Here is an 890,959-nt window from a genome sequence, read left to right as displayed (position 1 = left end):
CTCCCTGGTACATATCATTTTCTGGTGTGTAGTCTATCACCTGTATACACTATATACCTTATTTATCTTGTTTATATTCTGCCTTCCCAAGTAGCTGATGAAAATACCACTGCCTACAACACCCCTGGCATTCGGCAGGTGCTCAGGAAATATTGATGTTGAATGAATGAACCCTTGCTTGAAGTTTTAGATTGGAGGTCAGGGTCTACTTCTCTTTCGTCCTGTGACATGAATCAAGTTATTCAATCTCAGGGAACCTCATTTCCCTCAGTGGCTGAAAAAGAGCAATAATATTTGTGTTTCTCATGTCCCTGTTAGAGCCTAAGGAAAGGCAAGGCCATGCATGGGAAAGAGTCGCCTCCAAATACTCCAGAGACAGTGATTGGATGTCTGCTCTATGCCAGGCAGGATGCCAGGCCCTGGAGGGTGCAGCCCGCAGAAAGCCCCTGCCCTCCAGGAACCTGCAATCCACTGTGAGAGACAGACATGTCAACAAATACAACCTAAATGGGTCATAAATCCTTTTTTTTTTTTTTTTTTTTTGAGATGGAGTCTCGCTCTGCTGTCCAGACTGGAGTGCAGTGGCGAGATCTTGGCTCGCTGCAACCTCCGCCTCCCGAGTTCAAAAGATTCTGCTGCCTCAGCCTCCTAAGTAGCTGAGATTTTAGGCATGCGCCACCACACCTGACTAATTTTGTATTTTTAGTACAGACGGGGTTTCTCCATGTTAGTCAGGCTGGTCTCGAGCTCCCAACCTCAGGTGATCCGCCTGCCTCACCCTCCCAAAGTGCTGGGATTACAGGTGTGAGCCACCACGCCCAGCCTGAGTCACAGTTTGGATTTACAGCAACCGTTTAACAAGCTAAGCACTTTGCATTGCCTCATGTAACCCTATAAATTAGGTACCACCACCAGCTCTATTTTACAGACAAGGAAACTGCAGCAAGACCTTAAGAGACAAAGACTTGAGGTGCAGTGGCTCATGCCTGTAATCCCAGTACTTTGGGAGGCTGAGGCAGGTGGATCACGAGGTCAGGAGTTCGAGACCAGCCTGACCAACATGGAGAAACCCTGTCTCTACTAAAAATACAAAAATTAGTCAGGCGTGGTGGTGCATGCCTATAATCCCAGCTACTCGGGAGGCTGAGGCAGGAGAATCACTTGAACCCAGGAGGTGGAGGTTGCAGTGAGCTGAGATGGTGCCATTACATTTCAGCCTGGGCAACAGAGGTGGAGGTTGGAGTTAGCTAAGATCACACCATTGCACTCCAGCCTAGGTGACAGAGTGAGACTCCATCTCAAAAAAAAAGAAAAGAAATGAACAAAGACTTACTCCACACCCAGGTTTATACCCAAGAAATGAAAACGTATGTGCACACAGAAACTTGTACATGAATGTTTATAGCAACATCATTCATACTAGCCAAAACATAGAAACGACCCAAAAGTTCATCAATGGATGGATAAACAAAACATGCTATAGCTCTACAATGAAATATTAATCAGCCACGAAAAGGAATGAAATACTGATACATGCTACAACACGGATGAACCTGAAAACAATATGCTAAGTGAAGAAAGCCAAACACAAAAAGTCACATATTGTGTGTTTACTTCATATGATATATCTGTAATAGGCAATTCCAAAGAGATGGAAAGCAGATTCAAGGTGACCAAGGGTCGCAGGGAGGAGGATTGGAGAGTCCTAAATGGGTGCGGGGTGTTCTGTGGGTGATGAAAAGTTTGGAAACTGGAGAGAACTGGTGGTTATACAACATGGTGAATACACTAAACACCACCAAACTGTACATTTTATTTTTTAAATTATTATTATTATTTGAGACAGAGTCTTGCTCTGTCACCCAGGCTGGAGTGCAGTGGCATGATCTCGGCTCACTGCAACCTCTGCCTCCTGGGTTCAAGTGATCCTCCCACCTCAGCCTCCAGAGTAGCTGGGATTACAGGTATGCGCCACCACACCCGGCTAACTTTTGTATTTTTAGTAGAGACAGGGTTTCACCATGTTGGTCAGGTTGGTCTTGAACTCCTGGCCTCACGGGATCCGCCGCCTCAGCCCCGCAAAGTGCTAGAATTACAGGCATGAGCCACCGCACCCGGCCAAATTATACATTTCAAAATGATTCATTGTGTTATGTGAGTTTTACCTCAATTTTTAAAAAAAGAAAGAAACAGGCGTGGCATTGTACATAGCAGAGAGACTTCAACCTGGGCAGTGTGGCTCAGAGTCATTTTAGTAACTGCAAATGTTAACTTTAGGATCATATTGTTCAGTTCTGCAATTTCCATTTGATTCTTTTTTCTGGTTTCTAGTTTTCTGCTGACATTCTTGTCATGTAATTCCTTGAATGCATTAATCGTGGCTGTTAGAGTCCCACCTCAAAGCCTGAGGGCAACTTCAAATTTCAGCTCAGCTTTATGGGCCGTGTGCAAGTGTTCTCAGCGGGAAGGTTGACTTGGTGTGTCCACTATGGTGAGAAGCAGGAAACATCTCCCCCAGCCCTCTCACCTCTGCCCTGGCTCTTCTGCCTACGTGAGTAAAGACTTCAATGTTTCTGGCCCGGAGCAGTGGCTCACACCTGTAATCCCAGCACTTTGGGAGGCTGAGGTAAACGGATCACTTCACCTGAGGTCAGGAATTTGAGACCAGCCTGACCAACATGGTGAAACCCTGTCTCTACTAAAAAACATACAAAATTAGTCAGGCGTGGTGGCGCATGCAGAGGCTGAGGCAGAAGAATCGCTTGATCCCAGGAGGTGGAGGTTGTGGCAAGCCAAAATTGTACCACTGCACTCCAGCCTGGGCAACAAGAACGAAACTCGTCTTAAAAACAAAAAAAACAGGCCGGGCGCGGTGGCTCACGCCTGTAATCCCAGCACTTTGGGAGGCCGAGGCGGGTGGATCACGAGGTCAAGAGATCGAGACCATCCTGGTCAACACGGTGAAACCCCGTCTCTACTAAAAATACAAAAAATTAGCTGGGCATGGTGGTGCGTGCCTGTAATCCCAGCTACTCAGGAGACTGAGGCAGGAGAATTGCGTGAACCCAGGAGGCAGAGGTTGCGGTGAGCCGAGATCGCGGCATTGCACTCCAGCCTGGGTAATGAGAGCGAAACTCCGTCTCAAAAAACAAAAACAAAAAACAAACAAAAAAAACCCATATTCAATGTTTCAAAGCAAAACATGAGAATTTAGGTTGGTGAAAATGCAGTTTTTGAAGTTGTGTTATTTCATTATTTTGGGGACATTTCTCCCTATTTCATTTCAAGAGATACTACACAGTATAATTTCTTAAAGAAGTTAATTTTTCAGATAATAATAAAAGCTGCCATTTACTGAGTGCTTCGAAAGGGCCTATTTGGGACGCTAAGGCAAGAGAATCGCTTGAACTGGGAGGTGGAGGTTACAGTGAGCCGAGTTCGCACCACTGCCCTCCAGCTTGGGCGACAGAGTGAGACTTCATCTCAAGAAACAACAACATAAATATTTTACGTGTATTAATTCCCTTAGTCCTCAAAAAATGCTAAGATCAGGTTTTGCCATCTCCACGACCGCGGTTGAAAGAACCGAGGCCCAGAGAGAAGACGTTAGCCCAAGGACATTCAGCTTGACAGCATAAAGCAGAGACACGACCCCAGCTCCAGCCAACTCCCAGGCATTCTTCTCGGACCTTAGAACAAGTAGCGAGTAATTAGAAGAAATGAGAGTATCCAAATATGACAGGGCAAGAAAGCCAGGAAAACAAACGCCAGCACCAGATGGAAAACAGCTGAGGAGGAGGGAGCAAGGATAGAGCTGAGTTCTGTTTGGTGGGCCCTGGCTCTGAAGACAGGTCACTTCGGCTCTCTGGCCTCAGTGTCTTCATCTGTAAAACAGGACTAACAAGGGCCCGTATTTCCCAGGCTGTTGCTTTGGACTGTAGCAGTCAAAAGCCTCTTTTCCATCACTTCTTTCCAAGTGGAGCTGAGACCTCGCTGTTGGGGGAAGTTTGGGTCAGGGAGAAGAACACAGGGATTTGGCCTCCTGGGCCAGGTGCACAGAACCTCTGCCTTCTCTCGGAGGAACCTAGACTTCAACGCCAAGCCCTGCAAGGGGATAGCATGAAGACAGCACCTTCCCAAACCAAATGAGGAATCCCCACAAGTCCCTGTGGTCCCACGGGAAGGCGGGGCACTTACCAGGCTCAGGACGGTGCCAGAGCGCTGAATGTTCACTCAGTCACTCAATCAGTGCACGTTCACTGGGCCCCCATCTATCAGTCAGGACTCTCCTGGTTTCGAGTGGCAGGAATCCCGATAAAACTCCTAAAGCAAAAAGGGGTAGTGATTGGTTCCTGGAACCAGACAGTCCAAGGGGTGGTTCAGGCATGTCTGGATCTAGGGCCTTGGTGATATCGAGAGCTGCCCTGCTCCATCCTGGTCTCCGCCTTCCCTCCTGTTGGCTTCCTTCTCAGGCAGGCTGTCCCATGTGGTGACAAAAATGCCCCCCATCTTCTCCAGGCTGAGGTCCTCAAGAAGCCCCACAAGATCCCAGCAGGGAGAGAGCACCTCTTTCCCAGAACTTCCAGCCAGAGTCCCAGTCGATGTGAGTTGGTTCTGGTGAACATGGCTGATCTCCCAGTCCAGGAGACTTGGGCCTCCCGTTGGTCAGCCCTGGATCCCAGGCTCACTCCACCACAACAGGTGTGGCCAGCCACTAGCCGCTGACACGGGGAGGCATAAATGACAGATTTACTGAGCCCCTGTAAATTACTCTGTGCCAGACACTGTTCCAAGAGCCATATATAAACCTCACAAAATCCTGTTATCTCATCAGGCAGGTGAGGTGAGATCGAGTTACTTGGCCCAAATCACACAGCTGGGAGATAGCCAGGAGGGGCCTCAAGTCCACGCACTCGGGACACCTGTTGCTTAGTAATGCTGCCTGCCAGGCGTCAGCTCCACGAGGCCGGCCTCCTCATTGCTGTTGTCTGGAATCGCGCTGCACCTGACCAGGCTGTGGGGGTTGGCTCTGTGGTTGTGTTAGTTTGCTGTGGCTGCTTTAACAAATTACCACAAATTTTGTAACATGAAAGAACACAACTAGGCCAGCCGTGATGGCTCACACCTGTAATCCCAGCACTTTGGGAGGCCAAGGCAGGTGGATCACTTGAGGTCAGGAGTTTGAGACCAGCCTGGCCAACATGGTGAAACCCTGTCTTTACTTAAAAATAGAAAATTTTCCATCTTGGCTAACACAGTAAAACCCTGTCTCTATTAAAAAAAATACAAAAAAAAAAAAAAATTAGCCGGGCATGGTGGCACGCACCTGTAGTCCCTGCTACTCAGGAGGCTGAGGCAGGATAATCACTTGACCCCAGGAGGTGGAGGTTGCAGTGAGCCGAGATAGCACCATTGCACTCCAGCCTGGGTGACAGAATGAGACTCTGTCTCTAAAAAAAGAGAAAAAAGAAAAATTAGCTGGCATGGCGGTGCACACCTGTAGTCCCAGCTACTCAGGAGGCTGAGGCACAAGAATCACTTTAACAGGGGAGGCAGAGGTTGGAGTGAGCTGAGATTGCGCCATTGCACTTCAGCCTGGGTGACAGAGCAAGACTCTGTCTCAACAACAACAAAAACAAAACAAAACCAAAAAAGAAAACAAGTGGGTCAGGTATGGGGGTGATTTTATACCTGAATTCCCAGCACTTTGGGAGGTGAGGCAGAAGGATTCTTTGAGCTCAGGAGTTTGAGACCAACCCTGGCAACATAGTGAGACCTCATCTATTCAAAAAAAAAATAGCTGGGCGTGGTGGTGCGCACCTGTGATCCCAGCTATTGGAGAGGGTAAGGTGGGAGGATCACTTGAGCCTGAGAGGTGGAGGCTTCAGGGAGCTGAGATCGCCCCACTGCACACCAGCTTGGGTGACAGAGCAGGACTCTGTCTCCAAACAAACAAAAAAACTGTATTCTCTCTTTTTTTTTTTTTTTAGAGACAGGGTTTCACCATATTGGTCGGGCTGGTCTCGAACTCCTGACCTCAGGTGATCCACCCGCCTCGGCCTCCCAAAGTGCTGGGATTACAGGTGCGAGCCACCGCGCCCAGCCTAACAACCGTATTCTCTTACTGTTCTGGACGTCAGCAGTCAGAAATCAGTTTCACTAGGCTATAGTCAAGGCGTCAGCAGGGCTGGGGGCTGGCTCCTTCTGGAGGCCCTGGGGGCTATCCTCGTCTTACCTGCTTCCAAAAGCCACATACATCTCTTGGCTCATGGCCCTTTTCTTCCATCTCCAAAGCCAGCAGTGCAGCAGCTTCAAATCTCTTTCTCTCTGTTCTCTGCTTTGTTGTCCTATCTTCTTCTGTCTGAAAGACGGACGTGAGGAGGAGTTCCTTTTCCAGGGCCTGCTATGATTGCATGGGCCCATCTGGATAATCCAGGATACTGTCCCCATTTCAAGGGCTCTAACTGAATCACATCTGTGAAGTCTCTTTTGCCATGTAAGGTCACATTTACAGATTACAGGGATTAGGACTTGGACACCTTGAGGAGCCAATATTTTGCTTATCACAGTGGCAAAGTATGTGGGCTCTGAGTCTGGATATGGGGACTTGAATCAGGGTAGCTCAACCTCTAAATTGCTGTGTCACCAAGTGATTTAACCTCCCTGTGCCCCAGAGTGCAGAGATCAGGAGGTGAGGGAGCCCCGCATTTTGAGGAAGTGAAAGCAATTCAGGCTGATGGAGGACGGGAGGAGTGGAAGAGGCCCTTGGCCTCAAGCCCACGCTCTGAGTCAGTTTCTGCGTCTGTAAAATGGAAATGATAACGATGTCTACATCGTAGTGCTGGCTGTCACTGGATTAAATGAGTTAAGGCTTGTGAAGTGCTGAGCACGGTGCTTAGCACAGAGACAGTGCTCAATAAATGTTGGCAATTTGATATTGTCTTAGTTTGGGTTTCCACAAAAGCATTCTCAAGTCCAGGATTCAAATGGAAGTCATTTATTTGGGAAGTGATTCCAAGCAGTGCTGGCAAGGGAGGTGGGAGGTGAGGCTGGAAGGAGAGGAAACCCACAAAAGGTGCATTCATGAGTAGGCTGCTTCTGCGGGCAGCTGGAGCTCCACCCTGCAGGGAACCGTGAGGCCCAGGTAGAGTGTACCCTCCAAGGCACCTAAAGGGCTGGGCCCGCATCTACCGTTACTCATTGGTTGAGGGCTATTGAGGAGGGGCCTTTTACTCACAACCCTCTGGCGATCAGAGAAAGTCACAGCTGCATGGCCAGATGTGATGGATCAGGCCTGTAATCTCGGCATTTTGGGAGACTAAGGTGGGCAGACCTCATGAGGCCAGGAGTTCAAGACCGGCCTGGGCAACATGGCGAAACCCCTCCTCTACAAAAAATACAAAAATGAGCTGAGTGTGGTGGTGTGCTCCTATAGTCCCAGCTACTTGGGGGCTGAGGCAAGAGGATCGTTTGAACCTGGGAAGTCGAGGATACAGTGAATCGTGTTCCTGCCACTGCACTCCAGCCTGGGTAACAAAGTGAGACCCTGTTGGAAAAGGAAGGAAGGAAGGAAGGAAAGAAGGAAGGAAGGAAGGAGAGAAGAGAGGAGGGGGAGGGGGAGAGGAAGGGGAAGGAGAAGGGGAAGAGAAGGGAAGGGAAGGGAAGGGAAGGAAAGTCATGGCTGCTGGCAGCTAAAGTGAGTGGTGCAGGCTGAAGGGGCCTGGGTGGGCATCAAGTGTGCTGCAGACATCACACAGGGCCATCCCTGCCTGGGAGCCTTGATCATTGGGACCAGCATCTCATATGACTATACACAGAGGGACATCCAAAGAAGAGTCTGGCTCCTTCTGTCCTGGAAATGGGGCCTGAGCCATCTGGGCCTCTTGGAACAGTTGGGAGAGGTTTTAAACCAGTTTCATTTCCTTTCTCCAAGATATAGGTGTTGTCTAGGGCAGGCTGAGGTGGAGAGATTAACAGAGTCCCACCGGTCCAGGTGAGGTTTTCATGGCAGGTGCCTGGGAGGCCGGCTCTGGAGTCCAGCACCTCAGGGCCTGAGAGGGAAATGGTGTCTGTGGACAAGTGCTTGGTTGGGGCTAAGCAGCTGGGAACACCAGTCACATCTCTGCTTTGTGCAGGGAAGCAGAAGGGCCATCCATGAAGGGCCATGGAGGGCAAGTGGTGCAGGGCAGGAAGGAAATGACCTTTCAAAAGGACACAGGCTGGCTAGGCGCGGTGGCTCATGCCTGTAATCCCAGCACTTTGGGAGGCCGAGGTGGGCAGATCACCTGAGGTCAGGAGTTCAAGACCAGCCTGACCAACATGGAGAAACCCTGTTGTAGGGTTTTTAGTATTTTTAGTAGACTAAAAATACAAAATTAGCCAGGCGTGGTGGCACACGCCTGTAATCCCAGCTACTCGGGAGGCTGAGGCAGGAGAATTGCGTGAACCCAGGAGGCGGAGGTTGCAGTGAGCTTAGATCGCACAACTGCACTCCAGCCTGGGCAACGAGAGTGAAACTCCATCTCAGAAAAATATTAACAAATAAATAAAAGAACACAGTCCAGGAGACCGTAGTCCTGGGTGGAGGGCAGGGCTGTTGTGGTTTTCTGAGATATTTTGGGCATGAATAATGCTCAGCCTGTAGGGTGGACACAAAAAGGGAAGTGGAGAGAGATCCCCAGAGACAGGGAAAGGTCAGCTACCCTGCACAGCCAGAACTCAAGAGGCCTTACCCGCATCTTCCCGAGGCAGTGAGGGGCAAAGGTCGCTTCTGGTTCAGAAAACTTTCAGAAAACCCACGGCAACAGGGTTGGTTTGGACACGAGGATGGAACTCTGGGGTAGTGCTCCCCCAGTCACCCTGCTCCCCAGCACTTCCTCACTCTCCTCTACACCCTGGGGGAACCCTGCTGACAGAATGTGGCCAGCTGCTGAGAGCCTGAGATTTGGGACAGACTTTGACTTCATTTGAAGTTCCAAAAACAGGCCTTCTTTCCTTAAGGGCCTCCTTGAACCCTTCGACCTCCCTGCCCCCGTGATAGGTACACATGACCTCATTTGTCCTCTGTGAGGCAGAGGAAGAGAATTCTGTGTCGCCTTCCAGTCTCCCTGATCCAGGAGCCCCTACGGTCAAGAGCCTATCAGCCTGCATCCTAGTCCCAGCTCTGCTAGCTGTGTGATCTTTTGTTTTGTTTTGTTTGAGACAGAGTCTCACTGTGTCGCCCAGACTGGATTGCAGTGGCACAATCTCAGCTCACTGGAACCTTTGCGTTCGAGGTTCAAGTGATTCTCATGCCTTATCCACTGAAGTAGCTGGGATTATAGGCATGCAACATCATGACCAGCTAATTTTTTTTTTTTTTTTTGAGACATAGTTTTGCTCCTGTTGCCCAGGCTGGAGTGCAATGGTGCAATCTCGGCTCACTGCAATCTCTGCCTCCCGGGTTCAAGCGATTCTCCTGCCTCAGCCTCTAGAGTAGCTGGGATTACAGGCATGTGCCACCACACTCAGCTAATTTTATATTTTTAGTAGTTTCTCCATGTTGGTCAGGCTGATCTCAAACTCCCAACCTCAGGTGATCCGCCCACCTCAGCCTCCCAAAGTGCTGGGATTACAGGCGTGAGCAACCACACCTGGCCTAACTTTTGTACTTTTAGTGGAGATGGAGTTTCGCCATGTTGGCCAGGCTGGTCTGGAATTCCTTAACTCAGGTGATCCAACTGCTTCCGCCTCCCAAAATAGTAGGATTACAGGCATGAGCCACTGCATCCAGCCTAGCTGTGTGCCTTTGCAAGTTATCTGACCTCTCTGAGCCTCCACTGCCTTCCTCTCAGTAAATGGGCTGATCATAGAGACCCACCTGATGAAGTTGTAAGGCCCAAATAAGTTAGTTCCTGCAAAGCACTCACACAGTGCCTGGCACACAGGAAACCAGCAACTTCTCTGTCTGATATGTGTTGTACCATTCATCCTCATAACAGCCCTACTGCGCTCGCCTCGTACCCTGTATGGTCCCCATCAGAGCAAATCATCCTGCTGTGATGGATTACAACATTCTAGTAACTTCTCAGACGCTTCCCTTGAAACTTTGAGCCAGGCACTGCTCCGTTGTTGTTCCCAGCACAGAACATGGGTGCTCTAAAAATATTCACGTTGAAAGAATGCTTGTTTGCCAGGCGTGGTGGCTCACGCCTGTAATCCCAGCACTCTGGGAGGCTGAGGTGGGCAGATCACAAGGTCAGGCAATCAAGACCATCCTGGCCAACATGTTGAAACCCCATCTCTATTAAAAATACAAAAAATTAGCCAGGGGAGGTGGCATATGCCTGTAGTCCCAGCTACTCGGGAGGCTGAGGCAGGAGAATCGCTTGAACCCAGGAGGCAGAGGCTGCAGTGAGCCAAGATCGCACCACTGCACTCTACCCTGGGCAAAAGAGTGAGAATCCACCTTAAAAAAAGAAAGAAAGAAAGAACTCTTGTTTGACAGACCATGAAGCTGTGGATGGAGGGTTTCAGGGACATATACATGGTTTCCAGCGATGGGCAGGGGTATTCAATATACAATATGTAGAGTCTAGCCCATGCTACTATGTCTTATCTGCAATGTTTGAGTGGCTTCTGTATGTCAGGCCTTGGGCTGGGCTCTGGGGAGAGACAAAAAAGCAGGGGAACTCAGCCTTATTCTTGAGGTGCTCAATTTTGCAGGGAGGATAAATCCACAAATGTCTGGAATACACCAGGCATTCCATACATGAGCCTCAGCTCTTTGGATCCACCTTGTGGCCCTATGTCCTGGCACGCGGTGCTCAAGAAATATTCATTGATCAGGCTGGGCCCAGTGGCTCACACTTGTACCCAGTACTTTGGGAGGCCGAGGCGGGTGGATCACAAGGTCAGGAGTTCAAGAACAACCTGGCCAACATGGTGAAACCTCATCTCTACTAAAAATACAAAAATTAGCCAGGCGTGATGGTGAGTGCCTGTAATCCCAGCTACTTGGGAGGCTGAGGCAGAAGAATCACTTGAACCCAGGAGGCAGAGGTTGCAGTGAGCCGAGATCTTACCACTGCACTCTAGCCTGGGCAACAGAGTGAGACTACTGTCTCAAAAAAAAAAAAAGAGTCACAAATGAGATGATCTGAGGATGAAAAAAAAAGCTTCTATTGTCAGGCAGAACATCATGGAGATTAAAACCACAGACTGGCCAGATTTCCTTGTCCAAGTCCTGCCTTTGCTGTTTCTGGGCTGTGTTCCCCCAGCTTCTCTCCACTTCGGCATTCTGATCTTTTTTTTTTTTTTTTTTTTTAATTTTTTAACATAAAAATAGAGATGAGGTCTCACTCTGTTGCCCAGGCTGGTCATAACTCCTGGGCTCAAGTGATCCTCCCACCTCAGCCTCCCGAAGTGTTGAGATTATAGGCGTGAGCCGCCATATGTGGCCTGCATCCTCATGTTTAAAAAGGGCATGATAATTTTTATTTTGCTCCAAGGGCTACTGTGGAGATAAAATGAAATTGTGACTGCCAGGAGCCAGGCACACAGTGCAGCTGAGGAAAAGGCTTCGTGAATGAATGCTGGTACCGGTCTGTGAACCTTTTCTTGTCCCCTTCACCTGGAGTGTCCCCTTCTTTTCCCTAAGCCCCCCAAGCCTAGCTCACTCTCACTTAGCTTGGTTTTTGCCTCCTCGACAAAGCTGCCCTGCTCCCCAGGGTAAGTGCATGGAGATCGCAGGGCGTTGCTGGAGCACAGATGCACGCCCCACACCTGGTTAGTTGTGTACCAGACCTTCCACTCCATGCGGAGGATCTGTATCCATCTCAACCACAGCCATGTCCCTACACCTGGCACAGGGGGTCAAGCATACAATAAACGCTGAGTGAATAGAGGAAATAAACTAGTGGGTGGGTAGATGGATGGATGGATGGACAGGTTCCAGGCAGAGGGACAGCGTTCATCCCACAGGCTGTGAGTAGCACCAAGGCGTGGGGCATCCACAAGTGTGTGGGAGTCTGACGGTTCAGGCCTGAGGAATCTACATCCTGTCCCTGCCCTGGGTGGGGTGTTTGCTTTACTCTTATTTCCACAAAACAATGAACTGCAAACACCCTCAATCCAGGGAGACGATTCTAGAAAGTTAAACGGCCCTTCCCTCCCTGACCAGCAAAGGGTGACAGGGTCTTTGCCACCCATATGTGGTTGGCTTCATGATCCTAGAACCTGCACTCCCAAAAGCTCACAGTCCCATCTTTTAGTTTTTCTTTTATATGTAAGAAAACATTATACTCACACGCCTTCCACTTTATCTCAGCGATTTACAGTTTCCTGTGGCCTCTCCTGAAAGATAACTTGCACCTAATTGAAAGTATTATGTACTCTGCATTCGGTTTTATTGTCATTTGACATCTTACTTTTCATGGGATCAGAAGCTATTTATCCGTGTCACCACTCCTAGCTGTGGCCAGGTCCTTGTTGTACAGAATGTCATTTACTGACCCACCCCCTCGTAGTCAGACATCTGGAACTGGGCTGCTTACAGAGTCTCATAATCCAAGCAGCCCTGCGGTTGGGTGCAGAACAGCATGGCCAGGGTACCGCCCTTGTGTGAAAAAGGTGGAGGGAAGTACATATATTTGCCTGTCTGTGCATAAAATATCTCTGGAATGATTCATAAGAAAATGGTAACATTGCTACTTCTGGGGACAGAGATGGGAGGACTTATCACCATGTATGCCTTGGTATCTTTTGCATTTTTGCATTTTACCACTCGCATAGGTTTTCTTTTTTAAAGGTAATTAACATTTGAAAAATAAAGATTTCTGGCCTGGGGCAGTGGCTCATGCCTGTAATGCCAGCACTTTGGGAGGCCGAGGCGGCAGGATCACAAGGTCAGGAATTTGAGACCATCCTGGCCAACATAGTGAAATCCCGTCTCTACTAAAAATACAAAAATTAGCTAGGCGTGGTCGTGTGCGCCTGTAGTCCCAGCTACTCAGAAGGCTGAGACAGGAGAATCACTGGAACCCGGGAGGCAGAGGTTGCAGTGAGCCGAGATCGTGCCATTACACTCCAGCCTGGGCGACAAGAACAAAACTCCATCTCAAAAACAAAACAAAACAAAACAAATCAAATTTTTTATTTGAGACAGGGTCTCACTCTTTTGTCCAGGCTGGAATGCAGTGGGATGATCTAGCTCACTGCGGCCTCAAACTCCTGGGCTTGAGCAATCCTCCCACTTCAGCCTACTGAGTCGCTAGGATTACAGGTGCCCGCCATCACGCCCAGCAGTTTGGTTTGGTTTGGTTTGGTAGAGACGGGGTCTGGCTTTGTTGCCCAGGCAGGACTTCAATTCTTGATTTCAAGTGATTTTCTTGCCTTGGCCTCCCAAAGTGTTGGGACTCTGGGCATGAGCCACCACACCAGGCCTCTCCTTGTTTCATGACTCTGACAGTACTGAGGACAATGGAATGTCCTATAGAATGTTCCCTAAGGCCGGGCGCGGTGGCTCACGCCTGTAATCCCAGCACTTTGGGAGGCCGAGGCGGGTGGATCACGAGGTCAAAAGATCGAGACCATCCTGGTCAACACGGTGAAACCCCGTCTCTACTAAAAATACAAAAAATTAGCTGGGCATAGTGGCACGTGCCTGTAATCCCAGCTACTCAGGAGGCTGAGGCAGGAGAATTGCCTGAACCCAGGAGGCGTAGTTTGCAGTGAGCCGAGATCTCGCCATTGCACTCCAGCCTGGGTAACAAGAGCGAAACTCCGCCTCAAAAAAAAAAAAAAAAGAATGTTCCCTACATGAGTTCATCACTGGATCTAATTTTCTCATAAATAGACCTGGCTAATAGTTTTTTTCTGAGACAGAGTTTTGCTCTGCACCCAGGCTGATGTGCAGTGTCATGAACACAGCTCACTGCCGCCTTGACCTCCCACCTCAGCCTCCCAAGTAACTGGGACTACAGGCATGTTTTTATTTCTGTAGAGATGTTCTTGCCATTTTGCCCAGGCTAGTCTCAAACTCCTGTGCTCAAGGGATCCTTCCATCTCAATCTCTCAAAGTGCTGGGATTATAGGTATGAGCCACCACACCCGACCCAGCCTTACCTTTATGACCCATTTATGGTTTCTCTTAGAAACTACCCACATGTCCTCTAGGGATAAGGTGACACCAATATGTGTAGCAACCAGCAATGTACCTCCCTGCCTGATTTTTCTAACTTCCTTCCAGGCATGGGCCTATTTGCTGCTGGATTCATCTGCAAAGCCCCATTCCTCTTCCCCACCCTCACCCCCAATTTGGTTTTCTGGCTCCACTTACTTCCTGCTAAATCAGCATGACCATCTTTTATTGTATTTGTATTGTAACAGCCTTTTCTCACGTTGAAACAGCTCCACCCAACCCTAGACGAACACCAGACCCACATGAGACCTCTATCAGCAGAACTGCTGGTGAAAATGTGAGGAATGTCTCTGTGCTCCCTGACTCATCAGACCTCAGAATGACCTTCCTTCCTGTGAGTTCTCTGCACTGAGGTCTGCGTCATCTGAGCGTTCTCTTTGGATGATGTCTGGGTGCTTTCTGTGGTGGAAAGAGCTCCGGGCTGAGGACGTCTGGAGGCCAGAGTTGGTACCACCTATGCTACTAGCCAGCAAGGTGCCAGCTCAGGGAGGGAATTTTTTTGTTTGTTTATTATTATTATTATTATTATTTTTGAGCCAGTCTCGCTCTGTCGCCCAGGATGGAGTACCACCTATGCTACTAGCCAGCAAGGTGCAACCTCAGGGAGGGATTTTTTTTTTTTTTTTTTGAGCAGGAATCGCGTTCTGTTGCCCAGGCTGGAGCACAGTGGTGTGATCTCAGCTCACTGCAACCTCCACCTCCCAGGTTTAAGCAATTCTTCAGCCTCAGCCTCCTGAGTAGCTGGGATTACAGGCATGTGCCACCACACCCGGTTAGTTTTTTGTATTTTTGGTAGAGACAGGGTTTCTCCATGTTTATAGGGCTGGTCTCAAACTCCCAACCTCAGGTGATCTGCCCGCCTTGGCCTCTCAATGTGCTGGGATTATAAACATGAGCCACAGCACCTGGCCAGGAATTTCTTTTCTTTTCCTTTTTAAAACAGAGACAAGGTCTTTCTCTGTTGTCCAGGCTGGAGTGCAGTGGTGCAATCAAAGCTCACTGCAGCCTTGAATTCCTGGGCTCTAGTGATTTTCCTGCCTCTGCCTCCCAAAGCATTGGGATTACAGCATGAGCCACCGCACCTGGCCCAGGTGGGGAGTTTCTGAATCTCAGTTTGCCCAGCTGTAAAATGGGATAACTTCTCGCTCGTAAAGAACAGGTGAAAGTACTTTGCAGAAGGTACAATCAGTTCAAATAGGAGACCTCAAACCTACTGAGGGCTTAAGGGTAAGTAGCTGGGACCACCAGCAGCACCACCATGCCTGGCTAAGTTTTTTATTATTTGTAGAGATGAGGTCTCGCTCTGTCACCCAGGCTGATCTTGAACTGCTGGGCTCAAGCAATCCTCCAGTCTTGGCCTCCTAAAATGCTGGGATTACAGGTGTGAGTCACCATGCCCAGCTGATATTCTTGGTAATTTCTGAACAAGGGCCTCACATTTTCATTCTGCACCAGGCAAGTCCTACTAATGGTACTCAGTGTAAGAACGGGAGGGCGACAGGCCACAGGCTGGGATTCATCTGGAGAGGCAGAGAGGAGGCTGTGATTTGGGAGGATGGCTGAAGCTGGGGCCCCAGGGGAAAAAAAAATCGCTGGGATGGGAGGCGGGCTTTTCAGAAAGTCTTGCTAAACTGGGAAGGAACCTTGCCTTTTAAATTCCTAAGAAACCTTCAGTGAAACTTCCATTTCTGGGGTGGGGGTGAGGGTGGTGTTAGAGGGACAGTGAGTCTGTGTTGGGACTGCGTCCCACTCCATGCCTATAAGGAGAGGAAGGACAGAGCATGTACTGGGCATGCCTGCATGCCTGCCACAGGCTGGGCGTGTTTGCTGGGAGAAGAAAAAATACCAATAAAATAGGTTCAAGGCCTCCTCCGACTCCCCTTGTTGCCGGCTATAGGCTGAGTCTGCGCAGGGGGATCTGTTATTTCCTGGGCGTGGAGGTGTCCTGATGAGGGAAAGGGAGTCAGGCTGGTGGGACCGGGGAAAGCAAAAGGGGAAAGCAGATGAGCTACAAGTCTGCTTCCTTCGTGGTCCAGGACGCAGCCCTCCTGTGCAAATAAATAACTCACCATCCTCCTGCGCCCAGCTGTCACCAGACACCTGCAGGTGAGCTCACTGCAACCTTCGTGTCGTGGTGCTGCCACAGCCCTCTTCAGCACACCGCGTCAGCACCATCCTAGAAAATCTCCAGCCAGCCTTTGTCTCTTTGCAGCTGGCTTCTCTCAGGCAGGCTGCCCGCTGCCTCCTCGCAACGTATTTTCCTACTGTCTCCAATAAATCAGCCTGTCTTTACCTACAACTGTCCTGGTAAATTATTTTACCCCCATGCCACTGGCCCAGATAGCCATCACTCCCTTTCAACATTTGGGTCTCCAAACTCTGGGATTTTGAGGGGGCAGGGACAATAGCTTCCAGTTGAGAGCTCATTCTGTGGTTCCCTGAGGAAGGGAAATGAGGCTAACAGAAAAAGGAGGTGCTCGGCCCCTGGCCTGGGCCTCAGCCCTGATTTATGCCTGAATTCCACTTGGAAGCTGGCCAGCTGCCCTCGCAGCCCCTGACTTTATTCCAGACACTGCCTCTAAGTGGGGCCTCACCCAGGCCCTGCCCAACCCTACCTCCACACCTTTGTCCCCACCTGAAACCACACCCCTCCCAATGCACCAATCCAAGTCCCACCTCCTTTTCAAGGTCCAAGGCTAGACCACCTCCTCCCTGGGCTGTTCCAGCTTCACTCTCTCTGAACGTTTTCAGCAAAACTGACATGACCCAGTCAGGGTCTTGTGGGCCACTGCCTCAGGGTCTCATTACTTGTTTGTTTGTTAGTTTTGTTTTCTGAGACAGAGTCTCACTCTGTCGCCAGGCTGGAGTGCAGTGGCGCGATTTCAGCTCACTGCAAACTCCAACTCCCTGATTCAAGTGATTCTCCTGCCTCAGCCTCCCGAGTAGCTGGGATTACAGGCACGCACCACCATGCCCAGCTAATTTTTGTATTTTACTAGAAACGGAGTTTCTCCATGTTAGCCAGGATGGTCTCAATCTCCTGCCCTCATGATCTGCCTGCCTTGGCCTGCCAAAGTGCTGGGATTACAGACATGAGCCACCTCGCCCCACCGGGGTCTCACTGTTTTATGAGGGTCTATGTATTGAGCTCAGAGCAGCTGCTCCGTAGGTGCCATATATAATAGTAAACAGCTACAAGTGTGGGCTCTTGAGTCAGAGAGACCTGAGTTCAGCTCCTGGCTGGACCAGTGTGATCTTGAGCACCTCACCCAGCATTCCTGAACCTCAGTTTCTCCACCTATAGGGTGAGGATGGTGTCATGGGTTTGTTGAGATAATTTATTTTTTATTTTTATTTATTTTTGAGACAGTCTCACTCTGTTGCCCAGGCTAGAGTGCAGTGGCGCAATCTCGGCTCACTGTAGCCTCTACCTCCCAGGTTCAAGCGATTCTCCTGCCTCAGCCTCCTGAATAGCAGGGATTACAGTTGTGCGCTACCACATCTGGCTGATTTTTGTGTTTTTAGTAGAGACGAGATTTTGCCATGTTGGCCAAGCTGGTCTCGAACTGCTGTCCTCAAGTGATCCTCAGCCTCCCAAAGTGCTAGGATTACAGGTGTGAGCCACCATGCCTGTTGAGATAATTTATAAGGTGAGAGGATAACCAACAGTGGCTGCTGATATTATTGTTGCTGTTATTATTGTTATGACTGGGAATGGAGGAAGAGGACTCTGGATAGACACAAATAACACAGATGATTGGAGCCAATGCACATGTAGGACATACCATGTTTCAGGCAGTGCTCTGAGTTTTACACAGAAGTCATTTAATGTGGCCGGGCACGGTGGCTCATGCCTGTAATCCTAGCACTTTGGGAGGCCAAGGTGGGCAGATCACGCGATCAGGAGTTCAAGACCAGCCTGGCCAACATGGTGAAACCCCGTCTCTACTGAAAATACAAAAATTAGCTGGGCAGGGTGGTGCACGCCTGTAATCCCAGCTACTCAGGAGGCTGAGGCAGGAGAATCTCTTGAACCTGGGAGGCGGAGGTTGTAGTGAGCTTAGATCGTGCCACTGTACTCCAACCTGGGCAACAAAAGCAAAACTCTGTCTCAAAAAATAAATAAAAAGAAGCCATTTAATGTTCATGATATCCCTGTGAAGCTGCCATGATTATTTCCCCCATTGTGCAGAGAAGGAAACTGAGATACATGGAAAGTTATTAAGTGACTTGCCCAACATCCTGCAGTCTATAACAGAGCTGGTATCTCAAAGCCTGTACCTTGCCCACTAGCTACGTGAGCCCTCAGCCCCCACTACACTGCCCCTCCCTTGAGAGCCTCGGCTGTGGCACTACTAGTCTCGATGGAGCTGGTGATAGATGCCCCACTGCATAAGGAAAAATATCCTATTTATTCAGAGACTGAGTCTCGCTCTGTCACCCAGGCTGGAGTGCAGTGGCGCAGTCTCGGCTCACTGCAACCTCCACCTCCCAGGTTCAATCAATTCTTGTCCCTCAGCCTCAAGAGTAGCTGGGATTATGGGTGCACACCCACCACGCCTGTATAATTTTTTGTTTTTGAGACAGAGTCTCGCTCTGTCTCCTGGGCTGGAGTGCAATGGCGCTATCTCAGCTCACTGCAACCTCTGCCTCTCAGGTTCAAGCGATTCTCCTGCCTTAGCCTCCTGAGTAGCTGGGATTACAGGTGCCTGCCACCATACCTGGCTACTTTTTTCTTTGTATTTTTAGTATCGATGGGGTTTCACCATGTTGGCCAGGCTGGTTTCGAACTCCTGACCTCAAGTGATCCACTTGCCTCTCCCTCCCAAAGTGCTGGGGTTACAGGCCTGAGCCACCATGCCACCCCTCTTTGTCTTTAAATGCTTTTGCTTTCCAGGGAGCTAATATTTACTGAACAAAAACCACCACCTAGGAATTGTGCAAAGGATCAAAGTACCTCATTTAATCCTCAAAACAGCCCTGTGAGTTAGATGTCATCGTTATCCCCATTTCACAGGAAAGGACTGTGCTCAGCTTAAATAACTTGCTCAGGGTCACACAGTAGGAAATGGCAGTGCAGGGATTTGAACCTAGGTTTGCTCTATTTTCCTCCCCAAATGGAGGCAGACAGGTCCCTTTCTACAGTGTGTTCCTGGAGCCCATTCCATTCTTAAGGCTTCCCTGCCTGGAAGTTGGCCCACAAATCACAGCAGCAAGCTTCAGGAGGTTGGACCTGAGGGTGGCTTGCCATGCTCCTCTGCTCCCCCATCCAAGAATGTGATGAGGTCAGAGTGACCCACCCCTCATCCCACCCTGGGCAGGAAGAGGCAAGCTCTAGCCTCTGGACTTCCAGGAAGCCTGGCTTTCCTGGAAGGCAGGATGAGGAGGGAGCTGCCTAACTTTCCAGTGAGTAGCTGGGGGTGAGTCAGCCTCTGAACTGAATGGGGTGCAGTCCTGACCCAAGTCAGGGGGGTTGGACAAGATGACTTCACGGGCTCCTCCTATCCAGGCCTGATCACCTTAATGGCCTGAGACCAGAGAGACATTGGGGTAGCTTTAGCCAAGATGGTGGGGGCATCCTGTCAATTTTAGGGGGCCAATCCCTCTCCAACTTTAGGGACTTTTTAGATTTTGCATGACTATTCTGCTCAGTCCCACCCCTGCCCCTCATCACCCCAGGTAGATACAGACAACTTTGATTGGCTGTGTTGTTTGTTTGAGATGGAGTCTTGCTCTGTCGCCAGGCTGGACTGCAGTGGCCCGAACTCAGCTCACTGCCACCTCTACCTCCCAGGTCCAAGCGATTCTCCTGCCTCAGTCTCTCGAGTAGCTGGGATTACAGGCGAATGCTGTCAAGACTGGCTAATTTTTGTATTTTTAGTAGGCCAGGCTGGTCTCAAACTCCTGACCTCAGGTGATCCACCTGCCTTGGCCTCCCAAAGTGCTGGGATTACAGGTGTGAGCCACCATGCCCGGCCCTGATTGGCTGTATTGATTTAAAAAGACCAAAGAAAGTCCTGGAGATGGACAGTGGTTATGGTTGCACAATAATATGAATGCCACTGATTTGTACATTCAAAAAGGGTTACAATGATAAACTTTATATTATGGGTATTTTATCACAACAAAAAAATTTTAAAAATAAATTTATTATGAAAAAATTTAAATACACACAATAATAGAAAAAATGGTTCACTTAATTTGCATATACCCATCACTCAAATTCAACCATCAACAAGATTTGCTATATTTACTTCATTTATCCTTCTTTTCTCTCTTCTTTATCGTGTGTATGTGTGTGTGAAATATTTTAAAGCAAATCCTAGACATTATGTTATTTTACCCCTACATCAGCATGCAGCTCTTTAAAAATGTGCCTATCTTCATATGTCATGTTTTAGGGAAAATGTTTAAATTGTGTTTTTATCCTGCTCTCACACCAACACAACAATCAACACAGAAGACTTCTGTAATCCCAAAATAAGAGAATATTTCTTCCCACCAGTAAGCAAGCAAGCAATTCGGCAGTGGACACCAGCTGGGTGTCCTCAATTCTGACACCATCTACCTGGAGATAGCATCAGATTCCAAAGATTGACGGCTCGGTCCCCAAGACCGGCCCCGTTTCAGACGTCAGTCAAAAGTCCGGGCCCCCGGATCCTCTGACTGACCAGCTTCAAGTTGGGGTTCCCACAACCCCTTCTTTGGGTTCAATTAATTTGCTGGAGCTCACAGAACTCAGGGAAAAACTTTTACTGGTTTATTATAAAGGATATTACAAAGGGTCCAGATGAAGAGCATGTAGGGCCAGCTATAGGGGAAGGGGTATGGGGCTCCCATGCTCTCCCTGGGGCACCCCCCTCCAGGACCTTCCCAGTGTTCACTATCTAGAAGTTCTCCAAACCTAGTCCTCTTGGGCTTTTATGGAAGTTTAGCATTCCTACCCCCAGGGTGTAGGGCAGGATCCTCTCTGGAATGAGAGTCTTTTTTTTTTTTTTTGAGACAGAGTTTTACTCCTCTTGTCCAGGCTAGAGTGCAATGGCAATCTTGGCTCACCGCAACCTCTGCCTCCTGGGTTCAAGAGATTCTCCTGCCTCAGCCTCTCAAGTAGCTGGGATTACAGGCTTGCGCCACCAAACCCGGCTAATTTTATATTTTCTGTAGAGACGAGGTTTCTCCATGTTGGTCAGACTGCTCTCCAACTTCCGACCTCAGGTGATCCGCCCGCCTTGGCCTCCCAAAGTGCTGGGATTATAGGCGTGAGCCACCACGCCCGGCCAGGAATGAGGGTCTTAAGACCCAAGTGAGAAAGGTGGGGAAGACTGGAGTCTTTCGTTGGAGCAGATGAAAAGGGAGCAGGGGAAGGTCAAAAAGATTCTATTTCCTGAGGCCTGTCCCTGACACCCAGCACACCCAACATTCTAACAAAAGACATTCTGATAGGGGCTATGGGAGTTACAAGCTAGGAACCTTGGAGGCAAACTTATATATATATTAACACCAGAGTAACCTCATCCTATCATCCCACCCAATACAATGAACTGATTCAAAGAATGCCTCCTTTCCGTTAGAGAACTTTAAAATCACAGCTCCATCCCCTTGTAATCACAGTCATATCCTGCCTTTATGCTCTCCACCCAGGCTAAAGTGCAGTGGTGGGCAGTGGTGCAATCACAGCTCACTGCAGCCTGGAACTCCTGAGCTCTAGGGATCCACCCACCTCAGTCTCCCAAGTAGCTGGGACTACAGGCATGCCACCATTCCCAGATAATTTTTTTTTTTCAGTAAAGACCAGGTGTCGATATGTTGCCCAAGCTAGCCTCAAACTTCTGGGCTCAAGTGATCCTCCTGTCTCGGCCTCCCAAAGTGTTGAAATTACAGGCATGAGCTACTGTGCCATTTATTTTGACTTTCTAATGTGCCGTATACTTATTTATTCTTACTGCTTATCTTCTGATGGCCCTCATTAGACTATAAACTCTACAAGGGCAGGAACCTTTACTTTGTTCACTGATGTATCCCTAGGCCTAAAACAGTGTCTGGTATATACTGACGGCTCAGTAAATATGTCTGGGCACCATATTTATTGGGTAATCCCAGCACTTTGGGAGGTCAAAGTGGGTGGATCGCCTGAAGCTAGGAATTCGAGACCAGCTTGACCAACATGGTGAAACCCCGTCTCTACCAAAAATACAAAAGTTAGCCGATGTGGTAGTGCATGCCTGTAATCCCACCTACTTGGGAGGCTGAGGTAGGAGGATCACTTGAACCCGGGAGATGCTGAGATTGCACCACTACACTCCAATCTGGACATCAGAGCAAGACTCTGTCTCAAAATAAATTAATTAATTAAACTAAATTTTAAAAAAGGAAATGAAATGAAAACAAGAGTAAGAAGGGGCCAAGAGTGAGGCTGGAAATAGAACAGAACTATGAGACCCCTGTACTTACTCAAGACAGGTCACCACTTTGGCTCTGGGCTTCCTAGGAGGGAACTTTGTTTATTCATCTACCACACATTTATTGGGTGCTCCTTATGTGCCAGGCACTGCACTAGGGACTGGGAGCTATGGCAGACAGCAACATGAATATGATCCCTGCTGGGGTTTATCTTTTTAGTGAGGAATGAGGGAGATGAATAATAAACTTTTTTTTTTTTAGAGGGAGTTCTGCTCTGTCTCCCAGGCTGGAATGTAGTGGCATGATCTCGGCTCACTGCAACCTCTGCCTCCCGGGTTCAAGCGATTCTCCTGCCACAGCCTTCCAAGTAGTTGAGATTACAGGTGCCCACTACCACGCCCAGCTAATTTTTGTATTTTTTATTTATTTAGTTTTGAGACAGAGTCTCACTCTGTCACCCAGGCTGGAGTGCAATGGCGTGATCTCAGCTCACTGCAACCTCCACCCCCTGGGTTCAAGCAATTCTCCTGTCTCAGCCTCCTGAGTAGCTGGGATTACAGGCACCTGCCACCGCGCCCAGCTAATTTTTGTATTTTTAGTAGAGATGGGGTTTCACCATCTTGGCCAGGTTGATCTTGAACTTCTGACCTCGTGATTCACCTGTGTCAGCCTCTCAAAGTGCTGGGATTACAAGTGTGAGCCACTGCACCCAGCCAATTTTTGTATTTTTAGTAGGGACAGTGTTTCATCATGTTGCCCAGGCTGGTTTCGAACTCCTGACCTCAGGTGATCCACCTGTCTCAGCCTCCCAAAGTGCTGGGATTACAGGCACAAGCCACTGTGCCTGGCCTCAAATAATAAACTCTTAAATAAGTAAATACTGTAAATCCACGCAGTAATCAATGCTGGGAGGCTTATGAAACACTGGCAATAGACTTGGTGAAGGCTGGTTAACAGGGGTGATCAGGGAAGGCTTCTCTGAGTGTTAGAGTAGGTAGTCAGGCAGACGTGAGCTGGGCAGGAGAGGGCCCCCCACCAGGAATGTCAGGTAACCATCAGGTGATGGTCCGACACTTATTAAACTGCCTCTCTAAAATAGTAATTGGTTGCAGCTGGCGCCAGGGAAAGGCCTTCTCACAGTAGTTAGACAACACCTGAAACTGGTGATTAGCAGCTTCCTGATAAGATCTCAGGGAGTTGGGAGAGCAGGCTCCAGCATGAGCACTAACAGGCAAAATGGTGGCATTTAACTGGTATATAACCTTTCTCTAGGAATGCAGGACTGGTAAGGGAAAAATGCCTCAAGTGAGTAGGCGTACAACTTCAGTAAGCACACTGCGCATGCGGCCCCTCCCAAGTGCTGGCAGGCCAGTGCGCAAATGAACAGTCTACCCCACGGGACGAATCAAGGGAGAAGAGACGCAAGACTCCAGAAGCATGCCAGCCACATCAAAAGTGATTTTCCCAGGGCGAGGCTTATCCATTGCACTCTGGATGTGTTGACCCCAGCAATTTCCCCAAATATGGGAAACTCGACTGCATAATTTGTGGTCGTGGGGGACTGCGTTCGCGCTTTCCCCTGTTTAAAAAAAAAAGAAAAAAAAAACCACCAAATGTGTGGTAATTTGTTATGGCAGCCCTCAGAAGAGGGCTTAATGCAAGACCTGATCGATAAGAAGACGCTGGCTCTAGGAGGATCTGGTCATAGAGTCTTCCAGGTAGAGGGAACACATGCAAAGTCCCTGGGATTAATTACATCAGTGGTTCTCAGTCCTGGCTGTGCATTGGATCGCCAGGGATTTTTTTTTTTTGGAAGACAAGTTCTCATTCTGTTACTGAGGCTGAAGAGCAGAGCCACGATCACCGCTCATTGCAGCCTCAATCTTGAGCAGGGGGCTCAAGCAGTCCTCCTGCCTTAGCTCCCCAGTAGCTGGGACTACAAGTATGTGCACCATGTCCAGCTAAGTTCTGTATTTTTTGTAGAGACAGGGTTTCATCATGTTGCCCAGACTGGTCTCGAACTCACAGGCTCAAGCTATTCACCCACCTCAGTCTTCCAAAGTGCTGGGATTACAGGCATGAATCACTGCACCTGGCACACTAGAAATTTTTTTTTTTTTTTATACAGGGTCTCACTCCGTTGTTCAGGCTGCAGTGCAGTGGCAGGATGTTGGCTCACTGCAACATCCGCCTCCAGGGTTCAAGTGATTCTAATACCTCAACCTCCCAAGTAGCTGGGACTACAGGCACCTGCTACTACGCCTGGCTAATTTTTGTATTTTAAGTAGAAACGGGGTTTCTCCATGTTGGCCAGGCTGGTCTCAAACTCCTAACTTCAAGTGATCCACCTGCCTCAGCCTCCCAAAGTGCTGGGATTACAGGCATGAGCCACAGGGCCCAGCCCAGAAATTTTTTTAAATGCTCCTGATGAGGCCAGGCATGGTGGCTCACACCTGTAATCCAAGCACTTTGGAGGCCAAGGCAGGTGGATCACCTGAGGTCGGGAGTTCAAGACCAGCCTGACCAACATGGTGAAACCCCACCTCTACTAAAAATACAAAAAATTAGCTGGACACGGTGGCGCGTGCCTGTAATCCTAGCTACTCGGGAGGCTGAGGCAGGAGAATTGCCTGAACTCAGGAGGCGGAGGTTGCGGTGAGCCGAGATTGAGCCATTGCACTCCAGCCTGGGTAACAAGAGCGAAACTCCATCTCAAAAAAAAAAAACAACAAACAACAAAAAAAAAAAAAAAAAAAAAAAAAAACTCCTGATGTTCAGCTCTACCCCAAAACAATTGAATTGGAATCTCTGGAAGTGGAGCCTAGGGATCGGTATTTTTTTAAAGCTCTCCAGGTAAATCTAACATACAGCCAGGAGTCTACTGCTGAATTCCCTGATTCACAATCTCCTTCAGGCAAAATCAGTGCATTAAAAAACACTATTATGCCAGGTGGTGGCTCAATCCTGTAATGCCAGCACTTTGGAAGGCCAAGGTGGGCAAATCACCTGAGGTCACTAAAAATACAAAATTTAGCCGGGCATGGTGGCGCACACCTGTAATCCCAGCTACTCGGGAGGCTGAGGAAGGAGAATTGCTTGAACCCAGGAGGCAGAGGTGGCAGTGAGCTGAGATTGTACCACTGCACTCCAGCCTGGGTGACAGAGTGAGACTCAGTCTCAAAAAACAAACAAACAAAAAAACTATTAAATTAGTTTAAAAAGGGAGAGAGACAGAGTCTTGTTCTGTCACTGAGGCTGGAATGCTGTGGTGGACTCTCAGCTCACTGCCACCTTCGTCTCCAGCGCTCAAGTGATCCTCCTGTCTCATCCTCCTGAGTAGCTGGGACCACAGGCCCAACTAATTTTTGTAGATGGTGTTTCACCACGTTGCCCAGACGGTCTTGAACTCCTGAGCTCAAGTGATCCACCCCACTTTGTGGCCTCCCAAAATGCTACAATTACAGTCCCAAACCCACTTTCCATTGGCAGCACATGCTCACTGCATGTAGCAAGGGTCTGGGAAATACATTCTGGCAGGTGCCCAAGAAGAGGAGATTATGGATGTCGATGAATACCTTGGGTTTTGCCAGACTATTGCCATTAGAATTCTGTTTTTCAGATGAAGAAACTAAGGCTTGACTATGGTCCTGGGACTAACAAGTGGAGGAGTCAGGGATTGAACCCATGTCTCTTTGACCCAGAGCCACCCACTTACCTGTAGACCCAGAGCCTCATGAGGGGGTGGTGATTCTGGAGTACCTGGCATTGGCCCTTTGCCACCTGTGGCTATGTCACATTATTTATACCCTGTCCTTTTCTAGACAATAGTGTCTCTAGCTTATTTCCCCTCCAGAGGGTGAAAGGCACAGTCTTCGCTCTAATCAATATTTTTTTTTATTTTGAGACAGGGTCTTGCTTTGTTACCCAGGCTGGAGTGCAGTGGTGCAACCCTGGCTCACTGCAACCTCCACCTCCTGGGTTCAAGCGATTCTCCGGCCTCAGCCTCCCTAGTAGCTGGGACTACAGGCGTGTGCTACCATGCTAATTTTTGTATTTTTAGTAGAGACAGCATTTTACCATGTTGGCCAGCTGATCTCGAACTCCTAATGTTGGGTGATCAGCCTGCCTCAGCCTCCCAAACTGCTGGGATTACAGGCGTGAGCCACTGAGCCTGGCCTCTAATGAAGTCTTTAATGAGGACCAGCATCTGGTAGGAGTGAGAAGCAGCATCCTTCTATCACCCACCCCACCACCAGAATTTCACTCCTGTAGTCCTGGGTCTCATGGGAAGCCTGGAAACCCTCATGCTCTGTCTCCTAACAGGAGAGAGCAGAAGGCCCACCCCAGGACCTTATGCAGGGCCCTGGGCAGACCCAAAGATCACCTTGAATCAGCCAGAGGAGAGCAGATGGCTGTCAGCAGGATGGAGGCAGAAAACCCTGGGGGTGCCGGAGAGTGGAAGTCAGATGGACCCAGCAGGAGACCCAGGCCTGGGGTCACCTAAATTAGAAATATAAAAAGGGCCAATATGTAGTAGACATTGCCATGGGCAGGGCCCTTTATATGGGTTGTCTGGTTCAATACTCATGACAACCAAATCAGTGTCATGACATTATCACCCCTATTTCACAGATGGGGAAATGGAAGCACACAAGGAGGCTGTGTCACTTGCCCAAGGTCAGGTAGCTGGAAATAGGCAGCATTGGGACCTGAGCCCTGACCTGTCTCAGCTGAAACTCGAAGTTCTTATATATTCCATGGATTCTACCATCTCCCTGGGGCTGGGACTGGGCCCAGGCAGGGGAAGAGCCAGGAAGACACAAGCGTGCCCTAGACGGTCCTGCCTCTGCGAATAACGCAGACAACTGCAGGCTGAGGGCATGGACCTTGCCCACGTCCTACCTGGTTCTGTGGCCTGGAAAGTCACTCCCACTGTCGACCCTCTGGCACATGGAGCAACTTTATTTTTTTTGCCCTAGCACTCAAGAGAAAAATGATTAGGAGAGACCTTGGTGTGGGGCTCAGGAAACAGGGACCCACATTCTAAGCTTCCATACCCCCACCTCACCCCTATCCCAGCCTTCCCTCTTATGGCTCCTAGTTCTCTTTGGGGGCAGTTCTTGGTACCAGAGTATGTGCTCAATAAATGGATGTGTTAACAAAAGAAAGAGGCAGAGCACCGTGGCTCATGCCTGTGATCCCAGCACTTTGGGAGGCTGAGGCAGGAGGATCGCTTGAGGCCAGGAATTCAAGACCAGGCTTGGCAATGTAGCGAGATCCTGTCTCTACAAAAATTTTAAAAATTAGCCAGGCATGGTGGCATGCACCTATAGTCTCAGCTATTCAGGAAGGAGGCTGAGGCAGGAGGATGGCTTGAACCCAGGAGTTTGAGACTGCAGTGAGCTATAATTGCGCCACCTTACTCCATCCTGGGTGACAGAGTAGGACTCTGTCAAGAAAGAAAGAGGGAAAGAGAGAAAGGGAAGGAAGGGAAGGAAGAAAGGAAGGGAGGGAGGGAAGGGAAGAGATATGGTCTTTGAGCTCAACAGGTTTTTTTTTTGTTTTTTTTTTGAGACGGAGTGTCGCTCTGTAACCCAGGCTGGAGTGCAGTGGCACGGTTGCAGCTCACTTTAACCTCCAACTCCCAGGTTCAAGCAATTCTCCTGCCTCAGCCTCCTAAGTAGGTGAGATTACAGATACCTGCCACCACGCCTAGCTAATTTTTGTATTTTTAGTAGAGATGGGGTTTCACCATGTTGGCCAGGATGGTCTCAAACTCCTGCCTCAAGTGGTCTGCTGCCTCAGCCTCCCAAAGTGCTGGGATTACAGGCGTGAGCCACCGAGCCTGGCCCTAAAAAAATCTTGGTTTGGCTGGGTGCGGTGGCTCATGCCTGTAATCCCAGCACTTTGGGAGGCCAAGGCAGGCAGATCACCAGGTCAGGAGTTCGAGACTAGCCTGACCAACATGGTGAAACCCCATCTCTACTAAAAATACAAAAATTAGCTGGGCGTGGGTGGCATGCACCTGTAATCCCAGCTACTCAGGAGGCTGAGGCAGGAGAATTGCTTGAACCCAGGAGGCAGAGGTTGCAGTGAGCCGAGATCGTGCCACTGCACTCCAGCCTAGGAGACAGAGCGAGACTCTGTCTCAAAAAAAAAAAAAAAAAAAAAAAAAAACTTTGTTTGCTTATTTCACCACAGTTTTCTTCTTTTTTTTTATTATTTCTTCATAGTTTTATTCTTATGTACATGTAGATGATATGTTATATGATAAAAGAACTTTCTTAGTGAGAAGAAAAAAACATCATCCTAAGTGACAAGAGCTTTCTATCAGTCTTTTTCTTTTTTGGCGTCACATAAAATGGTGTGTTCTTGTGATCAGTAACACGTTAGAGTCAATCAAACATGGCATGTCATGAGTACCCAACTACCAAGAATGAGACGAGCTAGCAAGCACTGAGTTCTTCCAGACAAAGAGCTCTACGTTCTAACCTAGGAAATGACTACTCACATGTCATTACTATTTCCATTTTACCAGTGGGAAGACTAAGGCACAGAAAGGTCAAGAAACTTCCCCAAGGTCACCCAGACAGTGAAAAGTAGAGCCGAGACCAGACCAGCAGCCGTCGTTCCTGCCGTGGCATGAGTGCCAACCACCAGCCCACCTGCCTTCTACTCAATGAGTGAACAGAAATACTGGAGCTATCATTTCCATTTTCTAAACCTGGTGTGTGTGGGGGTGATTTTCTCAGCCTGTCAGTGTTTACTGAGCACTTACTGTGTCTGGTGAGGGCTGCTCTCTAATGCCTCGTTGCTATCCCCTCATCTGTGGAGGGCAGAAGGGCACAGGGTCTAGCTGGTTCCTTCCCACCCTTTTATACGCCCCGAATCCCTCCAGGAGGACAGAGTCCTCAAAGCCGAATTACCTCCCAAAGGCGTACCTCTCTATTGTTGAACTGAGGATTAAGTGGCAACATGAATTTTGGCAGGGACAGGAACATTTAAACCACAGCACCCCCTAAAGCATGTGTCAGGTATCGTCAGCCCTGTTTTATGCAGGAGAAATCCAAGCCTGGAGAGGTTAAGAAATCTGCCTGAGGTCACACAGCTTAGACATAGCAGGGTCAGGATTCTAACCCAGGCTCAGGGCTGGGGTGGTGAGAAAGATTATGCCAACCATGGCGACCTTGGAGGAATCCATCGGAAGGAGTCTGAGGGCATGGCAGGTCCTTGCATGGGTACACTGGCTGGAAAGGAAAAAACCAGAAAGAAGGAGCAGGAAACCACTGGGGGTTGTCGAATGTGCTCCCATCTGCCCCGGCCCTCCCAGTGCCCACTGCCCACATTTCAGCAGACAGTGTTGCAGCAGGCAGCTAGGCAGACATGAGCACGGCAGGAGAGGCCCCCACCATGAATGTCAGACGATCATCCCGCGATGGTCAGGCAGCTGTCTCTCTAAAATAATGACTGCTTGCAGGTGACGCCAGAGAAAGGCAGTCTCCCAATAGATACACCTGAACCTGGTGAGCAGCAGCTTCCAGATAGGATCTCAGAAGTTGAGAGAGTGGGCTCAAGCATGCGCACTAAGAGTCAAAATAGTGGCGTTTGAGTGGTGTATGACCGCCCTTCCTGTAGGAACCCTTGGCTGGTAAAGGAAAAAAACCTCAAGTGAGCATGCGTACAACCCCAGTAAACACACTGCATGCAGCCCCGCCCAAGCGCTGGCAGGCCACTGCGCATGCGGAATGCTAACGTATACTACCCCCAAGTCAAAGGTCAGAGTGTGCACTTGATCTCGCAAGTCGCCCACTTGGCCCTCTTCCAAGTGTACTTTACTTCCTTTCGTTCCTGCTCTAAAGCTATTTAATAAACTTTCACTCCTGTTCCAAAACTTGCCTTGGTCTCTCATTCTGCCTTATGCCCCTCAGTGGAATTCTTTCTTCTGAGGTGGCAAGAATTGAGGTTGCTGCAGACTCTTACGGATTCACCATCGCTAACATACTTTGGTGCCACGTGACTCGGATACGTTCCGCTGCTAACAGCACCTGCTTTATCTGAGTGGCCAGGGTCCTCTCTGTGCCACACTGCAGGCTTCGCATGCCCTGGAATTAACACCCCTCTACCCCAGCGGCTTCCGATGTGCCCCCTTGTCTGTCTGGGCAACACGGAGATGCATGTTCCATTCTTCCCCAGGGCTCCCCTGTGGGATCAAGCCCCAGCTGCCCACAGTGATAGCCTGCTCATGAGCACACCTTGCATCGGCTGCCTTCTCTCTGTGTCTCACTTCCACACTCCTCCTGAGATCCTCGTCTCAAAATTTGCTTCTGGGATCACCTAAACCCTTTTTTTTTTTTTTTTTTGAGACGGAGTCTCGCTCTGTCGCCCAGACTGGAGTGCAATGGGTGATCTCGGCTCACCACAACCTCCGCCTCCTGGGTTCAAGCGATTCTCCTGCCTCAGCCTCCCGAGTAGCTGGGATTACAGGCGCCTGCCACCACACCCGGCTAATTTTTGCTTTTTTCCAGTAGAGACGAGGTTTCACCATGTTGGTCGGGCTGGTCTCAAACTCCTGACCTCAGGTGACCCGCCTGCCTTGGCCTTCCAAAGAGCTGGGATTACAAGGGTGAGCCACCGTGCCCGGGCCTAAACTAATAGTTCTCAATCATGGGTGATTTTGTCCCGCAGGGACATATGGCAAGGTCTGGAGACATTTTTGATGGTCACAATGGAAAAGGGAGGAGTTGCTACTGGCTTTTAGTGGGTAGAGGCCAGGGATGCTGCTAAACACCCTACAGTGCAGAGGACAGCACCCCCCTCCCCAACAGCAAATAATGATCAGCCCAAATATCAATAGTGCCGAGGTTCAATATCCCCGACCTAAACTCAGTCCTTTCTGGTGATGAACCTCTAGCATTCTTGGCCTGACAGGAATGGCCTAGCAGAGCCTGGGTGTGGAAAGGCTGGCTGGGTGAGGAGCTAGCCCCTGGATGGTTGGGGTCTCATGGCTTTTGCCTGCCTCCACCTCTTTCCCTTCCATTTCCACCTAATCCAAGTGGGGCGGCTGGCTTCGCCCCACAGCAAGATCCACTGAGAGGATAGGTAGGCCGTGCTGGCTTGGCCAATAGCAAACTCCCTCTCCAGACCATGGTGATTGGTTCAGGGATGGCAGGTGACTCAAACCAATCAGGACTTCCTCTGAGACTTCGGCAGAGACTTTCCTCTAGGGCCAGAGGGGTGTGGGCCTGAGGAATCTAGTGGACACCTTGGTAGCCATGGAAGAAGCAGCATCCCAGCTGACTGATCAATGCTGAGGGGGTAGAGTGTTACCAATACATGGCTCAGCTACATGAGTCAGAAACTTCCCTTTTTTGGAATTGCTTTGCTGTCTTGACTAATAGGGTCTCTCCCACTGGGCTGGGAATTTCCTATTCTTTTCTCCCCGAGCACCACACCCTGCTGCCCAGTTAAGAGGCTGGAAGAGGAGCTCATTTATGAACCCGGGTTACTCTTTTTTTTTTTTTTTTTTGAGACGGAGTTTCGCTCTCGTTACCCAGGCTGGAGTGCGATGGCGCGATCTCGGCTCACCGCAACCTCCGTCTCTTGGGTTCAGGCAATTCTCCTGCCTCAGCCTCCTGAGTAGCTGGGATTACAGGCACGCGCCACCATGCCCAGCTAATTTTTTTTTTTGTATTAGTAGAGACGGGGTTTCACAATGTTGACCAGGATGGTCTCGATCTCTTGACCTCGTGATCCACCCGCCTCGGCCTCCCAAACGGCTGGGATTACAGGCTTGAGCCACCGCGCCCGGCCGGGTTACTCACTTTATATCCGGCCGTGGAGAACACCTGATCCAGCCTCTCGTCCCTTCCCGCAGGTGAGGAACCATTTCCATCTTGGTAGAATCTCTGGGGCAGTGGTTGGTTTGGGCTCCTTTGAACACCCTATGTAAGCTCTGCACAGCTCCCAGGGGACTCACAACCCTCCTGAAGCCACCCCTGCCGGGCCCTGTCCTCTCTCTTTTGGCTTTTCAAGGGAGTGAATTATGAATTTTGGACTGAATTTGAATCCTGATCTGTGGCTTCCTAGCTGAGTGAACCGGAGCGATTTACTTCCTCTCTCTGAGCCTCAGTTTCCTCTTCTGCAAAATGTGGACGGTGATAACACCCACGATGAGCCCTGAGGGTTGTCTTTACCGGGGTGAAGATGAAAGGAGATAGGCAAAGCACTCATTCTAGTGTCTGACACATTTGGGGAATAATAATATTCTGAAAGTGTTTTCTGTTTGAAAAGTAAAGAAAGAGGAGACGCCCTGGGGTGAGGAATCGGCTGTCAGGAGGCGGGTGTGGAGGCTGGATACACTCCCACGGCAGCCTCCCAGCGGCTGGCCTGTTGGTGATGGGTGGTGCAGGACCCAGTGTTTGTGGGCTCCCACAGGCACTCCCAGCCACCCACCCTAGTGAATCAACCACACTCCTTAAGCCACAGCAAAACCAAGTCACTTCCTGGCGGCCCCAAACAAAGGTCTAGAACCCACAGTCCAGGAACTGGCCCCTTATCGCTTCTCAGGCCTGATAAGAAGGGCAGGAGGGTCTGAGTCAGCCAGAAGTAGCTCTTGCAGGACTCTCCCCTGGCCTTCTGCACGCACCCCAGCCTGCCCTGGGGGTTCAGGACCTCCCCTTCTCACGGCGCCCCCGCAGGCATGCTGTCCTGTGTGCCATCTCCAGAAGAAACCAGTTAAAGGCTCTCTGCCAGGAGCAGCAGGCCATGAAGTGGGCACTCCCCAGAGCTTATCAGATGGGCAGGCTCTTGTGGGCCCCAGGAAATGGGCCAGGGGATAGAAACAGAATGAGGAAGGAGGGGCGGAGAAAAGGTGAAAGGAGGATTAGTGCCACGCCCTCCCCTGAAGGCCCCACAGGAAGGCGCTCTGGCTGCAGCCTCCTGGCTGGTCCCCTGTACTCCCACCCAGCACCATTGGGATCTGACCATCCTCCACCCCGCAACTAGAGCCACTCTTTTATTTTTTTCCTTTTTTTTGAGACTGAGTCTTGCTCTGTTGCCCAGGTTGGAGTACGGTGACCACCATGTCTAGCCAAGCCACCCTCTTTTAAGTCACATCTGCTTGTCCCACCCTTGTTCAGAACCCTACTGTGAGGCCAGGCATGGTGACTCAAGTGTGTAATCTCAGCACTTTGGAAGGCCGAGACAGGTAGATCACTTGAGTTCAGGAGTCTGAGACTGGCCTGGCCAACATGGTGAAACCCTGTCTCTACTAAAAATACAAAAAATTGTCAGGTGCGGTGTCTCACACCTGTAATCCCAGCACTTTGGGAGGCTGAGGCAGGCAGATCACCTGAGGTCGGGAGGTCAAGACCAGCCTGACCAACATGGAGAAACCCCATCCCAACTAAAAATACAAAATTAGCTGGGCATGTAATCACACATGCCTGTAATCCCAGCCACTCAGGAGACTGAGGCAGGAGAATCGCTTGAACCTGGGAGGCAGAGGCTGTGGTGAGCTGAGATCACGCCATTGCACTCCAGCCTGGGTGACAAGAGTGAGACCTCCGTCTCAAAAACAACAACAACAACAACAAAAAATTAGGCAGGCATGGTGTCAGGTTCCTGTAATCTCAGCTACTAGGGAGGCTGAGGCAGCAGAATCATTTGCACCTGGGAGGTGGAGGTTGCAGTGAGCTGAGATGGTCACTCACTGCAACCTGGGCGTCAGAGCAAAACTCCATCCTTACCACCTGGCCGAGTGTCTTAGTCTATTGGGGCTGCTATAACAATGAAACATAAACCAGGAGGCTTATAAACAGCAGACATTTATTTCTTACAGTTCTGGAGGCTAGAAATCCAAGACCAAGTTCCCAGCAGATTCTGTGTCTGGTGAGGCCCCTCCTCATAGGCAGTACTTGCTTGCTACGTCCTCACAGGCGGAAAAGGCTGTTAGCTCCCTGGACAGGCTAAGTGCACTAATCCCATCCATGAGGACTCTATCCTCATGACCTCATCACTTCCCAAAGGCCCCACCTTCTAATACCATCTCCTTGGGGCTTAGGATAGGAATTTTGGGGAGAGACAAATGTTCAGATTATAGCACCAGATTTTCTTCTTTTCTAATTTTTTTCAAGATGAGGTTTTACTATGTTGGCCAGGCTAGTCTCGAACTCCTGACCTCAGGTGATCCACCCACCTTGGCCTCCCAGTGTGCTTGGATTACAGGCATGAGCCACAACGCCCAACCTCTAATTTTTGTTCATTTTAAGATAGGGTCTTGCTCTCTTGCTCAGACTGGAGTACAGTGGCAGGATCACAGCTCACTACAGTCTCAACCTCCCAGGCTCAAGGGATCCTCCCACCTCAGCCTCCCAAGTAGCTGGAATCACAGGTGCACACCACTACACCTGGCTAACATATACATATATATATATATATATATATTTTTTTTTTTTTCCCACCTCCATCTCCTGGGTTCAGGTGATTTTCCTGCCTCAGCCTCCCAAATAGTTGGGATTACAGTCACATGCCACCACGCCTGTCTAATTTTTGTATTTTTAGTAGAGACAGGGTTTCACCATGTTGGCCAGGCTGATCTTGAACCCCTGACCTCCAGTGATCCACCACCTCGGCCTCCCAAGTGTCGGCTAATTAAAAAAAAATTTTGTAGAAAAGGGGGGGTGTCTCACTATGTTGCCTAAACTAATCTCAAATTCCCGGGCTCAAGTGATCTTACTGCCTCAGCCTCCAAAATGCTGGGACTGCAGGCATAAGCCACCACGCTAGGCCACCAAGTTTTCTTCTGACTCCCAAGGCCTCATTCCTTCCATGCTTCCAAATGGAGCTACTCACAGTCCCTGGGTCTCAGGCCTCTGGGTTTCTGCTGCTGGGACCCAGAGGAAGGTGGATCTCAGCACTTGCTGGGTGAAAGGGTGGAGGTTTGCAGAAGTATTCCTGAAGGAGTGGCATTTCAGCTGTCCTGGTGTTCTAACCCGATTGAGAGAGGCAGAAGGAAAGAAAGTCAGGTGACTCCCAAATAAGCCAATTTGCCCAGCTTCCACCTGAGCAAGGTGCCTGGCCTCTTCCCAGGCAGGGGGTTCTAGTGGAAAGAGCAGGAAGCTCGGTGCTTACCAGTTATGTTGCCTTGAACAAATGTCTCTGTGTGTGAGCCTCTGTTTCCTTCTCTGTAAAATGGGCTGAGGCTGCCTGTTAGGGCTGCATACATGTATGCAAAGTGTGTAAATGCCCAGCAGGTGCTCCATCCATTTCCATCCATGATGGGAGTTTTCTCCAGAGCAGTGTCTTGGCTGCTTTTCTGGTCTGGGTCAAAGGAAAGGGTCAGGATTGGAGAAAACGAGGCTAGGCCAATCCAGATTTTCCAACTGTTCCTGGCTGCCTGTTTGCTCCATGTGGCTGGAGGAAGGAAATTCTCTGCACAAAGACAGGAAGGCAGAGGTGCTCCTGTGGCAAAGACAAAGCTCACAGTGGCGCCTGCTATGACCGGAGGGTCCAAGGCACCTTTAGAGCCAGGCACAGAAACCACAGCAGAGGCTCCATCACCCTGGCATCCCTTATCTCCTCCGAGAGCATCCAGATATCACAGATGGGGAAACTGAGGCCCAAAGAGGCTATGAATCTACCCTAGGTCACATAAAGACCAAAGCTTCCAATTCAGCTCCACTTCCTCTTCTTTTTCAAATTCAGAATCACTGAGGATGTCCTATAAAGTATCTAAAAGATAGTAATCTCTCACTGATCGCGGTTTTAAGAGAATTCATTTTATATATGCAGTCATGCATCGCTTAATAACAGGGATAAGTTCTGAGAAATGTGTCATTTGGTGAGTTCCCCATTGTGTGAACATCATAGAGTGCACTTACACAAACCTAGATGGTCTTACCTACTACGCACCTAGGCTAAATGGTGTAGTCTATTGCTCCAGGGCTACAGATCTGTATCGAATGTTACTGTACTTGATACTGTAGAGAACTGTAAGACAGTGGCAAGTAATTGCGCATTTAAACATCTAAACATAGAAAAAGCAACATAAAAATACAGTATTATAATTTCATGGGACCATCCTGGCAGGTGAGGTATGTCATTGACTGAAACATTGTGGGTTTTTTTTGTTTTTTTGTTTTGAGATGGAGTCTTACTCCGTCACTCATCCTGGAGTGCAATGGCACGATCTTGGCTCACTGCAACCTCTGCCCGCTGGGTTCAAGCGATTCTCCTGCCTCAGCCTCCCGAGTAGCTGGGATTACAGGCATGTACCACCATGCCCGGCTGATTTTGTATTTTTCGTAGATATGCGTTTTCTCCAGATTGGTCAGGCTGGTCTCCAACTCCTGACCTCAGATGATCCACCTGCCTCGGCCTCCCAAAATGCTTGTATTATAGGCGTGAGCCACCATGCCCGGCCACCTGGCTAATTTTTGCATTTTTAGTACAGATGGGGTTTCACCATGTTGGCCAGGCTGGTCTGGAACTCCTGAGTTCAAATGATCTGCCCACCTTGGCCTCCCAAAGTGGTTGGATTACAGGTGGAAGCCACTGCACAATCACAACTAACTGTAGCTTCAAACTACTCTGCTCAAGCCATTCTCCTGCCTCAGCCCCACAAGTAGCTGGGACTACAGGCATTCACCACCATGCCCTGCCTTTTTTTTTTTTTGAGAAGGAGTCTCACTCTGTTACCAGGCTGGAGTGCAGTGGCACGATCTTGGCTCACTGCAACCTCCACCTCCCGGGTTCAAGCAATTCTTCTGTCTCAGCCTCTCCAGTAGCTGGGACTACAGGTGCACACCACCATACCAGGATAATTTTTGTATTTTTTTTTAGTAGAGACGGTGTTTCACCATGTTGGCCAGAAATGGTCTCAATCTCCTGACCTCGTGATCCACCTGCCTTCCAAAGTGCTGGGATTATAGGCATGAGCCACTGTACCTGGCTTTTTTTTTCTTTTTAGTCTTTTGTAGAGATGAGGTTTTACCATATTGCCCAGGCTTGTCTGGAACTCCTAGGCTCAAGTGATCCACGTGCCTCGGCCTCCCAAAGTGCTCGGATTACAGGTGTGAGCCACCACTCTCATCCTGGTCTGCTTTTTGTCTCCATAATTATGGCTTTCCTTTTTTTTTTTTTTTTTTTTTAATAAAGGAAAGGGGCGGGCAGGGCCTTGGGGCACTACCACGGGCAGCGCGGCAACAGCACTTCCAGCCAATTATGCCTTTCCTAGAAATCTCCACTCCCTTAAAGAAAAGCAAAAGTGGATGTGAGGGCGATCTGGCTGCGACATCTGTCACCCCATTGATTGCCAGGGTTGATTTGGCTGATCTGGCTGGCTAGGCGGGTGTCCCCTTCCTCCCTCACCGTTCCATGTGTGTCCCTCCCGAAGCTGTGTGCTCGGTAGAAGAGGACAACCATCCCCGACAGAGGAGGACTGGTCTTCGGTCAAGGGTATATGAGTAGCTGCGCTCCCCTGCTAGAACCTCCAAACAAGCTCTCAAGAAAAGCAAAAGCAAAAAACAAAAAAACGAACCAGAAAGATGGCCAGGTGCGGTGGCTCACCCCTGTAATCCTGGCACTTTGGGAGGCCAAGGTGGGCAGGTCACCTGAGGTTAGGAGTTTGAGACCAGCCTGGGCAACATGGCAAAACTGCTGTCTCTACAAAAACACAAAAAATAGCCAAGTTTGGTGTTGGGTGCCTGCAATCGCAGCTACTCAGGAGGCTGAGGTGGAAGAATCGCTTGAGCACTGGAGGTGGAGGTTGCAGTGAGCCAGTATTGTGCTGCTGCAGTCCAGCCTGGGCGGGACTGTCTCAAAAAAATAAAGATAAACAAAATAAGTAAAACATATATATAGTTACATGCCATATAACAATGCTTCAGGCTGGGCATGGTGGCTCACACTAGTAATCCCAGCACTTTGGGAGGCCAAGGCAGGTGGATCACTTGAGGCCAGGAGTTCAAGACCAGCCTGGCCAACATGGCGAAACCCCATTGAGACTTCATCTCAAACAAAACAAAACAAAACAAAAACCCAGAGTGAACTCTTGTTCTCTCCCAGACCTGAAAAGGGGAAGTCTCAAAAGCCAGGGAGGGTGTGTCTGTAAAGGGGCCTAGAGAGTCAGGGCCTGGCCCCTCCCAGTTCAATGCAGAGCACTCTCAGATGAACTTAGCATCAGGCTTGGAGGGAGTGGCTGCGGCGGTCCCACCAGCCTCCACCTTTATTCTACAATCATGTCAAAAGCAGCTGCAGCAGCAGAAACAGTTGCCACTCAGGGCCTGGCCTGGCCGTGTGTGGTCCACCTGAGAAGGGAGAAGCCCGGACACAGGTGACAGGAGCCCCTCACTTCCCAAAGATCAACTAAGTGCTGATAGTCTTGCTCCACCCATCTGGGATGTGGAAGGCCAGACCTGGTGTCTGCTTGGGCTCTAACCACCGTGCTGGGCTCAGGGAGGCCTTCCGTTTCTCACCAGGCCCACTCTAGTTCTAGCTGGGAAAGCTGTTGTCTCCAATGTTTGTTTCTGGGCCCCAAACTGCCCTACCAAGCTTACCACGGGTTGTAAGTGCTTATGAAGGAAACCGCCACCTGCATCAACTCAAAAGTGCCTGGAGAAATTACCTTCTAAACTAGACCCAGGATGAGCAGCCAGAAGAGAGCTCATTCACAAAAGCAGGGCAAGCTGGGAAGTGGGGACAGGAGGTGGGGCTGGCATCTGCCTGCAAGTCACCTGGGCATGTGACAATCAGAGAGGCTTCCTTTATCCTAATCAGGAACTGCCCTTGCCATGTTTTCTGGGGACTAGAAACTTTCCAGTGTGTCCAGCAGGGACAGCCTTTCTCACCAAAAAAGTAGCAAGGCTGAGTCTGCAGGTGAGAGTGATTAGGATAATCATCATCAGCAGCAACAAACATTTATTCAGAGCTTCCCATATGCGGCTCTAAGCACTCTCTTACAGGCTGTGTGTCGTTATCACTCCCATTTCACAGACGAGGTAACTGACGCTCAGAGAGGTGAAGAAATGTCAAGAGTCATACATAGTGGGGGACAGAGTTGGGAGCTGAATGTCTCTCTTTATACCCTACACGGTACTGACTTCTTTTTTTTTTTTTTTTGAGACGGAGTTTCACTCTTGTTACCCAGGCTGGAGTGCAATGGTGTGATCTCGGCTCACTGCAACCTCTGCCTCCTGGGTTCAAGCAATTCTCCTGCCTCAGCCTCCCGAGTAGCTGGGACTACAGGCGTGTGCCACCATGCCCAGCTAATTTTTGTATTTTTAGTAGAGACGGGGTTTCACCATGTTGACCAGGATGGTCTCGATCTCTTGACCTCGCGATCCACCCGCCTCAGCCTCCCAAAGTGCTGGGATTATAAGCGTGAGCCAACTCACCAGCAACAAGAAAACTTTTAAAAGGAACTTTTCTACTTCCCACAAGGAGTTTTGCTCTTGTTGCCCAGGATGGAATGTAGTAGCACGATCTTGGCTCACTGCAACCTCCGCTTCCCAGGTTCAAACGATTCTTCTCTGCCTCAGCCTCCCGAGTAGCTGGGATTGATTACAGGCATGTGCCACCACGCCCGTCTAGTTTTGTATTTTTAGTAGAGACAGGGTTTCACCATGTTGGCCAGGCTGGTCTCAAACTCCCGTGATCTGTTCTCAGGTGATCTTCCCACCCAGCCTCCCAAAGTGCTGGAATTACAGGTGTGAGCCACCACATCCAGCTGGTACTGACTTCTGACATGGAGATGCCCTGCCTTTCACTGAGCCTTAACCGGCTGACACTGAATCCCAGAACGCCAGGGTCAGATCAAAGCTGACGTCAAAGTTGTGTTCTTTGTGCTGTTATTTCCAGCACCCCAAATGCCCCTATCAAGCCAGAGATCTGTGATGCTGAGTAATCAGAAATGAGTTTGGTAACGTAGGTGTTAAAAGGTGAGTTGTGTCCCCCACAAAAAGGTATGTTTAAATCCTAATTCCCCAGTACCTGGGAATGTGACTTTATTTGGAAATAGAGACTTGGCAGATGTAATCAAGTTAAAATGAGGTCATGCTGGATTAGGATGACTCTAAATCCAATCACTGGTGTCCTTATAAGGAGAGAGAGTTGGACCCTACAGATACACAAGGAAGACAGCCATGTGACCACAGAGGCGGAGACTGGAGTGACGCAGCAGCAGGCCAGGAACGCCAAGGACAGCCCACAACCACCAGAAGCTGGGGGAGAGGCGTGGACAGATTCCCCGCAGTGTCTCCCAGAGGAGCCACCCTTTCTGACACCTTGATTTGGGACTTCTGTTTTCATGAACTGTGGAAGAATCGATTTCTGCTGTTCTAAGCCACTGAGTTGGTGATAATTTCTTACGGCAGCCCTAGCGAACTAAAAGAGCCACTCTCTCAAATCAGCTCTTAAACCAGCTTTGTCCTGTTGCCGGTTTCCTCATTAATGAATTAAATCAATCTTTGACAAGTGGTCACTTTAAATTTGTATGAGACCCCTTCTGAAAAGTATACTTTGCTGTAGCGCAGACCTGGAACTGCTATTTTAGCTTACTCTACCAATTTTCTGGCAAGCAACATCTTCCACCAGCCATGCCTCTGTCCCAGGCACTGGGAAAGTCCAGGCTGAGCCCCCAGCTCTCCCTGGATGGTTGGTCCAGCCAGAGCTTGGCAGGAGCAAACAGCTTTCACAGCTTTGGCCTTTTTTAGCAGCTGGAGGGGCAGAGGCAGCCTGGCAACAGAAAGCTGAGAGGTAGAGCAAGGGGAGGGGTGACCTTTTCAAACCTAACCACATTCGAGGAGTGGGGCAGAGAAAATACTCATAAATCCTATCAGACGTGCTGGGTGCTGGGGCTCAGTGACACGAAGCAGGCGGCCAAACAGCCCACTGAGGACAGTGAGGTCATCTTGAGGCTGAGTCACTCAGATTGGCAGAGCCGTGTGTGCACAGAGGAAGTCAGTTTCCCTTGCACCAGACAGAGTGGGGTTCGTTCGCAGGGTGGGCCTCAGAGCCAGCACCTCAGCCCTTCGCCCCGTGCTTCCCAAGGCTTCTGGTAGGAGGCTCACGTTCCAACCTGGCTGCTTTCTCAGGCCACCTTTAGAGCTGAGGCATGTGGTGAGATTGGGGGACGGGGCTCAGCAGCTGAATTTGAACCTCCTCTCCCTCACTTACTGAACTTCATGATCAGGAACACCAATCTGACCTTCAGTTGCCTTCCTTGTAAAATGACTCCTTTTCAATCAATCAGTGGTAATTTTATATGGGCCTATCATTCCCATAAGGCCTCCATGGGGCCAGGGATGAGAAAGAACAGGGCCTGGCATGAAACTGGCATGTAAACATTAAAAAAAAAAATTAACTCATCTTCAAATGCAATTCCCTCGGCTTTTTTGAGGAAATCATTCTGAGCGGGAGAGTGGAATGCAAAAACAATTTAAGTAATTTTTTTTTCCATAAATGGAAAATATCATTTTTTTTTTCCTCCATTTCACTCTGTTGCCCAGGCTGGAGTGCAGTGGCTCGATCTTGACTCGCTGAAACCTCCACCTCCTGGGTTCAAGTGATTCTCCTGCCTCAGCCTTCTGAGTAGCTGGGATTACAGGTACCCACTACCATGCCTGGCTAATTTCTGTATTTTCAGTAGAGACGAGTTTCACCACGTTGGCCAGGCTGGTCCCGAACTCCAGACCTCAGGTGATCCACCCACCTCAGCCTCCCAAAGTGCTGGGATTACAGGTGTGAGACACCACGCCCAGCCAAAAATGTCTTTTAATTTAAAAAGTTACTTCATTCTGTCAATTCTAAGATGAACTTTTTTTTTTTTTCACATTTCAACATCTTAAAAACTCGGAGGTGTCTTTTTTTTTTTTTTTTTTTTTTTAAAGAGACGAGGTCTCGCTATGTTGCCCAGGCTGGAGTGCAGTGGCTATTCACAGGCGCGATCCCACTACTGATCAGCACGGGAGTTTTGACCTGCTCCGTTTCCGAACTGGGCCAGTTCACCCCTCCTTAGGCAACCTGGTGGTCCCCTGCTCCTGGGAGGTCACCATATTGATGCTGAACTTAGTGCGGACACCCGATCGGCATAGCACACTACAGCCCAGAACTCCTGGGCTCAAGCGATCCTCCCACCTCAGCCTCTGGAGTAGCTGGGACTACAGGCACATGCCACCGCACCTGGCCGGATGTGTCTTTTTAATAGATGACACATTGTAGCAGTTTGCTTTCAGGGAAGTACAGAAAATAATTGCCTTTCAATCAATGGCATCTTAGACTTAGGAAATGTGGTCTAAAATGGATACATGTTCCTTGTGTAAAGTTTCTCTAATTACTTTTCTTTTCTTTTTTGAGGCAGGATCTCCCTCTGTCGCCCAGGCTAGAGTATAGTGGCATGATCACTGAAGTCTCAACTTCCCCAGCTCAGGGGATCCTCTCGCCTCAGCCTTCTGAGTAGCTGGGGCCACAGGTGCACACCATCATGTCCAGGTAATTAAATTTCTTTTTTCTTTTTTCTTTCTTTTTTTTTTTGATGGAGTCTCACTCTATTGCTCAGGCTGGAGTGCAATAGTGTGCTCTTGGCTCACCATCACCTCCGCCTCCCGGGTTCAAACAATTCTCCTGCCTCAGCCTCCTGAGTAGCTGGGACTACAGGCACCTGCCACCACACCCGGCTAAGTTTTGTATTTAGTAGAGACAAGGTTTCACCATATTGGTCTGGCTGGTCTTGAACTCCTGACCTCGTGATCTGCCTGCCTCAGCCTCCCAAAGTGCTGGGATTACAGGCTTGAGCCACCGCACCCGGCCTAAAAAAATTTTTTTTTTTTTGTAGAGACAAGGTCTATGTTGTCCAGGCAGCTCTTAGACTCCTGAGCTCAACTGATCTTCCCGCCTCAGCCTCCTAAAGTGGGGATTATAGGCATGAGCCATGGCACCCAGCCCTGTATAAAGTTTAGATACACAGAAGTATACATAATAAAGGGTCCCTTAGTTCAGTTCTCCAGAGAATATCACCACCCTTGAGAAAGTCCACTTTGCGTGCAAGAGCATGCTTCTGTTTTTGTTCGAGCTGTCCAGAAACTCTCCTCAGACCAGTCACCCACACCTTCTCCTGTTTCTGAGCCAAATTAATGCTCGACCAAGGACAGCAACACGTTATAAATTAGGATTTCATGATTAGGCACTTTCTCCACCCCCAGCCCACATGGCTGGCACCTTTCCTCACTGCCCAGGCCTGCCTGGAGCAGCAGTGTGGTGCCCTGTGCTGACCAGAAGGTGTGGGGCTGAGGAAGTCAATGATTCAAGCCTTTAAAAAGTGTACATGCAGTGCAGTTTGTAGTTTTATTATTTGCAAGTGACAAAAATCAAGGTGGTATGGGGCCTGAAGAGTTTGGAAAATTGGAAAGTAATGGGAAATTAGAAAAGTGTGTCTTGCTCAAGAGCTGGTTTTGTTTCTTGTTTTTGAGACAGGGGCTCGCTCTGTCACCCAGGCTGGAGTGCACTGGTTCGATCACTGCTTGCTGCAGCCTGGGACTCCCGGGCTTAAGTGAGCCTCTTACCACAGCCTCCAGAGAAGCTGGTACTATAGGCATGCACCACCATGCCCAGCTAAGTTTTTTATTTTTTGTAGGAGTTTCACTATCTTGCCCAGGCTGGTCTCAAACTCCTGGCCTCCCGCCTTGGCCTCACAAAACGTTGGGATTACAGGCGTGAGCCACCACACCCAGCCTCAAGGACAGTTTTTTTGTTTCTTTTTAAACCAGCATGTTTCTTTTTAAACAATTTAGTAGACCCACCAGCAGCACCATGCTCAGCTCTATGCCAACTTAACCAAACCAGGAAGAAGGTGTTCACTTGGCCCATGGGAGGTCAAGGGCTATGTGAGCTTGTGCTGACTCTGCTGAACAGGTAGTAGCTGTCAGGAGAAGGATTGTGAGAACCACATCTTTCCAAGAAGTAGGGGTCAATGACTCGTCCAGGGTCATTTGACTACCAATTGGTGGAACCAATGTGGAATGCAGTTGTCCATTGGCAAGCAAATCCAGGGCTCTTTCCACCATGCCATGTGGTGGCCTTCCAAGGGCCACCCTCTCCTCACCCCCGTCAGCAACATTAGAAAAATCTCCTTTGCCCTGAGTCTACCTCTGTGGCTTTACGTGGATTGCAACTTCAGCAGGAGACTGAGATGAGGGGAAGGGGAAGGGGGAGGAGGCGTGGAACCCCCAGCCTGAGGGACCTCTGGCTATGAATGAGGCTTCTGTCTGCCTGCGCTGTGCGTCTGGAATTTTGTATGAAAACAATGAACTGGAAGGAGGTGAAAGCATGTTCGAAAAAGCAAGGCCACCACAGGCCCCTCCCTCGCTTATAAAAGACTTGCTTTGTTTCAGGCAAAGCAAAGGAGAAGCTGGGGATGTGCTGAGGTTTGGGGGCACTCAGGTGTTTGAGGTTGACATGCCAATGACTAGGAGGAGGCGGCCATGAGAAAATCCAGGGGCCCAACCCGAACCTGAGGTTTCAGACTCCTAATCATCTTGACAGCCATGCTCATATTTGCGTAATGCTTTATAGTGTGCAAAGTGCTTTCTCGGACATTTTCTCAACAGAGGGAGACCTTAGGGAGGGACAGAGCGCCGATTCATGCAGCCTCCTATCTTGCTGTCTGGGTGACTGTGGTGTGCCAGGCACTGCGGGTGCCATGCTTTCTTCATCACTGTCCCCATCCTTAGGAATCTGATGGACTGGGCTAGAGGCCTGACTTCCCTGCCTGCTAGCTTCAGGACCTTGCACAAGTTAATCAATCGTTGTGCCAGCTGCAAAAGGGAGAATGACAGTGGCTGGCTGGCAGTGTGGCTGTGAGGATTAAAGGAGTCCTGGGGGTGAGGGGCCTGGCTTATGACAAGACCGTAATTGATGGTGGCTATTGGGTGTCATGGCCAGTGAGATGCAGACATAAGGCTGGGGACCGTACAGTGTAGCCTGGAAGCATCTGGGTGCACCTGGGTGCCATTCCCACCTAGAAAAACGGCGTGGTGGTGGGCAGTGGGGGGTTGGGGGAGCTGTTGCATCGTAACAGGCAGGCTATGGACTCCTGGTAGGAGGGGCCCACAGAGCTGAACAACGCTGGTTAATCAAGTCCAAGGAGCTGTGCAGCTTTCCACGTTGACCACAAAACACAAGTACTGAGATCGAATGAGGGTCAAATTGTTATCATTCCTCTCTTCTAACCCTCCCTAGGTCCCCATCTCACTCAGAGGAATAGCTACAATCCTCAGAATGACTGACAAGCTCCTACACAATTGGGTCCCTGCTACCTTCCTGACCTCTGCTCCTCTGCCTACTTTCTTCCTCTCTCTGCCCTGGCCACAAGGGCCTCCTTGATCATCCTGAAATATGCCAAGCACGCTGTGGTCTCTAGGTCCTTGGACATGCTGTTCCCACTGCCAGATATGTTCTTCCCCCAGATATTTATTATATAGCTCCCTCATTTCCCTCAGACTTCTGCTCAAATGCCACCTTTTCAAAGAGGCCTTCTTTGACTGCTTTATATAAAAAAGCAACCTGGTGATGGAGGTCCCTATCCACTACACATGCTGAATCTCTCCAGAGCACTCATCAGCCCACGACATATTTAATTTCTTTATTGATTTTGAGATGGAGTCCTGCTCTGTCACCCTGGCTGGAGTACAGTGGTGCACTCTTGGCTCACTACAACCTCTGCCTCCCTGGTTCAAGCAATTCTCCTGACTCAGCCTCCTGAGTAGCTGGAACTAACAGGGGCACACGTCTGGCTAATTTTTTTTTTTACTTTAAATTTTTTTTTGAGAAGGAGTCTTTTTCTGTCACCCAGGCTGGAGTGCAGTGGCGTGACTTTAATACACTGCAACCTCTGCCTCCTGGGTTTTAGCAGATAAGGAGTTTTGCCATGTTGTCCAGGCTGGTCTCAAACTCTTGACCTCAAGTGATCCACTCACCTTGGCCTCCCAAAATGCTGGGATTATACACGTGAGCCACTGTGCCTGGCCCCGTGACATATTTTATAACATATCCAAGTTTGTTATCTGTCTCTTTCTCCACTAGAAATGTAAGTTCAATGAGGGCAAGGATTTTGTTTAAGTGCTAGCACTTAGCACTATGTCTGGCATGCAATGGGAGCTCAAAAAATATTTATTCATTCAATGAATTATCCTGCCTCAGACTCCTGAGTAGCTGGGATTACAGGCATGGACCATGGCTGGCTAATTTTTGTATTTTTAGTAGAGACAGGGTTTCACCATGTTGGCCAGGCTGGTCTTGAACTCCTAACCTCAGATGATCCACCCACCTCAGCCTCCCAAACTGCTGGGATTACAGGTGTGAGCCACCATGCCCAGCTGCCCACTAATTTTTATATTTTTTGGTAAAGACAGAGTTTCACCATGTTGGCCAGGCTGGTCTCAAACTCCTAACCCCAAGTGATCCACCTGCCTTGGCCTCCCAGAGTGCTAGGATTATAGGTGTGAGCCACTGTGCCCAGCCTTATCTTGTTTTATTGAAGAGGAAACTGGATCTCCAAGAAGTTACTTCTCTTACTTCAGTTAGTAATGACACAGCCAGAACCGTGTCTAGTCCTGATGACCCGAGTGTGGGCTCTTAGCTATCACACAATGTTCATTCCTGATGGAATCTGAAGGGCTGGATACCAGAACTATAGTAAGCTTACAGATATGATCTGTATCCTTTCTTCTTATTTTTCTATACTTATGTTTTTTTACCAAGAAGCATGTATTAATTTTGTATTAGGAAAAACAGTTGTTTCACCTGTCCATCTGTCCACCAGGCATAACAAAAAAAGTGGAGACTTAATTGAGGGAGGTTGCCCACAGCTGTTTTGGGAGCCCCTGAATCCTAGAATCTCTGGGAACTTGGTTAAGAGCAGGAAGGTTTGGGGGCACCCCTGGCACAGATGATGATGGCAGGAAGATGATGTCCAGGTAGGATGCTAGGATTGCGACTTTTAGCACAGGTAGCAAGGGCTGAGATGGAAGACAGAGCTTTTGCCGCAAGTGCAATGGAGCAACATCTTTTCCTTCCGGATTCTGGTGTTAACAGACCGTAAAAATGCCTAAAGGTCTGAGGCTGGCTGGCTTAATTGATGCCACCTTTCCCAAAACGTGTTTGGCTTTGGACCTGTGAGGACGATTGCATTTCATCCAGAAACAACAGGCAGACTTTCCCAAGATGACCTAGCCTCACACTCCTCAGAGTGGGTTTCTGTCCCTGCAGGGTCTAGTTAGGAGGAAAGAGATGCTGTGACAACTTCTTGACTAATTCCTTCAGATCCATAAGATCCCTCTCCCCCAATCCTCCAGTTGCCAGTAAACACTATATTAGGGCAAGAAACCAGCACTCCTGGCACGAGGTAAAAACCCAAGAGAATATCCTTGTTCCATGGAAATACACACTAAAGTGTGTAGGGGCAAAGGGACACAAGGAATGAGCTGACATTCTCAAACAGTTCAGAAAAAAATACGCATGTGTGTGTATCCATACACACACACACACACACACGGAGAGAAAGCAAATAAGGCAGGATGTAAAGTGGTAAATCCGGGTGAAGGGTAAATGTGAGTTCCTTGTGCTATCTTGCAACTGTTTTGCAAATTTAAAATCACATCAAAATAAAAAGTTTCAAAAAAAAATAAATAAAAGAAGCATATGTATGCTGAATTAACTAAAGTTCTCAGAGGAGAAGCTGAGCAAAGGATCCAATTCCTTTTCTTGTGCTAAATCAAGCAGGAACTTGAGAAAATTACGATCACCCCATTCTTCTTCCCATGGTTCACTGTGGACTCTCTTAAGCTTCCTGGTATGGAAAATATCCTGCTCGGAAGAGAACTTTGATCAGAAAAATGCAATAAATGCTGGGAGTCAGAGATCTGAATCTTTGCAAGAGATTGTAGGAGATAACACAGAAAGGGAAACTTGAGTAGCTCCCCATGGGAAGGCCAAGGCAGGGTCAACATGGAGAAAATCTGAAAACCTGCAGGACACGCTTTCCAGGGCAGTTGGGGGGCTGGAGGATGGCAAGTAAGGCACAGCCCTGCCGTTAGGGGCTTATAGTTTCATAGGAGAGAAGAATGACACCAGGCAAATCCTGGGGTAGAAAATGATCAGGGTAAGAGGAAGATCACAGAAAAAATCCTCCAGGGGCTGAGAGCAGGGAGAGGAATTTCTGATGTAGACTGGGATGAAGACGGAGAGACAGATACAGAAATGCCCTGCACTGTAGCCTCATGATAAATTCTCTTTCTGCTTAAGCCAGCCAACTGGCTCATCACAACCAGAAGTGTGAAGCCTCCCCTGCAGTGGGGGCAGTTTTTGCGCCGTGTGGGTGCACACACAGCCAGTTCCGTCTTGCCTCAATCATTTCTTTCACCTGAACTGTCCTCTTTCTGATGTCCTTTCCAAATGCTGCCCTTCCTCCAGGCCTAGTTTCAGTCAGCATGAAACCACTCATTCCCACCTGACACGTTCCTACCTTCCTCTTGCAGTGCCTTCCTGTGATATCCCCAGTAAGCCCAAATCTTTCCTGTTCTTTGAGGCCTGTCTCTAATGTCTCATCCCCTTCTGGTTTCTCCAGCTGCTCTCTGGAGAAGTCATTTAATTCTGAGTCAGTGCAAACCATCGATATAACTTGGTTGTTCAAACTTTTTTTTTTTTAAGAAAGGGTCTCCTGTTGCCCAGGCTGGAATGCAGTAGTGCGATCATGGTTTACTGCAGCCTCGACTCCTCCCAGGCTCAAGTGATTCTCCTGCCTCAGCCTTCCAAGTAGCTGGGACTACAGGCATGTGCCACCACACCCAGGTCATTTAAAAATTTTTTGTACAGACAGGGTCTCCTTATGTTGCCTAGGCTGATCTAGAACTTCCGTGAGCAAATGGGGTGGAGGGTGCTCTCCTGAGCCACAGAAGGAATGGTTTGGTGGTTAAGATAAAACACAAGTTGGCCAGGTGCGATGGCTCATGCTTGTAATCCCAGCACTTTGGGAGGCTGAAGTGGACAGATAACCTGAGGTCAGGAGTTCAAAACCAGCCTGGAGAAACCCTGTCTCTACTAAAAATAGAAAAATTAGCTGGGCATGGTGGCGGGTGCCTGTAATCCCAGCTATTCAGGAGGCTGAGACAGGAGAATCACTTAAACTTGGGAGGCAGAGGTTCCAGTGAGTGAAGATTGTGCCACTGTACTCTAGCCTGGGCAACAAAGAGCTAAACTCCATTTCAAAAAAAATCCCCAAAAAGCAAACAAAAAAAAAACACAAGTCGAACTTTAATTAGAGTTGTCCACAGTCAGCAATGGTGGTCTTCTTGCTGGTCTTGCCATTCCTGAGCCCAAAGCGCTCCATGGCCTCCACAATATTGATGCCTTCTTTCACCTTGCCAAAGACCACATGCATGTTTGGTCTTGAACTCCTGATCTCAGGTTACTCCAACCACTCAGTCTTGGCAGTGCAGATAAAAAACTGGGAAGCATTTGTGTTGGGTCCAGCACTTGCCATCGACAAGATGCCAGGACCTGACCTGTATGCTTCAGGATGAAGTTCTTGTAATCAAATTTCTCCTCATAGGTGGACTTGCCACCAATGCCATTATGGCGTGTGAAGTCACCACTCTGACACATAACTCCTGGAATAATTCTGTGAAAGCAGGAGCCCTTATACCTAAATCCTCTCTTTTTCTGCTCTTTGGAAGCTTGTCTGCAAACAGCTCGAAGAAAACGTGGTCCAAGGGCTCACCGTTGACAGCAATGTCGAAGAACATGGTGGGGTTGACCATGGCTGGCAGGATGGGGCTCCCAGTGGCAGCAGCAACTGCAAAGCTGGTGTATCCTATTTTTTAAGTATTGTAATGGCCTTTCTTTAATGAAATGGTGAGTTAATAGTAGTGTCTGGTTTGTTTTTTTACATTAAAAAGTGTTATAGCTTGGTGATATGGTTTGAATATTGCTTGTCTGCCACACCAAAAGTCATGGTGAAACCTGATTCCCAATGTTGGGAGGTGGAGCCTAGTGGGAGGTGTTTGGGTCATGGCAGTGGATCCTTCACGAATGGCTTGGTGCCTTTCTTCCCATAGTGATTGAGTTCTTGCTCTGGGGAGACTGGATTAGTTCTCACAGGAATAAATTAGTTCCAGGGAGAGTGGGTTGTTATGAAGCCAGGGCATCTTGGGTTTTGCCTCTTTGCAGGTGTCTGCTTTCCCTTTGACCTTCTCTGTCATGTTGTGACCTAGCATATGGCCCTCATCTGAAGCAAGAAGATGCTGGCACCATGCTCCTTGGACTTCCCAGCCTGTAGAACCATGAGCTAAATAAACCCATTTTCTTTATAAATTACCTAGTCCCAGGTATTCTGTTAAAGCAACATAAAACGGCCTAAGACTTGGCAAAATAAAATGTTTGGCAACCCTGAGTCTAGCTCCAAGATTTCTGGAACATTTTAATGATCAGTGAAGTCCAACCCCAGCATAAGGCACCTCTGGTGCTTTATAATTCTAGGCTTAATGAGCCCAGAGGTTGCTAGTTGGTAGCCCCACTGACCAAAGTGGGCCTGCAGATATGTTTTGCTTGCCTCACACACGGCCTTCTTCTCCCTCTTTAATCTGGAAAGTGAACATAAAGTCCAGTTTCTAGTTTCTGGGTTTTTTTTTTTTTTTTTTTTGAGACAGAGTCTAGTTCTGTTACCCAGGCTGGAGTGTAGTGGTGTGATCTCAGCTCACTGTAAACTCTGCCTCCCAGGTTCAAGTGATTCTCCTGCCTCAGCCTCCTGAGCAACTGGGATCACAGACACGTGCCACCATGCCTGGCTAATTTTTTGTTTTGTTGTATTTTTAATGGAGATGGGGTTTCACCATGTTGGCCAGGCTGGTCTCCAACTCCCGACCTCAGGTGATCCGCCCACCTTAGCCTCCCAAAGTGCTGGGATTACAGGCATGAGCCACGGTGCCCAGCCTGGCTTCCAGTTTCTCTTGAAAATTCAGAAGATGTTGGCAACAGTCCTACATGGCATAAAATCAACTGGAGCCAAGAGGCAGGTGGCCCCCCTTGCTTTCCAGCTGACCCCTTTCGGCTGCTGGAACATCCAGTGTGCTTCACTGCCACTGAACATAGGGTTAGAAAAGACTGCTTTTCTTAGGTTAGGACTGCTGATCATCAGCTCTATATAGGAATGGTGCTCTAGCCAATAAACTCCACACAAAATTAGGAGGCTGCTGCTCTAGGGAAGGGCTGCCCAGAAACAGGCCTACAGCAGACACAGGGTACTAGGAGACCAGGAGGTCAAGAACAACTTCTTTGACTCAGTGGGCTCCTTAGCTGCTGACAAAAGAATTTGCTTGATTAGGAATTCCTGCTGGGTGCGGTAGGTCATGCCTGTGATCCCAACGCTTAAGGAGGCCAAGGCTGATTGCTTCAGCCCATGAGTTTGAGAGTGTCAATTTCCTTTGCATGTCATCTTGGAGCTTAAAAAGTTTTGGGCCAGGCATGTGCTTGTAATGCCAGTACTTTGGGAGGCAGAGGCAGGAGGATCACTTGAGCCCTGGAGTTCAAGACCAGCCTGGGCAGCATGGCAAAACCCCATTTCTACAACAACAATAACAATAACAAAAAAAGCCAGGTCTGGTGGCATGTGCCTATAGTCCCATCTATCTGGGAGGCTGAGGTGGGAGAATCACTTGAGCCTGGGAGGCTGAGGCTGCAGTGAGCTGTGATCATGCCACTGTACTCCAGCCTGGGCGACAGAGTGAGACCTTGTCTAGAAAAAAAAAGAAAAAGAAAAAAAAATTAACTAGTTCAATGCTGAGGAGTTGGAATGAGAATGGGTATGTATGTCCAGTTCTTGACTTCAATAAAAATGCTACCAAAGGCATCTCATTAAGTAAATATTGTATTACCCCTCAAAAAAAAAAAAAAAAGCATGATTGCTGTACATTAAAAAAAAAAACTTGTAGGAAATTTCAAACATATGCCAAAGTATAACAAATAATATAATAAACCCCCATTTGCCCTTCCCAGCTTTGACAAATGGTGTTAATTTTTTTCATCTACTTGGGATACTTGTGGTGTTCTTTTTTCTTGGTTTTTAGAGATAGAGTCTTGGTCTGTTACTCAAGCTGGAGTGCAGTGGCACCATCACAGCTAACTTGCAGTCTGGACATCCTGTGCTCAAGGGATCCCCCATCTCAGCCCCTGAGTGGCTGGGACAACAGGTGTGCACCACCATACTTGACTTATCTTTTAATTTTTAGTTTTGTAGACAGGGTCTCGCTGTGTTGCCTAGGCTGGTCTTGAACTCCTGGACTCAAGGGACCCTCCCACCTTGGCCTCTACTTAGGATACTTTTGAAAAGAAGATATTCATGACTCCCTATATCATGCTTTAAGCATGCTTATATAGCATGCTTTTCTTCTTCTTTTTTTTAAAAGAGTATTTTAGAGTAGTTTTAGGTTCAAAGCAACACTGTGTAGAGCCAGCATGCATTTAAAAAAGAACCCTGGCTGGGCATGGTGGCTCAGACCTGAAATCTCAGCACTTTGGGAGGCTAAAGTGAGAGCATTGCTTGGGCTCAGGAGTTTGGGACCAGCCCGGGCAAAACAGGGAGACCCAGTCTCTACAGAAAATAAAAAATAAAAAAATGAGCTGGGCATGGTGACACACACCTACAGTCACAGCTTCTCAGGAGGTTGAGACAAAGACTGCTTGAGCCTAGGAGTTCGAGGCTGCAGTGAGCTATGATCATGTCATTGCACTCCAGCCTAGGTGACAGAGATCATCTCCAAATAAATAGCCCTGACAGAAATTCCTAGTCTTCGTATATTTCAATAATTTATTATTAATCTTATGGACAATGACTTCAGTAACTGCCTAGGATTTTGATTTGGTTATTAGAAAGCTTAGAGCCAGTATATGCAAGGTGGTATGGGGTGATTTTTCCTTCTCTGTCTTGGCCCAATTTTATTTTACTTATTTGGTTCAATTTTTTCTTATTTCACTTTCTTCTTCTCCACTCCTACCCCCCTTTTAAACCATGCTATTCTATATTTTTTCTTTTTTTTGAGACAGGGTCTCCATTTCCCAGGCTGGAGTACAGTGGCATGATCTTGGCTCACTGCAACCTCAACCTCCTGGGCTCAAGTGATCCTCTTACCTCAGTCTCCAGAGTAGCTGGGACCGTGGGTGTGTACCACCACACCTGGCTAATTTTTAAATTTTTTGTAGAGATGGACTCTTGCTATGTTGCTCAGGTTGGTTTTGAACTCATGGGTTCAGTTATCCTCCTGTGATTACTGAACCATTGTGTCAAGCCTATTCCATATTTTATATATCTGTGTAGGCCACCTTAAAGCCTTACTGAAACAAGGCAGGCATAAATAAATGCTTATTCAGTACCTTTCTATCTAGTAATTGGTGAAAACTAGGTTCAGCCTGTCTCATTAAGTGTATGCTTTAGGTAAGTCTAAAATTTGGTAAGAAATAAGGTCCTTTTCTGCAGTCAAATTTACATTTGTGGTAATAGTGTTTACTGCCACTAAGTGATTTCATTCCAGACCAGAGGGCACACCATCATACTATCTATGAATGGCCACTGTTAGCAACCAGAAAATAGTGATTCAAGTCCAACTTCAGACTTGGGTTCTACTCCCTTTCTGCTACAAATATTTATTAAATATTTAAAATGTGCTAGGAGGCCGGGTGTGGTGGCTCACACCTATAATCCCAGCACTTTGGGAGGCTGAGGCAGGTGGATCACCTGAGGTCAGGAGTTCGAGACCAGCCTGGCCAACATGGTGAAACCTCATCTCTACTACAAATACAAAAACTTAGTGAAGTGTGGTGGCACACGCCTGTAATCGCAGCTACTCAGAAGGTTGAGGCGTGAGAATCGCTTGAACCTGGGAGGTGGAAGTTGCAGTGAACTAAGACCACACCATTGCACTCTGGCCTGGGCAACAAGAGCAAGACTCCGTCTCATTCATAAATAAATAAATAAATGTTCTAGGAACTGTACTAGGTTTCAGTTATACCAAAGTGAGTAGAGACCCAGTATTTAGTTGCCCTCTGGGAACTCTGGGAACCTACTGTCTCATAGAGAAGACAGAGAAGCAACCAACAATTACAGCCTAAGGAAGGACGGATAAGCTATGAGGAGAGGTACACCTAGTGTGATTACTGAACACACCTAGTGTGTACCTCTCCTCATAGCTTATCCTAGTGCCCAGTAAAAACTGTCTGTCCAGGCACTTTGTAAGGCTGAGGTAAAAGAATCACTTGAACCCAGGAATGTGAGAGCAGCCTGAGACCCTATCTCTACAAAAAATACAAAAATTAGCTGGGCACGATGGCACGTGCCTGTAGTTTCAGCAACTCGGGAGGCTGAGGTGAAAGCACTACTTGAACCTGGGAGGTCAAGGCTGCAGTGAGTCGTGATCATACCACTGCACTCTAGCCTGGGTGACAGAGTGAGACCCAGTCTCAAAAATCAAAATAAAACAAAAACAAAAAGCAAAGATGACAAAAAAAAAAAAAAAAAATCAAACAAACAAAAACTCTGTCTCTATAGCTTTTCTTTTTTGTTTTTGAGATGGAGTTTCATTCTGTCACCCAGGCTGGAGGGTAAGGGTGCAATCTTGGCTCACTGCAACCTCTGCCTCCCAGGTTCAAGCGATTCTCCTGCCTCAGACTCCTGAGTAGCTGGGATTACAGGTCTATAGCTTTTCAAATTGCAGTTGAAGACACACTTTTAAGAAAATTATCTATCTACATTGACCAATTCTGAAAATAATTTCTAAATTTAAACTGTATGACAGTATCGTAAGTGCTCTCGTTTTACACTTCTTATAATTTTAGAATCAGCATCAATGACTTACTGATATTGGGGAATCAACAGATTGGGGAAAGATGTAATTCTCATAAAAGTCATTCATTTGGTCTGTTTTGATACATTTCATTTATTAAAAGAAGGCTATCAACAATTCATTAAGTTTCCTAATGGGAAATTAGGTGATGAACCAGTCTCTAACCTGGCTCTCTTCTGCTGCCTGTTGGTATCCATGCTCTTGGTTATCACCTCCCTCACTGTATCAGTTAGTCTGTGTGACCAATAGAATTTTGCAGTGATGGTATGTCACTTCAGAGATTAGGTTATAAAGGATATGGTGGCTTCCATCCCTCTGCCTTTCTCTTGAATCACTTACTCTGAGGGAAGCCAGCTGCTTTATCTGAGCAGCCTTAAGGCGAGGCCCACTTGGTGAGAGACTGAAGATGCTGGTTAACAGCCCTCAATGAGCAAAGAAAATCCTCCAGGCCCAGTCAATAGCTTGACAGCAACTCCAGGAGAGATCTTGACCTAGAAACACTCAGCTAGGCTGCTGCTCCTAGATTCCTGACCCTTAGAAACTGTCTGAGATACTAAATATTTGCTTTTTTTTTTTCTTGGAGATGGAGTCTTGCTCTTGTCACCCAGGCTGGAGTGCAATGGCATGATCTCGGCTCACTGCAACCTCCACCTCCTGAGTTCAAGCGATTCTCCTGCCTCAGCCTTCCAAGTAGCTGGGATTACAGGCACCCACCACCACACCCGGCTAATTTTTGTATTTTTAGTAGAGACAGGGTTTCACCATGTTGAACTCCTGACCTCAGGTGATCTGCCCAGCTCAGCCTCCCAAAGTGCTGGGATTACAGGCATAAGCCACCGCCCCAGGACTATTTACTGTTTTAAACTGCTAAAGTTTTGGGGGTAATCTGTTACATAGCAATGGATAACTTTTTTTTTTTTTTTTTTTTTAAGGTGGGGTTTCACCATGTTGGCCAGGCTGGTCTTGAACTCCCGACCTCAGGTTATCCGCCCGCCTTGGCCTCCAAAGTGCTTGGATTACAAGCATGAGCCACCACGCCCGGCCTATTTTTTTTTTATTTAAAAAAATATTTTATATTTTAGTTAGAGACCCTGTGCAAGTATAGCTCACTGCAGTCAAACTCCTGGGCTCAAGCGACCCTCCTACCTTAACCCCCTGAGCAGCTGAGACCACAGGCATAAGCCACTAAACCTGGCTACTTTACTTTTAATTTTTTTAGAGATGGAGGTCGCACTATGTTGCCCAGGCTGGTCTCAAACTCCTGGGCTCAAGCGACCCTCCCACTTCAGCCTGCAGAGTTGCTGGGATTTTGAGGACTTTGCTATAAAATGAGTCCAGAAAAATAAATGTATTTTATTTTACTGTATTACTATCGTTATTATCTTTTTAAATCTTTTTTATTTTCATTCCCTGAATATCTTCTGCACAATTATTATTATTTTTTGACACGGAGTCTTGCTCTGCCACCCAGCCTAGAGTGCAGTGCTGAGATCTTGGCTGCAACCTCTGCCTTCCTGGTTCAAGGGATTCTTAGGCCTCAGCCTCCGAAGTAGCTGGAATTACAGGTGTGTGCCACCACATCCGACTAATTTTTTTGTACTTTTTTTAGGTATTCAAAGACAGAGGACTTAAGCAGCCAGAAGGTTCTATTTATTCCAGGTGACATCACAGTACTTACTCATCTTCACTGATAAAAAGGGCAATATGTTCACATAGCACATATTTATTTACCACCTAATTTTGGCAAAACTATTTAAAATTTAGAAAATTTAAAAGTATTTAAAATAAGAACTTTATTTGCCAAAGTTGCATGACTGAATAAACGCTTACAGATTTTAAAAAAATGTGATCTATTAGGTACATAGAGTGCTAAATTAGAATGCTCAACTTTAAAACCATACCAAATTTACTTTGTAGAAGAAAATGTAATCAGCTCTATAAACACTATTTAAAGAAAATAAGGCCCTGCATGGTGGTTCATGCCTATAATCCCAGTACTTTGGCAACCAGAGGCAAGAGAATCACTTGAGGCCAGGAGTTCAGGAGTAGCTTAATCAATAGAACAAGACTCATTCTCTAAAAATAAAAAAATAATAATAAATTTGGTTTAAGATATTTAAACGTTATCTTTTAATAGGGGTTGTGGGGGAGGCTAAATAAGTATGGGCTAATTATCTCAGAGCAAGTTTTCAACCCAAACCAAAATGACTATGTAAAGATTACACAGTGAAGTAATTTATGGCAGAAGCCTGAGATTCAAAGAGTTGAAATGATTGAGATTTTTTAGTCCCTTTGCAGCTCCTCCCTTGTTTGCTTGTAGAATCTGCTGTAAGGAAGAATCCTCAGTCTAGCAGGAAGGGATCCCGCCATTTAAGAGGGAAAAGAATGCCGTTCCAAGCAGGCAAGCCTGCTTCCAATTCAATGTGGAATAAGATGCTGATGGGATAGTAAGTACACAAAATTTAGGATAAAGAAAAATCCTGGCCGGGCGTGGTGGCTCACACCTGTAATCTCAGCACTTTGGGAGGCTGAGGTGGGCGGATCACCTGAGGTCAGGAGTTCAAGACCAGCCTGGCCAACATGGTGAAACCCTGTCTTTAAAAAAAAAAAAAAAAAAAAAAAAAGTCCTAGGATGAAATTTCATAGAGCAGAACTGGCTACCTAGATATTCTCTGGTCAGATCAAAAGGTGAAAATGAAAAGGTGAAGTGAACAGCCACTGTGAGCAGCAGGAGCACAACCAAGTTTCTCTGTTCCTTTTTCCCTCCTCTGGTCCCTTTGCCTTTCTTTTTCGTAATGCTCGTGTCTTTTTCATAGGCATTATAGGTTTTATCTCAGTGTCCTTGCATGACGGTAACAAATCACATATTTTAAGATTTGGGCTGAAAGGTGCTTAGTCTTTTTTTTTTTTTAGACGGAGTTTTGCTCTTGTTGCCCAGGCTGGAGTGCAATGGCACGATCCTGGGTTTAAGCGATCCTCCTGCCTCAGCCTCCCAAGTAGCTGGGATTACAGGCATGTACCACCACACCCACCTTATTTTGCATTTTCAGTAGAGATGGGGTTTCTCCATGTTGGTCAGGCTGGTCTCAAACTCCCGACCTCAGGTGATCTGCCCGCCTTGGCCTCCTAAGTGCTGGGATTATAGACATGAGCCAACGTGCCCGGCCGAGGTGCTTAATCTTTAGGAAAAAAAACCTGTGCTGCTCAATCTACTGAATGAGCAGCACAATAAACAAAACACAAACCATAAGACATGGTGGGCACTTGCCTCCATATGTAAGGGATTTGTTATTGGATCTATCCAATTCATGCCCCAGCTCATCAACAGGAGACTCCTTTCAAAGACCCTGTCTGGCTAAAACACTTTTTCTTAGCTTAAAAAAAATCCTTTACTAGTTACCTGTTAATCGCAAGGTACAGTTCAAACCATTTAACAGGGCAGAATTCCAGGAGAATACACACAAAGCCTTAAAAATGTTTCCAGGTCACAATGCCTTTTTAAAGAAAATCAAGACCAGACCTGTTTCTTAGACAATCTAGAAGGGAAACTTACCTTTGGCTCTGTAGCCAGATACCCCCAGGTTGGATGTTTGAGTGGTTGAAGGTGAGAAGAAATGCACCCAATGCTTCTATAGTTCCAAAGGCTTCAGTGTCTTCTTCCATTACACTGTATTTTAACTGCCAGCTTAAAAGCTCTATGAAGATAGGGACTGAATATTGTCAGGATCTGGCACAGTGCCTCATATCAGACAGATTTGTTAAATGAATGAATAAATGAAACCTGGAGACACAACACAGAATAGCAGAAAAAGAAATAGGCTAGGCATGGTGGCTCACACCTGTAATCCCAGCACTTTGGGAGGCCGAGGCAGGTAGATCACTTGAGGTCAGGAGTTCAAGACCAGCCTCAAAAAAAAAAATCATAATGGTGAAAGGAATTTACATTTACCCACAATCATACAGTTTCACTCTTGTTGCCCAGGCTGGAATGCAGTGGCGTGATCTGGGCTCACTGTAACCTCTGCCTCCCAGGTTCAAGCAATTCTCCTGCCTCAGCCTCCTCAGTAGCTGGAATTACAGGCACCTGCCACCACGCTCGGCTAATTTTTGTATTTTTAGTAGAGACGGGGTTTCGCCATGTTGGCCAGGCGGGTCTGGAACTCCTGACCTCAGGTGATCCACCTGCGTCAGCCTCCCAAAGTGCTGAGATCACAGGCATGAGCCACTGTGCTGGCCAAGGCTGAAATTTTAAATCAGTTGATTTATACGCAGTTTTTTCTCTTTGGTAGCAGACTCCCATCCTTTTGATAGTAAATAGTCAATGGAAGCAGCCAACAGTCACTGGGTTTTGGTCAAGTGTAGTGATTAAAGTGAGAGATCAAGTAGGCAATACTAGTTTTGGTTAAAAGCCTCTGCCTATAGGGCAATGTGAATGGTTTTCACATGTGACTCAAAGTGGCTCTGAAGGCAATAACAGGAATTCCAAAACTACTGTGGGCAACTGGTTCATCACTAAACCAAGCGTATTACTTCCAAAAGAGTGAACTATGAAGGCGACAAACAGAGCTAGGTGACAATACTTTCTCAGAATTCATGTTACATACATATCTTATTCACACACAGAAATTCTTAATGGGTGAGTCAATTAATTCATTTAATTAAAGTAGATGTACTGGTTTACCTAAAACTTTAATATTTGCTGTATTTTTCAGTATAACATTCTCATAAAAACTTATTCACCACTTGACTGGTACTTCACATACATTACCTTTTTAAAGTTCACACTACTACCACAAATATAAGTATTATTCTCCCCATGTTATGAGAAAACAGAGACTCAGACAAAATGTGATTTGTGCAAGACAACAACAGCTGATAAAAGGTAGAACCAAGATGCCAATACAGATGTTTTGCTTCAAATACCACGTTCTTTTTATTTTCTGATCCTGCCATGTAGCACCTTTGAATAATTCTTAAATGTATCACTATAGAGTTGTTCAATTTCTAGCTGCAATGTTTAACATTTCTTAATGATTCTATTATTACCAGTGAATAATCCTACTCTTTATTTAACCTGGAAGTGAACTGAACAAAACTGAAGATATTGCTTATAAATAGACGTATTTATATTCTTGACGAAAACTGGAAGTAACTACAAAAAGCCATTTATTCCACTTGAAGTAAATATTGATACTAGACCTTACATTTAAAGAGACTGGTCTGGCAAGTGACTTTCTTTTTAACAATAACCATATTAAAAGAGAAAAAAAAATGGAGCAGTAAGTTAAATAAAAGGCTAATAAAACTTGGAGGAAATAGCTGTTTTCTTTTAAACCCTGAAGAATACCAAATGTATGTTATGTTGCATAAAGAGTCATTTCAAGAGAAGACTATTAACAATCCAATAGTAGGGTCAGCATTAAGAACTTCAATGATATTCAACTCAAACATGCGTAGGGAGAGTAAAGTTATTTTATTAAATCATGCACATCACGTGTGTTAGTGCAAATAGTTTAATCTGTACTCCAGAAATTCTATTGTACTTTATATCTTTACAAAATAGATTTAAAACAATTATTTACTTTAAAAAATGTAATTCTGAAGTTAAGCATTTCAGAACAATATTTGCAATAACCTATATACAAGAGGTACTGGGTACCACTGGCATATTAGCATTCTGTGGTGGAGTGGCTTCCTGCAACAGAAAATGATGAAATGAACTATATGACAGTATTCTCTACAAGTCATTTGTGACTAATTCCTCCATAAATCTAGTGATCCTCCCAACAGTAAACCCAAATAGCTTAAAATATAACCTTTAAAGTATAAACAGTGACTGCCAAACATCACAAGGCAAATTATACCCTAAACTCCTATTTCAATATTTGGCTAGACTTGTGGATTGCCACAGAACATTCAAGCCAATTCACTGACATTCCCTCCCAGTCTTCATTGACTGAAAAATTTAACTATGTGATACTTTAGGATATTCTATGACCTAAATAAACTTTACTGACATAACTATGATGCCACACAAAACCATGGCTAAACTTTCACTTTTGTGTTTTAAATTTATAACATCAAGCAGTGTTTTTAGGTGCTTCATTGTGCATAGAACACTATTAATCTTGGGAATAGTGCTTTTCATTAACAGAAAGTCCCAATTAACAACAATAAAAAGAAAATAACCATTTGCATACCCAACCAGGAAATCTGTTGGTAGGTACAACAGCTCACCCTGAACATGAATTAGCTCTGACACATCATAAACCAAATTAGGTCAATACAAGCTTATCGAAAGAGATATTAATACTTTCTTCAATTAAACATGCTTGGAGGAATAGATGATAGAAAAAAAAATCATGCTTCCTAAAATGCTGTATATGAGAAAGTAACTTGGCTTTTAAAGAAAAATATCTCTTTAAATACATGAGGTTTAATAAATTACATTCCAATTGACTCAACAGTTTGGTTGACTGCACTGAAATTGTGTAATTACTATGTTTTTGCTCCCAGAAATACTTCAGTTTGCTCAAGAAAATACACACTCTCATGGAAAGTTTTTCAAAGTTGATGTCCTCCACATCTTCAAGTCTCATTAAGGCTGAACAAGCGTGCACATATTCCCCAAATTATCACCCTAACAGTTCATTTTCCAAATGTATTTTTCCTTAAAAAAAAAAATCCACGCAATTAGTTGTCTCTAAGTCTTGTTCCCAATAGCTCAGTGGTTTTATAACAAGTAAAAATGGCGTAAATATGTAAAAAATATATATATATATGTATATATATTTCAAACTGATAGGCACTGAGCACACAGGGCCTCTCTTCCCATGTATGTACTGGTTGTTTGGTTTGGGTAATTATCAAATCAGAAAAATGAATTATCTGGTCATCAGAATTCAGAGTAAAATATTCATAAATTTAATGCTATAAATAATCTGGTGTACCAAGAAGCCTACTTTAGGCCACCATAATATTCAGAATCTCAACATACTAATTTAAAAATTACATGAAAAATTGCAAGCAAATTATTGCTTACAGTAGAATAAAGTCACAATTTTATATCTTCTTTATAGACAGATACATTTTATATAATTTAAAGCAATGACCCTACAGCTGTATTCTTGTACTTCTGCTGTTTTAAAAGAGGTAAAAAGGAAGAAAATGGTTCTGTTTGTCCCCAGCATGAGTATGATGCCAGCTTCTAGAGGGAGGACGGTGTACGGACTCAAGGAACGCTCTCATGGAGAAGCTCTGGCCAGACCTGGCACATACAGCACGATGGCTGTTACTGCAACCAGGGCAGCCAACATGGGCATCCAGGGCCAGGGTTTCTGTGTGGAAAGAAACCGAGAGTCAATATCACATTCTCCCCTCTCTTTTCATACCTAAAACCCCTTGGTTCCAGAGAGTCCTGAATATTTAACAGAATACTGAAAAAATCTTATTTTTGCATCATAAAAATAAAGTTAAAAAAAAAAAGTGATGGAGTGCAGGTATAAGGAGAGCCATAATAGTAGGACCACCAATTTGGAAGTCTAATATATCCCAAGAAAGTCCTGGTAAGTTTTCAACTTTGTTACAGTTGAAACCTAATAGTGACTTCTAAGAAAACCTGTGGGCTCTGCCTGCTTTATTTACTCTGGTATCCATATATTCCAATATAACTGATGTATATAGACACCTGTAGTATGTTTCTGCCTAAAATGTTTATTTCTTGATTAGAATCAGACTCCATGTTGGGATATTTTATTCAAGGGGATGATAGTGGCTAAGGTGATAACGGTCTAGGCATTGGTCCTCTAACTTGAAACCACAGAAGACAAAATCAAATAGGGTTCAAGATGGAGAAGTAACATTAGGGATCCTGCCTGTCTGATAATTCTGGTAAAGACTCTGTTCAGTGTAATAAAGCCACATGATATCTCATATGCTCTACTAACATGCATGCCAGTTAGAGGCAAGCATGGATGGGCTGTTGCCTGCTAACTTTAAGAGAGCTTTATAAGATTAACTTGCTTTGGTTGACACTTTTATTTTTACTTGTATTCCAAGAGTGTTTTTGAGATGGTTTTTCTTCTTTTTCTTTTCTTTTCTTTTTTTAAGCTATGGCAGAGAAAAACTGTTTTTTAAAGAAATATTCTGATGTTGCAGGTCAGGGCTCAGAAAGAAATGGGATACATTTATATCCTTGCAAGTACATAATAGGGTTGAGATTGTAAGCCAAAGGTTTATTAGGCTAATCTCATTTTTTTTTTATCTCCATAGCCATAGTATAAACAGGGAAAGGGTTGAAACGAAGAAAATCTACACTATGAGGAGGAAGAGGATAAGGAGGAAGGGGAAGAAAGCTGGCTGAAAACTTGAAAGAGGCAAACTCTTCATTTCTCATTTAAATCTGATTAAACACATAATTGGAAAGAGGGTACTAATATTGCAGAAATTCATAGTGTACTCCAGTTTGCTACAGATAAAGACTCAGTTAAAGGAAGCATATTAACAACTGGTTAGGTTGGAATTAACTCATGGTTAGCATTACTACAAAGTAAACAAGACAAAAAGTTATGGGCTTAGTTGACTGTTGAATTCACTGGTATGACACAAATACACGGCATACTAAATGAAGGGTTTGCTTCAGGTAACAAAATACCTGTGTGTTCTTGCCATGCACTATATTACAAATACGGCACAAACAGGTGATGGGAACAAACAGACAAGGACTCAACAGTAGTGCTTGTACCTTTCTCTACCACAATGGACCGAAACACCAAAACAGGAAAGCCAGGAATAGGCCGATGAATACGGCTGGGACGGGTTGTAATATGGAAGGCTAAAGAAGGGAAGGCATATTAAAATCATTTTATGCTATGAAAATAATCAGATAAGAGGATTCAGACCGCCCGGGAAGAAAGACTGAAGTAATAGAAGTACACCACTCAAGTTTTGCACAGACTCAAACATTTTAAAGACATCTAACATAATCCTGAACGATGGACTGGGGTATGCAAGTTGGGAAACTATCAGTTTAAAAGGAACAGCTAGGCTGGGAGTGGTGGCTCATGCCTGTAATCCCAGCACCTTGGGAGGCTGAGGCAGATGGATTACCTGAGGTCAGGAGTTTGAGACTGGCCTGGCCAACATGGTGAAATGCTGTCTCTACTAAAAATACAAAAGTTAGCTGGTCATGGTGGTACACATCTGTAATCCCAGCTACTCAGGAGGCTAAGGTAGGAGAATCGCTTGAACCAGGAGGCTGAGGTTACAGTGAGCTGATATCACATCACTGTAATCCAGCTTGGGTGATAGAGCGAGACTCCATTTCAAAAAAAGAAAAAAAGAAACAGCTGAAGGCAATGATCAATGTGGTCACACCTAACATTCTAATGAAATGAAGCACATGAAGACAGAGCAAGCCAGGCACGGTGGCTCATGCCTGTAATCCCAGCACTTTGGGAAGCTGAGGTGGGCAGATTGCTTAAGGCCAGGAGTTTGAGACCAGCCTGCGCCACATGGCAAAACCCCGTCCCTAGAAAAAATAAATTAGTTGGGCATGGTGGCACACGTCTGTAATTCTAGCTACTTGGGAAGCTGAGGTGGGAGGATCGCTTGAGCTGGGGAGGTCAAGGCTACAGTGAGTTGAGATCACACCACTGCACTCCAGCCTGGGTGACAGAGCAAGACCTGGTCTCCAAAAAAAAAAACAAGTAATGACCAACACTTCACCGCTAGCTGATGCTCTCTGCTTGATAGTATACATTTTTGCTCGATACCTGAAACCCATTATTTGACAATGTACTCCCTTAGCAATGGTTAAGGGTTATTTTATCCCTCTAACGAAATCTTTTCTTTTTTTCAACCAAAGCTCTTTTGCTTATTAGATTATACTGCTTTCCAGCTTAAAAATAAATGCCCTGTGATAATGCGTGTTTCCTAAATCAGGCAAGAAATCTGACAATATGTGATAAAGGTTTGGTATATAAAGACACGCAGGGCTGGGTGTGGTGGCTCATGCCTGTAATTCCAGCACTTTGGGAGGCTGAGGTGGGAGGATCACCTGAGGTCAGGAGTTCGAGACCAGCCTGACTAACATGGAGAAACTCCATCTCTACTAAAAATACAAAATTAGCCGGGTGTGGTGGCACATGCCTGTAATTCCAGCTACCCAGGAGGCTGAGGCAGGAGAATCATTTGAACCCGGGAGGTGAAGGTTGCAGTGAGCCGAGATAATGCCATTTTACTCCAGCCTGGACAACAAGAGTGAACTCCGTCTGGTCTTGAACTCCTGACCTTAGGTGATCCTCCTGCCTTGGCCTCCCAAAGTGCTGGGATTACAGGCATGAGCCACTGTGCCTGGCTGCAAAGTTACTTTTGAAAAGGTTCTGAATAGTACAGGGTGATCCATTCTGATTATGCTAGATGTCTTCATAGGTTAATTTAGCAGTAGACTGAAATTCCATAATCCCAGGGATATGAATTAATACAAAAGAGAGAAGTAACCAAACCATTATGATCTGATTTTAGAAGAGTTTGTAATCTACATTTTGAAAAGTAAATGCAAACCATTTTTGCTTAGTATAAAGCCTCCACACCCAGTTCATCAACTTCTAAAAGGCTTCTACCTAAGCAGCAAGCCTTTATTGTCTACAAACTGCAAAGGACAATTGGACACAAGTCATGAGCATTCTGTGTGCAAATGAATAACAGGATGGCCATGCAACATCACTCTTTTGTACTTGTGCTGCAGGGTAAGCAGAGTGGCTTCCTCCACAGGAAGCATGTGGCTCATGCACACTGCAGTGTCCAAGCCATGACAGCAGTTTCAAATAAGTGAGAGCACAATCAACCACACTAAACATCTATCAGTTAGGGCCCACAAAGGTAATGATCACCAAAACGTACAACACAACATTAATTTAGTATAACATCTTTTTAAAGACCATCTTTCTAGCAAATGAAAAACAAAAAAAATTAAACTCAATCTATACCAAAATCTTCATCTGTCTCTTTCTCTCTCACAGCCCTACAGAAACTCACCAAATACTTTCTAATACTTACAGAATGCAAAAGAGACACTAAGCTTTTTAGAAATTGTGCCTCAGTGAGAACATTATCGGTATATAACCAAAACCATTAATAAGTCTTGATTTTTTTGATAGAGCCAAATGCTAATTATCAACATGTACTACCGTCTCTTAAATGGGTCATTTCCCAGCAGGGCAGAAACAAGAGCCAGACAGTGGCTTAGTGACAGAGCTTCAGACTCATCTGGGAAAAGCTGACAGTTCTTAGGCAAGCTGCTTTATTGCAAACAAGGCTCTTCCTCCAAGCAGTCCTGAGGCTCTTCTGGGGTATAGGTTAAAGGTACAAATTCTTTTTCAAAAATTTGACAGCATAATGATTCTGTCATGGAATTTCATAATTGAAGGCTTATTTCATTTGTACCATTTGCTTCACAAATCAGTGAGAGTCCTCTGAAAATCAATTTCAATCTCTCATCTGCCTCTCAATCAAAGCTAAGCCAAGTTTGCAAAGACTTACATTATTTCCTTTCTCTCGGAGCAGCTTCAGGTTGTTTTTACATTGTTTGAGCTCATCTGTGATTGACTGCTTTTCCTGCTCAGTCTTTTCAAACTTCAACTTCAGTTCTGAGAGTACAGTCTGTGTCTTTTCATACTAAAGGCAAAGAAAAAAAAAGTGTGCAGATTCAACTTAAAATGAGTATGAAGGTATGGTTCTAGTCAGGCTTATATGCCAGATCCTATTCAGTCACGTGGAACACTAAAGACAAGTCTTTTTGTTTAAGGAGGAATAACTTGCACTCATAAGAAGAAGTCTTTTGGCCAGGTGCAGTGGCTCACACCTATAATCCTAGCAGTTTGGGAGGCCAAGGTGGGTGGATCATGAGGCCAGGAGTTCGAGATCAGCCTGACCAACATGGTGAAACTCCATCTCTACTAAAAATACAAAAATTAGCCAAGCATGGTGGCGTGCACCGGTAATTTCAGCTACTCAGGAGGCTGAGGCAGGAGAATCACCTGAACCTGGGAGGTGGAGGTTGCAGCGAGCCGATATTGCGCCACTTAACACCCCAGCCTGGGTGACAGAGTGAGACTCCATCTCAAAAAAAAAGGTCTTTAATGTTGACTTGATTCTATGTAAGAATTTTCTGGCCCTGGAGTAAAAAAAATTAAGAGTAATCACCATTTTGTCATCTGTTTTTAATATGAAGGATCACTTTTTCCCCCAAGTGAGTATAGGAGAAAAGGAAAATTTCAAACTGAGCAAAAGAAAAGTAGGTGAAGAAAAATCCCATAGCCTAATTAAATGGCAATGTTAGGAAGCCTGAGTTTGTATCATGGTAAGCAGTGTCAGCCAAGCTATTTTACTCTTGAAGTAAAAATTACTCTTGAAGTAATTCCTCCACCTAGTATGGGAGCGAAAAGAAAAAAAAGTATTAATTCCCAATAGGTTTCCCTTTACCCAGCATTACTGGGTATTAAAGTGTTCTGGATAAGTGAATTTTCTAGGCAAATGAAGAAAATAAATGTATCTGAAGTACACACCACTATGACTGGGAAATATCTATTCTTCCACTTCAAACTTAGGCACCAGCCGGGCATGGTGGCTCACACCTGTAATCCCAGCAATTTGGGAGGCCAAGGTGGGCAGATCACCTGAGGTCAGGAGTTCGAGACCAGCCTGGTCAACATGGAGAAACCCCATCTCTACTAAAAATACAAAATTAGCCAGGCATGGTGGTGCATGACTATAATCGCAGCTACTTGGGAGGCTGAGGCAGGAGAATCGCTTGAACCTGGGAGATAGAGGTTACAGTGAGTTGAGATTGAGCCACTGTACTCTAGCCTGGGCAATAAGAGTGAAACTCCATCTCAAAAAACAAACCAAAACAAAAAACTTAGGTATCAACTAAAAGTCATTTTTAAAAAATCTGTTTCTGGTAGAAATTTTATTTTTATTTTATTTATTTATTTTTTGAGATGGAGTCTTGCTCTGTCATCCAGACTGGAGTACAGTGGTGCGATCTCAGCTCACTGAAACCTCCACCTCCCAGGTTCAAGCAATTCTCCTGCTTCAGCCTCCTGAGTAGCTGGGATTACAGGTGCCTGCTACCACGTCTTGCTATGTTTTGTACTTTTAGTAGAAATGGGGTTTCACCATGTTGGCCAGGCTGGTCTCAAACTACTGGCCTCGGGTGATCTGCCTGCCTTGGCTTGCCTCCCAAAGTGCTGGGATTACAGGCATGAGCCACCACGTCCCACCTGTTTCTGGCAGAAATTTTTAAATAGTAAAACATGTCATTTTCTGCTCTGAAAAACAATTCACTGTATATAATTTGACATTTAGGTAGATTCGAATCTTTTTAAAGACTACCTGCCTTTTAAAAGTTAGACCAATGTGAAACAGCATGGCTTACCCCTACTTTAAATGGTGCCAGGAGGCTGAAATTCTAGACTGGTTCCACTTCAAGATATTGCATCTTACATGCAAGCTGGGCTCACAGTCAGAGCAGAGACTGTTCTGCTGCTGGCTGTGCCTTTGTCTCCACTTTGCTGCCTCACTCTGCCATCTCTGTCTCTCTCTCTCTCTCTTTTTTTTTTTTTTTTGAGATGGAGTCTCACTCTGTCACCCAGGCTGGAGTGCAGTGGCATGATCTTGGCTCACTGCAACCTCCACCTCTCAGGTTCAAGGGATTCTCGTGCCTCAGACTCCCATGTAGCTGGGACTACAGGCATGCACCACGAGGCCTGGCTAATTTTTTTTGTATTTTTAGTAGAGATGGGGTTTCACCTTGTTGGCCAGGCTGGTCTCAAACTCCTGACCTCAACTGATCCACCCACCTTGGCCTCCCAAAGTGGTGGGATTACAGGCGTGAACCACTGCGCCCGGCCCCACTTTGCCATCTCTGAAGGTTTTAGAAGGAAGACAGACAAAGTTTGAATATAAAATAAATATACCATGGGTAAGGCATACCAGAAAGGTTCATCCTTATCCCTAAATATAGCCCAAGAGGGTAGAAAGTTTCCAGTTCCTTTCTACCTATATCCTATAAATTCTTCAATAAAGGAAACATTTATAACAGTTTTTCTGAAAAATACAAATACCTTAGAATGACTAGAAGCCCATCATTATGCTCAACAAAGATAAATATTAAAAAGGAATGTAAATGTATAAAAACATTAGACAGGAGAGATGAAGCTTAGGGTCAACACAGAGGTCACAAGAAAAAGAAGAAAGACATAGGTACAGAGAGGGAGGTAAAATATGAAAGATATTCCCTGTTACTTAACAATACTCCCACTATAAGCCTGGATAGTATGCCAGAGAATGAACTAAAGGAGTAAAATTCATGGGCTTTATGATAGCTTTTTTCAATTGATGTGAGGGTCTGTGGACTTCCTCCCAGAAGGCAGAAGATTACTGGCATACTGCCAAGGCAAAGTCAGTGTACATACACTAGTTTCTGCAAATTAGAACATAATAAATTCTCAACGACCCATGATCTGATTCTTAACAGTGACTAATAAAGAATAAGTAAAAAGTGCTTTATTGACAAGTTTTCCCTTACTTTCCTTTTCCACCATTCTTACATTCAGTCTGCCTTGTGCACCAAAGCAATTAATCATTTCTCCATTCCAGGAGTTGTGAACCAGAACCACAGGAAGGCAGCTCAACCAGGGGGATCCTGTTGCTTACCTACAGCATGTGAGAAAGTGGCAAGGACTCTGGCCCCATGGCAAGAAGATGAAGCCAAATAACTTTCTTGAGTCACTGTTTGCAGGGTGGACTGTGTGCTCAATGTTTTAATAAATTTTTTTTTTTGAGACGGAGTTTTGCTCTTATTGCCCAGGCTAGAGTGCAATAGCATGATCTTGGCTCATCACAACCTCCACCTCCCAGGTTCGAGTGATTCTCCTGCCTCAGCCCCCTGAGTAGCTTAGTACAGACAGGCTTTCTCCATGTTGGTCAGGCTGGTCTTAAACTCCCGACCTCAGGTGATTCACCTGCCTCGACCTCCCAAAGTGCTGAGATTACAGGTGTGAGCCACCGTACCCAGCCTATGAATTCTTAAATTACAGATATTCCTACTAAATTAAAATATATTGATGCTTTATTTTTATTTTTTCCTTTTCTTTGTTTTACTGCAAGATATATTGATGCCTTCTAAAGTCAAATATAAAGATGACATATCATTATTTTCTTTCAATACTAAGGATTAAGATTTACTTTTTTTTTTTTTTTTTTTTTTTGAGATGGAGTTTCACTCTGTCACCCAGGTTAGAATGCAATGGCGCAATCTTGGCTCACTGCAACCTCCACCTCCTTGGTTCAAGTGATTCTCCTGTCTCAGCCTCCTGAGTAGCTGGGATTACAGGCATATGCCATCACACCCGGCTACTTTTTGTATTTTTAGTAGAGACAGGGTTTCATCATATTGTCAGGCTGGTCTCGAACTCCTAACCTCAGGTGATCCTCCTGCCTTGGTCTCCCAAACTGCTGGGATTACAGGTGTCAGCCACTGCGCCCAGCCAAGATTTACTTTGTGCATGTACTTTTTATTTGTGAAATAGTCATATAAAAGCTGCCACATATATAAATTTTAATTTGTGGAAAAAAGGTCACCTATTGCAGCCTTTGGATATCATTTTTGCTCCATCTTGCTAATTCTCAGGTGACAAACGAGTTTGGTCCTGATTAAGAGGGAAATATCACACAATATTACCAACACCTTTGGTTGTTCTTCATAAAAAGAATCTTATCTGGGCTTGCTTAGCTTGTAATATCTTAGCCTGTTGCAACGCTGAAAATACATAATTAGATACTGTGCATATTAAGCATGATTCTGTGAAAGAAAGGAGAACAAAGGGGAAATGTTGAAGGGGAATATATGTGCATTAATAAAAGGCAATAATTCCTTTGCAGTGGATTACACAGAGATAGGAACCTCATTAAAGAACATTTTAGTTATAGTATATAGCTATAACTAAACTATAGTATATAGTATCCAACATGTTGACATCTGGACAAACAGAAAGAGCAATTTCACATTACAAAGGAGTGTGATGACTACACATCATTTCACAATGGAAAACAGTGAACAAGAAAATAGAAAAGAAACATACCAACAAGATCAGACATATTTTTAAATGTGCTGCATTTAATGCAATCGAAGACTATCAACAATTTAGATGCTGTGACAACATGCCACTGCCATTTGTGGAAACAGTTAAAGCATTTTGCACTGATTACTCGGTGACCACAAACAGGCAAACAATTAATGCAACAAAATGGCTAATGCGTTCATAGTAACATACAACAGAATCATCTTCCAACCACAGCATTCTTCCCAGAGTTTGAAAGAATTATGGCATATGGACTGGAAGGACACAAAGTGCTTACAGTATTAAATACTAAGATATTTACTTTGGCACAAAATTTGTGTTCCAACCAAATAAAATGAGATTTCTTCTAAAACACATATCTTTAGTAAGGTAAAAACAAACACACTACAAAATCACTTTGTCCACAAGAAATTAAAAAAATTTTACAGTATTTTTTCATTAGGAACAAACATGAAGACAGAAGAAAAACAATCATTGCCAAATTTAGGAAACTACAAGGAAAGAAAAGTGCAAAGAAAAACTGCATTGATTAAGCAGATCTTCCAGAAACAACTTTGGTAAAGTTCATTTAATATTAAAGACAAAGAGTTGTCTTCAACTTCCTTCTAATTCATAAATAATCCTTTTAAGAAAGTCTACAACTGGGGTGGTCCTTGATCTGTAGATCAAGCTGTATCAGCCTTCCTCATCTCCCCAGCTGGCCAGGAGTCAATGCAGGGAGTGGTATGAGGCCAGCAGGACTGAAGGCAGCTCTTACTGCCCTGCTGTCAACTTCAAGGCTTTGAGAAGTAAAATATACTTATCTTGCTCAGGAAGAAATTGGGTAGGGTTTCTGTTCCAAAGTCAACCTTTATGACTTCAACACAAATTTTTAAAAAGCACCACTCAAGTCAAGGTTTTAAGCAGAATGACATGAAAAGTGAGCATACACATTTATGAATAAGGTGAAAAGAGGGTAGGAGGAAGAAAGTAAAAGGCCACAGAACATGTGTCTGGTGGGCTGCCTGGCTATGAGGTGAATTTTAATAACTTGTCAGGCCATTATTTACCTGAGGGTTTCAGACAGCATTATATTTTGGCCTCAGTTTGCTTTCCAAAAGTATGCTAAGTTACATATGATATTCTCTTTGAAAGTTAAACAATAAATCAAGAGACCTGGTACAAAGGGTTTCTCATATAACTGAACTAACTGGTAGAGAAAAATTAAAATGTAGTTTTGTATATTCATATTTTTGAGACCAACCCTACTGAAGAATTCTCTCTATACGGACCATAATACGCAGCTAGAAATCACCAAGCAGAGATGGTCCAAGTATCAATTTTGTGACGGGTAATGTGACTTCTGCTTCCCTTTATTTCTAACTAGCGTGGATATCTGATTTGCTTTTGGCTTTAAGTCCAACCATAATTGGGCTTATAAGGTCTTTTCGTTTTACCTCTTTCTGTACATCCTTTGCTTGGTTTTCAGCCTTACTGAGAAGAGTTTTTAAATCAGCTGAATCCCGAAGATGCTGTTCTTTCAAGGATCCCACTTGATTCTCAAGCTCTTTCCTAGACATTTGAAGGATGCTGAGATCACTGGTAAGCTCTAAACTCTGCTTCTGAGAACTGCAATATAAACATTGACAGTTATTCACAGGTAGAAACTGGACACAGAAAGAAGTCCAATTTCTTATACATTTCACTAGAAGGGACAGAGTAGATTTCAGAGAAAAAAAGAAAAGTATAAAAAAGAATGAAATATTTTCATTCAATACGCAAAAGGCATCAAAACACTAAAAAAATGCAAGTTTAAAGGTGTGTCCCATCAAATATACACAAAGGTTGAAAATTTAAAAAAAAAGAAATAGAAGGTAATTAACTATATTTTGTTGTATCAAACTGTATTAATTTTATAATAAAAAGATTCAGTGTAGGTCTTCTACAGGAAAATAATACAAATATTTCAACAATTTCTTGTAAGTTTAAGTACTTGACAAATAGAATGGGGGTCAGAAACTTAAAGCTTAGGAGCCACTGCCAACTCAAGTAAAGATAAACCTATTCAAATGAGAAGACACACAAAATTAAGAAAAGAGCATAAGACAAAAAGTAGGAGGCTGAGTTCTAGACCCCCCAGCTCTGCTACTGTTTAGCTGGGGGATGTTAAGCAAGTCACTTAACTGGTACATTTCATTTACAGAGTAAACATTTTCTGAGCTCTTAGACCTATATCTGGTACCATGTTATACAGACATAACTAACACAAGGACAGTCTCAGTGTCCTTCACTGCCAAATAACAGGATTGAACTCATTAACTTCTGAGGCTGTTTCCAAGGTTAAATTCTATGATCACTTCTATAATTTGATGTTTAAAAAATCTGACTTAAAATATATGAGAACAGCTTGATGTGTGAATAGAAATTCCTTGTTCAATTCCTTCTTCCATAGCCCAGACAACAGAGAATAAAAGGTCTGTATAGTATAGCTGTGTAAGGGAATTTGGCTCCCCTACACAGCTATAGGAGTATAAGGTTTTCAAGGTGACAGTTTTATATCTTTCAAAATGGATCAATCAAGAATTACACTCACTACTGGAACTGAACTACTACAGAGTCTGAATCCTGTTCTGATTGTATGCTTCACAGATTCTTTGGAGTGGGTTTGATGTTGTCAAGCCAATACAGCTAGGAATTAAATGGCACAAAAGACCCTGTAAAGGAAAACTAGCTTCTAAATACTACTTAAATGCTGGGAAGTCTTATCAAGTAAATATGGGGCATCAGAAAAGTTTAAGAAAAAGAATTAATCTGTCTTAAATACTTTAGGTGAGTTTAGGCAGATGATTTGACCAATGATCTAATATATTCTACCTTTCTGGGGCCTGATATTTTTAAGCCATATGCTTCTACTCACAAGGAGTTTGTAGGCTTGCTTTTCAACACTTAAAACTTGAAATAATTGAAAACAGTATTTAATAATCTGTCAGATTCCAATTAATCACATCTTAAAAATAAGGGATCTAGCCTGAATCTTTAATAAAATATCAATAATTTCAAAACAATAATAACTAAGATAAGCAACACTGGCAAAAAAATGGGTATTTCTTGCTTGACAGATTACTAAACTAAACAGTATTAAGATCCTAATGTAGACTAAATGTAAAGAACTTGGGTATCTGCATCATAATCTTATGCACACTTCATACCAATTTATCCAAATGTGCTGTCACACAGATAATCAATTCATTCCTTATTTTATTTATTTATTCTTTTAAAGACAGAGTCTTGCTCTGTTGCCCAGTTTAGAGTGCTGTGGTGTGATCACAGCTCACTACCTTTGATCTCCTGGGCTTAAGTGATACTTTTGCTTCAGCCTCCTAAGTAGCTGGGATCATAGGAACATGCCACTCCATCCAGCCTCCTTAATTTTTATATATAGGCCAGGTGCGGTGGCTTACACCTGTAATCCCAGCACTTTGGGAGGCCAAGGCGGGTGGATCACTTGAGGTAAGGAGCTGGAGACCAGCCTGGCAAACAGGATGAAACCCCATCTCTACTAAAAACACACAAAAAGGCCGGGCGCGGTGGCTCAAGCCTGTAATCCCAGCACTTTGGGAGGCCGAGGCGGGTGGATCACGAGGTCAAGAGATCGAGACCATCTTGGTCAACATGGTGAAACCCCGTCTCTACTAATACAAAAAATTAGCTGGGCACGGTGGCGCGTGCCTGTAATCCCAGCTACTCAGGAGGCTGAGGCAGGAGAATTGCCTGAACCCAGGAGGCGGAGATTGCGGTGAGCCGAGATCGCGCCATTGCGCTCCAGCCTGGGTATCAAGAGCGAAACTCCGTCTCAAAAAAAAAAAAAAAAAAAAAAAAAAAGAAAAACACACAAAAAAATTAGCCAGGCGTAGTGGTGCATGCTTGTAATCCCAGCTACTCAGGAGGCAGAGGTGGAGGTTGCAGTGAGCCGAGATCATGCCACTGTACTCCAGCCTGGGCAACTGAGCATGACTCTGCCTCAAAAAAAATAAAATTATATATAGATATATATGAGATATGTATATATCTCATGTATATTTCATATATGATATATATCATATATATATATTTATAGTCTTGACCTTTATTTTGTCCCATTCATATTTTGGAACTGCTTTTATAAAGTTTTACATGTTATAAACAAAGTAAAACATTTGTTTTTATTTTTATTTATGTTTTCTTAAGACAGGGACTGGCTCTGTTACCCAAGCTGGAGTAAAGTGGTGTGATCATGGCTTATTGCAGTCCCCACCTCCTGGGCTCAAGGAATCCTCCCACTTCAGCCTCCTGAGTAGCTGGGACTACAGGCACATGCCACCAGGCCAAGCTAATTTGTTGTATTTTTTGTAGAGATGGAGTTTCATGTTGTCCATGCCTGGCTAGAATAACGAATTTTAAACCTAAATATGGCAAATTCCACTAAATTTGCTGGAATAAATCTAATGCATTCACTGATTTGCTTGTAAGTATTAGATTCTAGAAAGATTTAACAGGTTTCGGAGAATTCTTGGTCTTATGTATTATTATTCTTCATATAATCCTATTTGAAATTCAGAAAATTAATTTCTTTCAATAGCACAAATTCCTCTTTTGTTCTGTTGGCTTGTTTGATACAGGATTTGGCTCTGTCAGCCAGGTTGGAGTACAGTGGCATGACTATGGGTCACTGTAGTCTTGACCTCCTGGGCCCAAGAAATCCTCCCACATCAGCCTTCCCAGTAGCTGGGACTACAAGCATGCGCCACTACACCCAGTTAATTTTTGTATTTTTTTGTAGATACAGGGTTTTGCCACGTTGACCAGGCTGATCTTGAACTCTCAGGCTCAAGCGATCCTCCCACCTTGGCCTCCCAAAGTGTTGGCATTACAGGTGTGAGCCACTGTACCCAGCCTTACAAATTCTTCATCACAGTCACTTCCTGATCACCCTTACTAAAAGAAGAGATCACTGGTGTGAAAGAAAAGCAATTGATATTTAAAATTTATTAATTTATAGGGCAAGTTCAACTATGAATTACAGACTTCTGTTGTTTGTTCAGGGTTTCCTTGGGACATTTAATGAATCTGTATTCCATGAATACAAGGAAAGGACATGCAGGATAATGGTGGTGGCCAAGAAAAAAAAAAAAAAAAGCTTAAGTATTTATTCAGTATGGTTAACCTGCCAAATGGCCAAACAGAGACTGGCTGAACATTTGCTCCTGTAAAGTATTTAAATACTAAAATTAAATTTAATTTAGATGAAAATTTAAGTTAAAGAAATATTTATATCTGAAAAACAGAGTTCTTTCATACTTGTGCAATTCTTTTTCTTGCCGTTGCAGTTCTGATGATAGTGAAACATTTTCCCTTTTTAGAGAATGGCATTCAGTTTCCAATGCATTCCATTCCTTTCTCAACTTCTCCAGTTCACCTAAAATAGTCCCAAAACATATTTGTTAATATAGAAACATAACTTCCATAATATTTCAAAGGATAAAGAAAAATATTTCAGAGAAGAACATCATTTTTCCCCTTAAAAGCACGTACATTTTACGTGGTTAATTATTTGATTCCTGTTACTTTGCATGTATACCTCAAGGAGTGATATCAGCTTGAATTTGAATAGTATTTTTTTGACTTCACTTTTATAAGGCAAGCAATTTTTAACAATTTTAAAATAAAATATAAAACTGTAAAAATATATAAATTTAAGTAGAACTTGCAGACCTGAAAATACATTTTTAGCTCTGATATAGAAACACTGGATTATACAACTGATTTCTATCAAAGAAAAAAAAGTCTGCAAAACCTGCATTTTTTTTTTTAAAACAAGTTATGAAGTTATCAATGTCAAAAGTTAAGAGTTTTATGTAAAATACATTTATTCACCTTGCAACCTTGTTGCTTCCTCTCTCTGCTGGTCCTCACACTGTTGACATCTAAGCTGAAAACTGTTTTGCAGACTCGTGATTTCTTTCTCGTATTCAGATGCTGCTTTCCGCCACCGCTCAAGCTCAGCTCTCACCTTCTTAAGCTCTTCTTGTAAAGAAGCAATGTCAGTGTCCCGCTCAGAGGCAGCCTTTTCTGCAGCTTGATGAAGGAGCAAAATTTCATCTTGGGCACTAAGCAATTCATCTCTAGTACTTGTGATTTCTCTGTCCTTCTCCTCCCGGAGATTCTCAATATTGATGTGTAACCTCTGCAATTGGGCTGCAAAAGTATATCTATCATTTTCTTGGCCCATTGGAATTAGAAATAAAAGAACAGTCCATACAGGTTTGTAGTTAATGCATAGCCTGGGTTGTCAGAGCTGTTGCTTTTGATTAAAGTATATAAAAAATCCACATTTGATGCAGAAAGTGTCAAAATACAGATATCAAAGAGGAAAAAAACCAGTGATCTTCATCTCCCCAACACACAGAAAATTACTTCTAACATTTTGGTATTTATCCTTCTAGATTTTTTTCTATACATTTATACACATATAAAAACAAACATTAAATGGGGAGTGATCATAATATATACAGTGTTCCCTATCCGTCAGTTGATGAAACTTTTTATTTTTAATATTCAGGAGACAGCTGGAGTATGATGAAACTCTCTCAACAAAAAATAGTTATGGTATATATAACTTATTTGCCCAACCCTTTATTTTTGATATTTTAGGCTGTTCAGTGTTTAAACACTATATACCATACTATTTTCTTTTTTTTTTAGGGTGAATCCTATGTATAGAATTGCTTGGTCAAATGGTAAGCATTAAACAGTTGATGCTCTTGATTAATTTTTCTGTTCAAATGTCAGTTCTTTAAAGATGCCTTTTCTGATGACTTCTATAAAAAAACAGCCCACTGTTGTTCTCTGGCTCTTTACTCTGCTTTATTTTCTTTTGAAGTCCTTACTGGACATCATATTATCTATTAATTTGCTTATTGTTTATCTGTTCTTTTTTTTTTTTTTTTTTGAGACGGAGTTTCGCTCTTGTTACCCAGGCTGGAGTGCAATGGCGCGATCTCGGCTCACCGCAACCTCTGCCTCCTGGGTTCAGGTAATTCTCCTGCCTCAGCCTCCTGAGTAGCTGGGATTACAGGCATGCGCCACCGTGCCCAGCTAATTTTTTTGCATTTTTAGTAGAGACCGGGTTTCACCATGTTGACCAGGATGGTCTCGATCTCTTGACCTCATGATTCACCCGCCTCGGCCTCCCAAACGGTTGGGATTACAGGCGTGAGCCACCACGCCCGGCCTTGTTTATCTTTTCTACTAGACTGTACACCTCATGTATGTAGGACATTTGTTTTGCTCACGGCTGTCAAGTACTGGAGATATCCCAATATCTGACATAGAAAACAATCAAGAATTATTGGTTGAATTAATAAGTTAATAAAATTAATGAATACCACCTCACTGAAGTGGTGTGTATATATATATATATATATTTAAAATATCTGGTTTTGTGCTCATGACCAAAACCAGAAAAAACTTGTATAAAATCAAACTTGGTGGGCTGGGTGTGGTGGCTCACACCTGTAATCCTAGCACTTTGGGAGGCCAAAGTGGGTGGATCACCTGAGGTCAGGAGTTGAGAGACCACCCTGGCCAACATGGTGAAACTCCATCTCTAAAAAAAAACAAAAAACAAAAAACAACTTGGTGCAGAATAAGAAAATTAATCTTGGTTACCATATTATAAGGAAATTGGAGATTTTAGTTTCAAAGGAAAATAATTAGAAGAGGATTTAGTGGTGGGAGAAAGGGAAGTTGCTATGTAAGTAAACATTAAGAAGATATTAGTCTTTCTAAGTTTGTAGGAAGGACTGAGAGGTAATAAGTTTGGAATCTGAAAGGGCACAATGGCCAGAAATGATCATGATTTGTTGATACAGTTGTGAAATACACATGCTGGCACTAGAGGGCACTCAATGATGCCTGGGCAAGACAGGTTTAAAACAAAAGGCAGCACTATGTCACAGAATCTTTAGGAAAAATTGCCCCTACACAGTCTAGGATGAAAATAGAGATTCAAATCAGATTTATATAAACTAATGGGTAATGGTATTAAACTAAAATAGGAGTTTTAAGAGCTTTCAATTTAAAAACACATATGACAGGCTGGGCACGGTGGCTCACGCCTATAATCCCAGCACTTTGGGAGGCAGAGAAGGGCGGATCATGAGGTCAGGAGTTCGAGACCAGGCTGACCAATATGGAGAAACTCCATCTCTACTAACTAAAAATACAAAAAATTAACTGGGCGTGGTGGTGCATGCCTGTAATCCCAGCTACTCAGGAGGCTGAGGCAGGAGAATCGCTTGAACCCGGGAGGTGGAGTTTGTGGTGAGCCAAGATACAGCCATTGCCCTCCAGCCTGGGCAACAAGGGCGAAACTCTGTCTCAAAAAATAAAACAAAACAAAAAACAAAACAAAAAAAATTACCACATATGACATACCTTAGAAATTCTAATTTTAAATAATTCAAATGTCTCACTCAAAAAACAAAACGAAGAAGACTAGTTTTTCTCTGGGATATTTTTGGGCAAGTATCTTGGGTTTCATACGATGACTCTTCCTTCTCTTCTGAATAGTGATTACTTGTCTATTTAATTTCTTCCCCACCTATTTCTCAAGCTAAAATTTTAAGACATTAGCTCCTTCTTTGACAAGAAGGCAAAAAAAATTTAGGAATTTTACAACAGCATGGGAAAGGAAGACTTCTCCTAAGTTATCATACAATCTCCTCATAATACACCAGGAGCTCCAGCTTGAAGTAAACAATTGACAGGCAGAGGTCTTTCTGGAAATTTCTGTAATGACCCTGTGATAGCCCAGACAAAGAAATAGCAAAAATGTGATAAGAAGAATAGCCATTATCAATGAAGTCAGTGCAGAGACCATTATCCTATTCCATGTGATATATAATTTTTCTTGAAATACAAGTGTGTTGTGAGCATTAGAGGTCAATATATCTACACGAGCAATCAATATATACACATACCAGCAAGCTCAAAGTGCTGATGCACAGAGTAGCTCGAATAGATTTCCTATCCAAAGGCCCTCTGTAGGAACTCATGACATAACCCAGAAAGTGACAGTCTTACCAACTCCAAATCTCCACCTCTGCTTTTTCCACTCTGTCTAAATACTGGAGTACTGGACCATCTTCCCTGGAATTTTCTTTAAAAAATAAATAAATAAAGCTCCACCAAGAGTTATGTTAAAATGTGAGGTTCTAGAGAATCAAAGCCATGATTAATGGGGACTCTCTGCTTTCTTACTTTCCATTCCTTTTTTTTTGAGATGGAGTCTTGCTCTGTCTCCTAGGCTGGAGTGCAGTGGTATAATCTCAGCTCACTGCAACCTCTGCCTCCTGGGTTCAAGTGATCCTCCTGCCTCAGAGGAGCTGAAATTACAGGCATGTGCCATCATGCCCAGCTAATTTTTCTATTTTTAGTAGAGACAGGGGTTTGCCACGTGGGCCACGCTGGTCTCGAATTCCTGACCTCAGGTGATGCATCCAAATGCTGGGATTACAGGCGTGAGCCACTGTACCGGGCCTCCATTCCTTTTGAATCACTAAAAACAAACAGATAATAACCATCTCAAATAGCCTTGGGGCCTTCCATACCTTGAAGAACCTGTATTTGTTTAGTGGATTCCTCAACTTGATTTCGATATGCTTTTCTTTCTTCTTCCAAAAGAGCTAAAAGTAAAAACACAGTATCTATTAATAGTTTTGTGAATTAATGAAAGTAGTCAGAGTTGAGCAGCTAGAAATTTCTTTTAAAATTCTCTCCTAAAAGCTAACTGAAAGAAACAAAAGTTAGGGAGCAAGTATTATCAGTATTAGCAGTTAAAGATTTTAGGAGCACAAAACTGTAGTAAGTAATAAATCTATTCAACTGAGTAGTAGACTTTTCTGGACCTGGTATCACCAAGATAATATGTTCTTTCCTTAACATGACAAGCAGTTTTCATAATTGTTAATCAGCATTTTGAACTTAAATTTTTAAAAAGACTTAAAATTTTCATATTTACTGCCAAGCACATAGTAAACACTAAACTAAAAAATTGCTGTTTACTAAATATTTTTTCATTGCAATTTACTATATTGGCCCGGATCCTCCAAAAGGTTCAAGTTAAGTGAATACCAATTCTAATTTCTTTGAGAAGTAGGAAAGAAGTAGTAACAAGAAGTTCCCAGTTCCCTCCTGGGATTTAAATCTTCCTACTAGGCAGGAAGGCCATCTTAGAGAACATGAGGACTCCATAGGTCATTCACTTTCTCATTTTAAGACTCTTTGAGTTACTAATTGTCTGCAACTAGGTAGTTACTGTGAATGATACAGAAATGTAAGCTCTAGGGAACTGTACAGATGCCACCGCCTTATGACACTACAGATAAGTGAGCTACTAGAAAAGAAAGTGGCCAGGACATTAGCTAACATTAGTTGTAACTAAAATTTAGAAATTTGAGTTTTCCTTTTGTTTTACTTAATATGCAATTAACTTTTAAGATCTCTCAATTAGTAAAGATATTACTTGATTTTCACAACAATAGTGTGAAAGTAGAGCAACTGTTAACTCTCCTCATTTTACTGACCTGAAACACAAGTTTAGAGAGGTCAAGTAAACATAACAAGATCACATATCTCATAAAGTTGTGAATCTGAAACGTGCCTCCAGACTCCAAGTTTGGGACCATCCAATTACATTGTGCTGCCTCCACACATCCCTAAAGAGCCAAAGTAATCTTGATCTCACCTTGAAGCTCAAAGCATTTTTGTTTACTTGTTCTAGCTAGCTCCTGGGCTTCGATCAATTCCTTTCGAAGATGCTGTATTTCTTGTTTTGCCTCAATTTCTGACTGTGCACCCTGCAAGTCATCTGACAAAAACATGTTTATTTTAAAAGCAAGAGTTAGTATCACACTATAATCTCTACAATAAAAGACTGGTAATCTCTTTCATGTTTACACATACATAGTTAAACAACAGAACCACTGAGTTAAATAAAACTTAGAAGCAAACTCTAGTAAGCATTTTAGTAGTTGGGAGAAAACACAAATATGGTTATATATATTAGTAATCATGGTGATGACACTATAAAATATATGTTAGCAAATTATATATTCACAATTTTAGCATCAAAATAAATAATTACAATGATAGATTATAATTCATCGCTTATTAAGATTTGAAATTCAGTGAGATGAGCAAAATGCTATTCTTCTTCATCATTTTGAAATTTCTTGATAACCAGTCGGAAAAATTTTACTTGGAACTTAACTGGCTATGGATAACAAAAAGAAACTCTTTGTCAAGAAGCAGCTAAATATAAGTACAATTATCCTAATTATGAAACGCAAAATAAAAACTAGGCTGAAAGCTCTACTGAGCCTACTTTGTCATCATCTTTTCCCCAACACACACATATAACAAATATCTGGGCCAGGCCCGGTGGTTCACGCCTGTAATCCCAGCATTTTGGGAGGCCGAGGAGGGTGGATCACAAAGGCGGTCAGGAGATTAAGACCATCCTGGCTAACATGGTGAATCCCTGTCTCTGCTAAAAATACAAAAAATTAGCCAGGCGTGGTGGCACGTGCCTGTAGTCCCAGCTACATGGGAGGCTGAGGCAGGAGAATTGCTTGAACCCAGGAGGCAGAGGCTGCAGTGAGCTAAGATCACGCCACTATACTCCAGCCTGGGCCACAAAGCAAGACTTTGTTTCAAAAAACAAACAAAAACAAACAAACAAAAAAAACCAAAACAACAAAATATCTGCTGAATATATTAAATGATGTAACCTAAGTGATTTCACTGAAATAAATTAAATCCAGCATTCTATTTCAAATATGCCCCTTCCCCTAAACTCCTTCCTCTCCAGTCACTCTGCTCTTTTTTCATTGTATTAAAACTTTCTGCTACTGAACACTGCCTGTAATAAACATATCATCAGGTAAGCCATATTTTTCTAGTGTATTCTATTTGAGTATCACTTTGGCTTATAAGTACCTCAGCATAATAACTTCAATCCATCAAAAAAGAGCTAAGAATAAATTTCACAATACAATTAACAAAAGGGTTTTGGAAATTACATATATATACTTTCATATTCATAGATTATATTCTATTTTTCTCTCTAGAAAAATTGTATTCTAGACCAGGCACGGTGATGTTCATGCCTGTAATCCTAGCACTCTGGGAGGCTGAGGCAGGCAGATCACCTGAGGTCAGAAGTTTGAGAACAGTCTGGGCAATATGGCGAAACCTCGTCCCTACTAAAAATTAGCTGGGTGTGGTGATGAGCGCCTCTAATCCCAGCTACTCGGGAGGCTAAGGCACAAGAATCCCTTGAACCCAGAAGGTGGAGATTGCAGTGAGCCAAGATCACACCACTGCACTCCAGCTTGGGCGACAGAGCAAGACTCTGTCTCCAAAAAAAGAAAAAGAAAAAAAAATTGATTCTGGATTCATCTACTCTAGTCAACCTGTTAATTCTTCCTTCAAAAGGTCTTTTGGCCAGGGAGGGGGCATAAAGACAGAGAAAGAGAGACTTTCCAGAGACACTATTGCATTAGTTACAAAACTCTCACAGCTCTTTCAACACCATCCACTGGAGTCTGCAAAAGTCCTGGCCCCCATTTCTGGATTTGTCATTATGTAGAACAATGCTCCTTTTTTAAAGGAATATTTAGGAGAGAAGCATCATAATGCCTACATCTTACATTCCAGTGGTTTGACAAAAACATTGACATTAATTCTTCAAGTAGATATTTTCCTTGCTCTGTGATAGAGTTTTCCAACCTTAGCACTATTGACATTTTGGGCTGAATAAAATCTTTGCTGTGGGACTACCCTATGAATTGTAGGATGTGTAGTAGTTTTCCTGGTCCCTATCCACTAGATTCAGTAGCCCCTCAGCTTGCCCCAACCCCCAGGTCACAACAACTAAAAATGTCTTCAGATATTGCCAAACATCCTCTGGGAGGTAAAATGTCCCATGTTGAGGACTATTGCTCTATGTTAATAATTTGATAACCAAGAAAAAAAATTTATACACGTTTCTTTTTTATAAAAGCACTGGCTATTAATTTTGAAACAACCTTCTGGGTATTCTAAAAATGCTCAAATAAATATATTGCAGATAAAGGAAGTCACTTTTCTCACTGTTGAAGAAGAGAATTACAGATACGAAAATAGGTAAGATAGAATTAATCCTCTGGGCCGTGCACAGTGGCTTACACCTATAATCCCAGTACCTTGGGAGGCCAATGCAGGCGAATCACTTAAGGTAAGGAGTTCGCAACCACATTGTCTCTACTAAAAATACGAAAATTAACTGGATTTGGTGACACACACCTGTAGTACCAACTATTCGGGAAGCTGAGGCAGGAGAATCGCTTGAATTTGGGAGGCGGAGGCTGCAGTGAGGCGAGATCATGCCACTGCACTCCAGCCTGGGCAACAGAGTAAGACTCTGTTTCAAAAACCAAAAAAAAAAAAAAAAAAAGGAAAAAAGAAAAGAAAAAAAGGATTAATCCTCTGGTGTAGGGTACGAACTTGAATAAATCTGAAGTTATACATATAGAAATACAGATATGTGTGCAACTGTACACACACACACATGCACACACTCACACTTCTTAAGTCTGTCCACTGAGTGGGGTTAGAAGCAATTATACACCAGTAGCAATGAGGACACCAAACATTTAGATCTTGGTTTCTCTTTTTTTGAGACAGGGTCTTGCTCTGTTGCACAATCTAGAGTATAGTGTTGCCATCACACTTCACTGCAGCCTCAACTTGACCTCCTGGGCTCAAGCTATCCCCCTTCCTCAGCCTCCTGAGTAGCTGGGACCACAGGCATGTGCTACCATGCCCAGCAAAATTTTTAATTTTGTTGTAGAGATGGGGTCTTGCTATGTTGCAACAGGCTGATCTCGAACCCATGGGCTTAAGTGATCCTTGGCCTCATAAAGTGCTGGGATTACAGGCATGAGCTACCATGCTGGGCCATGTCATAAAGAACATTACTGAGAAAACTGTCAAAATGTGAACAAGGTATTTGGATTTGAGAATAGTAATGTACCCATGTTAATTTCTTAATTTTGAGAATTGTATGGTGGTTACATAAGAGAAGTAAGAAATGCACACTGAGGTATTTAAGCATAAAGGCCATCATGTCTGCAACTGATTCTTTGTTTTGTTTTCTTTCGATTCAAGACAGGGTCTGCCATTGGCCAGGCTAGAGCACCATGTCACAATGTTTGCTCACTGTAGGCTCTACCTCCTGGGCTCAAGCAATTCTCATACCTCAGCCTCAAGAATAGCTGGGACTTAGCCAGACATGCACCACCGTGCCTGGCTAAGTTTTGTTGGTTTTTGGTAGAGACAGGGTCTCACTATGTTGCCCCTGGTCTTGAATGCTATATAGTGTTTGATCACAGAAGTGGAGATGCCAAAAATCTTTACAAATTAAGCTTAATAAACACAGACAGGCTGGGCGTGGTGGCTCACGCCTATAATCCAAGCACTTTGGAGGCCAAGGCGGGCGGATCACCTGAGGTTGGGAGTTCAAGACCAGCCTGACCAACATGGTGAAACCTCGTCTTAAAAACAATAATAATAATAATAATAATAAACACAGACATAATAATCTAACTATATTCAAACTAATTGAGTACTTAGTGTGCAGATCCTTTTTCTAGAAAACCAAGTACCTTATTATTATTTTTTAAATCAAAGACTAATGAGCAATTCTTTCTGTGTAAAGGTTGATCAAGGTCTCATTGTAATCGTATGGTTGTGTGGGAAAATGCATTATTAGCTTATTGTGGCTTGGGTCCAAAGTCATTTTATTTAGACATGTAAGTCACATGGAAATAAATGTTATTTAAGAGTAACTAACATAAGTCATAAAGATGAACAGAATCTGTTTTTTCCTTAACACGAATTGTGTGTCTTTAGGACTGCCTGGTGTACAGTCTGGGCCAGGGTCCAGTTTTTCTCAGACCAAAGCTAAATCCTATAAATTCGTACTATAAATGAACTGACTCAATTAACCAGCCCAGGCCCACAGAATACTTACCTACATAATAGCCTAAAATTAAATTTAGTGTTACAAAATATTTTTAAAAGAGTGACTGGAGATTCAACTTAAACTCTGACCTTTGCTTTAAATATATTTAAGACACACTGAACCACTTGGTAAAGGGCCATATCGAAGAATTTTTTTCCCAAATTCTATTTTGCAGGTGCATGCTTGTGAAACGCTGATCCAGCCATTACATAGGTCATGTCATCAATTGATAAAAGTGACCTGGCAAGTGGATGTGTCCTCTTTCCATTATTATCACTCTTCCCTTTAGTTGCAGGCTTGGTTGATGAGAATAACCTTTACAATGCAGGAAAATCATCTTTCCATTGTGGATATGTGTGGCCATGTGAAACAGTCTCAGGTGGCAGCCTCTTATTGTCAATTCTTACCCCTTTGCCACTCTTTCTGAACTGCCAGGTTCCTTCTCAACAGCTGGATCTTTTACTTTCCCCATTGTTCTTTTCTTCCACTAGAAATTCCCTCTGCTACCACTGATCACCCCTGTGCAGAGAATTTCCAAACCTGGTTCCTGTTTTCTGTCTATAGCTTCCTTGTGTATCTTATCTCTGTATCTCTCAGGTCAATAAAACAGCAGAGAAATAAAAGAAAACGACTTGTTGGTTCTAGTTTCTGTTCTGCACATCCAGCTTCATCTCCAGTTTCTAGGGTGACCATATAATAAAACTGGGACATCTTTGAATATGAAAGAGAGCACTTTTGATGATAATTATGCTGGGACAATAGGCATAAATGGTTCCAGGCAAACTCATGGTCACTCTTCCTGTTTAGCATGTGCCAAATTAAAACCATTACAGCGGCCACCAGGACACTTTTTCTTCCAGAAACAAATGTTTGTTAATTTTCAGTCACTCAGGGTCAAATCCCAGAGTTATAGCTGACTTTCATCTCTCTCCCATATATAGTGTCTCAGCCAATGGATTCTAGGTAAGATTACCAAGGGAGAGATAAAAGATAAGAATAACAGGGCAGCAAGTGGGTTTTGCTCTCTTAAATTTCCACAGTAATTACCCTAGTTCAGACTCTCAAATGATTAAGCCTCCTGATGGCTCTACTTGTAGCCTCTATCTACTCCAGTTCATTCAATAAACCTCCCCCAAATACAGATCTGATCATATCATTGCTGTGCTCAGAAGCCACTGAATTGTTATAATGATCACTCCACCTTACAAAACACTCAAAGGATTATGTGAACAAACTTTAATTATACTTATCAATCCTCAAACCCAACCCGTATGATCTAGCTTGTGATTTTTAATATTTCCTTTTTCTAAGAAGGAAATATTCTTGTATCTACTCTTCTTGTAATCCTACCCATTTAAAAATATTTTACAGATGTAAATTTAAAAAAATCTATAACATCTTTAAGACAAGACTAAAAAGAAATAATACCTATAATACTATAATCACACTGGAAAAAAATGAGCAATTTCTTAATTGCTTGATAGCCAGTCAGTATTAACATTTTCCATTGTCCCAAATTTATTTTACAGTTGAATTGTTTGAATGAAGATTCATACAAGGTTCACACATTGTAGTTAGTTGACATATCTCTTAAATCTCTCTTAATTTATAGGATTTCCCCCATCCCCTTTCCTTTTTTTCCCCTTCTAATTTAATTGCTAAAGAAGCTAGGTTGTGTGTCCTGTAGAATCTTCCACATTCTGGATTTTGCTGGTTGTCCTACAAATTGGCAGTTGAAGCTACAGTCTTGATCTGATTCAGGTTTAGTTTAGTTTTTTTTTTAATCACTGAATATATCACATATGGTAAGACACATTATTTATAGAGTCATTTCAATGACTTTTGTCCCATGAAACTCAAAATGCCTTTCTTCCCCATCCTCCAAAACAAACAAACAAAAAACCCTGGACATTCTATGCAACAATCACCAATAATCAGCTTATCATCTATACCTGTCTGTGTGGAAAACAGGGGAAGGAGTAAGTCCCCTTGTGGGGTCCTTAAGGATCACTCCAACACAGCTGTGGGAATTATACTTGGAGAGGCATATAAAACTAAATGATTTATTATACTCAAAGGTCCCAGAGAGTGAGGCAAGGTACACCATGCGGGGAACCATATGGTAGCCCAAGGAATGGGCTCAACCAAACAGGTATAACTGATAGAGTGAGGGCCTGTAGGCAAATGCTTGTATTGAGGGTCAGGATACACAAAAAACAAAAGGCATGAGGTGATTTCATTAAATTTCATTAGGGCCGGGCGCCGTGGCTCACGCCTGTAATCCTAGCACTTTGGGAGGCCGAGGCGGGTGGATCACGAGGTCAAGAGATCGAGACCATCCTGGTCAACATGGTGAAAACCCCATCTCTACTAAAAATACAAAAAATTAGCTGGGCATAGTGGCGTGTGCCTGGAATCCCAGCTACTCAGGAGGCTGAGGCAGGAGAATTGCCTGAACCCAGGAGGCGGAGGTTGCGGTGAGCTGAGATCGCCCCATTACTCCAGGCTGGGTAACAAGAGTGAAACTCCATCTCAGAAAAAAAAAAAAAAAAATTTTTCATTAGGCCACTGTCAGGGAAGGGGAACTTATGGCAGGGACCAGCCTTATCACACTGGTGCATCTAGTTGCCGGGGCACAGTGTTCACAGCCTGTTTGTGGAGATGTTGAGGCATAAGGAAAATACAAAGTTTTAAAAAATTTACTATTAATAGTTTGTCTAGAAATCCCTTAAATCCCAAGGATAGTTTTTTGTTTGTTTGTTTGTTTGTTTTAGACAGCGTTTCACCATGTTGGTCTGGTCAGGATGGTCTTGAACTCCCAACCTCAGGTGATCCACCCGCCTTGGCCTCCAAAGTGCTTGGATTACAGGCGTGAGCTACCACGCCCGGCCTTGTTTTTGTTTTGAGACAGAATCTTGCTCTGTCACCCAGGCTACAGTGTAGTGGCATGATCTGGGCTCACTGCAACCTCTGCCTTCTGGGCTCAAGTGATCCTCCCACCTCAGCCTCCTGAGTGGCTAAGACTACAGACACACACCACCATGCCTGGCTAATTTTTGTAGAGATGGGGTTTTGCTATGCTGCCCAGGCTGGTCTCAAACTCCTGGGCTCAAGTGATCAGGCCGCCTCTGCCTCCCGAAGTGTTGGGATTACAGGCATGAGCCACCATGCCCAGCCCGACTGTCTTATTAAACTTTAAAATCACTGCAGTCCTTGGCAAGGTTCCCCAAATAGAGCAAATTTGTAATAGACATGATTTGAAGTGAATTCAATTTTAAAAAAATGTTTTATGGGAGATGGTTTCAAGCATATAGAAAACATAGTTTGATTAACTTATTTCTCATTTAAAAGTAGCATAAATAGATCAAAATGATTACTATATCAGGGAAAAAGTACTATTGCTATCATCATTTTAATTATATCTCATAATAAATATTTATTATTATTTTCCTTGTCCTAGCCGACTAATAGACAAGTAGTACACAATAATTCTAAATAAAGATTGGCTATTTTTTAAAAAGGTGAGAAAAAAACTTGAAAATAATGGTTCAGGAAGTCAGGCACAGAGTTTGAATAAGGAAAATAAATGTAGCTTCCTTATATAGCTCTAAAGGTCAACACACTGGTCTAGTAATTTATACTTTTAAGAGAAAATTATGTCAGTCTACTGAACCTAATTACACAAAGCATAACCACACATAATCAAGGATAACTAAAAAGTAAAGATAATACACCATTTTTAAGAGAAATGCCAGATATAGTATGCACCTAAAGTAAAATAAATAAATTTTAAAAAATAAAATTAGGCCGGGCGCGGTGGCTCAAGCCTGTAATCCCAGCACTTTGGGAGGCCGAGGCGGGTGGATCACGAGGTCAAGAGATCAAGACCATCCTGGTCAACATGGTGAAACCCCGTCTCTACTAAAAATACAAAAATTAGCTGGGCACAGTGGCGCGTGCCTGTAATCCCAGCTACTCAAGAGGCTGAGGCAGGAGAATTGCCTGAACCCAGGAGGCGGAGGTTGCGGTGAGCCGAGATCGCGCCATTGCACTCCAGCCTGGGTAACAAGAGCGAAACTCTGTCTAAAAAAAAATAATAATAATAAAATAAAATTAAAAAAATCAAAAGAATTTGTAAAACTCTTATAAGAGAAATTTTACAAAATAAAAACTATAATGACCATAGAGGGCTATAATAATTATCTCCTGGAGACTCTTCTAAAATATGCCTCCTTCTACTTGGATGATTTTTCTTTTTTCTTTTTTTTGGAGACTGAGTCTTGTTCTATTGCCCAGGCTAGACTACAGTGGCATGATCTCAGCTCACTGCAACATCCACCTCCCAGGTTTAAGCGATTCTCCTGCCTCAGCCTTTGGAGTAGCTGGGATTAGAGGTGCCCATCATCGCTACTGGCTAATTTTTGTATTTTTGCAGTAGAGATGGGGTTTCACCATCTTGGCTAGTCTGGTCTCCAACTCCTGACCTCATGACCCACACGCCTCGGGCTCCCAAAGTGCTGGGATTACAGGTGTGAGCCATGACGTCCGGCCTGGTTGATTTTTCTTTACATCCAATCACTCACTGACTTAATGGTCTATTCTTAAAATCAAGCTGCAAAAAGAAAAAGGCAGCACGGGGGGAGGGACACAAACAAACAAGCTGGGTAGGGTGGCTGTAGTCCCAGCTACTTGGGAGGCTGAAGTGAGAGGAATGCTTGAGCTCAGAAGTTCAAGACCAACCTGAGCAACTTAGCAAGACCTCATCTCTAAAAACAAAATGAAACAAAATAAGTAAAAAAAAATTAATAAAAATTTAAAAATCAAGCCACAAATTCTTTCAGCAGGAATTTATAAAGATACAAATACTACTTCATTAACCAAAGTTGGCAATCATACAGAAATGTAAGGAAAGTCTTAGAAGTTCTTTCACCTTAACTTTAATCAAGGTTAGGGAAACTCTGACCCATCTTCATCAATGGCCCCTGAAGCAATTACTAACAGCATCTGCACACAGCAACCCCCACTCCATGCATCTTATATTTTCCAGTCTTTTTCCTACATCTTCCCCTTTCATTACCTCTTCCTTGAGTCTGACTTCCTAGGCTATATTGTGAATGCTTTTATAGATACTGTTTAGTGGTACTCATGGATTAAAAGTATTTGTTCCTGGTATCTGCCAAAGTAACAAACAAATAAATGCATTACTAATTAGAAAAAAATCCATCACCAACAACTCCTTGTTCCTAAATAATGTAGGAAATAATTTTAAAACCCTACAATCTTATTTAATTAATAAGGAGTTACTCAGAGTCCTTCAACACATAGGCCTGCTTTTATCAGTCACCATCATTATCATGATCACTGTCTTCATTATGGTGGTTAACACTTTAGTTCCCAGCACCATGGTAAATGGTCCATGCACACTCTCTCATTCAATCTTCACAATAATCCTATAGATTCCCCCAATCTAATACATGAAAAAGCCCTGAATCACACAGGGGTTAAGCAATTTGCCAAGGACAGATTACAAATAAATGGCAAAGCCATGACTGAACCCAGAGTTCTTCGACTCTCAGCTTTGTGGCTAGTGTTACTTTCCTAATGCTCTTGTGGTTTTATAATTTTAATGTAAGAAGACTATTATTCATTCGTTCATTGAATATCTGAGTTTTACTAAATACCTGCATTGTGGCAGGCAATGGGATAAAAATCAAATCTAAAACAGACTTACAAAAATCAGAAAAGCACTAATAATAGTTGAATACAATTAACACAATCATAAACACTATAAATCAATCTTAAGTTGGCAGTTAAAAAGATTTCTGGGAACACTGCATGCCTATACCAAAACATTTCATGTACCCCATAAATGTATATACCTACTATGTACCTACAAAAAGAAAAAACAAAATACAACAACAACAACAACAGAAAATGATTTCTGGGAGAGTTCTGCAGTACGAAAGACCATAAAGAGGGCTACTTTTGTACGGGTATGTTCATGACTCATTTACCTCCCTTCTTTTGTTTCCACGCTCCCATAAAGACCCACAGGGTCTGACACTGATTCTTTCAGTACCAGTAACTACACTTTATATCATAATGGTATTGTATTTCTGAGATGAGATTTCTGGACCATACTAACATTAACTTATATTTTATTATGACATTAGAAAAAAATCATGCCTTATCAACACCAAAGATCACCTAAGAAGAGTACAAATCAGGGCCAGGCATGGTGGCTCATGCCTGTAATCCCAGCACTTTGGGAGGCCGAAGAGGGAGGATCATGAGGTCAGGAGTTCAAGAACAGCCTGGCCAACATGGTGAAACCCCATCTCTACTAAAAATACAAGAAATTAGCTGGGCGTAGTGGCATGCGCCTGTAATCCCAGCTATTCAGGAGGCTGAGGCAGGAGAATCACTTGAACCCGGGAGGCAGAGGTTGGAGTGAGCAGAGACTGGGCCACTATACTCCACCGTGGGGAACAGAGTGAGACTCCGTCTCAAAAAAAAAAAAAAAAGTATAAATCAGTAAGAGGGCTCCTTCTTATATAATCCCAAAGCTTGGGGCCTGGACAAGGAGATTCACTATTAGTCCAGCCATAACAACAGGCACTTCCACAAAGAGAAATTTCCATAGGCTGCTACTGATCCCAGAGAGTTGTCTGGTGTTAGTACACCACTACCACCATTTTTAATTAATCCATTGGGCTGAACTTACAATATATGTCAACTTTTCTTGTGTACAATAAGGCATCAAAAAAGAGACTGAATGTTGGCAACTTTCCAGTAAACCATCTCCAAGAAACTTTATTTTAAAAACACTTTTATAAATGCTGATTATTTTCTACCTACTTTATTCTAAACAAGTAAATATCAAGAAATACATGTACTTCCTATTTAGAGGTGAGACAAAGAGTTCATTACATGCACTGCTTATCACCATCTAAAATTTCTTAGTCCAAAATTTCTAGAAGAGTGTCATAAGAATCTGGGGATATTTACTAGAAGATGAAGACGACAGGAAATAAGGAAATTTACAACTGCTACCATATAATAGAGCAAACCGGTGAATCTTTCAAGAAAGAATTCCACCTTATCCTAATTATGTTGAAAGTGCTAATAAATTCCTATTAGAGACACAAGGGTAAACAACAGCTGCATTTCACATTCTACCACTTAACACTTTGTCCCTCATAATCTTGACGGATTCAAATTATTCTATAATTGTTTGAAATATAGGGCATGAGCACCAAAATTTTAAATTTTGGTTCCTGCTACTTTACAGAACCTATCTTAATCTCTTAACTAAAAATTAAAACTTTACATAATATATAGAACAGATTTTATGGCAAAGGGTGATTTGATACCCTGGTTTACAATGTCATAAAAACATGTTAACGTACCTTTTAAAAGGGACACTTTGGCAAGAGGTTCATTTAGGTCTTGCTCATCCATTTGCGCGTCTAGAGAGAGGAAAAAAACATATATATATAATTACAGGCAGTATTCAGATCTATCAGCAAGCTATCGTTATCAAAATAAACAATTGGAATTGATACTTCTATTATAATTGGATAGTTGAAAGTAGTTTTAACAAAATATCCAAGATTCAAAGGGGACGACCTGAAGAAGCATTTTTTTTCCCCAAACACAAACTTCGAAATCTCCACTCATGTTAACCTATATACCTAAACTGCCATTAACAGCTGCAGGTCTATAAACATTAGGTTAAAACTCACCTGTAGTGTCGTCACTGCTTTTTTCCTTGCTTGGACTCAGAGTGTCTGATAAATCAGATTCCTTTGCTCTTGTCTGATTTTCTACCAAGAAAAAAATAAAAGTAAAATCTTCTTACAGTTAAATATCTTCTATCAATAAAACTGCTTCAGGCTATGAATGCTCAAAATCTACAGGTACGTAAAGTACTTTTAAAATAGGTCAGGTCACTGAATCTCTTACTTCTTCATCACCCTTGTCCAAAATGGAATGCTGGTTATTACACATAGCTCATATTAAATTATAATGTGGATCATGTCTGCTTTGCTGAGGGCTGGGGCTTTTGTTCAAGGCTGTCCACTTGCCAACTAGAAATACAAACTAAGCAAGCTTTGCTAAAGTATTCAGAGAACTGCAACAAATATAGTAAAATTCCCAGGACAATGTGGACACTGTATAAAGATGATTAAAGGAAAAGGCTCTGTTACATAAAAACACTAGTAAGAAGGCTGCCTTAGTAAGATGTGTACTCAAATAATAAAATTCTTTAAAAAAAATCACGTTAGTTCTTATAAAGAAAGTAAATTAACAGCCTTTTATTTCTAAAGATAACTGTCCCTGAATCACAGTAAGAAAAAACTTTTTTTTTTTTTTTTTTTTTTTTTGAGACAGGGTCTTGCTCTGTTGCCCAGGCTGGAATGCAATGGCATGAATACAGCTCACTATAACCTCGACCTCCTGGGCTCAAGGGATCCTCCTGCCTCAGCCTCCAGAGCAAGCTGGGACTTAAAGCTCATGCCTTGAAGCTGGGTATGGTGATACCCAGGCATCTCTTTTTAATTTTTTGTAGAGATGAGGTCTTGCTACGTTGCCTAGGCTTGTCTCAAACTCCTGGCTCAAGTGATTCTCCAGCCTCAGCCTCCCAAGCACTAGAATTACAGGCACGAGCCATTGCACCTGGCCAAGAAAAACACTTTTAAAAAAGTTTTGAAATTATTTACAAGAGGTCTTCTGTCTGGTCCAATGAAGACATCTTAGGCCTAATTTTCAAAGAATTGCCCTCAGAAATCCTAACTATAGGCCCAACAGTTTATTAAAGATAACTGGCAATTAATTAGGCCCCAGATCATCTGTAATGGCAGATTTGTATATACAATGGGATTCCTTTTTTTCTTTTTTCGTTTTGAGAGGGGGATGTCACTACGTTGCCCAGGCTAGTCTTGAACTCTTGGGCTCAAGCAATCCTCTCGCCTCAGCCTCCCAAGTGCTGGGATTACAGGTGTGAGCCATCACACCTAGCCTATGGCATTCTTTAGGGTAGCATTTGCAGAGAATGTCATTTCTCTGAATAAAATTCTATAGCATCTTCCCATTCTCCACAAGGTCTCAGTCAAGCTTTATATGGCAGAATTCAGCCGTAATCTGGTCCCTGCATTAATTCCCACAGGAGTTCTGCTTTGGTCATGTGAGCTTCCTTATAGGGCTGATACATGCCTCCTTATTATGTCCTGCAATTATTTATTTCATTTGATATTTCTCTAACCTCAAAACAGTTATTCTCTCTACTTGGCCTATTCATTCTGTAATACACAGTTTAAGTTCCATCAACTCTAAGGAAGTCTTCATTTCTCCATCATGGTGCTCTTTTTAATTGTATCTTCTCTGTGTCTTTTGTTTCCCTAGTTAATCATATTCTATTTTATATTATTCTGTGTATGTGTATATAGCTTCTTTCCTTAATAAGATTATACATTTATAAAGCATACAATTATTTTTATAATGCTATGCACCTGATTTCATTGTTTGTATGTGCATGTCCACTTCTAGTAGTTTTCCTAAAGGAAATAACACAGCACATATGGGATACATAATGCTCATTGAAGTATTGTTCATTATGGGAAAATGAAATACATCTATTATGGAATGAAAACTATTCAAGATATATTTACTACTAAGTAAAAATTAAGCCTAATAAAGAGCAGTATGTATAATATAACCCCATGTAGATTAAAAATAGTTATACATTTATAGCTATGAATTTTTAATTGCATATATTTATTCAAGGTCTGGAAGGATCTACAATAGAGATATCATTAGTTATTTTTGGAGGTGGGGACATGGTGGACATTTACTTTTTAACTTCACATAGTCATACATTGTTTGAAAAATTTGTAGAAATATATATATTGTTTTATAATCAAGGAAATTAAAATGTTTTCCATTTTGAAATAAATTAGAAACACATCTAAAACCATTACTGTCACAGTATTAAATATAACATTAAAATATACCTTGCTATGGATATTCCATATAAGAATATCCCCAAAATTTGTGGCTTAACTTGTGAAATGGTAATGAATTGCAAGAAGGCTTTGCTTCTTTTCTCAATGCCATTTGTAGTCAAAGGTCAACTGCTGAGAGGGAACTTAGATTAGAATTGAAGTCACTGGTCATTGAGGCTCATGGGAATCTAATCTGTGACTGCTGCTGCATTCATAGTATGCTAACTGCAGACATTTCTGAATGTTCTAGTTTTGATCACAAAGTTACATTCTCAAGCAAAAGAGGCTACTACATCTAATCTCTATCTATGGTTAGAAAAGGAACCACTCTGGAAGAACAAAAAGGAAACAGGAAAATGACTCTCCCTGAGTTTAATATTTTTGGCAATTTTAGGATCAAAATATTAGGTAAAGCAAGGAGTATGTTTTTGAAAATATTCTTCTAGCTTAGAAGGAACTCTTCCTCTAGATTTAGAGTATTAGCTGGGAAGGTAAAGTAGCCTTAAAGATAGGGCCAAATTTTTCATTAAGATCTTACTGGAACGTAACTCCCTGATAGCAGAGATTTTTGCCTGCTTATTCTATTTTTTTTTTTTTTTTTTTTTGGAGACAGGGTCTTGATCTGTTGCCCAGCCTGGAGTGCAGTGGCACAATCATAGCTCACTGCAGCCTTAGCTTCCCAGGCTCAAGCCATCCTCCCACCTGAGCCTGCTGAGTAGCTAGGATCACAGGTGTACACCACTATATCTGGCTAATTTTTAATTTAATTTAATTTAATTTTGTAGAGATAGGGTCTCCCTATGTTGCCCAGCCTGGAATGTCTGTTTCATTAACTGCTATATTCCCAGTGCATATAACGGTATTTTAAATACCTAGTATATAGTAGGTATTAAAAACTCACGCCTATAATCCCAACACTTTGGGAGCCAAGATGGACACATCACCTGAGGTCAGAAGTTCAAGACCAGCCTGACCAACATGGAGAAACCCCGTCTCTACTAAAAATACAAAATTAGCCGGGCATGGTGGCACATGCCTGTAATCCCAGCTACTGTGGAGTCTGAGGCAGGAGAATCCCTTGAACCCAGGAGGCGGAGGTTGCAGTGAGCCGAGACTGTGACATTGCATTCTAGCCTGGGCAACAAGAGCGAAACTCCAACTCAAAAAAAAAAAAAAAAAAAAAAAAAAAGATGATTGAAAGCATATATCTACTCTGAATAAGAAAAAAGGTTTTTTTTGTGTGTGTATGTGCGCATGTGTTTTCTAAAAGACAGTGTCTCACTATGTTGCCCAGGCTGGTCAAGAAAACAAGAGAGAGACAGAAAGAGAGTGAGAGAGAGAGAGAGAGAGTGTGTGTGTGTGTGTGTGTGTGTCTGTGTGTGTGTGCGAGCGTGTGCATTTTCTAAGAGACAGTGTGTCGCCATGTTGCCAGGGTTGGTCTTGAACTGCTGGGCTCAAGTGATCCTCTTATCTTGGCCTCCCAAAGTGCTGGGGTTACAGGTATGAGCCACTGAGGCTGGCCAGAAAGCAAGTTTTTAGCAAGTCAAGTCATAGTCCCTCAATGTTGTATCCTGCTACTATAGTTATACAGAGGCAAATCAAATCGATTTAAGAATGAAACACAACGCCATGAGTGGTGGCTCACATTTTGTCAATCTCACTTTATAAATGAGGAAACTGAGGTTTAAAGAGCAGAAATTGCCTGAGAGCGTACAGCTAGTTAGTGGCAGAATTATCTACACATATTCTTTCTACTTTCACCTCCAAAGCTATATATAGACATGTAATGACTGCAAGTTGAGTTAGAAATTAAACAGAAAGCACATTTTGCATTAGGTGATACCTCTTCTAGAGGTAACAGAAGAGGTAAGACTGGTAACAGTTGGTAATTGTTTATTTATAGCAACTGATATTTTCAACCCAAAAAAGAAAATTCCACCAAAGCATCACCAATTAAAGAATATTTAGCCAAATCAAAAAAATTTATATGTTTTAGCTCGATTTAAAATGTAACTTATTTCAGACATCTAGTTTGTTACAAGGATTAGCGTATCTTTGCATATTAACTGTGAAAGGTGCTAGTAAAGTGTTCACTCACTACTGATAGAAAAATCCGGCCGAGTATGGTGGCTCATGCCAGTGGTTCTGGCACTTTGGGAGGCTGAGGCGGATGCACCTGAGGTGGGGAGTTCAAGACCAGCCTGACCAACATGGAGAGACCCTGTCTCTACTAAAAAATATAAAATGAGCCGGGTGTGTTGGTGCATGCCTGTAATCCCAGCTGCTTGGGAGGCTGAGGCAAGAGAATCGCCTGAACCTAGGAGGTGGAGTTGTGGTGAGCCGAGATCGTGCCATTGCACTTCAGCCTGGGCAACAAGAGTGAAACTCCATTGAAAAGAAGAAAAGAAAAAAGAAGAGGAAAGAAGGAAAGAAAGAGAATCCCCAAGTATATAAAACTTATATTTGTATTATGATTCTTTTTCTTTCTGTTTTTCTTTGCCATATCTTTTTTTGTATTATCATTGTTTTTTTTTTAATGAATGAGAAGTTCTCATATTGCCCAGATTGGCCTTGAACGCATAGCCTCGCCTCCTCAAGTGCCAGGACAACTGGCCCGAGCCACCGCGGCTCCCTGTATTATCATTCTTAAAGAATATATTCTATTCATTTACATGGACTTATCTGCCATAATTTATTTAATAAATACCCTTATTAATGGACACAAACGCTTTCTTCTTGTTGCTTTTAAACAACACCGAAACAAACATTCTTGCTCATTTATCCAATTTGTTCCTTAAGATTAAAAACCCAGGCCAGGTATGGTGGCTCAGGCCTATAATCCCAGCACTCTGGGAGACTGAGGCAGTCAGATCACCTGAGGTCAGGAGTTTGAGACCAGCCTGCCAACATGGTGAAACCCCGGTCTCTACTAAAAATACAAAATTAGCTGGGCATGGTGGCATGTGCCTGTAACCCCAGCTACTCAGGAGGCTGAGGCAGGAGAATCACTTGAATTCGGAAAGTGGAAGTTGCAGTGAGCTGAGATCATGCCACTGCACACCAGCCTGGGCAACAAGAGTGACACTCAGAAAAGAAAAAAGAAAGAAAGAAAGAAAAACAGAAAGATTAAAAATATAGAAGTGGAATTGCTGGATCAAAAAGTATGTTCTTTAAGACTTCCAAAAAACAGTTCATAGCCAGGTTTAAAAGGAAATCAGACAAAGATAAATATTTAAAGTGATGATATTCTAATTACCCTGATTTGCTCTTTACACATTAAATGAATGTAATGAATTATAAAACATATCCTGAAAATATGTGCATCTATTGTTATCAATAAGATAAAAATAATAAACTATTAAAAAGGGAAATCAGTAATGCACAAAACTTCCAATAATGACAACACAATTTCAAGCAAATATATTCTAATTTAGAATGCATTAAATATAAGGGCTAAGACAGCAAGATACTTTAATTAAAGAAGCATTGATTTTTTTCCTAAGGCTCTACTTCAAAGTGCTGGCTATTCAACCAACTAATCTGTATAGGTATTTGGACGGTGAGGTAAAAGCTATTTTAAGGTCTGTTCTCATCTCACTTTAATAAGGTGAAATAAAGTGCCATATGTACTAAAAATAGTTCACTGTTCTGAAACTCAGTGCCTGTTTGCCAGAACAATATTAATGATGCATATTCTATGCATTTTTTCCCCAAATATGGTATCTGCCGTGTACAAAATTCAGAATAGAAACCACCAGATATCTGAAATAACACCATTCCCTTAAATAGTTAAAAAAGCTAAATGAATCCAGTTACTTTAATAAAATAGAATGTACTAAAATTAAGTATCTCAAACTTTTATAACTCATTGTTTTAATTGACCAAAAGCACTGTGAATCTAGTTTTAAATTTTATACTGGTACAGTCTAATGAAAGTTCTACTATGATAAACACATGCCACCAAATGTATTTGCCTAATTTCCCTATGTATAAAAGTGACTTGACAATATAGTACTTTAAAACTCACTTTTCTTCTCTGACAACTGTAACAGAATTAACACAATAAACTACTTCGGGCAATTACTGGACTATTCATTATAAAACATAAGAAGGTTCTATATTCACAAAGTCATTAATTTGATTAAATCAAACTGAGATGCCAAAAGTTAAGAAAATATTAAATATCATAAGAGATTTTAAACGTACAGTAACCCCCCAAATGGAACTACAAGCAGGTTTCACTTAAGTTGTATCGCAAAAGATTTACATTGTGTTTGATTAAAATTTGAGCTCAAAGCTGAAATTAATGCTGGAAGTGAGATTGCAACAAATCTTCAATACCTAAAGAAACCTATACCAACTACTAACATTCAAAAAACCACAAATATACATCCACTTAGAAAGAAACATTCCAGTTAAGATAACCTTCTTAAAACAGAAGTCTAATTATTTTAGACATTATCTAATACTGTTATTGGCTTGCCATTGTGAGTTGTAAGAAGTAAACTGATGGTTAAAATACTATAACCTTGAAACTATATACTAACCTTCATTATCCAAAAGAACTGTCAAAAAACAGAAAAAACAGAAAACAAACCTTTTGAAAGCTTTGTTTCTTCTACCACTTTGGTTAGATGCCCTTCGACGATCAGCTTCTCTGCCAAGGAAAATAAACGTTACCATCCAAGCCCAAACTGAGCAGCATTTCCCTGAGCTAGGCAGTGTACCACATTCCATGACCAAATTTAAAGATGATAACATTACTCCTATGACCAAGCTTGAATAAAAACTTGAATCTGGAAGGGGAACTAGGAGAACTGGAACTATGACAGAGCAATCAGGTTAATGCAGAAAACTAGCGGCAGGCAGACAATTTGCCTTTTATTTTCACCTTTTTTTAAAAGTCTAGATCTTTTTATAAACAGAACTCAGAAGAAATAATCAAAGCAATTCTCTTTAGATCAAGAATATTTGAATTCCAGGATACTACAAAAACAAACAAACAAACAAAAAAGAATATTAAGTTGAAATAAAATATTTATGAAAAGGTATTTATTCAAGTGAATAAAAATTAAGTTATATGGATAGCTTATTGTTTTCTGCTGGCATAACTCAGCAGAGACAGCTAAATAACACATTTCAGTAAAATGAATTATTTTAGAAGAGCTAACAAAGAAATAAAAAAAATTTTGTTTTGTTTTATGGGGGATTCTCTGTAAATGTATAATGTTACTTCCTTATAACTTACTTACAGTCATATTTTCATATTCTACATTTCATTGAGGAGGATATATCTATTGGGTCCTTTACTTACTGCTGTATGTCAGTTGGGTCTCCTTCAATTTATTCATTAGCAGTATGTGCGAATAAAATTTTCTATTCTCTTACTCTACAACCTATTGCAACTTGGTCTACACCCACCACTCAACCACTGAAACTGCTCCAATATCATTATGGCCTCTTGTCTGCCAATGCCCATAGCTCTTTTTCTTAATTTTCATTCCTCAAAGGCTCTTTGCAGTATGTGGCACTGTCTCTGCCTTTTTAAAAACAGAAAGAGAAAGTAACAGATTTTGATTAAGATGTATAATGTAAGCTGTCCTACCTGTCTTCTGTCCTACTTCACTCCATTCCTAAAATTCACTTCCTACAACTTTTAGCCATTTCTACTTTTTTTTTTTTTTAATTTATTTTTTTGAGATGGAGTCTCTGTCACCCAGGCTAGAGTGCAGTGGAGCAATCTCAGCTCACTGCAATCTCTGCCTCCCAGGTTCAAGTGATTCTCCTGCCTCAGAGTCCCAAGTAGCTGGGATTACAGGTGCCCGCCATCATGCCCAGCTACTTCTGGTATTTTTAGTAGAGACAAGGTTTCACCATGTTGGCCAGGCTGGTCTCGAACTCCTGACCTCATGATCCACCTGCCTCAGCCTCCCAAAGTGCTGGGATTACAGGCGTGAGCAACCGCGCCTGGCCTAGCCATTTCTTCTGATTCTTAACATTTATAATTCTAAATATATATTGATTTTTAATTTTTCCATTTTAGATATTTATTGACAATGTATTTTACATGATTAAGCTCTGTCATTTTCTACTATCATCCTCAAGAATTGCATTTTGTCAATCTATAATCGGTATTTATATTGACAAATTATTTTATATAGTCATATAGTAGGCGACAATTGTATTTCCTTTCTTGTATGGTATTCAATATACTCAGAATTCATAATGCTTCATTTTTTTGTTTTATTAATTTTTTATCTATCTCAAAAATACCCCAAGTTCTCACAGAACCATACAACTTTCAATACTGTCAAACACACCAAGTAATTTATCACATTATATATCCCCATCTTCCTCTTCCTGTTTTATTCCTTTATTATAATTTCCTGAAAAGGGGTGGACAGAAGGTAAATACTTTGTGATTCTGCTTCTCTGAAAAGGTTAGCATTCTACCTTCACATTTGATTGATGGTTTGACTAGATACACAAATCTACAGAAAATACTTTTGCATCAGAATTCGGAAAGCACTGTTCCATTGTCTTTTAGTTTCCAACTAGAAGATGAGTCTAATACAGCCTGAATCCTGTCCCTCAGTACACATAGTAGAGATTTCTTATGGTCAGCAATACCTAGTTTGCCGGTCCTGTTTGAGCATCAGGGAGGACTGCACATCCCAACTCCCTAGCACTGAAGAAGGTTCATAGGACTGATGCTCACCAGGGCTAAAGCATTTAAAAGAAAGTATAAGTTTTTTACACCTTATGCCACTACAGGAACTCTAGAGTTTCTAGAGTTTGTGTGCTCAGGAAAGGGATGCCTTTGAGTCCCTCTTCCAGAGCTCCGAGACCTGGTATCGGGGAGATGCTCTTTCTTACTTGGATACCTTGGAAACTAGTAAGAGGAAATCCCTATAGTTACTGACTAAAGATTCAGATAAAGTGAAGGAATTTTTTGAAAAGTTACAACACACGTTGGATCAAAAGAAGAATGAAATTCTGTCTGACTTTGAGACCATGAAACTTGCTGTTATGCAAGCATATGACCCAGAAATCAACAAACTCAACACCATCTTGCAGGAGCAACAGATGGCCTTTAACATTGCTGAGGCTTTCAAAGATGTGTCAGAACACATTGTATTTCTGCAACAGATGCAGGAGTTCAGGGAGAAAATCAAAGTAATCAAGGAAACTCCTTTACCTCCCTCTAATTTGCCTGCAAGCCCTTTAACGAAGAACTTTGATACCAGTCAGTGTAAAGACATAAAGCTAGTCGATGTGGATAAACTTTCTTTGCCTTTGCCTCAAGACACTGGCACATTCATTGGCAAGATTCCCTGGAGCTTTACTATCTTATGATGATAGTTAAGACTCCATCTGCCTAGATCCCTGAGTGACAATGTGGAGCAGAGTGGTCTTCCTCACCATGGATATGTAGGATGAATGAGAAATGTTTGTTGAGTTGAGCCATCAAAGATTTCATGGCTTGGCCAGGCGCAGTGGCTCACGCCTGTAATTCCAACACTTTGGGAGGCCAAGGTGGGCCAATCACCTAAGGTCGGGAGTTTGAGACCAGCCTGACCAACAGGGGGAAACCCATCACTACTAAAAATACAAAATTAGCCAGGCATGGTGGTACATGCCTATAATCCCAGCTACTCGGGAGGCTGAGGCAGGAGAATCACTTGAACCAAGGAGGCAGAGGTTGCTGTGATTGCACCATTACACTCCAGCCTGGGCAACAAGAGCCAACCTCCAAAAAAAAAAAAAAAAAGATTTCATGGCTTATTTATTACTATATTATAAATTTAGCTTATTATGACTATATGATACCCTTTGTTTCTCTCTGGGTTTCAGAATCTTCTCTTTATCCCTGGTGTTATTAAATTTCATATTCCTCAGTGTGTAGTCTCTTTTTTCTTAAATGAGGTGAAATTCACATAACATAAAATAACCATTTTAAAGTGAACAAGGCCGCAGAATTTAGTATATTCACTATGTTGTGCCTAGTTCCAAAACATTTCATTACCCAAACAAAAACCCTATACCCACTAAGCATTTACTCCCCACCTCCACTTCACCAGTCCCTGGCGATCACACATCTGCTTGCTATCTCTATGCATTTACCTGTTCTGGGTATAAATAAAACAATATAACGTATGACACTCTGTGTCTGGCTTAGTGTGTGGTCCTTTCAATATATTGTGCTAAGTACTCAGTAATTTTTTCAGTTTACAAGCTCATATCTTTCATTTCTGTGGAATTATCTTATATTCTATCTATTTAATCGATAAATTATTCCATTCTCTCTCTCCCCTTTTCCCCCTCTGGAATTCACTATTAAGATGTTAGCTCTCTAGGATTAGCCCCCAAATTTTCTTTAATTTTCCCTCTTAAAAAAACTCTTGCCTTTTTGTTATATTTTCTGGGATATTTCCTCTACTTTCTCCTCAAGCCTCCTATAGTTCTTAAAAATCTGGTATCGTTATTTTTAGTTTTCAAAAATTCTATTTGTACTCTGCTCCTTTAAAAAAATATCATCTTTATCTTGTTTCATCCATGAAACTTTAAAAATTATACTTTTAAGCAGCACACAGTGGCTCACACCTATAATCCTAGCACTCTGGGAGGCCGAAGTGGGTGGATCACCAGAGGTCAGGAGTTCGAGACCAGCCTGGCCAACATGGTGAAACACCATCTCTACAAAAAATACAAAAATTAGCTAGGTGGCGTGGCAGGTGACCGTAATAACAGCTACCGAGGCGGCTGAGGCAGGAGAATTGCTTGAACTCAGAAGATGGAGGTTGCAGTGAGCCGAGATCCCACCACTGCACTCCAGTCTGGGTGACAGAGCAAGACGCTGTCTCAAAAAAAAAAAATTATACTTTTAAAAAAGTTTCTGCTTTTTATCTTTTTTCTATTTCTTCCCTAGTCACATTTTTGTTTGTGTTTTAATTTGTTTTGATCTCTATCTTTGTTAAGAAAGAATTTCCTCAAAAGTCTCATCTTGGCTTTCCCTTTATATTCAAGGATGAGGCAACAAGAAGCTGACAAAGTCCTATATGCATGTGCAGGGCTTATTACACCCACTGGGCCACAAAGTGGCAGTTTGTTTGGAGACTTCTATTTTTTTATTTTCATTTTTTTTGAGACAAGGTCCGTCTCTATCACCCAAGCTGGAGTGCAGTGACGTGATCTCCGCCCACTGCAATCTCCACCTCCCAGACTCAAGCCATCCTCCCACCTCAGCCTCCTAAGTAGTGGTGTCCACAGGTACACACCACCATGCCTGGCTGATTTTTGTATTTTCTGTAGAGACAGGGTATCGCCATGTTGTCCAGGCTGGTCTTGAACTCCTGAGCTCAAGCAATCTGCCCACCTTGGCCTCGCAAAGTGCTTTAAATAGCACCTTGGGACAGTTTAAATATCAGTATCAATAGGTATTTCTTTTTATGTGATCAGTTTCTCTGGAGTAGAACCCTGTAACTGCCTTTTTGGAAGTATAAGCATGTTGACCAGCATTCTGATTCAGTATACAGACTTTCATTTAACTCTCCCACTTTTCCCCCCAGTGAGATGCTCATACCTACCCTGAGACATATCTGAAATACCCCTCTACAGACTCTCCATTTCAGCCTCCAGAGAGCAAACCTTCAGTCTTTCTGAACAAGGAAAGAGATACTTGTCTGTCTGCGTGGACAAGAATATGAAAAATAAGCCTGGTGTGGTGGATCACACCTGTAATCCCAGCACTTTGGGAAGCCGAGGCAGGTAGATTGCTTAAACCCAGGAGCTCGAGACCAGCCTGGGCAGCATGGCAAAACCCTGTCTCTACTAAAAATACAAAAATTAACTGGGTGTGATGGTGCATGCCCTTAGTACCAACTACTTGGGAGACTGAGGTGGGAGGATCGGTAACTGTGAGGTTGTGGCTGCAGTGAGCCAAGATCATGCCACTGTACTACAGTCCAGATAATAGAGTCTCTGTTGAAGAAGAAGAAAGAAGAAAGAAGGAAGAAGGAAAAAGGAAGAAGGAAGAAGGGGAGAAGGAGAAACAGGAGGAGGAGGAGGAGGAAGAAGAAAGTTCAAACTATTCCTTATATAAACTTTCAATCTTGTTTTTAGTAACCATGCATTCCTGCCCTACCTGACAGGTATTAAGTGCCTCTTAGCCACAGTTTTAACCCGGTTTTCTGAGGTTTCCTTTACCCCATAGCAGGCCTTTAGAAAAGAAAAAGTGGAGACCCAAATCTCTTACCACTCAATTGTATGTTACACATCCTCTAAAATTTTGTTGACATTTATTACCTGCTGTAGTCGTCTCTTCCGTTCTCTTGTCCTTGTGACTTATGCTTTATTATTTATTTATTTATTTTGACATGGAGTTTCACTCTTGTTGCCCAGGCTGGAGTGCAATGGCGCGATCTCAGTTCACCGCAACCTCCGCCTCCTGGGTTCAAGCGATTCTGCTGCCTCAGTCTCCCGAGTAGCTGGGATTACAAGCATGTGCCACCACACCCAGTTAATTTTTGTATTTTTAGTAGAGACGGAGTTTCTCCATGTTGGTCAGGCTGGTCTTGAACTTCTGACCTCAGGTGATCCGCCTGCTTCGGCCTCCCAAAGTGCTGGGATTAAAGGCATGAGCCACTGCGCCCGACCAACTTAGGCTTTTTACAATATTTTACTATGAATGGGTCCATTCACCATATTTAATCAAGTTTACTGCCTCCCTTTGGAAACTCTACTCCTTTAACTTCTAGCATATCACTCACTCCGACTTTTATGTGCTTGCTCATTCCTTCCTTCTTAGGCTTTTATTGCCTTCCCCTTTCTCTGATTATAATCTAAATATATGTGTGTTAGTCTTCAAGATTTCTGTCAACAACAACAACAACAACATTTTTTAGTGGCTTTAACTACTTTGAGTAATTTCTAAATGTTGATGTCAAGTCTAGCATTCTTTGGCCCCAGAACCCTACTGTCCATTGTCCAACTATTTTCCAAACATCTTCAACCAGAAATTCCACAGGGACTTTCTGGGTAAAGAAATCTCGCCATGTCTAAAATTTTAATCTTACCATGTCTAAAACTGAAATTATCTTCTCTTCCTTCCTCCTAAATGTGCTTGTTATCTCTCCTCTCTAAGCTTCCATTCCCTCATTCACATCTCTCATAAGGTATATTGTGACTACTCATTATGTCTACCTTGCCCAACTTACTATGAATTCCTTGAGGGAATATATTCATTCTTTCAAATATTTACTATGCACCAGGCACTCACAATGGATTACCAAGATAAATGAGAGAAATATAGGAATTTAGAATCCGGTGAAAGTAGAGAAATATTTTATTAATAATTTAATTCCTAACACACTTTCGAAACATACGTAATTGTTGTTTGCAAATGCCTGTTACGTGAACATAGCAGATAATAAAATAGTATAAACACAGACTTCGAAAGCTATTCCAGTCTTTCTTTAGTATGTTGAAGATCTACATACCTACCTGTTTAAAAATTATAAACACATATCAGAAGATTGTAATTTATTGCTCAAAACTCACTCTTAGAACAAAATCTGAAGTTCCTACCATGACCTACAAGGTTCCTTGTGATCTACCCCAGGGGTCAGCCAACTATACCACCATGGGGTCAAATCCAACCTGCTGTCTGTTTAGTAAATAAAGTTTTATGGGAACACAGCCAGGTCCATTCATTTGCATATTTTCCATGGCTACTTTCTCCTACAATGGCAGGACTGAGTAGTTGCAAGAGACCTTACAGCCTGCAAAGCCTAAAATATTCACTACCTGGCCTTTTATTTTAAAAAGGTGTTTGAGTTCTTTTAAAACTCCAATCTCAGTCTTGGGGTTTCATACGGTTTTTATTTCACACACTTTTTCCAGACACACATACTACTCAGCTTAGTTCCATCTCTGTTCAGCCACGTACTCCCTTTGTCGTTCCCTATCCCCTTACAGTCTTTGTTTTCTTCAGTGGACTCATCACTTCCTAACATATCATTTTTTTAGTTTATTAGTATTTGTCTCCTCAAGAGAATGTAAAGACCATGAAGGTAAAGCTTTCTTTGTCTTACGTCTAATAACCCAACAGTTAAAATAATGTCTGGTACATACATATTTAATTAATTTAATTAAGTTATATTTTCAAATTTTGTGAATCACCAGAGGTCTGTAAATAAAGAAAAAATATATTTTAAAAAAGTCTATAACCATTCAGTCTCAAACTTGGTATAGAGACCTCAATGCTTTGGGAGTCACTAGTGTAATACATACAATCAAGGTGAGATCAGAGATCTCTGCCTCTCACTTTACCCCTTGAGAGACTTAAGAGAGAACTTTCCTGTCATTATAACTACAGGTCTTGAAAGAGCTATCTAACTTGGTATAACTGAAAGAGAGAGTAGAAGTCTTTCTTTCTTTTTTAAAACTCTGTTTTTTCTTTTTGAGATAAGGTCTCACTCTGTCACCCAGACTGGAGTGCAGTGTTGCAATCATGGCTTACTGCAGCCTCCCGCTCCAGGGCTCAAGTGATCCTCCCACCTCAGCCTTCAGGCAGCTACAACTATAGGCATGTGTCACCATGCCCAGATAATTTATTTTTATTTTTGTAGAGACATGGTCTCACTATGTTGCTCAGGCTGGTCTCAAACTCCTGGACTCAAGTGATCCTCCCACCTTGGCCTCTCAAAAGTTCTAGGATTACAGGCATAAGCCACTGCATGCGGCCTTGTAACTCTCTTTATTGAGGGATACTCTAGAGAAGTGATTATTCATTTTCTACTACTTTTAAACGATATTTATTATTTTCAAAAATGATATATAAAAAGGAATATAAAACACAAAAAGAGGTCAGGCACGATGGCTCATACCTGTAATCCCAGAACTTTGGGAGGTCAAGTGGGGGCTGATCACCTGAGGTCAGGAGTTCAAGAGCAGCCTGACTAACACAGAAAAACCCCCGTCTCTACTAAAAATACAAAATTAGCTGGGCATGGTGGCGCATGCCTGTAAACTCAGGAGGCCGAGGCAGAAGAATTGCTTGAACCCGGGAGGCAGTGGTTTCAGTAAGCTTAGACAGATTCACTGCATTCCAGTCTGGGCAACAAGAATAAACCTCCGTCTCAGAAAAACAAAAACAAAAACAAAAAAACAAAAAACCCCACAAAGGTAGAGTTAATACATTTTCATAAAGCAAATGTCTATGTGACCACAGCCCAAGTCAGGAATAGAACCATCCCACCAATCCCTATAGCCCTCCACTTTCTCACCTCCAATAAAAACCCCTTCATCTCCCATAAAGGTAACTAACTATCCTTTTATGGTATTTAATTTCTTATATTTCTTTATAGTCATACTACCCAATATACTTGACCAAATAACATAATTTTAGTGGTTTTGAACTTTATATAAATGGAACACTATATAGTATATATTCTTTTGTGTCAGACTTTTTTTCCACCCAATATGCCCCAGTGTATTTAGCCATTTAACTACTGAGGGTCTTTTTGGCTGTTTCTAGTTTGGATCTAATGTGAATAATGCTGCTATGAACGTTCTTGAATTTGTACCTGATATATATGTTCAGGCATTTCTGCAGGGAACCTACCAAGGAGTAGAACTGGTGGTATAATATGTTTGACAGTTAAGTACCATCATCTAAGAATTTAGTCAGAAGACTGTCAAATCTTGTCAAAGACTGAACAGAGAGAACCAAATTTACTTCTTGGTTGACAGAAATAAATTATGTACTAACCATATTACCATGTGGCATAAAATAAAAAATGAGAAACAATGCAAACAATACTTTCAAAAGAAGTTCAAAGGAGGCTGAGCATGGTGGCTCACGCCTGTAATCCCAATGCTTTGAAAGGCCAAATGAGGAGGATCACTTGAGCCCAGAAGTTTGAGACAGCTGTGCCAAGATTGGATTGAGTCCTTAAAGCCAAAGAGTCATTTTCCGTACTTGACAGCTACAACTAATTGAAACACTAAAGCAGAAGATAAACTCAAATGGCACAGACTATCTGATACTGATGTCAGTGGCCTATGGATATGAGACAAATTGACTGGAAGAGAGGAAGGAGTGAATATAAAAGAATGAGACAATCTGCTGCTGTAACTGCCAACCTGGAAAATATTTCTAAGTCTCAAAATCGGGTTTCATTAAGAAAATGTTATGACTAGGACATCAAAATAATGTGCTTGACACCAAATTTTTAAAATGGCAATGCATACTGGTAATTATGTACAGCTTCTACACCTCCCCAACATGTTTTCTGCCTGCTAACTAATGTACCTTTCAGTGTGCCATGTATTACTTACAGCACTTAATAAATGCTATCTCAATTAATTTTCATAATTCTATAGGATAGATACTACCATCTCACCTTATAAATAAGGAAATCAAGGTTTAAAGGGTCAATTTGCCCAGTATCATACTGCCAGTGAGAGTGAACCAGAATTGATATCAAGATCCCTCTGATTGAATTCTAAACATTATAAATAGAAATGAGCTAATGTTACCTGAAAGATCACCAAGGGCAAATATGACGAAAAAACTGAGATTAGAATTAATATCAAGACACAAATTGTTACAATTGGCATTCAAACCAGAAAATTATTTCCCTTCTAAAATAATTAATGAAGCAGAAATAGAGACACAGAACCTCACAGGAGAGGCTCTGATGAGGTTCCCAATTTTAGTAATACAGACTTTCATAAGGTTACTCATTACTGCAGCAAAATTAAAGCAGTTAAAGTAACTCTTGCTATAAAAGATGTGTGCCTTTTCATACAAACAGTTCCAGAAGCTATTTGTCCTAAAACTTATGAAGGAGGAGACCGGGTACAGTGACTCACGCCTGTAATCCCAGCATTTTGGGAGGCCAAGGTGGGTGGATCACCTGAGTTTGAGACCAGCCTGGCCAACATGGCGAAACCCTGTCTCTATTAAAAAAACAAAAACAAACAACAACAAAAAAATTAGCCGGGTATGGTGGCGGGCACCTGTAATCCCAGCTACTTGGGAGGCTGAGGCAGGAGAATTGCTTGAACCCGGGAGGCAGAGGTTGCAGTGAGCCGAGATTGCGCCATTGCACTCCAGCCAGGGCGACCATGCACAACTCTGTTTAAAAAAAAAAAAAAAAAAAAAAAAAGAAAAAATGGGGAAAAAGGATTTAGAATTCAAGGATAGACTGAAAATAAAATGAAAGGGACCAATTTCAAGAATATGGAAACAGATGTTTTTTAAGAAGCAACAGTATACATACAAAAACACTGCTGGCACGCATTTAGGACTGTCAACTGGGAAGTTATACTAGGAGAAAATCTGGTAGATATGTTAGAAAATGGACTGACTAGGGAAATGATGAGTACAAACAAACAACTCTCCAATACAGCCTAGACTGGACAAACCACTCTGAGAATAAAAAAATAAAATTAGCATCTAGCTTACTCTCAGAGTTTTCCTGTTACAGGGACATAGCCTATTATGAGCAGGGAAACACGCCAAATGTTTTCTATTATTTGCCATAAACTGCTTTGGCTTAGAGAAATAAAAGTTTACAAAACGAAAATATAAAAATCTGTTTCAAGTAGAATATGCAATCAGAATATTGAGATTGTTCAGAGAGGCTGACCTCACAGAGTGATGAAAAATAAATATGCAGTCACATGAGCAACATCGATTCAATGCATTACTCCAAATAAGGCAATTTCTATGTGAGAGCAAAGCCCTAAGAGAAAAGAGGGAATGAGAAAAGCATATACAGATAGTGACCAAAATTCTTCCTAGTTATGGGGGTGGGAGGCAGAGAGAGAGATTTTTTTTGGAAATCAGGAAAAAAACAGTAAGACATGAAATATTAAGAAAATTAAACTAATAATAACAAAAAGTTAAGTCTCATAATCATAATAAACATGGATTAAGAATACATTCTCAGATCTCAGGTGTTCAAGGAAAGAACACAAGGCACTGACTAACTCTATCATCAAAAGAGAAATGCCCTTGGGGAGTGGGCAGTTTGTCTCTACAAAGCAGACCTCAGAGAAAAATTTCTCTGGCATTCAGCAGTGATGCCTCTTTTCTCATGAGGACAGACAGTAGCAAAAGAAATCAGAGGGGTAGGCAGCAGTCCAGAGAACGCTGTCTCTTGCTCTATGACCAAGTGATGGCAGTTCTCCATGTCCTTTCACCCTTCATCTTTCCACTAAGCATACAAGTTAATCAAGTGACAGAGTTCACGGATATGTATGAAACAGATTTGCCGATACATGATTTGTACTCAGAAAGCATCTTTAGCAGAACACAAAAAGTCTCAATGTATCCATTAAGTTTATATGGTAAACTTTAAGAAATTAAAATTTGCAGAGAACACTGAATGTGGAGTTTTGCCTAAACCAAGCTCATGTCTGAATTCCTGAAGAGGAAAATATTGCTGAAGCTTTTTTAGCAAGTTTTACCAGAGTGACTTGCTAATTCCAGATTGCATGCAGTAAAGATCTTTTAATAGAGAATATTTACTTTACAGTTCTGAAATTATGCACAACACTATTTAAATCTGTGTTCAAAGTCCAATTTTTTCTGTCTGGAATTTAAAGGTTTTCTCCAAAAAGAGAATTTTTTCTTTAAAAAGTCTGTTTTACCATAAAAGGAAAACAAATTGAAATATGTTCCAATTCACTTATTTTCTACAACTTGTAAATGGAGAGAGCCAACAACCAAATTGTTCTCTTATAGATTCATACACACAAACTAAAAAATCTGCCATTATATTAAAGACAGACTTGAAAAACCCTATTGAAATAAACTATCTGCTTTCTAATTTTTTTTTTTTTTTTTTTTTTTTTGAGATAGAGTCTTGCACTTTCACCTAGGCTGTAGTGCAGTGGTGCAATCTCAGCTCACTGCAATCTCTGCCTCCTGGGTTCAAGTAATTTTCCTGCCTCAGCCTCCCGAGTAGCTGGGACTACAGGCATGTGCCACTAGGTCCAGCAAATTTTTTTTAATTTTTAGTAGAGACATGGTTTCACCATGCTGGCCCAGCTGGTCTTGATCTCCTGACCTTGTGATCGGCCTGCCTCGGTCTCCCAAAGTGCTGGGATTACAGGTGTGAGCCACCACACCTGGCCCTGCTTTCTAATTTTTAAAACACATGGTGAATTACACTATAAAAGCACTAATAAATAATGGAAGCTAGGTATTTAACATTTGCTTTTTAAAAGACATGAAACATGAAGTGGCACTGTACACAAATATATACTTTATATTCAAAATTATAAATCAGTTCAAGGTACCTATCGATGAAAATAATGGCAAAAAACCTTGTGTGCTTGTTAATATGTAATCCAAAATTGCTTTAAAAGTGCTTGAGTGTAAGTTTACTTAAGATATTTGCTGAATTTGTCTTGCTTATAATATTAAGAATAAAAACACAACAATTTTTACGACAGCATATCATAAAATGACAAAATGTCCCTTCTGACAACAAGTCAAACCAGAGGCAACCTTCACTTTTTCCCAATTCTGGTTACCCAAATTTAAGGAAACAAACAGATTTGGAAAATTCTGAAATACCTCTGGAATCACCAATAACCAAATGCTTACTACTTGCTACCTGAAACTCAGAACCAAACAGATTCCAATAGCAGGCCTCTCCTTAGCTACTAGAACTTAAAAGTCTAAACTTTCCCTGTTTGCATTCAAGGACCCAAAGGATTCAGATGTCTGGGAATACTTATTTTCCATTGTTGTTGTTGTTATTGTTTTGAGACAGGTTCTTGGTCTGTAGCCCAGGCTGAGGTGCGATGGTATGATCATGGTTTATTGCTGCCTTGACCTCATGAATTCAAGCAATCCTCCTGCTTCAGACTCCCGAGCAGCTGGGACACAGGCGTGTCATCACCATGGACAACAAATTTTTTTGTAGAGATGGAGTGTCACTATGTTGCCCAGGCTGGTTGCAAACTCCTGGGCTCAAGCAATCCTCCCACCTTGGCCTCCCAAAGTGCTGAGATTACAGGCATGAGCCACTACACCTGGCTTTTTCGCTGTTCTTTGGTCCACCAAAGGGTGGACAAAAATGGAATTTTATATTTTGATTTTTTTCTTTTATGTATGTACTACCTGTTTAGTATTTTCCCATGCTATTACATAGTCCTCATAAACATCATTTTATTAGCTGTCTAACATTCCCATTGAAGGGATTTGGTGTAATTTGTATAAATTCTATGCTATTTCTGCATGTTTATTTGGTCCATTTTCCTCCATAACTATGATGCAACAAAAATCTTAAAACAGCTTTTACATATTTAAAGCAAACTTTATTCTGCGTTATAAACACAGCTAAGTATTTTATACTATTTTAAGTGAAATGTTCAATAATAAAATAGACATTAAAAAGTAAAAAAGTTTTCTTTCTTTTTTTTTGTTTTGTTTTGAATTGAGACAGAGTTTCACTCTTGTTGCCCAGGCTGGAGTGCAATGGCATGATCTTGGCTCACTGCAACTTCTATCTTCTAGGTTTAAGTGATTCTCCTGCCTCAGCCTCCCGAGTAGCTGGGACTACAGGCGCCTACCACCATGCCCAGCTAATTTTTTTTTTTAAGATAGTGTCTCTCTCTGTTGCCCAGGCTGGTCTTGAACTCAAGCAATCTCCCTGCCTTGGCCTCCCAAAGTGCTGGGATTACAGGCATGAGTGACCATGCCTGGCCTCTCTCACCTTCATCTTAATCTGTCTAAATAGTATCACACCTTTTTTTTTGTTTTTGAGACAGAGTCTCACTCTGTTGCCCAGGCTGGAGTGCAGTGGTGCCATCTCAGCTCGCTGCCACCTCTGCCTCCCAGGTTCAAGCAATTCTCCTGCCTCAGCCTCCCAAGTAGCTGGGATTACAGGTGCCTGCCACCATGCCCGGATAATTTTTTGTATTTTTAGTAGAGGCAGGGTTTTACCATCTTGGCCAGGATGGTCTTGAACTCCTGACCTCGTGATCCACCCGCCTCAGCCTCCCAAAGTGCTGGGATTACAAGCGTAAGCCATCACGCCCAGCCTAATTTTGTTTTTTTGTTTTGTTTTGTTTTTTTGAGACAGAGTCTTGTTCTGTAGCCCAGCTGGAATGCAGTGGCATGATCTTGGCTCACCACAACCTCCGCCACCCGGGTTCAAGCTATTTCCCTGCCTCAGCCTCCCAAACAGCTGGGACTACAGGCACGCACCACCATGCCCGGCTAATTTTTTGTATTTTAGTAAGAATGGTGTTTCATCATTTTGGCCAGGATGGTCTCCATCTCCTTACCTTGTGATCCACCTGCCTGGGCTTTCCAAAGTGCTGGGATGTTGTATTTTGTATTTTTAGTAGAGATGGGGTTTCACCATGTTGGCTAGGCTCACCTTGAACTCCTGTCCTCAAGTGATCCACCTGACTTGGCCTCCCAAACTGCTGGGATTATAGAGGTGAGCCACCTCGCCCAGCTCTTTTTTTTTTTTTTTTTTTAACAAAGAGATAGAGTCTCACTATGCCTTAGGCTTGAGTAATCTTCCCACCTCAGCCTCCTGAGTAGCTGGGACTACTGGCAAAAAGTTTTAAGTTAGCCAGTAATAATAACAAAATAAAACAAGGATTTTTGCAAATTATAACCAAGTAAACATTCTTTTGATAATTATGTGCTCTCATTTCTTAGGATTCAAAATATAAATCTTAGACATTCAAAATTAAAATCTTCCTTCTAAAGATGTGTATTTTTTTTTTCTTTTTTGAGATGGAGACTTGCTCTGTCACCAGGCTGAAGTGCAGTGGCACAATCTTGGCTCACTGCAACTTCCACCTCCTGGGTTCAAGCGATTCTCCTGCCTCAGCCTACCAAGTAGCTGGGTTACAGACACGTGCCACCACCCCCAGCTAATTTTTGTATTTTTAGTAGAGACAAGCTTTCACCATGTTGGCCGGGATGGTCTTGATCTCTTGACCTTGTGATCCACCCACCTTAGCCTCCCAAAGTGCTGGGATTACAGGCACGCGCCACAGCTCCTGGCCAAGATTTGTATTTTACTTTTTTAGAGACAGGGACTTGCTCTTCGCCTAGGCTAGAGTGCAGTAGCATGACCATAGCTCACTGCAGCAGTGAGCTCCTGGGCTCAAGGGGTACTCCCACCTCAGCTGTTTGAGTAGCTAGGGCTACATACATGTGCCATCACTCCTAGATAATTTTGTTGTTGTTGTTGAGACGGAGTCTCACTGTGTCGCCCAGGCTGGAGTGCAGTGGTGCAATCTTGGCTCACTGCAACCTCCATCTCCCGGGTTCAAGTGATTCTCCTGCCTCAGCCTCCTGAGTAGCTGGGAGGACAGACGTGCATCACCACGCCTAGCTAATTTTCTGTATTTTTAGTAGAGACGGGGTTTCTCCATGTTGGTCTTAAACTCCTGACTCAAGTGATCAGCCCGCCTCAGCCTCCTCAAGTGCTGGGATTACAGGCATAAGCCACAGCACTCGGCCCCTCCTGGATAATTTTTTAAAGTTTTTTTTGTAGGGACGGGGTCTCACTATTTTGCCCAAGCTCGTCTCAATCTCCTGGCTTCAAGGGATCCTCCTGCCTGGGCCCATCAAAGTGTTGGATTACAGTGTGAGCCACAGCACCTGGCCTAAAGATTTGCATTTTAGATTATATATTCTTTTAGTTGATTATCAGTGGACACCAATTATTTTGCCCCAGATCCCTGTGCCAATTTCCCATAACAATGAGATTTAGTAATTAGAAAGTAACAAAAAGATGTATTAATCTTTGCTTTATAAATATTGTTTTAAAAGGACAAAGGAATATGACACATTAAATAAACTGTCTCAAAATATTAAACTTATACTTAATACTGTAGTATCAAAAACTGCAAAAACAGAAGCTCAGCAAAAACCATGAAATGAAATTCTCAGTTTCCTTGAAGGATCTCTAAGGAATATAACATTTGATGTGTTGAATTTGAGTCTGTTGTAATTAGGAGGTATGACCCTTACAATCCCCAAGTGATCCTGAGGTAGTGGGGCACGGTAGCAGGGAGCACATATGCATGAATATCTACAAAATGAAATTATAAGCATAAAAACTTGGGACCCACATTTCAAATAAAGGGAGAGCAGAATGAGAAGAATGCCTGGGAAAGTGTTTGCTTGATAGGAAAAAGCACAGACATTATTAACAAATCTTTACTACAAAAGACGACCTTTACTTAACAAAACCAAGAGAATATGATAACCTCACAATTGTTATAGATTTAAGCAGCTTTTGTGACTTTCAAGTAAAAAGGAATTCATTATATCTTTCTTCAGAATTCAGCAGAGGTCTAAATCACTTCAAAAGCCAATCTATCATTTTTTTTTTTTTTTTGAGATGGAGTTTCACTCTTGTTGCCCAGTCTGGAGTGCAATGGCGCAATCTTGGCTCACTGCAACCTCTGCCTCCCGAGTTCAAGTGATTCTCCTGCGTCAGCCTCCTGAGTAGCTGGGATTACGGGTACCCACCACCATGCCCAGCTAATTGTTTGTATTTTCAGTAGAGATGGGGTTTCATCATGTTGGTCAGGCTGGTCTTGAACTCCTGACCTGACCTCAGGTGATCCACCCACCTCAGGTTCCCAAAGTGCTGGGATTACAGGCATGAGCAACCGCCACCACAGCCGGCCTTTTTTTTTTTTTTTGACACATAGTCTTGCTGTTGTCACCCCAGGCTGGAGTGCAGTGATGCGATCTCAGCTTGCTGCAACCTCTGCCTCCTGAGTTCAAGCAATTCTCCTACCTCAGCCTCCCAAGTAGCTGGGATTACAGCCGCCTGCCACCATGCCCGGCGAATTTTTATATTTTTGGTAGAGATGGGGTTTGACCATGTTGGCCAGGCTGGTCTCAAACTCCTGACCTCAGGTGATCCACCTGCCTTGGCCTCCCAAAGTGCTAGGATTACAGGCGTGAACCACTGTGCCCAGCCAAGCCACTCTATCTTTAAAATATTTTAGTTAGTTAGTTAGTTATTTTGAGACAGAGTCTTGCTCTGTTGCCCAGACTGGAGTGCAGTGTGTGATCTCAGCTCACTGCAATCTCTGCCTACTAGGTTCAAGTGATTCTCCCACCTCAGCCTCCCATGCAGCTGGGATTATAGGCATGCGCCACCATGCCTGGCTAATTTTTGTATTTTTAGTAAAAACGGGTTTCACCATGTTGGCCAGGCTGGTCTCAAACTCCTGACCTCCAGTTATCCACCTGGCTTGGCCTCCCAAACTGCTGGGATTACAGGCTTGAGCCACCACACGTGGCCTCTTCAAAATATTCTTAATGATAGCCTTGTAAAACTTCCCAAGAGTTTGTAGTTGAGGTTAGATTGTAGGACAATCTAATGCTACTACCTCTCGAGAAAGCTCCTGCTACTCGGAGGGCCATCTTCAGAATGGAACGCCCAAACTAAATAATTATTTTTGTGGCTTCATTTACTCTTAAGAAATTTATTAAGGAATCTGAAAATTAACAAGCTTGAAAGTTTCTCCCTTTTTTATGGTGGCTAATATGAAATGCTCAGCTCTGTGAAGGCAAATCCAACAGAAATATTTTTCTCAAAAGAGAGAAACAGAAACAGTATGAAAAGGTTTGCTGCTGTCTGAAGATGGTCTTTTAAGTACTTCTGCTATAACAAACACATTGAAATCCTCATTTTACCTCTCACTTTTCAGTTTCAGCCCCTAACTTCATCAAAATCAATGTGAAAAATACTCTGTACTCACTCTGGCATTCTATGAATTGATGAATAAAAGTGCAGTCCCCGCCACTCTTTGAAAGCAAGTGCTCTAATAAAGAAAGAAACACCTTTAAGGATATCGTTTGTTGCTGTCTTTGAAAACCAACAGCAAAGGTAGGAAAACTGATATGTATAAACATGGGTACTACTAGACTAATAAAGGCTCAATATATTTTGTTACTAAAAGCAGACATATTTTGGAGTCAAATGACTTAAAATTATTAATTTGTACACTGAATGGTTAGCTTTTAAAGGTGCAGTTTTTAATCAAAGAGCTCAAGAAAATCACACATATATACTGCTTTAAAATGGTTCCACTTTAATGGTTCTTCCACCTTTTGTCCATTAGAGTTCAAAAAATACCCTTAAATAATTTAATTTTATTTGTCATTATTAAATTAATTTTCAAGTGACTGTTCTATAACACTCCCTCTTCAAAGCTATTCACGGTTAAGAGGCAAAAGGTAAATACTTTAAGAATATCATGGGGAGAGAGATCCAAGACGGCTGATCACTAGCAGCTTGGGCTCCTAGCTCCCAGTGAAAGCGCAGAGAACGAGAGGACGCCACACTTTCAGACGAATATTAGTTGCTCACGGACCAGGAGATTCCCAGCAGAGGAGCCCCACATGTCGCCAGGGCGACTCTTGTGGCCGGCGCGGCGGTTTTGCTGGTGCCTTAGCGCGCCAGTTTTTGGTGCAGAGTCCGGAGATTCCCGGGCAGAAAAGCACCATCAATCTTAACACCGCTATTTTGGCCGGCGCAGTGGACTGCTCAGATTTCCGCGCAGGGAATCAACAAGTTGGACGTCTGCTCAGAGACCTAGTTAGAAAGTCGGTAATTACAAAGACAACAGACAGATAAATATATAATGAAGGGAAGAAATCAGCGTAAAAAGGCAGAGAATACTCAAAATCAGAATGCCTCTCCCTCTACAGGGGATCGCAATTCCTCATCAGTAACGGAACAACGGTTAATAGATTACGAGTGTGTTCCAATAACAGAAGCAGGCTTCAAAACGTGGGTGATAAGAAACTTCTGTGAATTAAAAGAACTTGCTCTAAACCAATGCAAAAAAACTAAGAACCTCGAAAAAAGGTTTGACGAAATGTTAACGAGAATGGACAATTTAGAGAGGAATATAAGTGAATTGATGGAGCTGAAAAACACAACACGAGAACTTCGCGAAGCATGCACAAGTTTAAACGGTCGAATTGATCAAGCAGAAGAAAGGACATCAGAAGTCGAGAACCAGCTCAGTGAAATGAAACGAGAAGACAAGATTGGAGAAAAAAGGATGAAAAGGAATGAGCAAAGTCTCCAGGAAATATGGGGCTATGTGAAAAGACCTAATTTACGTTTGACAGGTGTACCTGAATGTGATGAAGAGAATGAATCCAAGTTGGAAAATACTCTTCAGGATATCATTCAGGAAAATTTTCCCAACCTGGCAAGGCAGGGTAATATTCAACTCCAGGTAATACAGAGAACACCACAAAGATATTCTTCAAGAAGACCAACCCCAAGGCACATAATCACCAGATTTATTAGGGTTGAAATGAAGGAGAAAATACTAAGGGCAGCCAGAGAGAAAGGTCAGGTTACCCATAAAGGGAAACCTATCAGACTTACAGCAGATCTCTCAGCAGAAACCCTACAAGCCAGAAAAGAGTGGGGACCAATATTTAACATCCTTAAAGAAAAGAACTTTCAACCCAGAATTTCCTATCCAGCCAAACTAAGCTTTATGAGTGAAGGAACAATTAAATCTTTTGGGAACAAACAAGTACTTAGAGAGTTCACCACCACCAGGCCTGCTCTACAAGAGCTTCTGAAAGAAGCACTATACATATAAAGGAACAACCAATATCAGCCTTTCCAAAAATATATCAAAAAGAAAAGAACATTAACACAACGAAAAATTTACACTAACTATTGGGCAAAACAGCCAGCTAGCATCAAATGCCAGTATTAAAGTTATATACATTCTAATTGGATAAAAAGCCAAAACCCATTGCTATGCTGCATCCAGACCCATCTCACATGCAACGATACACAAAGACTCAAAACAAAGAGAAGGAGGAAGATTTATCAACCAATCAGAGAGTAAAAATAAACAAATAAAAAGCAGGAGATACAATTCTCGCCTCTGATAAAGTAGACTTTAAAGTAACAAAGAGCAAAAGAGGCAAAGAAGGACATTACATAATGGCAAAAGGATCAATGTAACAAGAAGAGCTAACGATTTTATAGATCAACGAGACAGAAAATTAACAAGGACATCCAGGACTTGAACTCAGACCCGGAACAAGTAAACTTAATAAACATTTATAGAACTCTCCACTTCAAATACATAAAACATACATTACCACCTCACACCTATTCCATAAGTGACTACATAATTGGAAGTAAATCACTCCTCAGTAATTGCATAGCATTTCATAGGTTTAAATGAAATATGGGTTGGCTGCTCGTTTGTTATTTTCCTCCCTTATTCCTTCCTGTTTACATCAAGTATAATTATTGGTATAAAAGAGGTTTTCAATACCCATTACTAAACTGCATTCTAGCCTGGGCAAGAAAGCAATACTCCCATTCTCTCTCTCTCTTTCTCTTCCTTTTTCCTCCTCTTCTTTATTCTTTTTCTTTCTTTCTTTAAAAAAAAAAATATCATAATACCATAAAAATTTTAAGAAACTGATGTAATATTTTAAGTTTTACATAGTCATTTCACAGTCTTCCCTTATGAGTCACCTTAATCTGTACCTCATACAGTATTAAAAAATTAAGTTGTTTATCTCTGCCCAAATAATCAAAATCAGTGTCTATCCATTTCAAAATAAGAGCTTGGTAAACAGTCTTGCTCAAGTCAAACAGAATTTATTTTTCATTTAAAAAAATGGATGGAGACAATAAAAATCTAACACAGTAGTTAAATAAAAGTTTCAGCCATTTTCTTATAATAATCTTTATTTGTTGTGATTTAAAGAGTTACTTCTGAATCTGGATAATGTCCTTCGACATGTATTTATACTTGATCTTAGCCAAAAGGTCAAGAAGCGATCAACATGTATTTATATCTTTCAAAACTACCAAATCGATTTTGGAAGTTAAAGTGTTAAAAACATATTCTGACATGATGACTACCTGGAAAGTGTGAAAGCACCAGAATCTGTCAAAGGGTACACGAGTTGGCACCACTCTCCCTATAAAAGCCTCCTTCCCCTCTCCTCCATCTCAAGCCATGTTACTCCTCAATCGTCCCAACTTTGCATGAGAGGCAGACACCACCTACTCTGATCACACCTCACCTCTCTTTACATCCTTCCTTTTAGTTATCTTCTTTAATTCTATACTAAAATCTATCATTATGCTTTATGTAGTTACATGGTGAGCAGAGCCTCCTGTCTATCATCACATCACCATCAGTATAAGACAAAAACATGAGGGAAAAGGGTTGATAAAACTTGTGTTTTGGAGAGACCAATGCATTACATACCTAGAATACTATACAGAGATACAATATAGTCTCAAAAAGAAAAAAAATACTAAGTGCAACAGAAATTTGAAATAAAAAAGAAATCTAATAAATAAGAATTTGATAACTGGAACTAGGAAAAGCAACAGGAGCCCTCAGTAGAATAGTAACTACTCAATAAAAAGTTGTTTTTCATCATCCTATTTTAGCTATGGTAACACTTTCAAAACTCAAACTATATCATCATATTAGATGAATAAACTCATTTGGAACCAAATTTTAACTGAAGGACCTTAAAAAACATATTTGAAACATATTTCAGACCAACATCAAAGGACTTAAGATGATATTTATTAAAGAGGGACAGCCCACCATTACTTACAAAGCTAACAATCACATTTTCATCTGAACTCTATATTAAAATATTTACTAAACTGGTTTAAATGAAACCCAAGATTAATACAAAAAGATAGAGAACCACTCTACTTAAAATACATTTTATTTATACATATGAGTTTCCTATGGATTTTTATTTATATACCTGTGCTGTCCAATACTATAGCCATTAGCCACTGTAGTTACTGAACCCTTCAAATGTGGCTAGTTCTAACTGAGATGTCCTAAATATAAAATAAATGTACAATGATTTAAATGACTTAGTAAGCAAAAAGTAGTATAAAATATTTCATTAATAATCTATTAATAATTTTTAATATTTATTAATATTTATATATTTTGGATATTGTAGACAAAATATATCATTAGAATTTGTTTTATTTGTTTATATATACATTATAGAGATGGGATCTTGCTATGTTGTCTAGGATCAAATGCCGTAGTTATTCACAGGTGTGACCATGGTGCACTATAGCCTCAAACTCCTTGCCTCACGGGATCCTCCCACCTTAGCCTCTCAAGTAACTCGGACAACAGGCATGTACCACTGCACCCGGCTTTGTATATTTTTAATGTATGTGATGGTTAATACTGAGTGTCAACTTGAATGAACTGAAGGATACAAAGCATTAATCCTGGGTGTGTCTGTGAGGGTGTGTCAAAGGAGATTAACATTTGAGTCAGTGAGCTGGGAAAGGCAGACCCACCCTTAATCTGGGTAAGCACAATCTAATCAGCTGCCAGTATCGATAGAATATAAGCAGGCAGAAAAATGTTAAAAGAGAGACTGGCCTACCTCCCAGCCTACATCTTTCTCCTATGCTGGATGCTTCCTGTCCTCTAACACTGGACTCCAAGTTCTTCAGTTTTGGAACCTGGACTGGCTTTCCTTGCTCTTCAGCCTGCAGATGGCCTATGTGGGAACTTGTGATTATGTAAATTAATACTTAATGCACTCCCCTGTAATGAGTTAATACTTAATGAACTCCCCTTTATGTGTGTGTGTGTGTGTGTATACACACACATATATATACACATACACACACACACACACACACACACATATACATGTATTAAAAATTGAATTCCTGGGCTCAAGGGATCCTCCCTCCTCAGCCTCCCAAGTATCTAGGACTACAGATGTGTACCACCACGCTTGGCTAATTTTTAAATTGTGTGTAGAGACACAGGTCTCACTATGTTGCCAAGGCTGGTCTCAAACTCATGGCCTCAAGCAGTCTTCCCTTCTTAGCCTCCCAAAGTGCTAGGATTATAGGCACATGCCACAACACCTCACTAATTTTTTTTTATTATTTTTTTCTTTTTACAGATGGTGTCTCACCATGTTGCCCAGGTTGGTTTCGAGCTTCTGGGCACAAAAATCCTCCCTCACTGGGATTACAGGCACAAGCTACTTTGCCCAGAAGAAAATTTTAAATTATGTATGTAGATCACATTATATTTATTTTTTATTTTTTTGAGACAGGGTCTCACTCTGTCACCCAGGCTGAGTGCAGTGGTGTGACCATGACTCATTGCAGCCTTGACCTCCTCGGCTCAAGTGATTCTCCCAACTAGCCTCCTGAGGAGCTGGGACTACAGGCGCACACTACTATGCCTGGCTAATTTTTTTTTTTTTTAATACAGATGAGGTCTCACTATGTTGCTCAGGCTGGTGTCGAACTCCTAGACAAAAGCAATCCTTCTACCTTGGTCTCCCAAAGGGCTGGGATTATAGGTGTGAGCCACCACACCCAGCCTTATGTTTATTTCAGACAGCACTGACCTTTACTCTCTAAGATATATTCAAATTATGCTTATTAGATTAAGACACACAAAAAATTTACAGTACAAAACTTGGGCTTTTAGTAGCTACATTATATTTAAGTAATTTTAAAAATGTGATTTACTGAAATTATTATTAATTTTAACATCTTCAGATATTTAAAAATATTCTCACAACTATAGTTGGCCCTCTCTCTACTATTTAAATAGTAATTTAGTTAAAATTATATAATATGGGTATGGACATTGGTAATATTGGGATACTTGCTAATTTGTTCATCATTATATTACAAGTGATTCAGAATGGAATTACGTGAACTATCTTATTTCAAAGTCCATTTTTAACTAAGTTTTGGTGTATGTCCAGAAATTTATTACTTAGTTTCTTTTAAAATATTCTATCAGTCACTATCATACTACTCAATATATCACCACCAAAAAGCAAGCACATAAATAAGGGAAAAATAATTATATCAAGGAGTTACCTTTAAATATCTAAAATATTTATTCTTAAAATCAAGGAGACTTTTAATAATTATATTAATGCAACATGAAAACAGTCTACTATTATTCTCATCTAAATCAACTGGAACTGGAAAAAAATTGAAGCTATAATTTCACAACTCTAAATAGTATAAAGATGGTTCCATGTACATAAAAGGATTCTCTTAACTAAAGGAATGAATAGAAGGTTCTCAGCCTGGGTTAATACTAACATTATTAATAAATATAACATCAAGAGGGTGATAACCAATTGATTTTTTTTTTTTTTTTTTGAGACAGAGTTTCACTCTGTTGCTCAAGTTGGAGTACAGTGGCACGATCTCGGCCCACTGATTGCAACCTCTGCCTCCCAGGTTCTAGCGATTCTCCTACCTCAGCCTCCTGAGTAGCTGGGATTTCAGGTGTGCGCCACCACGCCTGGCTAATTTTTGTATTTTTTATAGAGACAGGGTTTCACCAAGTTGTCCAGACCTTGGTGGTCTCAAACTCCTGACCTCAAGTAATCCACCCACCTCAGCCTCACAAAGTGCTGGGATTATAGGCATGAGCCACTGCACCTGGCATGAATTTTTTTTTTTGAGACAAAGTCTTACTCCCATCGCTCAGGCAGGGGTGCAGTGGCATGATCTCAGCTCACGGCAGCCCCATCCTCCTGGGCTCAAGTGATCCTCCCATCTCAGCTTCCTGAGTAGCTGGGATTACAGGCATGTGCCACCATGCATGGCTATTTTTGTATTTCTTGTAGAGACAATGTTTTGCCATGATGCCCAGGCTGTTCTGGAACTCCTGAGGTCACGTTATCTGCTTGATCCCAATGAATATAAACTACACCTTTAAAAATTCTCAAACTGAAATTCCATCAAATTGGAATTTTAAAAAGTCAATGCATTTTACACAACATACATAGAATAGTCAAACACCAATGATTAATGAACATTTTTCTTGAGAGTTTCAAAATTCATTATATATGCAGCATGAGGTTTTGACCTTGCAGCTAACATATACACAATCACCTGAGTCTATACTGCCAGTTCTTGATTAAAAACCAACCAAACAGAACCAAAAAACCCACCTCCTAACTTTAACAGTTTGATTGCTGTCCAAAAACTTATGATATCCCCTAATACATGGAAAAAATATTTCTCTCTCTGTCTCTTTCTCTTTCTTTCAGACAGGGTCTCACTCTGTCACCCAGGCTGGAGTGCAGTGGCACAATTATAGCTCACTGCAGCCTCAACCTCCTGGGCTCAGTTAACCCTCCCACTTCAGCCTTCCAGGTAGTTGAGACTACAAGCACATGCCACAACGCCTGGCTAAGGAAAAAATATTCAAGTTCTGAGTATCAGCTCTGATATCTACCATTAATTTCTGTAGGAAACTGAGATGATAGGCATGCAGATTGGTAAACACAGAAAAGACTTATTTCTACTGTACTCCAACCACCTAGTGCAGGGTCTGGCACACAGTGCTCAATTAATGTTGGATGGAAGGGGAGAGGAGGAGGATGACTAGGGATCTTCAAGACTGAAGCATAACAGAGGTCAATAGGTGAAAAGTACCCCATGTAGTGACAGGAAAACCAATGGCTATATGTTTTTGGCAAGAGAGAACCCATGTTGTCCTGAACGAAGGGTCACAGAACCAACAACTAATAAAAGATTTTTCTGGTGGCAGAAAAAACTGACCCTGTTCTCTTTGATCAGTGAAACAGATGGATAAAGCAGTTTCTTTCAAAGTGAGATTTGGGTAGGGAAAATAAAAATAAAAAATAAAAAAAAAGTGAAAAATACAAAGAAAGCAGTTTCTATGACACGTCCAAGGGCTCAATAAGCTGTTAAATAAACTTGAATGTTTTAAATGGGGGTCAAGTATCACTGGAAGCAGAACTTGATGAAACAAAATAGTAGCACAGCTCTTTGAAAAACAGAGTGAGGGAAAAGAGCTATATTATATATTGCTAAAGTTGAACTTTATCATTTTCTTATTATTTGAGTAATTGAAATTTGCATAGAACAAGAGATATCTAAGAATAGATCATAGCATCAACTCTTGCAAAATAAAGGAAAGCTTGATTTTTAAATGATGGGGTTCAATGATCTGTGAAAGCATGCTTTTCATTCCAAACACTTTAAACCCTGAACAATTTATCCTGCTTAACTACTAAAATGATATCATAAAAAAAATTTAAGTTTTTTACACTACCTTTTTCTGTGCTCCCATTTATTTTAGGTAAGAAGTCATCAACTTGTATCCCTAGGATTAAGACAGTATATCATTGCCTGATCAAAGAAAGTATTACTTTAAATGTGGTCTCAAGTGTAACCATGGCATTCTGTATTTCTAAGATTAAGACTGTAGAGAACATTTTATGTTTATTTTTACTAGAAGGATTCAATTTGCCATTTTCTATTAATTCTGGGGAAAGGCTATAACTGCTTAGTGGCCTTCCAAAGAACCTTAAAAGAAAAAGGATCCTGCTGTTCATATATTTTTCTTATTTAAATATCTCTAGGTAGAAATCTCAGATGCAGAAAGTTCACTCATCTCAAGGAAAACGATGATGCCCACTGGTGGCAATCAAGCATATTTTTAAAGAAAATTTTCTAAAAAGAGTACAGATACTGCATACCTAATATGTAAAACACGCCTTAAAATATTCAGTGTGAGACAGTAAACAAGGTCAAAAGTTTAAGGATAAAATTCAGGTTTAAGAAAGAAATTTGGATAACACCTACCTAAGCTGCTGCATTCTTTAAGAGTTTTCTCCTGAAGATGTTCTAACCGTACTGTAAATAAAAGTCCAAAAAAAAAAGATATTTCATAGATAAAAAGAAAAAATAAAATAAAATCAATTTCTGGATTAGCTAACTTACCCTGTAAAGCTGTTAGCCTTTCATTGGTGAAATCATTATCAGCTTGCAAAGCTTCTATTTTTGCCTGGAGCTCCTGTTCTTTTTCTTCCATTTCATCTATTTTATGTTGTAATTCTTTTTTCTCAGCCTGTCCTTTCTGTTGGATTTCCTCTTGTTTTCCCTCTGCTACCTAGAGAAATAAGAAAATTCAGTTATTTAATAAACCTAACGTTGTTTTAAGAGCCCTAAGCCAAGAATGCCTTTATTCACTTAAACTTCTAAGAAAAGTGTTCAATATTACAGAACATTATCTGTAAACCTGACATTTCTAAACCAGTAAAGATTATAAAGACAAAGGCTTGATGTCAGAAATTACCTGCATTGGGTTATTCCTCTATAACACCCAGGAGAGAGAAACTTGGGAGGAAGCAAGCAGGCTCAGTACACACAGAGGTGAAGGGACAATGTGGAAAAAAAAATCATACTTTTGAAGAAGGAAGTGAGATTTTTCCCTAAAATTACTATTATTTCCATTTTTAAGTTCTAAAATATTAACATTCTGAAATTTTAAACAAAATTGTTTAGCCAAAGAGATGACAGTACAATCATTATTCAAAAAGACCTCTGTCTATAGTTTGGATGTTTGTCCCCCAAGGCTTATGTTGAAATCTGATCCTCAATGTTGGAGGTGGCGTTTATGAAAGGTGTTTGGGTTATTGGGATCAGATGCCTCTTGGCTTGGAGCTGTCCTCATGGTAATGAGTGAATTTTCACTCTATTAGTCCCATGAGAGCTGGTTGTTCAAAAGAGCCTGGCACTTCTCCCAGACACTCTCTCTTGCTTCCTCTCTCACCATGGACACATGCCAGCTCCACTTTGCCTTCTGCCATGAGTAGAAGCAGCCTGAAGCTTCACCCAGCAGAAGTGTGAGCCAAATAAACCTCTTATCTTTATAAATTACCCTGCCTCAGCTATTCCTTTATAGCAACACAAATGGACTATGACAATCTCCTTTTAATAAGACCAACCTTTAAAACTATCATAGGCTGACCAACGGAGGTATGCTCTGGTCTTCTCAACAAACACATATCTTCTAGGCACTCAATCCATGGTTTGAATTAAATCAAGAAGGATCTTCAGAAAAAGTCATATTTTTTTTTCATTTTTTTTTTCTCAGTTGTAAGATTTCAAAGGACCAACCAGACATTACCCTATCACTACCCTATGATCTGATCTATCCTTATCCTAAATGTCTCATAGATGGAGGGAATGGCAGTAAAGCAGAGTTAACAGCATCCCTGAAAGCTAAAAGGGAGCAGATCATTCCCAGATTCTCTCTGGGCTTGTTCCAGTACAGCACTAAATAGGGGGCCCTGCCTTTTTGATGGCCTAAAGATAAGTAGTTTTAGGTTTTAAAACATCTGAATATCATAGGTTTTGCCAATTCTCATCTACTTCCTCTTAAATATTAAAAGATATCTATTGTAAAGCACTGGCTACATATGCATCCAGAGGAACTATGTCAGCATTTACAGGCTTTCATTTATCTATAATAATGGAGGTTGGGCTAAATGGAATATAGACACCTTATTTCCGCTACAAATTTTAACTGTTATCAAATTTTCACATCAATAACTACTCAGCAATATCTCAAATCTTAAGCTATCCAGTGTGTTAGGGATTATTAGCTTAACATGCTTTCAGGCAGAGTAAATACATACCTTTAATTTATCAGATAAATCTTTAATCTCATTAACTGCTCCATTATACTTATTGGCTAATTCTCTTAATTCTTCCTGAGTCCTTTCATTCATCTCTTTCAGATGGGTACATTCATCTTCAGTATTACTCAGACTTCGCTGCGATTCAAGTTTACAGGTGATTTAATTAGAATAAATGTACATTTGTTATTTAGAATTCCTTCTAAATTCAATTTTTAAAAAGTATAATTCTATGGACTATTCTAAACCAACATCTGCACTGGACTTTATATAAAACTGAGTTAAATAACCTAAGAATGTCAATTTACTTCAGGTATACACTAAAACAGAAAACATAACTAAGAATTAACAACAAATAAAAAGAAAAGTGGAGAGAGCAGGGGCAGGAAAAGGATGCTTGCTGCCTTTATATAATCACTTTTTTTTTTTTTGAGATGGAGTTTTGCTCTTGCTGTCCAGGTTGGAGTGCAATGGCACGATCTCAGCTCACCACAACCCCCACCTCCTGGGTTCAAACGATTCTCCTGCCTCAGCCTCCCGAGTAGCTGGGATTGATTACAGGCATGCACTACCACGCCTGGCTAATTTTGTATTTTTAGTAGAGTCCGTGTTTCTCCATGTTGATCAGGCTGCTGTCGAAGTCCCAACCTCAGGTGATCCTCCTACCTCAGCCTCCCAAAGTGCTGGGATTACAGGCGTGAGCCGTCGCGCCCAGCCTATAATTACGTTTTTGAAAGGTCAATGGATATAGCTTTTAGCAGTGAAACTATTTTAAGCCTATCAATCCTTGAAAGCAAGTTTAATAATATGCAGCAACTAATTTAATAAAAAATTAAAAGACAACTAGCAACTTTCTTTCTTGATATATCAAATTAATCACACGACAGTTGACAGTGAATCAGGCACTGTGGGATGGGGTAGCAATACAAATTATACCTGTAGTATGGAAAAGTATGTTTACCATTTAATTTCTGATGAGTATTTTAACTAATTCCAGTAGTACATTATTTCTGTGGTAATTCTACAGTGGTTCAAAGAAGTGATCTGTATTATGAATTAGAGTTTTTTTTCCCCAAAGCAATGGAAATTACATTTTGATTGTTCCTTAAAGACCTAGAAAGGACCTTGGAGATCATTTCCCCTTTGAACTTCCTAAATATAAGACAAAACTTTCCTCTCTGGAGGGTGAATTGAAAAAGAACAAGTAGTGTAGGCGCTTGGCCTTACAGTGACCACCCTCAAATAGAAGCAAAGCAAAACCAAGTAACAGAAAATCAATTTCCTGGCATATATCATGGTCTGCTGTATGGAGAGTGAATCCTAAGCAGAATGCAAACAATAAGATTTCCTGGTTACGCTTTTATTTCCTCAGCCATTGACTAGGGCATAGGTACCAAAACTTACATGGTTATGTGGAGAATTCCTGTTAATGAAAGCAGCATAACTGTTCCTTCCCATTTGACAGACAGAAAATATTTCCTAACTATCTAATAATACCCAAGTTTAAAGTGTCCTGGAACACTTGAGACTTTTTTAAACACTCACAATACTATTTAGTATTTTTTTAAAATTGAAATACCTCAACTTCTGAAAGTTTTCTAACCACTTCAATTTTCTCCTGAAGAACCCGCCTCAGGGACTCTTTGGCTGTTGTCTCATAGTTATGTTTATCCTCTTGTAATGCTATAAGTTCCTTTCGTAAACTATCTTCTGTTTGATTCTAGAATAAAAAATATTTATAATTATAGACAAGTTATTTTTTTAAAAGCATTTAGTGTTTGAAAAAAATTAACACATTATGATACACTTTAAATTGTATATTAAAGTACCTCCAAACACAAATGATGCTGGCCCTGTATTAACTAAAGATGTATTTAAAAGTTTTATAAGTAAATTATGCCTTCACAAACATATTAATTTCCACTTCCTATAGAAAAAAAGTTAAAGGCAATTGAGAATTTCTCTAAAATATACAAAAATAATTACTCTTACATTTGTCCTATTTTCTGCAAGCCACCATATTTATATTTGTGGGCAAAAATAATCAATTACCTTCAAAGGCACCAAGCATTTTAAAACAATTGTTAAAACAAAAGGAATAAGAGTACCATGGCGGAAAAGCAGACTTCATGTCTGGGACAGGAAATGCACAAAATTAGACTGAAACATCTTTTCTGAAATGACAGCAGGAAGCTATCAAAGTCAGCTAAGGTTCTGTCTATCAAAAGGACTCAGGAGCCAATCTGAAGGCATTTACATAGACCAAAGATGAGATAATTTGAACATCAATTAGAAAAATAGGCTGGCCGCAGTGGCTCACATCTGTAATCCCAGCACTTTGGGAAGCCAAGATGGGAGGACTACATGAGCCCAGGAGTTCAAGACCAGCCTGGAAAACATAGCAAGACCCTATCTCTAAAACAAGAAAAACAACTGCATCAGATTTAAATACATCAAATATGTTTAAATCTAAGTGGAGGGAGAAAACATTTTATGGCCAGTCTTTGGTAGATGAAAAAGAACCAATTCATTATTTTAAATCTAGTAAAAAAGGGAGAAAATCACTTATCTTGCTTTCCCCATAGAAAACGTACCTCAGGGTCACCACATGGTTGATATGGGGAAACTTCTCATTTTATTTAAATTTTTTTATTTCAGTAGCTTTAGGGATAAAAGTGGTTTTTGGTTACATGGATGAATTATATAGCGGTGATGTCCGGGATTTTAGTATTGAATATACCTATATTCAATAGGTAGTTTTTCATCCCTTACTCCCCTCTCACTTTCCCAACTTCTGAGTCTCCAATGTCCATTATACTACTCTGTATGTCTTTGCATACCTATAGCTTAGCTTCCACTTATAAATGATAACATGTGGTATTTAGCTTTTGATGCCAGAGTTACTCAGAATAATGGCCATTGTTTTCCTTTTTTCTTTAGAGACAGGGTCTCTCTTTGTCACCAAGGCTGGAGTGCAGTTCTGCAATCACAACTCACTGTAATCACAAACTCCTGGGCTCAAGTGATCCCCGTAAGCCTCCCCAGTAGCTAGGATTATAGGGGTGCAGCACCCTCCTAAGCATCTTTAATTTTTGGTAGAGACTGGGTTTTGCCATGTTGCCCATACTGGTCTCAAACTGCCCCCCATAGTTTTTTCTTTGAAACAGAGTCTCAAAAGACTGTTGCCCAGGCTGGAGTGCAGTGGTGCAATCTTGGCTCACTGCAACCTCCATCCCCAGGGTTTAAGCAATTCTCCTGTCTCAGCCTCCTGAGTAGCTGGGATTACAGGCACATGCCATCACATCTGGCTAATTTTTGTATTTTTAGTAGAGACAGGGTTTCACCAAGTTGGCCAGGCTGGTTTTGAACTCTTGACCTCAAGTGATCCACCCGCCTTGGCCTCCCAAAGTGCTGGGATTACAGACATGAGCCACTGTGTCTGGAAGGAAACTTCTCTTTATAGAATTAATCCAGCTAAATAAGTGAAGGAATAATAGAATTATATCACTATTTTTGTAACCTTGATGAAATAATGAATCTAGGCAGGGGCTGTCAATGATCGATAAAATCTCAAAAAGAAAGACAACTAGACATTATGTTTTCTCTTGGTGGAAGAACACAATACCATCCATAAAGTGTTGTTGACAAAAAAAAAAAAATTGAACCTAAATCAGATCAAATCACTAGATCAAACTACTAATTTATGGAGTGGTGGGGGGAGCTAAAAGAATGTTTAAATAACAATGCAGACTTAGGGAAATTCTAGAGGATAAATCAGGTAGTTTTTTCAAGAAATATTAACTGCAATAGAAAAAAGACTTGTACATGACTTGTACATGGGTATTCATTACATAATTATTTCTATTTACATGGATGTCTGCCATTTCTCATGATAAAAGATTTGAAGGAATTGTGGAAATGTATAAAATTTTTACCATATATTCAAAATGATAGTTAAAGAAATGATGTTACATAAAAAACTATGCATTTCATTTTATATATTTGAGATTAATACCTACTTTGGAGCATGCCTGTAATTGGTTTCCCATAACTTCTAACCGTGATAAGAGTCTATCTTCATCTATTAAAGCCTATTGAAGAAAAATGAAATGTAAGTAAAACCCAAGTAATCACAAAGTAACACGTATAGAAAAAAAGGATGCTACTGACAACAAAAGATAGAAAAGCATAAAACTGACCAGCATCCACTGTAAAATGCTAAATTTTCAACACTTGTTCATTAGTTAGGAATTAACTTTGCTTTTGTTTGCTACAACGTTTTAGTTTATTTAACATGTATGAAATATTAAACTATGTTTAAATGTTTCTTAAATATAAAACAACTGGAATACCTGCCAACTAGTATCTGAAGCCTCTTGGGTGATGGCTAGTAGCCGCTGAAGCGTGGCTAACTTCTGTTCCAACATTTGTTCCCGATGTAAGGCCTCCTAATGTTATAAATCACAAAAAAGATTCTGATAAACTCATCATGATTCTTTTGAGAAGTAATCAATTTTCAACACATTCTAAAATATTTTCATATTACATCCCACTTGATGTATTTTGAAGTATGTGAAACTTGATAGTATTTTGTAAAATATACAACAGTCCCTGCTTATCTCTGGTTTCCCTTTCCACAGCTTCAGTTATAGTGCAGTACAAGATATTTTGAGAAAGACAGACAGAACGCTGACATTCACATAACTTTTATTTACACAACAGTATACTGATATAATTGTTCTATTTTATTATTGGTAATTTCTTACTATGCTTAATTTATAAGCTAAACCTATAGGTATGTGTAAATATAGGAAAAAATATAGTAGATATAGGGTTTGGTACTATCTGTGATTTCAGGCATCTATTGGGGGACATATCCCCTGCAGATAGCAAATGACTACTGTATGTATATGGGCCACACCATTTTAGTTTCATTTGCTGGGCTGAAAGTACTGCTATTAGAAGTTCTCTAACTGCAACTTCCCCCATAACAGAAGACAAGTCATCTGTTATTGTTTTCTTTTTATTCATAATTTGGAAGAGCAAGTTTCAAAAAAACCTACAATGGAAAAAGCTAACAAAATTCAGGCTTGCATTTTACACACACACACACACACACACACACACAGTGTGTGTATACAGACATATACCTATACATACACAGTCATGTACCACAAAACAACATTTCAGTCAACTATAGACTGCATATACACAGTGGTCCCATAAAATTACAATGAAGCTGAAAAATTCCTATCACTAAGTGACATCATAGCCATCCTAACATTGTAACACAAAGTGGCGTTACTCAGGTGTTTGAGGAGATGCTGGTGTAAACAAACCTACTGTGCTGCCAGTTATATAAAAGTATAGCACATATAATTATATATAGTATATAATACTTGATAATAGTAATATATGACTGTTATTAGTTTATGCATGTACTATACTTTTTATTGTTAATTATAGAGTATATTCCTTCTGCATATTAAAAAGAAAAAAAGGTTAACTGTAAAATACCTTCAGAGAGGTCCTTCAGGAGGTATCCAGAAGAAGATACTATTATCATAGGAGATGACAGCTCCATGTGTCTTATTGCCCCTGAAGACCTTTTAGTGGGATAGGATGTGGAGGTGGAAGACAGTGATACTGATGGATCTTGATACTGTGTTTGCCTAGGCTAATGTGTGTATTTATGTCTTCATTTGTAACAAAGTTTAAAAAGTAAAAACAAGTTAAAAAATTTTTAATAATAAAAAGCTTATAAATTAAAAATAGAAACAAAATACTTCAGAACAGCTGTACCATGTGTTTATTTTAAGCTAAGTGTGAATATAAAAGTCAAAGAGATTTTAAAACTTAAAAGTATATGGAGTAAAAAGTTTATAGTAAGCTAAGTTTAGCTTATCATTGAAGAAAGAAAAACTTTTTTTTTCTTTTTTTGAGACAAGAGTTTAGCTCTGTCACCCAGGCTGGAGTGCAGCTGCATGCCAATGGCTCACTGTAATCTCAGACTCCTGAGCTTGTGATCCCTCCTGCCTCAGTCCCCCGAATAGCTAGGACTGTAGGTACACACCACCATGCCCAGGTAATTTTATTTTTTTCTGAGACGGAGTCTCGCTCTGTCACCCAGGCTGGAGTGCAACGGCGCAATCTTGGCTCACTGCAATCTCCACCTCCCAGGTTCAAGCAATTCTCTCATCTCTGCCTCCTGAGTAGCTGGGACTACTGGCAGTGCCACCACCTCCAGCTGATTTTTGTATTTTTAGTAGAGACGGGGTTTCACCATGTTGGCCAGGCTTGTCTCGAACTCCTGACCTCAAGTGATCCGCCCACCTTGGCCTCCCAAAGTGCTGGTATTACAGGTGTGAGCCACCACGCCCAGCCCTCAGCTAATACTTTTATTATTATTATCTTATTTATTTATTTATTTTCTTACAGATGGGGCCTTCTTATGTTGCCCAGTATGATCTTGAACTCCTAGTCTCTAGTGATCATCCCACCTCAGCCTTCCAAAGTGCTGGAATTTTGAGCATGAACCACCACCGCACCTGCCTGAAAAACTTTTTAAATATATATTTAAAGTACCCTAAATGTACAGTGTTTATAAAGTCTACAGTAGTGTATAGTAATGTCTTAGGCCTTCACATTCACTTACCACGCACTCACTGACTCATCCAGAGCAGTTTCCAGTCCTGCAAGCTCTATTCACGGTAAGCCTTGTACAGGTATATCATTTTCTATCTTTTTCTTTTCTTTGCTTTTGAGACAGAGTCTCGCTGTCATCCAGGCTGGAGTGCAGTGGTGCGATCTTGGTTCGTTGTAACCTCTGCCTCCCGAGTAGCTGGGACTACAGCCGTGTGCCACCATGCCCAGTTAATTTTTGTATTTTTAGTAAAGACAGGGTTTTGTCATGTTGGCCAGGCTGGTCTTGAACTCCTAGCCTCAAGTGTTTCTCCTGCCTCAGCTGCCCAAAGTGCTGGAATTACACTGCACCTGGCCTTTTTCTATCTTTTATACTGTATTTTTATTGTACCTTTTCTATGTTTAGATATGTTTCTATACATGAATACTATTGTGTTACAACTGCCTTCAGTATGCAGTACAGTAACATGCTATATGGGTTTGTAGCCTAGAAGCAACAGGCTACAGTATATAGTCTAGGTGAGTAATAACCTATACCATCTAGGTTATGTAAGTACAATCTGTAATGTTCACACAATAACAAAATCACCTAATGAGATCATATGCTTGTTTTTAAGTGATGCATAATTGTACATATATGTATACGTGTGTATATATACACACATACACATATATGTGAAATATATACAACTCAGAACAAACTCATTCCAGTGAAGCCAAGACAATTTGGTCACCAGCAAAGATACTTTATGATGGCTTAATTGCACAAATATGATATCTAAAACAGCAATAGCTTTTAATTTTTCCTTTAAAAAATGTTATTTATATAAATGTATACAGTTTTGTTTTATTTCTGAGACAGAGTCTCACTCTGCAGCCCAGGTTGGAGTGCAGTGGCGTGATCTTGGCTCACTGCAACCTCCACCTCCCAGGGTCAAGCAATTCTCATGCCTCAGCCTCCTGAGTAATTGGGACTACAGGTACGCACCACCATGCCCAGCTAATTTTTGTATTTTTTGTGGAGATGAGCTTTTATCATGTTGGCCAGGCTGGTCTTGAACTCCTGGTCTCGTGATCTACCTGCCCCAGCCTCCCAAAGTGTTGGGATTACAGGCAAAAGCCACTTTGCCCAGCCAATGTATACATTTAAAAAGAGAGACTGCTTCACTTGCACACACAGCCTATTGCATTTTCAGATGTTCTAACAGCCCATAATTTAGCAGCAATTAATATGCCAAAAATAGGTAAGAGTCCACTGAATACTGGTTCAATGTAACTAAGGGATTTATAATGGGAGACTTAAATAACTATTTGGCACCTCCAATGATATATTTTACAGAAAAAGACACTGACGTAGAAAGTCTAAACTTTAGGTGGCTTGTTAACAGTTGATAGCTGTTAAGAGGCTCTCCTTCACTGGGAATCAAGGTGAAATGCTCACAGCACTTAGCTGTGGTTTTGGCATACCTTCTTCACCTTGTTCTATTTCTGTCATTATCCAGAGGAACACTTATGACCCTAATGCCTATGAGACATCTCAACAGAAAAGTATATGCTTCAAACATAGTACTTGAGGTTTAAAGAATGAACTTATTGCTCCCCACATCCTTGATAAATAATGTCTATGGAAAATCTTGTCTATCTAGAGTTAGATATACATTTTAATGTAACTCTGAGGTTAAATGTTAAAGAATCCAGTAAAAAGCCACACCATCTTAGAATCCATATTAAAACACAGCTTGACTTAAAATAGACTATTTGCCAAGTTTAAGTTCCTAAAACATTCCTAATATCCAGGAAATTACTCAGATGCTGCAAAAAGTTTTACTGTAAAACAAAACCATCAACCCACCATATCTCTAGAATCTACTTCCACTAGATGGTGTAATTTCACCTTTTTAATTCAATTCCATTTAGAGTTTAACTCCATGAACTACATCCTAATGGAAATCTAACAAGTCCAGGAATGGTCTTTTAGTTAGTTCTAGGGTATGAAATGCATCTATTCCAGTTTTTATTCAAAATGTTTACAATTTACATCAAACTTTGGCAGTTCAATAAGGATGTATGCAGAAAAGACTGTGGTATAATTTTCTCTCAAAGAGCTAGAAAAGGAACAGTAGAGGATTAGGACATTAGGCATATTCACAGAACTAACAAGAAGGTTGGAAAGAGTGGAGAGTGAGAGAGTGGGATTTGCTATCCACGATGACTAGTAACAGTAGTATACAACCTTGGGCAAATCATTTAACCTATATGAGCCCCACAGTTCTCATTTTAAAAAATGAGGTTTAAACTACATTAATCTCAAAGTTTTCTTCCACCTCTTAAAATAAGCAGCTTAATTAATGTGACTTTCTATTGAATGGTAAACAACTACTATCATTTATGGTATATATTCTATGTGCCAGGAACTGTTCTGAGTGCTTTATATATACTAATTTTTTTAATTCTTCACAATTCTGTGAGGTTAAGGGCTATTACTATATTCATTTCATAGATGAGGAAAACGAGGCACAAAAGAGTTAAACAACTTTCCCAACAGGTCAGAAATTAAAGCCAAGGATTAAATCAAGGGAATTTTGGCTTAGAATACTCTTTAATACTCTATTAAAATCCAAATGTGTAATGTTTTTCTATCTATACATTATACATGGTGGAATGTAAGATCTGATTAATACATTGATAACTTTCTGTTCATTTTCATAGATGTGTACATTCTTAACAAAAATGAAACTATTCTCATTGATTGATTCCTATAAAAGAATGTAGGGACCCAGAAGCATGGGTTTGATTCTATTATTTGAAACAAAAGACAACTGAAGGCCTAGCCACATAAAATGACTCACTCAAGGACACAAAAGTAGATTAAGTAGCAGAACTAAGATAAAGACCTCAATCTTGCCCAGTGCGGTGGCTCACCTCTGTAAATCCCAGCACTCTGGGAGGCGGATCACTTCAGGTCAGGAGTTTGAGACCAGCCTGGCCAACATGGTGAAACCTAAAAATCTACTCCACTCTACTAAAAATACAAAAAATTAGCTAGGTGTGGTGATTCATGCCTTTAATCACAGCTACTTGGGAGGCTGGGGCAGGAGAATCGCTTGAACCCAGAAGATGGAGGTTGCAATGAGCCCAGATTCCACCACCGCATTCCAGTGTGGGTGATAGACTCCATTTCAAAAAAAAAAAAAAAAAGACCTCAATTTCTAATCTCTTGATCCAGGGTTTGTCTTAATCATGCTCCCCCACCAGAATAAGAAACATAATCTAGCCCAAACCTACAAAAAGCAAACAAAAACAACAACAAAACCCCAAAAACACTTGTTTGCTTCTTAGAGATTATACGGCTCTTTAAATACAGTATTTACTTGAAGAAGTATGTGCTCTACACCAAGAAATTTTTCTGTGAATCCAGTAGCACAGCACAGTGGTTAAGAGCAGGAAATCTGGCAGAGCACAGTGGTTCGTGCCTGTAATCCCAGCACTTGGGAAGGCCAAGGTGGGCGGATCACCTGAGATCAGGAGTTCAAGACCAGCCTGACCAACATGGAGAAACCCCATCTCTACTAAAAATACAAAAAATTAGCTGGGTGTGGTGGCACATGCCTATGATCCCAGCTACTTGGGAGGCTGAGGTAGGAGAATCACTTGGACCTGGGAGGCGGATGTTGCAGCAAGCCGAGATCACGCCATTGCATTCCAGTCTGGGCAACAAGAGAGAAACTCCGTCTCAAAAGAAAAAAAGGCTGAAAAATCTGAGTTTTGGCTGTCCAGGTTCAAATCCAAGCTCTACCATATACTTGATGTGTGATATTATATACATTATTAAATCTTCCTGCCTCTCAGTTACTCTATTGGTAAAAACAGGGATAAAATATGTACCTTGTAAGATTGTTGTGAGAATTAAATAAATTAATATAGGCAAAGTGTTAGAACGAAGCTTGACATATAATACGTGGTATATAATTACTTGCTATTAATATTATTAAGCAATCAAAATCTCTCCCAGTTTTAATTTTATTTAAAAGTCATCTATGGGCCAGGTGTGGCTCATGCTATAATCCCAACACTTTGGGAGGCCAAGGCGGGCAGATCACCTGAGCTCAGGAGTTCAAGACAACCCTGGGCAACACAGTAAAATCCCGTCTCTACTCAAATACAAAAAATTAGCTGGGCATGGTAGTGGACGCCTGTAGTCCCAGCTACTCGGGAGGCTGAGTGGGGAGAATCGCTTGAGCCCAGGAGGCAGAGGTTGCAGTAAGCTGAGATCGTGCCACTGTACTCCAGCTTGGGCTACATAGTGAGACTCTGTCTCAAAAAAATAAAATAAAATAAACGTCATCTATGGATAAATAATTGTTTTGGGGCTCGGCATGGCAGCTCACACCTATAATCCCAGTGCTTTGGGAGGAGGCTGAGGCAGGAGAAAGACTTGGGCCCAGGAGTTCGAGGCTGTAGTGAGTTCTGATCATGCCACTTCAGCCTGGGAGACAGAATAAGACTCTGTCCCCAAAACAATTTAAAAATAAATTAAAAAAAAAAAAAAACTGTTTTGGAATCCCCTCATATTTGAAGAAAAAAATTCCTCTCGTACAAAGGCTTATCTTTTCTAGATTTAACCCTTTTACCTTTTTTCATACAATCTATTTTTAATCCTTTATTCTTTTTTGAAAAGATAGTATTTCTTTTGTATTTGTATCCAGTTCATTTTTTAAAATCCTATATTTGTGAATTGGCAAAATAAAATCTCAGTTGTGTAATTCTGCCCTTCTTTTCTTGAGACAGGGTCTTGCTCTGTTGCTTAGGATGGAGTGCTGTGGTGCCAATACAGTTCACTGCAGCCTTGACCCTCAGGGTTCAAGTGATCTTACCTCAGCCTCCCGAGTAGCTGGGACTACAGATGCACACCATCACACCTGGTTAATTAAAAAATTTTTTTGTAGAGACAAGGTCTCACTTATTGCCCAGGTTGGTCTCAAACTCCTAGCCTCAAACAATCCTTCTGCCTTGGCCTCTCAAAGTGCTAGGATTACAGGCATTAGCCACCATGCCTGGCACTAACTCTGCGTTCAAGAACTTTTAAAAATTTAAAAGAAATTCTGTTTTTAAGAATTCTCAAGATTTAGTTTTACCTGTAGATACTGAGAAAGCTGGAATAGTTCCTGAGAGTACATACTTGGAGTGTTAGCAGCAACCTAGAAACAAATGACACAGTATCAACAGAAAACACTTCATAAAAAACATTAAGACAAACTAATTCCTTGAAATGTCTACTTACTTACATATGCAAAATAACTATTCTTTTGAAAATTAACCAGTTTCCCTGGTTCTTAAAATATTTCTGCCTGACGTCCAGAATTTGTAAATGGTATTACACTACGCTGATCAGCTTGAAATTTATAAGCAGAGTGGTGGAACAAGAGCTACACATGAAAACATTTGATAAACCAAATCACAAATTTATAGTGCAAAGGCAATATAGCCTTTTACTTTTTTTTTCCTTTTCTGATGGAAATACAGCCTTTTCCTAATCTGGAAATAAAACCTCCTAAATCAATAGATCCACATATTTTCCCTTTAAAATTCATCAAATAGTTATTTGATATTTTAACAAGCCTCATTCATTTAGAAGTAGCCATCTTCAAAATTATTTGTATGTGGTGTAGGAAGGGCAAGGACATGAAATATAACAATTTGTCCAATAGCCTGAAGTAATGTTTCTTTAAATCCATAGGTAGGTTTTAAGAAAAAAGATGGGAAGAAATGGTGTTTAAACACTATACATCATAGTCAAACTATTCAGAACTCAAGAGTATTATGAGGAATACCTTCTGATAAGGTTTTTTCAAGGCTATGGAATATAGAACCATGGCATTATTCAAAAACAAAAAAAGAAGGGCTGGGTGTGGCGGCTCACACCTATAATCCCAGCACTTTGGGAGGCCGACGTTGGGGGGGATCACCTCAGGTCAGGAGTTCGAGACCAGCCTGACTAACATGAAGAAACCCCGCCTCTACTAAAAATAGAAAATTAGTCTGGCGTGGTGGCACATGCATGTAATCCCAGCTACTTGGGAGGCTGAGGCAGGAGAATCACTTGAAACTGGGAGGCAGAGACTGCGGTAAACTGAGATTGTACCATTGCACTCCAGCCTGGGCAACAAGAGTAAAACTCCATCTCAAAAAAAAAAAAAGGAGGAGGAGGAAGAAGAGGGAAGAGGAAGAGGAAGGAGGAGGAGGAGGAAGGAAGAAGGAAAGAAGAAAGGAAGAAGAAAGAAGGAAGAAGTAGGAGGAGGAGGGAAGAAGAAAAAAGGAAGAAGAAAGGAAGAAGTAGGAGGAGGAGGGAGGAAGAAAAAAGGAAGAAGAAGAAAGAAGGAAGGAAAAAGAAGGAGAAGGAAAAGGGAGGAAGAAAAAAGGAAGAAGGAAGAAGAAGTAGAAGGAGGAGGGAGGAAGAAAAAAAGGAGGAAGAAGAAAGAAGGATGAAGAAGGAAGAAAGAAGGAAAGAGAGAAGGAAGAAGGAAAGAGGGAGAAGAAAGAAGGAAAGAAGAGGAGGAGGAGAAGAGGGAGAAGAAGCAGGAAGAAGAGGAGAAGAAGGAGGAGGAGAAAAGAACAAGACAGAGGAAAAGGAAGAGGCCGGGCGCGGTGGCTCATGCCTATAATCCCAGCACTTTGGGAGGCCGAGGTGGGTGGATCACGAGGTCAAGAGATCGAGACCATCCTGGTCAACATGGTGAAACCCCGTCTCTACTAAAAAACAAAAATTAGCTGGGCATGGTGGTGCGCGCCTGTAATCCCAGCTACTCAGGAGTCTGAGGCAAGAGAATTGCTTGAACCCAGGAGGCGGAGGTTGCAGTGAGCCGAGATCGCACCATTGCACTCCAGTCTGGGTAACAACAGCGAAACTCCGTCTCAAAAAAAAAAAAAAAAAGAAAAGAAAAAGAAAAGGAAAAAAGAGAGGAGGGGGAGAAGGGGAGGAGGAGGAAGGGAAGAGGAGGAAGAGAAAAGAACAAGATGGAGGAAAAGGAGGAAAGGAGGAGGAGAAGGGGGGAAGGAGGAGAAGGAGGGAGAGAAGTGAGAGGAAGGGGAGGAGGAGGAGAAGAAGGAGGAAGGAGTACTGGGTTGCTGTAATATTTACCCTTATGTGTTAGCTTATTAACGATGTAATAGCACCAGTCCTTATTAAGCTCGGTAGGTATACTTTGATTAGTATGCTAAGTAGAAGGCAGAGGGTTGGCATTATTTTTTAAAGTTAGTTCTAAATCAGCAGGATCATTATTTACTTCTGAATAATACTTTGGTATTGCAGAAGCTGATGATTAACCACTTGTACTTCTGAAAAAGGAATCTAACAGCGAACTTTAGTTTCAAGCAGGCTTTCATTATTCATTCACATGGAAGAAAAATGTAAAATAATTTTTTTTTTTTTGAGACGGAGTTTCACTCTTGTTACCCAGGCTGGAGTGCAGTGGCACGATCTCAGCTCACCACAACCTCTGTCTCCTGGGTTCAAGCAATTCTCCTGCCTCAGCCTCCTGAGTAGCTGGGACTACAGGCGTACGCCACCATGCCCAGCTAATTTTTAATTTTTGTATTTTTAGTAGAGACGGGGTTTCACCATGTTGACCAGGATGATCTCGATCTCTTGACCTCGTGATCCACCCGCCTCGGCCTCCCAAAGTGCTGGGATTATAGGCGTGAGCCACCGCGCCCAGTCTAAAATAATATTTTTTCCATTAGTTTAGTTACTGTACTAAGAAAACTAAACTCCCACATTAATGTCAAAAGACGTATTTTGGAGGGCTAATTAGCAATGATATCTATAATTGAACACATCATTATTTCTGAACAAAAGAAAAATGTTTTCTAACAAACAATTATTGCAAAGTTTCTGATCAGATCAGGTAAAAAGTAACCTTCAAATATAATAAAAGAAGAATTTTTGTAAGCCTGTGTTTCTGTACTACTTCTCTGTATTGGTAAATGTTAAGTGAACTCTTTAAGTAGAAAGCTTTAACAAATTTCTAGACGCAATTGTATCTCAGAATAAAAAGTTACAGTGAATACTCCTTACCCCTGGCTAGATACAAAACAGGTATTCCTAGTTTACATAGTGAACAATTTAATTGAGATAACAAAGGTTTTTTCCTGAAGAAACATCCATCCTAGATTCTCCAGATATTGAAGATCAGATTATAATAACTATATAGCTATATGCATTCTACATATTTGTTACACAAGAGAAATAAATTTCTAGGTAAAGGATACTAAAACATTTTCAAAGCAACATAGCTGAGACAGTTTGGAAAAAATAATCATTAACAACTTACTTTGTCAACAGGACTTGGTAATGGTGCATGGATGACACTGAAAAGTAAAATTTAGAAGTTTTATCTAATATCCGGACAATAGAGGAAACAGAGTATGAGAGTCACAGAATATCTTACACCACAAAGTTTATACATTTGCCTTCATACAATTAAAAGAATGTGAACTATTTTTCAATCCTTCATAAATGTATACATTTCTTAGAAAACAAAAATAAATATATAAACTTATCTTCTACACATCAATATATTTCTAAAAACAAATTCCAATTCCAAAATGTATTAAATGCTCTTTGAAGACCCACTACTTTTTGAGGGCTGTGATGAATTACCTGATTATAAGAATTTCTATACAGAAAAGGAGTACTCTTTATCCATTTTCAGATAGGTGCAGTGGCTCATGCCTGTAATACCAGCACTTTGGGAGGCTGAGGCAGGAGGATCACCTGCACCTGAGGTCAGCAGTTTGAGATGAGCCTGACCAACACAATGAAACCCTGTTTCTACTAAAAACACAAAAAAATTAGGTGGGTATGGTGGCACACGCCTTTAGTCCCAGTTCCTTGGGAGGCTGAAGCACGAGAATCACTTGAACCTGGGAGGTGGAGGTTGCAGTGAGCCAAGATTGTGCCACTGCACTCCAGCCTAGGCAACCAAGTGAGAGACTCTGTTTCAAAAAAAAAAATTATCCATTTTCAATTTTGAAATATGTAAACTACATTCTTTTAAAATTAAACATTCCTATATAGAAAGTCTTAAAAAGCAAAGTTCTGAAAGCAAGGTTATAATTTGGAAACTTGTACCAGTGAAGAAAACTTTAATCAAAACACTACTCCTCCTCTTCTCCACCCAGCCACCTCAGAAACTAACTGAAAACTTAGACGTATGTATGAAACTGAACTCAGTATAACACTTTAAAACAAAACATTAAATAGATATCTTTAATTGGTACTAGTTGTCTTGTTGGCCTGATTAACTACTGCGGACAAAAAGGTAGTATAGCAGCTCAGAAACTATACTGGGTCCAAATTCTAGCTCTACTCACCAGCTGAAAGGCAAATTGCTAATCAATATAGGTCTCAGCTTCCTCATGCATAAAATGGGAGGTAATCATACAACAAATTCCATGTAGTTATTGGGAGTATTAAACGTGTTGATATGAATAAAGAGCTTAAAATAGTGCTTTGGACATAGGACTTTATCACTACTATTACTCTCATGAGAATATAGCAGGTAAGGAAGCCAGAGTCCCTGTTTTACAAGGCCCTGTAAGATACCATTATGCGTGTTGGGGGTGAGTATAGGGGACTCAAAGCAAGGCTACCACGCATGACCTCACTAGCTGCTAATCACTCCACATCCTAGAGGCCACTCTTGCAATGGCTAGCTTGAAGGTTGACTGGGTAAAGTTCTTAAATTGAATGGATTAATCATGTGTAAACTGCTGAAAAAGTGGTCAGATGTGAGTTAAAAATAGGAATAATTTTGATTCCACCCTAATAACTGCAAACACTGTAAGAACTGGTCTAATTCAAATAGTCACAAATACACTAAAATGCTGAATAAAATGGAATATGAAGTACCAACACCCACCTCCCTTCTGGGCACCCATGATACAGACTTCATTGAGTCTATATAGACTTTACTGTTCTTTTTGATTATACATCTGTGTTCTCAGGAACTATGACCTATTCACCTCTACATCCCCAAATCCCATCACAAGGCCCTAACAAAGTTGGTGGCTAGTAAAGATTTTTTTTTAAATTACATACAACTTTAGTTTTCCTTTTCTACTCCAGAAAATTGAAATAGGCATTTTAAACAAGAATTTATTTTTTACTATAGTAATTATTGATTATGGAAAATGTGTGAAGTAAATCATGAGGAAATAAAAATTACTCAATGCCAGCACTCAGAAATAACCATCATAGAGTTACAATGATATATTCTTTTCTCTGCAGATATACACATACAGTGAAATGAACTTAAGAATGTCTACGTGCGGGAGGTTAGGAGTTCGAGACCAGCCTGGCCAACATGGTGAAACCTATTTCTACTAAAAATACAAAAATTAGCCAGGTGTGGTGGCGGGCACCTGTAATCCCAGCAACTCGGGAGGCTGACGCAGGACAACTGCTTGAACCTGGGAGGCAGAGGTTGCAGTGAGCCAAGATCGCACCACTGCACTCCAGCCTGGGCATCACAGCAAGACTCCATCTCCAAAAAAAAAAAAATGTCTAAATAGAAACAAATGGTATAACAGAGTTTTTTTTTTGGTAAAAATTCACCTTTCTTAGTGACCCAAGTATAAAATCTTCTGTTCTCCTAACAATCTCATTAATAAACAAAGGGCTAAAAATCCAGCAACACATTCCATAAGTGATACACATTTGTATTTCATAAAAAGTATCCTGGATATAGGTATATTTTGGTATGAAAAAAGTTCATGTGCATATAAAAACCATAACAAAGAAATGTAAAAAATGAAAATAGTTATTTAGTGTTACAGTAGTGGGATTATATGCAATTTCTCTGTTTCTTTTCATAAAATTTTTTTATTTTGGAGACAGTCTCACTCTGTCACCCAGGCTGGAGTGAAGTGGTCTGATCTCGGCTCACTGCAACCTCCGACTCCCAGGTTCAAGATGTTCTTGTGCCTCAGCCTCCCGAGTAGGTGGGACTACAGGCTCTCACCACCATGTCTGGCTAATTTTTTGTATTTTTAGTAGAGACGGGTTTTAGCCCTGTTGCCCAGGCTGGTCTCAAACTCCTGAACTCAGGTAATCTGTCTGCCTCGCAGTCCCAAAGTGCTGGGATTACAGGCACAAGCCACCTGCGCCAAGCTTCTCTGTTTCTAATCATTAGAAAATTATTAGGCCAGGCACAGCGGCTCACGCCTGTAATCTCAGCACTTTGGGAGGCTGAGGAGGATCACCTAAGGTGAGGAGGATCACCTGAGGTCAGGAGTTCAAGACCAGCCTGGCCAACATGGAAAAACCCCATTTCTACTAAAAATACAAAATTAGTAGAGCGTGGTGGTGCATGCCTGCAATCCCAGCTACTTGGGAGGCTTAGGTAGGAGAATCGCTTGAACCTGGGAGGCAGAGGTGGCAGTGAGCGAAGATCGTGCATTGCACTCCAGCCTGGGCAACGAAAGTAAAACTCTGTCTCAAAAAAAAAAAAAAAATTAGCTGGGCGTGTTGGTGCCTCCCTGTAATCCCAAATACTTGGGAGGTTGAGCTAGAAGAATCACTAAAACCTGGGAGGTGGAGGCTACAGTGAGCTGAAATCATGCCACTGCACTCCAGCCTGGGTGATGAAAGCAGGACTGTCAAAAAGAAAAGAAAGAGAAAAGAAAAAAGAAAAGAAAAGAGTTATTTGCCGCCCCCCCCACCCTTTCTGTCTTTCTTTCTTTCTTTTTTTGAGATGGAGTCTTGCTCTGTCGCCAGGCTGAAGTGCAGTGGTGCAATCTCAGTTCACTGCAACCTCTGCCTCCTGGGTTTAAGCGATTCTCCTGCCTCAGCCCCCTGAGAAGCTGGGATTACAGGCACACAGCACCACACTCAGCTAATTTTTGTACTTTTAGTAGAGATGGGTTTCACCATGTTGGCCAGGATGGTCTTGCTCTCCTGACCTGGTGATCCACCTGCCTCAGTCTCCCAAAGTGCTGGGATCATGCGAGTGAGCCACTGTGTCTGTTTCTAATCATTAAAAAATTATTGGCCAGGTACAGTGACTCAGGCCTGTAATCCTAGCACTTTGGGATGCTAATGTGGGCGGACTGCCTGAGCTCAGAAGTTTGAGATCAGCACGGGCAACATGGTGAAACCCCATATCTACTAAAAGTACAAAAAATTAGCCAGGCTTGGTGGTGTGCACCTGTAGTCCCAGCTGCTCAGGAGGCTGAGGCACGAGAATTGCTTGAACCTGGGAGGTGGGAGTTGCAGTGAGCCAAGATTGCAGCACTGCACTCCAACCTGGGCAACAGAACTAGACTGTCTTCAAAAAGAAAAAGAAAATTTTTTGTGTAATGTAATAAAAATCAAGGAAGAGTGCCGGCCGCAGTGGTTCAAGCCTGTAATCCCAGCACTTTGGGAGGCCAAGATGGGTGGATCACCTCAGGTCAGGAATTCGAGACCAGTCTGACCAACATAGAGAAACTCCGTCTCTACTAAAAGTACAAAATTAGCCAGGTGTTTCAGCACGTGCCTATAATCCCAACTACTCAGGAGGCTGAGGCAGGAGAATCACTTGAACCGGGAGGCAGAGGTTATGGTGAGCTGAGATAGTGCCATTGCACTCTGGCCTGGGCAACAAGAGTGAAACTTTGTCTAAAAAGAAAAAAAAAAGCTCTTCCTTCCTGCCACCCAAGATGCCGAAAGGAAAGAAGGCCAAGGGGAAGAATGTGGCTCCAGCCCCTGTTGTCGTGAAGAAGCAGGAGGCTAAGAAAGGAGTGAATCCCCTATTTGAGAAAAGGCCTAAGAATTTTGGCATTGGACAGGATATCCAGCCCAAAAGAGACCTCATCCGCTTTGTGAAATGGCCCCGCTATATCAGGTTGCAGCAGCAGAGAGCCATCCTCTCTATAAGCGGCTGAAAGTGCCTCCTGCAATTAACCAGTTCACCCAGGCCCTGGACTGCCAAACAGCTACTCAGCTGCTTAAGCTGGCCCACAAGTACAGACCAGAGACAAAACAAGAGAAGAAGCAGAGGCTGTTGGTCCCGGCCGAGAAGAAAGCGGCTGGCAAAGAGGACATCCCCACTAAGAGACCATCTGTCCTTTGAGCAGGAGTTAACACCATCACCACCTTGGTGGAGAACAAGAAAGTTCAGCTGGTGGTGATTGCACACGATGTGGATCCCATTGAGCTGGTTGTCTTCTGCCCTGTGTCGTAAAATGGGAGTCCCTTACTGCATTATGTCACCTTCACACAGGTTAACTAAGAAGACAAAGGTGCTTTGGCTAAGCTGGTGGATGCTAACCGCACCAATTACAATGACAGATGTGATGAGATCCGCCGTCACTGGGGAGGCAATGTCCTAGGTCTCAAGTCTGTGGCTCACATCGCCAAGCTCAAAAAGGCAAAGGCTAAAGAACTTGCCACAAAACTGGGTTAAATGTACACTGCTGAGTTTTCTGTACATAAAAATAATTAAAACAATACAAATTTTCCTTCAAAAAAAAAATCAAGGAAGAAAAAAATCAATTTGTTGAGTACCAACTTCTAAAGTTCTTAAAAGCACTAAATGCTATATACATAATGGACCTTAAACTCTAGGCTTTCTGGCACACCCAAAAGCATCTTAATTGCTTTTAAAAATTAGTTTACAGTGATAAACAGCTGATGTTTATCGTCTGCTTATTATATGTCAAGTACTATGCTAACTTCTTTAAGTACTAAATCTTGTTTAATTCTCATAAAATTACTGCTCAATAAGTACTATCATTTTCATATTTCAAATAAGAAAAATGTGGCCTGATCAAGTCACAGAACAAGTGGAGTCAGGCTTTAAACTGGACTACCCACTTGCAAAGGCCATTCTGATCTTCTTCTATCACTGGAGAATTGCTTGTTCAAAATTCATTTTCTCCAGAAAGTTAGATTATGTACAACTAAATTGGCAGCAAAAATTTAAGTGATACTAATATTTATATAAGAAAAGTCAAACAATGAGAAGGAAATGGGCAAAGATGAAAAGAATTAGAGAAACAAGAAGGATAGAGACATGATACATTGCAACCAACTTTGAAAAAATTCACAAGTTCTACTAGATGGACCCTGAGAACACAGATGATTCCTTATGTAACTGTTCAAAGTTTTCAACTTCATGGAAGAAAAATCTCGTTATCAAATACAAACATGAAAGTCTTTAGGAAGCAATATATCATTAGTTGATTAAGTTACTCACTTATAAAACCTTAACTCTTGATCTTAAAAGCTAAGTTATATTAAACGTCCTAAGGTTTATTTTAATAATTAAGCTGTAGTTGAAAATAGAAAATAGATTAAAGTTTTAAATTTAAAATATTACTTCATATGCCAAGTACCAAAAAAAAAAAAGGAAAAAGAAAAATGAATTAAAATGTTTTAAAATCTCTGCTATTTTGCTTCAGGTACCCTTAAAGGTAAACAAACAAACAAAAGTAAGGGGCTTCTAACAAGCATAAAATAAATGATTCTAATGAAGGCACAGACTAATACAGTAATGAGAGGGCCTGCCTCCGCTTAATCTTTCCTTCTCGATTTCCTATTCAATGCTCTACTTTTCCTTCAATTTATTACTTCTCTTAACCTCCTACCCTCTGATCATTGCCTGTTTTTAAAAGACAGGAAAATACTATGTTGGGTATAAAAACAAGCTTCTACCATATTCAAGGCTTCCCCCCAAATAAAAAATGTTGAAGTTTAAAGATTGCTCAACTCCCTTCAACACTTCATAATAATAATCTCTAAAAAGCCCAAGATCGAAATGTACTTATGTATGCTTTTAAAATTTATATTTTATGGTTAATTTTTCCCTTTCAAGTATCTGCCTCTAAATGATTTTTACACTGCTTCATACAAAAACTAAACATGACATTGGAAAAAATCTTCAAAAAACTCCCACCAAAATAAGCTGCTAACTATATTTATATCTTCAAGGTCTTGTAAGATTGTGAGATTGTGACACTGGCATTAATACCAGACGTGATCACAGTTTAAGAAGTCCTATAGTAAACGAAAATAAAAAGGAATGAAGCTACCACTTACCAATAACTTATAGACTTGAAACATTGTAAAAAAAAAAATCCATCAAAATATAAATTAAATTTGGAAACAAAATAATCCTTTGCCTCTGATTCATTATTATTTACTAGAATTGCAACTAAAACAATTTAAACTTAAGTGTATTATATTCCAAAAAGTACTAATCAATTTTCTAACATTACTTAAATAATCCTGAAGCATGTATTAGCAGTATGCCGTCATCTAGAATATTATTAACCAAGGGAATTAATCCAAAAACTTCACAGTACTGAATTATACTCACTCTGAGCGGAGCCGGGCTTCCATACCATCCGGTAGAAAAAGTTTTATTGTGGAAACAATACACCCATGGGTAACTGGTTGAAACAAACAAATAACATGGATATAATAATTGTTTAAAAATATAAAACTTCATACCTCTCATTTTCCAGGATTCAAATAATTATTTATTTCACTAATACATTATTAGTGAAATATTACATTTTCCAGAAATCAAAGAATTTTTTATTTCACTAAGCTCTAATTAAAGACTAATACAGACTGATGAAAATACACTACATAATGATTAGAGGAGTGGTGGTTATGAGACTATATATGCGTCAAAACTCACTGAACTGTACATGTAAAACTGGTATTATAAGTAAATTACACTTGAACAAAACTGAATTTTAATAATAGAGCTAATGATGACCAGGCATGGTGGCTCACGCCTGTAATTTCAGTACTATAGGAGGCTGGGGTGGGTGGATCACCTGAGGTCAGGAGTTCGAGACCACCCTGGCCAACAAAACTAAAACCCCTCTACTAAAAATAAAAAACTTAGGCCGGGCATGATTGCTAACGCCTGTAATCCCAGCGTTTTGGTAGGCCGAGGCAGGCAGATCACCTGAGGTCAGGAGTTGGAGACCACCCTTGACAACATGGCAGAACCTCTCTACTTAAAATGCAAAAATTAAGCAAGGCACGGTGGCTCACACCTCTAATTCTAGCACTTGGGAAGGCTGAGGCGGGCAGATCACCTGAGGTCAGGAGTTTGAAACCAGCCTGACCAACATGGTGAAACCCTGTCTCTATTAAAAATACAAAAATTGGCCGGGCGCGGTGGCTCAAGCCTGTAATCCCAGCACTTTGGGAGGCCGAGGCGGGTGGATCACGAGGTCAAGAGATCGAGACCATCCTGGTCAACATGGTGAAACCCCGTCTCTACTAATACAAAAAATTAGCTGGGCATGGTGGCGCGTGCCTGTAATCCCAGCTACTCAGGAGGCTGAGGCAGGAGAATTGCCTGAACCCAGGAGGCGGAGGTTGCGGTGAGCCGAGATCACGCCATTGCACTCCAGCCTGGGTATCAAGAGCGAAACTCCGTCTCAAAAAAAAAAAAAAAAAAAACAAAAACAAAAATTAGCCGGGCATGGTGGTGGGTGCCTGTAATCCCAGCTACTTGGAAGGCTGAGGTGGGAGATTAAGCCGCAGAGGCGGAGGTTGCCATGAGATAAGATCATGCCACTGTACTCCAGCCCACTCCAGCTTGGGCAACAGAGCGAGAGTCTGTCCCAGAAAAAAACAAAAAAATTAGCCAGGTGTGGTGGCGGGTGCCTGTAATCCCAGCTACTCAGGAGGCTGAGGCAGGCAGAATTGCTTGAACCTGGGATGTAGAAGTTGCAGTAAGCTGAGATCATGCCACTGTACTCCAGTCTGGGTGACAGAGCGAGATTCCATCCCAAGAAAAAAAAAAGAACAGGGCTAATGCATTTGGGGGTAACTTATTAACTGATCACACTCACGAATCATCAAGATATTATAAACATGAATACGAATGTCATCTGGAAATGCACGTTAAAATTAAGGAATTTAAGACCATGTATTCAATATTGATTTTCTTTACTAATTGATTATATAAAAAGTGCTAACACAGATCAAGAAGCATCAATTTGGCAGGGCACAGTGGCTCACACCTGTAATCCCCGTACTTTGGGAGACTGAGGTGGGAGGATCACTTGAACGCAGCTTGGGCAACACAGCAAGACCCTGTGTCTACAAAAAAATTTTTTTTAATTAGTTGGGTGGGGGTGGTGCACACCTGTACCCAGCTACTTGGGGGCTAAGGTCAGGGGATGGCTTGAGCCCAGGAGTTCAAGGTTGCAGTGACTCATGATCACGCTACAGCACTCCAGCCTGGGCAAGACCCTGTCTCAAAAAGAAAAACAAACAACAATAAAAAAACAGAACCATCTATTGGCAATCTTCTAAACTCTGCCTAGCACAATAACCATGGCCTCCTTCATTCTTGTCTGACCTCATTCTCTATCCTGTTACCACAGATATCCTAAGCCAAGCTACCTGCAATCTCCAAGCACTTTACCTTTCACAGCCCCATGCTTTTTACACAGTCTGTCCCTTCTGTAAGCAATGTTTTTATCCTCTTGCCTGCATGACCATGTGCTACTTAAGTCTCCAGGCTCAGATTTTCTAATTCCTTCACCAAAGCTCAATCTGAGTAAGATATCCCCAGAGCCTCCTGTATCTATTTCTTAAACCATTAAACACATTGCATTATGAATATTTATCATTTACAGAAACTGCTGTCTCACCAATTAGATTCAACTCTTTGAGGGCAGTAAGGATTATCTGCTTCTCAATTTAAAAACCTGTATACTCAGCAGAGTCATCTGGTACAGAAAGCATTTTACTGAAGATGTTGAGGAACAAGTCTGCTTAGTATTTTGTAGCTCCCATTACTCCTGTGCAAAGATGTTTCTTACTTTAAGACATTAGGGTTCATCTCTATTTGTAGGAACCACCTAACTTTCCAGGCAAAAGACAGAAGAGACAGATTTATCTCTCTTATGATAAATGAATTTCTAGGGGATGGCTCCCCAAGAGATTCACTATGAATAGCCTATAATAAATACAGGAGCACAACACAACATGAAGATCCAGCAATACCTACACTTTAATTTGGTAATAAAGTTGTTTTTTAAAAAGAAATATAGGTAGAACAAGTTATAGAATAAAACTATTGCCAGAGGTGACAACCTGTGATATACTATATCAGTAATTCTGTAGTATATATTACTAATATATACTACATCAGTAATTCTGTTGTTCAGACATGTTACACTGAAGTTCAGCAAATGAGCTGATGCACAAATCTAAGAGATAACAGGGCTACTACTGACTGGGCAGTACAGAGTTGCTGCACAGTTGAAGGCAGTTTAGAAAACAAAAACAACCCATGTCTGACAAAGCTGACTAGGTTGACAACCTAGTCCAGTCAACCACGTCTTTGAAGTGATTCTTATGACAACTAGATATACACATGCATAGACATGTTATCTTTTTGATTTGCAACAGGCAAGTAATTAAAGCAACCTGATGAAACTGTTTTGTTCTAACACTCATATTAATCAACTATATGTAGCAGCATTTCCCAAAATGCTAGCAAGTGTTACAGAAAAGGATCTGAGGGTCTGATGACTTTGGGAAATCTTTAATTTTAAAGAGATTTAAAGAGTTGTTTGTTTTTTAAACCATGGGCTTTCTAGGAGCCTAAAGAGTTTTTGTCTTTCATGAAGCTCTGAAAGCAAGATGCATTTTCCAAACTTACAAGCCTCCCACTTCCACCTTTATAGAAACACTTATGTAGGAATTAATATTATAAAGAAAATACTTTGGAAAATTCTGCCCTAAAGAATTCTATGAAACACTTTTAAGACATATTTTGCAAAAAAATCATCCAGGAAGATTATTTATTATCATATTCCAAGATTCGAAGATGATTGTAAAACACACAATTTAAACAGCTTCTCAGGGATGACAGGGGACCCTGGGAACATTGCCCCATTAAATGCATACATGTATTACAAGCCACATGTAAATTTCAGAAATGTTAAAACATGAAAATCAGGTGTGTCTGAATCAAGTAAGCAAGGTAGAAGAACAATCCACAATTACCTGCTCTAAGTATGAGACTATTAAAAATCAGAGTTAAGACTACACAAGCTGACTGCCATTTGTCTGTTTTATTTTTCCTCTATAATCTTTTTGTTTGTTTGTTTTTGAGATCGAGTCTTGCTCTGTCACCCAGGTTGGAGTGCAGTAGTTGTGCGATCTCGGTTTACTGCAACTTCCACCTCCTGAGTAGCTGGGACTACAGGAGCTTGCCACGACGCTGGACTAATTTTTTGTATTTCTGTAGAGACATGGTTTCACCATGTTGGCCAGGTTGGTCTTGAACTCCTGATCTCAAGTGATCCACCTGCCTCAGCCTCCCAAAGTGCTGCAATTACACACATGAGCCACATGAGCCTATATTCCTCTATAATTCACACAAACACCACTTAAAGGACCCAGGTTCATTCTGGTAAGTTTAAAACCTGTTTGAGGCTCTGGACTGGGAGACTGAAAGTTTTAAGGTATGGTATAGTTTGGTTCTATCTCCATTCTTACAATGAGTAGGAAGGTCAGTACTACTGTACACTTAAGAGTAGTTTGAAAGATCTCTTGAAATGATTGGCAGCAACAGGAAGAACAACAAATAAAACCATAAAAAACCCAAGAAATATCATAACCAAAGCCTAAAGAAGAGGTGTTAACATTTCTACATTTGGAGATTATTTGCTTTAATTGCTTTTTGGTTGCCATCTAAGGTATAAGTTGAGTGTCCCTCATCCAAAAATCCAAAATCTGAAATGTGCCCAAATTTGAAATTTTATGAGCGCCAACAAGTAGAAAATTCCACACCAGATATGTTACAGGTAGTAGCCAAAACTTTGTTTCATGCACAAAATTATTTCAAAATGTATAAAATTACCTTCAGGCTATGTGTATAACATTAATGATTTGTTTAGACATGCGTCACCCAGCCCCCATTAGGTATATACAAATATTCTAAAATCCAAAAAAAATTCGAAACATTTCTTGTCCAAGCATTTCAGATAAGGGACACCACTGCAAAACAGTTGCAAGAACTTTTTTTTTTAGAAAGAGAAAAAAGAAAGAAAGAAAGAAAAAGAAAGAGAAGAAAGAAAGAAAGAGAAAGAAAGAAAAAAAGAAAGAGGAAGAGAAAGAGGGAGAGAACGGGAATCTTGCTCTATTGTCCAGGCTAGAATGCAGTCTAAAAATGGGTATTAAAAACCTCTTTTATGCCAATAATTGTGCTTAACAATGGAGACAGGAAGGAATAAGGGAGGAAAATAACAAGCAGCCAACCAATATTTCATTTAAACCTATGAAATGCTATGCAACTGCTGAGGAGTGATTTACTTCCAATTATGTGGTCACTTTTAGAATAAGTGTGATGTGATACTGAGAAGAATGTATGTTTTGTGGGTTTGGGGTAGAGAGTTCTGTAAATGTTTATTAAGTTTACTTGTTCCAGGTCTGAGTTCAAGTCCTGGATATCCTTGTTAATTTTCTTTTTCTTTTTTTTTTTGAGACGGAGTTTTGCTCTTGTTACCCAGGCTGGAGTGCAATGGTACGATCTCGGCTCACCACAACCTCCGCCTCCTGGGTTCAGGCAATTCTCCTGCCTCAGCCTCCTGAGTAGCTGGGATTACAGGCACGCGCCACCATGCCCAGCTAATTTTTTGTATTTTTAGTAGAGACGGGGTTTCACCATGTTGACTAGGATGGTCTCAATCTCTTGACCTCGTGATCCACCCGCCTCGGCCTCCCAAAGTGCTGGAATTACAGGCGTGGTGCTGGAATTACAGGCGTGAGGTTAATTTTCTATCTTGTTGATCTGTCTAATATTGACAATGTGGTGTTTAAGTCTCCCACTATTATTGTGTGGGAGTCTAAGTCTCTTTGTAAGTCACTAAGAACTTGCCTTATGTATCTGGGTGCTCCTGTATTGGGTGCATATATATTTAGGATCGTTAGCTCTTCTTGTTGCATTGATCCTTTTACCATTATGTAATGTCCTTCTTTGTCGCTTTAAAGTCTATTTTATCAGAGACGAGAATTGCAACTCCTGCTTTCTTTTTTTTTTTTTTTTTTTTGCTCTCCATTTGGTTGGTAAATCTTCCTCCATCCCTTTGTTTTGAGTCTTTGTGTATCCTTGCATGTGAGATGGGTCTGGATGCAGCATACCGATGGGTTTTGGCTTTTTATCCAATTTGCATGTCTGTGTCTTTTGATTGGGGCATTTAGTCCATTTAAATTTAGGATTAATATTGATATATGTGAGTTTAATACTGCCATTTAATGCTAGCTGGCTGTTTTGCCCATTAATTGATGTAGGTTCTTCATTATGGTGATGCTCTTTACCTTTTGGAATAGCTGATACTGGTTGTTCCTTTCTATGTGTAGCGCTTCTTTCAGAAGCTCTTGTAAAGCAGGCCTGGTGGTGATGAAATCTCTGAGTACTTGCTTGTTCACAAAGAATTTTATTTTTCCTTCACTTATGAAACTTAGTTTGGCTGGATACGAAATTCTGGGTTGAAAATTCTTTTCTTTAAGGATGTTGAATATCGGCCCCCACTCTCTTCTGGCTTGTAGGGTTTCTGCTGAGAGATCTGCTGTGAATCTGATAGGCTTCCCTTTGTGGGTAACCTGACCTTTCTCTCTGGCTGCCTTTAGTATTTTCTCCTTCATTTCAACCTTGGTAAATCTAACGATTATGTGCCTTGGGGTTGCTCTTCTTGAGGAATATCTTTGTGATGTTCTCTGTATTACCTGGAGTTGAGTATTGTCCTGTCTTGCTAGGTTGGGAAAGTTTTCCTGGATAATATCCTGAAGAATATTTTCCAGCTTGGATTCATTCTCTTCGTCACATTCAGGTACACCTATCAAACGTAAATTAGGTCTTTTCACATAGTCCCATATTTCTTGGAGACTTTGCTCATTCCTTTTTATCCTTTTTTCTCTAATCTTGTCTTCTCATTTTATTTCATTGAGTTGGTCTTCGACCTCTGATATCCTTTCTTCTGCTTGATCAATTCGACTGTTAAAACTTGTGCATACTTCGTGAAGTTCTCGTATTGTGTTTCTCAGCTCCGTTAATTCACTTATATTCCTCTTTAAATTGTCTATTTTCGTTAGCATTTCATCAAACCTTTTTTCAAGGTTCTTAGTTTCTTTGCATTGGGTTAGAACATGTTATTTTAGCTCACAGAAGTTTCTTATTATCCACCTTCCGAAGCCTGATTCTGTCAATTCATCACATTCATTCTCCATCAGGCCTTGTTCCCTTGCTGATGAGGAGCTGTGATCCCCTGTAGGAGGAGAGGCATTCTGATTTCGGGTGTTTTCAGCCTTTTTGCACTGGTTTCTGCCCATCTTTGTGGATTTATCCACCTGTCATCTTTGTAATTGCTGACTTTCAGGTTGGGTCTCTGAGTGGACGTCCAGCTTGTCAGTGATGAAGTTTTTTCTGTTTCTTAGTTTTCCTTCAGTGGACATCCCTCCCCCACAGAACTGGACCTTTCCGGGTTCAGCTGTGCTTGCTGTGAAACTCTCAATCCTCAGCATTTCCAATTGCTGTATTTTTGTGGGGGTGGGACCCGCTGAGCCTAATCACCTGGCTCCCTGTCTCAGAGCCTTTTTTTTTTTAGTTGAACGGTCGATTCTCTCCCAGGTGTTCCAGTCACCTGTTAAAAGGGCACCAGAATCTGTGTAATTTCCCTTGCTGTGACCCACTGCGCTGGCTGAAACAGTGGCGTTGAGATTCGTGGCGTTTTTTTGCCCGGGAATCTCCTGGTCTGGCTCCCTGTTCCAATCCCCTTTTCAATCAGCTGAATGGGCGACTCTGCCTTCCCAGAGCTCCACACGCCAACTAAAAGGGCACCCAGTCCCGTATACTCCACATCGAGAACCACCTCGCCGGAGCACCAGCAAAACAGCTGCGCCGGCCAAAAGAGTCACGCTGGCGACTCGTGGGGCTCCTCCGCTGGGAATCTCCTGGTCCGTGGGCAACGAAAATTCGTCTGGGAGTGTGGCGTCCACTCACTTTCTGTGCTTGCACTGGGAGCTGCAATCCTGAGCTGCTGCTAATCGACCATCTTGGATCTCTCTCCTGCAAGAACTTTCAATCCCTAATTTTTTGCTTCATAAAGCTTTTAATTCTTATGGGTTTTTTTTAAGTCAGAAAAGAGGCAGGAAAGTTAGCTGAATATACAAGTATTCTTAATTCTAATCTTTTAAAAATTGATATTCTATATCATTCTGTCTTCATTTGTGAGTTGTAGTTCAGTTATCAAAAAACTTTCCCTCTTCAACTATTTATTCACCTCAGGTATAATTATAACAGGAAAGGCAGGATACTTTTTTTTCTTTATTTACCTGTTTTCAGAATGACAAACTGGTTTCCTAAATTTTTCCAAATGGAATCAAATCTTTTTTAAAAAAACTTTTATTTTTTAATATAAGCACATAGATTTGAGTATTTCATATATTTTAATCCACTGCTGTCATTATTATTATTTGATGTTCAAGTTGTTCATCTTTGACCCATGAGGACTCATTCACATTAACTCCCAGGAGTTCTTTTGACAGAATGCCAGCCTGAGTTAGCTTCATTGCTTTTAGGCATGACAAAATCTTCTAAGCCCAGTTTTTACATTTATTGCCCTACACTCAGAGTCAGCTATTTCTCCAAGGGGTCTATCTACTTATTTGGTGAGAGAAATCCTTTCTCTGGTTACGGAGATTCACTGACTACTTTACTTCTCTAGCATACTATGCAATAATATTGCTCACTGCCTTATTTTTTGTCTCTCCCATGAGAAGTAGTGGTATTCTGCTTCTACCTGTTTGTTCAATAATTACTGACTGAGAACCTGCTGGGTACAAAGCAGTATGCTGAGAATTCTGGGGAAAACCAAGATGATTATGACAAGGTCCTTATTTTTGAAGAGATTTCAATGTAGGGAAAACAAACCAAAAATACCTAACATAACAACAAAGGGCAAAAAAAAAAAAAAGCCACAAATGCTACAAGAGGTACAAAACACTACTATGGGAACTTGGAATAGGCAAGGGCAGGAGAAGACTTTATGAAAAAAGTTTCAAATTTTTTTAAAAAAAGAATAGGATTCTAAAGCTGGAAATGGAAGGGCAAGCAGAGAGAATGGTATGAACAAAAAAACAGAAAAAGAAAAGGAAGCAAGAGAATGCATAGGTAAGGAAGACAACTGGAGCAAATAGAATGTAAAGATCCTACATTGCAAGGTCCTTTGGGTGCCAGGCCCCCATGCTAATAAAACTACATACGTTAACTACTTACGATAAACCATATAAATAGTCATTACTATGTTCTATTTTACAGATGAGGCAACTAAGGTCAAAGAAGTTAAAGTAACTTGCTTGATAGCCCATATCTGGTAAGTAGTAGAGCAAGGATTCAAAGGAATATTTTCTGTATACTATCTTACCTCTAAATAATCCAGTTTAACATATATTAAGATGAGTAGTGGGAAATAAAATCAAAAGGTTAAACTGAGACTACATTTTTGAGGGCCTCAATGTATAAGCATTAAGGTTTCTAAAAGCAGGAAAATGAAATAAAGTTGTAATAGAAGAACATTCTGGCCAGGCACGGTGGTTCATGCTGGTAATCCCAGCACTTTGGGAGGCCGAGGCAGGATGATCACTTGAAAGGGGTTTGAGATCAGCCTGGCCAACATGGTGAAACCCCAACTCTACTAAAAATACAAAAATTAGCTGGGCATGGTGACGCATGCCTGCAATCCCAGTTACTTGGGAGGCTGAGGCAGGAGAATGACTTCAACCTGGGAAGCAGAGGTTGTAGTGAGCCAAGATCACCCCACTACACTTTAGCCTGAGAGACAGAGCGAGACTGTCGAAAAAAAAAAAAGAATAATATTCTGGAGGCAGTGGGTTGGCAGAGTATGATGGCCAGTATGATGTATTTTACTGGAGTAGACAGAACTACTGTAGAGTAGCAACAGGAAAAAACAGGAAATAACAAGAAAAGGAGATAAATGGTCTACATATAAGACTATTAGAGGTAAAGAAGACATAGGATTCAGAAAATACACCAAGATTCTGAGCTAGAGGGTTTGGGAAAATGATGGAGCAATAAAAGAAGTTGGGAAGTCAGCAAAACAGTTTGAAGGAGAATTAAGCTTTGTACAGAGTATTTATAAGGCAACAGCAGAACATTCAAGAGGGAATAACCAGAAGTAGCTGAAAATACAGGTATAGAATTAGTAGGAATGGATTAACAGCAGATAAAGCTAGAAGGGAAACTTGGGATTTAGGGACCAGGGAAGGCATATAAAACAGTTGCTGCTAGGAGCATAACTGAGCAGGGTTCTTAAATCTGAATCACAGGCCCCATACCTAGCTAGCAATTTTCCTTCTTAGGACTAAAGGGTAGAACCCAAGCATCTGCAGTTTTATAAAGCTCTGCAGATAATTCCGATGCGTAGCCTGGGTTGAGAATCCATTTTGAAAATGAACAAAAGAAGACTGCCATGCCATCAGGAAGATTCCCTTAGTTAACCCGATGAATTTGGCACAGTCTGTGCTGAATCAACTTTGTGATTTTCCCCAGCAGCTGGAAAAGTGAAGTTGGTGAGAGTACCTTTGAAATGGCCAATGATGAGCTCCAAAGGAGAGATAAAGGAGCCTAGGGCTAAAGCTACTGAGAAAAAGGGACAAATTTAATGCAAACAAAGACTATACAAATGGTTAGCAAGAGCTTAGTAATAGTAATAGTATCTGGTCTTGAACCGAGCTCCATATATAAGCTTTCAATGTTGACATTGAACATTGTGACACATTGTAAACATTCAACATTGTACCATAATCCTTTGAAGTAGTTAGTAGGATTATGATTCCCATTTTACAGAATGAAAAAATTAAAGACAGGTTAAGGAGGGGTAGTAGGTAACAAACAAGATGATTGCTGATTCCCAATTCTCATGTTGAGCCTCTGGAAATTAGGAGGAAGTTTGTAAATATCTTGAGATAAGGTGGTAGAAACACTTTGGTAAAATGATGGATGGTCCAGGCGTGGCGGCTCATGCTTGTAATTCCAGCACTTTGGGAGGTTGAGGCGGGCGGGTCACCTGTGGTCAGGAGTTCAAGACCAGCCTGGCCAACATGGTGAAACCCTGTCTCTCCTAAAAATACAAAAATTAGCCAGGTGTAGTGGTGTGCACCTGTAATCCCAGCTACTCAGAAGGCTGAGGCAGGAGAATCGCTTGAACCCGGGAGGTGGAGGTTGCAGTGAGCGGAGATCACACCATTGCACTCCCAGCTTGGGCAACAAGAGCAAAACTCTGTATCAAAACAAAAAAAAATGATGGATGAAGATTCATGGGACATTTTAAAATTTATTCAACCAATATGTTCCAGGTTGTGTGTGGAGATTCTACAATGAAGACAGACACACTTCCTACTCTTTCACAGCTTACAATTTAGTGAGGGAGGTAAACACATAAAAGGGATGAATGCAGGGTACAACAGGGGCATGGAGTGGGCACCTCGTCCAGCCCTGAGGATCAAGAAAGGTTTCTAGGCATAGGAAACAGCATGTGCAAGGGCCTGAAGGCCAGGTCTATTATGGGGAGTAAAACTAATTCAGTGCAGTTGGAGCACAAAGCCAAAGGAAGATATACCATTGACTTTTTCTTAATAGGCCCTTTGTTCATAGGGGCTTAACTAAGGAAAAGATATTGGTGACGAAGACCTGAAGTTATAGGCTGACTGAAGTTACATATGTTCATAGAACTAACTGGCCCCAAGCTTTCCAACAGAGGATTACCATAATAATGTGTGACCCAGAAAACTCATTGTTCGAGCAGTTTGTGGATCCAGAAAAAGAGGAGTGGCCAGTGGTTAGGTTGCTAAACCTTGGCTTTCTCACTTCCTTCCTTCCTTTCGTTCAAAAAATCTATTAGAATGTCAGCTCTTTGTTTACAATAGTATTTTATAAATATAGAGCAGCTTATGTGTATATGCTGACCATTGAGTTTTCTCTTTAAAGCCATATACAAGGAAAGTCAAACATCAAAATTAGATTGTTGGTAGGGTCCAATGGCTCAAGCCTTTAATCCCACTACTTTGGGAGGCTGAGGCAGAAGGATTGCTTGAGGCCAGGAGTTCAAGACCAGCCTGGGTAACACAGTGAGGCCCACCTTTGTAAGTTAAAAAAAATTTTTAAAACATTGTTTTAAATTGCTAAGAATATAAGTGACACTAATATGAACTATGTTCAGTGGCATTAGGCTCATGTTACCTTTTTAACAAAATCCTGATACATAAACCCAGTATCTTACATATTATTTTTTTCTGAAATTTTTTACATATATATAAATTAGTTTATATAAATACATAAACTAATAAAAAATCCTACATACTAGGTGATTTTTTAATTACATTTCTAGTAACCTCTCCCTTTTAATTTGGCTCCCTTTTCTCCTCTATTCCTTCCTCCCTCCCACCCACATTCCTAGATGACTCACATTAAAGACCTAGATATAATATATTTCTAATATATATATATTTATAGAGATTGGTGAGTATTTTAAATAATGAAATTATTTAAAACAATTGATTCTATTTTTACTCAACAATATATCCTATAGAAATCCCTGCAATTCACATAATTCTAATTTATTCTTTTTAATACCTATAAAATGGGGAGTTTTAAAATTATGCTTCCATTGTTTTTAGTATGATACACACTGATGCCAAAAAACATCCTTTCATAAATCCTCACAAACTATTTATCATTCACATGTATACGAATGTACTTTATTATAAATATATTCAAAAGCACCATATAGGCTGGGTGTAGTGGCTCATGCCTGTAATCCCAGCACTTTGGGAAGCCAAGGTGGGTGGGTCACCAGAGGTCAGGAGTTTGAGACCAGCCTGACCAATATGGTGAAATCCCGTCTCTACTAATAATACAAAAATTAGCCAGGTATGGTGGCGGGCACCTGTAGTCCCAGCTACTAGGGAGGCTGAGACAGGAGAATTGCTTGAACCTGGGAGGCGGAGGTTGCCGTGAGCCAAGATCATGCCACTGTACTCCAGCCTGGGAGACAAAGCAAGACTCCATCTCAAAAAAAAAAAAAAAAAAAAAAAAACGCATACAAATCCTTCCATAATTTGCTTGAGATAAGGTTTAAAATTTACCTTCATTTATATATGTAAATCTAGTCCATATATTTTCAAAGCTGTATAGTATTTTGTTATTTTTATTCTATTTTACTTAACATTTTTATTTTACTTAGTTTTCTTTTCATCCTGTTTATTTAGAGTTTTTACTAGGGGTAACTCCTAAATTTGAACAAATGCCTTTTCAACATCTCTGGTTATTCAGTGACACAACTATGGTTTCCTACTTTACATGGTCTTCCTACTTTAGTTTGTGGATTATGTTGATAGATTGCCTGATGATATTGAATCATCTTGGCATTTCTGGAATAAACCCTACTTTGTTGTTTATACTAGTTTTATTTCTGAATTTAATTTACTAATATTTTTGTTGGTTTTTTTGAGACAATGGCACAATCAGGGCTCACTGCAGCCTCAACTTCCTGGGTTCAAGTGAAGTGATCCTCCCACCTCAGCCTCTGGAGTAGATGAGACAAGTGCATGCCACCATGCCCACAGCTAATTTAAAAAAATTAGGGGGCAAGTTGGGGGTAGAGACAGGGTCTCCCTATGTTGCCCAGGCTGGTTTGAACTCCTGGGCTCAAGGGATCCTTCCACTTCAGCCTCCCAAAGTGCTGGAATTACAGGTGTGAGCCACTATGTCTGACCTAATAGCTTTTTTTTTTTTTTTAAAGACAAGGTCTGGTTCTGTTGCTCAGGCTAGGATGCAGTGGTGTGGTCATGGCTCACTACAACCTCTGCCTCCCAGGCTCAAGCCATCCTCCAACCCCAGTCTCCCGAGTAGCTGGGACTATAGGAGTGTGCCACCATACCCAGCTGATTCTTGCATTTTTGGTAGAGATGGGGTTTCACCATGTTGCCCAGGCTGGATTCAACCTACTGGGCTCAAGCAATCTGTCTACCTCAGATTCCCAAAGTGCTAGGATTATAGGCATAAGCCACTGTGTCAAGTCCTGGCCTAGTATCTTAATTGAAACTTTTCATTTATTGTTATAAATAAAATTAATTATAGTTTTCTTTTTTGTATCTATATCTTTATCAGATTTTCACATTAATGATATCATAGGTTCTTTAAAGGATTCTGAGAGCTTTCCAGCTTTATGTTTGGAATTACTTAAATAACATAAGGTTTATCTGTTTTTTAAAATAAGATCAAATTTATCTGTAAATCCCTCTGTTTCTGGTTTCTTTTCAATGGTGAATCTTTAATAACTTTTTAGTCTCTTTTTTTAAAAAATCGATTATTCAAATTTTTCCACTTCTTGGGATAATTATGCTAGGAAAACATCAGTTTACTCTATTTTTTTCTTTTCTCTTTGCCATAGGTAGCTATATAAGATTCTCTTAGAATTATTTTAGTATATCCTATATTTGTGTTTTATTTCTCCTTTCTCATTTCTCACCTTGTATATTTTTGCTAGTATTTTCAACTTAATGCAACATGATTTATTAATTACCTTGTTCACAGTTTGTTTTCTTTTTATTAATAAAAAAGCCAGCATCTGGGTTTTCTTTATCCCTTGTAAAATTTTTTGTTACTGTTTCATTAATTTCTGCTTTTTATTTTTCCTCTTCAGCTTCTCTTATTTGTTCTTTTTCTAATTTCTTCTGATTAGTGTCAGATTTCTTAATTGTCTTTCTTCTCTAACACAAATGTAATTTAAGATTACTTTTATCTACTTACTGTATTTTGGCATAAAAGTCTCCTCTCTTTATAATATAGTGTGAAATTTCCCTTTTGATATTTCTTCTTTGATCCAACGGTTTTCTAGTAGTGTTGCATAATTTCAGGAGAATTCTCCAAGTAATACAAAAGCTTATCAAAGCACTGTTTAGCATAGAACAAAAATCTGTATTTTTTTTCTGGTATATCCTTAAATAGGTAGTACTCAACTGGTCACACAGCTGTATCCCAAGAGCCCATGCTTAACAGAAATCAACTTTTTTAAGCCAGTAAGTATCAAAAGAAACAACATTTTAAATGATGAAAGTCTTTTTAAATCTAATCTCCTTAATGTTGGCATAAAAGATAGGTAAAATTTCACAGAAGACTGTAAAAATCTAATGTTACTAAAATAAGATTATACTAAGAACCTTGAATCTCAGGGTCATCTTATTAGGTTTCTATATATAGCATTTTCTAAAGAGTATTCCTCATAGATAGATGGGAAAGAAGAGTGGAAAGGAGTTTGGAAAGAGTTGCATTCAATAATGGCCACCTCCTTGGAAATCTTCATATTTGTTAGCATATTAAAGGCTCTAAGAAGTCCTACTTATCTTAACTAAGTATTCTTTAAATGTATTTTTCATTACTTCTTCCTTTTTATCAATCAACACCTAATAATTCTCTTTGGGAAATGCAAGCCAAAAGACAAACATTCCTTGGAGATAAAGATAATGTAATCAAATTCTCTTCTTCTCTATGGGTTAATGAGCTCAGTTTGCTAAATGACTTGGAGGTGTGATATGGCAATAACAGATTTAGGAGTGTCTATTGTAGCTGTTCCCAGTATAGTCCTATATAAGTTGAATTCTCTTAGTAAGGAGTGTCAATATTTTGCACTAAAATACAAACCTTTCTTTTTTGCTTTACAATTGTAAATGGAAATTCCTAAGATGTTGGCCCTACCCAAATTCAAATATCAAAACCTAACTTTCTGGCCAGGGTGGCTCATGCCTGTAATCCCAGCACTTTGGGAGGCCAAGGCAGACAGGCAGATCACGAAGTCAGGGGATCAAGACCATCCTGGCTAAGACGGTGAAACCTCATTTCTACTAAAAATACAAAAAATTAGCTGGGCATGGTGGTGCATACCTGTAGTCCCAACTACTAGGGAGGCTGAGGCAGGAGAATCACTTGAACCCGGGAGGCGGAGGTTGCCGTGAGCCAAGTTTGCACCACTACACTCCAGCCTGGGCGACAGATCGAGACTCCATCTCAGAAAACAAAAACAAAAAAAAAAAACCTAACTTTCTGAGGAGGCCAGAAAAAAAAAAAAAATTAAAAATCATACTGCTGTTGCAATACCACTGAAAGTATATGCATAAATATGCACGTGAACACACACACACACCAGCATCATCAGCATTATCATCATCATCACCACCATCACCACTTCTACTATGCAAAATGTGAGTCTGGTGACTCTAGCCAGTATCACCAGATCAGAGTATGTTCAGACAAATGAAAGGGAAACTTACCAAATGGTTGCATTGTCCAAATTAAACTAATAAAATGGAACTAAACACTTATGGTTTCTATCCATTTAGTTTTATGATTTAGCTATACAATTTAGTGGGCATAAAGTAGACAGTGAACTAGGCAGAGGCAGGAAGCTTCTGAATTGTAAAAACAAAGATCAATCAACATTTATTTAGCTAAAGAACATTCAGTTTCAAAAATTGTGAGACATTAAATTTTATTTTATACTTGTGATAGCTGCTATTAGCTGCCTACCTCTACTGCCTTTCCATCTTCTTTCTTGCTAAGAGAACTCTAATTTTTGTTTGGGGTAACAATACACACACAACCTGAAGGAATAAATAAAAATTGATTTATGTCAATCACAGATCTTCTTGCTCCCCTTCACTATATTAAGTAACTTTACCAAACTTCTTTGTAGCTGCAGTTAACTATGTATGTAACCTACCCATGTGGCCAGTGAGACCTAAAGAGAAATTTGCTGGCTGGATTCTGCAAAAGATTGTTCTTTCAACATAAAAGACTGCCACACAAGAAGGTCTTTTTGTCCCTGCCTCATCCTCCTTGCTTAGGATACTGGTGTAAGGAAAATGATGCCTGGGGCTTGCAGCCATCATCTTATGACCATGAAGCAACAAGTAAAAGCATGAGAAACTGAGACAGTAAGACCCTGGGTCCCTGATGATATCACTGAGTCAGCTAAACAAATGAACCTATCTGCCTCCAGATCTCTCATTAAGTCTCATTATCAATAACAAATATCCTGTGGTTTAAGCTTGTCCAGATTGGGTATGTTGTCATTGCAGTCAATTGCTTCCTAACTGTGATGAAGAATATAAATTACTAATTAACACCTCAGAATTTAAAATTTTAGAAGAGCAATAGGGAAAGTATAAGACTTTTAACTTTTCACTGCATATAGTGCTGTATTTAAATTGCTTTCATAAGCATGTAAAGTTTTGTAATGTCAAGTAACAGAATAAAAAATTAAATAACCTCTAAAAGATAAGTAATAAAAAAAGTGATCCATACCCGTACCTTTCCGTGTATTCTCTGTCACGTCTACCCCAAACTGGATAATGTCACCGGAAAGAATTTCACATGGTGGACTTTCTTCAGAGCCTCGACTCAATCTCTGGCTATTTATAAAAGTACCATTACTACTTTTAGTGTCTTGAAGATAAAACTGCAACAACAAAAAAAAAGGCCAAATATTAATAATTCGAAATATATTTTTTTAAAAAGTGCTTCCACCTTTGCCAACTACTGCAGGTGAATTTTTCCCTTATTAATTCAAACCACTCATTTCAGCTAAGGTACGCCTTTAACATGTATGAAAGTAGAATCCTAAAACTAGGTGATTTAAAATTCAGCTATGCAAAGTGGTATAACCTCTTTGGAAAAGTGTTTCTCAGGTCCTCAAAATGTTAAACATAAAGTTAGTATACGACTCAGCAATTGCACTCCTAAGTATATATCCAAGAGAACTAAAAACGTATGTCCCCACAAAAACTTCTACACAAATATTAGCATTATTCGTAACAGCCAAAAAGGGAAAATAATCCAACTATCCATCAACTGATGGACAAATAAACAAATGTGGAAGACATTCATATAACTGAATATTATTTGGCAATAAAGGGGTGAAATATTGATAACATGCTACATACAACATGAATGAACGTTTAAAACATTATGTGAAGTAAAAGAAGTCAGTTACAAAAGATCGATGTATTATAATGATACAATTTATATGAAACATCCAGAATAGGCAAAGCTATACAGACAAAAAGCACGAGTGCTTACAAAAGGCTGAGGTGACAGGTAGGAATGGGGAATGAGTACTAATGGGTACAAGGTTTCTTCTTGAGATAATGAAAACATTCTAAAATTAGTGGTGATGGCTGCATAACTCTGTGAATATACTATACTCAAATCACTGAATTGTACACTTTAGAAGGTAAATTTTATAGTATATTAATTATATGTGAATATAGCTATTATTTTTTAAAGGGAGAGAAAGGCCAGCTAGACAAAATTCTATCTTTCCATCTCACTGTTACTAGGATGTCTGGGTTAAATCAAATAAAGCATTTTTTATTGCATAGGCAAAGGCAAATGGTTTAGGTAATGCCTATAATTAATAGCTATCAATTACCTAAAACAACTTGATATCAGGACTAATATATCTCACTAAATTCTTTGTGACAAAGCAGATTTGAGACACTAGAAAAATACTGGAATCAACTCTAAAGGTGCCAACTTTCTGGCCTACCAAATTTGCTTTTCATCACTTGGGTAACCCTCCCTCTTTAAAAACGGAAAGGATAGCAGGAGGCACTGGAAGCCTACCTATTTATCACTTAAAAATCCTTAAAAAAATGTCAGCCTAAGGAAGAAAAGTAAGACACCTAATACATTATATATCAAAATACTTTTGCCATTAGGCCCTCACTTAATATTAAAGCTATGATAAAGCTATCAGTACTTTAGGCCAAGTGCAGTGGCATCACTTGAGGTCAGGGGTTCGAGACCAGACTGGCCAACATGGTGGCACGCGCCTGTAATCCCAGCTACCCAGGAGGCTGAGGCAGAAGAATCGCTTGAACCCAGGAGGCGGAGGTTGCAGTGAGCCGAGATCGTGCCCCTGCACTCCAGCTGGACTATAGATTGAGACTCTGTCTCAAAAGCAAACAAAAAAAGATATTACTACTTTCATTTATAAATGAGAAAAGTGAGATGCAGGCAGATTAAGTATCTTTCTAAAAGTCAAAGAACTGGGGAACAGAGAGGCAAGGGTTCAAATAAGAAAATTAAAAGGGCCATTTTTTTCCTCATTACTTCACACCAACCTTTATGTTTAATTTATCCTTCAACCCTCCTACAGCTCTCTTCCAAAATAAAAGACAACTAAAGACTAAGATGCAATTTGCAGAAAAATGTTCAAATGACATTTCATTTCAAATTCTTAGCTGACAATTTAAAGGCCACCAGGCTGTCTATAAATTACTTATTCTCTGCTTATAATTCAAAATAGACCAACTGTTACTTTGATTAGCAGTTTGTATATTTAATTACAGACCATTAAGAAAATTATGTTGATATTTTAAATACATTTGAAACTTACAAGACTTAACATTACACCCAGGGATATAAGGACGAACAATACTTTCAAGTAGGAATATTTACCCTCAAAACTTTTTCTACATTGGAATTTTTTTTTTTTTTTAATAAAGACAGGGTTTCACCATGTTGGTCAGGCTGGTCTTGAACTCCCAACCTTAGGTGATCCGCCTGCCTTGGCCTCCAAATTGCTTGGATTACAGGTGTGAGCCACCACGCCCGGCCTCTACATTGGAATTTAATGTGACATTGTATAAGAGTTGTTTTTTTTCCCAATAAATATATTCTTGGGAAATGTGGTAATATCTGGATTCTGGTCTGGCTATTTTCAGTAATATATGTCTGGACAAGTTAAATAAGGAGATTACATAATATTTACAGTAGTTTTCAATACATTTGCGGGTTATTAAGTCAATTTAGTGAGTTGCAACTAGCATTTTTAAAAAAACATAAAATGGAACAGAATAAAAATAAAGAATACATGAAATAAGGTTCAGTACTGTTTAGCAACACTTTGTTAAAAAGCAAAAAGAAATATATTATGTATGTATACACACAATATATATGTATGTATCAATAACTCATGTTTGTAGCTCTTATGTAACTCTAAAATGACAACATATTTTCAAATTTAAAAGATTTTACATCAGGGCCTAGACACAGTGGCTCATGCCTGTCATCTCAGCACTTCAGGAGGCCAAGGCAGGAGAATCACTTGAGCCCAGGAGTTCAAGACCAGCCTGGGCAGCAAAGTGACACCCCCATCCCTACAAAAGTTACAAAGAATCAGCTGGGCATGGTGATACAGGCCTGTAGTCCCAGCTACTCGAGAGGCTGAGCTGGGAGAATAGCTTGAGCCCTGGGAGGTCGAGGTTGCAGTGAGCCATAATCACACTACTATACTCCAGCCTGGGCAACAGCATGAACCCCTGTCTCAAAAAAAATTTTTTTTTCTTACATCAATATTAACCCAGGTTCTTTTCATTTTGACATGTCTATATTACTGTCCAAAGCATACCATAGTACCTTCGGCCTCCATTTAGCTTGAACATATAATTTACATTAGTTGCTTATTCTGCTTTCAACCTCTTAATGGCTTTCAAACACCTTAAAATAAAATCCAAAGTCCTTACTATTGTAGCCCTACAGGATCTCATCCTGGTTCCCTCACAATTTAATCACTCCCACTCTTCCTTCTGCATCCTTTTCAGTCACACTAACTTTTCCATTCATGCCCCCAACCCTCTGTACTTGTATACAGCTAGAGCATGTTAGTTTAGTTCTCTATGAAAATATTTTCAGTTATATAATTTAACCTTTTGCCCTTGGCTGTTTTTAAAGATTGATATAAAAAATAATGATTCTGTACCTGCTATAAAACAATTTACCATTATTTAGTCTACATTATGTATAGAAGCTATAGCTATTCTATTTACCATCAGGTTAGGTTTCTAAAGGTATAAAAACATTAAACTGGGCCAGGCACGGTGGTTCACACCTGTAATCCCAGAACTTTGGGAGGTCAAAGTGGGTGGATGACCTGAGGTCAGGAGTTCGAGACTAGCCTGGCCAACATGGTGCAACCCCATCTCTACTAAAAATACAAAAAATTAGCTGGGCATGGTGATGTGTGCTTGTTATCCCAGCTACTTGGAGTGGGAGGCTGAGACAGGAGAATCGTTTGAACCGGAGAGGCAGAGGTTGCAGTGAGCTGAGATGGTGCCGTTGCAGTGAGCTGAGATGGTGCCACTGCACTCCAGCCTGGGCGACAGAGACTCTGTCTCTAAATAAATAAATAAATAAATAAATAAATAAATGTTAAACTGTTTGCAAGAGCCTAGAAAGGGACTATACTTATAGTCCCTGGGTACATTTCTAGCAAATAGATATATTACTTGATCCTTTGTCAAATTCAAACCAGATACATCCTCTCCTCTACGCTGATAAACCTTCTTCTATCAGGCTTTTATTCTCGCCCCTTAAAAGAAGTAAGTTTTGACCACATTAAAAAAAAATAAAGAATCTGTTGAAGCCTTAACTACCTTTCTTTCCCAGTAGCCTAAGGAATGTCCTAGAAGCTCTAGTGTTTGCATTAGCCACCAGACATTCACTTTGATGTTGAACAGTTGAGTAAGGAGCTCTGCATTAAAAAACCCTGTGTGGCCTGTGGGAAAAGTTCAAAAGAAGCACTTTCATTGTTTTAAGGTTTTAATTCTTTGATCAACTCCTTGCTTTCCCTGAATAAATTTTAAGTTCCCAACAATCAGGCATTGATGGTTACCCCGCCTCATCAGTCACTTTTCCTTGTCTCTTGCTGATTATCTTCAATGACACAAGAACAGCACTTTACAGGTTGCACAATTTGCTCTTTGGTCTTCAGAAAGTTCCTGCTGTAGATTAATACTTTCCACAAATACACGCATTTTGCATCACTTTCAACTTTGCTACAATCTGTAAATATTTTCATTTCCACTATAATGATACAGTGATTTTTTAAAACTATTTCTACATCGATAGGTTTTGCAATATCTAAACACAAACAGATTAATAGCACATTTGAACTAAAGTTTCAGAACAAAGCACAAATATAGTAGACAAACCACAGGCCAGGGGTCACAAACTGTAAGTCCACACAGGAGAGTTTTTAAGATATGAATGTAGAATGGATTCAAGGTAGATGACAGATACTGCAACAAAGATTTTTAATCTCCCTGAATCACCACCTAAAATCAGAGTGACTAAGATAACAAAACCAAAATCCCATGGGTAACATTTGCAACAAAAGTAGGTTACACAGTAGCCATACAAACCCCAAAATAAGACTGGGGAAGACTACCAAGAGCCACAAGACCTGCATGGAATCAGCATCTGTGCAGAAGGATACATCAGGAAACAAAGGGGGCATTCGGGGGACTTGAGACAATACCAAAAGAGCTATTAGGTATTCACTGGACAGTAGAGAGGTCAATTGAAGAAGAGAAGCTGGAAAAGGGAATGGTTTGACTCAGTCCAATAACAAGTGCGTGCAAGGTAAGCTCCTAAAAAGGCTGGAACAGTCTGAGCCATATATATATTTTTAAAACCAACCTATCAATCAAAGCTACCTTCCAGCATAGGGCTCCAAACTGAGGGAAAGCTGCTGGGAGTGGAACCAAAATTGAGCAGAACAGGGACAATAGAGACAAGGAAAGAAAGGTTCAGATATAAGCGGCAAAGGGGAAAGGAAGCCACCATATTTTTAAACATTTTACAAAAACAACAGAAGAGGGAGCTCTCTGAATTAGAAAAGTTATCCTGAACCATGATCCCTTTTTAAAGTTGGGAAAACTAATTTCATATAAAAATGAGCAACAGAAACGTATCAAGGTCACATCCCATACAGTTATTTTAAGAAAAAAGAGAATAAGGAGCAGAATAATATCTTCACAGATAATGAAAAACAGACCTCTGGAACATATCAAAACTGTAAACTTCTATTTCAAAACAAGCTAAAAGACATAAAAATTCAAGACATGAAAGAGCAAAATAAATCACAATTATGCAACTCAAGAAAAGATAAAATAACTCAAAAAAATTCATTTTAGAAATGAATACAAATTAGAAGGATCACAAGAGTGACTAAATATAACAAATAATGCCTTAAAGTAAATCAAAGGTAAAAAGGGTAAATATTTTTTTAACTGTAAAGTATGAAGAAAGTAGCATCAGCAAAATGCCAGAGTAGGCAGCTCCAAGCTTCTGTCTCCCCACAGAAACACTGAAAACAAGCAGAAACTATCAGAACCAAGCTTGTTAAAACTCTGGAAAACAGTCAAAGCTTTACAGCAACCAAGTAAACACTGAATCAAGTAAAAGGCAACTAAAATATAGTAGGAAAGCTTTGTGGCATTACTTACCCTAGTCCCATCCCCCTCTCCAAAACAAAATAAGCAATCAGCCTGAATTCCCAGCGTGGGACACCCTGGTATCTGGTTCCAGAGGGAGCAGAGCAGACCTTAATCACAAATTATTTTGTCTAATTTTCAACTGCTGGGGGCTATATGAAGGATGGTGCAAAGCTTTCAACTTTGTTTTGCCTAACTCAGAACCCATCCAAGCTGGAAAAGTGACTGGCATTGCTTCATAAGTGAGATTTACCCCAAGTGGTTCAACTTTAAAAATATATTTTATATCATAAAAGTATTTAAATGGCCCACATTTGTAGAAAAGGGAAAAAAAAACACAATCATCTCAATGCAGAAAAGGCATTTGATGAAATATAACATCTTTTCATGATAAAAGCACTCAGAAAGCTAAGATTAGAAGGGAACTTCCTCAACATGATAAAGGGCATTTATAAAAAACCCACAGCTAACATGATACTCAATAGTAAAAGACTGAAAGCATTCCCTTCAGATCAAGAACAAGACAAGGATGCCGACTTTCACCACTGCTATTGAACAGTGTACTAGAAGTTTCTTGTCTAGAGACAAGAAAAAGAAAAAAAAAAGCATCAAAATGAGAAATAAAGAAGTAAACTATGTTTATTCACAGGTGACATGATCCTATATATAGAAAATCCCATAGAATCCACAAGAAAACTATGAGTTTGTAAACAAATCCAGCAAATTCAGTTTACAAGATTAACACACAAAAAACAATGTTTCTACATACCAGCAATGAATAATCCAAAAAGGAAATTAAGAAGGCAATTCCATTTCCATCTAGAAGAATAAAATACCTATGAAAAAATTTAACTGAGGATGCAAAAGACTTTTACATTTAAAAACTGTAAAATATTGCTGAAAGATATTAAAGACAGTCTAAATAAATATAAAGATGTCCCCATGTTCAGGGATTGGAAGACTTAATATGTGAAGGTATCAATATTATCTAAAACAATCCACAGATCCAGCAAAATCCCTATCAAAATTCCAATGACTACCTTTTCTGCGGAAATGGAAAAGTCAACCCTAAAATTCATACGGAAATTTTAAGGGACTTTGAGTAGGCAAAATAATCTTGAGAAAGAAGAACAAAGTTGGAAGATGCATATTTCCTGAATTCAAAACTTACTACAGAGCTACAGTAATCAAAACACTGTGGTACTGGCAAATGGACAGATATAAAGACCAAGGGAATAGAATCTAGAGTCCAGAAATAAATCCAAACATCTACAGCCTAGTGAATTTCAAAGCCCATTCAATGAGAAAAGAATCGTCTTTTCAATAAATGATGCTGGGACAACTGGACAGACACAAGCAAAAGAATAAAATTGGACCCCTGCCTCAAACCATACACAAAAATGAACTCAAAATAAATCAAAGAGTTAAATATAAAATCTAAAACCATAAAATTCTTTTCAGTAATTATTTCTTTGACTGTTTTTTCTGTCTCTTTCTCTCTCTCCTTCTAGGATTACCACAATGTATATGTTGGTAAGCTTGATGTCTTCTCATAAGTCTAGGGTATGTTCATTTCTCTTCAAATTTTCTCTCTGCTCCTCAGACATGGTAATTTCAATTGCCTTGTCTTCAAGTTTATTGATTCTTTCTTCTGCCTGTTCAAATCTTCCATTGAACTTTCTACTGAACTATATTTTTAATAATTTTCATCTCTCTACATGTTTCCCATTCATACATTGTTCTCCTGATTTCCTTTAGTTCTTTGACCATGATTTCCTTCAGCTCTTTGGGTATATTTAAGATAAAGTTTTTGTCTGGTAAGTCCAATGTCTGCACTTTCCCAAGGATGCTTTCTGTCCATTTTTCCCCCCAGTAACGGGCCATACTTTCTTCTTTCTTTGTATGCTTTTTAATTTTTTGGATATTTTGAATATTGTAATGTGGTAACTGGAAATCAGGCTCCCTTTTCTCCCCAGGATTGCTATTGTTACTTGATGAGGGTGGCACTCAGCCATTTGTTTATTTTCCAGCGTATTCTTGGCAAGGATTATACTCCTTGCCATATGCAGTAACTGAAGTCTCTGTTATCTCTGCAGTCATCCAGTGACCTAACACAGATTTCCTTAAATGCCTGGATCCAATAAGAAAAGGAGTTCAAGGGAATGTTCTGTCTCTTTAAATCTTAAATAGCTAATGCCAAGTAAGTCACTTCAGCTTGTGGGGGTTGAAACAGCTGGCACCTTAGCAATTAAAAATAGCAATCATAATACACAATCCCAATTTTTAAAGGTCCCAAATGCCCACCCAGGGACCACAAGTCACACCAGGAACACAGGCAACCATCATTTGGCTGCTACAGGATTAAGAGATGGGAGACGGTAGCTACTATGCCAAACACCAAAACAATGAAATTCTTTGAAACTTACCAGCCTCTTTCCTCATCAAGTACTCCCTTGAATGCTGCAAGTGTTCTACTAGACTCCAGAGTTCCAAAACAGTTGCTTCAGACAGTTGACGCCAGCTCAATAGTTCTTTAGGTGAAGGAATCAATTTAGAGATTCCTACTCTACTTTTTTCCGTGGCATCAGATTAAGAAACTGAGTGCCATGGCCTCGCAACTATCACAGATTTAACACTGTTATTCCTACAAAATTTCCACACTGCTTTTCTTCCCTACTTAGACTAAACACTCTCTGGTCTTTGATTCCAAACTTATGAAATTCCATTTCATTTATGAAGACTTCCCGAAGCAATTAGAATACATAGAGCCAATTTCAATTCTACCTCCATCATTAGGCAATCACTTAGTCTGTAACATTTAGTTGGCACCCATCTTGGAGAGACTGCACATCCATAAAATCATATGGAGAGCAACCCTAAACTGAGAATAAATTAAGAGAGTGTGAATTAAGTACCAAAATCCTGAGAGGCTGGTGGGAAATACAGTTAGGCATAATCAGTTGCTAAGGAAGCATTTATGAGTGAGGGTGGTAATCAGAATGAAAAGGCAAGGAGAAAGAGGAGGAGGAGGAGGAGGAAAAGGTATTGCAGCAAATTTATATATAGCTAAGGCCCCCAGAGGGTAACAAAAACTAAATAAAGGAACAAGTGGGAAATGCAAGATACAGCTGTAAAGAGAGGGCCTTTGGCACTGGACTAAGAAGTTGTGATTTCTTAAGACAGAAGGCACACTGACAGAGTTGATGAAAACAATGTTATAGGGAGATTAATCCAACAGCTCTGATGATCTAGCAGCTGTGTGTAGGATGAACAGCAGTGGGAGTCACTAGAAATAAGGAGATACACGATTTGTTCACTTTTGCCACCAACAATTTAGTTGCTGCTTAGAGTATACAAACTTAGTTTTTATATGCATGTTCAACATTAATTAATTTATTTATATAAGCTTTCTGGCTTCCTGACTAACAAAGCATCACACATTTCAGAGGCTGGATTTTTTACTTGTACCACTGAAGGAGGAAATAAGAAGCTTTATTCATATTCTATAGGAAAATATATAGAGAAGTGGTTAAATGTTTTCACCAAAACGAAATCTCACGTGTAAACTAGAATGAAACTTGTCAACATATTATCCGAAGGTCTTAAATTATGTTAATTTGCTAAGATTTTTTTCCTCCTAGTGATAGTCTAGATATGTTCATTGCATAATAAATCTTTCTTTTGGGGCCAGCTCACAAGGAAAAGTGGAGAAAGAAAAACTTTCTATGTGGGAACTGAGATAGGTCTCTATATGGGAACTTAGATAAGATTATGAAAGAAGTAGGGAAGGTGGGAAAGATAAATTTTTAAAAGTGTAATCAAAACAGTATAAAGCATATAAAACACAGCTAGAATTATATCTTTCTTCAAACAATCCTTCACTGAGAATTCAGGACAAAGTAAATTAGATTTCTGAATCTCAGAAAGACACAAACAGATCATCAGTATATTACAGTTCTGAGAGATGGGGGGGTTACTGAAAGCCTACACTAAATTCTAATTTGGCAGTGATTAACCTATTTCCCAAACCCCCAAAACTGATGGGCTGACAAGAAAATTCTGATTATTTTTTTCCACTTGAGGTGTGTTAATCACAGCAAAAAAAAAGCAGCTGAGTTGAGGCTCCTATTTAACTGATAGTAAAGAACAGATAGTGATCTCAAACTCAATCGTTTAGAGATCAAAATGTCTCTAATTATCTCAAAGTATATCAAAATTATTAATACCAATATTTAAAATACATATTTTATCCAAATGTCATGTATTTTAACATATTAGGAATAGAACAAGGGGATATTGTGATATTTTAAATATGCAACACTCTCACTACACTTTGTAGGTCATGATTTTCCTCACAAAATGTTAAACCATCCTGAGGTCAGCAGAAACAACAACAACAAAATAATTGCACCACTACTCTTTTATTTCTGTTAAAAACCCTCACACAGACTAGACACACTGACTCACACCTGTAATCCCAGTGCTTTGAGAGGTGGAGGGGAAGCATCGCTTGAGCCAGGGAGTTAAAGACCAGCCTGAGCAACATGGTGAGACCTTGTCTTCACAAAAAATCCAAAAACTGCCTGGGTGTGGTGGTGTGTACCTGTGGTCCCATCTACCTGGGGGTCTGAGGCAGGAGGATCACTTGAGTCTAGGAGTTTGAAGCTGCAGTGAGCTATGATGCACCACTGCACTCCAAACTTGTGACAGAGTGAGACCCTGTCTCAAAACAAAGACAACAACAAAAACAACACCTTCCTTATAGAATAACAGCCTTGTTTGCCACAAAAGGAAATAATTGTGATCACATTTTCGGGAAATAAAGAACAAGGTCACTATGTTTAAAACCTTATAAACTGTTTAATAATGTATACAATGGGCTCCATCTAAGGAGAGTTGATATTGATCTATATAGTCATTAAGAGGAAGGAGAGAAACTAAAAGAAAAAAATTTCCATTAAAGACAGGTAAAATTGGAAAATCACAGGAATATGGAATCTTATTGGGGGGGAACCTGCCCACACATAAAGAATTGATTTATTTGGAAAACAAATTCAGTGGAAAATGTTAAAAGACACAAATAGTACACCTGCCCAAAAAAGAACATTCATAGATTTTTAAAATGCTTTAAATTTATAAGGTAATGAAAATAATAATGATGGTCTTTTCATTCTTTAGGCACAATCATTCAAGTTGGCATAAAACTTTGTTTAAAACATCTTAGTCTTTACTCATATTTCTTCATTTTTAGCGATAGTTAATTCTTTGAGAGATTTATCTCCTCAAGGCTTTGACAATTTAGACATCCACAGGTAAGTTCTTTAAAAATTAAAATAATTCTACTTTGAAAGACAAAGCAAAGTTTCTGGGGACCATAAGTGAATTAATGAAAATAGTAACAATGCAATTTATGAAACAGTCATTTTGTCTGAGATGGGAAATGATTATCTGGAAGAAGGAAAATAAACCTCTTACATGAGTTTAGTACAGAATTTCCCATTTATCTGCTGCCACATGATTCAGATGTTCAAACAATAGTCTACTTCCAATACCTCTCATGATATCCAGCACTTTTCAGAATGAATAATGCTCCCAATTAAGAATCACTAATTCTTTTAAAATTTTGAACTGAAATATAGTAATAGAAAGTATCACATTCAAATTCTACCTCTTTTATGACTTAAACATAAGGCCTTAGACATTTTTCCCTAGAAAGTTTTCGGAGCCAAAGTCTATGAAGTTTATTTTAAAAGCATTGTTGATTTATTTCACTACTATCAAAGGTAACATCACTTACATCCAGAATTCAGGCATACAGAAGTTTTTTTTTTTTTTTTTTTTTTTTTTCGAGATGGAGTTTCACTCTTGTTATCCAGGCTGGAGTGCAATGGCGCGATCTCGGCTCACCGCAACCTCTGCCTCCTGGGTTCAGGCAATTCTCCTGCCTCAGCCTCCTGAGTAGCTGGGATTACAGGCACGCGCCACTATGCCCAGCTAATTTTTTGTATTTTTAGTAGAGATGGGGTTTCACCATGTTGACCAGGATGGTCTCGATCTCTTGACCTCGTGATCCACCCGCCTCGGCCTCCCAAAGTGCTGGGATTATAGGCTTGAGCCACTGCGCCCGGCCTATACAGAAGTTTTAACAACAGAAAGTAAGGCCAAAGAATTACTCTACAGAGACAAAAGGGTACCACATAATTTATAATAATCACTGCCAGTTTTTCAGTGCTTACCATGGGTTTGGATAAACTACTCTGCATGCATTTCTTCACTTAATTTATTTAACAACCTTATGAGGCAGATGCTGTATTATCCCTATACTTCAGGTAAAAAAAATCAGGACTATGGCCAGGTGCAGTGGCTCATGCCTGTAATCCCAACACTTTGGAAGGCAGAGGCAGGCAATCACCTCAGGTCGGGAGTTTGAGACCGGCCTGATCAACATGAAAAAACCCTGACTTTACTGAAAATACAAAATAAGCCAGGCGTGGTGGCACATGCCTGTAATCCCAGCTACTCGGGAGGCTGAGGCAAGATAATCACTTGAACCCAGGAGGTGGAGGTTGCAGTAAGCCAAGACCGGGCCACTGCACTCCAGCCTGGGCAATAACAGCGAAACTCTGTCTCAAAAAAAAAAAAAAAAAAGAAATCAGAACTAAAAGAGTAACTTGCCAAAGGGTCTCCTAAGCTAGTAAACTTTTGATCTCAACCATTCTACTATACTACTTAATGTTTATCTGGCAATTTTATATCCACTATCTCTACTATTTCTCCAGACCTCCTATAAAACAGGAATAATTTTGTTCATTTTATAAAAATCAGTAAATTTAGGCTGACAAACCAAGTGACCCATCTATAGTCACAATGATAAAAATAGTAAAACAGCAATCAGACCTTCAGACACCAAATTATCAGGAAAGGTAAGCTTTTTAAAATTTCTTTCAGAAATTCATTCACTACCTGCTACCACCTATTTGAAACAAAATCATAATAAATTGGGTTTTCCAGTTTCTGTGTACCATGACAGAGTAGAAGGGAACTAGCTTTTGCTTATGATAGGGACTATGCTAGGTACTTTACATATACTACCTCATCTAAACTTCAGAACACTATGAAATAAGCAGCATCCCACATGAGCAGAGTGAGGAGTTAAAATATAAGTCCAAAGATTATACAGAAAGAACAGCAAACAAGGCCTGTTAGACTCCTCATGAATATGGCAAATTCTTTGAAGATTGGGATATCCCCAGCCCTAAACAAAATGCCTTCTGAGCAGAAACCAAATAAATATTTTAAATAAATATTACGTGATTGTAACATCTACAACCTAGACTCATCTCATCATTTATCCATCATTTCCTGAGTATCTCTTAACAGAAATTAGGTTAGCAGCCACTAATAATATAATGGACTTGTGACCATGAGAAATAACTTACAGTAAGTTCCCAATAATGGTAATAATACTATCAGTGATAATAAATAATATCAGTAACACCTCAGGACATCTAATGTGTCACCAATTCCTATGATTTCTAATTCAGTAAAATCTCTCAATTCCATAATGCCTTTCCCTTCCAATTACAGTTCCTCTTACTCAGGACCCTAACGATTGCCAAGATAATTACACACTATACACCCTCCATACTGATGCTAGACTTATTTCCTAAAACACAAACCTGATCACATTGTTTCACTTTAGGACTGCTGACCCTTTGTTGCCTTCAAAATCAAGTCTAAGAGCTGTGACTTTCAAAGTCTTTTAAAATGACCCTAATCACCCTATCTAACCTAATCTTCCTCTTTTCCTCAAAGTACTATCCATTCCCCCTTGCTTAACTACTAGCAGTCCCCTGTACAAGCCTCAGACCTCTGTGTCTTTCCTTATGCTTTAGAAAAAGCATAAGTCTCCTTTTCTTTCTAAAGTTCAGTTTAAACATCTTAACAAATAAGATTTCTTTCAGATAACATTTCTCACTAAATAAACACTTGCCCCTAACTAAATCAGAGACTCGGGCTTTATTCCAAGTTAAGCAACTAACTCTCAAACCTCTATTTCCAAACCACATTTTGAGTAGCACTATATAATCTGATCTTTTCCATATAACATTCATTTCCTGTCAGTAAATTCCAAAAGGCACAAGTCACAAATGACTTTTCAAAATGTAGAAGCAATAAATGATATAATTCATACTCCAAAATGGAAGCTATTAAGTTTTAATTTAACATAAAATAGGCCTAACTGTATTACATGCAAATAACAGATGCTATATGGAGCAGAGCATATATTAAAGGTTTAAATTTGGCTGGGTGCAGTGGCTCATGCCTGTAATCCCAGGATTTTGGGAGGCCAAGGTGCGTGGATCACTTGAGGCCAAGAGTTCGAGATCAACCCGGCCAAAATGAAGAAACCCCATCTCTACTAAAACTACAAAAATTAGCCAGTCATGGGAGCATGCACCTGTAGTCCCAGATGCTTGGGAGGCTGAGGCAGGAGAATAGCTTGAACCTGGGAGGCGGAGGTTGCAGTTAGCTAAGATGGCATCACTGCACTCCAGACTGGGTGACAAAGCAAGATTCAAAAAAAAAAAAAAAATGTTTAAACTCAAGCTCTATCACCTTCTAACTTACTGTGTGACCATGAGCAACCTACTCAACCTCTTTGAGCCTACCTTTATCTAAATCAAGGATAGCATCGGTACCTACCTTAGAATTTTTGTTGTAAAGGTTAAAGGATATAAAGCATTTAGCACGGTATTTGTACTAGTAACTACTAAACATTATTAAGCTCATAGAATATGTGTAAATACATAATCACTTAGATTTTCTTCAGCTAGGGAACTGATCAGGACTTTCCTTTATTGGTTAAGGTTCTTAAAAATAAGGCTCTTTGACAATTAATTACTTAAACAGCTGATAGAGATACAAAAAGGCTGTTGCAAGTGGCTCACACCTGTAACCCCAGCACTTTGGGATGCTGAGTTGGGAGGATTATCTGAGCCCAGGAGTTCAAGATCAGCCTGGGCAAGATGGTAAGATCCTGTCTCTAATTTTTAAAAAAGGCAGATACAAATAGATCAGTAACAGCTGAACTCATATATACAGGTGTTAAACATATAATATTTTATGGTTATTATCAGAATATGGTGATAATAAATGGTTATCATAAATAACCATATTTATAATACTCACGATAATATTCATGTGTGATGTGGGCAATGGTGTACTACTGCACAGAAGGAAGTTGCTAAGCCTTTGCCTCACAGCATGGACTGAAAACCAATTATAACAAATACAAAACACTGTGATATGGATTAGGGCAGTGGTCCTTAATCCATAGTTAGTATTGGTATTAGTCTGTGACCTGTTAGGAAATGGGCCACACAACAGGAAGTGAGCAGAGGGTGATTGAACATTACCACATGAGCTCCACCTCCTGTTAGATCAGTGGCGGCATTAGATTCTCATAGAAGCACAAACCCTACTGTGAACGATGCATGTGAGGGATCTAACTCTGCACATCTAATGCCTGATGACCTGAGGTGTAACAGATTCATCCTGAAACCATCCCCTGCCTACCATCTACGGAAAAAATGTTTTCCATGAAACCAGTCCCTGGTGCCAAAAAGGTTGGAGATCGCTGAATTAGGGGATCCTGAAGTTTTGGGGGTTTTTTGAGACAGAGTTGCTCTGTCACCCACGTTGGAGTACAGTGGGTGATCACAGCTCACTGCAGCCTTAACCCCTAAGCTCAAGAGATCCTCCCACCACAGCCTCCAGAGTAGCTGGGACTACAGGCATGAGCCACTACACCCAGCTAATTGTTTTGTTTTGTTTTTGTAGAGACAAGGCCTCACTTTGTTGCCCAGGCTGATCTGGCCTCAAGTGATTCTCCTGCTCCGGCCTCCCAAAGTCTTGGGATTACAGGTGTGAGTCATTGCACCCAGCCCTAAGTAAAGTTATATCAAGAGGAAATTTCTAGTCAGCTCTCATGTATATGTAAGTATGCTTAGAATATATTATACAGACTAGGTTAACAATCTATAACTATTCAATTAACAGTGTGAACCAGTTTATTAATAAATTAAGCTAAATAGTATTTAGCAGATGTCATAATTCCATTTCTAAATCAGGGTCCTACTGTACTTCTGGCCCTAAGTAACAGGGCTGGAAACCCAGTCAAGCCACAGAGTAATGCTCAGAGGGCTGGGCGCAGTGGTTCACACCTGTAATCTCAGGAATTTGGGAGGTTGAGTGGGCTCACTGCTTGAGTTCAGGAGTTTAAGACCAGCCTGGGCAACAAAGTGAGACCTTATCTCTACAAAAAAAATCAAAAAATGAGGCAGGAGGACCACTTGAGCCCAGGTGATTGAAGCTGCAAGGATCCATGATCGTGTCACTGAACTCCTGCCTAGGCGACAGAGATGGACGGATGAAAGGAAGGCAGGCAGGCAACTGAAGGGCATTCTGGGATGGGTTCAACCCTAGAAAGAGGGGCTCATGACTTGGAAAGTATGGCAGGGGGAAAAAAATAAGATAAAATAGGAAAAGAAAAAAATAATGCTTATAGACGGTCATACATAACCCATTCTGTTCAAAACTCAAAATGCTACTTGGGACACCCTTTAAGGAAAAAGGTCTTTCCATTACACCTTCCTATAGTATTTGAAACTTCCATTTAAAAAAAAAAAAAAAAAGACATATATGGGTAGGTACAAATAGGCACCTGACTCCAAAACTCTCAAGAGACTTAAAAGTTCAGGAAGATTGGCAACTAAAAAGCAGTTCAATATAAGCTTGACAAAGACTAAGACTAGTGATAATTAGCTCTGGCAAGAATGTAGAGCAAACAACATTTTCACATACATCATCTCTCAGTATCCATGGAGAGGACTGACACCAAATCCAAGGATATTCAAGACCCTTTTATCAAATTATATAGTAGTTGCATAACACCTACACACATCCGTCTATATACTTTAAATCATCTCTAGACTACTTAGAATATCTAATGCAAATACTACATAAATAGTTGTTATAATGTATTGTTTAGAGAATGACAAAAAGAAAATTCTGTACATTTTCAGTATAAATGCAACCATCCTTTCTTTCTCCAAATATTTTCTATCCAAAATTGGCTGAATCCAGGGACGTGTAACCCATGGATACAGAAGGCCCACTGTCCTGGACATTAGAGTATAAACTGATACACTTTTTTGGAAAATGGTTCAGCAATATCTATTAAAATTTTGAAAGCTTATATCCGCCTGGGTATGGTGGCTTGTAATCCCAGCACTTTGGGAGGATCTCTTGAGTCTAGGAGTTCAAGACCAGCCTAGTCAACATGGTAAAACCCCACTCTACTAAAAATACAAAAATTAGCCAGGCATGGTGGCAGATGCCTGTAATCCCAGCTGCTCAGGAGGCTGAGGCAAGAGAATCACTTAAACCTGGGAGGCATAGGTTGCAGTGAGCCAAGATCACACCACTGCACTTCAGCCTGGGCAACAGAGCATGACTCTGTCTCAAAAAAAAAAAAAAAAAAAAAAAACCCTCCAAATTAGAAAGGAAGAAATAAAATTACCAGTTCGTACATGATACAGTCTTGTATGTAGAACACCCTAAATGGTTCAGAAAAAAACTGTTAGAATAAATGAATTCAGCAAAGTAGTAAGATACAAAGACAATACAGGAAAATCAGTTGCATTTCTATACACAAAACAATGAACAATCCAAAAAGGAAATTATGAAAATAATCCCATTTTCAGTAGCATCAAAAAGAATTAACTTAGAAGGTTGGGAAAGGGGTTAACAAAAAAAAGAAAGAAGTTAAAATTTAAAAAAAATTAATGAACCAAAGAGGTAAAATATTTGTACAATGAAAACTATTAAACACTACTGAAAGAAACTAAAGACATAAATAAATAGAAACACATCTCATAATCATAGAAGTCTTAATACTGTAAAGATGCCAATACTACCCAAAGCAATCAATAGATTCAATGCAATCCCTATCAAACCTCTAATGATTTTTTTTGGCAAAATTAGAAATGCTCATCCTAAAACTTTTTATATAGAATTTCAATGGCCAAAACAATCTTGAAAAAGAAAACAAAACTGGAGGGTTGATGCTTCCTGATTCCTATTACAGAGCTACATTAATCAAAACAGTATGGTACTGGCATATAGTTAGACATATGTCTAATATTCAAAAGAATATGAATAGAGAGCCCAGAAATAAACTTTCATATATACAGTTAAATGATTCTACAGAAGGGTGCCAAGATCATTTAATGGGAAAGAACAGTCTTTTCATCAAATAGTGCTAGGAAAACTGGATATCTACATACAAAACAATAAAGTTGGAGCCTAATGTAACACCATATACAAAAACGAACTCAAAATGGATCAATGACCTAAATGTAAGACCTGAAAGTGCAAAATTCCTAAAAGAAAACATCGGGCAAAAGCTTCACAACATTGGATTTGGCAGTGATTTCTTGGATGTGACACCAAAGGCAAAAGCAACAACAGAAAAGACAAAGTAGATTTCACAAAAATTAAAAACTTTTGTATGTCAAAAGGCACTATCAACAGACAGAATGGGAGAAAATATTTGCAAATCATATATCTGATAAAGGATTGATATCCAGAATATATAGAGAATGCCTAAAACTCAACCACTAAAAAACAGAGAACCCAATTCAAAAATGTGCGAAGGACTTGAATAGACATTTGTCCAAAGAAGATACACCATGGCCAAATAAGCACATGAAAAGATGCTCAACATCACTAATCATTAGAGAAATCCAAACAAGGAGACACCACTTCACACCCATTAGGATAGCTATTATCAAAAAAAGTAGAAAATAAGTGTTGTCAAGGATGTGGAGAATTGGAACCCTTATGTACTGTTGGTAGAATGTAAAATGGTACAGCCACTATGGGAAACAATATGGCAGTTACTCAAAAATTTTAAAACAGAATTACCATATGATCCAGCAATTCCTTTCTGAGTATATACCCAAAAGTAGGGTCTCAAAGAGATACTGGTACATCTATGATCATAGCAGCATTATTCACAATAGCTAAAACGTGAAAGCAACCCAAGTGTCCATTAATAGATGAATGGATAAGCAAAATATGACATAAAAATATATATTCAATAAAATATTATTCAGCCTTAGAAAGGAAGGAAATTCTGACATATGCTACAACATGGATTAACCTTGAGGACATTATACTGAATGAATTAAGCCAGTCACAAAAAGACAAAATACTATATAATTCCACTTATGTAACATAGTTACATGGGTCCAAAATCATGGAGACAGAAAGTAGAATGGTGTATGGTAGGGATTGGAGGGAGAAGAAAATGAAGAGTTACTGTCTAATATGTATAAACTTTCAGTTTTACAAGATGAAAAGACTTATGGAGATAAATGGTGATAATGGTTACAGAATATTATGAATGTATATAATACCCTGAACTATATATTTAAAAATGGCTATAATGATAAAATTTATGTTACATGTATTTTATCACAATAAAAATTTTTAAGGCAGCTGGATATATGAGCCTAGAGTTCAGAGGAAGAAGTCTCAGCTTGAGATATAAATTTAGTTGTCATCAGCATATAAACAGAATTTAAAGCCAAGAGACAGGATGAGACCACCAAGGGGACAAGTACAGATAGCTAAGAGGTCCAAGGACACGGAGCAGTTCAAAGTTTCAAGGTCATGGAAATGAGGACCAACCAAAGGAAATTGTAAAGAACGGCCAGTAAAGTATGAAGAGAACCAAGAGAAAGTGATATGTCCTGGAAGCTTTGTGAATAATGTTTTCCAAGAATGTGGGAGAGATTAACTGTCAAATAATGCTGATAGATCAAGTAAGGTAAGGGACAAATGCTGACCATTGGAAATAATCTGAAAGCCACTGTCGACCCCAGCAAGAATAGTGTAGACGTAGTGGAGGATAAATGCCTTACCAGCATGATTCCAAAGAAAATGGACACAGAGGAATGAGAGGCCATACATATAGCCTAAGATAAATCTTTTAGGAAGTTTTGCTCTAAACAGAAGCAAATAAATCAGCAATGCTAATAGAGAAAGTGAAGTCAACAGAATTTTATTTTTTACTTTTTGAGACGGAGTTTCACTCATTGCCCAGGCTGGAATGCAATGGTGCGATCTCAGCTCACTGCAACCTGTCTCCTGGGTTCGAGCGATTCTCCTGCCTCAGCCTCCCAAGTGCTCAGATTACAGGCATATGCCACCACACCCGATTAATTTTGTATTTTTAGTAGAGACAGGGTTTCTCCATGTTGGTTAGGCTGGTCTTGAACTCCTGACCTCAGGTGATCCACCCACCTTGGCCTCCCAAAGTGCTGGGATTTACAGGCATGAGCCACTGTGCTCAACCAACAGAATGTTTTTAATGACAGAAAAATTGTTGCAGGATCCTTGGGGTGTTGCTTTTCTGGCCAGAAACCTCTGTGGCTGGTGGCATCCTTGCCTGAGTTTTGCTCAGGCCTGTTGGGCTCATTCTGCCTACTTGGCCTGGCAGGCTACACTCGGTTTATGCTACTAGCCTGGATCCCATGCCTGCCAAGGACAACCCAGGTGTGGAATGTCAAAGGGTGTGTGAGCAAGCGAGCATGGGGTCCAGCCACTGAGCACAGGCATGCCACCTGCTGCAGCGGGGCAGGGAGCTCCAGGTACCAGCACAGGTGCCAGCTCTCTGTGAGGCTCAATCAGGCATACCGCAAGCAGCTTCCACAGCTGCCACTGGGTAACGTGGTGGCACCTGGAAGCTTGGCACCTCCAGGAACTTCAGGGTCCCAAAGAGGGAGTCAGCCCTGGCTTGGGGAGCTCCAGGTCTGGGCTACTTGAAGGGCTGCAGCTCTTCTCTTCACCTGCAGTGTGGCAAGCAAGGGGCATGTTTCAGCCCTGTTTGTTTTACAGCTCTTTCACCCTTGCCATTCAGCAGGTCCCAAGTTCTTGTCCTGTGTCCAGGAAGAATGAAGTAGGCAAACAAGTTGAGAGTGAGCAAGGCAAAGAGGAGCTTTATTGAGTGACAGAATACCTCAGAGGAGGCCCTGAAGTGGGTATCTCCTCTCTACAGGCAGGTCATTTCAACATCTGCTCAGCTCTGGCTGAGCCCAAGGCTTCTATGGGCCTCAAGAGGGGAGAGAGCCAGCTGGTCCATGAGCAGCCATGGGCAGGATTGGAAAAGGCACCACGAGTTCCCACTTCTATCTGTAGGGCTGAAGGTGGGGCCTCACCAGGGACCCAACCCCTTTCACCCAGAAACCTATCTGCCTCCTGCTGCTGTTCATGGTGCCTAGGCTGTAGGTGCCAAGGGGTGCCTGCAGACCAGTGCTGAGCTACCTGCCCTCAGCCCCCCATTGGCTTCTTTCCTATGTTCATCGGCACCCAAAGTCCAGAGAGGGCCAAGGTGGCAGGAGGCTGGTGTGTCAACAGCTTGGAACTGGGAGCAGGCACTTCCAAGCCTGCAAGGGCAGGGGGGCCTTCTTGGGACCCCAAGAGTACAGGGATGCCTGGGTCCACAGCCATGGTTTGGGTGGCTGCAGCTGCACCTGGGGGCGTGGGGGCTGGATTCCTGCCTGCTCCATGGAGCAGGAGGCCTGGGAGTGCAGCTGAGACTTTGGTGGCTGCAGCTATGCCCGGGAGAGCGGGGCTCCTGCCTGCTGCTCAATCCCACCAATACCACAGGGAGGCCTGGGTCCACAGTCATGAGAAAGAACGGCATTACATAATGGTAGAGGGATCAATTCAACAAGAAAAACTAACTATCCTAAATATATATGCACCCAACACAGGAGCACCCAGATTCATAAAACAAGTTCTTAGAGACCTACAAAGAGACTTAGACTGCCACACAGTAATAGTGGAAGATTTTAACATCCCACTGTCGATATGAGACAGATCAACGAGATAGAAAATTAACAAGAATATTCAGGACTTGAACTCAGTTATGGATCAAGTGGACCTAATAGACATCTACAAAACTCTCTATCCCAAACCAACAGAATATACATTATTCTCAGTGCCACATGCCACTTGTTCTAAAATCCACGGCACAATTGGAGGTAAAACACTCTTCAGTAAATGCAAAAGAAGAGAAATCACAATAAACAGTCTCAGATCACAGTGCAATCAAATTAGAACTCAAGATTAAGAAACTCACTTAAAACCACACAACTACATGGCAATTGAACAACCTGCTCCTGAATGACTCCTGGGTAAATAATGAAAGTAAGGCAGAAATCAAGAAGTTCTCTAAAACCAATGAGAATAAAGAGACAACATGCTAGAATCTCTGGGACACAGCTAAAGCAGTGCTAAGAGGGTAATTTAAAGCACCAAATGCCCAAATCAGAAAGCTAGAAAGATCTCAAATCGACACCCTAACATCACAATTAAAAGAGCTAGAGAAACAAGAGAAAACAAATCCAAAAGCTAGCAGAAAGCAAGAAATAACTAAGATCAGAGCAGAACTGACAGAGATAGAAACACAAAAAAACCTTCAAAAAAAAATATCAACAAATCTAGGAGCTGATTTTTTGAAAAAAATAACAAAATAGGCTGCTTACTAGACCAATAAAGAAGAAAAGACAGAAGAATTAAAGAGACACAATAAAAAATGATAAAAAGGATATCACCACTGACCCCACAGAAATACAAACTACCAACAGAGAATAACTAACTATATACACATCAACTAGAAACTCTACAAGAAATGGATAGTCTTGGACACATACAGCCTCCCAAGACTAAACCAGGAAGAAGCTGAATCTCTGAATAGACCAATAAAAAGTTCTGAAATTGAGGTAGTAATTAATAGCCTACCAAACAAAAAAAGCCCAGGCCCAGATAGATTCACAGCCAAATTCTACCAGAGGTACAAAGAGGAACTGGTACCATTTCTTCTGAAACTATTCCAAACAATTGAAAAGGAGACTCTTCCCTAACTCATTTTATGAAGCCAGCAACATACTGATATCAAAACCTGGCAGAGACATAACAAAAAAAGAAAACTTCAGGCCATCGATGCAAAAACCCTAAATAAAATACTGGCAAACCTCAGTAAAACACTGGCAAATCAAATCCAGCAGCACATCAAAAAAACTTATCCACCAAGATCAAGTTGGCTTCATCCCTGGGATGCAAGGCTGGTTCAACATACGCAAATCAATAAACGTCATCCATCTCATAATAGAACCAATGACAAAAACCATATGAGTATCTCAACAGATGCTGAAAAGGCCTTTGATAAAATTCAGCATCTCTTCATGTTAAAAACTCTCAATAAACTAGTTGTTGATGAAACATATCTCAAAATAATAAGAGCTATTTATGACAGACTCACAGCCAATATCATACTGAATGGGCAAAAGCTGGAAGTATTCCCTTTGAAAACAAGAATGCCATCTCTCATGACTCCTTTCAACATAGTACTGGAAGTTCTGGACAGGGCAATCAGTCAAGAGAAGGAAATAAAGGGTATTCAAATAGGAAGAGAGAAAGTAAAATTGTCTCTGTTTGCAGACAACATGATTCTATATTTATAAAACCCCATCATCTCGGCCCCAAAACTCCTTAAGCTGATAAGCCACTTCAGCAAAGTCTCAGGATACAAAATCAATGTGCAAATATCACCAGGATTCCTATACACCAACAACAGACAAACAGAGAGCCAAGTAATGAACTCCCATTCACAATTGCTACAAAGAGAATAAAATACCTAGGAATACAGCTAACAAGAGATGTGAAGGGCCTCTTCAAGAAGAGCTACAAACCACTGTTCAAAGAAATAAGAAAAGACACAAATAAATGAAAAAAATTCCATCCTCACGGATAGGAAGAATCAATAGCATAAAAATGGTCATACTGCCCAAAGTAATTTATAGATTCAGTGCTATTCCCATCAAACTACCACAGACATTCTTCACAGAATTAGAAAAAACTACTTTAAATTTCATATGGAATCAAAAAAAGCCTGTATAGCCAAGACAATCCTAAGCAAAAAGAACAAAGCTGGAGGTATCACACTACCTGACTTCAAACTATGCTACAAGGCTACAGTAATCAAAACAGCATGGTACTGATACCAAAACAGACATACAGACCGATGGAACAGAACAGAGACCTCAGAAATAACACCACACGTCTACAACCACCTGATCTTGACAAACCTGGGAAAAAAAAAAAAAAGTAAGCAGTGGGGAAAGGATTTCGTATTTAATAAATGGTGCTAAAAAAAAAAAACTGGCTAACCATATGCAGAAAACTGAAACGGATTCCTTCCTTACATTTTATACAAAAATTAACTCAAGATGGATTAAAGACTTAAATGTAAAACCCAAAACCATAAAAACCCTATAAGAAAACCTAGGCAATACCATTCAGGACACAGGCATGAGCAAAAGACTTCATAACAAAAATGCCAAAAGCAACTGCAACAAAAGCCAAAGTTGACAAATGGAATCTAATTAAACTAAAGAGCTTCTGCATAACAAAAGAAACTATCATCAGAGTGAACACGCAACCTACAGAATGGAGAAAAATTTTGCAACCTCTCATCTGACAAAGGTCTAATATCCAGACTCGACTAGAAACTTATACAGATTTACAAGAACAAAACAAACAACACGATCAAAAAGTGGGCAAAGATGAACAGATGCTTCCCAAAAGAAGACATTTATGTAGCCAACAAACTCATGAAAAATAGCTCATCACTGATCACTAGAGAAATGCAAATCAAAATCACAATGAGATACCATCTCATACCAGTCAGAATGGCAATTATTAAAAAGCTGGTGAGGCTGTGGAGAAATAGAAACGCTTTTACACTGTTGGTGACAATATAAATTAGTTCAACCATTGGAAGACAACAGTGTGGTGATTCCTCAAGGATCTAGAACCAGAAATACCATTAAACCCAGCAATCCCATTACTGGGTATACACCCAAAGGAATAGAAATCATTCTACTATAAAGACACATGCACACATATGTTTACTGCAGCATTATTTACAATAGCAAAGACCTAGAACCAACCCAAATGCCTATCAATGAAAGACTAGATAAAGAAAATGTGATACAGGTGTGGTGGCTCACTCCTGTGGTCGCTTGAGGTCAGGAGAGCAAGACCAGCCTGGCCAACATGGTGAAACGCTGTCTCTTCTAAAAATACAAAAAAATTAGCCAGGCATGGTGGTGCATGCCTATAATCCCAACCACTTGGGAGGCTAAGGCAGAATCACTTGAACCCGGGAGGCAGAGGTAGCAGTGAGCCAAGATTGTGCCACTGCACTCCAGTCTGGGCAACAGAGCGAGACTTCATCTCAAAAAAAAAAAGAAAGAAAGAAAAGGAAAGGAAAATAATGTGGTACATGAACACATAAACACCATGGAATACTATGCAGCCATAAAAAGGAATGAGATCATGTCCTTTGCAGGGAGGGACATGGATGAAGCTGGAAGGCATCATCCTCAGCAAACACAGGAACAGAAAACCAAACACCACATGTTCTCACTCATAAGTGGCAGTTTAACAATGAGAACACAGGGAGGGGAACAACACACATGGGGGCCAGTCGAGGGGGTAGAGGGGCAAGTGGAGGGAGAGCATTAGGACAAACAGTTTAAAACCTAGATGACAGGTTGACAGATGCAGCAAACCACCATGGCACACATATACCTATGTAACAAACCTACACATTTTGCTTGTATCCTTGTATCCCAGAACTTAAAGTAAAATTTAAAAGAAAAATTACCCTGTTTTATATACTAACAAGAACAGAGGAAAGGAGCACTTGGCCCAACCTTGAGGATTAAGTGGATTCGGAAGGAGCTGTCCCATGCTGAATCATAAAGGCTGAGTAAGAGTTAGTCAGGGGAAGTAGAGAGGGTACTGAAACATCATGAAAAACAAAGGTAAGAAACAACATAGTGTGGGGTTGGTGGGGGGACTCAAGAGGACTAGTATGTGATGTATGAGACTGAGAATGACAGGAGATCAGGCTACAGAGATAAGCAGTCACCAAGCCTTTTAAGACATATCATGCAGTACAACCTTTATCATACAGAGAACTTCCAATATAGGGTATAGGCAGGGAAGTACTGAGATCAAACTGATATTTCATTGAATGAAGAAGTACCTGGAGGAGTACTAGACTAAAGGGTTGAAGACCAGTTAAGAGGCTACTGAAATAAATAATAAGGCACTGAATTTGGATAATGTTAGAAGTAATAAAAGGCACTCAGTGACAGAAATTTTGTGTTCAGTGATAAAGGCAGCAGTTGGTAGCCTGGGCTACTGGACAGATAATGCTAGTTTCTGTGTTTGTAAATACTACAGCAAGGGTGGATAGTGAATAAATCACTTCAGTTTTGGGTATGTTGCTTTGAGATTCACTACAGGACGTCTAGTGAGTAAAGGTAAGCTGACAGGCAGAAAATTCAGACTTCAGGGCACAATATATCTAAAAAGCATCCACATTTGAATGGTCACCAAAATTATTCTAATATATAAAATGATCCAAAAATAACACAGGGAAACGATGACTGAACATTTAGGAACACACATTTGAGGAAAAATCAGTGGAAAAAATGCTTGAAGGAATTTCATATAGTCAAAAAGGTACAAGGAAAATCAGGAAAAGTACCATCCAAGAGGCCAGGGAAACAGCTAAGGGCTAATACCTCTCTCTACCAGTATACAAAGAGAAACCATAAAGACTTGAAAAAGCCAACAGAGATCACAAGAGATCAAAAAAAGTCACATCAAATAACAATCTAGACTCTCTAACTCTGTTGTATTAACTTTTCAAAAATTAGCAGAACCTAATGGGACATCTCTTTCTGAGGTCTTAAAGTAGTGAAGTCAATCTGAGTACAAAACAGTAAAAGGGCCAAAGATGTACCCCTACATATAGGAGATCATTTACAGTGAAAGATTATTTACACTGAAGAAAACTATTGATATTATTGTAGTAAATTGACACTACATGTTTTTTTAATTTTTATTTATTTATTTTTTGAGTCAGGGTTTCACTCTGTTGCCCAGGCTAAAGTGCAGTGGTCTGATCATAGCTCACTGCAGCCTCAACCTCCCAGGCACAGGGGATCCTCCTACCTCAGCCTCCCAGGTAGCTTAAACTACAGGTGCACATGACCACACTCAGCTAATCTTTGGTATTTTTTGTAGAGATAGGGTTTCACCATGTTGCCCAGGCTGGTCTCAAACTCCTAGACTCAAGTGACCTCCTGCCTCAACCTCCCAAAGTGCTAGGATTACAGGCGTAAGCCACCACACCTGGCTAATGTACTTTTAATAAGTCAAAACTTGGCCAGGCCCAGTGGCTCATGCCTGTAATCCCAGCACTTTGGGAGGCTGAGGCAGGTGGATCATGAGGTCAGAAGTTCAAGGCCAGCCTGGCCAAGATGGTGAAACCCCATCTCTACTAAAAATACAAACGTTAGTCAGGCAGGTGCCTATAATCCCAGCTACTCGGGAGGCTGATGCAGGAGAACTGCTTGAACCCAGGCAGCAGAGGCTGCAGTGAACCAATATCGAACCACTGCACTCCAGCCTGGGTGATAGAGTGAGACTTTGTCTCAAAAAAAAAGTCAAAACTTATTGTCAAGCATGATAAAATGAATAAAACATTTTTAAATTGTATCATTCCTGACTTCTTAAGTGTCACACATTATCTCCTCATTTATGACTTCAAGTAAACTCAACTATTGACAATATAAATGTCTTACAGCCCTATGTAACAAGGAAAAGTATTTAAGCATGGATGATGTAAAAATCTATGCTAGTAATTAGACAAAAATAATACAAATACAATAAAAATGTATCAGAAATGGAAAGACTCTTTGATGTTAGATGAAAAAAAGATGAGAAAAGGTGAAAATAAATAGAGCAAGGGTCAATTTCTGTTTCTTGCTTTTGGCTCTACTTTACCACTTTTTAGCAGACAACTTGTCAAATTAAAAAATCACTTAGCCGGGCACGGTGGCTCACACCTGTAATCCCAGCACTTTGGAGGCCGAGGCGGGCAGATCATGAGGTCAAGAGATCGAGACCATCCTGGCCAACATGGTGAAACCCCATCTCTACTAAAAGTACAAAAATTAGTGGGCCAGGCATGGTGGCTCACGCCTGTAATCTAAGCACTTTGGACGCCAAGGCGGGTGGATCATCTGAGGTCGGGAGTTCAAGACCAGCCTGACCAACATGGTGAAACCCCGTCTTAAAAAAAAAAAAAAAGAAAAATTTGCTGGGCGTGGTGGCGCACACCTGCAATCCCAGCTACTCGGGAGGCTGAGGCAAAAGAATCACTTGAACCCGGGAGGCAGAGGTTGCAGTGAGCTGAGATTGCACCACTGCATTCCAGCCTGGCGACAGAGCCAAACTCCATCAAAAAAAAAAAAAAAAGAAAGAAAGAAACAAAAAAACACTTACTCTTAGATGACTGTACTATGCTATACTAACTAGGAGTGACTCACAAATATTTGGTCCCACCCATAAAGAAGAACTCTATAAGGAACTTTCAAAAAGACAACAGTAAGCATATTTCAGATGAGCACCTAAAACAAAATGAGTAAAGAATAGAAAGGACATGACCAAATTATTTACTTAAAATGGAAAAGTTAATTCCATTTTCTTGGAGTGAGGTGGGGGAAACTCCCAAGGTGTGAGTCATTGGATTAAAGAACAACTGCATCCAGGATTTAGCTGAGCTAGAAGAGCAGGATTCAGAACACAGCAGAGCAAGCATGCAGCTCTCTGCCCCAGAAAGAAAAAAAAGCCATGTTGGATTTGTGCCTCCAGAGTTTGAGTCAGAGAGAGAGAAAGAGAGTGGAAAGGAAGGCATGACCAGATTTGACTTCAGCACATAAGAGAATCTAAAGCTGTTTTATCTTTTGGTTTATTTCTTCCTTTATTTATACACTACTAAAACATTTAAATTACATTCAAGGAAACAAAAATGAAAGTTATTTCAAAATCTTACACCTACAAGGATCTAGATGGCTTTGCCACAATGCTTGGCACATGGACTAGACCAACAAACTTAGTATCATCACAACCTCTCTAGCATTAGCACTAATTTGATTTTGTTAATTTAGTATAACCAACAAATTTATAAAATATTTATTGCTGTAGTTACTAGCAAGAATGAATGAATGTTTATTCACTAGAGTATATGCATTCAACTTGAATAAATTGACTATTTAATTCCTTGGCCTATTTATCTTTAATAATCTTGATGGCCTTTGTTAATACTAGAAAAGGAATTTTATATATCTTGCATATTCATTTTTCTGTCCTAATATATGCAAGCATGTCCAATTTCTATTTTTGTCATTTTTCATGGAATCAAAGTTTTCAATGTTTATTTAGATGTTCACTGTTTTTACTTGCCTTCATTTGGTTCTAGACTGTAGTAGTTGCTCATCTACCAACAAATTCTGAAGTACTTTTCATTATTACAGTCATACTGCATGCCTTAGAACTTTTGATTTACCTACTCCGTTCACTGCACTTTAACTCTCTTATACCATTTAATTATGTAATTCTTCTCAAGTATAGTGCTATCATTCATTTTTTAAAGAAACTTTTTTTGTGGCTAAGTAATTACATAAAATTAAATGGACTCCAGACAATTCTATTCCTAGGTATCTACCCAAGAGAAATGAAAAACACAAAGAATTGTACACAAATATTCCTGCCAGCACTGTTCATAATAATCAAAAATTGGAAGCAATCTGAATGTCCATTAAACACTGTATAAACAAAATATAGTATAGCCGCAATAAAAATGAATTAACTATTGATAGATTCTACAACACGTATGAACCTCGAAAACATAATGCTAAGTGAAAGAAACCAGCCAGATACAAAAACTACATCTTATATGACATGATTTGTTGGAAATTTCTAAAATATGCAAATCTATTACAGACAAAGAGCAGGCTGGCTGTGGTGGCTCAAGCCTGCAATCCTAGCACTTTGGGAGGCCAAGGCGGGTGGATCACTTGAGGTCAGGACTGCTAGACCAGCCTGGCCAACATGGTGAAACCCTGTCTCTATTAAAAATATTTTTTAAAAAATAGCTGGGCTTGGTGGTGCATACCTGTAATCCCAGCTACTTGGGAGGCTGAGGCAAGAGAATCACTTGAACCCAGGAGGCAGAGGTAGTAGTGAGCCAAGATCTCACCATTGCACTCCAGCTTGGTCAGAAAAAGCAAAACTCCATCTCAAAGAAAAAACACAAAGCAGATTAGTAGTTGCCTAAGACTGGGGTTGGGATATGGAATTAACTGTAAATGGCATAGGGAAATGTTTTTTGAACTGATGCAACTCGTTTACAATTGAATTATAGTGATGGTTGCATAACTGTATAGAATTACAAAAAAAATCATTGACTTCAATCAAGTGACTTACAGTTATAATAGGTGAATTTTATGAAATGTAAATTTTATCTCAAGCTGTTTTTAAGAAGCCAATAAACAGAGGAACGATAAAAACAACAAAATATAAATACACACACATATTTTAAATAACCTTTAAATTTTAGGGATTAGATTTGTCACTGTTAAATGTAGCAAAAAGAATTTTAAATAATAAATATTGAGTGCTTCCAAAAGTACCATAAAAGAAACTTTTCACAAGCTGATCATCATGAGAATACAAATTGGCACAACCTGTCTGGAAAGTGGTTTGGCAAGGGAACATTAAAAATGTGCCCTTTCATCTACTTCTGAGAATCTACCCTAAAGAAATAATTTTATAAATGAATAAAGATCAGGTTATTAAGATACTGAGCAAAGCATGACTTATTTGAAAAAAAAAAAGGAAAAACAGTAAATACTCAACAATGGAAGAATGGGTAAGATTACAGCTCATCCATGAATATAATGTTCCCTTAAAAACTGTCAGTGGGCCTGCAGCATGGTGCAGAGTATGATAACATCCTGGTCACTACTGCCTGCATTGGAGAGGAAGACACCCACCTCCCTTTCACCCTGTGTGGTGGGCTCACCCAGAAGTCAGCTAGCAGAATGCTGATAGCTTTCTGTAATTTTGCAAATGATGCAAACTTGAAATTAGGAAATGTGACCTCATTGGTTAGAAGAGGGCTCTCCTATCACAACAGTGCTCCAGGGAAGATGGACTCAAATATTGCAGCATGATGCAGACTGCTCACCAAATGTAATTAAAAATGGATCTTTCTGTTTATACAGCAAATCAGCTGTATAAAGAGAAAATTATCCACATTTCTGTCATTTTTCTGATGTCAGGAAGATTGTTCGGATAAGGAGGAGGGGAAGGACTTGAAACCAGGATAAATCCCACAGATCATCTCATCATGGCCTATTAGGCTCATGGCTTTAGCTTTACTCATGAACTTTCTGTCCCAGAATTTCTTGTAGAGCTTACAGGACAAAGAGGAGGCTGTGCTAAAGGAAAAGTAGGATCAATGCATATGTATGCCAAGAACTTCTACAGGAGCCATGGCACTGTCAGAGCTCAGGTCTCCTGGGAGCTGGTATTGGCTTGGCCTGTGAGTATAACAGAAAAGATGAGGTCTGAATGACTTTATATTTAAAGCCTACAATATAGAGGCTTTGTGGAAATTATCTTATATTTTCATCTGTGAGAATAAAATTGCTATGGAATGAGAGCATCTGCTGAGATAGCAGCACTTAGCACTAATTACTATAAGACAGGCAATTTTGTACCTGGACTAAGGAAGGGTAGGATGGATACTCTATGTGTCCATGAGACACTGAAGTTTGCCTATTGTATATGTGGAAAGGGGATCATACTGATGAAGCTGCAGACTGATGAAGCTGCCATTATCAAGGCATAGTGTAAGTGATCCTGGAGTCAGTTGTACACAAGAAGAAATTCAAGAAGCAAGAGGACTGACTCTATTATACTTCTCAAAGATAAAATGATATATAGCAATCTTGCCAGTGTTAAAGAATGAAAGGACAGCCAGGCATGGTGGCTCACACCTGTAATCCCAGCACTTTGGGAGGCCCAGGCAGGCAGATCATATGAGGCCAGGAGTTTGAGACCAACGTGGCCAACGTGGTGAAACCATCTCTACTGAAAATACAAAAATTAACCCGGTGTGGTGGTGCATGCCTGTAACTCCAGCTACTCAGGAAGCCAAGGCAGGAAAATCACTTGAGCCGAGAGACAGAGGTTGCAGTGAGATGACTACATGATGCCACTGCACTCCAGCCTGGGTGACAGAGCAAGACTCCATCTCAAAAAAAAAAAGAAATGAAAAGAATGAAAGGAAACTGATGTTGACACAACTGATCCCAAACTAACTTTGGAAGAATTAGGCCATGCATTACATTTATTGCATTTTGAAGTTTATAATGTAAATCAGTGGATCTAGTTTAAGTTTATTTTTGTTTTTTTTTAAGACAAGGTCTTGCTCTGTTGCCCAGGCTGGACTGCAGTGGCACAAGAATAGTTCACTGTAATTTCAAATCTCTGGGCTCATGCAATCCTCCTGCTTTAGCCTCCAGAGTAGAATCCGATTTAGTTTAGCTCTGTTGTCAGGCTGGAGTGCAATGGCGCAATCTCAGCTCACTGCAACCTCCAACTCCCTGGTTCAAGCAATTCTCCTGCCTCAGCCACCCGAGTAGCTTGGATTACAGGCACGCACCACCATACCCAGCTGATTAATTTTTGGTGTTTTTAGTAGAGACGAGGCTTCACCATGTTGGCCAGGATGGTTTCAATCTCCTGACCTCGTGATCCACCTGCCTCAGCCTCCCAAAGTGCTGGGATTACAGGCCTGAACACACTACGCCTGGCAGAATCAGATAATTTTAAGGGACACTGTAAATTTATTATTATGCCCCAATGGAACATCCACGGTCAACTTTAAGAAACTCTGTATTATTAACTTTGTTAAGAGAAATAAAACCCATAAAACAAACGAGCAAACCAAAAAGCTCATAAATATATTTGTACTAGGGCATAAAATTAAGTTTTATAAGTTAGGGGAAAAATGTATTGGGTTCCAAAGGTCCAGTGGTACAATAAAAATACGTCATCCTGATGTTCCAGAGCTTCCCAATTTTCCTTCACAGAAGCAAACATGTTATCAGCCTCTTATATAATCAAAAAATGAAAGTTTTAACTGAAAAAACCCAGCAAACACAAAAAGCTCAAAATGTTTAAAGGAAAAGCTCATAATTCTTACATTCAGAAAGAAAAATATGTGGAGAGAAATAAAAATACTAAGTAATTAACAGGACCCAAGTTAGCAGAAGATACAAAAAGTACACATGAGGAATTTGGAGGCATTGAGTTAAATCTCTGCAACATGTAGGGTAGGAATTCTTTGACATCTATACTTATGCAAACAACATCCTAAGATAAAATCCAGTTCCTAAGGCAAGAGCCTTTTCTCCATCAGTAGGTCACAAAGCTGTCTTGGGCTGGCTTTACCTAACTGTCAAGCCAGAAGACACACTACCTCTCTCCTGTAATGAATTAGTAAGGTATATTTAATGAAGAAAAGTTATTACAATGAGCAGAGAATATCCTTTAACATCTGTTGTAAGTATCCCTTAACATCTGTTATTGTATCCCTTAACTGTGACAAACTCCAACCTTTTGATTCCTGGCAATGTTACTCTAACTTACACTCTAACACAGAATGCTTCTACAGCTACAGCATGCAGAGATGGGGAGAGTTTCTAAAGATCTAAGAATAAATATATTAAAATACAATTTCCATTCTTACCCCATAAGGAAATAATATAGTCATTTTTATTATGACTGCAACTATAAACTGAGCGAGGTACTCTAGAGTGAGTGACTTGCTCACCAACATTTCCAAAGCAATACAAAAACTGAGTCACTATTCACTGAAGACTTAATTATCTCATATAGTCAGTGAAATAAAATAATATTATAAAAGTAACATTTCTACAGTCTTTGTTCAGAGTTCCAAAAGTGAATTTCAATATGGCTGCTGACTCTGAAAGTGATTTTCAGATTTATCTCTTTTTTTTTTTTTTTTGGAACTTTTCCTCTTAGCTCTGCCTAAAGTTCAGATTCAAGAGCTAAATGACTATTGTTTTAAAGTAAGTAAATAGAATAAAACTCAAGATTATACCATTTTTTAGTAAATAGCTAATTAAGTAACTGAAATTGGGAACTGAATATTTGAAGAAAAAAATCCTTGACATTAATCAACCCCAAAGCCTGTCTTTTAGTCCTAAATAAGTCCCCTAAAATTTCATATTTATACAACCAATAATTTATTCTTGCTGCTTGAAAAGAACAATATTTAAAGTTGGTACTAAAAATAAACCACAGAAAGTCAGTTCCTGATACTCTTTGGTAGGTAAAACATAGCTTTTTGCACTAAGCTTTTAGTTTACTATAGTGGTATTTCAAAATGAAGGCTTGGTGATTACAACAAACATACATGGATAAATGACATTTAGCAATAAATATACTTTCATACAATGTCAACTTTATTTTTTTAGAAGCAGGGTTTCACTATGTTTCACAGGCTGGTCTCAAACTCCTGGCCTCAAGTGATCCTCCTGCCTTAGCCTCTCAAAGTGCTGGGACTATGGAATGATCCACCATGCCTGGTCCAATGTCAACTTTTTTTTTTTTTGGAGACAGCGTCTCCCTCTGTTGCCCAGGCTGGAGTGCAGTAGCACTATCCAGCTGACTGCAAGCTCTGCCTCTCAGGTTCAAGCGATTTTTTTTTTGAAAGAAAGAAAAAAAATGAAGAAGAGGAAGAAAAAGGAAGAGAAAGAGAGAGAGAGAATGGGAGTATTGCTTTCTTGCCCAGGCTAGAATGCAGTTTAGTAATGGGTATTGAAAACCTCTTTTATACCAATAATTATATTTGATGTAGACAGGAAGGAATAAGGGAAGAAAATAACAAACAAGCAGCCAACCAATATTTCATTTAAACCTATGAAATGCTATGCGATTACTGAGGAGTGATTTACTTCCAATTATGTAGTCACTTTTGGAATAGGTGTGAGGTGGTAATGTATGTTTTGTGTATTTGAAGTGGAGAGTTCTGTAAATGTTTATTGAGTTTACTTGTTCCGGGTCTGAGTTCAAGTCCTGCATGTCCTTCTTAATTTTCTGTCTCGTTGATCTATAAAATCATTAGCTCTTCTTGTTACATTGATCCTTCTGCCATTATATAATGTCCTTCTTTGCCTCTTTTGCTCTTTGTTGCTTTAAAGTCTACTTTATCAGAGGCAAGAATTGCATCTCCTGCTTTTTGTTTATTTGTTTATTTTTACTCTCTGATTGGTTGATAAATCTTCCTCCTTCTCTTTGTTTTGAGTCTTTGTGTATCGTTGCATGTGAGATGGGTCTGGATGCAGCATAGCAATGGGTTTTGGCTTTTTATCCAATTAGAATGTATATAACTTTAATACTGGCATTTGATGCTAGCTGGCTGTTTTGCCCATTAGTTAGTGTAAATTTTTCATTGTGTTAATGTTCTTTGCTTTTTGATATATTTTTGGAAAGGCTGATATTGGTTGTTCCTTTATATGTATAGTGCTTCTTTCAGAAGCTCTTGTAAAGCAGGCCTGGTGGTGGTGAACTCCCTAAGTAGTTGCTTGTTCGCAAAAGATTTAATTTTTCCTTCGATTATAAAGCTTAGTTTGGCTGGATAGGAAATTCTGGGTTGAAAGTTCTTTTCTTTAAGGATGTTAAATATTGGTCCCCACTCTTTTCTGGCTTGTAGGGTTTCTGCTGAGAGATCTGCTGTAAGTCTGATAGGTTTCCCTTTATGGGTAACCTGACCTTTCTCTCTGGCTGCCCTTAGTATTTTCTCCTTCATTTCAACCCTAATAAATCTGGCAATTATGTGCCTTGGGGTTGGTCTTCTTGAAGAATATCTTTGTGGTGTTCTCTGTATTACCTGGAGTTGAATATTACCCTGCCTTGCCAGGTTGGGAAAATTTTCCTGAATGATATCCTGAAGAGTATTTTCCAACTTGGATTCATTCTCTTCATCACATTCAGGTACACCTATCAAACGTAAATTAGGTCTTTTCACATAGTCCCATATTTCCTGGAGACTTTGCTCATTCCTTTTCATCCTTTTTTCTCCATTCTTGTCTTCTCGTTTCATTTCACTGAACTGGTCCTCGACTTCTGATATCTTTTCTTCTGCTTGATCAATTCGACCGTTTAAACTTGTGCATGCTTCGCGAAGTTCTCGTGTTGTGTTTTTCAGCTCCATCAATTCACTTATATTCTTCTCTAAATTGTCCATTCTCGTTAACATTTCGTCAAACCTTTTTTCAAGGTTCTTAGTTTCTTTGCATTGGGTTAGAACAAGTTCTTTTAATTCACAGAAGTTTCTTATCACCCACGTTTTATCAGCCTGCTTCTGTTATTGGACACACTCGTAATCTATTAAGCCTTGTTCCGTTACTGGTGAGGAATTGCGATCCCCTGTAGAGGGAGAGGCATTCTGATTTTGAGTATTCTCTGCCTTTTTACGCTGATTTCTTCCCTTCATTATATATTTATCCGTCTGTCGTCTTTGTAATTACCGACTTTCTAACTAGGTCTCTGAGCTGACGTCCAACTTGTTGATTCCCAGCGCCGAAATCTGAGCAATCCACTGCGCCGGCCAAAATAGCGGTGTTAAGATTGATGGTGCTTTTCTGCCCGGGAATCTCCGGACTCTGTACCAAGAACTGGCACGCTAAGGCGCCAGCAAAACCGCCACGCCGGCCACAAGAGTCGCCCTGGCGACCCGTGGGGCTCCTCTGCTGGGAATCTCCTGGTCCATGAGCAACAAATATTCGTCTGAAAGTGTGGCGTCCTCTCGTTCTCTGCGCTTTCACTGGGAATTATGAGCCCGAGCTGCTAGTGATCAGCCATCTTGGATCTCTCCCAGATTTATCTCTTAATAGCATTTGGCTACATTTCTTTTTCTGGGATTAAGTTAAATAACATCTCTGCATCAATTGAGTTAACTAGAGGTCATGCTTTACCAACTTTTTGCTTAGTTTATGCTATAATGTTAGCTTTTCCTAGAATGGGCTAGTCAACTGAGCTATAACATATATTCTCTTGGGGTTTATGCCATTTCCTAATTTTAAGATTAAAACATCAGTTGAAGAAAAATAGCTACAACCTAGCAGTCCCTGCAACTTAGATTAAGCTGCATACAACATTAGCTTCAAAACAGAGTCAGAAAACACTCTAGAAAATCAAGTATGGAACTTTTAGTGCTAAAAAGGTCTACAAAATACCCTCATCAATGAGGTAACTTAGGGCCTCAAAGAAGCTGCCTTTATAAGAACAAGACAAGTAAACAAAGCCAAGTCCAAAGTCCAAAATATTTTACTTCACAAATAGCCTCAGCAATCCTGAAAATATCTAAATAAAAAATTAGTTAAACTTTCAAATGACAGACAAATTTAAGAAACCACCCACTTGACTAAAAATATTCTTGGTAATAAATGACTGCTTAGAAAGGATCTGACATATAGGCCAGGCACAGTGGCTCACACCTGTAATCCTGGCACTTTGGGAGGCAGAGGTAAGAGGATCACGAGGTCAAGAGATTGAGACCATCCTGGCCAACATGGTGAAACTGTCTCTACCAAAAATACAAAAACTAGCTGGACGTGGTGGTGCATGCCTGTAGTTCAATCTACTTGGGAGGCTGAGACAGGAGAATCACTTGAACCTGGGAAGCAGATGTTGCAGTGAGCCAAGATTACACCACTGCACTCCAGCCTGGTGAGACTCCATCTCAAAAAAAAAAAAAAAAAAAGTATCTTAGTATCTTGTATACCAATAAAACATTTATGTAGTCCTCACTGTGTGCCATGCCACGTATGAAGGCCTTTACATATATTAACTCATTTAATTCTCACAGCTGCATGAGGTATTATTATTATTATCTGCACTTTATAAACAAACAAACAAAAAAACCCTAAGGCACTAAGAAGCTAAATTTCTTGCCAGAAGTCACCAGGGTAATAAGAGGTGAAATCAGGATATGAACCCATGCAGTGACCTCCACAGCAGTCATCCCTAATTCCTTACTCCTGCCTTCCCCGATCTTTACCACTCTCCCATACTGTGTTTTTTATTTTAGTCCAACTCATCATTTTGCAGATAAGCAAAACTGTGCTCCTCAAGGAAGAGATAAAATTCATTCAAGGTTTATAACTATTTAATAACATAACTGGTACTAAACTCAGGTTTCCTATTCACATTATGAGGCTTTTCACCACATTTAATCTTTTTCAAAATAATTTATTTTGTTTTTCTAACGTTCCACTCTCCTGCTGTGTATTTTTTTTTTTTTTTTTTGAGACGGAGTTTCACTCTTACTGCCCAGGCTGGAGTGCAATGGTGCGATCTCAGCTCACTAAGACCTCTGCCTCCTGGGTTCAAGCAATTCTGCTGCCTCAGTCTCCTGAGTAGCTAGGATTACAGGTGTGTACCACCGCATCTAGCTAATTTCGTATTTTTAGCAGAAACAGGGTTTGTCCATGTTGGTCAGGCTGGTCTCAAATTCTTGACCTCAGGTGATCCGCCCGCCTTGGGCTCCCAAAGTGTTGGTATTACAGGCCTGAGCCACTGTGTCTGGCTTTTTATTTTATTTTATTTTTTAAAGATACAGGATCTCGCTCCAACACCCAGGCTGGAGGACAGTGGCACAATCATAGCTCACTGTAACCTCCAACCCCTGGGCTCAGGTGATCCTTCTGCCTCAGCCTCCCAAGTAGCTGGGACTATAGGTACATGCCACCATGTTTGGCTAATTAAAAAAAAAAAACTACAGAGATGGGGTCCTACTACGTTGCCCAAGCTGGTCTCAAACTCCTGGCCTCAAGTGACCTTCTCACCTCAGTGTTCCAAAGTGTTGAGATTACAGGTATGAATCACTGCATCCAGCTCTTGCCTTGAATTTTTTAAAAATTTTAGAGACATATTCTACATATAGTTGTATTTTTGACATTTTCAGTAATATTAACTCATAGCACTTACAATAGTTCATTTATATTTTCCCATGGCATTAAGTATTTTTGACAATGTGACTTAATGATTATATGACATTTTATAAATTTCATTAATTTACTTAAGCATGTGTCTACTGACTATATGTGGTTAATTTTTTTACAATTAGCCTCTGTGATGAAACTGTTATACACACATCTTTATGTAACATCTCTGATAACGTTCTTAGATTAGGTCTCTAGAAATGGCATTACTGTGACTTAAAGGGTATAATAATAGCTACTACATATATGGTGATTACTATTGCCAAACCGTTCTAAGAGCTTTGCAGATATTCTAAGTTATACATATCCACAGATATTCTAAGTGCTTTACAGCTATATCCTAGCTAATCTTTGCAACAATCCTATGATGGAGGAAATGAAGGTCCAGAGAGAACAAGTGACTTGTCCAAAATCAGCCAGGAAGTGGTACAGCCACAATTCACACCCAGGTAGCAACAATAAAAAGATAACTCAATTTTTCAAATGGATATAAATCAATATTTCTCCAAAAAATATACATACATATCCAATAAGGAGACGAAATGATGCTCAATTATTAGTCACTAGATTATCAGATTATTAGTCGTTAAGGAAATACAAATCAAAATCACTAGATACCATTTCATACGCATTTGATGGCTACAAAAAAGACTGACATTAAGAAGTACTGACCAGGAAGTGGAGAAATTCCTGGTGGGAATGGTATAGGCACTTTGGAAAACATTTTGGCAGTTCCTCAAAATGTTAAAAATGGAGTTACCAGATGACCTAACAATTCCATTCTCAGGTATATACCCAAGAGAACTGAACATAAATTCACACAAAAGCTTGTACACAAACTTTCATAGTGACATTATTCGTAACAGCCGAAAGTAGAAAATAGAAACTCAAATGTCCATTAGCTGATTAATGGATAAATAAAATGTGGTGGCTATTTCTACAATGGAATTTTATCCAGCAATGCAGTACCTATATAAACTGCAACTTATAGCCAGGTGTGGTGGTACACGCCTGTAGTCCCAGCTATTAGAGAGGCTGAGGCAGGAGAATCACTTGAACCCAGGAGGCAGAGGTTGTACTGAGCTGAGACTGGGCCATAGCACTCCAGCCTGGGTGACAGAGCGAGACTCTGTTTCAAAAACAATATAAAACAAAAACTGCAACTTAGAGGAACCTTGAAAATGCTAAATGAAAAAAGCCAGAAAAAAAAGACCACATGTTGTACCATTCCATCTATACAAAATGTCCAGATAGGCAAATCTACAGAGGCAGATTAGTGGTTGCCAGTGTCTGGAGGGAAGAGGAAATAGGGAGTCACTGCTAATGAATACAAGGTTTCTTTTGGGGTGATGAAAATGTTCTGGAATTAGGCAGTAGTAACAGACACACAATTTTTGAATATACTAAAGACCACTACAGTGTATAGTTAAAAAGTAAAAATGGGCCCGGGCGCGGTGGCTCAAGCCTGTCATCCCAGCACTTTGGGAGGCAGAGGCGGGTGGATCACGAGGTCGAGAGATCGAGACCATCCTGGTCAACATTGTGAAACCCTGTCTCTACTAATACAAAAAAATTAGCTGGACACGGTGGCGCGTGCCTGTAATCCCAGCTACTCAGGAGGCTGAGGCAGGAGAATTGCCTGAACCCAGGAGGCGGAGGTTGCGGTGAGCCGAGATTGCGCCATTGCACTCCAGCCTGGGTAACAAGAGCGAGACTCCGTCTCAAAAAAAAAAAAAAAAAGTAAAAATGAACTAAAATGGTTGAGAAATTCATAAAGAAAACATAAATTTTGAAATAAAGTGCTTCTAAGTGGTAACTTAAGATTTTAAATATACAAATTTTGAGAGAGAATCAGGACAATAAAAGCCAAAGGAGAAAGACAAAGTCTTTCTGGTAACTACAGACAATGGAGACAAAGATGGAAATGTCAAAACTGTCAGAAACTTAAGAACCAGGAGAGTTACAGAATTTTGAAAAGTTCTATTGAAACGCATACTAAGAAGTCAGAAAAGTGAGTTTCATAATAGGGAGAAAATAAAAAGAATAGTTACCAAAACTAAATCACCAAATGACTCATCTAAAAAGTTTCCTGATGACTTTAAAAAACAATTTGTTGTTTTTCAGGAAGGGTCTCTCTCTCTGTGTCACCCAGGCTGGCGTACAGTACATCCAACACATCTCACGACAGCCTCAACCTCTTGGGTTCAAGTGATCCTCCCATTTCAGAGTCCTCAGTAGCTGGGACTACAGGAACACACCATCACGTGAGCCCAGCTAATTTTTATTTATTTATTATTTTTTTGCCAGAAAGACAGGATCTCACTTTCTTGCCCAGGCTGATCTTGAACTTCTGGGCTCAAATGATCCTCCCACCTCAGCCTCCCAAACTATTGGTATTACAGGCATGAGCCACCACACCAGCTTTAAAAACTAATTAAGCAAAGGTTTACCCGTCAGAAAGGAACAAGGTTAAAAAGGTAAGTATATGATCTAAATTTATAAAACTGAAGGAGATGGGCATATTTCACCAAATGCTAGTAATTGAGGATAAAACTAAAACTTAACCAGAATACTTTGGAATTGTATGAAACTATTGCTTTTGCACAGTAAATTTATAAGACAAATTAATTATGCTGGATTTGCTGTCAGTATTTCAGAAGCACTCTCATTTGTTCTAAATAGGCTGAGGTAATGATGAAAGATGGATGATGGCATATTGAACACTAGAATGTCAGCTCCATGGGGACAGAAACTTTTGTTTATCAATTATATAATTGACCTCAGCACACAGGAAGTACTCAGTAACACTAGCTAACTGAATCAACAGCACTTTGAAATCTATAAAATATTGTACATGTTTTAGAAATTCATATCTAGAAACGAAATGTTAATGAATAAAAAAAGTCAGTGATATCTTAGACTAAAAACTAGAGTTTAAGGGAAGAAAAGAATTAACATCAAAATACTGCACTGATTGGAAGAACATAAGAAGCCTACAGGATGTAGTGGTGTTTGCCTGTAGTCTTAACTACTTGGAGGTTGATGTGGAAGGATCACTTGAGCCTAAGAGGTTTTTTTTTTTCTTGAGACAGGGTCTCATTTATCACCCAGGCCAGAGTGCAGTAGCCTGATCTTGGCTCACTGCAACCTCTGCCTCCTGGATTTAAGTGATCCTCCCACCTCAGCCTCCCAAGTTGCTGGGACCACAGGTGTACGCCACAACACTCGGCTAATTTTTGTAATTTTTTTGGTAGAGATGACGTTTTGCCATGTTGCCGAGGCTGATCTCAAACTCCTGAGCTCAAGCAATCCATCCCTCTTGGCCTTCCAAAGAGCTGGAATTACAGGCGTGAGCCACTGCACCTGGCCAAATCCAAGAGCTTGAGTTGAGCCTGGGCAATGTAATGTAGCCCAGACTTTTAAAATCTCTTTTAAAAAATTTAAAAACCTACATAACTTGCTTGTGTTGACAAATGTTTAAACATATTAATAAATTTCCCATGTTTTACACTGTCAATATTATAAAAAAATATAAATGAGTCTATACATTTCTAAAGAGTTAACTATTTAAATGGTACAAATACCTATACACTTAGAATTCATCATGGTCAATTTAAAGGAACACATAATGTAAAATATAAAATCCCCTATAGATGAAGATATAATTTAAGTGAAACAGAAGAGACAACCAATACCAAGGAGATCTAAGGAGAAAATATAAAACCTAACTGTTAAAGCTATTCAATATTAATTAAACTAACAACAATAAACACAGAAGGAAATAAGACAGTCCGCCGACTTAAAAGAATTCAGGCAAATGTGACAACACATTAATTATATGCTGTCACATTTGTCACTATTGTAGTTTTTTAACTATGTTTTTCCTTTTTAGGTAAGGACAATTTCTAACAATGACTGTTTCAGCTAATATAAGTTTACATGGAGAAGAAGATAGACCATTGCTCTTATTTTAATAAATATATATATATATAAAGTATAAATAGTAAAATCAATACCATCAAAATAAAGTTGTTTTATATAAAAATATCACTAAGAAGACTGCAACTAAATATCTACTCAACACAATTACAAAATTTTGTTCTTCCAATCAAAGTGCTCTACTGTTAAAGATAAATGTCACTAGTTAGCTCATTTCACTTCTTTTTAAGTAAGATACTCGCGAATAACTGACATGCAATTAAAGCTGTAACTCAAGTTTAAACAATTCCCTTTGAACACGATAAAAAGACCAATAAAATGTCCTGGTATACTTCTTAGATTTTAATATTGTTTTTGATTTAGCTGTTAAGGACTTTAAAATAGCAAGCAAAATTTGAGATCATTAATAGGTCATTAATAGAGATCTATTGAAATTAATGAATCAGTTTCAACTCTGAAGTTTAGTAAAAGATGTAAATTGGCTCAAATGTAAGAGATCTCTACTATTCATTAAAATTACAATTTTTAAATACTTAATCTGAGACAATTTAGATGCCATGCAAAAAAACTTCAGCAAGTTTTGAGTTTTCTGATAAAATAGAAATTCATTTGATAGTTTATTGAAATGAACTTTAAAAGAACAGTCATAACTCAGAAAATTATTCATACCTTAACCTTTTTTTCCCCCTTCTCAAACTGTTTTTTAAGACCCTGAGAAATGTACACTGTTTCAGGGATGTTATCTTAGTAGCAGAGCCGGATTTACAATAAGGAAGTGACAGTGCAGATTCTGGGTTTTGACATACATGCTTTACAATAGAAAACATTGTGCAAGTAAAGAACACTAAGGCTCAGAGATACTACATATACTAAATAAAATGATAGTTTTTTTTCTTCCTGAGACGGAGTCTCATGTTGTTGCCCAGGCTGGAGTGCAGTGGTGCAGTCTTGACTCACTGCAACCTCTGCCTCCTGGGTTCAAGTGATTCTCCTGCTTCAGCCTCCCAAGTAGCTGGGATTACAGGCATGCACTACAATGCCCAGCTAATTATATTTGTATTTTTAGTAGAGATGGGGTTGTGCCATGTTGGCCAGGCTGGTCTCAAACTCCTTATCTCAAGTGAGATATCTGCCTGCCTCAGCCTCCTAAAGTGCTGGGATTACAAGTGTGAGCCAACGTGTCCGGCCAATTTTTTAAAAGTAAGACTGCTGCTGCTATATTTATACTGGGCTGAAACTCATAAAAACCCATTCCTCTTCCCCCATCCCCCTGTCCAAAATAAGCTTTTCCATCCTAGAACTCAGGAAATGTATCTAAAATATATATATTTCAGGGCCAGCTGTGGTGGCTCACACCTGTAATCCCAGCACTTTGGAAGGCCAAGGTGGGAGGATCACAAGGTCAGGAGTTCAAGACTAGCCAGACCAACATAATGAAACCCCATATCTACTAGAAATACAAAAATTAGCTGGGCGTGGTGGCATGCACCTGTAATTCCCTCTACTTGGGAGGCTGAGGCAGGAGAATCGCTTGAACCCAGGAGGCAGAGGTTGCAGTGAGCCGAGATCGCGCCATTGCACTCCAGCCTGGGCAACAGAGAGAGACTCTGCACCCCCCTGCAAAAAAAAAAAAAAATATATATATATATATATATATATATATATATATATATATATATATATATTTCAGTATATCCTTATTATCTTTATATTCATGGAAATTGTTTCCTAAAATTGAAAATAGTTAAATATTTTATGTGATCCCTTTGCTCCAAAGCAATTTATTATGTTTTTCTTTAAAACTTACAGGGAATATTTAATACTTCTCTTCTACTTAAAATTAATGACTTAATTTCTAGCTACCTAGTTTATAAAATATTTCCACATACATGACCTCATTTTATATGGTATAAATTCAAGAGGATTAGTCTTACATGTTTAATAATTGCTTGATGGTTTCATTTTTACTTAATGTTGAAAGTACATTTTGACAAACTCACATATTTAGCTCCTACTATAAAAAACAAGAATGCAAAAGTAGAAAACTATTATAAAATTATACAAATAGAAAGTGATTAAAATAACAAATTAGGTAGAAGAATTTAATAATTCACAAAATATATATCTACTACAAAAAGATTAATATTTTCTCACAGTGTTCCACCTTTTTACCTTCTTAACCTTGGTTTACAAGCTCTTATAACCCTTCTTTAAAATTCAGGTGTTTGGACCAGGTGCGGTGGCTCACACCTATAATCCCAGGACTTTGGGAGGCTGAAGTGGGCAGATCACGAGGTCAGGAGTTCAAAACCAGCCTGACCAACCCACTGGTGAAACTCTGTCTCTACTAAAAATATAAAAATTAACCGGGCGTGGTGGCATGTGCCTGTAATCCCAGATACTCAAGAGGCTAAAGCAGGAGAATTGCCTGAACCCAGAAGGCAGAGGTTAGAGTGAGCCGAGATCGTGCCATTGCATTCCAGCCTGGATGACAGAGCCAAGACTACGTCTCAAAAAAAAAAGAAAGAAAAGAAAAAGAAAGTCAGATGTTCATCAGGATCAATATTAAAACATTTAATCCTCTTGTTATAAGATCTATGATCTTGGCCAAATGTAAAGTTAACAAACATTCATCCCCATATTAAGCAGTCCTTAGCCTCTCATATGCTTTGGGCATAGTAAGAGCTGAATGTATACTTAGTTATCCATATACACGTTTACAAACATACACACACAAACTTTTCATAGAATTAATTTTTGCTGTCAACAGAAATGCAAAGATAAGTTTCTGGCTTTAAGAACTCAGAATATGAAATTTTGGGTTTGATGATAAAGAAAAAAAGAACTCAGAATATCAAAAATTCTATGGGATACAATCTATAGCTACTAAATTTCTAATTTGTGCTGAGTTATAGAGTTTTAACATTTCCATATATTTCAAACAATGTGACTCATGTTAACAAAGATTCCTTGCTTGGTCAAACTTTACTCAGGTTTATGAACTTTCTTCTAGGCTCATCTGTGTACTTCCTTGTAAAATCCAGTTTTAGCAAAAGAACCTTGCTAAGTCATTTTAGCCAGAACCCCCTCAACCTTGACATCTGATCATCCTGGATGTATGATCAGGTTCCTCATCATCTACCATCCCTCAAGTTATGTCTGAACTGTCTGAACACCCTAACCTGACTCCACCAAGAATCCCATTAAGTCGGTTTAGCCAGAATCCCCCTTACCCCTTATGCTTCCTCTTAGTAATTTTCCACCCAAAGACCCTCACACTGGTCTTTGGCTATAGATTCCTACTTGCCCATGCTGTATTCAGAGTGAGCCCAGTCTTTCTCCACTCTCACCTCACAACTCCTTCCCCTCACTCTCTGACTCCCCACTGCAGTGGTTTCTATACCTATCTCAATGGTCCTGAATAAATCTTCCTTACCATGCTTTAACAAGTGTCACTGAATAATTTTTTCCTTACCAATGTCCCATTTGCACAAATTTATTCAACTCAATAAGATTTCAATTTACACACAAGTCTACTGAGAAATTAATCTGGACAGAGAGTGCCTGACCTGTATTGCTTTTCTCATGCCACATTTCCCCCCATATACAAGGGCAGAACCACCACAGGCTCCTTGGGAATACCAACAATTAAAACTGGGGGAAAAACAAATGATCATCATTGAAGTCTACAAACACCTACCTTAACTTAATTACCCTCTGTATCCACTTATAGTAATGCACGCACAGAGGTGTTACACTCCTTAACTTACTGCCTTCTTAACTCACTGCCAATGAGCTTCCACATCCATCACTCTACTGAATAGCCAGCCCTGAAGCCACCAATGAAACAGACCTCTACCTGACAAGTCCAAGGACTACTTTCAACCCTTATAATGTGGCATTTGAGGGCTATTCACAACTCTCTTCTCAAAAACTCTCCCCTGCTTTGTACTTCACAAATCTAATCTCTCTTGGTCCTCCTACTTCTATGGATGGTCTTTTAAGTTTGCCTTCTTTTTTCCCTGCCAGCTGTTCAAATGTTGGTCATCCCCACGGTTCTTCCCCAGCTTCTACTTTTCCAGCGATATACAAACTTCCCTAGGAGTATATTTCCTGTAGCATTCACTACATGGGCTGATAACACCCAAGTCTATCTCTAGGCAGATGATGTGGCTACATGCAAAGAATTTACCTCTAACAGTCCTTTTTATTATATCACTCTACCAAGTCCCCTTGCCTCCAGGCACAAAGCCAATGTCTTCCACATTATCACCATGACTGCTATTCTAAAAACAAAGATTTAACCATGTGATTCTATTACTTAAAATATTATCAAACTCCTCAATACCTGATCCTAAAGGAAAAGCAGCATGACACTGAAGTCCTTCAGGACTTGGTCCTAATCTACCTTTTCTGCCTCATCTCCCATCTTCTGTCTTGTATGATTCACAAAATAACTCAGTTTCTATAAAACATCACTATTTTAACTCCCATGTTATCACTCATGATATATATTAGTGCTGCCTAGAATGTACTTCCCCTCATTTGGATACAAAGTCTTGCTCTTCTTTCAAGGCTTGTTTCAGCTGTCACCTCTGGAGAAACCATTCTAATCCTTCTTTCTTCACTGTCTTATCATTGGTCATTTCATCCTAAACACTGCAACTGCAGTTCATTTGACTAGTACCTACTTTGGCAATTATTTTACAGTACTGAACTTATCCAGAGATATGTCCACTTAAGTAGAATCCCTAAAAGCAAGGATCCTATCTTTCACTCCTGTATCCCAGTTAACTGGCAAATATGCCACATAGGAGATGCTCAATAGAGATGCCTAGCCAGGTGCGGTGGTTCACGCCTATAATCTCAGCACTCTGGGAGGCTGAGGTGTGCAGATCACCTGAGGTCAGAAGTTCAAGACCCACCTGGCCAACATGGTGAAACCCCGTCTCTACTAAAAATACAAAAATTAGCTGGGCATGACGGCACACACATGTGATCCCAGCTACTCAGGAGGTTGAGGTAGGAGAATTGCTTGAACCCAGGAGGCAGAGGTTGCAGTGAGCCAAGACTGCACCACTGCACTCCAGCCTGGGCGACAGAGAGAGATTCTGTCTCAAAAAAAAAGAAACATACCTCAAATTCTCTAAAACCAAGTAATTGTTTACGTTTGCTAAATCTTGAAAACATTTTATTCTATAGCTGAAGTGCCTGTTTGTTTTATATTGCTCTAACAGATTACCACAGACAGAATACTTTACAAATATATTACATATAATTTCTTACAGTTCTGAGGGCTGAGAAGACCAACATCAAGATGCCAGCATCTGGTGAGAACCTTCTTGCTGCATCACACCATGGCAGAAGGCAGAAGGGTAAGAGAGCACAAGAGAGGGAGAGAGCAAGACATGACAGAACTCACGTCTATAACAAACCCACTCCCAAGATAACAACATTGATCCATGACCTTATAATAATCACCTCTTATTAGGCCCCACCTCCCAACACTGTTGCATTGGGGATGAAGTTTCCAACCCATGAACTATGGCAGACACATGCAAACCTTAACATTCTATCCTAACATCCAAAATTCATGTCGTTCTCACAATGCAAAACACATTGATTCCATCCCAATAATCTTAAAAGTCTTAACTCATTCCAACGTCAACTCAAAAATCCAAAGTCTCATTTAAATCAGATACAGGTGAGACTCAAGGTATGATTCATCCTGAAGTAAATTCCCTCCAAGTGTGAACCTGTTAAAACTAGTTATCAACTTCCAAAACACAGGGCACAGGCATAGGACAGACACTCTCATTCCAATTGAGAGAAATAGGTAAGAAAACCGGAGTAACTGGTCCCAACTAAGTCCAAAATCCAACAGGTAAAACAACAGTAAGTCTTAAAGCTGGACAGGAATCTCCTTTGATGCCACGTCCAAAATCCTGGGCACACTGGGACAGAGCTGGGCCCACTGGGGAAAGGTTTGGGCTCACAAAGGCCTCGGGCAGCCCTACCTCTATAGCATTCTCAGGCTCAGTCCGCCCAGCAGCTCTCACAAGTTGCAGTTGTGTGCCTGCAGCTTTCCAAGGCTGCAGTTATATGCTGGTGGCCCTATAGTTTTGTGGTCTTGGGGCTGCCTCACTCCCACAGCTTCACTAGGCACTGCTCTAGTGGGAACTTTCAGTAGTGGCTCTGCCTCTGCCATACATCTCTGTCTGGGCCCCCAGGCTGTCCATGACATCCTTTGAAATCTAGGTGGAGGCTGCCATGGCCCCACAGTTCTTGAATATGGTGACAGAATTATCACCAAGTATACATCATCGAAGTTTATAGCTTGTACCTTTCAGAGCAGTAGGTTCAGCAATACCTGGGCCCACTTGAGCCACAGCTGGGGCAGTGCTGCAACAGAATGCAGGGAACAGAGATGGGGCAGCCCTAGGCATCAAGCCCATGAAAGGTGCCAGAGGGCACTCTGACTCGAAATTGTTCTGTCTTCCTAGAGGTCTGGGCCTGTGATGATAGGGATAACCTTGAAGATCTCTGAAATGGCTTCAGAGTCACTCTCCCATTTTCTTGATCATAGTACTTGGCTCCCTCCTATCCATACTAATCTCCTTAGCAAACAGTTACTTGGTCACATCCTTGGCTAGCTCTCTTAAACATGCCTTTTCACTCCTTACATAGCTAGACTGCAAATTTTCCAAATCTTTCCCTTCTGCTTGTTTTTTAATTATAAATCTACCCTTAAGTCATCTTTTTCCTCTTGCATCTTATTGTTTGCAGTTACAAACAGCCATGCAGCTCCTTCAATATGTTGCTTAAAAATCTGTTCCACCAGATTCCTAGCTCATCTCTCTTAAATTCTGCCTTCCATAAAGACCTAGGGCAAGGACACAATTCAGTCATGTTCTCTCCTACTTCTTAACAAAGACAACCTTGCCAGGCGCGGTGGCTCACGCTTGTAATCCCAGCACTTTTGGAGGCCGAGGCGGGTGGATCATGAGGTCAAGAGATCGAGACCATCCTGGTCAACATGGTGAAACCCCGTCTCTACTAAAAATACAAAAAATTAGCTGGGCATGGTGGCGCGTGCCTGTAATCCCAGCTACTCAGGAGGCTGAGGCAGGAGAATTGCCTGAACCCAGGAGGCGGAGGTTGTGGTGAGCCGAGATTGTACCATTGCACTCCAGCCTGGGTAACAAGAGCGAAACTCCTTCTCATAAAAAAACAAAAAACAAAGACAACCTTTACTCCTGTTTCCAATAAGACATTCCTCTCTTCCATCTGAGAGCCCACCAAAATGGCCTTTACTATCCCTATTTCTATGAATATTTTGATCACGAACACTTAGGTAATCTCTAAGGTGTTTCAGATTTTTTTATACAGGTCTCCCCTTCTTCAGAGCTCTCACCAGAATCACCCTTAATGCTCCATTTACTGCAACAGGCTTTTTCTAGCCTGCTTCTCCAAATTCTCCTCTACCCATTACCAAGTTCCAAAGCTGCTTCAACATTTTCAGGTGTTTGTTACAGCAACACCCCCGGCTTCTTGGTAGCAATTTTCTGTCTTAGTCCATTTTGTGTTGCTATACCAGAATACCACAGGTTGAGTAATTTATAAAGAAAATAAATTTATTTCTCACACTTCTGGGAGCTAAGAAGTTCCATATCAAGGTGCCATCATTTAGTGAAGGCCTTCTTGTTACAGCACCCCATGGCAGAACATGGAAAGGCAGGAGAGCATGAGACAGGGAGAGAGCAAGACGGGGTCAATCTCACTTTTATAACAAGCCCACTCACACAATACTAACCAACTCCTATGACAATGACAAAAATCCATTCATGGCTGGACATGGTGGCTCATCCCTGTAATCCCAGCAATTTGGAAGGTCAAGGTAGACAGACTGCTTGAGCCCAGGAGTTTGAGACCAGCCTGGACAACATGGTGAAACCTATCTTTACAAAAAAAACTCAAAAAATTAGCTAGGCATGGTGGTGCATACCTGTAGTCCCAGCTACTTGGGAGTTGAGGTGTGAGGATCGCTTTAGCCCAGGAGGTAAATTCTCACAAGCATTTAAGATGAATACTTTATGAACAGAGATGCAAAAATCCTTAAAATATAAGCAAATCAAATCCAGCAATATGTAAAAGGGATAATACATCACAACCAAGTGTAGTTTATCTCAGGAATGCAAACTTGGCTTAATATTCAAAAATCAATGAAATTCATATCTACAACAAAATATGAGGGGAGAGGAGAGGGGACGGGGAAGGGGAAGGGAGGAGGGGGATGAGAAATGGGAGGGGATGGGGGAGGGGAGAGGGGAGGGGAGGGGAGGGGAGAGAGCAGAGGAGGCAGAGGGGAAGGGAGGGGAGAGGGGAGGGGAGGGGGAGAAGGGAGGGAAGGGGGAGGGAGAGGAGGGGAGAGGGGGAGAGGGGAGGGGAGAGGAGAGAGGGGAGGGGAGAGGAGAGGGGAGGGGAGAGGAGAGAGGGGAGGGGAGAGGAAAGGGGAGAGGAGAGGAGAGGAGAGGGGAGGAAAGGGAGGAGGGGGAGGGGAGAGCGGAGGGGAGAGGGGAGGAGGAGGACAGGAGAGGAAAGCAGGGAAGGGAGGGGAGAGCGGAGAGGAGAGGGGAGAGGGAAGGGGAGGGGATGGGGAAAGGGAGGAAGGGAGGGGAGAGGAGAGGGGAGGAGAGAGGGGAGGAAGAGGGGAGGAAAAGGGGGAGAGGAGGCAGAGAGGAGGAACAGCAGCATACAGGAGAGGGGTTTGTACAAGTAATACAGGTTGAGCAACCTAAATCTGGAAATTTGAAATTTGAAATCTGAAATGTTCCAATGAGCATTTCCATTGAGTACTATATCAGTACTCAAAAATTTCTGGATTTTGAAGCAAATTGATTTTGGATTTTTGAATTAGGGATGTTCAACTGGTAAGTGTAAGTCTAATGCAAATATTCCAAAATCCCAAAAAATCTGGAATCCAAAAAACTTCTGATCTCAGATTCGGATCCAAGATGGCTGACCACTAGCAGCTCAGGCACGTAGCTCCCAGTGAAAGCGCAGAGAACGAGAGGACGCCACACTTTCAGACGAATATCTGTAGCTCACGGACCAGGAGATTCCCAGCAGAGGAGCTCCACGGGTCGCCAGAGCGACTCCTGTGGCCGGCGCGGCGGTTTTGCTGGCGCCTTAAAGCGGCAGTTCTTGGTGCAGAGTCCAGAGATTCCTGGGCAGAAAGGCACCATCAATCTTAACACCGCTGTCTTGGCCGGCGCAGTGGATTGCTCAGATTTCGGCGCTGGGAATCAAAAAGTTGGACGTCCGCTCAGAGACCTAGTTAGAAAGTCGGTAATTACAAAGACGACAGACGGATACATATATAACGAAGGGAAGAAACCAGCCTAAAAAGGCAGAGAATACTCAAAATCAGAATGCCTCTCCCTCTACAGGGGATCGCAATTCCTCATCAGTAACGGAACAAGGCTTAATGGAGAACGAGTGTGTTCCAATAACAGAAGCAGGTTTCAAAATGTGGGTGATGAGAAACTTCTGTGAATTAAAAGAACTTGTTCTAACCCAATGCAAAGAAACTAAGAACCTTAAAAAAAGATTTGACGAAATGCTAACGAGAATGGACAATTTAGAGACGAATATAAGTGAATTGATGGAGCTGAAAAGCACAACACGAGAACTTCGCGAAGCATGCACATGCTTAAACGGTCGAATTGATCAAGCAGAAGAAAGGATATCAGAAGTCGAGGACCAGCTCAGTGAAATGAAACGAGAAGACAAGATGGGAGAAAAAAGGATGAAAAGGAATGAGCAAAGTCTCCAGGAAATATGGGACTATGTGAAAAGACCTAATCTACGTTTGATAGGTGTACCTGAATGTGATGAAGAGAATGAATCCAAGTTGGAAAATACTCTTCAGGATATCATTCAGGAAAACTTTCCCAGCTTAGCAAGGCAAGGTAATATTCAACTCCAGGTAATACAGAGAACACCACAAAGATATTCTTCAAGAAGACCAACCCCAAGGCACATAATTGCCAGATTTATTAGGGTTGAAATGAAGGAGAAAATACTAAGGGCAGCCAGAGAGAAAGGTCAGGTTACCCATAAAGGGAAATCTATCAGACTCACAGCAGATCTTTCAGCAGAAACCCTACAAGCCAGAAAAGAGTGGGGACCAATATTTAACATCCTTAAAGAAAAGAACTTTCAACCCAGAATTTCCTATCCAGCCAAACTAAGCTTTATGAGCGAAGGAACAATTAAATCTTTTGGGAACAAACAAGTACTTAGAGACTTCACCACCACCAGGCCTGCTTTACAAGAGCTTCTGAAAGAAGCACTATACATATAAAGGAACAACCAATATCAGCCTTTCCAAAAATATATCAAAAAGCAAAGAACATTAACACAATGAAAAATTTACATCAACTAATGGGCAAAACAGCCAGCTAGCATCAAACGCCAGTATTAAACTTATATATATTTCAATTGGATAAAAAGCCAAAACCCATCGGTATGCTGCATCCAGACCCATCTTACGTGCAACGATACACAAAGACTCAAAGAGAAGGAGGAAGATTTACCAACCAGAGAGTAAAAATAAACAAATAAACAAAAAGCAGGAGATGCAATTCTCGCCTCTGATAAAGTAGACTTTAAAGCAACAAAGATCAAAAGAGGCAAAGAAGGACATTACATAATGGTAAAAGGATCAATGTAACAAGAATAGCTAACGATTCTATAGATCAACGAGATAGAAAATTAACAAGGATATTCAGGACTTGAACTCAGACCCGGAACAAGTAAACTTAATAAACATCTATAGAACTCTCCACTTCAAATACACAAAACATGTATTACCACCTCACACCTATTCCAAAAGTGACTATATAATTGGAAGTAAATCACTCCTCAGTAATCGCATAGCATTTCATAGGTTTAAATGAAATATTGGTTGGCTGTTTGTTTGTTATCTTCTTCCCTTATTCCTTCCTGACTACATCATTAAGTATAATTATCAGTATACAAGAGGTTTTCAATACCCATTAGTAAATTGCATTCTAGCCTGGGCAAGAAAGCAATACTCTCATTCTCTCTCCCTCTTTCTTTTCCTTTTTCCTCCTCCCCATTCTCTCTCTCTCTTTCTCTTCCTTTTTCCTCCTCCCCATTCTCTCTCTCTCTTTCTCAAAAAAAAAAAAAAAAAAAAAAAAAACTTCTGATCTCAAGCATTTTCGATAAGGGTTATTCAACTGGTATTACTATACAAACACACCACCAAAAAAGAAAGAAAAATTATAATAGCCACAAGCTATTGACTGCCTATCCCATGCCAGGTATTCTGTTAAGTGCTTTACATGAATTCTCATTAAATGTTTACAAAAGTCCCATGAAGTAAATACCATTATTAGCCTCCTTTTACATATGAGGAAAACTGAAAACACAGGGACTCCCTAAGGTCACACATCTGGCAAGCAGTGGAGTCAGGATTCCAACACCAGTAGTCCAACTCGAAAATCTTTAACTACACTGCCTCCCTTAAGGCCTCTGCCTACAGTGGTTGACTACCCCTGAAGAACTAATAGCAGCTCTATTTTCTTCTCCCCAATTTTGTCAACTTCTGGGTTTGCATTCCCAGAATAAATCATTCTCTTTCAGGCTTTTCTGCCTTAAACATATGCTTCCAGCTAGAATGCGCTGCTCTTTTTTATCCAGCTAGCAAAGCCCTACTCACTCTTCAAACAGTGGCTTAAAAACAACTTTCTCTGTGAAACCCTCTTCATTCCTCCCACATTTTCTGCCCCCAATCCTGGGGGAAGGAATACATCATCTCTTAGCTCCCTGGAAACAATGATTCACAGATGCTACTATTGTTTGACTTATTTGTACTGTAATTATCTTTTTCCAAGATTATGTACTGGGCACCACATTGCACTGCAAGAATAGACACTCAGATATTAAAGACTAAGAATGCATAATGGCCCCAGTTTAAGTTCTACTAATCAAAATAATACTGTTCATTCTAACAATACTTCACTACTTCTATGTATGTGTCTGCATACGTCAAAGATTCCTTGGTAAGTAAAATTAATCTTATCCTTCCCAGGTTCAGATTGAGACTTTTAAACTGTATCTTATCAACCACTTCTCTCAATTCTCACATTAATACTCTGGCACTACAACTTCTCAATAATACCAAAATTGTGCCTAGAAAAAAAATTTCAAAATTGGAAACATATTATCTATATTCTACATTTGTTAAAACAAAGGTCCAACCAAGAGTAAGACATTCACATTAAGGAAGTACAGAGAAAAATCAAACTACACAGTACTTCAAAAGCTGCTCTGTTAATCCTATCTACCTTGAATATTCACTCACTCTCTTCTACTTCCTATACCCCAAGTTGCTTTCACTAAGCTATTACTTCATCTAACATTTCTTTTTGGGGCCAGGTGTGGTATCATGCCTGTAATCCTAACACTTTGGGAGGCTGAGGTGGGAGAGTTGCTTGAGCCCAGAAGTTTGAGACCAGCTGGGCAACATGGCAAGACCCTGTGTCTTAACCAAAAAAAAAAAAAAAAATCCTTTTTTAAGATATAATTCAAATACCATACAATTGCCAATTTAAGTATACAATTCAGAGTTGTGCAACCATAGCCACAATTTTACATTTTCATCATCCCCAAAAGAAATTCATATCCGTTTAGCAGTTGTATCCTATACTAGTCAAGAAAAGAAAGAACCAATAGCATGTATATTTATTTTTTTTATTATTATTTTTTTTTGAGACAGAGTCTTGCTGTGTCACCCAGGCTAGAGAGTGCAATGGCACAATATTAGCTCACTGCAACCTCCGCCTCCTGGGTTCAAGCGATTTTCCTGCCTCAGCCTCCCAAGTAGCTGAGACTACAGGTGCCTGCCACCACGCCCAGCTAATTTTTGTATTTTTAGTAGAGATGGGTTTTCACCATATTTTTCAGGCTGGTCTTGAACTCCTGACCTCGTGATCTGTCGACCTTGGCCTCCCAAAGTGCTAGGATTACAGGCATGAGCCACCATGCCCGGCCAGCATGTATATTTACATAGAGATATTTATTTAATGGAAGTGGCTCACGTAACTGGGGTGGGGGGTGCTGGCAAGTATGAAATCTGCGGGGCAGGTCATTAGACAGGGACTTAGGGAAGAGCTGTTATATAGTCTTGAGTCCAACAGCTTTGTGAGGGCAAAATTCCTACTTTAGGGGGACCTCAGTCTTTTTTCTTAAGGCCTTCAACTGATTAGAGAGGCCCACTCACATTATAGAGGGTAATATGCTTTACTCAAAGTCTACTTTACTCAAAGTCTACTGGTTAGTTACATCTAAGAAATTCCTTCACAGCAATATCAGGCTGGTGATATTCAAAAACTGGTCAAGTGAAAAACTGATACCACAGCCTAGCCTCACTGACATAAAATTAACCATCACATTCCTAATTACCCTTAGCCCGTAGCAACCATCATTTCTGTCTCTATGAATTTACCTATTCTACATATTTCATATAAACAGAATAATACAATATGTGGCCTTTTGAGTCTGGCTTCTGTCACTTTAGTGTTCTCAAGGTACATCCATGCTGCACCATGTATCAGTACTTCATTCTTTTTATATTGCAAATATGCCATTATATGATACACATTTTATTTACCCATTCATCAACTGATATACATTTGGGTTGTCTCTACCTTTGGCTGTTTATGAATAATGCTGCTATAAACATTCGTGTACAAGTTTTTCTGTTACATATTTTCATTTCTCTTGAATACACACCTAGAAGTGGAATTGTTGTGTAATATGGTGACTATAATGTTCCTTTTTATCATGTGAACTTTTTTATAAGATTCAAAACTACAAAGTTTGTTTATTCTACAAATAATTACCATAGCTATACTGGGAAAATACAGCATGATCTTATTTTCCTTCCCTGAGTTTTAGAAATGAAAGAAATGGGCCAAGTGCAGTGGCTTACACCTATAATTCCAACACTATGGGAGGCCAAGGTGGGCAGATCACCTGAGGTAAGGAGTTTGAGACCAGCCTGGTCAACATGGCAAAACACTGTCTCTCGAAAAAAAAAAAAGAAATAGAAGAAACCTTATAACTAGCATCGATTACTATACTTACTATTTCTACAGTTAAAGAGTTAAAGAATCAAATACAATATAACTATTTCTGTTTTTTGTTTTTTGTTTTTTTTGAGATGGAGTCTCGCTCTGTCACCCAGGCTGGAGTGCAGTGGTGAGATCTTGGCTCACTGCAACCTCCGCCTCCTGTGTTCAAGCAATTCTCCTGCCTCAGCCTCCCTAGTAGCTGGGACTATAGGCGCCTACCACCACACCCAGCTACTTTTTGTATTTTTAGTAGAGACGGAATTTCACCATATTGGCCAGGCTGGTCTCAAACTCCTAACCTTGTGATCCGCCCACCTCGGCCTCCCAAAGTGCTGGGATTACAGGTGTGAGCCACCATGCCCAACCCAATATAACTATTTCTATAGTTAAAGAGTTGAAGAATCAAATGCAACATAGTAAATCAGATTTACTTATAAGGGGTGTGGATTTTATACAAATATAAATATAATCAAATGCAATATAGTAAATTAGATTTACTTATGAGGGGTGTGGATTTTACACACACACACACACACACACACACACACACGTATATTCCATTTAAAACACAACTTCCTTTATATCCTTTATATCCAAGGATGTGGAGAAAAGGGAACCCTCATACACTGCTGGTAGGAATATAAATTAGTACAACTATTGAGAACAGTTTGGAGGTTCCTCAAAAAAGCTAGAAATAGAGCTACCACACAATCCAGCAATCCCATTACTGGTTATATACCCCCAAAGAAAGCAAATCAGTGTGTCAAAGAGGTATCTGTACTCCCATGTTTGTTGCAGAACTGTTCACAATAGCCAAGATTTGGAAGCAACCTAAGTGTCCATCAACAGGTGAAAGGATAAAGAAAATTTGCTACTTATATACAATGCAGTACAATTCAGCTGTTAAAAAAAGAATGAGATTCTGTCATTTGCAACAACATGGCTGAAAATTATGTTAAGCAAATAAGCCAGGAACTGAAAGAAAAAAAAAATCACACTTTCTCACTTATTTGTGGGATTTAAAACTCAAAACAATTGAACTCTGGATATAGAGAGCAGAGGGATGATTATCAGAGGCTGAGAAGGGTAGTTGGAGGTCTGGGGGTGAAGTGGGCATCGTTAATGGGTACAAAAAAACAATGAATAAGACATACTATTTGATCACAAAACAGGGTGACTACAGTCAATAATAACAATTATACATTTTAAAATAACTAAAAGAGTTTAATTGGATTGTTTGTAACACAAAGGATAAATGCTTGAGGGGATGGATACCTCATTCTCTATGATGTGATTATTTCACATTGCATGCCTGCATCAAAACATCTCATGGGCTGGGCGAGGTGGCTCATGCCTGTAATCTCAGCTCTTCGGGAGGCTGAGGCGGGCAGATCGCTTGAGGCCAGGAGTTCAAGACCAGCATGGCCAATATGGCAAAACCCCATCTCTAGTAAAAATACAAAAGTTGGCCAGGTGTGGTGGTGCATACCTGTGATCCTAGCTACTTGGGAGGCTGAGGCATGAGAACCCAGGAGGCGGAGGTTGCAGTGAGCCGAGATTGTGCCACTGCACTCCGGCCTGGGCAACATAGTGAGACCATTTCAAAAACAAAACAAAAACAAAAAAATCTCCTGTATCCCACAAATAGAATAATCATAGTTAAACTATTTACAAACTGATTTACAAACAAAATATCTTAAGCATTAATAGATAACAGGTTTTATTTTGTTTTTTAAATTTAAATTTAAATTTAAATTTAAATTAAAAAAAAATAGATAGGGTCTCCCTATGTTGCCCACACTGGCAATGGTCTCAAATTCCTGGTCTCGAGGGATTCTCCTGCCTCAGTCTCCCAAAGTGCTAGCATTACAGAAGTGAGCCATCACACCTAGCCAGGTTTTGATGTCAATTTTTAAAAATTTGGTCTATTATTCACTAACAGGTTGGTGATGAGATTGATAAAGACTACGAGTGCTGAGGTAGTAAGCAATCAAATAACAACGAACATTCTACAGTCAGATGACTGGAATGTGAATCCTAACTCCATCATTATCATTGTTACCCTAAACAAATCCTTTCACCTCTCTGAGCCTCTGCTTTCTTATCCATAAGGTAAAGATATTTCAAAAGTTTGTTTTGAGAATTAAATGAAATAATGCACATAAAACTCTCAGCACAGCACACAGTAAGTGCTCAATAAATGATAGCAACTAGTTTTACAAGTCTGGACTATGGTCAGAATTTAGAGCACATAAACACATTTCACTTGAAATAAGCTTAACACCGTTAACCTGAAATGATCTAACAGCTTTGAAAATTTTTTAACTATGATCTAATCACTTATGGAAATAAAAAGACAACAAAAACTGTGCTTTTTTTTTTTTTTTTTTCAGACGGAGTCTCACTCTGTCGCCCAGGCTGAAGTGCAGTGGTGTGATCTCAGCTCACTGCAACCTCCACCTCCAGGGTTCAAGCAATTCTCCTGCCTCAGCCTCCTGAGTAGCTGGGCTTACAGGCGCGCACCACCATGCCCAGCTAATTTCTGTATTTTTAGTAGATACAGGGTTTCAACAAGTTGCCCAGGATGGTCTCAATCTCCTGACCTTATGATCCTCACCCCTCAGCCTCCCAAAGTGTTGGGATTACAGGCGTGAGCCACCATGCCCAGCAAAACTGTGCTTAATCTACATGTACTCTAAGCAGGCAAATACACAGGATAAGTTCTGAACATTACATATCGAACTAATAAAAACAGTTAATAAGATGATAGGAGGTGCCTATGTGAAGGGGAACTTTCATCTTTTACTCTAAATACTTCCCTATTGCTTGACTTTTATTTTTTGAGACGGTCTCACTCTGTCACCCAGGCTGGAATGCAGTGGTGCAATCATAGCTTAGTGCGACCTTGACCACATGGGTTCAAGTGATCCTCCCAACTCGGCCTCCTGAGTAGCTAGGACTACAAGCACATGCCACCACACCCAGCTAATTTTCTTTTTCAAGTTCAGCCTGGGCAACATGATGTGATCCCATGACGGGGATCCTGGCCTCAAGTGATTGATTCTCCTGCCTTAGCCTCCCAAACTGCTAGGATTACAGGTGTGAGCCACCACACCTGGCCTGCTTGACTTATTATGAGAATGTATTCCTATTATTTGTATAACTAAAAAATAAGAAAAGCTTGAAAGTCTATATTGGAAAATCACTTCTGCTTGGCTCAACTAGAACAAGTCAGTAGTTATATATATCAATAAAACTGTAAGCCTGAAAGTATTGAGAAAATCTTAACACACAGTTTTGATGTGCTTAAATTTAAAATCCAACCCAAATTGTATATTTGACAAAAGATACAGTACTAATGACCAAACACTTCCATATTTTCAAGTGCCTATATAAGCTTTCATTTTTTTTTCTTTACATCTGTCAGCTACTCTCTTATAAAGTATGAAAAATGTACATGGCCAAATGAGTTTTTCCAAGGCTGTTTCATTCATTTGCATATATACCCAAAGCCAAATCAGTTTGCCTGAATGCAGGCCCAAGAAAAAATATTTTATTGCTAGGAGTAGTAGAGGTAAGTTTTAAAAAATGTTAGCTGACTCAGAGAAATAATTAACTTGAGTTATTTCAGTCTTTGAAAGTCTGTAATATGACAAGCAGTTTGGTTATACATCAAAAAGCAATAGCTTAGATTACCTTTCAAGAGAGCAAAAGACAGATTTTCATAATAATTGTTCAGTCTCTAAGAAGATAGATCAGAATAAATGTCTAACAGTTGGCTTTTATTTGTTGGGGTGGGGGGACTCCTATAGTTCTATTAGACAATCTTGTACAAATAACCTCTAAACATCAAACTCTTTTTGGACAAAAGGGAGCCAGACTGCAGCTGTTTTATTTACCTTCTAAGAGTGTTATATAGACAAAATGAAATAAGAAAGCACTCTGATTATTCTAATGCCTTCTAAAAAGTATTATTTTGTGTGAAAATTTAATAGCTCATATATATAATTTAATATCACCAATCACAAGATTATCTACAATCCCAAAACACTTAGCAAAATGTTTTGCATACTGTAAGGTCTCAATAAACAATGACTTATACAAAGACTACATATTGGTAATTGAGTCCATGATCTCAAATTGAGAACTAACTTGAATGACTTTCTGCCCTTTAATACTGCACAGGTTTGCAGAAACACAGACTGCTCCATTGTTCACATTTCCCTCATTCAAACATCTATACAGTGCCTATCCTCTTGTTCTCAAGAGTTCACATCTGATGGGGCAATAGTACATTTGCATCATAGTTGTTTTGTTGTTTATGTCCCATAATGAAATTATATACAGGCCAGGTGCAGTGGCTCACACCTGTAACCCCAGCACTTTGGGAGGCCAAGGCAGGTAGATTGCTTGAGGCCAGGAGTTCAAGACCAGCCTGGGCAATATGGCAAAACCCTGCCTCTACAAAAAATACAAAAATTAGCTTGGCATAGTGGCACATGCCTGTAGTCCCAGCTACTTGGGAGGTTGAAACAGGAGGATCACTCGAGCTCAGGACGAGAAGGTTGCAGTGAGCTGAGATCATGCCACTGCACTCCAGCCTGGATGACAGAGCAAGACTCTATCTCAAAAATAAAATTTTAAAAAATTTTTAAAAATTAAAAAATTACACACAAAGTTAAATGGGAGTATAGAGAAAGAAGCAATTAATTCTTCAGTTAAAGGGAGTCAGGAAACATTTCACATTGGAACTGAGCCTTAAGGGATGAAGGGAAGAGGTCATTCTGGAAGACAAAACAGCAAAAAAAAAAAAAAAAAGGCACTTGTTCTACAAACAGTGAACACTGTCATACAGCTAAGTACACAAAGTTTGGGGTGAAGAAAAAAACAGTAATAGAAGAGACAGATGAAAAAAAGAAAATGAGATATAGATTTTAATGCTAAAAATTAATGAGACAACGACAAAGATTTTTAAGCAAAGGTGTAAACTATTTATCTACCTATAGTGGCAGTAAGAAAAGAATGTACCCGAGAAGAGGAAAGAGTGTGGACTGTAAACTTAGAATGTTTCAGCCACTAATAAATACCACCATTTTTCTTGATTCAAGTAACTATCAAGTAACTGACATATATTAAAAATTAACCTCACAATCTTTTCACTTAAAACTCTAAATGACATTCTCTTCCCTATTTACCAAAAAGAATAAATACTAAGCTCTAACAGAAATATCACTTAAGAAAACCAGATAGGAGCCTGAAAGGGTAAAGAGTGAATTTAACCTAAGGAGTAATGTCAAAGAACTAAGTGGGAAAAAAATGTTTTAAGTATATACACCATCAATATTTTTAACAACTTGAAATCACAGATAAAATATTTTATCAGTTTCCCACTATTGGGAAAAGTAATATAGAAGGAAATGAACATGTGCTGTGAATATATAATCTGGCTTTCTATACATGTTCACATTAATGTGTCTTAAATACAATTTGTCAAATAAAAGACTTTCTCACAAACACCAGCACCCTTTAGTGACCTTTATACTTCTGTCAACAAAAAAACTTAGGTACCTGCTAAAACGAACATAGAAACAAAAAGTAAAGGAATGTATGACCTGCCATTCTCCCAAAAGCTGAGGCTAGGATCTTTGTGATCATGTTTAGATGTGTGGAGGAATAAAGAAGAAACAATCTTGGTTGTCGAATTCAAATGACTTCCTTGCAATGTCCTTGGAAAATGCAATATCATTCCTGCTTCTTCCTGCCACCCAAAACTCCTTTCCCTGACTGACGCTAACTATAGTCTATCCCCTAACCCCACTTTCTTTTTTTTTTTTAAGATAGGTCTCACTACGTCACCCAGGCTAGAGCAATCATTGTGCACTATAGCCTTGAACCCTTGGCCTAAGTAATCCTGCCTCATCCTCCCAAGGTGTAGGTGGGGCTAAGACATGATGCACCCCTGGCAAATATAAGTTTTTGAACTTTGTTTTTAGAGACAAATCCTTGCTATGATGCCCAGGCTGGAGTGTAGTGGCCTTTCACAGGTGCAATTTTAGCATACTACAGCCTCAAACTCCTGGCCTCAAGCAATCTGCCAACCTCAGCCTCCCAAGTAGCTGAGATTAATGGCATTTGCCTCTGTTTCTGGCCATTCTTCCTCTATTTAAAAGTCCTAAGGTCTAGCTTAAATTGCATTTCATCCAATAAACTGTTCCATCCATGAAACATGCCCTAAAATCTTCAGTTCACATAGGACCTTGCTCTTTGCTGAGTCCTAATGGGCAAGTTAATTCAATATTCTTACCTTTTCTCATTTTCTGGCATTTAATCATTTGCATTCCTACTGCTAACCCAGTCTAGGTCCTCACAAAATCACATCACATCTAAAGTGTTACAAAGCCTTAGAATAGCATAGTGGTTATGAGCTTGAGTTTAAATTTTAACTCTACTATTTAATAGCTATATGAACTCTCTGTGCCTCAATTTCCTCACAGGTTAATGTGGGAAAAAAAAGCGCCTCAAAGAATTATTTGAGGATTAAATAAGTATAAAGCACTTAGAACAGGGCAAGTGTTAGTTTGGAAGTGTTAGTTAAGCTGTTACCCACTTTTCCTCGCTCCATCCAATCCACTCTACATACTGCTATTGTATCACTCTTTTTTTTTTTGGAGATAGAGTCTAGCTGTCACCCAGGCTGGAGTACAACGATGCAATCTCCATTCACTGCAACCTCTGCCTCCTGGGTTCAAGCAATTTTCCTGCCTCAGCCTCTCAAGTAGCTGAGATTACAGGTTCGTGCCACCACGCTTGGCTAATTTTTGTAGTTTTAGTATAGATGGGTTTTCACCATGTTGGCCAGGCTGGTCTCAAACTCCTGACCTCAAGCAATTCATACTCCTCGGCCTTCCAAAGTGCTGGGATTACAGACGTGAACACCATGCCTGGCCCACTCTTTCTTAAATAGGGGTTTGGTATGTCAGTGGTCTGTTCAAAACTATCTTAGGCCTTCCATAACCCAAGGGTCCACATCCTTAGCTTGGTAAGCTAGGCACTTCACAACCTGGCACCACACTATCTATTCAGCTTCATTTATTCAACAACTACTTTATATAAGATAGTAGGAAAAACGTTCCTGTCTTCTAGAGTGTGAAAATTAATTACAAAGACAAGATACAAACAAGAATAGATGTTCACCCTTGGCTACTCTTCAAAGAATTCTCTAATCCAACAAAGTCAGTTTCCTCAGCATTTGAAAAATGCAAAGTTCTTTCAAAATTATCTGCTTTTGTTTTATTCTAGCCTCATCCCCCCAAAACAAATAAAAACAACCAAAAATACACCTTCTTTTTTTTAAACTTCCTATTGATTTACAAAGCTTTTCTTATCTATCCACCCCAATTTTAAAGTCAAATGTCATCATTCTTTTGAAATTGAAACTTATATAATGTCATCTATCTCAACTATTTTCAAAGTGTACAGTCACCCTCTCTATCCAATGTAAAAGCTCCTAGAAAGAAGGAATAACAAATTCTTACCAGTTTTTGTCATTTTCTCCCCCTTTACCACCATGCCCTTCACGAAAACAAATCATGATAGAACAGGTGCTCAAAAATATGCACTAGGCCAGGTGCAGTGGCTCACGCCTGTAATCCTAACACTTTGGGAGGCCGAGGCGAGTGGATTGCCTGAGCTCAGGAGTTCAGCCTGTGCAACATGGTAAAACCCCGTCTCTACTAAAATACAAAAAAGTAGCCAGGCATGGTAGCATGTGCCTATAATCCCAGCTACTTGGGAGGCTGAGACAGGAAAATCGCTTGAACCCAGGAGGCGGAGGTTGCAGTGAGCTAAGATGATGCCATTGCACTCTAGCCTGGGTGACAGAGCGAGACTCCATCTGAAAAAAAAAAATAGATGCACTAAGTTTAAATTAAAAGTGAAACTAGAAATAGACAACTACTACCACTAGTAAGTAAACTTCAGTGAGACTGGAAATAGACTGTGTCAACCACTAGCATGTTACTAGTACCCCAAGGTCTCCAATCAAATAGGGCCAGCCAAATCACAAGAGAACAGTCCACTCACTATCCCTTCTATGTAACCACTATATGGGTAGATCTGCTTGCTCAGTGGTACCTTGAGTCAACAGAGGGATTAATAACCATTCTAGGCTGAGCATGGTGGCTCACACTTGTAATCCTAGCAATTTAGGAGGCCAAGGATGGTGGATCACCTGAGGTCAAGAGTTCGAGACTAGTCTGGCCAACATGGTGAAACCTCCATCTCTACTAAAAATACAAAGAATTAGCCGGATATGGTGGCTAATGCCTGCTATTTGGGACGTTGAGGCAGGAGAATTGCTTGAACCTGGAGGGAGACGTTTCGGTGAGCTGAGACTACGCCACTGCACTCCAGCCTGGGCAACAGAGCAAGAGTCCATCTCAAAAAGAAAAGAAAACAAAACAAAACATTCTAATTTGAAGTGCTTGACTTCCAAAAAGGATGAAGGATAATACATAGGGCCAGCATCCAAGCAAGGCAATATCTAACTGCTACATCACTGAGAAGATGATTTGGGAAAGATTATGAAACTCTGCTTTGTACCAAACCTGTCACCCTTCAACATGCAGATTTAAGTATTACACAATAAGATATTCCATGAGCTTAGCATTAAAAAGTGTCACTTAGATTTCCACCTGCCTACATTTCACAGATATTCTAAAATGAACACGTATTATTTGTTTGTCGCCCAGGCTGGAGTGCAGTGGTACGATCTTGGCTTACTGCAACCTCTGCCTCCTGGGTTCAAGTGATTCTCCTGCCTCAGTCTCCTAAGTAGTGAGACTAGAAGTAGACAACTACTACCACTAGTAAGTAAACTTCAGTGAGACTGGAAATAGACTGTCAACCACTAGCATGTCACCAGCACCCCAAGTCCTCAAATCAAATAGGGCCATCCAAATCACAAGAGAACAGACCACTCACTATCCCTTCTATGTAACCACTATATGGGTAGATCTGCTTGCTCAGTGGTACCTTGAGTCAACAGAGGATTAATAACCATTCTAGGGATCACAGGCATGTGCCACCATGCCCACCTAATTTTTTTATTTTTAGTAGAGACAGGGTTTTACCATGTTAGGCAGGATGGTCTCGATCTTCTGACCTCATGATCTGCCTGCCTCGGCCTCCCAAAGTGCGGGGATTACAGACATGAGCCACCACGTCTGGCCTACTTCTTCCAACTTTTAATGAGCTTCCCATAATGGACAATGTATTATGCAACAGTGACCACAAAGTGAAAGTCATCCAAAGAACATATTACCCCAGTTTTCCACCTCCCAGGTAAACTGCCAATTTGGACAAAGTTATCAACTACATTAGTTTCAACTTTAAACATTTCTTCTGGCCGAATGCAGTGGCTCATGCCTGTAATCCTAGCACTTTGGGAGGCTGAGGCAGGTGGATCACCTGAGGCCAGGAGTTCAAGACCAGCCTGGCAAAACCCTGTCTCCACCAAAAATACAAAAATTAGGCGGGCATGGTGACGCATGCCTATAATCCCAGCTACTTGGGAAGCTGAGGCAGGAGAATGGCTTGAATCCAGAAGGCGGAGGTTACAGTGAGCTGAGACTGCACCAGTGCACTCCAGCCTTGGCAACAAAGCCAGACTCCGTCCCAAAAAAATAAAAATAAAAATAAAATTTCTTCTATATATGCCATCACATTAAAGAAAATAATTTCTCATTACCTTCCTAAGACTCCATAGCACTAGAGCAAATTGCAAAGTGTTGTCTAAATAATTTACTCTTCCCCACTAAACACCCTCTCTGCTAAGTACTGTGTGTTTAGTAAGAGCCAGGGACAGGGTGCTAGGTGATTTATATAATTACCTCCATTCTCAAAACAATAATTGGTACCATTATCATCTGCAGATGTTAAAAAAAAAAAAAAAACTTGCCTGAAGGGATTTTTTTTTTTCTTTAAGAGACAGGGTCTTGCTTTGTTGCCCAGGCTGGAGTTGAGTGCAGTGGCATAATCACAGCACTGCAACCTCAAACTCCTGGGCTCAAGCAACCCTCCTGCCTCAGCATCCCGAGTAACTAGGACTACAGACAATGCAAATTTCATACTAACAAGAACTATTTGGTCACATTGTAAGTTTTCTTTGGAACTGTGTCCCTCACAGTGTCTGGCATCTAACAGATGCTCAGTTAAAACCTTCTATCTGTCCAAACCAAAATTTTAAATAGTTAATTCCTAAAACAATTTGATGACATGGTAAGATCTGACAGAGTATATGCTCTAACTAGATTAAGTGGTATAATAACAAATAATTGGCCAGGTGAGATGGCTCATGCCTGTAATACCAGCACTTTGGGAGGCCAAGGAGGGCAGATCCTGAGGTCAGGAGTTTGAGACCAGCCTGGCTAACATGGTGAAACCCCGTCTCTACTAAAAATACAAAAATTTTCCAGGTGTGATGGCGTGCGCCTGTAATCCCAGCTACTTGGGAGGCTGAGGCAGGAGAATCACTTGAAACAGGAAGGCAGAGGTTGCAGTGAGCCAAGATTGCGCTATTGCACTCCAGCCTGGGTGAAAGAGTGAAACTCCGTCTCAAAAAAAAATAAAAATAATAAACAATTACATCTATACCTAAAGTAGTGGCCTCATAGCCTGCGTGTTATTTTAGCTAATAAAGCAGAAGGGGGAAAAAGTGAAAATGGCAGAAATAAACCATATCTACCCGTCAAAGATAAGGTTTTCTAAAGAACAAATCTCATAGCCGGGCGTGGTGACTTACACCTTTAATCCCAGCCCTTTGGGAGGCCATGGCAGACGGATCACTTGAGGTCAGGAGTTTGAGATCAGCCTGGCCAACATGGTGAAACCCAGTATCTACTAAAAATACAAAAATTAGCTGGGCATAGTGGCACATGCCTATAATCCCAGCTATTCAGGAGGCTAAGACAGGAGAATCACTTGAACCCAGGAGCCAGAGGCTGCAGTGAGCCAAGATCATGCCATTGCACTCCAGCCTGGGCAACAGAGTGAGATTTCATCTCAAAAAAAAAAAAAAAAAAAATTAACATATCATCTCAAATCATGAAACAGTCACTACTGATCTATTCTTAGCTATCTCAAAATAACCTATTGTGAGAGTTTTAGTACAGCCATGGAAAGCACTGTGCATGAAATCACTATTTGTCAAATAAGTACAAGAAAAAATCTGAGTCCCCTTTGAGTGTTTAATCAAAGAAAGTGCATTTGCAGGAGGGGGTGTGGAAAAAAAAAAGAAACTGTATTTGCAGAGTACGTACTGTGAGCAAACCTGCTGTCTGATTAGTGTAGACCTGTTGCCCAAGGGACATAAAATGGCAAAAATGTAAAAGCTGGTTGAATTAAGGCACTACCTAGTATGAAACTGATGTTTGAATTCAACTGCTGGAAAAATGATGTCTATGAATATTCATTTTAAAGAATTATGAGAGCCAGGTGTCGTGGCACACACCTGTAATCCCAGCACTTTGGGAGGCTGAGGTGGGGGGATCAACTGAGGTCAGGAGTTCAAGACCAGCCTGGCCAACATGGTGAAACCCTGTCTCTACTAAAAATACAAAATTAGCTGTGCATGGTGGCATACGCCTGTAATCCCAGCTACTTGGGAAGCTGAGGCAGGAGAATCACTTGAACCTGGAAGGCAGAGGTTGCAGTGAGCTGAGATAGTGCCACTGCACTCCAGCCTGGGTGACAACAGCAAAAACTCTGTCTCAAAAAAAAAAAGATTACAAGTAAAAATCTGTCAAAAAAAAAAAAAAAATATATATATATATATATATATATATCAAGTAATCTATGAAGTATTTTAGGCACCCTAACTTCAGCTTGAGGGAAGGAGGCAAGGGTCTGTTCCACAGGTAAATGAGGAACTGGTGTTATACAGAAAAGTTAACATACTCTTCAGTTCTCATGCTACACACACAATATAGATATTATGCAGCACACAGCACTTAGACAATCTTTTCCTCCTTTCTTTAAAAAATAATAAAATATTTCCTTAAATCAGTAGCTGCTGAAGTATAATTTTTTTCTCTTCCTTTTGAGGCTCAGGTTTCTTTCATTTCAAAACATATTCCTGAAGACTTAAGTTCTTCCTTTAAGAAAGATTTAATTATTTAACTCAGAAAGAAGGGGCAAAAAGTCAGGAGGTGAAACCTGAGACAGTCCTATTAGTCTTACATAACTTAAAGTTGGAACTGATTCAGTAGCTCAGCTAAAAACCTGAGGTTTAGGCACAAAGATGAGCTCTTTAGTATACTCTCCACAAACATAAATAGTTTTTAAAAATGGAAATGATCTTAATTTTTTTCTTCATTTCTCAAAATAAAAGCACATACAGGCCGGGCGCGGTGGCTCAAGCCTGTAATCCTAGCACTTTGGGAGGCCGAGGCGGGTGGATCACGAGGTCAAGAGATCGAGACCATCCTGGTCAACATGGTGAAACCCCGTCTCTACTAAAAATACAAAAAATTAGCTGGGCATGGTGGCGCGTGCCTGTAATCCCAGCTACTTAGGAGGCTGAGGCAGGAGAATTGCCTGAACCCAGGAGGCGGAGGTTGCGGTGAGCCGAGATCACGCCATTGCACTCCAGCCTGGGTAACGAGCGAAACTCCGTCTCAAAAAAAAAAAAAAAGCACATACATGTATAGTAAATTACGATACTAACATAAAAATGCTAAAATGGTTATGCTTAAAATGAAAAGCAGTGAATTCATCCTATCACATTTAAGTAACACTATAATTGACAGACTAGGGTGTAATTTCAGAAAATAAGTTCACTTCCTAACACTAACTTTTGAATAGCACCTCTGTAGGTATGCAATATGTACTTAATAAGTGCCGCAGGGAACATCAAAAAGTGATTTTCAAACGCAATATACGTATGTTCATACAACTTGTAAAAAAAAATTCTCAAAATACAACAGTTCTCATGCTTGATTAAATTAGCTTTGATTATTGCAAATGATTCCTTCAAGAGCAAGAACGTAGCAAACCTTTCAAAAATCTTAGGTTTACACCAGCAATTGTCCTTACTTAGAAAGGTCCTGGTTCAACCTGGAAACCATCATTCTCAGCAAACTGACACAAGAACACAAAACCAAACACCACATGTTCTCACTCATAGGAGGGTGTTGAACAAGGAGAACACATGGACACAGGGAGGGGAGCACTATACACGGGGGTCTGTTGCGGGGGAGTGGGGGGGACAGCGGGGGGGGGGGAGTTGGGGAGGGATAGCATGGGGAGAAATGCCAGATATGGGTGAGGGGGAGGGAGGCAGCAAATCACACTGCCATGAATGCACCTATGCAACAACTTTGCATGTTTTTCACATGTACCCCAAAACCTAAAATGCAATAAAAAAATAAATAAATAAATAAATAAAAACGAAGGTGAAAAAAAAACAAAAAACAAAAAACAAAAAAAAAAAGAAAGGTCCTGATCTGAACTCAACTAAAGCTATGTGTTAACTACATTTCACCACAAAGACACTTGAGCCCCGGGGTAATAATGGCCACGGATTCCCCGAATTGCTTTGAGAACTGCTGCTTTCTTAATAAGGGGCTGAACTGTGAATTCACCTTTCTCAACAGACTGAAAGCAAGACGCCAAGTTTCACAATCTAGTTTGGGATTTCTCTGGGAATGACCACGTTATCAAGATGCCACAGCCCTCCTGAGGCTTTTAATTACAATACCTTCTCTGTTTTCCATTCAACTACCTCAATCAAATTTCCACTAGAATCAGGCACACAAACAGTTGATTCCTGGCTTTGCGCAAAGCCTCCTGTGGATGCAAAGCTTGGGATCCTGCATGCGTCAGGCCTCTCAGAGAGGGCAAAGTAGGAGGAAAAAAGTTCGTTAAACAATGCCGTTGGACAATGTGGTGGTGACATTACCTTGCCCGTCTTGTGATCAAACCAGACGAGAGCGTGGTTCCTTGACAGCACTTTGCAATCAAAAGTGGCATTATTCTGCGCTGGTCGACAGCGGGCCACTGAGCGGCCGATTTTGATGGGCTCGTCCAGGTAGACATGACGCTCCTGAAACGGGTGCGAGTTCGGGCGGCAAGTGAAGATGGCCAAGGCTGACGGCATCGAGGATAGGCTGGGGGTGTCTCTCCTACCAGGGACAAAGAGGAGTTCCTCCGGATCCGGACTGCCCTTCACAAGCCTATACCCCTATCCCACCCAAAATTTTAAATTAAAACAAACTGCACATTGTCTACGCATAACCAGTGAACATCAACAACTCTTCACTTGGGTGGGAAGACAAGCCAGCGCAAGCCCCATCGCCTCCTTCAAAATCCAGCAGTGCCCTGACCACAAAAAGTCCCCAAATGGCAGCTTTCAGTCCATCTTCCTCTCTGGGAAGAAACGGCTCAAACATCGGGCAGCTTCGGCCAAGAAAACTCCTGGAACACAGTTTGGGGACTGGAGGTAACCAAGCAGATGAGTCACACGCCAGTTCTTGTGTTTGGTTTGAGATCGCGGCCGCTTTTCCCCCTCGGTGGCGGAAACGCTGCAGCACTGCAGCATGAAGGAAGGGTCGGTTCGGCGCGGCCAGGAAAGTCCTTTCGGGCCGAAGGAAGGTGTGGCCGGGCACCTCCGAGCAGCCACCGCCCGTCCTCGCCCGGAGTGGAGGGCGAGAGGTGACGGAGGCGGAGGGGCTCTAGACGGCCGGCGGGACAGTCTGCATCGCCCCTGCTGCGCGGAGGCCGCCCCGGGAAGGGGGACGCGGTCCCCGGCGTGGCGAAGCAGCAGTGCCTGGGGTCCTCAGCGCGAGGCGTGGGGGCCGGCGGGGCGCGAGCAGTGGCCAAGTCGGGACTCCCGGGCACCTGGCGGGCGTCCCCGCGACCAGGGCGGGGACCCGGCTCCGCAGGCCGGTGCGGACCGAGCAAGGCGCGACACCGGGAGGCTCGGGTTCTCAGGCGGCAGGAAGTTGGTCCCCGGACGCCTGGGCTCCTGGTCACCGCTCAGCACATAGGCCGCCTCCCCTTAGGGTCGCCCCCACGAGGGTCGCATCTCAGGGACAGCAGCCGCAGCTCCCGGAGGACGAGAAGGTGGGGGAGGGAGACTGGCCCGGAGATTGGGGAGAGGCCTGGAGGCCCCGGGCTGGGTCCGCCGCAGCCTCCACCGATCACTGCCGATGGAGCAAGCTCAAGCTGAGCCCGACGAGGCAGGAAACTTTCCGACCTGGTGGGGAAAATATTAAAACAAACAGCCGTCAGGCGCCTCAGCCCGCCCGCCTCAGCCCTCGCCCCCTCCAGCCAGACCCCCGCCAGCTCCCACCGCTAGGCGCGACCTCCGCCGACCTCTCCACAAGCGGGCTGCGAGGATTTGGAGCCAGGACGCCATGACGGGTCCTACCTCCCTAGCCGCCACCGCCGCCTCAGCTTACCTTGCCAGCGCCGGCCGCCATAGTGACTCTGACTGAAACCTACCGGGTACACCGCCACGGGAACGCGCACCCTTCAAGGGCCCTCCTACCCCCTCTCCCGCGCCGTAGTCCAGGAATGTCACGTGAACGACGCCACGGAAGCCGTGTTGGTCGAGGGCAGAAAAACGGGCAAGCTAATTTCTAACGAGCCTCCAGGAGCCATCTTATTTAAGGGCTGGAAGCTTCAAACCTCGGGACAGCCACAACGACCATTTTGGTTAAGGGCAAGAACAATTTGCGCGGTAGAAGGTTTTCGAAACAAACCGTGCCACCTTCTTATTTTATCTGCTTGGCAAGGAGATGCCAACTTTTGCTAAATTTTATTCGCTTTAATCCTCGATGAAAATACTAGTGAGCAAAAAACAGAGCCAGCCAAAGGAGATGTTCATAAGCAGCCATCTTAGCTGTGGGCAACAGAGTCGCCAGCAGCCACCTTAAGTGTGAGCAGCCAAATTCCCGCAAGTCTTAGGATGTGCACCTAACAGAAGGACCATCCTCCCCTCTGCTAAATTCTTCAGTGTGTTTTCTTCCCGGAAAAAAAACTCTTAGTTCCCGCATTACGCTTCGAATGACAGCCCTTCTCACTGGACCTAGTATGTGCCCCAGGACTCCTACGCGGATTCTTCCACAGAAGGAGCATTCAGAAAGTTTGAAATCATGCTGCTTCCAAAGAGAGATTGAACAATTTCCAAAATGAAGAAAGCAGGTATTGCCCCCACTTACAATATCAAGATGAGGAGTCATTGGTCTAAAGAAAAAAGACTGCAAAAGCTAAATGAAACGTCAAGAAAAGATAGTGAGGAGTCTTACTCATTTAGAGTCAAAGGTGACTTCATTCTTCAGATTCCTGCAACAACAGGCTCCACCACTGTGTGACCGTAAGCAAGTTTCTAAACTTCTTCAAGCCTCTTTTTTCTCATCGATGACATGGAGATAATAGCTAATTCACTTGTGGTGGTGAGACTTAAAAGTGTTAACCCATGTTGTTCAATAAAGAGTAGCAATTATTCATTTAAATACTTATATATAGACAGTTTGGCCCCCTAGGTTTTTGATGGGCCCTGGGGACCCACAGGTGAACCAAACTTTAATTCCAGCCTTCTGAGAGCATAACAGTATGGTGGGTTAGAGATGGGGTTAGGGAGTGACAAACATAAAATCGATATAATCAGGGCTAAGATAGAGGCAGGCACTAGCTGCTAAAGGGGTCAGGGATGGTCTGGGCGACGTAACTGAATTGAATGAAGGAAGATAGGAAAACCACAATACATATGGTATTCGCTGAATGGTTTCATAAATTTCCACGAACACGGACAGCAAAGAAAGAAAGGAGGCTACTTGAAGCAGTACACCAATGTGCAGGCACATAATGAGGTTAAATAAGTATTTGGTCCATGAATGAAAATTACAGACTGTTATTATTAGAGAATAAAGTAGGAAGGGCACAAAGTGAGTCTGGAAAGAATAGGCATTATATTTTAAAGACGTCATATTCGTTTTTCAGGCTCTTCATCAATTCAACAAATACGTGTCAAGCTACTACTGTGTTCCAGATATGCTGTTGTGGAGAAAAACAAGGGTATGTTGGAAAGCTTTCTTATGAGAGGATGAAAAGTTTTCACTTCTGGTAATTTTTAGGCTGTTATGAAATAAGGTAAGATAGGACCCTCCACAGATCCCTAGTGAGTTTTTTGCATGAATAGCAAGTCATTTATGCATTCTTTCATGCATTCATTCTATAAATATTTAATTGAATGCCCACTTCGAAATAGATATTTTGAAAGGTCCTGGAAATACAATAATGAAGAAACAAAAAGACTCCCTCGAGTTGCTTAATTTAGGTGATGACACAGTAAGATACTTGCTGTAATGGAGTATGGTCAAGAGTAATGGAATCGTGGCAGAGTAGTTTAAACTGAAACTTGAAAGGAGTAGGCTAGCTAGTCTGATGCTACTGGGATAAAGAAATTTTAAGCCAAGAAACAATCACCAACAAAGGTCTAGAGACTTGAGAGAACAGGACTTTAAGGGAATTCTAAGTAGGTTTGTAACACCAGCACATAAGGGATAAGGGAAAGCAGGAGGAGGAAGAGTGACAGAAGTGTGGTTTGAGTTGCTGAAGGATTGTAGGCAATGCATCAGACTTCAGAACATTTCCATCTTCCCCTTAGAAAGTCAAAGAGAAGTAATGAAAGTCAAAGTGTTGGAATCAGACATGGCATACTTTTACCAGCACCATAAATGGTAAATTATTTAGCTTCTCTAAATGTTAGCTTCCTCATTTGAAAAAAAGTAGGTATCTACTGCACTTGACTAGTCTTTTTTTAAAAAAAGGAAAAGGAAAAAAGTAAACAATACAGAGTCTTCTTAGGATTAAATAAAATAATAGAATACAAAATTCCAACCATGATGCCTGAGAAATAGTAGATACTCAGAGAATGTTAATATTTATCATTATTGCTACAGAAAAAATTCCCCCAGCCTTCCACATATAGTAAGGAGCAAGTTGTTTTATCTCTAATTTATATACAGAGAAACTTAATCGTATATATGGAAACAAAAAAGTCTGCTGATACTCAGTTCTACTATAATAGCTCTTAAAATTAATGTTAAGCAGAATGGACTTTCTTCTGCAAGAAAAGCTGGGACTGTTATACCATGTCAGGATAAAGAATCCTACCAAGCTACACAGGGTGCTAGAAATGCCAAAATGGCATTGAAGGCGTTCTTCACCCACTGGTATTCAGCAGGCACAGAAAAGGCTTAAATTAAGAAATCTCATACATGAGATACTTTGAATTCTAAGTCATGTGGGTGTTCCTCTCTACGATTCTGTATCCACGCAAAATTTGTATTAAATAAAAAGCATATCATGTTTTGAGAAATTGGGAATGGAAATGTTTCCTGATTTTGTAGCTCTCTCCCTTTTTAAGTTTTTGCCTTTTTATAGTCTGATGAGTATTGCCACTGCTATGATCCAAGCCACTTTTCAATCTTAGAAAAGTAAAGAGAGAATTGTAAAATTATCATCCTAGTACAATCAAAGATGAGCAATTATTAGCATTTCTGATGTGTAGGAGACAACTCTGTAAACTCAACTAATATGCAACCCTCTCTAATTGATAATGATCTATTTGGACTTTAACCAATGACATACACATGGGATGTAATAAATTATAGAACACTTGCGTAACTGTTTCAGCAGAGTATCTGTATTGCAAATATAGGGAAGCAAACCAATTAAGAGAAAGCTGGGAGTACCCAAAGTCCAAAATTGAGAGTATATAGTATTTTTAATAGCACACACTGGCTTATTACAACTGAAGTTAGATCCTCTTCCCACTAAGGAAAGCTCTCTTCATCAGGGAGATTCTGATGAGTGGAAATACCCTGTCATTTCCCAGGTGCCCAGGATGGAGTGGCCCAGACATTCCAGAGGCACTGCTCATCTGTTTTTGGCTTCCTGGTTATTCAGGAAATAAAAGAAAAATAACTACCTGAAGACAAATGAAGACATTTAAATTCATTTAGCAATATTTTTCTGTGAATGTAAAAAGAGATAACCAGAATATTGTAACTCCAGAAAGGATCATAGACAATAAATCCAGCTTCCTCCTTTTACAGGCAAGGAAATTGAGGCTCAGAGAAGGAACTTTATTGATTGTATATTTACCATGTGATTAGCATTTTCCTCATAACATCTCTGTGTGTTAAGTTTTTTATTTTGTTTTGTTTTGTTTTGTTTTGAGACAGAGTCTCGCTCTATCACCCAGGCTGGAATGCAATGGTGCGATCTCAGCTCACTGCAACCTCCACGTCTCTGGGTTCAAGCGATTCTCCTGCCTCAGCCTCCCAAGCAGCTGGGACTACAGGCACCTGCCACCACGCCCAGCTAATTTTTGTGTTTTTAGTAGAGACAAGGTTTCACCATATTGGCCAGGCTGGTCTCGAACTCCTGACTTTGTGATCCACCCACCTCAGCCTCCCAAAGTGCTGGGATTACAGGCGTGAGCCACCATGCCTGGCCGTGTGTTAAGTATTAAGCTTATTTTACAGTCAAAGAAACTAAGGACCAGGCACAAACATTAAGAAAAAGATTAAGAATCTTAATCTTTGAGTGACTGAACATAAGTCACTATGCTAGATCCAAAGTACATGCTGGGTTTTTTCTTTCTAAAAATTATCTTTATTTATTTATTTATTTATTTATTTTTGACAGGATCTTGCTCTGTCACCCAGGCTGGAGTGCAATAATACAATCATAGCTTACTGTAGCTTCATCCTCCCGGGCCCGAGCAATCCTTCCCATCTCAGCCTCCTGAGTAGCTGGGTCCACAGGCATGTGCCACTGCCATACCCAGCTAATTTATTTATTTTTAAATTATTGTTATTATTATTTGGTATATCTTGGATCTCCTGTGTTTCTTAGGCTGGTCTCGAACTCCTGGGCTCAAGTGATCCTCCTGCCCAGTCTCCCATAGTGCTGGGATTACAGGCATGAGCCACCATGCCAGCCCCAAATGATTTTTTTTGATTGATAAAAGAAATACATGCTCATTGCATATATTCAGGTAAGAGGAAATAAGGAAAGTAAAAGTCCTTTCTAGCCACATCACAAATACCTAGTCTAGTGCTACTGTTAACAATTGGTTAGCTGTATTCTTCCAGATGCCACTCTAAGCCACATGAGGCATGCCCTTTTAAAAATACCACATTTATTAAAAATGGGAAAGTCAACACTAAGGGTCTTATTCTTAAAAGTGATAAATAATTTATATCAATTGCAAAAGGCCTGTATTGGGGCAGGGGGAAGAAGAAGGGAAGAAATTATGCTTATTTTTTGTCACTCTTGTGTAAGTCCCCTTTTGATTACTGGAACTATCCCCTTGTTTTTTTATAACTAAATTAAGAATGTTACTTGGAATGTAGCAAATGCTTAAGAGTAAAAGGGCTGGGTCAGAAAGCCCCATGAGGTATTTTCTTTTTGAATTTTTATTGGTATATCTGAATTTGTTTCCACATAACTTAGTTACCAAGTAAAATGGCAAGTAAAATAAAAGTTACCAAGTAAAATATCAAGACTCTATATATGATGGCCTTGCTCATCGAATATATTTTATAATTCCCTACAAGTGTTGCACATAAAAATATTTTTAAAATACATACTTTATTGTAAAACAACTATGATATTTTGGCCTGGCATGGTGGCTCACATCTGATTCCAGCGCTTTGGAAGGCCAAAGCAGGAGGATCACCTGAGGTCAGGAGTTCAAGACTAATCTGGCCAACATAATGAAACCCTGTCTCTACTAAAAATACAAAAATCAGCTGGGTGTGGTGGTGCACACCTGTAATTCCAGCTATTCAGGAGGCTGAGGAGGAGAATTGATTGAACCTGGGAGGTGGGGGTTGCAGTGAGCTGAGATTTCACCATTATACTCCAGCCTGGGTGACACAGCAGGACTCTGTCTCAAAAAGAAAAAGAAAAAAAAAAAGATAGAAAGAAAATTATGATATTTTGAATAATTATCTTTGAATGTAGTTGTTTGTGTTTCCTTTTAATAAACTCCATTTGAGCTTTTGTTTCAGAAAAATGCCTTGTTGTTACAGTAGGATATTGTCACATATCAGCATCTCACTAAATGCCTATGTTTTAGAAAACTAATACATTTCTTAAGGTTCTTTGGTCTTAAGGATTCCTCAGAAGACAGGTTGAAATGGGATGAAGAGACCTATACAGGGAAGTGTCTCTGGAGTGCCTGCTCCTCCTGCACCCCCACTCCCCCAAGCATGTCAAGTATACAAGTATACAAGGCTAGGAGGAGGAGGTCTCAATGTGGATTTGTTTTTTTTGTTTTTTTGTTTTTTGTTTTTTTTTTTTAAAGAAAGAAAGAGAAAGAGAAAGGGGGAGAGAGAACAGGAGTCTTGCTCTATTGCCCAGGCTGGAATGCAATCTAAAAATAGGTATTAAAAACCTCTTTTATGCCGATAATTGTGATTAACAGCGGAGACAGGAAGGAATAAGGGAAGAAAATAACAAACAAACAGCCAACCAATATTTCATTTAAGTCTGTGAAATGCTATGCAAATGCTGAAGAGTGATTTACTTCCAATTATGTGGTCACTTTCAAAATAGGTGTAATGTGATACTGAGAAAAATGTATGTTCTGTGGACCTGGGGTGAGTAATTCTATAAATATTCACTGAGTTGACTTGTTCCAGGTCTGAGTTCTAATCATAGATGTCCCTGTTAATTTTCTATCTCATTGATCCGTCGAATATTATCAATGTGGTGTCAAAGTCTCCCGCTATTATTGTGCGGGAGTCCAAGTCTCTTTATAAGTCATTAAGAACTTGTCTTATGTATCTGGGTGCTCCAATATTGGGTGCATATATATTTATGATCATTGACTCCTGTTGTTGCATTGATCCTTTTATCATTATGTAATGTCCTTCTTTGTTTCTTTTAGTCTTTGTTACTATTAAAGTCTATTTTGTCAGAGACAAAAGTTACAACTCCTGATTTTTTTTTTTTTCTCTCCGTTTGATTGGTGAGTCTTCCTCCAATCCTTTGTTTTGAGTTTTTGTGTGTCCTTGCTTATGAGATGGATCTGGATACAGCGTACCAATGGGTTTTGACTTTTTATTCAATTTCCCTGTCTGTGTCTTTGATTGGGGCATTTAATCCATTTAAATTTAGGATTAATATTGAGATTTGTGAGTTTAATATTGTCATTTAATGCTATCTGGCTATTTTGCCCATTAGTTGATATAGATTCTTCATTATGGAGATACTCTTTACCTTTTGGTAAGTTTTTGGGATGACTGATACTGGTTGTTCCTTTCTGTGTGTAATGCTTCTTTCAGAAGCTCTTGTAAAGCAGGCCTGGTGGTGATGAAATCTCTGAGTGCTTGCTTGTTCATGAAAAATTTTATTTTTCCTTCATTTATGAAGCTTAGTTTCGCTGGATATGAGATTCTGAGTTGAAAATTCTTTTCTTTGAGGATATTGAATATTGACCCCCCACTCTGTTCTGGCTGTAGGGTTTCTGCTGAGAGATCTGCTGTGAGTCTGATAGGCTTCCCTTTATGGGTAACCTGACCTTTCTCTCTAGCTGCCCTTAGAATTTTCTCCTTTATTTCAACCCTGGTGAATCTAACGATTATGTGTCTTGGGGTTGCTCTACTTGAGGAATATCTTTGTGGTGTTCTCTGTATTACCTGGAGTTGAGTATTGTCCTGCCTTACTAAGTTAGGAAAGTTTTCCTGAAAGTTTTCCTGAAGAATATTTTCCAGCTTGGATTCATTCTCTTCATGACATTCAGGTACACCTATCAAACGTAAATTAGGTCTTTTCACATAGTCCCATATTTCTTGGAGGCTTTGCTCATTCCTTTTTACTCTTTCTTCTCTAATCTTGTCTTCTAATTTCATTTCATTTCATTAAGTTGGTCTTCGACCTCTGATATCCTTTCTTCCGCTTGATCAATTCGACTGTTAAAACCTGTGCATACTTCGCAGAGTTCTCATATTGTATTCTTCAGTTCCATTAATTCACTTATATTCCTCTCTAAATTGTCTATTCTTGTTAGGATTTCATCAAACCTTTTCTCAAGGTTCTTAGTTTCTTTACGTTGGGCTAGAACATGTTCTTTTAACTCACAGAAGTTTCTTATTATCCACCTTCTGAAGCCTAATTCTGTTAATGGAACACACTCGTTCTCCATCAGGCCTTGTTCCTGTTGATGAGGAACTGTGATCCCCTGTAGAGGGAGAGGCATTCTGATTTTGGGTATTCTCAGCCTTTTTAAGCTGGTTTCTTCCCATCATTGTAAATTTATCCACCTGTCATCTTTGTAATTGCTGACTTTCAAATTAGGTCTCTGAGTGGACGTCCAACTTGTTGATTCTCAGCGCCGGAATCTGAGCAACCCACTGCGCCAGCTAAAACAGTGGCATTAAGATTCTTGGTGCTTTTCTGCCCGGGAATCTCCGGTCTGGCTTCCCTCTTGAGTCCCTTTTTCAATCAGCTGAATGGGCGACTCTGTCTTCCTGGAGCTCCAAACATTGACCAGAAGGGGACCCAGTCCTGTTTACTCTGCACTGAGAACCGCCGTGCCAAGGCACTGGCAAAACCGCCACACCGGCCACAAGAGTCGCGCTGGCAACCCATGGGGTTCCTCTGCTGGGAGTTTCCTGGTCCATGAGCAACAAAAATTCGTCTGAAAGTGTGCCATCCTCTCGTTCTCTGCGCTTTCACTGGGAGCTACAATCCTAAGCTGCTAGTAATCGGCCATCTTGGATCTCTCTCCCCGATTTGTTTTTTGTTTTTTGGTTTTTTTTTTTAGACAAAGACTCGCTCTGTCACCCAGGCTGGAGTGCAGTGGCACAATCTCAGCTCACTGCAACCTCTGCCTGTCAGGTTCAAGCGATTCTCCTGCCTCAGCCTTCCGACCAAGTAGCTGGGATTACAGGCATGCACCACCACGCCCAGCTAATTTTTTTTTTGTATTTTAGTAGAGAAGGGATTTCACCATGTTGGCCAGGCTGGTCTGTTCTCCTGACCTAAAGTGATCCGCCCACCTCTGCCTTCCAAAGTGCTGGGATTACAGGCGTGAGCCACCTAACCTGGCCAATCATCTGTGGATTCTTCACTGGGCTTTATAGAGAGCTGGTTTCATAAGTGTATGACCTTTACATAGGGCCCCACTTGGAAGGACTATACCTGGATATACTCTACTGTCTTGAAATTCTCGATAAATTTTGAACAGATTTCTGATTTTCATTTGCACTGGACCCCTCAAATTATATAGCTGTTGCCAGGTGTGGTGGCTCATGCCTGCAATCCCAACATTCTGATGGTGTGAGCCACCATGCCAACACCTCAGAGTCTGAGGAGGGCAGATCACCTGGGGTCAGGAGTTCAAGACCAGCCTGGCCAACATGGTGAAATCCTGTCTCTACTAAAAATGCAAAATTAGCTGGGCATGGTTGCTCACACCTGTAATCCCAGCTACTCAGGAGGCTGGGACAGGAGAATCACTTGAACCCAGGATGCAGAGGTTGCAGTGAGCCAAGATCTCGCCATTGCACTCCAGCCCAGGGGACAAAAGCAAAACTTCGTCTAAAAAAAAAAAATATATATATATATATATATATACAGCTGTTTCTGCCTTGAACATATGGCTAGGGAACCCAGTCTCTTCTGTACAATATAGCATGTTAACAACCATGACACGTGAAATGCTGTAGGAGAAATTCATGGGCTGTTGACACTGAAAACACATCTGTAGAGAAACGAGATGCTTTAAGTTCAATCAGAGGTCCATCTCCCCATTTCCTGGTATTGAATTCTATTATAACTTGGGATCAGAGGCAAAGATGGTGGCAGAAGAAAACTTGACTTTTTGTAACTTCTCACTCTAGCTTAGACTCTGAAGTTAGTTTCAAAGACGATAATGAGGATAATATTGAATCGGCCAGGCGTGGTGGCTCACGCCTGTAATCCCAGCACTTTGGGAGGGCAAGGTGGGTGGATCACCTGAGGTCAGGAGTGAGACCAGCCTGGCCAACGTGGTGAAACCCTGTCTTAAAAAAAAAAAAAAAAAAAAAGAATATTGAATCAATGTAGAATCTGTGTCCACCAAAATTGTTCATTTCTTATATTTTCTCAAACTTTTTATTATTAAAAAACTTCAAATGTACAGAAATATTGAAATAAAATTACAGTGAACATACACACAGAGCTCCTTGATTCTAACTCGTAAACCATTTGTCGTATTTGACTTATCTATGTGTTTTCTGAACTTTTTGACAGTAAATTGCAGAAATAAATCAGCGTGCCTTTACTACTAGAAACATTTTCCTAAGTAACCAAAATATGTAGAGTAGTGGTGACTTTTTTTGAGACAGAGTCTTGCTCTATCACCCAGGCTGGAGTGCAGTGACAAGATCATGGCTAACTGGATCCTTGACCCCCTGGGCTCAAGGGACTCTCCCATCTCAGCCTCCTGAGTAGCTGGGATTACACTACCACACCCGGATGCACTACCACACTCAGCTAATTAAAAAAAAAAAATTTGTATGTAGAAACAGGGTCTTGCCATATTGCCCAGGCTGGTCTCAAACTTGTGGACTCAAGTGATCCTCTGGCCTTGGCCTCCCAAAGTGCTGGGAGTACAGGTGTGAGTTACTGTGCCCCGCCTGATTATGCATTTATGGAGATATTTTTCCTGGGAATAGATTCATACTACACTCTCTGAATGTCTGTTGGAGGCATCAAAGTGTTCTTGCGTATGTGTGAGTTCCTAGAAGTCAGGAACAGATTGTCAGGAAAGACAATAAGTGGTATCTTCACTTCCTGCTGGCAGCAGGCCCTAGAGTCAATCAGGCAGGGAGCCCCCTGTGATGCTGTGTTCAAGTCAGATTGTATTTCATCACTCTACCAACCAGATGGATCAGTTTAGGGGCAATAGAATTAAATTAACCACTGACTAAAGCAGTGCCCCTTTGCTGGAGACATTTCTAAAAGCTACAACTAACAGAAGAGCTGCTCTGCTTTTCCAGGAATGGTCACTTCTGGGAGTGTGAAACAGGGTGTCTTAGTTAGACTGAGCAGCGGAGCCATAAGTCTACAAGGCATTGCCACACTAAGCATTAGGGAAGGCTATACCCAGGGCCAACTTTTTTCTATGCAGTTCAAGTCACAGTTCCATTTGAGCAAGTGTTGCTGACAGCAAAATTTTTTCAAGTCAGCTGTTATTGATTAGGGTCCTGTGTTTGCAAGCAACAGAAACTGGCCAACCTAAGCCTATGGGAATTACTGGAAAGACATAGGGTGGCTCCAAGAATGAAAAGAAATGCTAAAGAAGCAAGTCACAGAGAAGCAGAGCTAATGAGTAGCAAGAGCCATTAAACAACCTCTTCAGGGCACCACCTTTAGGAGTCAACTCACCCTTTCTCAATCTTTAAGTCCCTTTCAAGATTCAAACACCCCAGCTGATTGACCTAGGTTGCCTTACATGCCCATTCCATGGCCAGAAAGGGGTTAGGGGTGGGGGATGGGAACTTTGAAGGACAGTTCCACTAACTCTGTATCCAATGGAAAAGAGATGATTTCCTAAAGCTGTTGCCAAAAGGAAGGGGAAGGATAGCTGGGCGGGCAAAAACAGTAGATATCTATGCATCAGCTTTTTTTTTTTTTTTTTTGACAAAGTCTCGCTCTGTCACCCAGGCTGGAGTGCAGTGGTGTGATCTTAGCTCAGTGCAACCTCCGCCTCCTGGGTTCAAGCAATTCTGCCTCAGCCTCCTCAGTAGCTGGGACTACAGGCGCGCCAGCACGCCTGGCTAATTTTTGTAGAGACAGGGTTTCCTCATGTTGGCCAGGCTGATCTCAAACTCCTGACCTCAGGTGATCTACCCGCCTCAGCCTCCCATAGTGTTGGGATTACAGGCATGAGCCACCGTACCCAACCCACACTGAAGTATTAAGCAATACAGAGTATTAATGATACTTGCATACAATATAATGTATGCAAGTTATTCTCAAATAATACAGAAAAAATATATAGTGGGGAGGAATGTGGCAAAATGTTTGAAAATAGTGAGTTTGGATAAAGGATGTGTGGGAGTTCTTTGTGCTATTCTTGAAACTTTTAAGTTTGTAATTATTTCAAAATGAAGTTCAGAAACAAAACTCAGTGGGAATGGCAAAAGGAAATGTGCTCCTATGCTTGCATGTACAAAAGCCTTTTGATGAATTATGTGTGACGAATGAATACCTATATGTCCTCACTGCTAGATCCAAACTCTCTAGGGGAAGTTCTGAGTGCCAAGGCATGGACTCTACAATGAGTTCTCGCTGTTAGTGTGACAAAGCTCTACTGTGGACTGCTAAGACCCTGGGTAAGGTCTATATATTTACTTCTCCTGAGGAGTCTAAGTGGTTGGAGATATCCTCTTGGCTTTTGCGCTTTTCTTTTGTTTTAACAGTTATTTGGGAAAACATATTTCAGACATAGTGTATATATTTAATGCTTTGTACTTTTTTATTTTTAATTAGCAAATAATAACTGTATATGTTCATGGGGTAAAATGTGATGTTTTCATACATGTATACATTGTGTGATGATTAAATCAAGCTAGTTAACATATCTATTATCTCACATACTTATCATTTTTTTTGCGATGGAAACATTTAAAATCCTCTCTTAGTAATTTTGAAATATACAGTGCATTATTATTTATTATAATCACCATTCTGTGCAATACATTACTAAAGTGTATTCCTCCCCTCTAACTGAAATTTTATACCCTTTGATCAAACATCTTTCCCTATCACCCCCTGTCCCTAATGCTTTATATATATATATATATTTTTTTTGAGACAGGGTTTCACTCTGTCACCCAGCCTGGAGTGCAGTGGCATGATTATGGCTCATTGCAGCCTCAACCTCCTGCCTCAGCCTCCTGAGTAGCTGGGACTAAAGGTGCATGCCATTATGCCCAACTTATTTTTTATTTTTTGTAGAGACAGGGTCTCACTGTGTTGCCCAGGCTGGTCTCAAACTCCTGGGCTCAAGTTATCCTCCTGCCTCAGCCTCCCAAAGTGTTAGGATTATAAGCATGAGCTACCATACCTAGCCTTTAATTTTTAATATTCATCTATAGTCCAACAATTTTCTCTCTCAAGTAGCTTACTAACTTTATTTGAAGCCAAACATTACTAACATCACATAGTCATTTCTTATTACAAAAAGATTTTAGTATCTAGAAAGATAGTCATTGCAGCATTCTATTAGCAAAAAATTGGGGCCAACTGACAATAGGGTCCTGGTTAATTACATTCATGCAATGAAATATTGTGTAGATGACATGAAAGAATGAGGTCGATTCATAAGACTGGATATAGAATGATCTCCAAGTAAAAGGTAAATTAAGCAGCTCTGTATGAATAGATATGGAACTATCTCCAATGTATATTTTTAAAATTCATGTGCAAAATTGTGTATAATACTACTGTGTAAAAAAATTGCTTGAATGAGTAAGTGATGAGTGGACAGTTAGCATATGCCTGCTCAGCATATGCCTGGATACATAGATACATAGTATTTTCTGGGAAGATACACAGGAAACTGGTAATAGTGGTAGCTTCTGGGAAGATATGCAGGAAATCGGTAATAGGGGACCTATGTGTGGAGATAGTGATCTGGGGCACAAGAATAGAAAGGAAACTCTTTTCACTTCTATCTTTTCTTTTCTTTTTTTTTTTTTTTTTAGACAGGGTCTCACTCTGTTACCTTAGTAGCAAGGACTACAAGCATGAGCCACTGCACCTGGCTAATTTTTTGTATTGTAGAGATGTAGTCTCGCTATGTTGCTCAAGCTAGTCTTGGACTCCTGGACTCAAGCAATCTGCCTGCCTCGGCCTCTTAAAATGCTGGGATTACAGGCGTGTGCCACCACACCCTGCCTATCTTTTGAGTTTTATATAAAAAATAATGTAGAAGTCAGTGCTCCTTTAGGAGCAGTCCCTTGGGGTCCTTTCTTGTCATGTAGGCTTCAGTGAGAACAAAACTCTATAGCCAGGAAAATTGTCCTATTAGACTGTGAGTATTTTGAGCTTGATTGGGCCATGGCTTCTCACCTAGTCCCATCTTTGAATATAGTAGGTGTTTAATAATTGTTTATTGAACTGAGTTCAACTGAATTTATTTGCAGTGCTTATGGGTACCTTTACATACATTGTTGCTTGATGGTTTAAATATAGGCTTTTTTTTTTTTTTTTGAGATGGAGTCTCACTCTGTCACCAGGCTGGAGTGCAGTGGCCCAATCTCGGCTCACTGCAACTTCTGCCTCCCAGTTCAAGCGATTCTCCTGCCTCAGCCTCCCGAGTAGCTGTGTTACAGACGCACACCACCACGCCCAGTTAATTTTTGTATTTTTAGTACAGGCAGAGTTTCACCATGCTGGCCAGGATGATCTCCATCTCTTGACCTGGTGATCTACCTGCCTCGGCCTTGCAGAGTGCTGGGATTACAGGCGTGAGCCACCGCGCCCTGACCTAAATATAGGCTTTTTAGCCTCTCATGTGTCTCCATCTTTTCTATCCTTAAGGAAAAAGATAAAACAAATATTTTCTTTCTTATCTAAAGAATTTAGAACTTAGCCAGTCAGTGGATGTAAGTTGTTGCCTCTTTTTTTGGAAGGCGTTTTAGTATAATAAGCCAGCATGTACAACATGTTCATGTTGTAACTGAATAGTCCCACCCTTGGCAATTTACCCTAAGGAAATAATTATACAGCTCAGAAAACGCTGCGTGTACAAGGATGTTTATTACAGTATTGTTGATAATACTGAAATTTTAGAAACAATCTAAATGATCATTGGTATGTAACTGGTTAATTTTTTTTTTAAGACAAAGTTTCACTCTTGTAGTTCTGGCTGGAGTGCAGTCGTGGGATCTCCACTCACTGCAACCTTCATCTCCCAGGTTCAAGAGATTCTCCTGCCTCAGCCTCTGGAGTAGCTGGCAATACAGGCTTGTACCACCATGCCCAGCTAATTTTTATATTTTTAGTAGAGACAGTTTTCACCATGTTGGCCACACTGTTCTTAAACTCCTGGCCGCAGGTGATCCACCCACCTCAGCCTCCCAAAGTTCTGGGATTACAGGCATGAGCCACGGTCCCCTGCCAGTAACTGGTTAATTAAATAATTATATGTCCTTCTAATGTGCCATTAGAAATGATGATTTCTATTTCTAACTTTTATTTATGATGAGGAAAAATATCTACAGGATATTGTTAAGTGATAAAAACAGGTTACACAGTAGCATGTGTATGATCCCATTGATATCAGGTTTTATACAGAGATCACTATATGTATGTATACCTAGACACTGGGAAGAAATTTCATCAAAATATTTTATTTTTTTTATTATTTTATGTTATTTTTGTATTTTAGTAGAGACGAGGTTTCACTATGCTGGCCAGGCTGGTCTCGAACTCCTGACCTCAAGTGATCTGCCCGCCTAGGCCTCTAAAAGTGCTAGGATTACAGGTGTGAGCCACGGCACCCAGCTATTTTATTTATTTATATATATATATTTGAGATAGGGTCTCACTCTGTTGCCCAGGCTAGAATGCAGTAGAGCAATCACGACTCCCAGCAGCCTCAAACTCCTGGGCTCAAGTGATCCTCCTGCCTCAGCCTCCCCAGTAGCTGGGACTACAGGAGCATGCCACCAAGTCTGGCAAATTTTTTAATTTTTATTTTGTAAAAAATTTTGTAGAAATGAGGTCTATGATACCCAAGCTGATTTCAAACCTCTGGCCTCAAGCTATCCTCCCATTTCAGCATCCCAAAGTGTTGGAATTATAGGCATCAACCACCACACCCAGCCCAAATTTTTTTTAAGTGTTCATCTCTTCATGTGAAGTGATTTTTAATTTCCTCTCTCTCTATTTTTTCATGTTATTTACACTTTTTCTGGAGTGTTCATTGTAGCATTTTTACCCAAAATGAAACTATTGAAAAAGCATTCAAGTGACTTCTTTAGTTACTCCGTGTCTCAATAAATATTTGCTGTTGATTGCACCAGAGTATCCTAGAATTACCTCTCCTATTTTTTTAGCTCCCCACGACCCCCGCCTCCAAATTACCTCTCCTATTTCTATGCATAGAAAATCCTGCAGCTTTTAAAATAGGAGAAAGCAGCCGAGCGCCGTGGCTCATGCCTGTAATCACTTTGGGAGGCCGAGGCAGGCGGATCACGAGGTCAAGAGATCAAGACCATCCTGGCCAACATGATGAAACCCTGTCTCTACTAAAATACAAAAGTTAGCTGGGCGTGGTGGCGAATGCCTGTAGTTCCAGCTACTTGGGAGGCTGAGGCAGGAGAATTGCTTGAACCTGGGAGGCGGAGGTTGCAGTGAGCCGAGATTGTGCCACTGCACTCCAGCCTGGCACCTGGCAACAGAGCAAGACTCTGTCTCTAAAAATAATAATAATAATAATAATAATAATAATAATAATAATAAAATAGGAGAAAGCACTGAAGCTAAGTACTTATACTCATCAAAGCTCCTTTTGAAAAATTTAAGCACCAGAAAAAAAAAAATCGGAACAGTAGTTGTCTCTGGAAAGGGTAGGAGTGGTAACTGACAGGGAAGGAGTATGAAGGAACGTTTTAGGATGATGGTAATGTTTTGTATCTTTATGAGGTTTGGGTTACAGAGGACAATGTATTTGTCAGAACTCGGCAAATTTACTCTTGTTTTTTGGGATTTGGTTGTTGTTTTTTGTTTTTGTTACTTTTTTGAGACAGGGTCTCACTCTGTTGCCCAGGCTGGAGTGCAGTGGTAGGATCTCAGCTCACTGCAATCTCTGCCTCCCAGGTTCAAGCGATTCTCCTGCCTCAACCTCCTGAGTAGCTGGGAGTACAGGTATGCGCCACCATGCCCGGCTAATTTTTGTATTTTTAGGAGAGACAGGGTTTCACTAGTTTCACTATGTTGGCCAGGCTGGTCTCGAGCTCCTGGCCTCAAGTGATTCACTTGCCTGAGCCTCCCAGAATACTGGGATAACAGGCATGAAATACCTCACCCAGCCAGCAAATTTACTCTTAAGCTTTGTGCATTCCTCTGTATATCAATTTACATCAAAAGGAGAAAGAATCGAACAAATTTGGCTTTAGTTAGTGATATTGATATCTGGAATTTACTTCAAAATGCACCAAAAATAAGATAGATTAATAAATGGATAAAGGAATGGACAGAGATAAAATAATGCAGGCGGTTGTGAGGGCTCATGTCTGTAATCGCAGCACTTTGGGAGGCCAAGGTGGGTAGACTGCTTGAGCCCAGGAGTTCAAGACCAGCCTGGGCAACAGAGTGAGACCCCCATCTCTTGAAAAAATATATATATATATATATATAATAAAGCAAATATAATAAAATATTAATAATAGAATCTAGGTGGTTTGCATACATGTGCTCGCTAAGAAATTCTTAGAATTTTTGTTTAAAAATTTTCATAACATGTTGAGAAAAATATGTCTCAACCATCTATTGAAATATTGCATGTATACATATTTTATCCTTACACATTAAATTCCACATATTTAATTCTGAAAGTTGCGCCCAAGAAAGATTCAGCCTTTTTGTACAGGTAAGCTATACAAAAGCATAGATGTATATATGGCATAACTAGTGAAAGGGCTGTCTGTGTGAGCATGTAAACTATGCAGTTACACAAGGCCCCTTGGTTTAATGCTTTACTCTTTTGAAATTTTTTTTTTTTTTTTTTTGAGATGAAGTCTTGCTCTGTTGCTCAGGTTGGAGTGCAGTGGCTCGATCTCGGCTCACTGCAACCTCTGCCTCCTGGGTTTAAGCAATTCTCCTGCCTCAGCCTCCCGAGTAGCTGAGACTACAGGCATGCACCACCACGTCCAGCTAATTTTTGTGTTTTAAGTAGAGATGGAGTTTCACCATGTTGGCCAGGATCGTCTTGACCTCGTGATCTGCCTGCCTTGGCCTCCCAAAGTGCTGGGATTACCGGCTTGAGCCACTGCGCTCGGCCTGTTTTGAAATTCTTCTTTTCTTTTTCTTTAAAGACTAAGTCTTGCTCTTGTCCACCAGGCTGGAGTGCAGTGGTGTGATCTTGGCTCAGTGCAACCTCCGTCTCCTGGGTTCAAGCAATTCTCCTGCCTCAGTCTTCCAAGTAGCTGCCACCATGCCCAGCTAATTTTTATATTTCAGTAGAGATGGGATTTCGTCCTATTAGCCAGGCTGGTCTCGAACTCCTGACCTCAGGTGATCTGCCCACCTCAGCCTCCCAAAGTGCTGAGATTACAGGCATGAGCCACCATGTCCAACCTTGAAATTCTTAATAATCTTTTAACAAGAAGCCCTGCATTTTAATTTTACTCTGGGCCCTGTAAATTATATGGCCAGTCCTGATTAGTGAACAATGAAAATATTACTAGCATATATTATGTTCTCCCTATGCCAGGCACTATGTTAAACATTTTGCATTCATTATCTCATTGAATCTTCAAAGAAAGACTAAAGGGGTAGGTAATATTAATATTCCCATTTTACAGCTAAACATATTGAGGCTCAAAGAAGTTAAGCTACTTTTCATTTCTTATACCCTCAGTATGCATAGTAGCACAGTATACATAGTATGCACTCAATAAATGTTTACTGAATAAATAATAATAATAATGGCAGCTCCCGTTTATTGAGCACCTTCCACAAGCCTAGAATGCCTCAACTGAAAGATGACATGTTCTCCCCTAACCCAGGCTCCTCAGCTTTTGCATCACTTCCTCAAAGCCACATTCCTTGACACCCTAAATGAGGTCAGATCTTTTATGGTACCCTAGGCTTCGTGATAGCATTCATCACAATTGTAGTTAGGTCATCGTTTGTTTAATTCCTGCTCTCCCTTCTAGATTGAAATCTCAGTGAAGACAGTGACTCATTTTCATCCCTTCACCCCTTTAATCCCAGCACCCAGTGCTATACCTGAAGTGGTATACCTGAAGCATAGCCTGCCTCCTGCCAGTGCTTGATTATATATTTTCTCATTTAATCCTCAACCCTATGAAGTAAAATTATTACCATCATTTTACATCTGAAGAAACTAAGGTTTAGAGAAGTGAAGACCCAGTCACTCCATCTTGGGGGGAAGAGTCCCCTCATCGTGTGGACCTACATCTGTTTGACTCCAAAACCTCTCATCATTTCACTACTGCCCACTGTTATCATGTGACAAACAATCTGCTTGACGTTATTTTCTATCCCTAGCCACACTTATTCCTTTAATATCTCTTCCAGTTTCTATTTTTGCTATCTGACCTCCAGGCTCTCTAATGAAGCAGAGACATGCTTTCCAACAAGTAAGCATGGCAAGTGATATTATAAACAAGCTGGCTGAAGCCAGGATTTTATTTTTTAACCTTGATGAGTGAACCAGCTGGAAACACTACCTTTAAAAGCAAAGGCTCTAATTTCCTTTTAGTACTGATTCCTCCCTTGTCCTGGGAGATACTCTGAAGCTGCCTTTTGGGTTTTGTAATTGCAAAGCTATCAATGTCCAGTTCCAGGTGAAGGCCTGAAATAATTGAGGTAAAACAAATGAAGGCCGAACACAGTGGCTCATGCCTGTAATCCCAGCACTTTGGGCAGCTGAGGCAGGTGGATCAGTTGAGCCCAGAAGTTTGAGACCAGCCTCACCAACATGGCAAAACCACCCATCTCTAATTAAAAACACCCCCAAAAAATTAGCCAGGCATAGTGGTGCGTGCCTGTAGTCCCAGCTATTTGGGAGGCTGAAGCAATGGGATTGCTTGAAACTGGGAGGTAGAGATTGCAGTGCACCAAGATTGAGCCACTGCACACCAGCCTGGGTGACAGAGCAAGACTCTGTCTCAAAACAAACAAAGAAAAAAGAAGTAAAGATGCTTCAGTCTGCTAATAAAGTATCTTTTAGTAGTTGTCTGCCTCTATATATTGATTTTTCTTTTCTTTTTTTTTTTTTTGTTTTTTGAGACAGAGTCTTGCTCTGTCACCCAGGCTGGAGTGCAGTGATGCAATCTTAGCTCACTGCAACCTCCTGGGTTCAAGCAATTCTCCTGCCTCAGCTTCCCAAGTAGCTGGGATTACAGGCACACGCCACCACACCCGGCTAATTTTTGTGTTTTTATTAGAGACAGAGTTTCACCATGTTGGCCAGGCTGGTCTTGAACTCCTGACCTCAGGTAATCAGTCTGCCTTGGCCTCCAAAAGTGCTGGGATTACAGGTGTGAGCCACCATACCTGGCTCATTACTGAATATCTTTACAGAGCTGAGAGGCCTATATTTTGGACACTTGTCTGTGAGGGTCGTGGAAGTGGGGTGGAGAGGAATGCTGAGACAGTGTGCAGGCTTGTTTTCTTCAGCCAATGCAGGAGGAGAAGCTGTGAACAAGAAATGGAGGGCACTTAGCCCAGCACTCTATGGCATGGATTATTGAGTTTCACCTGTGGTGAAAATCCCAGACCTCAGGAACTGGACTGATAACAGACTGTGTTGTATTATGTCTTTGGTAGGGCATAGGACAAGAGGACAGCCTCTGATGATGGTAGAGTTTCCAGAAGCTCTGTGTTTCTGCATTCTGATAGTGAGTTTAGACTATGGACCTTTCATAGCAGCCACTGTTAATAGCAGTATAGCTTACCCTATTATATTTTCTGTAAACAAAAGTCAAAACCTGTTAACAGTCACAGCATGGCCTCAGTTTTGTGCTCTTGGGTTTATTTTACTTTCTTAGAAGAATATCAAATACTTCCCAAATTCAGTGGTGGAAGCAATGGTGACAGTGAAGGGGAGTGGTGCCCACTGGAGCTACACTCTTACTAGGGTGAGAGAGAGCAGAACTCTGGCAGATCCAGAAGGTTGTGGCAGAACAGGAGGAACTGTTCCTGAAAACATGAGAATTATATCAGAAATACAGGAGGAGGAAGAGGTTGTTATCTCTAGGAAATGTGCCCTGAGGGCTTAAGTCATTATAATTTGAACATTGAAAGTATGATTTTAATATCCAAAATACATAAGGAACTCAAACAACTCAATAGCAAGAAAACAACCCAATTAAAACATGGCAAGGGACCTAAACAGATACTTCTCAGAAGAAGACATGCAAATGGTCAATAGGTATATGAAAAAATGTTCAACATCACTAATCATCAGAAGAATGCCAATTAAAACCACAGGGAAATATTGCCTCCACCTGTTAGAATGGCTGTCATCAAAAAGATGAACGGTTACAAGTGTTAGAGAGGATGTGGAGAAAAGGGCACCCCTGTATATTGTTAGTGGGAATGCAAATTAGCATAGCCATTATGGAAAACAGTAAGAAGTTTCCTCGAAGAACTAAAAATATAACTACCATGTGATCAAGCAATCCTACTTCTGGGAATATATCCAGAGGAATTGAAAGCAGTTCATGAAAGAGATATCTGCATTCCCATGCTCATTATTCACATTATTCACAATAATTGTACTGAATTATTCAGTATTACTCACAATAACCAAGATACAGAATCAATCTTGTCCATCAATAGATGAATGGATAAAGAAAATGTGCTTGTATACACAACAGCCTTTGAAAAGAAAGAAATACTGCCATTTGCAACATGAATGAACCTAGAGGACTTTTATTTATTTATTTATTTATTTATTTATTTTATTTGAGACGGATTCTCACTCTGTTGCCAGGCTGGAGTGCAGTAGTGCAATCTCGGCTCACTGCAGCCTCTGCCTCCCCGGTTCAAGTGATTCTCCTGCCTCAGCCTCCCAGGTAGCCAGGACTACAGGTGCCTGCCACCATGCCTGGCTAATTTTTGTATTTTTAGTAGAGATGGGGTTTCACCATGTTGACCAGGATGGTCTTGATCTCTTTACGTTGTGATCTACCCACCTCGGCCTCCCAAAGTGCTGGGATTACAGGTGTGAGCCACCTGACTTAGCCAATGATATTATTTTTTATTTATTTATTTTTTTAAGATGGAGTTTCACTCTTGTTACCCAGGCTGGAGTGCAATGGCGCGATCTCGGCTCACCACAACCTCCGCCTCCTGGGTTCAGGCAATTCTCCTGCCTCAGCCTCCTGAGTAGCTGGGATTACAGGCACGCGCCACCATGCCCCGCTAATTTTTTGTATTTTTAGTAGAGACGGGGTTTCACCATGTTGACCAGGATGGTCTCGATCTCTTGACCTCGTGATCCACCCGCCTCGGCCTCCCAAAGTGCTGGAATTACAGGCGTGAGACACCATGCCTGGCCCCACCAAGGACATTATTTTAAGTGAAATAAGCCAGGCACAGAAAGGCAAATATTGTACGATCTCACTTTTATGTGGAATCACATAGCAGTAGACAGTAGAGTGGTGATTAACTCACAGTAGTAGACAGACAGTAGGATGGTGGGTTGGTTGTGGGGAGAGGGAAAAGGGAGATATTGGTCAAAGGGTAGAACGTTTTGGTTAGACAGGAGGAATAAGTTTTTAGGATCTATTGTACAACGTGGTGACTGTAATTAATAATAATGTAATGTATATTTCAAAATTGCTAGGAAAATAAATTTTAAATATTCACACCACAAATAATGATGAATATGTGAGGTGATAGATGTGTAAATTAGCTTGATTTAATCATTTGATAATGTATACATCACACTGTACCTCACAAATGTAGGTAATTATTATTTGTCAACTAAAAATTTTAAAAAATTAAGGCCGGATGCAGTGGCTGACACCTGTTATCCCAGCACTTTGGGAAGCAGAGGCAGGTGGATCACTTGAGCCCAGGAGTTTGAGACCACCTCATGTCTATGAAAAATAAAACAATTAGCCAGGCCTGGTGGCACACACCTGTAGTTTTTCAGCTACTCAGGAGGCTGAGCTGGGAGGATCACTTGAGCCCAGGAAACTGAGGCTGCAGTGCGGTGTTTGTGCCACTGCACCACAGCCTCGGTGACAGAGTGAGACCATGTCTCAAAAAAAAGGAGGGTCTGATCTTATTTTGTGGTCACTGGCTAGTGAGATATGATGTATAATTGAATCACTGTATATGAGAGCCAGTCATGACTCTCAGTGATTCTCACTTTCTGGTATTAATGTCCTTATGTTGTCTTCTTCCACAATGAATTAGGGCTAGTCTATGTGAACAAGAGTATGGCTGAGGTTACAAGAGGTGACTTCTAAGGGTAGACTGTAAAGGACTTGCTACTTCCGCCTTAGTCTCTTGGATTGCTTGTTCTGGGGGAGGCCAGCAATCATCTCATGAGGACTCCCCAACAACTTTGTAGAGGGACCCTCTAGAGGAAGAACTGCAGCCTCCATGAGTATCCAGCACAGACAGCAGCTGTGTGAACAAGCCATTGGAAGTGGATCTTCCGGCCCCATTCAACCCTTCAAATGACTGCAGTGTTGGCTGACATCTGACTGAACCCCATGAAAAACCCCTAATTAGAACTGCCCAGTCAAGTGGCTCCCAAATTCCTGACCTGTAGAAACTGTGAGAGATAAATTGTTTACATTTAAGTTAAGCCACTAAGTTTGAGGATAATGTAAAATGCAGCAATAGATAATTAAAACGCTATAGATTCTACAGAATAAATGTCTATATAAAACTGCCTTTGGGAGGCCAAGGGGAGCAGATCACCTGAGGTCAGGAGTTCAAGACCAGCCTGGCCAACGTGGTGAAACCCTGTCTCTACTAAAAACAGAAAAATTAGCCAGTTATGGTGGCGCACGCTCATAATCCCAGCTCCTCAGAAGGCTGAGGCAGGGGAATCACTTGAACCTGGGAGGCAGAGGTGTCATCGAGCTGAGACATGCAATTGCACTCCAACCTGGGCAACGAGAATGAAACACTGTCTCAAAAAAAAATAATAATAACACACCAAAAAAACCCGCCTAAACAGGTCAGGAAGGTCTTCAGTAAAAAAAGGGGACATGAGTTGAGTCTTCAGAAATGACTAGGAGTTTGCAGGTTTGGATTTAGGGTGGAGAAAAGGGAGTCATTTCAGGCTGAAGGAACAGCTTGACCACAGTAGAAGGGCATGGCCTATTTGAAAAACAGCAACTAGTTTAGCATGACTCGGATGCAGTGTATTTACAGAATGAGGCAGAGATTAGAACATCAGACAGGAGTCAGCTGACGAAGGACGTTATATGCCATGCCCATGTGTTTTTCTTTTTCTTTTTCTTTTTTTTGTTTTGAGACGGAGCCTTGGTCTGTCACCCAGGCTGGAATGCTGTGACACAATCTTGGCTCACTGCAACCTCCACCTCCCAGGTTCAAGCAATTTTCCTGCCTCAGCCTCCCAAGTAGCTGGAACTACAGGTGCACACCACCATGCCCAGCTACTTTTTGTATTTTTAGTAGAGACAGGGTTTCACCATATTGGCCAGGCTGGTCTTGAACTCCTGACCTTGTTATCCATCCACCTCAGCCTCCCAAAGCGCTGGGATTACAGGCGTGAGCCACCATGCCTAGCCGTGTTTGTTGTTTTATCCTGAAGGCAATAGGGAGCCACTGAAGTATTTTATTTTATTTCATATATATTTTTTTGAACATCCTCTTTTTTTTTTTTTTTATTGCATTTTAGGCTTTGGGGTACATCTGAAAAACATGCAAGATTGTTGCATAGGTGCATACGTGGCAGTGTGATTTGTTGCCTTCCTCCCCTTCACCTATATGTGGCATTTCTCCCCATGCTATCTCTCCCCAACTCCCCACCCCCTGCTGTCCGCCCCCTCCCCGCCAACAGACCCTAGTGTATAGTACTCCCCTCCCTGTGTCCATGTGTTCCCATTGTTCAACACCCATCTATGAGTGAGAACATGCGATGTTTGATTTTGTGTTCTTGTGTCAGTTTGCTGAGAATGATGGTTTCCAGGTTCATCCATGTCTCTATAAAGGACGCGAACTCGTCGTTTTTGATGGCTGCATAATATTCCATGGTGTATATGTGCCACATTTTTCCTGTCCAGTCTATCATCGATGGGCATTTGGGTTGGTTCCAGGTCTTTGCTATTGTAAACTGTGCTGCAATGAACATTCGTGTGCATGTGTCCTTATAGTAGAATGATTTATAATCCTTTGGATATATACCCAGTAATGGGATTGCTGGGTCAAATGGAATTTCTATTTCTAGGTCCTTGAGGAATCGCCACACTGTCTTCCACAATGGTTGAACTAATTTACACTCCCACCAACAGTGTAAAAGTGTTCCTATTTCTCCACATCCTCTTCAGCATCTGTTGTCTCCAGATTTTTTAATGATCGCTGTTCTAACTGGCGTGAGATGGTATCTCAATGTAGTTTTGATTTGCATTTCTCTAATGACCAGTGATGATGAGCATTTTTTCATATGCTTGTTGGCCTCATGTATGTCTTCTTTTGTAAAGTTATCTGTTCATATCCTTCGCCCATTTTTGAATGGGCTTGTTTGTTTTTTTCTTGTAAATCTGTTTTAGTTCGTTGTAAATTCTGGATATCAGCCCTTTGTCAGATGGGTAGGCTGCAAAAATTTTTTCCCATTCTGTTGGTTGCCGATTCACTGTAATGACTGTTTCTTTTGCTGTGCAGAAGCTGTGGAGTTTGATTAGGTCCCATTTGTCTATTTTGGTTTTTGTTGCCAATGCTTTTGGTGTTTTGGTCATGAAGTCCTTGCCTATGCCTATGTCCTGAATGGTTTTGCCTAGGTTTTCTTCTAGAGTTTTTATGGTGTCAGGTCTTATGTTTAAGTCTTTAATCCATCTGGAGTCAGTTTTAGTGTAAGGTGTCAGGAAGGGGTCCAGTTTCTGCTTTCTGCATATGGCTAGCCAGTTTTCCCAACACCACTTATTAAACAGGGAATCCTTTCCCCATTGCTTGTTTTTATCAGGTTTGTCAAAGATTGGATGGTTGTAGATGTGTTGTGTTGCCTCCGAGGCCTCTGTTCTGTTCCATTGGTCTATATCTCTGTTTTGGTACCAGTACCATGCTGTTTTGATTACTGTAGCCTTGTAGTATAGTTTCATGTCTAGTAGTGTGATGCCTCCCGCTTTGTTCTTTTTGCTTAGGATTGACTTGGCTATGCGGGCTCTCTTTTGATTCCATATGAAGTTTAAGGTGGTTTTTTCCAGTTCTGTGAAAAAGATCATTGGTAGCTTGATGGGGATAGCTTTGAATCTGTAGATTACTTTGGGCAGTATGGTCATTTTCACGATATTGATTCTTCCTAACCATGAACATGGAATGTTTCTCCATCTGTTTGTGTCCTCTCTTATTTTGTTGAGCAGTGGTTTGTAGTTCTCCTTGAAGAGGTCCTTTACATTCCTTGTTAGTTGTATTCCTAGGTATTTTATTCTCTTTGTAGCAATTGTGAATGGCAGTTCGTTCTTGATTTGGCTCTCTTTAAGTCTGTTATTGGTGTATAGGAGTGCTTGTGATTTTTGCACATTGATTTTGTATCCTGAGACTTTGCTGAAGTTGCTTATCAGTTTCAAGAGATTTTGGGCTGAGATGATGGGGTCTTCTAGATATACAATCATGTCGTCTGCAAATAGAGACAATTTGACTTCCTGCTTTCCTAATTGACTACCCTTTATTTCTTTTTCTTGCCTGATTGCTCTGGCTAGAACTTCCAGTACTATATTGAATAGGAGTGGTGAGAGAGGGCATCCTTGTCTAGTGCCAGATTTCAAAGGGAATGCTTCCAGTTTTTGCCCATTCAGTATGATACTGGCTGTTGGTTTGTCGTAAATAGCTTTTATTATTTTGAGATACGTTCCGTCGATACTTAGTTTATTGAGGGTTTTTAGCATAAAGGGCTGTTGAATTTTGTCGAAGGCCTTCTCTGCATCAATTGAGATAATCATGTGGTTTTTGTCTTTGGTTCTGTTTATGTGGTGAATTACATTTGTAGACTTGCGTATATTGAACCAGCCTTGCATCCCCGGGATGAATCCTACTTGATCATGGTGGATAAGCTTTTTGATGTGCTGTTGTAATCGGCTTGCCAGTATTTTATTGAAGATTTTTGCATCTATGTTCATCATGGATATTGGCCTGTAGTTTTCTTTTCTTGTTGAGTCTCTGCCGGGTTTTGGTATCAGGATGATGTTGGTCTCATAAAATGATTTGGGAAGGATTCCCTCTTTTTGGATTATTTGGAATAGTTTCAGAAGGAATGGTACCAGTTCCTCTTTGTATGTCTGGTAGAATTCGGCTGTGAACCCATCTGGACCTGGGCTTTTTTTGGGTTGTAGGCTCTTAATTGCTGCCTCGACTTCAGACCTTGTTATTGGTCTATTCAGGGTTTTGACTTCTTCCTGGTTTAGGCTTGGGAGGAGGCAACTGTCCAGGAATTTATCCATTTCTTCCAGGTTTTCTAGTTTATGTGCATAGAGTTGTTTGTAATAATCTCTGATGATGGTTTGAATTTCTGTGAAATCTGTGGTGATATCCCCTTTATCATTTTTTATTGCATCTATTTGGTTATTCTCTCTTTTCTTTTTTATTAATCTGGTTAGTGGTCTGTCTATTTTGTTGATCTTTTCAAAAAACCAGTTCCTGGATTTGTTGATTTTTTGAAGGGTTTTTCGTGTCTCTATCTCCTTCAATTCTGTTTGATCTTAGTTATTTCTTGTCTTCTGCTAGGTTTTGAGTTTTTTTAATCTTGCTCCTCTAGCTCTTTCAATTTTGACAATAGGGTGTCAATTTTAGATCCCTCCTTTCTTCTCATGTGGGCACTTATTGCTATATATTTTCCTCTAGAGACTGCTTTAAATGTGTCCCAGAGATTCTGGTATGTGGTGTCTTCGTTCTCGTTGGTTTCGAACAACATCTTTATTTCTGCCTTAATTTCATTGTTTATACAGTCAACATTCAAAAGAAAGTTGTTCAGTTTCCATGAGGTTGTGCGGTTCTGGGTTGGTTTCTGAATTCTGAGTTCTAACTTGATTGCACTGTGGTCTGAGAGACTGTTTGTTATGGTTTCCGTTCTTTTGCATTTGCTGAGGAGTGATTTACTTCCAATTATGTGGTCAATTTTAGAGTAGCTGTGATGTGGTGCTGAGAAGAATGTATATTCTGTGGATTTGGGGTGGAGAGTTCTGTAAATGTCTATTAGGTTTGCTTGGTCCAGGTCTGAGTTCAAGTCCTGGATATCCTTGTTAATTTTCTGTCTCGTTGATCTAATATTGACAATGGTGTGTTGAAGTCTCCCACTATTATTGTGTGGGAGTCTAAGTCTCTTTGTAAGTCATTAAGAACTTGCCTTATGTATCTGGGTGCTCCTGTATTAGGTGCATATATATTTAGGATTGTTAGCTCTTCTTGTTGCATTGATCCTTTTACCATTATGTAATGTCCTTCTTTGTCTCTTTTGATCTTTGTTGCTTTAAAGTCTATTTTATCAGAGATGAGAATTGCAACTCCTGCTTTTTTTTGCTCTCCGTTTGCTTGGTAAATCTTCCTCCATCCCTTTATTTTGAGCCTTTGTGTATCCTTGCATGTGAGATGGGTTTCCTGGATACAGCACACTGATGGGTTTTGGCTTTTTATCCAATTTGCCAGTCTGTGTCTTTTGATTGGGGCATTAGGCCATTTACGTTTAGGGTTAATATTGTTATGTGTGAATTTGATCCTGCCATTTTGATGCTAGCCAGCTGTTTTGCCCCTTGGTTGATGCAGATTCTTCATTGTGTTGATGCTCATTACCATTTCGTGTGTTTTTGGAGTGGGTGGTACTGGTTGTTCTTTTCTATGTGTAGTGCCTCTTTCAGGAGCTCCTGTAGAGCAGGTCTGGTGGTGATGAAATCTCTGAGTACTTGCTTGTTCACAAAGGATTTTATTTTTCCTTCACTTATGAAGCTTAGTTTGGCGGGATATGAAATTCTGGGTTGAAAGTTCTTTTCTTTAAGGATGTTGAATATCGGCCCCCACCCTCTTCTGGCTTGTAGGGTTTCTGCTGAGAGATCTGCTGTGAGTCTGATGGGCTTCCCTTTGTGGGTAACCCAACCTTTCTCTCTGGCTGCCCTTAGCATTTTCTCCTTCATTTCAACCCTGGTGAATCTGACGATTATGTGCCTTGGGGTTGCTTTTCTTGAGGAATATCTTTGTGGTGTTCTCTGTATTTCCTGGACTTGAATATTGGCCTGCCTTGCTAGGTTGGGGAAGTTTTCCTGGATAATATCCTGAAGAGTATTTTCCAGCTTGGATTCATTCTCTTCGTCACATTCAGGTACACCTATCAAACGTAGATTAGGTCTTTTCACATAGTCCCATATTTCTTGTTGACTTTGTTCATTCCTTTTTACCCTGTTTTCTATAATCTTGCCTTCTCATTTAATTTCATTGAGTTGATCTTCGACCTCTGATATCCTTTCTTCTGCTTGGTCAATTCGGCTGTTGAAACTTGTGCATGCTTCGCGAAGTTCTCGTGTTGTGTTTTTCAGCTCCATCAATTCACTTATATTCCTCTCTAAGTTGTCCATTCTCATTAGCATTTCGTCAAATCTTTTTTCAAGGTTCTTAGTTTCTTTGCATTGGGTTAGAACATGTTCTTTTAGCTCATGGAAGTATCTTATTACCCACTTTCTGAAGGCTGATTCTGTCATTTCATCACACTCATTCTCCATCCAGTCTTGTTCCCTTGCTGGTGAGGAGTTGCGATCCCTTGTAGGAGGAGAGGTGTTCTGGTTTCGGGTGTTTTCATCCTTTTTGCACTGGTTTCTTCCCATCTTTGTGGATTTATCCACCTGTCGGCTTTGTAGTTGTTGACTTTCTGATTGGGTCTCTGAGTGGACGTTCTGTTTGATGTTGATGAAGTTATTTCTGTTTCTTAGTTTTCCTTTTAACTGTCTGGGCTCTCTGCTGTAGTACTGCTGAGGTCCACTCCAGACCCTGCTTGCCTGGGGATCACTTGCAGCAGCTGCCAAACAGTAAAGGTTGCTACCAGTTTCTTCTTCTGCTTTGTCCCAGAAGGATACCTGCCAAATGTCAGTCTGAGCTCTCCTTTATGAGGTGACTCTTCGGATATACGGGGGTCGGGAGCTGCTTGAGGAAACAGTCTGTCCTTTATATTAGCTCAGGTGATGAACTGTGAGCCCCATTGTTCATTCAGAGCTGCTGGGCTGGTAAATCTAAGTCTGCAGCAGCAGAACTCATAAACCCCCCCTTTTTTTTTCCCCAGGTGTTCTGTCCCAGGGAGTTAGGGCTTTATGAGTTTCCGCTGTACTGCTGCCTTTTTTTTTTCTTCAGGGCTGCCCTGCCCACAAGGAGGCAGCCTAGTCACTCTCAGCCTGCAGAGGCTTCGCTCAGCTGCTGTGGGCTCTGCCCAGCTGCCGTGTGAACTTACCTGCAGTCCTGTTTATATGGGTGTAGTTAGAGCTGCCTCCGCAATGTTGGCCCACCTCTGTAATCACGGACTCTCTCTGTAATGGCGGGTTGCTGCAGCAACGGCAGGCTACCTCAGTAATGGCAGACGCCCCTCCCCCACAGAGCTGGACCATCCCGGGTTCAGCTGTGCTTGCTGTGAAACTCTCAACCGAGAGCATTTCCAATTGCTGTTTTTTTGTTTCTGTTTTTGTTTTTGTTTTTGTGGGGGTGGGACCAGCCGGGCCTGATCTCCTGGCTCCCTGCCTCAGAGCCTTTTATTTTTTCATTGAAGGTCGGCTCTCTACCAGGTGACCTGGTCGCCTGTTGAATAGGCGCTGGGATCTGTGTGATTTCCCCTGTGGTGACCCACTGCGCTGCTGAAACCATGGCTCTGAGATTCATGGTGCTTTTTTTGCCCAGGAATCTCTTGGCCTGGCTCCCTGTTTCAGCTCCTCTTGCTGGCTAAGTGGGAACACAGTCCCGTTTACTCTGCACTGGGAGCCGCTGCGCTGGGGCGCAGGCAAACAGCCGTGCCGGCCAAAACAGCCACGCTGGCAACCCGTGGGGCTCCTCCACCTGCAAATCTCCTGGCCTGTGGGCAATAAAAATCCGTCTGGAAATGCGGCATCCACTCACCCTCTGCACTTTCACTCGGTGCTGCAATCCTGAGCTGGATCTAACCAGCCATCTTGGAACTCCTCTCTATTTCGTATTTTTTTGAGGCAGAGTCTCACTCTGTTGCCTAGGCTGGAGTGCAATGGCTTGATCTAAGCTCACTGCAACTCCCATCTCCCAGGTTCAAGTGATTCTTCTGCCTCACGCTCCCCAGTAGCTGGAATTACAGGTGCCTGCCACCACACCCAGATAATTTTTGTATTTTTAGTAGAGACAGGGTTTCATTATGCTGGCCAGGCTGGTCCTGAACTCCTGACCTCAACTGATCCATCCACCTTGGCCTCCCAAAACACTGGGATTACAGGCATGAACCACTGCGCCCAGCTCATTGAAGAATTTTAAAGGAGACAACTGACATAATCAATTGTACATTTTAGAATGATGGCTAAATGGAAGATGGATTAGAGGAAAGAGGTTACAACCAAGTAAAAGCAGTGAGAGTAAGTTGAAGACTGCCTTTTCTTTTTTTTTGAAACCGAGTTTTGCTCTTGTTGCCCAGACTGGAGTGCAATGGTGCTATCTCAGCTCACTGCAACCTCTGCCTCCCGGGTTCAAATGATTTTCCTGCCTCAGCCTCCCAAATAGCTGGGATGACAGGCATGTGCTACCACGCCCAGCTAATTTTGTATTTTTAGCAGAAACGGGGTTTCTCCATGATGGTCAGGCTGGTCTCAAACTCCTGAGCTCAGGTGATCCGGCTGCCTCGGCCTCCCAAAGTGCTGGGATTACAGGTGTGAGCCACCGGCGCCTGGCCTTGAAGACTACCTTTTAAGATCTTCCACTTATGCTGAGGATTCAACCTGCACCAGAAGCTGGTGACTAATTAAATGTTGAGATTGAAGAAAAGACACAAGTCTAAAAGAGGACTTCCCTCTTCCCCAAAAGTTTTTCTCTAATTTTTTTTTTTTTATGAGGCAGAGTCTTGCTCTGTCCCCAGGCTGGAGTGCAGTGGCATGATCTCAGCTCACTGCAACCTCCACCTCCCAGGTTCAAGCAATTCTCCTGCCTCAGCTTCCCAAATAGCTGTGACTACAGGTGCACAGCACCACACCCAGCTAATTTTTGTATTTTTAGTAGAGATGGGGTTTCACCATGTTGGCCAAGATGGTTTTGATCTCCTGACCTCATCTGCCCGCCTCGGCCTCCCAAAGTGCTGGGATTACAAGCGTGAGCCACCACACCCAGCCTTTCCTCTAATTTCTTAAGGTGTAACTCTCATTTCTGTATCAGCAATTAAATGTTTTTCAAATTAAATTTTGCTTTTGTTTATTTACCTATTTTCCAGTAAATTTGTATCCATTCATTATCTGATAATTCTATCTTGGTTTTCCTATTTCCTCCTCCTGTTCCTCTTGTGAACAAAACCTTTCCTTTTATTGAATATATAACAGATGGGGCAAGAGTTCTTAATTTCCTTTATTTAGTATTGTACAAGCATGGCACAGTTCTTGATTTCATTGTCAATAGCCATCTACTTCTTTGAAATTGTTTTTCAGCTAATAGAGTGATTTTTATCCATAATGCCCAATTATGACCTAGTACCCAACACTCTAAGAGTTCGAACTCAGCCAATTCACTTGATTTGAGCTGATTTACTTACCCAGGAACTACGTATTTAGATATATCACGTAGATGAGTGCAGTATCCATAGCATTAGTATTTCAAGAATTAAAGAAAAAGTAACAACATGCAAGTAATATAATTTTGTAATCACATTAGGAAGAAGAATCATTGCAGTAAATGTACTAAAATGCCAGATTTTGAACAGCACTTTTTTCCTGTGGTTGTTTTAAAACTATTTCTACCTCAGTAAAAAATTAATATGAGTGAAATTAATGTCATCTTATTTGTGGCAGTAACTGTGATTTCTAAAAAGTAACCACTTAATTTTTGTCAGCACAAAAGCCCAAGAAAAGTAATGTTAAAAATAAGTAAATGGAGCCAAGTATTTTTACCAGAGTGCTTAGTGGGAAGAACTCAAGCATAAAGAAACACTGCTTAATGTACTTAACTTTTTCAGCATTTAATTGATGAAAATAGAGGCTTAATAAAAAGTTTCTAGGGTGTAAAATGTCTAATGAATATTTTAAATTATCTTTGGGCCGGGCCAGTGGCTCATGCCTGTAATCCCAGCACTTTGGGAAGCCAAGGCAGGCAGATTACCTGAGTTTTGGAGTTCAAGACCAGCCTGACCAACATGGAGAAACCCCGTCCCTAAAAAATAAAATAAAATAAATAAATGTATAATTGTATCTTTGTATAAAACAGTTTTATAGCATAATTAAAGGTAAAATTGTAAAATCCAAGGTAGCAGATTTTTTTTCTAAAAAGAAAACTTTTTTCTGATTTCATAATTGAGAAATGCCTATTTTTAAAAATTCAGTTAATATATAAAAGCAGAAAATAAATTACATAAACCTCACTAGCCACAGATAAGTGTTGTTAGTACTTTATGAACTTGCTCCCAGCTGTCTCTTCATCCATACATTTTTGTAGGCATATGTATGCACAGGATTTGACTTACACAGATTCATATTCTACATACTGTTCTGTAAACTGATCCTTTAATTTTGCAACACATTGTGAACATCTTTCCACATCTATAAATATAAATCTATTCTAGCTTTCTAAACGGATGCATAGTATCACACTCTATATAAATAGAAATGGTGAACATCACTGTTATATTTCTTTTCTTCTTTTAATTTATTTATTCAAATAAAATGTGGCTTAGAGCCCACACTCTGAAGATGGATAAGAATTATTTCTGGGATTTCTTTCTGTACTGCAGTGAAGTATACAAGATCTCTAGGGTTTGGGTGGTTGAATGGTTCTGGGTCACTGAAATGGGGTGGCTGTTGATTCACCTTTGTCTGATCAGACACAGCTGTCACCAGCACTCTTTGCTGTTTCCAGGGTCTCAGTGCTTAGTGACCTGTCTCCCAGGCATCCTGCAGCCATCCCTGCTTGAGTCCTGTCCTCTGTTGCAAGCTTCAGGAGAGGAAGGCACTTGGAAATCGTAAAAATCCCTGGCCAGAAGTGGCGGCTCACACCTGTAATCCCAGCACTTTGGGAGGCCAAGGCAAGCAGATCACCTGAAGTCAGGAGTTCAAGACCAGCCTGGCCAACATGGCAAAACCCTGTCTCTACTAAAAATACAAAAAGTTAGGCAGGTATGGTGGCACATTCCTGTAATCCCAACTACTTCGGAGGCTGAGGCACAAGAATTGCTTGAACCTGGTGGGGCAGAGGTTGCAGTGAGCGGAGATCATGCCACTGCACTCCAGCTTGGGTGACAGGGTGAGACCCTAACTAAAAAAAAAAAAAAAAATCCCACAACCCTTCCTAGACTCAGTGCGATTCATCCTTGCCTTTATGTTAGCAAAGGGTTCTTGGAAAACAAAGGCCTATTAATTCTGTAGGTCAAGGGAAAGGTAAAACTCTAGCCCAGGCTAGTTTCTTAGGAGATGGGAAGAAGGGGAACTGCTGCTCAATCTTTCCAGATAAACCTGTATCAGAGAACTAAACAGTTGACTTTGGGGGTGTTACATAACCTCCTTAAACCTCAAATTCCTTAGCTGTAAGATAGCAACAAATAACAACTCTATCCTACCAGCTGTAGAAGCCAAAAAACTCAGTTACTTGGCCTAAGTAAAGAATGTCTTTCATTCTGTCACCTGCAAGCCATCACATTCTGCCTGTTGAACCTTCAAAGAGATCCAGAATCTGACCTCGTCTCCCCACCTCCACTGCTTGCACCTTGGTCCATCATGTCTTACCTGGACCTTTGCAATAGCCTCCTAACCGGTCTCCTTGTGGTCACTTTTCAAGGCAATAGTGCATGACTTTTTAAAATGCATGATGGCTTTACATTTAACTTGGAGAAAAAAGCAAAATTCTTAGAGTAGCCTAGAAAACCCTTCTGTATGAATTAGCCCGACTTCTCCGACCTCAGGCCCAACCATTCTCTTATTCAGTCATCTACCCTTGCCAAACATGTCAAGCTCCTCACACTTGCTGTTTTCTTGGCCACCAGCTGTTTTCAAGACTAATGATTGTCTCCTTTCAGGTATCTGCTCAAACCATTAACTTTATCAGTGTCTCCATACCCTGCTTCATTTTTCTCCCCAGCACTTTTCACTGACACATTGTATGTTTACTTATTTTTTAATTATTTGTCTCTTTTTTTTGAGAGAGAGAGTCTTGCTCTGTTGCCTAGGATGGAGTACAGTGGTACAATCTCAGCTTGTTGCAACCTCCACCTCTCAGGTTCAAGTTATTCTCGTGCCTCAGCCTCCTGAGTATCTGGGATTACAGGTGTGTACCACCAGACCTGGCTAATTTTTGTATTTTTAGTAGAGACAGGGTTTCACCATGTTGGCCAGGGCTGGTCTTGAACTCCTGACCTCAAGTGATCCACCCACATTGGCCTTTCAAAGTGCTGGCATTACAGGCGTGAGCACAGTACCTGGGCTTATTATTTGTCTCTTAAAGCTGGAATGTAAGCCTGTTGAAGGAAAAGACTTATGCCATAAGTAGTGCATGGCACACATTAGGGGGCTCAATAAATATTTGCCAAATGAATGAATGGAAAATAATAACCCCATCTTTCACAGTTGGGGTGAGGATTCATTGAGATAATGTAGTGCCTAGCAAATAGTAAGGACTATGTAAATATTGATTACTATTGCATATGATTATTATTAGGTTTAAGTTAGGCTTTGAAGAATATATTCTTTAAAAGGGCATTCCAGCAAAGAGACTGATTGAAGCAGAAGCCTAGAAGTAGGAAGTATCTTGTGGGTAGGTGTGAACTGCATTAAGAAGAGTGTGTGAGAAAACTAGTTATTGGCAAGAGATAGCTGGAAATAGAGTGACAGAGAGGAAGGTGGAGGAAATTGAATTTAAAGCTCAGAAATCTAGGTTTTTAACCCTAACAGTAGGGAACCATTTGGGATTTTCAGCAGAGGAAGATATGATAAGATATTGTTTCTTGGGGTTTTTTATTTGTTTGTTTTGATATGGTGTCTTGCTCTGTCACCCAGGCTGAAATGCAATGGTGCCATCTGGGCTCACTGCAACCTCTGCCTCTTGGATTCAAGCAATTCTCCTGCCTTAACCTCCTGAGTAGCTGGGATTACAGGTGCCGGCCATCACACCCAACTAATTTTTGTATTTTTAGTGGAGACGAGGTTTCACCATGTTGACTAGGTTGGTCTCGAACTCCCGACCTCAAGTGATCCACCTGCTTTGCCTCCCAAGGTGCTGGAATTACAGGCGTGAGCCACCGTGCCCGGACAGATCTTGGTTTTTGAACTTCTGTGGTGATAGTTGGTTATCCTGTGTTGCAAAGTTGCATTTTCTAGCTTGTAGGGAATAGATTTGTTAATCAGAGAAAATAATTAGTTAAAGAAATGTTAGTTTTTGTTTTTGTTTTTGTTTTTGTTTTTTGAGACAAGGTCTCACTCTGTCACCCAGGCTGGAGTACAGTGGCGCCATCATGGCACACTGCAGCCTTGACCTCCTGGCCACAAGTGATTCTTCCAACTCAGCCTCCTGGGTAGCTGGGACTAAAGGCATGTGCCACCACACTCAGCTGCTTTAAGAAACGTTGATGGACTTTTTTGAATAGAAGCTGATAGGCCCTTGCCTATAACCTTATCTATAACCTTTTTTTTGTGTGTGTAAGCATCAAACATGCTCTGTGGGGACGGGTGGGGCCTGGGAAAACCTGAGAGTCAGAGCCTTGTGATTCACTTTTAGGTAATCTGCACTACCTGGGGTTCTACTTCAGTTATTTCCTCTTTCAAGATTTGCGTTTGCTTAACTTTTGGATTAAGTCTATTTCAGAACTTGATGGTGTTTTATGCTTTGGTTTTCCATTTCACATACAATATCTCAATATATATACCCCATTTTCAGTATAAAGTCTTGCTATTTAAAGTGTGCTCCTGGGACCAGCTACATTATCTTTTTTTTTTTTTTTTTGAGACAGAGTCTTGCTCTGTCATTCAGGCTGGAATGCAGTAGCGTGATCTCAACTCACTGCAGACTCCGCCTTCCATGTTCAAGCAATTCTCCTGTCTCAGCCTCCCGAGAGCTGGGATTACAGGCATACACCACAACGCCCGGCTAATTTTTGTATTTTTAGTAGAGATGGGATTTCACCATATTGGTCTGGCTGGTCTCGAACTCCAGACTTCAGGTGATCCACACCTGCCTTGGCCTCCCAAAGTTCTGGGATTGCAGGTGTGAGCCACCATGCACAGCTGGGACCAGCTGCATTATCATCACTTGGGAGCTTGTTAGAAATACAGAATTCTCAGGACCCATTCAGTCCCACTCAATTAGCAAGTGCATTTACAAAGATCCCCGGTGATGTGTGTGCACTTAAGGATTAAGAAGCACTCCTCTTAAGCATCTCTTAAACAATGGCTCCTTCAGTCTCCCTCAAGAGCCCCTTAGCAACCTCTAATACTCTAAATAAACTTTCTGAACAAGTTCTTTAGCCACCCTCTCCAACTAGAAAGTTTTCTACACTCTACTTTCTGTGTAGAAAATTTGGGCCGGGCATGGTGGCTCATGTCTGTAATCCTAGCACTTTGGGAGGCCGAAGTGGGTGGATCACCTGAGATCAGGAGTTTGAGAGCAGCCTGACCAACATAGTGAAACCCCATCTCTACTAAAAATACAAAATTAGCCAGATGTGGTGGTGCATACCTGTAATCCTAGCTCCTCTGAGAGTCAAGGCTTCAAAAGCAGGAAGCTAAAAGCAGGAGAATTGCTTAAACCCAGGAGGTGGAGGTTGCAGTGAGCCAAGATCGTGCCATTGCACTCCAGCCCAGGCAGCAAGAGGGAAACACCATCTTAAACCAAATAAATAAATAAATAAATGTATAGGAATTTTGAAGCCCCAATAGCTCTGGATGTTTTTCAAGGTACAGTCTTCAGATCACCTGCATTTGAACAACTTAGAGGGTATATTAAAAGGGTGCAGGTTCCTATATCCACCTTGCATCTGCTGAATATGACTCTTTTGAAGGGGCCTGAAAACCACTTTTTAAACTAACATCTGATACATGTCAATGGTCAAAGAATCATTAGAAAACTTCTGGCTGCAGAAACAAATGCATCCCTGACCTTATTACCTACCCCTCCTCAGTAGTGAATTTTCCTTCCAGCGCTAACCCCACTCTCTCATCCTGTCCTGCAGATAGTTGTTTGAAATACAGTAATTTAACTATGACCATATTGTTAGTGCTTTTTGTGAGAGATCCCACAAATATGCTGTTCTGGTATCTCTTTTTCAAATGGATGCAAATAGAATTCTAGAATTTTATTTTTAATTAGTTATCAGTCACTAATATAAGCACTCCTATCTAACAATAAAATGTTTATTTCTCTGCTTTTTAGTATTTTCTTATAAAATGAAAGATAATGTTTTTCTTATGTGTAATGCTTTTTTTATGCCATCGTGTTCTCTTTCACCCATATCTGTTTCCCCCTGCCCCCCGAGACAGAGTCTCGCTCTGTCACCCAGGCTGGAGTGCAGTGACATGATCTCAGCTCACTACAACCTCTGCCTCATGGGCTCAAGCAATTCTCCTGCCTCCGCCTCCTGAGTAGCTGGGATTATAGGCGTGTACCATCATGCTCGGCTAATTTTTTTGTATTTTTAGTAGAGACGGGCTTTCACCATATTGGCCAGACTGGTCTCGAACTCCTGACCTTGTGATCTGCTTGCCTCAGCCTCCCAAAGTGCTGGGACCCCAGGCTTGAGCCACCGCGCCTGGCCTGCCTGTATCTTATATCAGGCCAGCCAGTTTTGTGGTCAATCCTATCGGAAAGGTACCTGAGAAGCAGGAGGGGGAATGGAAGATGTATTATTCATTAGTTTGTGATATCATATAGCTAAATTTGACATTATTATATCATTTTTCTGGGCCTAGGAGGTGAGGGTGGGGCAGTGACAGGTGCCTGCAGCTTACTGGTCAGCCTTTTCTTTTTTTGAGATAGAGTTTCCCTCTTGTTGCTTAAGCTGGAGTGCAATGTGCAATCTTGGCTCACTGTGACCTCAGCCTCCCGGGTTCAAGTGATTCTCCTGCTTCATCCTCCCAAGTAGCTGGAACTACAGGTGCCTGCCACCATGCCTGGCTAAAAGTCAATTTTTTTTTTTTTTTTTGAGATGGAGTTTCACTTGTGCTGCCCAGTCTTGAGTGCAATGGCGCGATCTTGGCTTACTGCAACCTCTGCCTCCCAGGTTCAAGTGATTCTCCTGCCTCAATCTCCCAAGTAGCTGGGATTACGGGCATGCACCACCACACCCAGCTAATTCTTTGTATTTTTAGTAGAGATGGATTTCACCATGTTGGCCAGGCTGGTCTTGAAATCTTGATCTCAAGTGATTCGCCAGCCTTGGCCTTCCAAAGTGCCGGGATTACAGGCGTGAGCTTCCGTGGCTGGCCCAGCCTTTTTATAATCGTGAGTAATTACATCAAGGACTCCTACTGCTGACATGAAAGTCAAGAAGAATGGCTAAAAGCTTGCCATATAGCTATTAGTTAAGAAATTAAATTACACAGTTTGAATCCACATTAATAGATATTAAATGTTCAAGTAATGAAATGACATTCTTGCAAATTAAATTTAAATGAAGTTCTAATCTTAATGAAGAGGAATCAAAAGGGAGAGAGAATAGAATGCATCCAGATTTCTTAATTCACCCCCAAGAGTGTTATTTTAAACTAAAAAATACTTCTCTCAAAAAATTAGAAAGTTAAAAAACAAGTCTTTTCTCTCTCAAAGAGGTTCAAGGTTTCAAAAGCATTCTTTATATTTTGTTTGTCAGCCAAGGTTAAAAAAAAAAAGAAAGAAAGAAAGAAAAAGAAAAAAGCATTATTTAATGTGTCCTTCTTCATTTATCCTTCCTGAACCCCCAGCAAGATATAATCTTGTCTTTTTAGATGCTCTATAATGCTTCCTTCCTTTTAAATTCTCATTTTAGTTATCTTACAATTCCTTAATTTATGGTCATATCTGGGCCTCCCCTTCTTAGTTATGTTTCCTTGGCCAGTTGTAAATTCCCTTAGGCAGAAACTGTGCATTTTCTTTTTTATGCCTATCAACAAGTATTTATTGGATTCTCCATGTTCAGCATGGTGAGGCATACAAAGCATAAGTTATAAAACAATTTAAATGGAAAGAAAAACCTTACCCATGTAAAAGAAGTTACTGAGAGAGATCCAAGATGGCCGACCACTAGCAGCTCGGGATTGTAGCTCCCAGTGAAAGTGCAGAGAACGAGAGGACGCCACACTTTCAGACGAATTTTTGTTGCTCACAGACCAGGAGATTCCCAGCAGAGGAGCCCCACAGGTCACCAGCGTGACTCTTGTGGCCGGCGCAGCGGTTTTGCTGGCACCTCAGCGCGGCAGTTCTTGGTGCAGAGTGAGTGGGACTGGGTCCCCTTTTGGCCGATTCCCAGGCAGAAAAGCACCATCAATCTTAACACCGCTGTTTTGGCTGGTGCAGTGGATTGCTCAGATTTCGGCGCTGGGAATCAAAAAGTTGGACGTCCACTCAGAAACCTAATTTGAAAGTGGGAAATCACAAAGACGACAGGTGGATAAATTTACAATGATGGGAGGAAACCAGCATAAAAAGGCTGAGAATACCCAAAATCAGAATGCCTCTCCCTCTACAGGGGATCACAGTTCCTCATCAGCAACGGAACAAGGCCTGATGGAGAACGAGTGTGTTCCATTAACAGAAGTAGGCTTCAGAAGGCGGATAGTAAGAAACTTCTGTGAATTAAAAGAACTTGTTCTAACCCAATGCAAAGAAACTAAGAACTTTGAAAAAAGGTTTGACGAAATGCTAACAAGAATAGACAATTTGGAGAGGAATATAGGTGAATTAATGGAGCTGAAAAACACAACATGAGAACTTCGCGAAGTATGCACAAGTTTTAACGTCAAATTGATCAAGCAGAAGAAGGGATATCAGAGTTCGAAGACCAACTTAATGAAATAAAACGAGAAGTCAAGATTAGAGAAAAAAGGATAAAAAAGAATGAGCAAAGTCTCCAAGAAATATGGGACTATGTGAAAAGACCTAATCTACGTTTGATAGGTGTACCTGAATGTGATGAAGAGAATGAATCCAAGTTGGAAAATACTCTTCAGAAGATTATTCAGGAAAATTTTCCCAACCTAGTAAGACAGGACAATATTCAACTCCAGGTAATACAAAGAACACCACAAAGATATTCCTCAAGAAGACCAACCCCAAGGCACATAATCGTCAGATTCATTAGGGTTGAAATGAAGGAGAAAATACTAAGAGCAGCCAGAGAGAAAGGTCAGGTTACCCATAAATGGAAGCCTATCAGACTCACAGCAGATCTCTCAGCAGAGACCCTACAAGCCAGAAAAGAGTGGGGGCCAATATTCAACATCCTTAAAGAAAAGAACTTTCAACCCAGAATTTCATATCCAGACAAACTGAGCTTCAAAAGCGAAGGAAAAATAAAATATTTTGCAAACAAGCAAGTACTTAGAGACTTCACCATCACCAGGCCTGCTTTGCAGAAGCTTCTGAAAGAAGCACTATACATATAAAGGAGCAACCAGTATCAGCCTTTCCAAAAATATATCCAGCTAGCATCAAACGGCAGTATTAAACTCATACATATTATTAACTGGATAAAAAGCCAAAACCCATCGGTACGCTGTATCCAGACCCCTCTCACATGCAACAATACAGAAAGACTCAAAACAAAGGGACAGAGGAAGATTTACCAACCAAACAGAGAGCAAACATAAATAAACAAATAAAAAGCAGGAGTTGCGATTCTCACCTCTGATAAAATAGACTTTAAAGCAACAAAGATCAAAAGAGGCAAAGAAGGACATTACATAATGGTAAAAGGATCAATGCAACAAGAAGAGCTAACGATTCTATATATACATGTACCCAATAGGAGCACCCAGATACGTAAGACAAGTTCTTAATGACTTATAAAGAGACTTAGCCTCCCACACAATAATAGTGGGAGACTGTAACATCACATTGTCAATATTAGACTGATCAACGAGATAGAAAATTAACAAGGATATCCAGGACTTGAACTCAGACAAGGAACAAGTAAACTTAATAAACATTTATAGAACTCTCCACTTCAAATACACAAAACATACATTCTTATCAGTACCATATCACACCTATTCCAAAAGTGACTACATAATTGGAAGTAAATCACTCCTCAGTAATTGCATAGCATTTCCTAGGTTTAAATGAAATATTGGTTGGCTGCTTGTTTATTTTCTTCCCTTATTCCTTCCTGTCTCCATTGTTAAGCACAATTATTGGCATAAAAGAGGTTTTCAATTCCCAATTTTAGACTGCATTCTAGCCTGGGCAATAAAGCAATACTCCGGTTCTCTCTCCCTCTTTCTCTTCCTTTTTCTTCCTCTTCTTCATAAAAAAAAAAAAAAAAGTTACTATGAAGTTATGTAAGTGTATGATTAATGGAGATATTAGTCCTGATCCAATACAGTTCTATCCTGGGGGGTTCAAAACCACTGAAGATGTGCATAGGTGCCTGGGCCCTCAACTCTAAGAAATGTAGCCATGGAATGTGCAGTAAAAGTCCCATTGATCTGAAGAAAGTAGATGCTCCCCGCAGAGCTGCGTATATTCAAACAGAAAATGAGGTCAGTGAATATCTCCAAGCCATAATGATAAACCAAAGGCCAAGCTTCTTCATCAGAGTCCATAATTTCCAGGATTTATATATGCTTCAAGGAGGGAGGGACATGAGAATATTGGTCATTACATGAGACAGGCAGATGAAGCCAATGCCAAATTTAATTTGATTTAGGAAATTAAAATTAAAATAAAGATGGAGGCTGGGCATGGGGTCTTGTGCCTGTAATCCCAGCACTTTGGGAGACCGAAGCAGAAGGATTGCTCGAGCCCAGGAATTTGAGACCAGCCTGGGCAACATAGGGAGACCCCCATTGCTACAAAAAATAATTTTTTTTTAATTTAGTTGAGTGTGATGGCACATGGCTATAGTTTCAGCTACTTGGGAGACTGAGGCAGGAGGATCACTTGAGCCCTGGAGGTTGAGGCTGCAGTAAGTCATGATTGCACTCCAACCTGGGTGATGGAGTGAGATCTAACACAAAAAGAAAAATAAAAAAGAAAGAAAGAAAAGAAAGGCTTTATGAATAAAATGGGGCTTGAATGAATCAAAGAGATAAGGAGAGAAAAAAGAATAAGAAATAAATAAGGCCAGGTGTGATTACAGATCACACCTGTAATCCCAGCAGTTTGAGAGGCTGAGGCAAGAGGATCACTTGAGCCCAGGAGTTTGAGACCAGCCTGGGCAACAAAGTGAGATCCCATCTCTACTAAAAAATAAAAATAAAAGTGAATGACTAAAGCCTTGAGATAGGAAGGATCACACATGGTCAGTGGAGCCCTGAGGAGAGGAGGAAAAGCATCAGGGAGGACTAGGATGGGAAGTTAAGTCAGATAGAATGGAACTAGGTTATGGTGAGCCTTGAAACTGGGGAAAAGGAATTTAATTTGATGGCAATGAGAATGGATTGGTAATTAAGGAAAATTAGAACATGTTTAATGTGGCTAAGGATGTGAGAACCTGATATTAGGAAGATTGACTTTATGAATTGATGCATTAATTTGGACCTCAAGAGATACAATGGTGGGACCAGCAATGGAGAAGAGAGAGAAGAAATAGAAATGAGAGCTGTTAAACGGAAAAACTTAGATTTTGGTGGATATGGAAAGTAGAAAAGTTCTTCAGAATTTCCCTTCTTGCTAAAGAATAAATCATAAGTGTTAAAAATAATAGTTTGTACCAGCCCAAGATCTGATAATAAAAAAATTTTTTAAATTATGGTTTGTATTAAAGACTTTCTTTAAAGCCTTCTTGCTTTTGCTAATAACTCTTTGTTAAGCCCTATCCTATGTAGCTATTAGACATGCTTACAAGCACGTAGTACATTCTATGTCCTTGTACTTTAACCAAGGTATCTGTGCTGGACATGCTTACAGGCATGTCCCATCTTGCAGCCTATGCTCCTTCCTTATTTAGACTTCCTTTTTGTTCTCCATTGCTTTTACCTGTTTAGAAAAATTTTAAGTTGTTTGCCAATCGAGTTTAGTTTTAGATTGTGAAGTCTGGCTGCAGCTAATGGAGATCAGACACAGCAGTAAGGATGACCCCAAAAGCATGAAATATAAATATGTCTGCTTTTCCTTTGTTCATTGTACTCTCATGGAAAGATGCCTGGCAAGAGTACCCTTCCTGCAGGAAGTAAAGATTGCCTTGCTGCAAGATCCTTTGTCTCAGTGCTAATTTTTCGTTGTGGCATCAAGCATCTGTTTCCAACAGTGAAGGATATGAGCTACATGTGAATAGTTTCATCCTTTGAACATTATAGGCAGGCATGTAAATACTGAATCAAAGTTAAAATCCAAAAAGGAGTGGGAATTGGAGAGAAAGAACCAAAATTTCCTATCACTATATCAGCTGAGGATTTCCTTTCTATGCCTGTATTTCTGCAATAATGATAATATTTTGAAAATCTTTATGTTTATCTCCATCTTGATTGTCACCATTCCGGTCCAAGCCATCATTGTCTCTCACCTGAAATATTGTAATTGCCTCTTGAATAGTCTTCCCACTTCATTGTTATTTGCTCCTCCTCAGGGGTCCCCAAGACCACCCCCAGTTTCAATGATTTACTTAAGAGATTCACAGGACTCAGAATATAGTCATACTCACAGCTGTGATATATTATGGCAAAAAATTCAAAGCAAAATCAGCAAAGGAGAAAGTTGCATCGGGTAAAGTTCAGAGGAAATGAGCCCCAAGCTTCCAAGAGTTCTCTTCCACTGGTATCAAACAGGACATGATTAATTCTCCCAGCAGCCAGGCGTTCTATAATCCCAGCACTTTGGGAGTCCAAGGAGGGCAGATCAACTGAGATCAGGAGTTTGAGACCAGCCCGGCCAACATGGCGAAACCATCTCTACTAAAAATACAAAAATTAGTTGGGCATGGTGTTGGGCCCCTGTAGTCCTAGCTACTCAGGAAGCTGAGGCAGGAAAGTCACTGGGACATGGGAGGCAGAGGTTGCAGTGAGCCAAGATCATGACATTGCATTCTAGCCTAGGTGACAAGAGCGAGACTCTGTCTCAAAAAAAAAAAAAAATTATCCCAGCAATGGGTTGTGACAATTCAAGTGAAATGTTCCCAACCAGGTAAGTTTGTTAAAGACCTAGGACCCCAGGATCTTATGGGAACTAGTTACATAGGCACCCTCTGCCTCACATGTACCAAAATTCCCAATGCCTCAGTGGAAAGCAGGTGTTCAGTATTGCTGTGGTCTGAATGTTTACATTCTTCCAAAATTCATATGTTGAAAACCTCACACACAAGGTGATGTTATTAGGAGGCAGAATCTTTGGGATGTGATTAGGTCATGGGAGCAGAGTTGGATAGGCCTGAGAAAGACTCCTCATCTTTCTAGTTCTGAGGACTCAGTGAGAAGGCACCATCTCACCAGACCCTCACCAGACACTGAATCTGCCAGTGCCTTGATCTTGGATATCCCAGCCTCCAGAGCTGTGAGAAATAAATTTTTGTTGTTTATAAACCACCTTGTTTGTGCTATTTTATTATATCAGTTGCATATGGAGTAACATAAGCATAGCATTCATACAATTTAGACACAATGAATCATTCTTGTCAATTGGATGGTGGAAACCTTCCCAAAATCCAAGTTCCAGCCAAGGACCACCCTTGTAAGCTGGACCTTCTTTTTGTTTTTGTTTTTTTGTTTTGAGATAAGGTCTCACTCTGTTGCCTAGGCTGGAATGCAGTGGCACGATCATAGCTCACGGCAGCCTCAAGCTCCTGGGCTCAAGCAATCCTCCTGCCTCAGCCTCCTGAGTAGCTGGGACTACAAGCATGCACCTCCACTCCTATCTATTTTTTTTTTTTTTTGGGGATGGAGTCTCACTCTGTTGCCTAGGCTAGAATGCAGTGGGACAATCTCGGCTCACTACAACCTCCACCTCCAAGTTTCAAATGATCATCCTGCCTCAGCCTCCTGATCAGCTGGGATTACAAGTGTGTGCCACCACACCCAGCTAATTTTTGTATTTTTAATAGAGACAGGGTTTCACCATGTTGGCCAAGCTGGTCTCAGACTCCTGACTTCAAGTGATCCACCAGCCTCAGCCTCTCAAGTGCCGGGATTACAGGCGTGAGCCACTGTGCATAGCCTGGCTAATTTTTTTGTAGAAATGTAGCTTCATCATGTTGCCTAGGCTGGTCTTGAACTTCTGGACTCAAGAGATCTTCCTGACTCAGCCTCCCAAAGTGCTGGGATTACAGGTGTGAGCCACTGCGCCCAGCTAAGCTGGATTTTCTTTTTCTTTCTTTCTTTTTTTTTTTTTGATATGGAGTCTCGCTCTGTTGCCCAGGCTGGAGTGCAGTGGCACAGTCTTGACTCACTGCAGCCTCTGCCTCCTGGGTTCAAGCAATTCTCCTGCCTCAGCCTCCCAAGCAGCTGAGATTATAGGCACATGCCACCGCATCCGGCTAATTTTTATATTTTTAGTAAAGATGGGGTTTCACCATGTTAGCCAGGCTGGTCTTGAACTCCTGACCTCAAGTGATCTACCCGCCTTGGCCTCCCAAAGTGCTGGGATTACAGACATGAGCCACCATGCCCGGCCTAAGCTGGATTTTCAAAGGCTTGCTATTGGACCTACTATTAACTCTTTGCTGCACACCTTCCAACCTGTTCTTTAGCCAAAAACTAGAGGGAATCTTCTTAAAATAAAAACCAGATTATATATGTTAGACTAAAATTCAAACTCTTACCATACTGCACAATTCCCTGCAAGACATTGACATTGCATTCCTCTCCAAACCCATCTCTTGCTAACTGTCCTCAGCATCCCCTCTAGCCACACTGACCTCCAAGCTTCTAGAACATTAATGTCCAGTAGAACTTTATGTGATGATAGGAATGTTCTTCTGCACTGTTTAGTTGTCTGTTGGTGTTCACCAACCATATGTAAATATTGACCATCTGAAATGTGGCTAATGCACCTAAGCAAATAAATTTTTAATTTTATTTAATTTTAGTAAACTTAAACAGCCAAATGTGGCTAGTGGCTATTCTATTGCAGTCCTAGAACATATTATTGAGCTTTTCCTATTTTAAGGCCTTTTGTTGTGTGAGAAATTACTTTGATGCAATGGTAAACTTCAATTACACTATCAGGCAGGCTATCCCAAAGATCAAAGAACACAAGGGCTTATAGACCAAATTAAAATGTTTGAATCACATACAGTTTATTAAATCAACTAAGGCCAGGCATGGTGGCTCACGCCTGTAATCCCAGCACTTTGGAAGGCCAAGGTGGGTGGATCACTTGAGGTCAAGAGTTCAAGACCAGCCTGGCCAACATGGCAAAACCCCATTTCTACTAAAAATATAAAAATTAGCCAGGCATGGTAGCACACACCTGTAATCCCAACTACTCAGGAGGCTGAGGCAGGAGAATCACTTGAACCCAAGAGGCGGAAGTTGCAGTGACCTGAGATGGTGGCACTGCCCTTCAGCCTAGGTGACACAGCGAGACTCCATCTCAAGAAAAAAAAAATCAACTTAAAACATACAGTAAAAAGCAAAAGGAAAGAAATGGGGTAAGTTAACACACTATTAGGAGGGGTGCAAACAAGATGGAAGGTTCATACTACATAAATACTGGGTTATGCAATGTTGGTATGTCTCTTTGCGTCAACCTTCTCTGTTGATGGACCAAAGCTGACATTTAAGCAAGGGTGCCTGAAGACAGAAGGTGCCCTGAGTCAGTAGCATACACTTGTTCTACCAGAAGGACTCAGGAGGAACAAGTACACCTGGCCTACGGCTATAGATTGCCAATTAACTTGCTGAACAACTATGGGTTTTACTTAGGTTGTGAGTTTGTGTTTTTTGGGCAAAGGACACATGCCCCAGAGTAGTTATCACCAATGAGTAGTTGAATTAAGACCTCATAAATATTAAGTGTTCATGTATATTTAGTGTATCCTGCATGTTAAATGTCTCGTATATATTTAACTTGTCATGAATATTTAGTGCCTGGGTTCCTCATGCATATTTATGTCTCATGAATATTATTTTTGGTTCTTTCATTTATTTTTATCTACATTTAAAACACACATGCTCTATCGACTAGTTTCTTATCTATACTTAACTCATCTTAGGAGTTTCCTCTATCCTATTTGTTTTTCATTTTCTCCTGCAGGATTAACTCAGAATTCTCAAACAGTATAACAAATATACACTTCTGCACACATTTCTACTCTGGAGTGACCTTCCTCTGTCTCATACCATAACAAGTTCCTATAGTTGTTTTCAGTCTCACTGGAAATGTCACCTCCTCTGAGAGGCCTTCCCCCATTAACTGTCTGTTATGGATTGAATTAGGTCCCTCATCCCAAATTCTCATGTTGAAACTCTAACTTCCAATGTGACTGTATTTGGAGATAGGGCCTTCAGTTAAGTAATTAAGGTTAAATGAGGTCATACGGGTGGAGCCCTAATCCAATAGTATTTTTGTCCTTATGAGAAGAGGAAGAGACAGGCTGGGGGCGGTAGCTCATGACTGTAATCCCAGCACTTTGGGAGGCCGAGGCGGGTGGATCACCTGAGGTTAGGAGTTCAAGACAAGCCTGGCCAACATGGTGAAACCCTGTCTCTGCTAAAAAATACAAAGAAAATTAGCTGGGCGTGGTGGCAGACGCCTGTAATCCTAGCTACTTGGGAGGCTGAGGCAGGAGAATCACTTGAACCTGGGAGGCGGAGGTTGCAGTGAGTCGAGACCGCACCATTGCACTCCAGCCTGAGTTACAAGAACGAAACTCCATCTCAAAAGGAAAAAAAAAAAGAAGAGGAAGAGACAACAGAGGCCAAGTAAAGTGGCTCATGCCTATACTCCCAACATTTTGGGAGGCTAAGGTGGGAGGATTGCTTGAGCCTGGAAGTTTGAGACCAATCTGGGCAATATAGTAATACTCTGTCTCTACAACAACAACAAAAAAATAGATGAGTGTGTAGAATATGTCCGTAGTCGGTGCTACTCAGGAGGCTGAGGTGGGAGGATTACTTGAGCCCTGGAGGTGGAGGCTGCCACAAACTGAGATTGTGCCACTGCACTCCAGCCTGGGCAACAGATTAAGACTCTGTCTCAAATTTTAAACATTAAAAATAAATAAATAAAATTTAATTTAAAAAAGAGAGACAACAGAGAATCGTGTGTGTGTGTGTGTGTGTGTGTGTGTGTGTGTGTGTTTGTGTAGAAGAAAAGCCACATAAGGACACAGCAAGAAGACAGCTATCTATAAGCCAGGAAAAAAAGGCCTCACCGGAAATCCAGAAATCTAACTCTGAATAGCACCTTGATCTTGGACTTCTAACCTCTAGAACTGTGAGAAAATAAATTTTAGTTGTTTAAGCCACCCAGTTTGTGGTATGTTGTTATGGCAGCCTCTGAACTATTTTCACTAACAATATCTCTGATGCCAAATGTGTGGGTTTTTTTCTCATGCCAACCAATTCTCCAGCTCTCCAGGTACCAACTGAGTGTCCAACAATTCAATTCAACTCTGACACTGTCTACCTGGAATGAGCATGAGATCCCACAAGTTATAGACTCAGTCCCACAAGACTGCTCCCCCTTCAGATGCCAGTTGTAAGTCCCAGCTTGCCTCCTATGTTTCTGACCAACCAGCAGCTATAAACTGGGGACGCTCACTACTCCCTCTTGATGTTTCATGATTTGCTAGAATGGCTCACAGAACTCAGGGAAAGGCTTTTTTTTTTTTTTTTTTTACTATTAATGGTTTATTTTATTTATTTTATTTTATTTTTTGAGATGGAGCCTTGCTCTGTTGCCCAGCCAGAGTACAGCAGGACAATCGGCTCACTGCAACCTCCACCTCCTGGGTTCAAAAGATTCTCCTGCTTCAGCCTCCTGAGTGGCTGGGATTACAGTCGCCTGCCACCACACCCAGCTAATTTTTTGTATTTTTAGTAGAGATGGAATTTTGCCATGTTGGTTAGGCTGGTTTCGAACTCCTGACCTCAGGTGATCCACCCACCTTGACCTCCCAAAGTGCTGGGATTACAGGTGTAAGCCACTGCACTCAGCCCCTTAATGGTTTTTTATAAAGGATATAACTCAGGAACAGTCAAATGGAAGAGATGAATAAGGCAAGATATGGGTTGGGGGAAGGGCTTCCATGCCTTCCCTGGGAGTGCCACCCTCCAAGCATCTTGATGTGTTCACCAACCCTGGAATCTCTCTGAACCCCGTTCTTTAGGGTTTTTATGGATGTTTCATTGTGTAGGCATGAATGATTAAATCACTGGCATTGGTGATTAAGTGGATCTCAGGTTCCTCTTCCCTCCCCACAGGTCAGGCAGTGGGGCTGAAACTTCCAAGCCTCTAATCATGCCTGTCTTTCTGGAAACTAGCCTCAATCCTGAAGCTATCTAGGGACACCCACTGCCAGTCGTCTTTTAGCGTACGAAATACGTTCTTATCACTCCAGAGATTCTAAGGGTTTTAGGAGCTGTATGTCAGTAACCAAATATTTATTTTTATTATATCACTCAGCTGTAATACACAATAAAGCAACTATCAGATCCATCTAAAGTAGGTCTTCCCCACCCCCATTAATCTGTATCTTAGCACAATGTTTACTTCTTCATATTTATAATTCATTATTTTATATGTTCGTTTAAGTTCTTTTTTTTTTTTTTGAAACATTGTCTCATTCTGTTGCCTAGGCTGGAGTGCAGTGGCATGATCTCAGCTCACTGCAACCTCTGTCTCCCAGGTTCATGCAATTCTCTTGCCTCAGCCTCCCAAGTAGCTGGGACTAATTTTTTGTCTTTTTAGTAGAGATGGGGTTTTGCCATGTTGGCCAGGCTGGTCTGAAACTCCTGGCCTCATGTGATCTTCCCACCTCGGCCTCCCAAAGTGCTGGGATTATAGGCATGAGCCACCACACCCAATCTATTTATTTAACTTATTTTTGCGTATTTCCCCCAATAAACAGTAAGCTCTGTGGTGGCTGCAACAATGTCTGTTTTGCTCACTGTTGCAACTTCAGCAAGTTGTCGATGAACATTTGTAATTGGATCTTCAAAGCACACATTCAGCAATGAATGAATGAAATCTCAAAGTACATATTAACCTTGAGGGGGAAAAGTCCTACAGATAAACAGGTCTTGTTCTTGAAAATTATTCTCAATAATTATGTGCCTAAGACAAAATTATTTTTCGAGGCAGGGTTGCACTCTGTTGCTCAGGCTGGAGTGCAGTGGTGTGATCATGGCTCGCTGTAGCCTCGAATTCCTGGGCTCAAGCAATCCTCCCACCTCAGCCTCCAGATTAGCTGGGACTACAGGTGTACCCCACCACAACAACTGGCTGTTTTGTTGTTTTGTAGTGACAAGGTCCTACTATTTGCCCAGACTGATCTCGAATTCTGGGCTCAAGTGATCTTCCTGCCCATCTTCCCAAACTGCTGGGATTACAGGTATGAGCCACTGTGCCTGGTAAAACTTTTTTTAAATTTTGGAAATATGTATATAACATTTGCCATTTTAAAGTGTACAGGTTGGTGGTATTAGGTACATTCCCGTTATTGGGTAGCTATCACCACTATTCACCTCCAAAACCTTTTTTCCATCATCCCTAACTGAAATGCTATATCCATTAGATAATAATGTCCCATTCCTTCCTCCCTCTAGCCCCTGGCAGACACCATTTTACTTTGTCTTGTGAGTTTGATTGCTCTAGGTACCCCATATAAGTGGAACGCAATATTTGTCCTTTCCAGTTGTTATAGTTGGCAGTTAGACATGAGCAGGGCAGGAGAGAACTCCCTCACCACAACCCCATCAGCAGGAATGTCAGGTGACGGCCAGGCGGTTGTTAAACTGCCTCTTTGAAATAATAATTAGTTGACCAGGTATGGTGGCTCAGGCCTGTAATCCCAGCACTTTAGGAGGCTGAAGTGGGCAGATCACCTAAGGTCAGGAGTTCAAGACCAGCCTGTCCAACATGGCGAAACCCTGTCTCTACTAAAAATACAAAAATTAGCCAGGTGTGGTGGCACATGCCTGTAATCCCAGCTACTTGGGAGGCTGAGGCATGAGAATCGCTTGAACCTGGGAGGCAGAGGTTGCAGTGAGCCGAGATTGCGCCATTGCACTCCAGCCTGAGTGACAGAGCAAGACTCCATCTCAAAATAAATAGATAAAATAACATAACATAAAATAAAATAATAATTAGTCTTAGCTGGCGACAGGGAATGGTAGTCTCCTAATAGATAGAAACATCTGAAACTGGTGATCAGCAATTTCCCAGTAGAGTCTCAGGAGTTGGCTGGGTGCGGTGGCTCACATCTGTAATCCCAGCACTTTGGGAGGCCAAGGCAGGTGTATCACCTGAGGTCAGCAGTTCAAGACCGGCCTGGCCAACATGGTAAAACCCGGTCTCTACTAAAAATACAAAAATTAGTGGGCATGGTGGCAGTTGCTTGTAATCCCAGCTACTCAGGAGGCTGAGGCAGAAGAATCTCTTAAGCCCAGGACTTGGAGGTTGCAGTGAGCTGAGATGGCGCCATTGCACTACAGCTGGGCAAGAGCCAAATTCAGTCTCAAAAAAAAAATGATCTCAGGAGTTGGGTGAGTGGGCTCAAGCATGTGCACTAAGAGGCAAAATGACAGTTTAACTGGTATGTGACCTTCCTTTAGGAATATTTAACTGGCAAGGAAAAAAATGCCTCAAGTCACTAAGAGGCAAAATGGCAGAGTATAAACACACAACTGGTAAGGGAAAAATGCCTCAATTGAGCATGCATACAACTTCAGTAAACACACTGCGCATGTGGCGCCTCTCAAGTGCTGGCAGGCCACTTTGCATGCCGACAGCTTACCCCAAAGGGGAGGAATCTGGGGAGAAGGAACACGACCCCCCAGAAGCTTGCCAATGTATAAAACTACAAGTCAGGCCTGGTGCGGTGGCTCATGCCTATAATCCTAGCAATTTGAGAGACCGAGGTGAGAGCATTGCTTGAGCCCAGGAGTTCAAAACCAGCCTGGGCAACAAAGCAAGATCCCATCTCAAAAAAAAATATCAAAACTCCAGGTCAAAAGCCAAATTGTGAACTTGATCTCTCAGATTGCACAATTGAACCCTCTTCCATGTATACTTTACTTCCTTTTGTCCCTGCTCTAAAGCTTTTTAATAAACTTTCACTCCTGCTTTAAAACTTGAGGCCAGGAGTTTGACACCAGCCTGGTAAATAGGTAGACTCCCATCTCTACAACAACGAAAAGTCTATTCATTTTCAGGTGGACATTTGGGTTGTTTTCACTTTTCGGCAATTGTAAATAAACTGCTCTGAACACTGGTATGCAAATATCTGAGTTCCTGCTTTCACTTCTTTTGAGTATATACTTAGAAGTAGGATTGCTGGATCATATGGTAATTTTATGTTTAAACTTTTAAAAACTATTTCCAAACATTAAATTTATTATAACTAAAATGAATGTAATTGTTCTCAGATTTGGCCACTTTGTAGCTCTGTTTAAGGAGGGGATTTTTTTAAAAGAGAAAAATGCATCATAACTTGGTCAAGGCCGGGCTCGGTGGCCCACACCTGTAATCCCAGCACTTTGGGAGGCTGAGGCAGGCGGTTCACCTGAGGTCAGGAGTTCAAGACCAGCCTGGCCAACATGGCAAAACCTCATCTCTACTAAAAATACAAAAATTAGCTAGGTGTAGTGGTGGGCGACTGTAGTCCCAGCCACTAGGGAGGCTGAGGGAGGAGAATCTCCTGAACCCAGGAGGCAGAGGTTGCAGTAAGCTGAGATCATGCCACTACACTCCAGCCTGGGCAACAGAGTGAGAGTCCATCTCAAAAAAAAAAAAAAAGAAAGAAAGAAAAAAACCCTGTCAAATTATTTTCACATTAAGAAAAAATCTTCTTAATGATGGGTGTGGTGTCTCACACCTGTAATCTCAGCATTTTGGGAGGCCAAGATGGACAGATCGCTTGAGCTCAGGAGTTCAAGATCAGCCTAGGCAACATGGCAAAAGCCCATCTCTACAAAAAATACAAAAATTAGCTGGGTGTGGTCCCAGCACTTTGGGAAGCTGAGGCAGGTGGATCACTTGAGGTCAGGAGTTCGAAACCAGCCTGACCAACATGGTGAAACCCTGTCTCTATTAAAAATACAAAAACTAGCCAGGCATGGTGTTGGGGGCCTGTAATCCCAGCTACTTGGGAGGCTGAGGCAGAAGAATCACTTGAACCTGGGAAGGGGAGGTTGCAGTGAGCTGAGATTGTGCCACTGCACTCTAGCCTAGGTGACAAAGTTAGACTCTGTCTAAAAAAAAAAAAGAAAGAAAAGAAATGAATTTTGTTTTTGAAGAAACTACATAGTATTTTCTACAGTGGCTTTACAGTCGCCTGACAACACAAAAGTGTTTCAGTTTCTCCACATCCTTGCCAAAATTTGATATTGCTTCCCTCCCTACTTTCCTTCCCTTCCCTTTCTCTTCCCTCCCCTCCCCTCCCCTCCCCTTTCCTTTCCCTCTTTCTTTTGCTATCCTAATAGGTGTGAAGTGGTACCTCACTGTGGCTTTGGTTTGCATTTTCCTAATGGTTAATTATGTTGAACATCTTTTCATGTGTTTATTGGCCATCTGTACGTCTTTTTTGGAGAAATGTCTGTTCAAGTCCTTTGCCCACTTTTGAATTGGGTTGTTGGTTTTTATGTTGTTGAGTTGAAGGAGTTCTTTATATATTCTGAATATTAATTCCTTATCAGATAAAGGATTTGAAAATATTTTCTCCCATTCTGTGGGTTGCCTTTGTACTCTGTTGGTGGTATCCTTTGATATATAGAAGTGTTTAATTTTGATGAAGTCCAATTTATCTCGTTTCTTTTGTTGCCTGTGCTTTTGGTGCCATGTCAAATCATTGCCAAATCCAATATCATGAAGATTTTCTCTTACATTTTCTTCTAAGAGCTTTATAGTTTTAGCTCTTATGTTTATGTCTTTGATCTATTTTGAGGATTTGGGGCAGTGGGGAGTAATGCTGTCACTCTGTCACCAAGACTGGCATGCAATGGCATGATCATAGCTTACTGCAGCCTTGAACTCCTGAACTCCAGCGATCCTCCTGCCTAAGCCTCCCAGTAGCTGAGACTACAGCTGTGGGTCACCACACTTGGCTTTGAATTGTTTTTTCTATATGGTATAAGGTAAGGGTGCAACTTCATCCTTTTGCATGTGGGTATACAGTTTTCCAGTACCCTTTGCTCTTGAAAAGACTGTCCTTTCCCCATTAAATGGTCTCAGCATTGTAGTCAAACATCATTTGACTATGCAATGATCTGTTTCCAGGCTCTCTATGGTACTCTATTGGTCTGTCTTTATGCCAGTACCACACTATTTTGATTACTGTAACTTTGTAGTAAGTTTTGAAAACAGGGAGTGTGAGACCTCTACTTTCTTCTTTAAAACCAAGTTTTTAATCCACTCTCTCAAATTATTTGTAGGCAGTTGCCATCTCAGTGACACTGTAAAAATTTGTCCTTCACAATAATTATTTCTAATGAGAATGAGTTGTCCTTGTAAGTTCTTGACAAAAAGGTATCTAGGAATAATAGTTCTAGGTTTGAATAGTTGTATTTTCTTTATTTTCCCTAGACAAAACTGACTCACAAGAGAATTAGAATTTGCAACATCTTAGTCTTTTGTTCAGACTGGCACTGCCAAACTGGGAAATCAGCCACGGAAGACTTCCTGGATTAAGTTTAAATTAGGTAACTAAAGTTTGCACTCCCAGACTCCATTAACTTGCCCAGAAGAGAGAAGAGAACAAACATGTTCAAAACAAGCTGTTTGGGATTTTGCTCAGGCAAAGTTGTTGCACATTCAAGGTTAGACTAAAAAAAACAAAGTCAATGGAAGAAAAACCATAACAGAAAGTTGAAGCCAAACTCTGAGGACTGAGGGAGAGTGTTTCCTGTTTTACCTCTATAAATGAGAGAGAGAGAGAGAGAGAGAGACAATCAAGCTTATTTTAGTGTGGTCTTGGAGATTCTCTCTCCATTTCAGGTTGTGCTGAAGAAAAATTATAGTTCAAGAAACTTCTTGGTATTTGGCTTCTCTCCTAACAGAGGTAGGGTGGGGTAATAAGAAAGAGTGTTGGATTGTGTCTAAGAGGTCGTGTTTCTAGTGGGATTTTGCCTCTGACTTGCTATGGGAACTAAGTCACTAGCTCTCTCAACTGCAATTTCCTCCACCATGTATTGAGAGAATTGTCACATCTCCAAGAACTCTTACAGCTTTAATAATATTACAGGATTTTTTTAACCACTTCTAGATAGTATTTATTTTTATTCTCTAATTCTCAGAGAACATTGAATAACTTACTTGAATACATGTTTTATCTTTCCTGCTAAATTATAAAGTCTAAAAAATATCTTACTCAGTTTGCTATCCCTCAGAGTTTAGTACTGCATTTTTCTTAAGTATTTTCTGAAACAAATATTTGAAGGAAGGAAGGGAGAATGAATTGAGCTATCTTTTTTTGCTTTTTGTTTCTGTTTTTTTTTTTTTTTTTTTGAGACGGAGTCTCTCTCTGTCACCCAGGTTGGAGTGCAGTGGAGCTATCTCAGCTTACTGCAACCTCAAACTTCTGGGTTCAAGTGATTCTCCTGCTTCAGCCTCCTGAGTAGCTGGGATTACAGGCATGCACCACCACATCCAGCTAATTTTTGTATTTTTAGTAGAGACTGGGTTTCACCATGTTGGCCAGACTGGTCTCAAACTCCTGACCTCAGGTGATCTGCCTGCCTTGGCCTCCCAAAGAGCTGGGATTACAGGCATGAGCCACCGCTCCTGACCACTATCTCTTTTTGTTTTGAAGATATTTTTCATGAGAATTGTTTATTTTTTGGTGAGATAAATATAATTTACTAGACAATAAGAATTATATTACAGTAATGATATTTCTCCAATTTTATCCTATTAAAAATAATTTGTTAATTGATTGTTCACAGTCAGTTACAGATCGAACTCCTTGTTCTACTCTTTTCCCCCTTCTCACTACTGCACTTGACTAGTCAAAAAAAAAAAAAAGAAAAAAATAATAATTTGTTGGCTGGGCACAGTAGCTCATGACTGTAATCTCAGCACTTTGGGAGGTTGAGGCAGGTGGATCACTTGAGGTCAGGAGTTCGAGACCAGCCTTGCCAACATGGTGAAACCCCAACTCTACTAAAAATATAAAAAATTAGCCAGACTTGTTGATACCCACCTGTAGTCCCACCTACTCGAGACACTGAGGCAGGATGATCGCATGAACCTGGGAGGCAGAGGTTGCAGTGAGCCGAGATGGCACCATGGCACTCCAGCCTGGGTGACAGAGTGAGACTCTATGTCAAAAAAAAAATTGTAGACTATTTTATCTTAAAAGTTTTGTAGGTACATAGTAAGTGTATATACTTACAGGGTACATGAGATACTTTGATATAGGCATACAATGCATAATAATCACATCATGATAAATGGGGGTATCCATCCCCATCTACTTTCTGTACCCATTAGCCATCCCCACTTCCCCTTGTGCCTCCACTACCTTCCCCAGCCTCTGGTAACCATCCTTCTACTCTCTGTCTCCATGAGTTCAGTTGCTTTAATTTTTAGCTCCCACAAGTAAACTGAGAGCAAGTGAAGTTTGTCTTTTGGTGTCTGGCTCATTTCACTTAACGTAATGACCTCCAGTTCCATCCATATTGTTGCAAATGACAGGATCTCATTCCTTTTTACGGCCGAATAGTACTCCATTGTATCTGTACCATGTTTTCTTTATCCATTCATCTGCTGATGGACACTTAGGCTGCTTTTGTAGATTATTTTAGGATATAAAAATCCAGAAACAATTCATTAGGTAAGTATTCTATCATATGGCTTTTGTGGAGGGGAAATAAACTCTAAGGGAAGATTTCATATAAGCGCTTGGCATGGTAAAAGGCTACTGTAATGAATCAGTACTGTTAACTATGTGTAATTATATTAGTCAAGACTCTTACAGTTGCACATTTCAGAAGATCCAGCTTAGACTGGCTTCAATCTAAAAGAAAAATTTATTGACTCATGCATGTGCAAAGTTCAGCCTTGGCTGAATCCAGGGCTGCATAATGCCATTTGGACTTGATCTTACTCTTTCTATTTCTTAGCATTTTCTTTGTTGGGTAAGCTCTTCCTATCCAGTGATAAGGCTCCAAGCTTATGTTCTATCTTTTCAGCAATCCCAGTGCTAGGACAGTGCCTCTTTTGGGACAGTTCTAATGACTCCCAGAGTTGAGTTGCATTGTTTGATTGGGTCATGCATGGGGATATTCCTGCACCCATCTTTGTTCTAGGTATCTAGAATACACTGATTGTCTAGGCCTGGGTTACGTGCATATGCTGGAATCCAGGAGTAGGGCTTACCTCCTCTTGAACCTCATGGACTGAGAACACTGGGGAGGTGGCTCCCCATTGGAAAATTGGAGACTTTCTTTTTTGAGATGGATTCTCCCTCTGTCTCCCAGGCTGGAGTGCAGTGGCGTGATCTGGGCTCACTGCAACCTCCACTTCCTGGGTTCAAGTGATTCTCCTGCCTCAGCTTCCCAAGTAGCTGGGATTACAGGCGCGTGCCACCACTCCTGGCTAATTTTGGTATTTTTAATACATACAGGTTTTCACCATGTTGGCCAGGCTGGTCTCAAACTCCTGACCTCAAGTGATCCTCCCTCCTTGGCTTCCCAAAGTGTTGGGATTACAGGAGTGAGCCACCATACCTGGCCGTAAACTGGGGACTCTTTTTTTTTTTTTTTGAGACGGAGTTTCGCTCTTGTTACCCAGGCTGGAGTGCAATGGTGCGATCTCAGCTCACCGCAACCTCCGCCTCCTGGGTTCAAGCAATTCTCCTGCCTCAGCCTCCTGAGTAGCTGGGACTACAGGCCTGCGCCACCATGCCCAGCTAATTTTTGTATTTTTTAGTAGAGACGGGGTTTCACCTTGTTGACCAGGATGGTCTTGATCTCTTGACCTCGTGATCCACCCGCCTCGGCCTCCCAAAGTGCTGGGATTATAGGCATGAGCCACCGCGCCCGGCCAACTAGGTATTCTTAAGCAGAATAAGTTACAATGGATGATGGGCAAGTAAAGGCAGTGAGACTCCATAACTAAACTAACAACAAAAATAATCCTAGTTTTGCAAAACAGAACTTTGTGTTGTTGTTTGAGACAGGGTCTCACTCCCATTGCCCAGGCTGGAGTACAGTGGCATGATCTTGGCTCACTGCAACCTCGACCTCCCAGGCTCAAGCAATCCTCCCACCTCAGCCTCCTGAGTAGCTAAGACTACAGGCATGTGCCACTGTACCTGGTTAATTTTTTGTATTTTTAATGGAGACAGGGTTTCACCACGTTGCCCAGGCTGGTCTTGAACACCTGGCCTCAAGCGATCTGCCCACCTCAGCTTCCCAAAGTGCTGAGATTACAGGCATGAGCCATTGCTCCTGACCAAAACAAAAGTATTTAAAACAAAATAGTCATTTTTCTTTAATTCATAAATACACTAGTTTAATTTGCTAATTAGGCAAATTTTTGGTTTTCAGAAAAACTAGACATGAAAAAATTTTGTTATATGGATTATCAGTACTTCTATTAGAAATTAAAAGGGTTATGATCTCTTTAATAAAGGAGCTCTAGGTTCTTATGTGCTTGTGCATTCCATTAATTCCATTGTGTACCTGTCATGTAATTATTTGGAAACTCCACTATTTACTTGACAATTGTGAAAAAGGCCAAATAATGTCTTTTTTTTTTTTTTTTTTTGACATGGAGTCTTGCTCTGTTACCCAAGCTGGAGTGCAGTGATGTGATCTCATCTCACTGCAACCTCTGTCTCCCAGGTTCAAGAGATCCTCTGCCTCAGCCTCCCAAGTAACAGGGATTACAGGTGCACGCCACCACACCTGGTTACTTTTTGTACCAAATAGTATCTTAATGTTGTTATGACAGTTTTTCTTTTTTCTTTAAAGATGGGGTCTCACTATGGCTAATCTCAAACTCCTGTCCTCAAGCAATTCTCCTGCTTAGGCCTCCCAAAGTGCTAGGATTACGACATGAGGTATGAGCTACTGTGCCTGGCCATTATGACAAATTTTGACCCCATGGGCACTCCCAGGTCAAAGGATCATACTGTCTTAATAGACCTGTCCATATTCAGTGTCTTCTGTAATTTCTTATAAATTTCAGCAGGGGCCAGGCACCATGGCTCACACCTGTAAGTAATCTCACTACTTTAGGATGCCAAGGCAGGAGAATCAGTTGAGGTCAGGAGTTCAAGACCAGCCTGGGCAACATAGTGAGACACCCATCTCTACAAAAAAAATTGTTTTTAAATCAGTTGGGTGGCTGGATGAGGTGGCTCATGCTTGTAATCCCAGCACCTTCGGAGGCCGAGGCAGGTGGATCACCTGAGGTCTGGAGTTTGAGACCAGCCTGACCAACATGGAGAAACCCCATCTCTATTAAAAATATAAAATTAGCCTGGTGTGGTGGTGCATGCCTGTAATCCCAGCTACTCGGGAGACTGAGGCAGGAGAATCGCTTGAATCTGGGAGGCGGAGGTTGGCAACAAAAGCGAAACTCTGTCTCAAAAAAAAAAAAAAAAAAAGGCCAGCTGCTGAGATGTTGATGCCTAAGAAGAACTGGATTGCCATTTGTGAATTCCTTTTTAAGGAGGGAGTCATGGTGGCCAAGAAGGATGTCCAAATGTCTAAGCACCCAGAGCTGGCAGACAAGAATGTGCCCAACCTTCAGATCATGAAGGCCATGCAGTCTCTCAAGTCTTGAGGCTACATGAGTGAACAGTTTACCTGGAGACTTTTCTACTGGTACCTTACCAATGAGGTTATCCAGTATCTCTGTGATTACCTTCAAATGTCCCTGGAGATTGTGCCTGCCCCCCAGCCATCCAGAGACTGGCAGTCTTTGGCCTAAAGGTCTGGAGGGTGAGTGACCTGTGACTCACAAGAGGGAAAGCCGACAGAGACATCTACACACGGAGTGCTGTGCCCCTTGGTGCCGACAAGAAAGCCGAGGCCGGGGCTGCATCAGCCACCCAATTCCAGTTTAGATGTGGATTTGGTCATGGATGCGGTCAACCACCTCAGTAAAATTGGAGAGGATTATTTTGCACTGAATGAACTTACGGCCAAAAAAACTTAAAAAAAAAAATTAGCTGGGTGTAGTGGCATGTGCCTGTAGTCCCAGCTACTTGGGAGGATGAGGTGAGAGGACTGCTTGAGCCAGGATGTTGAGGCTGTGGTAAGCTGTGATCACAGCACTGTGCTACAGTCTGGGTGACAGAGCATGACTCTGTCTCTCAAAAAAAAAAAAAAAATGTGATGGGTACGTGGTCAACTGAGCAGTCGCTTTCTTTTACTGTTTCTTAAATTGTGGCTCTGGGATGACACATGAGAATTTGCATTTTAACCATTTCCCAGATAATTCAAAAGCCTTTAATTCAGTACCAGACTTTTCTGTTTCCCTCTGATTTACTCCAAAGAGCAATTTTTAAATTTTATTTTATTTTTTATTTCAGTAAATGAAAAGTGAAAAGAGACCAAAGAGTAATTTTAAAATGAAGTCCGAAGTGCCCAAGCTTAAGATTTTCAAGCCCTTCATACTTATCTTCCAAAAATAGTATATCATTCAATTCCCCAACTCTCCCTGCTAAATAAAAAATCTGAAATTACATATTAAGTGTCAATCACCCAAAAGTCAAGTGAGGTTCTTCTCTTCCCACATCAAAGTGGGAATACTGAGCAAATCTGAACAAAGTGAATGCTGAGTACTACTAGTCTTTCCTCAAAAGAACAAGCCTATTTTAAAGTCTGTTTTTATATAAAAGTAATTAAGAAGTCAACTCTAAACACACATTTCTTCCTAACTTCTACATACTATTTGAACTTTCTTTTTATTTTATTTTATTTTATTTTATTTTATTTTATTTTATTTATTTATTTTTTTATTTGAACTTTCTAATGTAGTTTTGCACAGGGTAAAAGTTCTAATGAAAAAGCTGACTCATGTCAGTTATAAATTACATTTGGCTGCCAGTAACAGATCTAAGTAACAGTACCTTACACAGATAACAGTTAGTTTTTCTCACGTAAGAAGAGGTTCAGAGGCAAACTGTTGCTGGCATTGGTTTATCACCTTATGGATATGACTCTCCTGATATTTTCTTTATAGACCTAAAATGGCTGCTGAAATTTTGGCCTTCATGTCCAGGATGACAGTAGGAGGAAGCGAAGGGGTTTATAAAAGGGGAACAAGGACGGGCGAGGTGGCTCACGCCTCTAATCCCAGCACTTTGGCAGGCCAAGGTGGGCGGACCCCTTGAGCCCAGGGATTCAAGATCAACATGGGCAACATGGGAAAACCCCATCTCTACAAAAAATACAAAAATTTGCTGGGCACCGTGGTGCATACCCATAGTCCCAGCTACTCTGGAGGCTGAGGTGGGAGGATCAATTACCCCGGGGGGTAAACTGGGGGCAGAAACTGCAGTGAGCTGAGAGAGAGCACCATTGCACTCCAGCCTGGGCAGCAAGTGAGACTCTGCCTCAAAAAAAAAAAAAAAAGAAAAAAGAAAAAGAAAAAGAAAAACAGAAAACTCCAAAAGGGCAACAAGTACTTGCTTTATTTATTTTTTCTGCTTGCTTCTTAAAGAACATAACCAGGTATTCCAATCAGCACTTATTTTTCATATGGCCACATATATCTTCAATGGAGACTGAGAATATAGTATTTCACTTGGGATCAGTGCCACCCCAGAATTTAACCAGCCTACATTATGAGTGTGTGTGTGTGTGTGTGTGTAATGTATGTCTGTGTGTGTGTGTGTGTGTGTGTATGTATATATATATATATATATATATTTTTTTTTTTTTTTAAGAGAGACAGGGTCTCACTATGCTGTGCAGGCTGGTCTCGAACTCCTGGACTCAAGTGATCCTCCCACTTTGGCCTCCCAAAGTGCTGGGATTACAGGCATGAGCCACTGTGCCCGGCCAGCCTGCATTACTAAGGAGAAAGGGAATAATGGATAATGGCTTTCTTGGTCAGCTCTCCTGCTCTAACAAAATACCACAAACTAGGTTGCTTGAAAAACATATATTGGCCAGGCCCAGTGGCTCACACCACTTTGGGAGGCCAAGGTGGGCAGATCACAAGTTCAGGAGTTCGAGACCAGCCTGGCCAACATAGTGAAACTCCATCTCTACTAAAAATACAAAAAATTAGCCGGGCATGGTGGCTGGTGCCTGTAATTCCAGCTACTTGGGAGGCTGAGGCAGGAGAATCGCTTGAACCTGGGAGGTGGAGGTTGCAGTGAGCCGAGATCACGCCATTGCATTCCAAACTGGGTGACTGTGCGAGACTCCATCTCAAAAACAAACAAACAAAAACATATCTTTATTTCTCATAGTTCTGGAGGCTGGGAAGTTCAAGATAAAGTGCCAGGCAATTCGATTCTTGGTGAGGCCTGTTTTCCTGGCTTGAAAATGGTAGCCTCTTCACTGTGTCCTCACATGGTGGAGAGAAAGCAAGTTCTAGTCTCTATTCCTCTTCTAGTAAGTACATGAATCTCATCATGGGGGGACCTCACCATCATAAACTTATCTAAACATAATGACCTCCAAGAGATCTCGCCTCCAAATACCATCACATTGGGGGTTAGAGCTTCAATGTAGGAATTCAGGGGGGAACACAAATATTCAGTTCATAACATTTTACTCCTGCCCCCCACCAAATTCATGTCCTCTCATGCAAAAATACATCCATTCTATCCCAGTAACTTCAATAGTCTTATCTTGTTCCACCATCAACTCTACCTAAAGTTGAAACCCTTATCTAAATGTCATCTAAATCAGATATGAGTGACACTTGAGGCAGATTCAACCTAAGGCAAAATTCCTCTCCATCTACGAACTTCTGAATCATATAATTATGTGCTTCCAAAATACAATGGGCACACAAGCATAGAATAGATACAGTAGTTCCCCCTTTTCCATAGGGAATATGTTCCAAGACCCCCAGTAGATGTTTGAAGCTGCAGATAGTACCAAACCATATATACACTAAGTTTTTCCCTACATATAATATATAATAATGATAAAGGTTAATTTATAAATTAGGCACAGTGATAGATTAACAACTGATAAAATGTAACAGTGATGACAATACTGTTCACAATTTCATGGATAGATTTGTTCTTATTGTAGATCTTAGCAACTTCAGCATATGAATTTTTTCTTTCCTTATTTTAGTATTTTTTTGTTTTTAGACAGTGTTTCGCTCGTTGCCCAGGCTTGAGTGCAATGGCTTGATCTCGACTCACTGCAACCTCCACCTCCCAGGTTCAAGCTATTCTCCTGCCTCAGCCTCCCGAGTAGCTGGGCTTACAGGCATGTGCTACCACACTTGGCTAATTTTTGTATTTGTAGTAGAGACGGGGTTTCACCATGTTGATCAGGCTGGTCTCAAACTCCCGACCTCAGGTGATCCGCCCGCCTCAGCCTCCCAAAGTGCTGGGATTACAGGTCTGAGCCACTGCGCCTGGCCAAGATTTTTCTTTCCTTATTAAGTCGAGAACTTTTGGCCAGGCACCATGGCTTACACTTGTAATCCCACCACTTTGAAGGCCAAGGCAGAAGATCACTTGAGGCCAGGAGTTTGAGATCAGTCAGGACAACATGGGGAGACCTCATCTCTACAAAAAATACAAGCATTAGCTGGGTGTGGTGACCTGTGCTTGTAGTCCCAGATACTTGGTAGGCTGAGCTGGGAGGATCATTTGAACCTGGGAGGCTGCAGTGAGCCATGATAGCACCACTGCACTCCAGCCTGGGTGACAGAGCAAGATCCTGTCTCAAAAAAACAAACAAACAAACCAAAAAACTTTAACCTTTTCATTTAAAAGAAGCACTTTATGGCTTCTCTTTGGTATATCCAAATTGCTAGCATCACTGCTCTTGCACTTTATGGCCATTCATAATTAAGTAAAATAAGGGTCACTTGAACACAAGCATTGCGATACTGTAACAGTCAATCTGATAATGCAGACAACTACTAAGTGACTAACAGTAGAGCAGCATATGCCAGAGGTCCCCAAACCCCCAGGCAAGGGACTGGTACTGGTCTCCATGGCCGCTTAGAAACTGGGCCACAGAGCAGGAGGTGAGCAGCAGGCAAATGAGTGAAGCTTCATCTGTATTTACAGCCGCTTCCTATCACTGGCATTACCGTGTGAGCTCTGCCTCCTGTCAGATCAGCAGCGGCATAGGAATGTGAACTCTATCATTCACTGCGCATGCAAGGGATCTAGGCTCCCTGCTTTTTAAGAGAATCTAATGCCTGATGTGTCACTGTCTTCCATCACCCCTAGATGGGACCATCTAGTTGCTGGAAAATAAGCCCAGGGCTCCCGCTAATTCTATATTATGGTGAGTTGTATAATTATTTCATTATATGTTACAATGTAATAATAATAGAAATAAAGTGCACAATAAATGTAATGTACTTGAATCATACCAAAACCATCCCCTCCATTCTGGTCTGAAAAATGTTAAGGACTGTTGGCATATATAACATGGATACCATGGACAAAGGGATAAGATGGACCACCCTGAGATTTCATTATGCTACTCAGAATGGTACACAAATTGAAACTTACGAATTTAAAACATTTTTATTTTTATTTTTTACCTTGCAGCTCCAGTTCAAAGGGATTAATGTATTATTTTTTAAAACAGGGTCTCACTCTGTTGCCCAGGATGAAGTGCAGTGGCATGATCACGGGTCACTGCAGCCTCAACCTCCTAAGCTCAAGCGATCCTCCCACCTCAGCCTCCCGACTAGCTGGAACTACAGATGCACACCACCATATCCAGCTAATTTTTTTGTATTTTTGTAGAGAAATGTTGTCTACGCTGAACTCCTGGGCTCAAGCAATCCACCTACCTCACCCTCCCAAAAGGCTGATATTACAGGTATGAGCCACTGTGCCCAGTCTGCAATATATAATTTTTAAAATTCATTTCTCTATTGGTGGACATTTAGGTGGCTTCTAATTTTTTACTACTGTAAGCAACGCTATTTTATTCTGTTAATATTTTACTTACAAAAGCAATGTATGTTATTTCTAAATAATTCCCAAAATATAGTATTGTGTAAAATAAAAAGAAAAATTCTCTATTTTATTCACCAGTACTTCTATTTCCTGGCACTTCTATGCCCCATAAGGAAACACTATTAATTTACTGTGCATCATCTAAAGTTTTGTTTTCTGACTCACTTTTTTCTTTTCCTTCTATTCTATTAACCTATGGTGTTTTTTTGTTTGTTTGTTTGTTTTCTGCTCTTGTAATGCTCTGCCTCAAGCAACCTCTTTGCTCTTGTTATTTGCTTCTTAGTCTAGGAAACCAAACAAATAAATCTATTAAAATGATGTATAAATTTATTATTATTTTAAAGCAGTGGGTGTAGAAAAGGAACAAAGAAATCTCTAATTGGTCACACCACTGTACTCCAGCCTGGGTAACGGAGCAAGACCCAGTCTCAAAAAAACAAAAACAAAAGAAGAAGAAGAAATCTCTAACTGATGTGTTCAATTAGTTGTAAACAGCACTGAACTTGGACCAGCCAGAATTATGTGTAAACCTAGACAAAATAAGTTATGACTGAAGGCCTCACATCTCTTTGATTGAATTTAACTATCTTCTCCTTTTGCATTTTGGCTTATATTGAGCCTATTAAACCCACTTCCTAGTACTAACTGCATCAGACAGTTGGAGAAGTAATCTTTATTTTTATTTATTTTTTTCTAGAGACAAGATACTGCTCTGTTGCCCAGGCTGTAGTACAGTGGTATGATCATAGGTCACTGCAGCCTTGAACTCCTGGGCTCAAGAGATCTTCCTGCTTCAGCCTCCCAAGTAGCTGGATCTACAGGAATGGGCCACCATGACCAGCTAATGTTTTAAATATTTTTGTAGAGATGGAGTCTCCCTATGTTGCCCAGGCTGGTCTCTAACTTCTCCCGCAGTTTGGCCTCCCAAAGTTTTGGGATTACAGGTGTGAGCCACTGCATCTAGCCAAAAAGTAACCTTTAAATAAGGTTACTCTCCCCCTGTGTTATCTTTACTTTTCTTAAGCTAAGCGTACATTATACTTAAGAAACATTTTAATGTTAACTTTTAATATGTTCATACAAATGACCCTGGAAGGAAAATTCTGTAAAATAAGGAAAGAGCAGTTCAAGATACTTTTTTAAAGTGCATTCATTCATTAATTAAATATGTACCGAGTGCCTGCCACATATCAGGCCCTGTATAAATATTAAGAATGTAAAAACAAAACAAAAAAAGCTCTTTATTATTATTATTATTATTATTATTATTATTATTATTTTGAGACAGAATCTCATTCTGTTGCCTAGGCTGTGCAGTGGTGCAATTACATCTCCCTGTTGCCTTGATCTCCTGGGCTCATGTGATCCTCTAGCATCAGCCTCCTGAATAGCTAGGACTACAGGTATGTGCTGCATAGTCCTGGCTTTAAGGAATCCTCTTGCCTTGGCCTCCCAAAGTGTTGGGAATAGAGGTCTGAGCCACCACCACACCCAGCCACCATTTTTTTAGGAAACACTGTTTAGGAAAACCTGATAGTGCATTTTTATTTTATTTTATTTTATTTTATTTTATTTTATTTAGATGGAGTCTTTCTCTGTTGCCCAGACTGGAGTGCAGTGGTACAATTTTGGCTTACTGCAACCTCCGCCTTCCAGGTTCAAGTGATTCTCCTGCCTCAGCCTCCCAAGCTGGCATTACAGGCGGACACCACCATGCCTGGCTAATTTTTATATTTTTAGTAGAGATGGGGTTTCACCATGTTGGCCAAGCTGGTCTTGAACTCCTGACCTCAAGTGATCTGCCTGTCTCGGCCTCCCAAAGTGCTGGGATTACAGGCATGAGCCACCGCATCTGGCCCTGATTGTGCATTTTATAGTTTTCTTTGGCTGGATCCTCCCTCTAAAATCTGTATTTGAGCACTTTTGTCTTTCAGAGAAGTACAGCAGTAAACTCAGTTCTCTATTGATAACACATTGGCATTGGACCTCTGTGTATTTCTCTATGTGTTTTTTCACCACCACAAGTATAGTTATGTCCCAGCACCCCTGACGGCATTTACCTTAAGCGCAAGCGGGAAGTCCCCTGGCTGCCCATCTAGGTAAATATCTAGGGCATTTGGACTCCCTGTGGGTCTTTTTGGTAAAACTAAGCCCAGAGACCTGACACTGCATTTCACACTTCACACCATTGTCTAATGCTCACCCTTTCATTTTTTTTCTTCTGTGAAAACTGTTGAAATGCCAGAAGTTTCTCTAGGGGTGAGTAGGGAAGATTGGAATGTTTTTAATCCTGTGTTCAGTGTTCTTGGTAATATTAGAAGAGCAGCAGAGCCATGAATCTAGTCATGCTCTTGGCTAATGCAGACTACCCTGACTTAAGTGCTCCTCACATGAAAAAAGATCCAGGGCTTTAGTTGACAGTAAATGCAACCTGAGCCAGTGATGTGACCTGGCTGCCAAAACAAGTAAATGTGATATGAACTGGCATTAAAAGAAGCCTGGTGGCTAGGACAAGGAAAGTAACAGTCCCAGAGTACATTCTGCAATGGTCAGATCACACCTGGAGGATGGATGGTGTTTCCTTCCACACTTTAAGAGTGATGTTGACAAGTTGGAGTACGCCCAAATTGGGCAACAGGATGATGAATGGCCTAGAAACTACATCTTTTGAGGAACGGTTGGAGGATGTGGGGTATTACCCTGAAAACTAGAAGGCATGGGGGTGTGGGATAACTATTTTCAAATGTTTGCAGGGTTATCATGTAGAAGAGTTGGACTCTTTTGTGTAATCTCAGCAAGCACAGCTTAGACCAATGGGTGTATATTACAAAGTGGCTGATTTTGTCTCTGTAAAGGGAAGAACTTTCTAGCCCTTATGAACACCTAGAAAATAGCAGCTCTGAAAGATAGTGACTTTATTTATTTATTTATTGTATTTTATTTTTGAGACAGAGTCTCGCTCTTGTGGCCCAGGCTAAAGGGCAGTGGTGCTATCTTGGCTCACTGCAACCTCCGCCTCCCAGGTTCAAGTGATTCTCCCACCTCAGCCTCCCGAGAAGCTAGGATTACAGGCATTCACCACCACATCCAGTTAATTTTTTGTATTTTTAGTAGAGACAGGCTCTCACCATGTTGACCAGGTTGGTCTCCAACTCCTTACCTCAAGTGATCCCCCCACCTCTGCCTCCCAAAGTGCAGGGATTACAGGAGTGAGCCACCGCACCTGGCCTATTTATTTAATTAATTTATTTATTTTTTGAGACAGAGTCTCCCTCTGTCGCCCAAGCTGGAGTGCAGTGTTGTGGTCTCAGCTCACTGTCACCTCTACCTCCCTGGTTCAAGGGATCCTCCCACCTCAGCCTTCCTAGTAGCTGGGATTACAGGTGTGCGCCACCACACGTGGCTAATTTTTGTATTTTTATTAGAGATAGGATTTCACCATGTTGGCTAGGCTGGTCTGGAACTCCTAGACCTCAGGTGGGTGATCCACCTGCCTCCACCTCCCAAAGTGCTGGGATTACAGGCTAATGACTTAACTTTAATACAGAGTGTTAGAAAAGAGGCTGGCTGACTGAATGTCAGAAGATTCATGAATAGCATAGGAAGTTGGAAGAGATGATCCTATCCAAGATCCTTTCAGAGTCAAAGGTCCTGATGATGAACCATCAGATGGTGTCAGTATCTTGTTCCTTAGCTCCCATTAACAACAGAAATGGTGTGAAAATACTGTAAGGCAGAATGTCAAAGTTATGAAGGTAGAGGGAAATAAAGCCATAGCTACTTTGTTTTCCCTGTTGGTTATTCGGTGTATAAAGATTTAAGTAGTAGTGTGTTGTTTTCTGTTTTTCTCCCCATACAGGTTTTTTACTTTTAAAATTCTCTAGAGCTTTGGTGTGCTTTCTCTGAAAACTCTGGTCCTCCTAGTACGTTGTTTTCAGGGTACTGTATTTTGACAAGATTATCCTTAATCTACTATTATAAAGCAGCATTTCAGAGAATTGTAGTTTGTGTCTATGTATCAAAGAACCAGCCCTGTGGAACAAGTAGTGGTCTTTCTTTTTGGTTTTTGTTTTTGAGACAGGGTTTTGCTGTGTTGCCCAGGCTAGAGTATGATGGCACAATCATGGCTCACTGCAGCCTTGACCTGGGCTCCAGTGATCCTCCCACCTCAGCCTGGAACTACAGGTGTGCGCCACCATGCCTGGCTAATTTTTAATTTTTTGTTTTAAGAGATGGGGTCTCCCTATGTTGCCCAGGCTGGTCTCAAACTCCTGGGCTCAAGTGATCCTACCACCTCGGCCTCCGAATGTGCTGGGATTATAGGTGTGAGCCACTGTGCCTGGCCACAACTGGTGTTTTGAGATCATTAATCATTAAAAATGAAGTAGCATCTGGTAAAATGTGTGCATTAGGATAGCGTAGCTTTTCCCAACAGTCAGGGAGGTGAGTTAGTAGTCACCATTCCCATTTAACCAGAAATTGGGTTTTGGAGTGGCTTGCCTACCATAATTGTAGGTGGAGCTGGCACTAGAATCCAGAACTTCTGACTTTCAGGCCAGTGTTCCTTCTAATACAAAAAATGCTACCGTTCTTTCCTAATACTGAGTTTAGAGCCTCACTTGATCGCAAAATACAGTTTTTCCTCTTTTAAGCACAGCAGGTCTCTGGAGTAGGATGGCAGGCTACATTGGCTAAAGATTTGGCCTCTAACTTAAGTGCTGTCCCTAAGTTCCTTTTTGTCTAAAGGAAGTCTCTAGCAAACATCACTACTGATGTCTGTGCATACTTGACCACCTCCTTGAAAACAGGGATGCTAACACTTGTTCCAAAAAAATTCTAAGAATGTGAAGAGGGCAGTTATTTGTCAAATGTAATGGATTTGACTTGGCAGTACAGCAAAATGCTTAAGTGCTGCTGTGTTTTTTGTTTTGCGTTGTTTTTTTAGAGACGCAGTCGTGCTACGTTGCCCAGGCTGGAGTGCAATGGCTGTTCGCAGGTGTGATCATACTGCACTGCAGCCTGGAACTCCTGCTCAAGTGATCATCCCTGGCCTTAGCCGACCTCAGCTTCCGAAGTAGCTGGGATCATAGGTGTGACACCTCGCTGGTTTACTCATTTTTCTATTGAGGTATTATCGTGTTTCCTACTTTTACTATGCTATTTACACTCAACATAGTAGGTGGTAAATAAATACTAGTTAGTATTCTGGCTGGTCCAATAATCAGTAACAATTGATCTCAGAATACGAAGCTGCTTGAGACCAGGCCCTTGCCCCAGTGCTCAGAGAGATACACAGGTTGCTGCGGAGGCTAATCTGCCCAACTTGGGATCCCAGAAAGGTCTGGGGATGTGTGTTGAGTGAGTCACAGACAGCCCGGCCAAGAAAGGTGGAGGTGGCAGGGTGGGGAGGCCTTGCTGGAGAAGGAACAGCTGAGTGAACGCACAGATCTCTGAATCAGCAAACTGAATGAGTGAACTGCAAGCCAACATCGGAGCTGTCATACTTGTTAAGCTGGTCATGTAACCTCCAGAACCTTAATTTCCTTATCTGTAAAAAGAAATAGTCTACTTATTTGCGATTATGTGAAGATTCAATAAGGTAATATTTGTAAATATTCGCACTTGTACTTGGAACATCAACTGGCACAAAGTAAGAGTTCAATGTTACCCACTGTTACCATTACACTTTCATAATTGAATAATACCTGATTATAATAATTATGAACGGTGTCATTCCACGAATAATTTGAATAAATCCTGGTCGTTGACTGCGAACGAGGTTGATAGGGATTCATAAACCAAAGAGCTTTCAGAGAAGGAGGCCAGGGCCGGCTTCACAATCCGAGACAAGCGGTAGCGTGACGTCCCCACGTCCGGTCCTGACCCAGGAGGATCTGCGCAGAGCCGCGCTCCCAGGGTCACGTGATCCGCAGCCCCGCCCGGACCGAATGGATCTCCGGCGGCTGCGGCAGCGGGGCCTGCGCCTGCGCCGAGCCAAGCGCGCTCTACGGCGCGGTCCGCGGTCGAGGCGGCGCGAACAGTCAGGGGGCGGCGAATGGCTCTGAGGGGCCCCGCGGGCTTGGGGCCCGGCTCTCGAAGGCCGTTGGACGAGGCAGTGGCGGCTGCCGAGGGGCGCGAGGCGCCGGCCCTTGTGGCGGCGGGAGGCGCGCCAGAGGACGGCGAAGAGGACGATGGCCGCGGCCGGGGCCTGCTGCGCTGGGACGGTTTCTCCGCCTGGCTGCATTGCGTGTGTGTGGTGGGCTTCGACCTGGAGCTGGGCCAGGCCGTGGAGGTGAGGCCCGGCCCAGCCCTGTCTCCGTGCTCCGCCCCTGCGCCGGGGCGGCTCCAGCAAAGCCCTTGGCTCCTGGCTGGCGGGTCTGGACCCCATCATCCGCGCATCCGGGCGTGGCCAGTCTCCCCTCTGGCTCTCGGCGGGGCTGCGGTCCTAGGGCACTTCCCGTGGGAGGATCTTGGGCTGCGGCTAGGGGTGAAAAGTTCTCTCTAGGCCCCTCCTAAATACTTGTTGATGCTCATCTTTTTCTTTCTTTTCAATCCAGAGTGACAGGAATATCTAAAAGGGTTAGTAGCATCCACCCGGAGAAGCCTGCAGGCAGGATGTTTGGTACTTTCAAGAAGGGAACAATGCCTATAAAAGATGAGGAACTCTAATGGCCAGACTTGCACAACCAACTTTAAAGGCTCACATTGTTTTGGTCATTTGCAGTAACTCTTAGAGCATTCCCCTCAGCCTGAGCCAAAATCCCTATCTAAGCATGCATTTTCTCCCTTCCTCCTTTTGTACCTTATTTCTGTTATTTTTTTATGTTGCCTCTGGAACAGTGGCGTGAAACTAATATCGAGATGAATACAGGGAAAATCGTCTGCTTGTGAATCAGTTAACTTTTCCATCCTTGTGTATGGCCCCTTATCGAAAGGCTGTGGAAACATCCATTCTTGAGGTTGTTTTAAGATCCTTTTAGCATAAGGAATTGCTTGTCTTCATGTGTCCTAGGAAAAGGTTATCAGAGGGGCGTTTGTTTAGACTTTTTTTTTTTTTGGTATTGGTGACAGATTTTGATCTCATTCTGACTGTAGTGGCCTGGTTGACTAAGAAAATTGGCTAGGGCGGGTTTCTTAATGCGAAACTACTGCTTTTGTATTCGGCCTGCCGACAATAAGTTTCCATTAAGATCCAGGCATTATGTTAGTTGCAGGGCATACAAATAGGATGTGCTCTAACCTATATTTGTAGATTGAGGCAACAATTTAGAGGAGAACCAAGAATTAATCATAGTAGCTGATAGGGCCAAATGCAGTGCCTGGCACCTAGTGGCATTCTGTACATACTTTTGATAGAATGGGTGACTATGTGAGCAATTGTTTATCTTATTAATGTAAGGAAAACAGTTCCCAAAGATTTTGAATAAGAGATTTATAAGCCATTTATTATTCATCTTGCCATGTTAACCTGAAGTTGTATGTACAACAAGATACAATTTAACCAGAAAGCATAAGAATGGGTGGTTGTAGTTTATTGTGTTTTTAAATTGCTAAAGGAGATCTTTTTGGATTCTCATCATTTGGGACATTCTTTATAACATGAGTGTATGTCTTTTGACCAAATAAGCAGAATACTTAATATAGTTGAGGTACTGCAAAAATGTGAATTATTAAAGGACTTACTTTGAATTTCATTTTTCCAAGGTGTATGCCACTGTATAGAGTTTTTTTTTTTAGGTCAGAAGTTCTTAACTTTTTTGCTTTCTGGATTTTTTTTTTTTTTTTTTTTTTAAAGACGGAGTTTTGCTCTTGTTACCCAGGCTGGAGTGGAATGGCACGATCTCGGCTCACCGCAACCTCCGCCTCCTGGGTTCAGGCAATTCTTCCTGCCTCAGTCTCCTGAGTAGCTGGGATTACAGGCACGCGCCACCATGCCCAGCTAATTTTTTGTATTTTTAGTAGAGACGGGGTTTCACCATGTTGACCAGGATGGTCTCGATTTCTTGACCTCGTGATCCACCCGCCTTGGCCTCTCAAAGTGCTGGGATTACAGGCGTGAGCCACCGCACCGGGCCTAGATCTTTTAAAAATATGAACATTGTGAACTTTCCACTAGGAAAAGGCTTCATGATACAAAATCATGTATGTGTTTCCATAGACTGTCTGAGTTTATCCATGGACCTTCTGTTCCATTGTCCCCACATTAAGAATCACTGATTTTAGAATGTGTAGGATGCAGGTAGGGGAAAGTCCCTAAAAAAGGAAGGTTCAGGCTGCTGTGAGCCATATTCGTGCCACCGCACTCCAGCCTGGGTGACAAAGTGAGACATTGTCCCCCATAAATCTCAAACAAAACCCAGACTCTAAAGCTGGGCTGCCTAGGTTTGAATCCACGTGACTTTGGGCAAGTTACTTAGCTTGTTTGAGCCTCACATTCTTCCTCTTTATAACAGGTTAACAGTACGTATATCATGACATTGTTGTGAGGATTAGGTAATTTAATGTTTATAAAGAATTTGGAACAGTTCCTAGGACACAGTAAGATGTATTTAAGTCTGCATTTGAGAAGCATTGATTTTCTAGAAATTTCCTTTTTCTTTCCTTTTTTCTTTTTCGATTTTTTTTTTTTCCTGAAAACAGATCACATCATATCTTTTCTTTTTTTTGAGATGGAGTGTCACCCTGTTGCCCACGCTGGAGGGCAATGGCATGATCTTGGCTCACTGCAACCTCTGCCTCCCAGGTTCAAGCAACTCTTGCGCCTCAGCCTCCTGAGTAGCTGGGATTACAGCAACCTGCCGTTGTGCCTGGCTAATTTTTATATTTTTGTAGAGACGGAGTTTCACCATGTTGGCCAGGCTGGTCTTGAACTCCTGACCTCAGGTGGTCCACCTGCCTCAGCCTCCCAAGATGCTGGGATTACAGGCATGAGCCACCATGCCTGGCTTTCCTTTTTCAGTGAAGAGAACCCCTGACTTTTGCTTTATGAATTTCACCCTCAGTTTTCTCAATTGTAAAATGAATTGAGGTACTAGAATCAATACCTTTTTTTAGTAGGGGAACTTTCTTCACTGTGTAAATATAAATCTAATCTGGAACCTTAATGACTAATCTTGTTGAAATGGGGCTTATGTGTGGGTCTTTGTTTGTCTACAACAGAAATTAATTTAAGCTACCTCAGACCTGTTTCCAGCTGTTTAAGACATAAACCTAGTCGGGCTTCAGAAAATGGCTAGAGTTCAGAACCAGGGAAACCTCTTGTTTTTGCTTTTGTGTGTGTGTGTGTGTGTGTGTGTGTGTGTGTGTGTGTATGTGTGTGTGTGGAGGGGTCTTGTTTATATTTCATGCTCTCTGCAAACTGGCTTCTTCCCCTTCTCTGATTTTTTTTTTCCTTAGAGACATGGCCTGGCTTAGACTGGAGTGCAGTAGCATGATCATAGCTCACTATAGCCTTGAACTGCTAAGCTGGAGGGATCCTCCTGAATATCTAGGACTACAGACATGCACCACCACACCCAGCTATTTTTTAATGTTTTGATGAAGATGGAGTCTTGCTATCTTGCCCAGGTTGGTCTCAAACTTCTGGCCTCAAACTAACCTGCTGCCTCTGCCTCCCAAAGTGCTGGGATTATAGGCGTGAGCCACCATGCCCAGCCCTTCTTCTCTGATCTTTAAGATGGAAGTTAATGTTTTTAGCCACTTTAGTGAAAAAGAGTGAATCTTTAACTCTCTTCCAAATGCCAGAGGAATATAGTCTGGCCTGGTTTGGGGCAGCTTCCCAGTGTGTGATACAATTGGCTAAAGACCTGAGTAGAAGGGGGAGTGGTTCACCTTGCATAAAATGTCTTTTATGGCCCTGTCCTAAGTGAAGGGGATGTTAAGGAGGTCTTTGAGCTAAGAAGAAACTGAACAAGGTGTTGACTACAGCGGATACGTGCTGAGCTGCTTTTCCCCTGAAGTGGCTCTGGAGGCATTACCACAGAATCAAAGTGTCCTCTGGAACAAGGTTTGAAACCTCCTGGGTTTTATATACTCTATCTCACTTTTAGCTTTGAAATTACCCATTATTTAATAAAGCCTTATCTAAATATAGAATTACCTTATTTATTCAAAATTTCTTTTCTGAGTGAATAAATAACATACAACGTTGCAAACTTGGCAAGTAAAGAAATTATAAACACTAGAAAATATCACTCTTAATTCTACTAAGAGGCAACTGCTATTAATATTTGGTATTTTTGTTGATGCTTTTTTTCTTTATATAATTTTGTATCTGTCAAGGATTAATTTGATAGGAACAGAAATCTCAAATAAACTTAAGTAAAGGGATATAGATTGTAGGGATTCCAGGCAGTCTTTTGGAATCCAAGTGTGTGGGAAGCGGGGATGAACCTGTGGGATTTGGAAAGCCCCAGGCTTTTGCTTTTGCCCTTGTCTCTGGAGCTGTTTTTTTGTTTTTTGTCTTTGCTCATTGCATGTCTGTTCCATTCTGCATGCTGAGACTGGTTTGTGCTGCAGTGGCTTCAGTTTCTGATCCCTCATTACTCTATTACTCTGCTTGACTTTAGGTTTCCATGGTACTGATTTTAGCCAAACTCTTTTTCTGAAATTAGGCTGAAGCTTAATACTGGAGTATCTGATTGGCTCAGCATGGGACATGTGTCCCATTTTGTTCACCTGTGGTCAGGAGACAAGGTTTCAATAGCAGTAGCAGTCACTTAGGCTCACCCTGCAATAAGAGGGACACTACCAAAGCATGGTATGGGCAGCAGTCTCCTAAACGTGTCTACCATGAGTCTGCTTTTATTCATAAATATTCTCATAAACAGTTTGTGAGATCATTAGACTTTTCATAAGCTGAGTGTTGTGGCTCACATCTGTAATCCCAGCACTTTGGGAGGCTGAGGCGGGTAGATCACTTGAGGTCAGGAGTTTGAGACCACTGTGGCCAACATGATAAAACCCTGTCTCTACTAAAAAAAATACAAAAATTAGCCTGTGTGGTGGCACATTCCTGTAATCCCAGCTACTCAGGAGGCTGAAGCAGGAGGATCACTTGAACCTGGGAGGTGGAGGCTGCAGTGAACTGAGATCATACCACTGTACTCCAGCCTGGGCAACAGAGCAAGACTTTGTCACAAAAAACAAAAGCAAAAAAGAACCAATTCTTCATAAATATAATTTTACAAACCATAAGTTGTTTTCTGTTTGTTTGTTTTTTTGAGATGGTCTCACTCTGTTGCCCAGGCTGGAGTATAGTGATGCAATGGCTCACTGAAGCCTTGAACTCCTGGCTCAGGTGATCCTTCTGTCTCAGCTTCCCTGGTAGCTGATACTGCAGGCATGTGCTTCTGTACCAGGCTGATTTTTGAATTTTTTTGTAGAGATGGGGCCTTGCTTTGTTGTCCAGGATGGTCTCAAATTCCTGGCTTCAAGGGATCCTCCTACCTCCGCCTCCTAAACTGCTGGGATTATAGGTGTGAGCCACTGCACCTGGCTGTCAGCCTGTTCTTTGAAACTTTGAAGCCAGGTATTGACTTTTCTCTGGCTATGAAAGTCTTGGAGGTCATAGTCTTCCAATAGAAGGCCGTTCCACCCACGTTGAAAATCTTATTTAGTGTAGTCACTTTAATCATTTCTCTTAGATTTTCTGAATAACTTGCTGTACTATCAGTCCTTGCTGCTTCACCTTGGACTTTTATGTTATGGAGACAGCTTCTTTCCTTAAATCTCATAAATCTTCTGTTAGCTTCCAACTTTTCTTCTGCAGATTCCTCACCCCTCTCAGCCATAACAGAATTGAAAAGAGCTCTTGCTCTGAATTAGGCTTTGGCTTAGGGAATGTTGTAGCTGGTTTGCTCTTCTATCCAGACCACTGAGACTTTCTCCACATCAGCAATAAGGCTGTTTCAGTTTCATATCATTCATGTGTTCACTGGAGTAGCACTTTTAATTTCCTTCAAGAACTTTTCCTTTGGCTGGGTGTGGTGGTTCAGGCCTGTAATCCCACCACTTTGGGAGGCTGAGGCAGGAGAATTCCTTGAGCCCTGGAGTTTGAGACCAGACTGGGCAACATGGTGAGACCCTGTTGCATAAAAAAAGAAAGACAGAACTTTTCCTTTGCATTCACAAGTTGGCTGTTTGGTCCAAGAGGCCTAGCTTTTGGCCTGTTTCAGCTTTTGACATGCTTTCCTCATAAACTTAATCATTTCTAGCTTTTGATTTAAAGTGAGAGATGTATGATTCTTCCTTTTATTTGAACACTTAGAGGCCATTATTCATTGGCCCAACTGCAATATTCTCATGTCTTAGGGAATGGGGGTGCCTAAGGAGAGGGAGAGAGATGGGGTAATGGGTGGTCAGTGGAGCTGTCGGAACACATGTATTTATTTAAGAAATCTGCCATCTTATATGGGCATGGTTTGTGGTGCTCCAAAACAATTGCAGTACTAACATCAAAGATAACTTATCACAGGCCACTGTAACAGATACAATAGTAACAAAAAAGTTTGAAGTATTTTGAGAATTACCAAAATGTAACACAGAGACACAAAATGAACAGGTTGGAAAAATGATACTGATAGACTTGCTTGACGCAGACTTGCCACAAACCTGTAACTTGCAGAAACTAGTAACTGCAAAGCACCATGAAATGATGCACAATAAAACAAGGTATGCCTATATTAATAAAAGGAGAAGGAAGAATGGTATTGGAAGGCAACAAGCATTCACTGCCTTACCTGAGAGCAGATATAATTTTTTTTTTTTTTTGAGGTGGAGTTTTGCTCTTGTTACCCAGGCTGGAGTGCAATGGCATGATCTTGGCACGCTGCGACCTCCACCTCCTGGGTTCAAGCGATTCTCCTGCCTTAGCCACCTGAGAAACTGGGATTATAGGTGTGCACCACCACACCTGGCTAATTTTGTGTTTTTAGTAGAGATGGGGCTTCTCCATGTTGGTCAAGCTTGTCTTGAACTCCCAACCTCAGGTGATCCGCTTGTCTTGGCTTCCCAAAGTGCTGGAATTACAGGCGCTTGCCACTGCACCCAGCTGAGCAATTATAATCTTATGTGATCAAAGGTTTATTTTGAAAGATTTCTAAGCTGGGGTTTTATGCTATAGACTTTACTAACTTTGAGCTCTTTGAGAGCCAAGGGTATATATGCCTGAAAATTCTACACCATTTTATAACTTTGAAATAAAGGAACATGTCCTGTTTTACCTGGGATATGGAAATACCTGTTAATGCTAATTGAAAATGAGGCTAAACATTTATATCTTGGTAAATTTAAGCTTTTTTTTGAAATGGAATCTCGCTCTGTTGCCCAAGCTGGAGTGCAGTGGTGCGACCTCCATTCACTGCAGCCTCCGCCTCCCAGGTTCAAGTGATTCTCTTGCCTCATGATCCTGAGTAGCTCGAACTACCCATGCCTGGCTAATTTTTTTTGTTGTTGTATTTTTAGCAGAGGTAGAATTTCACCATGTTGGTCAGGCAGGAATTTAAGCTATTTTTGTATCATTGGGATTCTGAGTTATTTTGTTCTTCTTATCATAAGAATCATCTGGGGGCATTTGTTACATATAATGATTCTGGGGCTCACCCTAGATCTGCTTAATCAGAATCAATTCCAAATGATCATTATGGGCAGGCATGTTTGGAGTATGTTCTTGAATTTTCTCTTTATATATACTTTCCTGTTTTTCTTATAAACCAGCTGTTGTCAAAATGTGGTCTGAGGATTTCTGGGCATCTCTGAGACCATTTTAGGAGACTTATAGAATCTTTTCAAACTATGTGTGGCTTTTCTTCATGTTCTGCAACCAAAACAACATACTGCAATAGAATGAACATAGAATGATTCTGCCAAGAGCAAACATCAAAGAAAAGCAAATGAAAGAAAAAAAGCAGATATGAGAATCTAGTTATTTCTGTTAAATCAGACATTAAAAATACAAAGATGTCAACAGTGCCATCTTCTCAGTAAAATTTTTGTTTTATTTAGGAATACAGGTTGTGTGTTCTTAATCTAAGCATTCAAAATCCAATACGCTCCAAAATCTGAAACTTTCTGAGTACTGACATGATGCTTAAAGGAAATTTGCATTGGAGCATTTTAGATTTCAAGTTTTTGGATTTGGGATACCCAGCTGGGTAAGTATAATTCAGATATTCTGGAATCTGAAAAGATCTGAAACCCAAAACATTCTGATCCCACCAAGCATTTTGGATAAGGAATACTCAACCTGGATACAGTAACTTTTCATAAAAGAATATGTTGGCCGGGCACAGTGCCTTATGTCTGTAATCCCAGCACTTTGGGAGGCTGAAGTGGGCAGATCACAAGGTCAGGAGATCGAGACTATCCTGGCCAACATGGTGAAACCCTGTCTCTACTAAAATACAAAAAATTAGCCAGGCGTGGTCGTGCACACCTGTAGTCTCAGCTACTTGGGAGGCTGAGGCAGGGGAATTGCTTGAACCTGGGAGGCAGAGGTTGCAGTGAGCTAAGATCGTACCACTGCACTCACACCTGGTGACAGACCAAGACTCCTTCTCAAAACAAACAAACAAACTATATATATATGAGTAATAGGTTATCATTATTTTAGAATAAATTAACAATATTTTTAAAAATGATCACGTTTAGTTTCTCCAGTGGTGAATGTTGATAGACATAATCATATGAACAAGAGTTCTTTGGGAGCCTCAATACATTTTGAAAGGATAAAGGGATCTTGGAAACAAAAAGTTTGAGAGTTGCAGTTTTACGTTGTCTGGCTTGAGATACTTTGATTAGTTGACTTGTGGGAGGCAGGCTAAAGTAGTAGTTAAGTGGATTGTAAAGTGAAACCAGGACTGGCATCCTGGTTCCAGTACTTACTAGATGTATTACTTTGATGAAGTCACTCAGCCTCTATGCTTCATCACCTCTGGTATATCACCTCTGATATAAACAGGAACCAACTTCACAGAGTCATAGAGAGTTAAATCAAGTGTGCAAGGCACTAAGCACAGTGCCTTGCAGACATCAGGGGCTCAGCAACTTGTGACTATGTTGTGGTCAACAGCTTTAGAGGATGTGGATGTTGTTTCTTTGATTGTTCTATGACTTTAAACAGAAAATTTAAAGAGAAACATTACTTGTGTATGTATCTCATTTCTTTCTCTTTTTTTTTTTTCGAGATAGCATCTCACTTTGTTGCCCAGGTTGGAGTGCAGTGGCATGCAATCATGGCTCATTGCAGCCTTGAACTCTTGGATTCAAGTGATCCTCTGACCTCAGTTTCACAAGTAGCTGGGACTACAGGTGTGTGACACTTTGCCCGGCTAAATTGTTTTATTTTTTGTGGAGTTAGGGTCTCACTATGTTGCCCAGTGTGGTCTTGAACTCCTGGGCTTAAGGGATCCTTCTGCCTCTGCCTCCGAAGTGTTGAGAACACAGGCGTGAGCCATTGCACCCAGCCTCATTTATTCCTTTCAGTCACTCTAATTATTAAGTAACATTACAGACTTTCTTTCTTTCCTTTCTTCTTTCTTTCTCTTTCTCTCTTTCTTTCTTCTCTTTCTTTCTTCTCTTTCTTTCTCTCTTTTTCTCTTTCTTTCCTTCTGTCTTTCTCTTTCTCTCTTTTTCTCTTTCTTTCCGTCTTTCTCTTTCTCTCCTTCCGTCTGTCCTTCCTTCCTCTTCCTTTCCTTTCTTCTTTCTTTCTCCTTCCTTCCTTCTTTCTTTTTCTTTCTCTTTCTTTCCTTCCTTCCTTCTCTCTCTCCTTCCATCTGTCTGTCCTTCCTTCCTCTTTCTTTCCTTTCTTCTTTCTTTCCTTCCTTCTCTTTTTCTTTCTTTCTCTCTCTCTTTCTCTGTCTCTTTCCCTCCCTTGCTTCCTTTTCTTTTCCATTCTTTTCTTTCCTTTCCCTTCCTTCCCTCCCTCCCTTCCTCCCTCTCTCTCTCTCTCTTTCTTTCTTTCTCTTTCTTCTTCAACCTCTACCTCCCAGGTTCATACAGTTCTCCAGTCCCAGCCTCCCAGTAGCTGGGACTACAGGCGCATGCCACCACGCCTGGCTAATTTTTTATATTTTTAGTAGAGATGGGGTTTCACCGTGTTAGCCAGGATGGTCTCGATCTCCTGACCTCGTGATCCGCCTGCCACGGCCTCCCAAAATGCCAGGATTACAGGTGTGAGCCACCCCTGCTGCCTATTTATTTATTTGAGACAGGGTCATGCTCTGTCAGCTAGAGTGCAGTAGCATGATGACAGTGCACTATGGCCTGGACCTCTCAGGCTCAAGCGATTCTCTCACCTCAGCCTGTCAAGTAGCTGGACTGCAGGTGTGTACCACCACACCTGGCTCCTTTTTTGTTTTTTGTTTTTTTGTAGAGACAGTGTTTTTCTGTGTTGCCCAGGCTGGTCTTGAACTCCTGGCCTCAAGCAATCTGCCTGCCTCGGCCTCCTCTAATACACCTGCCTTTGGCTCCCAAAGTGCTAGGATTATAGGCATGAGCCATCATGCCTGGCCATAAACTCTTTTTAAATAAGGGAACTGAAATTTAAAGAGTAACTTGCCCCATATCACTTGCTTTATAAGCCAGGATTTGAATCCAGGTCCTTTTGATTGTGAAGCCTAATTTCCCCCCACTATACTGTGTTATCCTGGGTAAAAAATTAAGCTACTTTTGTTTACTATTTAGGGAAACTGAAGCTAAGAAGACATGAAATGCTAGTGGTAGCTTGAACTAAAATTCCTAAGTTCTTGGCACTAATAGTTTACCTCATTTCTCAAAGTGTTCTTGCTTACATGCTAATACTAAATGTAATAATAGTACCTAGGGCTATTTTGTGAGTTGTGTATGAACTACTTTTAGCATTTTTGCGATCCTTTAGTTGGCAAAATGCTTTACTATCCTGTGAAATGCACAGTAGACAGTTTCTTCTCTTTGGACAAAAGAATAACTGAACCCAGACCAGTGTGACCTATGTCACTGACATAAGGTTAGATTTCCTGAATGTCGGTATTCTAACTGATAACAGTTTATAACCATGGGTAGATGAAGTGAGATGATAATATTAATAGTTCCCATTTCTAGTGTATTGTGAGGATTAATTGATACAACACAGTGCCTGGCACAAGGAAAACACTAGATAAAGTTAGCAATTCTAATTATTGAGTTTTTCTGAAATAATGAAATGGTTACTCTTTTGATCTAGTTTATTTGAATTCTATCAGTATTACTCATTTAGTGAATTCCTACTTAACCATAGAGTCCTTTATAAGTAATACAGAATCAGTATGAAGATAGCATCATTAAATTTTTGTTGATACCTATTATAATAGGAACACTAGGACTGTTTGGATAGGCCATCATAAGGACCTAACATGCACCAAGGACTCTCTATTCTATTCTATTCTATTCTATTCATCAGTAGATGAAGACATGAGAATCCTTGCTCTCCAGGATTTAACTGAAGAGACAAGTAAGAGCATAGAGTCAGCAGGGCAGGGTGGTTTACTCCTGTAATCCCAGCACTTTGAGAGGCCGAGGCAGGTGGATCACCTGAGGTCAGGAGTTTGAGACCAGCCTGGCCAACATGGTGAAACTCTGTCTCTACTAAAAATATAAAAAAATTAGCTGGACGTGGTGTTATATGCCTATAATCCCAGTACTTGGGTGGTTGAGGCAGGAGAATCGCTTGAACTTGGGAGTTGGAGGTTGCAGTGAGCCGAGGTGGTGTCACTGCACTCCAGCCTAGGCAACAAAACCAGGCTCCATCTCAAAAAAAAAAAAAAAAAATATATATATATATATATATATATATATAATATATATTTTATAATATATATTATATTATAAAAACCACCAAACTGTTTTCCACTAGTGTTACATGAGGGTTCCAATTTCTCTGCGTGTTTGCCAACCCTTGTTATTGTCTGTCCTTTTGATTACAGCAGTCCTAGTGGGTATGGATGTCTTACTGTGATTTTATTTGCATTTCCCTAATAACTAATGCTAAACCATGTTTTTTCATATGCTTCTTGGCCATTTTAATTTTAATTTTTTGGAGAAGTATCTATTCACATTTTTGCTAATTTTAAAATTGTGTTGTCTTTTTATCATCATTATATTGTAAGAGTTCTTTATGTATTCTGTATACTAGACCCTTACTGGATATATGAATTATGTCTTTTTTTTGTTTTTGAGACAGAGTCTTACTCCATCACCCAGGCTGGAGGGCAGTGGTGTGATCTCGGCTCACTGCAACCTCCGCCTCCTGGGTTCAAGCAATTCTCCTGCCTTAGCCTCCTGAGTAACTGGGATTACAGGCATGTGCCACCACTCCCGGCTAATTTTTTGTATTTTTAATAGAGATGAGGTTTCACCATGTTAGCCAGGACGGTCTTGAGCTCCTGACCTCGTGATCTGCCCACCTCAGCCTCCCAAAGTGCTGGTATTACAGGAGTGAGCCACGGTGCTTGCCCATGAATTGTGTGTTGGCCTGTTCAGGCTTCTCACAAAATATCATAAACTGGGCAGCTTATAAAAAATGTATGTTTATTTCTCATAGCTCTGGAGGCTGGGAAGTCCTGGCTGATGTGGGTTTTGGTGAGGGTACTCTTTCTGGTTCATAGTTGGCACCTTCTAGCAGTATCTTCACATGGTGGAGAGCTAGCTCTCTGGTCTGTTCTATAAGAACACTAATCCCAGGCAGAGCCCTCATGACCTGATCACCTCCCAAAGGCTACCTAATACACCTCCTAATACCACCATCACCTTGGGGTTTTTTGTTTTTGTTTTTTTTTTTTGAGGGGAGGGTTTGTTGTTATTAAAACAAGGTTTTAAATTTTGATGATGTCCAATTTATTTATGTTTCCTTTTGTTGTTTGTGCTTTTGGTGGCATGTTTAAGAAACCTAATTCAAGGTTATGAAGATTTTTTACTATGTTTTCTTCTAAGAGTTTTATAGATTTAGTTCTTACATTTAGGCCTTTGATCCACTTTGGGTTGACTATTGTATATGCTGTGAATTAGAGCTGTTATTTTTTTAAACTTTATTTTGAGATAATTTTAAACTTAGGTAAGAGTTATAAAAGTAACTTACTCAGCTTCACCTGGAGTTAACCTTTGTGCTTCAAAGAACATACAGTTCATTGTTGCCACTACTGCTATTCTGACAGTTCTAGTTTCTCACAAGTTTCTATTCATAATCATGCTCAGCACCTTATACCGTCTCTATACCTCACCTTTCCTTCCCAGTTGCTGTTAGGCTGTCTATTGCATTCATAATTCCTATAGCTCTCACCAGTAGTGGCTCAGCCCCTCCTTCCCAGCCTGTATTTTTGACTCATTCAAGGTTAAAAATTCTCTAGCAGCTTCTTTAACATAGCCCACAATCCCCTACATAGTTTTCTCTCTCCTTACTTCTTCAGGCTCACCTTGCCCCACTCCATCAGTGAGAAACAATGGACCATTGGTGTGGAAGGTACACCCTCATGTTATGGAAGCAGAAACTGAGTCATAGACTGGCTAAGGATTTCCCACAAGGACACATCTAATTAGGACCAAAACATGGTTTTGATCATAGTACTGTACTTTCCATCCTTCCCCATTGCCTCTAAGAGTTTGAAGATGCAGAGGTGTATTCTTTTATTTTTGCCCAAAGTCAAGGTGAGTAAATGTGAACTTTAAAGAAAATTTGGGCTTTAAAGAAAAAATTGAAGTGAAGAAGAGTTGATAGGAAGAAGCTGAAGATTTGGCTTAGGATGGTAGAATGAGAAGTAATAACAACAATGAAGAAGAAAGAAGGCAGAATGCTAATATTTTGTCTTTTGCCTTCTGTGAGGGCAGGTGGGACTATCTAGTTAACTGTGTTTCCTAGAAGCTAGTAAGATGAAAGAATAGGATCTGTGCATATGGCAACCATACCAGTGCCTCCTATTTTCAAATATTTGTCTTGTCTTCCCACAAACCATCTGTATTGGTCTGCTATGGCTACTATACCAAAATACCAGACTGGGTGTCTTGTTTTTGTTTTTGTCTCGAGACAGGGTCTTGCTCTGTCGCCCAGGGTGGAGTGCGGTGGTACCATCTGGGCTGACTGCAACCTCCACCTCCCTGGTTCAAGCGATACTCATGTCTCAGCTTCCTGAGTAGCTGTGATTGCAGGTGTGTGTTACCATGCCCAGCTAATTTTTGTTATTTTTAGTAGAGATGGGATTTCGTCATTTTGGCCAGGCTGGTCACTCTTGACCTCAAGTAATCTACCTGCCTTAGTCTCCCAGAGTTCTGGGATTATAGGCCTAAGCCATCGCACTGGATGTCTTAAATAACCAAAATCAGTTTCTCTTGGTTCTGGAGGCTGGCGGAAGTCTAAAATCAAGGTGCTGGCCAATTTTGTTCCTGGTGAGGATTCTCTTCCTGGCTTGCAGATGGCTATGTTCTTGCTATATCCTCACATTGTGGAGAGAAAGAGAGAGAGATCTTGCTTGTGTTTCCTCTTATAAGGGCACTAATGCCATCGTGTGAGCTCTACACTTATGACCTAATTACCTCCCAAAGGCCTCGTCTCTATATATGATGGGAGGTTAGAACTTTAACATGAATTTGTCGGGGACACACAATTCAGTCCATAGCACCATCTAACTGGACTAGATATCTCTGGATTTGAGCCCCAACTGTATTTCTTCTCCCCCGATTGCCTGAAAAAAAAAAATCTCATCTTAAACTATTTTCATTCTCTGTGTAGAAACCAACCACCATTTTATGCCCTCTCTGAGGGGAAGGCCGTGTGTGAGTTTCTCTTTATGGGTCTTGAAGAATGTGTTTCTCAGAAAAAAAATAGCTGTTTATCAAGGCATTTCTGTGCTGGGAGAACCTCCTATTGATTTCTGATAAGCTGTAGAGATCTGTGTTAAAATTTAAACATCAAGAATATACTCTATAAATTTGTATTTATCCTGGAAAAAGTATTAGAAGAAATTATCCTATGACTGCCAAAAGAACTTGGTATTTAGTCTAAGTGGATTATGACAGAAAGTCCTTTTTTTTTTTTTTAATAAAAGGAGTCATTTCCTTTAGGAATAGCTAAATGAGATGTGTTAGACTGGTTTAATGAGATATTGTGATGAGTTAGTGATATTGTGATGAGTTAGTGATTTTGACAAAAATGGCTGAATAGTTCAGCATTTAGATGGTTGGTTATTTAAGATGATATAACAGCTTACAAAGAATAGGATATAATTAACCTCTACCAAGTGCTTCTATTTAGGAACTGAGAAGGATTATATTAATCCCAGCTGGTAAGGGGAAGAGTCAATGCAATCTGATACAAAGCCAGGAAGAATGTTGAGATCTAGGGAATTAAGATATAGTAGTGCTTTGCGCCATCAAAATAAAAAGGGATTCATGATTCTTTCTGTTAAAAGTGACAGGAAGGCTGGACGTGGTGGCCTGTAATCCCAACACTTTGGGAGGTGGAGGCAGGAGGATCATTTGAGGCCAGGAGTACAAAACATCCTGGGCAACATGGCAAGACTCAATCTCTACAGAAAGTTTAAAAATTAGCCAAGTGTGGTTGTGCATGCCTGTAGTCCTAGCTACTGAGAAGGCTAAGGTGGGAGGATCCCTTGAGCCCGGTGGTCAAGGCTGCGGTGAGCCGCAATTGTGCCACTGCACTTTAGCCTTGGTGACAGAGTGAGGCCCTGTCCCCTATCCCCCCAAAAAGACAACAAAGCCCAAACTGGCATAAGAAAACAAAGTTTATTGATTCATGTTATTGCAAAGTTCACAGGTAAGCCTGATTCAAGGCACAACTGAATTTATAGTTGAGATAATGTAAGGACTTGGTTTTTCTCCATCTTTCTGCTGTCTTTCACTGTAGAGAATTGATTAAAATGATAGGACATAGGAATAGCAGGTGGAACTTATTAAAAGATACCATTAGAGCCTTACATATCAATGGGAAATAGTTTTTTGTTTGTTTGGAGCAAATAGTGTTGGGAATGTTGACAATTTTAAAAATAACAGTTTGAGGCTGGGCATGGTGGCTCATGTCTATAATCCCAGCACTTTGGGAGGCCAAGGTGGGTGGATCACTTCAGGTTAGGCATTTGAGACCAGCCTGGCTAACATGGTGAAACCCTGTCTCTACTAAAAATACAAAAATTAACTGGGTGTGGTGGTGCACACCTGTAATCCAGCTACTTGGGTGGCTGAGGCACAAGAATCTCTTGAACCCAGGAGGCAGAGGTTGCATTGAGCAGAGATCACGCCATTGCACTCCAGCCTGGGTAACAGAGCGAGACTGTCTCAAAAAAAAAAATAAATAAATAAAAATAAAAAATAGCAGTTTGAGCTATAGCTCAGAATTAAAGAAATAGCGCATAAAATGTTAGAAGAAAATATGCAAAAACTTAATTCGTTGTTTTCCAAGTTTCAGTCATTTCTTGTCATTTGTATGATTAATATCTTCTTTAACTGGGTTCTTCACATGCTTCTGCCTCCTTTTTTACTTAGCTATATCTTAAGCATTTTTATCTATGCTATATTGATTTTGAGTGTTACTGTTTTTTTTCTAGTACACATTAAAATAAGTACAGCACATATAACTACTAACATTTTAAAAGGGCTGTGCACCATATAATAGCTCCACTGGCATGTGTGCCATGCCTTAGGAAACAAGGATTTAACTGTTAAAAGATGAGAGAAGGACTTTTTCTAAGATATCTTGGAACAGCAAGAGAAGGACTATTTCTTTTTCCTTTTTTTTGTTTTTCAGATACCTTAAAGAATTGTTTTAACCAGTGGACTTTTTCTTTTTTTAAGACAGAATCTTATTCTGTCGCCCAGGCTAGACTGCAGTGGCAAAATTTTGGCTCACTGCAACCTCCACCTCCCAGGTTCAAGCGATTCTTGTGCCCCAGCTTCCCAAGTAGCTGGGATTACAAGCGTCTACCACCACGCCTGGCTAAGTTTTTTTGTATTTTTACTAGAGACATGGTTTCACAATGTTGGCCAGGCTAGTCTCCAACTCCTGGCCCCAAGTGATCACCTACCTCGGCCTCCCAGAGTGCTAGGATTATAGGCATGAGCCACGGTGCCTGGCCAAGAAGGACTTTTTTTTTTTTTTTTTTTTTTTTTTTGAGAGAGGGTGTCACTCTGTCGCTCAGTCTGGAGTGCAGTGGCATGATCTTGGTTCACTGCAGCCTCTACCTCCTGGGATCAAGCAGTCCTCCACCTATCCTCCCAAGTTGCTGGGACCACAGGTGTGTGCCACCATGTTACAAAATGGTGTGCCCCATGTTACAAAATACACAACATGGTGTATATTTTGTAACATGGGGTTTCACCATATTACCCAGGCTGGTCTTGAACTTCTGGGCTCAAGGGATCCTCCCACCTCAAACTCTCAAAGTGCTGGGATTACAGGCATGAGCCACTGTGCCTGGCCAAGAGGACTTTCTAAGAGTAAGAGCAGGAAGAGAAATTACAAAGTGAAAAATGTAGATTTAACTACATATAGACTTAAAGTTTCTTTTCATTAAAAAAAAATGTAGGCAGGGTGGGCGGTGGCTCACAGTTGTAATCGTAGCACTTTAGGAGGCCGAGGTAGGCAGATCACGAGGTTAGGAATTTGAGAGCAGCCTGTCCAATATGCTGAAACCCCGTCTCTGCTAAATAATACAAAAACTAGTCGGGCGTGGTGGCACACGCCTGTAGTCCCAGCTACTCAAGAGACTGAGGCAGGAGAATCGCTTGAACCCAGGAGGCAGAGGGTGCAGTGAACCGAGATCACGCCACTGTGCTCCAGCCTGGGTGACAGTAAGACTCTGACTCAAATAAAAAAAAAAAAAAGCCGGGCGCGGTGTCTCACGCCTGTAATCCCAGCACTTTGGGAGGCCGAGGCGGGTGGATCACGAGGTCAAGAAATCGAGACCATCCTGGTCAACATGGTGAAACCCCATCTCTACTAAAAATACAAAAAATTAGCTGGGCATGGTGGCGCGTGCCTGTAATCCCAGCTACTCAGGAGGCTGAGGCAGGAGAATTGCCTGAACTTAGGAGGCGGAGGTTGCGGTGAGCCGAGATCGCGCCATTGCACTCCAGCCTGGGTAACAAGAGCGAAACTCCATCTCAAAAAAAAAAAAAAAAATTAAACTGCAAACTACTGGGAATTTGAAAAGTTTGCAGAGTTCTGAGTCCTTGTGTCTGGTACACAGGGAAGACTAGTGTATGTGTGTGCTGTAGGGGCCTGACTCTCCTAAGTCAGCCATTAGTATCACCAGGTGACCTTTAAGGCACCTCTGCCATTTTGAAAATCACTCGTCTTTAATAATTGGTGGCATGAGAGAGGCATTACTGCCAATGCACACAGGATGCCTTCTGTAACTCATGTGTAGTGCCAGTTGACTAGTCAAGTATTGAGTGCGTACTTTTTGTCACTTTGATAAATGTAATGCTCATCTCCTAAGGAGGTCAGGTTGGTTATAACATAGAGCCTGGTTGGCTTGTAGAGTGTGTGCCTTGGGTGTGTTGTTTACTAGTGTTTGTTCTGATGGTAATTGATTTGGCCTAGCCCTGCTTCTTTGCAGGGGCTGTGGGGAGGGAGTTTCTTCAGAAGGTGGCTGTGGTCATTGTAAACACTAAAATAACCTGTTTAAGAAAATGCATAATGATTCTTTAAAGGGACCAAAGAGAATTAGAATAGCCTTTATTGTGGAGATGGTCCTTGAGGTTTCTTAAACTGCAGATAATTATTTTTCTTTTTCATTTTCAGTAACTAAATAGGGTGTGTATTACTTGTTGGAGTCAGTTGAAAATTATTGTTTCTTGAAGTAGATGCCAGCCGAAAGATTAAGTTCTCTTTATATTATAGGCTCCCGAAGAAAAGACTTAGTAAGCTTTGAGTTATTAGTAATTCAGTTGGTAAATGATTCTTGATAACTTATGAGTTTACCAATCTTTTGGAGATAACTTTAAACCAAAAACTTTTCTTACCTAATGTAAATATTACTCAGTACTCCCAGCTTTCCCCCTTGTTTTATTATTAAAGTTTATAAACTGTTTCTTTTTGTTTTTTTTTTTGTGTCTTTTTAACTTTTATTTTAGATTTTGGGGTACATGTGAAAGTTTGTTACATAGGTAAACTCATGTCATAGGGGTTTGTTGTGCAGATTATTTCATCACCCAGTTGTTAACCCCAGTACCCAGTAGTTATCTTTTCTACTCTTCTCCCTCCTCCCACCCTCCACCATCAAGTGGACCCCAGTGTCTATTGTTTCCTTCTTTGTGTTCGTAAGGTCTCATCATTTAGCTCCTCCCACTTATAAAAGGCCCACTGTGCCTGGCCAGAACTATGTATTTTTTAAAAAAATACTCTTGGCTGGGCATGGTAGCTCAGGCCTATAATCCCAGCCATTTGGAAAGCCGAGGTGGGTGGATCGCCTGAGGTCAAGAGTTTGAGACCAACCTGACCAAAATGGTGAAACCCTCTCTCTACTAAAAATAGAAAGTTAGCCGAGCATGGTGGTGCCTGCCTTGAATCCCAGCTACTTGGGAGGCTGAGGCAGGAGAATCTCTTGAACCTGGGAGGCGGAGGTTGCAGTGAGCTGAGATGGTGCCATTGCACTCCAGCCTGGGCAACAGGAGTGAAACTCCTTCTCAAACAAAACGAAAAATATTCTTAATTATTGTGGATGTATAATAGTTGCACTTATATATGGGGTACATGTGATATTTTGATGCAGACATGCAACGTATAATGATCAAATCAGGATTATTGGGACATCTATCACCTCAAGCATTTATCATTTCTTTGTGTTAGGAACTTTGCAGTTCTACTTTTCAGTGATTTTGAAATACACAATAAATTATTGTTAACTATAGTTGTCCTATTGTGCTACCAAACACTAGATCTTATTCCTTCTATCTAACTGTATTTTAGTACCCTTCCGTTCTTTCTTTTTTTTTTTTTTTTTTTTTTATTGCATTTTAGGTTTTGGGGTACATGTGAAAAACATGCAAGGTTGTTGCATAGGTACATATGTGGCAGTGTGATTTGCTGCCTTCCTCCCCTTCACCTATATCTGGCATTTCTCCCCATGCTATCCCTCCCCAACTCCCCACCCCCCTCTATCCCCCCCTCTCCCCGCCAACAGACCCCAGTGTATAGTGCTCCCCTCCCTGTGTCCATGTGTTCTCATTGTTCAACACCCACCTATGAGTGAGAACATGTGGTGTTTGATTTTCTGTTCTTGTGTCAGTTTGCTGAGAATGATGGTTTCCAGGTTCATCCATGTCCCTACAAAGGACGCGAACTCATCGTTTTTGATGGCTGCATAATATTCCATGGTGTATATGTGCCACATTTTTCCTGTCCAGTCTATCATCGATGGGCATTTGGGTTGGTTCCAGGTCTTTGCTATTGTAAACTGTGCTGCAATGAACATTCGTGTGCATGTGTCCTTATAGTAGAACGATTTATAATCCTTTGGATAAATACCCAGTAATGGGATTGCTGGGTCAAATGGAATTTCTATTTCTAGGTCCTTGAGGAATCGCCACACTGTTTTCCACAATGGTTGAACTAGTTTACACTCCCACCAACAGTGTATAAGTGTTCCTATTTCTCCACATCCTCTCCAGCTTTATTCTGCCCTCCCAAACTCTTACTAACCTTCCCAGCCTCTGGTAACTCACCATCATTATTCTACTTTCTATCTCTACGAGTTCCTCTTTTTAGCCCTCACATATGAGTGAGAACATGTGATATTTGTCTTTTTGTGCCTGGCTTATTTCACTTAACATAATGTTCTCCAGTTCCACCCGTGCTGATGCAAATGACATGATTTCATTTTTTGTTTTTTTTAATGTTTTTGAGACAGACTGTCACTCTGTCGCCCAGGCTGGAGTACACTGGTATAATCTCAGCTCACTGTAACCTCCGCCTCCTGGGTTCAAGTGATTCTCATGTCGCAGGCTCCCAAATAGCTAGGATTACAGGCATGAGCCACCACACCCAGCTAATTTTTGTGTTTTTATTAGAGATGGGGTTTCACCATGTTGACCAGGCTGGTATTGAACTCTGCCCATCTCGGCCTCCCAAAGTGCTGGGATTACAGGTGTGAGCCACCATGCCGGCCTGGATTTAATTTTTTTCTTTTTTTTTTTTTTGAGACAGAGTCTCACTGTGTTGCCCAGGCTGGATTGCAGTGGCACGATTTCAGCTCACTGCAACCTCCACCTCCTAGGTTCAAGCAGTTCTCCTGCCTCAGCCTCCTAAGTAGCTGGGATTACAGGCGCGTGCCCCCATGCCCAGCTAATTTTTGTACTTTTAGTAGAGATGGAATTTCACTATGTTGGTCAGGCTGGTCTTGAACTCCTGACCTCGTGATCTACCTGCCTTGGTCTCCCAAAGTGCTGGGATTACAGGCATGAGCCACCGAGCCTGTCCTGGATTTCATTTTTTTAATGGCTGAATAATATCCCATTATGTATATTTACTGCATTTTCTTTATCCATGCTTCTGTGAACTCTTTCTGAAAGTGATTTGACCATATCCAACTACTATTTAGATTAATGTTTATTATATATGTATGTATATATATACACACACTTTTTTTGAGACAGAGTCTTATCTATCACCCAAACTGGAGTGCAGTGGTGCAATCTTGGCTTACTACAACCTCCATCTCCTGGGTTCAAGTGATCCTCCCACCTCAGCCTCCTAAGTAGCTGGGACTACAGGCATGGGCTACCATGCCTGGCTAATTTTTGTATTTTTAGTAGAGACAGGATTTCGCCATGTTGGCCAGTCCAGTCTTCAACACCTGACCTCAAGTAATCCGCCTGCCTCAGCCTCCCACAGTGCTGAGATTACAAGCGCAAGCTATTGCACGTAGCCTATAATATGTTTATAACTAATGTTTATTATAATATGTTTAATAAAATTTAACTCTTTTCTTCCAGGTAATTTATCCTCAGCATTCCAAACTTACTGACAAAGAAGTAAGTAAAAGTACTGCTCTGTATAGTTTACTGTTATATTTGTTTGTTTTCATTGGTTACGTGTGTGTCAGCATACATAGCTTTTGTTTTCTTTTTCAGAAAACCAATATTTGCTATTTGTCTTTTCCAGATTCAAATTCAGGTAACTATTTTTCACATAGTGTTTCTGTTTAATTTTATACTAAGAATACTAGTAATACTGTTAAAGTTTTGATTAAAATAGCATATTAGAATGCAAACACAGATTCAGCCAAATAAATCAATGATTTTGATTCCTCCTTTTTTTTTTTGAGACGGAGTTTCGCTCTTGTTACCCAGGCTGGAGTGCAATGGCGCAATCTCGGCTCACCGCAACCTCTGCCTCCTGGGTTCAGGCAATTCTCCTGCCTCAGCCTCCTGAGTAGCTGGGATTACAGGCACACGCCACCATGCCCAGCTAATTTTTTGTATTTTTAGTAGAAACGGGGTTTCACCATGTTGACCAGGATGGTCTCGATCTGTTGATCTCATGATCCACCCACCTCGGCCTCCCAAAGTGCTGGGATTACAGGCGGATTCCTCCTATTTTAATGATACCTAGTCATGTCATCGTTGATTGTAGTTGCTTCAACTCTTAAAATAACTGTTATGGTGTGATGAGGTAAACCATCAAGAAACAATAAACTCTTGAATTAGTGAAGAGGTTGAAAATCAGCGACATTGATATGTTTGGGATTCATGGAGTATGTATTAAATAGTTTATAAAGTATATAGTTTACTTTCAGTTCAGAATCTTGGAGCTTACCAGGAACTCTGTAAAAGCAGTGCATTTTTAAGAAGCCAGGATAAGTTTGGTTAGGAAGCAAGGCCATAAGTTATTTGCAATAGTTTATATGGGTTAATATATATAAAGCCTTGGCATAGTGCTTGGTATATAGAAAAAAGCATATAAGGGCCTGCTTATTGTTGAGCTTGGTTTTGCTGGTCTCTTTCAAGCTCTTCATTTTGTGTGGTCCTAATCATTGACATCCTTCAGGTTACCTCTTGTGTTTCACTTTCAAACTAGTTTTTTTTGGCTTACAGTGACCAAAACATTCAGTTTCTCAGGCCACACACAGTTATAAAGCAGAGACAATCTAATTTTCATTCCTTTTGTGGTTACTTCTAATATTCTGTTAATTCATTCATTTAATCTGATTTGAGAGATTTGACATTTAAGTTTTGGGTTTTTTTTTTTTAGCATTTTCTCCTTTCTGTATAAATGCTGCCAGAATTTTTTTTCTAGACATTTGTAACTCAGCTTTGGTGAACTATATGAAAGAAAAGTGATATCTTGGTAAATTAGATATTGCCTTTTAGAGATCTCACTAAGGCATTTTTTCTGACCTGGAATTATTTTAGTGTTTTTGCCCTTTAATGAAATAGTGATACAGAGGGCTTGTAGGAATGTATCTTCTTCATTTCAGTTAATATTCTTCTTATAAAATCTGTACATACGCTTTTTTTTTTTCTTTTTTCTTTTTAAGACGGTGTTTTGCTCTTGTTGCCCAGGCTGGAGGGCAATGGTGCAATCTCGGTGTTTTGCTCTTGTTGCCCAGGCTGGAGGGCAATGGTGCAATCTCGGCTCACCGCAACCTCCTCCTCCAGGGTTCAAGCGATTCTTCTGCCTCAGCTTCCTGAGTAGATGGGATTACAGGCATGCGCCACCATGCTTGGCTAATTTTATATTTTCAGTAGAAATGGGGTTTCTCCATGTTCATCAGGCTGGTCTCGAACTCCCAACATCAGGAGATCCTCCCTCCTCGGCCTCCCAAAGTGCTGGGATTACAGGCGTGAGCCACTGCGCCTGGCCTTACACTGTGATGGGTTAGATTTCCAGGACTCAGAGTAAGCTGAGTTGTATAGATGGCAGGATGGACTGACTTTCTGCATGGAATCCCAGTGAATTACACTGGATGTTCCTTTCTTTCAGATCATAGCTGGTTGTCATGGCTCCTCTCTCTTTTTCCCTTCTCTACATGAGCATGAAGGGGATCAGAATATGCTATCCCCAAATATATCACTTATGCTTAAGGATTATTTTGAGCTGAAGGCAATTGAGAAACAGCAGATGCAAAATGAGCTCTTTACCCTGCGCCCATATGCCTAAAAGCAGGGCATACATTTTCCTTTGTGAAGGTCACCCCTCCCCTTTCCCATACCAGGAAGAGGAGAAAGATTTTGAATCACCAGAGAAAACTTACTACTGGAGATGCTACCAGCTTGATTCTGCATAAATAAGCCTTGCTAAAATAACCCTTATCTTTCATTCATTTTACCCATGTGTTTACCTTCCCACAATTTACCATCCTTAGAAGTCCAAATCTTTTTTCCTTTATGTAGTCACTGTATTTTAGTTTCCTTTGTTAAAATGGTTTCTAAGCTCCCAAGTTTAACCACCTCTTTGGGTTTTTATGTTTTTCTCTGAAGTCTTTGTATGCATTCAAACTAAATCTTTTCTTGTTAATCTGTTGTCTGTTTCACAGGCCCCAGTTACTGAACCTAAGATGGTAGACGAAAAGTGCCCTACACTTATCCATTAAGGCTAAGAAGTTAATTCTGTAGTGTTTAAATAGTCTATATCTAGTTTTATAGTCTCTGCGTATGTCGTTTTCTTTTTGGAAGTTAAGTTCAAATGGAAATCTTTGTAAATCAAAAAAATTTAAAAGTATTTTTGGCTTATGAATGACCTATGGAGTCTTGCTCTGTTCAGTCACCCAGGTTGGAGTGCAGTGGCATGATCTCAGCTCACTGTAACCAACACCTCCCAGTTCAAGTGATTCTCCTGCCTCAGCCTCCCAAGTAGCTGGGACCACAGGTGCCCACTACCATGCCCAGCTAATTTTTTTTTTTTTTTTGAGACAGAGGCTCACTCTGTCACCCAGGCTGTAGTGCAGTGGCATGATCTAGGCTCACTGCAACCTCCGCCTCCCGGGTTCAAGTGATTCTCCTGCCTCAGCCTCCTGAGTAGCTGGGACTGCAGGTGTGTGCCACCGTGCCTGGCTAATTAAGGCCAATTTTTGTATGTTTGGTAGAGATGGGGTTTTTACCATATTGGCCAAGTTGGTCGCAAACTCCCAACCTCAAGTGATCCACCCACCTCTGCCTCCCAAAGTGATGGGATTATAGGCATAAACCACCATGCTCAGGCGATTTTTTTTCTCATAGTTATTTTTAAATGCTTTTTTTATGTGCCACACATTAAATGAAGTGTGGTTCATATGACTTGAAGTATGGTTGGTACTTACACGTAAAATTACAAAAGACCTGAAAGCAGGCACTTTGCTCTCTTAACAGATCATCATTAATCTAGGTAGCAAGTGACTATATGTTTTGTAAATATTTGAAGTTAACTATTCTCAGTTGTGGTTATCCAGGCAGTTTGTTTCTGTTATGTGTTTATTAAATGAAGGTTGGAGGCCAGGTTCGGTGGCTCACACCTGTAACCTCAGCACTTTGGAAGGCTGAGGCAGATTATAACTTGAGGTCATGAGTTCGAGACTGGCCTGGCCAACATGGTGAAACCCTGTCTCTACTAAAAATACAAAATTAGCCGAGCATGGTGGTGTGTGCCTGTAGTCGCAGCTACTCAGGAGACTGAGACAGGAGAATCGCTTGAACCAGGGATGCGAAGGTTGCAGTGAGCCGAGATCGTGCCACTGCACTCCAGCCTGGGTGACAGAGCAAGACTCCTTCTCAAGAAAATAAAGGAAGTTGGGATTACTGTACCAACTTTGAAATGGATTTAATTTTTCCCAGGATACCTTTTATTGCTATAGAAGGAAATCCAGACACAGTACAGCAGTCTTTAGGGAAAGAGGCATAAATCAAGCCTTGTATACACTTAAAATAGCATTTTAGATGGCATGAAAAAATGACACAGATAAAAATGCTTTTGAGGCCAGGCGTGGTGGCTCACTCCTGTAATTCCAGTACTTTTGGAGGCCGAGGTGGGTGGATCATGAGGTCAGGATTTCAAGACCAGCCTGGCCAAGGTGGTGAAACCCTGTCTCTACTAAATCTACAAAAATTAACTGGTGTGGTGGCAGGTGCCTGTGATCCCAGCTACTCAGGAGGCCGACGCAGGAGAATTGCTTCAACCCAGGTGGCAGAGGCTGCAGTGAGCCGAGATTACGCCACTGCATTCCAGCCTGGACGACAGATTGAGACTCCGTCTCAAAAAAAAAATCCTTTTGAGATTGGAATGGTTTGCCCTTCCCAACCCCTCCCCCACCTTAGAAAAAGCTTTGTTTGGTTGTTTTTTTAGGTTTAATTTTTTTGTTTCATTTGAATGACTTTTATCTTTAGGAGCCTAAGTTTAATGTGTCCAGTGTTTTTCTCCTTATCATTTACCATTAATATCATCTGGATGTAGGTGTTGCTGAGGCTTAAGCTGTGATGAGTGCCCAAGGACAGTAGTCAGTATATTTTAAACATGTCCAGAGAGAAAAACTCAGCATTAGTAGAGAGAGTTTGAAGCAATAATGAATCTGAGGGAAAGATTAATCCTACTTGTTATGGATGGACTTGACATGCAGACAGTATTTGTCTCAACACATTTCTTCTCTGTAAATAGCAGGGACATCATCATGTGCTTTACACTTCCCAGTAGCTAAAGCAGCACTTCTCATACTGTGTTGAAGGACCAGTTGGGGTTTTTAATATTTCTAGTCTGTTTGGACCCATATTTTTGTAAAATAATTTAATTGAATTATTAGAAAAATAAAATGAAAGGAAAAAACAAAGAAATATAAAAGTCTAATTTTTTTTTTTTTTTTTGAGACAGGGTCTTGCTCTGTTGCCCAGGCTGGAGTGCAGTGCTGTGATCTTGGCTCACTGCAACCTCTGCCTCCTGGGTTCAAGCAATTCTTCTGCCTCAGCCTCCTGAGTAGCTGGGATTACAGGCACCTGCCACCACACCTTACTAATTTTTGTATTTTTAGTAGAGACGGCCATGTTTAGTAGAGAGGGTTCACCATGTTGGCCGGGCTGGTCTGAAACTCCTGACCTCAAGTGATCCACCCACCTTGGCCTCCCAAAGTGCTGGGATTACAGGTGTGAGCCACTGTGCCTGGCCTAAAAGTCCAAATTTATTACTGCAATATCAAGTTGCTGTGAAAGTTTCTAAATATATATTCTCAACTTGCATATTTATTTGGTTATGGAACAGTAACAAGAGTTTATGGACTGGTATTAGTCCATGGAATAAACTGTGAAAAACTCTGGTCTAAACTACTGTTTCTCAGCAATCCAGCTTAACCACCCTAATCACAGAGAGAGGGACTATATAAGCTGAGGGGAGAAGGGAGGGGGCTGGCTCTTGAAGCTTCATGTTTTGTCTTAATCTTATACATTTTGATCCACTCTGTAGCTGTGTTTGTACAAATATAGAAATAACATTCTAAAGCCTGGTATGGTGGCTCTCGCCTATAATACCAGCACTTCGGGAGACTGAGGTGGGAGAATCACTTGAGCCCAGGAGTTCAAACCAGCCTGGCCAACATGGCAAAATCCGGTATCTACTAAAAATATGAAAAATTAGCTTGGTGTGGTGGCGTGCACCTGTAATCCCAGCTACTCGGGAGGCTAAGGCAGGAGTATCTCTTGAACCCAGGAGGTGGAGATTGCAGTGAGCCTAGATCCCGCCACTGTACTCTAGCCTGGGCGATAGAGGGAGACTGTGTCTCAAAAAAACAAAAATACTCAACTTTGCATTATAGTTTCCTGTTCTCAGACAGTTTGAGGCCACAGAGCTTTGGGTATACTTCTCTTTTTCATAATTAATTGAAGTCAGGCTCTGATATATTCCACAAATAAAATCATGTGTAATTGTTTCCAAAAAAAAAAATCACATGTTAATTTTTATAACTGTTTATAAAAGAAAAAGTCAGTTTTCATAAAAAAATTTTTATCTTTAAGTGAATCGTCAGCTATGGTGCTCACAGCATAACTTGTATATCTTTTTGCATCATGTAGATCTTTATTTTTCTTAGCATATTGGGTAAGATGCTTGGAATTCAGTACAGTCATAGGTCAAGTTTTGGAATTTTATTTTAGAATCTTCAAATGTTGCTGCTGGAAGTGACTTTAGAGATTATCTAATAATACTCCTTGGTTTTGTTGACAAGGAAATTGAGGTGAATCTTTCCTCCAAATGTAACCACTATCCTTTCTTACAGTAATACTTTTCTTCATATTTTTATCATTCAGCCATGCATCCCTAAGCGCTACTTTGAAAACATTTTATAAAAGTGGATTTGAACAATATGTGTTCTTTTGTGTTTGGCATCTTTTGCTCATTATTATGTTTGCAAGTCAACATTATGTGCAGCCATATTCCAAAAACTTTTAATTACATGAGGGATATGGAATAGGAAAAATAGTAAAGAGACTTAGGAGTTAAGATGCATGTTTTACTTCTGACTCTGCCTCTAACCATCAAGTCACTTGAACTCTTAGGATTTCCTTTTTTTCCCTCCAAAACATGACAGAATAGGTTAAAATGATTGATTGGATTTTTTTCAGCTCTAAAATGGATGAAACTAGATAAATGTTATACTAAGCTATTGTTAATTTCTTTCATTTTTGTTTTCATTAGGTTGTCTTGGAGATACCCAGTTTTGTTTTAGATTTCGACAGTCTTCTGGGAGGAGGGTGTCACTACATTGTCTCCTGGATCAATTTGACAAAGATTTACCAGTTTACTTGAAGGTTGGAAAACTAGTCATAGAAAAATGTCCATGTGAGAGGAAACTTGAGAACTCATTTATTCAGTTACCTCTGATACCATTTAGAAATATTTTGCTTTTGTTTTACTACTATATTATGTAACTAAATTTCCTGAGTGAGTCTTATTTATAAGGATTCAGCATGTGAATGAAAGAGACTTTATACAGTTACTATGCTTGAAACATAACGTCATTGTGAATTATTAAAATGGTGGTGGGCACCTGTAATCCCAGCTACTTGGGAGGCTGAGGCAGGAGAATTACTTGTACCTGGTAGGCGGAGGTTGCAGTGAGCGGAGATCACGATGCCACTGCTCTCCATCCTGGGTGACAGAGCAAGACTCTGTCTCAAAAAGAAAAAAAGGATTAGAATGTTAAGGTAATTTTCTTTCATTTGTTAATAAATTCTTGAATTAGATGTGGGGGTGGAGTTGTACTGTACAGTAAATATCATCTAGAGTTGAGGGTAGTCATTCTTGATGATAACATATAGTCTCTTTTTGATTTTTGAATGGGTTTTATTTTATAGTTATTATTTATTTAAAACATTTTAATAATTCAGATAATCTTAGAGTCTAGATTTTTCTTCTTGGTACTGCATGTTTACATCTTTAACTACATGAGGAACGTTTTCATTTGGATGCCCTATCAGCACATCCAGTGTGACTTTGACATAATTTGCCTGATAACAATTTCTACAGTTTACTTCCCTGGGTTCCACTAATTTGCCTGATAACAGTTTTTATGGTTTACTTCTCTGGTTCCTCTAATAGTAGAGATACTAACTGTGAAATGTTTCTTAGAGCCATCTCCTCCTTGCTATCATTACTAATATATTCTTCCAACCAATAATAATAATAGCTGTTATTTGTTAGGGCTTTTTGTGTTCTAGATGCTATATTAATAAGCATATATCATCTAGTTAATCCTCCCTACAGTGCTCCAAGAGAGTTCCTTTTGCAAATGAGGGAATTGAGGGCTATTGAGGATAAGAAATTTATCCAAGGACATCCATCTCTTGTTTTATTCCAGCACAATGTGTCTTATATAGTATTGCCAGCTAAAGTGTACATATATAATATAAAAATAAAATCTAAAATGACTATGAATTATTTAAGTAGTAAAGGGGTATAGTACTACTTCCTTGTCCTCACTATTTGGACCTTCCAAAATAAGACCTTTATTCTATCGAAATTTCACCTTCATCTCCTTTCTACGTGTGCCATATATGTGTCATATTTTAGTCAAACTGAACTATGTATTTTTTCTGGATAGAACATGTATTTTTCTGTCTTTTTGTGTTTTTACTGAAACTCCTAGCCCTTTCAACTTGGAATGCCTTTGTCTTTAACTTATATCCATCCTTCAATGCCCAATTCAGAAACAGCTGCCTCCCTGTAATCTTTGTTCTTTCCCCTTGGCTTTCCTGTTTTACTTTGTGCTTTCTCATGGTACCCACCCTCTTGTTACAATAATACTCATTTTTGTACTTTTCTTACTCCTCCTAAATCATGATATCCTTGAGGAAGAACTGTGTCTTATGCCTCTTTTTATCTTCTCTAACACAATACCCTGTTCAAAGTCGGTTGTCAATATATATTTGTTTAAGGAATAATAATCAAATAAGGTACTGAGCCAAAGTTTATTCCATTAAGATGTAAATGCTTCTTAAATTTTTGGAATGCAATTTTCTTTCAGATTGTATGTTGATAAACATTGCGATGCTTCAATATTATTGGGTTAACGTATAACTGACCATAGAAGATCCAGATTGTCATTTAACTCCTTTTATTTTCTCTCTCAAAATTGTATGTTAGAGTACCTCATTTTGTTTAAAGATTGATTCCTTATCCTTGACAATCTCAAAATTGTAGGTAGAATTTTTTAGAAACTAAATATAACATTGGGGAAAACAGAGTTTGACTGTTCTTTAACTTTCACCTAGTATAGATACGAATAAAGAATGTAAGCTGAGTAAGTTATAGGGGGAAAATCTGACTTTAGTACTTAGTTTGTGATTAGTACTTTGCCATCTTTGGGCAAGTTAGGAGGGTTTTTCTGTTTTAATTTTAAGTTTTTATACACATCATATGGACCATGTCAAGAGTAGGAAGGTTCTGATCTGGCTGTTGCTGTCATGATTATTGTTTGTTGGTGGAAAAGCATAACTAGCTCTTTGTGTATATCTCATGTCTTGATTTGGGTTTATAAAGGAACCTGATGTTAATATTAAAAGATATAGATATGGATATAGATACAGATAACACATACATATGTACTCCCACACACATTTACTTGTCACTTTCTTCATAGAAGGATCCTGCTTATTTTTATGGATATGTGTATTTCCGACAAGTTCGAGATAAAACTCTAAAAAGAGGCTACTTTCAGAAGGTAATTGTCATATACACTAATAAAAAAGTATTTTTTTATTTTGTGATTAGAAAAATAAAAACTTAGATTTAAGAGTCTTTAAAGTCAGATTTAAGAGTCTTTAAAGTCTTTGGTATTTTATCTTTAAACATACTTGGGTTTATATATATGAGTGTATATATAATGTGTGTATGTATGTATATATATTGTGTATATATATGTGTATATATATTGTGTGTGTATTTATGTATATATATCTATTTTTTTTTTTGAGATGAAGTCTTACTCTGTCACCCAGGCTGCAGTGCAGTGGCGTGATCTCGGCTCACTGCAACCTCTGACTCCTGAGTTCAAGCAATTCTCTACCTCAGCCTCTGGAGTAACTGTGATTACAGGCTCCTGCCACTACACCTGGCTAATTTTTTGTATTTTTAGTAGAAACGGTTTCACCATCTTGGCCAGGCTGGTCTGGAACTCCTGACCTCATGATCTACCCACCTCGGCCTCCCAAAGTGCTGGGATTTGGGATTACAGGCATGAGCCACTGTGCCCAGCATATATATATATAAAAATATATATATGATGGAGTTTTGTCCTTGCCTCTCAGGCTGGAGTGCAGTGGCATGACCTTGGCTCACTGCTACCTCTGCCTCCCAGGTTCAAGTAGCTGGGATTACAGGCTCCGTCACCATGCCCAGCTATTTTTTGTACTTTTAGTAGAGACAGAGTTTCACCATGTTGGCCAGGCTGGTCTCGAAATCTTGACTTCAGGTGATCCACCCACCTTGACCTCCCAAAGTGCTGGGATTACAGGTGTGAGGCACTGCACCCAGCCTTGGGTTTATATTTTATCTTCTTTTTTAAAGTTATAGACATCTGTCTCTGTATGTTTAATTCCTATTGAATTTTTGTTCTCTGTGCCAGATTCCTGACTGCAAGTTACAGTTACTGGATGAGATTCTGTCAAAAGCCAGAGGAGTCTGCTTAATTTTGATATTTTAGAATAAGGGAAGGAATAAACAGATTGTAACATTGTTACAACTAATAAAAGCCTAAACTACTATATCCTTTTTTGAAGAGCCAATAAATAGACTTTAGCAACATCTTAGCCATTATTATTTCTATTTTAAATGTACAATTCCTTTTGTTTCTTAAAAAGAATCAGGTAGGTCACAGTGGCCCACACTTGTAATTACGGCACTTTGGGAGGCCAAGGTGGGCAGGTTGCTTGAGCCCAGGAGTTTGAGACCAGCCTGGGCAACATGGCAAAACCCTATCTCTACCAAAAATCCACCTTTGCCCCGCTCCCCACGAAAAAATAGACTTGGTGGAGTACACTTGTAGTCCCAGCTACTCAGGAGGCTGAGATGGGAGGATCACCTGAGCCCAAGAGTTTGAGGCAGCAGTGAGCCATTATCACACCATTACACTACAGCCTGAGACTCACTACAGAGTGAGACCTTGTCTCAAAAAAATAAAAAAAGAAAGAGAAAATAATCTGTTCTATTTAATCCCAGCTAGCAAGACACACCTTTCCTTTTTGTACTCAGAATTTGCCCTGACCACTAATTGGTGTTAGAAAGATAAAGAGTGGTTTTTAAGAAAAAAAAAGTATAAAAATTAGCATAATTTATATCTGAAATGATCAGACTATAAAGTTACAATTTGCAGCTATGTGACTATGACAGTTGAACTATAAAATACAGCTCATAAGTCTTTTGGAAGAGTATCAAAATTTGCTCTTTTTTTTTTTTTGAGACGGAGTTTTGCTATCGTTGCCCAGGCTGGAGAGGCGCGATCTTGGTTCACTGCAGCTTCTGACTCCTGGGTTCAAGCAGTTCTCCTACCTCAGCCTCCCAAGTAGCTGGGATTACAGGCATGTACCAGCACACCAGGATAATTTTATGTTTAGTAGAGACAGGGTTTCTCTATGTTGGTCAGGCTGGTCTTGAACTCTTGACCTAGGTGATCTGCCCACCTTGGCCTCCCAAAGTGCTGGGATTACAGTGTGAGCCACCACGCCCAGCCTGCTCTTTCTTTAATGGAAAAAGTTCATATGGCTAATTCTGTGTGTGTGTGTGTGTGTGTGTGTGTGTTTGTGTGTGTGTGTGTGTGTGTGTGTGTGTAGAATAACAAAAAATATTTTACTAAAGCATAAGATTTACAGAAGTTTCCAGACAAGCCATACAAAATGGCCACAAGCTTTTTTTTGAAGCGGGGAATCTACACTTGACAGCAAAGTCACAATGTTATTAGTGAGGGCTGTGATGTTTGTTTAATGTTCCCATTTTGGTTCAATCAAGCTTGTCCATCTACAGCATCTAAATAAAGTTAGACTTGACTAGAGAGCATATTCTGAATAACTGGTTAGCTGCTTTTAACCAATGCAGTTAGATCACCATAAAAGGGGGAAAGGAGCCCATAAAATTAAAATAAAACTACCTCCCCCCTCAAAAAAATAAAGAAAAACACCCACACCCCTGTAGCTAACCTGACAACTACCTTCATTCACAGTGCACTTAAACCAGGATGGGGGAAATGAGTAAAAGCAGTAAGGGGCCATTGCTTTTAAACCTTTCACAATAATCCAGATGATACTTCTAGCCTCTGCTCATGCTTTAGGACAGTGAATCAGGACAAGACATAGATTTGCTAATGTGCATTTAATCACCAAAGGACTGAAGATGTCTGGGCTTTTTTATTCTATAATGTTTCTAAGACTGTGTCCATTAAATGCAAACAAAAAGGAAGAAGTCTTGGCAGAACAGGAGAAGTGATGCACACTTGATGATCGGATCAATTTAAATATTATTCTTAGCATATAGCCTAGTCCATGCTCCAGCTGTTTCTATGGCTTGGGCTTCATTGGTCTTCCACTGCTTCGCTACATCATTTGCTACATCATTGGATCATCTAGATTAGGAGCAGTTAACAAGGCCTGGATCGATAGCAGAACTGTGCGGATCTGCAGTGCTGGGGACCACTTATCTTTCAAAATATCTAAACATATTCTTCCCAACTTGTCTACATTAGGATGATGAATTTTGGTCATGAAATGTACTTTAGGGCTGCCATTGGGTATTATTCTGGAAGGAATAGTTCAAGTTTAAAAGTCACTCCCTCAAAGGGGGAATCCTGAGGGCCAGCAATGACCACATGAAAATAATGGGTGTTGCTCTCATCTGGTTCTGCTTTGATGCCAGGAACTGGTTCTGCCAGCAAACGCTGGGTTTCCTTGATGATCCTGTGGGGCAGCCCAGCCATCTTGTCAGAACCCAAGTTCGGCCTCTGGTCTCCTCTCCCGGCTAATTCTTGATATTGCTATTGTAAGGATAACAGCAGCTAGGCTTTCGAAGTTACTCATGGCATTAGTTGTTTTTTGTTGTTGTTTTTTTCTTTTTTTCTTTTTCTTCCTTGGAAACTGGGAAGACATTAGTTTGTTTATAGAAAATTTTTTTTGAAGAGCAAGAACATCTGTTAACATGCCTTTATGCTCTTAAAGTGTAGTAGTAAAGTTAAACTTTTTATATTTTGCAGCTATGGTTTTATCCTTTTAACTATCCACTGTAAAACCTTTTTTATTTTAAAATCCACACTTTTTGCTGAATTTAGCTTGTTAGTAATTGCTTGTGTAAGAAGCGAATGGCAAAGCAACTTTTAAAACATTGTTTCTTTTTTTTTTCCTCAGTCCTTGGTTTTGATCAGCAAACTACCTTATATTCATTTTTTTCACACTGTGCTCAGACAGATAGCACCAGAGTATTTTGAAAAGAGTGAACCTTATTTGGAAGCAGGTAAGTTTAACATTGTGTGAGTTGAGTACCTTTATGAAGGAGTTTTAAAATTTTTACTGAAATTGAGTGATAAAAATGAAGTTGATTTATAAAAATTTATAAAAGTTGAGGTAGGAATTTAAGGAATATATGATAGGAGAAAGATATAAAACGATTTGTCTGGCATCTGTACCAAAACTGTCTTTTATTATCTCCTCTAACTGCTTTGATGGTGCCTATTATTATTAAGATAATAATAAATGAATACCGAGTTGACAGTTTTAATATTCAGAGTACTATTGAACAAAAATCCTTATGTCACTTGCAACAGATGGAAGGCCTTTGCCTGTTGATGTGCTTTTGTAGCTAATTAGTAGTAATAAATGAATACGAAAACTCCCTATAATAATTAGTTTAGGGCCCGGCGCTGTGGCTCACGCCTGTAATCCCAGCACTTTGGGAGGCTGAGGTGGATAGATACCTGAGGTCAGGAGTTTGAGACCAGCCTGGCCAATGTGGTGAAACCCTGTCTCTACTGAAAATACGAAAATTAGCTGGGTGTGGTGGTGGACGCCTGTGATCCCAGCTACTCAGGAGGCTGAGGCAGGAGAATTGCTTGGACCCAGGACGTGGAGGTTGCAGTGAGCCGAGATCCCACCATTGCACTCCAGCCTGGGTGACAGAGCAAGATTCTGTCTCAACAACAACAACGATAACTTAGTTTAGGCCGGGTGTGGTGGCTCATGCATGTAATCCCAGCAGTTTGGGCGGATCACAAGGTCAGGAGATCAAGACCATCCTGGCCAACATGGTGAAACCCCATCTCAAAAAAAAAATACAAAAAACTAGCTAGGCATGGTGGTGCGTGCCTGTAGTCCCACCTACTTGGGAGCCTGAGGCAAGGGAATAGCTTGAACCTGGGAGGCAGAGGTTGCAGTGAGCTGAGATTGTGCCACTGCACTCCAGCCTGGCAACAGAGCAAGACTTCATCTTAAAAAAAAGTACTTAGTTTATTGCTTTCAAAAACTGTATTAACCAGTTTATATCCTAGAACATATGAGTATTTCTGAGTGAAATGTAAAATGTTTTCATCACTTTAACTTTTCTTTTGTCTTTTATCTTTAATTCTTCCCAGTATATTTTTTCTGCTATATGGAAAGTAGTGTTCTAATTTCTAATCTCTCATTTTTAATACTTGATATTTTCACTTATTCTAAGGAAATATTTTGTTATATTTTTCAGCTTGTAATGATGTTGATCAATGGCCTGCTCCAGTGCCAGGGAAAACATTACACCTGCCTATCATGGGGGTGGTAATGAAGGTAATATCTCCTATCTTAATTGTCTCCTTTTTATTTTATTTTTATTTTTTTTGAGACAGGATCTTGTGCTGTCACCCAGGCTGTAGTACAGTGGCATGATCACAGCTCACTACAGCCTCAACTTTCCGGGATCAAGCGATCTTCCCACTTCAGCCCCGCAAGTAGCCAGGACTATAGACATGCACCACCACGCCTGGCTAATTTTTAAATTTTTTGTAGACAGGATCTCACTATGTTTCCCAGGCTAATTGTGATCTTTTAAAATAACTTTTGGACAGGCGTGGTGGCTCATACCTGTGATCCCAGCACTTTGGGAGGCCGAAAGTGGGTGGATTACTTGAGCCCAGGAGTTCAAGACCAGCCTGGGCAACATGGTAAAACCTTGTCTCTACAAAAAATACAAAAGTTAGCGGGATATGGTGGTACACACCTGTAGTCCTAGACACTCGGGATATTGCTTGAGGCTGGGAAGTTGAGGCTGCAGTGAGCCATGTTTGCATCACTGCACTCCATCCCGCATGACAAAATTGAGACCCTGTCTCAAAAAAAAAAAAAAAAAAAGAACTCTCTAGGAAGCTCCCACATGGGCTTTGCTTTTTAACCTTCTCTTAATGTTAATCATGTTATTGCTTTCACTTGTTTGTCATTGATGTGTGGCATTACAGAGATACTGCAATTCATTTTGCTTCCTAGAACCACTAGTCACACAGCTTCAGGCACCTCTGATCCCATGGCATCCTGTAGAGTTTGCAGAAGAGTGTCATTTGAATGTAATACATGTACATGTAAGTGCTACCTTCTAGAGTTCTGCAGCTCTATGGCCCTACCAGTGCCTCCAGAGATGAGTGATATGCAGAAACAGATCACTTAGTAGAATTGATTATGAATTAATAAAAATTAAGAGAAATTGGGAAAGCTATTGGTTCCTAGTTCTAAATGATGTTCTTAACATGAGATGTCAGGACCAGACATGTTCATCCCAGCGTATTGTTCTCTGTTAGATATTTCTTTTAAATGAATTAGCATTTTCCTCTGAGACTTTGTATGAGTGTACCTTAAGTGCTTTGCATTTCACTATCGAGTAGGACTTAAGACTATGTTCTCTCTGTACGTGTGCTCATTTTTATAGGATCTGTATTGTGTTTTTCCCTGGGAAATCATCAAAAGTAATACTGATAGCTCTTTGTTGAGTGTTCTCATTGTTTCCTGTGAGATTTATCCAAAAGTTTGGCAAGCTTGAGAGGGTGTGTTTGGGTGTGTGTATATTAATGAAGCAAAGATTGGAACAATAAACAGGAAGCAGTATGAAGCTGATGTCCTTTTTCTGTTTTTCAACATACTTGCTTCTCAGGAAGTAGGTGATTTCTGTGTATATGTGGGTATGGAGACCTTGATTTACTTACTTTTTGCTGTGACTAAAATAAGTATGACCTTAGTTTTTAACTCTGACATAAATATTTTGTTTTTGTAGCTTTTTTGGCATTACTGACCATACCTTTTTAGCAGTACTTCTCATCCCCAATTCTTTTGTAGCCAAAAATAATTTCTTCTCTTTCTTTAAGGTACGGATTCCCACATGTCATGACAAGCCTGGGACAACTCAAATAGTGCAGTTTACTCAGCAGGTAGTGTGGTACTGTGGTAGAATGATCCAGCACATATAGTCTCTTTAACAGACTTTTTAAACTAGCAAATGCAGTTTCTTGAGTTTATTACATATTTCTGAATATTACTGAAATATCACATTAAATAATTTTTAATGAATTGCAAATATATTCTCTAATGTTTCTTAGGGTGTTTTTTCTTGTTATTTCTCCAGTAGACACCGGAGAAGTCAGAAGTTATATTTTAATTGTGAGGAAAAGGGGAAAGTGAATTTTTTCTCAACAAGCTTTGATTCTGGAAAAACTTCTTATCTTAGGAGAGTGACCAGCAGACTTCCGATTTTAGGAGACTCTGTTAAAAGGATTCTGTAGTTACAATTGACCTATTTTTCCAAAAGCACCATCTGTTCATGGGTGGGGTTGAAGTTTTCATTTGAAATATTTTAACTGGTGTTTTTAACTGGTATAAATTTTTTTGTTGTACTTTGTTCTTTGAATTGAATAAAAAACAGCCGTAGGAAAACTAATATTTCTGTCACATATCAACCAGTATTAATAGTAGTATTTCATACAGTTGCGAATTAATCTAATGTTGACTATTAGATTAATTTTTTTTTAAAACAAGTACGAGGTCTCCCTCTGTCACCTAGGCTGGAGTACAGTGGCATGATCATAGGTCACTGCAGCCTCTAATTCCTGGGCTGAAGTGATTCTCCCACCTCAGCCTCCTAAGTAGCTAGGACTATAGGTGCATGCCACCATACCTGGCTAATTTTTAATATTTTTTTGTAGAGATGGCATTTTGCTCTGTTGCCTAGGCTGATCTCGAACTCTTGGCGTCAAGCCATCTTCCCTCTTGGCTTTCCAAAGTGCTGGGATTACAGGCATGAGCCTGGGATTAATTTTTTATCCAAAGTATCTGTGTATTCTTGATCTACTGCTATATTAGGGAAGATTGATAAGACCCATTCCCTCTCTGGCTGCTTCTAAAGGAAGAGAATCTTAAAAGTTAGATAGAGTAACATGGCTTATTGATCATGAGATAGATATACTTTGAATTTCCTGAATTTTGGTGATATCTTCTCTATTATTTTTCCTTTTTATCTCTCAGGCTGACACAAATATATCTATTATTTTACCTACTGTTCATGAGGTGGATCTTTTCAGGTAAAGAATAAAAAATTTTGTTAACTGACTTTTCTTCCTTTTGCTTTGTGATGGTGGTGGTAATATATTAAAAAAAGAATGTTCTTATATAGGATGTAGAAAAAAATGGGAAGAAAATAGTTACTATTTTTTACATGTTATAAATCAATGGTTCATCCCTGGCTACATGTTATAAGCTTTGACAATTAGGGAAATTTGGATATAGAGTATGTAAAAATATTTTTTGTTTGGTTTGGTGTGAGAATTATATTGTAATGATGTTAGAAAACATGCTTTTTTAAAAAAAAATGTATTTTATTTGGGAGTGAAATGTCATGAGGTTTGTTTTTTATTTTAAAATACTTCAGTAAGAAAAAATAGATGACATAAAATGGCAAATATTATGAATCATTAAATCTAAGTGATATGTATCTTGATGTCTCTTACACTATTGTTTTTATTTTTTTGTATGTTTGAAAAATGTCAACATGAAAAATGAAAAAATAAAAAAGTGATACTGTTAGCATTTAAAAAAGAAATAGAGGAAAAAGAAAAAGTAATGTTTGTGCCTTTACCCAGAGCAGCTTAATCTTTGGATTGGTGCCAAGTTCTAGCTCCCCAGGTGGTTCTGATGTATAGGCCAGCTTGAAAAACCACTGCAATTACCAAATGCTCAAAAAGTCGTGAAAGACATAAAATGGATTTTTTTGATGGGATCTTTTTTTCTTTTTTTTTTTTTTGAGACAGAAAAAAACTCTGTTGCCCAGGCTAGAGTGCAGCACTGCAGTCTCAGCTCACTGAAACCTTCGCTTCCCAGGTTCAAGCAATTCTTCTGCCTCAGCCACCCAAGTAGCTGGGCCTACAGGTGCACACCACCACGTCTGGCCAATTTTTGTATTTTCACTAGAGACGCTGTTTGACCATGTTGGCCAGGCTGGTCTCAAACTCCTGACCTCAAGTGATCCACCTGCCTTGGCCTCCCAAAGTGCTGGGATTACAGGTGTGAGCCACCGCATCTGCCCAATCTTTGTTTTTTTTGATGACTTGTAAACTACATGGAATACTACTTCAAAGATTGGTTAGTTTTTAAAAAAACAAAAAGATTAGTTAGCTTTGTATGTTGCTCCTAGCACACTACTGTCATTGTAGTTCTAGATATTTACTCAATAAAAATGAAAACATGTCAAAATAAAAATGAAAGCATGTCTATGTGAAAACCTGTACGCAAATGTTTATATAGCAGCTTTATTCATAGTGGTATAAAACTGTATACAACCAAAGTGTCCATCAACTGATAAACGGACAGACAAAACGTAATACATGAATGCACATGGAATACTACTCAGCAGTAAAAAAAAAAAAAAAAAAAAGGAACAGTTAATATATGCAACAATATGGAAGACTTCCAAAAGCATTATGCTAAGTGAAAGACTCCAGATATTTGAAAATACTTGCTGAATGATTTCATTTATATGATATTCTGAAAAAGACAAAACTAGAGGGACAGAAATCAGATCAGTGGTTACCTGGGGCTAAAGGAAGAAATCTACTACATAAGGGCTGCAGGGATTTTGTGAGGTGATGGAACTATTCTAGATCTTTGGTAAGGGTAAATTTTGCTGTACGTAAATTATAAATGTGATTTTTTTATTTTACTTTTCTTACCCATAACTCCTGAGAATATACTAAATAATAAATGTGACTTTTAAAACAAATTAATTTTCTTAAAAAATTATATGTTATAGCATTGTTAGGATGAAAAGAGGGAGTGTCCCCAAAATAAATGAATAAATATTATAGAAAAAATGCACTGAGAGGAATGTATACTATTTCTCCTTTTAATACTTGATTCATTAAGGAATAATTTGCTGAAGTGGCATAAATTAATACAGAGTTTAATTATCAGACATTTTTAATTTTGAACTTCTGGGTATGAGACTTACGCTTCTTTGTTTGTTACTGATTATCTTAGCTTTTGTGGTACAGGTTGCATATGCCATATGTGAAATGCTTAGGATCAGAAGTATTTTGTATTTTGGACTTTTTTAAATTTGGGGATTTTTGCGTATACATAATGAGATATCTTGGGGATGGGCTCAAGTCTAAACACGAGTCACTTACGCTTCATATACACCTTATATACATAGCCTGAACATACTTTTTAAAAATATTTTTAATGATTTTGTGCATGAAACAAAATTTTGATTGCATTTTGACTTTGACTCATCATGAGGTCATGTGTGGAATTTTCCACTTGTGGCATCATGTCAATGCTCAAGACCTTTTGGATTTGGGATCATTTTGGATTGCAGATTCTCACATTAGAGATGCCCAACCTGTAGTTAATTCCCCCATCACTAACACCTTTGATTAGCATGTGTCTCTTCTCCTGGATGTGAATTACATAATATTGTTTTAAGAGTGGGACAAGTTGTTTCCCAAGAGATAAGAAAACCAAATTTTGACAAATAATCTCACACGGTGATAGTATTATGTCAAGTGTTTGATAGCTAATGATTAGATTAATACTTTATTTGGGACAGTGTGCTTTGTTTTGTGTCGATAGAACTTATATTTCACATTTATTAGTGTGAATGAAAGTTTAACAGTTATATTGAAGGTGATATATTTATACCAAGACTGAGCTTGAGAGCAGAGAGACCTAGAAAGGCATTTGAATTTGAGTGGCAGAGATACAGTTGAGTATAGGGGCTCCTTTCACTAGGTCAAGGTCTATTCCATGGACCATGCTTTTGATTTCAGCTTTCTTGATAGAGAGAAATAGTTTTCTCATTCTGTTTTTGAGGTGACATTAGAATTGAAGGGCAGTTTTCTGTTGAAAGAAATGGACATTTTCTTGCCTTACAGTCAGAGACATTTTACCTGATGATATTTGCTATTGATTCCTAGTACAATGAGAGACACATCAGTTATCACCTCTCACCATCTGCTTCTCTCCCCTGCTCCCTGTTGTGACTTGAGAAACAAGTTATTTTGGCTTTCTATCACATTGGCTGAATAGACAACAGTTATGGCTGTTTCTGTGTTTCAGAGATTGAGAAAGCCTATCACCCCATAAAATATATCTCATGCTATTTGACACATGTTAGTTTCCTTTGGGTTTAGGTTTCAGATTATAATAACATACTATATTTTTCTCAAAAGGTTGAAACCATTATTTATTTCTTAAAAGTTGATTCCTAATTATTTTCCCAAGGCATGGCTGTTTTAATGGTGAGAGCATAATATAAAGGCATGGTACTCCAGAATGGGAATATAAATGTGGTACTAAAAAAAAAAAAAAAAAAGATCCAGCGATTTCCTTACAGACCTTCATTTCAGTAATCCTGTACTGTAGTTAATTTGGTGCACACTACTAATGTTTTTTAGTTAGAGCTGGAGATAAGTTTCCTGAATATTAAAAACTTGCCTCCCCCCCAAAAAAAACTACTTTGATAACATATTATCAGTATAATACAAAGCTTTCAAAGAATGATTTATCTTGTAACTATACTTCCTATCTTCTATTTGTGCCCTTTGCTAATAATATATTAATATATTTGAAAGACAATAATTTGCAACTTGGTGCGTTAAAGGAATCCCACTATTAAAGTCAGTTGATCAGATGTTTTCATGTAGGCCTTTTTCATTTTTCCTTTGATTATTTTTTACAAACCAACAGAAAAGTGGCAAGTACAATACAGAAGACTTTTTTCCTGAACCATTTGGTAGTAAAATGGAGACCTGGTGCCCTATCATCCCTTAATACTTTAGAGTCTATTTCCTACAAACAGGTATACAATGTAACCATCAAAATTGGTAAAATCAACATTGATCAGTTAATATCATCTAATACTAAGACCCGTTCAAATGTTACCAGTTATTATAATAATGTCTAGTTTGGAATCTAGAATAGTTCTTTAGTCTGTCACTTTCATGACCCTGATATTCTTGTAGATTACAGGACAGTTATTTTGCAGAAACTCCTCAGTTTAGGATTATCTGGTATTTACTTCTGATTAGATTGAGGCTCTGCATCTGTCAGGAGGTGGCACACAAGTTGAGCTTGCCTCATTATTGATGATGTTCATTTTGATCACTTGATTAACATGGTGTCCTCCAAGTTTCTCCACTGATAAGTTGTTTTTCCTTTTGTAATTAGGTATTCTTGGGGAAGACATTTGGAACTATGTATGTTAGTTATTTATTGATGTGTAACAAATTACCTCCAATACTTAGAGGCTTAGAAGAGCAAACATTATTTCACACAATTTCTGAGGGTTGGAAATCTGGGAGCTGCTTCGGTGGGTGGTTCTGGCTTGGAGTTTTTTATGTAGTTGCAGTCAATCAGACATGAGTCTGGAGAGTCTACTTCCCCACAAGGCTTACTTGCACAGCTGTTGGCTGGAGATTACAGTTCCTTGTGGCTGTTAGGAGGTCTCAGCCCTAGCCTTATGGACTTCTCCATAGGGCTGCCTGAATGTTCTCACAACATGGCAGCTAACTTTTCCCAGAGCAAGCACTGAGAGAAGGCTGAAGCCACAGTGTCCTGTAAGACCTAGCCTTCAAAGTTGTACATTGTAATTTCTACCATATTCTGTTGCTTACAATCAAACCACTAATCCAGTCCACACTAAAGAACAAGAGAATTAGGCTCCATGTTTTGAAAGGAGTGTCAAAGAATTTGTGGACAGATTTTATTTGTTTATTTTTATTTTTATTATTTTTGTAGAGAGGGTGTCTTGCTATGTTACCCAGGCTGGTCTTAAACTCCTGGCCTCAAGTGATCCTTGCACCTTCACCACCTAAGGTGTTGAAGTTAGAAGGAGTTAGAAGCATGAGCCACCATGGGCAGCCTGGACATATTTTAAATCAGCATACTATTTTTATATATTTGCTTGGACTCTGATTTCTTGCTTTATTCAGTGGATTCTAGTTCATTATTATCTGTTTTGATATTCAAAGTGTCCCCAGTTTAGCCAGTGAGAACTTACTATAGGCTGGCTTCTATGTTTTTGCCATATCTCTGTCATTCTTTTTTTTTTTTTTGAGACGGAGTCTCACTCTGTCACCAGGTTGGAGTGCAGTGACGTGATCTTGGCTCACTGCAGCCTCAGCCTCCTGAGTAGCTGGGACTACAGACATATACCACCACACCCAGCTAACTTTTTTATTTTTAGTAGAGACAGGGTTTCACTATGTTGGCCAGGATGGTCTTGATTTTTTGACCTTGTGATCCACCTGCCTCAGCCTTCCAAAGTGCTGGGATTACAGGCGTGAGCCACGGGGCCCGGCTTCTGTCCTTCTTTGAATACTTCCTTGCTTTCTGGTGCAAGATATTCCAGGTTTAACTTTTTTTGGGGGGAGGATAATTAAATAAACTAAGTTGTAATTCTCATACCATACAATATTCAACCTTTTAAAGTACAATTCACTAGTTTGTTAATGTATTCACAAAGTTGTGCAACCATCACTGCTAATTCCAGAACATTTTTATCACTTTAAAATGTAGCCCTGTACCCATTAGCAGTTCCCATTCCCTCTTCTTCCCAGCCCCTTGCCACTACTAACTTACTTTCTGTCTCTATGGACCTCTATGTACTTGTTGTTTTAGACATTTAATTAGAATCATACCAAATGTGACCTTTTGTGTCTGTCTTCCTTCACCCAGCGTACTGCTTTTAAGGTTCATCTGTGCAGTATTATGAATCAGTACAGATGCTCCATGACTTACAAGGGGGTTATGTCCTGTTAAACCCATTGTAACTTTGAAAATACCGTAAGTTGAAAGTGTGTTTTTGATATTTTCAGTTTACAATGGGCATATCTGGAGGTAAGTCTGTCATAAGTTGAGGAGCATACTGAATGCGTACTGCTTTTGCAGCATCATAAAGTTGAAAATTGTAAGTTGAACCATTGTAACATGGGGACTGTCTGTTAATGTATGCACATGGAATAAATAAATATATTTATTTATTCCATGTGCATACACCACATTTTGCCTATCCATTCACCATTTGATGGAGATTTCATTGGTTTACACTTTTGGTTATTATGAATAATGCTGTTATCAACATTTGTGTATAAGTCTTTGTGTGGACATGTTTTCTGTTCTCTTGGGTTCCAGATCATCTTGTATTTTCTCTTCCCCAGCCCTAGAATCAGACATTTATATAAAAAGCCTTGGTTCTTTTTAGCAGAAAATAGGATTTTGCAGATAACATCTGGGCATCTGGTGTGCTTATTGATATTGGGATATCATTGCTTTTAGACCCTCTCAAGTGGACAAAGCTAGGATATGTGTGTGTATGTTTGTGCGTGTGTGTGTGTATATATACATAAATGCATGTATATGTACACATTCATATATAATATGTTAAATTACTCTTTATTTGCTGATTGGGTCAGTACCCCTGTTAGTAATCAATGTTCCATCTCTGCTGCAACTTTTTTTTTTAAGTTTTTTGTTTATTTCAAAAGGATTTTGGGGAACAGATGGTGTTTTGATTACATGAGTAAGTTCTTTAGTGATGATTTCTGAGATTTTGGTGTACCCATCACATAAGGAATGTATACTGTACCTTATGTGTAGTCTTTTTATCCCTCACCCCCTCCCTCCCTTTCCCCCCAAGTTCCCAAAGTTCATTGTATCATTCTTCTCCCTTTGCATTCTCATAGTTTAGCTCCCACTTACGAGTGAGAACATAATGATGTTTGGTTTTCCATTCCTAAGTTACTTCACTTAGAATAATAGTCTCCAATTCCATCCAGGTTGCTGTGAAATGCCATTATTTCATTCCTTTTTATGGCTGAGTAGTATTTCATGGTATATATCTATATGTATTTACAACATTTTCTTCATCCACTCATTGATGGGCATTTGGGCTGGTTCCATATTTTTACAATTGTGAATTGTGCTGCTGTAAACGTGCATGTACAAGTATTTTTTTTAAATGACTCCTTTTCCTCTGGGTTGATACCCAGGAGTGGGATTGCTGGATCAAATGGTAGATGTACTTTTAGTTCCTTAAGGAATCTCCGTACTGTTTTTCCATAGTGGTTGTACTAGTTTACATTCCCACCAACAGTGTGAAAGTATTCCCTTTTCATCACATCCACTCCAACATTTATTATTTTTTGATTTTTTGATTATGGCCATTCTTGCAGGAGTGAGGTGATAGTGCACTGTGGGTTTGATTTAAATTTTCCTGATAATTAGTGATGTTAAGCATTTTTTCATGTTTGTTGGCACTTTGTATACCTTCTTTTAAGAATTGTCTGTTTATGTCCTTGGCTCACTTTTTGATGGGATTGTTTTGTTCTTGCTAATTTGACTTCCTTATAGATTCTGGATATTAGTCCTTCGTTGGATGTATAGATTGTGAAGATTTTCTCCTACTCTATGAGTTGTCTATTTACTCTGCTGATTATTTCTTTTGCTGTACAGAAGCAAAAGAAGTCATCTATTTATCTTTGTTTTTGTTGCATTTCCTTTTGGGTTCTTAGTCATGAAGTCTTTGCCTAAGCTAATGCCTGGACAGGTTTTTCCAGTGTTATCTTGTAGAATTTTTATGTTTTCAGGCCTTAGACTTAAGTATTTGATCCATCTTGAGTTGATTTTTGTATAGGATGAGAGATGAGGATCCAGTTTCATTCTTGTACATATGGCTTGCCAGTTATCCCAGCACCACTTGTTAAATAGGGTATCCTTTCCCCACTTTATGTTTTTGTTTGCTTTGTCAAATATCAGTTGACTGTAAGTATTTGGCTTTATATCTGGGTTCTCTGTTCTATTCCATTGGTCTATATACCTATTTTTATTCCAGTACCATGCTGTTTTGGTGACTATGGCTTTACAGTATAGTTTGAAGGCAGGTAATATAATGCCTCCAGATTTGTTCTTTTTGCTTAGTCTTACTTCGGCTATGCAGGTTCTTTTTTGGTTCCATATGAATTTTAGGATTGTTTTTTTCAGTTCTGTGAAGAATGATGGTGGTATTTTCATGGGAATTGCTTTGAATTTGTAGATTGCTTTTGGCAATATGGTCATTTTCACAATATTGACTCTACCCATCCATGAATGTAGGAGGATGTGTTTTTCCATTTGTTTGTGTCGTCTATGATTTTTTTTTCAGCAGTGTTTTGTCATTTTCTTTGTAGAGGTCTTTGACCTCCTTGGGTAAGTATATTCCTAAGTATTTAATTTTATTTATTGCAGCTATTGTAAAAGGGGTTGATGTGATTTTCAGCTGGGTTGCTATTGTGTATAGGAGAGCTACTGATTTGTGTACATTAATTTTGTATCCTGAAATTTTGCTGAATTCATTTACCAGTTCTAGAAGCTTTTTGGATGAGTTTTTAGGGTTTTCTAGGTATATGATCATGTCATCAGCAGTGACAGTTTAACTTCCTCGTTAACAATTTGCATGCTCTTTATTTCTTTCTCTTGTCTGATTGCTCTGGCTAGGACTCTGCTGCAACTTTATCCTCCATGCTAATACTTTTCTCATCCCTCCTGGGCCCTGACATTCCACACCTGGCTTCCCTTCTGCATGGATACCCTCCTTACCCTGCTTACTCTCTGATTCTCCTTGTTGGATTGACTCCCCCTATGGATACCCTCCTGTCTCATTCAGGTAACTTTATCCCACAAGACCATGTCTACAAGTGGGTGCCATCTCCCCTCTTTTGGGCTCTGACTCGACACCAGGTCAAGCCTGACATCAATGCCCTCCTTACCCTGCTTGTGTGCTTACACACCCCATTCCGGGGTACTTCTCCATGAAGATACCCTCATTCCTCTGCTCTGACACGTTGTGCCAAGTGGTCCCACACTGTGACAGCCTCCTTAACTCATTCTGTCTTTGATGCTACACATCGGGCTACCTCTCTGTGCTTCCTGGGCTCTGTGAAAGCAAACCAAATAATCCCCACACATGTATACCTTCCTCACCACATTTGGGCTCCAGCAGCTCCACAGCAGGCCACCACCTGGATGTAGATGCCCACCTTACCTTACATAAGCTCTGACATGCCTCGCTGGCCAGTGTGGCTCTGTTTCCCTTGTGGCAGAGATACCTACCATGTTCTGCTTTAGGACTGAGTTGTTTAGGAAGGGAAGAGGAATAACTCCTTTGCCTTACCCATGAGCTGTTTTTTTTGTTTTTGTTTTATTCTTTTGTGGCACTTGTCTTGTTTTTGAATAGTTAAAATTAACTCCCCTAATTTCCATCTCATAATTTGTTGCATATTTTGCACTTAATTATGTTTTTTTTTCTTTTTCTTTGCATGTGTGTCTTTTCAACTGAGTAGATTGGTTATGTTTTTCATAAATAGATAAGATTTTTCCCCTTAATTTACTAGAAAAAATTCTTACCAACCCAGGAGGAAATTCCTAAATAAGTGAAAGTTACCAAGTGTCTTAGGCTTAGTAGCATACTAGCAGAGTTGTGTCCCAACAGGCCTCCATGCAATTCCAGGGCTGCTGTAAAAATATGTGGCATTTCTGTAGAGGGAGGATCTGCCCAGGAGGTTTGCTCTTGTTCAGCATTAGCACTCCCCCTTGTGATTTGTCATCATTCTTTAATATCAAAAGAATTGGCTTTTAATTTAAGTATATCCAATAAGTGCCTCTTGAAGAAAATTAATTTTTCTTGTTTCCTTAAAAATATTTAGAATTGAAATTTAAATGTATGAAAGCAATATTGATAAAATAGATCTATCTATCATATGGTACAACAATTTTTTTTTTTTTTGAGATGGAGTTTCGCTCTTCTTACCCAGGCTGGAGTGCAGTGGCGCCATCTCGGCTCACCACAACCTCCACTTCCTGGGTTCAAGCAATTCTCTTGCCTCAGCCTCCTGAGAAGCTGGGACTACAGGCACAAGCCACCATGCCCAGCTAATCTTTGTATTTTTAGCAGAGACGAGGTTTCACCATGTTGACCAGGATGGTCTCGATCTCTTGACCTTGTGATCCATCCACCTTGGCCTCCCAAAGTGCTGGGATTATAGGCATGAGCCACCGCGCCCGGCCTGGTACAACAATTTAAGAATTATATGCTTTTATTGTTTGTCAGTTATTCCTTGTGTCAGTATATTACATTTAATTTAGTAAAAATTAGAATGAGTCATTGATAGATATTTTTATGTGAATAAAAGGGACTTAATGTCTCTATGTATCACCATCTTCTAAATGAATTTGTGTATCAGATCAAGATACAAATAGCAGGAAGAATTTATGTCAGTGTGGAGTTTTTAGAAATATTATGTAGGAATTTTAAAAATAAGATTGGCTATTTGTTCAGTAAAAAAAATCTGGAGCCATTTGTTCAATTAAAAAAAACAGGATTGGCTATATTAAAAAATATTTCTGCTGTGCATCACCTTTCAGGTGTTTCTGCCCAGTTTTCCTTCATAGTCAGATGCTCTGGGAGCTGGTGCTGTTAGGGGAGCCCCTTGTGGTTATGGCACCATCACCATCGGAATCATCAGAGACCGTATTGGCACTTGTTAAGTGAGTATATTTGGTTAATATTTTTGACTTTGTTTTTTTTTTTAAGGCTGCAGTACTGAACCTGTTGGTGATATTTGCAGCACTTCCCATCTGTCGTATGTTTCCCCACCCATTATTGCATTGATCCACGCAATAGCCCTATCAGAAGCTAATGCTTATTATAGCACCATTTTATGGATGAGAAAATTGTTTCAGGCTCCATGAGGGCTGGAACCATGCTTCTGTTGTTCTGAGTGACAGGCACATTGATTCATTACATGAAGTTGTCCCTTGATAAATATAAATTGTGTGAATGATCAGTGTAGAGTCAAAGGCACGTAGCTAGTGAATGGTAGAGCCAGAATTTCACCCCGTCTTCTGCCCCAGACCCAGTGTGTTCTTTCAGTATACCATTTCACAATATATATATATATAAATATATATTATATAACATATTATATATATTTTGGTTATAAAGGTAATAGCTTTATATATTTATATTATTATATATATAATATATATTATATATTATATATTTATATATCTATAAATTATATATTTATATAATATAAATTATATATATTATAAAGGTAATAGCTTTATATATATAATATATATAATTTATATATATAAATATATATTTCTTTATATATATTTAAAAATTTATATATATAAATTATATATTATAAATATATATTTTATATATAATTTATATATAATATATAATATATATTACCTTACCTTATTTATATATAATATATAATTATATAATATATAATATATATTATAAATTATATATATATTTATATATTATAATATATAATATATATTATAAATAATAATATATATTATATATAATATATAAATATATAAAGCTATTACCTTTATAATATATATAATTTATATTATAATATATATTTATATATAATATATAATATATATTATATATAATATATTTAAATGTATATAATATATTAAATATATATTATATATATAATTATATATATATATTTCTAATTCTGTGAAATGAGTTTACCATTTATTGAAATAAACAAAGTATTCCTTTGTGTGTATACTATTTGTGTAGATGTTATCTAGTTATGGATTAGGACCTTTAATTTTTTTGTGTCCTTTGTTTTACATGTTCTTCCTGTTCCACAGCTGTATTTCTCCATTAAAGTACTTCAGTGATTTCCGACCTTATTTCACTATTCATGATAGTGAGTTCAAAGAATATACTACCCGCACTCAAGCTCCGTAAGTAAACAGAATAACTTCTATTGACCAGCTATTACCTTTATAACCAAAAGTTTGTAGAATTATTTTTGGCAGTAAAAGTTTAACCTAAAATTTTGAACTTACAGGCAGAATGATCTTATAAAAGGAAAGTTTCAGGAGCTGCTGGAAGTAATTTTAGATTTTAAGAGTTAGTTACCTTATTTGAGTAAGTTATTTATTTATTTATTTAGAGATGGAGTCTCGCGCTCTGCTGTCCAGGCTGGAGTGCAGTGGTGTGATCTCGGCTCACTGCAACCTCCGCCACTTGGGTTCAAGTGATTCTCCTGCCTCAGCCTCCTGAGTAGCTGGGATTACAGGCACACACCACTATACCTGGTTAATTTTTGTATTTTTAGTAGAGATGGGGTTTCAACATGTTGGTTAGGCTGGTCTAGTACTCTTGACCTCGTGATCTCTCTACCTTGGCCTCCCAAAATGCTGAGATTACAGGTGTGATCCACCTCACCTAGCCCAAGTGATTTTATTTATTAATGGAAGCTATATTGTCATTAATAGCCACTATATTGTACTTTCAATTCTATTTTTTTCATGAAAAATCCTTTCAGTCTGTAAAAAGAAAAGAAAAAATAATCTTACCCTTTCCCTTTTATCTCCTGTTCCAGTGCTCACGTTTTTATAGCTAGATTTCTAAAGCAACAACAAAAATCTCCATGTACTATCTCCACTTCTTGATTTTCTGGTTGCTTCTAGTCAACTGTGGATGGACTTCTTCATATTTACTGAATCTGTTCTTGCCAAATCATCACGACCCTTCTTACTTTTTGACCCAGTGGGCGTATCATTGCCCTGTTTTTCCCTTTCTTCCTTTATTTTCATTCTTTCTCTCTCTCTCTTCCCTCCCTCCCTGTATCCATCCCTTCCTCTCCCTCTCCTCATAAGGTATCTTTCAAATTTCTTCCAGAGATATCTTTCTAATAAGCACTTTTTCTTTCATGCAGCATTCCTCCACTTGGTTATCTAGTACTTTCCCTTTGCCTGTAAGATAACATCTATCAGGCAGTCCAAGTCTTGAAAAAAAAAAAAAAAAGATAACATCTAAACTTCTTAGCATACTAACTTGATGCTAATGATCTGGGCAACAATATTCTCATTTCTGACTATTCATCCTTTCTGCTTTTTGCTCCAGGAATGCTAAACTCTATAGTTCTACAGACAGGCCATGATGTCACTTCATTGCTTTGCACATAGTTTGTTCTGGATCACTCTTCCCTCTCTCATCCACTTGGCAAAAAACTCCTACTCATCTTTCATGTCTTCCTGTAAATATTATCTCTTTGGTGAGGCTGTCCTTTAATCCCCTGGTAGACATAGGTTCTCCTTTGTGATTAGTGTGCATTTTAAACCACCTTCACTGTCTTCTAATTTTGGCATCATAACTGGGTGTGTACACCCTTCTTCCTGTGTGCTGTTGGAAGGACCGTGTCCTTTCATCTTTATATACCTAGTACAAAACACATTGCGTGAAATATAGTTGATATGTAATATGTTGAGTAAAGGAAAGAATAATCTGTGTTTTGTTCATTGAAAAGAAAATGTAAGATATTCTTCACTGATTTAATATTCATCTTTTTCTCACCTTTTTTGTTTTGTTTTGTTTTGTTTTATATAGGCCCTCAGTTATATTAGGAGTAACCAACCCTTTTTTTGCTAAGACACTGCAGCACTGGCCACATATTATTCGAATAGGAGACCTTAAACCTACAGGTAAAGTATAAACTTGGTGTTCTGTTTTTAGTGTGCAGTGTTGCTAAACAGGTTCCTTTCTTCCTTTCTTTTCATCCTTGATTACTTTTTATGTTGATGGCAGCTTTCTTTGAGGCCTTTGGAGAAGAGTATAACTTCCCACTAAAATATGCAGGTTCTTATAATATGTATAATCTGTATAATCTGTTTTTGGTAGGAGGCTACCAAAAAATGTGCTTATAGTGTTACAGACATTGAATGAATTATAGTAAAATGAAGTCTCAAAAATGTTAGCTTTATATATATATGCCCAATAAAACAGAAATTTCCAGTACTGCTTGAGTAAAACCTTGTAAAAAAACTAGAATTACTCCAGACTTGTCACAGAATTCTCAGCTAGGTCTCAAAACAAGTATATGTTACTGTAGCACAGGTTATTGATTTACTGAGTGGTTAAAAGTGCCTTTCCCATGTGGAAAAGACAGCACAGTACCTTGTTCATCATAGGAGTTTAACAAATGTTTAAGTAATTATATGAATTCTGAGGTTGGAAGTTTTGTTAACCTAGATGACAACTAAATGGTATGTTTATTAAGGACATGAGTCTTGGGTATGAGAAGATATGAAAAAATTTTTTAAATCTTAATTTAATCTTGATATTTATTTTCATGGTTTGAGCCTAGACTATTTTATTAATTGTGATGTAGTAGACTACGGACTATTTTCTCCTTCCATTGGAAGAAGTTTCTCTTACATAACAATGGACATTCATGAATTTTCCACTGAAATAGTTGGGATTATGAAGTTATTTTCTAATAACTTTATAATGTATTTATTTATTTGTTTGTTTATTTATTTATTTATGAGACAGAGTTTCACTCTGTTGCCCAGGCTGGAGTGCAGTGGCGTGATCTCTGCTCTCCCAGGTTTGAGTGTTTCTTCTACCTCAGCCTCCCAAGTAACTGGGATTGCTGGCACCCGACGCCATGCCTGGTTAATTTTTGTATTTTTGGTAGAGATGGGATTTTGCCATGTTGGCCGGGCTGGTCTCAAACTCCTGACCTCAGGTGATCGGCCCACCTTGGCTTCCCAAAATGCTGGGATCTACAGGTGTGAGCCACACTCCCAGCCACTACCTTTTTTTAAATTTTTTGAGACAAAGTCTGGCTCTGTCACTCAGTTTGGAGTGCAGTGGCGTGATCTCGGCTCACTGCAACCTTCGCTTCCTGGGTTCAAGAGTATCCCGCCTCAGCCTCCCGAGTAGCTGGGGTTACAGGCAAGTGCCACCACACCTGGCTAATTTTTGTAGTTTTCGTAGATACAAGGTTTCACCATGTTGGCCTGGCTGGTCTCAAACTCCAGACCTCAAGTGAGCCGCCCACTTCATCTTCCCAAAGGGCTGGGATTACAGGCTGAGCCACTGCCCCTGGCCAGTAGCCACTACTTTTAAAACTTGTTCCTTTTGCTATACATAGGTATATTTAAAACATGAGTTAATAATCTGATTTCATAAGATACTCCTTTTGGTATATACATGTATTTAAATGGAAGTATTAGAATGAAGGATAGGCCGGGCGCGGTGGCTCAAGCCTGTAATCCCAGCACTTTGGGAGGCCGAGGCGGGTGGATCACGAGGTCAAGAGATCGAGACCATCCTGGTCAACATGGTGAAACCCCGTCTCTACTAATACAAAAAATTAGCTGGGCATGGTGGCGCGCGCCTGTAATCCCAGCTACTCAGGAGGCTGAGGAAGGAGAATTGCCTGAACCCAGGAGGCGGAGGTTGCGGTGAGCTGAGATCGCGCCATTGCACTCCAGCCTGGGTATCAAGAGCGAAACTCCGTCTCAAAAAAAAAAAAAAAAAAAAAAAAAAAAGAATGAAGGATAACAATTTGTTTTTTTTTTTTTTTGAGATAAAGTCTCTCTCTGTTGCCAGGCTGGAGTGCCGTGGCGTGATCTTGGCTTACTGCAACCTCCATGACTCGGGTTCAAGTGATTCTCCTGTCTCAGCCTCCTGAGTAGCTGGGACTACAGGCGCCCGCCACCACACCCAGCTAATTTTTGTATTTTTAGTAGAGACGGAGTTTTCAGCATGTTGGCCAGGATGGTCTCGATCTCTTGACCTCATGATCCACCCACCTCGGCCTCCCAAAGTGCTGGGATTACAGATGTGAGCCACCATGCCTGGCAAGGATAACATTTTAAATAATACTATTTACAAATTGTGGACTCAGTATTACACTGAAGTCTTTAGAAGCCTTATGAAATAGAGGAAACAGCAAAGGGCTTCACCTTGGCAATCAGAACTGTGTGCTAATACGTTGAATAGCATCTTTAAGCCTCAAATTTTTGATGTGCTAGGAAGACTAAACACAGTGCCTGATACATGGTACTCTGTAAATGTCATGGTCCCCTACCATTCTATCACTGTTCTGTCTAGAGTATTATTGATAGTTCAGAGAACAACAGTTTCAAGAGTCTTGGGTATGAGAAGATATGATAATTTTTTTTTGAATCTTAGTTTAATCTTGACATTTTCATGGTTTGAGCCTAATAATTTAGACTATTCATTGTAATGTAGTAGACTACTGATTATTTTCTCTTTCCAGTGGAAGAAGTCTCTCTGCTAGATGTAGGTAGAGAACTTTTGCACAAAATCATTGGTAGAGCAGCATGAATTGATAAATCTGTTAAAGAAATCACCAAACTGTTTTCGAAAGTGGCCCATCAGTTTATATCCTTACCAGCAGTGTATGAGAGTTCCCATTTCTTCACATCATTGCCAACATTTGGTGTTGTCATTTTCATTATGGCCATTCTAGAATGTTTGAAATGGTGATTTTAATTTGCTTTTCTCTAATGACTAATGATGGTGAGCACATTTTCATCTATTTCCTATCATTCATATTTATTCTTTGGTGAAATATCTGTTTAAATATTTTGCCTTAAAAAAGTTTTTTTTTTTATAGCAATAGGATCTTTCTCCGTTCCTCAGGCTGGAGTGCACTGGCATAATCACAGCTCACTGTAATCTTGAATTCCTGGGCTCAAGTGGTCCTTCTGCCTGAGCCTCACAAGTAGCTAGGAATACAGGTGCATGCCACTGTGCCTAATTTTTTATTTTTTTCTGTAGAGACAGGATCTTGTACTATTGCTGGTCCTGAACTCCTGTGCTCAAGCAGTCGTCCTGCCTTGCCCTCCCAAAGTGTTGGGATTTCAGGAGTGAGCTACCACACCAGCCTGTTATTTTCCATTTTTTTGATAGTAGCCATCCTAATGGGCATGAGTATTTTATTGTGGGTTTCGTTTTCGTTTTCATTTCCCTCATGATTAGTGATATTGAGTATCTTTCTGTTGTTTATTGGCCATTTATATATCTTCTTTGGAGAAATGTCTATTCAAGTCTTTTGCCCACTTTTAATAGGGTTGTTTAAATGGGTTTTTTTTTTAGTTATAGGAATTCCTTATGTATTCTGATTACTCGTCCTTATCAGATACATGCTCTGTGAATATTTTCTTATATTTTGTATTGTCTTTTGCTCTCTTGATGGTGTCTTTTGGTGGACAGTTTATTTTATTTATTATTATTATTATTTTTAGATGGAGTCTTGCTCTGTCTCCCAGGCTGGTGTGCAGTGGTACAATCTTGGCTCACTGCAACCTTTGCCTCCTGGGTTCAAGCAATTCTCCTGCCTTAGTCTTCACAGTAGCTGGGATTATAGCTGTGCAGCATCACAGTCAACTACTTTTTGTATTTTTAGTAGAGACGGGGTTTTACCGTGTTGGCCAGGCTGGTCTTGAACTCCTGATCCACCCACCTCAGCCTCCCAAAGTGCTGGGGTTACAGGCTGAGCCACTGTGCCCAGCCTGTGCACAGAAGTTTATAATTTAATGGTTTTATTTATCTTTTTTTGTTTTCTTCTGTTTTTTTTTCTCTTTTGTTTGAAGTCTTATTTATTTTTTCCTTGTATTGCTTGTGTATTTGGTGTCATAGTCATGAAATCTCATGTATCTTTTAATTTATGGGTGGTATACATCTTGGAGCATTTTTCTGCTTGTTGAGTTAAAAACCAGCCAGGCCAATGCAAATGCTGCACAAGTTATGCAACAAAGAGCCTTGCTCAGGATTCTAGCTTTGAAACTCAAAAGAATCTGAGATAGACTGTGAGCAAAGGAAAAAAATAAATCTGGCAGGGTCAGTAAAATTACAGAAAAAAGCATTTTCTGTAGAACAAAGGGGGAAGAATTAACATTTTGCTTTCCTGTGTCCTGAAACTTTACCAGAAACATACATTTAGTGTTAACCTTGCAGGAGTATCATTCTTCCTGATATAAAGGGATTGCCTTTTCTGTATTGTACCTAGTTTTAGTGCACCCACATTCTTGGACAGGATGTTCCTCTGTGTCTAATTATGACTGAGATAACAACCTGTCTTAATAGGGCACTTGATCAGAATGCATGATGCAGTAGCCAGCTTGTTCTGGTACATACCAGGTGAATATCAGTTTTGCCCATGCTTTAGTTTCTTCATCTGTGAAATGGGCATCTTAAACAAAACTTTAATTGTGAAGATTAAATGTGATAATTTGTGCAGTGTTCTTGGACCAGAGACGGTTACAGAGAACATCTTCAGTAAATTGTAGCTATTACTGTTCTTACCATTATCTGCAACTCTTTAAGCAACATGTTTTTCATGCTTCTGTATTTAACTTTTTACTTAAAGATCTTTTCTTCTTTCCATAGATAACTTTTTTTTTTTGAGACGGAGTTTTGCTCTTGTTGCCCAGGCTGGAGTACAATGGCACGATCTCGGCTCACCGCAACCTCTGCCTCCCAGGTTGAAGCGATTCTCCTGCCTCAGCCTCCTGAATAGCTGGAATTAGAGGCATGTGCCGCCAGACCTGGCTAATTTTGTATTTTTAGTGGAGATGGGGTTTATCCATGTTGGTCAGGCTGGTCGCGAACTTCCAAACTCGGGTGATCTGCCCCACTTGGCCTCCCAAAGTGCTGAGATTACAGGCGTAAGCCACCACACCATCTATAACTTTTTTTTTTTAAAGACGGGGTTTCACCGTGTTGGTCAGGCTGGTCTTGAACTCCCAACCTCAGGTGATCCGCCCGCCTTGGCCTCCAAAGTGCTTGAATTAACAGGCGTGAGCTACCACACCCAGTCAAGATGAAAGAAGACTTGACTTTTTATTTATCTTATAAGTTGGCTTAAATATTACCTCCTTTAGGAATCCTCAATACTTTTCTTACTCCTCTTTGGCCAGAACATTCGTCTGTGTCTCCAAAGTATCCTGTTCATATTCTATCCTAGCACCTAGTCCTCTGTATTGTCATTTATCTGTCATATTTTGTTGTTAGACTGTGTCTCATTGATGTGAGGAATTAGCTGTTTTGTTCCTGTATTGCCAGTATATTGCCAGTATATTGCATTTACTTATTATTTACGGAATTGATGAAAAAATAAGACTGTGTATCCATGATATTGCTTCTTTAATGAGTATCTTTTTAAAATTATTATTGGGCCATTGACAAATTCGGAGTATAGACTATTTTTTAAAATCTCTTTCATTCTTTCCTTTATAGACTGTATTATTTGGCAGCTTCTCTGCAAGATTGAAATTACAATTAACCCTTGAACAACACAGGGATTAGCAATGCCAGCCTTCCATGTAGTAGAAAATCTATATATACCTTTGACTCCTCTAAAACTTAACTTCTAACAGCCTACTGTTGACCAGAAGCCTTAGCAATAACATGAACAATTGATAACACACATTTTGTATGTTCTTTGTATTGTATACTGTATCCTTATAACAAAGTAAGCTAGGAGAAATAAAATGATACTAAGAAAATAATGAGGAAGATAAAATGCATATTGACTATTCATTAACTGGAAGTGGATCATCATAAAAGTCTTCATCCTCATAGCCTTCACATTGAGTAGGTTGAAGAGGAAGAGGAGGGAATGGTTTTGCCATCTCAGGGGTGGCAGAGGTAGGAAAAAAAATCACAGTTTAAACCCATGTTATTCAATGGTCAACTGTATTTCAAAGTAAAAAGTTTATAGAAATAACTGTTTTATCATAGTACATGCTCTTAAAATTTTTTAGCAATATAAGATTGCAAAGGAAAATGTTCTTTGTTCTTATAATCCCACCCCCAGATATACCACAACTAACAGTTTGATCTGTGGAACTATTTAAACAAAGGTATTTCATGAATTTAGAGGCTTGAATTATATTATAATCTCCATAACAATATAATCTCTAGATTGTCTTTCAGTTCTTAAGTTCTTTTAACCCTTATGGAGAGAAGAGGGAGGGTGGAGAAAGTCTGTGAAATTAGGTGTACTCATGACACTTTTAAATTCATTCGTGAGGCATTTTTCTGCCTGTTATAAAGTTTGTTTAGGTGTTAACTTTCTTTGAGCCTAAGACCAGGGCCTGTATATACTACACAAGCTGTTCAACACAGCACCCTGCTCAGGAGTCCTGTCCATCTGTGGCTCAGACCTGTGGTTGCTGCACACACCATCGCCACTTGCTGGCAGTGTAAATTTCTATAATGGAAAAGCCAAATTCGAAGAAGCATCAAAAACAAAACAAAACAAAACAAAACCACAAATCCTTGAAGACTACATGTCATAGTCATTTAAAAATTGCTCTCTATTCCATTTATACTTAAAGGGTATTTTATTCCTATTCAGCACATAAATTTTCAGTTTTATGTATTTGGCATATAGATTTTAAATTACAGGTTGAGTGACAAAAAGGGAAAAATTTAATGATAAATATTAATGAAAGATCAAATATCCATTTTATATAATTGACATGAATTGTTTCTGTACTGTTGTAATAATCCAGTATTCATTTTATCCAGTTTTAAAATATCAAGACTGAACCCTTAACATATTAATTGATGTTAAGAATACTTTAATTGGCCGGGTGCGGTGGCTCACGCCTGTAATCCCAGCACTTTGGGAGGCCGAGGCGGGTAGATCACAAGGTCAAGAGATCGAGACCGTACTGGTCAACATGGTGAAACCCCGTCTCTACTAAAAATAGAAAAAATTAGCTGGGCATGGTGGCGCGTGCCTGTAATCCCAGCTATTCAGGAGGCTGAGGCAGGAGGAATTGCCTGAACCCAGGAGGCGGAGGTTGCGGTGAGCCGAGATCGTGCCATTGCACTCCAGCCTGGGTAACGAGAGCGAAACTCCATCTCCAAAAAAAACAACAAAGAAATAATACTTTAATTGTAACATCCTTAAGTAATAAACAGATTATAAATCTGATAAAGTTCCAATTTTGCAATATGTATGATTAGAATAATTATAAAAATCTTTATGCTGCTTCCTTCAGGTGAAATTCCTAAGCAGGTTAAAGTGAAGAAATTGAAGAATCTAAAGACCCTGGATTCTAAACCTGGTATTGACTTTTATTAATTTTTAAATATATATTTATATGGTACTTGGATTTTTCTATTTACCTTCTTTTCTTTGCTCTTAGGAGTTTATACTTCATATAAGCCATATTTAAGTAGAGATGAAGAGATCATAAAACAGTTACAGAAGGTAATTAGTTGCTCATATTATTAATTTAAATTTCCTTATTCAGGTATGTAATATCTCGTTAAGCAATATGTGAAATAGGATCTCTCCTTTTTTGTTTTGTTTTGTTTTGTTTTGTTTTTTGGGAGACAGAGTCTTACTCTGTCTCCTAGGCTGGAGTGCAGTGGCATGATCTCAGCTCACTGCAACCTCTGCCTCCTGGGTTCAAGTGATTCTTGTGCGTCAGCCTCCCAAGCAGCTGGAATTACAGGTGTGCACTACCACGCCTGGATAAGTTTTATATTTTTAGTAGAGATAGAGTTTCGCCATGTTGGCCAGGCTGGTCTCAAACTCCTGGCCTGAAGTGATAGGCCCACCTTGGTCTCCCAAATTTCTGGGATTATTAGCATCAGCCACTATGCCCAGCTGGGGTCTCTTTTTTGACTCAAAGTTTTATGAAAATCAGAAGACTAAGCTAGCAACAGTATGGGCATGAATTTGGGGCTGTAGCTAAACATGAATGTCAATCTTTCTAGAAACTTGAGAATTACAGTGAAAAAGCCATAGATTCTACCATGAGGTAACTTAGCATCTAACAATAGGGGATTGTTAATCATTTTTAAAAAAATACAAATAGTTTAATATAGCAGATATAAAATAAAGATAGTCTTTATTGTGAACTCACTTTTTTTTTTTTTTTGGAGACAGAGTCTCACTCCGTCACCAGGCACCAGGCTGGAGTGCAGTGGTGTGACCTCGGCTCACTGCAACCTCTGCCTCCTGGGTTCAAGCAATTCTCCTGACTCAGCCTCCCAAGTAGCTGGGACTACAGGCGTGTGCCACCACGCCCAGCTAATTTTTTGTATTTTTAGTAGAGACGGGGTTTCGCCGTGTTGGCCAGGATGGTCTCGATCTCTTGACCTCGTGATCCGCCCGCCTCGGCCTCCCAAAGTGCTGGGATTACAGGCGTGAGCCACTGCGCCCGGCCTTACTTTTTCTTTTTGAGACAGAGTTTCACTATTGTCACCCAGGCTGGAGTGCAGTGGCACAATCTCAGCTCACTACAATCTCCGCCTAACCGGGTTCAAGCAATTCTCCTGTTTCAGCCTCCTGAGTAGCTGGGATTTACAGGCACCTGCCACCATGCCTGGCTAATTTTTGTATTTTTTTAGAAGAAACAGGGTTTCCCCATGTTGGCCAGGCTGGTCCTGAACTTCTGACCTCAGGTAACCCACTCACTTCAGCCTCTCAAAGTGCTGGGATTACAGGTGTGAGCCACGGCGCCCAGCTGTGAACTCACATTGTTACAGTATGGGATGAACAGTATTCCCTAAGCTAAGGACTCATGTTTTACTCCAGTAAAGATTATTTTCACAGGATATTGCACGATGAACTTCACATTAAGTTACTTCAAGGTGAAGTTCTAGTTTTTTGAATATCAAACATAAATTATATTTATATAGCAGTTGAATTTGATAATTATCCATTGTTTTATATTCCAACACTAGAATATGGATTCTCATTATTTCCTCTTTTAAGGGTGTACAACAGAAACGTCCTTCTGAGGCTCAAAGTGTTATTCTTCGACGCTATTTTTTGGAACTGACACAAAGTTTCATCATTCCATTAGTAAGTTAACTAATACATTTTTGCCTAATTTAATGATTTGGTGAAGGGTGTATAAATGGTTTTCCCACCCTCCAAAACCATATCTTAAGTTGTGTGTTTTGCCAGCTTGGTATATTTAGTGATTAAAAATAAAGCCCTTTGCAAGAGAGCTGGATTATTTGTTTTAGTGTTAACTGTTCAACTTTGGTAAGCCACTCCCTCTCTCTGACCCTCAATTTTCTTACCTCTGAAATGTCGCTGATTCTACTTTCCTAAGTACCTTTCAGGACTGTTGTGAATTTTAAATGATATATTTTATATGAAATATTATTTAGTTACTGCATTTTTCACCTTAAAAAAAGATTATCGTAGAGCTTCTTTCTCTGATAGTTATCTTGAATACAATTTGATATAATGTCTATGAGGCTGTAGCTCCATAATAACAGGGACCATATCTATCTTGCTTATTATTAATTCACCAGCCTGGCATATGGTAGCTCTCAACTATTTATGGAATAAATGACTAGATGAAGAAGAAATTCAGAAGGGTATCATATTAAAGTATACGCAGTACCATGATATGACCCTAGTCTGGAGACTGCATCATAGAGAAACTTTGTGTAGTTATTAATATAAAGTAATGTATCTATGAACATTATATAGGGCATCCTGGAGATCTTTTCTGTTATATTTTAGAAAGAAATATTCTTTCTTGGTCTATGGGTGTCAACTTATTTATTTCATTAAGTCTATTTGTTTGAATAAATAAACTAAACTGTGGTGCTTACAAAGCATGGACTAGGCTTGGCACAGTGGTTCACTGGGCTCAGACCTGCCACTTTGGGATGCCAAGGTGAGAGGATTGCTTAAGGCCAGGAGTTTGAGACTACAGTAAGCTGTGATTGCACCACTGCATTCTATCCTGGGCAACAGCAAGACTCTCTTAAAAAAAAAAAAAAAGAGCCTGAGGCTGGGCGTGGTGGCTCACGCTTGTAATCCCAGCACTTTGGGAGGCCAAGGCAGGCGGATCACCTGAGGTCAGGAGTTGGAGACCAGCCTGACCAATGTGGTGAAACCCTGTCTCTACTAAAAATACAAAATTAGCCAGGTGTGGTGGCACACGCCTGTAATCCCAGCTATTTGGGAGGCTGAGGCAGGAGAATCACTTGAACCCAAGAAGCAAAGGTTGCAGTGAGCCAAGATTACGCCATTGCACTCCAGCCTGGGCGACAAGAGTGAAACTCCATCTCAAAAAAAAAAAAGTAATCCCTTGGGCTGGACACAGTGGTTCGTGCTTGTAACGTCAGCACTTTGGGAGACCTAGGCAGGAGGATGACTTGAGCCCAGGAGTTCAAGACCGATCTGGACAACATAGTGAGACTATGTCTCTACAAAAATTTTTTTTAAGTAAGAATAAATTTTTTAAAATTTATTTATATTTATATTTATTTATTTATTTATTTTGAGGCGGAGTCTCGCTCTGTCGCCCAGGCTGGAGTGCAGTGGTGCGATCTTGGCTCACTGCAACCTCCGCCTCCCGGATTCAAGTGATTCTCCTGCCTCAGCCTTCTGAGTAGCTGGGATTAGAGGCGTGTACCACCACACCTGGTTAGTTTTTGTATTTTTAGTAGACATGGGATTTTACCATGTTGGTCAGGCTGGTCTTGAACTCCTGACCTCATGACTTGCCCACCTTGGCCTCCCAAAGTGCTGGGATTACAGGCGTGAGCCACAGCACCTGGCCTAAAAATTTTTTTAATTAGCTGTGCGTGGTGGCTTGTGCCTGTAGTCCTAGCTACATGCTGAGGTGGGAGGACTGCTTGAGCCTAGGAGGCAGTGAGTCATGATCGCACCACTGCATCCAGCCTGGGTAGCAGAGCAAGACCATGTCTCAAAAAAGAAAGAAAAAAGTAGTCCCTTGGATTATACAAGATTTAGTTGAATTTTTATTTAAAATCTTACTTTCCAAATCAGTCTGAATTTAGCTATATCTGTTGTGGGGAGTTATGGAGTTGTTATTGTCCATTGAAAGGACATATAAAGAAAAACTTAAAAGACCCATTCCTTTTAAGTAGATCTGTTTAAATGCTTGAGGACACTCCTTTTATTAACTTTTTTTCTTGGTTTTAGGAAAGATACGTGGCAAGCTTGATGCCTTTGCAGAAAAGCATTTCTCCGTGGAAGGTATGAATATATTCAAATGCATTCCTATTTGGGTTCTCTAACTGTAATTAACTTCTGTGAATATATCTACTTCTAATTTCTTTTTTCTTTCTTTTTTTTTTTGAGACAGAGTCTGTCTCTGTCACCTAGGCTGGAGTGCAATGGCGTGATCTCGGCTCCCTACAGCCTCCGCCTCCCGGGTTCAAGTGATTCTCCTGCCTCAGCCTTCTGAGTAGCTGGGTCTACAGGCGCATGCCACCACGCCCAGCTAATTTTTGTATTTTTAGTAGAGACGGGGTTTCACCATGTTGACCAGGATGATCTCGATCTCTTGACCTTGTGATCTGTCCACCTTGACATCTCAAAGTGCTGGGATTACAGGCGTGAGCCACTGCACCTGGCCTCCACTTCTAATTTCTAAATATTATATGTCCTGTTTCCTAGAGTCCACCTCAATTAAGACAGTTTCTTCCAGAAGAATTTATGAAAACACTAGAGAAAACAGGACCTCAGCTAACCTCTAGAATAAAAGGCGATTGGATTGGACTTTACCGGTTAGTCCTTTTTCTCTTTTTATACCCATGTGTCATGCTTTATTTAAAAACAAAACAAAAAGCTAGACTTTAAACTTATTTTTTAAAAAATTCTAAAGTTTGACATGGTTCTCTGAATAGGAAAGGTATTGAGGAAAGGAAATAAGTTATAATCAAACTTTGCTCTTTTAAAATGTATTTTTATAGGCATTTCCTAAAGTCTCCAAATTTTGATGGCTGGTTTAAGACCCGGCGGAAGGAAATGACCCAAAAATTGGAGGCACTCCATCTAGAAGCTCTCTGTGAAGAGGTTCGACAACTGTGTGTTTATATAATGATTAACAACTGTTGAAAATAAAGATAGTTATTCTTAGAGGTTTAAGATTGTACCCTTTATCCACTCTTTATAAATAGTAATGATGACTAACTTTTCTAGATCATGCGCTATGTGCCAAGGACATTATAGGGGCTTTATATTGATAATCTGTTTTAATCTTTACCATGATTCTTTGAGGTAGGTGTGTTAGGAACTGCATTATGGGAAACCTTTGGCTTAGAAGTTAAATGACTTGCCTCAGAGCACATCCCTGCTAAGCAGTGGAGCCAACAGTGTGCTGGAGTCCACTTGCATTGGCTCACAAGAGCTGATTGTTTACATCTCTTCTCAGCTCTGCATTCAGTGACCTCAGGTTGGTAGCTTGAAATAGCCTACAGTGAGAATACTGCACCACAGAAATTGGCAAATGCTACAAACCAGAGACCTGTTTTGGAGAACCACTTGTTAAATATTTACCAGCACATTACTGGCTAAAGTAAGGATTCTAATCCAAGAAGCCTAACTCCAGATCTTTTTCTGTATGACATATTTACCTTTTTTAAGTTAGTATTAACACTTTGAAAAATGTGGACTGATTTTTTTATGTTCTGTATTACCAGGCTATTTTTTTTTTTTGAGACGGAGTTTCGCTCTTGATACCCAGGCTGGAGTGCAATGGCGCCATCTCGGCTCACCGCAACCTCCGCCTCCTGGGTTCAGGCAATTCTCCTGCCTCAGCCTCCTGAGTAGCTGGGATTACAGGCACGCGCCACCATGCCCAGCTAATTTTTTGTATTAGTAGAGATGGGGTTTCACCATGTTGACCAGGATGGTCTCGATCTCTTGACCTCGTGATCCACCCGCCTCGGCCTCCCAAAGTGCTGGGATTACAGGCTTGAGCCACCGCGCCCGGCCTCCAGGCTATTTTTAATTAAACTACTTGTGAAAATAAAAGGGATAGTCTTTTCATTTATATTTAGCTTTAAATGTGAGGTGTGCTAGCCTCAGTGTTAACTTTCTACACAGAAACTCCCAGTGACTGTGGCTTTGAGAAAAGGAATATGATGAATGCACCTGCAACATAAGCCCAGGAAGAGGTTATTTGAAAACAAAGTTTACATCCAGTAGTAAACTCATGTTCAGTTATCTTGATTTGTTAGCTAATGTTCTTCATAAGTTAGTTACTACTTAGTGGCAGTGGGGGTTAGTATTACAGTTTGAGCTGCAATTTTGTTTTTCTTGCTTGATCTGAAAAAGCCACCTCAGAAAGGAATTTTCTTACATTTTGTTTTACTTCCAAACATGAGACAATTATTCTGGCTAATGCAGAAAAATATCTGACAGTTATTAGAATATTAATGAGAATTATTCTTGCACTATAGTGCTATATCTGGGTTAAATACTTTGTTCTTCTTTTCCTTCTTGTCCTTCCTTCACAGTAGCCTTACCTATTGAAATAGAGAGGTTTGAATATTATTTTGAGAACTTACTAATTTGGGATTTTATTATTGTTCTAGGACTTACTTCTCTGGATCCAGAAACACACAGAAGTAGAAACAGTAGACCTTGTTTTGAAGCTGAAAAATAAGCTGGTATGTAGCCGAAACAGTCAAAGATTAAATTGATTTGTCTGTGAAGATATCTTCCTCTCATGTGAGCTGACAACCTGTGATAGTTCACAGAAGCAACTTTTTAAATGAGAGGGCTTGAAATTGGTCAATTGATGGTATATATTGCTGAAAATACTTGGTCACCGAAACAGACTGTTATGATGCCATATTATTCTAACTTTATTTACATGGAATCTAATGAGCTCTATAAAAACATTCTTGTTTATATTTCTGGGTTTTATTATGAATTTACATAGAAGCCTGTTATTGAGCTCAATAACGAATTAAATGAAATGCTCTTTGCTTTTTTAGTTTCTATAAATTCTGTAACAAGTATCCAATTGTAGGCCTTTAAAATGGTTTACTTAGAGAATATAATGTATTAATACAGATTCTGAGGATAATTTAAATGCTATGAAATATTCCTTATGTAGTTGCAGGCTGATCGAGAGCACTTACCTGTGAAACCTGATACTATGGAAAAGTTACGGACACACATAGATGCCATTATCTTAGCATTGCCAGAGGACCTGCATGGCATACTGCTCAAAACGGGCATGACGTGATATTTGCCAAGATTTTCTAGCCAAAAAGGATTATGCACCATAAGGCATACTGACATGTCAACCAGACGCACAGTGGAGATCGCTCAGTGGCAGCAGAGTGGAAAATCGGCCATGAATGCTAGTTACAGGGTAGAAAGACTGTATTACATAAACAGACCTTTTTAGTGCATTATTTTTAAAAGTGGACATCTGTGGTGGTTCCACTTTAATACTGAAACACCGAAAGGCATTTCTATATTTTTAATCATGTTCTAAAGTGCTCTTATGAGAGACTTGTGAGGTCATCAGTATTAGTGAATTCATACTGCAGTGCTGGCATTGCAGATATTTTTTTAAACTGGTGCTGTTTTGCTCAATCATGTTATAACTCAGGGGGATATAAAAATAACATTCACATTGGCTATCTTCTTAAGAACAGAAAGACTGAACTGTCCAACTATGGTTAGGAGGAATTGATGTGTGCCTTCTGTTGTCCTACATGTTTCACAGTTCAGCTGCTAGTCTTGAAGCTTTTCCTTAGCTTGGTGGTGACACATAATTTTATAAGGTATTGTGTTGAGTGATCATTGTTTAAAAAAAAATGTTTCTTGTTGCCCATTGTGTTTATTAATAGACATGGTGGGGTTTTTTCAGTTGTCATACAGATTTTCTGTTTTCTCTACCATTTTCAAAATTTAATCTTACCAGTTTCTCCAAAGACAAGAAGGCATCTAGTATTAATTATGGAAGAGTTTATTTTCTCTTACCTTTTGCTAATTTAAACATTAGGCCAGGCATGGTGGCTCACGACTATAATCCTAGCACTTTGGGAGGCCAAGGCGGACGAATCACCTTAGATCAGGAGTTGGAGACCAGCCTGGTCAACATGACAAAACCCCGTCTCTACTAAAAATAGAAAAATTAGCCAGGCGTGGTGGTATGTGCCTGTCAGCCCAGCTGCTTGGGAGGCTGAGATGTGAGAATCACTTAATTCTGGGAGGCGGAGGTTGCAGTGAGCCAAGATTGTGCCACTGGACTCCAGTTTGGGTGACAGAGTGAGACTCCATTTAAAATAAAAATAAAAATTAAATAATAAATATGAATTTAAATATTATTAAATGTTTAATGAACTTGGATGCTTTTCAAAGACATTCTAATTATAAATCTCATAATCAGCTATTTTTTAAAATGGAACTATTCTTATTTCAAAATCATTCATAAGTTTTTTATGTGATAGTTATTTGAGTAATGATAAGATTGATTTCCAGCATTATTTGTTTGGTAGTGTTTTTTTTCTCAATATTAATGTTTCTTAGAACACTTTTCTTACTGTTATTTGACATGGTAAGTTTTGCCTGAATCACTGTTATGGTAAGCTTTTGTTGTTGTTTTTGTTTAAACAATACTACCTTGCCAAAAATAGAAGAATGTGATTTGGTGTAGAGTAAGATTGTTTGGTTTGTGTTTGAATAAGAGTATCCTGCAGAAGCCACTATTTTTTTTTTTTTTTGAGACAGACTTTTGCTTTTGTTGCCCAGGCTGGAGTGCGATGGCACAATCTCGGCTCACTGCAACCTCTGCCTCCCAGGATGAAGCGATTCTCCTGCCTCAGCCTCCCAATTAGCTGGGATTACAGGCATGCACCATCACACCTGGCTAATTTTGTGTTTTTTAGTAGAGACGGGGTTTCTCCATGATGGTCAGGCTGGTCTTGAACTCTAGACCTCAGGTGATCCACCCGCCTAGGCCTCCCAAAGTGCTGGGATTACAGGCGTGAGCCACTGCACACGACCAGAAGCCACTATTTAAAATAGAAACACATGACACAGCATGTGGTTGATAGCCGTATCTTGAACTATCTTCTAAATAACCAAATTTAGTTGTATGTATTTGTAAAAGATATGGCTCCAGAAGCTATCTTTTGTTCTCTGTTATATAACTCTTAAGAGCATTCCTGACCCAAGAAAGACTCATTGCGTTTGTTAACTGGTCTAATACTCAAATGTGCCCTGTTTTATGGATACAGTCTCTTGAAGCATACCTCAAAGTCATAGAAAGAAATCGTTTGCCTTGGATCATGTGAGTTATTTTGTAAACAACAGCTGACTTTTCAGAAAATGGGCAACTACTTTTATATGCTAAAGTATTTCATAACTTTCTGGGAAACCTTATTTAGGTATAAATGGTCATCGTATTATTTTTCAAAAAGGTATTTTTTAATAATCTTACAATTTATATACAGTTTGTGACCAGAATTTGCAAGTTGTTACTGTCATATCAAGTATCTTTTCAATTATACCACTACAGGATATATCATTTCAAGTTTATTTTGCACAGCTAAAGAGTAGCAAAGGATGCCAATTAGCATGATGATGGTGTCTTCATATTTACTGTATTTAACTGAAACCTAACACATGTTGAAAACTATATTATACCTAGTTTATCTCTTAATTTCGAACTATGTACTTGTAAAAATGATGTAAAGTTGCATTGGGAACCTGAGAAAGACTGACTGATAACTTAATTTTTGGTGTGTGATTTTCAGATTTGTCTTTTTTTTTTTTTAAGAAGACTTTGTTACTATATAAACCCTGACATGAAATGTTTTATCTCTACCAGCATCAGGAGGAATCACTGCTTTAAGGGTATTATGTAATGCCTAGTGCCTTCTATTTACAGTGAAAAAGAGGTTTTGTGAAGGCATTTGTGGTCATTACCAAAAACTAAATTAAAGGCCTTGGATTTTAAAGCACTTGGATATTTTGTGTTATTTCTGAGTGGGGTTGGACTGCTTGGGGAAAATGCGTAATGAAACTAACTTGTGCATTAGGAGATTCCTTGTGTTTCCTGCCAGGTTGTTTTTTTAAGGACTTCAAATGAAAACCCTCTGTGTACTTCACTATGAGCAGGTGAACAGTTCTGTTTAAACAGATCAGTTAAGTGACTTCATATTCTTCCTAGTAGTGCACTTATTTTATGAAATATTCTGGTAAAAATACTGGCCGTGTGTGGTGGCTTACACCTATATTCTCAGCAATTTAGGAAGCTGAGGCAGGAGGATCATTTAAGCCCAGGAGTTCAAGATCCACGTAGGCAACAAAGTGAGACCCCATCTCTATAAAAAATCAAAAAATGAGCAGAGCATGACGGCACATGCCAGTAGTCCCAGCTACTCAGGAGGCTGAGGCGGATGAGTGGATGGCCTGACCCTAGGAGGTCGAGGGGTATGATCACACCATTGCAATCCAGCCTGGGTGACAGAGCAAGACCTGTCTCAAAAAAGTGATTTTTTTTAGCTGAATAATCTCAGTTATTGCTAGATTCTCCTTCATTTGCTACCTTTTTTTTTTTTTTTGGGAGACGGAGTTTCGCTCTTGTTACCCAGGCTGGAGTGCAATGGCGCCATCTCGGCTCACCGCAACCTCCGCCTCCTGGGTTCAGGCAATTCTCCTGCCTCAGCCTCCCACTAGCTGGGATTACAGGCACGCGCCACCATGACCAGCTAATTTTTTGTATTTTTAGTAGAGACAGGGTTTCACCATGTTGACCAGGATGGTCTCGATCTCTTGACCTCGTGATCCACCCGCCTCGGCCTCCCAAAGTGCTGGGATTACAGGCGTGAGCCACCGTGCCTGGCCCATTTACTACCTTTTTTAAAACCCAAATCTCCCATTATTTTTATTTCTTTCTCTTCTTTTTTAAAAGTAGCAACTACCTTATATTATTATTATTTTCTTGTCTTGAAATGGAGTCTTGCACTGTAACCCAGGCTGGAGTGCAGTGGCATAATCTCTGCTCACTGCAGCTTCTACCTCCTGGGTTCAAGCGATCCTCCTGTCTTGGCCTCTCAAGTAGCTGGGATTACAGGTATGCACCACCACGCCTGGCTAATTTTTACATTTTTAGTAGGGAATACAAAAATTAGGAACAATCCATGTTTCACCATGTTGACTAGGCTGGTCTCGAACTCCTGACCTCAAGTGATCGGTCTTGGCCTCCCAAAGTCCTAGGATTACAGGCATGAGCCACTGCACCTGAGATCCCATCTCTAAAAAAAGGTTTTTAAAAGTAGTCAGACATAGTGGTGCATGCCTGTGGTCCCAGCTACTTGGGAGGCTAAGGTGAGAGGATACTGCTTGCCCAGGAATTCGAGCTGCAGTGAGCTGTAATCATGCCACTTCTGCTACTCAGCCTGAGTAGCAGAGTGAGACCCTGTCTATAAAAGAAAAAATATTTTTAAAAAATTTTAAAAGATTTTGTTGTTTGATAATCATGCTTCATTCCATTTTACTAGTTTCACCATTAGACTTAGGTTCTTCTGCTTATTTTTGCCTCCCCATTCTTGTTGTCATCATTATACTATTTCTGTCTTAACCATTAGAAAGCCAGACTTCACTGATCCTACATGATTTAGCCTGTCACTCACATTTTTCCATGACAGCCAGTCAGAATACATTATGGTTTAAATTGCTTCTACATTGACTGAAAGAGTTTTGGAAAACAGTAACTTTACATTCCAGAGTTATACTTCTTATTAAGTGAATTTTTTTTTTTTTTTTGAGAGGGAGTCTTGCTCTGTCTCCCAGGCTGGAGTGCAGTGGCGCCATCTCAGCTCACTGCAACCTCTGCCTCCCAGGTTCAAGCGATTCTCCTGCCTCAGTCTCCCAAGTAGCTAGGGTTTCACCGTGTTAGCCAGGATGGTCTCAATCTCCTGACCTCGTGATCCTCCCGCCTCGGCCTCCCAAAGTGCTGGGATTACAGGCTTGAGGTAATATGCCCGGCCAATTTTTATATTTTTAGTAGAGATGGGGTTTCACCATGTTGGTCAGGCTGGTCTTGAACTCCTGACAGGTGATCCACCTGCTTCGGCCTCCCAAAGTGCTGGAATTACAGGCATGAGCCACCATGCCTAGCCTTAAGTGAATGAATTTTTTTTTTTTTTTTTTTTTTTTGAGACGGAGTTTCGCTCTTGATACCCAGGCTGGAGTGCAATGGCGCGATCTTGGCTCACCGCAACCTCCGCCTCCTGGGTTCAGGCAATTTTCCTGCCTCAGCCTCCTGAGTAGCTGGGATTACAGGCACGCGCCACCACGCCCAGCTAATTTTTTGTATTAGTAGAGACAGGGTTTCACCATGTTGACCAGGATGGTCTCGATCTCTTGACCTCGTGATCCACCCGCCTCGGCCTCCCAAAGTGCTGGGATTACAGGCTTGAGCCGCCATGCCCGGCCTAAGTGAATGAATTTTTATACTTCAGTAGGAAACTTGAAATGATTGCTTTTATTTAATGAAATGAGTAAATATTTTTACTTTTTTTTTTTAAACTGTCTTGATTGAGTTATATGATATGGGTAAATAATTTTATAAGCAGAGGCTCTGGTGGTAGAAATCAACAAATCAGTTTTTTGTTTCTTTGTTTGTTGTCATTGTTTTGTAGAGATGAGTTCTTGCTATGTTGCCCAGGTTGGTCTGAAACTCCTTGGGCTCAATCAGTCCTCCTGTCTCCACCTGCCAAAGTGCTGGGATTGTAGGCGTGAGCCACCTTACCCAGCCATAAAGCATACTTTTTAAAAACAGCTTTATTGAGGTACAATAGACATACAATAAGCTGAACATATTTAAAGTGTATAATTTGATGAGTTTTCACATTTAAATGCACCCATAAAATTGTCATCACAACCAAGATAGTAAACATATTCATCACCCCCCCAACATTTCCTTATGCCCATTTGCACTCCTTTCTGTCTCCCCCAAACAACAATTATAGGTGTTTTCTGTCACTGTAGTTTGTATTTTCTAGAGTTTTATATAAATGTAATCATACAGTATGTACTCTTTCTGTTTTTTGTGGGGAGAGGGGTCTGACTTCTTTCACTTAGCGTAATCATTTTGAGATTCATTCATGTCATTGCCTGTATCAGCAGGTCATTTATTTTTATTGCTGAGTAGTAGTCTTAGTAGAGAATTTTTATGAAATTCTGTACCTGGGACAGAAAAATGGATGAGTGGATGGACTGGAGGACAGATAGGTAGGGGAGAGAAGAATGGAATAGGAGGTAGAGAGATGGGCTGACGGACCTGTGGAAGGATAGGTAGGCAGGGAGTGGATAGTTGGACGGGGAGTATGAAGCTGACGTCAGGTAGGTGAATGAAGAGATTAACAAAGGGTGACAGGTGAGAGGATGGAAGGATGAGTGGAAGCGTGGGTGGGTAAATGGGTAGATCAAAGAGTGGGTGAATAAGTGGGTGGACGGATGAATGGATGGATGGATGGATGGGTGGATGGATGGGTAGATGTGAATCATACACAGATGTGTGGATGAACAAGTAGGTGGGTGGATGAATAGGTGGAAGGGCAGATCAGTGGAAGGACGGATGGGTGGAAGATAAATGGGTGGGAGAGAGGAGATAACCACAGTACTTACCTGTGGCTTCTTCCTCTTCTGCCTGTATAGGGTATGACTTCCACTCAGACTATACCACCAGCTTGAGAATGTTGCGGGCAGCTGTCAGCCAGAAGTCTTCTGCTCCCAGGGCATGGGATACCCTGCTCAGCCTCTAGGCTTGAGGCCTGTTCTGGTTCTGGAACCTGATCATGACTTGCCCCATTTTGGATCCAGAACCTGACTCTACCTTTTCTGACTCTAGAGCCTGAGTTTAGAACTTGCTCCTGTTTCAGTTGTGGAACCAAACCCCAAATCTTACCTGACTTGGCTCATATTCTACCTTCAGAATCTGGCCTGGACCTGCTGTCTGATTTATTTTATCTGTTCATGATCTATTTTTAATACTTATTCTATCCCGAGAACCAGACTGTGTCCTATTTCAGATTTCGAATGTAATTTTAACCTGGCATAGAATCTGGATCCAAATTCTAACCTGAATTCAGAACATATTGTGGAGTTGGAACCTAGTCTGCCTTAGAAACCCAAAGCCTGCTGCCTTTTTTGGAACCCAATTCAACTAGTGGAACTTGACATAAGCCTGGAATCTGTTCTAGATTCCAAACTCAAGGGACTGAGCAACTTTTAGAACCTGTTCTACAATATAAACCATGCTACCTGAGCTTTTCTGGAGGTCAGAGTTGACCAGGCTAAGGGGCTCATTAAGGGAGGGCGTATTAGGGAAGGATAAAGATTGAGGGTAGGGAAGGAAGTCTGCTGGGGCAGATGAGGCCATGAAGAGAGTCCTGTTGCTCTCCAATATGAGCCAGGTCTTCAGCCCTGCTTCTTCAGCCTCAGGTCCAGGCATGGGGCTGGGGGTCTCCTTACTTATGAAGGCTTTTTTGTCATCCTCAGCCCCCAGGCAGTAGCAACATGGGAAGAAGGAATCGGCATCAGCCTCATCAAACCATGGCAAATTCCGGAGATTGAGACATAGATCCACCTATGGAGTTAGCCGCTGAGGGGGCAGGACAGGACTGCCCACACTCAGCACACACCTAGACAGCTCAGAAAGCATCCCACCCAGATGCTCTCAGAGCCTTGGCCCCACTTGCTTGGTCTGACTTGCTCACATCTATCACCATATGTTTGCCTGGATGGTATCCTTTGACAAGAATGTCTGACGTCCCTCCTGTCCACCCTTTCACATTCTTAAAGAGCTGCCAAGGCCAGGTGTGGTAGCTCACACTTGTAATCCCAGCACTCTGGGAGGCTGAGGTGGGAGGATTGCCTGAGGCCAGAGGCCAGGAGTTCAAGACCAGCCTGGGCAACATAGCAAGACCCCATCTCTTAAAAATAAAACAAAAAAGCTGCTTCCTCTAGAATCCTTCCTAACCCACATCAATAATATAATGGCAGGTCATTATTATAAAGCCCTTTGTCCTTGCCACAACCCCAGAAGATAGGCCTTACTGGTATTCTCATTGAAAGGTGAGGAAACTGAGACTCAGAGAGGCAAAGTTACTTGCTAAGAAACCCAGGTAAGGCTCGGCATGGTGGCTCATGCCTGTAATCCCACTTTGGGAAGCTGAGGGAGGTGGATCACCTGAGGTCATGAGTTTAAGACCAGCTTGGCCAACATGGTGAAATGCCGTCTCTACTAAAAAATACAAAAATCAGCCGGATGTGGTGACATGCACCTGTAGTCACAGCTACTCAGGAGGCTGAGGCAGGAGAATTGCTTGAACCCAGGAGACAGAGGTTGCAGTGGGCCGAGATTGCACCACTGCACTTTTCTCAAAAACAAAATAAAACAAAACAAAAACAAAGAAACCTAGGTAAGACAGAATGGGTCCATTAGCCAGATATCTTCAGCTCAGGAGGTAAGAGCCTGCTTGTTCACTATGACTGGATTTGGTGACTCTTCTACCTCCAGACCCATTTGAATGCTGGAGCCCATTTTAGTCACTATGTCTATACATGCCAGATACTGCGCAGGGGTTGGATTTGAACCAGTCAGATACTGGTCAGACTCCAAATCTGAATTATATACTTCCTCTTGTACTGAGAACTTCCTCTTACTGACAAGGAGAGTGGGGAGCAGGGCTGCCAGCCCAAGGGCAATGAGTTGGAAGCTGCCCTGCCTGCTCTGGGGAGCCTACCTTTGTGGTAAAGGAGCCAGCCCGGGCGTAGTGGTTTATCATCTGATCCTTAGAGAGGAAGCGATAGTCGAGCACGTCCCGCCGAGTGGTCCAGATGAAGTAGGCGGTCTCATTCCAAACCATGCGAGACTAGAGAGAAGGGGAGGAGATAGAAAGAGACCAGTGTGGGTAGCAGGGCCTAAGGCAGCTTCTCCCTGTCCTGCTGAGCAGGGTGAGTGAACAGGAAGGAGAGGATGCAGATGCTTCCAAGGTGGCCTCTAGCCCACAAATCATCTTTGTGTAAGGCAAGAAAAGACTTCTCTTCCACCAGGGCACAGGTGGGCAGAGAGCAGTCCAACCTTTCAACCTCCTTTTGGTCTTAGGGAGGCCAAAGGCTCCCTTCTGCCTCCCTTTGTCACTGTTTAAGGTGTCCTATGAGGCTTGTCATTCTCAGCCTCCAGGCAGTAGCAGTGTGAGAAGGAGTTAGCATCAGCCCCATCAAACCACAACAAATTCCGAAGACTGAGACATAGACCCACCTATGGAGTTAGCTGTTGAGGGGGCAGGGCCCCTAAGGGTGTCCCCAAGCAGTGACTAAGCTGCACAACTTGTTTGGCCCATGGTCATCAGTGACTTGCCCAGGAACAGGACAAAGTCACACCTTGTTTTGGCCCATAGTCATCAGTGACTTGCCCAGGGACAGGACGGTAACTCAAAGCTGATAGGCACGCAGCCTGCGACAAAGGCTATCTCATGGACCCCACCTCTCCATCCTTCCTACAACTCTGGGAGGTGGGATAATTATTAATAACCAGTGTCAGCATATGTCTTTCTAAGCACCTTTCATGTCAGTTCATTCAAGGCTCACCACAGTTCTGTGTGGTAGGGGCTACTGTTACCTCTGTTTCACAGATGAGGAAACCAAGGCACAGGGAGGCAAGTGACTTGCCCAAGGGCTCATGAGATTGATCCATATGAAGTTGCCAATATTCAACCATTCCTGACATAGAGAAACGGCTTTTTTTTTTTTTTGAGACGGAGTTTCGCTCTTGTTACCCAGGCTGGAGTGCAATGGCGTGATCTCGGCTCACCGCAACCTCCGCCTCCTGGGTTCAAGTGATTCTTCTGCCTCAGCCTCCCGTGTAGCTGGGATTACAGGCATGCACCACTATGCCCAGCTAATTTTTCTATTTTTTTAGTAGAGATGGGGTTTCACCATGTTGGCCAGGTTAGTCTTGAATTCCTGACCTCAGGAGTTTGACATGTTTCACCAGCCTTGGCCTCCCAATGTGCTAGGATTATAGGCATGAGCCACTGTACCCGGCCTTTATTTTTTATTTTTGTTTTTTGAGATGGAGTCTCCCTCTGTCACCCAGGCTGGGGTGCAATGGTGTGATCTCAGTTCACAGCAACCTCCACCTCCCAGGTTCAAGCAATTCTCCTGCCTCAGCCTCCTGAGTAGCTAGGATTACAGGTGCTTGCCACAGCACCTGGCTAATTTTTTTGTATTTTTTTTTTTTTTAGTAGAGATGAGGTTTCACCATGTTGGCCAGGCTGGTCTCAAACTCCTGATCTCAGGGATCAGCCCACCTTGGCCTCCTGAAGTACTGGGATTACAGGCATAAGCCACCCTGCTCAGCCTCTTCCAGAGCTTTTAAAGCCCTTCCTTCCTGCCTTCACTTACCAAGAGCAGAAGAAGGGGAACTATGCGGTTTTTATTTGAAGGGGGAACTACCATACATGGAGGCTGTGCTGGCATCTGATATGACCTAGCAGAGTTCTGAATCCAGGCCAGATGGTGTGTCCCTCCTCACTCTGCAGGCCTAGCCAGCCTTTATTCACTTATTCCTTTTTCAGAGATAGAGTCTTGCTCTGCTGCCCAGGTTGGAGTGCAGTAGCAGGCTCATAGCTCACTGCAGCCTGTAACTCCCGAGTAACCTCCCAAGTAGCTGGGACTACAGGAACACGCCACCACACCTGGATAATGTTTTCTACATTTTTTGTAGAGACTGGGTCTTACTAGGTTTCCCAGGCTGGTCTTGAACTCCTAGCCTCAAGTGATCCTCCCACCTCAGCCTCCTAATTAGCTGGGACCACAGGCATGAGCCACCATGCCTAGCTCTATCCAGCCTTTAAAGAGGCAGTTTTTACTACGGATAGGGAAACTGTGGCCCAGAAAAAAAAGGACTTGTCTGAGTTTACCCAGCTGGACACCAGTGCTCTCCCTCTAAGCAGGCAGCCCTTGCTTCATCTTGGCCCCCAGGGCCCTCACCATCAGAGAATGTGTGCCATCTAGGTGATCAAATTTCAGTAAATCATCAAAGTCGAGCAGCTGTGGTGGCTGGAACTCCTCATCCTCATCTTCATCCTCTGTGGATGCAGAGCCCAGAGCTGATGAGGCCCCTCTCCCTGCCCCATAGCCCATAAGGCCTCCACCCTGGGACAGTGTGAACCAAAGGAAAGGGACTCAGGAGGGACAGCTGCGGAAAGGGAGGGAACCACTCACCATCCTCAGTGGTGTCACTGTCATCCATCACTGAGCTATCCGGATCCTTCTGGAGTGGCAGCAGGGTGGAGCCTGAGCAATGGACCAGGTGCTACAAGGCAGAGGCCAAACCACAATCCCCAGCGGGTCTCGCGAAGCGGGGCGGGTAAGCGCACCTTCTTATTGGGTGGCGATGAGCAGCGTGCTCCCAGGCCCCTCCCCAGAAGGCAAGCCTCCTGCGCGCGGAGCACTGCGGGAGTAGAGTCGGCGGGACCAGCAGCTGTACTTCATCTCCCGGCGGGCTCAGCGCTGAAGGCGGCGCCTTTGTGGAAGCGGTGGCCCAGCGCGGAGGAAGTTCCGGTCTTCGCGGCGCTGGCTCGGTGGCGGAGGCTGAGGAGAAGGAGTAGTGGGCCGTGGAGGCTTCGCCGCCTAGGTAAGGGCCCGAGACTGGAGAGAGGGCGTGCCAGAGCCTGCGGGGTTAGAGCCAGCAGACAGGGCCGCTCTAGACGTCGCAGGGCCGCGCGGCCTGAAAGCTATGGCTTCGGTGTCGCGGGGCGGCTGCGGCCTCGCTCGGGAAGAAGAGAGCCAAGCGGCGGTGAGGTGAGGTAGGCGCCGCCCGCGGCAGGAACGCCCCGGAACCGTCGCGGGCCCGGGGCGGGGCCCGGCGCGGCGGTAGAATTACCGGTCCTGCCGCGGAGCGGCCAGCTGAGAGGTAGGAGCTGGCGCGTGGTTGCGGCTCTGTGCTCCTAATCTTCGGAGCTGTGAGCGGGCCCTTTTTTCTTGCAGTTTTCCTGTTTCTAATCCAATTGTGACCACTAGGAAGGGAGCTCTTGCGCCTAGCACGTAGTCTCGTTCTCAAAGTGGACAGACACTAGGGAGGCTCCGCCGGGCCGGAAGGCTGGGCGGTAGAACCTGGAGGCGGGAGAGTTCAGCTCACTGCAACCTCCGCCTCCCGGGTTCAAGTGATTCTCCTGCCTCAGCCTTCTAAGTAGCTGGGACTACACGTGTGTACCACCACGCCTGGCTAATTTTGTATTTTTAGTAGAGATGGGGTTTCACCGTGTTAGTCAGGATGGTCTTGATCTCCTGACCTCGAGATCCACCCTCCTCGACCTCCCAAAGTGCTGGGATTACAGGCGTGAGCCACCACTTCCGGCCATGTTGTCAAGCTGATCTTGAACTACTGACTGACCTCAGGTGATCCACCTGCCTCGGCCTCCCAAAGTGCTGGGATTACAGGTGTGAGTCACCACGCCCGGCCCTATTACAGTATTTTTAAAACAAATTGTGAGCTTCATCTCCCGGCGGACTGAGCACTGAAGGCTGCGGCACGGCGCGGAGGAAATTCCGGTCTCTGCTGCTCTGGGTCGGTGGCGGAGTATTTTTAAAACAAATTGTGAGCTTGGACAGCATGGCGAAACCTTATCTCTACAAAAAATACAACAAACAAACAAACAACTAGCCAGGCATGGTGTCATGCTCCTGTTAGTCCTAGCTACACGGGAGGTTGAGATGGGAAAATCACTTGAGCCGGGGAGGTAGAGATTGAAGTGAGGGGAAATCATGCCACTGTACTCCAATGTGGGCGACAGAACAAGACTCTTGTCTAAAAAATAAATAAATAAATAAATAAATAAATAAATAAATAAAACGTATTGTAGTAAACATATATTTTTATGTGTGTTTATGTATATTTTAACAAAATTTGTCCTTTAAACCATTTTTAAGTATACAATTTAGTGGTATTAATTACATGTGAATTAATTAATTCACAATGTAATACAAGCAACACCATTATTTCCGAAACTTTATTGTCTCAAACAGAAACTCTGTAACCAGACAGGGGTGGTGGCTCATGCCTGTAATCCCAGCACTTTGGGAGGCCGAGGCGGGCAGATCACTTGAGGTCAGGAGTTCGAGTACAGCCCGGCCAAAATAGCGAAACCCTGTCTCTACTAAAAATACAAAAATTAACCAGGCATAGTGGCGTGCACCCGTAACCCCAGCTACTCGGGAGGTGGAGGTTGCAGTGAGCTGAGATCATGCCACTGCACTCCAGCCTGGGCTACAGAGCCAGACTCTGTCTGAAAAAAAAAGAAGGCCAGGCATGGTGGTTCATGCCTGTAATTTCAGCAGTTTGGGAGTCTGAGGCGGGTGGATCACAAGGTCAGGAGATCTAACACGGTGAAATCCCGTCTCTACTAAAAATACAAAAAATTAGCCTGGCGTGGTGGTGTTCGCCTGTAGTCCCAGCTACTTGGGAGGCTGAGGCAGGAGAATTTCTTGAACCTGGGAGGCCGAGGTTGTAGTGAGCTGAAATCGTGCCACTGCACTCCAGCCTGGCGTCAGAGGGAGACTCAGTTTCAAAAAAAACCAAATAAACAAAAAACTGTAACCATTAAACAAATAACTTGCCATTTCCTCCTCCTCCTAGCCCCTTGTAATCTCTGATCTATTTTGTGTCTGTATGAATGTGCCTGTTCTAGGTACTGCAAATACTAAATGGAATCATATAATATTTGTCCTTTTTGTGTCTGGTTTATGTCACTTAGTGTAATGGTTTCAAGGTTAATCCATGTTGTAGCGTGTATCAGAACTTCATTCCTTTTTATGGCTTAATCCATTGTGTGTGTACACCACATTTTGTTTTATTAATTAATTTGTAGTAGACACTTGGGTTGTTTCTACCTTTTGACTATTGTAAATAATGCTTCTGTGAACATTGGTGTACAAATATCTCTTTCAGTTCCTGCTTCGAATTCTTTTGGGTATATACCCAGAAGTGAAATTGCTAGATGGTAATTATTATTATTAATTTTCTTTTAGAGACAGAGTCTTGCTCTGTTGCCCAGGCTGGAGTTGAGTGGCATAGTCATGGCTCACTGCAGCCTCGAACCTGTAGGCTCAAGCAGTCGTCCTGCCTCAGCCTCCTTAGTAGCTGGGACTACAGGTATGGGCTGCCACAACCAGCTAATTTTTTTTTGTTGTTTAATTTTTATTTTTTATTGTGATGAACTCTTCCCTTGTTGTCTAGGCTGGTCTCGAACTCCTGGGGTAAAGCGATTCTCTTGCCTTGGCCTGCCAGAGGGCTGAGATTACAGGCATGAGCCACCATGCCCAGCTGGACATGGCTAATTAAAAAAATTTTTTTGTAGGCTGGGTGGGGTGCTCACACTTGCAATCCCAGTACTCTGAGAGGCTGAGGCAGGCTGATTACCTGAATCAGGAGTTTGAGACCAGCCTGGGCAACATGACAAAAGCCCACGTATACCAGAAATACACAGAAAACTTAGTGGGGCATGGTAGTGCATGCTTGTGGTCCCAGCTACTCAGGAGGCTGAGGTGAGAGGATTGCTTGAGCCCGGGATGGGGTGGTTATAGTGAGCTGTGAGCTGAGAATGCACCACCGCACTCCAGCTTGGGTGACAGAGTGAGATACGGTCTCAGAATTTTTTTTTTTTTTTGTAGAGACAAGTTCTCCCTATTTTGCCCAGTATGGTGTCAACTTCTGGGCTCAAGTGATCCTCCTGCCTCAGCCTCCCAAAGTGTTGGGATTACAGATGTGAGCCACTGTGCCTGTCCTGTTTATAGGCTCTTAATTCTGTTTCCTTGGTCTGTATGTCAATCTTATGTCAGTGCCACCCTGTCTTGTTTTGTTTTTTTTTTTGAGACGGAGTCTCGCACTGTAGTGCCAGGAGCACGATCTTGGCTCACTTTAATCTCCACCTCCTGGGTTCAAGCAATTCTCCTGCCTCAGGCTCCCCAGTAGCTGGGACTACAGGTGTGCCCCAGCTAATTTTTTTGTATTTTTTTTTTTTTTTCAGTAGAGATGGGTTTTCACCATGTGGGCCAGAATGGTCTCCATCTCCTGACCTCGTGATCCATCTCCCGATCCATCTCCCTCGGCCTCCCAAAGTGTTCGGATTACAGACGTGAGCCATTGCGCCTGGCCTACACTGTCTTTCTTTCTTTTTTTTTTTTTGAGATGGAGTCTCACTCTGTTGCCCAGGCTGGAGTGCCAGGGGCATGATCTTGGCGCACTGCAACTTCTGCCTCCTCGGTTCAATCCATTCTCCTGCCTCAGCCTCCTGAGTAGCTGGGATTACAGGCGTGCGCCACCATGCCCTGCTAATTTTTGTATTTTAGTAGAGACGGGGTTTTACCATGTTGTTCAGGCTGGTCTCGAACTCCTGACCTCGTGATCTGCCCGCCTTGGCCTCCCAAAGTGCTGGGATTACAGGGTGAGCCACCATGCCTGGCCCACACTGTCTTGATTACTGTAGCTTTGTGGTGGGTTTTCGAATTGGGAAGTGTCAGTCCACTAACTTTGTTGTATATATATATATTTTTCTATTTTGCACAGATATTACCAGGTTACAAATAATATTTTGCACACGTTTTAAAAGCTTAATACATAATAGCTTATTCTGTATCAATTACCATAGCTACTTGATTTTTTTTTTAGAGTTACATAGTGTTTTTTTTTTTTTTTTTTTTTTTTTTGAGACTGAGTCTTGCTCTTACCTGGAGTGCAGCGGTGTGATTGGCTTAAGCAACCTCTGCCTCCTGGGATCAGGCCTCGGGATCCTCCTATCTCAACCTCCAGAGTATTTGGGACTACAGATACCTGCTGCCACACCCAGCTAATTTTTGTAGAGACAGGGTCTCACCATGTGTTAGGCTGGTCTAGAATTTCAAGGCTCAAACGATCTGCTTGCCTTGGCCTCCCAAAGTGCTGGGATTACATACTTGAGCTGCTGCGCCAGGCCTGAGTTGCATAGTGTTCTTTTTTTGAGACCAAGTTTTGCTCTTGTTGCCTAAGCTGGAGTACAGTGCCATGATCTCGGCTCACTGCAACCTCTGCCCCCAGGTTCAAGTGATTGTCCTGTGTCAGCCTCCCGAGTAGCTGGGTTACAGGCCTGAGCCACCAAACCTGGCTGATTTTTTTTTTTTTTTTGTATTTTTAGTAGAGACAGGATTTCACCAAGTTGTCCAGGTTTGTCTCGAACACCTGACCTCAGGTAATTCACCCACCTTGGCCTCCCAAAGTGCTGGGATTACAGGTGTGAGCTACCGTGCCCAGCCTATGATCTTTTGCTATTATAATCCATGCTCTATTGTGTACCTTTGTAAACTTGTCACCTTACACTATAAATTTGTCTAGAGAATGAGTTCCTGGAAATGGAACTGGAAAGTCAGAGATTATACACATTTAAAATTTATTGATTAAATTTCCAGCTTTTCTTATGTTACTGATTTCTGACTGTTTTGGTTGGAGAGCATACTTTTTTGTTTTTGGGAGACAAGGTCTCACTCTGTCACCCACGCTGGCGTGCAGTAGCATGATCATAGCTCATTGCAGACTTGACTCCTGGGCTCAAATAATCCTCTCACCTCAGCCTCCTGAGTAGCTGGGAATACAGGCACACACAATCATGTCCAGCCAATTTTAATTTAATTTTTATTTTTTTGAGATGGAGTCTCACTCTATCGCCCAGGCTGGGGTACAGTGGCACAATCTTGACTCACTGCAGCCTCCACCTCCTGGTTAAAGCAATTCTCCTGCCTTAGCCTCCCAGGTAGCTGGGATTACAAGGGCATGCCACCAAATTTTTGCTTTTATTTGAGGAGATGGTGTCTGGCTATATTGCCCAGGTGGGTCTTGGACTCCTGGCCTCAAGCAGTCCTTCCACCTCAGCCTCTCAGAAGTGTTGGGATTACAGGTGTGAGCCACTGTGCCTGGCCAAGAATATTTCATGTGCATTTGAGAAGAATGTAATTCCGCCATGGTTGGATGGAGTGTTCTGTGTATGTCTGTTAGTTAGGTCTAGTTGGTTTATTGTGTTATTCAAGTTCCCTCCCTATGTTCTGTCTGATCAGTCTCCTTGTTGAAAGTGGGATTTGAGGTTTTCAGCTGTTATTGCAGAACTATGTCTTCCTTCAAATCTTTTAATTTTTGCTTTCTACATTTTAAGGTCCTATTATTAGGTGCATAATTGTTATATTGTCTTGCTGTATTAGGCTTTTAAATTAATATATAGACCAGGCACACAGTGGCTCATGTCTATAATGAGCCAGCGCTTTGAGAGGCTGAGGTGGGTGGGTCACTTGAGCCCAGGAGTATGAGACCAGTCTGGTCAACATAGTGAGATCCTCTGTCTACAAAATAAAAACAAAAAAACCACAAGCATATGTATATATATTTCTTTATTGTAACCTTTTTGTATTTAAAGTCTGTTTTGTGTGATTTTTTTTTTTTTTTTTGAGACAGAGTTTCGCTCTTGTTACCCAGGCTGGAGTGCAATGGCACGATATCGGCTCACTGCAACCTCCGGCTCCTGGGTTCAGGCAATTCTCCTGCCTCAGCCTCCCGAGTAGCTGAGATTACAGGCACGCGCCACCACGCCCAGCTAATTTTTTGTATTTTTAGTAGAGACAGGGTTTCACCATGTTGACCAGTATGGTCTCGATCTCTTGACCTCGTGATCCACCCGCCTCGGCCTCCCAAAGTGCTGGGATTATAGGCGTGAGCCACCGTGTCCGGCTTGTGTGATATTAATAGAATCACCCCAACTCTTTTGATTATTATCTGCATGAAATGTCTTTTTACATCCTTTCACTTTCAAACCTATTTGTGTCTTTGGATCTAAAGTGAATTTCCTGAAGATAGCATATAGTTGGATCATGTTGGTGTTCTTTTTTTTTTTTTTTGAGTTAGAGTCTCATTCTGTCACTCAGGCTGGACTGCAATGGTATAATCTCAGCTCACTGCAACCTTCACCTCCCAAGTTCAAGCAATTCTCCTGCCTCAGCCTCCCAAGTAGCTGGGATTACAGACATGGCCTACCACACCTGGCTAATTTTGTGTTTTTAGTAGAGATCGGGTTTCTCCATGTTGGTCAGGCTGGTCTTAAACTCCTAGCCTCAGGTAATCTGCCTGCCTTGGCCTCCTAAAGTGTTGGGATTACAGGCATAAGCTACTGTGCTGGCCCAATTTTTTTTTTTTTTTTTTTAAGAGACAGGGTCTTGCTGTGCTTGTGTATGTTGCCGAGGTTGGAGTACAGTGGTGAGATCATAGCTCACTGCAGCCTCGGTCTCCTGGGCTCAAGCAATACTCCTGCTTTGTTGTTCCCAAGTACCTGGAACTACAGGCATGCGCCACCTGGCTTTTAAATTTTTTTAATTTTTCATGGAGATGGCGTCTTGCTATGTTGCCTAGGCTGGTCTCAAACTCCTGGCCTCAAGCACCTGGCTTTCCAAAGTGCTGGGATTACAGATTTTAGCCACTGGCCTGTAGTAGAGATAGGGTCTCACTATGTGGCCCATGGTGGTTTCAAGCTCCTCAGCTTAAGTGATCCTCCCACCTCGGCCTCCCAAAGTGTTAGGACTACAAGCCGGAGCCACTGTGCCTAGCCCCTTCTCATTTTCTTTGTTTTGTTTTTTCTTTTTAGTGCATAAGGAGGCAACCTCATTTTCTAATGTGTGTATTCTAAAGATGTTTTCTTTGCAGTTGCCATGGGAGTTAACATCTCACAGTTATAATCTAATTTGAATTTATAATAACTTAAGTTCCATAGTATACAGATCTCTGCTCCGGTGCAGCTCCTTTCTCTTCCCTTTCCTGTTATGTCATAGATTACGTCTTTGTAAATCGTATCTCGTTAGCCTAGATTAATAATTTTTTATGCATTTGTTTTTAGATCACATTGAAAATGAAAAGCAGAGTTACAAAGCAAAATTACAATAATGCTAGTTTTTACAATTGCACCTGTATTTGCCTTTACCAGAGATTGATTGATTGATTTCTTTCTTTCTTTCTTTCCTTTCTTTCCTTTTTTTTTGGGGGGGAGGTGGGGGAGAAGGAGTCTTTGTTCCCAGGCTAGAGTACAGTGGCTCGATCTCAGCTCATTGCAGCCTCCGCCTCCTGGGTTCAAGTGATGCTTCTGCCTCAGGCTTCCAAGTAGCTGGGACTGTAGTTGGTAATGTATAGTGGTATAAGAGCCTCTATCAGCTTTTGTTTATCTGAGAATGTCTTTATTTTTTTCCTTAATTTTTAAAGGACAGTTTTCTCAGATACAGAATTCTTCGTTGTCAGTTTATGTTTAGGTCTTTTTTTTTTTTTTTTTTTTTGAGATGAAGTCTTGCTCTGTTGTCTAGTCTGCAGTGCAGTGGCATGATCTCGGCTCACCCCAACCTTCACCTCCTAGGTTCTAGTGGTTCTCCTGCTTCAGCCTCCTAAGTTAGCTGGGCCCATAGGTGCCTGCCACCATGCCCAGCTAATTTTTTGTATCTTTAGTATGACCAGGCTGGTCTTGAGCTCCTGACCTCAAGTGATCCACCCACCTTGGCCTACCAAAGTGCAAGGATTACAGCCGTGAGCCACTGTGCCCAGCCTAGGTCTTGTATGATCATACATTTTGCCTTGGCATTTATGGCTTTCTAAATTTCTCAACATACGTGTTGCTTTGGAATGTCCTAATTTGCCAAAGAGTTTCACCTCAACTTCTCTGCTTTTTTTTTTTTTGAGACGGAGTTTCGCTCTTGTTACTCAGGCTGGAGTGCAATGGCGTGATCTCGGCTCACCGCAACCTCTGCCTCCTGGGTTCAGGCCATTCTCCTGCCTAAGCCTCCTGAGTAGCTGGGATTACAGGCACGCGCCACCATGCCCAGCTAACTTTTTTTTTGTATTTTTAGTGGAGACGGGGTTTCACCATGTTGACCAGGATGGTCTCGATCTCTTGGCCTCGTGATCCACCCGCCTCGGCCTCCCAAAGTGCTGGGATTACAGGTGTGAGTCACGGCGCCCGGGCTTTTTTTTTTTTTTTTTTAAGAGACAGGATTTCACCGTTTTGTTCAGGCTGGTCTCGAACTCCTGACCTCACATGATCCACCTGCCTTGGCCTCCCAAAGTGCTGGGATTACAGGTGTGAGCCACCGCGCCTGGTTCTTGGGCATCTATCTGTAATCTCTTGCCCCATAGGTCTGTTAGTGTCTGTTAGTCTGTAGTCTGCTTCACAGCTTTCATTAGCTATACCTGCTGCTTTTTCTGCCTAAGTTTTGTGTTAGGTTGAAATAGAAACAAGCACCTTATGCCTGTCCTTCAAATACCCCTAGACAGGGTAGAACAAATATCTATGATAATTTGCAAGTAACTTCTGTTTTGCTCTTTGAGGGAGGGAGCTGGAAATTGGGCTTATACTGCTTTAAGACCAAAACCACTGCCATGCTGAAGAAGGGGTGGGGCAAGGGTGAGTAAAAACACTACAGAACTTTGCTAGTGTTTTTAAGATGGCTTTTTCTTGATTGGATATTTGCTTGTAGACCTTGGCTGTTTTCTAAAACTCTGACAAAGTTGTTTCACACAGTTATTGCTTGTTTTCTGATGTTTCTATGAAGGAATGAGACCTTGAAACTTCTGGTCTGCCATTTTGATGACTGTGGGCTGTCTTTTTACTCTCTTGATAGTGTCGTTTGATACACAAGTTTTAAATTTTGAAGAAGTTCACTTTACTTTTTATTTTAAAGTTCCTTGTGCTTTAGGGGTCATATTTAAGAAATCATTGCCAAATCCAAGGTCATGAAGATTTGCCACTTTTTCAGTAGCTATAACAAAGGTCCAGGAGATAACTTTTCATCTTGACTTGAGTTCCATGTCTGTCTTCAAAGCAATGACTGTAGTGAGAGTAATAGATTATTCTGATTGGTCATGCCGGATGGTGTTAGAATAGGTCCGAGACAGTGGGGTTGATACTACAATGCTGTTTCCAAAACGAAAGGGCTAGTGAGCACTAGAAAAATCAGTAAATACTTATTTTATTTAGTAAATGTGAAGCATTCATAGCACATTAAAAAGTTTATGGTACCCAGAGTACACTTTTTCTTTTTTTTGAGACTTGAGTTTCGCTCTTTTTACCCAGGCTGGAGTGCAATGGCACGATCTCAGCTCACCGCAACCTCCGCCTCCTGGGTTCAAGCAATTCTCCTGCCTCAGCCTCCCAAGTAGCTGGGACTACAGGCGCGCACCATCACGCCCAGCTAATTTTTTTGTATTTTAGTAGAGATGAGGTTTCACCATGTTGACCAGTATGGTCTCGATCTCTTGACCTCGTGATCCACCCGCCTCGGCCTCCCAAAGTGCTGGGATTACAGGCGTGAGCCACCACGCCTGGCCACTTTTTTTCTTCCTTTGTTTTAAGACATTCTCACTCTTTCCTGAGCTGGAATGCAGTGGTGCAGTCTTGGCTTACTACAGCCTCAACCTCCCGAGCTCAAGCGATCCACCTTAGCCTTTCAATAAAGAAGTTGGGACTACAGGCATATGTCACCATGCCTGGCTAAGTTTTGTATTTTTTCTTTTTTTGAGATGGATTCTTGCTCTGTTGCCCAGGCTGGTGTGCAGTGGCATGATTGTGGCTCACTGCAGCCTCTGCCGCCTGGGTTCAAGCAATTCTCCTGCCTCAGCCTCCTGAGCTGGGATTACAGGCACCTGGCACCATGTCTGGCTAATTTTTGTATTTTTAGTAGAGATGAGGTTTCGCCATGTTGCCCAGGCTGGTCTCAAAGTCCTTGGCTCAAGTGATGTTCCTGCCTTGGCCTCCCAAAGTGTTGAGGTTACAGATGTGAGCCATCGCACCCCACCCCAGAGTACACATTTTAATTAAAAATGTATTTTTCTTATTATAAATATAATATGTAAATGTTTAAAAGTGAGCTCCAGAATTATTGCTGCTGATGTGGTGGTCCTTGATAAACTAAGAAGTGGGAAACTAGTTTAACTTTTAATTCACGTTCCAAAGTACTAATTTTTGTTGTTTATTTTGTACAGGTACTGCTATTACCAGAATTTGGTAGAAAAAGGATCTACTTGTTGGCAGCCTCTTGATAAAAAGAGATGTGGGGGGATTCTCGACCTGCGAACAGAACTGGACCTTTTCGGTAAGCTCTGAAATTTGAATATTGAAATTGCCAGTGTTTTAATTCTAAATATGTAACATTTTGGCCTACTATAAAGGAAGATAATTTCTCTGCTGAGAAGTAGTTTCTGATTTTTTTAAAAATAGAAACTCAATTTGGAAAATAATTTCAAAAATGATTGTGAGACTGAATACCCAGCATGCCAAATGTCTTGTCATATAACCTTTTTTTTTTTTTCTTTTGAGATGGAGTCTTGCTCTGTCGCCCAGGCTGGAATGCAGTGGTGTGATCTTGGCTCACTGCACCCTCCGCCTCCTGGGTTCAAGCAGTTCTCTGCCTCAGCCTCCCAAGTACCTAGAATTAGAGGTGCCCGCCACCACACCTGGCTAATTTTTGTAATTTTAGTAGAGACTGGGTTTCACCATCTTGGCCAGGCTTTCCTTCAACTCCTGACCGCGTGATCCACCCGCCTTGGCTTCCCAACATTTTGAAATTTATTTATTAATTTTTTGAGACAGAGTCTCGCTCTGTCTTCCAGGCTGGAGTGCAGTGGCACAGTCTTGACTCACTGCGACCTCTGTCTCCTGGATTCAAGCAATTCTCCTGCCTCAGCCTCCCGAGTAGCTGGTAGTACAGGTGTGTGCCACCATGCCCAGCTAATTTCATTTTTTTAAATATTAAGAAATCCCCAAATATTTATTTTTGTTTCTTTTCTTTTTCTTTTTTTGGGACAGAGTCTTGCTCTGTCGCCATGGTGGAGTGCAGTGGCGCAGTCTGAGCTCACTGCAACCACCTCCTCCTGGGTTGAAGCGATTCTTCTGCCTCAGCCTCCCGAGTAGCTGGGACCACAGGCGCACGCCACCACACCCAGCTAATTTTTGTATTTTTAGTAGAGACAAGGTTTTACCATGTTGGCCAGGATGGTCTCTATCTCTTGACCTCGTGATCCGCCCGCCTCGGCCTCCCAAAGTGCTGGGATTACAGGCGTGAGCCACCGCGCCCAGCCTTATTTTTGTTTTCTTAGCAAAGGAATACATACTCGACTAGTAAGGAAAGCTAGTGAAATGTCCATAAATGTTTATAAAAGTTGCATTGAGTGCACTATTTATGTCTAGAATTCAGAGCTATGCTTTGCCTGTGGCATGTTGATGCAGTTTGCTAAACCACCTCTCAATTTTAGGGGTTATTGGGTACCAAGAAGTGTGGAGATGGTGGTAGCATTGGTAGCATTTAGTTGTAAATGGATTGTATTTTAAATTTGTAGGGAGTTAATTTTTTTGTAGCTAATGTAATACACTGTATTTTAACTCGTATTTAAACATTTTTTGCATTGTGTTTACAATTAATGAAATGTTATACAAATGTGACTTTTTTGGTTTTACTTGGTACATAGCAAAGAAATCTGACCTTTAAATGTATGCATTCAAAGGTATTGATGCTCCAGTTGAAACTTCTATTACTAGTACATTTTCTTTTTTTTTTTTTTTTTTTTCCGTTTTTTGAGATGGAGCCTCACTCTGTCACCTAGGCTGGAGTGCAGGGGTGTGATCTCAGCTCACTGTATCCTCTGCCTCTTGGGTTCAAGTGATTCTCCTGCCTTAGCCTCTTGTGTAGCTGGGACTACAGGTGCATGCCAACACATCTGGCTAATTTTTATATTTTTAGTAGAGACAGGGTTTCACCATGTTGGCCAGACTGGTCTTGAACTCCTGATCTTGTGATCCGCCCTCCTCAGCCTCCCAAAGTGCTGGCATGAGCCACCATGCCTGGCCAGCATCCTTATTTTCTCTTCAGTGGTCTTTCAATTAAAACAACTATGTGATGTTGGGTATTTTTTTCTTTCAAAACACTAAGGATTAGATAAGTGCCAGTAACCTATTTTTGTAAATAAAGTTTTATTAGAAAACAGCCACGCTCATTTATTTGCAGATTGTGTATGGTTGGTTTTGTGGATTTATATGATTATCTTGCCGTTAGTGAGAAATTTGGGATTTAAATATGGCAGAACCCTGTTGCCCCTAAGAACCCTGTGACTTGTTGCTGGGAGGTTGGGGTGGGAATTCTACAGACAGCTTCCTTGCATGCACTGCCTAACACACGCTGTCTGTCTGTGGCTTATGACAAACCCCAAGTGTGTGACTCCTTCGCAGGAAATCTGGGCTTTTTTTTTTTCTTCTTTTTATATGCTTTATACCTTGCCTTCCACAGAAGGTGGAGGTTTGGGGTTCCTTCATGGCAATTTTCGATAGTGGATGCTGCTAGGAGAAGGGCATTTCCATACTGCCGAAGGACACAGTTTTTATCTGGTGGGGTGTAAGCATTAAGGTCTGATGCTAGGGCCTCACTGAAAATTGTGGGGGAGTTTTTGAACCTTTGGGGAAGCTTGGTCCAAGTATACTGGAGATTTTCCCATTGAAGGGCAAAGATGGATCGGCTGACTGGCATGGGGGCGAAGGCGGAAGAAAACATTCTTTTAGTTTAAAACAGTCAACAATACTGCATTGGAGGGAATTAGGGAGAGGAGAGTGTATGGGTTTGGAACTACTGGGTGAATAGTTACTGTTGCTTGGTTTACAGCTCGTAGGTTCCTCCCTGGCCTATAATTATCACAGGTATGGTACAATTTATTACTAGGCAGCCGTTTCTTTGACAAGGGTGGGATGTTCCAGGGTGACTGGCATGGCTCCAAAATGCCACGTTTATTAGCCACTCTGGATGCTTTGCTGTGCCTAAAACAGCCTCCTGTGGTATGGGATACTGGTGTAGCCGGACTGGGCTGACTCCCACTGTTAGTTCTCATGGCTAGCTCAGGTGGATTGTTTTCAGCCCGTACCTCTGGGAATTTACTAATTAATTCTGAATATAACTTCCTTCATTGGCCCCAAGTTTGCTTTATAGGTCCCTTCATATCCCTAGCAAATAATTGCCACTCAGCTTGTGGTACTGTGAAGGCTAATACCATAGCCTTTGGTTACTTAAAACCTAAAGTCATGTTATCTTTAGGCTTAAAAGAAATTTGTACTTGTAGTTTTTGGAGCAGATTCCTCCCCAACAAAGGAACAGGGCAGCTGGGAAGATATCAGAACTTGTGCTGCACCTCTTGCCTTCCAGTGACATATTTTGACTGGCAAAAGGGTTTGTTTTTGTTTGTTTTTACCTGATATTCCTATAGCCCCAATGGTAATAGTGTAAGACAGTGATCCACCAGTTTGGATAATATCCCACCACTAGGTATTGCATGGGGATAAACCCCATGATCTTTGTAGACCGTTCCTTTGGGGCATGCATACTTTCAATGCCCTTTCTTTTTCCACACTGCACATTGATCTCTCTCCAGTCTGGGCCGGGTTTTAGACTCTGGTTTAGCTATATTTTTTTCTTGCCCTCTTCCACGTCCTCCTCCACATCCTTTCATTATCCCAGCTTTTCTTTCAACTAAGGCAGCTGCTAGTAAATCTGCCTTTTCCTTTGCCTCACGCCGTGCCCTTCTCTTAGCCCGGGTCCCGTGCAGGGAGGGCGCAAAGCAGCAGAGTGTCTGCAACCCACCTGCCACCTTTCCAACGCTACTACAAGATTTGCAAGAAGGAAGAAATGGTCATCTATGAGGAACAGTCTTTATTAACAAAGATAAAATAGGGCAGCGGAGAAGTGCTGCAGGCTCCGACGTTGCTCCAACATGGGCGTCTCACCTGACTCCTCCCCACAGCCGTTGGCATCCACTGTCAGGTTTCAATGTTCCTGGACCTCAGGGCCTTCGTCCTCTCCAGTCTAAACGCAGAGACATTTGACATGGACCTGTTTTGCAAAATGCAATACGTTCTTATCGACTCTGGTTACCCTGCTGTGCACGAGAGCCAAAACCTCTTCCTCCTGTCTAGACTTTGGTCCTTTGACCGACACCCCCCATTCCCTCCCTCTGCCACTCTCTGGCCCCGGGTCACCATCCATCTACTGGCTACTTCAGTGGGGTCAACTGGTTCAGATCGACACTTCTGGGGCATCACGTGGAATTGGTCTCTCTGAGGTGGTGGAGATGCTGAGTAGTGGGATTTCCTCATTCCACGGTGCACACAGCTATCTAATCCTCACACTGCACCCCATGAATGTACAAGCAGCACGATTTGCCAATTAAAACAATACTAATAATGACAGAATAAATATAGTAAAATGCAAGAAGTGTGGCTTCACCGCCCCACCTACCTGATTTTATCAGCCGCCCAACTATGTTGAGCGGCTTCTTCTCTTGGGTGGGCACAGGCAGAAGCATCTCATTAGTCTTGAAATGCATCGCCTGGCAGCTCTGCGGCAGCCCCGGCTTCTTGTTGGCTGGGCCAACACAGCCTCGGGCTGCCTAGCTTGGAGGACGCTGGCTTCGTGTGATGATTGTTGAGCCAGGGTTCTCTGGGTGGTGCTCTGGGTGGAGGAGGCGGCCATGAGGTCGTGCTGGAGGGGTTGTTGAGCCAAAGTTTCTAAATCTTCACTGCCCTTGGAGCACTTGATGGAGGCTGCGGCCACGAGGTCACGCTGGAGGGCTTGCTGCGCCCAGGTTTGTAAATCTCCACCACTGCCAATGGAGCTCCCGATGGAGGAGGCCACGCGGTCACGCTGGAGGGCTTGCTGAGCCGAGGTTTCTGAATCCCCACCACTGCCGTTGGAGCTCGCAATGGAGGAGACCACGGGGTCACGCTGGAGGGCTTGCTGAGCCGAGGTTTCTGAATCCCCACCACTGCCGTTGGAGCTCGCAATGGAGGAGGCCACGGGGTCACGCCGGAGGGCTTGCTGAGCCGAGGTTTCTGAATCCCCACCACTGCCGTTGGAGCTCGCAATGGAGGAGGCCACGGGGTCACGCCGGAGGGCTTGCTGAGCCAAGGTTTCTGAATCCCCACCACTGCCGTTGGAGCTCGCAATGGAGGAGGCCACGGGGTCACGCTGGAGGGCTTGCTGAGCCGAGGTTTCTAAATCTCCACAATTGCTGATGGATCTCTTGATGGTCGGGGAGGCCATGGGGGCATGCTGGGGGTCTGGATTAAAACTCTCTGTCTTCCTCTTCAGGCCGGCAGGTGAACTGGAAACTTGCAGGCCGGCAGGTGAACTGGGAACTTGCGGGCCGGCAGGTGAACTGGAAACTTGCGGGCCGGCAGGTGAACTGGAAACTTGCGGGCCGGCAGGTGAACTGGAAACTTGCGGGCCGGCAGGTGAACTGGAAACTTGAGTGGATGGAGAACAGGTGGGATCCCCAGGAGCAAGGGACCGTAGTCTGTTATCGGCTCGCTTTCTTATTCTATCAGCAAAAAGGTAGGTGGCCATGGTATAATTATATAAGTTTTCTTTAATTGCCTTCGAGACTGTCTTAGCCCTGAATCCCATGGCCACCAAGACCTGGATCGTTTCAGCATTTGGGTGTTCCAGGATTTGCTTTTCATGAGTTGTCAGAGGCAACTGCTGGCCGTTGTTGACCCACGAGTCCCTGAGAACTTGCTGTACTGTGGGCCGCTCCCTGGGATCTGTCATTAACAGTTTTTTCATTAGACTTTCCAGGCCTTTTGAGAAGGAAGAGGGGCAGATGTACCTTCCAGATCGAATTTTTTCTTGGAGGACCATACGACTCTTTGAGAAGAAGGGTAGATCCCTCGACACCATCTCGTACAAAGTGACGCCTAGGCTCCAAACATCCATGGCGGGGCATTGGTAGCCCTGGCCCAGGATGACTTCTGGGGCCATGTAGAGGAAGGTGCCACAACGTGTTGTCAGCCACTGCCCCTCGTCGTAAGTTGTTGCCAATCCGAAATCGGCAATTTTTATATTTCCTTCACCATCCAACAGGATGTTTTCCGGCTTCAGGTCCCTGTGTGCTATTCTTCTCGCGTGGCAGTACTCCATGGCCGACAGCATCTGCTGGAACTTTGCCCGGGCCTCCTCCTCTGTCACGTGGTTGCGGTACAGCCACTGGTGCAGGTCTCCTCCTGAGGTATACTCCAATATTAAATGGCATGCATCTGTGGTGTCGATGATCTGAAATAGTTCTACGATATTGGCGTGGTGCACAGACTTTAAAATCGTCAGCTCTGTCTGGCTAATGGCGACACGGGCGCCAGTTTTGTGGGTGGTTTTCACGGCCACCTGGGTCCCAGACAGCAAGTGGCGGGCCAGCTTCACCTCGCTGAAGGCACCACGGCCAATGAGTTCCAGCGTTTGGTGACACTGTAGCCCCTGGTCAGGTGGGGCGTGGGCCAGTGTCTGCCCCATGGTGCCTGATGCCTCTCTACACTAACTACACGACTAACTACTAAGCAACAATACTAACTATACTAACTATGCTAAAATATTAAGCAACAATACTGACTATACCAAAGTACGCTAAAATACTAAGCAACGATAGTGACTATACTAACTACGCTAACAACGCTAACTAGAAAAACACCAACCCCCCTCCCACAGAAACCCTCCCCCACCCCAAACACCCCCACACCCAACCCCCCCCACACAGAAACACAGATAAAACACGCACACGCACACGCACACGCACACACACGCACACACACCACACCACTCGGCAATCGCTGGTCTGAATCCACAGGTCACCAAACAAGCTTCCAGGGATATCTCAGACCAAAAACCATGACCCAGCCAGGCCCTTATATAGGCCCTGTGATTCCATCACAAAGGCTTTTCATGACATCAGAGCAAAGCAGGGGCCAATCACGGCTGGGGGGTCATTCAGAGTTCCGAGCATGAGCCAGTCGTGGCTAGGGATCGTTCAGAGTTCCGAGCATGAGCCAGTCATGGCTAGGGATCGTTCACAGAGATTTTCTCACTTTTGGTCCCCAAAACATCTTCCTCTTTTAAAAAGAAAAGTGCTTTTGTCTAGATGGGTTATAGAGATTGATATTTAGTTTCCTAGCCATTTAAACTGGTACAACACTTCAACGGCATTTTCACTTGTAGTTTCTTTTTCTATAATTTTTTTATTATACTCTTTAAGTTCTGGGGTACATGTATAGCTTGTGCAGGTTTGTTACATAGGTTTACAGGTGCCATGGTGGTTTTCAATCATTTGTAATTTCAAAATCTGAAATAGCTTTTGGATTTTGAAGATCTCCTAATGTCCGCATGCAAAATATTCAATTCCTTTTCTTTCATCTCTGAACGGTTGGTCTCAACCATTGAGAAGGGAGAGAATATTTTCCTCTCCTTGTAGGGTTTTTCCTTCCTCATGTGGTTGAGATTTTGTAATGGACACAGAGGAAACAGACATAGCCTACCCTCCACGAGCCCATAGCCTCATCAGGAAGGCCCCCCAGCCATGAAGCTCCTTCAGCATGAGGAGCACCAGGTGAAGCGGGGGCCAGAGAAGAGTGGCCTGGGCCGCAGGTCAGCACTGGTGAGGGAGGAAGTGGGGCTTTCTGGAGGCCAGTGTGCTGAGCCCTGCAGTGTGAGGAGGGGTCGCCTAAGTGAGTAGAGACAAGGGCAGGAGGGTAGCCTCTGCAAAGGCCCAGGATGACCGAGGGTGGCTCTCTGGATGGATGCGCTAGTCTGAACGAGTGACTGGGGCCAGGTTGGGAGCGCTCGAGTCCCAGGACAGAGGCTGAGCCTGTATTCCAGGGTCGGGGCTGTGGAATAGTTCTGAGCCCCTCGCTGGGCCACAGCCCTGAGACCCTGACTCCGCTCCTGACCTGGGAGTGGGCTCAACTGAACTTTGCCTCCTCGCCAGCCTCACTGCCTCCAGCCTCCCCCACCCACGCCCCTCCTTTCAGGCTCCCAGAGGGATCCAAGGAAAAGCCACCTCTGGCCTACACCACCCACCGGCTGACCCTGAGACCTTCAAGGAGAAGCCCTCCTCCTTGTCCACCAGGGCTCGCCTGGGCAGCCTGTTCTCCCCACGACCCTGCCTTACAGACCACCCTGTGTGCCTGTGCCCTTGTGGGTCAGGCCATCATGTTTCCTACAAACAATCCCCACTGCCTGGAGTTCCTTGCTTACTCTCCTGCACTGGGTGCCCTCCTGTCCCTTCAGTCCCAGCTGAGATACCTGGCACTCTGGGGAGCGTCCCTGAGCCCCAGACACAGAGGAGCCTCTTCTGCCCTGGATCCCAGAACTGCTTCTGCTTTCCTTCTGCCATGGTGCAGAAACCTCTACCCCCCCCACACACACGCGCGTGCACGCACATACTCACACCTCGCACACACTTGCCACCATCTGGGGACATGGATTTCTGCCTGCTGGACTGCCTCTCTCCCACCCCAGCCTCTCGGGGACCCCAGGCAGAAGTGCTGCTATTAATAGTAGGGGCCCCGTAGGTGCACTGGAGGTGGGGAAGGGAAGGGCTCCCCAGGAATAGCCCTGCATGGATGACAGCCACCCCACAGAGGGCACGGCCACTAGGAAATGTAGGTCTTTCTACATTTAGGTGGAGGCAGCAGGCACAGGCGGGAAGGAGAAAGTGGGGCTGGATTCCCACGGTTGCTAAATGCCAGGAGGAGGTGCTTCTATTGCCTCCTGGGGAGCAAGCTTTGGGAGAGACTGAGGCCCACGAGGGCAGCACTGGGGAGGCTGGTCTGGAGGGAGATGGCCGCTGAAGGGGCACACCTGTGCCTGTCCCTCTTGGCTCAGCCCTCACTGGCACCAGGAATCCCTTGGTCGGGAATGGGGGGGCGTCATGGCCTTCTGCCTGAACACCCTGACATGTTCCCCCCAGGATTCTGCACTTTTTTCTCTTTTTTTTTTTTCGAGACAGAGTCTCACTCCGTCACCCAGGCTGGAGTTCAATGGCATGATCTCAGCTCACTGCAACCTCCACTGCCTTGGTTCAGGTGATTCTCCTAACTCAGCTTCCTGAGTATGTGGGATTACAGGTGTGCACCACCACGCCCAGCTCATTTTTTGTATTTTTAGCGGAGACGGGGTTTTTCCATGTTGGCCAGGCTGGTCTTGAACCCCTGGGCTCAAGTGATCGTCCCACGTTGGCTTGCCAAAGTGCTGGGATTCCAGGTGGGAGCCACCGCTCTTGGCCTGCTCCTGCTCTTCCATCCGTGCATTGGAGTCGCCTCTCCCTGTGGGCAGCTGCTGCACCCTGAGTGCCTGGCACAACTGCGGCCCCGAGGAGGTGCTCAAACATGGGACTCCCCGGGGGCCTCAGATCTGGGTGGCTCCCTTGTATGACATGAGGCAGGAAGCAGAGCTCTGTGGGTCATGTGCCGCCCTAGGGGATGAAGGCTGTCCTTGTTCTCTTGTGAGCCAGGCTTGGCCACTCTTCCAGGGGACCCATTCCCACTGCCTAGCCTGGTCAGCAGCTGCCTTCCTGTCCCTGCCCGGAGTCGTGTCTGCCACATGCTCTGAAGCTGGCCCTTTGCTGTGAGGTCTTGAAGGGCAGGGTGTGTGTGAGTCACCCACCACTGGGGCCTGGTAGGGTGGGGAGGCATCTAAGCGGGACTGCTGCCAACCCACTTCTGGTCTGGATTGGAGGAGCCGGCAACTCACTTCACCTTGGGGTGCTGATGGGAGGCCTCAAAGAGGCCTTGGCCATCCCACTGGGCTCAGGAGCACCAGGGGTTTATCAGAGCTTGTGGCTGGGAGCAAGGCCAGGCCCTGGGGCTTCTGGGCCTGCTCTTCTTGAAGGGTGGCCTGCAGGATGACCTGGTATTGACCTGCAGGTGTCCCATGGCCTCATGCATCTGATGTTCTTGCCCTTCAGCGTGACCTTCCAGTGCCTTCATCGGCCACCACAGAGCTCGTGCTGGTAGTGGACGTGAGGGTGAGCTTGGAAGAGGTGACCACCTACGACCATCTTGGCTTCCAGATACAGCCCTTGCCCTGCCGGCTGCCTGGGTAAGACCACCGGGGGACCCCCTCCCCGTCCAACACACAGCCCAGCTCTCCCTGAATCTGCCTCCTGCAGGTGGAGCTCCACCTCAGGAAAGACTCGGGTGACTTCTTCCTCAATACCAATGCTGCGGACGACATCAAGATGGCCTACCAGGAAACCAGGGCCATCACCATGGTAAGTTTGGGTCATTGGTCCCCAGGGTGATTTTCATTCTTCATCTCGGCCATTGTGATGTTCATAGATTGGCATTTTATTTTATTTATTTATTTATTTTTTGAGACGGAGTTTCGCTCTTGTTACCCAGGCTGGAGTGCAATGGTGCGATCTCGGCTCACCGCAACCTCCGCCTCCTGGGTTCAGGCAATTCTCCTGCCTCAGCCTCCTGAGTAGCTGGGATTACAGGCGCGCGCCACTATGCCCAGCTAATTTTTGTATTTTTAGTAGAGACGGGGTTTCACCATGTTGACGACGATGGTCTCGATCTCTTGACCTCGTGATCCACCCGCCTCGGCCTCCCAAAGTGCTGGGATTACAGACTTGAGCCACCGCGCCCGGCCAGATTGGTATTTTAAAAGCTGTCACTTAATCTCATCAGGTATAACTAGCAAAGCTGTTAGAGTCTCTGATTTATTCTGCAACTTTAGTCATTTTCATGCTACCTTTGTGATTTTTTTTATTTTTGAGACAGGGTCTCACTCTGTTGCCTGGGCTGGAGTGCAGTGGCAGGATCTTAGCTTACTGCAGCCTTGACCTCCTGCACTTAAGTGATCCTCCCATCTCAGTCTCTGGAGTAGCTGTGACTACCACCACCCAGCTGCGCACACCACCACACTCAGCTAATTTTTGTATTTTTTGTAGAGACGGGGTCTCGCCATATTGCCCAGGCTGGTCTCGAACTCCTGGGCTCAAGGGATCCACTGGCCCTGGCCTCTCAAAGTGCTGGCATTACCGGTGTGACCCTCCACACCCAGGCTACCTTTATGATTTTCATTCCATGTCCACAAACTACCCACACTGTTCCCTAATGGTTTTTTCTGTTCATCTTTTCATTAAAATTAAAATGTTATTACGTAAGCAGCACTCTAACAACAATAAGGAAAATTGCTTCTAAAGACGTTGCACCTTTCTGTGTTTCCCCAGGTTGATTTCTTGACCCTCTCTCTATTCTCGCAAGTGTTGACTTATCTGTGCTCTTGGCATGGAAGAATTTAGTGTTCTGTTTTCCACTATCTTACTCTATTCTCACTTTTTCTATTTCCCCATGTTGATAGGGAGGCTGGCTGATTATTTTTATGTCGTCATTTGTACTTTTGCCATTCTTTTCTAATCAGAGTATTTGGATGGTCAAAATGTTTTTGTTCTTTCAAAAATATAGGGAAGAATAGAATGAAAAGAGTAAAAAACAAACACTATCAGACACATCTGCATATCTGCACGATGGGTTACGATGCAATCACAAATACAGAACTTACTTTAGAAGGGTGTTCTTAATAATAAAAATGTAATAAACCCTCTCTAAGTCATCAACTCAAGGCAGCCCAAAGCTCATTGGTTTGATACAACAATGGCAGTGACACCCATCCCAGCATGTCATTAAACCACTGCTGTGCTGTAGCCTTTGAGCTGCTGTGAGCCCAGGACCTGCTTTCCTCTGTTAAAAGGGGTGGTTCCGCGTGATTGAGGAGTGTTGCAGTCAGGCCAGCTTCGGAGACTTTCCCCGGACCCAGCGACGCCTGGGTTGATTTGGTGCTTGGTGTGTGGTGGGGACTCAGATGGTGCAGCGCTGTGGGTGGGCTAGAGGTGCCCTGACCGTGGGTCTCCTGCCATCCTGATACTCGGGTTTGCTCTTGGCTTTGCCTGGTTCATGGAGGTAGCCCTCGCAGGCCCACAGCAGCGGGAAGCTTCCTGGCTTCAGGAAAGGCCAAAGTCGGAGTTCACCTTTGCAGTGACCATGTCCCAGAGTCTCGTTTCAGAAACACAGCCAGGGCACCTTTCTTTGGCTTTTTGCACCTACTGACTGTCTTCACATAGACTGTCACTAAATTAACTTCCTCTAGGGCAGGATAGGTGTAAAGTCGGTGAGGGGAAGCAGCAGGGTGTGAGGAACACAGCTGGAAATGCTGTGCTAAATGGACCTGGCCCCAAGATGCAGTGTCGAGGAGTAACGGGGAGGTGGAGACTGTGGCAAACGAGCACACTGGCCAAGTCTGAGGGCAGCCACCATGCACCTCTAGCTGATTTCTGTTGATTTTAATCACATCTGTGTCGAGGTCATTCACATACCATGCAATTCACACACCTAAAGCATACAGGTCAGGGTTTTTTAGTACATTTTAGAACATTCACAGAGTTGGGAACCATCACCAAACACATCCTCCCCTCCCCTCCCTTCCCCTCCCCTCCCCTCCCTTCCCTTCGCTTTTCTTTCTTTTCTTTTCTTTCCAGGGTGTCACTCTGTAACCCAGGCTGGAGTGCAGTACTGCCATCTCAGCTCACTGCAACCTCTGCCTCCCAGGCTGAAGCCATCCTCCCACCTCGGCCTCCGAGTATCTGGGATTACAGGTGGGTGCCACCACAGCCAGCTAATTTCTATATTTTAGCTGGCTATGGTGGCAACATGACGGGGGTTTGCCATGTTGCCAGGATAGTCTCAACCTCCTGAGCTCAAGCAATCCACCAGCCTCGACCTCCCAGAGTGCTGGGATTACAGGTCTGAGCCACTACTGTGCCTGGCCAGATCAGGCACTTTCTAGACCTTCCTAAAAGCTGTGTCTTGGATTTTGCTTTCCTCTACTGTTAGGTGAGGTCCATACAGCTAATATATGCAGAATTTCTAGAAGAGTTCTGGCACATGGTGGACATTCATTATGATACTGACTCTGAGCTCCCTGGGGGCTGCGGCAAAATGAGAACCACATTAAGCTACATAGTCTTAATTATAGACTATGTAGAACATAGAAACTATATTCATAATAGCCCAAAACTTTAAACAATGCAAAGTCCAGCAACTGGTGAATGGGTAAACAAACTATGGTATACAATCAAATAGTACTCAGCAATAAAAAAGAACAAACTTCTGATACACACAATAACATGGATGAATCTCAAAATCATTATGCTAGGAGAAAGAAGCCAGACATACTGAATGATTCTACATATATGAGCTTGTAGAAAGGAAAAAAACTATAGTGACAGCAGCTCAGTAATGGGCCAGGAGCTGGAGGTGAGAGGAGAAAGATGACAGCAAAGGAGCATGAGGGAACTTTTGCGGGTAATAGAATTGTTTGATATCATAATTATAGTGATAGCTATACTGCTGTATACATTTGTTAAAATTCATCAAATCGCCAGGCTTGGTGGCTCATGCCTGTAATCCCAGCATTTTGAGGCGGCCGAGACTGGTGGATAACCTGGTCAGGAGTTTCAGACCAGCCTGGCCAACATGGTGAAACCCCATGTCAACTAAAAATACAAAAATTAGCCATATTCAGGAGGCTGAGGCAGAAGAATGGCTTGAACCCAGGAGGTGGAGGTTGCAGTGAGTCTATTGATCTAGGAAAAAAAAAAACCTGTATACTTAAAATTGGATTTTACTGCAGTAAATTATATCTCAAGCAGACTGTGTGTGTGTGAGAGTCTTGCTCTGTTACCAGGCTGGAGTGCAGTGGCACGATCTTGGGTCACTGCAGCCTCCACCTCCTGGGTTCAAGCAATTCTCCTGCTTCAGCCTCACGAGTAGCTGGGACTACAAGCACGTGTCACCACGCCCAGCTAATTTTTGTATTTTTAGTAGAGATGCAGTTTCATCATGTTGGCCAGGATGGTTTTGATCTCTTGACCTCGTGATCCACCAGCCTCAGCCTCCCAAAGTGCTGGGATTACACGCATGAGCCACTATGCCCAGCCTCAAGCAGACAAAGTACAAATAAGCTCTCCTTAGATTACCAATCCAAAACCAGGTTCTCTCACTCCCTGTGATGGCCCCCTACTCCCTCCACACAAGTAAATTAGGTAACCACTAATTATAAGGTTGGTGCAAAAGTAACCCATATCACTATTGCAAGTGGATTCTAAAAGTTCTTGTTCTGCATTTACACACACACAAACACCTAGGGGAAATACATACTTTTCTGTTACCTTATAGCACTTAAACTATTTGGCATTTTCCCACTAAATGTACCTTGGAAAGCTTTTCATTAGACTATGTCTTTCTACATCATTCTTCTGACTCCTTAATCTTTTTGTGTGTGTATGTGAGGGAGTTTCACTCTTGTTGTCCAGGCTGGAATGTAATGGCATGATCTCGGCTCACCACAAGTTTTGCCTTTCGGGTTCAAGTGATTAGCTTCAACCTCCCAAGTAGCTTGGATTACAGGCATGCGCCACCACGCCCAGCTAATTTTGTATTTTTAGTAGAGACGAGGTTTCTCCATGTTGGTCAGGCTGGTCTGGAACTCCCAACCTCAGGTGATCTCCCCACCTCAGCCTCCTAAAGTGCTGAGATTACAGGTGTGAGCCACTACGCCTGGCTCTCCTTATTCTGTAGCATGGATACACCAGTTTGTTCAGCCATCCTATCACTCTATATTTATTGAGTATTGGCGGTGTGCCAAGTTCAGGAAACACAATGTACTATAAAAATGGACTAGTTTTCTGCCCTCCTGGTGTTTTCCGACAAGTGGAGAAGGGAGAGGGCCATCAATAGTAATATTAAATGTGAAATAATAACTACAAAGGGAGGTTATGATGCTTTGAGCTGAGTAATAGATTTATCTCTTCACGAAGTCGACAAAGTATATTCCTAGAGAAAACACCTTTAAACAGATCTGAAAGTGGGTGAACATGGCTTAACTGAGGTAAGAGCATTGGTTGGCTTGCAGCAACAATGTGATGGAAGAAGTATGTTGGAGGTGGAGAAAATTATGAGGAACTTGCTTTTTAATACTTTTTTTTCTACAAGATACATACCTTATTTTGTAATCAGAAAAACTGAGATTATAATTTTTTTTTTGAGACGGAGTCTGGCTCTTGTCGCCTAAGCTGGAGTGCAATGGCGAGATCTCGGGTCACTGCAACCTCCGCCTCCTCCGTTCAAGCGATTCTACTGCCTCAGCTTCCAGAGTAGCTGGGATTACAGGTGCCCGCAACCACGCCAGGCTAATTTTTTTCCCCCCCGGGACAGAGTTTTGCTTTGTTGCCCAGGCTAAAGTGCAGTGGCACAACCTTGGCTCACTGCAAGCTCCACCTCCCGGGTTCAAGCCATTCTTCTGCCTCAGCCTCCCGAGTAGCTGGGATTATAGGCGCCTGCTAACATGCACGGCTTTTTGTATTTTTAGTAGAGATGGGTTTCACCATGTTGGCCAGGCTGGTCTCAAACTACCGACCTCAGGTGATCCACCCACCTCGGCCTCCCAAAGTGGTGGGATTACAGGCACGGGCCCTAATTTTTATATTTTAAGTAAAGATAGGGTTTTACCATGTTGGCCAGGCTGGTTTCGAACTCCTGACCTCAGACCTCGGCCTCCCAAAGTGCTGGGATTACAGGTGTGAGCGCCACCGCTCCCGGCCTGATCACAAATACTTTTAAAGTGAAGAGGCTTTCCACTTCCTCAACATAAAGTGTTAATTTTTCATGCTTCTAGGAGAAAAAGTACAAGAAAAGCAAGACTTCCTCGTTGCTTTCTCTTGAAAAAGCAACAGCCGATGAATGTGTTGGAGCGCTCTCGCCATGACAGAATTAGGGATCTTCAGTATGACCTGGCGTAGTGGTTGAAGCATCTAGCCCTAGCTCCTTATTGGGGTGCCACAGCTTCTCTGTCCAAGCGTCGGCTTTTAACCACTTTTCTCCGCAAAAGTACTGTCCGGTCTTCACGCGTAAACTAAGGCAAGTGTCTGGTGCGGTGTGTGAGACGTGTAAGGTCAGGGCATCAGGGAATCCCCAACGCGCTCACTGTAATAGAAGAGGGCGCGGTTCCTCACCTAACCCACAATGCTCAGCTTGCCTTTCCGGAAACAAGGACTGTCACGCCGACAATGCCTTCATCCTGGCGGAAGCATCTCGCCCATACTCTGGAAGTGACGAAGCGAGGTATTGTGGGACTTTGTCCGTCTTCCAGTACGCATGTGTCAGCTGGCCTCTCGGCTTTTGGAGCCACGTCGGGGCGGTGGCGGCGACGAGAGAAGCACGTAAACGAAGCTAGCGAATCCCCTGCGCGCGCAAGCGCAGTGGCTCGGACAGCACCGGAAGCGCAGGGGGATGGGGCAGTGGTGACGCGATTCTGTCCGCGTTGGAGGGGCCGGGCCGCGGCTAAAGTCGCCGCGGCCGCCGCGTGACGTGGCACAGCCAAAGCCTAAAGGCTAGTGCCGGAGCTGCCGCGCCAGTCGCCTAGCAGATCCTCTGCCGGCTAATTCCTGTCCCGGAGCTTCATCGCCACAACGGCCCGCGAGACGTTCCAGCCTCCCTGTTTCTTGCTCCGCTTTCTCTTCCCTCTGGTTTAGTTTGCTGGGAGCGCGAAAGGAGAAAGCACGGGGCCGCCCCAAACCCCTTTTGCTTCTGCCCATCACAAGTGCCACTACCGCCATGGGTCTCACTATCTCCTCCCTTTTCTCCCGCCTCTTTGGCAAGAAGCAGATGCGCATTTTGATGGGTGAGTGAGGGTCTGCGAGTCTAGGCGGGACCCGGGAAAGGCAGGGTCTCTACAATTGGGGTGGCCTCTGGGCCTGTTTTTCCCTCCGCCAGCCGTGGTGGGGGAGGGGCGCTGGGTCGGGAGTCGGTAGAAATTCTTAAGGGGGAACAATGGAGTGGAGAGTGAGCGATCGCCCCAGATCTGTCGCCCGGCGAGGCAGGGGCAGGGCTTCGGTCAGGGCTTCTTTCTAGACTTGGCTTTTTCTCCTTGATCTTACTGAAAGCTGGGCAACATTGGGCAGAGATATGGGAAAGCCACTTCTAGGAATCAGACACTTGGCTAGGCCCTTCCTGGGGGTGCGATCTGCATACCTTCTTGGCCGGGTGTGGACAGCGGTCGGGAGCGAGGCAGAGCAACTCCAGCCTTTTCCTTCCCCTTCTGCGCTTCGTGTACAGGCCCTGCACACTCCGTTGGTGTGTGAGCCAGCGGCCACTCGGAGCCCAGAGCCGCCCGGGGCAGGAAGTGCGGTGGCCAGGGAGCACCTAAGGTTTCCGAAGCGTCCGGAGTCCTTAAGCGCTCACTTTGCTTAACTTTGCCGTGCGCTGGTTTCCGTTTCAAGTTTTTCCCTCCTTGTTCATCACATTCTCCGAAAACTGAGCTTATCTTTTGTCTATTTTTTGGCTGTTTAAAAAAACTTTAAATGTATTTGGTTTATTCTCCCAGGACTTATTTTTAGCTGGCCCAAGGTCTAATGCAAAAGAATTTTAGAAACTAATTTTTAAAAAATACCTGATAAATTTTCAGTAACTGAACGGAACATCATGACGCTGAATTTTAGGGTAGCTTTGTTAGATAGGAACTAGAGTTTTTTTTTTTATTATTTCTTTTTAGATAATTTACTTTTTAAAAACTACTTTTTAGGGGGCGGATTTTTGCTCAGCTGAGGGAGAAGGGCTGTCAGTTGGCTGATAACAAGCAACCGTTCCCGGTTAGTGTGAGCATTCCACATTACAGCTGAGCTCTATGGACTAGAATAACGCTGAAAGAAGCCCTTCTCACTTTGAACGTTGAAACTTGTTGGTTCATTAGCTTGTTTTCTACCGGAGGAGGTTTTATTTTCTTTCTTTTTTTTTTTTTTGGAGACGGAATTTGGCTCTTGTCGCCCAGGCTGGAGTGCAGAGGCGCAATCTCGGCTCACTGCAACCTCCACCTGCCGGGTTCAAGCGATTCTCCTGCCTCAGCCTCCCAAGTGGCTGGATTACAGGCATGCGCCAGCAGAACCGGCTAATATTTTGTATTATTAGTAGAGATGGGGTTTAGCCGGCTAATATTTTGTATTATTAATAGAGATGGGGTTTCACTTTGTTGGCCAGACTTGTCTCGAACTCCGATGACCTCAGGTGATCTGCCCGCCTCAACCTCCCAAAGTGCTGGGATTACAGGCATGAGCCACCACGCCCGGATGGAGGTTTTATTTTCGAGCTGTTCTACCACTGAAAGTTTTCAAACACAAGTTTCTGTAGTATTTCAAAATATAGGAAGAGTAAAAGTATTTACATTGGCTCATGTTTAATTTCCTCTTAATTCAGCTTATTTACAATTTGTAAAACAATTGTTTATGATTCATTCATAAAGATAAATAAAAGTATTTTCTCTTCCAAAGTTTCTTAGATTTCCTTTGTCAAGAGGACAGAATTATTTAATGAAAGCAAGCATATTTTAAGTTTTAAGTGGCTGAAAGTTGGCAGTCTGAAAAAGGATCTGAAGTTAATGGGTGGACTTTGGATTGTGATAAATGTATTTCCCAGCCTGTTCCTTAAAGAGATTTACCAATACGTGGTTGTGTTCCAGAATATGTAGTATATTGGTCTTTTTACTTAAGATTTATTGTAAATGAGGCCGGATGCGGTGGCTCACGCCTATAATCCCAGCACTTTGGGAGGCCGAGACGGGTGGATCACGACGTCAAGATATCGAGACCATCCTGGTCAACATGGTGAAACCCTGTCTCTACTAAAAATATAAAAATTAGTTGGGCATGGTGGCGCACGCCTGTAGTCCCAGCTACTCGGGAGGCTGAGGCAGGAGAATTGCTTGAACCCAGGAGGCAGAGGTTGCGGTGAGCCGAGATCACGCCATTGCACTCCAGCCTGGGTAACAAGAGCGAAACTCCGTCTCAAAAAAAAATAATAATAAAAAAAAGATTTATTGTAAATGAACTGCTGTTTTTCATTTCCTTAGTCTTTTGTGACTGATGAAAGTATCAGAGGGGCAAGGAAGATAGAAGTATGCTACCAGCATTTTCCTATATTTACTATATTGGGAGGCATTTCCCACCACCCCCAAAAATGATTGGAAGAAAATGGGAGAGAAAAAAATATTTAACTTTCTGCATTTGTGCGGAGGATTGAAGTAATGATTTAGGAGTTATTTGTTTTAAATATTTTATTACTCAGGCATGCTATTCTTTTGCACTTTAATTTTGGGATAATCAGTTTTCCTTGACTAAAAACAACTTTAGTCACAAGATCAACATTTATGGTAACTCATCAAAGGAAGTATCAACACAAGGGAGATAGGTGCATGAACAGGGAAAAAGGTGGTTTGGAAGTTTGATAATTTTTACATTTTTCTGTCTGGCTTTATGAGTGGCAGCAAAAAATAATAGATCACTTTTAAAGTGTCTACCCTATTCAACTGTTGGAATTTGTCAGTTAATGTTTTACCTTAGTGTGCTACTTTTTTCTTTATAAAGCTCAGATAAGATTCATGCCTTCCTGAGTCAGTGTTTTTTTCAGACTTTACCATTTTAAAGTATAAGGAGATAGCAGTTAGCTGATGTGTCAGTTTGCCAACCTACTATGGAGAAGTTTTAAATTTAATTCCTATACCTGCTGTTATCCCGAAAGTTCAAGTAACTTTAAATGATATTGGAAGTTAGCTTGTAGTTAACTGTAATTAAAAATAAAAAGCCAACACAGTGTATCACAGTTAACATCATCTGAACTATTGATTGACAGAAGTTATGTAGTAGTTATTTGTGAGGGGAAGTTACACGAGTAATGATGCTGCCTGAGTTAGAAAGCTATAGCTTCTGGCCAGATACAGTGGCTTACGCCTTATAATCCCTGCACTTTGGGAGGCCAAGATGGGAGGATTGCTTTGAGGCCAGGAGTTTGCGACCAGCCTAGTCAACATAGCAAGACACCATCTCTATTTGAAAAAAATAAAAATAAAGCAATAGCTTCTGTATTTTATTTATTTATTTAGAGATCGAGTTTTGCTCTTGTTGCCCAGGCTACAGTGCAGTGGCATGATCTAGGCTCACTGCAACCTCCGCCTCCCTAGTAGTTGGGATTACAAGCGCCAACCACCAAGCCTGGCTAATTTTTGTATTTTTAGTAGAGATGGGTTTTCACTATGTTGGCCAGGCTAGTCTCAAACTCCTGACCTCAGGTGATCCAACTACCTTGGCCTCCCAAAGTGCTGGGAATACAGGCAGAGCCATCACGTCTGGCCGGCTTCTGTATTTTGTGTATATATATATATTTTAAATATTTATATATACATTTATTTTTAAATAATGTTTTTATCCTCTTGAGTAGCTGAGATGACAAGGACATGCCACCATGCCTGGCTAATTTTTGAAATTTTTCGTAGTGACAAGGTCTCACTATCTTGCCTATTCTTAGGCTAAAGCGATCCTCCCACCTTGGCCTCGCAAAGTGCTGGGGTTACAGGAGTGGGCCACCGCGCCTGGCTGCATTGTCCTATTTTAAGTCTGGTTTCTGTATCTTGATCCATGATAAGATGTAATATTGTAATATTGCTAAATGAATCTTTAAATTATGTATGTATCCAAAAATACTAATGTATTCTGCAGAGGAATGATTAATTCTGATCTCTTTACTTTGAACTTCCCAGTTCTTGCCTGTTGAAAAGGTGAAAAACTTTAAGTTTGCTGATACCAGTGTAGTGTAGTATGCTGGTGTAGTTCTGTATTGTCTTGTGTGTGACTGTGGTTTTGAGGGCCTAGAGAGGTTCAGGAGAAAGATCCTGTGTTTGTCTCTTTAAAAAATATTACCAAGCTAAAGAATGGTGTTTTATATTTGTTTCTTAGCATATTTTGTAAATGTTTTATTTTTTTTTCCTGATTGTAAAAGTGATATATGTTCCATCTGTTACATTTAGAAAACGGGTAAAAGAATAAAGTGATAATTACTTATCTGTAATTCCACTGTTCTGTCATATTTACTCTCAGCCTTATTTTCGTTTTTATTTTTATTTTTTGAGACAGGGTTTTGCTCTGTCACCCAGCCTCTGGGGCACATACAGGTAGCGTGATGATAGCTCACTGTAGCCTTGAACTCCTGGGCTCAGGCGATCCCTCCTGCTTTAGGCACTGGAGTAACTAGGACTAGAGGCACCACTACATCCTGCTAATTTTAAAATTATTTTTTAGAGAACGGGGAGTCTTGCTCTGTTGCCCAGATAATCTCGAACTCCTGAGTTCAAGAGATTCTCCTTCCTCGACCTCCAAGTGCTGAGATTACAGGTGTAAACCACCACATCTGGTACACTTCCAGCCTTTTAAGAGGAAGTTTTTGTTCCTCTAAAATAGTTGTGATATTTAGTTTTGTGTCCTCTCTTTTTGATTTAGCTTATTGCAGGCATTTTCTCAGGTTATTGGTTGAACATATAAAAAAAAAATTAGCAAGGCATAGTGGCATCTCTAGTCCTAGCCTTTAAAAAAACAGGCTTTTCTGATTAGTTATGTGACTATAGGAAACAGAAAAGGCAAAAATTCTTAGTTTCACGCTACTAGTTGATAGGTACAACCATCCTTAGATGCACCCTTTTGCATTATTACAATAATGCAATAGGCTGTCAGAAACTTTGATAATTTTCTGCTAATTAACTAACTGATAAAAATGTAGATGTTTCTCATCCACGTGTAGAAGCAGAACCTAAGTTCACATTTTTCCATATACCTGGTGGCCTCAGTTTCAGTTTGGATAGTCACGCCTCTGATGAATTAGAGTAAACACACACACACACACACACATTTTTTTGAGATGGCATCTCAGTCTCATCCAGGCTGGAGTGCAGTGGCATGATCTCAGCTCACTGCAACCTCCACCTCCTAGGTTCAAGCAATCCTCCTGCCTCAGCCTCTTGAGTAGCTAGGATTACAGGTGTCCACCACCACCACTGGCTAATTTGCATAATTTTAGTACAGACAGGGTTTCACCATATTGCTCAGACTAGTCTTGAATTCCTGACCTCAGGTGATCCACTAGCCTTAGCCTCCCAAAGTCCTGGGGTTCCCGGCATAAGCCACTGTGCCAAGCCAAAATATTAAGATACAGTATGTCCACCAGAAAAATCTAAAGGCAGGATGGCAGTATGTAAATAGTATTTGAAATCTCTGGCATCAGAACTAGGGTTTTTTGGTTTTGGCTTTTTAGAAAACTTAAGTAAAAAAATCGAGATATAATTCATATACCATAAAATTTACCCTGTTACAGTGTATAATTCCCTGGGTTTTAGTATATATATTCACAAAGTTGTGTAACCATCACCATCCCCCAAGGAAACCTGATACGCATTAGTAGTTGTTCCCATTCCCCCTCTTCCCATCCTCTGGCAGCCACTAATCTGTTTTCTGTTTCTGTGGGTTCATTTATTCTGGACATTTCATTTAATGGAATCATATAATTTGTGGCCTCTTATGTCTGGCTTTTTTCACTTGGCATGATGTTTTGAAAGTTCATTCATATTCTTTGTGTAGTTTACAGGTACGAATCCAGAATCTTCCAAGAAAAAAGAAAAGAAAAAAATTTAAAAAAAGAAAGTTCATTCATATTATAGCATATATTAGTACTTCATTCTATTTATTTTTTTTCTTTACATTCATGTCACATAAGCACCTCATTTCATTTGATGGCCAAATAGTAATTCAATTGTATGGAAAAACCATATTTTATTTATCCATTTATCAGTTGATGAAAATTTGTTTGTTTCCACTTTCTGGCTCTTCAGCATTCGTGAACAAGTTTTTTGTGTGGGCATGTGTTTTAATTCTCTGATAAATACTTAGGAGTGGAATTGTGTCATGGTAACCATGTTTAATGTTTTGAGGACCTGATAAATGTTTCCATTTTACATCCCCATTTACATCCCCACTAGCTATATATGAGGGTTCTAATTTATCTGCAAGACTTAGATTTTAAAATAACTGTTCTTCTATTTCTGTGATTGTGGGGACATTTCTGAACATTAAATGTCTTATCTGAAAAATGGAAGGTTATTGTGAGGATTGAATTCCAAAAATGTATAGAATCACCTAGTACTATGCTTAGAATGCAGTTAAGTATTCAATTTTAAATTATTATATAAAATTATGTGGCTTGGGCAACACGGCAAAACCTCATCTCTACAAAAAATCACACCTGGCTAATTTTTGTACTTTTGTAGAGACAGAGTTTTGCCGCGTTGCCCAGGTTGGTCACAAACTCCAGAGCTCAGGCGATCGACCTGCCTCAGACTCTCAACGTGCTGGGATTACAGGTGTGAGCTATCACTCACAGCTTCCTAGCTCATTTAATTTTTCTTTTTTAAAGATGGATCTCACTATGTTGACCAGGGTGGTTTCCAACTCCTGGGCTCAAGCAGTCTTCCCGACTCAGCCTCTCCCAAAGTGCTAGGATTACAGGTGTGAGTGACTGTGTCTGGCTGGCAAAGATTTCTGAGGTAGTTTTGCTGCTATATTAACATTTTGGTCAAATTGCAAGTCTAGTTAAGGAGAACAAGTAATAATTCCAGTACATCTTTCAAGACCATTGCTTGTTTATGGACATGGAGGGGAGGGAGAACATTGCTGGGCTATACAGATTAGTCTTATCTTGGCCAGTTGAAAATCAGTTGTAGTTTTCATTTTGTGGAGAAATTTCATTGCCAAATATTGCAACGTTAAGGAAATACATAAGAAATTACTAAAGTGGCACAAAATTGTTGGATCGATATGTTTTTGAATAAAGAACTATAAGTTTTAAGTGATGATGTTATACGTTTAATTTGTGCCTTAAAGCTTAGTAGAAATACCTTTTTAAAAAATGTTGCATTTATACAGCATTATTATTTTTGATGCAACTTCATTCTACGTCGCTGTGAGCCATTAAACTGTTATCTTGTAATATATATTTAAAAAACAATTTGTGGATGCTTAAAAGTTATTATGGGTGTATTATTCCCCCCCCCGCCCCGAATTCTAGAGTAACCTAGAAATGGTTGGATTATTCTGTAAACACTTACCTTTTTAAAAAAGTAAACTGAGTGTATAAAATATTATATATTTAAAGCCCTCAAGCAATCATCTTCAAAAAGATACATCAGGAAATGTAAACAGCCCAACATTTTAATAAAAGAAATCTACTTGGACAATTTTTTTTCTCTTTTCATAAAAGTAATAGATAAAAAAAATTTTGTCAGTAGAGGATCAAGGAAACTAAACTATTAAACAATTCTGTAAGTAGAGGAGCAAGGCAGTTGTTCATACAAACACATATGAAAGCTATTAAAAGAAAACTTGGATTACCTGCATGCTTTTCTATAATTCAGAATAATATAATCATGATTTGTCTTGGATTTCTTCCATTCTTTGTCCATATTTTTGGATTTACTTTTTTTTTTTTTTTTTTTTTGAGATGGAGTTCCACTCTGGTTGCCCAGGCTGGACTGCAGTGGTGCGATCTCGGCTCACTGCAGCATCTGCCTCCTGGGTTCAAGCGATTCTCCTGCCTCAGCCTCCTGAGTAGCTAGGAGTACAGGCATGTGCAACCACGCCCCAGCTAATTTTTTAGGAGAGATGGGGTTTCACCATGTTGGCCAGGCTGGTCTCAAACTCCTAACCTCAGGTGATCGCCTGCTTCACCCTCTCACAGTGCTGGGATTACAGGTGTGAGCCACGATTCCCAGCCTTACATTGTTTTTAAATGGCAATCTGAGGTCCAGTTGGAGCTCCAGTGAGAACTGGCAGGTACCATAATTTGTTTGTGTGTGTGTGTGTGTGTGTGTTTCCTAATTAGCATCTCAGTTTCAATTCTGACTTGGCTTAATCATATTTGAACTTAGTTAAAAGTTAATTTTAGTTAACTTAAAAATTTGATCTGAATTACCCAAAGGGGTTTTATGTTTTCAAGAGACTTAGCTTTGTAGAATCATTTAAAGATCCAGGTTTGTTTGTTTGTTTTTTTTGCCATCCCCGCCTTTGTTTTATATCTTGTTACTAAAGATGCCAAACTTTAACTTAGCTCCTTTTTATGGTATTTTTTAGAATTATGTTCTCTGATCTTTTTGATACTGTTCCATGCTCAAAAAATAAAATACTTGTGTAACGGTTGGTTTTTATTATTATGCTCATGAATGAGGGTTTGGTGTGGGCTGATCACACTGACTAGTATTCGGGAAGGAATAAACCTGCATCCAGTACGGAGTGGCAAACAGTGTTTTACAGGACAAAGGAATAAAAGGCTTGAGTCTCCAAAAAGATCTTAAAGTTATTTTTGGTAGGGCACAGAGTAGAAAGGGTTTTTAAGAGGGTCCAAGGAATCCGAATTGCCTGTAGCCTTCAGTTCTGTTTTGGACTCACTCATAAAAGATAGACTTAGTTGCATTGGAATGTAAATTAGATAAGTGAGATAATTTCAGTTCTTTTTTAACTTACTAGCATTGCTTTTATGTGCTAAGTCATGCTTTGACTTAAATATTAAGAAAGTGTCCTTGCTTAAATCAATACTCAGTTGAATCGATATAAAAATCTGCACTAAGTTAAATAATCCAGGCAGCCAGATAGGATATCCTAAGAACAAACATATATTGAATTAGGCTATTAGATATTGATCTTTCATTTGTGAGGGCTTTAGCAAACACTACAGAATATACAGGTTTTAAGAGATTCATACTTATAAGCATTTAATTTGTTCTTTACTATCATTCTAATAAAGAGGTATAGCCTCTTGTTCTAGTGTGGATTTTTTTTTCACAAGCAAGCACATTTCTCCCTATATGAACTTCTGCCTCAAATGAATCATTTTAAGAATTTAGGCCTGGCACAGTGACTCACACCTGTAATCCCAGCACTTTGGGAGGCTGAGGCGGTTGGATCACTTGAGTTCAGGAGTTCAAGACCAGCCTGGCCAACATGGTGAAACCCCGTCTCTCCTAAAAAATTAGCTGGGGCATGGTGGTGCGTGCCTATAGTCCCAGCCACTTGGGAGGCTGAGGTAGGATAATTGCTTGAACCTGGGAGATGGAGATTGCAGTGAGCTGAGATCGCACCATTGCACTCCAGCCTGGGTGACAGTGTTACTCTGTCTTAAGAAAAATAATTTAGATATTACTTATATTGTCACAGAACCTATTTCCTTCTCTGAAGAATTTTAAAAAAAAGATATTACTTATATTGGTGATGAATATGAGAGGGCCATTTTTATAACAAAGGTTAATCAGACTTTGGTTTTCATTTTGGCACATTTAATGTTGAAATGGATTTAAGCAGGGGTAAAATTGGCTTCATCTTCCTTTATTATTATAAGGTGACTAGGACATAGGTATATCAGTGTATTTTTACCACTTAGCATCAAAATGTTGCCCACATTTTACTCTCTATATATGAGAATTTTTTTTTTTACAAATCTTAAGATAATTCTTTGTTCACTTATTATGTGTTCTCTGAATCAACTTTTCTAATTTGTGTGTTTTTTAAATTTTTTTTGATTTTAATTTTTTTTTTCACAATCTTTTTATGACTGACATAATTTGTGTTTTAAAAACTGGTGGTAGTACAGCTGGGCACAGTGGCTAACACCTGTAGTCCCAGCACTTTGGGAGGCCCAGGCAGGTAGATCATTTGACGCCAGGGCTTTGAGACCATCCTGACCAACATGGTAAAACCTCATTTCTACTAAAAATACAAAAATTAGCCGGGCGTGGTGGCGGGCGCCTGTAGTCCCAGCTACTCGTGAGGCTGAGGCAGGAGAATTGCTTGAACTCGGGAGGCAGAAATTGCAGTGAGCGAAGATCACGCCACTGCACTCCAGCCTGGGTGACAGAGCGAGAGTTCATCCCTCCTGCAACCCCCCAAAAATGGTGGTAGTTCATAGGATTAATAAGGACTTGAATTGGAAGAGATCTTAGATGATTTGATCCAGTCCCTTTATTTTATGGCTCAGTTCTTTGGCCTCAGTGTCCTAAAGTCACTCAACTAGTTTGTTGCAAAGCTAGAGATTAGAGCCTAAGTCAGTGATATACTCTTTTCCTTTTATTAGTACATGCTGTCTCTCTTGGTCTAGAAAGAAAAATGGAAAGGCTTGCTGTAGGAAGTGTTGCCTTTGGGAATCAGAAATAAGATTATTTCATTTCTAACTCATTTGTGTCTTGAACAGTTAACTTCTACTTTTGAACTATATATTTATTGTAAAATTATTTGTTGGGAGTATGCTTTTGGTCTGGATTTTAAATCTATAATGTCTTCTTCCAGTTGGATTGGATGCTGCTGGCAAGACAACCATTCTGTATAAACTGAAGTTAGGGGAGATAGTCACCACCATTCCTACCATTGGTAAGAAAGTTTACAGATGACTTTATATCATGATATGTTGTAAAGTGAAATATAATACAGTCTAGTTTTGACACTGTCTTTTTGTTAAGCTTGTTGATTATCTTCGAAATACTTTTAAAACAGGCCAGGCGGGCATATCCCCTGAGGTCGGGAGTTCAAGACCAGCCTGACCAACATGGAGAAGCCCCATTTCTACTTAAAAAACAACAAAAAAAAATTTAGCTGGGCATGGTGGTGCATGCCTGTAATCCCAGCTATTCGGGAGGCTGATGCAGGAGAATTGCTTGAATCTGGGAGGCTGAAGTTGCAGTGAGCCGAGATTGAGCCATTCCACTCCAGCCTGGGCAACAAGAGTGAAACTCTGTCTCAGAAAAATCAGGCCAGGTGTGGTGGTCATGCCTGTAATCCCAGCACTTTGGGAGGCCGAGGTGGGTGGATCACTTGAGCCAAGGAGTTCAAGACCAGCCTGCGTAACATAGCGAGAACTTGTCTCTGATGTTTAGGTTTAATATATGTGTGTGTGTATGTGTATGTATATATATATATATAAAGAAATAATTGCTTTTCAAACACTATTCTAAAAAAATTCCACAATAAAAGGTTTTATTTTCTTAATGACGCTGCACAGCGGTCATTTTTGTTTTTCTTTGTAGGTTTTAACGTGGAAACAGTAGAATATAAGAACATTTGTTTCACAGTATGGGATGTTGGTGGTCAAGATAGAATTAGGCCCCTCTGGAAGCATTACTTCCAGAATACCCAGGTAAGGGATACTATATGTTTTCATAACTTTTCTTTGTGGGGTTTCATGCTCTAAAGTTGATATCAGTGTCTAGTATTTACTTGGATGTTGGTGTTTACTATGAGTTGGCATTTGTCTTATCTCCACTTCCACATTCTTCAGTGGACTCTCACTTATGCCTTGGAAGGCTAACTTATGTAGAGTGGAAGAGTTGTATAGCAATTACAGTAAATGTTTGGAAGATGGGATGGGTGATGGTGTACTTCTCAAGTATGAATGGGTCTCTTATCCATAGTTCTTTGGTTTCCATCTTAGTTTAGAAAGTAAGGTCTGTATAAACTGTCATTGTAGTTTTTGATGAATATAAGACAATTGATAGTCCTTTGTTTAGCCCAGTTAGGTGTTTACTTTATTAAATACATTAAGGTCAGTTCGCTGCATTGATTTGTAAGATAATTTTTATATTGCCATGTAGTATGTATGTATAATACTGGCATGGAAGAGACCTTAGTGTTCCTATAGAACAGGAGTTCTCAAATTTGGTGGCACTTAAGAATCACATGGGGAGCTTTAAAAATCTCAAGACCTAGATCATCCGCTAGACCATTTGAATCAGAATCTCAGGGTATATAATCCAGGTATAGTATAGTAGTGTTTCTTAAACTTTAATATGCATATGAATCACCTGGGTATTTATTAAAAATACACATTGATTCCATAGGTCCTAGGTAAGGCCTGCAGTTCTGTATTTCTAGCACTTCTTGGGTCATGCTGATACTACTGGTCTGGTATCTTACAACACAGCACTATTTACATTTTGGGCTGGGTTATTCTTTGTTGTTGGGTATGGGGAGGGCTCTCTATGCATTGTAGGATGTGTAGTAGCATCCTTGTCCCCTACCCACTAGATGCCAATAGCAGCTCCCCCTATCTGGCAGCCAAAAATCTCTCCACACCTGCAAAATATCCCCTGGGAGCAAAATTGCTCCCTGCTGAGAACCACTGTTCTTAATCTAACTAACTCTGTTATATTTGAGGAAACTGAAACTTAGAATGACTTACCCAAGACAGGAGAGTTTGTTCTTACTCTACCTTTGTTTAACTTGTTTCCAACTCTGTTGTTTTTTCTGTCACCTAAGGAATTTCTTGTCAGTTTTTGTTTATTATTAAGTTGGTAAGGTTTTTTTAAATGTGATACCACTAGCACTTTTTATGTTTAAGACTTGCAATGTCATCTTGTTATCCAACTCTTAAAACATTGCATACAAGTGGGGTATATTGCCACCAGGTGGCAGTGAATACACTAGGTGAGTGGCTAGGACAACCAGGTTTACATAGTATGTCATGTTAAATAGTGGTATGCTTTTTAATTTAAAAATGAGAATGTTTATGGTCATCAATATAGCTGTGACTAGAAAAGATATTTGATACAGAGGCACATGCTTTAAAAAAAGCTTCATCATGGAAAATGTTAAATAAAAAATTCTTGGGACCGGAAACCACTGTTTCTTATCTCAGAGTTTCGGGGGTTTTGGAATATTTGCATTATACCAGTTGAGCATCCTAAATCCAGAAATCCAAAATCTGATATACTCCAATGAATTTTTATGCTGGTGTTCAGAAAGTTACAGATTTTGGGGTTTTGGATTAAGGAAACTCTGCATACATATATAGTCATCTCTAATGTGCTCTACCCTCTAGTCTTTGTTTTTTTTCTGAGATGGAGTCTTGCTCTGTTGCCCAGGCTGGAGTGCAGTGGCGTGATCTTGGCACACTGCAGCCTCTCTCTGCCTCCTGGGTTTAAGCAATTCTCCTGCCTCGGCCTCCCAAGTAGCTGGGACTACAGGCATGTGCCACCACACCTGGCTAATTTTGTATTTTTAGTAGAGACAGGGTTTCACCATATTGGCCAGGCTGGTCTCAATCTCCTGACCTCATGTGATCTGCCTAGGCCTCTCAAAAATGCTAGGATTACAGGTGTGAGCCACCGCACCTGGCCAATATATTTTGAAGTTAGATACGAAGTAAAACCTTGCTAATCGTTAATCCTAATAATTCTTGATCCAGGGTAACCCTGGCTTTATCCCCAGATTTGTTTAGAATGCTTTAATTTACTTTGCATTCTTATTTTGAGATTAGACCCAATTCTGGCCTCTTTGGACCACTTTAGAAATAAAAGTCCAAGTACTATTTCCTAGGGAGTTCATGCTAGCTGGGGAAAGCTCTGTGTGTTACTTGATACAATCAAAGCTAAGTTCTTAGCTTGCATTCCCAGAATTCCTGATCAGTTCTTCTAGCTATAAAATTTAAAAGAAACTATAACTTTAACCATGTTTCTAACTTATACTAACAAACCATGGCATAGTGTTTAATAAATTCCTATTAGATAATTCCAACTAATTTGCCATTCTAAATAATTAAACAAATATTTGGCTGTTAAAATAATCTTACAGCAGCTGGGCTTATCTGTAGAATCCTAACTTCTTTACTCTTGATTCTAGGCTGTTCCAAGAAGAAAATAATTAGGGATTAATTCCTAAAATAATTCTCCTTCTCAGTAATGTTACTTTGGGACTGATAGTATTATTTACATTTTATTTTTTTATTATTATTTATTTTTATTTTTTTTTGAGACAGAGTTTCACTCTTGTTACCCAAGCTGGAGTGCAATGGCGCCATCTCGGCTCACCGCAACCTCCGCCTCCTGGGTTCAGGCAATTCTCCTGCCTCAGCCTCCTGAGCAGCTGGGATTACAGGCAGGCGCCACTGTGCCCAGCTAATTTTTTGTATTTTTAGTAGAGACAGGGTTTCACGATGTTGACCAGGATGGTCTCGATATCTTGACCTAGTGATCCACCCGCCTCGGCCTCCCAAAGTGCTGGGATTACAGGCGTGAGCCACCGTGCCTGGCCCTATTTACATTTTAAAACAGAATAAAGGCTGGGTACAGTGGCTTATGCCTGTATTCTCAGCACTTTGGGAAGCCTAGGCGGGAGGATTGCTTGAGTTCAGGAGTTTGAGACCAGCCTGGGGACCCTGTCTTTACATTAAAAAAATAAATAAATAAATAAAAATGAAAGGTTAGTAATCAAGATAAAATTAGATCTAATCTTTTAGGGGCATTATCTCTTGTAAAGGGTAGGTTTCAGGACTGGGTGCTGTGGCTTATGCCTGAAACTGCAACATTTTGGGAGACCATGACAGGAAGATCACTTTAGGCCAGTGGTAGTTCAAGACCAGCCCAGGCAACAGAGTGAAACCCTGTCTCCATAAAAAAATTATAAAAAAAAAAAAACTGCTTGGGCATGGTGGCACACTCCTGTGTCCCAGCTACTTGAGAGGCTGAGGTGGGAGGACCACCTGAGCATAGGAGTTGGAGGCTGAAGTGAGCTATGGTTGTGCCACTGTACTCCAGCCTGGGGGACAAAAGGAGACCTTGCCTCTTTTTTGAAAAAAAGAAAGATGAAAAAGGTTTGGTTCTAAAAAGGAGTAGCTTTTGAATTAGGGAAAAGAGACAGATTTGCTAAGTAAATGCCTGTGATAAGCCAAGCACAATGATAGATCTTTTATACCTCTGTGATTCCATTTAATCTTTAACAAGTTTATGAAGTTGGTAGTATTTTTATTTAATAGAAGAGGCATATTCAAGGATTAGGTAATATATGTAATAAATGGTGTAAGATTTGAATTTGAGTCTGTTTTCCCACCATAGTATATTGGCTCCTAGAGCATCAAAAGTTGTTTTTGAGATGGGGTCTCACTCTGTTGCCCAGGCTATAGTGCAGTGGCACAATCATGGCTCACTGCAGCCTCAACTTCCTGGGCTCAAATGATCCTCCCTTCTCAGCTTCCTGAGTAGGTGGGACACCATGCCCTACTAAAATTTTTTTTTTTTTTTGTAGAGACAGGGTCTTACTCTGTTGCCCAGGCTGATCTTGAACTTCTGACCTCACGTGATCCTCCTACCTCAGCCTCACAAATTGGTGGGATTAGAGGTGCCATGCCAGCCAAAAGATTTTTCAAAGGATGAGATATTTAAAGTGATGGGTTTCCAAGTGGTGTAGATGCAGTGTAAAATAAAATTAAAAAGTTATGGTTTCCGCCTTTATCTGCGCTAAACTTAAGGTGTAAGCGTGTGCGGGGCGCATCCGAGGTTTTCCAGGGGACTCGTCCTTTACTGTCTGCCTAATGCAAGATGGCTAACTCCTTTCACTAGCAAATAGCAAGAAAAATGGTGCCAATCTTGTACTACAAAATAAACTTCAGACAAACAAGAACTCATTAGAAAAACCTTATCCCAGGGCCAAGGGTACCATTATCAATTCTGGAGATAAAGATCACTGCAATTTTCAGTTTATCTTTTAAGGAAAAGATTATTATCACAAATTTTACCTCACATGCCTTAATTTACATGACTGTACTATAAGGCATGTCTATTAGCTTTTGCTTTCTAATGTTAAGCTTTTTTGTTTGTTGGTTGGTTTTAAAGTCAGCATCTTGCTTTGTCACCCAGACTGCAGTGCAGTGGTGTGATTATTGAACTCCTGGGCTCAAGTGATCCTCCTCCCTCAACCTCCCCAGTAGCCAGGACTACAGATATGTGCCACTACGCCTGGATTTTTTTTTTTCTTTTGTATAAATAGGCCTTGCTGTGTTGTTCAGATCAGTCTCAAACTACGGGCCTCAAGCAATCCTCCAGCCTTAGCCCTCCATAGCACTGGGATTACAGGCGTGAACTACCCTGCCCAATCTGGAAAAAATACATTTTGATACTCTTGTTGCCAAATTGAGAGGTGATACTCAGTAATATTTGTGCATTTAAAACATAATTCAAAGCATAATTATGAGAAATCTACCTTGGTTTGTAGATTTCTAAAATTAGGGATCTCTCCCAATACTGTTCTGATTTGGTCTATCTTTATCTCCCACTTGGAGCATTAAAAAGTTATGGTTTCCAACAGAGATAAAGGAAATGAACTTGTAATTTGCTAAAACAAAGGAAATTGTCATTTAATGGATGTCAAATAAGCATTGGATGCCCCTGGAGAGCCCAGTACTGTGGCAATCCTGAGAGGTAAATAGAAAATGATTAGATCCCTTTTAGGGGCATTACCTCTTGTAAAGGGTAGGTTCCAGGACTGGGTGCTGTGGCTTATGCCTGAAACTGCAACATTTTGGGGCTGGACGCAGTGGCTCTTGGGCTCAATTGATCCTCCCACCTCAGCCTCCCAAGTAGCTGGGATTATAGGCATGCACCACCACACGCAGATAATTTTTGCATTTTGTTTTTGTAGAGACGGGCTTTCGCCATGTTGCCCAGATTGGTCTCGAACTCCTGAACTCAAGTGATCTCAGGCCTGATTGCTCGACTGCCTCGGCCTCCCAAAGTCTTGGGATTACAGGCAGGCATGAGCCACCATGCCTGGCCAAATTCACGATTCTTTAGGCTCCTTGATTTCTTATTTTTCTTTTTGTTCCTACTATGTGGCTATTTTGGTACCTGTACTTATATGTGAGAGTACAAAGGGGAGAGGGGAAGATGGATATGGTTTATTCCTAGGGTAGTTGAGAAAAGTAGTTAATTGGTGAAGAATAAGATTTTTTTAGATTTGAAATAGCACTGATAAATTAAAATTACAAATTGTTCTCAAATCAGCTTTCAGCATTACAGCCTTAATGAGACATTTTCTTCCTAATGTCTAACCATTGATAACATTTTTCTGCCTACACTTATGTTTCTTATAGAGAGTGTTGTTTAACTCTTAAAATTTACTGAAACAATCTTTCCTCAGGGTCTTATTTTTGTGGTAGATAGCAATGATCGTGAAAGAATTCAGGAAGTAGCAGATGAGCTGCAGAAAATGGTAAGAATATACTTTAAATTCATCATTTTCAAGGTGTGTTTTTCTGGGTGAAACTGGTGGTGTGTTAGTACAGTTTAGCTATGATGAGATTATACAAATGGTTTTTGAAGGGGCTAGAAATAAACTTAAGAAACTATATTATCCACAGGTTCTTAATAATGTACTTCAAAATCTCTTATAGAACTTTTTAAAAAACATACATGGAAGAGGAGCTACTTCAGTAAGTTGGGAGGAAGGCACAGCAGCTATTTTTAGAATGCCTCATGGGTAATCTTGATGCCTGTGTCATAAGCATTTTATTCCCATATGTGTTTCTTGCCCTTATCAATTCTGACAATGGGTAATCATGAAGGCTGAATGATGAGTGATTTGCTTTAATGGGGTTTAGGATGATTGACTTGAAAAACAATCTGTCTTACTTGAAGGCATATCATTGTTTGCTCTGGATTTAAAAACTGAGTGGTGTGAGTTATGAGTATCTGAACTTTATGTAGAGAAATTTGGTTAATGTTTAATAATGTATGTAATGCTGAGTAAAATATATATAGGAAGACGGTTTGTTTCAAAAATTGGATTCTGGTTGGTAGTTTTTAATGCCTTACCTTTTTATTTCCAGCTTCTGGTAGATGAGTTGAGAGATGCAGTGCTGCTGCTTTTTGCAAACAAACAGGATTTGCCAAATGCTATGGCCATCAGTGAAATGACAGATAAACTAGGTCTTCAGTCTCTTCGTAACAGAACAGTAAGTATATGGGGGTTAATATTAACCTCTTGACTATTAAGAGTTATTACGCCAGGCATGGTGGCTCACACCTGTAATCCCAACACTTTGGGAGGCTGAGACGGGCAGGTCACTTGAGGTCAGGAGTTCGAGACCAGCCTGACCAACATGGAGAAACCCCGTCTCTCCTAAAAATACAAAATTAGCTAGGTGTGGTGGCACATGCCTGTAATCCTAGCTACTCGGGAGGCTGAGGCAGGAGAATCACTTGAACCCAGGAGGTGGAGGTTGCAGTGAGCTGAGGTCATGCCATTGCATTCCAGCCTGGGCAACATGAGTGAGACTCCATCTCAAAGATAAAAAGGATAATTGTGTAAACTAGTATTCAGTTTAAACATTTATTTATTATCTCCTTTTGACAAGTAATGAACACATCATTTATTTAAAAATACAGTAATAAGCTTTAAATATCTTTTATTTTTGTAAAGATATAGAAGACTATTGTGGAATTGGTCTAAAGATTATTGATAGTCTTTTTTTAATCTTTTTTTTTTGAAGGGGGAGGTGGAAGGAATGGAAAGAAGATTATTGATAGGGTATCTTTTAACCCTACAGCAAACATTTTGTAATTTGGCTTTCTTATTAAGGGTCCAGTATTTTTAGCAACTGAAATTTAGCTAATATTGTTTAGTAGTGTTTGTTTGCTTGTTTTAAAAGTGGAGATGGGGGTCTCGCTTTGTTGCCAGGCTGGTCTTGAGGTCCTGGACTCAAGCAATCCTCCCACTATCTCAGCCTGCCAAAGTGCTGGGACTCCAGCTATGGTGCCCAGCCTTGTTTGCTTGTTATCAGCTTATGGAGGGGACCAGGTACCATGGCTCTCCTGTAATCCCAACACTTAGGAAGCCAAGGCAGGATGATTGCTTGATGCTAGGAGTTCGAAACCAGCCCGGGCAACAAAGTGAAACCCCATCTCTACAAAAATAAAAACTAGCTGGGTGTGGTGGCATGTGCCTTTAGTCCCAGCTACTTGGGAGGCGGAGGTGGGAGGACTGTTTGAACCCAGAAGTTGGAGGCTGCAGTGATCTGTGATGGTACCCATTGCCCTTTGGCCTGGGTGACAGAAAAAGACTGTTTCTTTAAAAAAAAAAAATTGTACTTCTCTAAAATCGCTTATCATTTGAGATCAGTGATTGACATAAATTATCATAAACTTAGTGTCATGTACTTTTTATAGGAGTTTTGCATTAACTTGTAAACAAGGCAAATACTATGGCTGTGGTAAAAAATGAAACAACAGAGAACCTATTGCCTATTTGAGACATCTCAGGCTGATTTAAACAACTTAAACTGGGCTGGGTGTGGTGGCTCACACCTGTAATCCCAGCACTTTGGGAGGCGAAGGCAGGCGGATCACTTGAGACCAGGAGTTCAAGGCTAGCTTGGCCAACATGGTGAAACCCTGTCTCTACTCAAAATACAGAAATTAGCTGGGTGTGGTGGTGCATGCCTATGTAATCCCCAGCTACTTGAGAGGCTGAAGACATGAGAATCTCTTGAGCCTGCCAGGCGGTGGTTGCAGTGAGCTGAAATCACACCACTCCAGCCTGGGCAACAGAGTGAGTTCTCTGTCTCAAAACAATAAATAAATAAACAACATTAACTGTAAATGATACAAGTTTTCCACGCTGTGAAGCTATGAATTTGAGCCTTGTCCCAGCCTCCTAGGTTACTGAGATTTGGTATTCAAATAATTGGCAATATGGTATACTTGCAGTGGCCTTGAAACATTAAACTGGTCAAAAAAATTTAAAAAACTAAACAATGCCTAAAATGTAAATTGCTTTCTAGGTTTTCTTTTCTTTTCTTGATACTTTTCACATAGTTACTAGAGATAAGATTCATTACCATCTAAAAAGCAAGAACCGGGCTGGGCATTGTGGCTCACGCCTGTAATCCCAGCACTTTCGGAGGCAGGCAGATCATGAGGTCAGGAGTTCAAGCCCAGCTTGGCCAACATAGTGAAACCCCATCTCTATTAAAAATACAAAAATTAGCCAGGCATGGTGGTGCATGCCTGTAGTCCCAGCTACTCAGGAGGCTGAGGCAGGAGAATCGCTTGAATCCAGGAGGCAGAGGTTGTGGTGACCCAAGATTGTGCCACTGCTCCAGCCTGGGCAACAGAGTGAGACTCAGTCTCAACAAAAAAAGGAAGAACGTTTTAGAATGCATGAGACTAAAGATAGTAGAATTATCTGAAAAGCTTGCCCCTAAAATATCAACAAACTCTACTCTTTCAAAAATTTACCTCTTCTACTTTGGGGTAGTTTATTAGTTACTAATTTCCCCATGATTTCTATTTTCAGATTAAGTGGTAGAACGTTTACTAAAAGGGAACTAAAAACCAGCACTGAAAAAAGGCTGAATGACTGAGGGGGCGGGTAATGTTGTTTAAATATAATGAATAGGTAGAAATAACTTCATTATTTATTTATTTTATTTTTTGAGATGGAGTCTCACTCTCTCACCCAGGCTGGAGTGCAGTGGCATGACCTTGGCTCACTGCAACCTCCAGAATAGGTAGAAGTAGCTTTATGTTTAAAAAATAATTTAATCTAAAAAAGTAGAGACAAAGTCTCACTGTGTTGCCCAGGCTAATCTCGAACTCAAGTGATCCTCCCATCTCCACCTCCCAAAGTGCTGAGATTTATAGGTGTGAGTCGCCATGCCCAGCCAGAAGTAGCTTTAAATATGGGAGAGAGTTGTGAGAAGCAAGAGGTTGAGAAGACTCCTAATTTTGATTAAGAAAGTTGAAACACTGGTTATATATTAACTGTGTTAATCAAGTTTTTTCTTGTCTTTTCTTTACAGTGGTATGTTCAAGCCACTTGTGCAACACAAGGAACTGGTCTGTATGAAGGACTTGACTGGCTGTCAAATGAGCTTTCAAAACGTTAAATGAAACTGGATAACCAAGGACATGTTTGATAAAATTGGTCTAGGCTTGTTACAACAAAATTAGTTTGTATCTTGGTTATTAAACAGTATCTGGGACTGGTTTGGGCAGAACTTATTTTGTTGCCAATTATTGTTTACCAGGTATAATGTTGCTATTTAGCAATGTTACTGGTTTTAAAAAAATTCTCCTTGGGGAAAAAGTATCCTCTTTTAATTTTACTTCCCATAAGCCTGAATGCCTGGACATAGCTATTGTGAAACCTTTAAATAAATCTGTTTTGAGTGTTTTTTGAGCCCCAGACAAATAATGTTTTGAAGTTATCCCCTTGCTACTTTACTGACACCTTTATCATTCCTGAGACAGTCTGCTAATTTAAAAATGTCGCATTCCATTTGTATTTATTTCTCTCCCTTGACAAAAAAGATTTTCTAATACTGCTTGTACCAGCCAGGGAAAGATCCAAAACACTATTTAGCTCTCTTGCACTGAGGAAATTTTTTCCCGCTGCATTGACTCCTGGCCTACATCAGCCAAACTTACCTTGGTGTGGTTTGGATTTGATAGCTAATTAGTTCCGTGCTGGTTGCAAAGAATTGATATTTAGATGGTTTTTAATATTTAGCAGATTGTCTTCCTTTATATCATGTCTTTTTTATGTTGCATGTTGCTTTTGTTATCAGCCTGATTTTTTGCTCAGTATATGATAGTTCTCCTGATGTTTTATTATTGGGCAGACATATCTTCATTAAGAGTTTTTGGAAAACTCGTCAAATTCAATGAATACATTTTCTTCATAACCCATTTGGAATTATTCCTAATAAAATGATAAAATACGTAATTGTGTGTTCTTCTTGAGTCTTGAAGGTATTTGAAATGTATTTTCTCATATAGCAAACTTTGCTTGCATATTTTGCGTACTGTGAACATTAATACTGATCCCACTGGTAGGTTACTAATTGTATAAAGTGGAGATCTGGGTTGTTCTCATGTGTAAAATAACATGGGAGCACTATTAAAAACTTAAGTTTTCTAAAGTCAGATCAAGAGTAAAAGGCAGGCCTGGCACAGTGGCTCACGCCTATTATTTTAGCGCTTTGGGAGGCCGAGGCAGAAGGATCACTTGAGACCAGGAGTTCGAGATCAGCCTTGGCAACGTAGTGAGACCCTGTCTCTACTTAAAAAGAAACAAACAAACAATGGGGGAGAGGCGTGGCGCGTGGAGTAGGGTGGGGAGAGTAAAAGGCTATAATAAAATGAACTGCCCAAAAAGCACGTATGCATGTGTTTTTTAGTTAAGGTTAATTAAGAAAAATTCAAGTGCTGTTTGTATGGCCAATATAGAGACAAAGTGATGTTACTCTTCTACAAAAAAGTTTCACAGGCACTTTTTTCTTTTTTTAAATGGAGTTTCGCTCTTTCGCTCAGGCTGGAGTGAAGTGGTGCGATTGTGGCTCACTGCAACCTCCACCCTGTGTTCAATCGCTTCTCCTGCCTCAGCCTCCCGAGTAGCTGGGATTACAGGCGTGTGCCACCATGCCCAGCTAATTTTTGTATTTTCAGTAGAGACAGGGTTTCACCATGTTAGCCAGGCTGGTCCCAAACTCTTGACCTCAGGTGATCATCTACCTTGGCTTCCCAAAGTGCTAGGATTACAGGAATGAGCCACCATGCCAGACCACACTTTTCTTTTTAACATGATAAATTTTAGAACTTCAACAGAAAGTTGCATTTAACTCATAAAGGTATACCTCATCAACTACATTATTAAGTTGTTAAGGGCTCAACTTGATAACTGAGAAACTTAGTTTCTGTCTGTATTCTAATGTTGCATTCTTAATGGCTTGTAAAGATTCAGCTAAATTTATGGATTGAAAATTACTTCCAAAATCAAATGCATTCTTGTAAAAAACTATTTTTGAATTGCCAAATAAATAATAATAAACAATGGCCAGGCACAGTGGCTCACACCTATAATCCTAGTACTTTGGGAGGCCAAGGTGGGCAGATTGCCTGAGCTCAGGAGTTCAAGACCAACCTGGGCAACATAGTGAAACCTCAAATCTACTAAAAATAAAAAATAAAAATTCAGCATGGTGCTGCATGCTTGTGGTCCTAGCTACTTGAGAGGCTGAGGGAAGAGAATCACTTGAACCTGAGGTTGTAGTGAGCTGAGATCGCGCCACTGCACTGAAGCCTGGGTAACAAACAGCAAGACTGTTTCCCAAAAAAAAAAAGAAATACTGGACTAACCAAAAGGAAATTAGAATTAGTTGATGATTAGGGCAAAGTGTTATGCTTGAACTAGTTTGTGTTACTTGTTGGAAATGCAGTTTCCCTAGCGAACTGGATGAATTCTCCCTTCTTCCTCCCAAAGAAGAGAGGTGTCATATCTCGTTAGATAAAACTGAGCTATAGTATAATATGTGTGTGTAGTCTTATAGGGTATCAACTAGGAAATATAAAACATAAATGAGGCCGGGTGCGGTGGCTCACGCCTGTAATCCCAGCACTTTGGGAGGCCAAGGCGGGCGGATCACGAGGTCAAGGCATCGAGACCATCTGGCCAACATGGTGAAACCCCGTCTCTATTAAAAAAAAAACAAAAATTAGCTGGGCGTGGTGGTGCACGCCCGTAGTCCCAGCTACTCTGGAGGCTGAGGCAGGAGATTTGCTTGAACCTGGGAGGTGGAGGTTGCAGTGAGATGAGATCATGCCACTACACTCCAGCCTGGCACCTGGCGACACAACAAAACTCTGTCTCAAAAAAAAAACAAACCATAAATGAATAAATTCAGTGTTAGGGTTATAGTTAAATCATTAAATTGCCAAGGTATTTAACCCAGTTATGCAAAGGTGTTTTCATGGACTGTAAAGAAGGACTAGAGAATCCATATTATCTTACTTGTGATGTAAGGCAGCTCTTTTTGAGATGATCTCACTCTGTCACCCAGGATAGAGTGTAGTGGCAGAATCTTGGCTTACTGGAACCTTCACCTCCTGGGCTCAAGTGATCTTCCCACCTCAGCCCTGAAAGTAGCTGGTACTACAGGCATGAGCCACCACACCTAGGTAATTTTTATATTTTTCTCTTTTTTTTTTTAGAGACGGGGTTTCACCATGGTGGTCAGGCTGGTCTTGAACTCCTAACCTTGTGATCCGCCCACCTCAGCCTCCCAAAGTGCTGGGATTACAGGCATGAGCCACCGTGCCCAGTCTTAATTTTTATTTATTTATTTTTGCCATGCTCCAAACCCCAATTTTTATATTTTTTAAAGAAAGTATTAGCAACTTGATACTTGTTTACCCTTAAAAATTATTTTGTCTTCAGTCTTTGTAGTATTTTTTTTACGTTCCCTTTTTTTTTTTTTTTTAATAGAAGTGGTTAAATGTTTTGGGGAAAAGTATTGAGAGGTAGCTCCTAGCCTTTCCCTGTTTTACGCAAATACAAAATCACTATCACTGTCCTTGCCTATTGAAGTACTCTTATAAAATAGTTTATGCTACCAAAATTGAATGCTTACTGTTAAATGTTAAACCTCGTGTTGGTCAATGAATAAGAGTTCTCTGTGACTGCCCCTATTGTACAGAACAGTTAATTATATCCCCAAATTAGAAAGTATTCTGTCAAATAATGTCAGAAGAGAAATTAAAGAGAAATTGTGATTCCCTTATAGGCTCACTTGGCAGCAGCAGAGTTGAGAATAGTATGATTATCTGTTCTCTGGTCTCCCTGTCCAATAAGCTTATTTTTTTGGTCCATAATATTTCCCATTGTCTTTTGTCTTACTTTAACATAAGATGCTTTTCTGTGATCTAATATCTTGATATTTTGTTAAGGGTTTCAATTTCTACGGAATTTTCCGCTTAACCTTATATACCCTCCATTGAAATAAAAAAGGCATGGTGGCTCATGCCTGCAATCCTGGCACTTTGGGAGGCTGAGGCAGGAGGATCCCTTGAGGCCAGGAGTTTGAGACCAACCTGGTAAATACAGTGAGACAACCGTCTCTACTAAAAAAAAAGTGAAATATGTCTTTTGTGGAGAGTATTGGTGTCTCATTCAGAAACTTGTTTACTTGAGCATACAGAATTATCTTTCATGTAGTAGTAATTACTTTCAGGTCACTTAGTGGGATCAAACTTTTCTTTTTTTTTGAGACAGGGTCTCGCTCTGTTGCCCAGGCTGGAGTGCAATGGCATGATCACAGCTCACTGAGCCTTAACCTCCCAAGCTCAAGCAATCCTCCTACCTCAGTCTCCTGTGTAGCTGGGATTATAGGCCCACGCCATCACGCCTGGCTAATTTTTGTTATTTTTTTTTTATAGAGATGGGGTTTTGCCATGTTGCTTAGGCTGGTCTTCAACTCGAGTTCAAGCAATTCACTCACCTAGGCATCCCAAAGTGCTGAGATTACAGGTAGGAGCCAATGTGCCTGGCCTGAACTTTCTCAAATGTGAAATACCTGGTTCTTTGTCATGGATGTTTTAAAGTGACTCCTTACTTGTCATTGAAGACAAGTGCTTTTATTTTCTTTTATCTTATTGAGATGGAGTCTCACTCTGTTGCCCAGGCTGGAGTGCAGTGGTGTGATCTTAGCTCACTGCAACCTCTGCCTCTGGGGTTCAAGCAATTCTCCTGCCTCAGCCTCCCGGGTAGCTGGGCTTACAGGCACACACCATGGTATTTTTAGTAGAGACAGGGTTTCACCATGTTGGCCAGGCTGGTCTTGAACTCCTGACCTCTGGTGATCCCCCCGCCTCGGCCTCCCAAAGTTTTGGGATTACAGGCTTGAGCCACTGCACCTGGCTAAGTGCTTTTCAATGGGGAGAAACTGGAGAGAAAACAAGTGCTTGTACCTTCTGGTAGCTTGTACTTCTAGGTGTTTCAATAATGTAAATATTGGTTACCAGCTTTGGTAGAATTAGTATGAAAACTAGATTTAATAATAATAATCTGTAAGTTAATTATCTGAGGATCTAATAGGGAAAATATATTTCTACTAGTATATACATTGTGACATTGCATTCATGGGCCACTACTGGAAGGTTACTTTTAGAGGACTATCCCTTTATCTTAAATAGTTAAATTCTAATAACATCGTGAGACATGAAGAGCAAAAGTGCTTATCTAGACACAGGCAAAGAATTAAGGTAGCTGTACTGATGGAGGCCTGCCACTATGGCTTCATGTGTTACAGGGCAGCGGAGTTAGGTTCCTTCCTGACCTTGTCAGTTATTTCTATATTATTCAAATGATATGTTTTCAATTTTTTTTTTTTTTGAGGCAGTCTCGCTCTGTCACACAGGCTGGAGTGCAGTGGCACAATCTCAGCTCACTGCAACCTCCACCTCCAGGGTTCAAGCGATTCTTCTGCCTCAGCCTCCCGAGTAGCTGGGACTACAGGCGCACATCACCACACCTGGCTAATTTTTGTATTTTTAGTAGAGATGGGGTTTCATCATATTGGCCAGGCTGGTCTCCCAACTCCTGACCCTGTGATCTACCCACCTCGGCCTCCCAAAATGCTGGGATTACAAGTGTTGAGCCACCTTGATTGGTCAATTTTGTTTTTGTTTTGTTTTGTTTTGTTTTGTTTTGTTTTTGAGATGGAGTCTTGCTCTGTCGCCAGGCTGGAGTGCAGAGGCGCAAATCCTGGCTCACTGCAACCTCTGCCTCCTGAGTTCAAGAGATTCTCCTGCCTCAGTCTCCGGAGTACCTGTGACTGCAGGAGTGTACCACCACGCCTGGCTAATAATTTTTTTGTGTATTTTTAGTAGAGACAAGGTTTCACCATGTTGGCTAGGCTGGTTTCAAACTCCTGACAAGTGACCAGGCCTGCTTTGGCCTCGCAAAGTGCTGGGATTACAGGCATGAGCCACCCTGCCCAGCCACATTTTCAGTTTTATTGGGCATGTTAAGTACTTGGTGTTGGACAGCTTATCCCTGCTTTCTGGGAACTCACCAGATTTTGGTTACAGTGTTTCTTTTTTTTAGGCTGGGAACTAAAGGGATGTATGAAGCACAGACTAAGAAAGGTTTGCCTCTTGGATGGCCCTGAAAAGGCAAGGAATGATGGATTATTATTATCATTATATATTTTTTTAAGGAGGGGTGGCTAAACAACAAATAACAGTTTTAAATGGGCAAGTATTTCAAAAGACATTTCTCCAGCGATATATAGATGGCCAATGAGCACATAAAAAGATGCTTAACATCATTAACATCATGGAAATGCAAATCAAAACCACAATGAAATACCACTTAACACTAGGATGCCTATAATCAAAAAAGGATAATAAACAGTCTAGCAGTTCCTCAAAAGGTTACCATATGACCCAACAATTCTACTCCTTGTATGTGCCCAAAAGAAACAAAAACACATATTCACTCAAAAACTTGTACACAAATGTTTATAGCAGTATTATTAATAAAGCCAGGAAGTGGAAGCAATCCAAATGTCATCTAATGAATGGACAGATGTGGTATGTTCATAAGATGGAACATTCATTATAAAAACAAACTCCTGATACATGCTACAACAGTAAGAACCTTAAAAACATCTTAAGTGAAAGAGGCCAGTCACAAAAGTCTACATAAACCATATGATTCCATTTATATGAAATGTCCAGAATAGGCAAATTCAGACAGGTAAGTTGTTGCCAGGAGCTAGGGGAAATAGGGAGTGACTGTCAAGTGAATATGCAGCTTCTTTTGGGGACCAGTCCTTGTCAACTGTGTTGATATGCAGTGATGAAAAGCTCTTATGGAGAATGGGATTATGTGATGTGAGCCACTGTGTGGGCCTGATTCCATTATTTAGAATAGAATTATTAAAAATTCTACAGCTTGGATAGAAATATCCTTTCTTGGTTTAAGATACCCAAAACACTACACTTAACCCAGCCTTTCTGAGGAAGGCCACTGTTTATTTCTGATTTTATCTCTGGATGTACCATTTCTCCAAACTATTCCACAGAGGATATAAGGATTATATGCAACAAATTCTTTTAAAAGTGTGTATATCACATTTTAGAATAACTGAGGGAGTACAATTAGAATGTTCATAACACAAATGATGAATGCTTGATGTGATGGATACTCAATTTATTGAAAAGTATGTACCACAAAAATATATATACCTACTATGTACCCATAAAACTGTTTTTAAAAATTGCTAAATATGTTCTTTCCTGGAGAAAAAACTTGTTTTAAATTTTTTTTTTTTTAAAGTTTGTGGTGGCTCACACCTATAATCCCAGTACTTTGGGAGGCTGAAGTGGGAGAGTCATTTGAGCTCAGGAGTTTAAGACCAGCCTGGGCAACATAGTGAGACATCATTTCTACAAAAAATTTTAAAAATTAGCCAGACTTGGTGGCATGCACCTGTAGTCGCACCTATTCAGGAGCCTGAGGTAGAAGGATTGCTTAAGCCCTGGAGTTTGAGACTGCAGTGAGCTGTGATCATGCCACTGCACACTCCAGCCTGGGCAACAGCAAGACCCTGTCTTGTTATTTAAATAAAAAAAATTTTTGTGCTGACTGGGTGGGGTAGCTTCATGTCTGTAATACCAGCACTTAGGGAGGCCAAGGTAGGTGGATTGCTTGAACTCAGAAGTTCAAGACCAGCCTGGGCAACATGGTGAAACAATTTTTTTTTTTTTTGTCTATAAAATATACAAAAATTAGCCAGGTGTGGTGGTGTGCACCTGTAGTCCCAGCTATTTGGGGAGACTGTGGTGGGAGGATTGCATAAGTCCAGGAGGTAGAGGTTGCAGTGAACTGTGATGGCACCACTGCCTTCCAGCCTGGGTGACAAAGCCAGACCCTGTCTCAAAAGAGAAGAAAAGTGTGTATGTTATCCAGTATAAGAAAGCCAACTAAGGCCAGGCATGGTGGCTTATGCCTGTAATCCCAGCACTTTGGGGGGCTGAGGTGGGCGAATCACCTGAGGTTGGGAGTTGGAGACCAGCCTGACCAACATGGAGAAACCACGTCTCTACTAAAAATAGAAAATTAGCTGGGTGTGGTGGTGCACGCCTGTAATCCCAGCTACTTGGGAGGCTGAGGCAGGAGAATTGCTTGAACCTGGGAGGCAGAGGTTGCAGTGAGCCAAGATCAACCCATTGTACTCCAGCCAGAGCAACAAGAGTGAAACTCTGTTTCAAAAAAAAAAAAAGAAAAAGAAAAAAAAGCCAACTAAATAAAACCTATCCAGTTCCCCTACTGAACCATCTTCAACATATAAGGAACACAAATGGTATGAAACTAGCAAAAATGCAACCTAGGAATACTTCAATACACCTAAAAAAAGGTACATCAAAAAAAAAAAAAAGAGAGAGAACCAAAAAAAGATACATCAACACTTCATGATAACATCATTAAAGTGAATTACTGGGCAAAATGGTATGTGTTATATAAATGCTTTGACATACAATCAATACATAAATTGGACAGAAGATAGAGATGAATAATTTAGTTTTCTATGAAATTTTGCAAGGAAATTTTAAATTAGAGTCTAACACTGGCAATATGATCATGGATTTTTGGCAACCCAGAGTTTGCGAGCATAGCAGATAGCTGAAGAGATTTAGTATGTTTAAGATTATTTTACCACATATATAAAATTAAAATTTAGGCCAGGTATGGTGGCTCATGCCTGTAATCCCAGCACTTTGAGAGGCTAAGGCGGGCAGATCACCTGAGGTTAGGAGTTCAAGACGAGCCTGGCCATATGGTGAAACCCCATTTCTACTAAAAATACAAAAATTAGCTGGGCGTGGTGGCACACATCCATAATCCCAGCCACTAAGGAGGCTGAGGCAGGAGAATCGCTTGAGCCAGCATGTTGGAGGTTGCAGTGAGCCGAGATCATGCCACTGCACTCCAGCTTGGGTGACAGAGAAAAAAAAATTAAAATTTAGCATGTCTTAAATATGATTCAGTACACTGTGAAGATGGCCAATTTGCAAAATAATGTCCCAATACTTTATAATTTTGAATGTCATATTAGCTCAATTTTAAAAAAAATTATTTTAAAATCTTATCTTGAATTTAGAGCTTTCTTTTTAAAATATATTTTTAATAAGTAGAGTTTGGTCTTTTTTTTTTTTTGATAGACGGGGTTTCACCACGTTGGTCAGGCTGGTCTTGAACTCCCGATCTCAGGTGATCTGCCCGCCTTGGCCTCCAAAGTGCTTGGATTACAGGCGTGAGCCACCACACCCAGCTGGTCTTTTTTTTTTAAGCAGCATAACTTGGTTATATTCAGCCACTGTCATTTCAGTTTCTCAGGAATTAGTATTTCTGATTCTTGCTATCTGCAAATGTGTACCTAAATCAAGATTTAAAAGCAGTAGGAACTAGATTGTTTCACAACATTGTGACCGTACTGAATGCAACTGGCTTATACACTTATGAATGTTAATCTCATGTGAATCATGTGAATTTTATCTCAAGAAAAAATGATTTGGTAATATATCAGCAAGCAGTACTGTATGGTTATTCTGAAGTTAGTGCTAAGAAAAAAAAATCAAGTTAATACAGCTCTAGTATTTTCAACATTTTAAAAGTACTTTCTCATAAAGCGGGAGCACAGAACTTATATATTACCCATGTCAGTTAAAGCTGGTAAAAACTGTCCTCTCTACCCCCAACAAAATGAAATCTAGAGTGGTTTTCTGGAGACAGGGTCTTGCTCTGTCACTCAGGCTGGAGTGCAGATCACACCTTGATCACAGCTCACTGCAGGCCTGACCTCTTTGGGCTCAAGCGATCCTCTCTGGATTCCACCTTCTGAGTAGCTGGGACTACAGGCATGCACTACCATGCCTGGCTAATTTTATTTTTTGCAGAGATGGGGTCTCACAATGTTGCCAAGCCTGGTCTTGAACTCCTCAGCTCAAGTGATCTTCCTGCCTTAGCCTCCCAAAATGTTGGGATTACAGTTGTGAGCCACTGTGCCTAGCCCTCTAGATAGAGTTGCCTTCCTGTACTATATTGAGCAATTATTTTTTTATTATTATTTTGAGAAAGAGTTTCACTCTTGTTGCCCAGGCTGGAGTGCAGTGGTGATTTTGGCTCACTAACCTCCCCCACTAGGTTTGTGATTCTCCTGCCTCAGCTTCCCAAGTAGATGAAATTACAGGCGCCTGCCACCACCCCCTGCTAATTTTTCTATGTTTAGTAGAGATGGGGTTTCACCTTGTTGACCAAGCTGGTCTTGAACTCCTGACCTCAGGTGATCCACCTACCTCGGCCTCTCAAAGTGCTGGGATTATAGGTGTGAGCCACCGTGCCGGCCAATTATTAAAATGCTCAAAACACAGAAATATGTGTTTAGAAAATTAGTTTTCAGGCCGGGTGTTGTGGCTCATGCCTATAATCCCAGCACTTTGGGAGGCCGAAGTGGGCAGATCACCTGAGGTCAAGAGATTGAGACCATCTTGGCCAACATGGAGAAACCCTGTCTCTACTAAAAATACAAAAAAATTAGCCAGGCGTGGCATGCACCTGTAGTCCCAGCTACTAGGGAGGCTGAGGCAGGAGAATTGTTTGCATCCAGGAGGCGGAGGTTGTAGTGAATCAAGATCATGCCACTGCACTCCAGCCTGGCAACAGAGCAAGACTCTGTCTCAAAAAAAAAATTTTAGAATATTACTTCCTATAGCAAGAACTTGTGACATTATAAAATGTGGTTTACCAAAGAAACTCACTAGATTTTCCATGTTTTCTTAAAATTAAATTTACTAAAAAATCCAAATGTAATAAAAAATGCAATCACACAGGTTGCTTTTTAAAAAGACATTTCTGGGTGCCTACGGGCAGTGGGAGGAGACTCAAAGTTCCAGCTCCTCAGGTGAGGTGACCCTATTACAAAATAATAAAATAAAAAATAAACAGACATTTCTGAATAACAATCCATTCTAACTCATGAGTACAAAGAAATGTGTATGCTATTTATGCATTCTTAGTGTTCGATACCTTTGGACTCCAGTCATTCTAAAATGTCCGTATACTGGAGATTTGATCAGATTATATGATACTTCACAATAACATTCCATGTCCTAATAATCTGAAATGCCTGTATACAATCTGAGTATACTGTTTAGTCAGAAAAGGATATAGAACATGAAATGTCTGTAAAGTGCTGAGTTTTTCTGACTAGAGTTTAATCTAGCTAGTTTTAATGTGGAACCTGTATTTTTTTTCATGGGCATGTTTGAATTTTTTCTTTCAAAATATTTCTCAACTTTTCAAAGTGACATTTTGTTTTCTCCCAATTCACTCTAAAGGTCCTGTCAACATCTTTGTTTGAAAGGAGACCAAAAACACATTTTAGAAATGAAAAAAAGTATTCACAAGAGAGTCAGGTTTTCGTTTTAATCTATTATTTACATATTTGTAAACTGCTGTTAAAATGCTCTCAAAAATAGTATTTAGGAAGGCACAATTTGGTAGCATCAATTTTTTATTTATACTTTTTTTCTAAACAAGATCCCAAGAAACTTCCACTTTAATTTTTCCCTTGGTCAAATGCAGATAAAACCCTTTCATTCTCAAACTTACTAAAAGTTAACAATACATTTGATAGTGAGCAGAATATGAAAGTACAGGCGTTATCAAAAGAGGAAAATTTTTATTATACTGGGTTCAGTGATTAAAGAATTTGAAACAAGGGCTTTCGTGACTGGGGAAAACCAAAGCTTTTCCTGAAGCGGGTAGGTTTTTAATACCCAAGCTATTAATTAAATGCAGAAATGAGATAACATAGTTATCCTGAACATCAAAAAAGCAACAGCTAAAGTATTATAAATAATGTATTTGACAACTTAATTAGTAAAGCTCCGTTACCACTCTAGGCTAGACACTAATCAGTGTAACCATTTGTAATTTCTAATTTTAAAAAGTTTGGCTTCACATTTAAATTTTCTTTTACCATATATATATTACATATATACATACTGTTGTCTGTAACTCAAACTATAATGCTAGTCTATAAAAAGAAGAGTATTTTTTTATTTCAGAGATGCTTAAAAGTCCCACTACTAACCCTTTTTCCTATTTATAAAAACCAACAATTTTGAAATTACTTCCAGCATAGAAATGCTCAATGATTCATCCAAAATTTCAAGCCCGCAGCAGTAGGTACTTTCTTATAATGTATTGTGCTGTATTCTCTAATATCATATGGTCAAATACCCTGTTCATTTGTGAACATTTTTCATGGGCAAGAGTAATTAAAGACAATGAGATCAAGTTGAATATGTTGCTACTCACTTTGAATACTAAATTGTGCTTGCATCCTAAAAATTAAAATGAGCTGCAGTAAGAATTAGAATATAAATTGTGTTCATTTGTACCATACACTAAAAACTAAAATCCTAAAAATAAGAATGAAAATACTTTACTTGTTCATTGAAAAATGAAAGATGAGAAGCAATAACAATTGGTGACGATTTCTTTTTATCTTGTTAAAGCTCTGAAATTGTAGTAAATCACTAACTAAATTGAGGTAGAGGTAGACCCTAATGTTACACCTTCCATGTTTCAGGTCTCTCATCTTAGGTCTCTAACGTCACCTATAACTTAAGTCTCTCACCTTCACTTATATATGTTTTCCCTCTTAGTACATAAACATGATTCAATTTGGAATGTGTTGTTATGAAAGAAAAATTAAGATCATTCAAATGGTACTTTAAAAATTCTGAAGTACTAGCTAAAAAAATTCACTTATAAAAACATGTACACAAGGGCCAGGCATGTGGCTCAGGCCTGTAACCCTAGCACTTTGGGAGGCTGAGGCGGGAGGATCATGAGAGGTCAGGAGTTCAAGAAGACCAGCCTGTCCAACGTGGTGAAACCCCGTTTCCACTAAAAATACAAAAATTACCTGGATATGTTGGTGAGTGCCTGTAATCCCAGCTACTCGGGAGGTTGAGGCAGGAGAATCACTTGAACCTGGGGTCGGGGGCGGAGGTTGCAGTGAGCTGAGATTGTGCCATTGAACATTGAACTCCAGCCTGGGCAACAAGAGCAAAACTCCATCTCAAAAACAAAAAAAATGTACACAATAATTGAATCTTCCTTTTTTTTCTGAGAGTCTCAAGTTGGAGAAAAATAATTCAATTTTCTATTTTGCTAGTCATAAATATATCTGTTTCTCCTCCAAATGTAGAGAAAAAAAGGAAAGAGAAGATTTGTGATGCAAACATTAACAGTTTCATAACAAAGACATCTGGAACATAACTAGGAGTATTGAACATTTACCATTCCTCTTCAAAGGTTACATATAAACTTTGATTCATATTAAATTTTTTTGCTAAAGTAACTACTTCCTTTTCAGACTTCAGTTCCATTAGACACACATCTATTTCCATTTTAAATCACATACAAGTGCTATGTGATCAGAGGGATGGGAAACACTAGGTAAGGCCTGGTGGGTGGTAACTTCTTCATGACTAGGTAATGGAATCACCTGTTCAACTTCTAAAGCATTTAAGTCAATGAAAATGTAATCTAGACATCCATGAAAGCCACCAACATAATTTGTGTAAGCAGGTTCACCACAAGCACTTTTCAGTTTGAAGAAATGCATAAGAGACATGTTGCATCTTTCCTCCTCCCCATTGGAAGCCCAGTCTTCATGATCCTCTGGAATGCTGCCATTGATGACATAATGATACATTCCTGTTGATGGTGTACTATTAAAGTCCCCACAAAATATAACTGGTATGCTAGGATACAGATCACATGAAACATGTCTAATGTGAGCCAAGGCTACTGCCATTTGAATGAGGCGAATATACCCACCTATGAACATAAAAAACATTAATGTAAGCATTTTTTAAAGTTAAGTTAAAAAAGAAAAAACTACACAAATTACAGTCTCTTGGTGACATTGAAGATATATATGTGTAAAACAGCTTTAAACAATCTTAAGCCACATTTAAGTCACTTGTGAAACTAAGTAAAACCTACCTTTAGGATGCCAGTAAAGATGGGTATTAGCAACACATATCCTTTTAGAAGAGTCCTTTGTAGACTGAAGAACTGAAACCTAAAATAAACAAAAGGTGCCAAGAGTTCGGCTGGCATCTGCAAATCTCCCAAACGGTTTTTTATCTAAGACTATATGATGAACTAACATTTTATTCCATCTCCTTCCCTTGATGAACTGGGACTGCAATCATGAAATCCGATGTTATTTTTCAGGATCTACATGAGTAGGAGTCCGTGTAACATGTTTTAATAACAGTCCAATATATAAAACTAGTATGTAAACAATACATTTTACATGACAACACTTTGAGTGGAGAAAAGTGTTTTCAAGCGTAAGTGCAGGCTCGAGTCAGGCAGACCTGGGTTTGAATACTCACTTTACCGTGTATAGCAATGTGACCTGCAGAAAGACACTTTTCTAGCCACTTTCCAACTGGTAATCACTGACGATACCATCCACATAGGCTGTTGTGTGGAGACAATTAAACCATCTTACACAGATGCATGAAGCCCCTTAGGTGCTCAAAAAAATGGTAGCTGCTCTTCTTACCATGAACAAAATTAATTACTTAAAAACTTTAACACACGAATGACATCTATAAAATGGGAACAGGGGAATTACTGTGAAGATTCAATAAGCCTATGATTTAAAAAAACAATTAGTTTATACTTATGGAGCACTTCAACACACACCAAGCTCTTAAATTTTAAGTACTTTGGGCCGGGAGCGGTGGCTCACGCCTGTAATCCCAGCACTTTGGGAGGCCGAGGCGGGTGAATCACGAGGTCAGGAGTTTGAGACCAGCCTGGCCAACATAGTGAAATCCCGTCTCTACTAAAAATACAAAAAATTAGCCGGGCGTGGTAGCGGGCGCCTGTATCCCAGCTACTTGGGAGGCTGACGCAGGAGAATCGCTTGAACCTGGGAGGCGAAGGCTGCGGTGAGTCGAGATCGCGCCACTGCACTCCTGCCCGGGCAACAGTGTGGCACTCCACCCCGGGCAACAGTATGAGACTCCGTCTCAAAAAAAAAAACAAAAACAAAAAAACCAAGTACTTTAAAATGTGCCAGAACAGTGCTTGGAAACAGTAAAAAACATTAGCTACTATAGTTCTTGCATTTAGCATGTGTCCCTCTCGCTAGATTGTAAGCACTGTAAAAGTCCCTGCTTGTCTTGTTCAAGGCAACCTGCAGTGTGGCAGGCACACCAGAGGTGTTCAATAAATATCTGCTGAACGAATGAAGAGTAAACTTTGCGTTGAAGATACAAGCGCAAACCCACCTTTCAACAATATCTGGATACTTTCATCGCAATTTTAACCCCCACCTCACCGCTTGCCTTTTAGGCCCCTAAAAGTGGGACAGTAATGTGAAGAGATGGGCTGAGTTACTTTACCTGAAGAACAGAAGATCTCTGGAGCACCTTCTCCTGCGCTGATGGGTACAAAACTAGTTTCTCCAGCAGTTCTTTGTGAAGTAGGTCGGACTCAAGGGCTTCGTGGAACGAAATGTCATGCTGGCTAAGAAGGCTGAACTTAGACTTTCGGTAGAAAGTGGCCAGGCCCTCGTGCTGCTTGATTCGAAACACCCCCTCTAGCCCGAAGGCCTCTAGGGCGGGTACCAAGCTGTCAGAAAACACTGCGCGGTCAACCTCCTGCAAACAGATGACATCGGCATTGTAGCCGGTGAGTTCCTTCTGGATAAGGTTCTGGCGGTAGTCGAGCTCCAGGGCGTAGGGGGCACAGTATGGGTACAGGACCGTTCGCGAGAAATCAGTCTGCGCGTACGTGTCTGCCAGGATGTTGTAAGAGACAGTGCGGATAAAAGCGTCCTCCGTCACCTTCTTCGTGTAGAGATGCCGGTGGTCAAAAGTGCAGGTGCCAGGCCCAGCCTCTACCCGACACACACTTTCCAACTCCCGGCTCGGCCCTAAGCGCTGCCCATCGCCTGGGGTGCAATGAAGCTTGAGCCTTAGCCCGATGTCGGCATTGGACGGGGTGTAGACGCGCTCCTCCACACCAGTCTCCGTCCAAGAAGGACAGGAGGGAGACAATGGTGAGGGGACACCGACCTCAGGCTCTGCCGCTCCGGGCTTGGCTTCCTTGTACCAGCGGAAGAGGGAGCCGGCGGGATCTCCAAATTCGAGGCCGAGTTTGGGGCACACAGGGAACCCGGCCATGATGTAGCGCGGCAACTGCAGTTCGGTGAAGGCGGGCGGGTTGCGCTCCACCTTGTACTTAACATCGCCGATCTGCAGCACCGCGCCGTCTTGCCAGGCGTCCACGTTCAGCACGTCCTCAGCCACTGCCTCCTCCCGGTAGTACAGCTTCACCACGGGCTCGCAGGCCACCGCCGGCTCGGACCCCGGCCCTGAACAGGACGCACCGCCGCTCGCATTCGGCCGGCTTTTCCTGCTCTTCTTGGCGGCGGCCGCCTTAGCGTGACCCTTTAGGGCATTCGTAGCGATGCGGCTGAGGACTCGACCCAGCGGCTCGCTCTGGTCGCGCTGCATGTTCTTGTGGCTGCCATCAGCCAAAGCGAATGACAGGCTCAGCTTAGGTTCCGAGGGTACACAGCGCACTACAGCTCGTTCCATCGCTCCCGCCGCCTTCTCGCTCTCCGCTTCAGCTCGGCTCAGCTGCTCCACCGCAGTCCGGATCCTCCGAAGCGCGGCGCGAACGCCTGGGAGCCTCCACATGAACCTGGTGGCCTAGCTGTCGACCAGACCGGCGGCCAATCAGCGGCCTACTGTCAGGTGGAGCAGAGGAGCCAAGACCGCCGGCTTTGACTCATTCAGTCCTCAGGACTTCCGGCTAGCGGAGAGAGGGAATGAAGTGCTTCCGCCTCGCACTTTCGCCAGGCGCTTGGGCACTCACGTCTCTAATTCTCTGAAGATTAATTTTTATCTACAAGATAGGTCAGAATTATAGGGAAGTGAAGAAAACATAAAGGTGTCAGAGGAAAATACTAAATTCCATGATTGTCGAAAGTGCACGGTGCGGACGGGAGGTAGCCTGCGCTCCAAGTCGGAAGTGGATGGGGCAGTGTCACGTGTTCCGCTTCGCTGGAGGACGTGGACACCTGTCTTGGACTCTTGGCTGGTGAATGAACTCTCCTGCCTGCGCTCCGGGCTGGACTGCGCTAGGACATGGAGACCTCCACCCAGATTGCGAGCGTTACTCGCGGTGTGGAAGGTGTTGCCCATTTCATCTCCACAACATTGCCCACCCTAATCGCTCTTTTCGGTGGCGTGGTACGTTCATCCCAGGCTGAGCCGGCGCCTACGCACGGAGCAGAGATTTTGTGGTAGATAATAACAAACAATATACAATAACTCCCATTTAGTAAGTACAGACTATGCGAGAAACACTACACATACTGTCTTATTTAAGCCTCATAGTTCTTCTCAGGTCCCTTTATCCTTCGCTTTACAGATGCGGAGTCCAGAGACATTAGCTGCTCAGGGTCACACAACTATTAATTGACAGAAAGAAATAGTACTGACAAACTACGGAAGGTTGTTTGTTATTTTTTATTAGAGACGGGTTGTCCCTTTGACACCCAGGCTGGAGTGCAGTGGCCTGATCATAGCTCACTTCCTCCTCGAACTCCAGGGCTCCCGCTGTCCTCCCGCCTCAGCCTCCCAGGTACAGGGATTAAGGGCAAGAGCCACCCAGCTATGCTCTGTTCATTGTTTGTTAGTAAAGAGATAGGAAGACTCTTTCTGTTTAGAGTTACTACATTTAACAAATAAAATTACAGGACTCTTGGTTAAATTCGAATTTCAGATAAGCAAGGAAAAAAAATGGGGCATACTTATCTTAAATAGTTGGCTGGGTGCTCACGCCTGTAATCCGTGGACAGATCACAAGACCTGGAGTTCGAGACCAGCCTGACCAACATGGTGAAACCCCATCTCTATTAAAAACACAAAAAATTAGCCCGGCGTAGTGGTGCTCCCATGTAATCCCAGCTATTCAGGAGCTGAGGGAGGACAATCGCTTGAACCCGGGAGGTGGAGGTTGCTGTGAGCCAAGATCACACCACTGCACTCCAGCCTGGGCAACAGAGCAAGACTCTGTCTCAAAAAAAAAAAAATCTGAATTTATTTATTTAATATAATTGTTATTTTTTAGGCAGGGTCTTTCTTTTATCCCAGGCTGGAGTGCAGCTGTGTGATCTTGGCTCACTGCAACTTCGGCTTCCAGAGTTCAATCAATTCTTGTGCCTCAGCCTCCCAAGTACCTGGGACTACAGGCACACACACCACCAACGCTCAACTAATTTTTGTATTTTTAGTAGAGACGGGGTTCACCGTGTTGCCCGGGCTGGTCTCAAACTCCTGGCCTCAAGCAAGCCACCTGCCTTGGCCTCCCAAAATCCTGAGATAAGTGAAAGCCACCTCCCCTGGCATAAGATGTTGGGTACCAGCCCCAACCCCGTCGTATGTGGGTGCCCTCAATCATGGCAGTGACAAGGGATTGAGAAAAGGAAATAAAGACAAGAGACACAAGAGTAGATGTTACAGCATGGGTCCAGGGGACCAACGAAAGCATGGGAATCCCCGAGCTCTGGGCTCCAAACACTTTTATTATGTGCATAATCTCATTGATCTTACGGGCGTGGAAGGGGAGGATTAAGAAGCGGGTAAGATGGGGAGGGGGGAACAGCACTTGAGATCCTTCTAAGACATGCTAAACTAGTGCTCTGAGTTTATCACCAATTGTTATCAGGGTGTGGCTGCATCAGAAGTATAGTGGATTGGTGGGGTGTCTGACCACACCCAATGCATCAAGGGGCTTTTTATCTCCCGAGCATTAAGGACATAGAGCAATTAAAATCACTCCATATTCCGAAAACCTAGGCAGAGTCTAAAGTGGTCCCTGATCTCTGCCCTGCAAGACTTTTCTCCTCCTAGCCAGCTCCCATCTGCAAAGACCCTCCCAGATCTTGTGAGCAGAGGGCGCTTCCCTTCTTAGAGATCTTTGCATAAGCCCTCTTTATGAGGCCCTCATACAGTCTCCATGTTGAGAAGGCATTCATGGGACCAGAGCAGTATTGCCTGCTCTGCAACCACCCTGAGGTGTTCCCGGTGTTACTGCACTCTCAGGTGGTCTTTACCTTAGGCCTCCTGTTCCCGCTTGATTTCCAATTAACTGTGCCAATAATATAGTTTAGTTTGGTGTATAAACTTGAGTGTACTCTGAGCCAAAGAAGCTTATAATTATTTAGCTAGAATTAGCATAGGTCTCCCCCTGGCCATCTTGACCCACATAAGACATCCTGTATTTTATTGCTATTTTTTAAAAGGTCTTGAAGAATGAATGGTTTTAACTGTAGACCAGAAAGAGATCCAATGTGATGAGTAAAGAGACCAGGAGAGAGTAATAGATAGGAAAGATATGCATCTACCAGATTGTGTAGTGCATTCTAAACCATACTATGAAGTTCTGGATTTCTTTTAAGAGGGCCATTAGAGTTGTTTTGCTTGCAATTATGGAAAAGTTTTAATTTTCATTTTCTTGAAAGGGGAAAAGCTAAAAATATTTGGTTTTAATTGCAGGAAAAAAAGTGTTTGATATCATAATTGTCACTGGCCTCCATACAATTTTTTTTTTTGAGATGGAACCTCACTCTCTCGCCCAGGTTGGAGTGCAGTGGTACGATCTCACCTCTCAGGTTCAAGCAATTCTCGTGCCTCACCCTCCCTAATAGCTGAGATTACAGGTGTGCACTGGCACGCCTGGCTAGTTTTTGTATTTTTAGTAGAGACGGCATTTCACCATCTACTAAATATGGTGAAACACTGTCTCTACTAAAAATACAAAAATTAGATGGGATTTCACCACCTCTACTCAACATGGTGAAACCCTCTTTCTACAAAAATCGCCAGGCGCAGTGATGGGTGCCTGTAATCCCAGCTACTCGGGAGGCTGAGACAGGAGAATCTCTTGAACCTTGGGGATGGAGTTTGCAGTGAGCCAAGATCATGTGCCCCTGCACTGCAGCCTGGGCAACAGAGAGACTCTGTCTGGAGGGGAGGGGAGGATAAATAGCTTAAGAATTTAATTTAGACATTACATTTTGCCTGCATCAATTGGTCAGACAGATTTATGCTTCCTCTGCTAGATGTTTTAAGGTCATAAAACTGTTGCTTCCATGATACTTTTAATACTTGCTTGATTTGTGTATAAGCTAAAACCATGAGGGCTGGCTGCTGGGCTCCCCTGAACGCTTACACACATTTTGATATGAGCTTTTGTCTTTGTTTTTCAGCCTCTGGATTCTGAGAGCTAGACAGGTGGCCATGATGAAACCTGGAAACATATGTGTGTCTGTGTCACCTGGCCCACCAGCTGAATGGTAGAGCCGAGACTAGTATGGCCCCATTCTCCCTGGCCCAACTCTTCATCCTTGTCATGTTGGGAGGTGTTGGAACCTCCACTATCATCTTCACAGCTTTATCCTCTGTACTGGACTCTATACCTGGTATGTAAATCCAGGACACAGATAGGCTCTCCCTTCATAGCTGTTCTCGATGCCACATGGATACTGAGGAACAGGATGACTGGGGTTAGGAGAAGGGCAAGGGATATTGGGAAAAGTACCTTTGTCCAATATCTTTTTTTTTTTTTTTAAGATGGAGTTTCGCTCTTGTTGCCCAGGCTGGAGTGCAATGGCGCGATCTCGGCTCACTGCAACCTCCACCTCCTGGGTTCAAGTCATTCTCCTGCTTCAGCCTCCCCAGTAGTTGGGATTACAGGTGCCTGTCACCATGCCCAGCTAAGTTTTTATATTTTTTGTAGAGACAGGGTTTCACTATGTTGGCAAGGCTGGTCTTGAACTCCTGACCTCAGGCTATTCACACGCCTTAGCCTCCAGAAGTGCTGTGATTACAGCATGAGCCACTGTGCCTGGCTGCTTTTTATTTTTATTTTAATATTATTATTTTTGAGATGGAGTTTCACTCTTGTTGCCCAGGCTGGAGTGCAATAACACAATCTTGGCTCACTGCATCCTCTGCCTCCCAGGTTCAAGTGATTCTCCTGCCTCACTCAACCTCCCAGATATCTGGGATTATGGTCATGTACCAGCATGCCTGGCTAATTTTGTATTTTTAGTAGAGACAGGTTTTCTCCATTGTTGGTCAGGCTGGTCTCGAACTCCTGACCTCAGGTGATCTGCCTGCCTTGGCCTCCCAAAGTACTGGGATTACAGGCATGAGCCATCATACCTGGCCACTTCTTATTTTTTTTAAGACAGAGTTTCACTCTGTTACCCAGGCTGGAGTGCTGTAGCACCATGATAGCTTGCTGCAGCCTTGAACTCCTTGGGCTCCTATTTTAGGTACGTGCCACCACACCCAACTAATTATTTTTTATTTGTTGTAGAGATGGGGGATCTCACTATATTGCCCAAGCTGGTCTCAAACTCCTGGGCTGAAGTGATCCTCCTGCCTCAGCCTCCCAAAGGGCTGAGATTGGCAGTGTGAGACACTATGCCTGGTGGCTTTGTTTTTTCAAAATAAATAACTTTCTCGAATGGACGGGGCTTAATGAAAATAAGTAAGTAATTTAAATGGCTAGTTTTGCTTTCCATAAGCAAATGAAATACAGTTGTTAAGAACAAGTAAATTAGGTAAGTGTGAATGGAATAAGCATCTACAAATAAACTTGTCATAGTTTCAAAAATCTTTTCAGTAATTTAAAATCATAAAGTCATGTTATATTAAATTAGGTAACAGATAATTATAAATTGTCTTGAGTTGGCTGAGCGCAGTGGCTCATGCCTCTAATCCCAGCACTTTGGGAGTCTGAGATGGGAGGATCATTTGAGCCCCAGGCAACATAGTGAGACCCCATCCCAAAAAAAAAAAAAAAAAGTAAAACGTTTGAGTTATTTCTAAGTTAGTGAGTGAAAATACTGAAACATTAATTATTAAACATAAGTTTAAGTTTACATATTTTGATGTCTTGGTTTTTTTTTTCACTTTTTTCCACTTATTCTCAAGTTCTGTTTTTATCTTTTTAATTTTTGATGTCTTGCTTCATATGATATAAACAGCTAAATATATTTGGATCCATTGATCAACAACAAATTGAGAAAACATATTTTTAGAAATTATTACATGGCTCTCGTCTGCAAACACTGATATAAAACAATTCAAAATCACTGACTTCCTGGGTTTTCACTAGAAACTAGTGTTACTAAGAGTTAAAATTCAAATTAATATATGTAATTAAAACTACTAAAAGTAAGAAATAATTTTGTATACAGAATACAGTAAAAGCAACATATGTTTTTAGTGAAGAAAAGTTAAGTCATGAGGATATATTCTTTTTTTTTTTTTTTTGAGCCCGAGTTTCTCTCTTGTTTCCCAGGCTGGAGTGCAATGGCGTGATCTCAGCTCACCACAACCTCCACCTTCTGGGTTTAAGCAATTCTCCTGCCTCAGCCTCCCGAGTAGCTGGGACTACAAGCATGCACCACCATGCCCAGCTAAATTTTGTATTTTTAGTAGAGACAGGGTTTCACTATGTTGACCAGGATGGTCTCGATCTCTTGACCTTGTGATCCACCTGCCTCGGCCTCCCAAAGTGCTGGGATTATAGGCATGAGCCACTGCGCCCAGACAAGGATATATTCTTTTGTTAAAAAATTTTTGTTTCTAACCACTGAAACAATAACAACAACAACAAAAAAAGAAAAACGTTTGGCTAACAGTTATGTAAAGGTTGTTTTAGAATAAATATGTGGCACTTGTTTATTCTAAATAAATAGGATAAATGGGAGGCCGAGGTGGGGGGATCACCTGAGCTCAGGAGTTCAAGACCAGCCTGACCAACATGGTGAAACCCTGTCTCTATTAAAAATACAAAACAAAATTAGCTGGGCTTGATGGTATGTGCCTGGAGTCCCAGCTACTCAAGAAGCTGAGGTAGGAGTATCACTTGAACCCGGGAGGCAAAGGTTGCAGTGAGCCAAGATTGCACCACTGTACTCCAGTCTGGGCCACAGAGTGAGACTCTGTCTCACACACACACACATACATACATACACACAAAAGCTGGGCATGGTGGCTCACACCTGTAATCCCAGCACTTTGGGAGGTAGGGCCGAGTGTATCAGGAGGTCAGGAGATTGAGACCATCCTGGCTAACATGGTGCACTCCATCTCTACTAAAAATACAAAAAATTAGTCGGGCTTGGTGGCACATGCCTGTAGTCCCAGCTACTTGGGAGGCTGAAGCAGGAGAATTGCTTGAACCCCAGAAGCAGAGGTTGCAGTGAACCAAGATTGAGCCATTGCACTTCAGCCTGGGTGATAGAGCAAGACTCCGTCTCAAAAAAAAAAAAAAAAAAAAAAAAAAAGAATAAATGTATGGAAAAATGTTATACACAAAAATAAATGTATATAAAAAGTTGGAGAAAAAAATTTAAAAACTAAGAGGTTATAAAAGGCTTATGGAATTTTTATGTAGTCAAAGCTGACTGAGACTGGATCTATTTGTTTATAAGGTTATTATTAATATTTATTTAGTCATTGTCTTTTTTTTTAAGAGACAGGGTCTTGATCTGTGACTCAGGTTGGAGTATTGTTGTGTAGTCATAGCTCATTTGTAATCTCAAATTTCTGGGCTTAAGCATTCCTCTTGTGTCAATCTCCCAAGTGGCTAGGACTACAGGTTGTGCCACCATGCCTGACTAATTACAAAAATTTTGTTTTGTGGAGATGGGGTCTCGCTCGATGTGTTGCCCAGGCTGGTCTTGCACTCTTGGCCTCAAATGATCTTCCCACCTTGGCCTCCCAGAGTGTTGGGATTATAGGTGTGAACCACCATGCTTGGCCATATGGTTTTATTGAAATTTGCTTTAGTATTAGTAATACACTGATACAAAAGTAAAATTTGATTCTCTCATTTGAACATGATTTTCTGGTAGTACTTTTTTTTTTTTTTGAGATGGAGTTTCACTTTGTTGTTGCCCAGGCTGGAGTGCAGTGGCACGGTCTTGGCTCACTGCAACTTTCACTGCCCAGGTTCAAGTGATTCTCCTCCTCAGCCTCCTGAGTAGCTGCGATTACAGGCACCCGCCACCACACTTGGCTAATTTTTGTATTTTTAGTAGAGACAGGGGTCTCACCATGTTGACCAGGCTGGTCTCGAACTCCTGACCTCATGATCCACCTGCCTCAGCCTCCCAAAGTGCTGGGATTACAGGTGTGAACCACCACACCTGGCCTTCTGGTAGTATTAATAAAAGATAGTAAGCCAGTCATGGTGGCTCATGCCTGTTATCCTAGCACTTTGGGAGGCCAATGCAGAAAAATTGCTTGAGCCCAGGAGTTCAAGAGCAGCCTAGGCAACACAGCAAAACCCTGTCTCTGCCAAAAATACAAAAATTAGCTGGGCATGGTGGTTCATACCTGTAGTCCTAGCAGGCACTACACTCTAGTCCTCAGTCTGGAGACTGAGGTGGGAGGATAGTTTAAGCCTGGGAGGCTGAAGTTGCAGAGAGCTGAGATTGCACCGAGCTGAGATTGCACCATTGCACTCCAGCCTGGGTGACAGAGCCAGAACTTGTCTCAAAAGATAAAAGAAAAGAAAATATGGTAAAAGATTTTGTTCACTTTTTGAGTAAATTGTAAAAGAAAGAGGAGAGAGAGAGAAACTGATTGTGTGCCTCATGCTGTCTAAAATATTAAAAAAAAATTTTTTTTTTAAGACAGGGTGTCACTCTGTTGCCCAGGCTGGAGTGCAGTGGTGTGATCTTGGCTCACTGCAACCTTCGCCTCCTGGGTTCAAGCGATTCTCCCACCTCAGCCTCCCGAGTAGCTGGAACTACAGGTGCCCACCACCATGCCCAGCTAATTTTCTTATGTTTTGGTAGAGACTGGATTTCACCATGCTGGCACGACTGGCCTGGAACTCCTGATCTCAAGTGATCTGCCTGCCTCAGCCTCCCAAAAGGCTGGGATTACAGGCGTGACCCATTGCACCTGGTCTGATTAAATTTTTTAATTAAAAAAGCCCAGGCTGGCTGAGCACAGTGGCTCACACCTGTAATCTCAGCACTTTGGGAGGCCAGGGCAGGCAGATCACAAGGTCAAGAGATCGAGACTATCCTGGCCAACATGGTGAAATCCTGTCTCTACTAAAAATACAAAAAATTAATCGGTCATAGTGGTGATAACCTATAGTCCCAGCTACTCGGGAGGCTGAGGCAGGAGAATTGCTTGAAATCGGAAAATGGAAGTTGCAGTGAGCCAGGATCGTGCCACTGCACTCCAGCCTGGTGATAGAGCAAGACTCTGTCTCAAAACAAACAAACAAACAAACAACAACAATAAAAAGCCCAGGCTCGAGTGCATTGGCTATTCACAGGTGCAACCATAATAGCCCACTGCAGCCTTGAACTCCTGAGCTCAAGTGATCCTCCCACCTCAGCCTCCTGAGTACCTGGGATTACAGGCACAGGCCACTGGATCTGGCTCTGCTCTCTTTGTTAGATCTTTTCATTATTTGGAAAACTGAGTCTTTTCTCTATCAAAAAGTGAAGGATTTTGCTTATAAAATCTTTAAAAAAAAACTATGGAATGCTTCACAAATTTGTGTGTCATTCTTGTGCAGGCACCATGCTAATCTTCTCTGCATAATTTCAGCTTTAGTATTTGTGCTGCTGAAGTGAGCACTGCTTTGTAAAATTTTTTAAATTATCACTTTGGCTAAATGAATGACTGATATTTTATAGTGACCTGTAATCTTATTTTGATAAAATGTTTTAAAACTTTCCTACTTTGTTTTCATTAAAAAAAATTTTTTTGAGACAGTGTCTCACTCTGTCACCCAGGCTGGAGTGCAGTGGTGCAGTCATAGCTCACTGCAGCCTCGACCTCCTGGGCTCAAGCAGTCCTCCCACCTCAGTGTCTCAAGTATCTGGGACTACAAGCACACACCAGCAACGCCTGGCTAAGTTTTTAAAAATATTCTGTAGAGACAGCATTTCGCTTTATTGCCCAGGCTGTTCTCAAACTCCAGGGCTCAAGAGATCTTTCACCTTGGCCTTCCAAAGTGCTGGGATTACAGGTTTGAGCCACTGAGCCTGGCCTTTTCTATTTTAATTGAGTGTTTTTATCCTTTGACATACTTGACAGGCTTCCCAAAATCAAATTTCAAATTCTAAATTAAGTCTTTTTGGCCTCAAACTAATCTTAGGTTATCCCAGAATGGCCCTGGAAGTCTAAGAAAGACATATTAGGCTTATTTGATACGTAAATTATATGGAAAACCTTCTTTGCATTACATTTATATGAACATATTATTAATATGTGTTTAAAAAGTACATGAGATTCCTAAAAATCTGATGTGTCTTTGTATATGTTATCAGTCATAATTTTGGCTACTATGTAAAACTGTTATAGATTACAGAAAAAAGCAAATTTCCTTGTCAATTGCATCATTATTGTAAACTTTTACCAGGTCTTTCACCACAGCCATTCTAAATCTTGTTGTTCATAGTAAATTGCTTTATTCTGATGTTTCTTCTGAATGATCTTTGCAAGCAAATATAATCCTAAAGCATTGTGTCTTCAAAGAGGTTTATGAAAAGGATAAAGAGGTTTATGAAAAGCATAAAAAAATCTCTGTTACATACTCTGGAATACAGGCCTCTGTTGATTATTCAGTTGGACTGGATAAGAACTTTAAAAACTGCAATGGTGAAAACTGGACTTAAAATGTCTCATTTATCAAGTAGAACAAAAATTAATTACATGGGACTGAACTGATGAGAACAGAAATGATTTTAATGACTTTTTTGCTTGAAAGGTTGCTGACATTTTAATTTTTTTTTTTCAGAGTTAAGAAAACTTTTTTCTCTGCATTATCTGTAGTTTTATAGCAATTTGGTAACTTTTTGGTATATTTTGTGAGTAAAATTGAAATATTTACCTTTTTCTCTACCTGATAACTCCAGAATTAGGAAACTATTCATGAGTATTCTTATGACAATATATTTATTTGTATAAGCTCAAGAGGAATCTGTTCCTGTAAAAGAACACACTTTTGGAAACATTGGCTATTAAAAAGATGTACATTGGCAAGGTGTGGTGGCTCACTCCTGTAATCCTAGCACATCTAGAGGCCAAGGCAGAAGGATTGCTTGAGGCCAGGAGTTCAAGACCAACCTGGCCAACAGTGAGACTTTGTTTTTAAAATAAAATTATTTTTAAAAGTGAAAAAAAAAAAGATGTACATTGTATCATTCAGGTTTCAAAGTGGGAAGCAGAAACAGTAAGAGATAATATATATCATCTATATCCATATATAGATATATGTGTGTGTATGTATGTGTGTGTGTGTGTATGTGTATATATATATATATATATGTATTTTTTTTTCCCCAAAGAATTGGCTTATGCAATGGAAGGGGCTGGTTAAGCAAGTCCAAGGTCTGTAGGGCAGGCGATCTGTCAGGAAGGGAAGAACTAGAAAATTGAGAGCAGTTGTAGATCCAGCTGCTCTTTGGAGTTTGACTCAGGGCATGCCTATCTTTTTATTATTTTTTAAATTTTTAATTTTTTAAAATAGAGATGGAGTTACACCATGTTGCCCAGGCTGGTCTCAAACTCCTGGGCTCAAGCAAGCTGCCTGGCTTGGCCTCCTAATGTGCTGGGATTACAGGTTTGATCCACTTTGCCAGGCCTAAATCTTTTTAAAAGGATTTCTACTGATTGAGTCAGGCTCACCCAGGATAATCTCCTTAGACCAATATCAGTTGACTACCAGGGACTTGAATTATAGCTGTAATCTCTTCACAGCAGCCCTAGATTAGTGTTTGATTGAATGACTGGGAGGAGGTGGGTATGTCATACATAAGATTGCTGCCTTCTCTTTAGTCCTAGTTTAGCCTAATCAAATTGATATTCAGGCCAGATATAGTGACTCAGCCCATAATCTCAACACTTTTAGGAAGCTGAAGCAGGAGGATTGCTTGAGCCTGGGAGTTTGAGACAAGCTTGGGCAACATAGTGAGACACTGTCCCAACAAAATATTTTTAAAAATTAGCCAATGTCTTGGTGTGCACCTGTAGTCCCAGCTACTCAGGAGGCTGAGGTGAGAGGATCCCTTGAGCCCAGGAGTTTGAGGATGCAGTGAGCTATTGCGGTAGTCTCAGCAATGCAAGATGTAACAGTTTCTCAGGCCTGGTGTGGTGGCTCGTGCCTGTAATCCCAGCACTTTGGGAGGCTGAGGCGAGTGGATCAAGAGGTCAGGAGTTTGAGACCAGCCTGACCAACATGGTGAAACCCCATCTCTACTAAAAATACAAAAATTAGCTGGACCTGGTGGCATGCGCCTGTAATCCCAGCTACTTGGGAGGCTGAGGCAGGAGAGTCGCTTGAACCCGGGAGGTGGAGGTTGCAGTGAGCTGACATCAGGCCACTGCACTCCAGCCTGGGTGACAGAGTGAGACTCCATCTCAAAGAAAAACAGACAAACGGTTTCTGGTTGTCTGAGATAACAACTGGGATTCTTTGTCCTACCTCCAAGACAAGTAAGTAGGGCAGACCCCAAGGTGAGTTTAGAGCGAAAGTTTAATAGTGAAAGAAGAAAACTCTCTGCCAGCAGAGAGGGGCGCCTGAATGGGGTCCTCCCTGTGAGGCTGGGGTCCAGGGTTTTTATGGACTGGGAAGGGGAAGAAATGTGCTTCATGCCCCCCACTCCCCTTCCCAGGGGCCTTAGCCCAGAACTAATCAGGAGGTGAAATGATGATTCATACATGCTACTTAGTTTGGCCCAGGACCTATCAAGAGCTAAAGTGAAAGCGTGGCCCTGGAGCTTGGCCCGGGACCAATCAGCAGCTGAAGCGATCATTCATAGAAGCCCAATTTACAATCCAAATAAAGGAAAGTAGAGCGCCCACCAGAAGCTACTGGACCATACTGTGCCCACGCCCACAAAAGGAGAAGAAACTTTTTTTTTTCCTGGGAGCCCATGGACTATACAAAGGACAAAGGCATTTCTGTGCCAGGCCTTGTTCCTTTATGTGAGTGAGAAGAAGGTCGGTGCAAGTTTTTGTCTAAATGGGCTGGAGGTTTTTCTATCTGTGCAGTCGCGGGCATGTCTCCAGGCACAACACCCTATGCTAGTTCCCTTATCAGTGCCTGCAGCTTGAATTTTTTTCCCCCAGGCTGCTTTTTATGTTATGTGGGGATGAAGCACTGACCCATGGGCTGGGGTTTCTCCGGTGACCCTTCCCTTGCTATCTACCTAAGGCATAAACTAGCTGACTCCTTTCACTATGATGGTGCCTCTGCACTCCAGCCTGGGTGACAGAGCGAGACCCTGCCTATAAAAAATAAATGCTAATTGACATTTTAAAAAACTGTCTAATCTATTATAGGATTAGAGTTTAAACAACAAAAGGTCACATATTTATGCAAGTATTTTATTTTCTACAGAAAGATAGTTTGCTTTTACAAACTACCCAGAAGTTTTAACTTGTTCATTTGCTCACCTAAATGACATTTTAGAGCACCTACTGTGAGACAGATACAAGTGTTGCCTGTACTTTCGTTAAAACAACAAAAAATTATGTAGTGACTGACACAGAAGGTGCTCAAATATTTGTTGAGTATGCTATTTTTTTAAAGTCTCATGAGATCTAAGAATGAATATGCTATTAACAGACCAGCAGGATTTATTCACTTCCCTAATTTAATTTTGACACAGTATTCTTGTAGGCTATTATCGTTTAGTTGTGCAGCTTCAAATAGCAAAATTTCACATCTTTCTCTCAGGGAACTCACTAAATTCACACACCTTAACCTGTTTGATTTTGCCAAAGAATTCCTGGAAGTGCTGTGTCAACAAATAGCAAATCTAGAAGCAAGATAAATTATATTGCTGATTAGTTACAATATTTACAGGCTGTCACTAGGGGACACTTGAAGACTTGATTCTCTTGCCGAGTGTTTCCATAAATCTATTTTCCAACAGATCTTTATTTCCAGCCTTGCAGTTTTCCACAATTTGAAGATCCTGATTTCCTGGTCCCCTTCCAAGGAAAGGCAGTTAAGTTAAAAGAAACAAAAAAACTCACACACTATTTGAGTAATGAATTATTGTTGTGACAGGTAATCCTAATCCTTCGCAGCTCAGCAACTGCCTCTCCAGGCAACCTTCACCCAGCCCCACCGGCGGGGACCTCCACAGTTTCCATAGCGACGACGTTGTTTCCACCCGCCCTTCTCCAGCTTCGCGTCTGAGAGCCGCTGGCTTTCCGGAGGTTTCGCCCTCGTTATCCCCTTCCTTTCACCTGAGGAGAGGCTCAGACTGTCTCTCTCCTCTGCGCAGCGGGAAAGTAGTGAGAAACAATCAGGTACTTGTTCTCTGCTTTTCTCTTCCTTTCCCTCTCAGGGCAGGTATCGCGATTTGGGTGCCAACTTAAACACTCTTTCAAGGCAGGAATCTCCAAATCCTGTAGGCATTCATGGCAAATATAGTTGTTATCACAGTAAAATTTTTGAGCATTTACATGACCTTTTAGATTTGCCATGCGTTAAGTATGCCTATTTTTTGCTTGATCATAGCACCACTTTCTTGGAGGGCAGCAAGACTAAGATATCCTACTGATGTTTAAAAACATTAATGATGTAAAAATCGGGTTTTACATGGAAGGGGATCATCCCTCAACAACTGGATTTGTTGTTGTGGTGGTGGTGGTGGTTTGCATCTAGGGAAAATTTTGAATCCAGAATGTTAGAGCTGTAGGGATATTACAAAGCATTTAATTCAATTCCTTAATTTCATCCATAAGGAAACAAGCCCTAAAGGGGTGACTGGCTCGTTGCTTCATGAGTGCGTCGTAGAGTTCTAACAGGAATCCCTGCCAGCTTACCTCAACTGCCATTCTTTAGACTAATGCCATACTTGGCAGGAAGATCCAAAACATGTCCAGAATTTTTTTTTGGTATTGGTATATTAGACCTGTTATGAATATATCGAGGCTTGCTTATACAATAATGGCTTTATGAACTTTTTCTCCTCAGAGTACAGAGCATTTTAATCTTTAGGGGATCAAGATGTCAGATCCAAACAAAGCTGCCATTGCAGCAGAAAAGGAAGCTCTGAACTTGAAGTTACCCCCCATTGTCCATTTCCCAGAAAACATAGGCGCTGATACGCCAACACAAAGTAAGCTGCTAAAATACAGAAGATCCAAGGAGCAGCAGAAGAAAATCAATCAGTTAGTGTAAGTAGCATATTAGTAGATAATTCTTGCTTGGAATTCAAGTGAAATGATTGGTGTTCATATTCTCATAAAAAGTTTTAACTGTGGAGGTTGTTCATGGGTAAAATACTATTTTCAAGTTAATTAGAAAAACAATTGAAAAATAATTGTAATGATAGCAAATATACACTGTGCACTGTCAGACATTGTTCTTACCACCTGTACTTCTTACAACAATCCTATCAGGTAGGTACTATTGTTAGCTCCATTTTTTAGATGAGTAAACTGAGGTATAGAGAAGTTAAGTAACTTGCCTAAGGTTGCACAGCTGGGATTTGGACTTGGTTGGTCTGGTTCTAAAGTTCATTAAGCACCACACTATTCCTCCTCTTAATATAACCATACTGATTCCCGAAAGTAAAATCAAATAACTAAACCTCTACAATTTGAACAAATACTTAATAAAATATCTTGAAACTACTTATATTTGAAATTTGTTGATATGAAAGGAAACATGGTTCAACATCCTACTCACCCCCCAGCTCCAATTTAGTGGAAATTAAAACTAATTTAGGTACCTGCTGCTTAAGGCTGTGATGAGGTTGGTTCAGTTCAATTAGACAGTTACTGAGAATTTCCTAAACACCTGATTCTTTTGAGTTCTCGGGATAAATAAAAAGAAAAATACATGGATTTCATTTACAAAATTCCAAGGCAACACTTAAAAATATAAAATGAGAAATTTCTCTTGGGTGGATTTGTTTCCCTTTCTACATTCTCTTTCCTTTCTTGGTTGGCCTCATTTAAAAACATTTTTTGCAGCTGACTAAGTATTGTTGCCAATTTAATAATTTTAATTTTTGCTAATTTTACTTTCCTTACAACTAAAAATTTTTTATATTAATGTTTAATATAAACATATATTAATCATATAACTTCTTTAGAGTTACTTTTTCTTTGAGACAGGGTTTCACTCTTGTTGCCCAGGCTGGAGTTCAATGGTGTGATCTCAGCTCATTGCAACCTCTGCCTCCCAGGTTCAAGCAATTCTCCTTCCTCAGCCTCCCAAGGAGCTGGGATTACAGGTACCTGCCACCACACCCAGCTAATTTTTGTATTTTTAGTAAAGACAGTGTTTCACTATGTTGATCGAGCTGGTCTTGAACTCTTGACTTCATGATCCGCCTGCCTTGGCCTCCCAAAGTGCTGGGATTACAGGTGTGAGCCACACCACGCCGGGCCCTAGATTTACATTTTTATTAGTCCATCTATCATTCACTCATTTAAATATATATTTATAGGGTATATAAACTAATGTCAGTACATGTATTATTAGAAATGCTTAAGTGTTAAAGACTTAGACAAAAAAAAAAAAAGGCTGGGCATGGTGGTTAATGCTTGTAATCTCAGAATTTTGGGAGGCCACAGTGGGAGGATTACTTGAGCCCAGGAATTTGAGACCAGTCTGGGCAAGGTAGTAAGGCCCTCATCTCTCAAAAAAAAAAAAAAACCAAAACACTAGCCAGGTGTGGTGGGACATGCCTGTGGTCCTAACTACTTGGGAGGCAGAGGCAGGAATATTGCTTGAGCCCAGAAAGTCAAAGCTATAGTGAGCTGTGATGGTATCATTGCACTCCCAGCAATGGGCAATGGAACAAGACCCTATCTCAAACAAGCAAATATAAATAGTTTTAAAAGTAAGAGAGGCCAGACTCAGTGGCTCACACCTGTAATCCTAGCACTTTGGGAGGCCCAGGTGGGTGGATCACCTGAGGTCAGGAGTTTGAGACCAGCCTGGCCAACATGGTGAAAGCTCGTCTCTACTATAAATACAAAAAATTAGGTGGGCGTGGTGGCAGGTGCCTGTAATCCCAGCTACTCAGGAGGTGGAGGTGGGAGAATTGCTTGAATCTGGGAGGGGAAGGTTGCAGTGAGCTGAGATCATGCCACTGTACTCCAGCCTGGGTGACAGAGAGAGACTCCCATCTCAAAAAAAAAAAAAAGAAAAATTCCATCTCAAAAAAAAGAAAAAGAAAAAGATGCCTTCCTCCTTAATTCCCAAGATTCTATTCAATGTTTCCGTAGATTTAGAGTAGAGAAGTGAGTTCTCTAGGAATTATAGATTGTTCTTTTTTTTTTTTTTCTCAGCACTTTGGGAGGCCGAGGCGGGCAGATCACGAGGTCAGGAGTTCGAGACCAGCCTGACTAACATGGTGAAACCCCTTCCCTACTAAAAATACAAAAATTAGCCAGGCGTGGTGGTGTGCCCCTGTAATCCCAGCTACTCAGGAGGTTGAGGCAGGAGAATTGCTTGAACCAGGGAGGCAGAGATTGCAGTGAGCAGAGATCATGCCACTGCACTCCAGCCTGGGTGACAAAGCAAGACTCCCTATCAAAAAAAAAAACTGGGGAGTCACCAGAATGTAGATGATTTTTTTTTTTTTTGCACATAGCTGATTTTTAAAGCTATAGGGAATCGTTGGAATTACACAGAGCGTGAGGGTGAGAGCTAGGTAAGAGAGAGCACAGGGGAGAGCGCGAGTGAACAAGTGAACTGAGAAAGGCAAAGGCCTAGGGCAAAGCGTTACAGGTATGGAGAAAAGTCACCCAGCAAGTAGAGTAAGTATGACTGGTAAGGCAGGAGGAAAAGCAGAAAAGCAGGATGTTCTAAGCACAGAGTATGTTACAATACAGTGTACTTTAATTTTCTTAGTTGTCTTTCTTTTCCACTTTGGCATGCTTAAGGAGAGGGATCTCAACACAAATCACAGGGTCTGGTATGTTATTGTTGACAAATGAATGAGGGGAGAATGAATTTTTAAGGAAGAAACTTGCGTTATTGTGCTTTATACAGATCTGTAAGTAGTACAACTTTTATTTTGGTGCTTAATTTAAAAATGCTGCCTCAAAATTACTTGAAGCATAGTGCTATATTAATGCTGAGATTAGAACTGCTATGGGTTTCTTTGGGAAAAATGCATTTGGAATTATTGGTTTTATTTTATTTTCCCTGGATATGTTCGCAATGTTAGGTTCATTTAAAAGAAAAAAAGAAAAGGGCCGGGCGCGGTGGCTCACACCTGTAATCCCAACACTTTGGGAGGCCAAGGTGGGAGGATCACAAGGTCAGGAGTTCGAGACCAGCCTGGCCAACACAGTGAAACCCTGTCTCTACTAAAAATAAAAAGAAGTAAAAACAAAAAAGAAAAAAAGAAAAAAAAGTTACTTCAGTGAGTCATCACTTTGCTAAACTTTACCTTATACTGGATTCCACTTCATTTTTTTTCCATCTCCTTATTAATAAGCATATTCTTTGAAAACTAAGTTTATCTTGTATGTGTTTCTTTTAAGTATATTTGGTGTATTCTCCTTGGATTTCAAACTCATTTTTAGCTGGCCCAAGGACTAATGCAAAAAACTTTCAGAAACCAATTTTTTTTTTTTTTTTAGATAGAGTTTCACTCTTGTTGCCCAGGCTGGAGTGCAATGACACGATATCGGCTCACTGCAACCTCTGCCTCCTAGGTTCAAGCAATTCTCCTGCCTCAGCCTCCTGAGTAGCTGAGATTACAGGAACCCACCACCATGCCTGGCTAATTTTTGTATTTTTAGTAGAGACAGGGTTTCACCATGTTGGGCAAACTGGTCTTGAACTCCAGACCTCAGGTGATCTGCCCACCTTGGCCTCCCAAAGTGCTGGGATTACAGGTGTGAGCTGCTGCGCCCAGTCTCAGAAACCAATTTTTTTTTAAACTGATAAAATTAAAGATTTTATTTATTTATTTATTTATTTATTTATTTTTTGAGATGGAGTTTTGCTCTTGTTACCCAGGCTGGAGTGCAATGGCGCGATCTCAGCTCACCGCAACCTCCGCCTCCTGGGTTCAGGCAATTCTCCTGCCTCAGCCTCCTGAGTAGCTGGGATTACAGGCACGCGCCACCATGCCCAGCTAATTTTTTGTATTTTTAGTAGAGACAGGGTTTCACCATGTTGACCAGGATGGTCTTGATCTCTTGACCTCATGATCCACCTGCCTCAGCCTCCCAAAGTGCTGGGATTACAGGCGTGAGCCACCGCGCCTGGCCTAAAGATTTTTTTTTTAAAAACTGGAAACATATCTTTCTGGATGGCTATGGACTTTGGGATTCTCGATCCCTTGCTATCTGCACCTGCTAGATGACAGGCATGCAGACTTCCCTTTTTGAAAGGTGGAGTGACGTCTGTGGATAGAGGGAGTTCCTGGGGTGAGGTAGAGTATAAAGAGTCATGGGTAGAAGTGGGCCCCCTACTAGGACCAGTCCCTGGAAACACTTGGCTGAGCCAGTATCGTTTTATAGCTTTCCCAAGTCTCAAGAATGAGGCTGCCTTCTTTTTTGGCTACTACCTCACCTCTTGATTCAAGCCAGTTTCTCTCCTTTACTGCATGTGGTTTCTCACACATTTGAAATTTTCAAGTTTTTATTTATTTATTTATTTGATTTTATTATAAAATTTTTTAGTTTAGCTATGATTATTCATTATTCATCCCCCTCACCGTGTTCTTTTTGAGACAGGGTCTCACTCTGTGGCCCAGGTTGGAGTGCAGTGGTGTGATCACTGCCCACTACAGCCTCTGACTTCCTGGCTCAAGCAATCCTCCCACCTCAGTCTCCTGTGTAGCTGGGACTCCAGGTGCAGTGCACACCACCGTGCCCAGCTAGTTTTTGTATTTTTTGTAGAGACAGAGTCTCTTCATGTTGCCCAAGCTGGTCTTGAACTCAGGTGATCTACTGTGTTGGCCTCCCAAGGTGCTGGGAGCCACTGTGCCCAGCCTGTTTTTAATTGTTAATATACAAATCAAAAACAGTCAGGGAGTGAAAAGGCTCACTCATATGTTCTTCCAGCTCTTTTTATTTATAGCCAATAGGAGAAAACACGCTCTAGAAATTGTTGCTGTGTAAAAGGGTGGCATTTATATATAAAGAACAGGAAATCAGGCATATTTATGTTGGGATAATTACAGTGTAAGCCTGACTATGACTAGTGCCAATTAGCATACCAAAGTATAAGGCAAATTCCTTGAAAGTAGCAATCACTTAGAGCTAGACTCTTTAGGGAGACATGATGGATGAAGGGAAGCCTGGCCAAGGTCTTGAAGATTGTCAAAGAAAAGAAGGAGGAGGATATCCAGGTACATTTTCTACTTCATGTGAGAAAGTCTTAGGAGTTTTAGTTTAGTGGTGATGCACCCTTGTAATCCCAGCTACTCAGGAGGCTGAGGCAGGAGAATTGCTTGAACCCGGGAGGCGGAATTTGCAGTGAGCCGAGATCGTGCCACTGCACTCCAGCCTGGCACCTGGCGATGGAACAAGACTCTGTCTCAAAAAAAAAAAAAAAAAAAAAAAAAAAAGTGAAAGATCTCTACAATGAAAACTATAAAGCATTGATTCAACAAATTGAAAAGCAGCCGAGTATGGTGGCTCATGTTTGTAATCCCAGCACTTTGGGAGGCTGAGGCAGGCAGATCACTTGAGGTCAGGAGTTCAAGACCAGCCTGGCCAACATGGTGAAACCTTGTCTCTACTAAAGATACAAAAATTAGCTGGGCATGGTGGTGGGCACCTGTAATCCCAGCTACTCGGGAGGTTGAGGCAGGATAATCACTTGAACCCAGGAGGCGGAGGTTGTGGTGAGTGGAGATTGCCCCATTGCACTCTAGGCTGGGCAACAAGAGTGAACCTCCATCCCAAACAAACAAAAAACAATCTTAAAGTTTATATGAAACCACAAAAGACCCAGAATAGCCAAAGTTATTGTAAGCAAAAACAAAATTATAGGAATTATATTACTTGCCTTTAAATTATACTAAAGTGCTATGGTTACCAAAATGGCATAATACTGGCATAAAAACAGATACCTAGACCAGTGGGACAGAATGAAGAACCCAGAAATAAATCCATACATCTTCAGTGAACTCATTTTCAACAAAGGTACCAAGAACATACAATGGAGAAAGGACAATCTCTTCAGTAAATGGTGCTGGGAAAACTGGATATCCATATGCAGAAGAATGAAACTAGACCTCTGTCTCTCACCATATACAAAAATCAAATCAAAATGGATTAAAGATGTAAATCTCAGACTATGAAACTACTACAAGAAAACACTGAGTGAAACTCTCCAGAATATTGGAGTGGGTGAAGATTTCTTGAGTGATACCCCATGAGCACAGGCAACCAAGGCAAAAATGGACAAAGGGGATTCATATCAAGTTAAACACTTCCTCACAGCAAAGGAAATAACAAAATGACGAGACAACCCATAGAATGGGAAAAAATATTTGCAAACTATCCATCTGACAAGGGAATAATAACCATAATATATAAGGAGCTCAAACAACTCTGATACAGTTTGGATGTGTGACCCCACTGAAATCTTATGTTGAATTGTATTCCTCAGTATTGGAGGTGGGGCCTGGTGGGAGGTGATTGGGTCATGGGGATATATTTCTCATAAATGGTTTAGCACCATCCTCTTGATGCTGTCCTCATGATAATGAGTTCTCATGAGATTGATTGCTTCAAAGTGTGCCTCCTGCCCCTGCTCTTGCTCCTGCTTTCATCATGTGACATGCTTCCTCCTCCTTCACCTTCCACCTCATGATTATAAGCTTCCTGAGGCCTCCTCAGCAGCAGATGCTAAGCAGTTTCCTGTGCAGCCTGCAGAACCAGGAGCCAATTAAACCTCTTTTCTTTATAAATTATCCAGTCTCAGGTATTTCTCTCTTTTAAAAAAATTTCTTAGAAACAAAGTCTTGCTGTGTTGCCCAGGCTGGTTTCAAATCCCTGGGCTCAAGCAATCTTCCTCCCATGGCCTTCCAAAGGGCTGGGATTACAGGCATGAGTTACCACACCTGGCCAGTCTTAGGTATTTCTTTACAGCAATGCAAGAATGGCCTAATACAAACTCTATAGGAAAAGAAAAATCTACTAGTCGGATTAAAAAATAGGCAAAAGATCTGAATAGACATTTCTCAAAAGAAGACACTAAAATAAAAAAGAGGTGGATTACCTGAGGTTAGGAATTCGAGACCAGCCTGGCCAACATGGTGAAACCCCATCCCTACTAAAAATACAAAAATTAGCTGGGCATGGTGGTGGGCGACTGTGATCCCAGCTACCTGGGAGGCTGAGGCAGGAGAATTGCTTGAACCTGGGAGGCAGAGGTTGCAGTGAGCCGAGATCATGCTACCCGCACCCCAGCCTGGGTGACAGAGTGAGACTCCATCTCAAAAAAAAAAAAAAAAAAAAAAGAATAAAGAAAAAATGGCAAACAGATATAGGAAAATGTGCTCAAGATCATTGATAATCAGAGAAATGAAAATCAAAACTACAATGAGATATCATCTCACCCTAGTTAAAATGGCTTTTATCCAAAAGATAGGCAGTAACAAATGCTGGCAAGGATGTGGAAAAAAGGGAACCCCCATACGCTGTTGGGAATAAATACAACCACTTAGATATTTCTTTATAGCAATGCAAGAATGGCCTGATACAAACTCTATAGGGAAAAAAAATCTAATAATCTGATTTTAAAAATAGGCAAAAGATCTGAATAGACATTTCTCAAAAGAAGAACTGAAAATGGCACACAGGGGCAGATCACCTGGGGTCAGGAGTTAGAGACCAGCCTGGCCAACATGGTGAAACCCTGTCCCTACTAAAAATACAAAAATTAGCTGGGCATAGTGATATCTCATTGTAGTTTTGATTTGCATTTCTCTGATGATGAATGTTGTTGAGCACCTTTTCATATACCTGTTTGCCATACGTGCCAAACAGTTTGGAGGTTCCTCAGAAAATGAAAAATAGAGCTACCATATGATTCAGCAATCCCACTCCCAGGTATATACCCAAAAGAAAGGAAATCAATATTCAGAGAGGTATCTGCCTCCCACGTTTACTGCAGTAATAGTCAAGATTTGGAAGCAACCTGAGTATCCATAAACAGATGAATGGGCTGCTGCTGAGACCAGCTTGGTCAGGGAGACCCCAACTCAGGTAGTACTGAAGGAAGGAAGAAACAGAAGACACAAAGATAGAGAGCAAAAGAGAATCAAAGTGGGACATCAGGGGGCTGACAGCATTCTCAGCTGAAAGGCCCAGAGCAGACTCTGACCCACGTATTTATTTTTTGTGAACAAGTGATTATTTTTAAAGAGCAGGTGTTCTATGTTTTTTCATAGAATAAAGATTAACTAGGCAGGCAGCTAGTGCCTGTTCACTACTAATTAAAAATAAACTAGAAAACATTCTTGGAGGGAACAATGGGGGCAGGGTCACGTATCCTATGTTTTAAGAACTGGTTTAACTAGTTCATGACTGGTACATATTGTTTACTATTCTATGACGCCCTGAGCAGTTTTCTGCCTGGGGACTACTTGGTGTTCCTTGCCATTGTTTCTCAGTAAACAATATATAATTCATCACACACATCAAGATTTGTTCTCATCAGGCTGTTTTGTCTATGGAGTAGCCATTCTTTTGTTTCTTTACTTCTCTAATAAACTTGCTTTAAAAAAAGAAAACAAAACAAAAACAAAAAACTCAGATGAATGGATAAAGAAAATGTGGTACATATACATAATGGAGTACCATTCAGCCATAAAAAAGAATGAGAACCTATCATTTGCAACAACATGGATTGTTGGGTACCAGTCCCAACCCCATACGTGGGTGCCCTTAGTCCCAGCGGTGACAAGGGATTGAGAAAAGGAAATAAAGACAGAGACACAAGAGTAGAAGTTACAGCATGGGTCCAGGGGACCAACACAAGCATGGGAACTGAGTTGGGCCTGAGCTCTGGGTTCCAAACACTTTTATTGTGTGCATAATCTCATCGATCTTATGGGCGTGGAAGAGGGGGTGGAGGAGCGGGTAAGTTGTGGGGAGGGGGAAGAGCACTTGAGATCCTTCTAAGACATGCTAAACTAGTACTCTGAGTTTATCACCAATTGTTATCAGGGTGCAGCTGCATCAGAAGTATAGGGGATGAGGAGCCACCTGGTTTGACCACACCCAGTGCGTCAGGGGGCTTTTAATTAAAATTACTCCATATTCCGAAAACCTAGGCAGAGCCTGAGGCGTTCCGTGATCTCTGCCCTTCAAGGCTTTTCTCCTTGCCAGCTCCCATCTGCAAAGACCCTCCCAGATCTTGTGAGCAGAGGTCACCTCCCTTCTCTGAGATCTTTGCATAAGCCCTCTTTTTTTTTTTTTTTTTTGCATAAGCCCTCTTTACAAGGCCCTCATGCAGTCTCCATGTTGAGAAGGCATTCATGGGACCAGAGCAGTATTGCCTGCTCTGCAGCCACCCCGAGGTGTTCCCCGTGTTACTGCACTCTCTGATGGTCTTTACCTTAGGCCTCCTGTTGCCGCTTGATTTCCAATTAACTGCGCCAATAATATAGTTTAGTTTGGTGTATAAACTTGAGTGTACTCTGAGCCAAGCAAGCTTATAATTATTTAGCTAGAATTAGCATAGGTCTCCCCCTGACCATCTTGACCCACAATGGATGGTCATTATGTTAAGTGAAATAAGCTAGGCACAGAAAGACAAACGTTGCATGCTTTCACTTATCTGTGGGCACTAAAAATTAAACTCATTCACTTATCTGTGGGTGCTAAAAATTAAACTCTTTGAATTCATGGAGATAGTAGAAGAATGGTTACCAGAGGCTGTGAAAGGGTAGTGGGGAAGATTGAGGGGGAGAAATTGGGGATGGTTAATGGGTACAAAGAAAGAAAGAATAAGTAGGACATAAGTAGTATTTGCTAGCACGACATGGTGACTATAATATAAATAATTTAATTGTACATTTAAAAATAACTAAAAGAGTATAATTGAATTGTTTGAAACACAAAGGATAAATGCTTGAGGTGATGGATACCCTATCTACTTTGATATGATCATTATACATAACATGCCTATATCAAAATATCTCATGTAACCCATAAATATATACACCTACTATGTACCTACAAAAATTTAAAAAATAAAGTGATGACTGCCACCTCTCTTCCAACACCCTCACCCATTTCACAGTACTCTCATTGGTACTCTCATGCTGTGCCCCTGGAGTACCATGGGTACAGCTTGATATTGCTGAGAAAATTCATCTATCAGGTAGAGTACTAAACTAGACATGCAAGATCATTTCCAAATATGCTATTCTGATCATTCATTCAACAGATTCTTATTGAGCTTCTATGCCTTGATGGATACTATTGTGGGGAGAGCAGTGAGCAAAATAGACATGGTCCTTGTCTGTATGCTGTTTATAAGTCTGGTTTTATGGCTCCAGTGGACACCCTTTTCTTCAGATTTTTTTTGGTTCTCCTCTTACCTATCTGATGGGTATCTCCTTTGCTCATCCAATTGTTATTTTTCCTCATTCCTGTCATACTTGACATGCTCCAAGCTTTTCTGAATTCTCTTTTCTTTCCCTTGTATGCTTTTTCCTTTGGTCATTTCTTCTAGTATATCTGGCCTTGTAGACCGTTAGATTTGTCTTCCTATATACGTTTCTATCCTCAAAGCCTCTCGATTACTTCCTATTGTCTATTGTATTAAAGAGTTTGTTTTTGAGACCTTTAGCTGGATGTTTCAACGCACTTCTCCAGACTTATCTCTACTTGACACTGTCACCTTTGGGTGGATTGAACGACCCCTGCTTCCTTGTTTCCCCTTTGATCCTTTCCTTGCCTTGCTGTTTCTTGAGGTCTTTGTTTTTTTAGATCCCAGGAAAACTATGTCTTCATCTGAAATCCTCTTCCATTTAAAGTTCATTGCTAATGCTAACATGTGTATGTGGCCTTCACAGATGGAAGTGAACTTGTCCCCCCTCTGAACCACAGGGTACCTATATGGCACTCTGTTTTTTTCTTCTCACCTAATCAGTTCATCGGTCCTTGAGATTTGTTGTTATATTTTAATAGGATCTAGTGTTGTGATTTGCATAATGTAGGCATTCAATAAATATTTGTTGACAGATTAATGGATTATACAACTTAATTTAAGGAGAAAAGTATATCTTATGGATGAAAAAGATCTATAAACAGTTTTGAAGGTAAACTATTTATTTATTTATTTTTGCTAGAGACAGAGTTTTGCTCTGTCACCCAGGCTGGAGTGCAGTGGCCCGATCTTGGCTTACTACAACCTCTGTCTCCTGGGTTCAAGCAATTCTCCTGCCTCAGCATCCCGAGTAGCTGGGACTACAGGTGCATGCCACCACGTGCGGCTAATTTCTTTTGTATTTTAGTAGAGACAGGGTTTCAACATGTTTCCCAGGCTTGTCTCTAACTCCTGAGCTCAGGCAATCTGCCCACCTTGGCCTCCCAAAGTGCTAGGATTACAGGCATGAGCCACCATGCCTGGCCAAAGGTAAACTCTTTCTTGAGCAGCTACTATGTGCCAGGTACTGTTCTGGGCACTGAAGATAGCCACAATGAATAAAACAGTCTACAAAATATACTATATCAAACGATGGTAAGTGCTTTGAAGCAAGATAAGTGAGGATAAAATGGATGGATGTGAAGGAGGTGCTACTTATTAATATAGGGGGTGGGGAGAGGCTTCTTTGATAGACTGACAGACATTTGAACAGAGATAATATATATAAAGGCCTACTATGCATTGGGATTCATTTTTAAATGATCAGTAAGTTATATTTGAAAAAATTTGATTTTTATTCTCACCCTGTTATACATGTATGAATTATTTAAAAATTAAAGTCTCATTGATAATGTCTATTGGGATTTGTTTCTTATAAAAAATTCAGTAAGATAACTCTTGATTATCTCTTAGTATAGTTGGAAGAATTCTCAAATTGTAATGTTTTAGTAACTTATGCTAATGTTATCAAGAGAGTCATATTTCTAACTATAAATTTCAGAACTGATGGAGCCAAAAGAAATTTAGACAGAACACTGGATAAAAGAACACCTCTATTACCACCCCCTGATTATCCTCAAACTGTAAGTCTTTGTTTTCTCTTTAAAATGTTTATCCTTCTATCCTTTTAATTTGTAGTTAAGACAATCTCAATATAACTAATGTTTTTAAAAGGAATCATAGATATATTTTAAACTATATTTAATTTTTAAACAATTTAAATTAATATTAAAATGTTCTCCTTGATTTAATTATATCTTGTTTGTTTGTTTTTGACAGATGAACAGTGAAATGAAAAAAAAAGGAGTGAGTTCAAGTTTTTATATTTCTTGTTTTGAAAATGTTCAAAGAAATTATTGCAAAGTAGTTTCTTCTAAGACCACCTGCTAAGTCCCATTCTAGAAAAGAGATAAATTTAGAAACTGAGATTTTTATCTTCTCTTCCCAAGGGAACAAACATGTCATGAACAACAGCATGGCAATATGGACTTTTTTGTTTTAGACAGGGTTTTGCTCTGTCACCCAGGCTGGAGGGCAGTGGTGTGATCTCAGCTCACTGCAGCCCCACCACTTGGGCTCAAGCAGTCCTCCCACCTCAGCCTCCTGAGTAGCTGAAACTACAGTCACATGCTACCATGCTCAGCTAATTTTTTTTTTTTTTAAGACGGAGTCTCGGTCTGTCACCCAGACTGGAGTACAGTGGCACCGTCTCAGCTCACTGCAACCTCCACCTCCCAGGTTCAAGCTATCCTCCTGCCTCAGCCTCTGGAGTAGCTAGGACTACAGGCGCCCGCCACCATGCCCAGCTAATTTTTGTGTTTTTAGTAGAGGCGGGGTTTCACCATATTGGCCAGACTGGTCTCCAACTCCTGACCTTGTGATCTTACAGGCGTGAGCCACCGTGCCTGGCCTGCTCAGCTAATTTTTAAAAATTATTTGTAGAAATGAGATTTCACTATGTTGCCCAGGCTGGTCTTGAACTCCTGAGCTCAAGTGATCCTCCCACCTTGGCCTCTCAAATTGCTAGAATTACAAGTGTGAGCCACTGTGCCCAGCCAATATGGGTTTTAAGAATTACATTTTTGTTGCCATTCATTATTTGCAGATTAATTATGTAAATATTTTTATTATTCCAAACAACTGAAAAAAATTCAGAGTGGCAGTTATAAAGGAAATGTATCTTCCTTTTTTATTAGGGTAATAATTGAGTATTTTAATATTGATATAATGATATAGTAGCCACTCAGCAAATATGTATTGAGAATCTATTATATGCTAGCCACATGCTAGGTACTAGAGAATTTAAAAAAACAAGAGAGAGAGAGAGACTGACTGCATGAGTGACAACAGGAGACTATGATGTGATTGGTGGAAAGATGAAACCATCTAAAATTTCTTTACTAGCAAAATAATCTGCTAGTAAACATATGGAGAAATGTATGGAGCTGGATACGTGAAAGAGGAAATCATGCAACATGTTTTCAGGTGGGGTATAAGCTTCTTAAGTCTCTTAAAATTCACTTTGGGGATAGAGGCTAAAGATGTGAATTCATTCAGCCTCTATGAATTCCAGATATTTGGAAGAAACTCTTTTTTAGCTTTTCCTGGTTTTGGTTTTGGCTTTTTTAAATGCTCTTCTTCCTCCTTACCTGGCTGCCCAACGTTTCTGGAGACTTCGGATGTGGATTTTCCTTTTTACTAGGTATAGTTACTGATACACAACAACCCCAACACATTAATAAATATTTAGTGTGTAAATTGCCAAATGTATTTAATATTTGTGTGTGTGTGTTTAGTATCCTCAGTGTTCCTAGCCAGGCATACAGTCATTCACTCCTGAGCCCACTGCTCTTGGCAATAAGGCTTCTAGGAATTCCATCACTTCATCATGAATGTCATCAGTAACCACTAACTGCCAAATTCAAAAGATATTTTTTCTTTTCTTTTTTTTTGAGACAGAGTCTTACTCTGTCACCCAGGCTTGAGTGCAGTGGCGCAATCTTGGCTCACTGCAATCTCTGTCTCCCGGGTTCCAGCAATTCTCCTGCCTCAGCCTCCCGTGTAGCTGGGATTACAGGCATGTGCCACCAAGCCCAGCTAATTTTTGTGTTTTTAGTAGACACAGGGTTTCACCATGTTCACCAGGCTGGCCTCGAACTCCTGACTTCAGGTGATCCACCTGCCTCAGCCTCCCAAAGTGCTGGGATTATAGGTGTGAGCCACCCAGCCCAGCCAAAGGATATTTTTTCTATACTTCTTTCTCTCTTAGACCTCCACCTGTCTTTTTTTTTTTTTTTTTTGAGACAGAATCTCCTGTCAGCCAGGCTGGAGTGCAGTGGTGTGATCTCTGCTCACCGCAACCTTCATTTCCCGGGTTCAAGCGATTCTCCTGCCTCAGTTTCCCGAGTAGCTGAGATTACAGGTGCCTGCTAATTTTTGGTATTTTTAGTAAAGACAGGGTTTCACCATGTTGGCCAGACTGGTCTTGAACTCCTGACCTCAGGTGATCTCGCCTGCCATGGCCTCTCAAAGTGCTGGGATTACAGGCGTGAGCCACTGCACTGGGGTTCCCTGTCCTCCACTTTTCTTTTTAAAAAACTCTAGGGCTGGGTGCAGTGGCTTACACCTGTAATCCCAACACTTTGGGAGGATGATGTGGGCGAATCACCTGAGGTCAGGAGTTCAAGACCAGCCTGGCCAACATGGTGAAACCCTATGTTTAGGGTGGGTTGGATGTAGTAGCGGGTACCTGTAATCCTATGTAGTAGCGGGCACCTGTAGTTCTAGCTACTCGGGAGGCTGAGGCAGGAGAATTGCTTGAACCTTTGAGGCAGAGGTTGCGGTGAGCTGAGATCGCGCCATTGCACTCCAGCCTGGGCAACAAGAGTGAAACTTCATCTCAAAACAAAACAAAACAAAACACTTTGGTCAGTGGAACAGAATAGGTGACACAGAAATAATAGACCCAACACTAGTATAGCCAACTGATTTTTATTATTACTATTATTATTTTAGAGATGGAGGTCTGTCTTTGCTGCTCAGGCTGATCTTGAGTTCCTGGGCTCAAGTGATCCTCCTGCCTCAGCCTCCCGAGTAGCTGGGATTACAAGAGCATGCCACCATGCCCCTGATTTTTGACTAAGTTGCAAAAATCATTCAGTGGAGGAAGAATAGTCTTTTCAAGGAATGGAAGAAAGCAATTGGATATCCATAAAATAAAATAAAAAAAACTCAGCCTAAACCTCCCACCTTGTACAAAAATTCACTAAAAATTGATCATAGGTGTAAATGTAAAATGTAAAACTATTTAAAAAATTAGAAAAAGACATAGGAGAAACAAACTATAAAACTTTTAGAAAAACCCAGCCTAGGCAAAGAATTCTTAGGTGTGATCTCAAAAGCACAATCCAGAGAAATTTTTAACACTGAATAAATTAGATTTCATCAAAATTAAAAGCGATTGCTCAGTGAAAGACCCTGTTAAGAGGATGAAAAAACAAGCTACACACTGGGAGAAAATATTCACAAATTGCCTATCCGACAAAGGAATTGTATCTAGAATATATAAAGAACTCTTAAAACTCAACAGTATAAAAACAAAAAAATCTGATTAGAAAATGGGTAAAAATGGCCAGGCGCAGTGGCTCATGCCTGTAATCCAGCATTCTGGGAGGCCAAGGCAGGCAGATCACCTGAGATCAGGAGTTTGCAACCAGCCTGGCCAACATGGTGAAACTTCGTCGCTACTAAAAATACAAAATTAGCTGGGTATAATCCCAGCTACTTGGGAGGCTAAGGCGGGAGAATCACTTAAACCGTGGAGGCAGAGGTTGCAATGAGCCGAGATGTGCCACTGCACTCCAGTCTGGGTGACAAGAGCGAAACTCCGTCTCAAAAAACAAAAGAAAAATAAAATGGGTAAAAGAAAGATGTGGCGGCGCTGCGGCCCGTCGGGCGGCCCCACAGAGCCGCCATAGCTGCCGGTCTTCCCCAACCCAAAGGCTCCGCGGCGCCACCATGGCCCACGTGGAAGAAGGTGAGGAACTCTGCGCCCTGTCCTTTCACTCCCGGAGCACAGGCTCCAGGTTGGGAGGCAGCAAGATGTTCTCTCTCAAGAAGTGGAACGCATTGGCCATGTGGAGCTGGGACGTGGAGTTCGATACGCACGCCATCTGCAGAGTCCAGGTGATGGATGCCTGTCTTAGATATCAAGCTGAAAACGAACAAGAAGACAGTGTTGTGGTCTGGGGAGAATGTAATCATTCCTTCCACATCTACTGCATGTCCCTGTGGGCGAAACAGAACAATCGCTGCCCTCTCTGCCATCAAGACTGGGTGGTCCAAAGAATCGGTAAATGAGAGTGGTTAGAAGGCTTCTTAGTGCAGGTGTTCAGAGCCCTGGTGGATCTTGTTGTCAAGTGCCCTACAAAGGCTAGAACACTCCAGGGAATTAATTCTTTAAATAGGAGTCGATGGATCTGTGGTCCTTTGGGACCCATCAAAGGCTTGGTTTAGCATTTTGTAGTTTTATTTTCAGAAATTCTCTGCAATTAATAAGGTAATTTATTAAAGATGGTCCTTTCTACCTCTGTGGTGTGTGCTATAAAAAAAGGAGAGAACTCTAAATTGAATCACTTTTTTAATTTACTCATTTCTGTACAACAGGTTGTGGAAGCAGTTTAATTCAGAGGAGAACTTTTTGCATGCTTATGGTTGAGCAGTTAAAAAATAATGTTAGCTCTCTCCACACTGCTGCATTAAAAAAAAAAAAAAGTTAGAGTAACAAATAAAGTGCAGTTTAACCTCCCCCCACCACCAAAAAAAGAATGATATGAACAGACATTTTACCATAGAGGATATGTGGATGGCGAATGATACTCAACATCATTAGCCATTATGGTAATACAAATGAAAACCATGATTCGTTTTCACTACATACCTATTAGAATGGCTGAAATAAAAAACAGTGACAATTTCAGCTGACTTTCGACACCACACACCATTTATTTCCTTTCTAACATTCCCTTACGTTTATTCATCTCATTCTTCATTATTTCTCTGTCATCTCCGTGGGTTCCTCTTCCTTGACTGGCTTGTAGCCACTCTTCTCTTTCCTTGAATCTCCCTGGATGATTCTCTCCTTTTCTGATTTCAACTACCTTCCATATGTAGAGGACTCCCAGAGACTTTTCTGCACAAATATCTCAGATTCAACATGTTAAAAAAAAATGACCCCACAAGCTTCCTTCATAAGACTCCTTTTCCTCATTTTCTATTGTAGTTGTTATTATCACCTTCTATCTGGTTACTCACGCTTAAAAATCTGAATCTGAACTTCTTTTTTCCCCCTCCATAACTACCTCCCTCCCATATACTTAGTCCCCAAGAGCCCTATATAGTTCTCAAATCAGTCATTTTCTTGTCCTAGCCTTTGATCAGAACTTCATCCCTTGTCTTGACCACAGCGGCCAACTGTGGCTCTTTTTTTCTTCTTCTTGTTTTGAGTCTTGTTCTGTCACCCAGGCTGGAATGCAGTGGGGCAATCTCAGCTCATTGCAACTTCTGCATCCTGGGTTCAAGCAATTTTCATGCCTCAGCCTTGCAAATAGCTGGGATTACAGGCACACGCCACCATGCCTGGCTAATTTATGTATTTTTTAGTAGAGACAGAGTTTCACCATGTTGGCCAGCCTGGTCTCAAACTCCTGACCTCAAGTGATCGGTCTGCTTCAGCCTCCCAAAGTGCTGGGATTGCAGGTGTGAGCCACCGCACCAGGGCAGAAGTTGCTTCTTAATCAACTACTATGCTGTCAAGCACCAAAAATAGTTACTTAATGAATGATTGATGAATGAATAAATATAAAAACACATGTTCAGTAAAATATAACAGCTGTTATGATAGAAGTATGAAGAGACTACAGTGAGGGCATAAAATAGAAAGGTTAAAAAAAAATTTTTTTTTTCTGTTTTTTGAGATAGTTTCTCACTCTGTCACCCAGGCTGGTGTGCAGGGGAGTGATATGGGCTTACTGTAACATCTGCTTCCCAGGCTCAAGTGATCTTCTAGCCTCAGCCTCCTGAGGAGCTGGAACTACAGGTGTGAGCCACCACACTTGGCTATTTATTTATTTATAGAAATGGGGTTTCTCCATGTTGCCCACACTTGTCTCTAACTCCTGAGCTGAAAGGGATCCACCTGCTTCCACCTCCCAAAGTGCTGAGATTACAGTCATGAGCCAACCGTGCTGGCCTAGGAAGCTTTCACGAAAGATTTTGAAAGTACATCATTTGATTTAGAAAAGACAGGCAGCGTTTTGCTAAGGAAGATTGTATACTTTAATTCTAAGGATTAAACATTTTTATTTTAGGAGATGAAATAGTTTTAAAGAGGCATAAGCTAAAGATACATAATTAGAATAATGAATTTAAATTTCCTTTTTTCTTTTTTTTTTCCCACAGAAAAACACATTCAATAAATTTCCTTTCATTATATGGTCATATAGTAATTTTATTCAAGCTTAATTTTCTATATAATATTTCAGAGCTTGACCATGACCTGCTTTCTAGAACTGCTATAGTTTGGGGTATTGAGAAAATATCATCTTTGTATAATTTATTTATTCATGAGATACTTAATAAATACCTATACTTGATCCTGTGCTGGAAGCTGAAGATTGTGGGACAAGATGGACATATAGCCCTTATGAAGCTTATACTTTAATGATGAAGACATATAATAAATAAAATTTTTCTATTTATTTCACTTAATAAATAAAATTGTGATAAGTACTGTGAAGGAAATACAGGGCAGTATGATAGATAGTGACTGGTGAGGGAGTGGGGCCTTATCAGGCAGGTGGTTAGAGAAGGCGTTCCTGAGTTGGTGACATTTATGAAACCTGAATGGTATAAAGGAGCCAGCCATGGAAGGACCTGGGGTTGAGAATTTCCCAACAGAGAGAACAGCTGAGTTTAAGTTACCTGAAGGAGAAAACAACTTGGTATGTTCCAGCTTGACCAGAGCATGCTGACTGAGCTCGTGGGAAGGTATAAAATAAACTTGAAAAGAGAGTCAGGAGCCAGATACGAGGGCCTTGTAGGCTGTGGTAAGGTGCTTGGATTTTACTCAAAGTGACAATTAGAACTCACTGAAGGATTCTGCCCATGGGGATAACATAAATTGATTTAATGTTGAAAAGTCACTTTGACAATTAAATAAAAAAGCCCACTAAGATTCTTTAGAAGATGGATTGTGGGTACGGCAGGAATATAAAGGAAGAACCAGTTGTACAAGATTAACAGTCTAGGTGAGAGAGAATGGTAGTTTAGACTAGAGTGATAGCAATAGAGCTAGAGAGAAATTGTTAGACTCATATTTTGGGTGTAGATGTGACAGGACTTGCAGATAGAGTGCATGTGGGGGGTGAGAAAAAGAGGAACCAAGGACAACTCTTAAGCTTTGGCCTGATTTTGTAGGGTAATTGGTGACACTAAGATCCTCTAGAGAGGAGGGATGAGCTGGAGTAGGAAGAGGACCAAGTTCAATGCTAGACAAAGGTCAGCCCATTGATACAGTGAGGGACTGGGGACAATCACGAGACTTTTAAGATTAAGCAGTACATTAATGGAGTGGGCATAGAAAATGTCTTTCTGTAAGAATTTTGAGTGAGCAACTAATTGAAAAAAAATAAAGGTAAGATACAAAAGAAAAAATGTCCATCTAGGCTATACATTAAAAACATCTTTTTATATCAGAATGATTTTAGACATACAGAAAAGTTGCAAAAAAGAGTACCAAGAAATCCCCTGTATGCTTTATCTGTTCCCATAATATTAACATCTTTGTCTGTAACAATGATTACTATGATAGTTGCCAAATAGTAATTTTTTTAATCACTTCTTTTACATTTTTTAGTTGGAATTCTATAGTAAGAAAGAACTTCTAATTTTTTTCTTCATCCATTTGTTTATTTATATCAGTGTGGACTATGGATTTTTATTTTAGCCATTAAGTTAGAATGTATTATTAATAATTACTATGATTAGTTTTTAGAGATGAGGTTTTGCTCTGTTGTCCAGGCTGGAGAACAGTGTTGTGATCATAGCTCACTGCAGCCTTGAAGCCCTGGGCTCAAGCCATGCTCCCACCCCAGCCTCTTGAGTAGCTGGGATTACAGGCATGAGCCACAGTGAGCTGGCTTTATTATTATTAGTTTTGAAGTTCAGTTGTTCCATATTTGGCCAGTGAGAGCCCTTCAAGTTGACTCTTTCATCTTTTTTTACATATCTCATCATTCTTTGAACACATCCTTACTTTTTGGCATAATAAGATGTTCCAGGATCGTGTTATATATACTTTTTCTATTCTAGCCCTGGAATCAGTCATTTCTCTGGGATTTTTGGCTCCTTTTGGTAGCGTATGGTAGTTAGAAACCATGGTATGTGTGTTAGATGTGCTCCTCGATACTGAGTGTCATTGCTTCCTGGCTTTCTCAGCAGAAAGATCTAGAAAATAATTCTTTCTCTCTCTCTCTGTCTCAAAAACCATGGATTCATACTGATACCTCCTATTCCAGTTCAACATCGCAGGGTTCATTCTAGCCTGTTGCCCTTTCTCTATGCATAGCTCCTGTCTCTGACAGTGGGGAATCTGGCTTTCATCCATTATCCACAAGGTTTACTTATTTTGTTAAATCCTAGAGTATATATAAATAATTTCAAAATTGCTAACTCATGCTACTGTGAAAAACAAACCTGTTCACCATAATTTAATATTCATCTATAGTTTTTTATTCTTAGCATAAAGATATATGGTTAAAATATTGTGTTCAATATTGGTTCTACACTCCTGTTCAGTAGGTAATTATTAATATGTTTTCAGCTAGGTAATTATTAATAACTTGAAATTCAAGTAGGTTCATTGATTTGTTAGTTTTCATTTGGAGCTTCTTTTCTCCCCCATTTGTGTTGATATTTTTTACTTATACTTTGAGCATGTGAAACAACAGCAAGGTTTAAAATCAGAACTATACCAAAAGTACACCTCAAAGAAGCATCTCTCATCCCTTCTCCCCTGTTCCTATGCCCCCATACTTTCTACCTGTTCCAAGCCACTCTTTCATATAACCAATCTCATTAATTTTTGATTTATCCTTCTGTGTGTGTGTTTTTTTCCCACAAATGAACAGGTATGTTTTCTTATTTCCTTTTATCTTACACAAAATACATCATACTATAGGTACTCTTGCTCTGTTTTTTTTTTTTCTTTTTTTGAGATGGAGTCTCACTCTGTCACCCAGGCTGGAGTGCAGTGGTGCGATTTCAACTCACTGCAACCTTCGCCTCCTAGGTTCAAGCAATTCTACCTCAGCCTCCCGAGTAGCTGGGACTACAGGTGCACACCACTACACTCAGCTATTTTTTTTTTTTTTGTATTTTGGTAGAGATGGGGTTTCACCATATTTGGCCAGGATGGTCTAAATCTCTTGACCTCGTGATCTGCCCACGTTGGCTCCCAAAGTGCTGGGAATACAGGTGTGAGCCACCACACCTGGCCACATTTTTTTGTTTGTTTGTTTGTTTTTTTTTTTGAGATGGAGTTTTGCTCTTGTTACCCAGGCTGGAGTGCAATGGCGCAATCTTGGCTCACCGCAACCTCCACCTCCTGGGTTCAGGCAATTCTCCTGCCTCAGCCTCCTCGCATTTTGTTTTTAACTCAATAATTTATCCTAGAAATCGCTCCATATCAATCTTCTTCATTTTTCAGTATTGCTGCACAGAACACCAATGTATGCATCTGCCACTCTTAAATGTTTCCAGTATTTTGCTGTAATGAATAACCTTGTATATGTGTGTTTTCATACTGTTGGAGGTATAGTTTTAATTTCTTTAAGTGGGACTTCTGGGTCAATATGTAGTCTTGTTAGATATTGCAAAATTTCTCTCCAAAATGTGCTAGCAATTTATGAGAGTGTTTGATTCCCCATAGTTTCACAAAAGAATGTGGGGGTCATATTTAAAAAAAAATTTGTCAATCTGATACGTGACAGATGCTATTTCAGGGTAGTTTAAATTTGCTTTCTGTAATTATGAATAAGATTATACATTTTAAAATATGGTTTAGGTGCCATTATTAGTATTATTATTTTGAGATGGAGTCTCACACTGTCGCCTGGGCTGGAGTGCAATGGAGCAATCTCAACTCACTACAACCTCTGCCTCATAGGCTCAAGCAATTCTCCTGCCTCAGCCTCCTGAGTAGCTGAGATTACAGGCACCCGCCACCACACCCAGCTACTTTTTTGTATTTTTAGCAGAGACAGGGTTTCACTTTGTTGGCCAGGCTGGATTCTTGGATTCTTTGGATTCTTGGCCTCAAGCGATCCACCCACCTTGGCCTCCCAAAGTGTTGGGATTACAGGCATGAGCCACTGCACCTAGCCTTTGATTATATTTTTATTGTGAAATGTTGGTTTATATCTTCTGCCCATTTTTCTGTTGTAGTTTTGGTGTTATTTTCCCCTAAATGTTTACAAATTGTGGAAAAATACACATAACATAAAACCATCTTAACCTTTTTTTAAAATTTTTAAATTTTTATTTGTTTGAGACGGGGTCTCACTATGTTGCCCAGGCTGGAGTGCAGTGGCTATTCACAGGCGTGATCCCACTACTGATCAGCACCGGAGTTTTGACCTGCTCCGTTTCCAACCTGGGCCGGTTCACCCCTCCTTAGGCAACCTGGTGGTCTCCCACTCCCTGGAGGTCACCATATTGATGCTGAACCTAGTGCGGACACCGGATCAGCATAGATTACAGCCCAGAACTCCTGGGCTCAAGCGATCCTCCCACCTCAGCCTCCTAAGTAGCTGGGACTAAGGCATGTGCCACCGCTCCCGGCCCATCTTAACCATTTTTAAGGGTACAGTTTAGTAGTATTTTCTTTAAAAAATTTTTTTAAAAAATTTGAGTTCTGGGATACATGTGCATAACATGCAGGTTTGTTACATAGGTATACGTGTGCCATGGTGGTTTGCTGCGCCTACTGGCCCATCCTCTAGGTTCCCTTCCCTTGCCCTCCACCTCACTACGGGGCCCTGGTTTGTGTTGTTCCCCTGTCTGTGTCCATGTGTTCTCATTGTTCACCTCCCATTTAGGAGTGGGAATTTGCGGTATTTGGTTTTCTGTTCCTGTGTTAGTTTGCTGAGGATGATGGCTTCCGGCTTCATCCATGTCCCTGCAAAGGACATGATCTCATTCCTTTTTATGGCTGTGTAGTATTCCATGGTGTATCTGTACCACATTTTCTTTATCCAGTCTATCATTGATGGGCATTTAGATTGGTTCCATGACTTTGCTATTATAAATAGTGCTGCAATAAACATGTGTGCATGTGTCTTTGTAGTAGAATGATTTATATTTCTTTGGGTATATACTCAGTAATGGGATTCCTGGATCAAATGCTGTTTCTGGTTCTAGATTCTTGAGGAATCACCATACTGTCTTCGACAATGGTTGAAATAATTTACATTCCCATGAACAGTGTAAAAGCATTCCTTTTTCTCCACAGCTTGCCAGTATTTATTGTTTCAAAAATATGGAATGTTTCATGAATTTGTGTGTCATCCTTGCACGGGGGCCATGCTAATCTTCTCTTATCGTTCCAATTTTAGTGTATGTGCTGCCAAAGCAAGCACAGTTTAGTAGTAGTTTCATATTGTTGTGCAGCGAATCTCCAGAACATTTTCGTCTTGCAGAACTGAAACTCTGTACTTATTAAATAACAACTTCCTCTTCCCCATACCCCTTGGTAGCTACCATTTTGTTTTCTGTTTCTATAAATTTAACTCCTCCATTTTTCATATAAGTGGAATAATGCAATACTTGTCTTATTGTGATTGGCTTATTTCACTTAGCATAATGTCCTTAAGGTTCACCCATCACCTAAATTTTAAAGCATTCTTTATACTTTGTCTGAGACCTATGTTGCAAATATTTTCTGCCAGATTGTCAATTTTCTTTTTAAATTGTTTTTGTTATGCAAACATTTATGTTTTTATGTAGTGAAAATTAATCTATCATTTGATTTTTTTTGTATCTCGTATTTGAATCGTAGATAGAAAGGTTTTTCCTATACTCAAGTTATAAAATACTTCATCTATGTTTTTCTTCTTGATCCTTGTATATAATTTCATTGTTTAAGTTAAATTCTGGAGTTTATTCATGTGTGTGGATTTTATCTTTTTCCAAATGGTTAACCAGTTGTTCCAGAAGTAGTTATTAAAACCTAGTGATTTGAGATGCCATGTTTATCATGTGCTAAATTTTCTGATATATTGGTCTATTTTTTGACTTTTTTTGTTTTCCACTGGTCTGTCTATTCATACACCTGTGCTACAACAGGCTTTCTGGTATGTTCTAATGTCTCCTAGGGCTAGCTTTCCATTGCAGATTTTCTTTCTCAGGGTTTTCTTGGTTATTCTTGCATGTTTATTTTTCCACATGAACTTTAGGATCAACTTACCTAATTCCATAAAAATGTATGTAGATATTTTTATTGACATTGTGTTAAATTAATTTTGGGAAAACTGAAATTTTCATGACATTAAAATGTCTTTACTAAGATCAAGTGTCTTTTCATTTATTCATGTCTATTTTTAGTCAGACCATTCTTATGAAAGAATTTATGAAATTATATTATACTACTATGGCACTGGAATATAATCTCCAAGAGAGCATAGGCTTTGTTTTGTTCAGCTACTATATACTCAGCATTTAGAACAATGTCTGAATATTTGTTGAATCAGTGGATATATTATAATAATAAGTTAGATAATAAGGAATAATAAGTTAGATAATCTTTGTTTTGCCTTGAGAAAATGAAGACTCTATTAAGAATATTAATTTGGCAAGAATTCATCGTAAAGAAAAAGATAAAATGGTTTATTTGTAGGGTGTACTTTTGGATTAAGTGGTTTTTATTCTGAAAATGTTATTTTTCAGATTATTTTTAATCTGAAAAAATGTTATCTTAGGAAGGAAAGCTCAGGAGTTACACTGAAATGCTACAACCATGCAGAACATTTAATTTTTTCTTATTATGTTCCCAGTTCAACTATATTTATATGAAGCAATGTGTAGAAAGTAGTCCTATAGTACCTATTCAGCAGGAATGGCTGGATCACATGTTAAGGCTGATACCTGAGTCTTTAAAGGAAGGGAAAGAAAGAGAAGAGCTCCTTGAAAGTCTCATAAATGAGGTGTCAAGTGACTTTGAAAACAGCATGAAGAGATACTTGGGTAAGTAGCATTTAACACACACCAAGCTTCTTTCACCTTTGCTTCTCCCCAACCCCATTGAATCAAAAATAGAAATAATTAAAATGAATAACTATATATTTAAATGATATCTATTGTTTTCTTCTTTTCTTATTCTTTGAGACAGAATCACTGTGTCCAGGCTGGAGTGCAGGGTTGCTATTTCAGCTCACTGCAGCCTCCGCCTGCTGAGTTGAAGTGATTCCCCTACCTCAGCCTTCCAAGTACCTGGACCTTCAGGCATGCACCCCATGCCCAGCTGATTTTTTAATTTTTTGGCAAAGATAGGGTTTCACCATGTTGGCCAACCTGGTCTCGAACTCCTGGGCTCAAGCCATGTGCCCACCTTGGCCTCCCAAAGTGCTGGGATTATAGGGAGCCACTCAGCCTGGCCTAAACTATATGTATTTCTCACATATGACTTTTATTTAAAGGTTTTATTTTGAGCCTATACTCAAGTCAACATCCTTACAATTTAAGGGTACTTTTTGTATTTTTTTATTAGCTAATATCTCTTTGATGTTTTACTTTGTCTTTATGATTTTAGCTACACTATTTATAGGTTTGCTAGAAAATACTAATGTGTTTTGAAAGATTTATTAAGGTATAATCTTTGCTATTTTTAGAAAAACTTTTTTCCTTTTTAAAAACTGACAAAAATTGTATATATTTATCATGTACAGTATATTTTGAAATATGTATACATTGTGGAGTAGCTAAATTGAGCTAATTAACAGATGCATTTTTCCCATATTTATCATTTTTTGTGTGTGGTAGGAACACAAAATCTACTCTTGGCAATTTTCAAAAATACAATAAATTGTTATTAACCAGTCACCATATTGTATAGTTTCTTTTCTTTTTTTTGAGATGAAGTTTCGCTGTTGTCGCCCAGGCTGGAGTACACTGGTGATCTCGGCTCACTGCAACCTTCCCCTCCCGGGTTCAAGCAATTCTCCTGCCTCCGCCTCCTGAATAGCTGGGATTACAGGCACACACCACCAAGTCTGGCTAATTTTTGTATTTTTAGTAGAGACGGGGTTTCACCATGTTGGCCAGGCTGGTCTCAAACTCCTTACCTCAGGTGATCTGCCCCCCTTGGCCTCCCAAAGTACTGTACAGGCATGAGTCACTGTGCCTGGCCTCCATCCTGTATAATCTCTTGAACTTGTTCCCTCCTATCTAACTGAAATTTGGTGGCCTGTGACCAACATCCTCCCAGCCCCTGGTAGCCACCATGAAATACATTTTTTTAAGTAGCCATGCTGGTGACTTTTGAGTAGATGGAATGCGAAAAACTGAGAGCTTATTAAAGCTTTTCTTTATCTGAACTTTCCTCTAAAGTAAGGCCAAAATAGTACCAAGAACTTGATTTTGTTTCAAATAAAGGAGTTTTTTCTTGCATTCCTTTTAATGCACAGTAAACTATGACATCCAAAATCAAAAGTTAGAAACATTGATATGAATAGGTTGTACAGAGATTTTCAAGAAGCAATAATATATTTATGTATTTTAGTGCAGAGCGTTCTTGTGAAACCACCAGTTAAATGGCTTGAAGATGAAAGAGGTCCTTTGCCTGAATCCCCTGTGTGAGTAAATTATTTTAAAAAGAGTACCTCAATTTTTCATACAAATCAAAAATAAACTGATCTTAGATTGAGGTCTACAATTGTGATGCTCAAAGGCATTTTGAACACATCTAAAAAAAAAAGGTACTCTTGTTTTTCCCCCAAAGGTGTCCTCTCCACTCTGCTTGTTTAGTTCTGCATACATAATTGGGGAGATCTTTGTGAATGCATAGCTTAACTTAGTCTTAAGTAAAATTTGGTGTATGCCAGAAAGATCTCTCCATCCCTTTTCTTCAGTCCTAAGGACTGTGTTCTTTCATCTTTACCTGGAGTGACTGAACTAAAGCACAGTGGAAGTTAGCAGAGTTCTCAGATCTGGCCCATCGGTCAGCCTTACTCACAAATTATTTCTGTTCTTTCTGAAGATAACGCACTTTTGAGTTCTTGATGTGTTTTTATTAAATGCATATATCCTAAGGCTCCCATTAGTGACCACAGTTCCCTCTTCTCAAGCCCCAGTTTTCTCACTGTAATATTAATTCATGTTATAAACATTATTTCCTAAAGTTTAGGGTATATTATTTTAATCATGTTTGACATGTGTTTTGCTTTTCCAGAGGCCTAGATTATTCTAATCCTTGGCATTCTAGCTATGTGCAGGCAAGAAATCAAATATCCTCTAATTTGTACATTGTTCATCCAACTATGAAAATGCTCCTGGACCTTGGTTATACAACATTTGGTGATACAGCTTTGTTGGACTTCACAGGAATTAGGTAAAATCCTGTACTTACTAATTAAATTTAAACTTTGAATGTCTCTTTGCTTGAGTCTATATTTTTGACTGTATAATTTTAAAAACTGATTCCTAATCTTCAACATTTTTCTCTAGATTTTAGAATATAAAAAATATATCTTGGCCAGGCATGGTGGCTCATGCCTGTAATCCCGGCACTTTGGGAGGCCGAGATCGGTGGATCATGAGGTCAGGAGATCGAGACCATCCTGGTTAACACGGTGAAACCGCATCTCTACTAAAAATGCAAAAAATTAGGCTGGGTGCAGTGGCTCATGCCTGTAATCCCAGCACTTTGGGTGGCGGAGGTAGGTGGATCACCTGAGGTTGAGAGTTTGAGATCAGCCTGACCAATATGGAGACACCCCGTTTCTACTAAAAATATAAAATTAGCCAGGCATGGTGGTACATGCTTGTAATCCTAGCTACTCAGAAGGCTGAGGCAGGAGAACTGCTTGAACCCAGGAGGTGGAGGTTGCAGTGAGCTGAGATTGCAACAAGAGTGAAACACTGTCTCAAAGAAAAAAAAAATTAGCCGGGTGTGGTGGCATGCGCCTGTAGTCCCAGCTACTTGGGAGGCTGAAGCAGGAGAATCGCTTGAACCTGGGAGGCAGAGGTTGTAGTGACCTGAGATGACACCACCGCACTTGAGCCTGGGGGACAGAGTGAGACTGCCTCAAAACAAACAAAGAAACAAAACGAAACAAAAAACCCCACCAATATAGCTTACTTGTTTCAACAATTGTGTGTTTTAGTTTTAGTTTTTGTTTTTTTCCCTGAGATGGAGTGTTGCTCTGTTACCCAGGCTGGAGTGTGGTGGTGCAATCTCGGCTCATTGAACCTACGCCTCCCAGGTTCCAGCAATTCTTATGCCTCAGCCTCCCAACTTGCTGGGATTGTAGGTGCACACCACTACGCCCAGCTAATTTTTGTTTTTTTTAGTAGAGACAGGGTTTCACCATGTTAGCCAGGCTGGTCTTGAACTCCTGACCTCATGATCCACCTGCCTCAGCCTCCCAAAGTGTTGGGATTACAGGTGTGAGCCACCTCGTCTGGCACAACAAATGTTTTTTAAGACCAATATGTATCATTTGCTTCAAATCATATTTCTTTTTCTCATAAATAGAGCTAAAGGTCCAATTGATTGTGAATCACTGAAAACTGATCTATCAATAGAAGCTAGAAAAGCAGAAGAGAAGATAATGAATACATGGTATCCAAAGGTTATAAACATCTTTACCAAGAAGGAGGCACTAGAAGGTATTACACCTGAAAAGTTGGATGCATTTTATAGCTGTGTTTCCACACTTATGTCAAATCAGGTAAATACACTTTATATATATTCAATGATAATGTTATTAAAATTAGTTGAGTATTTTAAATTAAAATTCTATGTAAACATAGTGCTAAGTAATTATTTTGAAATAAATTAGAATATTTCTACTGTAATTTTATTTAAATAATTTTAGCAGAAAAATACTGAGTTTCTGAAACTAAAATGAAAGAAGTCTAGAAGTATATGTCAGTATTATGAGTGATTACTTAGCTCATGCCTAAAGGATATGTAAGTTGATTATAGCTTTATTGGAGTATGTTAACAAAAAACTATTCTAGTAACGCATTTTTGAATTTATTGGATTCCAAGTTGATTGATTTTCATTTTGTTCTCAGTAAAATATTGGTTTAAAATGTTATTGATCATTGTGTAAGAGGAATCCAGTGGAAACAATTTTAAAAATCATTGATAATCTTTAAATGACAAATAGATAATTTTTAATTTTTTGAAATTATATTTATGGCCTCCTCAAATTTTTACTATTGTAGACATACAATTCTAGAAAATAGTTTTGAAGAAAAACTTTCCCTTTTGGTAAAGACTTCCAATAATTCCATGACTTTTGTCTTGCATGTTTAAAAGGAGAATATACATATTTAATATCTAGTATGTAACGCTGTAAGTAATATATATGGTTTCCTTTCTACCTTTAACCTCTTAAGAGGACTATGATTATTAATAAAAGTAAAGAGATGAAGAATGTCTTGAAGATCATTTAGATCCACGTTTGTCTGCTGGGCTAAATTCCCAACAGTTGGTTTTCTATAAGAAAGCATTATTCGTACTTTAGAAGCTCGTTGTGCACATTTCTAAGTTCCAGTGGCTTTACCTTCACCTAGTAGTGTGCTAGAGATATGGCTCTCCAGAAAAGAAAATCACCCTGAGGCTGGGCGCAGTGGCTCACACCTATAATACCAGCACTTTGGGAGGCCCAGGCGAGTGGATCATTTGAGCTCATGAGTTCAAGACTAGCCTGGCCAACATGGCAAACCTCCTCTCTACTGAAAATACAAAAATTAGCCAGGTGTGGTGGCATACACCTATAATCCCAGCCACTCAGGAGGCTGAGGCATGAGAATAGTTTGAGACCGGGAGGTGGAGGTTGTGCTGCATTCCAGCCTGGGCAACAGAATGAGACTCTGTCTCAACATAAAAACAAACAAGAGAAAAAGAAAATTACCCTGACTTGTAGTGTTTGCTGATTTCTGTGGTGTAAACATTCCCACTATGGTAAATTTCAAGCTTCTAAGAGTTTAGCAACTGGCTCACAAAATTCTTGAATATTTAACAATTTGCTCTTGAGACAATAGCATTCCACTGTACCTCACTCCATGTGCATGTTCCCCATTACACCCTTACCTCCAGCTGTCAGGCCTCCCCTCCCCTCAGCCTTTACCATGTTGTTTGATCTTCTGGAACATTTTCTGTACCAGGGACAGAATTAATAACGAATGTGAAAAATTCTACATGCCTATAATCCCAGCACTTTGGGAGGCCAAGGCGGGCAGATTACCTGAGGTCAGGAGTTCCAGATGAGTCTGACCAACATGGAGAAACCCTGTCTCTACTAAAAATACAAAATTAGCTGAGCGTGGTGGTGCACGCCTGTAATCCCAGCTACTCGGAAGGCTGAGGCAGGAGAATCGCTTGAACTTGGGAGGCGGAGGTTGCAGTGAGCCGAGATCTTGCCATTACACTCCAGCCTGGGCAACAAGAATGAAACTCTGTCTCAAAAAAAAAAAAAAAAAAAAAAAAAAGAATGTGAAAAATTCTGAGTTGCCATTTTAAGGTTGTTGATATTCTATTTAAAAATTAAGGTTTGGCTTGATATGGTGGCTCATGCCTGTTATCTTTGGGAGGCTGAGGTGGGAGGATCACTTGATCCTAGGAGCTCAAGACAAGCCTGGCTAACAAAGTGAGACACTGTCTCTAGAAAAAAAAGTGAAAAATGAGCCAGGCATGGTGGCTCATGCCTATGGTCCCAGCTACTCAGGAAGCTGAGGCGGAAGGATTGCTTGAGCCCAGGATCCCAGGAGCTCGAGGCTGCTGTGAACTATGATTGTGCCACTGCACTCTAGCCTTGTCTTAAAAAACAAAAACAAAATTAGGGTTTGCATATAATGTTCTATTTATTGTTTTGTTTGTTAATGTATGTTCTCACTTATTTGTGGGAGCTAAAAATTAAAACAGTTGAAATCATGGAGATAAGGAGTAGAAGGATGGTTACCAGAGGCTGCGGAAGGTGGTGGGAGAAGTGGGGGGTAAGTGGAGATATTTAATGGATACAATAAAAAATTAGAAAGAATGAATAAGCTGAGTGTGGTGGCACATGCCTGTAATCCCAGCACTGTGGGAGGTGGAATCAGGCGTATCACTTGAGCTCAGGAGTTTGAGACCAGCTATGAACAACATGGCAAAACCCTGTCTCTACAAAAAATACAAAAATTAGCCAGACGTGGTGGCATGTGCAGCTAGTTCCAGCTACTCGGGAGGCTGAGGTGGGAGGATGGCTTGAGCCCAAGAGGCAGAGGTTGCAGTGAGTCGAGGTCTTGCCACTGCATTCCAACCTGGGCAACCCTGCCTCAAAAAAAGAAAAAACAATGAATGAAAAAGACTTAGTGTTTGCTAGCACAACTCGGTAACTATAGCAAAACATAATTTAATCATCCCTTTAAAAATAACTAAAAGAGTATAATTAGATTGTTTGTAACACAAAGGATAAATACTTGAAGTGATGGATACCCCATTTACCCTGATATAACTAATAAACATTAGATTCCTGTGTCAGAATATCTCATGTAACCCATAAATATATACACCTACTGTGTACCCACAAATACTAAAAATTAAGAAGAACATATCATGCTGATTAGCTGGGTATGATGGCATGCACTGTAGTCCCAGCTACTCGGGAGGCTGAGGCAGAAAGATTGCCTGGGTCCAGGAGTTCAAGGTTACAGTGAGCTATGATGGTACCACTGCACTACAGTCTGGGCAACAGAGTGAGACACTGACTTAAAATAAAAACAAAAACGGCCGGGCATAGTGGCTCACGCCTGTAATCCAAGCACTTTGGAGGCTAAGGCGGGCGGATCACCTGAGGTCAGGAGTTCAAGACCAGCCTGACCAACATGGTGAAACCCTGTCTTTAAAAAATAAAGAAAAAAAAAATTAAAATAAAACAAAAACAAAAACATATATGTGTGTGTGTGTGTGTGTGTATACACGCATATATATAGTATGCTGAATGAAGATAATTTTCAAGACTAAATGGATTGAGAGGATGTTTTAATTATAGACAATTATAATTAGATATAGACAATTATAATCAGTTTACTGATTTCAGTTAAAGATTGAATTTGTACTCTCTAAAGTAATAGTAATTTGTGTCATGCAGCTAAAGGATCTCTTAAGGAGAACTGTAGAAGAATTTGTAAAACTCTTTGACCCAAAAGATCAACAAAGGCTGCCAATATTTAAGATGGAATTGACATTTGATGATGACAAAATGGAATTTTATCCTACCTTTCAAGATTTGGAAGATACTGTTTTGAGTTTGGTAGAACGAATAGCCGAAGCTCTGCAGGTATTACATCTCTACCCATTGGATTTCTTTATGTGGCTTTTTAAAAGAATTTTAAATTATTCGAGTTGAATCTCTATGAAGTATATATGTACATAAAACGTTATAACTCTTTTATTTTCCTCCCCCAATTATTTTAAATTAGAAATTGCTTTCTCTTTGAAAAAGTCTCTTGTCTGGAGATGACATTTTTCTTCTTAGAACTTTTCTTGTAGCCGTGAATTGATTTTTTTTTTTTTTTTTTTGGCATGTCTCATCTCCTCTACTGAGTTGTGAGCTTCTTAAGAACAAGATCCAATTAATATTTGTTGTTTCTAGAATTTTCTGGTATAATTACTTTGACATTAGTCAAATGTTTGTTGAATGATAGAAAACTAATGCAACTTGAGGTTTTCTTTGTTTTGTTTGAGACAGGGTCTCACTATGTTACCTAGGCTGACATGCAGTGGCTAGTCACAGACATGATCATAGCAAACTGCTGCCTCAAACTCCTGGGCTCAAGTGATCCTCTTGCCTCAGCCTCCCAAGTAGCTGGGACAATAGGCACGTGCTGCAGCACCTGGCCCAACTTGTTTTATGTTAGACTACAAACTATACAATTTTAAATCATTATTTTGTGTCAATTATTTTTTCTTGGGCTGTTGAAATCTGAAAAGAATGTTTTAAAATATTGTATAAGATCTACATATAGAGCCGGGCGCTGTGGCTCACGCCTGTAATGCCAGCACTTTGGGAGGCCGAGGCGGGTGGATCACGAGGTCAAGAGATCGAGACTATCCTGGTCAACATGGTGAAACCCCGTCTCCACTAAAAATACAAAAAATTAGCTGGGCATGGTGGCACGTGCCTGTAATCCCAGCTACTCAGGAGGCCGAGGCAGGAGAATTGCCTGAACCCAGGAGGCGGAGGTTGTGGTGAGACGAGATCGCGCCATTGCACTCCAGCCTGGGTAACAAGAGCGAAACTCCGTCTCAAAAAAAAAAAAGATCTACATATAGGCCAGGCGCAGTGGCTCACACCTGTAATCCTAGCACTTTGGGAGACAGAGGCAGGCGGATTCCCTGAGCTCAGGAGTTTGAGACCAGCCTGGGAAAAATGGTGAAACCCTGTCGCCACAAAAATACAAAAAATTGACTGAGTGTGTCAGCGTGCGCCTGTAGTCCCAGCTACTCAGGAGGCTGAAGCAGGAGAATTGCATGAATCTGGGAGGTGGAGGTTGCAGTGAGCTGAGATTGCACCACTGCACTCCAGCCTGGGTGACAGAGCAAGACTCCGTCTCAAAAACAAACAAACAAACAAAAAAACTCACTATATATAGATTAATTATACAGTTAGATATTTATTAAATTGTTACTTTTATTTGTGTTAGAATGTCCAAACAATCCCCTCTTGGCTATCAGGAACTTCAACACCAGTAAATCTTGACACAGCACTTCCTGAACACGTGTTACACTGGACTGTTAATACACTGAAGGCAGCAGTACATCGGAACTTAGAAGGTGCAAGAAAACATTATGAGACATACGGTACATATGACATATATAATATTATACCATTTTTCATCATTTTTTTGTGCTGGAGTTTAGTCAGGTATTTGTTTGTCTGGGGCCGCCATGAAAGAACAGGGAGAGCTAGAAGTGAGCAGAGGCGTGGCTTTTGGCAGAGTCAAGGATCAAATCCAACGTATTTTGTTGTCCAGTCCAAAGGGTGCATGTTAACTGGAGCAGGGTGATAAAGTCAAAGGCAGAAAGAAGAAATGTTGGAATAATTCAAGGGTGAAAGCAAGGAAATTTCTGAGAGTAGTTTTGAAGAGGCTGTAGCTCAATTTTATTGGTCTGTAGTCTTCTCAACTGTGTGTCAGGTCAGGATGTATAGTTGTTCTTTGACATTCTGTTAACCAGCATCTTCTATTAATTGGTGTATCTGTACCCCTAAGTTATTTTTAAGAGCCTCAAATACTCTATTACCTTTGTTTTAAAATGTCTGTGTTTAACTTGGTTTGCTTTCATTCTACCCATTTTCTTAAAATATAGTAAACCATGTATGTTAATACTCTATTAATAATAATATTTAGGCTGGGTGTGACGGCTCACACCTGTAATCCCAACACTTTGGGAGGCCGATGCAGGTGGATCACCTGAGGTCAGGAATTTGTGACCAGCCTGGCCAACATGGTGAAACCCTGTCTCTACTAAAAATATAAAAATTGGCCAGGCATGGTGGCACATGCCTGTAATTCCAGCTACTTCAGAGGCTGAGGCAGGAGAATCACTTGAACCCGGGAAGTGGAGGTTGCAGTGAGCAGAGATCAAACCACTGCACTCCAGCCTGGGCAACAAGAGTGAAACTCCATCTCAAAATAATAATAATAATAATAATAATAATAATAATGACAGTTAATTGAGTAGGTTCCCCATTCCATGATCATATAAAAAAGTGTTTTATTGTTTAAAAAGGGTATTGTTGAGATTTTAATTAGATTATTAATTTTCAGTTGAAAAATATAATTGGCTCCTTGATGGGACGGCAGTTGAGAATATAGAGACTTTTCAGACAGAAGATCATACTTTTGATGAATATACAGAGGTAAGTGGTAATTCTATTTTTATGAGTGTGTTTTGAATTTTTTTTTTTTTTTCAGGATGGGGTTTCACCATGTTGGTGAGGCTGGTCTTGAACGCCCGACCTCAGGTGATCCGCCCGCCTTGACCTCCAAAGTGCTTGGATTACAGGCATAAGCCACCATACCCGGCCGTGTTTTGAATTTTTTTTGTAATAGTGGGATCTTTTCATTCTAAAAACTAAATGCTTAAATAGAATTTCTTATTTAAAATATTTCAGTAAAACTCATTGGCTTACCTTGTAATTTCTTTAGTCATTCATTTACTCTTTTGTTAATTCAGCAAAAATTTCCTTATCCCATTCAGACACCTAGCAAGGTTTGGTGATGCAAAAATAAATGATAGGGTGGGTGTGGTGCCTAATGCCTGTAATCCCAGCATTTTGAGAGAACGAGGCAGAGGGATTGCTTGAGACCAGGAGTTTGAGATCAGCCTGGACAACATCGTGAGAACCTGTCTCTACAAAAGTTTTTTTTTTTTTTTAATTAGCCAGGTATGGTGGTCCCTTCTTACTCAGGAGGCTGAGGCAAGAAGAGGATCACTTAAGCCCAGGAGGTTTAGGCTGCAGTGAGCTATGATTGCACCACTGCACTGCAGCTGGGCAACAAAGTGAGACCTTGCCTCAAAAATATATATATATACACATAAACACTGTCTTCAGGAGCTTATATTTGGCCTGGAAGTCTGACATGGAAATAACAACTATAATGTATTGATAGAAGTACTGGAATAGAGATATGGACAAAGTGTTGTTTGTTTGCTTTGGAAAATTGGTGAAGGTATTATGCAAAAGTGAAATGTGAGTTAGGCTTTGAAGTAGATTTTATAGGTTGAGAAGGGAGGGAATGTAGCATGAACCAAAGTGTTCAGAGAACATACATGAATGGAAATAGTTAAAGAATAGGTATCAGGGACACAGTACATGAAAGATTTAGAATATGATGAAGTTGGAGATGCAAGTTGGAGCCACATAGGAAAATCCTGGGGTACCTTTGCTTAAGAGTTTGTGCTTTATTCTAAAGATTTTTAACCATGGAAGTAATCTATTCGGATCTGAGTTTTAGAAAGATAATTCTGGGCCAGGTGTGGTGTCTTACGCTGTAATCCCATCACTTTGGGAGACTGAAGTGGGTGGATCACCTGAGGTCAAGAGCTTGAGACCAGCCTGGCCAACAAGGTGAAGCCCCATCTCTGCTAAAGATACAAGCTAGCTGGGCATGGTGGCACATGCCTGTAATCCCAGGTACTCGGGGGCTGAGGCAGGAGGATCACTTGAACCTGGGAGGTGGAGGTTGCAGTGAGCGGAGATTGTCACTGGACTCCAGTCTAGGCAACAGAGTGAGACTCTGTCTAAAAAAAAAATTAAAAAAAAATAATAATTCTGGTAGCAATGGGGGAAAAGACAATTGAAAGAGAAAAGATTCCTACCTCCTCAAGGGACCTTGTTCTATTGGTTAAAACTAGCCTTATATTTCTTCATTTTCCTTCTTTCTATTGACTGTTTAGATTTTTTAATGTGTACTTTATGCATTTTAGTTTTTCTAACATCTTAAATTTTAAACATACAGAGTTTTTTGTTTGTTTGTTTGTTTTTTGAGACAGAGTCTCACTCTATTGCCCAGGCTGGAGTGCAGTGCCATGATCATGGCTCACTACAGCCTTAACCTCCCAGGTCCTTCACTTCAGCCTCCCGAGTAGCTGGGACTATCTCAGCTCACTGTAACCCCTGCCTCCCAGGGTCAAGCGATTGTCCTGCCTCAGCCTCCTGAGTAGCTGGGATTATAGGCGCCTGCCACCACGCACAGCTAATTTTTTGTATTTTCACTAGGGATGGGGTTTCACCATGTTGGCCAGGCTTGTCTCAAACTCCTGACCTCCAGTAATCCACCCGCCTTGGCCTCTCAAAGTGTTGGGATTACAGGTGTGAGCCACTGCAACTGGCCTCTATTTATTTATTTTTTTAGAGACAGGGTCTCTGTTGCCCAGGCTGGAGTGCCATGGGCACTGCATTGATCATAGCTCAATGCAGCCTCAAGTTCCTAAGCTCAAGAAATCCTCCCACCTCAGCCTCCTGAGTAGCAAGGGTTAGAGGTGTGTGCCACCATGCCTGTCTAATTTTTTTTTATTCGAGACAGAGTCACCCAGGCTGGAATGCAGTGGTGTGATCATGGCTTACTGCAGCCTCTGCCTCCTGGGCTCAAGTGATTCTCCCATTTCAGCCTCCTGAGAAGCTGGGACTACAGGCACATGCCATAACACTTTGCTAATTCTTGTATTTTTTTTGTAGAGATGCGGTTTCACCATGTTGCCGAAGCTGGCTGGCTAATTTAAAAAAAATAATTTTTTTTGTAGAGATGTGGGTTTCACTATGTTGCTCAGGCTGATCTCAAACTCCTGGCTTCAAGCAATTCTTCTGTCTCAGTTTCCCAAAGTGCTGGGGATTAACAGGCATGAGCCACCATGCCTGGCTTATACAGATGAATTTATAGGATACTTGTGATTTCTGTAAAAATAAAACAGGACAGGGGAGTGGTTAAGGGTATAGTTAAAAAAAGGTTGGTCATGAGTTGCTAATTGTCGAAACTGGATGATGGGTACCTTTTGCCTATTTTTGTATGTTTAAAATGTTCCATGAAAAAGTTTTTTTTTTTTTTGGAGACGGAGTTTCGCTCTTGTTACCCAGGCTGGAGTGCAATGGCGCGATCTCGGCTCACCGCAACCTCCGCCTCCTGGGTTCAGGCAATTCTCCTGCCTCAGCTTCCTGAGTAGCTGGGATTACAGGCACGCGCCACCATGCCCAGCTAATTTTTTGTATTTTTAGTAGAGACGGGGTTTCACCATGTTGACCAGGATAGTCTCGATCTTTTGACCTCGTGATCCACCCGCCTCGGCCTCCCAAAGTGCTGGGATTACAGGCGTGAGCCACCGCGCCCGGCCCGAAAAAGTTTAATATAATTGTGAAATATAACATACATACAGAAAACTATGTAAAGTACATATGTATAGATTGATAGGTAATTATAACCTAGGTGGTAATAACCATGCAGCTTAAGAATGAGAACTTTCTGAAATCACAGGGAGCTAAAAAAAAAAAAAAGCATGAGAACTTTCCAATACCCAGAAGCCACCATGTGCCTCTCCCCAATTATAACTTTCCTGTCTTTATTGGTAACTATTATCCTGACATTTCCTGCTTTCCTTTATGGTTTTACCTATGTATGTATACTTAAATGATATAGTTTAGTTTTGTCCATGGTATATAAAAGATATCATACTGTATATGTTCTTTTGTGTTTTTCTCCTTTTGTCATGGTAAAATTTATCCATATTCATCTTTTTTCAGTACCATAAGTTCTTTCTATCCTTTATTTGTTTATTTGGTGTATTTCTTTTCTTTTCTTTTCTTTTTTTTTTTTTTTTTTTTTTTGAGGTAGAGTCTCGCTCTGTCTCCCAGGCCGGAGTGCAGTGGCACAATCTCTGCTCAATGCAACCTCCACCCCCCAGGTTCAAGCGAGTATCAGCCTCTCGAGTAGCTGGGTTTATAGGCGTGATAGCAGGTGCCTATAATCCCAGCTACTCGAGGGGCTGAGACTCGCTGGAACCTGGGGGGCGGAGTGCCACCACATTTAGTTAATTTTTATATTTTTAGTAGAGACGGGGTTTCACGATGTTGGCCAGGCTGGTCTTGAACTCCTGACCTCAGGTGATCTACCCTCCTCAGCCTCCCAAAGTGCTAGGATTGCAGGTGTGAGCCACTATGCCCAGCCTATTTGGTGTATGTCCAACCAAGAACAAGGCAGGCGCTTAAGATAGTCTTTGAATTAATTAATTGCTATCTTCCCCCTTGAACATTAAAAAATTTAAACCCAATTCACCACATCCTAGATACTCTAGAAAAAAGGGATAGCATTGAGAGAGTGTAACATGAAGGAAAGTTCTCCTGAAGGAAGAATAAAAGGAATAGGACATTTTGGTAGAGAGTGGAGATTGAGTGAGAAGGAAGGCAGATAGAAACATTGAAGGTGGATTGTGAAATTAAGTCAAAGTTTGTCCTAAGTGGGTAAGTATGTTTCACTTTTACCAAGTACAACATAGTTTGTCAGATTTTCTTGATACTACTTGGTTTAATTTTAAAAAACTATCCCAGTGTTTAGGTACTAAGAAGTTGACATACATATCAAAATCTTGGATCTTGGTAATTGCAGAGCATAATATTTCTCTCTTCTTGGATTATTATCATTATTTTTTATTTATTTTTATTTTTTATCTTTTTTTTAATCATTATTTTTAACAGACAGGGTCTCACCTTGTCACCAATCCTGGAATGCAGGGTTCCATCATAGCTTACTGTAGCCCCAAGCTCCTGGGCTCAAGTGATCCTCCCACCTCAACCTCCTTTGAGTAACTGGAATTATAGGCTCAAACCATCATGCCTGGCTTGGAGTATTTTGACAAAAACCAATAGGTTCCTTATATATATATATTTTTTTCCCTGAAGATTGAATTAGAATCCTTGACCATGTGGACATAAAGTGTGAAAAAAACTAGAAATTTAATGAGCTATCAGTAATGGCAAAAGCAAATATTTATCTGCTATGCAAGTTGACTCTGGGGGTAGTTTTAAAAAATAATTATTGAGGGAAATTTTACCTTGCCATATGTTCAGATTTTGATACTGTGAAAGTCATCGTATTAGGTATTTACTGGTAAATTGGCAAATTACTTAAGGAAAGAACAGGTGAAAAAAATATGTATGCAACAAGAAAAAAATTTTAGTCACTTAGCAGAAAAGGAATAAAGTGTATTTATATTATATAATTAAGAATTTCATAACGATACAATATTATAAAATCAGTGAACGTTCTAGGCATTTTTTTTTAATTTGAACACTGTTTTTCAAGTTTATAGAAAAATTTTTCAGTCTTGCCTCAGAAATAATGCTTTTGCCTCAGTGGATTCATTACCCTATGGTGAGTTTGGATTGTGAAGATTTGAAGACAGGCCTGACAAATAAAGCAAAAGCCTTTGCAAACATATTATTAAATGATACAGCTTCAAAATATAGAAAAGAAAATGAATGGTAAGTAGAATTAATTCCCAAGCTCAGAATTATATGGCTAAAAGAAATATTTTGCTAAAGTAATTCTTGTTTAAAAGCAAAAACTTAAAATATGCAAGTACTTACAACGTTTTCTCCATAGCTGCCTCCTCTAGAGGTGCCTTTGTAGTCCCATTGGGCTGAGTTCTTTTTGTTTGATACTATTTTTAATGAAACCCAGGATTAAAAAAAAAGAAATGGAAATAAACCAGATTTAGGTACAGATTACATGATAATGATAAGATTATAGACTTTTGGTGATACTGGGCAGATCTGTGATCATCCCTGACCCCAATATTTACTTATCGTATCACCTAGCTTATTTTTCTCATCTGTAAAATGGGGACACTAATACCTACTTTGCAGGTGACTATAAAACTGGATTCATAAATTAGTGGGCTCTACCTGCATATGTCACGTAGATGTGTTTTGCTTGTTTCACACTGTGTTTTATTTTGTTTAAACACATTTTGGACTTGCTATTATTTTAAAATTAGGAGTACACACACACATGCATGTGCACACACACACACTTTGGATTTCTTACTTTTCTTGAAAAAGTGGGAAGACCATGCCACGTTGGGCCTGCTGTGATAAATGGAGCTAAGAAGCAACTTTCCTTGTTAGACAGGGAATATGTCCTGTGCTTTGTTCACCCAGTGCTCAACCAATCCATCATCCAATTTATTGAACTCATTTGTTATCTGCGGGTCCCCCAAAAAGCTTGTAACTTTTGTAAATATTAAAACTAATGTATGTATAGCACCTAGCACACTGCCTGGCACATGGGTTCTCCATAAATGTTAGCTATTATGTTTTTTTTCCTGGAAGCAAAGTGAAAAAATTGTATGCGTTGGAATCAGAAAGACCTGAATTTGAATCCTGACTGCCATTACTAGTTCCATAAATCCGGGCAAGCTACTTAATTTTCTTGAGCTTCAGTTTCCTACTGTGTCAACTATGAGAAATAGTACCTTCCTTGCAGGACTAATGTTAGGATCACAGATAACATTTGTTAAATATCTAGCACCTTGCTTGGCATAGAATAGGAGCCTAATAAATATCTTAAATTGAATAAGCAAATATATTACAGTCAGAAGTCAAATTTATCAGGCATACTCTCTATATAAAAGTAGACTACACAAGAAGATATCAAAGAGGGTAAAGTATTAAAACTTTTTCCTTTCTTGAGAGTTGTAACCATCCTGATGAGTAAGAACAATGGCAATGCCACAGTTAGTAAAAAAAAAAAAAAAAAAATGTTTAACAGAACTTTTTTGTATTTATTTTCATAGTATCTGTGATTTTTCTGGAAAATTCCATACTTCTCACAAAATAACTATCTTATTATAAACCTATGATATAAAAGCAACTGAAAATTTGTCCAGTTTCCTTCACCTAGTTTATTCTTTGATTCCATCCTGTTTAAATTCTATACTTTAGATAACATCAAAAGGAGGAAATGTGTGCCACTAGATTAAGTACAAGGTCATTGAGGAGCAATTTGCTTACTTCACAGTTTGGTTTAGCATCTGCTTGGGCCGTCTTGATTTCATAATTTTGTTTGTCTCCTTTTCCTTTGCTGAAGTATCTCTCCCCAAAGGACTCAGATTCTGCTCTAGCAAGATGATCCCCAGGAGGATTATCTGTCTTTTTGCATTATCCACAATAATGCATTCCTCCTATATTTTTTTCTCCCTCCCTGCCTCCCTCCCTTCCTTCCTTCCATCCTTCTTTTTTTTTTTTTTTTTTTAATTAGAGATGAGGTCTTGCCATGTTGCCTAGGCTGGTCTCAAACTCCTGGACTCAAGTGATCCTCCCTTCTTGCCCTCCCACAGTGCTGGGATTACAGGTGTGAGACACCGTGCCTGGCCACATTCCTCTTGTATTTCCGATAATCAAGAATTAACTATAAAGTCCTACTTGATCTGACTCCTGCTTACCACTCCAACTTTGTACTAGGTCCTCTTCCTGGTATTCATTCCTACTGGCCTGTTTGCCATTCCTGAAGTATGCCAAGCTTATTACCACTGTATGGCCTTTGTCCTGCTGTTTTTTTCTTCCTGGAATCTCTTTTCCTCTTATTTGAACGACTCATTTGTTTTTTTTTTCCCTACCTTGAATATCACCTTCCTAGAAAGGCCTTCCCTGGCCACTCTTTATAAAATAGTGGCTTCTTCCTGACACTCCATCGTTCTTTTTCCTTTTACCTTGCTTTATTTTTCTTCATAGCCTTTTTTTTTTTTTTTCCTTTAGAGACAGGGTCTCATTATGTTGCCCAGACTAAAGTGCAGTAGCACAATCATAGCTCACTGCAGCCTTGAACTCCTGGGCTTAAGGGATCCTCATCATTTTTTTGCTACCTAACGTAGTACATATTTGTGGGCTTTGTCTCTCTCCTCAGCTTGAATATAAGCTTTATGAGGACAGGGTCTCATTTGCTGCTATATTTACAATATTTAGACTTTTTCTTAGCATATTGTAGGTCCTCAGCTATTTATTAAATGAGTGAATGAGCAAGTATAATTTCCCACATATTCCTTAAATTCCCGCATGAACTAAGAGGTCACTTACCTCTTTTACACTTTGTTTTTGCATGTTTTTTTTCTTATATTTATGGTAATAGCACGACAATACAGATTTCTATTTCTTACTTAAAATAAAAAAATTTTTTTACTAGAGACATGGTTTTGCTATGTTGCCCAGGCTGATTTCAAACTCCTGGGCTCAAGAGATCCTCCTACCTCGGCCTCCCAAAGCACTGGGATTACAAGTGTGAACCACTGTACCTGGGCTAGATATTTTTTTTTCTTAAAGAAAAAATTATTGGCCAGATATGGTGGCTCACACCTGTAATCTCAGCACTTTGGGAGGCCAAGGTGGGCAGATCACCTGAGTTCAGCAGTTCAAGACCAGCCTGGCCAACATGATGAAACCCTGTCTTTAAAAAAAAAAAAAAGAAAAAATTGTTTTAATTTTTAAAATTTCAATAGTTTTGGGAGTTACAAATGGTTTGGTTACATGCAAGTTCTTTTTTTTGAGATAAAGTCTCACTGTAACCTCTACCTCCCAGGTTCCGGCTATTCTCTTGCGTTAGCTCCCCAAATAGCTGGGATTACACATAAGTGCCACCATGCCTGGCTAATTTTGTATTTTTGGTAGAGATGGGTTTCACCATGTTGGCCAGCCTGGTCTCAAACTCCTGACCTCAAATGATCTACCAGCCTGGGCCTCCCAAAGTGCTGGGATTACAGGTGCGAGTCACCGCGCCCAGCAGGTAAGTTCTTTAGTGGTGATTTCTGAGGTTTTAGTGTACCCGTCACCCAAGCAGTGTACACTGTACCAATATGTAGTCTTTTACCCCTCACCTGCCTCTCAGCTTTCCTCACACCAAGTCCCCAATGTCCATTATATCACTCACTCTTTTGCATCCTCATAGCTTAGCTGCCACTTTAGAGAATATACTATATTTGGTTTTCCATTCCTGAGTTACTTCACTTAGAATAATGACCTCCAGCTCCATTCAACTTACTGCAAAAGATATTATTTCATTCCTTTTTGTGGCCAAGTAGTATTCCATGTTTTCTTTGCCTTTTCATTGGTTGATGGGCACTAAAGGTTGGTTCCATAGCTTTGCAATTGAGAACTGTGCTGCTACAAACATGCTTGTTAGATGTCTTTTTCATATGACTTCTTTTCCTTTGGATAGATATCTAGTAGTGGGATTGCTTAAATGATAGTTCTATTTTCAGTTCTTAAGGAATCTCAATACTGTTTTCCATAGTGGTTGTACTAATTTGCATTCTCACAAGCAGTTTAAATGTTCCCTTTTCACCACATCCACACCAACATCTATTATTTTTTGACTTTTAAATTATGATCATTCTTGTAGAAATGAGGTGGTATCTCATTGTGGTTTTAATTTGCATTTCCCTCATGATTAGTTATGTTGAGCATTTTTTCATAGGTTTGTTGGCTGTTTGTCTATCTTCTTTTTTTTTTTTTTTTTGAGATGGGGTCTTGTTGCCCAGGCTGGAGTCAGTGGCACAATGTCAGCTGACTGCAACTTCCGCCTCCTGGGTTCAAGCAATTCTCCTGCCTCAGCCTCCTGAGTAGCTGGGAATACAGGTGTGTACCACCATGCCTGGCTAAGTTTTGTATTTTTATTAGAGATGGGGTTTTACTATATTGGTTAGCCTGGTCTCGGACTCCTGATCTGTTGTGATCTGCCCACCTCGGCCTCCCACGATTCTGGGCTTCCAGGCGTGAGCCACTAAGCCCAGCCTTGTCTATCTTCTTCTGAGAAATGCCTATTCATGTCTTTTGTCCACTTTTTGATGAGATTATTTGTTTTTTCCTTGCTGATTTGTTTGAGTTCATTGTGAATTCTGGATACTAGTCTTTTGTCAGAGGCATAGTTTGCAAATATTTTCTCCCATTCTGTGGGTTGTCTGTTTACCCTGCTGATTATTTCTTTTGCTGTGTAGAAGCTTTTTGGTTTAATCAGGTTCCATTTTTTTATTTTTGTTTTTGTTGTGTTTGCTTTTGAGGTCTTAGTCATGAATTCTTTGCCTAGGTCAATGTCCAGAAGCTTTTTTCCGATGTTTTTTTTTCTGGAATTTTTATGGTTTCAGGTCTTGGATTTAAGTCTTTGGTCCGTCTTGAGGTGATTTTTGTGTAAGGTGAGAGATGGGGATCCTGTGGCTATTCAGGTTTCCCAGCACTGTTTACTGAATAGGGTGTCCTTCTCCAATTTGTCTTTGTATGCTGGGATTACAGGTGTGAGCCACTGTGTCTGGCCAAGCTTAATATTCTAAGGTGCCTTAGCGAATCAACCAATTATTTTTAGGATAGCACAGTTCTTATTTTATAATAATTGTCAAAACACTTATTGAATATTGAATATTCAATAACATTTATTGAATATGATGTAATATTAATTAACATGTCTATTAAAGAGAAGTATTATGTCAGTATTTGCAGTGAATTTGAAGCAATTAAAGAACATGCATTAAAAGTCCCTGAAACAGCAGAAGAGATGATGGATCTGATAACTTATGTAGAAAAAGCCCGGACTGCAGGAATTGAAGAGTTGATTTCAAGGATCCAGGTAAGAAACTTTTAATTTACACATTCTGTGTTTTTTTCATTGTGAAATACAATATTCATAGTGAAGATGTGTAAAACAGATAGTTACACAAATAATTGTAAATTGAGCAGTTATATTGCCACCACCTAGGTCAAGAAATAGGGTACTGTTAGCACCCCAGGACTCTGCATATGACTTCCTGATCACAATGTCTCTCCTTCTTCCCTGTCCTCCTCTAGAGGTTTCCAGTTGATTTGTACAGTAATCATAGCTTTGAATTTCTTTGGTTTCACCAATTGTGTGTATGTCCTTAAACAATATAGATTTTTAGAAATATTTTTTCTTTTATAGTTTCTGAATTTATACCTTTTTCAGCACAAGATTATATACCTATTTACCTATATTTTACTCTTATTCTTTGTTTAAAAACTTTTTAAAATGTTAAACAATACATATACCCAAATTACATAAAACACAAATTGTACAATTTAGAATGTTCTAAAGTAAACAGCCAGTAATTGCCACCTAGGGAAATAAATATAACCTTGCTGACACCCTTGAAGCCCATCATCATCATTTGTCTTCTGGATGTTAGCACTATTCTGATTTTTTTTTTTTTTTTTTTTTTTTTGAGACGTAGTCTCGCTCTGTCACCCAGGCTGGAGTGCAGTGTCGCAATTTCAGCTCACTGCAACCTCCGCCTTCTGGCTTCAAGTGATTCTCCTGCCTCAGCCCTCTGAGTAGCTGACACTACAGGCATCCATCACCACGCCCAGCTAATTTTTGTATTTTTAGTAGAGTTGAGGTTTCACCATATTGGCCAGGCTGGTCTTGAATTCCTGACCTTATGATCCACCTGCCTCAGCCTCCCAAAGTGCTGGGATTACAGGTGTGAGCCACTGTGCCCAGCCTATTCTGATTTTTATAGTAATTATTTCCTTGTTCCTTTTTATAGTTGTACAATTTAGACATGCATTTGTAATCACTGTAATTTCTGATTTTGGTCTTTATATAAAGGGAGTCATATTGTTTATATTCTTTTGCCTCTCGGCAATGATATGTTAGTATAGTAATGTCATTGTTCCTTAACTTTAGTTGATTTTCATTGCTGTCTAGTATTCCCTTCCACATTGTATACAATAATTTATTTAAAAAATTTTACTATTCTAGATATTTGGTTGTTTCTGCTTTTGCTGTTACTGGCAATGCTTCTGGGAACATTTTTATACGTGTATCCTGGTGCATATATTCATTTCTTCCAGGTGTTATAGGATATGCTTTTCTTCACTTTACTAATTATGGCAAAATTCTTTTCCAAGTAGTTCCAGTTTTAGACTCCTATTGGCAGTGCACAAAGTTTCTGTTATTTTACATCCTTACTTGCAATTGTGAGATGCTTTCAATTTTGCCACTCTATTGGGTGAAAGTTTGGTATTTTCAATGTACATTTTCCTGAAAAAAATGAATTTTGAACACTTTTCATATGCTTATTGGCCATTTGGAGTGCCTCTTTTGTGAAATGATAGTATATATATTTTGCTCATTTATTTTTTGGATTTTATGTACCGTTTCCTTATTGATTTGCAGCAGTTAAAAAAGTGGTAAAATAAAATAACACAAAATTGACAATTTTAACCATTTTTAAGTTTACAGTCCAATGTAGTAATTTTTAATATATTATTGGGTATCTTTTTATTCACTGTGTAATTTAACTTTTTAATGGTGTTTTTGATGAACAGAAGTCCTTGATTTTAATGCAGTTAAATGGAACAATCTTATTTTATAGCTAGTGCTTTCTGTGTTTTGTTTAAGAAATCCTCTCCTACCTTGGTTCAAAGATATTTTTATTCTACCCTTTCTTTTCTAGAAGCTGTTTAGTTTTGCTTTTCAGATTTATGTTTCAATCCTGAAATTTTATTTCTGTGAATAATGTTGAGGTCGAATTTAAATATTTTCCCATATAGATGAGCAATTACATATTTATTGAAGAGACCATCCCCACTGTGTCCATACAGGTGTAGATATGTTTTGAGGCAGCTTGTTCGGTTCTGTTAGCCTTTTTCTTTTTTTCTTTTCTTTCTTTTTTCTTTTCTTTTTTTTTTTTTTGAGATGAGTCTTACTTAGTTGCTCAGGCTGGAGTGCAGTGGCACAATCTCGGCTGACTGCAACCTCCACCTCTCTGGTTCGAGCGATTCTTCTACCTCAGGCTCTCGGATAGCTGAGATTACTGGCATGCACCAACCACGACCATCTAATTTTTGTAGTTTTTGTAGATACGGGGTTTTGCCATGTTGGCCAAACTGGTCTCGAATTTCTGGCCTCAAGTGATGCACATGTTTCAGCCTCCCAAAGTGTTGGGATTACAGATGTGAGCCACTGTGCCCAGCCTCCATTGGCCTTTTTGTCTATCCTTGTCTTGATACCACATTCACTTAATTATAACAGGTTAATGACAATAACAATAATAAGTCCTGATACCTGGTAGAACGTGTCCTTTCACCTTGTTCTTATCATGTTTCTTGCTTGTTTTTAGCCCTTAACATTTGCATATAAAGTTCATAATCAGCTTTTCATATTCCACAAAAATCTGTTGGGATTTTGATTAGGAATGTATTAAGTAGACAATGGAGAGAATTGGTAAATTTACAATATGGAGTCTTCCGATTCATAATAGAATCTTTTATTTATTTACCTCTTATTTAACATCTCTCATTGTTTTATAATTTTCTCTGTAGAGGTGGTACATACCTTTTTTAGGTATAATTTTAGGTACTTAATATCTTTTTATATTATATAGTATTTTTAAATGGTTTAATCTTCTGTTTATTGCTTGAATACAGAAATATAATTAATTTATAAAATGATAACTATTTTTTAGAACAATTTTAGATATACAGAGAAATGGGGCAGATAGTAAGACAGTTCTTCAGTTCTTATGTTACCACCCCACCCCTGGTGCTCCCCTCCACACTTAATGTCCTGATTATTAATATCTTACATTCGTATGGTATATTTGTTGCAATTGATAAACTGTTATTGATACATTATTATTATTATTATTTTGAGACAAAGTCTCACTATATCGCCCAGGCTGGAGTGCAGTGGTATGATCTTGGCTCACTGCAACCTCCACCTCCCAGGTTCAAGCAATTCTTCTGCCTCAGCCTCCTGAGTAGCTGGGAATACAGGTGCACGCCACCACGCCCAGCTAATTTTTTTGTATTTTTAGTAGAGATGGGGTTTCACCATGCTGGTTAGGCTGGTCTCGAACTCCTGACCTCAAATGATCCCCCCACCTCAGCCTCCCAAAGTACTGGGATTACAGGTGTGAGCCACCACACGAATCTTGGAACAGAAAAGTGGCATTAAGTAAAAACTAAGGAAATCTTTAGTTAAAGCCCATAGTTTATTCAGATTTCCTTAGTTTTTACTTAATGCCATTTTTCTGTCCAAGATCCCATCTAAAATACCACATTATGTTTAGTCATATTTCCTTGGGCTCCCCTTGGCTATAACAGTTTCTCAGGCTTTGCTTGTTTTTGATGACTGTGACAGTTTTGAAAAGTCTTGATCAGGTATATGCTAGGAAGGCCTCCTATGGATATCGTCTATCCTTTCTTCTCAGGATTAGACTCAGGTATGGTTTCTTTGGGAGGAGGATCACAGAGGTTAAGTGCCACTTTATGACATCATATCAAGGGTGTATACAATCATCATGACTTATCACTGTTGTTGGCCTTGATCACCTGGCTGAAGTCCTGTTTGTCAGGTCTCTCCATCTTTTTCCTCCCCCTTCCATTTTGTACCCTCTGGAAGGAAGTCACTATTTGCAGGTCATACTTAAGAATCGGGAAGTTATGTTCTCTTTCTTTTAGGATGCAGAATATGCACAATTTATTTAGAACTTTTATGCATCAGAGATTTGTCTCTTTTCCCCCACTTTTTAAGTTATTCAATCATTTATTCATATCAATATGAATTTATGGATATTTATTTTATACTTTGGGCTATAATATAAAATTTATTTTTATATAGTAGTTTAATACCCATCGCTGACTTTTTCTTTTAAAATTTTTTATTTAAAAATTTTAACTTTAGGCCAAGCACAGTGGCTCATGCCTATAATCCCAGCACTTTGGGAGGCCAAAGCAGGTGGATCACCTGAGGTCAGGAGTTTGAGACAAGCCTGACCAACGTGGTGAAACTCCATCTCTACTAAATACAAAAAGTTAGCTGGGTGTGCATGCCTATAAATCCAGCTACTTGGGAGGCTGAGGCAGGAGAATCCCTTGAACCTGGGAGGTGAAGGTTGCAGTGAGCCAAGATTGTGCCATTGCACTCCAGCCTGCGCAACAAGAGTGAAGCTCCATCTCAAAAAAAAAATTCAACTTTAATATTTTCATATATTTTAAATTTCCTTTCTTAATTTTAATGGTTTATCTGAAGATTATTTTGGAATATCTGTATATTGCATTATATAACTTGCAAATAATGACAGTTTTGTTTTTCCTGGTCAAATATTACACATTTGCAAAACTTTATTTTCTTTGCAACAGTGGACTGTCTGGGACTCTAGCACAATGTTGAATAGCAGTGGATGGCAGGTTTCCCATCTTTATCCCAACCTTAAGGGGAAAGCTTTCAAGATTTCACTACTAAGCATGACATTTGTCGTGGGTTTTATATAGGTACTTTTGCCAGATTAATGAATTCCCTTCTATTGCTGATGTGCTACTAGGTTTTTTTTTAAAGAAAAATTATTATGAGTGGACTTTGAATTTCACTACATGCTCTTTTTTGCATCTACTGTGGTGGTCATATGCTTTTTCTCTTTAATTTATTAATTTAATCTATTAATCTATAATTATAAAATTATAATTTATTAAATCTATAATTTAATCCACAAATAGATTACATGGATCATTTTTTATTTTAAAGTTTTATTTCCACATGCATTGTATATATGTAATGTACAAAATACATATTTAATGTTTTTGCAATATATAATTATGTATAGCTATATAATATAAAATCAAAAACCTTAAATTTGCCTTTGAATCTGTATTTCAGTTCTTAAAAATTAGTACTACAGTACAGCTTATAGAGCATTGAAAGATACAGAAGGTAAAATTATTCAACCTCTCTACTCAGATAAATCTATTGTTTTAAGAGTTTTTTAATTTGCAACTCACCTCCAACTCTTTTTTTTTTTTTTTTTTTTTTTTTTTGAGACAGAATCTAACTCTGTCACTGAGGTTGGAGTGTGGACTGCAGTGGCGGATCTCGACTCACTGCACCCTCCGCCTCCGGGGTTCAAGCAATTCTCTTGCCTCAGCCTCCTGAGTAGCTGGGACTACAGGCGTGTGTCAGCATGCCCGGCTAATTTTTGTATTTTTTGTAGCTACAGAGTTTTGCCATGTTGGCCAGGCTGGTCTTGAACTCTTGACTTCAGGTGATCCACCCGCCTCATCCTCCCAAAGTGCTGGGATTATAGGTGTGAGCCACCGCACCCAGCCAACTCACCTACAACTCTTTCTGAATGATTACATACAGCAATATTCTAAACTATTGCATACAGCAATATATGAAGTAGGCAAAAAAGCAATATGGTGATGTCACTGAAGATACAAAACAAAACAAAACAAAAGATACTTTAGTGTCTGTCATTAGAGATTCAAAAATTAAAAAATTCATAAGAATAAAATAATTTAAAATACTTTAAAATCAAAGTAAAATAATTGCTGAACATTTAGTTATGTTTTTCAGTCATAAACATGGGAGGACCAAGAGTTCCTTTATGTTAGTCAACTGCAAGTGAAAACTTCTTAAAAGCCTTATTTCTAGCATAAAAATAAGCAACTATGTGACATGAAACAAGATAAATAATATTATAGCTATTGAAATGCCCATCTGGTTGGGGTGATATATAAAATAGCGGTTAATAATCTGAGTCCAGTTGAAATCTGAAAGGGTATTAAAAATTGTTGTTGTTAATTCTCTTTTTCATAATGACTTAGATTTTTCTATATGGCATATTACATCTGGAGTTTCTTTTGTAGGAATCTAAACGCCAAATGAATTACTTTTTAGATGTTTTTCTATTTCCTCAAGAAGACTTAGCTTTAAATGCAACTGTTCTCATGTGGCCTAAGAAAATTAATCCCATTTTTGATGAAAATGTTGAGGTAAATATATTTTTCAGTATGTATTTTTGTATTCTGACATTTCAAGCACATAATTCACATTTAATTTCATATCTACTGGCCATCTAGCTTTAAAAGTAATATTGTGTGTCAATATGAGTTTGAGACTGGCCACCCTTAATGGAGGCAAGCTGTTAGGCTTAACTCACAAGGTCTGGTAAGTAGTGGGGCTGACATTTAAAAAGTCAGAGCTATTACATAAATTAATAATAGAAGCACTTAACTGAGAAAGTGCTTTCCATTTATTCAGTTATTTCACTCTCGTAAAAATCTCATGTGCTCTCATTTCTTCCATTTTATAGATGAGAAATATGAGACTCAGAGAAATTGAATAGCTCAGTATTACAGATAAGATTTATGATTTTATATCAGACTGAATATATTTCAGATATTGAAAAAGTCCTAATGTAAACCAATTTATCCTAAATTGGGAGGTAAGATGGTATTGTAATAAAAAGCGTGGCCTTCAATCAGATAAGCCAAGATTCTCATCCAGATTTTGATTTTATTTGTGAACTTGAACATGATTTCCTAAGATTCCATTTCTTTTCTCTGAAATGAGAATAATAATACCAGTAATAATATAGGTAAGGTATTTAATAGTTCTTGGGCATATGCTCAATAAATGGTAATTTTATTATCCCGGAATCTGTTAAATAAAGTATTTAATGAATACAGTTGTTAAAGTCACTTTAGAGATCTAAGAACATTTTTCTGTGTGGTTTATTATTCTTTGCATTTTTGTATCAGTTATTATAAACATTGTTTTTATTTTTGTTCTCATTTTTGCTTCTCTGTTTTTTTTTTTTTTTTTTTTCTTTTTTTGAGACAGAGTCTCACTCTGTCGTCACCCAGGCTGGAGTGTAGTGGTGCAATCTCAGCTCATTGCAACCTCCGCCTCCCAGGTTCCAGTAATTCTCCTGCCTCAGCCTCCTGAGTAGCTGGGACTACAGGCATGTGCCACCATGCCCAGTTAATTTTTGTATTTTTAGTAGAGACGGGGTTTCACCATGTTGGCCAGGATAGTCTCGATCTCTTGACTGTGATCCACCCGCCTCGGCCTCACAAAGTGCTGGGATTACAGGCGTGAGCCACCGCCCCCAGCCCTCTGATTTGTTTTATTATTATACACAGTATTTAGATTTCTGACTTGGTAATTCTTTGTTACAGATTAACTAACGTGATTAAATTGTCTTTTAAAAAGCTAATTAAGAATGCTAAACATAAAAAAGAAAATGAACTAATGGCCAAGAGAGAGAAAGTTATTTTGGAAATAAAAAAGGAATCACACCGCATGGAAGAGTTTACAGAATTTGCAGAGCTGGAACGCATGCAACAGGTCTGATAAATATATAAGACAAAGCTATGGCCAGCCCATAGAGTCATACAGGACACGTTAACATAAATTAAAAAATATAGAAAAATTTATGTTTACTATATTTTTTATGTTAACTATTTTATATAGATATATATAATATATAGAAAAATATAATTACATTTATCTAATACTATAATATATAGTAAAATACATAAATATTTATATAAATATTTTATATGTAGTCCTAGCCTCCTGAGTAGCTGGGACTAACAGGCATGTGCCACCATGCATGGCTAATTTTTTATATTTTCTTTTTTTTTTTTTTTTTTTTTTTTTTTTGAGACGGAGTTTCGCTCTTGATACCCAGGCTGGAGCGCAATGGCGCGATCTCGGCTCACCGCAATCTCCGCCTCCTGGGTTCAGGCAATTCTCCTGCCTCAGCCTCCTGAGTAGCTGGGATTACAGACACGCGCCACCGTGCCCAGCTAATTTTTTGTATTAGTAGAGACGGGGTTTCACCATGTTGACCAGGATGGTCTCGATCTCTTGACCTCGTGATCCACCCGCCTCGGCCTCCCAAAGTGCTGGGATTACAGGCTTGAGCCACCGCGCCCGGCCTATATTTTCTTTAGAGATGGGGTTTTGCCATGTTGCCCAGGCTGGCAAACAAAGACCTGAATTTTAGGCCCAGAACTGGAACTATGTAATCTTTCTTGTGACTAAGTTCTCTATTTGTAGTATAGACATAATTATATCTTTTGCTCTCAATCATAATTATGTTGTGAAGCTAATATTTAAAGTTGCTGTATAGGCCGGGCGCGGTGGCTCATGCCTATAATCCCAGCACTTTGGGAGGCTGAGGCGGGTGATCACTTGAGGTCAGGAGTTTGAGATCAGCCTGGTCAATATGGTGAAACCCCATCTCTACTAAAAATACAAAAATTAGCCGGGTATGGTGATGTGCACCTGTAGTCCCAGCTATTCGGTGGGCTGAGGCGGGAGGATCGCTTGAACCAGGGTGCGAAGGTTGCAGTGAGCCCAGATAGCACCACTGCACTCCAGCCTAACAATAAAATAAGGTTGCTGTATAAATGCAAGAACATATCTTACACAGTACCATACTATTTTATAACATTACTTGAATATTTTTAAGAAAAAAATTATTTGTTTTTAGTATGTGACAGATGTAAGACAACTACAAAAACGTATTCAGGAATCTGAAGAAGCAGTACAGTTTATTAATAAAGAAGAGGAACTTTTCAAGTGGGAATTGACAAAATATCCTGAACTGGATAAATTAAAAGTTAACATTGAGCCCTATCAGAAGTTTTTTAATTTTGTTCTGAAGTGGCAACGATCAGAAAAACGGTAATTTCTGGTAATGTAATAAAAATCAAGCAAATGATAGAAAATAACTTGCAAAATATAAATTGATTTTTTTTTGGGTAAGTGTTTAAAAGTAGGAGTTATCTGTCCATTTGAAAGAGAACCAAGTACCATATAGGAGAAGCATCCAGTGCTGCTAAGGTACCACTAACCTTACTAATATAATATCTGAGATCCTTTTCTGGCTTATGGGCATAATGACTGGATTTTCATGCTCATGTGTGAGAAGTATGCCTCCCTCAAACATTGTTACAATGTCAGCACATTACCCTTCTGACATGAAAAATATATATATAATATATGAGTTGTCATTTCGGTTTCTGAGAGTCAATTTCATTTTTAATACAATAGATTAATTTCACTAATGTTTACCCCCAAAATTAGAAGTATGGAGTCAAATCTGCATTTTATTTTTATTTTTGTTTTATAATTTCAACTTTTATTTTAGATTCAGAAACATGTGCAGATTTGTTACATGGGTACATTGCATGACACCGAGGTTTGGGATACAAATGATCCTATCATCCAGGTAGTGAGCATAGCATCTACTAGGTAGTTTTTCAGCCCTTGTTCCCCTCTCTCTCACCTTTAGTAGTTCCCAGTGTCTGTTGCTCCCATCTCTATGTCCATGTGTACCCAGGGCTCACCTCCCACTTCAAAGTGAGACCATGAGGTATTTGCTTTTCTGTTTCTGCATTAATTTGCTTAGGATAATGGCCTTCAGCTGCATCCGTGTTGCTGCACAGGGCATGATTTCATTCTTTTTTACGGTTGTGCTGTATTCCATGGTGTATATGTATCAAATTTTCTTTTTTTTTCTTATTTGTACCCCCACTTTCAATCATGTTACTTTTCTACCATATTTTCTTTATTCAATCCACTGTTGATGGGCACCTAGGTTGACTCCATGTCTTTGCTACTATAAATAGTGCTGTGATGAACAGACAAGTACGTGTGTCTTTTTGGTAGAATGATTATTTTCCTTTGGGTATGTACCCAGTAATGGAATTGCTAGGTCAAATAGTAGTTCTGTCTTAAGTTCTTTGGGAAATCTCCAAACTACTCTCTACAGTGGCTGAACTAATTTACAGTCCCACCAACAGTGCAACAGTGAATAAGCATTCCCTTTTCTTCACAGCATCTGTTTTTTGTTTTTTTAAGCTTTTTAATAATAGCCATTCTGGTCAATGGGAGATGGTCTCTCATTGTGGTTTGATTTGCATTTCTCTGATGTGAATCTGCATTTTATTTGGGTACTCTAAGTCATCCATTTATACTCTGATACATACTTTAGCACATGCAGCATAGTCAAAATGATAATTTTAGTTCTGTCTTGCTACCTGTGTACCTGAGAAAAACTGTTAACAGCTCTTGTCCTCATTTTTCTCTCTTAAAAAAAAAATAAGGAGTCTAGTCTAAAGGATCTCTAAGGCCCCTTCAAACTCCAAAAGTCTGAGTTTAATAATTTTTTTCTTTCAATTCAGGTGGATGGATGGAGGGTTTTTGGACCTCAATGAGGAAAGCATGAAGGCCGATGTGGAAGAGTTTTCCCGAGAAATTTTTAAGACACTAAAATTTTTCCAAATGAAGCTAAAGAAAGAATTACAAGAAAAAAGAAAGGCAGCAGGAAAACGGCTTCTGGAAGAAGAGAAAATTGAAGAAGAATCCAAAGAGAATCCTACTATTACTATGTGCAGTACAGTCATGGAACAGATAAAAGCTTTTAAGGTATAAATGTATATAATAACATTTTAATATTTTAGTTATCTTCTCAACTTTTCTGTTGCATAATATATAAATTATAAAGCCTATCTTCTTGTTTTACATGTTTATTAATTATTATTATTAATAAGTTTTGAGACAGGGTCTTAGTATGTTTCCCAGGATGGAGTGTAGTGGTGACTCACTGCCACCTCCACCTCCTGGGCTCAAGCAATCCTCCCACCTCAACCTCCTGAGTAGCTGGTACTACAGGTGTATACCACCATGCCTGGATAATTTTTTGGAGAGAGGGGGTTTGGTCATGTTGCCCAGGCTGGTCTCGAACTCCTGCACTCAAGCAATCTGTCCACTTTGGCCTCCCACAGTGCAAGAATTACAGGCATGAGCCACCACACCTGGCCTATTATTATTACTTGTTAGATAGGGTCTTACCCTGTTGCCCAGGCTGGAGTGCAGTGGCACAATCGTAGCTTACTGTAGCCTCAGACTCCTAGGCTCAGGAAGAAGACGCTATTTCTTCCTCTTTGGCCAATGAATCGGGTCTCTGTCACTTGTAATCAAAGGAGTGTGGCCAAATGAAGGTACTGAGGAGAAACAATCAGAAAAAAATAAGATTTAAAATTCCTCTGCTATGCCTCAGCCTCTTGGTCAAGCTCTGACTCACTCCCAGCTCTGTTGTAGGCATGGGTATTGTGACAGAGCTGAGTGACTGGTTTTGGGAGGAAGTGGTAAGGGCGAGAGAGGGCACTTTATTCTTCTCATCTTTTGAATTACATCTGTTTGCATCTTTGATGTTTTGGTGTCTCATTCCCACAACTTTAGCTCCTTGTCATGAAGCACCATTATGGAGTGTAGGGAAGGCTAATGGGTGGTGAATGGCAGCCATATTTGAGGGGCAGATCAAAGAGAATATACATATAAAGCCAGATCTGACAAAACTGGGGCAAATAGTTCCTCTGGCCCAAGAAAGGCAGTAGAAGATTGCTTAGATCTGTTAGGGCAGATCGCATACTTCCTGAAAATGATACCAAATCATTTTCCTACGGAAAATATAGGAAGAGTACACCATTGTTCATAATTTTAATAAACTAAACAAATCTAATAAAATAGCCCACCATTAATTCAGTATAATCCAAACTCTGAAGTGAGGTTATAACTATTTTTTTCTAGATGAAAACATTAAAAGTTTTTAGCATTTGCAAAATGCTCAGGTGGAGAAGGCTTTTGAGCCCAGATAAATTATTGACCCATGGATTCTAAATTTTAAGAATTACTCAAGGCCAGGCATGGTGGCTCATGCCTGTAGTCTCAGCACTTTGGGAGGCCAAAGTGGGCAGCTCACTTGAGGTCAGGAGTTTGAGACCAGCCTGACCAACATGGTGAAACCCCATCTCTACTAAAAATACAAAAAATTAGCTGAGCATGGTGGTGCATACCTGTAATCCCAGCTACTTGGAAGACTGAGGCAGGAGAATCATTTGAACCTGGGAGGCGAAGGTTGCAGTTAACTGAGATCATGCCACTGCATGTCCAGCCTGGGCGACAGAGCCAGACTCCGTCTCAAAAAAAAAAAATTACTCAAGAAAGCCTTGATAGAGCTTTTCTCATTATCAAGTGCTAATGAAAAGAAATGGAAAGATTTGGAAGCAGGCTGGGTATAGTGGATGACACCTGTAATCTGTAATCCTAGGGCTTTGGGAGGCTAAGGCAGGAGGATCATTTGAGGCCAGAAGTTCAAGACCAGCCTGGGTAACATAGTGAGGCCCTACCTCTACAAAAAATAAAAAGTAGGGTATAAATAAAAAATAAAAAGGCAGGGTAACATAGTGAGACTCTACCTCTACAAAAAATTAAAAAATTAGCCAGGCATGATAAAAAAATTCAGCTGTTCATGAAGTCCCAGCTACTCCAGAGGCTGAGGTGGAAGCATCACTTAAGCCCAGGAATTTGAGATTACAGTGAGCTATGAGTGTATCACTGCACTCCTGGGCAACAGAGTGAGACCCTGTCTCAACAAAAACAAGGACGTAAGTTTACTAGGGCAGACCACATAGCCTATACTAAGTGCAGCAACACAGGGTAACAGTTTATTGGGAAGGATTTGGAGCCATACTGCTTAGTTATACTATTCTGCACCTGGCAGTTCCATACCTTGAGCAAGATATTTAGCTGCTTGTGCCTCAGTCCTCCCATTTATAAAGAGAGAAGAAAAATAGTTTTTGTGACAGTCGGTAATACATCCTCTTCCCAAGGCAGTAGTGGCACTGGTTTTATTGGCAAATTTCCACTGTCAGCATGCCCAGAGTGCAAACTCTGTGACTGGATTTAAGCATTGTTCCTGTCTATGTCTAGTCGTCTCAGAGATTCCATGGCTGCCTGATTTTTTTAACTTAAAAATTATTTTCAATGTTGAATACATTTGCATGGTCTAAAAAATATAAAAAGATATGTCTGAAAATTTTCCTTCTCATGTTTCTCACCTGTATCACTCAGGTGATCAGTGTTATTACCTTCTTGTTTATAGTTCCAGAGTTTTTTTACACATATAACAATGTGAATATATATTCTTATCCGTCTATCTTTTTACATAAAATGTAGCATATGATGTATATGATTTTCTTTTCTTTCTTCGTTTTGCTTAATTTATCTTAGAGACCTTTTCTTGTTATATATAGGGAGCTTCTTCATTCTTTTTCTTACCTATATAATATAATGTATGAATAATCTCTGTGTGTGTGTGTGTGTGTGTGTGTGTGTGTGAATTGCATGTTTGAAGGTGACTGCTTCCCACAGGTCCCCTGATGAGTTCTAGGGAATATGTGATAAGCAAAAACATGATGGTGATAACCAATAGGAGGTTAAAACAGAGTCCTTAACTAAGCAAAACAAAAAGTGTGCTAGTTTGTGGTCCTCCAATTAAAAAAATTTGTAATATTAAGTTATTACTTATACAAAGTTAAAACATGACTCATGAAAAAATAAAAGAGGGGGCCAGGCATGGTGGCTCATACTTGTAATCCCAGCACTTTGGGAGGCCAAGGCAGGTGTCACTCAGCAGAGATAAAACTTTGTTACATTTTGGGATTTTTGGCACAGATATTTTCCCCATTCATGCTATGTGTGTGTATTTATAAATATATGTTATATTATATTTTTCTGCAAGTAGTATATATAACAAAATTGAATTTCTAAAATAATACCACAGTTTTATCATATACTTTAATATCTTATAGAATAATTACCCCTCATTCTTCCTTTTTTTTTTTAAATAGAGAGAAGGCCTCACTCTGTCACCGAAGCTGGAGTACAGTTGCAATCATAGCTCACTGTAACCTCAAATTCCTGGGCTCAAGAGATCCTTTCACCCCAACCTCCCAAAGTGCTGGGATTACAGGCATGAACCATTGTGCCTGGCCCTTCATTCTTCTTTTCTGCTCTTATAATTTTCCTGGCTATTTTTACATGCTTATTTTTGCAGGTGAACTTTGGATTCATTTTGTTAGCATCTCTCTCATTCCAAATCTAATTGAGGTTTTGATTGTACTGATAGAAATATATTAAATAATTTGAAGAAATGTAATCCTTATACTATCAAGGCTTCATCTACGGAATCTATGTGTGTGTAAGTCAAGTGAGTGACTCATTATTGTTTATATTTTTGCCATTAGGAATATATTCCTACTGTCTCCATTCTGTGCAATCCAGGAATGAGACCTCGTCATTGGAAACAGATGTCAGATATTGTAGGCTATGACTTGACTCCAGACTCTGGTACTACACTGAGAAAAGTTTTAAAATTAAACCTTACCCCATACTTGGAACAATTCGAAGTGATAAGTGCAGGTGCAAGCAAGGTAAACATAAAGATCAACTGAAATACTTTACGTGATGAGTTTGTTAATCAAGTAATCATAGTTTTTGTTGTGGTTGAATGTGTATAGTACTGGATAGCAGTGGGAGGTGGTGGTGGAAGATCACTATCTGGCTAGGAGCGGTGGCTCACACCTGTAATCCCAGCACTGTGGAAGGCTGAGACAGGAGGATCACCTGAGGTCAGGAGTTTGAGACCAGCCTGGCCAACATGGTGAAACTCTGTCTCTACTAAAAATACAAAAATTAGCTGGGCATGGCAGTGGGCACCTGTAATCCCAGCTACCCACGAGGCTAAGGCAGAAGAATCGCTTGAACCTGGGAGGCAGAGGTTGTAGTGAGCCGAGATCGCACCACTGCATTCCAGCCTGGGTGACAAGAGTGAAACTCCATCTCAAAACAAAACAAAATAAAAAAACAAAGCAAAAAAACACTCTTCCCACCCCCACACAAAGTGTGTACTTACCTGTCCTGAATCCAAATGAGAAATGACTCCTTTGACATCCTCTTAATTCTGCCACATTCTGATGTAGTTGGATGATGTGCTAGTGTTGGCACATAATTTTTTCATTAAGGGTACTGATGTATGTGTGGCATGTGATATGTGTGTGTTCTAGCAGGGTAAGTATGGCCCTAAAGAATGGGCTCTTGAAGTACACAGAAAACATCTTCAGACTATGGGCTGCCTGTAGAAAGGCCACTTCAAAGAAAGTCCTACAGGCATTTTATTCTCTTGTCCATTTTTTTTTTTAGATGGAGTCTCACACTGTTGCTCAGACTGTAGTACAGTGGCACGATCTCGGCTCACTGCCATCTCTGCCTCCTGGGTTCAAGCAATTCTCCTGACAGCCTCCTGAGTAGCTGAGATTACAGGCGTGTGCTACCAGGCCCAGCTAATTTTTTTGTATTTCCCAACCTTGTGATCCGCCCACCTCGGCCTTCCAAAGTGCTGAGATTACAGGCGTCAGCCACCATGCCCAGCCTCTCTTGTCCATTTTTAGTAATGACAGCAGTAGTTTTCATAGCAAGTGAATCTTTAAAAACTACATAATTATTTTTCATAGTCATTTTGAAAATGTTGAAAAAAACCTTTCTAACTTAAAAAGTTATACTGAAGTGACATTGTCTTAAGGAAGTGATAATGTAATACATCAAATGCTTACTGAATTCACTAGGGAAAGTCAATATAGTAAATAAGAGCCTTTTGTCACCATCCCATTGTTTCTTCATTCCTACGTTTTAGGAATTTTCATTAGAGAAAGCCATGCATACAATGATGGGAACTTGGGATGATATTGCTTTTCATATAAGTCTTTATCGTGACACTGGAGTCTGTATTCTTTCTTCAGTGGATGAGATTCAGGCCATCCTTGATGATCAAATTGTAAAAACTCAGACAATGAGAGGCTCACCTTTCATCAAACCATTTGAAAATGAGATCAAGGTATGTTAAATATGACAATCAGCTCTTGGTCATTTATACAGATTGCAGTCTTACTACATCTATGCTGTCATGGTAATAAGTAGTTTATTGGATGGAGTTTTAAGTGTTTATTCAAATCATAGACCTATAACCTTGATATTTTATCTCATAAAATACAAAGTGATATTCAAAATTTAATATAGAAATATATACACCTGAGACATAAATGATTTTTAAAAGAAAACTGTCTTATTAAAATCTTCTCCAATGGCAGTGATAGACTCGAGGAAAACAGGTGGTATTATTTACTCTAACTTTAGAAAGCCTAGACCCTGTTTTATGCTGCATTGCTGCAACTCGTAGTAAAGTTCTATACACCATGCTTTAATTATAGTTGTAAACAGCTAGCCTGAGGATCTTTTAGAGTAATTAATGAATTATTGTTCACTTGAGAAAAATAAATGGTATTTGTGGCTCCAGGATTATTTCATACTTTTTGGTTGATGTGGTTAAATATAGAGTGCAAACAAATTATGATAACTAATAGCTCTATAGGTATTGTAAAAATTCTAATTGGGGACTATATAAATTGGGGAAAGACAGCTGGATTTTTTACCCTGATATCAATTGATTTCAAACTATGTTCCAGATGCTGCTCTAGGAACTTTACACTTATTAACCCACTTGATCCCTGCAGCTGACCTTCAAAGTAGGCACTGTTATTATCTGTATTCATAGACAAGGAAACCAAGGTATAGGAGGACAGGTCATTTTCCTGAGTTCACCTATCTAATAAATGACAGAGCTGGGGTTCAAACCAAGGCATTTTGGTTTTAATATGAGCATAAGTAGTGTTTTATAGAAAATTTTGACTGTCATTATTTGGAGAAAACAGAGTCATGTTCTTCCAAGAGGACATAAGGCTGGACATTATCCTAAGAAGCAGTCTAGCCTAGCCTTTCCTGATAAATATTACTTTTTTGTAGAAACTTACTTGTCTAACGAGGAATTTAGAAAACAAATTTAAAAGTGAGCTTATAGATTTTTTTAAAAATCAAAGATATGAGACTTAATCTCTTGACACATAGATTTAGGTACATATTTAAGAACCAAAGAGAGATATTATATTAATGGTCTTCAGCTAATGAAATATCTTGTCATTTCTAGGGGATCTATGAGAATAAGGAGGCTTATTTCATTTTATTTTTCATTTCAGCTCATTTTTCTCCAAATCGTGTTGAGGTAGAGCAGGATTTCTCAACCTGTCACTGTTGATATTTTGGGCTCTATACTTCTTTGTGTTGGGGGCTGTCTTGTACATTATAGGTTGTTTAACTGCATCTCTGGCCTCTACCCACTAGACATTAGTAGCGTCTTCCCCCATCAGTTGTGACAATCAAAAATGTTAACAGACATTGTCAAATGTTCCCTGGGGTGGGAGGCAAAATTGCCCATGGTTGATAACCACTGCTGTAGAGCAGGATATGTCTTGGGTGCTTTTGGGACTCCAGATGGCTCGCCTAGAGATCAGGAAACTGATCAAAATAGCTTTACAGTCATTTCCAATTGTGAGTTCCAGTGATTTAGGAAAACCTCAGACCTCTTAGAATTTTTCTAAGCCTTTGTGAGACATACATAAGTAAGCTTAAGCTGTAAGATGTTTTGCATTTCTTTAAAAATAATAGTAAATTTAAAATGCATTTTCCTTGCTATAATTTATAGCTTTTCTTTAATAACTAGAATTTAATACAGTATGCTTTTCATTAAGGCCTGGGAGGACCGTTTGATTCGAATACAAGAAACAATTGATGAGTGGTTAAAAGTACAAGCTCAATGGCTTTACTTAGAGCCTATCTTTTGTTCTGAGGATATCATGCAACAGATGCCAGAAGAAGGGCGTCAATTTCAGACAGTAGACAGATATTGGAGGGATATCATGAAGTTTTGTGCAAAGGATCCAAAGGTGAAGTGTTTGTTTTCTCTCTCACAGTAGGTGAACCTTTGTTTTTGGATATTAAAGAAAACATCTGACTTTTTTCTGATTACAAAAATTGACTTGCTCATTGTATACAAACTGGAAAGTTCAGAAAAATATAAGAAAGCATAAAAGTATTAAAATAAGTTTACTTTTCAATTCATGAGATACACTGCTTGTAACTCGTTAGTATACCTAGTGGAGCTGCTTCAAATTTACATCTGATTCACATGACTTCTACTATACACACTCACTGCTCTCCTCCTCACAAAATAAATAGATAAATCCACATGGACACAGGGAGGGGAGCACTATACACGGGGGTCTGTTGTGGGGGAGTGGGGGGGACAGCGGGGGGGGGGAGTTGGGGAGGGATAGCATGGGGAGAAATGCCAGATATGGGTGAGGGGGAGGGAGGCAGCAAATCACACTGCCATGAATGCACCTATGCAACAACTTTGCATGTTTTTCACATGTACCCCAAAACCTAAAATGCAATAAAAAAAATAAAAAAATAAAAAAATAAAAAAAAATAAAATAAAATAAAAAATAAAAATAAAAAAATAAAAAAATAAAAAAATAAATAAATAGATAAATCAAATTAAATTGAGAGAATGAGAACAAGAGAGAGGGAGAGAGAATGAATAGTGCAGGTGACTCACCTGACATTCTACTAGTGACTACACTCAGGGAGTGATGGGGAAAAATCTGCTGTTCTCTCACTTGGTCTCAATTCCAATATCTCTCCCAGTAAATGTTGAAAGGCATACTATATATTTTTCATACACACAGTGCACATATTCCATAGATATGCATCTACTTTTTCATCTGGTATTCAATTTAAGAAATAACAATTTATTCCCATGCTGAATGAACAGTAGCTGTGCTGCACTCACTCTGAGTCAGTAATGCACTGAAATTTATGTTTTAAGGATTTTGCTTTACCTGTGGACTTCAGAATCTTTGTGAAACATGATTTCTTATAGATCAAAGGTCAGCAATTTTTTTCTGCTAAAGGCAGAATAGTAAAATATATAGTAAAATATTTAGACTTTGTCTTGCAAATATATAAATATTTTAGATTTTGCAAGACAGGTCTTTTTTACAGCTACTCAATTCTTTTGTCACTGCAGTGAGAAAGCAGTCAAAGATAATATGTAAATGAATGTGTCTGTGCGACAGTAACACTTTATGGACACGGACATTTTCATATGTCACAAAATATTCTTCTTTTGATTTTTTTAACTTCTAAAAGTGTAAAAATAGTTTTCAACTTACAACCCATACAAAAACTGACAGCAGGCTGGATTTGGCCTGCAGGATGTAGTTGGCCAACTCCTTGCTATAGAATGCTGAATTTATGGTTGACAGTAGTAAAAGTAAAAATTAAATCGAGCACCAGCCGAACAGACTTTTCTCACAATATTCAAAATAATGTAGGAGAAATGACAATATGCATGACAATCATAACTTGTCATTTTAACTAGTGTCTTTGGGTAAGTATTTATAATTCATTGACTTTTAGTTTTTACATTTAAAAAAGATTTCATTGCAAATTTTATAAACCTGACATTTTTTCATAAACCTTTGAACATTAAAAAATGTTTAACATATAGTATAGATTGATATTTAAGTCTTGTATCTGGCACGTAAGTGCTGACTTGAATGAATGTGTCTCGTTTAGGTTCTTGCTGCCACTTCTTTAACAGGTTTGTTGGAAAAACTGCAGAACTGCAACGAACTTTTGGAGAAAATTATGAAAGGTCTTAATGCATATCTTGAAAAGAAACGTCTTTTCTTCCCTCGGTATGATAGATAATCAGTTGTGCTGTAATTAAAAGCATTTTTATATGTGTAATGAATTATAACTAAAGCCTTTGTATTTGTATGTTTTTCCCTAGTTTTTTCTTCTTATCTAATGATGAAATGTTAGAGATTTTATCAGAGACCAAAGATCCACTTAGAGTTCAGCCGCATTTAAAAAAATGCTTTGAGGGCATTGCTAAATTGGAGTTCCTTCCCAATTTGGACATTAAAGCCATGTATAGTTCTGAGGGCGAGCGAGTGGAGTTGATAGCACTCATTTCCACGTCTGCAGCTCGGGGTGCTGTGGAAAAGTGGCTCCTTCAAGTGGAAGATCTAATGCTCCGGAGTATTCACGATGTGATCGCTGCAGCCAGGCTGGTAAGTTTCCTAGGATTTGATGTATACTCTATTTTCTGCAAATGCTTTGTTTAAGAGGTTTTGAAAACCAGTAAATTAACATTTAAACTTGTTACTATTTTAAATCATTTATTTTCTTTACCTGTTTGTTTCTAACATTATTATTAACACAACAATATTACTATGAATTGATAATAGTATGTGATGGTTACAAAAGAGAAAAGATATTATGACAGAATAGTAAGAGGTATATAGTTTGGAATGGGGGAAGGTCCAGTGATAGGCTATTAGAGGAGGAGATGTTGAAACTGAGACGCAAAGGTTAGGTAGGAATTAGCCAGGTAAAGAGCAAGTGAGAGAGCATCTAGGTATCCTACGTAAAGGCCCTGGAATCAGAAAGAACTGGGGAGTTGTGAGATCCTGAAAGAAGACAAACGTGTCTGGAGTAGGGTAAGCAAAGTGGAGAGTGAAGTCACATGAGGTTGGAAAGGAAGGCAGTTAGGAGTTTGCATTTTATTTTAAATGCAATGGAACACTACCTAAATATTTTAATCATGGGAGGGACATAGTCTGATTTATATTTTTGTACCATTATGGTTGTGGTATAAAGAAAAGATTAGTGGAGGTGTGAAAACAGGAAGGCAAATTAGGAGACACAGATTAGTTTAGATGAAAGATGATGTGGGCTGGTTTGTCAGAGATTCAAATTCAAAAACCAAAAATAAGGGAAAAGAGATGTAGTCTGGTACTAGGCAAATGGCAGAAGATATGGAGCAAAGCAGAATATCAGAAATATATTTTGTAGTTAATTTCAACAGGTCTTGATGATGAATTGGTTGTAGAGTACAAGGGTAAGGAGGAGGAGGTCTCAAAAATCACTTTTAGGCTTCTAATTTGAGCATATGGGTGGCATTTGTTCTGGGCGACTCCTGGACGAGAAGCAGGTTTGTGAGGCTTAGGGGAAGATCAAGAGTTCGATTTTAGATGTATTAAAATAGAAATGCTATGAGCCAGCCTAGTAAATATGTTTCATAGGCAAACAATCCTGCACATTAGCACATGCGAATCTGTAGGACAGTTCTCTTCAGACATGAGTGGTAAATACAAGACCTAGTTCACTTACTGCTTTTTACACTTAAACAACTACTTAGAAACTCAAATGAGATGAACAAACATTAAAGAATATATAATAAATTTGAAAGATAACCCTTGGCACTATATGTATCTCACTTATGCTAATTCAATTAACCTAATCTTGAATGATAAACATGTATATTTCTGCCTTTAAGACCACAAAGGAGCAGTTGCATAGTAGAATAGTTTTAAAATGCTTTATATTCAGCAACTCACTGTACGTCAGGGAGTGTTCTTTTTCTTTCATCAAGAGCCCTATGAAGCTCATCTTCTCGTGGTGGCTATTCTGTTCAGCTTCAGTGTTACTACAGATAAATCTTGACTTTTTCTCCCCTTTTGCTATTTATGATTCAAAACAAACTAAAATACATAGGAAATAATCACCATTGTCCATCAAAGTATTTCCTTAATCAGTATAGAAATTTACCTTCTATGTACCTAGCAATGGCTCTTAGTCACCACTCACCCTTCTTTAAAGCTTAGGTTGGCTTATCATTTGCATTTATTTCTAAATATTACTAATAAGCATATTGTAATAATACTTATATCCTATTTTAACATTCTTATATCTAAGATGATGTTATTGTATTGAAAATATAGTTTGCATTAGCATCAGCTTCAAAATTCATTCTGTAGTTGTTTTCAATTTATAGTTTGGATATGCTAAAATCATTTACTGTTTAAACAAGCTCTTCTAAAAAAGATTGAACCTCTCCCTCCATAAATCCACTTAAATGCATTTTAAATATCAAAGTGTTAGAAAAAAAAGAAAATATACCTTGAATTCAAAACTACAGATTGTTCAATTATACATAATTGAACAAATATATGATTGTTAAATTATATACTCTGATCATATAGGTTTTTAGAAAAGCTATGGATAAATAATTCAAGGGTGCTGTTAGTGCAGTTTTAAACTATATTGTAGTTTAAACTCCTTTTCAATTAAATCTTGGAATCAATATACATAATCTATTTGACTAGTTTTTTGTTTTTTTGTTTTTGGTTTTTTGAGGCAGAGTCTCACTCTGTCGCCCAGGCTGGAGTGCAGAGGCATGATCTCCACTCACTGCAACCTCTGCCTCCTGGGTTCAAGCGATTCTCCTGCCTTGGCCTCCCTAGAAGCTGGGATGACAGGTGCCCGCATTATGCCTGGCTAATTTTATTTGTATTTTTAGTAGAGACGGAGGTTTCACTACGTTGGCCAGGCTGGTCTCAAACTCCTGACCTCAGGTGATCTGCCAGCCTCAGCCTCCTAAAGTGCTGGGATTACAGGTGTGAGCCACTGCACTTGGCCTTAACTAGTTTTTTGAAGTTTACTAAATTTTTTATACTTTATTATAATAGAAGTAATAGGTATTCTATATGGACAACTTGACAACTCCTCATAGCAAAGGAACATAAAAATCACATAGAAATCAACTTCCAGAAGAATCAACAGTTATATCTGTCCATTATTAACATGTTGGTGTTTATCTTTTTATTCTTTTATAAATAAGTATTTCAAAAATACAATAATAATTTATGAAATTTGGGAGGAATCTTTTAAATAGCCATTTAACATTTTTTATGATTATATGATATTCTAGCATATGTATGTAGCAAATATTGCACTTCTTTATTGCTAGACATTTAGCTATTTTTTCTCATTCAGTCTTTTAAAGTTAGAAATTTATTTTAATTATTCAGGCTTATCCAGAATCTGCAAGAAGAGACTGGGTTCGAGAGTGGCCTGGCCAAGTTGTACTTTGTGTTTCTCAAATGTTCTGGACATCTGAGACACAGGAAGCTATAAGTGATGGGACAGAGGTAAAGCATTGTTTGCTTTTAAGCAACATTCTTCATTTCAGCTTTTTGTTTAAATTTAATTTTATTATTTTTAGAAATGAGATCTTGCTGTGCTGCCCAGACTGGTCTCAAACTCCTGGCCTCAATAAATCTTCCCACCTCAACCTCCTAAAGTATTAGGATTAGAGGCATGAGCCACTGTGCCTGGCCCCGTTCCATGTTTCTTAGTTAGCTTATGTATTGTTTGCAAAGACAATATATCTGTCAGTTTCTATATGTGATCTTGAAATTATACTATTCATTGAGAACTTGTTCTTAATATTTTACTGGGCTTAGATGAAATCGCTCACAAAATTCATTTCTGTGTGTGTGTGTGTTTCTTTTCTTTTCTTTTTTTTTAAGAGACAGGGTCGGCCGGGCATGGTGGCTCATGCTTGTAATCCCAGCACTTTGGGAGGCCGAGGTGGGCAGATCAACTGAGGTCTGAAGTTCGAGACCAGCCTGACCAACATGGAGAAACCCCATCTCTTCTAAAAATACAAAAAATTAGCTGGGTGTGGTGGCGCATGCCTGTAATCCTAGCTACTCAGGAGGCTGAGGCAGGAGAATCACTTGAACTTGGGAGGCTGAGGTTGCAGTGAGCTGAGATGGCGCTATTGCACTCCACCCTGGACAACAAGAGCAAACCTCTGTCTCAAAAAAAAAGGAAAAAATAAAAAAAAAGAGAGAGACAGGGTCTTGCTCTGTTACCCAGGCTAGAGTGCAGTGACATAATCATAGCTCAGTATAACCTCAAACTCCTGGGCTCAAGCTATTTTCTTACCTCAGCCTCTGAATGGCTAGGACGACACGCACACACCACCACATCTGGCTAATTTTTATAGAGACAGGGGTCTCTCTGCTTTGTCAGGCTGGCCTTGAAATCCTGCCCTCAAACGATCCTCCCACCTTGGGCAGGGTGCCGTGACTCACACCTGTAATCCCAACACTTTGGGAGGTGGAGGCCGGTGGATCAATCACTTGAGGTCAGGAGTTGGAGACCAGCCTGGCCAACATGGTGAAACCCTGTCTCTGTTACAAATACAAAAAATTAGCCAGCTACTGGTGCACGCCTATAGTCCCACCTACTCAGGAGGCTGAGGCAGGAGAATTGCTTGAACCCGTAGATTATGAAGTCAGAATTGTTTTATAAAAGACTACATATATAAAATACATGTTTTAAGTATGATATGACATCAATTAGATTGCTTTTTTTGTTTTGTAGGGATTAAAGAAGTACTATAAGGATCTTCAGAACCAGCTGAATGATACTGTAGAGCTGGTAAGAGGAAAGCTGTCTAAGCAGACCAGGACCACTCTGGGGGCTTTGGTTACTATTGATGTCCATGCTAGAGATGTGGTTATGGACATGATTGAAATGGGTATGTGACTTTTTCTTTATTTTTAAAGATAAAATGTTGATAGCATCAGGAAACAAAGACTTGTACTATATGTATTTTTCTCTCAACAGAATTTGTTTAACACAATCTTTTTAATAAGTTGGCAAACATGAATTATTTTAATATTTGCTGTTATAAAAGATAAAACACTTATTTTTCAAATTATTTCCATTTAAGGATCATGCATCTTACTTTATTCTTTCTAGGTGTCTCACATGATACAGATTTCCAGTGGCTTGCTCAGCTCCGGTATTATTGGGAAAATGAGAACGCCCGAGTTCGTATCATTAATTGCAATGTAAAATATGCTTATGAATATCTTGGTAACTCACCTCGACTTGTCATTACTCCTCTAACTGACAGGTGTTACAGAACACTGGTATGCATTTAAATTATCTTAATTCACTCATTAATAATAACTTTATGCTGTAGCATCATCTTTTCTCACTTATTGTCTTACCTGCAATAGTTGAATACAATTATCTCTTTCTAATCCCAAATTCTCTTTATGCAAAATTATAATAATGAATATTTACTTCTGGGTGCTTTTGTAGCATACAAGAGTGTTGAAATTTTATTGTATGAAAGTTGTGAGTCACTCCCATTGGGAGTTTCATAATTAGAAACTCCCATAATTAGAAATATCGTTTCATAATTAGAAAAAGGACAGTATTGACAATATGACAAAACTGAAGCTTTGGAAAATGGTATCAATTTTTGCAGTGGAATCTTGGGAGAGATGACAGGAAGATGAGGAAAGTGCATTTGGGCCTTAGGACACCAAATTAGTGCTGTTGAATAGGATGGAGAGATGAGATGTAGGGGGGTGGTGCTGAGATCTGTGCTTGGTTGGGAGCTATGGAAGACAGAGCTGTAACTATAAAAACCCTGGGAATGTGGTTGCTGGATAAAATACAGGATTCTCAGGTAAATTTGAATTTCAGGAAAACAGCAAATAATTTTTTAGTATAAGTAAATATGTCCCAAATATTGCACGGGACATACTTACACTAGTAAATTATTTGTTGTCTATCTGAATGTTAGCAGTGGAAATTACCCAGGTCACACGGCACCAAAATATGTTACCAGTGGAATGTTTCTGTATCGGTACGAGTCTGCAGCAACCTCAATTCTTGTTTTTTTTTTGTTTTGTTTTTGTTTTTGTTTTTTTTTTGTGTGTGTGTGTGTTTTGAGACGATGTTTTGCTCTTGTTGCCCAGGGTGGAGTGCAATGCTATGATCTTGGCTTGCTGCAACCTCTGCCTCCCAGGTTCAAGCGATTCTCCTGCCTCAGCCTTCCAAGTAGCTGGGATTACAGGCATGCGCCACTACACCCAGCTAATTTTGTATTTTTAGTAGAGACGGGGTTTCTCCATGTTGATCAGGCTGGTCGCAAACTCCAGACCTCAGGTGCTCCCACCTCGGCCTCTCAACGTGCGGGATTACAGGTGTGAGCCATTACGCCCGGCCACAACCTCAATTCTTACCTCCTCAGAAGAAAGAATTCGACTGAGGGGCATGAGGCAGGAAAGACTGAGCAGGTTTTAGAGCAGGAGTGAAAGTTCATTAAGAAGCATTAGAGCAGGAAAGAAAAGAAGTAAAGATGAGGAGGCCCAAGTGGGTGACTTGAGAGATCAAGTACGCAGCTTGACCTTTTGACTTGGGGTTTTATACCTTGGCATACTTTCTGGGTCTTGCATTACTTCTCCTCACTCACCCAACTCCTGAGATCTTACAGGGAAGCTGCTGATCACCAGTTTCAGGTGTTTTCTATCTGTTAGGAGACCGCCTATCCCTGACACCAGCTGTGACCAATTATTACTTCAGCGCAACAGTTAAAAACCCCTGACCATCACCTGATGGTTGCCCGACATTCCTGGTGTGTGTGTGGCGTGGGGAGCCGTCTCCGGCCCTCCTGTTACCTGACTAGCCACCCACTGTAACATAATTTTTATTTTTTTTTCTGAGACAGTCTTACTGTGTTGCCCAGGCGGGGATGCAGTGGCACCATCATGGCTCACTGCAACCTCTGCCTCCTGGTCTCAAAGTGATCCTCCCACCTCAGCCTCCCAAGTAGCTGGGACTACAGATGCCACCATACCCGGCTAATTTTTGTATTTTTTAAGTAGACATGTTGCTTGCCCAGGCTGGTCTCAAACACCGGGGCTCAAGCCATCTGCCTGCCTCAGCCTTCTAAAGTGCGGGGATTGCAGATGTGAGCCAGTGCCCCTGGCCGTTTATCTGAAATTTAAATTTAGCTGGGCATTCTGTATTTTTATTTGCTAAATCTGGCCACCCTACCTATGGGAATTGAGAAGGAGCATCAAGAAGTATGACTCTACCTGTGCTGAGTAAGTGAAATTAACGTGTCATCGAATAAGTTTAAAGCAGAAATGAAGGGCGATTCTTGTGCAAATGATTTATTAGGGAATGTTCTTAGTAAAAACCTGTAGGGAAATAAATAGGGACCGCAGGATGGGACGGGAAAAAGCTAAGCAAAGATGTGGTTTCAACAGACCTACGGTTGTAGCCTGATCTCACAGGGCATTTTGAAGCATGAATGGCATGAGTTATTCCATTTCAAAGCAGTGGGGTCTGGCTTTTGTACCCGTTTATTGTCGTTGACTAAGGGTCATCTCTGGGGCAGGGACATGAGTAAGCTTTCAGGCATTTTCTTGCTGATAAGGAGAAAAGAGCAGCTGTGAACTGTTTGCAACTTACATGGAAAATGGCGGTTGAATGCAATGGCTGGGTAAAGGGGCTTTGGGTAGGGCAACAATGGGTCTAGGAGAAAAGATTTCACCAAATCCTTTATTTTCTCGGTAGCTGCCTGTGGGCAGGGACTATGTCTGTCTCGTACTTTACTCTAGTGCTGAACAAAAACACAGTTATCCCTAAATATTTTTTGAGCAGATGAATCTCAAGATAGGATGTCACATCTGTTACCTCAGTGAAGTCAGAAGCTGTGATACGCTCGTAAGGTGGAGGCTAACAACTTTGAGTTGTAAAAATCAGAATCATATTCAACACCCCTTTTTTTTTTTTAAATTGAGATAGTCTCACTCTGTTACCCAGGCTGGAGTGCGGTGGTGTGATCTTGGTTCACTGCAACCTCCGCCTCCCAGGTTCAAGCAATTCTCCTGCCTCAGCCTCCCAAGTAGCTGGGACTACAGGCATATGCCATCATACCTGGCTTATTTTTGTATTTTTAGTACAGACGGGGTTTTAACCATGTTGGTCAGGTTGGTCTTGATCTCCTGACCTCAAGTGATCCACCTGATTAGGCCTCCCAAAGTGCTGGGATTACAGGTGTAGGCCACTGCTCCCTGCAGGGATCATATTAAACACTTGAATAACTAGACACTGAGAAAAAAGTTTCCTAGTGTATTTATTATTCATAATAAAGGGAACATGTTTGTGAACATTTTCTTAACATTGAAAAGAAAGAAGAGCCCGAGGTTTTCAGCAATCAAGTTAATGGACGTTAACAATAGAGCATCCATTATAAATTTAAAATAGGTTGGTCAGGTGTGGTGGCTCACACCTGTAATCCCAGCACTTTGGGAGACTGAGTTAGGAGGCTTGCATTAGCTCAGGAGTTTGAGACCAGCTTGGGCAATATAGTGAGACCTCATCTCTACTAAAAATAAAAAAAAAATTAACTGATTATGGTGGCATACACCTGTAGTCCTAGCTACTCAGGAGGCTGAAGTGGGAGGATTGCTTGAGCCCAGGAGGCAGAGGTGCAGCTAGTTGAGATCACACCACTGTCCTCTGGCCTGGGCAACAGAGCGAGACCCTGTCTCAAAAAATAAAATGCGTGAAATATCACTGATACTGCATTTTTTTATACTAGCTGTCTCTCTTGGGTTTTTAAAATAAAGTAAAAATATTTTGTGGTTTATTTTTTTAAATAGACCTTTTTTTGAGCAACTTTAGGTTCATAGCAAAATTAAGAGCCAAGTACAGGGTTCTCTTAGTCCCCTTTCTCCCCTTATATGCACAGCCTTGGTCACTTAGCCCAACTTTTTCTAAAAGAAGTTAAATTTGAAACTCCCATGAAATGGACTCTGTAGTTAGAGAGAGCTGACTGTAATTTATGTTTCTAAAAATTTCCAGCCACTATTCCAGTCATTGTGGGGACCCAGGAATAATTCAAATACTGGTGATACTGCCCTTAAGCAGCTTCAAGACTAACTCATGAGAAAAAAGAATGTATGTAATTAAGTATAATACAAGGTAGAAAGTGATACTACTGGTAAGAGAAGCGTTAAACACGCACTCTGAATGAAGAGACGCCCTAAACCCAGGCTTTGTGTGAGCAATATGGCTGTTTATTCACTCGGGTGCAGGCGGGCTGAGTCCAAAAAGAGAGTCACCAGAGGGTGGTGGGATAGGAGTTGGTTTTATAGGTTTGAGGTAGGCAGTAGAAAGTTACAGAAGTTACAGTTCAGAGCGGTTTTTGCAAGCTGGGAGGGGGTCCTGAGTCTGGAGTCACGAGGTTGACCAAGGTCAGTTGCAAAGTCCAATTGCCCTTTCGGTTGAGGTGGGAATAAGAAGAAATAGAAGAATGTCTCAAGTTAATTAGGCACCACAGGGGTTGATCATTCTTCCCCTTTTCATGGTCTTCCAGTCACTTCAGACTTTCTAGTTCCAGGGACTTGCCTGGAGTGTACATCATGGCATAGTCCGTGGTGCAGTCAGTCAGCCTAAAGACCTTACATTCCTGTTTTTTATATTAGTAATATAAAGGAAAAAGAAATGTAGAATGGAGGGCAATGGAATATTAGGAAGGTCGGTACAAAAGGGTGATGGGGCGATGTTTCTCAGGGCTTCTTCGGGTGGGATTGGGGGTGGCGCAGAAACCTAAAAATGGGAAAGAAATTAGCCTGCTGGGAGATCTTGGGGCAAAGGGTGATATTGTGGGATTGTTAGAAGGAACATTTGTTGTATTGACTGATTTGTTATCACTTGTATATGATTTTGTAGGAATTGAGAGATTAATCGGGAAACACAGGGTCCAAATAAAAGAAGGAGAAAGATAGGTTCCAGAGGAGTGAGGATTGGAAGAAGCCATGACACCCAGTTAGAGAGTGTCCAGCCAGTCCAGCCAGGTCCAGAATAACCATTTGCCTGATTAGCAAGCTTTGGGCTCTGTGTTTTAATTTATTGATGGCATCATATGCAAGGTCAGACTGGTTTACATAAAAACAACATTCTTCATTTAGGAACAGGCAAAGACCTTTTTCAGCAGCCAGTAAATCAAGACCTCTGCGGTTTTGGAGGACAACTTCAGCTAGGGAATTTACTTGAGCTTGAAGAAGGAATAGTGATTGAGTTAATTCTGCAGTGCCAGCAGAGAAACCATTAAGAGAGGCTACAGAAGGTGATGATTGAAGTGGTAAGGCTCGCTGTGCCTGTGCCCAGTGCAGTAGTAATTCCTAACCCTACAAGTAAGGGGATCGATGGAATGACCTGCTTGTGTCATGTCAGGACCACAAGGGGAACAGGGAGGCAAACTGAATTTTGGGAGTAAGGAAAACTAGGGTACAAGTGCCTGTCCAGTTGGCAGGAAGGCAGATGTAAGAAGAAGAACTACAGAGGGGAAAAAAGGTCCTTGGCTTAGACAGAACTGGAAGTATAAACTGAAAAGGTCAGAAAGTGTTCTGAGGGGGCTGAGGCTTTGGACCCAAATGCCAAGGGAACCAGCAAGGACTGCGGTGGTTAAAGGTTGTGGTGGGGTTTGGTAGGGTAACTGTGTGGAGAGAGAGCTTTTGTTTTCATGGTGTATGAGGAGGTGTGTGGTATCTATAAGTAACCACTCACTTTCATTAACAAGATTGGGTATGAGAGACAGGAAGAGGGGTCTGGAGGAGAGTCTGAGGAGCAAGGGGAGGGTAGCCAAGGGTAGAGTCAGAGGCAGGGTAAATGCCCACCGAGGCAAAACCTGCTATTGACATTTTTTGAGGCTGCTGGTAATAAGGGAGGGCTTTTCTGTAATGCGCAGTTCGTATGCTCCTATTTTTTGGTTAACGTGGGTAGCAGGGCTCTTGAAGTGAAGTGTGAAGGAACACAAAGAGGGCGGGAGATTTCCTAGGGGGATTCCAGTGGGTAATTGTCAGGAAATACATAAAGGAGCAGCGATAGGAATAGTTGTTTTTGTAGTCAGCGGTCTGAGATCAGGGGTGTTGAGTTGACATAGGGGGAAAGATTACTTAGGTAGGTGCGTAGAAGAGCAGCAGCCTATTGGGATGAGATATCTGGGGTGTCTCTGTCAACTGTCTAGGAGGTAGAGGAGTTCTGGGGGTACAGGTGGGGGGTGTTGAAGGAAGTCTGGAGGTATAGAGAAATGGGAGAGTTTGTCCAGTTGGTCAGTAGGGTGGGAACAGCTGTGTAGTGGGATGAGGAGAGGCAAGAGCATAGCCAGCAATCTAAGGAAGGGTTCGAGTTGGCTAGGATAGAGTGGGTTAGGTCTATGGTATGTTGGAGGTAATCAGGGAGAGGTAGGGGGTAGCAGGAGAAAGGGAGAGAGATTAAGAGTGAGTGTAAAAGAAAAGGACTTCATCGGGGTGGAAGAACTGGAGAGTTCCTTGCCACTGATCATCTAACAACTCTAAAAGAGAGTTGAGGGTGGCAGCCTGGGGATAAAACCATGAAATATCGGCCATAATTGCCTGAAGGAAAAATGTAAACTGGCAGTGTAAACAAAAACAGGGCATTTAAGTTTCCTCGGAAATTCGAGTGAGCTTTAGAGAGGTTGGGTAGAGTACTTGCGACTTCCAAGAGGAGGTGGAAGAGTCAGGCTGGCTGTCTGATGGGCACAGCTTCACCCTGGAGTGGTGAACCCACTGGGGAGGGTCTTGCAGGTGGACAGTGGTTGGGGTGCTGTAGACAACCAGAAAGGGTCCTGTCCACTGAGATTGTAGAGACCGGGGGGCCAGGCTCTTTATCAGAACTGACTGTCCGGCTAGGATATCTTCACATGGCTGGATATCTGGAGTAGGTAAGAGAAGTTTAGCAGCCTGGAGAATTTCATGTCTGGCCTGCTGGAGGATTGGAAGGTAGTCACCGAGAGGGCTGACGTCTGGAATAAGGTTGGGCCCAAGCAGGAAGGTGCGGCCATATAGGAGTTCAAAAGGGCTGTACCCTGTGGGTTCTGGAGGAGTGGCCAGAATTCTGAGATGAATAAGGGATAGGAGAACTGTCCAGTCTTTCTTAAGTTGGTGGCTGAGTTTGGTGAGATGTGTTTTTATTAGGCCGTTAGTTCTTTTTGCTTTTCCTGAGGACTGAGGATGGTATGGGGCATGGAGATTCCACTGGATGCCCAGGGCCTGTGAGATGCTTGGATGATCTGGCTAATGAAGGCCAGTCCATTGTCTGACTGTATGGAAGTAGGGAGATTGAAGCAGGGAATTATGTCTGACAGAAGGGAAGAAATGACTGGTGGCCTTTTTGGACCCTGTGGGAAAGGCTTCCACCCATCCTGTGAAAGTGTCAACCCAGACCAGGAGGTATTTGAACTTTCTGACAGGGATATGAGTAATCTGCTAGTCCTGTGCAGGGGTGAACCCTCGAACCTGATGTGTAGGAAAAGGAGGGGACCTTAAGGAGTAGTAGATTGACAGATGGAACATTGAGAAGTGATTGCCTTGAGGATGGACTTCCACGATGGAAAGGAAATGAGAGGTTCTAAAAGACAAGCTAGTGGCTTGTACCCTACATGAAAGCGGTCATGAAAGGACCAGAGAATATGAGCTTTCGAGGCAGGGAGGAGGAATTTTCCATGATCTAAGAACCACTTGCCTTGAGTAGGAAGTGATTGATAGGTTAAGGTTTTGGTGGGAGAATAGGTAGGAGTGACAGATGAGAGGGAGAAATACTGACCATGAGGGCAGGCGTTGGAGTGTTAGCTGCTCTTTAGCTGTTTTATCAGCATAAGCATTTCCTTGAGTAATGGGATTTGATGGTTTTTGGTGTCCCTTGCAGTGAATGACTCCAGCCTTGGCTAGAAGTAAAGCAGCTTTAAGAAGGGTTTTTATCAGGGGGACATTGTTAATACTGGAGGACCCTTGTGTATTGAGAAATCCTTTTTCTGCCCATAAAACAGCATGGTTTTCTGCTCATAAAACAGAAGGATGTGGAAGGCATGTTTAGAATCGGCGTAGATATTGACATGCAATCCTTTTGCAAGTGTGAGAGCACAGATTAAAGCAATAAGCTCAGCTTGTTGAGACGTGGTAGAAGAGGGGGAGCATAGCAGCTTCAGTAACAGATGTGACAGACATGATTGCATAAACTGCTTTCGCTGGTGATGACCAGTTGGGCTTTGAGGAGCTGCCATGAATAAACCTTTGTGTGGTCTGAGTCCGGAATAGGAAAGAGAGGAATATGAGGAAATGGGGAGGATGCTATATGGATTAGGGAGACACGGTTCAGGGTTTGTGTCAGGTATTAAGTGAGGCCAGGTTGAAATCTGGACCAGAGGCAATGGTAATTGTGGGGGTTTCGATGAAAAATGAGTAGAGTTTTGGGGGGCAGAAAGTATGTGAGCCAAGTGTGAGGAGGAAATTAGATTTTGAAAGTTATGAGAACTGTAGAGGGTAAGCGGAGCATAGCCTGCAATTTTAAGGGATTCCAGGAGTAAAACAGCAGTGGCTGCCGTGGGATGCAGACACGTTGGCCGGCCTAGAACTGTAAGATCAAGTTGTTCAGACAGAAAGGCTATGGGTCGTGGGCCTGGTTCTTGTGTAAGAACTCCAGCTGCGCAGCCTTTCACTTCTGCTATGTGTAAAGAGAAGGCTTGGGAGGAGTTGGGAAGCACCAGTGTAGGAACTGTTGGTAGGGCTTTTTTTTCAGAGAATGAAAAGAAGAATGAGGGAAGGATTTAGGGTCTATGGGGTTAGCTAAGTCTCCTTTTGAAAGCTTATAGAGTGGTTTTGCCAGTAAGGCAAAGCCTGGCATCCAGAAGCGGAAGTATCCTACCACGCCTAGGAAGGAGAGAAGCTGCTGTTTAATAGAAGCAGTTGGGGTCTGGAAGATCAACCAGACACGGTCAGCAGGGAGCGTGTGTGTTCTGCTGGAGGATTATGCCAAGATAGGTGATGGATGGGAAAGAAATTTGGGCTTTGGAAGGGGATACGCGATACCCCTTTGAGTATAGTTGCTGAAGAAGCAGGAGAGTATCTTGGGAAGATTTGTAAGAAGGACTGCAAAGAAGAAGGTTGTCCACGTATTGAATAAGGCGAGAAGCAGATGGACAGAAGGAAAGGAGATTCTGAGAAAGGGTTTGAGTAAAGCAGTGAGGGCTATCTCTGAAGCCTAGGGCAGAATGGTCCAGGTGAGTTGCTGAGACTGGTCGGTGTCAGGGTCAGTCCAGGTGAAGGTGAAAAGAGGCTGAGAGGAGGGGTGTAAAGGGATGGTGAAAAAGGCATCTTTGAGATCAAGAACAGAATAACGAGTTGTAGAAGAGGGTATTGAGGATAAGAGGGTATAAGCGTTTGGTACAACAGGATGGATGGGAAGTACAATCTGATTGATGAGGCGAAGGTCTTGGACTAGCCTATAGGATTTGTCTGGTTTCTGGACAGGTAGAATAGGGGAGTTGTAAGGAGAATTTGTAGGCTTTAAGATGCCATGTTGTAATAGGTGGGTGATAACAGGCTTTAGTCCTTTTAAAGCCTGTTGTGGGATGGGGTCCTGGCATTGAGCAGGGTAAGGGCGATTAGGTTTTAATGAGATGGGAAGGGGCGAATGATCTGTTGCTAAGGAAGGAGTAGAGGTGTCCCATACATGTGGGTTGAGGTAGGGAGATGTGAGAGGAGGTTGTGAGGGAGGCTTTGAATCAGGCAAAAGGGCAGCTGTGAGATGTGGCTGTAGTCCAGGAATAGTCAGAGAGGCAGATAATTTAGTTAAAATGTTTTGGCCTAGTAGGGGAACTGGACAGGTAGGAATAACTAAGAAGGAGTGTATAAAAGAATGCTTTCCAATTTGGCACCAGAGTTGGGGAGTTTTAAGAGGTTTAGAGGCTTGGCTGTCAATACCCACAACAGTTATGGGGGCAAGGGAAACAGGCCCTTGAAAAGAAGGCAATGTGGAGTGGGTAGCCCTCGTATCGATCAAGAAGGGGATGGACTTACCCTCCACTGTAAGAGTTACTCGAAGCTCGGCGTGATGGTGCAGGGGACTTCCAAGACGATCAGGCAGCATCAGTTTTCTGCCACTAAGCTGAGGAGATCAGGGAAAGAGTTAACCTAAGGGATATGGGGCTGGGCTCCTGGAGCCTTAAGGACAGCAGTTTGAGTCTGGCAGTCCGACTTCCAGTGGGGTCCCGCACAGATGGGACACGACTTAGGAGGAATCCAGGGTTGCTGGCATTCCTTGGCTCAGTGGCCAGGTTCTCTGCATTTGAAGCAAGGCTTTGCGGGAGGAGGTCCTGAAGAGAAGCCTGAACACTGTGGGTTTGGTTGTCTGAAACTTCTGCCAGCTGAAGGAGTGGCTGGGGTCTGTCTTACAGCGAAGGCAAGCATTTTTAATTCTGAAATATGTTGCCACTTGGCAGCTTCTTCTTGGTTATTAAACACCTTAAATGTGAGGTTGATTAGTTCCTGTTGTGGTGTTTGAGAGCCAGATTCTAGTTTTTGAAGTTTTTTCCTAATATCGGGGAAGACTGGGTAATGAAATGCATATTAAGAATAAGACAGCATTCTGGGTCTAAAGCAGTAAATTGTCTAAGGGTGGCTGCTAAGTGGGCCATGAATGTAGCGGGGTTTTCATCTTTGCCTTGGGTGATTTAAGTTTGTTATAGTTGACAGCTTTACATGCTGATTATTTTTTAGCCCTTCTACTAAGCATGAAATCACGTAATCTTCACCTTCCTATACCAGGGAACCTGCCTGGTACTCCCAGTCAGGCTCTTCCTGGGGAACTGCCCTGGCATCTTCCTGGAGAGTAGGCTATAGATGCTGGCGATCAACAGTGTGAGACTGAGCCAGGGCGTAAACTCTTTCTCACTCTTCTGAGGTGAGAGTGGAAGTGAGGATGACATTCAAGTCATTCCAGGTTAAACTATAAGACTGGGTCAAGTATTGGAATTCCTGTATGTATTTTGTAGGGTCTAAGGAAAAGGAGCCTAATTGTTGGATAATCTGAAAGAGGTCAGACAGGGAGATGGGAACATGGACTCTGACTATAGCTTCAGCTCCAGCCACCTCTCGAAGGGGGAACTGTTGGGCAGGCGGGGAAGGGCTATTCCCAGGGTTGAATTGTAAACCAGATCTAGTATGAGGTGGACTGGTACCAGGAGGGAGTTAGGGAGGCAGAGTGCTGACTGGAGAGGGGTTAGGTTGTGGGAAGCATTAGGAATAGGAGGAGCGGGGAGAGGGTCAGGGTCTGGCTGAGGCAGACAGGGAGGAGAGAGAGCAGTGGGATCAATGGATAAGGAGGAAGATTCAGTGTCAGGGGAAAGGGTTGAAGGAACGGTGGGAAGAGAAGGAAGATTTGGGATGAGTTACATTGGGAACAGAGAGTTGGAAGGGATCTGAGCATGAAAAATGCCTGGACGTATGGCACTTGAGAGCATTTGCCCATTTGGTGACAAAAGTTGTCCAGGTCACACAGGATTGAGAAATCAAAAGTGCCCTTTTCTGGCCATTTGGAACCATTGACTAATATGTATTGGGCCAGGCAGTATTGCAAAAGAAAATGAGACGTTTGTGTTTCAGATTGGGCAACGGTTGAAGAGGTTTTAGGTTTTTTAGGATGCAGGCTAGAGGTGAGGATTGAGGAATGGAGGGCTGAGTATTGCCCACAGTGAAGGAGATAAGTTTAAGGAAAGGGATAGAGTAGAGACGAGGAGAAGGAGTGACCAGCTACCAGGGTTTTCAGTAGGCATCCCTGACTGAATCCTGGGCTGTAATGTGGGTGAGTGATCGAGGCACATGTCCCCATGATTGACCAGACACCAAGGGAAGACTGTCTTCCCGTCTGTGACCAACGTTGGAGTTTTTGAGTGAAAGGGAGAGACTTGTCTCCTCTGTCACTACATGAATAAAGAGTATCTTCTTTGTCTCTACTAGAGGGATAAAGATTTAAAGGAAAAGAGAGAGAGGGAGAGACTCGTCTGCTTTTCTCTACCTAGAAGGAGAAGGATTTAAAGGAAAAGAGAAAAAGAGAGACTTATCTTTTTCTCTCTTTTCCTTTAGAGATAGAGAGATTATCTCTAAAAGAAAAGAGAGAGAAAGGGAGAGACTTGTCTCCTTTTCTCTAAAAGAAAAGAGAGAAAGAGGGGTAGACTGCTTACCCAATCTGAGGGTGGCGAGAGAGCTGTTCGGCATGCTAAATGCGAACTGCTGGCCTGATCTGATGTGTTGAGGTCTCAGTGGGTCTCTTTCTAGAGGGGGAGTGGCGACAGGGGTCTGGTCTCCCCAAAGGAGTAGCCCTGTCCCAGGTTTCAACACCAGATGTTAAATGCACGTGCTGAATGAAGAAACCCCCTAAACAGGCTTTGTGTGAGCAACATGGCTGTTTAATTACCCAGGTGCGGGCGGCTGAATCTGAAGAGTCAGCAGAGGGCAGTGGGATAGAAGTTAGTTTTATAGGTTTGGGATAGGCAGTGGAAAGTTACAGAAGTTACAGTTCAGGATGGTTTTTGCAAGCTGGGAAGGGATCACAGGGTCTGGAGTCACAAGGTTGACCAAGGTCAGTTACAAAGTTTAATTGCCTTATCAGTTGAGGCGGAATGAGGAACAATAGAAGAATGTGTCCAGTTAATTAGGTGCTGCAGTGATTGATCATTCTTCCCTTTTTCATGGTCTTCCAGTTACTTCAAACTTTCTAATTCCAGGAACTCACCTGGAGTGTACATGCAGGTCACAGAGGTTACCATGGCATAGTCTGTGGTGCAGACCTTAAAGAAGCATAGAACAGTTTTATGGGACTGTAGAAAATGGAGAACATACCAAAAGTAAAAGGCGAATCATAGACAAAATTATATAATAGGTCATCTGTTTCTCTTCCCAATGATGGGTGCCATTTATAGCTCTCACTTTTCAGTGTTTTTTTTTTAACCCCCTTTGCAGCAAGCCATCCAGAATGTGTCATTGTTGTCCTCCACAACCATCTCCACAACTACTTCTAACAAAAACCTTCCTGAACTAATTTCACTCCCACAAGGATAGATTTTCTTTGTTTTTAAAGGTAAATGGGATACTTATGAAAGTGTCAGAAGACAAGAAATTTTTGATACATTTTTACTGTTCTGAACATTTTAAACTGCTTTTTCTTTGTACAGCTAGAAAAATTTGTGCTAAAAATTAACTGAACAATATATTTAATGGCTTCTCTGAAGCTACAGAAAATATTAAATCCATTTGGTAAACAAGGATCTGTTTTGTTTTTACATTTAAGCATGGATTTCTTTTCACACATATTTTTCATTTCAGATAGGTGCTTTCTATTTAAACCTTGGAGGTGCTCCAGAGGGGCCAGCAGGCACAGGAAAAACTGAAACCACCAAGGATTTGGCTAAAGCTCTTGCTGTGCAGTGTGTGGTGTTCAACTGTTCCGATGGGCTAGATTATCTAGCAATGGGAAAGGTAGTTAAATTATTGAATCAATAATATTAAATGTTACAAACTTACAGCTAAGTCTAATTGGATAAATGGAAGCAAACTCATGTTTAGACATATGAATGTGGTTTGAATATTACTTGAACTCTCATTTTAGGAGTAAATACATTGTTTTTATTCTTGAAACTTTTATTAAATTTAACTTTCAATTCTGACTTAAAATGTTAGATATTTGTTTTAAGAGATGATACTCTTTTCTAATAAAAAATCACTTTCATTTTTTCCTTGTCCTTAGTTTTTTAAAGGATTGGCTTCTTCTGGAGCTTGGGCTTGCTTTGATGAATTCAATCGAATTGAGTTGGAAGTGTTGTCAGTGGTAGCTCAACAGATCCTTTGCATTCAGAGAGCCATTCAACAGAAGCTGGAAGTGTTTGTTTTTGAAGGGACAGAACTTAAGCTCAATCCAAATTGTTTTGTAGCTATTACCATGAATCCTGGCTATGCAGGACGCTCTGAATTGCCGGACAATCTTAAGGTAATTTTTAAGTTTTATTTATTTTTTTTTGAGATGGAGTCTTGTTCTGTCACCCAGGCTGGAGTGCAGTGGCGCAATCTCAGCTCACTGCAACCTCCACCTCCCAGGTTCAAGTGATTCTCCTGCCTCAGCCACCAGAGTAGCTGGGACTACAGGCACCCACCACCACGCCCAGCTAATTTTTTGTATTTTTATTGGAGATGGGGTTTCACTCATGATCCACTCACCTCGGCCTCTCAAAGTGCTGGGATTACAGGCATGAACCACCGTGCCTGGACAATAGTTTTTTAAGAGTTTAAGTTTGTGAATAAAAAACCCCAGCATAATCGATTTCAAAATGATATTTTTTCCATATAATTATAATTTCGCTCCCAAAACTTTTTTAGACATCCAAAAAAAAAAAAAAAATACTAAACGCATACAGATGTTAAAAGTACTACTGAAAAAAGTTGAGTTTAGAAAAAGGTGCTGCATTTGGGGAATAAACTTGAAAATCAACACCACATCTTTGAATGCTTATGCTCACCTTAAAAACAGCTTCATTTATGTAAGTAATATATTTCATTTCTTTTATTCAGGTTCTTTTTAGAACAGTGGCTATGATGGTTCCAAACTATGCCCTTATAGCAGAAATCTCCCTCTACTCCTACGGATTTTTGAATGCGAAACCTCTGTCTGTGAAAATAGTAATGACCTATAGGCTTTGCTCAGAGCAGCTCTCATCGCAGTTTCATTATGACTATGGAATGCGAGCAGTAAAAGCAGTTTTAGTGGCTGCTGGCAATCTAAAACTAAAATATCCAAATGAAAATGAAGATATACTTGTAAGTATTAAATACATACATTGTGAAAGTTTCAGTAGAAAGATAATTTTCTTTAGTGAGGTTGCTCGGGAACTACAAATAGGCACTTACTTGAGAAGGTTGTGCTTTGTCTTTTCATATGAGGTCGAAATGATAGCTTTTTGGGTTATGTTATTGTTACACTTCATATGAATACAAAGACTTTTTGGCTTGATAAGCACAGTATTGGCTTTTTATTATGGGGATTCCATAGAGCAATGTAAAATAAACTTTGACTTTTGGCCAGGGCAGTGGGGTGGAGGGAAAAGTGGGATTGCAAATGCTGGCAACTAACTTACATTGCACTTTTGGGGTAATTTCAGCTTCTTCGATCAATTAAAGATGTAAACGAACCAAAGTTCTTATCACATGATATACCTTTATTTAATGGAATAACTAGTGACTTATTTCCTGGTATTAAACTTCCCGAAGCTGACTATCATGTAAGTAAACCCATGAGAATAATTTATTCGGAATAATAAATTCATCTGATGACTCAGTTGTTTACCAAGATTTATTAGAGTAAAATTCTGTTTGGAGTAAAATCCCTTACTTTGGCCACTTTAGTTAATAATGATAAGTAAATATGGATACCTCTTTTTTTTTTTTTTTAAATCAAGACAGAGTTTCACCATGTTGGCCAGGGTGGTCTTGATCCCCTGACCTTGTGATCCACCCATCTCGGTCTCCCAAAGTGCTGGGATTACAGGCATGAGCCACCACGCCCAGCCAAGGGTACCTCTTATATGATGCCAGGGTTACCTGTCAAGATACAGGTTAAACCAGCCAGGCACGGTGGTTCACACCTGTAATCCCAGCACTTTGGGAGGCTGAGACAGGCGGATCACCTGAGGTCAGGAGTTTGAGACCAACCTGGCTAATGTGGCAAAACCCAGTTTCAATTAAAAATGCAAAAAATTAGCCGGGCATGGTGGTGTCCCACCACTGTACTCCAGCCTGGGCCACAGAGCGAGACTGTCTCAAAAAAAAAAAAAAAAAAAAAAAGATTCAGTTAAAGGTAATGTTCTTTGTAAGAGAATAAATATTTTATTTTCTATCTTGTGATTTATTAGTATGTATACTATGATACTGTAATGCATACTAAATACTATTATGTATTTTACTAGGTAGAAATGAAAGTAGTATATTCTATAGGTAACATAATAAAGCTTTGTCTCTCAAATTTAGGTAGTACGCTCACTTTTTTAAAAAAGGAAATGGTCCTTAACACACACAAACACACACATACAAATGGCAACTATGGGTAGTGATAGATATGTTAATTAGATTGTGGTAATCGTTATACAATGTATGTTTATCGAATCATCATGCTGTACCTTAAATATATACAATTTTTGTCAATTAAAATTTTACAAAAATAAAAATAAGACACAAACCAGTTGCATTTCTAATTTCATTTAAATTTTATTATACACATTATAATGAAGCCTAAATATGTATATACTTGTCTGCTGCTTATAGCTGTTATATAAAACCAGAATACAATTTAAAATGAATTGCAGGCCAGGCGCAATGGCTCACGCCTGTAATCCCAGCACTTTGGGAAGCTGTGGCAGGTGAATTACCTGAGGTCAGAAGTTCGAGACCAGCCTGACCAACATGGTGAAACCTCATCTCTACTAAAAATACAAAAAAATCAGCCGGTCGTGGTAGCAGGTGCCTAGAATCCCAGGTACTTGGGAGGCTGAGCCAAGAGAATCACTTGAACCCAGGAGGCAGAGGTCTCAGTGAGCCTAGATTGCACCACTGCATTCCAGCCTGGGCAACAGTGAGACTCTGTCTCATAAATAAAATAGGCTAGGCATGGTGGCTCACACCTATAATCCCAGCACTTCGGGAGGCTGAGGTGAGTGTATCACCTGGGGTCAGGAGTTTGAGACCAGCCTGACCAACATAGTGAAACCCTGTCTCCACTAAAAATACAAAAATAAGCTGGGCATGGTGATACACACCTGTAGTCCCAGCTACTTAGAAGGCTGAGACAGGAGAATTGCTTGATCCCAGGAGGCAGAGGTTGCAGTGAGCCGAGATCGTGCCATTGCATTCCAGCCTGGGGTACAGACCGAGACTCCTAGATAAAAATAAAAATAAAAAAAATTAGAAACAAAACAATCTCAAATTCAATTTAACACAATTAATGAAATAGATGATATGTGGCTGAAACTAATTTGTCACTTTATGGGAATTTCTACTGTGAAATGTACAGTGAAGATTCTCTTTGAGTTCGCATGCACAAACCAGCTTTTGCCAAGTGATGGTTCAATTCTTTCACTTCTTCTCTTTACTGATATGACTGCAAAATCTTTTTGTTTGAGCTGTCATATCATCAAGACATCAGTTCACGTAAAGGCATTTTTATTTTTTTGTCTGTTTTTTAAATTCTCATGCTCAAATACTAATACCTGCATTTTATGGCAGGTTAAAGTGACTATCAAGATGAGTCAGGATATGCTAATATGATTTTTAAACACCAAAATGAAAATAGAAAATTTTAATATTTCTTGAACTCTTACATACTCTTATGAATACAGCAATAAATCCATAGATTCCAGTTTGAAAAATAGTACTAAATTGCCATCTTGCTTTTAAATCTGTTCTGTATTTGTTTTTCTTTTACCGACTTCTTTTGAATTTCAAAAAAAGTTTATCACTCCGCTTTATCTTCTCTATTGGCTTTTTACTTTTACCTTAGTGTCCACAGATTGCAGTATATATCCTTGGCTTATTACAGTTTTACGTTGTTAGCATTTTACCAGTTCACAAAAAAAATCTAAGCACCTTAAATTGTATAGTTTCGTTATTCACTCACTCCTGCCCATTGTGCTATTGTTTCATATATTTTACTTCTATATATTTTTAAACACCACAATACATTGTTATTATTTTCTGCTTTAACTATTAGATTTTTTTTTTTAAAGCCTTTTACACTACCCTTTCTAGTACTTTTATTCTTTCCGGCAGATATGTGTTTTCATCTGGGATCTTTTATCTTTAACCTAAATTACTTCCTTTAGTAATTCTTGTGTGTATATGTATCTTCTAGCAACAAATTCCCTCACCTGTTGTCTGTTTGAAAATGTCTTTATGTAATCTTTAATTTTGAAGAATATTTTCACGGGTATAGAATTCTAGATTGGCAGGTATCTCCTCCCCACCCCACCCTGCCCTCAGCATTTAAAGATGTTACTTCATTGACTCCTGCCTTTCAGTGTTGTGCTTAGAAGTCAGGCATTTTTCTTATTTATTTTGCTTTTGTTTTAAGCAGACTGACTATCTGCCTAGCTTTGTTTTGTACTTTATGGTCTGGGATTTGCTATGCTGTTTGAATCTGTGGGTTGATGTGTTTTGCCAGAACATTTTCTTTTCTTTTTTTTAGAGACAGGGTCTCACTGTCACCCAGGCTAGAGTATGATGGCATGATCATAGCTCACTGCAGTCTCAACCTCCTGGGCTCAAGAAATCCTACCACCTCAGCCTCCCAAGTAGCTGGGACTACAGGCACGTGCTACCACACCCAGATAACTATTTAATTTTTTGTAGAGACAAGGTCTCACTTTGTTGCCCAGGTTGGTCTCAAGCTCTAGGCTCAAACAATCTTCCTGGCTCAGCCTCTTAAAGTACTGTGATTACAGGCATGAGCCACTGTACTCAGCCAGAAAATTTTCAGTAATTATCTTTTTATATATTTTTCTGTCCTAATTTTTTCTCTCCTTTCCTTCTGGAACTTCAGTGACATGTTTATTAGACCATTTAATATAGTTTCATGTGGCTCTCATGCTGTTTTTTTTTCTTTTGTTTTTCATTCCTTTCTCTCTGTACTTTAGTTTGGATATTTTCTTATTGACCTATCTTCGAGGTTAATGGTCCTTTCTTTGGCTTTGTCCAGTTTGCTGATAAGCCCCTTCAATGAATTCTTAATTTCACATATTTTTCTTTTTTAAGTTCTAGTGTGTCCAACTGGTTCTTTTTAGAGATTCCTTTTCTCTGCTAAAATTCTCTTATTTTTTCTCTATTTTTTCTGTCTTATAATCTATTCTCTTTGATACTTTGTAAATGTATTATCAAGTTCTTATCTGTTAATTATGACATTTGGGTCATCTATGAGTTTGTTTACTGTTTTTTCTCTTGGTCATCAGCTGCTTCTCATGACTTTGTTTTATTTTTTAAAAATTATTTTGTTGTGAACTGACTAATTAGAGTCAGGGTCTTGCTCAGTCACCCAGGCTGGAGTACAGCAGTGCAGTCATGGCTCACTGCAGCCTCCAGCTCTTGGGCTCAAGCAATCCTCCTACATCAGCTTCCTGAGTAGCTGGGACTACAGGCATGTGCCACCACCCCTGGCTAATTTTTTGTATTTTTAGTAGAGAGGAAATCTTGTTATGTTACCCAGCCTGGTCTTAAACTCCAGGGTTCAAGCCATCCACTCACCTTGGCTTCCCAAAGTGCTGGGATTACAGGTGTGAGCCACTGCACCTGGCCTATTTATTTATTTTAAAAAGGAATTTCAACTTTTAGATTCAAGGGGTACATGTGTAGATTTGTTTCATGGGCATATGCATGATACTGAAGTTTGAGATATTATTGATCCCATCACCCAGGCACTATGCATATTACCCAATAGTTCATGAGTACCCAATGTTTGTCTACCACTTATGAGTAACAACATGCAGTGTTTGGTTTCCTGTTCTTGTGTTAATTTGCTTAGGACGGTGGCCTCCAGCTGCATTCACGTTGCTGCAAAGGACATGATTTTGTTCTTTTTTATGGCTGCATAGTATTCCATGGCATATATGTACATTTGCTTTATTCAGTCTACTGTTGGACACCTAGGGTGATTCCATGTCTTTGCTATTGTGAATAGTGCTGGGATAAACATAATGCATGCATGTATCTCTTTGGTAGAACAATTTATTTTCTTTTGGATAAATACACAGTAATGGGATTGCTGGGTCAAATGGTAGTTCTGTTTTAACTTCTTTGAGAAATCTCTAAACTGCTTTCCATGGTGGCTGAACTAAATTTTCATTCCTACCAACAGCATATGAGCATTCCCTTTTCTCTGCAGCCTTGCTAGCATCTTTTTTAAAAAAATTTTTTAGTAATAGCCATTCTGACTGGTATGAGATAGTATCTCATTGTATTTTTGATTTGCATTTCTCTGATGATTAGTGATGTTGAACATTTTTTCATGTATTTGTTGGCTGCTTGCACGTCTTTTGAGAAGTGTCTGTTCATGTCTTTTGCCCATTTTAAAATGTTTTTTTTTCTGTTCAATTGTCTAAATTCCTTATCAGTTCTTGATATTAGACCTTTGCTGGATGCATAGTTTGTGAATATTTTCTCCCATTCTGTAGGTTCTATGTTTTCTCTGTTGAGAGTTTCTTTCATCATGCAGAAGCTGTCTAGTTTAAATAGGTCCCACTTGTCAATTTTTTTTGTTGCAATTGCTTTTGAGGACTTAGTCATAAATTCCTTCCCAAGGCCAGTGTCGAGAATGGTGATTCCTAAGTTTTCTTCTAGGATTCTTATAGTTTGAGATCTTAACTCTTCAATTCATATTGAATTAATTCTTGTATATGGTGAAAGTTAGGGGTCCAACAATTTTTCTATATATGGCTCGCAAGGTATCTTAGCACTATCGATTGAAAAGGGAGTCCTTTTTTCATTGCTTTTGTCCACTTTGTTAAAGATCAGGTGGCTGTAGATATGCCGCTTTATTTTTGGGTTCTCTAGTCATTCCATTGGCCTGTGTCACTATTTTTGTACCAGCACCATACAGTTTTGGTTCCTGTAGTCTTATAGTTTGAAGTTAGGTAATGTGATTCCTCTGGCTTTGTTCTTTTTGCTTAGGATTTCTTTGGCTATTCAGCCTCTTTTTTGGTTCGATCTGAATTTTAGAATAAGTTTTCCTAATGCTGTCACAAATAATCTTGGTAGCTTGATAGGAATAGTGTTGAATCCATAGATTGCATTGGGTAGTATGGCCATTTTAACAGTATTGATTCTTCCAATCCATGAGCATAGAATGTTTTTCCATTTGTGTGTGTCATCTGTAATTTCTTTCAGCAGTGTTTTGTAGTTCTCCTTGTAGAGATCCTTACCTCTTTGATTAGATGTATTCTGTGTGTGTGTGTGTGTGTGTGTGTGTATTGTAAATGGAATTGCTTGCTTTCTTTTTTTGAGACAGGGTCTCACTCTGTTGGCCAGACAGGAGTGCAGTGGTGCAGTCTCTGCTCACTTCAGCCTCCTGAGTAGCTGGGATTATAGATGTGCGCCACTACCACCCAGCTAACTTTTGTGTTTTCAGTAGAGATGGGGTATCACCATGTTGGCCAGGCTGGTCTTGAACTTCTGATCTCAAATGATCCACCTGCCTTGGCCTCCCAAAGTGCTGGGATTACAGCTGTGAGCCATTGTGCCCGGCTAGATTGCATTCTTGATTTGACTTTCAGCTTGAATGTTATTGGTGTGTGCTACTGATTTTCGTACATTGATTTTGCTCCTGAAACTTTACCAAGTCATTTATCAGTTCCAGGAGCCTTTTGATAGTCTTTAGAGTTTTCTAGGCAGAGAGTCGTATTGTCAGAGAAGAGAGATAGTTTGACTTCTTTTTCAATTTGGATGCCTTTTATTATTTTCTCTTGCCTGCTTGCTCTGGCTAGGACTCCCAACTTTAAGTTTTGATTATATGTTATTGTGTATAAAATAATTGTACAGACTAAGATAGTATTATTTTCCTGCAGAAAAATCATGAATTTTTTTTTCCTATTTCAGATAGCTAATTGCTAATTGCTAATCAATTCAATCGAGAGTTGACCTAAGTCAGAGTTTTGTTTACTTCTGGTTTCAAATGTGTTCAGAGTAAGAATTGTGCTGCCATAGGATTGGCCCTTCCCTGTAGTAGGATTTTGGGATCTAAGTATTCTGAGACTAAAGAAATCTCACTGTGTGTCTTTCCAGCTGAGCCCTTGGTCTCTTGTGTCACTACATGCTGAGCAAAAGCATGGATAGTGGGGAGAACCAGCTTGGCATTTGGGCTCCTCCAAATTCAAATCTGTCACATAAGCTCACACAACCTTAAAATCACTATTGGTTTCTTCTTACTTTGGCTAAGTCCTTCTGTCTATAGCAGGCCCAATCCAATACCCACCATGTCCAGACTTAGAAAATGTCGCCAGGATAAAACAGCCGTTGCTTTGTACTTAGTTAGGAAAGGCTCATCATCCCTTTCTGAAATTGAGTTCCTTTATGTTTATTTGCATCTAAAGTATTTCTATGTGTCTAAGTGTTTTATAATTTTAAAAAACATGTTTATTTCTAGTTACTATGTATAAAGGATTGTTTGGCATATCTTCCTATATCCTAACCAAAAGTGAAATTCTGGGAAACACTATTGAAAGGAGTTGTTTTCATGCAGCATACACCCAATGCTATGATGCTGTGATCATTCATAACTTATGATAGGGAAGACTAATATATTAAAAGTATTTTAAGTCTATATGTTTCGTTTCTCCTCTTGATTTGAAAAAATAATAAAGGTTTAAGAAATAATTCAATGAAAGAAGATGCAGTTTTTTTAACTTGTAAATTTAAAATCTATACTTTTAAGACAGGTATGACATGATTGATAATGTATTGTAGAAATGCATTACTTTTGTTTTTCAGGAATTTTTAGAATGTGCTCATGAAGCCTGCAATGCACATAATCTTCAGCCTGTTAAATTTTTTCTTGAAAAAATAATTCAAACATATGAAATGATGATTGTTAGACATGGGTAAGATTATATATTGCTATAGTTAGATGTTATTTCTTAATTAAACTGTTAACTAAAATCCATGAACCAAAGACTTGGCAAACTGATTGGTGAGCTTGAGAGCGACCCCCACCTGCCCTCTTGGCCCCCCAGTGGCTTAAAAGGCAAAGGTTTATTTCTCTGTCATACTACATGTCCAACAAGGATTGGTAAGAAGTGCTCATTCAGTGACCTATCACTAATAACCACCATCATTTGCATAAAAGTACACTCTTCCCTTCCCAAGGAGACACCTAAAATTTCTAATCAATAAATGAACCAGACTCAAAGTTCAGGATCCCTAGGTGATGATGCATGGTAGCCTTTGTATTACATCTGGAAGTTGTTCCTCTTGATTTAGAGACCTACAACCTAGAAAGACAAGTTATCTTTTCTCCACAAACACAGTGCACAATTGTGGGCTTATCAGAACAGGATTACCAGAGCAAACACTCCCATTCAGAAATTGAAGAATAGAAGACATAGCCAACACTCTTCTGTGACAATTCTGAAATCCAGCTGGTCATGTGAGGGCCTCAGTTCTAGAGACGGATTGATTGTGAAACTAATAGAGTTTAAACTTCAGGACCTCACATTTGTAGGGCCTCATCCAAGGAGCCATAAGCATTTTGTATGTGTGATTTATTATACAGGGTGTCATTAAAGTGGTTATGGATATTTTGTATTTATAGTTATATAAGTAAGTAAAAGGTATAAATATCCAAGTAAAGTTATATATATTAGAGAGCCACCTTTCTTAAAACCTGAATCTACCTCTGCTTGATTTTCCTACCTGGGAGGGGCTTTCCAGTTTAATTCTTCTCCGTGGGCCTTGGTTTAACCTTCTGAGAAGTCTCTACATTTCCATTTTCTTCTCTGGGCACATATGAAGTGGGCAAGAGAGAAAATACTGTTCTTGGGAACTGAGAAATGTTTTCAACCTGATTCCTCTCTGTAGAAAGTTAGAATCTCAATTGTCACAATTTTTTTAAAGATAGGGTTACAAAAACATTATGTAAAATTTTAAACATATACAAAAGTAGAGGGAACAGTACAAACAACCCTTATGTATCCAATACCCAAAGATTATTTTAAACATTATTTATGACGTATTTTTGAGATGTAGTCTGTCGATATCGCCCGGGCTGGTCTCAAACTCCAGGGCTCAAGTGATGCTCCCTCCTGAGCCTCTCAAGCAGCTGGGACTACAGGTGCGCACCACCACACCTGGTTCCCAAGGATTATTTAAGTCTTGAGCATTCACATATGTTTTAGACTAGACTCATGGTTTTTTGGTCAGTAAACTCCTTCAAAAACAATCAGCTTTTTATCTGTTTGATTCCAGACAGCTCCGTGTTCCTATATCCATAACAATTGTCCTTATTAAGTCATGCCTTTTAAAATTTCCTTGTAGTATCCTTGACCCTATCAGGCTTTGTGGAGGGAGCCGCAATCTTAGTCTATTATTCATGAATCATTTTATCCTCTTGAAATGATTACTGGGAAAAATATATATATATATTTACAAGTGCATGCATGTATATATTATATATATATATATATATTTTGGAAATAGAGTCTTAGTCTATCACCCAGGCTGGAATGCAATGGCAAGATCTCGGCTTGATGCAACCTCCACCTTCTGGGTTCAAGCGATTCTTGTGCCTCAGCCTCCTGAGTAGCTGGGACTACAGGGGCATGCAATTATGCCCAGCTAATTTTGGTATTTTCAGTAGAGACAGGGTTTTACCATGTTGGCCAAGCTGGTCTTGAACTCCTGACCTCAAGTGATCCACCCGCCTTGGCCTCCCAAAGTGCTGGGATTACAGGCTGGAGCCACTTGGCCCATATTAATTCTTTGTACGTTTTAATAATGAGGTACAGTGACCCTATCCTTGATTTTTTTTCCTTGATGCCACGCTGAATTTTAATCGATTTTTGTTTGAAGTTTTTCTTAATTTTATATTTTACCAATTGTAAATGAGAATAACTTGATACATTCAATTCTAGAAGTCCATGAATTTCTGGACTCCCTTTCATTCCTGCTTACAAACTGGCCATGTTTTTTTCTGGACTCATTTCTTTCATTTGGTTCTTTTTTTAAATGAAACCAGTAGTTGCCATTGTATACTAGTAACATTCTGTTTACTATCCTTTTCACCTAAAACTCTCATTTCCTTAGGTAACTAGCTGTCTTCCCGGTTATCTCAAGGAATACAGTTACCAAATGTTTCATCATTCATTGCATAATAATAATTGTCCATATTTTAGCTTCTGATAACAGTTAATTTGTCACTCACAACTTGGCCTTTAAGCCAATACCACATTAGTTTTTATTAGGGCAAGAACACCCTCCCCACTTCAAGGTACCAATTTCTGTTATTAAGTATGGGCTAGGATATTCTGTAGGAACAGTCAACACTCAAATGTTAGTGACTTAAAAAAACAAAGATTTCTCATGTGTACTGTGTCCATAGTAGGTTAGCAGGGCGACCACTCAGGGCCCAGCCTATTAGAGTAAGCACCACCTTAACATTGTGGGTCATAGCTGTGCTAGAGGGAAAAGGGATCTCTGTAAGGTCATCTAGCTGGCAATTATCTACCCCTGCTTGAAAGTAATACCCATCATTTCCATTTATTACTAATTGGTTAGAACTAGTTACCTAGTCTTTCCACAAGAGGGCCAGAAATCCTATATGTACCAGGAGGGAGGAGATCCAGAAATAGTAAAGAGCATTAATAATTTTATAGCAAATGAAGACTTTGGGAATATAAATCTTTCCCATTTCTCTCCTTAGGAGGCTTTAGGTTGAGTTTAGTTCAGGTTAGAGTATACAGATATTAAGTTTTCATTGTCGTTTGGAGATTATTTTTTCTTGGAGAAAATAATTTTAGTGTGAAGAATTTGATTTAACCAGTTCAGAAGTTAAATATGTTTTCCTCATGTCTGAGAAAAATTCATATGATTTCAAAAATTATAAGTAATAATTATCACAAGGTGAAGTTTTATATGCTGATATAAATAATTTAACTTTTTAAAGACTCTTATTATTTCTTGTCCTTAATAGTTTTATGTTAGTAGGAGAGCCTTTTGCTGCTAAGACAAAAGTTCTGCACGTGCTGGCGGATACGCTAACTTTAATGAATGAACATGGCTATGGAGAGGAAGAAAAGGTCATTTATAGAACTGTAAACCCCAAATCTATTACCATGGGCCAACTTTTTGGACAGTTTGACCCAGTGTCTCATGAGGTAACCTAAATAAAAACATTCTCAACTCTTATGGAAAGTGTGTGTTAAAGCAAGAAATGTGAAATATTTTCATAGTTTCACTCCTAAATCGAATTTTATGAAGACAGCTTTTTAATTCTTTTTTTTTTCCTCCTCAGTGGACTGATGGTATTGTGGCTAACACTTTTAGAGAATTTGCCTTGTCAGAAACACCTGACCGGAAATGGGTTGTATTTGATGGTCCTATTGACACTTTGTGGATAGAGAGCATGAACACAGTATTGGATGATAATAAAAAGGTAAATCATGATCAAAAGAGCAGCAGATTCAGCCATGATTAAGCAATTTTATGTGTTCAACAACTAATCAACTAAGACCCTATTTAAAATAAAGGATGCAAAAATAAAATATAATAAAGGATGCAGCAAGTTGAGGTTTATAAATTCGCTTTTCAGTGAAAACTGTGCTATAGTAAGTAGTATAAATTAAGTCCTTGGCTTAATTTTTTTTATAGAATGAAAGTGTTGTATTAAAATTTCCGTGTTAGCCAGAAGGCGTAGTAATCCAGGTGAGAATAAGTTAAGTGGCTTTAGTCTTATGGTTTCTTATAGAACTTTAATATTTTAGGAGAAAATAACAAAAGCCTCATTCCTTTTGAAAACATGAAATGCTTCAGTGTTTATATATAGTATATCACCTTAGGGGCTATGAGATACACAAAAGAACTAGCAAGTGAAAGTATTCTAATATTTATTTTAATTGAGAGACAACATATATAAAGTATCAAATGTACACCAATTTCAAGTACAGATTCTGTGATTTTTAAAAGTGTATTTGTACATTCACATAATCGCCAACCCAAAAAATGACACATGAAATTTCCTATACCCTACAAGATTCACTTATGTTCCTTTCCAGTTTGTATATCTTCCTCTAGAGATAATCACTCTTCTGACTTCTATGAAGAATTAGTTTTGCCAGCCCTTGAACTTCATGTAAATGGACTCATACTCTTTAGTGTTTTTCTTTTTTTAAAATCAATATATGTGTGATGCTTATATTGTTGTAGTTGAGTTTCATTAACTTTTGCCTTTTATATCTATTAGTATCCTAGTGTGTGAATATATCGTAATTTATTTTCATATTTACATGAAATGACTATACTACTAAATAAGCAAACTCATTTAATTAGCATTTGAATATTTACTCAAGGCCAGGCGCAGTGGCTCACGCTTGTAATTCCAGCACTTTGGGAGGCGGAGGTGGGCAGATGATTTGAGGTCAGGAGTTCGAGACCAGCCTGAGCAACATGGTGAAACCCTGTCTCTACTAAAATAAAACTTTAAAAAATTAGCTGGGTGTGGTGGTGGGTGCCTGTAATCTCAGCTACTTGGGAGGCCGAGGCAGGAAAATCACTTGAACCCAGGAGGAGGAGGTTGCAGTGAACTGAGATCACACCACTGCACTCCAGCCTGGGCAACAAAGCAAGACTCTCTCTCAAAAATAAAAAAAGAAGCTATACTCAAGCACTTTATTATAGGTGGTTTGTCATCCACATTCCTTCATTCATTGTGTAGTAGTGGTTGAGCTGAGGGTAGAAAATAAATCGACAAGAAGTAGAAAAGTTATTCTAATTGGAGAGTGAAGTCTAAGAATTCAGAGCCAAGTGAATGGATTGTCTCTTGTTACATGAGAGGAAATTATGAAAAAAGAGTTAGAGGTGAGTGTATGTATTTGATTGTGGAAATTTGAAGGCAAATCCTTCTGATGATTTCTCTTTTCTTCGTGAAGTGATAGGCCTTGGTTCTTTGCAAAATTAGCCATTGTGGAAAATGGGAAAGAGAGCTACCTAGGAAAATGTAGAAACATTTCTGGGTAGCACTGAGAGCCTGATTGAGTGGAAGATCATACATTGGTAGTAGTAGTACCACCGTCTGCCTTTGTGAGATACTCTCTACCAGTCTAAGCAGCTTAAGCATGGGTGATATTTCAGGCCTGGAAATATAGTAAGACTTTAAAGATATTGACATAAGAATGGTAGAAGCATTAGACCGTAGGACAGAAGTTGCCTAATGAAAGAAGTAAAAACATCAGGGATGTGAAAATCTTGTGAAAATGAAGAGCAAGTGTAGCAGGAGACAATGAATGAAATAACTGGATGGATTGGAGGCTATGGGCAGAGACTGAGATACTTGAATTTAATATTTCAGAACTGTATAATATTTTAGGAGAGAAGGTTCCAGATATATAAAGTGGATGGCTGAAGTGGAGCAAGGTAGTCAAGGATCTGATGGGCTGCTGTGTTGAGATTCTCAGTCTTTTTAACACTGGAGCAGGCAAGAGTTATAGTGGAGAGAGAGATTGGGCCTTTAGCTATGGAGGAGGGAATCATTGGGTGCTGTTGAGTGGCAGCAAAAAAGCAGGAGTTGTCAAAGGAGCAAGGGTTGTCACTGGGGTGGAATAGAAGTAGTTGGGAAACGACATGGGACAGTGAGGAGAATGCTGACCCTACCTTTCAAATGTGTGGAGAGTAGGAGAGTGTTTGCTGAAATCATCTGGTCAAAGATGAGAAGGATTCAAGACCAGCATGTCCAGTAGAACTTTTTACAATAATGAAACTACCTGCGTTCTCTGATAAGGTAGCCACTAGTCATGTGTGGCTACTGAGCATTTGAAGTGTGGCTTAGTGCAGTTGAAGAACTGAATTTAAACTTTTAGTTTTAGTTAGTTAAAATTAAATATAAATAGCCACATATGGCTAGCGGCTACCATATTGGACAATCCAGCTCTACATCATTCATTTTGCAGCTAGGAAACGGAATCCACAAATGTTAAATTTCTCATTGTTGACTTGTGACTAGATGGGGCAAAACTGGAACTAGAGTGATGATTGTAAAAGCAGAGAGGAAACACTGAAAACTAAATGTAGAGGAAGCATTTCAAAGACTTTAGTAATAAAATCAATTTAGGTATCAAGTTAATAAAGGTAATGATGGCCAGGCGTGGTGGCTCACGTTGGTAATCCCAGCACTTTGGGAGGCTGAGGCAGACAGGTCACAAGGTCAGGAGTTCAAGACCAGCCTGGCCAATATGGTAAAACCCCGTCTCTACTAAAAATACAAAAAATTAGCCGGGCGTGGTGGCACATGCCTGTAATCCCAGCTACTCAGGAGGCTAAGGCAGAAGAATTATTGCTTGAACCTGGGAGGTGGAGGTTGCAGTGAGCCAAGATCATGCCACTGTACTCCAGCCTGGGTAACAAGAGTGAGACTCCGTCTTAAAAAAAAAAACAAAACCAAAAACAACAAAAAACCCAAAAAACAAAACAAAACAGTTAATGACAATTCCAAAGGTACGAGCCAAAGAGATTGAGGGGATAGGATGGCTTTAATAATAACAGAGAAGATAGAAATTTGAGGGAAAGGAAGCAGTTGATAAATTCAGTTTTTGACATATTTAATAAAAGAAGAAATGTTTTAGATTAAGAGAAACCAAGGAGACATAAAAAACTCAATACATGGTCTTTGAATTTTGCTCTGAATAAATCCATTGAAAAGACATTTCTGGTACAACTGAGGAAATTTGAGTATTAGATGATAAGGAATTACTAATTTTGTTGGGTGTGATAATGTTATTGGATTGCGTAGAAAATATATTTATTTTCGAGACATTTTCATTTGGGCGTGAAATGCCATGATGTCTATAATGCTCTTTAAAATGTTTTTTAAGGTTGGGCACGGTGGCTCACACCTAGAATCCCTGCACTTTGGGAGGCCGAGGCAGGCAGATCACGAGGTCAGGAGTTTGAGACCAGCCTGGCCAATATGGTAAAACCCAGTCTCTACTAAAAATTTAGTCTCTACTGAAAAACAAAACAAAAATTAGCTGGGCGTGATGGCACGCGCCTGTAGTCCTAGCTACTGGGGAGGCTGAGGCAGAAGAATCACTTGAACCCAGCAGGCAGAGGTTGCAGTGAGCTGAGATCACACCACTGGCACTCTAGCCTGGGTGACAGAGTGAGACTCCAACTCAAAAAATGAAAAGTTTTTTAAAAAGGCAGTGGTAATATGGCAAAATCTTAACATTGATTAAATCTAAGAGGTGGGTATATGAATACTCATTGTGCTAGTCTTTATTTTTTTAATTTAATAAAAAGGTCTATGGTAACTATAAATTCGGTAGTATTTTATTTAATTTTCTTTTTTTCTTTTCTTTTTTGCGACGGAGTCTTACTCTGTCACCAGGCTGGAGTGCAGTGGTATGATCTCGGCTCACTGTAACATCCGCCTACCAGGTTCAAGCGATTCTCCTGCCTCAGCCTCCCAGGTAGCTGGGACTAGAGGTGTGTAACACCACACCCAGCTAATTTTTGTATCTTTGGTAGAGACAGGGTTTCACCATGTTGGCCAGGATGGTCTCGATCTCCTGACCTCGTGATCTGCCCGCCTTGGCCTTGCAAAGTGCTGAGATCACGGACTCATTTAATTTTCTTAATAGCTGATATTTATATAGGATTTTATAGGTTTCGGACTTTGTCTAATAGTTTCCCTTCTCACAATTCTACAAGAGAGATATTACTCCTGTTTTATAGATGAAGAGACTGAGACTCAGTATTTGCTTAACAGTAGTAACATGGCTGGATCTAGAATTAAGATTTCTGGCTTCCATTCTAATTCTTATTTCATTATATCACAGGAGCTACTTTATCTTATATATAGTATAAATTTTTATCTGAGAAGCTTGAAAGTTTTAAAAGTAAATGTTTTAAAAATAATTGCCTTTAGCTTTGCCTTATGAGTGGAGAAATTATTCAGATGTCCCCCCAGATGAGCCTCATCTTTGAAACAATGGACCTTTCCCAGGCGTCTGTAAGTTCATAATTTAATACAATAGCAGTTTGTTTATTTCTTCATTAATTTAGCCAATAAGTATTTTTTATTATATGTCAGCAAATGGGTTAGGCACTGGGAATACAAAGATGAATAAGACACAGCGTATGCTTGTTGAGGGAGGGTGAGAAGCATCCTAATAAATAATCTCAATACACAGCTACATGTTAGTGCTTTAAGAGTGTGGAGAGGAGTGAGCATCTGTAAGGAGGAGGGTTAGAAGAGCACTGTGGAAGGTGACTGAGTGTTGGATGTGATTTTGAGAAAGATGTAAGACTTCTCCAGGGAGATTGGATTTGGAAATCCTAAGCATTTCCAAATCAAGATAATGTTAAAAGACATGGAGCCACGTGTCTGGGGAACTGAACTGCAAATAATTTTCTGTATGGGGAACATTTAGACTTACGTGAAGCTATGTGAGGCAGATGGGAGCTAGATTGTGAAGGGCCTCATAAGTCATCCCAAGAAGTAGTTGATAATTGCCAGCTGCCACTAGTATAAAAGCAACAGTAGAAAAAGAAAGAACTGTCTTTTTTCTCTAGCCTGCCACTGTAAGCCGTTGTGGTATGATTTATTTGGAGCCCTCACAGTTAGGATGGGAACCGCTTGTGTCTTCTTGGTTGAATTCACTGAAAGGACCTCTATCTGAACCAGAACATCAGGCTCTTCTGAGAGGACTTTTTGCCTGGTTAATACCACCCTCTTTAAAGCATCGTAAGAAAAAATGCAAGGTAATCCTATAATTCTCTGACCTATTCAAGTGTCTTTAGTTTCCATTCAACTTGATTAAGTGTAAAGTCACAGTGGTTGGTAGAATGAATAACGAAAAACAGTTTATCCTTACACATTTACTATTCCCTTGGTTTTATATTGATCAAGTTATGGCTGAATCACCCAGGGGTTGAATTTACTCCAGCTAAACTATTTGTATACAACCATAGTGTCTAAAGCTTTAAAAATTCCAATTACTTTTTGTATTTCAAATTATTTTAAATATGTGCTTCTAAAAACTCACATGTATATTTAGTGAGTTTGAGTTATTTAATACTTAGTATTTTATGAGAAAGCTTTACATATTGTATTAGCTTCCTGGGGCTGTCATAACAAATTACCACAAACTTGATGGCTAAAACTACAGACACGGTGGCTCATTTCTGTAATCCCAGCACACTTTGGGAAGCTGGGGTAGACGAATTACTTGAAGTCGGAAATTCAAGACTAGTCTGGACAATATGGTGAAATCCCATCTTTACTAAAGATATAAAAATTAGCTGGGCATGGTGATGTATGCTTGTAATCCGAGCTATCCGGGAGGCTGAGGCAGGAGAATTGCTGGAACCTGGAAGATGGAGGTTGCAGTGAGCTGAGATTGTACCACTGCACTCCAGCCTAGGCAACAGAGCAAGACTTCATCTCAAAAAAAACCCCCCAAAACCAAAAAACAGCCCAAAACTGGAAATGTATTCTCTCACAGTTCTGGAGGCCAGAAATCTGAAACTAGGATATTTATAGGGCCATACTGCTTTGGAAGCTCTAAGGGAGACTCTTTCTTTACCTTGTCCAGATTCTAGTATCCTCACGTGTTCCTTGGTTTGTGACTACATAACTCCAACCTCTCCTTCCATCTTCACATGGCCTTCTACTCCGTATGTCTCTCCTCCATGTGACACTTGCTAGAACTTGGATTTAGCATCCACCAGATAATCCAGAATGATGTCCTCCTCTTGAGATGTTTAACTTAATTACTTCTTCAGAGACATTTTCCATATAAGATCACATTTATAAGTTCCTCAGGTTAGAACATGGAAATATCTTTTTGGGAACCACTGTTCAACCATTAGCACCATAACCTACACACACACACACACAGACACACACACACACACACACAAAGTTTCTTACATATAAATAAATATATTGATATAGAGAGGGGAAAGAGATACTCAGATTTATCATCCTAAAATACTGTTTTAGGGTTAGAGAAAAGTGCCATTTAAAAGAAAAAATGAACAATTCCAGTTTATGAAGATTCTGTATAGTGTCTTCACAGAGAAAATAAAGTCCTTTTGGAGTTTTAAAGCTCTAATGCTGTATGTTATAAATAATACAAAATAGTCTTTATCTTCCCATGTAATGAGTAATGGATTTTTTTCTCATAGTTCATTCTCCAGTTTGTTTGTTTGTTTGTTTGTTTGTTTTGAGACAGTCTCTTTTTATCTCCCAGGCTGGAGTGCAGTGGTGCAATCTCACTGCAACCTCTACCTTTCAGGTTCCAGTGATTCTCATGCCTTAGCCTCCTAGGTAACTAGAATTACAGGCTTGCACCACCACGCTTGGCTATTTTTTTTTTTTTATTTTTTGGTAGAGATGCGGTTTTACCGTGTTGGCCAGGCTGTTCTCGAACTCCTGGCCTCAAGCAATCCTCCCACTTCAGCCTCCCAAAGTGCTGGGATTACAGGCATGAGCCATTGCACCCAGACCCCAGGATCTATTGATTTTTCCCTTCTTGATAGTGTTTATATCTGTATTCTTTCCATCCTTGTTTCTGAGCCACCTCCTCACCCCACTCTTGCTATTATAGTATCTCAGTTCTGACCTTCATCACCTCCTACCTGAATCCAATACAATAGAGCTGCTCTGGTCTAGTCTACATCCTGCTATAGAATGAAGTTTGCAAAACACAAATCCTTTCTGTTTATTTCTTTATTTAAAACCTTCCCTTGGAACTCTTTCTCTTGTAATTAAATCTTAATACAACATATAAAACTTTTCAGGATCTGACTGTTGTCTATTTCTCAAGCCTTATTTTTGGCCATTTGTCCTTCATACCCTATTTTCCTATCCTACAGAATCCCCTTAATCTGTGTCTGCTCACATCTCCATTTCTTTGTATACATAGTTTCCCCTGCCTTGAACATACTTCCCTTGTTCACCTGGCAAACTAACATTTTCCTTCCAAATTCAGCTCAGCTATTATTACTTCCTCCAGGAAGCCCTCCTTGATGTAACTCTCTCCCATTTTCCTCCTTGTCCACTCCTCCAGTTGTTTATCCCAAGCACTCTAGTAGCCTCCATCTTCCCTGAGACTTTCTCTGTCATATCATTATTATATCATATTATTTTTGCCTATTTAATTTATTATCACTCCTTTTTAGAGATTCTTTTATTTTCATATCTCCTAGCTTGCCACATAGGTATGTGTGTTTTTCATAAATGTTTGTTGAATAGATGAATGAATGGCTCCTAGAGACTTCATTTCTGCTATCCTTAGAACATTCTCTTACTGTAGCTAGTTTTGATTTGTCAGATAATTTAGAATGTTATGTGTGATTGTACAATTGTTATGTATAGTTGTGGAATATAATATGGCAAACTAAAATATTTCAGAAATGTTTTATCATGCCTACTTAAATATTCTAAGTTTAAATATTATAAAGACCTCCTGAGGCTAGGTGTGGTGGCTCATGCCTTCATTCCAGCATTTTGGGAGGCTGAGGCAGAAGGATTGCCTGAGTCCAGGAGGTTGAGGCTACACTGAGCTGTGATCACACCATTGTACTCTAGCCTGGGCAACAGAGTGAGACCCTAACTTAAAAAAAAAATTAGCCTGGTGGTGCACACCTATAGTCCTAACTACTTGGGAGGGTGAGGTAGGAGAATCCCTTAAGCCCAGGAGTTGGAGGCTGCAGTGAGCTATGATTGTGCAACTGGACTCCAACCTGGGTAAGAGTGAGACTCTATCTAAAAAAAAAAGAGAGACCTTATTTAAACCATGCTTACTTTTATCAGTTTTTAAAAATAAAGTGTTTATTTTCTACATATGATGAAAATTAAGAAAGTTACCTTGTTTTCACCTTGCAGGAACTGATTCCTACAAGCAACAGCAATGTGGTTGTATCTCTCACACGCCTCTTTGAAGTACTACTTTGTAATGTGGTAGAAGATGATCCTTCTAGCAAGCACATTCGTGTTTGGATTATGGTTTGTTTTATACTTCATGTAGTTTTAAATTACAGAATAAATTATGCTTCTGGTACATGATATGTATATTGAGAAAGACATGACAAGATTCAAAGCTATTTTTTGGTGAGCATTGAAAGAATAGCTGGAGACACTAAAGATGCCATGACACCTGGTATTCTGATATTAACAAGCACTAAAGAAATTAAAATGTCAGAAGGAACCAAAACTAGAGTCTCACTCTGTTGCCCAGGTTGGAGTGCAGTGGTATGATCTTGGCTCACTGCAACCTCTGCCCCATGGGTTCAAGCGATTCTCCTGCCTCAGCCTCCCGAGTACCTGGGATTACAGGTGCCTGCCACTGCACCTGGCTAATTTTTGTATTTTTAGTAGAGATGGGGTTTCACCATCATGGACAGGCTGGTTTTGAACTCATGACCTCATGATCCACCCACCTCGGCCTCTCAAAGTGCTGGGGTTATAGGCATGAGCCACTAGGCCTGGCAACTATCCTATTTTTTTTGAAAGAGTATAATTTGATAAACACTTGATAAGGTGATTTAATACTAAACAAATTTGGGCTGTGCACAGTGGCTCTCACCTGTAATCCCAGAACTTTGGGAGGCTGAGGCGGGTGGATCATGGGTTCAGGAGACCACCCTGGCCAACATGGTGAAACCCCATCTCTACTAAAATACAAAAAATTAGTCAGGCATGGTGGCGTGTGCCTGTAGTCCCAGCTACTCAGGAGGCTGAGGCAAGGGAGTCTCTTGCACCCAGGAGGCGGAGGTTGCAGTGAGCCAAGACTGTGCCACTGCACTCCAGCCTGGTGACAGAGCAAGTCTCCATCTCAAAAAACAAGAAACTGTGTGTGTGTGTGTGTGTGTGTGTGTGTGTGGTAGAGATGAGGGTCTTACTATGTTGCCCAGGCTGATCTCAAACTCCTGACTTCAAGCAATCCTTCTACCTCAGTCTTTCAAAGCTCTGGGATTACAGGTGTGAACAACCATACTCGGCCAGTATGGTGTTTAAAATTTTGATAGATACTGGGCCAGGCACAGTAGCTCATGCCTATAATCCTAGCACTCTGGGAGGCTGAGGCAGGTGGACTGCTGAGTCTGGGAGTTTAAGACCAGCCTGGGCAGCATAGCAAAACCCTATCTCTACTTAAAAAAAATAAAACATTATCAGATGAGTAAGTAGAAGACAAAACTGGAAAAAAGAAAAAAAAAATTAGGCTTTGTGGTGTATGCCTGTAGTCCCAGCTACTCAGGACAAAGGCAGAAGAATCACCTGAACTGGGGAGTTGAGGTTGTAGTGAGTTGAGATTGTGCCACTACACTCCAGCCTGGGCAACCAGAGCGAGATCCTGTCTCAAAAAACAAACAGAAAAAAAAAAAAAAAAAAGACATGCATATATTTTGATAGAAATTGCCAGAGAAATGACCCTACATGGCTGAGCAGTGCTCCATTCCACTTTATTTACATTTATGACCTTGTTCAAGTAGGTCGAGCAGGTCCTAACATGTTGAATTTTGGTTAAATTTCTCCTAAAATTTCTTTTAAAATAATTGCTATAAGTTAAATTTTTCTCCACCAACAGGCTTCCTTTATATTCTCTTTGATTTGGTCTATTGGAGGAAGTTGTGATACAGATGGCCGTCACGTTTTTGATGCTTTTATACGATTAATCATACTGGGAAAAGATGAAGAAAACCCAGTGCCAGACTCTGTCGGTAAATGGGAATGCCCATTTGATGAAAAAGGCCTGGTCTATGACTACGTGTATGAGGTATGACACGGAAAGCTTGGTATAGTCAAATAAAACACAAAGCCTTGGATCAGCAGACAAAGCTCCTGCATTTTCATCCTAGAGTCATTTTGACTCCTGTGGTGAGCTTTTTAGTCTCCCTTCTTTTTAGTTTCACCTCCCATAACTTACTGGCTGTATAAATAAATTTGCTTTAATAATATTTTTATAATTTTACATTTAAAATTTTCATTTTATTAAATCCCCAAAGCATTTTTTAAACAGCAAGTATTTGAATAATTATTTGATTCTTACAAATTTTATTTCATACCCTGTAAGATCTAGATAGAGCATTAGTTATCATTTGACCTAAATCTCAAGTTTTATGATAAGGAAGTAAACCTAGAAAGGTTAGTGACTAGCAGAGCCAGAACTTGACTCCAGTTCTCCTAATAGTTCAGGACCCTTTCCCCCAAACCATGCTGACACAGAATTTTCAGAATATGGCCAGAAAGAGGGTCTCATCCTCATTAGTCATAGCAGGAAGTCAATAAAGTAATCTCTAAAAGTGAAAAAGAGATAGTAACACAAGCATATTCTTTTAGAATTGAAAATAAATATCAAACAATCCAGCTTAGAGAGGTAAAGGTCTCTAGGAAGGGGAAAGTGAGAATAGGGAAATGCTGTTTTTCTTAATCTTATAAATCTTTCGACTGTAAAATATGTATATATTTAATGTTGATTAAAAAAAAGCTAAAACTTAAAAACATACAAATATGAATTACTAAAGAAACATTCACCCAAACTTGCAACATACCTCCATTGAAACATACAACATATATAGATGTATAATTTGCTGCAAGATAGGAAAAGATTCAGAGATTCCAGCCACAGCTCTGGAATAGGGTCCTAGAGTCCCACTACTTTGGCAGGTATTAAAACTTCTGTTACTTAATAGTGGAAGGGCCGGGCACCGTGGCTCATGCCTGTAATCCCAGCACTTTGGGAGGCCAAGGCGGGCGGATCACCAGGTCAGGAGATCGACACTATCCTCGCCAACATGGTGAAACCCTGTCTCTACTAAACACACACACACACACACACACACACACACACACACACACACACACACAATTAGCCAGGCATGGTGGCACCCACCTGTAGTCCCAGCTACTCGGGAGGCTGAGGCAGGGAAATTGCTTCAACCCGGGAGGCAAAGGTTGTAATGAGCCGAGATCGTGCCACCGTACTCCTGTCTGGTGACAGAGCAAGACTCCATTTCAAAAAAAATAAAAAATAAAAAAAACAGTGGAAGGGCTGGGGGTCTCCAGGGAGGGGTCATAACAACCTGGAGAAGAAGATGATTGGGGCTGGAGTGAAGATTGGGAGGCACTCAGGGGTGTCAGGATAGCAGCTATTTAGCTGGTGGTTCAGAAGAATTTCATATTGTAACCATCAATACAGCTATGCTGATATATTTCCTGGTTGTTTCAGCCTGGATCAAAATGCTAAAGAAAATAATGTTAGAGAAACAAATGTAGTGGTTTTACGGATATTTTATTTTTAGTTAGATTATTGCCCATTTATTTTAAAATAAAAAAATTAAAGCCAAAATCCAGGAAATTGTTACTTGAGGTACATTAGAGTAGCTTTCAAATAAATACTTGATGTATGCAAAAGAACATCTTGAAGGCATTTGGGGAATATTGAATGTTAAGAAGACATCAAGGCAAAAATATCTGAAATGTTAGATATTTTGAATATGTGATAACAAAAGTTTCACTGTGTTTTTCAGGTTATTAAAAAGGAAAATTTAAGAAGTATTTCTTAAATTGAGTGGTGTTTTCATGAATGCTTATTTTATTAATCCGCTTTATGACTTAAAATATGTTATATGTGTTCTTTAATATGGTTGTAATATTTCATTAAAAGTGGGAAGGCTAAAGTTTTTAAAAGCTAATATAATATAAATGTTGACAAGAGCCTTTCAGATGTAATAAGTACATGGTTTTAGTATTTTAAAACTTATCTTTTCTTGTAGTTGAAAAACAGAGGTCGCTGGCTCCACTGGAATGAATTAATTAAAAATACTAATTTAGGAGATAAACAAACCAAGATTCACGACATCATAGTCCCTACGATGGACACAATTAGATATACATTTCTAATGGATTTGAGTATTACCTACGCAAAGTAAGGAACTCTGCTATAAACAAGTATTTTGAAATGTAAAAGTACCATTTTAATAGGATTATGGCAATTTTTTGAAGTATTTAAGATCATTGTTTTTCAGATAACTGAGATCCTGGGGGACTAATTGACATGTTCATGGTGACATCTGTTGGTATTGGCAAACCTGGAATGCACATTTCCCATTGCCCACTCCAAAGCCCTTGCCATCATACTTTGCTGCCTCATAAGTCACCTAACATTTTTCTGATTTGTAACAGCACACTGAAAGTCTGCTGCAGTGTTACTGTTAAAAAGATATGCATTGGGCTGAGCGTGGTGGCTCATGCCTGTAATTCCAGCACTTTGGGAGGCCAAGGTGGGCAAATCACCTGAAGTCAAGAATTTGAGACCAGCCTGACCAATGTGGAGAAACCCCGCCTCTATTAAAAATACAAAATTGCCAGGCGTGGTGCCACATACCTGTAATCTCAGCTACTCAGGAGGCTGAGGGAGGAAAATGGCTTGAACCTGGGAGGCAAAGGTTGCAGTGAGCCGAGACTGCGCCATTGTACTCCAGCCAGGACAACAAAAGCTAAACACCCGCTCTCCCCCTCTCCCCCTTTGCCCCCCTCCCACCCCGTCTTCCGCCTGCCCCCTCCCACCCCCTCTCCCCTCTCCCCTCTCCCCTCTCCCCTCTCCCCTCTCCCCTCTCCCCTCTCCCCTCTCCCCTCTCCCCTCTCCCCTCTCCCCCTCTGTCCCTCTGCCCCTCTGTCCCCCTGTCCCCTTCGCCTCTGCCCCTCTCCCTCCACACACACACAGTATGCATTCCACTGAAAGATTAAGTGTACTCCTGAGATGTCATTCTCCTATTACATTTGGCATTTTCACATATGCCCTATGCCAGTTGTGGATTCCATAACTTAATATTAAAAACTCAGACTTAACTCAGAAGAGTCCATCAAAAAAAGACACATGAAACTAATAAAAAATATGTACTGTTTGCATATCCATACCAACTTTCTTAATAACATTTAATATTTATTTTTCTTTCAAAACACTAGGCATAATTTATCATTCATAGTATTTAAACTAGACAATATTATATTCATAAATGTCTTTTTTTGATAAAGAACCTGTTTCTGAATGCATTCTATGAATAATTTTATCTTGTTTAAAAGAAAAAACAGAAAAAATAGCTTATGAGGGAAAATTAGTTTACCCCTATTTTGTGTCTGTAGTTGCATTTTTGCATTTAAAAGCTAAGCAAGGAAGACAGTTGCCAATTCTGGGACATTCCTAGTGTAGCAGTTCTTTTTTTTTTGAGATAGGGTCTCACTCTGTCACCCAGTCTGGAGTATGGTGGCACAGTCATGACTCGCTGCAATCTTAATTTCCCAGGTTCCAGCGATCCTCCTGCATCAGCCTCCCATGTAGCTGGGACTACAGGCATGCACCACTATGCCATGTGGCGTGTTTTTTTTTTTTTTTTTTTTTTTTGTAGAGACAGGGTTGCCCAGACTGATCTCGAACTCCTGAGCTCAAGGAATCCACCTGCCTCAGCCTCCCAAAGTGCTGGAATTACATGTGTGAGCCACTGTGCCCGGCAATACAGTTCTTTTGTGTCAAGAACCATTTGCCAGAATAATACTTTTAAATAAATAAGTATAAATAGAATTATACAGTAAACTATATATATATATATATATATATGCAAACCATACATATATATGTAATTATATATATATTATTTTATTTTTTCTTGAGACAGAGTTGTTCTCTGTTTCCCAGGCTGGAGTGCAGTGGTATGATCTCAGCTTACTGCAACCTCTGCCCCCTGGGTTCAAGTGATTCTCCTGCCTCAGCCTCCTGGGTATCTGGGATTACAGGCTCCTGCCACTACGCTTGGCTAATTTTTTTGTATTTTTGGTAGAGACGGGGTTTCACCACTTGGGCCAGGCTGGTCTCAAATTCCTGGCCTCAAGTGATTCACTCACCTTGGCTTTCCAAAGTGTTGGGATTACAGACATGAGCCACTGTGCCCAGCCAATTTTTTTCTATGTTGAAATACATTTATTAAAATATTGAACATATTTGGGCTATAGTAGTAATATATATGTTTCTTTCTTAGCTCATTAAATAACAAGATCTGTCAGTGGGTCTGATGACTATAATACCTTTGAAGAAGGAATGGGCATGAGGGATATTTTTGAGACACTATAACAATTGTAATGTGTAGAATAATAGCTATGATTTCTACTGGTGACAAAGGCACAGGTACTATTCATACAATTGCTACACTGTAGTCATCCAAGCTACTCAGGAGGGTGAGGCAGAAGAATAGCTTGAACCTGGGAGGCGGAGGTTGTGGTGAGCCAAGATAGTGCCATTGCACTCCAACCTGGACAACAAGAGCAAAACTCCACCTCAAAAAAAAAAAAAAAAAAAATCTGAAATCTTGCTTGAAGCCTCACTGAATAGAGAATTCACTAGAGTTTGCTTTTAGACAAATATTTTCAGTTAGTAATTGAATTGATTTTAAAATGCTGTTAACAGTATATATAACTGTTAGCTTTTGAATTCACTGTCATTCCATCCCTCACAAAACCTTTGGCTATTGAGATCACTGTGAAACAGCCTACAGCTGTCTTATTGTCATCACCCTGTTATTCTGTTCCACATGGTGCCCCCAAGTCTGTACCCTAACTGAAAAGTACAAATACAGCTCTTTTCTGAGGAGATAGACTTTGACTTTCTGTTTTAAAAAGTTAAGCATATTATTACTTATTTTATAAGCATTTTGTATATAGCAACATTATATCTATTCAAATAATAGTTTATTACTGTGAAAGTATCTGCAAGGCCAGGCACAGTGGCTCCTGTCTGTAATCCCAGTGCTTTGGGAGGCTGGGATGAGAGAATCACTTGAGGCTGAGAGTTTGAGACCAGCATGGGCAAAATAGCCAGGTCTTGTCTCTTCAAAACATTGAAAGTAAAAAAATTAGCTGGGTGTGGTGACATGCCACCTGTAGTTCTAGCTACTTGGGAAGCTGAGACAGGAGGATCACTTGAGCCCAGGAGTTTGAGGCTGCAGTGAGCTATGATCGTGCCACTTCATTCCAGACTGGGTGGCAGAGTGAGACCTCATCTCAAAAAATAGAAATAGTTCGGGCATCGTGGCTCATGCCTGTAATCTCAGCACTTTGGGAGGCTGAGGCAGGTGGATCACCTGAGGTCAGGAGTTTGAGACCAGGCTGGCCAACATAGTGAAACCTGTCTCTACTAAAAATACAAAAAATAGCCAGGTATGGTGGTGCATGCCTGTAGTCCCAGCTACTTGGGAGGCTGAGGCAGGAGGATTGCTTGAACCTGGGAGGTGGAGGTTGCAGTGAGCCAAGATCATGCCACTGTACTCCAGCCTGGGCTGGACTCTGTCTCAAAAAAAGAATAAAAAATGATACAAAATAAAGTCCCTGCAACATTATGGAAAAATGTATGCCAATCATTACTTTTATACATATTTTATGAAATAATAATTATGGGTAAAATGAGTTTTTAATGAAGATGATTTGATTCTTATGTAAGCTTTTAACTACAGCCTCCTTTAGTAGAAATGTATACTGACTTTTTTCCATTTTGAATAATATATTCATTGTTTTCATTAAGGCCACTGCTTTTTGTGGGTCCAACGGGTACAGGAAAGTCTGTGTATGTGAAGGACAAGCTAATGAATCACTTGGAAAAGGACCGGTACTTTCCTTTTTATGTTAACTTTTCTGCACGGACCAGTGCCAATCAGGTTCAGGTTAGTTTAAAGATACAAACGTGGGTCTATCATTATTAATTCTTTTGCCTTATTTGATCAGTGTTTAAAATTGTACATTAAATAAGCAACTGTATACATCTATAAATTTAAAACTTTCAAATGTTTGGGGAGTTACAAGTTTTGAAATTAATGACAAAAGTTTCAGAGAACATTTTTACATTAATAGTGGGTTATTGAGCTTTATTACCTTTTTTTTAAGCTTGAAAAGCAACAATTGATTTCTTAACTGGTGAAGGGAGTATAAAAGACACACCACACACACATGCACACACGCACGTGCATGCGTGCACAGTGGGGCAGGGATTGGGAGACCCCGGGAGAAATGAGAGGACCTTGAATTGTTCTCTCAAGACTCCTGGATGGTCCTCAGGGGCATTTGCTGCTCGCTGGACGTTTCAAACCATGGGCTATTGTGTGACCTGTGACAGGAACCACGTGAGTGCATCCCACCCTTTGACCTCAAATGTGCCAAGGTGAAACTACTTCATGAAACCTTTTCTAATTGCCATTTTTATCATCCATTCCTAAATATATACCTATCCATTCTCTCCTGACCCCATTTCTATTGTTTTAAGACTATATACTTCCCTCAACTTCAGAATCTTACAAATTTAGAACTTCTTTACTCTGGAGCTTTATTTGAATGAAAACAATAATTTTGGTTTATTTTTTCAATAGACAAGTAAGTTCCAAAAGTATTAGAACTATAAGAAAGCATCCACATTTATTTTGGCTATAAAAAGCTGCCAAATGTAAAGATTAATGCATTAAGTAAGTTAGTTTACAGATATGTTGTTGAGTACAGATGAACACAAAGAAGGAAACAACAGAAATTGGGGCTACTGGAGAGTAGAAGTGGGGAAGAGGGTGAGGACTGAAAAACCGTGTATTGGGTACTATGCTTATTACCTCAGTGATGAAATAATCTATACACCAAACCCCCGTAACACACAATTACCCATATAACCTGCATGTGTACTCCCTGAACCTGAAATAGAAGTTGGAAAGAAAAATTTATTCAGTGAAGAAAAAAATAAAAATAGATACGTTGGTTATCCAATGAGGAAAATATTGTAAAAATTTTGGTGACATTTGTAGAAATATTGTAGAAACGTGCATATACTATACAAAGATACATAAATATGTGTGTAGCAATTGTGATTGCATAGAAGGATTTCAACAAATGTCTAAATGATGTTGATTGTGAAGTTTAGTATCACCCTAAATATGAATAAATAAAAATACACACATAATGCTGCTTTGTATGATTTCCCTCAGACTTAAACTTTGTTTTTCTGGTGTTAAATATGACATTTTATGTTAAGTTAATCATTGATAAATTCAGCAGATAGCAATTGTTACTGGTAAAAATTCCATGGATTCTGGCAAAATGGGTTGTTTTACTTGTTGATACTGATTTAACATAAGTATAATAATAAATTCGTGATTCAATTATAGGTAAATATACTACTCTTCCTTTATATTTTAGAACATTATCATGGCTAGATTGGATAAAAGACGCAAAGGAGTCTTTGGACCACCTATGGGAAAGAAGTGTATAATTTTTATAGATGATATGAATATGCCTGCATTGGAGAAATACGGAGCTCAACCTCCTATTGAATTATTACGACAATTTTTTGACTGTGGACATTGGTAACTATTTCAAGTCTCAAGTTATGTGGAAGTTATAGCTCAGTTTTTCTTTCAGGTTTTCAAAGTAAAATATATTTTTCAAGCTATTTAGGGAAAAGAATGGTTGGTCAGATTTTCCTATACAGGAAGGAAGGCTTTCTAATATCTTTCTAAAAGGCTATTTTAAATTAAGAGGAAGGTACAGAGATTTCCTGTATATTCCCTGCCCCAACACATGCATAACCTCCTCAGCCTCAACATCCCCACAAATTGACACATTTGTTACAACTGATGAGCCTACATTGATAAATCACAATCACCCAAAGTCCATAGTTTACTTTAGGGTTTGCTTTATGTGTTGTACATGCTATGGGTTTGGAGAAATGTATGTGACATGTATCCATCATTATAATATGCAGAGTATTTTCACTGCTGTAAAGATACTCTGTGTTCTGTCTCTTGATTCCTCCCCCAACTCCAGCCCCTTTGTAAGAGAGCCATTGATCTCTTACTCTCTGTATAATTTAGCCATTTTCAGAATGTCAGATCGTTGAAATAATACAGTATGTAGCATTTTCAGTCTAGCTTCTTTCATTTAGTGATATGCATTTGAGTTTCCTTCAAGTCTTCTCATGGCTTGTTAGCTCATTTCTTTTTAGCACTAAGTAACATTCCATTGTCTGGATATACCACAATTTACTAATTCATTAACCTACTGAAGGACATCTTGGTTGCTTCATGTTTTTGGCAATTATGAATAAAGTTGCACTAAACATTTGCGTACAGGTTTTATGTGAACATAAGTTGTCAGCTTCTTTGAATAAATACCAAGGAACACAATTGCTGAACAATATGGTAAGAATATGTTTAGTTTTGTAAGAAACCACCAAATTATCTTCCAAAATAACCATACCATTTTGTATTCCGATCAGGAATGAATGACAGTGTTGCTCCACATCTTCTCTGGCATTTGGCATTGTCAGTGTTCTAGATTTTGGCCATTCTAATTAGTATGTGGTGGTATTTCATTGTTTTAATTTGCATTCCCTGATGACATGTGATAAGAAGCATCCTTTAATATGTTTATTTGCCCTCTGTGTATCTTACTTGGTGAGGTGTCAGTTAAGGTCTTTGGCCATTTTTAAATTGAGTTTTTTACTTATGTACTGAGTTTTAAGAGTTCTTTGTATATTTTGGATGATAGTCCTTTATCAGATGTGTCACTTACAATTATTTCTCCAAGTCAGGCCTGTCTTCGCATTCTCTTGACATTGTCTTTCGCAGAGCAGAAGTTGTTAATTTTAATGAAGTCCAGTTTTTCAACTAATCCATTGGTGTTGTGTCTGGAAAAAGTCATTGCCATACCCAAGTTCAACTAGGTTTACTCATATGCTATCTTCTAGGAGTTTTATAGTATTGCATTTATTATTTAGGCCTGTGATCCATTTTTAGTTATTTGTTGTGAAGGGTGTAAATTGTGTATAGATAAATTTTTTGCATGTGGATGTCCAGTTGTTTAACAATATTTGTTTTCTGCTGAAAGACGGGAGTCTTGCTATGTTGTCCAGGCTGTTCTCAAATGTTGGCTTCAAGCAATCCTTCTGCCTCAGCCTCCTGGGTGGTTGGGATTACAGGTGTGAGGTACTGTGACCAGCAACATTTGTTGAAAAGACTATCTTTGCTCCATAATATTGCCTTTGCTCCTTTGTCAAAGATCAGTTGACTATATTTATTGGGTCTATTTCTGGGCTCTCTATTCTGTTCCATTGACCTATTTGTCTCTTCTGCCAGTACCACATTGTCTTGACTACTGTAGTTTTATAGTAAGCCTTAAAGTTGGGTAGTGTCAGTCCTCTGACTTTGTTTTTCTCTTTCAATAGTGTTGACTAATCTGGGCCTTTGGCCTCTCCATATGAACTTTAGAATCAGTTTCTCAATATCCAAAAATAACTTGCTGGGATTTAGATTGGGATTGCATTGAATCTACCAGTCAAGTTTGGAAGAACTCTCATCTTCATAATATTGTTTTCCTATCTGTGAACATGGAGTATCTCTCTTTATTTAGTACTTTGATTTAGTCATCAACGTTGTATAGTTTTCTTCATATAGATCTTCTATGTATTTTGTTAGATATATCCCTAAGTATTTCACTGGGAGTGGGTGCTAACGTAAATGGTATGGTACCTTTTTTTTTTTTTTTTTTTTTGAGATGGAGTCTTGCTCTGTCACACCAGCTGGAGTGCAGTGGCATGATCTTGGCTCACTACAACCTCTGCCTCCGGGTTCAAGCATTCTCCTGCCTCAGCCTCCCAATTTGCTGGGATTACAGGCATGTGCCACCATGCCCAACTAACTTTTGTATTTTTAGTAGAGATGGGTTTTCTCCCTGTTAGCTAGACCGGTCTTGAACTCCTGACCTCAAGTGATCCAACAGCCTCAGCCTCCCAAAGTGCTGGGATTACAGGTGTAAGCCACTGCGCCTGGCCCAGATATCGTACTTTTAATTTCAAATTCCACTTGCTTATCGCTGGTATATGAAAAAGCAATTAACTTTTACAGGCTGTTTATTCTGCAAGCTTGCTGTAATCACTTACCAGTTTCAGGAGTTTTTTGTAGTTCTTTCATATTTTTTTTTATAGATCATCATGTTATCTGCAAACAAAGACAGTTTCATTTTTCTCTTCCCAGTCTACCTTTTTTTCCTTCTTGTCTTATTGCTAGCCTTTAGTACGATGTTGAAAAGAAGTGGTGAGAGGGGACATTCTTATCTTCTTCCTGATCTTGGTGGAAAAGCTTGGAGAGTCTCATCATTTGATATTAGCTGTAAGGATATTAACATCTTACCAAGCTGAAGATGTTAACTTTATTTTCAGTTTACTGACAGGTTTTTGGTTTTTTAGCTTTTTTGAGACACAGTCTCACTCTGTTGTCCAGGCTGGAGTGTAGTGGTGTGATCTTGGCTTATTACAACTTCTGCCTCCCAGATTCAAGTGATTCTCGTGCCCCAGCCTCCCAAGTAGCTGGGATTACAGGTATGCACCACCACACACCCAGCTAATTTTTGTATTTTTAGTAGAGATGGTTTGGCCATGTTGGCCGGGCTGGTCTCAAACTCCTGACCTCAAGTGATCTGCCTGCCTCGATATCCCAAAGTGCTGGAATTACAGGTGTGAGCCCCCATGCCAAGCTTGGAGGATTATTAATTGGCCTAACTTCCATATTGTATCTCAAGGGATAGAAAGGTCTGAGAAGAGGGAGAGAGATGGGGAACAGCCAGTCAGTGGAACAGTCAGAACACACACATTTATCAGTTATGAGTTAAGTTTTTCTTCTTATATAGGTGCAATTCAAGGTGCTCCAAAACAATTACAGTAGTAACATCAAAGATCACTCATCACAGATTACTGTACCAGACATAACAATAATAAAAAAATTTCATATATTTCAAGAATAACCAAAATGTGACACAGAGACCAGAAGTAAGCAAATGTTGCTGGAAATACGGTGCCTGTAGACCTGTTCAACACAGGGTTTCTAAAAGCCTTTTTCAGGCTGGGCATGGTGGCTCACATCTGTAATCCCGGCTCTTTGGGAGGCCAAGGTGGGCAGATCACCTGAGGACAGGAGTTCGAAACCAGTCAGACAAACATGGAGAAACCCTGTCTCTACTAAAAATACAAAATTAGCTGGGAATGGTGGCACGTGCCTGTAATCCCAGCTACTCAGGAGGCTGAGGCAGGAGAATCACTTGAACCCAGGAGATGGAAATTGTGGGAGCTGAGATGGTGCCATTGCATTCTAGCCTGGACAACAGAGTGAAACTCTCTCTCTTAAAAAAAAAACAACAAACAACAACAACAACAAAAAAAAACTGGCAGGCTACGGTGGCTCACACCTGTAATCCCAGCACTTTGGGAGGCCAAGGTGGGCAGATCATGAGGTCAGGAGATCAAGACCATCTGGCTAACAACAGTGAAACCCCATCTCTACTAAAAGTACAAAAAATTAGGTGAGCTTGGTGGCCTGCACCTGTAGTCCTAGCTGCTTGGGAGGCTGAGGCAGGAGAATCATTTGAACCTGGGAGTTGGAGGTTGCAGTGAGCTCAGATCATGCCACTGCACTCCAACCTGGGTGACAGAGTGACACTCTGTCTCAAAAAAACAAACAAAACCTTTTTCAGTTTGTAAAAGATATAGTATCAGCTGGGCATGGTGGTTCACACCTGTAATCCCAGCACTTTGGGAGGCCAGGGCAGGTGGATCACAAGGCAAGAGATCGAGACCATCCTGGCCAACATGGTAAAACCCTGTCTCTACTAAAAATACAAAAATTAGCCGGGCATGGTGGCATGCCCTGTAGTCCCAGCTACTCGGGAGGCTGAGGCAGGAGAATTGCTTGAACCTGGGAGATGGAGGTTGCAGTAAGCCGAGATCGCGTTACTGTACTGCAGCCTGGCAACAGATCAAGACTCTCTCTCAAAAAAAAAAAAAAAAAAAAAGGCACAATATCTGCAAAGCTTAATGAAGTGAAGTGAAATAAAATGGGATATGCCTACACTTCAACTGTTAGTTTTAATTATTGAAAATAACTTACAGATTACATCCTTCAAAGTACCATTCCCCCAAGTCAAGAATTTGTGGGTAGTGTCCCACCTAAGTAACCATGATCGGCACCCAATTTTTCTACCATGTTTAACCCTATATTTTCTGTGGCTGCTTGGGACTACCAGCCATATCTTTGAGATGGCTTGGTTTTGACAGCAATTTCATGGATAACCCTTGCATTCTCCCCATACCAATTTATGGTGATATCATTAGTTTCTAACGTGCAAGATACAGCACCTTTTAGTTAGGATGAATAATTCATTTCCTTCTCTTAAATGTACTTTTCTATTCCTCAATATGCCATGATTTTTTTTTTTTCTTTTTGAAACAGAGTCTTGCTCTGTCGCCAGGCGGCAGGCTAGAGTACAGTGACGCAATCTCGGCTCACTGCAACCTCCACCTCCTGGGTTCAAGCAGTTCTCCTGCCTCAGCCTCTGGGTAGCTGGGACTACAGGTACATGCCATCACGCCCAGCTAAATTTTTTTGTACTTTTAATAGAGACGGGATTTCACCATGTTGGCCAGGATGGTCTCGATCTCTTGACCTCGTGATCCGCTTGCCTCAGAAGTCAAGGGCAGACTAATTTCAAAGCTAAGTCATATTTTACAGATGCACTTTTGTTATTATAGGCCCTAGGAATTCTGCTTTCAGGAGATAACCATTGTTGAGATAATCACTGTGATTATCTCAGGAGATAGTCACCCTCCTGAGTTAATTTTTTTCTATATATTTTTACGTTTGAAAATAGGCTCATATTACATGTGATGTTTTATACATTATTTTACACTTACATATTTATCTGGAATATCCATATCAGTGCATCTTTGTCTACTCATTCATTTTACTGGCTTTTAATATTAGTTATGTGGATGTCACCATAATTTACTTAGCTGTTCTTCCATTGATGATTATTAGGGTTGTTACCAAAAACCTCATTTTCATACTTTCTAGCATGCTCTTAGCCTAAGGACTGGCTAGATAGAATCCTCCCCCAGCCTTTGTATGTGTATGTCTGGGTGTCTGGGTATGCAGTAGCTTCAATACTAAAGACTTGATGGCTTATTGACAATAGCAACCTTTTACTCTGAGCGCTTCCAACTCAATTGTTTCATTCATTTTTCCCTAATGGGTCCCTTTCTATAACAAAATGTATAGGTCCTATTTAGACATCCTTATCTACTCTGAAGTTACGGTTTGAGATGAGAAAAAGAAAATCAGGACATTGCTATAACCAGTTAGACTATATAAATTAGTGTTCAAACTGTGACATTTCTGAGAGTAAAAGGGGAGTGTTATAAATAATTACTTCAATACAACAAGCACAAGCCAGATTTGTCCTAGGTAAAATGAGATACACAGTCACCTTATCTATAAACAGCTGCAAATAGGATTGATCACTCATCTATGCTTCTAGATCTTCAATAAGAAAGGAGAAATGGAGAGCCAAACTGCAAGGAAGACTACTAGGAAAGAGAGGGAAAAGTAAGAGGAAGGGTCATTCTAGATACCCAGAATCTGGGTAACAGAATCAGTCATGGAGGGGAGAAATGAAATTCCGCTTTTTAAAAAATTCTATCCTACTCAAAGTGTTATCTGAAGTTACTCCTTTTAGAGAAGCTAAAATCTGATTAAATTTCTTGGGAGATCTATATTTCATTCCATCTTTATAACAGATTATCTAAACAGATTATCTAACAAATTTTTATGTGCTTTCTAAGGTACGACCTTAAGGACACAAGTAAAATCACGCTGGTGGACATAGAGCTGATTGCTGCAATGGGCCCTCCAGGTGGTGGAAGAAATCCAGTTACTCCCCGTTTTATTCGACATTTCAACGTCTGCAGTATTAATTCTTTTAGTGATGAAACTATGGTCCGAATCTTCTCATCTATTGTAGCATTCTACCTTAGAACTCGTGAATTTCCTCCAAAGTACTTTGTAATTGGGAACCAGATAGTTAATGGGACTATGGAGGTCAGTCAATAAAGCAGTGTAAATGTTTTGGGATTACATATTGCCCTCATTTGGCCCTTATTTTATTTTTTAACATTGTTTCCCACTTAGCTATCTACTTTGATCTTTGGTGTCAGAGAAACTGTTCAGAAGACTAGAGAATGGGAAGATCACAGGATTTGAAATCAGGGAATCTAACTTGGGTTGGGCCTTGACTGCTATTTACTAGCTATTTGACTTAGAGCAAGTAATTTGACATTCCAGAGGCTTTGTTTTTTAATCACTAAAGTTATTCACCTTTAAATGGCACAACTGTAATAACTGGGAAATAAAAGTAGAGATGGGGTTTCTATTTGGACGGGCTTGGATGGAATCAGATAATACTAAGTTCCCTTAACTTCACGATGCCTGGCTGAGTGCTATAAGCCAAAATAAACATATATGCCATGCTAGGCTTAGTACTATGCAATTTTCTCAGCCAATATAATCTTTTTTGTTTTTTTTTTTTTTGAAACAGACTCCCTTTGTTGACTAGGGTGGAGTGCAATTGTGCAATCTTGGCTCACTGCAACCTCCACCTCCACCTCCCAGGTTCAAGCCATTCTTCTGCTTCAGCCTCCTGAGTAGCTGGGGTTACAGGTGTGTGCCATGACGCCCAGCTAATTTTTGTATTTTTAATAGAGATGGGGTTTTGCCATGTTGGCCAGGCTGTTCTCGAACTCCTGACCTCAGGTGATCTGCCCCCCTCAGCCTCCCAAAGTGCTGGGATTACAGGTGTAAGCCACCGCGTCCAGCCCAAGCCAATATAATCTGATAGAGCAAATATTTTGTATAGCATTCCATTGGTTATATGACTTTGCTGATTATAAGCATTTTATTTTTGCTTTGTTGCTTTTTTCATATTCAGATATATAAAAAATCCATGGAAAATCTTTTACCCACTCCCACTAAATCCCATTATACTTTCAACTTGCGTGATTTTTCACGTGTCATCCGCGGCTGTTTACTCATCGAAAGAGACTCTGTGCAGAGCAAACACACTATGATCCGTCTGTTTGTGCATGAGGTTCTCCGAGTGTTTTACGACCGCCTGATTAATGATGATGATCGAAGATGGCTGTTCCAGTTAACTAAAACTGTTATAAAGGACCATTTTAAAGAATCATTTGACAGTATCTTTTCACATTTGAGGAAACAAAATGCACCAGTGAGTACAGTGATTAAGAACATATCAAGTTAAAGCAGTACAATACATGAATTGTTATCTTTTTAAAAATCATTTTTTAATGAACATATTCTTTTAGCTTTCCTTGTAGATAGGTGTTTGTTTTGAGAGGATTTATCTTCATAGGAATGTATGCAACATAGAAGTTACTTAAAGAATAACACCTTATGTGATAGGGAATAAATAATATAATAGATATAAAGCACTTACCATGATGACCATCACTTAATAACTACTCAATAAATGGGAGTTGCCCAGAATGACTTCTCTAGCCTAACGACAACAAAACATATATGATTGATAGAAAATCTTACTTTTTATTTTCTAAGGATATAATTTCAGGTATTAATTTTATAAGTATATTATTTACTACCCTAATGTTTAAAATTAATCATTTTATAATACGGATGAAACACAAATTTTGTATGTTTTCTTAAACTTATTTTTAAAAGTTTTATGTTTTGTAATTTGTTGATTTCTTTTCTACAGGTAACTGAAGAAGACTTAAGAAATCTCATGTTTGGTGATTATATGAATCCTGACCTTGAAGGAGATGAGAGACTTTATATTGAAATTCCAAATACTCATCATTTTAATGATGTTGTGGACCAGTGCTTAGATGAGTATAATCAAACTCACAAAACAAGAATGAATCTTGTCATTTTTAGGTACGTATGTTTGGTGTTGATCTTTGTAATTGCTATCTGTAAAATATTACTAAGAAATGTTTAAAAAGGTGTAAAGAAAAATACAGTGAATAACTTTGTACCCATTATCCAGCATAATACATAAAATATTAGTAATGTATTTGAAGTTCCCTGTTGCAGCCATCCTCTCTCCTGCATCCTGTGTCATACGTGTAGTAGTGAAAAGAAACCTGTGTTTCTTAGAACTTTTACTATACACGTATATATTCCTAAATACATATGCAGTCTTATTTTCATATTTTAAAACTGCTTATAAATGGTATACTTTTATTTTAAAACTGCTTATAAATGCATATTTTAAAACTGCATATTTTAAAACTGCTTATAAATGGATACAATCTTCTGTTAGTTTCTTATTCCATATTGTGAGAGTCACAGAAAAATGAATATTTACTACTATATTGCATTCTATTATATAATTGTACCACAATATAGCCATTCTTCTGAGATAAATTTTAGGTGACTTCTAGTTTTTGCTATTATAAAAAAGGCTTTGAAAATTCACATGCATGTCTCTTTGGGTACATGTGTGAGAATTTCTCTAGGCTATTTTCTCGTAAGTGGGATAATCATGTCATATAAGCATCTTCAACTTACTAAACTTTGCCAAAAAGTCTTTAAAAATGATTATTTTTTTTTGAGAGCTTCCATTTTTCCTCACCTTTGCTGATGCTTAGGATTGACAGATATTGTAAGATTTTCTAGTCTAAGGAGAGTGAAATGGTATCTCATTATTGGATTAATTTTAATTAACCTAGTTATCAGTGAAGCTAAGTTCCTTTTCTGAATTTGTTATTTTATAGATAACTGATCTTTTATTTCTCACATAGAAATCTTAAGAGACTGAAGAAACGTATTTAATAAAAATGTTAATATACTGCTAGATAAGCAGTTAATATTTCGTTTTATTTGTATAACTTATATATTAAATTTCCTGAATTTGAACTTTTAATTAATTTTCCCCTACATCAAATGATCCATTTGTAACTACTTTTGAAAAATCACACACTTTTTGATAGTAAACTCTTTAAAATTGGAATAGTAACATATGGGACAGCAAAGTCACATTCTTCTAGAAAAGTAAAACAATAGTTACATGTAAATATACATTTACATTGGTATTGTAATGTATAATACAATTTTTATTTTGTGGTAGGTATGTTTTGGAACATTTATCAAGAATATGTCGAGTTCTAAAGCAGTCTGGTGGAAATGCTTTGCTGGTTGGACTTGGAGGAAGTGGTCGTCAATCTTTAACTCGTTTGGCTACATCCATGGCAAAAATGCATATTTTCCAACCAGAAATTTCCAAGAGCTATGGTATGAATGAATGGAGAGAGGATATGAAGGTAAAATTATGAAGAAGCCTAATATTTAAAATGAAAGCAGTCATTATTTTACTTGTAAGGTTAGAGCCAGCCTGCGTAGATGTATACTCAACTCCAGCGATGACGATGATAATGCTGTCCCTAGAGTATCTGCTGTGTGTGCTGAGTTCTGCCCTGGGTGCTTTACCTAGCTTTTACCTACATGATCTCATTTTATAGGTACAGCAATGCAATGAAGCAGGTGGGTTGTCTCTGTGTATTACCAAAGCTCAGTGGCATGTGACACGCAGCAGAGCAAGGTTTTCTAACTCGTCTTATCCACCACACTATCACCACTGCTGCTACTTAAAAAAAAAATTGATACGTAATATTTGTACATATTTATGAGGCACATGTGATATTTGATACATGTGTAGAATGAATAACTATGGAGTAAGCACATTTAGGATATCATGTAGAACATTGATCTTTTTCATGTTGGGAACATTGAAAATCTTCTCTCGAAATATACAATATATTGTTAAATATAGTCACGCTATTTTACTGTTGAACCCTGGAACTTGTTTCTTTGTAACTGTATGTTTGTACCCATTGACTTACTTCTCTCTATCCTCCCCTACCCCCCTTCTCCTTTCTGGCCTCTGATACCTGTCATGCTACTCTCTATCTCCACGAGGTCAACTTTTTTGGCTCCTACATATAAGTGAGAACATGTGATGTTTATCTTTCTGTTCCTGGCTTATACCACTGACTGTATATTTATTCCACTTCAGAGAGGACTTATTTCAGATAAAATATGGTTTCCAGCAGATATAAACATGAACCTGATTATGAGGATGGCATTAATGTTGTCTTAGTAGTAATCTTAATGGTTTCTTTTCTGCTTTTTTTTTTTTTTTTGAGATGGAGTCTCGCACTTGCCCGGGCTGGAGTGCAGTGGTGCAATCTCGGCTCACTGCAACCTCCACCTCCCCGGTTCAAATGATTCTCCTGCCTCAGCCTCCCAAATAGCTAGACTTACAGGCACCACCACCTCACCCAGCTAATTTTGTATTTTTAGTAGAGATGGGATTTCACTATGTTAGCCAGAGGTCTCAAACTCCTGACCTCATGATCTGCCTGCCTCAGCCTCCCAAAGTGCTGATATTACAGGCGTGAACCATCGCGCCCAGCCTTAATCTTAGTAGTTTCTTCAGAGCTTTGTTGTTGTCCCAGTAACCAACAGGATAGTGGAGTACATACTTGAGGCTTCATCCTTAGATGCCTAGTGGTCTGTAGACCCAACACAGAGAGAGATAATACAAGGTGAAAAAAAAAGAAGGGAGAAATTGCTGGACTTCTTTCATTTTCACTGACTAAATTTCTACAACTTAAAAGTTAGCATACAAAAATGGATTTTTCTTTGCCAATTCTAGGCGGAAATGGTAGAACTCAAGCTCATATCAAAGAAATCTATTTACATAGACATGAAAGGAAAAATTACACTTATATTGTTTCTTTTCCTGCTTACACTTTAGAGGAAAACTTTTGATGCATTTACTACCAAATTAACTACAGGTTTAGAAATCAGCATACTTCATGTACTACTTCATTGTAGCAAGAACATGGACTTTGAAATTAGACAGATACAGTATTAGTTCCTGCTTTGCGTGATTTCAGCATATCACTAAATCGATCTGTGCTTTAGTTTCTAGGGACTTATCTATTTCTTCTAGGTTATCCAATTTGTTGGCATACAGTTGTTCATATTCTCCTATAATTCTTTTTATTTCCATGCATTGGTTTTGCTACTTTTTTCATTTCTGATTTTCATTGAGTCTTCTCTTTTTTTCTTTTTGTATTGATCTTCTATTCTCTATTTCATTCATCTCCACTCTAATCTTTATTATTTCCTTCCTTCTGGGAGCTTTGGGTTTGGTTTATTCTTCTTTTTCTAGTTCCTTGAGGTTTCAAGTTAGATTGTTGATTTTAGATCTTTCTTCTTTTATTTTTATTTAGTTTTTATTTTTTGAGATGGAGTCTCGCTCCGTCGCCCAAGCTGGAGTGCAGTGGCATCATCTTGGCTCACTGCAACCTCTGTCTCCCAGGTTCAAGTGATTCTCCTGTCTCAGCCTCCTAAGTAGCTGGAATTACAGGCTCATGATGCCATGTCCGGCTAATTTTTTGTGTGAGTGTGTAGTTTAGTAGAGACTGGATTTCACGGTGTTGCCCAGGCTGGTCTTGAACTCCTGAGCTCAGGCAATCTACCCTCCTCAGCCTCTGAAAGTGCTAGGATTACAGGTGTGAGTCACCGTGCCCGGCCTCTTCTTTTTTAATACAAGTGTTTACGGCTACAAACTTCCCTCTTAACAGTCTGTTTGCTGCATCCTTCAAGTTTTGGTTTGTTTTTGTTTTCATTTCTCTCAAGATATTTTCTAATTTCCCTTGTGATTTATTCTTTAAATTACTGGTTAAGATTAATAATTAAATTAACAGTTTAATTTTCATATATTGTGAATTTTTAAATTTTTTTTGTATCGATTTCTAGTTTTGTTCTATTGTGATCAGGACAGAAACTTTCTATGATTTCTTTTAAGTGTTAAGACTTGTTTTGTGGCCTAATGTGGTTTATCCTAGAGAATGTTTCATGTGCACTTGAGAAGAGTATGTGTTTTGCTGATGTTGGATGGAGTGTTCTGTATAGATCTGTTAGATCCAGTTGGTCTACAGTGTTCAAGTCCTCTATTACTGATCTTCTGCAGGTGTTCTGTCCGTTATTGAGGGTGGGGTATTGAAGTTTCTTAATATTATGGTAGTCCCCACTTACCTGTGGCTTTTCTTTTTGCAATTTTAGTTACCCACAGTCAACTGTGGTCCAAAAATAGGTGAGTACAGTGCAATAAGATATTTTGAGAGTGGAAGGGACCACATTCACATAACTTTTATTACAGTATATTGTTATAATTGTTTTATTTATTATTGGTTGTTGTTAATGTCTTGCTGTTAATTTATGAATTAAACTTAGAGGCATGTATAGAAAAAACATAGCATATAAAGGATTCAGTACTATCTGTTGTTTCAGGCATCCACTGGGGGTCTTGGAATGTATCCCTGATAGATAAGGGGAGATCTACTATATTTGTTGCTGTACATTTCTTCTTTCAACTCTCTCAAAGTTTGCTTCATGTATTTAGGGTGTCTGTGGTTTGGTGCATAAATATTTATATGGTTGACCCTTAAACAACACCAGCCCCCAACACAGATGAAAATTCACATGTAACTTTTTTTTTTTTAAGATAGAATCTCCCTCTGCCCCAGGCTGGAGTATAGTGCCACGATACCAGCTCACTGCAACCTCCACCTCCCAAGATCAAGTGATTCTCATGCCTCAGCCTCCTGAGTAGCTGGGATTACAGGTGCATGCTACCACCCCCAGCTAATTTTTGTATTTTTTTATAGAGATGGGGTTTCACCATTTGGCCAGTCTGGTCTTGAACCTCTGAACTCAAGTGATCCTCTTTCCTTGGCTTCCCAGAGTGCTGAGAATACAGGCATGAGCCACCGTGCTTGGCCCACATATAACTTTTGACTTCCCCACAACATAACTAGTAATAGCCTACTGTTGACCAGAAGCCTTACTGACAACATAAATCATTGATTAATATGTATTTTGTGTGTATTCTTATAATAAAGTAAGTCAGATAAAAGAAAATGTTACTTAAAAATTCCTAAGGAATAAAAATATATTGACTATTCATTAAGCAGAAGTGGATCATCACAAAGGTCTTCATCCTCATGATCTTCATGTTGGGTAGGCTGAGGATGAAAAGAAAGAAGGGGAGTGAGTTGGTCTTGTTGTCTTGAGTGGCAGAGGTGGAGAAAATCTACATGTAAGTGGACCCACATAGTTCAAACCTGTATTGTTCAAGGGTCAACTGTAATTGTTATATCTTCCCAGTGAATTGACCCTTTTATCATTATATAATATTTTTCTTATCTTGTGGTTGTTTTTGACTTAATGTCTATTTTGTCTGATATTAGTATAGCTATTCCTGCTCTCTCTTTTTTGTTTTTTTATTGCATTTTAGGTTTTGGGGTACATGTGAAAAACATGCAGGGTTGTTGCATAGGTGCATACGTGGCAGTGTGATTTGCTGCCTTCCTCCTCTTCACCTATATCTGGCATTTCTCCCCATGCTATCTCTCCCCAACTCCCCCCCCCCACTCCCCTCCAACAGACCCCAGTGTATAGTGCTCCCCTCCCTGTGTCCATGTGTTTTTGATGGCTGCATAATATTCCATGGTGTATATGTGCCACATTTTCCCTGTCCAGTCTATCATTGATGGGCATTTGGGTTGGTTCCAGGTCTTTGCTATTGTAAACTGTGCTGCAATGAACATTCGTGTGCATGTGTCCTTATAGTAGAATGATTTATAATCCTTTGGATATATACCCAGTAATGGGATTGCTGGGTCAAATGGAATTTCTATTTCTAGGTCCTTGAGGAATCGCCACACTGTCTTCCACAATGGTTGAACTAATTTACACTCCCACCAACAGTGTAAAAGTGTTCCTATTTCTCCACAACCTCTCCAGCATCTGTTGTCTCCAGATTTTTTAACGATCGCCACTCTAACTGGCGTGAGATGGAATCTCAATGTAGTTTTGATTTGCATTTCTCTAATGACCAATGATGATGAGCATTTTTTCATATGCTTGTTGGCCTCATGTATGTCTTCTTTTGTAAAGTATCTGTTCATATCCTTCGCCCATTTTTGAATGGGCTTGTTTGTTTTTTTCTTGTAAATCTGTTTTAGTTTGTTGTAAATTCTGGATATCAGCCCTTTGTCAGACAGGTAGGCTGCAAAAATTTTTTCCCATTCTGTTGGTTGCCGATTCACTCTATTGACTGTTTCTTTCACCGTGCAGAAGCTGTGGAGTTTGATTAGGTCCCATTTGTCTATTTTGGCTTTTGTTGCCAATGCTTTTGGTGTTTTGGTCATAAAGTCCTTGCCTATGCCTATGTCCTGAATGGTTTTGCCTAGGTTTCCTTCTAGGGTTTTTATGGTGTTGGGTCTTATGTTTAAGTCTTTAATCCATCTGGAGTCAATTTTAGTGTAAGGTGTCAGGAAGGGATCCAGTTTCTGCTTTCTGCATGTGGCTAGCCAGTTTTCCCAACACCACTTATTGAACAGGGAATCCTTTCCCCATTGCTTGTTTTTATCAGGTTTGTCAAAGATCGGATGGTTGTAGTTATGTTGTGTCGCCTCCGGCGCCTCTGTTCTGTTCCATTGGTCTATATCTCTGTTTTGGTACCAGTACCATGCTGTTTTGATTACTGTAGCCTTGTAGTATAGTTTGATGTCCAGTAGTGTGATGTCTCCCGCTTTGTTCTTTTTGCTTAAAATTGACTTGGCTATGCGGGCTCTCTTTTGGTTCCATATGAAGTTTCAGGTGGTTTTTTCCAGTTCTGTGAAGAAGGTCATTGGTAACTTGATGGGGATAGCGTTGAATCTGTAAATTACTTTGGGCAGTATGGCCATTTTCACGATATTAATTCTTCCTAACTATGAACATGGAATGTTTCTCCATCTGTTTGTGTCCTCTCTTATTTCGTTGAGCAGTGGTTTGTAGTTCTCCTTGAAGAGGTCCTTTACGTTCCTTGTTAGTTGTATTCCTAGGTATTTTATTCTCTTTGTAGCAATTGTGAATGGCAGTTCGTTCTTGATTTGGCTCTCTTTAAGTCTGTTATTGGTGTATAGGAATGCTTGTGATTTTTGCACATTGATTTTGTATCCTGAGACTTTGCTGAAGTTGCTTATCAGTTTCAGGAGATTTTGGGCTGAGATGATGGGGTCTTCTAGATATACAATCATGTGGTCTGCAAATAGAGACAATTTGACTTCCTCCTTTCCTAATTGAATACCCTTTATTTCTTTTTCTTGCCTGATTGCTCTGGGTAGAACTTCCAGTACTATACTGAATAGGAGTGGTGAGAGAGGGCATCCTTGTCTAGTGCCAGATTTCAAAGGGAATGCTTCCAGTTTTTGCCCATTCAGTATGATATTGGCTGTCGGTTTGTCATAGATAGCTTTTATTATTTTGAGATACGTTCCGTCGATACCTAGTTTATTGAGAGTTTTTAGCATAAAGGGCTGTTGAATTTTGTCGAAGGCCTTCTCTGCATCAATTGAGATAATCATGTGGTTTTTGTCTTTGGTTCTGTTTATGTGGTGAATTACATTTATAGACTTGCGTATATTGAACCATTCTTGCATCCCCGGGATGAATCCTACTTGATCATGGTGGATAAGCTTTTTGATGTGCTGTTGTAATCGGCTTGCCAGTATTTTATTGAAGATTTTTGCATCTATGTTCATCATGGATATTAGCCTGTAGTTTTCTTTTCTTGTTGAGTCTCTGCCGGGTTTTGGTATTAGGATGATGTTGGTCTCATAAAATGATTTGGGAAGGATTCCCTCTTTTTGGATTATTTGGAATAGTTTCAGTAGGAATGGTACCAGTTCCTCTTTGTATGTCTGGTAGAATTCGGCTGTGAACCCATCTGGACCTGGGCTTTTTTTGGGTAGTAGGCTCTTAATTGCTGCCTCAACTTCAGACCTTGTTATTGGTCTATTCGGGGTTTCAACTTCTTCCTGGTTTAGGCTTGGGAGGAGGCAACTGTCCAGGAATTTATCCATTTCCTCCAGGTTTTCTAGTTTATGTGCATAGAGTTGTTTGTAATAATCTCTGATGATGGATTGAATTTCTGTGGCATCTGTGGTGATATCCCCTTTATAATTTTTTACTGCATCTATTTGGTTATACTCTCTTTTCTTTTTTATTAATCTGGCTAGTGGTCTATTTTGTTGATCTTTTCAAAAAACCAGCTCCTGGATTTATTGATTTTTTTTGGTAGGGTTTTTCGTGTCTCTATCTCCTTCAATTCTGCTTTGATCTTAGTTATTTCTTGTCTTCTGCTAGGTTTTGAGTTTTTTTGATCTTGCTCCTCTAGCTCTTTCAATTTTGACGATAGGGTGTCAATTTTAGATCTCTCCTTTCTTCTCATGTGGGCACTTATTGCTATATATTTTCCTCTAGAGACTGCTTTAAATGTGTCCCAGAGATTCTGGTATGTGTTGTCTTCGTTCTTGTTGGTTTCGAAGAACATCTTTATTTCTGCCTTCATTTCATTGTTTATCCAGTCAACATTCAGGAGAAAGTTGTTCATTTTCCATGAAGCTGTGCGGTTCTGGGTTGGTTTCTGAATTCTGAGTTCTAACTTGATTGCACTGTGGTCTGAGAGACTGTTTGTTATGGTTTCCATTCTTTTGCATTTGCTGAGGAGTGATTTACTTCCAATTATGTGGTCAATTTTAGAGTAGGTGTGATGTGGTGCTGAGAAGAATGTATATTCTGTGGATTTGGGGTGGAGAGTTCTGTAAATGTCTATTAGGTTTGCTTGTTCCAGGCCTGAGTTCAAGTCCTGGATATCCTTGTTAATTTTCTGTCTCGTTGATCTGTCTAATATTGACAATGGTGTGTTGAAGTCTCCCACTATTATTGTGTGGGAGTCTAAGTCTCTTTGTAAGTCTTTAAGAACTTGCCTTATGTATCTGGGTGCTCCTGTATTAGGTGCATATATATTTAGGATCATTAGCTCTTCTCGTTGCATTGATCCTTTTACCATTATGTAATGTCCTTCTTTGTCTCTTTTGATCTTTGTTGCTTTAAAGTCTATTTTATCAGAGATGAGAATTGCAACTCCTGCTTTTTTTTGCTCTCCATTTGCTTGGTAAATCTTCCTCCATCCCTTTATTTTGAGCCTTTGTGTATCCTTGCATGTGAGATGGGTTTCCTGGATACAGCACACCGATGGGTTTTGGGTTTTTATCCAATTTGCCAGTCTGTGTCTTTTGATTGGGGCATTTAGTCCATTTACATTTAGGGTTAATATTGTTATGTGTGAATTTGATCCTATCATTTTGATGCTAGCTGGCTGTTTTGCCCTTTGGTTGATGCAGATTCTTCATTGTGTTGATGCTCTTTACCATTTCGTGTGTTTTTGGAGTGGCTGGTGCTCGTTGTTTTTTTCTATGTGTAGTGCCTCCTTCAGGAGCTCTTGTAAAGCTGGTCTCGTGGTGATGAAATCTGTGAGTACTTGCTTGTTCACAAAGGATTTTATTTTTCCTTCACTTATGAAGCTTAGTTTGGCTGGATATGAAATTCTGGGTTGAAAGTTCTTTTCCTTAAGGATGTTGAATATCAGCTCCCACTCTCTTCTGGCCTGTAGGGTTTCTGCTGAGAGATCTGCTGTGAGTCTGATGGGCTTCCCTTTGTGGGTAACCCGACCTTTCTCTCTGGCTGCACTTAGTATTTTCTCCTTCATTTCAACCCTGGTGAATCTGATGATTATGTGCCTTGGGGTTGCTCTTCTAGAGGAATATCTTTGTGGTGTTCTCTGTATTTCCTGGACTTGAATATTGGCCTGCCTTGCTAGGTTGGGAAAGTTTTCCTGGATAATATCCTGAAGAGTATTTTCCAGCTTGGATGCATTCTCTTTGTCACATTCAGGTACACCTATCAAACGTAGATTAGGTCTTTTCACATAGTCCCATATTTCTTGTTGATTTTGTTCATTCCTTTTTACCCTGTTTTCTCTAATCTTGCCTTCTTGTTTTATTTCATTGAGTTGATCTTCGACCTCTGATATCCTTTCTTCTGCTTGGTCAATTCGGCTGTTGAAACTTGTGCATGCTTCATGAAGTTCTCGTGTTGTGTTTTTCAGCTCCATCAATTCGCTCATATTCCTCTCTAAGTTGTCCATTCTCGTTAGCATTTCGCCAAGTCTTTTTTCAAGGTTCTTAGTTTCTTTGCATTGGGTTAGAACATGTTCTTTTAGCTCACGGAAGTTTCTTATTATCCACTTTCTGAAAGCTGATTCTGTCATTTCATCACACTCATTCTCCATCCAGTCTTGTTCCCTTGCTGGTGAGGAGTTGTGATCCCTTGTAGGAGGAGAAGTGTTCTGGTTTCGGGTATTTTCATCCTTTTTGCGCTGGTTTCTTCCCATCTTTGTGAATTTATCCACCTGTCAACTTTGTAGTTGCTGTCTTTCTGATTTTGGTAATTTTAAGTCTGTAGCAGCAGAACTCATAAACCCCCTTTTCATCCCCCCAGGTGTTCTGTCCCAGGCAGTTAGGGCTTTATGATTTTCCGCTGTGCGGTTGCTGTTTTCCCTGCCCACAAGGTGGCAGCCTAGTCACACTCAGCCTGCAGAGGCTTCACTGAGCTGCTGTGGGCTCCACCCAGCTTCCGTGTGAACTTCCCTGCAGTCCTGTTTATATGCGTGTAGTTAGAACTGCTTCCGCTATGTTGGCCCGCCCCTGTAGTGACGGAGTCTCTGTAGTAGTGGGTTGCCTTGGTAGATTGCCCTGGGAACTGCATGGTGCCTCTGTAATGGAGGACGCCTATCCTCCACAGAGCTGGACCGTCCCGGGTTCAGTTGTGTTTGCAGTGGTGCTTTTTTTGCCTGGGAATCTCCTGGCTTGACTCCCTGTTTCAGCTCCCCTTGCTGGCTAAGAGGGGACACCGTCTCATCTGCTCTGCCTCCGGAGCTGCTGCGTCGGCTGAAGCCGTGGCTCTGAGATTCGTGGCGCTGGCCTGGCTCCCCGTTTCAGCTCCCCTTGCTGGCTTAGAGGGGACTCAGTCTCTCTCACTCTGTACAGGGAGCCGCTGCCCCAGGGTGCAGGCCAAGCGGCCGCGCTGTTCAAACCAGCGGCGCTGGCGACCCATGGGGCTCCTCCGCCTGTGAATCTCCTGGTCTGTGGGCAGTAAAAATCCATCTGGAAATGCAGCGTCCACTCACCCTCTGCGCTTTCTCTTGGAGCTGCAATCTCGAGTTCCTCCTAACCGGCCATCTTCGACAATTGCTCCTGCTCTCTTTTAGTTACCGTTTACTTGGAATATCTTTTTCCATTCTTTTGCCTATATATTTCCTTGGATTTAAAATGAGTCTCTTGTAGGCAGCATGTTAATGTATCTTTTTTAAAAAATTGTTTGGCCACTCTATGTCTTTTGATTAAGGAATTTAATCGATTTACGTTGAATGTAATTACAGGGAAGGATTTATTATTGCCATTTTGAGATTTGTTTGCTGTGTGTCTTGCAGCTTCTTTGTTCCTCATTTCTTCTTTTACTGCCGCCTTTTATGTTTTGATAATTTTTATTTGTAGGGGCGTTCTTTATTCCCTTCTCATTTCCTTTTGTTTATATTCTACATTTTCTTTGTGATTACCATTCCTATTACATAAAACAACCTGAAGTTACAGCAATTTATTTTAAACTGCTAACAACCTAACTTTAACTGCATACAAAAATGTTACTCCTTTATAGCTCCACCCCTTCCCCATTTTTCATTCTGGATTTCACAAATTGTATCTTTATATATTATGTACTAATTAATGTACATTTATAAGGCATGTTTTTGTCTTTCAGAATTAAAAGTAGATTTATGCACCAAAATTACAGTAATACAGGATTCTCTATCTGTCCACATGTTTACTTTTACTGGAGAACTTTATACTTTTGTATGGCTGCATGTTACATTATAGGTTCTTTTGTTTCAACTTGAAGGGCTCCCTTAGCATATCTTGTAGGGCAGATCTAGTGATGATGGCTCCCTCAGTGTTTGTTTATCTGGAAAGGTCTTAATTTTACCTTCATTTTTGTAGGGCAGTTCTACCAGATGCAGTGTCCTTGGTTGGCAGGTTTTTTTCTTTCTACACTTATCACCCCACTTCCTTCTGGTCTGTAAAATTTCTGCTGAGAAATTCACTGATAATCCTAAGGTAGTGCCCTTGGTAGATGACAAGTTGCTTTTCTCTGGCTGCTTTCAAGATTTTCTCTTTGTATTTGACTTTTGAAAGTTTGATTATAATGTTTCTCAATGTGGATCTCTTTGACATCATCCTAGTTGGAATTCGTTGATCTTCCATAAAATGGAATTTTTATGTCCACTTCTTTCCTCAGATTTGGGAAATTTTCAGCCATTATTTCTTGAAACAAGCTCTCTGTCCTCTCCTTCTCTCTCTTTTATCATTCTGGGATTTCCATAATGCATATATTGGTCTACTTGATGGTGTACCAACCATAAATCCCTTAGGCTTGCTTCACCTTTCTTTATTGTTTTTGTTTGGTTTGGTTTTGGTCCATTAACCCAGTGATTTCCAATGACTTGTTTTCAAGTTAGTTGACTTTTGATTCTACCTGATCAAGTCTAATGTTGAACCCCTCTAGAGAATGTTTTAGTTCAGTTGTATATTTCAGGTCCAGAATTTCTATTTCTATTTTATAGTTTCTGTATCTTTGCTAATTCTCATTTTGTTCATGCATCGTTTTCCTGATTTAGCTCTGTGTTCCTTTCAGCTCATTGAGCATCTTTAAGGTAGTTATTTTAAATTTTTTGTTAGTCAGTTCATAGATCTGCCTTTCCTTATGGTTGGTTTCTGGAGTTTATTTTGTTTCTTGCATTGGGCCACAGTTATTTCTTTGCATCCCTTGTGATCTTTGTTAAAAGTTGACGATTTGAAATACAGCTACCTCTCCCAATCATTATGACTTGCCTCATGCAGGAAAGACCTTCACCAATTAATGTAGAGGTTCTGGGACCTTTCAGACCTTTTATGGGACGTGTCTTCTTTGAGGTTGTATGTGTGCTTTTATTGTAGCATGTATGAGAGCTTTTGATTGTCTTAATTTCCTGTTTCTTCTCAGGAGGTTTCAGTTACTGACTCAGTTGTATTCCTCTGCCCTTGATCTCTTCCTCCCTCTGGTGCCTGCCTATAGAACTGCAGCCTCTGCTGCTCTAACCCACCAGGGAACTCACCTCTGTTTCAGTGGCCTCCAACCTGGTATCCAAAATAGGCTCCTGTCAGCACTCAAAGGCAGGTGAAACAGCCCTCACACAAGCCAGTATGCTGGGCTCAAGTTCAACTATATTCCTTCTGTCCCAAGCAAGGAGCCAGGACTTGGATGGTATTGTCTGGATCTCCTCACACTATGCCCTGTTGGGGGAGGGGCTAGAGTGAGAAAAATGTGAGGTATTGTCTTACCTTTCTGGGAACAGTCCCTTCTCTTGTTTGTGCTCTTTTCTGGGTGCTGCAGCAACTTAACTAGTTTCTAAAGTTCTCACAAAGGTAACTGTATATTGCTAATTCAGTGTCTTCAGGGGAGAGCAAGGGTCTAGAGCTTCCTAGACCATTATCTTGCTGATATCACTTTCTAGATTCTTCATTTGTAAAACTTGGATAATACCACTTATTTCCTAGGTCGTTATGGTTAAATTATGTAATGTATGTAAGGATTTTCATAATATTACTGACATATAATTAATATATATATTTTTTGAGACAGAGTCTCACTCTGTTGCCCAGGCTGGAGTGCAATGGCACAATCTTGGCTCAGTGCAAACTTCACCTGCTGAATTCAAGTGATTCTCCTGCCTCAACCTCCCTAGTAGCTGGAATTATAGGTGCCCACAACCATGGCTGGCTAATTTTTTTCTGTATTTTTAGTAAAGACGGGTTTCACCACATTGGCCAAATTGGTCTTGAACTCTACCTCAAGTGATCCACCCGCCTTGGCCTCCCAAAGTGCTGGGATTACAAGCATGAGCCATTGTACCTTGCCAATATTCTTAAATGTTAATTCTGTTTTCCTACTTGGAAACAGTTTTATACGTTGTATGTTACAACATAACAAATACAATGATGTGGCCATATACGGTGGCTCATGCCTCTAATAACAGAACATTGGGAAGGCTGAAGCAAGTGGATCACCTGAGGTGAGGAGTCCAAGACCAGCCTGGCCAACATGGCGAAACCCTGTCTCTACTAAAAATAGAAACATTAGCTGAGCATGGTGGAACGCACCTGTAATCCCAGCCACTCCAGAGGCTGAGGCAGGAGAATAGCTTGTAGTGGAATGCATCTGTAATCCCAGCTACTTGGAAGGCTGAGGCAGGAGAATCGCTAGAACCCAGGAGGCAGAGGTTGCAGTGAGCCGAGATCATGCCACTGCACTCCAGCCTGGTGACAGAGCAAGACTCTGTCTCAAAAAAAAAAAAAAAAAATTAAAATAAGACTCATGACAATAAGTTAAATATGTTTGTTTATATTGTATTGTAAAGTTTATTTTAAATTAAAATTAAAAAAAAATATTTTTTGGAGAGGTGTCTCACTTTGTCACCCTGTGATCATCATAGCTCACTGCAGCCTCAACCTCCCAGGCTCAAGCAGTCCTCCCACCTCAGCCTCCCTAGTAGCTGCCTGTGGGACTACAGGCCTGTACCACCATGCCTGGCTTTTTTTTTTTTTTTTTTTTTTCTTTTTTTTTTTTTCAGAGATAGGATCTCATTATGTTGCCCAGGCTGCTCTCAATCTCCTGGGCTCAATTAATCCTCCTGCCTCAGCCTTCCAAAGTGGCCAGATTACAGGGGTGAGCCACTGCATCCAACCTAATATTTGTTTTGATATAATATTAATAATTACAGGCCTGACATGTTTTGATACAATAGTGCTTTAAAAACTAGACTCCCTAGTTTTGATGACAGAAAATTATTTCTAAGAATAAAACAGTCTTGATATTGGAAGTTGGCTTTAATGGAAAAAGGACATAGTTGTGTACAATATAAAAATCCACCATTTATTTTAGGGAGTTAAAATATTAATATTTAATGATTTAAAATATATGGTTTTACAATTGAGAAGGTTGTTTTTAAAAATAACTTACAGAAGTTGTAATGCTATTTTCACTGTGAGCTATAGCCAGTCTGTATGCTGATGAATGTTTAAAAACCAGATTTCCAGGACTGGGGTGAGAGGGAGCCTCTGGTGGTAGATTTTCCAATTTCCATGATGTAAAAACTTCTACCATGGCTAATTTGAAGCTCCCAACATGATGTCACTGAGAACGGAATTGAAAAGAGATGTGTGTAGAACACGATTACATGGGATTTAACTGTATTGCTAAAATAGATTGAAAAACTTTCCAGAGCATAGATACTAATAATGTAGTAAAATAGGACATGATGAAATTTAAGCATATACCTCCCTTTTAAATATAACTACATTTTTATATAATTGTAAGTTTATATAATTCAATTTTTAAATACTGGCTATGTTTTACAAACTTCTGACAAGTTCCTGAAATTTTAACAGTCAGTTCTAACAAGCCTATACAAGTCAACTTCAGCACACTACTGAGCCCATATCTTATATTAGGAATTTGGGTGGCAGTTGACCCCTCCACAAAAAACCCTAGCCTGTCTACACTGAAGTGTCTAGAGGTAGATAGGCTTTTGACATAGCTGTATTTAGGATCTCAAATTACGTCCCTAGTAATTACTCTTTCTATCTCCTGACACAATTCTGCCCCTTTTGGCTTCCTTCTCCAGCAGGCTCATTCCATGAGGCAGTGAGCTCCAAGTAATTTAGATTACTGGCCTTTGTATATTCCATCTCAGAACAGCCAGGACTCTTTCTGTTTCAAGTCCATCTCAGTCCCTGAAGCAAGACTGTGACTGGGCCCTGCTTAAATCATATGCCTTCCTCTGAATCAGTGATTATGTCTAGGGGTTTGGGGAAACTGACCAGTTTGGATCTCCCACCTAGGGGATGGAAGCAATGGAGGCCCTGATTGACAGCCACACTAGAAGTGGGGAGAGGTACCACCCTAAAAACAAAGTGGTGTTATCAAAAGAAGGGGAAAGTGAAGGAAATCAAAACCAACAGGTGTCTACCGTATGCTGTTTATAAGTACATTTTTATTTTAAGGGTCTGTTAAGGAATGTGGGCATGAAGGGCCAGAAGACCGTCTTTCTCATCACAGACACTCAGATTAAAGAGGAAGCTTTTCTAGAGGATATTGACAGTGTGCTCAATACAGGAGAAGTGCCTAACATTTTTGCAGCAGATGAGAAACAAGAAGTGATGGAGGTAAGTGCTTTTGGGGAAGTGCTGCTCCTAGCACAGAAACTTTATTTCTTGAAACCTCTAATCTACTCTTGAGGATAAATATAGTTTGTACATATGATTTTGGTAATTAAAAATTTAAAGTATATTAGTTTAATACGTCATCATTTGGTGAATTTTAAATTGCTTCTACTATAGTTATAAGGCATAATTTTTATTTTATAACTCCTATCTTCATAATAATGGCAGTTTGTTTCATCTGTTTAATGTTATTTAGCATGTTTTATGAGTGATTAGAAATTTTTAAATCATCTCTTAAAGTTATGTTGAGGTAAGAAAACACGCTTTTAATACTACTTTATTAGTCTTTATGGTTTACCACTGGTTAGTACGTTTTTCAAAAGTTTTAATAAAACTATCTTATGGTTCTGATACATCTGAAAGTCTTGTTTGTGGTTTGACAAAAAATACCATTGTGAAGTGTCCACTACGGTCACATACTTGAACCTTCATTTGTAAGATGAAAGTAATGTCACGCTTTCTCATTACCATACCCACTTTTATATATCATTTTACCCACAAAATATATCACTCATACCTGGATATTTAATTCTCAACCTGCAGCCATAAAACCTGGAGTGAAATGGACTCACACTTTCAAGTACTCTGCTTTCTCTTCCATGAAATGGCAACACAGATAAGAGTTCTTCCTACATGGGGTTGTTGTGAGGTCTGAGAATCAAACAAAATAAAGCACTTACGTAGTATTAGGCACTTACACAGCTCTCAGTAAATGGTGCATTACCAGTTCATGGTCTGGAGTGTGGAAGGAGAAAAGAGGTGGGGGAAAAACTCATGTTCTTTGCTTTTATCTGGGGTATGTCAGAGATGTAACCAAGGCTGCAAATTAGTAGTAGTAGTATTCTGATTTATATGAGAAATACATCCTCCGTATGCCCATCCAAGGAATAGTCACCTTTGGGAAATGGAATTTCCTAAACTTTGCCAGATTTTCCTGCTGCTTTAGCTATTATCTATCTTTTCTTCCCATCACTTTACTGTTAAACTTTTCCATTGCTTCACTATTTCTGTTTTATATTTGCCACTTTATATACATCTATATTTTTTAAACGGGATCATATTCTACATACTGTTGCAAAACTGTTTTTTAGTTATTTTATCTTCCTGTAGCACAAAATACACTGTGTATGTGTTTTGTTTTTGTGTTTTTTTATTTTTGTTTTGTTTGTTTTTACTAGAGAAAGTCTCACTGCTCTGTCACCCAGGCTGGAGTGCAGTGATGCAATCATAGCTCACCGCAACTTTGAACTCCTGGGCTCAAGTGATCCTCTTACGTCAGCCTCCCAAGTAGCTGGGATTCCAGGCATGAGATACCACTTTATTATTTTTAACAGTTGCATAAAATGCTAATATGTGGATGTTTTACATTTATAACCAGTTCCTTACTGATTGATACTTCAGCTGTATACATTTTTTTCTCTTAAAAACAATGTTAATTTATATTTCCCTACATACACATCTTGGCAAACTTTTATGATTTTCTTTATAAGGTAAATTCTTGGCAGATACTTGTTTTTAAATTACAGAATTTTGGAGTTGCAAGAGGTTTTCTAACTACAAACTATGTCAAAGCCATTCTATTGATATAAAACCAAAATTTCACAGATATTTATAGGGAGCAATAAAACTTCATATTCTAATATCCACTAATCTCATTACCAGCTTATCTACTTTTATGTACAAGGTTTTTATTTTCTGATATTCCCTAGGGTGTTCGCCCAGTAGCTCAAGCTGGCAATAAACATGATGAACTCAGTCCCTTAGCCCTGTTTGCTTTCTTTGTGAATCGCTGCAAAGATAATCTTCATGTCGTGGTGGCCTTTAGCCCCATTGGAGATGCCTTTCGAAATCGGTTGAGACAGTTTCCATCCCTCATCAACTGCTGTACCATTGATTGGTTTCAGGTTTGTAATTTTTCTTGGTTGGAAGGGGAGGCAACTAACTCCTTTGGAATTTTACTGAAATGATTTATTCTTTATGAACAAGTGATTTTTTAAAAAAAGTATTTTACTGAAATAGTTGAAAAACTTTATTAATATACATTCAGCAAGTGTTTCTTGATCACTTACTGTAATGACAGGCATAATGTTTGGCACCAGAGACTGCTAAGACTGCATGGTCCTCACAAGGAGCTTACACTGTATACTGGAAGACAGAAAAAGCAGCCAGCAATCATGATCATATAAGAGAGCCATAATGTTGGTGTGCAAAGGATATACATATGAAGACAGTGAATTTCTGAATCATGAAGATGAATTAGTTACATAGAGGGAGAGTGTATTAGGAATCAATAGGAAATTTATATGTAAATAAATTTATTATGAGGAATTGGCTCATATGATTATGAAGCCTAAAAAGTCCCAAGATCTGCAGTTGGCAGCTGGAAACCCAGGAAAGCCAGTGGCGTAGTTTTAGTCTGAAGGCCAGTAGGCTCAGGAGCCAGGAAGAGCCAATTCAGTCCAAGTCTGAAGTGAGGGGAAAAAACAATGTCCCAGCTTGAAGGCAGTCATACAGTCGGAATTTGGGGAACGGTCAGCATTTTTGTTGCATTGGATTAAACAAAGTTGGACAGGCCCATTGGATGCAGCTCTCTGACATTAGGGCGGGCAGTCTGCTTTACCTAGTTTATTGATTTAAATGTTGAAGTTGTGTAAAAACACCCTCACTGAAACACCCAGAATCATGTTTGACCAAATATCTGGGAACCTCATGGCCCAGTCAAGTTGACACATAAAATGAACTGTTATTAGTGGATAGTATGTGGAAAAGGAGAAGGGTGGGGAAAGAATGGCTCGTCTACCCCACTGAAAATTGTTTGGTATAGCTGACTGGCATTAAAGGCAGCAGCAGTTGATGTCTCTGGTATAAAACCAAATTCCTAGGAAAACCTTGCAAGGTATTGGGATTGGCAAGGTATTCCTAGGAATTTGGTTTTATACCAGAGACATTACAGTGGCATTAACATATTTTTAAATAATCTGCATTTAGGGAAAAAAAAACAGCTGGAAGCTGTGTGGTGGGTGAATTGGAGTAGGGCAAAACAAGAGACAGGAAAACCAATTGGGGAGCAATTTCAGTCATGCTGGAAGCAAATGATGAAGGCCACTGCCTCACCTAAGACAGACTGTCACTGCTTGTGTAAAAGCATTTGGTATTCATGCTTTTCAGAACTGTAGTTCATGGTACCTTCTATTTAATTGTTTTATGCCCAATAGTGTGTAAACTATCCATTGACCCTGGATAATATTTTTAAAAAATTAGTTTCTGATACTAATTTATTTTATTCTCTTTCGCCTATTTATTATCAATTGCATTCTGGTTTTGTTTGGGAAATCACCCTCCATGGAGCTATGTATTAGAGGGATTGAATCATGTTTGGTCTCAGTCTCTCTCTCTCTCTCTCTCTCTCTCTATCAATCTCTCTCTCTCCCCCACCACTTGCCTCTCTCTCTCTCTCTCTGTCTCTATTTATTTATTGAGACAGGATCTCTGTGCACTGGTGCAATCATGGCTCATTGTAACCTCCACCTCCTGGGCTCAAGCAATCCTCCTACCTCAGCCTTCAGAGTAGCCGGGACTATAGGTATATGCCACCACACCCAGCTCATTTTTAATTTTATTTTTTATAGAGACAGGGTTTCTCTATGTTGCTCTGGCTTGTCTCCCACCGTGGCCTCCGAAAGTGCTGGGATTCAGGCATGAGCCATTGTGCCTGGCCCTAAGTCAATATTGGTGCTCTCATTTATCTTGCTAGTGATTGTTTGATACCTGGTCCCATGTATGACCCATTCCTTGCCAGTGGGTCCTGAGGTAAAATCTGCTCGAGAGCTTTGGGGGAAAAAAGTATTTTCACTATACAAGGTGTTACATGGTAGGAAAAGGACCTTTTTTGTGATGCCCATAGCTGCAGCAGTCATCATTTCACTATTATGGGACAAGCCCAAGGATGAAATCAAGTGTACTGAGAAAAGGAACAAAAAGACGGAAAGAACGTGAATATTTGATAATATGGTTGAGGTTCTAAATGAAGCAACCCTGGAAATTCCCTGCTTCTGGGTATTACTCTATAAAAATATGCATCCTCTTTTTTTTAAGATACAGTGAGACTGGGTTTCTGCCTTTTTAGTCATAAATATTCTAACTGCTACACATAGTATTAAATATGTATGATTATTAGCAAGATGATTAAAAATGAAGCACCCAGAACACAAAGATAAGTCTCTGTAATGTTTTTTAATGATATGTAAGTTATATGACATTTAACCTGGCATTTTATAAAATTTCACTAATCTTCTTTTTTCTTACTTGCCATTCAGTAACACGCTAATCTTAATAATCGATCTTTAAAAGCCTTTTAGATTTAAAATATATATTGGTACAATTGGATCACACAAGTATAATAATCTATTAATTTAAAAATGCCATACGCTGGCAGTATGTGCTTAAAACTTTTGACTAATGGAGTACTTGAACCAAAAACATTTGGATTTTACTAGGATGTAGGGCTAGACACCAAAATAAATTGGTCTTAAAATGTATATTGTCTGTTACAAAGGAAAAAAATTACAAGCATCTTATTGAAACTAAATGGAAGGAAACCTGGAAAATACTCTAGTGAGCAAATAAAGATTAATGATATGCCAGGTATTGGTAAGTGAAGAAAACTCAGTAGGAAAGACAGAGTAATGAGGGAAGGAATGCTGTTTTATAAAGACTGCTCTTGGAAGGCCTTCCTGGTAAGTCAGTATATGAGTTTGGATATGAAGGAAGTGAGAGCATGAACCATATGGAGGTCTGAGGGAAGAGGGTTCTAGTCAGAGGGAAGAGTACATCCAAAGGCCCAGAGGTAGGAGCATGCTTGGCATATTCCAGGAAAGCTAGGGAAGGAACCATTTCACTAAAATGTAGAGGACTGGATAGGAAGCAAATCTGTGGGGAAGAAAATTTAAAAATCAGCTTTGGACATTATAGCAGAAATTGTGATGGTCTGCCAATAACAGAAACCCAAACTAAACATACAGAGTTTTTGTTGTTGTTGTTGTTGTTGTTGTTGTTGTTGTTGTTTTTGAGATAGAATCTTGCTCTGTCACCAGGCTGGAGTGCAGTGGCGCTACCTCAGCTCACTGCGATCTCCACCTCCAGGGTTCAAGCAATTCTCCTGCCTCAGCCTCCCAAATAGCTGAGACTACTGGTATGCACCACCATACCCAGCTAATTTTTGTATTTTTAGTAGATACAGGGTTTCACCATGTTGGCCAGGTTAGTCTCGATCTCTTGACCTTGTGATCTGCCTGCCTGAGCCTCCCAGAGTGCTGGGATTACAGGCTTGAGCCACCGCGCCTGGCCATACATAGTGTTTTTTAACTGTCATATGAAAAAAAATCTAAAGGTAAGCAGAGTGGGGCTTTTGTGGCTTGACAAAGTCATGAGGATCCCAAGTTATTTCTGCTTTGCTATCCTTAGCATGCGATTTCCATTCTCAAAGTAACTTAGGGCTGAAGGTGGCTGCTGGAGTGCCATTGTTCACAACTGTGTTCCAAACAACAAGTAGAAGAACAAAAGTAGGCCACAAAAAGGACATCTAAGCTCTGTGTAACTCTCTAAAAAGTCTTCCCTGAGATCCTCACCCAACAACTGCTTATGTGTCATTGGCCATTCTGAATTCCAAGGGAGTCTAGGAAATCTAGTCTTTTAGCTGAGTATACTGCTATCTAGAATAAAATTGGAGTCCTGAAAAAGAAGGGGCTAGTAGATACTGGGTGGGCAACTGGCATGATAAATTTGGGTTGTCTGCTAGACATACAAGTGGAAGAGTTGGGAAGGCAGTGTAATATATCTTTGATACATAAAATTTCATCGATCCTTCCTTTATATTATCCTATTTTTATTTTATTTTTTTATTTTTATTTTTATTTTTTTTGAGATGGAGTTTCGCTCTTGTTACCCAGTCTGGAGTGCAATGGCGCGATCTCGGCTCACCGCAACATCCACCTCCTGGGTTCAGGCAATTCTCCTGCCTCAGCCTCCTGAGTAGCTGGGATAACAGGCACGTGCCACCGTGCCCAGCTAATTTTTCGTATTTTTAGTAGAGATGGGGTTTCACCATGTTGACCAGGATGGTCTCGATCTCTTGACCTCGTGATCCACCCACCTCGGCCTCCCAAAGTGCTGGGATTACAGGCGTGAGCCACCGCGCCCGACCTTATCCTATTTTTATTTTAATATATAAGAATATTAGGTCTTTCAGAGACCTTAGTCCCCCTAATTCTGCTTTCATTAAAGTTTTAATTTTCTTAACACGAAATTATTCTCCCATAGGAAGTCATGTAACTTATTATGCATTAACTTATGGAGTTGGAGTGGGACTACTATTCATCTTAAATTTCAAGAGTTTTTCTTTTCTTTATTTTTAGCCATGGCCTGAAGATGCTCTTGAACGTGTAGCTGTGAAATTCTTAGAAACACTGGAGCTTACTGAGGTTCAACGACAAGAGATAGTTCCAATCTGTAAACACTTTCACACCTCCATTATGGATCTTTCAGAAAGGTTAATATTAGTAAATTTTAAAATGACAATGAAGGGATTTGCGAAGCTCATTTCCAAATTAGTTCACGTGTATTTGCTATCTTATTTGCAGTCCCCTTTCCTACTATACTTACCTGGTTTACGTGATATCTTGGATCTCTTACCAAGTTGGATCCTCCCGGCTTATGAAACATGAAATAGCCAGATTCTTTCTTGCCGCAGTTCATCTTTTATAGATATATTTGTTGATTTGTATTTTTTTTAAATACAGGCTCTCACTTGATTTGTGCCTTTTAAATATGTCACCACTAGTTGATATTTTACAGACAAGAAATTAGAATGTGGTAATATATAGGATTCTAGAGTCTTACAATGTTCAAGTACTCAGTGTCTTCTGTATAAAATTTAATCTTTATTCTTAGATGTCCGTTAATGGTATGTTGAATTTACCTTTTTTGTGAAATCCATAACTTACAGTGAGCTATGTTATCTACCTCTCTTTTAGGTTCTTGCATGAGTTAGGACGACATAACTATGTTACTGCTACTTCTTATCTTGAACTCATTGGCTCATTTCGACAGCTTTTGACAAAGAAGCGACAAGCTGTCATGGAAGCAAAACAACGATACGTGAATGGGCTTGACAAATTAGCTTTTGCTGAGTCTCAGGTAAATGTGATGAGCTGCTCAAAATGGTAATATATATTGACAAGTGCAAGAAATAATCATACAAGCTATAATTTATTGAGAATATATGATATGCCAGGCTCTTTGTTATGCATTTCACATCTATTCCTTCGGTTATTCTTCATAACAACTCTGTAAGGTAGACACTTTTATGATCCTCATTTTACAAATGAGTACAGTAAGTTTTACAGAAGTTCAGTAAGTTGGCCAGACCACACAGACTCAAATATCTCATGTTTTATCTTTAATTAATTATTTACCATTTAAGAGAATATAACTATACGTCACTTTTTATTGTAAAACTGGTTAAATATGAGATTCGTGGTTTTTTGAATGAGTCAAATGCTAGCAATACTTATTAGTGTTAGTTCAATATAAGTAATGGAGGTTGGTTGATCTTTTATCATATGTCATGCATATAGTGTAACAGGTATAATCTGAGATGCTGCTTGTTTTCAGTCTACATTTCTTTCATGGCAACTGCATTCTCCTACTGAAGTCTTTTGTGAAGAAAACTGGCCCACACTTTCATAGTTTTGTTTATTATGCAAAGAACTAGAAGAAAAAGTTAAGATTTTCTGCTCCAATACTTTTATGGATATATTTAAATTTCTATTTTCTGCATTTGGTTTCAATAGCAATTATAGCAGTGGAAACTTAATCATATTATAAACTGTCTCTTTAGGTTGGTGAAATGCAAATAGAGCTTGTTGAATTACAGCCCAAATTGGAGGAAGCTAAAATTGAAAATGCAAATATGATGCAGGTAGAGTATCCTGAATGTTTTTGATGTCAAAGGACGATTGAAATATGTAAAATTGGCCTTGAAAATAAGGGTTAATTTTTGCCACTAGACTTCAGAGACTTTACTCTTTTCTATGGACTGGCTGTCTCACTGGGTCCAATGTGGGTTCTGCCTTTTTTAAAGGAATTTGTGAAGACCATTGCTAAATTAGTTGGCATGTATTTGTATTTCTCCTCATTTTATTATGGTGCCTTCTGTCGTTCACAATGGTGTTAGACTCCCTAATTTTCAAATATTCTTTAGTCTAGAATTGAGAAAACAATAGGGTGTTCGAGATGCATTTTTATTTATCTTTATCTTTCACTTCTTTAGATTATTGAGATAGAGTCTGTACAAGTGGAAGCGAAAAGACAATTTGTGAAACTGGATGAAGAGATAGCCAGTGGGAAAGCCGAAGAAGCCCAAGCTCTGAAAAGTGAGTGTGAAAGTGACCTAGCTGAGGCGATTCCAGCCTTGGAAGCAGCTCTGTCTGCACTGGATACACTTAAGGTAAGTATTTGAATTAGCTACTTTGTATTTCATCAACCAAGGGAAACTAAATATGGGTATTTGGCTTATTAGATACGGCTCTATTTCAGTGGGTGGTATTATCTTGTTTTTGTACAGTCAAATGAAACTTTCCACTTAACAGTTTGCCTTTGATATATTGTTGTTTTATATTTTTGCTTTTTTTTTTTTTTTTTTTTGAGGCAGAGTCTCACTTTGTTGACCCGCTGGAGTACAATAGTGCAATCATGGCTCACTGCAGCCTCCTCCATCTCCTGGGCTCAAATGATCCGCCTGCATTATCCTCCTACGCAGCTAGGACCACAGACACACATCACTATGCCTGGCTAATCTTTTTAAACTTTTTTTTTGTAGAGACAGGGTCACCCTCTGTTGCTCAGGTTGGTCTCAAACTCCTGGGCTCAAGGGATTCTCCCACCTTAGCCTCCCAAAGTGCTGGGTTTACGGGCATAAGCTGCCATGCCTGGCCTATTTTTGTTTTTTATATGTTATTTATAATTTTCATTCAGGATATTCTAGTGGGAATGAGATGAACAGACTCCAGGAGGCCAAAGTGGTTCTGTACATGGACCAGCAGGCATATGTTAAGTAGAGTGTGGAGCTAGTCTTCTGCAGCCTCCTGGACCTGCATACACAGAAAAAACTTAAAGGCCATTTCCAATACAGCTGTGAGTGGCACCTCCTATCTGTACCACATTATGTCGTACATAATTTTTTACAGGTCTTTAGGCAAGACCAGAACAAATGCACCAAGCACAGCAGGAGAGAGAGCATCTGTTGACTATGGGGTCAACAGTATATTCAGGTCCCATCTTTGCCTTTTTTCCTAATCAATATTCTAACTTTCTTGCATGTGACAGACCTGACAAGACTGTAAATTCAACCTGTGGATAATTCAGCATCTCACAGGATCAAATTCTATCTGATTTTCAATAACATCAGCCCTTCAGTTATAAGACAAGAGATTATTTTAGGGCATTTATAGAAATTTCCTAGTGCTCTCAATGCGCTATGAATCAGTAATTTAAAACTCTGAGCTTATTATTTTCTTTCTTTATGCTCTCAGGTACTTTTTTTTTTTTTTTTTTTTTTTTTTGAGACAGGGTCTCACTCTGTCATCCAGGTTGGAGTGCAGTAATGTGATCATAGCCCACCACAACCTGAAACTTTTGGGCTAAAGTGATCCTCCCCGCTCAGCTTCCTGAGTAGCTAGAACTACAGTCACATGCCACCATGGTTGGCTAATTTCTGGCACATTGAAGAGTCATTTATTACCCTGTGATCTTTCTACATTCTCTCCTTAGAGATTTATTACAGCAGCTACTTAATTGGACAAAGCCTTGTTTCAAGAGGCACTCTATTCTAGGTGACCGTGAGCATTAATTTAAGTGACTTCTATGTTCCATGAACTTTCAGCACTCCCTCCCCCGATACAGAATTCTGGATGCCTTCAAACTCTCACCGATTAGATCATTAATATCAGGTTCCCCTTTCATTGAGAGTCTGTTGCTTGTACCCTTCCTGGTATCAAATGCTATATTACCTGAGTTAGAGTTCAGTTGCAGAGAAGAGAGTTGACTGTAGTTAGCATAAGCAGACAAGGATTCTTCAGGGAATTTTATAAATGGATTACAGAATTGTTGGAAGAGGAAAAAGAATCAGATCCTAGGCTGAGCTTCCGGGAATAACTCACAAAGCCACAATGCAGAAATGGTCTACCAGAGCAACTGTCCCTCTGAGTAGGAAGCCTGCAAAGTCTTCCTATGGTGCCACGTAACTTCCACTATAATCTAAATATTGTCACAATGGATGCCTCACACCCTACCACTCTCCCCATTTATTGTCTGAATTCTAGTATCACTGAAGTGATCTGGAACCTAATTCTCACCGAGAACTCTAGTAGCATGAAAACCTAAGATACATAGTTGTTAGCTTTCTAACATTTACATCACTGCAAGAAATATCAGAAATATATTGGAATGGGTAAGTGAATCTTTCTATCTGTCATAACAATATATACCTTTTTAGAAAATAGGTTTGGAATTGGGACCTACCTCTTTCATCTTCTTCAATACAACTAATACATATAAGCAAACACAGAATTAAGTCTTTGTCTAAATTAGGATTCTATGCATGTGGTATGTGATTGTATATGTAAAAAATTATATTTTCTGGTGGGTTTATAGCTGCCATTATATTCTCATAAGCATCTTTGACCGACCCCTCCCAATATTTGAGAATGATTAATCTTAATCTGTGCTGAATTCTCTTTTGCTAATTCTTTCATAACCACATAAAGCCAAAAAAATCCTTAGATTTCAAATAGAAGAGGGTGCTTTTATTATTCCCCAACATTACTTTACAATTTTTCGTTATTTAAAAATAAACTGTTCTGAGGATGTCCTGTTTGTTTTTTGTTTGTTTGTTTTTAGCCAGCCGACATTACAATTGTGAAATCAATGAAGAATCCTCCATCTGGTGTTAAACTAGTTATGGCTGCTGTTTGTGTCATGAAAGATATAAAACCAGAAAAAATTTCAGATCCTTCAGGGACTGGAGGCAAGGTAATAACTTGACACAGATTTGAGTTATATTCATGAATGCACAGAACTTGTCAGCAGCAACTATTATCAAATATCAACAGTACCCAAATTAGGGAAGAAACATTGCTTTCCAGATATTGTCTATGTGTATTCTAGGGTAAAGCTAAGACAATGTAGTGTCAGAAAAACGTGGTTCCAGACCAGTCTGGCCAACATGGTGAAACCCCATCTCTACTAAAAATACAAAAATTAGCCAGGCACAGTGGTGGGCACCTGTCATCCCAGCTACTCAGGAGGCTGAGGCAAGAGAATTGCTTGAACCTAGGAGGCGGAGGTTGCAGTGAGCCAAGATTGCGCCACTGCACTCCAGACTAGGTGACAGAGTGAGACTCCACCTAAAAAAAAAAATGTGGTTCTAGTTGCTTCCACCTCCTTTGCTGTCTATGCAGAATTCTCCACTACCATGGGCTTGGAACTAAATGAACACCAAGGTACCTGTACTTTTCCAACTAAGATTCTTTCTGGGTATTCCAAAAAATCTGCGAGCTAAGCAATATAGTGAAGTTGCTAAAAGCATGTGCTCTGGAGTTAGAATGTCTGTATTCAGAAATCATGACCCCACTAGCAGTGTGACCTTGGTCGAGGAATTTAACCTGTGTGGGATTACTTTAAAAAGAGGGTACGCAAAATATCTACCTCATAAAGCTAATGTGAGGATTAGATTAGTTAATATATATGAAGTTCTTAGGTATAAAGCCTCACAAACAGTGCACAATAAATGTTAGCTATTATTATTACTATTATTATTCAATGATATATCCCTTAAGGAAGGCATAGTATCTATTCCGAACTGAATTTACAGACTTATTTCCTTTTCAGGTTTTTGTGATACCTGGGTTTAAATTCCTGAATTAAAGAATTGGAATTTTTGTTGGGGGGGGCATTAAGATAATAAAATAAATGGGCTCTTACTAAGTTATTCTCATTTACCCCCCCACCGCCACACACACACACACTCTCCCTCCCTGCCTCCCTCCCTTCCTCCCTCCCTCCTTATCAGGCTTCTGGAAGTAGAAAAAAGAACTTTTGTCTGGATATTTAAACTCTTTTGCCAGCATAAGTAGCATGCGATCTTACTCTATGGTTGGCAGAGTAATGCGTAATCTTTGGCCTTCTGATTTCTTCTTTAATTTCACTTGAAGAGCCTAGGTAAGTGAGGAGTTTGTCTTTAAGGAAAAGTTTGCTACTTTCTTACTTGAAAGAATCAAAGAATAAAGGAAAATAAATTTTGAAGTAATAAAAATTTACTTATATGAAATTGTGATGGTGTTTATGCAAGTTGCTTAAGTTTTCAAAAGAAATAATCACATTTTTCCTTTCAGTGTTTACTTTTTTAAAACAAATTCAATCTATAAATGCATTTCCATTATTTAAAAATATTTTATGTTTAGCATGTTCTTGGGGAAAGTAGTCTTAATTTCCAAGAAGATGTAAATTGATATTTTGAAATATGATTGAGCTAGGCATGGTGGCTCACACCTGTAATCCCAGCACTTTGGGAGGCTGAGGCAGGTAGATCGCTTGAGGTCAGGTGTTGGAGACCAGCCTGGCCAACATGGTGAAACCCCATCTCTACTAAAAATACGATAATTAGCCGGGTGTGGTGGCAGATGCCTGTAGTCCCAGCTCCTTGGCAGGCTGAAGTAGGAGAATCACTGGAACTCAGGAGGCAGTGAGCTGAGACTGTGCCACTGCACCCAGCCTGGGTGACAGAGCAAGACTGCATCTCAAAAAAAAAGAAAAAAGAAAGTATATGATTAGTTTATCTAGGTAATGTCTCTTAAACGTCAAGAAGAAAAATTTTACATCTGGCATCTTTAATTGCAAATTTAACAAATTTCCATAAATTTTATTTGTAGATATTAGATTACTGGGCACCAAGCAAAAAACTGCTGGGAGATATGAATTTTTTAAGAGATTTGAAAGAATATGACAAGGACAACATTCCAGTGAGTTGCATTGGGTTTTTTTCTATAAATGTGACTTGGCTAAGATATATAAGAGCTTTAATATTATGCAGTAGTTTACAACACATATAGAAATAGTTCATTTTAGGATTAAGATAATAAAGAGATACTACATTTATTAATGATACTATGAATTCCCATAATGTTTAAAACCATTCCTCTTTCAGATAATTAAAAAATTATTTAATGTTACTCTTTTAGTGTATTATTGACTTGAAAGAGTTCTCTAAGTATCTTCTTATAATAGCTTATTTCTTAAAATCTGATAAATTTATGTAAGATTTAAAAAGTATAGCACATTCTTTTCTATCCAAATTGTTATTTGTTAATGTTTAATTGTTCTTTTCCCTTGTTTCCATTTGTTCTTTCATCTTATATCATTTTTTTTTTTTTTTTTTTTTTGAGATGGAGTCTTGCTCTGTTGCCAGGCTGGAGTGCAGTGGCATGATCTCTGCTCAACACAGCCTTCCTCTTCCGGGTTCAAGCAATTCCCCTGCCTCAGCCTCCTGAGTAGCTGGAACTACAGGAGTCTGCCACCACCCCCAGCTAATTTTTTGTATTTTAGTAGAGACAGGGTTTCACCATGGTGGCCACGATGGTCTGGATCTCCTGACCTCATGATCCGTACACCTCAGCCTCCCAGAGTGCTGGGATTCCAGATGTGAGCCACCGTACCTGGCCTTTTTTTTTTTTTTTTGAGATGAAGTCTAGCTCTGTCGCCCAGGCTGGAGTGCAGTGTCCACCTCTCGGATTCAAGTGATTCTCCTGCCTCAGCGTCTTGAGTAGCTGGGATTACAGGCACCTGCCACTATGCCCAGCTAATTTTTATATTTTTAGTAGAGATGGAGTTTCACCATGTTGGCTAGGCTGGTCTCGAACTTTTGGTCTCAAATGATCCACCAGCATTGGCCTCCCAAAGTGTTGGGATTACAGGCGTGAGCCATGGCACCCGGCCTAAACTTAGAAGTCTTTTAATATTTTTGGAAGAAACATTTTGCCCCAGTATCTGTAATAAATTTGCATATTTTGCTCACAAATGTGATGTATTTCTGCTACAATTATACTTATTTTTAAGTTATCTCAAAATACTTATTTTGGCTTTTAAAGCCAACATCATTTTTATACAAATGTTTTTATTGTATATGAGTTTTTTCCATCTGATGATTATGTGATCTATATTGAAATTTTAAAATTTTAATCTTTGTTATATAGGTGACTGTTATGCAGAAGATTCGTAGTGAATACTTAACGAACCCTGAATTTGATCCCCCTAAGGTTGCTAAAGCTTCTTCTGCAGCTGAGGGTCTGTGTAAGTGGATCATGGCAATGGAAGTGTACGACAGAGTTGCAAAGGTATTTTGAAGATTAGCACATCGGTTTTCTACTAAGATATTCTCAGGAATTAAAATCTGTGCCTATATTTACTAGTTAAGAAGTTCTCAAACTGACCACAGAGAATTTGTCCTGCGGTAGCATATCATCATATATTGATTGCATACCTAGTAGACAAAAATATTATTTGTGCATCACATAACCTGTTTGGGGCTGCTGTGGGTGGTAGTGATGAAGGAGCAGGGATGATGAGTAGAATTAGTCAGACTTACTAGCTTCAGGATCCAGGACAAAGGGGAATTAAGGTTTGATGAGGCAGAAGCAAAGAAAAATCTAAAACATTAAAGGGAAAGTGCCAGATTAAAAAGTTGATTCAAAGGATCAGAAGTAGGGGATCCAGTAGAGTTAAGAGGAAGAGCATGGATAGATCCCTTGAAACAATAACATGCATTGATAGAGAACCTTTCATGGAATACCCACTGGGTCCAAATTTCTGGGAAAGCAGAGAATAGTTAGGAGCATTTTGTAAATTTGGCTAGCAAAGGACCAGGGCAACAAAGGCTTTGCCCTTGTAGCTTGCAGAATTCTGCCTAGGGAATAAAGAAATATAAATAACTAGGTAGATGAAAACATGTGGTAGCATGTGTTTAAAACAAGCTCAGAAGATAGAATAAATGATCAAGCTGTAATAATTGGGAAGGTCTTCCTAAATGTCCTAAATGATATATGTACATGTACCTATAGAGAGGTAGAGACTTCGTTAGTTTCAAGGGAGCAGACCTGAATAAACCTGTTAAAGAAATAAAATTAATTTTATATAGGATGTCCTTCCATTAAACATCCTGTCCCTTCACATAGTAGTCTGATGGTAGCTCAGATTATTGCCATGTGTTCCACAGGATGTGTAGAATCTTGTGGAACCTTTTTACAAAGCAGAGAAAACAAGGCACTCAGGCTTTTTCCTGCCTTCCCACTCTACACCTCCACACTGCCATTTTTATTCTGATACAAGCTGCCCCATGTTGATACAGAAGCATGGAAGGGAAATATGCCCAATGTTTTCTTTGAAGTCAGAAGTAGAAAAGGGAGCTTCCTGCTTTCTAGCTACTTATTTAACACATTTTCTTTTGTGATTTCAATACAGAGGAGAGAAAGCAGGGCATTTTGTGTCTAATACGCTGCTCTCCTTCTCATCCCTCCTTACCTTCAGCTTCATTCATGGCAATTTGCCAGAAGGGTTAGATCTGTCTGCTTTCTAACAGGCACAGACTCTCTCTGGTCATCTTCTACATTCTTTGTACCAAGAGCTTGGAGGATGCTCAGTGATCCAGATGGCTAAACTGCATTCTTGATAGGTTGATGAGCATAACAAAACAACTTGAGGAAATCCCTTTTTCTTGCAGTCAGGTGTGACTTTTCAATATTTGTTGAGGAAAATGCAGTTTTGGTTAGTGAAACTGAGCATCAGGGTTTTCTTCCTTCCTATTTCCACCATCACAGCTGTAATCCTGGTGAGGCAAATGTAAGCCTCAGTCTGGGAAGAAAATCACAAGCTTGGAAAGGAAAAAAAAAAAAAAACAACCCAAAACACATTCATGTATTTAAACAAACACTTATTTCATGTTACATCTTTTTCTCTGTTATTTGACAGCAGTTGAGTGACACCTACTCATTGAGACATCCTGTGACATTTTTGCTACATATTTTGACATTTTGTTAGCCCAGAATAAATTATCTGCTTTATAGGTGACAATTTGCTAGTCTAGATTTATATTTTATTTTGTATGTAAAAACAGAAGATTTAAGGCAAAATGTTTATGTAATTTATTATGCATTTCTAATCCGTAATATCTCTAAAGGAGGAATTATATAGATGCCAATTTTACATAATACACATCATGTCTGCATATATTGTTCCCAAAAAGGTAGTGGCTCCTAAGAAAGCTCGCTTATCAGAAGCTCAGAAGTCTTTAGCCGAGACAATGGAGCTCTTGAATCAGAAAAGAGCAGAATTGGCAGAAGTAGAACATCATTTGGAAAATTTACAAATGACATTTCTTGAGAAAACAGAGGAAAAGGCTGCTTTAGAAGACCAGGTGGAACTCTGTGCCAAGAAACTTGAAAGAGCCTCACAATTAATTGGAGGACTGGGTGGAGAAAAATCAAGGTCAGATTTCTATTTGTTTTAACAAGATTTAAGAATGTCAGCCTTGAATATGTGACCTTCTTTGGGTATTTATTGTGATTACTGATTTTACAATGGCTGGTTGAGAATGTGGGACATTCTGGAAGACACCTGGCCAGGCTTCTCCAAATAAGGATATATCAGTGTTGAGAATGGTGTTTGCAAATTGCTTTCAAAAATTTTTTTTTTTTTTTAAAACAAGGAAAATAAGGCAAATGGTAACAATTTTTTAAAGTGGTGAGTATGTAGTTTGTTGTTGTACAATTCTTTCTAATTTTATGTATGTTCAAAATTTTTTTAATAAAATGTTTGCGGGGAATAGTGAATGCATGGTTCAATGGTTAAATTTTATGTTAAAGAAGATAATAACTGGCTTGATCTAACAAAACCAGTAAGCTTTATTGTAATGTATTTACTTGGATTAAACAGCCAGCTATTTCATTTATTCTATTTGTTGAATGAATAGCATGATAAGGTAATAATATGTCTTTGACAAGACTTTGTAGTACAGATTAGATTTTGGGAATACACTTTTATTATTGTATGGGCTTTATTAAATGGAAAAAGTATCAGTCTTAGTAATAGCATGTCAACTTGTTTTTTTGTTTTTGTTTTTTTTTTTTTGAGACAGGAGTCTTGCTTTTGTCTCCCAGGCTGGGGTGCAATGGCATGTTCTCGGCTCACTGCAACCTCTGCCTCCCGGGTGCAAGAGATTCTCTTGCCTTAGTCTCCTGAGCAGCTGGAATTACAGGCGCCTGTGACCACACCTGGCTGATTTTTGTATTTTTGGTAGAGACGGAGTTTCACCATGTTGGCCAGCCTGGTCTTGAACTCCCGACCTCGTGATCCGCCTGCCTTGGTCTCCCAAAGTGCTGGGATTACAGGCATGAGCCACCATGCCTGGCCATATGTCAGCTTCTATACAGCTTAAATGTAATTTTTGGTAGTGAATTACAAGTGTTCCTATGTTTTACAGTCTGACAATAAATACTGAAACAAATAGCACAGCCACTAGATCAAATCATCTGAGAGAAAATTCTTAGGTAAAATGTTGGTGGGTTTTTTTTGTTTTTGTTTTTTGCCTTTTCTGAAGGGCCAAGTCCTGTAAGAAATGCTTAATATTCTAATAATGAAAGGAAGATTGTCATTCACATAATATAGATACATGTTATAGCATGTAAGAGCTAGAAGGGTTCCAGCCTCGTTTTACAGATAAGCAGGTGCCCAACATTTTATAGCTTTTTGTTACAGAATTGGACTGGAAGCCCTTGCCCTTTTGATTACTGTCTCTCATCATTCTCTGCTGTAAATCTGTTTTGCCTTTGGTTGATGGCACAGATGGGCTCAAGCTGCAGATGACCTTCAGATAACATATGAAAATTTAATTGGCGACGTCTTAGTATCAGCAGGAGTAATAGCCTACCTTGGTGCTTTCACTTCTGGCTTTCGACAAACATGTACAAAAGATTGGAGCATGTTGTGCAAGGTAGTGGTTTTATATTTTGTAAATCTTGTTTTAGAACATCCAGAGTACGTTTTGGGATATTTTTTGGAAAGGATGATAATGAGGACAGAAAAGAAATCACTGAAAACATGGGGTCTTTCTTTTTTTGCTTCTTGTTTCATCAGTAAAATACTTCCACAGTTCAACTTTTATTTTTTTATGTTCCTTACAGTTATTAAATAATACCTAGTGACAATTAAACTGATATTTTAATTTACAAATATTTTAGTTAACAAGATGAAAGATAACAGATTTTTGTTTATTTCTTACAGAAGAAAAAAATCCCATGTTCAGAGGAGTTCTTATTGAGTAAAACCCTGGGTGATCCCGTAAAAATTAGAGCTTGGAATATTGCTGGATTACCAACAGATACATTTTCCGTAGATAACGGAGTGATCGTTAACAACTCTAGGCGTTGGTAAGAAATAGAAAATATTTATTTTCTCCATTGTTTTATTTGAAAGTTTTCAAACATATGGAAAAGTTGAAAGAACTTTATCATAAGTACCAATATAACTACCACCTCTGAGAATCTGCAGTTAATATTTTAATATTCTTGCTGCTTTATCATGTACCTATCCTTCCCTCTATTGCTCCATCAACCCATCTTTTAAAATGCATTTCCATGTAAATTGCAGACATGGATATACTTCCTTCCAAATACTTCAGCACGGATATCATCAACTAAAGTTCAATACTTGCTTATGTTTTATTCTTTTGAGGTAAAATTTTACATACATGAAATACGTAAAACCCAAATATACCATTCAGTGAGTTCTAATAAAGATATACACCAGTGCAACCCAAATCTCTATCAAGATACAAAACATGACTACCATCAGGAAGTTTCCTTACGTTCCATTTCAATAAATCCCTACCCTCCTCCCACCCCAGGAAATCATTGTTCTGGTTATTTCCCACCATAGGTTATTTTCGTATGGATTAGTTCTAGAATTTCATATAAAGGAATTGTAATGTATATGTTCTTTTGTATAAGGCTTAGTTATACAAGTTAAGGATTAGTTCTAGAATTTCATATAAGGAGTCATAATGTATATGTTCTTCTTCCTTTTGGCATTTTTTTTTTCTGAGATTTATCCATGTTATTGCATGCATTGGTAATCTGTTCCTGTTTTTTGTTGCTGAGTTCCATTTTATGAATTCTCCTATTGATGGACATTGGGGCAATTTCTAGTTTCTAGCTATACAATGTACTTATTTTAGCTAGGTATTGCTACCCATCTTCAAGATACTGTAACTTGATAATTTATGCAATTTCATGGGTACCTTTTTTAGTTGCTATCATGGTTAGTCTGATAACTATAAAAACTTTTCAAATGTCCTTTATTGTTATCCTTTTATTTATATCACTTTGAAAAACCTGGAAAATTACTTTCCTTTGAGAAATAGTTTTCTATAACGGTTATATAGTGATGCTGTCATCTAATTTTAAAAGTCATTTCATGGGACTGTGTCTCAAATATACTGTGATGGATACTGTAAGGTTGGTTCTTGGGTTCTTGCCGAGTTTAAAAGGGAAGAAACTGAGGCCAGCACGAAAAAAATCCAATGCGAAGGAATTTATTCAGGCTTCCGGGTGCGGTTCTGCGGGTCCGACAGGAGGGGCCGGATAAGTCGCACGGACTCCTCTCAGACGTGGGGTTTTTATAGGGAGTGAAACAGCTCAATGGGTTGTGGGAGAGCAGGACTGCTATTGGGTAAGTTACAAGCCTTTACCTAGGACTTGGCTTGTTGTTGGTTGGAATGACTCGGCTGCTATTGGCTGTTAAGACTCGGCTGCTATTGATTGTTAAGAGGCTAAGGTTACAAGACCTCGTTTGCATACTGGGCTCTTTAAGGGAAGGCCAGGCTGTGTGAGCATGGGAGAAGGGAACATGCCTGAGCATGTCTGAGCTTGCCCGAGCTCGTCTGGGCTTGTCCGGGCTTTTGAAAAAGAAGGTGGGGGGGGGAGATCCAAGATGGCCGCTTAGGAGGAACTCGGGAATGCAGCTCCGAGAGAAAGCACAGAGGGTGAGTGGACGCCGTATTTCCAGACTGATTTTTACTGCCCACAGACCAGGAGATTCACACGCAGAGAAGCCACACGGGTCGCCAGCGCCGCTGGCGCCGCTGGCTTGAACGGCGCAGCCGCTGGGCCGGCACCCTGAGGCAACGGCTCACTGTACAAAGTGAGAGAGTCTGAGTCCCCTATAAGCCAGCAAGGGGAGCTGAAACGGAGAGCCAGGCCAGCACCACGAATCTCAGAGCCGCGGCTTTAGCCAACGCAGCGGCTCCGGAGGCAGATCAGATGAGACGGTGTCCCCTCTTACCCAGCAAGAAGACCTGAAACACAACTGAAACCGGGACGGTCCAGCTCTGTGGAGGAGGGGCGTTCTCCATAGGCACCCTGCTGTTCCCAGGGCAATATACCAAGGCAATCCGCCACTACAGAGACTCCGTCACTACAGAGGCGGGCCAACATAGCGGAAGCAGTTCTAACTACACCCAGAAGTTCACACGGAAGCTGGGTGGAGCCCACAGCAGCTTAGCGAAGCCTCTGCAACCTGAGTGTGACTAGGCTGCCACCTTGTGGGCAGGGAAAACAGCAACCGCACAGGGGAACATCATAAAACCGTAAATCCCTGGGACAGAACACCTGGGGGGAAGAGCAGGGGGTTTATGAGTTCTGCCACAGCAGACTTAAAATTACCAAAATCAGAAAGACAACAACTACAAAGTCAACAGGTGGATAAATCCACAAAGATGGGAAGAAACCAGCGCAAAAAGGATGAAAACACCCAAAACCAGAACACTTCTCCTCCTACAAGGGATCACAACTCCTCACCAGCAAGGGAACAAGACTGGATGGAGAATGAGTGTGATGAAATGACAGAATCAGCTTTCAGAAAGTGGATAATAAGAAACTTCCGTGAGCTAAAAGAACATGTTCTAACCCAATGCAAAGAAACTAAGAACCTTGAAAAAAGACTTGACGAAATGCTAACAAGAATGGACAACTTAGAGAGGAATATGAGCGAATTGATGGAGCTGAAAAACACAACACGAGAACTTCGTGAAGCATGCACAAGTTTCAATAGCCGAATTGACCAAGCAGAAGAAAGGATATCAGAGGTCGAAGATCAACTCAATGAAATAAAACGAGAAGGCAAGATTAGAGAAAACAGGGTAAAAAGGAATGAACAAAGTCAACAAGAAATATGGGACTATGTGAAAAGACCTAATCTACGTTTGATAGGTGTACCTGAATGTGATGAAGAGAATGCATCCAAGCTGGAAAATACTCTTCAGGATATTATCCAGGAAAACTTCCCCAACCTAACAAGACAGGCCAAGATTCAAGTCCAGGAAATACAGAGAACACCACAAAGATACTCCTCTAGAAGAGCAACCCCAAGACACATAATCATCAGATTCACCAGGGTTGAAATGAAGGAGAAAATACTAAGGGCAGCCAGAGAGAAAGGTCGGGTTACCCACAAAGGGAAGCCCATCAGACTCACAGCAGATCTCTCAGCAGAAACCCTACAGGCCAGAAGAGAGTGGGGGCCGATATTCAACATACTTAAGGAAAAGAACTTTCAACCCAGAATTTCGTATCCAGCCAAACTAAGCTTCATAAGTGAAGGAAAAATAAAATCCTTTGTGAACAAGCAAGAACTCAGAGAGTTCATCACCACCAGACCAGCTCTACAAGAGCTCTTGAAGGAGGCACTACACATAGAAAAGAACAACCAGTACCAGCCACTCCAAAAACACACGAAAAGGTAAAGAGCATCAACACAATGAAGAATCTGCATCAACCAAAGGGCAAAACAGCCACCTAGCACCAAAATGACAGGATCCAATTCACACATAACAATATTAACCCTAAATGTAAACGGACTAAATGCCCCAATCAAAAGACACAGACTGGCAAATTGGATAAAAAGCCAAAACCCATCAGTGTGCTGTATCCAGGAAACCCATCTCGCATGCAAGGATACACAAAGGCTCAAAATAAAGGGATGGAGGAAGATTTACCAAGCAAATGGAGAGCAAAAAAAAGCAGGAGTTGCAATTCTCATCTCTGATAAAATAGACTTTAAAGCAACAAAGATCAAAAGAGACAAAGAAGGACATTACATAATGGTAAAAGGATCAATGCAGCAAGAAGAGCTAACGATCCTAAATATATATGCACCTAATACAGGAGCACCCAGATACATAAGGCAAGTTCTTAAAGACTTACAAAGAGACTTAGACTCCCACACAATAATAGTGGGAGACTTCAACACACCATTGTCAATATTAGACAGATCAACGAGACAGAAAATTAACAAGGATATCCAGGACTTGAACTCAGACCTGGAACAAGCAAACCTAATAGACATTTACAGAACTCTCCACCCCAAATCCACAGAATATACATTCTTCTCAGCACCACATCACACCTACTCTAAAATTGACCACATAATTGGAAGTAAATCACTCCTCAGCAAATGCAAAAGAACGGAAACCATAACAAACAGTCTCTCAGACCACAGTGCAATCAAGTTAGAACTCAGAATTCAGAAACTAACCCAGAACCGCACAGCCTCATGGAAAATGAACAACTTTCTCCTGAATGTTGACTGGATAAACAATGAAATGAAGGCAGAAATAAAGACGTTCTTCGAAACCAACGAGAATGAAGACACCACATACCAGAATCTCTGGGACACATTTAAAGCAGTCTCTAGAGGAAAATATATAGCAATAAGTGCCCACATGAGAAGAAAGGAGAGATCTAAAATTGACACCCTATCGTCAAAATTGAAAGAGCTAGAGGAGCAAGATCAAAAAAACTCAAAACCTAGCAGAAGACAAGAAATAACTAAGATCAAAGCAGAATTGAAGGAGATAGAGACACGAAAAACCCTTCAAAAAATCAATAAATCCAGGAGCTGGTTTTTTGAAAAGATCAACAAAATAGACAGACCACTAGCCAGACTAATAAAAAAGAAAAGAGAGAATAATCAAATAGATGCAATAAAAAATGACAAAGGGGATATCACCACAGATTCCACAGAAATTCAAACCATCATCAGAGATTATTACAAACAACTCTATGCACATAAATTAGAAAACCTGGAGGAAATGGATAAATTCCTGGACAGTTGCCTCCTCCCAAGCCTAAACCAGGAAGAAGCTGAAACCCTGAATAGACCAATAACAAGGTCTGAAGTCGAGGCAGCAATTAAGAGCCTACCACCCAAAAAAAGCCCAGGCCCAGATGGGTTCACAGCCGAATTCTACCAGACATACAAAGAGGAACTGATACCATTCCTACTGAAACTATTCCAAATAATCCAAAAAGAGGGAATCCTTCCCAAATCATTTTATGAGACCAACATCATCCTAATACCAAAACCTGGCAGAGACTCAACAAGAAAAGAAAACTACAGGCCAATATCCATGATGAACATAGATGCAAAAATCTTCAATAAAATAATGGCAAGCCGATTACAACAGCACATCAAAAAGCTTATCCACCATGATCAAGTAGGATTCATCCCGGGGATGCAAGGCTGGTTCAATATACGCAAGTCTATAAATGTAATTCACCACATAAACAGAACCAAAGACAAAAACCACATGATTATCTCAATCGATGCAGAGAAGGCCTTCGACAAAATTCAACAGCCCTTTATGCTAAAAACCCTCAATAAACTAGGTATCGATGGAACGTATCTCAAAATAATAAAAGCTATTTACGACAAACCGGCAGCCAATATCATACTGAACGGGCAAAAACTGGAAGCATTCCCTTTGAAATCTGGCACTAGACAAGGATGCCCTCTCTCACCACTCCTATTCAATATAGTACTGGAAGTTCTAGCCAGAGCAATCAGGCAAGAAAAAGAAATAAAGGGTATTCAATTAGGAAAGGAGGAACTCAAATTGTCTCTATTTGCAGATGACATGATTGTATATCTAGAAGACCCCCTCATCTCAGCCCAAAAGCTCCTGAAACTGATAAGCAACTTCAGCAAAGTCTCAGGATACAAAATCAATGTGCAAAAATCACAAGCATTCCTATACACCAATAATAGACTTAAAGAGAGCCAAATCAAGAACGAACTGCCATTCACAATTGCTACAAAGAGAATAAAATACCTAGGAATACAACTAACAAGGAATGTAAAGGACCTCTTCAAGGAGAACTACAAATCACTGCTCAACGAAATAAGAGAGGACACAAACAGATGGAGAAACATTCCATGTTCATGGTTAGGAAGAATTAATATCGTGAAAATGGCCATACTGCCCAAAGTAATATACAGATTCAATGCTATCCCCATCAAGCTACCAATGACCTTCTTCACAGAACTGGAAAAAACCACCTTAAACTTCATATGGAACCAAAAGAGAGCCCGCATAGCCAAGTCAATTCTAAGCAAAAAGAACAAAGTGGGAGGCATCACACTACCAGACATCAAACTCTACTACAAGGCTACAGTAATCAAAACAGCATGGTACTGGTACCAAAACAGAGATATAGACCAATGGAACAGAACAGAGGCGTCGGAGGCAACACAACATATCTACAACCACCCGATCTTTGACAAACCTGATAAAAACAAGCAATGGGGAAAGGATTCCCTGTTCAATAAGTGGTGTTGGGAAAACTGGCTAGCCATATGCAGAAAGCAGAAACTGGACCCCTTCCTGACACCTTACACTAAAATTGACTCCAGATGGATTAAAGACTTAAACATAAGACCTAACACCATAAAATCACTAGAAGGAAACCTAGGCAAAACCATTCAGGACATAGGCGTAGGCAAGGACTTCATGACCAAAACGCCAAAAGCATTGGCAACAAAAGCCAAAATAGACAAATGGGACCTAATCAAACTCCACAGCTTCTGCACAGCAAAAGAAACAGTCAATAGAGTGAATCGGCAACCAACAGAATGGGAAAAAATTTTTGCAGCCTACCCATCTGACAAAGGGTTGATATCCAGAATTTACAATGAGCTAAAAAAGATTTACAAGAAAAAAACAAACAAGCCCATTCAAAAGTGGGCGAAGGAAATGAACAGATACTTTACAAAAGAAGACATACATGAGGCCAACAAACATATGAAAAAATGCTCATCATCACTGGCCATTAGAGAAATGCAAATCAAAACTACATTGAGATACCATCTCACACCAGTTAGAATGGCAATCATTAAAAAATCTGGAGACAACAGATGCTGGAGAGGATGTGGAGAAATAGGAACACTTTTACACTGTTGGTGGGAGTGTAAATTAGTTCAACCATTGTGGAAAACAGTGTGGCGATTCCTCAAGGACCTAGAAATAGAAATTCCATTTGACCCAGCAATCCCATTACTGGGCATATATCCAAAGGATTATAAATCGTTCTACTATAAGGACACATGCACACGAATGTTCATAGCAGCACAGTTTACAATAGCAAAGACCTGGAACCAACCCAAATGCCCATCGATGATAGACTGGACAGGAAAAATGTGGCACATATACACCATGGAATATTATGCAGCCATTAAAAACGAGGAGTTCGCGTCCTTTGTAGGGACATGGATGAACCTGGAAACCATCATTCTCAGCAAACTGACACAAGAACACAAAATCAAACACCACATGTTCTCACTCATAGGCGGGTGTTGAACAAGGAGAACACATGGACACAGGGAGGGGAGCACTATACATGGGGGTCTGTTGTGGGGGAGTGGGGGGGACAGCGGGGGGGTGGGGAGTTGGGGAGGGATAGCATGGGGAGAAATGCCAGATATGGGTGAAGGGGAGGAAGGCAGCAAATCACACTGCCACGTATGCACCTATGCAACAACCTTGCATGTTTTTCACATGTACCCCAAAACCTAAAATGCAATAAAAAAAATAAATAAATAAATAAATAAATAAAAAAAAAAAAAAAAAAAAAGAAAAAGAAGGTGGGTGGGGGGGTGTGCGTCTGAGCTCCCGACGAGGCAACCGGCCTTACAGATACTACAGAGATCTTAGATTCATCAGGTACTATTCTAAGTGCCCTACATCTTCACAACGTCCTATGAGTTAGGTATTATTATTCTCCCATTTTATAGATGAGGAAACTGAGGCCCAGAATATTTAGCGATTTTAAATTAGTAAAGATAACTTAGTGAATAAATGATAGAGTCAGAATTTGAATCCAGGCAATCTAACTTTCAAATTCCTGCTCTTAACTATTATGCTAGAGTGAATTGAGGAATAGGATATCACACTCATTGCCTTTAAAATCATAATGGAAATTTCAGTCTTTTTTTTTTTAGATGAGAGTAATTAAAGATACAAGGAAATCTAACATCCTCAAAGTTTGAGTTATTGTTTGTTTTATATTCTTTGCACATTCTTCTAAAAACTTCAAAACAACTCTAATTTATATTGATAGTATTGTTTTAATAAAATAAGAATGTATATAATCATACTTTGTGTTTGAACTCGAAACTTTACTAGAGAGAAAACAGGTTGAAACTTGTAAGCAATAAGCAAAATTTAATATAATCTGTAAAAGAATATATTTTAGTTGGTAAAAAATGTGCTCTGTGGTAGAGCAGGGATCGTCCTGTTTAACGGAATGTTGGACCCTTGACTCTGTTAATTCTGTTTTAGAACCCATTTCCATGTGTTGGGTGATTATTCAGATTTTTAAAATTGCAGTTTAGAAAATGTTATTTTGGGCCAGGCACAGTCACTCACACCTGTAATCCCAGCACTTTGGGAGGCTGAGGCAGGTGGATCACCTGAGGTCAGGAGTTCGAGACCTGCCTGGCCAGCATGGCGAAACCCTGTCTCTACTAAAAATACAAAAAAGTAGCTGGGCATGGTGACAGGCACCTATATTCTCAGCTACTTGGGAGGCTGAGACTGGAGAATCACTTGAACCTGGAAGGCAGAGGTTACAGTGAGCCGAGATCATGCCACTGTACTCTAGCCTGGGCAACAAGAGCAAAACTCCATCTCAAAAAAAAAAAGAAAGAAAGAAAGAAAGAAAACGAAAAGAAAGAAAATGCTGTTGTGTTATCTATAAGCCCTAACTGGTATTCAGGGAAACTAGAAGTTTTGGGGTAGTATATAATTTAAAGAAAACAACCTGTTTTCTTTAAATTAAAGAAAACTTTAAAATAAAGTCAGAAAGCTGACTTTTAATAAAGTGACATTCCAATGAAATAACCCTTTCTACTTATTATTTTTGGACTAGCTGGTCAACAGGGCATGCCCTGGGTAAATTTTGAAGGATGAGTCTCCATCCTTATAACCAAGACTTCATTTCTTGCCAGTTGGGCCCGGGATAATAATCTATGCTTTCATTATTTTGATTACTCACTTAAACTATATTAAGGGACTCTCAGAGAAAAGATGGGCCACCAGGCCGCTGGAAGGTGAAAATAAGAAACCATTAGTACTGATGGCAATTCTCATCCATATTTTCTCTCTCACGCACACATTCTCGCTCTATCTCAGTAGAACTTATCTTCTGTGTTATTCTCTGTACAGCTGCTTCATTAGTATATCCCTGAAGGTATGTTAGCTCTATTCATGTGTGCACATGGTCATTCGCTAAGGAAGCCTTGATTCCTGAGTTCAAAAAAACACATCAGTTGGCCATGTGCAGTGGCTTACGCCTGTAATCCCAGCACTTTGGGAGGCTGAGGTGGGTGGATCGCAGGGTCAGGAGTTTGAGACCAGCCTGTCCAATATGGTGAAACCCTGTCTTTACTAAAAATACAAAAAAATTAGCCAGACATGGTGACAAGTGCCTGTAGTTCCAGCTACTCTGGAGGCTGGGCAGGAGAATTGCTTGAACCTGGGAGGTGGAGGTTGCAGTGAGCCAAGATTGCACCACTGTCCTCCAGCCTAGGAGACAGAGTGAGACTCTGTCACAAACAAACAAGCAAAAAAACCCACATCAGTTGAGTAATATAGATTAACTATAACCATTGAGTCCAAATTTTAATTCCTGTGAAGAACATCTGATTGGTCTAACTTGGGACAAATATTCACCTTAGGTCTAGTAACTTATAGCTGGGAGGGCCAAGCCAGAGTAACACATATGAGCATTAAAGGCCAGGAATGTAGTTCTCAGAAAGAGTCATGACCTGGTAAAGCAGTGTACTTTTTACAATTAGGACTCTGGTGTTTGCTTCCTTCTTTTTGCATTTTTGGACATGATGAAAGATAATTTTATTTATTTGTATGATGATGACCATTTACTCCAGCACTATTTGTTGAGTTATCCATTATCTCCTCAATGATTTGTGATGCTTTGTCCATTTAGTCTTTCTTTTAGTGTGGACTTGTGAATTGATCTTAAAATGATTTCATTTTTCTTTCTACTTTTAATCATAGTCATTTGATCCTTTACATTTAATGGAATTATTGACACATTTAGATATAAATCTACCATCCTGTTCTTCTCTATTTGTCTCCTTTGTTCTTTGCTCCTTTTTTTTTTCTAGTTGGATTTGGATTAATTGAATTTTTTTTTATGATTCCATTTTATGCCCACTATTGGCTTATTGGTTAAACACTCCCTATTTTTAGTGTTTGTGCTAGTGTTTATAGTATCATCCATCTCTAGTTTATTACTGAATATCTTCAAATAATTTTATTATATATATAGTGTAAGAATCTTTCAAAAGTACAATTCTCTCTCTCTTTTGCGCTGTTATTTATTTCACTTCATATGCCATAAATCTATAATACATTGTTTTTGTTTTTACTTTAGATGATAATTTATATTTTAGAGTGATTAAATATAAGAAAAAAGTCTTTTATGTTTACTTTCATCTTTTTCCCATTTTGGGACCCCTTTGTTTCTTTATGTTTCTGTTTGGTTTGACATTTCTTTTGCCTGAAGAATGTCCCTTAACACTTCATGTGAACGGATCTACTGGCAGCAAATTCACTCAGCTTTTTTCTTTTTCTGGTCTGAAAAAAAAATCTTTTTTTAAAAAAATTGATATGTAGTAGTTGTAGATATTTCAGGGATATGTGTGATATTTTAATACATTCATTCCATGTACAGTGATCAAATCAGGATAATGGAGTATTCACTTTAAACATTTATATTTTCTTGTAATATTCCAATTCTTCTAGCAGTTTTTAACTATACAATAAACTATTTTTAATTATAGTTACCTACTGTGCTATCAAATGCTAGATCTTATGCCTTCTACTTAACTATATTTCTGTATCCATTAACCAACCCTGAAAAAATCTTCATTTCTTCTTTATTTTAAAAGATTTTTTTTTTCTTTGCTGAGTTTATAATTCTGGATTGACAGTTGTTTTTTGCTTTTGTTTTGGGGCTTTATTTATTTATTTATTTTTTGTCTTTCGAGATGTCACTTAATTGCTTCTGACCTACATAGTCTGATGAGAAATCTACTCTAAGTCTTACTTTAAAAGTTCTTCTTTATGTAATGTGTCTTTTTTCCCTCTGGAAATTTTCTAGTTATTCTGTCTTTAGTTTTCAGCAGTTTGATGTGTCCAGGTGTGTTTGCACATGTGTGTGTGTGTGTGTGTGTGTGTGTGTGTGTTTGAGATGGGGTCTCACTTTGTCACCTAGGCTGGAGTGTAGTAGTGCAATCATGGCCCGCTATAGCCTTCACCTCCTGGGCTCAAATGGTCCCCCTGCCTCAGCCTCCTGATGTAGCTGGAACTACAGGCATCCATAGTGTTCCCACCTCCCATCATTTGTAACAGCTTTGCTGATAAACAATTTATGTACCATAAAATTTACCCTTTTAAATTGTATAATTTGGTGATTTTTGCTATGAAATGCTATGCTTAAGAAATATAATTACATTTTAAAAGTCATTTACCATTAATAGCCTAAAATCAAAGAACAAGACATTTTGTAAAAAATGAATACTGTGAGTATATGTTAAAATGTTAAAAGAATACATTTCATTAAAATTTTTCTGGTCTGTGATATTTATATATGTTATACTTTCCAAGAATAAAAAAGACAACTTCAGTTAGGGAACCACTGGAGTGGCAGTAGGGGTAAACTTTCTAATGTACTTTCAGCTGCAATGTGTGTTTTGCCTTTACTTCTTCCAGGATTCTCGGGAGTATTACTGGCCACAAACATGTTAATTTTCCAGGCTGGAGTTTCCTCAGTCATGTAGATAGTATAAATTTATACCCTAAACCTGTGTGAGATATAGACCCACAGCTACACATTCACATTTTCAGGGGATACTTTTTTCTAGCCAGATATGAGATAGGAATCAAAACATTTTCTTATCTCTTTATGCATAGAGTTGAAATTTTTCTATCGGTGACTTCACTAGGCCTTTTGTGAGTTTCAGTTTTATGCAAAGGTCTCAGTTCTTCCCACATATGGACCCAGTGAGCCTCTAGGTTATCAGACTGACACTCTACCCAAGTCCAGCTGTCAGTTTAACTCACACACTTCCTGTTCTGGATTTTAGTTTTATCTGTTTTGGCACCTGTGTTTTTTCTGTATGTATGTATTAGATATGTGTGAATGTATGTATGTGTCTTTTAAATGCATGCTTCAATTAACCTGTGCATTTAAAATGATGTCATATTTTATCCATCAGTACTAGGAGGAAGAAGGATTTTTAGCGAGTCATGCTGTGTTGGGACCATAGTTTATAATTAATCATTGTGCTTGCTCTTTATAATTTCTAACAGTTTGCCTGTTTATAATATTGTGCAATGGTTGAGAGCAGGTCAGACTCTGGAGTTAGGGAATTTGGCTTCAAATTTTCCTCACTTTCTGTCCTGAGATTTTGGTAATGTATTTGACCTCTTAATACCTCAGTTTTCTCATCTGTAAATGAAAATAACTCTTAGCTCATAGAAATGTTGTGAGAAAACACTTAGCATATAAGTGTTCGATAAATGTTAGTTTTTTATAATTATATTTGAATATCTCATTTTAATCTACATCTTAAATTCTGATTTTGCTTTGTTTTAACCATGATGAAAATACTGTGTCTCCTCCGTGGAGGTAGGAGGCAAAAAATAAAATGCAAAATAGTGTGTTCTTTTTTAGTGTTTGTACATTGCTTTGGCTACTTAACAGCAAAGCTTATTTTCTTCAAAATTACTACTTCTGCCCGAAGCATAGATAATGCTGCTTTCTTCAGACTGCTCAAAAATCTTAAATCTGGGTCAGTATTATTTTCATATCTAGAGTAAGGCATACTTAGAATGCAAAGACCATGGCCTGGCCTTATTTCTATGATGGACACAACAATCCAATTTTCCAGTATTCACAGAAGGTTAAATTAAATAGGAGTCAAATTTGTTTTGGAGTAGACAAGAATCTCTAATTATCGGATAACCAAGAACATTTAGGTATTACCAAGAACATTTATTAACATTAGAATGTTAATTTATAGGTGTTGTTAAGATTTTGCGAGGGAATGAACATATACTGTATTTTTCCAATAATAAGGACATGAAAGGAAGAAAATAATGTCTCTTTAAATAGGGGCTTGAAAGGTACTAAAAGCATCTGCCAGTCTAATTACTAGGTAACTTGTATGAAAAAGTAACTTTCTTGTTTGCAGAATGCCCTTGCTTTCTTTGCTGTGGTAGGAAAAGTAGATTTTAAGTACTGTCTGGACCTTTTTGTACTTTAAGTAGGATTTCAGCACAATTAGAGCCAGGAAAGAAAACATCCAGTCAGCTAGTTTTGTCTTTGGGGAAAGAAAGAAACTAAAAGAACATAGTTATCTGGGAGTAAATTAAAGAGTTTATTCATAGGGAAAGGGGATTTTAGCCCTAGAAGCTGTTGGAATAAAAGAGAATGGGAAAGCTGAAGTGACACGGGACAAAAACTTCCTTTTCTGTGCTATATTTTTAAAAGAAAATTTAATGTACTGCACTGAATACAAGAGGAACCTAGGACAGTCAGATCATCCATGAGGAAGAGAAAGACACATCCTGTTTTACACATCTGATCCATGAATCATGTATTTTTGAACACAAAGTCTTTACTAACTCAGAAAAAACTCCTAAATAGATCTTAAATATACACCACCCCTAAACTTGGACACAGTTTGTAATTCTACTCATAATCTGAGAAAATCCCTTATATGCTAGTGGATCTCTCGTTTTAAATGATTAACAAATATTTTATAGTATTATTTTCATATTATGTTAACAGATGTCATGTGCTAAAGTTACCATGAAGACAGCATATTATATTGGAAAGAACAGAGCTCACAGATTCACAAGGTTCTACTACTTCTAACACTGAACTTGTTGAACCTTGGACAGAGTATTTCTGAGACTGAACTTCTTCATTTGAAAAATAAATAAGAAAAAAAAACTCCTTTTAACTTTTCTCTCATAGGACTTTTGTAAAGAGTAATCCTGATAATGTATGTGAAATACTTCATATTTGTACAGATTGATGGTGATGTTTATTATTTAAATTATATAATTTTAAATAAATCTCAATGTTTATGTCTTCCTCTCAGAATTTTTCTTATTATATTCTAGGCCTTTAATGATTGACCCCCAGGGTCAAGCCAATAAATGGATCAAAAACTCTGAGAAAGAAAATCAGCTTAGTGTTATTAAGCTATCAGATTCAGACTATATGAGAACATTGGAAAACTGTATTCAGTTTGGAAATCCACTTCTATTAGAAAATGTTGGTGAAGAACTGGATCCGTCTTTGGAGCCTTTACTGCTTAGACAAACTTTTAAACAAGGTATAAAGCAATTACTATTAATCTGAAAGATGATTGAATTATCCTTGAGGCATGAAAGAGGCCTTACTACATAAATTTAATAATAATGTTAATAACTCAGAACTTCTGGGTCATTGTTATGCATGAAAGGAAATTTGGAACAAGCTATCGGGAATGAACCTTAGCCAGGTATTCTAAGATAAATACCTTGCCCTCCCTTCACTGCCTTAACCGCTGTTATCTAGATTGTTGTTCTATAGAGAACATAAAGAAGTTGAAGCCAGCTTGAAATTCCTTTATCTTGTGACCTTTGACCACAAAAAATCTATTGTTATGAATAGTCATGGTGTCAAACTTCAGGCCTCAAGTGATCCTCCTCCCTCAGCCTCCCAAAGTGCTGGGATTACAGGAATGAGTCACCATGAATAGTGATGGTGCATGTGGGCCTGAGTTGTTTTTATCTTTCTGTTTATAAAAATTTGTCTCTGCCAAGTACTATTACCATTAAGAGCTTTAGTCATTTACATGTATTTTAGAATCATGATTGAAAATTGATGAAGAAAGCTCAAAAGAAATCTTCATTTACGAAGCTCTATGACAACTAGAGAAAATGTCCTTTATTAACCCAGAAAGAGTCCTGCTGTATAATTGCCTACTTGCTGTTGTGTCTGTGACTTTTGCCACTCCTGTTTTCTATATGTTATTATCATTTTGAGACAAAGTCTTGCTCTGTCTCCCAGGCTGAAGTGCAGTGGCACGATCTCAGCTCACTGCAATTTCTGCCTCCTGAGTTCAAGTGATTCTTGTTCCTCAGCCTCCAAAGTAGCTGGTATTACGGGCATGTGCCACTATGACACCCAGCTAATTTTTTTGGGTATTTTTAGTAGAAATGGGGTTTCACCATGTTGGCCTGGCTGGTGTCAAACTCCTCACCACAAGTGATGTGCCTGCCTTGGCCTCCCGAAGTGTTGGGATTATAGGCATGAACCACTAAGCCCTGCCCTGTTTTCTGTTTTAAATTACTTTAGGATCCTTTATTTGTAACCTAGGCAAGGCCATAGAAGTACATAGGGTGAGGGGCTATGTAACTGACTCACTTGTTAGGCATTTGTTTTCTGAAATCTAGGTGGCATTGAATGCATCAGACTTGGTGAGGTCATTATTGAGTATTCCTTTGATTTCAAATTTTATATCACCACAAAACTGAGAAATCCGCACTATATGCCAGAGCTGGCTACAAAAGTGTCTTTGCTGAATTTCATGATCACTCCAGAAGGACTTGAAGATCAATTACTAGGTATTGTTGTTGCAAAGGAGAGGTATGTATTTTCTTAGATGCTTCTAGATGATTTAAAGAGGAATATTTGTAGGCCATTAATATTTTTGTTTTGTGAATATTTTAAAACTTTGTCAAATTTATATTTTCTTACTATAATAATCACACAATCCTCTAAAATGGCAATCTGTAACAAGTAAATTATAAGCCAACCGTGATATATTGGGGTTTTAGTATGGGCAGTTGGGTTCAGGTTAACATGCCATTGTTACAGGAAAGAGATTCTGATCCAGAACCCAAGAAAGGGTTTTTGGATCTCGTGCAAGAAATAATTCAGCGTGAGTCCATGGAGTAAAGTGAAAACAAATTTATTAAGAAAGTAAAGGAATAAAAAAATGGCTACTCCATAGACAGAGCAGCCCCAAGGACTGCTGGTTGTCCATTTTGATGGTTATTTCTTGATTATATGCTGAACAAGGGGTGGATTACTTGTGCCTCCTCATTTTAGACCATATAGGGTAAATTTTTGACATTGTGATGGCATTTGTAAACTATCACGGCACTGGTGGGGTATAGCAGTGAGGACAACCAGAGGTCACTTCTGTGGCCATCTTGGTTTTGGTGGGATTTAGCCAGCTTCTTTACTGTAACCTGCTTTATCAGCAAGATCTTTATGACCTGTATCTTATATTGACATCCTATCTCATCCTGTGACTTAGAATGCCCAGCCATTTGAGAATGCAGTCCAGTAGGTTTTAATCTCATTTTTCCCAGCCCCTACTCAAGATGGAGTTGCTCTGGTTCGAATGCCTCTGACATCATGACTTATGACTTGTATCTGAATGAGCCAGAAATTTCACCTTTAGGAATCCAGGCTATGAACATAAACAGAAATATATTCATTTTTATGTATATACAGGATATTAATAATAAAATGTTTAGCAAAAGAAGGAAAAAGTAGCATATAAAACTATATGCAGAATAGGTAATATTTTGTTTTAAAAAAATGGATGTTTATTTACATAAAAAGAGTAAAAAAAAGATTGGGAAGGAATACACCCCAGTGTTAAAGTAATTATCTCTGTGGTGGTAAAATTATCGGTAATTTTTATTGTTTTCTTTATATATGTTCGATTTTTATTTTAAGTTCCAGGGTACATGTGCAGGAGGTGCAGGTTTGTTACACAGGTAAACGTGTGCTAAGGTGCAACAAACCACCAATCAACCCATCACCTAGGTATTAAGCCCAACATGCATTATTTGTCCTGATGCTCTCTTTCCCCTATCCCCCCCGACAAGTGTGTGTTGTTCCCTACCCTGTGTCTATGTGTTCACATTTTCAGCTCCCACTTACAAGTAAGAACATCCAGTGTTTGGTTTTCTGTTTTTGTGTTAGCTTGCTGACGGTAATGGCTTCCATTTCTCTGCAAAGGACATGATCTTGTTTTTGTTTTGTTTTGTTTTGTTTGTTTGTTTTTTGTTTTTGAGATGGAGTTTTGCTCTTGTTGCCCAGGCTGGAGTGCAATGTTGCCATCTCAGCTCACTGCAACCTCTGCCTCCCAGGTTCAAGTGATTCTCCTGCCTCAGCCTCCCGAGTAGCTGGGATTACAGGCATGTACCACCACGCCTGGCTAATTTTTTGTATTTTTAGTAGAGATGGGGTTTCTCCATGTTGGTCGGGCTGGTCTTGAACTCCCAACCTCAGGTGATCTGCCTACCTCAGCCTCCCAAAGTGCTGGGATTACAGGCGTGAGCCACCACACCCTGCCAATCTTGTTCCATTTTATGACTACAAAGTATTCCATGGTATATATGTGCCACATTTTCTTTATCCAGTCTATAATTGATGGGCACTTAGGTTGATTCCATGTCTTTGCTATTGTGAACAGTGCTACAGTGAACATACATGTGCATGTAGCTTTATAATAGAGTGATTTATATTCCTTTGGTATATACCTGGTAGTGAGATTGCTGTGTCATATGGTATGTCTGGTTCTAGGTCTTTGAGGAATCACCACACTGTCTTCCACAATGGTTGAAATAATTATTTCCATCCACCATGTAAAACCATTTCTATTTCTCTGCAGCCTCACCAGCGTCTGTTGTTTCTTGACTTTTCAATAATCGCCATTCTGACTGGCATAAGATGGTATCTCATTGTGGTTTTGAATTACATTTCTGTGATGATCAGTGATGTTGAGCTTGTTTTCATATGTTTGTTGGCTGCATAAATATCTTCTTTTGAGAAGTGTCCTTTGCCCACTTTTTAATGGGGTTGTTTCTTTCTTGTAAATTTAAGTTCTTTGTGTATTCTGGTTATAGACTTTTGTCAGATGGATAGATTGTAAACATTTTCTCCCATTCTGTAGGTTGTCTGTACATTCTGATAGTTTCTTTTGCTGTGTAGAAACTCATTAGTTTAATTAGATCCCATTTATCAATTTGCGCTTTTGTTGCAATTGCTTTTGATGTTTTTGTCATGAAATCTTTGCCTGTGCCTATAAGATGGATTAAAGACTTAAATGTAAAACCGGAAACTGTATGTATTCTTTTTTTAATGAGGAAAAACATTATGATACCTGGAAGGGCTACTAGTGAAGAGTTGCTTCTGGAAGGAAATCTGATTTCACTTGAAGCTCAATGTAACATTATCAAGTGGTCTAGTAAATGAAATCAAATTAAAAGTGAAAATATGTAACCATGAGGTGTTTCTTCCAGTATTCCAGTACAGAACCATGTCATAACATATGCTATTCCATGGTAGACTGTGTTATTTTAAAGTTTCATCCCATTTTTGTTTGATGTAAGTGTTTTGACGTAAGTGCCAATTTTGCCTTTCGCTTAAAGAGCCAGTCTTACGGCCAGTCATCCTCTCAGTGTTTGCTACTATAGAAAATATGATGAAAATGAGACTTCATGGTGACAAAATCAAGAAATAGATAAGAAGTCCATACTTGGAGTGTCTTCTCCAGTTCTTACGCTCACATAGCAGCTATGCCATATGGATCACTCTAATGTATTCTTAGACTTACTGTAGCAAATGTTATTGCCACATTTCACATGTATACAATTAATGCTTTTTTTTGGCTTGAACTTCTCAAATAGTTGTGTGTGTGAAAGTATTTTTCCTTTAAATTAAAGCAGTTAATCACCTTAGTGTGTATTAGATGTTTACAAATTTGTAATATGTAGTACTCAGATATAAATTTAGGTAAGACTATGAATTTGGACTAAGTGTTTCTATCCTTTTAGACCAGAATTAGAAGAGGAACGAAATGCCCTTATTCTTCAGTCTGCAGCGAACAAGAAACAGCTGAAAGAGATAGAGACAAAAATTTTAGAAACATTATCATCATCGGAAGGAAACATTTTAGAAGATGAAAGTGCAATTAAAGTCTTAGACTCTGCCAGAATGATGTCCAATGAGATAACGAAGAAACAACAGGTGAAAAAAGAATCCGAGAAATCCTTTGGTTCTTAAGATTCTGATTTGCTTCTGGTCCCCAAGGAAGGTGCTAGAGTAGGCTTGCTGGAAAGGAAAAAGAAAATGATAAAATACCCAAACATAAACTTAAACTCATAAGAGAATATCTTACCATTATTTAAAACCTGGTCTGATCTATATGGTATCTATATGCAAAAGAAATAAATTTAGAATGAATGCTTTAAAATATATTTATTATTATTGGATAAGTAAGGTATTATTAGGAGTATTGGATAGGTATTATTATTGGGTAGGTAAGGTAGGCTACTTGGGTTCATTCAAGTTTTAATTGACTCTTCTCTGAAAACTTGAATTTGAGAGCTTGTCTTATCTCTATTCCTGATTGGAGTTCTTGATGCAGTTAGTTGCTGGTAGATTGAACAATAAGGGGTTCTAGGAGTAAATAGAGATTCCTAGACATTAATTCCAACATTATCATGTCATTTGTCAGGAAGACAGGTGTGAGAGTTGAGGGTGGCAGGTGGAAGAAGAGAGGCAAGTAGTCTATAGCCAATAATGCATTTATTGCAAATTCACCTAACTCAGCTGAATGATGATGATGATGATGATGATTATTATTACTATTTTTGAGATGGAGTCTTGCTCTGTCTCCAGGCTGGAGTGCAGTGGTGTGCAATCTTGGCTCACTGCAACTTCTGCCTCCCAGTTCAAGTGATTCCCCTGCTTCAGCCTCCCCAGTAGCTGGGACTACAAGCATGCGCCACCATGCTTGGCTAATTTTTTTTTTTAGTAGAGACGGAGTTTTACCATGTTAGCCAGAATGGTCTTGATTTCCTGACCTCTGATCTGCCCACCTCGGCCTCCCAAAGTGCTGAGACAAAGTTTTGCTCTGTCACCCAGGCTGGAGTGCAGTGGTGTGATCTCAGCTCACCTCAACCTCTGCTTCCGGGGTTCAAGTGGTTCTCCTGCCTCAGGCCTCCCGAGTAGCTGGGATTACAGGCGCCCACCACCATGCCTGGCTAATTTTTTGTATTTTTAGTAGAGATGGGGTTTCATCTTGTTGGCCAGGTTGGTCTTGAACTCCTGACCTCAGGTGATCCACCTGCCTTGGCCTCCCAAAGTGCAGGGATTACAGGCATGAGTTACCATGCCCAGCCCCGAATTATATTCTTTTTATGGAATAACAAAATGTTTTAAGCAGAAAAGGCCTTAGCAAGCACTTATTTTCTGCACTTTATAGTTAAGAAAAATAGGTCCCAGAAAGGTTGGCTGAGGCTCAAGTTTACACAATTAAATGGTATTACAGAATGATTTCTGTAAGCTAACGTTACTGATCTTCAGACCTTTTGGTTTTCCTTGGCGCAACCAATGAGTTAAGTGCTCCTTCACTTTAGAGTAATTAAAAAATAAAAAGAAACCTGAATAGAGATTGCACTAATCACTCAGCATCTCTGCGCTGCTCCCACCCCACAATACACCCTTGCGCTGGGACAGAGGAATTTCTAAAGGTCTAGGCACCCTTCCCCTTTGGATAGATTTATTTTGCATGAATGCGATGGTCCTCACTCTTGTCACTTGTACTGTTTGGTGTTTTATGTTTTTCATCTTGGGAGAGCCAAAGGAGTAAGGTCTTAGGGTAATGTTCTTTGGCAGCCCCCAGTCTGGGACCATGGCTGAGATATTCTGTAGTGCCTCCTTTCCCTATACCTGTCCATCAGAGCAGAACAAGCTACTACTTGTTCCCTCACCAAACTAGTTTTCAAAGGGGAGAGAGGATAGGAAGCACTTATTGACTTATTTCCTATTAAGACTTGAAGAGAAAGGGAGATATAACGATGTATTGGTTCAAGTACTTTATCTTACAATGAGATAAATGTAATAAATCATAGTACCTTTCTGACCGAATCCCATTGATCATCACAAACAGTTTTAAACTCATTATATGGTTTGAGCTAAAACATACTCTCTATCTACCCTGGCTTCTATTCTACCATTATCCACCCACCTAATGTAAGAAAAAACATCTTCAGGGAAGGCTTTCCAACATAATCAAAATCTGTTTTTCCCTTTTCCCTAAATCCACAAGATTAAACAAACACAAAACTTTAAGAGTTTATTCTAGAGATTTCAGAGTTTACCCCTACTGCCACTCTAATGGTTTCCTGACTGAAGCTTAGTCTTTTTTATTTTTGGAAAGTATTATATATATAAGTATCACAGACCAGAAAAGTTTAACAAGTAACAAGTTGTCCTCTTTTAACATCTTAACATGTACTCAGTCTTTATTTCTTAGAAAATACCTTTTCTTTGACTTTAGGCCATTAATGGTAAATGATTTTTAAAATGTATTTATATTTCGTAAGCATTTCATGCTAAGGATTCAGAATTAGCAAACACTGTTTATAAGTATACATAGATCAAGCCATTAAATATGAATTAAGTTATTATTTATGTTTAAAAATTAGGCCCGGTGCTGTGGTTCACACCTGTAATCCCAGCACTTTGAGAGGCTGAAGCAGGTAGGTCACCTGAAGTCAAGAGTTTGAGACCAGCCTAACCAACGTGGTGAAACCCCGTCTCTACTAAAATACAAAAATTAGCCAGAAGAGGTGGCAGATGCCTGTGATGTCAGCTACTTAGGAGGTTGAGGCAGGAGAATCACTTGAACGCAGGAGATGGAGGTTGCAGTGAGCCGAGATCATGCCACTGCACTCCAGCCTGGGTGACAGAGCGAGACTCCCTCTCAAATAAATAAATAAATATTATAATATTTGTTGTTTGTTTCTGCTTGCTGTTGCAAAATGGCATTTGAATTGAAAATCAAAGTTTAAATAGTAAAAGGTTTAAATGAGAATACTAAAATAATGCTTTCTTAGGTAAAGTGTCATTAATTACCATCGTTGATAACTTTTTTTACTTATTTATAGTCAGGACTGAGATTCCAAACTTACCTTTGGTTCATCTGTGGTTATACAGTATAATTTGGGGGAAAGTTTGTTTGCAAGGAACGGGAACTCACTTGAATCAGCTAAAATGAAAAAGATACATGAAAATCATTTATTTTCCCAATAATAAGACATACATCCAGACCTCAAGGATAAATGGAAGGCATTAAGTTTCTGTGCTCTGTGTCTCTTCCCCTATCTCTGGGGCTGTGTGTCATTCTGTGCTTCTCTCTGCTCCATCTGAAGACCAGTTTCTTTTAAGACTTGTGTTATCTCTTTCTTCATATACTCACATAGCATTAAAACAAACATGTAGAAAAAGTCCCACTACCTTTTACTCCTAATGCCAATGCCATCTAACTTCAGTTTCTGAGGCCCCTGAAGTTTTAATTCTCCAGGGAAATTCTTGATTACCTTATTTTGGATCTGGCTCTATCCCTGCCTCTTGATTAAATTAGCAACAAGCAGGATTTGATATAAACATGACTACATAGGCATACCATTCATCAGAGTCTGTGGATACCATTACCAAAGAAGGAAGAGGGAGTTGGAATAGTGCTTGAAACATTTTTTCTATAGAATATCAACCTATCAGACTGAGTTGAAGAGCTATTATTTTGGAGAGCATTTTTATTTGGGAGTTGAGTGTCTACAGCCCTATTAAATTAGAAAGTTAAACATGTGAGAAGCTACTTGGAAAAAAAAACATCTTTGTATATAAAACCACTCATCAATAAATAGTTTTGAATACCTACTTTGCCAGACTGCTGGGTTCCAGAACATGAGTTAATACCTTAAATATACACACAAGTACACTTGCTTTCTAGTCCTCTCTCCCTCTTTAACTCTGACCTGTTAAAGTCAAAGAGGGTGAATGACTGCAATAGACACAGGTCAGGGTCAGGCAAAGAGTAAGCAAAGTTTTCTTATTTGGTATGTCTCAAATAAGAAAGAGATGGTCATTGGCGGATGATACTATTAATCTAAAGTTTACACTTGTTTCTTTCTCTTGTTCCTCCTCTCTCTCCTTTCTCTTTCCTCCATCCCTAGTTCTTTCCTTCATCCCCTTTTGTTTTCTTTATTTCTGACTTTTAGTATGATAAAGCCCTCTCTTGTAAACCATACTTAAATTCGTATGTTATCATTGCATTGAGCTTTTTAAAAAATATATAAACTTCATTATATGAAAAGCACATAATTAAAATACTCTTCGTATTTCTTAATCTTGGTTTTTCTGTTCTTCTCCTAGATTGCAGAAAAAACAGAACTCAAAATAGCAGAGTCTCGAGAAGGTTATAGGCCCATCGCCAAACACTCATCAGTACTGTTCTTCAGCATTGCAGACCTGGCTAATATTGATCCCATGTATCAGTACTCTCTCATCTGGTTTGTGAACCTTTATATCAACTCAATTCATGACAGGTAAACTTCTCTCACTTTATTCATCTTTCTGAGGTTGGATTTTCACAGTCCTTTCCATTTAAAAAGTGTGACTTTTTTTTTTTTTTTACTTACGTATATTCATTACAGAACATTAAAAATGTGGAAAAGTGACTGGGCATGGTGGCTCATGCCTGTAATCTCAGCACTTTGGAAGGCCAAGGTGGGCAGATCACTTGAGGTCAGGTGCTTGAGATCAGCCTGGCCAACATGATGAAACCCCATATCTCCTAAAAGTACAAGAATTAGCCGGGCATGGTGGTGGGCGCCTGTAATCCCAGCTACTCGGGAGACTGAGGCAGGAAAATCACTTGAATTCAGTAGGTGGAGGTTGAGCCGAGATGGCACCACTGCACTCCAGCCTGGGCAACAGAGCAAGATTGTCTCAAAAAAAAAAAAAAAGGAAAAGTGAAAGAAAAAAGATACTCAAAAAAGATACTCAAAAAGATACTCAAAAAAGATAATCAAAACCTCCTTTCTATTTTAAGTTGTTGTTTCATTCCTACTTAAGATTTAGGCATAGAGGGATTAACTTTAGTATTTTTTTTTTCTTCTCTCTTTTAAATGTTTCATTGAGGCAGGCACATGACTTAGTTTTGAGCAACTCTAGTGTATCTTTCTCCAGGCTTGAGGTCTCGAAAAGGTTTCAGTCCCAAGTTTCTTTTTTCTTTGTTTTATTTGATTGTTTTTTTGAAACAAGGTCTCACTCTGTCACCCAGGCTAGAATGCAGTGGCACAATCACAGCTCACTGCAGCCTCAACCTCCTGGGCTCAGGTGATCCACCCACCTCAGCCTTCAGAATAGCTGGGACTTCAGGTGTGCACCACTATGCTTGGCTAATTTTTGTATTATTTTTTGTAGAGATTGGGTTTCACCAAGTTGCCCAGGCTGGTCTTGAACTCCTGGACTCAAGAAATCTGCCCGACTTATCTTCCCTAAGTGCTGAGATTACAGGAATGAGCCACTACACCTGGCCCCACATTTTTTTTTTTCTTTCTTTTTTATTTTTTTTGAGATGGAGTTACTCTCTGTTGCCCAGGCTGGAGTGCAATGGTGCTATCTCAGCTCATTGCAACCTCCGCTCCCAGGTTCAAGCAATTTTCCTGCCTCAGCCTCCTGAGTATAGGCGTGCAGCACCACACCCAGCTAATTTTTGTATTTTTATTAGAGACAAGATTTCACCATGTTGGTCAGGCTGGTCTTGACTCCTGACCTCTTGATCCACCTGCCTTGGCCTCGTGAAGTGCTTGGATTACAGGCGTGAGTCCCTGAGCCTGGCCTCTGGCCCCACATTTCTAATGGTTTTCTAGATATTCTCACTTTAATCAATTAATGAATGTATGAAAATTTCGGAGTCAGACTGGAGTTGGGGATTACATCTCAGTTCTGCCACATACTAGCTACATGCCTATAGGCAAATCCATTAATGTGAGGTAATTGCCTCAATTTTTCTTATCTATAAAATTGGGATAATAGTACTGACCTTTTAGGGTTTTTATGACAATTAAATGAGATAATATTTGTAAAGTGTTTATAACAATGTCTGGTATTTAGTAACTGTTGTACCTGTTAAGAAAAATTAAAATATGACTTGAGCCAATCGTGTGTGCTATAAGAAATTTCGACATTGGCTATTGGTAGAATAATCTCTGCTGAGTGATTGAAATTCCAGATTCCTTCTCAGTTGGAATTTGGAATTTGAATTTATGCAACCCATATGATGAAGGAAATTCAAGTTAAAGAATTGACATAAAAATGTCAATCTCAAGTTTTGATGAGGATGTGAAATAATTGGAGCCCTCCTACACTGCTGGTGGGATTTTAAAATAATATGGCCACTTTGGAAGTTCTTCAAAATACTAAACCTAGATTGCCATATGACCCAGCATTTCCACTCCCGGGTATATGCCCAAGAGAATTGATTGCATACGTTCACACACAAACTTAGTTTAAAAAAAAAATTGGGCATAAAATGCTGCATTCAAAAGTTACTTGAGTTGCTTTTTCCCCCCTTCAACATGTGATGTTATTCACATGAAATACAGTTAGGCTCATTTGTTTACTTTTATGTTTCATTTTAGGGTTTTTCTTCATCCTTGTTGAGTTTAATTGTGTTATATGTTTGAGTACATAAACCATTAGTGACTCCAAAATTCAACCCTGTACAAAAAGATCTACTCAGAGAAGTGTCACTACCCCCAACCCTTCCATCCCATTCCCATGGTCCTATGTATTACTTTTTAAAAATCAAATTTTTAATTTTGAGTTAAGTGTAGATTCACATGTGATTATGAGAAATAATAAAGATCTTATATACCTTTTACCCAGTTGCCCCAATGGTGACATGTTGAAAACCTATAGAACAATTATCACAACCATGATAATGACATTAATACAGTCAAGATACAGAACATTTCCACCACCACAAGGATCCCTGTGTTGCCCTTTAATAGCTACACCCACTTCCTTCCCATCCTTACCCCTTCCGTAACCCTTGGCAACCCCTAACCTGTTCTCCATTTTTATACTTTTGTTAGTTTAAAAATTTTATATAAATGGAAGCATATGGCATGTAACTTTTTGAGATTGGCTTTTTTTACTCAGTATAATTCTCCAGGGAGTCATTCAAGTTGCTGTGTGTTTAAATATTTGGCTCTTTTTGAAGGCTGAGAAATATTTCATAGCATGAATTTACCACAGATTAAAATCTGTTTAATCATTTATCTGTTGAAGGACCTCTGAATTATTTCCAGTTTGGGGTTACAATGAATAAAACTGCTGTAAACATTCATGTACATGTATTTGTGAATATAAATTTTTATTTCTTTGAGATAAATACACAGGAATGCAATTGCTGGATTATGTAGTAGTTGTTTGTTCAGGGGTACATGTGCAGGTTTGTTATATAGGTAAATTACATGTCCCAGAGGATTAGTATACAGATGATTTTGTCACCCAGGTGATAAGCATAGTACCTGTAGGTAGTTGTTTTGTTTTGTTTTGTTTTGTTTTGAGACAGAGTCTTGGTCTGTCACCAGGCGCCAGGCTGGAGTGCAGTGGCGCAACTCAGCTCACTGCAACATCCGCCTCCGGTGTTCAAGCAATTCTCCTGCCTCAGCCTCCGGAGTAGCTGGGACTACAGGCGTGTGCCACCACACCCAGCTATTTTTTTTTTTTTTTTTTTTTTTGTACTTTAGTAGAGACGGGGTTTAACTATGTTGGCCAGGATGGTCTCGAATTCTTGACCTCATGATCCACCTGCCTCGGCCTCCCAAAGTACTGGGATTACAGGCATGAGCCACCGCACCCAGCCCTGTAGGTAGTTTTTTAAACCTCACCATCCTCCCACTCTCCACCTTTTGTTCCCTTCCTTGTGTCCATGTGTACTCAATGTTCTGAGAACGTAGGGTATTTGGTTTTCTGTTCCGCATTATTAGTTTGCTTAGGATAATGGTCTCCAGCTCCATCCATGCTGCTACAAAGGACATGAGTTCATTCTTTTTGGTGGCTGTCTTGTATTCCATGGCGCATCTGTACCACCTTAGCTGTATCTAGTCTATGATTGACAGGCATCTAGGTTGATTCCATGTCTTTGCTATTGTGAATAGTGCTGCGACGAACAGATGCATGCATGTTTTTATGGTGGAACAATTTATGTTCCTTTGGGTATATACCCAGTAATGGATTGCTGGGTAAAATGCTAGTTCTATTTTAAGTTCTTTGAGAAGTCTCCAAACTGCCTTCCACAGGGAACTAATTTACATTCCCACCAGCAGTGTATAAGTGTTGCCTTTGCTCCACAACTTTGCCAGCATCTGTTATTTTTTTGACTTTTTAACTGTAGCCATTCTGACTGATGTGAGATGGTAATTTACTATGGTTTTGATTTGCATTTCTCTAATGATTAATGATATTGAGCATTTTTTCATATGCTTGTTGGCCCCGTGTATGTCTTCTTTTGACGTGTCTATGGCCTTTGCCCACTTTTTAATGGGGTTGTTTTATGCTTGTTCAGTTCCTTACATATTTTGGAGATTAGATCCTTGTCAGATGCACAGTTTGAAAATATTTTCTCCCGTTGTGTAGGGTGTTTACTCTGTTGATAGTTTGTTTTTGCTGTACAGAAGCTCTTTAGTTTTTTTGTTTTGCTTTGTTTTTTTTTTTTAAGAAAGTGACAGCCTGGGCACCATGGTGAAACACCATCTCTACAAAAAATACAAAAACCTAGCTGGGCTTGTGCCATGCACCTGTAGTCCAAACTACTTGGGAGGCTGAGATGGGAAGATTCCTTGAGCTTAGGAGGTACAGGTTGCAGTGAGCTGTGATCATGCCACTGCACTCCAGCCTGGGTGACAGGGCAAGGCTCTGTCTCAAAAAAAAAAGAAAGTGCCAAACTGTTTCTTAGAATGGCTACATCATTTTATATTCCCATAGGTATTATATTTTAAAATTGAACTGGAAAAAATTGAAAGCAATATATGCTTATTGTAAACATTTTTTGGAATATGAGTGTAAACAATATTAGTTATAACTCCACCCAGTAAGTACAGTTGTCCACATGTTTTCTGACTTTTCATGCATTTTTTTTTTCTTTCTTTTTCTTTTTTTTTTTTTTTGAGATGGAGTCTCACTCCATTGCCCAGGCTGGAGTGCAATGGTGCCATCTTGGCTCACTGCAACCTCCACCTCCTGGGTTCAGGCGATTCTCCTGCCTCAGCCTCCCTCGTAGCTGGGATTACAGGCGTGTACTACCACGCCCAGCTAATTTTTGTATTTTGTAGAGATGGGGTTTCACCATGTTGGCCAGGCTGGTCTCAAACTTCTGACCTCAAATGATCCACCGTTCGGCGTCCCAAAGTTCTAGGATTACAGGTGGGAGGCACTGTGCCTGGCCTTTTCATGCATTTTTAAAATATGTAGATCTTTATCTAGAGTTTATGCTTCTTAGGGGCAGGCAAACATTTCATAATTGTCTCTTACATTTTCCTCCCTAGCATAGAGCCTTACACTAATAGAGACTTAATAGGCATGTTTTAAAAAATTGACTAATTGTTTACAGTCACTTTGGGGCAGAATAAGAAATTTAGGATTTGGAAAATAGAGGGATGGTATAAACCATATTTCACTTTCTCAGAGAATTATACCCTACATTTTGAAACTTTTTATTTTGAAATACTTATAGATTCACAAGAAGTTGCACACAGAAAAATATGTGCAGAGAGGTTTCATGTACCCTTTGTCCTCTTTCTCCTGTGGTAGCATCTTGCCTATAGTACAATATCACAACCAAGAAACTGACACTGCTAAACCCATACAGCTTATTCAGATTTCACCAGCCTTACAAGCCCTTGTGTGTATGTTTTTAATAGTGATACTTTGATAAAATAAAAAGTGTATATGTGAATTCACATTGCTTATATTTTCCTAGTTTTGACGATATGTTTTCTTTCTTTTTAACCTTTTAGTAACAAATCCAAAATTTTGGAAAAGCGCCTACGATATTTAAATGACCACTTCACATACAACTTATATTGTAATGTATGCCGATCACTATTTGAGAAGGACAAGCTGTTGTTTTCCTTTTTATTATGTGCCAATCTTCTCCTGTAAGTTGCTTGCTTTTATCATAATTTACTTATTTTTAAAACCTCCCTGGAAAATCAAATCTATAAATGTTTCTTCTCACAGAAGGTTATATTTTTCTTTGCTTAAGTCATGATTTTACTTGTGCATTTCACTGATAACAATGGCTCCTATGATAGTATTGATGTTTATTTAATTTTTAAAATTTACATAACACAGAAAAGTTCACAGAGTATTAATGTACAGTTCAACAAATTCTTACAAAGGAAAGATCTGATGATGAAATATATTTCCCCATCATCCTTGAAACCCTTGTACTCCTCTCAGTTACCAGCTCCTTACTCCCCAAAAAGGTAATGACTATACTCACTTATAACACTGCGGCTTAGTTTGACATATATATGACATACATATATATATATATATATATGAGTCATATATATATTAAAGGAAATATGTATTCTTTTTATTTATTTATTTATTTTTATTGCATTTTGGGTTTTGGGGTACATGTGAAAAACATGCAAGGTTGTTGCATAGGTGCATACGTGGCAGTGTGATTTGCTGCCTCCCTCCCCTTCACCTATATCTGGCATTTCTCCCCATGCTATCCCTCCCCAACTCCCCACCCCCCCGCTGTCCCTCCCAACAGACCCCCGTGTATAGTGCTCCCCTCCCTGTGTCCATGTGTTCTCCTTGTTCAACACCCACCTATGAGTGAGAACATGCGGTGTTTGATTTTGTGTTCTTGTGTCAGTTTGCTGAGAATGATGGTTTCCAGGTTCATCCATGTCCCTACAAAGGACGTGAACTCCTCGTTTTTAATGGCTGCATAATATTCCATGGTGTATATGTGCCACATTTTTCCTGTCCAGTCTATCATCGATGGGCATTTGGGTTGGTTCCAGGTCTTTGCTATTGTAAACTGTGCCGCAGTGAACATTCATGTGCATGTGTCCTTATAGTAGAACGATTTACAATCCTTTGTATATATACCCAGTAATGGGATTGCTGGGTCAAATGGAATTTCTATTTCTAGGTCCTTGAGGAATCGCCACACTGTTTTCCACAATGGTTGAACTAATTTACACTCCCACCAACAGTGTAAAAGTCTTCCTATTTTTCCACATCCTCTCCAGCATCTGTTTTCTCCAGATTTTTTAATGGTCGCCGTTCTAACTGGCGTGAGATGGTATCTCAATGTAGTTTTGATTTGCATTTCTCTAATGACCAGTGATGATGAGCATTTTTTCATATGTTTGTTGGCCTCATGTATGTCTTCTTTTGTAAAGTATCTGTTCATATCCTCGCCCATTTTTAAATGGGCTTGTTTGTTTTCTTCTTGTAAATCTTTTTTAGCTCATTGTAAATTCTGGATATCAGCCCTTTGTCAGACGGGTAGGCTGCAAAAATTTTTTCCCATTCTGTTGGTTGCCGATTCACTCTATTGACTGTTTCTTTTGCCGTGCAGAAGCTGTGGAGTTTGATTAGGTCCCATTTGTCTATTTTGGCTTTTGTTGCCAATGCTTTTGGTGTTTTGGTCATAAAGTCCTTGCCTACGCCTATGTCCTGAATGGTTTTGCCTAGGTTTCCTTCTAGTGTTTTTATGGTGTTAGGTCTTATGTTTAAGTCTTTAATCCATCTGGAGTCAATTTTAGTGTAAGGTGTCAGGAAGGGGTCCAGTTTCTGCTTTCTGCATATGGCTAGCCAGTTTTCCCAACACCACTTATTGAACAGGGAATCCTTTCCCCATTGCTTGTTTTTTTCAGGTTTGTCAAAGATCGGGTGGTTGTAGATATGTTGTGTCACCTCCGACACTTCTGTTCTGTTCCATTGGTCTACATCTCTGTTTTGGTACCAGTACCATGCTGTTTTGATTAGTGTAGCCTTGTAGTAGAGTTTGATGTCCGGTAGTGTGATGCCTCCCGCTTTGTTCTTTTTGCTTAGAATTGACTTGGCTATGCGGGCTCTCTTTTGGTTCCATACGAAGTTTAAGGTGGTTTTTTCCAGTTCTGTGAGGAAGGTCATTGGTAGCTTGATGTGGATAGCATTGAATCTGTAAATTACTTTGGGCAGTATGGCCATTCTCACGATATTAATTCTTCCTAACCATGAACATGGAATGTTTCTCCATCTGTTTGTGTCCTCTCTTATTTCGTTGAGCAGTGATTTGTAGTTCTCCTTGAAGAGGTCCTTTACGTTCCTTGTTAGTTGTATTCCTAAGTATTTTATTCTCTTTGTAGCAATTGTGAATGGCAGTTCGTTCTTGATTTGGCTCTCTTTAAGTCTGTTATTGGTGTATAGGAATGCTTGTGATTTTTGCACATTGATTTTGTATCCTGAGACTTTGCTGAAGTTGCTTATCAGTTTCAGGAGATTTTGGGCTGAGGTGATAGGGTCTTCTAGATATACAATCATGTCGTCTGCAAATAGAGACAATTTGACTTCCTCCTTTCCTAATTGAATACCCTTTATTTCTTTTTCTTGCCTGATTGCTCTGGCTAGAACTTCCAGTACTATATTGAATAGGAGTGGTGAGAGAGGGCATCCTTGTCTAGTGCCAGATTTCAAAGGGAATGCTTCCAGTTTTTGCCCATTCAGTATGATACTGGCTGTCAGTTTGTCATAAATAGCTTTTATTATTTTGAGATACGTTCCGTCGATACCTAGTTTATTGAGAGTTTTTAGCATAAAGGGCTGTTGAATTTCGTCGAAGGCCTTCTCTGCATCAATTGAGATAATCATGTGGTTTTTGTCTTTGGTTCTGTTTATGTGGTGAATTACATTTATAGACTTGCGTATATTGAACCAGCCTTGCATCCCCAGGATGAATCCTACTTGATCATGGTGGATAAGCAGAACTCATAAACCCCCTTTTCTTCCCCCCAGGTGTTCTGTCCCAGGGAGTTTGGGCTTTATGATTTTCAGCTGTGTTGATGTCGTTTACCCTGCCCACAAGGTGGCAGTCTAGTCACACTCAGCCTGCAGAGGCTTTGCTGAGCTGCTGTGCACTCCGCCCAGCTTCCGTGTGAGCTTCCCTGCAGTCCTGTTTATATGGGTGTAGTTAGAACTGCTTCCGCTGGGCTGGCCCGCCCCTGTAGTGACGGAGTCTCTGTAGTGGTGGGTTGTCTTGGTTACGGCAAATTGCCCCGGGAACTGCAGGGTGTTTCCCGATGGAGGACGCCCCTCCCCCACAGAGCTGGACTGTCCCTGGTTCAGCTGTGTTTCCAGTGGGGCCCTCTTTGCCCGAGAATCTCTTGGCTTGACTCCCTGCCTCAGCTCCCCTTGCTGGCCCAGAGGGGACACAGTCTCGTTCACTTTGCTCAAGCAGCTGCTGCTCCCTGCCCCTGGTGCAGGCCAAGCGGCTGCTCCGGTCCAACCAGCGGCTCTGGGAACCCCTGGAGCTTCTCCGCCTGTGAATCTCCTGGTCTGTGGGCAGTTAAAATCCGCTGCCCTGTGTGCCGCTGCGTCAGCTGAAGCAGCGGCACTGAGATTCGTGGCACGCCCTTGCCAGGGGGTCTCCTGGCTTGACTCCCTGCTTCAGCTCCCCTTGCTGGCTCAGAGGGAACTCTGTCTCTCTCACTCTGCATAAGAAGCCACTGCCCCCTACCCCAGGGCGTAGGCTGAGCGGCCACACCGCTCAAACCAGCGGCGCTGGCGACCCATGGGGCTTCGCCTCCTGTGAATCTCCTGGTCTGTGGGCAGTAAAAATCCGTCTGGAAATGCGGCGTCCACTCACCCTCTGCGCCTTCTCTCGGAGCTGCAATCCCGACTTCCTCCTAAGCGGCCATCTTGAAACTCCGGAAATATGTATTCTTTTTATCTGGCTTCTTTTCTTCAACATTACTTTTATGAGATTCATCCATGTCATAGCATGAGGCTGGTTCATTTGCTTTGACTGCTTTACAGTATTCCATTACAAGAACACATTGCAGTTTACCTGTTCAATTCGATGAACAGTTGGGTTGTTTCCAGTTTGGCACTATTATAAGTAATGGTGCTATGAACAATCTTGTGTAAAAATGTAGGGGCACATGTGCACACATTTCTGTTGGGAAGATGCCTAGAAAGAAAATTACAAATTGTTTTCCCGAATCATTATACCAGTTTACATCCCATTAACAGAGTTTGAGCGTTCCATTGCACCAGATTCCCAGCAACATTTTATACTGTTTTAAAGAAACGTATTTTGGTATGTGATACTTATTGCATCATGGTTTGAATTTATATTTTTCTGATGACTAATGAAGTTGAACATGTTTATAGTTACTCATGTTTATAGGCCATTTGGAAGTCTTCTAGTGTACTTGTTCATATCACTTGCCATTTCTCTATTGGGTTTTTCTTAGTGATTTGTATGAGTTCTTTATATATCCTAGACACAAATCCCTTGAAACTTAGATATGACAAATTGGCAGTCAGTTTCTAGTTTGCCTTTTCATTCTTTCTTTTTCTTTTCTTTTTTCTTTTTTTTTTTTTTTTGAGATGGAGTCTTGCTCTGTTGCCCAGGCTGGGATGCAGTGGCACGATCTTGGCTCACTGCAACCTCTGCCTCCTAGGTTCAAGCAATTCTCCTGCCTCGGCCTCCTGAGTAGCTGGGCTTACAGGTGCCCACCACCACACCCAGCTAATTTTTTGTATTTTTAGTAGAGACAGGGTTTGACCATGTTAGCCAGGCTGGTCTCAAACTCCTGACCTTGTGATCCACCCACCTCAGCCTCCCAAAGTGCTGGGATCACAGGTGTGAGCCACCGTGCCCCTCTACCTTCTCATTCTCTTAATGCTGCCTTTTGCTGATGAACACAAGTGCTTAATTTTAGTATAGTTTGATTTGTGGTTTTTGCTTTGTGAAAACTCTTTTCACAATCCAATATTATGAAGATATTCTCGTATATAACCATCTGGAAGCTTTATTACACCTTCTCGTATATAACCATCTGGAAGTTTTATTACACCTTTCACATTTAGATGTACAAGCCACATGCAACTGATATGTGCGTGTGGTCTAAGGAAATGTCAAATTTTACATTTTTTCCTTGCAGCTCTTCACTTGTTGAAAAGACTGGCCTTTTCCCTATTGCTCTGTAGTGCTACCCTTGCCATAAATAATACATTCGTTTATCTAAATCTGTTTCTGGGCTCTCTATTCAGTTCCATTAGTGTGTTTGTCTGTAATTAATCTTTATGTCTGATAGTGTTTCATTTTGTTCTTCTTTAATTTTTTTATTTTTTTATTTCAACTGGTTTTTGGGGGAACAAGTGGTGTTTGGTTACACAAATAAGTTCTTTAGTGTTGATTTCTGAGATTTTTGTGCACCCATCACCAGAGTAGTATACACTATACCTAATGTGTAGTCTTTTATCCCTCTCCATCCACACACTTTCCCCCAAGTCCCCAAAGTCCAATGTAATATTCTTATGCCTTTATGACCTCATAGCATAGCCCCCATATATGAGTGAGAACATAGGAAGTTTGTTTTTACATTACAGTAAGTGCAGTGAGTTACTTCACTTAGAATAATAGAATCCAGGCTAGGTGAGGTGGTCCATGCCTGTAATCCAAGCACTTTGGGAGGTCAAGGTGGGTGGATTGCCTGAGCTCAGGAGTTCAAGACCACCCAGGACAACATGGTGAAACCCCGTCTCTATTAAAAATACAAAAAAATTAGCTAGGTGTGGTGGTGCATGCCTGTAGTCCCAGCTACTTGGGAGGCTGAGGCAAGAATTGCTTGAGCTCTGGAGACGAAGGTTGCAGTGAGCTGAGATCACACCACTGCATGCATTTCAGCTTGGGTTACAGAGTGAGACTCTGTCTCTAAATAAATAAATAAATAAAGTAATAGTCTCCAATTCCATCTAGGTTGCTGCGAATGCCATAATTTTGTTCCTTTTTATGGCTGTGTATATACACCACATTTTCTTTATTCACTCCTTGATTGATCAGCATTTGTGCTGGTTCCATATTTTCGAAATTGCAAATTGTGCTGCTGTAAACATGTGTGCAAGTATCTTTTTCATATAATGACTTATTTTCCTATGGGTAGATACCGAGTAGTGGGATTGCTAGACCAAACGGTAGATTTACTTTTAGCTTCTTAATTTATCTCCACACTGTTTTCCATAGTGGTTGTACCAGTTTACATTCCCACCAACAGTGTAAAAGTGTTCCCTTTTCACCACATCCACACCAACATCTATTATTTTTTAAATTATGGCCATCCTTGCAGGAATGAGGGGGTATCACATTGTGGTTTTGATTTGCATTTCCCTAATAATTAGTGATGTTGAGCATTTTTCCATGTGCTTGCTGGCCATTTGTATATCTTCTTTTGGGAATTGTCTATTTATGTCCTTAGCCCACTTTTTTATGAGATTATCTGGTTTTCCTTGCTGATTTGAGTTCTTTGTAGATTCTGGATATTAATTATTTGTCAGATATATAGATTGTGATGATTTTCTTCCATTCTGTGGATTGTCTGTTAACTCTGCTGATTATTTCTTTTGCTCTGCAGAAGCTTTTTAGTTTAAGTCCCATCTATTCATCTTTGTTTTTGCTGCATTTGCTTGTTCTTCTATTATACAAGAGTGTCTTTCTTATTCTTGGATCTTTGCATTTCCATATAAATATTAGCATCATCTGGTCAAGTCCAAAGTGGAAAGATAACCAGTAATGTGCTGAAGTTTTGATTAGGAGTGCATTGGAACTGTAAATTAGTTTGTGGAAAATTAACAATTTCACAGTATTGAGTGTTTCAATCTAAGAACATAGTATATCACTCCATTTTCCTTAGTTCTTTTTCATTTCACTCTATAATGTTCCATAGTTTTATTTATCTTGCATATCCTTTTTTAAAAAGGCTTTATTTTGTAGAGCAATTTTAGATTCACAGCAAAACTGAGCAGGAGATGAGATTTCTTATATACAACTTCCTGCACTAACAAAACCCCTTACCAGAGTGATATATTTGTTAGAATCTATGAGCTTACATTGACATATCACTATCGCTCATAAGTAAGTTCATAGCTAACATCAGGCTTCACTCTTGGTATTATACTCCTATCAATTTTGATAAGTGTGTAATAACATGTATCTATCATTATAGTTTCACTGCCCTAAAAATAGTCTATGTTCTATTTATTAAGCCTTCCCTCCCCTCAACCCTGCCAAGTACTGATTCTTTTGGTATCTTTGTAGTTTAGTTTTTGTCATTTCCAGAGTGTTACATAGTTGGAATTATGCAGTACGTAAGCCTTTTCAGATTGGCTTTTTTCACTTAGTAATAAGGTTCCTGTATGTCTTTTCATGGCTTGATAGCTTACTTCTTTTTAGTGCTGAATTATGTTCCATTGTTTGGATGTACCACAGTTTATTCATTAACCTACTGATGGACATCTTAGTTGCTTCTAAGTTTTGGCAATTAGGAATAAATATGCTACAAACATTCATATGTAAGTTTTTATGTGAACATAAGTTTTCAACTTCTTTGGATAAGTCCCAGGAATGGGCCAGGAGCAGTGGCTCACGCCTGTAATCCCAGCACTTTGGGAGGCCAAGGCGGGCGGATCACGAGGTCAAGAGATTGAGACCATCCTGACCAACATGGTGAAACCCTGTCTCTACTAAAAATACAAAAATTAGGCCGGGCGCGGTGGCTCAAGCCTGTAATCCCAGCACTTTGGGAGGCCGAGGCGGGTGGATCACGAGGTCAAGAGATCGAGACCATCCTGGTCAACATGGTGAAACCCCGTCTCTACTAATACAAAAAATTAGCTGGGCACGGTGGCGCGTGCCTGTAATCCCAGCTACTCAGGAGGCTGAGGCAGGAGAATTGCCTGAACCCAGGAGGCGGAGGTTGCGGTGAGCCGAGATTGCGCCATTGCACTCCAGCCTGGGTATCAAGAGCGAAACTCCGCCTCAAAAAAAAAAAAAAAAAAAAAAAAAAAAAAAAATTAGCTGGGCGTGGTGGCGCACGCCTGTAGTCCCAGCTACTTGGGAGGCTGAGGCAGGAGAATTGCTTGAACCCAGGAGGCGGAGGTTGCAGTGAGCCGAGATTGCGCCACTGCACTCCAGCCTGGCACCTGGCGACGAAGCAAAACTCTGTCTGAAAAAAAAAAAAAAAAAAAAAAAAGTCCCAGGAATGCAACAGCTGGATTGTATGGTAACAGTATGTTTAGTTTTGTAAAAAACTGCTAAACTGTCTTCCTAAGTGGCCATACCATTTTTGCCTCTCCACCAGCAATGAGTAAGAGTTCATGGTGCGTATTTTGGAAGGTGGCATTTTAACAGTGTTTAGGGTATGTCATTTTAATTTGCAATTTCCTAATGAAGTGTGATATTGAACATCTTTTCCTATTCTTATCTGCCAACTATACATCATTGGTGACATATCTGTTTAGGTTTTTTTTTTTTTTTTTGAGACAGTCTCACTCTGTCACCCAGGCTGGAGGGCAGTGGCTTGATCTCGGCTCACTGCAACCTCCACCTCCCAGGTTCAAGTGATTCTCCTGCCTCAGCCTCCCAGGTGGCTGGGATTACAGGTGCCTGCCATCACGCCTAGCTAATTTTTGTATTTTTAGTAGAGACAGCATTTTACAATGTTGGCTAGGCTGGTCACAAACTCCTGACCTCAAGTGATCCACCTGCCTTGGCCTCCCAAAGTTCTGGGACTGCAAGTGTGAGCCACTGTGCACAGCTGTCAAGTTTTTTATTTTATTTTACATATTTTGATAGGATCACATGGTTTTACTTCTTTACTCTCTCACTATGATTAATTACATTAATTGATTTTCAAATGTTGAATCAGCCTTTTATACCTGTAATAAATCCCACTTAGTCATGATGTATAATTCTTTCTATACGTTATTGGGTTTGATTTGCTAATATTTTGTTGCTTATATTTGCTAATATTTTGCTCCCCTTGTTGAGGATTTTTGCATCTATTTTTATGAGACATTTTGGATTGTGGTTTTCCTTTCTCGTAATATGTTGCCTGGCTCTGGTATTAGGTAATACTGGCCTCATAGAACCAGTTAGCAAGTATCCCTTTTGCTATTTTCTGGAAGACATGGTGGAATTGGTTTAATTTCTTCCTGTATGTTTAGTAGAATTCTTCAGTGAACCCATCTGAGCCTGGTGCTTTCTCTTTTAGAAAGTTACTAATTATTGATTCAATTTCATTAATAGACACAGGTCTAGTCAGATTATCAAATTTTCCCTTGTGAGCGTTTTGGCAGATTGTGACTTCTTTATCTTGATGTAATGGTCCTCTTAATACCCAATAATTTTCCTTGCTCAGAAGTCTTCTTAGTCTGAAAGTAATATAGCTACCCTGCTTCCCCTTGATTAGTGTTAGCATGGTATATCTTTCTTTATCTCCTTACTTTTAATGTATCTGTGTCTTTGTATGTTTAAAGTAGGCTTCCTGTAGACAACATATAGTTGGGTCTTGCTTTTGGATCCACTCTGATCACCTGTCTTTTAATTGATGTGTTTAGACCATTGACATTTAAACTGATTACTGATACAGTTGGATTAATATCTACCATATATGTTACTGTTTCCTATTCATTGCCCTTGTTCTGTTGTTGTTGCTGTTGTTACTGTTATTGTTTTTATCTTCTATTTTTCTGTCTTCTCTGGTTTTAACTATTTGTATGATTCAATATTTTCTTTTCTTTTGGCAGATCAATTATACTTACTTTTTAAAACTCTTTTTAGTTATTGCCCTTGAGTTTGCAATGTACATTTACAGCTAATCCAAGTCCTCATTCAAATAACACTATACCACTTCCTGCAAGTGCTCTATAACAGACTATTCCCAGTTTCCCCTCCCCTTATCCCTTAAAACATTGTGGTCATTCATTTCACTTATCCATAGCTATAGTCACCAAATACATTGTTGCTGTTACTATTTTGAACAAACCATTATTTCTGTTTTTGCATATTTTAATTGACACATAATAATTGTATGTATTTATTTGTTCCATAGTAAATTTCAGAACATACAAGTTATAGTGATCAGATCAGGGTAATAAGTATATCCATAATCTCAAACATTTATCATTTCTTTGTGCTAGTAACATTCAGTATTCTCTCTTCGAACTATTTGAAAATGTATACAATTGACCCTTGAACAACATGGGTTTGAACTTCACCAGTCCACTTATACATGGATTTTTAAAAAATAAATATATTGGAAAATTTTTTGAAGATTTGTGACACTTTGAAAAAACTCATAGATGAACTGCCTATCCAGAAATATTCAAAAAATTAAGCAAAGGTTAACTATCTCACAAATACATAAAATACATGTAAATACTAGTCTTTTTTAAAAAATAATTTACTACCTTAAAATATACACAAATTTATTATAAAAAGTTAAAATTTATAAAAACTCACTCACAGTCCATACATGGTATCATTTGTAGTCAAGAAATGTAAACAAATATAAAGATGCAGCAGCAAATCATAACTCCATACAATTAACTGTAGCACATACTGTACTACTGTAAGAATTTTGCAGCCACCTCCTGTTGCTGTTTCAGTGAGCTTAAGTACTCTGATTATCCACTTAAAACGTCAGGTGATGCTAATCATCTCAAGAGCAGTTCATCTCTTCAGTACGTTGGGTATGGCAGTAAAAAGTGATCTTTTCACGGTTTTCGTGTATTTTTCATTGTGTTTAACACAATAGCACAAACTTGGAATAACATCTGGGGACCCATACAAAGTGCCACTAGTGTATAATTCTTTGTATACATTATTGTATTTGATTTACTAATATTTTGTCGAAGATTTTTGCATCTGTTTTCATGAGAGATTTTGGTTTGTAGTTTTCCTGGAAGTTCTCCCAAGAGGCAGAGAAGAGTCATTATGTTACAAGAAAAAATGGAATTGTTTGATGTTTACCATAGATTGAGGTCTGCAGCTGTGGTTACCCACCATTTCAGACAGACAGTTCATCTTGTAAACAGATTGTATAAACCTCCAGTGTTGATCAATACAGTATATACTGTAATTTTCTTTTTCTAGTATACTTTATTGTAAGAATATAGTATTTAATGCATATAACATATAAAATATGTACTAATTGTCAGTAAGATTTTTTAGTCAACAATAGGCTATTAGTAGTTAAGTTTTGGGGGAATCAAAAACTATACATGAATTTTGACCACATGGGGATCAGCACCTTAACTCCTGTGTTGTTCAAAAGTCAAATGTAATATATTATTGTTAACTATACTCATCCTACAGTTCTATTGAATATGAGAAGTTCTTTTGTATCCTTTAACAAATTTCTCCCTATTCCCTGCTTTTCCCTGTGTTTCCCAGCCTCTAGTATACTCTGTTCTACTTTTTACTTTTATGAAATCAACTTTTTTTAGCTTCTGTATGTGAGTGAGAACATGTGGTGTTTAACTTTCTGCTCCTGGCATATTTCACTGAACGTAATGTCTTTCGGTTTTATTCACGTTGCCACAAATGAGAAGTTTTCCTTCTTTTTATGGCTGAATAATATTCCATTATGTATGTATACCACATTTTCTTTAGCCCTTCATCTGTTGTTGGACACTTAGGTTGATTTTATATTTTGCTTATTGTGAATAGTTTTACCAAAACAAATCAGGGTGCAGATGTCTCTTCAATCTAATGATTTCCCTTCCTTTAGATAAAGGCCTAGTTGTGGGATTGCTGGATCATATGGTAGTTTGATTTGTAGTTTTTTGAGGAACTTCCATTCTTTTCTCCATATTGGTTGTACTAGTTTACATTCCTACCAACAGTGCATAAGAGTTCCCTTTTCTCTGAATCCTCACCAGCATTTGTATTTTTTGGCTTTTTGATGATAGCCATTCTAACTGGAGTGAGATGATATCTCATTGTGGTTTTGATTTGCATTTCCCTAATGATTAGTGATACTGAACTTTTTTTTTTTGTATGTTTTTGGTCATTTGTGTGTCTTCTTTTGAGAAATGTCTGTTCAGATCATTTGTCCTTTTTCTTTTTCTTTTGAGACAGAGTCTCACCCTTTTGCCCTGGCTGCTGTACAGTGGCACTTTGTTGGCTCACTGCAGCCTCCACCTGCCAGGCTCAGGTGATCCTCCCACCTTAGCCTCCCAAGTAGCTGGGAAACAGGCACATGCTACCATGCTTGGCTAATTCTTCTATTTTTCTTTTTATAGAGACAGGGCTTTGCTGTGTTATCCAGGCTGGTCTTCAACTCTTGGGCTAAAGTGATTCACCTGCCTTGGCCTCCCAGAGTGCTGGGATTACAGGCATGAACCACCATGCTAGCCTCATTTGCCCATTTAAAAATCAGATTTTTTTTTTTCTGTTAAGATGTTCCTTGTATATTCTAGATATTAATTCCTTGATAGATGAATAGTTAGCACGTATTTTCTCCCATTCCGTGGGTTGTCTTTTCCTGTGTTGATTGTTTCTGTTGGTGTGCAGAAGCCTTTTAGTTTAATATAATTTCCCTTACTTACATTTTGCTTTTGTTGCCTGCCCTTTTGAGATTTTATTCCTAAAATCTTTTCCAGGACCAATGTCCTGAAGCATTTCCCATGTTTTCTTCTAGTAGTTTTATAGCTTCAGGTTTTACATTTAGGTTTTTAATCCATTTTGAGTTGATTTTTGTATAGAATAAGAAGAGAGGGTCTGGTTTTGTTCTTCTGCGTATGGATATACAATTTTCCCCAGAACCATTTACTGAAGAGACTGTCCTTTCCCCAGTCAATGTTCTTGGCACCTTTCTCAAAAGTCAGTTGGCTGTAGACACATGGATTAATTTCTGGGTTCTTTGTTCTGTTCCACTAGTCTATGTGTCTGGTCGTATGCCAGTACCATGCTGTTTTGGTTAATATAGCTTTGTAGTACATTTTGAAGTCTGGTAGTGTGATGCATCTAGCTTTGTTCTTTTTGCTTAGTATTGCTTTGGCTATTTGGGGTCTTTCATGGTTCCATGCAAATTTTAGAATTTTTTTTTCTATTTCTGTGAAGAATGTCATTGGTATTTTGATAGAGAGTGCATTGAATCTGTTGATCACCTTGAGTGGTATGATCATTTTAACAATATTAATTTTTCTAGTCTATGAAGATGGGATGTCATTCTATTTTTTGGTGTCTTCAATTTCTTTCATCATTGTTTTTTGGTGTTTTTGAAGTTTTTCTTATAGAGAGCCTTCACCTCCTTGGTTAAATGTACTCCTAGATATTTTATTTTTTTGTGATTTTTGCCAATGGGAATACTTTCTTGATTTCTTTTCCAGCTAGTTCATTGTTCTTACGTAAAAACACTACCAATTTTTGTAAGTTGATATTTGTATCCTGCAACTTTACTGAATTTATTAGTTTTAATAGTTTTTTTTAATAGAGTCTAAGGTTTTCTATATATAAAATCATGTCATCTGCAGATGGGCAATATGACTTTCTCCTTTCTAATTTGAATGCCCTTCATTTTTTTTTCTCTTGCCTAACTGCTCTGGCTAAGACTTTACTATTAATATGTTGAATAAGAGTGGTGAGAGTGGGCCTCCTTGACCTTTTCCAGTTCAGTATAATGGTAGCCATGAGTTTGTCTTATATGGCCTTTACTATATTGATATACTTCCTTCTATGCCTAATTTATTAAGATTTTTTATCATGAGGGATATTGAATTTTATCATATGCTTTTTCTGAATCTTTTGATAGGATCATATGGTGTTTGTCCTTCATTCTGTTGCGATGTATCACATTATTTGTGTAGGTTGAATCATCCTTGCATCCCTAGGATAAATCCAATTGATTATAGTGTATGATCTTTTTGACATGCTGTTGAATTCAGTTTACTATGTTTTGTTGAGGATTTTTGCATATATTTTCATCAGAGATGTTGGTCTGTATTTTTTTTGTGTTGTATTTTTGTCTGGTTTTGGTATCAGGGTTATGCTGGCCTTGTAAAATGAGTTTGGCAGAATTCTCTCCCCTTCAATATTTTTGAATAGTTTGAGAAGAATTTTAAAGAATATTGATTCTTTAAAAGTTTGGTAGAATTCAGCAGTGAAGACATCTCTTCCTGGACTTTCCTTCTTGATTTCATTACTGATTCAATCTCATTACTCATTATTGATCTGTTCAGGTTTTCTGTTTCTTCTTGGTTCAATCTTGATAGGTTGTATGTGTCAATAAATTTACCCATTTTCTCTAGGTTTTCAAATTGATTAGTTTATAATTGTTTATAATAGTCTCTGATGATCCTTTGTATTTCTGCAGTATCAACTGTAATGTCTCCTTTTGTTTCTAATTTTATTTATTTGGGTCTTCTTTTTTTCTTAGTCTACTTAATGCTTTGTCAATTATGTTTATCTTTTTGAAAAACCAACTTTTTGTTTCATTGATCTCTATTTTTTTAGTCTCAAAATGTCTTTTGTTTCTGCTCTTTTTTTTTTCCTTTTTCTAATTTTGAGTTTGGTTCGTTCTTTTCTAGTTTCTTGAGGTGCATCATTAGCTTATTTGAAATCTTTCTACTTTTTCATGTAGGCATTTATTGCTATAAACTTACCTCTTGTTATACTTGCTATAAACTGCTATAAATATGGTTTTTGTTGTGTCCCATACATTTTGGTATGCTGTATTTCTGTTTTCATTTGCTTCAAGGTTGTTGTTGTTGTTGTTGTTTTTGAGACAGGGTGTCATTCTGTCCCCCAGGCTGGAGTGCAGTGGCATGATCACAGCTCACTGTGATTTCAACCTCCTGGGCTCAAGCAATCCTCTCACATTAGCCTCCTGAGTAGCTGGGACTGTAGGCATGGACCACCACACTTGGCTAATGTTTTCTGTTTTTTGTAGAGACAAGGTTTTGCCATGTTGCCCAGGTAGCTCCTGAAACCCTGGGCTCAAGCAATCTGCCTGCCTCAGCCTCCCAAAGTGCTAGAGTTACAGGTATGAGGTATTTTTTACTTTCTCTCTTAATTTCTTTTTTAATCAATTGGTCACTCAGGAGCATGTTTAGTCTTCATATATTTGTATAGTTTTGGGTGTTCCTCTTGTTATTGATTTATACTTTTATTCCATTGTGGCCAGATAAAATACTTCATATTATTTCAATTAAAAATTTTTTTTAAGGTTTCTTTTTCATGTCCTAACATATGGCCAATCCTGGAGAATGTTTTATGTGCTGATGAAGAGAATGTGTATTCTGCAACTTCTGTGAAATGTTCTTTAAATGTTTTGTAGGTCTATTTGGTCTATGGTACAGTTTAAATTTGAAACTTCTTTGTTGGCTTTCTGTCTAGATGATCTGTCTAATGCTGAGTGGGGTGTCGAAGTCCCCAACTGTTACTGTATTGGGGTCAACCTCTCCCTTTAAATCTAATGATTTTTTTTATATATATCTGGGTGCTCTGGTGTTAGGTGCATATATTTTTACACTTGTTATATTCTCTTGCTGAATTGATCCCTTTATTATATAATGTTATTCTTTGTCTCTGTAGTTTTTGACTTAAAGTCTGTTTTTTTCTGATGTAAATATAGCTACTCCTGCTTCCTTTAGGTTTTCATTGATGTGGAATATCTCTTTTCATCCCATTGCTGTCAGTCTCTGTGTCTTTTCAGGTGAGGTGAGTTTCTGTGGGCAGCATGTAGTTGGGTGTTTTTAATTTATTTAGCCAGTTTATGTATTTTAATTGGGGAATTTAATTTCTTTACATTCAAGGTTATTATTGATAATATCCTGAGCTTCTGCTCAAGTTATTTAGGATTCTCTGTATTTATCCATCTCTTCCCAGTTAGGAAGTAGTAAGTTACCCATATGACCTCAGTCCTCTGATGCATCTAAGAAAAGTTGCTGATTTTCAGTTTGTTCAGATTTTTTCTTATTGTGTGGATTAGAGTGATGACTTTCAAATTCCTGACATTATCTTTTACAGAGACTTAAATATTAATGATTTTTTAAAAACTCTTTTATGTTTATTAACACAGTTACCATTTCTGTTCTTTATTCTTTTGTGTAGATCCAGAGTTCCAGCTATCTGAAACTTCCCCTAAAATATCTTATAGTATAGGTCTACTTCTAATAAATCTTTTCAATATCTATACATCTGGAAAAGAAAGAAGTAAATATCTTAATTTTTATATTTTTATCTTTAGGTTTTTTTCTATTTCTGTAACAGATTATGTATTTTTTATTTTTAGGAGTTGTGTTTAGTCTATTTAATATTGCCCATTTCTTCTATTATGTTCATGCTTTTGTTTAAGTCCTTCAGTATGTTTATAATAACTGTTTTAACATTCTTATTGGCTAGTTATCTCCTTCACTTCTACATCTGCATCTATGACCAATATTTTTCTTGGTTATGAATGTTGTGAATTTTATATTGGTAAATGCTGGAAATTTTGTATTCCTTTAAGAAGCTTTAGACTTCACTTTTTCAGGTAGTTAAATTACTACTGGATTAGTTTGATCTTTTCAAGACTTGTTCTAGGTGCAGTGGCCCACACCTCTAATCTCAGCTACTCAGAAGGCTAAGCCAGGAGGATTGCTTAAGCTCAGAAGTTTGAGGCTGCAGTGAGTGTGATCTCTGGGAACTATTCAGTTTATAGCCCCTTAGATGTCTTTTTGCTGGCCTCCTGGAATTTTACCTTACTGTTGCATGCCTTAGTACAGTCATGTGCCGCATAACAACGTTTCAGTCAGCAACAAACTGCATATGCAATGGTGGTTCTGTAAAATTATAATACCATATTTTTACTGTTCTGTTCTATGTTTAGATACACAAAGACATGCCATTATGTTACAATTGCTTACTGTATTCAGTACAGTATCATGCTGTACAGATTTATAGCCTAGGACCAACAGACTATACCATATACACCATCTAGATTTGTGTAAGTACACGTTACGATGTTCACACAATGATGAAATCACCTAACAACACATTCGTTAGAATGCCTGACAGAATTCAATGAGCAATGCCTGCTATATTTATCAGTAGAACCAAGAGAGCACCTCTGTAGATTTTTAAGACAGTCATTCACCTTTTCCATTCATCTTCCTCCTCTGCTCACAAACTCCAGTCACTTAAGTCTTCCCTAATGCTGATGTCCTCAACTCAGCAATACTGTTGAGGAGACCTTAATACTGGTTTCCTCAACTCAGCAATACTGCAAAGCTCTGATTTTGATCACGTCTCCCTGCTCTGTAGTCTAGAAAGTGCCTCCAGGCAGACTGCTGAGGAACAGGAGTCACCTTATTTATCTCTCTTCTCTCAGAGGCCACAGTCCTGCACAGTCCTGGCTATTGTACAATTTCAAAAAGTGGTTGTTTGATTAATTTTGTCCAGTTTTCTAGTTGTTTACAGCAGGTGGGTAAGTACAGTCTAAGTTATTCTATCCAGGTTATAAAAGTAGCCGTTGACATCATTCAATTTTAAAATCAACAATTTTATAACGGTCCTTATTTTGGGAATACAGGTCAAGGAAAGAGATTGAATACCAGGAACTGATATTTCTTTTAACTGGAGGAGTAAGTCTTAAAAGTGCTGAGAAAAATCCTGATCCAACTTGGCTACAGGAAAAAAGTTGGGAGGAAATTTGCCGTGCAAGTGAATTTCCTGCCTTCAGAGGACTCAGGTAATTGTTTAAATTGATGATTTATCATTGAATGGCAATAGGTAAACTTGTTCTTTAGTGATTTTTAAATGGTCCTATAGCTGTCTGGTGTCCACTCCTTGTTCAACAATCTCTTAATTTTAAGTTTTTCCCCAATAAAAAGAATAATTCTTAAGCTTTTTTCTATTAGGCAACATTTTTGTGAACATATATATGAATGGCGGGAAATCTATGACAGTAAAGAGCCATATAATGTCAAATTTCCAGCACCAATGGATAAGAACCTAAATGAACTACAGAAAATAATAATTCTTCGGTGTTTAAGACCTGATAAGGTAAAAGACCAATGTGTTCTATTTGTAGCCTAGATAATTTTCCATTTATGAAGTATTAGGCTTAAAGTTATTGTTATTTGATTCTTTAACTCTCATTTCAGATTGATTATCCAGCTTACAGTTCATTGAGCTCCTTGGATTTGGATCTGTGGGTTTATTGTTTTCCTCAATTTGGGAATTTTTTGGTTATTATTTCTTCAAATATTGTTTCACCCCACCCAGGATGGATTCCTTCCTTCCTTCTTTCCTTCCTTCCTTCCTTCCTTCCCTCCTTCCTTCCTTCCCTCTCTTTCTTTCTTTCTTTCTTTTTTGTTAGTACTTTCTTTTTTTTTTATTATTGTACTTTAGGTTCTAGGATATATGTGCAGATCATGCAGGGTTGTTGCATAGGTACTTACACGGTAAGATGGTTTGCTGCCTCCATCCTCCCGTCACCTATATCTGGCATTTCTCCCCATGTTATCCCTCCCCAACCTCCCATCCCCTGCTGTCCCTCCCCTAGCTGCCCCCAACAGACCCCAGTGTGTGATGCTCCCCTCCCTGTGTCCATGTGTTCTCATTGTTCAACACATGCCTATGAGTGAGAACATTGTGGTGTTTGATTTTCTGTTCTTGTGTCAGTTTGCTGAGAAGGATGGTTTCCAGATTCATCCATGTGATTGCTTAATATGATGCCATGTAATATAATATAATGTAACTGATACTCTGTTAATTATTTTTTTAAACCTTGGTATCTCCTTGCATCTGTTTGGGTAGTTTCCGTTGCTGTCTTAACATTTGCTGATTTCTTCTTTTGTATTGTCTAGTTTGCTACACATCCCATTCAATTAATTTTTTAATTTTAGTAATTGTATATTTCATCTCTAAAAAATTGTTTGGTTCTTTTTGGGTATATTATTTCTCTTTTTACTCTAATTTCTTTTAAATAGTTGAACATAGTTATAATATGTTCAACTTTTAAAATTACTGACTACTGATTCCATCATTTCTGGATCTGTTTCTATTGACTGATTTTACTCTTAGTTATACATGATATCTTCCTGCTTCTTGGCATGTCTAATAATGTTTGATTGGATACTAGACATTGTGACTATCACATTGTTGATGAGTTAGATTTCATTTTCCTGTAAAGATTGTTGAGTTCTGTCCTGCTAGTTCAGGGGTCAACAAATAACTGTGGGCCAAATCTAGCCCATGACCTTTTTGGTCCAGCCCATGAACTAAGAATGTTTTTGTGTGTGTGTGATTTTTTTTTTTTTTCTTGAGATGGAGTCTCGCTCTTGTTCCCCAAGCTGGAGTGCAGTGGTGAGATCTTGACTCACTGCAACCTCTGCCTCCCAGGTTCAAGTGATTCTCCTGCTTCAGCCTCCTGAGTAGCTGGGACTACAGGAGCCTGCCACCATGCCCAGCTAATTATTGTATTTTTAGTAGAGACAGGATTTCACCATATTGACCAGGCTGGTCTTGAACTCCTGACCTTATGATCCACCTGCCTCGGCCTCCCAAAGTGCTAGGATTACAGGCATGAGCCACCACGCCTGGCCATGTTTTTAATATTTTTAAAGAGTTGTTTTGGCTGGGCATAGTGGCTCATGCCTGTAATTCCAGCACTTTGGGAGGCCGAGGAGGACAGATCACTTGAGGTCAGGAGTTCAAGACCAGCCTGGCCAAGATGGTGAAAGCCCATCACTACTAAAAATACAAAAATTAGCCAGGCATGGTGGTGCATGCCTGTAATCCCAGCTACTCAGGAGGCTGAGGAAGGAGAATCGCTTGAACCAGGGAGGTGGAGGTTGCAGTGAGCAGAGATCGCACCACTGCACTATAGCCTGGGTGACAGAGCAAGACTCCATCTCAAAAAAAAAAAAAAAAAGTTGCTTCAAAAAGAACCTGCAGCCTGGCACAGTGGCTCACACCTGTAATCCCAACACTTTGGGAAGTTGAGGCAGGTAGATCATGAGATCAGAGTTTGAGACCAGCATGGTCAACATGGTGAAACCCCGTCTCTACCAAAAATATAAAAAATCAGCTGGGTGTGGTGGCGGGCGCCTGTAATCCCAGAACTTCGGTAGGCTGAGGCAGGTGGATCATGAGGTCAGGAGTTCAAGACCAGCCTGGCCAAAGTGGTGAAACCCCATCTCTACTAAAAATACAAAAAATTAGCCAGCATGATCATGGGCGCCTGTAATCCCAGCTACTCGGGAGGCTGAGGCAGAGAATTGCTTGAACTAGAGAGGCAGATGTTGCAGTGAGCCGAGATTGTACCACTGCACTCCAGCCTGGGTAATAGAGCAAGACTGTCTCAAAAAAACAAAAAAACAAAAAACATGCAACAGAAACTGTATATGTCCCACAAAGCCGAAAGTATTTCCTATCTGGCCATCTGTAGAAAGTTTGTCAACCTCTGTGGCTATGTAGTTAAATTACTGAAGTTTGAATTGTTCCTTTCAAATACTGTTTTTAAGATTTGGTAGGGCTGGTCTAGAAGAGCCTTTATTCAATGCATAGTTTAGCTCTACCACAGTGCCGCCCATCTGGGGCCTTTACTGAATGCTCCAAGTGATCACTAAGGACTCTCTTTGGCTGTTGGGAACCTGAATGAGTCCCAGCCTTCATGAACAGTGGTAGCTCCCCAGATCTCCTGCTTACAGCCCCTCAGACCTTCTTTGCTTGGCCTCCTGCACACACACCATAGTGTTCAGCAAAGATTCAGAGGTATTGTGATGCAGATTTCCGAACTCTTCCTGGATAGTTCTGTGCTAATTAGAGCTCTGCAACTTCCAGCAGCCTTGGCCTCTTTGTCATCTTTTTCTTGTTTTTCTGCCTCAGCATCACTGCATTGCCTTGCCTTAATTACGCTCCCTGTTCCACAGTCTAGCATATCTCCAAGAAGAAAGCTGAGAGAATAGCGTTCACTTTTTCTTTTTCTCGGTGATTACAGTCCTACACCACCTATTGCCCCAGTGCAAAAATGGTTGTTTCATTAATTTTGAATGTTTTTAAGATGTTTGTGGTGGTAGGACAAATCCAATCCCTATAACCACATCATAGCTAAAAGCAGAAGATAGCAGAACATTTTGTACATGTCACAATTTTATTAGTTCAAACATGCACAGAAATCTTTCTAAAGATAAGTAGGCTGATATCAATTTTCACAAATTTAAGGAAGGTGATTATAGTATTACAAAAGAATAATTTTGTAATAGAAAACAAAAAACTATGTTCATACATCTAAACTTTGAGTAATGTTAAAAAGTTATTCATGACAAATGTTAAAGGAGGAAGACTTTGTTCAAGACTATCACGATAGGAAAGAGAGGTCAGGCTTAATTCCAGATACAGCAGAGACAGTTGGGGATTCATAGTCAAGGAGAAGGGTGTGGGGGAATTACTAAGACGAGACATCAAGGGTAGGAGGAATTCTTGCTATCCTGACCTAACAGAATTCTTGCTGAAAGCAGGCCAGGGTGATGAGATATCACCTGGGTGATGGCAGGGTATGAGGAATTTGGTCAGTTATGGAGAGTGGTCAGATGAAGAGGGTGGAGGACTCTCACTAAACTGACTAGTGGGATTCTTGCTACAACTGGGCTCTTGGAAGACAATGCCTCGTAGAAGAAAGGGCTCAGAGGAGCCTGTCTAACTAAGGTTTGTTTGAGGAAAGAATATTAGTAAGTCACTTCACTTACACCATGAAAAATATGAAGGTGTTGATTGCAATAGTCCCTTCCTTTCTTTCTTCGTTAAAAAAAAGTTAGTTTTAGTAAAGTCTCACAAGAAACATTATCTTATGCTCTATTTCTGAGTAGATTTAAAGAGAGACCTACATAAATGTTTTACTCCTTACCCTGCCTCCCAAAGATTTTGTACATTGTTAAAACTCACCTCATTCTTCATGATAGTTGTGTGTGTATATGTGTCTTTGTATGTTTACTCTCCTCTCACTACAGAGTCCCTTTAAGTCCCTGGAAGCCCCAAACAATGCTCTATTCGTGATTTTGTCACCAGTAGCCTCCCTTGTTCATGGTAAACTGAGGACTTAATAGCTTTGCATCTGGGAACACTTGCCTATTTGCACTTTACAGAATGGCTCCCTGATGGGCAATAGAGATATTGTTTCAATACCATGTGTAGGGTTTTTGCTTTGTCTGCCATGCTTGAAAGCCTGTGCTTATATACCATAGCATTTACCCCATTAGAATGCACAATATTTGTCGCTTATTGTTTAGGGTCTCCTACTAGGCTGTGAGCTTCTTGAGGTCAGGACTCATGTCTTATTTTGCTCTATATTGTCAGGATTGAGAGCAATGTCTGGCAGATAGTAGAAGCTCAACAAATGTCTATGAATTAAGTTGAATTCAATTCAACTAAATGGAATTCAAGCGTATGTTATTCAGGCCTTCTACTTGTTTCCCTCTGTTCTCCAGAGAAATAAAACAATAAGGGAGGGGAATTAATTGATTGATTTTCTGAAAGAAATTGGCTGGTGTGATTGTGGAGGCTGGCGAATCTGATGGCAGGCTGGAAACTCAAGGAGGAATTGATGGTGCAGCTCAAGTCCAAAGGCAATTTGGTGGCAAAAGGTCCCCTTTTTCAGGGGAAAACAGGCTTTTTTCTTTCTTAAGGCTTCCAACTGATTGTATGAGGCTGAACTCATTATGGAGGACAATCTGCTTTATTCCAAATCTACTGATTTAAATATTAATCTCACCCAAAAATACCTTCACAGCAACACGTAGACTACTATTTGACCAAATATCAGGATGTCATGGCTTCACAGGCCATCTTTGGCTCATTTATATAACAATTCAATAGGTTAAAAATGGTATCTAAGTATAGTTATAATTTGTACTTTTCTTGTTGAGTATTAGAGTATAAATGAAGCTGCTGTAACAAAGGAATGCAAAGTGTAGTGGCTTAAATCAAATAGACTTTAATTTCTCTCTCTCCTAACAGCTCAGAGGCAAATGATTGAGAGATGACAGGAAGGCTCAGCTCCTAAGATCACCCAGAAACTCAGGTTCTTTCATGCTTACAGTGTGGTCCCCATCAGCAAAATGGAAGCTGGCTTGTGAACACTGTGTCTGTTGAAAAAGAAAGTGTTGAAGGCAAATAGCTTCCTTAAAATATAATCTGGAAGTTCCATACATAATTTCTACTTGTATCTCTCTGGCCAAAACTTAGTCACATGGCCACATTACCTGCAAGAAATGCCAGGAAAACTTGAGGTTCTGATACCAAACAGAGACAAAGAAGTGGGACAGTTTGCAATCTCTGCTATAATGAACGACACTGAGCATCCCTCACATGTTTAGGATCAATTTGTACTTCATTTTCTCTAAGCGGTTCATCTCCTTTGCCCATTTTTCTTCTGGATAATTAGTCTTGTCCTATAAATGTGTATACTTTTTATTTATTAGAGAAATTAGTGCTCTGTCTATAATGCTACATGCTTTTCTTGACCGTTAGACTCAAATTGTATTCTTTGTTGTTTTTTAATAACAAAGCTGTTATGTGAAATAAAAGTTGCTCTAAAGATCATATCTTTTCTCTTCAACAGATAACCCCAGCTATAACAAACTATATAACTGACAAACTAGGGAAAAAGTTTGTAGAGCCTCCACCATTTGATTTGACAAAGAGTTACTTGGATTCAAATTGCACCAGTCCCTTAATTTTTATTCTATCACCAGGAGCAGATCCTATGGCCAGTAAGTGCATATACTGTAAACTTTTAAGAAATTACAAATAAAACATCTTGCTTAATACTCATTTCTTACATGATTATAAATCAGGTAGTAAATCTGATATTTACAGAGAAACGTTACTAGAATTTTTCATGATATCTATGCATAAGGCACATTTTTATAATTCTAGAGTAAGCAGTGTGACAATTTTTTGTGCCTCTCATAGGCCTGCTGAAATTTGCAAATGATAAATCTATGTCAGGAAATAAGTTTCAAGCTATTTCACTGGGACAGGGACAAGGACCAATTGCGACAAAAATGATTAAAGCAGCAATAGAAGAAGGAACTTGGGTGTGCCTACAGAATTGTCACCTTGCAGTCTCCTGGATGCCCATGTTGGAAAAAATATGTGAAGATTTTACCTCTGAAACCTGTAACTCATCCTTTAGACTTTGGCTGACGAGCTATCCATCTCCGAAAGTATGTGTATTTCCTATAGAATTCCATACATTTACTTAACTATCTGTATATCTTGTTTGTTTTGAGATGGAGTCTCACTCTGTCTCCTAGGCTGGAGTGCAGTGGCACAATCTCGGCTCACTGCAACCTTCGCCTCCTGGGTTCAAGTGATTCTCCTGCCTCAGCCTCCCTAGTAGCTGGGGTTACAGGTATATGCCACCATGCTTGGCTGATTTTTGTATTTTTAGTAGAGATGGGGTTTCACCATGTCAGCCAGGCTGGTCTCGAACACCTGACCTCAGGTGATCCACCTGCCTCAGCCTCCCAAAGTGCTGGGATTTCAGGCATGAGCCACCACACCCAGCCAGCTATCTGTATATCTTAATCAAGCTTTAGATGCATAACCTTAAGAGGTTTTTAAAATATGCCTATTTTTTAATCCACTGGTGTATGCACTTTTAGAGCCTCCACTTGCTGTCTTTTATAATACTTTCCATTTATTTTGTCTTAGTTCCCAGTAACAATTCTACAGAATGGAGTAAAAATGACTAATGAACCTCCCACGGGTCTTCGGCTGAATCTCCTTCAATCATATCTCAGTGATCCAGTTTCTGATCCTGACTTTTTCAAGGGATGCCGTGGAAAGGAACTGGTAATATTCATCTTTTAGAACTTTTTTTTTTGGTAGCATTTTTAAAAATTTATTTATTGTGCTTTAGATTCTGGGATACATGTGCAGATCATGCAAGATTGTTGTATAGGTACGTTAATGGCAAGGTGGTTTGTTGCCACCATCCCCCCATCACCTATACCTGACATTTCTTCCCACGTTATCCTCCCTGCCACTCCCTTCCACTAACCCTCCCATAGCCCCCACCAACGGACCCCAGTGTGAGATGCTCCCCTCTTTGTGTCCAAGTGTTCTCATTGTTCAACACCCGCCTATGAGTGAGAACATGCTGTGTTTGATTTTCTGTTCTTGTGTCAGTTTGCTGAGAATGATGGTTTCCAGGTTCATCCATGTCCCTATAAAGGGCACAAACTCATTTTTTTATGGCTGCATGGTATTCCATGGTGTATATGTGCCACATTTTCTTTGTCCAGTCTATCGTTGATGGGCATTTGGGTTGGTTCCAGGTCTTTGCTATTGTAAACAGTGTCACATGAACATGTGTGTGCATGTGTCTTTATAATAGAACGATTTATAATCCTTTGGGTATATACCAAGTAATGGGATTGCTGGTTCAAGTGGAATTTCTATTTCTAGATCCTTGAGGAATTGCCACACTGTCTTCCACAATGGTTGAACTAATTTACACTCCCCCCAACAGTGTAAAAGTGATGCCACTTCTCCACATCCTCTCCAACATCTGTTGTCTCCAGATTTTTTAATGATCACCATTCTAACTGCTGTGAGATGGTATCTCAATGTGGTTTTGATTTGCATTTCTCTGATGACCAGTGATGATGAGCATTTTTTCATGTTTGTTGGCTTCATATATGTTTTCTTTTGAAAAGTGTCTGTTCATATCCTTCTCCCACTTTTGGATGGGTTTGTTTGTTTCTTGTAAATCTGTTTCAGTTCTTTGTGGATTCTGGATATTAGCCCTTTGTCAGATGGATAGATTGCAAAAATTTTTTCCCATTCTGTTGGTTGCTGGTTTGCTCTAATAATTGCTTCTTTTGCTATACAGAAGCTCTGAAGTTTAATTAGATCCCATTTGTCTATTTTAGCTTTTGTTGCCATTGCTTTTGGTGTTTTAGTCATGAAGTCCTTGCCTATGCCTATGTCCTGAATGGTTTTGCCTAGGTTTTCTTCTAGAGTTTTTATGGTGTTAGGTTTTATGTTTAAGTCCTTAATCTATCTGGAGTTAATTTTAGTGTAAGGTGTCAGGAAGGTGTCCAGTTTCTGCTTTCTGCACATTGCTAGCCAATTTTCCCAAGACTATTTACTAAACGGGATCCTTTCCCCATTGCTTGTTTTTGTCAGGTTTGTCAAAGATCAGATGGTTGTAGATGTGTGGTGTTACTCCAGAGGCCTCTGTTCTGTTCCATTGGTCTATGTCTCTGTTTTGATATCAGTACCATGCTGTTTTGATTACTGTTGCCTTGTAGTATAGCTTGAAGTCCGGCATCATGATTCTACCAGCTTTGTTCTTTTTGCTTAGGATTGTCTTGGCTATGTGGGCTCCTTTTTGGTTCCACATGAACTTTAAAGTGGTTTTTTCCAGTTCTGTGAAAAAGGTCATTGGTAGTTTTATGGGGATAGCATTAAATCTATAAATTACTTTGGGTAATATGGCCATTTTCACAATATTGATTCTTCCTAACCATGAGCATGGAATGTTTTTCCATCTGTTTGTGTCTTCTCTTATTCCCTTGAGCAGTGGTTTGTAGTTCTCCTTAAAGAGATCTTTTACCTCTTTTGTTAGTTGTATTCCTAGGTATTTTATTCTTCTTGTAGCAATGGTGAATGGGAGCTCGCTCTTCATTTGGCTCTCTGTCTGTTACTGGTGTATAGGAATGCTTGTGATTTCTGCACATTGATTTTTGTATCCTGAGACTTCACTGAAGATGCTTATCAGCTTAAGGAGAGTTTGGGCTGAGATGATGGGGTCTTCTAAATATATAATCATGTCGTCTGCAAATAGAGACAATTTGATTTCCTCCCTTCCTAACTGAATACCTTCTTGCCTGATTGCTCTGGCTAAAACTTCCGATACTACATTGAATAAGAGTAGAGAGAGAGGGCATCCTTGTCTAGTGCCAGATTTCAAAGGGAATGCTTCCAGTTGTTGCCCATTCAGGATGATATTGGCAGTGGGTTTGTCGTAAATAGCTTTTATTTTGTGATAGGTTCCATTGATTAATTTATTGAGAGGTTTTAGCATAAAGCGCTGCTGAATTTTGTTGAAGGCCTTCTCTGCATCTATTGAGATAATCACGTGGTTTTTGTCTTTGGTTCGATTTATGTGGTGGATTACATTTATGGACTTGCATATGTTGAACCAGCCTTGCATCCCTGGGATGAAGCCTACTTGATTGTGATGGATAAGCTTTTTGATGTGCTGTTGCAATCGGTTTGCCTGTATTTTATTGAAGATTTTTGCATTGATGTTCACCATGGAGATTGGCCTGAAGTTTTCTTTTTTTTTGTTGAGTCTTTGCCAGGTTTTCGTATAAGGATAATGTTGGTCTCATGAAATGAGTTGGGGAGGATTCCCTCTTTTTGTATAGTTTGGAATAGTTTCAGATTGACTGATACCAGCTCCTTTTTGTACATCTGGTAGAATTTGGCTGTGAACCCATCTGGACCTGGACTTTTTTTGGTTGGTAGGCTGTTAATTGCTGCCTCAACTTCAGCCCTTCTTGTTGGTCTATTCAGGGTTTCAACTTCTTCCTGGCTTAGTTTTGGTAGGGTGCAAGTGTCCATGAATTTATCTATTTCTTCCAGGTTTACTGGTTTATGTGCATAGAGTAGTTTGTAGTAATCGCTGATGGTACTTTGTATTTCTGTGGGATCGATGGTGATATCCCCTTTTTCATTTTTTATTGCATCTATTTGATTCTTCTCTCTTTTCTTTTTTATTAATCTGGCTAGTGGTCTGTCTATTTTGTTGATCTTTTCAAAAAACCAGCTCCTGTATTTATTAATTTTTTGAAGGATTTATTGTGTCTCTATCTCCTTCAGTTCTGCTTTGATCTTAGTTATTTCTTGTCTTCTGCTAGGTTTTGAGTTTTTTTGATCTTGCTCCTCTAGCTCTTTCCATTTTGATGATAGAGTGTCAATTTTAGATTCTTCCTCGTTTCTCATGTGGGCATTTTTTGCTATACATTTCCCTCTAGACAGTGCTTTAAATGTGTCCCAGAGATTCTGGTCCGTTGTGTCTTTGTTCTTGTTGGTTTCGAAGAACATCTTTATTTCTGCCTTCATTTCATTGTTTATCCAGTCAACATTCAGGAGCCAGTTATTCAGTTTCCATGAAGTTGTGCAGTCTTGAGTTAGTTTCTTAATCCTGAGATCTAATTTGATTGCAGTGTAGTCTGAGAGACTGTTTGTTATGATTTCCATTTTTTTGCATTTGCTGAGGAGTGATTTACTTCCAATTATGTGGTCAATTTTAGAGTAAGTGCGATGTGGTGCTGAGAAGAATGTATATTCTGTGGCTGTGGGGTGAAGAGTTCTGTAGATGTCTATTAGGTCCACTTGTTCCAGTTTTGCATTCAAGTCCTGTATATCCTTGTTGATTTTCTATCTTGTTGATCTGTCTAATGTTGATAGTAGAGTGTTAAAGTCTCCCACTATTATTGTGTGGGAGTCTAAGTCTCTTTGTAGGTCATTTAGAACTTGCTTTATGTATGTGGGCACTCCTGTATGGGGTGCATATATATTTAGGATAGTTAGCTCTTCTTGTTGTATTGATCCTTTCACCGTTATGTAGTGTCCTTCTTTGTCTCTTCTGATCTTTGTTGGTTTAAGGTCGATTTTATCCGAGACTAAAATTGCAACCCCTGCTTTTTTTTTTGCTCTCCATTTGCTTGGTAGATCTTCTTCCGTCCCTTTATTTTGAGTCTGTGTGTGTCTTTGCATGTGAGATGGGTCTCCTGAATACAGCACACCGATGGGTTTTAACTTTTTAATCCAGTTTGCCAGTCTGTGTCTTTTAATTGTGGCATTTAGGCCATTTACATTTAACGTTAATATTATGTGTGAATTTGATCCTGCCATTTTGTTGCTGGTTGTTTGTTTTGCCCATTGGTCAATGCAGTTTCCTCATTGCGTTGTTGGTCTTTACCATTTGGTTCATTTTTGTAGTGGCTGGTACTGGCTTTTCCTTTCTGTGTTTAGTGCTTCCTTCAGGAGCTCTTGTAGGGCAGGTTTGGTGGTGACGAAATCTCTCAGGAATTGCTTGTCTGTAAAGGATTTTATTTCTCCTTCACTTATGAAGCTTAGTTTGGCTGGATATGAGATTCTGGGTTGAAAGTTCTTTTCTTTAAGGATGTTCAATATTGGTCCCCACTCTCTTCTGGCTTGTAGGGCTTCTGCCAAGAGATCCTCTGTGAGTCTGATGGGCTTTCCTTTGAGGGTGATGTGAACTTTCTCTCTGGCTGCCCTTAGCATTTTTTCCTTCATTTCAACCCTGGTGAATCTGATGATTATGTGCCGTGGGGTTGCTCTTCTTGAGGAGTATCTCTGTGGTGTTCCTTGTATTTCCTGTATTTGAATGTTGGCCTGTTTTGCTAGGTTGGGGAAGTTCTCCTGGATAATATTTTGAAGAGTGTTTTCCAGCTTGGATTCATTTTCCCTGTCCTCTTCAGGTACACCAATCAAGCGTAGATTAGGTCTTTTCACATAATCCCATATTTCTTGGAGGCTTTGTTCATTTCTTTTTCACTCTTTTTTCTCTAATCTTGCCTTCTCTTTTTATTTTTGAGTTGATCTTCTATCTCTGATATCCTTTCTTCTGCTTGATTGATTTGGCTATTGAAATTTGTATATGCTTCACGAAGTTCTTGTGCTGTTTTCCAGCTCCATCAAGTCATTTATGTTCTTCTCTGGGCTGGTTATTCTAGTTAGTATTTCATCTAATCTTTCTTCAAAGTTCTTAGTTTCTTTGCATTGGGTTAAAACATGTTCTTTTAGCTCAGAGAAGTTTGTTGTTACCCATCTTCTGAAGCCTGCTTCTGTCAGCTTGTCAAAATCGTTTTCTGACCTGTTTTGTTGCTATGCTGTTGTGTCGTTGTGATCTCTCTGGGGAGGAGAGGCGTTCTGGACTTTGATGTTTTCATCCTTTTTGCACTGGTTTCTTCCCATCTTCTCTGAGTGGACATCCTTTCTGTTAAAGTTGGGGTTATTTCTCCTGTATGAGGCTTTTCTCTTTTTTAAATGCAGGTGTCAGTGTGCCACTTGAGACAGTCTGTCCATTGTCTGCCTGTGGAGGCCCTGCTGGGCTGCCTCGGTCTCAGCCCAGGCTGCTTTTTATTCTTTGCCTAGTTCCTGTCCTGCTGTGGTTAGCCCTGCCTTCCCAATGGCGGGCTTTTTCGCTTTGCTGAGCCCACTGTTCCTGGCTGAAGGATGTGTTAATTGCGAAACTCTCCTGGGAGAGGGACTCTGGTTGCTGGATCTTGTTGGAGGGGCCTGTCTGGTCATATCCCCCTCCCTGCTTTCAACTCTCCCTTCTGTGAGACTGGCAGTTCCTTTTTGCAAGCTTTCTCGGTATAAGTCCAAATATCCACCCTGGTCTGCACTAACAAGGCACCAGGCTGGCCAGGGCTGCTGGCCTGGGCTGTTGCCTGGGTCTGTGACTCCGGGTGGTTCTCAGCAAGGCAGCATTTCCCTGGTCTGTGTGCTGCCGAAGTCTCAGAGTGAATTGCTCTATCTGATTCAGAGAACCAAGGAGGCAATGCCCCCTACCATCCTTAGTGCCTGCTACACTTTCCAGGTGGGGCAGTGCCCCACCTTGCCTCGGCTGGATGCCTTTGGGCTGCTTTTGCTGCCTTTTTTGGGGGTTAATCCCGCTGTTCAACCAGTCCCTTTAAAACAAAACCGGTATCTCACTCGGAGACATGGATATCACTCTGGTTCTGTCTCGCTCGGTGGTAGCTGCACTCCGGAGAAGCTTCCTTTCGGCCATCTTCCCTTGAATCTTTTTAGAACTTTTAAAATGTGCTTTATACTGATCAAATATAGAAATGTAAAGTTTTATTTAATAATACTTTTGTAAAATTTTTATTTAATGTTTTTAAAAGTTTAAGCATTTCCTAACAAGATAGAAACTATACTTATCTTGTTCACCATTTTATTCAAAATAGTTTGTGTTCTACTTCCCACACAGTAGACATCAAAATAAATATTTGTTGAATGAATGAATGTATCTTAGTTTGCTAGCCAAAGCCCAATAATGTTTTCAATTAGGACCTGAGAGTAGAAATCTATTTTCACATTGTTGATTCTTTTTCAAAGAGTAGGTGTGCCAGGCCCTCTCCTAGGTGGTAGATATAAAACAATGAGAACAAAATAGACCCACAAAGAAATCTGCCTTTATGGAACTTAACTTCTAGTAATAATGTTAAGCATATTAATAGTGCTTTTTCCTGAATCCACCTACAACAGTTTTGTATATGGCATTGGGTACTTTACGGGTCCCAATACAGAGCACTCATTTCCCTGCCTGAATTCTTACCAATTGAGAAACAGGAAAAAGTGTGAATATATGGTAACTAAATTATAATCTTAATTATTAATATAGGCTAGATTAAAAGATGTAGCATACATCTGTGAACAACTGGGTTTCATATTACTGAACCCCAAAATTAAGCAAATTTTTCCACCCAGAGGAGTAAAGGAAAACCCTGGTCCCTATAAGAAGCTCACTTCTAAGAAAGAAGAAGGAGAAGCTGGGCTGAGCATAAATAGTTAATTTTCCCCAAATTTACTAGTCAGGTAAGTCACTTCCCTCTCCTGCTGCAAGTGAGTACAAGAATGGAGAAAAGTCCAGCATGTTACATTAATTGGGCACATGAAACATTACTGAGGGAAAATCACCCCCTGCCATCACCCCAGTATTCACTATTTATCATATTTGCCTATTTGAGCTAGAAAAAGAATGATATTGAAGGTAAAATAACTAAACTCTTTGAAAGTCAGGTAGTTTCCCTCTGCTTAATGATACTTTCTGTGTGCCCTAGTTCTGCGCAGTAATTTTGTTTGTAAATCTTAGAACAAGAGAAAATATTTTGTGGTTTTATTTAGAAAGAGAGTTTAGTGGAATGGAGAAGATAGTATGGTGTCTGATCCCCATCCAGAGTTTGAGCTCCTGCAATTAGAAGAGAGAGGGCAAGAAAGAGAGAAGGGAAACTTTGAAAGATTCTAAGCTCGAGCAGAGGTAATTTGGAACTCAGATTATTCAAATAAAAATGGTGCTAAGTTAGAGAAGCATTCTCACTCCTTGTGTATTACAACATTGAGCAAGCAACACTGGCACCCTAAGTATTGGATTTGTGGGATACATGAAGTGAGTATCTTGCCATGTATCATCATTTTTATGATGAACAGTGGTAATAGGTAAAGCTTCACCAAGCAGCTTCTCCGGCAGTTCAAACAAATGAAAGCTGGAGTAAGAGAAGTAAACGAGTGTAAATGCCCTATGACATGGGTTCTCAATATGCATCTGATTCTCTGCTTGTTCAAACTCATCTTGCTAGGTCCCATCTCCAGAGTTTCTAATTCAATGGGTCTGGGGTGGGGCTTGAGAATTTATAGTTCTAGGCTGGGCGCGATGGCTCACGCCTGTAATCCCAGCACTTTGGGAGGCCAAAGCGATTGGATCACCTGAGGTCAGGGGTTTGAGATCAGCCTGGGAAACCTGGTGAAACCCGTCTCTACTAAAAATACAAAACAAAAATTAGCTGGGCGTGGTGGCGGACACCTGTAATCCCAGCTACTAGGGAGGCTGAGGCAAGAGAATCACTTGAACCTGAGAGGCAGAGGTTGCAGTGAGCCAAGATTGCACCACTGTGCTCCAGTCTGGGTGACAGTGTGAGGCTCTGTCTCAAAAAAAAAAAAAAAAGAATTTATAGTTCTAACAAATTCCCAGATGATGGCTAGTCCTGTAATCACACATCAAAAACCATTGCCTTCCAGTATCTGCAGGAGACTTGTTTGTAGACATATGAAATTCCACTGAGGTTTCCAGAAATAGCTGGAATGCCTTTTGATAAGGCTAATTTCTGACAGTTAGGCCAGAAATAATTGGAACTATCATCAATTGGCCCTTAAAAGTAAAAAAGATATTTTTAGTCATAGGTTTTTGATATCTTGGGTGTTGGAGTTACCTAGCAATAATAAAATATCCAGTGTCAGTTTATAGATCTGTCTACTATACTCACTTTATTCTCCTTAAGGGCAGGGATACATTTCTTTATCTCCGCTTTTTTATTCAGTAAATATTTACTGAGTACCTACTAGGTGCAAGGCATTCTTGTAGGAACTGGTAATATGGCAATGAACATATAAATATATAAAAACGTAAAAAGGCCCATCTCTATGGAGCTGACATTCTAGTCAAAGGAAACCTATGGAAGGCAAGCTCAACCACAATCCCCACAAACATGGGGACTTGTTAAAGCTACAGATGTCAGTACCCTACTTCTGGAATTCTGATTCACTAAATTTGAAGTAAGGGTCAAGAACAAGCATAAATATAGCATATCATACATACACCATGGCCAAGTGGGATTTATCCCCTAGGATGCAAAAATGATTCAACTTATAAAAATCAATTAATGTGATACATATTAACAGAATGAAGGATAAAAATTATATGATTATCTCACTAGATGCAGAAAAAGCATCCAACAAAATTCAATACTTGTTTATAATAAAAACTCTCAGCCAGGCACAGTGGCTCATGCCTGTAATCCCAGCACTTTGGGAGGCTGAGGTAGGAGGATCACTTGAGGTCAGGAGTTTGAGACCAGCCTAGCCAACATAGTGAAACCCCATCTCTACTAAAAATAATAATTTTTTTTTTTAAATGCCAGGCGTGGTGACATGTGGTTGTAATCCCAGTTACTTGGGAGGCTGAGGCAGGAGAATTGCTTGAGCCCATGAGGCAGAGGTTGCAGTGAGCTGAGATGGTGCTGCTGCACTTCAGCCTGGGCAACAGAACAAGACTCTGTCTCAGAAACAAACAAACAAAACTCTCAACAAATGAGGAATAGAAGAAAATTACCTCAGCATAATAAAAACCATTATGAAAATACTACAACTTATACTCAACCATGGAAAAACTGAAAGTTTTTCCTGTGAGATCAGAAACAAGGCATGGATACCCACTCTTTCTACTTCTGTTCAACACAGACTGGAAGTCCTAGTCAGAACAATAAGGCAAGAAAAAGAAACAGGAGGCATCCAAATCAGAGCAGAAGGAGGAAAATTGTCCTTATGTACAGATGATGTGATCTTGTATATAGAAAACCACAAAACTCCATACAAGAAAAACCTGTTAGAGCTAATCAATGAATTCAGTAAAGTTGCAGGATATAAAATCAACATATAAAAATCAGTTCCATTTCTTTTTTTTTTTTGAGACGGAGTTTCACTCTTGTTACCCAGGCTAGAGTGCAATGGCACGATCTTGGCTCACTGCAACCTCCGCCTCCTGGGTTCAGGCAATTCTCCTGCCTCAGCCTCCTGAGTAGCTGGGATTACAGGCACACGCCACCATGCCCAGCTAATTTTTTTTTTTGTATTAGTAGAGACGGGGTTTCATCATGTTGACCAGGATGGTCTCGATCTCTTGACCTCGTGATCCACCCACCTCGGCCTCCCAAAGTGCTAGGATTACAGGCTTGAGCCACCGCACCCAGCCTCAGTTCCATTTCTATACACCAAAAACAAACTATCTGAAATGGAAATTAGGAAAACAATCCCATATATAATAGTATCAAAAACAATAAAATAGGAATAAATTCAACAGAGGAGGTGAAAGATGTATACACTGAAAACTACAAAACATTGATGCAATAAATTAAAGAAGGCACAAACATGAAAAAAATCCCATGTTCATGGATTGGAAGACTTAATATTATTAAAATGTGCAAACTAACCAAAGCAATCTACAGATTTAATTTAGCAATCCCTATCAAAATCCCAATGACTTTTTTTTCAGAAATAGAAAAAAAACTCTGAAATTCATATAGAACCACTAAAGATCTTAAGTGGGTAAATCTGTGTTGAGAAAAAACAAAACTAGAGTCCTCATACTTCCTGATTTCAAAATATATTACAAAGCTACATTGATTAAAACAATATGGTACAGGTTAAGTATTCCTTATCTGGAATGCTTGGGATTTTTTTTTTTTAATATTTGCATTGTACTTACCAGTTAAGCATTCCAAATACAAAAATACAAAATCTGAAATGCTCTAATGAGCATTTCCTTTAAGCGTCATCTTGGTACTCAAAAAGTTTTGGATTTTGGAGCATTTGGGATTTTGAGTTTTTTAATCTAGGATGCTCAACCTGTATTAACATAAAGTCAGGCATATAAACCAGTGAAAAAGAATGGAGAGCCCAGAAATCAATCTACACATATAAGGTCAACTGATCTTTGACAAAGGTGCCAAGAATATACAATGGGAATAGTACAGTCTCTTCAACAAATGGTATTGAGAAAACTGCATATCCACATGCAAAAGAATGAAATTTAACTCTTATCTTACCCCATACACAAAAATAAACTCAAAATGGATCAAAGACTTAAATGTAAGATTTGAAACTGTAAAACTTATGGAAGAAAACTTGGAAATCCTCATGACATTAATCTTGACAATAATTTCATAGATATGACACCAAAAGCATAGGCCACAAAAACAAAGTGGGATCAAATCAAACTAAAAAGCTTCTGCACAGCAAAGGAAATGATCAACAAAGTGAAAAGGCAACCTAAGGAATGGGAGAAATTATTTGCAAACCATATATTAGATAAGGGGTTAATTTACAAAATATATATGGAACCACCTACAACTCTATACAACAACAACAACAAAAAAGAACCAGATTAAAAATGGGCTAAAGATTTGAATAGACATTTCTCCAGAGAAGACATACAAATGGCCAACAGAGATATGAAAAAATGCTTAATGTCACTAGTCAGCAGGGAAATGCAAACCAAAACCACAGTGAGATATCATTTCACACCTTCTGGGATGGCTATTATCAAAAAACAAAAAACATGAGTTAGCAAGGACAAAATTGGAGCCCTTTTACACTGTTGGTGTTAATGCAAAGTGGTGCAGCCATTAAGGAAAACAGTATGGAGACTCTCAAAAAAATTAAAAATAGAACATATGACCCAGCAGTCTCACTTCTGAGTATTTATCTAAAAAAATTGAAATCAGAATCTCTAAGAGATACTAGCAGGCCAATGTTCACTGCAGCACTATTCACAATAGCCAATATGTGGAAACATCCTAACTGCCCATTGGTAGAATATTATTCAGCCTTAGAAAAGAAAATACTGCCATATGTGACAATATGGATAAAACTTGAATATATAATCCTAAGTGAACTAAACCAGTCACAGAAAAAGAAATGCTGTATGATTCCAGTTCTATAAGGTATCTAAAATAGTCAAACTCATAGAATCAGAAGATGGAATTGTGGTTACTCAGGGTTGTGGTGGGTGGTGAGTGGTGGGGAATAGGGAGTTATTCATTAATGGGAATAGGGTCTCAATTATGCAAGATGAATAAATTCTAAAGATTAGCTGTACAATATTCTCCTTATAGTTAACAATACTGTATTATATACTTAACAATTTAAGAGGGTAGATTTCATGTTAAATATTTTACCACAGTAAAATTAAAATTATTAAAACATAAATGATGTAAACAAAACTTGCACATTCAACTAGGTTAGCAACCACCAGGCTCAACGGCCATGATAGCGTTATGATATAAGGGAGGACAAAGAAAGGAAGGGAGAAAAGGGACAAACATTTACTGGTCACCAGCAGATTTTAGGTAGTTTAAATATACAAGCCTTGTAATAGTCCTGTAATATAGGTATCATTTTCATACACCTATTTGTTAAATAAGGAAACCGAGGCTCAAATGATTGAAATAACTTATTGAGGTCATTGAATTAGTTCATTCTTACACTGCTATAAAGAAATACCTAAGACTGGATAATTTACAAAGGAAAGAGGTTTCATTGACTCACAATTCCATATGGCTGGGGAAGCCTCGGGAAACTTACAATCATGGCAGAAGGTAAGGGGAAGCAAGCATCTTCTTCACAAGTCAGCAGGAGAGAGAAGAGCGAAGGAAGAACTTCCAAACACTTATAAAACCATCAGCTCTTGTGAGAACTCACTGTCACAGGAACAGTATGGGGGAAACTGCCCCCCATGAGCCAGTCAGCTTCCTCCCTCAACACGGGAGGATTATAGATCCCTCCCTTGATATGTGGGGATTACAAATTGAGATGAGATTTAGGTGGGGACACAGAGCCAAATGATATCAGTCATAACAGCTCAGCCCAGTGTTGGAGGTAGGATCTGGTACCCAGGACTGCTGACTCATTCCATTCGTGTGTTAATCACACAAATGGAAAGTCATTTGCTTGGCTGAGTTGAAAAATGCTTCACAGAGGAAGTGATATTTGAAGTAGGCACAAGAAGTATGTTTAATATGTACAACTATTAGGACAAGGTTGTTGAAAGAGCAATGAGCTCATTTTGGCTAAACTGGTAGGAAATAAGAATGGGAAGGAACATTGGGTGAAAACTGGAAGTCTTTACATGCCTTGCTAAGGAGTTTGAGTGAATCAACACAAAACCACATCATGTCATAGAAAACGAACTAAAATGCATACCCTCCCTGACAGTGGGTCAGTGGTATCATCATTAGGCAGAGAAGGCAGCATCCTACTGCCCCCTTGGCTTAGTCAAAAACAAACAAGAAAAAAAAAAGGGTTATTTTTGAAGAAAATATTTTTTAATGTTTAAAAGCTTTTTTAAGAATATCTAGCTTTTTAAAATAACTAGGTAATGGGACTGTGGCAAACTACTCTAATGTCCTTTACCACAGCTCTTCAGTCCATATCTAATTTCAGCCACAACTGTAAAAGATAGTTCTTTGTGAGTTCAGACTCTTTATAGGCTACAGCACTTTATCTCAAGTATGCTGGCCTCAAGTATTCTGTTTTCTGTCCTCAAGAGTCCTCTGATGCCACAGGAGCCTTCTTGGCCTGTAGGCGCACAAGCATAGACCAAAAATGTGGAGAAATTATCAACTCCAGGGACAACCTTCAGCTATTCAGGGACCACCTGTCCCAGCAGAACTGAGTCCCCATCACAGCAGCAACTTCAGTATTCCTGATACTAACTTTTCCTCTTTCTTGGTCTCCTTTTCCCTTTCCTCTTTTCCTGGGGTTACCTCTCACACCCACCATCACCCTCGTCTTTCTCTCAAGGTCCATTTTTGGAGGAACCCAGTCTAAATAAAGTCCAAAGACAGAAACAAATCCGATCATACTGTTTTCCAAAACCTTAAGGATGGTTCCTGCCTTAAGAAAACCCACTATTTAAAGATATGTAGAGAATATATGTAAATCAGGTAATTGTTCTTATTGATAAATGTTCTTCCCCTATGAAATGTTTTACCACAGCATTCATCCAGCATATTTAAAATACGCTTTGATTTACTTAAAACATTTCAAAAACATATTTATTCAGTAAAGCATAGTATATTTGCATTCTAATATTAAAGAATAATGTCTACTGCATTATATGAAAATAGCTCAATGGATTTTCACTGGATTTGGAGCTATGTTTGAGATGTTCCAAATTAAAATACATGCTGTGTATCATACTTGAAATTTACTTGAGGGGACCTTGAATAGTTGGGCAATCATCCTCTGGAGCGCTGACACAGATTTTGTGAGAAGCCCAGTGGCACACATATCACATACATGAGGATGCCACAAAGCAGATCAAATAAACAATGGTTTCAAAAATGATCTTCAAATGGAAAGTCACAAAGTCAGGAATGACATACTGGGATTTATTCATGTCATAATGGTTAATCATTCCCCTGCACTTACAGCCTCAAGCGTATGCAAACAAGTTTATAGAATAACATTTAAGTATTGAAGTTGTAAATATGAGTAATACCAAAGTATTATTAATTAATACCTTGGTAAAATGATAACATTTTTGCATTTTAACAAGGCTTAACATTACTGTGGTTTGTCCAGCTTTGGATATTTGAATTAAATCATAAGATGAATACTATTTATAGTAAGTATTATTTTAGATAGGATTTTTTAAAAACAGAAGTTTGTAGCAATACCTGATCACAGAATCTGGTAATGAGAAAGATCATTTATCTTTTCCTCTGATTTTACTGATGGAACTCTAACCAGAATTTTTTGTTAATGTTGTATACTTTTAAAGGCCTGGGAGAAGTTGCTGTTTGGAGTTTGTTTTTTTCACGCCCTTGTGCAAGAAAGAAAGAAATTTGGTCCTCTTGGTTGGAATATTCCGTATGGATTTAATGAATCAGATTTGCGCATCAGTGTCCGACAACTGCAGGTAAAATTAACGAGAAATTAACATTCATGAAGGATCACTATTTATCAGGCCCTAGGCAAGTCTTTTGCTTGGAATAACTGATTCACTTCTCCCAACACTAACAGGTGGGTAGATAGCACTAACTATGGCTTATGAAACACTGTCTCCATCTGGATTCTTTCTGCTGCAAGTAATGGGAAATCTGATTCAAACTGGCTTAAACCACAATGAAACTCATTATCCCACGTAATAAAGAGGTGCAGAGGAAGGACAAGCTCTAGGGTTGGTTGATTCAGCAACATCATAATGTTGTCATCAAGGACCCTGGTTCTTTGTCTTTTTGCAGTGCCATTGTCAGTGTTGGCTTTATATATGTCCTCACTATCCTCTCCTTTCCTCCACTTGGTCAATTCTACAATTTAGCTCTATTAATCAACAGAAACAACTTGTCTAAGCAGAAAAATAATTCATTGAAAGGGTACTGGATAGCTCAGGGTATCACCAAGACAGACGGAGAACCAGGCTCAGAGAAGAGGCATCCAGAGTCAAATCCAAAATCATTCTGTGTCTGGTAAGGCGGCATCTCTGCCCTTGATGAATATTAGACCCCAGAGCTTGCATGGATGCCACACAGACTCTAGTCTACTGCAGGCCTCTGCTGCCATGTCCACTTCAAAGAGATTCCTTGCTGTTACTGATTTTTCTTTTTTGAGATGGGGTCTCACTCTGTTGCCCAGGCTAGAGTGAAGTGTTGCAGTCATAGCTCACTACAGCCTTGAACTCCTGGGCTCAAGCGATGCTCTTCCCTCAGCCTCTGGAGTAGCTGGGACAACAGGCACATGCCACCATGCCCAGATAAGTTTGTTTTGGAGACAGTCTCACTCTGTCACCCAGGCTGGAGTGCAGTCGCATGATCTCAGCTTACTGCAACCTGCACCTCTCAGTTCAAGTGATTCTTGTGCCTCAGCCTCCCAAGTAGCTGGGGTTACAAGTGTGTGCTAAATTTTTTTGTGTTTTTTAGTAGAAATAGGGTTTTGCCATGTTGTCCAGGCTTATCTCAAACTCCTAAGCTCAGGCAATCCACCCATCTCAGCCTCCCAAAGTGCTGAGATTACAGGCATGAGCCACTGTGCCTGGCCCCTTGTAAGTTTTTTGTTTGTTTGTTTGTTTTATTTTGTAGAGACAGAGTCTTGCTACATTGCCCAGGCTGGTCTCAAACTCCTGGTCTCAAGCGATCCTCCCACCTCGGCCTCCCAAAGTGCTGGATTACAGGCATGAGCCATCATAGCTGGCCTGTTCTTGCTCCTTTGTACCCTAATCCCCTACTTAATTTAAAGTGGATGCATCTGAGTAGCCAAGCCCAGGTCACAGGTATAGGCTTTAGCTGTAAGGGAGCTTGGGAAAGTGAATAGCTGGCCTTTCACCAATTACAGAATATTAATATTTTTCTGCTCTTTTGCTGTTCTGAGGGGCCCTTTTGGAATAGGGCCTAATGAAGGGAAAAGAGAAACATTGACAAAGTCTGATTAGGTGCTAGTATATTTCAGTCAGGTAGGTTTTTGTAAGGCTATAAGCATTTAATCATATTTATACCAAACTTTAAAAATGGTTAACACATAGTTTGTATAGAAGTGATTGCTATTTTATCAACCCTTTTAAAAATATCAGGACAGAACCCTTAACTGGAATAAATATGTCCATTTGAAAATCCTTGTAACAGTTGTTGAGATTGGTGCTCATGGAATTGTAACTGCATGATGAAATGATACTGACTTTAAACATTGGTTTTTGAGACCAATTTAGTTGGTATAGCGTGAGCTTGGAGAACATTTTGCCAAAACCATCTTACTGCATATAATCAGTCAACTGAGAATTCATCTTCTGGCCAAGCCCCAGGGTCCAGCCTCCAGCCTCTGATGTCATCAACCTTTCTAGCCCCAACAATGAAAACTGCCAGCATTGGCTGGATCCATCTTTCATTTCTTCAGAGTTTGAAAAGATGATTGAGGATTAATCCTTAAGCCATCTTCACCTGCTTATACCCACAGGCTGCTTCTCTCCAGAAGGCAAATCAGAAAACTGACGGCTAAGTGGATAGACGGCCAGAGAATGAGTTGTTGGTCTCTACTTCTTGCAGATGCCACAAATTTAACATTAAATTCTCATGAAGTCTCTACCTTTAGTTTTGGGGAGGGAAGGGACCTAGTTGAACACATCCCTCCCTTCCCCTAAAGAGGAGACAAGGAGAAGTTTTCCTCTTCTTGCAAATAATTCATTTCCCAAAATAATGACCTTCCCTCTTTCTCAGTCCCCACTTCTTATCTCTTGATGCTTCTCTTCCTCCTCAAAACATGGGAGTCTTGATGGATTAAGCCTTCTTTCCACTTGGTTCTAAAGAATTTAGAAATATTTTTTCTCAACTGTACATAATATCTGCTATAATTCCTACACTGTTAGGTAAACTTCAGGGGCAAGAAAAGCTCTCAACCCACAACTTATACCATCCCAATACACATACTATCGAAAATTCCTGTATATTAGAAAAAGTGTGGGATCTGGAGCTGGAAGAAATAAATTCAGGCCTTCATATTACTTCACATTTTCCAGACTCTGTTTCCTCTCTGCAGAGTTATTGAGAGGTGAATAGTACAACATAAAAACTATGCAAATGGTAGTTTTTATTATGATTATTGCAACAGTAATAAGGAAACTAGAAATGATACATATTGTTTACCAGTGGAACTATCTCATAGTGTGTGATTTATGCTCTGGCACTAAAGTTTGAAATCGCTTTGTTTTTATCACATTGTGAAATGTGTCCTAAACCAGGCACCTGGTTCTCAGCCTTGGCACCATTGGCATTTCGGGCCAGATAGTTCTTTGCTGTGGGCAGTTTTCCTGTGTATTGTCTAGCAGCAGCCCAAGCCTCAACCCAGTAGATGCCAGTAATACTCATAACACCCCACCCCCCACCGCAGTTGTGACTGTCTATCTCCAGACATTGCCAAATGTACCCCGGGGGAAAAAATTAACCCCAGTTGATAGCCAGTGTGATAAAACAAGGTTTATCCAAATTCATACGAAAAATACTTGGTAATTTCCATGTCATCTTTTTTTAATTAAATGTTTCTCTCATTACAGAAGCAGTATGTCTTTATTTCAGAAAAAATTAGAGGTGCAGACAAGCACAGTAATTTAAGATAAAATATAATCGGCCAGGTGCAGTGGCTCACACGTATAATCCCAGCAAGGGAGGCCAAGGCAGGTGGATAACCTGAGGTCAGGAGTTTGAGACCAGCCTGGCTGACTGGCGAAACCCCATCTCTATTAAAAATACAAAAAATTAGCCAGATGTGGTGGCATTCTCCTGTAATCTCAGCTACTTGGGAGGCTGAGGCAGGAGAATTGCTTGAACCTGGGAGGCAGAGGTGGCAGTGAGCTAAGATCACGCCACTGTACTCCAACCTGAGCAACAGAGTGAGACTGTCTCAAAAAAAAAAACTAAGACAACTCATGATAACTCTTTCAATCCCCTTTCTAGATAGATAGATAGATAGATACTTAAGATGGAAATGAAGTGAAAGACTTAAGATTTTTCTTGTTTCATTTTTTCCTTCCCTTCAGTTATTTATCAATGAATATGATACAGTTCCATTTGAAGCTATATCTTACCTGACTGGTGAGTGTAATTATGGAGGAAGAGTGACAGATGATTGGGACAGACGTCTCCTATTAACCATGCTGGCTGACTTTTATAATCTGCACATAGTTGAAAACCCTCATTATAAGTTTTCTCCCAGTGGAAACTATTCTGCACCTCCTAAAGGCACTTATGAGGACTACATTGAATTCATTAAGGTAATGATGTCATTGAAAATAAGGTTAGATTAATGTGTGATTTTTCTAACAGCAAACAGTGAAATGTTACTCTCTAATGTATAGATTTGGACAAGTATTATGGTTTTAATCAACTTTAAGCTTTTTTCTAGTGATTACTGAAAATTAGAAAAGTTAGAGTATTCTGTTATTTGATGCTGGTTTTTAACCCTTTTTGGTCTACACATGTCTGTCATGAATTAATGTATTGTAGGAAAGAAAAAACGTTACCCTCTTATGTTCAGTGCCTGGGGCCCGCCAATCAAATTAACAAAAAATAAATTAGCAGGAGAAAAGGCAACCCGGTTTGTATTGTTGTTAACATTTTTATGTGCAGAAAAGGAGTGAAAAGTGAACAATGCAGTTGTACTTGGGCATTTGACATTTTAACAGAGGGTGATAAATTATAGAGACGTGACCAGATAAAGGAAAGGGGGTTTGGGCTCTAGGGGCAATACATTGTGGGAAAGTGATTAGGAAATATATGGGGGAAACTAGTGGAAGATAAGCGTTGTTTCGAGTGAGGTCTGTTCATATGGTCTCATCTCAGTGCCAGTTCTGTCTCCAGTGAGAAGGTTCATTCTCCTCATCCTGGTACAAGAATGAGGAATGTATGCCACAAGTTAAAAACGGAAATTGATGCCCTGCTTTTAGACAGATAAGGGGAGGTCAGAGACCTCTTTCTGTATCTGTTGATTCTCTCCAAAGTAGCATATTTTGGAGCATCGTGTCCTGATCGTTCCTTTCAGTATCCAGGGAAAATATGATGCATGTTTAATTTGTTTTCTGGTAGAAACTTCCATTTACTCAACACCCTGAGATATTTGGATTACATGAAAATGTTGACATCTCCAAGGATCTTCAACAAACAAAACTGCTCTTCGAGTCCTTGCTTCTCACCCAGGGAGGCTCCAAACAGACAGGAGCCTCAGGAAGTACTGACCAGATTCTGTTAGAAATTACCAAAGATATCCTCAACAAGGTAATGTTTAGCTTGAAATATGTTGCTAATAATATAAATAGAAATGATACTGAAATGACAATCTGAAAACGCCATGTACCAGAATTATGATCTTGAGCAAGAACTTTGCCTCTCTAAGCATTAGTCTCTAAATCTGTTAAATGGTAATAATAGTACCAATTTTTTTTTTTTTTTTGGCTGAGTTAGCTGAGGTTTTATTTTGGACAGTAAAAAAACAGTAATTGAATTGTTTTGCAGCCAGAGGCATGGGCAAGGGGGGTCCCCAGGCAGTAAACTCCCCCGCGGGTGGGCTGAGGGCTAGGGCTGAGCCTCAGGTGGGTCTCCGTTCCCTGGGCTCCCCTGCACAGTGGGCTCCCTCCTGAACCCTGGGGCAGCAGCAGGAGGGGCAGGCTGGGAGGGAATGCTGCAGCTGTTCACTTGGGCAGGACATCAAAGGACTCGGACACCAGCCTCCTATTGCGGATCTGATCTTCTTCACAACCACGGCCCTGGTGGAGCTGGTGCGGCTGAAGGAGCTGGAGCCTGCACCAGAGCCAAAGCTGGAGTCTAGGTTGTAGCTGAGGCCTGGGCTTGTGAGCCCCCCATAGGCTGAGCTGAGACCACCTGCATAGCCGCTGGTAGTCTTCGTATGGATACTCATGTTCTGCATCCCAAACTCCAGCCGGCTCTCCTCGCCCTCCAGCAGCTTCCTGTAGGTGGCGATCTCAATGTCCAGGGCTCGCTTGACATTCACTAGCTCCTGGTACTCATGCAGCTGCCATGCCATGTCCTGCTTGGCCTGCTGCAGGGCAGCTTCCAGCTTGGACAGCTTGGCATTGGCATCCTTAACGGCCAGCTCCCCACGCTGCTTGGCATCTGCGATGCCAGCCCCCAGGGAAGCCCTCTGGCCTTTGAGGCCCTCAATCTGAGCCTGGAGCCGGCTGATGTTCCGGTTCATCTCAGAGATCTCAGTCTTTGTACGCCACAGATCATCTCCGTGCTTCCCAGCCGGCATCTGCAGCTCCTCATACTTAATCTGGTATATGCTCTCAGCCTCAGCCCGGCTACAGTTGGCGATCTCCTCATACTGTGCCTTGACCTCAGCGATGATGCTGTCCATGTCCAGGGAGCAGCTGTTGTCCATGGACAGCACCACAGATGTGTCTGAAATTGGGGACTGCAGCTCCTGGATCTCCTCTTCATACAGCTTCCTGAGGAAGTGGATCTCGTCAGTCAGCCCTTCCAGGCGAGACTCCAGCTCCACCTTGTTCATGTCCGCTTCATCCACATCCTTCTTGATGAGGACAAATTTATTCTCCATCTCTGTATGCTTATTGATCTCATCCTCATACTTGAAGTCCTCCACCAGCCCCTGCATGTTATCCAGCTCCACCTCCAGCTTCAGCTTCTCCTGGCCCAGAGTCTCCAGCTGCCACCTAAGGTTGTTGATGTAGCTCTGGAACGTGTTGTCCATGTTGCTCTCAGCCTTCTTATGCAGCTGCAGGAGGCTCCACTTGGTCTCCAGCATCTTGTTCTGCTGCTCCAGGAACCGCACCTTGTCAATGAAGGAGGCAAACTTGTTGTTGAGGGTCTTGATCTGTTCCTTCTCCTGGATGCGCACGGCCTCTATGTTGGGGTCTACCTCCAGGTTAAGGGGGCTCAGCAGGCTCTGGTTGACCATGACGGCAGAGATGCCTCCTATGCCGCTGGCCCCACCATAGCCTCCACCCAGGCCACCCCAGGAAGCTGCTGCTGCCCACTTGGAAGAAGAGCTCAAGGAGCTGATGTGGGCACTGGGCCCACTCATGTAGGAGTGGCTGCTGAAGGCCCGGGGGCCAGAGGTGAACACTTTCTAGGACTTCTGGGTCACCCTGATGGACAGGGTGGAGGCAGGAGTGGAAGCAGGCAGGCTGAACCGGGGGAGATTCCAGAAAGAGTGGAGAAGATGCTGCTTCAATAGTACCAGTTTTTTAAGGTTTTTTGAGAACATTAAAGAGATCATGAATTTAAAGTAGTTTGTAAAATGCCTGGCATATAGTGAGTTCTTAGTAACTGTGGTTGTGGATAAGCTAATGTACATACATAGGACTTACATACATTAATGTACATATCCACGTTAGTTCATGTAGATGAGCTGATGTACATATACACCCTAGTGTTAGCCATTATTATATCATAGCTGAATGAAGCTAATTATCCATTCTGAGAGTAATTTGTGATCTTCAAAATCTGTCCTTTTAGCTCCCTATTGATTTCGACATTGAAACAGCACTACAGAAGTATCCTGTGAGATATGAAGAGAGCATGAATACTGTGTTAGTACAAGAAATGGAAAGATTTAACAAGTAAGGATATATCATGTGATTCAGAAGGCAACCATCCAAAGTTGATAAAAACACACAATGATATTGACCCAAGAAGACTATTAAATCCTGTCATTTCATTGGAATTTTCCCCCTTTTAAAAAGTTCCAGGCCAGGTGCGGTGGCTCACACCTGTAATCTCAACACTCTGGGAGGCCGAGGTGGGCAGATCACAAGGTCAGGAGTTCAAGACCAGCCTGGCCAATATGGTGAAACCCCGTCTCTACTAAAAATACAAAAATTAGCTGGGCATGGTGGCAGGCGCCTGTAATCCCAGGTACTCAAGAGGCTGAGGTGGAAGAATTGCTTCAACCCAGCAGGCGGAGATTGCAGTGAGCTGAGATTATGCCACTGCACTCTAGCCTGGACAACAGAACAAGACTCAATCTCAAAAAAAAAAAAAAAAAAAAGAAAAGTTCCGGTCAGGCACAGTGACTCATACTGTAATCCCAACGCTTTGGGAGGCCGAGGCAGGAGGATTGCTTGAGCCTGGGAGATGAAGGCTGTAGTGAGCAGAGATTGTGTCACTGCACTCCAGCCTGAGTGACAAAATGAGACCCTATTGAAAAAAGTACCAACTTTGGATGGTTGCCTTCTGAATCTGTCTCAGAAGAGAGAATATCTTTTAAAATGTAAAAACGATGATGAAAAAGAGATCTGTTCTTACTGGTTAAAAATATTCATTAATCACAATTTCTTATCCATTTGTTAACTATTCTTAGGAATTGGAGACAGAATAAATATCAGCTAGACCTATGTGTAGTCACATCTTTTGTCATTTTTCTGCTACCTGACACACATACCCCTCCTTTTCCTTACTGAGTCCGATTTAACCAATCTGAGTTGATTAGGTACCCCAGGATAACTAACAAATGATGTGTTTTAAATTTGTTACTGAATTTTCTGTAATTTAATATTGGCTTAAGGAATGGAGAATTGTTTAGGTTATGAATTTTTTTTCTTATTATCCAGTAATGGCTATAAGCAAAGGTTATGGATTTTCTGTAGTACTTTGAAATTTATTTTAGTGTCCAGGCTGGTTGACATATTAAAATAAAATATATTAAAACACCTGATGCCTTAGTTAATTCAGCATTTCTTATACAAAGGTTATATTTATGTATATATAATAGCACACTGTCTCTCAGCTGCTCAGGCTTCTAGCCTAAAAACTCACTACAGGAGGCAGAGGTTGCAGTGAGCCAAGATCTCACCACTGCACTCCAGCCTGAGCGACACTTTATCGCAAAGAAAAAAGCTCTCACTACAAGTATATTTACGGTGTTCTTAGCAATTTGGGCCTAAGTGGAAGTAAAGTATTTGCAAGTGTATAAACGAATATGCAGTTTATGTTTTAATGCAGTGTTTCCTTAGTTTCAGCCATTGTACATCATTATAGCTTTTTCATATTTGCATGCCACTTGAAACACTATTTACCTAATATTTCTCCTTAAATCATTCTCTGCTTAAATTAGCCAGGTCCTAAGCAAAAATAGCCAGAAAGCAAAAATTTTGATATGGTAGTCGTATTACTTTCTATATTTTAAATTATATATGTAATGATTAAAATGAAAAATGTTCATACATGTATCACTTAACGTTACCTCACGTACCACCACATGGGAGGTGACACATTTTAGGAAGCAATCTCATAAAGCTGGGAATGAAATTCCTGCTGTTCTCCTGGAAAGACTGTATGTTGATACCATCATATATATGTTGATGACATAATTTCTTTTATTGCAGTTTAATTATAACTATACATAACACTCTACAAGACCTTGAAAAAGCTATTAAGGGTGTGGTTGTGATGGATTCTGCATTAGAGGCGCTCTCCGGCAGCTTGCTTATTGGAAAGGTTCCAGAAATATGGGCCAAACGATCATACCCAAGTCTTAAGCCCCTAGGAAGTTACATCACAGATTTCCTAGCCCGGTTGAACTTTTTACAGGTAAACGTGTAAGAGAGAGAGTGTGTGTGTGTATGTGTGTGTGTGTGTGATACATATATAAAATTTTATTTTTTTGGTTAATTGGGGAGATATTAGTTATTGGCTGTGGTCACTTGAATGTCTGAGTTGAATGAAATGTGATTAGTAGTTTCATGGTAATCTGATGAAAATTTTAGAATATGGAAAAATATACACATTTCAAAGTACTGAGTAAGACCACAGTTTAAAGTTGTCTTGTGATTTTAATACTGATAGTAAGTCAAAAAATCTGGAGGCTTGGATTTTTTTTTGTCTTTTTTGTTTTTGAGAGACAGGGTCTTGCTCTGACATCCAGGCTGGAGTGCAGTGGTGTGATTGTATCTCACTGTAATCTCAAATTCCTGGGATCCTCTTGAATAGCTGGGACTACAGGCATGTACCACCACACTGGGCTAATTTTATTTTTTGTAGAGATGGAGTCTCGCCAAGTACCCCAGGCTGGTCCCTTGCTCCTGACCTCAAGCAATCCTCCCACCTTGGCCTCCCAAAACACTGGGATTACAGGCCAGAGGTTTGAGTTTATCAATAATTGGCCATTGTCTTTAAATCAGTGCCTCTTATCTCAGAAAACCGGGCAAAAGATGAGTATTTTGAATACCCTCTACCCTTCCCCCAGCATAAACATCAGACAGAACACTGCTTTTCCTTCTCAGCTCCACTGCCTGTCCCCATTCTATGGTTGATGTTTATGCAGGAGTATGAGATGGGGAGAATCCCCCCAGTTTTTTTACATTCACAGAGATAATATGATCTTTCAGTGTTCACTTGCCTTTTTGTTGTGCAGAAGCTTTGTTTCATTGTATAAGCTAATCATAAAATCGCCAGTGCTTGTAAGAATGTAGAGCAGAATTTCTCCTACCCTTTAAACTTTTTGCCAATCTGATAGATCAGCCATATCTTGCTGGCATGTACTAAGCACTTAGTAATTGGTAGCTAATTAAGAGATAGTACAAGTAGCTGACCACAGACACTCTTGGATAAAGGAAGCCATGGGCGAGCAAGTTTTCTAAATGATTGCCTTGTGGGTCTTTTTTTTATATATATATACTCTAAGTTCTGGGGTATGTGTGCAGAACACGCAGGTTTGTTATGTAAGTATACACGTGCCATGGTGGTTTGCTCCGTCCATCCTGCTGTCATCTACATTAGGTATTTCTCCTAATGTTAGTTCTCCCCCAGTGCTATCCCTATAAAGCTACCATTGACTTTCTTCACAGAATTGGAGAAAACCACCTCAAACTTCATATGGAGCCTTGTGGGTCTTTACAGCCTTTGTGTGCTTGGTGCTCATTCTGCCTGGTTTTGCCCTTATCAGACTTCATCTCTTCTCTGCATCTTCTTGACCTGATAGTTTGTGCTGTTGCAACACCTCCAGCAGCAGTTTGTTCTCTTCCCCTAGGGAGCAAAGCTGGCTCTTCCCATAGTGTACTGCCTGCTCAGAGGCAAAATTCATCTGTTTATTTCATAAATACGACTTGAGACCCCATTTTATTCAAAGCATCTTGTTGCATGTTCTGTGATAAAAAGATAATTACAACACAAGTCCTGCCTTCAAGCTGCCAGTAGCTTACAGGGAGACAAGTCATGTATCTAAAGAAAATCAGTACACTATATATAGTAAGAGATATTCTATAAAAGACCAACATGTAAAATGCTCTGGGTTTTCAAAAAAGGGAGATAATTCTTATGGCACAAGAAAGCAGAGATTGTTTCATGGATGAGATAGCATTTAAGCTGGATTTAAAGAATGAATGGTTTTGATACTGCAAAGAAAGGAAAAAGAATTAGCTATGTAGCTTATGGGATAAAAGGCACTGTATCACTTTGGGTTGATTCCATTATAAGCAACAAAAATTCAGACATAAGCAAAAATAAAGTTCCCTCATGTAACTGAAAAGTCTAGGAGCTTAAGTGGCTTCAGTTAACATTTGACCAGGGTGCAAATATGGATATCTTGTCCTGGCTTCCTGTACTTCATCTGTTGTCTCCATTCCCTTCCGGTAAACTCCATTCCCTGTTGAGTTCTCATCTGATGGTAGCAAAATAGCAACAGCAACTCTGGCCTCACATCCACACATCTTCAAGGAGCTGAGAGTGAGTCTTTTCCCCAAAAGTCCCAGCAAGAGTTTCTGCATCTCCGGCTTTGATTGAGTCACATGTCCATTTCTCAGTCAGTCACTATGGTTGAAGTATGACTGGCCAGGCGAGAATCACCAGCCTACCCTGGGAAACTAGGTGGAGTTCTACCATCAGATGTGCCTGGACTGAGAAGGGTAGTATCGCTTTAAGATAGGCAGGAAAATAAGTGTCTACTCGGCACAAAGAGAACAGCAAATAGTCCAGTCTTTTTAGTCCAGTCCAGATTAGAATGCAAGATTTCTTGAAAGGAAGTAAAAGAGATATAATAGAACTGAAAATACAACTTGGGGCCAGATTGTGAAGTATCTATGTTTTTGCTTTGCTTGTAATTTTGAGATGGAGTCTCGCTCTGTCACCTAGGCTGGAGTGCAGTGGCGTGATCTCAGCTTACTGCAACCTCCGTCTCACAGGTTCACGCGATTCTCCTGCCTCAGCCTCCCGAGAGGCTGGGTCAGGCACGTGCCACCATATCCAGCTAATTTTTTGTATTTTTAATAGAGACAGGGTTTCACCGTGTTAGCCAGATGGTCTCGATCTCCTGACCTTGTCATCCGCCCACCTCAGCCTCCCAAAGGTGCTGGGATTACAAGTGTGAGCTACTGTGCCTGGCCTGGTTTGTTTTATGTGAAATATCTTGAATAGGAGACCAAGAGATTTAAGCTGTAATTTTGTGGGTCACTGAACAATTTGGTAGGTCACTGAGAATTATGCAAGATGCTACATCTGATTGAAACTGTGCACAGTGAGTTATATTCTGGGAGCATTCTTCTGGATGTATTGAGCAGAAAGGGACGAAGCAAGAAGACAACACACACTAGTACAGAAAGAAAACCATGAATAGATGAACCGGAGTGAGGGCAGTGGACACAGAGACAAGGGGTTTAAGAGGGTTAAGAAACTGGGGGTCAGGCACAGTGGCTCACACCTGTAATCCCAGCACTTTGGGAGGCCGAGGTGGGCAGATCACTTGAAGTCAGTAGTTCAGAACAGCATGGCCAACATGCTGAAACCCTGTGTCTACTTAAAATACAAAAATTAGCCAGGAATGGTGGTATATGCCTGTAATCCCAGCTACTCAGAAGGCTGAGGCAGGAGAATTGCTAAAACACGGGAGGCAGAGGTTGTAATGAGCTAAGATGGCGTCACTGCACTATAGCCTGGGTAACAGTGTTAGATTCCATCTCAAAAAAAAAAAAAAAAAAAAAAAATATATATATATATATATATATATATATATATATATGGTTAAGGAATTGGAATCAACAAATGAGGCCTATAATTAGACAATGTCTAAGATGTCTAACGATGGTTGCTTTTGAGTGGGATGATATAATGAAGCATCAAATTTACGTTTGGCTTTTGAAGAAGATTTGACTCTTTCAAACTATGTTTCATCAGGTTAATGCTCAAACTGTTTTGAGTTTTCCAAGAAGAGTAACTAGAAAAGGAAAGAGGTGGGAGGGCCAATATAGGCTGTGTGTTTGACGTCAGGGAAGAGGGCCTGGTGATGGAAAGTGTGGGCAACATACGCAAAAACCAGAATCAGAAATTGTACATCAGGTGGCACTTGTATAAGTTTAAAAACTGACATAATGTGTTTTATTTTCCCTTTACAGGACTGGTATAATTCAGGAAAACCTTGTGTGTTTTGGCTGTCAGGTTTCTTTTTCACCCAGGCCTTTTTAACTGGAGCTATGCAGAATTATGCCAGAAAATATACTACCCCTATTGATTTGCTAGGATATGAATTTGAGGTACAGTAATTCCTTAAAGTCAACAGTATATCATTACATTAAATCATGTATTTAAGCCGAGTTTATATATTATAACCCATTATAAGCAATTTTACTTTTCTTCTTTGTGTCATATGAAGAATATCTATCTTGGTATCCCTAAGATAGAACTTTTATATATTACAATATTTGATTTAAATAATGCAAAGCTGTTCTTCTTTAGCAAAAATTATTATGAGGTACAGTCAAATTTGATAAACTACTTCAAAAAGAACCCATGGTCAGTAAAACAATAATATACTTTTTTACAAATTATGTCTGAAAAAATGTATCATTTATAAGCTATTATATAATAGAGTTTCCCTGAGTATGTTCTGAATATTTAGCTAATATGTTCTTTATGAGATCAAGTTGTCTGAGAGGATCATTGCCACTGTGTCCCTCTCCCTTCAGGTTATCCCATCTGACACATCTGACACATCACCAGAAGATGGTGTTTATATCCATGGACTGTATCTTGATGGTGCACGCTGGGACCGAGAAAGGTCAGTGGTTTCACCTGCAAGGACCTCTTCATTTGTAGCTGAATCATAGATAAGCAATCTGCTGCTTTAAAAAAAAAAAAAAAAGTCCTCTTCTAAGGCAAGTAATAAATAATATCAGAATTCTCACATAAATCATAAGTCAAGCTGGGGCAACTGATGAGTTGTTATTTTTAGGTCCTGAATAATTTCTAGTCAGCATTTCAGTAGTCTTATTAGTAGAAAAGTTAGCTGGAATTATGTTCCTGCTCATTCTGCTTTATAGCAGTTGCCTTCTGTTTTGTAATGTGTAGGGCCACCTCACTTTTAAACGGTTTACAGTTAGTTATAATGAAGTTCTCCTTTCTGTTAGTGAATGGGAAACCTTTTCTTGCCTTTTGATGGAATAATAAATAAATATTTACAGTAAATAATGAATTTCCAGCTTCACTCAGGAAATTATGTCATACTATTACTGTTTAAAATAAATGGGGATGTGTATACCTATGTAACAATCTTGCACAATCAGCACATTTACCCCAGAACTTAAAAGTATAATTTAAAAAAAAGAAGAAAAAAATAAATAAAATATATGGGGTAGGAGGAGAGAAGGAGAGAAAGTTTCCCTTGGAGCACTGGCCTTAACAATCCATTTATAGGCATAATCCTCTATCTCCAGGGTCAGAGTTAGATGTTGCTCCCAAGGGAGCATTAAAGACTGAGTAGGAAAAATTGTGTAAGAGGGGCAATAAGATAGTTCTGCAGAGCTAATTCTAAGACAGTTATGAGGAGAGTCAACTGCACGTAAGTTCATTTCATTATTTCAGTCTCTGCTGTTTTTCTTAACTTACTTTGCCTCGTGTATATATTCATTTTTTCTTCCTTTTCTTTCCACCTTCATTCCTTCCAACTAATAAACAATGCAGCATAGTGAAAAGGAACCAGATTTTCTAGATAGGCACATCTGTTTGAATCCTGATGCTGGCACTTAGGAGCTGTGTAACTGAGAAGAATGCTCAGTGTCTCCAAGCCTCCAATTTGTATCTGTGAAATAAGAATAGGAATGGGGACAGGGTCATTGTCAAGGTCAAAAGTGATAGCATCTGCCTCATGGATGGTCATTAAAAATTGGCTGACATTGATATGTGATAAGAATAGGAATGGGGACAGGGTCATTGTCAAGGTCAAAAGTGATAGCATCTGCCTCATGGATGGTCATTAAAAATGGGCTGACATTGCTATGTGTCCACTGTTTACCCTTTGCCTTTCCAGAGTTTTCTTTTATTTCTCTCAATTCTTCATTGTCACTTTTTCATTTTCTTTTTTTTACATTTCTTTTCCTCTGTGTCTCTAGTCCTTTCTTCTAGTAAAAGCCAATATGTAAGTAGCAATCTGTTCTTAGAAGCAAATTCCGTAAGTTATTTCTAATAATCTCTGTCCATTTCTCTTTACAGTGGATTGCTTGCCGAACAATATCCCAAACTTCTGTTTGACCTGATGCCCATCATATGGATAAAACCAAGTAAATATTCTCTCAACAAAATTTGAGTTTTAGGGAGAGTAAGGATGGATATTATACACTGCTCCCCAAAATAAGTTTTTGCTCAAACTTTTTAGGACCTAAGACAATTATAATAAACAGTGATGGAGTATTAACATTAGAAATTATTATCCCTTTCTGTGTGGCATTTATATTATTTTGGGAATACAATTCTGCTTTTTGATGCTCTTAGCCTATAAGATATATCATTCTTTTCAGCCCCTCCCCCGACTTCTACAAGGGGGTTCACACATTGAACAGCGGCCCATCCATATTTTGATTCTGAATTCCCTTTGCACATTGCTCATGGGCACAAATTAGCTTGACACAGTCTCCAGCTAGTGACTAGCATTTTCTGGCTATAAGAAACAGCTAGGAGCCAGCCAGGTGCCCCAAGGCATAGATGCTGCCAGCCATGTGGGGTGGGTGCCAGTTTTGCTCCATTTTGGAAACTGCTTGCTCCTTCCCTGCTTCTGTCATCATCATCTTTCTACAAGTCTGGAAAAAAGAGTCTCATTGTTTTATTTTCTTTTCCTTACCTTTTTTATTCTTAAATAACAATAAATGAAAACATTTGCCGATCACCCAGAATCACTATCCAACCTATCAAATATTCTCATTATGAATGTCGTTCAGTTTTAACTATGAGAAATGTGACTTCAGTTTAGAAAGATCCCTAATATCTCATATCTTGCTTTTTGGGGATTGTATGTAGTTTCTTTTTGTGAATTGGTAAGAGTTGATGTGTTTTCTTATTACTTACCTGCTAAAAATAAATAGAAATGTCAGCTTCTTCTAATGTGTGGGTGTCTTGGATTAGAGCTCTAAGCAGTTACATTTCTCCTTTCAAGTCTCCCCCACTGTCTATACTGTATAGATAGTATACATCTTCCCTTCTTCCCTCTCTTCTCCTTCTTCCCTCCCAAATCCTCTTTTCTCATGTCTGCTAAGTGATCAGAACTTTAAAATCTCTTCCTGTATTCCGCACCTAGAATCATGCACCATATGAAATACTTGCCTTATTTTACAACCATAATACTATATGTACTCTAAACACACACACACACACACACACACACAAAATAAAACCTTCAAATATCACAATTTCGATCTTAGATATAGTACTGGCCATTTTATTACAAGATCAATAGTTCTTTTAGTACCAATGACTTTTTTCCCCTTTATCAAATAAATGTATTTCTTTATTTTTTTTCAAGCTCAAAAATCTCAGATTATAAAGTCAGATGGCTATGTTTGTCCCCTCTACAAGACAAGTGAACGTAAAGGAACTCTTTCCACTACGGGACATTCTACTAACTTTGTCATTGCAATGCTGTTAAAAACAGACCAACCTACTCAGCACTGGATCAAGCGTGGGGTCGCTCTGCTTTGTCAGTTGGATGACTAAATTGGACAAATTTATAAAACATCCAAAAGTTAAAAAAAAAACCCTGTCTTAAAATATATACATTATAAAACCAAGTATCTTGGTGTTAGTCTTTTAAATGGTCTTTTCAAATAGTCATCTCATTGTTCTCTCTGATATATCACTCTTGTTTGGAATATGGCCTTTTAGATGGACTCTTTTGAGATCACCTATGGAAGGAAAATGAAGTGTGTTTGGGAAGCAGATGAGAAATCTTCAACGTTTTTATTTAGTTTCTTTTTAAAGTTTGATTGTATGTGAAAAATAGATTTGGGGGGGTTAAATGGATAAAATTTAACAAATATCAGAAACTATCTTCCTCACAAATGTTAAGTCATTCCTTTGGCTCCAGTGTAGTTTATTTTCCACTCTCCTTCCTAAAGTAATTATACATAAATATTTCAAATACATAAATTAAGAAATTATAAATATGGAAAATACTAAAGCAATTACACAACTACAGCCCTTACTTCATACCTCTAAGACATTAGTTTCATTTCTCACCGTACCCTTGTGACTAGGAAAGGAAACTCAAAGCTGTGAAGTTGACCTACAAAGGCAGTAAGATGGCCGGAGGGCATTCCTAACTTCCATACCTGCAGTGACATCGTGCTTCTTGGCATTTGCTCCATATTTAATTTGAAATATTAATATTAAATGGTCCCTTTGCTTTTTTAAGTGTATGTTAACAATTTAAAAATATTTCAACAAAACAATTTTAGTAAAAATTTTATTTTGTGTAGAGTGAATTCTTCCCTTAGGATTCCAAGGACACTTAAGGCCACAGTTCTGTAACCCAACAAAAATGGAGGCACAGCTACAGCTACCTAGTGAATCTAGTACATTGGGACAGTCACTTCGGATAATTGGGTCAAGAGCAAAATGTTTGGTTTCTCTGAATTGAAAAATGGATTCTGGTTTGCAGTGGCTATGTTCATAAGTCTTAAGAGAATGAATTATCTTTGCATGGACAACCCCTGCAAAAGCATTTTATTCCAGGAATAAAATGTTTAATCCTTTAAATTTGATGAATGTAGCAGTGAAGAAAAGAGATCATGTTTCCAAAAAGAGCTAAACCACATGTAAAAAACAAGGAGAATGTGCCAGACTGTCTTATGATGAAGTATTTATAGTAAAGCTATTAATGGAATGGTCACTACAAGGGAGAGGAGATCCTAAATAGAAATGAAAATTCTGAAGCTTACGTGTGTTAGTCCTTAACAGTGAAAACTTCAGTGCTGTCCTAGAGGATATAACAAAAGGTAAAAAGTCTTTGACATGTGACCAAATGTATTCTATGCTAAAACCGACGTTTTTGTTTTAAAACCATTTAGATATTACCTAATAAGATACATTTGTTTTTACTACTGCTGTATCTCTGTTGTAATTATGAGAATACATTTGTTCCTATAGCATGTTTATTTTTAATGTTTATTAAGTAAAATATTATTTTCAGCATAACACTCACCGTGTGTAGGAAAGATATCATTTTGGATGAGTGCTACAATCACTGTGAAAACGTCACAAGCCAAGTCTAACAGATCGATCAGAGTGTTGTCAGACTGGCACTAACTAAAGTCTTATTTGAAAGGTGCTTTTTCCTCAATAAGCTTTAAGTCAGTGGCTACTCATGGAAACTTCTAATTTTTGTTGAATCTATGGCAGTCTAGAAAACTCTTTTAAGTTTATAGAAAATTTTTAATGAATATTTTGTTTCCTAAATTGTGTATATTTTTCATTTATTAATCCTGTCAATTTTCTAGGTTTCTGAATTTCATTTGTAATTTTAAGCAGTTGATAATCTTTTCACAACTGGAAAAATATTTTTAATACACTGACTTTAAACCTGTCCGCGTTTCACATGGATAATTACACCAGCGACGAAGACATAGACGAAGACTTTGACACCCAGTTCATCATTCAACAGAGTTTACAGGATATTTACAAGCCAGGAACAACACAACATGCCCCTGAGGACGGGAGGTAATGGTTTTCTCACTGGCAGTGTAGTATTAAGTGCTGTATCCAACAGCTGACACTTGTCGTTAGCTTAACTCTAGCGTTGTGACAAAAACAGGAGGGTCAAATTCAAGGAGCTGTCATTTAAGTATCTGTAAGATATTATGCCTGATTAGACAGGAATAATCTAGAAAGAATTCAGAATTAGGCAATAAAAAATAGCTGAAGGAAGTCAGTAGCAAATCTGGATGAGGTGATGCAGACTGGAAATCAGAAGAAGAAAGAAATGAGGCTATGACAGGCTAGAGCAAAACTCTATAATACGTGTGGTCTTTGGGAATTGAAAGCACATCTGCTCATGCGCTCTCTGGCTAATCAGCAACCTTGGTCTCCTAAGGTAGTAACCATCATTTTTTCTGGGGTGATAAGCCAGTTTGCTTGGGATGATAATCTCTATTTGCCTGCTGGAGGTAAAACTAGAAAAATGTATTTTATTCCCAAGAGATTTCATAACTAAATATAGACATGAAGTACATCAAACCTGTATAGTATTTTTAAAATGTAACAAACTCATGGAGTGATCACTGTGTATCATGTTATTTTAAGCACTTCATAAATACCAACTTTTAAATTCTAATTCTCATTACCTCTCTATGAGGTAGGTCCTATTACTATCCCTATTTAGAGATGAGGAAAATGAGGCACAGAAAAGGGACTATCCAAGGTCACAGAGCTAGTAAGTGAAGAGCCAGGCAGTCTGATTCTAGAGTCTGTGCTTTTAACCACACACTATTCCTATACTTTTGTGTTCAATTTAGGATTTGCTTTTAAAATAATCTTTAAAGTTCTGTAAAGAAATTTGCTTTATTAGATTGTTATATTAACCTTATGATTAAAAACTTAAATTGCATAACTGAGTAACTGACTTTGAACTCATAATTTCAGGTTGAAAGGTATAAGAGAGTTGGGCTAAGTAGAGTATTGAAATGTTTCAGAGAAACTGAAATTAATTGTAGTTACGCATTTACTTGATTAGAGTTGCAGGAATTGTATGATATTATGCAGGCTTGCTGATTTGGTCAGGTATTTGATGGAATTAGAAAACTAGAACATGCTTGTGATATGTGGAGTAATGGTTCCATCCAAAGATGTCCTAATTTCTGGAACCTTACATGATGAAGGAGAAGTAAGGCTGCAGATGGAATTAGGCTTGCTAATCAGCTTTTAGATAGGGGGTGTATTTTGGATTACCCAGGTGGTCCTAGTGTAACACAGGATCTTTAAATGTAAAGGAGGGAGGCAGGAGAGAGAACCTGGGAGATGGCAGTGTTAGAAGGACTAAGCCCAATATTGCTGGCTTTGAAGATGGAGGAAGGAGTCCACAAGCCAAGAAAAGTAGGTGGCCTCTAGAAGCTGGAAAAGGAAAGGATAGATTCTCCCCGAGAGCCTCCAAAAGGAACACATAGCCCTGCTGACACCTTGATTTTAGTCCAGTGAAGACTGCTTTGGATTTCTGAACTACTGAACTGTAAGATAATAAATTTGTTTTATTATCGTTTTAAGCCACTAAATGTGTGGCTACTTCTTACAGCAGCTATTGAAAACGAACACAATACTAAATCTATGAGTGCAGGTTTAAATGTTTAAGAGAACTTAATTGACTGAATTGTAAACAGGACAGACTGTCCAAGGGAATTTATTCTCTGCAACCTGGGTTGACTAAATAATTAAAGAATGGAAGGTGACAGTTCTTATTTGCTAGATTTTAAAGAAAGTTTCATAAATTGAGCTTTAAAGCCTTAAATAATAAAAACATTGCTTAACTGCTAATAGTGTATTCTGAGCACACATTCTGTGAATATTTTTAAAAACTCACACCATTTTTTAAAATAGTTTTTGCTGGAATCGTTTATAGAGTGGCCATCAAATTTTACCATGAGAGTGTGACGTTTCAGTTATCGGTAGGTTTGATTCAGTTCAGCCAACGCTGATTAAGGGCGTACTGCAATCCAGGCCCTCACACAGTTCTTGTCCTGGAGAGGCCAACAGGCTAATGTGGAAGACAGACATAGGAAAGGTGTTTCCGTAGAGCCTGTTAAGGGCCACACTACATTTTACAAATAGAAGTATTTCTATTACACCTCAGTCACTGCCTCCTATGAGAGTTCGTCCCGTATTAACTACTACTACTGTTACCTTTTCCTTTTGGTTATCCTGTTATCAGATAACAGTTTTTTCTCCTCAGTTTTGAAATTACATATGTATTTTTTTCTATGCAGCTTCCATTCCTTTTTGAGCGCTAAGTATAAGAAGATAGTTGAAGCAATAGAGAAAGTTAAGTACGCCTCCTCTTCTATCCCCTTTAACTTGTGGTAAGATGTGATGGTGACATTGGCTGGGTGTGGTGGCTCACGCCTGTAATCCCAGCACTTTGAGAGGCCGAGGTGGGCAGATCGCCTGAGGTCAGGAGTTCAAGACCAGCCTGAACAATATGGTGAAACCTAGTCTCTACTAAAAATGCAAAAATTAGCTAGGCATGGTGGTGGGTACCTGTAATCCCAGCTACTTGGGAGACTAAGGTAGAAGAATTGATTGAACCCAGGAGACAGAGGTTGCAATGAGCCAAGATCACATCACTGCACTCCAGCCTGGGCGAAGAATGAGACTCTGTCTCAAAAAAAAAAAAAAAAAAAAAAAAAAGTGACAGTGACAGCTGGCAGCATTTCCCCTCAAAGCTCAGGAGGCCTAAAGGCAGGGTCTTCCAAATGCTGAATGAACACTGCGGGGCGTGTCCACAGCTGATTGTCAAGAGTCTGATGTGGGCTTTTCTGAAAGAAAATACTTCAGCTCAACATAGCAAAGAGCTCCTGGGTTCCTTGCTAGACAGAGCTGTGTTTTGGAAGTAACAAGATGCTGGGGGTGTTGGCACGCCCAGTTGTGGAAAGCTAGATGAACAGCCTTACTGTCTGTCTTAAGCCATTTGTCTTTCATAAAAGGTGGTGCTAGAGTTCTGTTGTCTCAGGCATTAACTTTGGTGGTGGAATTTAGGAAGCAATATGGGCTTCCTTGTAAGTGTGCCAAATGTGAATCTGTTCTCATTTGACTTGTTCATAGGTAAAGAAGATGCATTGTCACACTTAACCAAGTACCATTCTGCTTTTGATGAAGCAGATGAGATAGGCTGGATTCCTCTGCATAAGGCTGCAGTGCAATTAAATAAGAAAATTTTGGAAATAACCCTAAGTGGTAAATTCCCTTCGATTCTTCTTGACGCTGCCGAGAGATAAATTTAACATTTATTTCTATGTCTTAACTTGTGTGGTGTGATTAATTTATTTCAGCTTCAAAACCCAGTCTGTGGGAGCAAACCACTCACAATGGTGAAACGCCACTTTTTTTGGCTGTCAGCAATTGCCTCTTGGAAAATGCCACTTTTCTTCTTCTCAACGGCTGCAATCCAAACGCTAAGAATTTTGAAGGCAACTCTCCTCTTCTTACAGGTAAATGAATACCTTGTCTCTGAAAAAGAGTCTGTGGCACTTAGTCTCCTTCATGCCCACACGTTTCAAAGGCAGCTTTTTGTGCACAGTTGCAGCACTGTCACTCTGCTCCCAACTGACCAGACATGGGTACCGACCCTCCAGAAGCTTTCTGTAGGCTGGCCTGTGGAGGTGGCCTGATGCAAAATCTCTGCCCAATTAAAAGCAGCTCATTTTGCATGGTGCCTTGACCAAGCCAGTTAATTCTGATGTAAGAGATCAGAGAATTACCTCATGGAGCATGGGTAAAAGGCAGGCAGCTAAAACAGAAGAGTTGGTTGAAAACTATGAAGAAGCAGATAGTCAGATCTCTAGATCACTCCTACCCCACCCCAGCAGAATCCTGGAGGTTTATTCTCTGCATAGCTTAAATGGAGAGTCTCTGGATCACAAAATTTTAGGTGAGGGTGGGAGTACTAGGTTGAAAACACTGGAGGAATTAAGCAAACACAATTGAGGCTGCCCAGCCCTCCTCCCAGAAGGCTGGCAGCCAGTCCCTTACTCTCCAGGTTAGGGGTTCTCGGGGGGAATCTGACCAGCCCAAGAAGAAAGATCTAAAGATAGTAATATTGGGGCTTTCCCAATAAGTGGACCAAACATATCAACCTATTTTTAAGCCCACAGTCCACAAGTCCCACCCTTTGCTTAGAATTTCCAACCAGCTTTTTAGTCTCCAACTTTTAATAATGAGCAAATAGCCAAAGGCTATCTGAGGAAAATCTTCAACAAAGAGTTAAGCAACTTTAAGATTACTTAGGGAAATAAAATTTAAAAGGAAATTATCATGAACTTCCTCAGAGAAACCATTTTAATAAGAACAAGATGTTAGCAAAAAAAATCAGAAAAGAAAATATTGAAAATTAAAATATGAGCAGAAATTTTAAAAACAAAAACAATTCTGGAAGATGGAGTTTAGGAAAGCTTCCAGAAGAAGAAAGTAAGACATGGAAAATAGGAAAGAAGTGAAAATTAGCTAGATGATCCAAAAGGAGCAACACGTGAATGAGAGGAATGAGAGAGAGAACAGACAAGATGGAGGCGGTTTATCACCAATGCAGTAAGTCAAGAAAATGATTTCCTAAAATGAAGGACAAGTATTTCCAGAATGAAGGGGCAAACCAAGTGCCAGCTCAATGAACCTTAAGAGACACAACACCGTCAGCACTTTGTTTCTAGTTTTAGAGCAATAAGAGCACTTTCTGTGGCAAATTAGAAATGGCTATTAGCAGAAGTCATACTGATTCAGCACCTCAGCAGCTAGCAAGACTCCTTGTACACATTTAGTGCCAATAATTAATGAATGGATAGTGAGATGGGTAAAGTTAGGTGTTTTAGGATCTTGAGGGTCTAAGGATCCTCCTCCAAATGTGAATTAACAGTATAAATGCAGAACAGCCAGTTATTAGAGAATTTTGTGTAACAAAAAGTTATTTAAAATTTAACATGTAAAAATAAATAATTCAAGGATACATGTGAAAATGTTAACAAAAATCATCTCAGCTGGGCACGGTGGCTCACACCCATAATTCCAGCACTTTGGGAGGCTGAGGCAGGTGGATCACCTGAGGTCAGGAGTTCAAGACCAGTGTGACCAATGTGATGAAACCCCATCTCTACTAATAATAAAAAATCAGCCAGGTGTGGTGGTGCATGCCTGTAATCCCAGCTACTCGGGAAGCTAAGGCAGGAGAATCACTTGAACCCAGGAGGCGGAGGTTGCAGTGAGTTGAGATCGAGCCACTGCACTCCAGCCTGGGCAACAAGAGCGAAACTCCATCTCAGAAAAAAAAAAAAAGCATCTCAGAGGTGGAATTATGGGTGTTTTTTTCTTTTCTACTTATATTCTCTAAGTTTTGAGCATAACCTCTTTTACATTGTAATAAAAAATCATAAAGAGCTAAAAAAAAAAAAAAAAAAAGAAAAAACTCACAAGTCACTAGGAATAGAGAAGTTTCCCCAAACCTCCTGAGAGAAAAAAAAGGAATACGTAATATACAAAAGATGAAAAATCAGAGTGGTTTCAGACATCTCCATGGTAACTAGAAGCTGGAAGTAATTGGTAGTAAATAATAGTTTTACAAATTCTGAGGAAAAAATTTCAAACTTAAAATTCTTCCTTTGCTCAAACTCTCAAAAAAAAAATATTTCACAGAGACATAAAAGATATTTTCAGATCTAGGAAATCTCAAAAACTTTCTCTCTCCCTGCTGTTAGGAAGCTAACGGAGCAAATGTTCTACCAACATGGGAGTAAAGTAGAAAAACAAAAGCTCGGGATCCAGGAAACAGAAGGTCCAAGGCAGGTGGGAGGCAAATGAGATCCCCAAGATGAGGGGAATAACGGTCTCAGGATGACCACACATTACTAGGCACTGAGGTCCAGACTGGAACAAGTCAGGAGGCCCCAGGTAGAGGCTTCTTCAAGACCATGGAAGGCTAGGAATGACATCCTGAAGGGAGATATGGACAGTTTAGAGTTTGGGGTGGAATTAATGATAAATTGAAAACTAAGCAAATGAAATGTAAGTATTAACTCTAGGGAAAACAAAAAGATATGCAGAAAAGGAAATGTAAATATGGTCCACTTTTGAATGGCATATATTAAGATAAATATTTATCTAACAAAAATTATGCTATTAAAATATTCGGATGGGCTGGGCGTGGTGGCTCACGCCTGTAATCCCAGCAGTTTGGGAGGCCAAGACAGGTGGATCACCTGAGGTCAAGAGTTCAAGACCAGCCTGGCCAACATGGTGAAACCCTGTCTCTTAAAAATATATATATATATATATTTTTAGGATGGTGGGTGGGGAAATGTGTACATGTGGTGAGGACAGGCGGAAAAAAAGTTAAATTCTCATTTTCTATGGTAAGTCATTAAATTATCCCCAAATCAAAAATCAATAAGTAGCAATACAAGCAGGTTAGAGATACAGCCATGAAGAGCAAAGAATCAGCCAAAGGATGCCTCTGGGGAAGGAGAAAGAATGTAGGGAAAGGGTGATGGACTTCACAGTAATTGGCTCTTTAAATTCTGTACATGGATAACTTTTGTCAAATTTAAAACTGAAAATGAGGCTGGGTGCAGTGGCTCACAGCTGTAATCCCAGCACTTTGGGAGGCCATGGCGGGTGAATCACCTGAGATCAGGAGTTTGAGACCAGCCTGACCAACATGGTGAAACCCCATCTCTACTAAAAATACAAAACTTAGCTGGGCGTGGCAGGGCATGCCTGTAATCCCAGCTACTCGGGAGGTGGAGGCAGGAGAATCACTTGAACCTGTCTCAAACAAACAAACAAACAAAAAACCACTGAAAATTAAAAAGAGAACGACAGAGTACTGCCACAAATTAGGATTGGGGTCCCTTCACGGTTTGTCCCCAGATGCTTTCTAAGACTTTGCATTTTGTAGACTAAGCAGAAGAGCCTTCTCTGAGAAAGCATGCATAAATCATAAAGTACTCTAGCACTGCAGGGTAAAAAGAACTCTGGGTCAGGTCTAACCTCTCTAAATCTGTTTCCTTGTCTATAAGATAGCATTTGTCTTGTGTGTAGAAAAATCACATATGTAAAAACATGAAGCTGTAAAGTGTGATGTAACAATGATGGTGGAGCTAGTTTTCCTTTCTTCACTTTGGCCTGCAGGTCAAATGATTCCATTTCTGTGGCACCTAAACAGCATGTTCCCATTGATAGGTCATGGAAAATGCTGGGTTAAAAAGTTAAGCAAATGCATTGCAAGATTTCTCAGAGACTTCAATATACCAATGTGCAAAGTGAATCTTGAAGAGGGTGATAGAATATACAGTGCTGGCTGAGATCAGTGGTTCATGCCAGTAATCCTAGTCTTTGAGAGGCTGAGGCAGGAAGATCACTTGAACCCAGGAGTTTGAGACCAGCCTGGGCAACACAGCAAGACTGCATCTCTACAGAAATTTTTAAAGAAATTAGCCAGGCATGGTGGTGCATGCCTGTAGACCCAGCTTCTTGGGAGGCTAAGGCAGGAGGATTGCCTGAGCCCAGGAGTTCAAGGCTGCAGGGAGCTATGATTGTACCACTGCACTTCAGCCTGGATGACAAAATGAGACTCTAAATATATACATTACACACACACACATATATATATACACACACATACACACATATATACACACACACAGTGTTCCCAAGCCTTTTATTGGTATTTTTTAAACTACAAAATGATTTTCTTTACAGAACCTTAAGGGGCTTTCTGCACACCAAACTTTGGTGTGTTGCCAAAGTGTGTTATGCAGAAATGATAGGCAAAACTATCATTTTCTATGGCCTCAACCACTCCCACCAGACATGCATATTTAAATTATGTTTTAGTCATTCATTTTCTGGGGTAGGTTCTGTTGCTTTTAAAATTTTTTATTTTTGGCACGTTTCAGAGGCTGGGCTGTCTTGTTTTTTCTTATTTTAAAGCCATTACAAACATTTCCAGGACTGTACTGAATATTTAAGTTCCCATTTTCTTGAAAAATAAAGGTAAGTGAAAAATTTAGAGTTGTGTTTCAACCGCATAAGCAGACAATAATTGTCCACATAGGCAGACAATGAATAATTACTCATGGCTTACAGAAAAACGAATAGTCCATTGATGTAAAAAAAAAAAAACACTCTCAATATTATTTGACAGAGGCCTTACTTTACAATCTGTTTCCTAAACACAGAATGCTGGGGTCTGGGAGTCAGTGGGAAGAACTTGAGAAAGCCTGAGGGACACTTGCAGATACGCTGCTTGGCTCTTAACTTCCTGTTGAACACACCCACCTCACTTCTCATTTCCCAGCTGTGCTGCGTGACTCTTACAACACGGCTGCCTTGCTGATCAACTATGGAGCAGATGTCAATCTGCGTTGTGCCAACGAGAGGACAGCTCTCCACGAAGCAGCCAAACTGGGCAGAGAGGACATGGTGAAGCTTCTGCTGGTTTCTGGGGCACACCCTGACCCACGGAGCACGTATGGATTCACTCCTCTTGCTCTTGCTGCCCAAAGTGGACACACTGAAATCATGGAAATGTTACTGCGGAAAGGCAAGATCTTCTGTTAGGGTCAGCACAATAACAAAGGGTACCAGGATCCAGGTGTTCTCCTCTTAATGGAGAGCTTCAAAATAATAAAAACTAACATTTTATTTAAGCCTAATATAAATGTTTGATAAAAATTATAGGTTAATAGTGATTACTGAGAAGCCTAACATAAAGACTAAATTTTTTTATTAGGTATGACATAATTTTCCCAAAGTGAATGCAGGTTACTTTTAGTTAACCTTCCTTCACTGTGCTAAGAGGGTGGTGGTTTTTTAACTTTTTTGTGTTGTTGTCCTTTTCTAGAATCATAAAGTCAAAGACCCTGCAACATCCTCTACACGTTAGCTTTGCCTAAGCCTACCATGAGGCAGTTTAATCAGTTACCAAATGGCTTTAGATGTTAGGAAATTCTTCCCAATTTCTTCTCTTTGGGTCTCAGTTCTTCATGCTAGTAACAACCCAAACTCCAAGAGAAGGGGAAAGCAGCTTCAATTTATTGGGTACTGTCTAAGCAACAAGCATTAAACTACCCATGTTGCCTCATAATCCTTTAAAAACTCTGTGAGGTGGGTATTATCCTCGTTTTGTACTTGAGGAAACTGTGGGTCAGCGATAGTGCCAGTTGCAGGACTTCCCTTCAAACATGCTCCCACCCCATCCTCAGCTCTGTAGCTGTAGCCATTTTGAATCCTGACTTAACTGGCAGGGACCCTTGGCTCAGAGAACTTTGGCCTTTACCGTCTTTGAGGAGAGCTCCATTGGTGATACTCTTAGATGAAGCAAGGTACGATCAATTAAAGCTTTTTTTCAAAGCAAACTTTTACCAAGATTTTTTAAAGTCTCAATAATAGAATTATCTTCTTTATTCTCCTCCCTATGTCTAGAAGTCTTATTTGTTCTTTAACCATATGTGGTCCTGGTCTCCAGTATTCTAGATGGCAGAGACTCCTATGTTTAGAACAGCCTTGTGCTTGCTTTCTTTTTGAGACAGTCTTGCTCTGTTGCCCAGGATGGCATGCAATGGCGTGATCTCGGCTCACTGCAAGCTCCTCCTCCTGGGTTCAAGCAATTCTCCTGCCTCAGCCTCCCGAGTAGCTGGTACTACAGGCACGTGTCACCACACCCAGCTAATTTTTTGTATTTTCAGTAGAGACAGGGTTTCACCTTGTTAGCCAGGATGGTCTCAATTTCTTGACCTCGTGATTCACCTGCCTCGGCCTCCCAAAGTTTTGGGATTAGAGGCGTGAGCCCCTGCGCCCGACCTTTGCTTTTGAGACATATCTATATCTTTCCTGTGGTATACAGGGGAGGCTAGGTTCTAATCAATGGCCATAAGACATTTTAAGTAAGATGTTTTAAATGATCAATATAAGAAATGTCTAAAGTCATTAGCTGGAGTAACAAAAGATTGGGATCTTCCATCTTTGAGGAAAGAGTAACCTTTTGTATAGATCATTGGTTAAAATACAGAGAAAGAGGAGAGGCAACAGATGTTAAAGCCTTTACCCTGCAAAGAAACCAGCATCAGCTGACCTCAGTGAGTGAGCATTTCCTTTAAGTGACTCCCTTATACAGTAATTTGCACCAAGTGACATAGATAGTAAATGACAGAGCCAGCATTTCAAGGTACATCTGTCTGATTCCAAATCACATTACCACCTTGCAAATCATGTTGCCACTCTAGCAAATCACATTGCTAGAGTGGCAATATGGTGTCGTAGATATAAGCCCTGGGTCTAGAATACCTGTGTATGAATACCGACTACCTTGCTTACTAGCTGTGCATCTTTGGGGAAGTCACTTAAACTCAATGAGTTTCTACATCTTTAAAATGAGTGTTAGCACCCACTGCTGAGCGTTGTTGTGAAGTTTAAAAATTATTATACACATGAAGGAACCAGGACATAGTGGGCACTCAATAAACAGGCTTATCAGACTTCTTAAGGCAGCCACTGTACCCTGATGACTTTTATGGAGTCTGTGTTAAAGTCACTACACCGTTTTTTATATGAGCTTCAGAATGCTCTCCTCAACTTTTGTCCATTCAAATGCTACTCTTTCTTCAGAGCCCATTTTATTGAGAAGCCTTATACAACTGACCCAAACTCTTTTCTCCTTCATCTCCCAGCTCCCCTCACAACCCCAGCCCTAGACCTTCTAGAAGACCTTTTGCCTGTACCTGTATGCTTATTATTCACATAACTCACACAACACTTAGTGTACAGGGTTTAGGTTAAGCATTCTTAATCTGAAATTCAAAATCTGAAACTTTTTGAGCACCAACATGATGCTCAAAAGAAATTCCTACTGGAGCATTTCAGATTTCGAATTTCTGGGACTTGTAAGTATGATGTAAATATATATATTTTTTACCCTGAAATCTGAAACACTTCTGATCCCAAGCATTTTGGATAAAGGATAATCTATACTGATAACTGTACTACAACTTATCTCTTTGGCTATTCACAGTTCCTAACTTCAATTTAAAACAATCACAATGTCTCTTACTATGGTCTGCTACGAACAAGCTAAAACAGAACAAATGCCCTTTTTCACCCAAACCGTATCATTAGATGGAATGGTGTTACAGTTCAATAGATTTGTTAGTACCATCCTATATGTGTGTTATGAGTTAAGTGGGCTTTTACAGGCTGGTCTAGAAATAAAAGCAACTTTTATAACAGTATTTCTACTGGAATTTTCAAGTTCCAAACAAACAAACATCAAATTACTTCAAAAACCAACCTACTTACAGTTTAGAAACTGCCATTTTTTTTCTTCCCCAACTAGTTTATAAGCTGCTTGAGAGCAGGAGGTATATATTTTGTTTCTTTGATTCTTGGTGCTTTGCTAGAGTCCATACTCACTAATTGCTTTTTGGTGATGGTACTATATATTTTAAATTGCTTAAATACAGTAGAAAAGAATTTTTGCATTAACAAGAGTCTTTCTCCTATTAGGAGCTAATGCTCATGGTCAGGCCTCTGATTGTTCTTCCATCTTACTTGAAGCTGCAAGTGGAGGAAATCCAGATGCCGTGGCTCTCTTGCTGGAGCATGGAACTGATGCCAACATCCCTAAGAATTCAGGCCACCTACCCATCCATGTGGCAGCTGACAGGGGCCACTTACTGTAAGTTCAATTACATTATTGTAAATAATAAAAATAGTAATAGCTATCTTTTATTTTGAGCTACTTCTAAAAACTTTATTATCTTTATCACTGATCCCACAACCTAAACATATCTTTTAAAGATGAGAAACTCTTTTCAGCTAGAAAGAGATAGAAATGGCTTTACTAGGCATCCTCTGAAGCTACCAAAGAGATATACAATTTTTTTCTCAGGTACTTAGGCAATATGGGAAGCCTCAGGTCTCTGGGCTAATTCTGAGTTTTATAGCCTAGACAGTAATCCATTCAGTTTTACTTGGTATCTGAGCTTCTGGATGAAGGAATTATGCTTTTATTTTTGGTTGGGGGTTCTAAATATGCCATCTGAATATTGATACTATCTAGTATTAATATAAAGCAATAATAAACAAGTTAGTGCTACATTTTAAAAACAATGTTGAAATCCATTTTGAAATTCTTTCTCAGAGCTCTAAAGATACTGATTCCAGTTACGGATCTTGCTGCCATTAAGCAAAGTGGCATCAGTCCAGTTCACTGCGCAGCAGCAGGAGCACACCCACAGTGCCTGGAGCTCCTCATCCAGGCTGGATTTGATGTGAACTTCATGTTGGATCAGAGAATTCGCAAACACTACGATGACCACAGGAAGTCAGCTTTGTATTTTGCTGTATCAAACAGTGACCTCTCTTCAGTCAAGCTGCTTCTGGGTGCTGGAGCTCTGCCTAATCAAGACCCAGTTAACTGCCTCCAGATAGCCCTCAGGATGGGCAACTACGAGCTGATCAGTCTGCTGCTAAGGCATGGGGCCAATGTCAATTACTTCTGCAGAGTTAACCCTTTACATTTCCCATCAGCACTGCAATACACACTGAAAGATGAAGTCATGCTCAGGATGCTGCTGAACTATGGGTATGACACAGAGCGATGTTTTGATTGCCCTCATGGGGACAAAGTCCATCCTTCCTATACTTCTGAAGGCTGGACATCTACAGTTATCAAAGATACTAAGGTAAGTCCACAGTATTGGCTATATTCCCTTACAGTCATTATTTGTGGCCCTGGAACTATACAATATATAGACTACATATATGATAAAATAATAATGATAAAAACAAACACAACAGTAGAAAGATGTAAAAGGAACAGAAACAGTACAGAGATAAAAGTGATTTAACTCTGCCTAGCAGTGTGAGGAAGTTTCACAAATGAAGCAACTGATTAAATGATTTCTTTTGATGATATTTCTGATGAAAAATGAATCAGAATAAGTACAGTTGACCACTATTATCCCTCTGTTTTTGAGCCATTTTTCCCTCTTGGCTTTCATCACACCACATCTCCTTTAACTACTATGCTAAACCATAGATGAATGCTTCTCATTGACTTTTATAATTCTGACTTTGTTTCCCTCAGTTCTGTGAAGTAATAACTTTGTCATGGCTGCAACATCTCTCTGGAAAGGTTGTTCGAGTAATGCTTGATTATGTTGATCAAGTTCGGATCTGTGCAAAGTTGAAAGCTGTGCTCCAAAAACAGGGGATCTGGTCAGAAATACATTTTATCTTAAGTGAGTATCCTTCTTGCAGAAGACTTTTTACAAAAATACTAATTGTATTCTTATTTGGTTGTTTTAGAATTAGAACACCCTTCTCTTTTGGTTAAAAGCTTGACTTAAATCAGAAAAATACTGTTCCTATCTTTAAAAATGTTACTAACTACACTTAATTTGTATTTATTACCTTTTCCAAGGAGATAAAATCTGTTAGATAACTACTTATTATATAGGTAACCATGGCTACGAAAGAACACTATGACACAGGAATGAAAAGCTATGATATGGCAATAAAAACAAGGATGAGAAAAAGCTAAGAGCCACGTCTGTAGAGGGTATCAAATGACCTTCTTCAAACCAAATTCTTTCAAAGTAGCACATAAGACAAATTAATAATTTATTTCATGTTATTTCCCCTTGGGTGGTAATCTTCAGTTTCTAGCCTGTCCCCGGTGGGGGGGCTAAAACATGGAGATTTTTTTTTTTGGAGACAGAGTCTTGCTGTGTCAACCAGGCTGGAGTGCAGTGGCACAATCACAGCTCACTGCAACCTCCACCTCCTGGGTTCAAATGATTCTCCTGCCTCAGCATCCCGAGTAGCTGGCATTATAGACATGCAGGCATCACACCCAGCTAATTTTTGTATTTTTAGTAGAGATGGGGTTTCACCATGTTGGCCAAGCTGGTCTTGAACTCCTGACCTCAAGTGATCCACCCGCCTTGGTCTCCCAGAGTGCTGGGATTACAGGCGTGAGCCACCACACCCGGCCACATGCAGATTTAAGAACTTTAGATCTCACAGGCCAGATCTACAATTGATGCCAGTCTTTGGACTCTAATTTGACATGGCACTGGAACCATATCTACAAGGATTGCAATGAGCAATGAAAAACTGTTTCCCTATTGACTTTGCCATTTAGTCACAGCAAATGAAATGCTATCAAATACATTTGCTAACAAAACCCTAAGATACTAAAAAATAAGTAATTTTTTTCTTTGGCTAATGTGCCTTTTCCTTTTAGCAAACCCTCGCTCCCTAAAACACTTGTGTCGCCTAAAGATCCGGAAGTGCATGGGACGTTTACATTTGCGCTGCCCTGTCTTCATGTCATTTCTTCCATTACCCAATCGTCTAAAAGCATATGTCCTTTACGAAGAATACGACCTTTATGGACAAGGAATTTTTACAGGAACCTGGTAATCAAACCATTCTAATGGAAAAGGTATGATTCTGCAGCTGTATTCCTTAAAATTTGACTTACGTATGATTCATATTTTTTGCTTCATACTTACATATGACTCATATTTTTTATCCGCCAACTAAAATCTCAATGCAGTCTAAGTCCTTTAAAAAGTACCTCTGCTTAGGAGGCTGAGGCAGGAGGATTGCTTGAGCAGCAATAGGAGGTCAAGGCGGCAGTGAGCTGTGATCACACCACTGCACTCCAGCCTGGGTGACCAGAGCAAGACATCTCTAAAAGAAAATTTTCTTAAAAAGTAGCTTTGAACATAGCCTCTCAACATATAAATGACTAGCATTCTCAAGGCAGTTAAAAAAAATAAAACCCAAATAGTAAAAATTTCAATTAACTGAAATATACTAGTTCTAGTTCTATACTGATCTTACATGAAGTGCACAAATCCAATGTCTATGTGCTCAAAATAATAGATGGCACTTCTAATAAGTCAAGATAACTCATTACAGTATCTTTTTTATAGAGAAGTATATATATATATATATATATATAATAGTCTTCCTTACCTTCCGAGGATATGTTCCAAGACCCTCAGTGGATGCCTGAAAAAGGGGATAGTAAAGATCCCTATACATACTATGTTTTTTCCTATATATACTATGTTTGTTCCTATATAGCTACTGTCGTTGAACAATGTTTCAGTCATCAGTGGACCACATATGTCATGGTGGTCCCATAAGATTATAATGCTGTATTTTTACTGTACCTTTTCTGTGTTTATGTACATACTTACCATATGTTACAATTGCCTATTCAGTACAGTAACATGCTGTACAGATTTGTAGCCCAGGAGCAATAGGCTGTGTACCACATGGCCTAGATGTGTAGTACACCATCCCATCTAGATTTGTATAAGTGGCTCTATGATGTTTGCACAATGACAAAATCACCTAACAACACATCTCTCAGTATCCCCATCTTTAAGCCAGTTGTTAAGCAACATACAACTGTAAACGCATGCCCTACAGTGTGAATACACTGGACAGATGGATGATTCAGGTCCCAGGTGGGACAAGGTGGGATGGTGAGAGACTTCATCATGTTACTCAGAATGGTGTGCAATTTAAAACTCATAATTTATCTCTGAAATTTTCTTTTTAATACTTTTCTTTTTTTGAGATGGATGCTCTGTCACCCAGGCTTGAGTGCAGTGGCACAATCTCAGCTCACTGCAATCTCTGCCTCCTGGGTTCAAGTGATTCTCGTGCCTCTGCCTCCCGAGTAGCTGGTATTACAGGTGTGTGCCACCATGCCTGGCTAATTTTTGTATTTTTAGTAGAGATGGGGGTTTCACCATGTTGGCCAGGCTGGTCTCGAATGCCTGACCTCAGGTGATCTGCCTACCTCAGCCTCCCAAAGTGCTGGAATTACGGGTGTGAGCAACCACACCTGGCCTCCTTTTAATAGTTTTGGACCATTAGGAACTGAAACCACACAAAGGGAAACCATGGATAAGGAGACCTACTGTACATCACAGTGATTGAACTGAATATATACTGACCCTAGTACATGACTTAGAAGTTGGCTGTTCTTGTGTAAAAGTCCCAATACCAGCTTAGTGTCTATTACCGTTTCTTTGTAGAGTCAAGTACAGAGGTAGGGTAATTCAGTTAATTGAAACAGAACCCTCAATTCAAATTTCATTATTAATGAGAACCTGTGTCCCTTCTTTCCACAAAACCCTGGCTATGGCTGACCATTTACTGGTTAATGTGATCACTGGAATTGGAATTACAAGTGTTTTCAAATGAATGACGGCTTATGGTTTCTGTATTGAACCAAGTCTGATAATGAACATGAAGGGGCTCACTGATGGCAGATTTTTATTTCTATATATTTCATACTGTATGTAAGTATAGGTTTCTTTTTCTGAGAAACCTACTGCCCAGGCTGGAGTGCAGTGGCGAAATCTTGGCTCACTGCAACCTCTGCCTCCTGGGTTCCAGTGATTCTCATGTCTCAGCCTCTCAAGTAGCTGGAATTACAAGTGTGTGCCACCATACTCAGCTAATTTTTATATTTTTAGTGGAGATGGGGTTTCACTATGTTGGTCAGGCTGTCTCGAACTCCTGACCTCAAGTGATTTGCCTGCCTTGGCTTCCCAAAATGGGCCACTGTGCCAGACCTGCATGTAAGTGTGGAAATTTCTATGTGTGGAAAGTGAGGAAAGAACTGAAAAAGACATTTATTCCACCAAACTTGAGCCACATTTAGAAGCCATAACAACAGGGATAACAGGTAAAATGATAACATCCATTTTCACTACAGCCCAGTTGGCTATAGCCTCGATGTTTACATGTCTAGTCTTGGTACTTTTTAAAAGAATTAGATAGTCCATTTTAGGGAAACTGAAGCTATATAATTTTTTTCTGGTGTAGGGATTAATGGCTATGTAGACTATTTCAGTAAGCACAGACTTTAAATTATTTTTATAGATTTTACATTAAAAAATTTATATAGCTGACGAAGTTATTTTTTAAAATCAAACTGATGAGATTATATATCTTTCAATATAGAAATATATTTACACTATACATGCACTTATATCAGATAAATTATATAATTCTAAAGTTAATTTCATCTAGCCCCAGTACCTTCTAAAGGTGTATATAAATTTCTATAAAATTCAAAATAAATTAAAACATTAAATCCCAGAAGTAAAGAACTAATTGCCATAAGAAACTAGAGAGAGAGCACATGGGATGAATATGCATTAGTATTAAAAATTATAGATCCAAACCATACTGGTATAGTTTAAAGGGGCACAATAACCTGCCCCTTTAAATTAGAGGAATTTCTATGAGTAGGACCCAACAGTAGCAAGTATACATCAATTAATGAAGCCTTTTTCCTTTGCTAAAAGAAAAAGTCACCAGTGATGGATTAGTTTGCTTCTGTAACAAACTTTTCCTAATGAAGTGACAATTTTTTTTTTTCATTTTAGCTGCTATGGAATTGTAGTCGGGCTAGATGTATAATTTACAATGTTGTAACAGATTAAGATGTCCAACAACTGTTTTACAAACATCTGAAATTACTTTGAGAAAGTTCAGAGTATCAAATATTTCATACAAAAAAACACTGTACAAAAATCATGGACTTTATTATACATTAAAAAATCTTCTAACAACTTTTTTCCTGAAGCCTTGTCAGTAAATACCTATTGTGACAAAATGAAAAAATAAGTTCTCCACCCCACATGTATATCATGATCACAAAAAGTTGAGTTCTTCAAATCCAATTCTAAAGTGAAACATTGCATGATTTTAAATTGTACACTGCATGATTAATAGTATCAGTGAAATAAAAATTAACCAATTCACTTACATTACAAAATCACCAAATATACAAAGCAATTTTGCATATTAGTTACAACTTAATCCCCAGTCTCATATTAACTGAAGTAAATTTCATATGAGTGAAGCCACAGAGATTGGTTAAAAAGTATAATGTAGTTCCAGTTTCAAATCTTTATGTATTATTAATTAACATAGAAAAACAAAACCTCATGGGAGAAGAGTAAACCAAACTTGCTAAAAATAAAGGGTTGCTTGCTACAATTGTTATGTTTAAATATTTAAAATACAGTCTGAATGCTAAGAGGTTGAAAGCCAACATTAATATTTTCATTTTATTCAGGTAGCAGGTTTTACAATATACTAGCTCTTAGGATCTCTCAGCATTAATCGTAGGATTCAAATTTTAAGTACTATGGTTCCTAAATATAATGCAAAATTAACTCAGATGCCTTTACCATATAGGATTTTGTCATCCCTAGAATGCCCCTAGATTGTGGAGCCTGAGGATTCTTTTGAAAATAATCATTGCAGATGTGGCAAAAACTAGACTAGCTTTAGGGACTTTTTTTTTTTTTTTTTTTTGAGATGATGGAGTCTCACTCTGTCAACCAGGCTAGAGTGCAATGGTGTGATCTCGGCTCACTACAACCTCCACCTCCCCAGTTCAAGCAATTCTCTGCCTCAGCCTCCCGAGTAGTTGGGATTACAGGTGCCCACCACCACGCCCGGCTAATTTTTTGTATTTTTAGTAGAGACAAGAGTTTCACCATCTTGGCCAGGCTGGTCTTGAACTCCTGACCTCATGATCCACCTGCCTCAGCCTCCCAAAGTGCTAGGATTACAGGTGTGCACCTCTGTGCTTGGCCAGGATTCTTTTTAAGGTAACAGCTTTATTCTCTTAGCAAGTTAATAACTGGTTTCCTAACTACTGACTTCATCATTGCCATAGTTACAAATGTACTGTTCATTTAAAAGTAACAGAATGCATTGTAGAAGTAGTCAGGCTTAATATCTTTTCTTTTAAAAAAGCAGTTTTGGTGATTTCTAAAAACATTAACTCAATGTGAGGAAAGATACACAAAGTCTAATCCAATTACTTTCCAAGCATCTCAAGATCTAGAAGGGATTTCAAAGGAGGATAACAATCAGCTTTACCACTAGGCAGAAACCCATGGGCAGACTTCTTTAAATAACAAACAAAAAGCTTATTAAAACAAATACTTAAATCTCTGCAGTAATGGAATAGTTCATATTGTTCAATAGTAAGTAATGGAACAGAAGTTGAATCATCTAAAATTGTTAAACCCATTCATAACTTCTATTTAGCATTGGAATGCACTTGGATCTGACCTATGGACATGGGTGCATTATTGTAGAAATTCCTGTAAACATGACTTAAAACGAACTACAGGTCTGTCCAGCATCCCTAAGTCTGCCAGTGCCCTTAACTCTAGCGTACACTATGACTGAGGGTGCTGACAAAGGGCAGCACTTGCTACCATGCAAAGCACCAGCTTAGTAAAGCTGCCACCTACTGATGACCACCTTCTGTGTAGAGTAACAGAATTCATCTGAATTAAGTGAAGTGACAATTTGTAGTACTTAATGGAACAGAAAGCTCTAGTCTCCAAAGGTCTTAAAAACAGGGCTTGCCATGAAAGTGCTGGCAATAGAAGAAATTCCAACTTCAACAAAAGAACTGATACACTATTGTGAAAGCATTCCCTTTGGTAAGCACAAAATAAACTTTTTATCAAAAAGTCCTTCATAAATTTCTACTTTTTTACTGTATGTTTTGGTAACTAACATAAGGTGTCAGTAAATAAACATTACACCATTTGGCACATGGATAAAAGGAATATCATGAGCCTATATATCATCTATCCTATTCCTATAGAAAACAATGTCCATATACAGTGTGAAACAACTGAGTTATATTTTGAGACCTAAAACAGATGCCATTTCTAATGCAGAACTAAGAAGAAAAAACTATGTATCAAAGAAAAAAAAGGTTTTTTTTCCCTTGTAAAATTATTAGTCTTAGTGGCTAACCTCTTGAAAAATTTATAAATGTGTGACTATGTAAAATATTTTACACACTGTATTGTGTATATATGTGTGTGTGTATATATACTTTTTCATGTGACACACATGAAAACATAATTTCTATTAGCAATGTCAAAAATGTGTTTACAGAAAAATTATGGTTTAACAGACGACAGTAGAAATTAAGGTTTAACATAGACAGTAGGTTTAACATAGGCAGCAGAGAAAAGTTATTTTAACCTTGGCACCAGGTTAAATCCTTCCTTGGTCAACTTCTCTTATACTATCCTAGGCATTCAGTTCCTTTTCAATCTTTCTGGACCTTTTACTCATTTGAAGAGTAGACATATTTACAATTAGTGCAAATTATTCTATTCTCATACATTAGTTAATTGCCTTTGTGGATATAAAGTGGTGATTCAGTACTTTACCAAAACATGGGATTATGAAAATACTGGGAATATAAGTCTGAAATTTATAAGATTACATTTTCTAAACTATGGTAATTTTTACTTTAAGCATGAAACATAACTGTTATAGAACTTGTTTTGAAATGTCACTTGACTTTCAGTAAAAACTATTTCACACAATGCAGAAAATACAATGTATCACTCCATAGCAATGTCTTTACTTGTCATTCCTAATTTAAAATGTATCTGAACAACAACAAAAATCTTTTAATAAATTCCAATATCTTATTTTTAACCACTACTGCTCTGCAGCAGTAATTGAAGTCCCAACCTGAGAACTAAGAATATGATGATAAAATGCCAAGGGCTCTATCAATCTTGAACTGAAGACACTTAAGCTTCTTTCTACTGGCATCAGGTGCAGTACATTATAGAAATGTGAGCAATCCCAGAAAGTGCCCTGAGATCAACAGTACCACCTACCACAATTTGAAACCTTAAGTGTAAAATCTCTATTCTAATTATTTTATAAAAGTTCTATTGCACATTAATATTGTTAAAATAATATTTGCAAACTTGTAGAATTCTCTGTATAAAGGGCTTTAAACTTTTTCAGCTAAATGCTTCCTCACTGCCAGCAAAATTTTCCTAATGAAAGAAAAGGACTATAACCATGAATGTCTAAGCCTGAAGAATAAATGCTTTTTCATAGCCAATTACAATGCAAGATTCAAAAGTTCACAATTTGAAGGAAAAAATTCTTGAGCAAATTCCTCAGCAGTCTACTTCAGGGAGATGAGCAGGTTTCCTTTAGATGTCAATGCATAGTACATTATGTTTAAGGGGGGAAAAAAGATCACTGCAAACCTAAGTCATCAAGTTCAATCCTGTTTTTTTTTTCAATGTAGCTACAACAAATAAGCAAATATAAAGCTTAGTTTCCTCCTTGATATTTCAACATAGTTGTTACCTTGTGCCATTTCACCACAGAAACTGTCAAATTCCAAAAGGGAAGTATCTATCAAAAAGTGCAAGTTTACGCTTCTGACTCTCTCTTCTTTCCTTCTTCTCCCAAATCACTCTCTTCTGACTGGCTACTGCTAAGGACAACAAACTGTCCCTCACTACTGGCTTGGTTTGGTCTACTGGAAGCAGCTATCAACCGACTTTGTTCTTCCAAGTCCTAGTGAAAAAGACAAAAAAGAAACTAAGTTACTTGCCTGCAGTCAAATGGAAAATTATGCAGTTAAGATACATTCTTAAGAGGCACTTCAGTTCTTCTGCCATAAATACACACACATACTTCTAACAACTTGATAAAAAGAAAAGCTACACCCAAACAATACAATACCAAAATGAATTTTGGCACCATCCTGTAAAAGCCAACATTCAAACTAAAATCTAATGTTTTCTTTTTCTCTTTTTACAACCAACAACCAAATAAAGCCATCATCATCTCTCACTATACACTATAGAAAAAACTCTTGTAAGGGATCACCCCACACTCCTTTCCCTTCCCCTCTCCAGCCCTTTTCTCCATCTCTGTCCAATTCATCTTGCTAAATCAGTTATCACCTTCCCTCAGCCTAGGCTATCAGGAAAGCCTCACTTCAGTGTCATCTTTGCCACTTCCCTCTTTTTTGTCCAGATGGCCAGCCCACAGCCAATGCTTACTGATCTGTTACTTAGTAAGTGTCCCAGCTGTCTCCTCTTTTCCTTCTGTGAGTGCTACAACCTATAACATGCTCTTACAGTCTCATAAATCATTTATCTAATACATCCTTCGAGTTTTGCTCTGAAATTTATCTTTGAAAATTATCCTGTTGAATGGACAATGATTTGACATTCCTGGCAATTTAAAAATATATTATTTCATTATATATTACATATATAATCTATAACATATATATACACACACATATATATATTTCCCCCCATAGAAGGCAATTAAATGGCTTTCAGCAATGGCAATTAAATCTATACAGCCTCTCAAAAGAACTGCTTTGACAGAGACAACCTCCTCTGAAATGTGAAACAGTCGTATTACATGTCAACATAACTATAATATCAACATAACAAAAACCAGATGTTACCCTTTTCTGCTATGCTATGAATCATCTGTTTGTGAAGTGGCTGAACAAGCAGAAATAGCCCTTAATTTGGAAATTCAAATCTGAAAGTCACAGTGCTGAAATAAGTCTTCACAAACAACACATAAAGATCCAGACATTAGGACTGTGTACCTTTTCAATCTGTTTTTGTTTACTGAGTTCTTTCTGTTGCTTCTCTTTTACTCTCTCTATTTCTTTTTGTTTTTCTGATGCCCTACGATCCTAAAGAACAGATAAATAAAACTAATAAATATGAAATAACTTTAAATTTTAGACATTTCAGTTAATACCACATTTGTAACCTTTCAGTATTTTTTTGCATTTATAAATAAGAAAGCACACCAACAGTTTACATTCAATGGTAAACAATTATCCATATTCTAAATGCCATGTTGGTAATAGCATCCACTGTTAACCTTGCTTAGCAAAATGATTTTATTTACTTGCTAATATGAAAGAGCTATTATTTTAGTTAACATTTTTGGAAAATCAAGCATCTTGCATTCTTTTTTTTTTTTTGAGATATTAGAGTCTGGCTCTGATGCCCAGGCTGGAGTACAGTGGTGTGATCTAGGCTTACTGGAACCTCCACCTCCCAGGTTCAAGTCATTCTTGTGCCTCCGCCTCTTCAGTACCTGGGATTACAGGTACATGCCACCACGGCCAACTAATTTTTGTGTTTTTGGTAGAGACGGGGTTTCACCATGTTGGCCAGGCTAGTCTCGAACTCCTGACCTCAAATGATTTGCCCACCTCAGCCTCCCAACGTGCTGCAACTGCAGGCATGAGCCACTGTGCCCCGCCACATCTTGGATTCTTACCAGTTCAGCATGCAAAGCTATCTGTTTTGCCAGTCCAACAGAATCACATATCTAAAAAGAGAAAAAGTATGAAAAATTCAGGCAGTTCTCATATCAAAGCAAAAATGTCAAGTATCCAAATAACTGATACAACTAGTTTTATAACTAATCCTAATACACTGCTTCAAGCAAAAGCATATTTAAGAATGCTTCAGCCCCAAAACCAAGGCTTTGTAAGTTTTCCTTGGAGTCTGTAGGCTTCAATGTTGACTCTCACCTTCTTCAAATATCCCACTTCTTGTTATGTCAAATTCATTACTGTCATAGTAAGGCTTGCAAGGAATGAAGCAAGCAGCTGGTAATGCTGTTCTAAGTTGAAGACATCTGAAAATGGCTGGTTTTGGGAATATATTCCATTCCCAGCATAAATCAGAGACTAAAAGATTGCACCAGCTATGAGTGGCAGGGAAGACAGGTCTGTAGAGTCAGAAGGCCCAACCCATCAGCTTGGCTCTCTTCAGAGGAACATGCTTTGGTCAAACAGCTCAGTCAGCCTAGGCAAATTTAGGAGTTTTTTCCAAAAATCTTAAAAATTATATAAGAATTTTATTGACAAGAAAAACTACAAAACACTGATGAAAGAAACTGAAGACACACAAAAAATCCCATGCTCATGGATCAGAATAACATCGTTAAAATAACCATATTGCCCAAAGCAATCTATAGCTTCAATGCAAATAGCCAAAGCAATCTTAAGCAAAAAGAACAAAGCTGGAGGCATCACATTACCTGACTTCAAAATATATTACAAGGCTATAGTAAGCAGAACAGCAGGGGATTGTTATAAAAATAAGACACATGACCAATGGAGCAGAATAAAGAACTCAGGAATGAAGCCACAGGTTTACAGCCAACTGATCTTGAAACAAAGCTGACAAAGAACTTTCACTGGGGAAGGGATATCCTCTTCAATAAATGGTTCTGGCAAGATTAGAGAGCCACAGATAGAAGAATGAAAACAGACCCCTCTCATTCACCATATACAAAAATCAACTCAAAATACATTAAAGACTTAAACATAAGACCCAATACTATTAAAATACTAGAAGAAATCATAAGGATCAGAGCAGAAATGAATCTGACATAAAGAAAACAATATAAAAGATCAACAAAACAAAAAGTTGGTTTTTTGAAAAGATAAACAAAACTGACATTTAGCCAGACTAAGAAAAAGAAGACTCAACGTAAATAAAATCAGAGACAAAAAAGTAGACATTAAAATTGATACTGCACAAATTCAAAGGATCATTGGTGGCTATAATGAGCAACTATATGCTATTAAATTGGAAAATCTAGAAGAAATGGATAAATTCCTAAACAAATACAACCTACCAAGATTGAACCACGAAGAAATCCAAAACCTGAACAGTCCAATAACAAGTAACAAGATCCAAACCATAATAAAAAGTCTCCTGGTAAAGAAAAGCCCAGGACCCGATGGCTTTACTGCTGAATTCTACCAAACATTTAAAGAAGACCTAGTATGTTCCAAAAAAATAGAGTAGAATACTTCCAAATTTATTCTACAAGACCAGTATTACCTGATACCAAACCAGAAAAAGACATATCAAAAAAAGAAAACTACAGCCCAATATATCTAATGAATATTGATGCAAAAATCCTCAACAAAATACTAGCAAACCAAATTCAACAACATATTAAAAAGATCATTTATCATGACCAAGTGGGATTTATCCCAGGGAGGCAAAGACAGTTCAACATATGCAAATCAATCAATATGCCAAATTATATCAACAGAATAAAGGACAAAAACGATTTGATCACTTCAATTGCTGCTGAAAGTGCATTTGATAAAGTTTAACATCCCTTCAGGATAAAAAAAACCTTCAAAAAAACTTAGTATAGAAGGAACATAGCTCAACATAATAAAAGCTACATATGACAGACCCACAGCTAGTACCAAAAGGCTATCCATCTTAAATCTGGAACACGACAAAAATGCTCACTTTCACCACTCTTATTAATATTAAACATAGTACTAAAAGTCCTGCCTATAGCAATCAGACAAGAGAAAGAAAGGGTATCCAAACTGGAAAGAAAAAAGTCAAACTATCCTTGTTTGCAGATGATATGATGATCTTATATTTGGAAAAACCTAAAGACTTCACCAAAAAACTATCAGAACTGATGAATTCAGTAAAGTTTCAGGATACAAAATCAACATACAACAATCAGTAGCATTTCTATATGCCAACAATAAACAATCTGAAAAAGAAATAACAAAAAGTAATCCCACTTACAATAGCCGCAGATAAAATTAAATACCTAGGAGTTAACCAAAGTGAAAGATCTCTATAATGAAAACTACAGGCCAGGTGCAGTGACTCAGGCCTGTAATCCCAGCACTCTGGGAGGCGAAGGTAGGTGGATCCCTTGAGGCCAGGAGTTTGAGATCAGCCTGGTCAACAAAGTGAAAACCCATCTCTACTAAAAATACAAAAATTAGCCAGACCTGGTGGCACACACCTGCAATCCCAGCTACTTGGGAGGCTAAGGCATGAGAATCACTTGAACCTGGGAGGCAGATGTTGCAGTGAGCCGAGATCATGCCACTGTACTCCAGCCTAGGCAACAGAGTGAGACTCTGTCTCAAAAAAAAAAAAAAAAACCTATAAAACACTGATGAAAGAAATTGAAGACACCCAAGATAGAAACATATTTCATATTCATGGATTAGAAGAACCAATATTGTTAAAATGTCCATAGTACCAAAAGCAATCTACAAATTCAATGCAATCCCTATCAAAAACCTAATGACATTCTTCACAGAAATGGAAAAACATTCTGAAAATTTATATGGAATCATAAAAGATCCAGAATAGCCAAAGCTATTCTGAGCAAAAAGAACTAGAGAAATCATATTACCTGACTTCAAATTACAATACTATAGAGCTATAGAAACCAAAACGACATGGTATTTGCAAAAAAGAAAAAAAAAAGGCACATAGACCAATGCAACAGAATAGAGAACCCAGAAACAAATCCACACTACTACAGTGAACTCATTTTTGACAAAGGTGCCAAGAATATAATTGGGGAAAAGACAGTCCCTTCAATAAATGGATCCAGGAAAACTGGATATCCACATGCAGAGGAATAAAACTAGACCCCTCTTTCTTACCATATACAAAAATCAAATCAAAATGGATTAAAGACTTAAATCCAAGACCTCAAACTATGAAACTACTACAAGAAAATATTGGGGAAACTCTCCAGGATATTAGTCTGGGCTAAAATTTCTTGAGTAATATCCACAAACACAAGCAACTAAAACAAAAATGGACAAATAGGATCGCATTAAGTTAAAAAGCTTCTGCATGGCAAAAGAAACAACAAAGTGAAGGGACAAGCCACAGAGTGGGAGAAAATATTTGCAAACAACTCATCTGACAAGTGATTAATAACCAGAATTTACAAGGAGCTCAAACAACTCTATAAGAAAAAACTTAATAATCTGATTTTAAAATGAGCAAAAGATTTAAATAAACATTTTCAAAAGAAGACATACAAATGGCAAACAGACATATGAAAAGGTTCTCAACATCACTGATCATCAGAGAAATGCAAATCAAAACTACAATGTATTATCTCACTTCAGTTAAAATGGCTTATAGCAAAAAGACAAGCAATAGCAAAAAGACAAGCAATAACAAATGCTGGGAAGCATGTGGAGAAAAGGGAACTCTTGTACATTGTTGGTGGGAATGTAAATTAGTATAACCATTATGGAGAAAAGTCTGGAGGTTCCTCAAAAAGCTAAAAATGGAGCTTTCATATGATCCAGCAATCTCACTGCTGGGTATATACTTAAAAAAAGGATATCGGGTGAGCGCAGTGGCTAAAGCCTGTAATCCCAGCACTTTGGGAGGCCAAGGCAGGCAGATCACGAGGTCAAGAGATCCAGACCATCCTGGCCAACATGGTGAAACCCTCTCTCTACTAAAAATACAAAAATTAGCTGGGTGTGGTGGCACACGCCTGTAGTCCCAGCTACTTGGGAGGCTGAGGTAGGAAAATTGCTTGAACCCAGGAGGTGGAGGTTGCAGTGAGCCGAGATTGCGCCACTGCACTCCAGCCTGGCAACAGAGCAAGACTCCATCTCAAAAAAAAAAAAGGGAATCAATAGATTGAAGAGACATCTGGACTCCCATGTTTGTTGCAGCTCTGTTCACGATAGCCACAATTTGGAAGCAACCTAAGTGTCCATCAACAGATGAATGGATAAAGAAAATACACACATGCACAACGGAGTACTATTCAGCCATAAAAAAGAATGAGATTCTGTCATTTGAATGGATGATATGTGAATAAAGAAAAGAAAATGGATAAAGAAAATGTGGTACTTATATACAATGGAGTACTATTCAGCCATAAAAAAGAATGAGATTCTGTCATTTGCAACAACATAGATGGAACATGGAGGTATTATGTTAAGCAAAATAAGCCAGGCACAGAAAGACAAATATTTCAGGTTCTCACTTATTTGTGGGATCTAAAAATCAAAGCAATTGAACTCATGGAGACAGAGAGGAGAAGGACGGTGACCAGAGGCTGAGAAAGGTAGTGTGGGGATGGGTGCTAGAGGGATGGTTAACAAGTATGAAAAAAAATAGAATGAGTAAGACCTAGTATTTGATAAAACAGGGGGACTATGGTCAATAATAATTGTACATTTAAAAATAACTAAAGAGAGTATAATTGGATTGTTTCTCATACAAAGGATAAATGCTTAAGGGAATGAATACTCAAATTTTCCATGATGTGATTATTATGCATTGCTTGCCTGTACCAAAATATTTCATGTACTGCATGTACTGTGGGTACCTACTGTGTACCCACAAAAATTAAAAAAGTTAATCCTACTTTCACCATTTTAGCTCTAATCAGTCTCTTGAGAAACTTTGTTACTATGATATTCTCAATAATTGTTCTATTAAAGATTTTTTTCCAGCTGAGCATGGTGGCTCACGACTGTAATCCCAGCACTTTGGAAGGCTGAGGCAGGTGGATCACTTGAGCTCAGGAGTTCAAGACGAGCCTGGCCAACGTGGTAAAACCCTGTCTCTACTAAAAATACAATAATTAGCCAGGTATGATGGCAGATGCCTGCAGTCCCAGCTACTTGAGAGGCTAAGGCAGGAGAATCACTTTAATCCAGGAGGCGGAGGTTGCAGTGAGCAAAGATTGTGTCACTGAGTTACAGCCTGGGCAACAGAGCGAGAGTTCATCTCCAAAAAAAAAAAAGTTATTTTCTATAGGGGAAAAAAAAATACTCTTGCACATTGATTTAGGCAAAGATTTTATGCCTAAGATCTCGAAAGCATAGGCAACAAAAATAGACAAATAGGGCTTAATTAAACTAAAAAGTATCTGCACACCTAAAGAAAAGTAAACAGACAACCAGTTGAATGGGAGAACGTATTTGGAAACTATTCATCCAACTGGGGACTAATATCTGGAACATACAAGAACTCAACAGGGAAAACAACAACCCCATTTAAAAGTATGCCGAGGATAATACACACTTTTTAAAGGACATGAAAACAGCCACCAGGTGTATGAAAAAATGCTCAGCATCACTAATCATTAGAGAAATGCAAATCAAAATGACAATGAGCCATTCTTACCCTATCATTAAAAAGACAAAAAATAACAGATGTTGGTGAAATGCAGAAAAAAGGGGAACTCATACACTTTTGGTAGGAACATAAACCAGTACAACCACTATGGACAACAGTATGGAGATCTTTCAAAAACTAAAAATAGAACTAACATTCAATCCAACAATCCCACTACTTGGTATCCACCCAAAATTAAAGAAATCTATATCAAAAGGATACCTGCACTCATGTGTTTACTGTAGCACTATTCAAAATGGCAAAGCTATGAAATCAATCTAAATGTTCATTCACAGATAAATGAATAAAGAAAATGTGGCACATGTACACAATGGAGTAGTAGTCAACCATAAACAAGAACAAAATCATGTCATTTGCAGCACATGGATGGAACTAGAGGTCATTATCTTATGTGAACTAAGCCAGGCACAAAAAGACAAGTATCACATGTTCTCACTTGTATGTGGGAGCTAAAAATTTGATCACGTGGAGTTAGAGAGTGGAATGGTAGATAACAGAGACTGGGAAGGCTGAGTGATAGGGAAAGGGGAGGACGAAGAGAGGTGAGTTAAAGGGTACAACCATAAATTATGATAAAAGGAATATATTTAATATCTCACAGCAGAGTAGGGTGATTATACTTAACAAAAATGTACTGTACTTGGGTGATGGACACCCTAAATACCCAAACTTGCTTACTACACATTACATACATGTAACAAAATTCACGTGTACCTCATATATTTGTATAAATTGTAAAGAATTCAATCAGTAATTACTAAGTAATTTAATAAGAATTTAATAATTATTGCCAGGTACAGTGGCTCACGCCTGTAATCCCAGAACTTTGGGAGGCCGAGGCGGGTGGATCACGAGGTCAAGAGATCGAGACCATCCTGGTCAACATGGTGAAACCCCGTCTCTACTAAAGATACAAAAAATTAGCTGGGCATGGTGGCGCGTGCCTGTAATCCCAGCTACTCAGGAGGCTGAGGCAGGAGAATTGCCTGAACCCAGGAGGCGGAGGTTACGGTGAGCCGAGATCGCGCCATTGCACTCCAGCCTGGGTAACAAGAGCGAAACTCCATCTCAAAAAAAAAAAAAAAGGATTTAATAATTATTAAATCTTACTAAGAATCACTTGGTAAGTGGTTACGACCGAGATATTCTGAAAAGCCATGTACCTTTTCCCCCTCATTGTTTGACTCGAATATATAGCAGACTGATGACAGATTACTTTCACTTCTCCCGCCTGATGTCCGAAGAACAAATCCAAAAAGGCGCTTATTTTCCTGGTGCGTAGCATACAAAACTACACAAGGCAATGGAAACTGCCACAGAAAACATCAGAAGCAAACATGAGATCCTACAAATCATTACAGCAGCACTCGTGACAAACTCCTATGCTAAGTTCTAAAAATATCATAAATATTTTAATTTAAAGACAGTTATTTTAACAGACTTGTAATGCAAAAACAAGTAATATCATATTTGGTTTGAATTACCAAGCAGAACAAGAGGCTGTTGAATATTTATTAGTCATTAACACATTTTACAAAGTCAAACTGAATTTAAAAAGTGGTCTTTTTAATAAATGATTAAATAGAAACACGTAGTTATTTAACATTTAATCATTTATTAAATAGAAACACATATGTTAAATAACAATGTGTTTCTATTTAATCATTTAATATTTATAACTATGTGTTTCTATTTAATCATTTATTAAATAGAAATGACAAATAGAAATTATTAAATACAACATAAATAACTATGAAATAAACTCACTTATGTTCACCACCTAATTCCTACTGTTAATTTCTTTGATGTATGATATATGCTTCCTAACTAAGGGATAAACACTAAGTATTACACCAAATTGTGTTAATTCTTTTAAGTTACATAAAATGTTCAAAGACAACTTTTTGGAGATGGCCACAGACTTAACTACAACAGCCAAAGACCAATCATAGCTGATACTATCACACTTGAATATAAAGGATCAGGATTATTACCAAGTTGTAAGATGTGTCTATATACACAATGGGACCCAAAACAAAGCTTAAATCATGTGAAACTCACCGTGAGCCTTGTAACTTGTGTCTGTGGATCAATTAACCTAAAATAGTAATTTAAAAATTGGAAAACATTTTAATTAGGCTGAAATTATGTAAATGTTTTCTCTACAGTTTTTTAAGGGAGGGTTTTACTTACTTTAAACAGTCACAAGTGACTAATAAATGCGATTCTGTCATACGAAAGATGTTATGGATGGCTCGGGCAGCTAAGATTTGGCGCATGGTTTCATAAACAACATCCGGATGGTCATCTGATTTCACCTCCATTGAACCAAGGAATCGGACAATAAATAACTGGTGAAGAATAGAATCTATAACAGAACAAGGTGTATTACATATTTTTAAACACCATATTTCTTTTCCAAAAGAATAAAATACACTGCCTCCTTTTAGATTTTCTAGTGAAAAATTCAACAACCTAAGGGAGACATTTCAAAATAACTCCTAACTATAGTATTCTAAGTTATAGGAAAATTAGGGTTTCAAATTCAAATAGCTAAAAGTAATGCTTCAACAACTGGTGGTTCTCAGGCCAGGCATGGTGGTTCATGCCTATAATTCTAGCACTTTGAGAGGCTAAGGCAGGAGGATCCCTTGAGCCCATGAGTTCAAGATCAGCTTGGGCAACAAAGGGAGACCCTGTCCTTAAAAAAAAAAATTAAAAAAATAAAAAAAGTCAACAACTGATGGTTCTTACAGCTTTTCTGCAAGTTTAGAATTAAAATAAATAGGCCAGGCACGGTGGCTCATGCCTGTAATCCCAGCATTTTGGGGGCCAAGGCAGGCAGATCACAAGGTCAAGAGATTGAGACCATCCTGGCCACCATGATGAAACCCCATCTCTACTAAAAATACAAAAATTAGCCAGGCGTGGTGGCATGTGCCTGTAGTCCCAGCTACTTGGGAGGCTGAGGCAGGAGAATAGCTTGAACCTGGGAGGCGGAGGCTGCGGCTGCAGTGAGCCGAGATTGCACCACTGTACTCCAGCCTGGCGACAGAGCTTGAGACTCCATCTTAAAAAAAAAAAAAAGAATTAAAGTAAATAGTTAGTGGGGGGAAAAACAAAACTTATGCTCCAGTACCAGAAGTGAAACGTCAACTACTAGGAAAAGCCTGAAAGGTATCTTAGGCACTGAGTATTTGACTATAAGGTCAAAAGTATGAGAGTCTATCATTTTGTATGAATCACAACATCCTAAGTCAGATTAAGTTCTGTTGCTTCAAGGGTACTATGAGTAAGTAGAGGAAATTCTGAAGTAAAGATAACATTAAAACTGAGCATGGTAGCAGAGCAAATATAAACGACAAATTTTTCACGGTTTGCTGAGAAGCAGTTCTAAAATAGATGAATGCTGCACATATGTTTTACCTTCAGTTTCAGATTTTGTACTTCCTCCAGATTCTCCAAATGGATTTGTACGCCTGAAGAGTTTAGAAAAAAATATCATCAGTTACCATGAACCACATAGAAGAAATCTAATCATTAAAACCAGAGTTGACATTTTAAAAAGAAAGCTCTAAAATGTCCCATCCTGCTAAGAAACACTATTGATCACTAAATGACTATGATGAAGGCCTCTGCCCTCACACACTAACTGATCAATGTTGATGCATTTTAGAAGACACAGATGAATCAGGAGTTTAGCCACAAAAAATCAGCATAATAATAAACCACGTTGCAAAAGTTCTTGAATTTAAATAAGCTAGTACAGAGAAACATTGATTTAGTTGCAATCTTTGCTAGAGAACTCCAGGAATGTCCTGGAATTGTAAAAACTTCTTTTTAGGTTCTCTAAGTACACGCTGCAATTAGTTTTAAATTTGTATTTCTTAAAGCATAAGTAATGCAAAAAGAAAAGTGAACTGGAGATGGAAGCTGCCTTTCTCCTTAGTGTGCATGGCTTGTGGCACACCAGAGTGAAGGAAGAAAAGTACAATTCAAAGTAGTTTTTGGAGGGCTGGGTGTTGTGGCTCACACCTGTAATCTCAGCACTTTTGCAGGCCAAGGCAGGAAGACTGCTTGAGCCTAAGAGTTTGAGATCTGCTTGGGCAACACAGAAAGACCCCGTCTCTACCAAAAAATTTTAAAAATTAGCTGGGCATGGTGGCACATTCCTGTGGTCCTAGCTAGGTAGGAGGGTGAGCCAGGAGGATCACAGGAGGTTAAAGCTACAGTGAGCTATGATCATGCCACTGCACTCCAGCCTGAGCAACAAAGTGAGATCCTGTCTCAAAACGAAAAAAGTAGGTTTTGGAAGCAAACAGAGAGCTAAGTGGTTCTAAAACAACACCACCACCAAAAAAAAGAAAACACTGACATTAAGATAACGGAAATTAGGTCGGCTCAAGCCTATAATTCCAGCACTTTGGGAAGCCAAGGTGGGCAGATCACGAGGTCAGAAGTTTGAGACCAGCCTGGCCAACATGGTGAAACCCCATCTCTACTAAAGACACAAAAAATTAGCCAGGCATGGTGGCAGACGCCTGTAATCCCAGCAACTCAGGAAGCTGAGTCAGGAGAATTGCTTGAACCCAGGAGGTGGAGGCTTCAGTGAGCCAAAAACATGCATTGCACTCCAGCCCGGTAGACAATGCAAGACTCTGTCTCAAAAAAAAAAAAAAAAAAAAAAAAGACAACAGGAAATTAATCTCTTTAGTACGTGTCTGACCTATTACATCAAATGCTAAGTGTATTTCTATAATCAAATGTAAATTACTTTTTCTGGGTCATAGCCATTTTATCCAAATTAATATATTATCAATTTATTAGGTGGCCACTCTGCTTAATAAACAAATTGCCTTAAGTCATGTTTCCTTCATCTACAGCCAAGGAAAATTGTAACTGCTTTGGTGAGAATATTCATTATATAAACAAAAGATGGCTCATTAATAATTCAAAACAGTGATAATGTTTTAGTAACTTCCTGAAGATTACTTATTCTGGTATAAGATAATATTTTCTAATAAATGTATATCACATGTATTTCCGTGAAGAATTTTTTAAAAACTGTCATGACCTGAAAACAGGGCTATCAACTTTCTTCTGCAATTTTAAAAGCAAACATCTAAGAAGTAGACCTAATGAGCAATTCAGAATTAAATATTTTGAAACTAAATTATCTTAACTCCTTAACTGAGGCAGAAGACATAGAAAAAAGCCTGTATGATTCTTCCCTAACTGTCAATATGTTACAAAGAAAGTACAACATAGCTGAGGTACATGATAAATAAGAGAAGACTCTCAAACGTAGACAGGGGATTATAAACCTTACAGACCACAACACAAAGTACCTGTGATGCTATCACCCACCTGCCTCCCTGGCCAGAGGCTTTTGCTTGGCCAGGCTGATCTTCACATACAGGAGAAATTATGTCAAACTGTATTGGGGTATCTGGGGCAACAAGAGAATCTAGAGAAAGAGCAGCCAAATTTGTAGACTCAGATCCTAGGGATCCTGAACTGCTGGTTCGAGCTGTCAGTGGCCGAGACTGTCTAAGCATAAAACAAGAAGGCATTACATTTAATTTTCCCTTTTGGATATTAAATATTAACACACTATGAAAAAAGAAAACCCAATATTGTAAGTCAATGAGAAATCTTATGTATCAGTAGAAACATAATCCCAGATCACAGATACTTAAATAGCCCATATCGTTTTTTAAATAACTCAGTGTGGTAACTTACCCTCCTGCTGGCCGCAGGCTCTCATGCCGCTGCTGGAAAGATGGGGAAGGAGTGACAGCTTCCAGAGCTGACTGATTTACTCGTGCAGCAGTTTCCTATTTTAATTTTTTTAAAGGACTAATATTAGTAAAGTAAGCAAACCAAAAGTTTGAATGTAACTTTGAATTGTTAGAATGCTTCTGAGTTACACTTAAAATATAAATTAGAGCTACTAAAGTAGTTCCATATTTTCTTAATATTAGGTTACATAACTGATTTATTTTCCTATAATCTAGAAATAAAATTTCTGATTTTCTACTTATACACAATTATTATATATTGCTTTAATTTTTCTAAATTCCCTGCAAATGCTGCACACTTTAAATTTTTAAAGAAAATACTGTTTTTTTCTTTAAATTTTTAACTACCAGATATTTTTGATTAAAGTTTGTATTGTTAGCCCCCAGCCCTGTGCCTGATACAATGGACAATCGATATATTTATTGAATAAAGAAATTCAGGAGTAGGAAATACTCATAAAATATGAGTATTTTATAACTATGCTGGAAGTTTTCACAATTTTCCAGAATATATTTATGCTCAGAAATATGTTTATTAATTTATAAAGCTGTCATATTTTCAGACCAAAAAATTGAAAATAAGAAAGCTTTCCATAGAAATACTTTAGACTTACTGTTTTATTTAAAACACTGACTAAATAAAAATGTTATTTAAATTAAAAATGTTTTACTAATGTATAGTTAACATTACTCTTCTTGTATATTTAAAAATGGTTAACATGGTAAATTTCTGGATTTTATCACAATTTTTTAAATGGTCTTTTTTTGGGAGATAGGTTCTCTGTTGCCTAGGCTGGAGTGCAACGGCATGATTATGGCTCACTGCAGCCTCGATCTCCTATGCTCAAGCAATCCTCCCCTCTCAGCCTCCTGAGAAGTTGGTACTGCAGGATATACTCCATAAAAATGGTCTTTAAATTAGAAAAAATAATTAGAAAACGGGTTTGCATTTCTTGTCTCATAGTTAGCAAAATCACCAATACAATGCCATAAACTGATCAAAATTTCTATTCTAATACAGATAAAATAATTCTGGATAACCTAGGAAATATTAACTAAAAATTAGTTCTGATAATTAGTAAGAAAAGACTATAAGTATTACAAACTATTCAAATTCAAACACTGTATGCCCTAGATGATAAAATAAATCATTTAATTTGTATTTTAATTGTATTTTTTGTTGCTCCCAAGTAACCTTACAAAAAGGAAAAGATAGATTGGTGGGAGATCAAATTACTAAAAGCAAAATACTTCTCTACAGTTACCACTAATTTTCCATAATTAAACTCATAATTTATTGTATTATACATAATTATAATACATTATATGTTACAGTGTAAATATAACATTATTATAAAACTAACAAATTACTAGTATGTTGGAGGTCATGAGATTTTGTTTCTATGGTTCAAAACTTCCTCCTAGGCATTTCTTAGCTGGCACTTCAAAGCCATTAAGATAAAAACAGAACTATTCTTTTCCAAATTCTTCTCTTCCCTTGGGTTTAAAACCTGGAAGTCATCTTTACCTTATTCATCTCCTTCATCCTTCACATCAATTAGTTACTAAACTAGTCTAGTCTAGCTCTCCCATCTAAACAACCATTAACATCAGTAGCAGATTAAGATTTAGAAGAGTGAGAGCCTCCCAAAGAAATTATCTTTCCCAGTCTCAGCTGAAATCATCAGCCTGTGCCAAGCCATGGGAGTTGCCTGGATTTTCATAGCACAGACAGGTCCACCAAGAGTGGCAGAGGTCAGACAGCTCCTGTCCTAGAGTCAAGTCTTTTTCCAACAATACTGAAGGACCCACTTGACTCTGTACCCCTGGGTTCTACCTGTATGTTTAGACTGCACATATGGCTATGTCTACATGTCAGGGTATGTCTGTTCTGATATCCTTGCTACTCAAAGTATAATTTGCAAAACTGGGAATTCAAGTTGTATCACCCTAGACATACTGAATCATATTAAGCATTTTAACAAGACCGCTAGGTGATTTGTATGCATATTTCAATTTTGTATTCTCTATCAAGAACCTTTAACTTGGTTGGGTGTGGTGGCTTATGCCTGTAATCCCAGCACTTTGGGAGGCCAAGGCAGGTGGATCACTTGAGGTTGGAAGTTTGAGATCAGCCTGGCCAACATGGCAAAACCCTGTCTCTATTAAAAATACAAAAATTGGCAGGGCGTGGTGGCACAGGCCTGTAGTCCCAGCTACTCAGAAGGCTGAGGCAGGAGAATCACTTGAACCCAGGAGGCAGAGGCTGCAGTGAGCTGACATTACACCACTGCACTTCATCCTGGGTGACACAGCAAGACTCTGCCTCAAAAAAAAAAAAAAAAAAAAAAAGAATATTTAATTACATTACTAGTTTCATAAACTTGCCATTTCTATATCTGCAGTTGTGCTCTTGGTTTTTTTCTTATCTGTACTGTCTCTTCCTCAAAACACAAACAAATCCTACTCAACTCAGGTTTCCATCATCTCCACAGAGCTTTCTCTAAAGTCCACATTGATCTCAAAACTTAGTCATCACCATATGCTTTCAAATACATCCTATTTTATCTAAAATGTTACTTAAAGTTTTAGTTTTGTCTCTCCATACAGAGAGGCTCCTGGAGGGCATGGCTCAATTTTCTTCTCTATTTCCTTTCTTCATGATGCTCAACACGAGTAAAACAATCAACACCCAATAAATATTTGTTGACCAACTGAGTTGAGTACCTTTTGAAATAATTTATTGTTCTAGGAAGACCACTCATTACATACATAACACATTAAAGCTATTCATTCAGTTCAGATGTAGTGGCTCACACCTGTAATCCCAGCACTTTGGGAGGCCGAGGTGGGCAGATCACCCGCAGACAGGAGTTCAAGACCAGCCTGACCAACATGGACAAACCAGTCTCTATTAAAAATACGAAAATTAGCCGGGTGTGGTGGCACATAATCTCAGCTACTCAGGAGGCTGAGGCAGGAGAATCAGTTGAACCTGGGAGGTGGAGGTTTCAGTGAACAGAGATCGGGCCACTGCACTCCGATCTGGGCAACAGAGCAAGACTCCATCTCAAAAAAAAACAAAAAACAAAAAACAAAAAAAAACTACTCATTCAAGTCCAAATTAAAAAATGACAGAGCTTGAGAAATTATAAATAAAAACATGTAAGCCACAAAATTACTCAATTTTGCTAGATCTGGGTAACATAAAATAAAAATATTACCTCTGGATTTTCACTTAAGTATATTTGTTTAGATATGTTGTTTATTGTACAGATCCACTGCAAGACGAAAAAATAGAAAAATATAATTAATAATTAATTTTTTTTCTGTAAAGCTTCTCTTATAAAGGCAAATGTTCAATACTAAATTGCAGCAGATGTTTTATTAGAAGTAATACATTTATCTTCCTTATAAGAAAACATTTCATAAGGAAGGTACATATATAAAAATATGTATAAAAGAATATTCAACATTTTTATTATTTATGAAAACATTTAGTACATTTATGTAAGAAGCTCAAGTTTAATTCATATAAGGAAATAAAACAGCAATCATCTTAAACTATACTTAATAATCTGTACTTTTCTTTTTATCACTTCCCCTCCTAAGCCTCACCAAACAAGACAGTGTGAACTCAGGTAGCATAATTAACACAAATGCAAAAAATTTAAAAAATAAATATATTCTTGGTGAATATATTTTACAGGCCTCCCTTCTGTCAAGTTTATAAATTATAAGCATAGAAAACAATCTCTGCTCTAAATCTTCTGCTTAACTCTCGAGGATTCGAGCGTCTGTTAAGTCTCACTAAACTAAACAAATATTGTTTGGAAAACTATGCAGAGAACAGACATTTGTCTGTGTTCCTCAGAGACCAAAAGCAAGATTTAATATTAACTCTTTTCCATAAGAAGTAAATAAAGGTAGATCTCTATAGTATTTTCAACTTTTATCTCTTACCAACACAATAATAATGCAAAATTAAAAGGCTAAAAACCAAGCTAGGGTATATTTTCATGGAAGAATGTTTCTCAAGATAAAGGTTTGAAGCATCAATTCTTGCTAAGACCTTACCTTCCATATCTGATATAGTAGAAGTAAAAATGGAGCCAAAAATAAAAGGCTCATGAGGAAGAACAGAGACTCCCAAATTTTTGTTTTTCTATCTTTCATTTCTCCAAGGTTTTCAGCTTTAGTTGCTTCCTGCCATGTCACATCTGCTGCCACTATGTTCTTAGTGTAGCAAATAGTGTCTCAAAGAATTGGTGAGAGAAGGGAATAAACTGTCACCTCATGATACTAATAGCCTGCCAGACAGCAACAGTCACAAGGTCATTTCTGAATCTGAGCTTTTAAAATAGCAAAGATGATCTCTAAGGTCCCTCCCACTATAAAATTCTGTGAGAAACTTAAGAATGTTACTTGAGGACAATAGACTTTTACAAAAAAAAAAAAAAAAATTTTTAATAAACTAGGATTCTATAATGAACACATTAATATATATTTTGTCATCAGAAAAATATTTTAAATTATTAATTTTAATAATAAATAAATATCACTGAATATGACATTTATTCAGTGAATAAATGTCACTGAAGAAATGAACTAGGTAAAATTTTACCTCTTCATGATCTTTTTTACTCTCTGCTTGCAAAATTGAAGATCTGGAAGAGAAGAGATGTTTGAGTCTCAACTGTTTAAAAAAGTACTTTCAACATAATCTGAGAGAACTTTTTATCTTTAAAGGTAAAGGAATATATAAACACCAATCGATATTAAAAGAAAAAAAAAAAACACAATCAACAGTATCTTAGGAAATGGAGACTACCAGAGGTAACAGGACACAGACTTTAACAACTCTGACTCTGGCTATCTATGCCAAGATGTACCAAAAAGGAAACAGGTGCTGATCCTCAGAAGACAGACCATGACAAAATTACATTTCAGTGAAGATAATGCATTTCAACATATCATCTATATTTTATATGTATTATCAACTTATCAAATATATTTAAAATATGCCTCAATGATCCTAAATAGAAAAAAACTTTACTTCATTAATTCTCCTTTAATATTAAATAAAATATTTTGATATATCAATCATTAAGCATAATATTTTGCTTTTCTATAGATATATTATTAGGGTTAGAGAAAATAATTTTTACTAATTTTGCATCACAACAGGAATGTGAAATGGGAAATCATGGTAAGCATTAAACAAAAAGTAAGTACTTATAATAAGTAACATGTTAACAAATTGGTAATTTTGATAAATAAATATAGTGATTCCCAACACCCAACATCTAGTGTGATAAATGCACACAATATTGGCAATCATTATGTTTGTAGAAGAAATGTGAAATTAACCATTTTGATAAAGGATAGTGACCTATTTTTTTTTAAGGGGGAAAGGTCAAATGTATTTATTTTTATAATATCTTAATGCGCATAAATACAGGGGAAAAAATGACTTTCCGGGAACCCAGAGGCTGCTCCTGAACATTAACTTAAGAAAGTTCAAAGGTCAAAAACAGTATTTTAATTGAGTTGGGGGAGGAAATGGCAGATAGTCTAAACATCTATCATTAGGAAAATGTTTAAATTATAATGTATGTCCTTAAATAAATTATAGTATAGTCATTATAACATGTTTTTAATAGGTGGCTGCAGATCCAAATTATAATATTTCAACTATTTTTAATATGTACTTAGGTTAGAAATTGGAAGGCAATGGACAAAAAAGGTAATTGTTGCTTTTGGTTAATAAGACAGTAGGATTTTTTCATACTCCTTTTTATGTTTTCCATGCTTTTTGAAAATTTCCTTTAAATGCTACTTTAAAGATTCTCATTTAATGCAAAGGTAATAGAAGGCTGGGCATGGTGGCTCACGCCTATAATCCCAGCACTTTGGGAGGCTAAAGCAGAAAGATTAGTTAAGTCCGGAAGTTCAAGACCAGCCTGGGCAACATAATGAGACATCTCTACAAAATTTTTTTTTTAATTGCCAGGCATGGTAGCATGCACCTGTGACCCTAGCAACTTGGGATCCTTAGGTGAGAGGATCCCTTGACCCCAGGAGGTTGAGGCTACACAGTGAGCCATGTTCACACCACTGCACTCCAGCCAGGGCGACACAGTAAGACCCTGCCTCAAATAAACAAAAAAAGGTAATGGAAATTTTTTTAAACGGTATTATTATATCATTAATGGGAAAATAATCTAATCAGAAATATTTGATTAACATTTTAAAATAACACTATTGTTAGCACCTACTATGTCAGTCACATTACATACACTAGAATTTCTGTTCCTCACAACAATTTACAAAGTAGGGATTACAACTCCCCCATTCACATTTTACATGAAGGAAAATGGAGCTGAGAAGGGATAAGTCTGAGGTCACACAGTAAATAATAAATCCAATCTTTGAACTTTCTGACCCCAGGTTTAGGACTCTTCCCATTAACTTGTTCTGTCTTCTCCCATACTATGCAAGATTTTCAGTTGCAGTTCCTTAACATGAAATCACAGGTCTTTACTATATGACATTGCTTTGACAACCTCAAAATATCAAGAAACCATAACCAAGTCAGAAACAAAAATTCAACATAATTCTATAAGATTAAAAAGCAATTCATCTCAATATATAATAAACCTAAAATGTCCATAAAATTTCTAAACAAAAAGGAATTATCCCACATTTCAGTAGTTTAAAATATTATAGATTGATTATTAGTAGTAGAAAAAAATACTAACTTTTTTCCATCGAAAGAAGTGATCTGAAAACAGTATCGTCTGTCTTCACAGTCCACAGCCATCACTGAACAGTTGTCTATGTCCATGGCCAGGCCTCCTGCTACATCCCCACGGGCTTGACTCATCAAATTTCCACCCTGCGTGAAGTAAAACTGTCTGTCCCAGGTAGAAGACACCAAACCTGTTTTACTAAATGAAGAAACACATTCACTCTTTAATAACAACATACCTGAAGTCTCATCATCAGCCAGACACAAGATAAAGCATGTTACAAAGAACTGGCTTGCAAAAAGGCACCAAGGTGCCAAGAAAATAAATATAAATACACTTTCGGTCTCTATGATAAATTCATGTATGTTGACTCACTTTTGTGAATGTATATACAGTTTCCAAAACAAGGCTGGAAATTATAAAACTGCAGCTGTTATAATAATGCTCCATAAAATATAGGTTATAGTTCAACTTCCAAGAGAGTAAATTCAAAACAATAGAATTTATTTTATTTCCAGGGTTAACCTGCTCCATCCTATCTTCACATGAAAACTAACATTTTACTTGGTGCTATAATCACACATATCTTAAGTAAGATCAATGATATTTAATAACATTCTCATGTTCTGATACAATATGTGAATATTTATTTAAACTCAAATTAGTTTCACTTCTTTTTTTTTTTTTTTTGAGACAGAGTCTTACTCTGTCCTCCAGTGGTGTGATCTCGGCTCACTGCAACCTCTGCCTCCCAGGTTCAAGTGATTCTCATGCCTCAGCCTCCTGAGTAGCTGGGATTACAGGCGTGAGCCACCATGCTCAGCTGATTTTTGTATTTTTAGTAGAGGTGGGGTGTCACCATGTTGGCCAGTCTGGTCTCAAACTCCTGACCTCAGGTGATCTGACTGCGATCACAGGTGTGAGCCATCACACCCAGCTTTGGGTTCACTTCTTTTCTCATTCTACATTATTCAATAAATATCTAGGTAGGATTTTACTTCTGAAAAGTACTCATATACCTCATCTGTCAAAAAGTTCACATAAATACTAACACCTCTGAAAAGTTTCAACCTTTAGTAAAAATCAAAACAATGGGGCCGGGCGCAGTGGCTCACGCCTGTAATACCAGCACTTTGGGAGGCCGAAACAGGTGGATCACGAGGTCAAGAGATCGAGACCATCCTGGTCAACATGGTGAAACCCCGTCTCTACTAAAAATACAAAAAATTAGCTGGGCATGGTGGCACGTGCCTGTAATCCCAGCTACTCAGGAGGCTGAGGCAGAAGAATTGCCTGAACCCAGGAGGCGGAGGTTGTGGTAAGCCGAGATTGCGCCATTGCACTCCAGCCTGGGTAACAAGAGCGAAACTCCATCTCAAAAAAAAATCAAAACAATGACAGACAACATCAATTATTTATTATATTCATTTGGTATTGTCTTACATGATATACAATATACAAAAATAACAATAGTTTTCTTACTTCCTAGCATTAAGGTATCCAGCCTTTCGGGTTAAGTTTCGATTAACAGGAAATTTGGTGGGGTCTGGGTCAGGCACATATAAAGGGTCACTGGCTACTTCCAAATCCTCTATTGTCTGTTGCATGGTCTCTACATCACTGTCCATTTCCCTGCGAACACTGATAGAGACAGAATTATTTACTACAAGTCACAACCAATAAGAACTTACCAATCATGTTTACCTGTATATTTGTTTCAAATGTTTTCTTAAATTAGAGAGGAAGAGTGGCATGAGTGGTTAAAACAACACAAATATATTTTAAAACAGGTTTACATTTTATTTGAAACTTAGATATTTTGGAAACAATATTCAATTAAAAAAACTAATGACTCCCTACTGAATGCCTGATTTTGGAGTAATTTTCAAACTGCTCTGTCCTGTGCCTTTAAAACAACAATCAATTTCATCTCTCTCCATACCACAGACTGACCACATACACTGCTCAGCATTTTGAACCTGATGAGAACTACTTTCTCTCTCTAAGCTTTCATGGCTTGGAAACAATATTTAGTAATCTCCCATCAAACTCCTACAATTTCAAGTATAAAGATAATTTCACTTATGGAGAATTACTATTATGTGTCTGTTATACATAAAACTGAGTTTAGAATCAATAAAATTACCACTACTGTGAAATTCAAAGTTCATGATCTATGGAAAAAAAGAGGTAAACAAGAAGTAACCATGAACCACATAAGAAACTCTCATGACAGTTATATTAAATGGAATATTTACCATTTAATATTCCCTCAGGAAATTAAATGGTAAATATCTTTACATTATGTCATTTAGCTGTTATCATTCACATCATTTCATTTTCAATTTTAAGGAAAACAATACTTACTTCTGTACACTTGTCCCAATATTAGCTAAAAATTCTTCCAGTTGTTCATTAAGATTTTCAGAACCCATCTTAAAGAAACTTATCTGGAGAGTGGGGATGGGGGAATGGAACAATACGAAAATACATTAAACAATATATTTAAATCACATAAATGATCTCTAAGATACATGGTTAAGTAAAAAAAAAAAAATGGAATATTCCCATTTGTGTAAAAACACATTGTAGTTTGCGACTTCTACTGCACATGGAGCCACTAAGGAAGTTAGATTTAAATTCCACTGTATATCCTTTTATAATTTTTGAATTGAACAAGTAATACATATGTATGGTTAACAGTTTTGTTAATTAGAAAGTAAATTTTAAAGCATTTCCAATAAATTATATAAACTATTTCATGTTTACTAGGAAGATAAGTTTTCTAGCTGAGGAATAATCAGTAAAATACTCTTTTACTTAAATATATTCAACTTTTTTTTCCCTTTGAGACAGGGTTTCACTCTTCATCCAGACTGCACAGTAACATCTCACTGCAGCCTCAGCCTCCTAGGAAAAATGTCCTATGATTTACTCTAAATATATTGTTTAATATATTTTTGGTCCTTCATATGACTCAGCCTTCCAAGCTGCTGGAACCACTGAGGCATGCTACCATGCCCAGCTAATTTTTTCATTTTCTGTAGAGATGGGGTCTTCCTACATTGCTGAGGCTAGTCTCAAACTCCTGGACTCAAGTGATCCTCCTACATTGGCCTACCCAAGTGCTTGATTATAGGCATGAGGCACCACACCTGGCCTCAAATTTCTTTAAACTCTTGATTTTTAGGAGACTGATGCTGTGTCTCATACCACCTGAAACATAAATTTTCTAGTCCCCTTCCTGATGTACACCTCTTTGGGCACTCTGGAGTTCCTCTATTAACTCAGGAAGTATGCAAAAAATGTGGGATAAACTCAAACTTGTTCATTCTCTTTCAGATCTATTATGAAGCAGGTGTTTAGTTGAAGCTCCAGCAATAGGTGTAACTCTGAAATTCATTTAGCTTTCTGTTCTCAGTCCCGAGCTAAGGTGAACAAGTTATTCCTAAAATATTTGAAATCTTCATTTGTAAGAAAAACCATTCTTCCTAACTTCCTTAAAATAATAGTCTGACGATATTTTAAAAAATTACTTCTTAAAACACAGACATGAACAAGGATGTTGAAAATAGTTCATAGGCCAGGCATGGTGGCTCACACCTGTAATCCTAGCACTATGGGAAGTTCAGGCAGGCGAATCACCTGAGGTCAGGAGTTCATGACCAGCCCAGCCAACATGGTGAAACCTTGTCTCTACTAAATATACAAAAATTAGCTGGGTGTGTGGCGCACACCTGTAATTTCACCTATTTGGGAGGCAGAGGCAGGAGAATCGCTGGAACCTGAGAGGCGAAGGCTGCAGTGAGCCAAGATGGCACCACTGCACTCCAGCCTGGGTGACAGAGTGAGACTCCACCCACCCACAAAAAAAGGAAAATAGTTTATAATATCTTTACACTTAACGTAAATATCAAGCTTAATATAAAGCTTTTAGAACAGTTATAATCCAAAATACCATACAGTATTTACCTGAGCTTGCATGTACCCAAGTAGAGGTTCTAACAATGCTATTTTCTTCTTGTACTGAAGAGTATTTAATGCACAAAAATAATGCATCATGGTCTGGTGTTGTTTCTTTCTGGACGTGTACACATCTTCTGTTACTTCATACTTCACCTTTGAATGAAAAGATTTAAAAAATTAAGTAAATAATGGTAAATCATCTTCTATATCTACAATTATCTATTTTATCTATAGTAGATCATTATTTGATTATCTTCAGTAGGAGCTGTGGGGAAGAGCCTACTCAAGGAAAAGGTATATCACAAGCAATTGAGCATTAATGTTCCTGTTTTCTGATCTTTTAGGAATCCTTCAACATTGGTTAAGTCAATTTTCCTGTTTAACTTCCAACCACATAATTTACAAAACACATATTGAGGCCAGGTGTGGTGGCTCATTCCTGTAATCCCAGCACTTTGGGAAGCGGAGGCGGGAAGATGACTTAAGGCCAGGAGTTTGAAAACAGCCTGGTCAACATGTAGGTGAATCCCCACCCTACTAAAAGTGGAAAAAATTAGCTGGGTGCAGTGGTGCACACCTGTAATTCCAGCTACTGGGGAGGCTGAGGCATAAGAATAGCTTCACCCTGGGAGGCGGAGGTTGCAATGAGCTAAGATCATACCACTGTACTCTAGCCTGGCAATAGAAAGAGACTGTCTCAAAAAAAAAATGCATATTGAAAACAGAATTCTGTACATAACTAAGAATGGTACAATAACTCAACTACACATGGTAGAGAAAGCTTATCACAGGGAGGAAGGGCAGACAATTGTTGGTATTAGCTTAGCCATTAGTCTTTGACTTTGATCAGTTCACAGCATACCATTCTTCCCGCCTGGTTCTCTCCCTATCAGTCCTCCTCTCTTGTACCTGTTTGTCTTCCTTCACCCATATTTGAAATATGTGTGCTCACCAGAGTTCTTTTATTCAGACAACAAATATTTATTGAATACCTATTATCTAATAGGCATTAGGTTCTGTCTTCCTGCTTTCCTTAGAATCCCTCATCAAGTACCAAGAATATTCTAATATTCCAATATACCAATGACTCAATGACTCACAGATTTTATCTCCTGCCTCTCACTCTCCCAAGTGACAGAGGAAAGACATCTCCAGCTAGGTTCTTTACATGTGTTTGTGTGCTGAAAATGTACAAAACTGAAGATAGTTTTGTACACAAAACCTGTTCTTCTCCTTTGTTTCTTAGCTCTCTTAATTACTACAGGATCCATCCAGACATCCAAGAAATCTAGGACTCATTTTTTATTCCTATTAACAGAAATCTTGTCAATTCTACTTATGAAATATCTCCTAAAAGTACTCCTTCCTCTCCACTTTCAGTAACAACCTTAGCTGAGACCTTCATTATATTTTTGCAAACTATTCCAATTCCTTTCCTTGGATTCCCTCTAGTCTTGCCCTCTTCACATTTTCATTAGTATGCTTGTTCTATAACACAATTGCATGGTGTTACTCACCTACTTAGAATCCTTGGAGGTTGCCCACTCCCTCTAACACAAATTTCAAGGTCATTAATATAGTAATCTGGTCCCAATATACTTCTTACCCTTTCTGCCGTATCTCCAAACACTTCCTTTATTGTCACAGAGTACTCTTAACCTTTACAATCTCCCAACTCTACCATGTGCCTCTGAAAGGCTATTTTTCTTTCAGGAAAGCACTCTCTCCGATTCCAAACTGGTGTTATCCACTTATCTTCAACGTAAATGTCACCTTTTAAAAGTGTAACCTTTCCTGGCCAGGTGCAGTGGCTCATGTCTGTAATCCCAGCACTTTGGGAGGCTGAGGCGGGTAGACCACTTGAGGTCAGGAGTTCAAGACCAGCCTGGTCAACATGGTGAAACTATGTTGTATCTACCAAAAATACAAAAAATTAGGTGGGTGTGATGACACACGCCTATAATCCCAGCTACTGGGGAGGCTGAGGCAGGAGAATCACTTGAACCTGGGAGGCAGAGGTTGCAGTGAGCCAAGATTGTGCCGCTGCACTCCAGCCTGGGAGACAGAATGAGACCCTGTCTCAAAAAAGAAGTGTAACCTTTCCCAATTCACCAATCAAAGCTAACTGCTGCCCTCTCTGTGCTCTTTCAGCATTTTATTAAAACCCCTATTATTGTATTTAACTAATAACAGAGTTAATCCATGCCTTCTTGTCATCCTTGTACCCTGGTTCCTAGTAGACTTGCATGCCTTCACAAAGGAAGCCTTCGATAAATGTGGAGTATCCAGTCTTTGAGGGCAGGAGTGAAGCCTACTCACATTGTTCCCCCAACATACCAAACAGACTAGTTGGGTATACCTAATATATTCTTGACATATGTTAGGTGCTCAATGAATTTTTAAATAAAATAAAATTGGTGAAAGAATGTTTTTTAAAAATACTTTGAACAGCCAGAAGTAATGTAAAATATATCAAATTTTATACCTAGAGCCTTTAACTACTTCTCTAAGGCCAAGTGACTAATATAAATCTCAAAATGTATATATTTTATCAATTTACCATTAAGTAGTCTGCAGCTAAAATTAGAAATAAAGCAAATCTTGGTACTAAACTTTGTGTGAGAAACATTTCCTTTTGTCACAGTAGGTACTGCACAGTAAATCCTACCCAATTGTGGATTCCCACAAGCAGGTCACTGTGTCTCTACCAGCAGCTGAAGCAAAGGCTGCAGACACCAATACCCAGGCAGAGAGATCACCTCAGTTACAAACATCTAAAAAGACCTACACATTAAGCCTTGGACTAGGTGCTGGAGAAAGACATGATCTTAAGGCTTGCCCAGAAGAACTTGTTAATATTCTGTTTTCTCATCTTTACTTGAATGCATTTTCTCCTCAAATACAGTGTAATACTTCTGTATTTCATTCCTTGAACAAATATCAAAAGATACATATTTCTTTAAATAAGGAGGGTCTCATAACAGAATTTCATTATGTGTGTGACAATTCTACTTTTTGACCACTCTATCTCAGAAGACATTTTTGAACATGCATATATTCAAACAGAACCAATGCCATGTCATCAAAATCCAAAGCAACAAGAGGCAATGTTATGTACTGGGTGTCAGTTACATTTCCAGAATGGTTATGTTTAGTTATAACGCCAAATTTTGGCAGAAGAAAATATTTTGTTTAAAGAGGTCAATGATTATCAGAAAGGTTTCAAACAGCTAGAAGGAAAGAATAAGAGCAATATAACAAAACATACAAAGTAACTGATGGTTCTATTTTTTAGACCACCTAATGAATAGCTGTTAATTATGACACTGAAGGAATAAACATGTATCACACCTTGTCATTTTCTCTTTTTTTTGACAATCGGCTGTATCTATTAATTGCAGCATCATGATCTGGAAAAAAGAAACAAGTGACAATACAACAATAATTTTCAAAACTTACAAATGCTTTAAATGGTCTTCTCATGTGCATCTTTCCAAAAATGTACTAAAGCAAGAATTTCCTACCACATGATCACTGTGCTCAAATTTTCCTCGCAGCCAAATTTCCCCTAAATTATTTGTCTACTTATCAAATTGTTTTTTTTTAAAAAAAATTAATTCTAAGGAAACTGCAATGTACCAAAGTTTTATAAAGTATTTTTTAATACAAAAATAGCAAACGCAGCTTAAACACAGTGGCATGTGCCAATAGTCCCAACTACTCAGGAGGATGGGGCAGGAGGATCACTGCAGTATGCTACGATTATGGCTTGAATAGCCACTGCACTCAAACCTGGGCAACGGAGCAAGACCCCATATCTTAAAATATATACATATATAACACTCATTAAAGAAAAATGGGAATATATAAAAGAACAAGAAAGGTAAAATATTATACCACCTCTTTAGGTATTATGAAGCTAGTAGCCTATAAGACTTAATTTCCTTAAGATTTTTCTTATAGTATAAACAGTGTAATTTAAGCAGCAATACTGATTTAAGTAATGTTCACTATTTTTAATTGGGTTCTCTTTTTTTTCAATTATTACAAAGAGTCTGGCCACAGATATGCACTGATAAATAAATACATCACTGCAAGAAATAAGTGTGCAAATTATAGGGCTTACCGTTACTTGCAATCTGAAATACTTCCTTTAACGTTAGTATTTCTGAAAAAGTTCAAGAATAATTTAAGTTTGGCATATTTATGCAATACAACTGTTTGGAAAACAATAACTGCCACTTAAACTATAATTAAAATTCCAAATAATATTTCATACTTAAACATTCAAGGTGAAAAAGTTACTCTGTGTTTCAGCTAGTCTAAGGAACACTTACAATCATTAGTAACAGAAAATCTACTTGCTACAAATCTACTTTGTTTAGTGATATGACACAAAAACAAATTTCAAAAACCCACTATAAATGCTAACATATGCAAATATTCTGATTTAGTGCCAAGAATCATGCATTCTTGATATATGAATCTAAACACTGAAACGCTAAATGAGAAACAAAACATCTTACTAATAAGATTATGCCATTCAGTCCCCTTACATTATAAGAAAAGAGATCTTATTCTAGACCTTAGAAATGACCATTCTTGAGGATCACAGCCACAGTTAGTAACTCTATCTTTAAAATACATTAGAGATGTATTGGAGACTGAGTAAAGGTGGCACAGGTTGCTGTCCAGAAATGGTGTAGGTATAGAATAGTAGTACAATATGCATTTGTGTGTATTCTATGTATAATTTAAATACTTTACCATTCACTGATACATTAATTCAATATTTTTAATCTGTCTACATATTTTGGAAATAAGTCTGTATGACTGAGATTTCAAGTTATGGAAAAGCAGAACCAATTCTATAAAACTCTGATTGTATCACCTAGTAATCCTAAATGGGTGAAAATAAAACCCACAAACTACTAGGTTGCAGATTGTTAGATGTGCCAGTACCCCTACCTCTTGCCATTTCAGGTCATACAAAGACCTCTATACCCTGTGCCACTATCCTAATTCAGGCATGGTCATATCTCACTGGACTCCCAAAACTTAGCAGTCTAGTCTCCTACATAACAAGGCCACTCTATTCCATCCTTCAAAGGAATTGTGTCTCTCCTTAAAGACCCCCACTGGCTTCTCCTTCACTCATAAACTCAAGTCTAGCCTCTTAGCATGACCTACTCCCACTACTCTATTTCTGGATTTATCTCCTGCCTCACTCTAACACAGCCAGCATTACAGCCATACTGAGTTTCTTCCTACTGTCAAAATAGGCAGTGTATTTCCACAAGCCATACCCTGTGCACTCTAGTCCCTCTAACAGAACAATGACTCTTCCCCTTGCAAATTTCTCTTCACTGTTCAATGTTCATGACACATCCTTGGGTGAAGCCTTGCTGAGCCCCTCCTAACAGCCCCGACAGAACCTTGCTTATTCCCTAATTATAAGAGATATAAGTGTTGCAATTATGTGTGTGCCCACTTCCTTCTCTAGAATTTCTTGAAAGAGGGGATATCTTATCCATATCAGTATTTCTCAATATCTAGTTTGACATTTAGCAGGTGCTCCTATAAATGTTTGGTAACTGAGCAAAGTAAGAGTGGCACAGGTTGTGGTCCAGAAATGGTGTAGGTATAGAGTAATATGCATTTTACAAGCACTGATCTCACAGCCAATGAAAGTAAACATAAGCTTGACTTCAATACCTTTCAGATCTCTTTCTTTAAACTGGGTAATGGGGAACATCATGGCGTCAGCAAGTTGAGTTGAAAGTACTGCATGGCAAGAGCTAAGCTAGAAAAAGAAAGACCAAAAAGGCCAAATAACTATATACAGACATTTAACCAGTGTTATATAAATTAAACAGAATCTAATAAAAAAGGTTCTGATATATTTTACGTAAAAAAACACTAAAAATTATGTGATATGGTACCAAATACCATAGAGTGAAAAAAAAATTCCATCTACCAAACTCTTAGAAAACATAGAATGACCTTGGATTTGGTAATAGTTTCTTGCATATGACACTAAAAGCACAAGGAACAAAAGAAAATATATAATAGACATTATCAACATTTAAAACTTCTATGCATCAAACCACACCATCAAGAAAGTGAAAAAAAAAATTCAGAATGGGAGAAAATATTAAAATATTTGCCAATTACATAACTGATAAAGAACTTGTATCCAGAACAGAGAATTTTTACAACTCAATAATAAAAAGACAACCTAATTTAAAAATAGGCAAAGGATCTGAATAACTTCTTCAAAGATAAACAAATGACCAATAAGCACATGAAAAGGTGCTCAAGATCATTAGACATCAAGAAAATGCAAATCAGAACCACAATGAGATACCACTTCACACTCACTCAGATGGCTATAATTTTTTTAAAAATTTTAAATACACATAAACAAAATAATTGTTAGTGAGGATGTGGAAAAACTGGAACCCTCCTATATTGCTGGTAGGAATGTAAAATGGTGCAGGCACTACAGAAAACAGTTTGGCAGTTTTCTACAATTATTTAACTTTTAAATAAACATAAAACTACCATGCAATGACCCAACAATCCCATTCCTGGGTACCTACTCAAAAGAAGTGAAAACTGTTGTTAAAAAAAAAACAAAAAAACTCGTATATGAATGCTCATAACAACATTATTTGAACTAGTTAAAAGGTAGAAACAACACAAATAAACAATGACTAAACAGATACACAGATATATAAAGAGATGACTAAATAAACAAAATATGGTATATCCGTAACAATGAAACTTTATTTAGCCAAAAAAGGAATAAAGTACTGAGGCATATTACAACATGAATGAACCTTGAACACGTTATGCTAAGTGAAAGCAGACATTAAAAAGTCTACAAATTATGAGTCCATTTATATGAAATATCAAAAATAGGCAAATTCATAGAGAAAGAAAGCAGATAAGTGGTTGACAAGGGCTGAGGGAGCAGGGAGGTGGAAGTGACTGCTTGATATGGTTTGGCTGTGTCCCCACCCAAATCTCATCTTCAATTGTAGCTCCCATAATTCCCATGCGCTGTGGGAGGGAGCCAGTGGGAGATAACAGAATCATAGGGGCAGTTTCCCCCATATGGTTCTCGTGGTAGTGAGTAAGTCTCAGGAGATCTGATGATTTTATAAGGGGTTTCCCCTTTCACTTGTCTTTCACTCTCTCATCTGTCACCATGTAAGATATGCTTTTACCTTCTGCCATGATTGTGAGACCTCCCCAGTCAAGTGGAACTGTGAGTCCATTAAATCTCTTTTTCTTTATAAATTACCCAGGCTCAAGTATGTCTTTATCAGCAGTGTGAAAATAGACTAACACACTGCTTAATGGGCACAAGGCTTCCTTTGAGATGATGAAAAACCAGACAGTGGTATGGTTGCACAGCACTGTGAATGTACTAAATGTCATGAATGGCAAATTTTATGCCATGTGTATTTTACCACAAATTTTTTTAATGAAAAAAATTATTTCTTTATCTTGATTTCCTGTTATAACACAATATTTCAGAAAAATTACTTTTCTAGTTAAAATTCTAGAAAATGCAGGACTATCTAATGGTCCATGCAAAAAGAAGAGGTTTTACTGCAACAGTAGAGAACAGTTATTGATTCTCCACATTATCTCATTACCTTTTTTTCCTCTTAGACTTCAGGTCTTTGTTTTAATGATCTGTTGTGATGACTGAGGAATTTAGGGTTGATTTTGGCTGTTTAGGAGGGCAGGATTAATAAAGACTAAACAGTATAATGTTGCTTGATAGCAAAAGAGCAACCACAAAGAACCCAGAGGTAGCTCACAACCTAACTCTTCTCTCCCTGCCTACATCAAATGACACATGTCAAGACTAAATGGACTACATGTAGAAGCAGCACATTTATATGTTTATTCCTGGCAAACAATGTTTTAATCAGAGAAAGAAAGTATTGTTTAATAAGCTAGCCACCAGGATATAGAAGTAAGGCTATTCTTTTCTTTTTTTTTTTTAATTGTCAAAAAGAACCTTTATTACTTTGTATAACTGCCTCTTATGCTTTCTTGCCAGATGCCTTTGGAGCAGGTGCTTTCTGGGCTGGAGCTTTTTGACCCTTCTGAGCTTTTGGAGCAGGTGCTGCCTTCTGGCCTGTGGCTTTCTGGGCAGGAACCTTCTGGGCTGGGGCCTTCTTGCCTGTGGCCGTCATCTTTTGTGCTGGGACTTTAGCAGCAGCTGCAGCAGCACCCTTAGCAGCAGGTGCTTTTTTGGGAGACACTTTCAGGAGAGCTGCCTTTTGAAGCTTCTTAACTTCATTCTTGATTATTCTGTTCCTCATTTTCTTTGCCTTCATTAACTTTAAAATGATCAAAATCTGTCATCTTGGCTTTCCTTTCTCTGGCTTCAATCTTCTTGGCTCATCGAGTGGCTGCCCATTTCGTATTGATGTCTGCTTTCTGTCAGGCTTGCTGGACATACTTCTGGCGGGCACTGTGTGGAAACTTGAGGATGAAATCAGTGAGCTGCATGCACTTGAAAGGCATGGCCTGTCTCCTCACCTGAGTGCAAGGTCCATCAACCAAAGCCCTGTTCTGATCAATAACATATACAATCGCGACGGATTTTCTGGCATGAGGTCCAAAGGAGACGTAGGCCACCCGGCCAACCTCCACGAAGCGCCTGAACACCATGTTGGCAGCGTCAGGCGAGAAGGAAGGAGGCCCCAAGGCTATTCTTTAGTCATCTTTGTAATTCAGCTTTACTCATAAATAAAAGCTAAATTGGGTTTACCATAAGACCATTTAATCAAGCAAAATAAAATAAATGCTTACCTCATCTATAACTTTTGAAAACTGTTGCAATGTAGAGCTCATAACTTCATCATCACCTCCCAGTGGAAAACGCTGAAAAGCGAGAAACAGAGATGAGGTAAAGTTTCAATGTTGTGCCTTTTGGGAATTACATTACTATAATTTACATTTTTAAATAACTTCAGAAAACGTCTAAAATTTTGAATAAGTTCTAAAATATCATTTAACTAAAACTGTGTAATATATATAATTAATAAACATTAATTAAAATGTTTGTTAAGTAACCAATTGACATGGTAAAATGGAATACCCACTGAATTGGGAGTTCAAAGATTTAGCATTTAGCTCCAGTTCCTCCAATACAGTGTAATGTTGAGGAAGTCACAACTTCTTCATTTGTAAAAAGAAAATAGGTGAACTAGACAGCCTCTGTATTTAATATTAAATCATTAAAATTATCTCAACATAAGTGCTATCATGAAATTCTGAAGGGATATTCTGTGAATTCAAGAAAACTTTAAGGATTCTTGATGAAAGTCTATCTTTCTATACAGATGCTGTACTTTTAAAATTAAGCCTTTAAAACTTTGATATACAATACCTGTTTCTCATATTCTTTTAAAAGTTTTGAGGTCAGGTGTGTTGCTGCACTTAATTCATTCTATGGAAAAAGCATTCAAATTAGCATATTAGTAAGAAAAAGTTTTAGTTGAATATACCTAATTTATTATCACTTAACATAAATACTCTACATGTTTTTTAAAACCTTCATTAAATCACTGGAAACGGGTACTACCATTAAAGCACTTTAAAACTCAAAACATAAAATAGACACTGTCAAGGAATTCAGCAGTGTTTCTTGTGGTCTTTTTTGTTGCTAATAAAAACTAAGCATTAAATATTTTAAAGCCTAGAAATAAACTGACATAATCTTAGCAAAATCTTTGGAGAGTCTATGTTCATGACTGATTATCCCTCTCTGTAGATGCTGATACTAGACTACAGCAAGCACTTAATAACATGCAACCAAAATGTGGTTGATCTAGTCATACAGCATAGCAACACAGCCATATGAAAAACTTTCAGTTTTTTTACTGGTGAATATAACAAACATAACATTTATTTAACATATTAATCACATATCTCTGTGGTCCGAAAGCAAAGCTTCAGAGCCCGATGATAAGGAAAAACTAAACAACATAACAACCCTTAAGTACATAATGAAAACGTGAATTAAGAAAGCAAAGAATATGAAAAGGGAAAAAAATAAAATTTGTACACTTAATCCCAAAGAAAGTGTAACACAGAACCTAGGTTGCTGTTTAAGCTTATAATTAAGTAATCCAAACACAGATTCAAATTTTATGCCTGGTCAACAAGAAAACCTAGTCATACCCTTCATGTTCTTGTACTCCAAAGCTGCATCTAAAGGCAGCCTACTTTCAAATCCTCTACTCAAAAAGGGTAAGTGTTGGCCGGGTGTGGTGGCTTACTCCTGTAATCCCAGCACTTTGGGAGGCCAAGGTGGGCAGATCACCTGAAGTCAGGAGTTCGAAACCAGCCTGTCCAACATGGTGAAACCCGTCTCTACTAAAAATACAAAATTAGCCAGGCGTAGTGGCACACACCTCAGTCCCAGCTACTCAGGAGGCTGAGGCAGGAGAATTGCTTGAATCTGGGAGGTGGAGGTTGCAGTGAGCTGAGATTGCGCCATCATACTCTAGGCTGGACAAGAACGAAACTACCTCTCAAAAAAAAAAAAAAAAAAAAAAGGCGGGGCGGGGCGGGGGCGGACAGGAAGAGTTCCATAAGATTGTAATAAGCATGATTAGGGAAAATATGGTGATGATATGAGATCTTCATTCAAATCTTAGGAAAGATCACTATCAGAGTTTCATGGGGTGGTTTCCCCCATACTGTGTTTGGAGAGAATGGGCAGATGCTTCAATCTTCCATCACTTTTCCAGTACTACATACTGTAACCTAGTAATTGAAATGTAAGTTCTGTAATACACTTAATAGTCATTCATCCATTCAACAAATATTTATTACTAGGTGCCTAGTACAGGGCTAAACACTGGTAAACAAGATAGACACTATCTCTCTCCTCATGGGGCTTAAAGATTCACATTTTAAAAGTATCAAGTTAGTCCTTAGCTTTTTACCTGTGCATCATAAATCCGATGCATAGCTTGATACAACTGGTTCATATAGTTGGAAATAGCTGTGGCATCTTCTTCAAATACACCCAGTAAAGACCTTGTCTGTATAAAATAATAGCAATAAGTTTATGTTAACCATTATACAAAAATCAGATGGCAAAATATTTCTTCTAAAGGAAACAAAAATCTTAAGATATTAAAGCTCTAGCAATTCTGAGTTTTAAGCTATTTTCTCTCTTTTGATAGTAATGTTAAGAAGTCAGAGTTTTTTAGTTCTCAGTTTCAGTTCAACAAAGCAGAGGTATTTTCCAACTATGTCACACAAACTTTAGGAGGAATAACAGAGGTATACTTTCATAAACTAAAAATTTTATAAACTAAAAACAAATCAACAGAAACATTCAAAGCTAAATTAACACCATTTCTTGTAGTATAAATATTTTAAACATCTTATTTCAAGATAATTTAGTATGATTATTTCTCTTCTTCTATAGGTTTTTCTAGAAGAGGCCAAACTCCTCCCTGTCCTAATCTAAAATACCACAGTACACCCTCCCCAACATGACCAACTCTTCAGCCTATAAGAAGCTAACTTGGTTGTTCTGAATGCAGAATTTGGGGGTTTTCCTTTCTTCTTCTATATACATGTCTATATTGTTTGGCTTTTGTTTTGTTTTGTCGTTTTTCTACTATGCACATTTAAAAATTATCTTCATTTTAGAGTGGGCACAGTGGCTCACGCCTGTAATCCCAGCACTTTGGGAGGCTGAGCTGGGCGGACAAGGTCAGTAGTTCAAGACTAGCCTGGCTAACTTGGGGAAACCCTGTCTCTACTAAAAATAAAAAAAATTAGCCCGGCGTTGTGGCACGCGCCTGTAGTCCCAGCTACTTAGGAGGCTGAGGCAGGAGAATCACTTGAACCCAAGAGGTGGAGGTTGCAGTGAGCCAAGATCATGCCACCACACCCCAGCCCGGGCCACAGAGCAAGACACTGTCTCAAAAAAAAAAAATTATCTTCATATTTAAGTAAATGTTAAGAATATCAATAAAAATTTATCAAAGATAAGGAAACCAAGGCTATAAAAGGCAAGAAAGACATACTCACATGACATCCCAAGGGCAGGAGAAAGATGAAAATACCAACAACTACTAGAGATAACTATAGCTTAAAATCTAAAAGATGACTGTATTTTTATTCTAAAAATAATTCATGCCTCAGCCTTATAAACTGTTGTTGCTGTCGCTGTTGTTTGAGACAGGATCTCCTTCTTTCTCCAAGGCTGGAGTGCAGTAACATGATCTCGGCTCACTGCAGCCTTGACCTTCCAGGCTCAAACAATCCTCCCGCCTCAGCCTCCCAGGTAGCTGGAACTATAGACATGTGCCACCATGTCTGGCTACTTTTTCTCTATTTTTTGTAGCGACAGGGTCTCGCTATGTTGCCCAGTCTGGTCTCAAACTCCGGGGCTCAAGCAATCCTCCTACCTTGGCCTCCCAAACTGCTGGGATTGCAGGTCAGGGGTGAGCCACCGCACATGGCCAGAAATTTTTTTTTTTTTTTTTTGAGATGGAGTCGCACTCTTGTTGCCCAGGCTGGAGTGCAGTGGCACAATCTTGGCTCACCTCAACCTCTGCCTTGCAGGTGCAAGCAATTCTCCTGCCTCAGCCTCCCAAGTAGATGGGATTACATGCATGTGCTACCATACCCAGCTAATTTTGTGTTTTTAATAGAGAAGGGGTTTCTCCACGTTGGTCAGGCTGGTCTCAAACTCCCGACCTCAGGTGATCCACCCGCCTTGGCCTCCCAAAGTGCTGGGATTACAGGTGTGAGCCACTGCGCCAGGCCCTTTTTTTTTTAAAATCAACTTATTCCTTAGCTTCCTATTTTGAGAGGAGAAAGCCAAGTTAATATGGTATAAAGAAGAGGAAAAGACACAAGATCATTATGCCAATAAGTCCCTATTTTCTGTCCTCTACTTCCCCAGGCCTCAGAGATTTGGATTTAACAGAATCTTTTTCAAATACTCCACTACAATTCCCCATAGTGCTATTTTAAGATGTAAAAAAGAAAGTATCAGGAAATCTTGTTTGGCTACTGCCATTCTTAAGAAAAATCTGCCATTTTATTTATCTATTTTTTTCTAAAAATGGGTAATTCCAATTCAAGGAGTTACATATTTATGTAAAAAACTTGTAGCAGAATAAATTTAAAAGCTCTTCTTAGCTCAAACAAGGCTGAAACAGATTCCCTATTTTAAGTTAACAATATCAAGTTCAATATTGGATAATTACTATTTAAAGTTAGCAGCTTAGAAATATAGAATCAATATGGTACCATGTCATTTAATCTATAATGGTATCTATTGTAAGATGCATCATTTTTATTTTTGTAGTACTCAAACAAAACAATGCTGGCAATTAAGCTGTAATTTAAGGTTTTCTTATGTCTTGAATTTTTTACCTTATATTTATGGAAACATACCTTCACACAGAATTTTATCATACACAGCTCTTGGGTAAATATAAGAAATATAAGCATCACACATTTATTTCTAAAACTTCACAGAGTTCAAATCTTATTCGACTCAAGAGTCATCAATATCCATGTTTTCCCATACATTATTAGTCTCTGTGACATGAGGAGGTATTTCTTAGACGTGCTCCATTTTTGTCCCTAAACACTCATTCAGCAAGTTTTGATGATGTCATTTGACGTCTCACCAGGTGTCAAAGGAAGGTTTTCAGACAACAACCAGGATTGATATTCCTTCCTCAAATGGTGGTAAAATTGAGTTGTTAGTTTAACACTGAGAGCCTACACTTGGCCAGCATGCTACTAGGAGAAACGACCAAGTATGTACATTGGCAGGCAATGTGAAATACATTACTACTGCTACCTGACTGACAGCAATTGTTAATATACCATCTACTGTAAGAAGAATCCCAATCAGAAACATTAAAATGTTAGGGAGAAATGCACATCTCATAATCTATGAGTATTTCATATTACACAAAGGAAGAAGATTCCCTTTGGGAATGGGGTTTGTCTTCACTGTTCTATTATAGATAAATCATTAAGATACACATCTATACACAAAACCAATTTTTTTTTAAACATCATCTGTTTTTAGTAATTAACAAGGTTTATTTTGATTTTAATTTTCAAAACATATAAATATGGACAAGGCATCTAGTATAAGCTTAAGATTTTCTGGCTCAACGGATCATCTTTTGCAGAATTGTGTGGTTTGGGCAAGGTAATTCCAAAGACGCTTTTTTCCCCCCAGGTTCCAGGCAGTATCCTTAAAAGATGCTTGATCAGCTGGATTTTGGACTTGCAAATTCTCCCTAATTTAGTAACTAGTTACTATAAATCAAAACTAAAAGAAAGATAACTGTAATTTAGGATAGTCTTCTATCACTCTTAGGCTCTTCTTTTTTTTCTTTTTTCTTTTTTTGAGGCAAAGCCTCATTCTATTGCCCAGGCTGGAGTGCAATGGTGTGCTCACAGCTCACTGCAGCCATGGACTCCTGGACTCAATCGATCCTCCTGCCTTAGCCTCCTCAATAGCTGGAACCACAGGCTCCTACCACCATGCCCAGTTAATTTTATTTTTTGTAGAGATGAGGTCTTGCTATTTTGCCCAGGCTGGTCTTGAATTCCCACCCTCAAGTGTTCACAAGCATGACCCACTGGGGCTGGCCAAGGCTCTAACTTTTTTATGTAACAACCAGCAGGCCTCTTTTGATTAGATCTAAATAATCTAAAACAATTAAAAACTGATCAAATAAAAAACTTTTAGGCCTGGTACAGTGGCTCGCATCTGTAATCCCAGCACTTTGAGACTCTGAGGTGGGAGGAACCCTTGAGGCCAGGAGTTCAAGACTAGCCTGGCCAACATAGTGAGACCCTGTCTCTACAAAAAATTCTTTAGTTGGGCTACTTGGGAGGCTGAGACAGGAGAATCACTTGAACCCAGGAGGCAGAGGTTGCAGTGAGCCGAGATCGCGCCACTGCACTCCAGCCTGGGCGACGAGAAAAACTCCATCTTCAAAATAAAATAAAATAAATAAAATAAAAGTAGCTGGGCTTAGCGGGGTGTGCCCAAGAGCCTGAGGTTGCTGATCCATGGCTGCGCCACTGCAATCTAACCTAGACGACAGAGTGAGACTCTGTCTCAAAAAAAACCCAAAAACTTACCAGTTTTTTAAAGTCTTCATATTCTTTGCTGCTCTACTTCTTGGACTCTATTGTAGATAAAACAGTTCAAACTGAGAAGAAAATTTATGGCCCAAAGCATTAATCTCAGCCCTATTTATAAAATCCAAACTTTGGGAAAACTCTAAAAGTCCAGCAATGGGTTGTGAAATCTGTTAAGGAAATGTGTAGTCTTCACAATTTTTTATTTGGAATATAAAAACATATGAAGATACTTAAGCTATAATGTTAAGCTAAAAGCAGGAAAAAGATCATTATGTACAATATAATCTCAATTCCATTAAAACACGTAGAAGAAAAAAAACAGTAGAATAAAGAAAGCAAACTGTTAATAGGGTTTTGCTGAGTACCTGACAGGTAATTGTGTGTGTATTCTTTTCTAGACCTTCCAATTTTTCTGAAACAAGCAACTATTATTTTTCATAATCAGAGTCAAAAATAAAAACACGCCATCGAAGCACAACAGCTAAGGTTCAGAGAAGTCGAGTGATTTGACCTAAAGCAGAAGGTAATAAGTGGCAGTGATGACTAAAAACTACCTCAATTCTAAATCCAAGGCTTTTCTTTTCTTTTTTTTTTTGAGACAAAGTTTTGCTCTTGTTACCCAGGCTGGAGTGCAATGGCGCGATCTCGGCTCACCGCAACCTCCGCCTCCTGGGTTCAGGCAATTCTCCTGCCTCAGCCTCCTGAGTAGCTGGGATTACAGGCATGTGCCACAATGCCCAGCTAATTTTTTGTATTTTTAGTAGAGACAGGGTTTCACCATATTGACCAGGATGGTCTCGATCTCTTGACCTCATGATCCACCCGCCTCGGCCTCCCAAAGTGCGTGAGCCACCGCGCCCGGCCCAGGCTTTTCATTCTGTCACAGGTTCAACCTAAGAATCACCTCTAAGTATCTACACTTTCTAAATCCCAGTTGTCCCAATTAAGTTTCCCAAGTAAACTTTACCTAGTTCAAACTTACTGTCTTTAAACACTGAAGGAATATCAATGTGCCTACTTCATTAAAAATTAGCTGTCACAGTGTCACATACCTGTAGTTTCAGCTGCTAGGGAGAATGAGGCAGGACGACTGATTAAGCAAAGGAGTTCCAGTGTGTAGTGCACTATGATAATGTCTGTGAACAGCATTGCTCTCCAGCCTAGGCAACATAGCAAGACCCCTATCTCAAAAAAACAAACAAATACACTGTAAACTGACACTAGTATGATACATGCTTGCAAAAACAAAAAACCACAATTCTTAAGTTGTAAACCAATCTTTGTAAAAAGCTCAAGAAATCAGATGAGTCAAGAGTTTGTCTCTGCCTCACAAGTCATATCTAGGGCAATGCGCAATCCATTCTGAGCCATTTATAGTCTTTATGGGCTATTTTTTAAAGAAAAGCCAGGTAAGAGAAGGTAAGGCAGCCTGTTGAATCTCACATAATAAAAAGTAAAACGACAAAGTTCACCTGACCAATTCCACAAGCTTTCTGCCAATCATCTGAAACAAATATAGTTTATAACTTTATATGGAGAAATCATCAAGAAAAAATTGAACTGGGTATACTGGCAATCAAGATAAACCAAATGTGAGTTTCTCTTTTTGTCAGTATAGGCTGATAAGAGTACATTAGCAGCAGGCAACTGGCCTGTGAAGATAACTTTCAGAATGAAAAGGAACAAATCAATTCTACAATCAGAGCTCCATTTCAACTTGGCAATTAACGCTAGCACAAAATCCAAGGCAGAAGTGCCAACCAGGAAAGGGAAATCTAGACCTCTTCTGCTTTTCTTCTTTGGAGGCCATGTTCAACTGTAAAGACACATGAAGTAGGAGCAACTGCATTTCTAAATAAGCAATAATTCAGAAATGTTTCATTCTAAGTGGTGTCCAACCAGCAACACCGTGTTAAACTGTTTAAATTATCGTGTAAAAAGACAGGCTTAGAAATGAAGTTTTCCCTATGCAAGTTACATCCCCTGCCAACATTTTAAAAAGTATAGCTGATTTCATTCTTCATTACTGAAAAAATATCAAATAGTTACATTTTCCAAAACTGTCTTAAGCTAGAGCAACCACACCAGCATCATTCCGACACAGAGAACACAGGGCCTTTATTTTGATGAGTTTATTAAGGCCAAGTCTGCAGAGAGCGGCGCAGCAGTCGAGGATCGAAGGCACCTTCCATCACTCGCCGTGTACAGCTCGAGTGACAGCGACCACAGTCACGGCCGCGACACGGGCACACTCGGCGGGGGAGAGCAGTCTTGGGCTCCAGAACCCGTCGCAGGCTTTGCCGTTAAGTATTCACACACAGCCTTCCAGCCTCTCCCGAAGAAAAACTATCCATTTCCTTCCCTAGCTTGCTGAGCCTTGGAAATCATTAAATAAGGCTACTAGGGTTTCTCTCCCTTCTGCATTTCTCGGGGAGACAATTCCAGGATCGAGATTTAGCACCTCACATCACGGCGATAAAAACGGCGCCTTTCATCAAATAAAAAGCAGACCCGCGCGCGTACGTGACCGCCCGGCCCACGAGCACCAGCGGCTCGGTCTCCGCCCGCGGCCCTCGGCCCAGCGGAGCAGGCCCACGCGGGCCTCGGGCGGCGGGCCCAGCCTCGACAGCTCGGGGTGCGGCCTGCGACGGGCGGGGGCCCCGGGCGGCGACGGCGCCCACCTGGGCCGGGGCGGGCACCTGCGGGAGCGGCGCAGGCGCCAGGCCTGGGGTCGGCCAGCCCGTCTCTCCCTCGTCGCCCACCAGCGCCCGCGCCTCACCTGCGGGCTGTCCTCCAGCGTCTCCTCGATGGGCAGCTTGTCTATCCCCGGCATCGTGGCGGAGGGAGGGCGGCGGCAGGAGACGCAGCGGCCGCCCACAGCTCCCCGCGCCGGCCCGCCCGCAGCAGCTGACCCTGGCCCGCCCTTCTCAGGCAGGCGCTGCCGCTGTACCCGCCAGCACTGCCTTCTCCAGGCGCCGAGCGACCGTGCGGGAAATCCCGCCCCCTCGGCCTCCCTGCCCCGCCCCTCGGCGTGTCCATTGGCTCGCGGGGACGCCCATCGGCGCGGCGGCGTTGGTTCGGAGGTTTCCGTGCGGTGCGAGTCGCTCCCGCGAGCGCGGGCGTCGGAAGCGGCGGAGGTGGTAGTGCCTGCCCTGGGATGGCCTTTCCTGCACGCGCGCGTTTGTATCTAAATCGTAGGGGACCGTCTCCCCCAGCTTTCCGGCGCAGGGAACCGGAGCCTCGACTGAGGGCCACACCGGGAAATTTGGAGCGGGTTGACTTTTCCGGCAACATTTTTCGGCAGAGACCTTGAAAAAAGCCCTACTGCTGGCGCCTTGTAGTTTCCTTCCCAACTCCGCTCGAAGCATCCAGTCTTAATCCCCTCCAGCAGAATGGTGCTGACCAACTCATGTATCTGAGATCCGAAGTTGTCTCAATAACAGGGCTTTCTGGCAAACTTGTGAACAGTAGGCTCGAAATTATTTTTTTGGACACTTGAATATCGGTATATTCCGTTGAAAACATATGACTTAGTTGCCAGTCTATCAGTTCCTACCTGGCCTCTCAAGGTCAGTCCTTCAGGACTGACGCTGAAACTCCAACAAATCACAAAGGGAGACATCTTTTAAAAATCAGGATACACTGTTAATTATGTTGGTAACTGATTGGCATTTCTGTTTCATCAAAAAGTTTTGGAAGAGGCTTTAAATAGGTTTAGCCTCTAATTTTACAATAAAGTGAAGCTCTAAGTTGAGATTGACCGGATGAGGGCTACAAGCCCATCCTTTCCTCTTCCCTCTTCATCTTTCCCAATCTCTCAGCCTGGCTCGTTTATGTCTCTGTAAAGTTGTAGGCTTTCATCTGTATACACAGAAAATAGCAAAATAGCTAGTGTCTTCTAAACATCTAGCCATTAATTGCACGAATCCTTTCCATTTTCATTCAAGAAATAGCAGAGATGCTGAGTAAAGATTATTAGGGGCCTGGTTCCACAGATACATGGGAACAAATCCAGAATAGTAGTAGCACAAATCCAAATATAGTAACAAATAGAAGTTATGTGTTTTAAACGAAAATAGTAGATTTTCCTATGGTCTCTCTAAGGAAAGAGAAAATTATATTTTTGAAGTTTTGTCGGGTAGATTTGCATTGTAGTTTTACAGAAGTATTTTAGTGTTACAGTCTTTAAAAGCTCTCCCCTTAGATCAACTAGTCGCTCTCTGGAAGAGTTCTTTAGTTTTTGAGGAAGTTGGTTTGGAGTCAGTTCTTACAATGAGTTAAGGGTTCCCAGTTGTATTATAGGTTCTTTTTCCTTGATATCTCATTTCTACTCTACCAGCAAGAACACCATGCACCCCAGCTCTAAAGAAGGAAGACTTTCAAGGTAAATGACCTTCCTGACTGAACTGAGTTAAATTTTAAATGAAGGAGAACAAAGGTAGTGACAACTGATAAGAATCAGGAGTAAATGAAGGGTGTAAACAAAGTATAAGAAAAAAAGAGTTGGGGCACTGTGGCTCATGCCTGTAATCCCAGCACTTTGTGAGGCCATGGCGGGTGGATCACCTGAGGTCAGGAGTTTGAGACCAGCCTGGCTAACATGACAAAACCCTGTCTCTACTAAAAATACAAAAATTAGCTGGACATGGTGACGCACCTGTAGTCTCAGCTACTTTGGCGGCTGAGGCAGGAGAATTGCTTCAACCTGGGAGGCAGAGGTTGCAGTGAGCTGAGATTACAACACTGCACTCCAGCCTGGGCGACAGAGTAAGACTCCGTCTCAAAAAAAAAAAAAAAGAGGCCGGGCGCGGTGGCTCAAGCCTGTAATCCCAGCACTTTGGGAGGCTGAGGCGGGTGGATCACGAGGTCAAGAGATCGAGACCATCCTGGTCAACATGGTGAAACCCCGTCTCTACTAATACAAAAAATTAGCTGGGCACGGTGGCACGTGCCTGTAATCCCAGCTACTCAGGAGGCTGAGGCAGGAGAATTGCCTGAACCCAGGAGGCGGAGGTTGCGGTGAGCCGAGATCGCGCCATTGCACTCCAGCCTGGGTATCAAGAGCGAAACTCCGTCTCAAAAAAAAAAAAAAAAAGAAAAGTACCTGTTACCCAATTAACTTGGCCAAACCAAATAATTCCAATTAAAAATTTTATTAGGTATCTGAATTATCTGGGTGTGGTATTATCAAGTTAAATGGTTTCCTTTTTAGTATGTTATACACATATAAACTGTGTTTCTGTAAAGGATTCTCAAGAGGCCGTTACATTATCGCAGAATGGCAAGGAATTCTGTTTACAAAATAACAAAAAATAAACAGGTTCACGTTCAATTGGATGAAGAGGTAGGTTTAGTCAAATCTAGTTTTAACCTATGTGGGCTAGAATCCAGTTTTAACCTTCTATTTGGATTCTCTGGTGTTAGGTCACTGTATACCCTGCTCATCCAAAAATGTGGTTGTATTTCCTAGGTTAAAACATCTCCAAAGCTGCAGAATTCACAGTCCTTTTTGAGAACTGTGGGTAACACCCCCAAGGGGCACAAAGGAAGGGGAACTGTCCAGACCCCAGGCACAATTAGTGCCTGAAGAATATCTTAGTTTATAGTGTTATTACTCAGCTATTTCCTTTATATAATCCTTTAAATATGATCATATATTAGTTTATAGAATTAGTGCCTGAAGTATAACTTACTGCTTACATATATCTAGCTTATATAATCATACTTAATACTTTTATCTAGCATACTTAGTTCTATATAATCTTTCTATATAATCATATAGGTATTATAGTCAGAGCTGTACTGACACTTTTAGTGCTGATTTATAGAATCCTTCTATATAACCATATAGTAGTTTGTAGTAGGAGGAATGCCTAGAGCAGTCACAGAACAGAAGCAGTACATGGGAAAACAGCTAGACCAGGACAAGAACCGAAGACCCAGGTGGTGGCGTCCCTGCCTGAAAGGGCATACGCTGTATGGCAGGCTTGGAGCAAGAGCCTCTCCTGATAAAGGAGTTGTAGTACCTTGCATCCAGTTCCTGTGGAAAGTAGGCTTCAGGCCTGAGATCCTGGAAATAACGGAGGGTGAAGAACCCCTCTGGTGTGACCAGTCACGGTGGCTGTACCCCCTGTCAGTCTTTTCTCACTTCTGTGCTAGCTCAAATCATCCTCCCATAAATATCTTAAGAGAAGAGCACAAGTCTGTCAGCTTCCACTGCATTAATCTTACAGTATCCTCTTATTAGAAATCCTTTGAAGTCTCCAGCCCTCAAATAAGAAGTGTTATGCGCGACACCTGTTGCACACAGCCCACATCCTTGCCTCAGTGACCTAATGGGGGTGGACCCCTTTTCTGTACATGACCCTCTACTACTGCACATGGCATGCCCCCTACTGCGCATGGCCCACCTCTCTGCCCAAGTGACATAATGGGATGGCCCTCTTGCTTGTGACTCACATGATTTTGTATGCCCTATTACTAAGCCTATAGATGATGACTTCACTCACGACCCTGCCCCCTGCTTGTACCTAATAAATACAGATGCTTCTGGGCATTTGGGGCTCTCGCCGACCTCCACTCACAGGTGGTGTGGCCCCCTGAGTCCAGATACTCTTCACCAGTTCTTCAGTGTCCTGTCTCTTTGCTTTTCGGATCCTGCACCTCAGCACAGCATAAAGGACACCCCACGACCCTGTGGGGCCCCATGGCCCTACAGACAACCAGTTTAAGTTTAATCAGCCTAAGTTTTGTACAGTTAACCAAACTCAGTTCATTTCTTTTTTTTTTTTGAGACGGAATCTCGCTCTGTTACCAGGCTGGAGTGCAGTGGCGCGATCTTGACTCACTGCAATCTCTGCCTCCCAGCCTCAAGCGATTCTCCTGCCTTAGCCTCCTGAGTGGCTGGGACTACATGCACACGCCACCACGCTCGGCTAGTTTTTGTATTTTTGATAGAGACGGGGTTTCACCATGTTGGCCAGGTTGGTCTCCATCTCTTGACCTCGTGATCCTCCCGCTTCGGCCTCCCAAAGCACTGGGATTACAGGCGTGAGAGGCCCAAACTCAATTCATTTTAAGCCATTTTTCTTTTATACAGGCTTGTTCAGAGACTGCCTTAGGGGTTACTGGAGACTCATGTGTCGGTAGTAAAAACTTGGGCAATAACTGGTTAATTTTACGGAAGGCAAGTCAGGATTAAACAACATCCACCAAGGATTTCTTTAAGATGTTTCACATGTATACCTTGAGAATTATACGTGTAATTTACAACATGTATAATTTACAACAAAAGGACATGCAGTCTTGTAAATAGAGTTGTTAATTATTAGTCTCCTAAAATTATATTTGGTCTTATAATTAGGTTTTTACATGATACTCCTTGAAGTTCTGGTCTGTGATCTGTAATAGGAAAGAATCCAATAATCCAAATGATGCTGTTGCTTTACTTTTAAAAATTATCCTTTAGGTCAGTGGTTTCCAAACTTACACACACATAAAAATCATCTGGGAACATTGACAGAATACAGATTCCTGAGCCTTGCTGGAAGATTTTGGTGTAGTAGGTCAGAGTTAGGGCTGGGAATCTCTCCAGTAAAGTCTAAAGAGGGTAACACACAAACCACGTGAGGAAAAACTCTATCCGAGATGAAGAATAGATATTTCTCTTTCCAAATCACTTTGTATTTTAAAAATTTAAAGAGTCAGGTGGGCACCGTGGCTCATGCTATAATCCTAGCACTTTGGGAAGTCAAGGTGGGAGGATTGCTTGAGCCCAGGAGTTTGAGACTAACCTGGGCAACATGGTAAGACAGCATCTCTACAAAAAATTTAAAAATTAGCTGGGTGTAGTGGCTCATGCCTATAATCCCAGCACTTTGGGAGGCCGAGGCAGGTGGATCACCTGAGGTCAGGAGTTCGAGACCCCAGCCTGGCCAACATGGTGACACCCCGTCTCTACTAAAAATACAAGAGTTAGCCAAGCATAGTGGTGGGTGCCTGTAATCCAGCTACTCGGGAAGCTGAGGCAGGAGAATTGCTTGAATCCAGGAGGTGGAGGTTGCAGTGAGCTGAGATCGCACCACTGCACTCCCACCTGGGTGACAAAGCAAGACTCAGTCTAAAGAAAAAAAAAGAATTAACAAAAAATAAAGAGTCAAGCAAACATTTAGAAAAGGAATTCTAGGTTCCAGATGAGGATGGTGAGAGGGACATCAGTTCCAGGTTAATGAGCCTGGAAACCACCTACTCACAAATACCCTTTGAAAGACTCCATCATTCTAAAATTCTGGGAAATTCATACTCCTTCTTAAGAGTATAATGTATAATGCAAAAAATTCTGGGTGTTGCCTAGTAAATCACTCCTTAATAGGACTAACTTTAACAGATAATTCAATTATTATTTTAACACCTGGCTGAGATAAAGCAGATTCAGGAAATAGCAGCTTTCAAGAAAATTGGTATTTTGGGAACTTGAGTCATTTAATCTATTTTAAAACATGACAGCCAGTTGCAGAGTAGGGGGAAGCTTTGGACAATTGGAAAGTAGAACAAAAACTTCTGAGCAATGGGTTGTAAAAAGCGGTGAGAGGGCAGTAAGGACCGACTGGTTCTTCATTATGCCACTGCAAACTAGCTTCTGCCTTTGACCTTGACTTTGATGCCGCTTTTGCTCATTGCCATAGCATCCTTAGAACATGGGACAATTCTGCATCTTCAACTTCTTGACTGTAAAAAGAAAAAAAACCTTACTTCTAGGAAAATTGTGTATGCTTTTGTTTCTTTATGGTTGCCTTGATTCCTTTGTAGAAAACTGCATTAATTAATTAATTAGTTTCACTAGGCCAAGAACTTTAACACAGAACAGTATCATTCCCCTTTTGTAGGGAGGTAGATGAGAACATAGTTATGAACTCGTGGGCTTGGGCTGTGATTTAAATTCTGGCTCCACTGTTTAGTAGCTCTGTGACTTTAGTCAAATTACTTAACTTCTCTGTTTCTCCATTCTGTCATCTGAAAAACGGAGCTTAATACTAGAGAACCTACATTAATAGGGTTGTTAAGATGATTAATGAGCTTTCAGAGTAGCTCCTAGCACAATAAGCATTCAGTAAAAATGAAGTGATTAACTTTTTGGTTTTCAACTATTAAATATTAAAATATTTTAATAGTTTTAAGGAAGCTTTTGTTTGTGTCCCTATCATATTTTTTAAAAACCCAATATTTTCTACATCAGAAGATTGGGCTCATTACCTTAGAGAATTCTGATGCTATTTTAAATAATACTAGTTACCCTTGCTAATGTTTTATCACTTGGATTTGGGGGCTTTTGAGGCCAAAACCAAAATTTCAAAATCAATAAATATGTATTTTGAAATGCTGGAGGAGAATTATACCAAAACAATTACCAAAATAGCCAAGATTATTGCCATTTTGAGATTTTTGAGAGGGTTTTTTTTTTTTTTTTGGCAGTCAGGGAGTGGAGGTGCCCCAAAGGTAAAAGAAGACTTTCATGATGCTTACCTCACACAGGAATTCTAGAAGGAACAGTCAAATCAGTGGGAAAAAAAATTGCTCTTAGGCTGGGGGCGGTGGCTCACACCTGTAATCCCAACATTTTGGGAGACTGAGGCGGGAGGATTGCTTGAGCCTAGGAGTTTGAGACTAACCCAGGCAACATGGTAAGAGAGTGTCTCTACAAAAACTTTAAAAATTAGCTGGGCGTGGTGGCTCATGCCTGTAATCCCAGTACTTTGGGAGGCTGAGGCAGGTGTATTACCTGAGGTCAGAAGTTTGAGACCAGCCTGACTCACATGGAGAAACCCCATCTCTACTAAAAATACGAAATTAGCTGGACATGGTGGTGCATGTCTGTAATCCCAGCTACTTGGGAGGCTGAGGCAGGAGAATCGCTTCAACCTGGGAGGCAGAGGTTGCGGTGAGCTGAGATTGCACCATTGCACTCCAGCCTGGGCAACAAGAGCAAAACTCCGTCTCAGAAAAAAAAAATACAAAAATAAATAAATAATAAAAATTAGCCAGGTGTGGTGACACACGCCGGTAGTCCCAGCTACTCAGGAAGCTGAAGTGGGAGGATTGCTTGAGCCCAGGAGGTTGAGGCTACAGTGAGCCGTGATCTTGCCACTGCACTGCAGCCTGGGTGACTGCAATAACCTGTCTCAAAAAAAATGCTTTTAGGGAAGTTAATATGCCCTATGCCTGTTTGATCATTGAAAACATTTTAATATTTTCAGAGCCACAGAGGGCAGTGAAAAACAGAGTAACAGAATTGATTATACCAGTACTATTTATCCCATGGCTTATGCAAATATGACTCTCAGGGTTAATTCACACATCCTTCCTGGAACACTAGATGGCGCCATTAATTTAGGATTCAAACTACCTCAGGGAATTTCTGTCTTCATTCAACAAATATTTATTAAATAATGAACAAAACAATAAAAAATCTCTGCCCTTCTGGAGCTATAGGTTAGTAGATATGGTGGGGAGAAAGACAGACAATAAAAAATAAACATAGTAAGTAGTATTAGAAGTATAGCATATTGGGCCGGGCGCGGTGGCTCACGCCTGTAATCCCAGCACTTTGGGAGGCCGAGGCGGGTGGATCACGAGGTCAAGAGATCGAGACCATCCTGGTCAACATGGTGAAACCCCCGTCTCTACTAAAAATACAAAAAATTAACTGGGCATGGTGGCGTGTGCCTGTAATCCCAGCTACTCAGGAGGCTGAGGCAGGAGAATTGCCTGAACCCAGCAGGCGGAGGTTGCGGTGAGCCGAGATCGGTAACAAGAGCGAACTCCGTCTCAAAAAAAAAAAAAAAAAAAAAGAAGTATAGCATATTGCAGCTACATAGCTGCAGTGAGCTATGATTGCACCCTGGCACCCCAGCCTGGGTGAACCTTATCGTATATATCAAAATAAAGAAATGTAGTATATTAAAATGTCATAAGTGCTATAGAAAATAGAGTAGGGAAGGCCAGACGCAGTGGCTCATGCTTGTAATCCCAGCACTTTGGGAGGCTGAGGTGGGAGAATGACTTGAGCCCAGGAGTTCAAGACTAGCCTGAGCAACATAGCAAGAACCCATCTTTACAAAAAAAAATTTTTTAATTGCCTGGGCATAGTGGTGTGCATCTATAATCCTAGCTACTTGGGAGGCTGAGATGGGAGGATCACATGAGCTGGAGAGTTGGAGGCTACAGTGAGCCATGGAGTAGAGGTTGCACTCTAGCATAGGTGACAGAACAAGTCCTTGTCTCAAAAAAAAAAAAAAAAAAAAAAAAACAAATAGGGAAAACAGAGCTGGGGCAGCTGCAATTTGAAATAGATTCTTCAGAATGGGCTTCATTGAGAAAATAACATCTGAACAAAAACTTAGAGTGGCTGGAATGAGCCATGGGGATGTCTAGGGAGCAGGTATTCCAGAAAGAGAGACCACCAGGGCAGAAGCCCTCACCCCTAAGGTAGGAGTGGCCTGGCCTGGCCTGGTTCAAGAATTGCACAGAGCCCAAGATGACAGTAGAGCAAGCAAGGGGAAAGCCTGAGGAGTAAAGAAAGGGAGAGGAGACCACATCAGGCAAAGCCTTGTGGCCCACTGTGAGGACTTTAGCTTTTACCCTAATTTTAGACAAAACACTTTTAACAGAGGTAGCAATTTGAAACAAATGTTCGGGAAACTGGAGAATTGGTGACATATGATATAATAAATTATGGGGGCCGGGCGCGGTGGCTCACGCCTGTAATCCCAGCTCTTTGGGAGGCTGAGGCGGGTGGATCACGAAGTCAAGAGATCGAGACCATCCTGGTCAACATGGTGAAACCTCGTCTCTATTAAAATACAAAAAATTAGCTGGGCAGGGTGGCGCGTGCCTGTAATCCCAGCTACTCAGGAGGCTGAGGCAGGAGAATTGCCTGAACCCAGGAGGCGGAGATTGCAGTGAGCCGAGATCGCGCCATTGCACTCCAGCCTGGGTAACAAGAGCGAAACTCCGTCTCAAAAATAAATAAATAAATAAATAAATAAATTATAGGTAGCTGGCGCCTGTAATCCCAGCACTTTGGGAGGCCCAGGTGGGTAGATCATTTGAGGTCAGGAGTTCAAGACCAGCCTGGCCAATATGACGAAACTCCGTCTCTACTAAAAATACAAAAATTAGCCGGGCAGTGATGGCACACGCCTGTAATCCCAGCTACTCGGGAGGTTGAGGTGGGTGAATCCCTTGAGACTGGGAGGCAGAGGTTGTAGTGAGCCGAGATCGTACCACTACACTCCATCCTGGCCAACAGAGAGAGACTCCATCTCAGAAAAATAAATAAATAAGTAAATGGCAAATTAACTTTGTCTTACTTTGTCATAAGTAAATTTAATCCTTTACAAGATGCTTTGATTTAAAGGGGGAAAAAAACTATATTAGTGATTTAGCTAAATCACATTCACTATATACAGGACCAAAAGCAATGTCTTAAGACAATGCTTTAGTCTAAAAAAGTTATAAAATACTACTTCATGCCATACTTCAGGGTTACAGTATCCAAAACAGCATGGTATTAGTACAAAAACAGGTACGCATACCAATGGAACAGAGTAGAGAGTCCAGAAATAAGGCTGCACACCTGCAACCGTCTGGTTTACAACAAGGCTGACAAAAACAAGCAATAGGGAAAAGACTCCCTATTCAATAAATGGTGCTGTGATACCTGGCAAGCCATATGCTGAAGATTGAAACTGGACCCCTTTTTAATACCATATACAAAAATCAATTCAAGATGAATTAAGACTTAAATGTAAAACCTAAAACTACAAAAATCCTGTAAGACAACCTAGGCAATACCATTCTGGACATAGGAACAGGCAAAGATCTCGGGATGAAAATGCCAAAAGCAATTGTAACAAAAGCAAAAATTGGCAAATCGGATCTCATTAAACTTAAGAGCTTCTGCACAGCGAAAGAAACTATCAGTAAATGGACAACCTACAGAATGTGAGAAAATTTTTGCTCACTATGCATCTGACAAAGGTCTAATATCTAACATCTATAAGAAACTGAAACAAATTTATGAGGAAAAAACAACCACATTAAAAAGTGGGCAAAGGACATAAACAGACACTTTTCAGAGAAGTCATACATGCGGCCTACAAGCATATGAAAAAAAGCCCAGTATCATTGATCATTAGAGAAATACAAATCAAAACCACAATGAGATGCCATCTGTAGGGAGCTGTAGGCCATCATCATTAGCAAACTAACGCAAGAACAGAAAACCAAATACCACATGTTCTCACTTACAAATGGGAGCTAAATGATGAGAACACATAGACACAAAGAGGGGAACAACAGTCAGAATGGCTAATATTAAAAAGTAAAAAAAAAAAAAACAGGTGCTGGCAAGATTGCAGAGAAAAGGGAACATTTATACACTGTTGGTGGGAGTGTAAATTAGTTCAGCCTTTGTGGATAGCAGTGTGGTAACTCCTTAAAGAGCTAAAAACAGAACTACCATTCGACCCGGTAATCATATTACTGGGTATAAACCCAAAGGAATATAAATCATTCTACCATAAAGATACATGCATGTGAATGGTCATTGCAGCACTATGCACAATAGCAAAGCCACGGAATCAACCTAAAGGCCCAGCAGTGGTAAACTGGATAAAGAAAATGTGGGGCCAGGTGTGGTGGCTCACACCTGTAATCCCCGCACTTTGGGATGCTGAGGTGAGTGGATCACAAGGTCAGGAGTTCAAGACCAGCCTGGCCAACATAGTGAACCCCCATCTATACTGAAACTACAAAAATTAGCTGGCGTGGTGGCAGGAGCATGTAGTCCCAGCTACTTGGGAGGCTGAGGCAGGGGAATCACTTGAACCCAGGAGGTGGAGGTTGCAGTGAGCAAAGATGGTGCCACTGCACTCCAGCCTGGATGACACAGGCTGGAGTGAGACTCTGTCTCAAAAAAACAAAAACAAAAACAAAATGTGGTACATATATACCACGGAATATGCAGCCATAAAAAAAAAAAAAAAAAAAAAGAATACGATTGGACAGGCATAGTGGCTCATGCCTGTAATCTCAGCACTTTGGGAGGCCAAGGCAGGTGGATCACCTGAGGTCAGGTGTTCGAGACCAGCCTAGCCAACATAGCAAAACCCCATCTCTACTAAATATACAAAAATTAGGCAGGTGTGGTGGTGCGTGCCTATAATCCCAACTACTCGGGAGGCTGAGGCAGGAGAATCACTTGAACCCAGGAGATGGAGGTTGCAGTGAGCCGAGATCACGCTACTGCACTCCAGCCTGGGGGACAGAGTGAAACTCCATCTCAAAAAAAAAAAAAAAAATGAGATCATGTCCTTTGCAAACATGGATGGAGCTGTAGACCATCATCATTAGCAAACTAACGCAGGAACAGAAAATCAAATACCAAATGTTCTCACTTACAAATGGGAGCTAAATGATGAGAACACATAGACACAAAGAAGGGAACAACAGACACTGGGATGTGCCTGAGGGTGGAGGTTGGAAAGAGGAAGAAGATCAGAAAAAACTATTGGGTAGCAGGCTTAGTACCTGGGAGATGAAATGATCTGTACAAGAAACCCCATGACACAATTTTAACTATATAACAAACCTACATGTGTACCCCTGAACCTAAAGTAAAAGCTAAAAAGTAAATACAAATGGGTTTGTAGTTTTTCCTCTTCTCTTCCTGAGTCCTAATTCAGCCTTAAAGCCATTAGGTGGGGCCAGGTAAAGTAGGAGTAGGTATAGAGTGGAGACGCCATGGGGAAAGAACAGGGTGTTGGAGTCCAAGCTCTGTGAGGAGGGCATCCACAGAGAGGAGTGGCCTGATGTGAGGTGTCAGAGCCTGTGCAAGGTGAGGAGGCATGTGTGGAGGGAGTTGTCAGAGGACAAGAATGGTAAAGAGGGTATTTGGTGGCAGGATGTTGGAACAAAAGTGGGGTGAAGAGAGCATCTGCATGAGAGTGCAATTTGGAGCCCAAGCATCATGAGGAGGGCTTTTGTGTGGGGTGGGAGTTTGGTGCAGGATTTCAGAACCCAAGGAGTGAGGGAAGTACCCACAAAGGAGGGAAGCCTGGTGCAGGGTATCAGAGCCCTGAACCTCAGAGCAAGGTGAAAACAACATTCCTGTGGAGCATGGCTAGGTCTAGGGTGTCCTCTGACACCCCAAGTAGAAAGAGAAGGGCTTTTGGGGGAAGCACTCGGGGATTGGTCCTCAAGTGAGGTAAGGAAGGCATCTCTGTGAGTAAAAGGTGATGGCAATGAAAGTTTGGTTAAATACATGGGACAGATAAAGTAAGTAAATATATTGAAGATAATGGAAGCCATGTTTCTCACTGTCAAAGGGATTACAAATATGGAAAGGGAGAAAATTAGAATGAACCCACCGGACACCATCATTCAGCTGGTCATCTAAGCTAGAAATATGAGAATCACGTTAACTTTTTCCCCTGCCCCTCAACAGACAAGCACACACACCCCTACCTCTGATGGGCCTTCTATTATGCTGCTTTTCTCTGATCTTTTCTTGAAACATCTCTGCCTCAAGACATCTCTGAAAAGCCTTTATAATAGCATTGGTAACAGCAATAAATGAGTAATAGCAAGTAGTTTACATAATGTCTACTATGTGTCAGTCTCTATTCCAAGAGCTTTGCAGATACTAATATATTAGATCCTCAATTAGGCACTATAATTATCCCCATTTTATGACAGAAGAAACAGGCTCAAAAAGGCTAAGTTATATACTCAAAGTCACATAGCTAAGAAGAGCTGGAATTTGGACTCAGATAATCTGACATCAGAGTTGGGTTCTTAACCCTCCCTCAGTCCTATTCAACCTCACCCAAGTAGATTGGGCCATTTTCTATTCCCATAGTCACTTGTGCCTGTATCTTTATTTTCTTATATTATAATTGTGTATGTACATACTGATTTTCCTAGAAGACTAAAGGGAATGTTATTATTTATGTTTACATAAATAGAGAGAATAATGAATCCACATTTACCGGTCTCTCTAATTCAACACTTATCAACATTTTTCAATACCTGCTTCAATTATCTCTTTCTTGGTTTTCTTTCTGTTTTCCTAAAATATTTGAAAGCAAAACCCAGATATCATGAAACTTCACCTGTAATACTTTAGTATCTTTTAAATGGGCATATTTTTAGGTAATGATAATCACATTATCATACCTAATAAAATTAACATTAATTACTATCCTCTTGATCATGAGTTTCTTGAAGGCAGAAATTATTTCATCTCTGTGCTCCGAATCCTAGTGTACTCCTTGATATATATTGGCATTTAACAAATGTTTGTTATGGTTGAAAAGTTTATGTATGTATTTATTATTATTATTATCATTATTATTTTGAGATGGAGTCTTGCTCTGTCGCCCAGGCTGGAGTACAGTGGTGCAATCTTGGCTCACTGCAACCTCCTCCTCCCAGGTTCAAGTGATTCTCCTGCCTCAGCCTCCCCATTAGCTGGGATTACAGACATGAACCACCACACCCAGCTAATTTTTGTATTTTTAGTAGAGACGGAGTTTCACTGTTGGCCAGGCTGGTCTTGAACTCCTAACCGCATGATCCACTTACCTCAGCCTCCCAAAGTGCTGGGATTACAGGTGTGAGCCACCATGCCCAGCCAAAAAGTTTGTTTTTTAAGTTATTTAAAACCATAACGTTTATCCTCCAGGAACAATGTTAAAAATAACTATCAGGTTCTTGGGTTAACTGACAACTGCCATTTAATCTACAGCAATTAGATTATATAGCACTAAAGTTTAGGCTAGAGCCCTTTGGAGCCCTAAATCCTAAACCATTTTATATTTGAATATTGAGTCTGAGAAAAACCTGAGTCTAATTTAGCTCAGCCCTGAGTTTTCTTGTTGCCACTGTCAATCCAGGGAGGACATTAAGAACAAGGGCTCGACTGGATGAGAGTGTTCATTGGTAAAGATTTCTTAGAATGAAATATGGCAGCATCCACTAAAAAGCAATATGCTCTTCAAAGAAATTTTTCCATGGAAATACTCCTGCATGTGTGCTAACATGTATGTAAAAGATGTTTATTGCCAAAATGGTATAGTAAAAAATTGGAGACAGCCTATATTCCTCATTATCAGGGGTGTAGATTGATAAATTATGGTTCATCCACTTATAGTTCCAAGCAGCTGTTGAAGGGAGAGGCAGAGCTATACATGTTTGTGGTGTGTGTGTGTGTGTGTGCGCGTGCGCACATGTGCACACTATGGGAGAGTGGACCACATTACAGAACAGTACACATGTTGGACTCCATGTCGATAAAAATATATACATGTGTGCATCCTCCTATTTATGTCAAAGTATTTTAGAAGACAGGCAGGAGAAACGCTACGTTGTTAGTGGTGATAGCCAGTAAGCTGGGGAACTAAAATGGAGTAAAAGTGAAGGAGACTATCATGTTTTATTCATGTACTGTGTTACAGAACGAATCTTTTTCTCAATTTATGTTTTTTTCTCTCACTACTTGGATCAGTATAGAATGAATCTTTTAAAAATAAAAATGCATTTCTCTTTTGGTTGGCTTCACATCAAATTTTTTAAATCAAGAGCTTGATATATGCAAGACATTATACTGTAAATAATTTTAACTGATTTGAAAATGAAAGATGTAATACTTTACTCTTTTGAGATTTGAGAAGAGCAAAGGCCAAAATGCTTTTTAATTGTTATAAAGTGAACCTACTCAATAAACTTATTTAACATTTCCTATGTGACAGGCACTGTGCTGGGTGCAGGGAGAGATAGAAGACTGTTTGAAACAGACCCTGCTCTCCTGAACCTAGTAATTACTGGGAAAGATCCTGTGTGTCTCTAGTAACAATGGCAGACAAGGGCCATAGAAACCACAGAGTGCCACAAATATGAATTGTTCAACATGAGTCAAGATTTTTAGATTTTTTTGTTTTCTTTTCTTTGAGACGGAGTCTCATTCTGTCACCAGGCTGGAGTGCAATGGCGCAATCTTGGCTCACTGCAACCTCTGCCTACTGGATTCAAGGAATTCTCCTGCCTCAGCCATAGCTGAGACTACAGGCACATGCCATCATGCCCAGCTAATTTTTGTATTTTTAGTAGAGACAGTGTTTCACCATATTGGCCAGGATGGTCTCATTCTCTTGACCTTGTAATCTGCCTGCCTCAGCCTCCCAGAGTGCTGGGATTACAGGTATGAACCACCAAGCCTGGCCTTTTTTTTTTTTTTTTTTTGAGACAAGGCCCCTCTCTGTCACCCAGACTGGAGTGCACTGGCATGATCACAGCTCACTGCAGCCTCAACCTCCCACACTTAACCAATCCCCCCACCTCAGCCTGCTGAGTAGCTGGGACCACAGGTGCATGCTACCACGCCCGGCTAATTTTCAATTTTTGAAGAGATGAGGTCCCACTGTGTTCCCCAGGAAGGTCTTGAACTCCTGGGTTTAAGCAATTCTCCCACCTTGGCTTCTCAAAGTGCTGGGATTACAGGCATGAATGGCACCTAGCCTAAACTCAGATTTTTAAATGAATACCCTATCTCAATTTTTATTACATTTTAGTTACAGAATGCCATATTGTCTTCTATTTTGTGGATTGCCCTGGAGTGATAACACATGTAGTTCACAGAAAACTAGGATTACCTTACATAGTAAAAAACAATGGCAACCAATAGTTAAACCCTGTTCAAGTAAATTTAAATAATAAACAATAGTAGTACAGTATTTAAGTTACATGTCAGGTTTCAAATGTCACATCTTGACTAATCCCATCTATTCATTCATTTAATTGACTTATTTAACAAATTTTATTGAATGTCTACTTGGGCATTGTTCTAAGAAACACTGAAGGTATTGCAGTAAAAAATAAAATATTTAAAAAACACATATTAACATCAAAAATACTGAAAGTCTGAAATCAGTGCAATTTCTATGCGAAAGTAAGGAAGGGGCAAGGTTCACTGGAGCTTTGCTTATTCCATTTCTTATTACACTCACAGCATAATAATTGTATGGCTGGCTTATAGAAATCTTTGCCAAAATACCTCAGATCTAGTACCTTTTTCCTGATGTTAATGATTTAGATATTAATTGAAATATATAATTTAAAAATAAATTTTTATCAAAACAAGTAGATTTACATGTTCATAAAACAAGATAAAATATAAACCTCTCCATTTTTACTTAATCTTGTATGTATAGATATTTGAAATGTAGACTGTCCAGTTTTATTCCTAAAATCTCTTCTCTTTGATGTCAATATGTCAGACTTTTTTCTCATATCCAAGTAAGTGTTGAAAGATACTGAGTATGCAAAGTTTTCAGTTTTTTCCTTAAGTGATTAGTACTCTTTAATATTTATACTACGAGATCATTGGTGAAGATGTTACAGTGACCATTAATTGGTAAAGTCAATAAAACAGGATTTGGAGACAGAAAATACAAGTCAAGGCTCTTCCACTTTGTAGTGAGTGACTTCTGGGTATTACAACTGTACTCTCAGTTTCTGTTTTTTCAGCTACAAAATAATAAAAGATTTGTGAGAAGATTAAACACAAATATGCTAAAATGCTGGAGAAGCTATAAAGCTCTGTAGATATTTTGTGTTTGTATTCATTATAACACTGTGCTAAATAAACAGCATTTATTAGAAACCGGCAGTAGATACTATTTTAATGGTGAAATACTGTTCTCAAGTCGGAACAAAACAAAGGTGTTTGTTTTTATCATCACTATTTTCTTTTCTTGTTGCCCAGGCTGGAGTGCAATGTGTGATCTTGGCTCACTGCAACCTCCACCTCCTGGGTTCAAGCGATTCTCCTGCCTCAGCCTCCCGAGTAGATTGGACTACAGGTGTGTACCACCACACCCGGCTAATTTTTTGTATTTTTAGTAGAGATGGGGTTTCACTATGTTGGCCAAGCTGGTCTCAAACTTCTAACCTCAGGTGATCCACCCCACCTTGGTGTCCCAAAGTGTTGGGATTACAGGCGTTAGCCACCTTGCCTGGGCTATGATCACTATTTTCAATATTGTTCTATAATTCTAGACCAGCACTGTGCAGTAAGACTTCTTGCAGTTATGGAAGTGTTCTCTGTCTGTGCTGTTCGATATGGAGCCACTAGCCGTGTGTGTCTATCCAAGTTTAAGTTAAATTAAACTTACTTACATTTGAAATTCAGTTCCTCAGTTGCACTAACGTTTCAAATGCTCGTTAGCCACATGTAGCTAGTGGCTACCATATTAGATAGCTCAGATGAAGAACATTTTCAGCATCCCAGAAAACTCAATTGGTTTAGAAGTTCTAATAGTCCAAAATTACAGAATAATGTTGAATAAGAGAGATAATGAAAGCATCACATATTTATCCATCCATCCTTTATGTTTTATGTTTTTTTGTTTTTTTTTTTGAGATACAGTCTCACTCACTCTGTCACACAGGCTGGAGCGCAGTGGTGCGATCATGGCTCACTGCAACCTCGCCTCCCCAGTTCAAGCTATTCTTGTGACTCAGCCTCCTACGTAGCTAGGATTACAGGCATGACCACCACGCCTGGCTAATTTTTGTATTTTTAGTAGAGACAGGGTTTTACCATATTGGCCAGGCTGGTCTCAAACTTCTGACCTCAAGTGATCAGCCCACCTTGGCCTCCCAAAGTGCTGGAATTACAGGCGTGAGCCACCACGCCTGGCCTACAACTTACTTTAAAATGCGTAAAGCAAGGCTGGGCACCATTGTTCATGCCTGTAATCTCAGCACTTTGGGAGGCCAAGGCGGGTGGATCACTTGAGGTCAGGAGTTCGAGACCAACCTGGCCAACTGGGTGAGACCCCATCTCTACTAAAAAAAATACAAAAATTAGCCAGGCATGGTGGTGCGGGTCTATGATCTAAGCTGCTAGGGAGGTTGAGGCAGGAGAATCACTGGAACCCAGCAGGCAGAGGCTGCAGTGAGCCAAGATCGCACCACTGCACTCCAGCCTGGGAGACAGAGCAAGATTCCGTCTAAATAAATAAATAAATAAATAAAGTTGTAGACATCAATATACTTCCCCCTTAAACTCTTTAGCATCCATAACATTGACTTGTTAAGTACTTGTTTTTTATTATTATTATTATTATTATTATTATTATTTTTTTTTTGAGACGGAGTTTCACTTTTGTTACCCAGGCTGGAGTGCAATGGTGCGATCTCGGCTCACCGCAACCTCCGCCTCCTGGGTTCAGGCAATTCTCCTGCCTCAGCCTCCTGAGTAGCTGGGATTACAGGCACGCGCCACTATGCCCAGCTAATTTTTTGTATTTTTAGTAGAGACAGGGTTTCACCGTGTTGACCAGGATGGTCTCGATCTCTTGACCTTGTGATCCACCCGCCTCGGCCTCCCAAAGTGCTGGGATTACAGGCTTGAGCCACCGCGCCCGGCCTCTTTATTATTTTATAGATAAAATTTTGCATACAGTGAACAAATTTTAGAGTACCAATCAATGAGTACTGGCAAATGCATACAGCTGTATAATCCAAATCCTGTCAAAACACAGAACATAACCATCACCGCAAAAAGTTTCCTCATTTTTCTTCCCATTTAGTTCCTACCACCACCCCCACCTTCTGAAGACAATGAAGAAACAAACAAAAAATTCACCTTTATATAGAAAAATGGGCTGAGGGCATACACTGTCATTTCACAAAACAGGAAATATACATTGACCAATAAACCTGTAAAGAAATAAATTCCCAACCTTACTTCAATGTGAAACAAATTATTTTATATGTCAGATTGGCAATAATTTAAAATGTTTATAACAGGGAGTTTTGGCCAGGGTGTGGGGAAGGGCACTCTCATGACAACCCAAAATGCTCTTTAACTTACCCAGAGTATACTTCAATAATTATATACATTTTTTATTTTATGAATTCCATTTAGTTCTTTTAAAAATCTTCCCAGTCATTTGTGATAATTTCTTTTTCTTGTCCCTATTGATGATTCTAACCTTTAGTTCTTTAAACTTTCATTTATTAGGTATTTTATATTCTGTTGTTAACTCCCATATCTGAATTTCTTCTAGATCTGTATTAGTTATGGTATAGACTTGACTGCTATAACATACAGACCCAAAATAAGAAGACAGACATTTATTCTTTGTCCAAGTAGGTAGTCCAGTACTGATATGGAAAGTCCAATCTACAATCCACGGGGCTCCAAGTCCTCTCTCTCATTACACTGCTATTCTCAACATTTCATCAGTTCCCACCATCTTGTCCACAGTCCAGACAGTAGAAAAGAGAAAATGGGAGTCACCCCTACCTTTTGATAGCTGGGCCTGAAAGTGAGACACATTGCTTCTGCTCACATCTCATAGGTTAGAAGTCACATGACCACACCTATATGCAAGGCAGTCTGGGAAATGTCATTGTTAACCTTTACCTAAAAATTATACTGTGGCTGGTGCAGTGGCTCATTCCTGTAATCCTAGCACTTTGGGAGGCCAAGGAAGGTTGGATCACTTGAGGTCAGGAGTTCAAGACCAGCTTGGCCAACATGGTGAAACCTCATCTCTACTAAAAATATAAAAGATTAACTGGGCATGGTGGCACCCACCTGTAATCCCAGTTACTCAGGAGGTTGAGGCAAGAGAATTACTTGAACCCAGGAGGTGCAGGTTTCAGTGAACCAAGATCATGCCATGGCACTCCAGCCTGGGCGACAGACTGAGACTCTATTTCAGAAAAAAAAAAAAATTATATTGCTACTGAGGAAGGATAGAATGGATATTGGCAGACAACTAGCAGTTTCTGGAACAGGCTATAAATCTCATTGTTTCTGCTGGCTTTTCCTCATGGGGTGACTGGCCTCACCTGCTTGATGATCTTTGATTATGAGCTTATATTTGCTTGCTCTTAATCTGTGGAAATCTTGTGAACCCAAATTAGGAATGCTTTCCTCAAGAGAAGGTTTGGTTTGCTTTTTCTAGGAACCAAGAGGATGAGTCTTCAGCTCTCACCTACTACTAGTCTGAGGATTAGTATCTTGGGTTTTTTTTTTTTTGAGATGGAATTTTGCTCTTGTTGCCCAGGCTGGAGTGCAATGGCGCCATCTCAGCTCACTGCAACCTCCGCCTCCTGGGTTCAAGCAATTCTCCTGCCTCAGCCTCCCAAGTAGCTGGGATTACAGGCATACACCACCATGCCCAGCTAATTTTGTATTTTTAGTAGAGACAGGGTTTCTCCATGTTGGTCAGGCTGGTCTTGAACTCCTGACATCAGGTGATCCACCTGCCTCAGCCTCCCAAAGTGCTGGGATTACAGGCATGAGCCACCACACCCAGCTAATACCTTGATTTTTGATGCTAAAGATATTTGCCCTTGGAGGTGACCCCATGTTTACCATTTGGTTACTGATCACTGCTCCCAGTTCTGATTTCAGTGCTTGGGTACTGGTTTTGGTTTTTGTTTTGTTTGATGAACAAACAAATTTTCTCTTAAACTTGTTGGGATCTCAGCAATGCATTTAAAGGTATGTTTTATCTATCATCAAACTGTTTTGTAATAGAAGGGTGTTGCAAGGAATATGATCCAGCATATAGCCAGACCAAAAATGTCCCATTCACTCTTCAGTTTACTTTCAAGTCTAGCTTTTTCTCTACTTTCTAGGCTTGCCAAAGCTGCCAATAACCTCTTTGTTAACAAACCTAGTGGATACATTTCTGTCTTCATGTTACTCAGCTTCTCAGTGACATTGACACAGTTGACCATCATTTATTATTTCACCTAATATAAACAAACAAGCACTGTTTTGTTTTGTTTTTGTTTTTTCGAGATGGTGTTTTGCTCCATCTCACCCAGGCTGGAGTGCAATGGCATGATCTCAACTCACTGCAGCCTCAGCCTCCTGGATTCAAGCTATTCTCCTGCCTCAGGTTCCCCAGTAGGTGGGATTATAGGTGCGTGCCACCATGCCCAGCTAATTTTTCTATTTTTAGTAGAGATGGGGTTTCATCATGTTGGCCTGGCTGGTCTTGAACTCCTGACCTCTAGTGACCCTCCCACCTTGGTCTCCCAAAGTGCTGGGATTACAGGCGAAAGCCACCACTCCTAGCCCAAGCACTGTTTTGAATGCTAGGGAGTGAACAGAACACAAAAAAAATCCTATAGAGAGGAAACAGACAATAAATGTATTAAACCTATATTTTGTAATATGGCCAAAGGTGGTTAAATGCTGTGGAATAGAAATGGGAGCAGGGCAAGGGACGTCAGGAGTGCTGGAAGAGAGATTGCAAATTAAAAGGGGAGAAATGTAGGCCTCATTGAGAAGATATTTGAGCAAATACTTGAAGGACATAAAGGGGTAACCTGTGGGGAATTATAAGGGAGGAACATTACAGATGACGACAGTCAGTGTAAATGCCTTGAGGGAGGGTTGTGCCAGGTATTTTCAGGAAGAGGAGGCAGAGTCCTGTGTGGCTAGAACAGAGCAAACATGGGAGGGAGAAATAGGAGGTGAGATCAAGTAGATAAGGAGGCTGGCAGGTCATGTGGGGTCCTGCAGGCCATTGTAAAGACTTTGACTTTTTTTGAGATGGGGAGTTTTTTTTTTTTTTGAGACAGGGTCTTGCTCTGTTGCCTAGGCTGGAGTCCAGTGGTATAATTCACAGCAGCCTTGACCTTATAGGCTCAAGCAATCCTCCCACCTCAACCTCCCAAATAGCTGGGACTATGGGTGCAGGCAACTATGCCTGGCTAATTTTTTAATTGTTTTGTAGAGGTGGGGTCTCACTGTGTTGCCCAGGCTGATCTTGAACTCCTGGCCCCAAGCGATCCTCTGTCCTTGGCCGCCCAAAATGCTGGGATTATAGGCATGAGCCACCAGGGCCGGCCAGGAGCCATTTTTTGAACAGAGTTGTGACATGAACTGACTTACATTTTTAAATGATCCCTCTGGCTGCTGTGTTCATAGAAAGCCATGGGGGGGTCCAGGGTGGAAGCAGGGACCACTAGAGATGCTATTGTAACCATTCTTTTCCTTGACCCTGTTCCCTCTGTTGACTATGTTCTTGTATCTCCAGATTTTTCCTCCTGCCTTACTAGCTGCTTCTTTTCCAGTACCACTTCTGTCCCAATCTACAAATGTTGGAGCACCTTAGACTCAGTCCTGAGACCCTTCTTGTATCTAGCATCATTCCCTGAGTAATTTTTTTATTTTTCGAGACAGGGTCTTACTCATTCATCCAGGCTGAAGTGCAGTGGCATGAACACAGTTCACTATAGCCTCCACCTTCTGGGCTCAAGGGATCTTCCTATCTCAGCCTCCCAAAGGTCTGGTATTACAGGCATGAGCCACTGCGCCCAGCCACTGGATGATCTTATGCAAACCTATGGCTTCTAAAACCATCTCTTTGCTAGTAATGCATAAACTTAGCACTGTAGCACTGAGCTTAAAGCAACTTGCTATCCAAACTGGAGCTGTTCATTTCCCCCCAAACATTTCCTTCCCTAGCCCAGGCTTTCACATCCCAGTAAATGGTATTGTATTTGCTCAAGCCAAAAAAATAGTCATCTTTAATGCCTTCTTTTCCCTCACCTCCCTATCCAACCCATCAACAAGACATGTTCTTTAACCCCTGAATCAAAGAGCTATTTCCTCCAAAACACTATGTATAAAATAACCTCAAAAACCTCCGTGGAGCCAGTGTAATGGCTGGCACCTATAGTCACAGCTACTCAGGAAGCTGAGGCAGGAGGATTGCTTGACCCCCAGAGTTCAAGACCAGCCTAGACAACATAGACCCTATCTCTAAAAAAAAAAAAAAAAAAAAATTAAAAAATAAGAAAAGAACAAACTTCAGTGGCTTAAACAATGAATATTTTTCTCACAAAACTGCTGGTCAGTTGGTATTTGGCTGAGATTGGCTGGGCTTGGCTGACTTGACTGCAGGATACAGGATGAGTTAGGATCTGATCCATGTGTGTTCATTCTGGGGCTCAGGCTGAAGGGCAACAGCTGTCCAAGGGATGATCTCGTAGTGAAGTCAAAAGCACAAGATGGGGCTGGGCACCTGTAATCCCAGCACTTTGGGAGGATGAGGTGGCCAGATCACTTGAGGTCAGGAATTTGAGACCTGCCTGACCAACATAGTGAAACCCCATCTCGACTAAAGATACAAATTACACGCCTGAATCCCAGCACTTTGGGAGGCTGAGGCAGAAGGACCACTTGAGATCAGGAGTTTAAGACCAGCCTGACCAATATGGTGAAACCCTATCTCTACTAAAAATTAAAAAATTAGTCAGGTGTAGTGACATTCGCCTGTAGTCCCAGCTACTCAGGAGGCTGAGGCAGGAGAATCACTTGAACCTGGCAGGCGGAGGTTGCAGTGAGCAGAGATTGCACCACTGCACTCTAGCCTGGAGGACAGAATGAGACTATGTCAATTAAAAAAAAACAAACACACAAGTGGGCACACTGAGCTTCTGCTCCCATCACTTCCCATTGGCCAGTCAAGCCTAAAATCAGGAAGTGGGAAGTACACTGTTTCCAACACGAAACCACAACAAGGGGATGGTTATATATGATATTATGGGGATTGAAGAATTGGGACCAAGTGTTCAATTTTTCAATCTCCCATAACTTTCTAAAGAATTGCACTTCTCTCCAAACCTACCCTCTCTACTCACCCTATTGTCAAATGATCATCATCTTTTGCCTCTAAACAAGTGTGTTTTCATCAGTATATCCCTCACACCTAGAACAATGCCTAGCAGGTAGTATATGCTTGGTAAATAATGTGTTCAATAAGTAACTCCAAACTGATCTCCCTGGTTACACTCACTTCTCTCTAATCCCTTTCCACAGAGCAGCCAGGGTAAGGTTTAAAAACATAAATTCTATTATATCAGTCCCAGCTTAAAACTCTACTCTGGCTTCTCTTTGCACTGGAACTCCTTACCATGTCCTTTAAAGGCCATCCATTATCCAGCCTGTTCTGGCTCTCCAAATGCACCCGCTACCACTACCTCCTCAAATATTTCAAGTGGTTTTCTCTTTTCTTTTTTTTTCTTTTCTTTTTTTTTTTAGAGATGGGGTTTCACTATGTTGGCCAGGCTGGTCTTGAACTCCCGATCTCAGGTGATCTGCCCACCTCAGCCTCCCAAAGTGCTGGGATTACAGGCGTGAGCCACCATGCCCAGCCTATTATTATTATTATTTTTTGAGATGGAGTCTCGCTCTGTCACCAGGCTGGAATGCAGTGGCACTATCTCGGCTCACTGCAACCTCCACCTCCCAGGTTCAAATGATTCTCCTGCCTCAGCCTCCCGAGTAGCTGGGACTACAGGCACCTGCCACCACACCCAGCTAATTTTTGAGTTTTTAGTAGAGACAGGGTTTTCCCATGTTGGCCAGATGGTCTCAATCTCCTGACCTCATGATCCACCCGCTCCGGCCTCCCAAAGTGCTGGGATTACAGGTGTGAGCCACTGCACCCAGCTGCAAGTGCTTTTCAACTGCAAGACCTTTATACTTGCCGTTCCCTCGGAGTGCAGTGCTTTTTTTCAGGCTCTTGGCATGCTAGCTCAGCTTCAGCGAAAATGCCACTTCCTCAGGCCCTCTTTCACTATTGACCACTGATCACTGTACTTAAAGTTACTCTATCCTGTTATGTTGCATCCCCGTCACCTTGTTCACTCCTTTCAGTGTATTTATCACGCCATGGAATTACCATGTTTTGTTCATCACTGATATCTAGCACCTATAATAATGTCTGGCACATATTAAGTGCCCTATAAAAATTGTTGAGGCCAAGCATGGTGGCTCACACCTGTAATCCCACCACTTTGGGAGGTTGAGGCGGGTGGATCACTTGAGGTCAGGAGTTCAAGACTAGCCTGGCCAACCTGGTGAAACCCATGTCACTACTAAAAATACAAAAATTAGCCAGGCATGGTGGTGTGCGCCTGTAATCCCAGCTACTGGGGAGGCTGAAGGAGGAGAATTGCTTGAACCCAGGAGGTGGAGGTTGCAGTGAGCCGACATCACGCTACTACACTCCAGCCTGGGCAACAGAGTGAGATTCCGTCTCAAACAAACAAACAAAAAATCTGTTGGGGAGTATATGAGAAAAGCCTTCCCTCACATTTTTAGATGATTTTTACTGCCTTTAATTTTCATCTACTCATCCATATATAAAACAATATTATGTAAATCCAAAGAAAATAAATTTAAGCTGAATACAAATACTGGAACATATTTGTTAATAAAGAAGTTGAGGACTGGAGCTGCTCCGGTGTGCGCTGTGGCATCCTTTTGCCTTGTGCCTCTGAGGCACTCATCTGTGGGGCTTAGGGACTCAGTGAGGCCTACACTGACATCTACTCTTCCACTTCCTGCACTGATTCATCTTACCTGGCTCACCTGTTTCCTTTTCTCATTCTTATCCTGGCTAACGTACTAGATAATTTGCCTATAATTATTATTTGTTTCCTGTCCCCCACTCTGCACCACTGTGAACCCTATAAAGGCAAGGATAGTATTTTGTTGTTTTTATTTTTCTGGTTCTGAGTAGGTGCTCAACCAATTGTGGAAGGAAATAATGAATGTCTCAAAGAAAGAAGGCTGGGAAGGTCCTGTATTCTTTCACTTCCTCCTAGTCGTCGCAGATTAAGATACCCCCCACCTTTGCACAATCTACATCTCAGCACTATACAAAATCTCCATGAGGTGTAAATGTTCACTGCCTTATTCATCCACAGAACGGTTTTACACGTGTATTTATAAATCCGTGTGCCTGTTGATGTTTTGCATGTGAGATCCTTTATTGACCTGAGAGCTTTCATGGGAAGAATTTAGCTTTCATGAGGAAGAATATTTGTGAGATCATGATAGGATAAAAGCTGATGAAGATAAGTGCCATCCTACAGAGGCTGTTTCTGCTATAAGTGGAGACTGTTTTTCCTCTTCCCTGAAGGAAAGTCCAGCAGTTGTTTAAATAATGAATAAAGCTAAGCACTTAAATTTATCTTCAGGAGGGTACTGGAAGAAGAGGAGGAGCAGAGTACAGGAACTACAAGTACACCTTTTGTGGGAAACAGCCAGTTCAAAATCTTCCCAATCATCAGTTATACTTTTCTTGGGATAATGAAATTAAAACATTCTGTACTTGATTATTTTCACAAGCCTTATCATCTTCAAATACTCCCTCCTTTGCCCATCCCTTAAAAGATCAACAGTGGGAAATTTTTCCTTAAAAGTAAACTATGTTCTTTTCTTTAAAATAATCATTATAGAGAAATTATTCTCTTTAAGTAGTCATGCTTCTAAATTGCTTGGAGGTGATTACATATGAACCTTCCTATAAACTTGTATCTCTCTCATTTAAAAGAAAAGAGGAAGGAAAGGAATTAGCCCATTAATTATTTAAAATACTTGGTGCAACTGTTCCTATGAATTAATCCAGGCACTTGGAAGACAATTACACTCCGTGTTAATATCATTGCCAACCTTTTCCACTATGCTGCACTCCAAATACTATTGTGTTTTCAATGACAACATTCCCTATTACATATGCATATGAAAAACAGGCATTTTCATCAGAATCACCGTAATAGCATTAAGAGATTATTTTTTCCAATTTCCTTGGAAGAAAATTCACTTAAATTAGATTATTTATTACTCGGCTGCTCTTGTATCTTGCCTGTATGTTTAGGTAACTGGAGCCCGTGAAAGTATAAACTTCAGAATAAAAAGCATGATTTTATACATTAATGACTTCAAATAAAAGAGGAACGCCACATTTGTGCATCACTTCTTTCGAGAAAGTTAAGTCTGTGTTCTGCTTAGGAGAGATAACACTTTTTGTCCCAGTAGGTGGCCCCCCTGGTGTAGCCATTAGTTGCTAATTACTTGCAAACAAATAAACAATTAACTCCTTAAGCTTCTGGCTGGGCAAGTGTTCATTGACATGCTAAAACTTTCTAAGACAGGATTTTAATTAGTGACGTTCTAAATCCAGCCCCCTTGTCAGCGTAGCTATAAGGTGAATTGCAGGAAGATTCCAGCCTTATACACGTGCGGCAGAGCCAGCAGAGGCCAGAGCTGTTGCTCTGCACAGACCACGAGAGGATGTCTCCCAGCCTTCAGGAAGGCGCTCAGCTCCGGGAAAGCAAACCCTCAACTTGCTCCTTTTCAATTGAGAGAATCTTAGGAATGGACCAGAAGAAAGACTGTGTTCCATTAATGAAACCCCACAGGCCCTGGGCAGACACCTGCAGCTCCTCAGGTATGCCACAACTTAATTGTTTCAATTATTTGTTATTTCATTTACAGTGTTTATTTTTTGCCCTTTATCTCATACTACATAGAGTCTAGGACTTTTATTTTATTCTATTCTATTTTTTTCTGAGACAGTTTTGCTCTTGTTGCCCAGGCTGGAGTGCAATGGCACAATCTCGGCTCACTGTGACCTCCACCTACCTGGTTCAAACGATTCTCCTGCCTCGGCCTCCTGAGTAGCTTGGATTACAGGCATGCATAACCGCGCCTGGCTAATTTTTCTATTTTTAGTAGAGATGGGGTTTTACCATGTGGGACAGGCTAGTCTCAAACTCCTGACCTCAAGTGATCTGCCTGCCTCGGGCTCCAGAGTGTTGGGATTACAGCTGAGCCCAGCCAGAGTCTAGAAATTTTAAAGCCTCTAGCTGAGTCCTATGGGAAATGAAAAGAATATGTCAGTTTTGGATCGAGCAAAGTGGATATAAAGTTCAATCACAGGGAATGCCAAGAACCTGCATTTACTTCAGAAGATCTCTCTCTGTGTTTGACACATCAGATATTTGAAATCTCTTTTCATTGAAAAATAAACAACATTTAGAGACCAAAGAGGCAGGATTACCAAGACAGGATCTTTATTTTTGATTGGTTTTCAGTTTTTGGTTGATGGGGGCTAATTATCTTGTGAAACTCAGAAGAATTCCACTAGGAAATGAAAGATGAGTTCCTGAAACTACCTCTTATAGAGCTTTGTGAAACATAGGATTGACCATCTAAAATGGGGTCTATTTTTCTGTTTTTAGGGAAAGATGGTAACTTATGTCTACATGTCCCAAATCCTCCCAGTGGGATTTCATTCCCTAGCATGGTGGATCACCCAATACCAGAAGAAAGAGCTTCAAAATATGAAAATTACTTTTCAGCCTCAGAAAGACTGTATTTGAAAAGAGAGTTGAGTTGGTATAGAGGCCGAAGACCAAGAACTGCTTTTACTCAAAACCAGGTGGGAAGTTTTTTCACCCAATAATGATAATAAAAGGTTTTAATTGACACCAAGTTGAGCAAAAGCCATTCACTTTGGTATCTCAGTTTAGAAGCCTTATTAATGAAACAATAGACTATCATATTTTAACAATTTCCAGGTAATCATTTTAAAAAAGGCATCCAGATTAATTGACAATCTTTAAATGCAGTCATTTTGCTCTAGAAATTAAAACTCATTTTTGGTGACATATTGAATATCAACATTTTAAAGATTTATTTTCTTATTCTTAGATTGAAGTGTTAGAAAATGTCTTTAGAGTAAACTGCTATCCTGGCATTGATATTAGAGAAGACTTAGCTCGAAAATTGAATCTAGAGGAAGACAGAATCCAGGTAATTTTCAAATTTAGTTGTTACTCATGATGGTTGAAATGTTAAAAATAATAAAATAATCTTTCTGAGACCTATTTTATTTTTCCTTAATTTTAGATTTGGTTCCAAAATCGGCGTGCAAAACTGAAAAGGTCCCATAGAGAATCACAGTTTCTAATGGCGAAAAAAAATTTCAACACAAATCTCCTGGAATAGATAGAAAATTAAGCAAGTGAAATTATCTTCTAATTGCAGAGCCATGAAGAATCAGTGGAAATATTAAGTGTTAAAATGTGATGTTTTCTTTCCTGCATTTAATCTGCATATTGTCATTTTTTCCAAAAATATATTGTAAATAATTAGTATTATAGCATGGTACATATTATATTTGGGCACTTTTAGTTATAGTAAAGACCTTTCCTATATATTTTAATAATCATTTTCAGAAAAGATTGCTATTTTTTAAGTGAGCAAAATTAACCTAATAAATTAGTTTGTTAAAATCAATAGACTTATGACTAAGTGATTCCACAAGTTGGATTCTATTTGTAAAGTATTTCAAGTGAAATAATCTGAAGAGCAAAGTTGTGAGTTGTTTCCATTAGTTTCCTCCATGTACATTTGGAACATGATTATGCTTAACTATATTATAGATTATGATTTATTGATGAATCTTCAACTTCTCTTGATTAATAGCATAAAGCAGTGAGAATTTCTCACCATCTATCAAAACAAATTCTTAGAGTGTTAGTTTCAAGTTTTTTTCAAGCAAAGTCATTATGCTAAAGTAGTAATATATAAGCATCAGCTATCATATTATATGCCATCGGTATTGAATTGCACAGAAGAATTAAGCAACAAACAAACAAAGAATTAAGCTACCAAAAAAATGCAAAATTTCAAATAGTTTTCTAGTTTAATTTTGTACTTTCATTCAGTAAAGTGATAGTGATCATCTAGCTTATATTTATTTCCAGTTTAATGATTTCTAATCAACTGCAAAATTAGGTTGACTGAGAAGGCAGGATAACTGACCTACCTTTCGTAAGTGCTCTGACATAGTCACTGGAAATAATCAGGATGCTTTCTAAGTAACAAAAACTATGTGTCTTCATTTCTCATTTTCCCATTTTACCTGCCAATTAAAGATGGGAATAGGCTAAGATATATAACAAGAAGGGAGCCCTCTCCACTGGAAATGTAAGTATTTGTTTTCTAGTTAATGGAATACCTAAGTGGGTGTTTTTGTTCTTTTTTTGAAGTGTCAGCTTAAGACTCTGACTTTGTCCACTGGAAGTCAAATTTCAGCTTTGTCCATTTGAATAGAATTCTCCCATGCTTCTCTTTTCTTTCTATCCTCTGTCCTTTATGATGTCCCAGTGATGATCAGGTGGGAGGTTCTCACTGAGTTATTGAATCTATAACCACTATACATTTTCTTATATATGAAAGACTAGAGGGAGTTTGCATATTATTTCTAAGGAAAAGCAGCATGACTCAGATTTTAGAGTTTTTAAAAATTATTTACTCAGAGCACATTTGGGGTACAGAGCTATGCGTCCCAACAATTGATCAGCAATAAGCAGCAATATTCTACTGTTGCTGAGACAGAGAGGGAGGAGGAAAAGAAGGGCAACAGAGCAGTTAGGAAGAACAAAGGCATTACATGGTTTCCAAAAAAGACTGGGCCACTTTTTCCAATATAAAGAGCTGCTTCCATTCACATAAAAATTAGAAGCACTATTTATGAAATGTATTAGCTAAAATTTATCCACAAAAAGTTTTCTTTGTTCTCCATTAGGTTATTAGGAAATTATGTTAAATTGGAAGACTGGAAGTTACCAGGAGTAGACTCTCAGGGAGTGGGTTGGAGGGGAATGTGTCACATGATGGGTAGGCTTTTATTTTAATTCCAAATTTATTGTCATTCTATATTCTGCAAACAATGTAAGCAGTATAGAAGTAGAGTAAAATCCCCCTTGAATCTTATACTTAAGAGATAACCATTATTAAACATCTTTATAGACCTTTTTGTGTATCATAAAAGCATCTTTTTATATATAAACACACACATATATTTGTTGTCTTTGCTATTATTTTTTAAAATGTGATCACATTTGACATTCTGTTTTGCATCTCTCTGACATCCTGCCATGTCAGAATTATAGCTCTGTCTCCTGAATGTCTGCTTGGTTTAGGATAAGATTTCAAGTCTTATACACAATAATAAACTATTCCACAATATTAATATTAAGTATTTTTGAAGTAGTGCTTTTCATAAATTGAGATTATTCAGAGTAATCATAGCTCATCTAGAATTTCTACAATTAAACCTAATTCTCAAATCCCTGAGGAATGTGAAGATTCTGTGTAAAATTGTAGAATCTAGAAAAAATGAAACACCATCACAGATAGCGATCAACAACTAATAATGCACTTAAGGTTTTTTTAATTATAAAAACTAGTCATACCTCTAAAACGTCTGGTGAGGAGAGAAACATAGTAGTAGCTCTAGACTATCATTATCTTAGTATTTTCCAATGACAATTTTGTATAACTGATTTACATGGCTCTGAAATTCAATTTTATTTATAATTGAAATAAATTGTTTATAACTGAAGTTATATACTTATAACTGAAGCTACATATTTATAACTGAAATCATTTATAATAGAAATGATATATTTATAACAAATAATATTTATAAGTCAGAAAAATTAAAACCAGAATTTATAATATTAAATAACTATAATATAATATGTCTATTTTTTATATTTTTCAATACTAATAACAAAATATAAGTTTTATTATAACTTTTGTGAAGCAAGTTCATAATATATTAGAATACTCAAGAAGCAGGATAATATAAAAGATTGCTAGTATATTTTCCCTAAAATCTTTTCTAAAAACCTAAAGATAAAGGCTGATCTTGTTAAAAGAAATAATGAATCAGTAACATTTTTGGATTTACAATTGCTAGACATTTGGAGAGACTATAATGATATTCGGGGGTGAAACTGGACTCAGGAAAAATCAAGCAAAATGAAAATGGAAAGAAAAACTCAAGATAGAATTTTCTTTCCCTCAAAACATGTAGGCTCTAATCCACAGCTTATTTCTGTTCCTGGTAATTCTAGGCCTTTGTCTCCATTAATGCTCAGGACAAGGTGAACAGTAGTAGCAAATCAAACTAATGCAGTCAGGTTAATACCTGGTGCGCCTCTATTATCTGACAACTGCCTAAATAAGGTTATTTGGTCTCCCGTAATGGCATTTGTCTTTTGTGAAGCCAGTCAGACAAAGCCCATCACTGAAGGAAGAGTGCTGCTGGAAACAATGGCTGTGTGTGCTGGTGGTCAACTTTTTTGTTAACCAGTGTTAATAGCCGCTTTCACCTCATGTACCTTATCACACATCACACAAATGGCATAAATCTCCCATTACCGAACCCAACACACAGCATCAGCCTGGGCCTTGTTCCTACCTCTTGTTCCTTCTAGCAGAGAGCTGGGAACTGCTCCATTTTCTCAATATGGAACTCAAATCACAGTCTGACAAAGGGTGACTTACTATCTCCATTTCACTGAGTCCCATAGGAATAAAACCCCCTCCAAAGTTAGTCTATGGTTACCTTTCATGCTCATTTTGACTGTCCTAACTCCTGTTTGAACATCAGTCCACAGCATGAGGCAGCTCCTGGTGGCTCTCAACATTCCATTAGACTCACCTCTTCTGCCCGCGGTTTAATCTTAGACTTCACAGCCTCCAGAATTGTGAGAAATAAATTTCTGTTGTGTATAAGCCACCTAGTCTGTGGCATTTTTGTTATAGAAGCCTAAACAGACTAAGGGTCCACTATGAGCTATGCAATATGGTGCTTCACATGAATCATCCCATTTAATTTTCTCAGTAGCTCTGCAAAGTGAATATAGACAATCCACTTTACAAATAAGAAAATGTTGGATATTTTTATTATGATTTTTGTTTTTTGAGATGGAGTCTAACTCTGTCACTCAGGCTGAAGTGCAGTGGCACAATCTCAGCGCACTGCAACCTCTGCCTCCTGGGTTCAAGTGATTCTCTGCCTCAGCATCCTGAGTATCTGGGACTACAGGCGTGTTCCACCACACCTGGCTGATTTTTGTAGTTTTAGTAGAGACAGGGTTTCGCCCTATTGGCCAAGCTGGTCTCAAATTCCTGACCTCAAGAGATCCGCCTGCCTTGGCCTCCCAAAGTGCTGGGATTACAGTCATGAGCCACCAGGCCAGGACTTTACTATGATGATTCTTTTTTTTTTTTTTTTTTTTTTTTTTTTTTTTTTTTTGTTGAGACGGAGTTTCGCTCTTGTTACCCAGGCTGGAGTGCAATGGCGCGATCTCGGCTCACCGCAACCTCCGCCTCCTGGGTTCAGGCAATTCTCCTGCCTCAGCCTCCTGAGTAGCTGGGATTACAGGCACGCGCCACCATGCCCAGCTAATTTTTTGTGTTAGTAGAGACGGGGTTTCACCATGTTGACCAGGATGGTCTCGATCTCTTGACCTTGTGATCCACCCGCCTCGGCCTCCCAAAGTGCTGGGATTACAGGCTTGAGCCACCACGCCCGGCCTACTATGATGATTCTTATCCCATTTTATAGATGAGCTGATTGAAGGACACAGACTAAATGACTTGATCATGGCCACACAGCTGAAGCAGCTCAGCCAGAATTCAGACCAAGTTCTGCCTGGCTCCAGAGCTGCCTCTTCCTGTTAAGCCTTCCAGTAGATGGAGTTACCGGCTGTGATGCTAATACCTAGAAAAATGTGCTACATCTTTCCTTTCTTCCTCCCTTTCTTCCTTTCTTCCACTTTTTTTTTTTTGGTAGGGTTGGGTGGGAGTAGGGGAATGGGACTAAAGATCTGAGTGTTTGATACCTAAAGTAATCAAATTCTCTTAAGTCCCAATAATTTTTTGGAAATATTTTCTCTAGATATAAATGGTATTTTGTCTAGATAATATGTACATCCTTATCTGTATAAATATATATATATATATATATATATATATATTTTTTTTTTTTTTTTTTTGAGACGGAGTTTCGCTCTTGTTACCCAGGCTGGAGTGCAATGGCGCGATCTCAGCTCACTGCAACCTCCGCCTCCTGGGTTCAGGCAATTCTCCTGCCTCAGCCTCCTGAGTAGCTGGGATTACAGGCACGCGCCACTATGCCCAGCTAATTTCTTTTTGTATTAGTAGAGACGGGGTTTCACCGTGTTGATCAGGATGGTCTCAATCTCTTGACCTCGTGATCCACCCGCCTCAGCCTCCCAAAGTGCTGGGATTACAGGCTTGAGCCACTGTGCCCGGCCTTATCTGTATAAATATTAAACCTCATTAAGTTTTTTTTTTTGTATTTTAAACCTTATTAAGATTTAACAGCAATCACTTGATTTAAGTCCTTTTTTCCCTGAAATTGCTGTCAGAAATTTGTGAAGGCCAGGCATGGTGGCTCACACTTGTAATCCCAGCACTTTGGGAGGCCAAGGCAGGATGATCACTGAGGCCAGAAGTTCAAGATCAGCCTGGGCAACATAGTGAGATTTCATCTCTACAAAAATTTAAAAATTAGCTAGCCTTGGTGGCTCACACCTGTAATCCCAGCACTTTGGGAGGCTGAGGCGGGCAGATCACTTGAGGTCAGGAGTTTGAGACCAGCCTGGCCAACATGAAGAAACCCCGTTTCTACTAAAAATACAATAATTAGCTGGGTGTGGTGGCAGGCGCCTGTATTCCCAGCTACTTGGGAGGCTGAGGCAGGACAGTCACTTGAACCCTGGAGGCTTGCAGTGAGCCAAGATCGTGCCACTGCACTCCAGCCTGGGCAACAGAGTGAGACTCCATCTCAAAAAAAAAAAAAAAAAAGATTAGCTGAGCATGGTGATGTGCACTTGTGGTCCCAGCTACTCAGGAAGCTGAGGTAAGAGGATTGTTTGGACTCAGAAGATTGAGGGTGCAGTAAACCATGATCATGCCACTGCACTCCAGCCTGGGTGACAGAGTAGTCTGTCAAAAAATAAGAAATTTAGTAAAGAAATATCTCAAATCAGCAATCTAACCTTTTACCTTAAGGATCACAAAAAAGGAGAACATAATAAATTCAGAATATTTTCTCTAGATATAAATGGTATTTTGGAAGAAGAAAGATAAAGATCAGAAAAGCCATGGAGAAAAGTCAATTAAACCAAAAACTGATTGTTTACAAATATTAATAAAGTTGATAAATCTTTAACCAGACTAACAAAGAAAAAAAGGAAAAGATATAAGTCACTCATGCCAGGAATGAAAGAGGGGCTATAACTAAGGACCATATCAACATTAAAAGAAGAATAAGATAATACTATGAACAACTCTATATACACACATTTGATAGCTTAGAAGAAATAGATCAAATCTACAAACTACTAAAATCCACCCAAGAAGAAACAAATGACCGTAATAGTTCTATACATTTTTTTTTTTTTTTTGAGATGGAGTCTCGCTCTGTTGCTCAGGTTGGAGTGCAGTGGTATGATCTCGGCTCACTGCAACCTCTGCCTCCCAAGGTCAAGCAGTTTTTCTCCCTCAGCCTCCCAAGTAGCTGGGACTAGGGGCACCCACCACCATGCCCAGTTAATTTTCGTATTTTTTTTTAGTAGAGGCGGAGTTTCACCATGTTGGCCAGGCTAGTCTTGAACTCCTGACCTCAGGTGATCCACCCACCTGGGCCTCCCAAAGAACTAGGATTACAGGCATGAGCCACCATGCCCAGCTTCTATACTTATTAAATAAATGTGAAATAATTATTTTAAACCTCTGAAAAGGTAAACTCCGTTTCACTGGCAAACTCTTTGTAACATTTAAAGAGGAAATAACATCAGTTCTACACAATCTCTTCCACAAGATATAAGAAGATCACTTCTCCACTCATTTTATGAGGCTAGGATTACCCCCATACTGAATTAAACAAAGACAATAAAAGAAGGAAGAAAAACCCAAGTTCACTATCCCTCATTAACATAGATGCAAAAATCCTCAACAAAATATTAGTAAATAAAATCCAGTAATACAAAAAATAATAATAACACAGTATCACCAAGCAGGGCTTACTTAGGAGACTACAAGCCTACTGTATTATTTGAAAATCAATTAATGTTATCTATCATAGTAACAGACCAAAGATGATAAATCACATTATATCAACTGATACTAAAAAGTATTCAATATCCATTGAAATGCAATAGCCATTTATGATTAAATTTCTCATCAAACTAGGAATCAGAAGGGAACTTCCTTAATATCTACAAAACATCTACAAAAAAACCATGAAGCTAACATGATTTTAGTGGTGAAAGACTAAATTCTTTCCCCCTAAGACTGGGAACAAGGCAATGTCCACCTCCTCACTCCTGTCCAATGTTGCGTTTGTAGTTCTAGCCAGCACAATAAGGCAAAAAAAAAAAAAAAAAAAAGCATAAAGATTGGAAAGAAAGAAATAAAACTATCCCTATTCACAGCAACATGATTATCTATGTAGAAAATCCCAAGGCAAGCTGGGCACGGTGGTTCGTGCCTGTAATCCCAGCACTTTGGGAGGCCACGACAGGCAGATCACCTGAGGTCAGGAGTTCCAGACCAGCCTGACCAATATGGTAAAACCCTGTCTCCACTAAAAATACAAAACTTAGTGGGGCGTGGGGCGTGTGCCTGTAGTCCCAGCTACTCGGTAGGCTGAGAAAGGAGAATCACTTGAACCTGGGAAGCGGAGGTTGCTGTGAGCAGAGATCACAACATTGCATTCCAGCTTGGGCGACAGAGAGAGAATCTGTCTCAAAAAAAAAAAAAAAAAAAAAATCCCAAGGCATCTACAGAAAGTGCCTAGATTTAGTGAGTTTTACCAGGTTGCAGGATGCAAGGTTCACATACAAGAGTTAATCGTATTTCTCTATACCAGCAACCAACAATTAGAAACTTAAATTTAAAAAAATAGTTCCCTCCCCCACAACGAATACCTAAGTATAACTCTAACAAAGCGTGTATGCTGAAAACCTCAAAAAGCTAATGAAAGAAGTCAAATAAGACCTAAATAAATAGACAGACATGCTGAATTTAGTGATTGTAAGACTCAATATGGTTAAGATGTCAATCCTCCTCACAATGATGTATAAATTCAACATAATTCTCATCAAAATCCCAGCAGGATTTTTTTTTTTCAAAAAAAGCATATGGAAAGTCAAAAGAACTAGAATAGACAAAGCATTTTTGAAAAAAATCACAGAAAATTTAGAGGAACTACACTACCTGGTTTTAAGATTTACTATAAATCTACAGTAATCAAAATAGTATGGTATTAGTGACCAGATAGACACATATCAATACAACAGAAAATAGCTAGGCTTCTCAATCTTTGCACATTGACATTTTGGGTTAGATCATTTTTTTGTCAAGGGGCTGTCTTGTTTAGCAGCATCCCTGGCCTCTATTCACTTGATAACAGTAGCACCCTCTTCCCACGTTGTGACAACCAAAACTGACTCCAGACCTTTCAAATGGCCCCTAGAGGGCAAAATCTTTAGTTGAGAAATACTGGCACAGAGGCTTCAGAAACAGACCCTCACACATATAGTCGACTGACTTTTGACAAAGGGGCACAAGAGAAAGAACATTTGTTTAACGGTGTTTGAACAATTGGACATCCATGTGCAAAATAATAATGATGAAGCTTGATTTAAACCTTACACCTTATATAAAAATTGCCTCAAAAGCATTCATAGATCTAAATATAAAGTGTAAAATTATAAAACTTATAAGAAAACATAGGAGAAGCCAGGTGCTATGGCTTATGCCTGTAATCCCAGCACTTTGGGAGAGTGCGGTGGGCTGATCACCTGAGGTCAGGAGTTCAAGACCAGCCTGGCCAACATGGCGAAACCCTGTCTCTACTAGAAAACAGAAAAAGTAACCAGATGTGCTGGCTTATGCCTGTAGTTGCAGCTACTTGGGAGGCTAAGACAGGAGAATTGGTTGAACCTGGGAGGCAGAGGTTACAGTGAATGGAGATCGTGCCACTGCACTACAGTCTGGGCAACAGAGTGGGACTCCATCTCAAAAAAAAAAAAAAAATACACACAAAAAAACATACAAAAAAGAAAACATAGGAGAAAATCTTTGTGACCTTGCTTAAGCAGAATTCTTAGATATGACACCATAAGCATAATCCATAAAAGAAAAAAATTGATTTCACTAAAATAGGAAACTTTTTGCTCTTTGAAAGATACTGTTAGAGAGATCCAAGATGGCCAATTACTGGCAGCTCAGGATTGTAGCTCCCAGTGAAAGCACAGAGAATGAGAGGACGCCACACTTTCAGAAGAATTTTTGTTGCTTACGGACCAGGAGATTCCCAGCGGAGGAGCCCCACAGGTCACCAGCACGACTCTTGTGGCCGGTGTGGCTGTTTTGCCAGTGCCTTGGCATGGTGGTTCTCAGTGCAGAGTAAACGGGACTGGGTCCCCTTCTGGTCAATGTTTGGAGCTTCCGGAAGGCAGAGTCACCCATTCAGCTGATTGAAAAAGGGACTCAAGAGGGAAGCCAGACCGGAGATTCCCTGGCAGAAAAGCACCATGAATCTTAATGCCGCTGTTTTAGCCAGCGCAGTGGGTTGCTCAGATTCCGGTGCTGGGAATCAACAAGTTTGATGTCCACTCAGAGACCTAATTTGAAAGTCGGTAATTACAAAGACGACAGGTGGATAAATTTACAATGATGGGAAGAAACCAGCGTAAAAAGGCTGAGGATACCCAAAATCAGAATGCCTCTCCCTCTACAGGGAATCACAGTTCCTCATCAACAGGGGAACAAGGCCTGATGGAGAACGAGTGTGTTCCAACAACAGAATTAGGCTTCAGAAAGTGGATAATAAGAAACTTCTGTGAGTTAAAAGAACATGTTCTAGCCCAACGTAAAGAAACTAAGAACCTTGAGAAAAGGTTTGACGAAATCCTAACGAGAATAGACAATTTAGAGAGGAATATAAGTGAATTAATGGAACTGAAGAATACAATACAAGAACTCCACGAAGTATGCACAGATTTTAACAGTTGAATTGATCAAGCAGAAGAAAGGATATCAGAGGTCAAAAACCAACTTAATGAAATGAAAGGAGAAGACAAGATTAGAGAAGAAAGAGTAAAAAGGAATCAGCAAAGTCTCCAAGAAATATGGGACTATGTGAAAAGACCTAATTTACGTTTGATAGGTGTACCTGAATGTCATGAAGAGAATGAATCCAAGCTGGAAAATATTCTTCAGGATATTATTCAGGAAAACTTTGCTAACCTAGTAAGGCAGGACAATACTCAACTCCAGGTAATACAGAGAACACCACAAAGATATTCCTCAAGTAGAGCAACCACAAGACACATAATCGTTAGATTCACCAGGGTTGAAATAAAGGAGAAAATTCTAAGGGCAGCTAGAGAGAAAGGTCAGGTTACCCATAAAGGGAAGCCTATCAGACTCACAGCAGATCTCTCAGCAGAAACCCTACAAACTGCCAGGTACAGTGGCTCATGCCTGTAATCCCAGCACTTTGGGAGGCTGAGGCGGGTGGATCATGAGGTCAAGAGATCGAGACCATCCTGGTCAACATGGTGAAACCCCGTCTCTACTAAAAATACAAAAAATTAACTGGGCATGGTGGCACGTGCCTGTAATCCCAGCTACTCAGGAGGCCGAGGCAGGAGAATTGCCTGAACCCAGGAGGCGGAGGTTGCGGTGAGCCGAGATCGCGCCATTGCACTCTAGCCTGGGTAACAAGAGTGAAACTCCATCTCAAAAAAAAAAAAAAAAGAAAAGAAAAAAGGCCAGGCGCGGTGGCTCACGCCTATAATCCCAGCACTTTGGGAGGCCGAGGCGGGTGGATCATGAGGTCAAGAGATCGAGACCATCCTGGTCAACATGGTGAAATCCCATCTCTACTAAAAATACAAAAATTAGCTGGGCATGGTGGCGCGCGCCTGTAGTCCCAGCTACTCAGGAGGCTGAGGCAGGAGAATTGCCTGAACCTGGGAGGCAGAGGTTGTGGTGAGCCGAGATCGCGCCATTGCACTCCAGCCTGGGTAACAAGAGCAAAACTCCGTCTCAAAAAAAAAAAAGAAACCCTATAAACTAGAAGAGAGTGGGGGTCAATATTCAATATCCTCAAAGAAAAGAATTTTCAATTCAGAATCTCATATCCAGCCAAACTAAGCTTCATAAATGAAGGAAAAATAAAATTTTTCATGAACAAGCAAGCACTCAGAGATTTCATCACCACCAGGCCTGCTTTACAAGAGCTTCTGAAAGAAGCATTACACACAGAAAGGAACAACCAGTATCAGTCATCCCAAAAACTTACCAAAAGGTAAAGAATATTTCCATAATGAAGAATCTATATCAACTAATGGGCAAAATAGCCAGATAGCATTAAATGACAATATTAAACTCACAAATCTCAATATTAATCCTAAATTTAAATGGATTAAATGCCCCAATCAAAGACACAGACAGGCAAATTGAATAAAAAGTAAAAACCCATCAGTACACTGTATCCAGATCCATCTCAGAAGCAAGGACACACAAAGACTCAAAATAAAGGATTGGAGGAAGACTCACCAATCAAATGAAGAGAAAAAAAAAAAACACAGGAGTTGTAACTTTCGTCTCTGACAAAATAGACTTTAATAGTAACAAAGACTAAAAGAAACAAAGAAGGACATTACATAATGGTAAAAGGATCAATGCAACAACAGGAATCAATGATCATAAATGTATATGCACCCAATATAGGAGCACCCAGATACATAAGACAAGTTCTTAATGACTTATAAAAAGACTTGGACTCCCGCACAATAATAGCAGGAGATTTTGGTGTTTTTTTTGTTTTTTTGTTTTTTTTAAAATTATTTTATTTATTTATTTATTTATTTATTTTTTGTTGTTTTTTTTTAGCAGGAGACTTTGACACCACATTGTTAATATTCAACGGGTCAACGAGATAGAAAATTAACAGAGACATCTATGATAAGAACTCAGACCTGGAAGAAGTCAACTCAGTGAATATTTATAGAACTCTCCACCCCAGGTCCACAGAACATACATTTTTCTCAGTATCACATTACATCTATTTTGAAAGTGACCACATAATTAGAAGTAAATCACTCTTCAGCATTTGCATAGCATTTCACAGACTTAAATGAAATATTGGTTGGCTGTTTGTTTGTTATTTTCTAACCTTATTCCTTCCTGTCTCCGCTGTTAAGCACAATTACAGGCATAAAAGAGGTTTTCAATACCTATTTTTAGATTGCATTCCAGCCTGGGCAATAGAGCAAGACTTCTGTTCTCTCTCCCCCTTTCTCTTTCTCTTTCTTTCTTTCTTTCATAAAAAAAAAAGAAAAAGAAAAAGATTGCTCAGTGGACGTAAAAAAATTTTTTAAAAAAGGAAAGATACTGTTAATAGAATGAAAAAACAAAATATAAACTAGAAAATATTTGCCAATGGTATATCTGACAAATGACTTGTAGCCAGAATATATACAGTGCAGAATACAATCACAGGCCAGTTGCAGTGACTCATGCCTATAATTCCAACATTTTGAGATGCTGAGGAGAGCAGATCTCTTATACCAGGAGTTCAAGACCAGCCTAGGCAATAAAGTAAGATCCTGTTTCTACAAAAAACTTAAAAAGTAACCAGGTGTGGTGGCAGGCAGCTGTGGTCCCAACTATAAAGGAGGTTGAGGCAGGAGGATCACTTGAGCCCAGGAGGTAGAGGCTGCAGTGAGTTATGATTGCACCACTGCACTTCAGCCTTGGTGACAGAGCAAGACCTTGTCTCAAACTGCCCCCCATCCCCCCCACTGCCACACACACACACTTCATTCGGAAAGTAAACCAAATAAATTTGAACAAAATTTTGAGCACACACTTTATTGAAAAAGATATACAGATAACAAGTTCATGAAAAGATGTTCATTATTAACTACTAGGGAAATGCAAATTAAATCACAATGAAATACCACCACATACCTATGAGAATGGTTAGGGAGAAGGGAGTAAAAGCCGATAGTAGCAAGTATAGGCAAGAATGTGAAACAACCAGAACTCTCTTCTATTGCTGGTAGGAACGCAAAATGGTACAACAATTCTGGAAGACAGTTTGGCAGTTTATTTTATATGTTTAACACAGTTAAACATATGTTTACCATATGACTCAGTAATCCCACTGCTAGGTATTTACCTTCAGAACTCTACCCAGATGTTTATAATCAGTTCCATTCATAATCAGCAAAAACGGGAAACAATAGGTAAGTGCATTTATAAACTGTCATACATCCAAATAATGAGATGCTACTCAGAAAGAAAAAAAAGGCCAGGTATGGTGGCTCACTCTTGTAATCTCAACTACTCAGAAAGAAAAAAAAGGCCAGGTATGGTGGCTCACGCTTGTAATCTCAACACTTTTGGAGGCCGAGGCAGGCAGATCACCTGAGGTCAGGAGTTCAAGACCGGTCTATGTGGCGAAACCCACGTAGATTAGCTGGGTGTGGTGGTGGGCACCTATAATTCCAGCTACTCAGGAGGCTGAGGCAGGACAATTGCTTGAGCCCAAGAGTCAGAGGCTACAGTGAGCCAAGATCCAGCCACTGCACTCCAGCCCGGGCGACAAAGCAAGACTCCATCTCAAAAAAAAAAAGAAAACCTACTGGTTCACATGACAACATGGATAAATGTCAAAGGTATGTTGAGTGAAAGAAGCAGGTCTCAAAAGTTTACATTCTATACAAGTCCAGAACTCCTACATGTATATGACACTGAACAAGTCCTAGCTATAGGGGTGAAGAACAGATCTGTGTTGTGCAGGATTCATGAGTGGGGAGGTGTGTGGCTACAAAAACATCAGCATGAGGGAATTTTGGGGGAGGATGAAGTAGTTGTTCTGTGTCCTGACTGTGGTTACATGAATCTATATACATAAAATTCATGGAACTGTGCACCAAAAAATAGTTTGTTTATACATATACAGCTTTTTTTAAGAATATCACCGTATTTATTTTCCTACAGGTAATTTTTCTACGGCTTTAACATTTTCTCTTCAAAATTAAGAGAAAAATATCCCTAAGTTTAGAACTGGATCACTTGGCCCTTTCTCGTCTTATCTCCTCCCAGTTCAAAATGCTTGCATCTCTTAATGGCCAGCATCCTCTCGGATCTGCAGTTAGGCTCAACACATTCCAGCCTTAACACAATCTTCTTTGTGGTCTTAGCCTTCTTCTGGAAAAAGATTGGCTTTGTCTGCCCACCATAGCCACTCTGCTTCTGATCATAGTGCCTCTTTCCCTGGGCATACAAGGAATCCTTGCCTTTCTTATATTGTGTCACTTTGTGAGGCTGATGCTTGCCACCCTTCTTACAGAAGGCTCTTTGGGTTTTAGGTATGTTGACCATCTTTGCAGCATGGCTGTTCTATCTATATGATGAAAACGATAAACAGTGTCTGAAACCCCCACCTCTCACAGCTCTCGCTTAACAGAAAAGGGCTTTTTTTTTTTTTAGATGGAGTCTTTCTCTGTTGCCCAGGCTGGAGTGCAACGGCACGGTCTCGGCTCACTGCAACCTCCGCCTTCCAGGTTCAAGTGATTCTTCTGCCTCAGCTTCCTGAGTAGCTGGGATTACAGGCACCTGCCACCACATCCAGCTAATTTTTGTATTTTTAGTAGAGACAGGGTTTCATCATGTTGGCGAGGCTGGTCTTGAACCCCTGACCTCAGGTGATCTGCCCTCCTCAGCCTTCCAACGTGCTGGGATTACAGGTGTGAGCCACTACATCCGGCCTATATACATTTTTTAAAAACTGCACTGAGATATCATTTCTTACCTGTCACATTAGCAAAAATTTTAAAGTTTGACAAAGCAGTTAGCTGGCAAGTCTGTGGGAAAACAGACACTTTCATATGTTGCTGGTGCGTATGCAAATTGCTAGAAGTCATATGAAGGAAATCTCATAACATCTAACAAAACTACATATGTGTTTAATTTTTCATCTGGCGATACAACTTATCAGGGTTTACCCTAAAGAAATATTTCCGCAGGGCGTGGTGGCTCATGCCTGTAATCCCAGCACTTTGGAAGGCCAAGGCGGGTGGATCACCTGAGATCAGGAGTTCAAGACCAGCCTGACCAGCATGGTGAAATGCCATCTCTACTAAGAATACACAAATTAGCTGGGTGTAGTGGCAGATGCCTGTAATCCCAGTTACTCAGGAGGCTGAGGAAGGAGAATTAAAATGAGTAATGAAAAATGATGCAAACGCACTGAAGTAGGGCGGGGTGCGGGAGAACCAACCCAAGAGACTTTTGTATACTGTGTTTCTACCATATACCTTCAGACTAAAGATAAAGAACTATAAGCAAATACTGAACTCTAGTTAGTAGGCTTCCTTCCTTTATTTATTTATTTATTTATTTTTTGAGACAAGTCTCACTCTGCGCCCAGGCTGGAGTGCAGTGGAGCGATCTTGGCTCACTGCAACCTCTGCCTCCTGGGTTCAAACAATTCTCAGCTTTCTCTACTGGGTGGGTGTGATGCAATTGGACAACAGAAGGCTCATCTCTGGCCAATTTGGGAAGACAGGAAGACAGGGAGCCTGCATCTGAGTCTGGCAAAGAAGTCCCAGGGAGGACTCTGATTGATCCAGCTCGTGGAGTTGGAGAATCACTCTGAATGAGGGTTGGCTGGTACAGGGACACCATGATTGGCAGCCCCCTAGAACTACAGGGAGGGAGGAAGGGGTTCCTAAAAGAACTCACAGAGAGGAGAGGCTGACAACAAAGTCATGGCTCTTTGCCGCTTGTCCTTATCATGACCTCTTTGTGAAGTTCTCATTTCTGCTTATCCTTACCACCTGCCTACCAGGTGGGAATAGAGAAACTCCTCAAAAACAATAAACAGTAAAACTACTCAATCTACTTTGCCCCATGACAAGCTCTGTTGAGGGGCTGTAAGCCCTTATGGGCAGTCTGGGCAGACCTGGGCCCACTGTCTTGCTTCCCCTCACACTCCTAGCATAGGAACTTGCCTGTAGTGTCAGCTCAGTGTTTGCTTAATGCTTCCAGTACCTTCCAATGGGGCATTTTAATTTGTCCTAGATAATTTGTTTGTCCTGTGTGAGCCTTCCAGGGTGACTAGCTCTCAGGCAGTCAATATCTGAATATATCTAAGTTCTCAAACCCCATCTTAAAGGAAGGTCTGATTTGTTATAGTTACTTTATGTTTAGCTTAGTAATAGATAAATAAATAATGGTCACCATGAAAATCTTCCTGGGCCAGGCTTGGTGACCCATGCCTATAATCCTAACACTTTGGGAGGCTGAGGCAGGTGGATTACTTGAACCCAGGAGTTCAAGACCAGACTGGGCACATGACAAAGCCCAATCTGTACAGACAATACAAAAATTAGCCGGGCATGGTGGCATGCACCTGTAGTCGAGCTACTTGGGAGGCTGAGGTGGGAGGATCGCTTGAGGCTAGAATGTGGAGGCTGCAGTGAGCCGTGATTGTGCCACTGCACTCCAGCCTGGGTGACAGAATGATGAGATCTTGTCTCTATATACATTTAAAAGAAATAAAAATCTTCCTAGCTAAAATGTTGGCCATTCTGGCCTTTGGTAGGGCACTTTGAGACCTGTAACACCATCCTTCTGTGAGCTGACATACCATACCCAGGTCCTTCTTGAGGAGCATCTTGGTCCAGGGGACTCACCTTGTCTCACAAAAGGCTGAGAGAGAAAAGCTATACTCCAGGCATCTATCTGTCAGATGTTGGTTCTTGAATGCCCTTTCCCTTAAACATTCATCCAAATCCAGGAGCTCTGAAATATGAGTGTGCATGAGCATCATGTGAAATACATATTTAAAATGCAGATTTCTGGAGACTCTGGAGGAGCGGGGCTGACCATGTGAGGAGCTGAGGGAAAAGCATAGGAAACAGCAAGTACAACGGCCCTGAGGCAGGAAGGTGTTCCAGGAATGATCAACAAAGTAAGCAAAAGGAAAATGGGCAGGAGAAGGATCAAGGGCAGGAGGGGCCGGGCCTTGAGTGGGATAAAGAGATTGGATTTTTATCCATATGCAACTGGAAGTCATTGAAGGTCATACATGGACGGAATAATGAATCAGATTTTCATTTCACGTAAACACTCTGGCTGTTCTGTAGAGATGGATTATTGAGGAGCAAGAGCAGGCAGGAGGACCAGACAGGAGGCATCCCTAGAGGTGCAGGCCAGAGGGAGGGTGGCCTGGCAGGGGAATGGATTTGGAGTAGGACAATTGAGTCTATGAGGAGTTTGAGTGCTAACCTCAGTCCTGGCACATCTTATTTTTCCTGTTCTCATTTTTTTCTGTTCCAATTATTTCATCCCTTATTCCCTCCCCACATTTTTTGTTGTTGTTCCAAAATGAAAATGTTCTTTTTATTGTAAAAATAAAATATTCTCAATATTCAAAATAATACAGAAAAGTGAAAAGAAATTAATCACCAGCAATCCTACTACCTTGAGATACTGCCATTCTTCCAGACATTCTCTACATGAGGACAGATGTGTTTTGCACAAGTAGAATTTTTTCTTTGCTGTTTGTGCAAATTTCCTGCATCAAAAAGAGGCCTTCAAAAGGAATAGCTTTGAGTCTGTGAGGTCAGAAAACACAAGTAATTTTCTTAAAAGGCAGGAGAGGGGATAGGGGATTTAAAAATTAAAATACCAGAAAATATACTCCAAATAGAGAAGCTAAAAAATGAGTGTGGTCATTTCCTCCTAGAAGGGAATGTGACACCTAGGCAAAATTCTTTTGTTTATTTTGCATGGTCTTAACCTGAGCTACACAAAAACAGAGAGCACTGGCAGGAAGTGCCTTCCCACGTCAAGGCGGCATGGGGCTCCCCATGTGAGGCCTCTGGATGTCTCAGGATTAGCCAAGAATCCTCAGAGCAACTTGCTTAAAACACTAATTGTATTTGCGTCTCTGTCTTTGATTAGTGGCTTAGTCAGCTTTCTGGCTCATTATCATCTTAATATATTTTTTTAATGTAATAAGACTAAGACTCTAGTTTTATTTTTCCCTTTTCCCCAAGGGGAAAATAATTTAACTACAGACTTAAAAAGATGTATTTAATAACCTCAGTGTGAGAATGTTGTCTCCTCTCTGACCTCAGTCATCAAATGGTTGAAATAGAAAGCAAAGGCCAGGTCTTGGAGTGCCTGAACTCTGTCCTCAGCCATCAGTTGTTTTCCTCACATGGCATAGCCTATAGCTCAGCAAAGACCAGAATCAAAGCAGACAATGTATATTGAGAGAAGAGGAGTTTTACATGTCAGTGATCGCATGTGAAAAAGCTGGAATAGTACAGTGTTAACTGTAGTGTGCAGGTGGTGGGTATATGGTGTTCACTGCAATTTCAGATTCCAGATTATTGCTTTGCTTGCACTGCTTGGTTTTATTAGCAGACAACAAGCCTTAGTGGCAGGCAATTTTTAGAAAGGGATTCTCACATTTTATGGGGGTTGAGGGAGATTGTCATTTTTCAGAATTTTCTGTAGGTGGAAGATACTGATTATGAGTCTGCTTGCTTCTTCAGTAGATTGTAGTCACTTTTTCAAGGGTTTTGAGGTCTAATTAATGTAGTCTGTTTTGCTTATTTGTTTGTTTGTAATTATACAAATAACAATTATATTAGGATTGAAAAAATAAATACATTACACATAAAAGTTATTTTTGAGACTCTTCCTCCCAGACCCCCAGTCTCCTCCCTCCAACAGAACTGCCTTTTTCAGTTTGATACCTTTGATTCCAAAATCTTTTTCTCATGGATTTTTTTTTTTGAGACGGAATCTCACTTTGTTGCCCAGGCTGGAGTGCAATGGCACTATCTCGGCTCACTGCAACCTCCAGGTTCTAGGGATTCTCCTGCCTCGGTCTCTCGAGTAGCTGGAATTACAGGTGCATGGCACCACACCCAGCTAATTTTTGTATTTTTAGTAGAGATGGGGTTTCATCATGTTGGTCAGGCTAGTCTCAAACTCCTGACCTTGTGATCTGCCTGCCTCAGCCTCCCAAAGTGCTGGAATTACAGGTGTGAGCCATTCTTATGGATTTTTATACAAGGATATGTACCCACATAAAACATGTGGCATTGTTTTATAGTTCTATTTATTTGTTGGTTTTTCATAAATGGTATTTTAGCGTACTCATCATTCTATAATTAGCATTTTCCCTCCACTCAACAATATGTCTCAGTGCTTTTCCTAAGCTCCTAGTAGCTGTACTTCGTTAAAACAAACAAACCTAATGCATTGTATAGTGTGACGGGTTGGGTATTCCACACTGTGTTTTTAGCCATTTATCTCTTGATAGATACTAAGGTTGTTTCTGTTGTTGTTTGTCTCGCCATTAAAAGTAGTGCTATTGCTATGGGCTGAGTATTTCTCCCCCAAAAATCAAATGTTGAAATCCCAGTCCCAGTCTGGTATGGTGATTCACACCTGTAATCCCAGCATTTTGGGAGGCCGAGGTGAGCAGATCACCTGAGGTCAGGAGTTCAAGACCAGCCTGACCAAAATGGTGAAACCCCTTATCTACTAAAAATACAAAATTAGCCAGGCATGGTAGCATATGCCTGTAATTCCAGCTACTTGGGAGGCTGAGGCAGGAGAATCACTTGAACCTGGGAGGCAGAGGTTGCAGTGAGCTGAGATCATGCCATTGCACTCCAGTCTGGGTGACAAGAGCAAAACTCCATTTCTTTTTTTTTTTTTTTTTTTTTTTTGAGATGGAGTTTCGCTCTTGTTACCCAGGCTGGAGTGCAATGGCGCGATCTCGGCTCACCGCAACCTCCGCCTCCTGGGTTCAGGCAATTCTCCTGCCTCAGCCTCCTGAGTAGCTGGGATTACAGGCACGCGCCACCATGCCCAGCTAAGTTTTTTGTATTAGTAGAGATGGGTTTTCACCATGTTGACCAGGATGGTCTCAATCTCTTGACCTCGTGATCCACCCGCCTCGGCCTCCCAAAGTGCTGGGATTACAGGCGTGAGCCACTGCGCCCGGCCCCGCAAAACTCCATTTCAATTAAAAAAAAAAGAAAAGAAAAGAAAAGAAAAAAGAAAAGAAATTCCAGTTCCTCAGGTGATGGTATTAGGAGGTAAAGCCTTGGAGAAGTGATTGGATCACGAGAGTAGAGCCCTTATAAATCAGGTCAGTGCCCTTATACAAGAGGCTTGAGAGTGCTCCCTTTCCCCTTCTGCCATGTGAGGACACAGCAAGAAGGCACCATCTATGAACCAGGAAATGGATTCTCACTATGATGGCAGTGGCTGCTGACATCACGCTGGCTGCAACAGGGAGGCACCGCTCTGGCTGCACAATCCATGGAGCTGGTGGGAGCCCTCACCTTCTGAGTTCAGGTGGGAGCTCCCCGAGCGCCACTGCAGCTGCCTAAACCGAGGTGCAGGACCTGGGTGTTGCTGCAGCCTGAACCCTTCCTGCACCCCAGGAAGGACATTTCCTCCAAGTCCCTTCAGGCTCAGGGGTGTCTGCTCCTGCTATCTGGCTTCTCTCCACTCCTGGTGCCTGCTCCAATCTTGGAGCAGGGTTTGGGCTGAGCAGGAGGCAGATTGATTCCTGGGTGGAAGGGGGTAGGTTCCCAATAGGGTTTGGGCTGAGCAGGAGGCAGATTGATTCCTGGGTGGAAGAGGGTAGGTTCCCAGTAGGGCCCCACCTTCAGGCCAGAGAAGGCCTGAAGGCTGGGACCCAGGATCTTAGTCTCATGGACTGGAGTGGAGACACATGGTGCCTCTTCTCGCCGGCCCATGGCCACTCGTGGACCAACCAGCATGTGCTTCTGCCCCTCTGAGGTCAATGAAAGTCCAGAGCTTAGCCAGAGCAGGGCAGAGAACGCCAGAGGACAAATAGGGCAGAGAGACAAGGGACAACCAGCTGGAGAGAGGAGTTACCCTCTCTGCTGATAGCTGGAGATGACAAGACAACCAGCAGCAGAGGGGAGCTATCCTCTCTGCTGAGACCGGCAGAGATGACATACCAGCAGAGAGGAGCCACCTTCTCCAGGCCTCCTGTCTGCTGAGAGCTGTGGACATTGGGACAACCAGTTGCAGAGAGGAGCTACCATCCCCAGGGCCTCCTCTCTTCTGAGAACTGAACATTGAAGGATAACCTGCCTACAAGGAGGAGTTACCCACTGCGAGTCTCCTCTGAGCTGTTGTAACACTCCATAGAGTTCATCCTCATTTGTTAACCCTTCACTTGTCTGTGTACCTCATTCTTCTTGGATGCAGGACAAGAACTCGGGTGCCACGGCTACAGAGGTTTCTGGCCAGAAAATCAACACCCTGAAGATCCTGTAACAACTAGACACCAAATCTGCTGGCACCAAAATCCCTAACTTTCCAACGTCCAGAACTGTAAGCAATAAAATTCTGTTCTTATTTAGTCCATGGTATTTTGTTACAGCAGCCTTAATGGACTAAGATAGTTACTAAAAACAGATTTGTATATGTCTACCTGTGCACAGAAGTGAATTTTTTTCTGAGGTTAAACATCAAGAAGTAGAATTGCTGTACATTACAAATTAGAGATTATTCATGTTTTATTTTAATAGAAATGGCCAATTCTATGGTCCTCCAATATGACTTTCAGTGATCAACTCCTATAAATATTTCTTACCTCCTTTGGGGTGGACACAGCCTGAGATCCCAACAAAGTAGGGAACAAGATATGTACATATATATACTCAAGGTCTAGGTTTTTAGATCCTTTTAAACAGGGTCTAGCTCTGTTGCCCAGGCTGGAGTGAAGGGGCACACTCTTGGCTCACAGCAACCTCTGCTTCATGGGTTCAAGCGATTCTCATGCCTCAGCCACCCAAGCAACTGGAATTACTGGCATGCGCCACTGCACCTGGCTAATTTTGCATTTTTAGTAGAGACAGAGTTTCACCATGATGGCTAGGCTGGTCTCAAACTCCCGACCTCAACAGATCCACTTGCCTCAGCCTTTCAAAGTGCTGGGATTACAGACTGAGTAGATCCTTTTCTGTAGCTCTGACTCTTAGAACCACAGTAATGCTCACATACCCCCAAAATAAACAAAAAAATAATTCAAATCAACCAGGATGAGAGGAGAACCCAAAATGGAGCCCCAACACTAATGAACCTCAGTATATCCCAAATGAATAGTATAACTATATTGGAAGTAGTTAAGAAAAGACCTAACTTACATAACTCTGGAAAGCAATGTTTTGACTAGTTACTATAAGACTAAAGATGGAAAAGAGCTGTACGCAAATATTATAGTTTTATTGGTAGATTTGTTTCTGCCTATGGCTCTCACAGGGGAATGGGTTAGCAATTCTGAAACTATTCTTTGTGTGGACTCATCTGGGTCCAGTCAGTAGACAAACTACATAGTAATTTGAACAAGGAAAGTTTAATATAAGGATTTATTAACAATAACAAAAGATTGGAGAAATGGTGGATTCACTAGTAAGAAGTAGAGAGAACACTAAACGTAGGAATAGCATGTAGAAGGAGCAGTCACTGCCTAGAGCTGAGAGAGACAATGCAAGGAAGAGCCCTCTCCCCAGGTCAGAGATCAGACCCCATTGGAGAGGACACAGCTATACCTCACTGAGTGGCAGAGAAGTTGCTGTGGGGCTTCTGGGTCAGAACTTGTCACAAATCCACTCAGTATGGAGCCAGGGGAAGCTGTTTATGGGAAGGTATTTCTCTGGAGGCTTTGCTATGAAACTGTTCAAAAGGAGTGCCAGGGGAAGCTGCTGGCCACGGGCATTTCTGGCTGCCATGCACTGCAGGACCCAGCTGCTGTAAGAACCTGGTACTGGGGAAATTGTCTTTGTAGCAGGAGTTGAACACTGGAGAAACTGCCAGCAATGCAGGTGCTAGAAGAGCCACCAATGCTTCAGGAGTCGGGGCCGGAGAAGGAGCCTGATGGAAGGAACACAGCAAACCAGGTTTTCCTCCTTCCTCCTACAGTGTCTCTGCATCACCCTCTACTGACAGAGTTTAACATAGTGCTAGCTAAGAAAGGAGAATAAACGGACCAGAACCAGTTTTGCTGAGCACCAGATAATGAAGGGTGAATTTGGATCTGAGGGGCAATAAATTGATAACTGAGAGAGATGTCCTCTTCGGCTATTCACCTTCCATATGCTCCCTTCTACACACATTTGAACCTTATACGATGAATCACCTCTGTAATTCTATCTAACAAGATAGAGCTATTCATCTTAAAAATGAAGATGTTCTCATGCTCTCCCCCAAATGAGAAGACACTCAGTCCCAACAATCATTACATTCAATCCTGGCTATATTAATTATTCCTTATATTCAGTCCCAATCCCATCAAATCTTCTGTTCCCTAAGGACTAAATTGTAGCATTAACTTCAGCAACTTGTATATAACATAAAAATGGCAAGAAGAGAAAGAAGGAGAAAATGATTTAGAGCGACAAATAAACACATATAATAAGCAAATAGAATGTAGTTTCCTTAATTGGTCATAAGACACAATTGATATGTATAACTTCCTTCTCCCTCTACCCATTCAGTATTTCCCTAACCTCAGCCAGAACCTTAGCTAGTTGGCGTTCTTTACCTGATGGACCGACCCAAACCTTAGTCCCCTAGAACTCTGAGTACTCAATTGTCCTGCCTTTTCTGGTTGCTCTAGTTGTTCATTAACCCTTAACTATGGGGCATGGAGAATCCCTGGGTTCCAAACATAGTCTTTCTTATCCCCATTGTGTAGCAACAATAAAAAAAATTTCCCCTTTGTAACAGGGATCAGTCACTCTAGCCAGTAGAGTAACACCTTTCAGTGGTATAAGGAGTTCAGTCCTATTTTTTGTGGGTAACACCCCTTAGGGGCACTGAGGAAGGAGAACTGTCCAGAACCCAGGCACAACTAGTGCCTGAAGAATATCTTAGTTTATAGTGTTATTACTCAGCTATTTCCTTTAAATAATCCTTTATGTATAATCATATAGTAGTTTATAGAATTAGTCCCTGAAGTATAACTTACTGCTTACATATATCTAGCTTATGTAATCATACTTAATACTTTTATCTAGCATACTTAGTTCTATATAATCTTTCTATATAATCATATAGGTATTATAGTCAGAGCTGTACTGACACTTTTAGTGCTGATTTATAGAATCCTTCTATATAACCATATAGTAGTTTGTAGTAGGAGGAATGCCTAGAGCAGTCACAGAACAGAAGCAGTACATGGGAAAACAGCTAGACCAGGACAAGAACCGAAGACCTAGGTGGTGGTGTCCCTGCCTGAAAGGGCATACGCTGTATGGCAGGCTTGGAGCAAGAGCCTCTCCTGATAAAGGAGTTGTAGTACCTTGCATCCAGTTCCTGTGGAAAGTAGGCCTCAGGCCTGAGATCCTGGAAATAACGGAGGGAGAAGAACCCCTCTGGTGTAACCAGTCACGGTGGCTGTACCCCCTGTCAGTCTTTTCTCACTTCTGTGCTAGCTCAAATCATCCTCCCATAAATATCTTAAGAGAAGAGCACAAGTCTGTCAGCTCCCACTGCATTAATCTTACAGTATCCTCTTATTAGAAATCCTTTGAAGTCTCCAGCCCCTAGATAAGAAGTGTTGTGCATGACACCTGTTGCACACAGCCCACATCCTTGCCTTGGTGACCTAATGGGGGTGGACCCCTTTTCTGTACACGACCCTCTACTACTGCACATGGCATGCCCCCTACTGCACACAGCCCACCCCTCTGCCCAAGTGACATAATGGGGTGGCCCCCTTGCTTGTAACTCATGTGATTATGTATGCCCTATTACTAAGCCTATAGATGATGACCTTACTACGACCCTGCCCCTGAATTCTACCTAATAAATACAGATGCTTTGGGGCACTGGGGGGCCCTCGCCGATCTCCGCTCGCAGGTGGTGTGGCCCCCCTGAGTCCAAATGCTCTTCACCAGTTCTTCAGTGTCCTGTCTCTTCTCAGATCCTGCACCTCAGCACAGCATAAGGAACACCCCACGATCCTTTGGGGCCCCTACAGCCCTACATCTTTCAATTCAATGGCACCATTATTGGGTTCCCTTGGGGGATTAAGACCTCTAAACCAGCAGAGCTCCAAGTTGCAGGGAAGGGAAGCAAAAATTCTGCAAAAGGGTTAGTATGTAACAGTGAGAGAAGCCACTTCCACTTCTACCCCTTGCATCATGGAGCTATTTATTCTGGCTAAGAGGGAGACAGCACCATATAATGATCTCTGACTGAAAATACTTACTGCATCCTGTAAGACAGAATCCATCCTTTCAGGGCGTTGTTTCCCAAATGGCACCATAATAAACTCTTCAGTAAATTCTGTCAACTTTTAATTAGGTCTGCTGCATCAGGGTAGTGAGATATGTAATAAGACCAGTTAATTTTATGAGCATGAGCCCACTGTTACATTTTCTTTGCTGTGATGTTTCACTTTTTATCAGATGCAATGATTTGGGGATGATGTTGGATAAGCTATTCTGCGAGTCAGCAGCAATATTGTGGTGCTGGCAGAAGCAAATAGGAGAATGTATTATGAATAAAGACAGCCAGATTTCTCACTGTGGAAGAAAGAAGTGACAAGGAAGGTAGAAGGCTAGATTGAACCTACAGTGTTGGATTATAATAGAATTTATCAGTATGAACCATGGCTTCATGTGTGTATCTATGTGTGTGTTAGTGTACATATATTTCCTAGCTCAGTCTGCTGGGAGGGCCTAGGAGCAATGATACCCTGTAGCAATGAGCACACCTAGTGCCTAGATCTTGATTTCTAAATAGTATTCTCTAATAAAAGAAACCAAAAACCCTTATAGAAATTATTAATTCCAGCTGGGCGCAGTCACTCACACCTATAATCCCAGCACTTTGGGAGACTGAGGCAGGCAGATAACGAAGTCAGGAGATTGAGGCCATCCTGGCTAACATGGTGAAACCCTGTCTCTATTAAAAATACCAAAAAATTAGCCAGGCATGGTGGCAGACGTCTGTAGTCCCAGCTACTTAGGAGGCTGAGGCAGAAGAATTGCTTGAACCCGGGAGGCAGAGGTTGCAGTGAGCCGAGATCACACCACTGCACTCCAGTCTGGGCACAGAGCGAGACTCTGTCTCAAAAAAAAAAAAAAAGAAAGAAAGAAAGAAATTGTTGATTCCACACATCTGTAATCCCAGCATTTTGGGAGACCAAGGTGGGTGGATCACCTGAGGTCAGGTGTTTGAGATGAGCCTAGGCAACATGGTGAAACCCTGTCTCTGCCAAAAATTAGCCAGTCGTGGTGGTGTGCACCACCTGTAATCCCAGCTACTCAGGAGGCTGATGCAGGAGAATCACTTGAACCCAGAAGGTGGAGGTTACAGTGAGCCGAGATTGCGCCACTACACTCCAGCCTGGGTGACAGAGTGAGACTCCATCTCAAAAAAAAAACAAAAAAAGAAATTGTTGATTCCAGTACTAGGACACGGAAAATACAACATGACCCTGGGACATTTTTGAATACGAGGCAGTAAGGACATAATAATAATAATAAAAAGATAGGACATACAGAAAGGACACAGGACCACCCTGAAAGTGCTCTCAACAGTGAAAGCTGAAAGAATGTGAACATCAAATTAAATTATGATAGTTCAGGAATACAACCTACCAAATAAAATATTTGTGAGTCCATACTTATATGAATTGTTGAATAAATTAATGGTAGAAAAGAGACAGGAACCTTCTTCTCCTTACAGAATTCCAATTAATAAATGAAGAGGGTAGAAGGGAAATTTAAAACTCACTATTAGAGGCTGGGCGCAGTGGCTCATGCCTATAATCCCAGCACTTTGGGAGGCCGAGGCGGGTGGATCACGAGGTCAAGAGATCGAGACCATCCTGGTCAATATGGTGAAACCCCGTCTCTTCTAAAAATATATATAAAAAAATTAGCTGGGCATGGTGGCGCATGCCTGTAATCCCAGCTACTCGGGAGGCTGAGGCAGGAGAATTGCTTGAACCCAGGAGGCGGAGGTTGCGATGAGCCAAGATCGCGCCATTGCACTCCAGCCTGGGTAACAAAAGCGAAACTGCAACTCAAAAAAAAAAAAAAAAATCACTATTAGAACACTGCACTAATAACTTTTGCATGCCAGATCCACTCATGGATGCTAAAATCAACAACAAAAGTTTGAAGAGTAACAGGATATTTCTACCATCTAAAAGTATCTCCACCAAGATATTAATTAATTACAAGGAGACAGAAATTTTACAGTGGAGAAACCTAATAGACGCCATTTTACAAGAAGTAATAGAAGACATGGTAACATCATGTACCCTTGATACATAATATCATTTCTCTGGCATTCTTACCAAAATTTTATAATTTCATTCCAAACATGAAAAAACATTAGATGAATCCAAATTGAGGGACACTTTTGAGTAGTCTTTAAAAGTATCGGCCAGGGTTGGTGGCTCATGCCTGTAATCCCAGCACTTTGGGAGGCCAAGGCAGGTGGATCATTTGAGATCAGGAGTTTGAGACCAGCCTGACCAACAGGGTGAAACTTTATCTCTTCTATAAAAATACAAAATTAGCCAGGCATGGTGGCTCATGTCTGTAATCCCAGCTACTTGGGAGGCTGAGGCAGGAAAATCGCTTGAACCCTGGAGGCAGAGGTTGTAGTGAGCTGAGATTGCATCACTGCACTCCAGCATGGGCAACAATTGCAAAACTCTATCTCAAAAAAAAAAAGTGTCAAGGCGATAAAAGATAAAGACTAGGCTCCCAGGCTGGAGCGCAATGGCACCATCTTGGCTCACCACAACCTCTGCCTCCATGGTTCAAGAGATTCTCCTGCCTTAGCCTCCCTAGTACTGGGATTACAGGCACCCACCACCACCACACCCAGCTAATTTTTTGTGTATTTGATAGAGATGGGGTTTCACTATGTTGGCCAGGCTGGTCTTGAACTCCTGACCTCAGGCGATTCACCTGCCTCACCCTCCCAAAGTGCTGGGATTACAGGCGTGAGCCACCTCGCCTGGCAGGTAGTTCTTTATAGCAGTGTGAGAACGGATTAATACACACAGATTAAACTAGACCATTCTGTAACTGGGTTTTTTTTTTCTTGGATGTTGTGGGTTCTTGGGCTCCAATCTCTTAAAGAATAAGCCGTGGGGCCGCTTCAGCTGCCCCATATGCTAGCAAAGTGAATATCAGACCCAAGAAGTGTTGCAGAAAGGCGATTTTATTTAGGTAGAGAACAGAGAAGGAAAGAAGAGGAGAAAGGCTTCCACGAAGAGTGTGGAAGGGGATTCCAGAGGAGAAATCCTGGAGGGAGCTGCCACTGTGTGGGAGGGGATTCCAGAAAGCTGGAAAATCCGGCAGGTGAGGGAGCACGAACTTTTATCCTGGGAGAAACCCCCACCTTCTCCAAGACCCTGGGCCAATGAAAGGAGTTCCTTAGAACTTCCGCTGGAGTGATTGACTTTTAGTTTCCTCCTGCAACCTCGAAATTCAAACGTAAGCCCTTGAATGGGTGGGAAGACTGGTGAAATTCCAGTAAAGTCTGTAGATTACTCAGTAGTATTTTAATGTTAAATTTCTGGTTTTGATTATTGTGCTGTGGTTATACCATAAAAGGTTAACATCAGAGGAAGTTAGGTGGAGAACATGTGGGTACTCTGAGCTACTTTTGCAACATTTCCCTAAGTTTAAAATTATTTCAAAAACTTTTGAAAAAATTAGCCTGAAATGTTGCCAGTTTTTTAAAAAAGGAACCCAATCTATGGCCTTGCATACCATTCTCAACCTTGGCCTCGTGATGATATATGCATACTTTTAAAGGTATAAACTATATTGAGAGTAGCCAATGTACATATGGCTCAATTTTATGGAGAGCAGTTTGGAAGTCATGAACAAAGCTGGAAGAGCACCCAAAGCAGTAAATGAGACTGCCTGGAGGGTCCCTGGGAAACACTGTGAGACATTACATAATGGCAGCCAGTGGCAATGGAAGAATTTATTTTAGGTTTCCGGTTTTAATGTGTATCTTTAGTAGAGCTGAGAAAGGCCAATGGAAATTATAATCTGACCTCTCCAGTGAAAGAAAGAGGGAATCACTTTCCTTCACACTCCCACCCATGCCTTTGCCAACCTGCAGGGGTTTCCAGGCAAGGATGCAGAGCTGCTGTCCCACCTGAATCTTCGGGCGGCTCCTGTGGGAGGAGGAAGCAGCCTGGCGGGGAGGTTGCTTGGTGGATTTCATTGCTGGCATGGCGTGACTTTTGCTCACGAATTTGGCTCAATGTTTTGCTCTGCTGCTGTTTTTGAGATCTGTAATCCTTGCTCCACCTCTAGCAAAATTTAGCTTACATTCAGAAATTTAGAATTTCTTTTCTTTTCTTTTTTTTGAGATGGAGTCTCGTTCTGTCACCCAGGCTAGAGTGCAGTGGTGCGATCTCAGCTAACTGCAACCTCCGCCTCCCAGGTTCAAGCGATTCTTGTCCCCCAGCCTCCTGAGGCTGGGTCCACAAGGGTGCGCTACCATGTGCAGCAATTTTTGTATTTTTAGTAGAGACAGGGTTTCACCATGTTGCCCAGGCTGGTCTTTTTTTTTTGAGACGGAGTTTCACTCTTGTTACCCAGGCTGGAGTGCAATGGCGCGATCTCGGCTCACCGCAACCTCCGCCTCCTGGGTTCAGGCAATTCTCCTGCCTCAGCCTCCTGAGTAGCTGGGATTACAGGCATGCGCCACCATGCCCAGCTAATTTTTTGTATTTTTAGTAGAGACGGGGTTTCACCATGTTGACCAGGATGGTCTCGATCTCTTGACCTCGTGATCCACCCGCCTCGGCCTCCCAAAGTGCTGGGATTACAGGTGTGAGCCACCGCGCCTGGCCCGCGGCTGATCTTAAACTCCTGATTTCAAGTGACCTGTCTGCCTCAGCCTCCCAAAGTGCTGGCATTACAGGCGTGAGCCACTGTGCCTGGCCAGAAATTTAGAATTTCTTGCAGTTTCTTACAATGGCATTGGGCTGGGAGAAGGACCAGAGTCACAGCTCACTGCATATTTTCACAACAGAGGGATGCTGGTTGGCCTTCCTCCTGCAGTGGAGAGGACACCCTAAAAGGTTCTGACTCACCCAGTTGCCAGCTGCTGCTTCTAAGTGTGTAGGTTATTCAATTTGAGGATTATTGCCCACAGAGATTTAACTCCAAAAGAGTAGAGAAAACATTCCCTGCAACTGTAAAATGAACACAGCATGTCTCTTTCTCTCCTCTGTCCTCTCTTCCCCAGAAACCTCTCCTGGTCTCCTAGGTGCTCCTGCAGGTCCTGTTCCCCTACTGAGTGTCCTGAGCCAGTCCCTGATAAAATGTAAAATGGGGAGGCTAGGGCCTGAGCAAATACTTAAAAATTCTTTTTTCCCTTGGTTTCCTCTTGGTTCTCTTATCCCTCTGAACTCTCCTTTGGGGTTCATTTTCTCTGTCTTCTCTTTATACCCCAGCCTTTGAAACAAGGAACATGGAAGAGGAAGATTTGGGTTAATGATGCAGCACAGTTTCCAAATAGCCGCATGTCTTTAGGCAAACCAGGGAACCTCCCAGAGCCTCAGATCCTTCACACCTGTTAAATGGAACTGCAAGTGGCTGCCCCTCAGGCTCATTGCACTCTGCTAAGTGTAAGGGACTGCCCTGGGGAGTGAGTTCCTGGAGGGCAAGGACATCATGACCTTGATCATGTTCTTTTTCAGTGTTTTGCATAGTGCCTGGCATACACTAGACACTCAATAAATGCTTGCTAGATTAACAGTTGAATATAAGAAATGCTATTTATTATGATTACGCATTCATTTATATCACAAGCCATATTATTTAGATTCATGATGGTATCAGAGAAAACAAAAAACAATTCATCTAGGTGAAAGGACAGCTAAACCTTATAGGTGTGATAATTCACAAAGTAAAATGCTAAGAGTTGGCATGGCTGCTCCAGGTTGTTTATTAACCACATCTCATTTGAGTGGTTCACTGGAACCTCTTTCCTCTTGATATATGTGACCTGTCTTGGATTTTTGTTTGTGGATGTCAATTACCCAGATTAAGTCCTAACCTGCTAACATAGTCTCTCTATTTTCCACTTTTAGAGGAACCATAAAAAGTTGATTCTGTTTTAAAATTTCAAACAAACAGAAAAAAAGATATTTGGAGGAAACAGAAGAATGCCTCAATAAAACTATTTCCTCAGAGAGATAAGAGGAAGAATTACTCCCTTCAAGCAAAAACATGCTCAGCAAAAGGGACAACAACTAAAGAAGAAAGAGTGTCTCTTGAATATTAAAAACTATAGGCCAGGCACAGTGGCTCAAGCCTGTAATCCCAACACTTTGGAAGGCAGAGGCAGGAGGATCGCTTGAGCTCAGGAGTTCTAGATCAGCCTGGGTATCATGGAAAAGCCCTGTCTCTATGAAATTTTGTTTTAAATTAGCCTGGCATGGGACTAACTATCAGGGAAATGCAAATCAAAATCACAATGTGATACCATCTTACTCCTGCAAGAATGGCCATAAAAAAAAAAAATAGTTGTTGACATGGATGTGGTGAAAGGGAATACTTCTACACTGTTGTTGGGAACGTAAACTAGTACAACCACTAAGGAGATTCCTTAAAGAACTAAAAGTAGAACTACCATTTGATCCAGCAATCCCAATACTGGGTATCTACCCAGAGGAAAAGAAGTCATTACACAAAAAAGACACTTGTACACACACGTTTAAAGCAACACAATTTGCAACTGCAAAAATATGGAACCAGCCCAAATGCCCATCAATCAAAAAGTGGATAAAGAAATTGTGGGGTGTGTGTGTGTGTGTGTGTGTGTGTGTGTGTATGATGGAATACTACTCAGCCATAAAAAGGAATGAATTAGGCTGGACACGGTGGCTCATGCCTGTAATTCCAGCACTTTGGGAGGCCAAGATGAATTGATCACCTGAGGCCAGGAGTTCGAGACCAGCCTGGCCAACATGGTAAAACCACATCTCTACTAAAAATACAAAAAAATTAGCTGGGCCTTGTGGCTGGCGGGTGCCTATAATCCCAGCTACTTGGCAGACTGAGGCAGGAGAATCGCTTGAACCTGGGAGGTGGAGGTTGCAGTGAGCTGAGATCACGCCATTGCACTCCAGCCTGGGTGACAAGAGCAAGACTCCATCTCCAAAAAAAAAAAAAAAAAAACCTGTCAAGGTCACCAAATACAATGGAAGTCTGAAAAACTGTCAAAGACAAGAGGAACCTGAGACATGACAGTTAACTCTTATGTGGTACCCTGGCTGGGATCCTGGATAGAATAAGGACATTAAGTAAAAACTAAGGAAATATGAATAAAGTTTGGACTTTAATGATACTATATCAGCCTTGGCTTATTAATTGTGCCCAACTCATGTAATATGTTAACAACAAAAGAAACTAGGGGTAGGGTATATGAGAACTTCTGTACTGTCTTCTCAGTTTTTCTGTAAATCTATAATTGTTCTTTTAAAAGTCTATTACAAATAAGACAGAACTTTACAAAATAAAAATAACCTCAAAAGATGACAAAAAAATGTTTCTGTACTTTGCTTTATTTCATTCACATTATTTGGAGCTTTGGTAGGGTTGTATGTTTTTCCTAGGATTTTTAATGAGTCTCATTCAAGACATTAAAACTCAGAATTTCAGTAAAGCTCCTGATCATTCATTCATTCAACAAATATGTATCAAATGCTTGTTAAATGCCAGGAAGTACCCTGTGCTCAGCACTTGGAATACAGTAATCTTTTCAAAATACAGACCCACTTCTGCCCTTAAAGTAATCCTAAGAAGCTGCTGGCTACTTTTAGGTTCAAACCAGGACATAAAGTACTGCCTGGCTGCCCCTACAGGCCTCTCCAGCTCACCTTGAAGCATTCCCCCACACCTGACTGCTCTGCAACCACAATAGCCACTTTCAGCTCCTTAAAGTTGCCATGTTCCCTATTGCCCCAGGGCTTTTGCGCATGCTATTCCTTCTGCCCAGAACAGTCTTCCTCTCTCTGCTCCCCTCCCTTTTGCCCAGATAACTCTTGTACTTGGAATTCAGCTCAGGGATCCCTTCTTCAAAAACAACTCTTCTACTAGTAATTCCCCCCAGTCATGGGGCTATTTGAGTGACACCAGTGTCTTCCATGGAATGTTTGTTTGTAGGTTAATGACAACTATGACAGTGCCCTGTTGTTCACACTGATCCCCACTGCTGGCAAAATGCCTGATATGGTGCAGAGATTCCATTGGTACTTATTGAATGAATTAATGAATGAATGTAAAACAGGATATGGCCCTTAGCCTTCCAAACCAGGGTGTTATTTCCTGAAGATTAGATGTGGCCATTTCCCTAGGTCTTATCTGGGTTGCAGATAAGAGCTGGCCCTGGCTGCATCACCTCCTGGTTCACCACCTGCAGTAACATTCACACACGCTCTTAGTCATTTGCTTACTTCAGATTCCAAAAAAAAAAAAAAAAAAAAAAAACACCCAAGGTCTGCATCCACGTCATTCCCGTGTTGCCATCTGAGAAAACTGACATCCAGAGAGGTTGAGTTGCCCAAAGCCACATGGTTACTGAAAGGCCCAATTTGATTCCGTTTTCTTACGACCTACCCGCACCTGCCCTGGGGGGGCTTTGGTCTGCAATGACTTGTTTGGGCCGGCGCAGTGCAGGGTCGTCTGGGGTCTCCGACCTGGACTGCGCGCGCCCCCTCGCGGTTACCGTGGAGACTAGAGGTCTGCGATTCTTTTCCTCCGGGAAAAGAAACGGGAAGTGGCCGTGAATTCTGGGTAGTGGCCAAGGCACGCACAGCCTCAGAACTATGGGGTGGGTGTCCTAGGATTCCTGGGCGCAGGGTTGGGTCCGCGGCCCCAGGTTTTCTGTCGTCCGCCGCCCTGGGTCTCTGGACTGTGCAGGAGACGCCAAGGCTGGGTTTAGGAAGGCTATGTTGTTGGTGTCCCACGCAGGAAGAGTCTGGAGGAATCAGCTGAGTCTGGGGCCTTTCGCCCCAGGCAAGGCGGTCGCAAGCCAGCAATCGGGGTCGGGTTGGAATCCCCGCTCTGTGACAGCAAGTACACTTCCCCTCGATGAACCTCAACTTCCCTATCTGTGAAGTGGGGATGATGACGGCTACCCCATTGGACCCAAGACTGCCAGGTAACCTGACTGACATTTAGGCAGTCTTATGGGGCTCAGGGACTACGGGCTCGCAGGTAGGGTACCACTTCTCCACATACTGCTCCCTCTAAAGCCTGGGAAATCTTGCACTCTCAAGCACTCTGGGAGACTGGGGTCAGGGGTGCAGTGATATTCTTTACCTTTAATGTCTTTATTAGTACAGAAAACAGATACTGGTTCATCACAATACCAAAATAAATTAGAATTTCTGCCGACCGCTTCTAACACTGTTTATTAAAATAGTATTTAGTTATTCCCTGCTCAAAATGATTCATGACACAAATTATTTCCACCATCACTTTATCTTTTTTAATGTTTCATGGGATAATTTGACCCCTAACAAAATCCAATCCTTGCCTTAAGGATTTTTCTTATCTGGCTAGGTTATAGTCATATTGGGAAAGTATATTTGCATTTCATCAACAGCTTTACTTTATTTTTTTCTCAAGACGGAGTCTTGCTCTGTTGCCCAGGCTGATGTGCAATGGCATGATCTTGGCTCACTGCAACCTCCATCTCCTGGGTTCAAGCAATTCTCCTGCCTCAGCCTCCCGAGTGGCTGGGATCACAGGCGCACACCACCACGCCCGGTTAATTTTTTGTATTTTTAGTAGAGATGGGGTCTCAAACTCCTGAACTCGTGATCCGCCTACCTCAGCCTCCCAAAGTGCTGGGATTACAGATGTGAGCCTTTCAACAGCTTATTTTAAGGTGATTTTATCTGTTTAATCCTCAGCTTTGTTCCAAAGAGGGGAAGGTGGTGATAGTTTCTTGCCTACTGATGTGTGCCAGACAGAGTGCCAAGCACGGGTGCAGAGGTGAATCAGATGACAGCTACCTCTGACCACGAGGGGTGGCTGAAAGTGTGACTGGACTACAGGCAATCCTGGCCTTGGCAGGTGAGACCAGGTGTTGTATTGAGGGAGGGCTTCCCTAGCTCATCTTCTGGTCACCTCCACAGGTGAGCTCTACTGTGGCCTGGAGGAAACTGTGATCCATAGAGGGCATGTGGGGCCTGGTCCCCTCATTTTAGCTCAGTTTCCGGGACAGAGAGGCCCACTCCCTGCAGCTTCACAGCTATTCTGAAGGGTTGGGATAAAAAGAGGAGATGGAGGCCAGGTGTGGTGGCTTATGCCTGTAATCCCAGCACTTTGGGAGGCTGAGGTGGGTAGATCACCTGAGGTCGGGAGTTAGAGACCAGCCTGGCCGATATGGTGAAACCTTGTTTCTACTAAAAATACAAAAAATTAGCCACATGTGGTGGCAGGCATCTGTAATCCCAGCTGCTCGGGAGGCTGAGGCAGGATAATTGCTTGAACCCGGGAGGCGGAGGTTGCAGTGAGCTGAGACCACACCATTGCATTCCAGCCTGGGCAACAAGAGTGAAACTCCATCTCAAAAAAAAAAAAAAAAAAAAAAAAAAGAGGAGATGGAAGAAAGAATCAATGGGAAAGACCAGAATGTGGAGAATGTTGCCAAATGCCAATTTACTACCTTAATTTCCCGACCAGATTTGACCATTTGATGTCTGTGGCTCTCTTCCCACTCACACACGTGCTGGTGGCCTTCCTAGAAGGGAAATAGGAGGGCCTCGAGGTCCCTGGTCCTCAGGGATGTCATTCTAAGCATGTTTTAGACTGGATGCTTAAGCTTTTTCCTTCTTGTGCCCTCCACACCCCTCCTTCAGAAAAGTTTGCGCTCTCTCTGAACCCTGCAGCATGTTTTCAGAGGCTGTTAGTTGCCAGATTCTGTGGTGAGCTGTGGATGGAAGGGAATTCAGTAGTGGGTGGGTGTGGAGATAGAAAGGGAGCAGGAGTGTGACTCTGCCTTCCCTGTTGTACAATCATATGGTGACGTGAATAAAACCAAGGGAGAAACAGTTTCCTCTCACCCATGCTGTCCTTGAGGTTCTCCCTCGGATGTAAGCTCTAAGTACTGCTCCTTTTACTGGAGTTCAATTCCTGACTAAAGAAAGAGTACTTATGGGCTGAGCGTGGTGGCTTATGCCTGTAAGCCTAGCACTTTGGGAGGCCGAGGCAGGCGGATTACCTGAGGTTGGAAGTTCAAGACCAGCTCGGCCAACATGGTGAAACCCCATCTCTACTAAAAATACAAAAAATTAGCCAGGCACGATGGCTCATGCCTGTAATCCCAGCACTTTGGGAGGCTGAGACAGGTGGATCACCTGAGATCAGGAGTTTGAGACCAGCCTGGCCAACATAGTGAAACCCCTTCTCTACAAAGAATACAAGAAATTAGCTGGCCATGGTGGCAGGCGCCTGTAATCCCAGCTACTAGGGAGGCTGAGGCAGGAGAATCACTTGAACCCGGGAGGCAGAGGTTGCAGTGAGCTGAGATTGCGCCATTGCACTCCAGCCTGGGAAACAAACGCAAAACTCCATCTTAAAAATTATATATACAAACGCTGGGCGCGGTGGCTCACGCCTGTAATCCCAGCACTTTGGGAGGCTGAGGCGGGTGGATCACCTGAGGTCAGGAGTTCGAGACCAGCCTGGCCAACATGGTGAAACCCTGTCTCTCAAAAAAAAAAAAAAAAATTATATATACAAACAATTAGCTGGGTACAGTGGCGCACGCTGGGAATCCCAGCTACTCTGGAAGCTGAGGCAGGAGGCGGAGGTTGCAGCAAGCTGAGATCTCGCCACTACACTTCAGCCTAGGCTATAGAGTGAGACTTCCTCTTAAAAAAAAAAAAAGAAAGAAAAAAGAAAGAAAGAAAAAAAAGAGTACAAATGGCCAACAAATGCATGGGAACATGGTCTACCTCATTCACAACCAGAGAAGCCAATTAAGATGGCAATAATACAATAATGAGTAGTTTTAGACAATTTTAAATGTGCATAATCCAGCAATTCTGATTCTAGAAATGTATAAAAAAATCATTGAATCAATCTGTCAGGATAAATGTGTTAGGGTATTTTTGAATCACTGATTCGAACAGATGTTTCTTAGCATGAGGTTGCTTAATAAGTTATAAAGCATATATAGGCTGAAATGTCACATAGATTAAGGAGTTGGTCGCCTCATTGTTTCCTCCCTGTTTCACCAAAACCCATGTGGTCCTGGCCTCATCACAGCCTCTGGCACCCCTGACTATCATGGCCAAACGCTGGACATCCCTGCTGTGGGGCCTGCAAACAACCCAGGAACGGGTACCAAGAATGTGGGGGAGAGTGGGGAGGCACTTGAAACAGCAGCTTCCCAAAAGGAGTGATGTGCTTCCCGAGGTCTATTCATAGAAGGCTACTCCAGAACAGTCTTCTGTGGATCCTGGCTGTTCTGGTGTCTGAAGAGGGTATGGTACACCTCACTGGGTCTGGCTGAATTCCTGAATTCCAGGCAATGAGGTTAAAAAAAGAAAAAAGAAAAAAAGGAAAAAAAAATTCTGCCCAGCATCTGAGATGGATGCTGCTGTTTGGGGAAGCCAGCACCCATTCTCCCTTTTCCTGGCAATAATGTCAGTGTTCCTTTGGGCAACCACTGTTTCACACTTCCAGCCCCTGAAGTTCAGGTGAGGCTGGCGCTACTCCTTGGTTCTAGATGTCACTACTTCAAGTCAATCCCCGGAACTTCTGCTACCATTACCAAGACTTCCTCCACTTAAGCCCTCCAAGGAGATGTGGGCAGGGTGGTGGAGCCACAAGCGAAAGTACAGGAATCCTGTGTTAGCTGTGGCCGAGCTTAGGCCAGGCCAGACAAGGAGAGGGTGGGGATTCTGGGCCCTGGAAGGAGAGTCATATAGAGGAGCCTACCCTGTTGAATGGATGGAAATGACAATTTCCATGGTTTCTTGAGGCAAAAAGACCAAGATAAGGCTGGGACTGAGGGAAGATCTGTGCAGCAGGAGCCAGGTGGTAAAGACAGAGAGGAAGAGAAGGCTAGTATGGATTTTATTCTAAATGGCCTTTGCATAAAAGCTACCACAGAATAGTTTTATTTATTTTATTTTTATTAATCTTCCTCTGAACACAGAACACATAATTTTACTGTTTTTTGTTGTTAGTGGTGGTGGTGGTTTTTTTTTTTTTCTTTAGAGACAGGGTCTTATTCTGTCACTCAGGCTTCAGTGCAGTGGCAGGGTCGTAGCTCACTGCTGCCTCTAACTCCTGGACTCAAGCAATCCTCTAGGCATGGGCCAGCACACCCAGCCTAGAGTTTTGTTTGTTTCTTTGTTTTCTAAGTTTAAGCTATTTATTTAAGCCATCTCCTGCCACAAGCAAAGGGATGGAAGATCAGCATGCCAGTCATCATTTGACACAGGTAAAGAAGGTGAGCCTAAGGTCCTGTATACATTTTCTGGTCCATGTGCAGAGTAATGGTCCAAACCAGTGCTGTGGTCCCCGGTGCCTGGGTAGTGGTCCAGATTCTCTTTATTCATCTTTGTAGCCAGTTGGAAGTGGATTCGCACTAGGTTACTATCTCCCCAGGGAGACGGCTTGGTCCTGATGCGGAGATGGGGGTAGGGGATGAACTTGGGTCTCTTGTGCTCTCCATGGTGTGACTTCAGGAACACATTCAACATGCTGACTGCCACCCCGGGGAGCATGATGAAGGTGAGGGCCTTCCACATGCTAGCCTTTCCCTGTCCGCCTTGGGCACCACTGAACATAAACCACTCCAGCTGTGGGCGAGACCGACCCAGCAGCAGAGAAATCCGTGATGCAACAGCTGTCACCATTTTCGTCCTGGACCCCAGCCTAGAGTTTTAATTAGAAGAAGTCAGTAGTCTGATTTGTATTTTTGGAGGATCACTTTGGATCCAGGGTGGACAAATGTATTGGATATGGGGACAAAGTCAGAAGTAGAAAAAGCCCTTAGGAAGAGGAGATAGTGTTCTTGAGGAAGGGGGCAGTGGAGAGGGACAAAGTGGCAAGAGTTAGGTGCTAAGATACAAGGCAAAGGGCCAGGAGGAGTGCGGTGAAAAGCTGGATAGCTTGGGCTACTCCACTTCTCTGAGCCTCAGTTTCCTCTTCCATAAAAATAATATCCACTTCATGAGGGTAGGTTAGACAAGGGTAGTAGCTGAGAGTATTGTTTTTAGTCAGATCTGGATTTAGATCTCGGGTCTGGCAGGTGACAGCTGTGTGACCTTATGAGAGACTGTTAATGACAGCCTTTGTTATGTTTCAACCAACAGAACTCTCCCCACACTAGGATACTTATTCTAGCTTCCATGGGGGGGTGGAGGGAAGTACCATGGAGACAGCAAGGCTTTTGTCCAAAGTCCTACTAGTAAATGTGGAGCCAGGATTTCTCTGTCGCGTTTCCTTAACTTTTCTGCGTCTAAAACTGGGATAACAATAATACTGACACTTACCTGTGTGGTTGGGAGTACACAGAAAGGGGTCTGGCACATAGCAGGTACTTATTAAATTATTAAAATTATTATTATTATATTATTTGTGTTTTCCTGAGTTTTTACATGGAGTGAGCATCATTTGGACAAATCCTTTGGATTAAAAATCTACTAAGTGAGAGGAAAAAAACTGCCGCTCCCAGAGTCTCAGCAGGGGCTTGGGGCGTGACCGGGGGCGTGGTCTACGGGGGCAGGGCCACGACTGGAGGGCTAGGCTGTGGGGGCGGGGTCAGGATAAGAGAACAGAGGATTGGGGCGGGGCCTGGGTTGGCGACGCATGCCCAGTGAGGTTCTCTTGGCTGCCGCCGCCGCCGCCGGGGCCACCGCCCACTTGGGGCTGGCCAGCGGCGGGCGGGCGGCCGGGGCACAGAGAAGGGCCCGGCTGGGCGAGCGCACGGCCATGGCCCCGTGGCTGCAGCTCTGCTCCGTCTTCTTCACAGTCAACGCCTGCCTCAACGGCTCGCAACTGGCTGTGGCCGCTGGCGGGTCGGGCCGCGCGCGGGGCGCCGACACCTGTGGCTGGAGGGTAAGGCGAGGGCGGCGGGTATCTTGCTGTCGCCAACTCGCGGGGGACGCAGCGCGCACAGGTGCTCGCGGGGAGGCGAGCCCGCGCCAGCCTGTCTGCTCTCCGCGGCGTTCGCGGCCGGCCGGGGTCCCGCTCCTCCGCGCATCTTCCTGCTTTGCTTTCCCTCCCGGGGCGCGCGTCCTTCGGCCCCCGCCGGGATGAAAGTGTCTGCCGGACCCCGGCTTTGTGTTGCTAATGAGGTGCGGCCGCCGGCCGGGGTCCCTTTCTGAGGGCAGGCGTGAGGGGCGGCGGGCCTGGGCAGGGCGCCCCACCCTTTGTTCTTCGCCCGGGACCTCCTTAGCCCCAGGGCTGCGTGTCCCGGGCTGGCATCCCCCGAGCCATCCGGACGGGGGAGCGCGCTTTGGAGCGGGAAGGGGGTCTTCTCCCGGACTTCCAGTCCACAGCTCTGCCAAGGCCCGGGCGGCGGGAGAGGGGACCTGGAGCGCCGGGGAGGGATGCGCCGCGCTCTTCTGGTAGCTTTGTTCCTCCTCGCCTGGGGCCGTCACCCCACTGCTAGCCCTCCTCAGACTCCAGGACCTCCTGAGAAACTTTGCCTCCCGGTTCAGTCCCTCGTCTTGTGAAGGTCTCGCGGCTGTTGCCTTCCTTCCCCTCTTCGAGTTGCGGATATTTTTCCGCCAAAGGGCCGCGTGAGTGTCACCTGGGTCAGGTGCCCAAGGCGAGACTGGAGAGGTGCCCAAACTTTGGCCGTGTGCGTGGAGCCGTCTCTCTGGAACCAAGAGCTCCTTTGACACTGTCTCGGCCGTATGCGCGGGTCATTGCCATCCCCTTCCCGGCTCCTTACTGCCCCGAGCTTCCCACAGAGGCCAGGATGGGCCCGGGGTCAGGGTACTCACGGCCTTAATCCTTGTGAAGAAAACGCAGGCTTTGCACTCAGGCAGCAGTGACATGATCTTGGCTCTGCACCTGGGGAGGAGCCATGAGCCTCAATTTCTTTATGTGAAAAACGGGATGAAATGAGAATTTCCTTAGTATTGCTGGGCTGAAGGATAGGTATGGAGTGGTTTGCTTAGGCCGATGTTGACTCACCCCTCTTCTGGATGGCTCCAAATAGCCTCAGCACGGTCAAAACCTAGGACATAACAACGCGCTTAGGGACCGGGTTGGTGCCTCCAAGCTCACTTGCCCCACAGTCCGAGAAATGTGGTGCAGAAAACCAGGTGTGAGCCAGGCAGCTGGGCTGTCTTCAGACTCAATAGCTAAGCTATGGAGACAGCTACGACCCCTGTCCTCCCTGCCTCACACCCTACCCTCTTGGACTCTATATTTCCTTCCCAGTTGAGGAAAGCATCACATTTTCTTACCCTTCCATTTTAGTAAAACATCACTGCTCTTGTTTTATTGTTTCAAAAAAGTTTTAGTAGCTAGCAAGTTTCCTCAAGGCTGTCTCGTGTTGACTTACAAATCCTACCAGAATTTTGGATTTAGACTTTCTCCGGCTTTTGAGTGACTACAATAGCATCATAGGCGTTTTATTCTGAGTGTTTGTGTGATGGCGTAGGTAAAGCAGTCCGATTTGCTGTTTTGCTGCAGTTGCCAAGGTGGCTTCGTATGCCAGTGTACAAAACTCGTGAAGTTTTAATGCTGTAGGGTATGGTAGTGCCCCAACAGAGCCAGGCTGGTGATTTTATTTTACCTGTGGGAGTGTGTTCTCCTCTCCCAAACCTGCACCCTCACAGAATGATGGCTCTGTCCCAGTCACCTCACACTCATGCTGACCTCTTCCCGACCACAACCCCTAGTTGGGGGTGACTTTCTTAACTGCTCCTGCCTTGGCCCCACCAATCCTTTCCTTGGGTCATCTTTATTCCCTTCCTGTATGATCATACAGGCCCCTGGGCCATGTTCCAGATTCCAGGCTCATCCAGGCTGATACATGGTTCCTTCTCCTGGATTTGTTGCTTGGTGCATTTCATGGACCCAGTTTACCCACATGCTTTGCATTCTCATCCTTTTCAGCCTCACCCTCTGCCCCTCATACCCTGCTCCTAACTCAGGATGGATGCCCTCTGTGCTTCGAAAGCATGCTTTTCCCACCTCCTTGGATGCCTTTTCATCCCTGAGAATTCCTTGCCTAGCTTAAGACTCAGTTCAGGTGGTGCCCCTCAGGGAAGCCCTACTGAATGCCATGCCCTTTGCTTTGCCTTCTCATGCAGGTCCTTGCACTTTGGCCTCATCAGACCACATTTTCAGTATTTGTTCATTTCTGTGTCTTCAGACTAGTTTCTTTAGCCAGGCACTGAACCTCATCTTGGTGGCCTCAGAGCCCTGTAAATCTTGGCTGAACCAAATTAGACCTTGCTGCCTTCCTGCTAAATGCTGTATTTCCTGATAGATTTTAAGAAGTAGAGGTAAAGATCAGAGCCTCAAGTTCCATTGTCTTTGCAGCAGGCCTTTGCACATGCTGTTCCTGCCTATGTTCCTTCACTTTACACCTCCGCACCTTCCCTAGCACCATTTCTGCAGAAAACTCTCCCTGTTCACACCTCGCTGGGTCATGTCTTCCAGAAGTTGCTCTGTCAAGGAGTCAGCCAAAAAGTACTGGTACACAGTGACTAGAGTATTTGATTCATGTTTGGGTCACCTACCAAATGATAGGTACTCAGTCCATAGAGGTTGGCTTCAGCTCTAAGGTTGCTTACAGTTGGGCTATAGGAACATAGAAGAATAAGGGTCGACTATATGTGATGCAAATCAGAGGAGGCTTCCTGTGGATCTGGGTCATACTCAGAACCTGAGAGGAGGCAGCAAGGTGCAGTACCAAGCCCTGAGAGACCAGATTTGGGTGCTGGAGCAGAGCTGAGCAAAAGATCCCCTTGATCTCCAGGGAACATTTGTTCCAGGAACCCTTGCCCCTGCAGGAATGTGTATTTTCACAGGACTTGCAAGGTGACTGCAGCCAGCCAACCCTCTGTAGCCCTGTTAACAGACCCTTCGGGGGCTGCTCCCAAAGGAGCCAGGAGCTGGTCTGGTTTAAGTGGTCAGGTTTCACAACCTCTCTATTATTAGTTGGGCAATTAAGAGACTGATACCATCTTGAACACAGGTCAGTGTTTTAGAAATGAGTTGTGGGCACACTTCTCAACTACTTAAAAAAAATTATTTTAGGGTCTTTGCCAGATAAGATTCCTCCTTGAGTAATAAATACTGTGTTCCCAGAGAAGCAATAACTTGTAAAACCTCCAGAGGGACCCGCATCTTCATTTACACTGGCTCTTGTCTTGCTTTTAGAGAGTGGAATGGTTTTGTTACTGGAACCAAGTTTTGTTCGTAACTTTAATTGTGTCAGTCACTTGTACTGAAGTTCTGCCTCCCCTCGTCTTGCTGGTCTAGAAGCTTATTTATGGAACAAGGAGTTAGGAATCTACTCCCACAGGTTTTTATTTAGTGTCTTTTCCTGCAGTAGGGGAGGAGGGAACATTTCTTGCCTCCTTACCTAAATGGGGTACATCTTCTCTGGTCTATTATCCCTGAAACACAATTCCTACTGCCCCTGCAAAAAAACACTACTCCTTCAGGAATTTGGGAAGCCAGGATGCTGGCATCATCTTTACAATGAAATGCGAGTTTTCCATTTAAGGCAAATACTTCATCTCAAAAGGTAGGAAGGAATAGGGTGGTACTTGGAAAAGAGATGTTCCAGCTGGTTAAAATTTAGGTTCCTGATAAAAGTCCAATCCAAGAATTATCCTTGGCTGTGGGCCCAGGCATGTTTATTTGATTCTGAATTGGATGCATTTTCATTCACTTGCAGTTCATGGCTCCCAAGCCCACATCTGGTCTGCCTATCCTATGGCCATGTCATCCATGTTACAGATGCTCTTGTGTCTGTTACAGAATTCTTGGTTAAAAAATTACTCAGTCCTGGTTGATACATTTTTTAGAGAGATGTTTTTATAAGCAGTGCAAAGCTTTCTTCCAGCCTCTTTTGCCTAGTTAATTGGGAACTCTCTTGGCCCATGTCCATCTTTCTTGAGCAGCCTTCTCTTCTCTCCCCACCCGGACCCATCCACCCAACCCCAAGCCCCTGCAGTGCCTGGGGCATTCTGCTGGTTATTAACTTGGACACACAGCTCTGTGACTGGGAGACCAGCAGCTACTTTGTCTCCAAGACACCCAGGGCCTTCCAGTATCAGAATCGCCTTAGGACCTTGTTAAAATGCAGATTGAAAGCTAATGGGATCAGGGTGGGAGTGTGGAGCCCAGGAATTGGCATTTTAACAAGTTCCTCTGAAGATACTTATGCTGTAACAAGGATGAGAGACCTATTGTTTTAGGGGACAGGGCTTCCACAGTCTGGAGAAGGGGAGAAGACACATTCTAAACATTTAAAATTAGAGTTTGGCTTTAAATTATGTCCCTGGACTTAGAGAGGAATGTGGAGACTTTCTCAGAGCCCTGACCAATAAAAGGGGTCAGGCTTGCTGGGGAGTGTGAGGACGGGGGGTGAGGAGGAGCTGGTTTGGGTGGGTGCCTCTGGCCTGGGGCTGATGAGGAGGCCTGGAGTCGACTTGACACTTCCACTGGGTTCCTCCTTAGAACTGCTGGGTTTGTCTGAAAACAGTCTGAGGAAGGAGTAGCATAGGATCCAAATCAGATTCTCGCAGTTCAAATCTTACAACTTCCCGACAAAGGAAAGAACTACTAATGCTTTTAAGTATTTTTCATGCTTCATTTGGCCTAAAACATGTTTTTTTCTTTTTTCCTTTTTTCTTCTTTAAAGCTTTCAAGACTTTTTCCTCCTCTGTCCCTGAACTTTTTATATACTATGCCCCAGCAGATGTCTGCTCCTGCTGGGGCTACCTCATCAACAATTTTATTGTCCTTCTTCATTCCCCACTGCCTTTTTTTTTCTTTTTTTGAGACAGAGTTTTGCTCTGGCGCCCAGGCTAGTGTGTAGTGGCGCAGTCTCAGCTCACTGCACTCTCCACCTCCTGGGTTCAAGTAATTTTCCTGCCTCAGCCTCCTAAGTAGTTGGGATTACAGGTATCCACCACACATGCCCAGCTAATTTTTGTATTTTTAGTAGAGACAGGGTTTCACCATGTTGGCCAGACTGGTCTTGAACTCCTGATCTCAGATGATCTGCCCACTTCGGCCTCCCAAAGTGCTGGGATTACAGGTGTGAGCCACTGTGCTTGGCCCCCAACTCCCTCTTGAGCCTGCTCATGATGGGTGGGTTTTTAGGCTTCTAGAAACTTGAGCCTCCACCCTGGATTTGTAAGAATGTGGGGTGAGAGGGGGCTCAGATATCTCCAGGAGCTTGACAGGTTGAGAGGTGCAGTGGCCTTAGAGCAGACCTCTCTCCTGCCACCCTGCCCTGGCAGCCAGACCTTTTCCATTTCCCATCTACCCCCTAAATTTGGCGAGCTCCTGCCCTCAGTAAGCTGGGGAGCTGTCTGTGCTGGAGCCACAGGCCCCATCTCCAGCCAGCCAGACTTGCCCAGCCAGTGGGAGGCATTGTCCTCCTGGGCAGTGTTTGTCTTGGCTGCTTGGATGTTCTGAATGGGCCTGACACACGATTAGGTGACTGATGGCCCCTGAAATACATTGTCTCCTCCGGGGCCCACAGCCTTTGATGCTCTTCCCGGTGGGAAGTAAAGAGACTATTTGCTCTATTAAAATGCCTTGGTATTTCCTCTGTTTAACCACAGGCCACTTCCCCTCTGCCACTCTAAACCCGGCAGGGCCACCGGCTGATTGAAAAGACACAAGCCCTCGAGTGATCATATCCTATTGAAACAGATAGTCTTACTGCAGATTAAAGCTAGGGGCCAGTCTTGAAGAAACAAATCCAAGGGAGATTTTTGAGATGGCTCCTTATCTTGCTCAGAATTTAGTCTGTTGAACAGAATTTACACTCAAAGTCCTGAATGCATAAATGTAAGTCTGTCCTTTTTTTAAAAAAAGAAGAGATACCTACATTGTAAATTAAGTCAGTGTGTGTTTAATCTACATATGGCAGGTTAAAGCAATCGAATCAACAATTTCTCATTGTGTGAGTTGGAAACCCTTTGGTGTCACAGAAGGGCATGATGTCTGTTCATAGAAAACCACACTCGGCTTCTTTCTCTATTTGCAGATTCTGTCTGTTCAGCCATACGCTGACCAAGTAAGAAAGAAGTCTGTAGCTTAAATAATACCAAGAATATCTCTGGGGAGACTCCTTCATCCTTTCCCAGACAATATATTTAAAGGAGGAATAATAATAACAAACACCAGATAGGAAACTAAAAATTGAACAATTAGAAATATTACCTACATAACAAAGACTCCATCTGTACCCTGTTTTTGTGTAGTGGCCTAAAAAAGGAATAACTATTTTCTAATAGAGACTGTTACATTAATGTTGACAACTCCATTGTTCAAAGTATCCGAGATAAAAATGGATTCCCTTTTCTTTGGTTCCTTGTTTGGAAATGTTGGGGGAAGGTGGATGTAGCTAATTAAGGCTACAACATTTAAAGGGGGGACTTAATAGGTACCAGCTGTCCTCAGCAAATCACTGGGTGGACGACAAAATAAAGAAGTGATGTGAACACACATGTAATTCTCTTCTGAAACGGAAGTGGGCCCATAAATTTTCTGATTTAATAGTGTAAATGAAAACTACCTCTACTGTGCTTATTTAAGAAGCATTCGTTTTATGGTAAAACGAATGCTAAAATGTCTTATTTGCATATGGCTGGTACCTTAAGACTTGAAAGGCCAGTATATGGCAAGTATTATTGGAAGCTTAGTAAATTGTAATTTTATTGTACCTTTCTTCATTCCAAACCTGATCTAATAGACATTAATCATGAGGCTTTTCATTAAAACTACTGCATGGTAGGGAAGCATGCTTGAACGTACCAGAAAAGCCATATAAAATTCAAGTATCAACTTTGAAAAGGAAATGGAAATTGGTAGTATTAATTAAAATGTTTGGATGGATATTTACATTTCACACATTAAATGAATACTTCATATGAATCCTTTTGAAATCATGAGGGATTAGGCCTGAAATCCAAGTTTTTTTCAGATGTAAAAAGTACTTCATTCCCTTCAAAACTAGGAGTTTTTCCAAGTGTTCTGTTTTGTCAGTTTTGTAGATCTTTTCCCCCCATTGAATAGTAACCCTTTAAAAAGTGCTGGCAGTGTCCCCAGACTTTTGTGCTGGGATGGACTGTTTTACTTGAGAGTGGGAGAGTTAATGGGATAAAGGGAGGGCTTCCTTGGAATGAAGAGGTGTGTTTTCCTGAGATAGGCCATATGGTTTAGAAACCCTTTCCCTGTGATTTTATTCTGTCCAGGTGATTTCTGGTTTCTCTTCTCCCGAAATGGCCCCCTTTTATCTGAGGAAAATACAGTGCAGTACAGACCAAATGTAGCAGCAATCTGCCTGAGCGTGGTCCCTCCTGAGTGACAGTTTATGGCCCCTTCCTCTGGAGTGTGCTCATTTGCTCTGGGTGGAGCACAGGCACTCACACGGTTAGGATTTATTGTAAGTGCTCAGTATCTGAAGCTCAAAAAGATTTATTTAGAGTGAGGAGGCAGGAGACAATTGTTTTTTTGAGCAGCTACCCTGTGTTAAGTTGTGGGACCAGGCCCCCGTCCACAGTGGCTGCCTGTCTGGGCCAGGAGCAAGACAAAGGAGTAGGGGCCTGGACAACAGGGAAATTCAGGAAGGATTCTGGGCCACAGTACCAAGCACTACCCGTCCTCTTTCCACACTTCCCTACTCATTCCAGAGAAACTTGAACCAGCTTCTCCACTCTTCATCCTAGAACTGCCCTGTGAAAAGCAGTTTGTTGACAAGCAAGTGCCTGAGACCCTGCTTGAGGGCCACCTTAGAACTCTGGCTTTATAGCCCGTGTCTCATTTGGTTCCCAGTAACTCTGGCTTCTTGCTCTGCCTCAGTTTCCCCTGCTTTGGAGGAGGCTCCCTTTTCTCTGTGAGGCTTCTCCGTACCACTCCCTAGCTTTCCCATGTGCCATATAGCCTGGTTCATTCCATCATCCCTCCAGATTTTGTGAGAACGCGTCTAGCCACGTTTGAAGTGATGTGTTAAGGAACAAATTTGATGTGTTTGTAAAGAAGAAATTGAATTTGAGTGGTTCATGGGAGCTTAAGTGAAGAAGACAGGTCTTACCAAAGGGACTTCGAACAGGGCCTGACCAGTGAGTGGACCTGGGTGCTAAGGGGACAGTTTAGGCAGAAAATAAGATGTGGGCAAAGCTGGAGGAGGGGGCTCATTGGTTAGGGGGACAGTAAGGTTGAAGATGTAGGTACTAGATAACAGGGCATCTTAAAGTTTGCCTGTGTGTGTTCTGTCAGGAGTGGTGAAGCTTGGAAGATTTCTCCAGTAGGTGAACAGTTTGATAAGAGGGACACTTAGTGGCCATTCATTCACTGACTGTATATTGGTGCATTCTGTGTGTTAGGTGTGATTTCTAGAGCTTAGATTTTATTTTATTTCCAGAAACAGGGTCTCTGTCACCCAGACTGGAGTGCAGCAGTGGCGTGATCATAGCTTATTGCAGTCTTGAACTCCTGGGCTCAGGCAATTCTCCTACCTTAGCCTCCCAAGTAGCTGGGACCACAGGCATGTGCCACCAAGCCTGGCTAATTTTTTAGAGATGAGGTCTCATTGTGTTGCCCAGGCTGGTCTTGAGTTCCTGGCCTCAAGTGATCTGCCCACCTGGGATTACAGGCATGAGCCACCGTGCCTGGCCAGAGCTTAGATTTTAGTAGGGGAGACAAATAGGATAATGAAATATCAGACCTGACCACGTTGTTTAAAATAGCAACTTGCTGCTCACTCTGTCCTCTTTTCTTCCCTTTTTCTCTGCAGAACTTTTCACCGTGGGACATATATAGTATTTTCTCTCTCCATGCTTCTTCCCCATTGCAGTGTCAGCTCCATGCAGGCAGGACCTTTACCCGTTTTGTTCCCTTCTGCATCAGGAGAACAGTGCCTCACACATAGTAGGTTCTCCATCATGTTTCTTAAATGACTAAGCGCTCTATGGGAAATTAAAATGAGGTGATAAGAGCAATGGATATTTGCAAGTAGATGCTCTCCAATGGCCTCTCTGAGGAGATGACATGTCAGTCTAGCAATTGTAATAAAAATTTCCTCTAGGCAGGGAGTGGTGGCTCATGCCTGTAATCCCAGCACTTTGGGAGGCCAAGGCATGCAGTTCTCCTGAGGTCAGGAGTTTGAGACCAGCCTGGCCAACATGGCAAAACCTCGTCTCTGCTAAAAGTACAAAAATTAGCCAGGTGTGATGATGCGCACCTATAATCCTAGCTACTCAGGAGGCTGAGGTGGGAGCATCACTTGAACCCAGGAGGTGGAGGTTGCAGTGAGCCAAGATTGCACGATTGCACTCCAGCCTGGGAGACACAGCAAGACTCCATCTCAAAAAAAAAAAAATTTCCTCTGAAATTGTTTTCTTAACATTGGCTAATCATGTGGCGGTTAGTGCTGAAAGTAGCATTAAAAAAGATATGCTTGATGTATTCATTCACACCACAGTTACTGGCACTCCTGCAAGGGGCCACATACTGATTAGAGGCTGGGCTTTGAGCTATGTTCCCACTCATGACAGAGGAAGAGTGTGGGCTGGTGTTGTGTGTGAGCCACACCTGGCCGAGTGTCTGTTACTTGAGGGGGTTGTTTGGACTGTCCATGTTTGCCCTGCACTGTGGATGAGAAAAATGTAAAAAGTTACTGCTGAGCACTAACTAAGCATCCTGGTTTTGGACTTTCTGAAACGATGTGAACGAAACAAATCTCACTCCCTGGCAGCGGCCCTCAGTTTGTATGAAATTTTTGTCTTTTTAACAGGGTGCAGGTCTCGTTTTTGTTTGCTTCGTTCCCCTCTAGTGGTGAATGCGTTTCATTTTCTGAAGCCACTTGAAGTTCTGTCCATAATCAGAGGTGCTCTTTGCCTTCTTTCCGGGGCTGTGGATTTGCCAGCCAGCTGTGGAAATGAGTTTTTGCCTGGCTTTGATTTTCATGCCTTGCCTCCCTGTGGGAGGAACTAGATATTTCTGATCTTACCTCTGCTCATATTCAGATCCAGCCAAGCAATCAGTGACTTCCCGGGCTTTTTTGTGGGAGACTGTGGGAAAAGTCCTGGTTGGCTGGCTATGAATTAATGAAATCCTTAGAAGGCTTCACTAAAGATAGCTCCTGCGGCTTTCAAAAAAAAATGGCATTGCCTTTTTAATTTGAGAAGGAGGTCATGGAGTTTTACCAAAATTAAGCAGAAAAAATGTAACATCTGGTTGTGTTGGTGGAAGACTGCTTCAGGGCCTCTGGAGCTATGAGTTCCCAGTGCCGGCTTGCCCACGGTGGCTGTCACTGGCCCTTATAGTGCTGCTCTGGACAGGCCGCCTCTCATTGTTCTCTTCCCTGGGTTTTGAAGTCATTGAGAGACAAATTCTACCTCCCACGTCTTTTCAATTGAGCACATTTCCCATCTACTGAGCTTTCTTCCTTTTACTTAAAGGGTCACACATTTTAAAAAGTACAGTTTTCGAGTTGGTCAAGGCTAGTGTAATCATTGCTTTTATCTCATTAAAAAAGGATAGGGGTTGATAATGGGGGAGAATTTGGGCAGCAGGCCAGTGGATTTTAAAGAGTTCTAAAAAGTTTTTAAATTAGTAGGAATTCTGGTTAGAGGAGAGACTGATAAATTGCTGGAGAAGAGTTTAGGGAAAGACATACAGGAGATTTTTTTTGTTTTTCAGACAGTCTTGCTCTGTTGCCAGGCTGGAGTGCAGTGGTGCGATCTCGGCTCATTACGAGCTCTGCCTCCCAGGTTCAAGCGATTCTCATGCCTCAGCATCCCGAGTAGCTGGGACTACAGGCGCGTGCCACCACACCTGGCTAATTTTTGTATTTTTAATAGAGATGGGGTTTCACTGTGTTGGCCAAGATGATCTCGATCTCTTGACCTCGTGATCCACCTGCCTCGGCCTTACAAAGTGCTGGGATTACAGGCGTGAGCTACCACACCTGGCCGGCATACAGGAGATTTTAAATGGATCTATGACATATATATATATACACACACACACTTTTTTTTTTTTGAGACAAGGTCTCTGTGACCCAGGCTAGACTGCAGTCATGTAATTATAGCTCATTGCAGCCTTGAACTCCTAGGCTCCAGCAATCTTTCTGCCTCAGTCTCCTGAGTAGTTGGGACCACAGGCGTGTGCCACCAAGTCTGGCTATTTTTTAACATTTTCTTTAAGACAGAGCCTCACTGTGTTGCTTAGGCTAGTCTAGAACTCTTGACCTCAAGCAATCCTCCTGCCTTGGCCTTCCAAAGTGCTGGAATTACAGACATGAGCCACCACATCCTGCCTAGGGCATACATTTTCTGAAACTATACAGGAAGTTGTTGCCATCCCAACCCCACAAGCAGGCAGCTAGTCACTTGTACAAAATGCAGGTATATATAATGTATAAAATGTATATATTAACGTATATAGTGTATAACATGTACATATATAATGTATAATAAACAGTCACCAGGGCCAGGCGTGGTGGCTCATGCCTATAAGCCCACCACTTTGGGAGCCTGAGGAGGGCAGATCACCTGAGGTCAGGAGTTTGAGACCAGCCTGACCTACATGGAGAAACCCCGTCTCTACTAAAAATACAAAAGTTAGCGTGGTGGCGCATGCATGTAATCCCAGCTACTCAGGAGGCTGAGGCAGGAGAATTGCTTAAACCTGGGATATGGAGGTTGCAGTGAGCCGAGATCGCACCATTGCACTCCAGCCTGGGCAACAAGAGCTAAACTCTGTCTCAAAAAAGAAAAAAAAAAACTAGTCACCTGTATATTAGAGTCCCTTACAGCCCCAGGTGGGGCTTCCCCATTACTGTGCTCTTTCTCCCGTCCTTTGTATTCTGAAAATTTTCAAACATGTAGAAGAATTGAAATAACAGTAAAAGGAACACCCATTTCAAACCCTTTGTCTAGAGTTACCAGTTTGTAACATTTTGCTACACTTACCTCAGTTGTCCATTTAATGTCATTCATAATTTCTGTGTCACATTCTATGGGGCAGACAAGAGTCATTCATTGCTTTTTGATGTCCTGTCTCTTTAGCCTCCTTTAATACAGAACAGTTTCTCCACCTATTTTTTGGTCCTTTATAGCCTACAGCTTCTGAAGAGTCAAGGCCACGTGTGTACACAATTTGAATTTTTGATTGTTTCCTCATGAATAGGGTCAAATGAAATATTTTGGCAGGATCCCTCTAAAGCTGATACTGTGACTTAGTTGGATTTTAGATGTCAACTGGTAACAAATGTGGATACAGTTTTAACAATAGGAAAAATTTGGTTTTTCTGTGTGAAATTGTTGTGTTAGAGATCTGGGCTAATGGTAGTACCCAGTTTGGTCTTGTGTTACTTGTCTTTTTGAAAATGCGGTGTTTTACATGAAGGCTTCCCTTTTACTTTATTGAGAGTCTAAGGAAAGTGCAGGGTTTGTGCTATCCTGTAATGAACTCTTTCCTTAAAGACTATTTGAAATCAATCATGCTCTCTCAAAATTAGGAGTGCTGTTTCTCAAGAATGCTCAAGGCTTTTGCTATTCACATGGGCTTGTTGCAGTTGTAGATGTCTCCCTCGGAGACTGGGAGTGGGTTCCTATTAAAGACCCCTGTTTGGCCGGGGCAGGTTTACGGTTGACTGCTTCTTCACACCGAAATTCAGCCATTTCTTTTCTTTGTGCTAAGAAAGCATTGAACTTTATTTCTAGTAAAGGCTACTTCACTCAAAACATATCCTCCAAGTCAGTTTCTAGCCTTTTAGTTCCGTGATTCTATGTTACCTAAATTATTTTATTAGAGTCCCTTACAGACAGTTTCATTAGTTTAACTTGAATTATTGTCTTTTACCTAATTACATGGCTTTTCTTTCTTCTGTTTTACTCCACTCCACATTTAAGGGCCAAGACATGTAAAGTTAATATTGGTCATTTTTCAAAGTTAAGTTAAAATGTCAAAAAGCGACAAGTTGTTATTCTTACAGGGTACCAGGGAAACAACAGAGACAAAACCTCCATCTTTTATTCATAAGTCCAGAGAGACTACGAGGGTGCAGGCAGGCCTGTGTGCCCGGCGTTTGTTCAGCTTTCAGGACTGGGCCTCCTCCCCTGCTGGCCATGAAATGTCGTGCCGAGATGTAATAGTGGGACATTCAGCATCCAGAGAATGGTCCACAGAGGTTCAGCTTTGCTTTTCATTTTCTTTTCTGGCATCGAGTCCACAGTCCCCTCTGTGGCCTGACAGTGAAAGGCCAGAAAGCAGCGATTTAGATGCTGGCAGGAATGGTGTGCAGCCTCTGCCCAGCGGGCCGGAGCTCCTGGGCTGGAATGCACGCTGGACACAAAGGTTGGGTGAGGGTGTGCTTTGGTGGGGGGCAGAGGGGCAGGAGGGCAGCTTGTCTTTGCTTGGTCTCGTTTGCTCTGGTCACAGCCAAGATAGTTCTCGTTTCTATGGCTATGCTACCTTTAGTTTTGTAGAAGAGGGAGTGCAAGGTGCTTTTGATTTCAGAGATCACTTAGGGTTAACCATTTTTGTGTAGAGGGAGGCACTGGGGGCAGAGTGCTGAGGCTGCGCAGCTCCCAGGCTCTGACATTTCCTTTGGATGTAGAAAACGTAGGCAGCATTTGCTAAACAAGCCTAGACTTTGATTTAGAGCAGTGGTTTTTGATTGGGGGTAATTTGGGAAATTTCTTTCTTTCTTTTTCTTTTTTTTTTCTTTTGGAGACAGGGTCTCTTATCACCCAGGCTGGAGTGAAGCAGTATGATCACAGCTTACTGCAGCCTCAACCTTGACTTGGGGAATTTCTGGAGACATTTTTGCTTGTCACAATGGGGGTAGGTTGCTACTGGCTTTCAATGGGAAGGGCTCAGGGATGCTGCTAAACATCTTGAAATGCACAAGTCAGCTCTCCACGACGAAGAATGACCTGGCCCAAAATGTAAATAGCACTGAGATTGAGAAACCCTGATTTAGGGGTCCCATCTTAGTATTTTGATTTCTCAGCCCTCTTAGCCTTATAACACTTTCAACTTCCTTTCTGTTTAACAGAAGCTGCTGGTTCTATAAATCTGTACTCAGGATGAATTTCCATGAAACTCTCCGAGACATATGATTAAACTATTGTGGTGCTCCTTGAAGATATGCCCTGAATGCAACTACTATTTTAAATGCAAAAGACAATTCTTTTTGCCATAATTTGATCAAAGTAGCATAACTTGTGCCTCTGTTTTTGTTACTCACTGATGGTCTGTGGATAACATTACATTTTTTCAGCATGAAACCCAACACTTCAAATCCCTAAAGCAGTCTCAAATTTATGGTTAATAAAAGCATTTATTGTACTGGATGTCATCTGTTATATCACTCTGGGGCTAGAAACTGGCAAGCAGTGGACAGGAAATATTTTCATTTCAAATCGCTTCAGTCTTATAGTCTAGGGGCAAAAGTGTCTGATTTCAGGAAAGCCGCAGTGAATAGCATAGTAATGAATGCATTTTTAGTTGATTAAGCAGGCATTCTCTCCCTTTCAAACAATCTTCCCTCTTTGGCTTGGAGGGGCTAAATAAACATGTGATATTAAATGATAGCATTTCTTGTGTTGGCCGTGCCTTTTCTTTGATCATCTTAAACTTTTCAAAGTGTTTTCCAGGAATCCTCAGCAGAGCAGGAGCTAGCCAGAGGAGAATGACTAAACTCAAGTTTTGGCCCCCTTCATAATTGTTTACTTTCTGAGCAGGGGGAAGGTTTTCTGAGAAGATGCTGACTCTTCTGAATTCCCCCTTAAAAACAGAATTTGGTACCTCACCGTTGGGATCATGAATTTAGGAAGAAAAAATATTTTGAATTTTTGTTTGTTTTTAAAAAGTCTGCAATTTTATTGTAATTCGAGGCGCGATCTCCCACATCCATCAAGTAAATAGGGTGAGGAGAGTTCCAGCCAGAGGAAATCTGGTGTTGCGATGACATATCCAGGACAGTGTACCTTTCGTCCTGGCTGCCCAGTGCCTTTCAATGTGTTATCTAAATCATCACTTCCCAGCAAGCCTCAGAGGTAGACGATTATTTCTGATGTGGTTCCCTTTTTTTCCAGATGAGGATTCCATGGGACTAAGAGCAAGGAAGGGATTAAGATGAGAGTCCATGTGACTCAGAGAGGCCTCTCCTCACCAGAAACCGGAGCTGCAGAGTTCTTACCCTGCCCGTGCCCCCAGCAGTTGGGCTTGCCCTGCCTTCCAAACACCCTGTCTCAGATGGATGTCTGCCATGTGCAACAAAGCAACTAATGGGGGGTGGAAAGACAGCGAGACTAGACAGCACTTTGCAGATAATTAAATTAAACTCAGATTAGGCAATTACCCCAAAGATTCCCAAACCTGGCTGAATACCAGAATCACCTGAGGAGCATTCTTGGCTTGGTGGGGGGAGATTCCGGGCCTCACCCCAGACCTGCTTAAGTGGGATTTCCAGGGGAAGGCCAGGAATCTGAGTTTTTAAAAAAGCTGCCAGATTAGAGATAGCCAGGGTTTTTGGAGGGATGAAGGGAGGGCTTGACTACAAAGGGGCAGTACAAGGGAATTTTTTGGGATGATGGGACTGTTCTGTAGTTATAGCAGTGGATACATACATATATATGCATATAACTTATGGACCCGTACACCAAAAACTGTCAGTTTTACTGTGTGTAATTAAAAAAAAAAATGCTGCCTAGGTGAAACCAAGTTATGTAGGTGTCAGTTGAGGTGGCCTGTGGTGCCTGGTGACAGTTGGGAAGAGCTGTCCAGCTGTATGAGAGTGTCACCTGTTATTGCAGAGACAGGCATTGGCAAATGCTGAACTCTTCGGCCTGGTGCTATCCAACAGAACTTTCTGTGACACTAAATGTTCTTCCCAGCACTGTTCAATTCAGTAACCATAAACCACTTTTGGCTACTGAGTACCTGAAAGTGGCTAGCAGAACTAAGGAACTGAATTTTTAATTTTACTTAAACTTAATTTAAATTTAAATTGCCACACATGGCTAGAGGCTATTGTCCTATTGGACAGCTCACCCTCAAAGACAGACGTGGTGATATCATGGAGCTTTGGTTCTGTGCAGAATGCCCACCATGGTACTTTATGCTTGAGGGAAAATAGTCATTCCAAACATAGGGCAAAATGGAAACATGGGCAGGACTTACCAACATGGGTGGGTAAGTACAGAGAAGAAGGAACCTTGGAATGAAGACTGACCTGAGATCTGCCCAAGCAGAGGACAATCCTGCCGAGTGATGGAATCTGCTTTTTTTTTTTTTTTTTTTTGAGATAGAGTTTCGTTCTTGTCCCCCAGGCTGGAGTGCAATGGTGCAATCTCAGCTCACTACAACCTCCCAGGTTCAAGCGATTCTCCTGCCTCAGCCTCCCAAGTAGCTGGGATTACAGACATGTGCCACCGTGCCTGGCTAATTTTTTTAATTTTTTTTGAGATGGAATCTCGCTCTGTCACCCAGGCTGGAGTGCAATGGCACAATCTTGGCTCACTGCAACCTCCCCTCCCAGGTTCAAGCAATTCTCCTGCCTCAGCCTCCCAAGTAGTTGGGATTACAGGTGCCCACCACCATGCCTGGCTAGTTTTTGTATTTTTGGTAGAGACAGGGTTTCGCCATGTTGGTCAGGCTGGTCTCGAACTCCTGACCTCAGATGATCCACCTGCGTTGGCCTCCCAAAGTGCTAGGACAACTGGTGTGAGTCACTGCGCCTGGCCAGGAATCTGCTTTTTCATCTTTGGCCCACTTCTTTCCCCAACTTTCCAACCTAGTTCATTTTAAAAGGTGCAGAGGTTAGTTGAGATGCTCTTGAATTATGCTCCCATTCCTCTGCCGTGATAGGATATACAGGAAACCATCGGAGGGGCCAGGTGAGCCCAGAGGAGAGAGGTGAGGATGTGTCTGGGCTTCACTGGGCCCACCTGCCTTCCTAGACAGAGGGTCATGAATAACCTGCTTGGGTGTATTGTATTCCTTTTTGGGGAAGGAGAGCGTATAAAAAAGGCAATTAGGCATAAACTTCCTGCTTTATGCTTTGAGCACATGACCTCCACCTTGGCTTGTGTTCAGGCACTCTTTTTTTTTTTTTTTTTTTTTTTTTTTTTTTTTTGAGACGGAGTTTCGCTCGTTACCCAGGCTGGAGTGCAATGGCGCGATCTCGGCTCACCGCAACCTCCGCCTCCTGGGTTCAGGCAATTCTCCTGCCTCAGCCTCCTGAGTAGCTGGGATTACAGGCACGCGCCACCACGCCCAGCTAATTTTTTGTATTAGTAGAGACGGGGTTTCACCATGTTGACCAGGATGGTCTCGATCTCTTGACCTCGTGATCCACCCGCCTCAGCCTCCCAAAGTGCTGGGATTACAGGCTTGAGCCACCGCGCCCGGCCGTGTTCAGGCACTCTTAAACTCACCTCCTCTACCCTCATTGATTTATGTTAGTGTTACTTTTCCAAATGTGTCATAAAAGAATGAGATTCAGGGAGTGTGGACTTTTATTAGTACAAACCAAATGGTGGCAGAAAGAATGTTCCAATTTGTAAACATATGTGTTCTTAAATAAATTTGCTAAATGAATAACAAAAGACTTCATGAGCTAGGTTTTGTTAATCTGATTTGAAAATAGGACTGACTTGAAAGCCTAAAAGGTGGGGAGGTGGCTTTAAAATTAGTGGGTCTTCTTTTCTTTTTTCTTTTTTTCTTTTTTCTTTTTTTTTTTGAGTTTTACTCCGTTGCCCAGATTGGAGTGCAGTGGTGCAATCTTGGCTTACTGCAACCTCTGCCTCCCGGATTCAAGGGATTCTCCTGCCTCAGCCTCCCGAGTAGCTGGGATTACAGGTGGCACTGCCACCACATCAGGTTAATTTTTGTATTTTTAGTAGAGACAGGGTTTTTCCATGTTGATCACACTGGTCTTGAACCCTGACATTGTGGTCCACCTGCCTCGGCCTCCCAAAGTGCTGGGATTACAGGTGTGAGCCATTGCCCCCAGCCTTTTTTATTTTTTGTATGAAAACTTGATTTCTAGGCCAGGTGCGGTGGCTCACGCCTGTAATCCCAGCACTTTGGGAGACCAAGGCAGGCAGATCACCAGGTCAGAAGTTTGAGACCAGCCTGGCCAATATGGTAAAACCCTGTCTTTACTAAAAAAATACAAAATTTAGCTGGGCGTGGTGGTGCATGCCTGTAATCTTAGCTACTTGGGAGGCTGAGGCAGGAGAATCACTTGAACCTGGGAGGTAGAGGTTGCAGTGAACCATTATCATGCCACTGTACTCTAGCCTGGGTGACAGAGTGAGACTCTATCTCAAATTAAAAAAAAGAAAACTTGGCTTCTTTAGATCAGGAAGAGGACATTCTGGATCATAGCATCTCTAAGGAGAGTTTCCTTGTGTTGCCTTTAGAAATTGGTTACTTCAACCTTATAAGAAAAATGAAGCTTACTAAATATTAAGCTCCCATTACCTACTGATTCTTCCACCCTTGAACACACAAACAGATCTTGTTGCACAGCTGCTTTAATCACTGTATTTATTTATTTATGGTTATTTTTAACTTAATGTTTGTTTTCCAAAGGTATTTTCATGTATTGATGTAGTGCACAGACATGTCACTTTTAGTGGCCATATGATATTTTCATATTGTAAGCTCCCCTCCCCTTTTTGCCAGTCCTCATCCCACATTGGATGAGGCATTTGGGCTGTTTCCAAGTTATTACTGTTACAAAGCTGCTACGATGAACATCTTCACACAGATGGGTTTCCTGCTCATCTCCCTTGCTGTTCTGGTTTATTTCCTTGCCATGTATTCCCCAAAGTGAAATTACTGGGTCAAAGGATTTGTGGCTCTCATTACATTACGTACATGTTTACCAGCTTGCCCTGTGTAATGACTGAACCAGTTTACTGAGATGAATTGTGTTTTGAGAAAAGGATAGATTTGTTTCTCAAATCCCAGCTCCACCATTTGCTACCATTTATTTAGACCTTGGGCAAATTTTTCTCTGAGGCTATTTCTTCATCTGTAAAATGTGTTATGAATAGTTCATCTCCCATGGTTATTGGTTGTTTTAAGATGTAAGCAAGATACTGTTTTTAAAACATCCAGCTCTGTGCCTGGCCACATGGTGACTGCTTAGTGACTGGCTGTAGTCTTTTTATAGGCAGTATACATGTACTCATTCTTCTCCATCCTAAAAATATTGACGTTTATTGGCCAGGTGCAGTGGGTCACGCCTGTGATCCCAGCACTTTGGGAGGCCGACATGGGCGAATCACCTGAGGTCAGGAGTTTGGGACCAGCCTGGCCAACATAGTGAAGCCCTGTCTGTACTAAAAATACAAAAAAATTAGCTGGCCGTGGTTTGCAGGCACCTGTAATCCCAGCTACTAGGGAAGCTGAGACAAGAGAATCACTTGAACCCAGGAGATGGAGGTTGCAGTGAGCCAAGATTGCACCATTGCACTCCAGCCTGGGTGACAGAGACTCCGTCTCAAACACTCACACACACACACACACACACACACACGTTGACATTTATAATTTTTCTTTACCTTTGTTATTTGGCTGGTAGCTTGCACTTGTTTGATTTTGGATTTATTAGAGAAGGACTAACTAAATCTTTCACCTGGTGATTTACCTTCTGAGTATGTTTTAGTGCTTTTAAGTCTAGTAATATTAAAGCTAGGTGTGGGTGAAAGGTTGCTTAGTAGAGAGTCTTAGGGAAGATGTTTAAGTGAATAAATAAGGTTTTAAAATAAGAATTTAAAATAAGAATTATTGATTAGTAAGTCTAAATATGAATTATTGATTAGTGAGTCTTCCTGACTTACCAGCATATTATGAAAATAATTGAATCTGAATATTATCATGGAAATTCTATTTGTACTGCCAATTTGGCCAGCAAACCTTCGTTCCTTTTTGTGTATGTGTGTGCATGTGTGAGAGTGTGTGTGTATGTGTGTGTGTGTGCGTGCGCGCGCACGCTTTCCCCAAAGTCTTTGGATTGATCACACATTACCCATAAAGAGAATACACATTAATTGTGTTTTACTGGAGTTTTTAAAAATCCAGATCTTGGCCTAGAAGCCACCCTGTTAGGCTGTCTCTTTGAGGTTACTGCGAGCATCTCAGGCTGATTGCTTGTGACTGTGGGCAGGGCAGGTAACCCATCTGGCTGTCAGTTTCCTCTACCTGTAAAATGGGACAGTTAGACTGGAATTATTCTTAAGATTTTAACTCTTATTTTAATTGAGGTGATTTGAACCTTTAATTCAGAGGGTGTAATTGTCCTGTTCTACCCACACCATGTCCTTATTGAATTGCCCACTTCTTTTGCCACCTAGACTCTTGCCCCTTGCACCTGGGTGTCTGTTTTTCATCACACTTGGGAAAGAACACCCAGCCTGTAGCCATTGTTGCAGATATTTCTCTAATACAAGGAAAGCATTTGTCCTCTATATAGTTTTTATTTTTCAAATTGAAACACAGCTTTATTTTTGCAATGTGTGGTCCATGGGCTCTGCTGGTCATTTTTGATGTGCCTGTATTGCTTGTGTACATGGAGGTGCCCATGTTTCCACCTGCCCCCATCCTTCACAATTCATATGTGCTCACTCAGCTCATCCACATGGCCAAAGACCCCATGCATCTCCCAGTTTTTAACATCAACACTATTGTTAATGATTGATTACAACCCGTTTAGTCTTCTGAGCCAGGAGCTTTTAGGGCCCAATCAATCACTGAATCCATAAACAAGGGAACCTCGCCTCAGACTCCCTGGGAGCTCTGAATCACACTGGGGTGTTGACAGTCCCGGAGACCTTTCTATCAGCCACTGTCTGGGTTGGAGAGGATTTGGGTACTGTGCTAGGTGGTAGCGAGGGCAGAGGAAAGGCAGCCACAGATGTAGAAATAGTCTGACAGTTAATCTGCATATGGGTAATTGCAGAACTGAGTCGTTGATTTTTTTATACCTCTTTATTCCCATTTACACAAAGGTGTCTTGTTGTTGGGAAAGCTGGAGGTCAGAACAGTGATACACACATACACACACACCTACCTACATTTTCCTTACCTGTTTTTTTTTTTTTTTTTGAGATGGAGTCTCACACTGTCGCCCAGGCTGGAGTGCAGTGGCACAATCTTGGCTCACTGCAGCCTCTGCCTCCCGAGTAGGTTGGATTACAGGCACTTGCCATCATGCCTGGCTAACTTTTGTATTTTTGCAGAGACAGGGTTTCATCATGTTGGCCAGGCTGGTCTTGAACTACTGACCTCAAGTGATCTGCCTGCCTTAGCCACCCAAAGTGCTGGGATTATAGGCGTGAGGCACTGCGCCTCCTTACCTGTTTTTAAAAATGACTCCATCCTGGAAACCCCAACATAAAACAGGTAAGAGTGCAGCAGCTCTGGTTGAAGACAGTGGGGAGAAGGACCCCGGCTGAGCCCTGTGCCACCCACAGGTCCTTGCCTTGCCCCTCATGCCGGCATTGCTGTTCTGTGGGTTTCCTTCTCAGTCCGAGAACACTGATCCTGAGTGATTGTCCACCTGCCCTGGTTGAAGTGGCATTGCTTTAGCAGGTCCTCTGAGAAGGACCCTGGATATGATAAGAACATTTCTGGAAGAATCCTGTAAAAGCAATTCCTTCCCCTCAACAAGGGTGAGCCGGAACTACCCTTAATACACCAGTGAAGATCCTGGACTTATAGTACATGAGTGGATGGACTTAAAGGAACCAGGGAGACAGAGAATATAAAAGCAGAGATGAGCTTTAAGAAGATAAAGTGATGACTTGCACTGGCATCCAGTCATGGGCAGAAGAGGAACCAAGAATGCCTGATAGGCTGTCAGGAAGATGGACACCTCCAGAGGGTCTGTGACACAAGCCAGAGGAGGAAAAGATGGTGAGCGGCTAGGGAAGAGGTCACTCAGAGACCAAAAGGGCAACTGTGTGTGATAACAGGCCCTAGAGCATGAGGGCACCAACAAGGCTGACTTGATGAAATACCTTATCTCCAGGGGTCATACCCTCTGGAAGCACACTGAGCTTAGACAGGAGTGATGACAAGTTGTTGTGGGAAGGGACCGTGGTTTAAACCAGCACTTCCACCTGCAGCAATGGCAGAGCAAAGGATGTCTTAATCCTCTGCAGAAAGGACTGAAATGTGCATGGTATGTGCAGCTCATACCTCTGAATATCCTCACCTCATAGCTTGCTTGTGAACACCTTCTAAGAGCCTTTATCCAACACCCTGTGATTTGACAGTCCCTATTCTGTGGCTTATACTTCGTGGTCCTCTGCCAGCAAAAAGCTGGGCCCGCTGGCCAGTCCTTTTTGCTTGCAGAAGCCTTTGAGATTCTCCCCAGTGCTGGTCACTCATTGCATGAATGTTCATATCCTCAGGTGGCGGGGGCCACACTGCTGCTATGACAGAAGGGAAGGAAGGGAAGAAGAGAGGATCTTTTCCTTGGAGTCTACTCGTTACTAGGAGCTCTTTGCCCTCATTCTGCCGTGGGCTGATTGAAGCTTCAGCCACCTTTGCAGAAAGCTCTTGACTCCTGGTGAGAACATCTTGAAATGGGCCTAATATCTGTGGAAATTGAAAAAGGAGACCAAGGGCGTGGACTATTTCCACGATTCTGATGTGCCTCTTGCCCCTGTAGGTACAGAAATATTTAACTCCACATAATTGACTCAAGTTGTAACACTGTGTTCTAATTTGGAATTGTGAAGCTGGCCACTTCCAGAAGGTGCCCCTTCGGCTGGTCTTCACTCAGAAAACCCAGGTATGTCTCTTCTACCTGAATGGCACTGCCCTAGGTACATGGCCCTTATCTTTCCTAGGGCCTGGCCCTAGACTCTGCACATCCTGGGAGCTCTATGAAGAAGGGCAGGATTATCCTATTGAGTGCAGATATGCATCTTATACATGGGGGGGGCTTTGGGTTAAAGTGGTTGTTTTTGGGAGCATGTGAAGCCTGGGGGACTTGTGACTTGGCAGATTTATGTGTAAGCACAGCTCCCTAGCCTCCTGCCTACTTCTGATAGGGGTACTGGCAGCCTACAGGGACTGAGGCTGTAGACCCTGGAGATGTTCCTCTCACTCTAGGGAGGCAGTAGCAGGGTACCTTCAGGGCTGGCTCCTCTGAGGGAGTCCCCATTTTTACCCTCGCTGATGAGGGTGATGTAGCCTTTGTTGAGATTGTCCAGGTAGAGTGGAGATAGGTTCCTCCAGCACTGAGACACTTTTGTGCCTATGCACATAAAGCACTTCAAAAAAGATACTGCCCCTGCCTCCATCCTGGTGTAAGGTGGCAGAAGGAAGCAGTGGCTGACAGCAGAGTTAAACACACTTTAAGGTAGGTCAAATTTTTGACATGCCATTTTCCTCTGCCGTACCAGCAGCTGCTCTCTACTTTGAAAGGGGGCTTAACTGCTCATATAAACTTTGGTTTGTGATAATGTAAACTATTATTAGGATTATCTTTTTATTCATAATATATGCCTGATTCTCTGTCTACTTTATTTATGCTCCGTTTGAAACACTCATTTACCTTCAATACTCAGAGCCAGCATCAACCCCTCTGAAAATGAAGGGAAACTTTATAACAGACTATTTAAATCTCTCTGTAGTTAAAAAGGACTTTGGGAATGAAATCATTGGGTTGAGGAAGCTTCAAATCTCAGCAAAGCTTCCAGGTTAAAACTGGGATGTGATGTTGACAAAACATTCCAGTTAAAAAAATTTTTTTTTTAAATGAAGGTTTATCCCCAGAGTGGTTGTTTTCATAAAGAAATGCTTGATTCTCAGTTGAGAATTTTTGGCCTTCAAAGTCTCCCCTTCTCTCCCCCTCACCCCCCCAACTTTTCATCACCACCTGGTGGAACCATTTGCCACTGAGGATGTTCTGGAAGTTAGAGAAGTTCCTGAGGCTCAGGTTGGCGACACCAACACTGTGGTCAGCCAGGCCCTGCCTCCCTGCCAGGAGACCAGAGCAGGGGAGTTCAGAGCGGGTGGTCAGAGGGGGAGAGATGCCACGAGCCTCTGCCTCAGGTGCTCCCATGTTGCTTGTCAATGGAGAGCAGGTTAGTGGGTGAGCCAAGAAAAACCAATAACTGTTTCAATTTTTAATAAAAATATCTCTCCTAGCCTTTGTTTTTCCCTCCACTCCTCCCCAAAAGAAAGAACAGAGTGAATTTTTAAGCACATCTGGACACTGTTTTTGTAAAACTTTTACCCTGAATTCCCAGAAGGAATGTATTGGCTCCCATTTTTCCAAGCAAAAACTGAAATGATTCCTTTGTTTGTAAGTACTATGCTTGCATTATTTTAATAAAACAGTAAAATCTGATTTGAAAATCTTTAGCTAGGCCAAAGCAGTGTCCTTTATGCCTCTCTTGAAGTCTTTGAGAGGTGCTAAAAGTTTATGGTTGGTTATTTTTGGTGTCAGTGGGAAAGGGAGAGTTGGGAAGGCTCCATATGCCCCTTTTTGAATTTTTTTTTTCCCCTGTGGCCGTAAGAGTGTTCAGGCCATGGGGGAGGGGCTGCTCTTAGTCCTTGTCTCTCTGCTCTGCTTCCTCTACCATGCAGTGCCCACGTGGTGAACACCATGCAGATACAATTGGATAACAGTGTTCCAGGTCCTAGAGCCCAAGGCCTGAGGTGGAAGACAGAATCCATCTTTCCCTTATCAGATAGTGTTTGTTTTTCTCTTAGGTGATTCTTCTATAAGCCTATTGTTGCCAAGAAAATGAGGTTGATCTTTCATTAATACCAGTCTTATTAGGATGTTGGCATGGTGTTCTAGTATGCAGAGAATTGCAAAAGAAACTTAAAGTGTCAAGCTTCTTTTTCCCTAGAAATGTTTATTATAACAAATATTAAGTAATAACATTTAGCAGTTTTTGTTTACAGATAATATACAAAACATAGACAGACCTTCAAAAATTTCTAATCTGAAGTGACAAGTAGCGTTTAATAATCACGAGTTGTTCTGCTCAGGGTTATGTTCAATTGTATACAGTATTTTTAATTCAAACAATACATTAGAGAAGAAAGAGTATTTTAACATTTATTCCCATTCCTCAGAAATGAAACCTGCTAATATTACAAAAAAATAGCTACATATTCCCTGAAAAATAAGTCCTGAGTGTCAAGCTTTTAAAGATGAAATACAGAGGCATTTGCTATTTGGGGGAACTGTAAGATGACATGGTTCTGTTCGGACTGGTAGTTACAGAAGTTCTTTTTTATGCCCTCAAAAATTATGTTTGTGAATTAAAGTTATATTGTCAGGAATACATCAGTATAGTGTGGTTAAGTTATAAGGGTCAGTTGAATGCGGTGGCTCACATCTGTAATCCCAACACACTGGAAGGCTGAGGCAGGAGGATTGCTTGAACCCAGGAGTTTCAGACCAGATGGGGCAACATAGCAAGACCCGATCTCCACAAAGAGTGAAATTTAAAAAATTAGCCAGGCATGGTAGTACATGCCTGTAGTTCTCCCAGCTACTTGGAAGGCTGAGGCTGAGGATCGTTTCCAGGAGATTGAGGCTGCAGTGAGCCATGAATGTGCCACTGTACTCCAGCCTGGGCAACAGATCGAGACCCTGTCTCCAATTTAAAAAAAAGTTATGAAGGTCAGTCACAGCTCTGCTACTGTATAAATGTTCATAGTGATAAGCGTTGAACTAGTGTAACAGTTACTGTTTCCTAGAATATTACTTTCCCTAGACCTGTTCTGGGTGTCTGGAGATAAACTCTAGAAGTATAATATTCCTGTAGTAGACCTCATCTCAGAGATCTATCAAATTTCAGAGATGACCATACCTCAGCTTTTTCACCCTACTTTTGAGAAAGAAAGTTGTTATCCATTATGCCAAAACTGACCACTAAACCTTTCAGGGTTATGGATGTACATCTGTCAAATGGTAGCAAATGTTGAATGATGTCCAAAACAGGATGGTCTGAAAATTAATACTTGTATTAGTGTCCTCATTCAAACATTCACCATTTTTGTGAGCTTTGAACAAAAAGGGTTTGCCTGAATTGAAATACTATTTAATAACTTTTAAGTCCTGCTGATACCATTCTAGCCAATCTTTTGAACTTTTATTTCTCTTTGAGTTCTGGGAAATGGCCAGTTATTTTAAATGCTAGCTCTTAGACCAGTTGGTTAGGAGTATCTGGTTAAAAAAAATGACCCGATTTAGAACTCATAGTTCAGTGTTGGTTATCTCTATATTTTCCAGGTAGCATTGTTTCAAAAACTGCAAAAAGGTATTATTTTAACAGTGGTTCAAACTGAAGTGCTGAGCAGATCTTGGGGAACATCATGATGTGGGTTCTCTGTGTTCTTCTCCATAATGTGGGAGATTAGACAGCTGTCCTGGCAGAATCATGAGCTCTCAGCACAGCCTTGCCTCCAAGGTGCCTGGCTCGATATCTGTACACAGAAGCCTGACAGTGAACTAGCAGTCTTTTCAGTACCTTTTTCCAGTGCCAGTGGCAATTTTTTTTTTAAAGTTTCAAACATATGAAAACAGTTTATTTAAATGGGCCTAATAATATGTTTTCTATTTTTTCTGTAAAACCAGGAGTTGAATCTGAATAACAACAGAAAACTTAGGAGTTAATATGGAGGAGCCGGCCGGTCACGGTGGCTCACGCCTGTAATCCCAGCACTTTGGGAGGCCAAGGCAGGTGGATTACGAGGTTAAGAGATCGAGACCATCTTGGCCAACATGGTGAAACCCTGTCTCTACTAAAAAACAAACAAACAAACAAACAAATTAGCTGGGTGTGGTGGTGTTCGCCTGTAGTCCCAGCTACTCAGGAGGCTGAGGCCAGAGAATCACTTGAACCTGGGAGGTGGAGGTTGCAGTGAGTTGAGATAGTGAGTTGAGATCATGACTTTGCACTCCATGCCCTCCAGCTTGGGTGACAGAGGAAGACTCTGTCTTAAAAAAAAAAAAAAAAAAAAAGGTGGAGCTATTTTAAATGATCTAGCAGTGTAATTATTTTCTCAGAGATTTATATAATCAAAAAGGAGGTTTTCAGCCAGGCGAGGTGGCTCACGCCTGTAATCCTCACACTTTGGGAGGGAGGCTGAGGTGGGTGAATCACCTGAAGTCAGGAGTTCGAGGACAGCCTAGCCAACATGGTGACACCCTGTCTCTACTAAAAATACAAAAATTAGCTGGGGTTGGTGATGTGCACCTGTAATTCCAGCTACTCAGGAGGCTAAGGCAGGAGAATTACTGGAACCCAGGAGGCAGAGACTGCAGTGAGCTGAGATCACGCCACTGCACTCCACCTGAGAGACAGAGCGAGACTCTGTCTCAAAAAAAAAAAGGAAGTTTTCATCTCATATACCCCATAAATAATATATACTTAAGTGTATATGTAATATACACATAGTTCAAAATTACACAAAAATTCAAAATAAAAAAATTAAACAAAGGAAAAATGTTAAAAACATTAAAAAAGATAGTTTTCATGTTGAAAACATCCATCTTGATTCTTTTACTGTAGCCTGTTTAATATTCTTTAATTATATTTCATTCTCCTGCCTTGCCAACCTCAGTTTTTCAATCTTTTTCCTCCATATGTGCCCTATGGGTAGTCTGACAAAGCCCAGTTCCGGGTTTTTTTTTGTTATTTTTTTACAGTTTCTGTTAATTTTTTGTATCTCTTATGAATTAGCCTGTCTGTCCTTAAGGTTCTGTGGCACAACTTCATGCTTGACTTCCTGCCATTTAATCCTACGTCCCTCTCTTCCCCTGAAAATATATGATATTGTAAAAAGATAGTAGGTACCTCACTTTCACTGTTTTTCTGCATCCTACTTTTTCTTAAAAAAACCGTCTTTCTCCAGTGTTCTTTTTATTGCCTTAAAATCACTATCTTACCACTTTCTCAAATAAGAGCCTGCAAGTTACCTTTGAATATTTCATCATCACCTCTGTATTGCATTTGTTACCAAGTCCTGCTGTATTTTCTTTAAAAATGCCTCTCAGGCCTGGTGTGGTGGCTCACACCTGAAATCCCAGCACTTTGGGAGGCCGAGGTGGGTGGATCACCCAAGGTCAGGAGTTTGAGACCAGCCTGGCTAACATGGTGAAACTCCGTCTCTACTAAAAATACAAAAATTAGCCGGGCATGGTGGTGCGTGCCTGTAATCCCAGGTACTTGGGAGGCTGAGGCAGGAGAATTGCTCAAACCTGAGAGACAGATGTTGCAGTGAGCTGCGATCGTGCCATTGCACTCCAGCTTGGGCAACAAGAATGAAACTCCTTCTCAAAAAAGAATAAAAAAGCCTCTCAGACCTTTCCTTTGATCCTCATCTGTACATTGCCATCCCTGTCATGTTACATGTGGGCTGCTACAGTGGTTGCTGGCTATCTGGTCTACCTGACTCTAGTCTTCCACCCTCTAGTCTCTAGTTCTTCCTGCATATGTGGCCCTAACACTGTTTTGTTATCATTCCTTTCCTACATCAGTTTACTTTTTTTTTTCTTTTTTTCTTTATTGTGTTGAAATATACATAACAAAAAATTTACCATTTTAACTATTTTAAGTGTACAATTAAAAGATTTTAAGTAAATTCACAATATTATACAACCATCACCACCATCCATCTGTGAAACTTTTTCACCTTCCTAAATGGAAATTCCATACCCGTTAAACAATAACTCCCCATTCTCCTTTCCTCGCAGCCCCTGGCTGTCTCTTCATGTCTCTATGAGTTTGACGCTCTAAATATCTCATATAAATGTAGTCATACCTACTGTCCTTTCTGTCCTTTTGTGCCAGTGTCAATTTTTTTCTTTTTTTGAGACAGAGTCTCACTCTGTCACCCAAGCTGGAGTGCAGTGGCACAATCTCAGCTTACTGCAACCTCTGCCTCCTGAGCAATTCTTGGCCTCAGCCTCCTGAGTAGCTGGGATTACAGGCATGTGCCACTACACTTGGCTAATTTTTATATTTTTAGTAGAGATGGGGTTTCACCATCTTGGCTGGGCTGGTCTTGAGTTCCTGACCTCATGATCCACCCACCTCGGCCTCCCAGAATGCTGAGATTACAGGAATAGCCACCACGCCCAGCTGCCAATGTCAAATTTTTAAAGATTTTATTTAGTGGTTTTGATCTGTAGGGAAGTTGATGAAGATTTGGTAAAAGCTAACAATGGGCCTCTTTGCTTTTGTGTCTTCTTATCTCTTTAGTATTTAGTGAGCTCTGTCTGGAAGCATGACACTGGTTTATCTGAATGCAGATAGGAAAGTCCTGTGGGAGAAACGGGAAGTTTAGAGACTCCCAACTTAGGCCTCTGTGGACTAACCTAATACCAAAAGTTAGTAACAATTTTTGTCATGGAGGGAAGAGAAGGTGAAAATTGGAAGTGGGTGGTGACCAGGACTCACCTTCCTCCTTCTTTTTTTTGAGACAGAGTCTCACTCTGTTGTCCAGGCTGGAGTCCAGTGGTACAGTCTCGGCTCACTGCAACTTCCGCCTCTGGATTCAAGTGATTCTCCTGCCTCAGTTTCCTAAGTAGCTGGGATTACAGGCATCCACCACCATACCTGGCTAATTTTTTATTTTTAGTAGAAAAGTGGTTTCACCATGTTGGTCAGGCTGGTCTTGACCTCCTGACTTTGTGATCTGCCTGCCTTGGCCTCCCAAAGTGCTGAGATTACAGGTGTGAGCCACTGCGCCTGGCCACCTTCTTCCTTCTTAAATACCTTCCATCTGTATTAGGGGTAGGGAGTCAGTTTCCATCTAGAAATGGATGTGTGTTTTGAGACTGCAGCTCCAGTCTTCTGTTTCATTTTTTTTTTTTTTTTTTTTTTTAAAGAGAAAGAGAGAGAGAGAATAGGAAGGAGGAAAAAGGAAGAGAAAGAGAGAGAGAGAATGGGGAGGAGGGAGAAGGAAAAGAAAGAGGGAGAGAGAATGGGAGTATTGCTTTCTTGCCCAGGCTAGAATGCAATTTAGTAATGGGTATTGAAAACCTCTTTTATACTGATAATTATACTTAATGATGTAGTCAGGAAGGAATAAGGGAAGAAGATAACAAACAAACAGCCAACCAATATTTAATTTAAACCTATGAAATGCTATGCGATTACTGAGGAGTGATTTACTTCCAATTATATAGTCACCTTTGGAATAGGTGTGAGGTGGTAATGTATGTTTTGTGTATTTGAAGTGGAGAGTTCTATAAATGTTTATTAAGTTTACTTGTTCCGGGTCTGAGTTCAAGTTCTGAATATCCTTGTTAATTTTCTATCTCGTTGATCTATAGAATCGTTAGCTCTTCTTGTTGCATTGATCCTTTTGCCATTATGTAATGTCATTCCTCGCCTCTTTTGATCTTTGTTGCTTTAAAGTCTACTTTATCAGAGGCGAGAATTGCATCTCCTGCTTTTTGTTTATTAGTTTATTTTTACTCTCTGTTTGATTGGTAAATCTTCCTCCTTCTCTCTGAGTCTTTGTGTATTGTTGCATGTAAGATGGGCCCGGATGCAGCATACCGATGGGTTTTGGCTTTTTATCCAATTAAAATATATATAAGTTTAATACCGGCGTTTGATGCTAGCTGGCTGTTTTGCCCATTAGTTGATGTAAATTTTTTATTGTGTTAAAGTTCTTTGCTTTTTGATATATTTTTGGAAAGGCTAATATTGGTTGTTCCTTTATATGTATAGTGCTTCTTTCAGAAGCTCTTGTAAAGCAGGCCTGGTGGTGGTGAACTCTCTAAGTACTTGTTTGTTCGCAAAAGATTTAATTTTTCCTTCGCTCATAAAGCTTAGTTTGGCTGGATAGGAAATTCTGGGTTGAAAGTTCTTTTCTTTAAGGATGTTAAATATTGGTCCCCACTCTTTTCTGGCTTGTAGGGTTTCTGCTGAGAGATCTGCTGTAAGTCTGATAGGTTTCCCTTTATGGGTAACCTGACCTTTCTCTCTGGCTGCCCTTAGTATTTTCTCCTTCATTTCAACCCTAATAAATCTGGCAATTATGTGCCTTGGGGTTGGTCTTCTTGAAGAATATCTTTGTGGTGTTCTCTGTATTACCTGGAGTTGAATATTACCCTGCCTTGCCAGGTTGGGGAAATTTTCCTGAATGATATCCTGAAGAGTATTTTCCAACTTGGATTCATTCTCTTCATCACATTCAGGTACACCTATCAAACGTAAATTAGGTCTTTTCACATAGTCCCATATTTCCTGGAGACTTTGCTCATTCCTTTTCATCCTTTTTTCTCCATTCTTGTCTTCTCGTTTCATTTCACTGAGCTGGTCCTCGACTTCTGATACCCTTCCTTCTGCTTGATCAATTCGACTGTTTAAACTTGTGCATGCTTCGCGAAGTTCTCGTGTTGTGTTTTTCAGCTCCATCAATTCACTTATATTCTTCTCTAAATTGTCCATTCTCGTTAACATTTCATCAAACCTTTTTTCAAGGTTCTTAGTTTCTTTGCATTGGGTTAGAACAAGTTCTTTTAATTCACAGAAGTTTCTTATCACCCACGTTTTGAAACCTGCTTCTGTTATTGGAACACACGTGTAATCTATTAAGCCTTGTTCCGTTACTGATGAGGAATTGCAATCCCCTGTAGAGGGAGAGGCATTCTGATTTTGAGTATTCTTTACCTTTTTACGCTGGTTTCTTCCCTTCATTATATATTTGTCTGTCTGTCGTCTTTATAATTACCGACTTTCTAACTAGGTCTCTGACGTCCAACTTGTTGATTCCCTGCGCCGAAATCTGAGCAATCCACTGAGCCGGCCAAAACAGCGGTGTTAAGATTGATGGTGCTTTTCTGCCCGGAATCTCCGGACTCTGCACCAAGAACTGGCGGGCTAAGGCACCAGCAAAACCGCCACCCCGGCCACAAGAGTCGCCCTGGCGACCCGTGGAGCTCCTCCACTGGGAATCTCCTGGTCCGTGAGCAACTAATATTCGTCTGAAAGTGTGGCGTCCTCTTGTTCTTTGCGCTTTCACTGGGAGGTACGTGCCCGAGCTGCTAATCATCAGCCATCTTGGATCTCTCTCCCAGTCTTCTGTTTCATAAGTGGCACTTCTGCTCTCCAGGCCCTGGGGTTTGACTCATCCCCTCGGTTCAATTCTTGGATTCTTTGGATTCATCCTTTGAGCTGCTGTTTTGTTGCCTCTTTCTTCTTCCTTCCCCATCTCCCCACCTACTCCATTGCCACCTTGGCCTGTATCAGGGACCTTTTCCCTGTGCTTCTGCCTGCCAAATCTAGGCTTATGCTCACATCTCTAAGGACCACTGTATTTGGATTTTGCCTGTCTCCAAGACATACCACATGCAAAGCTGAACCCACTTGGCCATTTCAGCCCTATGGTGCTCATCTTTTCAGGCCATTTAGGGGTGTCTAACACAGAAGCAGTGACGGTGTGTTGGTCATTTTCTGGGATGTGAGAAGTGTTTATTCTGGATGACCAAGAAGGCTCTGTGTCATCCCTGAGAAATAGCAGCCATTTCCTGAATTCTTACCATGTGCTGGGCACCAGGTGGTATAGATGGTAGCATAAGCTCCTCAGTCTGTGTTTGCTTGAAAGAATCTTCCTTCCCATCCCCTACCCCAAAGCTTGACATGCCTCCTCTGAAGACACTTCCCTGGCTAGCCTTCCTCTGTTCAACTACCTCTTCACTGGAATCTTATTACACATGGAGCTCAGTGGCATAACTTAACCCATTTATTCTAGACAGTGTAGTTTATCTACTGTAGTTTTGTGTCTTTTAGCTTTGTTTTCCAAAACTAATTATAAACTAGAGGCAGGGGTCTGGTTTAGCCTTATTCTCACTCAAAATGGCATTCCCAAGTGCAAAAGCATATTTCAAGCTCTTGAGACATCTGGTTGATAAATCCTGGGGCATTTGCAGAGGTTTTGCATGAATAAATGAGGAGGAGAGAATCTCAAGGTGCAGTTAAATATTGCTTTTAGATCAGGCTAAGGTTGTCTTTTTTCTTTTCTTTTCTTTTTTTTTTGGGACAGAGCTTTGCTCTGTTGCCCAGGCTGGAGTGCAGTGATGCAGTCACTACATCCTCAACCTCCTGGGCTCAAGAGATCCTCCTCAGTAGCTGGGACTACAGGTGTGCACTACCACACCTAGCTAATTATTCTTATTTTTCATAGAGATGGGGTCTATGAGATGGGGTCCAGGCTGGTCTTGAACTCCTGGTTTCAAGCATTCCTCATGCCTTGGGCTCCCAAAATGTTGGGATTACAGGTGGGAGCCACCATGCCTGGCCAGGCTGTTTTTGAGGCAGAGCTCATTCTTTCCTCTTCAACACCTGAGCTACATGTGATTCTAATCACAAAATGGGATTTACCATTTTTACCAGTGAGTGGTTTTATCTCCTTAGCTTGGTCTGTAGAATCAAGCCGCCCTGACTCTCTAGAAAGAGTTGGAGCTCTTAGGTTTCCACAGGGCTGTAATGTGATTATTGTGCTGGAGAGAGGAAGACATTGTCATCTGCTTCCTGGATTTGTCAATTTCCCTTTTAATTTTACACAGTTCTGTTACTCACTGGAGACCAGTCATCTAATAATAAAATCCCCTATATTTATATCATTTTAGAGAAACATACAGGATAAATTATAATAATTTGGTTCCCCTACAGAACAGCATTTAGGATACCTATATCAATAGGCCACCTACCAACATATCAACATGTGTGTACTGTGCAAGTAGCCTTGTCAGTACATGGATCCTCTTGCCTTTTCCATGTACACAGCTGGCTCTGGAGCAAGTGACAGGGCCTGCTGTACTACTTCCTGCTAATGGTGTTTTCTCTTTGTAGAAAATGATGGTTGATGAGAGTTGCCAAGACCCTTAGAAAGAATTTTGCCCAGTGGTCCTAACTCACTTTGTTAGCTCTTTTTGTTATTTCCCCCATAGATCCTACATATTTCACCCAAAAGGAACTGCATTAACTGATAGCTGGTGGAGATTTATCATAGCAAATATTATGATATTAGGATTAACTTATGTCCAGTCACAGTCCATGTGATGCAGGCAGTAAGACCATCTGGAAGAGTCTTTTTCAAAATGATGGTGTGGGAGAAGTTTCATATTCTTCTTTGTACCTAATTTTCTTTTACCTTGAACTTGTTATCTTTACAAAAATAATAAAGCCCTCTTCAAAAGAAAAGTCTACACTTTTAGAAGCTTGAAAACCCACTCTCAGGGAATCTCTGTTGGGGGATCACTGAGTATCCCACCACTTCGCAGGCAGTTGGGGAAGTGGCAGACAGGAAGTGGCACATCTGGCCTGGTCTTCTGCCTCCTCCAAGCCTCCTGCCCCGCCTTGCCCTGAACCCACTGTGCCTTTGGGGCTTTACTTCCTCAGTGCTTCAGGAAATGCCTGAATCTGTGTCCCTAGAAGCAGTGCTGCTCACCTGACATCTTGGCCTCACATTGACCCAGCTCCCCATTCTTTGTTTGTTTTGGTTACATTTGGTTTGGTTTTTTTGAAACAAGATCTTGCTCTGTTGCTCAGGGTGGAAGTGCAGTGGTGCAGTCATGGCTCACTGCTACCTCCGTCTCCTGAGCTCAAGCCATCCTTCCACCTTAGCCTCCCAAATAGCTGGGACTACAGGTGCACACTACCATGCCTGCCTAATTTTTGTGCTTTTGTTGGTAGAGATGGGGTTTCACCATGTTTCCCAGGCTGGTCTGAAACTCCTGGGCTCAATAATCCACCCTCCTGAAAGTACTGGAATTATAGGTTTGAGCCACCTCACCCAGCCCCCATTCTTTTATTTTTTTTTTGAGACAGAGTCTTCCTCTGTCACCCAGGCTGGAGTGCAGTAGTGCAACCTTGACTCACTGCAACCTCTGCCTCCGGGGTTCAAGTGATTCTCCTGCCTCAGCGTCCCGAGTAGCTGGGATTACAGGTGCCTACCACCATGCCTGGCTAATTTTTGTATTTTTGGTAGAGACCAGGTTTCACCATGTTGGTCAGGCTGGTCTTAAACTCCTGACCTCGTGATCTGCCCGCCTCAGCCTTCCAAAGTGCTGGGATTACAAGTGTGAGCAACCGCACCTGGCCCCCATTCTTTGTTTGTTTGTTTGTTTATTTATGGTAGATAAAGGCTTGTTTTATTTTAATGGTTGATCTGTGTAATCACTAAGGCCAGTATGTACAAAGGGGGAGCTTTCACTTCTTGGTCTCTTCCTCCTTAGACGAAGTCTTGATGATCTCCTTCTTGGCCTAGATGTGCTCTTCACAGTGATTGTGTGCTTCCTTGGTCTTAGACCTGCGGGCCTTAGCCTGGTCAGCCAGGAACTTCTTGTGGGCCTCGTCTGCCTTCAGCTTATGGATGCATTCCATGAGAATCTGCTTGTTTTTCAACACATTCCCCTTCACCTTCAGGTACAGGCTATGATATGTGTGGTGAACAATCTTAGATTCACGGTATCAGCAGCCGGCGCAGAATCCTCATTCTCCTCATCCAAGTTAACCTTCTCTGGCATTCAGCCTGTACCCTTTCACTTACCTATGCCCATGTGCCTGCCCTTCCAGCAGGCCAAGGTGTTTTTCTGGTGTCAAGTCTGGGAATGGACAGTCACAGGTTTGCAGATGATCAGCCCATTTTGATCAACTTCTGGATCTGCTGACATGAGTTGGCATTGGTGATTTCATTGGTCTCATTGGGGTCCAACCAGACCTTCTTCTTGCCACAGCAGAGGACACTAGAGGCGAGCCTCTTCTGAAATCTGAGCATACTCATGGCTGCAGCCACAGCAGCGAAAGGAAAGAGCTTCCCATTCTTAGTTTAAAATCAGTTTGGCCAAAACCTTTGGACCTTCCTTTAAAAAAAAAAAATTAATCACTGCTTTTAATTTTTTCGGGTGAGCCTCTGTTTCATGCTAACTTCATGACAAAATGTTATAGGTTTCTAATTTAATTTCACCATATTACTTTGATTTTGTAAACATTTCATTATGGGAAGCCTTAATGAAGGGGCAAGATACACTGATTTCTTCCTGTCAACAGGTGAAGGGACCAGGTTGTGTTTGCTGTTTGCTTGCTGCAGCCCTATAGGAGAGGAATGGGAACTCACCACCATATTTCCACCCCTGATGGGCCACTTCCTTAGGGGTGGAATTATGCTCCTATCTGCTGTTCCATTTGCTGTGTCTGCCTCACAGTGGATTTACTTAATAATTGACATCTCTGTACCACTCCTTGCCAGAAATCCTTGGAGAGGGAGTGCAGGGAGTCCTGAATTCCTGGGAACACTCCACTGCCTTCTTCACCCACAAAAAAACCCATTTATCTAAATGTAAAATTGACCAAGACATCAATACTTCATTTTTATGTTATTCTTTGCCTTCCTTCTCCAAATGACATTCTAGCCATTCAAGGAAATTAAAACAAAGTTGTATACTCCTTGGCAAATGTAATTATTTCCTGGGCTAAATGTCACACAGTGATTTAATTGGTGTGTCATTGTGTGTGTATGTGTGTTGGCATGTGTGTGTGTGCTTTAATGGAAATTCCATGTGTTATCTTTGGGAAACTAGGAAAGAGAGTCTTCTAGATTTATTGCTTATAGTTTAAGGACAGACTGCTGGCTTCCATCCAAATAGTAGAGAGATGTAAAGTTACAGAGATCATTAGTGTTTGAATATATCCTTCCGATTGCTTGCTATTTTAAAATTAGTTTGGCAAAAGGTAAAAGTCGGAACTGACAGTGAATTTTTTTCTCTTTGAAACTTGTAACATTCATCAGAATAAACTTGTGGGGAACTTGGCATCATGTAAGTGATGATGTCCTTTGCTTTATACCAACATCTTAATTTTGAAGTGGAATGAGTTTTGCTGTGGCTGGAGTAGCAGTCAGAGGTGTAGATTATTCATTTTGGAAAGTTGGAATTTTAGATTATCCTCCACAGTGGCTCATACACAGATATTTAAAAATATATCCAAAACCTAACTCAGTTTTGTGTGTTGACCACAAATACCATACTCTGCAAAGGCAGTTGAGCAGGAGTGGGAAAATCAGCTGTTTTCTTCATCTAGTGGATACTAATGAGTATTTTCCTCCACAGTCAATGATGGAAAAAAAAAAAAAAAAGAAATAATTAGCCACATCCTAGTTCACTTTTTATCTTGATTCAGTGTAACTGACTTGGCTGCAGACATGACTGTTGTCACCTGTGATCTGAAAAGTGATAGATACTTCTCTCTTGGTGAGTTTATGTGCTTAACAGCATAAGTGGTTGCCTTTTATGTTGCTACTTTGTAAAATTCATGAATCGCAACATCTTGGACACAGTGTTCAATTACTGAGTTGTAACAAATACTGCCTATAAAGGATTACAGTTGGATGGCACAAATCCAAGAATTCTATTTAAGATGGAGATTTTACCTCAACCACTTCCCTCCCCCATTAGAATTTTTGTTTTGTTTTGTTTTTTTGTTATTTTGTTGTTGGTGGTGGTCTTTTTTGAGGAGTCTGACTCTGTCACCCAGGCTGGAGTGTGATGGCACGATCTCTGCTCACTGCAACCTCCGCCTCCCAGATTCCAACGATTTTCTTGCCTCAGCCTCCTGAGTAGCTAGGATTACAGGCACATGCCACTATACCCGGTTAATTTTTTTTTTTTTTTTTTTTTTTGTATTTTTAGTAGAGACTGTGTTTTATCATGTTGGCCAGGCTGGTCTCAAACTCCAGACCTTGTGATCCGCCTGCCTCGGCCTCCCAAAGTGCAGGGATTACAGATGTGAGCCACCAAGCCTGGCCCTTGTTTTGTTTTTGAGACCGAGACCGTGCCTTGCTCTGTCACCCAGTTTGGAACGCAGTGGTGTGATCCTGACTCACTACAATCTCAACCTCCCTGGCTCAAGGGATCCCCCTGCCTCAGCCTCCCGAGTAGCTGGGACTACAGGTATGTACCATCATGACTGACTAATATTTTTGTACTTTTTGTAGAGATGGGTTTCACCATTTCGGCCAGGCTGGTCTTTAAACTCCTGGGCTTGAGCAATCCGCTGGCCTCAAGCAACCTGCTGACTTCCAGCAATCCGCTGGCCTCTGTCTCCCAAAATGCTGGGAGTACAGATGTGAGCCACTGTGGCTGGCCTGAGTTTTGTTTTTAATCACCAAAGTAAAAGCACTCTCTATCGTTCAACAGATGTAGCATTAAGCTATCAAGCTATTCAGTAGAGTTGGACTATAAAGCAGGTGAGAGCTCTGGGGGGCTTCTGGGATCCAGAAGCCTCCTGAAAATACTGTGTGCCAATGTGTGTGCACATGTGCACCACAGCTCTCACCCATATAAAAAGCTGCAACCCTCTGGTATGAGGGGTAAATGAGAGGAAAATGATTTGGGCCTTGGTGATGATAGTATTGCCAAGAGAGGAATGATGGTAGGATTGCAGCTATATAGCAACTCACACTCACCCCATTTTCAGATCTCACCAGTGTTTGTCTGAAGGCCTCAGGATATCACTCAAACCTTCAGCAAGTCCTTGCATCTTGAGGCCATCTTTGCATTTCAGTCTGTGAGCATTTCGAATTGCGCCTGTGCTTGATGGGCACTGGGCTGGGTGTGGCACAGCCTGGGACTCCTATTAGCTGAATACTTTCACCTTTCTTTGTTTCACCCTACTTAAGGCAGGACAGTGGTTACACAGCCATTGTAACCAGCAGGCACTCAGCAAGTGTGAGTTGCATGCTTGTACCGAAATGTTCTAGGAAATCAGGTGTGGAGGCTCTTTCTGCAGAAAGGCAGTGCTGCTCGCTGGGCATTGGAACTTGATATTTCTCCCAAGTAACTCAGATTCCCACAGCTGGGGAGAACCAAGACAGTTGAGAGTGGTGGGCTGGAGGAGCAGCTGAGGTGGGAGGGGATGGGGGAGGAGAAGCTTGTTCACATGCTTGTTAACATTTGAGGGTCTTTGACAAAGGAAGTCTAATGCCTTGCCCCGGTCAGCCGGTGATTGCCCCCCCGGGAGGCCCTGTTGTGCACAGGAAGTCAGACACTAATGATGTTAGCGAGGGGACAAAGGCGCCTGGCCCGGGAAGGGCCTAATTGCTGTGTCCGGCTCCCAGGCGGCCGGCCTCCAGCTGGAGGGGGCTGGGCAGGATGTGCTAAGTGTTAACACCTGGAGCCGGCACTGCTGACTTCCTGGTGCTTTTTTGTTGTTGTTGTTGGCTGTGTGGCTGGGTGCACAGACAGTCAACACACACACTCAAAGGCACTCAGAAACCCTGGCTGCATCTCAGGGGGATGTTTCAGGACTTGGTATCTAAGAGACTAGATGGAAATGGTTTGATCAGGAGGTTACACCATGAGTGTCACCCTGGGCCAGGCAGGGCCGTGAACCAGGAGGCCTTACCCTCTCCTCCCATCTGCCTGTCAGAGCTTGGTGACTGTGGCTTCATCTCTGGGCTGATTCCTTCCCTCTACCCTTGGAAAGCTTCTGGGAAAGGCCAAACCTTGCAGAGAGGCAGATGCTTATTAGAAGAGTTACTCTGGCTTTAGCTTGGAACATTCTAGTCAGAATGAATGGGAAAATATTGGCTCCTGGAGGACAGTGAGAACCATCTGGGGTCACCCAAAGGTGGTTATGGTATATGTGTGGAGACTTTTATGTGGCTATCTGAATCCACACCTGGAGAGGTCAGTTGGAGGGTCTGCATCCCAGGAAACTGGCAAAGCCAAAATGTACCCTCTGAATTCTAAGTGGGGTCTCTGGATTCTTTGTGTCTAAACATGGCTTTGGACCTGGGGCCTTTGAACCCCTCAGAGGCCCTTGAGTGGCCTTCATGAACTCTGGGAACCTCCCAAAATTGTGTAAGAAATGTTTCTGGGGGAAATTGGGTAAGGAATGTTTTTCACAGGATTCTCCAAAGACTCTAGAAACCTTTTCCTCTTAACAACAGAGTCATCAGTAATTAAAAGCAAAGACACCCTGCCTGGGCCAGTAGCCCTGTGGGGTGGAATTAGAGGTTCAGTTCAGCAAAGGCGAGGCTATCTGGAGCCTGAGCCTGGAGTCCTCCCATGGGCTACCAATGGTAGGCAGTTTTGAGGACAGGTTGACTCACTTGGATTTTTGCAGCTAGAGAACAGGAGAATTTAAAAGGATGCTTGAAGCTGTCTCCTTCCTAGAGAAAGTAGGGGAAAGCCACAAATTTTGAAAAAGGGTCCAATGCTGACTTGCTGCTTCCCACTGTTATTTTAAGGTTTTTCTTTCTGAGACCACCATGTGGACAGACTTAATCGGCTGACAGAAGGGGTCGCCTTGCTTTCTAGCATGTCCTGTAATGTTTCCATTAACACTGAAACCTAAAAGGACGGTCCTCCATAATTTCCAAATATGCGAAATCCACCTTGAAGGAAGCATGTGTGTGGGGCTTGCTGGGGACCTGCCGGGGTGAAGGAGGCTGGGTCCCCATGGCAACGTCACAATCCCCCGTTTCTACAGGCATTTGTGCTGTAAAAGCAGAATTCCAGATGTGACACAGTATTTGGAGACTCAGTCCCCAGGCCTCGGAAACGGTGGTATTTGAAGTCGGCACAATTCGGTGCACCTCTCTGTGTGGTCCTAAGGCTTTTCATTAGTAGTTGTGTTTTGATCTGAACATTTCCTCTTAGCTTAGGCATAACAATCATGTTTATAGCTTTAACTTTTCCTCTATTGTCTAATCACTATTTTGCCCTCATAGGAAGAGACTTTTTGGGCTTCTGAAGTGAAGTCTTTGTAACTGTTCCTTTCACAGCTAAGTGAGAGTGAGTCAGCAGTCCATTTGTTGGGTGGGTATTTGGGTGGTTGTTTGCTTCCTCTTCCAGTATTTATGGAAAGCCAGTTAATCTGTGTCTGTGTATGCTTTTTAAACTACAGATGGGTCGACTGTTACCTTAAAGATGCCAGTTCTCTAACATGCGGTTCTCATTTGAGTGGATGGGAGTGGTGTGCGAAGCAGAGGGAAAGGTCTGGCTCTCCATCCAGAGGCATGTTTTATAGCTTGTTTCTAACGTTTTCGGAATTGGAAAAATGGAACAATCCTGTCTGTTTGAGTATCAGCTATGGGAGAACACACGGCCCAGATCCTTAACAGACTAACTGGAAAAAGCACTTGAGTTTTTGCTTTGTGAAAACTAAAGAGACCGCACAACTTTGTTTTGCCTTGTTTTTCAACCCAGGGAGAAAGTTAGCCTGTATGCATTGTATGTGTATTTGTCTGTGTTGATACTTCTGGGCTTTAACTGCACGGCTAGTTCTCAGTGGCAAAGCAGTAAGAAAATCATAAAGTAAGGCATGGGGAAGGACATTTAAAAATATATATGGTTCCATTCAGGCCACCATCATTTAGAGAAGTTGCTATTGGAGAAACAACTCACGCCAATGTCTTAATAACACATCTTTAGTGGGTGGATTTCAGGGGGCAGAGTGGGTGGAGGGATGGGATAGTGAAAAGAAACTTGGATGAAAACTAGAGCTTTCAGTTTGATAAGCAGGACACATGGTAACTTGGCATGGGTCAGTCCCATGTTAGAGCTCAGGAACAATGTCCCTTCAGCTTTCCTTTGGAGAGGGTAAAATTAGGAACATGTGTGTGCTGATTAGCACCATGTCAGAGATGAATCATGATTACGGCTTTGGTCTGGTGCACAGGCCATGCTCTGGAGGAGTGATTTCCTACCTCCCCAAGCAAATATTTAATTAGCTTAAGATCTCTGGGTCTTTTAGGGCCAATGTGGTAATTGCTGGTGGGAACCCAGCAGCATCCCCCCAGAGCTTGTGTGTTCCTTGCTACACATCCAAGACCTCACCTCCAAATCAGACTGCTGGCATCCTTCATTTCTGAAGCTGGTTGCATCTCAATTTGAGAGACAAGGAGACAACAGCTCCTGGGAATGTGGAGGAAATATCTTGAATAGATTCAGGCCCAAGCTGGCTTTGTGATTTATTTTCCCCGTGTTTTGGGTTCAGCAGCATTCTCTTCAGCTGACATCACCTGGGGCTTCTCTGCTTTTGCTGACTTTTTCTGTTGTTGTTGTTAAAGTTTTGAACTGAAGTAAGTGGCATCTGTCTTTGTTTATGAAAACATCTGAATGGACATAGAGTATTGGCTCCATGTTCTGCTTCCTCTCACCTGTCTCATGTCCATTGGTCACAAACGAAGATGTTAGTTCCATTGTAAATTTTAAGCCTCACAGCACTCTCTGCTTCTTATTTACACACTGGAAACCCAAGGTGGAGGAAACGTTATAGAAAAATAGAAAATATGGCCGGGCATGGTGGCTCAGCACTTTGGGAGGCCAAGGCGATCAGATCACTTGAGGTCAGGAGTTCAAGACCAGGCTAACCAACATGGGGAAACACCCATCTCTGCTAAAAACAAAAAATTAGCCAGACATGGTGGTGGGCACTTGTAATCTCAGCTATTCGAGAAGCTGAGGCAAAAGAATTGCTTGAACCTGGGAGGCAGACGCTGCAGTGAGCCGAGATTGCACCACTGCACTCCAGCCTGGGCAACAAAGCAAGACTCTGTCTCCAAGAAAAAAGTATGAGTTGGCCTTAGTTTTAATTAGTTACCAGGTTTGCCTTTAAAAAACCCATCTGGCCGGGCGCAGTGTAATACCAGCACTTTGGGAGGCCAAGGTGAGTGGATCACCTGAGGTCAGGAGTTTGGCCAACATGGCGAAACCCCGTCTCTACTAAAAATACAAAAATTAGCTGGGGATGGTGGTGGGAGGATCGCTTGAACCTAGGGGGCAGGGGTTGCAATGAGCAAAGATTGATCGCACCACTGCACTCCAGCCTAGGCGACAAAACAAGACTCCATCTCAAAAAAAAAAAACAAACCAAAAAACAAAACAAACCCGTCTTCTCAGTTCTTTGTGACAAATGCTCTTATTTAAAATTTCACTCTAACTCTGTTCACTAAAACATTACTGGCTTTCTGAAAATTCCTTACTTAACTTGAAAGTTTGGCCTGCCTTCCA

General features: G+C 40.5%; 12 protein-coding genes, 4 non-coding genes and 4 pseudogenes across 80 annotated transcripts; 9 read left to right on the top strand and 11 right to left on the bottom strand.

The window, feature by feature from the left end:
- Positions 1 to 24,003: 24,003 nt before the first annotated feature.
- LOC135270877 (U1 spliceosomal RNA) lies at positions 24,004 to 24,161 on the top strand. Its single transcript, XR_010339035.1, has one exon. It is a non-coding gene; the product is annotated as a U1 spliceosomal RNA (small nuclear RNA).
- Positions 24,162 to 60,087: 35,926 nt separating this feature from the next.
- On the bottom strand, positions 60,088 to 241,985 carry SLMAP (sarcolemma associated protein). Of its 39 annotated transcripts, XM_064367241.1 has the most exons (25): positions 241,898 to 241,985; positions 240,397 to 241,692; positions 169,272 to 169,419; positions 152,220 to 152,292; positions 145,191 to 145,227; positions 141,996 to 142,058; positions 134,571 to 134,666; positions 134,238 to 134,309; positions 131,798 to 131,938; positions 130,219 to 130,356; positions 128,519 to 128,687; positions 128,381 to 128,431; positions 127,848 to 127,898; positions 119,469 to 119,531; positions 101,293 to 101,352; positions 94,437 to 94,517; positions 94,101 to 94,160; positions 82,372 to 82,494; positions 81,236 to 81,310; positions 77,499 to 77,819; positions 76,923 to 77,040; positions 73,043 to 73,214; positions 67,003 to 67,137; positions 64,205 to 64,294; positions 60,088 to 62,798 (listed from the first exon to the last, which is right to left on the bottom strand). In XM_064367241.1, the coding sequence occupies exons 2-24, from the start codon at positions 240,592 to 240,594 to the stop codon at positions 64,211 to 64,213; spliced, it is 2,529 nt and encodes an 842-aa protein (XP_064223311.1). In that variant the 5' UTR covers positions 240,595 to 241,692; positions 241,898 to 241,985; the 3' UTR covers positions 60,088 to 62,798; positions 64,205 to 64,210. The 39 variants fall into 39 exon arrangements, with proteins under 39 accessions (XP_064223311.1, XP_012318200.1, XP_064223319.1 ...); XM_012462777.3 differs by lacking the exon at positions 64,205 to 64,294; XM_064367249.1 differs by lacking the exon at positions 82,372 to 82,494.
- Positions 241,986 to 242,344: 359 nt separating this feature from the next.
- DENND6A (DENN domain containing 6A) lies at positions 242,345 to 383,452 on the top strand. Of its 6 annotated transcripts, none has more exons than XM_012462775.3 (21): positions 242,345 to 242,814; positions 243,441 to 243,515; positions 335,890 to 335,928; positions 336,028 to 336,070; positions 342,545 to 342,657; positions 344,988 to 345,068; positions 348,736 to 348,841; positions 350,063 to 350,142; positions 351,705 to 351,767; positions 352,858 to 352,913; positions 363,286 to 363,408; positions 364,549 to 364,644; positions 366,296 to 366,390; positions 373,738 to 373,803; positions 373,885 to 373,949; positions 375,465 to 375,554; positions 377,664 to 377,717; positions 378,141 to 378,250; positions 378,437 to 378,539; positions 380,063 to 380,137; positions 380,590 to 383,452. In XM_012462775.3, the coding sequence occupies exons 2-21, from the start codon at positions 243,492 to 243,494 to the stop codon at positions 380,719 to 380,721; spliced, it is 1,614 nt and encodes a 537-aa protein (XP_012318198.2). In that variant the 5' UTR covers positions 242,345 to 242,814; positions 243,441 to 243,491; the 3' UTR covers positions 380,722 to 383,452. The 6 variants fall into 6 exon arrangements, with proteins under 6 accessions (XP_012318198.2, XP_064223295.1, XP_064223294.1 ...); XM_064367225.1 differs by lacking the exon at positions 242,345 to 242,814 and adding an exon at positions 307,720 to 307,795 and having other exon boundaries at positions 243,454 to 243,515; XM_064367226.1 differs by lacking the exons at positions 242,345 to 242,814; positions 243,441 to 243,515 and adding exons at positions 314,213 to 314,227; positions 317,332 to 317,502.
- LOC105724305 (ubiquitin-conjugating enzyme E2 N-like) lies at positions 347,653 to 348,825 on the bottom strand (annotated as a pseudogene).
- Positions 383,453 to 386,263: 2,811 nt separating the features above from the next.
- On the bottom strand, positions 386,264 to 391,932 carry LOC135270839 (tubulin monoglycylase TTLL3-like). Of its 2 annotated transcripts, XM_064367240.1 has the most exons (3): positions 391,731 to 391,932; positions 391,497 to 391,594; positions 386,264 to 389,374 (listed from the first exon to the last, which is right to left on the bottom strand). In XM_064367240.1, exons 1-3 carry the CDS (start codon positions 391,756 to 391,758, stop codon positions 389,162 to 389,164), a joined length of 339 nt encoding a protein of 112 aa, XP_064223310.1. In that variant the 5' UTR covers positions 391,759 to 391,932; the 3' UTR covers positions 386,264 to 389,161. The 2 variants fall into 2 exon arrangements, 1 of the variants encoding a protein (XP_064223310.1); XR_010338997.1 differs by lacking the exon at positions 391,497 to 391,594 and having other exon boundaries at positions 389,288 to 389,374.
- Positions 391,933 to 392,038: 106 nt separating this feature from the next.
- On the top strand, positions 392,039 to 418,650 carry LOC135270837 (uncharacterized). 12 transcript variants are annotated; one of them, XM_064367228.1, is made up of 8 exons: positions 398,722 to 399,688; positions 400,882 to 400,957; positions 402,535 to 402,644; positions 408,447 to 408,591; positions 412,315 to 412,448; positions 412,519 to 412,620; positions 414,892 to 415,008; positions 418,089 to 418,650. In XM_064367228.1, exons 3-8 carry the CDS (start codon positions 402,601 to 402,603, stop codon positions 418,210 to 418,212), a joined length of 666 nt encoding a protein of 221 aa, XP_064223298.1. In that variant the 5' UTR covers positions 398,722 to 399,688; positions 400,882 to 400,957; positions 402,535 to 402,600; the 3' UTR covers positions 418,213 to 418,650. The 12 variants fall into 12 exon arrangements, with proteins under 12 accessions (XP_064223299.1, XP_064223297.1, XP_064223307.1 ...); XM_064367229.1 differs by lacking the exons at positions 398,722 to 399,688; positions 400,882 to 400,957 and adding an exon at positions 392,039 to 392,142 and having other exon boundaries at positions 408,465 to 408,591; XM_064367227.1 differs by lacking the exons at positions 398,722 to 399,688; positions 400,882 to 400,957 and adding an exon at positions 392,039 to 392,142.
- Positions 418,651 to 418,804: 154 nt separating this feature from the next.
- Positions 418,805 to 440,814, top strand: ARF4 (ADP ribosylation factor 4). Of its 2 annotated transcripts, XM_064367239.1 has the most exons (7): positions 418,805 to 419,093; positions 420,446 to 420,514; positions 429,613 to 429,693; positions 430,347 to 430,456; positions 436,228 to 436,299; positions 436,916 to 437,041; positions 439,889 to 440,814. In XM_064367239.1, exons 1-7 carry the CDS (start codon positions 419,027 to 419,029, stop codon positions 439,973 to 439,975), a joined length of 612 nt encoding a protein of 203 aa, XP_064223309.1. In that variant the 5' UTR covers positions 418,805 to 419,026; the 3' UTR covers positions 439,976 to 440,814. The 2 variants fall into 2 exon arrangements, with proteins under 2 accessions (XP_064223309.1, XP_012316228.1); XM_012460805.3 differs by lacking the exon at positions 420,446 to 420,514 and having other exon boundaries at positions 418,809 to 419,093.
- A 10,528-nt stretch (positions 440,815 to 451,342) lies between these two features.
- Positions 451,343 to 456,772, bottom strand: PDE12 (phosphodiesterase 12). The gene is made up of 3 exons (XM_012460803.2): positions 455,373 to 456,772; positions 453,955 to 454,033; positions 451,343 to 453,786 (listed from the first exon to the last, which is right to left on the bottom strand). The coding sequence occupies exons 1-3, from the start codon at positions 456,672 to 456,674 to the stop codon at positions 453,344 to 453,346; spliced, it is 1,824 nt and encodes a 607-aa protein (XP_012316226.1). The 5' UTR covers positions 456,675 to 456,772; the 3' UTR covers positions 451,343 to 453,343.
- Positions 456,773 to 465,561: 8,789 nt separating this feature from the next.
- On the bottom strand, positions 465,562 to 465,668 carry LOC135270902 (U6 spliceosomal RNA). The gene has a single exon (XR_010339056.1). It is a non-coding gene; the product is annotated as a U6 spliceosomal RNA (small nuclear RNA).
- A 4,552-nt stretch (positions 465,669 to 470,220) lies between these two features.
- DNAH12 (dynein axonemal heavy chain 12) lies at positions 470,221 to 713,969 on the top strand. The gene is made up of 74 exons (XM_064367223.1): positions 470,221 to 470,357; positions 471,028 to 471,230; positions 483,143 to 483,224; positions 483,421 to 483,447; positions 496,251 to 496,440; positions 497,975 to 498,047; positions 498,644 to 498,802; positions 499,949 to 500,144; positions 503,556 to 503,744; positions 505,111 to 505,267; positions 506,236 to 506,327; positions 511,264 to 511,442; positions 516,435 to 516,570; positions 522,609 to 522,734; positions 523,957 to 524,091; positions 525,245 to 525,438; positions 526,941 to 527,184; positions 530,847 to 531,032; positions 532,292 to 532,492; positions 534,240 to 534,434; positions 536,131 to 536,252; positions 536,348 to 536,630; positions 539,433 to 539,552; positions 540,796 to 540,952; positions 541,177 to 541,349; positions 554,409 to 554,561; positions 554,830 to 555,069; positions 555,648 to 555,893; positions 556,235 to 556,354; positions 563,598 to 563,707; positions 566,794 to 566,977; positions 567,115 to 567,255; positions 571,741 to 571,824; positions 572,388 to 572,576; positions 575,707 to 575,826; positions 577,409 to 577,597; positions 579,597 to 579,748; positions 583,391 to 583,529; positions 585,040 to 585,206; positions 591,509 to 591,764; positions 592,651 to 592,950; positions 593,458 to 593,636; positions 594,832 to 595,024; positions 609,818 to 609,979; positions 611,746 to 611,940; positions 616,450 to 616,583; positions 617,068 to 617,230; positions 617,934 to 618,014; positions 618,366 to 618,542; positions 620,993 to 621,124; positions 623,023 to 623,112; positions 624,343 to 624,483; positions 626,388 to 626,629; positions 627,986 to 628,133; positions 628,424 to 628,569; positions 642,690 to 642,904; positions 644,010 to 644,202; positions 647,412 to 647,604; positions 651,799 to 651,971; positions 657,456 to 657,596; positions 675,027 to 675,185; positions 675,355 to 675,499; positions 681,060 to 681,210; positions 681,413 to 681,666; positions 682,157 to 682,297; positions 696,609 to 696,746; positions 700,350 to 700,583; positions 701,395 to 701,583; positions 703,804 to 703,907; positions 705,672 to 705,876; positions 709,671 to 709,808; positions 710,241 to 710,332; positions 711,763 to 711,830; positions 713,066 to 713,969. Exons 2-74 carry the CDS (start codon positions 471,061 to 471,063, stop codon positions 713,254 to 713,256), a joined length of 11,883 nt encoding a protein of 3,960 aa, XP_064223293.1. The 5' UTR covers positions 470,221 to 470,357; positions 471,028 to 471,060; the 3' UTR covers positions 713,257 to 713,969.
- On the top strand, positions 487,159 to 487,500 carry LOC105722946 (RING-box protein 2-like). Its single transcript, XM_064366798.1, has one exon. It carries the CDS (start codon positions 487,159 to 487,161, stop codon positions 487,498 to 487,500), a length of 342 nt encoding a protein of 113 aa, XP_064222868.1.
- LOC135270896 (U6 spliceosomal RNA) lies at positions 494,732 to 494,837 on the bottom strand. Its single transcript, XR_010339050.1, has one exon. It is a non-coding gene; the product is annotated as a U6 spliceosomal RNA (small nuclear RNA).
- Positions 525,630 to 525,735, top strand: LOC135270865 (small nucleolar RNA U13). The gene has a single exon (XR_010339025.1). It is a non-coding gene; the product is annotated as a small nucleolar RNA U13 (small nucleolar RNA).
- LOC105722944 (keratin, type II cytoskeletal 8-like) lies at positions 701,997 to 711,316 on the bottom strand (annotated as a pseudogene).
- A 190-nt stretch (positions 713,970 to 714,159) lies between the features above and the next one.
- Positions 714,160 to 772,226, top strand: ASB14 (ankyrin repeat and SOCS box containing 14). 7 transcript variants are annotated; one of them, XM_012460797.3, is made up of 11 exons: positions 714,160 to 714,536; positions 715,038 to 715,257; positions 717,513 to 717,568; positions 718,348 to 718,479; positions 718,575 to 718,733; positions 723,587 to 723,832; positions 726,790 to 726,961; positions 727,427 to 727,970; positions 728,375 to 728,528; positions 729,536 to 729,736; positions 772,148 to 772,226. In XM_012460797.3, exons 2-10 carry the CDS (start codon positions 715,136 to 715,138, stop codon positions 729,712 to 729,714), a joined length of 1,764 nt encoding a protein of 587 aa, XP_012316220.1. In that variant the 5' UTR covers positions 714,160 to 714,536; positions 715,038 to 715,135; the 3' UTR covers positions 729,715 to 729,736; positions 772,148 to 772,226. The 7 variants fall into 7 exon arrangements, with proteins under 7 accessions (XP_012316220.1, XP_012316222.1, XP_012316223.1 ...); XM_012460799.3 differs by lacking the exon at positions 772,148 to 772,226 and adding an exon at positions 744,950 to 747,143; XM_012460800.3 differs by lacking the exon at positions 772,148 to 772,226 and adding an exon at positions 736,630 to 744,943 and having other exon boundaries at positions 726,841 to 726,961.
- Positions 732,849 to 778,726, bottom strand: APPL1 (adaptor protein, phosphotyrosine interacting with PH domain and leucine zipper 1). Of its 3 annotated transcripts, none has more exons than XM_012460792.2 (22): positions 778,637 to 778,726; positions 771,657 to 771,755; positions 770,093 to 770,152; positions 769,513 to 769,584; positions 766,390 to 766,477; positions 764,801 to 764,842; positions 764,026 to 764,084; positions 760,681 to 760,827; positions 759,076 to 759,158; positions 758,191 to 758,349; positions 756,718 to 756,906; positions 754,581 to 754,623; positions 753,181 to 753,237; positions 749,898 to 749,992; positions 749,523 to 749,705; positions 747,582 to 747,634; positions 746,349 to 746,523; positions 746,217 to 746,253; positions 745,319 to 745,465; positions 738,457 to 738,507; positions 737,768 to 737,857; positions 732,849 to 736,707 (listed from the first exon to the last, which is right to left on the bottom strand). In XM_012460792.2, the coding sequence occupies exons 1-22, from the start codon at positions 778,688 to 778,690 to the stop codon at positions 736,561 to 736,563; spliced, it is 2,130 nt and encodes a 709-aa protein (XP_012316215.1). In that variant the 5' UTR covers positions 778,691 to 778,726; the 3' UTR covers positions 732,849 to 736,560. The 3 variants fall into 3 exon arrangements, with proteins under 3 accessions (XP_012316215.1, XP_012316217.1, XP_012316216.1); XM_012460794.3 differs by lacking the exon at positions 778,637 to 778,726 and adding an exon at positions 776,910 to 777,006; XM_012460793.3 differs by lacking the exon at positions 778,637 to 778,726 and adding an exon at positions 775,855 to 775,901.
- On the bottom strand, positions 768,699 to 769,393 carry LOC105722945 (large ribosomal subunit protein eL14-like; annotated as a pseudogene).
- Positions 778,727 to 778,961: 235 nt separating the features above from the next.
- HESX1 (HESX homeobox 1) lies at positions 778,962 to 808,125 on the top strand. Its single transcript, XM_012460791.3, has 6 exons — positions 778,962 to 779,040; positions 780,201 to 780,241; positions 805,929 to 806,195; positions 806,989 to 807,188; positions 807,461 to 807,562; positions 807,659 to 808,125. The coding sequence occupies exons 3-6, from the start codon at positions 806,039 to 806,041 to the stop codon at positions 807,755 to 807,757; spliced, it is 558 nt and encodes a 185-aa protein (XP_012316214.1). The 5' UTR covers positions 778,962 to 779,040; positions 780,201 to 780,241; positions 805,929 to 806,038; the 3' UTR covers positions 807,758 to 808,125.
- A 13,597-nt stretch (positions 808,126 to 821,722) lies between these two features.
- LOC105722871 (large ribosomal subunit protein eL42-like) lies at positions 821,723 to 822,046 on the bottom strand. Its single transcript, XM_012460616.3, has one exon. It carries the CDS (start codon positions 822,044 to 822,046, stop codon positions 821,723 to 821,725), a length of 324 nt encoding a protein of 107 aa, XP_012316039.1.
- A 61,108-nt stretch (positions 822,047 to 883,154) lies between these two features.
- Positions 883,155 to 883,728, bottom strand: LOC105722939 (large ribosomal subunit protein eL19-like; annotated as a pseudogene).
- Between the last annotated feature and the right edge of the window lie 7,231 nt (positions 883,729 to 890,959).

The sequence above is a fragment of the Aotus nancymaae genome, unplaced genomic scaffold, assembly GCF_030222135.1.
Source record: "Aotus nancymaae isolate 86718 unplaced genomic scaffold, 86718_ANA_hifiasm-v0.15.2.pri h1tg000067l, whole genome shotgun sequence".
NCBI classification, from domain to species: Eukaryota; Metazoa; Chordata; class Mammalia; order Primates; family Aotidae; genus Aotus; species Aotus nancymaae.
The sequence above is the reverse complement of the archived record's forward strand: the minus strand, read 5'-3'. Positions and strand labels throughout refer to the sequence as shown.

Excerpts from the sequence above, each read along its gene's own strand:
- SLMAP (XM_012462776.3), bottom strand. The coding sequence starts at position 240,594 with ATGCCGTCAGCCTTGGCCATCTTCACTTGCCGCCCGAACTCGCACCCG. Across the intron at positions 145,228-152,219 it reads GAAGCCCGGCTCCGCTCAGA|TGTCATCCATGCACCATTAC; the intron begins GTGAGTATAATT and ends TTTACTTTTCAG. Across the intron at positions 130,357-131,797 it reads GAAAACTTTCAGAAGTTGAG|CGAAGTCTGAGTAATACTGA; the intron begins GTATTTCAATTT and ends CTTGAATCGCAG.
- DENND6A (XM_012462772.2), top strand. The coding sequence starts at position 313,991 with ATGGCTCTGAGGGGCCCCGCGGGCTTGGGGCCCGGCTCTCGAAGGCCG. Across the intron at positions 364,645-366,295 it reads ACTACCCGCACTCAAGCTCC|GCCCTCAGTTATATTAGGAG; the intron begins GTAAGTAAACAG and ends TGTTTTATATAG. Across the intron at positions 378,251-378,436 it reads GATTGGATTGGACTTTACCG|GCATTTCCTAAAGTCTCCAA; the intron begins GTTAGTCCTTTT and ends GTATTTTTATAG.
- LOC135270839 (XM_064367240.1), bottom strand. The coding sequence starts at position 391,758 with ATGGATGACAGTGACACCACTGAGGATG. Across the intron at positions 391,595-391,730 it reads CAGTGACACCACTGAGGATG|AGGATGAAGATGAGGATGAG; the intron begins GTGAGTGGTTCC and ends CTGCATCCACAG. Across the intron at positions 389,375-391,496 it reads ATGGCACACATTCTCTGATG|TCTCGCATGGTTTGGAATGA; the intron begins GTGAGGGCCCTG and ends CCTTCTCTCTAG.
- LOC135270837 (XM_064367227.1), top strand. The coding sequence starts at position 402,601 with ATGTGGGGGGATTCTCGACCTGCGAACAGAACTGGACCTTTTCG. Across the intron at positions 402,645-408,446 it reads AACAGAACTGGACCTTTTCG|GATGTTTTCCGGCTTCAGGT; the intron begins GTAAGCTCTGAA and ends ACCATCCAACAG. Across the intron at positions 415,009-418,088 it reads CCGAGTATCTGGGATTACAG|GAGAAAAAGTACAAGAAAAG; the intron begins GTGGGTGCCACC and ends TCATGCTTCTAG.
- ARF4 (XM_064367239.1), top strand. The coding sequence starts at position 419,027 with ATGGGTCTCACTATCTCCTCCCTTTTCTCCCGCCTCTTTGGCAAGAAG. Across the intron at positions 420,515-429,612 it reads CCAAAGTGCTGGGATTACAG|TTGGATTGGATGCTGCTGGC; the intron begins GCATGAGCCACC and ends GTCTTCTTCCAG. Across the intron at positions 429,694-430,346 it reads CACCACCATTCCTACCATTG|GTTTTAACGTGGAAACAGTA; the intron begins GTAAGAAAGTTT and ends TTTTCTTTGTAG.
- PDE12 (XM_012460803.2), bottom strand. The coding sequence starts at position 456,674 with ATGTGGAGGCTCCCAGGCGTTCGCGCCGCGCTTCGGAGGATCCGGACT. Across the intron at positions 454,034-455,372 it reads AGAGATCTTCTGTTCTTCAG|GTTTCAGTTCTTCAGTCTAC; the intron begins GTAAAGTAACTC and ends TGTTTATTTTAG. Across the intron at positions 453,787-453,954 it reads TCTTTACTGGCATCCTAAAG|GTGGGTATATTCGCCTCATT; the intron begins GTAGGTTTTACT and ends TTATGTTCATAG.
- DNAH12 (XM_064367223.1), top strand. The coding sequence starts at position 471,061 with ATGTCAGATCCAAACAAAGCTGCCATTGCAGCAGAAAAGGAAGCTCTG. Across the intron at positions 595,025-609,817 it reads AATGGAGAGAGGATATGAAG|GGTCTGTTAAGGAATGTGGG; the intron begins GTAAAATTATGA and ends TTTTATTTTAAG. Across the intron at positions 618,543-620,992 it reads CTGCACTGGATACACTTAAG|CCAGCCGACATTACAATTGT; the intron begins GTAAGTATTTGA and ends GTTTGTTTTTAG.
- LOC105722946 (XM_064366798.1), top strand. The coding sequence starts at position 487,159 with ATGGCCCACGTGGAAGAAGGTGAGGAACTCTGCGCCCTGTCCTTTCAC.
- ASB14 (XM_012460797.3), top strand. The coding sequence starts at position 715,136 with ATGGATAATTACACCAGCGACGAAGACATAGACGAAGACTTTGACACC. Across the intron at positions 717,569-718,347 it reads AGTTGAAGCAATAGAGAAAG|GTAAAGAAGATGCATTGTCA; the intron begins TTAAGTACGCCT and ends ACTTGTTCATAG. Across the intron at positions 718,480-718,574 it reads TTTGGAAATAACCCTAAGTG|CTTCAAAACCCAGTCTGTGG; the intron begins GTAAATTCCCTT and ends AATTTATTTCAG.
- APPL1 (XM_012460792.2), bottom strand. The coding sequence starts at position 778,690 with ATGCCGGGGATAGACAAGCTGCCCATCGAGGAGACGCTGGAGGACAGC. Across the intron at positions 756,907-758,190 it reads GGATACCTTAATGCTAGGAA|TAAAACAGGTTTGGTGTCTT; the intron begins GTAAGAAAACTA and ends TTCTTCATTTAG. Across the intron at positions 746,254-746,348 it reads GTCACTTGTGACTGTTTAAA|GTTAATTGATCCACAGACAC; the intron begins GTAAGTAAAACC and ends TTACTATTTTAG.
- HESX1 (XM_012460791.3), top strand. The coding sequence starts at position 806,039 with ATGTCTCCCAGCCTTCAGGAAGGCGCTCAGCTCCGGGAAAGCAAACCC. Across the intron at positions 806,196-806,988 it reads AGACACCTGCAGCTCCTCAG|GGAAAGATGGTAACTTATGT; the intron begins GTATGCCACAAC and ends TTCTGTTTTTAG. Across the intron at positions 807,189-807,460 it reads CTGCTTTTACTCAAAACCAG|ATTGAAGTGTTAGAAAATGT; the intron begins GTGGGAAGTTTT and ends TCTTATTCTTAG.
- LOC105722871 (XM_012460616.3), bottom strand. The coding sequence starts at position 822,046 with ATGGTCAACATACCTAAAACCCAAAGAGCCTTCTGTAAGAAGGGTGGC.